Here is an 825,000-nt window from a genome sequence, read left to right on the forward strand (position 1 = left end):
ATGATTTCCACTCTGCATCATTCTCTGGGTGCACCCATGGGTGAGCAGTGGTCCGTGGCCCCGCGGGACCAGGACGGGAACCCTCCGGTGCTGGTGACGAACTGGACTGAGAGACCAACAACATATGGTGCACGAGCTTATGGGATTACCCAATTAACAAGGTGACTCAGAGAGCTGCTAATCTGCAAACCGCTCCAGCAGAGAAGGTCCCAGACTGTGACGCATGCACGGGGGGTCTGCATCTTTCCACCATCCACGACCCACTTAGACGCGTCTGAGTGTGGCACACGTGGATCCAGACTCTGGACTCTCATCAAGCCGAGCACAGACCCGCGTGTGGAGCGTCCAGCGGGCTCTGTGCTGTCAGCAGCAGCTTCGTTAGCTGTCATCATGTGCACACGGAGCGCGCCGCAGGCACCAACACCACCTTCCTGCGCGCAAACCCAAACGCGCGCGGCACTGACGCACGAATGGACTGCAAACCCGTGAGTGGACACATTTCCACGCAACGAGACAGAAGCTCAGCTCAGCTCAAACTCCTGCAGCTGATTCCCGCTCATTCATGAGGACTAATCTGTCTCTACAGGCGGAGTTCAGCGCATGGCAACTGGGGGCAGAGCCAACATCCCAGAGTGGGGCATGAACACAGCTCCTCCGTGGGTTCAGATGTTCCCACACCTGAACACAAGTTTCCCACAGCAGGAACTCTGTGTGTGACTCGCCCCCATTCCCCCTGAGACCCGATTCAGTGTGACACAGAGCGAGAGGAAGAGCACTCTTACCTTCTGGGAAAGCGTTGGGCTGCACCACGTAGAGGAAGCCGTGCACCAGGTGGAACAGGATCCCGATAGGACCTGGTTCGTAGTGGGCCAGAGTCTCGTAAACTCCCGCAGGCACGTAACCGAAATCCAACTTTCCCGGCGGTGGAAGTCTCCGCGGCTCCGTCTCCTGCTGGAGTTCGCCGGGCGCCTGGAGCCCCCACAGCAGCAGGAGGACCCCGGACCTCCACATCGCGTCTGAGTGATCAAACACACGGACTGGCCTTCAGAGTGGGGTTAAATCCCCGACCCGGAGATCGCTGGGAGATGACCGCCCGGGCTCTTCTCTCCTGATCAGAGCGGATTCAAAGTGTCCACACGGACGGAGCGCCGCTCTCTAAGTCCTGCTGCCCGCGCACCGCCGGGTCTGGACCATCGCTCCTGACGCACACGGACCGGCTGATCCTCTCCTCCGTGTCCGCTCCTCGACGCCTTCAGCCCCACAGAGATGAGCGCGCCTGTCGCTTCCACTCCAGCATCTGTGCGCACGGGGAGGCGCTGCGTCACGGGAGCGGGCGGGAGTGCGCGCCTCCGTCATCTACGGAGGGAGGACCGGTCCAGAGGGAAGCGCTCCTCCTGCTGGAGACAGAGAGAGGAGGGAGGAGTCAGGAGCAGAGGAACATCTTGTATTTCAGAGTCTCTGTGGGGTCTCTGGGGTCCAAACAGGCTTTTGTAGGAACCACATCCAGGCTGACACTGATCCTTCAGGGAGACTGAGGGATGAAACCAGGAACAGAAGGTGCTGGAGGCTCGGTTTGGCCTCAGATTGAGGTTTTTAGTGGAAAAATGTTGCTGTGATGCTCTTCTTTTTGTTTTTCACAGTGAAAATCCTGCAGAATAATCACTCCCCCATTAAAGAGAAACCCAAAGTGAGTCTAGACTTGAGTTTTTCTTAAAGTGACTGAATTAAAATCACTGTTTATCATCTTTCCTCAGCTCAGTTTGAAATTAAAGCTCCTGTGAAGTGTTTACATTTGGTTTTTAAAGGGATTTGAATAAAAACTGCTGCAAACCAACGAAGAAGACTGACAGGTAAATACACTGCTCAAAACAATAAAGGGAACAATAAAATATCACATCCTGGATCTGAATGAGTGAAATATTCTTGATAAATACTTTGTTCTTTATATTGTTGAATGTGCTGACAACAAACTCACACTAAAATTATCAACGGAAATCAAATGTGTTAACCCATGGAGGTCTGGATTTGGAGTCACACTAAAAGTTAAAGAGGAAAAACTCACTATAGGCTGAGGGATCTCCTTCCAGACCTGGACTAAAGCATCCACCAACTCCTGGACAGTCTGTGGTGCAGCGTGGTGTTGGTGGATGGAGCGAGACATGAGGTCCCAGATTTGCTCAGCTGGATTCAGGTCACACTCCAGCCACATGAACTCTAGCATCGTCTGACATTAGGAGGAACTCAGGTCTCACAAGGGGTCTGAGGATCTCAGCTCGGTTCCTAATGGCCAGGGGCATATTTAGTGGTTTGGGGGCCCAAGGCAAACCCAGTCCATGGGGCCCTCCATGTCCTTGTAAGTCCTCTTCCTCAGAGCTAGACTGGCCTTCCCTGGGTCCACTGTCTCTTTCCCAGAATCAAGGCATGAGACAGTGCTAATCTTGTTCATGCTAACTTAACACAACTAAATGCATTTCCTCAAGTTCTGTACTTTAGTTTGATTTAGAAAAAAGTGAATCCATCATTTAGTCCACTTTGTCCTGGATTTGAAATCTTTTATGGTCCATTGAAGCTTATTTGTCCCACAGTGGGGAATTTACAGAGTAACAGGAACAAACAAGAAAGGATGAAGTGAAAAACATTACAATAGGTAAATACTGAAAAAATAATTTAGTAAAGAAAAAATATGAAAATATCAAGCACAACATCAAACTGGAAAAAAATCTACTGAAAGAGGTGATATTTACAGTTAGCATACTTTTTGGTCCTATTATTTTAAAGTGAATGTGTTTTTATTTGACCCCCTGTCCAGTGAGTTATGTTTCCAAAAAAGAGATTTATACAATAATGTTTATCACCAACTGAAAAAGTTTGATTTAGAGAAAATGATCCTGTTTCCTGGGCTAGATAAAGTCCTTAAAATCCTAAAAGTCTGATATGTTTATCTCAGATCTCAGAGCAACATTGGTTTTATTTCACACTTGGTTTGAAATAAGAAAAAAATGGTAAAAAGTGTTTTTACCACTTTCTTCCTGAATCAAATGTTCAGATGTGTTGTAACATGGAATAGCCCATTGAATAAGAAGGGAGGGGGAGGAGCCAAAACCATCATTACAGATTAAGACTTTGATGGATTTTGAAGCATGTGAAGTAAGATTTAGAAAAAAGAAATGCTTTCAGTTGAAGAGAACTTCATACATCAGTTTTTAGGGAACTGCCTGTGTTTGCCTAACTGTAGCTACGCCCCTGCTGATGGCAGTCAGGATACCTCTGGAGAGCACATTGAGAAAGAAATGCCGCCCCACACCTTTACTGAGCCACTGTCAGAGCGGTCATGCTGGAGGATGTTGCAGCAGCAGAACGTTCACGGCGTCTCCAGACTCTGTCGCGTCTGTCACGTGTGCTCAGTGCTCATGGAGTCTGTTTCTGACCCTTTGAGGAGACATATGCACATTAGTGTGGCCTGCTGGAGCTCATGTTCTGGCTCTGGTAGTGCTCCTCTTGTTCCACCTTGCACAAAGGAAGAGGTAGTGGTCCTGCTACTGGGTCGTTGGCCTCCTACGGCCTCCTCTACGTCTCCTGATGTACTGGCCTGTCTCCTGGTAGCTCCTCCATGCTCTGGACACTACGCTGACCGAAACAGTCTCATGCTACCACTAAAGTGAAATCACCGCCAGCCTTCAGAAGTGACCAAAACATCAGGCAGAAAGCTCAGGAACTGAGAAGTGGTCTGTGGTCTCCACCTGCACAAACACTCCTTTATTAGGGGGTCTTGCTAATTGCTGATAACTTCCACCTGTTGTCTTTTCCATTTGCAGAACAAGTGAAACTGATTGTCAATCAGTGTTTCTTCCTCTGTGGACAGTTTGATTTCACAGAAGTGTGATTGACTCAGAGTTACACTGTGCTGTTGAAGTGCCCCCTTGATTTTTTTGAGCAGTGTATTTAAAGTTGATTCAGTATCAGACAGTGTAGGAATCAAACAGCTATAGCTGCAGAAACAGTCTTAAGATTCACAGGAAACACAGACGAAGCCAGGACAGGACAAGTTTAGCAGAAAGTCTGGAGGTACGGCTTTGCCCGCGGGGATCCCTGAGATCAAAACAAACTCTAAGTGAAGTTTATTACTGTAATCCCAAAGGAAATTTAATCTGCAGCTGGCATCAAACACAGGAAATACATAAAGATACTGAGAATGCAGAGTCTGAGTGAAAACGGCAAACAGAGCAGGACAAAGACAAAAAAGTTTTAGTGTCATTAAAAGTTTTTTTGTAGCTCACAGTAAACTCACTGTTAGTATCATACAGTTTATCCAGCTCTGGTATTCCCTCTGTTGCTGGGTTAGCACAGCTAGCTCGTCCATCTTATTGGAGATAGATCTTACGTTCCCAATAACGATGGATGGAAGGACAGGTCCATGTCGTCACTTCTTAGCTCACACCTGAGAACCAGCACGTCGTCCTCACCTCCTTCTCCTCACCTTGTGGGGAAACATCTGGCCTAGCACCAGTTAGCATTGACATGCTACAGGCTGCTAACAGCTGATTCCACATGTAAACAATGCAGCCATGGTTACATGTAGGATCTCCAGACAAACACAGGAGAAAAAGTAGTAAAAATATCACTGAAGACACAAAAAGTTTGGTGTCCATGACCAACAAATGAGCCAAACAAAGAAATGATCCACTACAAATACAAAGATGACTAAAAAGAGACGAACAAATTACAAGAAACGGACAAAAAAAAAAAAGAGAGCTGCTGCAAAAGGCAGCCATAGCCAACAGGGCGGCGCCTAATCTTCAGAGGAGAGGGGGATCATGGGGTAAATGATGTTTTGGGAGAAGCTCACTTTAAAAAAAGCCCCTAAAAGACTCTGAGTTTTACTTATGAACTATTAATTTTTGTGACACTGCAAAAAAACTAAAATATGATCAAGTGTTTTTGTCTTATTTTGATTTTTTTTTTTAGCTTTTCACAGTAATTCAGACCTCTTTCTTGTCTTTAAATAACTTGAAATCAGACATTTTTCTGGACTGCTCAGGTGAATGTGGCTCAGATTGAGTCTAAAAACACATTTTCTACTGAAAATAAGACAAAAACACTTGATAAGATTTCAGTTTTTTACAGTGTATCATTTCACTTAAGTGTGATATTAAGATGCGATGTTGAGATTAATGACAGATTATTGGCTTGGAAATCCTGATGGAGCTCAGCTAGCCACATTGTTTCCTGTTCTTCGGACAACTGTTTGCTCTCCTCACCCTGATCTGTGATCATTTTTGGTCGTCAAAAGCAAATAAAATATATTTTTCCTTAATACCTTTAAGCTTAATTCAGTTCCATTGTGAGAGTACCTCCAAGATGGCCGAACTTGAGTTGCTGGCATAAAAACCACTCCATTGGTTTTTAAGTTTGATAATTGTTCTGTTTCTAATTGAAGTTTTTTTAAAAAAATATTTTAAAATCCTTTAAAAAATGTTTTTCTTTGTTTTTTTTTTTAAATTTTTTTTATGTTTTTATTTTACATTTTCTTTCCTTTTCTGCAAAGGTGGTGGTTCTTAGCCTTTTATATATTTCTAAATTTTTCCTCACATTTCTCTTTTACTTTTTCTCTTCTATTTCTTTTTACTGTTTGTTTTTATGATGTAAAGCACTTTCTGTTTTTAAAAGTGCTATATAAATAAAGTTTATTATTATTATTATTGTTACTATGTGCAAACAAATAGCTAGTTGTAATTGAAAAGTTCTGTACTATTGCATACTCAAAATCATTATTTTTATTATTATCATTTTATTTTATTTATTTTATTTTTTTCTTTTGTTGGCTGTCTCCATAATGTTATTCTTTTTCTACATTTTCAAAATATACTTTTATTCATTCATTCATTTATATTCAAAATATTTAATCAATAAAAGTATAAGAAAATTTAATAAAAAATAATGAATAAAAGTTCTTATTATTATAACTATGATAATTTTTTTGCAGCATTTTGGAAACATACATTTTTAAAATGTGCTGCATAAATAAAGAGGACTGGGTTGGGTGTATTTAACTTCCTGTTTTATTGTCAGATTTAACTGAATCATTGTTGAACGGTTAAAAACTTCTCCTCAGGTCAAACTTGGAGTCTATGATTTCTTTATCACCAGCAGGAAGACGTTTAATGAGTCTAATCTTTGAATACAATGGTTTCATTAATCTCTCATTAGAGTCTCTGTAGATTCAGTAACGATCTCTCTGATTACTCAGCGACCCCTTCACTCCTCCTGACAGCGCGGTCAGGCTGCGTTAGAGCTGGAGAGATAACGGTAACGTCCTCATCAGTGAATTAATCAGGTTAGAAAGTTTAAAGTGGAGCAAACATTCACAGGTTAAACCTCTTTAATGTGAGGAGGGGTCGCTACACACCTGATGACATCATCATCATTAAACAGAGCAATTAGAGGTTTGTTTCTGAGGAGCTACAGGAGTCAGCTGGTAGTCCTGAGGATGTTCAGACTTTAAAGAAACTCCTTTGTTTTTATCTTTCATCCCTCTTCGTGTTTTCCACCTGTTCAGTCCCCCTGACCTTTGACCCCTGCACCCAGAGGACAGACAGCAGATACCTGAGGCGCAGCCTGTGATTGGTGGAGCAGCAGGTTGGTCTCTGCCTCCTGCACAATGACTCGCTCTGTCCTCTCTGAGGCCCCGGCTCCTGGAGACAAGGGGCCCCTGTTTGGGGGTCTTTGATCAGGGTGAGGGCACCTTTCTGCTCCGATCGCTCCCTCATTACACCTGCAGGGGGGGCAGAGGGGGGAGAACGGCACTTTGATACATACAGGATTTAAAGGAACAGTACGTCAAAATAAAAATCCTCCCTCTGTTAACATTTCTTCCCCTGCTTCATCATCATCTTCCTCCTCACCGTCTGCTGCTGCTACGTAACATTATGACACAACTTCCTGGTTTCTGTAACGGAGCTGCAGCTCATCCCCGTCCTCGGTCTGACAGCGGATTAGCTTTCTAAGAACGTCTGCTGCGGATTTACTCCACCTGATCTCAGCTCCTCCACAAATACACCGCAGCTCAGGCTCCAGTCAGGTGAGGTCAAAGGTCGAGTAAACATTGGTTTACTGTCAGGAGTGAGTTATACTTACTGATCTGCAGCCGGAGACTTGTCCAATCCTGACCCCAGATCAGGAAGCGACTCGTCTGCGGCTCAAAATGAACTCATCCTGTTTCCAAAAAAGAGAAAAACTGACAGAAGAAGAAGAAGAGACCAACAAACCTTCACTGCACAACCCTCAATAAAAACAAGAAACTTAAGAAACAAACTTTTATTGATCCAAAACTTCATCAAACAATCGAGGTAGGAATTAAAAAGTGGAGGAGCGAAGCAGGCAGGGACAGGACCGCCACGACCGTCACGACCGCCACGACCGTCAGGACGGCTTGATCCCATCACGTTTGTCAGCTCCCATCACAATCTGAACAATCAGTCAAACAAACGCTGAAAAGCTTCATTATTTACACATTTCTCCTGCTGGGAGAAAAACATGACGCTCTTTTTAACAAATCTCTGATAAATTAGTCATTAACACCACAGGAAATTCAACTTTAAAGTCAAAAATAAATTAAAAACGCAGCAGACGAAGCTCTCTGAACCCAAACTGTGGATTATCTTAAAACTTATTAAAACATTTTATTCATATAATCATTTCTCTGACTAGTTTCAGCTACAAACCTGTTTATTATTGTTGGACATGAGTTAAATATGAATATTTGGCGTGGCTGCTGTGAAGTAAAACTCTGATAATATTTGTTTTATAATATTATTTATATATTGCTCAGACTCAGTGGAAGCTGTATGATCTGAAGGATGAGTCATTAAATTTATCTTTCTATAGATTTTAACTTAAATCAAACTGTAAACACTCATGCAAAAAGGCAAACTGAGGAAATATTGCTTCTATTTTCTACGATGTAAACATGAACTTTACTCTGAGTCCGATGGGAAACACTTCACATTAAGACAGAATGGTCCATCAGTGCAAACGCTCGGCAGAACTGGGCAGGAAGTTACAGACGGGGATGACTCTGTTAGTTTGATAAACTCAATATTTGATGATTCGTTTGTGTTATTTTCTGTAAAGAAGCGACTGAAAACGTACCCTAAAGAATAAAGCTCTAATATTATTTTAAAGCAGATAAAGTGCAGGTTTTAAACCGCGCAGAGAAGCAGCAGGTTGATCTAGAAGCTTCTGCTCATCTGAACAAATTTATCATTTAAATAAAGGTCTTTAATTTACTGAGGGAAGACGACAGCCTGTAAATCCATTTATCTGTTGGTCTGTAAACAAAAAATCTCTGAATAAAACTCTCATCCAACGTCACATTCACGTCTCCATCAAACACGGCAAAAAACTGAAATCTTATCAAGTGTTTTTGTCTTATCTTCAGGAGAAAATGTCTTTTTAGACTCAATCTGAGCCACATTCACCTGAACAGTCCAGAAAAATGTCTGATTTCAAGTTATTTAAAGACAAATTAAGTCTGAATTGCTGTAACAAAAAGAAAAAGAAAAGAAAATCTGCTATTGAGGTTAGAGAAAAGTTACTTGATGGACACATTTCTTTTTAATAACTTGAAATCAGACATTTTCTGGACTGCTCAGGTGAATGTGGCTCATGTTAAGTCTAAAAAGACATTTTATACTGAAAATAAGAGAAAAACACTTGATAAGATTCAGTTTTTTACACGGTTCCAAAATTCGGACATGGCGGAAAATGTCTGAATCTGGTGTTTTTGTGTTTTTATGTGCTCTACAGCGCGCTCATTATGTGAGAAAAATGCAGATCCCAAGCTATAAAACTTTTGTCTGTTGTTGAATCCAACTTTCTGTTGTACAAGCGAGTTAGCTTAGCCCCTATTGACACAACCAGTATCACCTTACAAAATATCAAATCTCAATGTTGGACGATAACAGACTGGAGTTTACAGAAAACTCCCTTAGAGCAAAAAACTAAATCTTACCAAGTGTTTTTATCTGATTATAAGTAGAAAATGTCTTTTTAGACTCAATCTGAGCCACATTCACCTGAGCAGTCAAGAACAATGCCTGATTTAAGTTATGTAAGAGAAATGTGTCCACCAAGTTTCTTAAAAATAGTAAAGAAACTTTTCTCTAACCCCATAAGCAGGTTTTTTTGGGCTTGTTACAAATAATTTAGACCTAATTTTGTCTCTAAATTACTTGAAATCAGACATTTTTCTGGACTGCTCAGGTGAATGGGGCTCAAACTGACTGAAATTTTTTACTTAAAATAAGACAAAAAACACTTGATAAGATTTCTGTTTTTTTGCAGTGTAGACATTTTGTGAGAGGGACAAACTACCCAAATCTTTTCAAGTGTTTTTGTCCTATTATCAGTCAAAAATGTCTTTTTAGACTCAATCTGAGCCTCATTCACCTGAGCAGTCCAGAAATGTATCCGATTTCAAGTTATTTAAAGAAAAAAATCTTCTTATGGGTTAGAGAATAGTCACTTTGTAATTCTAAGAAACCTGAAGGGCACATTTGTTTTAGATAACTTGAAATCAGACATTTTTCTGGACTGCTCAGGTGAATGTGGCTCAGATTGAGTCTAAAAACATTTTCTACTGAAGATCAGACAAAAACACTTGATAAGATTCAATTTTTTTCCCTCTCACAAAATTTACACACTACAAAAAAACTGAACTCTTATCAAGTGTTTTTGACTTGTTTTAAGTAAAAAATGTGTGATTATAACTAATCTGAGCCACATTCACCTGAGCAGTCCAGAAAAATGTCTGATTTCAAGTTATTTAAAGACAAATTAAGTCTGAATTGCTGTAACAAAAAGAAAAAGAAAAGAAAATCTGCTATTGAGGTTAGAGAAAAGTTACTTGATGGGCACATTTCTTTTTAATAACTTGAAATCAGACATTTTCTGGACTGCTCAGGTGAATGTGGCTCATGTTAAGTCTAAAAATATATTTTCTACTGAAAATAAGAGAAAAACACTTGATAAGATTCAGTTTTTTTACAGTGTTCCAAATTCAGACATGGCGGAAAATGTCTGAATCTGGTGTTTTTGTGTTTTTATGTGCTCCCCAGCGCTCATTATGTGAGAAAAATGCAGATCCCAAGGTATAAAACTTTTGTCTGTTGTTGAATCCAACTTTCTGTTATACAAGCGAGTTAGCTTAGCCCCTATTGACACAACCAGTATCACCTTACAAAATATCAAATCTCAATGTTGGACGATAACAGACTGGAGTTTACAGAAAACTCCCTTAGAGCAAAAAACTAAATCTTACCAAGTGTTTTTATCTGATTATAAGTAGAAAATGTTTTTTTAGACTCAATCTGAGCCACATTCACCTGAGCAGTCCAGAAAAATGTCTGATTTCAAGTTATTCAAGAGAAATGTGTCCACCAAGTTTCTTAAAATTAGTAAAGCAACTTTTCTCTAACCCCATTAGCAGTTTTTTTTTTGGCTTGTTACAAATAATTTAGACCTAATTTTGTCTCTAAATAACTTGAAATCAGACATTTTTCTGGACTGCTCAGGTGAATGGGGCTCAAACTGACTGAAATTTTTTACTTAAAATAAGACAAAAAACACTTGATAAGATTTCTGTTTTTTTGCAGTGTAGACATTTTGTGAGAGGGACAAACTACCCAAATCTTTTCAAGTGTTTTTGTCCTATTATCAGTCAAAAATGTCTTTTTAGACTCAATCTGAGCCACATTCACCTGAGCAGTCCAGAAATGTATCACATTTCAAGTTATTTAAAGAAAAAAAACTTTCTTATTGGTTAGAGAATAGTCACTATGTAATTCTAAGAAACCTGATGGGCACATTTGTTTTAGATAACTTGAAATCAGACATTTTTCTGGACTGCTCAGGTGAATGTGGCTCAGATTGAGTCTAAAAACATTTTCTACTGAAGATCAGACAAAAACACTTGATAAGATTTAATTTTTTTCCCTCTCACAAAATTTACACACTACAAAAAACTGAACTCTTATCAAGTGTTTTTGACTTGTTTTAAGTAAAAAATGTGTGATTATAACTAATCTGAGCCACATTCATCTGACCAGTCCAGCAAAATATCTTATATCAAGTTATTTAAAGAGAAAATGAGGTCTGAATTTCTGTAACAAGTAAAACAATCTGCCAATTAGGGAAGAGAAAAGTCTCTTGTAATAAGCAAAATTTAGAACATTTTTTTCTTCCATTGACAGGTTTTTTTTTTTACTTGTTACAAACAATTCAGACCTCAATTTGTCTTTGAATAACTTGAAATCAGACATTTTTCTGGACTGCTCAGGTGAATGTGGCTCAGATTGAGTCTAAAAAAACATTTTCTACTTATAATCAGAGAAAAACACTTGTTAAGATTTTGTTTTTTCCACTGAGGGAGTTTCCTTTAAACTCCAGTCTGTTGTCGTCCAACATTGAGCTTTGATATTTTGTAAGATGATACTGGTTGTGTCCATAGGGGCTAAGCTAACTCGCTTGTACAACAGATAGTTGGACTCAACAGACAAAAGTTTTCATACCCTGGATGTCTGTGTTTTTCTTACATAATGGGCGCTGTGGAAGACGTATTGGCACAAAAACACAAGATTCAGACATTTTTCACCATGACTGGATTTGGTGCACTGCAAAAAACTGAAATCTTACCAAGTGTTTTTGTCTGATTTTGAATATAAAAATGTTTTATGATACTTAAACTAAGCCTCATTCACCTAATGTCTCGTTTTAAGTTATTGAAAGACAAAATTAGGTCTGAATTGCTGTAACAAGTAAAAAAAAAAAAACAGCCAATGGAACAAGAGAAAATACTTTTTTTTACTCACAACTCAGACCTTATTTTTGTCTTTAAATAACTTGAAATCAGACATTTTTCTTGACTGGTCAGGTGAATGTGGCTCAGATTGAGTCTAAAAGACATTTCCTCTGATAATCAGACAAAAACACTTGATAGATTCAGTTTTTTGCGGTGTAAACCAAAGGGAGTCTCTGACGAGCTCTGACGTGTTGTTTCAGCAGCTCGGTGCTGATCATGGAGCTCAGTGAGTGAAATGTGTTGGTTTGTTGGATGATGAAGAATAAAATCAAACTTGAGGTTATGAATCAGTTTTTCTGGGGTAAATGAATCACCTGAGGCTGTCGGAGCTCGTTCAGGAGTTTGGAAGTTTGAGTTTTAATGAGTCGACCCAGAAGTTTCTCTGCTCCTGGTCCCAGTGCTGCTCTGACAGGAAGTGCTTATGTGCCTCACACTCACACACTCACTGTTCACACACACACACAGGTTCACACCTCCTCACACACACACACACTCACACACTCACAGAGGCAGAGTCAGAGCGACAGTTGATCCTGGCGACAGGCCTCACAGTCACTCTGTCTGTCTCTCACTGTTCGTCCCCGCGCTGAAGTTTTCTTTGTCAAACTCTGACTCCAGGCCGTAGCAGCAGCCGGGTTGTCAGCTGCAGAGCGGCGGCGCCCTGAAGACCTCCCTGTTCCAGCGCTGGCGTGGATAAATACTCCGCTCTCTGCTGCCGTCGGCCCGGAGAGCCGGCCTGAGCGGCTCGTTGCTCCCCGTCGTTCCTGAGTGCTGAATGCTACGTCGGCTGCTGCCGCGGCTCAGTCGATGCGGTTCCCACAGATGGTGAAGCGGTCGATCTCCAGCAGGTCTTTCTTTGGAGTCCTGTGCTTCAGCTCCGAGGTCTCCTGGGTCCCACCCTCCTCCTCTTTGGAGAGGGAGACCACGCTCTGCTCAGGCTCGGGGGGCGGCGTGGGAGGACGGCGGGCTGGAGCTGCAGGAGAGGGATCAGCAGGTGGAGGAGGGAACAGGTCCGTCCTGGGGGTGGGCTGTGTGGTCACTGAGGAGGGGTACGAAGGCCTGGAGGGGGGAGCAGGGACGTCCTGGACTTTGGATTCTCCTGGAAAGAAAAACGGTAGAAGATATTCAACGACGATAAGAGAAAAAGGAGGAGTGAAGTTCAGGCTGATGTTTGATCGTCTCCTTGGCAGAGTGTTCACACAGCGGAGGATGTTTTCAGACGCAGTGAAGGTTAGAGCCCAACCAGCACTTTCCTTAATGGACTGAGGAGTAAAAAGAATGAAGAAGGTCAAAGTAAATTCAGTCTGTTGACGTGTTTGTTTTGTTCAAAAACAAAAAGAAAACCAGTCAGAGAAGCTGCCGCAGCTGAAGCAGCTGGGTTAGTTAAAATATGTTCATTTCATTTTTCTTTACAAAGTTAGAAAGCTGCTAAGCGCCGCCCTGTTGCAGCAGCTTTCTCTTTTTTGTCTGTTTCTTATAATTTTTGTCTCTTTTTCGTCATCCTAGCATTTGGAGTGGCTCATTTGTCGGTCGTGGACACCAAACTTTTTGTGTCTTCAGTGATATTTTTACTACTTTTCTCCTGTGTTTGTCTGGAGATCCTACATGTAACCATGGCTGCATTGTTTACATGTGAACTCAGCTGTTGGCAGCCTGTAGCATGTCGATGCTATCTGGTGCTAGGCCAGATGTTTCCCCACAAGGTGAGGAGAAGGAGGTGAGGACGACGTGCTGGTTCTCAGGTGTGAGCTAAGAAGTGAGGACATGGACCTGTCCTTCCATCCATCGTTATTGGAACGTAAGATCTATCTCCAATAAGATGGACGAGCTAGCTGTGCTAACCCAGCAACAGAGGGAATACCAGAGGGCAGAGTAGCATCATGCTATTCACAGACATGGCTAACAGAGAAGAAGAGAAAAATGTATGTTTTTAAATTGTGATTTTTGTTCATTTTTTAAATTTAAATCCTTAATTTAGTCTTTGTTTTGAAGCTAACCTGGAAAAAATGTTAAGATGTCAGATCCCCTGAATAAATCCTAAAAGCTGACTCACATGTGATGAGCATTTTTGAGGAAAATATGGCTCCTGATATAGTCTGTAGGTATCATCATCATCATCATCATAATTTAACTTCTTCACATGGTCTGATGCTAAAATAATCAAACTGAAAATCACAAAAATCAGAAATGTCAAAGAATCACAAAATAAAATTGGCATCCAAAAATCATTAATGAATCGAATTAGCATAAAAGCACTAATTGGTGCATCCCTGAGTGAGGTGGTAACAAAAGGCTCAGTCAGATGTTGGAGTAAAGACATAAAGTCTTCACAAAAAATGGTGAACTATTCCTTTAAAACATATTCTAACGCTCTGTTGAAAAATACAGGACATGTATTGCTGTGTTTTTCAGGAGGAGGAAGCTCCTGCCTGTGGGAGAGACGTGCAGTCTGCAGCATCCACCCTCAGCCTGTTGAGCAGGTGAAGCTGCTCCACTTTGATTGACAGCTGCTGATTCACCCTGCCTGGTCCTCCGGTGGGCCGGCGTACACCCACCTGACCGCTCGGTGTGAAAGCAGCACGGATCCAGAATAACAAAACGTGTCCAGAGCAGAAGGCGGACATACAACAGGAGAAAGCACAGCTGGTTCCTGCCACGGCTTCACCGCGACGTGTGAAGTGTTCACGCTGCAGAGCCTCTGAGAGCAGCGAGCGTTAGATTAAAATAAAACCATCCAAACAGAATAATTCATCATATTAGAGGGAATATTAACGAGGACGTCCATGGAGACCAGCACAGCCCGGGGCTTTCTGCCTTTAACAAACTTTTCATTCTCACTGTAGACGAGCTGAACCGACACGTTACTGTACACGACTTCTGGAGCCCACTGAGCCAACAGAGGAGAGTTAATCAGGCTTTGAAAAGAATTACAAACACCACACAGGCCGAGAAAAATACATCCCAGGTCGACTGAGTGTTAGACAGTGTCAGGATGAGATGTTACCGCTGGTTCTGTCTGAATAATTCAGTGATGACTGGAGAGGAATTCAGAGTAAGGAGAGCTGCTGATGGTCAACAAATAAACCCAAGCTAACGTTAACCAAGTGTGTTATTCACTTTTTACATCAGCTTTACCGTCAGGTGGGAACTGGAGGCAGATTGAATGTCTTTTAAAACACATTATATGATGAGTTAAAAGTGATGTTTCACCAACATGTGACTAACAAGAGGAAGCCAAGTTTTTACTTCCTGTTAAATTTTGATCAGGGATGTTTGATACCACTTTTTTCAGACTGATACAGAGTGAGACTTCTCCCTCTTGAGTACTCATTGATACCACTGGTACTTTTAATCCATAATTAACAGTGACAGATCATTTTGATCAAAGCTCAGACACTCTGACATCAATCAATCAATCAATCAATCTTAATTGGTATCGCACCAAATCATTACAAACTTTATCTCAAGACACTTTACAAAAACATTCACAGGTCTAGACCCGTAAATGTGGATAAAATTTTATTAGCAGAAACCCAACATCAAGACAAGATAAGAAGTCTTATCTCATCTTAATCAAGTCCAAAGTAAAACACAAACAGCTCTCTCTGAGTCTGTGATTTGTTTTTAAAATAAATTAACTTAAGTGGAAAATAAAACTAACAACTCTCAGAGTGATGTGTAAAATAAAAAAGTTAAACTGTTAACTCTCCCTGGTTCATTCATGTCGTCTGAACTGGACCTGATCCATATTTGCAGTAGTGTCAAACCACAGCGATGCAGCACCACCTACTGTTGAGGAGGACTTACTGGATGTAAGATTTTTTTGCCCTGAGTATGAGCAGCCTTCACGAGTATGAAGTAAAGCTGGTATCAGCCTAACACCTGAAACCATAGACTGTAAAAAACGTCAACTTGCTCCCCCTGGTGGCTGGCTGCAGTACAGGTCAAAAAATCCATCTCCCCAGTCATTCCAGATGGGCTGTGGTCAAACTTTAAAAAATTAATCCACCTGGTAGAAATGTTTCTCACGTCTGATTGTTGTGGTGATTTGAAGATATCATTTGGCTGTCTTGTGTCCAAGTCCTCTTTTTTCTGAAAAGTTTTGTTTTCATTAGTTATACGAGGTTAAAAACGAGGTTTTACTTCACGTTTAACGATGATTGACAGATGACGTTCTCGTGTATTTTTTTCAGGGATTGTAAAATATGTCTGGAGGTAGAGTCAGGAAGTGATTAGACTCTCCAAAGAAAAAATAATTATTATTTTATCACCCAGCTCCACTCAGATTCTCCCAGAATCCCTCACAGTCTCTACTGCACAGACTCTGGCTGCCAATGTCTGCAACTGTGACGGGAGAATTTTGGCTTCAAAACTGTAAAATGATAAATGACGGAGCCACGCCGTCCTCTCTATATACAGGCTATGCCTGATACCAATACAAGCACTCCTCCATCCCTAATTTTGACGCTGCAGTTTCTCTACCATTAGGATCTTATTGAGACTCGTTAGAGTCTCAATAAGATCACCACTCGTGGACCCAGAGACTCACTACTAGGGAAAGACCCACTGATTGGCCGATTATCTGCGCCAATATTTGGCATTTTGAGACATATCGGCATCAGCATTTTTCAATCCAACAGCGGATAAAAAAATACATTTGAAACTAGGAATGGCCAGATACCAATACCAGGTATTTGGCTGATACCAGCCTTTTTCTAAGGTATCGGTACTCATGAAGGCTGCTGATACCAGCAGCAGATACTCTGGGCAAAAAAAATCGTACATCGATTGAGTCCTCCTCGCCACTAGATGTTGCTAGTTGCTGCGGTTTAACACCACTGCAAATGTGCACAAGGTCGTTTTCAGACAAAATGAGTGAACCAGGAAGAGTTAACAGTTAAACTTTTTTATTTTGCACTTTAGTTTACTTTAAAAAATACTTTAACTCTGACAGTTGTTCGTTTTATTGTAAACTTTTAATATATATTTTTAATACTGATCAAAAAAGTTCAAAACTCAGAGAGAGCTGTTTGTGTGTTGATGGTTTTTTTTGGGACTTAATGTCAGAGTGACTGTGCTGTCTTTGATCAAAAGGATCGGTCACTGTTAATTGAAATTTTATGTATTATTTTGAAGGACTTTACCTTGGTAATATTGTTTCCATACAAGAAAGGAGTGAAAAAAGTTATTGCAGGCCCTCCTGGCAGCTAGCAAAAAGTCCATCACTAGAAAATGGCTCAATCCTCGACCACCTACAAGAGACGAGTGGTTCGAAACAATCTTAGAAAACTTTAAAATGGAGAAGTTGACCTACAATCTAAGGATTCAGAAAAACAAATTCTATCTCATCTGGAATAAGTGGATTGATTTTGTTTCCTCATTTAGATCAGACTTTGTCTGACCCACTATCAGTTACTCTCCTCCAACCTCCTCAGTGAGAGACAATGTGAATGTAAACTCCCTTTGTTCATTTGTACATAGTTATTCATTCATATGAGTGATGTAACATGTGTGGATATTATATGGAGATTTACACACATTTAAAATGTAAACAGCAACAAGGAGTAAATGTCTAACGGTATATTTTTGAAGAAGACAAACAAAATTCTGCATATGTGTAAATACAAAAGACTGGAAAAGGACTTTGAATAAGAAATGCTTCATTGTTTATCAATGAAAATGTCTTTTCCAACAAAAAATAAAGAATTATAAAAAAAAAGAAATTTTATGTATTAAAAGTAGTATCGGTACTCAAGAAGGAGTACTCATACTTGTATCGGTCTGCATAAAAAGCAGTATCGAACATCCCTGTGTAAAACTGTTATTCTGCCTCTCTGTCTTCAGTCACCACTCTGTCTCCATCATTGTCCCACCCACAGCACCTTCTGATTGGTTACACACAGAGCCATGGCTCAGGGAACAGCCAATCAGCAGTCAAAGCTGTGCATGCACAGTGCTTACACGCTGCAGAGAGGAGAAAATAGAGCAGAAATATGATTTGAAGGCAAGTTAAGGCAGCAAACTCTGCTGAAATTGTATCAAACATCCCCGTCTCTGATTTTTAAGTTGTTGTTTAACTTGATGAGACAGCTGCTGAGCCTGGAGCTGTTTGATAAACACATGCTTCAAGGCGTTTAAATAAAGTGCTGGGTTTATATTATTCAAAATGTTGACGCCAATATTTTCACTTCTACTTCAAACGAATATCATCCCAAGATATCAGTATCGGACTCTTTGACCACTAATAATCGATATCAGCCCATATCAACCATCATCATCCATCATTGATGTTTGTTTCTCCTTTATTTACACCCTGAACTGTCTGGATCATTAACCTGTGTGATGTGACAAACTCACTCCTCAGGGCAGGAGCTGGTAAAGATTTGGAGTAAACTGTTTCTCCGGTAGAAAAGTGAGCCTTAGTTAAAGTGAACGACCATGTCAGGCTGGAAACTCTGACTCAAAGCTTCAGTAAACATTTCTGCCCTCTGGACAGAAACATGCAGTATGGACAGATGGCGTGACCAGCGCAGCGTGAACACAGAGCATTGTAAAGATGAGCATCGTGCAGTTAGAAAGGCGAGCGTGCCATGTGAGGTTGCTGGTTGAATTCCCAGCCGTTAATATGTAGAAAGCAGCAGCAGACTCTCATGAATCTCCCTCAGAGATGCTTCCTCCATACGCAGGGACACGGCGCCTTAAGCCTTGTATCTGCTGCTTTCTCAGAAACCCGATTTGTCTGAGACGTGCGCTGGCAGAAGCTTTGATGTCTGATGTGACATGATGCACCATCAGGATCTTTGTGGTTTTAAAGCTCCTGGCTCAGCGCGGCAGCACAGCAGTACAGCAGCGCAGCAGGCAGGTCTGAGGCACACAGCAGAAAAGATCTGCAGGGATTTGGCTGCGGATGACAGGGAGATACTGCCACCTCCTAATCTGTGTTTCATTGTCTGTGTGCCTCAGATGGAGGGCCTCTTCAAAACGCTCTGCTGAGAAATCTACATGAATGTTAATGGATTTATTCATGTGTGCATGTGGAGATGAGACGAGTGCTGGACCGTGTGTTTGCTTTAGCTGTGATCTGTGTTATCAATGATGCTTCTGACGGCACAACATCAACCTTTGATCAGGCTCAGGTTTCAGACGGTTTTAAGAGTTTTCAGTTAGAGAGCGTAGGGTAAGAAAACTAGATAACATTGAAACTACAACTGTTATAATGACACAATTAAGAGACATGACAAAATGATGCTAACTTGGAAAAATGTGTCTATAAAAGTGAGGGGGAGGCGGGGTCTGATGGAGCCTGTCAATCCAAATCCTGCTCGTAAACTACTGTGGGTGAGAGCGGTGCGCTCTTTGGACGAGAGCTCAGCATAGATATGAGGAGAAGATGTGAGATGACAGAGACACAGAGAGACGCTGCGAGTCAGAAAAGTTCAGGCAGCTTACGCTCCAACTGAGGATGTGTCGAGATAGTTTGGAGGGAAAGAGCGGCGCCATTGTGAGAAAAGACGATGGAGATCATGGAGAGAATCTAAGGATGGAGCGCATGAGACGAATGTGATTAAAAAAAAATTGCGTGTTTTTTGGATCAAAAACAGGAAGAGAGACATGAAAGATGAGAGTCCACTCTTTTTAGGTAGTTTTGAAATCAACACTATTTGTAAGGCTGATAATCAATTAGTAGAAGCAAGGACGACTCATTACTGTGTTAGCTTCTCTTCAGTTTATTTGTCTTCTTCCTCTTTGTCGGATTATTTAGTGGTTGGTAACTAGGTGAAGGTGCATTACCGCCACCTACTGGACTGGAGTGTAGGTTACCTGGGCTGTGGGTCTGAATGTGTCACATGTAAACAGATCAGCGTGGCGGAGGAGAAGCCGGCAGGTGAGGGAAACAAGTAAACACGTGAATAATGTCAGACCTGGAGAAGCTGTTTGTCTAAAAAATCTAGGAGCTACAAAATCCCACATACACTCCTTTAAATGTTGTGAAATGCATGGTTTGTCTTTTAGGACTCATTTAGTCTTTTTACCAAATTGTCATCCCGTTTGAAAACCACGAGGAGTTCATTAAACCAACGTTAGCATTAGCATTAGCTGCTACAGACAGGGATAGGACAGAGGGAGTGAACTGTTTGACCTGCAGGTGAAAAGATGGAGGACACATTTTTATTTATGTGTCTTTTTGGTCCACTAAGTTCTTAATCTGATGACATAACAATATATTTCTGTTGTTTTGCCCAAACTGTTGATTTATATCACTTCTTAAACTTTATAAATGTAGCATCTGGTCAGTTTAATCATGTTCAGATATGTTTTTTTTCTATATATTTTTAAGCAAACAATAGTCATCAACTAAAATATCGACACGTTTGGTTTTGCAAATTTTACTATCATGCATTTCATCCTTTTTTTCCCCTGATATATTGATAAATCGTAAATATAAACATCAGAGAAATCGATTAATAAAATAATCATTAGTTGCAGCCCTAATTACGATTCTACAATAGTTCAGATTTTTGCGATTTTTACTTTGTTTCTTTTACACCTGACCATGTGAAAAAGTTACATGATGAGGATGTTTTTGCTGGAGATCAATGTTTTTGACGCCAGTCTCCAAACGCCAGGAAAGTCACTAGATTTATCAGCAGTCACTTTTTTTCCATTAAAACGGGACGTTTTATCAGTAGGGATGGGTACCTTTCGCATTTGACACAGTACCGATATACAGTACCAATTCCCGGTACCTGGCAATCGGTAACGGTTCTCAACGGTACCAATTTTCGGTACTTTTTCTGCGCTTATGTGAAAAAAAAAAACAATTTCTTCCAAAATAAAATCTCAATTTTTTCAGTTTAACATATTTATTCTTCAATATACAACCCTGCATTGCTGTGTTCATGTCCGGCATGGAAAATTGCCTACTCTTCCAGTCACAAGGATGTGTTTAGATACCTAAACATGGTACCTTTTGATTTTACGTGAATCGGTACCTGGTACTTTTGACAGAGTTGGGTCGGTACCTATAAAAGTACCTAATTCAGTACCCATCCCTATTAATCAGAGCTTGATCACCCTATTAACGTCATTGGCACTGAAACACAAGGCATGTTTTGATACTCGATACAACCAAAGTGTTTTAGTCGGTGCCAAAAAAAAGAACCGTAGCTCAGTACCCAGCCCTACATGTGAGTCAGTTTTAAGGATCTATTCCAGGGATCCAACACCTCAACTTTCTTCCAACCCAGCTCATAAACAAAGACAAAAATTAAGGATTTAAATTTGGGAAAAAAACAAACAAACAGTTTTTGAACAAAAAAAATAAAACACTTTAAAATCATTAAGCCAGAATCCCAATACTACTACGATACGTTTAATTTTTTTCTTGCACTTTGGTCTTGAAAGATGGTTCAACATGCTAAAAATGGCTGGCAGCCAATGTGTTAACATAACTGTTGAAAGACATTTACAGCCAGTCAGTGTGTTCCTGATTTTTATACCCAGGCTGTCTGTTCTGTTTGGGAGTTTCCTCTAACTTCCAGGGTCACCCTAATGAGTTAAAAATAACATTTTCCAGTCAGGAATAAACTCTGTCGTGAACGCAGAGCCTGGATGTGTCTGAAGCTTTGAGCTCCCACCTGCTGATGCACCTGTCTGCATCCGTCTGGATATAAGTTTGAGTTAAATGTGAATGAAAGCCTCAGCTCAACACCTGAAAATCTTTACATACTTTACATAAAGCGGATTCTCTTCAGGTAGGAGCAGCTTCACACGGCTCGCTGGGACCCAAACAGTCCAGAGAAACATCAGCGAAGCCGCAGCGTCTCCACACAGCGTCTCCATGTGATTAAGGATCCAGATTAGAGAGAGGAGAGCAGTGTTTGAGCTGCATGTTTTAATGACGCCTGTGAGAGGCTCCTGTTTTATTATATACAGTATATCAAAGCACGTGTGATCAGTGTGTTCAGTGTGTTCAGCATGTGTGTGTGTGAGGAGGAGGCAGAGAGCAACATGCAGCATTATTCATTAGAAAGATGAAATCCCAGGACGTCTCATTTACAGGAAATTTCTCCCTGAGAACGACGAGGATCCTCTCTCAGGTCTCAGCGCTTTTAAAATCTTACATGTGTCGAATATTTCACAACACGCTCTCTGATTAAAAGCTTTTGTTGAATTCAAAACAAAATAGTTTGTGATTTTTTCAGCAGCATTACTTTTCGAGTTTCTACTTCTTCTTTTTTTTTTAGCTCTGAACTCAAACTGCTGTGTTCAGTCTGCATAATGACCTCCAGCTGAGGGCTCCTACAGGCTCCGAACGCCTCATGCTGAAGATATGAGTGCACAATAACATCTTAGTGTCTGATGTCGGCCTTATTTTAGGATATGGTGGGAAAAAAGTGTCTTTTTAAACTAGCTGGTTAAAAACTTTTGTTAAAACATTTCATAAAACTTGATCAATCAACAAATATGAAGCTTTTCAAACAGAAAAGTTGATTTTTTTTTTACCTGGAGGTGTGGGACACGTGTCTTCAGCTGGCTCAGAGCTCTTCTCAGAGGATGCTGCTGCAGACGGTCTCTTAAACAGTTTGTCCTCCATGTTGGCCCTCTTCACGTAGATGCACGACTTCCCCAGCAGCACGATGCTGTTCAGGACTTTCAGTGAGACCAGCCTGCAGAGGAGAGGCATCAAAACGAGGCGTTGGGGATGAACCGTTAATTAGCATTTTGAAGATACAGTGGGTAAAATAAGTATTGAACACGTCAACTTTTTTCTCTTTCCATTTATTTACAAAGCTGCAATTCAAACAAAACTTCTCCCAGACATTGGTATTAACTCCAATAATCCACACATGAAAAGAAATCACAACGTTCAGGTCCATAAATAATGATTATGGTGAATTAAGTACGATAACACAGGAAAAAAGTATTGAACACACCATGGAAAGGCTGAATACTTTGGACAGGAAATGCTCCATACCACCTGAAATCTGTAGCTAGCAGTTAAATAGCACACACCTCATGATGGGTAAAGGCAAAGAGCTCTCTGAAGACATTCACAACCTGATTGTTGCTCAGCATCAGAATGGAACTGGTTACAGACTTATATCAAAGCACCTGAATATTCCAGTCAGCACCGTTGGGGCCATTATTCACAAGTGGAAGAAGCACCACCTTACCACCAACAGGCCACGCACAGGAGCTCCTTGAAGATTTCTGACCAGGGAGTCAGAAAGATAGTCAGAAGAGGACTCAACCAGCCAAGGACCACCCTGAAAGTGCTCCAGAAAGACTTGGAGGCAGCAGGTACAATTGTTACAGAGAAAACAATAGGCAATGCACTCCACCGCCATGGCCTCTATGGACGCTCAGCCCGCAAGACTCCATTCCTCAAGAAAAGGCATGTTGAAGCTGGTTTAAAGTTTGCTAAACAGCATCTTGACAAGCCTGTAGAATACTGGGAGAATGTTGTCTGGTCAGATGAGACCAAAACTGAACTTTTGGGCTGTCATACTACAGACCATGTTTGGAGGAGAAATGGCTCTGCACATCAGCCAAAAAACACTACACCAACAGTGAAGTTTGGAGGTGAAGCATCATGGCATGGGGTTGTTTCTCATCTCATGGTGTTGGCAAACTTCATATAACTGACGGAGCAATGAATGGAGCCATGTATGGGGAAATTCTTGATCTGAATCTGCTGCCATCCACCAGGATGATGAAGATGAGACGTGGCTGGACCTTCCAGCAGGACAACCATCCAAAGCACACGGCAAAGTTGACTCTCAAATGGTTTCAGAAACAGAAAATCAATCTGTTAGAATGGCCTAGTCCAGGAGTCTGCAACCTTTACTTTCATAGGAGCCGTTTTGCCTTGGCGCACCTGGATTAAAGTCATTCAGGAGCCACAAGATCGACTTTATCTTATAACAATAAAGGCAAAAAAGTAAATAGAATTCTATACATGAAAAAATCACATGTATGATTTATAAAATGAAACATGATCTGTTTTTTTTATGTTTAAGAAATTTACTAAAAAATCAAAAAAGTTGCCAAAATTTGCCAAAACTTCATTAAATTTCACAAAATGTGTGTGGCAAAAATGTGCAAATTTTGTTTTAAAAAAATTGAAATTTTAAAAATTTGAAAAAAAAAAAAAAAAGCGAAAAAAAAAAGATTATTTTAAAAATTTATAATTTTTGTCAAAATATAAAAAATGAAATTTTGGTCATTTGCAAAATTTCCTTTTTTTTAATTAAAAAAAATTGCAACAAAAAATCATGAACTTAAAAAAATCCATTAAAGTAAAATGTAAAAAATGTGCAAAAATTTCAAACAAATTTTGAAAAGTCAAAAAATTAGAAAAAAATTAAATAAACTTAAAATCTAACACATTTTCCTAAATTTAAAAAATTTGAAATACTGCATGAATTGGATAAGGCATGAATTCATTAAGTGTCAGTGTCTGTAATCATCAACAACCTCTGTCAGAACATTTTCTATTTTATTATTTTTAATAATATTTTTTAAAGCTACAAGGAGCCACTGCAAAGGAGTCAAAGAGCCACATGAGGCTCCAGAGCCACAGGTTGAAGACCCTTGGCCTAGTCAATCACCTGACTTTAATCCAACTGAACATTTGTGGAAAGAAGTAAAGAAAAGGGTTCACCAGAGGGCACCAAAGAATATTCCAGATTTAAAGACAATCTGTGCAGAGGAATGGGCCAAAATCACACCTGAGCAGTGTGGGCCGTTAGTTCAAACATACAAGAAGCTTCTGGAAGCTGTCATTGCAAACAAAGGCTTCTCCACTAAGTATTAGATGAGTCTCAGTTAGCATGTTCAATACTTTTTTCCTGTGTTATCGTACTTAATTCACCATAATCATTATTTATGGACATGAATGTTGTGATTTCTTTTCATGTGTGGATTATTTGAGTTAATACCAATGTCTGGGAGAAATTTGGTTTGAATTGGAGCTTTGGAAATAAATGTGATGAGAAAAAAGTTGATTTTCCCCACTGTATTTCACAGAAAATAAAGAGTGTGATCAGAATCTAAGATCAACACAGATAGCAGTGCTGTCTCGAGCTGAGCTGGACTATAATGAATCTCTTCAACCATCTGGTCTCAATCGCCACAGCTCACATCCCACCCTCTGCACTGCGATGCTGATGTGCACCATCCCTCTGTATTTCTGGGCTCTGCTCTGGGGCCGGCCCCTGTCACCGTGACGAGACAGAGATGGACACATTTGGGTCTGTGGAGCACGGCTCGCTGTGACACGGCATATCGGACTGAGAGACTCAGCACAGCTGAATGTTTGCCAAGGCGCAGCGGCCTGTGCGAGCCAGAGCTATTTTTAAAGCAGGGGGTGGGGGAGGCCAGAGATGGCACTGGAGATGACAACATTGTATTCTTCACCCCGAGGGAAACTCTTCAACGGTACAAGACCAATGGGATCTGGCAAATGAGGAGGAGCGAGGCTATCAGCGGCTCTGCGCAGGGAGAATGTGAGGGCACAGTGTTAATGCTTATGTAACTGTGTGTGTCTCTGGGTCTGCGTGTGTGTGCTTATGACAGGCCTTGCATGTGTAAGTGTGCATCCAGTAGACCCTGCAAGCACGTCTGTGGAGAGGATATTAAACACTGAGTTTGACAAAAACTGAACGTAAAGCTTCAGAATAAACTTAAAGAGACTTCTTCTCATTTTTCTCAGAGGATACCAGGAACCAAAACAAGCCAGAGTAATAAAAAGGGCAGTGAACAATAAAATGTAAATAAAGTCACAATAATGTCAAAGACAAGAGGTTTTTCTGCACTGACCCCAGGTAGAAGAGGAACACGCATGTGTAGGAGAGCGCTCCGTGCACCTTCACTGAACTCATCACCACGCGGATCAGCTGTTAAACATTAAGAAGAAGAAGAAACAGGAGTTTAAATATGTGAACTGTTATCACTCAGCTGGTGTTTTGTGTCTGAATGTGTGTTACCAGAGCAGCCAGGGGCAGAGGGATGAAGCCCATCCTTCGAGCCACTGAGTCGCTGTAGTCCGTACAGGCCTACACGGGGATGGACAAACACAGATCAGAACAAACCAGCATTGATTAGCAGCGTGGGCTTAATGCTGTTTCTGAAAGTATAATGGAGTCACTGTGAATGAGAGGCAGCTCACATTCTTCTGTCTGCTGCTGACGAGGTCGAAGGCTAAACTGGCTCTGTACTCGCTGTACACCTGGAGACCAAACAAGAGAAAATCACAGCTCAGGAGAGACGGTATGTTAGCGTGCAGGGTGTAAACTGGGGTTTGTGCTCACCTCGGCGGTGATGTCGTTGAATTTGGTGATAAACGCGTGTTTTATGATGTCGACGACGATTTCAGAGGAAACAACCATGAAGACATCAGGGAACATCACCCACAGGTGGTCTGCAGGAAAAACAACAAGGTGAGCTTTAAAGTTTCACAAAAACTGTTTGAGAGGTAAATTATCCACCAGTACAAACACACCATGGTAACAACCAGCATGATACTGGTTGATACAAGTCAAAATGATTAGCCTGCAGCATTTTTCCATCAATAAACCAATATTTAGCAGAAGTCTAAAAGACACTTCTTGAAGGGAAGTCCTGGAGTTTGGATTTATCAGAGCGGAAAGCTTTGAAAAACTGCTGTTAAAGCAGCAAAACAGAGCAGAGCAACACCAACTTTTAGCCTTTTTGATGCAGAAGGTGAAGAGTGACTAATACACCAAAGGGCTGAGGGCTAACAAGCTACGCTTCAGCTCACACGTTTTACAGTACATCATTTACTTCTTTTGTTATTTTTCTTTGTTTCATTAGTTTCTGGCTCCCTTAAATTACCACACACACACACACACACACACACACACACACACACACACACACACACACACACACAGAAACACACACCCACACTCACACTCACACACAGATATATATATATATATATATATATATATATATATATATATATATATATATATATATATATATGTATATATGTATATATATATATATATATCCAATCCAATCCAGTCCAACTTTATTTGTTAAGAACTTTCAAAAACAACCATAGTTTAAACAAAGTAGTGAGCAGAAGAATAAATAAAATACGAGATAAAAGAATACGAGATAAAACTTAAGAAAAATGAATTTTCAGACACAAGGAACAATAAAAAAAAAAAGCAAATTAAAATAAATAAAAAAGAAAAAAAAGAAAAAAAGACCAGAATAAATATATTATATTGATATAATATGATATTATATATTAATAAAAATAAATTATAAATATTTCTTTTTAATCTCTTAAAAACACATTTTTTTAATCAGTCTAATCAGAGATTTTAGACGTGTTTCAACCTAAATTTTGTTTTATTTTATTTGTATTTTGTATTAGTATGTTGAAATTATGGGCAGAATCGTAAATCCTTTTTCTTTGTTGTATTAATTGTTTAAATCTTTTATTATTTTTATTTTACAGATGTTTCCTTTCCTTTATTTTGCAGACTGCTAGCATTTTGTATTTCAATACTTTGCCTTATTTCTCTTTTACTTCTTTTTTTTCACTGTTTGTACTATTTAAAGCACTTTGTAACATTGTTTATAATAATAATAATAATAATAATGATAGTAATAATAATAATAATTATTATTATTACAACAATTATGTGCAAACAAATAGCTAGATGTAAATTGAAAGTCCTGTACTATTGCATATTTCAAACAAATTAATTAATAAAATAAAAATAAAAAAACAAACAAAAAAAGATGTTTATATATATATATATATATATATATTCTTATATATATATATATATATATATATATATATATATATATATATATATATATATATATATATATATATATATATATATATATATATATATATATATATATATATATATATATATATATATATATATACATTATTTATCTTAATTTATTTTTTTTACTGAGCCATGTTTAACTATTTTTGCCTCTACAGTATGGGAATAAAGACCTGCAGTCACAGCTAATGCAGCATGGAAATGAGTAAATTACTCAGGACTTGTGGGAAGTTTACCTTTTCAGCAACAGGAGGCAGTTATTCTACTGGTATTAGCACATCAGTGTTATGATTTCAGCTGACAGCCACCGTCTGTCATCGACTGTGTGTGTGTGTGTGTGTGTGTGTGTGTGTGTGTGTGTGTGTGTGTGTGTGTGTGTGTGTGTGTGTGTGGTGACTGGCAGGAGGAGATGACTGTTTTCAGAGCGCTGTCATACAGAAACGCCTGCTTTCATCCTTCACACTGCTCTGTTGCATTTCACTGAGGACTGACGGGAGGATTCCCGAGGTAGAGCAGTGGGTCAGCTCAGCAGGAAAGGAGCTGCTCAGCGTTTCTGTGCTCAGTTTCTACCATGACGGGTGATTTTATTATGTCAAACAAAGCTGTGACAGCGTGCCGTCCCTCAGACTTCACTTCCATCATCTGTGACGTGAGGACAAACCATTACCTGGGTTCCAGGCAAACTGCTCCATGTTCCTGAGGCAGACGATGAGCAGCAGGACGTAGCTGGTGAACCGTTCCTTGATATCTGCACAGAAAAGTTTAATGAGAAGACTCAAGATTTAGGGCGAGTCAACAGAAACTCTCTGAAATACATCTGGCTTAATTAAACTGGCTTTTATTTTAACACCATTACACGTGTTAAACTCCCATTTGTGATAATTTGAAGCCATAGCCGTGAATGTGGAGCAGCTCGTCGTCTGTGCTGATAACACCAGGCTCGTTAGTCCCTCTGCTCAGCTTCATAAACAGGAAATCTTCCAAGATGTGCGTTAGCAGTGGGAGGGAAATGGCAGCTGATTAAGGCTTATTCTCTTCTGCTGTCATTAGAAAACAATGAGTGTGACACAGATAAAGCCCACTGCCTCGGGAATCAAAGGGAACATGAACAATACGTCTAATATCTCTGCGTTCAGAGAGCCGAACGGATCGACTCATAAAGGGGTTTACAGGATGTGAAGAGGAGAAGCTCGTGATGCTATTGTCACCTCCAGGTTCAACACTAAACATCTGTACGAGGATTTTCTGCCTCTTTCTTTTGTTTACAACCACAAACACTTTCCTGGAAATCAACAAGTCGACTAATCCGACAGGAAAAAGTACCAGTTTAGTTTTGATCTTTCATTGAACATTTGTTTGTACAAGAAAAGCTCCATAAATACCACACGGCTTTGTGTAATCGTGAATGCAGCGAATGATAATCACAGCTCCTGGAAACAGTGCGACACTTAGTGTCCATGAATATTCATATGAGCATCTAATTTCTGCAAATGTTAATTTCTGTGCTGCCTGACGATGTTAAATCAGGAGGAAACAAGACGTTATTATCTGAACTGTTCTCTAAAATCTTTGATTCCCTTTTCTCTAATTTTCTCATTTGTCACTGAAAACTTACCGCTGTTCGACATTTGGAATAAGTTATTCTTCCCAAATTTCTTGAACACGCTGCCCTTGATCTCCACAAACTGGGAGAGAGGAAACAAAAGGAGGGAAAGAGAAATGTAATCAGCAGCGTTTATGATCCAGAGATGATCAAACAAACTGTTTTGCTGCAGCTGCATCAGTGTAATCCTATAGGAGGACATCTGCATATAAATTATACACCCAACAAGAAAGTCTGTGGAGGTGATTTTCTCAGTGGTGTGTGTGTGTTTGTGTGTGTGTATGTACTGACGTTGTTGGACATCATGATGGTGAGCAGAGACTTGTTGTGTGAGTTGAAGGCGACGTTGAGGGTTGAGGCTTGGACCATGATGAGGATGGAGTGGAGGACTGAACGACGGGGGCTAAGGAAATCAGCTGATCGAAACCTCTCCAAAAACTCAGGGGCGATCTGGTTAATGGTCCAAAGACGTACCGTACTGACCTGAATATAAGACGGCGCTGTTTTATTCTTTCAGGCCAATCTTCAGAAAAAGACTCTGATAACTAAAATTTAATTTTTCTAAAGAAACTATTTCTTTAATGAAATTCGAAGAAAATCATGGGTATAATAAGTAGACTGCTTTAATTTCTGTCTCTAAATCCAATCACTAAGATCTGTGTTTAAATGAAAAAAACTGATAAACGATACATCTGGATTTTTTTGTTTCCCATCCCCTCTCAGGGACCTGGACCCTCTTTTACCTTATTTTAAACCCACAGTTTGAAATCTTGGTGTAAAGATTGACAGTGATTTTAAAACGGATCAACAAATTAATTCAGTCGTTAAATCCAGTTTTTATCACCTCAGGCTTTTATCCAAGATTAAATTGGTTTTATCTTTTAACGACTTACTGTGATGCTCTCTTGGTGTAAATCAGGCTTCTCCCGCACGCTTACAGCGAGTCAAAAATGCAGCTGCTCGTCTTTTAACAGGGTCACCAAAGCATGAACACATCACCCCGATCCTGGAGTCCCTCCACTGGCTTCCCGTTCATTTTAAAGTTGTATATTTTTTTACTCAAAATAAAAAACAAAATAAAAAACAAAATAAAAACATCCCCCAGCCTAACGACTTTTAAATCATGTCTTAAAACTCACTTTTACTCTTTGGCTTTTAACTCAGCATGAGAGTTGTGTGATCCGTGTCCTTTTATGTCTTTAGGGTCTTAACCCCTTTTTTATGACTCTTATTTGTTTTTTATGTATTATTTTAATTGATTTTATTTCAAACTTAACTGAACTGAACTTAAACGTTTTTTAAAATGTGCTATATAAATAAAGTGGATTGGATTGGATTTTGTTTGACAGTACCAAAATGTCTTTTTTTTCTAATTTAAATTCTTCGTTTCAGTCTTTGTTTATTAACTCGATGGGAAAAAACTTCCCACTTTTCTCCAGCAGAGGGCGAAATGAAAAATATGGCTCCTTATACAGTCTGAAGACATCATCATCATCATTTAACTTTTTTCCCCTGGTGTGGTTTTAAAAAAGCAAACTAAAAATCGCAAATATTAAAGAATCGCAATTTAAATTGAATCGACGCCCAAAAATTGAATAATAGAATTGAATCACCAGCTCTAGTAATGGTCAGGCCTTCGTTATGTTTCTCAGTAATGAACTCACACACTCCAGTCAGTCTCTTAGAAATGGACGTTTTGAGGATCACCATTAGTTTTTCTTTCAGTTTGCATTTTTCAGACACACAACTTTCAGACATTTCACTCTGTAAAGTTATATTTCTGTCTAATAGTTGTTAATCGTCTCTGCAGCACTGACCATCGTTGTCTTAGCATTAGCATCATAACTCCGCCTCACTTTTCTGTTAACTTGCCAACTTTTGGTCCACTTTCTTCTGGACAATCACCGCTCCTCTCCTCATCTCATCTCCTATCACTGCGTCTCTGCTGTGATTGACAGATAACCTCAGCCACAGTGAGGTCATTGGCTTTACAAAAAGCTAGCGCCCTCTGCTGTTGGGTTTGTGTAGCAACAACTATAAGCATCTGTTGATGCTTAGACCCCCATTATAAGACCAACTCTCCCCAGTTGTATGAGCTATTTTACTCAGGTTGTTTTTGTTTTTGGTTATGTACACAATCACCACAGGGGGGCGCTTCAGGTAAACTGTCAGGTGAACATGACGAGAAGGGCACACTCCCGTACCCAGACAGGGACTGAAATCAGGCCAGAATAGCCACTACAGCCCTTTTTCCACATTATTTAAAAAAGAAAAACTCGTCTTATATTCAGGTCAGTACGGTAATCTGTTCTGGGCTTTTTTACATGAAAATAACTTTACGTTATAAACACACATCTCACATCTGTAGATCTGAAGGAGAAGGATACAGACATAAAAGACGGCCATGAGGAAGTGAGGGATGACTCCTATGCTGTCTCGTTTCCGCTCTCTGGGCTCCGTGGCCGTCCAGTACAGAGCGTCCAGGATGTCCTGACCAAACGAGGAGAAGAGGCGGTCGGCCACCTTTCAGAGGAACCACAGGAACGATTATTATCATTCAGGAAGGAAGCCAGATTTTTATTTACATACACATATCTCAGTTTTTAAAAAGGCTGGTTACCTCCAACATGTTGTAGATGATGTAGAGCTTGATCACAGACTGTCCTCTGATCAGGTGGTACATCATGGAGTAGTCCACGTAGTGCATCATGGAGAAACACAGCACCAGGATCAGACCCTTCAGCACGTCACACACCTGAGCTGGCTGCAGGAGCCGAGACCCGCTGAGCACACACACACACACACACACACACAAAATACACAAATAAACTGTGAGTTCATCTCTCTGTGAATAAAAACCACACACAATAAGTGTCTTAAAAAAAACTGGCCGCACACTTTCATGCTGGGATGATGCAGTAGATTCATGAGTCGTGTTTCAGCTCAACATGCTCGCCTCATTACGTCAGTGAACTATTCAATGTTTTAACAGATATGATCTAAATGCATGCTGATGAACACAAACAGACAAACAGGATGAATAATGACTTTTACAGCTGACACACAAACATTTCTCTACTCTGGGCATCACTGATACTCAGAGCTACGACGAAGCTAAGACAAACAGCTGACTGCAGCTACTGAAGGGACTGGAGAGGAGTCTGTGCTGGGAGGATAAAACACTCAGGGCAGATTAATTATCTGTTATGAAGGATAAAATAAAACCTCAAGCTTAAGGTAGTATCTCCTTTATACCAACAGGTATCTAATCACACATCTACTCTGTTTTGTTTTTCAGCAAGATTTAATCAGAGTGGGTTTTATCTACTAAACAACCCAGAACAACAAAAGAGTCGCATCAAACTTTTTGAGAAATTAAAGTTTAAGTTTAATGAGGACAAATGGAAGTAGCATACACTGTAAAAAACTGAAATACTATCAGGTGTGGGCTGCACGGTGGTGCAACGGTTAGCGCTGCAGCCTCACAGCAAGAAGGCCACTGGTTCAATTCCCCACCTCGGCCGGTGGGTCTTTCTGTGTGGAGTTTGCATGTTCTCCCCGTGCATGCGTGGGTTCTCTCCGGGTACTCCGGCTTCCTCCCACAGTCCAAAAACATGCTTACCAGGCTAATTGGTCACACCAAATTGTCCCTAGGTGTGAGTGTGTGCGTGCATGGTTGTCTGTCTATGTGTCAGCCCTGCGATTGACTGGCGACCAGTCCAGGGTGTACCCTGCCTCTCGCCCAAAGATTGCTGGGATCGGCTCCAGCCACCTGCGACCCTAAACAGGATAAGCGGTATAGAAAATGGATGGATGGATGGACTATCAGGTGTTTTTGTCTTATTTAAGTAAAAAATGTCTCATTATACTCAATATGAGTATGACAGCATGTTAGGTAGGGGTGTAACGGTACATGTATCTGTGCTGAACCGCTCCATAAGGCCGTTCGGTTCGGTACAGTGCTGTATTAGAACGAGTACAGTAAGTTTACGTTAGCTGCTGCACATGGCTCTTTGATATTCACATGAGTACTCGTCTATGATTGGCTGAGCAGGGAAGGTGTTTTAATATTCATGAGGGAAGTGGTCTGTGATTGGTGCTTTGCGATCATGTGCATATCATGTGGACGTGACGTCTCACGGCGAGCCAATCAGAAGATGAAAATCAAAGAGCATCCAAGAGCTTGTGTCTGGATTGTGCATCATGGCTGCTGCTAACGAAGAGCCTCCCCCCTCGCTGTATAATGGCAAGTTTTTGGTTTAATAAACATGCTAAACAAGCAAATGGTTTTGTGTTGTTCCATACTGCACCGAAAATATACCGAACCGTGACCCTAAAACCAAGGTATGTACCGAACTGTGATTTTTGTGTACCGTTACACCCCGTATTAGGGCCACTAAAGAAATAAAATAAATAAAGAAATAAATTTTCAAGAAAAAAACTCACAATTTTCTAGTGTCTACAGTCGCAAATTTACAACTTTAGAAACTCAAAAATGTACAACTTTATAAAGTGGAAAATTTACGACTTAATAAACTAGTAAATTTGCAAGTTAATGAAGTCACAAATTTACGACCTTGCACAGTTGCAAATTTACTGTTTCATGAAGTCACAAGTCCCGGATGTTAGCTGATGCACAGGGGATGCTACTATTCAGAGATGAAGATGTGATAAGCTGGAAAAAGCTATTAAAAAAAAAATGTCAAATTTAAGGTTGTTTTGTGACAGATATGGTAGATACTAGATGTTTTCATGCGTCTTTTCAACGATCTATTTGTTCATCTGTGATCTACTAAGAAGTCTGAGTGGACTGTAAACTGTAATCGATTGCTCTGGTCTCCGCTGCAGTAGCGTTAGATCACCTGTTTACTTTTTTTCATTCCTTCTGTTAAATGCTCCGGAAGAGGAAAGTTCAACGACTCGCTCTTTCGTTCATGTCCTGTTGAACCACACACCCCATCTGTATGGCTCGGAGATGCGATGACTCTAGGCTAAAACCAGTAGTTTCTCCTTATTGCTGAGACCAACTCCAAAGTACAATCTGATGAGGTTTACAATCTGGTCAATCTCGCAGTGAAGAACATAACAACCTACACATTCAAAGCCACAGATAAATCTTTGAGAAATCAGAATATACTGGTCTATAAAGTCGTAGAATTGTGAGTAAGTTTTTGAGTTCAATGAGTTGTAAACTTGTGACTTTACAAACACTTTAATTTTTTTTATTATTATTATTATTTTTTATTTCTTTAAGTGGCCCTAATAGGCCGTCGTAATATGAGCCACAATCAACTGATCAGTCCAGAAAAAAGTCTCATTTAAAGTTACTAAAGAGACAAATGAGGTCTGAATTGCTTTTAACAGGTAAAAAAATCTGCCAATGGAACAAGAAATATTTGCTCGAAAGTTAGCTTAAACCTAGTATAATGTCATAATACTAATACCTTTTCTTTTGTTCCACTAGCAGATATTTTTTATTTGCTACAGCAACTCAGACCTCATTTTAGTCTTTAAGGTGAAATATTATACTTAAAAGAAATGTAAAAGACTTCAATTGATTTAGAAATTTGGTGTTCTCGACATTTTATGATCATTAATCCAGGGCTGGTGATATCACTGCATTTCTCAGCAGCTGTTTCATCCTCTGGAACAGAATATGCAAATGAGCTTGGGTTTGCTCCGCCCCTTCTGGGAGTAACCGGCAGCCCAAGTGTTCTGTTACCGTGGTAACTTTACTGCATCATGATGGCATCATTCTGTTCTAGAATTAAACAGAACTTTATTTGTCATTGCAACCAGTGCAACGAAATTGCAGATGTGCTGTATTTTCAAAACAGACTGCTTGAGGAGAGATTTTCAGAAAAAGCAAAGAAGAGGGTGGTCGGATCTTTTATGCCAGTGACACGTGTTTCTGTCAGTAAACCATATAAAGAAAAAAGTCCCCTTTGATTAACTTGAAACAAGACATTTTTTTCTGGACTGGTCGGCTGAATGTGGCTCATATCAAGTCTGAAAAGACATTTTCTAGTGAAAACAAGACAAAAACACTTGATAAGATTCCCGTTTATTCAAACCCGAGCGTGTTAAATGGTCAGTGCCATGCTCAAACATGTGCTGCTTCTATAATTAAAGCAATAGTTTGTTGCGGCAGCTTTGGAGACATGTTAAGAGAAGGGTCTGACAAATCCATAGGGCCAGTTATTTACTATGACAGGGATAACCGAGGAGAGCCCGAGAGCTTAACTCCTAAGACGTCCTGCATATTCTACATGTCAGCTGTGCCACGAGTCTTTATTTCTGCAGCCACCAACAGTTTCCTGTAGTCCCTGGTATGAGCCTCAGGCTGACCGTGTGTCCTGGGTTTGTTATTGACCACCACTGATGTTTTTACAGGAGACAGGAGAAATAACGTCTGGAGATGGACACTCAGGAAAATGGGTTACAGGGACTAATACTAGACTGACTGACAGAGCACTACACATGGCAGGGCTATGAACTACTCTAACATCCATCATTACCTTCGCCAGCTGAAGCTGCTGGCGGTAAACAGCATCCTCAACCGTCACTACTCTAAAAGAGAGTTTGTGTTTCAGCGAGGGCGCCTGAAGATGATCACGTCTCAACTCTCTGAGCAGCTGACTCCAAACCAGCGCAGAGAAAACAAGCTGAGTGAGGAAAGATGAGCTTCATGGACTGTATCTGAGCGTCCTCTGAATGTGAGTGCAGCTGGGCTGTAAAGAGCAGACGAGCAGAGGAACATCTGGGTCTTTTATTTCCAAAGCTCTAACTGCTAAAGAGCAGTCAGAGTGTGTGTGTGTGGATGGAAACGCTGAACTACAACATGTTTCAGGTTTACAGGACACACCGACGAGATGCTAACACTTCCTGTTTTCTATCCTAATGATGCAGAAAACACACACTTATGATAAAACAATGACCAGTTTGCTTTCCTGGTGCAACAGCTCCACCCAGTGTTGAAACCTGTGAATGGCTTCAAGATTAAAGGCTACAACAGATGCTGCAGAAAGAAGAAGAGACAGAAATGTGAGACGTTTTTTGTCCAAACCTCAGTGAAATACGGGTTTTAAAGACGAGTGGAGAAGCTCTGCAGTCTCAATGATATACGGCCTGAATATGAGTTGTTTTTAATGCATTTCTTCTCTTTTTTAACCTAATTTTAGTAAGCATGGGTATCTTTCACATTTGAAACGATACGGTATCAATTCACGGTACCTGGCAACTGGTATCGGTACTTTTCTCCTTTTCTGTGGTAAAAAACATCAATTTGTTTGATAATAAGATGTAAATTATTTTCAATTCAACATATTTATTCTTCAATATGTAACCTTGTAATGCTGCGTTCATGTCCCGCATGGAAAAACACCCACTCTTCCACTCCCTCACAGTCATAAGGATGTATTTAGGTACCTAAACATGAATCGGTACCCGGTACTTTTGACAGAATTTGGTCGGTACCTATAAAAGTACCTAATTCTGTACCCATCCCTAAATATTAGGGATGTTTTAATCAGGGACTGAAGCTGTTTTTGCACTTTTTGTAGTTTTGTTTGCACCGTGCAGATGGAGTCACCACATATTTGGCTCCTGTTTAAAGTTAAATTTGAGTTTAAGCAGCAGTCTTTGTCCGTTTCTTGTAATTTTTTCGTCTCTTTTTCTTAATCTTTGTATTTGGAGTGGATCATTACTTTGTATGGTTCATTGTTGGTCATGGACACCAAACTTTTTGTGTCTTCAGTGATATTTTTACTACTTTTTCTCCTGTGTTTGTCTGGAGATCCTACTGTAACCATGGCTGCATTGTTTACATGTAAAATCAGCTGTTAGCAGCCTGTAGCATATCAATGCTAACTGGTGCTAGGCCAGATGTTCCCCACAAGGTGAGGAGAAGGAGGTGAGGACGACGTGCTGGTTCTCAGGTGTGAGCTAAGAAGTGACGACATGGACCTGTCCTTCCATCCATCGTTATTGGGAACGTAAGATCTATCTCCAATAAGATGGACGAGCTAGCTGTGCTAACCCAGCAATAAGTTTGAAGTAGGATTTATCTCTTGGTATTATTTTGTTTGAAAATATTCATGCAGTTATAAGAATTCAGTATTTTTCTTATTTTGCACAAGAAATTAATAACACATAACAAACGTGATAAGAGTTTGCACTATAAAACTGTAGGCTTCTTCCAATACAGGAGAAAGCTGATGATCTCTGCAGTTGGGTGTGTTAAAAAAATATCAGTATATGTAATCGGCAAGTATATTGGCAAAAAGATCCATTATCATGCATCCCTGCCTGAAATCAAAGTGTAACAGTAAAAACCTCTGTTTTCATGTTGGCCTTTCCTGTCTCGAGGGATTTGTCTTCCCACTTGAAGAGACTCCTGCTGCGTTTGTTGCTCCTTTCATCGCTCAGCCTTTGTCACAGTAACCTAAATGAACCGTATTCCTCTGGGTGTTGGTTTTGTCGTCTGCACATCTTTGCTCGGGTAATAAATTAGTCTTCTTTTATTGGCTTTTCGCTTGCATGGGATATGTTGCGCTTGTATTGCAGCGTCGCCTGTTTCTCCTCTGAGCAGCTGTTACGGTAGCCCGGGGTGAAACGCCGTGCTCTACAGATGACAACAAAACCCAGGAGACGTTCAAACTTAGCTGAGCTGAATGAGTGCACATAAATTAGGTAGATAACAAGTAAACAGAGCCATCCTGTGTTTCGCTTTCATCAGGACATGGTGGCGTTCGTCTCGTGAGCGGAGTAAAGCCTGCGCTCGAACAAACAGTGCTCTGCAGAGAGGAGCCAAGACCCAGAGCAGACAAATTGGCTATTTCCTCACCCCTGGAGACGCTGTTTGTGAAGGTTATACAAAAAATAACAGCTGTGTGACACCTGCTAGACCAGGGGTCTGCAACCTTTACTTTCATAGGAGCAATTTTCCATCAGCAAAAGTCAATCCAGAGCCACAAAATCTACTTTACCTTCACAATAAGACTAAAATGTGTCTAAAATTCTCAACAAAGTTAAAAGCTAGTGAATAATTATCTCAACGAGAAGTTTGTGGATTTATAAAATTTTACATGCCATGACTATGTTTTTTTAATTTTCATAAATTTGCAAATATTCTGAAAATGTTCAAAATTTGCACAAGATTTTGATATCAAAAAGTTTTTGCTAAAATTTTTGAAATTAAAAAAATTGCAGAAATTAAAAAAATAATTAAAAAAACTAAATATTTGCAAAAATTTGAAAACATGTAAATTTCAACAATTTGCAAAAATGATAAACATTTAAATTTTAAAAAGTTTGCACATTTTTTTAATTTGAAAAAAGTTCATTTTTTAAAATCTTAAAAAAATAATTAAAATTATTTAAACACAAAAATTTGGAATTTCAAAAAATTGAAAAAAAATTATTTCTTACATATATTTTAAAAGAATTGCCAAAAAATCCAAAAAATAAAAACTTTAAAAATATGCAAAATATTTCACAAAATTTACAAAAGTTAGAAAATTAAAAATTAAAAACGTGCAAAAAATATCTAAAAATGTGAAATTTCATCTTTTTTAAACAATACTTGAATTTTATAACATTTTTTCAAGAATAATGCCCCACTTATCATTTTCTGTTGTTTGCTTATGTCTCACCACATTTTAATCATGTATATTAATCCAGCACGTTGTCAGTTAAATGAATCCATCCACACTGAATTAAAATCTGTATCTTCTTCCAGATTAGTCTTTTTGTAGATGTAGTTATCTTCCCAGGGCTGTAAAACTTGAGGTTAGCCACAGGTGCATGGAAAGTTGGTGGGCTGTTGATGTTATAGGAGGTGAAGTAGAGCGGTGGCAGGCTTTATTGACAGATGGGATGAAGATTTAGTTCAACTAAATGTTAACACAGGATTTTATTTAGTGTCAGTGTCTGTAATCATCAACACCCTCTGGAAGAACAACAACTATTCTTTATTTCAATAATATTTTTAAAGCTACAAGGAGCCACTGCAAAGGAGCCAAAGGGCCCAATCTTATTTCTGTATTTTATTTCTATTTTGAAAAGACTGTTGGAAAACAGCTTCAGCATTCAGGTGCTTCAGGTACCAAAGCATCTTACAACTACAGCGTGTGTGACACACACACAAACACACACACGCTTCCCTGGAGGCACAGAGCTGCTGCGGCCGGCTGCTAGTGTAGCCTGCACAAAGCAGTCCTCTCTCCATTCTACCAGCATTATCTCCATAACACACGCCTGAATATTACATATGTTTGAGAGCAGTCGGCCATGTGCTGAATCTCAAGCAGCCGAGCGATGTGGCGTTCATGCAGTATGAGCCTGAGAGCGAGGAGTCTGGGAACAGAGGCGTGTTAGAGAAGCAGAGGTTGTCAAACAGACGCTGTTCAGCCTCTGCAGAGAAACCGGGTTCTGGACTAGTTTACCTTCCTTAAAAAACGTGGATAGATGAAGCCCTGGCTGATCCAGAGGAGCTGTGCTGTTAAAGCATGAGCAGCTGAATCACTGACAAGCAGCACGGTGATGAGCACGAGCATGCACTCTCAAAAACCTTCCCTGGGTGAACAGGTAACAGCACCAGACTTATGGGTAACCAACGAGTCCGCTCTGGTCTGGAGGAAACAACATGACGCGCTGAGCTGTGTGTGGATGGACAGGATGGAGGTGAAGAGGAAACTGGTGAAGGGGTGTGGAGGCCAGCTCAGGGAAGAAAAAGCATTCATGAAGCCTTGACGGCTTTAAGGAGAGAGTACCTGCTTCTTCTGCAGTAGGGGCATGTGCGTGCCCTGCAGGAGAGGAGAGGAGAGGAGAGGAGGAAGGCAAGGAAGGAGTCAGACAGAGGGAGCGTCCTTCAGAGGGGCTCAGGTACAAAGGTTACTGACTACAGCGCTATCAAAGAGCTGTGCTGCGAAAACAACCCTTTCTGCACATGCTACTGGTAAACTCTACAGGAATGTTAACAGAAGCAGAGGCTTACCGAACGTTTTGATCTATAAAACAAAGAGGAAAACAGACGGTTTGTGAAAACACTCTCAGCTCCTTTAACAGTTTAAATGAGTTGGATACAGCTGCTGTTTTATCCTGTTCAGAGGAAGTGATCACACACATCAATAATGAAATAATTAACAAAAAAGACTGTTTTCAGTTAAATTTTCAAAATCAGAAAAACAAACAGAAGTCAAAGTTTTGCATCACTCTAGGAAACATCATGCTGATATTTCACACAGCAAACAGTGGTATGAAAAAGTATCTGAACCTTTTGGAGTTTCTCACATTTCTGCATAAAATCACCATCAAATGTGATCTGATCTTTGTCAAAATCACACAGATGAAAAAACAGCGTCTGCTTTAACTAAAACCACCCAAACATTTATAGGTTTTCATATTTTAATGAGGCAAACAATGACAGAAGGGGGAGGAATAAGTCACTGAACCATCACATTTAATATTTTGTGGCAGCAATAACTTCAACCAGACGCTTCCTGTAGCTGTAAATCAGGACTAATCTTGGCCTATTCTTCTTTACTAGGCCTGTCACGATAACAAATTTTGCTAGACAATAATTTTCCAAAATATTATTGCCAATGAACGATATTATTGTCAAAATTATTTTGATTTTTTTTCCGTTTTTTCATTGATGTAATTATGATAAATGGGATAATAAAGTGAGTACATCATATCAAAAGCAAGAAACGTTCATTTCTTAAGAGTATTTAACTGTAATTAAAAGGTCAGGATATTTTAAATAAAATAAATTAAACAAAAAATATGATAAATTAATAATAAATAAATAATAATAAATAATATAATAAATAAATAAATAATATAATATAATATAATATAATATAATATAATATAATATAATATAATATAATATAATATAATATAATATAATATAATAAATTGAACAAACAATACAGAGAAAAAAATACAATGAAAATGAAATGGACTCTCTTAAAGAAAAAAATACATGTCAATGAAAATAATTAATACTAATCAAAAACAATAAAACATAGACCCTGTCTCTAAAGAAAAAACAAAACTCCAAAAAACCAACAACAATAAAAACTCTAGCCTAAATCAAAGGGAGTTTAAACAGTTCCTGAATTGTTTGTAACATGTCCTTTTTCCCAGTCAATCCGTACTGTCTGTCAAACATTTCTAACATTTCTGGCTTTAACCGTATTGAAGGGCTGCATTTCTTTGGCAATGTAGCTGTCTTTGAGCGCCACCATGTGGAGCTTTTATTTCTATTGTCTTTGCAGAACAAAAGCCTCAGTAAGAGCGGATTGTCAAAGAACAAGGCTCCGCTGCACCTCCCCTTCTTCTTCTTCGTCGCCACTATTTTCAAACAAATGCCACATATCAGCTGGTTGGTGTTCATGAGCTCACACTTTGTTCATTCTGATAAAAACTAAATATTCCCACACTGGGACTGTGGCAGGCGGCTTAAGAACCGTATCTTTGGTGCCATCACTCATATTAGCGTGTGTTTCCTCCTTACCCCTCAGGACGCTGCTTCAGCTCTCTCCGTGTGGACGCGCGAGCAGCCCCGTCTTCACCCCAAAGATCACATTTTTGACAGATGCTCACTCCGCTATAAATCCACTAAATCGGCTATAGAACCTATGCACCCCGATGTTAGGAAAGATAGACGTAGTGAGCCATCTTCTCATTTAGCCTCTTTGGTCCAAAGAGAGGAGGAAAACAAACATGCACGTGTCAGTTTATCCAGGCTGGCAAACTTACCGAGGACGATTTTATTTATCGTTCAGTTAATTGATTTATTGATTATCGTGACAGGCCTAGTTTGAATTGCTCTTTAAGTCTCCTTAGGCAGAGGGTTCAGTTACTTATTCCTCCCCCTTCTGTCATTGTTTGCATGCTATCCTCATTAAAACATGAAAACCTATAAATGTTTGGGTGGTTTTAGTTAAAGCAGACACTGTTTTTTCATCTGTGTGATTTTGACAAAGATCAGATCACATTTGATGGTGATTTTATGCAGAAATGTGAGAAATTCCAAAAGGTTCAGATACTTTTTCATACCACTGTACTTCATCAACGACACAAAAAGATCAGTTTTTCTTTTAACCTGGGAAAAGTAAAACTATTTTCTAATCACTCCCACAGATATTGAAACTTTGCACACAGTTATGGGTCACTGCATGCTCTGTCATTTGCAAGTGCTTGATTATAAAGTTCACTCAGAAAAAACAGGCAAAGACCAGAGTTTCTTGCATCATACGGCAACAAAAGAAAGAAAAAACCAAAACAGAAACAAACATCCAAGCTGCAAAAAAGGACGACTTGGAAATAATAATGAAATTCCTCTTTATAATCCTATTATAAATCAATTTGTTTATTTAGTTTAGCCAGAATTGTGCAAACACGCAGCTGAACGTGTGTGTGAGTGTGTAAACCTCATGCTCATGTGCAGCTGAACATTTCTCTATCTCAGCATTGAACCATCAACCCCGTGTTTCTGTGTGTTTATTAATGTGGCGCCCAGTGTTTCTGCTCTGACCTGAAGCCGCAGCACGGCAGAGTGAGGAGGCGGAGCATGGCCAACAGCACCCTGAGGGGCAGCAGGGTGAAGACGTACAGGAAGGCGTCCACGCACAGGAAGAGGCCGAAGGTCATCAGCTGGGGAAGACACACAACGACACCTTCAAGTCAAACACTGACTGGTACAGTGAAAGGTGTTCAGAGAGACATCAGTACGAACACACATCTGCTCAAATACTTGAAAACTTTTCTGTTTTTTCTCTCTGCAGAAAACTAGATATTAGCTTCTACACTTTAAATAAAGACTGACAGAGACTCACCTTTACTGCTTCACAAATAGAAACGACCACTGCCATGTTATTAAAAAGGTTTAGAGGTGTAAATGAACGGCATGCAGATCTCTTCTCTTACTTCAGCGACGTTAAAGCACGTTTACGGAGGCTCTGTGTGACTTTTTTGGGTCTTGGTCTGGTGAAGCTGGTTAGTGTGCTCGATATAGTAAACTTACTGAGGTCTGTTTTGTTTGCACACATTCCTGTCCCTCCTCCGAGGAAAAACCAACTAAGGGTGGGCTTCATGAGTCTGGGGTTACCTGATCAGATGTGTTTGAGTGTAGAGAGGATCTCAGACCCTCAAAATACAAAACAAAGATCTATACATGCCGTGCAAACCTACAGAATATTAACAATACTCACTTTGTTCGATTTAAATGTAGAGCTCAGGTCATTATCTTTAATATCCAACTCATGTTTTTATTGGAAAGAAAAGGTGTCACCAGATTTCTTGGTTAAACATGTGATTTATTCGCAGGCAGAGCTGCTGCACATTTAAAATCTGTTATAAGAATCCACATTCTATATGCCAACACTGCCCCCTGGTGGTTATAGGGAAGAACAACAAAAACAAACAGCTGACAGTGAGCCACATGGCAAAACATCACTCATGTTTATAATTATTTTGGGAGTAAACATCTGCTAACTCTGGTGCAAGCAGATGTTTTAAATACAATTAAGTGCAGATTTTCTGTAGATTAATAAAAGTGTACTCATCCAAAATTGGAAAACAAGCTGATTTTAGTTCACCAGCATTTCCTACTGCTCTGATAATATACTCAGTATTGATAAGAGGCTGCATATTAAGCCCCAGAGCAGAGGGGTATTGCACAAAAGTAGGATAAATACATCCAGGATAAATGAGCAGGCGCGGCTTGAATAAGCCACATCGGCGCTTTCTCGGATTAACTAGTTGCACGTTTGGCGAGCCAGGATGAAACGACGTGGCTTAGTCAAGCCAGGTGTGGATCATTTGGATACGTGCGCGTTCACAGCCTTCTTAAGAAGACCATGAGATCGATCACAGAAACACAGATTGAAAATGGAATAAGGACGTGCATCTTTCTTCACGCGGGACGAACAGGCAATGCTTCTTCAACTATATGAAGAAGTAAAACATATAATCCACAAGAGAGGCAACACAAGTGTGGTAAAAAACAAAAAAAAAAAAATAGGAGAGAGAAAAAGCCTGGCAGTTAATAATAGACCGGCTTAATGCGTAAGTAGTGCTAACATGTACAATAAAGAAACAGTACTCCACACACTGTCATAATTACAGTATAAAGATGTGGAGCTGATGACTTTTCAAGTCCGCTAATCAATAGAGGTAGACTGATATAACGGCCGGCCGATATTTGGACATTTGTCTCTACCGGCCATCGGCCGTATTTTCTTTTAAAAAGCCGATTTTTGATCCGTTGTATAAAATGACGCAATTTTTGATCAGGCACAAAAAGGATGAGCACCTCAAACTTGTGCAACCACTTGGATACATCACATACTTTTGTTCAAATTATATTAATAAGTTTAAATTTCTTTTTTGACATTTTAAGAAGAGTGTGAATGTTTACTACTGCTTGTTACATTGTGTGTTTACTCAGACAAAATATTTCATTGTTTTGAAAGCTGAATAAATGTTCAGAGGACTGGACACCACTTGTTGTAATAGATTTCTTTTAGTTGCTCAGAAATTGCTGCGTTTCACAAAAATGTGATAAATATATATTTATTTAACAATCGGCCTGAATATCAAATTGGAAAAATTGGCTATGCACATCGGCATCGGCTGCCCAAATTTGGAAAGCATCGGCATCGGCCCCCAAAAAACCCATATCGGTCGACCTCTACTAATCAATACTTATGTTTTTCTTTAATGTGGCCCATAGAAGTGCATGTTACTCAGGTTATTTAAAAGTATAATTAAGTTCAAAGAAAACTTCAACTCTGTGTCCGTGTTATCTATTGAATCCATTGTTCTTATGTCGTGTTCTGTTTCATCCCTCATCTGTCATGAAGAACAAACCTGTCTGGCCAGAAAAGAACCTGGCAGCAGGTGAAAACCAAATATAAAAATATTCTGCAGTCTGGTAAGTTACTCATGCGTAGCCCAAAGAGCAATTATCAAATGAAGTGATACATTTGTTGTCTGCTGGGGATGATTTTCTGTACGATTTTAGCCGTGAAAAAAAAAAGACTCGTCAAACCAGCACAGGGGGTGGCCCACCAAGCCAGGACCTGACCCCAGCAGAGGAGCTGGCACTCGACTCGAATCAATGGATAGAAAGATTGTTTAAGTTAAGTCAGAATGATGTGGGACCCTTTCACTCCTAAAGGTGGAGTCCTAAAACAGGACGATTTTCCTGTTTTCAGGAGACAGTTAAGACAAAGTTATATGCTGTCTGTTACATTGTAGTCCATTTCAGTGGTGTGATATATTTATTTTTCCTTTGTTTCTCCTCTTTCTCATTCTGTAGGTTTAGGGTTGTTGTTTCTTTTTTCATTTTCTTTATAATAATTTTAAACCTTTTATTGTAGGACTTTTATTAATAAAGAAAGGATTCTCAACCGTCTGTGTTAAAAGTTATTTTTGTCTTCATATAATCTGTGAAAAATAAATAATACTAAAGTCAACCAGCAAATGCAATGGCTACATTTGTGAGATTTGGTTGCAGGATGATTAAATGATGTAATGTGTAGAAAAAGCATGGATATGCAGTAAACCACGCTCATTTCTTACATTACAGAGAGCAGAGCCAGCGCAGGATTAATCTGATCCTGGTAGTTAGCCTGGTCTGGAGCAGGCTAGCTGCAGAGAATAAATCACCATGGTAACTAGTCCGGGGTTAAACTTGACCAGCTTTTGTTCAACTAACTTGAGGCTAACTTCATCCAGGATAACCAATGTTTGCCAGCTTAATCCCTTATCCTGGTTTTGTGCAGTAACCACTGGAAGGTCTTGTTTAAGACGGACTCAGACTGCAGCAGTCCAAAGCTCGCTGTGATCTGCTCCGTGGCTGAGGTGTGTTCATGAGGAGCACGGATTCAGCTCAGGACTCGTACCTTCTCCAGCTCCTTTGGGATCCTCATGCACGTGTAAACCCTCTCCCTCCGCTCTGTGTACTTTGCCTCATTGTGTTCGAGGAAGTAGCCTCTGGTGAGCTCTGCTGAAATGAAGCGAGCCAACGACGGATCTGGAAAAACATGGAAGCACCAGTGTTAGCACAAGGCTATTGTCTGTAACAATTACAACCACGGCTACAACACAAAGACAGGAGCGTCTGACTGCAGAGGAAACTTCCCAGAGAACATCACACTCTTTAATTAAAGTGAGGTTACAGTTAATGAACTGTGAAACCGGTTTAAGGATAAATAAAGCAGCAACTAAGCCTCACTTTACGGTTTTCATTTCTGCTAATACCTCTCCTTGATTCATTTTTTATCATTTGCTGCATGAAACATCAGGATGGAGAGAAAAATTTAAAACCCAGGAGAAATCTTTAGATTTTCTTATTTTAACACAAACAAAAAATAAATTTCCTGTTATTAAAACATTACTTTAAAAAGTGTTTTATTTCCCAAGACATTTGCTCTTATCAGTTTTGTTAATGGAAAAAAACTTTTTTTTAATTTGAAAGCATAAAAAAGCCCTGTTAAATTTGAATCTAATTTAATTTTGGATTCATTTTGGAAAAGTTAAGCTCATATTCCTAATCTAAATCTCCACGGACAACCAAAGTTTCTCACTTGATTTCAACTTTTTCAGCATGTCACACATTAAGACTATGTTTTCTTCTTGAAACCAGCTCAACATGCAGCATTTGTCCTGTTGAAGTCACTCATTGAGCGAAGACATCTTTGGTGTTTGATGTTGACATATTAAAAACTTTCACTCAAGTTATTTCCACAAACACTGTGCGGTTAAATTTTCCCTCTGATGCAGAAATCATCTGAGCAGCTCTCATGTTTTTTCCAGTTGCACTTTAGTCTGTTTGATGTTTATTTAGCAGCGTTAACGTAACCTCTGATATCAGCTTTATTTATTCTTCACTCAATCTGCCAGGTCAAATGAGGATTCATGAGAAATGCTGGGGTCTAAATCAGGTGTGGTCTTGTGTCAGTGTTGTTTTGTGACTAGATGTTGAAGTCGCGGTCATATCAGGACTGGTCTCAATTAGTTGATGTGCTTTTTCAATGATATAAGAATTGCTTTTAAATAGGGCTGAACAATTTTAGAAAAAAAATTAATTGTGAATTTTTGGGGCCAATATTGCGTTTGCGATTTAGCATACAAATATATATATATATATATATATATATATATATATATATATATATATATATATATATATATATATATATATATATATATATATATATTGATTTCAATTTCTTTTTATTTATTTTATTCTATTTTATTATTACTATTATTATTTATTTATTTAGTTATTTATGTATTTATTTATTTATTTTGGGGGGGGGGGGGGGGGGGGGGGGTCTTGTGCATTTTTTTACTAAAAACAATTAATAAAATTATTCTATATTAATCTATTGTATGAAGGCCAGGCCTACATGTTATGATGAAATGAAATAGACTGAAGCATGAACTATGTGAAAAAAAATAATAATAATAAATTTTAAAAAAATTTAAATTATTCATATGATATGAATAATAACTCTTTATTTAACTATCACAATCACAGAAAATTGACTGATTGATTTAACTTCAACCCTTGTAGATATATAGTATTTTTTGCCAGAAAAAAACAACATTTTGACTTTTGATGATTTTAAGGCAGAAGGAGCACAAGTTAGTATATCCCCTCCGGGTCTGTGTACATGAAACCTTTTTTTTTTTTTTAAATAAATTGCAGACTCTGTGATTTGAAAATTGCACTCTGTTACATTGCGATGTCGGTTTGAATTTGATTAATTGTTCAGCCCTAATTTTAAATTATTCGGCAGACCCCAAACTTTGGTTCACGGACCCCACTTTGAGAATCACTGGTCTAAATTGCACCAACATGCACCTTTCACAACTGTTAGTTTTACTTTTGTGCCCATTATTAAAACATATAGAGAAATTTATAAGAGCTGAGATCTCGGTAGTTATTATAACTCTTGACTCATTGATTCATTCATCTTCTACATGACTTCTTCTGTCCTGGGTTGTGAGTGGCTGGGGCTTATTCCAGCTGTCTGTAGGTGAGAGTATTGATTTATTAATCCATAAGAAGTTAAAATTAGAAAAAGAAGCCAGAGCATAATGTGGCTGTATCAGACCAACAGTCCAAAATATTTAGATAATCAATTATTTTGGAAAAGGAGGAGTTTAAACCTTTAGATTGGCAACACTGGAATTAATAGCTTAACTAAGCCAAGACAAATATTTATGTTGCCTCTCAACTCTTCTAGTCTTAATCCCAAAATTGCTGATATCATAATAATCAAATGTAAATACCTTAAAAGGTCACTTTGACTTGGCCCCTGTGACATGTCAGCCTGTCAACATATTGACTTGTGTGGTACAATTTCTTTAACCCTGGCAAAAACTCCTAAAAATGTTTAGGAAAAAATAATCAAGTCACTTCACAATGACCGTGGGCCTCTCCAGGACTCAGGAGTTCAACACTCTAGAAGCCTCCTCCACTGCTGCTATGCTGCAAAGTTGTTGCTGAGTGAATTTCCTGATGTTTCTCTATTCACAATGACAACTAAGGAGGTTTGATCATATGTTTGGGCCCCAAAATTACTCAGAAAGGGACAAAAAAGGCCTCATGAGCAAAGAACAGGTAGAGGTTGAGCTTTTTGCTAGTTTGTGATTTCACTGTTTGTGCAAATCTTGTTTCCCTCACCCCCAAGAAACTTCAGCTAAACTTTGCCCACATTTATTGCTGACAGCCAATGTATTAATCCTTTAATAATTTGTCATTTAATAGAAACATCTATCTATGAGGTCAATGTCAGACAGATAAAAATGCCTCACATGTGAAATATAAGGCGTGCAGAGTCTGTTGCTTCTTTAAAGTCCCTTTTAAAGACTCACTTTTACAGACTTGCCTTGATGTGATGCCGTCCATTACTGTCTTTTACCATCTTTTAATGTCTTTTATCTCTATCTTGTTTTGTTTTACTGTTTGTTTTTCTTTACCTTCTTTCACTCCTTTTCGTTAATTTATTAATACTATTATGTCCTATTAATTATGATTTTAACTTTTTAATGGTTCACCTTTTAAAACTCTTTTATAGATAATTTTTAGACTTTTTTTAACTGCCTTAACTCTTGCTCATGTTTATTACTGTATTTTATCATTGCCACTTTTTAAAAAAATATATATTTTGTAATTTTATCATCATTGTTCATTTCATCTTTTTATATTTTCTGACCTGATTTCTGCTTTCATCACTTTTTTTATTGCGTTTCCTATTCTTGCTGATTTTGTGTTTTTTATGTTATATGTGGAACTATACCACGTTACAGGGTGATACTTATTTAATGGGTGCACCGTTTCCTCTGGTGACTCGTAGCAGCCAAAGGGGCAGATTACAGTAGCCATGTTCACTAACTTTGTACAACACAAACCACATAATAAGGGGGAGATATACAAGCAGTTAAAAGTTTAACTGTTCATTTCTAGAGTTGTATTAAGACGCAATTAGCATTTGACTTCCTAGCTACTTTGCTATCTGTGACAGTAACATCAGAGAAGAGACGTTGACAGCTCCTTACAAACTCATTCAGCGGGACTACACTTTTACAACTCCCTAATTTATCATATTAATCGATATAATAAACATTTCTAAGTCCGTGTAGTGATCCTGAAGACGTGCACACAGCTGAATTGTCCTGGTTTAGGTGTTTCACGTTGACTAGCTGACAGCTCAAACGTCAGAGAGGGGGTAACCGTTGGGCACTTACCTGCTGGCTGCTCCCGCTGCTCCCGCCTGACAGCGCTAATATCATAAAAACCCAACGTTTCCGGTAGCTCCGGTGTTATACCGATTTTACCCGACCTGTGCAGGTCCTGCCATGGTCGTTTTTGTCTTTTATTGAGCTCAATATCTGTTTCTTTCTCGTCTGACAGCTGCTCGGTCCCCGATAACTCCGCCATCTTTACTTTGGGCGCCGCGTCGCCCTGTGTAGCGTCATCACCATGTAGGTAAAAAAACAAACGTCACTGACTGAAAGTCCTCAAACATCCGGGTAATATTAAATTGAGCAAATGTTTTTCATTTATTCAAGACTTCAGATACAGAATTTATAATTTAAAAATAACATTTAAAGGTTCTTCGGAGTATATCTGTGTCATATTTATTTTAAAAATGGTGCAGTTTTTCGAAAAAACGACAGGAAACTACAAGCATGTTATGTTGAAGTTAAACAAATAACCGCCACTGTCCTTTCAAATTAGAGTTTTTTTTTTTTTTTTTTTTACTATATTTCAATGTATTCTTTAATTTATTCTTTAATGTATTCAACTGTTTTTCTGTTTTAATGTGCAAGACTGAAGCTGAATTCTCAAGCAATGTAAGCAACCTAGCATGTTTAAATTAAACTGTGTTTGTTTGAGTTTATAATCTGAAATTGGTTTGTAGGGAAAAAAAAAAATCCTAAAGAAATAATTTTAAAAAATCACATTACAAAACAGAGTGTTGTTGCAGTACGCTCGCTGCTCCACTTGGTGTCGCCAAAGCTCCATCAAATCGTCTCGGTTTTTTTTTTTGAAAGTTTGCCCAACAACCGGGCTGAGGGCCACAAGGTCATCTGCAGAACTTTGATAAGAAGAAAACTTGACCTATGAATGAATTCATGTTCAAGATTCTATTTGAATATATCCAGGTAAACAGATACTTGAGTCAGGCTCCTTCATATCTAATAGAGTCAATGAAGTGTTGAGTACAGAGAGGATTAAATACAGGTTAGATTCCCCAGAGCTGATTAACTTAAACTGCATTACAAAATGTAACTGAAGAAAAGTACTGAAAGTATCATCAAATATAGTATATTTTAAACCGAAAGCCATGCACTAAAGAGAAAGCAGTAGCTGCTAGTATCTAGCCGAGGTAAAGCGCCCTCTAACTGATAGTCAAAACCACAAAATTAAATGTAAATAAACTCAGTGAATAAGAACTTCATTAAATCTTCAAATATTTGGGAACGTAGTTGTTTAAAATGGCAAAATATTTATTTTTTCTGCTTCTCACCTCTTGGATTTAGGATAAACTAACCCAGTAAATACTTCTAGAATAGAATAGAATAGAATAGAATAGGATAGAAAAATACTTTATTTATCCCAGAGGGGATATAAATTTATATTATAATTATATTTAATTTATATTTTTAAATAAAGTATTTTCTATTCTATTCTATTCTATTGTATAAAACAAGTAATAAATAAATGGTCAAGTAATAATGATAATAATAATAATAGTAAAATAAAAATAAATAAATAAATAAATACAATAATAATAATAATAATAATAATAATAAAATAAATAAAATAATAATAATAATAATAATAGTAAATCAATTTTAGGTAGTTACAGCTAATAAGAAATAACTGTCTTTACAGTAAAACCTTTGAATTTTGGACAAAAACCTCTTAACTTTCATTCATTTCAATGCATAAAAGTGCTGGTAAATGATATTTAAAATATATGCATGCATGTGTGCAGCTCCTATTTAGAGCTTTAACAGTTGCTGCGTTGCATGCTACTTAATGACGTCTCAGTTTCATCATTTGGTCCTCCTGCGGTATTCTTAGTACGTGTTGGAAGAAGTTGCAGCCCTGCAGAGAAGCTCCTGCTCTTATATTTCAGACAGATGTTGGATTATTTCATAGATCACAGGAAGGTGTAGATATCCAGGTAAAGCGTGGCTACAGACACACACGCTGCACACGCTGCACGTCACCAAACCAAATGAGTCTCCTTTGTAAGCACGGTTTATTGGCACACATAATGGTAAAGCATACATACCAGACATCAGATATGACACTGAACACCTCTGCTATATAATGTACAAATGGTGTCTAATAATACTAGGCTCAAACATATTTAGAAATGTGTTAGCTTCCTTACAAATGCACAAATAAATACCCATAAGATCCAATTGTATAAAGACGTGTGTCGCTGTCTTCTCGCCCATTTTCAAAGAAAAGTCCAACAGAAGAGGATCAGGGATATAATATCAATTCAATTAAAGATTAAAGAACAATCGTGAACACAAACACAGGGATCTCAAACCATTTCTGTGGGGTGGAAGGACTCGATCTGCATGTTTTCTCTTTTTAATGAAATGTTTTATTTCCTCGTACGTCAGGATGTTCAGGACGTGTGATTGTGTGACTTCACTTTGTGGCTTTGGTTCTGCACTAGCTAAAGAGGAAAGATAAGAGGGCGAAGCAGCGTCCGTCCACACCACCCGACAGAAATCTGAACCTCCTGTACAAAACAAAACAGCTGCCATATCCAAACTGCTTCAGTGGCTGATTTACAGTGGACAAAATCGATTCCACCTCTATTTACAGAGCTACAAACCTTGTAACAGTGTTCCCAAACTGATGAACCCAAAACAAACAGATGGTTTTGAAAAAGTACATATATCAAACAAAATCAAATCCTATAAAAATCATGCAGGAAAAGGCTTTAGTATCAGTTTGGGAGTAGGTCGTTAAAGGGAAAGAAGTCCAAATTTCAAGAAGGGATAAGAAAGAAATCAACATCAATGTGTTTCCGTTAAGTTCACATACTGATCGGCAAAATTACGTGATTGCAAAACTGGGCTCTGAGAGCAGCAAAATACCGACTGACTACAAACACAAACTGGTTTGCATGAAATCACAATCTGTGACGACTGTGGAAAAACAATCTCAGAGCATGATTTTTCCCTCGTTTGAATGCAGTCCATTGCAGAAGAGGATTTTATTTCCTCTTAATTGGAAATGGAAATAAACAGCAATGACAGAAACAAACCGACAGCAAACTGAATTTTCAATAAAAACGCCGTTAAACAATGTCTGGTTTGTCTCAAACGCAGCGAGATGCTTCCAGTGTCTGCTAAAAAACACCGTGTGTTCTCCCAGTCCAGCTTTTTGTTGAGACATTATGTTTTTGTTGTTTCTTCTCTCCACTGTCCACGGTCAGCGTGATGACTCGGGACCTGGGGGTCAACCAATCACAGCTGCCGATTCCACCAGACGAGCTGTTTGTATCTGAGTGTCTGAGGAGGAGAATGTGATCCGTGATTTTCCGCTGCATTCTTCCAGAAAAATGCAGATGCCTTTATTTTGTTTTTTTACACGGCGGCTGCTAACGGCTGGTAGCAGTCGCAGTCTCTGACATGTGGGTATTGCTGTGCCAGTCCTCAGTGTCCTCTGAGATGTTAGAGATTCAGAGAGGGAGAGAGTATCCAGAGAGGACATGTTTTGGCTGGACATGCCGGCGGTGGGTTTTCAGACGGGGGTTTCTGATTCAGTACGATGTTATGAGGCCCTCAGGGGGGAGAGGGGAGAGGTTAGAAAGTCCAGTCCTCATGGAGCCCGGGATCTCCTGTTTTTCTTCTGCTGTGGTCTTACTGCGAGGGCTGGGGCGCCGTGCTCTCGGGCTTGCTGTCCTGAGCGGCGGGGGGTTTGCTGCTCCAGGGGGCGTTGTTGCCCAGAGCCGGGGAGCTGTTGAAGTCGTCCTCGTCGTCCAGGCCGTTGGTGGCGTCGTACTGCGTGTTCTCCAGTCGGGTGATCAGACGCTCATCCTCATCCCCAAACTCACCGCCCATTAGGGTCGGCTCGCCCACGACCATCACGTCCTACAGAAAGAAAGAGAGGAAGACAGAGAGAAAGCTTCTTTGAAAAACTGAAAAAAAAAACAAAATAAAGGCTGTTTATTTTTCTGTTTTTGTGATCCTGAGTAATTTCCACACCAAAAATGTAACCTCAGTGATTTAGAGCTGCTATAAAGATCTGTTTTAGTGTGACTGCAGCGCCACCTTCTGGCCCGGAGTCTCACGCACACTGTCGTAAAGATGTGACTTTCAACCAGGAGTGTGTTTGTTTTAGGGATGCATGATACATCAATACCAGTATCTGTAGACTGGTCATTTTTTAACATATCGGTATCGACTGATATTTACTCATGAGCTGCCAGCATTTTAAGAGCATCTTGAACGATCTTTCTCATGATGGCGCCGCGCTTTCTCTCAAAACCACCTCAACACATCATCTCAGATTGGTTTTTTTTGTTTGTTTGTTTTTTTCATCAAAATATCGATATTGATATCGGTAAATATTGGTTATTGGCCATAACGACAATATTAATACCTGGTATCGGTATCAGCCAAAATGTTCATATTGGTGCATCCCCAGTTTGTTTTGGAACAAATTTTCTTTGTTCAAGTCAACTTTTACCAGACACAACACCACGAGGTAAGGTATTTATTAATAGCTACGCAGGGCTACGGTTTGAAACCTGACAACAAGCTAACTTTGTCAGTTTGTAGCGTAGTTTAGCAGCTGCTATATTTCTCTCTCCTCACAGCCCGGTGCTCTGAGACGTGTCTGTAACGTGTAACGTTAGTGAATCCTGGTTCTGTCCTACCAGAGCTCATCTACCAACTCCAACCTCACCAAGCAGAGCTAACGTAACCTGGCTCTTCATTTTATTGATAGACTCTCAAGTTTGAACAGACCACTGCAGAATAACTGCTGACTGTGGGTTGGAGGCTACATTAGCACAAACAGATTAGCCTGGGTTTTAGCCTTTAGCTTGTGTTTGAGCCTTTAGCATATATTTAAGCCTTTGGCTTCTGTTTGAGCCTTTAGCTTGTGTTTTAGCCTTAAGCTTATGTTTTAGCCCTTAGCCTCGTATTCAAGCCCTAGCTCATGTTTAAGCCGTTAGCTTTTTTGGCCTTTCAGACTTGAACTTGTGTTTTAGCCTTTAGCTCGTGTTCATCCTTTCAACATTTAGCTCTTGTTTTAACCTTTAGCTAGTATCTTAGCCTTTCAGCCCTTAGCTCGCTCATGTTTAAGCCTCAGCTTGTGTTTAAAACTTTAGCTTATGTTTTAGCCTTTAGCTTGTGTTTCAGCTTTTCAGCTCTTAGCTTGTGTTTTAGCCTTAATCTTGTGTTTTAGCCTTCTGCCTTCAGCTCCTGTGTTAGCCTTAGCTTATGTTTTAGGCTTTCAGCCTTTGGCTCTTGTTTTAGCCTTAAGCTCTTGTTTTAGCCTTTCAACTTTTAGCTTTTGTTTTAGCCTTTAGCTAGTGTTTTTGCCTCTCAGTCTTTAGCTCTTGTGTTAGCCTTTAGCTTTTGTTTTAGCCTCTCAGCCTTTAGCTCTTGTTTTAGCCTTTAGCTTGTGTTTTAGCCTTTAGCTTGTGCTCTTTCTCTCTCCTGTTTATCTTTCTTCTGCTCTTCTGTCCTTTTTCTGTCTGACAGTTTGGCTCCAGTGTCCACCATCACTACAAAATTAATCACAGAAATTGTTTTTAGCAGAGAAAAACACAGATCTCAGAAGTAGCATTTAGGAATAACCTATATATTTGTGCTGAAAATCTCATGTTAAAGTGTGGATTAGGATCAGGCAGATATCTAGAAGAGAGACTTTTTGTTAAGATCACTCAGAAAGTGGATCAGGAAACCTGTTTAACATCCTCCTCTTCCTCATTTATTATGACACAAGCAGCACAGACTACTCTTCATCTCTGAGGTCGGCTGTATTGATTCCTCTTCTCTCTTATTATCAGTTACTCCTCTTTAAAATCTGACCAGTTTCACACTTTCTGACTCCGTCTCTTTTAAGATGGTACACAAATATAATCCGTTTTCACACGGGCCTCTGTTCTGTGTCAGATGGTCTGTCTTTAGCCTCGGGGTGATCCCAAAATTAACATACTAAACCCAGTAAGAAATTACTAAAGAAGAAATGAAGGCATATCTGTTTCATCTGATGCTGAGACCAAAGCGCCGTCTGAATACCAAGTGAGCGCACATCCACCCAAAAAGACCTGATAACGTTTACTTCAGGAGCATGAATATGCATGGTCTGTTTTACATAATTCAGCCAAAAAATCAACTTTAATCAAACATCAAGGGTTAAAAATAGGACAAGGTCATAAAGAAGAGCTCCTCGGTAGTGCCTGTTTGTGCTCAACACATGTTTCCTGTTTTACAACTGAGCAGCCAGGCGTTCAGACGCAGGAGTTCATGTGTGTGTGTGTTCAGTGAGCTCCTCTCTGCAAATGAAACCTCCCGCTCTGAAAGTGGATTCCCCCTGCTCTCTGTTCCCGCCCCAATCAATACTCATCATGTAAGACATATTTCACAGAGATGGCCCCGGCACAGCGGGTCAGTGAGGGAAGGAGACGGATTTATCCTGAGCTATCCACGACGCTCGTGGCGTGGAGGAATCTGTATGAAGAGCCCTGATTCTCCTCCTCACAATGAATCTGTTGACAAATAATCACTGGAGTGTGATTTGTGTATTCAAACGCTGATCAATAAGCTCAGCTGTGTCTCTCTATGAGTGTGTGTGAGTGTGTGTGTGTGTGTGTGTGTCTGCTCTGGCACCGCCCACAGTAACCTGGGAAGAAGCTGTACAGTTAAATGGAGCGCACGCTTCACTGGCCATGTGTGTCAACGCTGCCCGGCCTGGGAGATCTCGCTCTTCTCAGCTACACACACACGCACGGAGACAAACAAGCACACACACACTCTGACACACAAACCCAGATTAGCTTACTGTACACTCTCACACACACCCAGACAAAAGTGCCTCCATGCAAACGGGGATTACCAAAATGCATCAGCACTCTCACGCTACAACCCCGCGCAGATAAACAAACACACACACACAGATGATCACTTCCAACGCGCTCTCATGTCAACAAACAAACAAACTTAAAACACACACTCAGATGAAGAGCAGGGGAGCACACACAGGCAGTTTATTTATCCCCAAAACCCCCCTAGCGACCACTTCTACACCCCACTATGCCTTAATCAGGCTAATTAATTTAGGTGAGCTTTTCAACTAAATGACAATATCCACACTGATTTGTCAATTTGCATAGCTAATTAAGTCATTAGCTAAAAACGTGCTGATTGCCAACAAGCCTTGCATTCACCATCTGTTCCTGTGAGGAGGCCTGTCAACCTACCTCTGGCCAATTTTAGCCCCCCCCCCTAAAAAAATCCCTCAGACGCTAACAGCTGGTGGCGAGTCTGAGACTGGGGAGCGCTAATTGTGAGCTAATTAATACTGTCTACTCTTCTACTCATCTTGTTAAGAGTTAGCTTTCCTGCTAGCTAAGCAGCGCGGCTTTGAAAGAGGTGATGCAGCTCTGAACGCCTCTCCCTTCATTCACCGAGCTCGGTCATTAGCATCTTTCCTTTTTTTACACAGATTAGCAGCTACGCGCTCAGAGGGTGTTTGGGCCACGGGCCGCAGGGACAACAGGTGGGATTCAGAGAGGAGGTGGAGGATCTCAGGACGACTGAAGTGGAAAAAAAATAAAAGTTTACCTTTTTTTTTAATAATCAAATTCAGGAAAAAGGATCCAGAGAAACAAAGGTTACACTTATTATACCTATTATTTTATTTCATTTTATTTATTTATTTATTCATTTATTTATTTATTTATTTATTTTCATGTATTTATTTTTAATTAATTAATTAATTAATTAATTTTTATTTGTTTATTTTTAATTAATTAATTTTTATTTATTTTTAATTAATTAATTTATTTTTATTTAGTGGTTTCCTATAACAGACAGAAACTTTAGCTCCCTTACAAACAACAAACTGAACATGTTGAGATATGTCAGTAAAGGATTAATACACACTTTCAGTTAAAAAAAAAAAATTAAAAAAAAAAATGGTGTTTTTCTAAACACACACCAATGGTCATGTTTGCATTGACAATTTTTTATTCATTTTTTAAAATATTTTTTTAAATTTATTTATTTAATTTGAATTCACAACAGTACAGATCCTCCAAATCAAAACTAACGATTTGTTTGCACAACATCGTTTATAAACGAAAATTTAAAGAAGCCAAATACTACTGAAACAAACAAAAAGAAGAAGCAAACGACGTTTTCAAACAGGAGTGATCAGAGCAAGTATAGCTCGTTAACTTTCACCCTTTTGGCTCAACCAAAATAACATAAACATATATATGCCCATATAGAGACATGTATGTTGATATACACATACAGTGGTTGATATCTGGACTTTGCTTTAGCTCCTCACGTACATTTTTCCAAAGCTTGAAACCAGAAATTGTTAAACAGAAACTTTTTTAAGGTTTATGACTTTAGAGTTATGTTCTCCTTTTCACTGATAGCTCCCTTCCTGATTTCTAAATAAGTTATTAGAAGTTTTTATTTTATTTTCGAGTAGTTGTCGCGCAATGTTCCTGTCACTTTGGCATGTAAACAGCACTTTAAATTATTTTTCTTATTTGGATTAAAGCTCAAGATAGGCTTTATATGGTTTTAAATTCCCAACAGTTATTCTGATTTTTAGTTCAATATGTATAATAGTTTACTAATGCATCAATGTAGGACAATCATTTATTCATATGACTTTTTTTTTATATGATCAAAGTTCAACTCAGTTTTCTGATTTTACTCTTTTTTTTTCTTCTTCTTTTTTCTTTAAGCTCTGTTTTTACTGCATTTGACCTTGAATTTCCACTTCAACCCTTTTTATTATTTAATCTAAGACTTGCATTTTATTCATTATATTCTTACTAAAAGCTGTATTTTCAACCTTTCACTAATTTTGTTCTCTGGCACAACAATTTCCATTAGGATTAGTAAAACAGATCTAATCTTACCTGATAAATAATTGAACTATAATTAATGATGATTTTCTGATTTTTTTTTGGGATTAATTAATTAATTATTTTTTTCTTTTTTCAATTAATTAATTAATTATTCTTTTTTTTAAATTAACCAATTAATTAATTTTAACGTTGTGAATTGTAATTTTTTTCTTCTTTCTGACATGAAACAGGATTTTTTGTTACCAAATAAAATAACTTCCCTTATCTCTGGATTTTGGAAACACTGCTCCAACATTAATCCACAGAAAAAAATCACATCAACCATGTGACTTGGAGTCCTCTGTGTGTTTAGACACACACACACACACAAAATAAGTTTATTTATAAGTTGGTTTCCAGTTACTCATTTAGTATTGTACTTATTTTTACTCCTATTCTAATGAATCCTTTTAAAAAATGAAATAAAGAATTTATTTAAATCAAACTAAAATACGCTGCCTTTGTTTTTAACACCTACAGAGTTTATCATAGGTGTCTGAATAAAAATCAGCATGTGTCTGTGTGTGTGTGTGTGTGTGTGTGTGTGTGTGTGTGAGGAGGAAAATAATATTTCTACAAGTTTTAATTTATTTTAGGAAGTGTGTGACTCTAACACGTCCATTGTTTTAGCACTGAACCCCCTCTTTAAACTTTGATTTCTCATCACCGTCCTCTTTGATAATCTAACACAGAACTGATCACAGGTTAATTTCTTCATGTTTCTTCGTGTGTTTAATATAAAGTAAGATCAGTGAAACCTGCAGCTTGGAGCCTCCAGGTTTGAATAAAGATGCACTCTAAATTTGGCCACTGGAGGTCAGTGTTGCTCATTCAATGGGAGCCCCCCCCCCACCTCTCTCCCTCCCTCCCCCCTTCACCCCCCTCTCTCCTCAAGCCGCTGGTAACCCCCTCCCCTCACGGAGGGTCCACTCCTTATTGTCATTGGGCTCACGTAGGCTTGTGCTGAGCCGCAAACGAACAACTTCTCAGACAAAGACAGCAGGCACGCAACATATGTAAGCAGCATGTTCGCAGCCACGCTGCCAGTCTTTAAGAGGCGCAGCGACGCAGGACATGAGAGGTGCCCGTGCTCTGTACATCTGTGTGTGTGTGTGTGTGGGAGGAAAGGTGGGGGGGTGGTGATGGTGTAGTGCGTGTGTGTGACAGAGGAAGGAGCTGGGGGTGGACAGTGTATACAGATATCGGTGATAATGAGAGCTGGCACAGAGCCAAACTGCCTTCTAGAGTGAAAACAATTGCACCCCACTGTGTGTGTGTGTGTGTGTGTGTGTGTGTGTGTGTGTGTGTGTGTGTGTGTGTGTGTGTGTGTGAAGTACATTATACATGTGTGAGATGAAGAGACGGAGGTAAAAGACGGAGGAGAGCAGAGCGAGGAGGAACGCATCAGGAGGAAGGAGGACGGGACGACTGACTGGAGGAGAGGAAACTCAGAAAGTGTGTGTTATGAGAGTGTGTGTGACGAGTCCTCCAGCCAAACACACGAAGAGCTCAGACCTGAATCTGGAGAAACTGGTCCAAACTGTCTTTAAATTTTCACCCAAAAACAACCTTTATTCATCCTTACACACTGAATTCATCCTTAACGAGCGACTGGTGTTAATTAAATCCATTCAGAGACCAGGGGCGTCACTAGGATTTAGGGACAGGGGGGCTTCAGCCCTAGGAGATGCAAATGATCAAATGTCAATGAAACACAACAAATAGAGTTAATAACTGCTCAACTTAGAGGCTAATGCCATGACTTCCGCAGACAACACAATAATAGTTTTGTATTTTGGAGTCAGATTGATAAAATTTTGGCACATGAGTAACTAGAAAAGATGTAAAATAGAATTTATGGTTCTTTTATTAGTCTAAAAATCTCTTAATGGTCTTGATCCTCTATTTTATCCAAGGGTTTTATCATTTGAGCCAAGTAGGGCCCTCAGGTCGTCTTTAATGGTTCCTAAAGTGAGAACTAAAACATGGGGAAGCCTCTTTTTATTATTATGGCCCCCATCTAGGGCTGAACAATTTTGGAAAATAATCTAATTGCAATTTTTTTGGACCAATAGTGCGATTGCGATTTAGCATGCAATTTTATTTATTTTATTTTATTTTATTTTATTCTATTTTATTTATTTATTTTATTTTATTTTATTTTATTTTATTTTATTTTATTTTATTTTATTTATTTATTTATTTAATTTAATTTAATTTAATTTAATTTAATTTAATTTTTTTTTTAGGGGGGGGTATCTTTTGCATTATTAACTTAATATTTATTTATTATTTTATGAATTACTAAAACAATTAATAAAATCAGTCTATAGTATGAAGGCTGGGCCTACATGTGTGTACATGAAACTTTTTTAAATTTTATTTTATTTTAATAAATTGCAGACTGTGCGATTTGAAAATTGCACTCTGTTACATTGCGATGTCTGTTTAAATTTGATTAATTGTTCAGCCCTACCCCCGTCTGTGGAGCAGCCTACCTTGAGACCTGAGGGTAGCTCCTACTGTTCATATTTTCAAAAGTAAACTCAAGACCTACCTTTTTAGCTGATTGTATTTAGTATAATTTATTGTTATTGTGTTTATTTAAATCCTCTTAACCTGTTTTATTTCTCCTTTTTAGACTGATGACGCCGCTGTCAGAGACACAGAAAGAAACTACCACCAAACATGACGTCTCAAAACACACCCTCATGTTTTTTCTTCACCGACTTCAGCAAATAAAAACTGAAATGTAACGTCTTGGGGTGAGGTTTAGCAGCTAAGAGCTCAAGGAGGAGACTGATATTTTGGTTTATCACTGAAACAGAAAACATCCTCTGTTTCTAAGATCAAACGTGAAATTATGGAGTTAGCATCCTGCTCTTAAAGCCCGTCCCTGAAGTCACTCCAAAAGTTTCACATAAAGCAAATTAACTGACTTAAACCGGACAGTTAATCCTGTTTCTGTTGGGCATTATCTAACTTTTAGTTTCACTGTAACGACCTGTATCTGCAAACCCCGCAGCTCCATGAGGAGGTGTAGCTTTAACCCAGGATTTGTAATGAGCAGGTAGGAAAGCAAAGCCCCTGCAGAGCAAATAAAACACTCAGAACTGCATTATGTCCTGGAGCGTGGTGTGCAGCATGCGGTGTAACAGTGTGAGAGGCTATTTAACCTCTTAGCGTGTCAAGTGGTCTATTACTGAAACATGCAGCCGAATCATTCAGAGTCTGAAACATACGACGCACATGAGTCACTCAGCTGTTTGTCTCTGTTACTTCCTCTGATAAAGATCTCTGACTGTGGTTGTGATCCTTTGGTTTCTGCCTGTAACATCATCTTTAACAGCTTTGAAATATTTAAATATTTATAATATCTTATATATTTATTCAGACTCAAACAGTCGAGCTGCCTCCTGCAGGAAACATGTTTTTAATGAGTCACTGACAGTTTGTGAAGTTGGGTGATGAGCCTAGATTTCCTTCCTGTGTTTTATATCCCAGAATATGTGACATATTTTAAAATTTTGAATTGTTTGTTTTTATTTTTCTGGGACGTTCTGCTGCAAGTCTCTAAAGAACAATCTAATTAAAATGAATTTATAATCTCACTGAGGTTTTTCCTGGTGATATAAAATTTGAATGAATAAAAAAAATAAAATCATAGTCAAAACATCTCTGATCTGGTGCAAAGTGCTATGTCAGCAGTAATCCCCATTTTAGCATCAAATCACTTCTGAAAGTTTAACTTAAAAAAACAACAACCAAAAAACTAGGGATGGGAATTGGTAAGATTTTGTCAATATTGGTACAAAAAGTATCTTTACAGGTTTTCTGTGTCAACAACATTTAATTGAGTTTATACTGTAAGTGAATAAAATGTAATTGGTCCCTGAGTCTGGATATTTCTGGGCATAATTAAACAGAAACAGGTCAAAATTTCACACAATGTGACGTTGATGTTCTGTGTTGTAATATATTAATAATTCAAGTAGGCCATCTAGTGTCTCAAAGTGGTTATAGCAATGGTTTAAGTTGTTTGGAACCTTTCCGTCAGCCATTAGCCTTTTATTAGCCTGTTAGCTTTTAGCATTTGAAATTCTCAGTATTTTTTACAAAGAGTTGATGTGATAAGTTTCTGTGATGAAAGCTGAAATTATATTCTGAAGCTGAAGTTATACTGATGTATGCTAACTGCTAGCATATCAATGCAGTTTTCCATATACGTTAGCATCAAGCTTGAGCTATTTTGTTATTCTGGTGAATAAGGTGAATTATACCATGTTGAATGAACTGAATATGAATCTCCTGAGAGAGAGTGATGAACATTTCTTTATGAAGTCAGTTCTTCAGGAAAACTTCAAGCTGAAAATCCTGAATCAGAGTTTTCTTGGGAAACGTTAGCTAACTGCTAAGCTAGCTGCAGCAGACTAGTCAACGTAAGGCCCGGTGGCTCCGACACAATGTAAAGAGTTAATAAGGGAATCGTTAAGCACAAAGGTTAATGATAACCTCTAAATATATATATATATATATATATATATATATATATATATATATATATATTTGGCATAATTACTTTTATCACAATGACAAAAACGTTCGAAATAAAGCATTCATACATATGTGTGAGTGACTGTTGACTGTGGGTTGTGTGCAGAGGATTTTTTTTTTTTTTAACTGGACTGTAAAAAACTTTGTGTTTCACCTTTTTGTATAAAAAGTTCTTTATAAATAAAGTTTGATTTGATTTGACTTTTGTAATTTTAGTCAAAGGCTTTCCCTAGTTTTCCAGATAGGGTTGAGGTCTGGACTTTAAGGGCCCAGTCCGTAATTTTCAGCGTTTCTTTTATAAAGAAAATGACAAAAATCTCCTTATGATGGATCTACTATGTGGTATGTTAAGCATTATGGTGACTTTATAGATATGTCATTTGTTTTGTGGGTATTTACCCAGCAGCAACACCCAGTCTAAGAATATGAGACAATGCTTAAGTGCTAAAATCTGCTGTTTCTCCAGCGTCCTCTTGAGGCTGGCTCTGGAAGTACAGGAAGTCACAAACACACCAAGCCAAAAAAAAAAAAAAGCTGTTTTCAAAGCAGAAATTAACCTTTTTACAGCCTGGTTCAAAAAACGTCTCCTTTCTGAGTCGGTAATTTTACTATCCAGGGCAAAATTTTATTCTAACTCGGCCGTTCAGAGGATATTAAGATCTCGACCTCCCCCAATCAGAGGCACAGCTGAGGGTCACGTGACCAACAGGTGCCCTATGGCTGTAGGCAAAGGCCTTACCACTACCAATATGGCCGCTATAGCTGATCTGCTTCGTTTTCCGTTTCAGAAACAGACGGGTGACGTCAGGGAGTCTGCGTCCATGTTTTCTATGGTAGTCTTTGGTATTTAAACAGCTAATTCAACAAAACTGAAACCTCTTAGATTTGCCAAGTTTTTCTAATTTTGGACACCACTGAAAACAAGAGAAAGCACAAACAACAATCGACAGACTTTCAGAAATGGTTCGCCCTAAACATCATGAAATAAATATCATGTATCAGACTAATGTGGACTCAAGCTAATATTTACTGAAAGGCCACTTTAAAGAATTTAAAGATCAGCTAAACCGTCTGAAGTCTCACTTTCATCACCACCAATGATCAAACTCTGCACAGAAAGCTTCTCCCTGTTGTTTCTGCTTCCCTCTCGTCCTCAGCAGCTTTACATCCAGACGTCCGCAGACGAGCAGAGCTCCTCCGTAGCAGCGCACCGCTCTTCAGTCCTGTGGGCAGCTGCGAGTTCAGCGACTTGGTCAAGGGCATTTTCAACAGTGGCGTCTGAGAGAGGGCCCAGAGTCACTTTCCCCTCCCACATTTTCCCATTTGGTCCTAAGATTCAAACCTTTCTTTCTCCAACCCTCCAGGCTACGGCCACTCGGCTGAGCAGGCGGGTCGGCTGGGTCTCTGCAAACTTACATATTCTGAAGTGCATGAAGTGAAGTCAGAGAAACGGAGCTGAGGAGAAGAAGAAGAAGAAGCTGCACATGATGAAACCTGCAGCAAAGGCTCCTCTCTTTCACCTTCACGTGTTTGTTACCTCGCCTGTTCCTGTGCTCGTTTGTGCTTTGATGGTTTTTAATGTGCTTTGTGTCACTTTTCATCATACCTGGCGTGTTTTCTCTTTGTCTTTTTGGGCGAGATGTTTGCACACAAATCCCTGGAGCTTTCTCAGTCTCACTTCCTGAGTTTCTTTTGTACCGTCTCCTTCTGGAGTTTTTTTTTCTTTTGTTAAAACAAATTAAACTTAATGGCTGTAATACCATCAGGAATATCTGTATCTGTGGAGCCCAGAGGAAAGAGGAAAAGAGGAGGCAAATGGAGCTGATGCTTACAGGTACCTGACTGGAGAGGCTGAAGTTGGTGGCGGGGCTGCGTTTCTTCCCCGCCGTGGTTCCCACGCTGCTGTTGGCGCTGCTGGCCGAGTTCTTCCGTTTCCTCCTCTTCGTGGTTGTCTGTCGGGCAGGCTCAGCTTTGGCGCGACCAGCAAAGAGAAACAGAGGCAATGCCAAGAACATAATGCATACAGATGGAGGCAAGGTGTAGGGTATGTGCTGTGTGGGTGTGTGCGATACTATAGAAGAGACAACGTCGTATATGGAGGTGCAAAGCAAGCAGGGAAAACGCCTGTATACAGATATATGTGTGCATGCAGAGACGGCTCATAAACACAGAGGAAGACAGAGACAGAGGTGTCTGAACATCATGCACCAGTTAGAGACAGAGCTCCTGAGTCATTTGCACTAACTCTCCACAACGGACCAAGAAGCTCGATGATTTCAGCACCAGCTCCTCAGCACTGTGAGCCAGATTAAAAAAGCTCTGCTGAGGCAGAAAACACAACGTGTGTGTTCAACTGGACAAATTCTGCAGAGCTAAGACACAGATTTTTGATTTTTTTGAGAATCAGTGCAACTGTTACACTGCAAAACATGAAATCTCATCAAGTGTTTTTATCACATTTAAAGCAAAAAGTGTCTTTTTATACTTGATATGAGCCACGTTCACCTGAGCCGTCCAGAAAAATGTCTCATTTCAAGTTGTTTAAAGAGAAAAATGACGTCTGAATTGCTGTTACAAGTACAAAAAAAACTTGCCAATGTTTGTCACTTTAACTACTCTGACATTAAACTAATGATGCAAAGAAATGATTTGGTGAAAGATGACGTGAGTTAGCGTAACCGATGAATGTTGATCGGTGTGACCAAAATTACTCATAAAAATATGATTTAGTATTAAAAAAAAGTTACGATAAATATGTTTTTATCAGTTTACTACACTTTAAAAAGTTAGAGTTGAAATAATTTTAAAGCTGACCTAAAAATAGAGGGAAAGATTTGAAGTTCACACATACAGTAGAGTCGCTCTTTGGCGCCATCTACTGCAGTGGAGGTGCAGAAGCTGTATTTTACGTCCAACTCTGTTAAAATATGAATTTTCCAGAGGTTCACGATATATCGCCCTATTGACGTTTTGTTTTTACATTTCTACAATCGCAGAAAAATCGGTAACACTTTACTTTAGAGGTCTGCAAATTTCATTACACTTAGGAAATAATTAGACAAAGTTTTTTTCTTATTTCTTTGAAAACCTACTGTGGAAGAATGGATTGACATTATCAATGATATTTTTAAAGTGGAGAGGATTATCTTTGCTTTGAGACTGCAACAAGGGATTTTTTGGGAAAGATGGATATTATATTTAACGCCAATAAGATCATCATTTCTTTACAGTAGATCTTTTTTGTCCCTTTTTTTGTTTTATTTTATATTTCCTCTTTAGAGGGCTTTATGTGTCTTTGAGGTTTACCCCAGCATTTTATATATGTGTGTTTTTGGATGTTTAAAGTCCCTGCTCTACTTTTGCTGTATTTAAAAAAAAAGGTTATATAAATATCTCACTGAATCCCTTATTGGTCCTTACATGCTATTTTACAGCTAGCTAAGTCTGGGATTTTTTTTTTATTATTATTATTATTTTTCTGTTGAATACAATAGTTTATTGACAGGTGGATAATTGAGAAGTATCATTTGTGTTTTTAATCTATTGTATGGACCTGAAAAATCATAATAAAAAAAAGAATATTAAAAAAAAAGGTCCAAATGTATTGTCCCAAGTCACAATTGGTAGGTTACTGTTTTTTTTCCCAATTTCTTTGCAATTTACTCCAAATATCAAGGTAAGAAGGTGACGATTAGCAAATAATTTATTAGAAATAAAATCCCAACCCAGCACCAAATGTTTTTAGCAGTATCCTGACGTTTCTGCTGTTTCCAGAGAAGCAGGTGATAAAAAGCTGCTTACTTCTTGAAAACAGAAGTTAGCTTCATCGTTTCCTCTGATAATTACCTTTGACATGTTCAGAGAATTATTCAGTTTCCCAATAAGCAGTTGATAGTTAGCTATTTGTTTTTTTATGTCACCAAGTTCTTTAGTTCCCAGTTTTAGAGCCAGACCGATTAATTGGTTGGGCCGATAAATCGGGCTGATCATAGCCTGTGTTTTGCTCTACAGTTACACTACAGTTCTTATGTTGACAGTTTTATAATTAAAGGTCCCATATTCAGCAAAAATCACTTTATTAAGTCTTTTAGTGAAATGTGTGGGTCTTTGTCTTTCCTCCCAGCCCACAAAATGTGATATTTAATGACCAAACCTGTTCTTAGTAGAGCTTGTGAGTGTAAAATCCTGACCTAAAACCAGCTGTTTGGATTTGGGGATTTGCTGACGTCAGAGATTCCCTTTTTTGACCAATCAGGAGCAAGTCTGACCTGATTGGTCCACCAGAGCAGATACTCCAGAGCCCCCTACGAGAATGCCAGAGTTGAAGAGCCATCACTGCTCTGTTTTTGGCTGTAAACAGCCACATAGCTCCATGCTCAAGCTTCCCATGTCTGAAGAAGACAGACTAAGTGTCTAGAGTTCATTTATCAGGAAATGTTCCAGCTACACTCAGTAAAACTGAGCATGTGTGTGCTGGTCACTTCACGGCCGACTGCTTTTCCAACTTTGGACAGTCCAACAGAGGGCTAGCCAATAGACTGGTCCTGAATCCAGGCGCATTACCAACCATCCTCCAACAAACCTGGGACCCTGGAAATGTGAGTATTTTAAATGCTGTGTGCTGTGGAGCAGATGGAAGAGCTTTTCCTCAGTGTCCCCCCTGTCTCTGTGTTAGCTTCAGGATGCTAACTTTAGCTGCTGTTAGCCTGTTGTTTTAGCCTGTAATGTTACGGTAAACGAGCTTCTCTGTTTTCTAAACATTGTGCACTCGGAGCTCGTGGCGCCGCTCTCAGTGACGTGGAAGAGCGGGGCGGTATCAGCGGTGGCTCATTTACATATGAAGGCCACGCCCACTAAATCAGAGCGTTCTGAACAGAGGGGCTATGAGAGCCTGGAAACAATGCTGCTGTGCTTGATTTATTGGCTTTTTGGACCAAAACATGTTACTACCATTTCATGAACTTCATATACAGTATACATCCTGTGTATATTATTGAATTTATTATATATATCAGCTGATATATTGGATATCGGCCTTTTTTTGCCCCCAGTATCAGCATCGGCTCCAAAAATCCCATATCGGTCAGGCTATACCTACTTTGTTGATCTGACTAATTGAGATCAGATGTAAAATAATAAACTTTATGATTAGGCCGATAACGTTTGACATGATACATACAGAAATTTGCCGACCTCTAGAGTAAAATGTTACAGAAAAGTTTGCTTTAAATAACTTCAAACATTTCCTGGGCTGCTCAGGAGAATGTGGCTCAGATAATCTTGATAAGCGTCTGCTCCATGCGTTAATCTGGATTATGTAATCCGTCTAAAGTGTCTGTTAGTTCATGCAGCTGCTGTGCTTCATTCGCAGACGGAGCTACAACATGCGAGGCTTCATGCAGACGACACAGCGTGGGAGAGAAGATACCTTTTTTGTGATTTGTGGGAAATATTTCCGTTTTGAAGTTCTGCGGGTGTCCGGCTGAAAGTGGGGCCAAAACTTTGGTTTAATTCAAACATTGAATAAACTTTATGAACAGTGTGAGACAGAAGGAGAACAGAGAGGGAGGAAGTGAACAATCAACGCCACACAGGAGCTGGAAACTTGGAGAAAAGATGTTTTCCAATTAGGAGTTATGCATAATTCCTGAAGGTGCAATTAAATCACAGGTGAACACCTCGTTATTAGGAGAGATTAAGAGCTGAGGCAGGTTGAACAGATCGAGGTGTTTCTACTGTTTACAAAATAATTCATGTCCTGCATAATTTATGAAGACGTGATTCTGTAAGCACGGCGAACGTTTGTTAGAAAACGCTGCTGCTTTAATCTCCAGAGAGGCGAGAAAACACAGCTGTGATCTTCAGACAGACGCCTGGAAGTTGGTACTAATCACACCCAGGGAGATGCTTTCATATCCAGTTACAACCAGCAGAAAGTCCCAACCAACAAACTCCAACTGGAAACCAGAGGAGGAACAATGAGGGGGATTTTATGGCTATCTCAGCGGCGTTTGATTCCTGACTTTGACAGACGTGTGAGCAGAAACAGACAGAAAAAAAAAACAGGCCTATTGTCAGAAACAATCATTTCTCTTATCCGACTGGTTTCCTTCGATGCTGAGCCGCTGACGCACTCAAATCACTTCCATTTCCACCAAAAAGACTTATCAGAGCATAAATGTGCCCGTGGCTTCCTTCCTGGCTCAATCCCAACCCGGTGCCACGCTGGAGAAGAATCGCAGGAAAGGGGGAAAAACAGCAGCAATAAGAAAAAACACAATTCAAGCAAAACTGCAAAGATCCGGCAAAGTCGGTGTCAATATGTGTGAGTCGGACGGGGAGGAAAACACTTTGTTTGAGCTGTAAACACGCAGCAGAAACAGCTTCAGGCTGAAAGAGGAAGGAGTGGGTATAGATCTGAAACGTGTAGAGAAGAAGCAAAGGCCAAAGCTGAAACTGAGCGCGCTCCGTGCACAATTAATCACCAATACACGACGAGCTTTCCTCTCCCCTCAGACTTTATATTCATAAAATGCTCTCCGTGTTTTTTTCTTTTCTTTGAAGAGCGACGTCGACGCTGGGGAGCCGCTGGCCGGGGAGCTGGATCTAGCAGGCTGATTACGCCCGGCACTCTTAATTAAAGTTACACAGGTCTGAGTCAAAGGCTTTTTGACTGCTGTTGGTTTTTAAAGACATCTCGTCACGCCTCGCTTAGCATTGCTGTAATTTGCAGCCACTCCGATGTGTCCAGAAAAAAAAAAAGAAAAGAAAAGAAAAGAAAAAACTCATCGGCGTACTCTGACTCTGTCTCCAGCCAATTTAAGCCACGACTTTTCTGAAACCGCCCCTAAAACATCAGTCAAAGTGAGCGGCACGCCACAGAGCGGCGAGGTGGAGGTTCAGGAGGCAGCGCCGCGTTCTGATTAATTTCACACACCTGACAGGAAAAACATGTTTCAGGGATTAACACATATTAGGGTAAATTTACGAACATAAATGACCCAATAAAAACAGTCTGAGGAATAAAATGTGAAAAGTGAAAAGCTGCTTCCTAAAGAGACAGGAAGTCACGTCAGCCTCAGAGGGAGGAACGTGTTCACAGGTTTCTCTAGAGTTACCTGAAGATTACTTTGGAGAGAAAACCACAAAAGTGTTTTTATTTCCCAGATTTTTAACCCTGCTCTAGAGAATGATCTGTTCATCCCAGCAAAGCACAAAACGTTAGGCACCGCAGACAGCTACAACGTCTGCAAAAACTGAATCTAACAAGTGTTTTTGTCTTATTTCCAGAAGAAAATATCTTTTTAGACTCAATCTGAGCCACGTTCACCTGAACAGTCCAGAAAAATGTCTGTTTCAAGTTATTTAAAGAGAAAATGAGGTCTGAGTTATTTGTAACAAGTCAAAAAAAATCTGCCAATGGAAGAAGAGAAAAGTTTCTGTATTCAGACATTTTTCTAGTTTCATTGTTAATTTTTTTAAACTATTATTTTGGCTCAGATTGAGAATAACAAGACATTTTAACTTAAAATAAGACAAAAACACTTGATAAGATTTCAGTTTTTTGCAGTGTTAGCCATGTTTCCACCAAGCGGTTTAGTTCAGTTCGTCTTCGTATGTCACGCATTTTTTTTTTCTTTGACTAAAGCTGCCCCACTGTTTGGTTCCCATCTACTGCACTGCAGAAAACTGAAATCTCATTAAGCATTTTTGTCTTTTTTTAACTAAAAATTGTCTTATTATACTTGATCTGAGCCACATTCTCCTGAGCAGTCCAGAAAAATGTCTTAATTCAAGTTATCTAAAGAGAAAAAAGAGGTCTGAATGCTTGAAACAGGTAAAAAAAAAATAATCTGCCAATGAAATAAGAAAAGTTTGCTAGAAAATTTGCTTTCAACTGGAATAATGTCATTAACTAGTAACTTTTATCTTGTTCCATTGGCAGATATTTCTTTACTTGTTTCGGCATTTCAAACCTTTGTCTTTAAATAACTTAAATCAGACATTTTTCTGGCCTGGTCAGGTGAATGTGGCTCAGATTGAGTCTAAAAAGACATTTTCTACTGAAAACAAGAAAAAAACACTTGATTTTTGAACATTTTGTTGCGTTTTCTTTGACTAAAACCAGAACAGGTCCCAAATTACTGACTCCTAAGGTCCCACTGCTTGGTTCCTTTACATTGCACTGCAGAAAACTGAACTCTACTTAAGTGTTTTTATCTTTTTCTGAGTGAAAAATTGTATTATCATATTTTATATAAGTCACATTCCCCTGAGCAGTCCAGAAAAATGTCTTAATTTCAGTTATTCAGAGACAAAAATGAGGTCTGAATTGCCTGAAACTTTTAACAAGTCAAAAAAAAATCTACCAATGGAACAAAAAAAGTTTGCTAGAAAATTTGCTTGAACTACAATAATGTCTAAATACAAAAACATTTGTATTTTGAACCTCTTGCTCCATTGGCAGATTTTTTCAAAAAGTTGTTACAGTAATTCAGATCTCATTTAGTCTCTAAATGACTTAAACATGTTTTCTGGCCTGGTCAGGTGAATGTGGCTCAGATTAAGTATAAAAAGACATTTTCTACTGAAAATAAGAAAAAAAACACTTAATAAGCTTCAGTTTTTATGCAGTGTGAGCCAAGTTTCCATCAAGTGAATCAGTTTGGTTCTTCTTTCTACAACTCAAACCGGGACAGATCCCAAATTACCGATCCGTACCGTCCCACTATTTGGTTGCCTTCCATTGCACAGCAGAAAACGGAAATCTAATCAAGTGTTTTTGTCTTGTTTTGAGTAAAACATGTCTACGCTCAGTTTAAGTCTGTTTTCAAGTTTTTTTAAGACAAAATGAGGTCTGAATTATTTGTAACAAGTCAAAAAATCTGCCAATGGAAGAAGAGAAAAGTTTCTGGTGTTAAGACATTTTTCTAGTTTCAGGCAAAACTTTCAAGCAAACTTTTTGTTTCATTGTTAGATTTTTTTAAATTATTTTTTGTCTCTAAATAACTTGAAACAAGACAGCTCAGGTGAATGTGGCTCAGACTGAGAATAACACGACAATTTTTACTTAAAATAAGACAAAAACACTTGATTGGATTAGATCTGTTTCCACCAAGCAGTTCAGTTCATTTCGTCTCAGTACGTCACACAGTTTGTGGTGTTTTCTTTGACTAAAACCAGGACAGGTCCTTAAATAACTGACCCGTACCGTTCCACTTTTATGGTTCCCTTTCATTGCACTGCAGAAAACTGAAATCTGATCAAGTGTTTTTGTGTTTTTTAAGTAAAAAATTGTCTGTTATATTCGATACAAGCCACATTTAACGGACCAGTCCAGAAAAACGTCTGATTTTAAGTTATTTAGAGACTAAATGAGGTCTGAATTACTGTAACAAGCTAAACAAATCAGCCAATGGAAGAAGAGAAAAGTTTCTTGTATTAAGACATTATTCTAGTTTTAAGCAAGTTTCTCTTGTTGCAACAGCAGATTTTTTTAAGCTTTTCACATCAATTCAGACCTCATTTGTGCCTTGAAATAACTTGAAATCAGACATTTTTCTGGACTGCTCAGGTGAATGTGGATCAGATTGAGTCTAAAAAGACATTTTCTACTGGAAATAAGACAAAAACACCTGATAAGATTCAGTTTTTTGCAGTGTAAACCCAGTTAAGTTCAGTTCGTCTCAGTACGTCACACATTTTGTGGCAACCAGGACAGGTCCCAAATTACCGACTCCTAAGGTCCCACTTTTTGGTTGCCTTCCACTGCTCTACAGAAAACTGAAATCTGATCAAGTGTTTTTGTCTTTTTTAAGTAAAAATGGTATTATTACACTCTGTATAAGTCTGATTTCAGGTTATTTAAAGATTGACCTAATTTTCTCTTTAAATAACTTGAAATCAGACATTTTTCTGGACTGGTCTGTTAAATGTGGCTCATGTTGAGTCTAAAAAGATATTTTCTACTGAAAATAAGACAAAAACACTTGACAAGTTTTAGTTTTTCCAGTGTACTGATCTGACCCCAGCAGGTGGCGCTAGAAACACTGCAGCCTATTGATCCACTGCTTGGTGAGAACTTTCTGTTTGTTTGGAAAAGGGCGTCACCTAATCTGCTAGCTCTTTGTTTACTGCGTCACATTTTTCTTCTTCGCTGGTTGTATTAGCGGGGTACACTGTGTTGCGCTGCTATGGCGTCCCGCTAATCTGTAGCTAATGTAGCTATCAGCATCCAGCTTACACACCGCCGACCAAAAAACAGGATCAGGTTTTACTGATCCGTACCGGACCACTTGGTGGAAACAGGGTTGTTGTTACAAAGAAACATCAAGCTTTGTTTCAGAGAAGGCTGTGAGCCACTAGGAGGTGCTGTCACACAGGAAGTGACCATTCTTTCCACCAATCAACAGACTGCAGTGTTTCTAGCTCCACCTTCTGGGGTCTAATAATTTAGTCAGGGGCTGTGTCTGAAATGGCATACTAACGTACTACTCATACTAAGTGTGACATCAAAAATAGTATGTAGTGCGTTCACATTAAATAGTATGAAAAGATTGTGTGTGCGAGAAATACCCGGATGTAAACTATATCGGTATAAATTGTAAGTATGGGAGGTGGGCATACTAGTCGTACTGACACGCCCCATAATGCATTGCGAGCCCTGTATTTATAAACGTAAATACAGAATGAGATGACAAGATGAGAAGCAACTAAAATGGACTTAGCTCTACAGGGAAACCTAAACGTAAGTACAAAGAAATAAAGTGCCTGAGGCGACGGACGGATCGTCTTCGGTGTCTGCGAGCAGTAAACATTTTTTATTTTTTGAAGAGTGATGAATTCGTCTTGAGACCGGTGTTAGCTAAAAATCATCCACTAGCGAACTTCCTGTTTTCAAAATAAAAGCACCTGTTTATCTCCTTTAAATTCTTTAACGCTTTTGTAAACTGGGCTCTTGTTTTGGAGCGGACCGGAAGTTTCTTCGATAGCATATTGGCGCTCTTAACAGAATGTCCGAAATGTCGAAATTAAATTTGTATCCGTGCGTTTTGTGGCCCAAATGACCACATTTTGGTTTTCTACGTGATGACTTTCTCGCCTAAAATGTTCTTAAAACTTTCAAATGTGGAGAATCAACAGAGATATTTGATAGCCTGGTGTGCTTCCAATTTTTGTCGTCGGAGGTTTAGAAATGCATCATGGGAAACTGAGTAGTATACTACAGTGTAAACGGTTGGCACTCTAATCATACTTATAGTATGTAGTATACAGTATATACACAACGACCATGTAGTATGTAGTATGTTAGTATGCCATTTCGGACACAGCCAGGGACTCCAACAGAGGGGAACCAGAAAGTGGGACGGTACGGGTCGGTGATCTGGGGATCTGTCCTGGTTTGAGTCAAAGGAAACGCCATAAAACACGAGCTGTACTGAGACAAACTGGTGGAAACTGGGTTTTTGTGTTCCAGGGGTGCTGCCTCTAAAACTCCTCCATGGCCCTGGACGCCCTCTGACTACGGAAGCTTTTTAAGGACATAATAGGTGGTTACCTGGTGGGGCTACCATTCTCTGCCACTTCTGGAAAAGGCATGTCTTCAGACAGTCCCGGGGGCTGAGGTTGTAGGTCTTGTGCCTTGACATGAGCTCCTGCATGGGCTCCAGGATGACACACAGCTGCAGACACAAGAGGGACAAACAGCACTTTGAGTTGGAGCAGATTTATGCTTCCTGTGATGAGCGGCGAGCTCCGACGGCGTCCACTGCTGCAGCCTCAAATCACGCCAAGCCAAACAAGGACGCTGAAAACGGCCTTTGTTGGCGCATTAATCACTGCGGACAGACTTTGAGTGATTCATTGTGCAGTAAATCTTCTTTTTATGGAGGCTATAAATAAAGTACCTGTTAAAAACAGGTTTACTGTGAGGAGCAGTGAGGAGCAGTGAGGAGCAGAGAGAGCGACAGGCGGGAGACGACATGTTTACAACAAAGTGTGTGACACGCTCACATGTGAAAACACACACGTTTATCAGACTGCTCCCTCAGAGCCGTCCCTCAGACTGGACTCTGCAGACTGGACTCTGCAGACTGGACTCTGCAGACTCGGAGCTGGACGCTGAGTCTGAAAGTGTAAATCTGTGGCGAGCGGCGGCGAGAGGATCCAGAGGTCAGCCTGTGTCTCAGATACGTACGGCTCAGCTTATCCTGATAACATCTGGATAACATTACAGCAGCTTTAATAACTCCAACCGTCTCAGGCCTGTTGGTCAGTCAGAGCACTGTGATTGGACGGTTGGGAGGCTGTCTCTGGATGAACCAATCACAGAGTAACAAAGAGATCAAACTCCAGGCGACCTCGCCTCTCCTGGATTTCTCCCTGATTTCTCAGTCGGTGAAACATGGTTTAAATATTTATCTGGAATGTTCTCTGTCATGTCTCATCAGATGAAGTTTCTACAAACTCAAAGACAAAGTCTGTGGACTCACGACAGACTCTTTGTTTTTCTGACTCTGGCAACCTTTACCAAATTAACTGTAATTAACTGTAATGTTCTCTTTAACCCACAGCAACACTCTGACTATGATATATTTTCATTAACCATTTGATTCATTTGAAGACCCCAAACTGCCCCTGTTAGATTGCTATAAAACCAAATCACCCAGATTTTTTCCCTGTGTTAACAAATCTTTGGATTTATCTTGTCTTTCTTTGAATCGATAGTTATTTGTTTTGTTTGTTCTTTGTTGTGTTTCTATTTTATTTCAACTTCCTGTCCCTGTTTCTCTTCTCTTCTCTTCTCTTTAATTGCACTGATCAGCATCACCTTTGTCTCCTGTCACACCTGTGCTGATTCTTTGTCTAATCAGGCCATAATAATAATAATAAAAATAAAATAAATAAAAAAATAAAAGAAATCATTAAAAATATTAATAAAATAAAAATAATAAAATAAATAAAAATAATAAAATAAATAAAAATAATAAAATAAATAAACAATGAAAACAATAATAATAATAATAATAATAATAATAATAATAATAATAATAATAATAATAATAATAATAAAGAAATATTAACAATAATACATTTTATTTATATAGCACTTTTCAAAACTGAGTTACAAAGTGCTTTACATCATAAAACAAACATTAAAAAAAAGAAAAAAAAGAAGAAAAACAGAGGTAAAAGAGAAATGTGAGGAAAAACATAAAAATATGTAAAAAGGCTAAGAATCACTGCTAAATAAAGGAAAGAAAAACATCTGTAAAAATAAAAAATATTAAGAGATTAAAACAATTAAAACAACAAAGGACAAAGGATTTAAAATACTGCCCATGATACTGTCAAAGACAAAAATTAAAAATAAAATAAAAATTAATTAAAATCAACAATTTGACAATTAAAACACGCTCAGGTAAAATCTCCAATAAAAGCACATCTTAAAAAAATGTGAATTTAAAAGAGATTTAAAAGTGGCCGAGAGTTTTTCAAAAATGAACTGTGTTTCTTTAAGATGTGACCAGAAGTTGCTGATCGCTGCTGCTCCTTTAATCCACTCAGGACTGAGATTCAACCAACAGAGATTAAAGTTGGGATTTTGCCTCTTTTGTTCCTAAAGATCTGTCAGGAAAAGGTGAGACGAGACCTGCTCAGGATTCAAACCCACAACCCTACCTGCTCACTATACACCCACACTCAAACCCAACTTTATTTATAAACCAGTTTTTATACAGTCGAGCATAAAGTCCAGTTCCCTTCAGAAAAGATCAGAGAGACAGGAAGTTACAGAAATGGGTGAAATATTAAAAGTTTAAAGAATCAAATAAAATAAGAAAAGGAGGTAAAGTAAAGTAAAGTAAAATAAAAATCAGGTGAAGCTAAAAGATAGAGATGCTGGTATTAGCTTCATGAAGCTATGACAGTAGCAGCGATGCTAACTACTGTCAGTGTTATCGTCACGTTACTGTATTTCCACACAGAAGAACAAAGACATGCTAACTTTTCACCTGAAAAATATCACATCACATCTAGTCTGTTAAACCATTAAAGACTGAATAATCCTGATTTTTTTGTCTTTATCACACCCTGAGCTCTAAAAACTAAGCGGAAAGTACAGATTAGCTCAATGCTACAACTCTGCAATAACATGGTCACCAAATTAGATTTTAAAAACAGCAACTTGACATTTTCTCACAAACACACGGAGGATCTGAGTAAACTCTTAAAGATAAAAGTTTCTCTGATCGTTCTGTACTCTGACGCTCTCTGGTGTGACGTGGTCCAGGTTTTCTAATCTGATACCGTCAACTTTTGGGCTGACTGGACAAGAAGATGAAACATTTTCTGAGCGATAAAAAGTCAAAAACGACTGGAGTCAAAGTGGGCGTGGGTTCACTAACTTGCTCAAGGGCAGCTTGTCGGTCATTCCCGACAGAAAGGAGACTTTTAATCATTCATGCTCAAATAATCTGGTCTGATTTCCATCTTTCAGCCAACCTTAAATTTCTAGTGTCACTTCTCATCAGCGTGATCATCCCGTCTCTGAGCGGACGACGAGCTCTGAAGGAGACTGCATCAGGAGCTGCACCTTAAAAAGCTCCAGAGGCTCTGACTCAGACCCCGGACAGCACCGAGGATCCTCACAGAGCGGTTTAACGTGATGGAGATCCACCAGGCCCAGGCCTCAAACTAGACTTTCTAACAGGTCCATGGACCGGCTGCTTAGGCCAAATTAGGCTCCATAAACAGAGTAATGTCTGCTGCTGCTCGCTGTGTTTGGACGCCACGCAGCTCGAGGTAAAGTGAACATCCCTGTAGCAGACTAATCCCTTGTTCTCCTCTGATAGTTCCCTCCTGACACAGTAATATCCCTCCACAGCTCAGCCAACAAGCCCTGGCTCTCCGCCTGAAAACAAGGGCTATTTTCAGGCTGAATAGTAGGAAGCCAGCAGCTCCAGTACATGGGAAGGCTTAAATACTCCAAATGAAAAAAGAGGAGTGTGTGCGTGTGTTTGTGAGGGTTGGAGAAAGGCCGGCAGTGACCTCTGAGCCAGGAAACGTCACTCTCTTTTGGAGGGACTGATAAACGCTGGGAAAGCTCTTTTCCACCGACACGTCACGGCCGGTTTCATGTGAGGAAAGAGTGTTTTTAACACCCACATCCTCGGACAACAGAGAGGAAAATATCATTGGTGTAGTGTGTGACTTGGGGAATAAAAACCACGGCTCTGCCGGGGAGTCAGACTCCTGGAGGAGCTGGGAGAGGATTTTTATTTTTCAATAACCAAAAAAAAAAGATGAAGTTTTCTGCTCTTGTTTTTTACATTTTGAATTTTTTATTATCTTTAAACCTCAAAATAATATCAAAATTAAGGACTCTTGATTTAATTTATTTTTTATTTAATTTATTTTTTAATTTTTTAATTATATTTTTTATTTTTTATTTGGGTTGTAATATACTGATTTCTTTTTTGTAATCTGTATTATTTGTATTATTTTTTTCTATCCGCTGTGACTTACCTTATATTTACATTTTGAGAATAAAGTAAATAAATAAATGAAAAGTTAAATAAAATAAATTTTACAAAAATAAAAAAAACACTTTAATAAAAGAACAAATAAATAAATAATTAAAAAGATAGATAAATGAATAAATGATTTCTTTACAAATGAATTTTTGTGTCTTTAAGAGTCGCAAGAGGAGAGTCAGACTCCTGGAGGTGATGTGAGATGATTTTTATTTTAATAACAAAAAAAAAAAAAAAAGATGTAGTTTCTGATTCTTCTTTTTTTACATTTTAATTTCTTTTTTTTTATATATCTTTAAACCTCAAAATGATATCAAATTAAAGTGCTTTTTATTTTCATTTCAACTTTTTTTACTTGGGTTGTGATTTATTAATTTCCTTTTAAAAAACTGTATAAATAAATAAATAAATAAATAAATAAATAAATAAAACAAATTAATAAATAAATAAATCCTTAAATGAATAAATACATATACAAATAAATAAAACAAAAAACAAATAAATAAATAAATAAATAAATAAATGAAATAGATAAATAGATAAATGAAGAAAAAACCTGTTTTAAAAATAATATTTAACCAGATAAAAGCCAATTTTGACCTAGATCTCTTCTGCAAAAGTGACCTGGCCAAGAGGGCTGCTAATAAAATAAATGAATAAATGAATAAATAAATAAATAAATAAATAAATAAATAAATAAATAAATAAATAAATAAATAAATAAGACTTACAAGAAGAATAATAAAATAGGAAAATTGCTCTAACCACACAGTTACCAGTGTTTCATCAGGATATCTGCATCTAAGCCTCTAATTTTCCCTCCTGTCCACTTTTTTAACCAATCTCTTCAAAATTCACACACTGCAGATGCAAACTTGAATTACCATGCATCACTGATCTCAAACCTGGGAAAAAGGTTGAATCCTTTCAGATTTCTTCAGCATTTTGAATAAAACCACACTGCACTCTGGGAAAGTCACCTAACGTCTGATTTAGGAGCATTTTAAACTCAGAGTCGTTCAAACTGTGGATTATCAGACCACAAACAACGCGACCTCTTCACTAACTGATGCTGTCAGCACAGAGGGAAACAAACAGCACCGTCTCTGTTTTTATTGTTTGCTAGTGAAAAACTGACCATCAGAAACAGAAGCACGGGTACGGACTAAAATCTTTTAATTACAGACTCTCAAATTTCCTCTTTCAGCGGCTTTCTGAGAATAAAATCATTGTCAAGGAAAAACAAAAACATGCACCCTGCACCCTCTCCCCATCCCTCCTTCCCTCCTTCCCTCCTTCCCTCCTTCCCTCTGTGTCTTTCTTCACTCAGTTATTATAAGCAGCGGAGGTGCCGTTCCCTGATTTGTGTGCCATTTCACAATTATGAGTCTCAACAGGGAGCGTTCATTAATGTTATGCTAATTTTCTGTATCCAATTAATTCTTCCCTCTCCTGCTCGCTCTTGTTCTCCCATTTGGAAACGGTAGCTGTCAGTCAACTGTGGCGCCGGGAAACACAAACAAAACCCTGTGAAATAACCACTAATGTATTCCACAGGCTGATACTTCTTATTCCTCTAAATTATATTGCAGCGGGCGGGAAGAAAAGCTCGGAGAGCGCGGATATACAGAGAGTAAAAAAGGAATAAGTGCTGTTTTTTTCTGTTTTGATGCCATAAAATTACACACTCAGGTTTCAAACGTCCTAGTGTCATGAAACGTGTTCAGCACATAAACAGGACGAGCTCCCAGCTCTGTGGGAAGAGTGAAAACATGTACGTTTACAGTCACGATGCAGCCTCGAGTTAACAAAGACCCAGTGGAGGAATGTAGGAATGAGACTTTGACATTCAGACGCTGGAAATACTTTAAAACTGCACTGAAAGCAGCGTTACCACATCACTGTTTCAATCAGAAGTGTAATATCTACGGTTTTCAACAACAGAGTGAGTTTTATAACATTATGAGAGCTGCGTACAGCTCAACGCAAAGAAATCTGTCTCTAATGTATATCAAACTCCTCAGATGGCTAAAAATGACTCTTTGCTCATTAAAAAAGGAAAACGAAGCAGGGATAAGGATCTCAGAGGAAGTTTGGGAAGAAATGTGAAGTTTTCAGTGTTCCTCAACAAACTCCAGACGCCACATCAAGAAAAATACAAGAACCCACGTCCAACGCGTTGGAGACGGCGTGGTTCAGGGTGGCAAATCATTGTCCTGTCTTCTTGGTCTCAAACTGGCACAGTTGAGGAGAATAAAAACTATTCAACACTGAATCACTTCAAATACTACTAAAACTTGAAGGTCTTTATCGAGATCTAGGGGTCCCAAACTTTACCAAGCCAAGGCTGCCAAACAGCATTGGCTTCTAGGCCGGGACCCCTTACTTTTCTTCACTTTTTCATTAACTATTACATGTGTTTAGAACAACAAATTTTTAACAAACGAAAGCCAGAGTCACACCAACAAGTTGCTACAAAAGGGAGAAGGCGTTCAGGGCTCTGACAGCCAAGGTGGGACACTTCTTTTCTCATATGTAGCCAGCATAGACTGTATACGGAGTGGACAGCGTGGCTCCGCCTTTTACGGTTTTGAAGCCAAAGTTCCGCCCTCAAAAGTGCCGCCATTGCAGCCAGAGTCTGTGCAGAAGAGACTGTGAGGGATTCTGGGAGAATCTGAGTGGAGCTGGGTGACAAAAATAATAATTATTTTTTCTTTTAAGAGTCTGATCACTTCTTGACTCTACCTCCAGACATATTTTACAATCCCTGCAAAAAATACACGAGAACATCAGCTGTCAATCATCATTAAACGTGACTTAAAACCTCATTTTTAACCTTGAATAACTAATGAAAAAGAAACTTTTTAGAAAAAAGAGGACTTGGATACAAGACAGCCAAATGATATCTTCAAACCACCACAACAATCAGACGTGAGAAACATTTCAACCAGGTGTTTTTATTTTTTAAAGTTTGACCACAGCCCATCTGGAATGACTGGGGAGATGGATTTTTTTGACCTATACTGCAGCCAGCCACCAGGGGGAGCAGTTTTTGTGGCAACCTCACTTCAAGCCGAGCAAGATGACGTCCATTTTTTTTACAGAGAAGACAGCTTAATAACAGGTGCAAACCACCAGGTCGACACAGATCATGACGTCATCAAGCTGAACCAAGGTGCGGTTAGGTACGGTCGGAAACGTGAAACCTGACGATTACAGCGCTTCATGTGTTGTATTTTCAGGACAAACGGTTATAAAAATTTAAAAAATGAAACAAAATAAAATAAATAAAAAATAAAATACTACTACTACTTCTACTACTACTAGGCAAGGGAAGTGTATTTATATAGCACAATTCAGCATGGCAATTCAGAGTGCATTACAGACAGAACAAATTAAAAGAAAACAATTAAAATTCAATTAAAAAGCAGATTAAAAATAATAAGATGCATTAAAACAATAAGATTAAAAAAAGTTAAAATAGATTTTAAAATAGATTTTAAAACTGATTTTAAGATAAGAGTGGCAGGGCTTCTCCATGTTTGGTTCTGACTGGGGACTGAAAGCAGACCTGATCCAGATGACCTTAGTGGTCTATATGGTTCATAGTGGATCCACTATGATATATTGATATATTTTGATATATTGATATATTTTGGCCCTATCCATTCAGGGCTTTGTAAACCAACAGGAGTGTTTTAAAGTCTATCCTCTGACAAACAGAGGGTAAACTACTACTTCTACTACTACTACTAATAAAAATACTAATAATGATAATAATAATAAAGATAATAACAATAAGATGCTGTTTTTCCTGTCCCCCCAATTTTCTGAGGTCCCCCCTGTTGTCCCCTGGCGGCCCCCAAAGGGGCAGTGGACCCCACTTTGAAAACCACTGATCTAGGTAACATTGTTTCCATAAAAGAAAGCAGAGACTAAAAGTTACTGCAGACTTTCCTGGCAGCTAGCAAAAAGTCCATCACTCAAAAATGGCTCAATCCTCCACCACCGACAATACAAGGGACGACTGGTTGGAAATAATCTTAAAAATCTTCAAAACAAAGAAGTTCACCTAAAATCTGAGGATTCAAAAAGACGATGTTAACATATGTGGATATTATATGAAGATATATGCACAACAGTATATATCTAAAAAGCAACAGAAGATGCACAAAATTCTACATATGCGTAAATATAATGACCGGTAAAGGACTTTGTATAAGAAATATGTAATTGTAGATAAATGAAAAGTCTTTTCTAAAAAAAAAATAAGAATTATAAAAAAAAATAAAGCAGCGCTACCAAATGACTCCTGCTCCAAATCACATTAAACAGGACTGACCATTAATATTCAGCATGATACAAACATATTTATTCTGTCACCACACATCAGTTTAAAAATATGAATAATATGAATAACAAATGAAAAGAGCTGGGATTGTTCCTCAGTGTGCAGCAGACTGTGAGGGGACAAAAAGCAGAATGACAGTCACAGACATTGTCCCATACACACACACACTCACACACTCACACACACACAGTCCTTACCCTGAGGTAGTTGAGGGTGAAGTTGGTCAAACCCATGCGAGTGATGTTTTTGGACAGTTGTTCCAGCACCTGAGGGTCTTGTGCCTAAAGCCAGCGGCGGCAGCAGCAGGGACAGAAAAATGCAAACATAAGCTTTCCACGTTTAACACCACATTTCTTTATTTTGTTATGTTTGCATTTAACTGCTGACAAATACACTAATTATCTGCAGACAATTAGACTCATTTGCATTCATCAGATGTGCACAATCAACATGTTCACACCCTCCAGTCATAAATGCAACACTTAACACTGTTAGTGTGGTTGTGCCGTGAAGCTGAGTGAAGTCAAACTGTGGGCTAATTAATTGATATCACTTTGTCATTTCATTTCACTTTACACATCTTTTTAATTTTCATTTCTGGGCTGGATTTGATGGTGTTCTAACCCCTTATGACATCATCAGCTCTGCGGTTTCCATGGTGATGGAAGCAAAGCTGAACATGACAGGAGTCCTACTTGTCACCTCTGTTCGGAACCCTTACCCTAAACCATTATGACATCATCAGCTGTGTGGTTTCCATGGTGATAGAAGCAAAGCTGAGTCCTATTTGGAACCTCTGTTCGGAACCCTTACCCTAACTCAGGGGTGTTCAACCTGTGGCTCTGGAGCTTCATGAGGCTCTTTGACTCCTTTACAGTGGCTCCTTGTAGCTTTGAAATATTATTAAAATACAGTTTTGTTTTGTTTTTCTTACAAAGGGTATTAATGAAAACAACATAGACACTAAGTAAAATCATGATTTTACATTTTGTACTAAAAATGCATCAGCCCTTGAAATAAAGCTTTTAATTTTTTTTTTTTTTTCAGTTTTTTTTTTAGATTTTTGCAGATTTAGAAAAAGAATTCCCCATTTTATTTGGAGATTAAACACATTTTTGATTTTTTTTTTCATGTAAAGATCTTTTTTTTTTTTTGCAATTTAAGAAAGTTTTACAATTTTTAAGCAAAATTTTTAAATTGGAATATTCAGGGTTATTTTTCTTTTTGCAAATTTATGATATTTCAGCACATTTTTTGAAATAGCAAAATTTTGCACATTTTATTTTCATTTCTTTATTTTCCAATTTTTTGATTTTTTTTTCAAATTTTAACTAATTGAATTTTCATAAATTTTGCATACTAATTAAATCTATAGCATTACAAATTTCTTTTTTTCATTAAGTTTGTAAATTTATTGAACATTTAAAAAAACTGAAAAAATTACATTTACAATTTTATTGACTCAAAAGCTTCTGTAATTATTTCACAGGTTATAAACTTTTTTGTCTTAATGTGAAGATAAAGTAGATTCTGAGGCTCCAGAATGACTTTCATCCACGTGAGCTGAGGCAAAACAGCTTTTTCGAAAGTAAAGGTTGCAGACCCCTGCCCTAACTCATTGTGACATCATCAGCTGTGAAGTAACCATGGTGACGGTTCATCTCCATTCATTTTAATGGGCCAAACTGTTTCAGAAAATGTTGAATATTTCAAAAAGTACACAGGTTAGAAATATGAAAAGTATACAGACTCTTCTCCTGAACATGCTCAACATTTTGATATTTGAATGAGGAGAATTGGTGAAAGTTTGTTGGAGGAGAAGTGAGTCAAAAAAGTTGAAAATGAATCCTTTAACCTTGCTTGTGATTTTTCCCCATCCTTCTTTTTCATCAGCTTAATTATTTATTGCTACTTCCCTCATCTTTCAATCATCTTATGTGCATAAATTTATAAAAACTAATAATTTTGCTGAAAACTTAGGATCATTTCCTGATTCATAAACCAGGTTTTCTGCAACAGTTATTGCACAGGGTTTTATTTTGAGCTGATTTTGTCTGTTGGGTAGATTCAGGGTGATGTGTGTCAGCTGACCAACACAGGAGAACAAAGCAGTGTAGTATATTCAAATGTGTTTGAATCATCGCTGCATACATTGATTGTAAATGTATGGAAACGAGTGATTGTACAGTTTGCGTGGGAGTAAAAAAAAGTGTTTTAAATAAGAATCAACACAAAGAGAGACGGCAATCACAGGATGACTCTGATTGGAAGAAACGTCCTGATTATTCACTGAGCTGTTTTTTTTTTCTTGCTTCAGGTAAAAAGAGTCCAACCTGAGGAGAAAAAACTGTGCAGGTATTGACAGAGCAGAAACACGGCTCAGACTGAGGAGGAGCAGTGAGCACACTTGCATTCACTGCCTCATGAAAAATGCATAATCCTATCTCCAGTGGCATCTCTGTGTGCAGAAAGTGAGGAGGGGGGGCGCGAGGCGGCTCTTCTGTACCGTCAGCAGAGCGGCGTGAGTGACGGCAGGATTGAATTAGTCTGCTTATTATTGGCAGGCCGTCAGAATCCAAAGTACTTTACTCATCAGGTGGAATTAGGCTAAACGTACTGTACAGGAATTTGTTTTGGCAGCCCTGGTTCAGCCGTGGATCCAGGACTGGAGGAGCAGCGTGAATAAACAGGGGAACACGCTCAGTTCAAGAGGCCGGAAACAGACAAACAAACACCATCACAACTTAGATCGTCATCACACGAGGTGAAGAGATGACATCCACAGGACGCCGGAGTCCTCTGACGGTCCCAGAATCATTAATCATCACAGAGGAGTGTTATTGTGCTTCGACTCGTGGTTTAATGTAGTTTCTACCTGCAGCAGAGTGGGATCACCTCACCTTACCTCACACGTCTCACGCTGAGACTCTGTGAGCTCCGTTCGCTTCCTGCTTTCAGTGTTTAAGTGCTTACACACTAAACTCCTCCTCTCACAGAAAATGTTTCTGCAAACTGTGAAGTCAGTGTCAGGAAAAAAACACTCAATACTAACTGTTAGATTAAACCAGTCCTCATGTTAAATTAACAATTCAACTAAACACTCTGCTCATATAATATCCTTTTATTTCAGAGTTTTCAGGCTCCTTCACCACCAGCCTGTACACGCTGCACCTTCACTCCAGACAAACCAGACAGAAACACACAGTCTACAGTGATTCAGCATCATTTTAACATTAGCTCCACTTCTTAACTTGCATTGAATCATCTGTACAGAACAAAGACTGTTTGCAGTTGTTTAATTCCTGAGGTTTGATGTTTTACATCTACTCTCCTACCTGACATAAGACGCTGTTTGAAAAAACCTCAGACAAAAATGTAACTTCTGATTTAAATGTCTCTTTTTTAGTTTGCATTTGTTTTTTCCTGTTGCACTTGAAGCTGCATGTGTGTTTATTTCACTGTCACTGTCCTTTTAATGTTTCTGAGATGAGATGAAACTGAAATGTAATTTTGTTGCTCTGAAACAAGTGATGAATAAAACTACCATCATCATCATCATCATGAGAGGTGTACTATAGATTCAGCTGAGAGGAGTCAGAATTGAAAATAAAGCTAAATGATGCTTTAAAGATTAAAAACATTTCTTCTTTTATTGTAAAATGATTTAAAATGTTTGCGTCTCATTATCTTGGTCCTTTCTATGATTCAACAAAGTGGATTTATGGGTTTAGTTTAAGATGACAGGCTTCGCAAAAATACTACTACTACTACAACTACTACTACTACTAATAATAATAATAATAAATTATAATAACAAAAACAATAATAAAAATAAAATAATAAAATGATAATAATAATAATATTAAAATTGTAATAAGGATAATAATAATAACAACAACAATAATAATAATAATAAAAAATAAAAATAATAATAAATAATAAATAATCATAATAATTAAATAAAAAATAATAATAATAATATATAAATCATCATCACTAAATAACTGTTTCTTCTGTGTAGCACTCAACCCTTTAACTTTCAATTTTTAAACCTTTTAAATTTATCTTTTTTTTTAACCTTTTTTCAACATTACATCAAATAAAAAATAAAAAAAATAAAAAGTTTTAGAGATGGTTCAGTCAGGTTTTACTAATTTTAGCATAGTATTAATGAAGTATAATGACTCCAAAAATTCTCTATTAAACAGTTAGGCAGCAAGTTAACAGGTTAAAAACTTTATTAAATACTTTCCATAAAAAAATACAACAAATTGCAAAAAGAAAAAATAAAGAAACACAAAGAAAGTTAATAGTGGTGTGTGAGATGGATATAAAATAATAAAATCTGATGAGTAAAATACGATCAACTTAGAGCCCAATTATGACAGACTGCTCAGCATTCCTTGTAGTTCAATAAAAATACTGAAACAGCAAAGCTATCCTTGACAACATAAACATAATTTCTTCTAAAGATGTTTCTGCTGTCACAAACTGTTCCTCTGTCTCTCTGTAGACAGAATCATTTTTACTCTTTCATTAATGAGATTAACAGCTGTTACATCTCTGCCGTGTTGATTATTTGTAATAGTCTGTAAATATTTGAGCGCCTCCACCTTCTGCCTGTGTGATGAATGTTGTTGGTGTGGGAGGGAGGAGGTGCAGCAGATGTTTGGGAGGAGAGACGTCGCACACTTCACCTGAGACCATGAGAGTTTTATCTGTGAGCAGCTTTAACTGTTCACTTCTCTTGTTCTGCCGGCGTCACCTGTGTTTGCAGAAACACACGCAGGTGTAGCTTTTAGAGGGACTGGGGCTTTTAGACTCCTCCTCCCCTCCCCCTCAGTGAGTCAGTTTAAGTAAAAAGGTGGTAAATATCTAAATCATGAAATAAAATATAATATGATGTCCTCCACCAAGCCTCCCTAATAATAAAACATGTCAGATCAGATCGTTCTGCATGAAAAAAAGCGTCAGAGTATTTTTAGACGGTGATATCGTCTCTTTTTTCTCAATAACAGGATAAATTCTCTTCCATCAGAGTGTTTTTAAAACGATAAAGTCATCTGAACTTTAAACAAACACTTTTATTTTGAAGAGACTAAATGAAGGTTAAAGATGGCTGCCATCCCCAGGAGCAAAAACAGTAGTGGGTGTTAAATTTAGCCGCCTGTCAATCAAACCAACACGCTCCGGCTTCCTTTGGCTCTTTGTTATGAAACGAGGACATTTAAAACAGTCATCAAGACTTTTAAGGATAAGTCTGTTTACAAAAGAAAAGAAAAAAAGTGATCCAAGTGTGTTATTGATGACAGTTTGGAATCAGACTTCTGAGGTCAGCACCTAGTGGCCATAACAGGAACTGCAGATCTGACTGGCCTCATCAATCATAAGTGATGGTTTTGGATTTCAACAGAGTTGAGGAGAGCTAATTTTGGACCTGAATAATATTTTTATTTTTTATGTTTCTACTTATTTAAAATTTTCAAACTTTCAAACCCTGGAAAGAAGTATGTATTATTATTATTATTATTATTATTATTATTATTATTATTATTATTTTTTTTTTTTTTTTTTTATTATTATTATTTATGTCTATAATATATTTATTTTTTATTTTTCTATTAATTTAAAATTTTCAAACTTTCAAACCTTTAAAAATTAATTAATTATTATTATTATTATCATTGATATTATTATTATTGTCATTATAATAATAATAATAATAATAATAATAATAATAATAATAATAATAATAATAATAATAATAATTATTATTATTATTATTATTATTATTATTATTATTATTATTATTATTATTAATATTATTATTATTATTAATATTATTATTATTATTATTATTTATTTTTTTATTTTTTTATTCCTATAATATTTTAATTTTTTATTTTTTTCTTTATTTAAAATTTTCAAACTTTTTAAACTCCTGTGGAAAAAAAAGGTTTTGGGTTTTCAGTTAGTCAGAAATATTACAAATAAAAGTTAAGGTGAAGAAAACTTGGAAACTTAAGCTATTTAATTCACAAACAAGCATCAGCCCTGAATGTGTTGAAATTTCTTCCTTTATATATGCAACAGCATTTCTAAGAGTGTCGAAACCTTTAGGCGACTTATGTTTGACTTAAAAGACAAACTGAGACTCTGAAGCTCAGGATCTGTGAATTTAAGGCTAATGTGAGGAGTTTTAGTGAAATAAATACAGCAACCTGAGTGTTTTTGTTTTTTACGCCTATAAAACAAAACAGGAAACATTTACACGGCTATGTATGCTGCTGCAGGGTCGGTGTCAGAGAAACTGATCATTTCAGTACTGTAATAACAGTGAAAAACTCTAACAGCTACTTTTTCCTGTAGAGAACTGGCTCAAAAAGGAGATGAGAGGCACAGCTTCGCCAAAGGGGGCGCCAAAACCAACACTTGTTTGGATTCCAGGAAGAGCGTCTCTCTGCACTGTGTTTATGCTTTTTATTGAGCTTGAATTATTTTTTCATACTCTTTAAATCACCGGCTTCACACCTTCAGTTTTTCCACATTTCCTTCTTTTTTTTTTTCTCATGGGCGACTCTAACGAAGAGCAGAAACTCTTCTCCTTCCATCTCTCATCAAAAACCTCCCTCCCTCCCTCCACGGTATCTACATCTGTGCCGTATCTGCAGTTTCAACTTTTCTCTCCTGACTCCCGCGTGTCGGTTTCTGCTTTCATTAGTCCAGGCAGCGATCAAAAGACTGAACTCACGTAAGATCTGTCCAGGACCCACGATATCCCACAATACACTGCTCTCCAGGAATTAGCAGGAAAGCCCAGAGGGGCCAATTTACCAGTGAGGGGAATTCATATGAAGATTTGGCCAAAAAAGGAGCTGGCTGGAGCCGCGGAGCTGCCTCTGATGAACACCTTTAGGTCCATGGGGGTAAATAGAAAACACTGGGAAAGGATCTGTGTGTGTGTGTGTGTGTGTGTGTGTGTGTGTGTGTGTTTAATCAAGCACCTGCAGGAAACAGAAACACGTCTCAGTGTTTTCAAACTTTCAGTCTTTTATAGATTGTGGCTTTTTCTGTCTGTTACAGTGACGGTTTAATGTCGGGAAGTTATCCTCGATTCACATTTTCATTACAACTCTTTCACACACACTTTAATGGAAAATAGCTAATAATTAGCATCATGGCTAACAACGTGTGTATCATCACAGGTGACACAACAACGGCTGAATGAGACGTTTGGTTTTATGGAGAAAGAGAGAAACATTTACCTTCTTTTTCCAACCTGATGAGGAAATCTACTTCCTGTTTAACAAGTAACAAGTCTGGAAGTTCAATATGTGAAATATAAAAGGAGGCGACTCTGTCTCTCTGATTTTTCTAAAGTGTTTTACTTCCACTTCTCTGATTTCAGAGGTTTACCAAATCATGGGAAGAAGCTTTCAGAGACGTTAAATTTGTCTGATTTGATCCATTTTAGCTCCAGAGATGATCTTTTTTTCCTGTTATTTAACTTTGTGCTGACGAGGGAATGTCACACTGCAAAAAACTGAAATCTTATCAAGTGTTTTTGTCTTATTTTCAGTAGAAAATGTCTTTTTAGACTCAATCTGAACCACATTCACATGACAAGTCCAGAAAAATGTTTTGTTTTAAGTTATTTAAAGAGAAAATAAGGTCTGAATTGCTGTAACAAATAAAAAACAATCTGCCAATGGAAGAAGAAAAATTTGCCCGAAAATTTGCCTGAAACTAGGATAATGTCTTAATACAAGTAACTTTTCTCTTTATCTCAATTTTGTCTTAAAATAAGTTGAAATCAGACATTTTTCTGGACTGGTCAGGTGAATGTGACTCAGATTAAGTCTAAAAAGACATTTTCTACACTTGATAAGATTTCAGTTTTTTGCAGGGCAGCAGGTCTGACCTCTTCAGCCTGTTGCTTATTCAGACATTGGACCAATAAGTGAAACTGCTGTCAACATGATGTGAAGAAGTAAAAGTCTAAACGAAGATTAAAAGAGTGTTTTAACCTTTGTACCCTCACATCAGATCAAAACATCTCTGTGTAGCTTTGTAGAGAGATTTTACCGTTGAAAGATTGCATTAACTTTAATTACAATTTATTAAATCAGCTGATTTAAAGTAAATATATGAGGTTAGTGGAAAGCAAAAGTTTCATTTTTAACTCAAACAAACTTATAATAACTGTCTTCAGCTAACCTCATATCTTTAAATGGGACCAGAAGACAATTTCACTTTATGAAACTTTTCTTCTGTAAAAATTTTAGGCTCACTACTCCTCCAACAAACTTTCACCAATTTTCACCATTCTGGTTTTTTAATATTGAGCATGTTCAGGAGAAGAGTGTGTGTACTTTTCACGTTTCTAACTCGTGTACTTTTCAAAATATTCAATATTTTTCAAAAATGTTTGCCCCATTAAAATGAATGGAGATGAAGCGTCACTATGGTTACCACACAGCTGATGATGTCATAATGGAGTAGCAGTAAGGGTTCCAAGCAGAGGTTATAAATAGTGTAAATAGTGTTTTGCTTTGCTTCCATCACCATGGAAACCGCAGAGCTGATGATGTCATAAGGGTTCTAAATGGTTCTGAATAAGACTGCTGTGGTTAGGGCTCAGCATTTCAACACGTGTTTCACTTTGCTGAGTGTATTATGTCCACTTCCTGTTTGAATACACTGAGTCATGTTTATCATTCTGACAGATTTGTTGTCGTTTTTGATCGCTGCGCTTCAGAGCAAACACAGCACCTCTGAATAAATCCCCTGAAACTTTTTTTTCCTCTCCTTTGTGCAGTTTTAGTTCAGTACGGTCTGATAAAAGCAGACCTTTCTCCTGTCCCAGCCTCACTCCACAGCTCCAGTGACTAACTGTGTGTTACACTTAGTGGAATTAAGCAGATTATTCATTCGACCTTTTTTTTTTTTTTCTCCCTCTCTCCTTTTTCAGACAAGGGCTTTTTTTTATCCTCAGCGGCCTTTGATGTCTGCAAATAAATTGCTTCGCAAAAATCCCTCCAAACTGCTTTGTTGGCATTAAAATTTCATCTGCTCATGAGCAGCTCCTTGAAAGTGTCTCAGGAGAGAGCAGGGACCTGTCTGGGTGTGAAAACAGTGACACCTGAAACAGGTAGACGCACAGAGAGGCGCGTGGTTATGATGTCACACTCACGTGCATTGCCAGGATGCTGCGGGGGATGAGTTCTCGGTACTGCCGGATGGTAAAGTGCCACGTCTTGATCCTCATCAGATCATCAAAGGCGAACTCCAGTATCAAACGTCCCTCTGTACAAACCTGGACACAGATCAGAGAGCGGCGTTACTTCACCTTCCTCCTCGGCTCATATCACTTTCAGCCATCTTTCACCGCCGCGCAGGCGAGCGTCAGCTGATTTGGATACAGACGAAACAGAAAGGAGTGTTTATAGGCCAGGCGTGATTCTGATAAAAACACTGGAAGGGTTTCGTCTCCGACTTGGAATTTGTTCAAGGATTTTTTAAGCACCAATCGAGCGATTATGCTCCAAATATTTACGATTCCTGCTCCTCTCGTCGGGAGCGCCTGTCCTTGGGCCTCTCCAACCATCCAGCTATTTCTAAAATGTGAAAATAAATGTAATCTGGAGAAGGGTGTGTTTACACCAGAGACAAAAGAACTTCAGGTCAGAGAGAGTTGCCAATTAGGAGGAGAAAGAGAGGGAAACACACACACTCACACTCACACACACACACACACACACACACATTTTCGCCCCTTTAGCTGAATTCAGCGCTTGCCGGGGCCCTCGCGCTTCTCCCGTATTTTGTTGCTGTGACAACCAGCGAGAGAGGAGGGAGAGAAATGGAGAGACAGACAGAGAGACGGGGGAAAAAAATCAGCTGATTAGTTGGCATGGCAACGGCAAAGATGTAATCCCACCAGACACACTCTAATCAATGCCCCCAGCGCAGATGGTCTCCTGAGGATCAGCAAGAAAGAGGCTAGCGGCCATGCTGCACCCCCACCCCACCCTCACCCACATCATCCCCCACTTCCAACCCGGCAATCTCCCCCTGCTGGTCACGTGCTCCTCCACCAACTCCAACACTCTCCACAACACGCTCAGAAAATAAGGAAAAGACAATAAACAGAAGCTCAGCCGCTCCAAGAAAAGGAAAGTCTGCTTCTCCTCGCTGGAAATGTTCATCCAGTTTTTGGGCCAAGGTGTTTTTTTTATCATTCAACCAACTCAGATTGAAATAAAGACTTTTCCCTGCAATGTCTTTGTTTGTCTTTTACCAAACCTAACAAACAGGAGAGGACAACAACTTTTTAACAGCTTTACTGCAACATTAGGCCCTGGGTCAATCATCAATAAATCAATTAATCATACAATAAATGAAATAAAGGTGGTAATTTTGCTGGATGATAAAGTAAACACAAAGGAAACAGCACAAAGAGTCCAGTTGTCTCGGTTTGGAGCGCTCAGAATAACTCCGACCCGGGTAATGTTATTTATTTTTTAGGATATTTGAAAGTTAAAAGTGACATTCCAATTACAATAGTCAAAAATTCACATAAGAAATAAAGTTTATTACATTTGAAGGGTGTATTGCATTATTATTTTTACATTAGTGCTCAATATTGTAACTTTTTGATCTCTTTTTCGTTATTTTTGCATTTGGAGTGGGTCATTACTATATGTGATTCATTTGTTGGACACCAAACTGGTTTTGACTTCAGTGATATTTTTACTACTTTTCTCCTGTGTTTGTCTGGAGATCCTACATGTAACCATGGCTGCATTGTTTACATGTGAAATCAGCTGTTACCAGCCTTTAGCATGTCAATGCTAACTGGTGCTACGCCAGATGTTTCCCCACAAAGTGAGGAGAAGGAGGTGAGGACGACGTGCTGGTTCTCAGGTGTGAGCTAAGAAGTGACGACATGGACCTGTCCTTCCATCCATCGTTATTGGGAACGTAAGATCTATCTCCGATATCGATAAGATGGACGAGCTAGCATCATGCTATTCACAGACATGGCTAACAGAGCTAACACCAGATATTTCTATACACTTTTTTTACTTTTGTTTTCTTGATTGCTGCTGTGACTCCTCCCTAATTTCCCCTCAGGGACAAATAAAATATTTTCTTTTCTACATTATATAATTCACGTACGACACTGATTTTTTATTTGGTGTGGCAGTTACAAGTAGATTAATATACAACATGAGCATCTTTCTGAGTTATCACCAGTATTTTATTTGCTACTTTTAGAAAAAGGTGAGAAAACTACACAAACTGAGGCCACTTCCACACAAAGTCGGTATCTGGGAAACCTCTTATATTTGTGAAGATTTTGGAAAATTACGGTTTCATGGTTTCACGTAGACGCCGGGTTAAGGGAGTTTTTATTTTACAAACATCACAGCTGAATGACAGGGCTCATTCTGGAAACACTGACACCTATGGGTTTGAAATGTCTCGATCCCTGGATCTGCATATGGGGGGGGTATTCGTTACTATGGCTACGTGTAGACAAGGTTTATCTAAATCATGTTTTTAACATGATGACCTCATCTCAAACTATTTCTCGTCTCATTAATTCAGCGCTTTACGTTTCTAATTGTTCGATCTTTATGCCTAACTCCTCAGTGAGGAACTTGGAGGTTTAAATAAGTCGTTTTCTTCCAGCTGGGTATTTTAAAAGTGAGTATTTAATGACTGACACAGTTTCGAGCAGATACAGTTTTTTTTTTTTGTTAAGTGAAAACACATCAGGGATCTGTCAGCAGGATAATGGGCTTGTCTGAGCTAGATAAGTGTGGATTAGACTAAAGCAATGTTTTGGAATAATCCTCAGTGTCTAATGGAGAATAAATGTTGATTTATTTATTTTTTATTCACTTAAATTCCTGAAGCAGTTTTTCCTGCAGCTGACCTCAGAGTTCATCACACAGGCGCAAGTTTTAACACCTTAGTTTCTCTTCTTCTGCTCTTTGTTTTTCTTCTTTGCTGTTAAGGTTCGGAACAATTTAAAACATGTCGTATCATTTTCAGAAGGTTGAATACAGGGCTGTTTTTCTTGTTTTCCTGCATATTAATTAAAAAATGAACACGGTAAGATTAAAAACAAGAAACATTTTCCGTGTATTGCAAACCTTTGCATGCATAATATTAAAGTTTGACTCCCGAACTATCATCCCTGCAGCCCTCAGGCGCTCTGCACACGTTGGACTCCACTGCAAGAAGAGAAAGGTTTTAATTAATCCACTTTCACTTAAAGTGCAATTGAAAAGTGAGGAATAAAACAACTGTAGTGGAGTTTTTTTCTCTGTTTTTGAAAGTGAATGCATCATGGTCATTATGTGTGTGGATGAGCTCGGTGCCCTCTGGGCGGCTGAAAACTATTAAACCTCAGAAAACTTTGGCGTGTACACGAGGAGAAGTCATTTTTGACACTGTTCCTGGAGATTTCAGTTTTTCACCCTGAGCCTGTGTCACCCCTCTCTGTTGCTCTTATGTCTCTCCACAAACTTTATCCTCTTTGTAATTGATTAATAAATCAGAAACCCGTCAGAACAGACCCAGATTAAGAATCACTTGTAATCCCAGGAGGCAGGGATCTGTCTTTGTGAGCATACAGCGGACATATTTCACCAACAAAAACCAGCGAGGCTCCGCTTTCCCACACATTCCAGTGTGGATTCAATCACGCAGAGCAATTTATTTCTCTATTTTAGGAGAGAGCTGCTGAAAGTCTAATATTTTCCACCATAGCTGCAACCAATTTGGTTTTAGCTAAATAGTGCTCCCTCCTGAAAAAGAAAGAGGAAAGTCCCCCGTGAATTAAAAAGTGCTCCATTAAACGGCACAGCCCCTTCGCAGAGAGTCCCCATTGATTTAAGAGCCGGGTCATAAATCTTCCACACAACGGGGCCGAGATCAGGGGATCTCCGGCTGCAAGGAGTGAGGAAGAATAACAGCGTCCTGCTGCTGCTCCTGCTGCTGCTGCGGAGACGCTGCTCGATACTGTACCCCAAACATGACAATCAATTAACAAGAGAGGAGCTGGAGGTCGTTAAATCCATGATTATGAGCGCTCAACATCGCAGCTGCTGAATATTAATGGCAGCAAAGTTGAGCAAATATGATCGATTACGGCAACAAGCTGCTGACACACTTTAATATACTGTTACTGAACGCAGGCGTCAGTTAGTGTTAGGCTATGGATCAGAGCTGAAATATTAAAGGTTAAAGAATTAACTGGGAGGATTTCTTTATGGAGGCTTCAGGAGGAGCCGGTCAGACCTGCAATACATCATCAGCTGAAAAATAAACCCCAAAATATCTGATTTTATAATCTAATATAAATATCTGGACATTTGTTTGATTTTCTTTGAAATTGTCCTTTAAGATACTGAAAGTTTCAATATTTATTAATACAGCAATTAACTAATCATCAGATATAATCATTAGGTCCAGTCTGATATGACCCCAGATTAAATGCAATTAGCTCAAGTGTGGACCCAGTGTGAGCGTTTTAACTCATTACTGTGTTCATATTCATTCATACATCCATAACTGTCCACACCTCCCCACTTTCAAAACATTCACCAAAACCTACCTTTTAAAAAACACTTTGAACGTACGACTGTCTTTGAATACACTTAAATTTTCCTGTTCTGATTCTTTTCATTCATGTTTTGATAATGTGTGTTGTTTTATATGTCATTTTTCATCCATTGCCTTTGAGTGCTCAGAAAAGTATTTTATAAATAAATGTATCATTATTATTATTATTTATTTATTATTATTGTTATTAATATTTTTTGTTATTTATTTTTTCATTTTTACATTTTTTAAACTGGATTTTTACTTTAAAAAAAAAAAAAAAATTAATACTATTTTTAAATAGTATAACTCTTATTATTTTTTAGATATAATTTTTTCTTTTATCATCATCATTATTATTATAATTATTATTATAATTATAATAATAATAATAATTATTATTATAATTATAATTATAATAATAATTATTATTATTATTTTATTTTTACATTTTTTTATTTTTACATTTTTTTATTTAATTTGTTATTATTTTTAAATAGTATTATTCATATTACTTTTATATTCATAATTTTTCTTTTATCATCATCATTATTATTATTATCATTAACTTTTCCTTATTTTTATTTTTACTTTTTTTTTTTCATTTTTTATGATTATTTTTAAATATTATTATTATTAATATTATTTGATATATATTTTTCTTTTGTCATTATAATAATTACAATAATAATATTAATAATAATAATAAAAGTAGTAGTAGTAATAATAATAATAATAATGATAATCATAATAATAATAATAAAATAATAATAATAATAATTATTATTATTTTTATTATCTTTCCAGTTTCACCCTTTTCATCAAAATTCAGACATCTACACACACACTTATCACAGTGTTAGTGGTGAGATTGCAATATCTGTTACAAGACTCTTTTACAACAGTTTTATTTTCTTTGTAGGTAAAAAATGTTTAATTTTCAAATAGATACATGATATTTATGACTAACTGTCCAAAAATGTTATTTCCTCCTGAGACCCAATAATACATTTTTGTCCTAAAAAAAGAAGAAGGAAAAAGTTTGTAAGAATAAAACCTGTGATCTCTGATTTTTCAGATTTTATCCAATGAAACAAAATATTTGTCTTTCCCAAATGGCCTCTGTGTTTAAGCATGAGAGTAGAAAGTTATCATATTTAGGTACGTGCTGCTTATAAAGGTAAACACTGGCTGGTTCTTATAGTTAGAAAAGTTTTGATTTCAAATTTGTTTTTTTTTTACTTACTTTAAAAAACCTGCTAGATCTGTTTTTTTTTCTTCATGAGAAATTCATACACACACACACACACACACACACACACAATCAAAGTAAATTTTTTTCTAGATTTGATGACATGTTTACACCTGGAAAAGAGAGGACAAACAAGCTACAGCTGTAACAAGCTAACTGTTCGATAGTGAATGATTTTGTTTTGTTTTAATCAGAAAAAACTGCTGATTCCTCCTTTAAAACTGTAGAAAAAGACGACAGAAGAAAGACCCTTTAGTATAAGGAAGTGTTGCTGTCCTCTGCTAAAGACATTTGATTTAAAAAAAACACTAAACTCAGATCCTTTAAGGAGGAAAAGCATCGAGGAAGAAGCAGCGTCAAACTGTCTGAATCAGTTGATCAGGAAAGGAGTCAAAGCTCATAAACGTAAACCTGAATCATACAGAATCAGCGCACGTCGTCCTGATCCTCAGCTTTAAAGAGGCGTCAGCAGCTTGTTGCTCTGGTTGATCACGGCTATCTTTGATCCCATCGCTGCGTGTTCACCAGCAGGATCACGTCACATCACGTTAAACTGAACTAAAACCTCTCAGCTCGTTTGTTTCCCGTCATGTTAGGGAAAACTATCCAATCAGCTTCATGTTCTTCACAGACGCAGAAAGACGCTTAAAGAGGAGTTTAACACACAGCGCTGAGGTTTAAAGAAACCCTGCTCCTCGCTCTGACAGAGGCTAAAAAAAGAACCGTGTTGACGAGTCAACGAGTCAATTTCTTAACAAAAAAACCCACTCAGGGAATCAAACCCACTCTCACTGAGATCACCGTGTCAAGAACTCTCCTCTCGCTTCCTGCTCACCTCCCAGCATGCACAGCCCCCCCAGCTGGGCGCCGGTAACAAGGGCCGTGCCCTCGGAGCTCGCTCCCACTGGTCGGGGACAGCAAAGCCTGCTGGGTAGTGAATGGAGGTGCTGGGATAAGGGGGCCAGCTGGGAGGTTGGGGGCTTTTGGTCAAATTGGCACCCTGCGTCACCTTGTCATCACCTTGCTGCCCTGTGAACCTGCACACATTGTTCACCGACACCTGGGAAGCACCACCCGCGCTCAGCGGCGTGTTAACTCCACCCACTCGTTAGTCTGCGGGCCAGACGTGACGACGGAGACGACGGAGAGGATCAGACTGACTGAGCTCAGCTCTCCACCTCTGGGCTTTTCTCTGTCCAAACCACACAGAAACTGCAGTGATTTATGGGAAATGAAGTCTTTTTTAAGCTTTTTAAGGACACATTATTTAACAGATAAAAAAAAACTTTGAAGCTAAAAATCTGGGTTTGATTTATTACAACTTGAGTTTATGTTCATGAAAGAAAAATCTGCAGACATGGAGGTAATGAAGCACCTGGATGCTTCCAACTTCACCTCAGGAGGATTTTGAGCAGGAAAACTGTTTCTATTTTTAATTTAACATATTTAATTTTTACTATCAGCAATAACAGCAACTTCACACCTTCATTGTGCTAATTGGAGTCTGAACGAACAGCAGTAACGACTGTCAATCAGCTGAGCTGAGCTTCTGATTGGACAAACTCAGAATCTTAAAATCTCCTAAACCGCTGAGTTAGAGTTAAAGTTGTAAACAGGTTATAAACTTGTTTATTCCTGCTGTAAAAAACACCTTTTTGCTCGGTGTGTGTGTGCTTTCTTCTCTTTCTGCACATTTCCACACTGCTTCATATTTTAAGACCAGTTGTTGGGCTTAGTTTGGCGTTAATAATGCTTTACTCAACAATTCTGAAATGTTGATAGACTGAAAATGCTGTAGTATGCATGACAGGCCTGTAGTAGGCGATATAACTATAGCAGGAGATACTCATTTTGTTAAAGACAGTCAGCAGATTCAGCAGATTGAGCTGCACACAGTCGTCCTCCATTGCTTCTGTTGTTGCCCAGCTTATGAACGGCAACTCAAGTTGCAACCCCGGTTCCTCCGAAGACAACCGGCTTCCTGTTTACACAGCAACAGTGGTGGTAGCGTTTCTTCTCTGGAGGTCGTTTTCAAAAGTTTCCGTATTAGGGCGGCTAAAACGTTGTTTCCATGGAAACGAGGCAGAAACGCAACAATACTTTAGCGTTTCTTCCTAAAACTGTTGTCGGAAACTGGAAAAAACTGAAATCTTATCAAGTCTTATTTTCAGTAGAAAATGTCTTTTTAGACTCAGTATGAGCCACCTTCACCTGACCTGTCCAGAAAAATGTCTTATTTAAACTTATTTAAAGACAAAAATGATATTTAAATGATTTTAGTACCCGACACACATTGACAATGAAAATCTACAAATGGATTTTTGCTACGTCATGAAAACCTTAGTAGCTGTCTTGTATATTGTTGGATCAGGACCAAAATGCAAACAGAGGTTCAGCGTCACAGCCTCAGTGCATTTACATCACTGGCTGTGCTAACATAATGCTCCAGAGCGCCACCCAGGGGCTAAAATCTGCATCCACATTTTGCTCCTCATGTGAGAGCTAGGACATGCTACGATTGGCGCCGGGCCGGGGCTTGCACATTGCTGCTTGCAGCTTTAATTCTTTTTATTTATTTTAATTTTATCCTCTTGGATTTCTTATTTTTTATTTACTTTTTGCTGTGTTTTATTTTTATTTTGTCCTTCTTTTCTTTTTCTTTCCTTCTCTTTCTTTCCCTTTTTTTTTTTGTTGTTTCCTCGGGGGTTAGGATGTGGGTCAGAAAGAAAAACCGTACAGGTCATCTGATATTGTATCAGGATAGACATTTCTGTTGTCTCATATTTCACTTTATTGGAAAAAAAAAATGTTTTCCCCCAAAATTAGAAAAAAAAAAGCTATATTAAGGTCTGAAAAAATAATCTGCCAATGGAACAAGAAAAAAGCTTATTGTATAAAGACATTATTCCAGTTCTGAGCAAATTTTTCTTGTTACTTTTTTTTTTTACTTGTTACAACAATTCAGAGCTCGTTTTTATCTTTTAAATAACTTCAAATCAGACATTTTTTGATTGTTGTGGCTCATATTGAGTTTAGGGAGACAGTTTTTACTTAAAACTTTACAAAAACTGCTAAGATTTCAGTTTATCACAGTGTAAACAGCCCCTAAATCAGCACCTCTGTGGTAAACAGCACAGATCAGATCACTGCATTCAGCAATGTGTGGTTTCTATGCAGACGTGTAGCTCTCTGTCAGCTCTTGTAGTGCAGTACATTATTAAATCATTTGTCTTAAACTGAAGTTAATTTCAGATTAATCATAATCCTTACTGTGTTTACTTACTGTGCTATTTTACACCCATCATGTTGGTCTCCAGTACGCAGTTTTTAAAGTTACCAGTTGGCATTTTAGCATGGAGTGTTTCTGTATTTTTATTTTATTTTATTATTGTTTATTTGATGCAAACTTAACAATTACATTGGACAAACCAGATGTTTTGTTTTGAGTGATTTAGCACAGATGCTAATTTACAACAATTGTCCACAGGAGGCTAAAGTAATAAATGAAGAAAGGAGAGAAAAAGTTCAATGTACAATAAAATATGACAGTTAAAAAGAAGCAGTTTTCCAAATTAAATACATACATAAAATGTAACGCCAAGGCAACATGATCAGTCATCAACCAATTAAAATTATTTATTCATTAGTACTTAAGTATCAAAGAAACTTGTTTTTCATTTTCTTTAATTTAGTATTTTAGTATTTTAAACAGTTCGCTAAATATAATGTGCAATACTGAACTTTAAGCTGTTTGTTTGTCCACAGTTGTTTACATTGTTTACTGCTCTCTGGGATGAATGTATTCTGAATTAAATCCCACTGTCTTCTTAATGATAATTATCAAATCAGGAGAAATCAGAGGAAAATGTAAATGATGCCTCAGGATTCAGTAACAAACACGATTTAAACGATGACCTGATGGTTTGATTTCTGCAGCATCTTCAGGGTGAAACATCGTAAAACGGTGTCAAACCTCAGGATCCAGATCACTTCTTATGACAGGGTTAAAAAGTGAAGCTTATTCTCTGGATTTTGCAGCATGTTGGTTTATTTTTGATGCTTCAGTTTGTTAATATCTGAATTTCCTCTGATGTTTCTGTTCGTTACGTTACAGCGTCAACAATTAACTCAGTGACGAGGAATCGGTTATTTCAGTCAGAGACGACGACTAAAACTGAGAGAAATCTAAAACTAAAGCAGCGTTATTCAAGCCGACTGTGCCAATAATAAACCAAATGTGAATGAGAAATTTGGATGGAGGGAGAGACGGAGGGAGAGACGGAGGGAGAGACGGAGGGAGAGACGGAGGGAGAGGAAGAGAGGAGCGGAGAAAGAGATAGAAACAGGCAGAGAGAGCAGGAGAGCGGCTGGGAGCTGGGGATGATTTCTCTAGGGATGAAGGATGTGCATGTGTGTGTGCGTGTGTGTGTGTGTGTGTGTGTGTGTGTGTGTGTGTGTGTGTGTGTGTGTGTGTGTGTGTGTGTGTGTGTGTGTGTGTGTGTGTGTGTGAGGGTGCAGGGTTGGTGGTGGAGGGGGGTTGAGGTTGAGGAGAAGAAGAGGGGGGATGAGAGAGAGCGGTGGAGTAGAGACGAGGGGGGAAGGAGCGAGGAGGAGGAGGGTGGGGGGGGGGTGCAGAGTGGAGGGGGAGGAGGTGGGGGAGGAGGAGGTGGGGGGGTAAGGAAAGCGAGGCGAGGCAGAGCTGATTGAGATTCGGGCCTCCAGAGCTGCAGGCTCGCTGCTGCTGCTGCTGCTGCGGCTGCTGCTGATGCTGCGGCTGCTGCTGGGAGCTCGGGGAGAACACGCTCCGTTATTGGAAATTTTTTTTCTAATGAATTAATTCTTCTCATCCAATTTAGGGGAAGATGAAAAGAGCAGCGCTGCGAGCATCAAATTTAGCTTTTTGTTGACCGGCCTGGGCCGTTCTGTTTCTGTTTTGTCCTGTTAATATCGGACACTCATAATGTTTTTCCTCCTCCTCCTTTTGGGAAAGCGTGTTTACTGAAAAACAAACAAAGCAACATAAAAAGACTCCTCTCTCTCTCTCTCTCTCTCTCTCTGTGTGTTATTGTGGAGTTTTCATACTCATTTACTGAGCAGATATCACAAAGAACACACACTCAGCACCTCCTCCCTCCGTCCACACACACGTCCGACCCTCGCCACCCACAAACCGCCGCCTGAATACCAAATCATCTCCCCGCTAAACGCACAGAAAATGTGGTGTGACCCCGTGAACCCCCATCGGCATGAACCTGCATGTGTGCAGTCACGCGTGTAACTATACACTAACACACACACACACACACAAACACTCACACACACAGTGTGACTGAGGTAAACACCTGTCAGATCTAAAGAGGGGCAGGATTTGACTTTGTGCGCTGAATATAGGTCCTGTCCGCCGACACTGCTCCAAACTTTTCCAGGAGAAAATGATGAAAAAATCAATTTTAGATTAAAAACCTGAGTTTTTTTAAAAAGTCTTGAGGAAAATGTGCAGAATTTAAAAAATAAAGGTTGGTATGTTCAAATAAAAAGGAGAGGACGCCATTTTTGATGAATTTACGCTTTTCTTTTCATCACAGACAGCAACAAATAACTGTTGGTATAAAAAAAAAATCTGCTTTAAACTTGTTCAAACAACATGTTACACTGCAAAAAACTGAAATTTAATTAAGTGTTTTTGTCTAATCTGAGCAAAAAATTGTCTTTTAAGACTCAATCTGAGCCACATTCACCTGAGCAGTCCAGAAAATGTCTGATTTCAAGTTGTTAAAACACAAAAATGAAGTCTGAATTTGTTTCATTCAGACCAAATTCAGACCTCATTTTGTTTTTAAATAACTTGAAATCAGACATTTTTCTGGACTGCTCAGGTGAACGTGGCTCAGATTGAGTCTAAAAAGACATTTTCTGCTCAAAATCAGACAAAAACACTTGATAAGATTTCAGTTTTTTGCAGTGTATATGTTTGACTAAACGTGTAATTTGCTTTTCTGTTGGTATAATAATATTTTATTTCACGTTTCTTCCATTTTAACCAATTAAAGAATCAGTCTCATTAAACTACCAAATGGTGAAACCACCTTACTGGAAGTTATTTAGCTGTGCTGATGATAAAAAGTTATTAGTTATGAAAATCATCTTAAAGTTGATCTAAAATATTTCATTTCTAAACTTGATAATCTGGTTTAGTTGAACTGAGTGAGTCAGTGTATCGTAGATATCAGCGTTTTCGCTCTGTTTTTGTCTCAGTTGGTTTAAAATTAATTCAATAGAAGTGAAGTTTCTAGAAAAAGAATCTCCAAAACAACTTAAAGACCATTATGAAAAAAAGTTAAGACCATCCCTAAGTGAGGAGGGAAATTTAGTCATTGATACTTTAGTTAAAGCATACAGAGAGGATAGCATGACAATTATTTCAATGCTTTACCGGAGTTTCAGACACAGAAAGGGAACAACACAGATTGTATTAAATGAAACTGGGAAAAAATAAACGTAATCTGGAAACACCAGGGGAGGAAAGTGGTGGAGAAAGTTTGGATTTTTATAACACCACACTTTAAAAGCCGACAATCCCGATCACATCAACACTGCTGGAGACATGTAGACATGTTGACGCTAATCACTCCCACGTCTTTGGGAAGAGTCTGAAAACTCAGACATTTAGGTTAAAGTTTGTGATCACCTTACGATGTAAAATTCCTGTATTTTGGTTTGAAAAGTGAAAATCTAGTTTTGCTAAAAGACTTTTATCTCTGTAAGATCCTGCTCCCAGCCTCTACAATATGTCCAACAGAGAGACAGTTTTAAACGTTAGCTCCCAAATCTAAACCAATGGATGGACACAGACAATGAAAAAATGACTTTTTTTGAGACTTACAGCAGCATCTTTTGCTAAGCCGTGGGAAAGATGGACGAACTTTGTCCAAAAGAGGAAGGCCACTGTCCCCCTGTGACTTAACTGAACTCTGTTTACCTCTTTTTTCTGTCTTTCATTCTCTATAAATGTAAAATTGACCAAAAAAGTATGTTAAAAAATCATGTTAGATGTCATTTTTTTTACAGTGTAGTAGACTAATAAAATCAGATTCATAAAAACTTTTTTTGCGTGTAATCTGATTTTTTATGAGACACTTTGAATTTGCAGATTGACATTTCTCAGTTTCACAAACTCACCGAGTCTTTCTACCATAAAATCAAACACTATGACAAGAGCACGTGAATGAGAATCTCTCTGATAAAAAAATTTCCAACTTTAGGAAAAATTTGTGTCATCTGAAATAAAATATGAGGTCAAAGGAAAATTTAACAACAAGAATAAACCATTTAAGAAGCATTTTGTTCATTATTTAAGAGAAGTGGGGGATGAACTGTTTCTGTCGTATGTGTTGGGATGATTTTAACATTTACTTCACTGTTATTGACTCAGGTATTCCTCTGAACTAGGGCTGAATGATTTTGGGAAATAATCGAATTGCAATTTTTTTTTTTTTTTTTTTTTTTTTTTTTTTTTATACCAATTTTGCGATTGGGATTTAGCATACAATTTTATTTATTTATTTTTTATGGGGGGGGGGGGGGGGGTATTTTTTGCATTATTTAATTATTATGTATTTATTATTTTATTAATTATGGAAGTGTATTGCATTCACTTGAAGAAAAAAAAACAACTCAGGTTTTTCAGAGTAATTTATTCTTCGGTTTGTGTTTTGTGGAAATTAATTTTGTTTTTTTTGGTTAATATTTTTTTATTGTTTTGTTTTTTGTTATAATTATTTCTGTTTTTGTAAGTAATTTTTTTGTGGTAATAAATTTTGTTTTATTTTATTAATTTTTTTTATTGTTTTTTTTGGTTGTTAAAATTATTATATCGGTTTGTTTTTTGTTATATTTTTTTCTGTTTTTATGAGTAATTTTTTGTGGTAATTAATTTTGTTTTTCTGATTAATATTCTTTTATTGGTTTGTTTTTTATTTTAATTATTTTTGTTTTCAGATGACTTTTTTCCTGTTTTTCGTTAGAAAAATTTACCACGAAAAAAAGCAGGTTGAGGTTCTCGCGGGATTTCTAAGTATCTTGATACTTCAGGAAAAAAATTACTTATAAAAACAGAAATAATTATAACAAAAAACAAACCAATAAAAAAATATTAATCAGAAAAACAAAATTAATTTCCACAAAAAACAAACCGAAGAATAAATGACTCTGAAAAACCTGAGTTGTTTTTTTTTCTTGAAGTGAATGCAATACGCTTCCATAATTAATTACTACAACAATTAATAAAATGATTTTATAGTATGAAGGCTAGGCCTACATGCTGTGATGAAATGAAATAGACTGAAGGTTTGTGTACATGAAACTTTTTTAAAATTGTATTTTAATAAATTGCAGACTGAAAATTGCACTCTGTTACATTGAAATGTCAGTTTAAATTTCATTAATTGTACAGGATTAAGAAAAAAAGAGACTTCAAGAAATCCTTGAATTAAAACAAACTGTAGTGAAATGTGAGAAATTAAATCTCATATTTCATTTATTTTTAAAATCAAAAATCGAAGGTTGAAGTAAAAAAAAAGGATTTGTTGCTTAAAAAGGAGATTTTCTTTTCTCTGATATTTCTCTGCTCAGTCTCTCTCAGTCTGTGGCAGGTCAGCCAAGAAGTTAATTTCAGACCTTACACACACTCTCACACACACACACTCTCACACACACAGAAGAGTGAGTGCATACTGTCGAGCCCTGAAAACAAGAGGGCGTCGAGCTGTTTAATGTCAGAACAATCCGGTCCGGCTCTGGAGCCGAGGGTTCATGGTACAGGGAACAAGGAATCCCTTCAGCTCGCCTGCTCCGCGCTGACAAGGTATCTGCCCCCAGATTCATTTAGACCGTCAGCGTCAGAGCGCTGAGCGTCAGCTAGCCATCTGGATCAGACAGTGGAGGAGCAGATCTTCAGCGGGGCTCACGGGGGGATTGGATCCCCAAAGACAGCAGCAGATGAGCTCAGCTTTAGTGCTTTACCAAGACCTCGGTGTCAGGTTTGGATTATCTCACCTGTGCAATTTGTGTTTCCTCGGCTGTTTCTGCTGCAAACTGCACCACGCTCTTCAAAGACCTCGTTCAGGTCCCCCCAGCACCGCCTTTGGAGCACCCCAGGGCTCAGGAGTCGGGCTCCACCGTGAGAAACGCCGGTGGGTTTCAGCCAAAACACCGATAAGTGGAGAGGGTAAATACGACGCTGACATTTCCCTACATCAGGCCCAAACCAGCCATGATCTGTCAGTTTCATTCAATAATCACTTTATTTATCGTTAAAAAAATCCAAAGACTGGCCAATTCCCAATCCCTGCTCCAGAAAAACAACATTAACCGTCTGTTTGAACACGAGGAGTGAGGAATGTTGGTGTTGGAGAAAAATACGTCTTAACCGTTTTGAATATCAGGTGTGACTTCATAACGTGGACGAAATGAGCCTGAGAGCGTGACAGGATCTGATCTTTAACCAGCTAAACGCAGCGCCTGCTCCATCACCGTGGCGTGAGATCAATTATTCATGGCGGCGGGCGCTCAGGTCAGGCCTTACCTTTGTAAACATTGGCTTCCCGTGCTGGGTGACCATGGTGCACTGATCACAGTCCAGGGTGATGCAGGAGTTGTGGAAGGACTCCTTGGAGTGTTTCAGGATGTAGTGGAGCTCGCTGACCCCGCCCTCGAACACCGTGCTGAAGTAACGGGGGATCAGCGTCCGGCCGATCGCTGCGGGACACAGAGAGAGGACAGAGGCGTTAGACGCAGACAGGTACTGGGTGACCACGAGCTTTAAGAAGGCTGACGTTAACGCACAGCATCATTAACAGAGATTACTGACGCTGTTTGTTTTCTTGAATCCACTCTGACGACTTTTACTGTTTCTGTTACAAGCCTCCAAATCAGTCTGAGTCGTTAAATAATGGCGCCAATAAAAAGAGAAACGTGACGAAATATCTCTGAAACAAAAATATGTAAAGTTTTTCACTCAATGAAAAATCAGTTATCTTCACCTCCTGACTCTGGTTTGACGTTTCACACTAAGACAAGCGAGGTGTGCCATTGCTGGGATGAATATAAACTCTTCATTTTGATTTGAAAACATCATCATTCATGTTTTTATATTGTTAGCGCTTCAACAACACAATATTTACCGCCAAAAAAAAAGAGATCTGACATTTTCTGTGCCAAATGTTGAGACCTGATCATGTTCAGTCGTTCGTGCAGTCGGTTGATATTGCTGACACCAAAACAATAACTTGGTTTAATATTCAACTCTATAATATTAACCCTGATTTCTTAGGTCAAAGTCTCAGGACTGATCCTTCCTGTTGAAGCTGAAGTTCTGTCGCTTCTGTAGCAACACGTTGTAAATCATTTAGTGTTTGATATTAAACTCTTCAATTTAGAAATATTGAGTTTGTTACTTCATTCATTGCCATTGATTTTTTAAAACTACAACTACAAAAAGAACTTAATGTGAATTTGTTATGACATTTACTATATTTGACAGATCACTGTGCTCCAGGAAGTTACTTTTTCAGTATTCTGATCTCAAAAAAAGTATTTTCTTTTTGTGTTAACACTTGGGATTTCATATCAAGGTGCATTTATTTCTGGTGTTTCTTTTTTAAGTCTGTCAAGAAAAATTAACTTCATGTAGAGAGGGAACATTTTACACATTATAAGAAATGTCCTCATCAAATACATTTTTTTTTTTCTTTTTTTTTTTTACTTATTTTTACAGAAAAGCTTTAATTTTGTGATTCTATCTTATTTTTACTTTATTTAATTTGTTTTGCTTCTCTTGATTTTTTTTTCTTTTTTTGGTTGCTTATTTGATTTTGTTTTATTTTTATTGTCTGCTGTTCATTTTTACCTTTTTTACTGTTAATTGTAAAATACTTTACTTTTATTAAAAGTGCTATTTTAATGTTATTATTATTACTGTTTGTATTATAAATAAAATTACTTTATATTTTATTACTATTTACATTATTATAATTATTATTACTATCATTTAAATGATAATAAACGAATCATTTTAATAATAAAAATAATAATTATTAATATTATCATTATATTTATTATTATTATTATTATTATTATTATTATTATTATTATTATTATTATTATTATTATTATTGTTTATAAAATTATTTTTTATTTTAATAAAATTTAAAGAATTACTATCAATATTATAATTTATAAAATTATGTTTAATGGTAATAAATAAATTTTTTATAAAAACAACAACAATAATAAATATAACAATACAAATAATAATTGTTATAATTAATAGATAAATAAATTTAAATTCATTTATTAATTATTTTTTTCTTGGACATGGGGTCCTTTGTTGCAGTATGTAAAACAGTCATATGTCACAGGAGTAATGTCATGTATTATGTCTGACACTGAATGTTAAAAAATGAGATATTTAAGGAAAATATTTTTTTTTTAAAGATGAAAATAATTCGTAGCAAACAGAAAAAAAGGAGGGTGTGCTGAGGGAGCCTAACAGCAGATGAACTGCCTGACAATGACATCTGCTGTAGATTCATTAATCAGGATAAACATTTTATTGGCGGTCTGAAGCTCCTTGGAGGAAGCCGGATCTGATCAGATGTTCAAATGAAAGGAATTGATTAAACATTTGAGAGTAAATATGCTCTGCCGTTCCTATCTGACCCGTCTCTATCACACAGAATCATTGTAGGAGCACGGGACGGGCTGTTAACGCCTGCTGTTATTGATCTGACTCTAATCTCAGCACTCATTACGGCTGCTGGTGGTGATACAGACGATGGAGGAGTGTCTGCTGAACCCTGAGGGTTCCTGTCTGTCCACCAAAAACTAAAACACCCTGAAAATGTTTATCCTGAAACACGGAGCGCGCTCATGCTAACAGCTGATCTCAGGTGAGTCATTCACAGAAATCCTTTGGTATTCAGGAGAGCTGTGGATGAATGTGCTGCTAACTATTGTCGTATCGATTATTCCTTTTTGTGATCAGCTCAACTTTCAGAGCAGCGAGCACGTTATGGATTCACTGGACCTATCGGATTGTCCTGGACTTCCTGCTCCACTGAGCACCAAACTCTGGACGGCCTTCAGGGAGCCTGATCAAACCCCCTGACACGTTTCTTTCCCCGTCAAAGCATCCGTGTACCCAACTCTCTCCTGGAATCAAAGATGGTCTTCAAACAGCTGTTAAATCAGCCCGAGCAGCAGAGAGCAGAGTCATTTCCAGCTTTTCTCCAGAATAATACGATTCTACCACTAAGTTTAGCATTAAACTGAATTATTGAGACGGACAACTTGTGCTGTGCAAACTTTTTACAGCAGCCTGAAGAGACGATGAGCCGGCCGTGATGAAAACTGGAGGAGGAGGAGTCAGGGAGGGGGAAAGTGTCTTCAGTGTTTTTTACAGCCCTCGGGCTTTGTCTGGTTTCTATCTCCTCTGTGTTCACTGGCTTCCAGCTGAAGAAAGATGATACAGAGGGAGAGGCTCACAGTCCCCTTACATTACAGAGAGATGGCGTGCTACATACATATTTCTCAACACTCCACCGTTTTTACGTCATGATATCAGGCCCTGAAATGCCTCTCGTCCTCCTCTGTTTTGATTGAGAGCATTCAGTAAAGCATTCATCGTATTTTCACAGACGTTTGTCAGATTAACTCTTCATTTAGTTAAAGAAACCTGGTTTCACTCAGGATCCTTAAATCTTTGACAACGCTGCTTCTCACAGCAACACCAGCTCACCTTAACTCCAGCTTTACTCCTGCTTTTGTCTTTCTGAGTCGACCTGAGTGGAGATCCCACTCCACCTCCTGAATAAGACCTTAAAATCCTTCAACACATCCTCAGTCCACCAGCCGCAGAGAGAGAGGAGTCAAGGTTTCAATATCACAGAGCTGCACCTCAAATAAGAGCTGCACAAAACTCAAAACCAGAAGTTTCTTCAGGTATTATGAGCGGTAAATTGATCTCATTGATTCATTTGTGTTTCTTCTGGTGTACTTCCTTTTAAAGGACACAAACAACATGGCTGCCAGAGTTTGTTCTTAAAAAAAGTCAGTCTCCCCGGTTGTTTGGATTAACGGTCTGCTACAAAGTTTGTTCATAGGCGGCTAAAACTGGAAGAAGCAATTCAACAATTTCCCAGTTGGAATAAAGTAATTCTAGTCTTTTCTATTCTATTCTATTCTATTCTATGACTGACTTATCCTAACATCATAAACAGAAGCATTTGGCCGAATAGAGGAAGTGTGAAAAGCAGCTAAAGCCCGTTTCTACCAAGTGGTCCAGTGTGGATCAGTCCAGTATGGCACTAGAGATGGGAACCAAAAACTGGTTCCTGTTAAGAGTCGACCATTTCTTGTCATTGTTTTGTTAAAACTACGATTATAAAAAGAACTTAATGAGAATTTGTTATGATATTCAGTATTCAGTTTCACAGATTATTGTGCTTCAGAAAGTTTTTTTTTTTTAAAGTATCCTAATCTGAGTTAAAAAACATTTTCTTCTTGTTTTAACATTTGGGAATACACATCAAGGTCCACTTAATTCTTGATTTTACATTCTTATTCAAGTCTTATTCAAGTCTGAAAATTAACTTCCTGTAGAGAGTGAAAATTTAACAAGTAATTAGAAATGTTCTTGTCCGATGCAGTGTTTTTTTTTAATTATTATTATTTTTTAAACTATCTTTTCTTTTTTTTTTCTACCAGAAAAGCTTTTATTTTGTGATTTTGTCTTATTTTTTCTTGATTTAATTGATTTTGCTTCTCTTGATTTATTTCATTTCTTGGTTGCCTATTTTTTTTTTTATTATTTATTTATTTTTACATTTTTAATATTATTATATTTACCCATTTTTACTGTTTATTGTTGAAAAGTGCTATATGATAATATTATTGTCATTATAATAATAATAATAATTATTATTATTACTAATAATAATAATAATAATAATAATAATAATAATAATAATAATAATTATTATTATTATTATTATTATTATTATTATTATTATTATTATTATTATTATTATTATTATTATTATTAATAATAATAATAATAATAATAATAATAATAATAATAATAATAATAACAGTAATAATAATAAAAATAATAGTAATAATAATAATAATAATAATAATAATAATAATAATAATAATAATAATAATAATAATAATAATAACAAAAGGGTTATCCAAGGTTTCAATCTATGGATATCTTTGCCTTCATCCTTAATGATTCCCTTATTGATTCTTTACAATATGCCAAAGCTGCTGGACCTTACATGGAGTAGTCTACTGCAGCTATCTTAGCTTAGCAGTTAGCTAACAGTTTCCCAAGAAAACTCTGATTCAGGATTTTTAGCTTGAAGTTTTCCTGAAGAACTGAACTCACAAAGAAATGTACATCACTCTTTCACATGAGATCCCTATTCAACACATTCAACATGGAATAAATCTCCTTATTCACCAAAAACGATATAAACAAAATAGCGCTAGCTTGATGCTAATGTGTATGGGGAGTTGCATTGAAATGCTAGCAGTTAGCATACTGGTTATAACTTTAGCTTCAGGCTAGAAATTCAACTTTCATCACAGAAACATGTCACAGTTAGTCTTTTTAACAAATCATGAAAACTACAAATGTCTAAGTACTGATGTCACACAGGAAGTGATGATTCTTTCCACCAATCAACAGCCTGCAGTGTTTCTAGCTCCACCTGCTGGGGTACCCAACAGAAGGGAACCAGAAAGTGGGACGGTACAGGTTGGCAATTTGGGAACCTGTCCCGGTTTTAGTCAAAGGAAACGCCACATTAGAGGATTTGCTCTCACCTGGCAAACTGTACGACGAGACTCAGGGTGACAAACATGATTGACTAGATATCAGCTATTATCTGAAGGCTGAACTTTATTTATGACAACATATTTAGCTCATACTTACAGGGAAACATGTACGTTTTAAATTCTGTGAAAACAGAAGCAGAATCTTTTACCGGGTGGACACACATCGTATGACGAGTAAGAACCAACGTTTTGCAGAGAATATGTCTGTTTTTAAAAAATAATGCAGAGCCTGAGAATAAATCAAATGTTAATGTGAAGGATTTTCTCTGAATGTAAAAGAGAAACGTCTCCTCTGCTCATCTTCATCATCCTCATCATCGAGAGGATGATGCCTCAAACCGCCTCCTCTCAGAGAAAAATCACAGCCCCTCCATGAAACTGCAGAGCTGGATGTTTCAGCAGTTTGCAGGAGACCAGCAGCAGGTCTCAGCAGCTCATCCTCCTGAACAGACAGCCCCTGGTTTCCTGGCTATAGGCTTTCTGCTGAACACAGATAGTCATCCTCAGCACCGCCCTGCTTCACACTCCTGCTCACAAACATGCCTGAGAGCTGCACTGCGGCCACGGGCGCCGTCCAAACATCACCGGGCAGTTCCACATGAGCAGCTCCTCTTGCTCAAGGGCAAACCGCTGGTTACTGAAGGGGAAAGTGCTACTCATTCACTCTGATGCACAGGGGATCTGAACCAGCAACTGCTCGGTCTTGGATTAACTTCACAGAGCTGGCTGCAAACTTTTAACGCCGCTCGTTTTCTGAGTATCCAGATCCTGCTTCAGTGTTTTTTTTGTGACGATGTGTGTTGCTGAAATCCTGTGAGACTACGATCTGACGTCTCTGTCACTGTATGTGTCGACAAACAGGCTGCAGTCACTGAATCAGAGTCAGTTTATCACTCATGAGGAAACCTGTCCTGTAGTTTGGGTGATCACAGTTACATTTCTGCAACATTTGCAAAAGTTAACGTTAAAAAAAATTTAAAAACATCACCTTTACTGTACGTCTGCAGCGCCTCATCAGATGCTGATATCGTTCGTTTAGCAACTTTCTGCCTGAGTGACCAAGAATCCTTCATTTCTCCTGTTTTGGCATCTTACAGCATCGACTGAGCGGCTTCATTAAAATGAATGAGGGGGGCTGAGGGTTTGTGCAGGGGGCAGATGTCAGACCCCGTCTCAACCAGGGATGTTTGCACCCCTGGGAGCACTTAAGGTCAGTCCTGGGGGTAAACACAAAAACTGTGGGACAGCTTGCTAATTATAAGGAATAATTTATTATTAATAACTGGATTCAGCTGAAAAAAAAAATAAAAAAATAGGATTATCTTAAATAAAAAGTAACAATAAATAAAGAAAATGTGATCTGTTTAGTGCTGGGTTTATTTACTGGTGCCAGTTTTTGTTTGATACCACACGAGTCTGAAATGTACATGTTGATACCCGACATCATTAACTATGAGCCTGCTGTTGTGAAAAACAGAACCAGGGGTGAAACAGTTCACAATGTGAATATTTCTGTGTCTACGTACGCTTTTTTGTCGCTGTTGTAAATAATGCTGCTGATAAAGACGGTTAACGATGCCGACACACAGCCGTACAGGAAGAAGAGGAATATATGGAGTGATGTGTGTGTGTTGTGAGGAAATAAATTCATTTCCAGTGAGGCGACTGGTCTAAAGGTAAGGACGCACTCAATGGGTTTGATGAGCGTAGCTAGCATTAGCAAAGCTAGCATCACAATCACCAGACAACAGCCTACATTCAGCTTTGTCATAATTTTCCAAATTTAAGAAGAGCAAAGCTCTGAGACGCCGTCAGTCATCTGTGCCTGTTTACATCCGGATAGTAAAGCTCTGCAGACTTAGCATCCTGAGGCCCAAACTCTGTCCGGTGTACATTTTTAGTTTTTTCTTTTTTTTAATTATTATTATTATTATTATTATTATTTTTTAAGTTTTCTTATTGAGTTAGTTGGTGTTAGTGTTGTGGTTTATGAAAACACTATTTATTTATTTATTTATTATATTTATTCAATAAATGTATTTATTTATTAAGTTATTAATATATTCATTTATTTATTTAATATATATATATATATATATATATATATATATATATATATATATATATATATATATATATATATATATATATATATATATATATATATATATATATATATATATATATATATATTCATTTAATGTATATATTTATTTATTGAATATATTTATTTATTTTACATAAAACAAGTAAGTTAAACTGAATGCTAAACTGAATGTCAAAAATGGATCCGGATATGGACAAAGCCTTCCATCTGTGTTTCAGCTAACGGATATGGGCCTAAATGTAGCAGTACCACCAGAAACCACAGGGGGCAGTGTTGCTGCTACTACCCAATGTGTAGCTGCAGTGAGACATAAAAAACTTCGGCCTCTGTTTTTGTCTTTTATGCAAGGGGTACATTAGCAAAACTTCTTCCACAGACGCCATGTTTGTTTTTTGAGTTTGTTGTTGTTGTAAGCTTTTGACTCTGGACTGCGCCCCCTGGTGGATGAATTGGTTCAGAATCAGAATCAGGTTTTATTACCAAGTAGTTTTGCACCGAAAAGGAATTTGACTTGGTGTAATGGTGCAATCAATAAACAAGGAGCAAGGGAATAACATGAGACTATATATATTTTTTTTTTTATTTTTTTATTTGGTATCTTATTTTACTTTACTTCACTTATGTTTGCACCTCACACTGTTTTGCACTGACTGAAAGGCTTTTGCAATTTTGTTGTACTTGTTGAAATGACAATTAAGTTCTATTCTATTCTATTCTATTCTATTCTATTCTATTCTATTCTATTCTATTCTATATTATAATACAGAATTCGAGCTATACACTCTATAAAATAGATAAAAGAAAAAGTTAAGATATTAAATATAAAAAACAAATTATTATCATCATTATAATTAATTTGTTTATTAACATTATTATTAATAAAACAACAACAACAACAATAATAATAATAAACGAAATAATATTTTGCTTATTATTATTATTTTTTATTATTTTTTTTATCATTATTATTATAATTATAAAATTATCTAACTTAATTTTATTTTACAAGATTATTGCTAATGTTAAGTTAGCTTAAGTGCGCAGTGCTTGTGTGTACTATATTTCAGTGTACTGCTCTTACTTCTCCCTTGTTGTATGCTGCAAAAAAATCATTTCCCCCCTTGGGATCAATTCATTTTTATCTTGTCTTGATTAAAGAATATTTATAGAAAAAGAATTAAAATAATAATGAAAACAAAGGATACAAGGTGCAACGTGGAGCTGCATAATTCAACAATACCAACGTAAAGGACACGTTGAAGTATGAGATCAGAAACGGTAAAATAGTTTGAAAAGGACTGAGACATTTTCCTACAAACCGAATATCCATTTCTATACACTAAAAGTTAACGTGTGTGAATCATCTTTAACCCATTGAAATGAATGTAGAGCTTGGTATTGGTGCCTGTGAGGGACAAAAACAAACCCCGAGTATATTTAATGTGCCTGTGTTAATTTCCCAGTGTTGGCTGTGGTTGGAAACAGCTTCGTAATCCCACCAAGTGTCAGTGACCCAGTCTACGCTCTGAGCAACGCCAGGCTGTTAAATAAGAGCAAAATTTAAAAGAATGAGAATAAAAACCATAAATCCTGACTTTGGGATTATGTGGGCGAGCACGCTGGGATTTCCTTCAGCCTCTCATTCCTCGCCGACTGGAACAAGTCTCTGTGCTCCTCTACGTTTTGCTGCCCGTCAAATCTCCATCATTAGAAGAGCGGCGGGGAAAAAACGGGACAGCCACATTATCCAGCAGCACATGGCCCCTGATTTCAAGCAGAAATAATCCATCTTAGAGTCAACACTCTGCTGCCTGGAATTATGCTCTTTCTCCCCTTCCCCCAGGGTGGGTGGGTGGTCAGGAGGTGTGTGTGTGAGTGTGTGTGTGTGTGAGTGTGTGTGTGTGAGGAGGGAGGAAGGGGGAGTTGAAGCTCGGGAATAAAACTTCATTTAGAAGTGAAATGTCCCTGAAGACAGTGTCTCAAGAGGCTCTCGAGGTCAGATCTAGATGGTGGAGTCTGGAAACGGGAGAGACGGAGAGATGAGGGTGAGGGAGTGAGAGATGTGGATGGAGGAGGTGAGGAAGGGGGGAGGAGAGGGAGGAGGAGGGGGGAGCACCCGTGACTGGCATGTTTTTCAAATTCGATAAAGTCAGGCATGACTAAATAACACATAAAATGTTTGGCATCGTGAGCAGTGGCTGAGAGGAGAGGAGAGGGGGAGGAGGGGGGAGGCGAGAGGGGGGAGCTTCAGGGTCCACTCGGCCTGGATGACTGTGTAAATGATGCTCTCTCTCCCCTCTCTCCTCTCTCCTCTCTGTATCTCGCCTCCTCCCTCGCTCAGCCTCCACCACGGTTGAAAAACAAAGTACGTCGAGGAGTGGAGCTGACTGCTAATGCGGAGGAGCTCTGAGGAGACGAGGGGGAGGAAGGGAGGCAGGGTTGGTGAGGAGGAGGAGAGGGGGAGGGAGGGGGGGGATTGGGACTGAAAAAAAATGAGTGAGGGATGAAAGAGCGCTGGAAACAGAGAGACAGAGAGAAGAAACTGGGAGGGAAGATGAAAAAATAAGAGCTCTGCGATGAGGGAGAGGAGGCTCACAGAGGGTGAGACAGCGAGGAGGGAGGCAGGGGAGGAGGAGGGAGGAGGGGGCTCAGGTGATACGCAGATCTGCTTCTTGCTCACCTCACCAAACCATGCAGGAGTTTTTGGTTGTGTCTCCTCAAGCAAAACTGTCCTAATAAAAGGCAGCGTGCGTGGCCGGGGTGACAGAGTGATAGATAAGCATGTAATGCTAGTCATGCTAGCAGGTTTTGGACCATTTCAAGCGCAGTAGTCTTGTGTTTCTCTTCAAATATCTCCCAGGCTCACTCACTCAGTGTTTGCATTGTGTGGAAACACTTCGGCAGAGGGAGTGCAGAGCTCGTCTGACTGAAGGCACTCTTTAAAGGACGTCTGACTGTAAAATAATGAGACGGCAGATATCTCAGGTACACCTTTCCATCCAGCGTATGAGCCCGCAGCATCCAGGAATAATGTGAGACAGAAATAAAACAGCAGGTTGGTTAATACTGCCACTAAAGTAATCATCTTAACTAATCTTTAACAATGAGAAAACACAGCAATGCTCTCAACTTTCACTTCTTCACGATATAAATAAAAGCTGCATGGCTACACTCATCTCTCTGCACTTTGTTGTGTTTGTAACTCGTTAAACAATCAAGCTGTTGCTATGCAGAGCTGACACAGGTTGCATGCACTCTTTGTCTCAACAGTGTTTGATCTGATCTCAAAACAGCTTCAAACACGAACCACAAACCAGTCAGGAACCAGTTTGTCTCCAGTTCTGCAGTTATCAGCCCAAAGTGGTGGGAGCACATTACACGACACACAAGCTCCCACAAGAGTGAAGGCAAAACCTGCAACATGCATTCAAAACTCTGTTTTTTGCATGAAAAAATGTTGATCAGGATGCAATTCAAGTAATTCTGCAACTCTAATTCAGGCTGCTTCTGCTCCTGGTGCAGCAAATCTATTAACGAGCAGTGCTGCTAAATGAATTAAATAATAAACACACTTTTTGGTTCACCTGGGTAGAAGTCCTCAGCTTCAGCCTGCTCCTTTTTCAGCTGCAGGTAGTGATTTAATTAATTAATTTATTTATTTTTATTTTATTTTTTGTGAAGAAAATATTTGCATGCATAACGATTTTGTTTGATTTATTTATTAATTTAATTATAAAGTGATTGCACGTGAGTTGTATTCTGTACTGGAGATTGTGACCAAATAATATACTCATACTCATAAACGAAAGGCATTATCACAAAAAAAGATTTAAAAAAAAAAAAAACAATTATTTTTTTGTATTTACTTATTTTTGTATTTATTAATTGATTTTTTTATGTATCTATTAATTAATTAATTAATTTATATTTTATTTTTTGTGAAAAAAATGAATGCATATCCACTTTTGCTTTTCTTTCTTTCTGTCTTTATGTATATATATTTTTATTCATTTATTAAGTTAATTGTTTTTAGAAGAGAATATTGGCATGCATAAACATTTATTTATTTATTTATAACACATGAGTTATATTCTGTACTGGCGATTGTGACCGATATAATATACTCATACTCCAAAACGACAGGCATTATCTCAAAAAAGATTTAAAACAAAAAGAAGAAAAAATAACTTTTATTTAGTTATACATTTATTTATTAATTTATTAATTAATATATATTTTTATTTTTTGTGAAAAAAATGAATGCATATTCATGTTCGCCTTTCTTTCTGTTTTTCTTTTTGTATATGTATTTATATTCATTTTTTTAATTTTTTTTTAGAAGAAAATATTTGCATGCATATACATTTTTGATTTCTTTCTTTCTTTTTTCTTTCTTTCTTTCTTTCTTTATATTATTCATTTATAAAGTGTTTGCACATGAGTCATATTCTGTACTGAAGATTGTGACTATAATAAAATACTCATTTTCATAAATGCAAGGCATCTTAAAATAAATATAAAAAATAGACAAAAATAGAAAAAATAAATAAACCTAATTTTTATTTATCTATTCATTTTTTTATTTATTGAATTTTTTTTATTTTTTCTCGAAGAAAATATTTGCATGCATATACATTTTTTTATTTATTTAATTAAATTATTTATATTATTTATTTGTTAAGTGATTGCACATGAGTCATATTCTGTGAGATTGTGACCAATATAAGATACTCATTCTCATAAATACAAATCAGCATCTCTAAACAAATAAACAAATAAATCAAATGAAAAAAAAAAAAAATACTAAAAGAAAGAAAACAATCCCAAAACCAGTGGCATCAAAAAGCTCAGACCACAACAAGACACGGAGAAAAAGTCAATACTGATTATGATAAGTGAAAAACTTTGGTTTTGAAAGGCTGCTTTGAAAAAACTGAGTTCAAAGAGCTTCACCAAACACAAACCAGGATCACATTATTTTTCAAAAATGGAAAAGAGTTCAACCAAAACAGGACAAAAGCAGCTCCCTGCAGCGCCGAGAGAGACGCAGTCGTTCACCGTGTTGCCAGAAAGAAGAGCCTCATCAACATCATGTTGAAAATACTATCATTCATCTTTTAATAAGCAGATTACGCTCTCACCAACAGCGCACCAGCCAAACAAACTTCAGACAAAAAACAAAATATAAAAACTCTTGGAGTCCAGATGAGATGAAAATATTTGTTATTTTCTTTTCTCTCTCTGTCGCTGAGCTCGTGTCGTTCTTCTTCCTTTTTGTTTCTCTTGCAGCGTGCTGATTGGCCCGTCTTCAGACACAGGGCACTCCAGAGATACAGATTAGTTGGCACTTGTTTGGGCGAACACGACAAGCAGCATATGCCTCTCAAGTAACGTGTACCCAAACATGCAATTTACAAATAATTAACGTGGTGTTAATTAGTCACATTAATTCATGCCACTTTGTTCGGGTTGTTTCCCCCGCCGGTCCCCAGGACTCCTGCCAGCGCCGCCAGCCAGCACGACGGCGAGAGCGAGTTTCCCTGCTCCTCAGTGAGAGCGGGGCGTCAGATGAAAGACAGATAGAGGGACGGTTTACACACACACACACACACACACACACACACACACACACGCTCGAAGGACGGGAACACACAGGTAGCTCCACAGTAAATGAGATGCTCAGTACATGCAGAGTCTGACCAATATTCACGGTCATGACCGTCACATACCAAACCAAAAACCGCCGTGTGAGGCGACACAGGAAGTGCAGAATGTAAGGGTAAAACGCGGCTGTTCTCACTGAACAGCTGATGAAAACAAATCAGTGTTAGTGTTCCCTTCTTCCTGTTTCTGGGTGACAGAAAAGACACGTGGTTTTCTGTGTCAGTAACATTTTATGGAGTTTATAAGTGAATAAAAACAAATTTGGTCTCTGGATCTGGATATCTCTGGACGAAAATAAATAAAGATAAGTAAAAATCACATGTCACGTGGCGCTGACGTACTGTTTTTTATGTGTTATGGACTGGAGTAGGCCATCTACTGTCTCGAAGTGGTTATAGCAGTTGTTTCAGTCGTTTGGAACCTAGCCGTAGTTATGAGGCCTCCATGAGCCTGCAGTAACTTTTCTTCCATTTACCTGTGAGTATTTTAACATTTGGAGTTTTCAGTATTGTTTACAAAGACTATGATATGTTTCTGTGATGATAGCTGAAGTTATATCGATGCTGCATATCAATACAATTTCCCATATACATAGCATCAAGCTAGCGCTATTTTGTTTGTATCATTTTTGGTTAAATAAGGAGATTGTTACCATGTTGAATGTATTAAATATGAATCTCCTGTTAGAGAGTGATGTTCACTTCTTTGAGTTCAGTTCTTCAGTAAAACTTTAAGCAGAAAATCCTGAATCACATGACGTCAGTGACCAATCAGGTGCAAGTCTGACCTGCATGGTCCACCAGAGCAGATACCCCGAGCCCCCCCCGAGAATGCTGAAGTTGAAGAGCCATCACTGCTCTGTTTTTGGCTGTAAACAGCCACATAGCTCCATGCTCAAGCTTCCCATCTCAGAAGAAGACAGACTAAGTGTCTAGAGTTCATTTATCAGGAAATGTTCCAGCTACACTCAGTAAAACTGTGCATGTGTGTGCTAGTCACTTCACGGCCGACTGCTTTTCCAACTTTGGACAGTCCAACAGAGGGCTAGCCAATAGACTGGTCCTGAATCCAGGCGCATTACCAACCATCCTCCAACAAACCTGGGACCCTGGAAATGTGAGTATTTTAAATGCTGTGTGCTGTGGAGCAGATGGAAGAGCTTTCCCTCAGTGTCCCCCCTGTCTCTGTGTTAGCTTCAGGATGCTAACTTTAGCTGCAGTTAGCCTGTTGTTTTAGCCTGTAATGTTACGGTAAACGAGCTACTCTGTTTTCTAAACATTGTGCACTCGGAGCTCGTGGCGCCGCTCTCAGTGACGTGGAAGAGCGGGGCGGTATCAGCGGTGGCTCATTTACATATGAAGGCCACGCCCACTAAATCAGAGCGTTCTGAACAGAGGGGCTATGAGAGCCTGGAGATTAAACTGCAGACAAGGAGCAGGATATGGGACCTTTGATAAACTAGCAGCAAAGCAGTGTTGGTGTTAGAAGGAGCTACACCTCTGCACATAAACTCCACATTGCTGAGTGTGATGAAGGTTTTCATGCTGGATCACAGTTTCAACCAGTCCCCCTTTTAAAACCATCAACAGATTGACCACTGTGTATATTTATGGTACTTATGTTCTGGTATAAAAAGTTTGAAGCTGTGATATTTTAATTGAATTTCTCGAGGATACTTGAGCGTGGAGAGGATGTCATAACTTTACTCCACGTCCTTCTTTTAGAAAAAAATCAACATATTTGTGATAAAACTTTTGATAAACTCCCATGTGAGTGAAAAGTCAAACAGAAATGACACCAGTTTTTGAAATGGGTTTAAAAAGGTTGGAAAGTCAGCAAGCAAATGCTGTGTTTTATTTTTCAACACCACACGTCTGTATGCATGAAGGGTCTTATATTAGTCTACCTATGGATCCCCCCATACATCCTCCTGTGTGATCCCAGGTGTGTGTGTGTGTGTGTGTGTGTGTGTGTGTGTTTCTCCCATAGTGTGGTCTCAGCTTCACGATGATCCTCCGTGTGTTTGTAACGGCCTCATACGAGCTGACATCCACGCTGCGCAGGAGAGCACGGTGGTTATATGTAGCGTGTTGGCAGATTGTGTTGTCCGTTTTGACACTCACACACACTCACACACACTCACACACACACTCACAGAGCCTATACATGTACAGTAATGATGCACCTAGGGAGTACAGAGGCAGCTAGGTAAACAATATGCACACCCACACGCAGGAGCAAAAATAAATATGTAAACATGCAGCGACGCGGCAGGAAACATAAGTGAGCGATCAGATATTCAGTCTCTAAAGAGGAACGAGCCGCTGGTTTCCATGAATACAGATTTCACACAGAGATGGTAATGGATAAGAAGTTTAAAAACAAGGTTTATTTTGTTTTATACTTTTACAAATACATTTTTATCTTACTACTATAACTTCTTTGGTTAATATTTCACTCCAATCACTGAGCTAATGACGATCAGTCAGCTGGATCAGCCGTCGTTTAGCATCAACAAGCGCTGATAGTTTCTTGTAGCGGTCGAGTTTAGCAGTAATCTTATCAAACAATGGAGATTAAGATTATTCAGGCTGTGATTGGTTAATGTAGCTAGGCGCCGCCCTGTTGGCTATGGCTGCCTGTTGCAGCAGCTCTCTCTTCTTCGTCTGTTTTGTGTAGTTTTTTCATCTCTTTTTCGTAATCTTTGTATTTGGAGTGGATCATCACTTTGTATGGTTCATTTGTTGGTCATGGACACCAAACTTTTTGTGTCTTCAGTGATATTTTTGCTACTTTTCTCCTGTGTTTGTCTGGAGATCCTACATGTAACCATGGCTGCATTGTTTACATGTGAAATCAGCTGTTAGCAGCCTGTAGCATGTCAATGCTAACTGGTGCTAGGCCGGATGTTTCCCATAAGGTGAGGAGGAGGAGGTGAGGATGACGTGCTGGTTCTCAGGTGTGAGCTAAGAAGTGACGACATGGACCTGTCCTTCCATCCATCGTTATTGGGAACGTAAGATCTATCTCCAATAAGATGGACGAGCTAGCTGTGCTAACCCAGCAACAGAGGGAATACCAGAGGGCAGAGTAGCATCATGCTATTCACAGACATGGCTAACAGAGCTAACACCAGACAAGCTGTCAGCATCTATTTTCTCATGGAGCTTTTTGCACTTTCTTACTTTTGTTTTCTTGATTGCTGCTGTGACTTCATTTCCGTTGTACTTGTTACAATGACAATAAAGTTCTATTCTATTCTATTTTATTCTATTCTATTCTAACACTTTGTTTACTGTGTATATGAGCAGCATATGAGATAATTAATCTGCAGCAGGGGGGTGGGGGCTAGCTCTGCTAAGGTTAGCCAGGCACACAGTAAACCTACTGCAGTATTATGTAAGTCGACCAAACATCGAACATTGGAGAGACGTGCAGATCACGTCAGTATTGGGTCGTCCGAAGAAACCATACCTAGACGTCAGAGCAACGTGGGAACAAATTTTGACATCTAAATCTGACCCTTTTTGGACGTTGTACTGGCGTTCAGCATTTGGACGTCACTTGCAGACCAAAACTAGACGTCAATGAGACGTTTAAAATGGATCCATACATTCAGACGTCATAAGTATACCTTTTTGGGAAAGTGAAGCCAAGCTTTTCACTTTGACCTCTTCAACATTTGTTTTAGAAATTATGCTGCTGCCTGACGTGTGGCACGTCATGTGGCGCGGACGTAGGGTCCTGCCGCTTCAGGGTATCGTAAAGAATCAATGAAGGACTCGTTTAGCATAAACTGATGATCGAAGATGGCTCGAGCAAATTGTCACAACACAACCTGAAACAAATCCATCTCCTGGAAGTCATCAGGTAAAGTTAATCACCAAGCATCCACAAACAGTTACAAGCTACAGAGTTTAAACAACCAGAGATTCAGAGATTAAAGCTGATGGAGCATGACTCCTGTCTGATTTTGGCTTTTTATTTTTTTTAAAGAGAAAGAGTTTTCTTCTCTGTCCTAATTCAGATTTAAAGTAAACCTCGACTCCTCAGGACTGTCAGAACCGTCTGTGTCAGGGTTTGATGATTAAACTGGTCAAATCAAACAGGAGTGTGTGGAGAGAAAAGGAAAGAGCGGCGAGCAGAGTCAGAGGCTCTGGGCGAGCAGCGCCCTGCTCTCTGCAGTGCAGGAGAAAAGATGGAAATGAGACGGAGTGGGGACAGAAACGTGGATGATCAACCCGGCGTCTACAGCTCACAAATACACGTTTGGCTCAGAGCACCACGCCACGGCGGGGTTAGGGGTTCAACACACACACAGGAAGAGGATTGGCTCTTTGTGTCTTTCTGGAAAACTCTGATGCTAAATCCATATCGTGAATTAGGATCCGTCCCAGCGCTCAGCCTTTCTTAAACACTTATTTAGTCTGGGAGTGGGTAAAGTGAATAAAACGACACGATGGGAATCATTTATCCTACAACCTTTGCTTTTGGGCTATACAAATCAAATTACCTTGACAATTTTTGGACACTTTGCTTTGGGAGGAGCTGAGCTTTAAAAGAAAAATGGTTAAGTATCTGCTCTCTGGATTTAAGCATCATAAATCTCCCTCCATCAGACAAACAGCCGGCGTGACAAAGGAGGAGGGAAACCAACACACACACACACACTGAGATCTCAGGATGGAAACACACATTTTCAGACACGTGATGACCTCACTGACGAGTTTTCACAAATCCTGATTAATTATAAGGTTAAAATGACGTTATGATGTCATATCTGTGCGTCTAACAAATATAAAGGTCCTCCAAACAAGCTGAGCGGATGTTTTCATGTTATTCTGATCAACGTGTGTTTGCACCAGTGGCGTCATCAGGCCTAATTTACCCTTAAAATATCATTAAATACGGAAGTGTATTGCATTCACTTAAAAAAAAAAAAACAACTCAGGTTTTTCAGAGTAATTTATTCTTTGGTTTGTTTTTTGTGGTAATTAACTTCGTTTTTCTGATTAATATTTTTTTATTGGTTTGTTTTTTGTTATAATTATTTCTGTTTTTAGGAGTAATTTTTTGTGGTAATTAATTTTGTTTTTCTGATTAATATTTTTTTATGGGTTTCTTTTTGTTATTATTATAATGGTTTGTTTTTTGTTATAATTATTTTTGATTTTAGGAGTAATTTTATGTGGTAATTAATTTTGTTTTTCTGATTAATATTTTTTTTATGGGTTTGTTTTTTTGTTTATTATTATTATATTGGTTTGTTTTTTGTTATAATTATTTCTGTTTTTAGGAGTAATTTTTTGTGGTAATTAATTTTGTTTTTTTGATTAATAAAATTTTGTTAAGTAATTAACATTTTTTTTATTAAATTACTCCTAAAAACAGGAGGAAAGTAATCTGAAAACAGAAAAAAAATTACTCATAAAAACAGAAATAATTATAACAAAAAACAAACCAATAAAATAATTATAACAAAGAACAAACCAATAAAAAAATAATCAGAAAAACAAAATTAATTACCACAAAAAAATAAACTGATGAATAAATTACTCTGAAAAACCTGAGTTGTTTTTCTTTTCTTCAAGTGAATGCAATATACATCCGTAATTAAGCCCCTCTAAATAAGTTGAGGTAATTTCATTCGACATACTGCACCAGCTGTGGTTTTCGCGGGAGATGTGAAATCGCGAACGAGTCGAGTCTTTTGAACAGCTTTTTTAAATGAGCGGTGAGAATCGATTCACAGTTATGAGTGAGCTGCTCGCTCTGAAATGTGCAGGAAATTTGTATTCAGTAATGGCCTGCAAACAAAGGGCTGACACAGAACAGTGAACCGGTTCTTTTTGTTCACTGAAAAGAGCTGTTCAAAAGAGTCGACTCATTCATGAATGTCCCATCTCTCGTGAAAACCATCGTGGTACTAGGACAATAAAAGTTACGAAACAAAGCCTCTGTTTAGTAGTGGAAGAAGATAATACTTTGATAGTAAAAGCACCGTCATGCCCATGGTCCCACCTTGTCCTTCCCCACTACCCCTCTCACGTCAGCTAGCTGCTCAGCTACTGAAGCATCATGGAGCCAGAGAAGACCCAAACCAGGAAGCTGTTACTGTTACCCTCCACAGGGAAGGGAAGAAAACGAAAAAGTGTGAAGGAAAAGGCTGAAGCAAGGAAGAATTATCTGCTGCTCTGTTTAAAAAGCTGAACTTGTTGTCCATTTATGATATTAATATTCTTCAATCTTGTATATTTATTTATAAATACATTCACCTACCACATTTGCTCCCAGAATCTTTTATGTATTTTTTTTTTTTTTTTTACAATTAACTCTCAGATTCATTCGCACAATACAACACATGCCATCAAACTTCAGACTCCCTTTTGCCGTACTTCTCACTGTCAGTTTTCCTTTACTTACAGAGCTTCATTAATTTGGAATTTATATTATAATTTAACAAAAACATCTACATCTCTGACCAATTTTAAGTTCAGACTAAAGTCGTTTATAATCCATCAAGATCCTAAAGCTTCTTTTTGTTCTCATTCATAATTCATTAATTTGCTTGTTGTCTGTTTGTTGTTGAATTATTATGAGTTTGTTTCATTGCATTGGATCTTATTTCTTTTTCTTCCTATATTTTTATTATTAACTCTATTTGGGGAGGTATCTTTGATAAGCCCACTTTGTTTTTGTTTTTTTTTACCTCTCCTGCACTATCTTGTATTTTCTTTTCAATGCCAATGTTATTGTTTCTAATTTATGGTGCAACTAAATAAAATAAAATAAATAAAATAAATACAATAAAATACAATAAAATACAATAAAATACAATAAAATAAAATAAATAAAATAAATAAAATAAATAAAATAAAATTAAATGAATAAAATAAAATAAATAAAAATAAATAAATAAAAGTTATTAGCTCTATTTGTTGTTGTTACGTTTGTTACACATTTGATCATTTGCTTCTCCTGGGGCTGAAGCCCCTCCTGTCCCTAAATCCTAGTGACGCCCCTGGTTTGCGTTTTATGTCACCACACGTCGAGCTGAATCTGAAGCGACGTCTCTATCACAGGAAGACGATAACGTAGAGACTGAACCTTATTATCTGAAACATATGTTTTCCCCAGAGGACGTCTTTAACTCCGCTCTCGTGCTCTTCAGTCTGATGTTTTAAGACGTTCAGTCCTCCGTGGTTACGGTGACAGATCAGGGACTTCCTCCCTCTGATAATCTCTGACTCTCCCCTTTCTGAGTGGTCTGTGTAACCTCCTCTGCCTGGTAACCCGTACATAAGGTTAGGCTAAAGCAAACAGATTACTGGAGCTGAAATACTGAGCGGATCAACAGATAGGTAGCATTGATTTTCTTTTCATCCTCTGACGTGTGTACAAACCAGCGCCTCCTCAGACCCAGAGCATGTTTTCTGATCGATAAGCTAAGCTAAAAATACTATTAAAATCAATTATTAGCCCTCGGTATGAGCTAGTGTTAATAATCAGCGCGAGCAGAGATGCATGGATGAAATCGAGCCGACGTATTGATCTGTGAGCTGAGTCGATAGTTGAGAGAGTCTGCAGTACTCAGCAAACAATTATCTGTCTATATCAACTCATATCTCTGTCTCAACGCCATCAGGAGCGGCCGATACTGAAGAGATCAGTGGATCAGTGGGAGACTGATTAGATTGATCAATCCTGGGACTAACAGGAGCGTCGACAAGTGTCAGGCAAAGGGACGAAAACACTTGATAAGATTTCAGTTTTTAGCAGTGTATAACTCTGGATATTTTGGCTGGGGGGTATGTTTATCTCTACATTATTCACTGACCACAAGCAGTTAATCATTCTGTAGTTTGACCAACACAACAAAGGACACAGTCAACATACAAACAAGTTTTCTCTAGGCCAGGCCTACATGTTTTGATGAAACAAGATAAACTAACGCAGGACTTGATACAGATACAGATCAGTTTAATCTGGATCATTGATGTCTTCATGAAATGGTAGTAACATGTTTTGGTCCAAAAAGCCAATAAATCAAGCACAGCAGCATTGTTTCCAGGCTCTCATAGCCCCTCTGTTCAGAACGCTCTGATTTAGTGGGCGTGGCCTTCATATGTAAATGAGCCACCGCTGATACCGCCCCGCTCTTCCACGTCACTGAGAGCGGCGCCACGAGCTCCGAGTGCACAATGTTTAGAAAACAGAGAAGCTCGTTTACCGTAACATTACAGGCTAAAACAACAGGCTAACTGCAGCTAAAGTTAGCATCCTGAAGCTAACACAGAGACAGGGGGGACACTGAGGAAAAGCTCTTCCATCTGCTCCACAGCACACAGCATTTAAAATACTCACATTTCCAGGGTCCCAGGTTTGTTGGAGGATGGTTGGTAATGCGCCTGGATTCAGGACCAGTCTATTGGCTAGCCCTCTGTTGGACTGTCCAAAGTTGGAAAAGCAGTCGGCCGTGAAGTGACTAGCACACACATGCTCAGTTTTACTGAGTGTAGCTGGAACATTTCCTGATAAATGAACTCTAGACACTTAGTCTGTCTTCTTCTGAGATGGGAAGCTTGAGCATGGAGCTATGTGGCTGTTTACAGCCAAAAACAGAGCAGTGATGGCTCTGGGAGTGGACTGGGAGGGGGTTCAGGGGTATCTGCTCTGGTGGACCAATCAGGTCAGACTTGCTCCTGATTGGTCAAAAAAGGAAATCCCTGACGTCGGCAAATCCCCAAAATCCAAACAGCTGGTTTCAGGTCAGGATTTTACATTAACAAGCTCTACTAAGAACAGGTTTGGTCATTAAATATCACATTTTGTGGGCTGGGAGGAAAGACAAAGACCCACACATTTCACTAAAAGACTTAATAAAGAGATTTTTGCTGAATATGGGACCTTTAACTTCTACAATCACAGTCGAATACTGAACGATTGATAAAGCTTCAAGCTTTGTAGACGTGAAATAAAATAAATTATTAACCTAAAATAAAATCAGAGAAAGGAACAACAGGCCTCATATGAACAATAACATAAAAAATAAACATGAATCATCTCTTCTTTGAATCTCAGACTAAATAAAGTGTAGACACACTGGAGTATGTCAATATGTGGAATCATTACATTGCGATGTTGGTTTAAATTCAATTACTTGTTCAGCCCTAGTCGTCTGATGTTTTTTTTTAACACTCACATTTTCTCTTCTTTCTAAGACGTCAGCAGAAGAGTTGGTGAGTTTCTGCAGAATGCTCAGAGCTTTAGTCCACGTGGAGTTCAGTGAGACCTGACAGATAGACTTTGGTTTTCTTTGAGACCTTGACAGAGATTCATTTCAGAGATATAGGGCCCGTTTACACTGCAACAATTTTAGGGCGAAACGCTCAAGTTTTGTTGCATTTCAGCCTCATTTTTACACCGAAACAGCGTTTTATCCGACCTAAAACGGCCTCCAGAGTGGGATTTTTCTGAAACGCTGCCGACACCGTTACCGTGTAAACAGTAAGCTGTGTTTTCATCTGTTGCTCCACTTCTGCTCTTAGCATTCACCAACACACCAGGTGATCAGCCCAACTCTACTTCAGAGGAGATTTACCAAAAGCTGCTTCTGGACAAGACAGTTATAGCTCCACCTACAGGCCTGGCATGCTTACTGCAGCGTTTTTTTTTTTTCACAGCGTTTTAGCGTTTTTGGATGAAACGTTGTCGTGAGTTTTATGAGAGTGGACCCTGGGTCTGACTTGTACGTGTTTTCACCCACAAACGTCAAGCTCTGCAAATCCTCTACGTATAGCTCTTAGCTTCTCTATAAAAGAAAATATACACACACATTATTTTCTTGTCCAAGTCTGTGATGATATGATTTTTCACGTTGCCTAACCTAGAAATCAGGATCCTGGAGGAGGGATGACGTAGATGTAGGGAGCGTAGAGAGGACAAAACAAGGCAGAGGTTAGCAAAACTAAACTCTACCTCCCAGATCTGTTACAGAAATGTTGATTTTATTTTCAATTTAGAAGATTAATCCAACATAAGCCAAGTCTGACATGGGTTACAATCAACAAACCACCCAACAATCCATCCTCGGATCAAGTACCTGATATTTTGCTGCAGAACTTCAGAGTTATGGTTTTAGATCCAGCTTTAGCTAAACCTTGAATATCATGAAATAAAGGAGAGTTTCTCTGGGTTTCTGTCCCCCATTTTTCAGGCTGCAGCTACTCGGGAAAGGATCTCATGTTCGACGCAGAGAACAGAAACGATTTCAGCTCCCACCCACTCTCTGAACGTACACCAGCTCCAAAACAACAACCTATACACGGCCCAGCGTGTCCCAGAAACTGAGCAGAGGGTTAAAAACACCCAGCGTATATTCCAGGGGCACAAACTCACATCGCAATACGCCGGCCCACGCAGCCTGCACACTGTACACACGCATGCATGCACACACGCTCAGACACACACACACACACGCTCAGACACACACACAGCAGAATGTGGGAATCACTGCCCAGGACATGAAATATTCATCAGTCATAAAACTTTAATTCAGCCCCTCTCTCTCTCTCCCTCCTGTCATTTTGGGGGCGGCTGTTTTCGACTGGGTGAGGTAAACATTTCCCCTACCACCCCCAAACAAAACTATCAGAGATTTCATTAAAACCTCTTCTGCACAATCGTCCAAACGCACGAGTCATTACGACGACGTAGAGAAGCTGTTCAACGTCACATTTCCGAGGAGAGGAGGAGAGGAGGAGAGGAGGAGAGGAGGAGAGGAGGAGAGGAGGCGTCTGCGTTTAGGGCTCCCCTGTTCTCCAGGTTATTGTAACTCACAGAGACCAGAGAGGTATACTCCAACTGCTGCTTTAATAAAGCCCAGTCCATAAAAAGAAATTAATTTAGTGCCGTGCATTCTTTAAACTCTGTTACTGCGCTGACCAGAAGGTAAAACCGTGACGAACCAAGACCTGAGGATGTGAAAAGTTCAGTCCTGTTTCTGCCCCACGTGACATATTTTAGAGATATCCTGTGTTTACATCTGCAGATTGTTAAATAATACATGTGTTTTAGTAAAAGTGTATTTATCTGCAAAGCAATATTTGGATTCAGCTGCACTTCCAAACCACGACTACACAATATTTATTTTTATTTTTTTATACAGAATCAGAAAAGGAAATATTTTCCTCTTGAGGTTTTGTTTTGTTTGTTTCTTTGTTTTGCTTTAACAAGTTTCTGTTTGTTCCTCGATTCTCAATTGGTGGATTGGAAAGAGTTTTTTTTAAACTTTGGGGTGAAGGATGATGGGAACTATAGTTTGACAAAGTTGGCCTACTCCAGCTGAGTCGTCAGGCGCTAATTGAACCAGAAACTGTGCAACTTTATCTTTATTTCATGGATCAAAATTGAGGATCCAGTCCTGGTATCAGGTTGATCCACTATGGACTCAAAAAGTTAGACTGGGCAGTCGGGCTGGGCCAGGGGTCTTCAACCTGCGGCTCTGGAGCCTCATGTGGCTCTTTGACTCCTTTGCACTGGCTCCTTGTAGCTTTCAAAAAAATTAGTAGGCTTTAGAATAAAGAATTTTTGTTTTTGTTACAGAGGTACATTAACTAAAATCATGCATTGGCATTTTTTACCTGGATATGCAACAACTTTCAAATTCTTAAAAAAAAAAAAAAAGTGCAATTTTTAGATTTTTTTTCAAACATTTTTCTTTAATTTATAAAATTTTTGATGTTACATTTTCAAATCTTTTCTTTAAATTTCATGCAATTTTGATTAATTTTTATAATTAGCAACAACTCATGCAATGAAGCTTTCAAATTTTGAGATTTTTTTTTAATTTAAGCAATTTTTTTAATTTGAATTTTATGACCTTTTTTTATTAAAAAGAAAACAAAATTTTTGAATTTTTCAAATTCTTAAAAGAATAGAAGTTGCAGATTTTAGGGTTTTTTTTATCATTTTTTTATCTATAAAATTTTTTGATATAACATTTTCAAATTTTTTTTTTTAAATGTATGCTTTTTTTAAATGTTTCGCAAACTTGCACATTTTTTAGATTTATTTTTTTTAATATTTGAATGTTTGATGTTTCCAATTTTTTGAAAAACTGTTCAACTTATTAATTAAAACTTCATGAATTTTACAAACTTATAAGATTTATATCATTAAGAATTTTTCCAACATTCTTAAATCTATAAAATTAAAAAACTTAGGCATCACATGTTCAATTTTATTACAACAAAAAAACTTTCATACAAAATTTCGTACACTTTTTTGTTGTTATTGTGAAGACACAGTAGATTTTGTGTCTCCTAAATAACTTTAATCCAGGTGAGCTGAGGCCAAATGGCTCCTTTGAAAGTAAAGGTTGCAGACCCCTGGGCTGGGGGATATGGCCTAAAACTAAAATATCAGATTTTGGATTTCTTTGGATTTTCGTTCCTATCTTTTAAAAGAAAACAATAATTAAAAAGAGAAACTCAAAAAGGTTTTGTTTTAATTTGATCAAAAACTAAACTAAAGTAACTCCTATTTCTCTCCTGGATTCAAAGTTTCAGCTGCTCTTTTGTTTTAAAAACTACAGTCAGTGGTTTTCACATTGAAAGCTGCACCATTTCCAAAAACATTAATAAGAAATTCTCTTAATACTGAGTCTGGGAAAAAAAAAAGACATTGTCGTTATCCATAGCTTCAACTTAGCAACTTAGCAAAGAACTTGCGGCTAGTTAGCACATACCTGGGGTCCGTGGCAGAGCCATGGCAGCTGTTACAATAAACATATGGGTTTAAATGAAGTTGAGTGTTGGAGTTTGAATTATTCAAAATTTTGACGCCAATATTTTCACTTTTACTGCAAACAAATATCGCTCCAGATATGAGTATCAGCGTTTTTGATTACTAATAATCAGTATCAGCCCTGAAAACAACATATCAGTCTGTCTCTAGTGCACACCACTGCCTGTGATGTTAATGAAACGTGTACTTCTTAACATATTCACTGTTGCATCATGAAAACAGAGGTAAAAAAACTGGTAAAACTGCATTTTTGCTCTCCAACGATCTCTGACATGAAACTCAAAAACAGAATGATAGTCATGTTGTTTGTCAGATTTCTATAAAAAACAGTTTGTTGCGTTGAAAGAGGAATAAACCACCCAGCTGTAACAAGCTGGACCACAGACACAGTCCTCTCAGGAGCTGAAGAGTGGAGATCCGGGGACGCAGCGCTGGAAAAATCCAGCAGTAAACGTCTCTGTGTGGACGACTATTCAGCAGAACGTGGTTCATACATTACTGAGACTCTGAGACTCCGTCATTCACAGCTTCAGAGCCTTCAGTCTCTGTAAGCTTTGTTTGAAAGGAATTTTAATATAAACGTTAATTTTCTTTGTTGGTACATAAAAACTACTCTGAGTGTTGATCTACAGGACGTGGCTGGAAGCTCACAGAGTCTCTTCAGGTTGAGAAATGGTTGGAACAGAGAAAGAATATCCAGATACTGAACGTCTCAGTCTCTTTCCAACATCTGCAGACCAGTTTCGGCTGAGCGGACCTCTATCATTTTACCCTCCCCAGCAGAAATCTGTGAGGAGAGGAAGAGGGAGAGGAAGAGGCAGATAAGGAGGAAAGTGCAACAAGAGAGGAAGAAAAACAGCAGAAAGAGCGAGGAAGGAGAGAGGACAGAGACACGTCTCCAGTCACCCTCGTCCAACCTCACGCCACGCGTGGATGGCGACTGTTTGGGCAGAGAGGGAAGTGGGGGGTGGGGGTGGGGGTGGGGGCTGGTTTGGGGGGCAGGAAGTGTTGGGGATGTATGGGGGTATGTCCCCCTGAGGCCAGCCCACATCCCCTCTTCACCTCCATCCATAATTCAACAGGGGCCGTCCCTCCCCGGCCACATCGGCCCCGAGGGCGCAGGTCCACAAGGAGGACGCAGCACGCAGAGGAGGAGGAGCAGAGGAGGAGGAGCAGAGGAGGAAGAGCAGAGGAGGAGGAGCAGAGGAGGAAGAGCAGAGGAGGAAGAGCAGAGGAGGAGGAGCAGAGGAGGAGGAGCAGAGGAGGAGGAGAGGAGGAGGAGGAGCAGGGAGGAAGAGCAGAGGACGAGGAGCAGAGGAGGAAGAGCAGAGGAGGAAGAGCAGAGGAGGAAGAGCAGAGGCAGACACCTCCCCCTCAGAACACCAACATCACCAACATCACCAACATCACCTCGGTGGGAGAACGCCAGAGCTCAGCTGAGAGGATCATCGAGTCTGGTCCAAATGACTGCTTCACAAACTGGAACGTGGTGAAAACTAAATATCTTCCCTTTCTTATAATCAGAGGTCAAAGGTAAACTCGTTAAACACTGGTTAGATTTCACTGAGCCTTAAAAGTAGGGGTCTGCAACCTTTCATTAGAGACATTTTTCCTCAATTCACCTGGATTAAAGTCATTCAGGAGCCACAAAATCTTCTTTATCTGCATAATAAAAAATACATATAAAAATATCTATATATATATAATAAAGAATTCTAAACATAGTAAAGATCTAGTAAAAAATAATCATAACGGAAAATATTTCTGAGTTCATGAAATTGTACATGTGAAGGCCTATTGTTTTGTTTTTTAATTATTATTCTTATTTTTGATAAATTTGCAAAGAAATCTAAAAATGTGAAATTTGTAAAAAAAAATAAAAAAAAAGGGAAAAATTTAAAAACTGCAAAAATGGAAAAAAGAAATATTAAAAAATTGCAAAAATTGCAAAAATTTGATATTTCAAAGATAACAAAAAATTTGAAAGGATTTTAAAAAATGCAAAAAATAAGAAATTAATTTGTTTTGAAAAATTGTGAAATTTAGAAAACCACAATTATTTTATAACAGCAAAAATGGGAAAAAAAATTTTAAAAAATTGAAATTTCAATAATTAAAAAACACTTTTAAATATTTTAAGAACTGCAATTATAAAAAAATGAAATTAAAAAACTGCATTGTGAAATAATCTAAAATAAAAAAAAATGCTGAATTGAAAAAAAATGCAATTGTTTTGAAATTTTAAGTTTGTAAAAGTGTCAAAATTTTGAATTTTTCCAAATTTGCACAAAATTTTTCAAATGTTTTAAATCTGCAAAAATTTCAAAATGTTTTAAAAAGTTGATAACATATATTAATAATATTGCTTAATGCATCAGTATTTGTTGTTTGATAAAGGCTTTCCACATACCAAGCATGTGTACTAATCCGGCTCGTTGTCAGTTAAATGAATCCATCCTCACAGAATTAAAATCTGTATTTTCCTCCAGATGAGTCTTTTTGTAGATGTAGTTATCTTCCCAGGGCTGTAAAACTTGAGGTTATCCACAGGTGCATGGAAAGTTGGTGGGCTGTTGATGTTGTAGGAGGTGAAGTAGAGCGGTGGCAGACTTTATTGACAGATGGGATGAAGATTTAGTTCAACTAAATGTTAACACAGGATTTTATTTAGTGTCAGTGTCTTTAATCATCAATACAACAATTCTTTTTTCAATAATATTTTTTGAAGCTACAAGGAGCCACTGCAGAGGAGTCAAAGAGCTACAGGTTGAGGACCGTAGCTTTAAAGCATCTGTTGTCTCAGCATCAGTGTGTGTACCATGTGAACAGACCTGGTATCACAAACCAGAGTGTGTTGATCTCTGAGCGATTCACTCTTCAACAACACGCGCACAAAGACCGAGCTGAAAACATTTCAAAGTTCTTCTTCTTCTCCACTCCTGATTTATGAATCTCTGACACGACTTTAGAGGCTGTTACTACTACTGTGAGTGTGTGAGTGTGTGTGAGAGTGTGTGTGTGTGTGTGTGGGTGGGAGGAAGGGTTATTGAGGGATGAAAACCAGCACATAAACATTTAATACCTTAAGTAAAGCAGTGCAGGCTCTTTCAAAGACTATGGAGACTGATGGGTCTCCCCCACACTCTATTATATATAAATATGGATTTCTTCATGTGTCAATAACTGAGCTCTCTGAACGTGCACTTCATCCAGAGAGTGTGTGTGTGTGTGTGTGTGTGTGTGTGTGTGTGTGTGTGTGTGTGTGTGTGTGTGTGTGTGTGTGTGTGTGTGTGCACGTTTCTGTTCATAGGCTGAAACTTTTCAACCTTTTCTTTGAAAGACCAGGTGTACTGTTGCTGTGTGTGTGTGTGTGAGAGAGAGTGTGTGTGTTTGCAGATGTTAACAAGCCGTCTTCAGCCTTAACTCACTGTGTGATTAGAGTGTGTATAAGAGTGTGTGTGCGCAGGTGCAGGTGTGTGAGTGTGTGTTTGTGCAGGCCCTGCTCCTCCTCTCCAGTGTTTGGATGAAAACCTTATTCATTATTAATAAACACCCTCCTCCTCCTCCTCCTCTCCTGTTGACCTTTCTGGAATATTCTTCTGTTAAAAGCTGCTGTTGCACTTTGCTCGTCATTTTTTCATGAACTGCGTGTTTGTCGTCAGGACTCGTAGCAAACATTCACAAATCCTGTTTCAGCAAAACAAAACGGAGAAGCATCGGGGAGAGACCTCATGGAGAGACTTTCCCAGGAAACTTAAAGGATAATTTCACCTTTTTTTTAAATACAACACAAAGTGGGTTCACAGGTCAGGTTGGGGAATAAGCAGCAGATATTCACACCACCTCAGAGTAAATCAAACAGCCCTCTTTAAAGCTTTTATCCAAAGTTTTGTTCAATATCAACAAATTATTTCTGCACATTGTCACTTTCGTTGTTTGAATCACTTCCTGAAACACTTTTTAACAGATTAACTTTTATATGATGTTGTCTCCTTAGTGCTTTCTTAAAGCCATTTGACCTATTTCTGCTTCTTCATTATGATACTTATTTTTGCTTTTTTTACTTGCCTATTTTTTTTCTTCTATATTTAATGGCTCTGTTTTAACTTATATTTTTATTTATATTTATAATCTTTTTCTTGTCATTTTTACTTTATTTTTAAGCTTTTTACTTTTGACTAAATGTTTGGCTTCATAATAACTTTTCTTTTTCTATTTATTCATTTATCTTCTGTCTTATTTTTGCTGTTTTTTCTTTCCTGCCATTTATAACTTTTTTTTTTTTTATGTACCTGTTCCTACCTCTGGTTTTCGTGCTGCCTGGTTTTCTCCACTCGCTGTTTTTTTTTTTTATGTATTTGCTGAATTTTGAAGCTATACTCATAGATTTGGTTTTACCATTGCAATTTTAAATTTTTGTATTTTTATTTTATTTTTATTTCTATTTTATTCTTATTTTATTTTTATTTTATTGGATTTGTTCAAGGACTGCTGCTGTTAAGCACTTTTTAATCTGTTATTTTAAAAAAGTTATTATTATTATTATTATCATTATTATTATTATTATTATTACATTATTATTATAATTATTACATTATTTTATTATGAAATTATTCATAATTACCTAACCCAAAGATCACCTTTTCTATTATTCTCAATATATTGTACAAAAATGAATAAATAAAAATAAACAAAATAAATAATAATTAAAAAAAAAAAAAGTAAATTACCTTGGTTATAAGATGGAAATCAAAATCTTAAAAACAACTAAATTAATTAATAAAAGCGAATATTGTGTTTTTTTTCTTCTGGGCAGAAAGGAAATTTTGATGTGTTAAATATATAAATGCAGAATAATATGCCTACATCCTCTTCCTTTATGAGGAATCAAAACATCCCCACCATGAATCATACTGCAAATTTGCAACTCACGACCCGTCAAAACTTTATCTCCAACAGTTGAACTGACAGCCCTCGAACTGAAATGTAAAGAAAAACAGAGATGAGACCAAAGCAAACTGACGTGTATTTCTGATATAAAACAAACTCCAGTGAAAAGGGGTCAGCAGTTTCCCTCAACATCATGTTTTTCCTGTTACAGCCTGATCCGAGTCAGGAAAGACGCGTGTTCGAAAAGATAAAGAAATGAAGACGGAAGAAGAGCACGGGAGGAAAAACCCAGGTGAGAAAAGACAGAAGTGGAAAAAAGTGATGATGTCAGAGAGAAAAAGATGGAGGGATGGTGAAAACAGGGATGGACGGCGGCGGCGTTGGAAACAGCGGAGGGAAGTTTGAGACATCTATTGTTTCTCAAACTGGAAGGGGAAGCGGGTTTTGTTTTGCTGCGGGGCGCACAGAGTGGTCAGAAACAGGAAGCCAGAGGACCTGCCCATCCTCACGGACAGCTGGTGCCCTTCGATAGCTGTTCCCCACTTCCTGTTAGCCACACAATGGTTCCCACCCCGATCCGGGCACCTGGAAACTGATCCAAGCGTCCACGCAGCACTCGGACTTTATATCAGCCTGTGACGGCTTCACAAACTGACGATGACTGCAGATAAAGAGAGATCTGCGTCTGTAAAACTGATGTTTCACAGTCTGAAGGATACACACACCAAAGCTCAGATTATCTTATGTCTCAAACTCTGATCTCAGCCCCGCGCAGAGAAAGTTTCAGTAATTAGTCATGTGTTGTTAAAACAGTCCAGCTCACTCATTGGGACATTTTTCATGGTTAATTATGAGCCTCCTGCTCGCGGCACAGCGTCAGAGCTCACTGCTTCACTGTCAGGCCCATAATCCCAATGAGGAAAGGAGCGATCGGACGGTACAGGGACAGAAACTGGGTCGAGTTCAGTCCCTTTCTGGTTCCTGTAAACCAGCGGTGGGCAACAGGGCCCGGTGAGATAATCTGTTTCCTGACAGAGTTGAAAATTATAATGACCCAGTACATGTTTCATATTCAGGATCTTAGTATCCAGAATATTTCCAGGATCTGGATCCTACTCAAACATCTGTCAGAAATGATGATGACTTTGTCTTTTATTGTTTAGAAAAGCAACCCGACCATTTATGGTGGAGTTATATTCACATATAGTGAAAACAGCCCTATCTCACAATCATAAAGAATCCTTTAAAAAAAGTCCTGGATCCAGACAGAGATCCAGATCACCTCCAAAATGTAATCACTTCTTCCTCATTCCTGTTTGAATATTTCCTGAAAATTTCATCAAGATACGTTCGTTACTTTTTGAGTTATGTTGACAAACAAACAAACAAAGAAACTCTCCTTAGTGGAGGTAACAAATCGAAATCATGATGATAATCAATGTGCAAATCCGTCACCACAGGTCTCTTGGGAGTTCAGTCTGCTAGCTATCAATGCATCAATTTATGGGCGTTACCATGGTAACCAAACCAAGCTCCAGTCGTTCTTTCCAAACTTCATTGGACAAAGCAGCGTGGATTTATCACGAGAGGAGACTGACGATATGCAATATGATCCCTTTGCTGTGAAAGTTTGGTATGTTAGGAAATCAAGTTTACGGCTCTTTTTGCGACCAAACTTAAGAGCTGAGCCTGATAAATCGGAAAAACAGCGTTAGCAAAGTTTGCTCAACAGTAGAGGTGTGACAAATTGCTGAAACAGCAAAATATCCTAATACTTTGACATGTGTTAAAATCTCAATATTTCAACTCTTAATATCAATATTTTTATCAAAATAAAAATTTATATTTTAGGTGAGTTGAAAATACAATATGTCTCCTGCACCTCCACTGCAGTAGATGGCGCCAAAGAGCTACTCCACTGTATGTTGCCAGTAAATCGTACAATTAATATAATCTCAAAATATATTTAAAATATTTTATTCTTTAACTTAAACAAAAAATTCTCTCTGTTCTTGGGTCAATTAGTTTAAAATCATTAGAAGTTTGATTTTTTTACAGTGTAGTAGACGACTGACTCTCAAATGGGGGTACCTGTATCCCTTGGGTTTACGCAAGATTCAAAGATGTTTATTCAAAAAATAGCAACCAAGCAAAATTCCTTTATCACCATTTATTTAATCAATTTTTAAATCCAATATAAGTTTAAATTCATAAATTTGATATTATTACCAAAAGACACTAAGAGTACAGTGCTACGTTCATTTTTTTTTTTTCCATCCAAAACTGTTAACTGCTTTGTGCTTGTCAGGGGGTACTTGGTAGAATAAAAACACATGATAGGGGGTACAACACTGAAAAAAGTTTGAGAACCGCCGTAGCAGACTGATAAAATAATAACCATAGTCATGTTTTGTGCGATATTAGATTTTTTATGAGTAGGGATGGGCACTGAATTAGGAACTTTAAAGGTACTGACCAAATTCTACCAAAAGTACCGATTCATGTAAAAATCAGACAGTACCATGTTTAGGTACCTAAATGCATCTTTGTGACTGTGAGGGAGTGGAAGAGTAGGAGATTTTCCAACTGGACATGAATGCAGCATTACAAGGATATATATTGGAGAATAAATATGTTAAATTGTAAAGAATTTACATTTTATTATTAAACAAATTGATATTTTTTACCACATAGACTCACAAAAGTACTGAAAATTGGTACCGTTAAGTACCAATACCAATTGCCAGGAACTGGGCATTGGTATCGTATCATTTCAAATGTGACATTTATCAGTTTTACCAACTCACCGCGTCTTTCATCAATCATTTCTTTGCAATATTAGTTTAATGTCACAGCAGATTAAGTGACAAACTTGATGCTCTTTATGTTTTTAAGTTAAGGGTCTGAAACTCTGGATCTGACTTTCTTTATTTCAAACACAATAAAATAGAAAAGTTGTTTTAATCCGATAGTTAAATGTGTAGAATATCTCTGTTTTTATCATATCCTTAGCGTAGCCAAGCATGGAAACCGGTTCGCTGATGGGGAATACATAAAGGAGACTTTCCTATTTCCTTTTCCTATTCCTATTTCATTTGATGGACTGCTGAATAAAGATAAATTACGTCCATAATCAAAGAGATGCTCCTTTCATTAGGAGCTGTAGAAACGTGTCACTGCAGCAAACTTCTGCTCTCAAAGATGCTCCTGAATCTAACGCGTCTGTGGATGAGAGCGTGAACATGTTTATATACTGATAAAATACAGTAAAACAGATCATTTACTGATGATTTCCTGAAAGAAGTGAGTGTGTGCGCTGGCCTGCCCCTGGTGTAAACTAACAGCGTGTTTTACAAACTGCACAGACTCTGCCTTCACTCCACCAACATGCAAACAAAGTCAGACGGCAGCTTAAAAACTGTGAAAGCCGTTCACTCCAGGTTTTATTCGCCCCTCACGTCCTCCGTCGTCTCAATTTATTTGAAAGCACTCAATAAAAAAATGTCTGGGTGCAAGTGAAGTAATGGCACACAAGAAAGTAGTAATGGCACACAATAATATTTCTGAGCACAGACTCCTCTCTTTTGCTTTGTTAAAAATGAATTGTAGGTACCTCCTAATGTGCTTTGCTTTCATGCCAGCAGGCTTTTTGTGCAAGAGTAGGCGTCAATTATTTTAGATATTGGATATTGTTTTAGAACAAAAAGGCTGCGATTCCCGGCAGCCTCAGAAGAACCCCATTATGTCTTTAAAAGGCCGATCCCTTTCTTCTCTGGTCAAACAGTCCAACAAAACCACAGCTCACGTCTGCTGCTGTGTATTTTCATCAGACTCTCAGATAAAACGCACGCTGTGCTGACGCCCACGGATTCACACATACTGCATTAAAAAAAAAAAAAAACGAGGAGCGCAACAGAAATCAAAACTGGATCCACATCAAGTCAAGCCTCTTATTGATTGACATGAGGTTGATTTAAAGACGGGGATAACGAGCCACAGAGTTTCTCTCTTTAGCGTTTTAATCCAACAGTTTCAGCCGCAGCACGTATAGCTCTCTGACGCTACACGTGTCACAGGAAATAATGAAGATTCAGTCGGTAATGAAGAGCAGCAAACACCCGCGTTGTGTTTTCAATCATGCTTAATTAACACACTCTTCACATGATTCAGTCAAACTCCAAACGACGCCACGTTTCCTCGGCGTAGAGACACAAAGCCCAAAGCGAGGAGGAAAGTCACACAACGGGAACATGTCTCCTTTCTTCTGCCGCGCCAAAACATGAACGGCGAGTCACAGGGAGCTTCAGGAAGCTACAGCCCCTTGTTATGGGAACGGAGCGGCGGCCTCCCGTAATTGTTGGTATCTATAAAATGACCCGGCTTGATCTGCTTCACTCACAAACCGCCAGGACACAGTAAACATTGATTAATCATTTCCAACCCTGGGACTCTGAAGCGCCTACGATGAAATAACCATCATTTGCTACTTTCTGATTGATAACGTGAAGCAGCCGTCGCCGCGCTCGCCGTGCTCGCCGTACACAGCCCCGGCTCAGACTGCTGCTGTCGGATCTGATTGGCTGTGCACACAGAGCGGAGAGGAGGTTAGTTACAGAGGAAACATTGACAGGCTTTTGGCAGGCTGGAAAAACAAACAAAAACAGTTCGAGTCAAACTATTCAGCTCTGGCACCGGCTGAGCAAACTTCTGGTTTAACTCCAGGTCTTTGTAGCCGCACAACACAAGTCTGTAACAAGGGGGTCCGGAAACTTCTACAAGTCTCTGAAACTGATTCTCTTTATGATTAAAAACTGAACTTCTAAAGTTTTAATCACCAATTTAGAAATAAAAACAACTGGGCCGTTGGAGGACCAGGATTTAAAATGGACCACCAAACTAAGGGTCTTCAACCTGTGGCTCCGGAGCCTCATGTGGCCCTTTGACTCCTCTGCAGTGGCTCCTTGTAGCTTTAAAAAATATTATTGAAACAGAGAATTTTTGTTTTTCCTACAGAGGCTATTGATGATTAAAGACACTGACACTAAATAAAATCCTGTGTTAACTGAGAACGTGCTACACATACATAACTGATATGTGGCAAAACATAAGCTAACAATTAAAAATAATCACTTAAGCGATAATGTCAGTGTGTGTAATAAAATTCAAGTATTATTTAAAAAAGAAATTGAAATTTTGGCAACTAATAAAATGTCACTTTTTTTTTTAATTTGGTAAATTTTGGAAATCTCAAAAAATACATTTTTTTTGTCTTTTTTTATTTTTGTAAATTTTCCACATTTTTTATTATTATTTTTGTGCAATGTTCTTTACATTTTGATTTTTAAAATTTTTGCAAATTTTGAAATTTCTTTCTTTCTTTCTTTCTTTTTTTTTTTTTTTTTTTTTTTTACAACTTATTAAGTTTCACTTTTTTTATCTTTTGAAAATTTTGGAAATCTTGAAAAAGACATTTTGTCGTCTTTTTTTTAGTTTTTCAAAATTGCAATTTTTTTGCAATATTTTATACATTTTTGTTTCGCAAATGTTTGAAATTTCATTTTTTTCTAATTTTTGCCACTTATTTAATTTCACTTGATTTTAAATTTTTCAAATTTTGGAAATCTTAAAAAACTACATTTTGTCATTTTAAAAAAAAAAAATCAAATTTTTTAGATTTTCTTTTTTTATGTTTTGAAAATTTTCATTTTATTTCAATATATTTTAAATTATATTTTCAAAATTTTTTGAAATTTCAAATTCTTAAAAAATAAAATAAAATTCTTATTTACTGAATTAAAAAACAAAGGCATCACATCTACAGTTCCATGAGTTAAAAAAAAAAAAAAAAAAAAACGTCATGTTTAGATAATTATTCACTGGGTTTTAATTATTTGTTGAATTTCTATACACATTTTGTCTTTATCGTGAAGTTAAAGTAGATTTAGTGGCTCCTGAATGACTTTAATCCAGCTGAGCTGAGGAAAAATGGCTCCTATGAAAGTAAAGATTGCAGACCCCTGCACTGTTTTATTTTTGTGTGCAGGATTTTAGATTTATACTCATGAGCAGGTGGTTTTTAAGTTTGCTAATCCTTAGCCCAGAGGAAGAAAAGCTGACTAGTTTGAAAATATCACTTTTTATTTCTGTTATTTCAAGGATAATCTGTTTTTTCATATCTCTGCTTGTTATGTGTTAAAGTTTTGTACTTGTGAAGAAATCAAGGTGTTAAAGGTGTTTTAAAACTGTGAAGCTCCCAAAATCTTAGAGCTTTATAAATACTCCTTTTTAAGGTTGGTGTAATTTTAAAATGTGGACAGTTTTCTTAAACTATTTACTTGGAATGTCTTCTGAAAAAAAAAAGGCTGAACATATTTTTTTTTAGCAAGTAGAGAAGTTATATATTCATCATCTGTACTGTAGTTGGTGGTGTTAGATGATGAAGCTGTAAAGCTCCTCTCTCTATCCCTCAAATCAAACCTCAGTACAAAAAATCCTCATGTTCTTTAAACATTCCTAACCTCAAATAACCTTTAGTCTCATCCAAAGCTTCTCATCACTGTCCTAATGATAAGACTGTGATACCTGTTAAAGGCACAGCGAGGACTATCTGGAATCAGAAGTGTTTATTCCAAAATAAAGACTTCATTTCCCATGAGCACCGTCTGTCATCAGGACATGACTCTTACTGAGCAAATGGACAGAGAGCATCTTTTCTTTTTAACACTCCTTTTCTTTATTTTTTGCCAGATGCAAAGTGTCATACAAATTTTATTATTCGAATATATCAAATATTGAAATATACAAAACATTTAAAAAAAATGAAAAATTGCAAAAATTAAAAGAGAAATTTGAAAAAATTGCAAAATTAAAAAAAAAAAAACATTTAGATTTCCACAATTTTCCAAATTTTAAAACAAGTGACATTTAATTACTTGCTAAAATTTCAAAAAAAAAATTGAAATTTCAAAAATTTTGTAAATTGAAATGTAAAAAAAAATAATCAAAAAAAAGGTTTGTGCCCTTTATTTATTTATTTATTCATTCAATTTTGCTAATTTGGCCTTCAAATAGTCAGAGATTATGCCCAGGAATCTAACCCTTCTCTTGTCTCAGAAACTGTTGTTTTTTTTCCTCTTGCCCAAATAGTTGAAGAGTTACGGTAATGACAAACTGCTTGCATCTATCTTCTGTCTGTGACTGCACACAGATTCCTGTGCAGTACTTTAAAACCTCTGGTTTCTCTATGTAAAGCTTGTCTTTAAGAAGCCGTTTGAATTTCCTCGCTAACCTAAACGTTTGTGGAGTTACGGTAATTTAGAGAGCACTTCCAAAAAAAACACCCAGTGGCTTTTAAAGTGTTGTTAAGTTGACCTTATCTGTAGGTGGTTTGTTATATCATAATCAAAGTTAAGAGAAGCTAACGTTTACATCTTTAAAGAGTGATAAATCCATTTTTAAAGTCCCACTTTAAAGTCATCACTTATCTGTTTTCTGATTTTCATGAGTCCATTAAAAAAATAAAGGAGAGTCTGATCAGGGTCTTAGATTTTAACCACGCAGAGTGGAAACTTCACAGAAATCTATCACAGTAAAGATTCATCATGAATAATTTGGTGATGTGCAGAACGCAGAGAGTTTACTGATTTTTTTATTCAACATATTTTTTTAACCATTTTACAGACTTTAAATAATCTACGCAGCAGTAAAGCTAACACAGAGGATGAGTGTGTTTTAGCTGTTAAACAATATGTTTTGACCTGGTGATCAGGTTTTAAACAGCCTGTCTACATTTCGCCCTCTGTGTGACTCATGTTGATGTTGCACCGTCGTCTCTTTTCTCCATGAAGCTCGGTGAGGATATCTGCAGCTGTCAGAAACAGACTGAAGCAGCACAGGCTCCGTTTACAATAGATGGCAGTGTGGACCCGTGCAGGAGCAGGCTATACGTTGATGTTATGGCTGCATGTTTTATATTTCCTCCTCTTCCTCCGTCTCTCTCTTCGTCTCTCTCTGTTTCAGCCCATCCAGTGCAGTTGTTCCCGGCTCGGCTCGACTGTCAATCAGCGGCAGCAGCCGACATCTCCGTGCTGCAGCTGAGCCAGGGCCGCATCATCCCGCCTGCCAATCACCGCGCTACACCTTCAATCCATCCTATCCATCTCTCTGTAAAGCAGCTCCGCACAGCGTCCCCGCTCTGCACCCCTCCTCCTCCTCCTCCTCTCAAAACACCACCACCACCACCACCACTCTGCCGGAGCACTGCGATCCCCCTTTAACTCCACACACACACACACACACACACACACACACACACACAGCCACTTACACATTCACACACAAACACTGGCCATCGCTCAAACAGAGAAAACACACTCACAAAAAGATACAGATAGGGAGGCAGAGATAAAACACACACACTGCACCACTCCCACACCTTCATTTGGGACTCCACCTCTGCTTCTCCTCATTCCACCACCCGATTCAATAATACAGCCCCTACAACACGCTGTCCCGGCCCTGCTGTCAATCTTTTATTCAGCAGAAAGGAGCAGAAAGGAGTCAGATCACAGCTCCAGACTTATCCTCCATCTCAGACCTCCTTTACACAAACACGGCGTTCATCCTGTCTGTAAACAGCTGCACGCCGTGTGGAGGGCCAAAGCGCTGCCGGTCTGACACTAAGAGGCTGCTAACATGATTAAAATATGAGCAGGTCTTAGAGCAGTCTGTGCATTTACATAATCAATCAGATCTGAAAGGACAGAGGTTCATAAAAACTATCAGACGTCTGACGGAGTTTCTTTTCTTTGGTTTGTTTTTAACTGATGTTTACTCTTCATGTGCATCTTTTACATGACGCTCCATCAGCCGGCTAACAAACAAACAAACAAAGTTTCTGACTGTTAACGTCCTCTACAACCAGCTTTCCAGAAGTTAAACCAGCAGCCAGTAGAGTCTCCAAGATTCAGTTTCCCAAGATAAAAACAGATCAAAGCAGAAAAGTCAGGACATGTAATCAAGTTTCCTGTTGTGCATGTGTGATATTTAGCCATACATGCTAACGTAGCTAACTTCCTCAATCTATAATGAGCCATTTGTCTGAAAACTGCAGATGAAGCGTTCACAGAGCCTCGCTGTAACTCAGGTCACAGTGCACGAGGACAGCACGATGCTAATGGCTAATTACACCTGTAAGGCAGGTGAGGAAGGAGACGTCTGTTCAAAAACAGTTAAAGGCACAGTGAGAACTATGTGAAATCAGAAGTGTTTATTCCAAAATAAAGACTTCATTTCCCATGAGCACCGTCTGTCATCAGGACATGACTCTTACCCAGCAAATGAACAGAGAGCATCTTTTCTTTTTAACACTCCTATTCATTATTTTTAGCTGGATGCAAAGTGTCATACAAATTTGAATATTCAATATATATCAAATATTACAATAAAAAACATTACAACAAAATGAAAAATTGCAAAAAATAAAAGAGAAATTTGAAAAAATTGCAAATTTAAAGAAAAAAAAAATTGATTTTGACAATTTTCCAAATTTTAAAACAAGTGAAATTTAATTATTTGCAAAAATTTCAAAAATATTTTGAAATTTGCAAAAATTTGCAAAAATTTTGAAAATTAAATTAAAAAAAAAAAAAAAAAAAAAAATTAAAAGTTACAAAAAAATTTAAAAAAAGAAAATTGGAAAATAACAAAATAACTTATACATAAAATAAGCATGAGAGGTCAGTACGGTCTCTGCTGTTTCTACAGCTCACAGCTACGATCTTCATTCAGTGTTTTGTTCCTGTCTGTTTTGGAGTTACAGTTTGAGCAGTGACTAAAAACACTCATGTTCAAGAATCAGCATCATCATGAGTGCAGCGTCTGGATGGATATTATGTTTTGCTTTACTCCAGTTGTGTTCTATTCTAGTCGTAATGGAAACACCAGCAAGGAGAAGTTGTTCTTGATCGAAACTTCAAAACTACCGCTTTTATTTTGCCAAAAAGTGTCATGGAAACGCCGCTTCTGACTCACATGATGTGCATTTTATGGAAAAATATGGCTCCTGATATCATCTGTAGACATCATCATCATCATTTAACTTTTACACATGGTCTGGTGTTAAAAAGCAAACTACCGTAAAATACCAAATAAACGCCGGGTGTAGCAGCACGTTTAGCAAAATAGACGCCGGGTTCCAAATAAACGCCGGGGGTATGGTAAGTTACTCGGCGCAGCCTACGAGCTGCTGTCAATTGCTTTTGTTTTTTTTTCATTCCACGGTCGTAGTTACAGAACACACAGGCAAACGCTGAGCTCACAACTGACAGTTGACTCTTGAAAACTGATTTTTGTAAAAGAAACATTATCAGACTGCACCTTATTAGTAGTGGTGCAACGGATCATGATTGATCTGTGATCCGTTCGGATCGACGTAATCGGTTCGGCACACACATGACCCTACAGCAGTGTTTTTGTGCAGCAGAAGCCCAGAGCGCTCGCACCAAACACCCCCTCCCTGCTCCTCTGCTCGTCTGCCCCGTCTGAGTGCAGACTCGGATGGGGCAGATAAACAAATAAACAGACTCCCACTAAAAAAATCTGATATCGGTCTGCATTCATGCTTTATTTAGAGAATTTTCAGCGCGTTACTTTCACACAAAAACACCTCTAAATAAGGCTCTAGTTCTCATCGTGTCGTAAAACGGCGCTACCTCCACTGCAGAGCCACAGCTGGCTACGAGGCGCTCACTGCTTAGTGTATCAGTCCGTGCGCGGCGTGCCAGATATAAACAAACACAGGTAGTCTGCCAGGACGAATTATGAAATAACAACGTACAGATGAGGAGGCTTCGAAGAGTCAAAGAAGAAGACGTTACCACTTCCGCTGAATGTTATTTTCTGGGAAAGAAATAAACGCCTGCTCCAAATAAACGCCTGGTCTGCTCAGTGATTGAAACAAATAAACGCCCCGGCTACTATTTGGTATTTAACGGTAATCAAAAATCGTTAATATCAAAGGATCGCAATTTAAATCGAATCGGCACTCTAAAAATCATAACAGAATCAAATTGCGAGAATAGCGTATCCCCCCAGCTCTATTGGTTAGTACCCATCCATTGATCAGATATGGGAGACAAGGAGCCAATCCATTCAACTCAGTTCAAATACTATAAAAGTATTTTTCTAGTCCTGGTATTGGTTCAGTATCACAGACACCAAAGACCAGGTCTGACTTTTGGCACAGGAGCCTAAAAAGTGGATTTGGTGTTTCCCTAAGTGGATTTGGTGTTTCCCTGGATAGAAGTCACAATTACCACCAAGAGTTAACCTCTTCTCTGTCTGTTCTTAAAACTCTTCTTTAAACACACAGAAGTCATTGATTTTATTTAATTATTCTAATAATTTATTTATTTGACTGCTCCTCTGCCTTGAATTATGTTTTAATTATGTTTAAAAATTGTTTTTTATATTCTACATTTAATATTCTTTTTTCTCATTTTATCTGCCATGTATCTTACTGTATTTTATTTATTTCTCTGTAAAGCACTTTGGGTAACAGTGTCTGTTTTTAAACAGGAAGTGCAGAAATGAGCTCAGCTCGCCTTTTTCTGAATAAACTCAGTTTATCACACAATCAGTTTAGGAACGTGCGTTAAAAGAAGGCTAATAAGTCATTTTTATTTTGGGATTCTTTTTTATTTTTATCTTTTTTTATCTTGATGTTGGTTTTTTTTGCTTCCATTGATTTATTTTTTTACTTGTCTTATTTTCTTTTTAATGTTTTTTACTGTCTGCTGTTCATTATTATCAGTTTTTATCTGGTTTTTATTTTCCTGACGTGTTCCATTGTGGCTTTCATTTAATCTGCTTTTATTTCTTATTTTACAATTTATTTTATCTGGAAAGCACTTTGGTCACTTCGAGTGTTGGAAAGTGCTCTTTAAATAAATTTTGATTGATTGATTGATTATCATTATCACTCATGTGACGCAGCTTTGACTTCCTGATTACTGTCATGACGCTGATATTTATAAAAAGACACAAACTTCCCCCTGAGCGTCGGTCACGCGTTTATCGATTAAAAACTTTGAGGTTTCGCTTCACGCTGCTCGTCAGGATCCTTGTTAAGCTTCCTCCAAAGCAGAGGTTGTTTGGTTCATCCCTTCACCATCACCAAAGCTGTTTCCCTGTGTTTTCATCCACCTCATTATGTCCTCATGCTTGCTTAAAGATTATTAGCTGCGGTCATTTTATTGCTGCAATTATTGCGTGCTTCAATGCAAGAGGAAGGAGCTGAGCGGTGGATGTGTTGTGAATCGCTCGCACACTTCGCCCTGAATCAGCCCACTAAACATGCAGACTTTTCCCTCTCTTGTTTGAACTACTTGGAAAATGAGACTTGCTCTTTGATTGCATCATGGAGAGCAGCTTTCATCAGATGCCTCAAAGATTGCAGAGCCAGACAAGGTTCTGGGGCGAATGTTAAGGCCACGCCAATTGGGGGTATAATTAGAGTGAGTTCCTGAATATCCGGTGCAGAAAACAATAATTGGCCTGCCACGATGGAGACTTTTTTACACTCTCACAGGGGAACAAACATCAGCAACCAAAGCCTCCTGAAGACGGAGCACACATTAAAACATAAACTCTTATCAAAGCAGCGTAGCGCCATAACGATACAAGGTTTTAATAAGTTTCATTTCCAAAGACGCCATTAAACATTACGACATATTAGAGACTGGAAACTCTCAGGGCTCACATCTGGAGCAGATCTGTGAGGAAACAATCTGTGGATGAGCTGCTCATGTTGTCTGATTGTTACTGATACATGTCCACAGTTAAACACAGCAGAGGACGCGGTGAAGTTTTACTCCTTCAGCTCCTGAGGATGTCACACCTCAGCCCTGTCAGGTGAGGGGATGAACGCCAAAAACCAGATTACTCTGGGTTTACAGGATGGAGGAGACTGGAGCAGCAGCTTATTATCTCTCTCACCTGGTAATTCTGCTTTGATTAATCAAACTCTCTAATCAGACGCTGTTTTTGGTAAATACTGGCACAATGACGGTGCTCAGTCCACAACGAAACCAAACAGAGGAGCTGTGAATCTCCACGTCTCGTTTCACAGAGACAGCTCTCTGTGGGTCTGGGTTTGAAATCTGCTTAAAAAAATGAGTAAAATGATCATAAATATAAGTTTTGATGCATTACTCAGAAGAAAAGAGCATAGCTGACTTTTTTAAATGTAGATTTTATTACAGTGTATTGTTGTTGTTTATCCCTTTGATGCCTGTTGTCACAAATCTGCGTCTTACCCTGACAGGTCTTGAAGCAGCTCAAATGACCTTTTTATCTCATTATAACCTGTTGATTCATAATCTACACAAACCAAAGACCAGATCAGATCCACTGTGTCACAATATATTGGTCAGTATCAGTATCTCTTTGTTTACTGTGTCGCGTTTTTCTGCTTCGTTGGATTTATTAGCGGGGTACAGTGTGTAGCGCTGCTATGGCGTCATGCTGTTACTGACGCAGCTATTAGCATCCGGCTTCGCCAAAAAGGGTGGTTGGCTGTGGAAACAAAAAAACAGGATCAGGCTTCACTTGGTGGAAACTGTTTAACGTCATTTTTCCTTAAAGATGCTATAAGGAGGATCTGTTTTGATTGCTCTCCCTCGCCACCTTGTGGCCTCGAGTCTTCGCACACTGTCGTAAATTTCTTTAAGCGAGGCGTGAGTTTGTTTTGGGATTAAATGGAGATCAGATCAAAACAAGTTTTCTTTGTTCAAGAAAAATTTTCACTGGATATAACGCGCAGAGGTAAGGGACTTATCAGGACAGTTATGTAGCGACATGGTTTAAAACATGACAACAAGCTAACATTGTAGCAGCCAGCTATATGTTAGCCCGGTGCTCCGACGTATCTGTCAGCTAACGTGACAACAAGTAAACACTGTCAGTTTGTAAGTTGTTTAGTAGCTGTTTATATGTAGCGCTATCGGCGCTACATAGCTAACCAGCTCATCTACCAACTCCAACCTCACCAAGCAGAGCTAACGTAACCTGGCTCTTCATTTTATTGATAGACTCTCAAGTTTGAACAGACCACTGCAGAATAACTGCTGACTGTGGGTTGGAGGAAACATTAGCACTAACACATTAGCCCCTGTGTTATAGAGTGATACAGCCCGAGCCAAAGGCTAATTAGCGGTGTCAGAGAGCACATGCTCAGTAGCGCAGTACAGAGAAGTTTCTGGAAACTGCACAGAGAAAAATCTGGAAAAAAACAAACTTTTAGCATCTATTGGTGAGGTCTCCAAAGTCTTTCAGCTCTACTTTTATCACTTCAGCAACCGTGAGTGAGGAGGGGACACGCTGGACACTGATATGCTGTTGCACAGGCTGTCTGTGCTCCACATGGCACGGACTGTGTTAGACCAGTGATGTTAACAGCCAATTTTAAAATGGAGAAAAAGATAAACTGACTTTCTTTTTTTGTTTGTTAGCTTTAAAAATCACCTCTGGGTCAGCCGACACGTGAGTCTGACATCCTCACTCATGGTTCAAGAAGTTTGGATTAAATAATTTCAGTTTCCTTTTCTCAATTTAGCTCTAAAGTGAACTCAAAAAGTAGATTTAAATCATTAGTTATATTTACTGACCTTTTTTTTATTTTTTTAGTGTGATCAGTTTTCTAGATTTTTTTAAGTCAGCTCAACCGCTCACATTTTACAGTGTAAGTTTATACTTCCTCCTTTTTCTTCATGTAAACTGAAAACATTAAGAAGTTAGTTTCTTGTTATACTTTTATTTCTTCTGATTATCACTTTTTTTCATCCACATGATGCAAAGATTCTTTCATCAGTGTGTTTTCTGAATAACTGAAATTAAAGCACATAATCCATTTTTGTTTTTCTACACTTTAGGTTGAGATTTTTACAGGAATTCTCCCAAACGTAGCAGAATTATTTATAACAACAAATGTTGCTAACACGGTCGGAAACCCGTTTTATTTTTCCTGGTTAGTCAGAAACGTTTCACGGCTGCGTCTGACGAGTGGCCACACAGACTAATCCATATGTTATTCACAATGTGAACAAATCATTTTCCCTCTATCACCTAATTAATCAGCCCGAGTTAATGACCAGAAACGAGTTAAAAGTAAGAAATTGGAGGAAAGAAAAGCAGCCACGGCGGTGGAGTGGGCTCAGGGAGGGCGTGAATGTATTACCATTAGTCCTCCAACAATTAACACACAGGCATTTTCAATATGATCTATTTCCTCTGAGAAGCCGTAATAAACAGCAGCTGGAGACAGGTTACAAACACCTTTACACGCGTCCGCGCACTGAGGAAAACAGATTAGGTAAATTGGCTTTTCTAATTTTTCCCGGGCTGAGCGTTATGAAATTAGAGCACGTCAGACTGGAGTGAAATGATTCGTTTCCTGCTAATTATCATATAAGCTGCTGTTTGACTGGAAACCTATAATTCAACAAGAAATAGAGTCTCTCCACTTTAACATCCATACATTACGCAGGCTTAGTGAAATCATGGTTAAAAACGTCGATGGAGTGAAAAAGCAGATTTTAACCTGAGAGTTTCTCTTTCCGTGTGTTGTTTTGATCTTTGAAACAGAAAAATGTTCGTTAGTGGAGCAGAAATAATCCCTGACACATGTTTTTAACGCTGTAAGGTTCATTTCAGAGATATAACATCATTTATCATCTTAATAAAACTTCCTCTACAGAAAGATGCTCCAACCTCCTGAGTTTGTGTAACTCATCTATTGTTTATGAGCTCTTTGAACCACCAGCACAGACTCTCCACCTCCTACACCTCGTGTCTCTGTGGGTCAGCCTTGACCTGCACGCTGCCAACTACACGTGTGCTGTCTGAGAGTACGGCCGCTCACAGTCAGGTTTACATTTTATATGTTGGAGCAGTGGAAGCAGACGTCGTTATTTTCCTCTTTAAGAAATCAACAATTCAAACACAGCTCATCAAATTACTCGTCTTAAAACACTGAGCTGCAGATCTGTGTGTTTTCATACATTATTCTTTTTATTGGCTCGTTTCTCATCCTGCAGTCAACGTTTTAGCCTCAGTATAAATAAACATCTCGAGCAGAGTGAAAGATGCTATGAGGAGGATCTGTTTTAATGTGACTGCAGCGCCACCTTCTGGCCTGGAGTATCACGCACACTGTCATAAAGATGTGACTTTTAACCAGGCGTGTCTTTGTTTGGAACTAAATTCCCTTTGTTCAAGGCAACTTTTTACCAGATGCAATGCCACAAGGTCAGGGATTTATCAGGACAATAAGCCTCTAGCTCATGTTTTAGCCTTTAGCTTGTGTTTTAGCCTTTAGCTTGTGTTTTAGCCTTTTGCTAATGTTTAAGCCTTTAGGTCATGTTTTGGCCTTTAGGTTGTGTTTTAGCTATTAGCTTATTATTTTGGCTGTAAACTTGTGATTTAGCCTTTCGGTCAAGTTCTAGCCTTAAGCTTGTGTTTTGGCCTTTAGGTCATGTTTCAGCCTTTAGCTTGTGTTTTAGCTTTTAAGTAATGTTTCAGCCTTTAGCTTTATGGTTTTGCCTTTAGCTTATGCTTTGGCCTTTAGCTTATGCTTTAGCCTTTAGCTTGTGTTTAGCCTTTAGCTTATGTTTTTGCCTTTAGCTTATATTTTAGCCTTTGGCTTATGCTTTAGCCTTTAGCTTATGTTTTAGCCTTAAGCTATTTTTTTAGCCTTTAGGTCATGATTTTGGCCTTTTGCTTGTGTTCTAGCCTTAAGATCATGTTTCTGCTTTTAGCTTGTGTTTTAGCCTTTAGCTTGCATCTTAGCCTTTAGCTTATGTTTTTACCTTATGCTTATGAATAAGTCTTTAGCTCATGTTTTCCACCTTGGCTTGTGTTATAGCTTGTGTTTAGCCTTTAGCCTTAGCTTATGTTTAAGCCTTTAGCTTGTCTTTAAGCGCCTCGCTTGTGTTATAGCCTTTAGCTTGTATTTTAGCCTTTATCTAATGTTTAAGCCTTTGGCTTATGTTCTAGCCTTTGCTTGTGTTTTAGCCTTTAGCTCCTATTTTAGGCTTTAGCTTGTGTTTTAGCCTTTAGCTTGTGCTCTATCTCTCTCCTGTTTCTCTTTCTTCTGCTCTTCTGTCCTTTTGCTGTCTGACAGTTTGGCTCCAGTGTCCAAGCTACTAAGTCACATTTTGAAATAACCTGTAATCTGTGATATTGTTGCTGATAATCTGATTTGAAAGTGTGGATGAAGATCAGGCAGATATCTAGAAGAGACTTTTTCTAGATCACTTAGAAACTCCTCATAGGGACTTTAAAGGCTGTGACTGATTTCTTACACATTTGCTCCAATTAATTCAGTTCAAAACGACTTTTAAGTTATTTTCTGATTTTATTTGAAGAACTCTGATTTTGAAACTGCATCATGTTGATAAAGAGATGATGAAGAAGTAAAATCTGCTTATTCTGGTTTGGGTTATGGGAAATGTACCTACATGATAAATAAAACCAACAATGCTGATTATTTTTTTCACTCATCAATAAAAGAAAACTCAACATTTCAGGGTTTTTAAGTTTCCAGAAGAATCAAACCGACGGGAAAAAGCAGCCCTGGGCTTTTGGAAGTTAGACTTTCATCTGTAACTCTACTTTCTGTTTGTTGATCATTTTTATTGAAAGGCAGAATAATCAATACTGAAAATATGTTTTTTTGTTTGTTTCCATTTAGATAAGAAAGTTTTGAAAAGGATTCAGTGCTTCAGGTTTGTGTCGGTGAAAAGAGAGTTTGACACGAAGAGTTCACATTAAACTAAAAATAAAACTTCTCGCCCTGACGCCAGCTGGTAGGCAGCTACTACACAAACTGTAAAGGCAAAAATGTGTCAGAGCAGGAGCCTGGATTATAATTTTCATTTCCCAAAGACTTTAGAGCAGACACACACACACACACACACACACACCGACCTGTATTTAATGATACACAGCGCTGATAACAAAGGAGCAGATAAATCATCAACATGTGGATGTTTGAATCTGTTGTGTTGTTGAAGCAAATCCTCAGCTGTAGGTTCATGAGTAGAGGTTTTTTTTTCCTGAATAATGTTTTTTGTGTGTGTGTGTGTGTGTGTGTGCAACTTAGCACACCTGAATGTGAATCGAGGAACGCTTGCGACTGACGGTGAGTCATCATCGCCATGGTGTTAAGCCGCCCGTTCCCGAGGGAACAGGGTTACCGTCTCTACACCGCTGGGGATTTTTATTTTTACATTTGAAAAGCAAACCAGAGCCCAGCGCACAACAATCCTCCACTGCTCTCCCTCCTCTGTCTGTGTTTCTGCTCCATGACTGAGCTGAATCACACACACACACACTCACACACACACACACATCTGCTCATTTCAGAGCACCACGTTCTTATCTGTGTCTCTGTGATATTCAATATGTTTCAGATATCAAAACATGGACCTATGCAGATGAGATGAAAGGGACGAAGCACAAACTGGATAACAGCGTCTGCGCCGTCGTTTTCTGCCCAGGAGCTCGTACCCGAGCTGCAGACCTGCTGGTCCGGACTCCAGCTGATCCAGGTCCAGGAGGAGCCACGACAACACAAAGCACCAACATCACGTTTCACACAAACGCAGACGTTCGTCAAGTGTCTCAATGACGATCAACACAATCCTTTCACCGTCTCTGCTCAGGTCTTTACGCTTCCTGGAAATCCTCGATGGCCTCGGATGATTTTTCAGAAAAACCTCAACAGCACCATGTATATGTGTGTGTGTGTGTGTGTGTGTGTGTGTGTGTGTTTCACCATTGTTATCATGTAAAAAGAGACGACCACTGTTGGAGACGCCAATTCTCCCACAGACAAACAGAGAAACAGAGAAACACTGGAGTACAATGCAGAGAGGTTTGACTCAGAGGAAGAGATGTTTTTATCTCGTCAGGTTAACACGTTTTCTCTCTGAGCTGTTTAAAGAGTGTTTCAGGAGGAAATGTCAGAAATGGATATATTTAACTGGGAGTGGAAAAAGCAGGTTGTAGCAAAGTGGAAAAACCAACTACTGAGAATCTGTTTAAGATCTGAAAAACACAGACTGAGGGACGTGACTGTGAAGGAGTTTAAGGGCATATTGCAGGTTAAATTTTTTTCTAGATTAACACCTAACATGGTCAAATAAAGGCAGTAGATTAAGTCAATCACTGATTTTGTTTGATATTCAACAAAAAAAGGCACAAATTTAGAGGAAGAAGTGGCTGTTTTCAGTAAAGCTGTTTAAAACACTCTTTTTTTTCAGCATCGCGTCATTTGACGTCACAAAAGGGACTCGCGTTCCTTTACTCCGCTTTGAGATAAAGTGAATAACAGGTTGTCATGAGTGAAATCAGGCATTTTGGGTCGTGTTTATTGTGTTTTTTCCTCAGTTTTATTTAATTTGATCATCCGTTGAGATGAATCAGATGTGTTTGGATGGATGGATGCAGAAATATTAACTTTTTCAGACCCTCTGAGTTAGCTTTCCTGCTCGGATTCGTTTCTGCGCAGCTGACAAGTCGGGACTTTATTTCTGCATCGGTCTCAAAAAACGCAGTGGTCCGTGGTGCCTGTTTCTCAACAGGAAGATTGATATGATGGAGTCTATTTTACAAAGTCTATGGATGGAGTTCAGGATGGGATACCGAGCCAGGTCCGGGTCAGACTGATGCGACTACTTTCCCGTTAGATAACTCCAGCTTCACAGGCAGCAGCGGCCTCTAACCCAGCTGCCGGTGACAGACGTAAACAAGGATTGTCAGAGATTCAAATTAAATTTTTCAGAGGATATTAATGATAATGGCAGAGACACTAAGTAAAATCATAATAAAACATTTTGTACTAAAAATGCATCACCTCTTGAAATAAAGCTTTTTAATTAATGTGATTTTTTTGGCATTTTTGGATTATTTTTAATTTTCAATTTTTTGACATTTTTGCAAATTAAGAAAAAGAATTCCACATTTTTTGAACATTTAGCAAAGTTTTTGAATTTTTTTATATAAATCTCCCTCTTTTTTTTTTTTTTTTTTTTTTACAGTTCTTGGAAATCAAGCAAAATTTTGAAATTGCATTATTTAGGTTTTTTTTTTTTTTTTTTGCAGATTTATGACATTTCAGCATTTTTTTTGAAATTTTGCACATCTTTTAATTTAATCTTTTTTTAATTTTGCATTTTTTTTAAATTTCCAACTTATTGAAATTTCATAATTTTTTCTTATTTATAAAATACATGACATTACAATTCTTTTCTTTTAAATTTGCAAATTTATTAAAAATAAAAACCAAGAAATCACACCTACAGTTTTTTAAACAAAAAAACTTCTCATTTAGATAATTATTTTCTAGATTATACACTTTTTTGTCTTAATATAAGGATAAAGTAGATTTTGTGGCTCCTGAATGACTTTCATCCAGGTGGGCTGAGGAAAAACGGCTCTTTGAAAAGTAAAGGTTCAGACCCCTGATCTGATCCATGTTTATTTAAACTGAGGCAGACGCAGAGGGACTCCCGACTGTGACGTCACGTTCAAATGCCTGTTTTTAATATGGAAGTACAAAAACTCGTACTAAACCGTCTCCAGGAGACCCTGTGGTTTATTAATTTAGGGATTTCTTTCAGGATGTTGTCTTTAAGTTATTTTCCTGTCAGTTTCTTAACAGTTGTCTTTAACCTGCAATATGCCCTTTAAGAAAACTTTAGATACTAAAATGAACGACAGCTGTGTTGAAAGCCAGCAGGAAATATATAAAAATAAAAATAAAATAAAACTGCTTTGTTTGGAATACGACTTGAATCTGAACTCACTGTATCTCTTTGGTCCGTCTTCCAGGCAGAAGGAGAGCGTGAGCGTGGCGTCCTCCTCAAAAAACTCTGTGGCGAAGGCGTCCCACCACAAACTGTCACTTTCCTGTGAAAAGAAAGAAATCCATCAATGATTTTTACACAGAAAATGATTTTTTTAAACCATTTTAAAACACTGTGGGTTGTTCCTTTCAGAATATAAACTCTCTGTTTCCTTTTTATTTCAAATGCTGGTGAATTTTCACCACTAAGGTTTGTTCTCTTGTTCTTTTGTATTTATCTACAAAAATTCAACATTAAATTATACTGATGACCTGCTTCAGATATTGTGGTGTTTGTGAATCTGTGCTTGATTAGTCTCCCTGACGGGCACAAGATGATATAATGGTTGTGGCGCTTTGAATTGAAATTGAATTCTTTATTTTTAAATTTAAAGTATAAAAAATAGTTGAGTTTTCATAGTTAATGTACAATTTTAAATTCAATAATAATAATAATAAATAAATAAATAAAAAAAGTACATATCAAAACATTAAATTCCATTACACATTATGCTTTTCAAATTCAGTTTCTGGTGGCACAAATTTAACCTCATAGGTTTGACTTTGACTGAACAGGTATGAAGCGTCAAACAGGCCCTGAAAAGACGTCACAGTAAGAACGGACAGATAAAGACAAAGGGGAACCCTACACAAAGAAATTAAAGCAGGAGTCTATGAATCTGGATCCAGTCTATGATCTCAGTCCTCCTGCTGCTGGTCAACACTAAACCTGATCCTGAGATCAGACTTCAGCTCCTACGAGCTCCAGCTACAAGCTGAGGTTCAGCACCTTCATAATCCAGGTCTGCATCGACTTTATACGACACGTGAGGAAAGTTTTAAGCTGAATCTCTAAAAGTTATGAGATTTTAATGACTGTAAAAAAAAACATCCAAACTCAAATGAAAGTTATTAAGACGACCTGATATCAAGAAGTCACTGTGAATGAAAGATAATGAATACGGTGCCTATTATATTTTTCTGTATTCAGCTGCAGTCACAGCATTAACTTTGGTTGAAACTTTTTAATTTAATTTTTATTTTTATTATTGTTTTTTATTATTGTTTTTTATTATTACTATTATTATTTTTATTTTATTTTATTTTTATATTTTTATTTCTATTTTATTTTATTTTATTTTTATTTTTTTATTTTTATATTTTTATTTTATTTTACTTTGAAAGTCACTGGATATCTGAATGTTGTTTCAGAGCATGACTTCCTGTTCTGCTCAGAATCTAAATCAGAAAAACTTTATTAATCCCAGTGAGGAATTTTAAGTTACCATCACTCATCAGACAGTTACAGGAGTTAGAAATGAAACAGAAATAAGGTTAATAATGTAAAAAATTACTAGGACCCGCCCTGTTGGCTATGGCGTCCTGTTGCAGCAGCTCTCTTTTTTTTGTCCGTTTCTTGTACTTTTTTGGTCTCTTTTTCGTCATCTTTGTATCTGGAGTGGATCATTACTTTGTTTGGCTCATTTGTTGGTCATGGACACCAAACTTTTTGTGTCTTCAGTGATATTTTTACTACTTTTCTCCTGTGTTTGTCTGGAGATCCTACATGTAACCATGGCTGCATTGTTTACATGTGAAATCAGCTGTTAGCAGCCTGTAGCATGTCAATGCTAACTGGTGCTAGGCCGGATGTTTCCCACAAGGTGAGGAGAAGGAGGTGAGGATGACGTGCTGGTTCTCAGGTGTGAGCTAAGAAGTGACGACATGGACCTGTCCTTCCATCCATCGTTATTGGGAACGTAAGATCTATCTCCAATAAGATGGACGAGCTAGCTGTGCTAACCCAGCAACAGAGGGGATACCAGAAGGTAGAGTAGCATCATGCTATTCACAGACATGGCTAACAGAGCTAACAGCAGACACCAAGGCCACATTGGAAGAGCTTCAGCGATGCTTGGTGTGTCTGGAAATCAGGGCTGGGACAGTTTGCTTTTCTCCAGGTTTGATCTTTTTATGATTATTGGGGCGCTAATTCAATTTAAATTGGGATTCCTTAATATTTCCCCATTTTGGGGATTTTTGATTAGCTTTTTTAACTCCAGACCAAATGAAAAAGTTATATGATGATGTCCACAGACTTTATCTGGAGCCATATCTTCCCAAAAACTTTAAATCACATGTGAGTCAGTTTTCAAGATTTATCCAGGGATCTGACATCTTAACTTTTTACCGACCCAGCTCACAAACAAAAACTTAAACAAAGGACTCAAACTTGAAAAAAAGGAGTGACAATTTTTGTGAAAGAAACATCAAAGTGACACTATTTACACTAGTTTAACCAGGAGTCACAGGTAAAGAGGAAATATCAGCAAGTTGTATGTTTGCTGGTCGTTAGGAGCAACAGGAGCTATGGTCGCCTCCTCCTGTCCTCCTGTCCTCCTGTCCTCCTGTCCTCCTGTCCTCCTGTCCTCCTGTCCTCCTGTCCTTGGTCTCTGTCCTGACGTGACTCCAGCCTCACCCTCTCCCCCTCCTCACTAAAACCCCGACCATGGCAGGACCCCTCCACCCCCTGATGAGTGGATGATGCTGATTTCCTGTGACACGTTATGACAGATCACTGACTCTCATCGAGCAGGGCTGAGGGACGGCGTGCACTTCCCAGATGTTGACAATTAGCGTTGTCACCACTGAGCAGCGTCAAGACCAACAAGCGGGACTGGGGAGCCCCAGCTGGTCCGCTTTTATCAGGACCAGGGAGGAGACGGACACTCAAGGAGAGAGGAGGCGCAAGTCTGAGGCAAGGAGTGAAGTGAGACCTGGGCCCTGTTCTGTGAGGAGTTCAGGGTCAAAACGAGACTGAGACGGCCAGTGTTTCTGGAGTCAGTGCAGCTCATCATCATCATCAGCTGTAGGACGGTGTTTTTAGCTCTATGGAGCGTGACCCAAGACAAGAGCCTTTTGTTCAGGGCCCAACGTCTCGCTCTGAACTCCTGCAAGAAGTGAGCCACTGTATGACGAGGGAAACACGGGAAACACGGGTCAGGTCTGGATCCAGAGCTGGCTGTGTTGGAGTGTGGACAGTACGGCGTGTCAGACACTAAAACACGACTAAAGCCGTCACTGACAGACAAAGGCAGTTTTAATGGAGCTCCTCTGACCTGGCTCCTTTCTCTGCTGTCAGCACAAACCATCCACACGAACCAGCCCCACACTTTCACCGCCTCAAGACCCTCAGACAGACGGACGGACGGACGGACGGACGGATGGACGGACTGATTCCTCTTTTCTTCCATACTATATATAATATATACATAAACAGAGCAGCCATCAGGAGGGTATGACCGTGTGACAGAAAATGAAAACCTCGAGGTGATTTTGTCTCTAATAGCCAGTGGTCTGAAACTTTTGATCAGCTGATCAACAACCTGTTTCAATTTTTTTTTTGATGACAAGTTCCAACTGTTTTTTGTCACACTGCCCCTTCTTGTTACAGCATATTGTAGCTCTACTTCAAACCTCATTTAGGTCTAAATGTGCAAAATTCTGGTATATTCTAGCACTTTTTCAACTGGTCTTAAGTTTTATATATATATACACATTAGAGCCCGACCGATTAATTGGTCGGGCCGATTAATCAGGCCAATTAATTGGTCGGGCCGATTAATCAGGCCAATTAATTGGTCGGGCCGATTAATCGGGTCCGATTATGCCTGTCACCGATTAATTAACATCGGCCAAAATGTAGCTGATTATAAAAATGTTTGCTGTGCAGAGATTCTGTTGCTCCTGTTTCTGTGTGTCTGTGTGTTGGGCTGCACGCTGCCTGAGTGCCCACCCTCTCACTCCACCATTATCTAATGTAAGACCATAGAACAAGGTTTTAACCTTGTGTAAGTTGCTTTTTTGAGAGATAAACAGAGATTTATGCTACTGTTAATTCACACGTCCACCATTATCTAATGTAAGACTGTAATACAGCGCTTTAACGTTGTGTAAGTTGCTCATTGTGTGTTTACAGTTTGACTTTTTTTATACTTACTGTGTTTAAAGTTTGACTTCTTTATTTATTATTGTGTTTACAGCTTGTTCTTATTTATCATTGGTTTACACAACAGTTCTTATGTTGACAGTTTTATAGTTAAAGTTCCTTGTTTCAGTTTAGTAGTGTTCTGTCTCTGTCTTGAACCATATGGATATTATGATGATTTGTGTTTATATACAGTATATATCCTGTGTATATCAATGAATTTATTATATATATCAGCCGATATATTGGATATCGGCTTTTTTTGCCCCCAGTATCAGTATCGGCATCAGCCCCAAAAATCCCATATCGGTTATGCTCTAATATATATATATATATATATATATATATATATATATATATATATATATATATATATATATATATATGAAAAAATATTAATAAAGCAGTAAATCATGATGCTTTGACCTCTGATACAGTATCAGTACTCACCAGTACTCAACAGTAGTAAGTTTTGGTGCTTTTTGTGTTTATGTGCTAAAATAATATCCATTTGTCTATTAATCAAATCTCTTTGTTTTTCAATTTAACATATTTAATGTTTTTTTTCTTCTATATATAAACTTGTAGTGCTGTGTTCATGTCCAGCATGGAAAATCTCCTACTCTTCTACTCCCTCACTGTCACAAGGATGCGCTGAGGAACCTAAACTTGGCACCTTTTGCTTTAACCTGAATTGGTACCCAGTACTTCCAGTACTGTTTGGTCGGTACGAGACATGTACCGATGGATTGGCCAGCTGATCGATCGGTGCCGATTTCCATCATTTTGGGGTATTGGTGGTCAGGGATGGGTGATGGCCCATCCTTAAACTGAAACTGATCTTTAACCCCTCTGGGAAGGTTTTTTTGCTCTGAGACCTAAAACTCAAGACACTTTATTGGTTGTTTAAGTTAAAACACAACGATTTTATTGTTTCACAGGTTTTGTTCAATGATTTCCAATAAAATAAGATTGGAAAATTGAAGGTATATGCCCTCGGTTAAAACAAATAAAAACTAACAATCGTCTTTTTAAAGATCGGTGAGAGGCCAGAAAATTGTAATCTGTCCACCTCTGGTCCGTATCTATAGAGGAACCTAATTCCGAACCCATCCCTATTTACACCAACTGACATTTACCAGTCACACCATAAAAATTAGATTACAATCATAGGAGGAATATTTAAGCGAGGAGTGAAATAAAATGTTAGGAAAGAAAACAAAAAACAGTAAAAAAAATAAACAAAAAAGAAAAGCTAGTGCAGACAGACTCACACACACACACTCATGGGGGTGGGGGCTCAAACAGGTGATGTGTTTTCAGTCGTAGTGTTTTGATAGTTCACAGAATGAGCTGGATGTTCGTCAGTCTAACTTCGAACTATAAAGATCCCTGACAAACCTCATAAAACCATCCTTCCTGTCTGCAGAGCGCCGTTTACACCGTGTCAGATCTTCTCCAACTGAAGACTCAACATAACTCAACGGATGAGGTTAGGATGGGTGGATTCATTCACTAAACGTACGCTGACTGTCTTTCCTACGTTTTGTCTAAAAGTAACAGGACCAGGTGTTTGTGATGAACTCTGTCCTCTCTTCAACCGACGATCGCTTTCATCTCAAACTGATCTTTTCCTCAGTGCATCTGCTCTGGTTTCTAAAAAGGAGGAAAGTGCAATTACTTAAGTGGCACATTCCCAAATTCTCACATTTGAGAGTGTAAAATATTTCTCTAACGGCAGCAGAGGTGCTGCAGCGACGGCCTTTCAACGTCTGAAATATTTGCCCTTCGAATCCTCCGACGGTTTACTCTGAAATTTATAAATCAAACACAGAGCCAAACGTGTCACAGCAGCTGAACTAAATAAATCCAACGTTTAGGAGTTAACTAATAATGATGATAATCTCCAGTCAGGTCAATCAGTGAAATGATCAAACAACAGGTCTTAAAACACGCCGTCCAGGCCTCCAACAGATGGATCTGTGAACGTCATCCAGCTTTAACCGCACAAAAACCAGTCTCAAAAACGCAGAAACCAGAATAATTTCTGTGTTTAGCTTCAGACGATGACGCCGGCTCTGTCCTATTTTTCAGACTATCAACAAACGCCCTCCAGAGACCTGCAGACACTGCTCCAGTCCATCTCTCAATCAGTCAATTTTATCTTTACAGAGCCATAAAACAAAACAGGACTTTTCTCCTGGGACCGAACGAGCAGCGCAGCATAAAGCCTCTTTCTTTACACCATCAGATAAAAAACACCCAAAACACCCTCAGGTGGGTAAAGACAGAGCTCAAACCTGAAGCAGCCACAAAGAAAGGGACGTGTAATTAATCTGAGACACAGAATAATCTCAGGAATATCAGAGAAAACGTTTAAAAACATGGTGTTAACGTCGCTGTGAAGGAAAGGATCGATGGATAAATGACGCTGAGGCTTGAAGAGTCTGAGGTTTCTTTACAACCATCGATGAGCTAAATTATTTCCATTATTTATTCTCAGGAAACTAAAGAAGTCGTTTCTGTAACGGGCTGATTTGACTCTTCACCAAAACTGAGAATAAAAAGTTTAATTAAAAACACCATCATCTGTTGGAGCTGTAGAATAAAGACTGAAATCCTCCAAAATAAAGTTTTTCTAACAGATAAATTCACATTTCTGGAGTTTGTTGTGATGTTTGCAGCAGCGTCAGTCTGTGTGAGAGGAGCCGAGCCATCGTCAGGTTTCCTACAGACTCATCTTAACGAAGCAGAAAAGCTCGTTATGCTTCAGGATCCTCAGCTGAAAACTGTCTGCCTCTCTAACTTTTCAGTTATAACCTGAGCTGAACATCCTGATACCAAACAAACTGATCAAATCCAAAGTAAATCCTCCACCTTACCATCGGTAAAGTCACAAACCTCACAGCATCCTGCTTCATGAACACAAAGTTTGATCATATTTAGTTGAAAAAATAAACTTCTGTGCACAAAATTCTGTCACTTTTCTCATGAAGAAATAACCCAGGAAATTCACGGTGTTACTGAAGCGTCGTCATATCAGAAAACACAACATTTCCCCCAAACGTCCTCTGAGCTGTGTGCTCCTCTGAGCTGCGTCACCCTTTCAAAATAAAAGCCACAGGAAAAATAAAACAGGACGGAGACAGTGACAGACTTTTGCAACAAGAGTTTTTTACATTAAATCACGTTAAAATCCTGAAACACCTGTTCCTACTTTTAAAACATTTTTGTTTTGCGTTTAATGGCGTTACTGTGCCAATTAGTCTTTATTTAACCAATATCATTGACTCATTTATTTTTTCCTTTCCTGTTTTTGTTTGTAAAAACCCTCTGTAAATATGTGTAGAAAAGATGAGCTGCTCCACACGGTCGTCTATGAGCCAAAGAAATAAAATCTATCTTTAAAACCAATAACATGTCATTTATTTTTCATATTAAGTTAAAATGGGACATTAAGAGTTTCTCTGTTTCCTAAATACAGACAGAAATGAGCAGTCTGTATATGGTTCAAACCAAAACTTTTAACAAACCGTCTCAATTATAAAAACAAGTTATGATGCAGAGTCATCTGTGAAGTTTAATTACAACAAAAGTCAGAGATCATGACGTGTTTTATTGTGTAACTCTGGTGAACCTGAAAATGAGATTAATTTCATGTTTTACAGTCTGATTTATGAGGACCTCAGGGATTTACACTTTTGGTTTTGTGTTTTTTGGTTTGATGACTGAAAAACTTGAGTTTTGTTTCCAAAAAGGTTTTTTTTCTGTAGCAGATTTTATCTGCAACACGTGGGAGAAAAAGAAGAGTGTTTTATTTAATATTGAGCTGGAAAAAAGATTTGTCAGCTCTGTAACTGTTACGATTTTCTATTTTCTAAACACAACAACTGGATCTCGGGTTGCACACTTTTTGCACATGACATGTAAATAAAGAAAAACAATAAATCAACATGAATAAATGTTTTTTATGATTACTTTTAATATCATATCTAATTTAGCTTCTTACTTCCACTCTTGTACATATTCAGAGCTCGCACATATCTTAAGCTGAAACATAAACTGTCATATGTTCAATGTCAATCTGAAGTAGATTAAATTGGTCAAATTTCTATCACCTGTAATTTTATTCTGTGTAGCACCAGCACATTACAAATTACAAGAAGTAAATGCATTATTTTAAAACCCCACTTATTATTTCACCTTTATTTACTGTTTATTTACTGTGATGTCTAATATTCATATACAGCTTTGCCACTGTAGTTCTATACATCTCTATTGTTTGAAGGTTGAGGTAAATTGTTGCAGCAGTTAATTGTAGTGAGTTGGTTAGATTATTCGGCATTATTTAAAATAAACAAATAAACAAATAAAAGCTCTAATGGCAGCACCTGCCAAATAACATGAAGCACTTTTTCCCACCAAGGTTTTCCTTCCGTCTAAATTTTTGCTCATGTTGTCTGTCGCTTTGGACAAAAGCATCTGCTAAATGAAACTCTAGATCTATTTGATGAAATTAAGATATTATTTCAATTCAAGTGTGTAACTTAAGGCTGCAACTACGAATCCATAAAATCGATAAAAAACGATTAGTAAAAGCGTCACCGACATTTTTTCCATAATGGATGTTCTGTGCTGCATCATGACTGTGTTAGTTTCTCTTCAGTTTATTTGTCTTCTTCCTCTTTGTCGGATTATTTAGTGGTTGGTAACTAGGTGAGGCTGCATTACCGCCCCCTACTGGACTGGAGTGTAATTACCTGGGCTGTGAGGCTGTATGCGTCACATGGAAACAGCTCAGCGTGGAGGAGGAGAAGCCGAGCCGGCATGTGAGGGAAACAAGTTAAAACGTGAATAATAAAAGCTCACAGCGTGTCAAGTGACAAAAATGACCCTGGATGGCACAGCAGCACGACTGCAGTGATCCAGCTCCTGAAACACAAACATGTTGGGCTCATTGACGAGATGGGAGCTCAACAGCGAGGGGAGGAGCCAACGTCGATGTTAAACCAACGTTAGCGTTAGCATTAGCTGCTACAGATAGCGGCAGGGCAGAGGGGGTGAACTGTTTGACCTGCAGGTGAAAAGATAGAGGATACATTTTTATTGATTTGTCTTTTTGGTCCACTAAGTTCTTAATCTGATGATAAAACAAGATATTTTCTGTTGTTTTGTCCAAACTGTTGATTCATTTCACTTTTATACTTTATAAATTTAGCATCTGCTCAGTTTAATTATGTTGAAATATGTGGTTTCCTTGTATATATCATTAAGCAAACAATTAGGGCTGCAGCTATCGAATATTTTCGTATTCGAGTATTCTACTGAAAACCTCATCGAGTAATCGAGTAATCGGATAAAATACAGTTTTGTTTGGTTAAAGAGCAGTTATTTTTCAAATTAAATTTTTTCTCTTTAAGAAATATAATTTTCTAGTACAGCATGTCAATAAGAGCACTTGCTTTGGTAGCTCCAACATCTGTAAACACACTTTGACACATTTTTTGTGCCTTGTTCATCTCATCAAATGTTGCGGACCCAAATATCACCTGTTTCAGAGAATAACCCATTAGTCTCCAAACTCAAGAAAAGAAGCTAGCTTTGTTGCTAATTGCTATTTTGTATAAGAGGTAGCTTGAGGGGTCTGAAAACTCTCTTAATATCAGCTCTATTTGAAATACCACTCTTTGATCTTTGTTGAAATTAAACGATTCCTCGAGGCGGAGAAAATTACTCGAGTATTTTTTGTAATCGAGTACCTCGAATCATTCAAGGAATCGTTTCAGCTCTACAAACAATATTTATGAATTTTACTATTATGGATTCTCATCCTTTTTACCGATTAATCGATGTATCGTAAGTCGTCAGAGTAATCAATTACTAGAATAATCGTTAGCTGCAGCCCTCGTTTGACTCCAAATAGAGTCAATGCATGTCATTTACGTACTGCTCCTTTAGTGTTGTGTTTCTGTTGAGCCAGTTTCAGCCTTAAAGCAGTGATTAAACTTATGGTCTGGATGCAGATGTTGTAGTTTTCTGGTGGAAACAGCAGGAAACAGTTCCTCTGCTCTCATCGTTTCGTCCTCAGCGTTTCTGTCCTCGTCCTGTTGCCCGGCTAAAAAAAAAAAACAGTTTTTACTAATTGACTGTGTTGAACTTCCTCAGCTGCTGGAACAGGTAAGAGGATTTCATGAAGGAGTGTGATCCCCGTTTGACACAAACCGCGCTGGATTTGGAGCTGGAGAGGACTTTTGGAGAGCTGTCATCCTGAGGGCTCCCATCGCCGAGTTTCACCGACGCCGCGTTCATTAAGCTTCCTCTTTCTCTTTTAATGAAAAGTGTTTTAGCTAAGCTCTCACTTCTCTGTTTTTCTCTTCCTCCTCCTCTGTTTCACAGCCGAGCGTTAACCTCCAGCTCGTTTTGATCGGAGCGGCGTATCAGTGAATTCACTTGTTTCCAAATTTCTTTGTTTGACTCCTGATTCATTTCATCCTTCCTTCCTGAAACTGTTTTTTACAGAGTGGCGTGTTCGGCTGAAGCTCTGAAAGTTCATTTTGGCAGCTCGCAACAAACAAACATGTATTTTACACGAGCGGAGCTGACGGCGAGCGCCAACAGTTGTTGATACTGTTTAGTTTTTGTCCACCCCTGGAAATAACGAGCACATTTCACGTGACATGAGCAGCTGTTAGCGTCAGCTTTCACAACAATTAAAAAAGAAGAGGATGGAAGTTTTGGTGCTTTCTCCAAATCACTTTCATTGTGAATCATTCACAGATGAAACAGTCGGAGCTAATAAAGCTAAATATTACTCAGGAAGCTTCCAGGAACAGTCGATTTAGAAGCAGCAGCCATTAATCCTTCAAAAATGGAGCTTTTGGGAAGCTTTTGGCCGCCGCCTCGCCAAGTTGTACAACGCGGCTGGCTGAGCTGTGGACCGGCAAGTTTTGGCTCGGATCTAAAGACAGAGGAGAAGCTGGAGCCGAGCCAGGCGGGCTGGAGAACAGCTAAAGCCTGGCCGGTGGACACAAGCCATACGAATCCTCTGGCTGAAGGCGAGCAGGCCCAGCGAGGGCTCGTGGGATGTGGAGGGTTGGATTCTGACGACTGCAGGAAATGTTCAGAGCTCTGAGAGTGAGACGTGTTAAAGAAACACATTTTAATTGTTTTATCTCCAATCAGCCTTTTCCTCTCTGATTCCCCCTCTTCACATCCACGTCTCCGTCTCTAACCCGCTCCCTGACAGACGGCGTCCTGCCTTCATCCACGCCCGCGGACTCTCTGACGAACCACATGGCGTGACGATGTTTGTTGTCAGACGCTACAAATCAGGCAGACTCAGAGGGACCCGAGGTGAACCGACACGGTCGCAGGCGTGACGGCCGTCAGCCGATAAGGCTCTATTGATTCAAACGGATCGCACTTCATCTGGGGGGGATTTATCAATGTGTCAATTGCTCACCAGCCAACCACAAATCAGCAGCAGCAGCCGGGCCCCGGGGATTCAGGGGAAAGCCGGAGGATTGGAGGGACAGCGGAGGGAGGATCCTCAGCAAACAGCAGCAGAGCGGAGGGTTAAATCAGCGCGTACAGAAACGATGTCTCCATGTGGAAACAGCGAACACAAAAGAAGCTTTCCTGTACGTGGAGGGTGTGAATTCCTCCTCCATTATATATGAATCTAATAACAAACTCTTCAGAAAGAGGAGCCAGCATTTCCCCTGCTGTATATCAACCACCAACATGTCTATGTTTAACATGAAGCCTTTTCCCACCAAGCTTTTGTCGGTCCATATTTTTTGCCTGCAGCCTCTTGTGGCAGAAAAGCCTCCAAGAGTGTAGGCGTGTCTGGGGCCCGACCTTGGAGAATTACCAGCGTCTGAAACCCCATTCAGCTCCTGAATAGCAGCGAGCCCAGCAGCCTGCACGGTGGGCCAGGGAAAGTTTTACTGTTGGAGGATTCAGACAGCCTCAGGTTAGAGAGGAGCACAACAACTTAACAGCAGCACAGCCTCTCTGCATGTTTGGATCCTCAGCCGTCCACAGGCTCTGTCTGAGCGGGCCACGAGATGCTTTAAGAGACCTCCTACAAACCAGATCTATTTTCCTATCACTGTCTGAATATATGCATATTCAAATTATTTTATCCTTTAAAAGGACATTTTACATTAATCAAGATATATTTTTTTACTGCTGATTTATAAAATGATGAAACTTCTCTGCAAATCAAAAACAAACAAAATGAAAATGGCTTCAGTAAAGGTTTTCAATGTGTTGCTATCACACAAAAGACCTGTCCTCTTAGTGTTCCTTCATTTTGTTGTTGTTGTTGTTGTTTTTTCCTTCTGGGTGGGGGAGGGGCTTTTTTTTTTTTTAGTTTTGCTTTTTTTTGTTTGGTTTGTATTTTCTACGTCTATGACAAATAAACATATTTTTTAAAGCTACTGAAATTTCAAAGGATGATAAATTTATCAACAGACTATTGACATATTGCATGACTGAGAGACACCTAATGAAAGCTCCTCCAAAAAATGTGTTCAGCAATTTGAACCTTTGTCCTTTTCAGGTTTTATTTCATAAAAAAATAAAATAAGTAATAAATAAATAAATATTTCGTGATATTCTTTTAAAAGGTTTTAACTTCAATGTGTATATATAATAAAATATATTAAAATATCAATTGTTTGAAAAGCTTTTAACTTAAATCAATATGAATGAATATAAATAAATAATAAAAAATAAATGAATATATTTTGATATTATTTTGAAAACTTTCACTTAAATACATAAAAACAAACAAATCAAAAAATAAATTAAATAAAATTAAAATCAAAATAAAAAAGATATGTGATATTATTTTAGATGTTTATAACTTAAATACAAAAATTAAGAAAAAATAAAAAAATTAAAATAAAAAAATAACAAATATTATGTGATAATATTTTAAAAGCTTTTTTTAAAATACATAAAAGTAAGTAGATAAATAAATAAATGAAATTTAAAGACAGATTTGTGATGTTTTTTAGAAGATTTTAACTAAAATACATAAAAAAATAAATAGATAAAAATATAAATAAATAAATTCAAGAAATTAATAAATAGAATTAAAATCAAAAAATAGATATTATGTGATATTATTTTAAAAGCTTTTAACTCAAATTCTCAGCTTGTTATTCCTTCCTGGAACTGTGACATTTAAGCTTTAAACTTGTTAAAACATCATGTTTTTTTCTTTGGTTTGTTTAAAAATGTAGTTTGCATTTCTGTTAGTGTCAAAGTATTTATACCATTTTTATCAATTAAAGAATCAGTCCCATAAAAATGTCAAATGGTAGACCACAAAAACATGACAAGTATGAAATAATTCACCTTCCTAGAGGTTTTGAGAGTTAACTGATGAAATAAGTTTTTTATTATGAAATATCATCACAAACTTAATTTAAAATATTTATTTTCCAAACTTGATAATCTAGTTTTGTTGTAGTGAATGAGTCATTATGTTGTCGACATCAATGTTTTCTCTGTTTTTGAGTCCATTGGTTTAAAACCACTTTAAATGTCATTTTTTACAGTGTAGTAAAAATGATAAAATCAGATTCAGAGGAACTGTTTTTGCTTAAAGTCATATTTTTTTTTACGAGAAACTTTAGTTAGTTTGACTTTTTTCAGTACAAAATAAACTTGGACTGATTTTGAGGAGTTAAGTGAGTTTATCGATCAATGATTGTAAGAAAAACTCTGAAAAAAAACTTTGGAATATCTGCGTAGAAACGAGTCCACAGCTCAGTAATTGGTCTCATTGTGTCGTCATGACGACACGAAGTGACCAACACTCCCTGATCCCTTCCTCCTGAGCTGCAGAGAGGTTAAAGCAGGAATGAACGGATGAATCTGTGTTTTCCTCATCACTGCAGTTTACCATCTCTGCATTATAAATCTCTCTTAGCTGCACAGGTACTGTTCTGTTTCTATTAAGGTTTCCTAAGGATGACAAAGTGCACAAACGGCGCTCTCAGACTGGATGAACAGCAGCGCTTTAATCACATCAGACTCGCTGCGCGCTAATGTTGCATCAGTGCAGTTTGTCCTCTCGGGCTTTAAGTGTTTTCTGTTTTTTTTTCATGATGCAAACTTCTCATGTTGTGGTGTTGGGCCACCTTGCAGCCACCAGCCCAGCATTATGCAGATGAGGAGGAAATGAATGCAGCGGGGAAAAGTCATTGCCCTTGGAGAGCAGCGAGCACGCTCACCAGGAGCCAACTTTCTCTCCATAAACCAAACGTGCAGAAGGAAAAAAGCTCAGTGTTTAACTTCATATCATCTGATTCACTTTGGCAACGCTCCCACTGTCTCTCTTTATTCCCCGTGTCAGAAGTTACAGCAGAGATCACTACGGGAGTCACTGCGAGGATTCAAGGCCGAGGTTAATGCACAGAAGTGGTTTGTTTGTTGCTTTAATGCAGGAAAACGCAGCTGCACTCACACGGGGCTTAGGGCCAAAAGGTTTCCTGATTGAGCCTCAAACAGAAAAATAAGAGTCCTAACTAATCAGAACAGATCAGAACAGACACTGACTGATGAGAGGAGGCAGAGACTGGAGTCTGCTCCTCTACCTTTAAGATCCTCCTCGTTATATCACTGCTCCTCTAAACCAGTGAAGCTGGAGCTGCTGACAGGTTTCTGCTGAAACTTTCTCTGTCCCACCGTTCAGAAACTGGACCACGCACTGAGGGGTTGTTGGTTACAGAAGAAAATGAGTTTTATGATGTTCAGAGAATGGTTTCAGTAATTTCAGGTCAAAAACTTAGTTTGAAGCCACATATAGGATAAATAAAGAAATGATCTAAATCTATTGGTATTATTTGTAAAACAAGCGATATGTTGAATCAAATTGTATTTCTCACTTATAATTCCATATCGGTCATATTGTGTTAAGTTTTGGGGGAATACATTTATAACATATATCAATCCGATAACTAAACTCCAGAAAAGAGTTATTAAAATCATAAATAAAGCTTCCTGTCATGAAACTACATATAAAATATTCACAGTATTGCACCTTAAAGTTCTAAGATATCATACTATTATTAAATCAAATTAGAATAAAAGTCTTCACAACTGTTTCACTGTACTTTTTTTTTTCTCTGGATTAAGAGAAAAAATAAATTATTTCAGGGATTTGTTGACTTTGACATAGGTGAGAACTAAAGTTAAATTCAGATGTTTCTTTTGTTGGAGTTAAATTATGGAGCAGACTCAGTGATGACTTAAAATCGTGTAAATCTCTGTTTCAAAAGTTTCAGAAAAACATTGGAAAGTGAAATAATAAAGGGTTACAATGAAACTGACTAAATAAATAATGATGAATAAGAATAATAAAGAGTTAGTTTTTTTTTTTTTTTTTTTTTTTTCCTTATTTGTATAAGGATAATATTCTGGGTAATTTTATGGGTTAAACAGGATAAGCAAAAATAAGCCCTGGCTTCAGCCAACTTATTTTTCAGTTCCTGAGATTTGTATTTACTTATTTATATATTCATCTATTTATTCATTTAGTTTTGTAAACAAAAAAAATGCAAGCATGTAAATGCATTTTTTCATTTAATCTTTTTATCTAATTATTCATTTATTTTTGAAAAAAAAACGCTATCATGTATGAACATTTTTAAAATTCTATTTATGTATCTATTTATTTATTTATTTTGTAAAAGAAATGCAAGCATGTAAATACTTTTTTGGTGATTTTATCTTTTTATCTTTTTATTTATTTTTTCATTTTTGTCAAAAAATGCGAGCATGTATATACATTTTTTAATTTATCTATTTATTTATTTATTTATTTTTGTTTAAAAAAATGCGAGCATGTTTATACATTTTTTAATTTATCTATTTATTTTTTATTTTTTTATTTATTTTTGTTTAAAAAATGCGAGCATGTATATACATTTTTTAATTTATCTATCTATTTATTTATTTTTAAATGCAGCATGTATATACATGTTTTTTTAATTTTATCTTTTAATCTATTTCTTTGTTTTTATCTGTTTATTTTGTAAAAAAAATATTGAAAGCATGTGTATACCTTTTTTACATTTCATCTATCTATCTGTCTATCTATCTATCTATCTATCTATCTATCTATCTATCTATCTATCTATCTATCTATCTATCTATCTATCTATCTATCTATCTATATTTGATAAGTTATCTCACAAGATACACATTCTGTTGTGGAGATTATAATCTAAATAAAACACTCCTATCATAACTCTCCGTCTGCTGAGGATGATGATTCCTGAGCTTCAGTTATAAACTCAGTCGTGTTGAGGAGGTGCTGTTCTGCTCCTCCTCCCATCGCCTGCTCCTCTGTCTGCTCCCAAACTCCTCCTTCAGCTGACCCGTTAAAGCTCAGTGTTGGTGTAAACAGTAAACTAAACTACATCATCCATAAATCTGAGCGAGAGCTGTCTGCTTATCACAAAGATCAACTTTTTAATCTTTCATAAAGTGATTTCTGCAAACTTGATTATCCCAAACTGAACACAGATAAATCAAAATTTACAGAACTGATGTGAACACTTTTTGATTTATTGTGTTATTTATCAGGATGAACTCAACTTTACTTCAACAGCTCTTAAAATGTGACCATTTAGATCAAGTGGAATGAGTGAATGAATCTTATTTAACTGAACAAATGTCAGATCTGAAGCTTGCAGCAAACAAACTGTGATGTTTCTCACTCTGTAACTTTTCTATCATCTGGACAAACGTCCTGACCTTGAGTTTGGGAAAAGATTGAATCGAGATATTTTGGCTGTTTCTTCTTTCAGTTTGGAAATCTATGAAACTGACAATATGAGAATATTACAGCAAAATTTTACCCCAAACATCTGTTGACTCTGCTTTCTGTTTCATCATCCTGTTATTGTTACGTGAATTTCCAACTTTCTTGATTTGAACAGGAGCTAAATAAAAAAAGGGGATTCAGTTTTATAAATTTGACAAAGAAAAGAATAAAAGGAGGAAGTTAAGCACCTCCAGTTTCTTTTACTCTTTTTGCAGACAGCTCCATAATTAAAGAAGATATTCCTCCTTTTTAACTGTAAATAAAACGTAAAGACGGCCAAGGATGGCGGTTAGAAAAGTTTCTTTATCTGTACGGCAGCTTTGGCGCTGCACTTCCTGTGACTCGCCGTGTTAACGTCTCCTCGCCGTAAAGCTAAGAGCTCAAACTTTAGAGCAAAATCAGAGTCAAACAGCTGATCAGCAAAATGATGAAACACAGAGAAACCAGCGAAGGAGAGACTCTGTGTTCCTGCTGCAGCTCGCCTGAAGTACAGTCAGTCAGGGCCTCCTCCTCCTCCTCCTTCCTCCTCCTCCTTCCTCCTCCTCACTAATGAAATATAATAGAAGCTGTGTTTATTCTGACTGAGGGACAAAGTGGCTTTCAGAGGGAAATCAGTGTAAAGGACTAGAGAAAATCTTTTTGTTTGTTGAAGGAGTGTGTGAGAGATCACTTCTTTTCACCCAGAGGAGAGGAGTGTATGGATGAAGTAGCTCCGACTGAGAGGAGAGGTCATACATGTTGTAAAGATCTTTCACAGCTCGTGTGAGTGGGTGGATTTTCATGACTGATCCTTGGTCTTCAAAACAAAACAGGAACTTTTTTTATTATTAGAGGGATGAAATCAGAAATGGAACAAAGATGATGAAACAGCAGCCTTGACATCAAACCTCCTTCATCTTTAAATCATTGTGGATATTTACAAAAAAGGGACAAAACGCCAAAAAGTTTCCCTTCATCAAACTTTCATCCTCAGTGGCAACAAAACTTCAGATGCTTCAACAGATTTTCTTTAAACAGTAATGTCCAATAAGCTCCAGGGTTCAACTTAAAGAGAGGCTTTCTCATTTATTTAAGGTAACGATGCTAAATGTTCATTACATATTATCATACAATGATTTCATACTCTGTTTTAAACTGCTGTCTTTGTGAGCAGCTGATGGGGAGGGTGGGGAGTGGGGGTTGTAGACATGGTAGAGCACTGTGTTTTGGGTTACTTTGTGAATTATTGTAATATAAGTTTTATTTATTTATTTACTTATTTATGTTTTTTATTTTGTTTATTTATCATATGTTATTTTTTATTTTATCTATTTATTTATGTATCTTTATTTCATCTATCTATTTTATTGTTTATTTTATTTATTTATCATCTTTGAATTTTCATTTTGCCTATTTATCAAATTATTCTTATTTCATCTATCTATTTATTTGTTTATTTTTATTTCATCTATGTATGTATTTGTTTATTTTAATTATGTATTTATTTAATTATTTTATTTTATCTATCTATTTTTTATTTTATTTATTTAACTATTTATTTGTTTTTTTATTTATTTATTTGTATCTATTTCTATATTATATACTTATTTATTTCATCTATTTATTTTTATTTTATTTATTTATTTATCATCTATTTTTTATTACATATTTATTTATTTCATTTTTTATTTTTATTTTATTTATTTATTTGTTTTCTATTTATATTATATTATCTTTTAACTTATTAATTTTTATTTTATTCATCAATCTATTTATTTATTTACTTATTTTATATCATCTATCTATTTGTTTAATTATTTCATTTTATTCTTTCATTTTCTCTTTATTTTATTTTATCTATACATTTATCTATTCTTATACTATTTATTGATTTATTTATTTATCATGTCTGTGGTGACCCCCTTGGAAAGAAGATGCTGCATCTCCAGGGGTGATCCTTAATAAATTAGTTGATTTTAAAAAAAGTGAAATATATATTTGTGTGATTTTTAAACTTATTTTACATACGTTGAAGAAATCTCAGAATCTGCTAACTCAGAGGTCATCAAAAAAGGATCATGTGACACATCAGAGGAGCAGACCTCAAACACCAAGGTCTCTGCCCCCCCAAACAGGCCTCCAGAGGGCTGGCCAATCAGAGTGAAGGGGGCAGGGAGCCTTAAAGAGACAGCAGCTGGAACAAGGCGTTTCAGACCGAGGCTGAAATAAGAGTTTTCCAAAAGTGAAAGAAAAACAAGGGGGTGTTTTGAGCTGTGAATCATGCAAAACTACGACAGAGAACCAGAGAGACAGAATAAAGTCTCGAAAAAAAAAAAAACACTGGAGCAAGGACTCAACCTGTGACCTCCTCCCCTCAGGACGGGCTATCTGACCACGGCGAGCAGCCGGAGAACAACAGGACATGGACGGACCACGGGCCCGTCCGTCTCCTCTGTTATCTGAGCCACAGAGCAGCCTGGAAGGAACCGCGGGAAAGAGCCAGGAAAAAGGTGGGTCTATTGTCCGGGCATCCTGCTGGACGTGACTGACGCTCATTGTTCGACTGCAGCCTGTTTTTTTTCTCCTTCTTATGGGAACATCCTCTGAGAGCATCTCATGGACAGAGGGACTTCACACCAGCCGCTCAGAGACCAATGAACGGGTATATCATCCTCACGTTTAATGTACAAAACTGATGAAATATGTTTTAGTGACAACATCTTTTACTCTTTTACACCGTCAGTCAGCATGGGGGGGTAACATGTCAGAGTTTGGGTGGACGTTAACATTTCTCACAGCAGCAACTCTGACAAGGAGGCCTGCAGTGTCTGCAGACTGTGATTAGTTTTTTATCATCCTCGTAATCACATGGGTCCGCTGATGAAGATGAAGATGATTTAGATGACGATTTAAAAGGAAAAAAATGGAAAAATAAGGAATCATCTCATTAATTTTATCTTCTTTTATTCTTGTATGCTTTATTTTGTTAGCAGCACTTATGACGGAAGTGTGTAGACCAAGGGTGTTCAACCTGTGGCTCTGGGGCCTCATGCGGCCCTTTGACTCCTCTGCAGTGGCTCCTTGTAGCTTTAACAAAATATAATTGAAATAAAGAATAGTTATTTTTCTTACAGAGAGTATAGATGATTAAAGACACTGACTGTAAATAAAATCATAGGTTAACGTTTCATAAAACTAAAAATGCGTCGCCTCTTGCAATAAAGCTTTCAAATTCTGGGGAGATATTTTGCAATTTTTTTTTTATTTCAATCTTTTTTTTAAATCATTCAAATTTAGAAAAAAAAACTAATTTTTTTAATAGACTTTTTTATCTTTTGCAAAATTATTATTTTTTAATTACTGCATTTTTTGCTAATTATCTAAATTCATTTTCTTAAAATTTACATTTTTTTTGGAAAACTTTTTCACTTTTTGAAATTTTTAAAAGTACTTTTTTTTTTTTTTTCAAATTCATGGAATTTTGGCATTTTTTTACAATCTACATTTTTGAAAAATAATTTAAAAAATTTGAATTTTCAACATTTAGAAAAAATTTCAATTTATTATAATAGTCACAAGATTTGCAAATTTATATTACAAATTTTTCATTTTTTTAATATTTGCAACTTTATTTATTTATTTAAAAACACAAAAAACATTGTGTTTAGAGAATTATTCACGAGATTTTACTATGTTAACAATGTTATATACTTTTTTGTCTTTATTGTGAAGATAAAGTAGATTTTCTGGCTCCTGAATCTTCAATCCAGGTGAGCTAAGGAAAAATAGCTGTGATAAAAGTGAAGGTTGCAGACCCCAAAAAAAGGAAAAACAACAAACATATCTTTAAAAAAAAATAATAATAATATTGTGGTTATTTAACAGTTTCAAGCTCAAATACTTTAACCTAGAGAATCCTGAGTCTTGCTTTAATAAAAAAAATTGATTTCTTTTTGCACATTGACAGTAAAATAAGGGAACAAACCTTTAAACCATGAATTAGCAAAACAAATCTGTATCCTGATCAACGAGTCTGAATCTTAAAGCTGCTCCAGAGAAACTCTGAATTTAGAAATCCCATCAGCACAGGGGAAACTCTGAGTTTTTGATATCTGATGGATCTGGAAAAGATGAGTCTTGTGATTCACTGTGATAAAAAAAAAAAAGTTTTGAGGTAAGAAGCAGAAGGATTGAAGAAGGATTCTTGAAACCACACTCCACTCAGAAGGTCATCCTCTGGTGTGAAATCAGAAAGTGTGAAAAGATTGTGGAGCGAGCGGTTGAGGGCTCAGAGTCACGACACACAGACGGTTAAAAGTCTTTTATGCCACAGATTTGAAACTTCTGATATTTGGACATTTGATGGTTTCTGTCCCTGAGGAACAGAGTCTGTCTCTGACTTCCTGCTTTTTGATTTTCTCTTCTTCTTCTTCTAATTTTCATCGTCACTTTGTGCCTGAAGCATCTTCATTTCTTCCTCATCCCTTCATCTGATCTCGGTGAGCAGGAACAAAACTGCTGCTACACTACAAATTAGGCATCTTTAACCAGTCATGTTAAACAGGTTTAGCCAAATTCTGTCAGTTTTTAGTCTCTATTTACCTTGACGTGGTAAAAATATCCAGAATTAGACTCTTACTGTGCATAAGTAGGAAATAATTGGCTTCGAAACATCTCGACAATCGACTCAGGTCTGATGAAACACTGAGGAACAAAATTCACCAGTTTTAACAGTAAAAAATTTAGAAAAATATAAAGTTAATGCTGCAAATATATACTATCATCATCACCATCCTTTCTTTTCAATCAGTTTCTTTTAAACTTTTATACATACTTTTTTTTTTACTTTTTTTTTTACTTTTCTTGAAGTGTTTTTAAAATGTTTTGTACAACATCTTTGAGTTTTTTTTTTAAGGCGCCTTGAAATAAAATAAACTATTATTATTATTTTATTATTATTATTATTATTATTATTATAAATAATAATAATAATAATTATAATAATAATAATAATATCATTATTATTATTATTATTATTATTATTATTATCAAAGCTGGAATCATATTTTTCTTTAATTAACTTTTTTTAGGGGAAACAATAAAAAAATCACAGGGAAACAAATAAAAAACTAGTTTCTTTTTTTTAAATTAAGACTTTCTTTTTTTTTTTTTTTTTTAAATCTGGCATTTTTTTCTGGACCTGTCTGCTGAATGTGGCTCATGTTTAGTCTACTGAGCCTTTTTTTTCCTCTAAAAATAAGATGTTTACACTTACTTCGATGTCAGTTTTTGAGGTGTATCAGCGCTACTATTCTACAATTTTATTTTGCAAATGCTTTTGTTCAAAGCAGCAGCGACACAATCCAGAATCAGGATCCAGAAAAGCGATAATTAAACACAAGCAAACTGCATCAAACGTATTAATCTCTCCTTCCTGTTTCTTTTCAACACGTCCACATTAAAAATCAGCTTTTAAAGGAATAAAATGATAAACAGAAACCTCCTTTCAGCAGAGCTAACGGTCTGGCCACAGCCTTTAAAGGATCAGTCCGCTCTTTACCGTCTTCCCCCACTCTCAGCCGGCTCACCTTTACAGCTCCTATTCTTTGCTTCCTGTCAGAAAGACTGTGAGTGATAAAAACATCGTGGAGAGTGTCTGCATCCAGAAACAAAAATAATGCTGTTTGGTCGCTGACGTGAGGAACAGATGCTATAGACTTAATAAAGACTCTTTACTCACTCCTCCTGTTTGTTTTGAGTATGTATTGTGTTTGTTTTGTGTGTGTGCTGAGTGGGAGGAAGGTCAAAGATGATTTCTGGTGAATTTGTGTCTGATAGTTTGATGAAAAGCTCGGCCCAGTCACTGTCTGTGTGTTGTTAGCTAATTAAAATATTTACTTTGATGATTTTCTGTCACTCTGGCTGGTTTAGACACATAAAAGCTTTGCTCTGATCGAGGACACGTTGGCGTTTTATTAAACTTTAACATGTTTTAAAGCGCTGCTCTGTCCTGACGGTTTACAGCAGAGGATGAAGGTCCTGTTTGCTCCTCCTGCTCCGTCCACCGTCTAATCCTCTCTGAATTTTTTTCTGGTCCTGATACAGATACAGATACCTGGGCGTTAGGTATCGACTGATACTGATCCTGATCTGATACAAGTGTTAAATAATAACCTGTATGCCCCACTGTGGGATAAGACTGGTAATGTTTTGAATTACTGAGGTTGATATTCCTTGAAACTACACGTGTTTAAATGTTTAACAGCAGTTTGGTTCAAACTAAGCTTTAGAACTTACAGAAATTACTATTCAATTATAAATTGTATACCCTATTTTTTCTTTGGAGAGTTTAATCACTTCCTGACTCTACCTCCAGACATATTTTACAATCCCCGAAAAAAAATACATGAGAACATCAGCTGTCAATCATCGTTAAACGTTACATAAAGCCTCGTTTTTAACCTTGTATAACTAATGAAACAAAACTTTTCAGAAAAAAGAGGACTTGAACACAAGACAGCCAAATGATATCTTCAAATCACCACAACAATCAGACGTGAGAAACATTTCTACCAGGTGGATTAATTTTTTAAAGTTTGACCACAGCCCATCTGGAATGACTGGGGAGATGGATTTTTAACCTATACTGCAGCCAGCCACCAGGGGGAGCAGTTTTTGTGGAGACCTCACTTAGAGCCGAGCAAGATGACGTCCATTTTTTTTACAGTCTATGGCTGATACCAGATACCAGGATCAGATCCATGCATCCCTTCTTTGAATAAAAGCAAAAAAAATAATAATAATTTTTACGTTTTTTTGCAGCAGTCCATCTTTACACTGCAAAAACTGAAATCTTATCAAGTGTTTTTGTTTTATTTTCAGTAGAAAATGTCTTTTTAGACTCAATTTGAGACACACTCGCCTGACCAGTCCAAAAAAATGTCCCATTTCTCATTTTTTTTGTATTAAGACATTATTCTAGTTTTAAGCAAATTTTCAAGCAAATTTCTTTTATTCCATTGACAGAATTTTTTTTTACTAGTTATAATAATTCAGACCTCATTTTTGTCTTTAAATAACTTAAATGAGAAATTTTTCTGAACTGGTCGGGTGAATGTGGCTCAGATTGAGTCTGAAGTAGGGCTGAAAAATTTATCGTTTTCAGATCAAAATCGCAATTTTAGACAATGCAATTTTGAGATCGCCAAAGCAGCAATTTTTTGCAGCACTCCTGACTGACTCAGGATCTGTTGTGTCAAGTATTATACACATTCTGTTTTACAAATTCGTAGACAATCTATGTGTTAAAAGTGCTGGTAAGCAGGTCAACAACACAAAGCCTCTGTTTAGGAGTAGAAGTTGATGATAACAGGTTATTTATCATCACTATTGAGGATTAAAAAATCGTCAATTGCAATATCTGCCAGAAAAGTTAGATCTTTTCCTAAAATCGTTCAGCCCTACATGTGAATATCCCAAAGCTTGATTTGAAAAAAAATCGTGAATTGAATTGAAATCACAATATCTGCCAGAAAAATCACAATTCAATCTTTTCTTAAAATTAGGGCTGTCATTTAAACGCGTTAATTAGATTAATTAATTACACCGCAAATTAACGCTTCATAAAAATTAACGCAGATTAATCTGGATCCAAACCCGCGAGGCGTTCAAAGACGCACTTATTTTCAAATGTCTAGCATTTACAAACCGTTTGTCCTACATGAAAAAAGTGGTGTTCTCGTCAGATTTTCAAATTTCCGACGGTCCCTGAATGTATCACATCTAGCAACATGCTTTGAACAGGGGGGAAGAGAGAGCGCTGTTAAAGAATAAGTTTGGTTTATACAGCTTTTACATTGTTTATAGAATGAAGTAGAACAAAATACTCACCAAGAAGGTTTTCCTGATCCAAGCAGTGTTTCTGGAGATATTTAGATCCAAAATCGTGCAGCGGACGTTCGTATAATGGGATCCATCGGGGCATAGACAGCACCGCTTCTAAAACTGCGCAGCACTCTCTGGAGCACTGACTCCTCTCTTTGAGGGGCAAGCGTAAACAAAGACTTCGTCAGTTCAAAAGGTCAGTACAGCCGCACAGCGCTGTCTGGAGTGACACAGACTGCAGCAGAGGACTAACCCGGAGCGGACCATGATGGAATATTGGTGAAAAACACACGTTTTTGGACGATTAATGCAGTTTTAGGAGCAGCGCTGTCTCTGCCCTGATGGATCCCATCATACGGACGTCCGCTGCACGATTTTGGATCTAAATATCTCCCGAAGCACTGCTTGGATCAGGAAAACCTTCTTGGTGAGTATTTTGTTCTTCTTCATTCTATAAACAATGTAAAAGCTGTATAAACCAAACTTATCCTTTAAGGGGACTGCCGTCCACATCTCGTTTATTCACACATCCTTTTTGAAAATCTACAGAAAATCAACCGTTTACTCAATTCTGTAAAAAACAGGTAATTTTACACTCTTTACTGCATCAAACAAGCCCTGAATTATCGATATATGTCCTGTATTTAAATCTAAAGAATTCTTTGAAATTTTCTTCCATCTTCCTGGTGTCATGTTTCAGCTTGGGGCTGCTCTGCACCAATCAGCAACAGTTTGTGTGTTCAGAGCATGTTAAACTGAGAATACTTCACTTTTCTTTGATTCAAGACTTGAATAAAGTGTTTTGTACATAGTTCTTCACAGTTTTTAGCCTTTAGCCCTGGTTCTCCTGACCTCATAGAAGTATAGAAGTTCATATTGCAGTGAAAATTGAGTCCACATCGAGTAAAAATGTGAACAGAAGGAAAAACCGTCCTAAAAATCAAATCAGCTTACCTTAGGTGCAGGACTGTGTAGATTTTGTAAAGATAGAACCATAAAACTTTTTTCATGTGTTCCTTATGCCTCAGGGTACCTAAACATGTGTTGTATATATTCCCACCTTATTTTAAATGTTTTTAATGTCTTTTAATGTAATTTTAATGTCCTGGAATTCAAATTCTTTATTTTGGGACCTTAAGCAGATATGAGATTAAAATGAGATTAATTAGATTAATTAATTACAAATCCTGTAATTAATTAGATCTTTTTTTTTTAATCGCCTGACAGCACTACTTAAAATCATCCAGCCCTAGTCTGAAAAGACATTTTCTGCTGAAAATAAGACAAAAACTGTTGCTAAGATCTTAGTTTTTTGCAGTGTATAAAACTGATCAGGAGTGGAGTGAAGGAGTGGAGTCCTTTAGTACCTTCAGTATCTCATTGACCCTGATAGATCCAGCAGTAATGGCTCAGATAAAGGTGTTGTGATGTCCAACATGTCTCCAGGAATTACTCTGAGCCAATTACAATTAAACCCACTGTAAAAAATGTCAGCAATCAAAATTCAAACTTCCTTGTGGTTACTGGAAATGTTAAAACCTGCACACCTTGCTCAACTTTACAAGGACCAACCAGTTTTGCACAAATTTCAGAAAAATCACAAACTTCCAAAGATAAAAATCCTTGACTTTAAGACTTAAACTTATCAAAACTGTCAGAGCTCACTTGTAAAAACAACCTCACCAACATCCTCGATGATAAACTTCATGAACAGCTACTTCCTTAGCTCTGATGCTATCCGTCAGCTAGCTTTGTTTCTCAGCATTAATCCACCTGACAGTAGCTGTTGGTTCAGTCGTTCAGTGATGCTGATAATTTGCTGGTGTTTTGCTCAGAGATCGTCTTTTTTGCAGCGAGCAGATCCCATTAAACCAAACGACAAACACACTCATCTGTTTTGTTTTGTCCCTTTGAGATTAGCGCTGATTAAACAGATCCATTCATACAACAAATGTTACGTCCTGATGTTTTAAACATCGGAGAAATCTCCAGATGAATCATCTTTGATATCTGATGTTTGAAGCAGGAAAATAAAAAATATGGAGAGACGTCTGCTTCTCTGTTTTTACACAAACTGATTCGATTTTGGTCAAAATACTAGAATCAAAGATGGAAACCAAACAATCTTTGCTGATCAGAGATTGAGATCACTCTGTGCTCCTCTCACGGCCGACGCTGGTCTTTGAACGCAGCTTGTCACTAAAGGAAACGTGTGTGTGAGTCCGGGGTGTCTCATCTTTAATCCCTCTGTGTGAACCTCGCAGCTCGGCGCCAACTTGACCTCCACATCATAAGCCTATTCATGTCAATCTGACACGTCGCGCTGATGGGAACAGATCCACTTTGCCCCTGACAGGAACAAGGGATTTGGCCATAATGAACACTCCAGTTCCTCCAGCGGCGGGCCGAGCCAGTGAGCCGGGTCTGGGTGTCCGTGGGCCCGTCTGAATAATAAGACCCCGACTAACTGTGCACAACAGACTCAGGAACAGACACAGGACTCTGATGAACGTCTGCCAATCACTGATACTGATTCTGTGTCTGCTGAGGACGAGTGTGACCACGACCCGGCGGCGGCGGAGAGCTTCCTGAACGCAGCCCTGAGGGTGTTATTACGTCTCCTCCATTTACAGCTTTTGTTTTCTCCTGTTTCAGCCTCAGCGTGGTAGTTTTACTTACACTGTTACTCTGTGTCCCTGCTCCCTTCCTCTGAATATTAATGCCTCCTATGCTAATGGCCTCACACCGGCTGAGGTCGACCAAGCTCCTCCTCTGAATGTTAATCCGCTGCCTCATTTGCATACGCCTAAGTGTCAAATTCCCCCACAAATCATTGCAGCTGCCTCCGTAAGAGGAGGGCGCAGAAACAATGTGGCGTCTGCGTATGCAGAGCATCAAATCCACATCAAAGCCTGTTTAGATTGCCAGGTCACTGCAGGTGCACGCTGTGTAAAATGAAGGTAATGGGATAGCAGTCAGCGGCGAGCAGAAACACAGGCGGCCAGGTAATAAGTATGAATGGAGCAGGTAATAAGGTTGGGATAGAAGCAGCCCCGTGTCATGGCAGGAGCAGCGCTGTTTAAGCTGCAGCGCCGTTAGCGGTTCAGAGGTGAGCGCTGATCTCAGACGAGATCCCGGCACTTGTTGTGTCGTTTGGTTTCATCCTGAGAGCGCGCAGGGCGGAGAGGTTGGTGCAAAGTGTCCGTCAGCATCGTTTAAGAGAAGAGTTCACCTAAAAATAAACTTCCTGCTTCCTTCATCAGCATCAGACGCGTTCATCAGCATCAGGATCCGTCTCACAGGGGGTGAGGGTCAGTTTTTCATTTCTTAAATTATCATCACTCTGAAACATGCAGCTGATGAAGCCATTTGGGGAGAGAAGGAAAATATTCAGCAGATATTTTAATAATTAAGATTCTTCTCTAAAGCAAAAAAAAACCTCTAAATTGATGTTTTTTTTGTTTGAGTATCTGCTCATAGTTTAAAATCTTAGCAAGCTCTTTTGTCTCATTTTCAGCAGAAAACATCTTTATAGACTTTTTTCTTCTTTTATTTCTTTTTTTCCCCTCGTTTTCCATTTTTTTCTTATTTTTACTTTTTCCTTTTTTTCCTATTCTTTTTCTTCTTTGTTATTCTTTTTTTCTTTTTATTCTTTTTTCTATTTTATATTTTCTTTTTTCTTCGTTTCTTCATTTTTCTATTTTCTTTTTTTCCTTTTTCTTCTTTTTTCTCCTTTTTTTTCTTTTCTTCTTTTTTTCTATTTTCTTTTTTCCAATTTTTTCATTCTTTTTTTCTTCCTTTTTTTTCTTTTTTCTTATTTTCTTATTTTTTCTGTTTTCTTTTTTTCTGTTTTTTTCTTCGTTTTCTCCAATTTTCATTTTTCTTCTTTTTTGCTATTTTTCTCCTATTTTTTTCATTCTTTTTTCTCCTTTTTTCTTCTTTTCTTCTTTGTTTTATTTTTTCATTTTTTTTCTTCCTTTTTCCTTTTTTCTTCTTTTCTTCTTTTTTCTGTTTTGTTTTTTCTGTTTTTTGTTCTTCTTTTTTCTTCTATTTTCTTTTTTATTCTTTTTCTTTTCTTTTTTTCTTTTTTTCCTATTTTTTATTCTTTTTTTTCTTTTTTTCATCTTTTTCTATTTTCGTTTTTTTTCCTATTTTTTTTCTTCTTTTCTGTTTTTTTTCTTCTTTTTTTCCTTTTTTTCTATTTCTTCTTCTTTTTTCTCCTTTTTTCTTTTTCTTCTTTTCTTCTTTTTTGTTCTCCTTTTTTTCTCCTATTTTCTATTTTCTTTCTTCTTTTTTTTTCTATTTTTCCCCTTTTTTTTCCTATTTCTTTCTTTCTTTCTTTTCTTTAATCACCTTTTTAGACTAAATCTGAGCCACATTCCCCTGACCAGTCCAGAAAAATGAGGTCTGAAGTGTTGTAACATTATTCTAGTCCAGGCAGATTTTTTTAAACTCATTTTTGTTTTTTAAATAGACATGACAAGACATTTTTCAGAACTGGTCAGTTGAATGTGGCTCATATCAAATATAATAAGACACCTTTTTTCTTAAAAAGAGACAAAAACACTTGATAAGATTTACATTTTTTGCAGTGCAGACTAATTAAAGGCCTCACTCTGAGCTCTCTGATTCTCTGATCGTGACACCTTGTTGTAAATTTCCTCCTTTAAGGATGAAAACCATTACAGACAGAATAATCTGCAGATTAAATATTCATCAGTACGGACCTTTTTACGACCATCATGTCTGAACGATCGGGTACGGACCACAGGCTGCGTGACTCATGGACACACGCTCTCAGTGGACTCGTCCAGACATGGCGGCAGATTCCCTGGAAACGCTGACTCAGCTTTTCGTTAATTAGATGAGAAACAGGCAGAGAGGGCGGAGCTGAAACACCCAGCAACACGCCCACCTGTCTGTCAGCTGATCTCTGATGATACAGTTGAAGAGTGAGCCTCTCTGTCCGTCACATGACCACATGATATCTATCATAGAGTCACTTCCTGCACAGTGTGTTAATAAATTAACCACATATCCCAAACTGCTCTGTTCACCAGGCAGTGAAGATGCTGAGTTTTGCTGTAAAAATGAGATTTTTAACATGAGACCTGATGCTGTTTCCTCAGTCCTGGCAGCCTCAAGTGGACGCTTGAGGAACTGCAGTTTTGGCCCAGCCACAGTCACCTTAACTCTTCAGCCCTGGAGCACAAACAGTTTGATTCCTCTTAAAATGAGATTATTTTTGTTTACATTCTTGGGATCTACCCTAAAAATGAAGATTGAATGTCTGTGACTAAGAGGAATAACACAAATCCTCCGGCTGTGATCAAACTAATTCACTAATTCAACCAGTCTCTGACACAAACTCTTCTTCTATATATTCACGAAAATCAAAGTGTGTAAAATGCTCGATTGTGATTGGCTATGAATTTTCCACAACAAAAGTGATCTCACGTCCCGTCCGATCATTACCCAGTAAGTCGCCTGACTCGCCCCCCCTCTGCCTGTTGACACTGTGGTAAAAATGTAAATATCATCTCAGGCTGGTCCAGAAAAGGGGAACTGAGGACAGTTTTTGGGCACAGATGTGAGCACCTGACCCTGACCCTGAGGAGCAACTGGATCCAAACATCTGCAATACAAGGCAAGTGCAAGACATCCTGTCCTGCAATCCAGACACCAATGATTTTTTGAAAGTCATCTTTGTAATTCTTACAAAGATGTAAGAATTGCTTCGAGAGCAGAAAAAGAAGTCCTGAGGTAACAAAGTCAGCAGCTTGATTATGGATTTTATCATCATTATTATTATTATTATTATTATTATTTTATTTTATTTTATTTTAATTATTATTTTCTTTATTGTTATAATAACAACTACTATTATTTTCATTATTATCATTATTTTCTTTTCTTTTATTTCAATTTTTTTTATTATTATTAGTTATTATTATTATTATTTTATATTTTATTTTCATTTTTATTATTTTTATCTTTATTGTTAAAATTATTATCATTATCATTATCATCAATATTTTATTTTATTTTTATGATTTTATCTCTTCTTATATTGTTATTATCATTATTAAATTTTATTATCATTAATAATGATATCTTTATTGTCATCATAATAATAATTATTATTATTGTCATTTATATCATTATTTGATTTCATTTTAATTTTTTTTTATATTTTATTTTATCTCATATGATTATCATTTATTTATCTATTTATTTATTTATTTAGGTCTGCATTAATACATCCATAAGTCAACATTTTGTGTCTTCAGATAGTAGCAGGATATTAAGCTGGTTAATGTGTAGTGAAGAGGTAGCTGTTAAGACTCCAGACTGGTGCAGCAGGTTTCTGGATTTGATCTTGGTTTATAGGAGCTTCAGTTTGCATATTATCATCACAAGCTTCATTGTTAAACCAGCACAAGGCAAAGAGTAACAACTGATGAATACTCAACTTAACTGCAACTTAATATGAACGTGTTTCACTTTTTTAGTTCAAATCAATCACTTAAAACTGATCTAAAGACAATTAAACATTACATTTAAAAGAAGCGCTGAGAAAAAAGCATCAGATGAACTGAACCTAAAGAAAACCTCCTCTCAGCTCTCTACAGAGGAGCTCTGGTTCATTTCTGCAGCATCCAAAATGAGTCAACAGATGAAAGATGCTGCAAACTTTGCTCAACAACGTTAGTTAAAATGAGACAAAGGAAACAGAAACACGTCCTCGTGTAATTCCAACAACTTCATTTCCGCTCTCCCGGAGGATTAAGAGCATAAAGCTTCCTCTGTATGTGTCACTTAAACTCTAACAGACTCCAGCCTCCTCTGGGGATGAAGTCTGCTCCAAGTGTCGGGTCCTTGAGTCCCGCGCCTGCCAGTGCGAGCGGCAGCCGCACCACCAGCCAAGCAGCTTCAGAAGCACACTCATGAATAAGACAAACGGGAGGATTTCTGAGAGGAGTGGCTCCAGCCGGCTCCTTCCTCGCTCCTCTAAAAGGAGGTGTCACCGAGGCTTAGTCAGGAGCCGCTCAGAACCAGGGCTGATGCAGAATTACAGTGACTCATTCTGATATGACGGGCTGCCAGCGAGCCTGATGTTAAGTACGCTCCCAGCTATTCTTACCCTTAACAAAGGCTGTCCTTTCAGCACATTAAGCGTCTTCTCGCTGCTGATAATTCTGACAAGGCTGCTGTTTGGGAGCTTGAAATCATTTTGACTGGATCAACAAAATATGGCAACAAACCCACTCAAAAACAGCTTTCATGTGTCTGCTCACAATCAGAGCCTGAAGAGCTGCACATTCTACTCTTTCTGGATCTGTGTGAAGACTTTAACTCCTAAAGCTGAGTCTCTGACAACAAAAAGAGCTTTGGCACAAATTTACAGACCTGAACTCTTTCCTGCTTCACCCTGGTGTTTTCTGGAGACCTGTGCATGATTTGGAAAATTAAACACACTTTACTGAGGATGTTCGCTACCAGCAGGAGCACTCTCTGTTGAGTACTCATCGATACCACTAGTAATTTCAATCCATAAAATCCAAATTCACAGTGACTGATCATTTTGAGCCCGATGTGGCTGTTTTTGGAGGATCAGATGGATCAGATTTTGTAGCGTAATCAGGGCTGATCCAGTTTTCACATGTTTTCAGCACTGCCACGCTTTACAGCTGCTGTAAACCAAACCAAACATGTCCGCTGTGTGACTTCTTTGGAAAGCAACGACAGTAAGTTTCATATTTTCTGTCTTGCTTTTTTGTTTTTAAACTGACTTTTATTGCCCTCTTTCTTTTTCTTCATCTCATTTAAGGTTGCACGCTTATTGCATTGTCTGGGTTCCTGTGACTTCTGCTTTTTCCTGGGGTCTTGTTTTTGTGTCCTGTTTTTGATTCGTTTCCCTGTGTTTTGTTGTGTCCTGTCTGTTGTCAAAGCACTTTGTAAACTTCTATTTTTAAAGGTGCAACATAAATAAATCTATTATTAATAATATTATCACTTTAATGCAACAAATATGATTTGTTATTTACAACAGAATCACCCTACAGAGCACGGAATTAAGAAAGAAAGAAAGAAAGAAAGAAAGAAAGAAAGAAAGAAAGAAAGAAAGAAAGAAAGAAAGAAAGAAAGAAAGAAAGAAAGAAAAAATAGAGAGAAAGAAGAAAGAAAAAAGATAAAAACAAAGAAAGAAAGAGAGAAAAAATAGAAAGAAAGAAAGAAAGAAAGAAAGAAAGAAAGAAAGAAAGAAAGAAAAAAAATAGAGAGAAAGAAAGAAAGAAAGAAAAAAGATAAAAACAAAGAAAGAAAGAGAGAAAAAATAGAAAGAAAGAAAGAAAGAAAGAAAGAAAGAAAGAAAGAAAGAAAGAAAGAAAGAAAGAAAAATGAAAGAAAAATGATAAAAAAGAAAGAAAGAAAGAAAGTAGGAAAGAAAGAAGGTCAAAAGAAAGGAAGAAAAAATAGAAAGACAGAAAGAAAGAAAGAAAAAATAGAGAGAAAGAAAGAAAGAAAAAAGATAAAAACAAAGAAAGAAACAAAGAAAAAGAAAGAAAGAAAGAAAGAAAGAAAGAAAGAAAGAAAGAAAAAAACAGAGAGTAAGTAAGAAGAGACACATTTGCCGTGGTGTCAAACTGCAGTGCCACCTACTGGTGAGGAGGACTAACTGGACGTAGGATTTTTTTCGCCTTGAGTATTCAGCCTTCAGGAGTACGATACCTTGAAGTAATTCTGCTTTATCTCCTTCATAACTTCACTCAAACACAGGACAAACATATATTTCCATGTCCACTTTGTCTCAGACGAATTCACAGAACGTTTCATCTAAAAACCGCGAGTTACAACCAGACGTCTCTTCAATCAAGTTTCCTTTAAGACGACAGACTCATGAGTCATTCGGCCTCGTGCTCAGTCTGCATGACAACGGTTTTATTCAAATTCAGCTCCTCAAATCAGGAGATCGCAGACGTTTACTCAATCAGGAAGTTCCTCCTCGATACAGTCACATCCATGAACATGTTCATCAGCACATGTCTGTGTGTGACGAAGAAGAAACACCACAGTCAACATCTCCCCACAGAAGTTAACATTATCATGTGTTTTTGTGTTTCAGTCAAAGTGAAACTTCCTCAGCCCGAGCTCTCTGCCAGCAGTTCCTCTCTAACACAGACGGATATGGATCTGCAACAGCTGCTCGCAGCAAAACCTTGATGAAATATTCAAGAAACTATCCAGCAGGACAATTCAGCTATTTTCTTCTAATGGAATCCAGATTTTGTTCCTCGTTTGTGTGTGTGTGTAAGAAACATCCCAAACTTCCTGTTTTGTAACAACACGAGCCTGACCCCAGCGCCGATCGCTGACACGGCCTCGTTTTTAAAAATGAATTTTGAAGCTGGTGGATGGACGCAGGAGAAGCTCGGCGATAAAAGCAGCAGCAGCAGCAGCAGCAGCAGCAGAGTGACCCTCCAGGCTCACATCGTCATTAAGAGAGCAGCAGCTCACCTCAATTTACAAGAGGCAACACATTCACTTTCACAAAAATATTCTTCAAAAATCACAAGTGCATCATTTTTATCGCAATTTTTAAAATACTTTCTGCACATTTGTGTAAATCCAGCAATTCTGCATGCATAAGGATAGGGCTGAACAATCGGCATCGCAATGTTATAGAATACGATCTTCAAATCACAAAGGCTGCAATTTAAAAAAAAATTAAATTAGTTTTGTTACTGGTGAGAGATTAGTAACAATTTTATACATTTGATATTTATTATTATTTATTATTTTTAAGATTATTGTTCATACTAGACCTCTTGTTCTGGAGTGCTTTGCTTTGTTGTTCTCTGATTTTATTTAAGGAAATTAATGAGGATTGTATGACATGTCAACAAGGCTCAAAGTCAAATCAATCAGTCATTATTCGCTGTGTTTGTAATAGTTAAAGACACATTATTCATATCAACCCATGCATCAATTCTAGGGATAGACCCAGGGGCGTATTTAGTGGTTTGGGGGCCCAAGGCAAACCCAGTCAGTGGGGCCCTCCATGTCCTTGTAACCCCTCTTCCTCAGAGCTAGACTGGCCTTCCCTGGGTCCACTGTCTCTTTCCCAGAATCAAGGCATGAGACAGTGCTAATCTTGTACATGCTAACTTAACACAACTAAATGCATTTCCTCAAGTTCTGTACTTTAGTTTGATTTAGAAAAAAGTGAATCCATCATTTAGTCCACTTTGTCCTGGATTTAAAATCTTTTATGGTCCATTGAAGCTTATTTGTCCCACAGTGGGGAATTTACAGAGTAACAGGAACAAACAAGAAAGGATGAAGTGAAAAACATTACAATAGGTAAACATTGAAAAAATAATTTAGTAAAGAAAAAATATGTAAATATCAAGAACAACATCAAACTGGAAAAAAATCTACTGAAAGAGGTGATATTTACAGTTAGCATACTTTTTGGTCCTATTATTTTAAAGTGAATGTATTTTTATTTGACCCCCTGTCCAGTGAGTTATGTTTCCAAAAAAGAGATTTATACAATAATGTTTATCACCAACTCCAAAAGTTTGATTTAGAGAAAATGATCCTGTTTCCTGGGCTAGATAAAGTCCTTAAAATCCTAAAAGTCTGATATGTTTATCTCAGATCTCAGAGCAACATTGGTTTTATTTCACACTTGGTTGAAAATAAGAAAAAAAATGTGAAAAAGTGTTTTTACCACTTTCTTCCTGAATCAAATGTTCAGATGTGTTGTAACATGGAATAGCCCATTGAATAAGAAGGGAGGGGGAGGAGCCAAAACCATCATTACAGATTAAGCCTTTGATGGATTTTGAAGCATGTGAAGTAAGATTTAGAAAAAGAAATGCTTTCAATTGAAGAGAACTTCATAAATCAGTTTTTAAGAGATGCTTTGGGGGCCCCTGGGAATCTTGGGGCCCCAGGCAACTGCCTGTGTTTGCCTGATTGTAGCTACGCCCCTGGATAGACCAAGTATCAGCCAGGCCGACTATCAGGGCTGATATTTGGCATTTTGGGGCTGATATCGGTATCGCTCTTTTTTTTTAAATCCGACGGCCGATATGAAACCCATTCAAAACTGTTTTTATTCAACTTTGTAAAACATGCTGCTACGTCTCGGAGCTGTTTAATAAACATATGTTTGAAGGTATTTGAACGATGTTAAGTGTTGGAGTTTGTATTATACACATTTTTTTTACGCCAATATTTTCACTTTGACTGCAAATTAATATCGGCTTCAAATATCAGTTATCGGCCTCCTTGACTACTAATAATCAGCATCAGTATCAACCCCAAAAAGTCCATCTCTGATTGGTCTATCTCTGATTTTATCATAACACGTAGGGCTGGCCGACAGGAAAGACTTGTTTTTGAGGATGAGGATGAGTATGATCTGATGTAAAGAGGCTGAAAGGAGCTGTACGTCACACCTGGATGTAAACAAACTACCTTTAATCCCTGGCTATAAGAGAAGAGTGACTCCTCTTTATATTCAGCAGCTGCAGTTTAGTCAAACAATGACCACATGGTTAAAGAGGAGACGAAGTGTACGCTGCTGCTGCTGCTGCTGCTGGAGAGAGAAAGGAAGAAACAGACGAAGAGGAGAATTAAGACGCCAGGAAAAAGTAATTATATTATTATGTAATTATATCATTTAGTCTGAGGAGATGAAGGTAATGATTTAATGTGTTTTTGAGCTTATATCATGAAATATCACAGACAGCGTGAGCTGAAACACACACACACACGCCCTGCTTTCTCTGCATGTGTGTGTGTGTGTGTGCTCTGTGATTGCACTTGGTGTCTGGGCATGTGTGGTGCGGGAGTTGAGGTCCGCCGGGGCTTGGACCACTCCGCATGAATAATGCATCAGGCTGAGCCGTTGCATCTCAGCAACATTGCCTTGGTCGGCTTAAAGTTGCAAGTTTCTCTTTAGAAAAGTCAGCACGGCGTCGTTCAGCGAGCTGCTGCAGCGGCTCGGAAAGACCCAGGCTGGAAGAAAGAGGCTCAAATTTCACATTATGACACGTTTATCCAAAAAAACGTCATTTTTTAACGTCCCTGTGGGAATCAGAAGACGCCTTGGAGCAGAAACAGCAAACAGGAGTCTCATTATTTAAAAAATCTGACGTCTGGGCCTGAAACACTCCCATCTTTAACACTTTGTGTTTTTGTAAAATAATAAAACAGCATCTCCCTGGAAAGAGGATCAACTGCAACAAAACAAATTCAAGGGTACTTTTGTAATAATAACGTAAACACTGTATTTCAACATGCACATAAAAAGAGGCACTCGACATCTACAGCACTAACTCAGATTTTAGGGCAGCCTTTGACATACTGGATCATTCCCTCTTATTGGAAAAGTTGAGTTGTTTTGCATTTGAGGACTCTGCAAATAAATGGATTAAAAAGTTATCTAACAAATAGGAAATATTCAGTTTACTTTAATGTAGGGATGCACGATATTATCGGCACAATATCGGTATCGGCTGATAAAAGCTTAAAAACATGTTTATTGGTATCGGCAGATATGAAAATTTCTGCCGATAAGCACAGCTGATAAGGTGCTATTCAGTTAGGATTATTATTATTTTCCATCTGAAAAATAAGCTCCTTAAATAAAATGTAGCACTTCAGTTATTTGCACTGCAGAGCTCTGTGTCTGTCACCAGGTTGTTACAGTAGCTCTAAAATAATCAAATGCAACTTGGTTATGTTTAAAATGCATTGTACATTTAAAGTTCATGTGATCTAAAGAAATTATTTTTCTTTATTTCAATACTGAATGTTTTAAATGTGAAAAAATAATACATTTCTTATTTATGGTAAAATCAAATGTTTTTTGTCTTGTTTTATGTGTGTTTCTAAAACAAATAAGGCCGTCACAATAAGAGTAACATATAAATTCCAGTACAGGATAGACTTAGCTTTCTTTACAGTGAAAAAAAACAAACAAACTTGTGATTTTCGGTATCGGTATCGGCCAAAAGGGGTTTCGATATATCAGCAAAAATCCAATATCGTGCATCCCTACTTTAATGGTAGTTATTCTGGGATAAAAGAGGTGCAGTATGGGATTCCACAGGGAAGTTGCCTGGGGCCACTCTTATTTTCTATTTTTATAAATGATTTGCCGTTGGTATTAAAGTCTGCCAACATAGTTATGTATGCTGATGATGTCTCAGTATATGATTCAGCAAACACTGCGGAAGAGTTGAATTAAGTGTTGAATAAAGAACTAAGGCTGATAAAGGAGTGGGTTACAGAAAATAAATCCACGGTTCGAGGCTCCAAATATCTAAATATCGGCTGAAATCAGCACCAATCTTGAATTTGAGCAAAGGAAATAAACACATAGAGCAAAAGACAGAGGTAAAGTTATTAGGATTAATTATTGATGATAAAATGGAATAGTTATATAAATCAGATAGTGATAAAGATGGGCAGAGGCATGGCAGTGGTAAGACAATGTAAGAAGTTTATACCAAGCTACATGATCAAACAACTCATTCAGGCACTAGCTCTTACATATTTATTAGTGCTGGGCAAGTTAGCGCGTTATTTTCGCGTTAATCCGTCAATCTATTAACACTGTTGAATATTTTATCGCACATTAGTGCATGTTGCTCACATGCTTTTATTTTGTAAATGTCTGTTGCTGACCGCGGTGGAACCGGAAGTGAAATTGGCGGAAAAACACGATGAGTAACCAAAACAAGCATGGAGAAGAGGGGCAACGCCACGGAACTTAAAGCCGCTTAGTGTATCAGATATAAACAAACACAGGTAGTCTGCCAGGACGAAGAGACACGATGAGAACTAGAGCCTTATTTAGCGGTGTTTTTGTGTGAAAGTAACGCGCTGAAAATTATCTAAATAAAGCGTGAATGCAGACTGATATCAGATTTTTTCGGTGGGAGTCCGTTTATTTGTGTTTTTGGTCAGTAAAATATGGCCCCGTCTGAGTGCACAGGAAACCTGCAGAGGAGCAGGGAGGGGGTGTTTGGTGCGAGCGCTCTGGGCTTCTGCTGCACAAAAACACTGCTGTAGGGGTCATTTCTAGAAGTAGACCGATATATCAGCAGGCCGATATTTGGATACTTGTCTCTATCGGCCATCAACCATATTTTCTTTTAAAAAGCCGATTTTTGAACCGTTGTATAAAATGATGCGATTTTTGATCAGGCACAAAAAAGATGAGCACCTCAAACTTGTGGAACCACTTGGATACATTACATACTTTTGTTCAAATTATATTAATAAGTTTAAATTTCTTTTTTGACATTTTAAGAAGAGTGTGAATGTTTACTACTGCTTGTTACATTGTGTGTTTACTCAGACAAAATATTTCATTGTTTTGAAAGCTGAATAAATGTTCAGGGGACTGGACACGACTTGTTGTAATAGATTTCTTTTAGTTGCTCAGAAATTGCTGCGTTTCACAAAAATGTGATAAATATATATTTATTTAACAATCGGCCTGAATATCAAATTGGAAAAATTGGCTATGTATATCGGCATCGGCTGCACAAATTTGGAAAGCATCAGCATCAGCATCGGCATCGGCCCCCAAAAAACCCATATCGGTCGACCTCTAGTAATTTCTGCCCTAAACCTTGTGATAGGACCCAACTTGTTCCATCCCAGAGTATCACTTTAATGCCCTGACAGTGGCAATAAGCTTTAATTTTGTATTTACATTTTGTAAATTTGATTTGCACTAAATATGTGATTTAACTATTACTGTATAACAAGTACTGATTTAGTGTTTGCATGACAGATGTTATGGCACTTTCACAATGCGATTAATTATGATTAATCAGGGAAATCATGCGATTAATTACGATTAAAAGTTTTAATCGTTGTCCAGCCCTAATATTTAGATTATTGTGAAGTCATCTGGTCAAATACAACACAAAGAAATTCATATAAGCTGCAAGTAGCACAAAATAAAGCAGCACATTGATGCATAATAAACTAATTTGGTTTGATGTTAAAAGTAAATTACACGACTTACTAGTGACCTTTATATAGAAAGTTATTATAAATAAAATCCCAGAAGTGCTCTATGATAAATTAACATTCTTCACTAATGAACATGTGAACTGTACCGGGCAGGCATGGGAAGGGAGACTCAGGCTGCTCCGTGCAGGACAAATGTGATAAAAGGTTCGGTTCTCTACAGAGCAACGGTGGCATGGACTCAACCACCAAGCTTTTTAATTTCAGACAGTTACAGAAGTTGCTTCAACGAGAAATTAAAGATGCATATGGCTTAAAAACATGAGCTACTTCTCACTGATGATGTGAATTTTTTGCTGTAGTCTCAAAAGGTTAGAAGAGTCTGTGGTTTGTCTCTTCTTTTTATAAACTTGTAAACGTGTGTTGGTTATTTTCTGAAATCAAGTGGTGGATAATAGAGCTGCTGTGTGAATGTTGTGATTGGACCCCAGGAAGAATAGCTACTGCATATTTGCTGTAACTAATGGTGGATCCTAAATCAATCAAATCAAATCAAAATAACCACATTTAATAGTTTCTGCATCTCTGGTTTCAAAGATGTCTTATCGTGTCGAGCCCTGGCCTCGATTCGCTATCAGCTGATCATGAACTAAATCAACGATTAACCAAAAAAAACACATTTTAATGCAGCAGCATGAGTCAAATTTAAGCTGAAGTCACATTATTAAAGAAACGCTGCTGCTGTTTGGGAGATTTTCACCATTAATAGAGAATAATACAACACCTATTAGAGGTGGGGGAAGATTTTGAAGTAATATGAGCGTGAATGCAGCAGAGTTAACTGGATCCAGCTCCTCTTGTGATTTGTAGAAAGAGGAGGTGAAACTGAGATGATAATCTAAAGATAAAATTAAAGAATCAAACAAAAAGACTTCCTAAAGTGGTTTTCTAAGTTGCTAAGTTTGTCGTAAGTTAAGACGCCACATGAAGAGGATCTGACTGAACTTTTCTGATCTGCAGATTAACACGTTGGTGATCAGGGAGCAGATGCTGAGGACAGATGCCGGCCGTATAACTCACAGTGGGATCACCAAAGGCTCTACTCACACACACACACACACACACACACTGACGTGAAATTAACTCACACTCCTGCAATTATGTCACCATCATCTTCACTTCTCTCAGGGAAACCTGCAGCGATGCATCATGGGACGTGACCCCACATACACTTCAGGAGTGGACAAACTCAAACACAGGATGCAAATCCACAGAAAGCAGGTGATATGTAAATCTATGCAAATGGTGTAAAAACAGGAGAAAGGCTTCTGTGCTGCAGCCTGTGAAATAAAACACAAACTTCTTCCTGTTCTCTGTTTTCTGCTTGTTTTATAATTTAATTTATTCCTAAAGAATCAGTTTTTGTTTGCAGAACAGTTTCCTTCATCCTGAAAACACCAGAGATGCTTCATGTGCAGGCTGGGATACGAGCAGCTGACTCTCTGGGTCTGAAACTAGTCTAAAAACCACGTGAAATCCCCCTGACGTGATTTTATCTTTAATTAACTGAAAGCATTAATTCCTGGACCAGAACTGACACATGTGACAGTCCGCATCAGCCCCGGACCCGGTTCACTCTCAGCTCAGGAATGTTTGGCACTTTGGCATCTCATCCCCAGCTCCTGACTGACAGATCCTCCTTCTCTGTCCCTCTTTCCCCCACATCCCGGACCTCCACAGCCCGCTCTACCCTCCCCCCGGTACCGCAGCCCTGGACGGGACCGTGCGGCTGCAGCGTCTCTCCCCGGCTCCCCCGGATCCCCCGGCTGCCCTCACCTCAGTGCGCGCCTGTAGCCGCTTGTTCATCTCGTAGATCCGATACTCGGGCTGGACCATGTAGGGCGAGTGTCTCCTGTAGAAGGGTCCGAAGGGGGACGAGTAGAACGGGTCGTGGGTCGGGTTGGACATGGTGGCTCCTGGCGAGGCGCGCGGCGCGATTTCAACATCCAACGGGCTCAGCGGCGCACATGGGAGCGCGATGCTCTCCGAAGACCCCCACCGGGAAGCAGCCGCTGCCGAGGCTGAGCTGCACTCTGCAAGTTGGCCTGCCTAGTTCGCTGCTATAGCGTGGAGCTGCTGGAGGAGGAGGAGGAGGAGGAGGAGGGGGAGGAGGAGGGGAGAGGAGGAACAGGAGAGGGAGGGTGCGAGAGGAGGAGGGGGGGGGGCAGAATTGAAGGGGGGAGGAGGGAAGTCGTTTCCTGTTCCCTGAAGACCTACACTCAGTTTTGCACTCTTGCAAAGTTCAACTCAGACCTCTGTGAGCATGTTTGTCTGCGCATGAATCACGCTTCAGTTTTTAAATCATAAAATAAAAACATTAAAAAGTCACAGTTTGTGTCGACACCACAAGTTTATAACAACAAAAAAAAGATCTGGAGGTTTCGGAGCACTAGAGCTGTCAGCCCTGACAGGAGCCTGTGATTAACCAGTTATTTTTCTAATAACAGGCTATTTTGTCCCTTCTGGCACACCGTCATTAAGCTGCCGCAACATCTGCCTGCTTCATGTCGCTACACATGTCACTGCTGTGCCTTTAAATGCCAAATTCTGGGTAGTTCAAGTCTGAAGAAATGTGCTTTAATGTCTAACACAGGGTTTCTCAACCTGTGGTTCACGGCCCCCTGATGGGCCGGGGAGGTATTACAAGTGGGTCGGCAAATTATTAAAAAAAAAAAAAAAAAAACTTCTCTAAGTGTGTTGAAGGATAAATATTATTATGATCAAAAATAATTTATAAAATGTTTTAAAAAATATTGTTTTAAGAGTTAAAACTTAGCTACCTTTAACAGAAAATTTTAAATATTTGAATACTGTTTTTTTTTTTTCCTTTAAGTATTTAATTTCTTCTCTTATACTTGTTTATATTATGTAAAGCACTTTGGCACATTTTATTTTATTTTATTTTATTTTTGAGAAGCTAAATATATAAAGTTTAATATTATTTTAAGTATTAGACTTAGTGGGATTGCATTACAGTGTTCAGTTCAGTCCTTAAAGTCGCAGTAGCAAGTTGTTTTAATAAAAATAACTTATAACAGGATATTAACGATATTCAATACTGTTTTCGTTTTTTTTTGTTTTTCTTTGAAGTATTTTATTTCTTCTCTTATACTTTTTTATATTAGTAAACCACATTGACACATTTTGTTTAATTTATTTTTATTTTTTTATTTTATTTTTGATAAGCTATATAAACAAAGTTTTATAATATTTTAAATATTAGAATTTTGCTATCATTGGCTGTGCCACTTAGCAGTGAGACTTTAATACAGTATTCAGTTCAGTCCTTTAAGTCGCAGTCGCAAGTTGTTTTAATAGAAATAATTTTAAAAATGTCAATTAATAGTGCTTTAAGGGTTAAAACTGTGTTACGTTTAACAGGAAGTTTTAAATATTTAAATGCTGTGCGAATTTTTTTTCCTTTCAGTATTTTATTTCTTCTCTTTTATTTGTTCATAATATGTAAAGCACTTTGACACATTTTAATTATTTTAATTTTTTATTTATTTATTTATTTATTAGTTTTGAGAAGTGCTCTATCAATAGAATTTATTATTATTATTATTATTATTATTATTATTATTATTATTATTATTATTATTATTATTTTAAGTATTAGACTTTTGTTGTCATCAGCAGTCCCACTGCATTGCAGTATTTGGTTCAGTCCTTTAAGTCCAATCTTCAGTTAAATAAAAAATAAAGTGGTCTGATAACGTGTCATATGGCCTGTGTATTTCTGGGGTGGGGGTGGGAATATTTTTGAGACTTAAAGGTGGTTCCTGCATTGGGAAAGGTTGGGAACCAGCGCTCTAACAGAGTTACAGAGCTAAACCTTTGGTGTCACCCATGAGCTAAGCATACAGGAGCAGGTTTTTAGGCTGAGCTGTGACACAAAAACCTGCAGAGCAATGTTTAGGAAACAAAGAGCAGCAACAACGACATCGTACTTTTTTAAAAATATTAACTCCACATCCAAATGAAGTCACTGTCCAGAATAGCTTTACAGTTTGACGAGGAGTAAAAACAGGTTTGAAATGTGATTTAAAAAAAAAGAGTTTTAATTGTTAACGATATAAAGAATGCTCTAGCAACCAGTAATTATTTGAAACTGTGCGCTTTGTGTGGATTCAGACAGTTAATCTTCTGAACTCCTAAAGATTCTTATCAGAAATGAAATAAAACGATGATCTCTGAGGCGCACAGGCTCAGTCTGGTAATTGAGAACTTGTGCAGCACTGTTGGCTACAAACATGGCTTTAGACTTTTTGTGCTTTCATTCAGTTAAACTCTGAAAAAAAGAAGGAAGAGGGGCAGCGAGGAGTCAGATATCTTCATCACAGAAAGTGTGAGAGCTTATTTGGATTCTGACTGAGAGGAGGACGATCCAGGAGGACAGAAGCCAACAGGAGAGCCCCTGAACTCTCACTGCTATGATAGTTTTTTATTAAAGAAGCGAGTAAACAAGATATCTGAAAATCAAAGACATATTAGGCTATTGTCTAAAACAAAATGTTATCTGACCTCAGCTGGACCGGGGTACGCAGCTAAAGGTCTGAGGACTCGGAGCTAGCTCACTCAGAGCGCAGCTGGAGGCTGCACGGCTCCACGCTCTGCTTTATGTGCTGCATAATCTCATAATATCCTATTGATTGTGTTGCCTGGGGTCAATGCTGCTAATGACACTATCTCAGTACCTGGCTAGTTATGCACCAAGTGTCATAATTTGTGATTAAAGGATGGTGGAGGGAATACTCTGATTACTTTTTCATAAGCAGCTATGTCACTCAGGGTGTTTGCACGGCAGAAACAATCAGCAGAAACACGTCGTGGTTTCATGACATTCGTACTCTCCTATGTGCATGGTTTAAGAAAATATCTCTCAGATTTGCATTTAAATTTTGCATTATTTGAAGTCATTGTTGGTTGTTGCAGAAGCCAGATTAACCTCAGACCTTGGGGCAAAGGAGGGATGGACGGGGACAGAAGGTCAAGCAGATTACAGATATTACAGTTACATAAAAACTCAGGTTGAGCTGCTGCTTATTCAGAGGACGAGACTGTAAGTCGAGCTGTGTGTGGAAACTAAAATGTAGGAAATCAACCACAGCTTTGTGTTTAATGTGGCATCATTTGAAGTGATTGTTGGTTGTTATTGAGGCTGAATCTGCTGCTCCATGATCTGCATGTTTATCCTGACCTCTAAATGCTTCCTCTACATAAGGAGAGTGTGTAAGATTTTTTACAATTCAACCTTTGACATAAACTCACATTAAAAAGAAACCTGACTGAAAGGAGCGATGCTGTTGCAAAGGGAACAGCAGAGAGTGACAGTGTTCACCAGCAGAGCTGTTTCCCATCTTCATCTCTCTGTCCGTGTAGATGCATTTCATACTCGGTGACGAAAGCCCGACCCATGAAAACAGAGCAATGCCAAGCATGAAGCGCAGGGAGGAAGCAGCACAGAGGGGCTTTATAACAGGCTGATAAAGCTCCACCTGCCTGAGGTAACGCTGCTCTTTGCTCTCACATGTGTCCCAATCATTTTACTGTTCATCAAATCAGCAGATTCAAAACAGACATTCAGTAAATCAGGGTCTAGCTCCAGTACTATGATTTTACTTTGTTTGTTCTCAAATTCTGTATTAGTCCTTGTTTACATTAGATCTCGCGGTAAGTGGATTGACCAATCACGTTCCTGGATTCAGCATGAATCAGGAAGTGTAGGAATAAGACGGCGCAGTTGAAAGTCTGAGACACTCGACTCTAGACTGAAAAATCTGATATAGTGAGATATCGAGTTGATAAAGCTTAAGGGCTGATCGATATTTATATGCAAATGGGGCTGGTCCAAAACAGGGGGGGGGTTCCCAAACTTTTTTTGGAGCACTGGGGGGGCCATAAGGTTCTTATTTGGGCTTCAGGGGTGGTCATGCAACTTTAATTTGTTAAGTTTTGTTTGCTTTTTTGTTTGTTTTCCATTTGTATTTTACTCAGAGGTTTTGGTTTATCCTCCCCTATATGAAGTCACCCTGCATGGTCCACACTGGTATTTCCCCATAGACTGTATTTCCCACTTGTGCACACGTCTCTTTCATAGTGGCACGTTTATCCTGACGTCACCAGGCTTGAATGAAAACAGCAGCCAATGGACATGCTCTCTCACCCAGCACCCCTGGTTTAATGCAATGGTTTAATCCAGGTGATTTGATTGGTCGTAAAGTACAGTGTGGGTCGTACCAAAGTATGACAAGATGGCGCGAGCTGGTAGAAACAAGTTTGGAGGAGCAGAGCTGTGTTTTGTTGCTCATATGACATTGCAGCTATTACCGGTATGTTAAATGCTGAATGGCTCTTTAAAGGAGCGCTTTGGAAGACTACAAGAGGACACAAAATGGATTTTAGCGGCTGCTACTCAACTCAACTCAACTCAAACTTTATTTATAGCGCACATTGAAAAACAACTGAAGTTGACCAAAGTGCTGTACAAACACAAACAACACATATGGCTTAAAATATCTAGAACAAAAGCAAAAGTCTGTATCCATTAAAATACATTAAAACACATAAAACACATGATGGTTAAAAACTAATTAATAACTTTGATTAAAAGTCGGGTCCATTTGGTTTAAAACACAACACTGTTCTCCAGCTGGGAACATAGGAAAGAAAAAAACTCACCTGACAGTTGATAATGACAGCTTTTACACTCACAGCTGTTTATTTTAAATACCAAAAATATAGCTCCCAGCCTGTCTTTTTTTTTTTGCAGCGTCAGAATGAAAAGGAAGACGTTTCCAGATTTAGTTTCAGAGAAGCTTTGTGAACTCAATACTGACCCCACCTGGCAGAGTAAGGTTTTAAATAGAAACAATGGCAAAGTCTAATACGGTGCTAGTTATTGATGGAAATCAATAAATCGGACATCAATTGGGAAATGCACAATTGATGTCCGACATACCACACTTTCACAGCTAAGGGTGCTTATTGCCCAATGTGTGTCAATCTCTTTTAATAAATCCAAACTGTGATGCAAGTCACAGTCGTGCACTCGTAATGTCATGATTCCAATTTATTATTTCATGTTATTTGTTAAATTTGTATATATATATATATATATATATATATATAATATATATATATATATATATATATATATATATATATATATATATATATATATATATATATATATATATATATATATATATATAATATGTTATTTATTCATTTTGTCCTCTCCTTTGTTGTAATTATTCTCTGCGTGCCAACAGAAATAGCCTCATGTGCCCTCGGCTGCCTACCCCTGGTCTAGATACTGGATTTCCCAACTAGTGATGCACTTAGGGTCTAAAATTAAACCTTTTATTTTAACCCATGAGTATTTACATTTTTATATCTCTGCAAAGCACAAAACATGCTTTTATTTTGAAATTAGCCCTCCCACAATGTCAGCTCTCACATCTCATAACGCAGAGAAATCCTCGTCAAAGATAATCTTCTGGAGCAGTTATCACCACTTTTCTTATTGCAACATCTACGTTTAACTCCTACATTTCCCAGCATGCACCTTGCGAACATGAAAGGAGTTAATCCAGTAAAGATCAGACTCTGGATCATTAAATCTCAGAACATCCACAGGATTAGTTTTGATTAGATTTTTGAGTTTTTCTAAATATCACAGAATGGACTAAGGATGGGAATGGAAAAACGGTTCCTGTTGAGAATCAATAAAAAATGTTTCAAGGCTATCGTTAGCCTTTGTGCTTAACAATTCCCTTATCAATTCTTTACATTGTACTGGAGCCGCCGGGCCATACGTCGACTAGTCTGTTAGCTAACGTTTCCCAAGAAAACTCTGATTCAGGATTTTCAGCTTGAAGTTTTCCTGAAGAACTGACTTCATAAAGAAATGTTCATCACTCTCTCTCAGGAGATTCATATTCAGGACATTCAACATGGTATAAATCACCTTATTCACCAAAATAACAACATAGAGCAAGCTTGATGCTAACGTATATGGGAAACTGCATTGATATGCTAGCAGTTAGCATACATCAGTATAACTTCAGCTTCAGAATCACAGAAACATATCACATCAACTCTTTGTAAAAAATACTGAGAATTTCAAATGCTAAAAGCCAACAGGCTAATGAAAGGCTAATGGCTGACGGAAAGGTTCCAAACAACTTAAACTATTGCTATAACCACTTTGAGACACTAGATGGCCTACTTGAATTATTAATATATTATAACACAGTACATCAACGTCACATTGTGTGAAATTTTTACCTGTTTCTGTTTAATTATGTCCAGAAATATCCAGACTCAGGGACCAGTTACATTTTATTCATTTACAGGATAAACTCAATTAAATGTTGTTGACACAGAAAACCTGTAAAGATACTTTTTGTATCAAGAAAATTCACAACAGAAATCCATAAGGGCATCAGTATTGACGAAATCTTATCAATTCCCATCCCTAGAATGGACATGAGCACATCTTTAACTCTGAACACACCTGGACACACCTGTGTGTTTACTTCACTGTTTTAATCCACATGTATGTAAGCAGCCCTGGCTCTAATGTCTGACAGCAGTTTTGCAGCACGCTCCACGCCCCACATGTCCCTAACATGATTTACTGTGACAGTATGTGTCACTAACAGGGAGGATTTTCCAACCCGACACACCACAGCACGTTCAAAATCTTTTTTCGGCCACATCGATTAAAATTTCCTCCGTGCTCTCTGTGTGACAGATTAGGCTGAGGCTGCGAAGTAGCCACGAGAATCTAAAAATAAACAGACACTCAGAGCAGCCGTAACGTTGCAACCGAATCTCACATTAACTGCCCGCTCTGGGAATTAATGAACAGCATTTATGAAGTCTGACTTCTAATCCAAAATGGCTGAATGGGGAGAGGCAGTCTGAATCGAGTGAGATAAAAGTTGTAATCCAAATGCCTCAGGCATCCGGTCGGGTAATTAAAAAAAAAGTTTGAAAAATCTATTAATAAACCTTTAATTAAAAACTACATTTTTAATATCTCAAGACCTTTTCAATTGACATTTCTAACAGGATTTGGTTGCTCGCCTAAAGCGCTTACGGCTGGAGTATGGCTGCGACACAGTACATTGAAGTGAGCAGCTCATTTAACAGATCTGGGTGTGAGCTTGTTCTGAGCAGACGACTGTAAACAGGACCTGTGTGTGAGGTGGAGCTGGGCGCAGGGCGCAGACGGCGAGCAGACACACCTGAAGGTTTCCCTCCGACAGGAAACACACGGACACGGTCAGAGGAGCAGCGTCTGAACGCAGCATCACGCTAACAGCACAGGTCAACACGCACACGTGACCTTTACTTCTCATTATGGGTTGGTTAAACTCTGTTCAGCTTCGTCTCTGTCTCCTCAGCTTTGTTATTGTTGCTGCAGCGTTAATGATCCAACACCAAAAGGTTTGAACTGAGCAGGAGCACGAATCAATAAGACAAACCTGAATCTCATAACATACATCACCTACTCCTGCTGGGATTATTTACATCAGGTTAAAGCCAGCAGCACTGAAACACACTTTTAGCTTCATCAATCTGATCAAACACGAGAAAAGAGGAAGATTTGGTTTCATTTAATCCCAAAATAAAAAATAATTTACGCTCAGCATACGCCTTTAACTGCTCGTTAATGCAAACATTGAATGAGCCAATCACGAGGCAGCAGCAGCTCAAAGCAGTCAGTCACACAGACGTGGTCAAGACGACCTGTACCGTCCCACTTTCTGGCTCCCTTCTGTTGGGGTGTCAGACCAAACCGATCCAACCCCAGTAGGTGGAGCTAGTAACGCTGCCGTCTGCTGATTGGCTGAAAGAATGGTCACTTCCTGTGTGACAGCGGCTGCTGTATTTCTCCTGGTGGCTCACAGTCTTCTCTGAAACAAAGCTTGATTGTTCACACGACGATCACAGAGAAGACGAAACGCTGCATGTCTTCATCGTTGCTCTTCGTTTACTGTGTCGCGTTTTTCTTCTTCGTTGGATTTATTAGCGGGGTACACTGTGTCGCGCTGCTATGGCGTCGCGTTTGGAAGCGTGGGTCCATCCTGCCTTGGACCCAGCTTCAGCTGCTGGTGTAATGATCAGGGGCAGATCTCCTTGGCTCACTTTGGACCCCTTAGTCCCACCTGGACGTGGTTTAAAGTCCAGTCATGTGAACACAGAGCGACATCTCAGAGGGGCATCTTCTTCCATGACACCAAGACTTAAAGCAGGTCTGAAGACAAAAGGGTCTAACTCAGTTCTAGCAAAGTGGACCTTGGTAAGCAACCAATGAGACGACTGATTGTAGAAGCTGTAGTCAGAAGGCTAAAGGCTCTGGGAGCTCTGTGAGGTTTATTCATGCCTGATTGTTTGGGAGGCAAATTACAATTGAGATTTCGAAGAGGACCAGAACAGAGAAGCTACGTCATACCAGACTTATCATGAGCGGGTGCTGCTTTGGCTCAGGTGTTGGTTCAAACCAGCGGCGGCTGCTGGTCAGTCGAGGAGGGGAAGCTCATTTTTTCCCAGCCTACGTCATAAATTTGTTGATTTATCAAAACATGAACTCTACCCTCCGTTACTTTTCAAGAAAATGATCTGTGACCCTGTCGTACCAACCAGGTGTTTTTTCCAGGGATTTTACCAGAGTTCTCTCGACACTCGTCGTTTTTAAGAAAAGTAAACTCACTGAGGATCAATGAAACCTCCGGATCAGTCCAGAACAGCTGACTGTAAAACTGAGAAGATGCTCTGGTGGAGGGTTATACTTCAAGATCTCTGACTGGCTCATTTCACTGTCAATCAAAAAGGGATTCAGCCTCAGACAGATCATCCAATCATCATGCAGAAGCCCAGCGTCCAGGCCAGCCCACTGCCTCATAGACCCCCAGAGACGCTGAGCGTCCGATGGGCGGGACAAAGCCCAGCGTTTATCCAATGACCGTCCAGTTTCCACAGTGGATCAACCCACTCTACGCTTCCCCGCTGAAGTCAGAAGACGCTCAGCGTCCGACTGTGTTAAAGCGCTGAGACGCTGCGGGGATGATTGAGAAGGAGGTGGAGCCAGTTACCTGTGATAGGAGCTGATTCTGAACTAAAGATGAAGGAATTCTAGCTCAGATTTTATCAGTGAAAAGTGGTCGTCCTAAGGGTCAGTTCTTAACCCTGACAGGATTTGGAGCGTGTCACCGCCCAACATTTCCAGGTTGTCCTGGGAAACAAAAGCTAAAAGACGATCTCTAAAGAGAGACTTGTTGTAGGGAAACGCAGCGATGCGACATAGAAGCAACAGGCGCATGGACTAGTTTCTGTTACACTCTAATTATTATTGCAGAGTTGTCTCTGACAAAGTATTCATCAGTTTGTCATTTCTAACACCTGACACAGACTAAGTTTATTACTGGACTCAAACAAAACCACAGAACTAGAAAACACAGACAGATGTCAGGTATAATTAGAGATTGGTACTGAATTAAAACCTTTACAGGTATCGACTGAATTCTGTCTGTAGTACTGAGTACTGATTCATGTAAAATCAAACGGTACCATGTTTAGGTCCCTGAACGCATCCTTAATACTGTGAGGTAGAGGAAGAATTGGGGATTTTCCATGCTGGACATGAACACAGCATTACAAGGTTATATAATGAAGAATAAATATGTTAAGCTGAAAAACTTTGAGATTTTATTGTTATATAAATTATTATGTATCACCATATAAACACATACAAAAGTACCAAAAATTGGTACCGTTGGGTACTGGTACTGATTGTGACGTACCGAGCATCTGTACCGTATCGTTTCAGATTATAAAGGTCTGATATGAGAAAATTATAAAAAGAGTTTTCTGTTTAAAATGAGTGAACTAATCAGAGAAATCAGCGTCCTCTCAGGTGGAGGAGCGTAGCAAAGTTTCCCTTCGCTCAGAAACTGAAAGTCTTTTATTTCCAGATATTAATGAGTTGAACTCTCGTCGGCGCTCTCTTTGTAGGACCCTCTCTTCAGCGTCGTTCAATAGATGAAAATCCTCTCCATTCATGACTTCACTTTCCTCCACTTTGTTTTACATACTTTGATGTATGTGCGTTTTTATTCCCGCTCACGCCGGGCTCTTTCCACCCTCAGGGACAACACAGCTGAATTGAATCGAACTGAATAGGAAACCAAATGTACCTTGAGAGCTGTTGTATCCGCCGCGCGTTGGCTGAATGTTTCAAACCTTGACCATTTTGCTAAATGCAGAAAATGCATCAAGGATGAAGGAGAGGTGCTTTTAGTTGTTAAACAGCAAGGTGAGGGAGACAAAACACTTGTGGATGAGAATGGAAATGGGTCAGGACACATATAGACACTCTGCCTCTGCTGGGCTCCCTCTTGGTGTTACTATGGTAACGCATCTCCCTACCTTCCTACCTGCCTTCCTACCATCCTACCTGCCTGGTGCTCAAACTGCTCACCTTTGCAGCCGTGCTACAGGTTTAGCACCTGAGCACCTTGTTTCCCTGCAAAGTTTCTGAGGGAGCGGCGTGTGCGTTTCCTGTTTGAAAGACGCAGAATGAGGGATTATGAAAGAGTTTGATGGTGATTTTAATAAAAAGGATTTAGCTGGTGATTGACACTTGAAGATGAGACAGAGGAAGAGCTAAAAATAGCTCAGGATTCACAGAGCAACACAACGAAAAGACTGCAAATAAACGGTGGTGGCGGTCTCATCTCAAACCTCCTCCGACAACATTCCTGCTTCCTGGAGTAAAAACTAACTCAGCTGTGAACACCGGGAAGTGTGTCCCCTGTTTTGTGCTCACAATTGTTTTCCAAATATGGATGAAATATACCCCGGATGCCGGAGCAGCAACTTCTATGGTGGAATCTCATTAGCATCGTAATAGCTTCCAGGCTCATTTGCATTTTGCCGTGAGTGATTTTTTCCCTCTCCCTTTCCTCTCCACTGCTGGATGGAATAATAATTTAAAAAGAAAAAAGAAGTAAAACTTTGAAGCACCCTATTTTATTTCATTATTTAAGTTAAACAAATTGTAATTGAAAAGCACTTTTCAATTATGCTATTTCCTCGTACCGGTGACAAATGAGTCTTACAGTCGTGTCGAGCAATTACGGGAAGACACACAAAACTACAAACTAATATTTGCACACAGGGATGACGAATTAGTGTAAATAGATTAATGCAGGAAGTGGAGGCTTTTAGTTCGATTTCAGGAATAGTCTGTGTGCAAAGGTGGGGTTTAAAACCATATTTGCACCAATATGCTGAACTCTGGCTGTGCAGAGACGTGACATGAAGCTGTAACCGAGCGAATCGCTGCAGAAGAGAAGACAGACGCAGATTTATTTTAAAAAAGAGGTTTATAATCGTGTTTTAAATAAGAGATGCATGTTTCTTATTGGGAGTGATTAACCAGGCTCTGCAGCAGCTCTAACAAGGTGCTAACACAACACACACACGTCCTTGTGTTGGATCCAAGGATACAAACACACGGTCCGGCTTGTTAGACGTCCACACTCTTCTTCTCTGCTGCTGGATTTTTGCAGCAAAGCAGCTCAGAGAGCAAAGAGTTAATATTTTCAACCAGTTCTGCCTCGAACACACACACAAGCCGGGAAGAAAGCACACACACACACACACACACATCCCCACAACCCATCACCCCTGATCACACTCTGACTCGCACACACTCCCACACACACACACACACACACACAAACCCATAATTCCCAACACCACCACCTCCCCCTCCTCACCCACCACCTCCTCCTCCTCCTCCTCCTGCCTCCCTGGGCTCCCCCCTCCGCTCCCCCCTCCTCCATTCTCCATCTCTGCCCCCCTTCCCTTCCTCCTCTCCCCTCTCCTTCGTCCTCCTCCTCCTCCTCCTCCTCCTCCACCGCCGCCCCCCTTCAGGTCAGTTAATAAGCGAGCCTGAGCCTGTGCCTCAGCTCGGCTGTCTGGAGGACATGCAGAGCAGTGTCTCCTGGGAATTGGCTCATGCAGAATGCTGCTCCGCCGAGAGAATGGAATTTTACCCTCGCTAGGCTCCCAGCCGCACCGCGCAGCAGGAAACCTGACAGACACACACACACACACACACACAGGGGAGCATGCACGCCAACACGTGCTGCAAATCAGCACACAAACATCCCCACACATACACACACACATGCATGTAAACACAGCCGTCCCTGGAGTGTGTTTCCCTCAGACACCCTCCCCGTGCACAGTCCCTTTAAGCAGAGTGACCACTACCTCCACTACCTCAGAAAAACACTTATTTTTACCCTGAATCATCAAGAAGCCATCATTAACTTAATGGCGACACAGTCTTTAGGGACACGCGGTGATAGTGTGTGCACCACAAAGCCTCCAATGTAAACACACACACACACACAGGGACGCAGGGACATCAGTGGGTACAATGCCGCTAATGAGTTGCCCCGTAGATTTAGAAACAGTGTCTTTTTCCACACTTCTGTCTCAACTTCAAGTGTTGAGAAAGTCACCCCTCCTCCTCCTCCTCCTCCTCCTCCTCCTGTGTCCTTCCTCCTCAAACCCACAGCTCCATCTATCGGCGCCACACGTTAGAGTCTGCAGGCGAAAGCTGCAGAAGGATTCAGGATCCAGAGCTGTTTCATGTTTTATGTAAATGGAGGAGAGTGGTTGCAAACACGTCCGAGTTGGTGCAAACATGTAGAAGAGTTAATGGAGATATAATGGCGGAGGAATAACTGCCTTCTCGCCGCGACCTTTCACCCCTCATTTGGTTTGGTAAATGTTTCCCCGCTTTTCAAAAAGCCTCTAAACGTGACCTTTCTGGTTTTTGGAGAGCACAGAGTTTCAAGACAAAATGACAAGAGGTCCGATGAATCATGCAGCGCGGCGTCGCTGAGGATGATTCATGCCTCCGACAGGGGTGTGTTTACTCAGGGAAAAACAATACGTGCACATGCTCCCAGCATGCAGCAGGAGCAGGGCAGCATGATATTACTGGAGTGGTTTTTAAATGACACATACAGGAGATAATCAGACGCCTCAGAGAGAGAGTGCTGGATTATTCCCCTCCTCGTTGATGAGATTGAGCCAAAGAGGATGATCCAATCCCGAGTCTGGACGGGTCTTCACGTGTAGATTACCTCCACGGCAATGGGATTAGCAGCCCAGCAGATTGTAAACCAGTGTTGCTGCAGGATTTAATTGTCCACACACACACAAGATCGCCGCCATCTTTAAAATGAGAGGCAATTACATCCTGTGTTCAGGCCGGTTTGGAGCATAAAACAACATTTCTTACTTCTCCATTTTTTCCTCAACAAGGCCACAGAAACAATCTTCAAACCTTAATTGTAAATGAGATTTTTTTTAAGCTAAATGTTACTCGCCGGCGCCAAACGCACCATGACAGAGGTGGAGAAAATTGTGGAAATGGTGGAGGGAAAAAACCGTGGTGGCAGAGACACACAAACACAACCTTCAACGAGCGCCTCTGCCTGAAACGCTGGAGCCAAGGCGCCATTTACACCACGAGACGCTCTCACATAATAACAGCAACACTTTACAGGTGGAGTACTCCTGCTCTTTCTGCATTGTAAATATTTCCACCTGCAGCATTTGTCAGGTATAGCGCGCAGAGTTTATCACTGTAATTATTTGTTCTCGTCTCTGGTGGAGCCGCTCTGCCCGCCTGCCTCGGCTCTGCCCGCCTGTCTCAGCTCTGCCTGTTTGTAGTGCAGCAAGCCGAGCAGCAGCGCTCTCTTTGGGATTTAGCCTTTCAAAAGTCCTCGTCAGATTCGCAGCGCAGACGTACTTCTGCTGCTGCTGCTGCTGCCTGCCGCCCCCACATCTCCCCATCCCTCTAACCACCACCACCACCAGCGCCGCCGCCGCCACCTTCCCCCCTCTCCTTCCCCTCTCTGCGCTCACTCTCTGCAGATGTTTTGGATATGTTTTCTTAGCGAGGAAGCTGCTCCAACTGCCAACAAAAAGCAGCCCCTTGGTCGTTTCCTGCGGCCGCTGGTGGTGCTGCGGCGGCGGCAGGCGGAGGTGCCGGCCAACGCTTGGTGAGCCAGACGTTAGAGCACGCAGCGGCCAACATTCCTCAGACAGAGAGGGGTCAGGCAGAGGTTAGGCCAACGCTGCCAACGTGTGCATAGCAGGGTCTTAATTACCCAACATTAGCGCGCTAAGCTAAGCTAAGAGAGCTGCTTCATTAGGAGGGAACAATCCGGAGCATCCATGTTCACATTTCTTCCTCTCTCTCAGACTCTCTGGGTTTCACTGTGACAAACATTTGCTGAAGGGACTTCAGGTTCACTTTGGGTTTCGGCTGGACCGGTCAGCTCATTAGCTCTCTGCTCGGTGGCAGCGCATCACCGCCGCACAGGTGCAAAACTTCCCCCTGACAAGACGCGCGACAGGAAAGACCTCCCAGCGCTCCTCTTCTGCACAACAAACAGCCCAGTTTTCATAACCGCTGATTGTTTAGTCACAATTACTCTGAGTGCTGATTACGCTCTCATTGGGCAGATTCGCAGCGAGGCTGTTTGAAGCGAGCAGAAAGTGTCACTTTGACTCCAAAGAGGATGGGCTAACACAAATATTGGCACAGAGCTCGTTGTGAGAGCTGACGATGTTGCTGTTTTTAAAATCCTCAAATGCTCCCACAGATGAGAAGCTTTGTCTTCCTCCTTTTTCTGGTATTTCACTTATTTTATCAAAGCTCGTTTGTTCAAAGTCACTCGTCTCATCCAAACCAATCACCATCAGGTCTCTGGATAACCAGCTGGGAAACAACAACGCTGATTCCCAGGGAGCTCTAACTGCAGTGCAATGTTGAAATTTGGTTGTAAGAGGGTGAAATCAGGTCAGGACCAAATTTCAGGTTGTTTTCCACCAGATCTGTGACATCATCCGTCTGAAAACACACGCTCAAGATGATGAATTGTTTATTTAGGGGCTGAAAGAGGATCATTTATTTGTGAAGGTATTTCAACGCCCAGAAACAACGCCAACACAGAAGTGTGTAAAACTGCAGTTCTTCAAGTGTCCACTAGAGGCTTGCTCCAGAAGTATCAGACACACATACACAACATGACTAAAAAAAAAAAAAGACTTTTACACGTTTAAAGATTGGTTAAAGAAATGACTAAGCTCATTTCTCTGACTGTACACAATGTTCAGTTTTTAGATAGAAGTAATATATATAGAAGATATTAAGATCACAGGTTTATCCAATCAGAGGCTGAGTTCAGCTGACTGACAGGCAGACACCCTGTAGCTGTTAGCAAGGAGGCTCAAAGCCCGCCTCTTGAGTTTAACATTTCCAGCATGGCTCCCAACAACCAAAGGCTTCAAAACTCTGTATCAGAAACAGATGAGTGACATCACAGCGATGTCATACATTCATTAAACAGTTGGTGGTTTAACGTCAAAATTTTGGCCCATTAATCCTCCGTTTACTGTCCGTTTCAAACGATGTTACCATCACTGCTCGCATGCTTATATACGTCCTTTACATTAGCATTGCAGTTCACCAATACATCCACCAGGGGGGGCAGCCCAGAGTCAAAAGTTTGTGACAACAACAAACTCAAAAACAAGCATGGAGGAGGTGTTGCTAATGAACCTCTTGCATTAACCTCTAAAGACCAAGGTTATTATAGTTAACTAAATCAAAACTAAAAAGGAAAACTAAAATTTAAAACTCATTGCAGTTAACTCAAACTAATAAAAACTAGAAAAGAAAACAAAAACCATAAGTAAACTAAAACTGTATCTTGTGTTCACTGAATTAACTGAAACTCACCAAAATTAAAGACAAAATTCCCTTAGTTATAGTTTCTGACAACATTAACAGCCTTTAGGATTTAAATTAATCCAACACATTTTCCCAACCAATTTTACCACAGTTTTCAGCAGTTGTCAGCGCCGTACGGCACCATCATAGCAACGTACTGGGACGTGCTTGTTTACTACACTGACTGGCTGTGCTCTGTGCTGAGACCAAACGTAGAGGAGCAAAGAATCAGAGCATCTGTGATAGTTTAATTTCATCTGAGTCTGACTTTATTGTTACAGAGTCCAAGTTTATAATTATTAAAGCTCAGATTATATTGTTTCACATAATTTATGTTTATATTATTTTTATTTAATTTATGTTTATAGTATTTTTATATAATTTATGTTTTTATTATTTTTATGTGATTCATGTTCATATTATTTTTATTTAATTCATGTTTATATTATTTTTATATAATTTATGTTTTTTTTTTATTAAGTTTATATTATTTTCTTGTGTTGAAGGCAGCAGCCAACAGTTCAGTATCAGCATTGACTGAGCAGTGAGCTCTATGGTTGACTTGAAAATAAACAGTATCACAAAATATTTACTCTGACCTTTTTGAATCCTGCACCTGGTTAATAAGGTATGAAAAACTAAAACTAAACTAAAACTAAACTTAAACTAAACTAAAACTGAGCCTTGTTGCAAAAATAAAAACTAGAATGCCCACTCTAAAACTAACTAATACTAAACTATGACTGAGTTGGTGCAAACTATGACAAATCCAAAACTATTATTACCTTGGTTAAGACCCAGCATCCATATATATGGACGCTACATTTCTGCCTCTCAGACCCAAGTTACTTCATTTTTTAAAAACTTTGACCTATCAGCCACATTTAGGGACACCGCCTACATCATTGTTTGGTAAAATCACATCATTACACCCATTTTAGTGAAAAAAACAATAACACTACTATCAAACAACTAATAGAGAATTCATAACATACATAATCAAACTTCCTGTACAAAGACCAAGTTTAGTTATTATACTTATTTGAACTTATTTATCCCAAATGGCAAGGTGAATTAAAAATTGTACAATAGACAAAAGCTTGGGTCTTTAGAGGTTAAAGACAAAAAAGGGGGCAGTGTTGTAGCAAGGGGTGGCCGTTGAGGCTGTTTAATCCATCGTGAAAAGTTCTTCCATTGTTATTTCTTCTTTGTTTCTCACTAAAGCTTCATGCCAGTTAGTAACAGCAACACTGCCCCTAAGGTTTCTAGTGGTACTGCTCCGTTCATGTCCATAAGCTTCATGGAAACGCACAGAAATACGGAGGAAATGAACACAGAGCACAAACAGAAGGCTCCATCCGTATCCGTATCCGTATCCGTATCCGTATGTAACATTGAGGATAAATGGGCCTTAATCCAATGAAAACTCAGATCGAGTTGTTAGTTGCTATTTTATTCAGACAACTGCATCCAACTTTGTCTCCATTTATTAGATCAAAATCCTGCCAAACAGTGCTGTGCCACTAGAGGCCACTTGTCATCTGTGCTTGTTTACATCCTGGTCGTACATGTAGTCCAGTTACTGGAGCAGAATCGCTGCAGCCCCCAATGATAGGCTTACAAACTCTGTACCAAAACAAACTAATTAGTGTGAAATCTAGTTTTAGTCCAGTTTGAACCTCATGTACAAAAAAGCAGAATTTCAACCTGCTCTATTTTTCATACGAAACAATAAAAATGAATATTTTTGGGCTGTGGAGTGCTAACAAGAAAGTTCAGAGACATCTTATGTGAAGAATTGAGGCCACTGCAATGGACAATAAAAACAGAATTAGTGAACTTTCCAGGAAAAAAAAAATCAAAGTTGGAATTTTGGAGTTTATTAAATTAAACATTTAAAAGAAAAGTTTGAATTTGTTGATTCTTTGACTCATTAATAAGGAGAAACCCCTGATTATAGCCCTGAATCATCCTGTTACTATACTGCTGGATATCAGGGCTGTTCAGGAAGAAAACAGCCCATAGATCTGGAGGAGGAGATCGAGTTTATCCAACAAGAAATCCACCACAGCGGGGAGGTGTGAAGGTAAAGATGTCTACATCCCCAGGCTAATCAGACGAGGTTTGTGGTACAAGAAGACACAACTAACAACATTATAAACTCCTTAAAGGTCCCATATTATGCATAAAAATCACTTTATTAAGTCATTTAGTGAAATATGTGGGTCTTTGTCTTTCCTCCCAGCCCACAAAATGTGATATTTAATGACCAAACCTGTTCTTAGTAGATCTTGTTAATGTAAAATCCTGACCTAAAACCAGCTGTTTGGATTTTGGGGATTTGCTGACGTCAGAGATTCCCTTTTTTGACCAATCAGGAGCAAGTCTGACCTGATTGGTCCACCAGAGCAGATACTCCAGAGCCCCCTACGAGAATGCCAGAGTTGAAGAGCCATCACTGCTCTGTTTTTGGCTGTAAACAGCCACATAGCTCCATGCTCAAGCTTCCCATCTCAGAAGAAGACAGACTAAGTGTCTAGAGTTCATTTATCAGGAAATGTTCCAGCTACACTCAGTAAAACTGAGCATGTGTGTGCTAGTCACTTCACGGCCGACTGCTTTTCCAACTTTGGACAGTCCAACAGAGGGCTAGCCAATAGACTGGTCCTGAATCCAGGCGCATTACCAACCATCCTCCAACAAACCTGGGACCCTGGAAATGTGAGTATTTTAAATGCTGTGTGCTGTGGAGCAGATGGAAGAGCTTTTCCTCAGTGTCCCCCCTGTCTCTGTGTTAGCTTCAGGATGCTAACTTGAGCTGCAGTTAGCCTGTGGTTTTAGCCTGTAATGTTACGGTAGAGGAGCTTCTCTGTTTTCTAAACATTGTGCACTCGGAGCTCGTGGCGCCGCTCTCAGTGACGTGGAAGAGCGGGGCGGTACCAGCGGTGGCTCATTTACATATGAAGGCCACGCCCACTAAATCAGAGCGTTCTGAACAGAGGGGCTATGAGAGCCTGGAAACAATGCTGCTGTGCTTGATTTATTGGCTTTTTGGACCAAAACATGTTACTACCATTTCATGAAGACATCAATGATCCAGATTAAACTGAGGAAAGGAGCAGAAGATGGGAACTTTAAATTTGGAGTCTTTCCACTTGAGTTTAAAACCCTGTATTTCTGATGGTGACTGTGATTCAATCATTTCAGCTGGAAATCAACGAGATAAGACCTAAAAACCACCATGAAAGGTGTGTGATGGTTAAATCTGGTCTTAATTGGCTCAGTTAATAAAAGTCTTTGCTATGTTTTTAACGGTTGCCATGGACGACTTTAAAAAAAGAAAGTTGTGTAATTATTTCAAACCCTTAGCGTTGAGTTTGAAATGTGTATTCACCTGTTTTACTTTCTTCTCCAAGCGATTTGTTCAAGAAAACAAGCAGGCAGCGCTTCAACACCCCAAGAACCTGCAAGCACAGTGCGAGGGAGGAGACATGTTTACATCTGCGAGGGGCCAACAGGCAATTAGTGTCCATCATTTCGGCCAATAGAAACCTGCATCGTTATACTTATAAGGCTGGGACATCTGTCAGTGTGATCCTCAATTAAAATATCCCTCATTTAGCTCGTTTCAGCGAAGACACGTCTGCACTTTACTGTCTAAGTTAGTCCAGATTCACACTCGTCCTCTCAGAAACCTCCTCCTCCTCCTCCTCCGTCCTGCGGGGCTCAATAGATCGTTTTGTCCTCCATATTTTGATGAATCAATATGTTTTGTATTTAAATGGATCAATACGTGTCCGTGCCATACTGCGCTCATCAATAACGGTGCGTCTTGTGCGCGGGTTTATTGATGGACGTTTGCTGCACATCTCTGAGCAGCAGCCGTTTCTGTGGAGGACGAGGCTGATGGGAGACCAAACTTGATGTTCAGGAGAGAAAGAAAGAAAAATAGCTGGCTGTGCTGCTACCATCCCCCATCTCGTAGGCATGGCAGCAGCCTCACACACATGCGCCTGCACACACACACACACACACGCACACACACACACACTCGCTCATACTCACAAATACACATGCATACAGAGCACACATACATAAACGCACACACACTCACACACACACACACAGAGCCCATCTCTCTCTGCTACCTGATGTGAGGCAGAGAGAATATTCCAGAAACCAAACACAATGAATGTTCCTGGGCTGTTCGTATGAAACAGAAAATCACGCTGCAGTGGTCCTCACTCAAATTAAAGCCGTGCATGTGTTTAAAGCTGCTCTCCTCATCAGCTCCAAACGGCTGCCGAGGGAACAGAAATAGATTTGGGAGGTTAAAAACTTTAAAGTAACGCTGGCGCTGAATAAAGAACGTGTTGGAGGAAGCAGCAGACTGGAGGAGTGTTTGAAGGCGAGGGGAGCCGCCGCGCTCTGTGCTGGTCCTGCTGCCCTCACACCACAGCTCAAGGCTGCTTCACCGAGTTTACAACAGGATGTTTCTTCACAATGTGATTATTTTAAAGATGATTTAAAGATTCGAGCTTTGGTTCAGTTCATCTGAGCTCTGCAGCCACAGAGACGAGCAGTGTACGCATCGTGTACAGAGCAACAACAAAGTGTTGTTGGTTTATTTTTGACAACCATTTTCGGTGTCGCTTTATATTAAGGTCCTGAAATAAACATTAATAAGACCTTTGTAAGTATTTATAATATGTTTATTCACATTATTATATGTTTATAAGACTATATAACAGCTTAATAAGTGTTAAATAAGGTCATTGCAAGGGTTCGGCCCCACAGGTTAGGTTTAGGCATGGGGTCCTGAATGGTTAGGTTTAAACATGGGGCCCTGAATGGTTAGGTTTAGGCATGGGGCCCTGAATGGTTAGGTTTAGGCATGGGGTCCTGAATGGTTAGGTTTAGGCATGGGGCCCTGAATGGTCAGGTTTAGGCATGTGGCCCTGAATGGTTAGGTTTAGGCATGGGGCCCTGAATGGTTAGGTTTAGGCAACGGGCCCTGAATGGTTAGGTTTAGACATGGGGCCCTGAATGGTTAGGTTTAGACATGGGGCCCTGAATGGTTAGGTTTAGGCATGGGGCCCTGAATGGTTAGGTTTAGGCAACGGGCCCTGAATGGTTAGGTTTAGGCATGGGGCCCTGAATGGTTAGGTTTAGGTATGGGGCCCTGAATGGTTAGGTTCAAGAATGGGGCCCTGAATGGTCAGGTTTAGGCATGGGGCCCTGAATGGTTAGGTTTAGGCATGGGGCCCTGAATGGTTAGGTTCAAGAATGGGGCCCTGAATGGTCAGGTTTAGGCATGGGGCCCTGAATGGTTAGGTTTAGGCATGGGGCCCTGAATGGTTAGGTTTAAACATGGGGCCCTGAATGGTTTGGTTTAGGCATGGGGCCCTGAATGGTTAGGTTTAAGCATGGGGCCCTGAATGGTTAGGTTTAGGGGTAGGGTTCATGAGAGACAAAAGCAGAAGACAAAAAACAAAGAGGGTTAGGGTTAGGTTCCATGTAGCTTACAGATTAAGTTGTCTTGTAGTAACTATTACAGTGACCTTATTAAACACTTATTAAGCAGTTATTTAGTCTTATAAACAAATAATGTGAATAAGCATCTTAGTACTTACAAAGGTCTTATTAATGCTTATTTCAGGAACTTAATATAAAGCGTTTCCCAATTTTCTTATGAGGGAGGAAGAAGTCCAGGTTATCTGCATCAGAGGCAGAGGACATCAGCATTAAAGTCCAAGACTCCATTTCCCATGAGCACTCTTACCCACCATCCTAAAAATGTGGCTCTTTCCAGGACGTGCATTTGTTTTGGAAACTTTTCTTTCTCTCTCAACTTGTATTTGTTCAAGAATACTTTTCCCAGGATGCAAAGCAACAAGCCAACGTGTTTATTTGTAGTTACTATAGACCAGGGGGGCCAACCTGTGGTTCTCGAGCTGCATGTGGACCTTTGCCTTTCGGTGTGCGGCTCTTCGATCCTACTTAAATTAAAATTAAATAAATAAATCATTAGTATGAGTAGAGGTGTGCTGATCAATCTAAAATACTGAAATATTGATGCCAACGTTGGATTGAGCATTGATCAGTAATTGGATGATGAGATTGATACTTAAGTTTCAGTTTCTCTTCTTCACATGTGCTCCCCTCAATCGCTCATATGCTTAAAGCTATCTATCAAGAGAGATAGAAAGGCAGATAAATAGGTGGAGCTTTGTCTCTTTTGCAGTAAAAACATACATTTGTCTTTGACACGGCTTTAAGAATGAATTTAAACACAAATACACAAAAAATCTCACTTTGAAAATCGCAAATGTATTGATTTTCATTTTTTGTCATTTCGTTTACATGTGAGAGGAAGTGTGTTTGTAAGACCACGGTCATTTTTGTGGCCCCTGGTCTTTGGCCACTCCTGCCATAGACTGTAAAAAATATGGACGCCATCTTGCTCAGCTTAAAGTGAAATCTCCACAAAAACTGCTCCCCCTGGTGGCTGGCTGCAGCATAGGTTTAAAAATCCATCTCTCCAGTCATTCCAGATGGGCTGTGGTCAAACTTTAAAAAATTAATCCACCTGGTAGAAATGTTTCTCACGTCTGATTGTTGTGGTTATTTGAAGATATCATTTGGCTGTCTTGTATCCAAGTCTTTTTTTTCTGAAAACTTTCATTTTCATTAGTTATACCAGGTTAAAAACGAGGTTTTACGTCACGTTTAACGATGATTGACAGCTGACGTTCTTGTGTATTTTTTCGGGGATTGTTAAATAAATCAGGAGGTAGAGTCAAGAAGTGATTAGACTCTCAAAAGAAAAAAAAATAATAATATTTTTGTCACCCAGGTCCACTCAGATTCTCCCAAAATCCCTTGCACAACTGCTACCAATGGCGGCGCATGTGACGGGGGAACTTTGGCTTCAAAACTGTTCAATGGCACACTTGTGCAATAATCCATAATTTGTTACCTAATTTTTTAACCCATATTCTTAGTTAATGTTCATACTTGTGATCTTTTCACATTACACTTATGCTTATATTTCATACTGTCTTATATTTCGCATTTTGTACTTTTTGTGTTAGTCAGTTTTTGAGGGAGTAACTGTAACTAAAATGGAATTTTCCCTCAGGGATCAATAAAGTATTTCTGATTCTGGTTTTGTTTGAAATGTGAAAAGAGTCTAACTTTGTGACCTCAGTCTATAGTTTTGTGTCCTGAATCTGAGCAGACTGTGTGTTCATTTGTTCAGTGTTTGTCACAGCCCGCTGCTCTGAGACGTGTCGGTGACGTGTCATTAGTGGCGCACAGATTTTTTCTTAAAGCTATAAGTAGCGGTGTGCCGATCAATCTAAAATATTGATATACTGATGCCAACGTTGGGTTCAGTATTGATACAGGTTGATACTTAAGTTTCAGTTTCTTTTCTCTAGTACGAAATTTAAACAAACTAACAAACACAATAAATCTTGTTCTGAAAATTGGAAATTTGTTGATTTTCATTTTATGTCATTTCGTCTTTATGTGAGAGGAAGTGTGTTTGTAAGACCATGAGTGTGATGTGGCTCTCTGTTGTACCACGGTCTTTTTTGTGGCTCTTGGTCTCTGACTGGTTGGCCACCCCTGCTTTAGTGTGTTTTGGCTCAGAGAGCAGTTTAGCAAGAGCTAGCCCAAGCCTCCATGAGACTTCTTTCTATTTCTATTTCTATTTCTAGTCTGAGGGGCCGTTTACACGACAACAGTTTTAGGGTGAAACGCAAAAGTTTTGTTTACATTCAGCCTCGCGTTTACACGGAATCAACTATTTAACTTAGTATTCACCAACACACTAGATGATCGGTTCAACTCTACTTCAATGGAGATCTACCAAAAGCTGCTTCTAGACAAGACTGTTATAGCACCACCCACAGGCTTGGCATGCTTACTACAGGGTTTCAGTCACTCAGCGTTTCTCTGTAAACACAGTTTTTTTTCACAGCGTTTCAGCGTTTTCAGATGAAACGTCGTGTAAACGGGGCCTTACACTAATCCAAGTAGGTACACATGAACAGAAAGCTTTTAAAACATAGCTTTAAGTATAAAAGATTCAACATTCAGCGACTACACAAATCTGTCTCTGAACACCCCATCACCAGGACAAGCAAACACCTTTACCTTAGAGTTTTTCCTCCTCTTCCTTTTTCTTCCTCTTTCTTTTCTCTGCCCCTGAAAGAAAAATAAAAAACTATAATATTTATTTTGTTAAATGCTCTTGGGGGCCCCCTACAGGCTGCAGGACTCAAGTGTTTCCCACAGTGTCAACAGGCAGAGGGTGATGAGCAGCACTTCTTCAGGTGGACTGAAGATCGACCAATCACAGCTGTTGATGGGTTTAACCAATCAGAATCAAGTTTCCAGCACAGCTAGGCAACAACATGTAATCAGTAACTTATAAAAACACACAGAGGCAGAGAAATAAACTTCATCTATTAAAATTCAGGGTCATGACTGTCCACAGAAAGCTGGACCCTGGTGTTTGTCTCAGTCTTTGTTTCATCTACAGGCCTAACGAGGCTTTTTTAAGGCTCTCTTTGAGTAATCGGCATCATCCCAAAGACGATCAATACAGCTACAGAACAACAGCGCCGGACCGGTGGGTGCTGCGTCTGCGGGCCCGCTGATTATTGGACTTTGCATAGAGTTGAATCAGTTTTCCCGGGCTCTGGTCTCACCAGCAGCCAGGTGTAACTTGGGAGCAGATCCGTGTTTGAACAGGAGCCTGAAGCTTCTGGCAACTTCAATCCAAATCGATGTCCGGGCCAGGGGCACCACATAAATTGTTTCCCCTTAAAAACAGGAGCCGTGCTTTCTTATTTCTAACTTTTCCTGACTTCGATCGCCTCGCGCCGTTTTCCCCCAAAACAAAAATAAACTGAAGAAAAAACAGAGAGGATTTGGAGTTTTTCTCCGAGACGGTGGGAGGTGAGGGAGGGGAGGCTGTTTGGGGGAGGAGGGGGGTTTTCTAATGAGCTTTACAGAGCGGGTGCAGCCACGTTAGAGGGAGAGGAAACAGACCTCCCACCAAATATGAATACCAGAAAGATGCAAATGTACTCAACTGTGAATTTATTATTCTGAATATGTTCAGAAACAAAAGGCTCTGGATAAAGAAAAAAAACAGAGAGGGAGTGAAAGTGAACTGCTCCCCTCCGCTCCTCGCTCCTCGCTCCTCGCCTTAAAAAAGGAGCGCAGACAGGGAGCAGAGAGGATGGGAGAGGAAGATGGAGAGGGAGGGGTATGAAAAAAAAACGCAGAGAGAGGGAGAGGAAAAAAAATCCTGGGCCCTGTTTCTTCTATTTTTTTTTTTTAAAGCAATGGCATCCTGTGTTCTTGGATGTGTCGTTGCCATGGCAACTGTAACTTGGTGACCTCGTTATTTCTGCCTAATCCCGCGCTGAAATTATGGTTGCTCCACCCTTTTGCCTGGCTGCCCTGATAACACAATCATTGCAAATGAGGCAGGGGAATGGAGAAGAAGAAGAAGAAGAAGAAGAAGAAGAAGAAGAAGAAGAAGAAAAATATATGATTTAGCATCTTTTAAACATATAAAACTGGCTGTAAAATAAACGTCAATAATAATGTCTTATAGACGTTTTCAGTTATAACAAACACTGTAAGGAAATAAAACGCTCAGTCAGTCTGTAAATACAGAGTTAGATCAGTTAAATCATTAAACATCAGTATCTAATCCAGTTCATTAAACCATACCAACACTTAGCTGTAAAGATACTCTGCTTTCTGATTCACACATAGATATAAAGGACCAATCGTGGATGTTCAAACTGAGCATGTGCAGATTTTCAAACCTCTTCATATTCCCGTGTTGGAGAAATCCCTGAATCTGTCTGTGAACTGATCGAAGCTAAAACTAGCAGCACACCTTCACCAGATTTTATTGAAATGATGAAGTAATCACATAAGGATATCGTAATTCTTTATGGAGTTTTGGAAAGGTGGGCCTCAAACACCAAGGTTTGCCCATACAGACGTCCAGAGAGCTGGCCAATCAGAGTGAAGGGGGTTTGTGAAGCAGGGAGCCTTAAAGAGACAGCAGCCAAAGTGAAGCGTTTCCGACAAAGCTGAAATAAGACTTTTTAAAACATCAGCGAGAGAAAAATATATTTTTTGAGTTGCAGATTGTGCAAAACTACCACAGGAGCAACACTTTAAAACCACTTTTAAAGACAAATAAAAGTATTTTTTACTGAAATAACTGCAAAGTCAACTGAAGAAGACCTCAGGCAGCATGCTAAGAGCAGCCTCTTGTTACTACACTTCAGCAGTAAACTACGGTGGCTGGTAGGTGTCATCCAATTTGCAAAAGCCACACCAAAAATGCAAAAGCCACAAAACTACTGCAAAAGCCACACCACAAATGAAAAAACTACGACACTTATGCAAAAGCCACAGCATAAATGCAAAAGGCCACACCGCAAATGCAAAAAGCCACAACACTAATACAAAAAGCCACAACACTAATGCAAAAAGCCACAACATGCCGCAAAAGCCACAACACTAATGAAGAAGCCATAACACTCATATAAAAGCCACACCGCAAATGCAAAAAGCCACACCGCAAATGCAAAAAGCCACAACACTAATGCAAAAAGCCACAACACTAATGCAAAAAGCCACAACATGCCGCAAAAGCCACAACACAAATGAAGAAGCCATAACACTCATACAAAAGCCACATCGCAAATGCAAAAAGCCACAACACTAATGCAAAAAGCCACAACATGCCGCAAAAGCCACAACACAAATGAAGAAGCCATAACACTCATACAAAAGCCACACCGCAAATGCAAAAAGCCACAACACTAATGCAAAAGCCACAACACTTTTGCAAAAAGCTACAACACTAATGCAAAAAGCCACAACACTTTTGCAAAAGCCACAACACTAATGGAAAAAACATGGTACTTGTGCAAAAGCTACAACACTAATGCAAAAAACACGGTACTTGTGCAAAAGCTACAACACTAATGCAAAAGCCACAACACTGATGCAAAAGCCACAACACTACTGCAAAAGCCACACTACGAATGCAAAAAACACAAAACTAATGCAAAAGCCACAACAAAAATCAATCAATCTTTATTTGTATAGCGGCAAATCACAACAAACGTTATCTTCAGACACTTTACAAAAACATTTAAAGGTCTAGACCCGTAAATGTTGATACAGTTTTATTAGCAGAAACCCAACATCAAATGCAAAAGCCAAAACACATGTGAAAAAGCCACAACACTAATGCAAAAGTCACAACACTAATGCAAAATCAAAAACACAACTGAGTACAGCCACAACAGAAGTAAAGAGGACAGTTTTCTTAACGGACACAGAAAAGTTGTAAGAGTAGGTTAATGATTGTTTTCTTCTAGCTACAGCTGTGATAAATTTAGCTTTAATGCTAACGTTATTGATTCCAAAGCTTAACATGAGATGACGGATTTTCCAGTAAACAAACAAACAAACAAACAAACAAAATATACAGACCATGAAGAACATCACAAAGTGAGACCCCTTTGAAGCTTAATTTATCAAATATGAAGTTAAATAAAATGAAAATTTACTGACTTTTGCAACTTTTCTGTGTCTGTTGTGATAACCAACCTCTTACCTTCTGTTGTGTTGTAGCTTTTGCAAATTGTCTGACACCCATGGGCCACCATACAATACAGTATTTACACTGAATATCACAGGAAAGCAGGCAGAGGTTTTTCAGCAAGAATTTTGCCATGAACGAGACAAAATCAGCACCTACAGGGGGCGCCATCGTTGATAAAAACGGAAAGTTCCTCATCATCTTCCTGCTGCGAACTCTCTCTGCAAAAACTGTGCAAAGAAGTGAAAAAGTTTTTCTCTCTGTGTAACTTAACTTTTGACAACAGTGTAGAGAACATGAGGAGATCCTGCAGAGTTTTGCTCTGACAGAAAAACCTGGAGCAGCGTTTGCTTCACCCGCTCTGACAGAGGACGACATGTGACCCAGGATGAACGAGCCCCAACCTGTGCTCAATCAGAGAAAAATAAATATTCATCCACTGATTTTTTCAGTTTCTTTGACCTGAGGTTAAAAATGAAACTGTCAGGGTCACTGCAGAAGAAAAGATCTCTGATTTTAACGTTTGTCTTAACAGTTTTTCTGTTGTAATCCTCCTTGTAACACTCTTGTCTCAGAGTTAGAGAGTCTTATCTAAAACACAATAATTTCCACTTTTAGTTAGATTCTCGTTTTCTGATTTCCAGGAAACGGTTAATCCTGAGACGAGGGAACAATCCCTGCTCAAAGTTTGGTCTGCATCCTCTGAATAAAGACAGAGGAAAGTAAATCTCCTGTCGTACACAGAGACAGAGGGAGCGATATAGCGGCACATAAACACTTGAATTATTGATTTCGGTGTTTGATTACATTTACCTATCGGCCAGGGCACCAGAAACACTCTGAAAAATTGATGGATTTTTGGAGATAAACATGCAAACTAATAAGAAATCCTCAGTCATGCCTATTCAATAATTCACCAAATTTACATATTATTATTGGCATATCTCATTACTGCCGACCAAGACACACTTATGTATTCCAAAATTTTATTAGTTGGGTTTTCTGTTGCATAAATTAACATGAATAATGAAGGACGAGGCTCCTTTAAAGTCTCCAGTCAAAGAAATCCTTTTTTTTTTTTTTTAAGGAACAAGAGAGGAGAGAGTCTTTGTGTGGTCGAAGCGGTCAGAGTCTGTAAAGACGAAGACACCGAACACGCTGAGGGCTCTCAATCTGACATCTGACGGCCACGGTGCTGGATTATTTGGGTTATAGTGTTTAGTGTGGCATGGATTATAAATTATAACTCTTTTACGCAGTAACTTTCTTTGTAATCCTTTCAAAAACAAAAATAGAGAAAATTTTCTGTCATCCAAGGTCGAGGCTAATTTAAAAGCTAATTTCATATTATTAAAAATGTAGATCTACTTTTAATCAAAGCTGCAAGCTACCTTTGTGTTCTTGAAAGAAATATATGTATGTTTTAATTTTATTTATTTATTTATTCATTAGTTAAAGAGAAAAGTGGATATAGATGAACATTTTGACATAGCATCAGTGTTAATCAGCCGTTAGTTAGCCACGAGGCTAATTTCCATGCCCTTTCTCTGGCAGGTCGACACTTGGCTTACAGTGGATGTACCCCACGAATAGAGGCTGCAGCTTCTGTTTAAGCAGTTGCTGGTTTGATTCCCTGCCTCGACCATTTCTTCACCCTTCTCCTCTCCTAACATTTGCTACCTCTCTTCAGCTATCCCATCTGATTAAAGCGAAAATGCCCAAAAATATAACTTTAACATTAAAAAAATGTTGTTTAAAAAATATTGAAGAATTTTTTTCTTTTAAAATCATAAAAAAGAAAAATAGAGAAAACTCAAAACATGCCAATATGCAAAAATGTGATTCAACAAAAATCCAAATATCTTAACATAAAATTACTTATAGTTTTATTCTTGTGAATTATAATTAAAGGTAGTGTCTGCAGGATTTTTCTTAAAAAAAAGGTAAAATTGTCAAATTTTACAGGAATAATCCTGCTCTGAGCCTCTACACATGTGTCGGAGTCTGTGTCTGCCCTAACCCCCTCCTCTGCCTGGATGCTGATGTTTTGGTTGTATCGAAACATTTCTGGGCAGAAAGAAGATTTTGATGTAACATCAGTGTTAATCAGCCATTATTTAGCCACGAGGCTAATTTTCATGCCCTTTCTCTGGCAGGTCATAACAATAAAGTGAGATAGGGGGCGACACTGGCTGTACAGTAGAAGTACCCCACAAAAGAAGGTTGTAGCTTCTGTTTCAGCAGTTGCTGGTTCGATTCCCTGCCTCGACCATTTCTTCACCCTCCTCCTTGCCTAACATTTGCTACTCTCTTTAGTTATCCCATCCAATCAAAGCAAAAATGCCCAAAAATATAACTTTAACATAAAGAAAATAATGTCTATGTGTCATCCAACAAGAAATGCTATGTAAAAAAATACTCAAGTTTTTTTTTTTTGACATAAATAAGGAAAAATGGAGCAAAATTAAAATTTGCCAATAAACAAGGGATGTACTTCAACAAAAATCCAAATATTATAATAACATCAAAGTACATGTAAATAATTTTATTCTCATGAATTTTTATTTATCTATTAGAGGTGGAGTTTGCAGGATTTTTCTAAAAAAAATAATGTCAAATTTTACAGGAATAATCCTGTTCTGGGCCTCTATACATGTGTGTCAGTGTCTGTGTCTGCCTCAACCCAGATGAACAGATGAAGTATTTATCTAAACGAGGGTGAAGCTTGGCTCCACTGTCACTCGCTTTAAAAATGTGCCAATATGCAAAACTGTGATTTAACAAACATCCAAATATCATAATAACATCAAATTACTATTAAATAATTTAATTCTGATGAATTTTTATTAAAGGTAGAGTCCGCAGGATTTTTCTAAAAAAAGGAAACAGTCACTTTTTTCAGGAATAATCCTGCTTAATTGTCTCCTCTGGGCCTCTATACATGTGTGTCAGTGTCTGTGTAAGCTTCAACCCCCTCCTCTGCCTGGATGTTGATGTTTTTGTTGTATTGGCAAATCTCTGAGCAGAGAGTAAGCATGGTTACATCAGCCAATCACAGCGCCCCTGGTGCGCAAGTGACTTTGTGTGTTAATTGGCAAGGAGAATAAGCTAATCAGAGCAGCTATGCTAGCAAATGTAGCACAGAAAAAGAAAAACAACCAAAGGAAAACAAAAACTCTGAACAGATAGAGCTTTTTCCTAAACGAAGGTGAAGTTTGGCTCCACTTTCAGGATGTAGAGGGACGTGAGTTAGCTTTCTGCTAACCAGGTATGAGTCAGATACCCGTGATTAGCTTGTGCTAACATGCTAAGTCAGGTTGGTACTGAGGTGAAGTTTTCTCAGTGAAATGCACGTTTTGGTTAGCATCAGCTCTGCAACACGCCGCTCAGGTTGCTTCAGCTCATTCCTTGGTTGCACCAACGTGTCAACAGTTACTGAGGTGATCTCCTGGTTTTAAAGTTGGCAGCAGACAGAAAAAAAGTGACGGGGTCAATCTTTACGTGGCCAACGGCGATAATAAAATGATCTGCAGCTGAAGGAGGCTCCAACAGATGCAGTCCTGACTCCTGCCTGCAGAAAATGTGAAACACTACACCTCAAAGCTGCTCCAAAAACATGCTTAACTCTTTTAGAAAGGAATGAAAGTGTCTTTATTTTAACTTTACAACCTTCTATCCTCAGCAGAAATGTCACAGACACTGTTGGTTTTGGTCTTCATGTGATATTTCTCCACAATAACAAAAACTACACCAGAGAAAACCAAAGTCTATGTCCATGAATCCCTTTTAAAACAAAGTGAGGGCTTTCACACACATTTCATGACGTATAAACACACATAATGGTGTGAACTTGTGAATCAAAACTTATTGAAAGTAAGGTCCAAACTTCTGTTTGGATGAATTCAGAAGAAAAATCATCAGAGTGAAAGAAACATGTAACTAAATGTTGAATCGCAGAGATACCGTCTGCATCTGGAGCGTGGTAAAAAGAAAGAAGAGATATCATCACAGACACTTTTACTGCCTCTATAAAAGAAAATACGAGTATCTTTAAAGAAGAGACAGATCTCATGTTGGGAATATCTACGACCATCTCATTTATGCGTTCACTTCATAACCAAACTAAATTATTCCTCTTCTGCGTCACAGACATAAAACACACACAGCTAAGTTTTATATTTTATAGATTCTGCCTCTGCTTCAACTTTTTACACCAACAACCTGACTCGGTGGTCTTTATGGATACAGAGGCAGTAAAAACCCACCATGTGGTCTGCAGAGACCTCCATGTGGGCTCAACCTGAACCCTCACATGAGCGGTTTTTAACTCTGCGTCTGGAGATAATAAACGTCTGGGCTGGTTTTCTCTGACGTGCTCTTTAAAGAAATCAGAAATGAGGTTTGATCATGTTTCAACAATGCTTTCTCTGCAGCCTCTGACGCAGCTGCAGCCGAACTCGCTGTTGTCATGTTTGCAGAGCCACCGAGCGTTTCAGAGGCTTGCATCAGCGCCGGCTCACACTACATCGATTTTTCCTCGTCAACGTTTTGGGTCAAATATCTGGAAGTGACAGCGACAGGATCTGACACATCTCGCTGCTTTAGACTGGCTACAACATCTTTGATTGTGTGTGAACGCAGAGAGACTCCGAAATCATCTGTTCTCATTGAGTTTACACTCAGTCCAATGTTTTATGACTCGTCTAAACGCAGCAAACTGAGCTAATTCTTTTTGATGCTTTAAATTTTCTCCCATCATCACGCAGCCCGTTCATAAACTAAAGCTCTGAGTCAGTTTGATCCTATGGAGGTATCCCAGAATGCACTGGGAAGCCTCTCTGCATTACTTTCTCCTCTCAAAACTATAAAAATAAGACTTAACATATATTAAGTTTACATTAGTGCTGTAACAGTGAGTGACAGTCAAATTAGTAAAAATTTTCAAATTTCCACATTGTTAAATTTTTTTTGCCAATTTTTCATATTTCAAAATTGTTTGATTTTTTTGCTATTTTTTAAATTTCAAAATTGTTTGATTTTTTTTGCTATTTTTTAAATTTCAAAATTGTTTGATTTTTTTCAAATTTTTGAAATTTCAACTTTGAATTTTTTTCAAATTTTTCAAATTTCAAAATTGTATAATTTCTTTGCAATTTTTTTTTACATTTCCAACGTTTTTTAAAAGTTAAGCAATCTTTTTTTCAATGTATTTTTTATTGTTTTTTTTTTTTGTTTTTTTGTGAGATTTGCGCAAGTTTTTAAAACTTCAAAACTTTTTGAAATGTTTGCAAATGTATGAGAAATTAAAAAAAACCTGAGATCACATGTGTGGTTTCATACCTTTAAAAAGCCTCTCATTTAGATAATAATTCCCAAGATTTAACTATATATGACATTTTATACACTTTCTAGTCTTTATCGTAAAGATAAAGTAGATTTTGTTGCTCCTGAATGACTTTAATCCAGGTGAGTTGAGGAAAAATGCCTCCTATGACAGTAAAAGTTGCAGACCCCTACTCTAAATGATTTATGTTTGTAGTTTTGACTTTTCATGTTTTCCCATTGTCTGCCTGTCTTAAATTAAAATAAATAAAACAATAAATAGATTACATAAAATAACAATAAATAAATAAAAAAATAGATTGATAAATAAATAAATAGATAAATAGATTAAAAAACAACTAAACAAATAAATAAACAAACAAATTAATTAATTAATAATGAAAAAATTAAAATAAATAAGTAAATGCATACATAAATAATGAAAAAAATAAAAAAAATACATAAAAATCATAAAAGAAAATTTAAAAAAGAATTTACTTAAGTTAGAGAGGTTAAAGATTTAAATTATTTAGTTGGTTAAATACAATTTCAAAGCAAATAAATTCAGATTTCAGATTAGGCTTTTCAAATTCAGTTTCTGCTGGCACAAATCTCAGCTCATAGCCGACGTGATTTGGTGGCAGCACCACGCTCTGAAACTTCAAAACATCCATGAAATAATTATCACAAATACTATCAGATATGCAGTTTACATTTCAGCTAGTAACCTAGAAGATATTCTTATTGAGCCTATCTATAAACTTTTAACAGATGTGTTGATTCTGATCTGGTGATTATTAATCAAAAATAAAACAAAAGATGCTCTCTGCTTTTACTCTAAAATCCAAAGCTGACGTGACGCACGGTACGCGCTCAGCTCCACAAAGACTGAGGAAAACTCAGAGTATGAGCTGCAGCGATGTGCTGGACATTAAAACTGTGTTTACTTTATATCAGGTCTTTGTTCCTCATGTTGTCCTCACTTATTTCATAAAACAGCAGCATGTGTTAGACGACAGCACAGGGCCGTGGATGAGATCAACTTCCCCTCAGTAACAGCAGATATTCTTAATGTTTGATTTTCTCCTCATTTAAAGAGTGGGCGTCCATGTTTTAAGGTGTTGAATCCAACGTATTGGAAACAAACTCTTTATTTACAAAGAAAAACACGTACACGACTCGTCTCTTTAACTTACTATCCAACACCCCCCCCTCCTCATAGACTGAACTGAGACCCAGGATGTAAATGAGAAACAGATGTGTAGGAGGGTGTGTGTGTGTGTGTGTGTGTGTGGAGGGGGGGCACAGAGGAGACCATGTTTCCACAAAGACCCGAGGCTCAGCAGAACCAGAAAATCCCCAAACTTGGATCTTTAGGACGTGTTTCTCTGAGCGAGGCGCCATCCTGGAAAGTCAAAGGAGGAAAACAGAGACGGCCAGACGGACAGATGGACAGATGTGTGTACAGTGGACGAAGAGAAAGCAAAGTGTGTGAAAGAGCGTGTGTGTGTGTGTGTGTGTGTGTGTGTGTGCTTAATCCACCCTGAGAGGGAGAACCGCTCGACTCCCAAGAGGCTTATCTTGGTCAGATCCTGTTGCTTGTGTGGAAACTCTCAATTCGGTCACATCGTCTGTCCAGCTTAGCATCCCCCCCACCCACACCCACACATACATGAATAACACACACACACACACACACACACACACACACACACACACACACACACACACACACACACACACACACACACACACACACACACACACACACACACACACACACACACACACCACCCCCACCACCATGGATGACCTGGATTTGACTGGCTGCTGCCTGCAGGATCCACCCACATCGACTTTGACGGGCCTGCTGGCTGTCAGATATTTGAGCTGACGGGAAAATAACTTTCACATATATTTTAGAAAAAAAAATCATGTTGGATCACAGATATATATTTATAAATTATGAAGCAGAGGCAGAAAAATCAGCAGCAGAAACAATGTGTTAAAGTCTGACTCTGGTTGCAGAGAAAAGCTGTGTGAGGACTTCGGAAGTGAAGATGAAATCTGCTCATTTTCACACATTTTCCTCTTCGTTATCCATGATCTGAAGTGAAACTATCAGCGCAGATATTAATCGTTTCTAAATTCTCTGTCTCAGTCTTTGTGGTCAGGTCGGGTTTCCCCATGAGGACATGAATCCATGTACGGCACACCGACCTAATGACAGTGGGTGAAAGCACTCATGGGAAACTGAGTCTTCATCCCCTAAAAAATGACAGCATCTTACAAAAGCACTCAAAAGAAAAGCAACATGTTTTTTCTAACCAGCATAATGTGGCTTCAACCATAATATTTCATGTTTCGTGATTAAACATGATAAAATCATGTTGTTCTTTTGTTCATATTATTGGTAAAATAAAATTTAGGACAAAAAAGATGTGTCGTTGTGTTTCTGTTAAAGGGGTTAATTAATGGAATAATCTAACCAAATACATTAAACAATCCATATCAAAATTTACATTTAAAAGAACCTTAAAGGGCAGTATGTTAAGAAAGTATCTTTACCATTTTTGTAATTGATGAAATCTCTCAAACATTATAATTGTTCGTATTATTTTGGTGGTTGTTGCTTGTTGTTGTTGTTGTCATTAAGAATCAAAAAGAATTAGAGACCAGCAGTGTTGATCACAGCTGTTTTATTTTATTATTATATTTGTTGTGAATAATGTTGTTCATTGTGTTGTTGTTTTGGAAATATTATCTAAGTGTCTAAAAGGGGCAGATAATATAAGATTTTTCTTCTTTCTGTTCCTTTTCATTCAATGATATGGTTATATGTTTGTATGAAAACGTTTTATTTCAGATGTATGAAATAAATAAATACTAAAAATACTAAGAAAAACACTAAATAAGTAAATTGTGTTGTGGTAGCTCATTAAAGCTGTGAGTAAGTAGGGGGTACGTATGAAACCCTGCTGTGCATTGAATCGGTGCTTCAGGGCGCTGACCTGGTGTCTGTGCTCCAGGGCGCTGACCTGGTGTCTGTGCTCCAGGGCACTGACCTGGTGTCTGTGCTCCAGGGTGCTGACCTGGTGTCTGTGCTCCAGGGCGCTGACCTGCTGTCTGTGCTCCACAGCACGGACCAGATGGCTGTGCTCCAGGGTGCATACAGACTATCTGTGCTACGCAGTGTGCACAGACTATCTGTGCTACACAGTGTGGACAGACTATCTGTGCTCCGCAGTGTGAACTTGCTGTCTGTGCTCCAAGGCGCAGAATGACTTTCTGTGCTCCATAGTGCAAATGGGCTGGCTGAGCTCCATAAAGCTCAACCCCTTTTCCCCAATGAGTGTTGATGGGCTTTGCTATGTTGGTCAATCTTAAAAGGAAGTGTATTAACTATTAAACAGCTGGTCCATGCAGTGGTGTACAGACAGCCAGTTCCCCCACAGCTAAATGTACAGCAGGGTCTTATATCCACTGTGTACCCTCTTCACTCATGGTTCAAATGTCTAACCTCAGTGAATGTGTTGAAACAACCTTGACAAATTAAGTTGGACCCAAACATAGCAAATACGTAAAAGTAACGCCAATACTTTATGTCCAGACGACATTTTTACAATTAGTCTGTTCAATGAATTTAGGTCTTGCGATATGAAAGAGTTTTAATAAAGTGGAAAATCTTTCCATTATTTCATGTTCACTCAACAAGTTATTTCTTTAAGTGTGGTGTCACTGCTATCAACCCTAAGACTGTCCACACAGCGTCTTCAAAGAGGAAACACAGGATGCACCTTATGAGGGGAGCGAATGCCCTCAGCTCTGAGAATAAGGGAGGTTAACTCTGAAAGACAAACATGTATTTTAGGATTATTTCACAAAAGCTACTGAACGTGCCGACAGTGGAGAGGTCTAAACACCCTGAATACTGTGTGAGAAGGAGGAAACCTGAAATGTGGAGCCCTGAGCACAAAGATATGCAGAGATTATTCCAGATGAAGGTGTCGAAGCGTCTCAGGGGAGACTCACATCAAAAAGCTGAATCCCTCTTCAACATACACGATGTTTTTCCACGTTATATGACGAGTATCATGTGTCACCAGACGACGAGCTGCAGTTCTGTCTGCACGTGTAAAATCAGCCCCTCGTTTGAGTCAGACGCCGCTCCTGCTTTGTAACGAGCTCAGAAACAAGCAGATACAAGAACCTGACACACTTCTGGTCCCAGAGGTGACAGACGTGATTAGGAGGGTCACATGTGACACCACTTCTCCTCACCCTCACGCCCTCCTCGCAGCGAAGGCCCTAATGATGAGGTCGTTACATCATGGCAGCCTGACTTCATCCCCTCTGATGCTGAGACCATCACTGAGTCCAGTTTGGCGTCTCAGGAACGTTTACAACCAACATTTCAACATGTGTTGGACGATCTGAGCTGAGGGGACGCAGAGACCCAGGTCTCACTCCTGCTCCTCCTTCGTGATGACAGGGAGGAGTGAGAGGGAGGAGAACAGCTGATTACACTTTATTTACTACAAACTTTATTATCTGAGCAGCATTAGCTCTCTTTATTGATTGCTCAGTCCTGCCAGAGGCTCCTGTAACCCCGGCAGGACCTTCTGGCTCGAGCACCTGAGAGGTGCAGAGGAAAGTCAATGAGGAGCTCTGCTCAGTTAGAAAAAGAAGGAGGAAAAACTATTTTTGTCTCCAAGATGCAAATAAAGCAGACAGCTAACTCTGACTGAGGCTATACGACCTCCTGACCCCGGCGCCGTCACCTTGAAGGGCGGCCTGTGCCAGAATGAGCGTTTGTGTTTCTGTAAATGTTTTGAAATAAGTTTAAAAAATGCAAAAATGGGTCAATGAATCAATTCATCAATCAAAGTAACGCTCCATATTCAAAATCAATCATCAGTTCAGATCAATTCAAGATAAATATAATTACATCTGTTTAAAATGAAGATCAGCTGCTTCTCTCTGACTGCTATCATTGTTTTAGGGCAGTGATCCTCAAATAGAGGAAGGCCTGTCCCTAGGGGTAGGTGGAAGTACTGCAAGGGAAACTTCCCGAATGACAATTAATGCTGCATCAAAGCAAATTTTAAAAAATCTGATTAAAAACAACTTTATCAACAGCCTTAAATTTTTCATGTCATTGCTATATATAAAACAGGGCACAGTTTTAATACTGAGCATGTTAATGAGGTCATATTTGTGCCACCAGAAACTGAATTTGAATAAAAATATTAAATCTGAAAAGCATGATGTGTAATGTGTAAATTTAATTTTTGATTTTTTTTAAAAAATTGAATTCATTTTTTAATTGAATCTTAAATTGTATTTTACATATGAAAATTCATCTGTTTTTATACTTTAAATTCAAAAACACAGTCAATTTCAATTCAGAGCACCACGACCATTACGTCATCTTGTGCCCGTCAAATCTATTTATGAATTTAAAGTATAAAAAAAGTTAAATCTTTATGGGTAGAACACAATTTCAAATTTGGTTGAAAAAAATAAATTAATTTTATATATATATATATATATATATATATATATATATATATATATATATATATATATATATATATACATATATATATATATATATTTTTTTTTTCCCTGCATATTTCCTGAATGGGTTTTTGGTTGAAATTGTATTTGAAAGGAGATACACATACCAAAAAAGTCTGAAAACCCATGTCTTGTGTGCTGTGTTTTCTTTTATTGTACCAATTGCTTGTATTGTTTTTATTTGTTTTTATTTGTTTTGTGAAGCACTTTGTGACTTTGCTGTTTTTGAAAGGTGCTATATAAATAAAATTATTATTATTATTATTTTAGGGAGATGGATGAATTAACTGTGTAATACTGATGATTTTTTTCTACAACTTTTCTTATATGATTGATAATTTAACAGTTAACTGACTGATCTCTGTCTGAAATTAAAGTTTTTTTTTTCAGAATTGTCAGAAACTTTCTCTTATTTATTTCTGTCCTACATCTTTATATGTATAAACAGAAACCACCCAGCATCATGGAGTCTATTAACTCTGACTCTAATACCTGTTACCTTTGTCAACAGGAGTGAGGAGTTTGAAACTGATTCTAGTTTTGATTCACAAATAAAGCCAGGAAGCTGGAACTAGGAATAGACCGATTGTCAGCTGGGCAGATTGTTGGGGCCAATGTTTGGCATTTTGGGGCATGTCGGCATCTGCTTTTTTTTAATTCGAAGGCTGATAATGCTAATGTCAAGAGACAACCCCATCGACGGGCTAACACAATTAGCATCGTGACTATCTTACCGTCTATGAGCTTGACAAGAAAAATCACTCCACTTATCAACACCCACAGGTGTTTTTCTACCTCTTAAAAAAACAAAACAAGAAATGTTTTAAACTGCAGACGTTCAGGAGCTGATGTTGATGCTTCTCTGCAGAATTTCTCTCTGTCTTCACTACGGAAGCCCTAGATGGTCATTTAAAATCAGTCATGTAAAACCAAACAGATAATCAAATGCTTTTATTACTATGGATTCAGTTTTTTAAGGATGCATGGTTGTTTTGATTTTGCAGGTTTTATTGTGACAGACTTGAGTTTTTTAGGACGAAAAGCCAAAAATCTGGAGAGTCTTCACTAACACATCCACGCTCAGCCGCGCCCTGCTGACCTTGAACCCTCAGCCTTAAGATCAGGAAACTGAGCCAAAGCCGTCCCAACATTTCACAGCCAGTGAAACAAAAAATCCAGGTATAGATTATTTCCTCCCACCCCAGCTCTTTGCTGCTGGAGGATTTGTCTCAGGCCTCAAACCTTTGATTTGAAGTTTTGTCGACCGAACGTTTAAAATCAGACCAACTTTACAACAAACCTCACAGAGGTGGAGGAGGTAACTCTTTGAAGCAGTTTGCAGCTCAACTGAACAGTTTTTACTTAATCAAAAAATCATTTTCAGACCAACATTTTTAATTTTTCATTCTCTCAGCGTACATCATCATCATCATCATCTTCATCACCATCCTCTGCCTGCAGCAGTTTTTCATTTCTCTGATTGTTCTGGAGATAAATTTCTGCAGCAACCAGACAATGTCAAGTTGCCTGGGTGGAAATGTTTCCAAACGAAGCGACAGTAAATCGTCAGACGTGACTGCTGGAGAGCTGTGCTGCACGCGGCGCAGACAGGAAGCTGTAACATGTAAAAATAGAAGAAGTGACTGTCAGCGTGGCGTTCCTGTCAGCCTGTTGGAGCATGCTCCTACAGATCTGTGCTGTAATCACAGAAACAAAGACGTCTCATCACCTGTTGTTCTTCCTGTGAGCGCGCAGACTGAGCGTCAGCCAAACTTCTCCTCCTCCTCCACTGATTTCACAGATTTGTGCGCAGTGAATGAATATGTGGAGCAGGTCTTCATCAGCCCATCATTTATTCATTGACGTGGACTTTTTTCCTACAGTGGCTCACCTCTCTCTGAGCAGATGTTGAGTACCATCTCGAGCCGCCTTGATCTTGAGAGACTCTGGACCTGATGCTGCCTATTTGAAGAGAATTTCTCCATCTCTCACGTCGACCCTGAGCCCAGAGTTTTCTGGCTTGAGGGGCGTTTAATTAAATCAAAAACGTATCACTCAAATTTTAATTATGCTCTCACAGAGCTCACTTATTTACAGCTATGACTTAGTGCCATCTAGAGGCGGAGGAGGGAACAGCGCTGAGCTCTGCTTTAACACAGGACACATTAGTCTTCATTACGCTCATTACAGCTCACTACCACTGTTTGGCTACCCCGGATGATCCTACATTTTTTATATCTGCACAAAAAGAGACAAATGGACAAACTCTGGCTCCACTTCAGCCTTATCCTTAATTTATTTATATATATTTATATATATTTATATATGTTTTTAGTTTCTGTCTTTGTCTATTTCTGATCCTGCCCCCGGTGTTGTCTTGCTGTTGGTTATTTTTGTTTTTATTGACTTTGCACTTGTGTGAAATGTGCTACACACAGAAAAAAAATCCATACGGGTTGAAAATGGCAAAAAACAGACACTGGAAAGAGTCTGCAGCTCTTTAAAACAACATTTCTACAAATATTTGGTCAATTTAACACATAAACCAGAGTTTATTATAAAGTTTTATCATGTAGAAGTGGTGCTAACACGCTAAATCTTACTGAGATCATCACATAATTTATTTTTCTTTATTCCATTTTGTGTATTTGTGTCCCCCTACCTGCTTTGATTGGAGGTTTTATTGTTTTAAAACCTTATTAACTCATTTTCTGTTAATGAAAATTGAGTTAATGTAACATAACGTGACGTTATAGCAACTTGGAGACTATTTTAAAAAAATCATATTTCAAAATGTATTTATAAATCAGATGTACCTTTAACAACAGTATTACAATCCTTAGTCATAAATCAAATAATAGATTTTATAATAATAATAAAATGAATAATTCCCTGTTATCTTATCACGAGGTGTGTTTTCAGGTGACTTTCCCAGCCCCAGGCGGTGGTTTCAGGGCATCTAAAAGCTGTTTTCTTTCTGCCATTAAATCACAAAAAAACTTCCATAACAACAGAAAAACTCCAAACAACACGAGGAAAGCATCAGCGCCAGTTTCCAGGAGCCTCACAGAGAGATTCAGAGCTGGAGAAAAACACAGACTTCAGCAGAGCCGAATATTTCTGTGAGCAACTTCTACAAACATATAAACAAAAAGTGAGGTGGTGTGTAAACTTTGCTGGAAAGAACGAGGATATATGTTTCTGTAGGTCGCGTCTTTGCTTATATAACATACAGCTAGCTGACAGAAACTCTGCTCAGTCACTGAATGGATCTTTAGTTTTTGTTTGCATGGGGAGCAGGGACGGGTTTGTATAATCAGTGAACAGTTAGCAGAGATGGAAACACACTTTTTAACATCTGGTGTGGATTTTCATGCTTAAAGTCCTAAACTGTTAATTGCACTTAATTTTGAGAGATAGTCTCTAAGCGTCTTTTACATATTTCCTCAGAGTTTGGATCAAACTGACTGTCTGCTGAGGAAACACAGCCTGTGGACTGGCTCTCATTCTTTATATCAAAGGTTTTTATCTACCACAGATTCATAGTCAACGTTATTTTTACTTAAACCACTTTTCAATTGACCTTCCTTTCTTATTTATCATCACGAATGTTCTTTACCATTAATATATGTATGTATATATGTGTATTTATGTATGTATATTATGGCTGCAGCTATCAAATGTACTACTGTTTGAGTATTGTACTGAAAAATTTCCAACGATTAATCGATTAATCGATTAATCGAGTAATCGGATAAAACACAGCTGTTTAAAGAAAGGGCAGTTATTTTTTTCAAGTGAAAATTTGTTTTAAGCCAGTGTTAAATCAAGTGACTTTGCGACACTTTTGAGAAGTGGTTGATGCAGATCAATTCATGCTTTCATATCAGTCTCCAAACTCCAGAAAAGAAGTTATATTTGTTGCTAGTCGCTATTTTGAAAAAGAGGTAACTTGAGGAGTCTGAAAACTCTGTAAATATGGCATTTATATATATATATATATATATATATATATATATATATATATATATATGAAGAGTTCTTTTCCAAAACGTTATAAACAATAATTTAAAAAAAATGAGTGCATCATGCCATTTTGCTGTGCATTGAACCTTTTTACTGCTCTACCATTATTTTATGTAAATTTGCTTATTTTCCTTGTTTTAAATGAACTGTTAGATGCAGTTTTTCTCTAACTCATGACCAGCACCAATCCTGTTTCCCGTCTAACCCGGACCTGAAAATTATTGACATGGTGTTGCACCATCAGCTATAGAATATTTTACTATTAGAGTATTGTACTGAAAAAGTCCATTGATTAATCGAGTAATCGGATAAAACACACTTGTCTCTTTAAAGGGCAGTTCAGTCAGACAACTCACGTTTGAATTGTTTATTTAGCAGCAAATATATTTTATGTTTGCCGTCCAGGCTCCGGCCTCATCACCCCTCACAATAAATTTACATGGTGACATTGAGGAGTGATGAGCAAAACATACTGAACATAATCCCCCCGGAGCCTGCAGGTGGTTGCTGGGGTGGTGGTGGGGGCAAAGAAACATGCAGCATTACAAACGCAGGGCAGCCAAGGCATTGACAGGCAGAGAGGGATGAGAGACTCCCAGTTTAAATAGACCGCCCAATTGAGAGAGTGTGATTGCAAGATGGTTATGACGTGTGAGACACGTGGTATGTGTATAGCAGTGCTGCTCGAGTTGACTGCCTGAACTAGCTCGCGGGCTCGCCTCATTTATTTTTCAAATCAAAAATAGTTTCAAGCAAGTGTTAAATCAAGTGACTTTGCGGCTCGATGAGAAGCCGCTCACATGCTTTCATATCAGTCTCCAAACTCCAGAGAAGAAGTTAGATTTGTTGCTAGTTGCTATTTTGATAAAGAGGTGACTTGAGGGGTCTGAAAACTCAAACTAAATATCTCATCACCTCTATTCTAAAAATTTCTTTTTGATCTTTTTTAAAATTAAACGATTCCTCGAAGCGGAGAAAAAATTCCTCGATCATTATTTTGTAATCGAGTACCTCGAATTATTCGAGGAATCGCTTTAGCTCAAATATATGTACATATATATGAAGAGTTATTTTCCAGGATACCATAAATGCAATTTAAAAAAAAAAACAAAAACGAGTGCATCATGCCATTTTGCTATGTACTGGACCTATTCACTGCTTTATCATTATTTTAAGTGAAGTTTCTTATTTTCCTTGTTTAAAATGTGCTGTAAGATTCAGTTTTTCTCCAATCAAAACCATTATAAGGTGATTCAACCTACAAACAGCCTCTATAATCACTGACTGTTTCACCTGTTTCACTTCATTAACGATTCAAACTATGAAAACAGAAGCATGAACTGACAGAAGTCTGTTAACTGTGTATTCTGTCAGTATCAGACCAACTCTGGGCACTTTATGGATCACTGACAGTTTTTCCATTTCTTAAAAATGAATTTGAAGGTCATCATATCTCCTTAATCAAAAAGCCTGAACTGAAAATTCACTGCAGGTGGTTTTTTTGTGTCAGGATGACTGAATGAAGAAAAAGGAGTTTTGAAGAGTTGCTCTCATAGCATCATGTCAGGGAGAGGAAATACTCCTACATGGATATTCTGTAACAGTGCTGCTGTGCTCAGAGCTGCAGCAGGATAAAGTCAGGAATCAGAGAGTTAATAACACCTTCATAGACCCCAGGATCCTCCCTGATCCTGTCTCTGAACCGGCCCTGTCTGATCCCGCTGCTGGTTTGTTGTTTTAGATCCTCGCTTAGAAAAACAGGCCGGCTCCGAGAGCGGCAGCCAGGAAGCCGAGAGGCGGTTCTTTGGGTTTTGGGTGACTTACTCTCACGCAACACATGTGGCGGCTGGTCCTCGGGAGGCAGAGGGGTCCTCCCCTGCAGGTCGGGTTACCCGGAGCAGCCAAGGGCTAACCACTACCATCTGGCCTCACCTTCCATGTTCAGTGACGCTGAGGATCACAATGGCTTCCACATGGTGCCCCTCCACCTCAGAGTAACCTCTGCAACACACACAAACACACACAAACACACACAAACACACACACATGAAGAAGTGATGCAGACTCAGGCTTACACATGCACAGAAGAAGACATTTTTCACAGGTATACAACGTGTGCAAAGACAGGAAAATAAACTAAATGATGAGATGAGTTTATAAAATATGTGAACAAATCTCAAAATCTTTAAATTTCATGTTCAGATTCTATAAAAACGCGCTAATTAGCTTCTTATTAGCATGAAGACAGGAGTGAAAGCATGTGCATGGCTCAGCTACAACACGTGCACACACACACAAAGGACAAACAGCAGCACAAACACACACATTCATTCACCTGCACTCACACTACACAAAACAGCAGCACACACATACACACACACACACACACACACACACACACACACACTGGAGGGTTTTTTTTTGAGCGCGCAGCAGAAAGGGGGGATGGGGGGATGGGGGGATTGCGAGGCGGAGGGGAGGGGAGGGGAGGGGGGGCTTTAATCAGGAAATTCACCTCCAGGGGTTTCATGTAAGCAGGACTGGACGCTGCTCTTCTCTCTGCTTCACACAATGAATCACTGAGACAGCCGCGCTGAAAGCCTCAATCCACTGTCAATAAAACAAATGCTATCACAGGCTCTCTGTGCGCGCTGTAATCTGTTATATGGGTTTACACGCAGCAGGATGGAAACATCCAGCAGGGGCTGGGATGGAAACTACCATCTCTAATTATCCAGAATCAACATAAAGAGCAGGCAGGAGTGTGTTAACACGTGCATTTAAACACAGCGTTAAGAAAAACGCTCCAGCTGAGGGGAGCTGTGGAGGAAAATACACACAGAGGAGGATTCACGGGTCAGGAGCTGGTTTGGTCTGATTCCTGAGCCCAGTGTGAGGGACACCCAACCCAACCAGCCAGCATGAAGAGGATAAATATTCATATGAAGCTCAGCAGGTCTGTCACAATCAGCCACTCAGGTCAACAATGATGCTACAAATACTTCTCAGGAGTCCCACCCAAAAATCTGCACTTGATGCTTTCAGCGGTTTCTGGTCTCGATGAAGAGGACTCTGACCCACCTGGACCCCCCAGTGTTTGGCACAGAGCTTGTACCATCACCTGTCCCTCAGGTGTGTCTGATCCAGATGATCAAAGGTCAGTTTTCTGTTTTGTTACATGCTTCAACTTCAACTTTATTTCACTCATATGGCACTTTTAATGCAACCGTGCAACACAAAGTGCCTCACAGAGGACAAAAACTGAAACAAAACAAAAACAAACAAAAGAAAAAAATATACCCATTGCAACACAGTTACATACACACCCACGCACATACATAGACATATACACAGCCATACATACCCGCACACACAAACATACACACACCCATAAACACACACAGGCTGTCACTGAGGAGACATGGCTGGGCACCGAGATCTGAAGTGAGGAAAACATCAGCTGCATTAACATCAGCAAACTCTGCTTCTGACCAAGGAACATGTTCTCCATTAGGGGGCGCTATGGGGGAAAAATGATAGGATGGTTTTATGGCAGGATCAGGATCTGGATTAAATCAGGATTTTTTTTTTTTTTTTTTTTTTTGACATTCAGACTATTTTGACCTGAAAACACTTTTTTTTAGACCTAAATATTTCTAATCCTGCTTTCAGGATTATTTTGTTCGGAATCAAATTATAACTTTATTCTACTCCTGTGTCCTCTGGTGATGTAAAAATAATCTCATTATTATTATTATTATTATTATTATTATTATTATTATCATTATTATTATTATTATTATTATTATTATTATTATTATTATTACACTAAATGTTCTATTTTAATTATTCTTATAATTATTATTCTTAATATTTTTATCATTATTCTTTATTATTATTATTATTATTGTTCCTTTTTTAATATTTATACTTATTTTTCTTCTAATTTTTCTTCTTAATATTATTATTCTTTTAATTTTAATTATTATTTTGATTATCATTATTATTATGTTTATTATTCTTTTTTGTTTGTTTTCTTTGTTATATATATATATATATATATATATATATATATATATATATATATATATATATATATATATATATATATATATATATATATATATATATATATATAAGGGAAAATATATATATAAAAAAACCATTGCACTGTAAAAAACTGAAATCTTATCAATTGATTATGAGCCACATTAACCTGACCAGTCCAGAACAATGTTTCAAGTACATTTTAAAAGACTGAGGTCTGAATTTCTGTAACATTTTAGAAACAGAAAAACACTTGATAAGATTTCAGTTTCTCGTAGCGTACCTGCACCTTTTCATCTTGGTTTTTTTAGAAATATTCTAAAACCTTCACTTTGTGACATCTGTTACTTTGTAATTTCAGCACTACTGTACTTACAGCATAGCTGTGCAGATTAAATGCGATAATTGTAATTAAAACATCATAATATGAGACTAGGGGCTGGATGAAAATAGACCTAGGGGCAAGATTGGCCTGACACTGAACCTGCTTGCTTCAGATCAACATTATCATGAACTAAAACAAAGGATCAAGCTCACTTAAAGCTCCTGTGAGGAACTTTCCCTTTATGCTGATTTGGCGCCCCCTGTGGACAAAGTGTTATTTAATCTTTGCTGAGTTGTCCTCATGAGTGTGCAAAAGTTTTTCTTTTCCTAAAGATGTCAGAGACTCTGTTAACTGCAGTGAGTTTCATGCCCAGCTAAATTTTCCACAGGAGCTTTAATCTCCCTCTTGACCTCATGTGACCCCTCTCCTGGTGTGAATGAGACGCAGACAGACGTCCCTGAGTTACATAAACTCCTCATATACACATCCTCAGCTTCAGACTCTCCTGATGAGACGTGAGAAACTGGCTGCAGCAGCTCCTACAGCAGAGTCCCTCAGATAAACCCTCCTGAGCGCAGCACATCGCTGCACCTGTGACACACAAATAATTTGCTCCTCATAGATTCACGCTGCACAAAACAAGAGCATCTGTGGCGCTGGGTGACGACTTATCTGGCCCAGCTGAAACAGGAACAACACAGTGGGTCTCAGCGGTAATCTTTGATCAGCTGAAACGCTCTGTGTGATAAACATTGACTCCATCCCCACGGGCAATCACTCCACACCGCCGGCCATGTGTGGGGTAATGTATGCATAGACGTGTTGCATTCGCCTCGGGCCCTCACACACATGCAAACACACACACACACAGGAGCGTACACACAGTGAGATGAATTGCAACGCCACATAGAATAAATACATATCAGCTACAGTGAGCTGGGCCGCTTTGCTCTTTCCTATTAATCCTCGGCGCGGTGATTTATTGCAGCGGGCTTGTCAACAGCCATATAGTCCCAAGGAGCCGAGCCGGGCTCAGAGAAATGGTGAAGTTTAAGACCGGGCCCGGCAGCAGGCCTGTACGCTGTGTTTGTGAGCATTTCAGTCCACGCTGAGAGGAGACGTATGGATTCACCGAGCAACAACAACAACAACAACAACAACAACAACACTCTGTGCAGAGAGGAACAGGGCTGTAAAATAATCTGCTCGTCATAATTCAGCTCTGAATCAGCAGAGATTAGCGTTTATTTCAAGGTGAACCATTCGGATGCTTTGCAACAAGTTCAGAGCCGGAGGGGGGAATTAAAGGGCACTTCTGTAAGTTATTCTTATTCAGTTAATGCATGGAAGTGAACATGAGTCTCAGGGAGAAACACAGAGAGGCCGTGCAGAACTCTGATACCACAGCACCATCTAGTGGTGGTTGTTAGACCAGCTTTTAGCAGGTACTACACACGTCAGTTTAACCTCCTTCCACTTGTTTTTTACCTCCACCAAGGAGGAGATGTTTTTGGGAGAGTTTGTTTGTCTGTGAACAACAGAACTCAAAATCTAAAAAATTTCGATTTCAATTTTCAATTTAGTTTATTTGATAGGGAGGGACAATGTACATTCATACACACTTTAAAAAAACATAAAAAGTAAATGTTCCCAAATCTAGCTACCAAGCTAATTTCCATTGGTAGTCCCCCCAGCTAAAATATAAAAACAAACAGGTTAAAAAAAATAAAATAAAATACAAGTATAATATTTAAAGGAGTCTGTTCTTCTTGTTTTGTTTCTTTTTAAGGAAAAGAAAGAACAGAGAAACATTATCACAATAAAACATTTTACAATACATTAAAATCACATTTAAAGTGCAAGGTCTCGTGGATAACACAGAGAGGCCGTGCAGAAATGGATCTTGATGAAATTTTCAGGAAATGTCCAAAATGGGATCAGGAAGAAGTGATTAAATTCTGGAGGTGATCTGGATCACCGTCTGGATCGAGGACTTTTTTAAAGGATTCTTTATCATTGTGAGATAGGGCTGTTTTCACCATATGTGAATATATAACTCCACCATAAATGGTCCGATTGATTTGGTAAATTTTAAAAGACAAGGTCACCATCATTTCTGACAGTTGTTAAAGTACGATCCAGATCCTGGACCCAGAATATGAAATATGTCCTGGGTCATCATAATTTCCAACACTGCCAGGAAACAGATTATCGTACAAACCTGCAGCTAACACAAAACTGTAGCAGACAGTCTGCTGAAAGGAAGTATAACATTAAAGTCGGACTAAAGTGTTGATGACAGTCACAGTTCGCTTGTTGGAGGTCTGAGCTTTCTGGGAGCTTTGCTAGTTAACCGTTTAAAATAAATTAAATCAGTGTTTTAACTTTTTTTTTTTTTTTTTTTTGGATTTTTGAAAAAATTCAGTTTCGTCTGTACAGATTTTTTTTTTAATTTCTTGATTGGTTTTTGTTTGTCTGTTGATTCTGTTCCTTTATTTTTTATTTATATAAATATATATATATATTTTTTTACCTTTTTTTCTATTTATTATGGGGTCCTCTTTTGCTATTTATTGTCTATTTGTTGTTTTTACTGTTTTTATTCTCTTTAAACACATTTTTATTTTTATTCGTATTTTCATTTATTTTTATTTTTTATTTTAAACTTGCTTTTATCTGATTGTGTTCTGAGACTGTGCAGTACTTTGGTCAACCTTGGTTGTTTTTAAATGTGCTATATAAATAAACGTGATTGATTGATTTATTTATTTTCTTTTGCATGCTCAAATAAATATTCTCTGTTCAATTCCATTTTTCAACATGTAAGGCTGCTGAAAACTGAACCATCAATACAGTTTTAGTGGCTAAAAGTGAGGTTCGTTTTGACCTGCTATCTTAACAATTGAAAATCTCGTCCGTCAAATGTGTGTCATTTTTTTTTTCATTTAGTGTTCCTGAATTAAAGCAGCCCTGTTTTAGTAACATCTGATGTTGTTCACAGCTGATTTAGGAGACTCTTTCCTGTCATCAGGATAAAACCCACGTCTAAACCAAGCACAGGAGTTAGAGGTGTCCCAGTCCAATGTTGATATCGGATATCTGTCCGATATCAGCAAAAAAACAAATATCAGTATCGTATCGGAATGCGTCTAAAATCTCCTATATAAGCAGTTTCGTATCGAAAGTGAAAATGTTATATCGGGACATCCCTAACAGAAATGAAGGACATCCAAGTTTCTTAGATTATATAAACAAACAGTCGTTTCATGGGATTCTTTCAAAATAAAACATCAAACTTCATCAGCCTCGTCTCAAAGTTTGAGAAATATCAAATGCTGCTTCACTTTCACTGAAATCATAGTAAATAACTTTCACTCACAAAAGTTTTTCAAAACAAGGTTAAAAACTGTTTTTCTAATGAAAACATAAATCAAGAGAAGTTATGGATGTTTTTCTGCTTTGTAGTATAAAATGATATAAAAGCAGTAGTTTTCTGTACTATCTGTGTCTTTGAACTGATCTGTGTGCGATGGTAGTTTTATTTTAGGGGTGGCCAACCTGTGGCTCGTTTCAGTGTGCAGCTCTTTGATCCATTCATAAAAATATATATTAAGTTATGGGTAATGGTGTGCTGATCAATCTAAAATATTGATATATTGATGCCAACATTGGGATCAGTATTGATCAATGTTTGGGTGTACAGGTTGAAACTTAAGTTTCAGTTTCTTTTCTCTAGTACAAATTAAAACACAGTAAACACAATAAACCTCGCTTTGAAAATTAGAAATGTTTTGATTTTCATTTTATGTCATTTTGTTTGTGTGAGAGGAAGTGTGTTTGTAAAACCACGGGTGTGATGTGGCTCTCTGTAGTACCGCGGTCATTTTTGTGGCTCTTGGTCTCTGACTGGTTGGTCACCCCTGCTTTATATCAACACGTCCTCGTGTGGATTCACCCGCTGATCAACGGCAGTAATCTGGCTAAGCAGCTCGTTCATTAAACGTCTATTGTTCATAAATAAATAAATAAATAAACATGAGGCTGTGAAGAAGCAGCAGCACTAATCATCACGTTGGAGAGGGGAAACTTTGAAATGAAGATTTTAATCAGAGGTTTTTTAAAGGAGGAAAAAAACACGACTTCATTTTTTTTTAGCAATCATTAACATGAAAACATCAAATGAAGCTTTTTCAATGATTACATTTCAACAACAACTTGAAAGTCAGATCAGCTGTTCAGAGCAGTGTCTAAAGGAGCTGCTTTAGAAAAAAACCAGGCACACCAGTTTTTAGGATACTGTTTCAATAGCACCAGAGATTGTACAAACATCTGGAAAAGCTTCATGTCTGCACTTTTATTATTATTAGAATGAATTCTTAGTGAATTTGTACATGTGTAAAAATTAGTGCTGTGAGGCGATTAAAAAATTAATCTAATTAATCACAGGATTTGTAATTAATTAATCTAATTAATCACATTTTAATCTCATATCTGCTTAAGGTCCCAAAATAAAGAATTTGAATTCCAGGACATTAAAATTAGATTAAAAGGCATTAAAAAATTAAAAAATATATAAGGTGGGAATATATACAACACATTTTTAGGTACCCTGATGCATAAGGAACACATGAAAAAAGTGTTATGGTTCTATCTTTACAAAATCTACACAGTCCTGCACCTAAGGTAAGCTGATTTGATTTTTAGGACGGTTTTTTGCTTCTGTTCACATTCTAACTCAATTTTCACTGCAATATGAACTTCTATACTTCTATGAGGTCAGGAGAACCAGGGCTAAAGGCTAAAAACTGTGAGGGACTATGTACAAAACACTTTATTCAAGTCTTGGATCAAAGAAAAGTGAAGTATTCTCAGTTTAACATGCTCTGAACACACAAACTGTTGCTGATTGGTGCAGAGCAGCCCCAAGCTGAGACATGACACCAGGAAGATGGAGGGAAATTTTCAAAGAATTCTTTAGATTTAAATACTGGACAAATATCGATCATTCAGGGCTTGTTTGATGCAGTAAAGAGTGTAAAATTATCTGTTTTTACAGAATTGAGCAAACGGTTGATTTTCTGTAGATTTTCAAAAAAGGACGTGTGAATTGACTAGATGTGGACGACAGTCTCACAAAAATCACTCTCTTCCCCCGGTTTAAAGCATGTTGCTAATTTTCATAACGCTTTAATTTGCAGTTTAACTAATTAATCTAATCAACACGATAAAATGGCTGCCCTAGTAAAAATTAAACTAATAATTCTCATTATTTCTGAAAGTGGAGCAGAATTATTTGATAGTTTCTAAAGTCAGAAACAAACGTTGAATCTCCAAATGATTCATCATCACGACTCATTTTATTGTGAACACAGTTACATCACACGACTTATAAAACTGACAACAGGACAGAGCACCTTCTTTACACAGCGCACAACAAGGACACACAGAGTAAGGCCACTTCACGTCGCAGCAGACTGTCCGTGAGAGGAATGACGGCGACCGGGTCGGACTCGTTGAACCCGCAGCGCTGGAAGAGACTTCAGGGACAAAACCGGCTCAAATTAAACCTCCACAGATCACAGGACGCTGGACGGAGACCGGCTGGATGTTTAACCGTTAAAACACTGACATGACGCATGATTTCAAGGGAATAATCCAGAAATATTAACGGTCAGAGGAGCTTCACTGTCTGATTTATTTCCAGGGTTTAAACATTTCTCTGATCTCTGGAGGAGTCGCTCTGAATCGGTCGTTTCTGTAGATTTCAGACGCTCTGATTGACTTTTGGCAAACTACCGTAATTTACAGCTAGATGGCGCTGTGGGGCTGCATTTCTCTACACAGCCTCTCCCTCACAGCCCACCTCCCACCTCCTTTTTACTCAGCTCCTCTTTGTCACATCTTTCCTCCTCACCTCTGCACCTGCACCCCTCTTCATCACTCCTCCTCCTCCTCTTTCTAACGCTCCATCTTTGCGGTTCAACCTCTCATCTCTCCCTCTCTGCCTCCATCCATCTCTCTGTCCCCTCCTCTCCTCCAGCTCCTCTCCGTCGTCCTCTACTCGGCGGGCACAGCCTGGGTTTCCCCTCCGGAGGTCAGCAGCTGCATCAGGCTTCCTGAGGCCGGTCGGTTCACGCCTGTGGCCCAGTTAAAGAACGTTCTGGAGAAAAAGGAGAAAGGAGGAGATATTTTTACTTCAACATCAACGAGGATTTTAATCCAGCTCAGATATGACACATCTCTTTTCAAACATTCAATAAAAAAACAATGATACATGCAAGAAATAAAGTCTTTAACGTTCGCTCACAGGTGTTGTCTGTAAACTGTCAGAGAAGAAAGAAAAAAAACAGAGCGAAGAAACCCCCCCCTCCTCGCTTCATTTCCTGCCTCCCAGATTATTTCTATTCCTGTCCTCAGACCCTCATCTGTTTCCTCAGGGATTATCAAACTGGATCAAATCCCATCTAATCTATCCTGGCGCTCACGCAGAGCGAACACAAAGGAGGGGGAGTCCTGCTGTCGACCAAACCGTTTCCAAAAGGACCAATCACCCAGTCCAATTCAGTGATTAGTTCAATCTATCAACGCTTTAATTAAACCGAGGAACAAAGTCCAGGTGTTTGTTTCTTCCCCCACAGCTTCTTCAAACATTCACAAAGTCAAACTTCAGTGGCTTTAAATCATTTTCTTTACTCATAAGAATTTAGTAAATGAAGAAATAATGAGGGTGTGAAATGTGAAAAAAAAACACACAAACATAATAATTCCAACAATAAATTAACATAACGGTATTAAATTGAAAAATGAACACGCCTCAGGGATGTAGAAGAAAAGGAAACAAACATGTTTCTCTGATCATTCTGTCTGTCAGACCAGTGTGGGGATAATTATCAGCAAGATCTGACATTTAGAGGTAAAAACAACTTCCTTTAGAGCAGGGCTCTGCAACTGTTACTGACACAGGAGCCCAGAGACACAGAGTGTGATCCAGCGTCTCAAAAAAGACAAACAAGTCCAGGAAATTCTAAAACATTAAAATCTAGTGCAGAATTATCTGATCCAAAAGTTTTCTGAATTTATAAAATTACAAAATAATAAAAAAAGAAATTTCAAAACTTTGCAAAAAATGTGGAAAATTAAAAAAAATAAAAATAAAATAAAATAAAATAAATAAATAAATAAATAAAAAAGCAAAAATGTCAATAGTTTTTTTTTGGAAATTAAAACATTGAACATTTTTTAACAAACTTTGAATTAAAAAAAAATTGCAAAAGTTAAAAAAAAAAAATTAAACCTCGTAAATTTTCAAAACTTTTAAAAACTTTTGAAACATCAAAGAGTTGCAAGATTTTAGGAGAAAAAATATAAATTTTCAAAAAAAAAAATTGCAAAAAAAAAAAACCTTGTGAATAATTAAATAAATAAATACAAAAAAGCCAAATTATTTTTATTATGTTTATAAAGTTGTACGTGTGAGTCTTATTTTTTAATAAATGTGCAAATATTAAATACACTTAAAAAAAAATCTTATTTCATTAAGTTTCAAATTTAAAGATATTCAAATAATTTGTTCAATTTTTCAAAAATTTAGAATTTTCAAAAATTTGCATTTGTAAATGCAAAAAAAAAATAATGTATAAAACAAAATAAAATGTTAAAAAAAAAATTTAAAAAAAAGAAAAAGAAAGAAATAATAATTGAATTTGATAAAATATTGGATATGTTGATCAACTCATTGTTTGTTTGCAAATGTCTCGCTATATATGAAGCATGTAAATTAATCTGGCATGTTGGCAGTTAAATTAATCCATCCTCACTGAATTAAATTGAGCGTTTCTAATTGATTATCATAAAAGTCACAATTTTTTGCACCTTTTTTTGTAAACACATTGCGCTCTTTTCTCTCCCAGAAAACTTATTGTTGATTCATTGATGAACCAAGTGGAGAAGGCTGCAATAACAGGTTTATGGAGAGTGGGATAAATTACAAAAAATAAAATAAATAAAAAGTTATAGCTCAGATAAATTCATGCTTTCACATATTCAAAATATCTTTATCAATATAATTTTTAAGTTATTCAAGCTCAGAGTATTTAAGTTCACCAACTGTGAGTGCAGAGTGTTTCTGTGTTTCTCTTTAAGCAAAGGTCAAGGAGGAGTGTTGGTATAATCTGTTTTTAAAGCAGCCTTGAATGCATCCGTGTTAAATGTGTCTGTGGATCAGAAAATCTGATGCAGTTTGTGATGCAAACCGAGAAAAGCCGAACACAGATGTGATCTGAGCCGTCGTCTGCCTGCACATCTCAAACCAAATCAATATTCTCCTCAGCACTCACTCTGCAATGAACTCCAGCGGCGTCCAGGAGCTGAAATCTGCGTCAGGCATGAACTTCCTGTTCATTGGCGTATCCAAGGTAACCCTGTCAAATTAAGTCAGATGACAATCAGTGTGAGCTGCAGCGTGAAGAGGCAGAATGAGCAGAGAGAGGAGCAGCTGCAGACAGACAGCTCAGGCTTTCATTAGTTTTCACTGAAATGCCTCTTTATTTAAAACAACATTTCTCTTTATTTAACACAACATTTCTCTTTATTTAACACAACATGTCTCTTTATTTAACCTCAGAGAAAAACATCTTTTCATTCCTAAACCCCTCTGTTTGTGTTTCTTTACGTCCACAGCTGCTCTGCCGTGCTGCTAAATGAGGCTGCAGCAGCTCGCAGAGGCTGGGGGATGCAGACTGGAGCAGAAATGCAAGTCATGGACCTAATGCTGAACAGATGTGACAGCAGGCTGCAGAGGCAGAGCAGAGCAGCTTCATTTTCATGAAAAATACAACCTAAGAGGGAGCAGGAGGCAGAGACACCCCTGGAAAAGCTTTTCTGGCTTCTCAGGATGACGCTGCAAAAAACACACGGGCTCAGAAATTCAATCAGCGGACAGGGAGAGGTGCGTCACGGTGCGTGTGTGGTTCTTCTAAAACAGGGCTCTGCAACCTTTACTTCTATACGAGCCATTTAGCCTCAGCTCAGCTGGATTAGAGTCAATCAGGAGCCACAACATCTACTTTAGCTTCACAATAAAAACAAGAAAGTGTATAAATTCTAAACACAGTAAAAAATGTAGGAAATATTAATCTACACAAGAAGTTTTTTGTGTTTATCAAATGGTACGCAGGTGTGAGTCTTACTTTTTTATTTTGTTTTAAAAAATTTGCAAATATTAAAAAAAAAAAAAAAAATACAAATTTCATTAAGTATCAAAACTTAAGCTATTTCAAAAATGGGACACTTAAAAAAAAAATAAAAAAAATATTCATGTATAAAAAAATAAGCAAAAGTCACGAAAACTCCAAATTTTTTAGATTTCATAAAAATTTAAAAAAATTTAAAAAAATAGAAATTTAATTTTGAAAAAATGTGCTACATTTTAAAAAGTTAAAAAATAAATAAAAAAGGCTAAAAATGTCAAAAATATAAAATTACATAATTTGCATTTTTTAAGAAATTAAAACGAAATTAAATTAAAATGAAATCAACAAAAATCTCAAAATTTTGCAAACTCTTTTTAGCTTATTTTCTTAAGTTGAAAAAATGCCAAAAAATAGAGATTTTTTTTTTTGTAAAAAGTAAAGAAAAATGCAAAACTTTCAAAAGTTATTGCATATTTAGTTCAATAAAACCTTAATGCATGATTTTGTCCAGTGTCCATGTCTTTCATCATCAATACCCTCTGCAAGAAAAACATAAATTCTTCATTTCAATAATTTTTTTTAAAGCTACAAGGAGCCGCCGCAGAGGAGTCAAAGAGCCGCAGGTTGAAGACCGTTGGTCTAAACAGATCATGTGCTCAAACAAAAGGTCCATCACCAGCCATATGTGACCCTCCTCTCCCAGTGGGTTATCTTTAACTAACCCTTATGAGGTTAAATTTGTGCCAACAGAAACTGAAATTGAATTAAAATATTGAATTTGAAAAAGCGTGATGTGTAATGGAATTCAATGTTTTGAAACGGAATTTATTTATTTAATTGAATTTTTTTTTTTATTGAATTTTAATTTGTATTTTGCCTATGAAAAATCAACTCTTTTTATACTTGAATTCAATTTTTTTTAACTTAAATTCAAAAACACAGAATTCAATTTCAATTCATAAAAAGCAGATTCAGTTTTAAAATTCAATTTCACTTCAGAGTGGCACGACCGTTACGTCATCTTGTGTCTGTAGGGAGACTAATCGAGCACAGATTCACAGACACTCTCTACATGTCCGCTAACTGTGCTGACATACCAGGGCTGTTGTGTTAGCTGTGTTTAATTCACAAATACCACACGAGGGATGTAAATAACACTGTGGTAGCATTTCTACAAATATAAGTTGAACAATACTATGTATACGTCTGATTTAGTGTTACAAACATTTGTCAGAAGTGCTTATGAACTGATTGTTACAGGAGCTTGAAAACTGTTTAGAACGGGGGGGCAGCCATCTTGGATTGTCAACTGAATCTGCCTTTTGTGAATTGTGATTGAAGTCTGTGATTTTAAATTTTAAGTTAAAAAAAAGTTGAATTCAAGTATAAAAAGATTTGAATTTTCATAGGCAAAATAAAAATTTAAATTTAATTTACAGAATTAATTCAGTTAAAAAAATAAATTCATTTCCAAAACATTAATCTTCAGTACACATCATACTTTTTGAATTAAATATTTGAATTCAAATTCAGTTTCTGATGGCACAAATATAACCCCATAAACCCTCATCCATCAGCAAAAAAATTGAAATTCCAACACATAACTTACATTTTTTGCTAAATAATGAAAGTTAAATATCAGCCAAATGACCCACTGTGAAATTGGTATTTAGTCAAATTAATAGGTTTACCCCATGGACTTGAGATATTAGAACCACTCAGAAGCTCTATCATCAGAAACGACCAGTTTTAGCGCTGATAGTCTCATTTTAAAGGTGGATTCTGACAGATATTAAAGTGAGACTATTTCCAGATCAGTCATAAAGTGCTCGCCGTGCTCCGTGCTGCAGAAGTCAGACCATCCAATGAAAGTTTTAATAAGACACTAACTTCCACTCTCCTCTCAGAGCCACAGGCCGAGGCTCCTCCATCCCCAGAGAGGCGTTTGGTGCACTAACAATTTACTGACAGCCCTGACCTGTGATTGGAGGACACCTCTCTGATGACCCCAGAGCAAACACAACATTTCACGGCGGCACTCACGGGAGGATGGCCACGGCGGCAGCTCCTGACGGCATCCCGCTGTTCTTGGCTGCCAGACTCTGACACAGCTGGTGGACCGCAGCTTTGGCCATCCCGTAGCCCACCATCCCTGCAGGTCACACACAACACATTTCACTTAGCGTCCTGCAGGAACACAGAGGATCAGCTGTGAAACACACACAGTGGTTTAGAGAGAGGGGTCAACTGATGGGACACAGTCAGAGAACGTCTTAAAGCAGCTCGTTGTTCTGTTTGTAGCTTCAGCATCTGGAAACAGTAAGCCCCTCTCCCCCTAAAAACATCTTAAAGTGCGTGCCAAACTATGCTAAGCATCTGCCCCCTCGCTAAACCAATCTTATGACAGGCTTACCAGCTCCTGACCAATAGGAACACGGGGTGGTGACACAGATTTTTACACAAGCTTTTGTTGTTTTTTCTCAAAGAAAAGTGGAGATGAAGCACGAGTCGGGGTAAAAAGTCACATGTTAAAGCTAACAGAGCTGAGGGTCATCACTAAACCATCGCCAGATCCAGGGAAAGCTTTCATTAACAGGAGACTTTACAAATCCAGTTCAGTCTGATGGTGAGACCACAATCATCCAGTAATCTGATTCTTATTTCTTAATCATTTCATTTTTAGTTTATTCAAAAAATGGATAAAAGACGCTTTTATTTACTCATCAACTTGTCTTTAAATTTGGACCTAACAGATATGGGTATGAGCTTTAACATTAGATTAAAAAAAAAAAAAAAAGTTTAGCTGCGACAAACTGACTCAGGTGCAAAAACTGCATCACCTGTGTGTACGTTTTTCACTGTTTTAGAAGCTTAAAGAAATCCTAAAAAGGACAAATCTCAGCGTAACTGTGGTTGATTAAAGAAAGAAATGCAGATTGCATTACCAACAAAAAGTCATACTCAATAGGTCCAAACCTTTTCATTTTTCTGGAAAGAGTCCTGAAATAACATTTGCTGTGATGTGTCTCTACTACTAAACATAAAGCTTGATTTTCTGATTCAACTGGCGTTTGAGGACTACATAGCGTTAGCACAAGCTAAAATAATGAATTTAAAGAACTTGATAACCAACATTTTATGACACAGTACAGAAGGTTTCAGTAGAAAACAGCATATTTGGCTGACCACAGACAGCTAAAAAATAACTGGAGCACCGTTTAAACAAGATAAAACAAATGTGAAAAAAAGAGTCACTGAAGCATCGTGTACTGTAGTTTGTACTGGAAAAAAAATGTTGGAGGAAAAAAGTAAAATTAACCAGATCTCTTTTGTCATTTTCTGCAGTTAAAGGTTAGCTAGGTCAGGGGTCTGCAGCCTTAACTTTCATAGGAGCCATTTTTCCTCAGCTCACCTGGATTAAAGTCATTCAGGAGCCACAAAATCTACTTTATCCTCACGATGAGGACAAAATCTATAAAGAAAAGTAAAAAAAACAAGTGAAAAGTAATCTAAACCGAAAGATTTCTGTGCTTATAAAATTATAATTGTGACGTCTTAGTTTTTTATTCTTGATACATATGCATTTAAAAAAGGAAACATTTTCAGAAGAAAAAAATTCAATGGTCTCAATTAAATTTATTAAAAAAAATAAATAGATAAAAAATGTGAAAAAATTCCCCAAATTTTTAAGTGTCAAGCATTTGCTACAATTTTATGAATTTGAACAGAAATGTAATTTTAAAAATTTTGCTAAATTTTCCAAAAGTTAACATTTCTGATTGCTATTTTTTTTTTAAAGAAATTTAAATAATTTGCTGTTTTTTGTTTAAAAAAAGGAAATAAACAATTTGCAAATTTTTCGAAAAAAAAATTGGAATAAATAATTTTCAATTTTTTTTAAATAGGAAATTAAATAATTTCCAAATTTTCCAAAAAGGAAATAAATAATTTGCAAATTGTTCAAATAGGAAATTAAATAATTTGCAAATGTTTAAAAAAAGGAATACTTTGCAAAATATGCAGAATTTTCAAATATTTGCAAAAATCTCCAAAATCTCCCCAAAAAATTGAATTATTTTTCTAAATTAACAAAAAGTCAAAAATTTGAATTTAAAAAATAAGCAAAAGTCTCAAAAAAAATTCAAAGCTTTGTAGCAAGATGCATATTTACTTCAACAAAATGTTAATGCATGATTTTATTCATTGTCATTGGCATTAACCACCAATACCCCTTGAATGAAACACAAAAAAAATTCTTTGTTTCCAAATATTTTTTAAAGCTACAGCGAGCCACTACAAAGGAATCAAAGAGCCACATGAGCCACAGGTTGAAGACCCTTGAACCAGGTTAACCAGTAACTAATAAGTATAAATAATTTGCAAGAACTCATCTCTGCAGCCAAGGTGTCATGGAGATCCACTAACATTATATTACTCAGCTGGAAAAGCAGATATAATTATAAAAATTTAAAGACGTCATGATTCACCCTCTGATTTTTAGATGAAATCTGCAGAGTTTAAAATTTTCAGCTCATTAAAACGAGATCAGGAAGGAAATCTTCTGCATATTTAGGAGAACAACAATAAGTCAGAGGATCAGGAAAAGAGAAAATACCAGTCACATGGTGATCAGGGGGTTCAGCATCTGCTCAACATCAGGGTTAAGATCGCTCACATGGTCTGACAGATCTGTAAGAGCTGCTAAACATCATGGTGCTCTGCACTAATGTCTCTTTTTGGACAAATTCAAACACTTTCATGACTGATGTTTGCAAAACGGCAGGATGAGTCTCAGAGAACAGTAGATATGCATGAGTTAACCTGTGTCAGAGCAGCTCACTCAGTGGAGCCATAAATGCTGAGTCACTCTCCTCCTAATGCAGCAGCCAATCAGGAGCGAGCTGAGCCGGGACTTTGTGTTGCTGGAGCTGGATCTTAGCCCCTCACATGGTCAGTTCAGAGGAGGAGGGGTTATGAAAAACATCATACGGCGCCACGCTGAAGCCTTTATTGATGCCTTCAGCATTTTTGAAGATCTTTGGTTTTTAATCAGATTTTGGGTCATGCAGGATTTATAACATTTTTAAATACAGAAAAAATATGGAACATGTTTTCTGTATCTTTGTTTAGGTGGCTGTCTTGAACAATTAAAGTTTGATGCATGTAAAATACAGGTTTTGTTAAGTTAACAGTTTAAAATCTGAGGATATTCAGGTGTCTTATACCTATGATGCATTTCAGTTTATTATGGTGGCATTAAAAACCACTAAACCACCATACAGCTTTCCTTTTTTAAGAATTTATATTTTTTAATCTAAAACAACCAAGATAAATGTTTCAATTGATTTAAGAAAATATGTTTTGAAAGTTTAGAAAGTAATCTAAAATTTAGAAACACCACCTGATCCCTCTTCTAGCGTTTTTCCTTTTTGATTTTGTCTTAGTTTCATTTTTGTGCAGCTCCTCTTGTTTGATCAACACCACGCTGTTAAATTTTAACTCTAAACCCGAGCTAAAAGTTAAAACCAATGATCAGGTCAGCTCTGAGTCAAAGGCTCAAGGACGTATCTGACAGAGGAACGGGTGCAGAGGGGTTTGGACCACAGGAGACAGGACGCTTTCTCTCCTGTTTTGTCTCCTGGATCCATTTTATCGACACCGTTCTCGTCAGATGTTCAGAGTGAGATCCCCCCTCCTCTCTCTCTGATCAGTTTGTCAATTCCTTCATCAAATCCCTGCGGCTCTTTCTCCAACCCCACGTTATTGGAATTGGCAAATGCGACAACAAAGACATCGGCAAAATGAAGCCTTCAACAGGAACCAAAGTCTGGCTCAAAGTCTGCGTCAAACCCTGACGTGACACGAGGCCAGATCAGGTCATCATGAGGAGGACGGTAAACAGAGAGCGTGTCGTTACCTCCGGTGCCTGACAGAGCTGCTTTAGCTCCAGCCAAAGTCAACAGGCCTCCTGGTTTGAGGTGCAGAGCGGCGAGGCGGCCGGAGATGGTGGAGGTCCACACGCTCTGCTTCCACATCATGTCTGAGTTTTTAAATAAATCTGAAACAGACACAGATCAGACAAACACCTGGGCTGAAATACGTGATCGATGTGTGATGCTGCAGCAAACACAAGCTTGAACTCTGACCTTTGGAGCTGCAGCTTCCCCCCGCCCATCCTCCCGCCACACACAAGATGGCGTCCACTTTCTGTTCCCCCAGCAACTGAGCCACGTCCGCCGTCACCTGCAGAGAGGGAGAGATGTCTGCCTCACTGCTCACACCCTTTCATTTAGCCGCAGGGCTAATGTCAGAGCATTGAAATGTCAACACGCTGCAAACACTGAACGCGCATTTTACGGTGCGTTCAGGTCTGCAAACAAAACCAGGATAATTGGAGAAATTATGAGCAAGTTTACGTGCAAAACAGACTTTGACACTTTGTACTTTGTGTACATGTGGAAGGCAATTTTCCATTTCACCAGGATAAAATAACACTTGTTAAATGTCATTATATCACATATTTCTTAGATTAAACTGTCTAGCTTGAGTTCTAACAGCATAATAATACATTTTACCTCTTGTTTTTATTTATTTTAAACATTCCTATTTAATTATGAATAAAATTTCTTGCTTTTTTGAAGATTTAATGTTGGTTATTGTGTTGCTACATCACCCAAATGGCTAAAGGCATATTATTTACCTTCTGTCTAAAATCTTGCTTGTGTTGTACACCACTTTAGACAAAATAAATGTAAAGAATCGTGAAAATGTATCAACTATATCTTCAATAATTTCATCAGAAAGGCACACAGTGTCCCCTTAAATCTAATTAACTCAAAATTTAATTTTCAACCAAGTGGCCACACACTTCCTCTAAAAACTATAGGAGAAATATACGGACTTTTCCTTTAATTCACTTCACTTGAACGCAGCACAAACACACACTACAAGCTAATTATTTGTAAATATTACTGAATGTTTGTCTTTTTTTAATCTAAAGTTAGCATTAGCAGCAGGTAGCTGCTGTTTACTAGCTGTTTGGTTGAACATATATATAACACACTTCATATAAACATGATATAACCTGAGGATTAACTCACCTGTCCAGCCTGCTCCGTGAAAGATTCACTCATCTTCACAATCACGCTTTCATTCGCCTCCTCGTTAGCGACCATGTCAATGCTGGCGACCCACTTTCCATTCATTAATTCAGAAAACAAACAGTTAGCTTAGCATTCAGCTAAGGGAGCACAGTGTTAGCATCCTGAGGTCTGACTGTGAACGCTTACCCAGCCGTTAGCTTTAAAATGCTGGACACACTTGGAGCCCAGAGCGCCTTTCCCTCCGTACACGATCACCCTGTTAGCAGCCATGTTTACGTCCCGGTCAGCAGCCAGCGGCGTGTGGGGACTGCCTGTGGCCGAGCTGCGGCTCTAATACGCGGGGAGAGGAGCGCGAGGAGGGGGCGTTCCTTCGGTTGTGCAACAAGTGGATGGAGCTGATGGTGCGTTCAAAGACCGACGGAATATCAAGATAACATGAAGTGTCTGTAGTTTAAACCCAAGATAAATTAATAAAACCAAAGTGCAACGACCACGCGTAAAAATACTCTCTGTTAGAAGTAATTGTTAATTGTTTGAAAAACAAAAATAATAAAAAAAAAACATTTTATTTCTATTTATTTATATGGAAGCCCATTTGAAATTAATAAATAAATAAATAGATATTAGACACTCAGTTAAAATTATCATAGGAAAAGTTAATAGTAGAATATACTGAGTCAGAATCAAAATATTAAAAAAAAATAATAATAAAATCAGAATTTATTCTTTTTTAAAAACGTGCTTTAGTGGCAACAGCACCGTTACTTCCTCTTGGTGACCTCATAATACAAAATATCTGTATCTACAAAAGTATTCTTCATTTTACCAGGTGAAAACAGGTTTTCATACCTTTTTTGACTCTGCACCTTGAAAGCTGTCTTATTACCAATTTAAATATTTTGTTGCGTCAGTGAACATTGTCAGAGTGCAGAATAATATTCTTGTTGGTTCCAGCACCATCCAGCAAAATCAAAATCAAAAATAAAAATAAATAATAAATAAATAAATAAACAAATAAATAAAATTAAAAAAGGGAACCAAATACAAAAAATTAACCTTGATAAAACACTAGTTGGTAAGTTCCCTTATTTACAGTATTTATGCCATATTATTCTACCTTGTACTATGACTAAGAGTCTATATAAATGCTTCCCTAAACACCTAAAAGATTTAGAGCTCCCTTCCTGACTGGCAGCAGCGGGACATAAACCCTACCTACCCCATGTTAACAAATGATCTAATGATAAATTTCAGTCACTTTTAGTTTCAGCAGGGTTGCGTGATGCTAATCTGCTTGTTGTGAGAGACTACAGCCAGGACCTCTAAGGTTCATGTGTCCTCGGTTGCTGGATCTTGTGGATATGCCCTATATAACATCAGGAGGATCAGACTCTACCTGACACAGCAGACCACACAGCTTCTGGTTCAGGCCCTGGTGATTTCATGCATCGACTCCTGCAGCTCTCTCTTAGCAGGCCTCCCTGTGTGTCCATTTAGGCCCCATTTACACGACAACTAAGAGCAGAAGTGGAGCAACAGATGCTCATTTTGTTTAAGACAGTCAGCTGATTGAGCAGATTGCGCAACACGAGGACAACACGGTACTCTGCAACGATTGTCACAATATTTCTGTTGGACTGTTGTATGCTTGCACCAATCGGTGTGCAATGTCAGCGTTTCCTCTGAAAACGCCAGCTTACTGTTTACATGGCAACAGTGTTGGCAGCGTTTCAGAAAAACCCCACTCTGGAGGCTGTTTGCAAAAGTGTGTGTTGTAGGTTGGCTGAAATGCCGTTTTTGTGTAAACCCAAGGCCAAAACGCAACAATACTTTTGCATTTACCCTAAAACCGTTGCCATGGAAATGACCCCTTAAACCTCTGCAGAGTACCCAGAATGCAGCAGCACGTCTGGTCTTTAACCAGCCCACACGTCACCCAGCTGTTGATCTCTCTTCACTGGCTTCCAGCAGCAGCTCAAATCAAAACAGAGACAAGACCAGCTCCTGCCTACCTGGGACCCTCATCCAGGTCTACACTCCTTCTGCTCCTCTACGCTCTGCTTGTGAAAGACGCCTGGTGCTCCCAGCCCAGCGCGGCTCCAAATCTCTAGCCAGACTCTTCTCCTCTGTTGTTCCCAAAATGGTGACAGTAGTTTGCTCAGCAGCTAAAGCGCTAACATCATGTTCAGAGACCTTAGTCCTCTTTGCAGCAGCTGGGATCCTAACCTTAGCTCCTCAGTATCCTGTCTCTCTTCAGCTGTTTTTATAATTTCACTGTTACAGGAGTAAAAGTACAAAAAGGGGACAGTGTTAGTCTAGTTTACCCAACTTACATGTATTTGCTTTGTCTTATTAACCCCTGCTGAACAGAACTGGTTAGTAAGTGACTCAAACTAAATTTTTAGGTGTGATAGTAGACCAAAAACTAAACTGGTAATATCAGACTCAACATGTTTGTAGAAAAATAAGGAAATCTACAGGTATTTCAAGTAGAATTCCCTCCTTATTAGGTACTACATGTATGATGACACTATATTATAGTTTAATTTATCCACATATAACATACTGTGATATGGTTTGGGGCGCTACTTGTCAAACGTATTTGAAAGAAATTTTACTAATACAAAAGACATTTCTAATTTTTCAAAAAGACCATCTTCATCTGCTCCTCTCTTTAGGGAATTCAATATTTTAACTGTATTTAATGTAAACAGTTATTGCATTTGCTTCTTCATGTATAAATATGTGCACATGTCCAATGTTCATCCCAGAGCATATAACCATTTTTTCATGTTATTCTTCAGATGTTCACGCTTACTCCACCAGGCGCTGCAGAGATCTGCATCCGCCCTTTTGTAGGACTTTGGTCAATCTAAGCACTCTCAAATATCGAGGACCTTCCCTCTGGAATAATTTAACTCCTGCTCTAAAGTCTATATCCACAATAAATCAATTTAAAAGAAAATTAAAGAATGTTGATTCATGAATAATGTTGATCAAATGTAAAGTAGATTTCATTTTACTTTTTGTACTTGATGTGACTGCTCATGCCTGTTGTTATGTAAAAAAATGGTCTTCTCATGCTGCCCTGCACGGCATGTTTTTTTTATTTAAAAAACTGTTTATTATTTATATTTTCCTGTGCAAAAACATAAATCAAATCAAATCAATGTCTGCTTTGTAATTCTTGTGTTTAACTTAAAGAACATAGAGCGATGTTTGGACTGAGGGATTATTCGTCTATTCTTCCTCCACGTGCTGAAAGCTCGGTACAGATAAAGAAAAGCATGAATCAAGGTTACAGACTCTTATTTCCACAGACTGAGCACTAGGTGCTGCTGTAAGACTGTGGACACAGCCCTGAGCTCCAGCATCTCATTATTCTGCCGCTGTGCTATCTGCGCCGTGCCAACCACACATCCCCAGCTCTCATGAATAAAACAAACGCCCCGGCCCCGGCTCCCCTGTCACAGGAGTGAAGCCCCCGATCTGTCACACTCACCTGGATATGACACACACTCAGGCTACAGGGAATAAATGCTTGGTTTGTCTAGTTTGACATCCACACACACACTCAGAAATGGAGTGTTGGAGAGACCAATACACACTCTGACTGTTGCCAGAGCTGTAAACAAAAGTATCGTAGCATCCCTCTGCCTGCCTCCCTATCTCTGGTTTAAAAGGTGGAAACACACAGATACACACACTCACACACACACACGTTTCTTCTGGAGTGTGAGACGAGGAGGAGGTGTACGGTGATGGGAGTCAGTGAGGCCGACCCAGCTCATTTCTGCCTGGAGCTGGGTGACGCGGCGAGGAACATGCGGTAATTATGGCGTGTTGCTGCTGCAGACTTGGAGGAGACGCCACCGAAGTTGACAAACACAAAGTTTGAAGTGTGCTGCAGCAATCTGAGCGGGTCGAGTGTCTGTCAGCAGCTCGGTATCTCAGCGCGTCGAGTGGACACGGTAACTTCAGCAAAGACAAAGTGAAGACGGATTGATTGAGTTTGAGAGGTTTCTGGGATGAAAGCAGGAGAGGAAGACAGATAATTCACCTGGAAACAACGACAAACCGCTTTTATTTTAGTTACCTTAAATGACTCACAGAGCTTTTAGTTTTTTAGCTTCATGCTCAAACACAAACTGCTGTCTAACCACCACAGATATATTCATGAAAGTTCAGCCCGACATATGTGCGAGTGTTTGCTACACAGAGAAAATTCTCAGCTCTTTACTCTTGGAAACAACATTTACACCTAACCAGCACCACATGTTTCCTCCTCCTTCCCCCACAGCCTGTTATCTGGAAGTGGGAAGTGTTGCAGACATTTTTCTGAAAGCTGTGGTAACTTTCCAAACAGAGCTGGAATCATATCAGCAACAAAAACTCAGGAAAAATCTGCATCTTTAATAAATCTGTAAGTTATAAGTGAAGAAAATCCCATTTCAGCCTCTGTCTGAAACACTTTGTTTGAGCTGCTGTCTCTTTAAGGCTCCCTGCTCCACAAACCCCCCTCTCTCTGATTGGCCAGCTCTCTGGAGGCCTGTTAGGGGCGGAGCTATGGGCAGAGATCGGTCCTGTATTTGTGTGACTCGCTGCTGTTACATTAATTCATTGTGATTCAGCTGTGCTTTAAGAGTTACACACACACATGTGATTTTAGTTTTTGTATGCTTGTGCCAATCATAAATCAAAACAAACAAAATCTCTCACACACCGTGCAAGTGAAGCAGCCACCCATAAAACTTACCAGGTGACCACTTAATTCCCACGTGACCCAAAACGGCGCAAAACACCACAGAAACTAAACAAAAATAACAAAACGTGGAATATTCAATGATCAAAACAAAAGACTGGCTCCTACAGCTGACTTCATCTGAATATTCTTACTGATTATTTTATCTGTCATTTATTTTTACCACACATCTCTGCTTTGACACCTTAAAACTTAGGCCACGTTTACGCAGAGACTCCCGTAAAAATTCTTCTTTTGCGTTTCCAAAAGCAACTGCGTTTACATGAGGACGGCGTGAAAACGATCCGAGTTCATACGACTACAAGACAACAAGTCACAACAATGTAGTGGCCATGCCAGGCCAGTAGTTGGCGACGTGGACATGTGTGTATATATGCGACTCGTAAACCAGCCATTATTGTTGTGGTTGTTCTTTTTTTTTCTGCTGTTTTATTGTGTGAGACGGTTGACAATCCAACCTTGAGGCGCATTACCGCCACCAACTGGACAGGAATGGCTTAACTGGAAGTTGTGGCTGCGCAACCTTCACCAGAAACTGCGAGATAGCATGGATGGAGGAGCGTTTTGTAAACTCTCTACTCTGGAGAGAGTTTTCAAAAGTTTCCGTTTTCAGACAGAACGCAACGAAATGTTATTGGATTTGACCGTTTTTGGCGTTGTGTATACGCAGCCTTATATTTTTTTATTCATTTCAACATACTTTAACTTTTTATTTAATTGTTTTTTTACTTATTTATTAGTTTATAATTTGCTCTGAAAATTAGTTTATTTTAATTATATTTAAATGTATTTCTCATTGTTTCTGATTGTTTTTAAATGCTTTAATGGCCTAAAATGTGCTATATTAATAATCTTGTCTAGCCTTGAATTGTTTTGTGTTTTTCTTAGATACGTTCTTTCAAAACAGCTGTCCACTGTAACTGAGAACAGTTTAGTTAAACCACAAGAAAAACAAACAAAGAGACCAAAACCTACGAGTCCAAACAGTCAGCTGAGACACAGACAGGACCTCGAAAAATCAAGTTTTCCAGGTTTCTTCACTTAATTTAGCAAAACAAGCAACAACCAGAACAATGGTCCTCAACACGTGTCCTCTTTAAAAAGGAGCAGAAAAAAAATGGACGTCATCTCGCTCCGCTCAAAGTGAGGTCGCATCAAAAACTGCTCCCCCTGGTGGCTGGCTGCAGTATAGGTCAAAAATCCCTCTCAACAGTCATTCCAGATGGGCTGTGGTCAAACTTTAACAAATTAAAACACCTGGTAGAAATGTTTCTCACGTCTGATTGTTGTGGTGATTTGAAGATAATTTTTGGCTATGTTGTATTCTTTTCCTCTTTTTTTCTGAAAAGTTCATTTTTCATTTGTTATGAGAGGTTAGAAATGAGGTTTTACGTCACATTTAAGGATGATTGACCGCTGATGATCTTGTGTAGTTTTTTTGGGGGGGAATTGTAAAATATATCGGGAGGGAGAGCCAAACTCTGGCTCCACATTGGCGGCCCCTCTAACGGGGATATTTCAGCTCCTCCACCGTCTCTGGTCCCTGCACAGTGAGAGGAACCTGAACTCAGCGCTAACGGAGGCCAAATGCTGAGCTTAACCTTTAAAAACGTTGTCACGGAGGCTTTTAAAAAATGTCCACAGACTCATTTTATGTATCTCAGCGTCTGAAAATCATTTGGTTTTCATTTCCTCGCATCCTTCCACTCCGCCGGCCTGTTTTAACCTCCTCGCCGCGGCGTAATGAGTGTTCCTCTACCCTAACATTTTGCTGCGTCTTCGTCATTACTGCGCCGCTCTGCCTTTTTGAGGAACGCTCATTATATGCATTCATCTGTGTTGAGCAACACTTTATTTATTTCCCAGCGCCCCCTGAAACACATAATCACAGTCATATTCCTGAGTGGGCCACGGTTATCTTGTATCAGGGTGTTTTCTGCATGTTTGAGCAGCCGGCAGCCTTCAGAGGAGCCGCGTCACGTCGTCGGCCATTACTCAGAGGTTTTAATGCATACATTACTCACTGAACCGCTTTCTGCTGCAGATCAAGCTCCGCTGTGTTTATTGTCTCAAAATCCCATTGCTTTGCTTCCCACTGTTTTGCAATCTGCGAGAAAAGGTCAGGTTATCATTTGTTTGGTGTGTCTGCGTTATTTTTCATACTGAACAGATTCAGCTCCACAGCCTCCGTGTTAAAAATTAAGAGCATAAATCTGCACAGAGTGTGATTCAAGAAAACTTTATCACTTTGTCCTTCTTCTCCTCCTCCTCTACGACTTCTTCTTCTCCTACTTTCATTTCCCAGGAAGAAACGACACACACAATCCAACCCTCCTCTCATGAGACGCCTCGTTTGAACCCAAACTTTCACGCTGCAAGGTAACCACTCTGCACTTTCCTCCACAAGGACTTGTTTGCGTTCCAGATATTTCCTTTTTTCAATCATTCACTCTCCACTTAGAGACAACGCCACTCACCACTCGCCCCCTCACTGTCCTTCACTAGCTGGATGTTTGCATCTGATAATTACAGCTCTTACTGCTTCTCATCTTCCAGGGAAACCAAAGATGGACCCTGTCACCGCTCTGACTGGACGCTGGGCAGGGTACAACCTGGGCAGTGGTGTATAACGTTATTACAGCTTTACTTCAGGAAAAGTAAAGATATTTTACTGGAAATCTACTCCCATAAAAGTGAAAGTTTTTAGTTTTTTACTTATTTAGCTCCATTTTCCTGTTGTTACATACATAAACAGCTTTTTTTTCAAGACTCTTTGATTTGAGTCTCCCCTGCCAGTCCTTTTCAGAAATCTGATTATTTAACTACCCCCACTAAGGAGGTTGTGGTTCCGGGAGTGTTTGTTTGTTTGTTTGTGAACAACATAACTCAAAAAGATACAAATGGATCTTGGTGAAATTTTCAGGAAATGTTCAAAATAGGATGAGGAAGAAGTGATTACATTTTGGGGGTGATCCGGATCACCGTCTGCATCCAGGACTTTTTCTAAATCAGAGCTCTGCAACCTTTACTTTCATAGGAGCCATTTTTCCTAAGCTCACCTGGAGCCACAAAATCTACTTTATCTTCACAATAAAGACCAAAAGTATAAAAGTTATAAACAGAGTAAAAATCTTGTCAATAATTTTCTAAATGATACGTTTTTGGTGTTTATAAAATTGTACATGTGATGCTTCCATTTTTTATTTTTAATGAAATTGCAAATATTCAAAAAAAGAGGATCTTTTAATACAAATCTGCAAAATTTATGACCTTTCAGTGAGTTGCAAAATTTTTCAAAAATGTTGAAATTTCAAATACTTGCAAAATGTGTCTAAAAATGTGGTTTTTGAATTTCATGGATTTGCAAAAAAAAATGGTAATTTCCAAAATTTGCTACACTTTTCAAAAATATGGAATTTTATGGAAAATAAAGTTATTAAAAAAAATCATTTTCGTTATCATTTACAAAAACTTAAACTATTGGATTTTGTTTCTAAATAAAAAAAAGTCAAAAAATTAAAATTAAAAAAATAGGCAAAGTTTTAAAAATTGAAATCTTTATCGCAAGAAATGATTTATTTATAGATCAAACAATTTTTGACACATTAATCTTAATTAGTGTCAGTGTCTTTAATCATTAACACATTCTGCAAGAAAAATAAATAATTTTCACTTAATATTTCCTAAAGCTGCAAGGAGCCACTGCAAAGGAGTCAAAGGGCCGAATGAGGCTCCAGAGCCACAGGTTGAACACCCTCATTCTAAAGGATTATTTATCTATTATTTTATTTATGTATTTAATGGGTACCGACTGAATTCTGTTTAAAGTACCAGGTACCAATTCATGTAAGGTCAAAAGGTACCATGTTTAGGTCCCTAAACGCATCCCTGTGACTGTGAGGGAGAGGAAGAGTAGGAGATTTTCCATGCTGGACATGAACACAGCATTACAAGGTTATATATTGAAGAATAAATATGTTAAATTGAAAAAAAATTATATTTAATTATTAAAAGAAACTGATATTTTTACCACATAAGCACAAAAAAGTACCAATAATTGGTATTGTTAAGTACCATACAGATTGCCAGGTACCGGGCACCTGTACCGTATCGTTTCAAATGTGAAAGGTAACAATCCATACATATAACTTCACCATAAATGGTCGGATTGCTTTGCAAAACAACACAAAACAAGGTCACCATATTTTCTGACAGATGTAAAAGTACGAACCAGATCCTGGAAATATTCTGGACACTAAAGCCGCGTGTCCACCAGGCAGACCGGTTCGGTTTATATCAGCGCGCATTTTGTGGTGTTTCCACTGACTTATCCCGGGACAGATCCTCAAATAACCGAGACGAGCCGTCCCACTTTTTGGGACCCTTTCGTATGGGGGCCAGACTGAACCGATCCGCTCTCAGAAGGTGGAGCTACAACACTGCAGACCATTGATTGGTCAAAAGAAAAGTCACTTCCTGTGAGACAGCAGCTGTATTTCTCCTGGTGGCTCACAGACTTCTCTGAAACAAAACTTGATTGATCTTTGTATCAAAGAGCTACATGACGATCACAGAGAGGACGAAATGCTGCATGTCTTCATCATCGCTATTTGTTTACTGTGTCACGTTTTTCTTCTTCGTTGGATTTATTAGGGGGGTACACTGTGTCACGCTGCTATGGCGTCATGTTATTATTTAACAGATGCGGCTTTTGGCAAACTGTACTGAACCGGACCGGACTGCATGGTGGAAAAATGGTTTAAGATTCTGAAAATGAAATATGTCCTGGGTCATCATCATTTTCAACACTGTCAGGAAACAAATTATCGTAGAAACCTGCAGCTAACACCAAGCTGTAGCAGACAGTCTGCTGAAAAGAAGTATAACATTAAAGTCGGACTAAAGTGTAGGAAGAGGTCTGCGCTCTCTGAGTGCTTTGCTAATTCAAATCTTAAAATCTTTTAACCGTCTCTATAAAACATGAATACTTTCAAAAAGCTCAAATGTTTGAATACACCAACGACCCAACCTAACGAACCTATCACATGAATGTAGCTTATTTTACGGCTAGTAGGACGCTTTAGATCCAAAATTAAACAAATACTGAGTCCATGCAGGGATCTTGCTGCTCAGTTCAGGATGGTTTGATGGCTTTTTACTAACTTAAAAAAAAAATCTGTGCAGAACAAACGACGAGGAAGAGATTAAAGCAGAAGGAGAAAAGTCTGCAACTGGAAATGAAGATGGTGAAGATGCTCTGATTAAATCCTTCGTTGTTAAACGTTGAAATGTTTGAAGAATGTTGAATCAGTTAATCATTGATCACAGATTTCTCTGTTCTCCGTGTAATAAAGACAAATAGTGAGATAAAACAGTCGGTGAGGACAGATCCTGGACCAGCTCACAGGAAGCCTTAACCTCTCTGGGTGAATGAAATCCTGATCGTTATTTCTTACAGGAAGTCTGATGATTACTGCGCCTTCAGATGGAGTGAATGTTTAATTTCACAGGTTATCACCCTCACCTGTTTGTTTCTCCCTCAGATATCGATTCCTCTTCTCCAGATTCGTCCTTCAGGCTCATCTTTTTATCTAATAATTCGGAAGTTTGCAGAGAAACATTGAAACATTCATCTCTGGGTCTTTGTACCGACATATCCTCGCTGATGAAGTGAAAAGAGAAGTTTCTACCTGCTCCTGCTCTGAATAACTGTTTCAGAAATGAACCAAACTGTTTCTGCATCAGAAGAGAAAAGATCCAAGGTGAATTAAATGTTTGATCTACAATTCATCATCCCTGCTTTCAGCTCATTTCCTGTATTTTGGATAAAAAGCTTTAGAAATCACTTGGAGGTGCTGGTTATCTTTACTGAATCATGAATTATGAACAGGAAGCTCTCAGAAAGTCCTGACAGGGCTTTAAAAAGCCATCTCATTTCTTTTTTCTAACACAGAGCTGTTTGGGCTCCTGGATGCAGCTGCCAGCGCCACAGAGCCAAACGGTTTGGACCAGTTCCCTCAGTCTAGACAGAGGACGTGGATCCGTCTCAGTCTCTCATGGACTTTGATTTCTTTGACACACAAACCCTGAGCAGCTCTCATTCATCCCGAGCCTCGTCTGGAGGCTTCGGGCCTGGTGACGGTTTGTTGATGGTGTTTCTCTGAGCGGCTTGGAGCGACTCCTTAATGGGAGCTAATCAAAGCTCAGGGAGGCGGGGAGGAAAGAGACGGAAACAGGAGCCAGATAAGAGCGGGACGCTTTCACCGCAGACAAAGAGATTCATCAGGTAACCTGCTCATTGGATACAACAGATCCTCATTAAAGAGCTCAGTTTCAGGGTTTCAGACCGTTTCTTCCTCTGCAGTTTGAGGGATTAAAACAGCGTCACCGTCTGTCTCCCTGCTCCATCCCAGAGACACCAAAACAACAGATGCCCTCACATTTCCTCTGGTCTGGATCCCACCATGACTCCCACAGCATCTCTTTCTTTCATCAGACATTTACCCACAACTTCCCACAATGCACAGCGGTCCTTATTCCCTCTCTGATAGCCCTTTTTCACACATGCTCAAAAACTCCTCAAACTTTCAGTCTGGGTGATCTCAAACGGCCAAATCCCAAATTAATCCAGATTTTCTTTTCCCAGACAACTCCTTTGGGGATTTACATTTCTTTATCTCATTGTCTCACTCTTAAAGTCGGCTTCAGTTTAGTTTTTCATTTCTTAATAAGTTGTGAAACTATCATTACTCTATGAGTACCCAAAAATACAGTTCTAAACCTGCTTTGTACTTAAGCATTGGGTGGACATCTTACTTACACCAATGTCTCTCAAATGTGGTCCGCCATGATTACAAGTAAACGTTGTATTATTATGGATTTTTTTTTTTTTTTTGTCATAAAAAAATAGTCATTAAAAAATGTTTGACATGTATAGTTTTCTTTCAGTGGCCCTAATCCTCTTCCGTATACTTAGCTTGGTTTGTATCCTCTTGGAGTGGGAGTATAAGGGGTCCTTGGTCTGAAACGATTAAAAAAAACACTGGTCTATGCTTTGTTTTCTTGAGCACCGCCACCAGAGGGAGCTCCACAGAAGCGGGCAGAGCGAGCACTCAAAACAACCAAACAACAACCTCCGTTCTAGAAACATGAGGCTAAATTGTTTAAGTCTCTAATTTCACTATCAGCTCACACTCTCTGAGTTCAGAAGAGATTAAGTTGATGCGTCAGTCCAATCAGCTGATTGGTGCTTCTGTAGCTTTAAATGAGGAAGCTCAAAGCCCGCCCCATTTTCAGTATGGCTGCTGCTGATAGGTGACCTTAAAGTTCCCATCTCCTGCTCCTTTCCTGCAGTTTAATCTGGATCATTGATGTCTTCATGAAATGGTAGTAACATGTTTTGGTCCAAAAAGCCAATAAATCAAGCACAGCAGCATTGTTTCCAGGCTCTCATAGCCCCTCTGTTCAGAACGCTCTGATTTAGTGGGCGTGGCCTTCATATGTAAATGAGCCACCGCTGATACCGCCCCGCTCTTCCACGTCACTGAGAGCGGCACCACGAGCTCCGAGTGCACAATGTTTAGAAAACAGAGAAGCTCGTTTACCGTAACATTACAGGCTAAAACAACAGGCTAACTGCAGCTAAAGTTAGCATCCTGAAGCTAACACAGAGACAGGGGGGACACTGAGGAAAAGCTCTTCCATCTGCTCCACAGCACACAGCATTTAAAATACTCACATTTCCAGGGTCCCAGGTTTGTTGGAGGATGGTTGGTAATGCGCCTGGATTCAGGACCAGTCTATTGGCTAGCCCTCTGTTGGACTGTCCAAAGTTGGAAAAGCAGTCGGCCGTGAAGTGACTAGCACACACATGCTCAGTTTTACTGAGTGTAGCTGGAACATTTCCTGATAAATGAACTCTAGACACTTAGTCTGTCTTCTTCAGAGATGGGAAGCTTGAGCATGGAGCTATGTGACTGTTTACTGCCAAAAACAGAGCAGTGATGGCTCTTCAACTCTGGCATTCTCGGAGGGGGTTTGGGGGTATCTGCTCTGGTGGACCAATCAGGTCAGACTTGCTCCTGATTGGTCAAAAAAGGTCAGGATTTTACATTAAGCTCTACTAAGAACAGGTTTGGTCATTAAATATCACATTTTGTGGGCTGGGAGGAAAGACAAAGACCCACACATTTCACTAAAAGACTTAATAAAGTGATTTTTGCGTAATATGGGACTTTTAACACTCTGTTTCATAAACAGACTGGTGACATCACAGAGACTGTGTTTTGTTGAACAGTCTGTGGTCAACACAGGAATATAAACCAGGCTTTAGTGGAGGACACACACACAGAGGTCAAACACCAGAGAGCTCAAGCTGAACACAACATCCAGACTCCTGGGATGTAAAGACGGGAAAAGACCAAAATATTTCTGGGATGGAGATGGTAAACTCTTCATGAAGGGACCTGACTATCTGGATTTTATCATATTAGCATATGTCTCCTTATCCTTTCAGCTTTAAACATCTGACTTCTGACTTTTCATTTGCTTTTAGGTCTGATTCCTGCTGTCCTGGTCTCATCTGCTGATTCACAACTACAGGTGTGTTCACTAATGTTTGTCCACTGAGGTGTAGTCATAGAGGCAAGAAGAAACAGTGAACGAAAAACTACAACTCTGATTGAAAAAAAAAGACTAATCACCACTTGGATACTTTCACTTAACTGTGTTTTTTAATCTCTTCTCTCTAATTTAAAGCTATATTTAAAAAGCGTAACTCTTTATTTGGTTGAAAAATGCAGAAACAACATATTAACGTTACTGATTATGAGAAATATTTGCTCATATCTCACATCTCAGGAAAGTGTTTTCAACGCTTCCCAAATATTCCCTCTCATCTTCAGAGCAGACGTCATGGTGTCCACGATTTCCAAAAAGAAAGTCAGATGTTTGCACCACATGAAGAAGTCTCCATGCAGGAGAAACAACTCAAACCCTCCTTTTCTTTCCAACAGCCACCACTAGATGTCCCCATGACCCTTTGTGAAAACAGGAAGCTGTGTAGCTCCTGGTGTTTCTGTAACAACCATCATCTCGTTGTTGTTTCTTCTGTGTTTCCCTCACAGAGGGTGTAATAAAGATGCAAATCACACGATCCTGATGTCAGATTACACACAGATGTAAGGGTTAGGACGCTGCTGATGGGAGGTAAAACAGTAAACCAGCAGCGTACAGAGAGCTTCGGCGTGGAGGAGCATCCCGGCGGCCTGTAGACAAAGCGTGAGCTCTGATAACAAAGCCCTGTGTACCGTGGGCCAGGTGATCCAAACAGAGAGGATTAGATAGTGGAGCTTTAGGGCTGTAATGTCTCAGATCTCACAGCAGCTCCCTCCAAAGTGGATTATGAAACTAATATTAGTGTCAGACGCTGACTGGGGGGCAGGACACGCCAGGAGAGGAGAGGAGAGGGGGTAATCTGCTGGCAGACAGAGGACGCAGAAACGCAGAAACGCAGGCTGATGTGGGATAAAAGTATCAGTGTCTGGGAGTGAGGCTGAGGATCAGAGTGAGGAAGATGAGGAGATGCTGCGATACTGCAAAGGCTGCTGGGAGAGAGGTGGAGCTGTGATTAGACAGAGATCACAGGTAAAATCCCAGGCTGACGCTGCCATCTGCACAGGTGCTTACTGAAGTCTTACTTTATAAGTGTCAGGAAACAATCAGGACTGAGCCCGCGGAGGATCAGGGGCGGGGCCAAAACATCTGTGCAGGGAATCAGGGCTTAAAGCAAGACGAGGAGGAGGAGGAGAGTGTAACAGCTCCAGAAACACTAGTGATCCCACAGAGGAAACTGCTCTTTAGTTACAGCCACTGCCTCCAAACAGTGATAAAAATAGAAAGTATGGCATATAAGTTATAAGATATGAGAAAGTACGGTGGCACAAATGCAAACGCCACAACACAACATGAGTCAGAAGAGGTAAGTTATCCCAACAGACACAGAAAAGTTGCAAAAGTAAATAACTTACCTTTTAATCTTTAAGGTAAGATAAATAAAGCTTTGAAGGCATCTCACCTTGTAACATCCTTCATAGTGCTTACATTTTTTTATTTACCAGAAAAAAACTTCATCTTGTATTTATCTTTATGAATCAATAACGTTAGCATAAAAGCTACATTTATCAAAGCTGAAGTGATAAATGAAAACAGTCAGTGTTTAACTTTAATTTGCATTCATTTTGTGGCTTTATAGTTGTGTTGTGCCTTTTGCATTGGTGTTGTGCTCGATTACTATTATGGCTTTTGCATTCATTTTTCTGCTTTTGCATTAGCTATTTTCCTTTTGCATGTGTTTTCTGGCTTCTGCTTCTGTGTTTTTGCTTTTGCATGCTTGTTGTGGCTCTTTCAGTTGTTTTAATTTTTGCAGTTGTGTCTTAACTTTTGCATTTGTGTTCCGGCTTTTGCACTCATGTTTTTGCTTTTGCAGTAGTTTTGTGGCTTTTGCATTCATGTTGTGTTTTTTTGTGTGTTGTGGCTGTTGCTTCTGTATTTTTGCGTTTGCATTTGTGTTTTGGCTTTTGCATTTGTACTGTGGCTTTTGCATTAGTGTTTCTACTTTTACATTACTTATTTTGCTTTTGCATTTTTGTTGTAGCTTTTGCATTAGTGTCTCAGCTCTTACATTAATTATTTTGCATTTTTGTTGTAGCTTTTGCATTAGTGTCTCAGCTCTTACATTAATTATTTTGCTTTTTTGTTGTAGCTTTTGCATTAGTGTCTCAGCTCTTACATTAATTATTTTGCTTTTGCATTTTTGTTGTGGCTTTTGCTGTTGTGTTTTTGCTTTTGTATTTGAGTTGTTGCTTTTGCTTTTGTGTTTTTGCTTTTGTATTTGAGTTGTTGCTTTTGCTTTTGCAATTTTGCTTTTGCATTTGTGTTGTGGCTTTTGCTTTGGTGTTGTGGCTTTTGCATTTGTGTTTTTGCTATTGCATTTGAGTTGTGGCTTTTGCAGCCATGTTTTTGCTTTTGAAGTGGTTTTGTGGCTTTTGCATTCGTGTTGTGTTGTGTTTTTTCTTGTTTTGTGGCTTTGGCTTTTTTTTTTTATTCGTGTTGTGTTTTTTTTCATTTGTGTTGTGGCTTTTGCATTTGTGTTTTTGCTTCTTTAGTTGAGTTGTTGCATTTGCATTTATGTTGCGTTATTTTTAATGAGTCATGTTTTTGCAGTTGTGTTCTGACTTTTGCATTCAAGTTGGGGCTTTTTTCAGTTGTGTTGATGCTTTTGCATTTGTGTTTTGGATTTTGCATTCATTTTGTGCCTTTCTTATTGTGTTGTGGCTTTTTCATTCATGTTTTGCATTTGTTATTTTTCTCTTGCATGTGTTTTCAGGATTTTGCATTGGTGTTCTGGTTTTTGCTTATGTGTTTTTGCGTTTGTACAGTGGCTTTTGCATCTGTTTTGCGTTTGTATTGTGGCTTTGGCAGTTGTGTTGTGGCTTTTGCATTTGAGTTTTGGCTTTTTCAGTTGTGTTTTTGTGTTTTGCATTTGTGTTTTTTACATGTTGCGATTTTTTTTTTTTTTTTTGGTGTTGTGTTTTTGCATTTGTGTTGTGGATTATGCTAATAATCATAAGAAAGTACAGAATGGAATAAAATCATGTTTTTTTGCACAAAATTTGACAAGAAATATGTGTATTGCACAGAGGGTAATTTTTGCACATTTAGCTTAAAGCAGTGAGTCCAGAGTGAACCTAAAGACACTGCAGCTGTTTCCTCGTGTCTGTGTTTAAAGATCTGATCACGCCACTGTCGGTCATTCTGCTCACATGTTACAGGGGAAACAAAGATCACGTTGTCAGAAGCTTCACGTGGAGAAAACAGATTTTATTTGACGAGCCGTGATGGAAAATGGCAGTTTTAGAGAAAGTTAACTCAGGTATAAACTTTCTAACGATGTGTGAAGAGTGTGATCCACACATCGGAAGCTGCGCAGGTGTTGAAGCGTTACGATGAACTCTGAAGTGTTGGGAGGCGACATAGTATTAAAAGAAATCAAAGTTTCAGCCACGAGTTGAGCAAAAGAAGGTTGTAACTGAGAAAACTTTCTGCTTTTGAAGAGCTCTCTCATGTCCATGTATGAATGTGGAAAAGAAGTTTCTAAGTGCTCTCTGTTCAAGGTCAGCCACAAAGCGTTGTACGGCTGTTTCAGGGACGCTCGCCGACACACGTTAGAAAAATCTCCCGTGCAGAGAAAACCTCGTCTTTTTCCAACAGTGCCGAGGGGCAGCGGAGATTAAAGGAGGAACTTATCCTGCAAAGGTTTTCTGACTAGATAAAACAAGATTTAACATTTATTTATGACGCTCTGTTCAGAGTCAGAAACAGCAGAGAGATAAGGCTCTGTGTTTGAACGGAGGTTTGACATTTACAGCCAAATATCACCAGGAATGGGCTTTGCTGCGTACTGTAGGGTAGGGAGTTTAACGCAGGGGGTGAGGCCTCAGGGACGGCTACGGTGTTAGTTTAGATTTATGCAAGTTGTGTCATCTACAAAAAAATAAAAACAGGGAGTAGAAAAGTGACCCTAGGAAAATTAATTCTTCGACAACTTAAAGAATTTCAGCGGCATATTTCATTCACTTTAAAAAAATAAAAATACAAGAAAGTTCTCATAAACACAGGATTTTTTTATTTCACTGTTTATAAAAATGGAAATTACTGAAAAGCTTCAATGATTGGTCATAAATAATTACCTGTTTGAATGAGACAGTTATTTTTTAAAGGTCCCATATTCTGCAAAAATCACTTTATTAAGTGTTTTAGTGAAATGTGTGGGTCTTTGTCTTTCCTCCCAGCCCACAAAATGTGATATTTAATGACCAAACCTGTTCTTAGTAGAGCTTGTTAATGTAAAATCCTGACCTAAAACCAGCTGTTTGGATTTTGGGGATTTGCCAATGTCAGCGATTCCCTTTTTTGACCAATCAGGAGCAAGTCTGACCTGATTGGTCCACCAGAGCAGATACCCCCGAACCCCCTCGGAGAATGCCAAAGTTGAAGAGCCATCGCTGCTCTGTTTTTGGCTGTAAACAGTCACATAGCTCCATGCTCAAGCTTCCCATCTCAGAAGAAGACAGACTAAGTGTCTAGAGTTCATTTATCAGGAAATGTTCCAGCTACACTCAGTAAAACTGAGCATGTGTGTGCTAGTCACTTCACGGCCGACTGCTTTTCCAACTTTGGACAGTCCAACAGAGGGCTAGCCAATAGACTGGTCCTGAATCCAGGCGCATTACCAACCATCCTCCAACAAACCTGGGACCCTGGAAATGTGAGTATTTTAAATGCTGTGTGCTGTGGAGCAGATGGAAGAGCTTTTCCTCAGTGTCCCCCCTGTCTCTGTGTTAGCTTCAGGATGCTAACTTTAGCTGCAGTTAGCCTGTTGTTTTAGCCTGTAATGTTACGGTAAAGGAGCTTCTCTGTTTTCTAAACATTGTGCACTCGGAGCTCGTGGCGCCGCTCTCAGTGACACTGAAGAGCGGGGCGGTATCAGCGGTGGCTCATTTACATATGAAGGCCACGCCCACTAAATCAGAGCGTTCTGAACAGAGGGGCTATGAGAGCCTGGAAACAATGCTGCTGTGCTTGATTTATTGGCTTTTTGGACCAAAACATGTTACTACCATTTCATGAAGACATCAATGATCCAGATTAAACTGAGGAAAGGAGCAGGAGATGGGAGCTTTAAAACTGGGGCTTTTTTGTAAGTGAATGCAATACGACTTGCAAAAATAAATAGATAAAATTAAAATCAGCTGAAAATTTTTATGTTTTGTCATTTAACCATTAACATGTTGCACTTACTTTTTTTTTGGTTGTGCATTCTTGATTTCCTGTTTTATTTTGTAGATTTTCTCTCAGTCACAGGTGTTTCCTCCCTGTCTGTATTCTTAGTTTTCCTCTTGTCTTCTTTGTGTTGTCGTATTCCTTGTGCATTTTAGTTTATTTTTTCTCCTCTACTTTGTTCTTCCTGACCTGTGGGTGTCTGCTTCTACTTCCTGCTCCTTTAATTTAGTGATGGAGTTCCACAAGGCTCAATGCTTGGACCACTTCTTTTCATTTTTTTGCAGAGATAACCCCCTTATATGGCATTCAGCTCCACGGTCAGGAACCTGAGGTTTCTGTTCACTCAGAATTTGTCCTCAGACCTCCTCAGGGTCTGTTTTTATCCACAGTTGCTGCTGGTTGGAGCTGGAGACCTTTATTCAAACAGAAGTGTTTCATCAATCAGCAGCTTCTGGTCGAAACCACGTCTCACTAATGTTTCACAATGAGACAGCAGCAGATGTGTAACTACAGGAAAAGTTTGGGCTTATTTCTAAAACAGGCATCAATTACCAATGTTTTTTTTTTTAAACTGTGAAAATGAAGATGAAACAGATGGGCAGCAGCGATCATCTTCTGTGAAACGACAGCAGAAAACATCCTGATTAAAGACGCTGGGTTCACACTTTATTCCTTCAGAGAAGAAGAGAAATCTTTACAACATGAAACTTTTAATCCAACCTGAACACACACATCACTCAGCCCTGTAATAAACACATCTCTGGTTTTCATAACGAGGCTGCTGAAAGGTGTGTGTGTGTGTGTGTGTGTGTGTGTGTGTGTGTGTGTGTGTGTGTGTGTGTGTGTGTGTGTGTGTCCTGCTAATTAAGTCAACACACCGTTCCTCTTGTGTTGGCATTAACTGTGCAGATTCTCCCTCAGACTGTCTCTGATCACTCTGATTATGTTTGCTCTGATTCCTGAGCGTCACCACGACCCAACCTGCAAACCAGGGACTAATTGATGGAGCGAACGTTTCTTCAGCCTCACAGGGAAGAAAAACACGTCAGTGTCTTTATTTACACACTTTAATTTCTTTGACTGGGGAAGTGATTAAATCATTTACTTTAACTTATATTAACTTCTGCTGTCTGTCTGTTTTCTCCTACATGAAACAGAGGTTCACAAATTTTTCAGTCTTTTGACTCTGAAGATAACGACACTGGAGGCTGCGACCCCATGCCGGAAATGCACGAATTGGATAAAAACAAATGGCATAAGTATTTAATTTAGCAAATCAACAGAAAATAGGAGTAAGTATGATGCTAAATTTATCTGCCATCACTGATTCCCTCATTATCTTTGCTTTGTCACCTCTGTAGTCTTTAACAGAAGAACTGTGGTAAACATGCATGGCTTCATAACAAATTTAAATCCTGTTTTTCCTTAATTTTTACAATTATGGATGAAATATTAACGAATAGTTAGTAAATATCTTTAATGTAGGGTTTTTTAATTGTATAATTCAAATGATAATTATTATATTTTTTACTCTTTTATTATTATTTTAGTATTTTATTTGAATTTTTTGTTATTATTTTAGCTTTTTATTATTATTATTTTAGCATTTTATTTCATTTTTATTATTATTTTAGCATTTTATTTTATTTATTATTTTAGCATTTTATTTCATTTTTTTAATATTATTTTAGCATTTTATTTTATTTATTATTTTAGCATTTTATTTCATTTTTTAAAATATTATTTTAGCATTTTATTTTATTTTTTTAATATTTTTTTATTTTTTATTATTATTTAAGCATTTTTTTTTATTTTTTTTTATATTATTTTGGAGTTTTTAGTGCTTTGATTTATTTTTAACTTCTATCCTTTCCCTATTTATTTATTTCTGTTTAAGCTTTGTTGCTTTGGGTGTGCATAATCTCTACTCTAAAATCTTTGTATATAGATGTTTTGACTCAATTTTATTATAATTGTTCTTTTTTCCAACCCCTGTAAACTGTTTTCAACTGATGTAACTTGTACAAAAGTTCAAATGAGGTTGACTGATTTAATATACAAAACAAACATCCTCCTCATGTTTTCTCCCCTCCTCTGTGTTGCTGTAAAGACTTGGCCCAACTCTTGTTCTCCACATTTGGTCTGATAGGACAGACTGGATGTGTTGGCTATGAATAATGTATTAGCTGTTTTGGATGGTAGAACATGAATACTAAACTGAGCTTTTTCACACACTCAGAGCTAACTGACAGCAGGCACCGAGTCCTGATAGTAAAGAGAAAACCTGAATGAAAACACGCTACTTAAAGTTCCTGTGAGGAGTTTCTGAGTGATAATAAAAAAGTCTTTTTAGATTTCTGCCTGATCCTAATCCACACTTTAAAATCAGATTATCAACACCAAAATTACAGGTTATTCCTGATTGCTACTTCTCAGCTTCCTGATCCGGTCGAACAGGACCAGATTGAATGACGGCACGTCTAAGTCTCCATGGCAACACCACGCCAGCTGATGAAGTTTAGCAGAGAGAAGAGAGATTTGTGTTTTTCTCTGCTGAAAACGATTTCTGTGATTAATGTTGTAGTGATGGTGGACACTGGAGCCTAACTGTCAGACAGAAAAAGGACAGAAGAGCAGAAGAAAGAGAAACAGGAGAGAGATAGAGCACGAGCTAAAGGCTAACACACGAGCTAAACTTGTCCAAACTTGAGAGTCTATCAATAAAATGAAGAGCCAGGTTACGTTAGCTCTGCTTGGTGAGGTTGGAGTTGGTAGATGAGCTCTGGTAGGACAGAACCAGGATTCACTAACGTTACACGTTACAGACACGTCTCAGAGCACCGGGCTGTGAGGAGAGAGAAATATAGCCGGCTGCTAAACTACGCTACAAACTGACAAAGTTAGCTTGCTGATACGTTAGCCTATGGATACGTCATAGCACTGGCTAGTAGAGCTACATATAGCCAGCTACTAAACTACAGTACAAAATTTCAAAGTTAGCTTGTTGATACTTTAGCCTAAAGATAAGTCAGACCACTGGCTAGTAGATCTCAATATAGCCTGCTGCTCAACTACGATACAAACTGACAAAGTTAGCTTGTTGATACATTAGCCTATGCATGTGTCATAGCACTGGCTAGTAGAGCTAAATATAGCCTGCTACTAAACTGCTGTTTAAAATGACAAAGTTAGCTTGTTGATACATTAGGCTATGCATATGTCATAGCACTGGCTTGTGGAGCTACCTATAGCCAGCTACTAATCTAAACTACAGTACAAACTCACAAAGTTAGCAAGTTGATACGTTAGCCTATGGATATGTCATAGCACTGGGTAGTAGAGCTAAATATAGCCAGCTACTAAACTATGGTACAAACTGATAACATTAGCTTGTTGATAAGTTAGCCTATGGATACGCCATAGCACTGGCTAGTAGAGCCAAATATAGCCTGCTGCTAAACTACGGTACAAACTGTCAAAGTTAGGTTGTTAATACATAAGCCTTTGAATGTTGTAGCTCTGGCTTGTAGAGCTACACATAGCTGGCTGCTAAACAACGCTACAAACTGACAAAGTTACCTTGTTGATAAGTTAGCCTATAGATGTGGCTAGTAGAGCTACATATAGCTAGCTGCTAAACTACACTGCAAACTGACAAAGTTTGCTTGTTGTCATGTTAGCCTGTGGATACATCATAGCACTGGCTAGTAGAGCCAAATATAGCCTGCTGCTAAACTATTGTACAAACTGACAAAGTTAGCTTGTTGATACATTAGCCTTTGGATGTTGTAGCACTGGCTTGTAGAGCTACACATAGCTGGCTGCTAAACTACGGTACAAACTGACAAAGTTATCTTGTTGATAAGTTAGCCTATAGATGTGGCTAGTAGAGCTACATATAGCCAGCTACTAAACTACGTTACAAACTCACAACATTAGCTTGTTGATATGTAGCCTATGGATATGTCAAAGCATGGGCTAGCAGAGCCTCATATAGCCAGTGACTAAACTACGGTACAAACTGACAAAGTTAGCTTGTTGATACATTAGCCCATGTATATGTCATAGCACTGGCTAGTAGAGCTAAGTATAGCCAGCTACTAAACTACTGTACAAACTGACACAGTTAGCTTGTTGATAAATTAGCCTATAGATGTGGCTAAATATAGCCAGCTAAAACTATGGTAAAAACTTACAAAGTTAGCTTGTTAATTCATTAGCCTTTTAATATGTTGTAGCACTGGCTTGTAGAGCTACACATAGCTGGCTGCTAAACTACGGTACAAACTGACAAAGTTAGCTTGTTGATGAGTTAGCCTATAGATGTGGCTAGTATAGCTACATATAGCTAGCTGCTAAACTACACTGCAAACTGACTAAGTTTGCTTGTTGTCATGTTAGCCTGTGGATATATCATAGCACTGGCTAGTAGAGCCAAATATAGCCTGCTGCTAAACTATTGTACAAACTGACAAAGTTAGCTTGTTGATACATTAGCCTTTGGATGTTGTAGCACTGGCTTGTAGAGCTACACATAGCTGGCTGCTAAACTACGGTACAAACTGACAAAGTTATCTTGTTGATACATTAGCCCATGTATATGTCATAGCACTGGCTAGTAGAGCTAAGTATAGCCAGCTACTAAACTACTGTACAAACTGACAAAGTTAGCTTGTTGATAAGTTAGCCTATAGATGTGGCTTAATATAGCCAGCTAAAACTATGGTAAAAACTTACAAAGTTAGCTTGTTAATTCATTAGCCTTTTAATATGTTGTAGCACTGGCTTGTAGAGCTACACATAGCTGGCTGCTAAACTACGGTACAAACTGACAAAGTTAGCTTGTTGATACCTTAGCCTATGGATATTTCATAGCACTAGCTAGCAGAGCTAAATATATCCTGCTACTAAACCATGGTACAAACTCACAACGTTAGCTTGTTGTCACGTTTCAAACAACAGCGCTACGTCACTGTTCTGTTTAACACCTTACCTCCTGGCGTTGTATCTGGTAAAAAGTTGACATGAACAAAGAAAATTTGTTCCAAACACACCCCTGGTTCAAAGTCACAGCTGAGAGGATCTTGTTGTTATTCTCTCATCTCTTTTTAAGGCTAACACTGGTTTTTACATTCTGTTGAATGAAGTATTCAGTCTAACGTCAGTATGACCTCCAAACAGAAACGGCTTCCAACCATCGCACTGAGGACGGGTTTACCAGAAATCCATGAAGACGCAGCTTTGGCGTGAATAAACGACGAGCATCGTGGTCATGAATACAGAGCTGTGTCCTTTCAGTGAGGAACAGCTCCTCAAGTGTTTTCATCTGCTGGAAGAGGACACCGATCACCAAGCATCTGCATGTTGACGTGTTAAAAAGCATCTGTATTCATTTCCAACCACTCACCCTCCTCAGAGTAACCAGCACATTCATCAGCACCGCCTCTGATTGCTCCTCTCCCTCTGAAGAAAGTGAACAAGTCTCATCATCACTTCTGTGGCTGGCTTCATTTGTGTGAGAGATCAGCCCTCCCCTCCTCCTCTGAAGCAAAAGAGAAAATAAGTGGAGGCTGTTTGGCAAGAGCTGCCATGTTCGCTCGCTTTGCATAATGAGATCTGATCACAATATGGACAGGATGCAGGCGTGCATAGAAATCCTGGATGTAAGCGTAGAGGCGTGATCGGATTGCTCATTAGCCACATCGTAAACACAGAAACTCTGCACAGAAACAGATCTTCAGGTCGCTGGAAGAATTTCACATCAATTATGAAAATCTACTCTAAATAACGGACAGAGATCAAACTTTCCTGGAGAGTCTATTGGCTTCAGATGTGACTTAAAAAGAAGTGGTTTCAGCTGAGGATAAATGAGCTTCTGCCCTGATGAACAGAAACATTTTATCTTTTAGAAGCAGGTCAATCTTCCTAACTCCCATAATTTCATTTTTATATTCTTCATGTCTTGTATGTGCTGTTTCCCTCCTGTCTTGTGCAGAGTGGGTGTGAATTCATCTGCAGTTTAACGTGAGTGCAGCTGAATCAAAGTTGTTGCTCTCACATTTTCACGTCTGTCTGTGTGATTTCTGTCCCTCTCCTCTGCGCTCTCTTTGTGCAGCGTTTGTGACAGGCGTGTAGCGAATGAGAGCCGACTCCTCCATCTGGAGGAAGATGTTTCATCCTTTCCCTTCCTGTCAGAGCTTGGTTCTGATCCAAATCTGCTGCTTCACTTCTTCAAACCTCCATTTATCTCCGTCTCAGGCTCCTGCTGCTCTGATTCACAGTTTACGCGTCTCTTCTGCGTGGATTCAGTATCTGGCTCACATCTGTCAGGGGTCAGAAATAGCTACGTTCACTGAAGAGCTGCTGAGGTAAAGTCTGAGGTACAGATTCTCCTCAAACCTGTCTGGTTGCTTTATTTCCTGCTGACAAATGTTTCCTCTTTTAGTCATTTCAGAGTCCATCGATCATTTTTTTCCACGCCTGAAGTTTTAACTTCTTTTTACCTGGACTGAGCCTGAGCCTGAAATTTTAACTATAGGAGCAATCACTAAACCCCGGGTGGTTGGTAAAATTGTCTCTGCAGCAGAGATAAATGTTAAGTTGCTGTGAGGGTTTTTAATGAAGCCTTTTCAAAGTGTTAAAAACTGCAGTTCATGCAGCGTCCACTAGAGGCTCGCTGCAGAAACGCCATAAACCACAAACATGACAGCTGTCTCTGTGGTCAGCAATAAAAAATAATGAATCCTTTTTTTAAGAGTTTTTTTTAAACTTTCACTGAGTCAAATCTTTTCAGAAACTTTAGAGCTATTCATAGATATAATTTTTTAAACCAATTTATTCATCTTTTATGGTTTTTTTTTTTGTTTTTCCTTTTTGCCTTTTTGTAAGCAGAAACCAGCTTTTTTTTTTTTTGTCAAAAAATAAGATGCAAAGTGGATTTTTTTTTAAATATAAAACACCCTTGACCATGTAAATAATTGATTAAATTATCAGCTTTAATGCATTTTGCACAAAGGGGATTTAAAAAAAAAAAAAAAGTAAATAAAAAATAAAAATACACAATGGCCGCCCATATTATAAAGCTATAAAATGAATAAATCCCAATTTTTTTAATTTACTTTCGCTGCATCAGATCTTTCTGATATTTCAGATCTTTCTCAAAACTACCCAAAAATATAAAAATTTAAATAATTTTTATTTATTTATTTTTTTGCATTTTTTTTTGTATTTTTTTGCTGCTTTGTAAGCAGAAACCAGCTTTTTTAAACAGGAAAAACAGGAAAAGTTTATTTTTTCCAAAAATAACGTGCAAAGTGGATTTTATATATAACAGTATATTAACTTAATAATATATAACAACCTTGACCATACCAAAAATTGATTAAAATATCAGTTTTAATGCATTCTTTGTTTGCACAAGGAGGGCTTTAAAAAAAAAAAAAAAAAAAAAAACTTACACTTTTACTGTAAATAGCCACAAATGGCCCATATTATAAAGCTCTAAAAAAAGTTATAAATCCATATTTTTTAAGCTTTCACTTCAAAAGATCTTTTCAGCAGCTTCAGAGCTATTTAAAAATGTAAAAATCTAATATATATATATTTATATATATATATAAATGATAATCTTTTTATGTTATTTTTTTTGCCTTTTTTGCAAAGGGAAACCAAAAAGGGATGTTTTGGCTGCTAACAGTGAGGGTTTGAGTAAATGTCGTATCTTCTATTGTGGACGATTCTGATGGACAAGATTTTGAATCAAGAAAAACCATGAAAACATAATTATTGCCAATTTTCATGCAGTTAGCTCTTAAAATACTTATTTATTGAGAAGCAGAAAAAAGGACACTTTTGTCTCTATCGGCGCATAGGGATCAAGCAGGCTTTTGGCCTTCTCCCTGTACAAATTAATGTTTGATTATTCAAGTGTTTGTTTCTGTTATTGTTTGACAACATTTTAATGTTTTTCTACTTTTCTCATGCTGTTAGGATCCTATTTTTGTATTTTTCCCATGAAGAACCTTGTGATTCTGTCCTAAGACAAAATAATATTTTTTTTCTTTCGAGAGTCTAATCACTTTCTGAATCTACCTCCCGACATATTTTACAATCCCGGAAAAATACACAAGAAAGTCATCTGTCAATCATTGATAAACGTGACGTTAAACCTTGTTTTTAACCTCGTATAACTAATGAAAACAAAACTTTTCAGAAAAAAGAGGACTTGGATACAAGACAGCCAAATGATATCTTCAAATCACCACAACAATCAGACGTGAGAAACATTTCTACCAGGTGGATTAATTTTTAAAGATTGACCACAGCCCATCTGGAATGACTGGGGAGATGGATTTTTTAACCTATACTGCAGCCAGCCACCAGGGGGAGCAGTTTTTGTGGCAACTTCACTTTGAGCTGAGCAAAATGGCCTCAAAGGACAGAAAAGCCTTCACATGTCAGCGTAAAGCTCCAACAGGAAACAAACATTAAGCTAATCCTGCTTCAGATTTTGAACTTTAAACCTCTTCTTTTTCCAGTCTGTGGCTCTTTCTCAGAAGTTGTTTTTTCAACAATGAAATCCCCACCTCGCTGCTCAAAGTGTCTTCAGCGCTTCTGTCATTAAACGCAGCAGCTTTGCTTTGCTCTCCTCCACCTTTCTGTCTGCTCCTTTCAGCCAGCTACCAAACAACCTTGGCAGCCTCTTTCCTGCTCCTTTTGCATCGTTTCAGATGCTTTTTTTATCAAGACATCTTCCTTTTTTTGAGTGGATTTTAGAGACTTTTTTCTGCCTCCAAAGTGTGTCGTTGGAGCAGCCTAAAAACGTTTAAAGCAGAGCCTTTCTCTGAGGTTGTTTGGGAGACATCTCGTCTGCATTTACTTTAAGATTTAATGAGTTTTTTCACTCTCAAACAGTGACTTATGGGTGTGCAAGATGTTTAGGGGATGTATGAGGCTGAGATGTAGCCACTTGCATTGAAATATTTTATCATATTTCCTCAGGTTTATGCAAATTTCTCTGCATTTGAAGCAGGTCACACCACACGTGGAGTTAGTCTGATGTGAAACCAGGAGCGTGGAGGTTTACAGTCAGAAACTCTGGATTCAAAATGGACTTTAGCTCCGTTTTCAGCCAACTGTAGGTCTGTGCTGACTTTTAATGTCAGCAAAGAGTAGCTCGTTCCTGTTTTTCAGATTTTATTTCACATCCTCTGGGAAAACAAAGCAAAGCCCGACATCATTTTGCTGCAACATCTCCACAAGTTCTGATCTGCGCTGATCCACTTTTTTAATCGTCCTCCTCCGGGACATTGTTTGGCTGCAGTAAAAGGCTGTGAGACGAACAGGAACCAATTTCTGCAAACATGAAGGCGTCCAAAAATATTAAAATGGGCCAAAATAATCATGTGAGTGACTGAAGAGCGGGCACACGCTCCGCTTCAGTCCTTCTGTAGAGCGAGTTTCTTAATTAAAAGGAAATTTCAATTATTCATCTTAATTATTCCATAAAGTCTGGACGGACGCCACGGGCTGCGCGCTGTAATCTGAGTGAAACAAACAGAAAAAGCGAGGAGGCCTGAACGCAGCGTGGCGCCGTGTCGTGCTTTAGTTTTTAGAGTCTGATATCAGAGCGAGGCTTCAGCTCTGACCTCCACAGCCACACTCAAAGCTTTCAGTCAGAGTGCTGTAGCTGCTGCATTATGAATGTAGGAGCACAGTTTTCCATCAGGACTGAGTCAGCAAAGTATTCCTCTCATTTCCAGAGCATCACTTAAACACACAGAGGGCGGCGGCGGTGGCGGTGGGAGAGGAGCGCTGAAAGCGTTCAGGGGCACAGAAACTCAGCAGCTGCCAGAAACAGCACAGAGCGAAGTGTTGGTGACTCTTTACAACAAGAGCTCTTAATTATGACGACACCTCTTCATTATTTCATTACCTGCAGGGGTCAGGTCACATGTGACGCTCTACAAACAGAGAATGAAACACTGAAAATACATCGAAGGACGTACAATCAGAGTTCAGTAAACATGACTGCACATTTAAAATGATTGATATTTATTTTGGCGTTTCGATTTTGCCTCTAGCTCTGAGAAACTCTAAGTTTAAGGGGTTTTTATTTGATTGCAGAGTAATTGTCAGTTTATATCAAGAGCTGTTGTACAAAGAATGTTTCCTTTGTTTTTTTATAAAACACACAAATGATCCATTCAGTCTGAGTTTTTGTTGTGTCTGTTTCTTTATTCTGTTGCCTCTGTGGAGTCTGCCAATAAGACTAGTAGATTTAAGTGTGTACGGGAAGAACTTGCTCAGTCGAGGCGCGCTCTCGTCTAACAATAAAAACCACGATGGGTGGGAACAAAAAAACGTTATATGGTATATCAGGATTTTTGTTTGGAAATATAGAATTCAGGATTCTTTGTCAAAAAATATCACGAAAATATTTTTTATTTTATTTTAATTTTCAATTATTGGTATTTTATTCATTTTTTTAATTTTAAAAATTATTGTATTATATCTATATATATATATATATATATATATATATATATATATATATTTCAGGGCTGGGCAACGATTAAAACTTTTAATTGTAATTAATCACATGTTTTCCTGATTAATCATAATTAATCGCATTGTGAAAGTGCCATAACATCTGTCATGCAAACACTAAATCAGTACTTGTTAAACAGAATTAGTTAAATCACATATTTAGTGCAAATCAAATTTACAAAATGTAAATACAAAATAAAAAAATAATAATTATATATATATATATATATATATATATATATATATATATATATATATATATATATATATATATATATATATATATATATATATATATATATTTTATTTTTAAATTCAAGTTTTTTAATTTCAGTCATTTTTTTTAAGGATGGATTGAAAAAAAGTTCCCCCCTTTCTCCAGCAGGGGGTAAAAAGTTTCTCTCTGACTCACTCACATGATGTGCATTTTATGGGGAAATATGGCTCCTAATACAGTCTGTAGGCATCATCATCATTTAATTTTCTACACATGGTGTGGTGTTTTAAATCAAACTGTAAATCACAAAATTGTAAATATCAAAGAATCACAATCTAAATCAAATCTGCATCCCCAAAATCGTATCAGAATCCAATAACATATCGTCCAAACCCCAGAAACCACAGTTCAGTAATGTCGCTTTGAGTCCTGTGACCTCTTTGTTTCTGTTCTCACTCGAGATAGGCCAGCGTGAATTTTTCTGGGTCAATACCAACACTGACTATTGGTAGTCAAGGAGGCGGATAACCACTATTTGAAGGTGATATTAATTTACAGTCAAAATGCAAATACTGGTGTCAAACTGTTGAACAATTCAAACTCCAACACTTAACTTCATTCAAATCCCTCTAAGCATGAGTTTATTAAACGGCTCCCAGGCTCAGCAGCACGTTTTATAAAGTTAGATTAAAAATTAAAAAGATTAATAGCTAAAGTTTTCTGCAGTAAGGTTTTCCAAAATTTCAGTGTAACTGCACTAGCTGTAATAACTGCACTGCTGATTGGCTCTTTCCTGAAGCCATGGCTCTGCTTGTAACCAATCAGATGGTGCTGTGGGTGGGACAATGCAGACAGGGGAGCAGCTGCATCAGAGCTGCAACAACACAGTTTTAAATTTGTTTCTCATCGGCCATCAAATTGAGAAAAAAAAGCTGATGCCGATATGCCACAAAATGCCAAATATTGGCCCTGATAATCGGTCTATCCCTAGTTCTCACAGCTCTCTTAGACCGGTGTTCACACACACACACACACACACTCACACACACACCTACAGACAATTTAAATCTCATTTACAACTGCTTCTGTAACTCATGCATTACAGATGACAAGTTCAGATCTCAATTATACTTAACAAATGCTTGATCAATGGTAAATATGACGTCGTTAATAAAAGTGTAACCAGCATGAGTGTTACACTTTATGATCAGAGTCCAAAAAGCATACAGTAATGGTTAACTATGGTTAAGTAATGCTTATGAGGCACTCCAATAATACATAATATAACTTTTAATAATGATTAATAATACATTAACTAACGTTAGGTAAGGGATAAAGTGTTACCAATGTTAACTCTGAGCCTTTCCTTACTGTTGCCATGGAAACCGACTCATTAAGCCAGACATGGGGATTCATCATGTAACTTCTCAGGAACTGTGAGGAGTTTTCCAGAACACATGATTGGCTGTTTGCCTTCCAAGGGGCGGGGCTTGTGTTGTAAAAGCTTCTTTTTCATCCAAAAGATTTTGATTTTTAACTGACTCTACAAAAAGCTGAAGTTCTTTCATTTCAGACGCCAAAACTATCAAAGTTTGATATTTTCTCTTGATTCATCACAAATCAGTCACCATCAGCCTGAATGATCCTCGTCTCTGTGGGCAGATCAGATAACTTATCATCTCAGCTCTAATTTAATCAGCACTGGCCTTCAGCTTCCTCTCACACTGACAGATCTGCATACAGCAAGTCCAAAGAATCCACCCTCCATTACTTTTTATAATTAGTTTGTCATGAAGCCTGCTCCTTCCTCAGACTCAGCTCTCTGAGTTTGTCTCCTCAGGTCTCAGAGGAAGCAGCGCAGCGTTTATCCACAGGGGTCGGACTGAGAGCCTCAGCTCCTCAGCTCCTCAGCCCCTCCGCTCAGGGCAGGGGTCTGCAGCCTTTACTTTGATAGGAGCCATTTTCCCTCGGCTCACCTGGATTAAAGTCATTCAGGAGACACAAAAGCTACTTTATCTTCACAATAAAGACAAAGTGTATGAATTCTATGCATAGTAAAAAACCAAGTCGATAGTAATCTAAACCAAAAGTTTTTTGTGTTTGTGAAATTATACTTGTGACGTCTTAGTTTTTTATTCTCGATACATTTGCATTAAAAAAAACAATTTTCAATGTTCTAAATTGAATTTATAAAAAAAAAAAAAATTCCCCCAATTTCTAAATGTCAAGCATTTGCTACAATTTTATAAATTTGCAACAAAAATGTAAATATGACAATTTGATAAATTTTCCAAAAGTTAACATTTCTGAATTTGCTGTTTTTTTAAAAAAGGAATTTAAATGATTTGCTTTTTTTTTTTTTTTTTTTGGAAAAAAGGGAAATAAATTTGCTAATTTTTCAAATAGGAAATTAAATAATTTGCAAATTTTTCAAGTAAGAAATTAAATAATTTGCAATTTTTTTTAAAAAAAGGAAATAAATATTCTGCTAATTTTTCAAATAAGAAATTAAATACTTTGCTAATTTTTCAAAAAGGGAAAGCAATATTTTGCAAAATTTTCAAAGAAATTAAATAATTACCTTTTTTTTAAAAAAAAGGAAATTAATCATTTGCAAATTTTTCAAATAGGAAATAATTTGCATTTTTTTAAGAATATACTAAACAATTTGCAAATTTTTCAAATAGGAAATTAAATAATTTACAATATTTTTCAAAAACAGGAAATAAATTTTTAAAATTTCAAAGAAACTAAATCAAAAACCGTTTTTTTTTCTTTTTTAAAAAGGAAATAAATAATTTGCAAATTTTTCAAATAAGAAATAAATAATTTGCAAACTTTTCAAATAGAAAGTTTAATAATTTCCATTTTTTTCAAAAAGGGAAATAATTATTTGTAAATTTTTAAATAGGAAATTAAATAATTTGCAAACTTTTCAAGAAAAGAAATTAAGAATTTGCAGATTATGCAAACATTCTAAATATTTGCAAAAATTTGCAAAATCTTCCAAATATTTAGAATTCTTCTCTAAATGAAAAAAATGTAAAAAATTTGAAATTAAAAAATTTGCAAAAGTCTCACAAAAATTGAAAGCTTTTTAGAAAGATGCATATTTAGTTCAACAATATGTTAATGCATGATTTTATTTTTTGTCATTGACGTTAACAATGCATAGCAATACCCTCTGAATGAAATAGAAAAAAAACTCTTTGTTTCCAAATATTTTTTAAAGCTACAAGGAGCCGCTACAAAGGAATCAAAGAGCCGCATGAGGCTCCAGAGCCACAGGTTGAAGATCCTTTGCTCAGGGAGACAGATCCAGTCAGTCTGTTTGAGCACGCACACACACACACACACACACACACACACACACACACACACACACACACAGACACACACACACACACACACACACACACACACACACACACACTCTGAGCTGACACCACAATCTGGAGCCAAGTGCGACGTCTCAAAATCCAGCTGATAATGGGATGAGAAACTGGTCACATGTCACATCTGTGTGAGCGGCGCCGCTGCTGGTTACTGATGTACGGTGTGTGTCACAGTCTATTACGGTCTGCAGCGCGCACACACACACACACACACACACACACACACACACACACACACACACACACACACACACACACACACACACACACACACACACACACACACACACATCTATTATTCCCTCTGTCTCTCTGTTGTGTTAAAGCACACACACAAACTGCTCAGGCAAATAACTGACTTCACACACAGGAGTCTGCAGATTAACCGTGTTTCCTCTGTGTTCACCTTTAACATGGAGGAAACAACCGTGGAGGGCGAGTGAGGAACCATCTGTGGTAACGGATGAGATAATGTTTGTTTCAAGCTATGCTAACATGACTTTTCATGGCAATAAGGAAGAATTTCAATGTTTTTTTTTTTTCTATTATTCCTTCCTGTTTTTCCTTTTGTTGTTTTCTCTAAAACCATGAGTGATGCTGGTTATCAATATGGGATTGAACTATTTCCATGTTGTTTTAATGAAATGTCTGTATTCTTATTCTAATGATGAAAAACACTATGGTAATTAAAAATCATCCCTTCCTTTTTAAATCATATGCTGTTATTTCGTTGAACCTATTTTAACGTCTCGTATTGATTCAAAATGGTACGCGAGTATTGATACCAAGATGAGTATTGGTATCAGATCAATACTAGCCTGATGAGATCGATACTGCAGTTTCTCTTTTGTTGTTCATCAATTTACTTTACTTTCCTCCCTCTGCCGCTTCTCTGTGCAAATTGGAGGGAACTTTTTGTTATTTTGCACTCCTGATTTTTTTTCCTGAACAATTGTGGTGGTAGAATAATTATCTTATTACTTTTATACAGTTAAAATGTTCTATTGTTGGAGTTAGTTAAAAAAAAAAAAAAATTATTGCCTAAAATCTTTGTTCCGTGTTTTACCATAATCATAATCAACCAACTCAAGGCAAAATCACAAAATTATTCAATGATCATCACATTTCATGTAAAAATTATCGGTATCAGCGATACTAGCCCTGAATTTACTTGGTATCAGATTTATACCTTTTCGTTTACGCCTCACTGTCCGCCCTCGCCCTGACGGCAAAAAGACGTGCTGTGAACTTAATGTCAGTGATAATGAACGACTCTTTTCCTCTAATCCCCTGCAGTAAACTGTCATCTTTATTTGTCAGTCATGTTGTATGGCGGGGTGTACCTCAGGGCGAGACCATGCTAATGTAACCTTTAACTGTGCGCTAACAGAAGTGGAAAGAAGGATTGACAGCAGTAGCACTAGCTGCTATGCTAACCAGTTCCTGTAATCCAGCTGTTCATGTGTTTACACTGTGAGCAGAGAGTCACTGATGGAAAAAGTTCAGTTGAAACGCTATTGGGATTTTTTGTTTGGAAATATCAAAATCAAGATTTTTTGTAATTTTTTTTTTTTTTTTATTGGAATTCTTCATGAGTCTTTGTTTTTACACTGGATTGGAAAAAAGTTCCCTCTTTTCTCCAGCAGAGGGCAAAATGTTTCTCTCTGAATCACTTGAGGTGCATTTTTATGGAGAAATATGGCTCCTGATGAAGTCTGTTGACATTATCATCATCATTTAATTTCCGCCTGGTCACGTGTTAAAAAGCAAACTAAAAATCACAAAAATTGTAAACATTAAAGAATCGCAATCTAAATCAGATCAGCACCCCAAAAATCTGAATAGAATCTAATAGCATAGCGTCCTAACCCTGAAAACCACAGTTCAGTAATGTCTCTTTGAGTCCTGTGACCTCTTTATTTCTGTTCAAATCCAAAATCAAATGCTTTGATTTAACACAAAGAAAACTGAACTCACGCTGCCACACACACTGATACAGAAAAAAAAAAAATACCGTTTTTTTTTTGCCTACCTCTACACATACCTGGCTCATTACCTGAGCTTATTTAAATGAATAGAATATACACCAAACACTTTTCCTTAAAGATGCTTTGAGGGGGATCTGTTTTGATTGCACTCCTTTGCCACCTTGTGGCCCGGAGTCTCCACACACTGTCATAAATTACTTTTAGTGAGGTGTGTGTTTGTTTTGGAATCAAACAGAGACCGGATTAAACAAGTTTTCTTTGTTCAAGTCGACTTTTTACTGGATACAGCGGTTAATTAGCATTTAGCTTGTGCTCTATCTGTCTCCCGTTTCTCTTTCTTCTGCTTTTGTCTTTTTTCTGTCTGACAGTTAGGCTCCAGTTTCCACCATCACTACAAAATTAATCACAGAAATCGTTTTCTGCAGAGAAAAACACAGATCTCTCTTCTCTCTGATAAACTTCATCAGCCGGCGTGGCGTTGTTGTAGAGACTAATGCTGCGTTGAGGCAACCCGTAACTCGTATGTTTCCCAGTTGAAATCTCTGAGTTCCGACCTGAAAGCGTTCCAGGTAATTTACGACTTCGGTTTGAGCGCAAGGAATTCTGGGATGTAAACAAACCAGCATGGTGGAAATTCTAAGATTTGTGCCTGGTCATTTCGATCACCAAAGGAGCCTGAAACTTCTTTATTTAAGCGAAACGGAGGAGGGGAAACCGCCGCATCCATAGAGGCTGCCATGTTGTTTTGGCACAGATGTGACGTCACAAGTCGTAACTTTGAGTACATCGATCTGGTACGAGTTCACGAGTGTTTCAGGGCATTTCCACGAGTTACAGGTGGCTTCGAACGCACCATTAGATACGCTGTAAATCAATCGACCCGATCTGGAAGCTAAGACGTAGCAATTCAAAACTGAACACCCAACCAGTGTGAGGTGGCAAATGCAGTCAACAAATATCTGGTGTATTCAAGGCAATTAACAAAAAGAGCTTTCCCAGTAGGTTGATAAAATAAAATATCTGTTACAGCGACCATAGCTAAAAGGGATCAATGAATTTATCTCACAAATTTGATCTTATGGAGGTCTTGACAAGAGGGGAACTCAAACAGCAAAAAAAGAGAACAAACAAAAAAATAAGGAATAAAACACTCAAACAAAAAAAGTACAGGAACCCAAACAAAACTGGAACCTGAAGACAACGATAACCCAAACACAAACAAACCACAGACACTAAACCCAACCATCAGATGAAGAAAAAACACATCTGAATATTGGAGGAACCCTAACAAAACAGACAACTACACAAGCAATCAACAATGTGACCAAGTCATCCAAAGATCCCAAAGATTAGCCAAACAACAGCGGTGAAACCTGACAAAAACCAAACCACAGAAAACAACCCAAACAGTCAGGAAACTAAAGCCTGAGCAGCTCAGGAACACAGCAACTCGACTGTAAGTACATGAACTCTCTCCCGTTCAGGAGGTGACTCTCTGCCACTCAGCCCTGAACTGCTTCCTGTCAAACAAAAGCTCGATCTGTTGTTTTCTCCAACTCAACATCCTGTAACACAGACTGAACCCTCAGCTACAGCGAGGAGGGAACAACAGCATGTTCAGGTGTGATCTGCCTTTCTGTGTGCATCTCATTTAACATTCAGGGCCGTCAACAACACACACACACACCCCTCAGTTATTTATATGCACAGATGTGGTGCTATAATTTCTGGATCTGCGTGGTGCATGTCAAGGAAAAGCTCCCGCCTCTTTGCCCTGATGAATCATGCTGTAACTTCATTTCAACAACACGCTTCGAACATGTGCTGGGTGAGAGTGAGAACACACATCACGATTGATTATGCTAATGTGGGGCTGTGAGTGTGTTTACATGTGTGGAGGTGTTTGTGGCTTGTTTTGTGGTTCAGATTAAAGTGTGTATGACGTGGACAGTGGTCTTTAATTTACAAAGCAGTTTCCAGTGTCTGTTTTTGTTTTGGTCAAACCGTTATCTGTACAGTCTTTGACCAACTGTTCGAATTAATAAATGCTTCTGCCTGAGAGCAGGACATCCTGGTATCTACAGTCGCAGAGTATGTTCAGGTTAAAGTAGATAACATACAACTGATGGGGACAGAGCTTGTACATGAAATTATGAAGAGATCATTTAAAGTGCAGATATTGTATATGGCATCATGTTTAATGTAAATTTCATGGTAGATAATGCACACTGCACAGCAGATTATTGATTTGCATGGGGAAACATTTTTTTTTACTGCTCTGTAAAAATAAAGATAACACCTGGACCAGGGGTGTTCAACCTGTGGCTCATGGGCCTCATGCGGCCCTTTGGCTCCTTTGCAGTGCTCCTTCAAAATATATATATATTATTTTTTTGAGAGCTAATTATTGTACTTATTTTTTTCTTGTGTAAATAGTTATATTTTTCTTTATTTCTTTAAATTTCTAGTTTTTTATTCTTATTATTATTTTTCTATTTTTATTGTCATTATTGCATTTTGCACTTTGTAAGCTGCTGTGACAAAAAAAAAATCCCCATGCGGGATCAATAGAATCTTCAAAGGATTATTCTATTCTATTCTATTATATTTTATTCTATATGTGGCAAAGAAATTAGCGAAATACAAAAAAATATTGAGTTCAGTGACATTATACTTACTCATGATCAAATTCATCTATTCTTTTGTAGTTTCATAATTTGATAAATTAAAAAAAATGTTTGGATAATTATTCAGTATATTTCTACTATGAACAGAATTTATACTCTATGTTGTCTGTATTGTGAAGGTAAAGCGGATTTTATGGCTTTTATGGCAGAACTATTTAAATCCAGGTGAGAGGAGGCAAATTGGCTCCTTTGTAGAGATTTCCCAATTAGGATTTTTTGCCCCTGATCCTGATTATTAAGTGTTAAGAATTAGCCAATGGGTTTGCTGAAGAAGTAAAAATAATAATAATAATAATAATAATAATAATAATAATAATAATAATAATAATAATAATACATTTTATTTAAAAGCGCCTTTCAAAACACCCAAGGACACTGTACAGGATAAGGAAAGCAAAGCTGCACACTTTGTTTTGTGTAACAACACTAAAAAGTAAGAAAAAAAATATATTCTTGAGACTTTTGAGTCTAATTACCAAGTCCAGTTAGTTTTGATGTTAAAACCCTCTGGATCTCAAACAGGATCAAAACACCAACTACTTTTCAATAACTGGCATTTACAAACAATCTGTCCAATCCTGAAACTGACAACAGACGTAATCGCCAGATTCTCGAGTTTCCGAGGGTCCCTGAATGCGTCACACTTGAAGCCGCCAACACATCTCAACATATGCTGCAGAAGACGGAAATATTTCACCAACATCGCTTTAAATTAAAGTCTTCTTCGAAAAGTAGCAAAAACAATACGTTAGCTCGCTAAATTCTGTGAAAACCAAATTAATCTTCGCTTCTTTCGGCTTTCAGCAAATCCCGGACAACTTTTGTGCAACACATCGCTAAAATCCGAGGCTGCCCTGAACGCAACTCTCCCGAGACGTTTAAAGACTACCTCATGTTCTCACCGTTTAATGGAAATGTTTGCTTAGCTACAATCAGTATTACAGCTCTAACTGACCTGAACCATCCCAAACTGAGCTGAGAGACTGAGCAGAAACACAGGACAAACTTCTGAGTCCACAGTCAGAGTTACCTCATCCTGTTTCAATCACCGCATGATGACAGACGCTGCACAGCTGGAGTCAGGCAGTTAAATCAACTGTATGAACGGCAGGACTTACCGTGGGTAACTGAGGTGACACAACCTTCTTCTCGGAGCTTTTTGGATGCTGTGGTCCTCTCTCCGTGGATATCAATCCTCCTTCAAAGCGCAGAAACAGCGGAGCAGCCTTTCCTCTGTAAGTGAACTTCGCTGCATGTTGTTGGAGGATGTTTGGTTGAGCTGAGCGCCTCTTTGGAAAGATGTCAGAGTAAAGATATGGCTGTTTGACAGTTTCCAGTTTGATGTATTTCCAAACTGCTGACACTGAAGACACGAAGCTGTTCGTGCTAAGCTAGCGTGTGAGTGTCCGCACAAGGGATCTAACGTATGTTGGGTTTTGCCTTTTGAGCCGTCTGTCCCTGCAGGGCTACCGTAGAAGCTGTCGAGCAGGTGTTATAGCTGTGTCAAGTTGTGCACAGGTGTTCTGTATTAAAGCTAAGTGACGCTGCTGGTCCACATCAGTCTATCAAACCCTATCTTATTATTCTCTCAGCAACTCTATAACTCACTCAGAGCGCTGGTTACTGACGCTGATTGGCGCAAGTCTCACCTAATGACGTCATATGTGACGTCTTACAGATTCTAGGGAACGGGATTAGGACATCCATACTCCTTTGGTAGCAGAGGTTGAAAACCCCTGACTTAGATTATGCTTGTTGCACACAGACATGAGTTAAAGCATGGAGATAAAGCAGATTACAGTGCAGATAATGTATACAGGGTTGTGATAACTGTAAATTTAACGGCAGATAATGTTTTTATTTTTATTTATTTTTATTTTTTTTTAAGAAACACACACAAAAAAGTAAATTATATAGTAGATAATGTTTAGTGATGGTGAGATGAGGCCTCATGAGGTATTGACCCACTTGAGGCACCTGGTTCAGGAAAGGGTTCCTCTCCTGAGCTTCATTTGCTCACGAAACCACCTGCTGGTCAGGTGTACAATCATAATGTGTGATTCATTGAACTTTTGTGTCTGTATTGACACTTCAGAAAGACTGTTAAGTTGTGTGTGTGTGTGTGTGTGTGTGTGTGTGTATATATATATATATATATATATATATATATATATATATATATATATATATACATATAAAATTGTACAACCAAATAATTGCTCTACTTAAATGACCTCATATTTATATAATACATTATTTTTTAATGTAATTTTTGTGTGTAAATTTCCCCCCAAAATGGTTGTATCAATGATGTGGCAAGTTATATATTAATGTTTTTCTGTTGATTTAGGAAAATTGCATTCAACTCTGGAGATTTTACTGTTTCCCAACCACTTCAAACATTTTTCAAACTATAAACCCAATCAAAACTCTAGTATCCAGACTATCAGTGACCGCAACTCTCTATCAAAAGCCTACATTTTGAAATGGAGCCTGAGGGGCTTATGTTGCTGTCAAACCTCGCGGTAAACCCAAGCAGCAACCTCTGGTCTAAGAATATGAGATAATGCTGAAGTGCTAAAATCTGCTGTTTCTCCAGTGCCCTCTTGAGGCTGGCTCCGGAAGTACAGGAAGTCACAAACACACCAAACCAATTTGATTTTTTTTTTCTAACTCGGCCGTTCAGAGGATATTAAGATCCAGAGCTCGCCCAATCAGAGGCACAGCTCAGGGTCACGTGACCAACAGGTGCCCTATGGCTGTAGGCGAAGCCCTTGCCCCTACCAATATGGCCGCTATAGCCAATCTGCTTCATTTTCTGTTTCAGAAATAGACGGTCAACGTCAGGGAGACTATGTCCATGTTTTATACAGTCTATCAGTAAACCCTAAACCACTTACCGAAGCAGTCACATGGTACAGCTGAGCAGTGGATGTCATCACTTTCAGCTCCTCCCACAAATGAAGCAAGCCTGGATACCCGCTTCTTGGAAACGCCCCCTCCATTACTCGGTACATGCTTTGCAACCCTGGCACATCTCATAACATCACTAATAATGTGTATCACTCAGTAAATGTTGTATATTCTATGGTAGATAAAGTATTTTCGCAGTAAATAACTTTAGTATATTATAGATAGAGTACATCATTCAGTAAACGTCGTTCACGGCATCGTGGAGAAAATAATGACTCAACAGATAAACATTGCATGGTTGATAATTCTCAGTAAACACTGTGCAATGAATGGTAAATAATGTAAACAGCACAGTAAACATTGTAAATTGCATTTTGGATAAGGGTTACAACAGAAATTGTAAGTTGGACATAGGCAGCGCTTATTGCAAAATGATCATTTATATCATGTGTATTGAATAACACACCATGCATGTTGCACAGTATAGTTTAAACCGTATTGAACTGCAGATGTTGAAGGTTATTGTATGGTAGAAAATATATCTAAATTATAATATAACATACAAACAAACTGAGTCACCTCCTGGATAGTTAATTAGCCTCAGGTCGGTGTTTATTAGTACTTCATTCCACCTTAAATAATCTCTCTGTGTTTGATTCTTGAAGTGTTTTCCTGCAGAAGGAAATCTGAAAAAAAAAAACTCTTTGGATTATTTTTATTCTGTCACTGCACTTTATAAACAGCTTATGATAATGTTGATTCTCTGACTCCTGTGTGAAGCAGAAAGATGTTAAAGTTCTTTTCAGTTCAAAGCTTTTCTGTGGTGTGCAGGTACGGAGCGGCAGTCAGAAGTTCAGCCTACGTCGGGGGCGGCTGAGGTCGGGGAGAGAGAAAGAGACGCAGTGGGTGAGATTTCTCTGCTGTCAGCTCAGATCAGCTCGTATCAAAGAGGAGAATTGTCCTCTCTGGCACCCTTTGTTTGTTCAAGTGCTTGAAAAGAGCTGTTTACACTTTCCTGACAGGTGACCTCTGGCGGTAAATACTGGCTGTCCTCTCCTTAAAGCGCGACGGGAGGGACGGTGACTTTGAGGTTTAGAAAAAGAAGTCCTGGGCAAACAAAACGGCTGACTCAAATGATCCTGCTGGTTTGCATCCCGAAAGGAGCCATGACGAAGGCCTTTTTATTACCTGACACTATCACTCCTCTTCATCCTCCTGATCCTGATCCAGGTGGGTTCATTTTCTCAGTTTCAGGACTGTTTGCTGCCATTTGGGTGGAAATCAGACAAACGTGCAGGCTCACATTTGAAGCCCATAATTTAAAGTGTGTCTTCTTTAAGTGTCCTTATTTGACCTCCTTGAATTGTTTTCAATATTTTATCTCTTATAACATGTTATCATCATTTTACCAGTGAGTTAAGGTGCTCACTGTGTGTCCTGTGCTGTTAACACTGACTGAAAAGACCTTTTCCTCTAAGTTCCTGCAGATTTTGAGGCAAAAAACTGTTGAGATTACAAATTCAGTTACATCTATGGAAGCCCTTAAAGGTTTTTCGGGGCCTCTGTACTAATTTCGGTTGTTTTGACGTATTATCTCCAGAACTTGTTTATCAAATAATGTGTTAATCTAATTTGAGAAAGAAAAGTTTGTTCACCCAAAATAAAAAGTGGAGCTTTTTTCTGTTTCATTAATTATCAAGCATAAAGCACAAAGAAACAAGAGGTAGGGGGGCTGCTCACTTCCCTCTGGAGGATGACAGCCATCAACCCTCTGCTTCCATTTTTTAGATCCTCAAAAATCTTCAGTTTTGTTAGTTTTGTTTTCTTGAGATGACGAAAAATATAAGTTGAGATCTTGGGAGGACGAATAAAATTAAGGTGTTAAAGAAAATTGATATATTGTACTATCAGGATTCCTTGTTTAGCAGTTTAAATAATGTATTTTATTTTATTTCATTTTATTTTATTTTATTTCATTTTATTTTATTTTATTTTATTTTATTTTGTTTTACTCTATTTTGTTTTGCTTTATTTTATTTTATCTTATCTTTTATTTTATTTTGTTTTGTATTATTTTATTTTATCTTGTTTTATTTTATTTTATCTTATCTTGTTTTATTTTATTTTATTTTTTTTGTTTTGTTTTGTTTTATTTTATTTTATCTTATTTCATTTTATTTTATCTTATCTTTTATTTTATTTTGTTTTGTATTATTTTATTTTATCTTGTTTTATTTTATTTTATCTTATCTTGTTTTATTTTATTTTATTTTTTTTGTTTTGTTTTGTTTTATTTTATTTTATCTTATTTCATTTTATTTTATTTTATTTTTTATTTTTATTTTTATTTTTATTTTTTCAAAAATTAATTCTTTCATTTTAGCCTTTATTTACAAGCTGGGTTGGAAAAAGTTGAGATGTCAGATCCCCTGAATAAATCTTAAAAAGGGACTCACATGTGATGTTTATGTTTCAGGAAAATATGGCTGCTTAAATAGTATGTAGGCATCATCATCATCATCATCATCATCATCATCATCATCATCATCATTACCATCTTTAAACTATTTAACTTGGTCTGGTGTTAAAGAAAAGAAAAAAAATTGTTAGAGAATCAAATATCCTCACAGCCTTATAATATGATAATGATTTTGTGGATCATTTATCATTTATTACGACTTGTGCTGCTGAACTTTTGGCCAGATTACTTTTGTAATGGAAATTTTTATTTTTTCACCATTTCTTTCGTTTTTTTTTAAATCTGGTTTAATCAAATAGAAGGTGAAAGTTTTCCTTTCTGAAGTAAGAAATGTCTAAAAAAGGAATAACATCTCCAGGTGATGAAACAGACAGACCACGCTTGGCTCAGAGGAGAAAAACGCATTAAATGTAATCAGGTAATAAGTTTTGAAGTTGTTTTTATCTGAGCAGACGGCTGTGGCTTTACTGAACAGACAACAGGGTCTGGACAGACCTCATTACACCAACAATAATTGATTTATTATGTCAGTCTGTGCTGTGTTTGGAGTCTGTCTGATTCATTAAAAGTTTTAGCATGAGTCACAAACCTATTGACAAGCCTCAAATAGCATCAATGCATCAGACGTTTCTGCAATCACGCTGGAGTGAAAAAATAAAAAGGAGAAAAACTGCAGGGAGGAGCTGGTGTGTGTTTTCCTGATTGAACGTAGCCGCTAATGCATCAGGGAACACACACGTCAGTCACACACACACGTGTGCAGGAGCTCTGTACAGTCGGCCTGACGTCAGGGAGCGTAAACAGAAAAAGGACAATCGCTGTAAATAGAAACAAAACGAACAAACAGGCGTCAGTGAAATGAATCTGTGAATAAATAAAGACTCTGTGCATAAATATCTGAGCGAACAAAGGATCAGAGTGTTTGATGCAGTGAGGAGATACAGCACACTAACATGGAAATGACCTGAAACTAGTTATACAAAGGAGCAGACGAGTGTGTGTGTGTGTGTGTGTGTTGACGTACAAACAGTTGAGCCCTCAGTGCAGAGACAAAGACTCAGGTTTATTTCTCTCACAAACTCTTTCATTGGTTTAAAGTTGGTCTCTCAGCTGAGCCGAGTTAAAGACAGAAAACACGTTTGTTTCATGTTTTTAAAGAAAGCAGAAAGAAAAGCGACGGACTGAAGGTCGCTGTTGAGATTTACAGATTTGATTCTTTGTTGTGATGTTTTATCTCAGAGCACAGTGAGTTTGGGTTTTCTTAACAAAGCTTAAGTACACTGAGTATCTGAGGGCACTTTCTGAGTATTCAATCCTCTGCTCTTTGTTCTCCAGCTCCACAGCGTCTCTCCATCCTAAAGCCCATTTTACTGCTCTCTGCTTTCTTTTCTGTACTTTACCTGAATCTGCTGAACTTCTTTGACTCTACCAACTCTGGTTTCAAAATTTCACTTTAACTTCATCTGAGCTTTATGTAACTCAGCCTAATTTACCTTAAAAATACTTCACTTTACTTACTGTTCATCAACTCATTAGGGTCCTGGGCCTTAGGAAGAGGGCACCTTCTAGCAGAGCAATAAACCAATATCCTGTAATATGCACTGTAGCGCCACTTAGGCACTCAAAAACACAAGTCTCTCATTGAGACACACAAAAAAGGGTGAGGTGTGTCTCGCCTATCTCTAACAGGAAGCTGGCAATTTGCCTTTCAAAATAAGATCTCGCCACTTTTTTACCCTTTCTTTAAAAATGATCTCCTCCGAAACCACAAGTGGTATCGGCTTGAAATTTGCTCACATGACAGACTAGACCCTGCTCTTCAAAAGTTATTGTGGAAGTTTTTTTTTTTTTTTTTAATTTTTCAAATGGCGACCCTTCAAAGTCGGCGAACCACAAAGAATCCCTCTCAGCTCCAGCCATGTAAACAGATGGGAAAACACTTTTCAGCTCGCGCAGGCTGCCGATTTGGGCCTCTAGACCAAAAAGTAAAAGTTGTACAGCTTTAAAAATAACATGAATGGATTCCTGATAACATTTTCTACAGAAATAACACATTTTCACACAGATTTGGGTCAAATTTGTGGCCTCTGTAAAGAGTTGTTTCCACAGTTTTTGTGGATAAATTTCACCATTCACTCTGCTGCTGCAGTTCCGTGATGATGTCACAGTGATTAGGAGTTCCGTGATGATGTCACAGTGATTAGGAGTTCCGTGCAGCTGGTCATGTGACTCAGCAGAGAAATGATACATGGTATCAACTGTTATAGCACTAAGAGGGACAGAAAGGGATGAAACCCTGACTGTGGAGGGGAAACAGGTTTGACAGACCGGCAGGGGGGACAGGCAGGAGCCCCGAGGACCCGTCCAACGCTGCTGGTAGCTTGAATTCCAGCTCTTTTTTTTTTAGCTTGACACGACCTAACTTTGCTTTCCTTTGACTTTTTGATTTTAACCTTGCTCACCTGTGATTGGCCTAAACAAAGTTAACTTTATGCTAGGGCTGCAGATTGTGGCCTAAAACAAATATCTCAATATTTTTAGGATAAATCACTATACACAAAATACATCTGGATGATCTGATTTCTGCTCTTAACTACTTTATAAATGTTAAATTCATCCCTTTGACGCATAAAATGACACCAGTATAAAGGTTCGAGAAGACCCTTAAGTTGAATTTTTAAAACTTGCAAAAAAGGAGAAAAATCTCAATCAGGTCAAGTTTAACAAAAAAAATATTTATAACAACAAAACAAACAAACATCATGTTGTTACATATTTTCAGCTCCAGTAAAATAATTCAGATTCAGATTTTCACACGGTGCAATACGGTCATTTCATACATCTCATATGGAGAAACAACAATAAATTGAGTATATTGAACAAATAGTGTAACGTACATTGAACGAGGATGATGTGGTTCCATAAGGAAAGGTGTTTCATGTACTCAGCTAGCGCGCTTCACGTTATCGACAGTAGCTAGCATAAGTTAGCTGCCGTGCTACCGGACAAAATCAACAATACTGAAGTGCAAAACATTACTGAACACATAGCGATGAAGCTAATCTTAATGTTTTATCTGCGTGCACTTATTTCTCACCTGCAAACACAACAGACAGACAGTCATGACTTCCTGCAACACAGGGCACAGCCGCAGCTGTTGACCTATCCATGCTAATACTGACACCTACTGGCCAAAATGAGTATCGCCTTGCGGGTACTCAAACCTAAGCATGTGAATCCTGAGGCACGTTTGAAAGACAGAAAAACTGATGATGGGGGAGGGGCAGTAGTGTCATAACTGATAAACATTGAGTCTGGGTTTCCAGGGCGCCACAATCGCCCACCTCTATTTTATGCTTAACTTCACTTAAACCAAATCAATCTGCCGTTACAAAACTGTACTTTCCCAGTTTACCTGACCCAACTGGATCTTATTGACTTGACAGTTTTCGCCAGTTTTACTTCCTTTCTTTTCTTTCCTTAAATCGACCTTTAGCTGCTTTATTTGACTCCTCCACTCTTTACTCCCCGCTAATTTTAATATTTTCTAAAATGTACTACTTAGCTTAACTTTTCATGAATTAATCTTGCTTTACATCATTTCATTTCTTAGATAAGATATAATTCTACAGATTTTTAAGCTACCTTTAACCAATATTATCATTTTACAGACCAAAAGTGTTATGCTGAGACAGGTGAGACTACAATGAAGCTTCGACGGGGGCAAATTATCAGAGTAAATTAATATCACGATGATACTGCAGCACTTCTACTGAAATCCACTTTTAATGACAACTGTTGATTGAATGCTAATTACCCACAAACCTTTGCAGCAGCCTGTAGAGCTGATTGTGATGAATTATGATTTTTAAGACCTTCATCACCAACACTATACATTTTATGAAATGGTTGTATTTTTATGTAAAATTTAAAACTAAGATATATCCCTCATAGAAGTAAAACTATCAAGTAACAGAGCTATTTGTGTTTCTGTGTCCTGGAAAAGTCATAAATGTTAAGGTAAGGGCTCTTACAAGAGGTAAACTTCTCATTAACAACATGAAAATATGACTTCATAGGAAAAACTGCACCCCTTGAAATAAAATGTAGTGTTTCCGAGGTCGATTCACCTTTTCATGCTCACCTGGAGGTCACAGGGTGACAGCTCAGCAGCAGCAGCAGCAGCGTATGTTCATTATTAAGGTTGATTCATCGCTTTTTTATGCAGCGATCCATCACTGCAGCTGCATGTGTGTGTGTGTGTGTGTGTGTGTGTGTGTGTGTGTGTGTGTGTGTGTGTGTGTGTGTTAGTGTGTGACTGAGGCAGCCATAAAGAAACCTCACTCCCTCTGCTCCTCTGCTCCTCTCCTCCTCTCCTCTTCCTGCTCAGTCAAGGGCAGTTTTCCGCTTGTTGGCACGGAGCGACCGCGCCGCGTCACATTCCGCCTGTCCTCGTTCTGTCGCTCTGCCGCTTCTGCCGCTTCTGCCGCTCCTGCTGCCTACTACGGGACATCTGTGATTGGTCCGTCCCTCCCCTCTGCTCCCTCCCTCGCGCGTGATTGTATGTAAATCCGGTCGGGACTGAGCTGGTAGGTGAGGGTTGGGGCTGGTGGCTCCGGCTCGGTGGCGCACACGAGACCCGAGAGCGGCCGAGGTGAGATCTCTCTGCGCAGACGGAGCTGTCCACTGCGCCGCGGTGCTGAACTCCGCGTCCTCCTTCCTCCGTGCTCTCCCGTGGCTCTGCTGTGCGTAAAAAGATATTCTGGGAAAGGATTACCAAGCTCCCTCTGGCTGTTTGTAGCTGCAAACTTCTACGAAGGACATCTCTCTGCTCTGCACGTCGTGAATCGCGCCGCGCTCCAGCCGTGGATTTGCCCGGAGCTGCGAGATTATCAGTAGTTTGTTGGGAAGTGTTGCGGTCACCGCTAATCTCACTTGGATTATCGTCCTGGATGGTTAACGTCTGGGAACACAGGTAGGGAAAAACCTTTCTGGTGTTTGTCCTTTTGGTGTTTTTATTCCGAGCACGCAAAGTCCCTCTTTCTGGGCTTCTACCCTCATCTTCCTCTTGGTGACAGCGCTATTCTCTGATAATCCAGCTGGTCACTCTCTTACACTCAGGAGTAGCCCTCAGTCATCCAGTCTAAGCTTTTATTCTGGTTCATATCCGCGGGTCTGGACTCAGCTGAGACCAGGAAACCTGAAGTTACGGTTACAGGAGCTGCACACACACACACACACACTCACACACGGCTCTGTGTGTGAAGCACTACGCTGCCCAGAGCTTTTAATTCATCCGTAACACTCAGTGTGTATTTTTTATTTTTTGCCTTGGCACACTAATCCTTGAGTGACACCGTTAGCAGCAGAGGGATTACACTTTTGTTTTTCATCCTCCGCTCTGCGCCTGACTCATTTGGCTGAATGTTTCAGCCTCAAACGCAGAGGAATGGACAGGGATTGTGCTGCTGAATGGTTTGCGTAGGACATTTTGGGTCTCTTATTTTCCCCCTTTGGTGCAGCAGATGGAGTAAGAGCTAACCTAAAACCAGATTAAGTTGTGCCATGGATACGACTGAGATTTACAGCCTGGAAGCCTTCAGTGCTTCCTGTGCTGGATATGGAGCTGCTCATGGAGAGCTGTGACCCACACTGGACAACAACAGCAGAGTGGTACCATGAATGAGTGATTTATGACAAAGGAAACACTGTAAAGGCATTTCTGAGTGGAATTACTTCACACATCTGTGAGCAAAATTAAATACAGACCAAACAAAGCAGACATTTGGGGTAGTTTTATATTTATCCCATATATTTAACCTGAAGAGGATTAAATCAGACCTAGTTCAAACACTTAGCAGAAAAAAAGACAGGCTGATGATAATATTTTTCATTGGGCTGGCTCTTATTGTCCTCACTTTCACACTTGCTTTTTTGTATCAGTGTGATTCAAAAATTATCGATACAAGTTCTCAATTTTACTAAATATTAATTTAAACCAATTTTACAGTGAGTCATTTAGCTGAGATGTAGGGCTGCACGATTATCGCAATCGCAATCACAATCGCAGTGTCAGCACATGCAATTCAGATTTTTCTCCATGGTTACCAAGCAAGTCTGTAGACTCATCATGACACTACTTTTTTTATTAAATCGCAAGCACAATCGCAATATTGTCCGCCTAATCGCAAATCGCACCTTTTCCCCAAATCGTGCAGCACTACTGAGATTTCACTTTCATCTTTTATTTAGCCAAAAAAATGCAGATCATGTGTGGGAATTAGCAGTTTTTGAGCTGATTTCTCAAACATCAAATTTACTCTTCGAAATTGACCCTAAACTATATGTTTGTGTTTATTATTTTCAGTATTATTTGTTCAAAATAATCATTAAAACATGACAAAGCTGTTTTAAAAACTATTTAAATAATTAATTTAGATAAAATAATTCACTTTGTGTGTATGAGAAATCAGCGTCAACTGTGTTAAGGCCTTTGCATGCTAACGACGGCGCGAATGAAGGGCACGAAATTGCGAAAAATTTGCAGGTATCATATTCAATCTCCGCAGTGTTTTTTCAAAATATTTTTTTATTTTTCATTCTATTATAAGTTTATTTAGATCTTATTTAAAAGTATACAGACCAAAGCAACACAGTTGAACACCAGGTTGACTGAAAAGGTTTAGGCTAAAGGTACTCAGCTTATATGTGATATTTTTATATATATATATATATATATATATATATATATATATATATATATATATATATATATATATATATATATATATATATATATATATATATATATATATATATATATATATATATATATATATATTGATGTTAATGTTGTGGGTCATGAGACGAGTGCTTAAGTTTCAGTTTCTCTTCTATACGGCTACATGTGCTCCTCTCAATCACTTAGCTCCTATAGCTATCTGGATAGATAGATAGATCGATAGATAGATAGATAGATAGATAGATAGATAGATAGATAGATAGATAGATAGATAGATAGATAGATAGATAGATAGATAGATAGATCTTTGTCTTTTCTGCAGTAAAAACAGAAATTTGTCTTTGACACGGCTCCAAGTACAAATTTAAACAAACAAACACAAGCTTTGAAAACTGGAAATGTGTTGATTTTCATTTTATGTCATTTCGTCCATGTGTGAGAGGAAGTGTGTTTGTAAAACTACATGTGCGATTGTCTTGATCTCTTCGTAGTAACACAGTAATTTCTGTGGCTCTTGGTCTCTGACTGGTTGGACACCCCTGGAATAATTAATTACCCAAAAAAGAACAGAAGAAAATGCAAACGAATTCCTGAGGACAAATTCTGCATCGCCCATTGATGTCTTTGTAATCATTGTTTTTGTAGTTTTTATGCCTTTTGTTGAAAGAACCAGGTGTTGGGACACAAACATAATCAATGCTAAATGTTTTGGTAGGTGACATGTCAACAACAAGCGTTTTGATTGGTTGGATGTGTACTCGCCGCAAGCCAAACTTTGGAAAAATCAACCTCAGTCTGAAAAAATAAAAGCCTCAAATTCTCTCAGTGAAAGAACGTTGCTGGTGTGAAAGCTTGCGTTGAAAAACAGTAGGTTCAAAAGAAATAAATAATATGTGAAATATTACAGCGAAACCCCTATAACTCAGCAATGGTTTGCTCCAAAGTCACATGACCCCAATCAGCTGAGGTCCCATCCTTTTTGGTGTGAACCTTGAAGAAAGTGTGTCATGTTTCAGCTCCTCCTCATCAATATTTCATCAGAATGATTGTCTGTACATGGGGCGCATTAACTGTTCATCAACTGTGTTACCAACATTTTCTGCTCTTCTTACTATAGATGTTATAAAGAGCAAACTGTGAAGAAAAGGAGCAGAAATATGAGCTGATGGAGGTCAGGAGGTGCCATGTTCCTTTTCTGGTGGAGTGGTCTGACACCTTTACTTTGATAGGAGCCATTTTTCCTCAGCTCACCTGGATTAAAGTCGTTCAGGAGCCACAAAATCGACTTTATCTTCACAATAAAGACTTTGAAGCAGGGATATCAAACTCGTGCCATGGAGGGCCAAGAGGCTGCAGGTTTTCTTTCCAATTAAAAACTCCACCAGCTGGTTTCTCTGATTAGTCCCTGCTCTCTGCTTGAAGGTGAGGTAATCAGTGATTCAGCTGGTGGAGTTTTTGGTTGGGAGGAAAACCTGCAGCCTCTTGGCCCTCCATGGCAGGAGTTTGAGATCCCTGCTTTATAGACTTTAGTGTGTATAAAATTCTATGCAAAGTTAAAATCTAGTGAATAATTATCAAAACAAGAAGTTTCTTTTAATTTACAAAATTATACATGTAATGCCTTTTTTGATTTTTCAGAAATTAGCGAAAAAAAAAAAAAACAAAAATAAAAAAACCCTTATATTTAAAAAAGAAAATCCAAAATTGTGCAAAACTGGATGAAAAACATTTATTTTAATCTACAAAATTATACATGTCATGTCTTTTTTTATTTTTCAGAAATTTGCAAAAAAATAAAAAAAATAAAAATCCAAAATTAAAAAAAAACTTACATTTAAAAAAAATTAAAAAATGTGCAAAAACTGGATGAAAAACATTTATTTTAATCTACAAAATTATACATGTAATGTCTTTTTTATTTTTCAGAAATTTGCAAAAATAATAAATAAATAAATAAAAATCCAAAATTTAAAAAAAAACTTACATTTAAAAAAAAAATCCAAAAATGTGCAAAAACTGGATGAAAAACATTTTTTTTTTTTTTTACAAAATTATACATGTAATGTTTTTTTTTTATTTTTCAGAAATTTGCAAAAATAATAAATAAATAAATAAAAATCCAAAATTAAAAAAAAAACTTACATTTAAAAAAAAATCCAAAAATGTGCAAAATGAAATGATGGAAATGATGAAAATCATTTGAAAAAAATTAAAAAACAAATAATTAAAAATTAAAAAGAATTCAAGAATTCAGAAAAATTTCAAGAACTTTAATAGTTTAGAAAATTTGACTTTTTTTTTAAACATTTGTGATTTTAAAAATTTAACAAAAAATAAAAAAGTCTGCAGTTAGCGCAAGGGACAAAACATGGAGGAAATTGTCGACTGTGTTAGCGTCACTAAATGTAGAGTAGTAGAGACCGGTCAGCTGGGTTACTGGGATTTTTGAGCCATAACTCTTTTAAATTTTGTCTAAACTGTGATATAAATGATGAGGGACATTTCTAGGGAGCGTAGTCAGACAGAGAAACGTCCAATAACTCTAAATTCAGTATAATATGAATTTATGGTGGTTTATACTTTGCAAACAAACAGAATATGAAGCAAAAAAGCACAGATTTTTTCACTTTTTATAAACCTAACATGCTCCCTAATCACAGAATTGCTCTCGTACGAATGTTTATGTGACTTTTCTCTGGTCGCGTCTTTTGTTTCCGTCGTCTCTGAGAGCGGCGTCACGTTGATGACTCTGCAGTTACAGCAACACCAACACTTCCCGTGCATTTCCCCGGGCGCCTGTACATTGTTCTTCCTGCTCACTGGTGACATGCTTTGTGACTCACACACACACACACACACACACACACACACACACACACACACACACACACACACACCCAGCAGTTTCCTCTAATTACAGCTGTAATTTGAATTCTTGTAGTGAAAGCGGGAGCGCCGTAGAAAGCCGTGCAGTCTGAGCGTTCAGCTACGTGTCGGCTCGTTTTGCAATCCAATCTGAATCCCTGAATTCCCACAATGCATCCCACTGTATCTGCAGCTCTTTGAAAGACGGGATCTATTTCCTGTGCTGCTTTTAGATGAATGAGGCGATCTTTTTTTCCAAGGCTGCTCTCGCTAATTGATTCCCCACTTCAACGAGAAGCCAGTAATGCATCATTCACATCGGCTATATGTTAAAAAAGTCATACAGATGGTGGAGTACATCTCGTTAAAGGGTCGTCTCTGTAAATGATGGAATCAGGATAAAAAAGGATGACGCTCGTACAGTCAGAGTCAGCTCATTTCACACCAGAAAAACATTTTCAACATCACACCCAGATGAAGAGAAACCTTCTTTCTCCTCCAGCTCCCAAATTAAACCATTTAACAACAGGTAGGTGATGGAGCCAGCCGAGCAGGTAGCCGTGTTAATGGAGCTCCTCTGCTTTTCATTACAATGACTTCCCTGGAGCTCCGCGGGGAGTCAAAAGCTTTTGAGTGAGTACTTCTTTTCACTGGAAAGAAAAACCCTGAAACTGATCAAAGCTTTTCACATCTGAAGGGGGAAAAAGCTCCCTGAGTGAAGGTGTGGGCACCCAGTAATGCTGGCAGGTAGCAGGGGGGGAGATTTGAAAGATATGACAATAGACGCTGAAAGTTAGGCAGAGAAAATTGAGCTGGCAGTGAAAATGGCAGCGTTTGAGAGTCCTCACAATGATCTCAGGTGTCCCAGCATCGCAGCAGTTTCACAAACCCGAGCTGATTACACTCTGAGATGCCGGTAAGAGCCGGCTTTGAGAGCAAACTGGTTTTGAGAAGCATCCTTTTCTCAGTCTTACCTCGCAGCCCACTTTGAAAGATAGTGGAGGAGCTGCTTAGGGCCTGAAAGGTTTTTCCATCACACCTCCCCGTGTTATGATCCAACACAAGCTGCTTTAAAGCTACTGACTGTGGACTCTGAGCTCCCTGTTATTTCTGCAGGGACCCACATGAGAGATCAAACAAGTGTACTACGAGCCTCTGGGCCTCCTCTGGGATCCGTGGATCCATTAATGCTTTACAGGCATGTTGGAAACGAACAGATCATGAAGGGGAAGATGGAGGAGTGCTGCTCTTTCAGTGGTAACGGCTGATTCCTTTGATCAGAAGTGGTTTCAGAGCTTTAACCAGCTGGTTCATTTAGATACGCTACATCATTAGTGCTATAGAGGTAATCTGGGCAAATAAATCAGATTTATTCTATTTATTATTTACTATATGTGCTTGAGTTTATGCGCAGATGGAGATGTCCTTCACTTGTTCGACTCATTTGGCTTTACATCATATCTGTAAAACAACTCCAGCTAGCAGCAAACTCTGGTTCTGAGAAAAAAAAAGCCAATAAGAAAATGCTAAAAACTGCAGTTCCTCATGTGTCCACTTGGAGCTGGCCCCAAAAGCCCAGAAAGCTAAATAGAAACCCATTCAGAAAAATACAGCTTCAACCAGCAACAGATTCACCACCTGCTTTCGTCTATTTTCAAGTTTCAGCAAGTCCATCTGTAGTTCAACAGTCGAAAACAGCACAGGCTGAATGTCCTCCATGCTAACAGGCCAACTGCAGTGCTACACATCAGAATAGTATAGAATAGAAAATACTTAGTTTTATTAAGAAAGTGTATAGAAAGTGCAAAAAGGTCTATATGCAAAAAGATGCTGACAGCTAGTCCATCATCGTCCAGCCGTGCTACTCTGCCCTCTGGTATTCCCTCTGTTGCTGGGTTAGCACAGCTAGCTCGTCCATCTTATTGGAGATAGATCTTACGTTCCCAATAACGATGGATGGAAGGACAGGTCCATGTCGTCACTTCTTAGCTCACACCTGAGAACCAGCACGTTGTCCTCACCTCCTTCTCCTCACCTTGTGGGGAAACATCTGGCCTAGCACCAGTTAGCATTGAGGTGCTACAGGCTGCAAACAGCTGATTTCACATGTAAACAATGCTGCCATGGTTACATGTAGGATCTCCAGACAAACACAGGAAGAAAAGTAGTAAAAATATCACTGAAGACACAAAAAGTTTGGTGTCCACGACCAACAGGGCGGCGCCTAGCAACAGCCTGCCTTTACTTTCTACAGTGTTACTTCTTCTGGATAACCTTGTGACATGTCTGGTCATGTTTTGCGGTTGTCTTTATTGTAGCATCTCCTCCTTCCTTCTTCCTCTGAGCTAAACTGCCTGATTTTCATAATCTAAAAGTCCCTGGACCGTCTGGTCGACAAACACCTGTTGTGTTGATTTTGGCAGCTCCTGTGCACAAAGATACAAAGCTTTGCTGATCTCGCCCCGAGCATCCACAGGACGTACTGTTTCAACAAACAGCTCTCAACCTGCTGTGGTTTTAACAGTCTGTTGTTACATACATTGTGACTAATTGCTTTTGTTAATGAAAGAAATATAATATTAGGGTAGTTTTGACATCTAATAATAAACAGTGCTTAATTCAAATGTCATTTTTCAGTATGAGTGTTTGACAGTAAGCAGGAAAAACATATCAAAGGAGCAGCTGTGGAATAAAATAGATCCAGAAGTGCACATTAAAAAAAACAGTAAAATTAAGTTAAAATAAGATATGATAGATTTGTAATCAATTTAACTAATTAAAAATCCGGAGAGGAGCTTTAATTTAAGATTGAATCTTAGTATTTCACTCTGGAAACAGCTGGTTATTCAGGCTAAAACTGGATCCGCTGCATCTTTTATCACACACACTGAACATGATGTATCCTATCAGCTTCATTCATACACAGGAGACATCTTAAACAACCTCCATGTGCTTTCAGAGTGGATAATCCCACTGGAAATATGTCATCTGTCCAATCCCACCAGGGCACAGTCTCCATGCTAATGCTAATCTGTTCCAAGACGCTAAAAGTTAACAGATCTAATTTTCCCCACAGGTGCTAATCTGATCTGTTTTTATTTAAAACAAACAGAAAATGTAAGAAGCGTTATTTCTAGAGCTGAAATGATTCCTCGAATAATTCGAAATACTCGATTACAAAAAATGATCAAGGAATTTTCTCCGCCTCGAGGAATCGTTTCATTTTAAAAAAGATAAAAGTGTTTTTTTAAAATAGAGCTGACGATACATTTAGAGACTTTTCAGACCCCTCAAGTTACCTCTTTTTCAAAATAGCGACAAGCTATTAAAATGCCCTTTAACTAAACAAATGTGTTTCATCCGATTACTCGATTAATCGATGGAATTTTCAGTACAATCCTCGAATACTAAAATATTCGATAGCAGCAGCCGTCGTTATTTCCTCTCTGTTTCCGGTTGAAGCGATGCCTGGTTTCAGATTAGCTAACACCTGAGAGTTTCCCATTACAGCCACAGTGACTCCACAGGAGCACGAGGAGAGGACAGCTCTGCTCTAATGAGCCCATCACTGCTTTCTGTGGTGTTTACTTCTTGAATCCTCCCTCAGCTGCTGGCCAGGAGCTGTGATGACCTTTTTTTAAATTCATCAAACTGCTGCATGAGAAACAGTCAAATTAATCAACCTGAGAGGAAGACACGCTCCGTTTGTTCCTGAGCGTCAGATGTTCCCCATGAACGTTTTGTCACAACCGCTTTTCAGCTCCAGCCGCCTTCACAATAACACTTCTGATGCTGCCTCCCCCTTCCCCATCTCCCCCTTCCTCCCCTTCCTCCCCTCTCTGAGCTGTAGCTGCTGCCAGCTCCCATCTCCGTCTCCCTGTCTGTCTTTGTAGTTGTGCTCTTCAATACCTGGAATCCTTATTGTGCTGCAGACCCACACAGAGAGAAAAATCTTATCCCTCTGCCACGGCTAAGAGACAATCTGTGTCCCCCCGGCGAGCACAGCTTTGGTTTCATGATGAGAGAGCCTGTTTTTCCTCCATCGTGCAGATTTCTCTTTACGACTCCACTCTTACTGGAAGCCTCCAACCGTAGACTACGTATGAGGAGGGGATGTAGAGACTGACGTCACGCTCTGGTTTGGAGGCCGTCTTCTTGGTACCTGAACAGCCATGTATGGACAGCATAAATATGGTTTAATGACAGCTGTGTTGATACATGTGGGCTTTATCAGATTAGCAGAGCGGAGCAGGTACGTCCCTATGATGGTGCCGTATGGTGCTGACAACTGCCGAAAACTATCGTAAAATTGTTTGATAAAATGTGTTGGATTAATTTAAATCCTAAAGGCTATTAATATTGTCAGAAACCATAACTAAGGACATTTTGTCTATAATTAGGGTCCAAGGCCTGAGCTGAGGACACCTTCTCGCAGAGCTAGAAGGTGCCCTTGGCCACAGGCAGGGGGCACTATTGTATTCCGTCCGTTTCTTTCTTATTATTCCGTACTCCAGTAAATTGCTTATTAGAACCCCTAAACATGCTCAACAACTCACCAAAACTTGCACACACGTTCTATGCGCCCAAAATTTATGTTTGATACCAAACATGACCCCCGACATCCCATAATAAGCTCTCCACTGCCATTGGGGCACACAAAAATGGCCTTAGCAGCAAGTAGGAATGTCGTAGAGAGATGAAACCAACATCAAAATGTTCGTTTTTTTGACGCAAAAATCATACACTGATACCCCTGACCTATCTCCAACAGGAAGCTGACAATTTCCCTTTCAAAATAAGATTTCCTCACATTTTTACCATTTCTGCAAAAATTAACCAGTCCGAAACCACAAGTAGTTACGGCTTGAAATTGGCTTACATGACAGACCAGACCCTGCTCTACAAAAGTTGTTCAGGAAGTTGTTATTACGGGCCCTGTTTTCGAATTGCGAGCCCTCAAAGTCGCCGACCGCTTTCAGCTTTCTTCATGTTAACAGATGGGAGAACATTTTTCAGCTCCAAGCATGCACCTCCCTGGTGACGCATTAGGGCCTCTAGACAGAAAAGTAAAACTCATACAACTTGAAAAATGACATGGTTGAATTCCTTACTAAATTTCTTACAAAAATATCATATTTTTACACGGATTAAGTCAACATTCTGGCCTGTATGACAAGTAGTTTGCACTCTTTTCTGAAAGAAATCCTCTATTTTCAGCACTCCGGGCCAGGATTTCTTACGCATTTGGGCTTCTAGAGAATAAAGTTAAACTCCTACAGCTTTAAAAGGTCCAAAAATGGATTCCTGACAAAATTTTCCTACAAAAATGTGATATTTTTACATAGTTTGGGGTAAATTTGTGAACTCTGTGAGGATTTCTTTCCCAAAGACTTCAGGTAAACTCTCACTCTTCACTCTACTTGATTTCTGTTACACGCAATCATGAGTTCCATCCATGCAGCTGCTGATGATGTCACTCAGCAGATGATGCGTTACCATGGTATCAACTGACCCCCCCTAACATCCCATAATATGCTCTCACCAGCTAGGCACACCTTAACGGCCACAGCGGCCAGTAGGAATGTCGTAGAGAGATGAAACCAACGGCAAAATGTTTGTCTCATTGAAACGCACGACATGACGAACCGGCAAAAGACCCGAGGACCAGTCTAGCTACTTGTAGCTTTAATTTTTTAGTTTACTTATCTTTTTTGTTTTCTTTTCTAGTTTTATTAGTTTGAGTTAACCGCAATGTGTTTTAAATTTTAGTTTTCGTTTTTAGTTTTGTTTTAGTTAACTATGATAACTTTTATAATGATGTGGCTCCAACTTGGCTCCTTGCTTACAGAAAACCAGACCAGAATTTAGGAAGGACACGGTGAGAGCCAACTAGCATCTAGCGCTTCTGGACTAAGATCTGGGACTATGGAGGTCGTTGGAGTCGAGGGAACTCGTTGAAACCGGTCTGAGATGGTCTGAGCTAAAAGGATGGACATGTTAGCAAAAATACTATGGTGGGATTAAACCATGCTCAGGTGGGACTAAGGGGTCCAAAGTGACCCACCAGGAACCTGAAGCGTTGATCCAAGTCAGGATGGATGGTTTTCAGTCTCCTATGGTCCAGCTCTGGTGAGCCCATGTGAATTGTAGCCTCAGTTTCCTGTTCCTAGCTGACAGGAGGGTCACCCACAAGACATTTTTTGTATTTTTCTGGATCATTCTCTGTAAATCCTGAGATGGTTGTGGGTGAAAATCCCAGTAGATCAGCAGTTTGTGAAACATCTCGACCAGCATGCCACAGCAGGTCACCTTGCATGTTCCTGCCACCTGATTGGCTGATTAGATATTGTGTTAACGAGCAGGTAAACAGTGATACAGTAAGCCTACTCTCAATAAAGGCAACAGGTGGTTTCCTGACCTGAGATAACGTTAAGTATCTGAATCCATTTGCTTTTCTAAGTCCGTCTGAAACCAGCATGGTCGCCCCCTGCTGGTCTTTGAAAGCCGCCCATGTTCCAGGAGCTGGCATCTCTTCTCAGTATGTGCAGTCAAACACAGCAATAACCACCTGTAGACGCTGCAGATGAAAAGACTGTGATGCAGTTTAGATTATAAGCCTGTGCTTTAATGCGCGTTGCTCGCTGTGATAATGTACGGAAACAGCTGGCCGGCGAGCGACGAGTCCAGACAGGTAACATTTCCTCTGCGTCACATTTCTGTCTCAGTCAGAGTCAGTCCAAACCAACAAAGTGAGGCTCTGTCTGCTCACTGTTCAAGCAGCTCTGAGGTCTGAAGCTGGGCCTCCTGTGCTCTGCGTCAGACCGGACTCTGGTGGATTTGCTGGATGGTTGTCGTCCTGAGCTGTTTGGTGCCGTGCTGCAGAGCGAGGCGTCTTTAAAGCCGAGCTGGATGAGATTCAGACGGCTCGTTCTGCTGCTTGGCAGATGGTCAGGCTGTAATAGAAGTTGCACAAACTTTAAAGGTGAGGGTCAACAGGCTCTGGGTTTACGTGCTGATCCTGTCAGTGTGCTGATGGCGAGCGTGGCTGGAGGCGCTCTGAAATATGTCTCAGCGGGTGTGGGAGCTGGCGCAGCTTCACGGCCTGTCTCTGAGATAATAATGCTGTTGTTTGCTGTTTGTTGGGAGCGTGCTGCTCTCAGGGAGGCGGCTGTCGGGGTGGTCCGGCCATGCGTTGCATTTTAATGGCATCCCCAGGTCGCAGGTCGCTGTTGGCTGGCGCTGTGGCCAAGTGTGACGGCACCGCTCCGGGCACGGTGCAGCAGGTTTGATCCGTCTGATTATGTAATGACTGTTAACAATGGGAGAGCTGTTGTGTGTCGGCCAGGCCTCTTCCTGCAGGGCTGTAACCACGTCCTGTACCTTACGACGTTAGAAACGGTCTATAAATTAAACGGCAGTAAAAGAAAAGTCAAGGTCTCTGCTGCTGCCGCCTCATACGTGGAGACTCCAGGGATCATAAATGATTGTAATGTGAGCCGTAAAACGCCGGGTCCCGCTGTCAGACCTTTGTCATACAGAACTTATAGACGACCCGAGGCGTCTCCCGTGCTGGAAACGCTCTGAGCTGAAGCTTTGAGCTGAATCCTGCACAGCTGAAGCTGATGGTAAACATTTATCTGTTTGTTTCCTGAGATTCAGAGCCAAAAAAATCAGCGCATAACAAAAGCATTTATTAGCGTCTCTTCATTTTCTCGCTGGGTGGTTTTTCAGAGCTGTGATGAATTATTCGCACACGTCTGAGGATGAATTACTTCAAAGTTTCATTCAGGAAAGTCACACTGTGCTGTCTGGCATCTATTTCAAGACTGCCTGAGTGGATCAAAGGTAAATTTAATATTCTGAGAAAAACTCAAAGCCTTTAAAAGAAGTGCTAAAGTGTTAGACTTTAAAAACTGAGCCCTGATATCCTCACATGTGGAGGATGTTGTTTTATTTAAGCTCACAGTACTTACCCTTTGTTTATTCAGCTGTGTGAATTGAAAGTTAGAAACAACATTTTCTGCTCATTATTTTGGATGATTTGCTGATTTTTTTTTAAAAGGCTCAAATTTTCCTTTTTAATGAGCACCTTAAAGGAGAAGTTTGACACGTAAAGAGCTAAGCTCATTAGCCTCCCTCCCTATGAGAGAAAGGCTAACCTTGTCATTTCTTCACATTTAATAAAGGCCAACGCTGGCAGTGGAAAGAGCAGCTTCATGATGCAGAGTTTGTTACAGAAGCTTTGATTCACAGGAGCTTCAGGTCTGAGCTCGGCCTCTGTCCAGGTCTGTCCAGGTCCGTGTTGGTCCGTGTTGGTCCGTGTACACTGGAGTGTCGCAACACAAACATGTCAGATGCCGGATGGCGGAGATCGTTGTGCCCGTGTGTTCAGCGTTCACCAGCTTCTCATTTCTTCTTTGGAATAGACAATAAAGCTGAACTTTGACCATGTTGGGTTGAACAGAACAGCTTTGGCTGAGCTGGTGAAAGGTGCGCCCCATGTACACAGGCTACAGTGGTTGTTCACTTTTGCATTTGGAGATCCTACATGTAACCATGGCTGCATTGTTTACATGTGAAATCAGCTGTTAGCAGCCTGTAGCATGTCAATGCTAACTGGTGCTAGGCCAGATGTTTCCCACAAGGTGAGGAGAAGGAGGTGAGGACGACGTGCTGGTTCTCAGGTGTGAGCTAAGAAGTGACGACATGGACCTGTCCTTCCATCCATCGTTATTGGGAACTGTTTTTTTTTAACCTATACTGCAGCCAGCCACCAGGGGGAGCAGTTTTTGTGGTGACCTCACTTCGAGCCGAGCAAGCGGACGTCCAATTTTATTACAGTCTATGGTTCAGATCTGGGAGCTAGCCTGTGTCTCCTCAGCTGTCCAGTTTAATAACAGCAATACAATACTTTTACTGTCACTCTTTGGGAACAAAATTCCCCAAAAGACTGAAACTGACAACTAGCGTTTGTGATGTTAGCCTCAAACTGAAGCTGAGAGGCTAAAACTGACGTTTCAAATCAGTGTCTTACACAGTCTGATCCTCTGGTTTTGGGTTTTGCTGCCCTGCTAGAATCTAAAGTCCAGTTTCCACTAGGGATGTCCTGATATTACATTTTCACTTCCGATACGATACCGGTACTGCAGCATTGAGCATTGGCCGATACTGATATTAATCGGATACGTTATCAGCATTAAACATGGATACTTTTATTACTTATTTTGTCGTATGTCTGTCATGTTAGAAAAGGCTTGATTAAGTGATATTATTCAAACAAAGAACAGTAGTCAGCAACAGTCGGTATGAGCAAAAAATGACCCATTTATTATGAACCAATGGGAAACAGAAACTGATTATATTGGAGATTTTAGACGCATTCCGATACAATACTTGTTTTTTTGCTGATATCGGACCGATATACGATATCAATATCGGACTGGGACACCTCTATTTTCCAACAAGCGGATCTGTAAGATCTGATCCTGTTTGTGTTTCCACAGCCAACAGTGCCCCCTTGTGGTAGACGGTGTGTAAGCCAGATGCTGATAGCTGCGTCTGTTAGGTAATAGCATGACACCATAGCAGCGCGACACAGTGTATCCTGCAAATAAATCCAACAAAAACCAAATCAAATCAAAATTTATTTATAGAGCACTTTCCAACACTCGAAGTGACCAAAGTGCTTTCCTGATAAAATAAATAGTAAAATAAGAAATAAAAGCAGATTAAAAGAAAGCAACAATGGAACACGTCAGGAAAATAAAACCAGATAAAAACTGATAAAACAAGACAAAATAAAATAACATGTCACCACATTATTGTGTATTAAAAGCCAGTCTGAACAAATGTGTTTTAAGCCAGCTTTAAAGAAGACAAAAGAAAAATGTGACACAGTAAACAAAGAGCAGCGATGAAGACATTCAGCAGTTAGTCTCCCCAACAGAAGGGAACCACAGAGTGGGACGGTACGGGTCGGTAAACTGGGGATCTGTCAGTGGAAACCCCATAAAATGTGTGCCGTACTGAGACGAATTGAGCTGAGCCGCTTGGTGGAAATGGGGCTTTAGTCTTTTATGTCTGAGTTTTAAGAATTTCCACCCAGAATTATGTTTCAATCTGACACAGATGCAGCTTTAAAGTCACCAAGGCCAGTCCCTCCTAGCATCGTCTTGTTAGGCTCAAACTGTGATAAAAAGTCTTTGTTGAAACCGTCAGTGAGGAGTGCTCTTCAATCATTCAAACCCACTGACCTTGAAGGGGACGTTTGGTTATCTGGCTAACAAACACGCCTGCTCCCTGCGTTCCTAAGCGTTCGTTCCTAACCGTTCGTTTCTTAAATAAAGCAACAGAGAGAATAATGAAGGATCTGAGAGAGCAGACAGGACACACCTTGTTGGTTAGATCAGAGCCCGCTCAGTGATCAGCTGCACAAACCATCTCCAGTCCTGCTGAGAACAAAGCCCTCTGCAGCTCATCACAGGCTCATTAGCCAGCCTGTGATTGGCCGTCTGAACTGTAGTTACCCCCGACTCTTTCCTCCTCCGTGTGCTCAGAGAGAAACTCCACCTCCTCCTCATCATCAGCCCGTTTCCTTCCCTCGTACGGAGCAGGAGTCCTGGGGGGTTCAGACCTGTGGCAGGTGATCTTGGTGGAGGATTTCTTCCTGGTTTGTGTCTGATGATGCTGCTGTTGCATTCTGGTCGAGCGCCTCCCCCCCGCGAGCGTGAGGATCATTGAAATTCAGCATTTGATTTCAGAAGTTTCTCTGCCGAGATTCGCGCTGCCTGCCAGGATTTATAGCAGATTAACTTTGAAAGTGATTTAGCTCTGGGGTTTTGCAGTCCCTACCAGGGCAGGAAAATATATTTCTTTCTCATCTACTCCTGCCGTCCTTAGCAGCTCGTATATCCCCACATCCTCTGATTTCTCCTGAACATGCAGGATGTGGCGTGTTTGTGTGACCCGGTGTGCGGAGAGAAGTTTATTAAAGCGTAATCAGAGGTGTGGGCGGGAAGAGATTGACGTCTGCGCAGAATTAAATATAAATGAGGCGTTTCACTGTACTGTAGAGCAGTTATCTAATCGAACACACACTGATACACACACACAAATAAACAAACACGGCTCTTTCAGCGGTAAAATGTACCCACGGTGCAACAGGGATTTAGAGAGGAAGCACAATACGCCGGCATAAGTTCAAAGCTCGGTGTAATCACATTTTATGCGTTTGGATAGATATCTGACTGAAAGAGATAACAGCCTCGTAAAAAGGACGGGGATAATGAATTATGTCATCACAACATGCAGCCAACAAATTTGCACAAGGTCCCGTCTCCTTCTTTCTCCGTTATCTGGTGGCACGGAGACGCTCGCTGTTATCCGCTTGGCATTTGGAGCGGTGCTTCCTGTCTAATGAGCCGGCGATATCGGAGCGGAGGCATCCTGAAGGGTTCAGAGGCAGGGCTGGAGACGGCAGAGTCGCTGCTTTGAAGTCCGGCGAGAGTGAGGGTTCACGGATCCTGACACGTCTGAGCTAATTATTCAGCACGGCGCTGAAGGCAGGGGCGTCGGCGTAACGTAATGTAAGGATGAGGAACGAAGGATGCACAGAGATCATTTCTCTGAACTTTCTGTTGTTTTATAACTTTATAAATATTAATCATTTCCTTCCACGACAGGAGGATCAAACTACAAACCTTAAGATCTGAACACACGCTGGATTCTGCCGTCAAAACTCAAACTGTGGTTACAGACACAGAGCAGAAACAAAACAAACTCTAACCTTTAAAATCCATTCACACGTAAATATTTAGCCTTAAATCATTAATGAGTAACGTATAAATAAACGATGATGGACTCAATCCTCACAGGTATTGACTTATCGGCTCTTACTGTAGCTACAAGCTGCTACGACCATGAGCTGCGTTAGTTTTACAACCCCACTCTTCACAACAGTTGGGACACCGTGTCAAACGTTAAGACAAATCACGTTAAAACTAGTGCTGTCAGGCGATTAAAAAAATTAATCTAATTAATTACAGGATTTGTAATTAATTAATCTAATTAATTGCATTTTAATCTCATTCTGCTTAAGGTCCCTAAATAAAGAATTTGAATTCCAGGACATTAAAATTACATTACAAGACATTAAAAACATTTAAAAATAAGGTGGGAATATATACAACACTTGTTTAGGTACCCTGAGGCATAAGGAACAAATGAAAAAAGTTTTATGGTTCTATCTTTACAAAATCTAAACAGTCTATCTACAAAGATAAGCTGATTTGATTTTTAGGACGTTTTTTGCTTCTGTCACATTTTTACTCGATGTGGACTCAATTTTCACTGCAATATGAACTTCTTTACTTCTATGAGGTCGGGAGAACCAGGGCTAAAGGCTAAAAACTGTGAGGAACTATGTACAAAACACTTTTTTCAAGTCTTGGATCAAAGAAAAGTGAAGTATTCTCAGTTTAACATGCTCTGAACACACAAACTGTTGCTGATTGGTGCAGAGCAGCCCCAAGCTGAAACATGACACCAGGAAGATGGAAGCAAATTTTCAAAGAATTCTTTAGATTTAAATACAAGACAAATATTGATCATTCAGGGCTTGTTTGATGCAGTAAAGAGTGAAGAATTATCTGTTTTTTACAGAATTGAGCTAAAGCAAACGGTTGATTTTCTGCAGATTTTCAAACAGGACATGTGAATTAACGAGATGTGCACGGCAGTCCCCTCGCTTCCCTCCGGTTTAAAGCATGTTGCTGACCTCATGTGTGATACATTCAGGGACCGTCAGAAATTTGAAAATCTGTCGAGAACACCACTTTTTCCAAGTAGAACAAACTGTTTGTAAATGCCAGACATTTGAAAATAAGTGCGTCTTTGAACGCCCCGCGGGTTTGGATCCAGATTAATCTGCGTTAATTTTTAGAAGGCGTTAATTTGGGGCTGTAATTAATTAATTAATTAATCTAATTAACGCGTTAAAATGAAAGCCCTAGTTAAAACTGAAAATTTCTGATCCTTATTGTCAAGTTAGAGCCAGCAAAGAAATTTAGGTGGGGTCATGTGACGTATTGTGTTGAATCCAGGCTGAGGAGGAGGGTGGTTGAGGCAGACACAGACACTGACACACGTGTAATGAGTCCCAGAGGAGACGACTGAGCAGTTGACAGAGTTGACATTTTATTGTTAAGGAAAATCCTGAAGACTCTTCTGTAAAAGTTAATGTTGTACTTAGGGCTGGGGGATATATCGAGTATACTCGATGTATCGCAGTTTTTTGCACGTGAGATGTATAAAATGACAATATCACAACCATCGACTATAAACAGTCACGTTAATGTTTTCAGTCGTCACGGCGTAATTCTCTTCGGTGATTCGCTCGTTTCACTCTCTGTTGTTCAGCCGGTGCTCCTCTCACAGCGAGCACCACGCTCCCCCGTCCACCCAGAACAATTCTCCTGCGCATCCGAGTTTCGGCATTAGGAGAGGAGAGAAGAAAAGTCGCTTACACGTCGTAGTCGCTGTTGTTGTGGGTTCCTGGGGCGTGTTTTCTAGAGTGTAGTTGCTTATTTTGTCTTGCCAAGCTGCCCGTATGATCCCTGATTCTCCCTCAACTCTCCACAACGAGAAACAAACACGGCACGTTTTTAACTTTCGCTTTCATTTTTCAGCGCACTGTGTCCCCCCCCCGCTTGCCGTTCAGTCTCAGCTACAACAGCTCAGCTCTACAAACATAATATAATATAATATAATCAGCTAGTTTAATAAATCTGAGTAAAATATTTTACTGGAAATAAAAATATTTAACTACATACAGTTTGGTTTAAAATAAAAGGTTTGCTAAATTTACCTGATTGAGGTTTCTACTTTTTGCATTTAAATTTTAAAAATCCAACTGAAAGGTCTGCTTGAATCATTATACGGATGTTATTTTATGCATCAAAGAGTTGGATTTAACAGTAATATGGTGATTTAGAGAAGAAATCTGAATATCGAGATATATATCGTGTATCGCGATATAGCCTACAAATATCGAGATATTGGATTTTCGCCATATAAAGCAGCACTAGTTGTACCTGTTTCTCTTGTTTTGATTGCTAATATATATCAGTTCCTTGGTCTCTGTCCTCTTTAGACTGGAAGACTCAGCGTCCATGATTTTCAAAAAGAATAGCAAAGTTTAATTTATGGACTAGTTTACTGCACAGTCTATGAGGAATGAGCACAGGTCCATTTATAGTTTCCTCGCTGCGTGGTACGGTTCAGTCTGTATGTGTGGAGCCCATGCTGTGACTCCCACTACAGAGTCTTTATTTTTTTTATGTTTTATTTTTTTTACTGTCATAAACCAAAAGCGAAAAACTCTATAAACTCTTTGCGATGTCATGTTGAGAAATCATTTTTCAATTGTTAAACCATAGCGTCTTTTTTTTTTTTTTTTTGTCCCTCTGGATTTACAGCTTCTAATACTGGCCTGTTCAACCTGTAATCCCTTTGTATAGTATATAATAAAACATAATTTATGTGTTATTTTGAGCTTAGATATTAAAGACTGAAGATGCTTTAAACCACACAGAAACCCGGAGCACACTCTCACACATTCATCCTCAGTTTCACATCAGCCCGTATTCTTGATTTGTCCTCGTAGGACACCGTTTCCATTCTCCCCGTGCAACTCTCGTTGTTTCGTGTCCCTGATGAGGCCAAAGCTCCTGAAATAGTTCAGAGTAACTTTAATTTCCAGACTTCAGGCAAAGCCAGGCTGCTCTCCTTCCTGTCAGGATGAACAGGTGCTTTGTCACGCCCCCTAGGGGTCACATGCAAACGCACAAAGCGTGGCTTAGAGAAACTAGGTTACAACTTCAGCCTGTCCAAAGCGATATCAGACAAACTGCAACTTCAAAGCTCAAAGGTTTGTATCAAGAAACTTGATTAAAAGCTGTCTTTGGAAAATCATTTATTAGTTATGTTGTTTTCCTCACACAGAGATGAGCTCAGTCTAAAACCAGCTCTCCACAGAGAACTACGAGCTGTTTATTCAAACCAACAGACCTGCTGCTGTAGCTCATTTCCACCTCAGTATTTAAACCTATTTCAGTGAAATCTTCCAGGATTTGGATGCAATGAGCATCCCTCTTAATACAGAGCACTTTAAGCAGCTCCACCTCTCACAGTCACAGCTGAGAGCCCCCCTCAACAACCACAGTTTCCAGCTACCCTCCATTGAGCAGCCCCCCTGGACCCACTTGAGCTGGAGAGCACCTTAACGGTGGGTAATGAGCTGCAGAGAGTCGCTTAGACAGCCAGGTTCACTCCATCTTCACTTTTTCCTGGGTCCAGGTTTTTATTCAGTCTTTGTGTTTTAGTCCTCCTGCTAACCTTAGAGAAATAAAGCCTTACTCAAAGCTTCTGTCAGGAACGTTATGCTGTGTCTAGTTTGGCGCCCTCTGTGGACAAAACGGTACATCACATGTAAAAAAAAAAAGGGAAGATTTTATGTATTTAATTTTAGAATATACTTCTTTTTTTACTCTCTGAATCATGGTATATACACACATATGCACAAACAGCACTTTGCACAGTAACATGCTCTGATTAGAGAGGACAGAGTTTTGGCGTACCTGAGCAGTTACGGGATTGCTGCCTTGCTCAAGGGCACACCAACAGTGCTCGGGAATTTATGCTAATACCTTCCCAGCTATCAGCACAACGCCCAATCTTCAGCACCAGGACTTGAACCAGCAACCCTTTGATCACTAAACCAAGTCCCTAAGGGCTGAGCCACGACTGCTGCCATGAAACAAAATCAATTTTTTGTTTTTTGATTATTATAATACAATTTACCTGTCTCCTGTCTCTAAGGACTAAACTAACATTACATAAGAGGAAAAAAATAGAAGGAAAAAAACAAAAACAATAAAACCAAACAAAAAAAAAAAAAAACACACTTATTTACTTTTTTTTTTAGCTCATCAGAAAGCATCGTTAATAATTTCAGTCAGTTTCTTAACCATCTTTAAAAATCCCTCACAGGAACTTTAACATCGCCTCAATGAAATCACGTCATACGCTTTTCGTAAAAAAAAAAAAAAAGTAATAATAATAATACAATGAAAAATAATAATAATAATAATAATAATAATAATAATAATAATAATAATAATAATAATAATAATAATAATAAAAATGATAAAAATAATTAAAATTATAATTATAAAAGTTAGAAAAATGATAATAATGAAAATGATAAAAATAATGATAAAAGTTTAAAAAATGGTAATAATGGAAATAATAATAAAAATAAAAGTAAAAACTAAAAAATGGAAATAATGAAAATCATAATAATAATTAAAAAAAATAAAAGTAAAATAAAAATAAAAAATGGTAACAGTGAAAATAATAATAATAAAAATTATAGTAAAAAAATAAAAAATGGAAATAATGAAAAACATTTAAAAATAGAAATAATAAAAGTAAAAAAAATGGTAATAATGAAATAATAATAAAAAATAATAATAAAAGTAAGAAAAAATGGTAAGAGTTAAAATTAATAATTATAATAAAAAATGGTAATAATGAAAATAAAAACAATTGTTATTAAAAAAAATAATAATCATCATCATTATCACCATCAACATCACAATAATAATAATAAAAAAGTAAATGAATTAATAATAAAAAAAAAAATGGTTTTCCTATGGCACCAAATTAAAAGGCTATTGTAAAACATTTGCTCAAACTAATTAGCGCTTGTGTAAACGTTGAATCTAACATTCGACTCTGTCTTGATTAACATCTACCGACCAAATGGGAAATCTTTAGCTATCTTCAGGAGCGACAGGATCTGGTCTCCACAGCAGCAGGCTGTGTGATAAGCCTGAATGGATTCTTTAACGTTTATTAGAGGAAGAAAATCCTCCAGGGGAGAGGAGAAAGGAGAAAGGAGAAAGGAGAAAGGCTGCTTAATGTCCAGAAACAACGTGTTCGGCTTTATGAGACAAAAGAAGAGCTGACGTTAGGAGGAGCTGCTCAGATAAGGAGGCGAGAAATCTGAATCAACAAAACCTACAACTAACACATACACCCGTTCTGGTGAAGAAGAGGAGTACAGTTATTTGTCTGAAGTTTTCGGGCTGTGAAAGTGAAGAAAAAACAAAATTACAGCTAAAGAAAGACGAGCCGAAGCTCAGTGGAGCTTGATAAGCCGAGGAGGAGTGTGAGCTTACAGGATAATACTCCCGAGGTTAATCTCTTCAACAAAGCGAGCCCTTTATCCCGCGTCTGACCTCCTTTGTAGTTTCATACGTTGTGGTTTTCAAACCGTCAGCCTCAGACGCCTCAGCTGGAAAATAAGCACCAGAAGTTTCTCCTCCGGCATGAGCAGGAGTTCGTCTTCAGCGTGTTTCAGCGTGTTTCCGAGCTTCACCGTCAGTAAATGAAAGATGACACCGGCGGCTGAATTTAAAGGTTAAGTGCACTTTTTTCCCGCCGCAGACGTCCACAGAGAAGCAAACATGTCCTTTACAGTTTGCCGTCTCTCTGCCCTCCTAATCACATCATCCTGAGACCTTCAGACTCAGCAGCAGAGTCAGCTGACAGAGTGTGTAAAAATGAACCTTTTTAAAGTTCAAGTAAGTGCAGTTAATTATCCGCCGCAGCGAGACGACCCCCGGACTCCCACCTTCCAGCACGCCAGGTCTGAGATGTTACATCATCACGCCGCCGGTGACGGCTTCAGACTCACGCTGCAGATTACTGAACTAAGTGATTAAACGTCGGAGGATCTCTGTGCATAAATTTCCATATCAGAGCAGACAGATGTATTTTCCTGACAGTCGGACTCATTTGTAGAAACAGCCCGCCGTTTGTTTCACGCCTACATGTTATATAACGGCAATTAAAGCGATATAAAATGTACACAACTGAATGCTAATTCATTAAGCAAATTAATTAATTATCTTAATGAATTAGCCCATTAGCATACCTGCTCCTGCTTGATGTATCACAGTGATTATACGGGGACATTAGGCAGCTCGAGAGCTTCTGGTCTGGACGTGATCCAGAATATCTGGGGGATGATTAAGGCCTTGCCAGGCCTCCGCTCTTCGGGCCCGGCTCAGATTTGGCTCGGCTATTTGGACCCAATTTAAGCTCCACAAAGAAATCCCCTCTCTGGAAATTGCTCCTCAGATGAAAAGAAAAAAAAAAGGACAGAAAGCACAGGCGTACTTTTGGAAAAAACGAGCCCTTTTCAACTCTTCTCTTGTAGCCGGGCCACTCCAGCTCATTATCCCGCTCTGAGGAGCACAAACCCAGATACACTTAATGAAGTCTTACACTATCTCTGGCATTTCACCAGCGTGGAGAGTGGGCTGCTGCTGCACAGGCTGCTGTAAGGTTAGCTCCAGTTACTGTGGTTAATATGTCATGAAGAAACTGAGCCGTCTCTGAAGTTTCAAGTGATCTGAAGGTAAATCATGGACGGCTGGATGTTCGTCCTGATGCTTTAACAAAAACTATTTGAAAATGAAAATGAGGTCTGAAATGCTCTAACAAGTGAAAAAAAAAAAAAAAATAATAATAATCTGCCAATGGAACAATAAAAAATAGCTCTAAAATTTTCTTGAAACTACAATATTGTCTTTAAACAGGTAATTTTTTCTTGATCCATTGGCAGATTGTTTTGTTTTTACTTGTTACAGTAATTCAGACCTCATTTTTGTCTTAAAAAAAAAAACTTGTAATATAACATTTTTCTGGACTGGTCAGGTGAATGTGGCTCAGACTAAGTTTAAAAAGACATTTTCCACTGAAAATAAGGCAAAAACACTTGATAAGATTTAAGTATTTTGCAGTGTAGATATCAGTGGTATGACCCCCTGTGGCCAAATTGTTGAAAGACACACTAATGTGCCTGTTTGGTCGGCAGAACACACTGAACTGCCTCCTTAGCTGGTTAAAACCATAGACTGTAAAAAAATGGACGTCATCTTACTCGGCTCGAAGTGAGGTCCCCACAAAAACTGCTCCCCCTGGTGGCTGGCTGCAGTATAGGTTAAAAATCCATCTCCCCAGTCATTCCAGATGGGCTGTGGTCAAACTTTAAAAATTAATCCACCTGGTAGAAATGTTTCTCACGTCTGATTGTTGTGGTGATTTGAAGATATCATTTGGCTGTCTTGTATCCAAGTCCTCTTTTTTCTGAAAATTTTTGTTTTCATTAGTTATACGAGGTTAAAAACGAGGCTTTAACGTCATGTTTAACGATGATCGACCGCTGACGTTTCGTGTATTTTAGAGTCAGGAAGTGATTAGACTCTTGGCAGACTTTTTCTATCTTTCTTTCTTTTTGCCCCTGGCCACAAAAAATCTGTGCACAGCTCTGCTGGATCGACTCTGGCTTACTTTGTGAGCTTCATGGAAAATGTGAAGCTTCATTTCAGTGACATGATAAATACAGTGTTCGCTGAAAGCTGGAGCCGTATGAAAACCTCCACCTCTGTGAAAAACAGATTGAATATTGACGGGAGCCTCCTCCGCCCCCCAGAGGAAGCCTCCCTGTCAGAGCCGCTCTGAGCCTGTTATTTCTCCATAAGTGTCTGCACGGTGCTGCTGTCAGTCCAGATGTTTCACCTCCACATCAGCAGAAACCTGAATCTTTGAGTCTGAGTCTAACACCAGCTGATCGTACTGAGTGTAAACGTGTTTCTCTAAATATGGCGATCTCAGGGAAAAATCTCCAGGCTGCACACAAAGCAGAATCCACACTCGCCGTCAGCAGATGCAGCTGCTGGCACAGCTGGGCGCCCGCGGAGGAAGTGCTCTCGTAGCAAAAAAAAGAGGCTTCACGCGCTCTCACCAAAACATCTGTCACCACGTCACCTCAGATGAATGGCCGGTGATTACGCCGTGACAGTTTTCGTCAAGACGAGGCTGTGAAGCACCTTATTCTGCGGGGTGACAGGATGCTTCCTATTGTTTCATTCGCCCGCTGCAAAGCGTCGTGTCAGGATTCTCAGATTCAGATCAGCTGGACTCAGATTTCTGATTGAGATGTGTTTTAGCTTTCTGGGCAGATTGAGTTTGGAGATATGAAAACTGTGATTAGAAAATGACTCAGGAAGCTGAAATGATTGAGATACAAAGAGAAGACTGTTAAATAAATGAAGAATTAAAGACACAATGTCTCCAACTGAGAAGAAAAATCACTTTTAATCAAGTTTTTCTGCCTTAACGACATCTACGACTCTGGATAATTTAACAAATTCGCTTTGATTTAATGAAATAACATCTCCCACGTTGCCTCAAACAACATCTGAGCTCGTCAGGAGCTGTGATCCAGGAACTGAATCACCTCCAGAGTCGGGCCAGAGGAGCAGATTTAGAGTTTTAATAAGGCTCCTGCTGAAGAGGTAACGTGTCCTTTGTGTGAGAGCATATTTCAGCTGCTATCATCAGAGTGATTCACAGATTATCCCCTTCATGATAACTCTCCATTACACATTTCTTACCACCTGCTTTATGGCAGAGTTGTAGCAGGAAATCTTTGGGCAGAAATGAAGTAATTTGTGTTTTATGATTCCAGCTGCTGCAACAGCTTGAAATCAACAGAAGGACTGGGCTCTTCTAACGTACGCGCAGCGTATCTGAGACGACAGAAACAGAATGAAACCGCACAAAAAGACTTCCCGAGCAGAGTTTAATGACGGAAAAATGACAGCAACGGGCTGATATTAAAGCAGTAGACTTTTGATCTCTTCTTATTTATCAGGAAACACAACATCCAAACTAGGCTCCTCCCCTTGGGCTCAGTGCCAGCTGCAGCACACACCCATAGCCTCTGACCGTGACTACATGAACACACTCACTATTCAATCAACCACCTGTAGCATCACGTTTCTTCGTGGGAGAGACTCCAGAGCCGTGCCCCTGACTTAACATGTTAGCACAAGCAAACCACGGGTATTTGACACATACCTGGTTAGCAGAAAGCTAACTCATGTCGCTCTTTGTCCCAAAAGTGAATGAAAGTCGAGCCAAGCTTCACCCTCGTTTAGGAAAAACCTTTATCTGTTTGGTAGGCCTGTCACGATAATCAATAAATCAATGAACCGATCGATGAATAAAAACGTCCTGGGTAAGTTTCCCAGCCTGGATAAACTGACACGTGCTGCATGTTTGTTTTCCTCCTCTCTTTGGACCAAAGAGGCTAAATGAGAAGATGGCTCACTACGTCTATCTTTCCTAACATCGGGGTGCATAGGTTCTATAGCAGATTTAGCAGATTTATAGCGGAGTGAGCATCTGTCAAAAATGCGATCTTTGGGGTGAAGACGGGGCTGCTGGCGCGTCCACACGGAGAGAGCTGAAGCGAGCGTCCTGAGGGGTAAGGAGGAAACACACGCTAATATGAGTGATGGCACCAAAGATACGGTTCTTAAGCCGCCTGCCACAGTCCCAGTGTGGGAATATTTAGTTTTTATCAGAATGAACAAAGTGTGAGCTCATGAACACCAACCAGCTGATATGTGGCATTTGTTTGAAAATAGTGGCGACGAAGAAGAAGAAGGGGAGGTGCAGCGGAGCCTTGTTCTTTGACAATCCGCTCTTACTGAGGCTTTTGGTCTGCAAAGACAATAGAAATAAAAGCTCCACATGGTGGCGCTCAAAGACAGATACATTACCAAAGAAATGCAGCCCTTCAATACGGTTAAAGCCAGAAATGTTAAAACTGTTTGACAGACAGTACGGATTGACTGGGAAAAAGGACATGTTACAAACAATTCAGGAACTGTATAAACTCCCTTTGATTTAGGCTAGAGTTTTAATTGTTGTTTTTTTGTAGTTTTGTTTTTTCTTCAGAGACAGGGTCTATGTTTTATTGTTTTTGATTAGTATTAATTATTTTCATTGACATGTATTTTTTTCTTTAAGAGAGTCCATTTCATTTTCATTGTGTTTTTTTCTCTTTCTTGTTTGTTAAATTTATTATATTTTTTGTTTATTTTATTTCAAAGATCCTGACCTTTTAATTACAGTTAAATACTCTGAAGAAATTAAAGTTTCTTGCTTTTGATATGGTGTACTCAATTTATTATCCCATTTATCATAACTACATCAATGAAAAAATGGAAAAAAAAAATAAAAATATTGACAATAATATCGTTTATTAGCAATAATATTTTGGAAAATTATCGTCCAGCAAAATTTGTTATCGTGACAGACCTACTGTTTGGCGTTTTGTTTCACTTTGGTTGTTTTTCTTCCTCAGTGCTACATTTGCTAACATAGCTGCTCTAATTAGCTTCTTCCACTCGCTAATCAATATGCAAAGTCATTTTCACAACGAGCGCGCTGTGATTGGCTGATGTAACCATGCTAACTATCTGCCAATAGATGTCCTGACACATCCAAAACATCAACATCCAGGCTGAGGAGGGGGTTGAGGCAGACACAGACACTGACACACATGTATAAAGGCCCAGAGGACACGATTGAGCAAGATTAATCCAGTAAAAGTTGATATTTTATCTTTAGGGAAATCCTGCAGACTCTACCTTTAAGAAAATATTTGAGAAAAAAAAATAAAAATGAATAAAATAAATGGATGAATGAAAACTTTAATTATAAAAGATAAAATCTTGTGACCAAAGTATAAAAATAAAATCTTCCACCCAGCCCGTTCCTGCCTTCACGTCCCAACACACCAACATCTAAATGTCACTAATGATTTACTGCGACTCAGCATTAATCCAGCATGAGCAAGCACTCAGCAACATTTGGCGACGACGACAGGAAGACTTTCAAAACCCTCTCTTTGCGAGACGGGAACCCGGGGCGGAGGAAGACTTATGTTTGACACATGTTTGAGCCGAGGGGCCGGGATGGAGGAGAGGGACACAAACAGACGGAGCGCCAAACAAACAATAAACACTTAAGATTTATGGATAAAATATTGATAATAACAGTGAAATACACTCGGCTTAGCAATAGAAATAACAATACTGTAAGTTCGTCTGACTCCTGGAATAAACAGCTCCTCTACTAACGCTGTCAGTCACAGCGATGGTGAACTGATGGTGATAATTGCTGCAGTCAGAGTTTTAATCTAATTATGAATATCATAAAGTGTTGTGAATGAAATCAGCCTGTTTAAAGTGTTGGTAAATGTTACATGATGTTGCTCGGTGTCTGCAGCAAAGAGAGGCCGTCAGGAGACTTCACGCAGAGAGAGGATGGAGCTGAGCTCAGAGGTGAACGTGCTGGACTGGGATTTTTCAGCTGACAGTTTCTGGTATGGATTTAAAAAAGAGATTTGAAGGTTATTTTGGGGCTTTTTGTGCTTTTTGTGGAGCAGGAAACAGGAAGGAGTGGAGAGGCCGTGCAGAAAAACAGCAGGACGGGTTCAACCCAAACTGCTCGGTCATTTCTGCTGCTCGCAAGACTTTAATGGATCAGGCGTTCAGACAAAAACTGGCTTCACAGGATGATTGATCACTTTACACTGCGCATGAGTGTGTGTGAGTGTGAGTGTGTGTGTGTGCATGAACGGTTGTGTGTAAGTGTTAAAGTCAAAATACACCAGATCTGGATCAGACAGGTTTCTACTCACGTTCACACTGGATCCAGTCGGTTACAGTTCGGCTGAGCAGGTCGCAGCATACACTGAGCAGGACAGGAAGTTGTTTACAGAAACCACATAAAAACTAGGGATGGGTGAATACTGGTATCAGTATCAGTATCCAGCCAGTACCAGCTTTTTTTTAAGGCATCAGTACTAACGAAGACTGGTTTCTCAAGGCAAAAAAAATCTTACCTCCAGTTAGTCCTCCTCACCAGTAGTTGGCGCCACTTGCTGCAGTTTTTAACTACGACAAATGTGCGTCAGCTCCAGTTCAGACAACATGAGTGAATCAGGGAGAGTTAAGAGTTAAACTGTTTTATTTTACACTTCAGTTTGTTTAAAAAGAAAAAATACTCGAACTCAAACTTGAACTTTTGTTGATTTATTTTAAGAAAGGTTAACTCAGAGAATTGTTTGTGTTTTATTTTGGACTCAATGTCAGATACTGAGCTGTCTGTGTTAAAAATGATCTGTCACTGTTAGTTAAAGTACTACGTACAGGGCTGGCCCTGAGCATAGGCAACCTAGGCAGCCACCAAGGGCACCATCTGCTGGTGGGGGCACGAATAAACATGGGTTCGGTGTTCATTTGCTGGCGTGAACTAAAAGAGGAGGAGGGATGTCTGACTGATGCTGACTTGTCCCTTTTATTGCTGGACGTGTCAGTACTTGTTGATTGTTTACCATCTGTTTACAGTATTCTGGAGGATGTAGCAGTGTGTAGTTTTGTTTCGACCTGTTTCAAGTGTGTGATGTCACCAGCTCGTGGTCGTCTTTACTTTTATTGACTTCATGGCTTCAACAGGACGAGCACAGGGCGACTTCACGGATTTTAAACATCGTCATTTAGTCAAAATTAAATAAACGACCTCATTCCTATCCATCCTGCAAACAGCCGCTGAAGACAGAAGAAAACTTCTGAGTGAAGTCCTGGTTTCTGGGATTCACCTACAAGCAAATGCACGCGACCGACAGATCTGTACCTTTACGGCAGTATGCAGCGCTAGCGCTCATGGGTAGTTGAGTTCTCTTTCCGGTCCAGTTTGCCTTGGTTGTTTTGTTTTATTGATTATTTTAATGACAGGAAGTGGGATGTTACCATGTTGGAATAGAGAGAGAGGTTTTTGCACGTTTTCCCCTCAGGGACTTTTGCACTAAACTTGGAAGTGTTATTTATTTTTATTTATTTTTATTATGGCTCTAAATATTCCAATGATGTGCATTTTTTGCTAATTGCACTGTTTTGAAAAGTTTTAAGATTTTCTGTATTGTTTTTATTTTCACAAAAGTTCTGTTTGTAAAGTTTTAGTGCACATTGAAGTAATTAAGAATGTATTTATGTTTATCTTCACAATTTATTATGTTTTTATTTTACTGTATGTATGTTTGCCGCGGAGGGCAGAGGGCGGGGGATGGCGCGTTTTTGTCTTTCGCCTATAGGGCACCTGCTGAGCTAGGGCCGGCCCTGATTACGTATCAAAAGTACCAGTGGTATCTGTACTCGGTATCAGTAAGTACTCAACAGGAAGTACTCGTACTGGTATCCAATCCACTTTATTCGTCGAGCACATTTTAAAAACAATAAAGTTTCCCAAAGTGCTGCGCAGCAAAAAAACAAATAAGAACATCAATAAAACAAATAACATGAATTAAAATAACACAAAGAAACAAATAAGAGTCATAAACACACAGGGGTTAAAACCATAAAAGACATAAAAGGACACGGATCGCACAACTATCATGCTAAATCAAAAGCCAAAGAATAAAAATGAGTTTTAAGATGTGATTTAAAGATATGAAGGGTGAGGATTTTTTTATTTCTGGCGGCAGGTCGTTCCATAAATTAAAAAGGCTCGATCACCTCGGGTCTTTAAACGGGTTTCTGGGACCAGCAGACCTCAGTCTGAAAGAAAAGTGTTATCAAACATCCCAACTAAAAACGCCCAGAAACTTTCAAAATAAAACGGATCGTGTTAAGAACAGATGGTTTTTATCTCGGCTACAACAACAAACGGAAAAAAAAAGTAGCACAGCCAAACTAGAAATCAACAGATTTGAGGTTTTACAGCCTGGTAATCCAGGAAACTCCTCGGTCTGTGACTCCAGCTGTCTGTGGATCCTGATCTGAGATCTGACCCCATGGGGAATGACAGGGGGCTGAGGATTGAGCCCTGTGGGACCCACAAACGAGTAGAGCGTTGATTGCTTCTGCTAAAATCACCACCAGCTGGAGTTTAAACACACGGTCACGCAGCGTAGTGTCGTAGCATAGTAGCAGCTTATTCACGAGCTGAACACCAGCTTCATCAGCTCAGTCTGGGAGTTTTCAGAGGGAAGTTGGATCGTTCTCCGTCCACTTTGACTCAAACAGCCTGAGCTCTGACGCTCCGTGTGGTGTAAACATCACCATCTTTGTGGATGTGTCGTCTCTCACTGGATCCTCTCCTGAACCCTGACACCACAGAAATGACAAACAGACTCAGCCTGCTGTCTTCTTCTTCTGTTGTTGTTTTGACCCAAACAGCGGCGTTGATGCTCTGACTGTAAAGGTCACTGAAGGTCATCGCTGCAGAGATGAAAGCTCGCCCCCTGACCCTCTGATGATGCTGCGCCCCCTCTCTGAAGCACGCCATTAGCAGTGTTAACAGCAGATAAAGATCCTTTATGATGTGATAGTATCTGAGCGGGATCAAAGCGTCTCTGTCGGTCTTTGTGGAGCTGATAATGACGGCAGCAGCAGCAGAGACGACTCCTCTGTGTGAAGCTACACAGGTGAGAGGAGCTGGTGTGTAGATCAGTGTGAGTTAAACAACCTGGCAAACGCAGTGTGATGCTCGTAGCTTTAACAAATTACACACACAGTTATCAGCATCCTAATTAACGACTTTCATTCCCACGGCCTGCAGGGGAATCAAAGTGTTTGGGATTCATTGTTACAGGAGAGCGCAGAGATGTTTAAAGATCTACGATAATGTCTTCATTGTGCAAAGGTAGATAAAATCCCAATCTGTTAAAAGTTTACTGCGAACTCATGGTTCAGCTTTGATTTGTGGTTTACAGCGCGCTCACTCTACCTGCACTTTTTACAGCGCGCTCACTCTACCTGCACTTTTTACAGCACGCTCACTCTACCTGCACTTTTTACAGCGTGCTAACTCAACCTGCACTTTTAACAGCATGCTTACTAAACCTGCACTTTTTACAGTGCACTCACTCTACCTGCACTTTTTACAGCCGGGTAACTCTTCCTGCACTATTTACAGCGCGCTAACTTTACCTGCACTTTTTAAAGTGCCCTCACTCTACCTTCACTTTTTACAGCGCGCTAACTCTACCTGCACTATTTACAGCATGCTAACTAAACCTGCACTTTTTACAGCCCCCTCACTCTACCTTCACTTTTTACAGCGCGCTCATTTTACCTTCACTTTTTACAGCGCGCTCATTTTACCTGCACTTTTTACAGCGGGGTAACTCTTCCTGCACTATTTACAGTGCGCTCACTCTACCTGCACTTTTACAGCGCGCTAACTCTACCTGCACTATTTACAGCGTGCTAACTAAACCTGCACTTTTTACAGCGCCCTCACTCTACCTTCACTAATTACAGCGCGCTCACTCTACCTTCACTTTTTACTGCACGCTCACGCTACCTGGACTTTTACAGCATGCTCACTCTACCTGCACTTTTTACAGTGTGCTCACTCTACCTGCACTATTTACAGCGTGCTCACTTTACCTGCACTTTTTTAAAGCGTGCTCATTTTACCTGGACTTTTACAGCATGCTCACTCTTCCTGCACAAGTTACAGCATGCTCACTCTACCTGCACTTTTTACAGTGCACTCACTCTACCTGCACTTTTTATGGTGCACTCACACTACCTGCACTTTTTACAGCATGCTCACTCTTCCTGCACAAGTTACAGCATGCTCACTCTACCTGCACTTTTTACAGTGCACTCACTCTACCTGCACTTTTTGTGGTGCACTTACACTACCTGCACTTTTTACAGTGGGCTCACTCTCTACCTGCACTTTTTACAGTGGGCTCCCTCTCTACCTTCACTTTTTACAGTGCGCTCACTCTACCCATACGTTTTACAGCAAGCTCACTCTACCTGCACTTTTTACAGCGTGCTCATTCTACCTGCACATTTCAAGGTGCACTCACTCTACCTGCACTTTTTACGGCGCACTCACTCTACCTGCACATTTTAAGGTGCACTCACTCTACCTGCACTTTTTACGGTGCAATCACTCTACCTGCACTTTTTACGGCGCACTCACTCTACCTGCACATTTTACGGTGCACTCACTCTACCTGCACTTTTTACAGTGCACTCACTCTACCTGCACTTTATACTGCGCGCTCACTCTACCTGCACTTATTACGGTGCACTCACTCTACCTGCACTTATTACGGTGCACTTACTCTTCCCGACTTTTTACGGTGCGCTCACTCTACCTGCACTTTGTACAGCGTGCTCATGCTTGCTGCACTTTTTATAGTGTGCCAATTCTACCTGCATGTTTTACAGCACATTCACTCTACCTACACTTTTTCCAGCGTGACGTGGCGAGGCCTGTTTGAAGCTGGGTTTGTGTGCGGAGCCGTTTCTTCTCCCTCTGGGTCAGAAAGCAGAAATATTGAAGGCTTGCTAACTCGCCTGCTTGTACTGTTGACTTTTTGTAGCTTCATATTTCATGTTTCAGGATGAGTGCTTTGCTCAGGAGGAATCTCTGCAGAGTTTTCTCTGCAAAGATTTCTGCCTCTTTACATCAAACGTTCACTTTCTTTGAGCTTATATGAGCTTCATATAATCCCACAACCTCTCATTCACCATCAAAGTCCTCTAACCTCCAGGCGAGCGCTGCCCCCTTTTATGAACCCACTTTGCCGTTTATTAACTGACTCACTGACTCAGGTCCTGCAGAGAGAGACGTAGTATGAGCTGCTCCTCCAAGACCACAAAACTGGAGCGAAACTCGTCTTTTTTCATGCAAAACACTCTCAGCGTCTCCTTTCAAACCTCAAGCATCTCATTTCTACACACATCCCAACGAGCAGCAGCACTACAGAAGCAGCTGACGCTCCATTCATGCTCTGAAATAAGAGAAACGCAGCAGCAGGAGGTAAGGGATCCTTAAAACTGGAGCGTACAGACACCACGCAGGGATGTAAAGTGATGAATACAATAAAGATAAGAGTTTGAACATGGATGACATCCAAAGCCGTCCCTCTGTCCCTCTGTGGCGCTCCGTCGCAGAGATTTCACAGCGGTTTGTGCATTTGTAAGAGAAGCGCCGATCGGGAGCCCTGCCCTGAGGGGAGGAGAGCGGCGCCTGTGGTTTCAGACGTGCTTTGAACTTGAAGAAGTCCTTCATCAGCGTACAGTGCTGCTGGGGATGTTGGAGTACAGGAAGTGGCATGATAACGCCGCCAAATACGGCGCTCTGCTGCAGGGTGCCTGGGCAGCGAACACGCAGCAGATGCTCCAGTCTTCTCCAGATATCTCTGAGACAAACTGAAGCTCTCTAACCGAACCGGCCTGTGCATGAGAAACGCGCTGAGCGTGCTTAAAGAGCTCGGCCCACAGGAGGTCAGGGATGTGTCAGCGGCAGCGAGCGTGTGAGCGGGCGGCGCAGAGGAAAGCAGAGCAGTTTATCTGCTGACTCCAAGTTCCCCTTCACTGACCTCCCTGACAATTTGAATAATTTCAGACAAGCTTCTCCAGGAAATCAGTGGTTTACACAGCAAACTGTGAGGCCCGGAGCCTGGAGCCGGCTGCAGCAGGAGCACGCTGCTGCAGCAGGAGCACGCAGCTCAGAGCGGCAGAGGAGAGCTGGGTCCGACTGGAGCTGTGTGTGGAGAAAACAAGTTATTTTTCCCTTCAGGAGGCAGCCGCGGAGGCTTCAAACACACGAATCAGACACTCATTTGGTGGGACATTGAATTCGTTGTTGCATTCAGAGCTCCTGAAAATGAATGTCACCCTTCCTGTGAGCGGGGTCCCTGAAATCATCAATAAAAACACACTGAACGCCTGGCGAGCTTGGTGTGTATGCAAAACAAACTCCACATTTTCACCGTCCCTCCTTGTGAGACGTGTTTGTAGTTAATCTGAAATAACAGAGTTGTTGTTTGCAGGAATACAAACCCATTCTGTTTCCTGAATAGGAGACTTTTCCAAACGTCTTTTCACTCTGTGGTATCTTCAGACGATGGCTGGATGTCTGAAACCATCACAAATAAAAAAAGAGGGAAAGTGATTAACACTGAGAGATCTGGTGGAGAGTCCCATCTTTAAAACTGCATTACTAATGGAGGGATTAGTTTAAAAAGAAGCTTTTATTTCTTTGAGGAAATGTTTCACACTTTGCAGCAGACGAACAATCTTGAACCTTTTTTCTTTTTATGTAAATTTCCAGTCACATCAATCACATCCTCTCGAAAAGTCGATTTAGTTTGTGTTTAGTTTTCAGTGTTTGAAAAGGTTTGCATCATTAGCTTGATACAGGAATATTTATTTCCTTTGAGCTGATTGGTCCTTTACTGAGCAGGAACTGGCTGGAAACATTAAAATACTATAATTTCAAAATTTACATTTTAAAAATGTAAAAATTTTGAAAATTGCCAATTTTTCAAAATTATAGTATAAATAAATTGCAAATTTTGCAGAAAATAAAAAATAGAAAAATAAAACATTTGCAAAAAAAAAAAAAAGTTTTTTTTTCAACTTTGGAAAAAAAATGTTTTTTGAATTTGCCATTTATTTTTAAAAAATAGTATTTTTTTCTAAATTTGAAAAATAAAAAAAAGAAATTCAAAAAACATTAAAAAATTGAAAAAAAAAATTGAAAAAATCTCAAAGTGCTAACGCAATTTCAGTTAAAAACAGGAACTGGATTTATCTGTTTTTATGGAAATACAGCTCTCGGGTCAAACCATGTGCTTTACGTCATGAAACCTAGTGGCCACTAGGGGCAGTGTTGAGCCCACCTGTCACGCACAATTGAGGATATTTCCATCCAGCTGCTTTCACCTATGTTATGTTGTGTTAGTTTACTCACCTCAGACATTTGGATTAATGTATTTGGTCGGGACGATGCAGTTTAACATAGTTTATATAAAGCATGAATCTGACGAGCTGCACTGAGAGTTTAGTGCTAATTTCAAACCCTTGTCCCTGGCTTGGCCCTTGACGAGATTATAAAATATACATTTACCAGCAATAAAACTGCAAAAAGGTTTACAGGATAACAGTAAAAACAACAAACTCTATAAACCAGTTCAAACAGGAAGTTAAAAACATGGCGGACCAAAATGGTTACAGCTTAGGTTTGCTTTCAGTCACCACTGAACCATAGCAGTGAAGGATTTTAATCTGTGTTTTCATGTGGATTATTGTAAAGGATTATCAAGCTGTTCATGAGTCGCTCTCTAAATTTGTTTTGCAAAAATCCTCCTCGTGTTTCTCCTAAATTGAACTAACAACTTGATCTCTGGCAGCGTCGTGTTCAGTCTCATCTGTAAAATCTGTCTTTGACGCGTCTCTAACACTTTAATGGAAGTTAACCAGAGAAATAAAACCTTAACCTGCTAGCTCTGTCACTGGTAGTTCATCATTTTTGTTCTTTAAACATCGACTGTCTTCAGACGCCTGAAGCTCAGAGGGAAAAATGCATCATTAACTCACTCAGCTGTCTCCATCAGTGTTTCGTTAGTTAAGTACTTAGTAACTTTAGATTTGGAAAGCTGACTGGATCAACGTGCACCCTTCAAACAAATGGATTTAACTTTAATAAAGAAAAATGCAGAAGTTGTATTAATAAAGTGAGCTCCATTAGAGCCTGAAATGTAAAAATGACCCAAAATGTAACAAAAAAATGTAATAAAACCCAAATGTAACAACTTGTTTCGTTACATTTTACATTTTTCTTCCCTTACATTTTGGGTTGTTGTTACATTTCAGGCTCTAACGCAGCTGATAGATGACTGGAGGGTGTAAAAGTTTTGTATTTCTCCTTAGATAACTTTGATCCAAGGTCAAATACTTTTTTCAGATCAACTCACTTTTTTTTTCCATGAGTTTCCTTCGTTAGATTTCATATCTCAATGCTCCGTTTTCCAACTGTGGGTGACAGCAACTGCTCACAGAGGTTATCATAGTTTTAATTTTATTTTAACTTTCCATTTAGTTTAGTTCAGTTTGTGTGAATAATTTTTTACAGTGGTTTCTGGTTCAGTTGAGGTTTTCTCCTCAATCTTTCCAAATCTAAAACTTCAGTTTCTCTGTCATAGAAATCTGAACCCCTGGCAGATTTTGAAGCAGAGAGTTTATTAAAAAAGGCTCCATGCATGCTCAGCAAAGTAAGCCGATAAAAGCAAACAGAAAAAAGGTTTATTTACCACTTTGCATGGACACTTTGCATTTCACAGAGAGAAATTGGATACACCTGCCACAGAGCTGAAAAGTTGCTGCCAAAGGGAAATGATAAACGGCGTCTCAAACGCTGTTCACAGACTGAGAGCTTCCAGCACAGATTGCAGAAAGGACTTCAGTCAGTGTTTTTCAGAGAGCTGTGTCTCATGCTCAGCATGCTCTGCTTTTTAAACCATCTGAAAACTCAGAGCTGAGCATTTCTCTGCTCCTCTGTCAGTAATCTTTGTGTTTAAATGTTCTTCACAAACAGGAAACGTCGATTTACAGGAGTCAGAGTTAGCAAACACTAAATACAGTGTTTAACAGACGGAAACGCTTCGAATAAAACCTGTAATTTTCAGTTTGACTACAGGACATGCTCATCACAGATTATCATCTGGCTCTGTCTGCGTAATGACCGTTCAGAGTCAGGATTTAAACCCTGCATTAACCTGCAGAGGTCACAGTGGGAGTGCTGTGGAGATCTCTCTGGACTCTGTGAACACGTTCGTCAGGACAGGACGAGACTCTGACGACCGAACGAGGAATTACTGCAACAAGAGGACTGAACAGAAACCGTTTCAGACACCGAGGAAAATTAGCATGTTTACAGGTTCAGGCGTCAGTAAGGAGCGCAAACAGGTCACAATCCATGCTGTAGCAGAAAACCCGCAGGGGGCGCTGGTTGGCACACATACAGGGGCTGAAGGTGAAATAGTTGCTGGTTTGGTTTAGGTCAAGATCAGAGGTCTGAGACCTTTACTTTCATATTATCCATTTTCCCTCAACTAAGCTGGATTAAAGACATTCATTCACATTAAAGACAAAAAAAATTGAGATAGGGGCAGAATATGCAAAAATTCCAAAATCTCTGAAATTGTATAAATTTGCAAAAAAAAAAAAAAAAAAAAGAAAAAAAAAGAGAGGATTTGTAATTTTAAAGTTTTCTTCTTTTTAAACAAAAAAGTAAGAATTTTAAAAAGTAGCTTACATTTTTCAAAAATATAGAATTTAAAAAAATTGAAAATTTTGCAGAAATGAAAAAATGGAATCTGCAATTTAAAAAAAAAAAGATATTTAAAAAATTTAGAATTTATTTTTAAGTTTGAAGAAAGAGATTTAAAAATAACTGAAATTCAAAAAAATTTGCAAAAAAAAAAAAAAAAAGGCAAAAAAAAAAAAAAAAATCAAAAGTTTGATGGCAGTGTTGGCACCAGCACCTCTCTTTGCCAATCTGAAGATTCCTCTACCTTGACTTTCCACTGGTGTGTTGTAATGTCCTGTAAAATATTTTTAATCTTTGCTCCCAAACAGGAAGTTGGTGGCTGGTGTTGTTATTGTTTATTGATTCTCTCAGATACAGTCAGCATCCCATAAAACATCACATCTGGTTCACCTGTAGGGGAAAACAAACCACTAGCTACAAGGCTAAGAGTGTTTGTTTGTCTTTCTGTACCATGAATCAACAAAAACATCTGAACTTGAAGATTAATTTGTTAAAAAAGAAAAAGCTCAGGAAAATGAATGTGCTCACTGATGGGGTCCAAAATTCAAACATCTGTCTGTAAGCGGCTCCACGTTAGTTTAGCATTAGCTTCATCCTAAACTGTGGACGAGTTTTTTCCAGGAGTAAAATCAAGAGTTAAAAAGAAAAATGCTAACAAGCTTTTGGAGGCAGCTCTGTGTGTGAAAATGTAAATTTGTTCAACAATATTCCAAAGCTTTTGAAATATTTTGGTAAAAGGAGGTGAGAAGTGTGTCCTGGCAAAGGTTGCATGGCTGTGTATTTTGATATCTCATGCTGTTGTTAAGGCCTGACAGGAGCAGTTTCATTAAAATGTGAAGTATCGTGATGTTTTCTTCGATTACACTAACACAAACATTTTAATTTGAGCTGAACATCCACAGCTTGTCTGAGATCTGACCCTTTTAACTTCCTCTGACACCCACAGACCGTCAGGGTCTCCGTGCTAAAGATGGAGAATTACACCTTGGGCTCTGCTCAGGTTTTTAAATCTCATGGTAAACTGTGAAAAAAAAAAAAAAAAGATGGAGGCTGGTGGAGTTAAACAGATGCTGGAGGGAGGCAGTGGCTGTGGTTGTTGTTGCAGAAACATTTTACCGCTCTGCTGCGGGGCGCTCTGCCCTCTGCTTCCAGGCTGACATTTCTTATCTGGAGCCATATGTTGTTTGGATTACAGTAAGCGCTGTATAAGTTTCCAGTGTTGTTTTGAAAACGAGCTCATACTGTACCGTGCCGTCCACTGACGGAGAGAAAAGACTCCCCAAAGCCCATCAGCCGTATCCAGCATTCCTGATTTCTCTAGGGCTGCGTTTAATTACGCTGGAGACGAGCTGACTGTAATTAGAAAGCTGTAAATTGAAGACTTATCAGCTATAAGTCAGAATTAGTCCGAGCCGGTGAGGAGTCAAGAGGGAATGGTGCACAGTGTCAGGAAAATGTTGGTCATTTTTCATCATGTGTTCCTATTTTCCCGCCTCACGACTCGCTGAACATGCGTGACAGCTGATGCTAAATTACAATGTGTGCATGTATTCAAAGCAGCCAGCGCTGACACACACACACACACACACACTCACACACACACGGTATCAGCTAGACAGGCTGCACGGACATTTCTATTGTTATGCTAGCCCTGTGCACTGAAATCTGCTGAATGAGACGGATGGGGGGGTTAGGGGGGTTAGGGGGGCTGGAGGAGCGCGGCTGAGACTTGTCAGGACATGATGCATTGTGTACATACTGGGAAATGGGTAGTCTTCATTTGAAAGTCGATGCCAAAGCTTCAACGTGCTCCGGGGGAATTTAAAAACCCCGAGCCAAAGTTATGATGGCACTCCCGGAGGGGTCCAGGGAAAACTTCCGGCTGTTTCTGCCTCTTGTGCTTTCAAGGCAAATAAATCAGACTTTGGAGTATTTACTCGGCTACACACTTTCCCTCCTCACACACACAAAAACACACACAAACACACACAACAGAAATAACATGCTCACTAAAGTGTTGGAGTCAGCTCGAGGTCCATGTGCACCAAACACTGTCATGATAAATCCTCATTCTGGCCGTTTTACACCAGCGTAGCATGATAAACAATATTGTTTTTGCTGGAGGGGACATCAGAGTTATTTACCTTGCTTTTGCTTCCAGCGCAGATTCATCCCAAAACGGAGTGACACACATTCCCCCGCTGGAAAAACAGAATAAATGTGTCCAGAAAAACACATCTTCGATTTAAACCAAACAGATACTGATACTCTGAGTTGTAAGTTTGGCCACAATTCATTTTCTTTGTATTGTTTTAATTTAAATCAGTTATTTATTTATTTATTTATTTTTGCAGCTTTTATGAAGCATTTGGCTTTATAACAAGCCCCTATTGTTCGTCTGTTTTTTTTTTTTTTTTTGTTTTTTTTTTTCCATCATCATTTTCTTCATCTACCAGACAAAATTTTGATTAGCTTCTGCTCCTGGGGCTTTGAGAAAAACCCCACAAATCATACATCAAAACATGCAGCTTGATCAGAAATGGTGTGCTATGACTTTTCTTGTTATTCCGCTTTTTTTTTTGCCAACTTATTCACAAAAAAAGGTGAAAAATATACCATTGAGAAAGTTGAGGGAATCTTCGACTCTCCCCATAAATTTCCCTCAACTTAGAGGCATTAAAACTTCAGCATACTCCCACTTACAGACTCTACTTTTGCCCTAAAATCTTTCAGCTATTTGTGTCTGACCTAACTTTTAGATATCTTTAAACAGTTTTTGAGATTTCACTGTTTAAGCAACATAAACTTTTCAGATTTTGCCCTGAGACCTCAGCTCCTAGAGTGAGGAACATCTTCAGCCGGAGTGAAGGAGGCTGCTGCTGAAACGTTATAACTTTCCCCAACAAATTGTCATAACTTTCACTATCTTCTCTTTAGAAACATAAAAAATACATTAAAACATTCCCTGGCTTCCCCTGCCTTTAAAAAAGAGAGTATTCCAGCAGAAAATTGTACTGTTTGGCCAAAAACATGCCCACAATGTGAGAGAAAACCTCTTTTTCACCTAATCTGTGGTAATGTTATTCCTAATCGACTTCTTCAGTCGGTCAGAAACCTTGGTAACTACATTTGTAGATCGCTGTCCTGCCCTCATTTCTGGCTCTGCAGACATGTAAAACACATTACCGTGTTCATCAGAGTCTTCAGATTCTCGTGATGTTATCATTTTTATGATAGCTCTTACATTCTCAGCACAAATGCAGTTTTTTCGAACCCACGTCTAACCCTATACTCTTGCTTTAGAGCAATTGAGGATATGCGTTTACGTCACTTCCCCTCCAGGACATGAGTGGCTAAACAAACCTTATTTAACATTGCAGAGAGCAGTAGTAAACATGGCGAGACCAAGAAAAATGTAGGGTATGACATGAAATTGAGGATAGCTGGACTCAACATTAATTTGTTAAAGTGACCAAAGAACCAGGGGTCCACCAACATCCACATGTGGACAGAAATCATCTCCTGACATTTATCTGTACCTGATTACAACGCCAGGAAAACACACAAAGTAAAGCCCGAAAGCTAAAGCCTCTATATGATTCAGTTCGCAGTAAACAATGGATTGACCCAAGTGAATACACATATTATCTATTTGTACTTTTGGTATTTAACATAGACTGTATTATTAATAGACTCTGTCTACTCTAGCCTCTGTGACGATATTTAAGTAAAGTTCATATCAAATAATTATTCCAGCACAGCTTCAGCTGCTTGTACCTGAGTTTTCATTTGGAAAAATGGGTTAGCCTAAGCTAGTTTACAAATCATGTCAAACACAACGTTTATAATCAGACAAAGACAAAAAAGTTTCAGTTGTGAAAAATATGATGAATGAACAATTTAACATTTAGAGACTTTGTAATTTAAGGAATGATTTAATCCAAAAATACAGCATAAATTAACGTTAACTGACAGAAAATGGAAATCCCACATTTAGCTATCGTTGCTATATTGTTTCTGAAAATTGCAGCGATCCATCAGTTTCTCTTTGTCTTTCAGTATCTGTCAACAGGTCGCTCTGATTGTTTTTCAAACATGTTTGTTTAATCAATCCTCCAACAGCTCTTCCTCATTTTCTGATTCTGTTTTAAAGTTTAGAGTCTTTAAGCCAACGCTGACACTCAGTGGGTGTAACCACGGTGAATTCCGTTTGCTGTGACATCACATACCCTGACACAGAGGAGTTCCAATGACCCCTTGTTGCATCAACATCACCATGGTAACCACACAGCTGCATATACTGACTGATGATGTCATTAAGGAACACAGAAACATATGGGTTTGTTTACCTGCCTCAACAGCCAACACACAGACACACACACAGACACACACACACATACACACACACACACACACACACACACACACACACACACACACACACACACACACACACACACACACACACACACACACACACACAATTTTTACATGTTCTCATGTACTGATAAGGGGGGTTAAGATTTGCAGTTAGCCACTCGTCCCCATGTACCATGACATGTAGGTGTGTATACCTGACATATTGTTTCAGAGCTATATCTGAAAGTGTGTGTGTGAAGCGTGTATGACTGCGTATAAGGTTTATTTAACCCAAGTTAAACCAGAAAATCCTTCTTAGCCTCACATATCCCAAGATCCATTGTGCGAGCAACGGCCGAGCTTTAGAAGGAGTCCTGTTTTACCCACATATGAAGGATTTCTGACAACAACTATGTGATTGGGTTTCTTAACCATTAAAGATTTTGTTAAGCTGTAGAAAAATGTGTTAGTTGGGCTTTTTTCAAGAAACATACTGAGGAAAAACAGTTCTCTTTAAATCTTCTCATTATCATATGAAAATATGTTCATAAATGTAAATTCTATGAGGGAAAAAAAACTAACTCGGTTTTTTTATATTCATTATTTTTTTTTACAAGGGAATTCAAAAAAGACATTAAATTATTTGAACAGCTTGTATTTTATAATTTTTTTATTTATCATCCCCCCAGCACTTGTTCAAATGTTGAAGATGTACGTTGTTGCCTTACTCTCATGTAAGTGGTGGTTCTATACTCTATCAATAAAGATAATAATGATAAAGATAATAATAATAATAATAAGGATAATAATAATAGTAATAATAATAATAATAATAATTATTAATACTACTACTACTACTACTACTACTACTACTACTGCTACTATTATTATTATTATTATTATTATTATTATTATTATTATTATTATTATTACTATTATAATGACGCAAAGTAAAAAAAAAAATGTAAAAACATCCTTTTTTAAATGTGAGGTTTTGGTTTACGTGTGTTTAAAAGTGATGTTAGTCTGACAGGTGAGGGTGGCGCTGCGTGACGTTGAGGGTGACAAACAGGAAATGCTTCATAGACCAGACTGTCTCAGTTCAGTTTGGCCTTTGCGGTCTACACAGGCTACAAAGTCAGGGTCCTCTGAAGGCTACAGCTAATGGAGGCTACAGCCCCTGAATTGAGACACAGCTATCATGTTACCACAGCTCTGAGGGAGGGGCAACACCACCAGGTGTATCAAAGAGGCTGAAGCTCAGGTGCCAGGTGATTGGCATCAGCTAATTAAGCCACACATGACTCAAACTCATGATTCAGGTTTGGTGACATCTCTCCTGTTTCTGATCTTTGACACCGTGTGAGATGAATTGGAAAAGTCCAGCCACTGCCTGAGCCCCTCTCATGATGGTAATACTGTTGGATTTTGTTGTTTTTACTGAAAGTCATTGGTAATACTAAGCGTATCCTCATTGTATGTGAGTTCAAACTCTTGTCAGCGTTGTACCTCCAGCTGAGCGCTCGTGGCTAATATTTGTGTTTGCAGTAGAAGTGGTTAAATCCAGAGTCTGTCTTCCTCCCTTTGATATACGCAGTCTGTCATCCTGCCACAGCTCTGTTTACTGTAATGGTCCACAGAATGAAAAGGAAAATAGACTCAATGACAAGAAAATTAAGTCACCGCTGGAAACAAATATATTGTGTGATTTCTCGTGTGGAACAAGAGGAATGTAAATGTGCGTCCAATCCACAGTAAAGACTCTTTTATTTATGGAAGAAAAGCAGAGTTAGCACTTCAAACGGTTTCCCCAGCTCCTAGAAAGATGATCAATAATTCAGCAGCTGCTGGAAATAGACGCTCCATTGTGTGTTAGCGTTAGCCGCTGCTCATCGAGGGTTAAATGTCTGCGAGGAGCTCTGCTGCATGACACGGCTGCACTTGTGGAAACTGTGCATGTCTCTGCCTCTGACACAGCATCCTGAAAAAGTTAGTCCATTAATAACCCATTTAACACCGGGACGCTGCACAGAAGTTGATTGATTGTGCTAGCGGATATGCTAATCCACCTAGTGTGGCTGAAATAGTGAGTTAACAGAGAAGTGGAGCAGCAGCAGGCGCAGGCAGGGGTCCTACCTCCACGTGGGGACTTTAGAAATTCATAAAGAATGGATGTGATCACATTACAGAGGCAGTAAGTGCCTTTTTTAGTTCCCCATCGCACGAAATCAGCGGGATCCGTCTGCTGGCTGTTGATCATTACCCTCAGCATTACAATTACCTCACCGCCTTCAATTTTCTATTGAATGTCTTGACTTTAGTTTGGAGGAAAAGCGCTCTGCCCGCTGGATCACTCACGGCGCCCCCTTCCTGCTCCGCCTGACGTTGAGGAGTGAGGGACAGGTGGAGCTGCAAAAGCTAAAAGCTTTTCTGAAAAGAGAAATTATCAGAAGACGAAGGCTCCGAGCAGCAGCATAATGTCAGCCTTTTCTTTTTAACTCCTGCATTAGTTTTCTTTTCACCCATTTCATTTGATACATACTTTAATTAGCTGGTTTGTTCCCTCATAGCAATAAAACTTGACAGAAATGTTTTTTGTGAATTCACAGAGAGAGGATGAACGGCCTGGTGGGTGATGTAATTTGTGGGGTAGAAGAAATAATCAAAGTTGCCGTGCAGATTAAAACTAACCAAGACTCTAAAAATGCTACTTTCAAGTTGAGGGTGTCCGATAGTTTGAGCAAAACAGAAATTAAATGCAAATCCAGGCTGTTGGTGTTTGTTTTCCTGGATAAAAGTTTCAATTTTCATGAGCAACAAACAAACACAGTATGCAGAAAAAATACTTAAAATCAAATGTTTTCATCAAAGAACGTGAAAAAACCAAGACTTTATCTCATCAAGACGAACCTTCAAATGTCAGTTTTCTTTCTTTTTGACACACCGTTAATTTCAGAATACTATCTTTGGTTACAAAGGTTGTTCCTAAATGCTACTTCTTAGCTTCCTGGTCAGGTTGGACAGGACCAGATTGATTTACAGCGCATCTAACGCCAGCTGATAAAGTTTAGTAGAGAGAAGGGAGATCTGTGTTTTTTCTCTGCTGAAAATGATTTCTGTGATTAATTTTGTAGTGATGGTGGACACTGGAGCCTAACTGTCAGACAGAAAAAGGACAGAAGAGCAGAACAAAGATAAACAGCAGGAGGGCGATAGAGCACAAGCTAAAGGCTAACACATGAACTAATGGCTAAAACACAAGCTAAAGGCTAAATACAGGCATGAGGCTAAAACACAGGTTAAAGGCTAAAGTATCGACTTAGGTATTAAACAAAAGCTGGAGTCTTAGGCACAGGTCACAGGCTAAAATGCAAGGTAAAGGCTAAAACATGAGTTAAAAGCTAAATTACAAGGTAAAGGCTAAAACACGAGCTATAAGCTAAATTACAAGGTAAAGGCTAAAACACGAGCCATAAGCTAAATTACAAGGTAAAGTCTAAAATAGAAGCTAAAAGCCAAAACTCATTCTAAAGACTAAAGCACGAAATAAAAGCTAAAGCCAGAGCTAAAGGCTAAAACACAGGATAAACATGAACTAAAGGCTTAAACCCAAGCTACAGGCTAATACACAGGCTAAAGGGTTTAACACTAGCTAAAGGATAAAACATGAGCTTAACACAAAAAAATGAGCTAAATGCTAAAACATGAGCTAAATGCTAAAACATTAGCTAAAAGCTTAAACATGAATTAAAGGCTAAAACATAAGCTAAAGTCTTAAACATGAGCGTAAGGCTAAAACAGTAGGAAAAGACTAAAAACATGAGCTAAAGTCTAAATTATAAGCTAAAGGCTAATACATGAGCAAAACATTTAAAACATCAGCTAAAGGCTTAAATATGAACTAAAGTCCTAAACATGTGCTAAAGGCTAAAACATAAGCTATCGGCTAAAACATGAGCTAAGGTCTTAGTCATAAGCTAAAGGCTCAAACATGAGCTAAAGGCTAATACATGAACAAAAGACTAAAAACGTGAACTAAAGGCTTTAACATGGGCTCAAGGCTACAAAATGAGCTAAAGTCTTAAACTTGAGCAAAGGAAAGAACACGAGCTAAAGGCTCACACATAAGCTAAAGATTTAAACAAGAACTTAATGCTAAAACATGAGCTAAGGTCTTAGTCATAAGCTAAAGGCTCAAACATAAGCTTAAGATTTAAACAAGAGCTTAATGCTAAAACATGAGCTAAAGCCTTTGACATAAGTTAAAGGCAATATTCATCATTTCACTTTCTTAATAACCCACCTTTGGTTTTAAATATCGTCATGGTGACGGTGTGTGTATAATTCCAGCCAAAGGTGGCGCTATAATCCACTGTGAATAAACAGTTTGTCTCACAGTGTCTCTAAGTGGTGATGCAGAAAGTCAAACTGGTGAGGGAAGCTATTCTGACTTAACTCAAACATCAATATCTGGCCTCCATGTTTCTGTTTGTATCACACGAGTCAGGAAGAAGATTGATCGGCACGTTGGTGTTTGGTTTCACCCTCATTAAGGTGACAGGGAGACGCACTGCATGCACAGAAACACTGTCTGATGGTCTGTAATCACAAAATTACTCAAAATGTATGACGAGCTCCTGAGGGTGTATCATGCATGAGAAAGACTTCTCTCAGAGGTTTGGTGTTTGAAGTATTTCATGTTGTGAAACGAGAACCTGCCGTCCAAAAAGCAGACTTTCATGAGTCTGTGCAGGAGATCTGAGTGAGATACGGCTCAAAGTGCATCCAAAGATCAGAAAGTCCCAAAAATAAACTTTTCATCTTCTCTTTTCGTCCACCACATCAAAGTGACACGCTGCTTTCCCAGCACGACCTCTGACCTGCAGTGAAAAGCACGCGGCCGACTGAGGTTCCACTGCAGCGCCGCTGACGGCCGACTCGGTGTCACTCCAGAAGAAGAGGGAGCGGGGTCAGCGTCCTGCTGTCAGTCATCTCTCTCAGCTGGAGGATGACGAGCGGGCGCTGGAGGCTGCAGGCGTCTTAGAAAGTACAGCTCTGAGTTTCCCAACAGATCTGAACAAAGAGCGCTCTGCAGCGAGCCGCTGCGTGCTGCAGCGTGCCGTGCACTGAAGCAAGGGCAGATAAAGAGAGGAGGAACAAACGCAGAGATTTTATCACAGAGCCATCTTCGTGTGGTGTGTGTGTGTGTGTGTTAATCCCAGCTAACACACACCCCGTCCTCTGCTTCATTTTCATTATCGCCTCCTCCACGTCGTGGTTATGCTGACGATTACACGGGGCGTGCCTTATAATCACCGTTTTGTGTACTTCCCGCCGTGCCGGGGTCAGACTTGTTTTCAGGAAGCGTGATGAATTATTGAAAAAGCCGTTTTATTGCTGGTAAAGAGTGAACGCTGGTGTGTCTTTGGGTGAATATTGGCGCTGCAGCTCTGCGGCGTGTGAGGAAACTGTTAAAGATGTTATCTGGCTGCTACATCACAGTAGCTTGACTCAGGCACTAATTAATCCAAAGCCCTCACTTTAATTGCCTTAATATATGGCGCCGTTTTCTCCTTTATCTTGATTTTTCTCATGACGTCTGTTTCCCTTAATTGATCTGAAAAGAGATCTAATCTCTGATCCCAGCGTGGGGGACGTATTGATAGCTTCGCTCTAATCCAGCGACACTTTTGCAGATCCCAGCGTCTGCACTAATTACGCTGGACTTGATGAATCGTCTGGGCCGGCGGGTATCGAGCCTGTGGCGCTCACCGTTCTCCTTTGGTTTCTGACAGGAGCAGACCAATGAAGACAGCCAGATGGTGGACGGCGGCAACTCTACTGCTGGGGCTCGCTGTGCTGGGCGCCGACGGGACGCCCAACAAGGAGGGGTTCGGGTCGCCGCCCTATCGACCGGTGGTGAGATTTCGACACAAGGTATTGATCCCCGTCTTTTTTCATTTGCTGCCTGTAACGAGAAGCGCGGCGCGCTTTTGCCAAGTATGAAACTAATTACAGCGCCACTTTGTTCCCGCTTCAGATGACTCCCCCTTTGTTGTTGTTTTTCTGCCCACTGAAAAAAAAAACACAAACTGGATGAGTCATTACGCTCCCTCTGAGCCGAGGGGCTGTGGTTTGAGAGACGACTTCAGATCAGAGCAGCTGAGCCAGGATGAAACACGCTCTGGATGAGTTTGAGATGATTGCACGCTTTATTAGCCGATCATTTAACGCAAAGATGTGATTTAATGCTCAGTGACCCTGGGAAAGGTTCAATAAGCAAAATATAAATCCTATTAATGTCTGCTGTTTAACCCTTTAACACCACAAAAACCCATCCTCACTGCCACTCTCTGGAAAAATAAAACCTACAGAGCTCTGAGAGCTTCATGCACCTCTCTGTCCTCAAATAAGTTTTTTTTTTTTTTTTAAGATTTTGTTTTGGCTTTTTCATGCCTTTAATGTAATGGTAGAGGACAGTGGACAGAGCAGGAAAGCAAACCTCATGGATCGGGACCTAAACCACTGGGTCATCTACGCTCAAAGTAGTTTTGAGCGCTATCGGCAGCCGGTTTTTGATTGTGGGTGGGCCTCCAGGAAAACTGGATGGGCCCGTTAAAAAAAGCACAAATGTGAAAAAAGGTTTCCTTTTCTGTGTTGCGGGTTTGAGGACAGTGACTCAGTAGCCAACCTGTGTGACTTTTGTTTGTCTGTCCTCAGCTCAGTGCTGATGAGGCCTACACAGCCAGATACAAACATTAACCTTAGCCTGTCTGCTGTTGTGAGGGGTTGGGTACAGGAGGACATGATGAAAAGAGCTGGACGGTAACTCATCTGAGGTCATTTTACTTAAAATGTCAGGATTTTCCTTCTTTTTGGGGCATTTTTTTGTGAATTAAAAGAAAACAAGCTGCTTTGCTTAGCCCTGTTTCAGCTAATGCTAAGTGTTTACCGCCATGGGTTTGAGCTTGATGCTTGAAAAGCCAGAGCGCGAATGTCATTATTTGATTGGATGACTTGCTGGTGACGACCAGAGATGAAGAGACCACACGTGTGGGGGTACCATCCAATGATTGGCTGAGAAGCTGGCACTGCGTGGTCAAATGGGTGGACCCAGGCCCACCCGGGCCCAATAGTAGCGCTGCGAGTGGTTTTTAGATGTGTCAATAATCCGACCGCTGAACTTTTATCCAACTTTGTTCAAAGGCAGCAGCAGCAGCAGCAGATAACAGGAAGCTCAGTGAATGGAAACTGTATTAATCAAAAACAAAGATCAACATTTGGACCGTCAGCTTTCTCTGTTAAACTGAAATCAAACCAAACACAGATTAAAATCCTTCACTGCTGAGCTAAAGCGCTGGCTTGAAGCAAACCAGAGCTGTAGCTGTAGTCTGCCATGATTTTAACTTCCTGTTTGAACTGGGAATTCACGTTTTAAGTTAATTTGTTTTTTTCTCTTATTGTTATCCTGTTTTTTTTTGTTTGATTTTTGTCATTTATTGCTGTCAAATGCACATTTTATGATCTCGGCCCAATAGGGACAAGAGTTGGAAACTAACACTGGTTATAAACCCTCTGTGCAGCACATCAGATCCATGCTTTGTGAACTATGTTCAGCTGCATCATCCCGATCAAATAATTCAGATATAAATTCAAAACCTGAGCCCAAAAATGTCTGCCAGGAGCTTTTTGCTTATTTTGACTATAAAACAGTCAAAAAATGTCCCATGAGTCAGTGTGTTGGCCCAATTTCTCCAGAGTACTTTAAACTTTTGATATCTGGAGGATTTTCAAATGTGCTGCTGTTTATACGAGAGTAAAACAGTTTAAATGAAAAAAATACACAAAGACAGAACTGGACTTTAGAGGTTTAGTAAAAGAAAAACATCAAATCAAACGCTGGGAACAGATTTTACAGGGTGAACTTAATCAATCAATTTTATTTGTATAGCCGCAAATCATAACAAACGTTATTGCAAGACACTTTACAAAAACATTTACAGGTCTAGACCCGTAAATGTTAATAAAAAATGTTATTATCAGAAACCCAACATCAAGACAAGATAAGGAGTCTGATCTGATCTTAGTCCACCATGAGGACAGAGCTCTGCAGCATTTAGCAAGTTAGCTTAACTTAGAGTTTGAACATTTATATACACGCCTGCATTAACATTTCTGAGCATTTCTCTTATTTTGTAAATAAAAAAAAAGATTGCTGACAACACACACACACACACACACACACACACACACACACACACACACACACACACACACACACACACACACACACACACCTGAGGATGGCTGTTCCTCGTCACAGGAGAAACTGAAAGTGAAACTAAAGGAGAAAGATTCAGCTGGTTACGCTCACTGTACAGGACAAATAAGGCTCAGTGCATTGATTTACAGAAGATATCACACAATAAAAGCTTCAAACCATGCTCACACTGTAAAAAGAAGACTTGGTTTACTCTTCTAAAAAAATCACCGCACAATCCAGGACTCAATCTACGCATATAACTACAAATACAAAGTAGGAACTAGAACAGAACAGAACTTTATTGTCATTGTAACAAGTTTAACAAAATTGAAGTCACAGCAGCAATCAAGAAAACAAAAGTAAGACAGTGTATAGAAAGTGTAAAAAGCTCCATAAGAAAATAGATGCTGACAGCTTGTCCATCATTGTCTGTGAATAGCATGATGCTATTCTGCCCTCTGGTATTCCCTCTGTTGCTGGGTTAGCACAGCTAGCTCGTCCATCTTATTGGAGATAGATCTTACGTTCCCAATAACGATGGATGGAAGGACAGGTCCATGTCGTCACTTCTTAGCTCACACCTGAAAACCAGCACGTCGTCCTCACCTCCTTCTCCTCACCTTGTGGGGAAACATCCGGCCTAGCACCAGTTAGCATTGACATGCTTCAGGCTGCTAACAGCTGATTTCACATGTAAACAATGCAGCCATGGTTACATGTAGGATCTCCAGACAAACACAGGAGAAAAAGTAGTAAAAATATCACTGAAGACACAAAAAGTTTGGTGTCCATGACCAACAAATGAGCCAAACAAAGTGATGATCCACTCCAAATACAAAGATGACGAAAAATAGACAAAAAAATGACAAGAAATGGACAAAGAAGAGAGAGCTGCTCACATGGAGCTGCTCCTTCAGACTCTGAATCCTGCAGAAACCTCAGCAGAGGTTTTATAACCACGGGGGATCTTCTTTTTCACATTTTCAAAATGCTCCGTGCGCTCCTGCCATCCATCTGCTCCACACGCCTGACGGGAATGACCGTTAAAACCCCACATTTACTGAAAGAGCTCAGCTTTCACAACCTGTTGTTAATTTTCTGATTGTGTTAACTGTGTAGGAATAACAGTTATTTTAAGTCTGATGAGGCGTTAAAGGGTTAAGTCTGCTTCTTCAGGGACCAGGTCCATCCTTCCTGGTCTAAACCAGCACCAAACTCTGATTGCTTTCCCAAACAGCAGCAGCAGCAGAGACGGTTCAATTAGAGCCCGACTGGCAAAGAAATTGACTGTTTTGGCAGACGAGGGACTTGAGCACAGCGAAGTGTTTTGTCAAGGGGCGTTTGTCAAAATGCAGTCCTCCAGTACACATTTCCCACAAGCCCCCATTCAGAGAGTGTTTTCTGGTAAACACGAGACGGTAATTAGCAGAGAAAATGTCGTTAAGTGGAAAGAAAAACACTTTGACTGAGGGAATCTGTCATCGTCAGGCTCAGTCTGGGCTCGGAGTTTGTCTCTATCACCTTCAGTCACTTTGGCTCGGCGCTGAAAGGCAGAGAGGTACCACAGGGTGGGCGGGGCCAGAGATGAATACAGAGGGAACAGATGGTGGGAATGTCATTGGACGCCATCAGAGTTTGTAGTGGAGCCAGGGGCGATGCAAAGCTGTTACAGGGACACGGTGGTCAAACACATTTTGACCTTTGAACAAGATTTAATCACAGAGATGCTTTGTGGAAGCACAGGCTGCAGGTCTCAGCTGCTCAGGAGACGGAAACGCTGTGTGTGTGTGTGAAGTTAAGAGATTTAAAGTTCAATATCCAAAAATCCTGTAATGTGATCTCTGTAAAGTGCAGAGGAAGCACTTCTGCCAGGCCGGGATGCTTTATACGCAGAGGGGGAGCGAGGCGAAGCGTTCAGCTGCTGGACGGCGCCCGCTCTCAGCCTTAAAGGAACACACGCCGTTTTTATTAACCTTATCTCTTTGTGCAGCGTGCCGCTGAACCATTGTTTTGTCAATACTTTGCACCCGGCTCCAGATCCTACACAACCTGGGCTGAGCCGAGGCCCGGAGAAATAAGCACCAGAGATTTCACTTTCTCAGTTTCACCTTGTAAAGCAGGAGCTCTGAAGTCTGAAGGATAAGGGTGTCTCTCTCTCTCCACACACACACACACTCACACACACACACACACCTTTAGGTGCAGGGTTTGGAGGATGGATGAGGTGTTTGTGTATCAGCAGGTGGAGCTGAAACATGAAAGTGTCAGAAACCGTCCTGTCTGAAGTCTCATTCCCTCAGAGTAAAAATGGAAACGTTGGACTCCAGCGTTGGAGGAGACTCGTGTTTGAATGATCTCAGAGAAGTTTCTAGAGATCTTTATTTATGACTCAGATCAAACTAAACGATGGCGCTGTGCCGCAGTGAATCTCAGTGAGAGGTAGTTTTTGCTCACAGACAGACTTTAGTTTAAAGACCTTTGGATAAAACGAGGGGTGGAGCATCTGAAGGATCCAGATCAGGATTTATGACCCTGCAGCCTCCCCGGCCTCCTGAACTCCTGGATGTGAGCTGTTGAGATGTTAGCAGCAGAGTGTTGAAGTCCTCTGAGCTACGATCTGATGCCTGCGTGGATCGTCAACCACACAAACGCTGAGTTGGACTGGGAGCTATGGAAGTAGATTTGTGCCAAAAAGGATCAAACAAAAAAATAAAAAATTGAGAGATATAATCAGACTCAAGCAAAAAGTGTGTGAGTTGCAATCAAAATATTTGTGTAATTGTGTAAATTGTGTCATCAGTTCTTTTGTTAACAGTTCAGTCTTTGTTTCTCACTGATCAGACTTTTTCATTGTGATTTTTGCACAAACCTCTGGAGGGGGTGGGGCTTTGTGAGGAATGCGTCCTCATTGGCTGACTAGTTTTTGCTGACACACTTCAGATAGTCTGAGCGACAGTAAACCAGCGGTTTAAAATCAAAAAAGTTCAGGAAATCTTTTAATCCGTGTATCAGACGTTCAATCATTCAATTGATATTCAGTTATGAATTAAAAAAAAATAAAAATAATAATAATAATTATAATAATAATGGTTGGTTTTGCATTTTTTTTCCTTTTTAAAATGAAGAGACAAATGAAAACCCATTAGTTTTTCAGTATTCCCTCTGATAATATCAATCACATAAAGGAACGTTGAATTACAGGCAAATGGCTGATTTTGATTTTATCGTTTAATTTCTCCGATCACCGTGACTCAGAAGTTATATCTTCTCTGTCAAAGGAGCTTTTAAAAAGAAAACTCAAGAACTACCTTTTTAATCTGGCTTTTGGCTGATTGAATTTGTTTTAACCCTTTAATTTTGTTTTATTTCTACATTTCAGAACACCTGAAGTTACACTTTCTCATTTTACCGTATTATTTATCCAACTTTTATTTTAAATTATTAATATTATTTTATTATTTTATTCATGTATTTACACATTTACTTATCTTACCTTCTAGTAATTTCATGTATTTATTTATTTATTTATTTATCTATTTTTTCATCTTTTTATTTATTTATTTATTTATCTTTCTATTTATTAATTTAATTATTTATTCATTTGTTCTTAGTTAATTTTAATTATTTTTTATTCAATTATGCAATTATCTGCTATTTATTTCACTTCTTGTTCATTTTATTTTTTTATTTTATTTTATGTATTTATTTTTTTTGTAAAGCACTTTGTATTACAAAGTCCTGTATGAAAAGTGCTGTACAAATAAAGTTTGATTGATTGAAATGGGTGACACTTAAGGATGACGACATGCCAACCAAAAAAAAAAAGAAAAAAAGAAGTCAGGATCTTTTAGGTTTGTTTGTTTTCTTCTAAAATACGCTGGATGTTTTTTTGTTAAGTTGCAGAAAATATGGCTTAAAAGAACTCTGATTAAAAAAAGTAAGAGGCTAATTATTTACAGATACACAAATATTTTGAATGCAGCAAATACATTTTTTGCTTGAGCTAGATTATACCTCTCCATTTTTTTGTTGTTTGCAATTTAATTCTTTTTTTGTTTGATTCTTTTTGGCACAAATCTAATTCAATAACTGGATCTGGAAACTCAGACGCTAAGTCGACACCTTGTATCGATGGTTTCCTCAGTCCAGTCTGAGGCCCACGTTCCCTCTGAGGCCGTTCAGGTCTGGTCTGTGGCTCTGCAGCTTCTTACCTGCAGGTCTATCACAGCAGGACGTCTCTGCTCCTGCTCAAAGGCTGAACGCTGGCGCAGATGGTGGCGGTGTTTATCATGGAGGACAGTTAAAGGGACAGTGTGTGTATTCAGTGCTCCTGCTGTGTGTTTATAACATTTGCTTCATTTAAAATCTCACACTGAGAAACTGATATTACCTCAGAGCATCAGTGGAGCTACAGCAACTTTCTCTCTCTGTGCTGTTTGAGGATCACAGTGTGTGATAGGAAAACCTGACTGATCTGAAACCTTTTTTCACATTCAGATTTTTGCTCTGGGCTAAAAAAATATCAAATGAAGTGAATCCTTCTGTTTTTATCTAATTTAAACTTTAATGTTTGGTTGGTCCACCTATAGCAGCAGCTACAGCAGCTCATGTCTCTGGCTCAGTGTGTTTTAGCTGTAGAGGCTCTTTGTGTTTCATTTAGACTTGCGTCACAGTTTTTATCACTTACTTCATCTTCTTTCCTCGTTTCCACGTTTTGCTCTGAATGAATGAAGCTTCAGCCTGTTTTACAGAGTTTTGAAGGTTGTGTTTATCCTCTTTGTACCAACCTGAGTGATCTCTTGTTAAACCATCTCCCTCCCTTTTTATGAGCCTGTTTTGGAAGCTGAATGACTTTAATAATTAAAGTAATGTATATCCACATGTAGCGGGAACTTGACAAGAAGCTACAAAAATGATGTATGTGCTTTCGCACTCTGATGAAATTAATGTGCCGGGCGCTTTGATTACATTGCAGAGGAGCGTCATTACAGCATCTGCATAGCGTTACCATCCATCCTGAGAGGACGGAGTTAGACTCTGCTCATCTCTCCGCCTGTCAGACGGCAAAACGGCCACATCACCAGCCCTTTTCCAAGATGTGTCAGCGGCCTTTTGTTGCTCTGAGAATTTTTCTCCGCCCTTGGCGAGATTGCAGGGACGCCGGGGTCATCCGCCTGTCAATACAGCTGAGTGAGCGGCGTTAAAGACGAGTTGTTTCAAAATGAGAAATCCAGAGAGAGGAGAGGAGACACGCCGAGAGTCAGAGCGGCGACGGGTCGTTGTGCTGTAATTTCTAAAGGTTAGAGAGTCGCCACAGTTTCAGGATGGAGACAATCACTGCAGAAAGTTTACATCAGGTTTTTAATTACACTCAGGTTTGACTTATTCAGGATCTGTACCAACAAACTGAGAGCGTCAAATTCTGATACTGACGAGTTCAATCGTAGGATAAAAATCCCCCCCCTGAGGACAGAGAGGAGCAGGCTCAGATTAAGGTCTGAGTGTTCCCTGAACAGATCAGTCTTCAAAGTAGAAAGGGACTCTGTGGATCGTATAGAGTTAGGTAATTCATTCACCATTTAGGGACAACAGAGGAGAAGAGTCTGGCTAGAGATTTGGAGCCGACCTGGGCTGGGAGCACCAGGTGGAAACACCTTTGACAGTGACAAACCTCAGCAGGGTAGAGAAAGTGGACAAAGCTGGAGAAATGTAAAAGCTGTGTTTCCATTACACCTAGAATTGCTCAAAAAGTAAAAAATCACAATAAAAAATGGTCATGGAAACACCACACTTTTATAAAACCTCTCAAATTTCGATAAAAAGTTTTTACCCTCTCATGAGGTGGTTTTTCAGAAGTTTCGATATTGAAGTTTCTCGCAAAAGTGCAATGAAAACACCTTTTTTACTTTGTTTTGTTTCGTGCCTGTTTTGAGTTAGCGTGATCACGGCCGACAGTTTGAGCAGCGAATAAAAACATGCCAAGAATCGGCATCAATTCTGGTCGTCATGGAAACACCGACAGGGCGAAAATGTTTTTGATGGAAACTTCAGATATATTGCTTTTATTCTGCGGAAAAGTGTGATGGAAACGCAGCTAGCAACTTGTGTTTTGATTTTTTTTTCCAAACAGACGTGTCAGATGAGTCAGATGTTTGCTAGATATTTTACTTGTTTGTCATTTTAAAAGACAGGGTCTTAAAAATATTTTTTTATTAGCATGTCATCACAAAAAGCGACTCAGATACAACTTGTAACATTAATTATGCAGGTCAACTCTGTTGCTAATTGGCCAAAATAGAAAATAAAACGTTTTGCAAAAAAAAAAAAAAAATATGGATAAATAAAAAATAAAAAAATAAAAAAGCTCTCATAGCGTGAGGCACTTTTTTAATTAAACTGCAATGACTCAGAGTAGTTTTTAAAATAAGTATCAAGTGAAGTTTTTAGCCATCTTTTTTTTGTACCCTGGTTTATCTGAGCTCAAACTTTCTCCTGGGGTGCGTGGACTTTAAGCAGATGCTCATTTTGGCGTGATGGAGGTCATGAAGCGAGGGCGCGGCAGAAGAGATCAGCATCAGGTTTTCTGTCTGTGCCTCAGATCGCTGACTTCACGCCACTGTTTTGATTTTACGAAGACTGCTGCTACGCTACAGACTGGAATGACCTCTGCTGGTTCAGTCGGCGTTTTAAAGTCTGGAAACTTTTCACCCTGGGAAGTCATGAACAGTTGGCGCCACTGTCGGGAAAAGACGGGTTTCCTGATCCTGCCAGAACCTGCCTCACTGGGAGGAAATCCTATAGACTGTAAAAAAAATGGACGTCCTCTTGCTCGGCTCGAAGTGAGGTCTCCACAAAAACTGCTCCCCCTGGTGGCTGGCTGCAGTATAGGTCAAAACTCCATCTCCCCAGTCATTCCAGATGGGCTGTGGTCAAACTTTAAAAAATTAATCCACCTGGTAGAAATGTTTCTCACGTCTGATTGTTGTGGTGATTTGAAGATATCATTTGGCTGTCTTGTATTCGAGTCCTCTTTTTTCTGAAAAGTTTCGTTTTCATTAGTTATACAAGGTTAAAAACAAGGTTTTACTTCACGTTTAACGATGATGGACAGCTGACGTTCTCGTGTATTTTTTTCAGGGATTGTAAAATATGCCTGGAGGTAGAGTCAGGAAGTGATTAGACTCTCGCCTGTGACGGAGGAATTTTGGCTTCAAAACCGTACAATGATAAATGGTGGAGCCACGCTGTTCACTCTATATACAGACTATGGGAAATCCTGGAGTGTGTGGTCGTGATGTACGAGAGAGGCGGTCTCAGAGCCGTATCAGTCACTGATGTGCCCCAACACATCAACCCCACAGATCTGAAGCTCCCTGTTAGCAACAACCTGTGACAACATGACAACACAACACCTAGTTCATTCTGCATGCTCGCCACCATCTGGACAGGAGGTGAACTGCAGGCGCTGTATGTGATTAATGAATGGTTGAGTGATGACAGTGATGGACTGGAGGATCAACCTACAGATTTTTCCTTCATTACACAAAAACCTCTGCTCTAACCTTCCTGGTACCAAAGGAAACTAAGTAAAAATGCACGTTTAAACATCACAGAGAAAACCTTAGGACTCCATTGTTTTACAGAAATGTCCGGAGTGTCTCCTGAGCCCCCGTCACCTGCTGTCAGACCTCGGAGGTCGTGTTAACGCTCTGACTTCCCTCCTGATCTGAAGGACGGCGTTTGATGGGGGTAACAGGATCACATGTGACCTCTGAAGCTCAGAGACTTCAATCATCAGGAGCCACTGGGCCATAAACAGCAGGTCACATGCTCTACCCATAATTCCCCTGGTGTTGTTCCAGATATTCACGGAGCGATCCTCCACAGGGGGTCAGGAAGAGGACACAGGACCGAGCCGCCAAACCGTCATGTCTTACACTAACGGGGATTTCTCTCAGAGCGGTAGAGCTCCGTGTGTGATCGGTGAAATCGATCAGAGAGTTCGTCTCTGGGACGCCGAGCTGCTCTGTCAGGACAAACAAAATGGAGGCAAGGACAACTGTGTGCAAACGCCCGTCCACCCCGCGCTGGCTCGGCCACATGGCAAATCTAGATTAACGGGGATAAGCAGAGTGGACCAGCGGGAGGGGGAGGGGCAAACGAGATGAGATGCACAGACAGGAAGTGGGAGAAATAACGAGGATGAGTGACGGCGGTGGAGAGAAGCAGCCGCTGATAAAGCCACGGGGTTTGGATGAACGTAACTTCTCTCTGTGTTATTTCCTCCTCCTCCTCCTCCTCCTCCTCCTCCTCCTCCTCCTCCTCCTCCTCAGACGGTCGCTCTAAGCCCCGGCTCGTGTCACTCATCTTGATGAGCTGTCTGCTTTCAAATGGCAGCCAGCCCGGGGCCGAGGTAACCGGCTCCTCTGCCGTCTCCACGGGGGTTTGAAGAGGCCGGCGCGGTGTGGAGCCAATCTGCTATAACAATAACAAGATGTCAATGTCCCCGCTAACGGCGAGCGGTGTTTTTCCCGCTCTGCTCGGCTTCACGCTCCTCTGTCTTCTGCTGCGATATCGGCAACACAGCTAAAAGTCACGCTTTGATAAAGAAACTCACCAGAGACCGGCTCTGTGAGACCGGCTCTGTTTCCGTTTGTGTCAATAAAACATGGAGCATGGCGTCCAGATCCAGCTGGGTCCAGGACTGAGGGAAAGACCAGCTTTAAATAATGGAAAGAAACAGGAACAGAGCTCTGTAAGCTCTGAAAACACAGTTTAATCAGAGCTGCATCCTCTGTTGGTAAAGACTTAAAGTTTGGAGACTAATCTGATGAGGAGGAGCTTATGAACGATGTCAGAGCCAGGCCGTCGTCCAGCTGTCGGGTCGTAAACAATGAGAGTCAGACAGAACGACTCTCCTCCTTTTTAACTTTCATCTTCTGTCTCTACAATCATAGTTCAGCCTGTTTGGTCAGCGTCGTGACAGAAAACCCTCGTCCTCCTGCTGCAGCCTCCTTTAGAAAAACCACTCTGCGTTTCAGCTCATCAGCACTTTACAAAACACAAGGACAGGAAGTGAATTCCAGTAAAAACCAGTTCAACCAAACAGACTTTACTGCTTGAATTTTTCTCATTTTATTCAGAAGAATCATATAATCTGAGAAAGATACGTCCACATTTTTATGACGTTTGATTCTTGGTTATCTTAATTAGTTAATCTGTGTTGTATGTCAGTTTTACAAACTACCGTCATGTTACCTAAAAAGTCGTCTGCAGCTTTCGAAAGAAAGGCACAACAGTAAAGTAATTTTAGAAAAAAACTGTCATGGTTTGGTTTTGGATTTTCTTGTGTCTCGTGTGTTTTCTTACTTTGTGATTCTTGTGATTATCTGAGTTATTCGTATTCGTATTTTTAGTGTTTCTTGTTTCTTTGGTTTTGGTTTAGTTTGTGTCATGTCTAGATCACAGGTGTGAAACGGGACACAGGTGACACACACGAGGGACAATCAATCCTGAAGGAAACAAAAGGAAACTAAAGACAGAGGCTGTTTTCCAAACCGCCTTTTACACCAGCAGTGCCGACTATTTTAGGCCTAATTCTGTCTGTAGTAGTCAGTACGCAAAAACTTGCAAAATCTGCAGTAAACTAAAAACCCCAGATGCCCGACTGATCCAGAAAAATTTCTCTCAACAAACCAGTCTATCTGACAAACTGTTTCCCACAATGCATGGCACCAACGCTGTTTGTGGGTGACAGGTTTTGGTGAATTACTGCCATCTACTGGAATGAGTCAGCACTACAACTACAATACAACAACACTAACGTGAGATGGTCCGTGAGATAGAAGTGAAGTGATGCTAAAGAAACACCTGTGAATCTCATCACTTCTGGTTGTAAAAGAGGAGTTTACTTCTACAAATTCATTAAAGCCCATGTACAACTAACCCTTTTTTAACCATACATGGATTATATGGAAGTTTTTTTTACAGCTATAAAAATAAGAATCCAGATTTATTTTAAATCAATGATACAACTTTTTTTCTTTTTTTGTTGCTGTTGTTTTTTTCCCTGGTTGTTTTTTTGTTTTTTGTTTTGTGTGTGTGTGTGTTTCTTTCTCTAGTACTATTTATTTTTTGTGTTTTCATTTGTTTGTTTCCCTTTTGATTTTCTTTTTTTTCTTTTTGTATTATGTTCACATGTTCGAAATAAAGCATTCAGTCATTCATTCATTTATTCACTTTTAGTCTAAGATTAGAAATTAAGAATGATGATACTGTTTGATAGGATTGACAAAATAGCTAAAAGGCCGAGATCTGCACATAGCTTATGTACATTTATATTAAAGGCAAAAAGAAGAAGAAAAAAAACATCAGCTATAGCTCAGCTTCTGAAACTTAAAACTAGAGTAGTGAACTACCAAACAGACCCAACAGAACAGTCAGACTACATACGACAAGCAAAAGCAGTAGGTAGAATGTAGCACCTACTACAGACTACATTCTACCTACTTCTTTTGCTCATATGCACATATAGTCTGTAGTAGACCGTTTGGAAAACAGCTGGAGACAAGATAGATCCAAAGCACAGAGACACTAAGAATAAACATAAAAAAGACCCACACATGACAAGACCCGAACCAGAACCACAAGGAACAGGAGCTATAGACAAAAACAGAAAACACAGAAAACACATGACAAGAATCAATGAGACTAACCAAGAAACTCAAGATACACAAAAACACACCTGGGACACAAGAAAACCCCAAACCATGACAAAAAGCTCAGATTTCACTCATTGCACCCTTTCCACAGTGGGTGAAAGTGTTCATGGGAAATGGAGTCTTTATCCTGGAATAACACTATCGATTCCTTACAGCTCCCTTTAAGGTTTTTCTTCCTCATACGGTCTTAACAGTTAAATTAAATTAAAAAAAAGGAGTTATTAGTGAGTAAATCTTGTGGAGTGCTGATGCAGTTGAGGATTTATGCCGTCGATTTGGCTGTGGGATGGGGGGAGCTGGAAATTCTTTGTTCCAGAGCGTAGACGACTTGATGAGAAAAATGAACATGGACTAGTTCATTTTAACTGGTGTGAACTGAACTTTGAGCTAGCCCTCTTTCTGTGTGAGCTGGTTGCCATGGTGACAGACAGATGGATCTAGAAAGAGCTACACATCTGCATAGAAACGCCACATTGCTGAATGAACAGAATGATATTATATATTTTTATATTTTATTAACTGAAATTTCTCCTCTACAAATCCTTCATCTGTAATAATCTGACTCGTCACCCTAAATTAACGGGGTCACATGGTCAGGCCCTTTAAAAACACCTGCACTTTCATTTAGCTAAGCAAACACATAAACCTTTTTTTAATTCAGAGTTTTTATCTTTTTTTATCTTGACTTTGTGTCTGACTTTCTCCAAACTCTTCTGTAACAGATAACATTTCTACATCTGTCAGTTTATTTTCTTCCTGTCCATCATTTCCTGTTTTTATCTCGCTGAAAAACGATGAACGTGGTGATTCACTCGGTGTAGTTTCTTATCTTCCACCGTCTATCCAAACAGCATCTAAAGATGAATCTGTCAGAGCACCGTACTGTACTGTATGTTCCTCTCCTCGTCAGGCTGCTGTGTTACAATTTGCACTTTTCTGTTTCCAGCTGAAGAGTACTCGGAGGTTGATGGTGTGGAGGAGGGAGAGATGTCAGATCTGAAGTGGGAGAAGGAGATGAGAAGCAGGAGGTGGTACGGGAGGGGGAGGCAGGGAGGGGAGGCAGGGAGATAAAGCAGAGACGGAGGGAGACGGAGGGGTGTGGGCGGTCAGCCGGTTAGCCGTGACACAGGTAGATAGACCACAGGTTGTACGGCTGGGTGCTCCTCCGTCCCCGGGGTGTCAGGGCGGCAGAGACGGGCCCGCCAGCCGCCCCGGGGGAAATCACGCTCCTCAAACAAATGGAGTGTGAACGCTGGCTGCCATATGCAAATAAAGCCTGTTTAATACCTCCCCTACCTGTAGTGAGAGTCTAAATGTCAGCTCTTCCAGAGGGTGGGGATATGGAGAATGTCACCGATCCACAGGTGTGTTTCCTGGCCCGGCACGCTGGCTTCTGGAAACTTCTCCAGAGGGGGCTTCTTTTTTTTTTACCCTCCTGTGATTAGGAAACAAGTTTTTATTTCTAAGAAGAAAAAAAACAGATGTCTGTGAAATAATTTCAAATTAAAGAAGTACAGTCAGGTCAGATTATAGGTGATGCTGAGGCTGATTGAGAAACTGGAAACCATCTGTGCCATCATCACACTCTGTTTCCACCAAGTGGTCCGGTTTGGATCAGTAAAACCTGATCCTGTTTGTGTTTCCACCATAGCCTGTATACAGAGTGGACAGCGTGGCTCCGCCATTTATCATCGTACGGTTTTGAAGCCAAAATTCCTCCGTCACAGGTGCAGCTATTGGCAGCCAGAGTCTGTGCAGTAGAGACTGTGAGGGATTCTGGGAAAATCTGAGTGGAGCTGGGTGACAAAAATAAATATATATATTTTTTCTTTTAAGAGTCTAATCACTTCCTGACTCTACCTCCAGACATATTTTACAATCCCTGAAAAAAATACACGAGAACGTCAGCTGTCAATCATCGTTAAACGTGACATAAAACCTCAGGGTTCCTGCAGATCCTTGAAAAGTCTTAAAAGGCATTGAATTCATAATTCTAAAAATAAGGCCTGAATTGGCATTAAAAAGTCTTAAATACAAATTTCAAAAGTCTTAAAAATTTGAACACATTGGTAAAATGTATGTTAGTTTGAAGTAAAAAAACAGACATAGCAGCGTTTGGAGATGGTGTCACAGTCTGATCCTTACAAGTGTGAGATGAGACTGCAGGAGACAGCTCCGCTTCAAGCAAATCAATAGGAATCATTTTAAAATATTTAATGTAACTTTTGCGTTTTGCGTTGTTTCTTTTTGTAAACAACGACACTACCTCGTCGTTACTGAAAAATGTAGTTAAACTAGTAACAATGCTATTAGCAGTGACGTTACTGCCCAACACTGTTTTAATGCTGTAAACGTCTGCTTTTATGGCTTTATGTGTACGTGATTTACGGTCTTTCTGCAATCAGACTCAAGCAGATTCTCAACAAACAGCGACTTTTAGCATGTCTGCATAGGCTTCATTTTAACTAACCAGATGTTTCCCCTTGAGCGTCACACAGTGCACCCCGCTAATAAATCCAACGAAGAAGAAAAACGTGACACAGTAAACAAAGAGCAACAATGAAGACATGCAGCAACTCGTCTTCTTTGTTACACAGAACAATCAAACTTTGTTTCAGAGAAGGCTGTGAGCCACCAGGAGAAATACAGCAGCTGCTGTCACACAGGAAGTGACCATTCTTTCAGCCAATCAACAGACTGCAGAGTTTCTAGCTCCACCTACTGGGGTCAGTTTAGTCTGGGCACCCCAACAGAAGGGAACCAAGAAGTGGGACGGTACATCTCAGTTGTTTGGGAATCTGTCAAAGGATTAAACTTTAAACCTTATTATTTATTTAATTTATATGGCACTTTTCATGCAACTGTGCAACACGAAGTGCCTTACAGAGGATAAAAACAAAACAAAGGAACAAAGGTATGAGGAAACACTGGAAAACCGAGGGACTAAAATAGTAGAATGTGATAAAAGATATAGAAGCTAAAACTGAGGGAATAAAACAGTAGAGATTAAATAGATCATGTGAAGTAAAATAAGTCTGTATCCTGACTAGAACATCAAAATAAAACAAATAAATAAAACAATAAAAAATAATAATAAAATAAATAAATAAATAAATAAATAAATAAATAAATAAAAATAACAAATAAATAAAAATAACAAATAAATAAAAATAACAAATAAATAAAAATAACAAATAAATAAAATAATACATAAATAAACAAATAAATAAATAAAAATAAAAATAAATAATAATAATGATAATAGTGTAAAATAGAGTAATGATAAAAAGTGTAAAAATAGGGATAAGCATAAAAATGGATCAGGAGGAGTTAAACTTAGATTATTCAGTGAAAGCGCCGTAAAATGTGTGCCGTACCGAGACAAACCAAACTGAACCACTTGGTGGAAACTGGGCTAATGTCTGTGGCCAAAAAGCACAGATGCAGAAACCTTCATGCATACCTCCAATCCAAACAACTATCCCATCTAACTTCATTTCTCATACTTTAAACCATCCTGTGCTGTTTTATTTACACTTCTCAAAGAGTAACTCAACATTACAACCCACGTTTGAGTCATTTTTCTCCAAATCAATTGAATTGACGGACTAATGATCATTTGACAAATACTAGGCGGCGCTCTTACGAACGATCTTGCGTCATCTTTTCTGCGTCGTCATTACTGGAAATCGAGTTTTGACCCTCAGACGTGTGATTCATTGTGAGGTTTTGACAACACCCGGAGACTGGGATCGTTACAAAGTCTCAATAAGGGTTTCACTATCAATCTCTGAAGCCCAGTAGGACTGTAGTTTTTGGCAGTTAGAGAGATTTATGATGTCTCTGCTACATTCAATACAGTTTCCAAGGAAAGGCATCAATTGTCAGGTAACGACCGTCCTACTTCTGCTGCTGCGTCGCTGCAGACGCCGTATCTCAGCCGCTCTGAGCTGTGGTACCAGAGACGGTTGGGATCAGTTTTGATGACTGATTTTTTGTTTCAGTTTCCAGTTTCTCTTCATTTTCCCTGGTATAATGTTTCCTGTTGAAACATGACGGTATCTCTGACATTTTCCAGGCAGTTTTGTCTCGGTGTGTGCTCCCTCTCCTGTTTAATTGAAATTATACGGTTTTGTTGTTGCTTTCATGAACAGTAAAAGTGGTATTAAACAGCAGCCTGGTTGCCTCAGAAATCTCCGTGGTCAGCTCAGGACTTGTTAAGAGTCACTAATTGCTCGTGTGGGTGTTCTTTGCTCTGATGAGGGTCTCATTAGCAACAGCAGTTATTAATGCAAATGAAGCAACTCAGTAGAGTCATAATGAAAGTACGAGCATGACAATATGTGCACGGCTCTTGGTGCTGCAGTGAAGCAGCCTGAACACGCTAACTGATCTGAGTGATTTTACAGTAAATCATTAACCAATGAGATCCTGTGTTGTAATTACTCTGAACGTTGTGGATCGTCTGTTGATTTTCCCTGAATCCAGCGTCTCAGAGAAAACACACAGTGTGCAGCTCTGTGTGCAAACCAGGAATTGGGTAATCGTCTATTTTCAGCAGGCAGCCGGGGACCAGCGTGCTTTATTGACTGTGGACCTGTTGCATAATGCATCCTCTTCATAAGAGCACGGCGCTGAAGCTGGTGGAGAGAGTCTGCATTTTCAGCAGCAGAACAAGAGGGATGAGCTATGCAGATTCCTCTGTCGAGAAATCAAATATTTATACCTCTTTCTCTGTATTCATGGTTTGTGGAGAGCCGCTCTCAGAATAGTCGTCCTGATAACAGCATCACTACAAGCAGCTCCACTATACAACTATACATGCATTAAACAGCAGTGATTTAAAACCTACTGACTCCAGAGCGATGAGACTCGTTTGCCTGAATGACTGTATTTAAAGGTACAGTTCGGCTATTTTTGATTTGAGGAAGAATACTGAATGTGATAATAAATAATTACAGATTGATACGTTGAGTTTAGCCTTCAGCAGAGCTAGCATCACCAGCCTTCAGTCATCTTTACGGGCTCTTTAAAACAGATGTTTTATTTGTTTTGTTTTGTTTTTCTTTTGTTGTTTTTATCGTGCAACGATTAAAGACAGTGACAAAGATCGATGAAAGGGTTGGGATGGGAACCTTTCAAATTTGAAACAATATGGTGTTGAAACTAGGGCTGCACGATTATCGCAATCACAATGTCAGCACATGCAATTCAGATTTTTCTCCATGATGACCAAGCAAGTCTGTAGACTCATCATGACACAACTTTTTTTATTAAATCCCAAGCACAATCGCAATATTGTCCACCTAATCGCAAATCGCACCTTTTCCCCAAATCGTGCAGCACTAGTCGAAACCCAGTACCTGGCAATCCATATCAGTACTCAATGGTACCAAATTTTGATGCTTTTTGTGTTTATGTGGTAAAAAAAATATAAATCTTTTTCATTATAAATTTATTTTTTTTTTTTCAATTAACCATATTTATTCTTCAGTTTATAACCTTGTAATGCTGTGTTCATGTCCAGCGTTGAAAATCTCCTACTCTAATACACAAGGATGCGTTCAGGTACCTGAACATGGAACCTTTTGATTTTAGGTGATACCCGGTACTTTTGACTGAATTTGGTCAGTACCTATAAAAGTACCTAATTAAGTACCCATCCCTTAACCTAGTTGTGGTAATCAACTTAACCCAATGGCAAAGATTACTTAGGAAAAAGAAACAAAAAAGACAAGTAAGTTTATCAATAAAAAAAACTACAAAAAAAATTAAAAAGAAAGAAAACAATCCCAGTAATGACAGAAGTTTTGTAATGCTAGCGGAAATTAAAATATATGTAGTGAAAGCGATAATTCTGTTAATATTAATAATAATAATCGCAATATTTCAAATAATAGCAATAACAATAATGTTAGTTAATGATCAAATTATATATATATATATATATATATATATATATATATATATATATATATATATATATATATATATATATATATATATATATATAAGGTACTAATACATATGACTCAATTGCATCTTTAGCGTCTTGTAGTAAGTTTGATCCCATCAAATTTTGCAACATTGATTCGTCTCGGAAACCTGTGCTAGGCGCCGTCCTGTTGGTTGTGGCTGCCTGTTGCAGCAGCTCTCTCTTCTTTGTCCGTTTCTTGTAATTTTTTCGTCTCTTTTTCATCATCTTTGTATGTGGAGTGGATCATCACTTTGTATGGTTCATTTGTTGGTCGTGGACACCAAACTTTTTGTGTCTTCAGTGAAATTTTTACTACTTTTCTCCTGTGTTTGTCTGGAGATCCTACATGTAACCATGGCTGCATTGTTTACATGTGAAATCAGCTGTTAGCAGCCTGTAGCATGTCAATGCTAACTGGTGCTAGGCCAGATGTTTCCCCACAAGGTGAGGAGAAGGAGGTGAGGATGACGTGCTGGTTCTCAGGTGTGAGCTAAGAAGTGACGACATGGACCTGTCCTTCCATCCATCGTTATTGGGAACATAAGATCTATCTCCTATAAGATGGACGAGCTAGCTGTGCTAACCCAGCAACAGAGGAAATACCTGAGGGCAGAGTAGCATCATGCTATTCACAGACATGGCTAACAGAGCTAACACCAGACAGAGGTCTGAGGTTTTACAGCCCAGCATGAGCTCCTGGATCTCTGGACTCTGTCAGTCCTGCTAATTCATTATCGAACAATAAATGTGAAACTGAGACTTTGAATGAAGCAGAGTGAACAGTGTGGTTTTCCTGAGTCGAATGAGTGCTTCAGTAGGTTAGAAAAAGAAAATAAATACAGGAAAGGAACTAGTCCATGTCCTTCAGGGTTGGTGTTCTTATTTTCTGGGTCAAAGTTCAACCAGACCAAACCACGTAGATGACAGATGCTGAAAGCAAAATGAAGCTAACCTGTAAAAGAAGCTGTGAAGCCGCGACTCTCAGCATCGATGTCTGAAACTTGAGTATCTGTCGGGGAGAAACCCTAACCCTCTCCTCTCTGTGGGTGATGAACGTCCTGACCCGTCTCAGGAGGCCGCCCCGACCCGGCGCTGGGAGCAGCAGTTGCTCCCTGACAGCTGGATAATGTGAGCTGGATGAGCGCTCAGATTTAGAGCCTGGGTGGTTCAGGTTTTCTTACTGCTGCTTCTTTCCTTTCCAGCCAAAACGTTCCCGAGCTGGTTAAGTAATGTTTGGATGGGGGAACAGAGCGGCTGCTGATATTTCTTGGTTCTGTAACACGGTGGAGAACAACGGCTGCTGGGAAAATTAGCCTTTAAATCTTTATATTTGTTATGAGCGTATTAAACATGAAAACAAACAGAGTATTACACCATGAAGTCTGACTGGTGGAAAAATGGAAGCAGGAGGAACATTAGGCGTGTGCTTTTTGTCAACATGTGGTTTTACAGTGATACGGTTACCCTGACGGCTCTGAGTACAGCTCCCCATGATGAATCAGACCAAGTTACTGTGCGTTCACACCAAAAGAGGCAAAATCACCGTCTAATCAGTCACCAGCTGGTGTAACGAGCAGACCGTCCTCCAGTCAGAGTTATAATACAGCAGGGGATTCTTTCAGGGGTGAAAACACCTCTGCCCACCAGGAATAAAGGACACTTAAATTAATACAATTTAAGGAAAAACAACCAATAATTCTCCCGGACTCAATGTTAATCTTTAATCAATAAATCAAACCCCTGCACAGCCCGAGTATATTCCCCCATTCCAAAACAAAACAATAATCTCAATGTTCATAAACCAAAATCATGAAAAAGTTCCCAACTATGAAAAAATACAAGCTGTCCTTCTTCACACTATTTTAAACGCTCCTTAAATCCTGTTTTTTTCTGGTCCTCTTAAGTCCGAAACGCAAAACAACGTTAATCCACAAGAAATAAAGATAAATCCTCAAGGAAGAAAAAAGGTCGCCCAAAACAGGAAGTGAAAACCAGGTCACCAGCATCCGTTCAGATCCTGGCGCAGAGTCCGGTACGAAGCCACCCACGGAAGGATCCAGAAGGATCCAGAAGGATCCAGAGGAGACTCTTTGATAATAAAAGTAACCTGCCCCCCCCGGCCTAAACCTCAGATCGTTGGTGAAAAAAGTTAGTCTGGAGCCCTGGTGTCTTCTCATTCAGATAGACAAGAAATGCTAGCATGCTAGGCTAGGCTACGTCTTTCAGGATGCTTTATCCGCTTTAGCCGCTTTAGCCACTCAGGACACTCTGGTCTCTTTAGCCGCTTTAGCCGCTTAAGCCGCGTTAGCTGCTCAGGATGCTATGGCCTCTCAAGACGCTTTAGCCACCAAGGACGATTTAACCGCCCAAGATGCTTTGGTCGCTTTAGCCGCTCAGGACACTCTGGTCGCTTTAGCCGCTTTAGCTGCTCAGGACGCTTTAGCCGCTTTAGCCGCTTTAGCTGCTCAGGATGCTATGGCCTCTCAAGACGCTTTAGCCACCAAGGACGATTTAACCGCCCAAGATGCTTTGGTCGCTTTAGCCGCTCAGGACACTCTGGTCGCTTTAGCCGCTTTAGCTGCTCAGGACGCTTTAGCCGCTTTAGCCGCTTTAGCTGCTCAGGATGCTATGGCCACTTTAGCCGATTTAGCCGCTTTAGCCACTCTAGCAGCTCAGGACTTTCTGGCTGCTTTAGTTGCTCAGGACGCTCTTGTTGCTTTAGCCGCTCAGGACGCTTCAGTGGCTTTAGCCGCTCAGGACACTTTAGTTACTTTAGCTGCTCAGGACGCTTTAGTTACTTTAGCCGCTCAGGACGCTTCAGTGGCTTTAGCCGCTCAGGACACTTTAGTTACTTTAGCTGCTCAGGACGCTTTAGTTACTTTAGCTGCTCAGGACGCTTTAGTTACTTTAGCTGCTCAGGACGCTTTAGTTACTTTAGCTGCTCAGGACGCTTTAGTTACTTTAGCCGCTCAGGACGCTTTAGTTACTTTAGCTGCTCAGGACGCTTTAGTTACTTTAGCTGCTCAGGACGCTTTAGTTACTTTAGCCGCTCAGGACGCTTCAGTGGCTTTAGCCGCTCAGGACACTTTGGCTGCTTTAGCCGCTTTAGCCGCTCAGGACACTCCAGTCTCTTTAGCAGCTTTAGCTGCTTTAGCCGCTAAGGACACTCTGGTCTCTTTAGCCGCTTTAGCTGCTGTAGCCGCTTTAGCCGCTGAAGACACTTTAGCTGCTTTAGCCGCTTTAGCTGCTTTAGCCGCTCAGGACAAACTTTACCCGTTTAGGACCCTGGGCTCTCATTGAAAATGGATTAACTTCCGGCGTGCTCGCCACTTTTGCCTCTTTTGGTGTGAATGCACAGTCAGGCTGCAGTTTCTTAAAGGAAGTGGTCACGAGCTACAAAGTTTCAGTGATAACTCCTGACAGGAAGTCATCGACCAATGTGACGTTAGCCGTTAAAGTTTTGTGGTGTGTTTGCTGCTTGGTAAAATAACATCTTTGTGTGAAACACGGCTCTCAGCTGCTTGGTTCAGACGCTGATCTCTGCTTTTCTCTGTCTCCACAGGATGGGATCCCTGAGAGCCTGAGGATAAAGGGTGAGTCTCCATTTTTTATTTCCTCCTCCCTTTCTGAGCGCGCCCAGCTCTGTGCGTCACGCAGGTTAAGTGTAGCGCTGTAGTCTGATGGAGGCCGCGGCGTGGCTACGGCACATCTGCTGTGGGATCTGTGTCCTGCCCATTCTGTGGAGGATTTATCTGCTGAATAGTTTAATAGAAAACACCAGATGCAGAGAGCAGCTTTCTGAAAAATATTCCCACTTGAGAACCCATTAAGGGCACAGCACTCCATCACCTACGCTTCCAACCAGTTTGTTTGGCTCACTACGAAGATCTCAGCAGATAATCACCCGGCGTGCTCAGGTGCAAACACACGCTGCCGTGATTGTCGCTGGTTTGCACATCCTGCTACTTTAACGCCGTGGATAGAAGCAAACATTTCACTGTGCACTCAAACAGCAGCGGGACTGAAGATCCACGCTGTTCAGACGTTTCTGAATGTGAGTCACGACCAGCCCGAGCAGAGCGTGGAGATGATGTGGATCAGGCCACCTTACAGCATCTGTATCCTCCTGTAAGAGAAAGTCTTAAATTATGCATGGTGCTGTGTACGTCCTGGTCCACAGGGACGTGAGGAAGTCAAACAGGAAGTGAAGAAGAGCTCAGACCTGTATAGATGTTTTTACACAAAGCCTCAGAGGATCTACTTCCTGTCAGCCTGCTCCTCTTCCTGCAGCTGAAACAAACACGTTTCCATCATCGGTGGCGGAGCTTTGTGCAGTGTTCGCTGCGTCACTGTGAATCAGAAACAGAGATTTCAGGGAGAGTTTAATACTTCAGAGCATCACAGAACAAGCCCCTCAGCATCACTTTGGTTCTGCTGTGATTTCATATTCTTCCTCTGTCGGCTTTATGAAGTTTGGAGAAAATGAACAAAATGCCTGAAGTGACTCACAAGCTTTCCAATGCATGAAAAGAGGAGGAATTATATTCTCCCTTTGTTACAAACTATACCTGAAGGAGCGAAGAGACGGGTTCAGCTCTCAGCTGAGATGGAAACATTTCTCAGGGTGAAGTTTCAGGAATCAACACACGTTAGTCGCTCAGTATTTCTGTGATGGAGTCAAGAAACACAAAAACTCAATAACCTCTGACAGGATACTAAAGATTATATCAAAATTATATTTGGTGATTGGCAAAAGTTGTGCTAATTCATTAATCATGGTTTGTTTAATCCACATTTTAAAATGAGATAATCAGCGCTAATTAAGGTTATTCCTAAATGCTACTTCTCTGCTTCCTGATCGGGTCGAGCAAGAACAGATTGATTTACAGCACGTCTAAGTCTCCATGACAACACCACGCCGGCTGATGAAGTTTATCAGAGAGAAGAGAGATCTGTGTTTTTCTTTTTCTGGACACTGGAGCCTAACTGTCAGACAGAAAAAGGACAGAAGAGCAGAAGAAAGAGAAACAGGAGAGAGATAGAGCACAAGCTAAAGGCTAACAGCTAAAAGAGCAAAGCTAAAACACTAGCTAGCAAGTAAAAAAAGGAGTGGAAAGCTAAAACACAAGCCAAAAGCTAAAACACTGGCTAAAGGCTGAAACATGTGCTAAGGGCTCAATCACAAGCTAAAGGCTAAAAACCAGGCTAAAAGCTAAAAGACGAGCTACAGGCCAAAACACAGGATAAAATACAGGCTAGAGGCTAAATCAGGAGCTAAAAGCTTTAACACAAGCTAAAGGCTAAAACATGGGCTAAGGGCTGAAAATGAGCTAATAGCTAAAAAAGGACTTAAAGGATCAAAGTAAAGCCAAAAGCTAAAACAAAGGGTGCAGGTTAAAACAGGAGCTGAGAGCTACAAAACTAGCTACAGGCTAAACCACGGGCTAAAGGCTAAGACACAGGCTAAGGGCTTAAACACTGGCTAAAGCCTAAGGCATAGGCTAAGGGCTAAAACATGAGGTAATGGCTTAAACACAAGCTAAAGGCTAAAACCCAGGCTAAAGGCTAAAAGAAAAGCTAAAAGCTGTAACACAGGCTAAACTACAGGCTAGAGACTAAAACAGGAGTTAAAAGCTAAAACATGGGCTAAAGGCTAAGACACTGGCTAAAGGTTATTAATCTAGTTAAAGGCTAAAACCGGGGCTAAAGGCTAAAACATGAGCTAAAGTCTAAAACCCAGGTTGTTAGTGCCAATGTTACCTCCAACCCACAGTCAGCAGTTATTCTGCAGTGGTCTGTTCAAACTTGAGAGTCTATCAATAAAATGAAGAGCCAGGTTACGTTAGCTCTGCTTGGTGAGGTTGGAGTTGGTAGATGAGCTCTGGTAGGACAGAACCAGGATTCACTAACGTTACACGTTACAGACTCAGAGCACCGGGCTGTGAGGAGAGAGAAATATAGCAGCTGATAAACTACGCTACAAACTGACAAAGTTAGCTTGTTGTCAGGTTTCAAACAACAGCACCACGTAACTCTTCCTGTTACCTTGTGGGGTTCTATCTGGTAAAAAGTCGACTTGTTTGTTTCTTCCTAAACAAACACACGCCTGGTTAAAAGTCACATCTTTATGACAGTGTGTGACAGACGGTGGCTGATAGCTGATAGCTGATAGCTACTAGCCACTAAAAGTGCTCAGAGGATCCAGGAGTCACATGACTGAATTGTCAGTCACCCTAATTATTTTCATAAATTTTTTTTTAATTTTATTGGATTTTGGTATTTGCTCTAAATTTGTCTTTTCTCCCTAATTTCTTTAAATTTGTCTTTTCTTCTTCTTTCCTCTAATTTCCTTTTGTGGCATTTTTCCCCCTAAATGTGTCACTTTTTTTCCTCTTAATTTGTCTCTTTTTCTCTCATTTTTTTTTATTTTTTATTTTTTTTAATTTTCTCCAAAATTTTAGTTTAAGTGCTTTAATTTTTCTGAATTTTTCTATTTTTTCCCTCAAAATTTCTCTTGATTCATATTTTTTTTTCTTTTTCTTTTTTTTTTCATTTGTCTTATATATATATATATATATATATATATATATATATATATATATATATATATATATATATATATATATATATATTTTTTTTTTTTTTCCTTTGATTTTTGTATTTTTTCTAAAATTGTTTTTTCCCTCTAAATTTCTCTGGACTTAACTCTCTCTTTGAGAAACAGAAAAGCCAACAGATTCCCTGCTTGTTGATTTACTTTTCTTATATTTCATCTAAGCCGGTTGTTACTCCCAGTTTTCTGCCAGTTAGAGGACAAAGAGTTTTAAAAGTCTTTCTCAGTCAGAAGTTAATGTTTGGCTGTGTCCCATTTCCTTCATTTAAAACCTGCTGAAGTCTGTTTTCTTACCTCCATTGTTCAGTAAATGTGGCAGCCTGTTAACATTTAGGCTCTGCTGGTATCTCTGTGCCGCTGTGTCCCTCAGGAAACGTGAAATGTTGAGTTCAGGTGTGGCCAGAAAAATCAGCTGCTTTACCGCACTTCACTTCGTATGCTGATTTATAAATATTTAGACTTTGAATCAGACAAAATTCTACTTTTAAGCATTTATTTAAAGGGAAATGATCTGTATTAAGAACGTGGTTATTGTTTGACTTTTCACTGATGGACGTTTTTGGTTGGAAATGGAGAAAGGAGGGTCAGCAGAGGCCAATGTGAATGAACGTGCATTAACCAGGCTAATGAACTCAGAGTATGATGTTTGTTTAGACTTGTAATAAGAGGAGAGCTACAGGAAAAGTGCAGAGCACGCAGCATTTCTTCTTCAATGACTTCATTAATGGTGAAACGATGGATGGAATAACTGATCTAATCGATGCAGCTCTAGTTTCTAACTGCTTTGACTTTGGGTTGACTAAGCTGAACTCTGGAAACTGTGATGGAAACTTTGACCGCTGTCGTTTCAGAAACATCACTTTAAATGAATTATCACAGAACGCCATCAGCAGCAGGTGGAGTCCCCGTTATCACCGACCAGCTTCGTCTCCTGGTGCGGCACAAGCTGGCGTGGAAGCAGAAACGCGGCGTGCTCCTCTCGCTGTTTGACAGATGCTTCTCATCCGTCTACCTGTCACCTGTTTAATGCCTCCTGCGTCTCCTCCAAACAGAGTCAATGTCAGGCGAAAGGTGCTCCTGCTGCCCAACATGTCTGCCACTAAGTGTTTGAAAGGGCCGCTAAATAGACGTCTCCCCATTTTTCTTCAGCGGGAAGGTCGAAGCCGTAATTGTAGAGGGTGCATTACCATAAAGGGCGGCCCCAGCTGTCTGCTGTGATTCACTTTAATGCGCCATGTTCTGTAAGCCGAGAGGCCGATCTCACTTTGGCGAGTTTTCAGCCAGCTCATTTCCAGCCCTGATAACGAGAAGGCGAGCAGACTGTGCAGAAAATCATAAATTATTCAAGCATCCACACTGTACATCGGGGGCGCCTTATTATTGGGCAACCGAGGTCAATTCAGCATTAAACTTTAGTCTTACAAGCTGCAAAGCCATTGACATTTGGAGTGGACGCTCAGGAGCCAAAATGAGAGAAAACAATGAGAAGCTGGACAAAGAGCAACGATGGAGTTATCTGAAGATGGTGAGGAGGAATCTCTGGATCAGAGTCAGGAGGGTTGAGTTTATTTGACCTGGGCTGTTAAAACTTTGTGTTAGACTTCCTAACATTCAAGGCTGCTGTCAGAGTATTTGTATTTTGCAGCACATACTTTACAAACGCCCTTAACACCAGGACTGGTGTCTCTGCAACCTTTACTTTGATAGGAGCCATTTTTCCTCAGCTCACCTGGAATAAAATCATTCAGGAGCCAAAAAATCTACTTTATCTTCACAACAAAGACAAAGTTTATGAAATTCTAAAGAGAGTTTCAATCTGCTCAAAAATTACTGGTATTTTTTTTTAATTAATAAAAATATACCTGTGATGTCATTTTTATATTTTTAATACATAAGCAAATCTTAAAAAAAAACAAATAAATAAAAAATGTAAAAATATATTAAAAAATGCAAATATATAAAATGCAAATAAATAAAAATGCAAATATATACCAAAAATGCAAATATATAAAAGTTTGGGATTAAAAAAAGGAAGATCAAAAAATGCAAAATATCAAAGCTTTGAAAATCTTCAGAAATTGTAAAAAATTTTTAAAAGTTTCATTTTTTATTTGAATATTTTACAAAATTTTAGAAATGTAATACATGTGCAAAAATAAAAGAAAAATGAAATGTTGAAAAATATGCAAAAGATTGATATTTCAATAATAAAGGCAATTTATTAACTTTAAAAAAAATCTAAAAAATTTGAAATACTCAAGTTGGATTCACAAATCGATCATATTTAACTCATTATTTTGTTGTTTGCGTATATCTTGCCACATATAAAGCATGGATAGTAAGCCGGCACATTGTCGTTAAATGAATCCATCCACACAGTGAAAATATTTGAAATATCAAAATTCATCAATAATTAAACAAATGTAAAAAATTGCTAAAATTTTAAAATAAATAAAATAAATTAAATTAAAATAAAATAAAAAAAATTAATAAAAAAAACTTAAATTTGAAAACATTCACAAAAAAGGGCAAAATTTAAAATTTTGAAAGGATACTTGAATTTGATTATATTGCTAAACTTATCATTTTTGTTGTTTGCTAATGTCTTGCCACAAATCAAACATGTATATTAAACAGTTAAATGAATCCATCCACACAGAATTAAAAAGGCTTTATTGACAGATGGGATGAAGATTTAGTTCAACTAAATGTTAACACAGGATTTTATTTAGTGTCAGTGTCTTTAATCATCAATACCCTCTGGAAGAAAAATAACTATTCTTTATTTCAATGATATTATTTTAAAGCTACAAGGAGACACTGCAGAGGAGCCAAAGGGCCGCATGAGGCTCCAGAGCCACAGGTTGAACACCCTTGGTCTTTGGTTTCATATTCAGACACTTCATTATTTCCACGCTGTGATTATCCAGAGACCCGTCCAGGTAACACCCGCCCAATCCTTCACCTGATGAGAGCTGCAGCCCTGAACAGGCCGTTAAGATAACAGATGAATAGACATTACATTCCTCCAGTCAGGGAGACCACAGACAAAAAGAAATAATAATTATAGATCTGTGGGATGAGCTGCCAATAAAGGCTCTGAATGTGAGCGCGACAGAGACAAAGGCTGAAAAATGCCGCCCGTTTATCAGGCGGTGTGTAATTGGAGACCCAGAGAGAGCATGTGCCACGCTCACACAGCTTGTTATGCGGCGGGATCCAGACCTTGGGCTGCCACTGAAATGTGATTTTCCTGTATAAATAGCCTGTTTTCGCCATACGAAACACCTAATGCAGCTTCTCAGATAATCTCAGCGTCCTCATTACTCGTACGACATGTCAGCCGAGGCTGTTATGACGGATGTCTTCTGCCTGATAGGGGCTGTAAATGGGAGGCTCAGACTGAGTTGCTGTTGTTTTCTGTTCACCTGTGGATGTATTTTTTAAACGTTTCCTTTTTTTCTTCTGGTATTTTTACCTCTAATGGATGAGGGAGCTGGAGGAGAGAGGGAGGAAGACAGGAAGCGATAACATGCAGTAAAAAAGTTGTCTGAACAAACAAAAGCTGCTGTGAGGACGGGAACTTCTGTACATGGGGCGCATGGAGGAGTGGACGATACGTCAAACGAATCACACAATATTTTTTATTATATTACGTTTCTTTTTCTGCTTTTCTAAGGACTAGCTTAGCAATAACTCACCTGTAAAAAACATTTAATTTTCCTACACTGTGATCCTATGATCCTCTACATTAAGGGTCTTCATCCTGCGGCTCTTTCACTCCTTTAAAGTAGCTCCTTTAAGTTAATATACATGCTTGTTTTTTTTGCAAAACATTGGTAAATAACAAAAAATGAGTTGAGCAACATTATCAATATATGTAATCACAATAAAGTATTCTTTCAAAAATTAAGGAATGTTTGCAAATGTTAAGAGTTGAAAATTTTTGAATTTTTGCAAAAAAAATGTATAATGTCAAATTGTTAAAAAAATGTAGCAAATTTTTGACATTCCAAAAATGAAAATAAATTTTAGCATTCCAAAAATTAAAAAAAAAATTGACAGAATTTTTAAAATTTTTCGCATATGTTTTGCATATTTTCCAAATTCTTTAATGTTTTTTTTTTTTTTTGAAATTTATGAAATTCTAAATAGGTTCATCAATTTAGGCATATTTCTTAAATTTCAAAAATTAAAAAATGCAGACCTTTTAATATTTTTGCTTGATTGTGGCAACTTTTTAAAAGTCCTAAAAATTTTTACAAAATTTTGAAACTTTGTTTCTTATTTAAATTTTTTTAATTTTTTTTTGCATTTATTTTGATTTCAAAAAAGTTTTTGCAAGAAATATATATATATTTAAAAAAATTTAAAATATTGGAGAAATTAAAAAATGCATTACATGTATAATTTCATAAATTAAAAAAAATGTTGTTTAGCTAATTATTGACGAGAATTAAAATATGCATAAAATTTTATACACCTTAAAATCTGAAATTCAAATTTTTTTGCAGTTTTTTTCGAATAATTTTTGGCATTTTTTTTCAATATTTTTACTGTTTCACATTTTTCGAAATTTTTCCCAAATTTTTTAGGTTTTAATTTATATATTATATATTTGCAAAATTATTAAATACAAAAAAACTTAGACATTACATGTACAATTTCATAAAAAAAAAAATGTTTAGATTATTATTGACAAAATTTAAAATATGCCTAGATTTTTATACTTCTTAAATTCTGAATTGTATTTTTTTTGCATTTTTTTTTATTTTTCCTTTTTTTAACATTTTAAAAAATTGTCCCATTGTTTTTTAGATTTTAAATTTTATATTTCATGTTTGCAAATTTATTAAATATAAAAAACTTAGACATTACATGAACAATTTTGCAAATTAAAGAATATCTAAACTTGTATAAGTAATTATTCACTATTAATAAAAAAAAAATCATACTCCATATTATCATTTTGTGGCTGTGGAACAACTTTTATCCTGGTGAGCTGATGCAAAATGTCTCCTTTGAAAGTAAAGTTTTCAGACCCCTGCTCTAAATGGTCTGATCCTGAAAGACACACCTCTGCATGTTGAAACCAACACCCTGTGCCTGTGAATACTGTCAGGAAATGAGGTTTTAACCACAGCTACTGAGGGGATACAGTATCATTTCATTTCTTGTCAAGTATGATGAGTAATTTTTCAGTTCACGGTGGTTTACTGATTGTTTCTGACACTGAGTAAAACCCCAACCTGAGCCAGCGTGTCTGTGGTTTCTAACATTAGCATCATGGACTCTGGTCTCAGACTCAACAGGTCACGTAACCTTTAACTCCAGACGCTCTCTGTAATCGTCTTAGCCGTGATGGTGATCAGGTTTGTCAGGTAACACCTAAACAGTGGACGCTGCCAACATCGAGTAGCGTAATCAGTCCAACAGAGAAACTCAGGTTAGATGATGACTCAGCGTTTTCTTCAGGGCTCACTGTTAATGAGAAAGAGGAGAAGAAGAGAAGAAGCACCTTTTGTTTCTGAATGTACCTTTATAATCCTTGGCCTGACCAAATTCATATTGATATTCAACAAATCCTGAATTTTAATCAAATTTCTCATAACCAGAGGCGTCGTGTCGACATGCGTAGGCTGACTGAGTAAGCAGGTGAGCTCTCCATGCATGTAATAACCACACTGAGCAGAGATTTCCCTGCAGATGGAGAGCAATATCAGTCTTAAACAACAACCCAACAGCCCCACAGCCTGAGTATTCCCATCAGAGCAGCTCTGCCTCTGAGGTTTGATCTCTGCACCAAAGCAAACGCCTCGTTCAGCCGCCTGGCTCCAGTGTTTATGTTCTCTAATCGACGGCGTCCCCATTTCTTTACCCGCTGACGTGGCGTGTTCATCAGCATGCATGGCAGCAGACTCAGCCCACAGCAGAAGTACATTTGAATAATTCAGCGGCTGCAAACATGGAGCTCTAAATTGTATATTAATTCCAAAATTACACACCACCCCCTGGGCCTGGGTTACACTTTTAATAACTCGTCACAGCTGTACGAGGAGCGCTGCTCGCTGCCGCGCTCGGCACTTTTTCTCAGACAGAGTTATTAGAAGACTCCCCGTCGGTTCCCCCAACCCTTCACAGCTTTCTAAAATGTAATTTACCCCACCTTTCATACAGTAAGTCTTAATCAAGTTACAGTCCTTCCACGGAGCGCGCTTGGAGAGGTGAGTTTAACGGCACCATCTGCTGTGGAGCTGCGCTGACAGGCTGAGATGATTGGCAGAGTTAAAAAAAAATAAAAGCCTATTGGATTTTCTTTTCAGATTCCTGCAGGACGTTGAGGATAGCTTTACAGGCCGCTCCTGATCCTTGACCTGCTAAGTCAAGCTAAGAGCTGTGAGAGGACAGTTGTGTCTGGCCTAAATACCGTACTGTGGGCGACAGACGGCTTTTTAAAGAGATCCAGCTTTGTTTGCTGCACAGAGGATCACACTTTCCTCTAATTTACTTCTTCAATCAGGGCTTTTTTCTTACTCACACTCATACAGCAGTTACTCCTGGCACTAGAAACTGAATTTAAATTATCAAATCGATTGAAAAAGCATGAACTGAAATTAAATTTTATGTTTTGAAACTGAATTGATTCACTTTAAAATTATATTCAACCTGTTTGAAAATTCACCTCTGCAGCCGTTTACAACGATCTTTAAAGACCCTCGGGATAAACTACCTGAGAGGAGTAGACTCTTTCATTTCTATCTTCCTGTTTCTGATCCAGAAACCAGAGAAAACTCACTTTTTTAGAGAAGCTCCATCCTGTGACCCTCTCCAGGATCTCCGTCATCTTTTTTAACAATGGCGACACTAGAAGTTTACACGGCTGATATTGATGGATAAGCTCTGTCAGAGTGCAGTCAATGGTTGTAATCAAATTGCAACACAGCAGGAGAAATTTTACTGGAAGCTATTGATGATTTATGGAGACAGAAAGATCACAGATCACCTAGAAGTCTCCAAAAGGCTCTAAACTCAAAAGATTCCTGGGAAGGTGGATAAAAGATTACTTTTTAGATTAGATACAGATTACTTTTCCACGTCCCAGGGCAAACCTGACAAACAGCATCTGGTTAGCATCATCATCTGGTTAGCATCAATATCTCAGACAACAAGACAGAGGATCAGCATTGGTCAGGACAAAAATATAACCTCCTTTTACCATCTTTACCAAGAGTGTGTTTCTGTTAGTCTGGATCTACAACGTTTGACAACCTTTGTTATCTCAGCTGTTACAGATAAGCTAATGAAGCTAAGCTCCAGAAGCTAACGTTAGCTTAGAGGTATAGTCAGTGGTCTGGGAGAAAACGAGTGCAGAGGTTGTTGATAAATGAATTTAGACCCTCCTCTCCCTTCATACCCCACCCCTGGCTCCAAGCCTGAAAGATGATGGACGTGCATCGTCATGGAAACGACCATAGAAACTGTGTAGCTGACCAACATGGCGGAGGCGGGACCAGAGAACGCTCGAGGGTCAGTTCGCTATGATACATGAAGCTGTATTTGTTGCTTTGAAAGTAGAAGTAGTAGTTGATGAGTTTTAGTAGGATTGTAGAAAAAGATATTATAATATTTAGATATATAAATATTTTCAGATCAAAGACGTGTGATGCTCCAACAGAAAGGCCCAGGTTGTTGAGCTTTTGAAAGAGACTTGACCCACAGACGTACGACGGAGCGGGAGGACGCTGTCCTCAGGAGATTTATCTCAGCACTCGCCGGCTCCAGCTGTTTTAAAGCTATTTCCATCTTTAGCTCGCCGCTGTTGTTTGGGCTTCATGGTTCTTTGATAACCCTGACTCGTCAGACAACAGCAGCCACAACTCGACGGCCATAATCGATAACATCACAACAACAGTACATTTTGTCAGATTAGACAATAAGATGACGGCTGTTACTGTGACGTGAGGCACCACTAAGCTAATCTTGCTAACCTGTCCAGCAGAAAGACGGCGACATCGGCGTCTGTTTTCAGCTCTGTTAAATCGTAGAGTTCCCTCCACCGTCAGGAAGACACACCAATGTTGACTCAGGTCTTCCCTCTGTTATGGTCACAGACCTTCTTTTTCATTTTATGCTCTTCTCTACTTTTTCCTTTTTTCAGTCATTGCTACTGTTGGTATCACACTGCTTTCTTACGCTAACTGCGCATGCTACGCAACTTACTACTCCCCCTCCCCCCTCTGTCTGATCAGCGCCCCCTGGGTGTGTGGGGGTGTACCCTTTTTTGGTGGCTCGGTCCAGCCACAGTATTTACCTGCTGAAATTCAGAGCCAAGGCTGTGAATTGAAACCAGACTTTTTCCAACAAGCTGTCAGTGATGATATCTTGTTGATGGAGAGGAGAAATACGGCGATTTTGACAAATAGTGCAGATTAGACGATCGCTGACTACACCTTTAATTAGAGCCCTTTGGACAACAGCTAACAACAATGTAGATCACAAAAGAACAAAACAGGCCAATGAACTCCAATGAACAAACAAAGGGACATGATGAACAACACAGCAAGGAGCTAACGCTAGGCTAACTTTAGCTAATGTTAATGAAAATCCCAAAGAGTCTGTCAGACTGCAGTGGCTGTTCTAGGGTTAAAGCTAACTTTATAGTCCCAATCTGCTGCCTGTGATAGGATGTCAGCTGACCTTAGAGCAGATGGAGACTCCTAGTTAAATAAGTTTTAAAGCAAATAGTTTCCTTTCATGCTTTTCAAATTCAATTAAATAATCCCATGTCAGATTTCTGGCGGCACAATGATGGTGGGAACATGTCAGTGTTTACAGCAGGGGTTTGAAATAATTCATGTTCAATCTGAGCGTTTTTTCTGTGACATTTTCTAAACTCGATGAGTCAAACAGAGGAAATTACTGGCCTGATGACAAGTGAAGCTTCACACACGCGTTTCTTTGCACCATGAGCTCACTGTGACCTGTTAGCATGTTCTCTGAATCAGCTTCATTTCTGAAAAACCACATTAAAGCCCGGAGTCATTTCCATCACAGCAGCTTGTTAACGGGCTGCACACCTGTGTCTCAGGTGTAAGTCGATCTCTGATGAGAGTATCAGCCAGAAATCTCTGCGACTCATGAACCGTAATTGAGCATCTGAGCGGCTTCCTGCCTGAGCACAGACTCCTAATGAGCCAGTGTGTGTGAGAAATGACTGCTCAAACACAGTTTCTGTAAACGGCTCTAAACGCCCCGGCTCTGCTGCTCTCACCCCTGGATACACATTTCACTAACAAGTTAGCGGTTTGACTCCCGTCGCCGCGCGGATCAGAGGCAGAAATGTTGTTCAGCAGCAGACGGTGGATGTGTTGGAGCGGTTTGGAGCTGCTCCACAGAAAACTGATGAAAGACCGGGTCCAAAATAAAATCTCATCCTGATATCCAGACCAGAAGACAGGAAAGAAGAAACCTCTCCATGGGATTCATTCATTCATCATTCATTCATTTAAAGCTTTATTTATTTTACATAGACATTTGGCTTACCCTCATTTTCAGTGCTGTTGAGGTCAATTTGCAAACTCTAATTGAAGTTTCTGAGTTTCAGAGTTCCCAAGAGAAACTAAAAGGGTGTTGAAGAATATATGTGAATCCCCTCTTTAATTAATCTCACACTGGATAAAGTTCAGAAATAAGTAAATAAGTAAATTAGACCAAATCTCTGACAAAATATCAAATATATAAAAATCTCACTGATCTCTCATCAGGAACAAAACACAAACTAAAACTCTGAAACATAAAAAACAACAAAGTTTTGGCTCAACTACTGAAGTATGCAAACATTGGACATGTGGATCTCACTTTTTTAATGCACTTTATTTTATTTTTTTAACTGCACCTTTGAGATTTGAAAATTGCATTATATTGTGATGTGGGTTTAAAATTAGAGATTAATTGTTCAGCCATATTTGAAGGTGAATATTTCATCACACCACATCCACAGATATTTAAACTCTGAAACTCTCAAGTTTTCATTCACTGGAAGTAGACAGTTGTATAGAATAGAATAGAATAGAATAGAATAGAATAGAATAGAATAGAATAAGTGTCTGATGTTAGCTCTGTTAGCCATGTCTCCGAATAGCATGATGCTAGCTCGTCCATCTCATTGGAGATAGATCTTACGTTCCCAATAACGATGGATGGAAGGACAGGTCCATGTCGTCACTTCTTAGCTCACACCTGAGAACCAGCACGTCATCCTCACCTCCTTCTCCTCACCTTAGGGGGAAACATCTGGCCTAGCACCAGTTAGCATTGACACGCTACAGGCTGCTAACAGCTGATTTGACATGTAAACAATGCAGCCATGGTTACCTGTAGGATCTCCAGACAAACACAGGAGAAAAAGTAGTAAAAATATCACTGAAGACACAAAAAGTTTGGTGTCCAGGACAGACAATGAACCAAACAAAGTAATGAAGAGACAAAAAAAAATACAAGAAATGGACAAAGAAGAGAGAGCTGCTGCAACAGGCAGCCATAGCCAACAGGGCGGCGCCTAGCAAGTATCATCTCAGAGTTAGTTTTTTTTTTAGCCCTGGAGAACAACATGAAGTTTGTTTTACTTTTGTTAAATACAAGTTTAAGATTTAAGAGAAACTCTTGTAAGTTGTTGAAGGCAGACTGAATAAACAACAGCATCATCTGTGTAAAGATGAAGTAATTTAAAGTGAAAACAACGTCATTAATGTGCGCAGTGAAAAGCATGGGGCCCAGAACTGACCCCTGTGGCACACCTCTATCAATCAACAGATATAACTTCTACTTAATACTAATAAATACATAAACTGCACGGTGGATGATCACAAATGAAATAGAAACATGAACACAAACAGACCTGACGAAGAGAAGACAGTTAACGCTGACAAACACTGACCGTCCTGAACTTCCTGATGAAAACATACGAGCGCTGCTGTAGTAAACGGTTACAGCTCGTCATTTGTTTTCAGGTCTTTGAAGCTTAATGAACTCGCAGAGAGCATTAAATCTCTCATCTGAAGGTAACAACACACACATGAGTAAGAAAAGTGAGTGATAGGTGTCAGGGCGCTCGTCAGCGCTGCCAAAGGAAGCATAACGCGCAGCACACTTAGCAAGATCAACAATATCACCACCAACAGCCTTCGTCAGCGCGGGAACGACTCCCCGGACGCTGAGACCAGTCGGTTTCTGTCTAACCCGTTTCTGAATATGTAGAAATAAATGGAGTGAGACGGATGTAATTGAGGTGCATCAATAATTCTCAGTGATCTGCACAAACCTGTGGTACTTAGAGGAGATAACGACGAAGGCTCGGCGATGGTGGGGCGTTTTCCCCACATGAAGGTCGACACAGTAATCACAGGGAGGAACATTATCCTGAAGGACGCTTCCCGCTCTCAGATTAACGTTAATGCAGCTTTATCGAAGCGTCTGTGTCTAAACATGAAGTTACTCCACGAGGAAGCCGCTAAGACGCTCTCGTTTCATCTGATCCCGCTCTGAAGGCGACGTCTAAAGCTTTGTGTCTTCATATAAAAGAGTAAATTCTCTTCTTTGAGTCTGTATTCAGTTTATTTCAGGAGCCTGACGTTAATCTCTTCAGCACAGACAACAGTCTTAATGTGTGAGCAGCGTTTTGGGTAAATAAAGCGACTGATCGGAGCCTGAGAGAGGAAGCAGCCCAGGTCTTAGTGTCTCTAACACTCTCAGATTACAGATTATCTCCTTTCTTCGTCGTCTTCAGTTAGCGTCACTGTTTTGACGCAGTGAGGCTTAAAAAAAGCTGCAGTTTTTGTTTTCTTGTGTTGATCCTGAGCTGGAAACTGAGCTGGTCTTTTAAGTGTTTCATCATGGAAAGAGGAAAAATCTCTGCTGTTAGTTTCTGTCAGACAGGAGCAGTTTGTGCCGTATGCTCCTCTCTATTCCACTCATGAGTTTCTGTGACTCGCTTTCTTTCTGCTTTTTGAAACAGTCCCCTGTCGAGGTGAATCGGTATAACCCTCAGAAGGCTAAACAACAAAAGCATCTTTCCCTTTCTGTAGCTTTTCAACCCGGGGCAGACACAGAACCACTCAGGTTCTGAGTCCAATGAAAGACTCATCATTTTGTACAAATTGACTACTTTATTTGAGCGCAGGTAGAAATATTTAATTGAATCCAACCTTGATGTGTTTGAATGTGAGTCTTTCTTTCTGAAATGCTCAGTCCTTGTGTGTTTGATCAGAGATTAAATCAAAATATCAGTTTCCTGTCTGCGTCTCCGTCCTGAAACCAGTTTAACTCATCCTCTAACGTCTGACTCCGTCACCTTGAACACACAGCTCTTACCTTTATTATCAGTCAAATAACTCAATGTCACATGACCTCTGAGCGGTCAGGTGGATCATTTATTTAAACTTTAAAGTGTGAAGAAACTGGTGAAGTGTTGAGATGAAGTGGCGCCACCAACAGAGCTTTAGTTAGCGCTCAAAAACTCTCTCCATGCTTAGGAGAGTCTAATCCATGTGCCAAACTCCAGAGTTTAAAAGGACTCATTGTCGTATAATACAGTGAGGAAAATAAGTATTGAATACATCAACTTTTTTCTCATCACATTTATTTCCAAAGCTGCAAACAAACAAATTTCTCCCAGACATTGGTATTAACGTCAATAATCCACACACGAAAAGAAATCACAACGTTCAGGTCCATAAATAATGATTATGGTGAATTAAGTACGATAACACAGGAAAAAAGTATTGAACACGCTAACTGAGACTCATCTAATACTTAGTGGAGAAGCCTTTGTTTGCAATGACAGCTTCCAGAAGCTTCTTGTATGTTTGAACTAATGGCCCACACTGCTCAGGTGTGATTTTGGCCCATTCCTCTGCTCAGATTGTCTTTAAATCTGGAATATTCTTTGGTGCCCTCTGGTGAACCCTTTTCTTTACTTCTTTCCACAAATGTTCAGTTGGATTGAAGTAAGGTGATTGACTAGGCCATTCTAACAGATTGATTTTCTTTTTTGAAACCATTTGAGAGTCAACTTTGCCGTGTGCTTTGGATGGTTGTCCTGCTGGAAGGTCCAGCCACGTCTCATCTTCATCATCCTGGTGGATGGCAGCAGATTCAGATCAAGAATTTCCCCATACATGGCTCCATTCATTGCTCCGTCAGTTAGATGAAGTTTGCCAACACCATGAGATGAGAAACAACCCCATGCCATGATGCTTCCACCTCCAAACTTCACTGTTGGTGTAGTGTTTTTTGGCTGATGTGCAGAGCCATTTCTCCTCCAAACATGGTCTGTAGTATGACAGCCCAAAAGTTCAGTTTTGGTCTCATCTGACCAGACAACATTCTCCCAGTATTCTACAGGCTTGTCAAGATGCTGTTTAGCAAACTTTAAACCAGCTTCAACATGCCTTTTCTTGAGGAATGGAGTCTTGCGGGCTGAGCGTCCATAGAGGCCATGGCGGTGGAGTGCATTGGCTATTGTTTTCTCTGTAACAATTGTACCTGCTGCCTCCAAGTCTTTCTGGAGCACTTTCAGGGTGGTCCTTGGCTGGTTGAGTCCTCTTCTGACTATCTTTCTGACTCCCTGGTCAGAAATCTTCAAGGAGCTCCTGTGCGTGGCCTGTTGATGGTAAGGTGGTGCTTCTTCCACTTGTGAATAATGGCCCCAACGGTGCTGACTGGAATATTCAGGTGCTTTGATATAAGTCTGTAACCAGTTCCATTCTGATGCTGAGCAACAATCAGGTTGTGAATGTCTTCAGAGAGCTCTTTGCCTTTACCCATCATGAGGTGTGTGGTATTTAACTGCTTGGTGAAAAAACACCTTTTTTATAGGACCATCAATTTGCTCTAGCCCAGCTGATGTTGGTTTGCACTAATTGGAAGATCAAGTAATAATTACTGACAGATTTCAGGTGGTATGGTGCATTTCCTGTCCAAAGTATTCAGCCTTTCCATGGTGTGTTCAATACTTTTTTCCTGTGTTATCGTACTTAATTCACCATAATCATTATTTATGGACCTGAACGTTGTGATTTCTTTTCATGTGTGGATATTTTGAGTTAACACCAATGTCTGGGAGAAAATTTGGTTTGAATTGCAGCTTTGGAAATAAATATAATGAGAAAAAAGTTGATGTGTTCAATACCGATTATGTTACCTGTGAAGTGATGGCTTCCCGCCACTAGATGGCAGTGTTTTCACATTAGTGCCATTTTCCGAACTAGTGGAATTGAGAAATAAACAATTTCAAAGAGAACAATCTATGTTAGCATGCTGACACCAAACACTGAGCTTAAGTACGCCAAAGTGAGCCTTCAAGGCTCTACTATTCCTGAAAAAAAAAATACACAAGAACATCAGCTGTCAATCATCGTTAAACAGGAGATCAATCTTTGTTTTTAACCTCTAATAACTAATGAAAAATAAACTTCAGGAAAAAAAAAAACATTTAAACAGAAGACAGCCCAATAATAACTTTTATCTTTCTATCTCAGGTGTTTTTATTTTTTAATGTTTGACCACAGCCCATCTGGAATTACTGGGGAGACGGATTTTTTGACCTATACTTCAGCCAGCCACCAGGGGGAGCAGTTTTTTTGGAGACCTCATTCCAAAAGCTTTTAAGCCTAAACTAAGAAAATCTTGATTTGAATCTTCCCTCAGAGCCTCCTAACGAGGTGATGGATTACTTTTTGTATCCAAATAAATGATCCCTAAAAACAGACTCACAGTAACACAGTTACCTGAAAACTACCGTAATGAAAGAAGCAGAAATAAAATATCAAATACGTAAAGAAAAAACTGAGTCTGCACTCAGCCCACCACGCTCACAGCTCAGTCGAGATGGGAGCAGCACAGGCTGCTCACAATTAGTCTGCAATCCCTGACAAATGGGGTTGTTGGTGAAACGCTCTCCGTGCTGCATCCTGATGCGGCGGCAGAGAGAGGAGCCAGCCCGCGCTCAGTCATTAGTGGAGGGAATGAAATGGGACGGAAAGTTGCCAAGTGGCTGCCAGGTGCTCTCATATTCACACTCCAGCACGTGCGCTCAGCCAGAGATCAGCGTGCGTGCTCTCCGGGAGAGGCGCCGTGAGAGGCGGGAAGTAACACATTTCTTTTAGTCTCATTACAGCAATTCAATTTATTCCTGGAGCTTTTGGAGAATGACTCACGTCCTCACAGTACATTACAGAGTAAGTTACATAAGCTCAGTGCAGGCGGTGCCAGGATTTAATAGCTACTGTAGAATCTGCTGAGACATGTTAAAGGGCCAGTTCACCATGTTTATAACAGTCTGAGCTGTAGACAGTAAATTATAATCACTGAGGAAGCAGGAGCCCGCTGCAGGAGCTCGCTGCAGCCGGGGAAATGTTTCTGAGCTTTACTGGATTATCTCAACTCTCTTCCTGGAAGGAAACTAACTGAATTAAAGAAATGAAAATGTCACTTCTATTAAAGTGACTTCAGTTTATCCTTCAGTCAGACAAACCTTCACTCTTTTTAGAAACAGTGAATAATCTGTGCCTGTGTTGGGGATGAGTGAATGGAAACCAGCTTTGATAATAAATTTCATGTAATTCAATCAGATACAGCTTTAATAAGGAACCCAAGCTATGAATATTTAATCAAATCTCAAGATTAAATTAGAATCTATAATCTTATCTAGTTGGCAGAGGAGGCAGGAACACCACAGGGATTACAGGACGGCAGATAATCTGCAATAACCTGTTTGTACAGTTTCTGAAATTTTGAGCTGCACGATACAAACGGTGATGGAAACATCAAACACAAACTTACTCCAACATTTCTCCGTAGACGAAAGATCATCACCAACTACATCATCCAGAGAGCTTAGTGTGTGTTTAGATGTGCGTGTGAAGATGCACCACATCTTGCAATAAAGCTTTCAATTTTTTTCTTTGATTTTGGCAGATTTTTTTGTCTTTTCACTAATTTTTTGAATTTCAGTTTCTTTTTCAATTTTTTGCTAATGACCCCCCCCCCCCCCCCCCCCCCAAAAAAAAAAAAAAAACATTTTATTGAAGATTTTGCAAATTTCAATTTTTAAAAAAATTGTGCAGATTTTTTAAAAAAAAATATATTTTAATTACTTTTATTCTTTTTTTAATTTTGCAAATTTTTGAAATTGCATTTTGTTTTTATCAAATTAATAACATTCTGGCAGATGTTTTAAATTTCAAAAAGTTGCTAATTTTTTCACGTTTTAAAATTTATTTATTTATTTTTAATTTTGCAGCTTAAAGAAATAAAAAAAAAAATCAAAAAAATTGTGAAATTACAAACTTTTCAGGTTTTTCAAAACGTTTTAAGTCATTAAAAATAAAAAAAAGACTAAAACATCACATTTGCAATTTTACAAAAACAAAAAACTTCTCGTTCAGATAATTATTCACTTGATTTTTACTTTGTTTAGATTTTTATACACTTCTTAGTCCTGATTGTGAAGATAAAGTAATATTAATTAAAAAAAAGAAAAAGAAAAAAAAGAAATGAAATAAAATAAAATAAATTAAATTAAATAAAAATTCAATAAAAATTAAATTTAAAAAATAAAAATAAAAAATGAGATTTTGTGGCTCCTGAATGACTTTAATCCAGGTGAGGTTAGATAAAATGGCTCCTTTCAAAGTAAAGGTAGTAGACCCCTGGTCTAGAACCAACTTCAGTTTAAAAAGCACCTTTTGTAGTGAACAACACAACAGCTTAATATTTTACTTAAATTGGTATTTTTGGCATCATTGGAGTGCTCCTGCTTTTATTTCAAAAAGTTAAAGAGATAAAAAACCAGAGAGAAGTGAGAAAGTTTGGTTTTCCTGCTTTGTATGGACGCCTCGAGGGGAAAAAGAGAGTTTGATGTTTTCATCCTTGGTCCCTGTAGATCAGCATGAAAACAGCCTCATTGTCTCTTTAGTTTAAAGTCGTATCACAGTCAAATAATGAAAGGAGTCCACAGTGGATATGGGATATGTAGCCATTAGAAAAGAGGTGTTAAACGTGTTGATTAGTACCCGTGTGGAAATCCTCCACTCCAGCTTTGGCCACACTGTTTTAATCTGTGTATGAAGCACATCCTCTGTTCCCTGTGAAGTGGTTTGTGATGAACGTGTCAGACTGTGTTGAATAAATCTGATGTGATTGGAGCTGGCTGAGCCGGTGCAGTTTGGAAACATCAGCAGTCTTTCCGTGTGCCGTCAGCTGTGTTTGTAGAGCGCTACGAGCTGGATGTGGAGCAGCGAGCACCTCTCTAACCCGAAGCTGCCTCCTTTACCTGGAAACGCTCCAGGGTGGTTAAAAATGTAATGCACTGCTCTCTGCTGCGTTTGTTACTGAACACGTCTTTACCTGATCATCGGAGGCTTGTTGCGGCTTCAGTCAGTCCGTACTCCAGTGGATCTGACCCTTTGCTCTTTGAGTGCTGAAAAAGAAATGGCATTTGGCTGTTGAGTGGTGGAGTTTAAGAGGTAAAAGTCTAAACTGTGAATGCAAATGTTGTCTCTCCAGTCTGAGTGTTGCATCTTTTATAGCCTGAAAGCAGAAAAGCAGAGCAGGGTTACAGAGCTCAGATTTCATTGAAAGAACGGGCTCTCAGCTTCATTAACGATGCCAGGGATGTGTGATGTGTTCACTCAGAGCCAGACTGACGAATTAATGACACACTAACAAAGATGCCAAACAAATCAGACAAACGTGCACAACAAGCCCAAAGCAGTGCTACAGGGAACTGATATGAGTGTTTCCTATGGAGTAGTGAGAGTGCCAAATTACAAAAATAAATCTATAAAGGAAGGGAATAAATAGATGAATTAAAAAATAAATTATTTAAGAATCTAAAAAAGAATAAATAAATAAATAAATAAATGAATAAATAAATAAATAAATAAATAAAACAATATTTAAGACTCTATAAATGAATAAAAAAGTGAAGGAAAAATGAATTAAAAATAAATTATATATGATTCTATAAAAGAATAAAAATGAATAAATAAAGTATATAATAATCTATAACAGAATAATTAAAAAATAATAATCAATAAATAAATTTTACAAGAATCCACAAAAGAAAAGGCTAATAAAAGTATTAATATAAAGACAAAAAAAAAATAGAAAAGTGCTTCATGAAAAATATAAAATAAGAAAGAAAGTAGCTATATAAAGTGAAATTAATCAAAAAATAAACCCTTAGAAGAAAAGGCTAATAAAAGTAAAAATAAAAACACGAATAAATAAAAGTATTTAAATCACATTATAATGTAACTTTAAAAGTGAAGGAAATATGCGCAGAAAGATATTTTCTTTATTCATTTACTTTTTTATTTTTTTTATAAATTAAGCACTTTTCCATATTTTTTTTATTTCTTTATATTTCTGTTTTTATAAGACTTTTCTTTTGTGTATTCTTATATAACTTTTATTAATTCACTTTTTATTTATTTTTTATTATATTTTTTATTTATTTATAATTTCAGTGATTCTCATATAATTTATTTATTAACTCATTTTTTATTTATTCTTTCATAAATTCTTATATGTTTTTAAATTTTTTCATTTATTTTTCATTAATTCTTGTATATTTTTTATATTAATTATTTCATTGATTCTTATATAAGTTATTTATTAATTTATTTTTTATTTATTCTTTCATAAATTCTTGTATATTTTTTATTAATTTATTGTTTCATATATTCTCATATGATTTATTAATTTTTTCATTTTTTATTTATTTTCTCATAGATTCTTAATACTTTTTATTAATTTATTATTTTAAAGATCCTTATATAATTAATTAATTTATGTATTTATCCATTGATTCTTACATATTTTTTATTTATTTATTTATTAATTCAGAGATTCTCATATAATTTCTTTTTTAATTCATCTTTATTCATTCTTTCATACATTCTTATATATTTTTTTATTTATTATTTATTATTTCATTGATTCTTATATTATTTATTTATTTATGTATTTATTTATTTATTTATTTATTCATTTGTTTATTTTCTTTTATAGATTTTTTTTTTATTTGGCACTCTCACCACTCCATAGTTTCCAAACAGTCACATGAGTCGATTCATTATTAAAACAGTGAAATAACTAAAAATAAAACACAGCCCATGACCTCACTGTGGCGGTGCAGTCAGAGACGGGAGGATGGAGCGGAGTCGTCGAGGTGGAAGCAGAGTCATCAATGTTTTAAACTCAGCACCGAAGGCTTGAAAAGCTCTTACGCTCCAAATAGCTCCTCATAAAATGTTGACGAGTTGTTTATGCCACCAGGAGCTAACGCTGTGTTAGCGCAGCAATTAGCATACAGTGAGGAGGGGGAGGAGGGGTGGGGGGGTTCAGCAGGTGATAACACAACACCTTTGTCGTGTTGTAAACGGAAACAGGTCTGTCAGCAGGTCTGCTCCTCAGGGAGACGTTAATCCTGACACGCTGGAGTGAAATCTGAAATAATGAACAGCGTCTGCGTTTCCTGCACCCAGAGCCACCAAAACAACTTTAACCAAAAGCTCCCAGCCTTCATCCTCCATCCTTCATCCTCCATCCTTCATCCTCCATCCTTCATCCTCCATCCTTCATCCTTCATCCTTCATCCTCCAGCCTTCATCCTCCATCCTCCATCCTCCATCCTTCATCCTTCATCCTTCATCCTTCATCCTCCATCCTCCATCCTCCATCCTTCATCCTCCATCCTCCATCCTTCATCCTTCATCCTTCAGCGGTGCAGCTGCTTTCAGGCACGGCGTGGGATTGATAACCCAAGGACAGCCTCAGCCACAGCAAACGAGCTGAATCCCTTCATCACTACAGATAAACTGGTTAGAAAGCGTTCACCATCCAAAATAAACGTTTACACAACAACCTGAGTGTTAAGCTGCGTTTCCACCAAGCAGTACGGGTCGGTTCAGTACAGTTTGGGACGGTTTGGGACAGTTAGGTCTGATCCCGTTTGCGTTTCCACAGCAAACTGTGCCCCCTCGTGGTGGGCGGCGTGTAAGCTGGATGCCGGAAGCCACAGCTGGTAAACAATAGCGCGACGCCGTAGCAGCCTACCCCGCGATTAAATCCAACAAAGAAGAAAACGCGACACAGTAAACAAAGAGCAATGATGAAGACATGCAGCATTTCGTCCTCTCTGTGATTTTCATGTAACTCTCTGTTACAAAGTGCAATCAAGCTTCGTTTCAGAGAAGTCTGTGAGCCGCCAGGAGAAATGCAGCCGCTGTCGGGGAAAGTGACGATTCTTTGACCAATCAACCGTCTGCAGTGTGTTGCTCCACCTCCCGAGAGCGGATCGGTTCAGTCTGGCACCCATACGAAAGGGTCCCAAAAAAGTGGGACGGCTCGTCTCGGTTTTTAGGGATCCGTCCCGGGATGAGTCAGTGGAAACGCCGCTAAAAGCGCACCGTACCGAGACGAACCGACCCGGACTGCTTGGTGGAAACGCGGCTTTATTCTGCTACTCATGTGTTGAGTTTTCTCATGAAGAGGTGTCTCTGTCTGCACCGCTTCAAGTATCGAGTTATTTCAGATTAAATCAGGCTCCTGCTGTGAAATCACCTGTTTATCATGTTTTCATGTTTAGAAATAGTAATTACACCAGACATGCAGACTTTCTGTCACACACAGAAGTGGCTCAGTTGCCGTTACCGTTAGCGACAGTGAAATGAGGCATTACTGTGTTTTCATCAGACACACGAGTAATGATGAGAACAATCATGTTGACACGTCTTTAACAAAGAGTTGATGCTAAAGTCAACTTTTCATCGACAAATCTCACACAGCTACCTGTGTGTCTGTGTAACCTCAGTCAGAGAGGATCTCCTGCAGCGTCTCTGGATCAAACCAACGTAAGATGGACAGGGGGGATGTTTTTCCATGTTTGAATGTAAGGCACAAGTAGCGACTTGTATTGACTTTAAAAATGTCACAGATAACAGGAGCAGACTAAAAAATAAATATGTTTCTGACCTGGATCACTCAGACAGACTCAGGACAGGAGCTGCAGATTTAGGCCTGGACTACACGTTCATGGATATTTTTTTTCACCGCATATCTTTGTCAATGAATAGAGTCAAGGTTTGGCAGATGTGCTCTTTTGCCCTGATTTTAATGAGGCATTTTATTTCCTCGCTGTTCCACGTGAGCCCACGACTCATTTTTTCTGTTCTTCAGGCTTCTCTACTTCTTCTTCTGCAGTTGTTGAGTCTTCTACTCATTCTTCTTCTACTGTTTTGACTGTACAGTAGTCAACCAGGCTCACTACCATGTGAGCCATAGTTATGAGTCCGTTGTGTCGGTTGCTGGGGCATCAGTGTTCTCACAGCACAGGAACCGCTACAGGGCTCGGATGGAGGCAAGCCGAGACCACCTATTTTTGGCGATCTTGACCCGCTTGTTTTGTCTCACATTCAAGAGCGATTACTGTGTTTACATATGTCCAAACTAACCAGACTTTCGGGGGGACTGCCCACGGTTTCAGTACAATCGCCCCAAACGATCCAGGTGTGAATACACCCTAAAAATCACTTGGCCTGCATCAGCCAATAGTATCCAGCTGCATCCCTGCAGGCTGCAGTCTCATGGCGCTGTTTTCTCGCAACAGCGCCACCCAGTGAATTGGAGTTGTCTTTCAGTTCACACTGGTGATTCTCAAAATCTAACTCATTGGAGATGTTTGTGGCATAATTGACCAATAATTATGTAATAATAATTAGCAAAAAATGTTTTAACTCATAATGACATGTATTAAAACAAATATATATGTATTTTCAATCTTAACATGCACACACTAACTTAGACATTTCTATGTAGGTCTAGGGTTCCTCATCAAATTCACAAACTCTGTTTTCAATATCATTTTTATTCCCCCTTACCTCACAATCACTGCTTGGTTAATATAGTTAACATTGATTTTTCTCTGTAGAAATGCATGAACCGGATTTAATTACTGTAATTTGCACGATAGTTATAAAATAAACTATTAATTACAAATTAATATAGAGGCATGTTAAATCAAACAATGTTTCCACTTAATTACAAAAAGTACATTTAACTCAATCTCACAGTTTTGTGTTGGTGTCGTTTAAATAAGTGAAGATAGTGTGATCAATTACTGTTTATTTTCTACATGCTAATTTTGATGTAAAATTATCCAACGTTTGCACAATTTTTAAACAAATAAAAGTACACATGTGACTTCGGTTTATCTAAGACAAGATATTCTGTATTACACTGCACATGTGCGACTGAGCGCAGTGAGACTGCAGCCTGAAAAGCTGCAGCTGGACCCTTCTCGCATCAGCAGCAGTGTTGGGTTGATATAAAGCTGTATATCTGAACAATAATTAATCGTTAATCATATATAATGATCACTCATCCATCTAGAAAATTGATTTTTTTAGTTTTATTTCGTTAATTTTTGTTAGAGGCCCCCTAGTGGCCGTGGGGCCCTTGGCAGACGTTAAGTTAACTCATGCCTCAGGTTGGCTCTGCTCGTGCTGCTCCTCTTCCTGTAACCTGTGCTCTTCAGACACTGAAAATTTCTAATAATGCATCACTTCATCAGACGTATACGAGTGGACATTTAATAATGCTGTAAGTGTGATTCAAACAGGAAGCAGAGTCTCTCCTTAAAGGTAAAGAAGCAAACAAGTTGTTTCTTGTTTTCTCTCGTAGATTGATCCCGTGGGGATTCAGGAGATGTTGAGCGTGACAGCGAACACTGAATCAAAGGAAATAAAAGAAATCACTTTTTGTTTTAGAGTATTTTCTTTTCACCACTTTAGGAAATGTGTCTGATGAGTAAAAGCTGTTGGATGTCTCTCGGCCGTGGCGCCGGCTGAATGTGGGCGGAGTTAGGAGCAGTTTACATCTCTCTGTTTACACGTCACACCAAACATATCCACAAATCGGTGACATTCAGAGCCGTGTGCTCCTGAGACGCTGCTGTTTAACTCAGCCATCGATGAATACATTACACTTTTGTTTGCTTGACAACAGGTTGGCTAAAAATACCCTGCTACAGTCGGAGCTGGCGTTCCACATGCAGCCGCTCTCTGAGACGTTCAGAGGAGCTAATGGAGCAGCGTGTCAGCGCGTATGAGCCAACCTGGCAGTGTTTATGCGCCGGGTAGAGTTTGAGCTTTATTTTAGCGGTGGTTTCTCCTGATTTGCATCTCCTTGTTCTTCTTCACGGGCCTTGTGGGGCAGCTTAACTCGGAGCAGCGCGTGAGCTCAGGGCCTCCGCCTGTTGTTTACCGCGCTCTGCTCTTTCTCCCACAGGACTCTGAGCGGCTGTAATGGAAAACATCGGATGATAGCAGACAAACATCCTTAGTTTAGATAGCAAAGAAAGAGCCACTCAGGAAACGGGAGAGGCAGCGTTTTATTCTTATTTTGAAGAAAGAGATGCACGTCGAAGAGCAAAACGGAGGCTTTCTGCTGTGTGAGCGTTTGTGTGAGTGTTTGTGTGAGTGTTTGTGTGAGTGTTTGTGTGCATTCAGATTCAGCCCGCGCAGCAGAGACGTCAAACAGAGCAGCTTGTTACACGTTTGTGGAGGGCAGTTCCTATTATAAGACGCCGTGTTCCTCCTCAGAGCTGCGATAGCGAAGCTTTCATCCTCCTGCAGCGACAATCTGATCATGTCCGCCACGTCCGAGCGTTCCTGTTATCCCTTTCAGAGCGTGCCCGCCTCATTACGCATGCACCGGAGGTCTGCGCCCTTCAAACGCCGCTCACCGGAGGAACATATGTCAGGACCTTGATGTTGCACACACGCTTTGACTAAAGGTCAACATTTTACCTGCACCCAGGACGTTTTCTGCCTGCTTTGGTTTTAATGAGACACTTTAGGCTAATTTTCTTTGCGTCTAACGCTGCTTTACACAGCGGGGTGCTCTGCTTTGTTTTCAGGAGCAGTTATCAGAAAGGTGATGATCTGTGAGCAGCCTTGAGGACGACCAGGGGTTGGCTCAATGAAGGGAAATATCAAACAAACGAAGCAGTTATGATGCAAACATGTCTTCCTGTTTAAGTTGTCGTCAAGCTAACGTGACACAGAATGTGGGGCATTGGGTCGTCTCCCGATCAGAGGGTGAAGGGTTCGATTCCAGTGTGTGAAGGACAGAAGAACAGTTGGAGAGGTCTTAACCTGAGATCACACTTCAGCTGACATGTGTCTGAAAACGTGATCAGATCTACACAGTCTCCTTACTGTTTAATAATCCATTCATCATCATTTAAACAGTTCGTTGGTGCATTGATTTAGTCCATATCGCTCCGTGACAGAGCTCCCAACTCAAATTACCTGAGTGTCGAATCAATTTCCCACACTGAAATGAGTTACATAGTTAAATTACCATTAACCTGTTCTGGACCCCCCAAAAAACACCTCAGTTTTTTTGTGACATGTTTTTAAATTATAAAAAAATAACTAATAAATAAAAAATATTGTAAAAAAAACAAACAAAAAAACAAAACACAAAAAAAACGATTTTTTGAAGATTTTGCAAAATTTTGAAAGTTTTGCAAGTTCTGATTTTTTTTTTAATTTTTGCAAAACTTGCTTATAATTGAAATTACTATTTGATTTTTTTTTTATTTTTTTGAAGTTTTTCGTTTTTTTTCTTCTTTTTTTTTATTTATGAATTTGGACAAATTAATACAATTTCGAATTTTTGGAATATCCTGCAACTTTTTTTTTTATCATTTATTTATTAATTCACTGAAAAAAAAATTGCAAGTTTATGAAATTCCAAATATTTGGAATTTTCTGCAACTTTTTTTTATCATTTATTTATTAATTTACTGAAAAAAAATTTGCAAATTTATTAAATCCAAATATTTGGAATGTTCTGCTTTTTTTTATGTACTTATTTATTTATTATTAATGGAAATTTTTGCAAAGTAATGAAATTGAAAATTTCTGGAAATTTCTTCAACTTTTTATTATTTATTCATTTACAAATTTTTTTTTAGCAAATTTATGAAATTTTAGTTTTTTTCCCCAAAATTTTGCAACTCTAATTGTAATTTCATACGTAATGTAATTTTATGCAATTTTTTAAAAATATATTTAAAAGAAATAAGCAAAGACATCACATTTGCAAATTTTTAAACACAAAAAACTTTGCGTTTCGATAATTTTTCACTAGATTATTTCTTTTTAGAATTTATCCACTCTTTTGTCTTTATTGTGAAGATAAAGTAGATTTTGTGTCTCCCGAATGACTTTAATTCAAGTGAGCAACGACAAAATGGCTCTTATGAAAGTGAAGGTTGCAGACCCCTGGTCGTAATGCATTGAGCTGCTGCCACGTGATTGGCTGATTAGAAAGTTGCGTTAACGAGCAGTTGGACAGGTGAGTGTGTGTGTGAAGTTTGGTTGAAGTGTTTTTGTATCTTCACTTTAACATCAGATAAATCGTTTAAGAAGAATCAGTAATCAGCGATTCACCGCTCTCTGAGTGTGGTCATTGTATAGAGTAATGGAGAAATCACTAAGAGCTATAGCATGTCTTCATCTTTTGTAATGTAGCTCTATTGAATTCAGAAAAACAAAGACACAGAGTCTGTCTGTGGAGTGGTTTAGCTTTATTCAATCTTTGAAAGTAATGATCGTCAGGAAAGTGTCTTTTGTTTGAGCTCAGTAATCCTCATTCTTTGTTGATTCTCAGCAAAAGCTAAATTCACGTGTAGTGTTGTCATGTAATTGTAAAATCTATCCCTGCTGTGTTTGTACATCCTCGGTCATCGCCGTGTTTTCACTCTGAGGCTTCGCTCCAACCTCTGGATCACATTGAGCGCCGTGTCTTTCTGTCCACGCTCTGAAAAGTAATAGGTCATCAATAAATGAGCGGCACAATCCCTCATTTGTCTGGGACGTCAGCTGACGAGCAGGCCGCTGGACGTGCATGCTGATAACAAATGACGGCGCCCTTCACTGACCCTGCTGGCGGCAGAGGAGGCCTGTCCGTGCGACACAGATTCACTAAATAATCATTATGCCGGGGCACCGCGGGGATTTAATAAACTGGCAAATTGACTGGCTCCAATCAGGTCACGGCGTGCACACCGTATCTGGTCTAAATCCTCTGTGACGGCCGCGGGATAACGCCGGCCTGAGAGGAGGGAGGTGCTGAGGATTAACACTTTAAGTCTGTTTGTTTACGGCCTCGTTCGATACCTAAACTCTGGATTAGATATTCATGAAAGCATTTTAATCAGAGTTTAGGGATTTAATTTCACCTGACGTCTGACGCTGATCTGAAATGGGAAAAAGAAAAACACTTCCTGTCTCTGTTTCTAAGCAGGAAGTGAAATAAAGTCTCAACATTTGCTGAGGCATGCCGGCGAACACCCGGCGCTTCTGAGAGTTCATATATCAGGAAACCATTCAGCTCAAAGCCAAATGCATCATAGATTGTAATTAATGCGGTGAAGCTCCACGCCACGGTCGATTTTTATTTGTCAGCAGCAAAAACACAAAGTGTGCCATGGGAGAGGAAAGTTTGTGGGAGCTGCTCTGACCCTGTTTGCTCCACAGCGAGCTCACAGTTTCTGAAAGTGATGCTCAGACATGTTGTTTTCATACGTGTGATACGTCCTGACAGTGAAATCATGTCTCAGGATGAATCAGATCGCTCCATCCAGGCGTCAGCATGATGAATATTTAAAAAATCCATTTCTCATAACCTCAGCTTTGACAATAGATAAATAAGCAACAGACGATGACCTCGCCTCAGGTTCATGGAGTCGATACGGGAGGAGAGTGAATGAACCCTGACAGAAAAGATTTAAAAATTTTCATCAACAAAACACAGTTACAGAGAGATTTCTGACAGCATGTTGTGGAAGTTTGTATCACATCAAAAGCACCGATCAATCCAGATTAAACTTTGGAGAAAGGAAACGGAAATTATTTATCTGTATTTTATTCAAAGCAACACATTAGAGCTCCATCCTCACAAAAAATAAATGAAGAAAGAATTTTTTTTTTTTTAAATAAAGAATAAATAATAAATAAATAAATTAATTAATTAATTAATTTAAAAAAACATCATATAAACAAATAAATAAATAAAAAACACCATGTAAACAAATAAATAAAGAATAAATAAAAAATCATCATGTTAAAACATAAATAAATACATAATAAATCATCATGTTAATTAATAAAAATAAATGAATAAAAACATCATGTAATCAAATAATTAAATAAAAAAACAACATGTAAACAAATAAATAAATAATAAATAATAAATCATCATGTAAATAAAAATAAAAAATAAAAAATCATCATTTAAATAAAAAAAAATCATCTTGTAAATAAATAAATAATAAATAAATTAATTAATAAAAAAAATAATCATGTCTTTCCTGTTTAGCACCTGAGATAATTTTTATTCTTTTCTTTTTTTATATTATTTTTAATTGTTTATTTATGTATTTTTTGAAAATCTATTAAGAACAAACATTTTTATTGGAAGAATAAAGGAGCACAGTTTTTTGATAAGACTCTGAACAGCTTCCAGCATTTCTGCACTGGTCCAGATGTAAACCCGGGATGGGTACCAGGTACTGATTCATGTAAAATTAAATGGTTCCATGTTTTGGTACCTGAACTCATCCTTGTTACTGTGAGGAAGTGGAAGAGTGGGAGATTTACCATGCCTGACATGAACCCAGCATTACGCGTTTATATCATGAGAAATAAAAGTGTTTAACTGAAAAACTTTGCGATTTTATCATTAAAGAAATATATGTTTATGACCACATAAACACACAAAAGTACCCAAAACTGGTACCGTTGTGTACTGGTACTGATTACCGGCTAAACAAAGCTCAAACTGAGGTTGTTGCTTTTGGAGTCAGATCACAGAGATTCACAGTCGGTGAGCAGCTCCAGGTGTTAAAGTTAAAAACCACGAACCAGACCAGAAACCTGGGCCTGATCATGGACTCAGACCTGAACTTTAACAAACACACTGAGACGGTCACAGAGTCGGTCTCCGGTCACTTAGAGAATCTGTGGAGGATTTAAGGACTGATGTGTCAGCAGGACCTGGAAAAACTGGTCCAGGCTTTTATTCTCAGTAGACCTGATGACTGTAGCAGCCTCTTCAGGTCTCACTAAAAATTCAAGGCGCCTTTCAAGGCACCAAGGACGCCGTACAAAACACAGTTAAGAAACACTTCAACAAAATTAAAAAAGAAAAAAGGATGAATATAAAAATATTCATCACACAAACAGAAGATGTGAAGTGTTCTTGTTTTGATTACAACCAGCACTCTCAGCTCTGAAGCAGCTGACGCCGCCACGCTGCTCAAAGGAGACATTTTCCCTCAGCTCACCTGGATTAAAGTCATTCAGGAGCCACAAAAACTACTTCATCTTCACCATAAAAACAAAAAAGTGGATAAAAATCACTAGAGAATAATTATCTAAACCAGAAGTTTTTTGTATTTTTCAAATTGTACATGTGATGTCTTGTTTTGTTAGTTTCAATAAATTTGCAAATATTTAAAAACAAAATGAAAAATTTGTAATATTGTATATTTCATTAGTTAGCAAAATTTTGTGGCAAAACTTTTCAAAAAGAATAAAGTTAAAAATTTTGCTAATTTTATTTTAAAAAAATCCAAGTTAAAAATTAGACAAGAAATGTGTTGGATATTCAAAAATTTTAAAAAGTAAAAGAAAAAAATTAAAATGTTAAAAAAATACATTATTGTAATTTCAAAAAATGCTTTAGAAAATAATTTAAATTATGTCATTTTTTGTTTCAATTTTAAAATATTATAAACAATTTTTTTAAATGATTTCAAATAATTTGCTAAAATTTGAAGAATTTCCAAAAATGCTGAGATTTGCAAAAAATTTGCAAAAAATACATCTATTGTTATTTCAAAAATGTTGCTTAATTAAAAAAAAAAAAAAGAAAAGTAAAGAAAAAGATTTTAAATAAATTGCAAAAGAATTGTAGAATTCCAAAAAATGTTGATATTTGCAAAATTTACAAAAAAATACATCAATTTAAAAAACAATTTTTTTTTTGCTAAATTAAAAAAATTGAAAAAAAAATAATTTAAATAATTTGCAAAAAAAATTAGAATTTCAAAAAATGTTGAGATTTGCTAAATTTGCAATATTTCAAAAAAAAGAAATAGAATTGATATTGTGAATTTTAAAAGCAAAAATGTAAAGGCATAATTTTATTTAGAGTCAGTGTCTTTAATCATCAATACCCTCTGTAAGAAAAATAAAAATTCTTTATTTTAATTTTTTTTTAAAGCTACAAGGAGCCACTGCAGAGTCAAAGGGCCACATGAGGCTGCAGAGCCACAGGTTGAACACTCTTGCCTCAGAGGATAAAACCTGATCTTGTTTGATATTCAAGCCAAACATCCAACCTGTGATTTGATTGGTCTGTTCCTCCTCCCGTCTCCTCTGTGCGATCCCTTCACGGTGACAAAGCGTGTGTCTCTTCTTAACATGCATCAGGCGTGTTGTGTGATTTATTCTGTCGTCATTAAAAAAGGATTCATGGGACAGTTTCATGAGGCCGTTTGCTGCTGGGCCTGTACCGCCGCAGCGTTCATTCATCAGCTCTGAACGCTCAGTGTGTGGCGATGTGTTTGTGTGACGCGCGGACACCACAGCTCTCAGAGCAGCCATTAAAACGCTCTCACTCATGCGGTAAAAAGGGAAACGATGAGACGTATATTTTTATTGTATCCTCATTACTTTGGTAGTTTTCTAAAGGACAGTACAGGAACGCTCGCGGCTGCGCTGACCTTTACACAAATAGAGTAAGTGGTGGACAAACCTGTAATCATTTCCTGCTTAATCATTTCCAGCAGAGCGTTTCCTCTGACTTTATATAACCCTGCAGCCTGGAGAGGATGATCATCATATCTACACTCATCACTCGCCGTTTCTGCGCCGCGCTGTCAGAGAGCGGTCTGAGTGTGAGCACGCCGAGGTCTAAACGCTCTCATACTTCACGTAACGTAACATCCATCCCAAAAAGGCAGCTTCATAAAAACACAGCGTTGGTTTGTTTCTGCTCCTCAATCCTCTGTCTCCTCACTCCTCTGTCTCCTCACTCCTCTGTCTCCTCACTCCTCTATCTCCTCACTCCTCTGTCTCCTCACTCCTCTGTCTCCTCACTCCTCTCTCCTCACTCCTCTATCTCCTCACTCCTCTGTCTCCTCACTCCTCTGTCTCCTCACTCCTCTGTCTCCTCACTCCTCTGTTTCCTCACTCCTCTGTCTCCTCACTCCTCTGTTTCCTCACTCCTCTGTCTCCTCACTCCTCTCTCCTCACTCCTCTATCTCCTCACTCCTCTGTCTCCTCACTCCTCTGTCTCCTCACTCCTCTGTTTCCTCACTCCTCTGTCTCCTCACTCCTCTCTCCTCACTCCTCTATCTCCTCACTCCTCTGTCTCCTCACTCCTCTGTCTCCTCACTCCTCTGTCTCCTCACTCCTCTGTTTCCTCACTCCTCTGTCTCCTCACTCCTCTGTTTCCTCACTCCTCTGTCTCCTCACTCCTCTCTCCTCTCCTCAGAGTTCAGGGTCTTCTGCAGACCTCCCCCCGACACCTGAAGGCTGGGGATGAAAACGTCTGGCTGAAGGACGCCTTCCTCCCTCCTGATTCATCCTTTCCTTTCCTTTCTTTTAACACTCCCAAACTCCTCAGTCCTTGGAGCGAATAAACCGTCCATCAAGAGCCAGAGCCTCTTGTCGTAGAGGTCGTCTTCTTAGAGAAAGTGTTTGTTGCTGAAATGTTGAGGTTTATTCCTGTAAAGTTTTACTCAAGCACAGCAGCATTGTTTCCAGGCTCTCATAGCCCCTCTGTTCAGAACGCTCTGATTTAGTGGGCGTGGCCTTCATATGTAAATGAGCCACCGCTGATACCGCCCCGCTCTTCCACGTCACTGAGAGCGGCGCCACGAGCTCTGAGTGCACAATGTTTAGAAAACAGAGAAGCTCCTTTACCGTAACATTACAGGCTAAAACAACAGGCTAACTGCAGCTAAAGTTAGCATCCTGAAGCTAACACAGAGACAGGGGGGACACTGAGGAAAAGCTCTTCCATCTGCTCCACAGCACACAGCATTTAAAATACTCACATTTCCAGGGTCCCAGGTTTGTTGGAGGATGGTTGGTAATGCGCCTGGATTCAGGACCAGTCTATTGGCTAGCCCTCTGTTGGACTGTCCAAAGTTGGAAAAGCAGTCGGCCGTGAAGTGACTAGCACACACATGCTCAGTTTTACTGAGTGTAGCTGGAACATTTCCTGATAAATGAACTCTAGACACTTAGTCTGTCTTCTTCTGAGATGGGAAGCTTGAGCATGGAGCTATGTGGCTGTTTACAGCCAAAAACAGAGCAGTGATGGCTCTTCAACTTTGGCATTCTCCTTTGGGGGTCAGGTCAGACTTGCTCCTGATTGGTCATGATCTTTGAGACACATTCAGACTTTCTGTCCAACCTGTGTCTGTCCCTGCAGGTGCATTCAGGGTCCACTGTAAAACCCAGAGACTAAAAGCAGAGCCATACTCTCCACAGACAGAGTTTTGTCTTTGTGCTTGACTTTAAAATCGGACTGTTCTCAAACTGAGATACTACACAAAACTAAACGTTGAGAGAGAAATGTTGCAGATATTAACACTTGGTGTAACCTTAACGCCAGCCTCTGAACAGCTGTATGGATTTATTCAAAGAGCAAACCTTTTGGCTGAAAGTAAAGTGTTTATTAGCTAAAACGCTAAAGGTCAGAACGATAAAATGTGACTGAACTAACAGGATTTTGTGTCAGGAAACCAAGACTGAAACTGAAATAGCAGCACTCAGAGTGACCTTTGGCTGCAGCCCACACCTCGTCACATGATGAAGTGGTGAGAACGGCGTCTTTATTTAAAGACGCTAACGTGAGGATGTGCACGGACCAATGAGGAAACAGTCTGTGAAGAATATTTCATCCACCAATCATCGATGTTGGATTGGATAAATGGATCGTTGTAATTTCTTGAACTTGTGAAACTTTGGTATTTGCTGTATGCGTTTGAGATTTTGCTCCATAGACCAAAAAACTGACTGAGATCTGCAGAAAAATCAACAGATAATGAAACTTTCCTTTAATACGATGACTTTAACCTGTGGATGTGAAACAGTCGGGGTGATGGTTTATCGTTTTAAAAACGTAGTTGAATCGTCGGTAAATGTTTGCTTTGTGTTTGCATGTGAGTCACTTCTTCTCGTTTCACCTCTGCAGGTTTCATGGGACACGCCGGCCTCCCGGGTCCGTGTGAGCACAAGTACTGCGGCCTGGGGCGTCACTGCGTGGTCAACCATGACACCGACCAAGGAGAGTGCCGGTGCTTGGATCACTGCAAGCCGCACTACAAGCCCGTGTGCGGCTCGGACGGGAAGCTGTACCAGAACCACTGCGAGCTCCACCGGGCCTCCTGCCTCAGAGGACACAGGATCACCATCATGCACAGCGAGGAGTGTTTCTACAAAGGTAGGAGGCCTGAGCTTTCTCTGATGGGAGGTTTCATCCACATGAACAAACACAAACACTCTGAGTCTGGAGTAAATAACGTCTGAGAGAAAAGCAGAGAGTTTGTTTTTGATGAAAGTTTCTGCAGATGTTTCAGTAACGTACAGAAACAAAGGTTAACTCTTACTTTGGTGTGATTTGACTGGTATGAAAAGAGATGACCCAGAAAGAGAACAGTGTGCAGGAGTCCAGCACATGCAGATTGAGTATGGGTCCCCGAGTGGGACACAAATACCAAGCTGTGGGCAGTTTTTGAGCCACGCCGACCAGCTGAGCCACACAGGGCTGCAGCAAGGTTAGCCATGACCCAGAGGAAGAATGAATGAAGGTGAATTAAAATGACTCTCTGAGCAGAAGGAAAAACTGAGTCATTAATGAGCAACAGACTCAATCAGGCTGGAGAAACACAACCAGACAAATCAGGGATCTGCAGCCTGTACTCTGAGAGGAGCCGTTGGTCCTCAGCTCAGCTGGGTTAAAGTCATTCAGAGCCACAAAATTAACTTTAACTTCACGATAAAGACACATTTGTATAAAACTCTATACAAAGTTTAAATCTAGTGAATTATTATATGAATGAAACAAGTTTTTTGAAGTCATAAAATTGTACATGAGATGTCATTTTTTTTCTTTTTATTATTTATTTTCAAAAGCTTTTTAATTAAAAAACAATAGCAAAATAATAAAAAAATAAATAGAAAAATAGTTTAAAAATTCAGAAGCTTTTGGAATTTTTGCAAATTTTCAAAAATATTCAGAAAATGTGAGGAAATAGCAAGAATTTTTTGAATGTTTAAAAAAAATGCAAAATTAAAAAAGAAATTTAAGAAATTAGCAAAAATTAAAAAAAAATGTAAAAAAAAAAAATTAAAAAAATAAAACAATTTTGAAGTCTCAATAAAATGAAAAGAAAAAAATACTCACTTTAAAAAAAAAAATAAAAATTCTTAAATTTATACTTGAATTTGATAACATATATTGATAATATTGCACACAGAAATAAAATCTGTATTTTCTTCCAGATTTGTATTTTTTGGCTTTATTATATTACCATAGCTGTAAATCTTAAAAAAAAAATAGAGAAAAATAAATAAATAAAAATTGAGTTTTAAAAAACTGCCAAAATTAAAAAAAAATGAAATTTTAAAATTATGCAAAAACATTAAGACAATTTTTTCAAATTTTAATCAATCTAAAACAATGAAATTTTAAAATTTAGATTTTTTTGAAAATAAATATAAAAAAATTATCAAAAATATGATAATATTGTTAAATGTATCATTTTAGTTGATTGCTAATGTCTTGCCACATATCAAGCATGTATGTATGACAGATGGAATAAAGATTTAGTTTAACTAAATGTTAACGCAGGATTTTATTTAGTGTCAGAGTCTTTAATCATCAATGACACATTATGTTTTATTTCAATTATATTTTTCAAAGCTACGAGGAGCCACTGCACAGGAGTCAAAGGGCCACATGAGGACCCAGAGCCACAGGTTGAAGACCCTTGAGCCAAACTTTGTCCAGTTTACTGAAGCTCCTCTGTAATCTCTCTGTGAGGTTGTTAAACTCATCGCTCAAACATTAACTTTGCCTCAGACTGAAATATGGATAAACAGTCAAAGGAGGGAACAAAGAAATCAATCACTCATCTCTGTTCTGCTCATTTCTTCAAGATTAAAATAAGTGACTCAAACTAAACGGACTCAGTAAATTAACTTTGTGGAGTTAAAGGAGCAGTTCACCATTTTGAGAGTTGAGATTTTGTACTTGTTGGCTCAGGATAACAGCCTTCATGCTGTGAGTATAACGAGGATGGAAACTGTAAATCAACCAGTCTTAATAAGTCAATCTACCTGCCAGCACACCTGGAGGTCACTAATCAAGTAGTTGCCAGGCAACAAGTGGAGACCCAAGAAAGTGACTGCGTGGAGCCAAGAAATAGTTCCGAACATAACACGCAGGATATGAAAAACGCTTATTTTTACTCTCTGGTGTGTGTGTGTGAACAGGAAAAACAAACAGTCGAGTCAATAAAAGGTGAAAATTAAGAGAAAGAACTCCTCAAAGGAAGAGACAGGATCAGGGGTAAAATAAGCTGATAAACACACAGGATCCTGTGTTTGATGAGAGACACTCTGACAGGGATCAGAGTCTGATCGCAGTCACACAGCTCTGTGCCAAACGCTGCGCTTGCTTAAGAGGCAGGAGCAGGTGGTGGAGCTGTAGTGTTCATATTTCCCCAGAGAGGCTCCACTGCTCTCCACCATTGATTGTATAAACACACCAATTATTCTTGGTCCCTGGAAACAAGGCTACTCTCCCTTTTGTAAAGCCAGACATCATCGAAGTAAGAGCTCCTGGCTGTCGGCGCCCTCTTCCATCCAGGCCAGAGGCGTAATGGTGCTCACAGACGGCGAGCGCGGCCATGATATTCATACACCATTGACTGAGCCTCTGCATTGATTCGACAGGGTTGCTTAGCTCACTTGTTAGCTCAGAAAAAGAAACTCTGCACGACTCTGTGAGCAGCTTTGGATCCATGCGCTGCTGCTGCTGCTGCGGCTGATGAAACTCTCTGCGGTCCTCCTCTCTCAGAGGTTTGGGTGAAACGTCCTCGGGCTGTGGAGCTGTAACACAGCAAAACAAAACACAGCATCAGGAGCACAGCCTTTCACTGCTGAGATGTTCAATTTATCGGTGAACAGAGTCTCTCTGCAGGGGGAGAAACACGTGCAACCTTTCCTCAGCAATGCTCTGTGAAATAGACTCTATCACAAGGGTGTTCAACCTGTGGCTCTGGAGCCTCATGTGGCTCTTTGACTCCTTTGCAGTGGCTCCTTGTAGCTTTAAAATCTTATTGAAATAAAGAATAGTTATTTTTCTTCCAGAGGTTGTTGATGATTAAAGACACTGACACTAAATAAAATCCTGTGTTAACATTTAGTTGAACTAAATCTTCATCCCATCTGTCAATAAAGCCTGCCACCGCTCTACTTCACCTCCTACAACATCAACAGCCCACCAACTTTCCATGCACCTGTGGCTAACCTCAAGTTTTACAGCCCTGGGAAGATAACTACATCTACAAAAAGACTCATCTGGAAGAAAATACAGATTTTAATTCTGTGTGGACGGATTCATTTAACTGACAGTGTGCTGGATTAATATACATGATTAATATGTGGCAAGACATGAGCAAAAACCTAAGAATGATGAGTTAAGCAATATTATCAATATTCAAATATTCAAGCAATGTTTAAAAAAATAAAATAATTAAAAAATGTCATTGTCTTAGATTGATCAAAAATTAAAATTGACAGTTTTTGCATATTTTTACATTTCAATTTTTTCATTTTTTGAAATTTTCACAATAAAAAAATTTTTTTTTTTACTTATTTTAATCATTTCAAGATTAACAGCCCTGGTAAGATAACAAAATCAACCAAAAGAAAAAAGAATCAATATATATTTTAGATTCATGTATTCCTTCAATTTTTTTTTTTTTTTGTCTTTGTCATTTTTTTTTTTCAAATTCCTGAAATTTAGAATTTTTTACAAGTTTTGCAAAATTATTTTATTTTATTTTTTTATTTTTTGGGGGGGAGTTTTTTTTTAACCCAACAAAAAATGATGAGTTGAGTGATATTATAAATATTCAAAGAAATCAAGTTTTAATTCAATTTTTTTAACTTTTAACTTTAACTTTTTTAAAACTATAAAACAAAATTTTTAAAATTGAAACTTAAAAATGCTTTGAAATGTTTTCATATTTTCTACATTTGATTTTTTTTAGTTTTAGAAATTTATTTTTTGCTAAGTTTTTTAAGTTAAACATATAACATTTTTTATATTTATTGTTATGTTTTTTAAGATTTAAAAACCTTTAAATAAAATTGGCAAATTTTCTTGGAGTCAATATTTTTAATTTTTGCATTCTTTAATTTTAAAAACTAAATATTTGCAAAAATATTTTTGTATATTTGCAAATATTTGTATTTGAAAAAAAAAAGACAAAAAAAATTGACATCACAAGTACAATTTTATGAACCAAAAACACTCCTTTTTTGGATAATTATTTACTGGATTTTAACTTGGTATTTTTTTTTTTTTTTTTTTAACATTTTTTTGTCTGTATTATGAAGATTAAATAGATTTTGTGTCTCCTGACTTTAATCCAGGTGAGCTGAGGAAAAAATGGCTCCTATAAGAGTAAAGGTAGCAGACTCCTGGTCTATGAGGGGAACCAGCCCTGATGCCTCGGCGTCCACTCACTGTGTTCATGTCATAATTTAAAGGATCTGTTTCGCCCCCGTCACATTAAAAGACATTCAGATCAATGATGGATCCTGGCTGCCTGACAGGCCTAATCAGCCTCTCGTATGTGTCCTGTCCTGTCAGATTACTCCTCCTCCCACTCAGCCCCCCTGCACAGGCAATCAGCATCTATCTGCAATGCAGAGTGGGATATTTGACCAGTGTCGGGTAATCAATACCAGATCAACAGGAGCTGAAGGGAAGGAAAAAAAAAAACACAAAGCCTCTTTTTCTCCTTCTGTTTTCATCCCCTGCTCCGTCCAGACGTTTCTGCTTTTCTCTGACGTCTAATCAATTCCTCATTGGACGAGAGCTTCAGGGGTGGACACAGCAACCTGTTGAAGCAATTACTGATCTCTACTGACGCACGCCTTCCTATCTGCAGATAAAACCTTAAATATAGAAACATCACTTTAAATCTTTGCATTGAAAACAGAGATTTCCTTAACGTTACACTGCTGCAGAGAATTTATCCTTTGTTGCAACTACAAAAGGCACTGTGGTAATTAGAGGAAATGGATAATTGAGCAAATGTAATAGAGCTCACAACCAAATCTAGATGTAATTATGATTCGGGGGTTATTAGTGGGTAAAAATGGAATGTGCCGGCAATGGGACGTTAAATGTGTCACTTGATTATTTGTCCTCCAGGTAATGGGTTCAATTTTCCTCGCAATATGGAGATATGTAGTCATTATCTCAGCATAATAATTAATTTCCGTCACTTCTATATTAGCGCCTCCACCAATGAGGTCGTGTTTATGGTCTTTCTCACGTCGCTCTCTGTTAGTCTGAGGATATCCACTCAATAGATTTCAATTAAGGTTGTTTGAAAGTCAAGCAATGGGTCAAGAAGCAGATGATTACTCTCTGGGCTCGCTAACGGCCACGGGAAAGGCAGTTTTTCTCAGTCCAGTGCTGTGATCCTGGCTCCATCATGACTCACTTGTGTTGTGGATGTGGCTCAGTCCACCAGGACTTGGCTTGGACACAAAAGGGTTGGATGAACGCTGAAATTGGGACGGCAGCTGGAGAGTAAGAACATTTCCCGAGCACTGTCGATGTTGGGAGTGCAGTGCTCAGTCTGCATCTCTGATTTCGGGAGCTAAATGCAAAGTTCAGCTTTTGTGCATGAATGTGTCGAATAATCCAGAGTGGAAAAAAACAAAAAATCCTCTGCAGAGATTAATTTCAGTATATCTTCACTCTATCAGAGGGCTAACTTCACAGACTGTAAATAAAAAAATGGACTTCATTTCGCTCAGCTTGAAGTGAGGTCACCACAAAAAGAGCTCCCTCTGGTGGCTGGCTGCAGCATAGGTCAAAAACTCTGTCTCCCCAGTCATTCCAGATGGGCTGTGGTCAAACTGTAAAAAATGAAACACCTGGTAGAAATGTTTCTTCCATCTGTATGCTGTGGGGATATAAAGATGTTATTGGGCTGTGTTGTGTTCCAGTCCTCTTTTTTCTGAAAAGTTTCTTTTTCATCAGTTATCAGAGGTTAAAACCAGGCTTTGCATCACGTGTAACAATGATTGACAGCTGATGTTCTCGTGTGTATTTTTCGGGGATTGTGAAACATGTCGGGAGAGAGCCAAGAAGTGATTAGACTCTTCAAAGGAAAAACAATGTGGCCTTGGTGTCTGCTGTTAGCTCTGTTAGCCATGTCTGTGAATAGCATGATGCTACTCTGCCCTCTGGTATTCCCTCTGTTGCTGGGTTAGCACAGCTAGCTTGTCCATCTTATTGGAGATAGATCTTACGTTCCCAATAACGATGGATGGAAGGACAGGTCCATGTCGTCACTTCTTAGCTCACACCTGAGAACCAGCACGTCGTCCTCACCTCCTTCTCCTCACCTTGTGGGAAACATCTGGCCTAGCACTAGTTAGCATTGACATGCTACAGGCTGCTTACAGCTGATTTCACATGTAAACAATGCAGCCATGGTTACATGTAGGATCCGGGACTGGAACTCTTAGAAACCCTCAAACTAAGCAAATAAAATCTACCGTATAATTCCTTCACCGAACTCTGACTTCACGTGAGATATGAAGATTTTTTTTTTATTTTATTTTTTTTAAGTTTATGAAACTGAGCACATGATACTTTTTAGAAATATATTTTTTAATATATCTGCAAGGATTTTAAAAAATTAAAATTTTTAAGATAAAAATTATAAAAATATAGATAAAAATATGTTGATAAAGTTTTTAAATGTGAAATGCCTGCAAATAAATAAAAAAATAATTAAACTTATTTGCGAAAAAAAAGAAAATGTTAAATTAAAAAATGTGAAAATATAGAAAAAAATAGAAAAAACATGAGTTTGCAAAAATCTCACTTTTTTTTTTAGCATTTCTAAGACTGTCAAAAAATATAAAAAAAATTAGAAAAAATGCAAATGTTTCAGAAATTTTAGAAATTTCAAGAATTGATCAAAGAAAATCCAAAAAACTATTATTATTATTATTTTTAATTCATTGCTGTTCAGTCTCTGACTCCTGGATCCTGTCTGCTCACAGCAGGTGAAGCTCTTCACATGTGGCCTTGGTGTCTGCTGTTAGCTCTGTTAGCCATGTCTGTGAATAACATGATGCTACTCTGCCCTCTGGTATTCCCTCTGTTGCTGGGTTAGCACAGCTAGCTCGTCCATCTTATTGGAGATAGATCTTACGTTCCCAATAACGATGGATGGAAGGACAGGTCCATGTCGTCACTTCTTAGCTCACACCTGAGAACCAGCACGTCGTCCTCACCTCCTTCTCCTCACCTTGTGGTAAACATCTGGCCTAGCACTAGTTAGCATTGACATGCTACAGGCTGCTAACAGCTGATTTCACATGTAAACAATGCAGCCATGGTTACATGTAGGATCTCCAGACAAACACAGGAGAAAAAGTAGTAAAAATATCACTGAAGACACAAAAAGTTTGGTGTCCGTGACCAACAAATGAGCCAAACAAAGTATTGATCCACTCCAAATACAAAAATGACGAAAAAGAGATGAAAAAATAACAAGAAACGGACAAAGAAGAGAGAGCTGGTCTACTTCCTGCTGGAAATCCTACATTCAGCTCGTCATTACAGCAGCATAAGGTCTGTCCTCAGCCCAGGACATAAAGCGGTGGTTATCTATGATCATTGGCTGTAAAATCCAAAACACAAAGCCATAAATGAAGTGTCATTACCAGACGGATGACTAGCTCTCCTAACGCTCTGCTGACGGCCTCAGATTGGCTCCTACTTCCTGTGTTGTTGAATATACAGAAGCTAATAAAAGCGGTGATCAGCGGTCACTGATGGTCTGCTTTCATCATTTATCAGCTCTTTACGTCCTGTGGCCAAACATTCAGCTCAAACACAGCTTTAATTATAGATGTGCAGTTTATCTTTTTTTTTTTTTTTGGGCTTGTGTTTGCTCAGCAGATCCTAAACCGACGCCAAACCCTCCTCGTCCTCCACAGCGCTGCTGCTGAACACACACACAGAGCCACCGCCAGCGCTCAGACTCACAAAACAATGTGTTAGTGATACGCCAAGACACATTCACATTGTTTAGATTGTAGATTTGCATATTTACACTTCTCTGGGGGGCTGTAGTTATTGCAAGCAATTTATAACCCAGAATTTGCTTCAACAGGCTTTTTGGGAAGCTGGAGTAAAAGAGCTGAAATGAGCTGCTGCAGCTTCAGTAAGTGTGTGAGACTGTTAGAAAGTGTGTGTGACTGTCAGAAAGTGTGTGTGATGTCTTACTGTGGCCACATTTCACAGCAGACGAGGCCAGAGCAGCTCATCATCACCCAAAGATCCAGCTCCATATTCATTTGACGGACAGACAATTAGTCCCGTGTGCAAGCTGTAACTCGGGGCGGCTGGAAATGATTGCCTCAGGATTGACACCCATATGCAAAGACGCTGAGCTATCATTGGTTCTGGTCCCGGATGAAAAGGTCTTTGCAGGGAACGGACGCGCCTGGCCGAACGTACCTTCTCTGAGCCTCTCATCTGCAGAGGGAGCCGGGATAGAGGACGACAGCCGTGTGTTGACTGAAGCTTCTCATTAGCGCTGCGGAGAGCGTATGACCCCCCTTTTACCCCATGCAAGGCCTGGCATCTTCGTCAGGATCGGATCTGATTGAAAATTAAGTGGTGCACAAAAGCCCGTCCAATCTGCGGGGGGAAACGTGCACGGAGTCGAGCCATCTCTGCAGCAGGCAATTTCCAGGAGCAGAGACAATCAGGGCCGAGGTTGAGCCGCATCAAGCAAGTGGCTTCATCGCATTCAGCACATCCAATTATCTACCAGATCATACATTTAGAAACCCACGAGCATCTCGCTTCCAATGAACCAGCCGTGCACATCTCCTGCATTTTTCATTTACTACTTACTTCCTGGTTTAACACCATCGTTTACTCTGCCAGCACATCACGAGGCTGAGAGGGGAGGAAACGAGAGAAAACGTTTAACGAGGTCTTTGTTTCATCACGGTAGATGAGCTAGTTTAAGTTGATTTCATCACATCTCCAAGAAGTAAACCAGTCGACTGCAATCTTCAGGAGAACATTGGTTTCTTGGAGCAGATGAAATCAAAGTGAAAGCATTTTACCCCCGAGGTCAAATTCATTCTCTGCTTAAATACACACAGAAAAAAAAACAGCAACTGTGAGAATCGAGTCATTTAGGATGTTTGAGTCATTCCCATCAGGGGGTGTTTGGGTCAGATTCAGGGCACAAGTCATGAATATACTGTGTTTACAGAAGGTTTTGATTATAAAGGTTTAATTCACAGTGTTGAGATTTAGCTGAAAAGGAAATTTGAACTGGCATGGTCAGTAAAGACAAACCAAAAAATGTACTTGTAAACATGTTTTAAAGTAATCTATTTATCGTTGAAAGACAGCTAGGAAAATAATGATAATAATAAAACAATACAATATTTAATGCCAGGCGTATTTCAGTCCAATATAAAGTAGCCTTGGCAAGCTAATTAATAAAAATAATACAAGTTTGGATATGCTGTACATTTCAGAACATCAATGATCTTTGTGTTTATTAATAATAAATGCACAAATAAATAAATAAATAAATAAATAAATAAATAATAATAATAATAATCATAATAATCATAATAAAAATAATAAAAATAATAATAATAATAATAATAATAAATATATGATTTGTAATATATAATTTAATAATATTATTATATATTAATAATATATAATTTATTTATACAATAAAAAAAATAATAGAATAATTATATACATATATATATATACATATATATATACATATATATATATATATATATATATATATATATATATATATATATATATATATATATATATATATATATATGTATATATATATATATATATATATATATATATATATATATATATATATGTATATTATTAATAATATTATTTTAACAATTATGATAACTATAATTAAAATGATAACAACTGTAACAACAACAGTAATAATAATAATAATAATAATAATAATAATAATAATAATTACATAATAATTATAATAATAATAAAATAAGAATAATAAGCACTTTGTTTTCAATGCATTATGCGGAATATTTTTGAACACCAGCCGGTACCTTTTTTCTTTTTTTTTAAGATATTAAATTCTGCCTTTGAGGATAAGAAAATAAAAATAAAAGATAAAAAAAAAATCAAAAATAGTGCTGTCAATCTGACGGACGGCAAAAGCCTCACAGATGAGGCTCCCTGCAGTGTCTGCAGACATTATTGTTTATTTTTTTTTACAATCAGCTTCATTGGTTATCAAATCAACCAATATTAGTCATTTAAAAAAGTCACCAATCAGTCTGTCTTTGACCATCTTTGGCTTCGATAACAATTGTACACATGACAAAAGCATAAACTGGTTCCTGTTGCCGTCAGACAAGCAAACTGCAGTGAACTCACATGTTGTGTGTCCTGCTGAAATGATCTCATTAAGACAGATCCATGAACTCTTAAAAAAGGTCGTCTAGTGTATATTAAAAAATTTAAGGTTTCCAGGAAAATACAAAAGTACAGAAGGACAGGAAAACTTTCTTTGGACCTGTGAATTTTGAAAGCTTGTTCTTCTGACCCCTGGCATCCTTCAGTTTTATGCGTTTTATTCTCACAAAGGGTGAAAAGAGCAGCATTATATTATCTTTAATAGCTGTGAAGTGTTCAATCAGGAGAGAGTGGCTGCCTGTACGTTACTGCCTGCTGTGATGGATGATTAGTGTTTTAGAGCTAACAATAGAGTTCTCCATTTCATAATTACAGCCCCGCCGCCGCTCCACTACCTGAGCTGGATCAAGGATCTCGCTGCTCGTGTCCTTGAGTCTCTGCTCGAGCCTCATCCAGAGGAAACGCGTTGTTTGGATGTTCATGAAGGCTGCACTGAAAAGAAACAAGGTCAATCATCAGTTCCTCTTCAGGTCATCTATACTATGATGAATGAATGACGTCCCAGTCAGGTGCTGTAGCTAAAGACGAACATTCATCTATCTCTTCTGTTTGACAAAAACAGAAACTGAATATTTTCAGTGAAAAGCTGGTCCTGCTCTGTCATTTTTTTATTAAGAAAAAAAAAGTGAAGGACTCAGCTTGATCGGTGTTTACTTTGGCTGTCTAACAATTAAATCCTTAAATCCCACTTTATTACATTTTAATCAGGCATTAAAAAACTCATCATTCGAGTGACTTTCAAACTGTTTTGAAGTCCACATTAATGATGTAAATCAGCTCAAACTGCTGTTTTGATTTGGAAATCAAGTGAAATTAGTTTTAATGGTGGCTCTAAAGCAGCTCATGGAAATAATTTCATGCATTTCCTTTTCCTGTGTAATATAATCAGTCAACAAGCTGGAGCCACTCACTCAGCTCACCCTGTGTTAATTTTTTTTTTTTTTTACGATGTCTAGATGTCTGAGTTACAACAAGAGAGGGAATTTGCATTTACTCATTTTCACGTTGACATGTTCCCTGAAATTATCTGACCTCTCCTGAGACTAAAGACTGAATGATGAATGGACTGAGGTGGGCTTTACACGAGTACAGATTTATACGACTCCGGTAAAATAAACTATTGATCAGCTGATATTGACACACTGAGACGTATCTTTTTTGAAAACGGGTCTGCAGGTGGATATCTGCGTATTCGTCTTCATGCCGTATTTGGTAAAAACAGATAAGTCTGGAAAAGACGGTGACCCCTCCTACTCCCGCCCCCCAACCCACATTGTCACACAACAACAACAACAACAACAACAACAATGGCGGCAGGCGAACTGATTCTGATGTTGTTCCAGCAGCTACGAATATTGCTTCGATACGGGGCCATCCTCATGTGAGGAGGGTCTTAGTCTCCATGACATCATAAATCTGTTTCTGATGCAGAATTTTAAGGCAGAATGTCAGTGGTAGCCATACTGCAAACAGGGCAGGCTCTGAGCCTCTGCTGTAAATCCCCATCCCCACCTCTAAGCGATGTGCACCATGAGAGAAATTAGCAATTCAGATTTTTATTTATTTAATTTTTTTGTTAAAGGCTTTAACAAAAAAAGTGTATTATTTATTATTAGGACCAAGCTTTTTCTGTCGTTCCCCCCACTCTCTGGATACACTTTAACACTTCACATCCGTAACTGTCCCCACCCCCCCACCTTCAAAACACTAACCAAAACCCAACTTTTTAAAAAAGCTTTTAATGATTGTCTTTTGAATGCACTTTATTTTTCTGCTCGGCTTCTTTTCATTCATGTTTTATTTATTGTGTGTTTTTTTTATATGCTGTTTTTATCCACTGTAAAGCGTCTTTGAGTGTTCAGAAAAGCGCTTTTATAAATTAAATGTATTATTATTATTATTATTATTATTATTATTATTATTATTATTATTATTATTATTTTTATTTTTATTATTATCATATTATTATTATTATTATTATTTGTTATTGTTATTATTAAAATCTTATCGCTTTGTGCAATGACTATAAAGTCTATACTATTCTATTCTATTGTTAAAGTTATAATAATAATAACAATAATAACAATAATAATAATAATAATAATAATAATTATTATTATTATTATTATTATTATTATTATAACTTTTACTATTTCTTATGATTTATTATAGTTATTACTATAGTTATTAATATAGATGTTATTATTGTAGTTATAATTAGTATAATAATAGAAATACAAATAATATTTATTATTATCATTATTATTATTTTATGAGTATTATTAATATTATTTTTATTACTATAGTTATTATTAGTAGTATTATAATAATAAAAAATATTATTATTGGTTATTATTTTTTAAATCTTGTTGCTTTGTGCAATGACAATTGTCTATTCTATTCTATTCTCTTCTTCTTCTTCTTCTTCTTATTATTATTATTATTATTATTATTATTATTATTATTATAATTATTATTACTTTGCTTAGCTGAAGCACATTGCCTCACTTTTTAAACCTGAGGATGAGCTCATACCAAACTGAAGCTGAGTAGATGACCCAAGATACTGAATTTGACTAATTTGGACAGCTCTACCTCACAGATACAAAACTGATGGTTGATAATCTTTCACTGTACCTCCAGGTTTAATAAAGGCAGGATAGGATACATAAGCGTGTGTATTTAATAGCGACTGACACCATTTTTCTTTTTAAAATCAGGGCTAAAAATAATATCTATCAATGATTAAAACAAAGTTTCTAACTCTGTTTTATTAGAAGAGTTAAAGATGTGTATGAACGGTGGATGATGAGAAAAAAAAACTTTTGTTGAACTTCCTTGTTTCTTTAGCAACAGTCAGCTTCATGTATTGAGTTGAGCTGTGCAGCTGTTACTGATGTGGTCAGACAGAGTGAAGTCTTGGAGGGAGTTCGCCTTTTGGGGATGAATAATCAATGAAATATTTTCTGTTTTGCATAATCAGTGAGGGAGAAAAAGTCAATACAGATTTAATATTGATGAAACCGTGTCCTCGCATCCCCCTGAAACCCACGCTGAGGTTGACATGGTCAGACATGCTGCTGGAGCTGCACATTTATTCATGAACCTGTGTCGGAGGAGTCCAGCGCCCAGCCATCACGTCTCTGATGTAATGAAAACAGCTGTTTTTCTAAAAGTTATCCATCCACAGATACTCAGCTGATACTCGATGCTGAATAGCAGCTGTGATCCTTCAAAGATTAGCGTTCAAAGACTGATTTCCTTACATCCTGGGTACAGTGATTAGTGCTTTTGACTCCTGCTTTTCAGAAACCTCAAAGACAAACACTCTAAGAACAGATTTTCCAGCTTTTTCTGTTATCTTTGAGCGGTCTGGTTTTATAGGCAGCTTGCAGCAGAGGTACATTTATTTCTTGAACAAAAACAGGCACATATGCAGCATAGGGATAATGAACATCTGTAATTAGGCTGTCTATAAAAGTAGGGCTTGTTGGAGCAGCCAGCGTCTGTTGTTCGCTGCCTCCCTTGTGCTCAGCACAACAAACTCTTTGTGGGCGACTCCCCTGGGCTCTGCCAAGAAAAACAAGCTCATGAAGCGTCAAATTTTCCTGCCTCCAGAGACCTGCTACCTTAGTGATGTGTTTGTGCGTCTCCCAGCGGAGCGGCTCTGGGACGAGGCCGGCCTGTGTGTACAGTAAAGGGCGCCGCAGCCTCCTGAGCTCCCCCTCTTCCCTTTAATGACTGTGTGGCGTCATTAATGCTGTGACCTCTGGACCAGACCTGGCATATTGTCATCGACGGCAGCGCCAGAGAACAAGCTCCTCATTAAAATCTAGACTTGTGGATCATTAAGTTTGCAAGGACGCCCAAACCATTGTCAGCTGAAAGGTCGATTGTGCCCGTCGACTCTGAAGTTAAATCTGTTTACATCATCCGCTCTTTGTTGCTTAAAGAGGTTTCTCTGCTAAATTAGATTCACAGATTGCTTTGCCTGAGATTTCTTTCACCAGAGCAAAAAATAAACGTTCCTTCAGAATAACCAAGGTAAAAACTAGGCCTGAAAAACACACTTTGAATTATTTTCCAGCATGTTCTGAATGATAAACAACCTAAAGGCTGCACCAACCGGCTAAACCAGGGGTCTGCAACCGTTACTTTCATAGGAGACATTTGTCTCAGCTCACCTGGATTAATGTCATTCAGAGCCACAAAATCTACTTTATCCTCACAATAAAGGCAATAAAGTAGATAAAAATCTATTCATTATTAAAAGCTATTATGGAGGGATGATCTAATTGAGAGGGTTTTTTTTTCTTTCTATTTTTCTAGGTTAATGGAATTGAGCATGTGATAGTTTTTTTAAATTGTTTTTAATATATCTGCAACGATTTAAATATAAATAATTTCTAAAATAAAAAAAAATGTGATGAATTTTTGAAATTTCAAATCCCTGCAAATATTAAAAAAATATTTAACAAATTTGCAAAAAAATTGAAAATGTTAAATTTCAAAAAAAGTGAAAATGTATAAAAAATAGAAATAACAAAAATTTGCAAAAATCTAAGCTTTTTTTTTATTTCTAAGACTGGCAAACAATATCAAATTATTTAGAAAAACTTCAAAATTGGCAAGAAATATCATAAAAGACATGGGAAATCTGCAAAAAAAATCCCAAATTTTTTTTAATCTAAAAAAAATAAAATAAAAATAATAATAATAATTGAAAATAAAAAATAAAAAAAATTCTCACATTTTAAAAAGTATCTGCATTTTATACTCCTTATTTGCTTATGTTTTGCCTCAGAAAAAAAATTAAATAATACTTGATTTTTTTTCAATATTGATAATATCTCTTAACTCATTATTTTCTGTTGGTTTCAAAAAACTCCCCAAAACTTCAAAAAACTCAAAAAACTCAAAAAAAAAAAAACCTCAAAAAAAAAAAATCTATAAACTTGCAAAAGTAAAATAAATCAAATACAAAAAATATGCAAAACTGTAAAAACAAATTAAAACGGCACTTTGAAAAAAACAGCAGAATTGTATTATTGTTGTATTATTTAAAAAAAAAAAGAAAAAAAAAAAGAAATAATTCTTGATTTCTTTAAATATTGATAAAATTGCTAAACTCATCATTTTCTGTTGGTTTAAAAAGAAAAAAACACCCAGAAATTTAGTTATCTTCCCAGGGCTGTAAAACTTGAGGTTAGCCACAGGTGCATGGAAAGTTGGTGGGCTGTTGTTGTTGTAGGAGGTGAAGTAGAGTGGTGGCAGGCTTTATTGACAGATGGGATGAAGATTTAGTTCAACTAAATGTTAACGCAGGATTTTATTTAGTGTCAGTGTCTTTAATCATCAACATCCTCTGGAAGAAAAATAACTATTCTTTATTTCAGTGATATTTTTAAAGCTACAAGGAGCCACTGCAGAGGAGTCAAAGGGCCGCATGAGGCTCCAGAGCCACAGGTTGAACACCCTTGGTCTAAATGTTGGTGTTAGCTTCTGCAGCAGTCAGGGCAGAGGAGATTAATGTTCCAGTCCAATCTATCCAGATTATGAGCTCATCAGCTGTGTATCAGATCAGTTGATGCAGGATCAGATTGCTTTCTTTCACTAAGAGCACACACACACACACACACACACACACACACACACACACACTCACTGAGACTATCATCAGTGTGTGTGCAGTGACACTATGACAAAAGTGCTTGTTTGCTATTATTCTTTCCATGAGGGTTTTATTTTGCTGGAAATGGATATTTATGACAGCAGCCTTATCACAGTCGGGGAAAAAGGCGAAATAAGGGCAGAGGAGCCATTAGCTGAGAGAAAGAGTGGCAAAGAGAGCAACACATCCTCAGCCTTGAACACCCTGAGCGTGCATACACTCAGCGTCTGGAGTCATCATCGCAACATTTTTAATGGTCAGTAAGAGAATTAATGTTTGACAAGACGCGGAGAATAGAGAGCTCCAAGGCCGGGTCGGCGCTAATACTCCAACAAACGCTCTGAAATTACATTTACAGGAATGAATGGTGCCTCCATGTCTCACTTTGACGTGTTTAACAGGAGGCTTTCTGTTGGAGCCGTGGCACCGAGGATTCATGTGTCTCACAAATCGATGATTCACCAACATGGTCATTGGAAAGCGTCAGGTAACAGGATGCAGCTGCTGAATGGGCTCAAGGATCAAATATGCTGGCATTGATTTTTTCTGCTTTTTCTCTGATTCCTGCTCCTGCTAATGATGCTCATATCAGTGAAAACACGCCACAGTTTCCTGCCTTGTTACGGCAGGGTGCAGACAGATGCAGATGTAGGACAGAGCTGGAGGGAGGGACGTGGTCGGGAAGTTTCATCACTTTGTTTTTCTCCTGTTGGGAGCAGTTTTTTGGAAAGAGGAAAGAGAAAATGTTGATGAGGGGACATGAGGTAGTCACAGTGTAGAGACCAAGAGTAAAGACTACAACGCCACCATCAGTCAACGAGTTCAGTCAGGTTTCTCATCGTTAACACCGTCTGTCTTACAGTCCCCCAAGGTGACCTGGGAAGTGAATAACTGGCCTGGGAGGAAGTCTATTGCTCTGGGTTGGGTTGCCTTATGTCCGATTGTGTTTAAAAGTCTGTTTTTGTTTGTCGTGAAGTGTCCAGTGGATGTTTATTTGCTTAGTTTGAGGGTTTCCAAGAGTGCCAGGACCGGAACTCCTGGAAACCCTCAAACTAAGCAAATAAAATCTACCGTATAATTCCTTCACCGAACTTGGACTTCAGGTGACATATGAAAGTTTTTTTTTTTGTTTTTTTTTAAGTTTATGAAACTGAGCACGATACTTTTAAAAAATATTTTTTATAAATATATCTGCAAGGATTTAAAATAATATTTATAATTTCTAAGATTAAAAAAAATGTTGATAAAGTTTTGAAATGTTAAATGCCTGCAAATATAAAAAAAAATAAACTAATTTGCAAAAAAAAAAAAAAGAAAATCTTAAATTAAAAAAATGTGAAAATGTAGAAAAAAAATAGAAATAAAATAAATTTGCAAAAATCTCACTTCTTTTTAGCATTTCTAAGACTGTCAAAAAAATCAAAAGATTTTGAAAAAAAGCAAAATTTTCAGAAATTTTAGAAAAAAATATGCAAAAAAAAAATATTATTATTCTCTTAAATTGATTGCTGTTCAGTCTCTGTCTCCTGCAGGTGAAGCTCCTCCAATGTGGCGTTGGTGTCTGATGTTAGCTCTGTTAGCCATGTCTGTGAATAGCATGATGCTACTCTGCCCTCTGGTATTCCCTCTGTTGCTGGGTTAGCACAGCTAGCTCGTCCATCTTATTGGAGATAGATCTTACGTTCCCAATAACGATGGATGGAAGGACAGGTCCATGTCGTCACTTCTTAGCTCACACCTGAGAACCAGCACGTCGTCCTCACCTCCTTCTCCTCACCTTGTGGGAAACATCTGGCCTAGCACCAGTTAGCATTGACATGCTACAGGCTGCTAACAGCTGATTTCACATGTAAACAATGCAGCCATGGTTACATGTAGGATCTCCAGACAAACACAGGAGAAAAAATAACAGACAAAGAAACGGACAAAGAAGAGAGAGCTGCTGTAACAGGCAGCCACAACCAACAGTGCCGTGTTGCCTAGCAACGATGATTAGGAGCCATAACTGGTGATTGGAAAGTCCCTTTTTTATAAAGTAAAAAGATTTTTTGCATATTGACATTATTCAAAGTACCATTCCCATTATTCAGTCTGTTTGAGTATCAATGTGGAAATTCAGGAGAAAATCTTGAGAAATTACAAATCAGAAGTTCAGCAGGAGAGAGGGTTAAAAAACAGGAGACTCCCTCAGAAAACGCTTCAGACACTCCTGAGATTTATTTTCTGCAATCTGTAATCTGTAAAGATACATTAATACCAGGACTACTTCAGGGGCTTTGGATCATCTAATGGATCAGGATTTGGACTCTGCGTCCTCCTGTGAACACTTTCAGGGTGGTTCATTGATGGTGACACAAGTCGCTCACAGGTGTGTGAGAAACCTGCGGCACGTTAGGAAACAGACGCAGAGCCGAGGAGACCTGGAGCTGAAATCCTACATCAGGCAGAAAATGGGACATTTCATTTTCCAAACTGTGGAAACTTGGTCTCCTGGGCTCTCCGACACTTTCTGAGCTGTTTCTGTGCCGTTAGAGGAGGAGCTGATGCAACAGGATGGTAAGCTTACTCTAACTTTCTGAAATGTGTCGCTGGCATCAGATTCAAAATGAGGATATAGGTTTCACAGAACAACCCGAATGTTTGGCTGCAGCATGTGAAACGTCGTCCCTGAGCTGTTTTAATTCAACGTGTGCTTTGAACGATCTGCAGACGATGGTAAACAGCTGATTCAGAGCTGGTAAACGTGTGAATTCAGCTTCACGTCCACAGTTTTCTCCTTCTTTTGACCGCTCCGGTGTCAGGTCATCAGTAAGACTCAGATGTTTTTCTCCTGCTCGTGTTATTTATCAAAAGCAGAGTTTCTGAAACTTGCAATCACGCTCTGGGTTGCAGAAGGTGTACGAGACGTGCAAAAGTCAGTGCAGATGGTGAGCAGAGTAAATATTTACTGAAGGACGCGTCTGGGCGCTGCTGTCCTCTCTGCTGTTTGACAAGGATGAGCAGCTTCTCTGCTCTAATTTTAAAGGCTGAAGGTTCAGTTTGTTTATTCACAGCCCTGACTCCTGTCACAACACTGAGCCTCCAACATGTCACCCAAATTAGACGGTAAGTCACCGGTTGGAGGTTTGTACAGCACCTCCTGTCAGCCCGGGGTTCGGCTACACGCTGAAGCAGCAGCTGAAGGTTTTCACCTTCTCTCTGTGTCAGATTCTCTCAAAAGAAACAAAAGTCCCAAGACCATTATCCAGATGAGAAAACACTGACCCACAACCAAAACCCAGATCACAGAGACGGCACCTGCTGTCACTCCACATCTGACGATCTGACATCCAACACTGGAGGAATTTTCTCTGTGGTCACCTCTGCCAGACTCTTTTTTATTTATATATATATTCTTCTTCACTTTACAATCAACATATCTCCTGCTGCACAATTCAACAAGAGTAGAAGGGAAGGCATAGTTTATATTTTTTCCAACAATTTACCTCTTCAAAGTAATTTTTCAAAGTGACTAAGGAGATATAACAATACACGGAAATTGAAGGATTCCATTTTAAAGATAGAAGAGATTGCAAAAAAAACAAAAAAAAAACAAAAACAAAAACAAAACAAACAAAAAAAACCACCAAGATCAAGCATGAAAAAAAAAATTTAAAATAAACAATTTGTAATAATAATAAAGTCTTAAGTTACATAAAATAGATTAAATTAAATTAAATGAATTTAATGAAAATGTAAGAAATTATTAATATAAAAATCATTACTATTATATAAAATGAAATGAATAAAAAATATATACATTAAAATAAATTAAGATAAAATGAAATAAATTAAAATAAAACAAATGAACATCAATAAAATAAAATAAAGCAAAACAAAACACAATAAATTAAAATAACATCAATAAAATAAAATAAATTACAACAAAACAAAATCAATTAAAATAACTTCAATTAAATAAAATAAAACAAAATAAACTTAAATAAAACAAAACAAAGTAAAATAAATTAAAATAACATCAGTTGAATACAATTAAACAAACTAAAACTAAATAATTAAAAATTAATAAAAATATCATTTAAATAAAATAAAACAAAATAAAATAAAATAAAGTGACATAAAATAAAATAAAATAAAGATAAAATAAAATAAAACAAAATAAAGTGAAATAGAATAAAATAAAATACATTAAAATAAGATAAAATAAAATAAAATAAAACACAAATAAAAACAAAACAAAATAAAATGTAACAAAAATAAAATGAATCCAATAAAAGAGTATAAACCTTATCTTCACTACTCTACTTAAAATACAGCCTTACTGGTTTAACATACTCTGTGCATTTTGACCATTTTTTGTAAACGTCTCTTTCTGAACCTTGAGAGAGAACAACAGCTTCTTTGCTCGCAGCCAAAATAATTTGTATTAATTTCTCATCACTTGTATCCTAACCTCATAAAAAGACACTCATAGAGATTGTGTTGCAACTCAAAGGGATGTTCCTCCTGAAAATATGGATGATGTGTCTGTGGATTTCCTGCAGGGAGGATTTAATAACTGGACAGTTTCAGAAAAAGATGATTGGCGTCAGCCGCAGCCTCCACCAGCTCCAGCTGCTCAGACCTGAGAGTTTTTCATGTGAGCAGTTTGAGTTTTTGTCCTTTACTTCTCATCGCTGCTCCTCCTCAGTCCAATGCCTTTTATTTCCACTTGTTTAATCTGTGAAGTATTTTTAAAAAATGTCTAAAAGACCCCGTTCTTAAAAACCTCTTCATGAAGAATGTGAAACAAGTGCCTGAGCCGACCTCCTCCTGAAAGTTTAAGAGCGGTTTAAGTAGCAAACATACGAGCACATATTTTATCTTTAGAGAAACACTCATCATGACGCTGATGCTTCAAGTGAACAAACGGCCTTTAATGAAACATGTGAGCTCATTTTTCAGTTCTCACCATAAACGTTTTGAAAGGCTCCACCTGTTGATGCCTGAATGATACTCTAGCGACGGCCTTCGTGTTGCTTTTTTAATTTTGTCTGTAAACTTAAAGCGACAGGGTCTGGTCACAGAGCGTTGGTGTTAAAGTTGAACGTCTACATTATCATGGTTTGATTGATTGATGATGAGTTGAAATGTAATGGTCTCTGTGTGCAGTAAATCAACCCCTGAGCTCCGATCGGGCAGAGACGTTCGTACGGAGCACGTCAGCTCCGTGTGCGTGGGTTAGGAGCTGATTTTTAGTTTGTCGGTTTATTTCACCTTCTCTCCATTTGAATCTATAAACAAGTATGTTTCAGGGTTTTTCTGTTAAAAACAAAAGAGCTCTGGAGACTCTTCCTACAGACAAACATCTCATTTATTCCGCCTGCGTTTACGCCTCCTGTGTCTCCATGCTCGGAGTTTTTCCCCAGTGGAGCTCGGCCTGAACGCCGGAGGCCTAATTTACCCTATCCATAAGAATAATTATGACTGGCCTCTTCACAGTGTGTGTGTGTGTGTGTGTGTGTGTGTGTGTGTGTGTGTGTGTGTGTGTGTGTACATATACATATACAGGAGCACCCTTTGGCAATTATGGGTATATAAAAGTTTAACTCAGTTTGTTTGGTGACCTTTAAAGCAATTACTGTAGGAGCTGACAGGGAAAATGGCTGCTTACGGAAAATGCACGAAAAATCCACATCACAAGATGAATATCCAACTTTTTAATGTAGCACAAAAGAAGTCTAAAAAGAGCTGGAGATCTAGGGATGAGAATCTTTCACATTTAAAGTGAAGCGGTACCAATTCCCAGTTCCTGGCGATAGGGACGAGAATCAAAAACTGGTTTCTGTTGAGAATCCATAAGAAATCTTTCAATCCATGGACATCGTTAGCCTTTGTGCTTAACGATTCCCTTATCAATTCTTTACACCATGCCAGAGCTGCAGGATCTTCTTAGCTTAGCAGTTAGCTAACATTTCCCAAGAAAACCCTGTTTAAAGATTTCTAGCTTGAAGTTTTACTGAAGAACTGAACACTCAAAGAAATCTACATCACTCTCTCACAGGAGAATCACATTCAATACATTCACAATAAACAAAATAGTGCTAGCTTGATGCTAATGTACGCGGGAAATTGCATTGATAAGCTAGCAGTTAGCAAACATTGGTGTAACTTTGACTTCAGAGTAGAACTTCAACTTTCATCACAGAAACATGTCACAGTTAGTCTTTTTTTAACAATAATGAGGACTCCAAATGTTAAAATACTTTCAGGCAAATGAAAGAAAAGTTAGGCTCATGGTTAGCTTTATAACTACGGCAAGGTTCCAAACAACTTAGAATACTGCTATAACCACTTTGAGACACTAAATGGCCTACTTGAGTCAATAACATACTACAAAAAATGTACATCAACGTCACATAACGTGACATTTTTACTTATTTCTTTATATGTATGCTGCAAGATATCCAGATCCAGCGACCAATTATATATTTAGTCACTTGAAAAAGAAGGAATCGATAAGCAGAACTGATAAGGGCACTGATATTGATAAAATCTTGTCAGTGCCCATCCCTACCTGGCAATCAATATCAGTACTCAACGGTACCAGTTTTCGGTACTTTTGTGTGTTTATATGGTAAAAAATATCAACTGTTTTATTATAAAATGTTTTTTTTTTCAGTTTAACATATTTATTCTTTAACATAAAACCTTGCAATGCTGCGTTCATGTCCAGTAGGAAAATCTCCTACTCTTCCACTCCCTCACAGTCACAATGGTGCGTTCAGGTACTTAAACATGGTACCTTTGATTTTACATGAATCGGTACTTGGTACTTTTGGCAGAATTCGGTCGGTACCTATAAAAGGACCTATTTTAGTGCCCATCCCGATCCAGATCCCAGGAGTTTGAAGGCCAACCAACCCAAAGAGGATGTCATGTGTCAAACAAGACACACACTGCAAAAAAACTGAAATCTTATCAAATGTTTTTGTCTTATTTTTGATAGAAAAGGTCTTTTTGGACTTAATCTGAGCTACATTCACCTGATAAGTCCAGAAAAATGGCTTTTTTTAAGCTTAAAGACAAAAATGAGGTCTGAGTTGCTCGTAAAAAAAAAAAAAAAAAAAAAAAGTCAAGAGAAAGTTAAACTAAAATGACTTCTTAAAACAAGAAACTTTTCTTTTACTTGTTACAGTAATACAGACCTCATTTTGTCTTTGAATAACTTGAAATCAGATATTTTTCTGGACTGGTCAGGTCAATGTGGCTCAGATTGAGTAAAATTAGACAGTTTTTACTTAAAATCAGAGAAAACACTTGATAAGACTTCAGTTTTTTGCAGTGTGAAATATTTCATGTTTCGTCTTCGGACCAAACACTTCATCAATCTGCTGCTAATGTTGCTTCATTTCAAAATCGTGTTTTTCACCAGTGAAAGATGAATCTGGCATAAAGAGTCGACTGGTTTGTAGGATAAAAAGCTAAAACATGAACGTGTTGGTTTCAAAGGAAACGTCTGAAACGTCTGAGTCAGAGATTTTTGATCTACAGAAGTGAAGCTCCTGGAAGCAGAGGAGAATCTGAGACGATCTCTTCAAGAAGTGGGAATGATCTTTCTAGTGTCCTCTTCGCTCTGCGTCCTTGTTGCTCTGTGTCTCACTGCATCCTTGTTTTTTCTGCGTCCTCATCACTCTGTCTCCTGCTGCGTCCTGCTGCGTCCTGCTGCGTCCTGCTGCGTCCTGCTGCGTCTTGCTGTAGGCCTGATGGTTTGATACTCTCGAATCTGTTTGGTTTATTTTTGGAGAGCGATCCTGCGACCACGCCAAACCTCTGTCGGTTTCCGCGCTGAAACACAAAGAGCTGATGTCTTTGATGGATGGTTTTATTTATAGCTCGCTCAGCTTCAAAGCGTCCTCTCCTCATTTGCATGTTCATTTGGAGCCCAAAACGGCCAATTATTCCTCTGAGGTGTGTGCACAGGACTGGGCCGCGGATCCCAAACAATCATTTGACAAATTAGCCAATTAAAGGTGTTTGAAGTTCCTGCCCCCCGCGGAGCTGGAAAAGAGGTTGACAGAGCAGAATAATTTTACTGATGTTCAAAAGAGGAGTCTCTGGGAAAGAAAGGGGACGTTACGTAAGCGCTGTAATGGAAATGTTCAGCTCAAAGAGGAAGTGACGGTCTCTGAACGTGATAGGGATGGAGGTAAAGTTTGCTCTCTTTGCTGTTTGTTGACGTCTGGAACTTTCTAGACTCTTCAGACTCTTCAGACTCTGGATGAATTATCTGATTGCTCTCAGGTTTGAGTCTACGCTGAGTGGAAAGGTCTCTGAGCTGTTTGCAGGCTGCACCACGTTCACCGTCCATTAAAGTATTGGTTAGAAAACCATTTTCCTCTGCAGACCATTATCCTGAAAGAAATTCGTTTTATTGCTCTCCCCTCGCCGGCTTTTGTTTCCTCCGACTTTCTCCATCCTGGAGATGAAGCCTTTGAACAGTTTAGCAGAAATAAAAGTGAACAATAGCTGCCGACGGTGCTGGGAGCCGAGCATTGTGAGGAAGCAGCAGAGATGGAGGTGGAGGAGGGAGTGGGGGGGACGGCTGCCGGGCTGTGGGCGTCTTCTCTTATCAAAGCATTGACTTCAGTCTATGTATAGCTCAACCTCTCCGACCCCATGACGTGACAAATGTGTTGGATTGCGGTCTGTGCACACTGCAGTGAAGTGAGCAATGCATCCTTCAGAGGAAGACAGCATGGAGAGGAAACACGAGTCGACGCTTTACGCTCCTGTGTTCCTGCAGAAACTAAATCTGCTGCAGACAAACAGGAACGAGCAACGTGTGGCGATGAGCAGAGTTTATCTTTAGTTATTTAACGGAGCTTTCTGCTTTCAGGGAAACCTGGTTTTACAGATTCTCTCTTCGCTCTGCAGTCAAACAAATCAAAAGGATCCAAAGACGCCAATCTGATAGGACGACTGCGAAAAACTGACATCTTATAGAATAGAATAGAATAGAATAGAATAGAATAGAATAGAATAGAATAGAATAGAATTAAACTTTATTGATGTTTTAACAAGTACAATGAAATTGAAGTCACAGCAGCAATCCAGAAAACCAAAGTAAGAAAATGTATAGAAAGTGTAAAAAGCTCCATAAGAAGAAGATGCTACTCTGCCCTCTGGTATTCCCTCTGTTGCTGGGTTAGCACAGCTAGCTCGTCCATCTTATTGGAGATAGATCTTACGTTCCCAATAACGATGGATGGAAGGACAGGTCCATGTCGTCACTTCTTAGCTCACACCTGAGAACCAGCACGTCGTCCTCACCTCCTTCTCCTCACCTTGTGGGGAAACATCCGGCCTAGCACCAGTTAGCATTGGCATGCTACAGGCTGCTAACAGCTGATTTCACATGTAAACAATGCAGCCATGGTTACATGTAGGATCTCCAGACAAACACAGGAGAAAAGTAGTAAATATCACAGAAGACACAAAAAGTTTGGTGTCCATGACCAACAACGAGCCATACAAAGTGATGATCCACTCCAAATACAAAGATGACGAAAAAGAGACAAAAAAATGACAAGAAACGGACAAAGAAGAGAGAGCTGCTGCAAAAGGCAACCATAGCCAACAGGGCGGTGCCGAGCAACATCAAGTGTTTTTTTCTGATTTTATGTAAAAAAAAAAATATTTTTTTAGCCTTGATATAAGCCACATTTACCTGAGCAGTCCAGACCAGAAAAAAAAGGTCTTAATTCAAGTTATTGAAAGACAAAATGAGGTCTGAATTACTGTTTCAAGTTTAACAAAAATCTACCAATGGAAGAAATGTGCTTTAAGCTAGAATAATGTCTACATACAAGAAACTCTCCACTTCTTCCATTGGCAGATTTTTTTAATTGTTAAAGTGATTCAAACCTCATTTTGTCTCTAAATAACTTGAACTTGACATTTTCTGTACTGCTCAGGCTCAGATTGCGTCTAAAACGTCATTTTTACTGAAAATGAGACAAAAACACTTGATAAGAGTTCAGATTTTTTGCAGTGTAAAACCTATAACGTGCATAACAGCCCTCTGTAAACGGATAAAACCAATAAAAACAAAAACAAACCCTAAAATTTCAACTTTAGGCAAGTTTCACATTTCAGCGTGGCAGTTCAAAGTGCTTTACAGACAGAAAATAAATAAAAAAATACAAAAGCAGATGAAAAATAATACAACACAAGAAAACAAAACAACATTAAAAGGAAAAGAATGTGATTTTATTATTATTTTTTTTCTGTTAATGAATTGTTAAAATGCTCTGATGAAGGCAGCAGTCTTCAGCCTGGATTTAAAGGAGCAGAGCGTTTTACCAGACCTGATGTTTTCTGCTTGTTCCAGATATTTGGAGCATAGAAGCTGAAAAGATCACTCTCCATTCAGAGCTTTGTTAACTAACAGGAGTGTTTTAAATCAATCCTCTGACAAACAGGAAGCCAGAGTAAAGACCTCAGACCTGGACTGATGTGATCCACTTTCCTGGTCTTAGTGAGGACTCGAGCAGCAGCTGTCTGACTGGTTTTTAAGAAGACCTTTCACCTTTATAAAGTTTTACATTGCTGAACAAAATATAAATCATCAGTAGATTTCCTGAACGTGGATTTCCTGAACGCTGTCTCTGTCCCTGGGCGATCACCTGAGCTCTGAAACGTAAGAAAAACGTTTTCCTGTAGCTTTACGCTTTTTAACGAGCTGTATCTTAATCCCTCCATCCCTAAATGATGAACGAAGACAAAATGAGGCATTACATGACCCAAATTACTCCATCCCAAAGCCCGGCCGTTAAACTCTTTCATGATTGAACTCCTAAATCGCAGCCTTGAAAATCCCTCTGACGGTTTAATATTGAAGGGGAGTAACTGCAGCGAATGATCAAGTACGGTTTAAAGAGGCGGCGTGAAAGCAGAGGGCCTCTGCTCGAGTGGCTGGAAAACTTCTTTTCCTCCTGGCTCTCAGTTTGAGTGAGAGTCTGTCAGGAGCAGAAAACGAGCGCGTCGGCTGCCAGCGCGGCAGATTACTCCATACATCAGAAAACAGGCTGCTTCCTGACAAACCGTCAGAGAGAGCGGTGCATGTTGGAGCCACAGACCAGGTCCTGGACAGACCAGCTGATCTGGACCCGTCTGTAAAGATGGTCTGAAAACGCTTCAACAAAGAGCGGCGATGAACGTGTACAGAGAGCGTGATCAGCAAACCTGCGTGTGGATGGTGCAGTGACGCTCAGCAGGTGGAGTCTCAGATAAAAACTGTTTCCTGCTCCTGTTTGTTCTTAACCCGATCAATGAGGAGTATGGAGAGCATCAGGAGCTCCTCTCTGGGACTCCAGCTCTTTATGATCCAGCCGTGGTTGGAGCAGCTGGATGGATGATAATAGAGTCCTCTAACCTGACGCTGACCCCTCTGTGGAGTCAGCGCGCGGCTCAGGAGACGCAGTGATAATCAGAGCTAACGATGCTCAGTGAAGGCTCTGCTTCATGGACTGACTGAGTCTGACTCTGGGAGCATGTTTGTTTCCATTAATGTCTGTAATATAATACCAGACGTTACATAAAGCTGGATCGATTCCTGTAATCCCCCGGACCACAAAGCAGACTTAGAGCAGGCGGCAGATTTAACCACGCAGGACAAACATTTCTCTGAGGCTGAGCTCCACGGCGCAGACACACACTCAGGGAGAGGAAACACTGACGAGATGAGTCAACGCAGAAAACATTTCACGGTTTAAACAAGCTAACAGGGTAAGCTAACAGTCGTTAGCCTCCAACAGGAAGCAGAATAGCTAACTATCTGATCTTTGTTATCAGAGTTTGATCGTTTCTTCAAGCGTCAGTGATTAAAACATCAAAACGTTGTGGTTGTTTTGATGTTTTTTTGGATCATGAGTATCACAAATATCTGCTCTGGTTTCCAAACTCAGTTTCAGGTTGTTTCTGCTGTTGGTGAAGGACATATGGACAAAATCGAAATCCACCAATCCAAATCAGTGTCAGCTGCTGGTCAGTCGAGGAGGGGAAGCTCATTTTTTTTCAGCCTACATCATAAATTTGTTTAGTTATTTAAAGGTAAATTCTCCCCTCTGTGTCAGCTTGTTATCAGCTGGAGCTGCTACATGAGACTACGACAGGCTGTAAGTGTGAGTGACAGGGGGAGAAGCTCCTCAGCTGGAGCTGTAGCTGCTTATTGGAGGAAAGAGAGAATCTTTAAACACAACGCTCGTCGTTTTTAAGAAAAGTAAACTCTCTGGGGATCGATAAAACCTCAGGATCAGTCCAGAACAACTGACTGTAAAACTGAGAAGATGCTCTGGTGGAGGGTTATACTTCAAGATCTCTGACTGGCTCATGTCACTGTCAATCAAAAAGGGATTCAGCCTCAGACAGATCATCCAATCATCATGCAGAAGCCCAGCGTCCAGGCCAGCCCACTGCCTCATAGACCCCCAGAGACGCTGAGCGTCCGATGGGCGGGACAAAGCCCAGCGTTTATCCATTGACCGTCCAGTTTCCACAGTGGAACAACCCACTCTACGCTTCCCCGCTGAAGTCAGAAGACGCTCAGCGTCCGACTGTGTTAAAGCGCTGAGACGCTGCGGGGATGAAAAATAGACCCACAGCGTAACAGCCGTGCTCAGCCATTGGTGATCGCGCTGTTATCGGACCACAGTGCGTGTTGTGTGAATGCAATGATTGACTGAGTGGTTTCTGAGTACAGTGTAGTGCGCGGCGCTCACGCTTTATGTGTGACTTCGAGGTTAGATTCTTTGCACAGTCTTTTTTTTTTTCCGTATGCATTGTTTAGATTCGTAATCGGATCAAAAAACCACCTTGCACACTGTCTTTGATATGTTTGTTTTGTATTATTTGCAAAATTTCGCAGTACGAGAAAAATGGAATCATCAAGCAATCGATGGTGTCAGTATTTCTGTGCACATGCACAGAAAATGTGAAAATGTGATGTTACAAGAAGCCTACAGCGTCTCTGAAAAGTCAAACTACGCAGGAAATGAGCTTGGCAGGTGTGAAAAAATGCAAAAAATTGAACCTGTTCTGAAAAAAATAATGATGGATGAAAGTTTTGGATCAAGTGTTCAAACATGGTTGACATAATATGGGGTTAAATTTATTTTTTAACACGTGTAAGTGTCAGACAAAAAAAAAAAAAAAAAAAAACTGACTCAGAGTGCAAAGACCTTTAGAGTCTACGTAAGGCTGGCTTTAACACCCAGAGTAAACGTCTGTTTAGGCTCAACTTAACAACGTTGTACCAACCACAGACTCGTCTTTATTCTAACGCTGTGTCTGTGAAGGTGTGATGGAGGTGTTGAGATGTCGAGCGTTCAGGAAAGATTGGGGCGGTGTGGGTCAAGCCTGAAGTGACCCTGAGGAGGTGATGTTCCTGTTTTCTGTGTCGACTGAAAACTGCCATGAGTCAGTTTTTCTCATAAGACGACCGCCATCGTTTGCCTCCAACCCGCCGCTGTCTCTGAGTCTGCGTCCATGTTTCTCACTCTGTGTGTCAAAGGCAGCATCACCTGATCCTGACTGTTGCTACGGTTACGTGGCACGGTGCTGATTTGCATATCCTGGATCAGCCTCAGCTGTGCAGAGCAACACATGGCTGAAAATTTCTCTCATTGCTCGTTAAGAAATAAACAGAGCAACTTTTTCTGACGTTTCTGTGAAACTCTGTGAAACTCTGTGACCTCTGCTCCTGAAAGGTGCGAGTCCTGGTGTTTCATTAAGAACGAACCCTGTTTTCCTGCTGAAGCAGAGCGTTTTTAATGCCTGGCTCTCCTCATTTGTTGGCTTTTCCCACTGAAATCTGGTCCAACATATTAAGTCTCTAAATCACCCAGTGACACCTGAGAAATGTCTCCACACCCAGAGGAAAAGCCTCAGTCAGGCGACGTTGAGCCGAGCTGTGGAAAACAATATTCCCCGTCCGTGTGCGGCGGTGCAGCGGGGCGTTGATTTGATGCTCAGCCGCGGCGTGCTGAGCCCCTGGGTCAGAGTTTTCTATCATGACATCAACAAGACCTGCCACTGAAGGAGCCGGCTCTGTGTAATCATCTCCGCCGGGATCAGCAGCCAACAGAGCCTTCCTCCTCCTCTCCTCATCTTCCTCATCTTCCTCATCTTCCTCAGTCCACGCCTGTTTCTGTGAGGAGAGAAACGAGTTTACATCCTGATCAAATCCGAGGATCATCCCCTGAAGAAACGACCAAACAAACACAGAGATGTTTGTATAAGTTTGTTTTTAAGAAGATTTAAAGTTTCCATCCTCGGCCTCGTTCACTGCGAATGTGTAAAGTGTGATAATTAAAGCGTGCTACGCTAACGCTAACGCTAACGCTAACGCCGCCGCCATGCAGGGCTGTTAAAATAATGTAGGAGTTAAGATGACTCATTTGTTCCCCGGAAACCTCCAGAAGAAAGAGCCTGAACCACCAGAGCTGATCATATAACGGTTACTGTGAGGGTCTGACACACACAGAGAAGTGGGCGGAGCCTGAACGTTGACAGAAAGCTCAGGAGCCGACCATAAACTGAGATTTGGAGGCGACAGTCGCCGCTGGAATCTTCGGCGGATGAGACGGCGGTGGGAGGGGCTGAGTCTGAATGCTGAGGTTCAGGCGAAGCCTCCAGGACGATAATGATCTCCTTCAAGGTGAGAGGAGGGGTGGAGCGTAATACATCACAGATTAAGACATGAAGGAGTGCGGCGCCCTGATGAAAGATGGAGGCAGAGAATTACACCTGCATCCAGGGAGGAAGGTGGAGTGACAGAGACTGAGCGACGGAGGAGATCAGTCTGAGCCGTTACCAAACACTCAGGAAGTGACGGAGGTGAGCTCAGACAAAGTGAGGAGGAACTTTCTAACACCACACTTTGTTACGATGACCTTTACGGTTTCTGAGGGATGATCTGCTCCGGCTGAGAGACGAGGGATTGGCACAAAGTTTGGTCTCTCATGGTCGAGGTCTGGGTGGTTTTTAACGTGTGGAAGATGACAGCACGCCACGGGTCAAACCTGAGGAAACTTGGCAACAACACGACGAATTTCTTTGATTTTTTTAGTTTATTTTAGTTTAATTTATTTGGTTATCATTTCATGGACAGTCCCCTTTAATTTCCTTTAAAGCAGGGACAGAGCCAGGGTTTCAGTTCAGGGTGGGCCAGACCAATTTTTCTGGGCCTGAAGCTACAAAAGTTTGTAGATCATTAGTTATAGATTATAAAAATGACTTACAATATACCAATGTTACTATGTGTGGTTTTAAAGTGGCTTGTTTGCTGTTTTCAGCTTTAATTTGCATTTTTGCATTAATCAGAATCACAATCAGCTTTATTCGCTAAGTATTTTCAAAAACACAAGGAATTTGACTCCGGTGTAAACTGCACTCTCTCAGTACAATTGTTGTGAATAGAAAGACCCTAAAAGAAACACTAAATATTACAAAAAGTAAAAAAAAAATAGAGCTTAAGTAGTAGAAAAAAAAATAATTACAATATTAAATAAAAAACTTTGTGCAGAGAAGAGTAAAAATATATACACAATTTAATTTAGAAAATAGTGCACTGAATAGATACCATGATAATAATTAATTTAAAAAGTAAATAAACAAATATAGAAATAAATAAAACTCTATAGTCTTTTCCAAAATAATGTTTTGATCCCGCCCACATGAGGATAAATGTTTCATTTTTTTTTTTTTTTTTCTCATTAGTCTCATTATACAGGACAGAGCGTCTAATGCTGACAAAACAAACACGAAGTGACACAATTTCACCCCAACCTCTTTTTAACCCAATTTAAAAATATTAAACCTGTAAGGAAAGTTTAAGGTGGGCCTGGGACCTCTGGGCCCACCCATAATGCCGCCCCTGCTGCACAGTTAAAGAAGAAAAGAAGTAGCTTCAGCCTTTACAGCTAATTTCCAGCTATGGTCCTTGACCAGTTGTCAAACAGGCTGCCTGAAATATAATCATTAGGTTTTAAAATACAATAAAATACAAAAAAAAAACAAAAAAAAAAACAGAAAAAAAAAAAAACATGACATGTCAGGCCTAAAACGAAAGGAAAATACAACATCACACACATTTAGATTAGAAAAGACTGAGACGACAAAGAGTGAAGACTAAACACAGATTTAAAGCACAGATAAGACTTTACACAGAGACAGACAGCAGAAATGATTGAATGAACTTCATATGTTTTTTTTTTTCATTTGGTATTTTTGACCATTTCACCTGTTTTAGTCAAAGAGACGAGAAATACAGAGAGTAAGGAGTAAGGAGTTTGTTAAAGTGGAGATCTCGTCATGTAGCGCAGAGGAGGAAACAAGGAGGAGGAAGAGGAGGACCAAATGCAGGTTTAACAAAAAAAAAAAAAAGGTTTTTATTTAAACTAAACTCAGAAATCCAAAAACCCTTTCAAAAGAAACAAAACCAAAAACACTTGAAAAACACACGGGGGACGTGAAAACAAGAGTAAAGGCAAAACAAAGAGGGAGCAACAAAGTGAACAGGAAACACAAAAAATAACCTCAAAGAAACAACATAAGACTGAAACATGAGGAAAATCAAACCCTGAAATCAACAGAAAACAAACTCAAATCAGAGTCATCACAGCGCTCTTTAACTGCTAAGCTAACAGGCTAACAGCTCCCCTTCTTTGTCCTTAAAACTGGAGTCTTAAACGTCTTGCCTTGTCAAGTGTTAGCCTAGCCTTTGTAGCATTTTAGCTCCACTTTCTGGATCAAAACACAGCCAAACCTCATGCTACGCTAGCTGTGAACTGTGTTTGTTTACATCAGGGTATAAACAGAAGAAACAACGTATCTCCAGCATCTCAGGCCAACAATCGTCAAACACTAACGTCTGATTTAACTGATGAGTCATTCTCACGTCGGCTAACGAGCGACAGTTTAATCTTTAATCTGACAAACGGCACATTCCTGCTGAAGGCACAGAGTCAAAATCAAACAGATAATTAAACAAATTTTGGAATTAAAGCCAGATTAATGAGGGATTTAAAAAAGATCCTTGAATTAATCAGGAGAAATGTACCCGTTAACTATTAAAAGATGAATTTGGCCCGACAATTTGCAGCAATTTGACATCTCAGTCAGAAATGTGTTTCTGAAACAGACTGTGATACAGCTGACGGATCAACCTGTCTGAAACTAGCATGTTTTGATCAGAGGAACGGTTTTATCGTTGGTAGTCATGTCCTCCCATGTTTCACTCAGATAACGTGCTGCTACAAACATCCATCATCTGTCAAATCAGACAGGAAGTCTGTAAAGCTCTCTGCTACTTCCTCTTTGCTTGTTTGGGGACGTGTTGGACTCCGAGCGTCGTGAAAGTCGGGAGATAAAGACTGATTATGCTCCTTGGAAATACATTTTCAGAAGAAGCTGTTTGGCATTGGCAGAAAAGATTTGGCAGATTGATGATGGGAGCAGCCCATTAAAAGGCCTCTCAGCATCAAAACACAGAAATAAACCTTCTAGAAAGTAAATACACAAACTTCCTGCAGTAGGTTTTGATGTTAGACCTTTGGGTTTAGCAGAAAACGGGAGATGTTCCTCGTTCCTCTTCTTCTGTCTTGGATGAAAAGTGTTGCCCATCCATTCGCTGTGACAGTCAGGGAGAAAACTTGTGGTTTTATTCTAAACTCGGGGATGTAGAAGTCTGTTATCAGTGCCTGAGGTCTGCTCTGATGGTTTCTGCGTCTGTATCATCCCTGGCCGAGGGAGCGGCGGCTGGGAGATTGCTGCCCTGCTGCCCAGATATCCATTTTAGATCCAGTCAGGTGTTGCTGCAGTGACACCTCTAGTTGCTCTTAAAGATTGCAATCAGTGACCTCTGATTTGGGTAACCCAGTTGTCACGCTGCGCTGTCCTGATGTATTGTGAGCCGTGGCGGTATCCGAGCCCGGGAGACGGGGATGGGAAAGCTGGAGGAGGAGGAGGAGGAGGAGGTGGAGGGGGAGCAGACGCAGCGAGGCGGAGACGGGACAGTTTCAGTCGAGTTGACTGGGCTGTTCTGCTGAGCCACCTTTTTCTGTGTATAAATAAAGCAGCGGTGCTCTGGAGGGGCAGGTGGAGGAGGCGGGGGCAGAGGGTTCGCTCGTGGTTATCGCCTCAGCACGGCGTGCAGCGGGCTCTCCTTTTATCTCATTGCTTTTATTGTGCTCTGCGAGGGAGATGTGTTTTCCCACTTTAGCATTCAAATAAAAACATCAGCTGAAAGTGGAACAAGCAGGAAATGTGCTGAAGAGACGAACACAGCAGTTTTTACTCGCTGCGTGCTCTCTGTGATTTTCCTGAGCGCCATCTGCACAGATCGTTTCTCTGAGCCGCTCTGCATCCAGAGCCATGGTTCCTGCTGCACAGCCCTCAGCTCAGGTATCTACAACGTAGGTGTTCACGTTGATAATGTGTCTTTAGTTTCTTTATACTATAGCTTTAAAAAAAAGAGATTTGTACAGCAACAGAATCTGAGCGCAATTAGCGTCGTTAGCCTTCAAGCAGAACGGAAAACTGGAAATGAGAGTGATCGGATGAGATGCTCTCTTAAGAAACTGTTTACGCAGAGTTTAAAGGTAAAATCTGCAGGAGTTTCTGTTATTTATCAGTAAAAACAACATCCGAACTGGGCTCCTCCTCCTCTTGGGCTCAGTGCCAGCTGCAGCACACACCCACAGCCTCTGACAGTCGCTACATGAACACACTCTCTTACCCAGCAACCAACTATAGCATTGCGTTTCTAGGTGGAAGAGACTCAAGAGCTGTGCACCTGACTTAGCATGCTAGCACAAGCTAATCACGGGTTTCTGACACATACCTGGTTAGCAGAAAGCTAACTAGCGTTGCTCTTCCTGAAAGTGGAGCCAAGCTTCACCCTCGTTTAGGAAAAAGCTTTATCTCTTTGGAGTTTTGTTTCACTTTGGTTGTTTTTCTTCCTGCATGCTCTGTCAGCTAGCGTAGCTGCTCTGATTAGCTTCTTCCACTTGCTAATCAACACGCAAAATCACCTGCTCACTGGGCGCTCTGTGATTAGCCGATGTAACCGAGCCTACTGTCCGCCCAGAAACATCCTGAAACAATCAAAACATCAACATCCAGGCAGAGGAGGGGGTTTGAGGCTGACACAGACACTGACACACATATTGTGCATATTTCTGCATCAGTTGATATTTTATTTCTGAGGAAGATCCTGCAGACTGTACCCTTAAGGTCAGAGATCTGATCAATAATTGTGTTGGGACTTTAAATTTTAGATTGCTGTATTTTTTATTCCCAGGTGGAGTTTAGTCAAAGTTTAAAAACTCTCTAAAAACCTTTTTAAACTCTGAAACAGAGATCCTCTCCACCAGGAGCTCGGCTTGTTTTAAAACATTTTTTACATCGTGTTGTTGGAGCAAAGGCTGCGTTCCTGAAGTATTTCCTGAATAACTCACTTTCATTCGACATCGCTGGGTGAATTTTAAAAACGGAGAGGAGGCTCCTGAATTCAGAAACACCTGAAGAGCTGAACTTAGAGCCTCCTCCTCTGACGCTGGTTCTGACGCTGATCCGGTCTCTGTGAGCCCAGGACCTGATCTGATGGTTATTTGTCCGACAGCGGTGTGTTCAGCCCTCGCAGCCCTTATCTGGTCAATATTTAATAATTGCAGGGAGCTGATGAACTGAGGAGGAAGTCTTTTGTGCATTTGGAAGGAGGATGAGAGACATCTGTATGAGTCAGTCATTAATTATAGATCAGGGCTGGCTGCTGTATTGATTCAGGCTCCAGATTACGGCCTCCTCTCTGGTTGGTGGTTTCCATCAAATACAACTTTTTCTGCTTCTGTTATTGCTGTAAATTTTCTCTCAAAGTTTTGACAGAATGAGTCAAGCTTAAAGTGAAAGGAGGAGACAGAAACAGAGGGTTTGATTCTGATGGTGAGGCCTGAGATTCAGTTTTCTCTAACCTGGATGATTTGGTTTTGTGAACGGATGTTTGTGTAAGATGATGAAATGTGAGCTGTTAAAGCAGAAATCTGAAAATGTATTGTTTTCATGAGGGGTGTCCCTGAGTGGATGTCTGGTATTGATATTGGTATTATATCAGAAAAAAAACGAGTATCAGATTATAACGCCCTACATCTAAAGCAGAGCTTTAAATGTAGGGCGTGAAAAAAAAAATTGCATATAATCGCTGAATGTATGAAATTCCAATAAGTTGCAAAATTTTGGGAAAAATTAAAGTTTCACAAATTTGCTAAATTTTACTGTAAATAAATGAATAATAAATAGTTGCAGAAAATTCCAAATATTTCGTATTCCATTAATTTACAATTTTTTTCAGTAAAGGAAAAATAACAATAATAAAAAGTTGCAGGAAATTCCAGTATTTGGAATTTCATTAATATGTCAAAATTCATAAATTTGCAAAAATGAAAAAAAAAATTGTAAAAACTTAATTAAAAATTTTTTTTTTAGATAATTAGCAAGTCTTGCAGAAATAAAAAAAAAATAGATAAAACTTTCAAAAACTTGCAAAAAAAATTGTAAAATGTATGAAATTTCAATAAGTTTCAAAATTCGGGGGAAAAATTTAAATTTTACAACTTTGCTTAATTTTTCTGTAAATGAATGAATACTTAAAAGTTGCAGAAAATTTAAGAAATTTGCAAAAATTTCCATTAATGAATAAATAAGTACAAGATAAAAAGTTGCAAAAAATTCCAAATATTTCAAATTTAATAAATTTGCGATTGTTTTCAGTGAATTAATAAAAAATAAAAAAGTTGCAGGAAATTCCAAAAATTTGGAATTTCATTAATTTGTCAAAATTCATAAATTTGCAAAAAAAAGTGAAAACTTCAAAATATTAAAAAAGATCACAGAGTAATTTAGATAATTAGCAAGTTTTGCAGAAAAAAAAAATAAAACTCCTAAAACTTTCAAAAAGTTTTTTTTTTCAACAATTGAGAAAATGTCCAAAAATTTACAAAAATCTAAAAAAAAAATGAAAACTTTACTGCAAGATGTGATGCATATTTCTTTTAACAAAATTTAATGGCATGATTTCAATATAAATTAAAACAAAAACAAAAACACTGCAAAGGAGTCAAAGAGCGGCATGAGGCTCCAGAGCTGCAGGTTGACGACCCTTGATCCAACTTAAATGTCACCATTTGACGCATTGTACCAGAGTTAGCTTACAGCTGATTTACACCCGCGGTCCCTTGGCAGGTCACAATTAAAAGGCCAAATTGGTTAATTTTCAACCATAGTCTCTAGGTCAGGGGACATGAGCACTACAATAAATAAAATCCATTAAAAAAGCAAAACAAAAGAGTATTATATCTATAATTTATAATACATTATAAACATTCAATGAAATGCATTAAGTTGCTCTGGTCAATCTTTGGGCAGGAAGTCAGCGTAACGATGAACGAACATTGAGTTTGATAAATCTCTGCTCTGAGTTACTTTAGGTCATGAAGTTGTAAGAAGTTCATTTATCTGTTTTCTTATTATAAACCACTCCTGAATCCGCTCTGTGTTGTTGGTCATGGAGCGGTGTAGCTCGCTGACAGCTGCTGGGCTGCTCAGGTATCTGAACCTGACTCTGAGCCGCGTTCGCTAACAGCAGATCAGATCTCAGAGAAAAAGGAGGAAACGGCAGCGAGTGTTTCTGCCCCGCTGTGAGAGGAACGCTGTACAGACTTATAGAGCTGTCCACTCGCCTGCAGCAGGTAAACACACACTCCACGCCGCTGCAGCACGCCGCAGCACCACGCCGCTGCACCACGCCAACGCTGGCCGGAGCTGGAGGTGAAAGGTGGACTCAGAGCTGATGTGGGCCCCCCATCAGGTCCACTTCACCCTGCAGCTGAAGATGCTGCAGCCACACACTGGGACAGGTTAATGGGACAGGTGTCTCACAGAGTGCTTTCCTTAAGTGTCCTCACCTGTGGTGTCAGGTGAGTCACTGCTGGCTGCAGCGCTCCTCTGAAGGCTGCTGTCACAGGGCGGGACTCGGCGAAAACACTTAGAGGTCCTGGAGGGACTTTTTCACGGTTTGTGGAGCTGGAAGCTGATGAGGAGGAGACGAAGGAGAGGAGGCTGCAGACGAAACCTTTCTCTGCTTTTTCTCCAACAAATAACATCTTTAACTCTGTAATCTGTAATTTAATCTGTAATTTAATCTGTAATTTAACATAATCCCACCCAGGTCAGCAGGCTCCTGTTGTTGTGACGCTCTCCTGACAGATAGTTTTAATCAACACAATCGATAGAGCACGGTCTCCCTCCCTCTGACAGGTGTTTCCTCCAGGTGGGAGCTCGACCTCCACATCACAGGAGCTGTTCCAGCCGATTAATAAGAGGCGATGGCTTTTCACGTGGACCCGGGCCAGCCGCTTGGCTCGTATGGAGCCCATGTGACCACAGACATTTGTCAGAGCAAGGTCACCGAGCAGTCAGAGCGAAGCCTGCGTCCTCTATGTGCCGTTACCAACACCGTCCAGGCATCAACATCCCCACCATCACACCAAACCACGTCTGGACTAAGAGCCACTCTGACGGATCCACGGATCTCAGAGACGCCTTTCCAAAGGTTTTTCTGAAGCCAACAAAATAGTGGAGGGTTCAGTGAAAAGTACGACTGATGTGGACAAAAAATTAGTAATAAATGACACTGAAATAGAACAAGTGAAAGAAATAAAATTTCTTGGAATAATTATACAAAATAAACTTAGTTGGAAACCTCACATAAACCATATTAAAGCAAAGTTATGCAAATCACTTGGAATAATTTCTAAAGTCAAAGAGTTCCTGAATGAAAAAAACGTATATGTTTTGTATTGTTCCCTCGTTCTCCCTTATATGACCTGCGGCGTAGAGGTGTGGGGGAATACGTGTAAAACTAACCTTGATCTGATTTGTGTGATCCAAAAAAGAGCAATTAGAATTGTAAATAAAGTGACCTACAGGGATCACACAAACAAACTTTTTATCAAACTGAAAGCTTTAAAATTTAGGGACTTAGTTGTCTTTAAAACAGCCCAGTTTATGTATAACATAAAGAACAACAAGTTACCTGTTCACATCCAGGGATTGTTTCGACAGAGAGATGGTTTTTAATTTCCGAGGAGGTGAAATATTTAAAAAACAGATCGTAAGAACAAACATGAAACAGCACTGTATTTCTGTTGCTGGGGTTAATATTTGGAATAAGTTGGACCCAGAGCAAAAAGACTGTTTATCATTATTTCAATTCAAAAAGAAAACCAAGCAAAACATTTTAAATTCCTATGTTGAGACTGACCAATGACTGTTTAAAAAAAAAAAAAAAAAAAAAGCTGAAAAGTCTTTGCATCCAGCATATTTTGTTTTGTCTCTTGTATTAAAACATTGTGAGGCATATCGGTTTAAAAAGGATTGTTAGTTTCTGTTAAATTTGTGATGTATGGACTGGTAGCCATCTTTATGTTTTAAAAACTGTGTAACTTGTGTTGGGGGCGGGTAAAATAAGCTTCAGCTTCAGCCTGCTCCTTTTCAGACTACCATGTTGTTTTGTTGATATTTCTTGCTCAGTTAATAAGTTTGTCTGAATAAACTTAAACTTAAAAGTGGAGTAAAAGCTCCTGAGAGTGTGAACGTCTCAGAGCCTGACTCCACGCCGTCTGAAGTCAGCGGCTTTCTGCTGAAGCTTTTAGTCCTGGAAAATGTTTCGTGCTCCGTCCGTGAATTATGTGGACAGAAGCTGCACCAGAGTAATCCAGAGGAGATGTTAGGAGTTGATGCTCCTGTTACTGTAGCTCTGGATTAGTGAACTCAGGCTGTGATTGGTGACAGGAACAAAGGCTGTTTGTCACATGATGATGATGATGATGATGATGAGTTTATTGCAGAGCTGGTTTTCCTCTTGGAGCTTGAAGGTCAGGGTTGTGTTACATGTGTCAGAACAGACTTAATGAATAATTACACACAAGAAATGACTTCATCTCTGCAAAAACAACTCAGAGAAATCCATCACGTTACGTACGGTCACATACTCTGCTCCTCTCAGCTGTTAAAGCAAATAAACAGAGAGCAGAATGAGACGGCTGCAGATTCATGCATGGGCTGAGATTCACTTCAGACGCTGCATGTTATAGAAACAACGTTGACATGTGGGTTGTCATGTTTGCATATAGAAACATGCATTTGTGGGATGAGCAGTGGAGCTGATCCATTTCTGTGATTGCATCTCATTTTTTTTGCAATATCCCTTTTTGATGCAGCACCATTTAAAAAGGAAATGAACTATTTTCTCTGACATGAAAGAAAAGGACATGAAGGAAAAGGTGCACAGTGATACCAGTTGTTAAAACATAACTCTGCTCATGTCCTTTCTCTGCTTTGATATGTTGAGGAGAGGACAGAAACGCTCTTAAAGTAGAAGGCCGAGGTGAAACCCTCCAGAAAGTTTTTTTCATCCGTCAGATTTTCCTGTTTCCTGCTCATGAACGGTGGAGGCGTTGACTGACAACGTGCGGTCTGACTCCAGGCGGCTCTGACAGACGATCCGAACCCTCAGCGCTGAGGAGGGCGGCCGTACTCTGTCACAACGCATCATGGATGGAAATCACTTCATTTGTTTCTGCTCGTTGATTGATCACCTCGCCAGCAGTTTGCAGTCTGATGTATTCACACGGCTCTGAGGCACAGGAAGTCAGTTTCTTGTCATTTTTTCGTCTCTTTTTCCTCATCTCTGCGTTTGGAGGGGCTCATTTGTTGGTCATGGACACCAAACTTTTTGTGTCTTCAGTGATATTTTTACTATTTTCGCTCCTCTGTTTGTCTGGAGATCCTACATGTAACCATGGCTGCATTGTTTACATGTGAAATCACCTGTTAGCAGCCTGTAGCATGTCAATGCTAACTGGTGCTAGGCCGGATGTTTCCCCTTAAGGTGAGGAGAAGGAGGTGAGGACGACGTGCTGGTTCTCAGGTGTGAATTAAGAAGTGACGACATGGACCTGTCCTTCCATCCATCTTTATTGGGAACGTAAGATATATCTCTCTAAAATGGACGAGCTAGCATCATGCTATTCACAGACATGGCTAACAGAGCTAACTGGGAAGGAAACTGTGAATGATCTCGGCAGCTGATGTCGGACTCTTCTCTTTGTGAAGCTGCAGCTGTGTTCTGTAAAGGTTGTGTGTGAGTGTGTGGTCGTTTTTGTGTAAAGGTGTGTGTGTGTAGCATGTGCTCCTCTGACGTTGCTGACCTTCATATCCCCTGGTTGTGCCAGCAGCCATTAATCTTTTATTCATCCTGCCGTTTGTGACGGAGGCCGCTCCTCGGGCTCCGACGCTGTCAAAACAGACGCCGTGGCATGATGTGTGGCTCGCCATGTGGACTCTAACTGCTCCTGACGTTCACCAGGAAGGAATTAAACTCCACCGATTCACCCTTCCATTATTATTATTATTATTGTTGTTGTTTTTATGGCCTGAGCTGCTTATTTATTCCAGGATCATCCAGCTGCCGTTATCCTCGTACGCTGGGAGAAACGAGCTGCCAGCCCCGTGGTTGCTCACAGCGCCGTGTTTGCAGGAAGCCTCAAACTGAGCGTTCAGCTCCAACATCTGTCAACACCGGGCTCCTGTCTGGCTGACAGGTGTAGCTGTGAAAACAAACTGGAGCATTGCTCCACTTCCAGAGATGCTGGCTGATGTTTAATTCTCTCCACCTGTCTTTGTGAGCTTTCAATTATTTAGCTCCAGAGTTGAAACAACAGCTTGTTAAAGCAGGGCGTACAGATGGGTGAGGAGTGGGCGGAGATGAGAGGTCTCCGTCAGCTGTGTGGCTCTCCTGAGTCCAACAAACCTGCTTCAATAACCAAACAGTCCCTCTGGCTTTATCAATGGAGAGCGTCTGGTGTTGGGACAGTCGGGTGGAGACACCTTCTGACCTCATTGATGAGTCCTGCCTTTCGTTGCTCGGTAACTCTTTATTGATGCACAGCACGACAGTTAAACTGCTAATTCACATGTACCAAGGCCTCTGCCCCTCTTCCTAATGTACACTGTTCTCTCATAACCACATGAATCCGCACAGAAAAAATATCTTCATGGTCTGAAGTGCAGAGCAATCACTTAAAAAATCTGCTCCATTTTTTTCTGAAATGTAAAATCAAGAAATACCATCCCACAGGGAGAGTTTCTGCTTCATTCAGTCCATGCAGAGTTCAGATGGGTTTCAGATGCATCAGTTTGATGGTGAAGGATGCTGATCCTGGAGACAGGAGAGGAAATCAGAGCAGGCTCCAGATCAGGACAGGATCAGAGATTACAGCTCTTGAAGAAAATCTAAAAAGGGGAAAAACACCATTCATATTATTCAAAGATATTTATCTATATCAATGTTTCGAACCCAAACCAATCTGATGTAATGTACATACAACTCTGGATAAAAAAAACTAAATTACTTGGCACAACATTTCACTCTAACACTAAAACTGAGCAAGACAGAATCAGATTAATATTAATAATGCTGAAAATAATGATAATAGTAATAATAATAAATAATTATATATATATATATATATATATATATATATATATAAATATATATATATATATATATATATATATATATATATATATATATATATATATATATATATAATGTTAATGATAATAATAATAATTACTATTATTATTATAAAAAATAATGAAATTGTAATTGTGTGTATAAATATATATAAATATATATATATATATATATATATATATATATATATATATTTATATATATATATATATATATATATATATAAATTACTTAAATAAATTGTATAAAATGAACAAAAATAAAATAAATAATGGAAAGTCCCTGTTTTAATTTGATTATAAGACCCTGTGATAAATGAAGACTCCTGAGCTTAGAAAGAAGGTTCAACTTTTATATATATATATATATATATATATATATATATATATATATATATATATATATTTATATATATATATATATATATATATATATATATATATATATATATATATATATATATATATATATATATATATATATATATATATATATATATATATATATATAAAGTAATTAAATAAAAAATAGTATTAAATGACTGACAGCTTGACTGAATCAGATAAATTGCAATGATAATGATAATTGCAATAATAATAATAATATTTATTTATTTTGATATTAAATTTTATTTGTTTATATGTATATATATACATTTATATATATATATATATATATATATATATATATATATATATATATATATATATATATATATATATATATATATATATATATATGAATTACTTAAATAAATTAAATAAAATAAACAAAAATAAAATAAATAATGTAAATTTCCTGTTTTAATTTGATTATAAGACCCTGTGATAAATGAAGACTCCTGAGCTCAGAAAGAAGGTGCAACTTTTCTACAGAACCTCGGAAGTTTTTGGAAGTTTCAGATTTTTTCTTGCGCACACAAATTTATCTTACTCTTAAGACAAGATTATACATTTTTGCTCCAAAATTATTTCATTGTCATAGAAAACGTCAGGTCAGAAACTTAACTTCCTTTGACTGGTTTTTTCTAGATAAATGTGTGCATAACAAAAACATTTTTCCTCTAAACAGCTGAGCTGTGCACACAAGAAATATTAGGACATGCAAAAACAGAACAAAAAACTTCATGAGAGCCATGACTTTCTCATTGTTTGAAAATGATTTTCAAATAACTTTTACACAATGAGATAATTATCTCAAATTGTAGGACAGTATCTTGTTAATAAAGTTAAAAGAGCATCTTTTTCTGAGTTAACTGCAGTAGCACTTGTATTAAAAATCTACTGCTCCATTATTTTGTGCGTTTTATGAATCCTCAGGCTCCCTCTCAGTCTGACGCTGGATGTACCAACGCAGGAAATGAGATATTAACAGCAGCGGACAGGAGGAAGGTCAGACTCAGTTTGGATGATGGTAAAACGAGCTGAAGGCCTCTCTCTGGTGGACTCCTCTTATTTCAGCGCTGTAAACCCAAACGAAGGATGGTGTCAGCGTCTCATTTAAACATCGTCTCTGCTCATTTCGCTGTAGGAACGCTGCCAGACGTTTTCAGACAAAAACAGGATCCAACGCAGCCGTTAATGACGTGTCATTGGTTTCTGGGGTTGCTCTGATTCTGCTCTGATTTCACTCATCAGCTCCCAGCGAGCGCCCACTTCCTCTGAGTGGAGATCTCATTACGCCGCGCTCTAAATCATCCTCGCCTGATCATCCCCAACAAAGTTCATTTGTCTGAGCGACGACTCCATGAAGCAGCTTTTACTCCACACTTTTCCAGGTTTGATCACGCCCCGCGATGCGCCTGAGATGTCAGCGTCTCCCAGGAGGTTTGGGTAACATCTCAGGAACAACAAAGCGTCCTCCCCTGGGTGGGCTGACATCAGCTAATCTGGGTGTTATTAGAGGAGAGACTCTTCCACGGCGACGGCGAGGACTTGATTCGACATGTGTCAGCAGCTCCTTCTACTCATTATTTCCTCTTTGCGATGAATTTACTCTGCCGGGCCTTTCATGTGGTTGACTTCTTTGATCGGCGCGCCTTTGATAGAGGATGGTAAATACAACAGCATCGTGTTTTCTGTGGCTGTCACAGGCGGCTCTTGACACCTGTGTGATGGATCTGTTCGTCGCTGTCTTTGTGTTGGAGGCGGCGAAATGCTGCGCGACTGCCGCTGTTTGTGGTCCCCTCAGGAAAGTAATCCTTAACATTTGTTGCTGTGATGAAGACGATCAAAGAGACGCTGAGTTTCAGCTCGGCTCAGTAAAAAACAGAAGCTTATTGTTGAATAACGTGAGACGTCAGGAGGATCATAGACTTCACGTTTACTAATTGGAAAACATTCGACAACATTGGATATAAATCAGGAACCTTTAGATCAGCAACTGGGGTTTTTCTGAGCGCTGTAGAGAGCAGGAAAACTACAGCGCCACCAGCAGTCAAACTCAGGTTCCTCATAGTTAACACCCCCTGTCTTACAGTCCTCTAATCACAGCTCCCCAAGAAAAGTGAAAAACTAACCAAGGAGGAAGCAGTGGCAGTAGTATTTATTCAGTCTTTATACAGAAAACAATATTTGTCAGAAAACAGACATTTTACCAAAAAACGCATTTTTAAACAAACCAAATTTCTTGTGTCAATCAGTGACTGAAAAAGCTGAGGCAGAAGCAGGATGCTAATCTGAGACGAGCCAACATGTTTAACAAAATGAAGCTAACTAAAAACAGATATTAAAAAAAAAAAAAACATCTTCAGATGATCAACACTTTTAATGTTCAAAAATAATTTTACAAACTATTTTTCTAAAAATATAATGTGACAGGTTTTAAGTTTATATTTGCATCATTCCTCAGTTTAACCCCAACAATCGAAACACGTCTCTGTTTTTCACCTTTCTTTGCCTCTGAACAGAAAACTTGCCAACCTTTATTGTGTCAGGGACAGTTCAACGTATTTCAAGTCATCTCATCTTCATCAGGATATGATTAGCAACACAACACAGGTGTTTGAAATATTTAGGAAATGTCATGTGATTGTGTCACAGGACATCGGACATTAAAGCTCCCATCTCCTGCTCCTTTCCTCAGTTTAATCTGGATCATTGATGTCTTCATGAAATGGTAGAAACATGTTTTGGTCCAAAAAGCCAATAAATCAAGCACAGCAGCATTGTTTCCAGGCTCTCATAGCCCCTCTGTTCAGAACGCTCTGATTTAGTGGGCGTGGCCTTCATATGTAAATGAGCCACCGCTGATACCGCCCCGCTCTTCCACGTCACTGAGAGCGGCGCCACGAGCTCCGAGTGCACAATGTTTAGAAAACAGAGAAGCTCCTTTACCGTAACATTACAGGCTAAAACAACAGGCTAACTGCAGCTAAAGTTAGCATCCTGAAGCTAACACAGAGACAGGGGGGATGCAGAGTGGTGCTGCGTTCGAGGCAAACTGGAAATAAGGGACAAATTGTGTCCCGTATTGATTTAAAATGGGACGCAACGTTCAAGTGCGAAATACGGGACAATTCTGTATTCTTCGGGACGGGTGGGAACCCTTTCTGACCCTGACCCACTGACCCACGGTACCATGAGCAGCTGCCCCAGGTGAAAATGTTGTAGAAGCACTGTTTTTGTCAACCACAGATGCTGATATTCCAGTTTGGTTTCCCTGTTTGCACTTGTTTTGGAATCCATGGTAAACCCTGGAGCGGATTTTTAGCTGCCTTTCTGTGAGCCTGTCTGGATTGGTTGAGAAACCTGGAGCTGGATCAGACTCAGACTGTGGATTATCGTGGTCACGTTATTTTGGCTGATCTGTTGGTGATTGTATTTCCTGTGCTGCTTCTTGCTTCATGTTTTTGTTTGGTCTGACTGACCTGTTTATTTCTGTTTTTTATTAATAATTTGTCAGACGAGACTCTGACTGTCAGCCTCCTTCTTTAACCAGGTCAAACCTGCTGCAGAGCTCCTGAAACTCTGGTTGTAGATTTCTGTTTAGTGATAATTAGTATTTCACCCCTCACCACTCCTCACTCTCTGCTACAGGAGAGATTTCTAACACGCCCTTTCCTGACTGTTCTGCTTTCTTTTGTCGTCTTATTCCCAGATGATGACTGCAGACTCAGTGACTACCGCCGGCTGAAAACCAAGATCCTGGATTTGCATGACAAACGCTACATGGGGTCTAAGATCCACGGGGCCCACAAGGAAAACATGGCTGCCAGGAAGCAACTGGTGGATATGATGTTCAAGCGCTTTGATGCAGATAACAACGGTCAAATAGGCGCCAGCGAGCTCTCACAGGTAAGAAAAGCAGAAGTGTTTATTTTTGGGGGGAATACGATCAGCACACAGGTAGGAGATGGTGACCTTGGAGTCTGTGAGTGAGAGGATGTGCTCAGGTAAAGGAGATCTCTAATTGTTCATCCTTTGTCTCATGAAAAGAAACTTTAAAGACGGCCCCGCAGCAGCTCTCAGGTCCGTCAAAGCTGTCATTTTTATTCAGAGCTCCACCAAAAGGAGACTCCAAATGAAGCAGCCATCTGTGGCTCAGGTGTTCAGGCTAACCGCTTTGATGTCTGCCATAATTGTGTCCGTTTCCCTCCTCTTACCCTTCCCTCTGGTCGCTGCCGTACGGGGCTGGAGGTAAAGCTTTTGAAAAGCGATGTGGGCCAGAGGAGCGGCGAGCTCCTGGGAGGCTGCAGCCTTTGACCGCTGCTGCCAAGAGGGACGGTTGTGTGAGAGAGCTTTTCACGGCTGCTGCGAGGAAGGAGGATAATCTGTGCATAACAAACACGGCCTCCCGCCGCAGAGAGCCCAGTTAATACAGAAAGTATTTAAATAATTGAGAGGGTAAGCAACCTGCAGCGATTTCCCTGAGCCGGCAACCAGTTGCTGTTCTTAGGTCGGTTTCATGCTGATCCAGGAGGATCCCCATCTGGACCGGGGTCACCTTGGCCGGCTTTGAGGATGCTCTGCTGCCCGACAGGGGAGGTCTCATTAGACTCTGTCCAATGTTTTAAAGTAGTTTGAGTTCAAAGCCTCTAAATATCGCCTCCAAACACAGACTCTGTTGCCATATTTTCATACCATTACCATATTTTAACATGTTTTTACATTTACACGGCGCCCCCTGCCAGCACGAGGGGGATCAATGCTAAGTGAGTGAAGCCCCGCGCCGCTAACCGTGTTGTGTTTTTCTGAATAATATCTGCAGCGCGCCCTTTACCCCCCCTGAATATCACTCTGGGTCTGCTCTGAAACCGCTCCCCTCGCCGCTCCCCTCGCCGCTCCCCTCGCCGCTCCCCTCGCCGCTCCCCTCGCCGCTCCCTGGGCGCCTGAATGACGCCAGCTCGTCCTGATCATTAACATCCAGATGGAGGAGCTCTTCTCGGGGCTCCTCCAGGGCTGCTTTTAGCCTTTCTCACCGTGTTTTATCCTCCACACATACGGGAGTGTTGGCAGGTTTTAATTCATGCTGAGCTTCTTAAAACCATTTCTCAGAGGCACAAAGAGCAGCGAGCCTTTCCTGGAAAAACAGGCGTTAGAGTATCAGTGGATTACAGGTGGCGCCCTCTCAGGGCAGGACTCAGAGTTTGACTTTTTTTACGCCTGTGGTTCAGACCCTTCAGCTCAGAATAACTGTGTTTCCCTGTGACTTGTTTTCTGTATTTTCTGTAGCTTCAAAAACAAAATCATGTGATGACGGGTTTTTGACTTCACAGCCTGACACAGACTGACAGATTTAATCAAATCAGCTGATTTTAAGATGTAACAGACCGTACATGTTGAGTAATGATGACAGACACCAGAGTCAGGACTCCCAAAGCTAAGAAAGATGGTGGATGACAGAATGGCTTAGCGTTGCTACATGCTAAGCTATCTGTTTGCTAACATGGTATGTTTTACTACCTGCTGAACTTCCTCTGGGGTAGTTTGATGGGTGGAGTCTACAGATGGAGGTAGAGAAGGCTACACATCTGCACAGAAAGTGCACATTGCTGATTACAGCAGAATTCAATGGAGATTACACGCTGTGATCCAGGAAACACATAACTCGGAAATTTCCCAGGTGAAATGTCTGATTTACAAACCAAAGGGAAAATTACGACTTTGGTTTGAGCGCAAAGAATTCTGGGATGTAAACAAACCAACATGGCAGATGTTATTAGTACTTCATTATGGAAGCAAATTTAGGACAAAGTTAAAATGAAAATGCAAACATGAAAATGAAAATGCAGTAAAGGAAATGCATTTTCATTTTGAGAACACCGGCGCAATATTCGTGTCAATGATCCAGTTTCTATGTAACCTTCATTTGAATTTAGATAATGTCACATACAGTGCAGTCTTGAAGGTGAATATTGGATCATTGACGTTTAATTTTAACTCCGACTCAAATATTGCACCCATATTCTAAAAATGTTTTTTTAATGCATTTTCATTTTAATGTTTCATTTTCACTTGAACTATGTCCTGTTTTAGCAGATTATTTCTTGGAAATGAAAATGAAAACACTTTTTCATTTTAATCTGAATAATGTCACATAGAGTGCAGTCTTGGAGATGAAAATTGGATTTTTGACATTTAATTTTCATTTTGACTAAAATATTGCACCCATATTCTGAAACTGAAAAATGTTTTTTTAATGCTTTTTCATTTTAATATTTCATTTTCAGTTGAATTATGTTCTGTTTAGTGAACCATTTCTTGAAATTGAAAATGCAAACTCATTTTTCATTTTAATCTGAAAAATGTCACATAAAATGCACTCTTAGAGATGAATATAAAATTACATATTTGACACTGAGTTTTAATTTTGACTCAAATTTTCCTCCTGTATTCTTGAATTATTATTATTATTATTATTATTTTTTACTGCATTTTTTTTTCAATGTTAGTGGACCATTTTTTCAAAATGAAAGTGCAAACAGCTCTTTTTATTTTCATTTATAAAATGTCACGAAAAGTGCAGTCTTGGAGATGAAAATGAAAATTATATATTTGACATCTAATTTTAATTTGCACTCAAATATTGTGATAGGAATTGGGCCTATTTTCATTTAATAAAATTATTTTTTTAACTGCATTTTTATTTTAATGTAAGTGGATCATTTCTCTTAAATGAAAATGAAATTCTTTTTTTTTTTTTTGATTTAAATAATGTCACATGAAGTGCAGTCTTAGAGATAAAAAATAAAAGTTGGATATTGGACATTTAATTTTAATTTTGACTCAAATATTGTGATAAGATATTGAGCCTATATTCTTGAAATATTTTTATTTATTTATTTATTTATTTTTTTGCTGCATTTTCATTTTAATGTTTGCAATTTTGAATTGTGTCCTAAATATGCTTCCATATTTAAAATCTAACACCCAGCCAAGGTCATGCTAACTGTTTGAGTGAGTTAATGTGGAGCTCTCCTTCATTAAACTGGGTTTCTAATCCTGAATATTGAGCATCTAAAGTTCTTGTTTTTTTAAATGAGTGAGGCCTCTCCTCTGATCACTGCTCTTAACTCTCCTCACACCAACAAATGAGACAGGATCATCTCTAAACCATCAGAAACTGGACCTTTGTTGACTTTTTTTTGCACCTTTGGCTGCTTCATCAGGAACAGACATATCATCCCTCCTTTGGCCGTCAATCTAAGATGGTCTTTTATTGTATTATTTCCTCTGAAAGGGTTTACATATCCTAATATTCAGAGACTTTAACTTTTCACACCCTGTGGGGTCAGAGAGGTCGTATTTTAACCCTTTTATTTTTTAACCGCTGTCAGAAAATCCCGCTCCTATCAGGCTCCTCTCGTGTGAAACTTTGCTGGCGTCGTCCGACCCTACGGCGGCCTGTATAATTGGAGCGCCGTCTGATCTCATCTGGAGTCTGGGATGGTAATCGCTCAGCCCGCCTTACTTGACTTGCTGGGCCGCACACATGACGGGGCGCGGGCGGGGAAGTGATTGTCCCTGGCCTTTTGGTCCCGGCTGCCCTTTTTAAAATGGCAAATCAAAACTTCCTTTTTCTTTATGCTGAGCTGGAATCAGCGGCTCGACCTGAGCCTGAAACCACTGCGCTCAGAAAAGAGGAGACAGTTTCTCCTCTCTGTCATCAAAACGCCGTCACTGCCAAAGGTTATATCTCTATCATCCTGTGAGCAGACTTTCTGGAAGTTTCTCTCTTTCTCTGATTCAACTCTACCAAAGAATCATAAGAATGAGAGAAAGTAAAACTGCAGCTTAAGAGATTTTTCGGTTTCATCCCTTTGGATAAAAACTCAAGGTCCGAGCTTTTTGTCCCTTTCTGGTCAGTTTGTTATGCAGCTATGGAAATCCTCCCTTTCTTCTTTCTTTCTTCTTTTTATCAAAGACTGAGTTTAAAGCAGGTGACTCATGCTACCTCTGATGTTTTCAGAATAATACCCAAAAAGAATTGAGTATTAAATGCACCGTAAGAAGAAAAAGTTTGTTGAGCTTCTAAAAACTTCTCTCCTCAGATGAACTGCTTCCAACTCAAACTCCACACGTTCGTTTCTCACTTCACTGACTTTTCTACACCTTTTTCCAATAAACGGGACATTTACCTGAGGAGCCAAAGCACCTGGTGTTGGTAAAAATAAAACTAATTCAGTGTAATTATTGGAGATATTGTTGCGTTGTGGTTAGATCCAAGTGTAACTGCTAACTATGAGACGTCTGTTGTGTCTGAGTGACCACACCACGCTCCACACGGCGGAAAGATCAGCTCTGACACCAAACAGACACAACAAGGGTCTTCAACCTGTGGCTCGGGGACCTCATGTGGCCCTTTGACTCCTCTGCAGTGGCTCTATGACACTTTAAAAAAAATATTATTATTAGAAAGAATTGCTATTTTTCTTACAATGGGTATTGCTGGTTAAAGACACTGACACCAAATAAAATCATGCATTAACATTATGTTTTACTAAATGTGCATCACCTCTAAAAATAAAGCTTTCTAATTTAAAGGGGGGGTTTTGCAGATTTTTTTTTAATTTTTTTTTTTTTTGCAATTTTCTGAATTTTCATTTGTTGAAATTTTTTCAAATCTTGAAAAAAAAAAAAACTTTTTTTGAGTATAAAACATTATTTTTGATTGTTTTTGCAATTATTTGAATGTTTTTTTTTCTAAGCAATTTTTATGAATATTATACCCCCCCCCCCATTTCAGATTTTTAAAAATTCCCGCCACTTTTTTTTGTACAAATTATATATATTTTAATTTTTTTAAAATATTTTTTAATCCAGTAATTTTTGCTTTTTTTTTTTTAATTTTAGAATTTTAGAATTTTTGCATTTTTTTTTAAACCATTTATTTTCATTGTCATTTTAATTTACAAAAGTAAAAGATAATAATAATAATAAAAAAATAAATAAATACAAAAAAAAAAATAAAAATAATAATAATAATAATAGTAACAGTAATAATAATAATAATAATAATTATCATAATAATAGTAATAATAATAATAATAAGCAATGAATAAATGAGTAAATAATTGAAAAAAAAAATAAATGCATTTTTTTTTTGACAACCTTTTTTTTAAATATTTTAAATTTATTAAAAATAAAACAAAATAAGACATGGCTTGTTCCATTTTATAAACACACCGACAAAAATCTCACTTAGATACTTTTTCAATAGATTTAAAGAATTCAATCTATTTTTTAGTTTTCATGGTGTGGATAAAGTAGATTTTGTAGCACCTGAATGACTTTAATCTAGCTGAGCTGAGGGAAAATGCCTCCTATGACAGTAAAGGTTTCAGAGCCCTGATACAGAAGCTGCATCCTCCGTAAACATCAGCGCTTCATCGATGACGCTCCTCAGCGTTTACCTCCTGAGGTCTGCAGAGAGCCAGGGGACGAGTGTCTCCACCTCCTACAGGAAAAAAACAGAAAATATTCGACCAGAAGTTTGTGTGAGGATCAAGGCCGTGTCAGCCGGTGTTTAACATATAGAGTGAAAACGTACGATTCACGTACTGCAGCAGCTCTTACAGCAAAAATAAACACGTCCTCACCTTCACCTTTATGACTGCAGAAAGACGACACGGAGCAGCAGGAAGAGTACGGCGTGTTTTTATGTTTCTATGACTTTTCTCTGTCAGATATCTGCTCTGCATGTTATTAACAGCTCGCTCTGCAGAAGTTTCTGTGAGGAAGGAGCTCCTTAAAGGCTAATTTCTGACAGGATGAATGGATTTGATTTTAGGGTAGCTTTAATTTTTTTTCCTTTTTTTTCAAGGAGGGGCACTTTTATAGGCTGTTTTTTTTTTTTTTTTTTCTTATCAAATGGCCGAAGACTGCCCAGTGTGTGTGCAGCCTGTTTATTGACTTTTCATGGTATATACTCAAAGACGAATGACAGCAAGCAGCTAAATCAAAGTCCTAACGTTGGTTAAAACCCGGCTTGTTTTGGGACAAAGGAAGAAACCAAAACATGTGATTGGAGTGGAGCAGGGAGAATTCCTGCTCCAAAAATATATGCATTAATATTTTACTTATCATTTATTGATGCATCAGAGCCCAAAAAGGTGGGAGGTACTATAATATATATCCTCGAATACTGTACTTAGATAAATTTGGCCAGATGTGCGCACATTTTCGATTTTGTTGAGACTTTTAGTTTTTAATTTCAGCTCAATTTGAATTCGTTTTTAAAACAGAATTTCTAGATTAGTTTTTATTATTTTCAGGATTCTTTGGGGTTTTTTTTAATGTGGTGTAGATGTGAAGTAAAATCTAAAAAAAAAAAAAAAAATTATAAGTAAGATGAGTTTATAAAATGTTGAACTGTTGTGTGTCTTTTGTCTGCCACTGGGGTGGATGGTAAAAAAAAAAACAAATAGTTAAAGTTTCAGACAGATGGACAAAGACGAGACGAGCGTCTGTGTTTTTAACCCACAGTTTGTTGAAGCAGAGTCTTTCCTTGAGTCATCCCTGTTTTCAGATCTCCAACTAAAAATACGATTTTGGTGAGTTGAACTTTTTTAACTGAAGAATTGAAGTAGATACAGGAGTTACAGACAGCTCTTTGTTTACAGACCTGTTGGAGCTACAGACAGCTCTTTGTTTACAGACCTGTTGGAGCTACAGACAGCTCTTTGTTTACAGACCTGTTGGAGCTACAGCTCTTTGTTTACAGACCTGTTGGAGCTACAGACAGCTCTTTGTTTACAGACCTGTTGGAGCTACAGACAGCTCTTTGTTTACAGACCTGTTGGAGCTACAGACAGCTCTTTGTTTACAGACAGCTCTTTGTTTACAGACCTGTTGGAGTTACAGACAGCTCTTTGTTTACAGACCTGTTGGAGCTACAGCTCTTTGTTTACAGACCTGTTGGAGCTACAGCTCTTTGTTTACAGACCTGTTGGAGCTACAGCTCTTTGTTTACAGACCTGTTGGAGCTACAGACAGCTCTTTGTTTACAGACAGCTCTTTGTTTACAGACAGCTCTTTGTTTACAGACAGCTCTTTGTTTACAGACAGCTCTTTGTTTACAGACCTGTTGGAGCTACAGCTCTTTGTTTACAGACCTGTTGGAGCTACAGACAGCTCTTTGTTTACAGACCTGTTGGAGCTACAGCTCTTTGTTTAAAGACCTGTTGGAGCTACAGCTCTTTGTTTACAGACCTGTTGGAGCTACAGACAGCTCTTTGTTTACAGACCTGTTGGAGCTACAGCTCTTTGTTGACAGACCTGTTGGAGTTACAGACAGCTCTTTGTTGACAGACCTGTTGGAGCTACAGACAGCTCTTTGTTGACAGACCTGTTGGAGTTACAGACAGCTCTTTGTTGACAGACCTGTTGGAGTTACAGACAGCTCTTTGTTGACAGACCTGTTGGAGTTACAGACAGCTCTTTGTTGACAGACCTGTTGGAGTTACAGACAGCTCTTTGTTTACAGACCTGTTGGAGCTACAGACAGCTCTTTGTTTACAGACCTGTTGGAGCTACAGCTCTTTGTTTACAGACTTGTTGTTTCTTTGTGACGCTCTGAGGAGAAAGTATCTCAGGTTAATTTCAGACAACAGGGAAAGGAAAGGCAGTGATCCGATCGGCGAGTGCTGACGTATCAAGCCGTCCCATGTGATCAGCGCTCTGACAGACGATGGAGGATGATGGATGTTTTACTACCTGGGCCATGCACAAGGTGCTGAATGGGATCAGGACTTTTCAGGGTAATCATAAAACCAGCGCAGGGTTTTCAACAACTTCACCATCGACGGTGACACAATCTGAGCCAGCCTCCATCTCTCTGCCTCCGACTGACGGCTCATAATCTTTGTCTTTCATCAACTCTGACATTCAGGGGACACGTGGCCACGGCTCATCGTAGACATCAAACTCCAAACTTTACAGAGGCAGAAAGTGAGCGCATTCACAAGAAACCAGAAACAGCTTTTCAGTTTTCATTCAGAGGCGTATATTTATCTTTTTAAATCCAGGAGAAAACAAACTGAAACAGGCTGTCAGCGTCAGATATTAAATAACACTCTGCAGAGTTTAAACATGTTTTTCACAGATTTTAAATCAAGTGTTTCTTCAGATTCTCCATGAGTGGTTTTCAGATTGGGCACCCTGGGGTGACTTTGAGACAGACTTTAACCACGGTTTAAGATTTCACAGTAATAACTAGAAGAAGGCTGGTTATTCAGTTTGACTGGGCCTGGGAGAAACAGACAGTCAGCGTTAAAAAACCCACACATAAAATCCTGCTTTAATCATATGAAAAAGATAAATCCTCTGCAAATATGATCTCACATTTAACCAATGCTGTAAGCTCTTTGTTTACTGGCAAGCTGTTTTTGTTTTTGTTTTCATTTTTTATTTTTTTATTTTTTTGTCTTTCATCTCGTGTAATTCACAATTTACTGAAAAAAAAAGCAAAAATAATACATACTTATATATATATATATATATATATATATATATATATATATATATATATATATATATATATATATAGAGAGAGAGAGAGAGAGAGAGAGAGAGAGAGATAGATAGATAGATAGATAGATAGATAGATAGATAGATAGATAGATAGATATACTTATAGATATACATATAGATATCTTAAATGATTGACTGTTGGCAGAAATATTTCAGGCAGTTATATGATTTACAGTTGATGCCATCAAATTAAAAGATTTGATATATATTCAGTTTTTCCTATGTGGTACATATCAAGCATCTGTCATCAATAGTTTAGTCATAGTTTTTAAAATTTAAATAAATTGGAAAAAAATCTTATGTCAAAAAATTTTAAAATTTGCAAAAAGTTGCTTTTTTCTTTAAAAAAAACAAAACTTTTTTTAAAAATTAATTTTAAATCAGAGGTTAGTACCTTCCAAATGTTCAAAAATATTCAAATTTTCAAGTTTTTTTTAAACATTTGTTTATTAATTTGTATTTATTTAGTTATTTATTTATTTCCCTTCATGTTTTTATTTATGTATAGTTGTAGCTTTATGTATAGTTGTATAGTAGTAGCTGTATAGTTTTGTGTGTATATATTTATGCACAAACCAAGAACATGCATGGGAGAATTTATTATTATTATTATTATTATTATTATTATTATTATTATTATTATTATTTTTAAATGATTCATGTTTGTAGTTCTCACTGTATGTTGTTTTCCCAACTGCCTGTGTCAATCTTAAATAATTAAAAAACAAAAACAAAAATATCAAATACTGACTAACTGACCAGTTTAAAGGCTTTAAAACAGTAAGAAAACAGTCATAATAAAGTTAATTTACTTACACGTGTAAACACAGATTGACAGAGTCTGTGGTTAAACAATAACTGAATGGTTTGCAGAGTGTGGCTAATGCTAACAGAGCTAGCTCCATCCTTCTGTCCTCATTACACAACCAAAAACCTGTGTTTGTTACACATCGCTCAGACCAAGGGTTTAACTTCCTGTTGGACCAGACGCAGACTCCTGAAGCGCTGCCACACGCTGCTAAGGTGGCCCCACAGTCATATGGATCTGTTTACATCCAGGTTGTAGAGCATTGTTACATCCTGGCAAAGCTCTGGAGCGCAGCTGCACTGACTGATGTTTTAGTTTTAGTCTGAGCAGCAATTCTGGGTCAAACCAGGAGGGGTCACTGTGATAGACTTGTCCTACTACAGCTGTTATAGACTCCAGCCGCCTGTGACCCTGAACAAGATTAGAGGGTATAGAAAATGAATGAATGAATGAATGAATGAATGAACTGAGAAGGGGACATGTCCCTAAACTCGTCAGATATCAAACTAATTTCCCTCCCTGTGATGAAAACAGAAAAGTCCACGGTCCGTGTGTCCTTCAAACATTTTCCAGAATATGTTCTTCAGAGAAATGATTTCCAGCAGAGTCTGAAGGTTAAAAAAAACACATCAGTCCAACAAAAGTGGCCGTCCTTTAACCAAACAACTCTTCTCTCTTTGAAGGTCATCAAGCAAGAGGGTCTGTCCAAGGAAGTCTCTGAGTGCACGCTGTTCGACTTGCTCAAGTACAACGATGTCAACGACGACCAACATCTGACAAAAGAGGAGTTTTACACGGCGTTCGGTGAGTTTGGAGCTTCAAAGAAACCCGTCTTTGTCCTGAGTTACAGAGAAAAATGTATAAAATGTGAAACTTTCACAGCTTGTTTGTGCTTTTCTAACTGATCTTCGGCTGGTAGATGAGCTCAGTTTGCCACAGGATGATTTTTAAGATAATTTTTCAATAACTGAGATTAAATGCAGCACAGGAGAGGAGCTGAAAACAAGGAGTCAACTCCTAACAAATTGATTTTCACACGTATGAAACTCAGGGTAGTGAAACACACACCTGCTCCTCCTCCTGCTCCTCCTGCTCCTCCTGCTCCTCCTCCTTTAACTGAACAAAGTCAAAGTCAGGAAGTAAACTGTATCAGAGCCACGTTTCTCCTCTCGTCTCCTCCTCCTCCTCCATCACCACACTCCCTGTCTGACATTTTCAGTCAGCTCGATATCCTCCGACTGAAGATCCTCTGACATTTGGCCGCTTTGACACGTTTAGGAGTCGGGGAGAATTCATAATCCTCCTTCATCACGTCGGCCCGTTTTATTCTGAGGAGCAGGAGAAGTCACGGGAGCAAAAGGAGGAGGTGAAGAGTCAGATCTGATCTGCTCTCAGAAAATCAGAGAAGAGTTTCTAACTCTGCTTCCTCTCCGTTCGTCAGATCAGCTCTCCGCCTCTCTCCCGGCGTGGAAACAGGAAATTTAACGATAATAAATCCTCCTCTCTGTGGCTAAGTCTCCTTCTCCGTCTGAATCTGTGTGCGATACAGAAATATAAATGAATGAAGGAAAAGCTCCTCTCCTCAGGTCTCTTCAGTAGATTGCTCATATTTTTCTTTAACAACTAGAAACGAAGGAATCAATCAAGCTGGGAAATGCTAAGCAGACGCTTTTTTTGTCTTCAAGGTTTCAGGATTTTACTCCATTTCCTTTAGAGCTCCGTCACCTCCGTTCACCTGGCGCTGAATCCATGAGCGTTTCCTCAGACTCAGGGGTTACTGTAGTTCACAGGTGGCGCCCTCATCCCTCCTTTCATGGTTAGAGACGCTCCACGCCACTTAATGCAGAGGAGCTTCAGACGATGAGGCAGATGAAAAAGAGACCAGGGGTCTGAACCTTTACTTTCCAAAGAGCCGTTTTTATTCAGCTCACCTGGATGAAAGTCATTCAGGAGCCACAAAATCTACTTTATCCTTATATGAAGACAAAAAAAGTGTATAATCCAGTAAATAATTATCTAAACAGGAAGGTTTTTTGTTTATAAAATTGTAGGTGTGATTTCTTGGTTTTTATTTTTAATAAATTTGCTAATTTAATTTAAAAAAAGAAATTTGTAATGTCATGGATTTTATAAATTTGAAAAATTTATGAAATTTCAATAAGTTGGAAATTAAAAAAAAAATGTAAAATAAAAAAAGATGAAATTAAAAAATATGCAAAATTTCAAAAACAATTGCTGAAATGTCATATATTTCCAAAAAAAGAAAAAGAAACCTAAATAATGCAATTTCAAAATTTTGCTTGATTTTCAAAAACTGTAAAAAAAAAAATAAAAATAAAAATAAATTAAAAAAAGGGGGGAGGGGGTTATATAAAAATTAAAAAAAAAAGGCTAAATCTCAAAAAAGATGTGGAATTATTTTTCTTATTTTGCAAAAAAGTAAAGAATTGAAAATTAAAAAAAAAATCCAAAAATGGCAAAAAAATCACACTAATTAAAAAGCTTTGTTTCAAGAGGTGATGCATTTTAGTACAAAATGTTAAATTATGATTTTACTTAGTGTCTCTGCCATCATCATTAACATCCTCTGTTTGAAAAACTTAAAAAAAAAAACTTTTTTTTAATGATATATTTTAAAGCTGCAAAGGAGTCAAAGAGCCGCGTGAGGCTCCAGAGCCACAGGTTGAAGACCCCTGGTCCAGGGGGTCTCCAATGAGTCCCCGCTCTCCACCTCATCATCCAACCCTCGCCATCAGGACGTAAGCGCTGATTGGAGGAGCGTTACTTTTTATGAAGTCAGATTAAAAACAGCAGTCAGGCAGATTGACGCAGCGCTGCCGTGTTGTTTTACAGCTGTTTGTGTTTTATGTGGAACCACTCATCAAACTGGATCAGCTCTGCGTGTTTCTCTGAGCGTCAGGGACCAGGAGCTGAAGAGTTAACGTGTAGCTTCAAACATGTGCTCGCCTCAGGCTGAAACTCAGAGTTATAGTTTTTCACTTCATTGCCGACATAATCTGTGAGTGGCAGCTGTAAAAATCTATGCAAATACCTTAAGCGCCGCCATAAAGCGAGCGCTGTCATAAAGTAAACCAGCCGATCCGCTGTGTCCAGGACGACGGCGCTCGGCGGCGGCGGCTTGGGAAAAGGAACGGTGGTAAATCCAGAATGACTCCCCGTGAAAACGACACCTGTCCCACTCGGCTGCTAATAAGGACCCTCACACACCTTTGTGGGGTATTGAAAGCGTGGCGGCGTTGTTTGTCAGGGCGGCAGATAAGGCTTTAATGTGCGTGCATTATTCATCCTGCTCTGCAGAGACAGAGGGGCCGGATCAATCTGCCGCTGCAGCGCGCAGGAAGCTGTCTGCACAGACTGATGTCTTTTAATTAGATGATGTTACAGATATGAATGATGTCTGCCACGCCGCTGATAGGCAGCCGCTTGTAATCGCTGAATAATTCAGAGAATGATGGCCTGGTGCATTCTGGGTAAACAGATAAGGTGTCATCCATCATAAAGTGTCATTAACTTTTGGTAGCAGGATGTTGGGATACTCGGGGCCATCGGCTGTCAGACGCTCACGAGACAAATGTTTCTCACCCTGAACCAACAGATGAGAGGAGACAGAACCAGAACCCAGGGTACTTTATAAGCACAGCAGAGACCACATGGCCCCAGTTAGACCTTCATTATGCTCGACTCCTGGAGAATTTCAATGTTTCATGGTGGTTATTGCATTACATTAAGCTGTAGCTGATTAATCCTCGAGCTCCTCAAACACCTTGAATATATCAGCTCGTTGCTAACAGATTCAAGCTGAACGTGCAGCAGTTTGTAAATATGTTTTCACGGTGCAGACGTTTCTCTGAGTGGAAGAAGAAAAACCCGTGTGTAAGATTTGTAAACCAGCTTTTCATGGGCGGATGTCAGAGTTTGAGGAGGAGGCGCGCTGACATCCAGCTGACGTTCAGAGACAGAGCTGAAAAACTCAACCTGCTGAATCTTTCAAAAAGGGACATGCAGTGCATCCTCCCTACTGAAGAGGGCGCTAAATTCTGCAAGTTGTGTTTTCAAGAGCACATAAGCACACATTTCTGCCACCCAAGAAGCGTTAAGTGTGTTTTTCCAACCAGTAGAGTATTGTAGTGAACATTTGGTGCCAAAATGCACTTTAGCGTGAGCTTTGACTCTAGAGGGCACCTTAGCGTGTGTTTTGGCTCCCAAGAGGGAACTTCAGCACATGTTTATCAACAGTTGGGCCACAAGGGGGCTCTGCACTCTTTGTATCTCTTTCCTAAAATCAAACAATGGCACAACTAGGTGTGCAACGGTTTCAGATTTTGGTTACGGTTATAGTCTGAGAAAAAAAACACGGTTTTACGGTTTTACGGTTTAAGGTTTTTATTATAGACATAAAAAAAATCACATTGGCATTCTTTGAAAATATGTTTAATTGTTTTTCCCACATAGTTTAACAGTTTCTGCCTTTTGAAACAAATACAGCACACAAAAAGGGAAAAAAAGTTTATATAAAAATCGTTATTTTACACGTGGGTAATAGACGTTAAGTGTTATAATCATCCACTCATTCAACTGTCAGTGTCTAGGCTAGTATTATTATTGATTACATATTTTTGATCATATAACGTTATTTGGTTGCCGTTTTCTTACCTTAACGATTTTGGAACATAATTCAGATGGTGATCAAGCAGATGCTGCCGGAGATTCGAGGTATTGGAGCCCTTAGCTGAGACTTCTCGTCGGCAGGTTTTACACATTGGGTAGCCGTCATCCTGAACAAGTCCCTGGGCGTCCTTCTTGTAGCTAAAATGCTCCAACACTGCTGACCTCAAGCGTTTTTTTGGTGGAAAGAGGTGGTTTTTGTTGGGTTGAGTTTCAGGTGTATCTGCCTGCTCAGCGACGTCTGCCATTAGCTCTTTGCTAACGTAGCCACCATTGTTAGCTGAGCTTGTTTCTCCTGGGATTCGTGGGCTGCAGCTCCGATATCTGTCCCCGTCTCTCTGGATTTGTTTTACAAACACTGTTTCACTGTTTGTCTCTGTATCTCCTCGTCTTCTCGTCTCTCGTCTGTGTGCTGCTGTGCTACGTCTGCGGTTATATAACCGTGACGTTTAAGACCGTGGTTAATAGAATAACGGGTTAACCGCTGCACCCCTGGGCACAACTTCATCTCTCAAACTGAATCAAAGCTAATCCAAACTATAACCCATGATTTAAGACAGGATGTTTTGCTTTTAGGGGTAATTGTAAATTTAAAGGCTTACTGATGAAGTTAATACTTGATAAATAATGATTCAATAAAAATCAAGACCTGAGAAAAGCTGTTATTAGCTCTTAATGAGGAAACACTGGAGGTTAAATTAAATCATAAAGTTAAAATGGTAAACTAAGACCAGCTAAACAAAGGTAATAAATAAGATAAAACACTGAAAGATCATCGATACAAACCAGCTAAGAAAACGCAAGGCAAGTTTATTTATATAGCACATTTCAGCGAGGCAATTCAAAGTGCTTTACAGGCAGACCAAATTATAGAAAACAATTAAATATTCAATTAAAAAGCAGATTACAATTAAAAAGATACAATAAAACAACACGATTAAAAAAGAAGTTTTAATAGAAAAGACAAAGTTTAACAGATAAATAGAAATAAACTTTGGAAATAGAAACATCAAAAACTCACTACATTAAAATGAAGACATAAAGTATGTGGGTCGTTAAAACAGACTCAGGTTTCAACTTAATAAATGTGTCAATGAATGAATCATCAGATAAACTAACTAAATAAAACTCAACCAAAGCCAGACTAGAGGTCAGCTCACAACAAAACAATCTACGTTTTTTCTTTTTTTACTATCTCCAAACTTCCAACGTTTGAAACTGCCAAATTTCACAGATGTGACTGAGCATAATCAGAAATCAGGATTACTTTATTAATCCGAGGGGAAACAAAATAAATGATAGATATACAATAAAATAAGGGATAAGTACTAAACCAGACAAAAAGAAAATGTATGTATATATATATTTACATTATGAGGTAATATGAGGCGAGATGGACCATGTTTAACAGATGTTGCAGATAGTGAACTGTATTAGACAGATGTTGCATAATAAGAACAGGAAAAAAAAAGAAATTAAACAGATATGGCTGTTGTGAAATGTATTGGATAAATATAGTGTAAATGAACTGATATTACACCTGAATACATAAAGAAAATGATATAACTGAAGAAATTAGTGTGATCTAATGATTTAAAGCTAAAGATATTTTAATCACACCCTGATCTATGAAGGAAACTGAAACCTGATTCTGTTTCATAAAAAAAAAAACTTCTCACATTTATTCAATCCGCCTCCTGGTTTCCTCCAGTTCACTGCTCTCTGCTGAAAGAAGTTTTTCTGGATCATGTTTGTGCAGACAGAGCTGGGAGGGAGGTCTGTCATCTGAAGACCAGTCCACGTCTGAGAAATAAACTGAGGAGAGGTCACGACCCGGCCTGAACACACAAACAAGAGCCTGTAACACGCTGTGACCAGAGTTTGAGATGTGTTTTAGTTTACTCTGACTGTAAAACCAGCTGTTTCAGGATCATCTTTAGAGCAGGTTTGGTCTGAGGGTTTCTGTGCCCCTGATGCAGACCGTGACCAGGTCCTGAGCCTGAGTCCTGTTTAAGCCCTTTGAAGTCAGCTGGACAATCACAGGCTGCTCTGCCTGCGCTCCACACAGCGTGATGCTATTAGTCTGGGTACACCTCCTGAACGCCTCCTCTGAGCGTCAGGGCACGCCGCTTCACACGCCACAATGGAAGCAGGATCATCAGACTGGATGCTCCCTCAGGCCGGTCAGCTGGCTCCACTCTCATCCTGACAAAACCTCCTCTGAGGCCCCTGCACGGCGGACTCTAACTGCACCGTGACACACGTTAAAGGCCCCGTGTGTCGCAGAGTCTGAGTCTAAACAGTTTACCTGTCTGATGCTCCACGCTGCTACGATGACTCTGTTAGCACGGTTAGCATCTGTTAGCTCTGCTCTCAGGCTGTCTGTCAGCCATGCTGAATGTTCCTGATCCAAAGCTAACGTCTCCATTAGCTGACTCACTGTAATGACCTGAAACTACTTTCCCCATGGAGCGCAGTGTAAACGCTATCAGCGCTGCACTCTGGGACGTTTCTCACGCTTGCTCGCTGTTTCCTGGGCGCCAAGATATGGATCTGCACCCTGACACCTCCTGACAGGACACACAGCCAGGAGACACAGCTCTTTGATTTCTGCTGAGGCTGGAAACCTGGTTACACAGCCAGCCTGGTGGAGCCCGCTGAGGCTGCTGGGAAATAAGGCGGCGTAATGTGATCCATCATACTGAGATGGAGACTTCAGATTACAGGAGTCAACCTGAGGACCAATATTATCCCTCAAGGACAGGCCGGTGTGTGTACGCCGTGTTTAGATCAGAGAGGAGCTCCCTTTACAAAACTTTTAACCTCAACAAATAAACTCATTTAGTGTTTTAATCAAAAATATTAGAAGATGTTTTTAATTTATGCAAAGTATAAGAAAGCATAGGCTTAGACCAACTGGTGACCCTAGTTTTATGAAACTCATGAACACATGTCCATCTTCAACTCTGCAAAAAACTGAAATCTTATCAAGTGTTTTTGTCTTATTTAAGTAAAAATTGTTGATTCTCAGTATGAGCCACATTGACCTGACCTGTCCAGAAAAATGTCTGATTTTAAGTTAATTAAAGACAAAAATGAGGTCTGAATTGCTGTCACAAGTTACACACGTTTCTGGTTTCTGGATTAAGTGAGGTCAAAAGTATCTTATGCACAGTCATGTGTGTTTCACGCACACACTTTCATATATATATATATATATATATATATATATACTTTTCTAGCTCCAAAACATCATGTCATGTAAATCATATGTGGTACAGGCTTAGGGCACATATCATAACATTATACAAGGGGGAGAGTTGCTCTTTGAAAAGTGTGTGTTGGCTGTTTAGGCATAATAAACAAACATGTGTTTCTCTGTCCCTCAATGACCTCATCAGTCAGTATACACAGCTTTGTGGTTACCATGGTGATCATGATGTCACAATGGCTGTGATGTGTCAGTGGAACTTTGGAACTCCTTTGTGTCCACTGATCTAAAGCTGGAGTATTACGTTAGACATAGGTCCGAACACCCTGCATTTATGCTGAAACCCTTAGGGCTGGAAGAAAAATGATAACATCATGAGATTCTGGAGACTCTGATGAACACTATGATGTGTTTCCCAAGTCTGTAGAGTGAAAAATGAGGGCAGGTCGGCGATCTACAAATGTAGTTCTGAATAGAGCTGAAAAGATAAAACGTCAGAGATTTACACTACACCCAGATTACAGGCACATGAGGTTTCTCTTACATTTGGGTACTTTGTGGCAAAACTGTACATTTTTTGATAAAATACTCCCTTTGTAAGATGCAGGAGAAGTCAGGGAACGTTTTGATGTATTTTTTGTTTTTATAGAGTTTAGATTTTGGAAGTTATGACAATTTCTTTGAGAAAGTTGAAATGTTTCAGCAGCAGCCTCTCTCACTCTAGCTGAAGAAGTTCCGCACTCTAAGAGCTGAGGTTTCAGGGCAAAAACTGAAAAGTTCATGTTGTTTGAACAATAAAATATCAGAAACTGTAAAAGCAATGTAAAAGTTTGGTCATATGTGAATAGCTGAAAGATCTGTGATCATTTTAAAGTAAAAATGGAGTCTCTAAGTGGAAGTATGCTGAAGTTTTAGCGTCTCAAAGTTAGGGGAAATTTGGGGGGGAGAATCCTGGATTCCTATTCATTCCTTATGAGACATTTTTTTTTGCCTTTTTTGCGAGTAACTCTGCCAAAATTTCATGACATGGTGAAAAAAGTCATAGAACACTGATCCCAGGCAATCCGTACATTTTGATGTATAATTTGTGGGGATTTTCTCAAAGCCCTCGGAGGAGTAGCGAATTAAAATTTTGGCCCGAAGCTCAAGAAAAAAGACGCCAACGGAAGAGCATTAAAAGCCAGAGCCCCAAATAATCAGCCAAAGGAACAAGAGACAGTTGCTCCAAAATTTGCTTAAAACAGGAAAAAATGTCTTATTACAAGAAACTTTTCTTGAAGAAGAACTGACATTAAGCCGATGTGAGCTGATGGACTCAGATCTCTTTGGTTTAGAGATGTGGATAAAAAGCATTTGATCAAAACTTTTCTGCACACAGATTTTATCCAATCAAAGAAATTTTAGATAAAGTTAGTTTTTTAGGGAAAGGAGGATCAGGGACTACAGCCAGTTTGTCTTCAAGCTGAAATCAAAACTAACTTATGAACTTTTCTCGGGGTGTCAGTGAGAGGACAGAGCTGTTTCTTCTTTCCTTTCTGTCCTTTTCTTTCTTTAACAACTTTGCGTTTTTATTGTTTCGCTCCGTTCTGTTGATTTTATCCTCGGTGTTATTGTCTCTTGCTGGAGTCTGAGACAGCTTTCTTCATGTTTGCTTCCAAGTCTGAAGTAATCCCTACATTTGCAGAAAGTTTGCCAAGCTGAAAAATGAGTTGACTTACACTGTCTGCTTCTGTGGAAACTGTAATTAAACATCCAAACAAGCAGAGCGGCTCCTCCAGGGGAGACCCCTCTTCCTTTAAGACCGGCTGTTCGCTGGGACCCAGCACCCACGGGACCCCCACAGAGAGAAAACACAGGATGGATACTCCAGCCTCTGCTCGCCAAACCCCCTGCTGAGAAATCCTTTCACTGCCGCAGGAAGTGGTGTTAAAACTGTTTTTATAATTCATGGGTCATTTTCCAACATGTGAATTTTCCATCTCTGGAAAACATTAGAGAGATTTCAAAGAAGTCAAATTACTTTTTTTTTTTAATTTGGAGAGATCCTCAGCTGGAGTACGCAACGATTTTCACAACAATTCTTGAGAAAAGGTCGTCCTCCTGCTTTGGTTTGATATAAAAATGAAGGGTTTGTGTATTTTTAACACCAAACACAGGATATCAGATATTTCTGGCGTTTATTTTTCTCCTGTATTTTAATAAAAAGTCAGAGGGAGTTGATTCTGACAGAGCTCAGCTGACCCTGAGCTCTTCATGTGTGATTATCTGGACGGGATCAGAGCTCAGTAACAGAAAGCTGTGATAAAATGACCCCTACTGCCCGATCAATTCATCCCTCAACATGTCTTTCCTTCAGCCACTAACACCAGAGTAAAATCTGCGGACAATAATTGACGAAAAATGTTCATCAACTCACCTTTTTCACAGACCACAAATAAGTAAATAAACTGCTAATATTTGGTCCACTAAAACTAGACCTAGACTAAAACTCTTAAGATATAAAGTCTACTTAAGCTAGACCTAGACTAAAAGACAAAACTAGACCCAGACCTAGACTGAAACTCTGAAGACATTAAGTCAACTAGAGCAAGACCTAAACTAAAACTCTTGTAATACAAAGTCTACTTAAGCTAGAATTAGACAAAAAGACAAAAACCAGACCTAAACCTTAGACCTAGCCTAAAACTCTAATTATATTACATTGACTAAAACTAGACCTTGACTGAAACTATTAAGATATTAAGTCGACTAAAACTAGACCTACACTAAAAGACAAAAAAAAGTCCTAGACCAAGACTGAAACTCATATGATATTTACTTGATTAGAACTAGACAGAGACTAAAACTCTTGTGATATTAGGTCAACCAAATCTAGACCTTAACCAAAAGACATGAAACTGTACTGAGACAAAAACCTTTATGGTATTAGGTCCATTAAAACTAGATCTTGACCTAGACTAAAACTCATATGATTCAAGGCTGACTTAAGCTAGACCTAGACCACAAGATATAAAACTAGACCTAGAGCTAGCCTTAAACTCGAATTATACTTTAGACTTAAAATAGACCCTAGACTTAATTTACTATGATATTAACACTACTTCAACTAGACCTAGACTAAAAGACAAAAACTAGACCAAGACTAAAACTCTAATGAAATTAAGTTGACTAAAACTAGACTTAGACTTTAAAAAAAAAGACCTATACTAAAACTAAGTCTCTTGTGATATTAAGGGGACTAAAACTAGCCCTAGACTAAAAGATGAGAAACTAGTCCTAGACTAAAACTCTTATGATATTAGGTCAACTTAAACTAGACCTTGACTAAAAGACATGAGACTGGACTGAGACAAAAACCTTTTTGGCAGTAGGTCCACTTAAACTAGATCTAGACTGAAACTCATATGATATGCTGACTTAAGCTAGACCTGGACCATAATACATAAAACTAGACCTAGACCTAGCCTTGGACTCTTATTATGATTAGTCACCTAAAACTAGTCCTAGACTAAAACTACTATGATATTAACACAACTAAAACTAGACCTAGACCTAAAGACATTAAACTAGACCTAGACTCATATTCTTATGATATTAAGGTGACCACATCTTGACCAAGACTAAAACTCTTATATTTATTTGACTTAAATAGACTTAGACTTTAGACTAGACTGACAAAAACCTCCTATATCTAGTCGACTTAAACTAAACTAAACTAAACTAAAATTTTCGGATGACTAAAATATGATATAAACTAAATGTTGTGTTATTCAAAGACTAGATCAGAGTTTCCTGTCAGATTGAACTCTAACACTCAGTAACATTTTTACTGCTGCTCTTGAACAGACACACAGTGTGAGGACAGGCTTTCACCGAGCTGCTGCTAACGTTAGCTTAAAACATTATCCGTCTTTTATCTCAGGTTTCTGTTTTAGGAGCTTTGATGAATCCATACGGAGAATGAAAAAGTGTTTGTGATCCTCTCATTGATTTCACAGCCGTCTCCTGCAGAGATTATTGTATCAACCCGTTCTCCTTTTAAAGCACATTACAGAAAACACAGCTCATCAACAAACCCAGCCATGTGTTTTCTCACTTTCCAGGAGCGGCGGTGGCGACGACGACGACAACGATATTACATCTCTGAGAAAGTGATAAATGATGAGTGTGTAACTGCTGGAATTAAAAATGTGACAGAGAATAAATCTAAATAAAGGAGGATTCACAACAGTGGCAGCCTCACACACACACACACACACACACACACACACACACACACACACACACACACACACACACACACACACACACGGACGCCCCCTGCTGTGTTTAAAGCTCCAGCTCTTTGTGAAGTTTAATCTCCGTGGGCAGCTGCTGAAATCCTCTAAACCCTGATTCCTCCTCGTATACGTCTTCAACCTTACTTTATTGATAAAGGTAGTCGCCATGGAGACGGGATGCTGTGTCAGAGGCTGGAGGTTTTGTTGATTGGGTGATGATGTTTCAGCACGGCCCAGAGAGGTCGAATGTGCTTTTCTGGCTGTCAGGGTTGTTTAGCAGCTCAGTGTAAACAGATCGCCTCATCCCGCTCCTCTTTCAACATTTACCATCCTCCTTTCATGTGGTCTGAGGCGATGGCGTGCTCTGTTTGCAGCTGTGCGTGGATCTGCGTGTTGAGGAGCTGATGTTTGTGTCAAACACGCGGCATGGAGGAGCAGCTCACTGAGCCGTGATGTTTCCTGACTCCTCCGCAGCTGAAGTTTGGGCTAAATGAGCTGAACTGGTGAACTGGGACAGAAACAAGCAGCACACAACATTAAACTCTGGATGATCTCTCTGAATCCTGAAAGCACGGTGTGATACGCCGCAGAGGACGCCGGCTCATGTGGCTGAAACGTGATGGAGTCATTAATCCGCAGCCTCTCCAGCGCCGCGGCTTAAGTGCACTATGATTTACTTATTGCAGTCAGATAGGGGATTTTTCATTAGTTGTTTTCCACAAGGTAGCTGTGATAAAATTAATCCAATTAGAGCTGCTCTCAGGCTCTGTTGCATACTAATGCCGGCCCTCCCTCAGGACGCCTCCCCACAGCTGCTGCACACACAGACTGAGACACTGACTGAGGGACGCCGCTCACTCTCTGCCATCTCCAAAAACATCTCTGTGTTTATAATCTTTGTGTCTACGTTACACCTGTACAAAGCGTACTGCATTCACTTGAAGAAAAAAAAAAAAACAACTCAGGTTTTTCAGAGTTATTTATTCTTTCTGATTAATATTTTTTTATTGGTTTGTTTTTTGTTATAATTATTCCTTTTTTTATGAGTAATTTTTTTCTGTTTTCAGATTACTTTTTTCCTGAAGTATCGAGATACTTCGAAATCCCGCGAGAACCTCCAACCTGCAGACAACTCCCGTGGATGTGTGGTGGCTCCTGTGTCCGGCACGGATCAGAGATCCTGATCGGCACATGTATGCCTTTTGTAGTTTCGTAGGAGGGATTTTCGAAGTAGTGCGGTAGTTCAGGAAAAAATTACTCCGAAAAACAGGAAAAATTATAACAAAAAACAAACCAATATAATAATTATAACAAAAAACAAAACAATAAAAAAAAAATTAATCAGAAAAACAAAATTAATTACCACAAAAAATTACTCATAAAAACAGAAATAATTATAACAAAAAACAAACCGATATAATAACTATAACAAATACAAACCAATAAAAAAAACATCAGAAAAAAATATTAATTACCACAAAAAAATTACTCTTAAACCAGAACTAATTATAACAAAGAACAGAATAAAAATTCTTATAAAAACAGAAATAATTATAACAAAAAACAAACCAATAAAAAAATATTAATTAGAAAAACAAATTAATTGCAAAAAAAAAATTACTCATAAAATCAGAAATAATTATAATAAAAAACAAACCAATAAAAAAATATTAATTAGAAAAACAAAATGAATTACCACAAAAAACAAACCGAGGAATAAATAACTGAAAAACATGAGTTGTTTTTTGTTTTTTTAAGTGAAAGCAATACGCTTCCGTACACCTGTGCATTTTTAAACATGTGAAAGCAACGATCCTGCAGAAACATGTCCTTCAGCTCAGGTTTTCTCCGTGCAGCTCTCAGACAGCGTGATGGAGGGACCGGCCGCAGCAGCTGAGCTCAGGGTGTTTTCCTCCGAGTGAAAATGTTGAGAGCATTTTAAAATAATCTCATTTGAGTGGAAAAGCTCAGAAAGCACATCAAAGGTAGTCCTGCCTTTAAAAGTGTTGCCAAAGTTCCCTGACCCAAAGTTGAGCTGCAGACTCTTCCTCACAAACAAACAGGATTTATTTATCTGGATTAATCAGGGACGCTGATGGAGGAGGACGCACAGGAAACAGCAGATACACGTCTGTGATGTCCACATAACAAGTCTCAAGGGTTGACTCCCTTTAATATGTGTTTGTCCGTTTTGCGTGGAGCCTGGCCCACGCTGAAGGATCCCTCAGATCTCTACCTGCTTTGAAAACGTGACAGACACACCACGATAAAGAAATAAAAAGGCTGGTTTAACAGAGAAGTTACTGCAGTTTGTGGTGGGTACCAACGCAGCACACAACAAACATCAAAGATTAGCTTCATTAGACCTTCACGACCAGAGTCCCAGCTCCAAAAACTGAAAACTGTCCAAACATTTCACCGTTTAACGAAACTTCAGAGGAAACAGAAATGTCAGATTGTTAGTCGTCAGTTTGCCAAAGACTTGTTTTACAGACTCGTGTTGTTTGCCCTAAACCAAGTTGGTCCTTCGTCTAAGTCTCAGTCTACAGCTGAAGCTGAGGCCACCTTTGTCCTGGTCCCTCCTTCAGTCTGCCTGCTGGTCAGTCTGACTGCTCAGAGTGTGCTCTGCCTTCCATGTGCTCTCCCCTCACAGGGAGTTCTCTGGTAGCAATAACTGAACATATTCAGTATCTATGAGATTTACAACCCCATTAAAAGTGGACTGATTGTCTTCCAAGCTGCCCAGAATCTGCCCAAGTGTGTTATAGTGCTCACCCAACACATGTTGTTTTTTGGGCCACGTCCACTAGGGGGCGCTGATTGTAAAGTTCCACACGCTGCAAATAACAACATTTCTCCACATTTAGCTCTAAAACATCACTTTTTCTGCAGATTTAGAAAAATATTTGCGATATATATTTTTCAAATATTACTTATAAAAGTCAAATGTTACTTATAAATGTTATAAATGAATGTCCTGATTTTAAATATTAGGCTACGTTTCTAAACGTTCAGTTTTCATTCTGAATATTTCACTAAGACTAAATATCTTTCAAATATTTCTAAATATGTATCTAGGTTTGTAAACATTAAGTCAAAATTTCTAAACCTTAAGCAAAGATTTCTAAATATAAATTCCATATTTCTAAATCTTGAGGAAGCGATCCAGCCAAGCAAATTTTGAAAAAGTCAAACCCTCTCGGCTAAATCAGCTGTTAGAAAATAAATGTAAGAAGTGCTGTCATGGCACTGTTGAAGATCCTGTGGCAAGCATTGAAGAAGTAGAGCTTTTCTTTCACAAAAACGCTTCCAAAATCGTACATCAAGATTTATAAATCTTGACTAGAACTATTTAGAAACCTTTGCTCAAGATTAAGAAATGTTTGCTTAAGATTTAGAAATCTTTGATAAATATTAAGCCTTAGCTAAATATTAAAAATTAAGCTAAATAATTAGAATCTGGACATCCATTTATACCATTTATACCATTTATAAATAACATTCAACATTTAGATAAAACATTAAACACTTGTATATAATAACTGACAAATATATTTCACAAATATTTCTTTAAATCTGCAGAAAAAGTGATGTTTTAGAGTTTAATGTGGAGAAATGTTGTTATTTGCAGTGTGTGTAACTTTACAATCAGCGCCCCCTACGTCCACATGTAGACCGGTGTCTGGGAAACCCCATACGATTTTTTACGTTTAATCCTGTCATCCACACAAAATCACAGTTTAATGTCACTAAAAACGAGGTTTTGTGAAAACTCCGGCCAGAGTGAAGATTTTAGAAAACTCCAGTTTCGTGGTTTTGTGTAGACGCTGGGAGACAGTCTTTTTACTTTAACGTTACAGCTCAATGACGAGGTTCATCCTGATTGGCTGACACACAGTTCATTATGGGTTTGGCATGGATATTTGTTTTTGAGAATACCTGGCTACATGTTTACAGCTCTACAGTTTCATTTATCAGACGCTTTTTTCCAAAGTGACGAACAACACAAATAAGAATTTAGACGGAAGGAAAAACCTTAGTTATTTCTCGGAATAAGTTTGATTTTTTTTTTTTTTTGCATCTGCTCAGTTCGTTTCCTGGGTAGTTTGTCCACTCAGAGACGCCGTAGGCTACTTGCAACATCTCATTTTCACATTTTCTGACATATTTTCTCTACACATTTTGGGCGATGTTCAGATAATGACTGGAGACTTGTTTATGTGTGTGTAAGTGCACGCCGCGCATACTGACAGCCGCTGCTCAGGATCAATCACTTGATGATTCCATTTTTCTCGTTCTGCAAATTTTTGCAAATAATAAAAAACAATCGCATCAGAGACAGTGTGTGAATGTGGTGTGAACGGGTGAATGAGACCAGCAGTATAAAAGCTTTTTAAGTGGATAGAAAGTCTGTATAGACACTAAATAAGAACAAGTCCATTGTCAGTTTACATAGGATCTATCCACGGGAAGATTAGGGAATAATCCCAGATAATAATCCTTCACAGAAACGACTCATGAAACTTTTCCCAAAGTTCACTGAGCAACTTTCAAGAAGCGTAAATATTCAAAATCATATAACTTTCAACAAACACATGTGGCCAATAAAGCGTCTCCGTCTCAGATTGTGTTGGGCCTGATTTTGATCCACAGGGGGCGACTCAGCGCTCGCTGTGTCTCTGAACACAGAGCCGACATCCTGGTCCCTCTTTGAGTCCCAGTCTGGGTCTGTTCCTGCTCCTCTGAACGGAGTTTAGTTCCACTCTGAGCTCAGAGCCGGGACAGGAAGTAGATGTGGTCTGTGTCTGTCATCTCAGCGTTTCATGGTTCACTTTCACTCATGAATCACCTGATCGGGGTTTGTTGAGCGGCCTCGTTGTTCAGGAGCTGCTTTGTTCAGCAGCGCGACTGATGTGTGTGTGTGTGTGTGTGTGTGTGTGTGTGTGTGTGTGTGTTTTCTTCCTCTGTCAAACATTGAAGTCCTGTCACTGAGTCAGACTCCAAACACGCAGCGCTCTTCTTCTTGTTCAGGAACAGGAAGTTTGCACAATCAGCTCAACCATCCAGGATCAGAGAGCGCTCACATGGATCTGGGTTCTGGTTCTGGGGTGGTTTTCCTCGTTTGGAGTCTGCACGCACTGCTATGAACACTCAGCATCAGTAAACCACTTCCATCTCCACTTCAAAACGTCAAACCGTGTGTGCACAGGCGTTCAGCGTTGGTGGTATCGAGCGTCGGTGAAGTGTGTGCTGAACGGAGACGGAGCCAGGAAGCGAGTGCTGCTGCAGGACCTGAGCGCCGGAGCGTGATCGAGGATGGAGGAAGAGGGTTGGCGAAGCAGCCTCGGTGCAATTTGTCTTCATGCACGGCCCCTCGCCACGTCCTGCAGGCCCACGCTATTTTCCCTGACAAGCTTGTTGCCTCCAGTGCAGGAGGTGATTTACCTCTCGCCGCGGCACCGACCAGCAGCCCGTTCTGGGAGCAGAGCGAGTAAATCAAAAGTCTGGACTTCACAGTTAATCACTAATTACAGGTTTGGACAGAGAAGGTTGATCCCCCCCAGGAGGCTGAGTCCCCGCAGGCCTCAAATCAGACAAAGAGAGGAGCCGAGGCCACTTCCTCCGCTGATAAATCTCTGACAGAGGAGGAGCTGCCGGACTCCGAGGCTCTCGTCTCTCCCAGGAGTTTCTCATTCAGGGCGGATACAGGCCCTCGCTTCCTCCTCCACTCCCCGCCGTCCTCCATCAGCCGGCTACAGCTACGACACAGCCCGCTGAAACTTCACACGCTGCCATCCCCTGGGATCAGCGGCCAATCCAGTTTGTTGCTCGCAGCGTTTCCAGGAGCATTAAGAGACACGGAGGCTGTAATTGAACGGTTAGAGAGGACTTTACAGAAGGAGATCAGCGTATCAGTTCACCATCATCCACCATCATCCTCACCTCATGGACGGACACCGGGCGGCTGGACACCGGGCGGCTGGACACCGGGCGGCTGGACACCGGGCGGCTGGACACCGGGCGGCTGGACACCGGGCGGCTGGACACCGGGCGGCTGGACACCGGGCGGCTGGACACCGGGCGGCTGGACACCGGGCGGCTGGCGGTGGCGTTGATAGAGGAGAGGCCTTTTTCTATTTTTTAATTTTAAGAATCATGAATTCAGTAAATCACAAACACTCTGAGCTGATTTTACTGACACAGTGTTAAACTGTTAATAACGGCTTCACTTTGGCTTCATCTCCTTTAACAGCATGTCAAAGGAGATCAGATGAATCGTGGGTATTTTTTGCTTTGTCCCCTTTTTTAAAGATAAAACGATTAAGAGCTGGAATTAAAGCCTAGCTTTTATATCTGCGTTGACTCCATGTTTGAGTAAAGATATCCTTTAGACAGAGCCATGAACTCCACAAACGTCTGCATCAGAGCGTCCATGTACCTTTTTGCCTTTTATGATATTTTAAAACTAAAACATGTGATCCAACAATCATACATCAACGATAACAAGTAAGGACAGAGAGGAGAGGTCAGAGGAGACCAAACGTATGGAGTAGTGAGAGTGCCAAATTACAAAAATAAATCAATAAAAGAAGAAAATAAATTAATTAATTAATAAATAAATTATATAAGAATCTATAAATGAATAAAAAATGAATTAATAAAGTATATTATATATTTATTTTATTATATTACATTATATCATATTTTTCTGTGCATATTTCATTCGCTTTTAAAGTGACATTATAATGTGATTTAAATACTTTTATTTATTTGTCTTAATATTTATACTTTTATAAGCCTTTTATTTTAAGGGTTTATTCTTTGATTAATATCACTTCATATACCTACTTTCTTTCTTTCTTTCTTTCTTTCTTTCTTTCTTTCTTTCTTTATTCATTTCCTTATTTATTTTTTTTATTTATCAAGCACTTTTCTATTTTTTTTTTTTTTTATTATTTCTGTTTTTATTAGCCTTTTCTTTTGTGGATTCTTATATAGTTTATTTAGTAATTCAATTTTTATTTATTCTTTCATAGATTCTTATATATTTTTTATTTATCTATTTATTATTTCATAGATTCTTATATAATTTATTTATTAATTTATTTATTCTTTTATAGATCCTTATATTTTTTGTTTATTTATTTATTTATTTATTTATTTTTGTATTTATTCTTTTATGGACTTATTTTTGTCATTTGGCACTCTCACTGCTCCATACAAACATACGGATGATGACGTATGGTTATTCCATGGTCATTCCGTTGACTACACACGTAGGCCCATGTGTAGGTACGGGGGTAAAGTACAGACCTACAGCTTAAGCTGGGAGTACACCAGGACCATCTCTGGACTGGCTCTGTCCCATGATGACTACATGCTGTTCCATCCGTGTTCAGTCCAACATGGAGCTGGAGTCAGGAGACCAAGGAGTTCCTGGTTTCCAGTCTAATGATCATCCTCTTCTGGTCCACGTTGGGCTGTAAACCCTCAAACCTGTGGCCAGGCTGAGCTCACTCCATCCATTTGTTGTTGTAGTCCAGTTTAACAGGATCCAGTTTTGACACAGTTGTTTTATTTTGAAAGTCAATTAATTCTGGACTCAACTTCCTGTTCCACTCCACATGCTTTTTGTAAACTAACACGTTGCAGCTCCAAAAACCGTCAAAATAAGGAGACTTGAATATCTGGGACAACCTGAGACAGCCAGACCACAACGGACCACTGACTGTATGAATCATAGATGTAGTCTCCGTAGACGTCACCCGTCTGATCCTGAAACAGAGGAATGAAGCCAATCCGCGGACGCAGCCATGTTTGATATGACGCCGGCTGTAAACTTCCTGTCTAACAGCTACAGGGCGCCTGTCAGTCATGTGACCTGAGCTGTGTCTCTGATTGGACAATCAGACGAGTTCACTGTGCCAATAGAGACACCAAGGTTTCAGACCCAAGCTGTTTTTAAACCAGGCTGTAAATGTGTTTTTAAGGATGTAAAAGTCTGCTTTTTGGGGGCTGGGTGTGTTCGTGGTTTCTGGTCTTTCTGCAGCCACACTCAAGCAGATCCTGGATGACCAGCACGTTTTAACACTCCCTCATAGGCTTATTTTCATTTCTCTAGACCAGATGTTGCTCCTTGAAGTTGACCCATTGACTTGAACAGGAACCTGTCAGATCTGGATCCATGTCAAAGTAGAGCCAGAGACTGGTCTGTGTTTTGACCTTTAGGCTGTGGCGTCAGTTCAACATTCAACAACCTGACAGTTTATGATCAGAGTCATGGCTCAGGAGGCGTGGAGAAACTGCTGTAAACAGTTTTCTGATTAAAAAATCTTCAAACGTGTCAATCAGACTGTTCAGTACCACTGTTCAGACCTGTGTGTGTGTGTGTGTGTGTGTGTCTGCGTCTTTGTAAGTAAAGATTGAAGAGTCCTGTAATGTTTGGCTAAACTGAAACTATTGTTGTGTCAAAAACACAGAGGTCATCAGCAACAACCAAAGACAGCTGCTTCTTTATGAAAAGAAAAACAGTCTGACGGTGTGAAGCAAACCGTTAAAACCATCCTCTCTCCAGTCGAACCCTGGTTGGGTAAAACACAGCTGAAGGCCTTTTTATAATGAGGTCTGTGTGCTTCAGTGTTTCCCAGTTTCCCGTGCTCTTCTTTCCAATCTGCCGTCTCTCTTATCACGCTGCTGACTGCTGTTGTCGTCTTTATTACATACAAACAGCTCCTCGCTGATCAAACCGGCTACATCAATGATTTCTGTCACATAATGACGTCCACGCGGGAGCTGCCTCCGTCTCTTTAAGATGATTGTTATTGCTTTCATGTTCGATTTAAACCTTTCCTCTCCCAGATCAGAGTAAGTGACGGGTTGTGTTGGTGAAGGGAGGAGTCTCCCTCTGTGCAGGACATCATAAGACGTTTCTATCACCAACCACCAAAGAGACTGGCTAATGAAGGGAGATATTTATGTTTGGATTCAGCAATGAAAGGCTGATTGTTCTCAATGAACGATTACACCAAGTCTCTTGCTTGCTGTCTTCTGTGCGTAAGTGTGTGTGTGTGTGTGTGTGAAATGATAACATCAATTAAACCTCAGTTATATAGACTCATATCTAACAGTCTCTGCTGTAGGGTAAAGGACCATTTCTCCTCTCTTTATGTAGGAAAATGAAGCCATCTTTTTCAAATCATGTTACTGTCACTGCTCCCAGACCATACGTCCTTTGCGTTGGCACTGCTGTTAACTAGACCATCCACCAGGGGGGGCAGTCCAGGGCCAAAAGTTTATGGCAACAAGGAACTCAAAAAAACAGGTTCTGCCACCTGCAGCTTTAAGACTTATGTGGCGCTTCTGAAGTACAAAATAATAATTATTGAAACAAAGATTATTTTACATTTTTCTCACAGAGGGTATTGATGATTAAGTACATTGACACTAAATTAAATCATGCATTAACATTTTGATGAACTAAATATGCATAATGTCTTGCAAAAAAAATGAAAATAATGATATATATTTATATATATATAATTTTTTTTTACTATTTTTTGGGGAATTTTTTGAGTGTAATTTTTTCTTTTACATTTTTTCAAAATTTAGAAAAAAAAAACATTTTGGAAGATTTTGCAAATTTGGGAAGCTTTAAATTTTTCAAATTTCTGCATATTTTTGAAAATTATTCACATTCCTTCTTTGACAAAAAAGAAGCAAATTTCAAAATATTTCATTTTTTTTATATCAAAGAAAATTTTGAAATAACATTTTTTTGCAAATTTTTAAAATTTCAAAAGTTGGAAATTGGATTTTTTTAATTTTGCAAACTTAAAAATGTCAACATTTTTTTTTCTCCAACACATTAAAATTAATTTAAAAAATCACATCTTAAGAATTCATTGCATTACATTTTTTTCAATTGCTATGAAAATATGTACAAATTTATTGTAAATAATAAAAATGAAGACATCACATATAAAATTTTATAAACACAAAAACTTCCTGTTTTGATCATTTTCTGCTTGGTTTTTACTGTCTTAAATTTCATACACTTTTTGGTTTTTATTGTGAAGATATAGTAAATTTTGTGGCTCCTGAACAATATTAATCCAGGTGATTTGAGGCAAAAAGTAAAGGTTGCAACATTAAAGGTTAAATTGGAGGCACGTTTGTAGACGGTGGTTGGTGAGGCTGTTAGATACGCCATGAAAGTTCAAATGTTGTTATTTCTTCCTTGTGTCTCACTAAAGCAAAGTATCAGGCAGTAACAGCAACACTGCCCCCTTGGTTTCTGGTGGTACTGCTCTGTTTGGTCTATATCCATAAGCTTCATGGAAATGTGCAGAGATATGGAGAAAATGAACGCAGAGCACAGACAGAAGACTCTGTCCATGTTTGTATCTGTACGTAACGCTGAGCATAACAAACTGCCTCCTGTGTTTACACACACACACACACACACACACACACACACACACTGGAGGCATCTTAAAATGAGTCACAGTCTCAAAGCTCACAGCAGTGGACACTGTAACAGTACCACCACCTGTGTTATATAACACCCTCTGTTGCAATTCCTCTGCAATAAACACCGACTTCATAGGGCTGAAGGTGTCCCATTTTTTGCTAACGCTGTCACTGATGTGTCTGGGTCTGCTCGGAGAGACAGTCTTACAGTCAGCATGAGTGGTGTTGCATTGAATTACATTACACACACACACACACACACACACACACACACACACACACACACACACACACACACACACACACACACACACACACACACTGTTTGTGGAGTTTTGTCAACAAAGCTGAGCACACAGAGGAACTTTTTTCAGCCCATTAAAAAAAGCATCAAGGTAGGAGGATTTTCATCTCTTCAGGTCTCTGTAGACAGAGAAGCTGTTTCTTTCAGAGTGAGGACGTCAGTTTGTTGGACTGACTCCATTAACGGAGGATAAAAGGGAAACCAGTGCTGCTCAGAGCTGACTTTAGTGAATAGTTTGAATTAAACTGATGGATTTAGTTTGTTGTTTCTTCCCCTGATTAACACTGAAAGCACCAGTATGAAACACGTGTAAATTAAGTTGAGTTAACTTGTTAGCTGGTGCGCTGATCTGACTTTAATCTGAGTACAGAGCCTTGTAGACACTGTGTTGTAATCCTGTTTGATCAACGCCTGGTTTAATGACCTGGGTTGATCTGTGATCTTTACTAAACCAGTGATATCCCCCAAACTGACACCTGCATACTCTTACCTGAGTTTCAATGTCATATCTTCATCCTTTCGTGTCGCTAAATAAGTCTGTGTTCTTACCGTTACAATAAACGAGACAGTTGACTGTGTATGTGTGTGTGCTTCGTAGTTGAGATGTTATAGCCAGGTTAAACCAGTGTGTGTGTTGGCTGTTAAACCAGGTAAACCAACACGTGTGTTTGTCTATCCCTCAATGACCTTATCAGTCAGTACACGCAGTTGTGTGGTTACCATGGTGATGGTGATGTCACAATGGGTGATGATGTGTCAATGGAACTTTGGGACTTCTTTGGAACCCTGAAGCAGTATTGGGAGCATTGGGTTTGACCAAGCAGCAACCTCCGGTCTGAGAATATGAGACAATGCTGAAGTGCTAAGATCTGCTGTTTCTCCAGCGCCCTCTTGAGGCTGGCTCCGGAAGTACCGGAAGTCACAAACACTCCAAGCCAAAAAAGCTGTTTTCAAAGCAGAAATTAACCTATTTACAGCCTGGTTCAAAAAACGTCTCCTGTCTGAGTCGATAATTTTACTACTAGCTCCCACTGTACGGGGGTGAATTTTTTTCTAACTCGACCGTTCAGAGGATATTAAGATCGCGAGCTCCCCCAATAAGAGGCACAGCTCAGGGTCATGTGACCGACAGGCGCCCTATGGCTGTAGGCGAAGCCCTTGCCTCTGCCAATATGGCCGCTATAGCTGATCTGCTTCATTTTCCGTTTCAGAAACAGACGGGTGACGACGGGGAGACTACGTCCATGTTTTATACAGTCTGTGGGTGTGTCCGAAGTCACTCCCTATTCACTATATAGTCATATCACCATTTTGTAGTGCTGTCTGAAATCTGAGTGAGCATCATTCACTATATAGTCCACTCAATGTATCCCACAATGCATTTTGAAAAGTAGTGTATTAGTGATTCTCACTATATGAGCAATATATCCCATCATGCATTTGGGTTCAAACAGAAGAAATGGCTGATTACATGTTTAATAATTACTAATAGCATGAAACAACATTAAAAACTGTCAGAGAATAACACTTAGCTCCATGTTTAACTTTCAGACGAGCCCGTCTCACAACTTTGAGCAGAGAAACAAACAACACGGACGTTAGCCTCTAAACCGTTCATCGTGGGTGATGCATTCACTGGACCTTGTAATTCTTAATCACAGCATAAGTTCTGCGCAAATATATGGTTTATTTGTTTAAAGATAACGTGTAATATATGTTTCTATTAGATTTGGCTGTTGCAGAAAATAAGCTAGATATAATATTAGGTATCACTAAAATAAAAACTGTTTTGCAGTTTTTAAGAAAAGATATAACTGTAAATCTCCAACCGTCCGCGAGAGTAAAAACGTCACTGTCAGCAGCTTGTGAATGAGTGAGTAGAGTAAATGTTGTTTTAATTTAGCTGATGTAGTGGATTATAGAGGCAGCTACGTCTAATTCACTATATAGTGAGTAGTGAGGAGGGACTGAGTGAGTGATTTCAGACACAAGTTATGGTGTTTCTCTGTCTCTCAATGACCTCACCAGTCACAGCTGCGTGGTTACCATGGTGATGATGATGTCACAATGGCTGATGATACGTCAATGGAACTTTGGAACTCCTTTGGAATTCTGAAGCAGTATTGGGAGCATTTGGAGATTAAAAGGAGGTTAAAGAAGCTGCATAATTGGGATTTTGAGTCTAAATTCACTTCCAACAGAAACAGTCGAGCTCACAGATTTGAAACCTCATAAATCTCCTCACAGTTGGATAAAAGTCAGCTCTGACAGTATGATCACCCCAAACTTCCAGCTGTTCTCCACTTACACCAAACCTCCGTCATTAATCCTGTAATTTTGATGGAGATTTGACCGGGCTTATGCTGGGTTTCAACGGGCCAAACGATAGATTATGAGTCTTTACGCTGAGCCTCCTGCTGAGAAAGAAGTTTGAGCTCTCTCATGGCTCAGCTCTGACGGCTCTGATAGGTCATAAGTTCACAGCCCAAAGACACAACAAGCGGAGGAACCACAGATGAGGAGCAGGGAGGTTAGAGAAGCGTCCAGGAGCCGTGGGACGGGCCGGTGGAGCCGTTGTGTAATTGAAGGTGCTCTCATCCTTATTCTTCAGGCCGTGGCAGCTGAACAGTGTCTGCTGGACCTGCTCTTTCATTAGGTTTTGTATTTCATGCCCTTAGGAGCAGAACAAATTGAGTCTCTGTTTCCCTTTGCTCTGTTGCTCATTACCCAAGAGAAAGATTAAATCGCATTCTCTCACAGGCCACGTTACATAACACGGCTGAAGAAAGGATGAGTGTACATTGTGCTCGTTGTCTCCACTAAACACCCGACGCACAAAAAGCGTTAGCTAACTGCAGCCACACTGACCTCCAAATCACCCCGGCTCTCCTGGGAGGAAGTTTGAGCCTCCAGTGTTTGGGAAAAATAACCATAAAAGGCATAAAAACACCTCATCATCACCAAAAACATGCCCCAAAAACTTTAAGATACCTCAGGATTACAGGAGCTCTGACTGGGTCCTGACTGGGAAAACCTCTGAGGCACAGCTAGCTTATTTTCCCGTGTCTGTTTCATCAGAAAAGCTCCTGGGCTTCAACAGCCTGACATGCTTAGTCAACACTCAGAGCACCAGGCATGTTGAAAACATCCCAGATTACACGGAGCAGCCGGCTTACGCCAGCAGAAGCACGGCCTCCCTGATGAGCGTGTGTTTTTGTGCTGTTAGCTAAAAAGAGGTGCAGCGTGGTGGACCCGGCTCCTCTGAGGGATCAGCAGAGGAAGCAGGACTTTCATTATCGTATCATTACATAAATTATGCAAAAGATTTACACAACATTTAACCTAATCTATTCCCATTAGTTTGCAAATTGCAATAATTGTGCTGCCTCAGTGCATCTTTAACCAAAAACAGCCAGCTGCCTCTGAAGCGCGGCACACAGACGCTAATTGAGACACTGGTTTTTCCTTTTGTTGTTTTCAGGCTTCATTAGGTGAAAAATGTGGCTAAAAATGAAGCTGTGAAGCAGCTCTGAGATCTTTCCTCTGAGTTATGAGCTGAGAGAAGTCTGTCGGTTCATGAAGCAAAGTTTTACAGAGAGCTGGAGCTGTCGTCGTTTTCTCTCAGTGTCTGAAAACTTAAACAGGGTCGACCTCCTGAAGACGGCGTTTCTAACACGCTGTCATTGTTCTTTACTCTCCTCCACAGACGTGTACCTGCTCAGCCTCCCAGACGATCAAAAGGTGAGCGTCACCACGGTAACGGTGGGCCAGAGCGCCGTGATGACATGTGCCATCAGCGGGGAGCGGAGGCCTCCCATACTGTGGAAGAGAAACCATCAATACCTGAACTCCCTGAACCTGGAGGACATCAACGTAAGAGCCGCTGTCATCCCTGTCTCTGATTGGCTGGGGGGTGGGTGGGTAGGAAGGAGTGGGCGCTTATAGGTAAACTAGAGAAGTCACATTTCCTTGCATTTAATTTTGTTAAGATGCTGAAGCTGGAGACAGGAAGTAGTGACACAAAGCTGAAAATGTGGATCATGTTTTTTAAAAGCTAGCAGCTGTCAAAGTAGGAAATGAAAACTTTATTCAAAACATTAAAAAAAAACAAATATGTAAAGATGGAGTGAATGGGTGAAAATGGAGCAAAGAAGCTGGAAAAAATGAGTGAAAAAGTGAAAAAGGAAGAAAGGAGGAGAGAAGAAGGATAAAGGAAGCAGGGAAAAAAGCAGGTACAGAGGAGAGAGGGAAAAAAGGAGTAAAGAATTAGGGAAGATGGAGTCAAAGTAGAAAAAGGAAGCAGGGAAGAAGGAGGGAAGGAGGAGTTAAAATAAGGTAATGAGGAAGTAAGAAGGAGTGAAATAGGAAAGACGCAGGAAAGATTGAGTAAAGAGGTGAAGGAAAAAAGAAGTAAGTAAGGAGGAAGCAGGAAAAAGGACAGAGGAAGCAGGGAAAAAGCAGGTAAGAAGGGAGGGAAAGAGGAAGAAAAAAGGAGTAAAGAATTGGGGAAGATGGAGTTAAAAAGTAGCAAAGAAGCAGTTAAAAATTTATTGAAAAAGTGAAAATGGAAGAAAGGAGGGAAGAAGGATGGAGGAAGCAGGGAAAAAGCAGGTACAGAAGAGAGAAGGAGAAAGGAGTAAAGAATTAGGGAAGATTGAGTGAAAATGGAAAAAGGGAGCAGAGAAGAAGGAGTTCAAATAAGGAAATTGAGGAAAGGAGGAAGGAGTGAAGTAGGAAAGACGCAGGAAAGATTGAGTAAAGAGGTAAAGAAGGGGGAAGGAAGCTAGTAAGGAGGATCAAAGAAGGAGCCAAGAAGGAAAAAAGAAGCAAGTAAGGAAGAAGCAGGAAAAAGGACAGAGGAAGCAGGGAAAAGGCAGGTAAGGAGGGAGGGAAAGAGGAGGAAAAAGGAGTAAACGATCAGGGAAGATGGAGTTAAAAAGGAGAAATGAAGCAGGGAAGAAAGAGGGAAGATGCAGGAAGGAAAAAACGGTGAACAAAGACTGAAAAAGGAGCAGAGAAGGATATAAGGAGAAATGAAGCAAGGAGGAGAGGAAGTGAAGTGTGCAGGCAGTCAGAAATGAACAGTAACCTTATAAAAGTTAAACTTGTTGAGGACCCAGACTTCCTCCTGTCTTTGGAGCGAGCTGTAACTCCAGGATCATTTCTACCCTTCCAATCCTGACTTCCTGTTTCCTGGCAGCGCCTCAGATCATCAGCACGTGGCTGTGACTGTCAGCGTGGCTGTGTTTGGTCGGTCTGACAGTAATCCAGGACGTCAGGTTGTGTTCCTGATGTCTGTTCAGGGACGGCTCTGAGGGACGGGATTTCAGACAGAGGAAAAAGATGAAGGGGGTCCCAAGGGGGCTCAGCCCTGGAGGAAGGACCTACTTTAACAGCCCTGTGTGTGTGTGTGTGTGTGTGTGTGTGTGTTAATCTGTAAGCGTGGCCCCTGAGTCACTTTCATCCACATGAAGAAGAAGAGAAGACGCTCAGGTGTTGAGAACAGAGAGGAAGACCTGGTTTCCCTCCTCCACGTGTCACAGCTGACCGCCGTGCTGCCTCTGTGCATAATGGCGTCCACGCTGTCGCAGTCGATAAAGGGAGACCCAGCGAAGCCGCTAATGTAACATTAAATGTTGATGACCCTTAAAATGAGTAAGAGGCGCCCAGCTGTCGCCACTCGTCCTTGGCGCCATCAGAGCTCCAAACTGGCGCGCTGGATCTGTATCTGCGTGGCGTGATGCACATTAAGCGGCGTGCGGGCATGGCGGGGTGATTTACAGGCCGTGCACGTGAAACGTACAGCTCCCCACCTTTTTCATTTTCCATCTTTTCTCTGACTGCTTTTAAATCATCCTCTGCCAAAAAATAAGATGCATGAAAGCGCCGCGAGGAGGAGAAAGAGAAATGTCAAGTCAGATTATTTCTTAAAAAGTGCTCTGAATATCTCTGGGAGGATTGTGGGAGAACAGCGAGGCAGGTGTGCTCCTGTAAGGTCGACGCAGGCTTTGATCCTGCTCTCATTCGTTTTCCTCTGGATTGTTTTTCTCTTTTCATTTCTTCTCGTCTTTGTGCAGATAGTTTGTTTCATCTCATGCCGCCTGCAGACACACAGCCAAAGTTCAATGTCCTGCCCAGGTGTGCTCTTTGTCTGCGTCCTCACACTCATCACTTTCCTGGTGACTAATATCAGATTGCTCTCAGTCTATTTTCAGTCAGCGAATCAGAGCGAGGATGAGAGCCCGTGCTGCCAAACGCTTTCAGTTTCTCCGCTGTAGCAGAAAAAGCTTTGTGTGAACTTCATCAATGGCTGGGATGATGACAGCAGATCGAGCAGGGACGAGGAAACGGTTCAGGCTTTCACATTGCTGCCACAGTTTGTCTCAGCATTTTAAAACAAACATTCCCCTTTTTTTCTGTGGATTCCCAACGTCTCTATTTTTCAGCTCGATGTGGGATTGTGAAGGAGAACATCCTGTTTTTAAAAACCACCCAGTGGAAATCTAAAAACTAGGAATGTCCTGATACTGATCCCTAGCATCAGATCGGCCTGATTTCAGCATTTTTTAAAGTTGGTGATCGTGAATTTTAGCTGATTATTTCAACTGATTGTTCACGTTAGCCGTCATTAAGCGAAACTTGTTGCTGAATGCTAATGCTAATGCTAATCAGGGTCAGTAACTGAGCGCTCTGAGTTCACCCAACCTCATGAAGTTGATGACACAATAACACCTTACAGCAACAACACCTGCTTCACTGTGCGTTCACACCAAAAGAGGTAAAAGAGGCAAAAGCGGGAAGCACGCCAAGAAAAAGCGGACAGCGGCCAAAGTGGCAAAATATTTTAGCCTCTTTGGCCGCTCGTCTCGTGACTGACGTCAGAGTTAAATTGGGCTGTGTCTTTCTCTGTCCCTCAATGACCTCATCAGTCAGTATACACAGCTGTGTGGTTACCATGGTGATGATGATGTCACAATGGGTGATGATGCGTCAATGGAACTTTGGAACTCCTTTGGAATTCTGAAGCAGTGTTGGGAGCATTTGGTTTGACGTGGGTCTGAAAACCGTTAGAGCAGTTAGTTTTATAATCCCAAAGAAAAATACCCAGGAGCTGGACTCGATGTTAATCTGTTAATCTTCAAACTTAAATAAATTAAACCCCTGTGCAGCCCGTGCATATTCCCTGTTCCTAACCAAAATAAAACAATAATCCCAATGTTCATAAACCAAAATCATGAAAAAGTTCCCAACTAACAAAAAAATACAAGCTGTCCTTCTTCACACTATATTGAATGGTCCTTTAATCCTGTTTTATTTTTTTTTTCGGTCCTCTTCAGTCTGTAACACAAAGCGACGTTACTCCACTAGAAATGAAAGATAAATCCTCAAGGAAGAAAAAAGGGTAGCCAAAACAAAAATACTTGATTGAGAAACAAAAATCACTGGTACACCAGGCCAAAAAACACCAAAAAATAGCTTTGATGTCACCCCAATCCCAGACAAGAGAAAACCAGGTCACCGGGGTCCGTTCAGATCCTGGTGCAGAATCCAGCCATCCACAGAAGGATCCAGAAGGATCCAGAAGGATCCAGCAGAGACTGTTTGGTAATAAAGTAACCCCCCCCCCCCAGGATAAACCTCAGATCGTTGCTAAACAAAGTTCGTCTGGAGCCCTGGTGTCATCTCATTCAGATGAAGCTAGAAATGCTAACATGCTAGGCTAGGCTACGTCTTTGCCACAGACTACACTTCACTTCTCTTTTTTCTGCTGTTACTGCACATTTTTTTAACTCACTAGAACAATCTACCACCTCCACGACACGATCCCAGGAAACATTGTTTTGTTGTTGTTGTTGTAGCTAAAAAGGCGGATGTTATAAAGAACAGGATGAGCCTGAACACAGTTTATGAGCTTTTCTGTTTCCAAGACGGAACCAGGAACCAAAGTTACATGTGTTGTTCTTTCGGGCCCGCTCGGTCGAAGGACATCTCTACTCTGATTGGTTGCCACCGTTTGCAGCTGAACTGCGTCAAAGCTAATTAACATAAAGTTGACCGAGGCTCAACTTCTCATCTGGTGACGCTTTAGCTGCTTTAAATTGTCTTTGTTTAAATCACCTTTTTACTGGATACAACGCGATGAGACAAGTTATTTATTAATACAGTTACATAGAGCTGTTGTTTGAGACGTGACAACAAGCAAAGTCATTTTGTGAGGTGTGGGCTAAATGTAGCGCTAGCAGCCCTACATATCTGAAGGCTAATGTGATAAACTCAGTTCGTACCGTAGTTTAGTCGCTGTCCTTATGTAACGCTGATAGAAAGCAAACAACATTTTGACAATGATGAATTTTTTTTTTTTTTTTCTGCAAGTTGGCCTAAAATAACTGCTGTTACTTTTTGTGGGAAGGGGAGTGAAATTAACCTGCCTTTAGTTTCATTTATTTTATCAAGCTTTATTCCTTCTCAGTTTACCTAATTTATATTAAAATGCAAACTACAACTGTAAAAAAGATCGGTTCCTGACAGCAGCTCAAAGTCGCGATAAGGTTTTAAGACTTTTTGAAAGGTTTTTTAAAAAAGTCTTAAAAAGGAGTTGAATTCAACATCAGGATTTCAGCGTTTACCCTAAAATACCGGTCATTAAAAATAAGTTGTATTTGGATCCTCTTATTTTAATTATCATAATATAATATACTTATAATCCCATCTGTGGGTTTGGGATCCAGAGGGTTTAACATCAAAACTGAATGGACTAAGTTAAATGGACTCAATAAGATCAAAACATGTTTTAACTTTTTTTTTTTTTTTTTTTTTAAACGTTTTAGTGCTGTCAGCACAAAGTGTGCAGCTTCACTTTCTTCTTTCTTTAGCAGAGTTTTTCTCCAAACCCAAGAACCAGGACTCGGTATGGGCTAATACTAAACACTAAATAATCAGGATCAGGGACGTCTCTACTAAAAACTCTTCTTCGCTCCAGAAAAGACTCAGCAGAGTGCATCTCTGATCATCCTTGAACCTCTTGCTGCTCGGGGCTCTCTGTGTGTTTCTGCTGGTTTAAAGCGTCTCTGCAGAGCGCGCAGCACGCTGCGATGATGTGCGTTCAGCTTTATGAAATGAGACCGAGCCGGGCTCTGACTCTCCTCCGCTCTCCCAGAAGCCTCTGCTCTCTGACCCTGGAGGTCTGTGATTGTCAGATGTGATTTTTTTCTTGAAGCCTAACACGCCCAGAGCTGCAGCGCCTGCAGGTGCAGAAAATACATCCTGAGCATCTGCAGCAGGCAGCGCAGCCAGTGAATCAGCAGGAGTATTTACAGTCTCCAGTGACTCATCAGAAAATATGTGCAGACCACGCAGCATCACGGGAACCACCGCTGGGAACGAACCGGCTGCAGCTTAATCCAGATTTATTTTTGGCTCTCAGACGAGCAGTCAATCATTGTTGCTCCTTCCAGAGGAGGATGGATTTGTCTGCACCTGGCATCCTCAGACTGCTTCAAATCGCCTCGCAGACAATTTCTGCATAATTGCTGGCTGTTAATATTTGTGAGTATCCACTGCCAGCCTTAATTAGAGCAGATTCCTGCGAGTCCACACGGGAGCTTTATGCAGTCTGATCTCACAGCCTTCCCACTCTGGAGCGTGGATGTTTTAGAAATGCTGCCGACGCTCAGACTTAGTGGATCGGCGTTAATCCCGGCGGTGCGCTTGTATCCCGGAGTTCAATGGAGCCTCTCTAAATTTTGACAAAGCAGCTTACTGTAATTCCATGAAGTTGACAGTTGCTGGCTGTTGCATCATCATCCAAGGCTGTCAGTATTTCAATCCTCCCTGAGTGGCCCAGCCAGAGACAGTCAGATCTGTGTGTGTGTGTCTGCGAAGTGTGTGTGTGTGTGAGTGTTTGTGTCCGGGGATGCTGATCCTGAAGTTTCAGAAACAGCAGAGGATGAAAAATGCAGTTTTATTTTATAATATTTTAAAGTTTGAGCATCCTCTCAGTGAAGAGCTGAGGAGTTTGTAGAAAGTCTTTCTCAGATTCTTCCCGCTGAAGACGTGAACTCTCAAAGTCACGGTGAAGGTCGTCAGATTGGAAAGACGTGCAGATAACAACACCAGGAAGCAGCCAGGGCCAAATGTCCCATCATGCTTTGCTGTGTGGGTCTCTGAGCTGTAGCACATGTTTCCCTGAGTGTGTGTGATACTTTCTATCATCACAGCTCAGATCTGATCAGCGTACGGCCCGGTGGAGGTGTCTGTGCTCCCGCTCAGCTGCTCCCAGAGGATGGAGAAATGAAACGCTGCATCTTTATGGAGCAGATAACTCATAAATCTTCCTACGTCGCTGCGGTCACTTTCAATACATCTCCACCTTTATCAGCAGGGCATGTTTATTATCTTACTCATCTGGTCTGAGTGAGTCCAGAAACACACTCTGACGTGAAACTGCTCTGCATGTGTGTGTGTGTGTGTGTGTGTGTGTGTGTGTGTGTGTGTGTGTGAACTCTTTCTGTAAAACCTGTCCCTCAGGTGTCTCTGATCCAGATCATCAGTGCTCAGTTTCCTGCAGGGTTATGTGCTGTGTTTACATCAGCAGACTCTGATCTGTTGTTCTCCATTAGAGGGCGCTGTGGGGGAAATGTGTCAGGATGGTTTCATGGCAGGATCAGGATCTGGATTTGATCTTTTAGATTATTTCGACCTCAAACAACATTTTTATCCCCAAATATTTCTGATCCTGCATCCTGAACTGTTTTTATGAACCATCTTTATATTTCCTGCAGCATTTCATGAGGTCAGTCTCGTCGCTGTCAGTCCATCTGGTCTGAGCTCTCCTCTCTCTGTGCAGTAACTGCAGTAAAATCAGCTGCTGGTCACTTTTTATCACCTCCAGCCGAGGGCTGAACAATTAATCCAATTTAAACAGACATCGCAATGTAACAGAGTGCAATTTTCTAATCGCAGTCTGCAAGTCTGCAATTTATTAAAATATATATATTTTTTTAAGTTTCATGTACACATACCTTCAGTCTTTTTCATTTCATCACAACATGTAGGCCTAGCCTTCATACTATAGAATGATTTTATTAATAGTTTTAGTAATTAATAAAATAATAAATAGATAATAAGTAAATAATGCAAAAGATACCCCCCCATTTAAAAATAAATAAATAGATAAAATGAAAAATAATAATGATAATAAAATTTAAAAAAATAAAATAAAATAAAATAAAATAAAATAAATTGCATGCTAAATCGCAATCACAATATTGGTCCAAAAAAATTGCAATTAGATTATTTTCCCTGATGTTACAGGCTGGGATTTACTCTACCATCTTTTTTTTTTTTCATTTCATTTATTTAGTCATGTCAACACCAAATATTGAACCCAATATTGACATTTCACACAAAATAACAGAGTCAAAAGTCATGTGTTGATTAATGACAGAAAGGCAAAGCAGACTGCTTATAAAGGCCTCTCCTATGTTATCAACTTATTAGGCTACCAACCTCCAGAAAAGCAAAGAAACAACGACACTTTCTTACAATTCCCTTTTACAAACCATTTTCTGAAAAACAAAAAAAGAACGACACGTTTTTAAATTTATTCTGGCATCGTTACAGAATTTAACTCCAATAACAGAGACACATCTCTTTTTCATACCTCATTTAGCTTTTTTTAACAGTAAATTTACAAACACCTCTGAGAATATCTGGACTGTCAGGGAGCATTTTTGATTTTGCTTTGAACATAATTTGCATTAATTTATAATAAAACAGATCAGAAAATATTATAATATGAGAATTTAGAAACAGTGGCTCCGTGTGAGCATAATAATCAGCCTTGTTGATAACACGTATCGCTTTTTTTGCATTTTTATTATTGAACTTATGACAGTTTTGAAGGTGGATCCCCACAATTCAGCACAGTAAGAAATATAGGGAACAAGCAATGAGTGGTAAATCAAATGCAAGGCCTTGAATTCGATACGTTTCTAGATTTATTCAGTATCCTCAGTCAGAATGCAGCAGAAAACCAAACTGGTGTAGCATCACTGTCGCCTGCTAGCTTGGAAATGTTCCTCTGTCTTATTATTGAATGAAACTCATCGTGTTTAACCTGTTTCTCTCCAACAGATCCCGTCTCAGGTAGGTTTGTTTTTTTAACTCTTTATTTCTTCAACAGACGGACATCACTTCACCTTTTAATTTATGGTTCATTCACAACAAGCCCACAAAGCTAATGAGCTGCAGAGCACAGGTGTTAGCATGATAATCAGAAAAGCCCAAACACAGGTCGTTAGAGAGTTAAAGCACTGGGATTGCATTTACAAAAGACTGGTTTTACTAAAACCAGCAAAGTTTGAAGGGTAGGGAACCAGTGGTGTGCACAGCAGGGGGGCAAGGGGTGTGGTTGCCCCTGCGTGCATGGCCCAGTTGTTTAAAGACAGCATAAAGTGCTAAAAACGGTGCTTAAGTGCCTCCAAATCATGCATAAATGCCCACTCAGGTGACTCTCTGAGCCAAAACATGCAAACATGGCCGTCCTGGGTGGCAAAAATGTGAGCTAGCATGCCCTTTGAAAAACATGCCTTTCAAACAGTCTGTAAACACCGCTGTAGAGAAAGTTTCGTCTTCATCATTCACCGGCTACTCGTCCGTAAATGCGTCGACTCCTGGAGCCTCTCTGCTGCTTCCTGCCTCTCTCCATCTGTTAAAAAAGTTAAGCATCAGGTCAAGAAGCTGCAGCTAATTTAAAAACCACACCAAACACTTTCCCCTGACGTGTGAGGAAAAGCAGCGGCTGCTGCGTGGTGATGAAGAAATGTGCCACAGTGCAGCGCTGCGGCTCATTAAGGAGAAACACGGCTAATCACGCTTCAGAAACACAAACACCATGTTTTACCAGAATCAATGCGTGTCCGCTCTGGTCCGACTGTGTTTGTGTTTTATTGGAAAAACAGAGAACAGCTCTGGATTTACAGCCCGACGGGTGAAGCTGTAACTGTACGAACCGTTGGAACAGGCAGACCTCCTGCTGAGCGACGTGAAAACATGTTGGAGCGCTCGGCACACGCTGCGAGGGATGAAAGTTAGCGTTCCTGAAACACGTTCATGCTGGAGAGCAGCTTTAAAGAAACATGACGCAGTGAGAGTTAAAGGAAAGATCTGTTCATGATAGATCTGTTCATGATAGATCTGCAGCTTTCTGCCCCACTTAGAGGAAAACCTGATTCTTTTCTCCTCTCTCTGATGGTAAAAACCTCCTGAAGTTGTGTTTTAGACTCACAGTTTGTGGAGTATCTGAAACATTAGCAAAGGGCTAAATACGTCTGTGCACGGAGACGCTCTTCACTCTGCAGCTCAGTTAGAAAAACATCTGTGAATTCATCATTTTGGCTCATTTAAGCAGGTAAAAATCTGCACGATCCTTTGGTCATTCAGGCTCTGAGGTACTGAAGCAGGGGTGGTCAACCTGTGGCTCGCGAGCCGCATGTGGCTTTCAGTGTACAGCTCTTTGATCCACTCATAAAACTGATTGATTGATTGATATATTAGACTGGTAATTGTTGCAAACGTTGGGACCAGTATTGATCAATACTTGGGTGATGAGATTGATACTTAAGTTTCAGTTTCTTTTCTCGACATGCGCTTCTCTCAATCCCTTCTGTGCTCATAGATAGATAGATAGATAGATAGATAGATAGATAGATAGATAGATAGATAGATAGATAGATAGATGGATGGATAGATAGATAGATAGATAGATAGATAGACAGATAGATAGATAGATAGATAGATAGATAGATAGATAGATAGATAGATAGAAAGATAGATAGATAGATAGATAGATAGACAGATAGATAGATAGATAGATAGATAGATAGATAGATGATAGATAGATAGATAGATAGAAAGATAGATAGATAGATAGATAGATAGACAGATAGATAGATAGATAGATAGATAGATAGATAGATAGATAGATAGATAGATAGATAGATAGATAGATAGAAAGATAGATAGATAGATAGATAGATAGATAGATAGATAGATAGATAGAAAGATAGATAGATAGATAGAAGATAGATAGATAGATAGATAGATAGATAGATAGATAGATAGACAGATAGATAGATAGATAGATAGATAGATAGATAGATAGATAGATAGATAGATAGATAGAAAGATAGATAGATAGACAGATAGATAGATAGATAGATAGATAGATAGATAGATAGATAGATAGATAGATAGATAGATAGATAGATAGATAGATAGAAGATAGATAGATAGATAGATAGATAGATAGATAGATAGATAGATAGATAGATAGATAGATAGATAGAAAGAAATTTGTCTTTGACACGTCTCCGGGTACAAATCTAAACGCACTTACAAACACATTAGATCTGACTTTGAAAATTGGAAATGTATTGATTTCCATTTTTTGTAAATTCATTTAGGTGTAAGAGGAAGTGTGTTTGTAAGACCATGCTTTTTGCGGCTCTTTGTAACTCTTTGGAGTTTGAGTTGTAGCGACAAACTCCAGTTTCATACAGTTTAAACCCAGAGTTGAGGAAGATGCAGAGTTTTATCCAGAGAAAGTGAAACTCTGGTACGTTAAGGCAGATCTGGACGTCACACAGAGCTCGCTGTGGGACTCTGAGCCCTGAACTCAGAGGAGAACATGTGGATCCTGGAAACCAGCCGCTGGGTATTTTTAGCCCTGTGGACTTGAAATGGTTTAGTTTTGAGGTCTGACTCCGTCCTCTCAGCAGGGGGAGTTTCGCCCAGCGTGCTGCGTTCCCCTCGTAGCTCCACGCGGCCTGACCGGTGACTTCTGCAGACGCCGCTTTGTGAAACGCCTCGTCACTTTCAGAGAGGTCAGCTGTCCACGGAGCGTGCTCAGTGCTGTCCTTTCAGAGGTGACCTGTCACTGACAGCTTTATTAATTACGCTTTCTTGAAGGCCGGGGTCTATTTGTGAACCCACCTCTACCCGCCCTTGTCCCCCTCGCTGTGGCGTGCTGCGTCTGCAGAGAGCTAGGCGCTGGCTGCTGCTGATAGCTGCTGCTGAGGTGAGGTGGAGGAATCATGTCGACAGCCTCCGCCGCCGCCGCCGTTCCACCCCCTGAGTTTCATTTCTCCCCCGTTCATTTTTCATTTAAGGAGGTGACACAATATGCTCCCAGCCCGCGGGGCCAAAACACGCCATCGATTTCCCCTCATACCGCCAGGCGCTGACGCTTCACTCAGCTCCAGCTCCCAGGTCGGACCGCAGCACGCCACGACGAGCTGATAAACACGCTGTGTGCCTGGGAAACTATGACTGACTTTCCAGGCCGTCTGCAGACGCTCACAGCGACGCGGGATGATGAAGATGTGATGGAAATGTTAAAAGCTTTTTAATGAGAAAAAGCAATTTAGTCCGTGAACTGTGGTGAAGAGGAGCAGTAATTAGGGACGGATGTTTGAGAGGAAGAATGGAGCGCTCTGTTCGGGGGCAGAGACACGGACAATCTCAGGATCAGAAGTTCACCGCGCTCAAAGAAACCTGAAGGATGCTCTTAATGCACGGCGGCGTCAGGGGTGAACACGTTTTGACACGAAGCCTCCATCAAATTAGTCGGCTCTGAAAGGAAAAGCTTAATGAAGGCTGCGGTGGAGACGCCGTGGAGACGCAGAGCAGGAAGCTGAAAAACACTGTTTTTAAGTTAATGTTTCAGAAAGTTTCTAGAGATTTATAATCTGACAGATCGATGTACCTTTAAGTGTCGACTTGTGATTTAGCATCACTGACTAAACAATTCAATACTTTGTCAATATAATATCAAATAGCATGATAGCTCTGGCGTTAGCTAGTTTTCAGTGCATTAATAGAAACAAAACATGTTTCAGTATAACAACAAATACTGTAAAATTTAAATTATAAGCTTCTGTTACCTTCTGTTAACTTAGCAAGTTGCAGCTTCTTTGGTGATTAAATGAGTAAGAATTATGCAAATAACATCGGCCATGTTGGTTTGTTTACATCCCAGAATTCCTCGTGTTCAAACCAAAGTCATAATTTGCCTTTAAGGGTCGGAAATTGGAGATCTCACCTGGGAAGTTTTCAAATTACGGGCATGTAATCTCCAGTGAATTCTGCTGTAATCAGCAATGTGCACTTTCTGTGCAGATGTGTAGCCTTCACTAGCTCCATCTGTAAACTCCACCCTGTCATCAAACTACCTCAGAGGAAGTTTAGCAGTTAGTAAAACATTTAGTAAAACATGTTAAATGCTGCAAAGTCTTTTTTTTTACTAACGCCAGAAGAGGAAAAGTCTCAAAAAGTGAGTCATATTACCTGAATCTGCCTGGTTCACCTGGTCCCGTACGCTCTCACATTAAAGTGGTTTCTCCCTCTGAGAGCGCCATCATCAGTGCATTTCATACTAGTTTTTAAGTCCCACTGATGAACAGGAAACACATTTCAGGTGTCAAAAAGATAAAAACAAAAGTGTGTCTAACACATGAAATTATATGGAGTGGAAAAAATCAACTTTTTTTTTTTTTTTCCCCATTTTATTTCATTTTAGCAGTCACAATCATGAACAAGGGAGATAACATCAATAAAAATAAAAAACAAAGAAAACATAATATGTACATTTATAAAGAAAAAACAGGCACACAAGACGAGAAAAAAGAAAAAAAAAAACACAAAAGAAGAAAAAAAAAGAAAAAGTCTCACATAATGCATCGATAAACTCATATTATCAAAAAGACAATAGTGGTGGCAGGACACTTTGATTTAAAGCAGATCTTATAAAATGCATTGGTATTTCCCCGCAGGGAGAACTTGATCTTTTCAAGTTTCAAAAAGAAAAGAAAATCATGATGAACAGGAAACACATTTCAGGTGTCAAAAAGATAAAAACAAAAGTGTGTCTAACACATGAAATTATATGGAGTGGAAAAAACCAACTTAAACATAAAATGTAGCAGGCGACTGTCCACGGACTGGGGAGGAAAACTTTAGTTGTCAAACACAGGATACTACGAAAATCAAACCAGGATCCTGTGTCAGAAACCCTGCAGGGCATCGTCGGACTTGCAAACCCACGTGTCCACGAAGCGTCCAGGTCCATGTCGACACGTGTTGTTTCTGCACAGACATGATGAAAAGCCTGTGATGGAAAAGCTCGAGACGACGACCCGTCAGCACGGCAGCAGAGCCTCCTCACCTTGATGATCTGTCCCCGCGGCGCGGCGCAGCGTCCGTTAGCTCATTAGCTTTGGGGGCTCCTCTCCGTCTCAGGGCTGAATAACTCACTCCTCTGTTTGCTCCTCGTCCAGCTCTGTTTCTCCTGAGTTCACTGGTTTAATCATCCCACCACAGCATGAATCCATCATGTTTCACTGGGCGCTACAGACATTAGCATCACACGTAGCTTCAGTGTCTTTGTTTTGTTGTTTGGTTTGTTTTGAAGCTGCATGTCGAACACTGACTCATAGTTTTATTTTTCTGATTGAGCCTTCTTTATTTACATGTTAAAATATTTCTGCTTTTTTCTGTTTATTTCCTTTTGGATCTGGAAACTGTTTATTTACGATGATGGACACAGCATGAGCGTTTTGTTGTTGTTGTTGTTGTTGTTGTTTTGCGTCGTTACAGACTTTGTTCATTTCCAGCTTCACCCTCACTTTAAGAAAAACCTGTCCTGACTCCTACCTGTGGCTCAGACTTATTTTTCTCCTCCTGTCGTTTAGGACTTTGGGGACGACGGCTCCCTGTACATCACCAAGGTCACCACCACTCACATGGGCAACTACACCTGTCACGCTGACGGATACGAGAAGCTTTTCCAGACCCACACGCTCCAAGTTAACGGTAAGCTGCAGCTGCAAAGCTAAAAAACAAACAGAAACACTTTTTATTTTTGTTCATCTGATTTCTGATAACCGTCCTGAACTCCCTGAGTGTCTGAGAAAGCTCTCAGAGGAAATGGATAAACTGTGTGATGCTGCACTCAGGAAGCAAGTGGCAGCTTTCTGTGGCTCTACACGGCGTGTTTCCTCTCTGTGTTTGGTTATTACTCTCAGAAAGAGGCGGGGCTATCACTCATGGAGGATCTTTACAGCAAACATTAAATTTAAAGTTGGGTGTCAGCAATGTTTCCCAAGATTTCAGAAGACAACACAGGAAGTTAGCTGGTTTTTGTGATGCTAACAGTCTCAGGTGGTTTGTCGTTGCTAAGGATTCTGGGAGAATCTGAGTGGAGCTGGGTGACATAAACAATAAATATTTTTTATCTTTCCAGAGCCTAATCACTTCCTGACTCTACCTCCAGACATATTTTACAATCCCAGAAAAAAATACACAAGAACGTCAGCTGTCAATCATCGTTAAACATGACGTAAAACCTCGTTTTTAACCTCGTATAACTAATGGAAACAAAACTTTTCAAGAAAAAAGAGGACTTGAATACAAGACAGCCAAATGAGTTTCCCTCATCGCTGCATGGACATGAATTAACATGAATAAACGTGAATAAACGGTCACGTTAGGAAAGGACGAGGCTTCAAATATTCACTTCCTGTGACAGACAGCAGCTTCGTTGTCATTGCTCTGACAGAAACACTCTGAGGTTAATGACAATAACACGCAGGTCTCATTGCGCCCAGCGTCGTGTTTGTGGGAGCAGAGCTGATCCCATGGGAGCGATTAGGTTGGTCTGGAGCTGATACAGAAACTTCCAGATGACCTTTTTCCTGCAGACAATGAATCCCACATCCTGGGTCTGGCTGAGTCTCAGAGGAACGGCTGTTACTCCGCTGTGAATATGGAGATTTTCTAAAACTTAATTAAGAAAGAGCTGAGAGACGGGGGAAGTGGATTCAGAGCGAGAGATGGTGTAACTCAGACAGGAAGTGCCTTTACTTTAGACTTCCTGTGGAGCAGACACAGCCCGCTCCATCAGCTGGTGCAGGGCGTGGAGGATCGTTCAGCTTTGATTTCTTCCTCCCGTCATGGATTTTACACGCTGCTTTGGTTTTATTTTCCGACAGATCTCGGTATTGACCGGCTTCTCTTGATAAAGACGGCGTAATGCTGTCTGCGTTGTACACGATTATCTCCAGGATGTTGATTTTATTGTGTGTATTTGTTATCCGCGGCGCGTTATGTCCTCTCACTCCTCCTCAGCTCCTGCTTTGTGGCTGTGACCTAGCTTTACCCACAGAAATCAATGAAGTTGCATCTAATTTGTTCTCCGGCTGCAAACTTTGTCCACTCTTCCAGCCACTTTAGCAGAAAACAAATCGTTTCAGGGGCTAAATTAATGAAAGCGTGTGTTGAATCATCAAATCGAGAAGCCTCCCCTGCTGCTGGGAAAATAAATTCAGTTTCCCTCCCGTGAAGCCGCCCTCGTCCTGAAAACATAATCTGAGATGTAAGTGTTTCTGATGGCTGCGACGGGACAAAGCGAGGCCGAACGCCGTTTTCATCTTTCCTGAGGTCGCTGAAGCTGTTTGCAGTTATCAGTGATTCATTACTGACGCAGCGTGCACGCTCCGTCTGTGGCCGTTTTATCATCGCCCTCTGACTGTGTTAGAGGAGTAATCAGAGCATGTCCTCCTCAGCTGTTCCCTCCCTCCTTAAGGGCTGTTTATGCTCCTGTTAGCCTGTTGTTGTGGTTCCCTGATCCCAGTTTGGACTGACACGTGGTTACCATGGCGTCCAAAGACTTAACGTGTCTGGGAGCCAAATCCAGACTTCCTGGGATCTGAGTTGGTGTCAGCTGTGTGCTGAGTCTACGGACTGTAAGGTCAGAGGTCAGAGGTCAGTTTTCTGCTGTGTTACGTGCTGCATGAACATCAGCAAACTCTGATCTGACCCAGGAACATCACGTAGAGAAAGGAAGAGTGTGTTGTTGGTGAGGCAGTTCATCCTGACTGTAAATGTGTGTGTGCCAGTGTAAGTAGTTGAAGCCCATTAACCTGTGTTTATGTTGGCTGTTTAGGCATAATGAACAGACACATGTGTTTCTCTGTCCCTCAATGACCTCATCAGTCAGTAAACACAGCTGTGTGGTTACCATGGTGATGATGATGTCACAATGAGTGTGATGTGTCAGTGGAACTTTGGAACTCCTTTGTGTCCACTGATCTCAAGCAGGAGTATTGGGCTAGACATAGGTCTGAACAACCTGCATTTATGCTGAAACCCTAAGGGCTAGAAGAAAAACAAAAACACCGTGAGAATCTGGAGACTCTGATGAACACGATGATGTGCTTCCCAAGTTTGTAGGATTAGAAATGAGGGCAGGACGGCGATCTACAAATATAGTTAGGAATGGAGCTGATGAGAAAAATAGGTCAGAGAATAACATTACTCCAGATTACAGAAAAATGAGGGTTTCTCTTACATTGGGGCATTTTTGGCAAAACAGTACATTTTTTTGGTAAAATACTACTTTTGTAAGAAGCGGGAGAAGAATGGGAGTGTTTTAATGTATTTTTTATTTTTCTACTGTGAAGATTTTTGAAGTTATGACAACTTGTACGTGAAAATTGAAAAGTTCCGCACTCTAGGAGCTGAGGTTTCAGGGCAAAAACTGAAAAGTTTATGATGATTGAAGAGTAAAATCTCAAAAACTGTAAAAGATATAGAAAAGTAAAGTCAAATCCGAACAGTGGAAAGATCAGGGAACATTTTAAAGCAAAAATGGTGCCTGTAAGTGGAAGAATGCCAAAGTTTTAGCATCTCAAACTTAGTGGAAATTTGGGGGAGAGAGTCCTAGATTCCCTTTATACTTTATGAGACATTTTTCGTTGTTTTTTGGGAATAACTCAGCCAAAATTTCGCAAAATAGTGAAAAAAGTCATAGAACACCAATCCTGGCCAAACTGCACGTTTTGATGTATAATTTGTGGGAGTTTTCTCAAAGTCCTGGGAGGAGAAGTGAATCACAAGTTTGGCTTTTGGATGGTTTTATGGCAGGATCAGGATCTGGATTTGATTTTTCAGACTGTTCTGATCTGAAAACAACATTTTTAGCCCCAAATATTTCTTGTTTCTGCACCACTTTTTGTCTTTTTCTGCTCCATGTCCTCATTTTGATCCAGTCTGGTGTCCTCTGATGTGTTTTTTCAACTCTCACATTTTCCCATCCTAATAAAAACCCTCATGTAAAGACGTCAGCTGGTAGAAATGTTGAGTTTCTGCTGAATGAACGCAGCTTTAGCTTCAGACCAGCAGCCTGTGAACAGTCCACGTGGAGTTTACTGAGACCTCTCTGGATAGACTTTGGGTTTGTTGGAGCTGGCAGCCTGTGTTGGTTAATCTAGGCTCAGCGTAGGATCTGTTGTTGGAGTCGACCAGCGGTCTCTGATGAGGCTGAGAATCAGCCGGTCACCAGCAGGTTGACCATCGTACATGGCGTTGACGTGCTGATGTTTTCAGACGTCTGAAGTGTTTGGGTGTTTTTTTGTTTGACTCTAAATCAACAGGATGTCATTGTGCTGTCAGTGGAGAGTCCCTGCTCGACGTTACAACAGGAAAAAGACTTTATACTGACTCCACTTCACAAACCAACAGGTCCTGCTCACTCCTCACACGCCGCTAAAGGCCGGTCTCAGGCGGGAAAGCTTCCCCCTGGGATGAGCAGGTTGTATTCCCTGATGAGGAGGGTCAGGGCTACAGGTGAGGCTGTTAGCAGAGAGATATTCAGGAAGATAAATAGTTTGTGAGCTCACCTCAGAGCCAGCAGCTCCTCAGATGTAGGATCTCCCCTGGGACGGAGACACGGAGAGGTTTGTCTGCTTGTTACAGGAGGACAGCGCTGACTGCTGCTGTGCCCAGGTTTCCAGAGATATAATCAGTTTCTGTCTGCAGCTCTCCAGAGTCTGCGTCACCTCATCGCTCCGTATGATGGACGCTCAGAAAGTGCCTCAGCTACAACATCTCATTTATCCATCAGCTGAAACTCACCCTGCACATATCCAACCACTCATTGGTCTTTAAAAACAAAATGTTCAGTGTACCCTCACTGTATGCAGAGGGTCAAACAGACACGGACACATCGATGGAGGAAAGAGGAAGACTGAACAAACCAAACAGCTCATCCGCCCACGAAGAAAGAGTCCAAACTGGAGCTGGAGGTCAGAGGTCCAGTCAATGAAAACAAGACCCAGCAAAGTCAGCAGAGGGTCACGGCGAAGGCCAAAGTGCCAGGATGTACTTAACCCAGGACACAATAAGATTTAAGGCGGTCCAAGACAAGAGCGGGCAGCTGTTCCCTTCATGAGACTCTGAAAAAGGTCAGACGCCTTCAGGAGCAGGATGACCGTTAGAGAGTGATAACACAGAGATATTAGATCTGATTATTGGAAAAGATTTATTTTAATTCACGGAAGAAACTGTAAATTTTAATGTCAATATTAGTTTTATTTTTCATTTTATATATTTACATTTTTATTCTGTCCTCATTGTGTTCATCGTCTGACAACACTCAGGAAGCCGTGCAACGACAGTTCATCCAAATGCTCTGCAACATCCAAGAAAAAATGTCTGATTTCAAGTTCTTTAAGACATAATTTGGTCTGAATTTCTTATAACAGCAAAAAAAATAAAATAATAATAATTAAAAAAAAAATCTACCAATGGAGCAATAGAAAGTTTTCTTGTATTAAGACATTATTCTTGTTTCAAGAAAATTTTCCAGCGAGTTTGTCTTGTTTGATTGGCAAATTGTTTTTTAATTGTTACAGCAATTCAGACTCATTTGTCTTTAAAGAACTTAAAATCAGACATTTTTCTGGACTGGTCAGGTGAAAATTAGACAAAAACACCTGATTTCAGTTTGGCCCTTTGAGGTCTTTATAAGTGATCTTGAAATAGTGTCACTCATATATCTGTCTATCTCTGATATGAACTGAGATTATCTGTGGTAAATATGGTTATTTCTGTGATCAGGTCAGAAACACAAACTGACGGAGCTCAGACCTAAAGTTTCTCTGCGCAGGCTGCTAAAGTTCAGCTGTGTGAATCTGTTTCTGGAGGGAGAGGATTGATTGCTGGTGTTGTTTTCCAACGGTGGACGCTGGAGCTGGAGAGTCTTAAAGAAAGAGGACGTTGGACAATAACGCTACATAACTAAACACATCACCTTGCTGCATTGCATCCTGGGAAAAGTTGTGAGGAACAGAAAATGCTCAAGCTCTCGCCTTTGCAAGAGCCACATCATGAAAGTGGGTCAGAGTGCTCATGGGAAACTGAGTCTTTATCGCAGGAAAACCCTCAGTCCTCAGTTTCAACTTCGACTGAGTTTCTTTCAGTAACGGGATAAAAATGATCATCTGTGACGCTGAAGTTTCCTCCTCATGTTTTATGACGTTCAGAGATCAAACTCCACCCTGTGACTTTATGACCCACCAACAGGAAACGACTCCTCTCTGTTTTTATTTACTGAACCAACTCGTGACTCGGGCACTTTCAGCGACTCCTTTAAAAACATGAATATTTTATAAAACCATGCTCTAAGTTTTTTTGTTGTTGCTCATTATTCTTCGAGGAAACAAGCCTCTGAAGACCGCAGAGCTTTGATTTTAATTTCAGCGTTTAGATTTAGAAAATAAATGAGTAAAAACACATTAGAAAGAGAAAACCAGCTACGCCTGCGCCGCGCCCGAGAAAACTCGCCTTTGGAGGTGAAAGAAAATAAAGACGGCGCGGCGGTTTTCCCCTGGGAGCCATTAGGCTTCTTCATTTCCTCCCAGATCAGGAACAGATCCTGCTTTTCCTGCTTTTCCTTTTCATGGTGAACTAAAAACATCCTTTCTCCTGGCTCTGGGATGGAGATGTGGACCAGGACCTGTCTCTGGACTGAGCAGCTGTCTGCTGGATGACTCACCTGAGCTCCTGTCGGGCGTGGAGCTCAGGTGAAGGAGAGGCTCTGTGACAGTGTGTGTCTGTAAATGTCAGAGTGTGTGTTTGCACATACATGACAGCTGGAGGATCAGGCGTGTTCTCCTGAGCGTGTGTGAGGCTGTGCAGCAGAAACCAGAGGGTTATGATCGTCTGTTTTCAGGTCACAGCGATGAGCTCCGTTTGATTGAAGAGCTGAAACAAGTCGACCGGGCGCGGCTGGAAACATCCCAGCAGAGCGATGGCGAAGTGGTCTCTGGCCGTGTTGTTGGTGTGTGTGTGTGTGTGTGTGTGTGTGTGTGTGTGTGTGTGTGTGTGTGCACGCCTGCTCATCTCCTGCACACCGCGGCCTACAGGAGGCGTGCTGAGTGATTGACGAGCGGCGGGGAGCGGTATGATGGAGCTGTCAGCCCGCCGCCATGCAGAGCCTCTGCTGACGCTCAGGAACACATCACAACGCCACGTCTCGCACGTCTCGCCTGAATCGAGCTGGAGTGGAAAAATCCCACCGACCGCCGCCGTTCATTTCAGCGTCTGTCCGGGAGGAAGAAATGGTGATTTGTACGCCGTTCACACACGCCCATCTGTGGAGTGGGTAGGTGGGACATTTCCAAGAGGCTGACGACACTTTAAGGAGGGAAAACAAGACTCACAAGATTTTTTATTTATTTATTTAGATTTATTCTGAGCCAGGACTTTAAAACATCCACCCATGCTTTTTCAAATGCCCCAAAAAGGAAATCAGGATCAGTTTCACAGGCTGAATGTGTGTGAACAGTCAGAGTATGTGACAGCAGATTTTATTTTCCACGTACAAACATGTACAGGAAGAATTGACGGATGGAGATATTAATGTAATAAATAGTGTTACTATTTCTCTGTGACATTAATTAGGTCTGTACTTCTTTCGCACGATAAACGATAAAACACAAAACAAGTGTTTTGTAGAAAAAAAAAAAAAACTTTTGACAGGGACTCTGAAACAAAATGTTTTGTAATACATAAAAACACCACAGGGGACACCCTACAACAAATGAGGTCATTTAGCAACAGGTCAGTGAGATGAACAGGCTAAAAAAAAAGACCAACAATCCACAGAGGCTCAAATAAAATGTTCTTCTGATTTAGTTCTTTTGGGATTTTTGGGCTCTGATTTGAATTAAATGAGGATGCTGTTGTATTTCTGATTATTGAGATTTTTAGTGCACGTTTTTTTATCACTAGATCAAGTAAAAAAGATGAATAACGTTGATTTTGTCTATAAACTATATCAGGAGCCTTATTTACCCAAAGAATGCAGAGATCTGACATCTCAACTTTTTTCCAACTCAGCTTATAAACAAAGACTAAAATGAAGAACTTAAATTTGGAATAAATGAATAAATAAATAAATAAATGAAAAAAAATAATAAGTAAAAAAATAAAATATAAAAATAAATAAATAACTAAATAAAAAGTAAAAATAATAAAAAAATGAAAAATTAATAAGAAAATGAAAAATTAATAAGTAAAAAATAAAATATACAAATAAATCAATAAAACGTAAAATAAATAAATAAATAAATAAATAAAAATCAAGATTTAAAATTGTTGAACAAAAAAAAAATCCTGATACTACAATTCATCATTTTTTCCCCCCCGCCTCCTAAAATGTATAGTTTATATTTGATGGTGTGTCCTTTGTACAGGACAACAGGATGATAAAGACGACACTGAGCAATGAGTATTTTATCCAGATCTGCACTGGAACAAAAGTTTGCTGCAACATCAGACTCATCAAACAATCATTAAAAATTAAATTAAAACGATCAAGAGTTTATGAACAAGTTAATCAGTGAAGGTTCACAGTGATCATTAATTCTGATTAATTCCACATAAAGAAAATCCAAATTTCCTGGTTGAGCCCTCTAAAATTGGGGCATCTGCTATGAAAACTGGAAAACGTGACGGTAAACGACAGTTTTTGAGGTTTTATTTGTTTTAAAAAAAGAAAATCAGACCGAGCCCAGCTCTGATTGTTCAGGTAACTGGGTTAAAGCAGGGACGACAGATTTGAAGGAGGAGTTTTTTTTCTGAGGGGGATTAAAGGCCGACCTGCAGAGGAGCAGACGATCACAGACAATCACAGACAATCACAGACGATCACAGACGATCACAGACGATCACAGACGATCACAGACGATCACAGACGATCACAGACAATCACAGACGATCACAGGCGATCACAGACGATCACAGGCGATCACAGGCGATCACAGACGATCACAGACGATCACCGACGATCACAGATGATCACCGACGATCACCGACGATCACCGACGATCACAGACCTCAGTAATTAGACTCGGGTACAAAGGGAGCTCATAACCAGGTTCCTCTGTGCTTTATGTAAACTTAATATCCAAGCTATGATCACATTGAGTTCAGCACACGTTCATAAACTGATAATGAAGGCTAAGGCCAGGCGGCGCGGTCCTCCTCTCATCCTGGACTGAGATGAATGGATCTGTGTTGGTTTCTGGAGAAATTCACTCACTCCTTGTTTAGTGTAAAGAAACATCTGAAGATGAAAAAGGTGAGATTTGTTTTTCCTAATCCACTTTGTATCGTCTGAACAGATTTTCGGGTCATGGCACACTTCATGTACCTTTGATGCTGATCCAAAAAACCCAACGTGTTAATGAAGTGGTGTAAACAGAGCGCTGGGATCAGCCTGGCTCCCCTCTGTACGTCATTAACAAACCTCTGCAGCCGTCTCACAAAGTTAGATTAATTAGTGTGTTTGAATTAAATAAAACAGATAAAGAAACTTTCTTTATGTAGCGTGGAGCTGCTGCAGGGAGGAGGAAGAGTTAAAGTGAGTTTGGTCAGTGGGAGGAAGACACTTAAAGACGTCTTCAGTTCATTAAACATAATGTGGCACAAAGTGGAGTCTGCACAGATACAGAGGAGGAGATGCTAATGTCTGTCTGCTGAACGCTGGGGATTATCAGACGTATAAATCTCACTTTCTAGAAGCTTCTCTCTGAGATGATGTTCATATCAAGGGCTTTATGTAAATATCTTCTTACATTCAGTGTTTTTTTTCCTCTGGAGAGAGCTGCAGGGCTGAATAACGTGGCAGAAAAGGAAAAAATCTGCAGATATATTTCAACCAGCCGTATCCCTGAAGGTTTGGGGTTATTTTTTTTCTTATCTCTGAATTTCACTGATTCTCTTTGAGACGGGTTAATTAATCAGTGTGCAACTTGGTTCCTGTTGTATCTGGAAAATTAATCATTAATTATCTAAATAAAAAGTTTTTGAATTATTAATTATGAATTGAAATTAAAGATTTTTTTGGTCAAATATTCATGTTTTTAATTTTATTTTTTGAATTTATTTATTTACTTATTTTTTTAATAAAAATATGTTCAAAAGATTCTGTATAAGTCATTATCAATAGTAATATATATATATATATATATATATATATATATATATATATATATATATATATATTTATATTTGTCAAGTTTTAAATTTCATTATTCATTTATTTATTTATTTTTCCTTAAAGAAAATTATATTCAAACGTTTTTGAATTATTCATTATTAATAGTAAAAATATATATATATATTGTCAAATATTCATACTTTTTTAATCTTTTTTATTTATTTATTTTATTTATTCACTCATTTTTCTTTAAAAAATACTTTCAAAAGATTTTTGATTATTCATTAATAATAGTGAAAAAAATATTTATATCTAAATATTTTTTTGTCAGGTATTCACAAGTTTTTTTTTTTCCTTTCCTATTCATTTATTTATGTATTCATTTATTTATTATTCTTTAAAGAAAAATATATTCAAACGTTTTTGAATTATTCATTATTAATCGTTAAAATATATATATTTTTGATCAAATATTCATAGGTTTTTTAATCTTATTATTTATTTATTTAATTAAAAAAATATATTCCAAAGTTTTTGAATGGAAAAAAATGTAAATATCAAAAATAAAAAAAATAAAAAATCCAAAGCTTTTTAAATTTTCAATAATTAAAAAAAATGAAAGAAATATAATAAAACAGAAAGTTAAAAATTTACAAAAAAATAAATTTGCAAATTAACAAAAAATGCAAAAAAAAAAAAACATTTTCTTTTATTGAAAAAAAAAAAAAAATCTTTAAATTGGACAGTATATATTGTTCAACTCATCATTTTTTGTTGTTTGCTAAAGTCTTGCCACATATGTAACCTGTATTTTAATCCATTACGTTGCGGGTTAAATGAATCCATCCACACAGAATTAAAATCTGTATTTTCTTCCAGATGAGTCTTTTTGTAGATGTAGTTATCTTCCCAGGGCTGTAAAACTTGAGGTTAGCCGCAGGTGCATGGAAAGTTGGTGGGCTGTTGGAGGCGGTCAGTTATTGGGGGTGTTGGTGGTCAGTCCCTGCAGAGATCACAGCGTCGATGCGTCCTCTCGTGCTCGTCTCGCCCTTCAGACTCTCAGACTGGCGTGCAGAGCAGAGGAAGCAGAGGAAGCAGAGGAAGCAGAGGAAGCAGAGGAAGCAGAGGCCTCTCCATCAGGACGGTGGTTTGTTGCAGCCGTACAGCACGTGGAGCCGGTGGAGCCGGTGGAGCCGGTGGAGCCGGTGGAGCCGGTGGAGCCGTCTCTTCAGGCTGTTGAGACTGATAGAAAAAGAGATTGCATGATGTCCAGCTCACAACTCATCTCACACCTTTTTTGGGCAGATTGCCTGTGTGATTGGAGGAGATGGAGCTGCTGGGCACTTTGAGCAGATGTCTGTGATGATCCAATCACGTGGCGGCTCAGAGAGTCAGGCTACAGGAGGAGTGTTTGTGCAGCATGCAGAGGTGTGATTATTGAATGGAGGAGAGCAGGGCTGAGGCTGAGCTGGGTTTTATCGAGGTCGATGTGAAGCAGAGCAGGAGGCCGCTGTGGGATTCACGGGCCAAGTTCAGCCCAACATCTGGGGTGGGAGGGCTCGAGGACGCAGCCTCGCTCCCAGCAACCAGCAGGAGGTTTTCACCCAGATCAGCTCGGCATCGTTTCATACTCAACAGAGGAAAAACAACAAGGTTAAACATCTGAATGAAAACAGAGCAAACAAAGAGAGCTGAGAAGAAATTCACTCAGGTTTCAAAGAAAAGAAAAGACGTCGTTGTGTTAGTTTAAAGTTTAGGGAACAGCTTTTTTATTAGCTTTACATTGATGGAGATCCTTTCATCAGTCACATCTTTAAAATCAGGGCGAGGAGCGAGGATATCGTCTTTTTACAGAGTCAGACCTGAGGAACAACAAAGCCTCCCAGCCCTGGGCGATGGGAGCGTCTTCATATCTTTCTTTAATCCACAGAGCGAGCTGCCTCATGTACGCAGCTGTTACAGCACTCAGAGGAGCGAGTGGTCACTTCAAGCCGTTCCCTCTAAAAGCCTTCCTAAAATAGTCTGTTTCTACCCACAGACAGGCTCTGACTCAGGGCCAGGGCTCGCTTTGATGCTGAGACGTGTAACTCCAGCCCGTGACGGCTGCTCCAGCTTCCTGTGGATGTGGGGTCAGTGGGGAACGTGACGAGGACTGTAAAAAGAAACTGAGCGGACAGATAAAAGATTTTTTTTTTTCTTTTTTAAAACATAAATAAAAAAATAAATAAATAAATAAATAAATAAATAAATAAATAAATGAATGAATAAAAAGTTTTTTAAAAACTAAATAAAATAAAAATTAAAATTAAAAATAAAAATAAAGATAATAAAATATAACTAAAAAAAAAAAAACATTTCAAAATAAATTTAGAAAAAAAAAAGGATTAATATAAGAACTGAAATTAATCTGAATTCACTTGAGAGGAATAAGTATTTGGTGCTCAGCCAAACACGACCAGGTCCTGGATTGAGGAACGCAGGTGTTTGCTCCTCTCAGATGGAGTTTGGTCGACTCCAGATCCTGAAGGTTTCCAGATCCTGTGAGGCAGATTGTGTTACTGATTGTTTCCTTGGTGGGTTTGGTTTTTACCGAGCTCCTCTGGGCCGATCCGTCACCTTTCTGAAACACCTTTAAGGCTTACTTTATCATAAACATAAGGATAACATAAGAGGAGAAGGCTAATGAAATCAGAAGACCTAAACTCAAAACTCTACTAAGCTTTAGCGATTCAGTAATTCAGATGTTTCAGTCCAAAGTCGAGTGTCTCTGACTTTCAACTCTGCCATCTCATGCATACACTTCCTGACCATGCTGAATCCAGGAACGTGATTGGTTAATACACTTACCGCGAGATCTACGAATAACATGAGATCGAATGTAAAACGAGAATTATTACAGAATTTGAGAACAAATAAATAAAGTAGAATCAAAGAACTGGAAACACCACAACTCAATCTAACCATGCACTTCACCTTCACAAAGTGTGAAAAATAGTGACCTGGGTTTCATTTCTCTACAGTGGCTGATAGGGGTCAACTGATTTGTAAAAGAAACAACACAACGGGAGCTAAGAAGACAGTTTTCATATCAGACACATAAAAGTTGTGAAAGTAAGTTGAAGATTGTTTCTTTTATAACTTCAGCTATGATGAATGTAGCTCTGATGCTAACGTCAATAAAGAAATATAACTACTATGAAGGATATCACGTGGTGACACCCCTACCAAGCTTTATCCATCAAAGATGAAGTAAATCATTTACTTCTACAACTTTTCTGTGTGAGTTTGAATAAAAAAACCTCTTTTAACTTCCAATGTGTTGTGGCTTTTGCAAATCGTCTGACTCCCACAGGCCACCGTATTTCTTAGATCCGTCTGTAACCACCAGGTGAGATCTGACATGGAGCTCCAGAGCGAAGGCGACTGAATGTGATCTTGAATTTCTTCTGCCAGCGGCGGCCTCTTCCTCCGTTCAGTGTCAGGTGTCTTTGAAACAGCTGATCAACCTGATTCCCCAGGGTGGTGTAATGATGTAGCTCATTATTGGTGGGAATGCGGTGTAATTATTGATAACATTAATAAATCATTAATAAATCGTTAAAGGTTGAAGCTCCGCCCACCGAGCGTTAGCTGTTTCTCCGTGCAGCTCGTCTCCTCTGACCTCTCTGTTCATCCTGAAGCTGTCTTAACTCCAGCCTCCACAGTTAGCTTTGTGTTAGCTTTGTGTTAGCTTTGTGTTAGCGGATATGGATTTCCTGTCAACCGTTCACCCTGAGTATCAGGCTAATTTATCTCCTCTCTGAAACTGTGACTGCTGTCCATCACCTAACCTCCACGGACGTTTCTCCTGGGAGCAGGAGGGCTGGGAGGCCGTGTGTGTAGGAGGAGTCGCTTTTTATCAGCGGCCCTGAAAACTGACGCCCAGAGAGCCCAATAAAGGTCATTGCTTATTCAGAGGCCCGTTGTTTGAGGAGAGAGCTCGTGTTGGAGGATTCCCCCGGTGACGGTGAGCGTGGAGGAGAGAGAGCGTCACGTGCTGCTGCAGAGACAGAGATAGAGACGCTAAAACCAGAGCTGTAAACCGTCTAACTCACCCCCTGAGGTAGCATGGAGCAACAAACCAACCAGATGAATGGAAGAAGACGAGAAGAGACAAATAAGAAAACCAGATATCTTTTTCTTTGAATATTTTAAAGGGCTTACTTCACATCAGCTGACAGATAACAGACGCTGGATGTTAAATCAACAAAAACAGAAACAGAAGACTCATTTTTCTCCAATAATAATATAAATCTATGAACAATGTAAGAAACTCATGTGTGGAAAGATACAGAAGAATAATCCAGATTAAATCACACAGAAGATGTAAAGTGTAGTAAATACAGACAGCCATCCTCCTTCACTCTGCCTATCCTGGATCGTTATAAGGGAGACGGTGAAGGGTAAATAAAGGTTAAATTGTTGATTTATTTATTTAGTCATAAATTATTGAACATATTTCTTCCTGTATCAGTGCTCTGCTTGTTACACAGTTAAAATGTTTGTGATATGTGGTTTAACCATGACGAGCAGGGAAAACTGATTACTTAGGGACAGAAGGTCTAATTAGGAGCAAAAGACACAGGATCCATGGTTTCCAAAGAGAGTGCCGAGTGTTGATTCTTTGAACTATGAAACAGTTTTTCAGCTCAAAATTATGCATGGTGCAGTTCTAACATGGATCTGTGTAGAGCAAGACAAAAATTGTGATTTTTAGGTTAAAATTTTTTTTTTCTTTTTATTATTTTTTTTCCCTTTTTTTTGTTTTGTTCATGAAATTAGTTGCAATTTTATGCTAAGGTACACTATCCCAGACTATGACAAAGCCTCTTTATTTATTTGTTTATTTATTATTATTATTACTATTATTATTATTATTATTATTATTATTATTATTATTATTATTATTATTATTGTTATTATTATTATTATTATTATTATTATTATTATTATTATTATTATTATTATTATTATTATTATTATTATTATTATAATAATAATAATAATAATAATAATAATAATAATATTATTATTATTAATTGTTATTATTTATTTATGTATATATTTATCTATTCTATTATTATCATAATTATTATTGTTATTGTTATTATTATTATTATTATTATTATTATTATTGTTGTTGTTGTTGTTGTTGTTGTTGTTATTGTTATTATTATTAAATATTCATTTATTATTTATTTATTTATTTTCAAATTTGGGTTATAAGCTGGGTTGGGAAAAAAGTTAAGATGTCAAATCCCCTGAATACATCCTAAAAACAGACTCACATATGATGTTTCATTTTTGAGGACATTATGGTTCCTGACATAGTTTGTAGACATCATCGTCATCATCATTCACTTTTTTCACATGGTGCGGTGATAAAGACGCAAACTAAAAATCACAAAACTCAGAAATATTATCGAATCCCAGTTTAATTTGAATTGGCCCCAAAAAATCATCAGAGAAATGGCAATTAGGAGAAAAGCGTATCGTCTCAGCCCTGACACGTTTTTTGTTTATCCGTGGACTTAATATGTTCTTCCCTGGTCTCAGCTGATGTCTGTCTAACATGAGTCTGGTTCTGCTCCAGGTTTCTGCCTGGAAAGTTTGGTCTTATCGCTGTAACTTGTTAATGCTGCAAAAGTCAGACTCACAGTGACTTAAAATCAGACTTATCTTTATTAATTAAAGATTAATTTTAATGTAAAAGTTTTTCAGACACTTTGTTGTGATTTGGCACAAGATAAAATAAGATTGATTGACAGGATGGAGCAGCCAGGCAGAAGGACTGCAACAGATCAGATCCAGCTGACGGATTGAGTGTATGGTAGCCGTTAGAGTTCACGCCCTGGGTGTCTTTAAAACCAGCCCACAGGTTTCTAATAATCCTATAAACAGCAGCGTGTAAACAGACCCAGGTACAAGGTGTGAAATGTACAGAAAACATGTTTTTATTCCTGATTACTGCCGTCACACACACCTGGCATCGAAGACGAGCTAATCAGGAAATCTGCAGATGATTTTAAAGGTATATACTGTAAAACAAACAGATGCTTTAACCCTGCTCCTGTTGGTGTGTGTGGGTGAGACTGACGCTCAGACGCAGATTTGGATTCACTCGACCTTCAGACAGACGTGACGGAGTTTAACAGTAAATACATGAAGAGTAAAAAGCTAAAGGAGCAACACGATCAGCCCACACACACCGAGGATCTGCGTCAGAGCTTTCTACGCTTCACGAGCGCTTAAGAGGACGCTGAGCGTGTGTGATGATCATAAAATCATTCGTCTCTGTCGTCCCTGTTGCTGCCAGCAGCTGTGTGTGGACCTAAAGGACCCTGGAGCCGGTGGAGGCCGGTCTCTGGGGCCCGCTGCGGATGGCGACACTGGCACCGTGTTTGACGTGAGCTCCAAAGCCCGGCAGCGCCGCGGTCAGCAGATGGTGGTGGCAGCAGTCTGCGGTCCTTTCCCTCACCTGGCGGAGCGAAGACTTCCTCCAACCCGGGCCCACAGGAAACGGTCTCCACTGCTCGTCTGCCAACACTCCCCTCCACCCTGGGCTGGTGTCTCTGAAGTCGGCTTCATGAAACAGGAGAAAGGAGGACACTGATTTGGGCCGTGGAGGCTGAAGGATTTCTCAGAAGAAGAAGAAGAAGAAGGAGGCAGGATGGAGAAATCTCCCGTCCTTTCACAAAGCGCTGCCAGGTCGTCGTCTTTCAGCGCGACAGGCTGTTGTGGAGTGACTCACGCTGCGTTTTTACGCTCTCTCTGTAAACAGTTCATCGTCTCTGTCCAAGTCTGAGTCACCGTTTGAGCTGGAGAGCAGATAGACGCCGATCCCTTTGAAAGCTTTCCTCATTGTTTTGCTGCTGCACACACACTTCTCTTTACGGATTATTCAAATTCAGCCTTTTGATATTTCCATGTTTCTGGAGTAAAACTCTAACAAGTTAGCCCCGGGTCCCAGAGAGGAAGTGCTGGCGTCTCCTCAGCCAATGCATAAATGCATATAATAAATATCTGTGTGTGTTGTATTGATTTATGTTGATTTATGGTTCCTGGAAACTCGGTAACTTAGCGACTCTTCCTCTCTGGCTCCTCGCCTGTTGTTTGTTTTTGCTCCAGGCTGGAGGAACCAAGTGAAGCTGCAGCGTGTCCGCGCCGTTATGTACAGAAACGCGTGAATCAGCTCCTGGAACAGTTCGCTGACAAGGGTGACATTTAGTTTGTGTCTGTTTCTTTGCTCACACTTTTTGTTTTCTCTGCCTCTATCCCCTCATCTCCTTCCTGACGAAAGGTTACAGGAAATCGATGAGGAGCGAGCAGAATCGATGGCGTCTGAACAGAGGTCCTCTGCCTTATTTATCTATCTGATCTGTTCGGCTTCGCAGAGCGTGTTCACCTTATCTGGAGACGTTTGGCGTAGCTGAAATACACCCTATGACACTGAGCGTCTGTGTAAATCCTTCAGCATGAATTAATAAAAACTTTCTCTAATGAGGCGGACTCTCTCCTCAGGTAAATAATGTGTTGTATAAACTAACTCCTTCACCTCTTCCTCTCTCTGCGTCCTGTTTTCCAGTTCCTCCGGTGATCAGAGTTTATCCCGAGAGTCAGGCCAGGGAGCCGGGCGTCACCGCCAGCCTGCGCTGCCACGCCGAGGGCGTCCCCAGCCCCCTGCTGGCCTGGCTGAAGAACGGCGTGGACATCACCACCAAGCTGTCCAAGCAGCTCACCCTGCAAGGTACGGAGGAGTCAGGAGGAGTCAGGAGGAGGCAGGAGGAGGCAGGAGGAGTCAGGAGGAGGCAGGAGGAGTCAGGAGGAGGCAGGAGGAGTCAGGAGGAGGCAGGAGGAGTCAGGAGGAGTCAGAAGGAGTCAGGAGGAGTCAGGAGGGGGCAGGAGGAGTCTGGAGGAGTCAGAAGGAGTCAGGAGGAGTCAGGAGGGGGCAGGAGGAGTCTGGAGGAGGAGTCAGGAGGAGGAGTCAGGAGGAGGAGTCAGGAAGAGTCAGGAGGAGTCAGGAGGAGGAGTCAGGAGGAGTCAGGAGGAGGAGTCAGGAGGAGTCAGGAGGAGTCAGGAGGAGTCAGAAGGAGTCAGGAGGAGTCAGGAGGAGTCAGGAGGGGGCAGGAGGAGTCTGGAGGAGGAGTCAGGAGGAGGAGTCAGGAGGAGGAGTCAGGAAGAGTCAGGAGGAGGAGTCAGGAGGAGGAGTCAGGAGGAGGAGTCAGGAGGAGTCAGGAGGAGTCAGGAGGAGGAGTCAGGAGGAGGAGTCAGGAAGAGTCAGAAGGAGTCAGGAGGAGTCAGGAGGAGGAGTCTCTGTTTCTCTGCTTCTGTTTCACAGTCTCACTGTTACACTCAGTCTCTATCTGCAACCAGCGGTTAAAATAAAATCAGTGATGCAGTGTTTTAAGGAAAAACTTTCATGTCATGACTTTATTTTTGCAAAATCTTAATCACAGTTTTATCACATTTTTTTAATAAATGTTATTCAGACTATTTTGCATGTAATTTAACAGTTTAAAATCCACTTATTATAAACACTTATTAAGCAGCTATATAGTCTTATAAATAAATAATAATGTCAATTAACATCTTATAAGAACTTACAAAGGTCTTATTAATGCTTATTACAGGACCTAAATATAAAGCGTTACCGATCATTTAATAATATTGTTCAAACATGTTGTTTTTGGGTAAATAATTAAGGAGGCTTGTACCAAAATGTTGACATGTTTAATGTTAAGTTATTAGTTTTTAGTCTTTTTGTTTCAACTCAAATGAAAAACAACTTGAACACAACATTAAAGTAATGAGCACTCTTGCTATATAGCAGCTAGCTTATCAAGGCAGCGTATCAGTTCGGTGACTTAAGCTTGTTTTTGAGGATTCACACTCATGTTATTAAAACCCAAAAGAAGAAGAAACAGAACAAAACATTTAGAAAATCAAGTTTTAATCAACACTTCTATCAAATACAAAGAGCACATTTTGTTATGAAGCACTTCAGACATCGGAATGTAACGTCACTTCAGCCAATTTTCATTTAAAGATGTGCTAAAGATTTAACTTTCACAAGGTAAAAAAACAAATCAACATACTGAAAAGCCTAAAATGAAAATGCAGAATTTGTGCAAAAACAAACTTTCTTGTTGCAAACTTTGACAATGACTTTTGTTTCTGTTGTGTGACTTTGGGAGAAACCAAACCAGTTCCATGTTACAGAGATAAAGTTTCTTTTGGCGATTGACTCGTCACTTTCACTTTCGTTAGCTGCCGAGCTTTCTCTCAGAGAGGGAGATGAACAAACTAAGACGCTGCCTACAGCTCGCTCTGATTGGTTCTTTGGTGTGTCTGTAGTGCTGACATGAAGCAGATTAGCAAATCATGTGATTCAGCGGAAAAAAGAATCTCTGGATGTGGCTGTGCTTTGAGACGCAGACGTACGGCGCAGACGCACGGCGCAGACAGCACTGACAGAGATAGAATGTGCTTACAGCTGGTTCTGCTTTGACAGATCGTCGTCACATTCTCATATCACACACTCCTGCCTCTGACCTACTTGCCCCGCCCCCTTTCTTCTTCACCAGGCTGAAATTCACGCCATGCAAACAGCAGAGTGATATAATTCACAGAGTCAAGCGTTAAAACGTGGGTGATTTATAAAAACTGTCTAGCCCCTCCATCAAATACTCAAGCTTTCAGGCCGTCAGCCTCTCTGTTTGCAGAAAGAGAAACAGTAAAGTGCTTTTCCTGTGAAATTTGTGCACAAACTACTTAACCTGAAATCAATCCCAGCGCTCAGAGAAACACAGCAGGTGGTCTACCTGTGCCAAATTCTGGCTTTGAACTCCTACCTGTTTTGAGTTTTCTCCAAAAACAAACCTCTCACCTTCCTTCAGAGCAAACACGGAGCCGTTATGTAACAGAGTCGATGTAGGAGAGGATGGAAACATGCAAACTTCCTCTCATCTTTCCCCGTCTCTCTCTGTTCCCTCTTCTGTCCCCTAAAAGCTAACGGCAGCGAGGTGCACATCAGCAACGTGCACTTTGAGGACACCGGCGCCTACACCTGCATCGCCAAGAACGAGGCCGGCGTGGACGAGGACATCTCCTCTCTGTTTGTGGAGGACTCTGCACGAAAAACCCGTATGTATAAGTCATGATGTTGGTGTGTGTGTTTGTGTGTGTACGTGGAGGATAATGGAGCCGTGCACACGCAGCGCTCAATAATTCATCCAGACTGATATTAGTGCAGCTTCAGAGCCTCTGCCCGGGAAGAAATGTTGATGCTATCTGTGCTCTTAGTTTCCTGTTTGGAGGCAGCAACAAAAGTCCAAGATAAGGTCGTCAGGTGAACTCGGTGATCCTCTTCAAAACCAAACACTACTCAATAATACAACACCTGTAATTCTTACATCTCCAGTGCTAAAAATGCTAAAACCTGTAAGAAAACAGACCTGGAGTCGTGTCTCCAAACCGTGAGCAGCAGCGATTCACTGAATTAAAGAAGTGATGAGAGAAAGTGTGAACAGACCAATCAACAGATCCACGACCCCGAGCAAACGTGCAAAGGTTTCAGGTTTTCTTTGTTGCATTTCCTTTTGTGAAATCTGTGGTACTCTTTGCTTCCCTCTGCTCTGTCGTAGCATCCCTCATGGAGATAAACAGTTTAGCAGAATCTGATCAGCTGGGTGAGTCTTTAAAACAGTGCAGGCGTTGGTTTGTGTCCAGTGGAGGCAGAGAAAGAGCAGAGGGAAGAGACGGCCGTGTCACATGGTCCATTTGTGTTTCCCATCAGGCCTGACATGCAGACTCTTCGCTGTGGGCTTCACGCCTCTGCACAGTGACTGACGCCTTAAAAGGTCCAAAAATGAGAAACTTAGAAAACGCAGACTCTCTGCACTCCTCCGTGGATTATGGATAAATCCAGACGAGACCTCCACACATTAAAACTGTTTACAGAACTTAATTTGTTGATTCAACTTAAATCACTCGAGTCACCTTGTTGCTTTGACTGAGTGAACTCAACATAAAGAGTCAAATAATTCCAACGAGAAAAAAAAAGTCAAGAGAAATACAAAAGACAATGCAAAGTCATTTTTGTTGTGTTGGTGTTTAGAAACCGTGAGTGAGGAGGGAACACAGTGGAAATGAAAACGTGCTGTACAACGAGATGTTGTAGAGAGGGCACAGACTGTCTGTGCTCTAAATGGCACAGACTAGCAGTTGATGCTCCATGGTGATGATAATAATAATAATAGTAATAATAATAATAATAATAATAATAATAAACCTTATTCATATAGCACTTTTAAAAACAAAGTGCTTTAACAGCAATGACACGGACAACAAGCACCAGAGTTTAGCATCAAAAAAGAAGGTTAAATAAAATCAAAGAACAATTAAAGACAAACACAAATGTCAGAGTAAAATAAAGAGTCATCATAACACAAAGAACTTAAACCCCAGAAGAGGGCACAACAGACCGCTAGCTATAGCTATAGCTATAGCTATGGTGTTAGGTGTCTAGTGACTCCAGCCCCAAAAATCAAGGGGCCCCCCATAAACCATAAGAACCCAGATAATATAGGAATACTGCTACATAAAATGAGACCGTGAGGACCAGTAAGCTCAAGTAAGCTAAAAATACAAAAATAAATAAATAATTAAAATTTATAAATACGATACATTACTAAATAAAATAGATAAATAAATAAATAAATAAATAAATGAATAAATAAATAAAAGTGACCATCAACACATCTCATTTATTACACTAAACACTAACTACACTGTAAAAATCATTGAGTACATGGGCCCATGCCTTGTGGGGTACATACAGCCTGTCCGTGCTGTGGAGCATAGAAAGCTCGTCTGTGCTGTGGAGCATAGACAGCCTGTGCCACCTGCAGTGTTACCTCACAATGTACAGCTGGGTCTCATTTCCTCTGTGTTTCCTCCTCACTCAAGGTTACTAAACACCATCACAACAACAAAAAAGTCTTTGGTGTCAAACAACAGTAAAGTACTGGCAGCAGGTTTGCCCGTGTTTTACCGTTATTTTACAGCATCATTTTATACAGGCGTGTTTTATTCCCAATCCCACCCAAATTCCTTCTTTGTCAAGTTGTCGTGCATTTCTGATCCATGTGGACGTAGATTTTTAAGTTGAAACATATTTTGTAGTTGAGATGATGCCAACTCATAATTATGTGTTATCACAACATCTTCAGTAATCTTTTGTCAAATTGACTCAAAATGAAATTTTAGGACAAAAAATGTGCAAAACCAAAAGCTTGAATTAAGATGATGACTGGGTAAAAAATCTGATATTGATATTTTAACTGTGGTCCATGAACTCTACTTTCCAACAGGGGGATCGTATCTTCATTACGAGGGCTGCAACTAAGACTTTTTTCTTCTTATAAGAGCTAAATTTATAGGATGACTTGTTGGTGAATAAAATGCAAATCTAATTTTAAAAAAGTAAAAAATCCAGTTTTTCATGCTGTAACACTTTGAGGACTCGTTGTCTTATAAAGCGGTAAAGAGAAAAGCTTTTGGGTTTGTCAGAGAAAAACACATTTTAGAGATCATTTTTAATTCTAGAAAAATTACAACTGTTTTCTGCAGTTTTTCAAAGTTTCACCTCCAAATGACTGATCATAAAAACATCAAAATGAGCAATCTTTCATGAATTCTGTCTGTTTTTATTGTATTTGAACAAAAATTAGTTGATAAATGTTTAAGGGGTTGTTGAAAAGCTGTCTAATCATCAGCACTGAGCAGTGAGTTGGTCGTTTAGTTTGGTAAGCAAACACTTCCACCTCCTGTGGCGTCTCATGTGAGTTAATCTGTCAGGATTATAATCTGTAAACTGATATTTGCAGTTATTTGTTGACTGTCAATATGTTTCATGACACAAGTAGCCTTCTTATTCTGTAAATCTGTGCTGATTTCCCTGCTCTCGTTCCCGCTCCGTACGCAGTAATTATCTCTGACCTTCTCACAAATGTCAGACTGTGTCCTCAGGGTTTAGGTCCAGTTGTTGGTCTGTTGTTCTTCTCTGTGGCTAATTAAACCTCCCCAAACAACCTGTTCCTCATCTCACCTGCACACACACCTCTGAAAGTCCTCCCCACCAACAATCCCTGACCCCTGACACCCAGACCGACACGCACCAGAGCATCAAGCTCACCGAGGTCAGGAGTCACCTGTAGGTTTTGAAGCCTCTGACGTCTGCTGACGGCCTAAATGCTACGAGGACCTGGCTACGGCGGATCCTCCTCAGAGTGGGCGGCTCCATAGGAGAGGAGTTCAGAGGAGAGGGAGCAGACAGCCCGACGTGCAGCCACGAGCCGGTTATGGAGAGCAGACAGAATAAAAACAGACTCGACTTCACTTTGTGACATGAATGTTCATGACCCGCTCCACGTCTCCTCTGAGAACCAGACCTTTATTCAGACACAAGTTAAGAGAGCAAACTCAGTGTCTACTTTCCACGGGATGGCAGTCTCAGCGAGCCCGAGGCTAACGCTGGCTGCAGCCGTCAATCGCTGACACCCTCACCTCTGCTCCTGGAAATGTTCGTCATCACAAGAGATTCAGACCAGGGAGAGACATTTATCAGAGCTGACAAATGTTTGGCTTTTCTCTGGGAACACTGTTTGAATTATCCAACATCTTTTTATCATAAATTAAAGCTATTAACCTATTTATCTCCAAACACGGTCGCACTGTCCCAGAAATCTATTTGAGTTTAGAGGAAAGGAAAAAAATCCCACGACAGGAAACAAATTTCAGCTAAATCAGCAGGAAAACAATCAAACCAAATCACTGGCCAGTAATCAAACTAAGAAAAAACTTGATGTTATTGAACTGAATTGAACTGAATAATAATAAAAAAAATTATCCTCTAGGGGTAATTAAGGTGCATAGAGCAGTCAACAAAGACCAGAACAAACAGACTGTATTGCACATTAAATTTCAAAGTCTACTGATGCTAAAACCCTAAATCCAAGAAGATAAAAAAGTTAAAAAAAAAATAAAAATAAATAAGAAACTTGAAAAAGAAAAAACCTTGGATAAAAAAAAATACTAAAAATCTGAGATACTAAAATATTAAAGTGCAAATAAAATACTGAAAAAATAAAAATAAATAAATAAAAATACATTAATTAATTAAATAGTCAAAAAGTCGACTGGTGCAGCACTACATTGAGCTACACCTCTGCATAAAATCTGCACATTGCTGAATGCAGTGATAGTTTCTGGCAGGAAGTCACTTTAAACTCTCTTGGAGCCCCGCCTATAAAACTGTGGGTCTATATTACAGGTTTTACGGTAATTAGTTCACTGTCCAATCAAAGTTTCTCATTTGTTTTATTCAGCATTTCAAGGACTCACACGTTAATGTCGATTGATCTCATCCTCCAGTAGGGATGGGAATGAAAAACGTTTCAATCCATGGATATCGTTAGCCTTTGAGCTTAACAATTCCCTTATCAGTTCTTTACATCGTGCTGCGGAGCCACCGGGCCTTACGTTGACTCATCTGCTGCAGCTAGCTTAGCTTAGCAGTTAGCTAACGTTTCCCAAGAAAACTCTGACTCAGGATTTTCAGCTTGAAGTTTTCCTGAAGAACTGACTTCATAAAGAAATGTTCATCACTCTCTCTCAGGAGATTCATATTCAGCACATTCAACATGGTATAATTCACCTTATTTACCAAAATAACAAAATAACACAAGCTTGATGCTAACGTATATGGGAAACTGCATTGATATGCTAGCAGTTAGAAAAAATACTGAGAATTTCAAATGCTAAAAGCTAACAGGCTAATGAAAGGCTCATGGCTGACGGAAAGGTTCCAAACAGCTTAAACCATTGCTATAACCACTTTGAGACACTAGATGGCCTACTTGAATTATTAATATATTATAACACAGAACATCAACGTCACATTGTGTGAAATTTTGACCTGTTTCTGTTTAATTATGCTCAGAAATATCCAGACTCAGGGACCAGTTACATTTTATTCACTTACAGGATAAACTCAATTAAATGTTGGTGACACAGAAAACCTGTAAAGATACTTTTTGTACCAAGAAAGTTCACAACAGGACTTGATAAGGGACCCAGTATTGACTTAATCTTATCCATTCCCATCCTCCAGCCCTCATTCGTCGTCCTGCTGCAGGTTTTTTCTTGTTGCATACGTTTTAATCCTCCTTGCCTTTTCCCTCAACTAATAACACAAAATAATTTAGTAGATTCTGGTGCAGCTGTGGTTTTGATCACAGGTGATTTAGGCTCTTTGAAATCTATTAGTTGTCTCATGTTGCTCTGAAATCCTGCAAATCAAAGGTAGAGAAAGTCAGGTCTGAGTTTCAGGTTTCTTTCAAAGCTGCAGCTTCGCTAATTGGCGTTGAATCAAATATAACTGAGCTCCGTAGCAGTGGTTCAGTTATATTCCTCTCGTTTCCAGGTAGTTTTCTATCTCAGGTATCGATGTGAACGATGGAACATGTGAATAATGTGTTTATGTTCAAAATGTACCAAATCTGTGTCCTTCCGACAGAAATCAGAACAAAACTGTGGAAATGAAGATAAAGAAATCTACTTAATGGTCAAAAAGGTCAAAGCAAATCTGTTTTCTCCGTCAGAGCTTTTATATTTTGTGAAGTGCTTCACAGCAAACGGCCCAGTGTCCATGAGAGGAAGGAAGGATGAGAGACGACAGATGAAGAGTGGAGGTAGTTTTCAGGACAAAAACAAAAACTATCTTTGTCAAAAACTCATCATGAGGCAAACATAATAATAGCAGTAATAAGAGAAGTAAATGAAAGGTGAATGAATGTGTAAAAAACAAACAGCTTTCTTCTGTTTTCCCCAGTTTTTCTCCATAGGATCAAATAAAGCTCCATGGTTGGGGTAAAAACTAATATTTGCCTGCAGCCGTGTGTTGGCGGCGCTGCTGCTCACATAAGGAGGTGAAACAAACACCAAACTTATTAAATCTGGGAGAGGAGCTGCAGGTCGGAGCGTTGACCCCCTCTTGTCATTTGCATTATCTCAGCATTTGGTTAGCTGGGGGAGATGGACAGATATTTTTATTGGTTTCTCCAATAAAGGGCGGCTGTCTGATATTTTCCAGGAAGGCTGCCAGCTGCCGTCAAACGTCAGCGCTCAGAGCCAGGATGGAGAAACTGGGCCGTCTGTGTTTATTGTGATGTTTGTTGTTAACACAGCAAGTTTCATTAAGCACAACGTGAGTCATTGGACAATCAATCAGAGCCCACCGAGAGATTCAGGAAAGTTTGATACGATAAACAAGGAGCTCCTCTCACTGTGAGGATTTCACCAAGTGGCAGCGATGAGAAATGAGAAATGGGTTGGTGGGCTGTTTCTGGAAACTTTGAGACCCCTGGTTTACAGGGAACCAGCACACTAAGACCAGGACTTCCTTTTTGACTCACACTATCTTCACAAAAACACAAGCTGGGGGTGATAAGAAGTCTACCCCATAGGCCGAGGGAAGGCACAGGGAACGGCAACACATCAGCAGGGCCGTAGCTACAATTAGGCAAACACAGGCAGTTGCCTGGGGCCTCAAGATTCCCAGGGGCCCCCAAAGCATCTCTTAAAAACTGATTGATGAAGTTCTCTTCAATTGAAAGCATTTCTTTTTTCTAAATCTTATGCTTCAAAATCCATCAAAGGCTTAATCTGTAATGATGGTTTTGGCTCCTCCCCCTCCCTTCTTATTCAATGGGCTATTCCATGTTACAACACATCTGAACATTTGATTCAGGAAGAAAGTGGTAAAAACACTTTTTCACATTTTTTTCTTATTTTCAACCAAGTGTGAAATAAAACCAATGTTGCTCTGAGATCTGAGATAAACATATCAGACTTTTAGGATTTTAAGGACTTTATCTAGCCCAGGAAACAGGATCATTTTCTCTAAATCAAACTTTTGGAGTTGGTGATAAACATTATTGTATAAATCTCTTTTTTGGAAACATAACTCACTGGACAGGGGGTCAAATAAAAATACATTCACTTTAAAATAATAGTACCAAAAAGTACGGTAACTGTAAATATCACCTCTTTCAGTAGATTTTTTTCCAGTTTGATGTTGTGCTTGATATTTACATATTTTTTCTTCACTAAATTATTTTTTCAATATTTACCTATTGTAATGTTTTTCACTTCATCCTTTCTTGTTTGTTCCTGTTACTCTGTAAATTCCCCACTGTGGGACAAATAAGCTTCAATGGACCATAAAAGATTTCAAATCCAGGACAAAGTGGACTAAATGATGGATTCACTTTTTTCTAAATCAAACTAAAGTACAGAACTTGAGGAAATGCATTTAGTTGTGTTAAGTTAGCATGAACAAGATTAGCACTGTGTCATGCCTTGATTCTGGGAAAGAGACAGTGGACCCAGGGAAGGCCAGTCTAGCTCTGAGGAAGAGGAGTTACAAGGACATGGAGGGCCCCATGGACTGGGTTTGCCTTGGGCCCCCAAACCACTAAATACGCCCCTGATCCTAGGATTAGTCAGTGGAAACGCCACAAAATATGTGCCAAACTGAGTTAACCTCTCAGTGGAGACGGAGCTAAAGACAGGGAAACATACAGCAAAATCAAAATAATAAAAGGAAATAAAAGTTACTCATAGATTCAACTGTACCTGTACTAACACCATCTTTTCATCCCTTAATAGAAAACTAATACACTTTCCGTTGTTACATCTGCTTTGTGGAGGTAACCATGACAACCGTTATATTCCAGGTTAATCAGTCCGCCTGTTTCCCCCATACCCTCCCACATGCTGTTAGTTCAGTATCAGTGCATGTTTTCCAGCTCAGTGAAAACACAGAGATGATCTTTACATACAGTGTACGCTCCTCTTTAAACGTTTTACTCTGTGAGTATTTTACACTGTGGTCCAGCTCTGTGTGTCCTGAGCTACAACGCTGCACCTTAATGGAAATGAGCTCCCATGCTCTGATTGGCGTTCGACCATGATGAGAAACCTGCGTGTGTGAAGCCTCTGTGGAGCAGCTGGAGCCAAACTCAGCCAAAAACACTTTAAATCACATTAAAATCAACTTATGTGTTAGAAACGCTGTTCTCTGTCGGCGCCAGACGCATCAGCCGCTGGGCGAGCCGGCCAGTCGCCGTCTCATTACCATAAACCTCACGCCTCCCCCCGTGTTTACATGCACTGAGGTGTTTCTGAAACATGAAGCCTGGGTTGTGTAATCAGGGAATTACAGAAGAGGAGGATTACAGAAACATGATTTTCCCTGCTCCAAGTTTCAGAGGAGTTTTAGTGGAGTCTTAGAGATCAGGTTTCTGTGAAAGTCGGACTGAGCCGTGTTGGACCAGTGATTATGTCATAAACGTCACTTCATGCAGACTCAGATTAAACTGAAAACGTCTCCTGATGCAGTAAGACAGAGACAGAAGCTCCTGGATGAGGTCTGCAGGTCTGAGCTGGAGAGAGCACATCCAAACCCAGGAGCAACTTTCATCTGAGAGTTCCTCACCTGAACCAGAACAAAGCCCGGCCCGCGTGAACTCCCCTCCTCTCCCACAGCAGCTGTCAAACGGCAGGAGGAGCGATTGTGAGTCAGACGGTAGCAGGAGTCAGTGCCATGCTCTCTGTGAGTTCATCCCCCTCTCCTGCCGGGTCCAGATAAGGAATTCTGTCTGAAGTGATGTTCACATAATGATGCTATCGCTTTAAATTTGGGGGATTCGGTGCCAGTACGGTGGCAGCGTTTCAGCACCGCGACCACGGTCTCCTGAAAAGAAGTTTCCTGACACGTTTCAAACTTTCTGATGTACTGAAAGCTTGTCTCGTGTGGTGAGTATGTAAAAAGCAGCGTTAGGATTCAGGAAGCCATGAGGCCTTTGTAGATAGTGTGATACTGGTGTCCCAGTGTGGGACTTTACACTACAGAGCTGAGGAAAACAAACAGCAGGAGCCATAAAACCAAGCTCAGGGTTTGAAGATTAGAGAAATACGACCATGAAGTAAATCTGTGCATGTTTACATCTCTGTGAATCATATTTAAAGCTTAATCTCTGACCAAGACCACAGCAAAAACTTAACTATACCTTAAGGATACTGGGACTTTAGGGAGATACCACAGGGATGGAGGAGGTGTTATCAACATATATCTGAGCTTAAAGAGCATGTTACAGGATGGAGACAACAGTTCAGCAATTTATATGAAAATATCGTAATAAAAATATTTTGAAAGAAATTCTGGGATTAACATTTTCTTCCGCACTCCAGTAAATCGCTTATTAGACCTGCTAAATATGCTCAAAAACTCACCAAAATTGGCACACACATTGTGAGCGCTCAAAAATTACATATGTTACCACCATGACCCCCAACATCCCATAATATATTCTCTAGCGCAAAAATAGCTCTCAAAAACACACTATAATGGCTCTAACGGAGGCTAGGAATGTCGTAGAGAGATGATACCAACGCCAAAATGTTCGTCTCACTGAGATGCGCAAAAAAGGTAACAGGTGTTTTTGTGTATCTTGAACAGGAAGCTAGCAATTTGCCTTTCAAAATAAGATTTCTGCCAAAATTATCTCCTTCCAAACCATAAGAAGTATCGGCTTGAAATTCGCTCACATGACAGACTAGACCCTACTCTACAAAAGCTGTGCGGGAAGTTGTTTTTTCTGTCCCGGCTTTCAAACAGTGAGCCCTCAAAGTCGGTGAACGCTCTCAGCTCCCTCCATGTAAACAGATGGGATTTTTCATTCCTGACCATGAAGGCTGCAGATTTGGGCCTCTAGACAAAAAAGTAAAAGTTGTACAGCTTTAAAAATAACATGAATGGATTCCTGACAACATTTCCCACAGAAATATCCTATAATTTACACAGATTGGGTCATCATTCTGGCCTATATACCATCCCACCATCAGCCTCACTCAGACCTGGCTCTGGTATTCCATCCTGAACGCCATCAGATCACCAGGCACAGCACCTTCCTGCTGAAAACGGGCGCCACAGACGACCACGTTTTTTGAGACTGATGCAGAAATAAAGTCTAGTCTCTTCACCTCCACAAAACGAGCCCGAGCACAAAGCTAACTCCACTTTTCCCCATACTGGGGAAAAAATTGACTTAAATTGAGTCGGTATTTTAGCATCTAGAGTAAATATAGTCGAACCATCTTAATGAATGGTCAAATAAACAATACACTGGAAGAAACAACCAACCCGCCTGCTGTCACTCACTACCACTTGTGCACATTGGAGTCAGGGAGTGCGAGTCGTCGTGTTACCTCGTATGACGCCATGTTTTAATCAGCTATTCTGAAAACAGCTGCTTCTTCCTGTAAATTAAACGTTAATTTACAAATAAATGAACCTGCGTTATGCTCTTTAAGAGTCTACAGAGACACACTGAGGGAAACCTCCGAGCGAACACGCAGGATCAAAGTTATTTAATGGTCAAATTTTTGCGTCGTAAACTTCATCAGTAAAGTTGCTTGAAGCTCAGCGAACCAGTGAGTGAGCGGCCCGTAACAATGATCCAGCAGCTGTGAGAGCTGTTAATTGACATTATTAGCCCTGGAAACAGGACTAATAGGATTTGGGGAAGTTTTCAGAGCTTATATTGCTCATTAACAACATTAAATATCCGGACATGAGGGTTCAAGGGTAACTGCTACGGCACGCTGACCACAAATAAAACAGCAGCGCTGCAGCCACACCGTGTCCTCTCTGCTAATTACTTTTCTAATGAGGGCTTAACGAGGATAAAGTGGCAGCTCAGGAAACTTTGGTCTCAGGTTAAAGTGGGAATAACTCTAACTGCTCAGAGCATCACCCACATGATCAGAAAAGATAAACCTACATGTGTTTGGATGTTTGTTTTCTCAGACAGTTAAACGGTGATGCCCTCCTCTGAGCTAGCAGATTTCCTGTCACAGTGAAACTTTGGGGAATAAATCGATGATAACTGCGTCTTTATCGGCTCCAGAGCGACCCTCAGCTGCAGAGGCCAGAGGAGCGTCTGTGTGAGCCTGTATGATACGAGGTGTGAGCATAATGTAGAGACATTAAGAGCAGAGACAGGAGCCTGAAACGTTTGTTGTGAGCCTCAGATCCTCTGACTTTGCAGGAGTAATTGGCGCGTTGTGAAGGGCAGATATTTATGCCAGTTTAGCAGCAGACTGTCAGAGATGGATGGGGCTGTGCCTGCTGGTGACAGACGCCGTTAAAGAGATCTCAGAATAGTGACTGCTCAGGTTTCCAACAACAAAGCGCTTCGATAAATTCAAGAGAAAAACAATTCACTTTGGCGCGGCGCCGCTGGAAAAGAGGTTGTGACCTTCAGGCTCGTCTGTGCTGAATCCATCTGAAGAGGATCACTCATGGCTCGCTCATAAAACCACGTTTTCACTTCATCTCTGTCTTAATGCCTCATTCAGCCCTTTGACAAGTGCCTTAGTTAGTCATTCAGCTCTGTGTGTCGTACTCGAGCGTCTGAGCGTGAAGCCCGAGGCGGGTCACAAACACAACGCTCGCACAGAATGAGATCATCACTTTCCACAAAGTCAGACTCCTCAAACATTTCCAAGCATAATCAGCATGTGTCACTTTAATCTGGGTCTTTTTCTGATCCACGGGATTAGATCAAGGGTAGTCTGGTGCTGCGACATGCCCACCAGCGTGTCATCCTCCGTGGGATCAGACGGAGCGCGAGAACTGAGGAGCTTGAAAGTGTCCTTGATGCTCCTACTTAAAGGCAAATGCCAGACGTTTTAATAACCTGCGTATCTCTTCTTTGAGCCCGATGACAATTAGGTCGCTGCTCGGGAACAGCAGATGCTTATGGCAAAAGCCGAAGGAACAGAGGCCTGGTACTTGAAAAGGAAACGGGATGAAGAAGGTTTAATTAAGGAGCAAGAAGAAAACCATCTGCAGCTGAAGCAGAGAGGAGCGCGTTTCAGACGACGTTTGTTTGTTTGTTGGGTCTGATGGTGAGACGGCGTGACGACACTTTAAATGTTTCTGTCAGAGTTCAGGCGATGAGCTGTTAGCTGTTAATTTCTGTAAATAAGGAACAACATGGGACTGATGATGGAGGGTTTCCTGCTCTTACACGTGGTCACATCAGCCGAGCACAGGAAGCGTCCTGGATGAATGCCCACAGCAGCTCGTCTGAGTCTGCCTTCACGCCTCCTCCTCCTCCTCTCCTCCTCCTCCTCCTCTCCTCCTCCCATAGCTCCTGACATGTTCCCCTCTGTGAATAGTTGTCAAAATGTTCAGTCCATCTCCTGACCCTGCCTGTATAGGAAACTTTACCAACGTCTGTTGGACTCAAATAGACTGAAAGGATGTACAGAGTCATCTGTAACTTCTACCAACTAGGTTTTTCTTTATGAGCTACTGTATTTGATCCTGTTACAGACATATGGTTACGATGAAATGCTGAGCAGAGCAATTTAACACATAGAAATCTGATTTTATTATATAACTTATTCTTCCATACATTTATTGGCTTGCTGCTCCTCCAACCAATTACCACAAATTTCCAAAGCCCAAGTTGTAAAATGTGTAGAAAGTTCAGGAAAAGAGCATGTCTACTGTTCACATTTCAACTCTCGTACTTTTTAAAATATTGAACATTTTCAAAAATCTATTAGCCTATAAGAATGAATGGAAAGTGATCTGTCACCATGGAAACCGTACAGCTGATGATGTCACAATGGATTCAGCTTAGGGTTCTGAACAGAACTTATGAATAGGACTGGTGTCAGAGTTGAGCCATGCTCACGGTCACCATGGAAACCATACAGCTGATGATGTCATTATGTGTTCTGAGTTGCAGCTAGGGCTCTGAAGACCTTTCACCTATGGCGAGCCCTTTTAACGTTTAATAGCTAGTCTGGATATGTAATACAGATATCTGTAATTCAGTTCTTCCTGTCAAATTGAACATTTCAGATATCCACAGTGACATTATTCCTATCCACAATTATAATTTCAGATATCCACAACTTCATTCCTCCGAGGACAAACCACGCCCCTTTCCCCGTTCAGGTGTGTGGGGTTTCTCATTACAGAGATCTTAAATTCAATCATGGATAGCCACAATTTGAGATGTGGATATCTGCAACTAGATTATGACTATCCATAAATCTAGTTGCAGATATCTACAATTTCATTCTGGCTAGTCACAATTCCAAATCAGGATATCTCCAACCTCCTTCCATTAAAGATATCTATAATAGCATTTATAGATATCTTTAATCACAGTGTGACTAGTCAAAATGTCGTTATAGATATCTTGAACTGGAATTGCGTATAGTCAGAATGAAATTGTAGATATCTGCAACTAGATTTATGGATAGCCATAATTTAGTTGCAGATATCTATAATCAAGGTTAGAGATATCTCAAATTGGAGATATCTTAAACTTTTATTTTAACTAGTCAAAATGTAATTACAGATATCTTGAAGCAGGGTTTTGACTAGGCAAATTCATGTTGCAGATATCTGTAATGAGGACAAAAGTTATGACAGGTATAGGAGGAGGGGCTTGCTGCAGTGAACGTAGCTCTTGTTCCCACAAAGTCATATTTCATGGCATTTTCTAAATATCTTGTCGATGACAGCAATCTCCATTTCTTCTGCTGAGAAAACTGTTAAAATGATTTTTTCTCTTCTCTCCTCCAGTTTATTTGGGTCAGTATCCAATGGGAAGCCTCACATGTCCAGCGTCATGAACACATTTCTGACAGTCAAAATCACATTTCAGATATCTCTAACTGTAATTCTGGATAGTCCAAACTGAATCAGAGATATCTGCAAGTGACATTTAGGATGGTGACGAGGTGAAGGGCAGCTTTCAGGGAGTCAGTGCAGATATCTGTAACTCAGTTTGACTAGTGGAAAGTGAGTTACAGATATCTCCAACTGTCATAGTGACCAGTCAAAACTGAATTATAGATATCTCCAAATGTATTTTTGACTAGTCAAAACTGAATTATAGATATCTCCAACTGAATTTTTGACTAGTCAAAACATAATTTTGACTAGTCAAAATTATGTTGTCGATATCTATAATGTTAATTCCGGAGAGTCAAATGTAGCTATTACATGTCAAAGGGCTTGCCATATTCACCTGCTTCTTTACATTCATTCAACATTTGTGTACAGGGAAATGGAATGTTCCTACATGTAAGGAACTGTCACCATGGAAACCATACAGCTGATGATGTCACAATGGATTCAGCTTAGGGTTCCGAACAGAGGTCATGAATAGAAGTAGTGCCCTTAAGGTTAGAGAGTAAAGACTCAGCATCTCAACACCCCCCCTCCAGTTTTCTTTATCATCTGACCCATACGCTGTGTTTGCTGTGTTTGAAGAGTGTAGTATGATTCCCCCGTATAAAGAAATAATCTGAATCTGTACGTCTCCCTGCTTCATATCCCACTCAGGTCCCCACTCTGAGCTTCATATTTACTCACCGCCTGATGACTCAGTGATATATGACCTTTACATAGCCCAGCAGGAGCAGCGCAGTGAGTCTTCAAACTGTAGTGGGCTTGGGAGTGAGTTTGAACGTTGGACACTGAAACTCACTCCACTCAGTGGTGAGTCAGGTGTTCAGTCTTTCTCCATCTTGGATTAAGATCTGTTTTGATTCAGGACATTTCCTGATCGAAGGAAACTTTCAGCTTGATATCGTCTCATATGGAAGTTTCCGGACTTGTTGAATGATTGCTGGGTGACTTTAACTGAGTGACCTTCCTGACTCCTCCAATGACAAACCCTGACATTTCAGCACCATCACTCATCTTCACTGCAGATTTATCGCCCTCATTTCCCCGACTCTGCCTTCTCCTTTCCAAAACGCAGCCTCCACATGATCCTCTATCTTTATCCCTCACTCTGCAGAGTGTATAAACATTTCTGTTGCTGTGCTTTTGTTCCAATCACACGCAGCATTGTTGATTTCAGAGATTCAGGCTGGGCTGAAGATCTAATCAGTGAAATCTGCCAGTGAAGTGATTGGTTGGAGCAAAGCCTCTGCAGTCTCTCAGGCCTGGACGGCGAAGGAATGAGGGCCTGTGCTCCATACCAAAGACTCCACAGAGCTGTTTTCATTCTGCGCGGGTCGGCCGTGCTGTCTGCTCCACGTCCTCTGAATAGAGAAGACCAGCTACGTGCCAAAGGAGCGCCCGTGTTTCCATCAGCGGCGTCCCTCCCCATCACAGCGGGCTTTCACACAGAGTTGGACACGCTGTCAGCAACAAGGAGCTCAAACCAGGCGCTGACGCTCTCCGCGGTGTCAGCAGCCCACCGCCTGTCCGCTCAGTTTCATGCTAACGCTCTCTGAGATGAATATTTCAAACCCAGCGGAAAGTTTAAAGGCCTTTAAGCCCCCGTTACAACACCACAGCTTATGAATATTTCCTGTGACGCCCCCTGTCCGAGGGTGATGTAATAATTATACGTATGGAGGAGAAAGCAGTCTTTTTGAATAAGTTATCAATGCACTGAGAGGAGACACAGAGACCTCACCTTAACGAGCGTGTCATCAACTCGTTTGCTGCAATTATCTCAATTACGCTAATCACACTGAAAGGTCGTGGAGTTTCAGCCATCCTTAGTTAACTCTCAAACTTTCACAAGTCTAAAAAAACAGCCCAACTTTTCCCATTACTGTCTGAATATTCACAGCACTGATATATTTATCTCCCAATGTCTGTTTTTGTTTACACTGAGCTCCAACTGTTTCTCAAGCCTCTTCACGTCCTTGTCAGTAACCTGTGCTTTCTCTAACTCTGATGGATATTTCTCCAAGGATCCAGTCTTTCAAAGTCTCCCCTCTTAAAGAGATAATGCAGCCTTCACGCCTCCACGCCGTCCGGCTCTGATTCAGCGCCGCTGCTCTTATTCTGAAGACTTCCTCTTTCTGCTCCACTGTAAACACACTGCAGGGAGTCAGCCCTCAATCTCTGAGCGCTCTCGCAAATATATGCAGCACAGACGGGCTAAAAGCTGTGTGTGTGAGTGTGTGTGTGAGTGTGTGTGTGTGTGAGGGCTGTTAAAAAGTCTCCCTGAAGAATTGATGGGTGAAATGTAAATGCTGAGACTTTTTGCTCCGTCAGAAGTGGGATTTGATCGCTGAGTGAATCATGGCGGGGTGCAGCGCCGAGCTCGGGGAGGAGCAATAAAACTGATCATTTGTCACCAGCGTGTCCTTAAACTTTAAAGAGTGCAGTAACCAACAATCAGAGGCACTTCTGATTAATACCACCCCTGATTACTCTGTCAGGGTTTTTAACTGCCCAAAATAATGACCCAGTAACTTCATAATGAAGCAAACGACCAAACAGCACTTTAGCTTGTTTCATAACGCTGTAAAGTAAAGTAAACAAGTATTGTTTATCGTAGCTTCATGATAAGAAAACCCAGCTTTACCTGAGCCGTGTAGCTGAGGATTGATTGACAGTAATATGGCATCACATGAAAACATCCCAGCTGCTGTCTCCATGTTCAGATGTGTTGCTGTGTGTTGCTGTGTGTTGCAGGACATGATGTCCTATTTCCTGAAGGAGCCACATGCACTAACATCCAGAGAGACAAGCAAACACTAGGAAGGAAATGTACACACACTCCTTATGTAAGATAGCATGAACATTCAGAGTTTGGTCTGGTACGGGCAGCGCTTGTAGCCAGCCAGTGGTTTTTATTCAGATTTAAAGCTCCCATCTCCTGCTCCTTACCTCAGTTTAATCTGGATCATTGATGTCTTCATGAAATGGTAGGAACATGTTTTGGTCCAAAAAGCCAATAAATCAAGCACAGCAGCATTGTTTCCAGGCTCTCATAGCCCCTCTGTTCAGAATGCTCTGATTTAGTGGGCGTGGCCTTCATATGTAAATGAGCCACCGCTGATACCGCCCCGCTCTTCCACGTCACTGAGAGCGGCGCCACGAGCTCCGAGTGCACAATGTTTAGAAAACAGAGAAGCTCCTTTACCGTAACATTACAGGCTAAAACAACAGGCTAACTGCAGCTAAAGTTAGCATCCTGAAGCTAACACAGAGACAGGGGGGACACTGAGGAAAAGCTCTTCCACCTGCTCCACAGCACACAGCATTTAAAATACTCACATTTCCAGGGTCCCAGGTTTGTTGGAGGATGGTTGGTAATGCGCCTGGATTCAGGACCAGTCTATTGGCTAGCCCTCTGTTGGACTGTCCAAAGTTGGAAAAGCAGTCGGCCGTGAAGTGACTAGCACACACATGCTCAGTTTTACTGAGTGTAGCTGGAACATTTCCTGATAAATGAACTCTAGACACTTAGTCTGTCTTCTTCAGAGATGGGAAGCTTGAGCATGGAACTGTGACTGTTTACAGCCAAAAACAGAGCAGTGATGGCTCTTCAACTTTGGCTTATCTCCTCCCGGGGAGGGGAGTGGGTGGGGAGGGGGTTTGGGGGTATCTGCTCTGGTGGACCAATCAGGTCAGACTTGCTCCTGATTGGTCAAAAAAGGGAATCGCTGACGTCATCAAATCCCCAAAATCCAAACAGCTGGTTTTAGGTCAGGATTTTACATTAACAAGCTCTACTAAGAACAGGTTTGGTCATTAAATATCACATTTTGTGGGCTGGGGGGAAAGACAAAGACCCACACATTTCACTAAAAGACTTAATAAAGAGATTTTTGCAGAATATGGGACCTTTAAAGGTTTTCCTTTTGTTACAGTTGTTACAGCCTATCCCAGCTGTCCTCTGGTGAGAGACGGGGGGTACACCCTGGACTGGTCTCAAGCCAATCACGGGGCTGACACACAGACAGACAACCTTTCACACACACCTGCAGGTATCTTAGAGTGACCAGTTCACCTGATGAGCATGAAGAAGGACAGGTACGACATGTAACCCCACACAGAAAGGCCCACGCTCCTGAACCAGGACTCCAGACTGGTGACCCAGAGCTAACCACTGTGCCACTGTGCAGCGCTGCATGGATCATTGCTTCATAAAAACCCCAAAATACACGCCAAACACACAGGTTTCTGTGACCTCTGTCCCTGGTTTGGGCTTTCAGGATTAAAAACAAAATTAAAGACAAGACTGGTTGTGATTTTGGGCCAATGCGGTGACTTCCACTACAGAGTCATGCATGTTTTTGACAAGTTGATACGTCTCATCTGTTACAGTTTTAATTTGAGGTCTTTTTTTAAGCATGATTGGACTTAATCCAGTGAAGTAGTTTTTGCTTTGGAGGGATTGGAGGTATCACAAAAAAATTTGGAAAGTTTCTGCCAAAATCAGAGCCCTCATTCATTTTATCTTGTTGTGCTTTGTTTTGTCAGGTCTGTTAAAATGGGTTTCGTCCACTTCCTTGATTCAGCGCTGAGGGGAAATTATTTAGTGTGAATTCAGACAAAGAGAAACAGGTCGAGTATCTCTCCTGCTTCCTCTTTGCCTTCAGCGATAAACAGACACTCAGATTTTCACAGCACAGTCAAATCATTAGCTAAATATTTATGTGTAACTTGTAATTACGGCAGGACTGACCTCAGGGGTCAAGGTCTAAACCCTCCAGGCCTGAAGCCGCTTCACCCCGGGGCGGTGGTCCAGAGTGACGCTGTGTTTCCATCCTCTGTGAACCAATTACTCCACCTTTTCCTGCCTCTCTGTCTCCTCTCCTGTTACGCCGCCGCTCGAGCACCACGGGCTGTTTCGTCGGCTGTTTGGTCGGCTGTCGCAGCGGCTTGCTCTTGTAAACAAATTGAATTTATGTAACCTTGCTGACGGGTAGGAAGTGCAGAGTCCAGGCTGGCTGGCGAGCGCGGCGCGGCCGATGTTTGGAGCCCGGTGGAAACACAGTTATTACCAGCAGAGAGAGTGAACTCACCGCCTACAGTGGCAGCCGGCTTGTTTTGTTATATGGATGATGAAGTTGATGTATGGCTCCCTTGTATGCGCTGAACAGCCACAGTCTCTCTGCCAAGTGATGAATAGCACCAATACTGTGGGCTATTGGAAAAGACCGAGGCCGACCAGATCTCATCTCTGCTCCTCTTTCCCATTTTCTCCTCCTCCATTTTTGGCACAACTCAAATAAATTGTATTGTTTTCCTCTTTGTGTTGCCCTTCCCTTCCTGCCCCTGCGTCCATACGCTCCTTTTGTGTAGCTTTAATGAGCTAAAAGGTATGCAGCCCAGCACAGGAAACCCTTGACAAAGCACTTTCCAAAGATTAAGGCTGACTAACGGCGGCGGCGTCTACTCGCCTTTGTCTCCCCCTCCTTTTCTTTCCCGCGCCTGACGGCCCGAGCAGGAGGCTGCGGCGGGAATGAGCATTGCAATAGAGGCGAGATTAGAATCGGATGTGAATTGGCTTTGAGATTGGTTTGTAGACTGAAAATAGGAGACGGGGTGGAAGCCAGGGAAAGACCGGGGACAGACGAACAATGAGAGAGAAGGTCACAAATAAAACGGCAGAGTGAGAGGGCTGGAGAGTGGCAGCGGGGTCAGAGAAAAGGGACGATGGAGGAGGATTTCGCTCATGTTTTCATGGAGAAATGCAGCAAAGCTAAAAGACTCTCCTCTCTCCATCTCTCTCCATCCCTCTTCAGCCACGCGTTTCTAACTAACGGCGTTCAGGTCGCCATTAAAGCGCTCAGGTTATTCTGCGTCTTTCACGTCGTTAGCCTCCACTAAATGAATTTAATGAGAAATTACCTTTTGTTAAAGCCCTCAAACGTTCCTCCTCCTCCTGAAGGAGGCGCTGGCTAATCCTCCCTGATGACTCCTGATTATCCTCTGAGCCTAAAACCTGCGACCACTCATGAGCGTCTAAGTCGGATTATCCATAAAACTCATATTGATGGGCGATAATCTTCACACTGTGTAACAGTACTTGTAGTTTGTTGACTGCACTCCATTTCCCAGCGTTTGGTGTCACATTATTTCCGAGCAGAGGCCTCTATCGATTATTTGTTGCACTAGGTGTCGGAGAGACGGTTTCCATAAAACTTTCATGCGCCCTGCTCTGGCGGCGGCCTCCATGGGAGCTGGTGTTTGGGTGTTAACTCTCACAAAGGGACTCCATTGATTCCTGCATTGATCCTAACCCTCTTTCCTCTTTCCTCTTTCTCTCCCGGCAGTGGCGAACATTCTGTGGCGAGAAGAAGGTACGTCTAGCCGCTTAAAGTCAGCTAATTGAATTTTTGTAATGGGGTTACTGAACTGTGATGAGAGGGATTAAACGATGTGATGCTTTCAGAGCAGATAGTGTTGGAGGCAGATATCAGTCAGCAGAGCTGTTTGACGGACGGTGTGTGACGCTGCTTCCTCTCTCCAGGTCTCGGCATCGGAAACATGTTCTACGTGTTTTATGAAGACGGGATTAAAGTCATCCAGCCTGTGGCGTGTGAGATCCAGCGACACATCAAGCCCAGCGAGAAGCTGCTGGCTCTGCAGGTGAGCTCTCAGGCACAGCACGACATTTAGCAGCTAGATATTTAGCAGCTAGATATTTAGCAGCTAGCTATTTAGCAGCTAGATATTTAGCAGCTAGATATTTAGCAGCTAGATATTTAGCAGCTAGATATTTAGCAGCTAGATATTTAGCAGCAAGCCTTTAGCAGCTTGCTATTTATCAGAATCACCTTTATTCACAAAGTGTCTCAAGAATACAAGGAATTTGACCCCGGTTGACCACGCTTTCTCTGTGCATTTGTTGTAAATACACACTAAATATTACAAATTAAAAAAAAAAAAATCTGGAGCCTAAATAGTAAGAAAAAATAAATAAAAAATAAATAAAAGTTACAATAATAATAATAATAATAATAATAATAATAATAATAATAATAATGATAATAATGAACTTTGTACAGTGAAGAATAAAAAATACACACAGAATTAAGTTAAAATAAAATGAAATCAAACTAGATATTAAAACTGGAGCTTAAGTAGTAAGAAAAAAATACATTCTAAAATAATAATAATAATAATAATAATAATTATAACAATGATAAATGTCGAGTAGAGGGCCGACAAGCCCTTGTGGGTTTTTTTGGCCCCTCATGTTTTCTTGAAGTTACTGTTTTTTTTCTGTTTCATAATTATGAAGTGTTACTTTTTTTGTTTTGTTTGTTCATCTTTCTATATGTGTAATGAAAAAATAAAATAAAATAAAAATTAATAATAATGATAATAATAACAACAACAATAATAATAATAATAATAATAATAATAATAATAATAATAATAATAATAATAATAGAGAAGAATAAAAAAAACTACAGAATTAGGTTTAAAAAATTATATGAAATTAATAATTAATTAATGTATTATTATTATTATAATTATTATAATTATTATAATTATTATTATTATTATTATTATTATTATTATTATTATTATTATTAATACATTAAAAAATAACTATCTTTTTTTTAAGTGAGACAATGTGTGCCAACCTGAGGAGCACTTGGACCAGACCGTAGGAACAGATCACACTTTACACAAACTTTTCACCCTGATGTTAATGTGACTGATCAAACCCTGTGAGTCACTGAGCTAAAAGAGTCAGAGCCTTTAACTTTTTAGAAATGTCTCAAAGTGAATGAAACGCGTGAAGTTAAATGTGAAAAAGGCTTCAGCTTGTGTCAGTCACACATTCACTCAGCTCACTTTTCAGCTCTAAGCTCTAACTCTGAGCTAAAACTGAGGTTTGAAGGTCAGACACAGAAATACACCATGGCAAGTTTCCATCCTTTATGCTAATACAGGATTTATTGTCCTGAGTTACTGTTTTTAAACCTAGTGTAAAATAAATTGAAGAACTTTCCCTCATCACTGATCTTTTACAGAGTCCTCGATCTGATGCTTCCTTTGGAAAAACTCAGGCTAAATACACTCACCACCCCTCACACTGATGCTAAGCTAGGCTAAGCTAGGCTAAGCTAAGCTCACTGGCTGCTTGAAGCACCTTTGGTATTTAGGGCTCATACATCGTTTGGCATTTTGGGTTTGGAGTTAAACCTCAGGCTTCAGGAACAAAAGCTGGTTTTCATTAAAGAGTTCAGTTTCAGTTTTTTGATGAAAATGTTTCATCATAGTCTTCATCAATGAAATAAACATGGCTAACAGACATAATGACCTGATGCTTTTTTTTAACTTAAGATAATAGTTCGGATTCATTTTCTAGTGGCACAAACCTCAGCTGGAATAAAATACGTTATGGATGGATTAATATAATTTTACTTTGAACTTATTTTGTTGGTTTTGTGGCTCTCAGTGCTGTTTTTATCACCTTTTGTTTCCACCCTGAGCTGAAAGGTTCATCCACACTTCACCACCTGCTGCTCGCCGCGCAGCCAGCGAAACAAACGTCAGACCGTTGTTTTAATTAAGCAGATCCTTCAGAGTGGGATTTTATTTTTCTGAGGTGTAAATCTGGAAAGAAAGAGAAGTGAACTGAGAGTTGGATCAGCGTTTGTGGTTTTGACCCTTTGTTCTCAGCATTCAGCAGCTCCAACAGTCAGTCTGTGTGTTTCAGGCCAAAAATGATCACGTTTATGTAACGCTGTTCATCGTGAGGAGTTTTTATGATCAGTGGTATCAAACAGAAACAGTTAAACAGAAAAGTCTTTGCTTTAAATCATCATAATGACCTGTACAGTCAAAGCCATAAACACTGAAACATTCATGTTGTCGTCGTGTTGTCCCAGTGATCTCCCGCGGGTGAAGAGGAAAGCGTCTGCGTTCCAGGATTAAATAATTCAGTAATGTGTGACGCATATGATTTATTATTCTCGGGGCCTGACAAACAACACTTGACGCGTCCCGTTGGCTGACCCAGTAAGAGCTGCTCCGATCAATCATCAGGAGTCGATGGAGTTTGTGCAGGGATCTGGCTCTGCTTCGTAGTCTCGAGCAGCCGAGGGCGAGGAGTCGCTGTCATACTTGTAAATTCAGGGGACACAGCCTCTAACGACCCCGCCACCGCCACCACGGAGATGATTTGCACCCTGATTTGATGTCCTACCTGATGCACCTGCAGTGATTAATGGTGATGTGGTTTTCTCTTTCTCTTTGTGACGGATGCTGAAATAAAAAAAGAGTTTCCTCTGTTTTCGGCGTCTCATGGCTGATAACAGAGCTGTAAATCACACACTTTAGTTTCATGATACCACAAACATTAAGAGCTTAAAACAGGTGGCTTCAGATTATCACACATGCTGAGAAAATGAATGCTTCATGTTAAATTATTTATGCAGACAGCTGTTTTTAAAACGTTGTGCATGCGCATAAAGACGTCTCCCGTTATAAGAATATTTGACGGACATGTTTCTATAAAAAAAGTCGACTCTCCTGCAGACACTGAGGCATTAGCATTCATTTGGAGTCCTGTTTGTGTCTGCGTTATGATTCCTGGTCCAACACCCCCCCTCTTTCAGCTCTGTCTCTGGTTTGCTCTCACTCCTGGGGGAAATATCTGGCTGTACGCTGGGTTTATCAAAGCCTTTACTCCGTTCTTTTTTTGACTGAATAAAGTAGCTGGCTAACAGTGGGACTTCTTTTCCTGTCAGACTGCTCCAGAAGAGCAAAAGTTGTTGGGTTTAAAACTATGAATTCCCTTTAAGATGATAAAATGCTCTGCAAAGTGAACACAACCTGCAGAGCTGGAAATAAAGGTTCAGGAAAGAAATTAGGAGACTGCAGCTGAAGTCTCTTTATGAGGGTTTCTGTTAGTTAAAAGCCCTGTGAGGAGTTTCTAAGGGCTCCTGAAATAGTCTGACTTTTATCTATGTCCATAATAATAACCCATGATTATAAATAAGATTATCAGATCCACAATTGGTGGTTTCTAACTGTTTTTCCTCAGTGTTCAGGGTCTGGTGGGACTCACAGGCTGTATGATATACGTACGTGGTCTCGCTAACATCACCCATCAGTTCCTGAACAGAGTAACAGAGCCTTTGGTCGGCAGCAGCCATATTGGAAACAGGGGGGCTTTGAGCCTCCCCGCTAACAGCTACAGGGAGCCAGACCTGTTCGTCACATGAGCGGCACCTCTGATTGGGCAACTTCTAATCTTATCGTCTTAACTGCTAAGTCAGAAAAAAATCTTCTTTTTAACTCTACTTTTCTTTGTTCAACTCCACGAGGTAAGGTATTTATAAACTGTTACATAGCGCTGTAGTATGAAACCTGACAACAAGCTAACTTTGTCAGTTTGTAGCGTAGCTTAGCAGCTGCTATATTTCTCTCTCCTCACAGCCCGGTGCTCTGAGACGTGTCTGTAACGTGTAACGTTAGTGAATCCTGGTTCTGTCCTACCAGAGCTCATCTACCAACTCCAACCTCACCAAGCAGAGCTAACGTAACCTGGCTCTTCATTTTATTGATAGACTCTCAAGTTTGGACAGACCACTGCAGAATAACTGCTGACTGTGGGCTGGAGTCAGCGTTGATTAAATTCAATCCAAGATAGCTTTATTGGCAAGACAAGCATACATAAACATCAACATGAAATTGAATTGAAATAAGTGAACATTACAACAAACAGCTTAGCTCATGTTTTAGCCTTTAGCTCATATTTTAGCTTTTAGCTCATGTTTTAGCCTGTAGCTCATGATTTAGCCTTTAGCTCATGTTTTAGTCTTTAGCTCATATTTTAGCCTTTAGCTCAATATTTTAGTCTTTAGCTCATATTTTGGTCTTCAGCTAATATTTTAGCCTTTAGCTCATATTTTAGTCTTTAGCGTATGATTAAGCCTTTCACTCATATTTTAGCTTTTAGCTCATGTTTTAGCCTGTAGCTCATGATTTAGCCTTTAGCTCATGTTTTAGTCTTTAGCTAATATTTTAGCCTTTAGCTCAATATTTTAGTTTTAGCTCATATTTTAGTCTTTAGCGTATATTTTAGCCTTTAGCTCATGTTTTAGTCTTTAGCGTATGTTTTAGCCTTTCACTCATATTTTAGCTTTTAGCTCATGTTTTAGCCTGTAGCTCATGATTTAGCCTTTAGCTCATCTTTTAGTCTTTAGCTAATATTTTAGCCTTTAGCTCAATATTTTAGTCTTTAGCTCATATTTTAGTCTTTAGTGTATATTTTAGTCTTTAGCTCATGTTTTAGTCTTTAGTGTATATTTTAGTCTTTAGCTCATGTTTTAGTCTTTAGCTCATATTTTAGCTATTAAGTCCATTTGATGGCACTTCACTAACCGTCGATGTTTAGCACTAATAAACAGTCCACTCACCTTTTGAAGTTTAAAAACCGAGTTTACAAAATTTACTTGTTGTCATGTTTAAGACGATAGTGCCAAGTTATAAATACATTACTTTGACTCTTTGTATTCAGTTAAAAGAAAAAAAAAAGAAAAAGAAAAAGAAAAGCAGAGTTAAAAAGAAGACCTGCTCTCCAAAACAAATGCACGTCTTGGCAACAGCCACATCCTGTAGAAGGTGATTGGTTGTGCTCATGGGAAACTGAGTCTTTATCCTGGAAAAACATTACTGACATCAGCCATGGCTGTCAAAGCAATCAATGATTTATAAACTCGTTAAAATACTTAAAAACAACGATTCTGATTTTAAATCACACAAAGACAAAACAGTTTCACACTGATGGTTTTAGATAAGAGGGGTTGAGAAGTCATTTCTTTGGGAGCACAATCCTGTACTTTCCAGTCTTTAGCGTTGCTGTTGGATGATCCCACGCCACGCTGACACAGACATTCAGAGCGGTTTGATCTGAAGCTCATCAGACGACCTCGGAGCCACAGCTGTAACATGGAGCCTGGTCCTGAAATAGACCTGATCCATGTGGAGCTGAAAGACTCAGGGTGGTGTCCTCCTTCCTGTGGAGCTGCAGCTCAGAGGCTCATTGATTAGCCTAACAGTATAGATGTAGGCGTATAGATGCTGTATACGGTCCCAGCCCCTCAGTGTGTTGGCAACAGGAGACAGAGTGAGCTCTGGGCCTCCTCAGCGTTGAATCAGTCTTTATTTCAGTCTCAGTGTTGACTTTCCAAGTGTTCAGAGCGTTCAGAGCGTTCAGAGCGTTCAGAGCGTTCAGAGCGTTCAGAGCGTTCAGAGCGTTCAGAGCGCTCAGAGCGCTCAGAGCGCTCAAAGCGATCAGAGCGTGCTGCTGATGGCGTCCTCTTAGATTTACATGTGTTTCTGAGTGAACGCCGCTCTCATCAGGGAGCCGTGAGCTTATGGGAAAGCTGTTACACGTAAAGCGATGCCATGAATGCACAACAATCAGCTGAGTGTTCCTCTGAGAGATGTGCTGTATTAGGACATCAATCACTGCGCTCGCTGTGATGTCAGCTCGGCGCCGTCACAGGGGGGTCGTCGTATGAACACACGAGGCCGCTCCCAGCACGCCGCTCACATTCTCCTCTCCATCAGAGGACGGCAGTGATTGATTTGTTTGTTTCCAGTCCGTTATCATTAACCGCCGTGCTCTGAATCAGGCTGTGACGCTGCTCGTCTTCACTCTGGGTTAGGAAGGAGGAGACTCGCTGTTAGCGCCTGGGATCTCCATACACACAGGAAATAATGGAGATTTACTGACAATAAATTCAAATTAAAATCAATCTTTATTGGCATCAGGGTTTTTTATATTATCTTTTAAAACATGTTACCAAAGCCAGTGTACAAAGAAAATGATCTAGAAAACATATCAATCAGAAAACACATATAAGGAATAAAAAAGTGATAACATCAATCTAAAATAAATTAAATATTAAAATGAAAGAAAAAAATTAACTGACAATAATCTTTATTATACAAAATCAGGACACGTTCAGTTTTAATCCGTGGGATTAAACTTTGGATCAGTCTGTCTGCAGAGTTTAAGGAAAGGATTTTAACAACAAACAAGGTTGAAGACAGAATTAAATCATGGTGCAACAGCAAGTTGTTATATTGTATTATACTAAATAAAATTAAATTATATAATATTAAATAATATAAAATTGTATTATATTTAAAAACATTACATTATATTTTATTATATTATTTAAATTAAATTAAAATATATATTTTATATTATATCATATAATATTATAAAGTACAATATATTATATTTTATATTTTATTATATTATATCATATTATATTTTATTATGTTATATTATATAATATATTATATTATGTTATATTATATTATATATTATAATATTATAGTACATTATGTTATAATATATAATATAATATTATATTATATTATATTATATTATATTATATTATATTATATTATATTATATTATATTATATTATATTATATTATATTATATTTTATTATATCATGTTCCATTATATCTTATTATATTGTATTATATTACATTAATAAATCATATTATTTAATACTATATTTAATTAAATTAAATTATTTTATATATTTTATTAAATTGTTTTTAATTATATAAATATTGTTGTTGATTTGACAATATGTTATTGTTTCATTTTAGATTGTTTGCAAAATTGCAAAATTTCTTCATTTCAACTTTTTGTTTGAATATTTTTTTCTTTCTTTTTTCTTTCTTTTACGTTTTTCAAAAAAATCACTTTCAATTAACCAACCAATCATATCTGCATGGACATAGATGTTATTTGTTACCTAATAACACCTTATTCACTGTATAATACATAAATATAAATTTTAATATAATCATATAAGACTCTTTATACAGTAATGTATAATTGCTGTATTTTTTTAACACTTGAATTTGAGGAGATCACAGTACAGTCATGTTTTTACAAATGAAAAAATAAATAAAAATGGTCTGATATAAAAATCTAGTCATTTTGAAACGAGACGCTGTAGGTTTTCTCGCTGTAGATTTTCTCGCTGTAGATTTTCTCGCTGTTTCTGCCTTGAGGGAGTCTGACTCCTGATAATCAACAGCTCATTTATGCTTTTTCTCAGTTTCTCTCTTCACTTTCCATCTCTCCAAGCAATTTTCTGAGCTCTAATAAGATCTGAGGATCCACGAGCCCGTACAGCAGGAAACACGTCTTATTGGCTGCAGAGGGAAATCAGTTTGAGCTTATTGAAAACATTAGAGTGGAAATCAGGCAGAAACCAGCCTCATGGATACAGAGTTTCTATCTTTTAATGTTTGGTGAGCCCGTGTGCGGAAGTGTGAAGTTATTAGGACGGTCTAATCTACCAAAGGTTGACGACGTCTTTTAAAAAACGCCTGGAGAAACACCTCACATCACTGAAGGGGTAACACAATCCTCATGCGTCTCTAAATGTCACTGTCAACATCCACCAGTGAAAAGAGAAGAAACCTCCTTAAAATTTATTTAGCAGCAGTATATTTTTACTGCTCCTTTCAGGAGATACAGAGCAGCATGGCATTGTACCGCCGTGTCTCTGGCCGCGCTCCAGCCGCGCTCCAGCGCCGTAAACCGTCGTATTCAGTCAGGGTTTTATTGGATCCATGAAAAATGTATACTGCTCTGTGTCTGGAGAACGAAGCATCTCCATAACAAAAGGAAAAACATATCTGCAGAGCTAAGGAGCTGTCAGTGTGCTGCATGAATCATAAATATATGATGCTCCCACACCTATATGGACATATGCAGCTCTCATAAACACTGGGAGGATCACAGCCGCCTCCATTCACACCCTCTGCTGGCCGGCAAACCTTGATTTCTCACCCTTAAAGGTGCAATAAGTGAGATCTTTACAGCACTGCAGCACAAAATGAGCTCAGAGTGGGTCTGCAGGGTCTGCAGGGTCTGCAGGGGTCTGCAGGGTCTGCAGGGTCTGCATGGTCCATCTCCTACCACTCAGTGATCACTGCACCGAGCAGAGGCTTCACTCCTCCTTCTCACCTCCTCTGGATCACATCAGCAGACAGATGGAGCTGGACTCCTCACAGGAACCAGCTTCAGAGTCTGTACTGGTCTTTCATAAGGAGCCAAAAGCAGCGCGGCTGATTCAGCTCCACATCATGAAACAACCTTTTCACAAGAATTATTGTTTCACGTCTGTCCAAATTAACCCTCCTCTACGTGGGCGAAACTCAAGGTGACAGCGGAGAACAGAGGAGTCAGGGGATGGAGTGGAGATGAGATAAAATCTGTCAGAGGAGCTGCACCTCCCCCTCGCTCCTGATAGAGTTCACTGGAGTTCATACATTACCAAACGCTCCTCTAACCGAGGAGTGGAGGAGTGGAGGAGTCGGCCTGTGGGAAGGCACTTGTCATCTCCTGCCTCTGAGGCTGTAAATATGGGAGAAAGAGTTCATCCTGCCGTGCAGGAGCCCTTCATTCATCCTTTACCGGCCGGCGGCTCCCTAAATCCTCCCACAGAGCCGGGAACAGATGACTGGGCAGAGCCAGGAGGTCTGGAGGGGGCAGAGAGGAGGAGAGCTCCAGAGACAGAAGGCGAGAGGAGGAGTCCTCTGGCCAGAACGGGAGAGACGCCAAAACTGGAAGTAGAGCAGCGACACGTCGTCGGCTTTGTCGAGGGGATTTCATGGGACAAATAGGAACAGAGACTTTCCAAGTGTTTCCAAAGCTCGTTTATTTCACAGAGCTGCCAAAATAACACAGCTCACACCAGGTCGTATTGTTGTACTGATGATTAAAGACTCTGACACTAAATAAAATCCTGTGTTAACATTTAGTTGAACTAAATCTTCATCCCATCTGTCAATAAAGCCTGCCACCGCTCTACTTCACCTCCTACAACATCAACAGCCCACCAACTTTCCATGCACCTGTGGCTAACCTCAAGTTTTACAGCCCTGGGAAGATAACCACATCTACAAAAAGACTAATCAGGAAGAAAATACAGATTTTAATTCTGTGTGGATGGATTCACTTAACTGACAACGTGCTGGATTAATATACATGATTGATATGTGGCAAGACATTAACAAACAACAAAAAAAAAAAAATATGATGAGTTGGGCAATATTATCATTATATGTTATCAAATTTTTTGAAATTTTTGAATATAAATAACATTTGAAAGATTTTGTGCAAATTCTGGAAAATTAAAAATGTTGATATTTTTACAAACTTTCAAAACTTCAAAACAATTGCAAATGTTTTAAATGTCAAAACGTAGTGTAGTTTTTGCATACTTTTGCCATTTCAAAATTTTTTGCAATTTTGAAATTTTAGCAAATTGTTGAAATTTCTAAATTTATTAAAATGCAATTCAGAAAAACCTTTTTTTTTTTTTTCATTTTTGCAGTTTTTAATTTTTTTTTTTTTTTTTTTTTACATTTTTTTAAATTCGCATTTAAAAAAAATACATCATTTTCTAAATTTGTACAGTTTTTGAATCTTTTTAAATTTTTGTAATTTTTTAAATTTTAGTTTTTTGGCCTAACCCTTTTTGCTTATTTATTAATAAATTTATTAGTTTTTGTTTTTTTTTCATTTATGCAGTATTTTAAATGTTTGCCATTTTATAAATTTTCCATTTTTTTGGAATTTTTTGCATATTTATCAAAAATTACTTTTAGGGATTTTTTTTTTTTTTCAAAATTTTAAAACTTTTTTTGCATTTTCTTTTTATATTCAAAAGTTCTAGAATAATTGCCAAAAAACAAAACATTTTTTGTAATACTTGCAAATTTATTAAAAATAGAAAACTTTAACATCGCACATACAATTTTTTTGGAATTTAAAAATCTTTTTGTTTAGATAATTTTTTACTTAATTTAAACTATTTATTAAATTTCATACCCTTTGTCTTTATTGTGGAGATAAAGTTGATTTTGTGGCTCCTGAATAACTGAAATCCAGGTGAGCTGAGGAAAAATGTCTCCTCTGAAGGTAGAGGTTGCAGACCTCTGTCGTAGGTGATAAAGCGCAGGTAGCCAACAACACGGACTAACGACTGATGAGATAATTGTTTTTTAATGAGAGGTTTTTCCCGTGGTATGAAAATAATTATCTGACTCTGTTTGTTTCTGTCTCTTCTTCCAGGAGGAGGTGTGCCCCACCTCGGCGGGCGAGGGCGTTCAGAGGTGTGTGTGGTCATCAGCCGTCAACGTCAAGGACAAGTTTATTTATGTGACTCAGCCGACCCTGGACCGCGTGCTCATCGTGGACATCCAGTCTCAGAAGGCTGTCCAGGTACTGTTTGAGCTTAATGAGAAAAAAGCAGCTTCATTTCTTCATTTCCAAAAAGCCAGCAGCCTAACATCGCTGAGTGTTTGAGAGGAGAAGGAGGAGAAACCACCTCCTCGTGCTCCTTCCTCCTCAGGAGCCTCAATCTGCCGCCTGTCTCCAGGCTGAAAGAGGAGGAAGACATTTCCTCTGCTCTTTGTCTTTCCTCATCAAACTGTTGAGCCCAGAAAGCCAAAATGTTCCCACACTGATTGAACAGAAAAGTTTTCAGCGAAACCTTCGATAAATCATTTCTCCACATGGTATTTTCTGTCATCGATTCTGCTGAATGAAGGACACATTTTTTCATTAAACCGTCCCCTCAGACGCTGGATTCTGTTTCATACAACACATCGTCCTTCATCCAGAAACTCAATTATTTGAGAGCACTGAAGCTCCCTCTTCCACACAAACCGCTCGTGGACGTTCAGCAGATTTCTCTGGAAACAGCTGCTGCAAAACGGCTCCAAACGACCGCGGCGGGTTTGAGTTTTAGGGGGTTTTAACACGAGAGGGTGACGTGTTTGAGAGCTGGTTAACGCCGATCGATAGCAGGATCATAAACAACAGGATGGATCAGATTATTTTAAAACCAGCTGTCTGCACACACACTGACAGCTAACAGAGGCTAATATCAGACGCTAATTAAATCAGATTTATTTCACAGATCAGATCCTTAAAGGGGGTCATGACCCCTGGTTTCCTGGGCGATGATTGGACGTGTGTGAGTCTCGCGTCCAGACTGACACACATCTGTACGGCTCTGATTGGCGTCTCCTCCTGAACCTCGTCCAGCCGTGGCTCTGCTCCCGCTGGCTACCATCATATTTCATGAGGTTTGCCGTCCAGATTTTAAAAAATCAATCTGAAAACAATTTGGAGAATAGATTTGGGCTGGCCGCGCTCGTATTGCTTGACTGTTATGGAGCTTTTAAGTAATGAAGACATAATGGCTCTCATTCACTGAACGTCTGGCATTTATTTTGCAAATCAGTGTTTGGGAGGATTTATGTTTGTGCAGTCTTTAAAAATGACTCCAACGACTCGACGTGATGGCAGAAAATCAGACCATCCACGTCCAGCACGTCCCCACAGCAGGAGCGCAGCACAGGCTTGGTGTAAACTCCTGCTGCAGCTCGATCGACGCTTTCAAAGGAAGGATCTTTTTCAGGATCAAAGCGTGCGCTCCCTCTCCGACCAGCTTCATATCTCAAATATTTCCTGAGATTGCAACATCAGAAAAAATATCTCACTCTCTTCTTTTCATCCAAACAATTGAGGCTGCTCCCACGACCGGGATCATGTGACCTAAACGACCACAGACGACCTTTGACCTTGACACAGAGCTGTTTGGGAAGTGAAGCTGATTGAAAAACTATTTCCATATCCTCAACTTAAGTTTGTTGTTTTGACTTTGATACATCTGTTGGAGTGAAGCGTTACCTGTGTGAGGGGTATCACCTCTATAACAACAAGATGTGAGAAGTCAAACAAAGCTGTCGTTGCTATGGTAACGAATCACTGTAAGATGCAGTAATGCATCTAAAACTGCAGTGTGGGAACCAGTGAGTGAGGTAGACTGAATTTTGGAAACATGGGCACAGTTTCTGTGACATCATCCACCTGTTTCTGTCGGGGCGTTTTGAAGCCTATCGTTGGTGGAGGCCATATTGGAAATGATCACTAACAGCTATAGGACGCCCCACCTGTCAGTCAGCTGAGCTGAGCCTCTGATTGGACAAACTCAGGATCTTAATTTCTTAAAAACCACTGAGTTATAAAATGTTTTAGTCCAGACCAGAGACAGTTTATGATCCAGGCTGCTACATTTACTATTCGTCATTAAAACTGTCAAAGCTGGCTTTTTGTTTGGTGTGTTTGTGGTTTCTGAACTCAAGGCTTCAGTTTACTGCAGATTTGGGATTTTGCATAAACTTCACTCCAAAAATGTGACTGAGCTTAATTAAAATTTAAATTTTTATCAGTTTCCCATATGAAATAGTCTTGATATTTGCGTAAAATTGGCTTTATTATCAGTAAATCCAAAATATTTCAATCTGTGATTTTATTGTTTTCTGTTTAGTAATTTTGTTGGAATTTACTTCAATGAATCAGTCATTTTAAATCAAAGTTGAAATATCGAAATATGCTCAATTATATCAAGAGTCACTTTGTTGCCTTAATTAATTAATTAATTTTTTTAAGTAGATAACTGTGAAACTTTTCTGAGAGTACCTATTATATTTTTGCCTCATCAGGAAGCACTGAGTCAGGAGGTTTCCAAACAGCCTGTGTTACTGACTCTGCTAACGACCCCACACGACGACTCTGACCCCTAAATTGCACCACATGCGCTGCGCATTACAGCATCACACCGCGCCACACCGCGCCCTTGAAGCGTACTACGGAGCACTTAGCTTCCATTGTAATCTCGTAAATTCACTGTCGATAAGAAAGCACAAGACAGGAAGTCACGGTGTGAAGATTAAATTAAACATAACGCACAAACTCTTGAACGTAAATTTCCCCAATGTGTTATAAATACGTCACATCTGGAGGCAGGTGCATCAGGTAAACAGTCGGTCAGAGGATCCCAGACGCAGCATGACGCCATGGATGAAGAGAAGCTGATCCTGGAAGTGGATAAGTTCAACATTCTGTATGATCCCAAACATCCTTTTATAAGGATACAGGCAGAAAGGACAAGGTGTGGACTGACATATCAAAAGTTATGGGAGTGGATGGTGATCGTGTGAGATCGCTATTTACACGAGAGCCTGTGACTCTCCGAGGACCAGCTCGCCAGCCCTCCGGACTGAGCGGCGCAGCACGGTGCTTCCAGTAGGGTTTGACAATCGGAGCAGGACCGCGGCGGTCTTAGGGGTTAGAGGCTTTGGTTCTCAAGTTACCATGACCTCCAAGACTTAAGCCCAGTTTCCACTAAAGGGACAGCCAACTGTGCCCCCTTGTGGTGGGCGGCGTGTAAGCTGGATGCTGATAGCTGTAAAAGCTACGTAATAACAGTGTGACACAGCGTACCCCGCTTATAAATCCAACGAAGAAGAAAAATGTGACACAGTAAACAAAGAGCAGCAATAAAGACATCCAGCGATTCGTCTTCTCTGTGATCGTCATGTGTCTCTTTGTTACAAAGATCAATCAAGCTTTGTTTCAGAGAAGTCTGTGAGCCACCAGGAGAAATACAGCAGCTGCTGTCACACAGGAAGTGACCATTCTTTCAGCCAATCAACAGACTGCAGAGTTTCTAGCTCCACCTACTGGGGTCGGATCAGTTTAGTCTGACACTCCAACAGAAGGGAACCAGGAAGGTAGACGGTACGGGTCGGTGATTTGGGGATTAGTCAGTGGAAACGCCACAAAATGTGAGCTGTACTGAGACGAACTGAGCTGAACCGCTCGGAAACAGAGCTTTAAAAACCTTCAGAGACATGTTTCACCATCATGTGATTTTTTATCTTTGTACCTTTTTGAGATCAACCAAATCTCTCCACCTGGCTCCAGGTGACGTAGTGATTTGTTGTTATTTATTCCTGCTAACAAAGCCCTCCATGCTCCGTCTGTCTCACCTTTTCTCCAACCTGACAGAAAATGATCCTATCAGCTGTTCCTGACTTCCCTGAATGTTTTTCCTGCTGCTGTGAAACAGATTTAACGCTCTGCCTCTCAGGGAGCGTGTGAAGCCGCCCAGCAGCGCTCACAGAGAGCTGACACATGAGTTAAAGGAGAAGTGTCTCCTGATTGTGTCACAGTCACAGCAGAAGGAAAAATGATTAATTTAACGTCAATAATCTAAGTTTATCAGCTCCTGCTCCTCCAAATGAGGGCGTGAGTGTGTGGAGCACGCAGCCAGAGAAGAAGAAGACGTCAGAGCCTGAAGTGGACGGAGCGTCTCTCTGTTATCCAACGTGTCAGACGAGTTTAATCAACATTTCTTGACTGGTGATGCTCATCTCATTTTCAGTGCGAAGCGTCAGGATGTGAAAATTAATCAGGCTGTCGCTCAGAGCTGTTTCTGCGTGGCCACTGGAAGCTGTGTGCGCATCTCAATTAATCTGTACGGCCCTATTCATTTGCAAATGTTGAGGATTGAGTCTTAATCAGCGTGTGTCTGTCTGCTCCACGCCTCCTCCGCGGCGTTTCTCTCCGGCTCTTAGACGCTGCTCGCTCAGCTTTCAGATCAGCCTCCTCACCTCCAGCTCATCCTCTGACCTCTGACCCAGCTCGTTTCATACATACTGCAGCAGCTCAGACCTGCACTTAACCGCCACATTGATGTGTTGACCCGGTAACCCCGGAGCCCACCTCTTCACAGAAACCGTAACCTGGCAACCTTCACAGATAATGTAGCATCGCAACCAGCCCCTGCTGCTCCGTCTCAGAGAGTGAAGCTGGCGATCCCTCAAACACAGCTCCGTTTATTTTCTGAGGGGATCTTTATTTTCTGAGACGGGCTCAGAAAGCAGCACATTTCCTGTGTGACAGCATTCAGCGCGTTTCCAGCGAGCGGCGTGGAGTTAATAAGCATTGAACCCGTCAACTTTTTTCTCATCACATTTATTTCCAAAGCTCCAATCCAAACTAAATTTCTCCCAGACATTGGTATAAACTCAAATAATCCACACATTAAAAGAAATCACAACGTTCAGGTCCATAAATAATGATTATGGTGAATTCAGTACGATAACACAGGAAAAGAGTATTGAAGACGCTAACTGAGACTCATCTAATACTTAGTGGAGAAGCCTTTGTTAATTTAAAATTTTTGTAATTTTTTGAATTTTCAAAATTTGTTTGAAATTTTTTGCATATTTTTCACATTTTACTTTTATAGATTTTTTTTTAAGTTTATAATTTTTTGGAGAAATATATAAAATTTCCAAAAAAAAAATAAGAAATTTTGCAAATGACCAAAATTTCATTTTTTAATATTTTTACAAAAATTATAATTTTTTTTAATAATGATAATTTTTTAATTATCATTATTATCGGCAAATTTTAAAAGAATTCAATTTTTCAAAACAAAATTTGCAAATTTTAATTTTAACTTGCGAATTTACTTTTATTGATTTTTTTTAAGTTTATTTTTTTTTTTTTGCAAATTTTTAGCATTTAAAAAAAATGAAATTTTGCAAATGACTAAAATTTCATTTATATATTTGTACAAAAATTATAAAATTTTGAAATAATGATTTTTTTTATTATTATTATCGTTTTTTTTTGCAAATATAAAAAAAATCCATTTTTCAAAACAAAATTTGCAAATTTTTGCCACAAACAACTTAGAGAAATTTAATGAAGATTTGGCAACTTTTTGATTTTTTGGTAAATTTCTTAAACATTAAAAAAACAGATCACATGTATCATTTTATAAATCATACATGTGAGTCTTCATGTATAGAATTCTTTTTACTTTTTTGCCTTTATTGTTACAAGATAAAGTTGATCTTGTGGCTCCTGAATGACTTTAATCCAGGTGCGCCAACGCAAAATGGCTCCTATGAAAGTAAAGGTTGCAGACCCTTAAGAGATTGATTTTCTTTTTCTGAAACCATTTGAGAGTCAACTTTGCCGTGTGCTTTGGATGGTTGTCCTGCTGGAAGGTCCAGCCACGTCTCATCTTCATCATCCTGGTGGATGGCAGCAGATTCAGATCAAGAATTTCCCCATACATGGCTCCATTCATTGCTCCGCCAGTTATATGAAGTTTGCCAACACCATGAGATGAGAAACAACCCCATGCCATGATGCTTCACCTCCAAACTTCACTGTTGGTGTAGTGTTTTTTGGCTGATGTGCAGAGCCATTTCTCCTCCAAACATGGTCTGTAGTATGACAGCCCAAAAGTTCAGTTTTGGTCTCATCTGACCAGACAACATTCTCCCAGTATTCTACAGGCTTGTCAAGATGCTGTTTAGCAAACTTTAAACCAGCTTCAACATGCCTTTTCTTGAGGAATGGAGTCTTGCGGGCTGAGCGTCCATAGAGGCCATGGTGGTGGAGTGCATTGCCTATTGTTTTCTCTGTAACAATTGTACCTGCTGCCTCCAAGTCTTTCTGGAGCACTTTCAGGGTGGTCCTTGGCTGGTTGAGTCCTCTTCTGACTATCTTTCTGACTCCCTGGTCAGAAATCTTCAAGGAGCTCCTGTGCGTGGCCTGTTGATGATAAGGTGGTGCTTCTTCCACTTGTGAATAATGGCTCCAACGGTGCTGACTGGAATATTCAGGTGCTTTGATATAAGTCTGTAACCAGTTCCATTCTGATGCTGAGCAACAATCAGGTTGTGAATGTCTTCAGAGAGCTCTTTGCCTTTACCCATCATGAGGTGTGTGCTATTTAACTGCTTGGTGAAAAAAACACCTTTTTTATAGGACCATCAATTTGCTCTAGCCCAGCTGATGTTGGTTTGCACTAATTGGAAGTTCAAGTAATAATTACTGACAGATTTCAGGTGGTATGGTGCATTTCCTGTCCAAAGTATTCAGCCTTTCCATGGTGTGTTCAATACTTTTTTCCTGTGTTATCGTATTTAATTCACCATAATCATTATTTATGGACCTGAACGTTGTGATTTCTTTTCATGTGTGGATTATTTGAGTTAATATCAATGTCTGGGAGAAATTTGGTTTGAATTGCAGCTTTAGAAAGTTAACGTGTTCAGGACTTATTTCCCCCGCTGTGAATCCCGGTGTCAGTGGGTCTCTGGGCGTGTCGGTCTGATCCAGGATCCCTGCAGATGTTTCTGACTCAGCCGTGGCTGTTTACAGCTCGTCAGCCTCTCGGGGACCTGTCAGCGAGCAGGTTGGCGTCCCACAGACTGTCACAGGCTCATTATTCAGCGCCTGGAGCTTTGGCTTCACGCCGTTATATTAGCAGCTGTTAATGAAGCACCTGAACCTGTCCCTCTTCCTGAATAGTCAACGAGACGCCGGCCCTGGATTAGCTTCCTGCTCTCCACATCCTCATTGAATCATTAATATGATTGACGTGCGTGAGGTAATAATAAAACACGAGCTGCAGTCAAATTTGTAACCCAATTAAAGCCTGGCTGCAGTTTTAATGAGCAGATTGTATTTCGCTTGTTAAAACCAATTAATCTTAAAGTAAACAGCGATAAATGTTTGAAGCTGCTGTGAAGTTTCCGGGCTTGATACCCGACAGATCCTCCGTCAGCGCTGGAGTTATGTGCGCATATTGAATGAGGATCTTCATAATCTTCCTCAGCTTGAAGGAAGTTGTTCGTCAAGAGAAGAGGAACAACACGAACACCTGTTTTCTCCGATGACTACACGCTCGGAGATTAGTTCGGATTCAGCAGATACTCCCGTCTTATTTGCAGAAACTCTCTCAGGAGCTGTTTGTGCGCTCGGTGAAACAATATATATTCTGCCAAAGTAAACAACACTATTAGAGCTGCAGAGCACAGCCGGCGTGCTGCGAGGAGGCTGCAGCCAGAGAGGATTCTGGGAAGAGGCAGTCGCAATGATCCTGGAGGAAGATGATTGCTTTTTCCAGCTGATGCTGAAGGTGTCTCGCCATCCTGTCCTTGTCCCATCTGAGCCACCGTCCGTCTCTCCTCAGGTGGACGAGGAGCAGGAGGAGCAGGAGGAGCAGGAGGAGCAGGAGGAGCACTTTTCTGTCACATGCTTCTCGTTTATTGTTCAGGCTGGGGATAACGCCGCCGCGTGTCAAAGAATGGATGAAAACTGAAAGCAATTACCTCAGCGTGGGAAAGCAATCGTGTCTGTCAGCACTTGATTTGAAATGCAGCTCGACACCAAACACACCTCACACACACCTCACACACACCTCACACACCTCCAGCCGGCCTCGTTAAGGAAACACTTGCTGCTGTCAAACACGTTGGACGCATTAGTCTGCAGGAAAACTTTCCTCCACACTCAGAAAGGATCTGATTGCTCTGAGCTGTTCGTCCTCAGAAACTGACCTTGGTGTGTGTGTGTGTGTGTGTGTGTGTGTGTGTGTGTGTGTGTGTGTGTGTGTGTGTGTGTGTGTGTGTGTGTGTGTGTGTGTGTGTGTGTGTGTGTCTCCTCAGACGGTCAGCACCGACCCCTTCCCTGTGAAGCTTCACTACGATAAGTCCCACGACCAGGTGTGGCTGCTCAGCTGGGGGGACATGGAGAAAAACTTCCCCACCCTGCAGGTACGGACACACTTCACGGTTTGTTTCATCCTAACCTCGTTTTTTTTTTCCTCTGCAGTTTGATTCACAGAGAAATGAGATTAAATCAGACAAACGAGCGAGGAGATGAAGACTTTCTGAGGGCGTTGTGATCCTTGGTTTATCTGATTGTGATGAACATACCTGAGAGGAGTGAAAAGACGAGTGTTTGTGTAGCGTTAACTGTAGGAATAAAAAATACGTCTCCACAGATCTTTGAGCTGAACACAAATCAGCAGAATGACTGAAACTTTCTTTCCTCTGAAAGAGTCTTTGACATCGACAGAGAAAGTCTTTGTCGTTCCTCCTCAGCAGCCTTGAACAGACAAACCCTTTCTGCTTTTCTGTCTCCGGCTTTTCTCCTCTCTCCTTCAGACCTCGTCAGAGGAGGGGACGAGAACTGGTCGTCGTTTGGTCTCAGGCTGTAACTTCTTTGATAGATGCCACAGAAATGACTGCAGATCCTTGGAAGGAGTGAAACTGATGATGAATAAAGCCGGCGCAGAAAGTATTTTGTTACTCAAAGCTGCTACAAGGAGGATCTGTTTAATGCGACTGCAGCGCCCTCTTCTGGCCCAGAGTCTCACACACACTGTCATAAAGATGTGACTTTTAACCAGGCGTGTGTTTGTTTAGGGAGAAATTTTCTTTGTTTAAGTCAAATTTTACCAGATACAACAACATGAGGTAAAGCTATTGAAACGTGACAACAAGCTAACTTTGTCTGTTAATGGCGTGTGTCAGTAGCTGGCTATATGTAGCGCAATTGGCAGCCGGTGGCCTTTGAATAGTACTCTAACCTTTAGCTTGTGTTTTAGCCTTAAGCTCATGTTTTAGCCTTTAGATCGTGTTTTAGCCTTTAGCTTGTGTTTTAGCCTTGAGCTCATGATTTAGCCTTTAGCTTGTGTTTTAGCCTTTAGCTCATGATTTAGCCTTTAGCTTGTGTTTTAGCCTTTAGCTCATGTTTTAGCCTTTAGCTCATGTTAAAGCCTTTAGCTTGTGTTTGTCTTTAGCCTGTATTTTAGCCTTTAGCTTGTGTTTTAGCCTTTAGGTCGTGTTTTAGCCTTTAGCTCATGATTTAGCCTTTAGCTCATGTTTTAGCCTTTAGGTCGTGTTGTAGCCTTGAGTTTGTGTTATAGCCTTTAGCTCATGTGTTTGTCTTTAGCCTGTATTTTAGCCTTTAGCTTGTGTTTTAGCCTTTAGATCATGTTTTAGCCTTTAGCTCATGGTTTTGCCTTTAGCTTGTGTTTTAGCCTTTGGATCACGTTTTAGCCTTTAGCTTGTGTTATAGGCTTTAGTGTCGTGTTTTAGCCTTTAGCTCATGATTTAGCCTTTAGCTCATGTTTTAGCCTTTAGCTTGTGTTTTAGCCTTTGGATCATGTTTTAGCCTTTAGCTTGTGTTATAGGCTTTAGGTCATGTTTTAGCCTTTAGCTCATGATTTAGCCTTTAGCTCATGTTTTAGCCTTTAGCCTGTGTTTTAGCCTTTGGATCATGTTTTAGCCTTTAGCTCATGATTTAGCCTTTAGCTCATGTTTTAGCCTCTAGGTCGTGTTGTAGCCTTGAGTTTGTGTTATAGCCTTTAGCTCATGTGTTTGTCTTTAGCTTATGTTTATTCTTTAGCTTTTGTGTTAGCCTTTGGCTCATGTGTTAGCCTTAAGCTTGTGCTCTATCTCTCTCATGTTTCTCTTTCTTGCCATCACCACCATCACTACAAAATTAATCACAGAAATTGTTTTTGACTGAGAAAAACTCAGATCTCTCTGATAAACTTCGACCGACAGCGTGGTGTTGTCACGGAGACTTAGACGTGCTGAGAAGTTCAGCTATGTTGGAGCTGATAATCTCATTTTACAGAGTGGATCAGGATCAGACAGATATCTAGAAGGGGGAAAGGCCCTGTGAGGAGTTCAGAAGTGATCTTGAAAGTGTTTCTCTTTTTACATATTTTCCTGTTCATGACTCCATGAAGTAAAAGTTTGATCGGTGTCACATTTTGAACAACAGCGCTACATAACTAAAAATAAATGCATCACCTCATTGCTTTGCATTCTGGGTAAGGTTTTCTTGAATACAGAAAAGCAGTGTTAAAAAGACAATCTGTTCTCCAAAACAAATACACGTCTAGAGAAGTGTCACGTCTTACAGACAGTGAGGCTCATGGGAAACAGAGTCTTTCCTGCAAACAGCACCGACTCCAGCCAAAGGTGTCGCTGCGATCGCCGTCTAACCAACCGTCTGATTCTTCCACACATGATGTAAACTTTCTGGACACTTTTAGGAGTAACTCAGGTCTCTGGGACATTTAAACGCCTTCATGAACAGAAGAAGAGTCTATTTCTGCAGACGAGTCGACGTCAGAGAAGAAGTTTGGCTTAAAGGTTAGAGAGGAGGTTTGATGACAGGGTGTGAATGGAAAACTCAGGAAAGCTTCAGCGTGAGGACATCGATGTGTGAACAGGAAGGACAGTTAATGTTTCAGTTCATTTGCCAATTTATCTGTAGTATCAATGCATGCAGCATCATACGTCCAAAAAAAGTTAAAGAGTGATTATCTCGTGCTGTTTTTCATAGAAACGAGTTAAAAATGTTGTAATTACCCTTTATTCACTAACAGAAAAGTCATTTCCTCCAACATGTGTGGCATCACCGCAGCGATAATCACCGCAGCCTCTCTTGGGTTTGCAGTTGTTGATTGGTTAAACTCTCCTAATGATGTCATTAAAAGCCAGTTACTGCTGCGTCGTGTTTACTCTGACACTTTCTGTTTCTCTGGCTCAGAGATCAGCTGATTGGATCTGGAGTTAAACTTTGAATATGAAGGAAAACAATAATATTCATCATTATTCTGGTACGTTGTAATAAATATCCTTCTGATGTAAGGGAACATGGATGACAGGAGCATAACGAGGGTGTGGAAGTATTAAAGACAGATTCAGTCTCTTTTTGATGCAGGATGATGCAGAGTTAATAATCACCTGTTTACTAAACATACGCAGGATCAAACGTGTCACAAACTGGTTGTTGTTTCCAGAAGTATCTGCCGTCTCCTCCGAGCAGCGTCTACACTCAGCTCCAGGTGATTTTCCCGCTTGAAGAATCCTTCCTGTCATCGGTGGCGCTGAAACTCATAAAGCAGAGTTTGTTGTGAGGCAATTTGCTTTGTGCATTGTGGCACAATCAAAGGAAACGCTGCCTACACACAAACACACGTCTGCTCGCTGCCATGTTTGCACACGTCTTCTTTAGACGCCAGTGACAGCGGCGCTCATCACCTCCCACCGTGAAGCTTCAGCGTCTCCGCACCGAGGGAGGAGGAGGAGGAGGAGGAGGAGGAGGAGGAGGAGGAGGAGGAGGCTGCGTCTAAAATCTCTGCAGCCAGAGCAGAGTCAGAAATGATCGCTCTGTGTTTCAGAGGTTTAATTTCAGGGCCTCCTGCTGAAATCTAAACAAAGCTGCTCACTCATGAAGATTTCTCCTCTTTGGTTAAAGTTTGAGGATCAGTGAAGCTCTGAGTGAATTCATCAGCTCCTGTTTGACTCCGCCCCCTCTCTGTGCTCCAGGTGATCAACCAGGCCAGTGGGAGGGTCTCCCATCACACCGTGCACACGCAGCCCATCGGCCGACGCTTCGACAGAGTGGACGACTTCTTCATCCCCACCTCCAGCCTCATCATCAACCACGTCAGGTACGTCCAGCGTTGTCCAGGAACTCTCCTGATGAAAACTGATCTGAAGTGAAGTCCAACCTCCATCAGCGTTTCTCTCACTGTCCTTCCTGGACGCCTCACCGCGGCGATGATTACAGCGTCTCAACGCGCTGTAATCATCGCCGTGAACGCCGAGGACGCTGAGACAATCACATAAAACGATTGTAAAAATAAACATTTGTTTCATTTGCTGAGGAGCCAACTCTTCACTGAGTTAATACAAAAGACAATTAACAAACCCTGATAAGTTTTTTAATTACTGGAAGATTAGTCTGCGTATTTATCCAGAGGGGATGTGGAAACAAACAACGACTCAAATAGAAACACTTCCTCATTTCACACAGAGAGGAGCGTTTGTTTACTGAGCTGCACAGTTACAGAAAATACACATATCGTCTCAGCGGCTTCTCTGATTGGTCGGTGAGGGGGCGCCATGACGCCTGACGGTCCATCGATGCAGACACAGGTCAGGAGGTGGAGCAGTCAGTCTGTTTTCATGTGTATTACCTGCTGTCAGAGTGGGACTGAAGGGGTGTTCATGACTTTACATCCAGCCTCTAGTGGACAGTCGAGGAAGTGCAGCTACATAGAATAATGGAAAAGAATGACTTTATTGAAATTATGGTGTTACAACAGAAGTTATCAGAGCCAGTAGAGCAATAAAACAGATACATAAGAGCTCAAATTATGACGAATAGGATTGTAAGAGTTTCAGATCAATCTGCATTAACTTTTTATTTATTTGTTTGTTTTGGTTTATAATTTATTTATTAATTTCCACGTACATTTTTCAACACATATAAACACAACACAAAAACACAATATTACAAGAATCATCATTTGCACAATGTCTGAATTTAAAACATGTTTTATGGTAACACACCTCATACAGACATGGCAGGCAGGAAGTGTGCCAAGGGGGCGCTATTATGCAAACAAACATAGGAGAGAAGGAAAAGATAAGATAAGATAAGATAGTAGTGAGGTCTCCACAAAAACTGCTCCCCCTGGTGGCTGGCTGCAGTATAGGTTAAAAAATCCATCTCCCCAGTCATTCCAGATGGGCTGTGGTCAAACTTTAAAAAATTAATACACCTGGTAGAAATGTTTCTCACGTCTGATTGTTGTGGTGATTTGAAGATATCATTTGGCTGTCTTGTATCCAAGTCCTCTTCTTTCTGAAAAGTTTTGTTTTCATTGGTTTTATGGGGTTAAAAATGAGGCTTTACGTAATGTTTAACGATGATTGACAGCTGACGTTCTCATGTATTTTTTTCAGGGATTGTAAAATATGTCGGGAGCAGTGGTGATTGCTCTAAGACTGCAAGGGAAGCTCAGCTTCCCCTAAAATGTCCCTAAAAAGTGATGATATGTTCTGCTGTGTGAACATTTCATTGATAAAATCTGAGCTAGAATTCCTTCATCTTTAGTTCAGAATCAGCTCCTATCACAGGTAACTGGCTCCACCTCCTTCTCAATCATCCCCGCAGCGTCTCAGCGCTTTAACACAGTTGGACGCTGAGCGTCTTCTGACTTCAGCGGGGAAGCGTAGAGTGGGTTGTTCCACTGTGGAAACTGGACGGTCATTGGATAAATGCTGGGCTTTGTCCCGCCCATCGGACGCTCAGCGTCTCTGGGGGTCTATGAGGCAGTGGGCTGGCCTGGACGCTGGGCTTCTGCATGATGATTGGATGATCTGTCTGAGGCTGAATCCCTTTTTGATTGACAGTGAAATGAGCCAGTCAGAGATCTTGAAGTTTAACCCTCCACTGGAGCATCTTCTCAGTTTTACAGGCAGTTGTTCTGGACTGATCTGGAGGCTTTATCGATCCTCAGTGAGTTTACTTTTCTTAAAAACGACGAGTGTCGAGAGAACGCTGGTAAAATCCCTGGAAAAAACACCTGGTTGGTACGACAGGGTCACAGATCATTTTCTTGGAAAGGAACGGAGGGTAGAATTTACTGTAAAGTAACGTCCTGATCAGCCGCCACTGATCAGCCGCCACTGATCAGGACGTTACTTTACAGTAAAACCAGGCCCAGGCCTGATAAAACACTGCACTGCCCCTTTAAGAGATTTGCTCCGGTAATGAGGACGTTTCCTTTCCAGACTGAGTCCGAGCAGAGAGATGGTCCTGATGGAAACGCTGATGGTCATGGTTTGGATTCAGCGTTCACTCAGCTCTGCCTCTTTTTTATTTCCTGAGTCTGTTTAAATCATCACACAGTCGACGTGAACTTTCAGAAACTGAACCAGCTCTTATTTTCTGTCAGCTGACATTTTCTCTTCAATAATATCAGACAAACCTCAAAGAAAGGCAAAGATTTAATCTCAGAGTCTGCGTCCTCAGCACGCCCGGCTGGAAACAGGACGGGTTCTCCAGATCAACAGAAACCAGAACACACCGTGGATCAGATGATTTCTGCTTTAGTTCAGCTCAGGAGACAGAAAAATAAAGATCTGACCAGAGTCAGGCAGACTGTTGGCTCTTCACCTCCTCATTGTCTGACCTCATGGTGGTAGAAATCACACGATGCTCAGGCTGGACCGGGCCGAGCCGGTACCAAACCCTGACTAATGTCACCAAGAGGCCACAAACACACAGGAGGTCTGCAGGGTTTCAGGATGTTAATGTTTCCTGGAGTGTGTGTGTGTGTGTGTGTGTGTGTGTGTGTGTGTGTGTGTGTGTGTGTGTGTGTGTGTGTGTGTGTGTGTGTGTGTGTGTGTGTGTGTGTGTGTGTGTGTGTGTGTGTGTGTGTGTGTGTGAAGCTGGCTCAGCTGTAATTAGATCCTGGGGGACAGTCGGGGAAGATTGCAGCAAAGTGCAGACACTTTTTGCAGAGTTGTGTTTGGAAATTGTCGTCTTTACCAACGGGTTGCTCATCACTTTGATTCATTAAAAAAAAACACACACACACACACACACCTCTGTGTGTGTGTGTGTGTGTGTGTGTAGGTGTATGTGTGTGTCTATTACTGCTGCTGCCAGGAGCTCCTACTTTCATTCATATGTATCCAACAGTACATGCACGTTAGCTTTCACATTAGCATGCGTCGCTCTGTAAACATCAGGGTTGTGTGTGTTGTGTGTGTTGTGTGTGTTGTGTGTGTTGTGTGTGAGTGTATCTGTCTGTGTGTTTCCATGGAGAAAGCAGATTTTCAGTCAGTTTTCTCTGTCGTGTTAATTAAAGGCTGCAGCAGAGGATCATGTTGGTATTTATTAATTGATGTATTTCCTCCTTGATTAATCTAAAATGAAGTGAGTTAAATTTGTTTTAATTAGACCTAAAATGACATAAATTCTACTGAGAAACCAAAACATCTCAATATTTGTGAGTTTTATTTGAATGAAGCTGAGACCTTTGACCTCAGACAGGCTGGATTGATATTTTACAGACTGAAAACTGTTGGTGACCGGCTGCTGGAAATGTGTTTCTCCTGTTTCTCTACTCAAAGATATTCAGAGTGAGGGTCAGGACGTGGAGTCAGTGGTGAAGGATCGTCTGAAGAGGAAGGTTTAAGGTGATTATTGTTAAATGAGTGAAGAGAGTCAGAGCTGCAGGTGTTTGGAGACACAGAGCTCAGGATGTGTTGGCTGAAGCTCTGTCCCCTAAAGTCCAGGACCCGGCCTCTGAGGAGGGTGGCGTGTGATGGTCAAAGGGGGCCAGACAGGAAGTGGTGTTCATGCTTAATTATCGATGTATTTGCTCTATAAACTGATTTGTTTTGACTGGAATTGAGACTATATGATGGTCAGCTCTGTTAGCCCCAAAAACATGCTCCTCAGGTTAATTAGGGATTAGAAATTGCTGTAGTTGTGAGTGTTAATCCAGTGATTGACAAGAGACCAGTCCAAGGTGGACCCGCCTCTCACCTGAAGACAGCTGGGATAGGCTCCACCCACCCACGACCCTGCAGAGGGTAGATGGTAGTTAATGAATGAAAGATTGGAAAAGTTTCATTGTGAATGTCCAACACCCGACCACTGGTAACAGCTGATACTGACCTGATCACATCCCAAACCACCGCCAGCGTCAAACCAACAACCTCTGTGTGAGGAGGAGACTTTATCCACCAACTCTGAAAATAAAAACAGAAATTTGTCTGCAAAAGTTACATCAAATTAGTGGAGAAAAAAGGAGCATGTGAATTGTGTGGTTAATAATCTGACCTGTGGATCATCTGTTTCTCATAAAAACTCAATCTGCTGTTTGAGAGAGAAACTGAACAAGATCTGTTCACCACAAACAGTTTTATCACTGACACCAGAGAGCTTTAAAGGCAAGGCAAGGCAAGGCCAGTTTATTTCTATAGCAGAAGTTAGTGTATAAAGAAGAAGTTGGTGTTTGCTGGAGTTGCCTAAAGTTTCTGATAATAATATACAGAGAATCATCCAAGTATGTAGTACCATGTATCAATAGTATAAAGGCTTTTAAATGTACGTTTTTATCCGTTTGGAGCTTTGAAGGTAATTTGCTAACAGTAGCTAGCCTGAGCTAGAAGACTTGTTTTCATGTTTAAAGTTAAGAGCTTCATGTCAATCTGACTTTAAAGGCAGTTTGATCATGTGTATAAACCTCTCACTTCATGTTTTTATACTTGTATTAAAGCAGAAGGTAAAAACAGAGCTACAGAGACCTCCCTGAGAGCCACTGATACACAACTCTCTGATAAGATACATGCTAGCGGTTAGCATACATCGATAAAACTTTGTTTTTCCAGCAGAATATCAACTTTCATCACTTAACACACCAACAAATGTTCATAACTTCCTCAGAAGAGATTCATGGACTTGTTGAATCTCTGCTGCAGCTCACAGCAGGCGTTTGGAGACGGCTGAAGGAGCTGACAGTCTGTCTTTAAAAGGACGCCTATGTGCTATCATTCGGTAGCATGGCACTCCACGGTAACAGGAAGTTTATATGCCATCAGAGTTTTAACCGTCATGCTTGCTTGTGCGTAGGGAATATTTCATTTTTAATCATATTTGTGTTTGATAGATTAGCTTGAAGCTTGTTTTTTGGTGTGTTTTTTAGATAAATGGTGATTGTGGGATAAATGTTTCATATTTTGTCCGTATCGTCTTTTGTCAGTCAGCAGGTTTCTCTTTTATTTGACGGACTTGTCAGTTTAGCAGCGAGCAGATGGATGTTTCACACGGAGATGCTGCAGGGTCTCCTTTAGTTTCTGACTCCTCCTCCAGCCTGGTGGTGGCGATGGCGTGGAGACGTCCTCTGTACGTTTTCCAGGAAAACAGCAGTTTATGGTTTCTTTCTGACGCTGTCGTCTTCATCAGGAAACTTTCGCTCTAACCTCAGCCTCCGCTCTGATTGGTTCCCTCCTTCCTGTCTGCCGGCCGCGGTGCAGCATTGATTAGTCTGTTTAGCAACATGAGCCGCGTGTGGAGCAGCAGACGTTCAATCAGCGACTCGTGGGGATGTTGACGACGGGGATTCCCTCTGCAGCTCCTCCTCCTGGGCTCAGGTTCATTAAAGCATCGACGAGCCGTCAGGAAATCCACATGTCAGCAGAAATGAGCTGTTCCTCCTCCGCACGCTGTCAGCGCTGCCAGACTGCCTTTTGGCAAAACAAGCAGACATGATGCTGATTGGATGCTGCGGCGCTGGAGGATGGTGGAGAAGGATTCCTGTGATACGTCTTCCTGTGAGCTCGCAGTGATCCATTTCCTGTTCCTGAGCCTCTGAGCGCCGAGGCCTCTGCTCTGACGTGAAGCGAAGACGACGGGACGTGGAGGACGTCTCTATCTGAGCGCAGCCCGCTGTGCAGACGCAGCGAGGATCTTTAATGCATTAATCATCAGAACAAACGACAAACAGCAGCTGTCGAAGCAGCTGAGAGCGATCTGGGTCTGCCGGCCCAGAAACCCAGCTGTGTTCACGCCCGGGCCCAGCCAAACGGCGCCTGATTATTAATTCATCCAACATGAAAACAGCCTCCCTGCTCGTGAGGGTTTTATTTTGATCGCAGGATAAACGCCGCGCTGACCTTTGGCTGGCGGGCAGGTTACCGTACATCACAGCGGGGGAGCAGCGCTCATCGATCCGTCACATCAGCTGCCATACTGAACACAACGTAAAGGAAACAGTCTGAGCTGAGTCTGACGGGCGGCGGTGACGTCAGCCCGCGGCGGTGAGGAGACGTTACAGTTTCAGACTCTGAAGTCGAGTCTCAGACGTCATCCAGCTCGCTGACAGACGGCGAACAGGAAGCGCTCAGCTGGATGTCAGACGGCGTCCTTTGATTCAACCACACAGATCATCTCCAGTCACGTGGAGCACGTTCAGCAGCTCTGACGTGAAGCGAAAAGCTGAGCCCACCTCTCACGCTTTGGAGAAACCTGTGATCCTCCACGTCTCTGATTCATCCTGTGAGAGCGACTCAGCCGTTTGACTCCACTTTGCTTTACCTGGAAGACAAACGGCGGTATCTCTGAGCGCTGAATGACCCGTCAGTCTCTCTGACAGATTGATGAGTCTATTAAATGTGAATTCCTTGAAACAACACAACGGGCTTCAGCAAATTTACACCTTTAATTAGAGATGATGGGCTCAGAGAGAAACGCTGCTTTAGGGAAGTTTTATAAATTCATTTCAGCAGCTTTTCTCCCTGATCACCGCCGAGTTAAATACTTCTTTCTGATTGGTCAGTGCTTCTTGATAATGGTTATTAATTAGGGATGTGAAAGACGGTGTGAGGGACAATTCAATCACACTCGTCACATTTATTAAATTCATGATTTCACTTCCTCCTAATGACAAAAAGCAGTTTCTGACAGAGTTGTTAAACAGCCTGAAGGATGTTTGAGAGTTTCTGTAAAGTTTGCTCAGTGACAGACACTGATGGTTAAAGCTCACAGCAGAGAAACGAGATCAGGGAAAGCTAGCTGTGATGCTAGCTCCATGTGGACTCATACTGCTGGGCCGTACCAGCGCCACACGTTGACCCAATGAAGGAAAACCAACATTATTCAATCAGAAAGCCAGGTCCAGTATGAGCTGTGACTGAGCTGCTGTTATTTTCTACATCTGTTGAGAACACCACGCTGAAAAATACTGTTTAGACCAGGGGGCAACAACCAATGGGCTGATGGGAGCACTGTTACCCTGGAGGCGCTATCCAACCATTGAAGCCAAAGGGACTTTTTATGCTCTACAAAGGAAACATTTCATATCATGGACGTCTAAATTAAAACTTAGTATCAACTTACACTTAGCTCCATGTTGACTTCGTGCTCCCTCATCCTTCAGCTCAAACAGGCGGCGTGCTCAGGAGTTCCCATTCTTCATTTGTTGGGCTGTGAAACCTCAGACCTGTTGACTCCTGGCCTCATAGACTGGAAAAAAAAATAATAATACAAAAAAAAATGGACGTCATCTTGCTTGGCTTGAAGTGATTTTGCCACAAAAACTGCTCCCCCTGGTGGCTGGCTGCAGTATAGGTTTAAAAAATCCATCTCCCCAGTCATTCCAGATGGGCTGTGGTCAAACTTTAAAAAATTAATACACCTGGTAGAAATGTTTCTCACGTCTGATTGTTGTGGTGATTTGAAGATATCATTTGGCTGTCTTGTATCCAAGTCCTCTTTTTTCTGAAAAGTTTCATTTTCATTAGTTATACGAGGTTAAAAACGAGGCTTTATGTAACGTTTAATGATGATTGACAGCTGACGTTCTCGTGTATTTTTTCGGGGGATTGTAAAATATGTTGGGCGGTAGAGTCAGGAAGTGATTAGACTCTCTAAAAAAAGAAAAAAAATTATTATTTTTGTCACCCAGCTCCACTCAGATTCTCCCAGAATCCCTCACAGTCTCTACTGCACAGACTCTGGCTGCCAATGGCTACAATAGCTGCACCTGTGACGGAGGAATTTTGGCTTCAAAACCGTACAATGGTAATAGACACTGGGTGGTTTAGGTAGTTTCTGTGCACTACTTCCTGTCCCACTCGTGACACGCCACAGAAGCGCAGATGACCTAGTGGTTTAAAACCCGCTCCATGAGGTTCACCCTTTAGCAGGTGACCCTGGTTGTAGTCCAGCCTGTGGCCTCTTTCCTTCATGTCATCCCCACTCTCACCCTGTTTCCTGTTCTAGCCACCGTCCTCTACAATACAGTTAAAGGCATTAAAATCCCAAAAAAATAACTCAAAAAAGAAGAAAAAAAATGAAGCCTCATAAGCTCCAGCATCTGGAAAAAAAAATAAATTGGTTGCATATCTGCTGCGACCTGCCGGAGCGGGGACCCAGTGGATCCAGTGTGAGCTGACACACAGAGCTGAATGGAAACCTGTGACCCAGTGACGTGACCAGACTGGAGACATATTTTGGCTGTGGGCTCCTTCACTTTCTGTCTGTGTCTTTTCTCACACAGTCAGGATTCAATCCCATGATCCAACAGTTTATTACTCCTGACTCAAGCTCAGGGATACACTACTAATAACTAACTAACTAATAAACTAATAAATACTCAATGTTTTCTAAATGTTATCTTGAAGGTCAGTGGGGATGAGAATTGATAAGATTTTATCAACACCGATGCCCTTATCTATTCTGCTTATCGATCTGATTCTTTATCGATTCCCTTATCAAATCCTGTTGTGAATTTTCTTGGTACAAAAAGTATCTTTACAGGTTTTCTGTGTCAACAACATTTCATTGAGTTTATCCTGTAAGTGAATAAACTGTAACTGGTCCCTGAGTCTGGATATTTCTGGGCATAATTAAACAGAAACAGGTCAAAATTTCACACAATGTGACGTTGATGTACTGTGTTTTAATATATTAATAATTGAAGTAGGCCATCTAGTGTCTCAAAGTGGTTATAGCAATGGTTTAAGTTGTTTGGAACCTTTCCGTCAGCTGTTAGCCTTTCATTAGCCTGTTAGCTTTTGACATTTGAAACTCTCAGTATTTTTTACAAAGAGTTGATGTGATATGTTTCTGTGATGAACGTTGAAATTCTATTCTGAAGCCGAAGTTATACTGATGTATGCTAACTGCTAGCATATCAATGCAGTTTCCCATATAGGTTAGCATCAAGCTTGAGCTGTTTTATTATTTAGGTACATAAGGTGATTTATACCATGTTGAATGTACTGAATATGAATCTCCTGAGAGAGAGTGATGAACATTTCTTTATGAAGTCAGTTCTTCAGGAAAACTTCAAGCTGAAAATCCTGAATCAAAGTTTTCTTGGGAAACGTTAGCTAACTGCTAAGCTAAGATAGCTGTAGCAGACTAGTCGACTTAAGGCCCGGTGGCTCCAGCACAATGTAAAGAACTGATAAGGGAATCGTTAAACACAAAGACAATCAATGGCTATGATTTAAAAATGATGTCAGTAAACAAGTTTTCAGTGGTTATGTTGATCACGCGTGTGCTGTGTCGCCTGTTGTGGAAGAACAACACGGGAGCTGACAGAGCAACAGTTGACCACATGGTTTAAATAATGTCTCAAATGTGAATCAGTTTCCTCAGATCAGTGGAGAAAGCTCTGATTTTCCTCTTTAAACATTAATGAAGTGTTATCTTTGACGAGTCTTCTCACTCCTCACTCTCCACCTGAGCAGGTAGCTCCTAATCCGCTTCAACCTGACAACAGGTGGAGTCAAAAGATGTAAAAAGGAATCAGTGTTTGTTTTTCAGACATTATTCAGACAAAACAGCCCCACATGGAAAACCAACAGACCAGTCTGAGTCTGAGAGGTCATCGCCGAGCGGCGTTCAGCGTTAAAGACCTTTACATGTCACTCCCTTCCTTCCTGTCTGGACCCAGTGGACTCGACAGATCACCGGTTTCCTCCTCAGGGAGGATAACGTCCTCTATGGCTCTTAAACGGCCATTTTTCCGTCCACAGGTGCAGACAGCTGGGTGTTAAAACGGCGTAACAGATGATAAATGGCGGCTCGCTTTAAGTGGCTGTCAGCATCGATCAGCTGTTATTCACAATTAATTGAGGCCCGTTAGCTCTGAGCAGATTCGCCCTCTCCCCCGCTCAGCTGTAAAAATGTAATGACCCATTAACAGATTCTCTGGGTCTGGATAAAGCTTTTTCAGCACAATCCACGGCCACACGAGAAACGGCGTTAAGTCCACGAAGACGGAGCTGGTCTGACCCTCAGATACTCAGACTGTCAGGGAGCTGGTCTGACCCTCAGATACTCAGACTGTCAGGGAGCTGGTCTGACCCTCAGATACTCAGACTGTCAGGGAGCTGGTCTGACCCTCAGATACTCAGACTGTCAGGGACCTGGTCTGACCCTCAGATACTCAGACTGTCAGGGAGCTGGTCTGACCCTCAGATACTCAGACTGTCAGGGAGCTGGTCTGACCCTCAGACACTCAGACTGTCAGGGACCTGGTCTGACCCTCAGATACTCAGACTGTCAGGGAGCTGGTCTGACCCTCAGATACTCAGACTGTCAGGGAGCTAAAGTGTTAAAAGGAGCTTTTTCCTCCTTGAACACCTCTCTGACGTTACTCCAGCCTGACAGTTTGTATAATTACCTGAACAAACCTCTGTGTGTTTCTCCGTCAGGTCGGCTGTGTCTTGATGTGTTCGTTGTACAGCTCTGGCTTAATGTGCGACCACACGCTGCTGCAGAACAAACCAGGTTTAGAAACAAAAGAAATGAAAGGTCTGATGAAAAATGTCTGGTTTGACACACAGCTCAAAGAAATCACATTTTACAGACTGATCTCTCTGTGTGGCTTTGAGACGATGAAAATGGACCTGGGGCCTGACTTTGGACTCTCTGGTGTTGGGTCTAAACGAGAAAATGACTCGTTACTGATTGAGTTTGTGTTTGTTTTTCTCCGCTCAGGTTCGGCCTCATCCTCCACAGAAACGAACCCGTGCTCCATAAGATCGACCTGGAGACGACGTCCTACGTGAAGAACATCAGTCTGTGGGAGTACAACTGCATCCCCAAGTCCGTGGCCTACACACACCTGGGCGGTTACTACTTCGTGAACTGCCGAGCCGACTCCACGGGGGCCACGCAGCCTCAGCTCATCCTGGACAGCGTGACGGACAGCGTGATCGGCCTGAACCGCGACGTCACCGGCACGCCGTTCGTGTCTCCTGACGGTCACTACCTGATAACCGTGGACGACGGCGACGGCCTGATGAGGATCCAGAAGATCTCTGAGCGCGGGGAGATCCAGGAGCCCTTCGACATCCACACCAACCTGCACCTGTCCGACCTGGCCTTCCAGCGCTCCTTCACCGAGGTCCACCAGTACAACGTGTTCGGCAGCTCCGGCCGCCAAACCGACGCCCTGTTCGTGGAGCTGAGCACCGGCAAAGTCAAGATGATCAAGAGCCTGAAGGAGGCGACCAGGGCGGCGGAGTGGCCGTGGAGCGGCAGGAACAGGGCGATGACCAGCAGCGGGCTGTTCGGACAGTACCTCATGACCCCGTCCAGGGAGTCGCTCTTCATCCTGGACGGACGCCTCAACAAGCTCAACTGTGAGATCACAGACGTCCTGAAAGGCAACGTGGTGGTGTGGGTGGGCGACTCCTAGGCTGCGCGGCGCCGACCCACCCGGCTCGGTTTCCCTCCGAGGTACTGCTGAGTCCTGCTGCAGATTCTTTAATTTCGTGGGAGTGAATTGTGAATACTTTCAAATTTTTAAAGTCCATTGGATGAGGGACTGTCACCGAAGAAAAAACAAGAAAAACAAGCGAAGGTGTAATTGACTGAGTGTTAATTGATCGTCTCAAAGCCAAGTTTCCATGTTTCTCCACAGGTGGACTCACCTTCCAGTCAACGCTGCGTTGCCTGCTGGTTTCTCTTTCAGGACAAATTGGTGCAAATCCGTCAACATGTTGAATCCGAGCATCATTACTCAAACTGGTCGTCTCTGAGTGTGGGAATGCTGTAGATAATCTCTCAACGAGACCAATATTTAATCTGATTGGCTGAAACTCTTATATATACTGTACATGTCCAGACTTCAGTTTCCATCCCAAACCTTTTCCTGTGCCTTCAAGGAAAATCCCTCCATCAGAGGAGTTGGTGTAATTATCCCCGTGTGACTGCAGACGCTCCCCTCCATCCATGGTCCACCCCCTCCCCCCCCCTCCCCTCGTCTGTGTCGGTCTAATTAAACCAGCCCTGGTTGTGATCTCACCCTGTCTGAAGTGGGGACCTGGAGACTGAGCGCTTCATCACTGTTGTGCGATCTGTAACCTCTGATCAAACTCAACCAGCGTAGGAAGGTTTCACGTGTATAAATATTTAAATATTTTTTCCTCTTTAGTCCAGAGCAGAGAGTCCGTGGCGGCGTTAGATGAATTGTACCAGCTTTATGCACTACACTTTGTGAAACCTGAACGTTTTCCTCGTAGGGAGTGGATAGACTTAGCGTGGAGGCAGCGGCGGCGTGTTTAGCCCAGGACCAAACGAACAAAAAAAGATGAACAGAGTGAATGAGGAGGATCTGTCGGGGTCAGGCTGCTCCGTTTGGTTTGAGGTGAAAGGTTTAACTCAGAGGAACGGGGAGCGCGCTCGCTGAGGAGCCACGTTAGCCGCGTTAGCTGCGTTAGCTGCGTTAGCTGCGTTTGGTGTTTGTAAACAGCTCTTTCTGAACATGGGCTAACGAGGCGTCTAACGGTTCCTCAGCCGGACACATTTCTATGCATTTTCACCCTGGCACTCTACGACTCTGTGAACCACAGCGGGCGAGCGTAACGCTGACTCAGCACGGACTTTTGACGTGTACAGATTCTTTAAGCTCACTCTGTCTTTCCTGTGAGATCTGACCCCTACATGTTTGATCTTTCTTTACTTTGACCCTCTCACCTGTTGTTTTTCAACCTTTAAACCCGACTGTACTGATTATGATGATGATGATGATGATGATGATGATGATGACCTTTGACCTTTCTCTGGTTTCGTTCTGTACATAGCGGCTGACTGTGACCTCCTTACTCCTCCATCGTGTACAGGTTCACGCTGGTTTCTGTCTCTTTCTGTTTCCACCCTCACACACCTGTCATCACACACACACACACACACACACACACACACACACACACACACACACACACCCAGCATAGCCATGTCTTGTATGTTCTTCATGTGATTGTTATTTATATAGAGAAAACACGCTTGTCATTTTACCCAACAATAAAAACTAGATCATGAAAACACACGTGGCCTCTTCTCCTCATTAAACAAACGCTTTGTTCAGACAATCACACGTCGACGTGTTTCCTCTCAGAGTCTGACGCCAATTATGATTCAACCAGAGACGCTACAAGAACAAGGTCAGGACTCCGCCGTCCCTCTGGGTGTGTTTGTCCTGTGTTGAAGCGTGCGTGGTGAAGAATCATCATTAATTAGTAAAGAAAGCAGAGACGACCTGGTGAGCAGAGAGTGTTGGAGTCGGTTTCTGAGAAATTCATTAAATGGTTTCATTTCTCTCTGTGTGGAGAAATCTGTGACACGCTGTGGAAAATGTGATTGGCATGAACATGATTTAACTCACGAACGCCTGAAGGCTGACAGAGAAACGACTGCCACCGTTAAAAACACAAAGACTCACACACATCAACACTTTCAGGAGATTTGATGAAATTATCTGGAGTCAGTCAGGCTTTAAAGACTTTTTCCAAATCAAAGCATCTCTGGCTTTAGGGGCAGAGCACAATTCACTGCCTGCCTGTGACAATCTGATGACGATACACAAACACCAACAAAAATACTCTGAGACAGTGGCAAAAATACCAAATCTGAAACCTCTGGGAAATAATGATAATATATATATTTTAAATAAAATAAATAAATAATGAAGTCAACCTTTATTATGACACTAGAACAGGGGTCTGCAACCTTTACTTTCAAAGGAGACATTTTGCCTCAGCTCACCTGGATTAAAGTCATTCAGAGCCACAAAATCTACTTTATCTTCACAAAAAGACAATATAGAGTATGAAATTCTTTATATATAGTGAAAAATTATCTATTTGAGTTAGAACTTTTTTTTTTTTTTTTGGAAATTGTACGTTATGTCTTAGTTTTTTATATTCAATGAATTTGCAAATATGTTATATGTAATTTAAAATCTAAAAAAAGAGGAAAATTTCAAAAAATGTGAAAGAATAAAAAAAAAAACTGCAAAAAAAAAAAAAATCTGAACTCTAGAAAATTTGGAAAAACAGCAAAACAAAAATTAAATTCAGATTTTAAGGTATTTAAAATTCAATGCATATTTTAAACCTTGTCAAAAATTATCTAAACAAGATCTTATTTTCAATTTTTGAAAATTGTACATGTAATGTTTTTTATTTCTCCAACTTTTTAATTTTTTTTTCAAAACTTGCAAAGCTTTTTTGAAATCAAAATAAATGCCAAATTATTAATAAAAAAAGAGATTTAAAAAAAATGTGCAAAAATTTCAAAAATATCTGGAAACGTTAAAGGAATTTTTACCAGTTCGCCAAAATTAAGCAAAAAATATTTAAAAGTCTGCCTTTTTTAATTTTTTGTAATTCAAGAAATCTGCCTAAATTGTTAAACCCATTTGGAATTTCATAAATTTACAAAACCAAAAAAAAAAATTGAAGAATTTGCAAAATATGCAAAACAATTGTGAAAAATTTAAATTTTCTGGAAAAATATATTGAAATTTCTGGTACATCAAAATTTCTAACAATTTGTGAATGTAAAATTTTGCAAAAATTAAAAAAAAATTTCACTTAAAACATTTGAAAACATTCCTTACATTTTTGTAAGAATACTTGAATATGATTACATCTATTAATAATGTTGCTCAAGTCGTAACATCAGCAGTGTTTCATGCTTATTTGAAAGTTATTTGAAAAAAACCTAAAGAGCGTCATAAGTAAAATACTTAGATCCTAAACCCAGAAAAGCTCAGATATAAAAGTTATATCATCATGCTTCTTTTCAGCTGCTGTCTCTTTAAGGCTCTCCACAAACCCCCTCCACTCTGATTGGTCAGTAGAGCTGTGCACAAACCTGGTGCTATTTAAAAACATGTTCACAGACACATTCAGGGATTTCTACGACACACGAAGATGTAACAGTTTTAAAATGCGCTCACGTTGAGTCTGAACATCAAACCCATCTTTAAAATGCGGGCCAGCAGCAGCACACCCCCTCTTTAAGCTGACCCCCCCTCTTTAAAGATGGAGATGATGTGATTAATCTGCAGAGTTTCAGCAGCTGTTTGCAGAAAAGCTCTGATATGTGGAAAACTGCAGCTTGCACATACATGTGCTCAGAGCCGTGTCGAGGTGAACATGGTGGCTGTTAAAGCGCTTCTCCTGCTGATGGCGAGCGTCGGGTTGTTCACCAGAGAAACACGAAGCTGCAGCTTCATTTCAGCCCTGATCACAAACCCAGCCCTCCCCGGCGCTCCTGATAAACGCTCCCCTAAGCATTCCTCCCCCACGGCCCCAATTTATATTCATCCCTGAGTCACCCGGCCCGCTGCGTTTATTAATACTCCTCCTCGCTGAGCCCGCTTTAATAAAACCGCCGTGTGAGGAGGAGAGAGGTCCTGGCAGTTCCTTAATTATCTATTGTCAGTCCTTTATCTTCCCCCGGTCACATGGGAGGGCCCAGACTCCTCCCCACCGCACACTCCAGCCTCGCCTCCATCAGGACGATTTAGCGCCGCGCTCTGCCTCTCTATTATTCCACTCATAAGGCGAGCAGCGTAATCACGCCGCCGGCTCCTCCATCATGCTGCCAGCAGTGCAACCTGTGCGCTGCATCCAATCCAGGCTCCTGATGACTGATGGAGGCCTCGGGTGGAGCTGCAGAGTGTGCTGGCTGTAGGTCCTCATCCTGCATTCCCCTGCTCTCTGTACCTCTCCACCTCTCCACCTCTCCACCTCTCCACAGCTCCACCTCTCCACCTCTCCACAGCTCCACCTCTCCACAGCTCTACCTCTCCACCTCTCCACAGCTCCACCTCTCCACCTCTCCACCTCTCCACAGCTCTACCTCTCCACCTCTCCACAGCTCCACCTCTCCACAGCTCTACCTCTCCACCTCTCCACAGCTCCACCTCTCCACCTCTCCATCTCTCCACAGCTCCACCTCTCTGTACCCCTCCACCCCTCCACCTCTCCACAGCTCCACCTCTCCATCTCTCCACAGCTCCACCTCTCCACCTCTCCACAGCTCCACCTCTGCACCTCTCCACCTCTCCACCTCTCCACCCCTCCACAGCTCCACCTCTCCACAGCTCCACCTCTCCACCCCTCCACCTCTCCACCTCTCCACAGCTCCACCCCTCCACCTCTCCACCTCTCCACAGCTCCACCTCTCCGCCTCTCCACCTCTCCACAGCTCCACAGCTCCACCTCTCCACCTCTCCACCTCTCCACAGCTCCACCTCTCCACCTCTCCACCTCTCCACCTCTCCACCTCCACCTCTCTGTACCCCTCCACCCCTCCACAGCTCCACCTCTCCACCCCTCCACAGCTCCACCTCTCCACAGCTCCACCTCTCCACCCCTCCACCTCTCCACCTCTCCACAGCTCCACCCCTCCACCTCTCCACCTCTCCACAGCTCCACAGCTCCACCTCTCCACCTCTTCACCTCTCCACAGCTCCACCCCTCCACCCCTCCACCTCTCCACCTCTCCACAGCTCCACAGCTCCACCTCTCCACCTCTCCACAGCTCCACCTCTCCACCTCTCCACAGCTCCACCTCTCCACAGCTCCACCTCTCCACCTCTCCACAGCTCCACCTCTCCACAGCTCCACCTCTCTGTACCTCTCCACCTCTCCACAGCTCCACCTCTCCACCTCTCCACAGCTCCACCTCTCCACCTCTCCACAGCTCCACCTCTCCACCTCTCCACAGCTCCACCTCTCCACCTCTCCACCTCTCCACAGCTCCACCTCTCCACCTCTCCACCTCTCCACAGCTCCACCTCTCCACAGCTCCACCTCTCCACCTCTCCACAGCTCCACCTCTCCACCTCTCCACCTCTCCACAGCTCCTCCTCTCCACCTCTCCACCTCTCCACAGCTCCACCTCTCCACCTCTCCACCTCTCCACCTCTCCACCCCTCCACAGCTCCACCTCTCCACCCCTCCACCTCTCCACCTCTCCATCTCCACCTCTCCACCTCTCCACCTCTCCACCCCTCCACCTCTCCACAGCTCCACCTCTCCACCCCTCCACCTCTCCACCTCTCCACCTCTCCACCTCTCCACCTCCACCTCCACCTCTCTGGAGAATAATCGGGCTGCACGCGGCGGCAGTTAGTAAATGGATTTCCCCTCAGAGGAAGACGCCGTCCTCAGCGGCTAAATGGAGCTGTCAGAGAGACGCAGAGAGCTCAATGTAAATAAAGAGGAAATTAATTAGTCTAATAGAAAAAGCTCTTCAGATAAACTGAGTGAACCTGACCCTCTGTGGGGTGATTACCTCTGCTATGGATTAACACGTCAAACGTCCAGCTCTGTATTTGTTGTTGGTTCATTCACAGCTGTTTACGACGGGTCTGAAGGAGGAAGGTCGCCATGACCACGGTGACGCCTGCTCGTCACCTTCATCCTTTCTGCCTTTTGTGCACTGACAACAAAGCCTCTGGGAGCAGAAACTCCTCCCACAATTAACTGCTTTACCCAGCCCGTCTTATAACGATACACACCTGTAAACACCTGTAAACACCTGTAAACACCTGTAAACACCTGTAAACACACGTCTCTGTGTGAGGAAGACTAACAGCAAAAACGTGAACTCAGGAAACAAACCTGCTCAGTTTGGAGAGTCCCCTCATCAGGAAACAACAAAAATACTCTGAGACAGTGACACAAATACCAATACTGACACCTATAGAAAAAAATAAATAGATAAAATAAAACTAAATAGATAAATAAATGAATTAATTAATAAAAATAAATAAATAATAAAAAAAACTAAAAAGATAGATAAAATAATTAAATAAACAAAACAGAATAAATAAATGAAATAAAACTAAATGGATAAATTAATTAATTAAATAAATAAAACAAAACAAAATAAGTAAAATAAAACAAAATAAATTAATTAATAAATAAATTAAGTAATAAAACTGAATAAATAAATAAATTCATTAAACTTAATTGATTAATTAATTCATTAAATAAAACAAAACTAAATAAATAAAGAAAATAAAAGAAAATAAATAAATTAAAAAAATTATAAATAAATAAAATCAACCTTTATTTTCACACTAGAATGACTCCAGTAGACTTTATAGATGAGATGATTTTTTTTCAAGCAGAGACCCAAAAACTAGCCAATAGGGTTAAAAGTAGTTGACCTCTCTCATCTCAAAGCTTGACTTTTTACTCATTACAAACTTTCATTATGATGTTGTTTCCTCAAAGATTAATAAACTAAAACCAGATCCATCACAGCGTGTTTCTTTGAGTTCATGAAGTCCGTACAGCAGGGCCTCTGTACGATTACAGCGAAACTAAGACTCAGTCAGCTGAGATGAAGAGGTGTTTTTTATGTAATGAAATGAATCAATCAGAGATTGTGGCTGTTTCTAAAACCTTAAAAAAGTCCTAACAAAGTCCTTAAATCATCAATGTTTCATGGTGAAATAACAACAAGCAAGAAAATCCTGGAATAATTAATTTGAAAATAAATCTTACGAGCATCATGAGTAAAATACTTTGATCCTTAACCCAGAAAAGCTCAGATGTAACAGTTATATCATCACGCTTCTTTTGGGACAATCCCTGGAGCAGAAAGCGTCGGAGGACTTCTGGCCGAAGCTTCTTCCCCTTCGTTCACAGTCAGGCTGCAGATTTAAGGATGTCTGATCAAACATGTAACGTTTGCAGTGTTTGCACAGATTCCTCCTCACAGGCGTTTTGTAGCTACCTCCTCATTGGTTAGCAGCTGATGATGTCAGGATTTCCTCTCCCTGTGATCCCTGCAGGCTGTTTCCCTGCATGCAGCCTGTGCTAACGCTAACGCTAACACTCCAAAAGGAAAGCAGAGCATCAGGAAGTCAGAGATCTCTCCCTGCATCCACAGACTCTGCATTTTGATGCAGATCGTGTGAGTCAGGATGATCTACATCCCATTAAATGGAACAGAGCAGGAGTCTGCAGCCGTGCCAGCAGCTCCGCAGGGCTGGGATGATTTATTGATTCTGGCTAAGCGCTAACATCCCCACATTTCCAGACTCACACAAAACAACTCTTGTGCTGATACGTGTCGATCTCATCATGTTAACCATCATTGTTTAACATGTTAACACACAGTCAGATGATGACTAACAGAGTAAAGTTCAGAGCGATGAAAAGTCTCAGCTCCTGATCTGCTTCCTGTCTCATCCTTCGACATGACCTGGTCACCTTGTGCTGAGGTTTTTCACTCACTCCTCTCTGCTCTGGTAAATCTGGATCACTGAGGAGCAGGGTTTAGCTGCTGACTCCTCTCTTCCTTCAGTCTCAGTCCAGTTTCCCTCTCGTCATGCTGAGCCAGCTGCCATGACGCAGCAGCTGCAGGACGCTCAGCGGTGACAGACTCGCAGGCAGAGCCCTGTCATCCAGACACACAGCCAGACACAGCCGACTGATCCCTTCCTGATGGCGCCCAGGTCGGCCATGACAGGAGCCACCACCTCCACTTAGCATGCGCCCCATCGGTCCCCTCACTGCTCAGCGATCTGCAGAAAGACGGCAGGAGGAGGCGTCCTGAAGGTCGACCCGAGGAGGAGTCGGTCTGAAAGTTAGAGCTGAAGGTCTTCTTCAACCGCGTTTACACTTCTGCTGCCACCGTCTGTCAGATTAGGGAGGAAATATCACACACACACACACACACACACACACACACACACACACACACACACACACACACACACACACACACACACACACACACACACACACACACACACACACAGCTGGTTTGATCATAAACCTCATGATTTATACAGAGCACAGCTCCTCCTCTCTGTCACCCTCTGATCTGCTCCAGAAACAAATCCTCAAACTTCACTGACTTCATGTTTACACCGACTCAACACACGTAACAATAATAATACAGGAAAAAAGTACTTTGACCTGAGAAGTGGAATCATACATTCAGGTATCACAGATTAGGAATAGAAGTGATTTAAAAAATAAATAGATAATAAAAAGATAGATAGATAGATAGATAGATAGATAGATAGATAGATAGATAGATAGATAGATAGATAGATAGATAGATAGATAGATAGATAGATAGATAGATAGATAGATAGATAGATAGATAGATAAAAAGATAGAAAAAATAGATAGAAAAAATAAAAATAAAAAAATAAAAAATAAATAGAAATAAATACATAAAAAATTGATTGAAAGAATGTAATAAAAAATAAATAAATAAATAAAAAACAAAAACAAATGAATAAATAAATAAAATAAATGATTTTTTTTAAATGAATTAAATAAATGAATAAGAGATAATTAAAGAATAAAAAACAACAAATAAATAAAATAAGATAAATGAATTAAAAATATATATTTATAAATACACGAATAAAAATAAATAAATAAATAAATAAATAATAAAAATAGATAAAATAAATGAAAAAATAAATAGAATACATGAATTTTAAAAAATATTTTGAAAAATGAATTAAAAAATAAATAAATCAATAAGAAATAAAATAAATGGATTAAAAAGTTCATTTAAAAAATAAATGAATAAAAAATAGATAAATGAATTAATTAATAAATAGTAGTATCTTCTTTGTGCATACAGGGAGCCCATGGATCATTGAAAAGCACTGAGTGGCTGCTTTTAGAAACATGTCACTAGGAGGTTTCTTATATATTTAGAGGGACCAAACTGATTCATGTCGATACTGAAAGCTGTGATCCTGTACGCTGCAGGAAATGATGATTTTAGGAGTCAACAGACCAATGTTTGACCAGCTGAGATGGTTTACTCACCTCAGGCTGCTCAAACAGTCAGTAAATGTGTTAAAATGTACATTTTATTTTCAGAAAAGGCTGTTCCCAAATAAGCAGAAAGGTTACATCAGCTGGGTCATATTAAGTCTCAGGCAGCAGCCTGTTCACACACAAACCATGAAGACCGTTAAAGAGTCTAAAGTTGAGGAGTTTGATGGTCAGTATCTGCATGTATGGAGAAAGTTAGAGCCTGAATCAGTCGTTAATGGCTCCACCGTGGACGCTCAGACCTGATCATCCATCTGACCGACCGACTGTCGGCACATCTGGACCCAGCTGCTCCCACAGAGCGCTGTGACCTTGGACGACAGAAGTTTCAGACAATAAAGAGTGAAACAAGCTGCTCCATGTTCTGCTCCAGCTCTTCTCATTTCCATTCAGCCTGCGACTCCAAACTCTTTTCAAGGTTTCTGAAAACTTCTCCATCTTCAGATTTCTCTCTGCGGAGCAGGAGTCCAGCTCCACGCCCGGCTCCACGGCTGCAGCAGCCCGGGCGAACGGCCAGCCTGTGGTCATTAAGAGACTTCACTTCCTCTCACTGCCTCCGCGGCGCAGGACCAGATGTGAAGCCCACCTCCCAGGATGCCAAACACAGCGAGAAGCTCCCTGCACCGGGGGGAGCGTTCTGGAGAGCAGCTCCATCTCTGCCAGGAGGAGACGCAGCTCCGTCTCTGACAGGAGGAGACGCAGCCCTCTGCAGCTCGGCGCCCTCAGCCAGAGAGCCAGCTGCTCAGACAGGAAGTCGGAGAGCGTGGAGAAGAGGAAGTCCTGTGGTTTCAAGGCCGCCAGGGACTCCTCTGATATGTAAAGCTCTTCAGTGAAGAGAGACGGCAGAGCTGAAGGAGGACTCAGGAACAGATCCTCTGGGTCTGGTTAGATCTCTGTTTGTCTTTCCAACAGATTCACTTCATTCACATGAACAGACAGAGGGACAGAGCACACTGAAGAGCTACTGGACCACTGAGCCCAGACCAACAGAAACCAGAACGTTCAGTCTGATAGATTCATGTCACGCCGTCATCCAGACCAGTTTAAAGGTGGCATCACGCTGACAGCAGAGTTAATGAAGCCTGACAGAGCCCTGAAAGAAAGTGACAGTTTCTGATAATCCTCTGACAAGTTCATAAATCAACCCCACTGATCGTTTCAGGGAAAGGTGTGAGATCATTTTCATCCAACACGTCTGTCCAGGATTAAAACACAAAGTCCACGATGGTCACAGACGACGATGGAGTCAGACTTTAAAACAGCTGTGAGGAGTTTTAACGCTTCAAAGATCCAATCATCAAATCAGAAGGGGTTTTCCTGGGATAAAGACCGCATTTCCCATGAGCACCATCACCTACTCTACTCAAAAGAATTACATACTAGCATCTCAAGGTGGGATACCAAGGCCTGAGGCAGGGAGAGCACACCTCCTCCTAATAATGGTAATAATCAATCAATCAATCAATCTTTATTTATATAGCGCCAAATCATAACAAATGTTATTTCAAGACACTTTACAAAAACATTTACAGGTCTAGACCCGTAAATGTTAATAAAAACAAACAAACAAACAAACAATCAAACAAACAAACAAACAAACAAACAAACAAACAAACAAATAAAAAAAATAATGAAATAAAACTAAATAGATAAATTAATTAATTAATTGATAAATAATAATAATAATAATAATAATAATAATAATAATAAAAATAATAATAATAATAATAATAATAATAATAATAATAATAAAGTAATAAAAATAATAACTTTTTTTTCATGGCACTTTAAAAAAAAAGAAGTTTCCGAAGTGTGTTTAAAAACAGTCAGGACATAAAAATAAGGAACAAGCTTCAGCATAAAGAAAAACAAATAAAAGGCTCTGTTAGGTCGAGACAGTCTCAGAAATACTGTCGATTCATATGAACCAAAACAAAACCATGAGGAAAAAAATAAAAACCGAAAATTAAAAAAAAAAAAAGCATATCAATCTGCTGTCACCTCCATGGCAGGGAGAGCAGCAGCAAAGACCTCAGAGTCCTTAACAGACAGTTGTGAAAAATTAGCTTTAAAAAAATGCATGTTTACCCTGTGCTGTATTGATGCTAACCCTGAGTTTAGCCTCATGGAGCAGCAGCGTGACTGTAAACCATCGTCTTATAATTCAGCTGACGACAAACGGAGCTGATGACCTTTCTCTGAACGCGCCGCTCTTAAGATGATACACTGATACCTTCAGACCTGAACTAAGGCAAACACACATCTCGCCCACGCTGCACACGCTGCACACGCTGCACACGCGTGTTAGGAACAGCACAAAACGCCATAACACCTGGATAAAGCATTAACTTCCTGACCTTCAGAGTTATTCTGAGCTCAAACCTGTCGCCCTCGGGTGCTCTCCTGTCACAGCGACAGCAGGTGAAAAACAAACCCACGCAGCAGACGTCACATCAAACTGAAAAGGTGAGCAGAGAAATGACAGTGTATGATGTCAGTACACAGGTATATGTCAGGGTTCAGTGTCACCTACAGAGCTGAGTCTGTTTGTCCTCTGGATCAGCCTGAAGCTGTGAGCGGCTGTTTGTCTCTGAAACTCAAAGTGAAACCATCCGTCACCAAACGGCTCCAACGATTCACGGACACAACCACGCAGGTCACTTCCTGAAACATCAAACTGATTCTGCCTTTCCTCCTAAAACCATCCCTCTCTGATTCCTGCTCTACGGTAATCTGGATTATCAGGATTCTCCATCTTTGTTCAAGTCAGGTTTTTTCTGGATACAACACGCCAAGGTAAGGTATTCATCAGTACAGTTACATAACGCAACCGTTTGAAATGTGGCAACAAGCAAATGTAAGTTTGTACCGTACGTCAGTAGCCAGCTAAATGTAGCGCTACTAGCAGCATGGTGTTATAACGTATCAGTAAGCTAACATGACAACAAGCTAACTGTCAGTTCGTACAGTAGTTTAGCAGCCATCTATACTAGCAGCCCTGTATCAGCTCTGTGCTTCATGCTACGCTAACATACAAAAAGTAAACAGAGTTCAAGAGAGGGGAGAAAAAACTCAACTCACATATTTATCTAGATTTCTTTTTACAGTGTTAAAATCAGGATTCTTTGTACAAAATAATAATCATAAAATACATTTTAATTCAAATTCACATTCTTGATTTCAGTCTTTGTTTATAAACTGAATTGGAAAAAGTTCCTACTTTTCTCCAGCAGGGGGCGAAATGTTTCCCTCTGGCTTATGTGATAAGTATTTGTTTGGGAAAATATGGCTCCTGATCAGGGGCGTATTTACTCGTTTTGGGGGCCCAAGGCAAACCCAGTCCATGGGGCCCTCCATGTCCTTGTAACTCCTCTTCCTCAGAGCTAGACTGGCCTTCCCTGGGTCCACTGTCTCTTTCCCAGAATCAAGGCATGAGACAGTGCTAATCTTCTACATGCTAACTTAACACAACTAAATGCATTTCCTCAAGTTCTGTACTTTAGTTTGATTTAGAAAAAAGTGAATCCATCATTTAGTCCACTTTGTCCTGGATTTGAAATCTTTTATGGTCCATTGACAGCTTATTTGTCCCACAGTGGGGAATTTACAGAGTAACAGGAACAAACAAGAAAGGATGAAGTGAAAAACATTACAATAGGTAAATATTGAAAAAATAATTTAGTCAAGAAAAAATATGTAAATATCAAGCACAACATCAAACTGGAAAAAAATCTACTGAAAGAGGTGATATTTACAGTTACCATACTTTTTGGTGCTATTATTTTAAAGTGAATGTATTTTTATTTGACCCCCTGTCCAGTGAGTTATGTTTCCAAAAAAGAGATTTATACAATAATGTTTATCACCAACTCAAAAAGTTTGATTTAGAGAAAATGATCCTGTTTCCTGGGCTAGATAAAGTCCTTAAAACCCTAAAAGTCTGATATGTTTATCTCAGATCTCAGAGCAATATTGGTTTTATTTCACACTTGGTTGAAAATGAGAAAAAAATGTGAAAAAGTTTTTTTACCACTTTCTTCCTGAATCAAATGTTCAGATGTGTTGTAACATGGAATAGCCCATTGAATAAGAAGGGAGGGGGAGGAGCCAAAACCATCATTACAGATTAAGACTTTGATGGATTTTGAAGCATGTGAAGTAAGATTTAGAAAAAAGAAATGCTTTCAGTTGAAGAGGACTTCATGAATCAGTTTTTAAGAGATGCTTTGGGGGCCCCTGGGAATCTTGGGGCCCCAGGCAACTGCCTGTGTTTGCCTAATTGTAGCTACGCCCCTGCTCCTGATAAAGACTGTAAACATCATCATCATCTTCATCATTCAACGTTCAACATGGCCAGGTGTTAAAAAGCAAACTAGAAATCACAAAAATTAGAAATATCAAAGAATTGCAGTTTAATTGAATCTGCATACAAAAAAATCAAATCACGAGAATAGCCGACGTCCCAGGCCTTACTGCTGTTACCATAGTAACCAAGTCTGCTTATTATTAGTGACATTGATCCTGTTTTTCTGTTAAATTAATTGCAACCCTCTTTAGTTGCGGTTTGTGGGTTTTAGGTTTGATTTCTAAAGTGTTGTTGCTCGTTTGGGCTCGATCTGTTACCTGTATGACCCCACCTGTTCCTCTCAGCTCCCAACAACAATGAGAAACACTTATCATTATTTATTTTTTATTTTTTATTTATTTAACGTTTTTAAATCGAGTGCTTATCATCAGTTTGCTGTTATTTATGCATAATGCGTTGGTATTTCCTTTTAATCAAGGTTTAAAAATGTAGTTACTGAGCGTTTTGGTGTTGCCTGTGTGAACTGTAAACTCACTGCAAACAGAAATAAATATTTTCACTGATATCAAGTGTGGTCAGTCACCTGTCGGGCTTGTTTCCTCAGGTCTCTTGTTTCTACCTGGGATCTGGCAGCACTGCTCAGAGCCTGATCTATGAGGGGCCCCACAGAGAGACTGGCCCGGGGGCCCATGTCTACCTTCATCCTGCTCTGGTGTTCATTCATCTCTGCAGCGTTTTGCTTTCTCTCTCTGTTTTGGAGAGGAGACGCGTTCGCTCCAAGGTCTGAACCGTCGGTTTGGGTAATGAGAGAAACACCTTCCCTGACCCGTTTCCCTTTCAGTCCCGACCTCGACCACGGCAGAGGAAACTCTTTAAACTCACAGCGTCTGAGCAGCTCTGTTAGAGTTTCTGCCCATGACCTGTGATCAGTGGATGCAGTTTGAAAGAGATTCATGAAATATGTTTTCATAAAGCCCAAACAGTCCACTTGGCTCTCCGGTTAATTAACTCTTTTGTATCTAAATGTCACATTTCGTTTATTCACGTATCTAATTTTACTCCAACCTTTAAATCATTCAGTCTGATGTGCCCATGTTCTCTTTCAGCCCGTCAGCCCTCTTCATCCAGCTCAGCCCGGGCTGTTTACCTGCAGCACTGACCTCAGAGAGCCTGACGAATAAACAAACACTGAGCCCAGGTGGACTTCCTGTACTGGAGTCTGTGAGAGCTTCATCATCCTGCAGGGCTCTTTCTGGGTCGACAGCGGCTCAGTTTGGTTCGTCTCAGCCCTTATCTCTCCGTTTTAAAAACAAACAGTCTTAGAGTCATTACTTCATCAGCATTCCCTCCTCTGTCAGTCCCACAGCGCTCGTCTGTTATCTGACGCCTCCAGCTGACACCAGATAACTGATATTACAGCCAACACAATGAGCAGCAGCGCATGAATAAGTAATTCAATTAAAACCAGCACCTGAAGTTATCTGATCACACTGAATAAAAACAAACAGCACAGCTTTCTGAAAGCTTTCTGAAAGCTGAGACTGCACAGAGACCATCGTCAGCTGACAGCCTGAAGGTCAGAGGTCAGAGGTCAGAGGTCACGGCGTATCTACAAACAGACACAGCTTTAGCTCCAAGGTTAAGCTACTGTCTGTTTGGACAGCGGTGATGAAATGTTAAAGGAGCCATTAGGATGATAAACAGTGACACCTTTGGCTGGAATCTAAAGTGGATAAAGACTCCATTTCCCATGAGCACCATCACCCACTGTTGAAAAGATGTGACTCCTACCAACGCTTTCATTTGGCAAAATCTTTTTTTTTAATGCCACCTTATTCGTTCCTGATAACTTCTCCCAGGATGCAAAGCGACAAGATAACAGATAACTCAGTTTAGACTTCATGTCTGTAACGTGTAACGTTAGTGAATCCTGGTTCTGTCCTACCAGAGCTCATCTACCAACTCCAACCTCACCAAGCAGAGCTAACGTAACCTGGCTCTTCATTTTATTGATAGACTCTAAGTTTGAACAGACCACTGCAGAATAACTGCTGACTGTGGGTTGGAGGCAACATTAGCACAAACACATTAACCTGTAAGTTAGCCTTTAGCTTGTGTTTTCGCCTGTTAGCCTGTAGCTTGTGTTTTAGCCTTTAGCATGTTTTTTTGCCTTTTACCAGTGCTTTAGTCTTTACTTTATGCCTTTTGTTAGCCTTTTTTTCCATGTGTTAGCTTTTAGCTCATGTTTTAGCCTGTAGCTCTTGTTTAGGCTTTTGCCTTTGTTATAGCCTTTAGCTCCTGTTTTAGCCCTTAACCTGTGTTTCAGCCTTCAGCTTGTGTTTAAGCGTTTAGCCTGTGTTTTAGCCTTTAGCTTGTGTTTTGGCCTTTAGTTTGTGTTTGAATCTTTAACCTGTGTGTTAGCCTTAAGCTTGTGTTTTAGCCCTTGGCACATGTTAAAACCTTTAGCTCATGTTTTAGCCTTTAGATTGTGTTTTGGCCATAACCCGAGTTGTAGCTGTTAGCCTGTTTTTTTTAACCTATAGTCTGTGTTTTAGCCTTTAACCTGTTTTTTTTAAGCCTTTAGCCTGTGTTTTGGCTGCTCGTGTTTTAGTCTTAAACTAATGTTTTAGCCTTAAGCTCATGTTTAAGCCTTTAGCTAGTTTTTTTTTTTTTTTTTTTTTTTTTTTTTTTCACCTTTAGCTACTGTTTTGGCCTTTAGCTTGAGTTTTAGCCTTTAGCTCTTGCTTAAGCCTTTAGCTTGTGTTTTAGCCTTTAGCTTGTGTTTTAGACTTTAGCTTATGTATTAGCCTTTAGCTCACGTTTTAGCCTGTAGCTTGTGTATTAACCTTAAGCTCATATTTTAGCCTTTAGCTAGTTTTTTTCGCCTTTAGCTCCTGTTTTAGCCTTTAGCTCATGTTTTAGCCTTTAGCTCACATTTTAGCCTGTAGCTTGTGTATTAACCTTTAGCTCATGTTTTAGCCTGTAGTCCATGTTTTTAGCCTTTAGCTTGTGCTCTCTCTCTCTCCTGTTTCTCTTTCTTCTGCTCTTCTGTCCTTTTTCTGTCTGACAGTTAGGCGCCAGTGTCCACCATCACTACAAAACTAATCACAGAAATCATTTTTTCAGCAGATTAAAGAGGCCTCATCTTGCTTCTAACTGCTGAACTCAGACAGCCTGTGTCGTCTCATTACAACGATTTTTGGTCTACATGATACTGAGAAACAGGAACAAGAAACAAACGTTTTTAGAGCTGATCATCCTATTTGAATTACGGGTTAAAGAGAGATAATTTCAACATCAATTAAAATATCTAGCAACTAGCTACCAGCAGTCATGTAACGTGTGTTGGCTTCACTTTGAGAAGCTGTGGTACCATCCATCTTCAGATCTTTACAGAGTGAAGAGTAAAACCGACTCAGCTGATGCCGCTCTGCTTTAATAATCTACTCTCAGTCTCACTGATCAGAGCATCAGGTAAACACAGAGCTTTACCTGTGAGCTTTGGAGGTTTCATTAAACACACATTAGGACCAAAAGCCTGTTTCTGATAAAACCCTGATCCAAATGAAACACAGCCCCCCCCCTGCTGTAAATAAGACACGGTTTGGAGAGGAGTGTGATGAATAATTCAGAGAGGTGTCATCAGACAGCACAGCCTCTCTGAGAGTTTAACACGGGAAGGAGCTGTTCAACACCTGACGATGCTGTGTGTGTGTGTCAGTGATCCTCTCACTAAATACACCAGGGTTCAAACAAAGGGATCCAGGCCTTTGTTTCATCCAGAGTAAAGTTAAAAAGAACATTTTAAGATGTGAATCCTCTCCTTGAGTTGAACATGAGGTAAATAAACTGAGTCTGACACGCAGCACGCAGACGGACAGGCTCTGAACACGGCTCCTCTGACTCCTCTGACTCCTCTGACTCGTCTGGTTGGAGAGTTTTCGCTCGGCGCTCCTGATGGGCTCCAGCCTCCCAAACACTCGTCCTCCTGTCTGCAGGTGAAGGCTGCAGATATTGTGCTCACAGTGACATGAAATTGTTTTTTTACTGTCCTGAGGTGAAGTGTTTGCTCCGGCGCCGGCGGAGGGAGAAGATCCACGGCCTGTTGTTGCCATAAAGCGAGTAAACTGAGCGAGTGGAAACCTGCAGGGACGTCTGATTTACATGTTCAGCCACAAAGCTGTCAGACGCCGGCCGATGTTTGACACCGTAACAAGCTTTTAATCTTCCCCCTCGCTCGTCTCCCCGTCAGAGTAAAAGCAGCAGTGGAAGGAGAAGAAGTCAGCTTTATGTTGAGCTCAGTATAAATTTACTGTGTTACAGTGAAAACAGGGCATATGGTGTGAGAACGGAGCTTATTCCCTGCAGGAGAGAGCCACGCTCAGGTGAGTTGGAGGAAATTCAAATGCAATAGAGCAAGCGAGCTTATATTTCCCCAAATAACAAAGAGGCAGGCAGCGCTCGCAGCATTTCAACGCCTGCCCGCCGCGACCCGCTGCACAGCCCTCGCTCGGGATCCTGGAGGTTTCAGAGGAGGCTTCAGAAGGCCGCATGTCGTCATCTATTACTGCAAAGTCCTTCAGCTCTGCATGCTGGGAGAAATTATCAGGTGGCTGTCCGTAACTGAAGTGTGACGCTCTGATGGAGGAACGTGAAGGAGGAGACGCAGGAGATGATTGTCTCTGAGTGAAACCACGCAGGGAGCAGAAAGAGACGAGAGCTTTTATTCCTCTGTCTTCATCCAGATTGTGTTTTCCTCCATGGCCTCTCGCTGTCTGTGCACGGTGAGATATACTCTGTAAATATAGACGTACACCTGTTAGAAGCTGCTCTTTGAGGATGTGACTTCTGTCCTCTCCGTCCTTCAGTTTGTGGGTTTCTTGAGGACGAATTGTGTGGTCAGAGAGTTTCTTCCCTCGATTTGTTTAAAGCAGACTGAGAAAACAGAGATCAGACTAAATAAAAACCAAACCCGTTGGTGCCGACCCAAAGAATATGAAGAAGAAGAAAAATGTCGGCGCTTGTAATAAAGCTCAAACTTTTAATATTCCCAATAAACCTCAGCGTGAGGAAATGAACCTGTTTCCGCCCCAGGCCTCGTCAGCAGTTTACGTTTGGAGATGCTGCTGTTTATTGGGAACATTAAAAGTTTGGACTTTATAGCGAGCGCTGAAAGAAGAGCAGGCTCTGATTGGAAATATCAGATATTAAACGTGTTCAGTTTTTATGATCCTGATGAGTGACGGAGACCCTGAGGACAGAGGAGCACGCTCGCTGTGGATCGTCAGGAGGAAACAACAGCCAATCAGGACACGAGTGGACCGGACGAGGAAGACGATGGTCAAGGATCGGCTTTTTGATTTGTGGTGTAAAATCAGTCTTTGTTTGTAGTCGTGTGGTGTGTCCCTGGTAACACAGAACAAAGCAGTGTTTGTCAAATGTTTTCAGACCAAGACCACCACGAGCTAAACAACACCTCAGAGAACAAACTGATCTACTCTAAACTCCAATCAGACATGTACAACCTGCTAGAGCTGCAACTAACGATTATTTTGAAATTTGGGTTGGTATTTTTCCCAATGACAGTGACTAGATTAAAAAAAGTGAACTTCCCTCATAGTTTGGTGGGTTTTCAGAATGAGGGAGAAAATGGACCTGGAAATCTGAGTACTGTTATATTATTCCATAATACTTGTAAATCACAGTATTTACACACTTAAGTACTTTGGTTATATTAAATTACTCAACGCTTTTATGAACCAATTTTTGTAGATTTTATCAATTTGTTTAGCAGCCCAACAACTGGCACCCCCCACCCCCCACCCTCTCTTTTTTTCTCCAATGTTTTTTTTCCTCATGGTTGTTGCCGACCACTAGGGGGCACTGGCGGACCACAATTTGAGAAACACTGGTCTGAAGGTTAGCTAGAACCAAACCGAGATCTGACGTTTAGAGAACGTTGGTTACACTGAGACTTTACAAATTCTTATGTTCCCTAAACGTTGAAAGAACCGAAACGTTCTCCAGTGGTTGCAGTCCTACCTCCTCACGACATTGGGTTGGTTGTTGTTTGGTTGTTGTTTGGTTGTTGTTTGGTTGTGTTTTGGTTGTTGTTTGGTTGTTGTTTGGTTGTTGTTTGGTTGTTGTTTGGTTGTGTTTTGGTTGATCTAAGAAGGATGAGTGACTGTGCTGACAAAAGGATCTTCTTCACTGATATTTTACTTTTCGGCGCCTAATTTGCGTGTAGCCTATGTAAAGAGCTGGGAGAGCTGTTCAAGACTAGATGGAAATCCTAGTCATTTAAAGAGTTAAAAGCCTATAGTGTGACTGAAGAAACTAGAGAAAAAAACATTTTCTTTTAGCTTCATTATCAAAATGGAAATGATCATTTACACATTGCCATGAATGCTGTCAGAGTTTGGACCAGTGTTTATGGCTTTTAGTTTTTAATGTCATTTGTTTTTAGCTTTAATGTGCTGAAAATGCACTTTATACAAACTTGCTGTAATATTTGTTGTCAGCACAGTGTGCCTTTAAAGCTGTAGTCAGCGATCGTCTAATCTGCACTATTTGTCAAAATCGCCGTATTTCTCCTCTCCATCCACAAGATATCATCTCTGACAGCTTGTTAAAAAAAGGGGGGGGTAGTATGTTGCGTAGCGTGCGCAGTTAGCATAAGAAAGCAGTGTGATACCAACAGTAGCAATGGCTGAAAAAAGGAAAATGACAGAAGAGCATCAAATGAAAAAGAAGGTCTGTGACCATAACAGAGGGAAGACCCGGGTCAACATTAGTGTGTCTTTCTGACGGTGGAGGGAACTCTGTGATTTAACAGAGCTGAAAACGGACGCCGATGTCAGCGTCTTTCTGCTGGACAGGTTAGCAAGATTAGCTTTGTGGTGCCTCACGTCACAGTAACAGCCGTCAGCTTTCATCTTAGTGTCTAATCTGACAAAATGTCCTGTTGTTGTGATGTTATCGATTATGGCGGTCGAGTTGTGGCTGCTGTCGTCTGACGAGTCAGGGTTATCAAAGAACCATGAAGCCCAAACAACAGCAGTGAGCTAAAGATAGAGATACCTTTATAACAGCTGGAGCCGGCGAGTGCTGCAGATAAATCTCCTGAGGACAGCGTCCTCCCGCTCCGTCGTAAGTCTGTGGGTCAAGTCTCTTTCAAAGGCTCAACAACCTGGGCCTTTCTGTTGGCGCATCGCACGTCTTTGATCAGAAAATATTTATATATCTAAATATTATAATATCTTTTGCTACAATCCTACTAAAACTCGTCACACTACGACTACTTTCAAAGCAATAAATACGGCTTCATGTATCATAGAGAACTGACCCTCGAGCGTTATCTGGTCCAGCCTCCGCCATGTTGGTCAGCTACACAGTTTCTATGGTCGTTTCCATGACGATGCATGGCCATCACCTTTGGGTGTGGAGCCAGGGGTGGGTATGAAGGGAGAGGAGGGTCTTAATTCATTTATCAACAACCTCTGCACTCGTTTTCTCCCAGACCACTGACTGCACCTTTAAGACCAACTGCTTGATCCACAAGCACACACCAGTACAGTAGGTGGCGCTATTGCAACTTCCAGCTGATTTTCCATGAGACAAAAAACCCTCAAGAAGAAGAGGGAGATGAATGTTGTGTCCATGTGTTTCTGCCTCGTCCAAGTAGATCATCTATACGGTGAGTGTTTGTCTTTCAGTAGAAGAAAAACAACTAAATTACAGAACGAAGTTTAATGTCCATTTAACTTACAAAAGAGAGAGCAACAAACTTTCCCCTGAAGTCTTTGTCTAGTTTGAAACGACCGACCAACAAAGTGATTTGTCAGGTCTGACGTCATAATCATACGGAGTCGTCTTCCTCTGAGGTAAAGATCAGGCACCAGCGCTGAATTTAGGCTTGGGGTTGTGAGAAGAAGCTAGAAAAGCTCTCATAAAGACTCAGTTTCCCATGAGCCCTTGCTCCCCTATGTCATAAGACCTCTGTAGCGTGCTTCTTTGTTTGGAGTGAGGCAGATGAATGGAGAGCAGAGCTTTCTTTTTTGGCCACGTTTCTTCGTCTTTAAAAACTTTCTTCACCAGATACGACGCGAAGAGGTAATTTATTTATCAGAAGTCAGCGCTATTTTAGATGTTGAAACATCTAACCTTTGTAAACTCAGGTGGGAACGTCCTGGACTCACCATCTATGTGTTGTTTGTACGTGTTTCTCCTCCCGTTAAGGTTTTAAAGATCTCTCAGCGCAGGATTTATGCCGAGGGTTGGAGTGAAGGTGATGAGTCTGAACGACACCCAGGGGTCTGTGTTCATCAGCAGAGATTTACGGTGATGAGCTGCCGTTATTTACACGCACATTAAGCTGTCTCTACTCCTGTTTTACTGCTTTCACCTTCATCAACATGAATTCATGAACTATTGTGCAGGAGTTTCCTGCAGAGGTGTGATTTAAAAGTTAAGCTGAGATTTGTGGTTTCATCCCCGCCGTGCATCCACAGACCATACATCCACAGACCGTGCATCCACAGACCATACATCCACAGACCGTGCATCCACAGACCGTACATCCACAGACCGTACATCCACAGACCGTGCATCCACAGACCGTACATCCACAGACCGTACATCCACAGACCGTACATCCACAGACCGTACATCCACAGACCGTACATCCACAGACCGTACATCCACAGACCGTACATCCACAGACCGTACATCCACGGACCGTACATCCACAGACCGTGCATCCACAGACCGTTATCCTGCGGGCTGAACGCCGGCGCTCAGCATGTCGAACGTCTGCAGAAACAGAGCAGACGCTGGAAACACCAAACGCTCCTCTCCTGCTATCACAATGGAGGCTGTTTCCTTTGTTTCCTCTGAATCACTTCCTGGCTCAGCGCGTCTGCAGGGAAGAAACCCAGGACTTGTTGCTACGTTTGTCCCATTCATTTGCATTTTTCCGCTGCAGAGCTGCATTTAATTATCAGACAGAGAGCCCATTTACAGAGATAATGAGGGAGGGAGAGCCAGAGAAAGACAGATTCCCATTACACAGGGAAACAGTGCACAGAAGAAGAGCAAACCCTGAGCTTCACTTGTTTCCTCCTTAAAGAGCGATGAGGATTCAGGCGTGTTTCACTCTCAGTCTCAGCTCCAGCAGCGAGGATCGGTCACTGTAGGGCAGAGACGTGGATTAACAAGGACAGAGAAATATCAGCTCAAGATCAATCTGGATTTCAGGATCCTGTTCTTCAAGAGAGCTAGTTTGAAAGGTTAAAAACAGCTTTGAAAACGGTCTAACAACACGACAGCTTCACTCCCAGCCCAGCACTTCCTGTCCGAGCTGGAGGTCGAACACGGAGCCTGAAAACTCTGCTCCAGGTGTCTCTCTGCTTCACTAACAGTCAACATTTACAGTTCCCCACGCCGTGCCAGCAGACAGTAAAAATGGATTCAGCTCAAACCAACAGAGGTGAGCTGTAAAATGTGGCTAAGCTAATAATGCTGTGATTAAAACACTCCTTACAGGCCCCCTGCTGTGACGTTAGGGCCGTAAAAACTTTATCAGAGTTTAACAAGAGGAGCAAAAGGAGAAATGGATTCATCGTTACTGTAGTTTCTTCTTCCTCCATCCTTTATCTTCACTCCTGATCCCGTCACCGCACAGGAAGCTGGAGCTGGACAGGTGACCAGCTGCCTCACAGAGAGACAGACGACCCGTCACACCCACCTACGTCCAATCAAGAGTCTCCAAGTTTACCTAACGAGCTCTTCACCAGGGCATGGGAGGCAAAGCGTGGAGATCCACACCCACTCAGGAAAAACAACACAGAGAGGTCTTCACTAACAACCGACCCGCTGTGAGGTAACGATGCTAACCGCCACAGCCTCCGTTAGCTTCCTCACCTTCCCCACGCTCACATGATGTGACTCAAGGGACCGTTACACGACAACGAAGACACAGTAAAAAACATCTGTGTTTACACAGAAACACTGAGGGACTGAAAACACTGTACTAAGCCTGCCAAGCCTGTAGGTGGTGCTATAACTGTCTTGTCCAGAAGCAGCTTTTGGTAGATCTCCTCTGAAGTAGAGCTGAGCTGATCATCTGGTGTGTTGGTGAATGCTCAGAGCTAAAGTGGAGCAACAGATGCTCATTTAGTTAAAGACAGTCACAGATTCAGCAGATTGAGCAGCACAAGATCAACACGGGAGATCACCACCATCCTAACAACGGGACTGTTGGACTGTTGGACTGTTGGTCCTTTGGTCTGTTGGACTGATGGACTGTTGGTCTATTGATCTGTTGGACTGATGGACAGTTGGTCTGTTGGTCTGTTGGACTGTTGGACTGTTGGACTATTGGTCTGTTGGTCTGTAGGTCTGTTGGTCTGTTGGACTGTTGGACTGTTGGTCTTTTGGACTGTTGGTCCGTTGGACTGTTGGACTGATGGTCTGTTGGACTGTTGGTCTGTTGGTCTGTTGGACTGTTGGACTGTTGGTCTGTTGGTCTGTTGGATTGTTGGTCTGTTGGACTGTTGGTCTGTTGGACTGTTGGTCTGTTGGTCTGTTGGACTGTTGGTCTGTTGGTCTGTTGGACTGTTGATCTGTTGGACTGTTGGTCTGTTGGACTGTTGGTCTGTTGGTCTGTTGGACTGTTGGTCTGTTGGTCTGTTGGTCTGTTGGATTGTTGGTCTGTTGGACTGTTGGACTGTTGGTCGGTTGGACTGTTGGTCTGTTGGACTGTTGGACTGTTGGACTGTTGGTCTGTTGTTCTGTTGGACTGTTGGACTGTTGGACTGTTGGACTGTTGATCTGTTGGACTGTTGGTCTGTTGGTCTGTTGGACTGTTGGACTGTTGGTCTGTTGGTCTGTTGGACTGTTGGACTGTTGGTCTGTTGGTCTGTTGATCTGTTGGTCTGTTGGACTGTTGGTCTGTTGGACTGTTGGTCTGATGGACTGTTGGACTGTTGGACTGAGGGACCGTGACTGTTGGTCTGTTGGACTGTTGGACTGTTGGTGTGTTGGTCTGTTGGACTGTTGGTCTGTTGGACTGTTGGTCTGTTGGACTGTTGGTCTGTTGGACTGTTGGTCTGTTGGTCTGTTGGACTGTTGGTCTGTTGGTCTGTTGGACTGTTGGTCTGTTGGACTGATGGACTGTTGGTCTGATGGACTGTTGGACTGTTGGACTGAGGGACCGTGACTGTTGGTCTGTTGGACTGTTGGACTGTTGGTGTGTTGGTCTGTTGGACTGTTGGTCTGTTGGACTGTTGGTCTGTTGGACTGTTGGTCTGTTGGACTGTTGGTCTGTTGGTCTGTTGGACTGTTGGTCTGTTGGTCTGTTGGACTGTTGGTCTGTTGGACTGTTGGACTGTTGGTGTGTTGGTCTGTTGGACTGTTGGTCTGTTGGACTGTTGGTCTGTTGGACTGTTGGTCTGTTGGTCTGTTGGACTGTTGGTCTGTTGGTCTGTTGGACTGTTGGTCTGTTGGACTGTTGGACTGTTGGTCTGTTGGTCTGTTGGACTGTTGGTCTGTTGGACTGATGGACCGTGACTGTTGGTCTGTTGGTCTGAAACCAAAAAAGACCAAAAAAGAATCTTCACTTACCCTGACAGCGGCTGTATTTCTCCTTGTGGCTCACAGACTTCTCTGAAACAAAGCTGGATTGCATTTTGTAACAAAGAGCTACATGCCAATCACAGAGAGGATGAAATGCTGCATGTCTTCATCTGCTTTTTGTATACTGTGTCAGGTTTTTCTTCTTCGTTGGATTTATCAGCAGAGTAAATTGTGTTGCGCTGCTACGGCGTCACGTTATTATTTGACAGCTGCGGCTTTTGGCATCCGGCTTACACGCCGCCTACCACGAGAGGGCACAGTTTGCTGTAGAAACACAAACAGGATCAGGCTTAACTGAACCAAACCAAGCCAAACCGTACTGAACTGACCCGGACTGCTTGGTGGAAACGCAGCTTTAGAGATGATGCTACATCCTACATCATCTACAACCTACAGTCACAGGTCAGCACATTTACACACAGGTTTACCTTCAGCTGGTATGCTGAGTGTGGCTAACATTAGCAGAGCTAGCTCCACCAGCCCTCAGTCTTTCTAGCAGCTTCACATCCACTTGCCTGGAGGTCACCCATCGATCTGGATCAGTGTTTATCTGCAGTGTCAGCAAACACTGATCCAGATCAACGCAGACTTTGTTGTGGGTTTAAAAAGAAGTCTCTATATAAAGATTTTATATCAATAAAGATATTATTGGTGAGAAGAAGCTTCATTTCTATCATACATGAGAGGAAACGTCGATCACCACCACAGTAAGAGACCTGTCCGTCCTCATGGTTGTCGTTTGTTGAGTCTGAAGCGTTAAGTGGTCACAGAGGGAGGTGGAAACATCTAGAAAGAGCTTTTTCTTTCTGCTCTGGCTCACGCTGTGGCACTGAAATCACACAGAAACCGTTTAATGAGACCTTAGTAACACTTTATGTAATACAGAAATCAGTGCAGAGAGAGAGAGAGATGTGTTAATCTGATCTGAAAATAATCTCTGTGTGTTCAGTTTGTCGACCAGCGCAGAAACACTTGGAGCTAAAATCAAAGTGCTGAGTGAAAGAAGTGTAACATAAACTTTTCTTTGGCAGTTTCTGTTTCTTGGCTCCAGCGTTCATCTCCACTTGTCCACTTGATTGAACTAATATGAAGAGTATAACCTTTGGTTGGAGCGGCTTCACTCAGCCCTGAATCTGAAGCAGGGCTCTGCCAACTGGCTCCCTCCACACTTCACTGTGAACTGAGGCGTGAGATCCTGCTGCTATGTTAGCTCCAGCTATTTCCTCTGCCAATCCCAGGCCGCCTGTCAGACGCTGGGGATGCAAACACTGCGTATGCAAATACTGCGTATACAAATACTGCTTATCTATAGGAAGGAGAGTGAGGCACACACTCAGCCTCCCAGAGTTAAACCTCAGGACTGATAACAGCAGAGGAAACACACACACACACACACACACACACACACACACACACTGCATGACATAAACTGTTTGCAGAGAAAACAAGTGTTCAGTCTGTTCTGAGCATGTCTGAATTTATTATTCGGACACATCATGTGAGGTGTGCTATAAACCAAAAAATAAGGAGTCAACTTTTACAGGAATAATCCTGCTGAGTCATCTCCTCTGGGTCTCTGTACAGGTGTGTCAGTGTCTGTGTCTGCCTCAACCCCCTTCTCTGCCTGGCTGTTCATGTTTTGGTTGTGTCAGGACATTTCTGGGAGGAGAGTAGGTGTGGTTACATTAGCCAACCACAGTGCACAGGTGACTTTGTGTGTTGATTAGCGAGTGGAGGAGGCTAATCAGAGCAGCTATGATAGCGGACGTAGCACAGAAGAAGAAAATCAACCAAAGTGAAACGAAACTCCAAACAAATAAAGCTTTTTCCTAAAGACGTGACGTGAGCTAGCTTTCTGCTAACCAGGTATGTGTCAAAAACCCGTGGTTTGCTTGTTCTAACATGTTAAGTCAGGTGCACGGCCCTCTAGTCTCTCCGCCATAGAATGGCTACAGGTGGTTTCTGGGCTCGAGAGTGTGTTCATGTAGTCATGGTCTGAGGCTGTGGGTGTGGGCTGCTGCTGGCACTGAGCCAAGGAGGAGGAGCCCAGTTTGAGGGTTGAGTTTACTGATAAATAACAGAAAGTCCACCAGACCCTACCTTTAAACTAAAGATGCTGGGGTTTTGGGGGGATGTTTCAGGTATGGAGTGTTGCTGTATGGCCCTCTCGGAATAGAATAGACTAGAAAATACTTAATTTAGGATGAGTCACAGCAGCAATCAAGAAAACCAAAGTAAGAAAGTTATAGAAAGTGTAAAAAGCTCCATAAGAAAATAGATGCTGACAGCTTGTCCATCATTGTCCAGTCAGCCAGCCTCCACCTCCACAGGGTCCATGTCCAGTGTTAGCTCTGTTAGCCATGTCTGTGAATAGCATGATGCTACTCTGCCCTCTGGTATTCCCTCTGTTGCTGGGTTAGCACAGCTAGCTCGTCCATCTTATTGGAGATAGATCTTACGTTCCCAATAACGATGGATGGAAGGACAGGTCCATGTCGTCACTTCTTAGCTCACACCTGAGAACCAGCACGTCGTCCTCACCTCCTTCTCCTCACCTTGTGGGGAACATCTGGCCTAGCACCAGTTAGCATTGACATGCTACAGACTGCTATCAGCTGATTTTATATGTAAACAATGCAGCCATGGTTACATGTAGGATCTCCAGACAAACACAGGAGAAAAGTAGTAAAAATATCACTGAAGACACAAAAAGTTTTATGTCTATGACCAATGAAATTCCTGCTTCCCTCACCAGCGTTTAGGGACCGATGAAGCTTCTCGGTTACCTCACCTGAAGGACAGGACTGTGTGATTGCTCCTACACATACACTGGCAAATAAGACTTTTTATTTTGCACTGAAGCACAACAACATGTAGTTTATGTGGATTGTTTTTGTTCTTTTGTCAGTTTATATGAGCCACACAAACACACACACTCCGTCACACACTGAGCCGTGGTGAAAACACCTTTCTGCTCTGACTGATGACAAAAAATGTTGTTTTCATGTGGAGATGAGTCCTGATCATGATGAATGAGGACAGGACAATGAAACAGGTTAGTGCACATTCTTTAACACATTTTTCTATCAGTGCTTACATTCAGCAACAGCAAACAACAATAACAATCCCAGCTATCACTTCCTGTGTGATGCATCTTTAAAAACGCCTGAGAGCGTCCTGATTCCAGGCACAAAGCATCCACTGGTTCATGCAGGAGGAAAGTGGATCCCTGGCTCAGCGGGCGTTAATGGCTCTGCTTCGTACAGCTCCTATTCACATCTGAGATTGCCTGGTCTGAACGCCACGCGATGCATAAAGCAGGAGAGGAATATGCACGGTTGAAGACAGGGAAATGAGTAACCCTGAGGTTGCAGCCGTGAGCGATGTGTTTTCCTCCTGCTGCAGGGTCTTTTCAGGAAAAGCGTGTGGAGGAACAAAGGTGGAGCAGTAATCATGCATGTAACTCCTTAAAAAGACGGAGCACTTTGTTTCCCCGCAGGAGGAGTCGCAGCCTCACTAACGAGCTGGGGAGAACATGACATTGCTTTTTCTGAATGCTATTTGCTCAATTAATTAAATTTCAGGTTTATAAATTAAAGAGGAGCCGTGTAAATTATAATCCTCAATTCACTTGACGGCTGGAGTGTGAAATTCATTTTCTCCTTTTTGCTTTAATTCTCCTTTTGGAGTCTGCGTGTGTGTGAGCGGATGTGACTGCAGATAAGACGGAGGAGGGCTGCAGACCATCACTCATTAACAGATACCTGCACCAAAACCAGACTGGTGTCCCCGTTAGGCCGGACTGTGAGCAGGTACAGAGATGATGGGACACAAACAAAGCTCTGAAAAACCTCAGATTATAAAATCTTCCTTAAAAATGCAGATTTATTACAACCTCGAGGTGATTTATACCCTTCCTCAGCGTCCTGATGTTGTTTTGCTGTGCTCACTGAGTCTGAGTCTGGTCCCTCACACACCTGTCTGCATTAATGTGCTTCCTGCTAATGCTTTTTTGGATCCAGCCTGTTCCCTGAAAGTCTGCACGCCGCCCTGGAAACTCTGAAAAATCCTGTAAATGAGGCAGAAACAGACCATGTCATTACGGGCTCATGCAAGCTTCATTTCTCCCCGGAGCAGAAACCTGAAATCTGCACATGAATTACTGATTCTTTCTCTCGCCGTGGAGCAGGAAGTGGTGACTGGTTTCCACAGAGAGACGCCGGCAGAGCCGCTCATCAGAAGAGACTTAAAACAACCAGTGCTCACACCTCACCTGTTTTTAGCAGCCCCTCACAGAGATGAAGGTAATGAGCGTCTCCTCTAAATAGAAAAGGTGTTAGAGTTTCACAAACTGCGCTGACACCTCGTCATTTTCAACACCAGACAACAGCGAGAAGAAACAGCCGAGGCCACAGAGGAAAGAGTCAGAACGCTGAGAAATAACCAAGAAGACAAAACTGTGAAAAAACAGAGACAGAGTCCGACAAGGAGCGAGGAAAGACTGAAACCTGAGCTCTCCACCAGAGAGAGAAAAACAAGATGTGTGTGGAGAAATATCAGAGTCTGTGGGTCCAATCCTTCATCCACAGGTACTCTGGGTTTAGACTGATCCTGAACCAGGACACGAGTTCACACAACATGCTCCTTCATCCGTTGGTAAGGACTGGGTTTAAAATGAATAAATAGATAAATAAATAAATAAATAAATAAATAAATAAATAAATAAATGAAAAATAGATAAATAAAATAGATAAATAAATTAAAAATAAATACATAAATAAATAAGACATAAATAAATAGATAAATGAAAAATAGATAAATAAAATAGATAAATAAATTAAAAATAAATACATAAATAAATAAGACATAAATAAATAAATAAATGAAAAATAGATAAATAAAATAGATAAATAATTTATAAAATAATCAATTAAATAAATAAATAAATAAATAAATAAATAAATAAATAGATAAATAAATAAAACAATTTAAAATATGTATTATTGTTTAATATTACCTTGTCATTTAACTTAGTGCATGCAGAAGTGGACGTGAACATAGTGTTGCATGCATATTGTTTATATTTTGAGAAATTAATGTGTTAAATTGGAAAAACTTGAGATTTTTTTTATTAAACAAATTAATATGAGTTACCACATTAACACACAAAAGTACCATAAATTGGTACCGTTGAGTACTGATACTCATTAACCTTCAGCGGGGATCCATATCGACTCAGATGTGTAAGGCGCCCGTCCCTTAAGATGGCCGTCCCTGAAAAGACGTGGTCTGGATGGAGCAGCTACACCTTTGACTGTCTGTGGAGCGTTTCCAGGTGTGTGAGCTGCCCACGCCGTGGACCACGACCATCAGAGAAGCTGAGTTTGAGCAATGAGCTGATGAGCGCTCCGTGCTGTTTCAGGACTGGGTCCACAAACGGCTTCTTCTTTGCTTGCTGGGCTGGACCTGTCCAGGATGAACCCCGCCCTCCACCCAGTGACGGGTCAGCTCCAGCTCCCTACAACCCAGGACGGGATGATCCGTAAGAACAACAGATGGATGGTTCTGACTGGATCATGTTTCAAGTTGTCAAGTTTTGGGCCAAGAAAATTCTATTGTCTTAATCAGCTTCTCCCTCCTCAGCTCACCTTCACCAGGTCGCCTTCGTTGGTTTGCCTTCATTGCTTCGCCTTCATCAGCTCACCTTCACCAGCTCACCTTCATCAGCTCACCTTCATCAGCTCACCTTCATCAGCTCACCTTCACCAGCTGGCCTTCGTCAGCGCCAGTCTGAACCACTGGAGAAGAAGGAGGAAGGAGAGCAGTGGCGCTCGGCGCTGCCAGACGTTCACTTTTCCTCGAGAAGAGACGAAGGCAGAAGCCAGGGGTGTAGAGGACGACAGGATCATCCCTCCTTCCCTCTTCACCTCATCCTTCTTCACTACGCTGCTCACCTGCAGATAAATCGTCACCGGCCTCAAAGCCGTGGAGGGGGGGACTCACTGCAGGTCCTGTGGTCCCTCGGGAACGGCTAAATGAGCAAAATCCTTAAAAATCCAATTTCCTGAGGAGAAAGCAGGAGCAGGGAGAGGCAGCGTCTGAGCTGAAGGAGGTGTCACACTTTGTGGATGGTGGTTTTATTTAGTAATTAAACGCTGATTAGCACATGGGCAGGCTTTTAACAAAGCAGCCTTTCATTTATTTGGTTAGGTAACCGTGTATATTAAATCAGCTGAAAGCCTCACCGTCAACACTGCTGGGGAAGGAGGGCATTAATAATTAGTTTTTGCTTTGCCTTCTAATGACTTTCCCTCCAAATGAAAGCAAAAACAATAAATTAAAGCCGATCCATTAAGTTAATTTAGAAACCGTGGGAGCCGCGGCCGTCGCTCGCTGCAACACGAGCAACGATTCATCATCGTCCCACTGGAATCAGAGTTTGGGTTTTCTGTGGGCCAATCACACGCCGGCAAGAAGAGGAGTCTGGATGAGAGGAGGAGTAATTAGAGCTGGAAAGAGGAGGAAGAGGAAATGGGCTAATGAGTGAAAAGTGGAGGAGAAATGAGATTAAACCGAGGGAGGAGGAGACCAGACTGAGGAGAGGAGGAACCAAGGAAGCGCAGGATCAATACAAGTGTTTGGGATGTAATTAACAATCATTTCCTCTTCCCATTCATTACCCCGAGGCTTTGATTTCTTTTTCTCTTTTTCAGAAAACACAACACACGATGGGGAACGCGCCAAACACGGTTTGTGAAAGCCAAATGATACGAGTTGAATCAAACTTTGAGTTTCGTCAGATGAGGCGAGCAAAGGCAGAAAGAAAAATCTAAAAAAGTAAAGAGAATAAGAGACTTTTTATCTGTTCAGTTTCTTAATCATGTTATTTTGTTGGTCTGCAAATCAATAAATGAACTCTTATCGCCTGATTTGAGTCTGAAACTTTTCCGATATTGATCCTAAAGATTTCATCGTCTCTGTTTCAGCTTCAGAAAAAATCAAACGTCTTCATATTTGTCTTCATCTCTCAGAAACGGAGCCCTCCTCTGCACCGCGATGCTCTCAGGTTAGATTTTGGAAAGCTGGATCTGCTAATCCCCAAAGCAGAGACGTGAGTAAGAGCGTGAATCAGAGGAGGCAGATGGAGGTGTGATGTAGAGTGGACGGAGGTGGGAGGAAAGAGCAGAGTCGGAGAAAGCAGGAGTGGAGGAGCAGCAGGGGATGCTGGGAGAAATCTGGCTCGGTGCCGGGATGTTGCTACGCTGCCAAATCCCCTCCTGGACCCGCGAGCCGCTGCAGCAGCTGAGACGACAGTGGGAGGTTTGGGAAGCTGAGCTCCTCCTCATCTGAGGGCAAAGAAACATCTCGAGCATGATGAAGAGGCAGGTTACCATCCTCATCCTGGTATTATTAGATTATTCTGCAGCTTTTTCAGCTTCTCTTAACTCTGACTTCAGATTTCTCTCACAGGCTGAAAATCAAACGTCCTCTGTGGACTTCAGTCTCAGAGGAACGGTCCACTGTGGGACCGCTGCATCACTGTCACAGCATGAGTGATAAAAAGCCTGATAAAAGTTTAAACTGACAGTTTGTGATGGATGGCTGGAGCTGTGTGCTGACTGAGGAGGAGGAGGAGGAGGAGGAGGAGGAGGAGGAGGAGGAGGAGGAGGAGGAGAGTGGTTTTCTCAGCGGGTAGAGCAGCTGACACGTCTGTCTGTGTGTTTCCAGCCCTGGGGACCGGACACACCGGGGAATAGAGGAGATGAATCAGAAATCAAAGCTGGGTGTGTTCAGGATGTGGTTACTGCTCAGCCAATCAGCTGCAAGGAAGAAGCGTTTTAAGACTCCACTTCCTGCTGAAGGAGTGTGTGTGTGTTTGCTCCCTGATGAAGGTGTGTGTTGGTTCAGACCACCCTCCCCGAGCCTCCCTGAGCACCGACTGCTCACATACTGACTGAGGGGAGAGGTTTCAGACCTCCTCATAACCTCCATGGCAGCCTGCTCCTCGCCCGCTCAGAGCGGAGGTTAAACTGCAGAGACGCCAACCTCCCAAACCTGCAGATCCTTCCCATCAGCTCGGGGAGGAAAGGAGTGACCTGATCAACCAGAGGCAGACAAAGCAGTTTAAGTTTATTTGAAGGGGACCAAGGAGGTGATGAGGAGGAATCCAGGCAGGAGGAGGAGCAGACAGGAGGAGGAGGCTGATGAGTAAAAGACACTGACACTAAATAAAATCCTGCGTTAACATTTAGTTGAACTAAATCTTCATCCCATCTGTCAATAAAGCCTGCCACCGCTCTACTTCACCTCCTACAACATCAACAGCCCACCAACTTTCCATGCACCTGTGGCTAACCTCAAGTTTTACAGCCCTGGGAAGATAACTACATCTACAAAAAGACTCATCTGGAAGAAAATACTGATTTTAATTCTGTGAGGATGGATTCATTTAACTGACAATGCACTAACTTGGTTGATATGTGGTGTGTCATTTGCAAGTAATAAAAAATGATTTGTTGAGCGATATTATTATATTTGTTATCAAATTCCAGTATTCTTTCAAATGATATATATTTTTATTTTTGATATTTCGAAATGATGCAAATTTATCTGGTTTCAATTTTTTTATCTTTGGAAATTTTTGATATTATTATTATTTTTTTTTGATGATGATGATGAAACTTTTCAGTTTTATAGAAAATTCATTTTTTTTTAACCAGTTATTTGTTATTTGAAAACTTTTGAAATTTCAAAATATATATATATATTTTTTTCTTTTTTAAAACTTTGCTGTTGAAACTTTTTGAGTTTTATGAAAATTGAATTTTTTTTTGCTTTTTTTTTTTGCCATTTTTTTATAATTTGAAATTTTTAAAATTTTAATAAATATATTTTGCAAATTTTTGATATATATCTTTCAAATTTGCTGTTTAAACTTTTTCAGTTTTAGAAAAATTATATTTTTTGCAAATTGATTTTTTCAATTTTTGTTTTTTGCCAATTTTTGAATTTTAAAAAAATATATTTTGCAAATTGTTGGTATTATTTTTTTTTAATTTTGCTAATTTAAAAAAAATATATGCTTTTACAGTTTTTTAAAACTTTTTTTTCTGGGTTTTCCAAGAATTTTCTACATTTTTTTAAATTTTTTAAGTTAGAACTTTTTTTTGAAAGTGTGGCAGATATATACAATTTTAAAAAACAAAGAATTTATTTGTTCAATTTCATGAATTTAAAAAGCTTCTCATTTAGATAATTATTCTTTTTCAGATTTTAATAATAAACACCTTTTTATACACTTGTCTTGTCTTGTGAAGATAAAGTAGATTTTGTGTCTCCTGAATGACTTTAATCCAGCTGAGCTGAGGCTGAATGTCTCCAATCAAAGTAAATGTTTCAGAGCCCAGGACTAAACTGACCACAGGAAGATGAGTCAGCGTTTCCAACACAACACTGGAGAGCTCTAAAACAAATGGACGACATCAAGGAGACTGTGTCCTTGTAGTGTGTGTGTGTGTGTGTGTGTGTGTGTGTGTGTGTGTGTGTGTGTGTGTGTGTGTGTGTGTGTGTGTGTGTTTAAGGGCAGGGTTGTGTTGTCTCAGACTCAGTAAATGGATCAGCTGGCCTCCATTACACACACCACAGTCCTGTTGAGCTGCTTTTAACACTGATACACACACACAAACAAACACACACACACACACACACACACACACACACACACACACACACACACACACACACACACACACTAAACAACAGCTCTCTGCTTAAACCAGACGTCCAGTCTTCACAGTAACGCCCCCTGTTGGTCTCAGAGGAGCTGGTCACATGTCAGACATGTTTTCAGCAGACTGAGCAGGAAAACGGACACATCAGACGGCAGGTGGCACGGGAGGCCGGCAGGTGCCACATAAGTCCGGCAGGTGCTGCGTGAGGCTGGCAGATGAGAAACACTTTGTTGTCAGATTATTTTTGATGAAGAGTAGTGAACTTTAGAGGGGACTGACTTCAATCTCTGCTTGTTCATTTAGTTTAGATGATGATAAAACAAACACTGATCCTCCTGAGCCGCTCTCCTTAAACACCTGATCCTCAGACTCCTCCACTTTAACTGGATCACAGTACGTGGAGGAGAAAATGTAAATCAGAGCGCTCCCAGCTCGTCTCTGTTCCTCACACAGCGTCGCTCAGCGCAGCAGCCTGAGCTCACGTTGCTCAGCTTTAAATGCTAATTGAAGAGGAGAGCTATCACTGCTGAAGCTGTGGCATCGCACCAAGCCTCTGTGAGGGAAAAGTTTGCAAGTTTTGATTTATCACGTCTGAAGTTCCTGCAAATTAGAGCAACATCTCCCCGAGAATCAATCACACAGGTTTAGACGTTTATGACGCCAGAAAAACAACGAGGAAATTACAACAGCAGCTGATTTCTCTCAGGTTTTACACCCCGGCTCCTCCAGCACAGAGCTCACACGTTGCTTCCTGCCTCCTCCTCAGACGCCATAATCGCGCCGCTTGATTAGGACGAGGAACATAAACGCAATTAGCCCTCGACGGCCCAGACTACAAACACACTTAGAGTAATTTGTTTTGTCTGGAGGCTCCGGTGAAACTGGCTGATCTGAAATCAGATTATGTTTGTGACAGAGATTAATGAAGTCAAGAGAAGTCAGAGCATGAACGGCCCGTTACCTTAAATCATCTAATAGCTCTGTGTTAATAATGCACCGCTGCGTCTCAGCAGCAGGCTGCTGCAGGCTCAATGTTTTTAGAAACACAATAACTTCATGTTAGACCACGTTTCAGCAAGATTTCTCTTCATATTTAGATAAAATATAGATCTGTTTTCATCTGAAGAGGTCAGAAAACATTCACTTCACTTAAAAATAATCAGCTCTTTGATTTTTATCCAAAATACGAGTTGATTCAATAATTTAAACTGAGGTTTATTTTTCTCCAGAGCTGTTAAACTTGAATATTTATGTTTCCGTTAAAAACACAGCTCCAGAAGTTAAAGCACAGATACTCTGTCTCATGAATACGGTGTTATTTCTAAATCACACAAAGGTTAAACTCAGGCCAATCCAGGGAAACAGACCTGAACAGGATCCAGACCTGAACAGGATCCACCATCAGCGGACTCTGCAGGAAGCTCAGAGTTTCTCTGCATCAGACAACAACCAGAAGAAGAGCAGGTCCAGGCAAAACGCCAGGAAGCAAATCTTTATTAAAAATAAATAAGATAAAGAAACTCCACAGAGATACACCACAACTTCCTCCATCAAATCACCAACAACGGTTTAACTTCAGGGTAAAGTTCACCCAGCGTCGTCTCACAGAAACGCTCAGTAAACAACTCGTTTGGAGGCTTTTCAGCTCCCATGAAGCCAGCTGGCAGAGCCCGTTTCTTTTTCTGCATTTTTATGAGTTTTCCTTTCAAAACAGGACATTTAAAGAGGACGACTCCAGCCAGACGATATCTAACACATTCAGTGACTGGGTCTGTGTTAAAATCACACGTAGAGAAAGGAATCATGGGAAATAAACTCCAGGAGCACAGAGAGGAGCGCCAGTTTACAGATCTATCAGTATTTACACATGGAGGAGATCTGACGCTCTGCTGTAATAAGCCTGTGATATTATACTATTTCAAATTATTAGATAATAATGAATATTTTTTATATTTATACAATAAATAGAAATATAATAAAAGAATATAATAATAACATAAAATAATATAATATTTTTTTTAATATTTCTAGTTATTATTTTATATTTATTTTATTATTTTGTTATTATTTAATAATAATAAAAATTATTTAATATTATACAATAAATTAAAAAATGTAATAAAATGTATAATAATAATAATAATAATAATAATAACTGTAATATATAATACTAATTATTAGAATAATAATAAAAACAATAATAAAAATATTTTTTTTATTTTCAAAAAATACATATATTTATTTATTTTATTATTTTATTCTATTATTTTATAATTATTAGCTAATAATCTAAATCCATATTGTCAACATTTTTTTTTCCAAGACACTGTACTCTCTGTGTGTTTTAGACACAGGGACGTCCTGATCCTGATCCCAAGTTCCAGACTGGACCTGAAGAACCAGAACAAAGTGAAGGATTTCTTCCACCATGCAAACAGAAAAGCTAAAAACTGATTCTGGTAGAAAAAGGAAAGAGAGCAGGTTTTAAAGACTGATACTCAGCTCAACATGAACCTCAGACTGAAACCTGCTGCACCAACACAGCAGCTCACACCTGGTTCATGTGGATTCCTGTAGACCCGGTGCTGGAGTGTTGAAAGTCTGGGCCAGATTCAGGGGTTCACCAGGACTCAAGACCTGGACCATGAGTGTAAATAATGAGAATATTCAGGAGTGCAGTGCATGCAGAAAAAGGGGTTTGTGACAGGATGCACGTCTGGAAAAAGTGTTTTTTTTTTGTTGTTGATGTTGTTGTTGTTTTTTTTTTCCCAGGCTTTAACTAAAACGTTTGTCAGACTCCAACAAAAGGTGTTTTTTTTTTTATTGAGTGGCAGCTTTTCAAGCTGTTTTCTGCCTGCACTGAGGCTCTGACGTCATTTCTGCTTTGACCTGAGAAGAAAAGGAGTTCGTGTAGCTTTGAGAGGCGCACACACACACACACACACACACACACACACACACACACACACACACACACACACACACACACACACTCTCAGGCAGTGTATCTGAATAACTCTCTGAGTGTCTGAGGTCTAAAAGAAGTTTGATGTAAATATTTGTTGCATGTCACTGGTTTGGTTTGTTTCCAGGTGTCCTGACCCTGGATCGACTCACTCTGCGATAACAGCACAGACGATGATTCATGGAGGAGGATAATCAAACAGAGAGCTCCTCAGAGACCAGGGAACAATCAAAGCTGGATCTCAGGATCTCAGTCCACGTAACCCCACACAGCTGATCAGAGACGTGACGGCAGCCTGTCCCTCACTGAAGCTGTAATTTTACACACGAGCGGCTCCACAGAGGCTGAAACAGGCTGAAACAGGCTGAAACAGGCTGAAACAGACAGAAACAGGCTGAAACAGACTGAAACAGACTGAAACAGACAGAAACAGACAGAAACAGACAGAAACAGGCTGAAACAGACAGAAACAGACAGAAACAGACTGAAACAGACTGAAACAGGCTGAAACAGGCTGAAACAGGCTAAAACAGGCAGAAACAGGCTGAAACAGGCTGAAACAGGCTGAAAGATGCTGAAACAGGCTGATCAGTGGGACTGTTTCATGATTAATTACCTACAAGGTTAGGTCAGAATAATGGACCCACCCAAACGCCAACACTCAGCCTCCTTGCGGTGACGGATGGATCCACGGTTCTCCACTGGCTTCATTTCCTGCAGCTCGTCTGCCCTTCAGGGAGCAGGGTTAATTATCATAATTTCTTACAGGACTCTCGGTGCTGGATGCTCACGCTCAGCACGCTCAGGGATGAAGCACCATGACGCCATGACTGCTCTTTAAGACCTTCAGAGGAAAACAGCCAGAGACAGGATGTGCTCGGGGAGTCCTTTCAGGGAAAAAAAATGTAAAAAATTGAAAAGGACGGGAACATTTTGAAAATATTTGAAGGAGCACAGCTTCTGTTATTTCTGAGCCAGCTTCACTATGAGAATCACACTCCATGAGCCAGTGACAGACCGACAACGCCATGAAGTTACAGTCTGGACACATCAAGTGCTGTGTAGAGGGTATGCTGAACCGTTCATTATTCATTTCTAATTTCATGTATTTAACTTCACATCATTTTAATTTCATTTCCCCAGGGAAACAATGACCTGCAGCAAAGCCACACCAAAACCAAAACAGATGTTTCCCTGCATCCAGGTGGATATGATGGACAGGCTGAAGTTGGTTGATTAAAGTTCAGAGGAGTAAGGAAAGAAATCAAAACAGCTAAATCAGTCTGAATATTATCTGAAGAGTTTTGTTCCTAATTTTTACTGTGTGAACATCTGTTTTTAGGGGGCATATTCAACAGAGCTCCATTTTTTATGGTAAATGCTATGAGAGTTATTTAATACAAAGGTTGGAAAGTAAATGTGCTCTGTGCCGGACCATAATTCTGTTGTTGTGATGCCAGACAGGACAAGTTAAAAAAAGAAAGAAAAAGAAAACTATAACAAATGTTTATATTTTGAGATTGTGTTTATTTATTCAATCATTTATTTATTTATTTTTATTTGTTTATTTATTTGTTTATATTTTTATTGATTGATTGATTGATTGATTGGTTGATTGATTAATTGATTTTTATTGTTTTTTTTATTTTATTTTTTTATTTATTTATGTTTATTAATGGTTTTTATTGCTTATTTATTTATTTTTTATTATCTTTTTATTTATTTATTTTTATTAATGGTTTTTATTGCTTATTTATTTATTTTTTATTTATTTATTTATATTTTTATTTATTAATATAATTTATTTATTAGTATTCTTATTTATTAGTCTATTTATTTCCCTACGTTTTTAATGGTAAAATATTGTTGATTTTTATGTTTAATTTGAGTTAAAAAAAAAAAAAAAAAGAAGAAGAAGAAGAAAATGCCAGGGGATTAATGTTCAAATAAAGAGGTAAAATAAAATGATTTTCATTAAATATAATTAAATTATTACGTTTTACTTATGAAGAACCATCACCACCCATGACTGAGGGGGTACACAAGACTAAGCAGTTGTGAATGACTGCTGTATGTGAACAGAAACAGTCTGAACCTGCTGCTCAGGGTTAGTTTGTGCGTTTAGCAGCCAAACACTTCCTGTTAGGGACCAAACCTAAACCAAGGGCCTGACCGGGAAAGTTATATACGTATGTACCCAAACTTCAATCTTCTTAAACGTCTCCTCTCTTTTCTTCTTCCCAATAACTGGGACATGAATAAACGCTGCTCGACATGTTTGGGTTCAGTCACCGCCTGTGCACAGACCAGCAGGAAGCAGTTAGCAGTTAGCGTCTGGCAGAGTGATGGAGGAAACCTATGACAGCATGAATACGCAGAGCTCCAGGTTCAGCTCCAGAAAAGGCTGAACTCTGCAGACCGACAGGCTGATATCTCCGTCCTCACTCCTGAGTCTTTGTTCAGAGCAGAGAGCTTCATGAATCAGTGAGGCTGAGCCGCTGTCTGCATGAATTTTACATTTCTCCATATTTCTCTGGATCATCCCAGTTGAAAATGAAGCTCAATTTTTGCCACTTGCTGTATTTATGCCACAGTTTCACCTCTCACTCTCAAAAATTGAACACAGGCTGCAATTGCAACAAATGATTGTAATTTCTGCTAATGATAGTATTTTTCTTCCAATCAACAACAGTGTAATCAAGAAATTGGCAAGAAGCTGAGAGCAGCAGCTTTTCATCATGGCACATCTTCTGCTCCTCCAATTTCTCCACCGTGGAAAAAACAAGCAGGGTGTTTTTTTTTCCAGGCGAGATGTTGTTTCCAAAAATCACAGGAAAAATTAAATTTGTTTTTTCTTATTTCTGCAGAACAACTTCCTTCTCAGCGCGATCATGCATCACCAGGACAACGGGCGGATAATAGCAGGTTAGCCGGCGTGTGATGGAGTCAGTGACCTTCCTGTGATAAGACGGCCATCTTCCCATCACGCCGAGCAGCTGATTCTGACACGGCTTCATCTGCATTAAACAATCTGTGGAGCGACTCGCGGGCAGATGATTCAGATGTTAATGATCATCCAGAGTGAAACATCACAGGAGGTCAGACCTGGTACGGTAAAGTGCCAGCAGCAGCTGCACAGCAGGGCGGCAGGCGCTAACAGCACAGCCGAGGCGTCTTCCTCCAAACGCACGGACAGGTTTCTCTCTGTCAGCCTCAGCGGCTCCATCACGCCGGGGGCTCCGCACAGACTCAGACTGACACCTCCCAGCTGGCTGTGTGCACAGGCTGCAGACTAAATAACAAACTGCCGGGTGCTGGAGAGGTGTGAGGGGATGCAGACAGTGCCCTGAAGGATTTATGCCCTGTCCTCTTTGAAGAGCTGCTGCAGTCTCTGTAATTGTCTGGCCTTTGTGGACTAATTGCTTGTCTGCTGCCTCGTGGCTGCAGCGATTGGGGAAGAAGGACTCACTTAGAGGAAAAGAGGAGGTGCTGTCTTCAGAGGTGTTTGTTTGAAACAGAGATATCATGAGGTGTGTGGGGCACACACACACACACACACACACACACACACACACACACACACACACACACACACAGTGATGCCCTGACAACAAAAACTAAAGGCTGAAAGCTTTAATCTCAGAGCTACTGAAACTCCTGCCAAACAGTGACCACAGTTTAAACCTTTAGGAGCACAGACAGGTTTAACTTGTGTTTTCTCATTTGACGCAGCTTTAAATGTTTTTGTCTTCCCCACACTGAGAGACTGAAAATGGACGCTGACACTGGCCTAAAAGGAGCTGACGCTCTCCTTACTTTGGAAAACTCTAACTTTCTGTTCAGCGGCTCAGTCGGCCTTCCTCTGGTCACGCAGCAGGTCGTATATGGAGCGTTTTCACCTGACGCCATCAACTCGAAGTCGGCCATGTTGGAGGCATTCTCACAACAGAACAGAATTAGGCTCACAGGTGTCACATCTTGTATCTTAGGCTGTCACTCCTTAAATTTCTAAATTTATTCGATTCTTGTGATTTTATTTTTACTTTAATCTATAACAAGAGTGTTCAACCTGTGGCTCTGGAGCCTCATGTGGCTCTTTGACTCCTTTGCAGTGGTTCCTTGTAGCTTGAAAAAATATTATTGAATAAGGAATTTTTGTATTTTTTACAGAGGGTATTGATGATAAAAGACACTGACACTAAATAAAATCAAGTCTTAATATTTTGTTGAAATAAATATGCATCAGCTCATGCAAAAAAGCTTTTCAATTAATTTATTTTTTATTAATTTTATGTTATTTTATTTATTTATGTATTTATTTATTTATTCATTTATTCATTTCTTTTTCTTTTTTTTTTTTTTTTTGAGGGGTGCAAGTTTTTTGACATTTCTTTTAATTTAGAAAATAAATCTAAATTTTGTAGAATTTTTGTAAATTTTTCTCTTTTTTAAATTTTGATCTTTTGGAATATCTGTACATTTTTGCAAATAATAATTACAATTCTTGGGGGTTTTTCTGCAAATTTTTGGAACTTTTCCCGATGTTGGAACAATTTTGTTTTCATGTCTTCACAAATTTTTGAAATTTTGGCAAATCGTAGGAATTTCAAAAATTTTGCACAATTTTGCACGCTCTAGATTTCATTTTGAAAAAAAAAACTTTGAAATATATAAAATTATTAATTTTTTGCTTTTTAGAATATTTGCAAATTTATTGAAATAAAAACTAAGATATCACATTTACAATATTATAACCCCCCCCCCCCCAAATAAATAAATAAATAAATTTAAATAAATAAATAAAAATTATATCTTATATTGTCAGTATAGTATAGAATTTACACTGTCTTTTGTCTTTGTACTGAAGATAAAGTAGATTTTGTCACACGTGAATGACTTGAATCCAGGTGAGCTGAGGGACACTTGCCCCTATCAAATTAAAGGTTTCAGACTTCTGATCTTTCTGTCAGGAGAGAGGAACAGTATTTAGATTTTTCTGAATGTCCTTGTAATTATAGAAAACTGACGATAAAAACCTTTAACTCTTGAGTTAGATTATTGTCACACAAAGGGGTAAATTATTGGCAGGTTATTAGCTTCACTATGGGAACAAGAAAAACATTTTAAGTACATCTAATTACTAAAAAATGATTATAAATCAGGGCCAGGAGAGCAAACAGTTTCTGAGGACGGAGGAGACAGAGGCTGAGCTCCACCAGGATTATCACGACAATAATCTGTACAACGTTTAACCAGAGTTAAATCTGATTAATCCTCGTGTCTTTTTCTGAATGTGTGAATGTAGCAGTGAAATCACAGCATATCCAGACACACACAAACTAACTGAACGAGCTACCGTCTCTGTGCTGCTGCGAGCCTGAACAGCCACTTCCTGTCCGCTGAGTGAAAAGGCAAACAGCTGATTGGACCATATATGAACTGCCATGTCACATTATTTCCAACACTCTCCTCTCTCTGTCAAACGCCGACTGTCGACACTCTGCACGTGGCTTTTGTGATAAGGTTGCCGTGACATTTTCCAGATGGCGGCTGAGAAATGACGGAAACAAACGCTGGTTAAAAGGATCCCATCCTTCGCCACGGGTTTGATGCGCTCGTATCGACGGGCTAATTCCCTGAAGGGATGGGATGTGCCGGGGGAGGAGAGTGATGGAGCAGACGGAGGCTTGTATTCCCCAGATGTCCTCAGCTGCAGCAGGACTGCAGCAGGACCGCAGCGCTCCTCCTGTCTCTCCATCTCATCTTACATCACTGTCCACCTTGGGCCGGGGTTAAAGGTCAAATCAACATCACATTTCTTCCTGTGCTCTTGAAAAGGCAGCATCATTCATCCCCACCGTTCATGTGTGGAGCACAGAGATAAGCCGTCAGCGCTGGGGCGCAGAGACGCTGCGTGTACAGTCACACACACAATGACACATGACAATGAGAGCTGCACGGCGCTCAGGCTCCCGCTGAGAGAGGATCCACGGCCACAATACAGCAGAATAAATAACTCCAGCAGAGGATTAGACGAGGGAGCTCATAACGGGCTGCTCACAGCGTTTACTCTAAACAAACACAGGCAGCAGGTGACGCAGCCTGCAGCTACTGTACGGCTGGAGAACCAGCTCCTGAGGCTACGTCGAACTCTCTGGATGAGAGGAGCTCAGATTATCAGCCTGCTGCTCTGCTCAGATGTCAAACAACAGGAAGATCAGGAGAAGACCGTGAAGAAGAGCAACGTTCAGTCTGTGCACATCGCCGCAGCTACGGTGAAGAAACGAGACAGCACCAAGCTTCCCTCCTCACACAGGATACAGAGGGGAAAATAAGTAATGAACATGTCAACTTTTTTCTCATCACATTTATTTCCAAAGCTGCAAACAAACAAATTTCTCCCAGACATTGGTATTAACTCCAATAATCCACACATGAAAAGAAATCCCAACGTTCAGGTCCATAAATAATGATTATGGTGAATTAAGTACGATAACACAGGAAAAAAGTATTGAAGACGCTAACTGAGACTCATCTAATACTTAGTGGAGAAGCCTTTGTTTGCAATGACAGCTTCCAGAAGCTTCTTGTATGTTTGAACTAATGGCCCACACTGCTCAGGTGTGATTTTGGTCCAGCCACGTCTCATCTTCATCATCCTGGTGGATGGCAGCAGATTCAGATCAAGAATTTCCCCATACATGGCTCCATTCATTGCTCCGTCAGTTATATGAAGTTTGCCAACACCATGAGATGAGAAACAACCCCATGCCATGATGCTTCCACCTCCAAACTTCACTGTTGGTGTAGTGTTTTTTGGCTGATGTGCAGAGCCATTTCTCCTCCAAACATGGTCTGTAGTATGACAGCCCAAAAGTTCAGTTTTGGTCTCATCTGACCAGACAACATTCTCCCAGTATTCTACAGGCTTGTCAAGATGCTGTTTAGCAAACTTTAAACCAGCTTCAACATGCCTTTTCTTGAGGAATGGAGTCTTGCAGGCTGAGCGTCCATAGAGGCCATGGCGATGGAATGCATTGCCTATTGTTTTCTCTGTAACAATCGTACCTGCTGCCTCCAAGTCTTTCTGGAGCACTTTCAGGGTGGTCCTTGGCTGGTTGAGTCCTCTTCTGACTATCTTTCTGACTCCCTGGTCAGAAATCTTCAAGGAGCTCCTGTGCGTGGCCTGTTGATGGTAAGGTGGTGCTTCTTCCACTTGTGAATAATGGCCCCAACGGTGCTGACTGGAATATTCAGGTGCTTTGATATAAGTCTGTAACCAGTTCCATTCTGATGCTGAGCAACAATCAGGTTGTGAATGTCTTCAGAGAGCTCTTTGCCTTTACCCATCATGAGGTGTGTGCTATTTAACTGCTTGGTGAAAAAAACACCTTTTTTATAGGACCATCAATTTGCTCTAGCCCAGCTGATGTTGGTTTGCACTAATTGGAAGTTCAAGTAATAATTACTGACAGATTTCAGGTGGTATGGTGCATTTCCTGTCCAAAGTATACAGCCTTTCCATGGTGTGTTCAATACTTTTTTCCTGTGTTATCGTACTTAATTCACCATAATCATTATTTATGGACCTGAACGTTGTGATTTCTTTTCATGTGTGGATTATTGGAGTTAATACCAATGTCTGGGAGAAATTTGGTTTGAAATGCAGCTTTGGAAATAAATATAATGAGAAAAAAAGGTGACATGTTCAATACTTATTTTCCCCATTCTATCTCACTGATACATCAGAGAAACACCTGACCCAGACCCGGATCAGAGACCAGATAGGTCAGACCAAGGTTGGTGAAGTATTTCATGACGTTCAGGTTCCTGTCAGATCCGATCCCCGGCCTTCAAACCGCTGGAAACTGCAGGAAAATGAAGATATGAACGCAGAATCCCTCTTCTGGTTCCTTTCTTCCCACAAAGTCTTGTTTTTTGACTCGACTTCACACAGATGCAGAGAAGCTGCAGAGGCCAGCTGGTGTTGCTCCCCAGCAGTGAGACCTTTTGGCGGTGGGGAGATTTAGCGTGTCATCGATGATGCGGCGTGGTGCGGCGTCTGCTGAGCTGGTCATATGTGAAATGAGGAGAGCTGCCGTTGCAATCAAGGCTCAACGACAGGATTTAATCTACACCCCGCCGTAAAAACAATGCTGCCTGACACCAGCTGCTGAGAGGATCTCCAACATCATCACACTTATTTTGATTCACGCCGCGAGAGAAACGTAAATCAGGCTCAATGCGATGCTCCTCGGACACCTCGTCCTGACGGTGATTTGGACAGAGTGATTATTCCCGTTAGATTCTTCTGTATGAAGTTATATGAAGTTTCTAAAGCTGTTTTAAAGTTTCCCTCATGAATTGAATTAATTAAACTTTAAGATAACATTTTATGGTCAGTGCTTCAGGCAGATACATTTATCTGGTCATCTTCATTTTAAACTTTCCTTGCTTGCTTTTTAATTAGCAGTTTGTCAGCGATTCTAATTAAGATACATTTTACATTAATGACTTCTGCCTCCAACACTCTCCCCGGGTTCCTTCTTTGTTTTCATCTGTTTAAATAACTGTATTTCACAGCTGATGATATAATCAGGCTCTGTGTACGGCGGGAGCAGCTAACAGTTGTTGGATGTCTTTTTGTGGAGGAGACAAAGACGAAACACTAAACGCTGAGGCTCCAGAAACTCCATCCATGTTTTCCTGAGTCAGATTTGAGCCAAACACGAACTCAGAGCCGAGGACTGACAGAGACGTCCATCATAAAGAGGCTCTGACGGCGCCCTCTGTAGGTATTTCACCAAAAAAACACATGTCTGGGCGAGCGCTGTGGGTGACCCCTGAGAAATGGAGAACACTCCTGGTTGATTGGTTGTTGGTTTGGGACAACTTCAGCTCTGTTGTGTTTATTCTTGTGTTGATTGTCAACAGTTATGATGAAAAGCTCATAAACCCAGAAACAGAAACAGTTTCTCCGTCAGTTTGATCCTCCCTGTGCTCTCAGTCTGAGGGCTGAGCGATCCGACCCAGACATAAAAATCCCCCAAACACATTTCTCATCAGCTCCATTAGGGGTTTGAGTTTATTCTGCTTTAACTTCTCAGAAAAACAGACGAGATCATTTTCTCCAGATGAGAAAGAAACAGAAAACGACTCAAAGCGAGTTGTCAGGGAAGAGCTGCTGATGAAAGGTGTCGTCAGACCCACAGGAAGCTGTGGGATCAGACTGAGTCACATGTTCAGCTCCAGGCGACGTCTACTACCGCTCATCGTTTTCAATGTTTGTTTGTTTGTTTTTCTTCTTCTCTTTTTATTTGTCGTTGTATCTGAAGTCTCTCGTTACTTCTAATGTCTCATTCGTTGGTCGCTGACACCAAACTGGCTACGTCTGCAGTGGTGTGTGTGTGTGTCCAGAGATCCTACATGTAAACACAGCTTCATTGTTTTCACATGAGATTCCAGCTGTTAGCAGCCTGTGGCATGTCAATGCTAACTGGTGCAAGGCCAAATGTTTCCCCATAGGAGAGGAGAAGGAGGTGAGGATGACGTGCTGGTGCTGCGGTGTGAGCTAAAAGAGTCGTCATCGACTGGTCTGTCCATCCATGGTGATGAGGTGAAGATCTGTCTCTAATAGCCTACTAGCTAGTGGCTAGGCGCCTGTTGCAGCAGCTCTCTCTTCTCTGTCCGTTTCTTGTAATTTTTTCGTCTCTTTTTCGTCATCTTTGTATTTGGAGTGGATCATTACTTTGTATGGTTCATTGTTGGTCATGGACACCAAACTTTTTGTGTCTTCAGTGATAATTTTACTACTTTTCTCCTGTGTTTGTCTGGAGATCCTACATGTAACCATGGCTGCATTGTTTACATGTGAAATCAGCTGTTAGCAGCCTGTAGCATGTCAATGCTAACTGGTGCTAGGCCAGATGTTTCCCTCAAGGTGAGGAGAAGGAGGTGAGGACGACGTGCTGGTTCTCAGGTGTGAGCCAAGAAGTGACGACATGGACCTGTCCTTCCATCCATCGTTACTGGGAACGTAAGATCTATCTCCAATAAGATGGATGAGCTAGCATCATGCTATTCACAGACATGGCTAACAGAGCTAACAGCAGACACCAAGGCCACATTTGAAGATCTTCACCTGCTGTGAGCAGACAGGATCCAGGAGACAGAGACTGAACAGACTGCTGAAGAAGCTCAGTCCTGGACCCTGTGGAGGTGGAGGCTGATGGAGAGAGTTTTAGCCAAGCTGTCGTCTCTGATGGACATTGTTTTCTAGCTGAACCTTATCATATTAATGTATTTATCAAATCTTATAGTTTTTTTGCACTGTACACTTTCTTGTGTTGCTGCTGTGACTCTGGATTTCCCTTTGGAGATTAATAAAGCACACTCTGTTTTATTCTAAGTATTCTCAGACTGTTTCCAGTAACGTTAGCTTCCTTTTAGCATGTGTTTGTAGCCTGTAGCATCTCATAACAGGACATATTTTCTCCCACTCAGCTCCCTGACTCTAAGTGAAGCTGTTTTCATCAGATCGGTTCAGAAAGACCTGACCCTTGTCTGACCCTTTGTCAAAGCTAAAAGTCACTGTTGTTGTTTGTGTCTGTGCAGGAGCTGCATGAACGGGGGGGGGGGAGGTGTGAGTATCAGAGGAGGAGCAGCAGACAAACAGTGTTTCTTTCTTTCTTTTTTTTTGTAATAATCTTAAACCACTGACATAAACCAACCAATAAACTTTTGATTTACCAGCAGACACAGTGTTACTGAGAGAAGCGTCTTTTTTAACCTTCAGTTCATTGCAATCAGCTGATCTTAAAGCTAAACTTGGCAAATGTGCTTTAACCTGAATGATTAACTGTTAATACATGTTGAAGTCTTTATATGAGATTTTAAAAGTAGTCTTTATAGTATCTTTATGTATTTGTGTATTAATGATCCATGATTTAGAAATGAGATTATCAGCACCAAATGTTATCTCCCAGTTGTCGTTGTTGGCATTTCTCAGAGGACGACCCTCCACACACTAAACTACGGTACAAACTGAGTGTTTGTTTGTTTTTTGATGTTTCTAACATTAACGCTACATAACCACAAATCAACACATCACCTTGTTGCTTTGCATCCTGGGAAAATTTGTCTTGAACAAAGAAAAGAAACATTAAAGGCGATCTGCTCTCCAAAACAAAGGCACAGTTTGGTAAGAGTCGCGTCCTCTTCCGAGTGGGTGATGGTGCTCATGGGAAATGGAGTCCTCACAGAGGCTCAGAGGTTGTAGAGCTGTGAGTGTGAGAATCAACATGTTTAAGCTGTTTGTGTAAAATAAATGAATGATCCTCAGTTTCCTGAGTCCACGTTAAACCTGAAACTCAGAGAGGAAGTTTTAACGTACGTAGAGCTGCTCTGAGTCTCCCTGTGGACGTGTGATTGACCGGCTGTTAAAGACCCTGTTAGCCCTGAGGCTGGATCTGCCTGAGCTCAGGGCTCTGCCTGTCTCTGCTCAGACTGAAGTCTGACTAAAACCTTTTTTCTTGACTTATTCTCAGAGACAATGAAGGAGAATTAGAAAATGCTCAAACAGAGCAGCAAACAGGTCACCAACCGTACAGACCAGAGAGAAAGCTGCTCCTGTGATGGCGATGGAGCTTCTTCCACTTCAGCAACAGGTGAGCCGTCCACGTGTGACAGAGCTGGCCCCGGCCCCGGCTCTGGCTCTGGCTCTGGCTCTGGACTGGACTGGACTGGACTGGACTGGTTTCTGTGAATGAAACAGAGGAATTGGCACATCGTGGGCTTTCTGCTGTTTGAGCTTTGGCTCACCATCAAACTGTTAGTGAGGCAGCGTTAATTAAAGTGTCCGTCTCCAGCTCCCCCCTCGTTAAGGACAGATACTGTACTCATCAGGACACAGGCCGTTTGATCGATTCATTCACATTAACTAAAAGCTGCTTTAACACGTCCACGCCTCATTATCATCGAGCAGATCTCACAGAAACTGGAGGAGACGCTGACGAGTCTGTAACGTGTCGGAGGGTTACAGTGTGTTATACACACAGGGTGGGGTTTATGAGACCAACACACTCTGAGTGTGTTCTGAGCGTGTGCAGACGTCATGTCCTCTGTGTCTCCTGGCTCAGGTGGGTCAGGCTGTGGGAACGGTTAAAGAGGAAAACACTGATGATCCACACTCCACACAAACTGTATTTTGTGTTGTAGCATGGTGACACTTTTATTCTATTTTATTTTATTTTATTGCTTTAATTCTTGTTACAGTTATTGCTTTTACTTTCTGTCTTTTATTGTTCTAATATATTATCTGTTGTAAAGCACTTTGGTTCTCAGTGGGTGGCTGTAAAGGGCCGTATAAATAAAGCAAATTAACATTTAGTATCACTGAAAACTAACGACCTCTAATCCATAACTTTACACATTTGTGTTTCACTGCTTTTAATTGCTCTCCTCCATCCATGGTCTGTTTCTGTCCTCACTCACTCAGTCAGTCTGTGTTCCCTACGAAGTAGAAACTGTGCTTTTAGAAATCACCATGAGGCTCTGTGTCTTTAAAGATTAAACATGAGATGGTGGATGTTACGCTTGTCTCTTTGAGTTCAGCTTTTGTGGAAAACAGTCGGTCAGGGGGTTAAGCAGACAGCAGCGTCTGAATAGGATTGATGACTTGATGCACAGAGACTTTGGAAGCAGTGAGAGTTTCAAAATAAAAGCATATCAAGATTCTATCCTGATTTTAAATTTTGTATTTTTTATATCATAATTTTTTTAATTATTTTTCTATTATTTTTTTATTATTTTTATTTCATCATTTTTTGATAATTTTTTTATATTATTATTTTTTATATTTTTATATTTTTATTAATTATTATTTTTGTTTTTATGTTATTTTTTTATTTAGATTTTCTAAATTATTTTTATAATATTTTTTAATTGTTTTTATAATTATTATTTAAATATTATTATTATTATTATTATTATTATTATTATTATTATTATTATTATTATTATTATTATTATTATTATTATTATTATAATTATTTTATTTTTTTGCAGTCATGTGGGCATTTTCCCTGTAATGACAGAAAAACTTAAGAGTGACAGGAAATGCAGAAAGTCCAGGCCAACCTGAACTATAACAGTGTGTCTTAGCCAAGTTTCCCTGTTAGACTTTTATTGATTCAAATAGATCAACACAGATTGTTGTTGTCATTTTGTCCATTAAAAAGCCAAATATTTGCTGCTTTGAGCTTCTCTGTAATTCATACTTTTATTTGACATAAGTAATAATAAATCCTCCATCTACATCTTTAGATAATCCTCGTACAGCAGAAACCTGCCTCCTCTGGGGAGGTGAAGCTGTGTCTCTTTCCTTTTTCCAGATCCTGCTTCAGAGGAACGACCTGACGCTGAAACGTCACCCACAGACAGCGTGCTGTAACCATCCTCTGAGTGCTGCTCGCTGAGGGAGGAGGGAGGAGGACGATGCTCTGTTTTGGAGGTATTAAAAACTAAATGAAGCCTCACTGATTCAGTATTAGTCAGATTAACCTGATGATGAAGCTGCTCCTCTTCGTCTCATTGTTCAGCGTCTCACAGACGTCTGCTCTGACTCCTGCAGGTCGTGGTTAACCCATCCCTGTATCATACCTCTAACATATATAAACACAGATCCAGAGAGCGTGTCGTCCTGAGGCGAGGCCGTCCTGTGCTGCTTCCATAATCCAAACATCTGAGCAGCATCAGGGTGGAGACGGCGGTGGATGGATTCCTAACCTTGGCAGTATGAGGTCGATGCTCTATCTATTGAGCTACACATGTACTAAAACCCTTAATCCAGGCAGCGTTAGTGTATCGCTCTGCCAGCCCAGCCTCAGAGGAGCCTCAGAGGACACGGGAGACCCAAACCTGGAAGCCCTGAAACACCTCAGTAAGCCGGGCCAGGCGCCGCAGAGAGCAGGAAGGAAAGTGAAGGCCGAGGACGACAGGAAGGAAAGGAAACATCCGTGCTTCAAACACCGGAGGGTAAATGTCTCTGAGTCTGATTTCCTGGTGGAGGAGAGAAACGAAGAGAAAGTCACATGACCCAGGCGAGGCCGGCTCATACAGACAGACACTTCCTGTGATATTTTCCTTGCGAGCAGCTCTCTGTCCATCATCTCTATCCATCAGCTCTCTGTCCATCATCTCTCTGTCCATCAGCTCTCTGTCCATCAGCTCTCTGTCCATCAGCTCTCTGTCCATCAGCTCTCTGTCCATCAGCTCTCTGTCCATCAGCTCTCTGTCCATCATTTCGTGTCGGGCTCTGAAGCAGATGAAGTCGTTTGAAGTGAACCTATCACTGAGCATCCAACAGCTGTTTAACATAAACTGTGTGAGCTGTCACCTCTCGCCTCTCGCTTTGACTAAGTGGATGGTTTTCACCACACAGAGAAATAATTATCCCAGGAGTGGTTTGTGCAAACGTCTGGAAATGACCTGACAAATGGTTTGTTAATGCGTACTCTGAAATCAGCGCTCTAACAAACGCCGGGGAATTCTCCTTTGGTGGTAAATCAATGAGCGTCGCTGGCTCTGAGAGACAATAACGCTTTAATGCCAGGGTGATCCACGGTCTCTGGACTCCGCCTTTGTTGGCGCTGAATGCCAGGGACCGTTTCTGACCACGAGCCAATTAAATCAAAGCAGAGCAACAAACGTGTCAGAGAGGCTCATAAATTGGCTGTCTGCTGCTCCGCGCGCAGCCTCACTCTCTGATCTTTGGCTCTTTTTGTGAAAAGTGCATGTTAATTATTTTGGCTGATATTTTTATTTGGCAGCTTCTCCTCGGGGTCGTCGGGCTACGGCAGCAAAGTTCAGCTTTTAAACACAGAAAGAGCAGTTTTATTTCTGAGGCAGGCATCACACGGTAACACCGGGGCTGCAGGTGGTGGAGGTAATCCAGATCCAGAGCAGGGTGCTGGGAGGACAGGTAAAGATGAAAGTTTGACTGCAGGTATCCTCCAGACAGCCGTCGTTCTTACTCTACTCTGTCTTTATGCCTTTATCTGGAGAGGACAGCAGTGGATGGAGCAGGGCTGGCCCGTGGCATAGGCAGTACAGGCAGATGCTAGGGGCGCTAGCACGGCTATCTTTTTCTGTACAAAAGCAGTCCCAGACTTAAACTCAGTAATGTTACTAAAGAATCCAACAAAACACGACGATAACCTAAAAAAGACTATTTCCCTACACTCAGCTTTACCCTGAAGGCAGCATGATCACATCATCAACAGGGCTCCTCCTCAGCTGCTCATTGGTGGACGAGATGGACAGGAAGTTTATGCTGCTTAAATGATACTGATTGACAGTACGCTAAATAACAGGTATCATGTCAAAGAAGCCAAAGCCTTCAGGAGAGGAGGAGGTGAAGGAGAAGAAGAGAGGAGGAGGAGAAACGTGCGTAATGTTGTTTAGAAGTTTTACTCAGTTATGCTAACTTGTTATCGTTTGACTGTGTAAGTCCTAACTTCTATTTAAGTTAACATCAGTGATTTTCTCTACTGTTTAATCAGGTAAACAAACATTTTTATATGTATAGATAAAATAACCAGGTATAGGAGGAGGCATCAATATGTCTTCATTAATAACCATTAATCATCTTACAAACCCATCAACCATGGAGTTCCCCAGGGTTCCATCTTAGGGCCGCTCCTTTTCATCTTTTACAAAAATGACTTTGTCAATTCTGCATCCATACTAAACAAAGTGTTACTTGCAAATGATGCAAATTTGTTTTTTTCCCCACACATTTTTTTGATTATTTTGTATTTATTTAAGTTTGATGTAAGTGTTTATTTGCTGATTTTTCTTTAATTAAAATAAAGTCACTAAAACGTAGCGCTATGATAGTTTTATTTAAGTTTGTAAAAACTGTTATTGGTGCTGGAATACAAAGGGCACCACATGAAATCTTGCCCAGGGCACCGTATTGGTTAGGACCGGCTCTGGGTTGGATTCAAACCCAATCCACCTGCCTGAAAGTTAGCCTGACAAGGAGCACAATCTAGACCGGTACGCTGCATCTGCACCTCGCCGTGTTCGAAATAACTACAGTAATCTGATAAAGATGCTAGCTCGTCCATCTTATTGCAGATAGATCTTACGTTCCCAATAACGATGGATGGAAGGACAGGTCCATGTCGTCACTTCTTAGCTCACACCTGAGAACCAGCACGTCGTCCTCACCTCCTTCTCCTCACCTTGTGGGGAAACATCCGGCCTAGCACCAGTTAGCATTGACATGCTACAGGCTGCTAACAGCTGATTTCACATGTAAACAATGCAGCCATGGTTACATGTAGGATCTCCAGACAAACACAGGAGAAAAAGTAGTAAAAATATCACTGAAGACACAAAAAGTTTGGTTTCCACGACCAACAAATGAGCCGTACAAAGTGATGAAGAGATGAAAAAATAACAAGAAACAGACAAAGAAGAGAGAGCTGCTGCAGCAGGGTGGCACCTAGCAACCACTGGCATAAAGAGAAAAAGGAGCTGGCTTTGAGGAAAGAGAGAGAGGAGGTTTTCTTTTTATTCACTGTGTTTGCAAATCCATGCAAATGAAGCACAAAGAAGCTTCGATCAAACCTGGTGTGAACATTTTACACTCAGGAAGTGTAAATGTGCTCCTCAGGAAGGAGACGTGAGCTGATTTACAGGTTTCATTTCAGGAAAGCTGTTAGAGATCATTAAAAACCTCTGTCCTCCACAGAAACGAGCCGTCCTCGTCGTGGAGGTGCTGATCGCTCTCAGGTTTTTATAAATGAAGCTGTGAGCGTTCAGAGACATCAGGCCTGAGACAGTCAGGAGCTCCTTCATATCTAAACGAGGAGGAGGTTTGTCTTTGTTCTCCTCTCCTCTGTGCTCCTCTGTGCTTCAGTCCCAGAGCAGCGGCTGGGAGCAGACAGGAGCAGGAGGTGTGAGAGTCATGAAGGAGTTTGGACGATGGATTTTTAACCAACTGATTATGTTCAGCAGCAGAAAGAGAAGGAGACTGTTGGAGTCAACACGTGGCTCCTTCTCTGCTCCTGAACCACCTGTAAAAGCATCAGCAGCTGCGTCTGAGCCGTCTGTGCAGGAATCTCTCCGTCCTCCTGTATAATAACAACAAGCTTTCAGTAAAGCCGTCTGGCTCCATCGCAGCAGCTCTTTCCTCTCTTAGCTTCACCGCTCTCTGACGTGCAGCCGTCCTCCAGAGCTGATCAATATGCACACAGAGCCTGAGCCCATTAACCTGCTCAGCTCGATGCTGTGAGAGACGGGGACGCTGCAGCTCCTGATGTACACAACGTTCAGAGATCAATCTGACACCGCAGAGAGCGCTGAGCGGTTCAGAGTTCAGGTTACACAACCAGTCACCTTCATCTTCCCACAGAGCCGTGATGAAGGCTCAGGAAGTCCAAACATCAAACATCTACAGCTCCAAACCTGGTCTGAGCGAGCCCAGGTGAGCCCCGGTGAGGTCTGGGTCTTAAACAATAAGAGCACCAGGAAGGACGGGGATCAGGTGGACTTTAAGGATCTGTTTTTATCTGTTTTTATGGGAGCAGCTGCAGCTCTGCTCAGTGTTTGTTAAAGTGTCTGTTTGTTTGTTTCATCCTCAGCTGAGAGGAGCCGTGAGCAGGCAGGCAGACAACAGGACTCACATCTGTGGAGAAGAGCATTTCTGTCAGCAAACAACAAACTGTTTCCAACAGCAAATTTAGAGGAAAAAGCAACAAAACCAGAGAAACGTCAAAGAGGAGAAAGAGAGTGAAAACTCCTCCTGTGGCTGAGAGTGTGGGGGAAAGTAATCCAAATATTAAACCGCTTTCTGCAACAGGGACGTCTGTTTGCACGGCGTTATGGAAACAAACATGGGCTCTGAGTGACAAACAGTGAAAACAAACACAGTTTCTGTCAGCAACATAATGCATAATAAACCTATAGATATGTTAATCAGAATCTCTGCTGATGGAAACGAAGCTTCGTGATGTGGACGAGTCTCAACCTGGAGAAATCCTGATTTACAAAAGTTACCGACGGACTAAAACCATAAAGATAATGACACTGAATGTTGATTTAGACACAGTGATGAAAAATGAGCAATGCACCTTTAGAAAAAAAATGCAAAAGTCAAAGCAAAAAGTGGAAAAAAGCAAAAGAGATGAGATGAAAATAACTGCACTGACTTCAAAACACACAAAAACTCAAAACATCAAGAAAGGGCTTCATAAACCAAGTCCTCCAGGCCTGTGGGGGCGCTGTTAGCCACCATAGCTTTGACCAATTAGAATCAAGTATTGAACGCAGTCGATTCATTAGTGAGAAAGTCAAAAAATAAGAGTAATTCAAAGGAAGAGCTGTGATTTTTTAATTTATCTGCTGATCAATAGATGTTTAAAAAACAGACAACGTTACTGGAAGAAAAAGTACGAATAGTTTTGATTTAATTGGCTTTCAGACTAACGTGCCACAATTTAAAATTATGAATTTTGACACTTTGACATTTTTCACCTGGTGTAGAAATTGTTTGAATTCATTAACTGATCTGGAAAGTTTTTGTTGGATTAACTGTTAATGAAAAGATTTCTTTCTCTTGTTTCCGTCCAAACGAGACGATGGATAAAATCAAGGTCACACCCTCAATTTATGTCAAGCTGTTTTTTTTCCTGTTCAGTTAAATTAATCCAAATCAAACACTCATTTTTGAGAAATATCTGCTTACATCTGAGGAAAACTCTCCTAAGCTCAGTTTGAATAAAACTTTTCACAGCGCTCCGTCTCCCAGACTCTGACGTGCGTCCCCTCAGCTCTGAAAATGCTGCTAACGCTGGAAACCTCACATGGCGGGGAGGTCGCTGACACAAACATCTTTTCTCTTAATGTGCGTTCACACCAAAAGAGGCAAAAGAGGCAAAAAGAGGCAAAAGCAGCCAATACGCCCAAGAAAGGGGACAGCAGCCAAAGCAGCTAAATATTTTAGCCGCCTTGGCCGCTCGTCACGTGACAGACGTCAGAATAAACTTGTGCCTGTCATTTAAAGGAGCTGCACAGTGACTTCTTCACAGCAGCAGCTGCTTCCTGTTGTTCAACTTCAGTTTAAAGCATGAACATAATAAAATCACCATCTGATCAGTCAGGAGAGGATTGTAACGATCCGACCTTCCAGTCGGAGTTATTTCACAGTAGGGGATTCTTTCAGGGATAAAAAAAACCTCTGACCTCCAGGAATAAAGGACACTTAAATTAATACAATTTAAGGAAAAACAACCAATAATTCTCCCAGACTCGATGTTAATCTTTAATCAATAAATCAAACCCCTGCTCAGCCCGTGCGTATTTCCCGTTCCAAAACAAACCAATAATCTCAATGCTCATAAACCAAAATCATGAAAAAGTTCCCAACGAACGAAAAACTTCTACACTGTTTTAAACGCTCCTTTAATCCTGTTTTTTTCTGGGCCTCTTAAATCTGTAACACAAAACAACGTTAATCCACAAGAAACAAAAGATCAATCCTCAAGGAAGAAAGAAGGTCACTCAAAACAAAAATACTGGATCATGGAACAAAAATCACTGGCACACCAGACCAAAAAACACCAAACAAAAGCTTCGATGTCACCCCAATCCCAGACAAGTGAAAACCAGGTCACTGGCATCCGTTCAGATCCTGGTGCACAGTCCGGTACGAAGCCATCCACTGAAGGATCCAGAAGGATCCAGCAGAGACTGTTTAGTAATAAAGTAACCTGCCCCCCCCCCCCCCCCCCCCCCCCCCCCCCCCCCCCCCCCCCCCCCCCCCCCCGGCGTAAACCTCAGATCATTGCTGAACAAAGTTCGTCTGGAGCCCTGGTGTCATCTCATTCAGATGGAGCTGGAAATGCTAGCATGCTAGGCTAGGCTACGTCTTTACCACAGACTACACTTCACTTCACTATTTTCTGCTGTTACTGCAACAATCTACCACCTCCACGATACGATCCCAGGAAACATTTTGTTTTGTTGTTGTTGGTAGCTAAAAAGGCGACATTAAAAAGAACAGGATGAGCCTGAACTCAGTTTATGAGCTTTTCTGTTTCCAAGACTGAACCAAAGTTACATGTTTTGTTCTTCTGAAGGACATCTCTACTCTGATTGGTTGCCACCGTTTGCCGCTGAACTGCGTCACAGCTAATTACCATAAAGTTGACCAAGGCTCAACTTCTCATCTTTAGCCGCTTTAGCCGCTTTAGCCGCTCAGGACGCTTTGGACGCTCAGGACGCCGGGCTCTCACTGAAAATGGATTAACGCCCGGCGTGCTGCTGCTTTTGCCTCTTTTGGTGTGAACGCACAGTTACTGCACTGTGTCACTGTGTCGTTACGCTGCCTGAAGCGAGCGTCAGCGTCATGGTGAAGGTTTTGAAGCACGGTGGAGTTTGCAGAGGACAGGAACCACGATGACGGCTGTAGGTGGAGGAGTGAACGTAAAGATTGTCCCGCTGATGGAGGAGGAGCGCTCCAGAAACGCTTCCTGTGTCCTCCTCCCTGAGCTGTCGGCTCCTCTTTGAGCGGCGTGTAAGCTTTTATTTCTCTCTGGTTTATTTTAAAAAGCCTTTTTAACACCTCCACCACGGACTCCAGCTGAAAAACAGCCTCTGGGCTTCGTCCTGATTTTTTTAGGACCTGTCTTCATTAATTTGCTCGGCCCGCTCTCTGGGATGAGCCTCTGATTCAGGACTATCTGCAGATGCTGGGATTAATCCAGCTCCACGCTCTGCAGCAGGAGGAGCAGCGTGCTGTTCCCAGGGACTGTAACCTTTACTTCATGTGATCCTGACACGCTGCTCCTGCAGGAGGAGGCCGTGGTCATTAGTGAGGATGATGACACGGATGCAGCACAACTTGTTCCCTGTCAGGACTAAGGAGGTGTTTCACGCCGGGATCCTCCTCCTGACCTCATCAACCCGCCGCCTCGCTGTCATTCATCAGCTCAGCCATTAAAAGTAACGACGTCTGAGGAGCTGCTGCATGATTTAATGAGTGGACCTCCTCTCAGGGAGCGCGCTCAAAGGTGTTGTTTACAGGTGAAGAGAAATCCTGTCAGGATGATCAGCTCCAACAGTTTGAGCTCTTCTACTTTCCCTGTTTATGGTTTGTGATGTGGATGTATTACAGCTGCTGCCGTGCTAACATGAAGCTAACAGGGATCGCACGCTGCAGCAGTAACTCATCGTCTGTGTGCAGATAAAACACACCTGAGTTATAGCACAAATTAGGAGCTCCACAACCAGACGTAAGAGAGGCTGATTGGTCAGGATCTGCAGGAGGAAAGAGCCGGTTATTACCTGGAGCTGAAGAGAAACTCTGAAAACAAAGATCTGCCTACGCCGCGAGGCTTAATGAGCCAAAACACCATCAGCACGGCCAGGAAACACAGCCATAAATTACTCAACCAGCGGCGACTTCATTACCAGTAAACTGACTGAAGTGTCTATAGATAATTCAATGTAACACAGCCTGCTCGCTGCAGCGGTGGCGCCGTCGACATCAAACACATAAAGATGTGGTAATATGTGTGCAGGCACTCAGAAATCCATTTAGTCCTCGCTCCAATAACGCAGCGTGGAAATCTGCTGCGCGTTGATGTGCTGTGCAAATGAGATTTGAGCATCTTTATGAGATGAGAGCGCTGTTTGGTCATAATGACGCTGTAATGTTCAAGGTTACTAACCTGCTGGTGGAGCAGAGAGGGGGAAAGGAGTCTGAGTCACGTCTGAGAAAAGCCTCGGCTTCATGCTCCCATTGTCCTTTTCTCTTTTCTCTGCAGGAGACAGGGAGGTTTTATGGTCCACACGGGCTACTGTAGTTTCAGATGATTCAAGATTCAAAGAGTTTATCGTCACAGGCTCAGTGAAGAAACGTGTTTCACTGTGAAATGAAACTTTCTTTGCTGTCCACCATGAATGCTAACAGTTAAACGCTAACGCTAACACAACGATGACGGTCAATGCAGCAGAAACGATCAACAACAGTAGTTGTATCATTCATACTTCACCAGTTCATCATCCTTCAATCATCCATCCTTTCTAATCCATCATTCATCCATCAACTCTAGATTCATTCATTCATTCATTCATTCATTGAAGTGAGCTCAATCATCCGTCCATCAGACCCCCATGCATCCGTCAACTCCTCGACCACCAATAAACAGCTTTTTATATAATCAATCAATTCATCATCCGTTCATCCATTCATCCGTTCATCCATTCATCCGTTCATCCATTCATCCGTTCATCCATCACTTTGAGTTGAAGAAAAATTAATCCATTCACAGCTTGGCCAAATCTATGAATCCATCCAATTATCTTTCCATCCTCCATCCGTCTGTCCAATGATTCATCCACCCATTCATCCATCCATTTATCCATCCACCTATCCCTCCATCAGATTACCTATTCATCCATTCATCTATCTGGCAAATTATCCATCTAATCCTCCCTCCAGATATCCACCCAGCAAGTTATCTCATTTTTCATTTTCCATCTTTTTATTCGTCAATTCAATAATCCATCCACTCATTCATTCATCTGTTGGATGATTCATCCATCCATTCACCACTCCATCCAGCTTATCCATTCATCCATCCATTCATTTTTTTATTTTATTATCCATTCCAATCCTCCACCCACTGATCAAAATGTCTAATTATTTATCCAGTTATTCATTCATCCATTCATCCATAGCCCACCCATATCTATGTATCAGTTAATCCATTCATTCAGTTATCTATCCATTTATTGATCCATCTATCCACAAACATCCCAATTTCTGATCCATCTACATCGATCAATAACCCAAACATTATCCATTATTTATTTATTCACATCCATTCATCAGTTCATCCATTCATCAGTTCATCAGTTCATCCATTCATCAGTTCATCCATTCATCAGTTCATATATCTACATAACTACTAACGATCCATCCACGTGTTCAGTCTTTCACTTCCAGCAGCAGCTTTCTTCATCTACATCCATCAGTCTCCCTCTCATCCTCTCATCCTCTCATCCTCTCATCCTCTCATCCATCAGTCTCCCTCTCATCCTCTCATCCTCTCATCCATCAGTCATCCTCTCATCCTCTCATCCTCTCATCCATCAGTCATCCTCTCATCCTCTCATCCTCTCATCCATTCATCCTCTCATCCATTAGTCATCCCCTCATCCTCTCATCCTCTCATCCATCAGTCATCCTCTCATCCTCTCATCCATCAGTCATCCTCTCATCCTCTCATCCTGTCATCCTCTCATCCTCTCATCCATCAGTCATCCTCTCATCCTCTCATCCTCTCATCCATCAGTCTCCCTCTCATCCTCTCATCCATCAGTCATCCTCTCATCCTCTCATCCATCAGTCATCCTCTCATCCTCTCATCCATCAGTCATCCTCTCATCCTCTCATCCTCTCATCCATTAGTCATCCTCTCATCCTCTCATCCATTAGTCATCCCCTCATCCTCTCATCCTCTCATCCATCAGTCATCCTCTCATCCTCTCATCCTCTCAGGTTGAACTTGTCGTCTGTGTCTGAGCTGTTTGTGTCTGAGCAGTGGGTGAACAGCTGACGGTGTTTCCTCTGGGAGCAGCAGCTGTTCAAACACAAACTCATCCTTCAGTTCAGGTAAAGATGGAGAACTCTCCTAAGGTTAAAGAAACCCCGTCACCATGGCAACAATAATAAACACATTTTAAAGGTCGGACAAAGATCACAGACACATCGGATGAAAACCCGACCTTTTCTAAAGGTCTGGATGTCTCAGTCAGCGCAGACTGCTGGTGTCGACTGTTTCCCAGAGTTAAACCGACCAGCGTGGACACTGAGGCGTTAGCGTCCACTGACAGGAAGTCGTCTGACTGTTTCCCAGAGTTAAACCGACCAGCATGGACACTGAGGCGTTAGCGTCCACTGACAGGAAGTCGTCTGACTGTTTCCCAGAGTTAAACCGACCAGCGTGGACACTGAGGCGTTAGCGTCCACTGACAGCACGACTGTCGTCAGGATCGTTGGCTCTGAATAAACTCCAGAGCGGCTGGACGATGTTAAAATGCGAGCTGTGTTTAGCAAACTCTCAGCGTATTACAGATCCAGGATGAAGAGGACGCTCATCATCAGGTTTCTCTTTCTGTAAAAATCAAATTTCTCTGACAAACACAAAATTGAAGAGCAGAAATGACTCTGTGCTCAGTAATCAGGAATCACAGATGTGTCTCCAAAGTGTCCACTGATGTTTGAGAGTTAATGAACGAGGAGCGAAGCTTTGTTTGGAGAAATCAGCGACTCTCTGAGGACGGCGTGAATAAAAACAGGGTAATGACACGGTGAAGGTGGACGACGGAGGAGAAATGAGTTTCCATCCTGCTGAGCTCGTGTACCAAAGTTGTTTCCAATTTAAAAACAAGTTTTTCTTCAATTTGTGATGTTTATTGAATTGTTTCTGACTGCGGACGAGAGGATGACGAGTCAGTCTTTGGTTTATGAGCAGACAGAGGAAAACGAATCATCAGGAACAACTTCTCAGTGTTTTCCTCTCACAGGAAATAGATTTCATCACACTGAGCGTCCGTTTCCTTCCTGTCTATAGGAAGAGACAGCTGTTGGTCTGTAACACAGAGTGGTTCACCTCATCAATTTCCTCCTCATAAACAAACAGATTAGCCTCCAGTAAAGGGACATTTCACCTTATTTAGCTCTGCGTTTCCTCACAGCGTGGTCGAACTGATCGCTGTCTCTGTTTTTCACACGGCGCCTCAAAGCCATCTGTCGTCCAGGAAAAGTTTCTTTGTGAGCGCAGCTTTCAGAAGACGAAGCTTCCTCTGAGTTGGTGAAATTATGTCTCAGCGTCTCCTGGCGTGAGATCCAGAAAACTGAACTCAGAGAAGAGAGACGGCGTCTCGCAGCACGTCTCCACGCACGGACAAACAGACGGACGCACGATGTGAGACTGAAGATGGCTGCACGCTACAGCTCAGCTCGTTTTTACTTTCTATACTCAGACACATTAAAGACATATGTTTGCTGTTTCAGTTCAAAGAGTCACTCTTTAATCATTTCATTAACACTCTTAAGTTTGACGACGTCTTTCATTAATAACAGATAAAGTGTAACACAACGAGCACAGTCTGTGTCTGAGTTTAGAGATTTTGTTGTTGCTGCTCTCAGATGTTTTCAGTGTTTTATTCACACTTCAGTTTTTACATTTTTACATCCTTCTCTGCAGTTTAATCTGGATCACTGATGTCTTCATGAAATGGTAGTAACATGTTTTGGTCCAAAAAGCCAATAAATCAAGCACAGCAGCATTGTTTCCAGGCTCTCACAGCCCCTCTGTTCAGAACGCTCTGATTTAGTGGGCGTGGCCTTCATATGTAAATGAGCCACCGCTGATACCGCCCCGCTCTTCCACGTCACTGAGAGCGGCGCCACGAGCTCCGAGTGCACAATGTTTAGAAAACAGAGAAGCTCCTTTACCGTAACATTACAGGCTAAAACAACAGGCTAACTGCAGCTAAAGTTAGCATCCTGAAGCTAACACAGAGACAGGGGGACACTGAGGAAAAGCTCTTCCATCTGCTCCACAGCACACAGCATTTAAAATACTCACATTTCCAGGGTCCCAGGTTTGTTGGAGGATGGTTGGTAATGCGCCTGGATTCAGGACCAGTCTATTGGCTAGCCCTCTGTTGGACTGTCCAAAGTTGGAAAAGCAGTCGGCCGTGAAGTGACTAGCACACACATGCTCAGTTTTACTGAGTGTAGCTGGAACATTTCCTGATAAATGAACTCTAGACACTTAGTCTGTCTTCTTCTGAGATGGGAAGCTTGAGCATGGAGCTATGTGGCTGTTTACAGCCAAAAACAGAGCAGTGATGGCTCTTCAACTTTGGCATTCTGGGAGGGGGTTTGGGGCTATCTTCTGGTGGACCAATCAGGTCAGACTTGCTCCTGATTGGTCAAAAAAGGGAATCGCTGACGTCAGCAAATCCCCAAAATCCAAACAGCTGGTTTTAGGTCAGGATTTTACATTAACAAGCTCTACTAAGAACAGGTTTGGTCATTAAATATCACATTTTGTGGGCTGGGAGGAAAGACAAAGACCCACACATTTCACTAAAAGACTTAATAAAGAGATTTTTGCAGAATATGGGACCTTTAAACCATGTCAGCTCTGATCTGAGCGTGAAGCAAACACAGCTGGTTTGTGATTCTGAGTTGTAGTTTTACTAATAAATGAGACTCAGTGGATCAGGCGTGCTCTCAGCTCTAAAAGTTTCATACCTTTTGCCAACTGTGTGTTCATCATTCATAAAGTCTGAAGCAGAGCTGGAAGGAAGCAGATCTGATAAGAGGAGAATCAGAAACACTGCAGATAACAAAGTGCAGGACGACGGCTGTGAGGTCACAGAGACAAACCTGGACCTGAGTGAAACTAAAGTAAAATTAAACATCTGATCACGGTGACACATCTGGCACCAGTCAGTCAGCTCGGGCCAGATGTGGGGTTAAAATCTTGTGATTATTTTGGAAGACACAGAGCAGAAGATCAGGCCTCATCTTAACGTTTCTGACCTTCACATGCTTTAATAATTTTCATTTTAACCTTAATGATGGAGAGCTACAGAGGCTGAGAGGGGGATGAAACGAGCAGCTCTCCTCAGCTCGCCGTGCGTACTGATCAGGTCGGCTCATGATTTGTTGATGGCTGCTCCTTTCATGTTTTATTTGCCACGTCTTTCTTTGGTGATGTTTAGGGCTTCCTTTCCACTCCCCGCATTAAAACTGCAACCGTACAAACTCTGGATCTTTCTTTTCATGTCCAGTCTGTGTTCAGTCTGAAAGACCTGAGGCTCTGAGCAAGAAACCAACAAACTGTCTGCAGCTTCAGCCAAACTGAGTCCACGATATGTCCATACATCAACATCAACACACTAACATGTACACACTAACATCTACACACTAACATCTACACACCAACCTGTCCTGCTGCTCCAGTCTCTATGATCATCAGCTGATGGACAGAGCAGCTGTTAGAGGAGGTCACCTTTCCTTTGTATCTGCACGCTTTGCACAGTAAACAGACGATTCCCAAAGAAGCTGGGCGTCCTGAGTGAAACACTGAAACACCCTGCAGCACGCCCAGCAGTCCACCTCTCTGTGTATTCATGAAGGTCTTATTTAACATATTTCAGAAAATCTCCTGCTCAGGCTGTGATCATGGTATCGATTTGGTCCGGGGTCTACCCTCTCCCTGCCCACACATCACACATTCAGCCCTTTAAGCACTTCTCCTGAAAAAGCCTCTTATCCACTCCACAACGCCACGTCTGAGTCACAGTCTCTGCTTAATTCAGACAGAGAGGAGAAGGAGCCGAGCAGCCGGGCGTGAAGCTCTCAGGGAGCGATGTAAGGAAGGGGAAATGTGAAAGGCTGCAGTGGAAAATGAAAATGGAGGACTGAAACATCAGCAAATGAAAGCTTCTCCAGTCCACTGGTGCATTTAAGGCTCCGCCGCTGCAAGAGCCGAGTGTTTCAGAGCTGTGTTACTCAGGCCGTGTGTGTGTGTGTGTGTGTGTGTGTGTGTGTGTGTGTGTGTGTGTGTGTGTGGCAGTCAGAGTTAATGGATGAAGGTGGAGGCCTGTGGACGGCCTGTCTGCAGCTCTGCTGTTTTCTTTTCCACTTCCTGGAAATCAATGACATTATGAATCTATGAGTCGATACTTTCAGCGCGATGGAGACAAAATAACTTCTGAATCGGGGAAGTGTGTGTTCCCATGGGGAAGCTGAGATGAATAAATCTAATAATGAGGAACTGATAGAAAGGACTCAGAGACCAAACCTTTTTATTGCTCTGGCTTCATTTAATCAGGGGGTTGGAGGGTCCCCTTACACCATCAGACCCCCACCACTCAGACTGCTCAGTGCCAGCACACACACACACACACACACACACACACACACACACACACACACACACACACACACACACACACACACACACACAGTGGTGTGTGTTTTTTCCTCTGTTGCTTCAATCAAGTGATTTATAAACAGTGGCTCTGAGATAAGCTTCATACAAACCCTCGTTTCATCATTTTATCATTTTATCATTTTATCATTTCATCATTCTCTCATGTTATCATTTCATCATTCTCTCATGTTATCATTTCATCATTCTCTCATGTTATCATTTCATCATTTTATGTTTCATCAGTTACTCATTTAATTTTTTTTTATCTTTTTATCATTTTATCATTTCATCATTTTATTATTCTTTCATTTCATCATTTGATCATTTCATTATTTTATCATATCATTTCATCATTTTATCATTTTATCATTTAATCATTTCATCATCATATTTTATATTTAATCATTTTATCATTTCATCAATTTTTCATTTCAGCATTTTATCATTTCAGCATTTTATCATTTCAGCATTTTATCATTTCAGCATTTTATCATTTCAGCATTTTATCATTTCAACATTTTATCATTTCAACATTTTATTATTTCAACATTTTATCATTTCAACATTTTATCATTTCAACATTTAATTAATTTATCTTTTCATCATTTTATAATTTCATCCTTTTTATCATTACATCATTTTATTATTTCATCATTTCATCATTTTATCATTTAATGATTTCAGCATTTTATCATTTTATCATTTCATCATCATATTTCATATTTAATTATCTTATCATTTCAGCATTTTATCAATTCAACATTTAATTAATTTATCATTTCATGATTTTATGATTTTATTATTTAGGAAGAGGACTTAAAGTCCAAACTGAAAGCACGCATCAATATCAAACCTTGATTATAAATCAGAATCAACTCAGAATGAAAAGTATTACATTTCTTTGTTGTCAGAAACTCAAAGGCACATGCAGAGCTGTGTTTTTTGCAGCAGCCTTTTCTTTAAACACACAGGAAGGTCTTTGGGTCTGGATCTAGGGACGTGGATTATCGTCTAATTCTAGATTTGGGATTTCAGCTGCTCAACAGGAAACAAAAGCAGGAGGAGGACACAAATACAGACAAACAAAAAGACTCAAAAAATCCAAAACTAGAAAAAACAAAAACTCTAGAAAACTCACACTAGGGGACACGGAGCGAGTCAGGAGACCTGAGACAGCCAACAACACAGGACAGGGCTGCAACCACAACCAAGTGACCCAGAGCTCCAGAAACCCTGAGACTAATGGTGCGGCCACACCAAACGCGAATTTGCGGCACGATTACATACAAAGTCAATGCAAAGACGCGTTTAGCCGCCGATTCACCTCGGGCGGTGCGATTCGCGCGTTTGGCGCGGCGCGTTTGGAGCGTTCACGCGTTTGGGCGGTAGACGCGAATTTGCTCGAGTTCAAAATATTCCCCCACGACGTCATTGTTTTGACGACGTTGGGGGGCAACTGCCGCCTGCTCCGGCTCCAACTCCGCCGGAGGATGGAGAAGAAAACAATCTGTGCGGTGTGTCATCATCCAGAGTTATACGATACGACGTGTGTACTCTACAGAGACCAGAAAAACAGGAGCAGGCTTGGTTGAAAGTCTCTGAGGAGACAGGTTTTGAATGTAAGTTCTGAAAACAGTCGTTCCCAGCTGGATCTGCCTGCACGGGTCATCACTGAGTCCAACTGTGTTTTCCTCAGCGGAGTTTTGAGCCTGATAGAGAGGAGGGAGGAGTGGGGCAACGGCAGAGCGAGGGAAAAGATGGAAGTTCTCTGTGCTCCTCTCTTTCCTCCACCCCTTCATTATCCCCAGGGAGACCTCCGGGAACATGGGTCGGGGGTTCGGGTGGTCGGGGGTTCGGGGGGTCGGAGGTTCGGGGGATCGAGGATGAGATCGCAGGGAACAGCCAAGCAGGGCTGGTGGATTACCAGGGAGAGGCAGCAGACATTGATTGTGATCTCCAAAGCTTTCACACACTCTCCTGTCATGATGAAACCACAGCTCATTGTTTTTCAGCTGCTCTTTTGGACTTTCGGTCTTTAAATGAACGAGCTCTCTACTCCGCATGCGCAGTACCGCGCATTCGCGTGTTCGCGCCTCAGCTTGTCAAAAAAGTCCAGCGGCGAGACTCGGGCGTTCACGCGGCGCGTGACAGGCCATTCGCGCGAGTAAATTCGCGTGTTCGCGTTTGGTGTGGCCGCGGCATAAGGCCGTGTCCACACGTAGTAAAAATACCTTTGTCCACGTACACACAGCAAATCTGCTGACGAGTGCGACTGGAGACACGCCAAACCAATAATTGTTAGTGTTTTCCAGACATGGAACCTGTGCCAGCCAATCAGAATGAGCCCTGTCAGTCAGCTGTGACGTCTACATGAAACCAAGAAACCAGAGTTTTCAAAAATCTTCACTTTGGCTGGAGTTTTCAGAAAACATCGTTTTTAGTGACGTAAAGCTGCAGTTTCGCGTGGACGACAGGCGTAAACATGTAAAAATATATGTGGTTTCCCAAACACCTGGCTACGTGTGGACATGGTCTAATAGATACAAGGACAATCAACAACAGGTGTGAAATGAGACACAGGTGAAACACGAGGAGTGATCAACCAGGAGGGAAACACCAGCAGAACTAAACCAGCACAAACTAAAGATAGAGGATAGACCAGTCCAAAACACAGAAACACTCAGGATCAACTGAAGACCCACACATGACAAGAACCAAACCAAAACCACACATGACAAGAACCAAACCAAAACCACAAGGAACAAGAACCAAAGAGGAAAACAGGAAACAGAGAAAACACAACCAGAAAAACTCAGACTCACACAAAACTCACAAAGAAAAACCCAAAAAAAACAAAACTCAAACAAACATGAAACCCAAATCCAAACCATGACTCATCTAAAGGTAACTGCTCCTCTGGTTTATATTACTGCTCGTTAATGTGTTAATGCGTGACTGCTGTGTGAAGACATCCAGTAAAATAATATTATCATGGTTGGTTGAAGGTTAAAGGAGTTTAGACCATCTCAAAGAAGAGATGTTTGTTGTTTGTGTCTGAAGCTGACGGGGTTGATATTAATAATTAATGATGACAGGCTGGGAATTTATTTCCTTCATTTCTCAAAATGTAAAAGAAGTTGAATCAGTGATTTAACAGTTTATTTTTCCCTCTTCTCAGACTGACAGGCTGGAGATCAGAGCGCCTGTCAGCTGCTGGCCAATCAGGTGGAGCCATCCTAACTGGGTTTGGGTTGGACTGTCAGGATCTGGTCTTTGTTCTTGTTTTTGGCTGGTTTTAGAAAGACTCTCTTTGTTTTTAGTCAGTTTATCTAATTTCTGGAGAAACCCTTTGTTTTTAAGTCTGTTGTTGAATCGTCTGGGTTTACGTTACAGTCTTTACCCTCACACAGTCTCTGTCGTGTTTTTTTTACGTTTTGTAAAACTGAAAAGTTTTCTCTCTTCCAACTTTCTGAAACATGCAGGTTATTTTCATTTATTACTTTCTTTTGCATGTCTGTCTTAGTTTAACTCTCTGAATCTGAATCTGTGGCTCAGACTGTGACGAGCTGCGTTCACACACAGCGGCTTTACGAAGAGACCGTCTGTCTGTGCAGAGACGTCCACATGAGAAACTTATTTTTTATCCTAACAATCAGTTTTTATTTTCTGTTTTTTAAGATTGAAGCATCATTCTGATAATCTGAGCGTCCACCCAGAATAATTACTGTTGTTGTGTCGAACGTACGTTTCACATTACGACCATTAAAAATACAACCTAAAGGTATTAAATTGGATCGAATTGATCTATGCTAAAATGAGCTCTAACCAGGATGACAACGGTTCATCAAAAAGAACAGAAATGTCTGCACCAAGCAGTGAGGACATACTTTAAAAAAATACTGAAACAATCCAATAAACTCCAAAACCCCGGCCTGGAGTCTGTGGGCGGAGCAGGAGCCAAACGTCTGAGCAGGTTGTCCTGATCCTCCATCAAACAGACGCTAACGTCCGTGCAGACCGTCGTCCTGATCCTTCATCAAACAGACGCTAACGTCCGTGCAGACCGTCGCCCTGATCCTCCATCAAACACACGCTAACGTCCGCGCAGACCGTCGTCCTGATCCTCCATCAAACACACGCTAACGTCCGCGCAGACCGTCGTCCTGATCCTTCATCAAACAGACGCTAACGTCCGTGCAGACTGTCGTCCTGATCCTCCATCAAACACACGCTAACGTCCGCGCAGACCATCGTCCTGATCCTCCATCAAACAGACGCTAACGTCCGCGCAGACCGTCGTCCTGATCCTCCATCAAACAGACGCTAACGTCCGTGCAGACCGTCGTCCTGATCCTCCATCAAACAGACGCTAACGTCCGTGCAGACCGTCATCCTGATCCTCCATCAAACAGACGCTAACGTCCGTGCAGACCGTCTTTCTGATCCTCCATCAAACACACGCTAACGTCCGTGCAGACCGTCGTCCTGGTCCTCCATCAAACACACGCTAACTTCCGTGCAGACCGTCGTCCTGATCCTCCATCAAACACACGCTAACGTCCGTGCAGACCGTCGTCCTGATCCTCCATCAAACACACGCTAACGTCCGTGCAGACCGTCGTCCTGATCCTACATCAAAGAGACGCTAACGTCCGTGCAGACCGTCGTCCTCTGACACCCAGCAGCTGCTGGATTCGTGGTTTGACAGGAGCAGAGAGAAAAGTTTGGTGTGTGAGGAAAAGTCTGGTTATTTATCTTCAGACAGCTTTGTTTGTGAACCAACAATGAATGACAACAATAAATCCAAGAGAAAAGTTGAACAAACAGAAACACGCTGTGCCTTGGAGCCATGCCGGCAGCGTGCCTGGAAAAGAGAAACACTCCTTCATTACCATCCTCCTCCTCCTCCTCCTCCTCCTCCTCCTCCTCCTCCTCCGGTCAGCGAGCCAGCCCCAAATAAAAACAGGATCCCCAAAGTCTGAGAAAGTCTGATAAATGAGCTACAAAACCTGACTCCACTACAGGTCTCTGCTCCTGTTAATTGAAGTTTAGTGGCCAAAGGGTTTTTACATATTTAATAACACCAACATCCTGAGGTCGGAGCTGGAGGAGGCTTCGCTGCACGTCCCATCCTCCTCTTCCTCCCCTCAGCACATTACCACAGAGCCAGACACAAACTTCACGGGCTGATATTTGTTTCTAAGTTAGAAAGAGTCCGACATGAATAAAACTATCAGACTCCAGGATGAGGAGGTCAGTCAGTTCCTCTCAGAGTTGGTGGAGATTTGTTTACAGAAATATCAAATAGCAGCAGAGTAATCCTTGAAACGTTATTGACAGAAGCTGAATAAAAATACGGAGGAGGCCTCTGCAGCTCTCATTTCAAGGACACGGGGATGGGAATCCAAAGAGTTTGGATCTGGTATGTTTTAGAGGAGGACAAACAACGCTGGATATGAGTTTCTGCTCGACTTTCTCAGGTTTTATTACACACAGTTATTTACCTCAGAGGGAAAAGCCTTTACACATCAAGCAGCTTAGAGGCAGCGGGCACAAAGAGGGAGGATTTCAAGGTAATTTACCTCCTCTATGGACACACTTCATCTAAAGAAAAACTGTGAAAAATAGATGATGAAATTTTTACTTCACTTACTTTATTTACTTTATTAGTGTCCTCGGCCTTCGGTGGAGGGCACTATTGTATTTCGTCCGTTTCTTTCTCATTATTATTCCACACGCACTTTGAACCCTGATTAGACCCCCTAAACATGCTCAAAAACTCACCAAAATTGGCACTAACCAGAATCGCGAAATTTTTTCGTATGATACCAAACATGATCCCCTGACATCCCATAATAAGCCCTCAACTGCCACTTGGGCACACTAAGACGGCCCTAGCTGCCACTAGGAATGACGTAGAGAGATGAAACCAACATTAAATTGTTCGTCTCTTTGAGATGCAAAATTCATACACTGATACCCCTGACCTATCTCCAACAGGAAGCCGGCAATTTGCCTTTCAAAATAAGATTTCGCTGCATTTTTACCCTTTCTGCAAAATTTAACTTGGCCAAAACCACAAGTAGCTGCGGCTTGAAATTGGCTCATATGACAGACAAGACCCTGTTCTACAAAATTTGTGTAGGAAGTTGTTATTTCAGGCCTGGTTTTCGAATGGCGAGCCCTCAAAGTCGTCAACCGCTCTCAGCTCCCTCCATGTTAACAGATGGGAGAACATTTTTCAGCTCCATGCTGGATTCCACAAAGTGCCACATTTGGGCCTCTAGATGAAAAAAATAAAACTCGTACAGCTTTAAAAATTACATGGTTGGATTCCTGACAAAATTTCCCACAAAAATATCATATTTTTACACAGATTAAGTCAACATTCTGGCCTTTATGACAAGTCGTTTCTACAGTTTTGTAAAATAAATCCTCTCACTATAGCACTACGGGCCAGGATTTCTTTTGGGCCTCTAGAGAAAAAAGTAAAACTCCTACAGCCTTAAAAATGCCAAAAATGGATTTCTGACAAAATTTCCTACTAGAATATCATATTTTTACACAGGTTTAGGAAAAATTGTGGACTCTGTGAGGACTTCTTTCCAAAAGTTTTCTCATATAGTGTGCCTCTACACTCTACTTGATTTCTGTTACACACTAATCAGGAGTTCCATCCATGCAGCAGCTGGTGATGTCACTCAGCAGAGGATACGTTACCATGGTAACAACTGACTCCCCCAACATCCCATAATATGCTCTCACAGCCACCTAGGCACACTAAAACAGCCCTAACTGGGGCTAGGAATGTCCTAGAGAGATGAAACCACCACCAAAATGTTCGTCTCAATGAGACACACGATATAACAGACCATTAAGAGCCCCGAGGACCCGTCTAATGCTGCTTGAAGCTTTAATTTTTTACTTTATTTCTTGACACCTCTGGTCTGCAGAGTGTGCACAAAGAGAGCCGCTACCTTGATGAAAAGTTGGGGAGAAAGTAAGGAAACTTGTTATCGTAACAATACATCTCTGCATTAAATCTCACACTGCTGGAAAGCCTGTTTACGTCCCTTTGAATGGAGCCACGTTTGTGTGGAACAACAACATTTTATTTCTTTGTAAAGCAAAGTTTCCTCATCAGTTTGGAGATTTTTGTCACCTGTGGATGCTCCAGCCTCCAAGAAATGTGGAACAACGGTGTGAGCCAAAAGGAGGACAGGAAACATGGTCAGAGAAAAGCAAAGGACCTGATGGAGCTGGGAGGTTTAGGCTGTTTCCGATCATGACTTCCTGTCTCGCTCGATCTTCCCTACGCTGAATTTATCACGGCATCACAGCTTCACGCACAGCAACAATAGGATGCCAGCGTATTACCTGTGATATGACGGACTGCAAAGGGGCGAATCCAGAGGAAGCTGACGCAGACAGAGCGCAGACAGGACGCAGACGGAGCGCAGACGGGACGCAGACAGAGCGCAGACATATCTGTTGTATTTCAGCTGCAAGATTCATTCTGATTGGCTGGCATGGGTTTCACGTCTGAAACACACTGACCAATAAGGGTTTGGCATGCTTCTATTATGACTCTAAAGATGACAATAACACGTCCCTCTCATCCCAAATCACCAACAGACAGAGGACGCTCCTCACACAGCCTGTGGCTTCAGGAGACGCTCATGTTCGATCACTTTTATCCTCCTAATTAAGCTGTTTGGCGTTTTCAGGTAACACGCGGTGTGGGGATATTTTTACTCTTTCAACATCTTCACTTTCCAAATATTTTTGTATGTGTCAAACTGAAATATCAGCATGAGAAACAGAGAATTTTTCCAGTCCAGTGATTTGGTTTCCCAGGACCTGAGACAGCCCAAATAAATCACTCAGTGTTTTTGTTTTTCTGAGAAAGCTCCTCCACTCCTGTTTTACCTGATTTCCTCTTCTTGGCTCAGATAAAAAGCTCAGATATCTCTTAATTCAGTCGACACTTTGGTGTCCCAGGCTGACAGCAGCGGCTTGGTAATGTTCGGTGTCAGCAAGTTGTCAGCGTCTGCTGCGCCTGCTGCGCCTGCTGCGCCTGCTGCGCCTGCTGCGTCTGCTGCGCTGCAGGAGGAAAAGAGCTGTTTCAGTCTTCAGGGTCTTTTCGAACCGTATCCTGGGAACCAGGATCCTTCAGAGCCTCGGTCTTTGGGTCTTTGATGCTGACTAACGTCTTTGGAGAGTGTCATCACTAATTACCTCAGAAATCCAGACCTACCCCCTGTGAGGACCCCCTATGTGTGAGGACCCCCTTCTGCATGAGGACCCCCTCTGTGTGAGGACCCCCTCTGTGTGAGGACCTCCTCTGTGTGAGGACCCCCTCTGTGTGAGGACCACCTGCGTTGGTCAGACTGAGCCCTCCTACCTGGACCTGGAGTATGGGGGGATCCTTTGGACTGTGGAGGACTTTAAAGTCCAGTCAGGGTCAGTGCAGGCTGCTTTATAAATGATGGGCTGGGTTTGGGGGGAAGTAAAGTCACCAACCTCCTAAAGGACAACGTGAATCACTGGTTTTGATTGAATGTGACTGTTTTCATTTTGTCAGCAGCTCGACTCTCCGCTTAAAGTCTGACAGAGTAAGATCTGTGCTGTTTGCTGTGACGGTCCCCTCAGCCCTCCTCCCTGAGCGTGAGGCGTGAGGCGTGAGGCGTGAGGCGTGAGGCGTGAGGCGTGAGGTGCAGGGATTGGGACGCTCCTGGTGAAGGGGAAAAGCTCTGGGCTGTGTTTGATTTGTCTGTTGAGGTCTTTAGTAGAAACATGTCAGAGACGCTCTGTGGAAGAGGCCCTGCTCTCTGAGCTCTCTGAGCTCTGAGCTCATTACGGAGACGTTATTCAGGAGATTGAACAGTCAGGGAAATTAGGCCTTTGTGTGTTAGGAAAAATATTCAGACTGTGAAAACATTAGTCAGTGTTGAATGATCAACTTGGTGCAGTAACAGCTTAATGCTCGATGGAGGAAACGTGCTGGTGTTTGATCATCTGTTGACGAGAGTATCGCTCAGTCCTTCATCAGTCCATCATCAGTCCATCATCAGTCCATCATCAGTCCATCATCAGTCAATCATCAGTCCAACATCAGTCCATCATCAGTCCATCATCAGTCCATCATCAGTCCATCATCAGTCCAACATCAGTCCATCATCAGTCCATCATCAGTCCATCATCAGTCCATCATCAGTCCATCATCAGTCCATCATCAGTCCAACATCAGTCCTTCATCAGTCCATCATCAGTCCAACATCGGTCCATCATCAGTCCAACATCGGTCCATCATCAGTCCAACATCAGTCCATCATCAGTCCATCATCAGTCCAACATCGGTCCATCATCGGTCCAACATCGGTCCATCATCGGTCCATCTTCAGTCCATCATCAGTCCATCATCAGTCCTTCATCAGTCCATCATCAGTCCATCATCAGTCCATCATCAGTCCATCATCGGTCCAACATCGGTCCATCATCAGTCCATCATCAGTCCTTCATCAGTCCATCATCAGTCCTTCATCAGTCCATCATCAGTCCATCATCGGTCCAACATCGGTCCATCATCGGTCCATCATCAGTCCATCATCAGTCCTTCATCAGTCCATCATCAGTCCAACATCAGTCCATCATCAGTCCATCATCAGTCCTTCATCAGTCCATCATCAGTCCATCATCAGTCCATCATCAGTCCAACATCAGTCCATCATCAGTCCAACATCAGTCCAACATCAGTCCAACATCAGTCCATCATCAGTCCATCATCAGTCCAACATCGGTCCATCATCGGTCCATCATCAGTCCATCATCAGTCCTTCATCAGTCCATCATCGGTCCATCATCAGTCCAACATCGGTCCATCATCAGTCCAACATCGGTCCATCATCAGTCCAACATCGGTCCATCATCAGTCCAACATCGGTCCATCATCAGTCCAACATCAGTCCATCATCAGTCCATCATCAGTCCAACATCAGTCTATCATCAGTCCAACATCGGTCCATCATCAGTCCATCATCAGTCCTTCATCAGTCCATCATCAGTCCATCATCAGTCCAACATCAGTCCTTCATCAGTCCATCATCAGTCCATCATCAGTCCATCATCAGTCCATCATCAGTCCTTCATCAGTCCATCATCAGTCCATCATCAGTCCATCATCAGTCCAACATCAGTCCATCATCAGTCCAACATCAGTCCAACATCAGTCCTTAATCAGTCCATCATCAGTCCAACATCGGTCCATCATCAGTCCATCATCGGTCCAACATCGGTCCATCATCAGTGTACATACTGTGAATCATTGTTAAAGGTGCAGTCTGCAGAGGTATTTAACAGGAAATAAGACTAGTATGTTTCAATCAGTGTTTGATCAACTGGGTATAAAAATCTTCCTACATCAGTCATTAAAAAGGAAGTGAAGTGAGTGAGTGTTCTGGTAGACATACTGGTAGACGTCCCCGTAGTCGTCCCAGTAGATTCCCTGGTTGGCATCCTGGTAGACGTCCCAATAGACGCCCTGTTTGGCACTCTGGTAGATGTCTTGGCAGACGTCTTGGTAGGTGCCCTGGTAGACATCCTGGTAGACGCCCTGGTAGATCCACAGGAAGATACCCTGGTTGGCATCCTGGTAGACATCTTGGTATATGCCTTGGTAGGCATCCTGTTAGAAGTCCCGGCAGACATTCCGGTAGACGCCCCGGTTGACACTCTGGTAGACGTCCTGGTAGACATCCCAGTAGACGCCCTGGTAGACGCTCTGGTAGGCATCTTGGCAGGCGTCCTGGTTGGCTTTCTGGTTGGCCGCCTGTTAGGCTTCTTGGTAGATGTCTTGATAGACGTCTTGGTAGGCGTCCTGGTTGGCTTTCTGGTAGATGTCTTGGTAGCTGGAGGGTTGTATTCAAACAGGATCCGAGCAGTTTTCAGCTCAGGTGACAAAGATCTTGAATTATTCACATCCCTCAGTTTCTCCATCTGTGCTTTTCTTCATGTTTCAGACACTTTTCCATAAATTCCTCCTGAATCAGAAATAGATCTGAGAAAGCGTCTCTCTTCACCACTAATTGGCTCACTTAGTGAGCTGACAGGAGTCTGAGCTCCATGTGGCTGCACCCGGGTTGTGTCAATTCACGGCCATCACAGCGACTCCTCCATCCAGCAGATGAAACGTTCAGACACTGAGAGGAAAATTACTTTTATGTGAAATAATTGTAAAAGAAAAAAACAGCTACATGTGAATGTGTCTTAATACCTGAATGACGTCTCAGACAAACAGAGTCTGGAAATAAACACAAGCTTTTCCTCCCTGAAGACCTGCTCTGAGGCTGACAGGTAGACTTTCATTAAATGGTCTCTGACGAGGTCTGAGCGCCCCGCAGACCCATGACGTCCTCACACGTCCGTCTGTAACCCCGAGGGTGAGGAGGGAAGTGATCTTCATCACTGCTGACTGCCAGCCTGACATGGTAATTAAAGCATCATTTGTGCCGTAATTAAGATATACGCAGGACGTGGAATCAGACAGGGGAAATTAGTTCATCCAACACGAGGATCAGGATTGTTTTATCCACTCTGATCTCCATGACGACCTTGAACAGATGTATGACGACTAATTAACGTTTAATGAAAGACTGGTCTGAGGAGCGGCTGTGTAAATTGTGATGAAGACACCCCCTGCTCCTCCTGCTCCTCCTGCTCCTCCTGCTCCTCCTGCTCCTCCTCTGATAAATCAAACTGTAGCTTACCTGATGGGTGCAGCCTCCCCGCAGCGGCTCGATAAGCTTCATTTTACTGTTGTTACATTAAAAACAGACTTCATAACGTCACAGACTCTCCTCCTTCGTCCAGCCTTCATCTTTCTCCTGGTTTCATCTGCAGATCTTATCCAGGCGTGAGGGGACGAGGAGGGACCGGCTCTCAGGGAAACCTTTGTCCGTCAGCTGATTTTAATTCCCCATTAAACTGAGTTAGTGTGAATCGCCCTGCCGGAGACCCCGACGGCTCATTGTTCGCAGCCGGGCTCATTAAATCTGTCAAATGCTCATTTCACACCCGCTCTCCTGCCCTGGTGTTTTAATGAAGAGTGTGAAGATTACAATAACTTACAGTCACAGACGGGCGTGGCGTGCAGGGAAACCAGGGGTCTGTGCACATAACGCCATCATTATGGCGAGGTGGCGACTGCATCCAGGAATGATTCGACTTGCATGAGCTGTTTTCCTCCTCTCTTTCTCTAATGGTTTCCAAAAACAGGAGGAAGCTGGAGGTGGAGGTGTGTTTGTCAGGACTGGGACTTTTCTCTCTGCCTCTGAATAACTGAGTTTCCAGGAAAACAGCTCAGTCCTGCTTCTGCTAACGACACCCTGATCTAACGTTAACGACTCTTTAAAGCAGAGTTTATGAAGTCTCGTTGTGTTTAGAGGGAACACATGAAGTAGGTTTTTAACCAATCACTGGACTGTTTCATTATTATTCAGTTTCCTCATTATATAACTCCATCTGATAAAATACAGCAGGTAAAGTGGCTGATGAGCTGTTTCACCTGTGTGAGCGTTGTTCACTGTTTCAGGGGATTGTTGCACAGAAGCTAGAGTTTGCAGAGGAGGATCCTGAAGTTTTAGCTCCACAAATGTTTAAGTTCCCTGAAAGTTTTAAGAAGTATGGAGCAGCAATAACTGCAGCTAGCGTTAGCACCAAACGAATCAACAGGAAACTGCAGAAAGTTAAACAGGCAACCCATCAGGTGAACTTGTAACGCTCAGCCCATAACCTCGCATTACATCGGAAAAAAGGGGGACTCGTTGGGCGATGATAGTGTAAGATAACTCTCTTATTCATTTACACAAACTCTGAAAATAATCCTATAACCCCTCTTGTTTTTTTAAACAACTAAATAGCACGACCCCAAATCATTTTAAACCCAAAAAAATACAAAAACTTCTCTCCCGGTCGCTTCTTTACCGCCCGTGACAGCGGGCGTCTCCGTCTTAAAAAAATAAAAAGAAACACAAAATAACACTCAAAACCTAGACTTCAAGAAACAGAAAATATCCCCAAAGAACCCTCTAAAGAAAAACAAACCTTCACCAAAAATTGTCCAATGTTAATGAGTTTTTTTTCCTTATTGTTAACCACAAAAAAAGTCCTCCTTTGCCTCCTGCCCCGAAGGTTTGGGCTCTTGAAAACAAAGTCACAAAATAAAGGAAAAATAGTCCAGCAAAAAAAAAGGATCGATCCAAATTAAAACTCTGGTATACCAGGAAAAACTTTGAAAAAGAAACAACAGCAGCGACCTCACCCACATCCGGGAGGAATATCCACGGCCACGCGCTCCTTTGTCCTTCCCGCGCGGGGACGTCCACAACCCGAGGAAACAGCCTCCACAGTCGGCACCGCAGCTTAACGTCTGTTGAATGTAATCACCAGTTTTCCGGTACTGATCATTTACTTTTTTTTTTTTCCTTTTCTTTTCTTTAACCCCCGTTAGTCCACAGTTCTCTGCCCGTTCCTTCGGCCCGTTTCCCTCGGCACCTCCCGGTCCTCCACACACTCCTCTTCCCCCACGCCACATCCTCCCTTTTATCACCTTGGTTTCTAACATATTTTTATTGCACTCCTCGCCTACTATCAGTACAGGGACTTACATCAGCACCCCAAAATGAACTAAGCCTACTTTTTTTTTCTTTACTCACTTCATTTATTTTTCTATCATTTCCACTCATTTTTTTTTCAGCACGGTGACCCTGTCACAAACATAATCACTGAAAATCAGCCAGCACCTGATGATCCAGCTGCTTCCAGAGACGATGATCAGAGGTTTCACCTGCTGACGCTACATTTTGTTCCTGTTTGTAACCACCTGAAGCCCTTTGCTCAACAGATGCGTTTTGCGCAAATATTCTGCACTTTATTTCTTTCAAACCAACTGTTTTTCAATGCACGCTTTCACACCAACAAGGTTATTTTGCTGAGTGAAATTGAAGCTTTTATTTTTCAGATTGAGGTAGATTTTTCCAAAGTTTCGCTTGCGACGAGTACGACCAATCAGAATGCTCGTTGTTGACATGTCACGCACCAAAACATTCAACATAGATTGTGTTTGAGTCCCAGCACACGGTTCTTTACGAGAAAATACATAAAAACTACAAAAACATCGTTTGGAGGAGAACAGCTGAGATTGAAGTTGACGCCACCAAATTTTTTGCAATTTTGTTCCGTTCATCTGTGCTGCCGTTGGTGTGTTAAGGTCTTAATATTTTAACGGACTGTTCGAGTTATAAATGTTTCTGTCTGAGAGCGTGTTACTGTTAACACGAGTGTTGTCTGTTTGAGAGTTACAGGGTTCAAGTGAACGCACCATGAGCTGGGCGGTTGGTCAGGTTAAGTCTCTGCGTGTGTGTGTGGGTTGATGAGAGGGAGATGAACGGCGCTTGTTGATGCAGAATTCTAACGGAGCTGAACTGTTGTATCTTTTTTTGGCGTGGTTAAGGCCGACAGTAGCCGGTTTGGGTTTCTCATTAAACCGTTGACTGCAAACCTCTCAGAGCCTCGTTTGTGGACGCTACAATATGAAGTAATCTTCACACATTCAGCCTGATTCACAACACGGTCAGTGAGGGGAGTTTAACCACAGTCATGAAGACTTTGGTTCAGTAGTTGGATAAAGACCTGAACATGAAGAGGTGATTGTTGCATGGATGAGAGTCATCCTGCTCAAAGTAAATAAATTAAAAAAAGAAATGACTGATGAAAAAAACTGTTTTGAGTTTGTGTTTTAACAATAATGATTTTAATTATAACTGGAAAGTGCAGAGTGTTATTAAATGTCTTTACTGAAGTTTTACGTTTATGACCCTCAGGTGAACAAACACTCAGCAAAGACAGTGAAAAGTCCTACATCTATCCCTAACCCTGCAGCCAAATACTCCTGGTTTATCATTTTTATCTATGATCAGCTCGGGTGAAGCTGCTTTTATTCGCTCTTAATGTCTGTGCCCAGATTTTAACAGAAAACAACACGGTTCAAGAAACACGGATAAATACTTAAGGACACATCATCACACTGACTGCTCTTCACTTTTTCTCTGAATAACAAAAAGAATAAATTCAGTGTTTTTATCCAGAGTGTGATATTAAAACCTGATTATACCCGCAGAGGTTTAAAATCTCCAGCATAGACTTCTAAAACTATAATTATCAGTTATTTACAGGCTTAAATTTGAGCACAATAAACCCTGTCTCCCTGTCTCACTTTGGTGTAATCGTTCACAAACACAGAGTCTGATTTTACAGCAATAATCAGAAAAAGTCTCAGAGTGAGCCGTGTGTTTAGCAGGATGAGGTGTCTCTGAATCAAAAACCTCTTCTCAATCAGTCCATTCAGCTTTGTCCACGATAACTATCATCAAAGAAGATTAGCTGCTCTACACCTGATTAGTTTTTATTCTCAACAAAGATCCAACGTGAAAACAGGACAAAGAGTCTGACCCCATCCTGACCCACTGTGGATCATATAAACTGTCCAAAATCCATCTCGTTAGGGATTCACTAATCTAAAGAAGAAACTGTCCAACGTGTGAATCCATCATCCTGTCTGAAGAAACTCTGAGCAGACAGAGCAGCAGCTAACGGTGAGAGCAGCTGGTCCAGCCTCGTCTTTAGCTCCGTCTCTGAGTGTAAACCTTTTTCCTGTTATCTGAGACATCAAACTGAAGACAGAGCAGCTGGGACAGCTTCTCCTCCACCTGTGTCCTCCTCCACCTGTGTCCTCCTCCACAGGCTTTAGGTGAAGTTAGTTACTGTAACTCTGTGTCTCTGTGTCTCAGTGACAGTAAAAAGTCTGAGCTCTCACCTTCCTCACCGCTCCTCTCGGTGGACGGCCCCTCTGGGAGCGCTGCTGGAGAAACAGACGCTGCCTGAGCCAACTTTGTTTAATGCAGATAAAAACTATAGGGCCTCACTTTTCTTTAGAGCTATAAAAACACTCTTCCTGTTTTCCCTCCTCTTCATGCACCATTTGTTTAATATGCACCGCTCGGCCTAAAGAAAACAGCCTGATGGGCTGAGCGTCAGGATGTTAGCTCTTACTGTCGTCTGCAAACACTGAGGAGGGTTGGAGCTGTCCTCTCAGAGCACCACGCATCAGGCCCAGCAGGAAAACTGAAAACCCCACAAGCAGACGTCAGTGATCCTTTAATGTGGCTGGACTTCACTGTTTCCTCTTTAACACACGTCCCAGACCAGCGTTAACCAACGATGTGCTCTGTGGAGACTTTCACAGTCTGAGGACAGGGGGCGACGCTCAGTCTGCAGCTGGTTAGGGATGGGTACTGATCACATGTTATTGATCTTATATTGCTCTTATTGATTCCATTCATTGATCATATTCTTTATCAGTTCCTCCTGTGAACATTTCCTGTAGAAAACGTAGCTTTACAGGTTTTCTGAGTCAACAACAGTCAGTTGAGTTAGTAAGTTAATAAATTTAAAACTAGTTTCTGGATCTGGATCTGGATCTGGATCTGGATACCTCTGCATGGAAAGATGGAGTAAAAAATAAGTCAAAATCACATCACACGGCGTTGATGGACTGTTTTGTTATATAATATTGACTGGAGTAGGCCATCTAGTGTTTCAAAGTGGTTATAGCAGTAGTTTAAGTCATTTGGAACCATGCTGTATTTATGGAGCTGCCATTAGCCTGCAGCTAACTTTAATTTCTTTTATCCGGGGCCTATTTTAGCATTTAGAGTTTTCCATTCTTTCCTTTCTTTGTTTCTTTCTTTGTTTCTTTCTTTTCTTTATTTCTTCCTTCCTTTTCTTTTTCTTTCTTTCTTTCTTTTCTTTTTTTCCACAAAGACTAACTGTGATATGTTTCTGTGATGAAATTGTAGAGTCTTTTAAGTTTTACCAACATACCTAAACGTCAGCATATCAATGCAATTTCCCATACTCGTTAGCATCAAGCTAGTGCCTTTTTGTGTACCTTTTTTTTGGTAAATAAGGAGATTGTTACCATATTGAATGTGTTGAATATTTAACTCCCGTCAGAGAGAAATGTTCATTTCTTAGTGAGTTCAGTTCTTCAGTCAAACTTCAAGCTGGAAATCCTGAATCAGAGTTTTTGAGGAAACTGTTAGCTAACCGCTAAGGTCCAGCAGCTCAGGCAGAGTGAAAAGGATCAATAAGGAAATCATGAAGCACAGAGGCTAACAGGAAGTGGTTTTTGATACCCGTCCCTTCTTGTGATCTCTTGTCCTGTGTTGGAGACGATGCTCTGTCCTTCAGTCGTCCTGAGGGGTTTTAGGCTGAGTCAGCGTGCTGCCCTGAGGCCGACAAACCGTCCTACGCTCTGACTCTGACGTGTTTCAGCGCTGATCTCAACGAGGCTCAGCAGAGTCAGCTGATCACAGGTTTCTCAGTTTATCAGCAGCTGAAACAGAAACGATGAATCTGTAGATCGTCTTTAGCCGTGGCAGCGTCTGCCTCAGCTGCGGCTCGTCCTGCGTGTCTGTGTTATACGTCATGTGAACAGGTCTGATGTTCGCTGCTTCCTCACAGGTTTCTGTGAGATGCAGCTGTTTTTTGTTACATACTGTAAGTATTCAGCTGTTTTTAGCTGCCTCAGCTTCCTAACAGCAAACTGTGGTCGTTACGAGTCTGACGCCCTCAAACTGAACCAGATCAGCTGACGGGGTTTTGCTTTATTCAGAGCAGACTCTTCATTAACGCTGGCAGCCACGCCCTCGTATCTGATGGAAGTAAACCAGGATGGAGGCTGGAGCCTAAGAAAAGCTCAGACTAATCGATGAAACCAGTCTGAGCTCCGGCCCTGAAGCTCTGGATGAAGCGTTTCTCAGCTGTAGAGTATTTTCATTGAAGCTGCAAACAGCTCTTTGAGCCGCCGTGGTTCTCGTTGGAGTTTCTGTCCCGGTCGTTCACAGTGGATGTGTTTCCTCAAACACTAAAATGAGGCCTCAAACTTTGTGACGCGCCGTGCTCTGATGACAGAAAAGCCTTGAAAGCACTCGGGGTCTAACAGCCGTGTTTTATCATGAAAGACACATTTCAGGAGCAGCCTCGGCCTGGAGGAGAGGGCACACTCCCTTTATTTGTTGACTTCCCTCAACAAATATGAGGTTTCACTCCTCTCCTTGAGCCAGACATAAATCTAAGGGACACAATAAGGCTGGAGCTGCAGATCATTAAAAAGTCTCCCGTGGTGTGGAGTCGACTCTGGGAGCTCTCCTCCTCTGAGGGAGGCCGGGCCGCACCGAGCCTTTGTGCCGAGGACCGTTTCTGCCCTGTTGCTGCTGGCGGGGGACTAATCTGTGGTTCCTGGCTCCGCTGCTGCCAGATTTTTATGAGGTCTTCAGCCTGAGAAGGCAACGTCCCGCTGTACTGACAATTACCTGCTAATGCACGCTGGCTAATCTGGATCTGGGGAGAGGGTTATTACACAGCAATCAGCGTGGATCTAAAGCAGAGTGTGTGTGTGTGTGTGTGTGTGTGTGTGTGTGTGTGTGTGTGTGTGTGTGTGTGTGTGTGTGTGTGTGTGTGTGTGTGTGTGTGTGTGAAATGATAGAACAGTATGGTGATGGCGTTCTGCGGCGTGTTGGTTTGATGTCACTGCGGGTTATGGCCTGGTGTCACAGCTGGGATGGTTTGCAGCTGGAGCAGACGCAGTCTGAGCGTGTGCGGTGTGTTTCAGAGCTTGTTTTTATGTTTAGCTTGAAGATAAAGCGTTTACAGAATACTTTCCAATATATTTTTAATGCGATGGCTTTATAAACTCTGGGGAAGCAGCTCTGTGTAACAGCAGCACAGTTAGTGCGGCCAGATGTTGAAATCCTTCAGTTTAAATCGTTTCTGTTGCTGCCATCGAGGACACAAACGACAGACGTGAAGCATGGTGTGGGATCGGCTGAGGGTTTGTGAAATTTAAACAAAGAAACGTTTTTATTCTGCGTGATAAAAGCTTGTTTACAGTTTAACCCTTTCAGGTCAGTCTCCACCCTCACCGTGGTCCTGCTGAGGCGACACTGACGCCTCTGACCAGCCGAGCAGATTAAGATGTGAAGCAGCTAACGCAGAGTAATTAATCTAAACTTAAAGATAATTCAGAGTAATTAATCTGAACGTACAGCCCAGGAGGCGTCGAGCTCAGAGCCAGACCAGAACAACGTGATGAATCGTGATCAGCTGTGATTATTCACGGTTATAAACGTTGTCTTTTCACGTTACCCACAGAGCTGCCTTCACACAGAGACGCTCCACATAAATAAGACCATCTCAGACCTTCATCCTCCTCATCGGTCAGAGACAGGAAGTCTGACGCTCCTGATCTGGATCTGTGACACGTTAAAACTGAAGCTAAAAACTGGAGACGGTCTGAGATCCTAAACTCACAGATCCTGCTGCGTCCTGGAGACGCTCTTCCTGAAAAAACACAGATTCACACTCGCCCTACATGTGAACAATCTTGGTTTAAAATATTAGAGAAACTTGGTTCAATATTAACCCTAAAAACTACATTCAATCATGGTCCTCGTGGCTGAAAATGGTCACCTTTATGTTAATGCTGTAAAAATATAATAAATCAATATTTTATTTTATTTTTTTAACTTTCTCTGCATGAGCTTTTTTTTCAAAAACTTCAGACCTCTCTATAGAAAGTGGTTTTTATATCATTTTCTATTTGTTGGAGGGTTTGTTTTGTGACCTTTTTGTTAATGAAAACAATTTTTAGAACAGGATAAACAGAAAATGTGTGATATTTCTAAAAATAAGATGCAGAGTGAAAATCTTCCGATTAATAACAGCCTGACTGCGTCGATAAATGATTACAATACTGGTTTAAGAGGAAACTAATCCTCCTCTAGAAATGTTGGTCTGACTTCAGGAATAATTGGCTCGTTAGTGAGTTCATAACAGAAACTTTACTCTAGCCTGGGTCTACCGTATTTTCTGCACTATAAGGCGCACCTAAAAGCCTTCAGTTTACTCAAAAGCCGACAGTGTGCCTTATATATGGATCGATATTGATTAATCATGGCTACCATGTTCAGGGGGCGTCGCTGAAGTAACAGTGGTAAGACCCATTAAAGAGGAATTCCTTTAAGTGCTAACGTTAGCTCACAGGCTGACCCAGGCTTCTTCTCTTGTTTATTGTTAAAGGAACACAGCGCCCCCCAAAGGTCTGGCATGTGAACTGATCTCTGGAAACGGCTTTTGTTGACGGCAGAAACGGCTTCGTCTTTACAGCGCACTTTGTTTGAAAACAGCACAGAAAATAGTCGGATAGGAAAATGTGCGGCTCCGTGTGGATGTAGCCTGTGTTTGACTGACTTATTGACTGTTTTGTTGACATTCCCTTCAGCGCAGCTCCATCTAGTGGATGCATAACGCAACCCCAGCCACTAGTGTAGCTTCTACTCTATGCGCCTTATAATGCGGTGCACCCTATATATGAAAACACTTTTCAAACAGGCCAGTCATTGAAGGTGGGCCTTATACTCCGAAGCGCCTTATAGTGCGGAAAATAGGGTAAATATTTTGGCCTATTGCATCAGTTCGGAGCCATAGACTAAAATAAAAAAAATGGACATCAGCTCGCTTAGCTCATAGTGAGGTCTCCACAAAAACTGCTCCCCCTGTTGGCTGGCTGCAGTATAGGTCAAAAACTCTGTCTCCAAGTCATTCCAGATGGGCTGTGGTCAAAGTTAAAGAAATAAAAACCCCTGGTTGAAATGTTTCTCTCATTGTATACTGTGGAGATTTGAAAAGATTATTGGGCTGTGATTTGTTTCTGCCATTTTTTTTCTGAAAAGTTTCAGTTTCATCAGTTATTAGAGGTTAAAAACGAGGTTTGACCTCATGTTTAGCCATTATTGACAGCTGATGTTCTTGAGTAGTTTTCTAGGGAATTGTAAGAAACGTTGGGAGGTAGAAACAGGAAGAGACCGTGTCACCCAGCTCCACTCAGACCCTCTCTGCTCAGACCCAGGCTGAACAACGTCAGCGCCTCTGACGGCGTATTGTGACTTCAAAACGTTACAAGGCTTCACACAGCTGCTGCAGATCTGAACATCATGATGAGAGTTTCCTGTTCCTCCACATCCAAAAGGAGCTCTGCTGGACCAAGATCTGGGACTGTCTGCTGGACCAAGATCTGGGACTGTCTGCTGGACCAAGATCTGGGACTGTCTGCTGGACCAAGATCTGGGACTCTCTGCTGGACCAAGATCTGGGACTGTCTGCTGGACCAGGATCTGGGACTGTCTGCTGGACCAAGATCTGGGACTGTCTGCTGGACCAGGATCTGGGACTGTCTGCTGGACCAAGATCTGGGACTGTCTGCTGGACCAGGATCTGGGACTGTCTGCTGGACCAAGATCTGGGACTGTGGCTCTTCATGTTGTAGAAAGCAGTTAGAGATGATCTGAGCGTTGACGTGGAGCGTTATCAGGACAGGAAGTCTCCATCAGAGGGTGGGTACGAGCTCTTACAGGATGTTCAGGGTCACCTACAGGAGTCTGAGAGCGGGATCTGTCACATGTACAAACAAACACGTGAACCCTGTGTGTGCAGGTTTGATCAGCTAAACCACTCTGCACCAGAAGTACCTGGATCATCAGTTGTATGTCATAACTGCAGTGCTGCCACCTGCCACTAGCAGGAGCTGCAGGCAGCTCATCCCATCATGCTCTGAGATCTTTGTCCTGCTGTGAACCTTCAGAGGATGACGTAGAAATCCAACAGCGTACTTCATTCATCACCAAAACCTCCATCAACCATTTTCTGATCCCCACCCTGACGATTATCCAGATGACAGAATCAGAGAAACCTCGGCGCTGTCAGGAAGCAGCTTTGACTCAGGCTGAATGAATGTGTCAGCCTCAGGTAAAACTTTACTTTCATACAACAAAAGAAGTTATATTCCTGATGGAGACGTCCGTTTGTGATGCTCGACGACAGAAAGCTGAGTCATCAGCGTCACGGCGCTTTGAGAGGAGCTCAGACCGTCTGAGTACGTCTCTGTGATATAACAATAAGACTGACAGAAAAACTGATTTAAAACCATGAAGTTATGGTGGGAAATGTAACGACAGATCAGTTTGATCCAATGGAGGATCCTGAGTTAACTTTACAGCAAACTGACCGGACGACGTGTGTCAGAGCTGATGATCTGATCCTGACACACAAACAGTTTCACTCTGAAGGGAGGACCAACCGTTATAAAACCAGCCTCATGAATAAATGTCTGATCAGGAATATTTATTTATTTATTTATTTATTTACACCTTCAGAGTCTGAGTCTCTACAGCTTCAGCAAGCTGCAGACGTGTGGACGGAGGATGGAGGTTTAAAGGATCATTAACACGTTTTGAAGACTAACTAGAAAAGAGACGGGCAGGTTGTGACGAGCCTTCAGCTCCACCTGAGCTCCACCTGAGCGTCAGATCCTGGTCTGTGTGTGTTAGCCCTGCATGCTCCAGGTCTGGGAGTCCAGCCAGGCCGCGGCTTCAGGGTCTTTAGATCAGCAAAACAGTTTAAACAAAGAGCAAAGACTGCACTTTGCTGCACTTTGCTGCACTTTGCTGCACTTTGCTGCACTTCGCTCAGAGGAAACGTGTCATTACAGTCGTGGTTTTAAAGGCTGAAAAAGTTTTTTGAAATGAAGTTACTGCAAATATTATTTCATCTTTACATAACAATTTCCAACTGTTTCAAAAACACCTGACTGTAATACCAACCCCTGCCACCAGGGCTGGGACGATTCACTTTTCTCCTGATTTGGTTCCTTTATGATGTTTGGGCGTCGATTTGGTTGTAATGATAATGATAATAAAGGTGATGAGCAAGAGATAGAACAATTAAAAAAAAAAACAATAAGACAGTAAAACTGAAATAAGCTTTTAAAAAAAAGATGACGGTATCACATAAAAGCAAGTCTGCAAAAGAGACTTAAAGAAAATGAGTTTAATCATGTAAGAGGAAATATATAATTTTTAATTTTTGCTGTAATTTGTGAGATTTCACACCTCCACACTTTCCTGCAAACAATCCTCATGAGTAAAGAGGTGATTTCTCCATCGTTCATTAGAAAAAGCTTCAGCATGAAACAGATAATGACGATAAAAAGCTTGTAAATGATTCACCTGCTGCTGGATTAAACCTGTCAGTCAGGGTTAGAGACACTGAAATATATCTGTTTATGAGGCTGTATAAATCTGTGTCCATATGTTTGAACGTCAGAAATAAAAACCTGTGAACACCTGACGCTGGTTTAACGAGCGCTGAAGCTGCGTCTCCTCCTCGCCTCTTTGTTCCTGTCTCCCTCTCTTGTTGTTGCGCCCGTGGAGCCGTCTGTTGACAGCTGTTAGCAGAGGTGATTTACGTATTTACCTCCTAATGACGGACGACTTCTGCTGCGTTTCTTCATTAAAATGACTCATGGTGGGAGACGCTGTGGGCGGGGTTTGTTCATGCCGTCTGGTTACATCCTGATGTTTCTGTGCAGCGTTCAGTGAGCACACGTATGACCTGATGTGTGTGTGTGTGTGTACGGTGTGTGTGTGTAACGCAGAGCCAGATTTAAAGCTCTGTCCACATCAGACGTCCTAATTAAAGATCAAAGTGATGTCGTCATGAACTGTTCTTGGTTTTTGGGGAAGCTTCTGGAAAGAGCGAAGTGACGGATCATTTCATCGCCCGCTCCTCGCTTGCATCACCTCCGATTCTTTCCAAAGCTCCTTTAAAGTCCGGGAGGTTGCTGGCGAGGGAGCAAACTTTGGGGAGAGATGATTGAGATTTCTCCTTGCGTCTTAACGGGGATGTAATCTCCTGAAAAATGTTTGATTCTGGTTGAAACTCCAGTTGAAACAAATCCGCACACTAATCTTCGGTCCCGGAGCGTCCTGCGTTTATCCAAACACGGTGTTTGGTTTAAGTTCAGCTGGAGCGTCTCTAACGTGTCGGCCCTCCTGGGACGAGTGTTGTTGTGGAGAGGCTCTGACAGAGAAAAATGACTCAATTTGAATCCACGGGTTGCTCCATGGAGCTGTTAATGCCAGCTGACCTGGATCCTCCGCTGGGTTAAGTGAGCGTTTGTTGGAGTGGCTCACAGTTCAGAGCAGGAGCCGGCGCCTCTGAGGAGCGTAATTATGGTGCTTCACATTAACACAGTTCACAAATACAGCGCCCAGCCTGATCCCACGCCGTCTCTACGAGCGCCACAAATTATTCAGATAACACAGACGGCTGAGAGCGGGCTCTGACACATCACACACACCAGGAAACAACCCAGGAAACACAACAGATACACACCAGAGACACACCAGGAAACATATCAGGAAACACAACAGATACACACCAGAGACACACCAGGAAACATATCAGGAAATACAACAGATACACACCAGAGACACAGCAGGAAAAACAACAGGAAAAACACCAAGAAACATATCAGGAAACACACTAACATCGAAAACCCAACAACAACAGGAAACACACCAACACCAGAAAAAAAAACATCAGGAAACACACCAACATCAAGAGACACACCAGAAAAAGCACCAGGAAACACAAACATCAGGAAACACATGAGGAAACATAACAAGGAAACATACCAGGAAATGAACAAGGAAACCAGCGGGAAATGCACCAACATCAGAAAATGCACCATAATCAGGGAAACCAGGAAGCACACATCATCAGTAAATGCACCAGGAAACACACCAGAAAATGCGCCACTACCAGGAAACGAACTAACATCAGGAAACACACCAACATCAAGAAACCCATGTGGAAACATAACAAGGAAACACACAAGGAAACGAATGAGGAAACACACCAACATCAGGAAACACACCAGAAAATGCGCCACTACCAAGAAATACACAAACATCAGGAAACATACCAGGAAACACACAAGGAAATACACCAGGAAACACACAACATCAGTTAACACACCAACATCAGGAAACACACCAGGAAACACACAACATCAGTTAACACACCAACATCAGGAAACACACCAGGAAACACACCGGGAAACGCACAACATCAATAAACACACCAACATTAGGGAAACACACAAACATCAGGAAACGCACCAGGAAACGCACCAACATCAGGAAACACACCAACATTAGGAAACACACCAACATCAGAAAAAACATCAGAAAACACACCAGCACCAGAAAAAAAACCCATCAGGAACGAACCAACTTTGGGAAATGCATCTTGAAACACACCTTCATCAGGAAAGACACCAACATCAGGAAACACACCAACATTAGGAAACACACCAACATTAGGAAACACACCAACATTAGGAAACACACCAACATTAGGAAACACACCAACATTAGGAAACACACCAACATCAGGAAATACACCAACATCCGTAAACACACCAACATTAGGAAACACACCAACATTAGGAAAGACACCAACATTAGGAAACACACCAACATTAGGAAACACACCAACATTAGGAAACACACCAACATTAGGAAAGACACCAACATTAGGAAACACACCAACATTAGGAAAGACACCAACATTAGGAAACACACCAACATTAGGAAAGACACCAACATTAGGAAACACACCAACATTAGGAAAGACACCAACATTAGGAAACACACCAACATTAGGAAACACACCAACATCAGTAAACACACCAACATTAGGAAACACACCAACATTAGGAAACACACCAACATTAGGAAACACACCAACATTAGGAAACACACCAACATCAGGAAATCCCATGAGGAAACACACCAACATTAGGAAACACACCAACATTAGGAAACACACCAACATCAGTAAACACACCAACATCAGTAAACACACCAACATTAGGAAACATACCAACATTAGGAAACACACCAACATCAGTAAACACACAAACATCAGGAAACACACCAACACCAGGAAATCCCATGAGGAAACACACAAACATCAGGAAACACACCAACACCAGGAAATCCCATGAGGAAACACACCAGGAAATTACGTCTTTCTGTTTCACTCACTGAGTTTCACAGTCAAACTGATGTTTGCATTTTATATTTTTTAACTAACAGGGAACACACAGGTGTTAAGTAACGGTGCTAATGACGTCTCTGAAACGCTCCAGCCAGCGTGCAGAGGCACAGACACACCTCCGGCTAACGAGCGCAGCCACAGTTAATGTGATCAGCTCCAGCAGAGCGAGCAGGGAGGAGAGCGTCTGGCTGCAGGGACCAAACATCTGTGGGAAACTGAGGCCGAGGGCCAAACTCCAGCCTCCACCTCAGGGTGCAGCATCCAGGCGGAGCGAGGAAACATCACGGTGCAAACTAATCAGGTGATAAATGGCTGTAGACACCAACCATTACTGATCAGGTTCACCTGCTCCTCTGTTAGCGTTAGCTCAGAGAGAGACCATCAGGAAAGGACCACCCTCTCTGCAGCACGACTGTTTATATGTCTGTCAACTGCTCCATAGGGGGCAGTAGAGAGGAAGAAGAAGGAGAAAAGTTGGATGTTGTGAGAAAAAGAGATGAAATAGACTCAAACAGATGGACAGTTGAGCTGGGGACACTCATTAACAGATTTTTAATGTGACGCGGAGACGACGACACGTCACTAAGTCAGTTTGGTTCACAGTGAAGTTTATGAAGTGACAGGTAGCGTCACCCTCCTCTGACCTTTCCTTCATTCAGCCCATGTTTTCAACAAAACCAGACTAAGGTCAGTGGACTACTTTTGGACTGTTCATAGGCTGCGTGTATTTATCAGGAGCTCTACACGTCCTACAGAGACTCAGGAACCTTCACCTGATGAGTTTACAGGACTAGACCTGAAAATGTGAGGGTTCAAAAAAAACATCAGACAAAAACTTGTACAAAAGACACGTTTAAGGTTAAAAAAAAGGTGGGGTAAGGTTGTTGCTAGCTCTCTCTTCTTTGTCTGTTTCTTGTAATTTTTTTTGTCTCTTTTTCATCATCTTTGTATTTGAAGTGGATCATTACTTTGTTTGGCTCATTTGTTGGTCGTGGACACCAAACTTTTTGTGTCTTCAGTGATATTTTTACTACTTTTTCTCCTGTGTTTGTCTGGAGATCCTACATGTAACCATGGCTGCATTGTTTACATGTGAAATCAGCTGTTAGCAGCCTGTAGCATGTCAATGCTAACTAGTGTAAGGCCGGATGTTTCCCACAAAGTGAGGAGAAGGAGGTGAGGACGACGTGCTGGTTCTCAGGTGTGAGCTAAGAAGTGACGACATGGACCTGTCCTTCCATCCATCGTTATTGGGAACGTAAGATCTATCTCCAATAAGATGGACGAGCTAGCTGTGCTGACCCAGCAACAGAGGGAATACCAGAGGGCAGAGTAGCATCATGCTATTCACAGACATGGCTAACAGAGCTAACAGCAGACACCAAGGCCACATGTGAAGAGCTTCACCTGCTGTGAGCAGACAGGATCCAGGAGACAGAGACTGAACAGACTGCTGAAGAAGCTCAGTCCTGGACCCTGTGGAGGTGGAGGCTGGCTGACTGGACAATGATGGACAAGCTGTCAGCATCGATTTTCTTATGGAGCTTTTTACACTTTCTAAACACTTTCTGACTTTGTTTTCTTGATTGCTGCTGTGACTCCTGAATTTCGTTGTACTTGTTACAATAACAATAAAGTTCTATTGTAAAAATAATCTGATCCTGATCCTGCCATAAAACCATCCTGACATGTTTCCCCCCACAGCGCCCCCTAGTGGAGAACATGTTCCTTGATCTGAAGCAGAGTTTGCTGATGTTTGACCAATGAGGAGGTTTGAGCTCACTGAGGGGTTTCTGCTTAAAGCCATGAAAAGGAAACGTCGTTTAATGAAGGCAGACTGAAACTGTGCAGCTGTTGGTGGAGGCGGTGCGTTCACGCTGCTTCCTGCTGCGCGTTCATTAATTATGTGTTAACGGCAACAAACATAAACAAGTTAACAAGGTTAACGAGCAAACAAACACTAATCTGAACAGTGAGAGCTATCACAGAGGGAAACTGTGGCCGAGCTGGGATAAAATGAGCACAGAGAAGTTCATTTAAGGCAGACTGTTATTGAAATGCTGAAATGATGGACTTCCTGGTGTTACACAGGAAGTGAAGACGCTTCGTCTCCTTCAGCGCTCTGTGGATCACAGCTCCGCCCACTCTGATGATCCACAGACGAACTCTGAAGGAAAGGAAACAGTGAAGTGTTTCTAAAGCATCCAGCACTCTGTGGTCAGACTCTCTGAGGGTCTCAGCTGATGAACTGGACGATGAACGCCCCCCGTGGTGAGGTCTGACAGAGGACCCTCTCTCCTTCAGGTTTCCTCCACCACCCCAGCCCTGAGTCCCTAACAGAGGCATAAAAACTCTAAAGTTAGCTTTAAACCCTTTGGCAGAGCTGGAACCAGCAGGCTGGACTTTATGTCCGGTTCAATAATCAATCCTGACCTCCAATAATTAAGAGAAGGGAATAATTCAGAGAGGAAGTTTCTGTTTTAAGCTCATTAACTGTGACCGCGGCTCACAGACGGCCTGCGACGCGTCAGAGGGCCTTTCAGCACGCTAACTGCTCACGCTAACGGGTTTGCTGAGTCACATACGGCCCTGAGTAATCAGCTCCTGGCAGGTCGTTAACACGGATTGATAAAAGAGCTTTCAGAGGGCGCCGCAGCCTCACAACTCTCTGATTTCCTTTAGAGTCCCAGTAAAAAGAGAACAAGAGACAGAGATATGACATCAGCCGATGGATAGCCGCGGCTTTAATCCTGCTACAAAGCGCGGCGTGGAGACAGCAGTGAAGCCATTAGCTTTTCCAGCAGCTCTGGAAATTAGAAACGTCTATTTTAAGTGATGAGTGCAGAGTATTGGGTCTGGGAATTAGCCGTACGCTGCTGTTAGCGGCGTGTGATGGATCCAGACCTCAGCCCAGCGTTAGCTAAGATTAAAGAAAGCGGCTGCTGCTGCTGCATAATGAACTTTGCTGTTATTCAACACAAATAAGAGTCCTCCAAATATTTCAATTAACTCTACGCTCAGTGTAGTTTGGTCTAACAGCGACGCCTGAAATACTGTCAGCAATAAGCTCTGTTTAGAGAGTCGTACTCTCCTCATCCCCTCAGTCCGCCTCCAACAAAGTCCATATATTTACCACGTTATTTGGAATCACACATAAAAAGCTGAAGCAGCGCCGCCGCAGAGAGCAGAGAGGATGTTACCGTTAAATCAATGGACAGCGCTTTACTGCCCCAACATATGGGAGTTTGGGAGTTAAATCCTGCTCGGCGCTGATTGAATTTTACAGCCGGAGCCTTCAGGAGAGCGCTGGATGGTAATTACCCCAATGCAGGAGCAACCAGAGTGGAAAGAAGTGCTAAAAACGGGAATGAGAATGGATAGCAGCGGGCCGGTCCTCGGGTGTAGCCCATCTGCTCGGAGAAGTGTCAGGTTTAAAAAAGGACAAGAGGCAATAAAAGGACAAAACTGCAACCACGACACATCCAGGCTCGCTCCTTAATGAGGTTTGGAGGCGCTGAGGGCAGGAAGTTTCACTTTCTAACAGCTCTGCGTTCGGATGGGAGGGTCTGAATGTGGAAACAGAATAAAGGTGTTAACTCGGCTGATAATGAGTGAAGACACAGCCCAGCCGTCAACGCCGTCATGTGACCTCAGCCCACCTCACCACATGACTTCCTGTGACACTCTGTGAGACTTAGACCGCGTCGGCTAAACTCTTTTTCTGTGTCTCTAAGACTCAACGTGGAGACGAGTGCAGAGCGGGAACCAGAGGCAGACCAACTGTCCATCAAGAGTTTCTCACACTCGTTTGTTTAATTAAAGACGCTGAGGCTGTTTGGCAGCTGGCTCTGAAGACCACAGGATAATTAACGCTCAGAGAAACGCTGCTTTAAAGACGAGTGAAGCTCCCTGACATAATACCTGCTCTGCTCTCCTTCTGCTGTCCTCTAAACTCAGACACAGTTAAACAGATTTCCACACAGAGCCGAGTCTCTGAGCCCAGGGGACGGGTCGGTCCATTCAGAGGGAAACTCTGAGAAAGAGTTTTTATAACTCTGGATCAACAGATCATGATGAAGATCCTGTGAAGGAGTCGGTTTGTAAAGATCTTCAAGAAATCAATGTGGATATTTTTTTGCATGTGTGAGCGACGCACAAAGACGAGTCCACTTCACCAGTGTCATGTCTTTTTCATTAATAATAACACATTTATTTCAAGGCGCCTTTCAACACATCCAAGGACGCCGAACAAAACACACTTCAAAACCACTTCAACAAGACTTAAAACAGAAAGTTGTTTGTAAAAACAGTTTAAAGGAACTGATTTAAAGATGGGAAGAGATAGTCTGAGGCCGAATCTGAAAATAGTCCGTGGGTCAGTGTCAGGGAAGTCCAGTGGGAGGGAGATCCAGGGACGAGGAACAGGACTACAGAAGGCTCTGGACCCCATGGTGGTCAGGTGGACTAGGGGGATGAAGATCTGATCATTCAGCTGGGTTTGTTAACGAGGAGATCACTGAGGTACGGAAAGGCCAGGTTAAATTTCAGGCCAGTTTCATCTAAAAACACTACACTACAAACGGAGTGAAAAAAAAAATCTGTGTTTACACAGAAACGCTGATCTATATCTATATTTCCATCTGTCTATCCATCCGTCCCTCCATCTATCTATCTATCTATCTATCTATCTATCTATCTATCTATCTATCTATCTATCTATCTATCTATCTATCTATCTATCTGTCTATGAAATTGAGAGGAGTACATGCAGAGAAAAGAAACTGAAACTTAAGTATCAACCTGTACACCCAAACATTGATCAAGACTGATCCCAACGTTGGCATCAATATATCAATATTTCAGATTGATCAGCACACCGCAACTAATGACAACAATATTTTTTCATGAATTGATCGATGAAGGGCCGCACACTGAAAGGCAAAGAGCCACATATGGCTCCTGAGCCTCAGGTTGGCCACCCCTGATCTGGTGTGTTGGTGAATGCTCAGAGCAGAAGTGGAGCAACAGATGCTCAATTAGTTAAAGACAGTCACAGATTCAGCAGATTGAGCAGAACAAGATCAACACGGGAGATCACCACCATCCTGACAACGGGACTGTTGATCTGTTGTATGCACGCGCACAAGGTGGAGGGTGATGTCAGCATGTCCACTGAAAACACCGGCTTACTGTTTACACAGAAACAGTGTTGGCAGCGTTTCAGAAAAAAGAGCCTTGTATCTACGGAGAATATGATGAAGGGGGAGGAGCCAGATAATGAAAAGGATTGGACCGAGAACAGAGCCTTGGGGAACACCAGAGGTGGGGAGGAGAGACTTGACATGTTTCCACTACAAACTTCCTGCAGTCGAGTCATGTGATGCTGATGAGACGTGATATGATGCTCACCTGAAGCAGCTCGATGACTGCGCCCCCTGTTGTCTGACAGCAGTAGGTCTCCACCGTCCTCTGTGCCTCCACCCTGATCTCCACAGCCCCTCCCATCCTGGTATCTACCGCTCTCTAAGAGGATGACCTCACGGGGTTTCCACTCCTGCAGTGAGCTGGCTGATTTTAACTTCCCTGCTCTGATTTTTGCTTTATGCACGTCTGAGCGCTACAGGTGATCCAGATTCTAGCCTGGGATGCTTTCCTTAGTCTGTCTGAGCAAACAAACCTTTTTGGACACGTTGGAGACGTTTCACAAACTCTCTGATCGTTCAAACGGAGGTGTTAATACTGGATCACTAAAAGTGTAAAAGTTAGAAAACCTTCAGAAGAAGAAGACACAGGAAAGTTTTATTTAGCATGGCTAAAGCTAGCATTAGCTGAGCTAGCATCCACAGCTTTCTACTAGTTATACAACGCTACAAGTGGTGATATACCAGATCAATGAAACACAGCTAACAAACAACTTTATCACATGTTAACGAAATACTCTGAGCTGTGCGATGTGAAGGAGACTGTGAAGCAGAGCATTGTAGCATCAGGAGCTCCTCCTAGTGGTGGACTGATGTATTACAGCTCAGATGCAGCATATGGCTCAGATTTAAAGTCTCCAACAGCAAAGATATTTGTTGAGTCGATGCACACATCCCAGATCTACATGAAACAGCCTCATGCTTTTATCTGACAGTCAAACTTTTTGTTTACTGAACTCCTCTGTTGCTGAAAATATGATAAACAGCTGTTTTTCATCTGTCAGACTCTTCGTCCAGCTCGTACAGGCAGCTGACGGTAACCACAGAGAAATAACCAAACGTGTCTCTGACGGTGTTGTTGGCTCTTGTAGCTGATGCTGAGACATCACTTCTGATTCGTCTGTTTTATAACCAGCTCAAACTGCTCACAGCAGCTTTGGAGAAACAAAAAGAAGAAGCATATTTTCATCCTCAGAAGTTTGGAGAAACTCTGAGATAAAAACAAACATTGGAGCCGTTCAACATCTCAGAGCGGGCGACGGTAACCTCATCCCAGCCGCCACGATCTCAGCCACATCCAGCCAATTACATCTGCACAGCCCTTCACTGGACGGGACTGGACGGTGACGAATGGCTGTGGCTCTGAGCGCTGGGTCTGAAATGAAACAATAAAGGAGTTTAAAGTGCTGACTCAGCTTCAGGAGGCTCTGAGCGCCTGCTCACACTATGTGGATGACAACGGGCTGGACTTAGAGTCAGCATGTTCAACTCGATGAAGATGAAGGCTGAACCAACTCTTCATCAGTTTCTCTGATCCTCAGTCAGCTGTTAGCTCCTAGCTTAGCTTTAATGACGGAGGATTGGTTCATTCATCAGGGTAACGGTGAAACATGGGCTGGATCTGGATTAGCTGTTAAAAAGATGAGTGTTTGGATTCGTTGGTTCACTTGTCAAAGAAATATCTGTCTGATTGGCTGATTTTTGTTTATTAATTTTACAGACCAAACGACTAAAAATCATCAGCTGATTCATCCATAACTTTCAGAACAAAGTTTCTCCTCTGAATCTCAGACCTGTGCCGGTCTCTGCTGGTTCCCACAGTCAGAGAGGATCAGAGGATAGCCGGGTTAAAGACTGACATCCTTAAGGGCTATGAGAAAGATTTACCAAATCTCTGAACGTGACTGAGCGCCCTGAACGTCTACACCCCATCCTGGGTTTGGCATCAGACCCAGATTACACAGGTCAGGTCTGGTTCTGGTTCATCTGAGCTCAGAGTCCAGCTCCTCTCCTGTCTCTGCTGTGTCCTGCTCCTTTCTCTCTCAGACGGGCTGACTCCTGGTGTCTCCTTGCTGCAGGGAGCTGAGAGTTTGCCTTTCATTGGCTCTGGTTGGAGTTTCCTGCTGATCCAGGTCCTGATAACATGCTCTGCTCCAGACGCTATGACAGGTGTTAGTCTGATCACAGGGGAGCTTCATGATGGGAGAGGAGCAGGATAACAGCCCAAACTAAAGGGTGGATTCACCTGAAACTCTGCAAAGGCATCCTCCTCCTCCTCCTCCTCCTCCTCCTCCTCCTCCTCCTCCTCCTCCTCCTCCTCCTCCTCCTCCAGCTGCTCTCTCTGGCTTTAAACAGAGGTGTGGGATAAACCATAATCTGTAAACTGCTCACTATCACTCACAATGACACGGCTCTACAGATAACACCTTATTCACTTCATCCTGAAAAACACTATCACCAACGTCTGACAGCGTTTGGCCTCCAAAGGAAATCTGAGGCCACAGCTTTTCTCCTGTTAGCGGACTGAGTGAAACGCAGACTCTGGGACCAGCAGAAAGTACGCTGCTTTATTATATTTTCTTTAATCAGTTTCTGAACAGATTTTTTTATATTCTGTTGTTGAAATGTTGTTTTGTTTAATCTATGTCAGAATCGCAGAATAAAAGCAATAAAAGCTGTAGGGATGGGAACCTTTTCACATCTGAGGTGTTTCGGTATCAACGCCCAGTACCTGGCAATCAGTATCGGTACTCAACGGTTCCAATTTTTGGTACTTTTTTGTGTTTATGTGGTAAAAAATATACATTTGTTTATTATAATAAAATATAACTTTTTCAGTTTAACATATTTATTCTTCAATATATAACCTTGTAATGTTGTGTTCATGTCCAGTATGGAAAATCTCCTTCTCTTCCTCTTGCTCACAGTCACAAAGATGCGTTCAGGTACCTAAACATGGAACCTTTTGATTTTATGTGAATTGGTACCTGGTACTTTTGACTGAATTTGGTTGGTTCCCATCAAAGTACCTATTCAGTACCCATCCCTATACTGCTGTAAACAAACAAACAAAAACGATCTCAGTCTAATCCAAAAGATGATGGGATTCCAATAATTTGATCAGATTAATCAGATTTAAAATCACATCTTCAACACAATAAATTTGCATTTTTAAACCAGTATTTTAATCAATTTCAACCAAGTTAATTCAGTTTAATAATGTTTGGATTTAAAAATCAACATGTCACAAAAAATTTCCCCCAAGGGGATCAATAAATAATATTCTATTCTATTCTATTCTATTCTATTCTATTCTATTCTATTCTATTCTATTCTATTCAATAATCCAAAAATGTCAATAGTTTTTATCTCATGTGATTTCCACCTCCCAACTCTTCATTTCTATTGTGATGCTTTTACACATGTTAAAAATTTGAACTGTCTAAATACGTTCATATTTTGGGGGCTTTGTGTGAATGTCTATTTTAAAGATAATTTTCCAATGTTTTAAACTCTTTTATTTTTTATTTTAGTCTAATTCTTTACTTTGCAGTTGATTTAAAATATGATTAACTGGTTCAGGATTATGCATAATTTTGTGTGGCACCATGTCATTCATCCCTGATCAAACTATTTATTGATTTATTGATTCATTCATTTATTTATTCATTTATTTATTTATTCATTTATTTATATATTTAGTTAGTTAGTTAGTTAGTTCATTTATTGGTTAGTAAGCTAAACACTGGAAGCTGGTAGAAATGCTGGATTAACTTTGTTTCCAGAGGTCTGAGGGTAAAGTTAAGCATTCAGACTCTGAACCAACAGGTGACGTGTTTCTACCTGTCAGTCCTGTCGACTCGTCCTCTGATCATCAAAAACATGTCACCTTAACCAACGGAGCAGACAAACTGAAACTGTTATTTGCTGAATCTTATCTTCCAGTGCTGAACAGTGTGTAGGGTGTGTTATTTGGTGGGTTGGACGGTTGAACTGTGGACAAATACATCATCCTGTTAGTGTCGTGTTAAACTGTAAAACTGATGAGTCACAGAGAAAGAAAAGCTACTCAAACTGAAAATGTTGTCTGAACCACTCTGTAGACCTGGTTTTGCTGTAACACTGCCCTGTTTGGTTGTAATGGATGTCTATGTGGTGTGCAGGCTGTAGCAGCCAAACCCAAGTGGACAGTCGAGGAACTGCAGGTCACAGTTCTGCTGCATTGGCTTCTTTTCTTTAACTGGAGGTTGTTGGTTGGTAAAAAGACTGTGACTGATGTTTGACATGAACTGTGAGTAAAGTTCACTCAGTATGAGAAAATACAAAGATCTTTCAGGAGAAAATCACATGTGGTTTCTCCAACAGTCAGCGATGCTGGGTACAGGTTTGATGTGTTTCAGTAACAGCTCTGATATAAAACAGAGAAATCCTCTGCAGCTCAGAGGGAAAGTGATGATGAAAAGAGGATAAAAAGTGACAGAGGACGCAGCTGTAACCACTCACACGTTCTGCAGATCTGCTTTAGTCACAAGGTCAAGAGTTATTTGGAGAGATTTTAAAGTGCTCACTTAATTTGACGTTGGAGGGTTTTATTACACAGATGTGTCAGACCAAAGACGGCGCTGCTGAAGAGTCTGTGATCAAACTGTTATCAGGTCCTCCAGCCTTGAAGGGAAGTGAGGCTGAAACCAAAGAAGAAGAAGAAGTTAAAGCTCCAGGTTTATTCTCAGCAGCGAGGCGGCGAGGCCTTCACACGTCACTTTCCAAACCCCGAGCTCCCTTCATGTGGAAACCTCTTTAACTTTCAGACAACGCTCGCTGAGAGCGCTGAGGGTCTGAGACGGCTTCACGAGAGGGCGAATAATGTCCACGCAGTCACAGGGAATACGAGTGGTCCCCAATCTGCAATTTTCCCATGATCCTTATCTTTATTAGCTCATTATTTTCATGGAGCCCGCTGCGGCTGCTGATCTGTGGCATTTATCCGGGCTGCAGAAACAGCCAATTAGCCAGCGCTTATCTGAGAGCAGATAGGGAGCTGCAGGAGGAGACGAGAGCAGAGGAGAGTCTGCAGCTGGATCTGAACCGGGGTACTGACAGCCAGTGTTTGGGTCCAGATCTGGTTTTGTTGTGGACAGTAGAGCTGAATGCAGACCGTCTAAAAACCTGGAAGTATTAACTGTTAAGGTTTGATCCACGAGTAACCCATCAGACTTTAACATAAAGGTTATCGTTCTTTTTATTCCTCCTCTTTGTTTCTCTCTCCTTCGATTGTAAAAGACCTGACCGTGACGTGAATTCAGATTTCAGCCCAAATATTTCTTGATTGTAAAAGCTCCAGGATCTCTCGTCAGTTTGTTTTCTGATCACAGAGAGATTAGTGTCTGCCTGACTGAAAACGTCCAAATCACACTCACAAAGACAGAAAGTGGATTCCAGTTTGAACCAACGTATCCTCTGTTATCCTGCAGCTGCCAGACTAAACACCAGAAACAGTAAATTACCTTTAAAGAAAGGAAGCTGCTAACTTCCTCCTTATCAGCCTGGAGAGCCTGGAGTTTCAGGTCCAACCTGAGGAGGAGGAAAGGTAAGAAAAGCCACTTAAAGGCTGAACAATAATGGATTTAGTCAGGCTTAACCACAGATAAGACTCTTTAATAGACATACAGCCCCTCGTGGCTTATTACAGGAAAATCCTCCCAACAAAATGACAACCTGAGCAAATGAATGAGCTAACAGGATGGATGCTTCGATACTCTGCTCCTCGCCCGGAGGGATAAAGCAGCACACGCTGAGTCAGCAAAGACGGCACTTTAAGGCTTGTTTGTTAAACCACCTGTGACGAATGAACGTGATGGTAACCTGAGCTGAGGACCACCGGCTCTGCTCGGCTCGTCTACATTCACAGACTGATCCTCTGATCCTCCAGGGTCAGGCTCCGGTCTCTCAGAGATCTGGTCTTTGTGTGGGGTTGGGAGGAAATCTGAGGCGAGCTTTACTCTGAAACCAAAGCTGGGAGGAGGAGCTTCTGCTGATGGTGACGTGTTTTAAGTTTAATCTAAAGCAAAACACGATTAACTTCTGTGATTTATCATTTTTCAGATTATTTATTTTTTCCCTCAGTTTAACAGGACACCCACAGAGAGGCAGGAAGAGTAGGGATGAACCAAATCATGCCAGCGTGTGGAAACAGTCCTTCAACCAGAGCAGAGAGGGCCGCGTACATGGGGCGCCTGCTCCACCAGCTTCCTTTAGCCGTTAAAGGATCTGATCTTCAGTCTGACTTTGGAGCTTTGACTAACACATCTCTAAACTGTTGATGATCATTAACGATCGTCAGTCAAACCTGATCCTGATTCCACAGCCAACAGTGCCCCCTTGTGGTAGACGGCGTGTAAGCTGGATGCTAATAGCCACAGCAGCGTGACACAGTTTACCCCGCTAATAAATCCAACGAAGAAGAAAAATGTGTTACAGTTAGGGGTGTAACGGTACATGTATCCGTGCTGAACCGCTCCATAAGGCCGTTCGGTTCAGTACAGTGCTGTATTCGAACAGTACAGTAAGTTTACGTTAGCCGCTGCACATGGCTCTTTAATATTCACGTGAGTACTCGTCTGTGGTTGGCTGAGCAGGGAAGGCGTTTTAATATTCATGAGGAAAGTGCTCTGTGATTCGTGCTTTGCATCATGTGCATATCATGTGGACGTGACGTCTCACGGCGAGCCAATCAGAAGATGAATATCAAAGAGCTTCGTAGCCACAGGAGCTTGTGTCTGAATTGTGCATCATGGCTGCTGCTAACGAAGAGCCTCCCCCCTCGCTGTATGATGGCAAGTTTTTGGTTTAATAAACATGATAAACAAGCAAATGGATTGCATTGTTCCATACTGTACCGAAAATGTAGCGAACCGTGATTTTTGTGTACTGTTACACCCCTAGTTACAGTAAACAAAGAGCAACGATGAAGACATCCAGCAGTTCGTCTTCTCTGTGATCGTCATGTGTCTCTTTGATAGAAAGATCAATCAAACTTTGTTTCAGAGAAGACTGTGAGCCACCAGGAGAAATACAGACGCTGCTGTCACACAGGAAGTGACCTTTCTTTCCACCAATCAGCAGACTGCAGTGTTTCTAGCTCCACCTTCTGGGGTCGGATCAGTGTAGACCAGTGGTGGCTGCTGGTCAGTCGAGGAGGGGAAGCTCATTTTTTCAGCCTACATCATAAATTTGTTTATTAATTTAAAGGTAATTTCTCCCCTCTGTGTCAGCTTGTTATCAGCTGGAGCTGCTACGTGAGACTACGACAGGCTGTAAGTGTGAGTGACAGGGGGAGAAGCTCCTCAGCTGGAGTGACAGAATCTTTAAACACAACACTCGTCGTTTTTAAGAAAAGTAAACTCGCTGGGGATCGATAAAACCTCTGGATCAGTCCAGAACAGCTGACTGTAAAACTGAGAAGATGCTCTGGTGGAGGGTTATACTTCAAGATCTCTGACTGGCTCATTTCACTGTCAATCAAAAAGGGATTCAGCCTCAGACAGATCATCCAATCATCATGCAGAAGCCCAGCGTCCAGGCCAGCCCACTGCCTCATAGACCCCCAGAGACGCTGAGCGTCCGATGGGCGGGACAAAGCCCAGCGTTTATCCAATGACCGTCCAGTTTCCACAGTGGAACAACCCACTCTACACTTCCCCGCTGAAGTCAGAAGACGCTCAGCGTCCGACTGTGTTAAAGCGCTGAGACGCTGCGGGGATGAATGAGAAGGAGGTGGAGCCAGTTACCTGTGATAGGAGCTGATTCTGAACTAAAGATGAAGGAATTCTAGCTCAGATTTTATCAATGAAATGTTCACACAGCAGAACATATCAACACTTTTTAGGGAAATTTTTAGGGGAAGCTGAGCTTCCCTTGCAGTCTTAGAGCAATCACCACTGGTTTAGACTCACCCTAATCCTAACCTAACCCTAAATATGACCATATTTGTCTCTATCAGCCAACAACAAAGCCAGTAAAACTGGGCAAACCAAAGTTTAAAATCCCTGACACTTAGAGGAGATTTGGAGAATGGAGGGTCGCCATGGTTACAGCCTGAACCAATGTGAGCAGCAGAGCTTGGTGGACTTTTTGAAGAAGTTTCTTCTCCCTGCAAAACGTCAGATGGCTTCAACAATTCAACCCAGACCAGCTCCCTCCACTGGTTTCCATGACCTTAGAGACTGAGAAACTTCCTGAACAAAGTCACCTCAGTTTTTAATCTCTCCATGAGAGGAAGCGTTCAACACTGACATGTTTGCTCAGCCCTCTTTCTTCTTCCTCTTCCTCGGTTATCCTCCTGGACAGAAGTTGTCCCGTCTTCCTGAACTCTGACACGCTCAGTCGACCTCACAGAGAGTTTTAATTTTCAAACTGAACAAAATTTGTTGTTTTTAACATAATAATTGGACTTAAAGCCAAACAAGCCATCTCTGTGAGCTCTGCTTTAACACCACGGTCTGTCAGGGATTGTTTTAGCTAACAAACCCGTCTCCCATCTGAACGCAGCACATGTCAGGATCTGTGATGAAGAACAATTTGGCGTTTTCCTCCTCACAAACTCCTTCTCCAAGTGAGGGGAGAACATTTCCTCGACATCTGTTTTTAGGGGATTTACAGCCCAAAGTGTCCACGAGGCCAGATTAAACCGAGCCAGAGCCGAGCACGCTCAGTGGGTTTTTATAAGATAAGTTTGTTACTCCAAGTTTCATCCTCCGTTAAGGAAATCTCCTCAGTGACTGAGCGGCGTCGCCTTCTGAAGGCCGACAGAGTCCTGACCCCTCAGTCAGCTTGATTTATACTTTATAAGACCACGATGAGGATTTTTTAACAAACACCAACACGTGAGCTACACACAGCCTGAAACACACCATATCTCAGACCTGACGAGGAGGTCACGCTTTCTTTGACAGTAACCATCCTCAGAGGAAACCGGCGCAGGTCTGAGTCCTGAAGGAGACTTTTACAGCAGATTTACTAAATGATCGATTTCTACACGCCAGGCCATGACCAGCTCAGCTGATCCAAACTGTAACTCAGGTCTGAGTGCGTCCACAGCCTCCTGGGATCATTTGGCTTCAGGTTCGACATCTCTTATTAGCCACACACCTGGGCGCTGGCAGCGGCGCCGCAGAGCTCCGTCCCTGCCAACACGTCATCACCAACAGGTCTGTGAGCCAGCGCTGCGACACGGAGGCAGTTTATTTCAGAGGAAACAGGACGGAGCAGTAAACAACAGCCACACGTGTGTCTGTGTCTCTGTCACTTCCCTCAGACTTTAAAGAGCTGATGGGATAATGAACCGTGTCAGGGTAACCTTTTCATAAAACACACGTATCCAGGGGCTGGAGGTGTCAGCTGACGAGGTGAGGGTGAGTTTTTATTGCTGATAATCTGAGGATGTGTGGGAGTTACAGAGAGCTGCAGGAGAGCTTCCTGAGAGGCTCCTCAAACACGTCAGGGTTTAAAGATGAATAAAAACTAGACCAGTTTAATCAGAGTCATCCAGGAGAAGCTGGACAACAGGTACAGAGACCGTCCCCTGAACCAAGACCTGATCAGCTCCTGTGTCGTATGATGCTCTGTGAAACAGGGTCAAATATAAAGACAAGAGGGCCCAACATTAAAGGTCCCATCTCCTGCTCCTTTTCCTCAGTTTAATCTGGATCATTGATGTCTTCATGAAATGGTAGGAACATGTTTTGGTCCAAAAAGCCAATAAATCAAGCACAGCAGCATTGTTTCCAGGCTCTCATAGCCCCTCTGTTCAGAACGCTCTGATTTAGTGGGCGTGACCTTCATATGTAAATGAGCCACCGCTGATACCGCCCCGCTCTTCCACGTCACTGAGAGCGGCGCCACGAGCTCCGAGTGCACAATGTTTAGAAAACAGAGAAGCTCCTTTACCGTAACATTACAGGCTAAAACAACAGGCTAACTGCAGCTAAAGTTAGCATCCTGAAGCTAACACAGAGACAGGGGGGACACTGAGGAAAAGCTCTTCCATCTGCTCCACAGCACACAGCATTTAAAATACTCACATTTCCAGGGTCCCAGGTTTGTTGGAGGATGGTTGGTAATGCGCCTGGATTCAGGACCAGTCTATTGGCTAGCCCTCTGTTGTACTGTCCAAAGTTGGAAAAGCAGTCGGCCGTGAAGTGACTAGCACACACATGCTCAGTTTTACTGAGTGTAGCTGGAACATTTCCTGATAAATGAACTCTAGACACTTAGTCTGTCTTCTTCAGAGATGGGAAGCTTGAACATGGAGCTATGTGGCTGTTTACAGCCAAAAACAGAGCAGTGATGGTTCTTCAACTTTGGCATTCTCCTTTGGGATCGAGGTATCTGCTCTGGTGGACCAATCAGGTCAGACTTGCTCCTGATTGGTCAAAAAAGGGAATCGCTGACGTCAGCAAATCCCCAAAATCCAAACAGCTGGTTTTAGGTCAGGATTTTACATTAACAAGCTCTACTAAGAACAGGTTTGGTCATTAAATATCACATTTTGTGGGCTGGGAGGAAAGACAAAGACCCACACATTTCACTGAAAGACTTTATAAAGGGATTTTTGCAGAATATGGGACCTTTAAAGAGGAATAGGGCAGCAAAGAGAGAAGATGTGGTGACCATCATGTCAATTTCCACTCCATCCTTGTTTCCTGTGCTATCCACTGTCCTTTCAAAATAAAAGCCCCCCCGCAAAAACCTCACACAAAAACATCCCTGGCAACCTGCCTGATCTTAATCTGAATTTAACTCCACGAACATCTCGGTCTATTTCCAAGATTCTGGGTGAATCTCAGACAGATGATGGTTCAACTTTGAGCCCGTCACTTCCTCCATCCTCTAGTTTTTTTTTATCAGTAATACGTCCCAAGTCCTCCTCCCATCTTTTAAGTCTGGATCCTGCACTTCAGTGAAACACTGTTCTGTTGTTAATAAAAAGATGATTCAGTAAATATTCTCCAGTTCTGTGCAGCTGAGTCTGGTGTAAAAAAGATAAACAAAGGATGAAACAGCTGAGACAAAGGCAGACGATGGTGTTTCTGAACAGAAATCTCAGAGAGCAGAGCCAGACTGATCTGAAAGCTTCAGGAAGCAAACAGGATCTGAATTCATGGAAAAGAGAGGAGGTCAGTCATCAACAGTCTTCAGGGCCCTCCTTCACCTCCCTGATCCGAGGAGCAGTAACTGGACAGAGGAGGAGCTCAGCAGCCGGCCCCGAGGATCAGCTGCACGCTGAGAGGGTCTGCAGGGGTCTGAGCCAGTCCCCCAGCAGCTCCAGCCTCAGTCAGAGCCCCAAATGAGCTTCAGCCCACACACACACACACACACACACACACACACACACACACACACACACACACACACACACACACACACACACACACACACACACACACACACACACATGCCAGCCGCCGCCTGCAGCTGGGAGAAGTGTGTGTGTGTGAAAACAGCTCCTGCACACACACTTTGCTCTGGGAGCCTGTGGCTGTTTAGACAGCGGGCGGTGGGTCCACAGTCTTATTACCAAAGAGGCTGAGCAGCTGGAGCTTCTCCAATTCAGGAAAATCTCAATATCTGTTGTTTTCTCATAAGCCTGTGACACGGGGCGGACGCCGCTCTCCACCACCGCCGAATAAAAACAATAATGTGGAGTTTGGGAGGACGGACTTCTTTATTGTAGAGAAACGGAGAAAATCAAAAGCCTCAGACGTAACTCACTGCAGCGCATATCTGACTGTCTGAACAGTCCTCATCAAGTTTGACCTTTAAGGCACCCATAGGTTTCTCAGAGTTGAAGGGTGAAGGTGTTACCTTTGCTACAGGTTTTTTTTATAACAATGTGACACCCGAGGAGCTCGGCACAGGATTTCAAAATCTCACACAGGACTGAACCGTCGGATGTTTCCAGAAATATAACCAGGGTCTGAACTGGGAGCTTCATGACAAACAGGCAGCGAGCTGAAAACCTGAGGCCCTGTCGTCTCAGGCGTCTGGTGTTACCTCAGTGTTGATCACATTTCTAAACAACGCTCTGAGTTTTCTTCTTCTTCTGTAATGAGAGCTGAGATACTGACAACAAACCTGAGCGGAAGGTAAACTCTGGGTTATAAAACTGTGGGGTTAATTATCACCAAGTTATTTTAACCAGGATCATAAAAGAGGATGTTTATATTTAGTAGGGCTGCAGCTTTCAAACGTTTTACTGTTCAAGTATTCTACTGAAAATTCCATCAATTAATCGAGTAATTGAGTAATCGAGTAATCGAGTAATCGAGTAATCGAGTAACCTCAGAAGAGTGGACTCTCTTCTTTCATGTCTCTCTTCCTGTTTTTGATCCAAAAAACAGACAAAACTGACTTTTTTGATCACCTTCCTCTCATGCGCTCCATCCTTTGATCCTCTCCATGATCCCCGCCGTCTTTCCTCACGATGGCGCCGCTCTTTCTCTCTGAGCTACGGCGACACATCCTCAGTTGGAGCGTGAGCTGCCTGAACTTTCCTGACTGTCAGCGTCTCTCTGTGTCTCTGTCATCTCACTTCATCTTCTCCTCATATCCATGCTGAGCTCTCGTCCAAAGAGAGCAGTGCTCTCACCCACAGGAGTTTATGAGCATAACTTTGTTTGACGAGCTCTGCTCAGACATTATTTACGTCTGTAGACGCAGTCAATGGTTGTAACGGCGCTGGCGTCTACAGACACAGATGAGTTAATGAGTCAAACAGGACGACGTGATGTTTCAGGCCGTCTGCAGCACGGAGCAGCTGAAGCAGAGTTTCAGAGTTTATCTACTGTCAGAGTTATAACTTTGGGGTGATCAGGATCTGAAACAGGAAACCCAAACGCCGCAGAGTGAGGCTGTTTGTTTCAGACGTTTTCTTCAAGGCCGGCTGCTGCGCTCTGATTAGTTTGTGTTTTCGCTGACTAATGATTCATTTTCTGCTCCAACAGTCCTGCCGGCTACGCCAGCCACGATGTTTACCTCTGACAGAGAAAAGCATGTTCCTCCCCAGGTTTCCAATGAGGACGTACCAAACAGGAAACCTTTCCTTCAGTGAGGACGGCGTCTCCTGCTGGGTGACCTCAGCGTATGAGGAGTTTCAGTCTTCATCAGGAGCGTCTGTGTTTGTGGTTAAACCTCTCCATTTCTAACACAGCTCCTTCTGCGTTGAGCTGCCTGACCTGCTCTGAGTTTCCTCACGCCGTTGGAGCTCCTTTAATTACAGAGTCTGCGTCCTGGCCGAGGTCCGGCTGCTGCTGCTGAGAAACAGCGCTGGAGAGGAGGCGTCTGAAAAATGGGTTTATCCTCTAATAGCTGCAGTGATGAATCTCACTCTCTCTGCGTCCTGTGTTGTTGAAAATGAGACAGCGCGGCTTTAATTCTGTGAAGTGAAGGGGAAAATATTCTGATAGGACGAGCTGAGGGAAATGATGCATGATGTGTTTAAGAAAGCTGTGAGCACACTTTAGCTCTTTGTGCTGAGTGTGTGAGTGTGTGTGAGTGTGTGTATCAGTGAATGATGGGCTGGATCTGAGAGCGTTTTGCATTCGCTGAAGTTTAACAAACTGATACCGTCTCTGGGAACAGGAAACTTCAGAGCAGCTGCAGCGTCTGTTTCTGACCTGACTGAAGTGAAACTGTTTTATTCTGTGAATCTGGATTTATTCTGTTTTTAATCAGGATGAGTTTCCACACCATGGCCATTAAAAGGTGAGGAGACGTTAAAAAACCTGACATTTTCTCTGTGCTGCTGTTTCTTAACCTTTGTGTGGCGCCAAACTCAGAATCTTTGACAAATAAAAACTAGAAACTTTCCTTGAGTTAAGCATCAGTAGTACAGTTTAATGAGAGGTTAAAATTGTTCAAAACAGCCTGTAAACTAGGCTCAGCTGAAGTAGAAATAAATGAGAGACTGCTCATTTATACCTTTTTTTTCAAGGAGTTTTGGTCTGTTGGACTGAGAGTAGCCGTTATGCAGATGACAGAGTTTTTCTGCCCGCTGACTGGCCTCTGACTGGCCTCTGACTGGCCTCTGACTGGCCGTTGACTGGCCTCTGACTGGCCTCTGACTGGCCTCTGATTGGCCACTGACTGGCCTCTGACTGGCCTCTAACTGGCCTCTGACTGGCCTCTGATTGGCCTCTGACTGGCCTCTGACTGGCCGTTGTCTGGCCACTGACTGGCCTCTGAATGGCCTCTGATTGGCCTCTGACTGGCCGTTGACTGGCCACTGACTGGCCTCTGACTGGCCTCTGACTGGCCTCTGACTGGCCTCTGATTGGCCATTGACTGGCCACTGACTGGCCTCTGATTGGCTGTTGACTGGCTTCAGACTGGCCTCTGATTGGCTGTTGTCTGGCCTCTGACTGGCCTCTGATTGGCTGTTGTCTGGCCTCTGACTGGCCTCTGACTGGCCTCTGATAGGCTGTTGTCTGGCTCCTGACTGGCCTCTGACTGGCCTCTGATTTGCCTCTGACTGGCCTCTGATTTGGCTGTTGTCTGGCCTCTGATTGGCCTCTGACTGGCCTCTGATTTGGCTGTTGTCTGGCCTCTGACTGGCCTCTGACTGGCCTCTGATTGGCTGTTGTCTGGCCTCTGACTGGCCTCTGACTGGCCTCTGATTGGCTGTTGTCTGGCCTCTGACTGGCCTCTGACTGGCCGCTGATTGGCTGTTGTCTGGCCTCTGACTGGCCTCTGACTGGCCTCTGATTGGCCTCTGATTTGGCTGTTGTCTGGCCTCTGATTGGCCTCTGACTGGCCTCTAATTGGCTGTTGTCTGGCCTCTGACTTGCCTCTGACTGGCTGCTGATTGGCTGTTGTCTGGCCTCTGATTGGCTGTTGTCTGGCCTCTGACTGGCCTCTGACTGGCCTCTGACTGGCCTCTAATTGGCTGTTGTCTGGCCTCTGACTGGCCTCTGACTGGCCTCTGATTGGCTGTTGTCTGGCCTCTGACTGGCCTCTGACTGGCCTCTGACTGGCCGCTGATTGGCTGTTGTCTGGCCCCTGACTGGCCGCTGATTGGCTGTTGTCTGACTGGCCGCTGATTGGCTGTTGTCTGGCCCCTGACTGGCCTCTGACTGGCCTCTGATTGGCCTCTGACTGGCCTCTTATTGGCTGTTGTCTGGCCTCTGACTGGCCTCTGACTGGCCTCTGACTGGCTGTTGTCTTGCCTCTAACTGGCCTCTAACTGGCCGTTCTCTGGCCGTTCTCTGGCCTCTGACTGGCAGTTGACTGGCCTCTTACTTGCCTCTGACTGGCCGTTGTCTGGCCGTTGTCTGACCGTTGACTGGCCTCTGACTGGGTCGACTGGCTTGTGACTGGCACTGACTGGCCGTTGTCTGTTTGTTGTCTGGCTGTTGTCTGGCTGTTGACCAGCCTCTGATTGGCCGTTGACTGGCCTCTGATTGGCTACTGACTGGCCATTGTCTGGCCGTTGACTGGCCGTTGACTGGCCTCTGATTGGCCGTTGTCTGGCAGTTGACTGGCTGTTGTCTGGCTGTTGTCTGGCCGTTGTCTGGCCGTTGTCTGGCGGTTGACTGGCTGTTGTCTGGCTGTTGACTGGCTGTTGACCGGCCTCTGACTGGCTGCTCTGTTGATGATTCAGATGAAATGACACACACCAGGTCCATGCTCTGTAAACAGGCTGTTTATGTTAACAATCTGTGTTTTTTTCTTTCTTTTTTTTTGACAGAAAAGCTCAAGTTTTGATCACATCGCCCTGCACAGAGCAGGACTGAGCGCAGAGAACAAACGTTTCAGTGTTTTATCTAAACGCTGTGTTAAATAAAGACACAGGATTCATCTTTCAGGATTTCTTTTTTCCACCAACACATATTTACAGAAACTTAAAGAAAGTTGTGTTAGTTTATCTCTGCAGAGTGTGTCTCTGTGCGGCTGGTCTCTGGGTTCAGCACCTTATCACGGGGCCAACATGAAGACAGACGCCAGACGATCCACTCCCACACCTACGGGCGGCTTAGAGCCACCAATTAATGTAACAAGCGTTTGTTTGGACTGAGAAGAAAGTCCGAGCACCTGAAAGGAACCCACGCACGCCGCTTCACACAGAGAGACGCCGTCTCAGCCAGGAAGCTCGCCGCTGTGAGGCCTTTTTCCAGCGTTCATCCCAGAACAACAACACCAGATCAAAACGAGCAAACTGTGTGTGTGTGTGTGTGTGTGTGTGTGTGTGTGTGTGTGTGTGTGTGTGTGTGTGTGTGTGTGTGTGTGTGTGTGTGTGTGTGTGTGTGTGTGTGTGTGTGTGTGTGTGTGGCTCGTTGTTGGTGTAAAAAGTTCCTGGATTAATATGATCCCCTGCTCTCTGAGCCTCAGGTCACACAGGAAGTGGTTGTTGTTGGGATTAGCTCATCCTCAGCTCTGAGCGTTTCATCTGATGGAGATTAAGAGGAGAAAGTGAACATTACTCCTCTTTTTTCAGGAGGTGGAGGATCAGACACAAACAGGAGGAAACGCTGAGGGGTCCACTCAGTCTTTAACCTGATAGGTTTAAATCACAGCTCGTTTTCTTTACATCCTGTTGTATTTGTGCAGAGTTCCTGTCTGAGCGCTTGTGTTGGACGATATCCCACCTCTGAGAGCAGTTTGAGCAGAATATGCTGAGTCTTAATGCGGTGAGAAACACTCAGAGAGGAGGATATTACCTCATGTTTCATCCAAATGTTCAGTCTCTGCTCTGCAGCTGACACAGATGGACCTCACAGTGTTTGGATTTCACTTTCAGGGCTTCACGTTGGTTTACGCTGCAAACATTCATTACTGCTGTCATTGACTGTGAACATGTGACCATCGGCCTGAGGAGCTCACACAGATCCACGGGCGGGAACAGACACACGGAGCAGGGAGCAGGGAGCAGGGAGCAGGGAGCAGGGAGCAGGGAGCAGGCACAAATAAAGGCTGTTTGGTTGGTTTTTAACTTGTTTTCACTTTTGTTTCTTTTTTTGCATTTTGACTCCAAGCTCTGAGTCCAGTTTCCACCAGGTGGTCCCGTTTGGATCAGTTCAACGGCATGTAAGCTGAAGGCCACATCAGCTAGGATAATAGCATGACGCCATAGCAGTGCGACACAGTTTACCCGCTAATAAAACCAACGAGGAAGAAAAATGCAAAAACAAAGAGCAACGATGAAGACATCCAGCAATTCGTCTTCTCTGTGATTGGCATGAGTCTCTTTGTGGCAAAGAACAATCAAGAGAAGTCTGTGAGCCACCAGGAGAAACACGGCAGCTGCTGTCACACAGGAAGTGACCATTCTTTCAGCCAATCAGCAGACTGCAGAGTTTCTAGCTCCACCTTCTGGGGTCGGATCAGTTTAGTCTGACACTCCAACAGAAGGGAACCAGAAAGTGGGACGGTACCAAGGTTATAATAGTTTTTGATTTGTCATTATAGTTTAGGTTTAATTAGTTTTAGAGCGGGCATTCTAGTTTTTATTAAGTTTTGATTTTGCGACAAGGCTTAGTTTTTAGTTTAGTTTCAGTTTAGTTTTAGTTTTAGTTTAGTTTTAGTTTTTCATACCTTATTAACCAGGTGCAGGATTCAAATAGGTTAGAGTAAATATTTTGTCATACTGTTTATTTACCAGTCCAACATAGAGCTCACTGCTCAGTCAGTGCTGATACTGAACTGCTGGCTGCTGCTTTTAACACAAGAAAATAATATAAACTTAATATATAAATATAAACATAAATTATATAAAAAAATATTAACATGAATTATATAAGAATAATGTTAAAATACATTACATAAAATAATTTCAGCATAAATAACATAAAAATAATAAAAACATAATTTATATACAAATAATATAAACATAAATAACATAAAAAATATAAACATAAATTATACAAAAATAATGTTAACATTAATTACATAAAAATAATATTAATATAAATTAAAAAATAACAATTTAAATATAAATTATATAATTTAATATAAACATAAATTACATAAAAATAATATAAACATAAATTAAATAAAAATTATATTAACATAAATTATATAAAAATGATAAAAACATAAATTACATAAAAACAATATAAAAATAAATTATATAAAACAATATAATCTGAGCTTTAATAATCAGAAACCTGGACTCTGTAACAATAAAGTCAGACTCAGATTAAATTAAACTGTTACAGATTCTCTGATTCGTTGCTCCTCTACGTTTGGTCTCAGCACAGAGCACAGCCAGTCAGTGCAGCAAACAAGCACGTCCTAGTACGTCGCTATGATGGTGCCGTACGGCGCTGACAACTGCTGAAAACTGTGGTAAAACTGGTTGGGAAAATGTGTTGGATTAATTTAAATCCTAAAGGCTTTAATATTGTCAGAAACTATAATGAAGGACATTTGTCTATGATTTTGGTTAGTTTCAGTTAGTTTAGTGAACACAAGATACAGTTTTAGTTTACTTATCGTTTTTGTTTTCTTTTCTAGTTTTTATTAGTTTGAGTTAACTGCTATGTATTTATGTACTAAATTTTAGCTTTGGTTTTTAGTTTGGTTTTAGTTAACTATTATAACCTTGGACGGTACGGGTCGGTGATTTGGGGAACGGTCTCAATTTTGGCCAAAGGGAATGCTGCAAAGAGCGTGCTGCCAAGACAAACTGAGCTGGACCGTTTATTTACAGTCTAGCATCCGTCCATTATCCAGACCCCTGCTCCCATGGGGGTCCTGAAGGACCAGAGTTCACCTGCTGTCAGGAGGTATCGTCTGCCCTGGAAATGTCACCAGCTGATCACAGGGCCACAGTACAGACCAATCATCATAACAAACGTGTGTTTGGACCACAGGAAGGAGACACAGCGAGGCCTCGTTTCGACCATGAAGCCTGTGGCTGTGAGGAAACAGCGCTAACCACGGCATCAACACTGACGTTAAAAAAAGAAAAGACTAAATGTTGGTGAAAAGCCTTTTCTCACTCTCAGATATGCTGCTGTCCTATTCTCTGTGAGCACGTCTCATCGAGGGAGGAATTCACACAGATAACTTCATCGACTGTAAGTCTGGTAGGAAATCATCTCTGTGCACAGCGTCTACAAAAGTGCTTCAAGGAAAAAACTATTTCACTGGAAACGTAGAAAGAAAAGCCTCAGAACATGAAATCATCTGTAAGAAAAGCCCAGCTCCAATCCTCAGAAAGCAAAGAGTGACGACGCAGTCTGAATAGGACGGTAAATCAATTATTGATGCAGCACCAGTTTACACAGAAACTGAAATATCCCTCTGAGTTTGAGCACGGCTGAGGAAACATGTCGACCAGAGTCACAACAAAACACAGAAAGCTCAGAGATCTGTCAGCCAGCGCAGATCATCCCAGGGTTTAATGTTTGTCAGGAGAGAAATCAGCCTGAACACTGACCGCGCTGAAGAGCTTCCTGTGACGGCGCTGAAGAGCTTCCTGTGACAGCGCTGAAGAGCTTCCTGTGACACGCTGAAGAGCTTCCTGTGACAGTTGAAGAGCTTCCTGTGACACGCTGAAGAGCTTCCTGTGACACGCTGAAGAGCTTCCTGTGACACGCTGAAGAGCTTCCTGTGACACGCTGAAGAGCTTCCTGTGACGGCGCTGAAGAGCTTCCTGTGACAAGCTGAAGAGCTTCCTGTGACGGCGCTAAAGAGCTTCCTGTGACGCGCTGAAGAGCTTCCTGTGACACGCTGAAGAGCTTCCTGTGACATGCTGAAGAGCTTCCTGTGACACGCTGAAGAGCTTCCTGTGATGGCGCTGAAGAGCTTCCTGTGACACGCTGAAGAGCTTCCTGTGACACGCTGAAGAGCTTCCTGTGACATGCTGAAGAGCTTCCTGTGACATGCTGAAGAGCTTCCTGTGATGGCGCTGAAGAGCTTCCTGTGACTCGTGAAGAGCTTCCTGTGACACGCTGAAAAGCTTCCTGTGACGGTTGAAGAGCTTCCTTTGACGGCGCTGAAGAGCTTCCTGTGACACGCTGAAGAGCTTCCTGTGACGGTTGAAGAGCTTCCTGTGACACGCTGAAGAGCTTCCTGTGACACGCTGAAGAGCTTCCTGTGACATGCTGAAGAGCTTCCTGTGACACGCTGAAGAGCTTCCTGTGACACGCTGAAGAGCTTCCTGTGACACGCTGAAGAGCTTCCTGTGACATGCTGAAGAGCTTCCTGTGACACGCTGAAGAGCTTCCTGTGACGGTTGAAGAGCTTCCTGTGACAAGCTGAAGAGCTTCCTGTGACACGCTGAAGAGCTTCCTGTGACACACTGAAGAGCTTCCTGTGACAAGCTGAAGAGCTTCCTGTGACAAGCTGAAGAGCTTCCTGTGACACGCTGAAGAGCTTCCTGTGACACGCTGAAGAGCTTCCTGTGACACGCTGAAGAGCTTCCTGTGACGGTTGAAGAGCTTCCTGTGACACGCTGAAGAGCTTCCTGTGACACGCTGAAGAGCTTCCTGTGACACGATGAAGAGCTTCCTGTGATGCGCTGAAGAGCTTCCTGTGACGGTTGAAGAGCTTCCTGTGACACGCTGAAGAGCTTCCTGTGACAAGCTGAAGAGCTTCCTGTGACTGTTGAAGAGCTTCCTGTGACATGCTGAAGAGCTTCCTGTGACAAGCTGAAGAGCTTCCTGTGACAAGCTGAAGAGCTTCCTGTGACACACTGAAGAGCTTCCTGTGACAAGCTGAAGAGCTTCCTGTGACATGCTGAAGAGCTTCCTGTGACAAGCTGAAGAGCTTCCTGTGACAAGCTGAAGAGCTTCCTGTGACAAGCTGAAGAGCTTCCTGTGACAAGCTGAAGAGCTTCCTGTGACACGATGAAGAGCTTCCTGTGACGCGCTGAAGAGCTTCCTGTGACGGTTGAAGAGCTTCCTGTGACACGCTGAAGAGCTTCCTGTGACAAGCTGAAGAGCTTCCTGTGACATGCTGAAGAGCTTCCTGTGACACACTGAAGAGCTTCCTGTGACGGTTGAAGAGCTTCCTGTGACACGCTGAAGAGCTTCCTGTGACGGTTGAAGAGCTTCCTGTGACACGCTGAAGAGCTTCCTGTGACGGTTGAAGAGCTTCCTGTGACGGTTGAAGAGCTTCCTGTGACGGTTGAAGAGCTTCCTGTGACAGCTGAAGAGCTTCCTGTGACTGTTGAAGAGCTTCCTGTGACTGTTGAAGAGCTTCCTGTGACGGTTGAAGAGCTTCCTGTGACTGTTGAAGAGCTTCCTGTGACGGTTGAAGAGCTTCCTGTGACTGTTGAAGAGCTTCCTGTGACTGTTGAAGAGCTTCCTGTGATGGCTCGTATCGTCTGAGCCGTTGGGAAACACGTCGGGACCTTGTTCTGAGCAACGCCGTAACCACAGCGCTCAGTATTCAGGGAGGTGAGGAGGAAATAAATCAGAGGCTGGAGATAAGAGGGGACGAGGAGGAAACACACACACACACACACACACACACACACACACACACACACACACACACACACACACACACACTGAAGACCCATGAGAGGTCAGTGATTGTTGCCTACATTCACAGAAATCCTGCATTCTTCATTCAACATGATTTTAAACTCCATGAATATCCTGTGAGAGAAGAGCTGGGCATGGAAACTTCCAGAGCGTCAGATTTCAGATTCCTCACACATTACTCACTCTTTGTTGGTGAATATAAGTTGTGTGAACTTCCCTTTACAAGCCAGCCCTACAGAGAGTTTCAGAGTGTTTTAATGCAGCACGACGGCAAACTAACTCTTTTGTTCCTGGTAATTTTATACTCTACTGTAGAAAATATTAACGATAAAAAATCATCCAAATTCAAATGTCTTTGTGTGTTTTATTTCTTCAGGAGTGATCAAGAAGAGTCGTGTTACGTAAACTAAAAATCAAGATAAATAAAGTGAAGTCGATCAGAGATCCACGTTCAGGTGTCTCAGAAAGACAGAGGTAAAATCTGTTACAGCAAAGCCCAGCATAAATACCTTATAGCTTTTATAGTAGTGTATTTATTTTTCAAAGGAATAAAAAATAAAGAATAGAACAGAATAGAACTTTATTTTTATTGTAACAAGCACAGCAAAATTAAAGGCCCTAGCAGCAATCAAGAAAACCAAAGTAAGAAAGTGTATAGAAAGTGTAAAAAGCTCCATAATAAAATAGCTGCTGACAGCTTGTCCATCATTGTCCAGTCAGCCAGCCTCCACCTCCACAGGGTCCAGGACTGAGCTTCTTCAGCAGTCTGTTCAGTCTCTGTCTCCTGGATCCTGTCTGCTCACAGCAGGTGAAGCTCTTCACATGTGGCCTTGGTGTCTGCTGTTAGCTCTGTTAGCCATGTCTGTGAATAGCATGATGCTACTCTGCCCTATGGTATTCCCTCTGTTGCTGGGTTAGCACAGCTAGCTCGTCCATCTTATTGGAGATAGATCTTACGTTCCCAATATTCCCTTGTGGGAAACATCTGGCCTAGCACCAGTTAGCGTTGACATGCTACAGGCTGCTAAGAGCTGATTTCACATGTAAACAATGCAGCCATGGATACATGTAGGATCTCCAGACAAACACAGGAGAAAAAGTAGTAAAAATATCACTGAAGACACAAAAAGTTTGGTGTCCACGACCAATAAATGAGCCACACAAAGTGATGATCCACTCCAAATACAAAGATGACGAAAAAGAGAGACCAAAAAATTACAAGAAACAGATAAAGAAGAGAGAGCTGCTGCAAAAGGCAGCCATAGCCAACAGGGCGGCGCCTAGCAACCAAAAAAACAATCAAACTGCTAATCCCTCCTTTTAATTTCTCTGATAGCCATGAAAATGAGTCAAACACAGCATCTATGAAATGATTGTTTTTTCCTTAAGTTTGTTCAAAGTTCACAATAGTTTTAAGTTTGCTGTAAACCAGAGCAATTCAACCATCAACACCCTGATCAGTCACTGATTGATGAGTAGATCTGATCAGTCACTGATTGATGAGTAGATCTGATCAGTCACTGATTGATGAGTAGATCTGATCAGTCACTGATTGATGAGTAGATCTGATCAGTCACTGATTGATGAGTAAATCTGATCAGTCACTGATTGATGAGTAGATCTGATCAGTCACTGATTGATGAGTAGACCTGATCAGTCACTGACTGATTATCAATCAGGATTAAAGGTCAGCAAACAGTGACTGAACCCAGCAGAGGTTTCTCTGATCTGTATTCTGCTCTGATCTCAGTCTGCAGAGAAATCTCTGCGTGACAACAAACCAGCAGATATAAAGCAAACAGAGCCAACAATACAGAACGTAGCGTTTCCTGTTAGTGCAGCAGCAGGAGAGTGTGAGGAACAGATCTGTTGTACATTGAGCTGTGGGGTAATTCAGAGAGCGTCTATCCTCGTCTTTATTCGTCGTCTTTGAGAGGAGAAACCGACGCTCTGCTTTGAGAGGAGCCCTCTGGTTATTCAAGCTGCTCTGATTTAATATCATCGCCTGTTCTGAAATCTTATATTTGACCTTTAAGGCAAGTAAACATTTCACCAAGAACATTTCCAAGATTAAAAAAGTTTGAGAAATTACAGAATAATAAGGAACGAGCAGCAGCAGAGCCTCTCCTATCACAGTTGTATGCAAATTGCTGAGCTGCTGCCGTGTGTAAATAAATCTCTCTGCATAAAGCATGCAAATGTTTTCTGCCCTGAGCCACTGAGGTCTGAGCTTCCACCAAATAAACCACTGTTTTTTTCTGTCTTCAGTCTTTTACCAGCTCCTGCAGTTTCTCACAGAGTTTACACACACTCAGATCCACATTTGGCCTCTTCCATTATTAATCTGCATCAGATATCTGCAGGCTGGGTGTGGAGGCAGCGATCGGCACTCAGAGGATGTACTCAGCTAATCCACAGTGGGGGACTAATGCTAATATCATCCAAAAACAAATATCTGAAGTGGCCACTGAATTTTTTCCCATCCGTCTCTGCGTCCTGTGGGTAAATGTGCCAATTTTCTCAGCAAATTGCCGTGTAGAGGAGGTTATTTATAAAGAAAGCAGAAATAAATTGAGATGCTAGCAGTAATAGGTGAGGTGTGGGTGTTTGGAGGAAGGGAATATTAAACCAGCACCCAGGGACCAGATGGTGGCTCCGTGTTTTAATGACTGTGTTTGTGCTTTGGTCCAAACTGCCCACACAGGGACTTCTTTAAAACACGCTGAGTCTGCTGAGGGCCCGCTTCAGAGCGGCCCGCTTCAGAGCGGACCGCCCAGGATCTCTTCCAGGGTGCTCGTGGCGTCCAGAGGCTAAAAATAGCTGATGCTTCAGTGTTTAATACGCTGCTTGTTAAATCAGAATGTGAAGGCATTGTGTTTTCCTAATTAATACAAGTTTAAAGTGGTCTCCTGTGGTAACAACATACAAAGAGACGTCTCTCACTAAAAACACAGTATCACACTAAATAACACAGACAGCACCGTACACTAAGAGAAACAGCCAGAGGAGGAAGAGTTACAGAAATGACTTTGTATACTTTGTGTTTCATGAAAGTGTTTTTAGTTTGATTAAATTGTAGTAAATCAATTATAACTTCAGTTAAATATCTTCCTCCTCTGAGCCCCCCCGTTCTTGGCAGATGGTTGATCCAAAAATCACAATCAAACCCCCACAGTGTGGTAGCTCGTTTGCCAAGTGTACCGTACTCAGGCACGGTTCACTTCCTGCTTCAAAGAGGTGTGCTTTGGCTCGGTACACTTTATGTACCAGCACAAACATGTGTGCAAAAAACAACAAGGACAACATGTACAATCCATGATGTTCAATTGTTGTGACCGCCCCACTTGACAATTATTTCAAACAATGGCGAGGGTTCAGCTGGCCAGACTACTAAGCGGGTCGTACAGTTCAGCAGGGGAATGGTGCTGTGGGGTCAAATTGTGCCTGAGTGCAGCACAGTGTGTTCGGCAGGGTGTGTACGGTACGGTGTGTACGGCACGGTGTGTATGGCACAGTGTGTACCGCACGTTGTGTACCACACAGTGTGTCGTGTCCTGGTTCAGGTGGTTCACTGTGATGATACCCTGATGTGATTACGTGGCGTCCTGTTTGTCTGTCTTCTAACCGTCAGTGAGGAGCTGTAAATGTTATGTCTTTAATATCAAAGGCAGCAGGAAGCTGAACACTAAACTCTGAATGACCTGTGTTCATGACAGTTTTAAAAATGTAAACAGTCGGTTATTAAACAGAAAACTGAAATGTTTTAAAGCTATGAGAAATTAATTTCAGTAATTTACTTATATAAAAGAATTGCTTTGAATAAAAAAAACCGTTATCACAACACAGTCTGTTACACTTATACACATTTATCTCTTCTCAGGTCCAACGTGATGGTCCCACCCATCCCAGCTGTCAAAAAAACGGTCCTAAAAAATAAACACTAACTTTCTACCTCCTTTATGTGAATTAATAACCCCAAATCATGCAGGTCATTCCCTCTACCTGTTACCATGACACCTGACACCGTCTGAAATGATGAAAGAGAGTTGAATCTGGTCTGAATGGGTGAAAGAGTGTTATTTCTCCTCAGCTTCCTCTAACCTGGAAAATCATCAAGTACTGGTGCAAAATCAGTCCCTCTTTAAAAACAGCGTGGTCCACCTCTCTTCTTCTTTAAGCTCTGTGGTGTGGAGTGTTTCTGCTGTGGATAAAAATCTCACATGTCAGTGAAGAAGAGGTGAAGCAGTTTGGTTCAAACTCTGAGGAGAAACTTTCTGTGTCAGCGTGAAACACGTCTGAAGGAGTGGAGCTCTAACCTGAGACATGCAGAGCTGCAGCAGTAAACCATGGGAGCCTCAGAGACGGTGGATTGTAACAGTGTCAGAGCAAACGCCTAGAGCTGAACACGCTAACTGCCTCAGGAAAACGTCAGTCCCTCCCACAGGCGCTGACAGCTGGGCGTTTGGTCGTAATCGTGGCCGTTTGGCTCAAACCTGTCCAGGTTTTAAACCATCATGAGTTTCTCTCCAGCTGATCGGAGCCAAAGACTCAGAAACCAAACGACTACAGCTGTTTCCTGTTTTGCCTCCAGGTGACTCAGATGTTTTCAGACACGACAGCTCTTCTTTGACGACTGGCAGCATTAGTACGTTTACCTGCATGACTTCACCTCAGGTGCTGCTTCTCTACAACAGGTGGTTCAGGTTGGCTGGAGTCCAGCCCGTCTGTCGGTTTCCTCTGAGGCAGAACCAGCAGCACGAGGAACAGGAGTGAGGAACCACAAACAAACTTTGACAAAGTCTGAGTTTGAACTGGAGCCTCATGTTCCCGTCCACAGATTAACAGCTCTGCATCCACAGATTAACAGGTCTGCAGCCACAGATCAACAGGTCCGTATCCACAGATTAACAGCTCTGCATCCACAGATTAACAGGTCCGCATCCACAGATTAACAGCTCTGCATCCACAGATTAACAGCTCTGCATCCACAGATTAAAGAGGTCTGCATCCACGGATTAAAGAGCTCTGCATCCACAGATTAACAGCTCTGCATCCACAGATTAACAGCTCTGCATCCACAGATTAACAGCTCTGCATCCACAGATTAAAGAGGTCTGCATCCACGGATTAAAGAGGTCTGCATCCACAGATTAAAGAGGTCTGCATCCACGGATTAAAGAGGTCTGCATCCACAGATTAAAGAGGTCTGCATCCACAGATTAAAGAGGTCTGTATCAACAAATTAACAGGTCTGCATCCACAGATTAACAGGTCTGCATCCACAGATTAACAGGTCTGCATCCACAGATTAACAGATCTGCATCCACAGATTAACAGGTCTGTATCCACAGATTAACAGGTTTGTATCCACAGATTAACAGGTCTGCATCCACATATTAAAGAGGTCTGTATCAACAGATTAAAGAGGTCTGTATCAACAGATTAACAGCTCTGCATCCACAGATTAAAGAGGTCTGTATCAACAGATTAAGAGGTCTGCATCCAAGTATTAAAGAGGTCTGTATCAACAGATTAAGAGGTCTGCATCCACAGATTAAAGAGGTCTGCATCCACGTATTAAAGAGGTCTGTATCAACAGATTAAGAGGTCTGCATCCACAGATTAAAGAGGTCTGCATCCATGGATTAAAGAGGTCTGCATCCACGGATTAAAGAGGTCTGCATCCACAGATTAACATGTCTGTATCCACGTATTAAAGAGGTCTGCATCCACTGATTAAAGAGGTATGTGTCCACAGATTAAAGAGGTCTGTATCAACAGATTAAGAGGTCTGCATCCACAGATTAAGAGGTCTGTATCAACAGATTAAGAGGTCTGTATCCACAGATTAACAGCTCTGTATCCACAGATTAACAGGTCTGCATCCACAGATTAACAGGTCTGCATCCACAGATTAACTGGTCTGTATCCACAGATTAACAGGTCTGCATCCACAGATTAACTGGTCTGTATCCACAGATTAACAGGTCTGCATCCACAGATTAAAGAGGTCTGTGTCCACAGATTAAAGAGGTCTGTATCAACAGATTAAGAGGTCTGTATCAACAGATTAAGAGGTCTGCATCCACAGATTAAAGAGGTCTGTATCAACAGATTAAGATCTCTGCATCCACAGATTAAAGAGGTCTGCATCCACAGATTAAAGAGGTCTGCATCCACAGATTAAAGAGGTCTGCATCCACGGATTAAAGAGGTCTGCATCCACAGATTAAAGAGGTCTGCATCCACAGATTAAAGAGGTCTGTATCAACAAATTAACAGGTCTGCATCCACAGATTAACAGGTCTGCATCCACAGATTAACAGGTCTGCATCCACAGATTAACAGATCTGCATCCACAGATTAACAGGTCTGTATCCACAGATTAACAGGTTTGTATCCACAGATTAACAGGTCTGCATCCACATATTAAAGAGGTCTGTATCAACAGATTAAAGAGGTCTGTATCAACAGATTAACAGCTCTGCATCCACAGATTAAAGAGGTCTGTATCAACAGATTAAGAGGTCTGCATCCAAGTATTAAAGAGGTCTGTATCAACAGATTAAGAGGTCTGCATCCACAGATTAAAGAGGTCTGCATCCACGTATTAAAGAGGTCTGTATCAACAGATTAAGAGGTCTGCATCCACAGATTAAAGAGGTCTGCATCCATGGATTAAAGAGGTCTGCATCCACGGATTAAAGAGGTCTGCATCCACAGATTAACATGTCTGTATCCACGTATTAAAGAGGTCTGCATCCACTGATTAAAGAGGTATGTGTCCACAGATTAAAGAGGTCTGTATCAACAGATTAAGAGGTCTGCATCCACAGATTAAGAGGTCTGTATCAACAGATTAAGAGGTCTGTATCCACAGATTAACAGCTCTGTATCCACAGATTAACAGGTCTGCATCCACAGATTAACAGGTCTGCATCCACAGATTAACTGGTCTGTATCCACAGATTAACAGGTCTGCAACCACAGATTAAAGAGGTCTGTGTCCACAGATTAAAGAGGTCTGTATCAACAGATTAAGAGGTCTGTATCAACAGATTAAGAGGTCTGCATCCACAGATTAAAGAGGTCTGTATCAACAGATTAAGATCTCTGCATCCACAGATTAAAGAGGTCTGCATCCACAGATTAAAGAGGTCTGCATCCACAGATTAAAGAGGTCTGCATCCACAGATTAAAGAGGTCTGTATCAACAGATTAAGATCTCTGCATCCACAGATTAAAGAGGTCTGCATCCACAGATTAAAGAGGTCTGTATCAACAGATTAAGAGGTCTGTGTCCACAGATTAAAGCTGTAATTGGATTGTTAGCTAACATTTGTCAGGGCACAGAGAGGGACACACAGTGTGTTGTAGCATCCTGGCCCTTTGGTGGAGGTGACAGGTGGAGAACAACAGCTGGCTCCCCATGCTGCTCCACTCTGGTCTGACCTGTCCTGATCCAAAAACTCCCAGCTGCCCCGGCGGTGTGGCTGGCTGACAGCCTTTCCTGTCACTGTCTGTTTGCCTGTTTCCCTAACAGAAGCTAACGCTGCGTGTGTGACCTGGCAGCAGTTCATGTCTCTGACTCTGATTCGTCTTTGTTTTTCTCACACTTCCTCCAGCTCTGGAGCAGTTTCAGCGCCTCCTTCATGTTTCTGGGTGAATCCACCACAGACGTCTGATGGAGCTCCAGTCCCCCTCTTCCCTCCCCGTCATGGTTTCTTTAGAGTCCAGATGCAGCCCAGGCTTTAGCCAAAGCCAGTTTGCAGCTTGTTCATTTGTTTCATCAGTTTGTGTGTTTCTTCATACGGAACTCAGGTGATGTCAGGGCTGGTTTTTTGGCTTTTTGCAGCACGTTTTCTCACTTCCAGTGTGCTTCATTTGCTCTTGACTTTTGCAGGAGTTTTTTTTAAGATGCATTGTTTCATCTTCTGCAGCTCAAAGATCTTATTGGTCATTGCAAATTGTTTGCCCTTCCCAACCCCTGTACACGAGTCCTTAAAGGAGCTGTGCAGACTGTTCATAAGGCTTTGACTGGAGTGACATCTAGCCTGTGTTTTAGCATTTAGCCCCTTTTCTAGAATTTAGCTTGTTTTTAACCCTCTAGCTCATGTTTTATCCTTTAGCTCCTGCTTTAGCTTTTAGCTCATGTTTTGGCCTCAAGCTTGTGTTTTAGCCTTTAGCTTTTGTTCTAGCCTTTAGCTCATGTTTTATCCTTTAGCTCGTGCTTTAGTTTTTGGTTTGTGTTTTGGCCTCAAGCTTGTGTTTTAGCTTTTAGCTTGTGTTTTAGCCTTTAGCTTTTGTTCTAGCTTTTAGCTCCTGGTTTATCCTTTAGCTCGCGCCTTAGCTTTTAGCTTGTGTTTTAGCCTTAAGCTCTTATTTTGGCCTTTATCTTGTGTTTAAGCCTTTAGCTTGTATTGTAGATTTTAGCTCCTGTTTTATCCTTTAGCTTGTGCTTTAGTTTTTGGCTCATGTGTCATCCTTTAGCTCCTGCTTTAGCTTTTAGCTTGTGTTTTGGCCTCAAACTTGTGCTTTAGTTTTTGACTTGTGTTTTAGCCTTTAGCATTTGTTCTAGCCTTTAGCCCATGTCTTATCCTTTAGCTTGTGCTTTAGGTTTTGGCTTGTGTTTTGGCCTTTAGCTTGCGTTTTAGCCTTTAGCTTATATTTTAGCTTTTAGCTCTTGTTTTGTCCTTTAGCTTGTGCTTTAGTTTTTGCTTGTCTGTCATCCATTAGCTTGTGTTTCAGCTTTTAGCTTGTGTTTTAGCATTTAGCTGATGTTTTAGCCTTTAGCTTGTGTTTTAGCATTTAGCTTGTGTTTTAGCCTTCAGCTTGTGTTTTAGCCTCAAACTTGTGCTTTAGTTTTTGACTTGTGTTTTAGCCTTTAGCATTTGTTCTAGCCTTTAGCCCATGTCTTATCCTTTAGCTTGTGCTTTAGTTTTTGGCTTGTGTTTTGGCCTTTAGCTTGCGTTTTAGCCTTTAGCTTATATTTTAGCTTTTAGCTCTTGTTTTGTCCTTTAGCTTGTGCTTTAGTTTTTGCTTGTCTGTCATCCATTAGCTTGTGTTTCAGCTTTTAGCTTGTGTTTTAGCATTTAGCTGATGTTTTAGCCTTTAGCTTGTGTTTTAGCATTTAGCTTGTGTTTTAGCCTTCAGCTTGTGTTTTAGCCTTTAGGTTGTGTTTTCGCTTTTAGCTTGTGGGTTAGCTTTTATCTGATGTTTTAGCCTCTAGCTCATGCTCTGCCTCTCTCCTCTTTAGCTTTCTTCTGCCTTTCTGTCCTTTTTCTTGTTGATGGCGTTCACCATGACTTCAGAACCAATCACAGGAATCCTTCCAGCTGAGGGAAACACAGATCTTGCTCCTCCATCAGTTGATTCATGTGTTCAGTCTGTTCATGTTGATAAATTCAGGGAGTAAATTGAACCGTTTCCTGTGAACCACCTGGATGTGTGAGTTTGTTCACCTGTGAAGGTTTCCTGGTTTGATCTCTTCTCTTTCTCAGGTAACGCTGCAGGAATAATGAGAAAACTTGGCTCTGTGTGTTTGTAATCTGACCATCAGCCCGGGGCTCTGTAAAGTGCTGTAAGCGTTTAGCTCCTCTCCTGTAGTTATGATATCAGCTGACGGCTGAGGTCAAAGGATTTCTCTGCCCTGTCTCTAATCACGTCTCTGACTCTGCACTGAAGCAAACAAAACAGCAGCAGATCTGGAAATAACGGGTCACAGGGAGCGCCGTACGTCTCAATCCAGGCCGACTCCTCAGAGCTCGTTACAGGCTGATGGCCGACGGACTCGCCTGATGCTCCACACGGAGCGGAGCGGCTCGATGAGGCCAAAACAAAGAGAGTGAGAGCAGGAGTGGATTGATCAGCTGCTCATTACCCAGACGGAGCGCTGTCTGTGGCTGGAGGAGATTTTCCCATGAGACGATTGTTTGGACAGTTTCAGTCTGTGATCACACAGGTATCCTCAAACAGTGCTTCTGTTTCTGGACTCATGTTTACCACAGACCGGATCACTCAGCACCGAGCCCCACAGTCTGTGCAAAATAATCTCCATCCTAATCCCAGGAGCAGAGCCTTCAGTTTACGCTGTGACGCGCTCATCTCTGGTGGCCGAGCAGCGAGGCCAGAGGCTCTCAGACGTCTTCATTGTCATTCAGATTCAGGGTAATTTATTTGTTCAGCTCTTCATCACAGGCCCGTCTCCAGGCCCGTCTCCAGGCCCGTCTCCAGGGCCGTCTCCAGGGCCGCAGAAAGAAAGCAAACCTGAACAGAGCGCCCTCTGCAGAGTGGGATCAGCCCTCAGGGACGGGCGGCTGTGCTCAGCTTTCCATTAACATTCAGGAGGATCTCTTCCTGAAAGGTTTCTGTTTCTGAGACGCTCCTTCGTGAGAACACAGCTTCATTAGAAACTGAAAGCTGAGGATGCTGCAGCTCGTCTGACACGTTCAGTCTGAGTCACAGGAGGACAAACAGGAAACGATGGTTTCAGGCTCTACGCCAGAAATACCTCGGGTTACGTTGGCAAAGCCTCATCCTGCCTCTGAGTGGATCTGACAGAGCTTTACACCAACCAGAGCTCCCAGCATCCACCTGCTGCAGGAGGCTAACAGCACCCAGCAAAGTTCAACCCACAGGCGTCATCAGGTTAGCCTGTAGGGGGCGCTCATACCTCATCACTGCAGAGAAGAGTTAACAAACTGAAGCTTCTGACAGCTCAGGTGATAAACATCAACACTGAGACACACTGCAGGGAATTCACCAAACCTCCGGTCTGAGTCTAAGAGTAAGATCCCAAGACCACAAGGTCCCAGGACCCCAAGACCACAAGGTCCCAAGACTCAAAGGCCTCAAGGCCCCAAGGACCCAAGACCCAAAGAGCCCAAGAGCCAAAGAGCCCAAGGACCCAAGGCCCCAAGACCAAAGACTCAAAGGCCCCAAGGCCCAAAGGACCCAAGGCCCCAAGACCCAAAGAGCCCAAGACCCCAAGGCTCCAAGACCCCAAGACCCCAAGGCTCCAAAGGCCCAAAGGCCCAAAGACTCAAAGGCCTCAAGACCCCGAGGCCCCAAGACCCCAAGACCCAAAGGCTCCAAAGACCCAAAGACTCAAAGGCCCCAAGGCTCCAAGACCCCAAGACCCCAAGACCCAAATACTCAAAGGCCCCATGACCCTGGACCCCAAGACCCCAAGGCCCCAAGACTCAAAGGCCTCAAGGCCCCAAGGACCCAAGACCCAAAGAGCCCAAGAGCCAAAGAGCCCAAGGACCCAAGGCCCCAAGACCAAAGACTCAAAGGCCCCAAGGCCCAAAGGACCCAAGGCCCCAAGACCCAAAGAGCCCAAGACTCCAAGGCTCCAAGACCCCAAGACCCCAAGGCTCCAAAGGCCCAAAGGCCCAAAGACTCAAAGGCCTCAAGACCCCGAGGCCCCAAGACCCCAAGACCCAAAGGCTCCAAAGACCCAAAGACTCAAAGGCCCCAAGGCTCCAAGACCCCAAGACCCCAAGACCCAAATACTCAAAGGCCCCATGACCCTGGACCCCAAGACCCCAAGGCCCCAAGGCCTCAAGACCCCAAGGCCCGATGGCCCCGGGACCCAAAGACCCATAAACCCCGAGGCCCAAAGACCCCAAGGCCCCAAGACCCCACGACCTGAAGACCGAAAGACCCCAAGGCCTCAAGACCCAAAGACCCCAAGGTCCCAAGGCCCGTATAACCAGAGACCCCAAGACCCAGAGGCCCCAAAGACCCAAGACCCAAAGGCCCCAAGACCCCAAGGCCCCAAAGCTCCAAAGACCCAAGACCCAAAGGCCCCAAGGCCCCAAGGTCCCAAGGCCCAAATATCCAGAGACCCCCAGACCCAGAGGCCCCAAGTCCCAAGACCCCACAGCTCCAAGGTCCCAAGACTCCAATATCCCAGGGCCCCAAGGCCCCAAGACCCCAAAACCCAAGGCCCTAAGACTCCAAGACCCCAAGGCCCCGAGGTCCCAGGACCCTAAGACTCCATGACCCAAAGACCCCAAGACCCCAGGGCCCACAGCTCCAAGGTCCCAAGACCTCAAGGTCCCAGGACCCCAAGGCCCAAAGACCGCAAGACCCTACAACTCCAAGACCCCAAGGCCCCAAGGCCCCAAGACCTAAAGACCTAAAGACCTGAAAGGAAAAAGACTTGAGTTTTAGACCGGTCTCCACTGCTTTGGACTGTGAAAGATTATTCACTCTGTCACCTTTGACCACATCATAACTCAAATTTATACTCACCTGTCAGCAAATCTGGAGATCTGAGGTACATCTGGAGACGTACTGACCTGATCCTGGCCTCTGGTCTGGATTCAATACAGACTTAAAGAGTAAGATCCTGAGGGTAGATCTATGCAACTCAGTTCTACACTCGTCTGTGTTTACACCGACTGACCAAAGGAGGAAACGGTGATCTTTAGGAGTGACGTGTGGGAAACAGGTTGAACCACTCGAGGGATAAACTCAGGAGGCTGGTGACCTGACCCCGAGGCAACACCGGCGCCAAACATACAAAAAAACAAAAATCAAACGTTGGATTTGTCAGATGGGACCAGATGCAACAGGTGATCAGGATTACAGTGTTTCACAGATTAATCTGATGAGTTTTAAAATAATTCAAAGATATTCAGATTAATCCTTCACACAGAGGGAGGCTCAGACACAGGAGCAGCCTGCACCTCCTCACAGACCCAGAGCCTCCTCCTCAATCCGTCTCCATCAGGATCCAGACCGTGGTCAGCTGGGTCTCTGCGCCTCCAACGCTCCACTCATCGATTATAGAAGGTCACCCACTAATGAGCGAAGGTCGCCTCCTCTTCATCCATCAACGTCTTCCTCTGCGTCCTTTCTTCCCTCTGAGTTTCTGTTTCTCCGGGCTCGCCGCCCGTCGTCTGGCGTGCAGCAGAACGTGGCGCGAGGAGGAGGACATGTCAATGTTATCAGCACGCCACAGACGACAGCTTTGAGGGAGACCGTGACTTTCAGCTGCTGCCCCAGTGGCTAATTACCCACAGTCCTTTGCTGGGCGGACCCCTGCTCGCCACGCTGCAAAACAAACCACCAAGCTACAGGCGGCCATTTTCCACGAGGGAGCCAGGTTTGAATCTGACTGTCTGCAGTTTAATGAAGCACATGACCAACGTGGAGGAGCTCATCAGCAGCGTCTCACGGTCACATGGTCCCAGCTACGTTCACGTGTGGAAAACTCCTCGCTCTGTTTCTAAAGAAACACGCAGAGAGAAAAACACGAGTCAGATTAAAGTGTGATCTGTGGATGAACAAACCTTCCTGTCTGCTCTCCAACAAACATCAGCACTCTGAATTAAATCAAACCCATCCTGACGGATGGAGCCGTGGCAGAGAGATGGAGCAGGTCATTTCCTGTGGGGTCGACCCTGGAGCTGGTTTCCTGTGTTTAGTTTAAGGTTGCTGCCTCAGGGATTGTTGCTTCAGTTAGCAACTTTCAGACCCTCTAACAACAACTTTTTAAAAAGCAACTAGCAACAAATGTAGGAACATTTCTGGATTTGGACACCTCTGCCGTGAAAGCTTGTATAGATCCCCTGAAGCCTCCATGACGATCACATGCAGATGTTCATTAATGCAAATTAGGTGATGATGTCATTGAGCGACTTCCAGGACAGACAGTAGGAACTGTTGTCACTGAGGAGCTGGCAGCACTGGTCAGATCCAGTCTGTAGCCTCCCTCCCCACGGGTCACTCCCCAGTCTGGACTGGTTTCCTGTTCAGGTTGAGTATCAGGGACCAGATCCAGGTCTAAACAGGCAACAAACGTCCAGGATTCATGAAATCAGTGAGGCATGAGCACTTTGATATCAGTCCCTGACAGCGACACAGTTTTTTAAGGTTTGAATCTTGTTTCTGGAGCTTCCTTAAAGTTTCCCTGATCAGCCAGGACCTGCAGGGTTGGACGGTTTACGTCACATGTCGTACGTCGATGAACTCACCTTCTTTCATTTTCAGTTACTGGAAACAAAACAAGCTATCGATGAGAAAAGATGTTCGTCTTTATGTCAGGGCTCCAGATTCAACCACCACCGATAGTTTTGTAAATTCAAAAAACAGTTTTAGTCAGTTGTTGTTTTATGTAAGGCCTGGTTTCTACAAAAATAATTTTCTCTATATTAACCCTGACATGTAAACACATGCATGTCTGTTGTTATTCTTTACTTTTATTTAAAAAGCTTTTTTATTCTTCTTTTAAAGATATTTTAAAAAAACACACACACAGTTTTTCAGCCGGTGCTTGTTGCAGACAAACTTCATATATACAGTAAAATGTGTCGTAAATATTTTTTTGGGTGTGTTGAACTGGGAAGTTGGTCGTACCAGTGCTACCAGTGAACAGGTTTGTGTAGAGCCCTGTTACAGACATGAAGAGCCTGAAAAATGTCTTCAAACACAAAATAAAAAGACAGATTTTGGTTCCTGAGTGCTCGGCCACGCCAGCGAACAGTATCAGGTGTTAGACTCTGTACAAACTATCCCAAAAAAACCAGTCAGCTGAGGAAACTTCCATCCAAAATAAGCTGTGTGAAAATGGGCTTCTCTTTCTTAATGAACTGAATTCTGTTTATGTGTTTGATGACTACATATGTTTGTATAAAACTGTTGATTGTGCTGCTGTCTTGGCCAGGACACTTTTGTGAAAGAGATTTTTAATCTAAATAAGGTTTTCCTGGTTAAATAAAGGTTAAATAAAAAATAAATAAAAAACTGCAGTCACCACATGGAGAGCACTGATCCTTTGTTCCTAAAAAAACAAAAATTAAAATAAGATAATAAATAAAATAAAATAATAAAAAAATAATAAATAAAATAAAAAAAAAATAACGTGAAAATAAAATAAAATAAAAAATAACGTGAAAATAAAATAAAAAATAAAATAAAAAAATAAAATAAAATAAAATAAAATAAAAATAAAATAAAAAATTAAATAATAAAAAATTAAATAATAAAATAAAAATTACATAAAAATAAAATAAACAAAATAAAAAATACAATAAAAATACAATAAAATAAGATGAAATAAAAAATTAAAATAAAAAATTAAATTAAATTAAATAAACTAACAGTTCATAAAAATTTTAATCCTCCTGGTTCAGTTTTGCAGCAGTGAATCTGATTCAGCAGACAGTCTCTGTCAGACTCTGTCACAGCAGTTTTTTATTTGACAGGAGCTCCTGTCGTTTGCCCCTGGTCTTTTTATACCAACAATAAGCCAACAAGCCATCAGGTGTAGAGCACTTCACACAGGTTAGAGCTATAACTCAGATACTGTCCACTCTGGCACACCTATGGAGCAATCAGCCAAAGCTCTGAAGCTTTGTCGTTTACAAACAAGTCTGTGACTGAAGCTTTAATACGACCTCATGAAACCAGGATCTGTGGACGGACTCTGATAAACCTCATCCAGGGCCAGCGTGTAAACCCAGAGACAGATCGGTCCATGGAGGAAACAGCCAACAGGAAACACACAGAGGGCTCTGTGTGTGTGTGTGTGTGTGTGTGTGTGTGTGTGTGTGTTCCTCTCCCCCTGGGTTAGCAGCTGTTTCTTTTGTCTGGTTTGTCTCAGCTGCTCGTCTTCATCGCTCCCTGTCAGCTCTGCATCCATTCACAGAGAGGCTGATCTTTGGCCGAGCGATCCTCCGTTTGCTGATTTATTCTGAGGCGTTACGCTTGAGCTGGATTGAGTTATTGTTTCCTCCAACAACTGAGAATATCTCCTTTTCTCTTTTGCTCTGAAAAAAAAGATATTTTACATTTTTATTCTGCGACTGCTTACAATTCAGTGAGCAAACAGGGAGATATTGTTTGTGGCTGATGTGAGCTGATTCTGAATGGACTGGGAGGGAAACAGTTTCTGCAAACAGCAGTGGGAAGTGAAACAAACAGGAGCGTTTTACAGAGAGGCGCTAACGTGGAAACAACTGTTGATTACAACGATTCAGACAGATCTCACACAAACATTTATTCACCAACACTGCTTTTGTGTTTTTTATATCTTTATTATTGAGATTTGCTTGAGATCTGACTCATGTGAATTTTTCTGCTGAATCTTTGTCTTAAATCGTCACAGACACGTTACAAACCTCCTGTCCCGACTCCTCTCTCAGACGGTGCATCACTCCTTCTCTGCAGACAGTTTCTTTCACGCTCGACCTTCAAAACAAATCAATCTCCTCTAACAAGTGACTTTTTCTACCCAATAAAAACATCTTAAGCTGCTGGGTGGGCGAACTAACCAGCTTGTGGCGTGCAGTCGTGGTCACATGGTTCAGGAAACTCCAGGTTTTGCTTGTTGTGTCATTTGTCAGAAATACAGAGTTTAACTCATTTTAACTCTGCACATTAACCCAAGCATGTCTTTATCTACCCATTTATTTTAGTCTTCCTTTGTCTTTGCAGAGTTTAATGAGCAGAAAGCCTCACAGCATCACAGAGAAGATGTGACAAACATCAGAGCACGGTGCTTTATCTGTGTTTGGGTCGATGTCTGTCCACGGGGCGTTCATTGATCCGTGTTTATGGTCCTCTGATACATTAGAGCCTCTGCAAAGCCCTGCTACAGGAGTATAAGAAGTAACAACAACATAACAACTCTGTCTTTTCTTTTTTGTTCTACAGAAGCCCAAAAAGGTCAAGATTAAATCCATTTTATTCTCCAGTTTCTTGACATGTCTTGTTCTCCTGGAGGTGACAGGAACAGGTATGAAACCTGAGGAAACAGAGGGTTGGTTTACATCATGAGCAGCGGCGTGCTCTCTGATGGCGAATAACAGCGATCAAACCTCTGATTTGATTTTCAGATCATTGATCTCTAGATCTATGGAAAATTTTCTCAAAATGAGAAAAATCAGCTGAGATCTCAAGAACAGAGGACATTTATCTGATTTTCAATATCATTTATGATTTTTAGCTTGCTTTTCTAACACCAGACCATGTTAAAAGTTAGTGATAATGTCTACAGACTGTATCAGGAGCCAAATTTTCCATAAAATGCACATCACGTGAGTCAGAGAGAAACATTTCACCACATGTGGGAACTTTTTATTTTTTTTTCACTGATTTTTTTTCACATCTAAGTTTCAATTTTTACTCCCACCCCTAACAATCATACAGTCGTCCTCAAAGTTATTCAAACCCTAGTTAAATCTTGTGATTTTTGCATGTAGTCATTAAATGGATGCTTGTTTTCAAATTCGTGTATCAGTTATATGTGACCAACGATTGAAAGAATGACAACAATACAAAATGCAAAAAAATATTCACTTCTGGGGTATTTTATTGATGAAATCCCAAAAAATGCCATGTTCAAAATTATTCATACCCTTATACATTGTTTTTATTCAACAGTCAATGGCATAGCCTTTATTCTTCAGACTGCTTCCAGACAATTCTTGTCCTCTATTTATACTTTTCTGGAAAGATACCCTTTTTTTTCGCTTTAACATTTGGCCAAAAAAATATTTTAAACAAAGGGTTTTATTCCATTGTCACATCTTGAAGTAACTACTGGAAAAAAAATTACCACATTTGGCACATTTTTGTTGGAATACTGTCAAGGATATGAATAATTTTGAACACTTCATCAATAAAGTACCCCAGAAGTGTTTTGTTTTTTTTTTTTTTTTGCATTTTGTATTTTGTATTATGTATTGTCGTCATTCCTTCAATTGTTGGTCACATATAACTGATACACAAATTTGAAAACAAGCATTCATTTAATGACTACATGCAAAAATCACTAGATTTAGCAAGGGTATGACTAACTTTGAGGATGACTGTATGTATTCTATTTTGACCGTTCAGGCTTCCGTAGTTTTCAAGTATCAGTTAATTATTTTGAGACAAAAAGAAACAGCTCGACCCATCTCTGGTCAGATCCATCAGATATTAACCCAAAACATAACCAGCTCTGGCTTCAGGAGGAATAATGAATATTTCTGACGTGTAAAAAGAAACGGGTCAGAAACAGAATTGATGGCGGTGAATTCCCCTGGTTACCGTTGGGTTAAAGTGGAGAGATTAAAGTGGAGTTATGGGATGAAATGCACAGCAGCGTGTAAACAGAAAGAGCAGAACATGCAGTTTTATTGCTCTCCAACAAAAATCCATAAGAATTAAGTAAATATTTAAGATCCAGCTTGTGCCTTTAATACCTGGAATCGATGGAGTCACGGATCCCATTAAATTTCTCTGAGAGGCAATAAGTTTGATATTTACTGCTCCACAGCACAAACCCAGTGTACTACACCGTAAGGGAAACGCTGATCAATAGCAATAACTCTCAGTTCACCTGCTGTTATTTCACTTTCTGACCCAGCTCAACCCTCTGCTCGCAGGAAAATTAAAGGACACTTTACTCTGAGTGTCACTTACAGGCCACCGTAACAAGCAACGACAGGAGGAGGAGCTCAGACAGCGCTGGGCTTCCTGAGGAGATAAACTCTGTGTCACTTCAAACCTCTGTCTGCAGGATGAAGAAGGACTTTAAATTAAAACTAAACTTATTAATCGACGACTGAGGACAGCACGCTCAGTTCACCTCTGTCACAGTCAGACTCTGTGTTTCCATGGACACAAACAGCAGCTGCACGTTAACAACTTTTGGGTTAAACCGTTTTAACAAACACCAAACACTGCGGGAAGCTCCAGAGGAAAATCTCAGTCGACCAAATCCACCAACAGCCCAGCCTCAGACGGCAACACTCGAGGCTCAGTTTTCATTACAGCAGTTTCAGAGACATCTGTGCTGGCTGCAGCTGTGAAGTCTGTGTGTTTACGGCTGCTGGAGGGAAATCAAAGCACCACAGGTAGATTCAAACTCTGGGGGTTTTTACATTAAGGCCTTTAGTTTGTCACGACAAAAGATGAAAACCAGGAAATCACTCAGACAGATTTGTGTTTCAGTTAAAGAGAAGAGGTGAGCAGGTGGTCAGTCTGTGACACTGTGAGCAAATCCAGTTAATCTAACATTTTTAATAAGAGTCTGAAGGTTGGCAAAACAACATCTCTATGACAGATGTGCACATGCTGTGTTGCTGTAGAGATGCCGACACTCACCCTGAGACAGAAACATCCTCATGGTTCATCGTTCCCTCAGCAGACGGCACATGGGCAGCAATGATCGCTGATTTAATCTACGTCAACTTCAGCTCCTTGTTAGGGATGGGCCTGATACTGACACCTGGTATCAGTATCAGGCCAATACCAGCCTTTTTTGAAATATCAGTACTCATGAAGGCTGCCAATACCAGCAGCCGATTCTCAAGGCAAAAATATCTCACGTCCAGTTGGTCCTCCTCACCAGTAGTTGGTGCTAGATGCTGCAGTTGGACACCACGGTGAATGTGCGTCAGGTCCAAGCAGCAACCTCCGGTCTGAGAATATGAGACGATGCTGAAGTGCTAAAATCTGCTGTTTCTCCAGTGCCCTCTAGAGGCTGGCCCTGGAAGTACAGGAAGTCACAAACACACCCAGCCAAAAAAATCTGTTTTCAAAGCAGAAATTAACCTTTTTACAGCCTGGTTCAAAAAACGTCTCCTGTCTGAGTCGATAGTTTTACTACCAGCTCCCACTGTACGGGGGGTGATTTTTTTCTAACTCAGTCGTTCAGAGGATATTAAGATCGCGAGCTCCCCCAATCAGAGGCACAGCTCAGGGTCATGTGACCAACAGGTGCCCTATGGCTGTAGGTGAAGCCTTTACCACTACCAATATGGCTGCTATAGCTGATCTGCTTCATTTTCCGTTTCAGAAACAGGCGGGTGACGTCGGCGAGACTACGTCCATGTTTGATACAGTCTGTGGTTCAGGTCCTGTTCAGACAACATGAGTGAACCAGGGAGAGCTAACAGCTAACTGTTTTTACTTTGCACTTAATTTGTCTTTAAAAAATACATAAGCTCTGAAAGTTGTTTGTTTTGTTGTGCACTTTTAATATTTTTATCTTTAATATTCATTTAAAAAAAAAGAAAAAAAAAATACAAACCTAAACTCAGAGAGAGCTGTTTGTGTTTTATTCTGGACTTAATGTCAGAGTGACTGAGCTGTCTGATCAAAATGATCTGTCACTGTTTATTTAAAGTTTATGGATCAAAAGTACTGGTAGTATTGGTACTCAGTACCAGTGAGTACTGAAGAGGGGGTACTTGTACTGGTATCAGTCTGAATAAAGCTGGTATCAAACATACGTGCTCCTTATTAGTGATGAGGAGTGTTTCATTACTGACTCTAGTGTCCTGTTCTGCCATGGCACTGACTTTAAAAACCATCATTAACATGTGACAGGAGCACGTCCCACTGTGAAGATAATTAACAGTCATTCCTAGGGATGGGTACTAAATTAAGTACTTTAATAGGAACCGACCGAATTCTGTGAAAAGTACCAGGTACCGATTCACTTAGGATCAAAAGGTCCCATGTTCAGGTCCCTAAACACATCATTGAGACTGTGAGGAAGTGGAAGAGTTGGAGATTTTTCACACTGGACATGAACACAGCATTACAAGGTTAAATATTGAAGAATCAATTTGTGAAACTGAAAATAATTTACATTTTATTATCAACCAAATTGATATTTTTTACCACATGGACTCACAGAAGTACAGAAAATTGGTACCGTTGAGTACTGGTACCGATTGCCAGGTACCATCAATCAGTACCATATCATTTCAAATGTGAAGGTACCATCTCTAGTCACTCCTGACCTTTAATGATGTAGACTGGACCCTGTCTGACCCTGATTCTTGAAGGTGGAGTCAAGCTGATCAGAGAGCTCCACCCTGGTGTTGGTCAGAGCTGGGTTCATCTGATCCAAACTCAGAGTCTGACGTCAGTCAGAGTGAGCGCGGCCGTACGGTGAGTTAAAAACAGGACTGTAGCGTGACCTAGGTTTAAAACACAGAGGGTAAACACTGTAACTCCTCCAGTTTCTGCCACAAACGCTGCTGAAGCTCAGCTTAAGCTCAATGAGACAGGGATTCACATTCAATTCAGACAAACTTTTCAAAATAAAAGTCCCCTCAGAGATGGCTGGAATACCTTTATTCTGAAACAAGCAAGTCAGGAAACAGCGAGTTTTCAGTGGTTTAACCCAAACAACAAGGACAGAAATAAAAACAGATCACACAGAGACAGACAGAGGAAGGAGAGGACATGATGCAGTTTTTATCCACCGATCAAAATCTCAAAATCAGTTTCCAAGAAATGTAATAGTTGTTGAAACATTGCTGATATAATTTCACATATTTCCTGATCTGAACGTTTGTAAAACAGCAGAATATCCCATGGAAATGCAGATTATTGAGACAGTATCTTTGCAGAAACAGGTAAAATAAAAACAGAGGCACACGGTGGCGAGCACAGACTTCATGAAGGGTTTGGGCAGAAGGAAAAATAAAGCATGTTTTTATTCCTGACAGAGAGGGCAGTCTGATGTTTGCCAACACGTGTTTTGGCTCCAGAGGGCGCGGCGCTCGTTCTGGCTCCTGAGCAGACGCTTTACAACGTGTTTTCAACAACTGGGCGAGCAGCCTCCTCATCACGCTCAGCACAGGACAGACACCACATATTCCTGTGTCCTCTGAGTGTCCAAGAAAAGACAAGTTATTACTGATCAGAATTTTATTATTCATACAATTCAATCTATCACTGACAAATCTGGGTTTCTGAGAAGATAAAATCAGCCTCATCTGTAGGTTTAGTGAACCCTGGATCATCCCTGTGAACCTGAACATGAAGCTTTATTTCTGGTCTTTGTTCAGAGGTTGGACGGAGGGAAACTGGAGGAGAGGGGACGGGGGACGACTTGCTGTAAAGAGCCTCAGGGAGGAATCGAACCCAGGCCGTCTGCTCCACGGCTCCAGCCTCAGTTCATGGAGCAGAGGATCCAAGTCCTGGTCCAAACCCTCACAGCACTCAGCAGCATCTCTGCAGCATCTCTGCAGCATCTCTGCAGCATCTCTGCAGCATCTCAGCAGCATGTCTGAATACTAATGAATAAATATTTACCAAAGCTGAACTCCAGTAAAGGTCGCTCAGACTTCATCATGTTGGTCTGACACGTGAAGAAGCTGCTGTCTCTGCTGTTTCCCATGAACACTGATGGTTTGTACTCTGAGCAGGAATCCTGGAGCTGCTCTCAGCCCTGACGGTCTCTCCGTGATTGGATAAAGGGAGAAAGGAGCAGCAGAGGGAGTTCCTGGATCTCCTCCTAATGAAGCGTGACTGCTCTCCTTTACCCAGGAAAACAGACTGCAGGGTGAAAACAGGCGAGCCGAGGCCACGGGCTGCGTCTGCTGGTCAGGCTGAGGGAGATGCACGCAGCTAATGAGCTTTTTAACACTCTCTCACTTCCTGTGAAATTCTCCAACCTTATCACAGTCACAGCTGACAGCAGCAGGAGAGTTACTGTTTGTTTTTTCCACACGCCTGCGTCTGTACTGCAGCGAGGAGGGGGGTGTCTCTGTGTTTTATACAGCGCCTGAGCTCAGCAGGAGGTCTGCTGGAATCCAGACCAGGCTGGAAGAGCACCACATCACATCTGGGTCGTTCCTCTTTACCAGCCTGGCAGCAAGGCAGCAGGCAGCACAGCATCAGGCAGAACAGCGCCAGGCTGGAGCCCAAACTTTCAGCACATTATCTTTATCTGAACAGGGCGTTACCTCACACCCAGAAGACGCCGACTAAACGCCATCTCCTCCTCGCGTCTCTTATTTTTCTCTAACCTATCCATGATGAAGACCTGGATGAAGCTGTATGAACCTCAGTTTCTCTACAAACAGCCCAGTTTGTTCCTCCTTTATCGTCAGCGCTGGATTTACCGGCTGTTTCTTCAGCGAGCCAGCGATGACCTTATTCTGCCAATTCGCTGAAATAATCCTGCCGCCCTCCACATCTGCTTTCTGCAGAATCAGAACAAAACAAACCAGCCCACTGTTTTAACCACACATCACGGCACGGCAGGCAGAGAGGAGGCAGAAAAACTCATCTGTGGACTGAAACAGAGGAGCGATAAACAGCCAGAGAGTCATGTGTGGTCCTCACAGTCAGAGGAGAACAAACCAGAGCTAAAAGAGGAAACACTGAGCTCCACGCAGCAGCTCCACGCTGCAGCACGGGTTTAACTTTTAATCTTTTTTGTGCCTGATCAAAAATTGCGTCATTTTATACAACGGATCAAAAATCGGCTTTTTAAAAGAAAATACGGCCGATGGCCGATAGAGACAAATGTCCAAATATCGGACCAATATATCGGCCGGCCAATATATTGGTCTACCTCTACTTCAGACTCCAAACGAGCGTCTCTGTGTCGCTAACTGCAGCGAGTGGGGCCGATGTTTCCACGCCTACAAACCAAAGAGTTGGTTCAACTCTGAGCTGCAGACTGCTGCCTGTTTTCCTCTGATGAGAGGAGCAGAGGAGTAGAGGAGCAGAGGGGTAGAGGAGCAGAGGAGCAGAGGAGTAGAGGAGTAGAGGAGCAGAGGAGCAGAGGAGTAGAGGAGTAGAGGAGCAGAGGAGCAGAGGAGTAGAGGAGTAGAGGAGTAGAGGAGCAGAGGAGTAGAGGAGCAGAGGAGCAGAGGAGTAGAGGAGTAGAGGAGCAGAGGAGTAGAGGAGTAGAGGAGTAGAGGAGTAGAGGAGCAGAGGAGTAGAGGAGTAGAGGAGTAGAGGAGTAGAGGAGTAGAGGAGCAGAGGAGTAGAGGAGTAGAGGAGTAGAGGAGCAGAGGAGTAGAGGAGTAGAGGAGTAGAGGAGTAGAGGAGTAGAGGAGCAGAGGAGTAGAGGAGCAGAGGAGTAGAGGAGTAGAGGAGCAGAGGAGTAGAGGAGCAGAGGAGTAGAGGAGTAGAGGAGCAGAGGAGTAGAGGAGCAGAGGAGTAGAGGAGTAGAGGAGCAGAGGAGTAGAGGAGCAGAGGAGTAGAGGAGTAGAGGAGTAGAGGAGTAGAGGAGTAGAGGAGCAGAGGAGTAGAGGAGTAGAGGAGCAGAGGAGTAGAGGAGTAGAGGAGCAGAGGAGTAGAGGAGCAGAGGAGTAGAGGAGCAGAGGAGTAGAGGAGTAGAGGAGCAGAGGAGTAGAGGAGCAGAGGAGTAGAGGAGCAGGGAGCTGGCTGTAGATCTGTAATTTAGACTTTGATTAAGGGCACAGATGAAATGTTAAAACCAGCTGTAGCTGCTCTTTCTGAGGCTCCTCCACTACAAGCAACAAAATAAATGAATTTAATGCTGGCGAGCTCACCTTCAGGAGCAGAAACCAACAGATGCCAAATATCTTCCAGTCAGAGCCTCGGTCTGCTGGAAACGCTGGACTGGATTTATCAGGATCTGGATCTGGACCACGGAAACGTTTGTTTACATCCAGTTAATTATCAGATAAAGAATCACTCCTGTCATTAACAGCAGCTTCCTCCTGACTGCTAACACCTTTCCTGACGGACTGATGGACGCACAGACCCCAGAGAGCGTCAGACGTTGAGTGAATGAGCCGATGGTCGTGTTACCGCTCAGGCTGTTTGCTGACTCATGTCGTCTAACTAGCGGCTGCGTTCCCCAAATGCCAGCTTTGTAATTAGTCTGGCCTTCAGTGGGATGGTTCACATTCAGGCACATTTCTCCCTCCACACATCCATGCAATCCTTGGTTCAGATCGCAGACGAGAAATAAGGAAAAACAAGCTGGAGCGGGCTTTTTATCTGGAAGCAAACATGAGCCAAACTCTGCTAATGAGCCTGTGCTGATTGGCAGGTCGCGCTGGAGTCGAGCTGGAGCTGATTAGTCGCCATTAGAGTTCAGTTTGCAGCAAATAAACAGAGACTTACACAACCATCGCTACCAACCCACCTAACAAACACCACCGGGAGTCTCAGCAGCTTCTACAGGGCCAGAGGTGACGTTTTTATTAACTTAACAAGTAAAAACTCTGATGAAGTGTTAAAGAGCAGCTCAGTGAGGTTATGACTGAACACATGGACTTATTCTCCATGTTCCTCTGCTGATCAGACTCCTCCTCAGGCTGATTCAGGTTTAGCAGAAATGATCCTGAACCAGTCAACAAGTTTCACTCGGTATAAAACATGAAACTAAAACAGCAGAAAGGTTCAGCCTGCTGTAGACAATGACTTGAATCAAGCAAATTATTGGGAGCTGTGTGTGAACGATGACAAAGTCTTTACAATTAGGCCACCCAAACTCACTGCAGCGTGGACGAAAGTCAGTCAGCAACAAGTTCAGTCTGATGCTCCGGTCTGAGGGAGTCAGGTCAATACTGGGAGGAAAAACTGTCCACAATAATCACATGGGGACGTCATCAGATGTTTTTTTACCTGCTGTGTCTGGACCTAACTTCATTTCCAGAGTCAGATTCATGATTAAACTTCCCAAAATACTTTACACAAACAGGTTGAGTTTATTTAACCAACTATGTCTGGAATAAGCAATGCACAATCTGTGGAACTACACTCGTGAAAAAAACCCTGCGACCAGGGAAAAAAAAAAAAAACAGAGTCACATTTTGTTCTGGTGGAGTGTACGCAGGTTAAAGTCGAGTTTCAATAAGTAAAAAGTAGAAACTTAAGCAAGAGACAAAACAAATAGAAGTGGTCATTTATTAAAAAATACATTTAACTTTAATAAGCTTTGCTTTAACCTACACCTGTTCAATTTTTCTTGGACAATTCAAAGTTTCACTCTGAGCTTGTTAACTGTTTTAAGTGTTGGAAAGAAACCACAATAAATTTCTTTGATTCATTCATTCATTCGATCAAATTACTCCAACAGGCTGTTCATCAGCTGATCAAACGTTTACGATCAAAGCCTCAAAAATCTCCAAAACAGAACTAAAGATGACAAGAAAAGACTCAGTAGAAGAGAAGAAATAAAACATTTAGAAATCTGGAGTAATTCACTTAAAGATTTAAAATAATAATAATAATAAAAACAGACTGAATGAAGATGCTGATCCTGACAGCATGGCGTGATCTCTGAGCGTCACCTGTTTTATAAAGATTTCCGTTGGCACATTTTGAGTTTAGAAGAGTAACTCTACTTTTTAAAAGTTCATCTGACACCATCACATCCACCCCCAGCCCCACAGCAGGTCTGAAACCAGCTCAACGCTCACCTGGACACCTGCTAAAGTCCACAGACCTCTGTGTTTCTGAGAGATTCAGCTGTTTTGGGGGTTGGTTTCTAACGTTTGGCCTGAGGAGAGCTGATGAGCAACATGTTTCTCTAGAGCGGGGAGGGAAAATCCTGACTCCTGAAAAGCTAATGTCTAAATGAGAGCTATCACAAAACCTATTACCTCATTAACGGGTCAATGATCTGAGCTACTGATGACTTGTGTCCTACTGAAACAGCTGATAACTGTGGCCCTGATTCACAGCTGCAAGACACCGCCGAAAATGACTAAACTAAGATAAGATAAGATAAGATAAGATAAACTTTATTGTCCCCAGAGGGAAATTTGTCATGGACAAAGTGCAGTGCTGCTCACATCTGATGCACATTCGCTCATACGTACATTCATACTGACAACAGAATACAATTAAAATACAAAACCATGCCTGTTGTAAATAAATAAGTAACTGAGTAAAAGCTGTGTTTGCTGTGGCATGCCACCAATGACACAACATGTGAATAAATACAACAAACCGGTACAGTGTTAAAATCAGTGCCAATAAAAGGAGATTTAAAAGATTGGTGGGAGAAAGAATAAGAACCCCCTTCTTGCTCATGCACTAGACTATTGTGTTATGTCACCGCTGATTGTTTATTAAGTAAAGTTATGGAGGTAGGGAGGAAGGAGAGTTTGAAGCGATTACTTTTCGCTCTACTGGCTCTGAACCGTCTTCCGGAGGGCAGTAACTCATATTCTGAGTGGAGAACATGGGAAGGGTCGTTTAAAATAAACTGACCTAAAGCGATCAACAGGTGACTTCCTGTAATGTTTGAATTTATAAAACAGTTAGGGAAGAAATGAAAACCCAAAGTAATATCATCACAAGCCTCATGGCCTTCCACTTTTCAGTCGTACTCAAAGGTTTCACCTCCTTAAAAACATGAAATGCAGTTTTTCTCCTCCTGTGTATCTGTGATGACCTGTTGAACTGTTTCCTGTCACTGTGGAGGCCTGACAGTCAAATTAAGTTATTCTGGAATAATGAAGATAATGTAGATTCACACACACACACACACAAACACACACACACCAGCTAATTATTTGAGCCATCTTGAAGCAGTGTAACATGACTAACATGACTAGCATGACTAGCATGACTAACATGACTAGCATGACTAACATGACTAGCATGACTAGCATGACTAACATGACTAACATGACTAACATGACTAGCATGACTAGCATGACTAACATGACTAGCATGACTAAAATGACTAACATGACTAGCATGACTAGCATGACTAGCATGACTAACATGACTAGCATGACTAACATGACTAGCATAACTAACATGACTAGCATGACTAGAATGACTAACATGACTAGCATGACTAGCATGACTTACATGACTTACATGACTAGCATGACTAACATGACTAGCATTACTAGCATGACTAGCATGACTAGCATGACTTGCATGACTAGCATGACTTACATGACTAGCATGACTAGCATGACTTGCCTGACTTACATGACTAGCATGACTAACATGACTAGCATGACTAGCATGACTTACATGACTAGCATGACTAACATGACTAACATGACTAGCATGACTAACATGACTAGCATGACTAGCATGACTAGCATGACTAACATGACTAGCATGACTAGCATGACTAACATGACTAGCATGACTCCTGTGTTGATGTAACCACCCCTCACGTCTCCTCTCAGCCCAAACTTCAGGAGGTGTTTGGTCCTGATGTGATGTCAGTGCTCGTGTGTCTTCAGTGTTTTGTCAGAAGTCGTGAAGTGAAGGACGAAGCACGGAGGAGGAGGAGGAGGAGGAATCATCTGGAGAGTATCTGATCATCCTGTGCTGTTGGTATGATTACTGTTTGTGTGCTGAATTCATTTGCAGCGTTAGCAGAGAAACAGCTCTGTAAACAGACATGTTTAATCATGTTTCCTCATTATGCTAAGAGCTGCAGGCTCTTCACTCCTGGAACAGCTCATTTAACCACGCTTCAACTCCCAAACGTTTGGGTCCTTCTCAGAGCTCAGGACGGTGACGGCTGTTGGAGGGGTTAGAGTAACATCTGGTGTTGGTGACGGTCATGGCACAACACTTCAGGTCTGTATCTCAAAGAGAGGATGCTTTAAATCTGTTTCATCACTGATTGGATAAAACAGGGTCTGCAGAGGGCAGGGGCATCTTCAGCTACTGATCAAACATCATCATCCTCAAAACTCAGCCTCACAATCATCAGCTCAGTCAGAGAGACTTTAGTCTGCTCTGCAGCTCTGCTAACGGCCTCCAGCGTCAGAGCTAAGCTGCTCTACCTGGACATCACTCAGCACATGGCTGTATTTCATGACGTGGTGCCGTCTGACACGGTTTATAACTGAGAAGATAATAAATAAATGAGAGGGTTGAGTCTGTGAGGGAGTGGGAGAGTAGTCCATGCTGGACATGAACACAGCACTGCAAGTTTATAGAGAAATAAATATGTTACATTAAATAATAGATTATATTAGTAAACAAACATATTTATCACCATATTAAAAACACGGAAGTACTGATAATTGGTAGCGTTGAGTACTGAAGCTGATTGCCAGGTACCAGGTATCGCTACCGTGTCTTTTTAAATGTGACAAGTACCCATCACTGGACCCACATCTCCTTTTGGAGACCTAGTGAGATTAGCAGATTTTAATATCAACCTGCTGTTAAGTTATCTTTTATTTAAAATAATCAATAATAATAAAAAGACTTTCATCAAGAATAATATTTCAGGGATTTTCTCGAGGTAGATGTGGGCAGTTGAAATAACATGATTAAAAAGTTTCTAAAATGTGTTATTTTATTCAAAACTAGATTTATTAAGAGTATTTTCGCATTTAAAAAAATACAATGTAAACATTTTTCCTTCTTCATGGTGCCTGGATGTAATGCAGCATACTGCCAGACGGAGGCAGTAGCACATCCCAAGGCTGTTTAATAACAGGAGAAGAAGACTGAGAGCTGCATTAAACATCAACAGAAAAGAAAAAATAACCAACCCTGCTGACAGATTCAGAAACATGAGGGTAAAAGTTCAACAAACAGGACACGCTGCTGTCACAGAGACACTGGTACGGAGGTTGGAGGGCTGAGGTTGGAGGGCGGAGGTTGGAGGGCGGAGGTTGGAGGGCGGGGGTTGGAGGGCAGGGGCTGATGACCAGCGCCCAGTTTCAGCCTGAAATGCTCACCTCTGGTTTGAGCCCCTCCATCAGAAAGTCTGACTGTAGCTGGATGCGGGATGCTAGCTCTGCTAACTTTAGCCACACTCAGCCAAACCAGTTTTCGACTCAATGACCTTCTTTAGGTCGTGTTAAAGAATTGGGCTCAATTCAATCTGTTTATACGATTTTCTTTTTTCACCCATCAGTCTCTTAAATAAAAACTTTTTAGTTCTTGTAGTTTATCTTATAGTTCGTCCTGATCCCACTGAGCAGTTAATTTTCTTTTCACTGAGCATGTGAGGATCAGAGCAAACTGGAGCTGGGCTGAAAAACGTGGTCCACAGACTCATTGGTTTCAGCCCTCTGAGTGACAGAGGAGCTGGTGTGAAACGCTCCGTCAGACTGCGAGCTGCCTTCAGGCTCTGGATGTGTAAAGATAAATGGGAACATTAGGTGTGCAGGTAGCCAATTAATTTTAGCTTGGAGACACAGTAAATATTTCATCTTCCTCCCTTCATCCTTTACTGTCCTCAGACGTTATCTGTAGGGTCGTTTCTGTAGACTGGGTACTCAGACCGGGACAAGAGGCCAAACTGGACTGGGCTTAACTCCTGAAACACACAGAATAAGGAACAACGGATCCTGGTGATGATGATGGTGATGATGATGGTGATGATGATGATGGTGATGATGATGATGGTGAAAATGATGATAGTGATGATGATGATGATGGTGATGAATGTGATGATGTTATTGATGATGATGATGATGATGATGATGATGATGATGGTGATGACGATGATGATGATGATGATGATGGTAATGATGATGATGATGGTGAAAATGATGATATTGATGATGATGATGGTGATGATGATGGTGATGATGATGATGATGGTGGTGATGATGATGATGATGATGATGATGATGATGATGATGATGATGATGGTGATGATGATGATGATGATGAAAATTATTATGATGATGATGATGATGATGGTGATGATGATGATGATGATGAAAATTATTATGATGATGATGGTGAAAATGATGGTGAAAATGATGATGATGATGGTGATGATGATGGTGATGATGATGATGATGGTGAAAATGATGTTATTGATGATGATGATGGTGATGATGATGGTGATGATGATGATGATGGTGGTGATGATGATGGTAATGATGATGATGATGATGATGATGATGATGATGGTGATGATGATGATGATGATGATGATGAAAATTATTATGATGATGATGGTGAAAATGATGATGATGATGATGATGATGATGATGATGATGATGATAGTGATGATGATGATGATGGTGATGAATGTGATGATGTTATTGATGATGATGATGATGATGATGATGATGGTGATGATGATGATGATGATGATGATGATGATGTTATTGATGATGATGATGATGGTGGTGATGGTGATGATGATGATGATGATGATGATGGTGATGATGATGATGATGATGATGATGATGATGATGATGATGATGATGGTGGTGATGATGATGATGGTGGTGATGATGATGATGGTGATGAATGTGATAATGTTATTGATGATGGTGATGATGATGATGATGATGCTGATGATGATGCTGATGATGATGATGATGATGATGATGATGATGATGATGATGGTGGTGATGATGATGATGGTGAAAATGATGTTATTGATGATGATGATGGTGATGATGATGGTGATGATGATGATGATGATGATGATGATATTGATGGTGATGATGATGATGATAATGATGATGGTGATAATGATGATGATGATGGTGATGATGATGATGATGATGGTGATGGTGATGATGATGATGGTGATAATGATGATGATGACGATGGTGATGATGATGATGATGATGGTGATGATGTTGGTGATGATGCTGATGATGTTGGTGATGATGATGATGGTGATGAATGTGATAATGTTATTGATGAAGATGATGATGATGATAGTAATGATAGTAATGATGATGATGATGATGATGATGATGATGATGATGATGATGATGATGATGATGTTGGTGATGATGCTGATGATGTTGGTGATGATGATGATGATGGTGATGAATGTGATAATGTTATTGATGAAGATGATGATGATAGTAATGATAGTAATGATGATGATGATGATGCTTTAACGGTGTATTTTCTGATTATGGCGTTGTGACATGTGAAAGCAGATGCCTTCATTCTGATGTTTTGAGGAAAACCAAAGTGGACTCAGAGGTAACGTGAACGTCCACTCAGAAATCTGTGCAGCTGGTGAGAGTAACTCAGGACAGGAAGCAGGAATACTGATATCAGGAGAGCTGATTGGCTGTTCCCAGGGGAGAGCAGAGCAGACATGGGGGCTCACTCCCCCCTGCTGTATGAGAGCTAACATGGCATCTGAGAGTGACTGAGTCTTTCCTGATTTTAACACCTGACAAAATAATACATACAACCCTGCACCAATGGAAAACAATCATATATCACAGCAGCAACAAAAAGTGCCAAAATTGTGTTACTACTTTTTTTTAGACACTTTGTTCACTGCTCTTCCAATTGCCATTTTTCCTTTAAAATGTTAGTTTTAAATTAATTTTTTGTTTTGTTTTTTTGCATCACTTTTTATCCCTTTGATTTATATTAACATTTCTGTAGAAGTTTACACCTTCATAGTGACACAATAACATCTATGGGACAGACTCACAGCTGTTATAAAATGAATGATTGATTACAGACTTCTGTTAAATCTGTTAGTCCATCTGAAAGGAACTTTTATTATGTCAGTTTATCCTTATTGTCTTATTTTAAATCATCGTTCTATTAGATCTGTATCAGCTTCACAAGATTTACTTTGCAAAAAAAACTGTTTATTTATTTCAGATTGGTGTTTTTGAACCCTTTTTTTCACCTACTGTCTTTAACACAGTGCCCACGGCACAGCTCTTAAGAAGCCACCTCCACTCTTGCCATGGCTTGATAGATAAAACACTTACAAATAAACAAAAAAACAAACAGGACTGTCACATACTTTTTACGCCACCAAGTATTTACTTGTCCTTTTTCCAGACGTTCAGATCTGAGGATCAAAACATGGCTGTGTTTGATCCTCAGATCTAAAAATCTCGAGTCCTTTTCATTCAGTTATCCCCAACATCTCATTCTCATATTACTCCAAAACAAGCTAACCTCAAATTTAACTACTGCCCACTGTCAGTATTTATCCCACATTTCAGCTTCATGTTTGTTAAAACCACCTCCCTCAGGTAACAGGGAACAGGTGTTTGAGGCGTGTAAGACGCTCTGACATGATAACTGGAAACACGGAGCGAGGGCTGACTGTGAATAAACACAAACAGATAAACAGATGTTAATCTACCATAAAAAGTTAAAGTCAGTGCAGCACACTCCAACAGTCTGAAGGAAAACCTGTTTCAGACCAAAAGAGAGGAGAGCAGCGCCTCCCAGTCATTAACACCTGAGTACCTGCTGACAGCCACACAAAGCCCAGCTCAGCCAGCAGACTGAACAAAGGTGAATCATGGAGATGATATGAATCAATGTTTCTCCTGACACTTCATTAGGCGCCTTGTTCAGTCTGATGAGAAAGAATATAAAAGTTTGACATGTCAGAGAGGAGGAACATCAGATTCTGCTCTAAATTAAACTTCCTCCATCGCTCACCATGCCCTCAGTGATTAAACCCAGCACAGGTGTGACTGTTTCACAGCCTCAGGAGGAGGAACGGCGTTAAAGCTGAGTGTGGAAAAGCTGCGTGTGGAAAAGCTGCGTGTGGAAAAGCTGAGTGTGGAAAAGCTGCGTGTGGAAAAGCTGGGTGTGGAAAAGCTGGGCGTGGAAAAGCTGCGTGTGGAAAAGCTGAGTGTGGAAAAGCTGCGTGTGGAAAAGCTGAGTGTGGAAAAGCTGAGTGTGGAAAAGCTGGGTGTGGAAAAGCTGGGTGTGGAAAAGCTGGGATGTGGAAAAGCTGCACGTGGAAAAGCTGGGTGTGGAAAAGCTGGGTGTGGAAAAGCTGGGTGTGGAAAAGCTGGGTGTGGAAAAGCTGGGTGTGGAAAAGCTGCGTGTGGAAAAGCTGGGCGTGGAAAAGCTGGGTGTGGAAAAGCTGGGCGTGGAAAAGCTGAGTGTGGAAAAGCTGGGTGTGGAAAAGCTGGGTGTGGAAAAGCTGAGCCTGGAAAAGCTGCTGTTCGCTGAGCCCGGCTTCAGTCTGTGCTGCATTTCTCCCAGATGTCAACATTAACTGTGTAACAGCTGATGTGCTCTAACAGTGGTTTTAATTAATAAATCTGTGAAGTATCTTTAAAGCAGTCAACATGAAAGGCAGCAGAAACAAAGCGCTGAATAAAGACGCAGCGAACAGATGGGGAACGCCTTCAAAAGCAGAAAAATCCATATTTAAGATGAAATGCTCTGAGCATGTTTAATGAGAGCTGGATCACTGGTCTGCACACAGCTTGGATTGGGAAATATAGAGGGAAACAAAAGAGCGCAGAGATTTTTAAACTTCAGTGAAGTCTTTAAAGTGACGAGCCTCAGATTTAGTTTGGTGCCTTTTTGTTGATCCAGTTAAAGCAGAGCTCAGTTAAAAGGTAACAGACACATTTGTTTTATTCTGCATCAGTAAATCTGCGTTACCTTCATCTGAATGTCAGACAGCACTCAGCACAAGGGATGAGTTATAGTTTCTGTTAATTTATATTCGAGAGAAAAGTTAGAGAGGCACAGTCAGACTTTTTCATCCAGCAGGTGTTTGGTTAACCTGATAATCCTGAAGGTGATCTAAAGAACAGCCAATCAGTGACGCTCTTCTTCTTCTTTGTGTGTCGTAATCATCATCCAGCTCTGAGTCGTTAGGCCACGCCCTCATGCCAGCTCCTGTTTGACGAGGGAAGGAGGCCTGTGTGAGGACAGGTGATGACGTGGTCAGCAATCTGCTCGCCCTAACCCTGAAAACAACTTTTTTAATTTGTTGTCCTAGTCATTTTTATTTCCAACTGAGCTTGATCATGAATTTTTATTTTAACAAAAACATTTATGGTTGGGAAAAGGTGTTAATGGCCTTCAAAAAGAAGAAGAATATTTATTCTGGAGTCTGAGAATAACAGCACTCAAACAAATAGCAAGACACTGGGAAAAGTTGGAAGCCCCAAAGTAAATAAATGGCTAGAGACTATAGAAAATATGTATAGGATGGAGAGGGTAACTTATAGAATTAAAAAAAGTGGTTGGAAAAAAGATGGGCTCCGTTTAAATTAAAGTAACTGGATATATCCTTGGTATACAGCACAGATGAAACCTTTTTCTTTAATTTTTTATTTACTTATTTATTTATTTTTGTTGTTGTTGCTGGGTAATGTTATTTACTTTCTGATTCATTTATTGTGGTTACTTTGAGAGTACTGGTGTAGTGTAGGATGCTGTGGACTGATGTAGTGAGAGCTGCTTGGAGCAGATGACTGGCTGCTACTTGGGGAGGTGTAATGGAGCGTACATGATGGCGTTAATGTTGCAGATGTAAGATGTAAACAGTGCTAATGTTGCAGATGTAAGCGAGGAAAAGGAAGTTTAGCTGGAAGTCAGGGAGCGCTAATCGTCAGCTACACCAGGAAACTCAGCATCAGGCTCAGAGACGGGTCATAACAGGACAAAGATACCATCAGAGTGATGAACCAATGACACAAAGTAACCAGAAAAAGCTGTTTGGTGAAGTTATTATTGAGAAATAAAGGAGACAGTTACAGAAACACATTTACAAAAGTAAGGAAACATGATGAGGTTTCATAAAGCTACTCACTGATGTTCCCTTAGCAAAGCCTGGTTAATACTTCTGTGGATTTCTCTCTGAATCCCTGTGAAAAAGATGAAAACTGAGCAGGAACAGATCTGAGTACACCGCCGCTCACAAATCACAAGCAAATATTTCTACCTGTTTTTTACTTCATTATGTTTCCTAAGGCCTGGCTTTAACACTGAGCAACAAACATGCAGTGACTGCAGCTCCTCTGAAATCTGTCCGTAAACTGGCCTCAGTCTGAGAGATCCTGCATCAGGGAAGTCGAAGAGGAGACCTTCTTCAAAATAAAAAAAACTAACATGAAGTGCAAACAAATAAAACACAAGTCCACAAAAACTCAGCGCAGAGACCGAGGCACCCAGCAGGAGGAGACTAATCACCTAACGAGGACCACTAGGGCCACCGTAGGGTCAACACAGGAGTATAAACCAGATTAATGTAAAACTTAAAAACTCAAACTAAAAGTCCTGTACTGTAGTCCACATAACTTTTAAAATACCAACAACATAAATCATCTCAGGATCCAAACATTTCCAGACGGAGCTGTGTCTGTCTGCTGTCAGCTGATGTCACTTTTACAAAAGAGATTTTAACCTCAGTAGATTTGTACCTGGTTAAAGAAAGGATGAAATCTCCAGATCAGATTGTTTAGGAAGCAAACAGCTGATGGAGTTAAAGCCTGTCTGTATCTGAGGACGCTGAAGCTCCTGAACAATGACCTTCACTTCACAGAGACGCTGAAGGTCATTAAGAGAGGCCCCCGAGAGTGGGAAAAGTCTTTGTTTAGAGAGATCTTTAAGAAAGATCTTTAACGCAGGTTTACTCAGATCAGACTTAAAATTCATCTTTTGGTTTTAAATCCCAGCGCTGACTTCATCAGTCCATCTCATCTCACTCAGAAAGCACATTATGCAACGGCTCTGACTCCATCACCTCCTGCCAGCTCAGACTGAGCACAGACTGTGAGAAACTTTCCACTTAAAATCACATTACACACAGCAGCTAATGACAGCTTTTATATTGAATCCACTGAGAGACCTTTCTGTGACAGAGCGTCGGCACAAAGCTGGGAATAATCTGCCAAATGAATCAAGAACGACGGCTCTGAAGACAGAAATCCTCCTGATAGGAGCGGGATAGGAGGCAGCAGTTATCAGATGATAATTAATGACGTGACATTTTTACATTAAATTGCATTTTTTGCATTTAAAATGTTGGAGGTGCAGATAAGCAGATGACCATCAGAACATGGAAATCAGTGCAGGAAAAGGAAAGCAACAGCAGCAGCAGCATTTTAGATGTAATTATGATATGCAGAGCAGAACAGGAAGCTGTGACATTGCTTTGAGTTGGTGTTTCCAACATTAGCTGAACAGGAGCTGTGTGTTAGCGTGTGAAAGTGACCGACAACTGCTCAGGGTTATAAGGAAGCAGGAATTCTCTGGAAATAAAAAGAATAATCATAAAAATGTGCAAAACAGGACGTGAAAAAGCCAATACACCGAACAATATGAGGCTGCAGCAGGCCCCAAAAACCAGGAGTGAAATATGCAAAGCTTGTTTTCTCTATTAGACTCATATGAATACGTCCACTGCGTCAACAAACAGCACGAAGGCATCACAGTGCACCTGCCAAACAACAGCACAGCAACAATGAGCTTAGCACAACAAAATAAGCTCATTAGCAATTAATTCTGAACGCAAACAAACGTGGACAAACAGCAAAAGCAGCAGCTTTTAAACACAAATGAGCAGCTTAAACATGTTGACACCAGCTTTAAAGCCGAGAAAAGGAGGAAGCGTGTTTGCAGAGAGAGCTGCAGAGGCAGGAGCATCATGACAGAGCAAACAAACACTGCACAAACATCAACAACAACAGGAAGGAGCACAAACAGCAGGGACACGGCCTGAGGAGCAGGAGGAGGGGGAGGAGGAGGAGGAGGAGGAGGAGGAGCAGGAGGAAAAGGAGGAAAAGGAGGAGGAGGAGGAGGAGGCGCATCACGGTCCAAAGTTTGAAAATACAACTTCAGTCATAGAGTACATTCTATTCAATTCTGATCTATTCCCACTTTAATCCATCCTCAGGTAACAGCAGTGTGACGTCACCAGGTTAGCTAAAGTTAGCTGAAGTAGAGCTGTCTGTGTTCTGGTCCTGAAGCCAAATACTGACTCCGTTTAAAAATGACCCGGGTCTGCAGGAGTTTCCGTGATCTATCAGTAAACACAACATCCAAACTGGGCTCGTCCTCCTCTCTGGACCAGAACCAGCAGCAGCTCACACCCACAGCCTCAGACCCTGACTACTGAACACACCCTCTGACCCAGCAACCACCTGTAGCATCACCTGACTCCAGAGCCGTGCACCTGACCTAGCATGTTAGCACAAGCTAATCAAAGGTATTTGACACGTACCTGGTTAGCAGGAAGCTAACTAGCGTCGCTCTTCATCCCGCTGCTCTCCGGGTTCCTGACAGTTCCTGACAGTTCCTGAAAGTTCCTGAAAGTTCCTGAAAGTTCCTGACAGTGGAGCCAAGCTTCAGCCTCGTTTAGGGAAAAAGCTTCATCTGTTTGTTGTTTCGTTTCCCTTCGGGTTGGGTCCGCTAGCTTAGCTGCTCTGATTAGCTTCCTCCACTCGTCCACTCGTCTCGCGATCATCAACTCTCAAAGTCACTCGCGCACTGGGCGCGCTGTGATTGGCTGATGTAGCCGCGCCTACTCTCCGCCCAGCCACGCGCCGATACAACCAAAACATCAACATCCGGGGAGTTGAAGCAGGAAGATGAGCATGCACAGAGACCCAGGAAGGAAGATTGAGCTGGATTATTCCTGTAAAACTGTCTTCTTCCCCTTTTTTAAGAAATCCTGCAGACTCCACCTTCAAAGATGTTGTGAAATTCTAAATACAAATACTAATGTCTTTTGGTACCTGAGGTTGTTGAGTCAAGCCAAAGGAGCACAGAGAACACCTGCTGGGAACGGACCTACCTGCAGGAAGTATGGGAGCCTGTAAGGTTAGAAAACTTTTGTCCTTTATTCTTAGGAACAAATAATGGAGTAAGTTTCAGTTTAGATAATAAAACAGTAAACAAACACCCTTTAAGAATTTGAAAAGTATGTTGAAATAATGTTTTCAAAAGGGGAAAAAGGATCTTTGTCATTTCAAAACGCACCCAAACATACACTCTTTAAATGATGACTTATTGTTAACACATAGTAATGATTTCAGATGAAATATGATGATTAGGTTTCTCTGTTAAAGAGAGCTGTTAGAGGAAAAGAGAATTAACTAATCTGACTTTTCAATGAGCTGAAAATGACCTCTGTCTTTTCCCTTATGTTGTTCCAGAGCGTTTGGGGCATTTAGATGTTTTTAAAGTCAGAGGTGTCTGAAACTATCCTGAATCTTTAACTGTGCTAACGTTGCTTGGAGCAAAACTAATATTCAGCTCAGATTTCCTGCACTGAACCCCAGGCTGCGACAAAAACAACAGAACAGACAAAAATTAAAATTAAGAGAATAATTTTTAAAGGAATAATTTTTTTCTGGTTTCTTTACAAAAGAAAGTAATTATTTCCCAGAATCTAATTTGCTGTTTCACAGAATTTGTTAAGACAAGGCTCCAGTGGAAAAAAGATGAGTCACTTTTTTTTTTTTTTTTAATAAAATGTGAACTATTTCTCTAATTAATCATTAATCAGTGATTAATTGCTCCTAGGGTTTTTTTTTTTTTTTTTTTTTTGAAGATTTACCAGTTTATTTTGCTGCTTTTTCATTTATTCAGCTCATACTGTATCTTTAGGAGAGGAACACACACACACACACACACACACACACACACACACACACACACACACACACACACACACACACACACACACAGAGTTTGGTGTTACGAGCGGCTCAGTCCTGCACCTCCTCATGGAGCAGGAGCAGAGGATGGAGCAGAGCTGGAGCAGAGGATGAAGCAGAGGATGGAGCAGAGCTGGAGCAGAGCTGGAGCAGAGGATGGAGCAGAGGATGGAGCAGAGTATGGAGCAGAGCAGGAGCAGAGGATGGAGCAGAGGATGGAGCAGAGCTGGAGCAGAGGATGGAGCAGAGGATGGAGCAGAGCTGGAGCAGAGGATGGAGCAGAGGATGGAGCAGAGCTGGAGCAGAGGATGGAGCAGAGGATGGAGCAGAGGATGGAGCAGAGGATGGAGCAGAGCTGGAGCAGAGGATGGAGCAGAGGATGGAGCAGAGCTGGAGCAGAGGATGGAGCAGAGGATGGAGCAGAGGATGGAGCAGAGGATGGAGCAGAGGATGGAGCAGAGCTGGAGCAGAGGATGGAGCAGAGGATGGAGCAGAGGATGGAGCAGAGGATGGAGCAGAGGATGGAGCAGAGCTGGAGCAGAGGATGGAGCAGAGGATGGAGATGGTCTGAAGCTCTCGGCCCACCACAGAGGGGGAGGGAGATGATGCTGCTGAAGATGGACAGTTCGCTTTAGTCCTCATCCTCCCCGCTCTGCTGCTGCCTCCAGGCTGTCCACAGCTTTCTCACACCGGTTTGTTTATCCTGCCTACCTCCTCCGCTGTGATGTTGCCTCCCAAGCAGAAAACAAAACACGGCTCAGCTGACGCTGGCTGCAGAGACGTGCTGCACGGTGTCCGTCAAATCACTGGGAAAATGATGTGAAATGATGTTTTTAACCTTCTTCTGAGTCCACACCACACATTATGCATCGAAATTCATGTGTTTATCTGAAATTTGTCTACATGGAAACAGTGAAATGTTGATCTGTTTATGACCAGCATGTACACATGCCCGGGCCGTATCGACCGCTCGTTGCCAGAGGGCAGAGTCAGATCTTCAGTAGACTTTAGGCGCTCCCTACAGGTACTTCCCCATAAATATTCTTCAAATGTTAACTGTTAATGCACAGCAAACCTCCAGCAGCTCTCCAACCTTCAGTAAGCTAACGCTGCTCCTCTGTCTGATGGTCACTTTTTGAAGAGTGGGTGTTTTTTATTTAAAGACGTACAGAGTGAAACATGAGGCGGAGGCTGAGAGGGTTCAGCTCAGCTCCTCACATCAAACCTGAGAGAAAGCATCAGTACCTGGATAACCACCAGTTCACTCCTGTGGATGCTGAGACCCTCCAGCTCCTGAATGTGAAATAACTTGTTTGTTTTACTGATGCAATCTCAGCGTGTGCAGTACCTCATCCCATACCATATCTCATCTTTGGATCTGAGTTTATTCCAGGATTAAATCATCTCTGCAGTGTTTTGGTTGAAGACGTGACTTTAACCAAGAAGAAACAGTTGATGTTTTACAACAGAGCATCTTTAATCAAACAGTACCATGTTTGGTCCCTAAACGCATCCTTATGACTGTGAGAGTGGAGGAGAAGCTGATTTTCCATGCTGGACATGAACACAGCATTTCAAGTTTACATAAAGTTATCTTTTAAAAACATCTCTATGTTATGAATGCCATTGGCAAGATGTGGACTGATAAGATGGGATGAACACTAATGGTACTTACCCTGTAAATGCTTGTCTTTATTTATTTACTTTTTTTTTGTTTTTACTTTATTTATTGTATTTTATTATCTTTTTTGCTCTTTTCGTGTTTCCCTTTTTTTTTAATTTTATTTTTTATATATTTTTTAATGTATGTATGTATATATGCGTGTATATGTGTATATATGTATATATATGTATGTATGTATGTGTTTGTATGTGTATATATATATATATATATATGTGTATATGTATATGTGTATGTGTGTGTATGTATATGTATATATGTGTATATGCATGTAACACTTAATTCTCATTTTCGTCTTTCTTACTGTCTGTGTTTTGTATTGTTCAAAAACTATAAAAAGTGAGTTGCAAAAAAAAAAAAAAAAAAAAAAAAAACATCTCTATGATAGTTTGGATAAAATAACGTCCAATTGATTCAGATTTTATTATTAAACAAATTGAGATTTATTACCACACTGACACACACAAAAGTACCAAGCGTTGATCCTGCATCATTTCAGATGTGAAAGGTACCCATCTCTAATCCTAAAAACCATCATTTACCTCCAATGTTTGCACCAGTTATTATATAAAGGACGCCACCTGGATCCTAAACCCAGCAGTTTCTTTATCCTGTTTCCATCAAACGGTCCAATATGAGTCAGGACAGTTTGATGTTGAGACGAGACGAGATGAGATACTTTGTTTGTCATCCCACATTGGGGAAATTTACAGGATTACAAGAATGTGAAAAATATTAAGAATAAATCAAATAGAATAATATCGTGAGAGTACTTAAAAAAAAAAGTTTTCTGGACGGGCTGGGACATCAGAGATAACAGTTTGGTCTTCACTCTCCTGTCAGTCTCCACCCCCTCAGGGTCCACACGGCAGCCCAGACCTGAACTGGCCTCCTTTACCAGTTTGTTCCCTTGCTAACACTCTTTCCTTTGCTACGTTAGCATGGCTAGCTCGTCCGTCTTATTGGAGACAAATCTCACGTTCCCATGATGATGGAAGGAAAGACAGGTTAATGTTGTCTCTTATTAGCTTTCACCTCAGTGCCAGCAGGTCTTCCTCTCCTTAGTTCACAGGGAACATTTGGCCTAGCACCTGTTAGCATCAACATGCGATTGACTGCTAACAGCTGATCTCATTTGTTAACAAACTTTGATTGATAAAGCCTGATCCACCAATCAGCAGACTGCAGAGTTTCTAGCTCCACCTGCTGGAGTCAGATCAGTTTAGTCTGACACCCCAACAGAAGGGAACCAGAAAGTGGGACGGTACGGGTCAGTGATTTGGGGATCTGTCCTGGTTTTAGGCAAAGGAAACGCCACAAGATGTGTGCTCTACTGAGACGAACTGAACTGAACCAGTTGGAAACAGGCTGAGGATAGAGACAGTTTAGGGAGCTACTAGAGAGGTAGAGTTTTCCTCTTTTCCCCATTAAGACTTTGATTGTTTTCAACCAAGCGCACGATGTGAGGTTTCTGTGTGACTGTGAAGAACTTTGTAGCATCTTTTGTGCTATCTTACCCTGTGGTGTGGTCGTTAAGCTGTAACGATGCAGTCTGATCTGCTGCACCTGTACGCTTCGCTCTATTTTCTCTAGCTCGATGAAACTCTATTTTAACTCGATACTCTTACTGTTGGCTGAGGTGTCTGGGAGTTTATTTTAAATTCTTTGAAATGTCTTGTTTTATAGCGTGTTGTCTTTTTTCATCGCAGCATTTACAGTGTGCCTATAAGACCATCAGGATATAAAAACACAGTGGCTAGTTTAAGTTGATGTAGCTGTGCTGGCGTCAATTTATCAGTGTGACTTCATTTTGATGGGTGTTTTGTTTGGACTGGTATCTGTGTGCAGCATCATCGCCCCCTGCTGGGCCGAGCTGGCCGTGTGTCCCGTGTTTGGTAGATGTGCAGTGATCTCAGCTGATATCAGTCAAACTGAGTCTGTCTCAGTGAGAACAGGTTTTTTTGTTGGTATGTTTGAGAGAGCAAACAGAATCTATTATCAGACACTTTTTCTGATGATGTAGATTTAATTTTAAAGAGTTGAAGCTTTATGAGCTTAGTGTCCCCTAGCTTCAGTCATAGTTCAGAGGGAAGCTGTGAGACCTGCTGTCTTTGTTATGTTGGGACCAGGAAACAGATCAGGATCCAACATGTTTGAGTCTGGTTCTTCACAAACAGCTTTATAAACGCAGTAAATCAGCTTTCAGTCTGTGTTTTACCCCACGGCATCATTTGTCAGAGTGGATATAAAAACAGCTCTCCTGCTGTTTTAAATGAGGTCACCATTGTTTCAACATGTTATTCAACAGCTTTTTGATTTCAGAGCCAGAGACTTCAATACGTTTTGACTGAAATAAATTCAATTCCTGTTAAGTTGAAGAATGAAGAGACTTAAAAACCATCACCCACGTTCATCCAACACCTCTTCTGAATCCGTCCATCAAAGATTACTTAAATTTCAGCTGTAAAAAGCTTTTTTTTCTTAATTTGAATGTTATGGGGATTATTTCCTGTTTTAGGAAGGAGAGACTGCAGATTATTCAGCTCTGACTCGTCCTCAGAAAACCCAGACTGTAAATTTCACGGCCGGCCGTCGTTTTCCTCTCGTTAAACGGTTTGAAGGAAAAAAGAAAGTGTAGAGATTTATAAACACGTGACTCTGGACTTTCTTCAGTGGCAGACTGAGGAGGCAGAGCTGATATTTAATGTGAAAGGATTAATGTTTTTACACATTGGCTGCTTCCTTTATTTGTCCCCCCCCTCCTCTCAGAGGACCACTCATTTAATCAGCCTGTAATTAAACCTGGCTGTGATGGTTTATCCATGGAGAGAAACAGGAATAGCAGCAGGACTAATGCCGGCTGTATGTTCAGCAGAAAGAGGCTCAGATTAATGAGGTTTGATGAACGGTTTGATTAACAGAGACACTCAGACCTCGTCCATGACGTCCATAACGTCCCTCTGTGTGGACCGAACCGTCCCTGTGAGCGCTGGCGGACATGAAAGAGGCGTCTGATGCTGCGACCTGTGAGTTTACCTTTTGTTGTGTCTGAACTTTGTGTTCTTACACGCAGCAGGCTCCCTCTGATCTGCTCTCTCTGTGAATCTGAGCGTGAAAAACTGCAGCTCTGAGCCTCCATCACCATCCTTCCTGTTTGGTCTGATCCTTCCTGTTTGGTCTGATCCTTCCTGTTTGGTCTGATCCTTCCTGTTTGGTCTGATCCTTCCTGTTTGGTCTGATCCTTCCTGTTTGTTTGGTCTGATCGTTCCTGTTTGGTCTGATCCTTCCTTTTTGGTCTGATCAACCCTGTTTGGTCCGATCCTTCCTGTTTGGTCTGATCCTTCCTGTTTGGTCTGATCCTTCCTGTTTGGTCTGATCCTTCCTGTTTGGTCCGATCCTTCCTGTTTGGTCCGATCCTTCCTGTTTGGTCCGATCCTTCCTGTTTGGTCTGATCCTTCCTGTTTGGTCCCATCCTTCCTGTTTGGTCCCATCCTTCCTGTTTGTTTGGTCTGATCCTTCCTGTTTGGTCTGATCCTTCCTGTTTGGTCTGATGCTTCCTGTTTGGTCTGATCCTTCCTGTTTGGTCTGATCCTTCCTGTTTGGTCGGATCCTTCCTGTTTGGTCGGATCCTTCCTGTTTGGTCTGATCCTTCCTGTTTGGTCTGATCCTTCCTGTTTGTTTGGTCTGATCCTTCCTGTTTGGTTTGATCCTTCCTGTTTGGTCTGATCCTTCCTGTATGGTCTGATGCTTCCTGTTTGGTCTGATCTGTGTCGGTCACCTCAGTTTTCTATGGAGCAGCCTGAAAGCCTGTTTGTCTAAAGGGCTTCAACCTCACATGTGATATAACTGCAATATAATATAACACAACATCTACAGGACTGAAGGCCTGAAACTGTGCACTTAAAAAAACCTCCATCCTGAATGAATGATCATAACATGTTAGTTTTTATTGCATGAGTAGAAATCACTGTCATCTGTCTTCACTTCCTGTATCTGTGAACAGATTACTTACTGTCATAAAACCTTTTTGTTATCAGTGAATATTCCTTTTTTTCTCTCTGACTTATTATTTCAAAGTCTAAAATGTGTTTTTATAGCAGAAAATATTAAAAAATATCTTTTTGTTCACTGCTGGAACTCAAACCTGAGGTCATTTCTCTTTACAAACCTCATTTCCAAACCAAACAGGTTCTGATATTTTGCAAATCACTTAAACCGCATATTAAATTCAAAATCAGGACATTTCTGATGTTTCCTGACATTTTTCTGCTCATTTTTAATTTGTTTAGCAGCTTGTTTCAAACCCGTAGAGACAGAGGGCACGCTTACTGTCGGGTTGCATCAGCTCGTCTTTTCTCAGCTCTCTGTGAACGTTCAGGAACTGAGGAGATCAGTTTCAGGGCTTTGGAAAGAGAAACGTCTCATTGTTGTCTGAGCATTCAGGTCTTCACCAGTCCAGGGTCCAGAGTCCAGAGTCCAGTCCAGACTGCAGCCAGGTCCAGTTAGCTCCTGGACTCTTCTACTACTGAGCCACCATGTTGTAACATGCAGAGCGCTGTGCCTGCTGGTCTTCCTTTAAACATCTTTGTCTGGATGGCAGCTTATGATGAGATGAGATGAGATGAGATGAGATGAGATGAGATGAGATGAGATGAGATGAGATGAGATGAGATGAGATGAGATGAGATGAGATGAGATTGTTTGTCATCCCACATTGGGGAAATGTACAGGATTACAGAAGCAAACAAGAAAGTGGAAAATATGAAGAATAAATTGAAAATAATAATATCGTGAGAGTAGTTTAAAAAAAAGTTTTCTGGAAGAGCTGGGACCTCAGAGACGACAGCTTGGCCTTCATTCTCCTGTCAGTCTCCACCCCCTCAGGGTCCCAGAACTGAACTGACCTCCTTCACCAGTATGTTCACTTGCTAACACTCTTTCCTTTACTAGGCTAGCATGGCTAGCTTGTCCGTCTTATTGGAGACAGATCTCACGTTCCCAAGATGATGGAAGGAAGGACAGGTTGATGTTGTCTCTTATTAGCTTTCACAGCAGTGCCAGCAGGTCATCCTCACTTCCCTCTCCTTAGTTCATAGGAAACATTGGGCCTAGCACCTGTTAGCATCAACATTCCATGGGCTGCTAACAGCTGATCTTGTTTGTAAACAATGTAACTGTTGTATCACACAGGACAAACACAGGGGAAAAAAAAAACACTGCTGATGTAACCAGTTTGGTTTCCATGGCAACACATGAGTCATACAAAGTAATTACAGTTTCCAAATGTGAAGATGACCAAGAGGCGGCAGAAACTCAGTCCATAGGATCAGCTTAGTGTTGTACTTTGCTTCAGATAAAGCGTTTGTTAATGAAATTGTTAAAACAAAGTAGAAAAAAAAGGACAGAGAGGAGGGAGCTGCTGCAGGGAGTGGAGACTGTGGATACGCTTCTCAACAAGATCTTAACACAGGTAAAAAAAAAATGAGAAGAAGTCACATTTAGCTGGATCACAGGCAGGTTTCCAGTAGATCTTCAAACTGTAACAAGACAAAACAGGAGGAAGAAACAAAAATAAAGAGTAATTTATAAAAACTGTGTCTACACTCAAACAGGCTGCTCATCAGCTGATTGAAAGTTTAAGATCTGAGCCTTAAAAAGTCTGAACCTGTGCAGAAATCTCCTTCATGTCTCTTCACTCACTGAGGTGACCTCCTGATGGCGAACATGAAAAGGGTTTCTGTCTTTGAACGAGGCGGGGCTGCTGAGCCGCTGAGCTCAGACTCAGTTAGAGTCGTTTAACATTTCTGAAAAGATGTACAGAGTTTCTTTGTGTGAGACATAAACAATCACTCTTTACAGTGAAGGAAACAAGCCAATCAACAGAAAATGAGTCCAGGAAGAGAAAAGAGACGGCTCAGAGAATACACAGAGCAAACATGGACGCCACATGACGTCCTCTCTCCAGCGCCCAGCGTCTGTGAAGTCAGAGGGATGACGTCTTCATACGGTTTAAACCTGCAGTTTGAGGAGAAGTGATCAGTTTATTCACAGAGACAGTTTGTGGATGTGATTTTGAGCCAATGCAGAGATTTCCAGAGGAGTCTTCTCTGTTTTTATCAGGGTCTGAAGATCACGGCCGTCCACTGTCAGCTCAGTCCATTGTCTGTAGATTTTTACTGAACCTTTGAATGATGCTATGCACCGCACAGGAAGTCTCTAATCCTCTGCAGTTTCCCTCTCAGTATCGTTGATGAACTCAGCAAACTCTCAGCATCTCTGAGACTCCTCCTTCAGGAAAAACTTCAGTAGTTTAATAAAATAAGTCTCAGACTGACGGGATGAAACAACACCTGAGCTGTGACATGTTTGCCTCCTCCTCCTCCTCCTCCTCCTCCTCCTGCTCCTCCTGCTCCAGATAACGAGCTGTGTGACTGACCCCCCTTCATCTGGGCCACTTTCCAGAGCAGAGAGACGGCGCCGAGGAGATCCGACCTGTGAGAGGCGGGACGTGATGTGAGGGGGAAATGTCTGCAGCCCTTCAGACCCCGTTACAGCTAATAGCCAATTAGAGGTTCAGAGAGAGGTGAATGTCAGCTGGTTGTTGTGATGAGTGTCACAGCAGCTGGATGATCCAGCACCCAGCCTCAGGGAGGAAACCTGGAGAGGGGATTTCAAATGTTACGGCGTCTGCTCAGGACGCTGCTGTCAGCGAGACGCAGCGAGGAGTCAACAGGCGGCGAGTTTACGACTGACCTGGTCGACCTGTGGGGGAGCAGGCGTTAGGAAGGAGGAGCAGGTGGTTGGATGGAGCACAACATGAGACTGCTGGGCTGGATGGAGGTGTTTATGTAGGGGAACGGCCTGTTTTTAGTTAGATCAGCTTAGTCCCAAAACCTCCTCACAGATCCTACAAATCCAGGTCCATGAGGTCCTCCATGGGGGACTACGTGCTAAACTCCCTCTTGAGTACTGAAACCAAATACCATTACTTCCTGTACTTTTGATCCATCTACCTGTGAGGAGGACTAAGTTGTTGTTTTTTGCCTAGAGTATGGGCTGCTGGTCTCAGCTGCCTCCACATGTACTGATAGCTTGAAATAAGACTGGAACCGGCCCGATACTGATACCTGGTATCAGTTCCTGCCCATCCTTTGTTTTTGTAATAACGCTGCTCAGTAAAATGAGCTGCAGGACGTGTGACTGCATCAGTTTTCAGTTTGTGTTTCTGTCTGAGACATTCAGTGGTTGAAGCTAACGGTTGTACTTTCTGTCAGTCTGTCAAATTGAGGGAGTTGCTGAATCTGAAAAACAAGTTTAATTTCAATGGGTCACAGTTTTTAATTCTGCAGAAATTGCAGTGTGTGATGATAAAAAAAAATCTGCTGAAGGAATAAGAAAAATTACTTTCTAGTTTCCTGTATTGTTTTCCAGCATTCTTATTTTATATTTCAAAAACATTTTTTTCACATTTCATCTTTGATGAAGGTAAATCAGGCTTGTTTTTGTCTTGGAGTTACTTGAATTTTTTCTCAAATTGTCAGTTTTTGCAATGCTTTGGAAAAACTTTAACCCAACTCTGAATGATTTAAAGGTTTTGATAATCAAGAATCAGATTTAATGGCAGGGAATCAGTAAACACAGCTTTTATCTTCACCAGAAATCACAGGCACATTAATTTCCCTCAGACTTGGCAAAATGAGAAATGTGGATTGAACATTTCAGGTTCAGATGAAGTGAATCTTCAGTCAGGATGAGATGTTTAGATGTTTAGTCTGAGAGTCCAGAATAAGTCGTCTAATCTTAATCTGACTTTACGTCCGTGAAATCGTCTGTTTTCAGAGATTCACTGGTCGATCCCATGACTCTGCTGTTGGACAGGAAACGGTTTCTCAGCTGTCGCTGTCGTTTTTCATCCTTCATAATTAAACAGGTATGAATCTATTCCCAGTAAAGTTTGAGGCAGAAAGTCCCAAAGCTGGGATCCATCCTCAGATATTCCTGCTCCAAACTGAGCGTCTGCAGTAAATGTCAGCGTGGATTAAACTGCAGCTATGACTGAATTAAAGCTTTCCTTACTCTGCAGTCCCAATCTGAGCTGAACCATGGGACTTTAATGATCCCACGCGGGAAACGGACATGGTGACATGAGCAGTTTTACTTTGACATTTTCTCTGATGATCCCTCAGTGGGACTGAAATATATTCATCAAAAGTTAAAAACAATACGACTCATTGGATCGTACCCAGGAGGAACTGACGGGGTATGACTTCATAACTTCTTTCTTTGGTTTTTATTTCTAAACTTCACACTTTTATCACGTGCAGACACTCGGCGACACAGGCTGTGAGGATGGAGGGTCTCCTTCGCTCTCATTGTGAGTAGGTCTGAGCACAGATCCTTGGTGGGGCGGTGGCTGATCCACGGTGGGGCGATGGCAGATTTAGGGTGGGGCGGTGGCTGATCCACGGTGGGGCGGTGGCTGATCCATGGTGGGGCGGTGGCTGATCCACGGTGGGGCGGTGGCTGATCCACGGTGGGGCGGTGGCAGATCCTCGGTGGGGCGATGGCTGATCCTTGGTGGGGCGGTGGCTGATCCACGGTGTGGTGGTGGCTGATCCACGGTGGGGTGGTGGCTGATCCACAGTGGGGCGATGGCAGATCCATGTCGGGGCGGCCTGGATGGCGATGAAAGGAGCTCCTTCGGGCGGATGAGAAGCAGCAGATCACAGTGTTTGAAAACACACGAGGGAATGAGTCACTTATTGAGTTTCATGCTTCCTACACACTTCCTGCCCTGCAGCGTTGATGCTCTGTGTCTGATGTAAAGCTCTGTGTTCACAGCTTACAGCCTGATGACGGGACGACACAGGACGCAGACCTGAGAGGACTTCCTGAGGACTCAGACCACCTGGTTTACCTCTAAAAGCTTTAATCTGGATAAGAACAGAAGCTCAGCGCGATGCCAGCTCATCTTTATAAAATCTATAAATACAGACTGAGCTTCATTTGAAATTCTGCCACAAATGTTTTTTTTTCTCCCAAATCGTCATTGATGCTGCGCTCGCTGGCACCTCCACTCCCTCATTTTCCTCTTCTAATGATGCTTTTCACGCTTTAAGCTGAAATATGGAGAAGATGAAAAAGCTTTAAATGTGTTGGATCTGACGACTGAGCGTCAGAAACAGCTGATGGTCTCACAGAAACATCCAGTCTGGTCCCTCTGGTGTCTGAGGAGCGTGAGGTGTCAGTCTGTCAGCTCAGGACGTCAGGGGTCAGGGTCCAGGCTCTGTGTCGTTTACAGAGTCTGAATTCAGAGCTACCAAAAACTACTTCTGACCCCAGCTCAAAAACTGGACCAACATGCAAGAGTCCACAAATCCAGACTGAAATCCTGTCTCAGTGAGATCCAGAGGACAACATGAAAACACGAGAACGTGAAAGACCAGGATCACCAAGAAATAACAGATCCAAGAAAACTCCTACTAACACGTATTTTACAGAGCTCTGTTTGTTAGACATCAGGATTTTAGGTTTTTTGATGCTTGGAAGTGTTTTTCATCACCTTTAGGAAAACCTTTAAAGGTCCCATATTCTGCAAAAATCTCTTTATTAAGTCTTTTAGTGAAATGTGTGGGTCTTTGTCTTTCCTCCCAGCCCACAAAATGTGATGTTAATGACCAAACCTGTTCTTAGTAGAGCTTGTTAATGTAAAATCCTGACCTAAAACCAGCTGTTTGGATTTTGGGGATTTGCTGACGTCAGCGATTCCCTTTTTTGACCAATCAGGAGCAAGTCTGACCTGATTGGTCAGAGCAAATACCCCCAAACCCCCTCTGAGAATGCCAAAGTTGAAGAGCCATCACTGCTCTGTTTTTGGCTGTAAACAGCCACATAGCTCCATGCTCAAGCTTCCCATCTCAGAAGAAGACAGACTAAGTGTCTAGAGTTCATTTATCAGGAAATGTTCCAGCTACACTCAGTAAAACTGAGCATGTGTGTGCTAGTCACTTCACGGCCGACTGCTTTTCCAACTTTGGACAGTCCAACAGAGGGCTAGCCAATAGACTGGTCCTGAATCCAGGCACATTACCAACCATCCTCCAACAAACCTGGGACCCTGGAAATGTGAGTATTTTAAATGCTGTGTGCTGTGGAGCAGATGGAAGAGCTTTTCCTCAGTGTCCCCCCTGTCTCTGTATTAGCTTCAGGATGCTAACTTTAGCTGCAGTTAGCCTGTTGTTTTAGCCTGTAATGTTACGGTAAACAAGCTTCTCTGTTTTCTAAACATTGTGCACTCGGAGCTCGTGGCGCCGCTCTCAGTGACGTGGAAGAGCGGGGCGGTATCAGCGGTGGCTCATTTACATATGAAGGCCACGCCCACTAAATCAGCGCGTTCTGAACAGAGGGGCTATGAGAGCCTGGAAACAATGCTGCTGTGCTTGATTTATTGGCTTTTTGGACCAAAACATGTTACTACCATTTCATGAAGACATCAATGATCCAGATTAAACTGAGGAAAGGAGCAGGAGATGGGAGCTTTAAAAAACACTTCAGAGCTCCGTGTTTCGTCTCCTCACCGTTAAAGTGTCGTAGTGATCTGTCCCGTGTCTCTGCTCTGAGTCTCTGCTCGCCTCCTCCAGATGCTGAGGGGAGTTTCCTCGCTCTGTGATTTCATCTGTGAGCGCCATGAATGACAAGAGAGTCATTACTGCAGGAGGCGCCGGGTTTCAGGGAGGCGCGTCTCACAGGGAGCAGAGAGCAGGAGGCCCCGAGTCATTTCAGAGGAAAGAGCTTTAATGATAGATAGATAGATAGATAGATAGATAGATAGATAGATAGATAGATAGATAGATAGATAGATAGATAGATATTCGTCCACGTCGACCCGCTCGTTAACGTTCCTCTCTCCTCGTCTGCAGCTGCTCTGACTCTCTATCAGCTGATCTCTGCTGATCCACAGCGCCGTCTGCAGAGACACCATCGAGCCGTGGAGACGCCACACTGGAGCGAAACAGAAGAAGAGATTTCTCTGACAAACAACCAGCAGCCAATGAGAGATCATCTGATAGGAAAACACTTTGGAGCTTATCTACAGAAACTGCTGCTGCTGCTGATTCAAAGAGTTGGTTTTTATTAAACATCAGGACGTGTGTCCATGCAGAGCAGATATCTCACAGAGGAGATTTGGAGATTTCTCACTGGACGATGTTTTCCTGTTTGAGTCACTGGAGGATTAAGAGTGAATCTCTGTTTTCCTGAAGACCATCTCAGCTCTGAAGCTTTTCTCTGAGCCCTCGCTGTCTTTAAAGACGTCAGGTGATTGGAGCGACTCTGTGAAGATACAAACATGATCCCAACACAACACGATGCTTTAAAGACAATAACCTGGTTTTTCTTCCACCTGACGTCAGGATCAGGTCAGGACTTGAAAAGTTAATCAGGTGTGAGACTCCTCAGAAACCAGGAGGTGGCGCTGGGACAGGAACCAGCCTGTAAGCGTCACCGTGACACCGCGTATCGCCGTGAAACGCTCCAGGCTGCTTCACCGCGCTCCTGTTTCTGTGGACGGTGGAGGTTTTATGAGGATTTCTCATAAATGATGTAAAATATTTCAGACGGAGCAGAGACGTACAGTAATTACAGAGCGTCACGCTGGTTTCCATCTCAGACGCTCTGCAGGGCGTCGGGGAGTGAAACAGCAGCCGTCCACGCTCTGAAACATTTTCCTCAGTAAAACAGAAAAGAAAAGCTCAGCTCTGGAGGAAACGGCTCCTGAACACCGTGACAGGATTTGGCCACAGCACCTGGGCCGGGGAGCCGGCGCCGTATTCATCTCTCCTCGCCGCTCCTCGGCTCCTGACAGCTTTTAACTGAATTGTCTGCTCGGGAGCGTGCGGCGCCGCAGACACAGGCCGCTGAACGCCGTGACATCTCCACTCGCCCTCAGCTCCAGAGCCGCAGCGCTCGTCCAATTCACCATGAAAGGGATCCAGACAGTCCCATCATGTGACCCCCGGCGTCCTCCACTGAACACGCCGGACCACGGCGGGCCGGGCTTCACAGCAGAACCAGCCGGCTATCTACAGAGGAGCACGGGCGCCTGCTCCCCCTGATAAGGCCCATCGCCCAGGGAAAGGCCGGACACGGCCAGCGGCTGCATTTCATATCAAACAGTGCCCCCTGGTGGCCGTGTGGGGACGGCACGCCGTGCAGGGGGAGGTCTGACTGTGGGACGCAGATTACAGCCGTGCCTCCTTTAATTTCATGCAGCGGCGGTGCTGGAGGTACTCGCCTGTTGTTTGTGGATCCACTTCCTCCGCCGTCAGTCACAGTTATCTCCTCCACGCAGGCGGCGGCAGACACAAAACTTTATCACAACAAAAACACGATCTGTCAGCGCCGGCTGCTCCTGGTTGAGACGTGATCAGAGGAAAGTTTTTAAGGTCACTTTTTATTTCAGGGATTGTCTTTTTATTTAAAGCTCATGAAGACAGAGAGAAGAACAACACAGCTCATTAAAAACAGGTCCTCACTTCCTGACTGAACGGAGGAAACACACACACACACACACACACACACACACACACACACACACACACACACACACACACACACACACACACACACACACACACACACACACACACACACACACACACACTCTTTTGTCGTCCAGTAATTTACTTTACTTTCCTCCCTCTGCTGCTTCTCTGTGCAAATAGGAGGGAACTTTTTGTTATTTTGTACTTGTTATTTTTTTTCCTGAACAATTGTGATGGTAGAATAATTATTTTATTACTTTTATATAGGTAAAACGTTTTTCTATTGTTGTGGTAAGTTAAAAAAAAAAAACATGTTTATTGCCTAAAATCTTTGTTCTGTGTTTAACCATCATCAGAATCAACCAACTCAAGGCAAAATCACAAAATTATTCAATGATCATCACATTTCATATAAAAAGTATCGGTTTCAGTATCGGCGATGCTAGCTCTGTATTTACTCGGTATCCGATCGATACCAAAATTTCCAGTATCGCCCCCCCCCCTGGCAGTGACACCTGAGGCTGGAACAGGTGAGGTCTCACCTGGATGAAGAGTCCAGCTCCGTAAACCACGGTCGTAAAGACGAGTCTGATTCTTAGTTTCTCCAGGATATAGACGGATCCTGCTCCTCACGGCTGGACTTCACTGACCAGCTGAGCGTTGTGGCAGAGACCGTCTGTCGAAAATACCGTACAGAGATCAGAGCCCCCCCAGGAGAGTCTGACCCCCCACAGACCCTGAGGAAGTCCCAGTTTGCTGCTGATCGTCTTTGTGAATCAAAGTGAATCGATTGATTAAAGTCCTTCAAACGTTTATTTTAACCATGTGATCAGAACAAACAGCCACAGACCACGGGCTGAACGCTCGCTGAGGCTCCTCCTCCCAACATTTAAATACGAGTGAAGACCTGAAACTGATCAAACAGCAAAGGCAACTTCAGCTTCAGCTTCAGCTTCAGCTTCAGCTTCAGCATCAGCTTCAGCTTCAGCTTCAGCATCAGCTTCAGCATCAGCTTCAGCTTCAGCTTCAGCATCAGCTTCAGCTTCAGCTTCATCATCAGCTTCAGCTTCAGCTTCAGCATCAGCATCAACATCAGCTTCAGCTTCAGCTTCAGCTTCAGCTTCAGCATCAGCTTCAGCTTCAGCTTCAGCTTCAGCATCAGCATCAACATCAGCTTCAGCATCAGCATCAGCTTCAGCTTCAGCTTCAGCATCAGCTTCAGCTTCAGCTTCAGCTTCAGCTTCAGCATCAGCTTCAGCTTCAGCTTCAGCTTCAGCTTCAGCTTCAGCATCAGCTTCAGCTTCAGCTTCAGCATCAGCATCAGCTTCAGCTTCAGCTTCAGCATCAGCTTCAGCTTCAGCTTCAGCTTCAGCTTCAGCATCATCATCAGCTTCAGCTTCAGCTTCAGCTTCAGCATCAGCTTCAGCTTCAGCTTCAGCTTCAGCATCAGCATCAGCTTCAGCTTCAGCATCAGCATCAGCTTCAGCTTCAGCTTCAGCTTCAGCTTCAGCTTCAGCTTCAGCATCAGCATCAGCTTCAGCTTCAGCATCAGCTTCAGCTCCAGCTTCAGCTTCAGCATCAGCATCAGCATCAGCATCAGCTTCAGCATCAGCTTCAGCTTCAGCTTCAGCATCAGCATCAGCATCAGCATCAGCTTCAGCATCAGCTTCAGCTTCAGCTTCAGCATCAGCTTCAGCTTCAGCTTCAGCATCAGCATCAGCATCAGCATCAGCTTCAGCATCAGCTTCAGCTTCAGCTTCAGCATCAGCATCAGCATCAGCTTCAGCATCAGCATCAGCTTCAGCTTCAGCATCAGCTTCAGCATCAGCTTCAGCTTCAGCTTCAGCTTCAACATCAGCTTCATCATCAGCTTCAGCTTCAGCATCAGCATCAGCATCAGCTTCAGCATCAGCATCAGCTTCAGCTTCAGCTTCAGCTTCAGCTTCAGCTTCAGCTTCAGCTTCAGCATCAGCATCAGCTTCAGCTTCAGCATCAGCATCAGCTTCAGCTTCAGCTTCAGCTTCAGCTTCAGCATCAGCATCAGCATCAGCTTCAGCTTCAGCATCAGCATCAGCTTCAGCTTCAGCTTCAGCTTCAGCATCAGCATCAGCATCAGCTTCAGCATCAGCTTCAGCTTCAGCTTCAGCATCAGCATCAGCATCAGCTTCAGCATCAGCATCAGCTTCAGCTTCAGCATCAGCTTCAGCTTCAGCAACAGCTTCAGCATCAGCATCAGCTTCAGCTTCAGCATCAGCTTCAGCATCAGCATCAGCTTCAGCATCAGCTTCAGCATCAGCTTCAGCTTCAGCTTCAGCTTCAGCTTCAGCATCAGCTTCAGCATCAGCTTCAGCTTCAGCATCAGCTTCAGCATCAGCTTCAGCTTCAGCTTCAGCATCAGCATCAGCTTCAGCTTCAGCATCAGCTTCAGCTTCAGCTTCAGCTTCAGCATCAGCTTCAGCATCAGCATCAGCTTCAGCTTCAGCATCAGCTTCAGCATCAGCATCAGCTTCAGCATCAGCTTCAGCTTCAGCTTCAGCTTCAGCTTCAGCATCAGCTTCAGCATCAGCATCAGCTTCAGCTTCAGCATCAGCTTCAGCATCAGCATCAGCTTCAGCTTCAGCATCAGCATCAGCTTCAGCTTCAGCTTCAGCTTCAGCTTCAGCTTCAGCATCAGCTTCAGCTTCAGCTTCAGCTTCAGCATCAGCTTCAGCATCAGCTTCAGCATCAGCATCAGCTTCAGCTTCAGCATCAGCATCAGCTTCAGCATCTCTGTCTCTGCTGAAAACTATCTGAATGTGGAAACAAAAACCTGCTGCTCTCTCCAAAAACCTCCGCTCTGATCCTCAAACTGTATGTGTGTGTGTGTGTGTGTGTGTGTGTGTGTGTGTGTGTGTGTGTGTGTGTGTGTGTGTGTGTGTGTGTGCCTGAGCCAAACACACTTTACTTTATTTACCAGGTTCAGAGTTGGTGGACGAGTGTGTGTGAGTGTGTGTGAGTGTGTGTGTGTGTGAGGGAGCATGGCTCATTTTTTGGAGAGTGTGATGAATTGGAGCCCTCGGCTTCCTGATGGAGGAGGGTGGAGCAGGCGGCCTGAATAATTCATGAGGAGCAGGTCGTGGGGCTGAGGTGAGGCGTCCACGCTGACTCCAGCTCCAGCATCTTCACGTCTGACATCACACCGTCCTCTGCACGCCACAGCAGAGCGGGCCGGTTGGGGGTCTCTGGGGGTCTGAGGGTCTCTGCGGGGGCGTTAGGTTGGTTTAAACAGGAAGTAGAAACTTTAACAGGAACAGGTTAAACTGTGACACAAACGTCTTCATCTCTGAGTGAAACCTGCTCTGAAGTCACCATCACTGAGGAAACACTCGACCAGGTTCAGCATCATTTGTAGTGAAACAGCGCCCTCCTGTGGTGGGAAAAAACACTAAGACTAGCAAACATTTGCTCCTTGTTTCTGTGAGGTGACAGGAAGTAAAACATTCAGTTACAGTTTGTTTAAAACAGCGACAGCCGAGTGTTTCCTGACTTCATCTCTTCATCTCTTCATCTCTTCATCTCTTCGTCTCTTCATCTCTTCATCTCTTCATCTCTTCGTCTCTTCATCTCTTCATCTCTTCATCTCTTCATCTCTTCGTCTCTTCATCTCTTCGTCTCTTCATCTCTTCGTCTCTTCGTCTTGTTTCATGATTTAACTTTTCTCTCAGAGTTAAAACAAACTAACTCTGAGTGATTCAGCAGCTGCAGCAGCGTGTTTCCTTCCCGTGTGATGTTTGGTCGTGTTATGAGCGCGTGCTGCGCGTTGGGACGTAAACATCTCATAAAAACGAAAGCACCAATAAAAGAAACAAATGAAATGAGTTTGAGGAGTTGGAGATTAGAGCTGGGACTGAACGACTCTCACAGCTTCAGAGAACAAGACCAGGAGTAAATGAAGCCAGAGCTTCAATAAGTCTGTTTTATCACCGAGAGCGGCGCGGCGCCCGGCGTCAGAGGACAGCGCCGCTCCAGGAGACGGCGTCTGGGGAAGAAAAAGAAATGAGGCGTCTGGAGCTGATTCTTTCTGCAGTATTTATTGATTCCCAGCTTCATATAAACTGGATGTTGAGGCATAAACATCGTACATTTGAACAAAAATATAACCAATATTTACAATTATTGTATTAAAAATACAAAAACAACCGATACGTACTCCACCAATTGTCTTTGTAAAAGACATACAGGTCAAAGTCGTACAGAAAGAATGAGAAAGGAAAGTCGTCACCAGCTAAATGTACATTTCTCACTGACATCACATCGAACGCAGTAGCAGATCTACCTACTACACTTATCTTTACGCTTGTGTGCAACGTTTGTTTTCGCCTGCTAATATGCACAGAGTCTTCAGGAGTCTGAACGTGAATGATGCATGTCACCACGGATTTACAAACAAAGATTATCAACAATCTATCTGCAGCCGATACAAAAATTACAACAACCAAAGAAAAGATGAAACCATGAGTGAAGTCACAGACACAGTGGGAGAAACACTGCTCTCATTCCTCTGATCCCAGCCCGCCGTGTCTGACCCTGATCAATGTGACCAGGAGCAAACCAGCGTCTCTCTCCACAGACGCCTCGCCACAGACGCCTCGCCACAGACGCCTCGCCACAGACGCCTTGCCACAAACGCCTCGCTTTGTTCTGATTGGCAGCCTTCAAAAAAAAGTCTTCATTCGTTAACTTCCCACCGGAGTCGGAGAAATCAGGAACCGCCGCGTCGCTGCGCAGACGCAGAGGAAGTCTGTAACAGGTGAGGATGAAGGGTCGCTCGGCGTGGACACAAACATCTAAAGTGTAACATGAGCTGAGCTTCATCTGGTACTGAGTCTGACGTCTCTGACGGGGACGTCTCTGACGGTAAGGCATTTCTCTCCTCATCGCTGATTCACACGGCTCCACACACAACGCCATCAGGACGAGCGGCCATGCAAAGACAGGGACGCTCTCCAGGCGTCGTAAGGCGCTTTGGACATTCACAAAAACATGGAGTCCGCTCAAAGTAACGGGATTCAAAAAGGGGGTGCTTTTATTTTGGAGGGGAAGTGTTGGTTTCCTGTGGGGGAAGTTTAACACTCGTCTCAAACTCAGCAGCAGCTCGTGTCTCTGACTTCCTCTGATTGTTACATTTTCAGCTTTTGTGACTTTTCAGAATAAACCGTTACAGAGGAGCTCGTTGCTCGTACGATCGCCTCGTGATGGATGAAAAAAGGTAAACTTTCCTCCACAAACCAGTCGTTAACACCTTCAGAGCCTTCAAAGCCTTTTGGTTTGTTGTTTCTGCTCATGGATCAGATCAAAACGTTTGACAAACGATGCTGAAGCCTCCTTTAATTCACTGAATAAAAACTGGATGTGGTCGTGTTTTAATGAAGCATCAGTGAAGCTTTAATCCGTGTTTAACCCCTCGTGCTCCTAACGAGCTCGCTCACCAGCTGCTCGTTAGCGGTGAATGTGTGCCTCTGTGAACGTGTCCTTCTCCAGCTCCACGTGTTCGCTCCGTGTCCAGCAGGTGGCGCTCCACCTCTGTGCTTTTAGATACCAGCCTCTGGGCCGTTAGGAAACGGCGAGCGAGGCGACGATAGAAAGAGTGATCAACGCAGACGAGCTCCCGCGGTCAGACTCATCAGACCCTGATCCAAACGTCTGCAGAGGATTGTGCTCAAAGTGCTTTTCTTACAAGGAAGTGTGTTTTTATCTGTGTGTGTGTGTGTGTGTGTGTGTGTGTGTGTGTGTGTGTGTGTGTGTGTCCTCCTACTCGTAGCTTTGATCTGAACCAACACTTGATGATTGGTCATGTGACCCATGAGTTAATACTGGATTCAGAGTTCAGACTCTGACGGCGGCGGCTGGTTTCAGTCCGGGCTCAGAGACGAGCTGACGGCGTCTCCGTCAGCGTCTCCGTCAGTGTCTCCGTCAGCGTCTCCGTCAGCGTCTCCGTCAGCGTCTCCGTCAGCGTCTCCGTCAGCGTCTCCGTCAGCGTCTCCGTCAGCGTCTCCGTCAGTGCAGAGTGCAATCAGTCAGAAAGAAAAGGAGAAAACAGTCAAAGAAAAGTGGTAAATCTCAGAGTCCTCTGGCTCCTCTCTGTGGTTTCTGTTCTGGTAAAGTACAAAATGACAAAGTGCAGATGGAGGTCAACACGTGGTGGTGCTGCTAACACGGGTGGAGCTGCTCCTGTTTCAAACAGAAACGTCTCTGTTTCCACCCCCCCCCAGCACCGCTTCACTTCCTGTCGTCTTTAGTCCAAAGTGCCGGCGTTTAGTGTTTGTATGTGGTCCGTCTCTGAGCCTCCCTCCGTCTCTTCTTCACAGTAGTTTTTGCATGCAGGGTCCTTCAGCCCCCAGTGATGCTTTAAGGCAGGGGGGGGGGCAGAGGAGGAGACGCGAGGAGGAGGAGACGTCAGGAGGAGGAGACCATGGAGGAGGAGACGTCAGGAGGAGGAGACGTCAGGAGGAGGCAGGCACGAACGATCTGATGAAGAGTCCATCGTCTCAGTCTCTGCGTCCTGCCCAGCTCACACAAAGGGACGTCACTCTACTGCAAAAAGGACGACGTCCAGAGGGTCCCTCAGACCGCTGACACCTGCTCGTCCTCTGTGGACAGAGACAGAGACAGAGACAGAAACAGAGAGGACAGAGACAGACAGAGAGGACAGAGACAGAGACAGAGACAGAGACAGGGACAGAGAGGACAGAGGTCAGATCAGCTGTTTACTTCAGACATAAACATTTTGTCTCAGAGACGTTGAGGAAGCAGCAGTTTGGACTCAGACTCTGCTTCGTCACCGTCTCTCGCTGTGAGCGCTGCAGTCGTCTTCAGACGTGTCACAGTGACCGTGCTGTGTCTGTGACCTGAACTCAAACTGGACCAGGATCTGAAACCTTTAAAACCATCAGACCTGCAGGTTTTTAAAGTGGGTCTACATGAACACAGAACCATCCAGAGAGTGTGGACGAGCTGGGAGCTGGTGCAGGACGATGGAGGAGCATGTTTCAGGGACAGAGTCTGACTGTGTGTGAGTCGGCCTGGGACCATCGGTCAATCAATTAATCAATCCATTAATCAATTAATTCTATCATAAATGAAATCAACGCCATAATTTTGTTGGACTCAATATATCGACATAAGCATGCGTGTTTGTTTTCCTCGTCTCTCGTCTCCACACAGACTGGACACATGGCTCTCAGCACCTGGACGCGTTTACTCAGCGGGATGAACAGAGTGATCCGTCTCTCTGTCATTCAGGATCTTTGTCTCTGGGAGGACGACCATTTCATTTATTTATTTATTTATTATTTTTTTAAGGATATTTGAAAACTAACTCATTTCCAACGATCATACTAAGAAAATACTCATGACTTTTATTAAATATGAAAGAAGTTTTGTGTTGAAATATTATTTTTACATTAGTGGTTAACTTGGTCTGATTAATATTGTCCATAGCATCCTTTATTATCAGTAAATGTGGAACGATACCATCCAGCAAAATTAGTTATTGACTCAGGCCTGAGCGTGAGCGGCTTGAACAGCTCTGCTCCTGCTGACGGATGCTGATCTGTACTGAGCGCGTGCAGTCAGAGGGAGGAGCAGGGTGTGTGGGAGAGGAGGAGGAGCAGGAGGAGGAGGAGGAGGAGGAGTTTCTGCTCTGATGACTCATGCATGATGACAGACTGTGGGTCAAAGGTGACGGTCCCACTCTGAGTGAACAGCCCCCCTCAGACCCACTGAATGTTCTGGTTCTGGTTCTGGTCTGACGGGGTCTGACGGGGTCTGTGGTTCAGAGTGGGACCAGGTCTCCAGGTGCAGTGTGAGGCAGTGTGAGGAGATGAGCAGTCTCAGTCCAGGTGTGTGGTCCTGATCTCATGCAGGTGTTTTGGGGGAGGGGCCTGATGAAGGAGCTTTACCTGCCGGGGGGAGGGGCCCTGCCTGTTAACACACCCTCTCATGGTCTGGGGCTCTCAGGTGTGTGCTGTGCCACTGGCTTCCTCAGAGCGACTAGTTTGGGAGACAAGGACTCACCCTCCTCCTCCTCCTCAGCTTCTTCGTCCTCTCCCGGCGAGCGCGTGCGATGGAGGCCGCCCCGCTGCTTCGCCCCCTGCTGGGCCTGGTGGGAGTCTGGGGACTGGGTGACCATGCGAGAGCGCTGCAGGGCCGTGGTGTAGTCAGGGGGGCGGCGACCCGTGTGCGTGGTGGTCGACGTGGGGACGGGCGTGGTCGGGTGCTGCCCTTCAGCGAGGTCGGAGATGGTGAGGGCGGTGTAACCGGGGGGGGTTGGGGGGGGCTCACGGTAACGGCTTTCTTTCCGAGCTGGGGGAGGAAACACACACAGAGACGATGAAGCAAAACTTTCACAGAGAGACGATGAGTTAGTGAAAATAATCAGAGCGCTGCTGCTCAGGGCGCCATCGCTGAGGTCACAGCCAGCGCCGAGGTCACAGACAGCGCCGAGGTCACAGACAGCGCCCTGAGCAGCGGCGCCTCTGACCAACGAGGACACCAGAGAAACATTTCTCTGACTCTGAGCCAGAAACTGTCTGACGTTAGAAAATCAACCACTCATGTTTACAGAGGCCTGTTAGTTAACTAGCATAACGAGTTAGCCTGACCACAGCCAGAGACACACGCAGTCCCCAGACCAGAACCTGAACGGGTCAGACCATGGGAGTCCTACACTAGGGTTAGGGTTTTGGTTAGGGTTAAGCTAACCGTTAGCTTCCTGTGTAAGACACAGACTGTGACTCGTGGTGTTTCTGACGTTAAGGTGTGATCAGAGACTGTGACTCGTGGTGTTTCTGGTGTTAAGGTGTGATCAGAGACTGTGACTCGTGGTGTTTCTGGTGTTAAGGTGAGATCAGAGGCGGACTGTGAGGGACTCACAGAGGAGACCTTTACCCCCGGCTGTGATGGGAGACGGGGACGGCCGGCCCAGCTGCTTGGCCTCCTCGGACCCTGTGGATGTGATGCTACTGGTTTCTGGGTCTGCGCTGACGTCCTTGCCCCCCCTCCTCTTGATGGTCCCGGTGTCCCCCTCAGAGTCCTCCCCCCAGTACGCCGCTGAGGACGAGGAGGAGCTGGCAGACGCCCAGCTCCCCCGGGCCTGGGCCGCCCACAGAGCAGCAGGTCCTCCTAATAAGGCCTCTGGTCCTCCTGGTGGGAGGCCACCGACTCCTCCACCGACCCCACCTCCGAAGGCCAGAGTCTCCCAGCTGCGGCCCTGCTGCATGGTCTGGATGTTGTCATGGGAACCGGACGAGCAGGAAGTCCAGGAGCCGCGGCCGCTGTCTGCGGCGTCCAGAGAAACGCGGTCGCCCTGATCCTGAGTCAGCTCCTCTGAACTGGGCGAGGACAGGACTGTGGGACAGCCGGCGTAGATCCCCCGACAGTCCTGCATCGACGAGTACGACCTGCAGGGGGAGCCAGAGTTCACAGATCAGATTCACAGATCAGAGACGGATCAACGGACAAGATCCTGTTTCTACAAACGGTCCCTGTGTTTCTCTACAGCTGAAAGACCCAGGTCTGTGTATGACCCAGGTCTTCACTAAGAGCCCGGTCTTACCCGAGGCTGTACTGGTCGGGGTCAGTGGTCGCTCTCCTCTCGAGCCGTGTTCCTCCGATGTGTGAATCCCCGACTCCTCCAGAGTGGCGCAGGCGGCGCTCGTCCTGGGCCATGTCGAAGGAGGAGTTACTGACCAGGCTGGAGCGGGAGGAGATCTCGCTGTGACCGGAGTCTGAGTAGGCGTCCCCCATCCGGTTATAACCTGGAAACAAGAGGAGGTGCAGACAGGGTTTGAGGTTTTAGATGGTGGGGTTCAGCGGGGGAGCATCTCTGTTTCGTCGTATGAAGAGAGGAGGATAAATGATAAACGCTGTTACAGACTCTGGAAACCTCAGACTGACTGATGGTAGATGCTCTTTGAATCATTTTCTATCATAGATCAGCTCTGTCTCCTCTGCTTGTCTGTGTCTGTTTCAGACTGAGGGTGATCTGCTCTCAGTCAGCGTGGCGGATCTTTGGGGAAGGATGTGTGGAGCGTCTTACTGAAACTAACGTGTTGCTCAGAGTTTGAGGACCGTGCTGAGCCGTGTGGAAAAGTAAAATAAGAGGCATGAAGCACAGAAAAGCGCTGCGAAGCAGAGAAATCACAGACGCTGACAGTCAGAGATGTTTTTTAGTTAGAGGAGAGTGAGACTGAAGAGCTGCAGAAACACACGCGTGGTCTTTCCCTGCTGCTGTGAGCACAGACCCTGATCAGCTGTCAGAGCTAAAGTTATTTCCTCTCATGGGTTAACTCTGTTTACATGTCTCACACACTTTGCTCTGTCTGGATCTGTAAACTCATAAAAACCAGAATCCAACACCAGGAACCTCAGCATCAGAGTTCAGTTCATCTTAAAGGTGCAGTACGCAGAAACAGCTGGAAACAGAAATATTATTTAACCGTCAGTTTCTGACTGAAACACTTCCTGGATGTCATCAGTGAAACAACAACAAACCTTTAAGGACAAAAGCTCGTTCAGCAGAGTGTGATCCTCCACCTGTCAAGTTTTCACCTTCACAACATCGACCAGAGCAGACGACTGCACAGGAAACGTTGGAGTTAACGAGGTAATGGTTTGTCCTGGGCTGCTGCAGAAATACTGAACAGCCAAACGAGAAGACGTCCTCCACCAAAGGGACCAGGTCCTGATGTGGATCTCACAGTCTAAGTTAACAGAAACAGATTCTTGACCCCAGGAGAGTCGGCTCTTATTCTGACAAACTCCTGATTTTTCATCCTGTTTCTGTGAAGTCTGCTCTGACCTCTGACCTCTGGGTCTGACCTCTGAGTCTGACCTTTGACCTCTGACCTCTGGGTCTGACCTCTGACCTCTGGGTCTGACCTCTGGGTCTGACCTCTGACCTCTGAGCAGCACGTCCATGGATAAAGACAAGAAACCTGACTCTGGCTGAAACAGATGGACTAAACCAGATGAAAATTTGAAAATAACACAAACATAAACACATCAGGGTATCAACAGTTATTTCCTGGTGTTTCCTGAGCCTCTGGTTTATTCCTGTTTCCCACAGAGGAAGTTTCTTAAGCTTCTCTTCTCTGGTCGATGTTTTCCTCTCATGAGGAAAAAAAAAGACTTTCTAAGGAACTGATAAACTCTGTTTCACCTCTGACACATGAGGGAGTCAGGAGGAGTCAGGAGGAGGAAGGAGGAGGAAGGAGTCAGGAGGAGTCAGGAGGAGTGTGAAGCTTTGTCATAAATGAGAAATAAGGAGAGAGTAATCAAACATGTCTGTGAGTGAACGCAGTGCTCTCTTTCAGCCACCAGGAGGCGTGTGAGGAGCACAGGGACAGCAGGAAGGAGCCTGCAGACAGGAGGAGGAGGAGGAGGAGGAGGAGGAGGGGGATTATTGGCTTACCCTTCTTGGGCGAGCTCTGGGGGGAGGTGGGAGGGGAGGAGAGCTGGGAGGAGGCGTTGGACACGGTGTCCTCGGGCTGCCGGCGGTGCCGCTCGTTCCCCTCCTCCGACAGAGACAGGATCTTCTTCAGGGACTGCGGCGAGCTGGTGCCTGTTTGGAGGAGAGGAGAGGAGCAGAGTTAACGGGAGGAGCACAGCCAGGCCCCGAGGAGGTGCCGCTGCCACCTCCTCAGGGCCTGGCTGTCCACGCCAAACTGCAGCGTCAAACTGCAGCGTCTGGGATTTTCTCTGTTTACTGTCGTCTGCTCTAACACCAGACGACCTCTGGGTGGCAGCACTGTCCTACAGATGCAGGGGAGACTGACTAAGCTATTGTCTGCAAACAGCAGGAGGAAGAGGAGGAGGAGGAGGAGGAGGAGGAAGGCCTGGAGGTTTAGAAGCAGAGAAAGGAGCAGTCCAGAGGCTGAATTCACTCAGTCCATGAAAAATATTTTGGTCATTTTCACTTTAAAAGATCATTTCAGAAACTAAAACCTCCAGATCCCAGACCCTGACAGGCTGAAACCTCCAGATCCCAGACCCTGACAGGCTGAAACTCCTGATCCCAGACTCTGACAGGCTAAAACCTCCTGATCCCAGACCCTGACAGGCTGAAACCTCCTGATCCCAGACCCCGACAGGCTGATGTTTGTCTCACCGAAAGGCGGCAGATCCTTCACGGGGACTTTCTTTCGTGACGGGTAGAGGGCGACCGCCGGGACCTGGAGCGCCTGGCTCCCTTTGGCCAGCTGGCCCCTCTGCTGACTGGCAGCTCTGGACACCACGGGCGACGTGTCGGGTCGCTTCCCACTGGCGTTCTTGGGCACTGAGGAGAGGAGAGGTGAAGCAAACAAAGTCATCTTGGAGTTAAAAAGAGGAAATCAGCTGTGAAGGTAAACATGGAGAAGGAGTCAGCCTCTGGTTAAACAAACGGCTCGTCAGGAATCAGCCTCTGGTTTAACAAACGGCTCGTCAGGAGTCAGTCTCTGGTTTAACAAACGGCTCGTCAGGAGTCAGTCTCTGGTTTAACAAACGGCTCGTCAGGAGTCAGCCTCTGGTTTAATAAACGGCTCGTCAGGAGTCAGTCTCTGGTTTAACAAACGGCTCGTCAGGAATCAGCCTCTGGTTTAACAAACGGCTCGTCAGGAATCAGCCTCTGGTTTAACAAACGGCTCGTCAGGAGGAGCTGGAGCTGGCTCAGAGGCGTGTTAGCCAGCAGAGGGCGTCTCTGTGACCACCTGTGAATCCTCTGTTTATCATCGTGTTAGCAGAGGGAGGATTTGGCGTTTGGAGCAGGAAGCTGGCTGAGGGGCTCAGTTGGTCCTGCAGCAGGACAGCGCCTGGCTTCCTGTGCGTCCCCGCCCTGTGTGTCTCTGCTATGAATGCTGGGAATGTTTCTGAGAGGACGGATGGGTGGGTATGAGTTTATTAAATCTCAAACTCACGTTTTCCAAACTCACATGTGCTGATGGAGGGCTCGCACTGCATGGACAGCGTCTGCAGGCTCTCCTCGTTGGTCTCCAGGCTCAGGTTGGACAGGTACTGCTTCACCTTCCTGGCCATCTGCGCGTCCTCGTACAGCTTTTTGGCGTTGAGGAAGGAGCTGCGGCGCACCCTCTTCTTGTGGCCGCCTGTCTGGGTGACGTCGAGCACTGCTGCATTGGCGCTGCCCTGGCTCAGGGACCTGGACGCACGCGGCGTGCAGAGAAAGGAGTGCAGAGAGGAGCAGACAGACGGAGGTCAGAGAGTTAACGGTTCACTGGGAGCTGATCCACAAACGGTAAAGCTGTTTAAAGCTGTTTACAGATGTTTACAGCTGTTTACAGCTGCTCACAGTGAGACATGCAGAGAGCAGCTCCTTCTCTAACACATTCCTGACATTCAGGCTGAGGGGAGGGGTCGTGGCTGTAGGAGGAACAACAGGGAGGAGGAGGAGGAGAGAGGGGAGCTCTGCCAGAGGAGCACGCTCATAGTTTACATTTCTGTGGCCTGAGTCAGAGCAGAGAGGAGTCGTAGTAAAAGCTGAGCTCACACACGCTCTGAGTCAAACAGGAAACTGACGTCTGCAGCCTGACTCATGGCGCTGCCCTCAACAGGAAGCTCCTGGTTCTGCAAACTGTGCTGGTTTAAAACTGATCGTCTGAGAGGAGACACGGCTGATCCAGTCTCTTATTCTGCTTCTTATTAATTGCTGTCTCAGGTCTGGTTGTGTCCTGCCCTCCTGTAAACATGCCACAGTGCAGCCTCTTTAAAGAAGAAAAACCTGAACCCTTGGTTTTCTCTCATTTTAGGCCGATCTCCAAACTCTCTTTATTTCCAAGGTTTTAGAGAAAACTGTTTTAAATCAACTCCAAGACTACTTTCTGAGGGCCAGTGTTTGTAAGTGTTTCAGTCTGGTTTTTAGCCTCTCCACAGCACGGAAACTGCTCTTTTGAAGGTTTTTAATGACCTGTTGTTTAGTCGTGACTCTGGTAACTCTGCCATTTTAACCCTTCTTGACCTGACGGCGGCGTTTGACTCAGTGGATCGATCAATCCTCCTGTCACGCATTAAGGGCACTGCCTGAAGCTGGTTTAGATCATACCTGTCTGAAAAAAGGTCTTTCTCAGTCCACATGGGCCAGTTTTCTTCCTCTGTGGCTCCTCTGACATGTGGGGTCCCTCAAGGACCTGTTCTGGGCCCGTTGCTCTTTTCCTTATACTTGCAACCTTTGGGGTCGATTTTTAGGAAATGTGGGATTCCCCTTCATTGTTTTGCGGATGATGTGTGAGTCTATTCCCCGGTGAAGGTCTCAGCCCCTGATGCTCTTCAGTGCTTGCACAGCTGCTTGGTTGATATTAAGAGGTGGAGGATCTGAACTTCTTTAAATTAAATGAAAGTAAAACGGACGTTGTCCTGTTTGGTGGCCCTGATTTGGTCCAGCTCTTTGCTAGCTCCCTTAGCCCACTAGAAAAAGAAACAGGAGCACATAACTCCAGTGCTCTCCTCTCTTCACTGGCTTCCAGTAAGGTTCAGGATTGATTTTAAGATTCTTTGATTTGTTTCTAAGTCTCTGAATGGGCTGGCTCCAGACTACCTGTCTGATCTTATCAGGGTCTGCGCTCAGGAAGCCAGACGGTCCTGGAAGTTCCTCGATCCTCTCTACAAACCAAAGGAGATGGAGCCGTCTCTGCTGTGGCTCCTAAACTGTGGGACGCTTTACCTGAACATGAGCGGACTGTGGACAGCCTGTCTACCTTTAAAACACAGCTGAAGACACACCTGTTCACCTTGGCCTTTGGTGGAGTTTAGACACTTTTTATGTGGGACTTTTATTGGTTTTACTGAGCAGTATGCACATTTGAACTGTACCGTCCCTTTTCTTATTCCTTTAATTTGTTTTATTTCTTTTACCGTTTTATTGTTTTTTTATTTCTTTTATTGTTTCTTTGTTTTTATCATGTCTGCCTTTTTACTGTAAGGCACTTTGGTAGGCTGCTGGCTGTTTAAATGTGCTGTATAAATAAAGCTGACATTGACATCCTACACGAGCTGCGAGACCCTGAACGCCACAGGAACGTAAAGCATGAGACAAACCACTGACGGTCCAGGAGGTGTTTGATAAAACATCACAGACAAAGAGAAGTCTGCACGCACAGCGTCAGGTGATCCTCTGAGCAAACAGCTCACTGCTGCTGACAGAGGAAATGAAGAAATGAAGGTTTGTCAGAGCCTGAAACGTGACGACCACCAACACAAATGTTATAATACCCAGGATGTGATATCTGAGGTTTTAAAACCGTTTTACTTCAGGTCGTCGTTACGTTTCAGGCTCTGACGGCTGGACTCTGCATCTCTCCACCTGCGTCTGTGTTTAGCAGACGTTACAGAGCCAGCCGAACGTCGGCAGAGTGACCTGGAGTTTCACAGCGTGCTCATTGGTCAGGATCAGGGTTAGTGGGAGGAGTCAAATCAAACGTGTTAGGAGGAGGAGGAGTCTGAAAAAGGAGGTGCAGGGAGAGCAAAAGGACTTTCGGGGTCACCAGACTTACCCCAAACTCCTCCATTTCTTCTTCCTAGTGGGCGGAGCCATGAACAGAGAAGCATGGAGGGCAAAGGGTGGACGATTAGAGAGAAGGGAGAGAAGGAGACACAGCTTAGGACAGAGGAGACACCACCATCACAAAGAGAAATTCACCAAAGCCCCACGTGAGAGTCACACAGAGGAGGAAACCAGACGGCAACACGGCTGGGACACACTTCACAGAAGCACCGCGCTCGTCTGAGCCCGACGACGCGTTCAGGGAGCAGTCGCCACAGGAAGCAGCTGCTCGGAGGAACAGGAAGCGTGATGCTAACCCGCCGCAGACACCGACCGGCCCACAGGGAGGCCGGGGTGAGTCAGACCCAGACCCAGAGGAGCCTCACCTGGTGCGGAACATGAGCGCGGGGTCCATGTTGACCGACGCCATGCGACCAACATGGCGGATTTCTTTGGCGATCATCCTCAGCTTCTCAAAGTTCACCAGGCCGTCCACTTTGGAGTCGTTGCCTGGGAAACGAGGAGAGAGGAGAGGAGTTAGTGAAAACCAAGTTAGCCGTTTGTTTCTTAAAGATAAACGTTAAACAAACGGAGGACGAGCTGCAGACGCCTCTTTCTACCTTCGTGGAGGAACGTCAAGTCCTTCTTGATGACGGGGAACAGCGGGATGATTGGCGGCTGGAGGTTCTGGTTGTTGAGGACGTTCCTGTACTTGGCCATGTTCCTGGAGGGGTCGAAGAGGTCCTGCAGGTCCGAGAACAGCTTCTCGTACTTACTGGGCAGTTTTTCCCACGTGCCCCTGAGCCTGGAGACCGGGGCCAGGTTCAGACCGCTGTGAAGGAGGAGACAGAGACGTATGAGCCACGTTATTAGTCTGACGGCGTCCCCGCTGACCCGTCACGCCCGCCTCACCTGATGATGGCGAACATGGAGTTGAAGTTCTTGCACTCGCGGCAGTGCAGCGCGATCTTGATGAAGTGCTTCACCGTCTTCATGCGCTTCAGCTGGTTGGGCTCCCGCGTCACCTCCGTGGCCACCCAGAACGTCTCGTGGTTGATGGCCTCCTCGAAGCGCTTCAGGCTGGCCGAGCCCGTCTTGGAGCGCAGCTTGAAGAGGTCGTCGATGTACTCCGTGGGCTCGATGGCGCAGAAGAGCTCGAAGGCCCTCATGGAGAGCTGCGTGGCCACCTCCACCGTGCTGAGCTGCAGCAGCGAGATCTGGCCCTCCCGCAGGAGGTCCTGGGCGTCCTCGTCCGAGCACAGCGTCTCCGTCTCCATGTTGCTCTTCAGGTAGTATCTGAGGGTGGAGACGGCGTGTTTACAGGTTTATCTCTCACAAATAAAACGATTAGATCAAAGATGGCTGATCACAGGATGTGAGAGTTAAAGCTCAGGTTTGTTTTAGTCTGACTCTGACAAACAGTGAAATGTCCCTTTACCTCCCGCTCAGCTGGATCCTGTCTGCTAGCTTGGACAGCTGGTCCGGTAGCCGTCTCTGCTTGATGACGCCCTCCGGCGTGACGGACACCTCACACAGCGAGTACGCGTCTGCCGCCGCCGTCACGGCGAACTCCCTGATGGCCTGAGCCACCACCTCCTTCGCCGTCGTGTCCTTCCCGATCATGATGTACCGGGACTGCTGGTCCGCTTTGAAGACCCGTAACACCTGGTCCGACATGTCTGTGGGGGAGCAGAGTCAGCGTTCAAGAGAAAAGCTCCAGATACGAGAAAGACCAGAGTCTGACAGACGTCCTCTGACAGAGAGCCACACCTCCATCTCCAACCTGAGCTTTAACAACAAACAGTTTGACCTGAACGCCTGACGAGGAGAAGAAACTGAAATAAAACTTTTATTTTTATCAAACTAGAGCAAACATGGATGAAGATGCTGTAACGAGGTGACCCAGAGCTAACGCAGCTGATCCTGGTCTCCTCTGTGTCTGTCTCTGATTTCCTCACGTAACTTCCTGTAGAAACTGAAGCCCCGCCCCCCCAGCAGCAGCCGCCCCCCCGTACCCACCAGGCTGGTTGTTGAAGTCCAGGATGCGGTGGTGCGACTGCAGCAGGTCGGGGTTTGACGACGACAGGTTCCCGCTGACGGGCAGAGGCGGGGGGATCTGTTTGGACTGCTTCATCCCCACGATGCTGTCGTCCTGTGATTGGCCCACGCAAACGTCGCTATGGAAACAAGAGGGAGAGAGCAGAGGAGGGGTGAGCCGGCTGTCCCCTGGACGACAGGCAGGGGGCGACATTGGAGGGGAGGAGAGCGCCTCTGGGTGAGCAGAAACATTCATCCACATTTTACTCCTGACTTCCTGTGACTGAGAGAGCGACAGGTTCACGAGCAGGTCAGAGAGAAAAACACCACGTTCAGGTCTGCAGACGCAGGGAGAAGGTCTCAGACTCTCAGACTCTGTCCCTGATGGATGAAAATAACATCTCCTTCACTCAGAGCTACATCGCTCAGGATTAAACCTAAAACCATCAACAAACATTTTCTACACATGCATCAGTGTGTCACTCTGTTTTTAGGAAAAGGCTCTGGATTAATGAGAGACATAGTTTTGTTTATTTCTTATTGAGGTTAAAGGGATAGTTCAGTTTTTTTGAAGTGGGGTTGTATGAGCTCTATGTGACCACTAAGGACATTAGATACAGTAGAAAGTTGTCTCCTCTCCCTCAGTAAGACACAAACTGTAATCGATGGTGACGAGGAAATAGACGCTAACAGGGACAGACCGTACCAAATTCAAAGGCTATTTTCTCTGCCTACAAGAACTAAAATCAAAAAGTGACACCACAGTTTAAGAGTACGCTACATAAAATATTTTTTAAGTGCTTTAAGTCTTCGGAAATATAAACAAATATCTGGACCTAACTAACTCATGTGTCCTTCCGCGCAGCGCTGGTGCGCTCCGTCCCCCCTCCTCCTTTCAGCTGTGGAGAGGAGACAACTTTCTACTGTATCTAATGTCCTTAGTGGTCACATAGAGCTCATACAACCCCACTTCAAAAAAACTGAACATCCCTTTAAGGCAAAGAGCAGTGATGTACAGAAGTCATTTTTTATCAGCGTGGTATAAACGTCACCGAGTATCCAGGTTAGATAAAAACTAGCTAAAACCCTCCCTGAGGCCATGTTTCAGTCGACCTGGTGGATCACTAAGACCAGAGCGGTCTGCACGCTGCTCTGAGGTTTCTCAGCAGCTCTCTGGGTGAGGACGTGGTCTCACTTGTAGGGTTTGGGAGGCAGGATGCTGGTGAGCGTCTTGTCGAAGATCTTCTTCAGCTTGTTGCGTCCTCCCACCGTGTTGGTCTTGGCCTTCTTGCTGACCTTCTCCAGGCCCATCACCTGCTCCACGTCCACCGCCAGGTCAGGGATGGAGTAGCGGCTGGCCTTCTTGATGTCCCCGATCTTTGGGAGGTGAGGCGCCCCGTTCTTTCTGTCGTGCTCCTCCTCGCCGTCCAGGTCGTGGTCTTGTTCTGGTCTGGTTAGCAGCTCTTTGAACACTGGGGGGAAACAAGGAGGAGGTTAGAAACCAGGGGAGTCAGGGGGTTATCCAAGGTTTATGGTTTCTCCAGGAGTCTCATCTCTGTCCTCTCAAAGATTTTAAAAACATCTGTCTATGTGAGTTATCACTGAAACCTGAGCTCCTCTGTCTGACCATGGAGTCCAGTTTTTACTGACCCGGTCGACCTGCTGTCAGGTCTTTGGTTTCTGAGCTCCTCAGAGAAAAACAGAAACATTTAACTCCTCTTTGTTGATTTCCATTTTAACCATAGAGCAGATTTCCTTTCTTCACTTCTGAACTGGAGTTAATCTCTGAGCACTCGCTACGTCTGGAAAAATCACATGATTTTAATTTGAAACAAGTTGATTTTCTAGCTTTGCTCTTTGCCCCTGATGTCTGACCGCTCTCTACCTCTGACCTGCCTCCACGGTGAACAGCTGACAGGACAGGGTCACGTTAATGAGAGCGTCTGGTTAATGAGAGCGTCTGGTTAATGACAGCGTCTGGTTAATGAGAGCGTCTGGTTAATGAGAGCGTCTGGTTAATGACAGTGTCTGGTTAGTGAGAGCGTCTGGTTAATGAGTTACCTAGCAGGTTTGTTTTCACAGTTATAGACAGGTGAGTGTTGTTCTTCAGGATCTCGTTGGCTTTGCTGAGCTGGACGTTCTCAAAGTTTTGCCCGTTGACCTCCAAGATCTGCAGAAGAAGAAGCAGAGAAAACATTTCATTAAACCTCTTTTTATTTGAGGACGTCACGTGTCACAGGGAACACGCTAAGATACATGTTAGAGTCGTTCACCTCAGGAGGGCTCAGCCTTTAAAAAGACTCACTGTGCTCAGCTCTGAGCTCTGCTCTGATCCTTTCTCTGTGTTTTCAGTGAACTTTGGGCACTGACCTGGGAAAATCTCTCAGCCCTGATTTCTGAAAGAGTTTCTGAGACTGCCAACCTCCGTGTGAACGAACGTCAGTAAACTCTGGTGTCAGGATGAGGTGTTAACAGGACAACTGACGTCAGGCTGCTGTGATGATTGTGGCTGTGTCTGAAATCACTCCCTACTCACCGATAGTGAAAACGTCATGTTGTAGTGCTGTCTGAAATCTGAGTGAACATCATTCACTATATAATCCACTCAATGTATCCCACAATGCATTTTGAAAAGTAGTGTATTAGCGATGCTCACTATATGAGCAATATATCCCATCATGCATTTGGGTTCAAACAGAAGAAATGGCTGATTACATGTTTAATAATTACTAATAGCATGAAACAACATTAAAAACTGTCAGAGAATAACACAGCTTCCTGTTTAACTTTCAGACGAGCCCGTCTCACAACTTTGAGCTGAGAAACAAACAACAGGGACGTTAGCCGCTAAACCGTTCATCGTGGGTGATGCATTCACTGGACCTTGATTCTTAAACACAGCATAAGTTCTGCGCAAATACAGGGTTTATTTGTTTAAAGATAACATGTAATAAATCTTTCTATTATATTTGGCTGTTGCAGAAAATAAGCTAGATATAATATTAGGTATCACTAAAATAAAAACTGTTTTGCAGTTTTTAAGAGAAGATCTAACTGTAAATCTCCAACCATCTGACACAAGAGTAAATGCGTCACTGTCAGCGGCTGGAGAATGAGTGAGTAGTGTCTGAAATGTTGTTTTAATTTAGCTGATGTAGTGGATTATAGAGTCAACTACATCTGATTCACTATATGAGTAGAGAGGAGGGACTGAGTGAGTGATTTCAGACACAACCTGTGAGTTGCTTCGTTCTGCTTTCTTCCTTCTTTATCGCTATAACCACAAAATCCATCATGGAGTCAGACTCTGGTTCACCTGCTGCCTGCTTTCTGTTTCACAAAGACTCCCGCTGCATCCTGCTGTACCCTGCTGTACCCTGCTCAGAGTTTACCTCCACAGCACTACCCAGCAGATGACCAGAGAAACGGCTGATGGTGAAACCCTGAAACCACAGACGCAGAGTGAAAATCTGTGAAAGGATGAGGCGTGGAGGAGTGAGCGCTGAGAGTGAGCGCTGCTCAGCGTCTCTGTGTCCTTCAGGGGGAACAGCTGCAGGATGTTTGGAGTCAGAGGGCTTAACTCACATCCAGACACTCTGAGGATGGTTTCAGGGATTAGGGACTTAGTTAAAGCTCCGACTGCAGAGTGTGAAAACTGACGAGGAGAAACACACCACGCCTGCAGCTACTGAGGAGTTCAACTTAAGGCTTCCTTAAAACGCTTTTAACGCCGGTTAGAGCAAAAATCAAACCAATTTGACGCAGAAGATGCAGTTCACCACGGAGAGAGGATCAATCAGAGTGACAGGAGGCTCCCTCCACCCGCCCCGACCTGAAAACAGCTCGTTAAGCTTCATAACGAGCTTTTCTCCACCATTCAGGAGGAAACCCAGGAAGTCATCAAACGTCCAGCAGGAGCAGAGCGTCCTGACTGACCGACAGCTCTACGTCTGAATCAGAGCTCTCACCTGATCTCCACGCTTAAGGCCCACGTCTGCTGCCTTGCTCCCCGGCTCCACGGCGTCGATGAAGATACGGAAACCTTTCTCCTGCCCCCCCAGGAGGCTGAAGGCCAGCGGAGAGTCCCGGCCCGGTTTGGTCAGCGTCACCATGCGCGGCTTGGCTTTAGCCGCACACGCGATGTTTAACAGTCTGAGGTGCCCGCACATTTTCTGCAAGAGAAGCAGCGCGGCGTGAGGAAACGCATCACAGGGCTCGCCACGGACACACGGCGTGCGTGGTGGTTTACTCACCTCTCGCTCCAGATTGTTCTCAAACTCCTCCAGGAAGTGAGTCATGGCGGGGTCGCCCTCGAAGTCGTTGAAGTGATTGTTTACCCACAGCAAGACTACCCGTGTGACCTGCAGGAGATCACATGATCACATGGTCACAAGGTCACATGATCACATGGTCACATGGTCACATGGTCACATGATAAGGGAGAGTCAGCATGAAGGAAGTCTACACCCTGACCTGTCTAAGGTGGTATCACCCTGTTTAAGGTGGTATTACACAGTTTAAGGTGGTATGACCCAGTTAAAGGTGGTATGACCCTGTTTAAGGTGGTATGACCCTGTTTAAGTAGGTATGACCCTGTTTAAGGTAATATCACCCTGTTAAGGTGGTATCACCCAGTTTAAGGTGGTATGACCCAGTTAAAGGTGGTATGACCCAATGATCTAACCTCCTCCTCAGCAGATAACAGACCTTTACCCTGTTTAAGGTGGTATCACCCTGTTTAAGGTAATATCATCCTGTTAAGGTGGTATCACCCTGTTTAAGGTAATATCATCCTGTTAAGGTGGTACCACCCTGTTTAAGGTGGTATCACCCAGTTCAAGGTGGTATGACCCTGTTTAAGGTGGTATCACCCAGTTTAAGGTGGTATCACCCTGTTTAAGGTAATATCATCCTGTTAAGGTGGTATCACCCTGTTTAAGGTTGTATCACCCAGTTCAAGGTGGTATGACCCTGTTTAAGGTGGTATCACCCAGTTTAAGGTGGTATCACCCTGTTTAAGGTAATATCACCTTGTTAAGGTGGTATGACCCTGTTTAAGGTAGTATCACCTTGTTAAGGTGGTATCAATGAGTTTAAGGTGGTATCACCCTGTTAAGGTGGTATCACCCTGTTTAAGGTAATATCACCCTGTTAAGGTGGTATGTCCCTGTTTAAGGTGGTATGATCCTGTTTAAGGTGGTATGACCCTGTTTAACGTAAAATCACCCTGTTAAGGTGGTATGATCCTGTTTAAGATGGTATTACACAGTTTAAGGTGGTATCACCCTGTTTAAGGTGGTATGACCCAGTTCAAGGTGGTATGACCCAGTTCAAGGTGGTATGACCCAGTGATCTAACCTCCTCCTCAGCAGATAACAGCCCTTTACCCTGTTTAAGGTGGTATCACCCAGTTAAACACCCAGTTTAAGGTGGTATGACTCTGTTTAAGGTGGTTTATCACAGTTATGTAACCTCCTCCTCAGCAGTTAACAGACCTTGACCCTGTTTAAGGTGGTATCACCCAGTTTAACACCCTGTTCAAGGTGGTTTCAGACCTGACAGCCCAGTGACTAATGAACCAATCAGCAGCCGGTCCTTGTACCTTGTCCCTGAGGCTGGGTTTAAGGTGTTTAAGGTGGTATGACCCAGTTTAAGGTGGTATCAGACCTGACAGCCCAGTGACTAACGAACCAATCAGCAGCTTCGTACCTTGTCCCTGAGGCTGGGTTTAAGGTGTTTAAGGTGGTATGACCCAGTTTAAGGTGGTATCAGACCTGACAGCTCAGTGACTGATTAACCAATCAGCAGCTTCGTACCTTGTCCCTGAGGCTGGGTTGAAGGTGTTTAAGGTGGTATGACCCAGTTTAAGGTGGTATCAGATGTGACCAGCTCAGTGACTAATGAACCAATCAGCAGCTTCGTACCTTGTCCCTGAGGCTGGGTTGAAGGTGTTTAAGGTGGTATGACCCAGTTTAAGGTGGTATCAGATGTGACCAGCTCAGTGACTAACGAACCAATCAGCAGCTTCGTACCTTGTCCCTGAGGCTGGGTTTAAGGTGTTTAAGGTGGTATGACCCAGTTTAAGGTGGTATCAGACCTGACAGCCCAGTGACTAACGAACCAATCAGCAGCTTCGTACCTTGTCCCTGAGGCAGGGGTCGTGGAACCACTCCAGGAGCTTCTTGCCCACGACCATGGGGCTGGAGAGGAAGGTCCTGTAGGTCAGCAGGAAGTCCTCGATGTAGGTGGGGTCCACCACCGAATGTTCCTCCACCAGGTGCATGGTGAGGCGCTCGGCTGTGCCCTGAGGGAGGAGGCGTGGGGTCAAAGGTCAAAAAGGAGGCGTGGACGTGGAGGAGGCTGTTTTTACCTGCGTGAGTTTAAACCGCGCTCACCTTGATGACGATGTGACCTTTCCTGGTGCCGGTTCGGTCCAGCTCACGGTGCTCCTTCACCATCACGATCTCCCCCTCCTCCTCCACCTTCTGCATGTTCTTCTCCACCTGGTTCAGGATGCAGCAGTAGTCCTGCTGGGCGATGCACACGAACTGGAGGAGGAGAGCAGAGAGGAGAGAGCAGGAGAGGAGAGGAGAGGAGAGAGGAGGAGACAGGAAGAGGAGAGGAGGAGAGCAGAGAGGAGAGGAGAGGAGAGGAGAGGAGAGAGGAGAGAGGAGAGATGAGGAGGAGGGCAAAGAGGAGGAGAGCAGAGAGGAGAGGAGAGGAGAGGAGAGGAGGAGCGAGGAGGAGAGTCAGAGGGAGGTTTGTTCCAGTTTGTCTCAGAGCTGCGAGACGAATCAACCATCAGGATAAAAACTGACAGAGCTGTGAGTCTGTCTGAGCACACACTGGATCACACTGGATCACACTGGATCACACTGGATCACACTGGATCACACTGGATCCCTACACCTGGACAGGTGATCTGCTGATGTCATGAGCTGATCAGTTATCGGTAAATCTGAAACACTAGTGTTAAAAACAATGGACTGATCTCCACTGAAGGAAAGTTTTTAACCCGTCAGAAGCAGAGAGACTCCTGGTTCAGATCCAGATCTGGTTAAAGTTCTGAAAACCTGGGTCTGTCCTGAGTTTTCCTCTGACCTGAGACCAAACAAACGGTTTGATCATAGCTACGCAGCAGCAGGTTCAGTCCCACCTGGCAGTCGTCCACCTTGGTCTTCATGACGCCCTTCATGTACTCCTTCTCCATGGTGGGAGACACCCCGAAGCTGTTCCCCATGCACAGGATCTCTGTCCGGCTGTCAGGGTACGTCACCTCCACAGAGCCGTTCAGGATCACAGACCAGGAGTCCAGCTGGAGCACACACACACACAGAGAAACACACACACAGAGACACACACAGAGACACACACACACACAGAAACACACACACACACACACACACACAGAGACACACACAGAGACACACACAGAGAGACACACACACACACACACAGAAACACACACACAGAGACACACACAGAGACACACACACACACAGAAACACACACACACACACACACACACACACACACACACACAGAAACACAGAGACACAGACACACACACAGACACAGTGTTAGGTTTGTGTGTGTGTTGGAGAGCATACAGAAACAGCAGAGAGTGTCTGAACAGCTGGTGTCCTCTAATGAGTCAAAGTTTTGAGTCGGAGGAAACTGAGCATGCTCAGATCAGCCCGTCGCACACGTTTGGTCAAATCAAGAATCTTCCTTCACTTTCTGGAGCTGTTTCAGAGAATTTCTCAAACACTCAGGTCTACATCTTCTCCCCCTGAAGCGTCAGCTCGCTCATGAAGCTTCATCCTCTGTGAGCGACTCTGACTGAAGGGACTCAGGAGCTCGCTCTGCTCTTTTCACCACAGCAAACCCAGACAGTCTGCTCTGAGCTCCTGTCCCGTCCCCAGCACAGACTGACACACAGGGGGCAAAGTGATGCCTGCTTTAGCTGCCTGAGGGCTCTGGGACCGGCCGTGATAAGGACGCAGCGTTCAGGGTTAACAGAGCAGGAAAACCATCAAATGGAAGAAGAAAGACTCAATGGACTGCAAAAACTGAAACTTATCAAGTGTTTTTCTCTGATTTTCAGCAGAAAATGTTTTTTTAGACTTAATCTGAGCCACATTCACCTGATCAGTCCAGAAACACGTCTGATTTCAGGTAATTCAAAGACAAAATGAGGTCTAAACGGCTGTAACATTAAAAAAATATATCTGCCAATGGACCAAGAGAAACCTTTCTTGTATTGAGACATTTTTCTAGTTTTAGGCAAATTTTCCAGCAAACTTTTGTTGTTCCATTGGCAGATTTTTTTTGACATGACGTGAAAGGCCTGGTGTGTGTGTGTGTGTGTGTGTGTGTGTGTGTGTGTGTGTGTGTGTGTGTGTGTGTGTGTGTGTGTGTGTGTGTGTGTGTGTTAATGCCATCAACACACCTCCTCTCCGTCGTTGAGAACAATGGTCCCGGCGCGTTCGACCACAGCGAAGACCATCACCGCACAGAGCTCCCTCCTCACTGACATGGTCATGTTGGCGAAGGCGGGCAGCTGATGCATGAACTCCAGGAGTTGCTCTGTGAGAGGAGGAGGAGGAGGAGGAGGAGGAGGAGGAGAAGGAGGAGAGGAGGAGAGGAGGAGAAGGAGGAGAGGAGGAGAAGAGGAGGAGAGGGACAGAGGAGGAAAGGAGGCAGGAAAAGAGACAGAGCAAACTGTGAGACCCAGAGGAGAGGAAGAACACAGCCGTCCTGCCGACCCTGCACTGCCCTCTCTTTGGGCCAAGGCGGCGCAGGCTGCAGGCTGCGGGCTGCGGGCTGCGAGCTGCGGGCTGCGGGCTGCAGGCCGAGCATCAGCACGGATGATGAGCTGAGCGAGCAGCCAGCAGAGAGATCGTTGAGAGCAGAACATAAACATCAATGCTATCGACGGACACGTTCAGCGCTGGCCAAGAATAATTGCTGACACTTTGCTCCATGACCTCAGGGCGGCTTGATGCAGACGCTGAATCACACTAAACTCTGTCTGCTGCTGCTTTAAAGGGACAGTTCACCTAAACGTAAGGAAAGTCTGAAACCCGAGTGAACAGACGTTAATATTGTTTTACTGATCTCATGCTTCACTCTATACTTCCCTTCCTCTGACCCACACACACCTGGACTGGACCTGGACTAAGATCTGGAGCTGGTCTCCTGTAAACCATCAGGAGACTCTCAGGTGTTGGTGAAGACACTTGGACTCTGAGTTTTGAGCTGATAGTTTCCCTGACGTGTCGGTCGCTGTTTGAAAGATTCAATGAGGATAAACTGGCGTCAGATCAGAGCTGAGAGGATCCTTCATCAGGATCGATCTGGATACCATCGATGCCTCTTCCTCTTCACTGACTCACTGTGTGGACGGGTAGAGCCAGAGGTCAAACGCTCCTGATGGTCATTGACCCTGAGACGGTGACACGCTCTGTCTGCTGATCGAAACCCAGAGCGCTACGAGCACAGAGAGCCTCAGATCACCTGCACAGGTGATGATGATGATGATGATGATGATGATGCTGACAGAGTTAAGACGACATGCTCTTCGTGGATGAAGCTCAAAGAAATCCAGTCTATTCTGCATCAAAGCGGGGACTACCCGTCTCCACGCCGTCTCCCACCAGCGCCTCCCCCCCTGGCGCTCGTCTGGTGCACCGGCTGACCCGTGCTTGGCATGGCAACAGCGTCGTGTGTGGAGCAGCGGAGGCTCTGAAACTTTAATGTGCAGGGAGAGGTGAGGCGAGAGGATGTGGCGGGGTGACCTAGAAAAGCCTGACGGCGAGGAGGGGGGGGGGGATCAGAGGGTGGGGGAGGGGAGGACGGCTGGCGCTCCCACTCAGCATCCAGAGAGTCCTCCTCCCCCATCCACATCGGCTCTGACAGCGCTGACTGTTTCACTTCTTTACCTGCTCCTCATCAGCATCATCATCATCATCATCATCATCTTCATCATCATCATCATCATCAGCGTAACACCACGTGACTCCACCCCCTGACGTGGTTTCTGAGGATGACTCTACAGTCTGCGTCTCAAACAGGAAGAGGACAAACACAGAAACACACAGTGATTGGAGGTTTGCAGAAAGGGGGCGTGGCTTAGCTCACCTATGTCATCGTCTGTCCTGTCCATGGGGTCTTTCTCCAGGCAGTCCCTCACGATGTCCCGGCTCATCAAGGGGTCGGACGCTCGCTCGATGTCCTCCTCATCGTCGTCCTCCTCAGAGTCCACGGCCGTCTCCGGTAAGCCGCTCAGGTCCATGTCGCCCGGTTCGTTTTCTGTGGCCTGACGGAGCGAGCAGAGGAGGGTGGGTTAGTTACCTGAGCGTTAAGGTGGAGGAAACCAGGGATGAGGAGTTTTATTAGCTCCAGCAGCTCTCCACCATCATAAGGTCGTCCACAGAGCAGGTATCTGTCCGCTCGTTAAACTCGTTTCAACCCTGAAAACTTAAAAACAGCCACAGTGAAATGTGGCACAGCGAGGATCAGAGAGGCGTCTGCACAAACACACCGCCAATCAATTTAAAATCAAACATCAGCTGCACAACAATAACATCCAGCAGAAAACAGAAACAGGAACAGAAACAGAAACAGAAACAGAAACAGAAACAGAAAACACAAAGAGCCTGAGCTGAGCAGTTTGACCCATTTCATGGAGCAGATCAGAGGTTTTCAGTACAGTAAGAGAGAGACAGGCGTCAGCTGCACAGCAAACAGCCTGCTCTGCATAGTAACAAGCTCATTAGCTCCCAACTTTCTCCCTCCTCCTCCCCCTCCTCCCCTCCTCCCCCTCAGCAAACCTCCTCCCCCTCAGCAAACCTCCTCCTCCTCAGCAAACCTCCCGCCTCACAGACACATCCGCTGCTTTCAAAGCACGAGATGAAAACGTGGAGAGCCAGAAAACGAGCGGAAATGAGCGGAGAGAGTAATGTAATTACTGAGAAGGAGGCGCGCTCCTGTGGCTCCTGCGCCTCCTTCAAAGACACGCTTTCTGAGGATGACAGGGAGGCCGCGGCGCCTGGTTCCTGAGCAAACGCCTCAGTGATGAGACCAAAACACCCAGAGAAAAACACGACTCAAAGCATCATCATCCTCAGCGACTAACAGGCCGTCTTACCTCAGGCTGGATGGAGAGGGAGGAGGGCGTCGCCTTCGCTAACTGACCACAAAACCCCAACGCCAGACGCATCTTCACCTCCCAGACCGTCAGCCCGCCTTTAATTTTTCAGAGCTCAGAGTCCTGCCAGGTCCTCACTGACGCCCTCTGTCATCTCTCCTCAAACGCCACGAAGATGGCTCATCAATGATTCAGGCCTGTGTCTGAGTGGACGGCAGGGCGTCGCAGCAGCACACGCCCCAGTGGGCGGGGCTAAGAGCTGGGCGTGTGTGTGAGGTTTACACACTGAGAATATAAACACAGGAAGCAGCAAAACACATAAAAAAGCAGCCTTTTAGAGACAGATAAAGACTTCCTCAGTGAGCCTCAGCGAGATTTCCCTGCTCGTCTTTGTCCTGAACGGACGGACACGTGTTTGCAGCTCATCGTCCCACGGACAGACAGAGGACACAGCTCACAAAACCTGTTTCCTGCAGCAAGTAGTGAAATATGCACAAACTCAAACCAGAGAAAGAGGAATGGTTTCCTCCTGCACTGATTTCATCTGACTTTAGCAGAAAAACAAAATCTCAACACGCGCCGTGCAGGACACTTGTTGCAACCTCGGCACCACAGCGGTCCGTCAGCCTGCGTCTCGGTGCACGGCGCTGCTGCTGTCGTGTCGTCTGTGCATCAGAAAGCCATAAATGTGCAGTAAGCATCAGGAGTCAGTGGGTATAAGTCAGGAGCTGTTAATATTTCATCAGCGCTATTCTTGGATCAATGCTTTCAGAGGCCTTCTGCAGGACCTGTGTCATCATTTATTCACACAGCAAACAGCGCAGCGTGCAGCGTGACGTGCCGCTGATGGGAGACTCCTCCTGGAGACACCAAAGGGAGGAGAGGAGCGAGAAGCTTTAATCCTTCACCATCCACACAGCTTAGTATCTGTTGTAAGAGCAGCAGCAGCGTCACAGCCTCAGTGGTCAGTCATTCTCCACCTCTCCTCCTCTCAGTGGTTTAATAAAAATCAAACCCTTCATCCACCAACAGACCGGTCTGAAGGTGAGAAACACAGAGGAAACAGGTAAACTCAGGTCGTACTTTCACCAACAGCTCAGCACAGGATCAGAGAGTCTGCAGGAAGTAAGATGGTTTACAGAGCGCTGCTAAAGTTCGACCACAGCAACACGTCTGGGCACGCTCAGAGAGGGTATGAACAAGTTATAGTTTCACCAAACTCCACCTGGACCGTTCACAGACTGCAGGTCTGAAGCTGAAGCTCTGAACATCCAGAGACACTCAGCGACGCTTCAGCTGAAGGTTTTTATCAGGATGAGAAACATAAAAAACACGTCAGAGGATTAAAACTGGATCAACGTGAGGACATGATGAAGAAATGAGAAGTTGGTCCATAAAGTTCAGGAACAGGAACATCTGGGTCTAAAAATGTTTCCAGGTCAAATAATCCAGATCCTGATCCTGACATAAACCATCCTGACATGTTTCCCCCACAGCGCCCCCTGATGGAGAACATGTTATTGGTCAGAAGCAGAGTTTGCTGAGGTAGGAAACCCTGCAGAAGTTTGATCACCCTGATCCCAAACTTCTCAACATCTCAACATCAGATACAGGAAACGCTTCATGGAGGAGAGACGCTGGGTTAAAGGTGTGGAAGGACTGAACATGGAGCTGCAGGTCTGACAGAAACCAGGTGAACTTCAGAGGAAACAAGTTTCACACCTGCATCAATCACAGAGTAAACCTCAGGTGATCAGAGACAAGACCAGACTGAGACAGAGCAGCTGGACGAGTTCAACACCAGGAGGCAGGAGGAGGCAGGAGGAGGCAGGAGGAGGGAGGAGGAGGCAGGAGGAGGCAGGAGGAGGCAGGAGGAGGCAGGAGGAGGCAGGAGGAGGCAGGAGGAGGCAGGACGGCCCCTTCAGGAGGACATAGAGAGGAGGAGACAGAGGGGGAGGAGGGGGTGAGGAATGAGGAGACAGGAAGCAGCGAGCAGATGGCACTAAGACCAGGATCACTGAGTGAGGACAGGAGATCCTGTTCAACCTGCCCCAGACACACACACACACACACACACACACACACACACACACACACACACACACACACACACACACACACACACACACACACTCACACACAAACACACACACACTCACACACACACACACACACACACACACACACACACTCACACACACACACACACACACACACACACACACACACACACACAAACACACACACACTCACACACACACACACTCACACACACACACACACACACACACACACACACACACACACACACACACACACACACACACACTCACACACACACACACACACACACACACACACACACACACACACACACACACACACACACACACACACACACACACACACACTCGGTTATAAAGCCAGATTCAAACAGTCTGATCTTATGAAACAGCACCGACGCTCTCCAACCAGCAGAGGAGCTCCAACACGGAGGGGAGCGGCGCCCTCTGAACGCCATCACACTCACAAACAAACACACGCACACACACACACACACACACACACACACACACACACACACACACACAAATAGGCACACAGCAGGTGGCAGAACCAGGAGCCAATGGGTGGGTGCTCAGTGCTAAGAGGATTAGTTACAGGGTTTGGGGCACGTCCACAGTCACGGGATTGTGTGTGTATGTGATTGTGTGTATGTGATTGTGTGTGTGTGATTGTGTGTGTGTGTGTCTGTGATTGTGTGTGTGTGTGTGTGCCTTGCTGAATCCTGTTGTATCCACCTCTCCACAGATGAAGTTGCTGTAAAAACCTTTCCCCGACCCTCAGCGTCTCTTTCTCCAGTTTCCTGTCGTATTGTTGATCACATGTTGATCACATGTTGATCACATGTCGATCACGTGACGATGACCTTGGTCAGACCTCAGCGTCAGACTCAGGACTTTCTGAAATCTCTGAAATCTCTGAAATCTCTGCTCTGTGTCATATTTCTGAACAGAAGCAGCTCCTGAAGCTGTGTACCGCAGCAGACGGTTCGTCACGGCTCCCTGGGAGCTCCTCTCTCCTGCTCGGAGGTGATGAGGAGCCAGGCTGGAGTCAGGGAGGAGGCTGGACCTCCTGCCTGCAGCCACCGGCTCGTCGGCGCCCCCCGCTGAGCAGTGACAGCGCTCTATTAGCGGGTCTTTCAGCCTTTTTGTTGCCAAGCGTTTTGCTTTGCCAAATTTCCTGGTTCTGCTTAATGAGACTAACCTAAATTCCCCGAGGGATGTTTGTCACTACGGGAAGCAGCGAGGCTCAGACTGAGTCATGTGAGCTGGGATCAGCTCAGGCCTCTCACCTGGTCTATTCACAGAGTGATGACTGAAAAATCTGCTGTTAGTTTGTTCTACTTTTCTAAAAAACAAAAACTGTTCCAGGAATTTTTAAAGGAGGAGAGAGAAGTCACGTATGGCACGTTATCAGTTTGTCCTTCGATGCTGAAACTCAGACGAGCAGATTAACACCCTACATGCCAGTGAATATGAAGCAGGAGCTAGCTAGGTTCAGCAGCTAGTTAGCTTAGCTTCAGTTAGCATAAAGATCTGATGTGAGTTTATTAGAAAACAGCTGCTAGATCTAACAAAAGCATCTTTAAACTTGATCAGTGATGTTATTGTTTTGTTTGGTCATGAACTACAGCCTCTGTGTGTGTTAGCTAAGCTAGCCTAAGCTAAACTAAACTTATACTTACAGCCAGTGGAAATCTATATGTTGCATATTTCCAAGATTAAACTCTTCCTGTATTTTTTCAGTGTTTGATGGATGAAGTGTGAGGAATTAACCAAGTTTGGCAGAAACGTATAAATTTATTTGTCAGGAATGAGATTTTCTTTTCTGAGTAAGAGCGAGTCTCCTCCCACAGAGGCCAGCGTCCTGAGCAGCCATGTTTGATGAAAGCACTGACTGCTGAAAACACACAGCTACGAGGACGAAAAGGAGGAAACAGGAAAATGAAGGATCAGGAGCTTTTTGGACCTGAAGGCCACCGTCCCTTCATGAACAGCGTTAGTGAGCAGGATTTAAAGAGTTTTCCCACTTCCTTCCTAACTTCAGAGGTTATGACACAACAAGAGCTAAAGGCCGTCCAGTGACGGCGGCCCTGGGGAGCTACTGATCTATCCGGGTCCGGGTCTGGGATCCTCTAGCGCTGGGGGGCGTCCTTACCTGGTAAATGTCTGACAGGCTGCTGCTTCCAGAGTCGCTGGTGATACTACATCCTGAGTGGCTGGAGGAGACGTGGGTCACCTGTGGGTGCAGGCCGTCGGCCAGGTGAAGTCTGCTGAAGTCTGCAGGGAGCTGCACACACACACACACACACACACACACACACACAACATACACACACATGGTCAGTATCAGCCAGCTCTGGCCTCTCGCGCTAACACAGGAGCTAACTGCTAGCTGAGCGCTCACAGCGGGCGCTGCGCTGCTCTGAGAGCAGACAGGAAACAGGACGTACAGCTTCATCTGTCCACAGGGATTTGACTGAGTTTATTCTCTTTTACACGTCTTATCACAGTGAATCTGGTTTGTTGACGATGAAACGATTAAAATGGTTAGCTCATTCTGCGGGGTTTCTGAGCTATGCTGCAGAGCTGAGCACATATTTCCTCTGCTGTTGACTTCCTGTTAGCTGCTCTCCATGCTCCAACTTTTCTGTGAAGAGTAAAAACAACACGCGGCTCTGCATACATCAGGAAACCCCCTAATTAAAGCAGCCTAACCTAAATGAGGAGCAGGCCGTACTGGAGGGAAACCCTGAGAGTAATTCATCGCTCACAGAGACGCAGGAAGCCCCGCTGTAATTAAACACATCGTAACGAGCCAACCCACTTCTCTATAGAGATGACCCGGACTGTAGCACACATCAGAAACCCCCCGCTGACCGAGGGAGGGGGGCGTGAATTAAAGAGATGATCCTGATTTATTCACAACAGGAAGATGAACCGTTAGCGCCGCGTTAGAGAAACGAAACGTGTTTAAACAGCGTTAATTCACCAGAGACTCGTGTTGGAGTCTGATGCAGAAACATCTGAAATAAAAGTTGATTTTTCTCCTTTTTGACACATTTTAAACCACGTTTTGTAATAAATCATCATTAACTATGTTTTAGATAGTTTAAGCTTTAATAACTACCTCATGTTTGTGATTTAACAGAGAAACTAATGACTTTAAACGTGATTAAAACCTTTCATGTGCTCCCTCTGCCTGCTCTCACTGATCCAGTTTTTCACTGATAACCAGAACTGTGAAGCTGGATTTGTGTCTTAATTAAACTCTGGTTGTGTGTGTTTGGTTGATTTATACTCAGTAAATGTCAGAGGAATATTACAGTTCAGGGTGTATTCCTCTGACATGTTACGTGTTGTTTTAAACATGTGATATGAAGTGTGTTGGGTTGAACCAATCAGATCAGAGCAGAGCCACGGGGGCGGGATCATAACTCTAATCAAACATCATGAACTGGTTCACAGGGTCTACAGAGCTGAATATTTGATGGATGAATGTTTTATTTACCAACATATATCTGATACTCCTCAGGGAGATCGCTCTCAGCCGCCTCCATCCTCCATTTCTGGCTGAAGCAGATCGTCATGAATAATTCATCTTCACAGCGAAAAGTCAGAAACGGCAGATTTAAGTAGGTTACCTCATTCCTGCGACGCTCTGAGTGTGGACGCTCAGAGAGGTGTTGGTGTTTTTAAATGCGTGGCTTCAGACGTAAAGTTTCTGAATTTTTCAGAGCGCAGAGGATTTCCTACCGTCTGCTGTGAGGGGTGAAAACTTTTAACCCGGCTTAGCGACGCGGCCGTACAGGAAGGTCAGGATGAGCTCTAAGAGGAGACGAACATGTTTTCCTCTCCTGATGTAAATCCCTCTGTACGTGTGAGATGGGACAGATAGCTGTGCACACACTTTCCAAGCTTTTAGCTCCTCTCAGCGGAGCAGAGCTAAACGCTCTCTGAAGCCCAGGGCGCCACTTTGGGCTGTAAATAACCACACGGCCTCACGCCTCCTGGAAACAGGAAGTCCCACTCAGACCACACAGGGAAGAGATGGGAGAGAAAAGCATTCTGGGAAGTTCATCTGAGGCGCTCGTCAGCGTCTGAGGCGCTCGTCAGCTCTCCCTCTTAATGAAAGAGTTTCAGAAACAGGATGAAAAGTGTTTATCGCCCTGGATGATTGGAGAGTTACTCAGAGTAAAAATCTTCATCATTCATGAAGACGGAGCAGCAGTAAGAGCGAGGAGCCTGAGGTCATGTGACCTTCCTGTTGGGGGGGGTTGTGTGTGTTCATGGAGGAGACTGAGAGGTTTCAGCCCCTCAGGCTCTGAGGTGTGTGTGTGTGTGTGTGTGTGTGTGTGTGTGTGTGTGTGTGTGTGTGTGTGTGTGTGTGTGTGTGTGTGTGTGTGTGTGTGTGTGTGTGTGTGTGTTAATTATCTGGATGGCTGCTCGAGCTGAAACGGTCGACCAGCCGACCCAGTCACTCGCTGACCCCCCAGGCTGCTCCTCCCCGTCCCCTCATCAGGACGTTCGCTCTGCACGCCTCCAGCTGACGGCGGCGGCGTCATTACCACGGCCGGATGTTATTGTGTCAGTGTGACCAATCTCTTTGTCTGTTTGGAGCGGCGGCGGCGACGCCTCAGCACGGCTCCTTCTGATGATTTCTGGGCCGACAGAGATCACGGGGGAGGACACAGCTGCTGGTTTCATGAGGCCGGTTTGGGACAGATCACTCTAACCAACCGTTTACAACAAACAACAACAAACAACAACAACCTGTGCACTAAATAAAAACTACACTCACACTGAGGGACCATACAAAGTCCTTCTGTTAGGATCAGCAACCATGAGACCAAAACCATGTGAATCCTAAAACCAGCAGCCGTGGTCTGACTCAGTCTGGGTCAGCCTGTCGTGGCGGTGGACCAAGGTTATAATAGTTAACTAAAACCAAACTAAAAACAAAAATTAAAATTTAAAATACACTACAGTTAACTCAAACTAATAAAAACTAGAAAAGAAAACAAAAACGATAAGTAAACTAAAAAACTAACTGAAACTAACTAAAGTTAAAGACTAAATGTCCTTAGTTTTCGTTTCTGACCATATTAATAACCTTTAGGATTAAAATTAATCTGGCACATTTTCCCAACCAGTTTTACCACAGTTTTCAGCAGTTGTCAGCGCCGTACGGCACCATCATAGAGACGTACTGGGACGTGCTTGTTTCCTGCACTGACTGGCTGTGCTCTGTGCTGAGACCAAACGTAGAGGAGCAACGAATCAGAGCATCTGTGACAGTTTAATTTCATCTGAGTCTGACTTTATTGTTACAGAGTCCAAGTTTCTCATTATTAAAGCTCATATTATATTGTTTTATATAATTTAAGTTCATATTATTTTTATATAATTTATGTTTATATTATTTTAAATAATGAATGTTTATATTATTTTTATCTAATTTGTTTATATTATTTTTATTTAATTTATGTTTACATTATTTTATATAATTTATGTTTATACTATTTTAAATAATTAATGTTTCTATTATTTTTATTTAATTTATGTTTATATTATTTTTATTTAATTTATGTTTATATTATTTTTATTTAATTTATGTTTATATATTTTTACATTATTTATATATTCATTTAATTTAAGTGTATATTATTTTCTTGTGTTTAAGGCAGCAGCCAACAGTTCAGTGTCAGCATTGACTGAGCAGTGAGCACTATAAAATTAAACTGAAACTAAACTGAAACTAAGCCTTGTTGCAAAAATTAAAACTAAATAAAAACTAGAATGCCCGCTCTGAAACTAATTAAAACTAAACTGTAATGGAAACTGTCAAAACTAACTAAAACTTAACTGTAATGACAAATCCAAAGCTATTTTAACCTTGTGGTGGGCGCGCTGCTGTATTGATACCATCTCTGCAGAGTTTTCACGGCGTTACGCTCACAGAGCTGCAGCTGAATGATCGTTGATGTCAGAGCATCAGTCTGCTCAGTGAGCGACGTTTATCTAAAGCTTCATTCACAGGAAACCACAGTCTCCTGGTGTTCAGAGGACGCTCTCCATCTCTGACTCATGTTCACTGTGAGCAGCGTCTTCAGAGATCTTTAACAGGTTTTTATGACTGTCACTGACACACTTACAAACCAACTGGTTCCTCATCAGCACGGCTCAATGTGAAGTTTCTGCACTTTATCTGCTGTTTGAAGCACTTCCTGTCTCTGTACGCAGCATAAACATGTTAATAACTCACTGAAAGCAGAGAGGACATCTCCATCATGATCCTTTAATATTAGCTCCTAAAGACGTCTTGTTGAATCAACCAGTTCCCAACGTGCACGGCTCAGCATGTTGCTGTGTGTTTAGTCTGGTTTTAATATGTTGGAAAAAGTTTACGCTCAAATTTACTGACTTTTACTCAGAGTTATGGAAGTTTGTACAGGGGGGACGAATGAACATGGAGCTATCAATTAAACTGCAGGATAACTGTGTTAAATAAAGAGAAATGCTGCAGACTAACCAGCCCCACCCAGGGGTCAGAGGTCACCTGCTTCAGGTGACGTGACACAGACGGAGCTCAGGGTTAGATTCATGAAACGCTCTGGTTAACGGGAGCAGAGGTCTGACCTGGTGGTCTACATGTCAATAATACTAACACCATCCTGACGGGTTTCCACAGGCCCCGCCCCCTCCTGTAACTACACCCCCCCCATCATAAAGGGATGGAGATAAAGGGTGGGGGGGTTGTGAACGGGGATAAAGGCAGAGGATAATAAACACTTAATCCTTTCTCTGCTCTCATCTGGGTCAGCCGTCTGCTGGTCAGTCAGCCCGGGTCCATCAGTCCCTGAGCATGTGGTCGCATGTGGTCGCATGTGGTGGCATGTGGTCACCGACCTCTGCGGCCCAACAGCACGCAAGATACTGGGCCAAGATGGACGCCGACGCCGACAGTGACACGCTCTCATGAAGCTTTACAACCAGAGACACGACGACATGACGACACCAAACTACAGCTCACACACCGCTTCACTGACCTGTTTCAGGTGTTCTCAGTGAAAACCTGCAGACCTGTGGTTCCTCACCTGTCTGACTGACTCTCCTCCACCCTGCACACCTGTGAGGTGAGCTCCACCAACCCACAGACCAAAGATACCAACAATCAGCTGACGGCAGGATTAAGCATCCTCTAAAGCCGCAGCTCGCCGTTCTGCCTCCGTCGGAGCAGATGTGGCGCTGCCTGAATCACAGCACCGACCTAATGACCCAGATTTCTGGGTGGAGGCTCCGGCTGCCTCTCAATCTCTGAGCCGCCTGTGGGGGGGGGGGGGTCTCTGATGTTAACCAGGAAACATGGCGGCTCAGAGCTGCATCACAACTTTTCTCTCTGGTTTTCTCTCTGACTCGTTAGCCGTGGAGAGCTGCCAGCGTTGGGAAACAGCAGGAACATCCCAGAGCGCTGCGTCCACGGCGGCTGCGTCCACGGCGGCTGCGTCCACAGCGGCTGCGTCCACAGCGGCTGCGTCCACGGCGGCTGCGTCCACAGCGGCTGCGTCCACAGCGGCTGCGTCCACGGCGGCTGCGTCCACGGCGGCTGCGTCCACGGCGGCTGCGTCTCACTTCCTGAGCCTGATGGATCAGGAGATTAAACCCTGTTGGGCGGGTGTCCCATTAACATGCCTGATTCGCTCTCTGGGGTTTCCCTGCTCAGCCACAGCTTTCCTCGCCAACGCCACGCGCCTCAGCAGCTCAGAGAGGAGGGGGAGGAGTCACAGCGAAGTGACCGCTGTTATTAAAACCATGAGCTCCTCTCCTGCTCAGAGTTTCTGTTCACTGTGCTGCGTCAGTTTTTATTTACAGCTGGTTATTAAACCCAGACACGACGCCACTGATGGAGACGTCCAACAGCACGTGGCGTCAGAGAAGAGCTGAGCTACAACCCCTCTCTGATTTATTATCCACGCCCAACAAAGCTGAATCATTTCCCCATAACCGCTCTGATAAGGAGCCTCATTCACAGCTCAGCTACTGCCACAGATAAAACCATAAACGTCCCTAACAACCTGATAAACCCAGACGGAGGCTGAGGCTGTCCACACACGCCGCGCTGCTGTAAAGATTAAACAGCTGGAGGAGAGCGGACACAGAACGACGAGTAATTAAGAAACATCACATGTAGCTGAGAGGGACCACGAGCCGACCACAGTGATGTCACCATCATTATCAGAGCAGCTATTGGCTGCAGCTGCTTTCCATGAATGTCTGAGCTCTGTTTGTTAAAAACCAGAGGGAGGATGAAGAAGGAGGTGATGAAGAGGAGGGTAGAGACGTGAACGTTCCCCTCACACAAAGAGAAACTAAAATAACTTCCTCCACGCTTCCCTCGGCGCACAGTGTGGAAATAACTTCCAGGCGCTGAACGATGGCCAATTATCAAAGCAGCCAAACGCTGATTGTTGCTCTCATCGTCTCCCTGTTTTACATAATCACCAGTTGTGCTAAGTTGCTGGCTCTGCTGCTGGTTTGTCTAACTCCACGTGCATATGCTGCCATCATGTTCTGGCTGAGAGACGGAGACTTCCTGCCAACGAGACGCTGAGTTTGAACGATGTGAGGTCTTCATCCTGTTGTTCTGTCAATCAGACTCTCTGATCCTCGACTGTAGGCCTGTCACGATAATCAATAAATCAATGAACCGATCGATAAATAAAAACGTCCTCAGTAAGTTTTCCAGCCTGGATAAACTGACACGTGCTGCATGTTTGTTTTCCTCCTCTCTTTGGACCAAAGAGGCTGAATGAGAAGATGGCTCACTACGTCTATCTTTCCTAACATCGGGGTGCATAGGTTCTATAGCAGATTTAGAGGATTTATAGCGGAGTGAGCATCTGTCAAAAATGTGATCTTTGGGGTGAAGACGGGGCTGCTCGCGCGTACACACGGAGAGAGCTGAAGCAGCGTCCTGAGGGGTAAGGAGGAAACACACGCTAATATGAGTGATGGCACCAAAGATACGGTTCTTAAGCCGCCTGCCACAGTCCCAGTGTGGGAATATTTAGTTTTTTATCAGAATGAACAAAGTGTGAGCTCATGAACACCAACGAGCTGATATGTGGCATTTGTTTGAAAATAGTGGCGACGAAGAAGAAGAAGGGGAGGTGCAGCGGAGCCTTGTTCTTTGACAATCAGCTCTTACTGAGGCTTTTGGTCTGCAAAGGAAATAGAAATAAAAGCTCCAAATGGTGGCGCTCAAAGACAGATACATTACCAAAGAAATGCAGCCCTTCAATACGGTTGAAAGCCAGAAATGTTAGAAATGTTTGACAGACAGTACGGATTGACTGGGAAAAAGTACATGTTACAAACAATTCAGGAACTGTATAAACTCCCTTTGATTTAGGCTAGAGTTTTTATTGTTGTTGGTTTTTTGGAGTTTAGTTTTTTCTTTAGAGACAGGGTCTATGTTTTATTGTTTTTGATTAGTATTAATTACTTTCAGTGACATGTATTTTTTTCTCTTTCTTGTTTGTTAAATTTATTATATTTTTTGTTTATTTTATTTCAAAGATCCTGACCTTTTAATTACAGTTAAATACTCTGAAGAAATTAAAGTTTCTTGTTTTTGATATGGTGTACTCACTTTATTACCCAATTTATCATAATTACATCAATGAAAAAATGAAGAAAAATCAAAATAAAATTGACAATAAAATCGTTTATCAGCAATAATATTTTGGAAAATTATCATCTAGCAGAATTTGTTATCGTGACAGGTCTACTCGACTGTAACACACACAGCGACACAGACTGCTAACCACATGCTAATCTAAACAACACAGGTAAATCCAGCATCAGAGCCCCACCAACCCCACCAGAGCGTGTTAAAAAGAACACGTTACATGTTCAGGACATGTTGATGGTATGTAGCTCTGGTTGCTCTCCATAACTCCACACAGTCTGACTCCTGGAGGAGGTTTTGGGGCCTGTCTGAGCCTCGGAGCCTCCCTGAGGACAGCTGGCTCCATCCCTCACCAACACTGACACATTTATGACCATTAAAGGAGTATTACGCTGCTTTTCGTTGGGCGTATGTGCTCTGTGAACCAGGAGCTGTCCATCAGAGTGATTTACAGCTCTGCCCCTGGATGTCTGCGTGTGTGAGTGTGTGTGAGTGAGTGTGTGTGTGTGTCTGTGAGTGTGTGTGAGTGAGTGTGTGTGGTCCCTCTGTGTGAGTGATACCGGCGGCGCTGACAGCAGATCAATCCGTTTACCGTTCAAGTGCAGATCAGCTGGGCCTGGAGAGCGTCTGCGTGAGCTGAGTGTGGCTGCTTCCAGCACCATGGACAGCGCCACCAGCACCAGCACCACCAGCAGCGGGAGGAGCAGCAGCAGGAGGAGCAGCACCACCACCACCAGCAGCAGGAGCAGCAGCAGCAGCAGCAGCAGCTCTGGCTGCAGCTGGCCTCTCTATGAGGCACTAAATGACATTTTCAGTCATTTTCAGCCAAACTGCTCCACCAGCTCTGAGACTGGATCTCTGGGAGGCTGAGGAGGTGGAGGAGGTGGAGGAGGTGAGCTCCATCCTGACTCCACCTCTGCTCTGATCTGTTTACTGCTCCACTGATGATTTTTTCCTGATGCCGTGTCGTTAATTTCATGGGCATATCTAATGGAGCTACAATCAAATCCTGTCACTTCAGAGTGTCGTAAAACATAACGAGGGTCGTAAAACACACCGACATCTGTGCAGCTGTGTGTGTGTGTGTGTGTGTGTGTGTGTGTGTGTGTGTGTGTTAAAGATAAGGTTATTAAAACACAGTTTGAGTCATGGTAACGTCTAACCCCGTCAGGTCAATGAGCTACAACCATCACAGGCTCATATACGCGGTTGTGTGTGTGTGTGTGTGTGTGTGTGTGTGTGTGTGTGTGTGTGTGTGTGTGTGTGTGTGTGTGTGTGTGTGTGTGTGTGTGTGTGTGTGTGTGTGTGTGTGTATGTGTGTGTGTGTGTGCGCGCAGCGAGCACATGGAGCCGTTTCTAGATCAACACACTGACACAGATCGGAGGCTGCACCGGGCGCTGAGCCCCCGGTGAGCTGGTCCGGGTCTGAGTCTGGTCCTGGGCCCGCCCTGAGGGGGCTCGGCAGAAACCCGACGCCGTCCATTACCCGCGGTAATCATATCTGAGGCTCCGAGCGCAGACAGGGAGGAGGAAGGAGCTACTTACCGGGGTTTTATCGGGCTGGCTCGGGACTCCATTGCTGTCTGACGCTGCTAATGGTTTCATAATGAAAGGATCCTCTCCGGGCTAAAGTCTAACATCCCGGACCTGCTCTAGGCCAAAGCACAGACCCCCATCCTGATCCGCGCCTCCTCTCCCTCCTCTCCCTCCGTCTCTGTGACAGTTGGGCAGAATCCGCTGTTTCTGGGCCTGAGCAGACTCCACAGCAGCAGCAGCTCCTGCGTCTCTTCCTGCCTCCCCGCACACAGCCCACAGAGGGGGAGACGCGGGAGGAGAAGGAGGAAATATCCCTTTAATCCAAGCTGAAGGCGAGCCAGCTCCTCCTCTCCGCTCCGTACAATCACAGCTCCTGGCGGAGCGCGGCGGCGACCATCCAAACACAGGAGGAAAAAAAGAGGAGGAAAAATGGCTGACAACACTTTCACTCACGTTAGCTCCCTCCGCCTCTCCTCTCCAGCTCTCTCCCTCTCCGTCTCCCTCCCTCCACCCAAAGCAGAGCTACACACGGGGAAAGAGCAGGCGCGCACTGACGCCTCGCTGCGCCATGACGGTAAAAAGCCCGAGACGCTGCAGCCTCCGCGGACACTGCTCGGTGGAGCCAGCGGTGTGTTTGTGACGGAGCGGGAGCAGGGGGAGGATGTGTGTATGTGTGTCAGCGGGGGGAGGGGAGGAGGAGGGGGAGGGCGGCGGCGGTGGTTGTGGTGGAGCTGGGGGTGGGGGTGGGGGTGGCGGGGTAAGGACCTCCTCCCTCACAGACAGAGATGCTGTAAGAGCAGAGCTGCTGAGGCTGAGCTCCTCTGAGGGGAGCAGAGAGCAGGAGGAGGAGGAGGAGGAGGAGGAGGAGGAGTAAAGTAAGAATGAGGGATGGAGGGATGAGTGGAATAAACAGACAGAGCTGGGTGGATGAATGGTTGGAGGATGGAGGGAGGAGAGGAGGAGAGGAGGAGAGGAGGAGAGGAGGAGAGGAGCACAGTGGGAGTAATGCCATTATCACGCTCTCTTCAGCTCAGAGCCAGGCTGGAGCCGGTTGGCATGGAAACGGGATGGAGGAGAGCGGTTTCCTGGGCGGGGAGACGGAGACGGAGACAGCAGCACCTCCTCCTGAGAGAGCAGGAGACGAGCAGACGGAGAGGAAGAGGAGCAGCGTTTGTTGGAGGATGGAGGAGAGATGGAGAGGAGGAGGAGGAGGAGGAGGAGGTGGGAAAAGATGGAGAGGCAGCGGTGATGTCACCCTGTCACACACACACACACACACACACACACACACACACACACACACACACAAACACACACCACCATCCAACCCCCTACACACACACATTACACACACATCCTCCAGGGCTTTCAGTTGCTGTGGTGACGGAGGCGGAGAGATGGAGGAGAGAGGGGTGTGTGTGTGTGTGTGTGTTTGTGTGTGTGTGTGTGTGTGTGTGTGTGTGTGTGTGTGTGTGTGTGTGTGAGAAAGCGACAATAGCCAGCCACTTCACCTTCGCTCAGCTGGAGCAGGATGAGCAGCAACGTCACCAACGAATCAACAACACACAGAGAGCAAGAGGGGAAATAAGTGTGTGTGTGTGTGTGTGTGTGTGTGTGTGTGTGTGTGTGTGTGTGTGTGTGTGTGTGTGTGTGTGTGTGTGTGTGTGTGTGTGTGTGTGTGTGTGTGTGTGTGTGTGTGTGTGTGTGTGAAGCTCTCCTGACTGACAGAGATGTGAGGGCGGCTCTTTAAATGACAAAGCGTGTCAGAGGGAGTAACGGGGGCTGAGAGGCCGACAGAGACGGCGGCTCCATCAGGAGCCAATCAGATCGCTCACAGAGCTCGCACTCAGAGCTCGCTCTCAGAGCTGAAGCTGCTGTCATCAGCTCCGTGTCTATAACTCAGGAAGGTACACAGCACCCAGAGGTGTCAGCTCAAAAAGCTGGAATGATCCTTTATTCTTCAGTTTCTGTTTCCTTCAAACACGTCAAACACTTCCTGTCAGCTCATCACGCCCAGCTGTAAATACGATGTTTGAAGAGAGCAGGAGTCACATGACAACATTTAGCTTAACGTATCACCAGGCTGTGCTACATACTTGGTTCTGATTGGTCTTAATTATTGTTGAGTGATTCTTAAAGCAAACACAAAACTTTACAGCGGTGTTAACGGCTGACAGAGCATCAGCTCAGAGGGAGGACGACCAACGGGAGGAAGAGATGATCAAACACACAAAGAGCAAAGACACAGACAGAGACTCTTTTTTAAATTCAGGAAATCTGGAAAACTAAACCATAAAACTATAACTGAAGCTTCCTGAACCAACATCTTAATCAGATCAGGAAATTATTGGTTTTTCCAGCAAAATAAAACATCTTTGTGTTGGATTCACTCTTTGATGTTTTCATATTCTCAGCTATCTGTCTTGGTGAAAAGTCGTATTTATTAATATTTTTTCTAGTTTTCAGGTCTTAAAAACTACTATCCATAAACAATATTCATATCTTTTGTGTTGTCGTGTTAATCTCAGTTTATTTGAACCTCCATCGTGCAGAAATGGGAGTATCAAGCAGCATCCAGCTCCCAGACTGCAGACTGAAGCCCGTCTTTACCCTGACTGTTGGTGAGCACAGTGTGACTCTGTTCATCCAGCTTTAACAATCAACAACTCTCATAACTACAAACTGTGACACACATCAACCTCTCCTCGTCTGGGTCAGACTCTGGATCCTCAGACTCAGACTCTGGATCAGACTCAGCCTGGGAAGCAGGGTAGTACTACTCTGGTTTTGGAGCAGCTCCAGTCACAGTAACTGGGGAGGCTGAGTGGGAGGAGGAGGAGGTGAGGAGGAGGAGGAGGTGAGGAGGGAGGCTGGAGCCCCGGTATGACATCACCCCTCCTGCCCTGAGCCATGATGTAATGCAACAACAAAAAAAGCTCAGGTGCTTGGCCGCGCGGCCCGATCATTAACGTCTCTGACGATCGCCAGGGGAAACAACCAGGGCGTCATTACATCACCGCGGCAACCGAGCGTGGAGTCTGGGGAATATCAGGCCTTCCTGCCCAACCCCCACCCCTCAAAGCTTTCCAGGAACAAACAAACCAATGAATCTGTTTTCACTGACTAATCAGGAGCTGAGCGAGGAGCAGACGATGGAGCATCCACCCTACAGGAGAGGAGGAGGAAAACACAACATCAGGAGGAGGAGGAGGAGCAGGAAAACACAACATCAGGAGGAGGAGGAGGAGGAGGAGGAGGAGGGGGAGGAGCCTGGTCTGCCGTTTGTAAACAGTCTGAACCCAGCGTGGCTCTGACTGCTCCACGCATCTGCAGCACAGACCACGTGACAGGGTCTGTGCTGCTGGAGGGACAGAGCAATAAACCCTCATTACACACACACACACACACACACACACACACACACACACACACACACACACACACACACACACACACACACACACACACACACACACACACACACACACACACACAAATGTTTGAAGGATGAAATTTAACATTTTCCTCCTTCAGCTTCTTATTAAAACTCATCAGATAAACCCTACAGAGCAGGATGGTTACAGGCTTTCTGTCACAGCGCCCCCCACAGGATGCAGCCAGCAGAGCACCCTGGGATCAGTAAAATCACAACAGAGTCAGGTTTACATACCCAGGCACTCAAACAAACCATCTCAGTCACATCCAGACCACGTCTGGCACAGAACCAGAACCAGAACCAGAACGGAGTAATGCAGAAACCCGATGTTCCCTCATCGGGTTTCTGAGGAGTTTAATTTATAATCCAAGCGTTATCAGAGACGCTGACCCAACCTAACTTTCAGTCGATGCTGAACCAGAAAGGAGGAGGAGGAGGAGCACAGGGAGACCTGAATCTCCCAGCATGCAGCTGTCTGTGAGTCATCCAGCGACTCCTTCATCAGCTGATCTGAACAGAACTCTGAGTCTGAAACTCTCCAGAACCGACGGGCTGAGGGAAAAGTCCCCACAGAGATCAACAGCTGGTGCTGCAGCAGATCTGAGGATTACTCCATAAAGGATGGTTCTGATCTTTATAGGCAGTCAGAGTAACTTCTTTACCAACACTTTAGGTTTACTTAACAAAATATGACAGAGACCAGGTAAATGATGATCTACAGGCTCAGAGGAAGTGAACAACATTTAACACACGGCTGCTGTGGAGGCTCAAACTGAGCGCGCTCTGACTCATTGATCTGTGTCTACGCTCTGAGTCTGTGAGCCAGCAGAGGGACTGAGGAGAGACCTCTCCTGACTGCCAGCTCGCAGCATTAATCCTGACGTCTGTCCCATTACCACGGCTCTAACAGCGTTGTTAGAGGGAGAAAGATGATCTGATGAAGAGGAGACGCTCCTGTAGCTGCTGCCGCCCCAGGGAGGACTGCATTCATCACGCCGTGCCTGACACCTGCACGCCGCTCTGAAACAATGTGTCAGAAACGCAGGCAGCCAGGCGCGCTGGAAACATCACACCTGTAGGTTCACATGAGCCAAACATCTGCTGGGCCTGCACCTGCTGCACGCCGTGTAAATCACCCAGGAAGTGAGTGGGGAGGTGACGAGTGACTGGAAGTTTCCAGACTGAGTTACTGAGTAACTGTGGAGGCTCATGGAGGTGAAGTGTCTCACTGTAAGGTGAGCGTGCCAATGTCTGTGTCCTTCCTGTTCCCCGTGCAGCGTTCCTCTTTTCATCCCACAGACAGCGCACAGACCTGGTTCCTGTCTGACCTCTTAGAAACGGTTATAAAGCAGCTGAATAAAAACACAGCCTGCAAACTTAAAGGGACCTGAACACCAGCCTGATGCTAACACCAGCTCCATGCTAACACCTCCCCAGCTCCATGCTAACACCTTTTCCAGCATGATGCTAACCCCAGCTCCATGCTAACACCTTTTCCAGCATGATGCTAACCCCAGCTCCATGCTAACACCTTTTCCAGCATGATGCTAACACCAGCTCCATGCTAACACCTTTTCCAGCATGATGCTAACACCAGCTCCATGCTAACACCTTTTCCAGCATGATGCTAACCCCAGCTCCATGCTAACACCTCCCCAGCCTGATGCTAACACCAGCTCCATGCTAACACCTTTTCCAGCCTGATGCTAACCCCAGCTCCATGCTAACACCTCCCCAGCTGGATGCTCAGAATCAGAATCAGAATCACCTTTATTGGCCAAGTATTTTCAAGAATACAAGGAACTTGACTCCGGATTAAACTGCATGCTAACACCAGCTTCATGCTTACACCTCCCCAGCCTGATGCTAACACCAGCTTCATGCTAACACCTTTCCCAGCCTGATGCTAACACCAGCTCCATGCTAACACCTTTCCCAGCCTGATGCTAACACCAGCTAACTGGCCTGGGGCTGGTCCTGGCTCAGTTATTCACTGCTTATAATCTTAAACTCATACCGTCCAACACCTTTTCTGTGTTTCAGTTGGTGTTTGAGCTGAACTTTGTTCCTCGACCAATCACAAACCACTTCCTGGCTAACATCAAACACACATCAACACGGGGACAAAGCTACAGCACAGAGAAAGAAACATGGTTCATGGTATCACGTCTCCAGTGATGATCCCAAACAGCGTAATGAATGTGAGATAATCTACACCAGGGGTCTTCAACCTGTGGCTCTGGAGCCTCATGTGGCCCTTTGACTCCTTTGCAGTGGCTCCTTGTAGCTTTAAAAATATAATCAAAATAAAGAATTTTATTTTTTTTATTGTTACAAAGGGAAATTATCATAATAGCCGGACACTAAGTGAAATCATAATTTAATATTTTGTACTGAAAATGCATCACCTCTTGATTTAAGGCTTTGAATTTTTTTTGCAACTTTTGAAACTTTTTTAAATTCAATTTTTAAAAATTTCTGCAATGAAGAAAAAGACTCAAATCTTAGCAAATATTTGAAATTTTATTGAAATCCCCTGTTTTTGTAACTTTGAGAACTTTTGGCAATTTTTGGGAAATGAAGCAAAATTTCTATATTGCATTGTCTAGGTTTTTTTTTTTATTTTTATTTTATATATATATTTTTTTTACAAATGTATGACATTACGGCATTTTTTATAAATATCAAAATTTTGCAAATTTTGTAATGTCATTGTTTTAATTTTGATTTTTTTTATTTTTTCATTGGAATCCCCCCTTTTTTTCTGCAATTTTGGAAATTTTGACATTTTTTGGAAATTAAGCAAAATTTTGAAATTGGATTATTTAGGGTTTTTTTTTTTTTTTGCAAATTTATGACATTTCAGCCATTTTTTTGAAACATCAAAATTTTGCACATTTTTATTTCAGTTTTTAAATTTCTAAATTTTTTAAAATTTTCGTTTTAAATTTCCAACTTATTGAAATTTCATCAATTTTTACAAATGTATAAAACTTATGACATTACTAAATTCTCTTTTTTTATAAATTTGCAAATTTGATAAAAATTAAAAACTATAACTTCTCACTAGATTATCTGCTTTTGTGTCTTTATTGTGAAGATAAAGTAGTTTTCGCGGCTTCTTAATGACTTTAATCCAGGTGAGCTGAGGCTAAATGGCTCTTTTTAAACTAAAGGTTGCAGATCCTGATCTACACACAGGTTGTGCAGGAGTTAAACTGCTTTAACGAGTGATTTCCTCTAACGAGCTCAGACAGAAACTGATCGGAGAAAGTCTCGAGCTCTTCCTCAAACTGATGTCGACTGATTTCCTCTTTATGGCTTTTTTACGGCTAACGGCTTCGCAGTTCATCACAGTTACTGAGACGTTATGTCGTAACATGGAGTCAGTTTTATTCCACGTTCGTCCTCTCACCTGCTGACGGCTCACACCAGAATAACCCAGTTTACGGGAGATTAATGCAGCAGTAATCTGTGCAGGTCTAATAAAAACACCTGGAGTGTCTGTGAGGCTAACTGCTGAGATCTCAGCTCAAATCATCGTCTCCTCCAACATCACACACATCACACACCGAGCCTCACAGCTCGCCCAGGGATATTTATAGACCGAGCACATTTTAACCCTTAGATAAACCCACCATCAGCCTGTTCATGAGGATCTGACAGCTCCAGCAGCGTCAGACGCCAGCTCCTCTCTGGACCAATCAGACGGACTCTCTTTGACTGGCTGCAGCGACACACCAACAACACAAACAGCAGCCGCTGTTATCCTCCACACACAGGCTCATTAGCATGAAATAAATGTCATCTGTGGAGCTCTCTGAAGGAGGCTCAGACCTCAAAAAGGTCTTTGAATGTCAAAACTGACATGAAAAGCACATCAAATGTCAGGGGGCGCCTCCTGTAACGGTGGAGGAGGAGTTAACCTCAGCGGTTGGTAAATGAGCAGCTCCTTTTCTCACTTTACAGAAAGCGTTTCCCCTGGATTATCCAGAAATATCTGCTTCAGTTTCATCAGAGCCAACATCTGACATCTGGATATTAATAACTACAAACAGCAGTTTCACTTTGCTGTGTGGAGCAGACGTCAATGAAAAAACATCCAAACAGAAAAACAAAAATCATCTTTAACACACTCTGATTATTAACTCAGGTATTAACGCTGGTGTTGATCAGAAAATGATCTTAGACTCTGAGACGTCAGTGAATGAATGAATCCTCAAACAGACAGATGAGAGGATGAGAGGATGAGAGGATGAGAGGATGAGAGGATGAGAGGATGAGAGGATGGGAAGTGACGCTGATGATGCTCAAAGTCAGTTACAGAGACAAAACTTAAATGGTTTGAAGCTTCTCAGATTATGATCAATATTAATATTCTGAGCGTGTCTCTGAAAAACACCTCAAACATCGTCTCTGACCTCTGACGCTGGTACAGGCCTTTCTCTTTGTGAAAACACACCATGAAAACATGCTCAGCTCACTGATCCAGCCTGAATGTGCTGAAGCTCCTCTCCACAATCTGAGCAAACACCAGGAATGAAGCAAAGCGAGGAGCAAGAGGAGCGAGAGGAGCAGAGGGAGCAGGTGGAGCAGAGGAGTGAAAGGAGCAGAAACAGAGGATTGAAGGATGAAGCGTCTCTCCCTCACAGCAGCAGCTCCTACACATCATGTATTCACAGGGAGCTGTGGAGTCTCAGCTGAAGCAGGTTGTCACAGAGGACAGATCTAAAAATAGAAACTCTCATTTTTCTTATTCTGTGGGTGAAGAGCAGCAGCTTCATCTCCACACTCGCTACCTCAGTGACGGCTCTGATCTTTTCAACCTCAGCAACACGCTTCAGCTCTCTGGGACAGGACAGGACCGTGTGGGGAAAAACCAGAGCTCTGGATCAGATCTGAACCTCGCTGGTTGGTCTCAGAGTCCAGGAGAAGGTGAGGGCGTGTTTATGTCCTCAACATACGGTCGCTCATTCAGTCTGCCTTTAATGTCATTCAGAGCCACTTTAATCAACCATTCAGCACATTAACCATCAGCACACACACACACACACACACACACACACACACACACACACACACACACACACACACACACACACACACACACACACACACACACATACACACACACACACACACACAGCAGGATGGTAATAATCCATAAAGCCTGAGGACAAACACCGTTATCAGGAACATCAGCAGCGTTAGAGGTGCTGAGTCCCTCAATCAGCTGATGGTCTCCATTATCTCAGTTTAGCGCCCCCTAGCTTCAGCAGAGCCATGTTTGTCCTCCTCTGTCACCACCTGGACCCTGATCAGGTCCATCCTCCACCAGCAGAGCCTCTCTCCAAGATCAACCCAGATCACAGGCTCAGAGCAGGACACAGAGCCACTGGAACAGGCTAATCCACAGAGCTAACCATGCTAACACATTAGCAGGGGGATGCTAACACTTTAGCAGGGGCATGCTAACACAATAGCAGCGTGATGCTAACACATTAGCAGGGTGATGCTAACACAATAGCAGCGTGATGCTAACACATTAGCAGGGTGATGCTAACACATTAGCAGGGTGATGCTAACACAATAGCAGCGTGATGCTAACACATTAGCAGGTTGAGCAGCAGATACAGACAGACAGGCTACAGACACAGATAAAACCCAGCTACATGAACACAGACAGCTAGAGAACACACACACACACACACACACACAAACACACACACACACACACACACACACACACACACACACACACACAAAGAGAAGAGTGTTATAGACACAGTACCTGAGGTTTATTGCATTCCTGGAGCCGTTAGAGGAGCGAGCAATGGAAGGAAGAAGAGGAAGAAGAAGAAGAGATGAAGGTTATCAAAGGTGCTGAGTCTGAGCTGAGGAAGAGGAAGAGGAAGATGAGGCAGGGAGTGAAGCTGAGTCTGAGATGAGGAAGAGGAAGAGGAAGAGGAGGCAGTGAGTGAAGCTGAGTCTGAGATGAAGAAGAGGAAGAGGAAGAGGAAGAGGAGGCAGGGGGGAAGCTGAGACTAAAGCTCTGAAATCAGCAGAGCCTGGCCTGAACATCCCTCAGCTTTAATTTCACTTTTTACCTGAGGATCAAACTGATCAGCAGGATTACTTTAGCTTTGACACTTTGGATAAAAACACGGAGGTTAACCTGTGACGCTCCTTCAGGTCAGAGTGAGTCAGACCAGCGGTGACCAGCTGTGACCAGCTGTGACCAGCTGTGACCAGCTGATGGTCACTTTTTGTTGATTCAGGTCAAAGTTTGCTGAGGCATCAGGTCAAACTGGAGGAAACTGTTTGACCACAGAGAGTTTCTAACAGCCGAGGAGCTTAAAACGTTAAACAGTCTGAGAAAAAACGTTAAACAGTCTGAGAGCTCATCCACAGAGATCCTTCAGCCTGAACAGAGACGATAACTCCAGGAGAAACTTTCACTTGGAAACAAACAGCTGATCAACTTGGTCAGGTTTGTTATCAGAGGTCTCAGGCTTTAACCTGTTCATGTTAGCGTAGCATAATGTTTTGGGTTTTGGTTTTGGAGCAAGCCTCAAGTAAAATCTCAAATGGTCTTAGAAACAAACAGTAGTTTTTTGGTGACCGACCTCAGTTTGCTGTCAGAGGAGATGGTGAGAAGGAGAAAAGCTGCGGTTTGGTAAAAGGACCAATGTTAAGATGAGGGGCCAAAGTTAGCAACACCCAAACAAACCAACACCCTCAGCAACAGGACGACAAATCAACATCTGCTTCACAGGAACTGAAACCCTGAAGCTTCTTCTGGAAAGTTCTTGATAATCCAGAGCTGTCAATCTGAGGAGATTACCCCCAACTGCTCTGACTCACCATCACTTTATACATCACAGACATCAGTGAGCGAGCAAACCGCTGTGGCTGACAGAGCACACCGTGGCTGACAGAGCACGCTGTGGCTGACAGAGCACACCGTGGCTGACAGAGCACACTGTGGCTGACAGAGCACACCGTGGCTGACAGAGCACACCGTGGCTGACAGAGCACACTGTGGCTGACAGAGCACGCCGTGGCTGACAGACACTATGGCTGATGCAGGGATACGACCTACGACCTCCTGATCACAGGGAGGCCCTGCTCCCCGTCAGGCCACGCACAGGAGGAGGAGGAGGAGTCAGGGGTATTGATTGTCTGCCCCCTGCAGCCTGGAGAATTACAGAACAGCTGATTGGGCCCAGCTGATCACCCAGAAACCCTGAGGAGGAGGAGGAGGAGGAGGAGGAGGAGGACTGGTCTGACCAGAGGGTCTGAGGAGGAGGAGGAGGAGAGGAGTAAGAGACAGAAGATGAAGAAGATGAAGGAGATGAAGAAGATGGGGAGAAGGGGATTTGAGCCTCAGTGAGGGAGAATATAGGAAGATCAAGTGTGTGTGTGTGTGTGTGTGTGTGTGTGTGGATGTGTGTGTGTGTGTGTGTGTGTGTGTGTGTGTGTGTGTGTGTGTGTGTGTGTGAGACAGAGATGCTAGAAACAGTGTGTGTCTTTTCTGAACAAGGAGTCTGAGTGTTAGCTCAGGGCTGGGAGCACACAGGAGGCGTGAGCTGAATCCTGAACAGTGTCCTCCTTTCCTCCTCTCCTCCTCTCCTCCTTTTCCTCCTCCCCTCCTTTTCCTCCTCTCCTCCTCTCCTCCCTTTCCTCCTCTCCTCCTTTCCTCCTTTCCTCCTCTCCTCCTCTCCTCCTTTTCCTCCTCTCCTCCCTTTCCTCCTCTCCTCCTTTCCTCCTCCCCTCCTTTCCTCCTCTCCTGCTCTCCTCCTCTCCTCTCCTCCTTTTCCTCCTCTCCTCCTTTCCTCCCCTCCTACTTTCCACCTTTCCTCATCTCCTCCTCTCCTCCTTTCCACCTTTCCTCATCTCCTCCTCTCCTCCTTTCCTCCTTTCCTACTTTCCTCCTCTCCTCCTCTCCTCTTCTCCTCCTTTCCTCATCTCCTCCTCTCCTACTTTCCTCCTCTCCTCCTCTCCCTCCTCTCCTCCTCTCCTCTTCTCCTCCTCTCCTCCTCTCCTCCTCTCCTCCCCTCCTCCTCTCCTCCTCTCCTCTTCTCCTCCTCTCCTCCTCTCCTCCTCTCCTCCCTCCAGCCCAGTCACAGACCATGTTTTCTCAGATGTTTTCTGAGGTGTATCTGGATCTCTGGGTGTTTAACTCCTGATGACCTGTCCTCACTAACACTTTGGTTTTGGAGCTGTGATCCTGATCCTAAAGTCAGATCCAGGTTAACCTCTGCTGGAGTCTGAGTGAGAGCGCGGCGTCCTTGAGAGGAAACGACTCGTCTGGACGTCCTCAGACATAAAGAGCGATCTTACATCAGTCCTTAAATCAAAGCAGCTTTAATCCTCCGTACGGCCTGAGGTCTTAACTTTGATCATCAATCTGAGCTGAGCCTCTGGAGGAGAGCAGGAGCTGCCGTCTTCCTCTCAGATATACAGCAAAGGTCAGTCCCTGCTCCCTGGGAGGAGCTGGATCACCACGACCTAAACACACCCAGCCAGCGTGGCCGTAACAGACGCAGAGCTGTGGAGCAGACGGCAGCTGAGGGTAACTGCTCTGAGTCCTGCAGAGATCCTCCTCTGGTGGCTGCTAACATTCAGACGTTTTCCCTCCTCCTCAGTGATTCACGCCGGCCGACACCCCCCACCAACACGCAGCAACCAGCAAGTCCATCACAAGCTTAGAGGAGCCATAAAGGACGAAGACCAGGCCAGACCTCAGCCTCTGCTGACGAGCTGACTCAGTTAATCACTTTAGAAACAGGGAAAGCTGTGTGGATGTTAGATATTTACAGGGATCTGAACCTTTTTAACGTGTACCTGAGTGTTTCAGATGTCTCTTACACATGTCTGTTACAGTTGTGTGCAGACCTCCAGGGTCAGAGCCGACTGAACACGTCTGAACACGTCTGAACACGTTTGAACACGTCACCATGTTTCAGCGTTCTCAGTCCGTCCTGCACCTGATGGAGTCAAGCGCTCGTTAATCAACATTTCCACCACAAGGCGTCTGTGGCTGCAGTAACTCAGTCTGTAGGGACTCCACTCTGTAACCAGAGGGTCCCAGGTTCAAATCCCAGCATTGATCCAGACTGGGAACTGGGCTGATAGCTGGAGAGGTGTTGGCATAAGTTCCCAAGCACTGGTGCCCTTGAGCAAGGCACCATACCCTCCAACTGCTCAGTGTCGTACATCGCTTTGGTAAAAAGCGTCTGCTGAGGGAAATTGTAAATTTTAGGCTGTAAATTATAAATCCTACATATCAACGTGATGTATCAACGTGACGTATCATCGTGACCTATTTAGTAACGTATCAACAGGGCTCTCTGTGAGCCCTGGAAAAGGAGCCGGCTCTACGATGGTTTTCAAGTTGAACCAGGTCCAAAGTGGAATATGAAGCTGCTGGCCTGAACTTTATGAATGAAACAACCTGAAACGGTGAAGGAACGGACAGAGAGAGCCAGATACACGACTGAACCTGAAACAGAACGACCTGACGGCGTCTGGCAGAGGACGCCACCCAGAACATGGCTGAGCTTCCTGTCAGCGTCTCAGCAGGAGGGGGAGCTGTAACGTTTCAGTACTGAAGCCTCAGCTGTGGATCCCTGAGAGCTCTGACAGTTTGGGATCATTCCCTGCTCTCTGAAACCTGTCTGCACAGAGTTTGGTGTTTTTAGCTCCAGGCGCAGAGACGACGACTCATTTCAGATCAGCACTGCTAAAACACAGATTAGAGTTAACGCTAAGATCTGAGATCAGCTGAAACATCTGATCAATGATCACAGCAGGAAAAGCAGGAGAGTTATAATCAGAGTCACTGATGAAGAAAAACACCCAAACATGTCCGTCTGCAGCTCCTTTAAGGCAGGAAGTATCACCTAACACCAAAGCTAACATCTGTCCTGGCTCTGGACCCTGCTCACCGTCTGAAACCGTTTCATGAAGCAAACACAGAGAGAAACCATCACAGAGAGGGAAACAGGAAGGAGCCAAACACCCACAGCCCAAAGCTAACAGTTATTACTGACTGGACCCTCTGAACCTCCTGTTTGGAGCATCCTGGATGTTAGCCTTGCTAGCATCACAGCAGCCTGCAGCGCAGTGACGGAGCTGAAGAAAAGCCTTGCCTGCTGACAGATTTCCTCTCTTCAATCCAAAGTTTCTCCTCGCTGCATCTCTCTCCTCCTAAATGAGCCTCGGGGTGCGCTGGAGGAGAGGCTGAGCGCTGCCTGGCATGCTAAAAGCTGGAGATTAGCTTCCTGTGTCAGCTTAGCATCCGCCCAGATCCAGCTCTGTGTGTCTGTGCTCTCCTCCACCCTCTGCCAGCAGCAGAGCAGCAGCAGAGCAGCAGCAGCAGCAGCAGAGCAGCACACTGCGCTCATGCTAACACAGCTCTCCTCCCTACTGTACTCCTGAGTGCACTCGAGCAGAGCCCATTTGGGACTGCTGGTTGCCATGGCAGCAGCTCCATCTCTTCCCACAGGACTGGAGCAAGGAGAGTCAGCCGTGACGAGACGCTGGGCCATGAGAAAGTTCAGAGCCGTCTCTAGAAAGTAAAAACAGAGTCTATATTTGGGGGCAGGGTGGGGCCGGGGAGGACGGCGTTTGGCACGTTTCCTCTTTCTCTGAAGCTCCATCGTTCCTGTCAGAAACCCCAGGGAGCCTCAGGAATGATGGGAATGCAGTGACGCTGAGCAGAAAAGGAAAAGCTGTGTTTTTAATCTGCACGCAGGGTTTGTTCATCATTAGTGTGAAAACGCTCGGCTTCCTCTTCCCAGGAAAAACAGGCAGTGAGGGGAAACTCTTCCTCTGCTGGAGCCCGTCCCCTCTGTGAATAAAGTCAATCCTCCTCCTCTAACAGGGCTCTGAGACGGGACAGACTGGGCTGATAGTTTCCATCCTGATACTGTCTGAACCATCGACTGAAACGCTGATCATTCCTCCGTCTGAGGCTGAAACACTGATCATTCCTACGTCTGAGGCTGAAACACTGATCATTCCTACGTCCGTCCATCATCAGGCTGAAACACTGATCACTGATCTGGAAGTTTATCAAATAAAAACACCAAAAGTCTCTAAACTCCAGCTCCACCTTGAGTAGTTTGGGATCATGAAGTTTCTATGAACACAGTGACTGATCAGTGTGAACACAGACGGATCAGTCACTAGGTCCACAATAAACTCCTTATTGATCAGCCCTGCATGAAAAACAGAGACTAAACTTCAAAACTAACATTAAAACTTTGAGTTTAAAGATCTGAAATAAAAAAAAACTTCTTATGAACGGGGTTATATCTCCTACATTTACCTCTGAACAGCTGGAGCTACCCTTTCTACAGATGCATCATGGGACACGGTGTCAGAGAGAGGTCAGAGAGAGGTCAGAGAGAGGTCAGAGAGAGGTCAGAGAGAGGTCAGAGAGAGGTCAGAGAGAGGTCAGAGAGAGGTCAGAGAGAGCAGGAGGTGGAGTTTGTGGATGGATGGTGTAAACTTTAACATGTGGAGTTTATTCACTGAAAACATCATCAGATGTTTCTCCTCTGGTCCCTGAGTTTGTTTCTGACATTTCCCTCCTTCAGAAACCAGCTCACTGCTTTAACACCACCCCCACCCTCACAGCATCTCCATCCTTTGCTGGTGTAAACCCCCAAACAGCTTCACCCTGAGCCTTCGTTTGGGTTGAGGGTTCAACGCCCAAAACAGGAAAAAAGTTTCCTCCTGATGACCTCTGCTCCTCGGCTGAAGCTGAACTGACCACACAACCTGAAGCTACGAGCTGATGAGATGAGAGGCAGCAGCAAACGATGTTTATCAGAGGAACATAAAAACACCTGAGCCAGAACAAACAAACAAACAAACAAACAAACAAACCAGCCACAGTCAGAGGAAATACAGGATCAAAGATCTGTACCAGACCACAAACTCTGATCACAGAGACAAAACCAACACCACAAAGCAGCTAACGCAAAGCAGCTAACGCAAAGCAGCTAACGCAAAGCGGCTAACGCTACAAACAGGAAACACACACACACAGGAAACACACACACAGGAAACACACACACAGGAAAACAGGATCTCTGATTGAGTGAAGCAGGGAAACAAACACTCACACACGGAGAGAAACTCAGAGGACGCTTTGACCCAGATCATCAGGAACTCACATCAGCCAATCAGAGGCCACAGATTCCCCAGCAGCAAAACCACACATCAGGGTTTAAAGCAGAAGACACACACACACACACACACACACACAAACACACACACACACACACACACACACACACACAGACGGGGCAGTGCGGTGCACGGCGGCGAGGGTAAACACAGGCCTGGAGCGTGGCGCCGCAGAGGAACTCACCGTGTGGTATCCCCGGGCGGTCGGCGGCTTCCCGGCGGGGTACGGGTCCACGGTGTCGATGATGGTCTGCCGCTCGCCTTTCTGGTTGATCTTCCTGAAGCGGCGGCGTGACTGTCTGTGGGAGGCCTGCCTCTGGAAGTACTCCTCATTCTCATCCATGTAGTCCACCTGCAAACCACAGAGAGGAGGAGGAGGAGGAGGAGGAGGAGGTGAGTGCTCTGTTTTCATCACCTCCTACTCCTCCTCAAACACTCACATGTTCCTAAAATACTCTGATTCCTCCTCCACCTCCTCCTCCACCTCCCGCCCCGTGTTGTGTATAAATAGAAGTGTGTGTGTAGGCTGCAGAACACACACCTACGTCAGAGTGCTCCACACGGACAGGGAGACAGGGGGAGGAGCAGAGAGAGGAGTCACACAGGGAGGATGGAGGAGGGAGGACAGGCCTCTCTGTTAAACCTCTGAACACACTGACGTCACATGTTTATCACATGTTCATCACATGTTCATGAGGCAGTGAGGTCATGTTTATGGTCGTGTTAACCAGTGTGTGGGTCGATGTATTCCCGTCCTCCTCTGTTTGTTTCCTCTCTTTGGACCCGCTCCTCGCTCCTCGCTCCTCGCTCCTCTGCTCTGACTGCAGCTCCTCGTCTCTCAGCGCTCAGCCGGTGGGATTACAGCGCTCAGATCTCTCTGTGCCCAACCCAGCGCTGCCATGACAACGGCAGGGGAGCTGAGAGCGAGCGTGAGTGAGAGCAGGAGTGTGATTGTGTGTCTAATTACAAACCTCTGAGCAGGCTGTGTGTGCGTTCAGTGTGTGTGCGTTCAGTGTGTGTGTGTGTGTGTGTGTGTGTGTGTGTGTGTGTGTGTGTGTGTGTGTGTGTGTGTGTGTGTGTGTGTGTGTGTGTGTGTGTGTGTGTGTGTGTGTGATTACAGGGGGCGCTGCTCTCAGCCAGAGGCCAGAGAGTGTGTGTGTGTGTGTGTGTGTGTGTGTGTGTGTGTGTGTGTGTGTGTGTGTGTGTGTGTGATTACAGGGGGCGCTGCTCTCAGCCAGAGGCCAGAGAGTGTGTGTGTGTATCCTGCAGAGCAGAGGCTGGTTTTACACAGAGGCTGTGTGTAACTGATCCCCCCCCCCCCTCTAAAGATGCAGAGTAATTACAGCGTGAGAGTGGAGACGTCTGCACGGAGCAGCTGCTGCCACACGCTGACAGGAAGCAACATGACGTGACGCCAGGTGATCAACGTGCAGGTGCATGTGTGACTTTAAATCTGCATGAAACAGAATCAGCGTCTGAGCAGAAACAAACTCTTTAACGTGTGTTTGCTTCACTCTCCTCTGTGTGTGCCGCTCTGCAGACTGAAGCAGGCTAAATATTTGCACAGCTTTGTTCGCCGGCCGCAGCACGCCGTGTCCTGACAGCGACCCAGAGGGAAGAACGGACGTGGTGTGTGCGTGTTTCAGCCGGTACGTTCCTGAATTAATGACTTCCTGTTCAGAAAATCTGCTTCTATTGGAAACAAATTTCAGGAGCAGTGTGTGAGGAGCTGAAGGGACTGATTTCAACCCTGAGATGAGACGATGAAGTCACCAAGGTTTCTGTGCAGCAGCTGAGCTCAGGTTGATCAGAGCAGGTGTTAATGAACCCAGCAGGGATCATCCAGAGGTGAAGATGCTCCACACACTGATCCCTCTCAGTTACCTGTCTCAGCGCTGCAGGATGGAGGCTTCAGACCAGATGATGAACTGAAAACATCAGAAATCCACCTCCAGCCACTCTGCGCTCACACCAGAGCGTTTTAACGTTCACAGAAACCACAAAAACCTGTGTTTGAGTCTGTTTTCAGGACCACGGTCTCCTTCAGACCCAGACGGTCCACTGGAGGAGCAGATGGAGCTGCAGCAACAGTTTCACGTTTGTTTAACGTCTGAGAGAAGTCAGCACCAGGCACGGCTCAGGATCTAAAAATCTAAATGTTTTTACGTTTTTAGTGATTTTTCTTGAACATCAGCTGCTCTTAGACGAACACGCTGACCTGACTCTGCCACGCTTTGCTGCAAAAATTAAACCCACATCTGTCGTGACCCGCGGTCCACAGAGGGCGTCTGTTCGTCACATGACTGAGCTGTCACCTCGGTTTGTTCCCAGCGACCTCTCCATCGAGCCAACAGTTTGTTTTAGCCCTAAACTGGGTCAGGGTCTCTGTCAGTAGGACCGGGCTGAGGCGGGTAAACACAGCGGCGCTTTAAAGCTGCGAGGACACGTCACGGTGTCTCTGACACAGATCAAAGGGTTTGACCTTCAGGATGTTTGTCTGCGTCTCAGAGTCCAGCCCCTCGCCCTCATCACGCCAAGACTTCATCAGTCACCGCCGTGGTTTCCAGCTGAGTGACCGTCACAGGCGGGCTGGGTCGTCTCAGAGAGGCAGAGCGCCACTGCTTCACCTGGAGGCCTCAGACTCAGCTCAGGTAAGAAACACAGGTGACGTGACTCACTGGTTTAAAGACGTAAACAGTGATAGAGTTCTCCTCAGACGAGTGTTTGAAACACGTTTGGAGGCGTCAGAGATTTTCCTCTTGATTAACTGAGATCAAACTCTGTTTCTGCGTTTCCTTAAACTCCCCTGGGTTTGAAACAGAGAAACTTTTGTCAGGCGACAGAGAGTGTGTGTTGGAGGATGTTTTGTGGTGTGTGTGTGTGTGTGTGTGACACCCCTGGGTCAAAGCTCTAACAGGACTCACCACGATCATCTCTGACGGCTCCAGGACGATGCACTCACATCCACGTCGCAGGCTGCCGGCCGACCTCTTCCCGAAGCTGCAGAGACACAGGAAGAAATGATGAGACAGGAAGTGATCTGAGCGTTTGTCTGTGTGTGTGTGTGAAGGCAGAGCACAGACTGAACACAACGCTTTAACATGCAGCGTGACATCACAGTGTGTCCCACAGAGCGGCGGTGGCGAGGGGACAGGCCCTCCTTTCAGCCCCACCCCACCCCCACCTGAGGGAGACACGCCTGTGGAAAACTCCTCTTTCGTGACCTCAGGGCTGCGTTCGTCTCCGTGTGAGGGGACACTAACAGCAGCACGGCCTGCAGCGTCTGCGCCGTGGAAACTCTGAGCATGAGCAGATCAAACTTGTGGCTTGGTTAAAGAAAGGAGTCTTTGTCCAACGCCGGCCTCCACGCAGACACAAGGAGGTCCTTGTTTGTTATTTTTAACGTCTTCAGCCCAAACGTGACGTGTCTGCTGGGTGGGAGCAGACAGACTCTGCTCCAGAGGAAGAGTCGTCGTCTGGGTCGGCACGCCGCGCTGTGAGCTAAGCATGTTTACCGTCTGTCATTCAGACTCCCTGGCTCTGAGACCGGCACGTGACGGCTCCAGGTCTAACTCTGTGCTGGGTGAAGCCGGTCTACGAGCTGGGAACGTGTTTTTATTCATGTTTCAGGGCAGGGATGGATGACACACATCTGACAGTGAACACAACGGGAAACTAACCAAGCAGGCGAGGGTTAATGAACAGAAACTGATCCGATGATTTTTCTCCTGAGTGTTGGGGAAACTAAAGCAGATCTGTTCAGTGATGAATCTTTTAACTTCTACAGAAGCTGACGGAGCTGAAAGAAACCCTCTCCACCTGCAGTTTCTGGTTTCATTAAGCAGAGAGGTCAAACTGGGCCGTGGAGGCACCAATCAGATCTTCTCAGACGTCTCAGGGTCTAAAACGGACTGAGGATCTCTGGGAGTCCACGCTCCTCCTGCTCACAGTGAGTACCTGACTTCCTGAGCGGGCCGTGGAGGTGACGGCTCTCATCAGTCCTTCAGACAGGTGTAGACAGGTGCAGACCTCAGGTGCAGCGTGGCATAAATGCTCTGAGGCTCTGGGCTTGTGGCTGCACGTCGAGGGTTGACAGCTCAGTCAGATCGACGGCTCGGTCAGGTCGACGGCTCGGTCAGGTCGACAGCTCAGTCAGATCGACGGCTCGGTCAGGTTGACGGCTCGGTCAGATCGACGGCTCGGTCAGATCGACGGCTCGGTCAGATCGATGGCTCGGTCAGGTCGATGGCTCGGTCAGGTCGATGGCTCGGTCAGATCGACGGCTCGGTCAGATCGATGGCTCGGTCAGATCGAAGGCTCGGTCAGGTCGACGGCTCGGTCAGGTCGATGGTTCGGTCAGGTCGAAGGCTCGGTCAGATCGACGGCTCGGTCAGATCGATGGCTCGGTCAGATCGAAGGCTCGGTCAGGTCGACGGCTCGGTCAGGTCGATGGTTCGGTCAGGTCGAAGGCTCGGTCAGGTCGAAGGCTCGGTCAGGTCGATGGCTCAGTCAGGTCGACGGCTCGGTCAGGTCGAAGGCTCGGTCAGGTCGACTGCTCGGTCAGGTCGATGGTTCAGTCAGATCGACTGCTCGGTCAGGTCAAGCACACACACAGGGCAGCTGCTCAGAGCTGTTGAACACGGCTCAGAGCACACAGACGTGTTTTCTGCTGCCTTTATTTTCCTGTGAGCTGGTTTAGCTTGCTTGGCTCTTCTCTTCTCTCTGAGCTCCTTTCACAGAGCGGCTTTTGTTGCTTTTTGTGTTTTTTCCTGTTTGTCAGCTGTTCTGTTGTTCCTGAGCCTGAGCTGCAGCTCTAACTGGACTGATGGGTCTGGTTTTAGACGCCTCCTGACCAACAGGTGGAGTCCAGGCAGAGGGAGGTGAAGCTGAAAGCAGAGAGCAGCTGGAGCACGGGGGGCACAGAGGGGTAATGCTGATCCTGGCTGTTTGCTGTGCCTCAGTTTAACACGCTTTATCTCTGCTCATATCCCCGACGTGCACCAGTCCAGGCCAAAGCACGGACAGCCCACTCTGTGTTTTCACCCTCTGAAGAAAACAAACGCTACGAGTTCGTCTGCACGTTATTTCCAGCAGAGATGGTTTGTCAGCTGGGCAGCAGCTTCAGAGGAGCAGCGAGCGTTTTTGGCGTTTGGAGCCGGTTCTGGGCTCTGATCTGATTGGCTGGCTCTGTGGAAAAGGGAGCAGTGACCCGCCCATCACACACCACAAAAACACGTCGGGCCACCAAACGCAAACAGCTCAGTGACATGTTTAGTCTTGTTCCTCCATCCCTGACGGAGTTATCCAGCCCTCAGTTTGCAGGAGGCCAGAGCCCGGCGGCTGCTCCGTTATTACAGACGGATTATGGAGGCGCAGTGAGGG

General features: G+C 41.1%; 6 protein-coding genes and 2 long non-coding RNA genes across 42 annotated transcripts in view; 1 reads left to right on the forward strand and 7 right to left on the reverse strand.

Moving 5' to 3' along the window:
* The window catches only part of prom1a (prominin 1a), a 117,503-nt gene extending 116,200 nt beyond the window's left edge, over window positions 1-1,303 (reverse strand). For all 13 annotated transcript variants that reach the window (XM_074673484.1, XM_074673478.1, XM_074673483.1 and 10 more), the window contains exon 1: window positions 783-1,303. In XM_074673484.1, the coding sequence (XP_074529585.1) occupies window positions 783-1,011 (229 nt within the window). In that variant the 5' untranslated portion in view covers window positions 1,012-1,303. The remainder of the gene's footprint in view (window positions 1-782) is intronic.
* Window positions 1,304-11,627: 10,324 nt separating this feature from the next.
* tapt1a (transmembrane anterior posterior transformation 1a) lies at window positions 11,628-50,310 on the reverse strand. 2 transcript variants are annotated; one of them, XM_074673283.1, is made up of 15 exons: window positions 50,084-50,310; window positions 46,228-46,358; window positions 42,855-42,973; window positions 40,081-40,113; window positions 31,929-32,091; window positions 31,696-31,831; window positions 29,600-29,697; window positions 29,321-29,390; window positions 28,373-28,453; window positions 26,173-26,282; window positions 26,031-26,090; window positions 25,849-25,917; window positions 25,682-25,758; window positions 22,364-22,527; window positions 11,628-12,956 (listed from the first exon to the last, which is right to left on the reverse strand). In XM_074673283.1, the coding sequence occupies exons 1-15, from the start codon at window positions 50,274-50,276 to the stop codon at window positions 12,658-12,660; spliced, it is 1,803 nt and encodes a 600-aa protein (XP_074529384.1). In that variant the 5' UTR covers window positions 50,277-50,310; the 3' UTR covers window positions 11,628-12,657. The 2 variants fall into 2 exon arrangements, with proteins under 2 accessions (XP_074529384.1, XP_074529385.1); XM_074673284.1 differs by lacking the exon at window positions 40,081-40,113.
* Window positions 50,311-52,098: 1,788 nt separating this feature from the next.
* ldb2a (LIM domain binding 2a) lies at window positions 52,099-201,390 on the reverse strand. 5 transcript variants are annotated; one of them, XM_074673909.1, is made up of 9 exons: window positions 201,099-201,390; window positions 159,524-159,626; window positions 107,871-108,043; window positions 92,612-92,734; window positions 83,616-83,699; window positions 75,092-75,215; window positions 68,963-69,016; window positions 65,373-65,503; window positions 52,099-53,968 (listed from the first exon to the last, which is right to left on the reverse strand). In XM_074673909.1, the coding sequence occupies exons 1-9, from the start codon at window positions 201,228-201,230 to the stop codon at window positions 53,738-53,740; spliced, it is 1,155 nt and encodes a 384-aa protein (XP_074530010.1). In that variant the 5' UTR covers window positions 201,231-201,390; the 3' UTR covers window positions 52,099-53,737. The 5 variants fall into 5 exon arrangements, with proteins under 5 accessions (XP_074530010.1, XP_074530008.1, XP_074530006.1 ...); XM_074673907.1 differs by having other exon boundaries at window positions 65,373-65,518; XM_074673905.1 differs by having other exon boundaries at window positions 65,367-65,518.
* Window positions 201,391-225,320: 23,930 nt separating this feature from the next.
* On the reverse strand, window positions 225,321-303,405 carry LOC141793804 (uncharacterized). Its single transcript, XR_012598435.1, has 3 exons — window positions 302,969-303,405; window positions 245,570-245,746; window positions 225,321-225,375 (listed from the first exon to the last, which is right to left on the reverse strand). It is a non-coding gene; the product is annotated as an uncharacterized LOC141793804 (long non-coding RNA).
* qdpra (quinoid dihydropteridine reductase a) lies at window positions 253,411-264,798 on the reverse strand. The gene is made up of 7 exons (XM_074673340.1): window positions 264,598-264,798; window positions 264,409-264,501; window positions 263,455-263,551; window positions 263,226-263,366; window positions 259,352-259,460; window positions 256,454-256,537; window positions 253,411-254,277 (listed from the first exon to the last, which is right to left on the reverse strand). Exons 1-7 carry the CDS (start codon window positions 264,679-264,681, stop codon window positions 254,175-254,177), a joined length of 711 nt encoding a protein of 236 aa, XP_074529441.1. The 5' UTR covers window positions 264,682-264,798; the 3' UTR covers window positions 253,411-254,174.
* Window positions 303,406-311,687: 8,282 nt separating the features above from the next.
* On the forward strand, window positions 311,688-591,492 carry fstl5 (follistatin-like 5). Of its 2 annotated transcripts, XM_074674483.1 has the most exons (17): window positions 311,688-312,217; window positions 360,073-360,214; window positions 382,801-382,831; window positions 418,201-418,449; window positions 465,201-465,397; window positions 475,565-475,685; window positions 501,539-501,705; window positions 509,968-509,979; window positions 515,583-515,703; window positions 532,800-532,961; window positions 535,223-535,357; window positions 555,407-555,433; window positions 555,604-555,722; window positions 566,222-566,371; window positions 574,480-574,587; window positions 578,167-578,291; window positions 589,157-591,492. In XM_074674483.1, the coding sequence occupies exons 1-17, from the start codon at window positions 312,195-312,197 to the stop codon at window positions 589,857-589,859; spliced, it is 2,592 nt and encodes an 863-aa protein (XP_074530584.1). In that variant the 5' UTR covers window positions 311,688-312,194; the 3' UTR covers window positions 589,860-591,492. The 2 variants fall into 2 exon arrangements, with proteins under 2 accessions (XP_074530584.1, XP_074530585.1); XM_074674484.1 differs by lacking the exon at window positions 509,968-509,979.
* Window positions 591,493-742,942: 151,450 nt separating this feature from the next.
* On the reverse strand, window positions 742,943-746,624 carry LOC141793088 (uncharacterized). The gene is made up of 3 exons (XR_012598390.1): window positions 746,331-746,624; window positions 743,919-743,973; window positions 742,943-743,021 (listed from the first exon to the last, which is right to left on the reverse strand). It is a non-coding gene; the product is annotated as an uncharacterized LOC141793088 (long non-coding RNA).
* Window positions 746,625-767,728: 21,104 nt separating this feature from the next.
* The window catches only part of rapgef2b (Rap guanine nucleotide exchange factor 2b), a 122,680-nt gene continuing 65,408 nt past the window's right edge, over window positions 767,729-825,000 (reverse strand). For 2 of the 17 annotated variants that reach the window (XM_074673308.1, XM_074673314.1), the window contains 26 exons: window positions 822,543-822,618; window positions 819,803-819,970; window positions 813,209-813,226; window positions 794,913-795,044; window positions 789,683-789,860; window positions 787,992-788,128; window positions 786,696-786,854; window positions 785,935-786,087; window positions 785,679-785,843; window positions 783,793-783,900; window positions 783,508-783,711; window positions 781,601-781,709; window positions 780,735-781,011; window positions 779,522-779,679; window positions 778,941-779,181; window positions 778,415-778,798; window positions 778,123-778,334; window positions 777,889-778,012; window positions 777,513-777,536; window positions 774,927-775,165; window positions 774,140-774,307; window positions 773,444-773,593; window positions 771,587-771,788; window positions 770,905-771,431; window positions 769,932-770,334; window positions 767,729-768,620 (listed from right to left, as the gene is read on the reverse strand). In XM_074673308.1, the coding sequence (XP_074529409.1) occupies window positions 769,970-770,334; window positions 770,905-771,431; window positions 771,587-771,788; window positions 773,444-773,593; window positions 774,140-774,307; window positions 774,927-775,165; window positions 777,513-777,536; window positions 777,889-778,012; window positions 778,123-778,334; window positions 778,415-778,798; window positions 778,941-779,181; window positions 779,522-779,679; window positions 780,735-781,011; window positions 781,601-781,709; window positions 783,508-783,711; window positions 783,793-783,900; window positions 785,679-785,843; window positions 785,935-786,087; window positions 786,696-786,854; window positions 787,992-788,128; window positions 789,683-789,860; window positions 794,913-795,044; window positions 813,209-813,226; window positions 819,803-819,970; window positions 822,543-822,618 (4,678 nt within the window). In that variant the 3' untranslated portion in view covers window positions 767,729-768,620; window positions 769,932-769,969. Of the gene's footprint in view, window positions 768,621-769,931; window positions 770,335-770,904; window positions 771,432-771,586; window positions 771,789-773,443; window positions 773,594-774,139; window positions 774,308-774,926; window positions 775,166-777,512; window positions 777,537-777,888; window positions 778,013-778,122; window positions 778,335-778,414; window positions 778,799-778,940; window positions 779,182-779,521; window positions 779,680-780,734; window positions 781,012-781,600; window positions 781,710-783,507; window positions 783,901-785,678; window positions 785,844-785,934; window positions 786,088-786,695; window positions 786,855-787,991; window positions 788,129-789,682; window positions 789,861-794,912; window positions 795,045-803,990; window positions 804,586-813,208; window positions 813,227-817,571; window positions 817,782-819,802; window positions 819,971-822,542; window positions 822,619-825,000 lie in introns of those variants that run through there. The other 15 variants (XM_074673309.1, XM_074673304.1, XM_074673311.1 and 12 more) reach the window with 15 other exon arrangements.

This window comes from Halichoeres trimaculatus, unplaced genomic scaffold (genome assembly GCF_033239565.1).
Source record: "Halichoeres trimaculatus isolate MK-OKI-2021-1 unplaced genomic scaffold, fHalTri1.1 fHalTri1_scaffold_7, whole genome shotgun sequence".
Classification (NCBI taxonomy): Eukaryota; Metazoa; Chordata; class Actinopteri; order Labriformes; family Labridae; genus Halichoeres; species Halichoeres trimaculatus.

Coding starts and splice junctions, on each gene's coding strand:
- tapt1a (XM_074673283.1), bottom strand. CDS start 50,276: ATGGCGGAGTTATCGGGGACCGAGCAGCTGTCAGACGAGAAAGAAACA. Junction 31,832..31,928: donor TCATCTACAACATGTTGGAG/GTAACCAGCCTT, acceptor TTCCTCTGAAAG/GTGGCCGACCGCCTCTTCTC. Junction 25,918..26,030: donor TCAGCAGCAGACAGAAGAAT/GTGAGCTGCCTC, acceptor ATCCCCGTGTAG/GCCTGTACGGACTACAGCGA.
- ldb2a (XM_074673905.1), bottom strand. CDS start 201,230: ATGTCCAACCCGACCCACGACCCGTTCTACTCGTCCCCCTTCGGACCC. Junction 83,700..92,611: donor GCAGCATCCTGGCAATGCAC/GTGAGTGTGACA, acceptor CGCTGGCTTTAG/GCACAAGACCCTCAGGTGCT. Junction 53,969..65,366: donor GCCTCTCCAGTCAGGTACCT/GTAAGCATCAGC, acceptor TTCTTTCTGTAG/GACGTGATGGTCGTGGGCGA.
- qdpra (XM_074673340.1), bottom strand. CDS start 264,681: ATGGCTGCTAACAGGGTGATCGTGTACGGAGGGAAAGGCGCTCTGGGC. Junction 259,461..263,225: donor AGCTCTGTCAGGCACCGGAG/GTAACGACACGC, acceptor TGTGACCTGCAG/GGATGGTGGGCTACGGGATG. Junction 254,278..256,453: donor CCGCTGGAGTTCATTGCAGA/GTGAGTGCTGAG, acceptor CTTTTTCTCCAG/AACGTTCTTTAACTGGGCCA.
- fstl5 (XM_074674483.1), top strand. CDS start 312,195: ATGGTTAACGTCTGGGAACACAG. Junction 532,962..535,222: donor CAAGCAGCTCACCCTGCAAG/GTACGGAGGAGT, acceptor GTCCCCTAAAAG/CTAACGGCAGCGAGGTGCAC. Junction 535,358..555,406: donor GGACTCTGCACGAAAAACCC/GTATGTATAAGT, acceptor CTCTCCCGGCAG/TGGCGAACATTCTGTGGCGA.